The sequence below is a fragment of the Mesocricetus auratus genome, unplaced genomic scaffold, assembly GCF_017639785.1.
Source record: "Mesocricetus auratus isolate SY011 unplaced genomic scaffold, BCM_Maur_2.0 Super-Scaffold_100024, whole genome shotgun sequence".
Classification (NCBI taxonomy): domain Eukaryota; kingdom Metazoa; phylum Chordata; class Mammalia; order Rodentia; family Cricetidae; genus Mesocricetus; species Mesocricetus auratus.
Window position 1 is genome coordinate 21,977,731 of NW_024429205.1, and position 989,770 is coordinate 22,967,500.

Sequence of the window (989,770 nt, forward strand, 5' to 3'; positions counted from 1 at the left end):
GGAATTTTGATAGGGATTGCATTGAATCTGTAGATTGCTTTTGGCAAGATTGCCATTTTTATTTACTATGTTGATCCTACCTATCCAAGAGCATGTGAGATCTTTCCATTTTTAGTATCTTCTTTAATTTCTTTCTTTAAAGACTCAAAGTTCTTGTCAGACAGGTCTTTCACTTGTTTGGTTAGAGTTACCCCAAGATGTTTTAGGTTGTTTGTGGCTATTGTATTTTTTTTTATTTTAGTTTTTCGAGACAGGGTTTCTCTGTGTAGCCCTGGCTGTCCTGGAACTCACTCTGTGGGTCAGCATGGCCTCAAACTCACAAAGATCCACCTCCGTCTGCCTTCCGACTGCTGGGATTAAAGGCATGAACCACGACTGTCCAGCATGTTTGTGGCTATTGTAAAGGGTGATGTTTCTCTGATTTCTTTCTCAGCACATTTATTGTCTATATATAGTAGGGCTACTGATTTTTTTACTTAATATTGTATCCTGCCACTTTGCTGAAGGTGTTTATCAGCTGTAGGAGTTCCCTGGTAGGATTCTTTGGGTCAATTACATAGGCAAATAGAGAAAGTTTGGCTTCTTCCTTTCCAATTTGTATCCTCTTGATCTCCTTTGTCCTCTTATTGCTCTAGCAAGAACTTCAAGTATAATATTGATGAGATACTGAGAGAGTGGACAATCTTGTCTTGTTCCTGATTTTAGAGGAATTGTCGTGAGTTTCTCTCCAGTTAGTTTGATGTTGGCTGTGGATTTGCTGTGTATTGCCTTTATTATGTTTAGGTATGTTCCTGTTATCCCTGTCCTCTCCAAAACCTTTATCATGAAGGGGTGTTGGATGTTGTAAAAGGCTTTTCAGCATCTAGTGAGATGATCATGTGTTTTTTTCTTTTTCAGATTGTTTATATGTTGGATTACATTGATGGATTTTTGTATGTTAAGCCATTCCTGTCTCTGGAATGAAGCCTACTGGATCATGGTGTATAATTTTTCTGATGTGTTCTTGGATTCGATTTGCCAGTATTTTATTGAGTATTTTTGCATCAATGTTCAAGAGGGAGATTGATCTGTAGTTTTTATCTTAGTTGTGTCTTTGTGTGGTTCGGGTACTAAGGTAATTGTGGCCTTGCAAAAAGAGTTTGGCAGTGATCCTTCTGCTTTTATTATGTGGAATAATTTGAGCAGTATTGGTATTAGCTCTTCTTTGAATTTCTGGAGGAATTCTGCATTGAAACCATCTGGTCCTGAACTTTTTTTTGGTTGGAAGACTTCTGATGGTTGCTTCTATTTCATTAGGGGTTATAGGTCAATTTAAATTGTTTATCTGGTTTTTATTTAATTTTGGTAAGTGATATCCAGAAAATTGTCTACTTCCTTTAAAATTTCCAATTTTGTGGAGTACAGGTTTTCAAAGTATGACCTAATGATTCTCTGGATTTCCCCAGTGTCTGTTGTTATATCCCCCTTTTCATTTCTGATTTTGTTGATTTGCATGATCTCTCTCTGCCCTTTGGTTAGGTTGTATAAAGGTTTATCTATCTTGTTGATTTTCTCAAAAAGCCAACTCTTTGTTTCATTGATTCCTTTTATTGTTTTCTTTGTTTCTACTTTATTTATTTTGTCTCTCAATTTGATTATTTTCTGGTATCTACACCTCCTGGGTGAGTTTGCTTCTTTTTGTTCTAGAGCTTTCAGGTGTTATGTTAATTCTCTAGTGTGGCTATTCTACAGTTTCTTCATGTGGGCTTTCAGAGTTTCCCATAAGTTTGGGTATGTTGTGCCTTCATTTTCATTGAATTCTAGGAAGTCTTTGATTTCTTTCTTTATTTCTTCCTTTACCCAGGAGTGATGCAATTAAGCATTGTTCAATTTCCATGAGCTTGGGGGGTTTCTGCAATTTGTATTGTTGTTGAATTCTAATTTTAAGCCATGGTGGTCCAATAAGATACAGGGGTTTATTCCATTTTTTTTGTTTCTATTGAGGTCTGCTTTATTGCCAAGTATTGGTCGATTTTAGAGAAGGTTCCATGTGATGCTGAGAAGAAGGTATATTCTTTTGTGTTTGGATGGAATGTTCTATAGATGTCTGTTAAACCCAATTGGGTTATAACTTCTGTTAGTCCTTTTGTTTCTTTGTTAGGTTTCTTTCTGGTGGTCCTGTCCAGTGGTGAGACTGGGGTGTTGAAGTCTCCCATTATAAGTGTGTGGGGTTTAATGTGTGATCTGAGTTTTAGTAATGTTTCTTTTACGAATGTGGGTGCCTTTATATTTGGGACATTGATGTTCTGAATTGACACTTCATCCTGATGGATTTTTCCTGTGATGAATATGAAATGACCTCCTTCATCTCTTTTGATTAACTTTAGTTTGAAGTGTAATTTGTTAGATATTAGGATAGCCACACCTGCTTGCTTCTTAGGGCCATTTGATTGGAAAATCTTTTCGAAACCCTTAACTCTGCGGTACCATCTGTCTTTAAAGTTGAGGTATGTTTCTTGTATGCAGCAGAAGGATAAATTCTGTCTTTGTATCCATTCTGTTAGCCTGTGTCTTTTTATAGGTGAGTTAAGACCATTGATATTGAAGGATATTAATGACCATTGATTCTTGATTCTTGTTTGTTTTGGATTCATTTTTGGTGGTGGTATTGTATGTGAGTTTTCCCCCTATTTCTGGCTTTTGGTAAAGTAATATCTATTGCCTATGTTTTTGTGAGTGTAGTTAACTTCCTTGGGTTGGATTTGTGGATATGTATTGTGTAAATCTGGTTTTGTCATGGAATATCATGTTTTCTCCATCTGTTGAGATTGAGAGTTTTGTTGGGTATGCTTTCTGGCCTGGAAACTATCCAGGACCTTCCTGCTTTCAGAGTTTCCATGGAGAAGTCAGGTGTAATTCTGATAGGTTTGCCTTTATATGTTACTTGGCCTTTTTCTTTTGTTGCTCTTAATATTCTTTCTTTATTCTGTATGTTTGGTGTTTTGATTATTGTTAAAAGAAGCTTTTTCTTTGCTAGCTGCTTTGGTTTATCTCCCGCCAGTCGCCTGGGCTCTGCCGAGATGTAGTCCCCAAATAACACACAGGAAGCTATATTAATTATGAAGCTATTGGCCTTGCTTGTTTCTTACTAGCTAGCTCTTAAGTAATTACCCCATAATTGTTAATCTAAGTATGTTTCTTACCGGAGAATAGTTCCAGGCTTCCTACCCCCATGGCGTTACATGTTGACTCTCTTGTGTTTCTCCTTCCCAGAATCCTCCTGGACTCCTAGCCCCACCTATCTAGATTCCTATAGGCTCAACAGTATTTTATTGACAAATAACATGACTTCCCCAACATCTCCTCTTTTCTGTTTAAACAAAAGAAAGGTCTTAACTTTAACATAGTCAAATTATATACAACAGAACAGTTATCAAGTAAGAATACAGTTACAATATTTTGTCTATCAACATTCAGCAAGATTTAAAGAAAATATCATCTGTCTCATTCTTGTGAATCCAAAGTCCTATATGTAGTTTATCTTTTATCATAACTAAGGAAAACTATAACTGTCTTCAACTCCATCAAAGACCACAGAAGGATAATATATAAACACTAGGATTTGACAGAGACATCTTACTGCCTGGACAGTCACCCGAAGTTCCTCTGTAACGTTGGGGCATCCATCTTCAGCCCATAGGCCACAATGTGTCTGGAACACTTCTCAGCAAAGCAGGAAATTTCAAACTGTCCATCTGCGTTGGCAGTCTGTCAGTCATTTTTCTTTGTCCTGCAGAAAGTCTCGTAGACTCTTCCTTGAAGCAGGAACCCTGTAAGACTGAGTTCAGCATTCACTTTCCTGTGGGTCCTGCATGTCCAGTTTATACAACAACAGTCAAACAGTCTAGGTAAGAGCAGTTTCTTGCCCAAATGGCTAATCTTGCCATGTTGAAAGCAAACTCCATAACCAGTTTCTTCGATGCCCTTCTTCCTCTCAGACGTAATTAGTGCTGTCAGGAGCAGACATTTCTCATTGTCAAGAAAAACCCTAAACCATTTTAAATGCCATTTTCTGAAGGTCTTTGAAAGGTTTGAAGGACTGTCTATGTCAAATATATTTCTGTATATCTAGAAAACCTAACTTACCTAACTATAAGTTCTGACTATTATAAGTAACTATCTATAATCTGTATTCAATTATGCATTACATTTTAAAAGATCAGTATAAGCACAATACTTAATCAAGAGGAGAAATATAAGCATCACAAAAGTGACCTTGAATTTGTATCAATAAATGAAAAACAATACCCATACCATAATTCCCTTTTTTACCATTAAAAAAATATTGGCTGTGATCATTAGCCAATTATAAACAACCCCATTTAAATGAAAACAAAGATTTATAAACAAGATGGGAATTAGGACGTCGCTCATTCCAAACTGCTTCCTGCTGGAAGGGGGCGCTGTTCATACCATGGGGATCATGACAAAACTCAGAAACCTGTATAAGTCCATATTTTCGGGGTCTGTAAAGCTGCATCATCTTAACTGTCTCAATTGTTGGAACACCTTGTCCACTGCTTCCGGGGGTCTTGGTTTGTCGAACCACAGAAGCCTGGAAGGAATCCTCAGCTTTTCATTTTCTGTAGAAACATAAGCAAAAACTCCTTTTCCGAGTAACACATCCTTATACTTAAATTTTGAAGTCAAGGCATTTTCAAAAGATAGAAGTTGGATTAATTCAGCAGCATTTATAATCAAGTGTACTTTAGCAGTTTCTTCCTGAGTAATCAAAAAACTGAAAAACACAATAGCGTATAGTATCTAGACTCTCTGTGCATTTTCCATCTTTACGTGACTTATTTATTTATCTATTATTACTTTATTTCTTTTACTTTTATTTATTTTTCTTTGAGACAGGGTTTCTCTTTGGAAATCCGCCTGCCTCTGCTTCTGGAGTGATCCTACCGGTGTGTGCCACTACAATGCTGGCTTTTCTATTTATTTACCACTTTGCCATTTCATTTTCTCTCTCAATCTCACATATATTTTTAAACACACTGTAAACCTTTAGAGGTTTTGTTCATCCAAGTCTGACTTTACTGTAAATCTTTATGTTTTTCTGGCCACGTGTCTTATCTGTTAAAACCGAGGCTGTTTTAAACTGCTGCCTTCCAAGATGGCGGGTGAAAACGTGACTCCAGCTTACCGCCTCAGTCCATGCTGACATCCAGCAAAAGCTGCCACTTCCAGCTGTACGTACACACCTTTCGATCATTAGCAGAGTCTCTTAAAACAACCTTGTTGGTTTTTTTTTTCTTTTTTCTTTTTATGCCCAGTCAGGAAGACTCCAGTAAGCGCGCCACGTGAATCTCGGCTTGTTGCTAGCAAAACAGAGCACACCTGAGAAAATGCTGCTACAAAAATCTGTGCTTCTCTCCGTTCTTCTGTTTCTAAAATTCCTTTAAATCTTTTGTTATTTTGCGTGGAAATTCAATCCCGTTCCTGACAACCATTCTGTTAAGAGAAGCTTTCCTTGAGAGGAGCCTTCTCGCCCGCCTGGTTCCAGATCCGCATCAGTCCCAAATAAACACACAGGAGGCTATATTAATTATGAAGCTGTTGGCCTTGCTTGTTTCTTATTAGCTAGCTCTGACTTAAGTAATTACCCCATAATTGTTAATCTAAGTATGTTTCTTACCGGAGAATAGTTCCAGGCTTCCTACCCCTATGGCGTTACATGTTGACTCTTGTGTTTCTCCTTCCCAGAATCCTCCTGGACTCCTAGCCCCACCTATCTAGATTCCTATAGGCTCAACAGTACTTTATTGACAAATAACAGGACTTCCCCAACAGATTATTATGTGGTGAGGGCACTTTTTTTTTTTTTTGGTCTAGTCTATTTGGTGTTCAATAAGCTTCTTGTACTTTTATAGGCATGTTCTTCTTCAGGTTGGGAAAGTTTTCTTCTGTGATTTTGTTGAATATGTTTTCTGTACCTTTGGGCTGGGCTTCTTTGCATTTTTCTATACCTATTATTCTTAGGTTTGGTCTTTTCACAGTGTCCCATATTTCCTGGATATTTTGTGCTAAGGATTTGTTGGATTTAAGATTTTCTTTGGTTGATGAATCTATTTCCTCTAGTTTATCTTCAGTGCATGAGATTCTGTCTTCCATCTCTTGTATTCTCTTGGCTATGCTTACATCTGTAGTTCCTGATCATTTACTCAGCTTTTCTATTTCCAGCATTCCCTCAGTTTGTGTTTTCTCTATTGTCTCTATTTCAGTTTTCAGGTCTTGAACTGCTTGAACTGTTTTTTGTTTGTTTTGGTTTTGGTTTTTTGGTTTTCCTTGCTTTCTTTAAGAGATTTGTTGATTTCTTGCATTTTATGGCTTGTTGTTTCTTTCATTTCTTTTTTTTTTTTGCCAGCAAGTCAATTTTTAATTTTAATTTTTTTATTATTTTAATTTAAATTAGAAATGATACATATCAATCCCAGTTCCCTCTCTCTCCCATCCTCCCATGCCCCGCACCAGCCCCCATCTCATCCTCCTTGTGTTTAGGCTGAGAGAGTATCCCTCTATGGGGAATGGGCTCCCAAAGTCCATTCATACACTAGGGATAAATACTGATTCCACTACTAGAGCCTCCATAAGACTGCCCAGGCTTCCTAACTGACACCCATGTTCAGGGGGCCTGGGACCATGAGCTTCCCCTTGTTCAGGTCAGTTGTTTCTGTGGGTTTCCCCAGCCTGGTCTTGACCCATTTGCTCATCACTCCTTCCTCTCTACAACTGGATTCCAGGAGTTTGGGTCAGTGCTTAGCTGTGGTTCTCTGCTTCTGCTTCCATCAACTACTGGATGAAGGCTCTAGGATGGCATATAAGGTAGTCATCAATCTTATTATAGGGGAACAGCATTTAAGGTAGCCTCTCCACTATCAGCAAACCACTTTTAAGTGTGTGGTTGAGTTGTAGTTCATCTTTAAAATCTGGAACTCTAGTCATTAAACAGCTCTACTTTTCCTTCCCTCTCTTGAGTTCCTGTTCACCATCCTCCATGTATTTGATTACTTTCATAGCTCTTTTTTTTTAATTTTATTTTCCAGTTTAAATTTAGATAAGAATCAAGGTTGCTTCACAAGTCAGTTCCAGGTCCCTCTCCCATTCCCTCCCTTCCTCCCGTGCCCTCCCCTCCCCCCCCCCCGTTATCCTCTCATTTCTCCAGGGAGGGTGAGGCCCTCCATGGGGGTGTCCATAGTGTGTCATTTCATATAGGGCAGGGCCTAGACCCTTTCCCAAGAGTTCTGGGTGAGAGTGCACCTCACATTGTTCTATTGGAGTCCAAAGTCCATGTGTATACTTGGGATGGGTACTGATCTGCTGCCCAAGGCTCAATAGATTCCCTAGGCCTCTTCACTGACACCCAGATTCAGGGGGTCTTGATCAGTCCCATGCTGGCTTCCCAGGCTAATGCCTGGGATTCAAGAGTTAACCTTTGTCTGGTCAGCTGTTTCTGGGGGTTAAACCAGCCCAGTCTTAATCCCTTTGATCATCAGTCCTCCCTCTCTGTTACTGGCTTTCTTGAGTTCAGCTCAGTACTTAACCAAGGGAGTCTGCCTCTTCTTCGATCAGCCACTAAATAAAGTTTCTGTTTCCCAGACTCTCTGGCCATAGGATTGTAGGCTGGCACTCCCCAGATCTATGTCTAAAATCCATATATGAGAGAGTACATGCCATGTTTCTCTTTTTGTGACTGGGTTACCTCACTCAGGATGGTTTCTTCTAGTGTCATCCATTTGCCTGTGAATCTCATGATTCCATTATTTTTTTCTGCTGAATAGTACTCCATTGTGTAGATGTACCACATTTTCTCTATCCACTCTTCAGGTGAGGGACATCTAGGTTGCTTCCACGTTCTGGCAATTACAAATAAAGCTGCTATGAACATAGTGGAACAGACCTCTTTGTTGTATGAATGGGCATCTTTTGGATATATGCCTAAGAGTGGAGTTGCTGGGTCTTGTGGTAGGTTTATTCCCATTTTTCTGAGGAATCTCCACACTGATTTCCAAAGTGGCTGAACCAGTTGGCACTCCCACCAGCAATGGAGGAGTGTCCCCCTTTCACCACATCCTCTCCAGCATAAATTGTCATTGGTGTTTTTGATTTTAGCCATTCTGACAGGGGTGAGATGGTATCTGAGAGTTGTTTTGATTTGCATTTCCCGGATGGCTAAGGATGTTGAGCACTTTCTCAAGTGCCTCTCAGCCATTTTAGACTCCTCTATTGAAAACTCTCTATTTAGTTCTGCAGCCCACTTTTTAATAGGGTCCTTTGGTGTTTTGGAGACTTGCTTCTTGAGTTCTTTGTAAATTTTGGAGATCAACCCTCTGTCAGATGTGGGATTAGTGAATATTTTTTCCCATTCTGTGGGCTGCCTTTTTGTCTTGCTGACTGTGTCCTTTGCCTTACAGAAGCTTCTCAGTTTCAGTAGGTCCCATTTATTAATTGTTGATCTTACTGCCTGTGCTACTGGTGTTATGTTCAGGAAGCTGTCTCCTGTACCAATTCGTTCAAGGGTACCACCCACTTTCTCTTCTAAGAGGTTCAGTGTGGCTGGATTTATGTTGAGGTCTTTGATCCATTTGGACTTAAGTTTTGTGCATGGCGATAGACATGGATCGATCTGCATTCTTCTACATGCCAGTCTCCAATTATGCCAGCACCATTTGTTGAAGATGCTTTCTTTATTCCATTGTATATTTTTAGCTTCTTTGTCAAAGATCAGATGTTCGTACGTGTGTGGGTTAATACCCGGGTTTTCAATTCGATTCCATTGGTCTACCTGTCTATTTTTGTGCCAATACCAAGCTGTTTTCAGGACTATAGCTCTATAATAGAGCTTGAGGTCAGGGATGGTGATGCCTCCGGACGTTGCCTTGTTGAACAGGGTTGTTTTGGCTATCCTGGGTCTTTTGTTTTTCCATACAAAATTGATTATTGTTCTTTCAAGGTCTGTGAAGAACTGTGCTGGGATTTTAATGGGGATTGCATTGAATCTGTAGATTGCTTTTGGCAGGATTGCCATTTTTACTACATTGATCCTACCTATCCAAGAGCATGGGAGATCTTTCCATTTTCTGAGGGCTTCTTTAATTTCTTTCTTTAAAGATTCAAAGTTCTTACGATACAGGTCTTTCACTTGTTTGGTTAGCGTTACCCCAAGGTATTTTATGTTGTTTGTGGCAATTGTAAAGGGTGATGTTTCTCTGATTTCTCTTTCAGCCCTTTTATCATCTGTATATAGTAGGGCTACTGATTTTCTTGAGTTGATCTTGTAGCCTGCCACTTTGCTGAAGGTGTTAATCAGCTGTAAGAGTTCCCTGGTAGAGTTCTTTGGGTCATTGATGTAAACTATCATATCGTCTGCAAACAGTGAAAGTTTGACCTCTTCCTTCCCAATTTGTATCCCCTTGATCCCCCTTTGTTGTCGTATGGCAATAGCTAGGACTTCAAGTACCATGTTGAAAAGGTATGGAGAGAGTGGACAGCCTTGTTTTGTTCCTGATTTTAGAGGAATTGCATTGAGTTTCTGTCCATTTAGTTTGATGTTGGCTGTTGGTTTACTGTATATAGCTTTTATTATGTTTAAGTATGTCCCTGTTATCCCAGATCTCTCCAAGACCTTTATCATGAAGGGGTGTTGGATTTTGTCAAAGGCTTTTTCAGCATCTAGTGAGATGATCATGTGATTTTTGTTTTTCAGCTTGTTTATATGGTGGATTACGTTGATGGATTTTCGTATGTTGAACCATCCCTGCATTCCTGGGATGAAACCTACTTGATCGTGGTGAATGATTGTTTTGATGTGTTCTTGGATCCGATTTGCCAGTATTTTATTGAGTATTTTTGCATCAATGTTCATGAGGGATATTGGTCTGAAGTTCTCTTTCTTAGTTGTATCTTTGTGTGGCTTGGGGATCAAGGTTATTGAAGCCTCTTAGAAAGAGTTTGGCAAAGACCCTTCTGCTTCTATTGTGTGGAACACTTTGAGAAGAATTGGTATAAGCTGTTCTTTGAATTTCTGGTAGAATTCTGCACTGAGGCCATCTGGACCTGGGCTTTTTTTGGTTGGGAGACTTTTGATGACAGCTTCTATTTCCATAGGGGTTATAGGTCTATTTAAATTGCTTATCTGTTCTTGATTTAGTTTTGGCAATTGATAGCTGTCCAGGAAGTCATCCATTTCCTTTAAATTTTCGAATTTTGTGGAGTACAGGTTTTCAAAGTATGACCTAATGATTCTCTGGATTTCCTCAGAGTCTGTTGTTATGTTCCCCTTTTCATTTCTAATTTTGTTAATTTGCGTGTTCACTCTCTGCTGTTTGGTAAGTTTGGACAAAGGTTTGTCTATCTTGTTGATTTTCTCAAAGAACCAACTCTTCGTTGCGTTGATTCTTTGTATTGTTTTCCTGGTTTCTACTTTATTGATTTCAGCCCTCAATTTGATTATTTCTTGGCGTCTACTCCTCCTGGGGGAGTGTGCTTCTTTGTGTTCTAGAGCTTTCAGCTGTGATGTTAATTCTCTGGTATAACTGTTCTCCTGTTTCTTCATGTGAGCATTTAGCGCTATGAACTTCCCCGTAGCACTGCTTTCAAAGTGTCCCATAGGTTTGGGTATGTTGTGTCTTCATTCTCATTGAATTCGAGGAAGTCTTTAATTTCTTTTTTTATTTCCTCTTTGACCCAGGGATGGTGCAGTTGAGCATTATTCAATTTCCATGAGTTTGTAGGTTTTCTGCAATTTGTGTTGTTGTTGAATTCTAATTTTAAAGCATGGTGGTCTGATAAGATGCATGGAGTTATTCCAATTTTTTTGTAGCTGCTGAGGTTTGATATGTTGCCAAGTATGTGGTCGATTTTTGAGAAGGTTCCATGTGGTGGTGAGAAGAAGGTATATTCTTTTTTATGTGGATGAAATGTTCTATAGATATCTGTTAATCCCAGTTGGGTCATTACTTCTATTAGCCCTTTTGCTTCTTTGTTGAGTTTCTGTTTGGTATTCCTGTCTAGTGGTGAGAGTGGTGTGTTGAAATCTCCCACTATAACTGTGTGGGGCTTTAGATGAGATTTAAGTTCTAATAATGTTTTTTAACGAATGTGGATGCCTTTGTATTTGGGGCATAGATGTTCAAAATAGACACTTCCTCTTGGTGGGTTTCACCTGTGATGAGTATGTAATGACCTCCTTCATCTCTTTTGATTGATTTTATTTTAAAGTCTAGTTTGTTAGATATTAGGATTGCTACCCCGGCTTGTTTCTTGGGTCCATTCGATTGAAAAATTTTTTCCCAACCTTTAATTCTCAGGTAATGTCTGTCTTTAAGGGTGAGGTGTGTTTCCTGTATGCAGCAGAAGGAAGGGTTCTGTCTTCGAATCCAATCTGCTAGTCTGTGTCTTTTTATGGGTGAGTTAAGGCCATTAATATTGAGGGATATTAATGACCAATGATTGCTCATCCTTCTTCGATTTGCGATGGTTGTTGTTGGTGGAATTATGTGTGGAATTTCACCCCTTTGTTCTTTTGGCTGTTGGTAGAGAGAGATTCTCTAATGCTTATGTTTTTCTGGTTGTAGTTAGCTTCCTTGGGTTGGAGTTTTCCTTCCAAAATTTTCTGTAGGGCTGGGTTAGTGGACACATATTGCTTGAATCTAGTTTTGTCATGGAATATCTTGTTTTCTCCGTCTATAGTGATTGAGAGCTTTGCCGGGTATAGTAGTCTGGGCTGGCATCCGTGGTCTCTTAGTGTAGGTAGAATATCTATCCAGGACCTTCTGGCTTTCAGCGTTTCCATGGAGAAATCAGGTGTAATTCTGATAGGTCTGCCTTTATATGTTACTTGACCTTTTTCCTTAGCTGCTCTTAATATTCTTTCTTTATTCTGTATGTTTGGGGTCTTGATTATTATGTGGCGAGGGGATTTTTTTTTGTGGTCCACTCTATTTGGTGTTCTGTAGGCTTCTTGTACCTTCATTGGCATGTCTTTCTTAAGGTTGGGAAAGTTTTCTTCTATGATTTTGTTGAATATGCCTTCTGCCCCTTTGAGCTGGATTTCTTCTCCTTCTTCTGTACCTATTATTCTTAGGTTTGGTCTTTTCATGGTGTCCCATATTTCCTGGATGTTTTGTGTTAAGGATTTGTTGGATTTAAGGTTTTCTTTGGTTGATAAATCCATTTCTCCTAGCGTATCTTCAACACTTGAGATTCTCTCTTCCATCTCTTCTATTCTGTTGGTAATGCTTGTATTGGTAGTGCCTGTCTGTTTGTCCAGCTTTTCTATTTTCTGCCTTTCTTCAGATTGTGTTTTTTTTAATGACTCTATTTCAGTTTTCAACCCTTGCAGTGTTTGCATTGCTTCTTGCAATTTTCTGTTTATCTGTTCGTCCGTTTGTTGCCTTTTATGAATTTTTTGGTTTGTTCTTTCTTCCATTTCTTGCATTTTTTTGGTTTGTTTTTTGTTCCATTTCTCGCATTTTGTGCTTTGTTTCTTCTTCCATTTCCTGCCTTTTTTGGTTTGTTTCTTCCTCCATTTCTTTCATTTTTTGCTTTGTTTTTTCTACCATTTCTTGCATTTTTTGCTTTGTTTCTTCTTCCATTTCCTGCCTTTTTTGGTATGATTCTTCTTCCAATTCTTGCATTTTTTGCTTTGTTTTTTCTTCCATTTCTTGCATTTTTTGCTTCATTTCTTCTTCCATTTTCTGCCTTTTTTGGTTTGTTTTTTCTTCCAATTCTTGCATTTTTTGGTTTGTTTTTTCTTCCATTTCTTTGAGGGATTTTCCAATATCCTCTTTTAGGGCCTCTATCATTTTCATGAAAGTGCTTTTAAGGTCGTTCTCTTCTGCTTCGTCCGCATTGGAATGTTGGGGTCTTGCTGGTGTGGAGTCTCTAGAATCTGGCGGTGTCATATTTGTTTTTCTGTTGCTGACTATTTTTTTGTATTGTCTCTTTCCCATCTCTTCTTCTAGTGGGTACAGAAAGAGCCCCTTACTGGTCTGGGGACCAGCGTTCCCTTTTGGTGGCTGCTAGCAAGTCCAATAATCTGGTGGTTCTTCTATTCCTTGTCCGAATGCTGGTCCCGTGAGTGGAGAAGAACAGGAATCTGGGGCGCTTATCCTCTTACTTGGTCCCCTAGACCCTATGCTGGGTCCTGTTGTACTTGATCCAGAACAGCTACTCCCCTGGTCTCCCTGGGTCCTCTGGTTTCCTGGTCTCGTTGGTGGGAGAGAAGACCTGGGGTCTGGGTGCTTGGCTCCCGCCGGGATTGGGAGCTCTGTGCAGTTCCCAGGGGATCTGCAGGCACTGGAGCACAGGCCGGGAAGCCGGCCTGTTTACCTGATGCTGCTGGAAGAACCGCCGCTTCGCTGGTCTCCCAGCCTCCTCTCCTTTCCTGGTCTCGTTGGTGTGAGCGAAGATCCGGAGTCTGGGGTGCTTGGCTCCCGCCGGGATTGGGAGCTCTGTGCAGTTCCCAGGGGATCTGCAGGCACTGGAGCACAGGCCGGGAAGCCGGCCTGTTTACCTGATGCTGCTGGAAGACTCTTTCATTTCTTTAAGGGATTTTCTCATACCCTCTTTGAGGGCCTCTATCATTTTCATGCGGTTGGTTTTAAGGTTATTCTCTTCTGTTTCATCTGCATTGGGATGTTCAGGTCTTGCTGGTGTAGAGTCACTAGATTCTGGTGGTGTCATATAAGTCTTTCTGTCGTTGGATGTGTTCTTATACTGTGGTCTTCCCATTTCTTCTTCCAGTGGGTATAAGTGGGGTCTCTCCCTCTTCTCATGGGTATGAGTTCAAGGCTCTATCCTCTCCTCTCTCTGTCTCTCTGTCTCTCTCTCTCTCTCTGTCTCTGTCTCTCTCTCTCTTTCTTTCTGTCTCTGTCTCTCTCTCCCTCCCTCTCAGAGGGTGGAGGGGCAAGCCTGGAATGGTGGCTGATGAAGCTGTCTGCTTGGTCCTGCCTCCAGGTCCCTCTCCGGGGTTCTGTGGCAGGAAAAGGGTCTGGCCCATTATTGTGATTCTGTTGTGTTTGATGGAAATGAAACTTTGTTTTATAGTTCTTCCTCAAAGAGGAAGCACCAAGGGGTGGGGGATTTTCCCCTTTCATCTTTTTCGCTGTCGTCCATGAATAGAATTTCCATAATCATAAATCAGCGGTGAGTGCTATCATCTACTTGACTATACTTTTCCAGTAAAAAGTGTGTGGTCATGGTGTGCTGAGGGGGGCCCAGGAGCGTGGAAGATATTTTGAGTGTTTGAGGCTATTAATCTAAATAGAATCTATTCTTGGCAATCTCCATATTGAAGAAATGCTCACCAATCTGTCTTAAGTTCAGCTGTAGAGTCCTGGGTGATCCCGTATATTAATGTCTCACAGTATAGATAATTGCACACACGTGTAGCTTGATGGACTTGTTAGGATGAGTCTGATCTCAAGATTGGGCGAGTTATTGGTGTTTGAATCAGATCAATGAGATCACATAGAGGCTCTCAGAAGTCTGCCTGCCCTGTGCTGAATTTGAACTTAAGGCAATTCTAAAGCTTAAGGGATCTGATGCTGTGTGTCCCAACTCTGTGTCAGTCTGACAAAAGTTAAGCCCTGTCTGTTTAGCCTCATAGGACCCTTCACAGCTTCTCCCAGAGTGCATTTGCCTCACTGAAGACTGGGCCAATTATTATTTTTCACATAACAAATCAAATCAGATTGACACGAAACTGAATCATGTCAAAATTACTCGCACAGCTTCAAGCCATTCTTATCCTCTTGCCAGTGTTACCGCAGAGGTCTGTCCTAAAATCCAGTCAACAGTGTCAATGACATTAACTGCTTCTGGAAGTTCTTGTGAAGAGTCGCTGTCCTCTTCTGAGGGAACATGCTCCCCAGGGGATTTTAGAGAGAGTTTCCATAGTCATTGCAAGTCTCAGATTGAGTGTGGGAGAAGCGGCCTTGCTTTGTGTTCACAGGGGCGTGTCCAGAGCAGAAGAGCACTGCAGGAGGCCTAAGTCAGCTTCATCCCAAGGCGCTGATGACAGTGGGTCTCTCGTAATCCCAGCAGGCTGTACACATTAGTGAAAATGCCGGAGACCCCGCCCCCATGCTCTTCTCTTTTTCTCTAAGGGAATGGAGTTTAGGGACTTAAGAACTTGCCTGAGAGTCTTGTGATCTCACTTCAAGCACCTTGTTGTGACAAGGGAAAAAATCCCTTGTCACGTTCAACCTCATTTATTTTATCGCCATCGCCAGCTGCTTTATCGGCATGTACACAAGGAAAAAGACTACCTGCGTTTAAAATGGCTTCTTTTGAGGTCTTTGGAATACTACATAAATAATACTTTGAACATAAAGTGAAATAGATTTTGATTTTTTGTTGAAACAAAGTATCAGGTATACTAAGCTGTAGGAAAATTACCTACAGTCTTCATCTTCCTACCTTTGTGCGATGTCGAGTTGGCTGTCCTTTGGGGTTTCCATTTCCAGATGTGCCATAAGGGGACATCATTGAAAACAGACTTTTAGCATTTTGCTACCCAACGGTAATTGACTATAAATCGGAAGGGAGGCCCCTCCAGTGCTATGGTAATTAAGGAGGAAGACTCCTCAACGGTTTCCCTGTCATCATGGCACTTGAACAACACTTGAGGAGTGGCAGAACTCAGGCACCTCCCCCCCCCGGGCTTTGCCACTTCCTTTTGAGAATGGGCACTAAGAGAAGCAAACTGACCACTCCCAGTGCGCCAGGCATCACATCCAAACTGACCACTCCCAGTGCGCCAGGCATCACATCCAAACTGACCACTCCCAGTGCGCCGGGCATCACATCCAAACTGATCACTCCCAGTGCGCCGGGCATCACATCCAAACTGACCACTCCCAGTGTGCCAGGCATCGCATCGCCGTCCCAGCTCCAAGAGGTACATTTTAGGAGTTTCCTTTGGGAAATGAGGCTGTGGCTGCGGCAGCCATCAGAGATGTGAGTGGAGCGATGCTGACGGCAGGTGGTCATCGGGCGTGGCTGATCGTCTTTCCCATAATGCAGTTTGCAGGAAGCCGCAGGACCCACTTCATCTTGCTAATGGTCTTACGATTTTGACCAGGAAGGGGAAATGTGAATGGATGTCGACCCTTCTGGTCTGCTTCTCCGTGAACATTACGTGTAATTAATTTGTCTCACTGGGATTGAGCCCTCAATTCATTATCTTTGGCACGAAATGAGGTATTAGGGTAAGGGATACACAGCTGTGCTCTGCAAATTACGGGATGACTACTAGGGTGTACCTGACCACACTGAAGTTTCACAGATCACACAATTCAGAGTTGAAAGAATCCCTTCAGACTCAACCCTTCACCTTTCCCCCACAGGCTCCCCTCACTTTCTTTTTTGAGATGGTCTTTCTGTGTAGTTCAGGCTAGCCTTGAACTCATGGTCTTCCTGTCTCAGGGTCCTAAGTGCTGGGATTACAGGTTTGTGTCACTATGTGTGACTCTTAACTTTTCAAAGAAAATTCCAGTCCCTTGCCTGAGTACCCAGGAGGATGATTGCCAGCTAACACAGTCCCTATACTCCTGCTCGGATTGCTCACCGTTTGTAAAGCAATGGATGAGAGTTAAACCATCCCACCCGACATAATCATCTGAAATTTTATCGACTACTTGTTCATCTCAGTTGGCAAATGGCTTCCTTACAGTGTAAATATTCTAGGGAGACCTGACAGTTCAGTTGTTCAGAACGAATGTGGGTTTGATACGAATTCACCTTTGAACCGACCCCTGCTGCCAGAGGAACACCGTGTGGGAGGTAATGGAGTAAGTGTTCACAGGGAGGTCGTAGGCCTCTGTAGATTGATGGGGAGGGGCGGGGGAGCCTGCTGGGGTGTCCAGAAGTGGGCTTGGGAAGGATCTAAAACAGGCTTTGCTTGTAGTGTTCCGAGGGTAGCGTGGCAGCACCATTGTTGCACGTGGGGGTGGGGCTTTTGTTTCACATGCACCATGCTGCAGAGAGGGCAGGGTGGCTTTAGTTTTCTATCCTATTTCATGGTGCTTTCATCCCCTCCCCCCCCCCCCGCCCCCAATTTTACATAGTCATTCTGTTCCTGTCTGAACTTTCAAGTGTTTCCGGCCTAGCTAGAGTTTGTATTCAAGGATGCTCTAGAAATTAAATATACCTGCTTCAGGGTACCAAGTGAAAACAGAGTCTTATTAGCAGTCTCCCTGTCCTTTCTCAGGCATCCTCTTATATTTCAGGGCATCATATCAAGGGACCCGGAACACTGGCGCGTGTCTGTGTGTGCACAACATGGGGAACCATCTGCTGCTGCTAAGTGTCTAAGTCAATGACTCTTCTGGGGAGTCTCTGGGGACTCATTAAAAAATTGTTAGCTAAAGACAGATTGACAACGCTTCACTCAGCTTTGGGAATCTTGTCCTGGACAGCCTGGATGTGGACCAGCCTGGGTCCACATACATGTTGTTCTAGGGCTCTCTATCTCGGGGTTGGGGGGGTGGGGGGTTGGGGGGAATTTTTAATCCCACAGTATTACTGGAGAAAACCCATTAAAATAGCCCAGCCATTAGAATTGCTTACAGATGCACCCTGTGGATTTGGATGGAAAAGCCCCATATCTTAAAATAATAAAATTGTTCTGCAATTATATGATACTTTACAGTCTTAGGGTTCACGAAATGCTATGTGGAAATGACTATTTGAAAAGATTGCCTTAAATTGATGAAATGGCTTCTTTTCTTGGTGCTTATCTTTAATATTTGGGACTTTAGAGTCTCTACAATTTTCTTTTGAGCCAAAAAGGAGCTGATCAAGATGATATTCTTGTGACTGTCATTAGAAGAGTGACAGATAAACCATGCCACCAGTGGGAGAGTCAAGAGTCCTGGGTGTCGGTAGCACAACCAACCCCTCAGTGTCTGAGGAGCCAGAGGGCTGCTTGTGATGTCACAGCTTATGATCTCATCTAGGTTGTATTGTCTTTTTGCGATGGAAGTGCCACCAGGTCGATTAAGCTCCAGATGGCCAGGACTCACACACCACTTGATGCAAGAGACTCCAGTCCTGCCTGTGAAGCAGAGTGTACCATTAGAGAAAGGTTGTTCCAGCTCTTCTGGTTTGCTATAATTTAGAGGTATCACATGTTAGCAAACTGGTCATTCCTCACAAATTGTCTGTTCCACGGTGGAACAGCCGTGACCTTCTTGATTCCTTCTTTATAGGCAACGGAATACAAATAATTATGCTAGCTTATGGCTTAATTAGCCTGGCTCCTGCAAACCTTAATTGGGCCTGTTCACATTTGAAGTGAAACTTGCTATCATGGTTAATGAATGTATTAAAGTCCAGTATCTGCATAAATTGCCATAGCCATATGGTTGGCATAATACTTAGTGGACAGTAATCCAGATTCATGGCACCTAGGAGTTACACCAACCTCAATGAAACATCTTGATGTCATCGTAGCTCAGTGTGGAGTTGTTTATTGACTTATCCATGTACACAGGCTTGAAGATTGTACCATCATTTACATGAATATGTAATAATGTATAATATGTATATTCAGTATACCAATAAAGAGAAAAGCAACAAATGCATATCAGTGGTAGTAAGGCACAACCTGAGTCTGTGGGTTTAGAGTGGGAAGGGGCAAGATTCCCTACCCCATAAATAACAGAGTTAGCTCTTCAGCCACGAGTCACACTGCCTGCTTAGTTGGTTAGTGACATCAGGGTTAGAAAGTAGAGCTGTTTTCTCAGATACAGAGAGCTCTTCTGGCATCAACCTTCAGTGTTTCTCAAAGTGAGACTCTGGAACCCCTTTGGGTGGTTTGTGAGCTGGAACAAGACTTTTTGACTGTTGTCACTATTTTTGCATCAAAACTTGAGCCAAGGCTGGCACAAACTGAAACTTTATTGGTCACGCGTCTCAGAACTGTTACCCGTACAGTTCTCACTTGTCTTCCAGCTTCAGGGACACCCGATGGGAAAGGTTTGGGGGCAGTTATAGAAAAGTAGTTCTGGAGTTACCAGTGAATTCTTAGATGTTCAGAACCAATTAGAGGGCCAGGCAACTGCCTTAAGGAAACTGAAAGTTGTCTGGAATTGGCATAGAATACAATGGATCTCCTACACTCAGAAGTGATACTTTTGAAGAAGACAAAATGGAGAAGGTGGGAAGACACACACACACACACACACACACACACACACACACACACACACACAGTCTCTACTGTTTTCCCCCAAAGAGATGCTTGTCACAGCTAAACTGAACGTGAGAATACAGTAGCAGAGGAAAAGGAAATGAAGGAACAGATAAACTCAGTATTGCATAAGCATGTGTATAAAATTTAATGGGTTCCCGATTCCATTTCATAGAAATAGATTTCATCTGTGAAAACCAGGTTCAGAGAGCCCACTGAAACACAGCATCAGCCTCAACCGTCCAAGCAACCCTTACTTCCTCTCCTCACTGCCACCTGGAAGGAAATGCTTTGTTGTAATCTGCATCTGAGATCTATAGAAGTCATGCTATGACTGTCTGATCACATTTGTGTTCCCAGCACATCAGGATCTCATGGCTAAGGGAGAGAAAGCTAGGGGTGGGGGGGAAGGATAGGCCAGGGTCTAGGCCACTGGAAGGCCACTGGAATGACCCAATGAGTCATCAAGAGGAGGAACTCTGGTATGGGAAGGTTTGGGCCTCAGATGTATTGACATGTATGGCCACAAATGGGTATCTTTCTATGTGTCTATGTATCACTGCTACTTAATTTTTTTTTAAGTGATCAGATCTGAGTTAATGGAAAGTTTGAAATATAAGTAATTTCAATCTTGAGTTTTAAATCCAGTAGGAAACCTCACACTCAGTATTTTTACTTTTAGTAGGAAGATTTTCTTAAGGCATGAGGTATGTTAATAGGGTGTTTGAATTGCTGGATCTCTACTGGTCTTTCATTGTATGCAAACCACTTGAGATGTGAGTGTTTCGCTTGGATGAATATATACACGTTTTTTCACTACACTACGAACTAGTCACGACATTTTTTTTACAATAGGCAATGAACTAGAACAATAAAAAGCCTCTAACCACCACCCACAGCGATGTCAGCTTATGATTTTTCTTTTCCAAGTAAATAACAGCTCTCCCCATGCTGAGTCATTACAATTAATGCCTTCATTTCTGTTTCCTCGCCCCTCCAATGGCCCATGTCCACAAGGCAAGGAAACATCCACGACTCCCCCTGTGAGACATGGAAGCAGCTACTTCTGACTACACGGAAGCAGAGAGCACACAAAATCGGAAAGAAGCCTAGGGGACTGTACAGCGGACCATGCACGAAAATTACGCAACCAATCTGGGCCTTGTACTGATGCTTTTTTTTTAAATGGCATTTTCTTCTTTTGAAAGGATGAACCCATGCTCAAAAGCCTTTCTAATGCATCTTGAAAATACAAGTTTTCCTTAGTATTATTATTATTTAAATGTGGCACTTCAAAACAAGTTGGCACAAAATGAAAGTGACATTTGGTCTCTGGTTTGTGGTGGAGCCATATAGTCCGCCTCCCTCTGGGAGGGCTCCTGCTTGGCCAGGGGGAGAAGCTAGTTTGGTGCAGGGCTCAGGGCCCCGGCTGGGTGACCTTGCTTTTCAGCACGGTGTCCCCAGGGGCAGCGGTGGCTTCCAAGGGGAGACCCTGCTGCTGATAGCCGTAGTTAACGTTCCCGCAGGGGAAGTGGCGCAGCCTGAACAGTGGCACCTCCTTCATGGTGGCGCTCAACGCCGATGGCTCGAGCAGCAGCGCAGCCCCGGGTCTGCGGGGTCCGGCGCCCGGCCCGGTCCAGCCACCCTCTGCCGCTCCTGCCCGCGCCTGCGGCTCGGCGCCCTGCGGGGGATGGGTCTTTTTGGCTGGCTTCTCCGTGAACCACGAGCCATAGGTCGGGTTCCACAGGCTGGTCGGCTTGTTTCTGGAGCCCGCGCTCTTGTGCAGCTCCGGGGCAGGGTTGGGCTGAGAGAACGCCATGTTCACGTGGCCACGATCGGCCGCCCCTCGGGGCAACCGGCCCGCACCCGCACCTGCTCCCGTGCCTGCACCCGGGGGCTTCTTCACCAAGGGGCCTGGCGCCGCCAGGGCTGCGGGCTGGGGGCCAGCGGGCGCCTCCTCGTGCTTCGCGGGCTGGGGAGACACCAGCAGAGGAGGCATCCCCTCCGGGTCTTTGGGTCTCATGGGCACTTTTTCCTCCTCCTCCACTACCGGGCCATATTCTATGGGCAGAGCTGTGTTGATGACATCCGGATCCTGTGGGAAGGAGAAAAAGAGGACGGATGAAACGGAATCGCAGAGATGTTGGATTTGGACGTGATCTCAGAGAGAGAGAGAGAAACATCTGTTTACAGAGGAGCCGTTTTTTGTCAACTTGACACACGTTAGCAGCATCACCTGGGAGGTGGGATCCTCTTAACTGAGTTATTGCCTCCATCAGATTGGCCCGTGCGGACATGTCTGTGGGTCATTTCCTTAACGATTGATGTGGGAGGACCCAGTCTACTGTGGGAAGTGTCACCCCTGGCAGGAGGTCCAGGGTTGTCTAAAAAAAAACAAACTCAGGAGCCAGGCAATAAGTGGCCTTCCTCCATGGTTTCTACTTTAGTTCCTGCCTCCGGATTCCTGCCTTGATATATGGGCCCTGGATTCCCATAATGATGGGCTGTCAGGTGTTAAGATGAAGCAAACCTCTCCTTCCCCAGTTGCATTTGCTCGTGGTAAATGAATACATTAACAGGTAGGCATAAGTAATGAGTGAGCATCACTGTTCTTGAAGACCTTAGAAGAAACCATTGAAGTAGGAGACGGTACCAGGTGCTTACGGGGTGCTGGTAGGCACCCCGCCTTGGGGCACGGAATGGGAACAGTGCAGAGCAGAAAGCCCCTGGGGCAGTTGTTAAAACAGATTTTATAAACTTTAATATTAATTTTAATCTGTTGTGTGTATGTATATGTGCTTGGACATGCATGTGCCTGAGTAGGTTCTCCGTCCTCCACTTTGTGGGGCCTGGGATGGAACTTACGTCATTTGGTTCCGGCAAGCAGGAACCTTAACTTGTTGAGGACCCTGCGTTTTGTTTGTTTGCTTTGTTTTTAGCATTGCTTTAACAATATTATGGTATGTTTCTTGCGACTTAAAAGATCAGAGGTGATGTGACTTCTGTTTTGCTGCAGGGAGGGTGGCAGAGGAGGAGGAGGACACCATGCCCGGCCCGCTCTCTTCCCATGCACCTGCAGTTTTCGTCACATTTGGCTGATTGGCTCCTGGTGGTGACTTTGTGTGTGTGTTGTCATTACACATGCAGCTGTCCCGATGTAGAGACTCGCTTGCCCATTCAGATGTGACCGGGCTTTTGTGGAGTTGAGCAAATTCTCAATGGGGACGAGGAGAAACCATTCACGGAAACAGATTGGTGCTAGACCATCGGTGCAGTCATAGATTGTACTAGGAAATCGGATGCAGTTGCCGGGGGTTTAAAGAAAATTTGTGGGGGAAAACCCTGGGGAAATTCAGTTCAGTAACAGTGTATGCAGATGGAGGGGAAGCCTCCATTTTACAGAAGAGCTCACCAGTCCAGTGTCTATTAGCAAAGGGTTTAAGAAAACAACAACAAATATCTTTTTAAAAGCCATTTCATTTCCTCCCTGTTTCTTACTTTCACAGAGAGCCATTTAAACTTTGCAGCTGTAGATCCACCTGCAAAGGTATTATATATTTGGAAAAGAAAACCCCACGTTTCATCTAGAAAACGTTAGCTGTCTGGCTATCCATGATACTACAACGATATGGCTACCTAAACAAGACTGAAACATCAACAGACACACTAACAGGGAAGGGAGAAATCTCAGAGGCCCCACACCAAGACAAAGAACTATGGGCAACTAAAGCTGGTTGAGAGGGAGGATTACTCTTCCCCAGGGTGTAGTCCTCTAGTTGGTTATCCAGTTAGCTTTGAAATCATATATATATATATATATATATATATATATATGCAAGGAACACAAAATGGATTCACTAGGTTGTATTTATATGGATGTATGCAACACTAATAATCAAAGAAAAAGAGGTCATGAACTTGAGAGGCAGTGAAGAGGCTGGGGGGGTGTTGGAGAGGCTGGAGTGAGGAAAGGGAAATGGTGTAATTATGTTTTAATTGTTAAACGATGACAACAAAAGCCCATTGACTAGCAGGATCAGCTAATGCTTGGGTCTGTCTGGTGCTGTAACAGGTGCTGGCGAGGAGAGTGGGCGTTTCCAGTGTTTGTTGTAGGATGAGGGCCAATCGTAGCATTTCAGAGATCAGGAATATTGAGTCTCACCAATCTTATATTATGAGATTACAAGTATTATAAAATACCAGTGTATTAAAACGTTCCCATGGAGATTAAGGGCTGGTCAGGGCAGAAAGCATTTTACCTGGGTGCAGTATTCAATCCTCTCCAAAATGATGGCGAAGTTGGGTCTGTCTTCAGGCTGATGTTGCCAGCACTGAGTCATTATCCTATAGCTGCAAGAAGGAGCACATTAACGGATCAGAAGCATCCGGGAAGGCTCCCTCTCCCCCATCTCTTTTCTCAATCAAGCCAAAGCTTTAAGGATGGGAAGACATCTAGGTCCAAGTGGTCGATCAATCCTGCCCCCTGCTGGTGGGACGGGAATCACGCCCAAACGCTATTTACATCAAATCCCATTTTCCTAAAGCCATGCTTAGGATGCGGGTATTTTATTATCCATCTTGTTTTTGGAAGGGAGGTGAGGGAATATCACGGCGGGCTGGAAAAAAGCCACAAGGGGGAGAACTCTTTAGAATTCTGGGCTGATGGAGTGGGTCTGGGACACACATTTCTAGAGGCCAGTCTGAAGTGTAGGCTCGTGAGTCCACAGCCTCCAGCCCGGCAATAATGGGATGAAATTATTGTGTTCGAAGGGCTGGAAGACAAATCCATCTTACTGAAGTCTCGGGCACACTGTGTTTGGGGACATCTTAAAAGAAGGCTGCCACTTTCCCTTTAATACTAAAGGAGCATATGTGATCCAGATGCTTAAAAACAAGACCGTGCTCAGTTTCTAACAGGAAGTTCCCAAAGGTCGTACACAGGCCCGGGGCAGTTCTTAGGTGGGTCCATCCGTCCGCCACTGGTGACAAACTCCAGAACTTCCTGGTTGCTCTTGCTGGGGTATGGCATATACCCGAGAGAAAATATTTCCCACAGCAACACTCCAAAAGACCTGGGCATGGAACGGAAGACACAGATATGGGTGTATATGCATTCACACACAACACACACAGAGACTCCTACGTTTTTAGTATGTTTCCCATTATGCCATTTTCTGAAAAAAGGGTGTGTGTGCTGTGTGTGTGAGTGTACATGCATATGTGTAAGTGCGTATGCATGTGTGCGTGCATGCATGTATGTGTGTGAGTGTGCATGCATGTGTGTGCACGCATGTGTGTACATGCATGTGTGAGCATGCATGCACGTGTGTGAGTGCACATGAATGTGTGTGTGTGAGTGACCATGCATGTGTGTATACACACATTTGTGCACACACACATGGAGTTCAAAGGTCAAGAACCATAAGTCTTGTTTCTTAGGAACCATCTACCTTGTGTTTTGTTTTAAATGATTATTCCATTTCTATCTGAGTGTGTGGCATAAAGGTGTTTATAGAGGCCAGAAGAGGACATCAGATCCCCTGGCACTGGAGTTGCAGGTATTGTGGGTCATTCAGTGTGGGAGCTGGGAACTGAGCCCAGGTCCTCTGGAAGAGCAGCAAGCACTCTTAACCATGGAGCCTTCTCTCCTGACCCTAACTTGTTTTTTTTTTAATTAAAAAATATTTTTAGATACCATCTCTCAGTAGCCGGGGCTTCACTAAGAAGGCTAAGCTGGCTAGTCATTGTACCCCAGGGTTGGTCTATGTCTAGTCCCCCAATCGCTAGCATTGTAGGCTGCACTACCCCTCATCTTTTTTCTTGTTTTCCTTCTCGAGAGTTCTGGAGATTGAACCAGGTCCTTTTGCTTGTATCCTACAATCCCTTCACTGACCGAGCTATAACTGCAGTCCAGAGGACTCTCTAGACCCAGGAAAATGGAAAGAATGCTCAAGCATTCATATAACTCTCTATTAAAAGATAACCAGTTAGCATATTTTTCATTCCAGTCAAGCTCTGTGCCTAGATTTCTTTTATATAACCAAAGCTATTGAACCTTGATAATTTTGCTCATTTCATGATAGCACAGCCACTTTCCATGCTAAACATTTCATAAATAGACTTTGAAATGCCTGTGAGATATCATATTGAGATGTAACATGGTTTTCCATATCACATTGTTTTCAGTTTTCAAAATATTTTAAACGTTGCACGAACATCTTTTTGCACTTTGATTTTAGCCAATTTTAATTTTTGTGAGGGAGTCTCATTTTGTATTTCATTTGCTATGTAGTCCTGCTGGCTTCAAACTCAAAATCTCCCTGCCTCTTGAGTGCAGGGACCATGGGTGGTGGATCACCACACCTGGCTTTTGTTCATTTTTCAAGATTCCTTAGGGCAAACCATCTAAAAATAATGCAATAGTAAAATTAATAATATTTCTGGTATAATAACTAGATTTGAAGAACACAAGCCCTGAAACTTTGTGTTACTCTCACCAACTCCAGTATGTACATTAATAGTAACATTTCTCAATTTAAAGCAAACTATGAGAAAATGAAAAACAGCAAAATATGGCAGGATCACTTTTTAATACAATTTTATCTTCATTTTTTATTTTATGTGTATGGGCATCTTGCATATTTCTGTGCACCACAGGCCTTCAGTGCCAACAGAAGCCAGAAGAGGGCATCAAAACCCTTGGAACTGGAGTTTCAGATGGTTGTGAGCTGCCAAGTGGGTGCTGGGAACTGAACCCAGGTCCATGGGAAGAATAGCCAGTGCTCTTAACCACTGAGCATCTCCCAAGCCCCAGAGACCCCCACCTCAAAAAAAAAAACTAAAAACAAGAAACAAAAAACAAAAAACCCAAACAAATAGAAACCTCAGGGCAGATGTGTTCCAACCTAATATTTTACGTTCTTCTTTGTTGTTGTTGTTGTTTTTGAGACAGGGTTTCTCTGTATTGTTTTAGAGGCTGTCCTGGAACTTGCTATGTAGACCAGGCTGGCCTTGAACTCACAGAGATCCGTTTGCCTCTGCCTCCCGAGTGCTGGGATTAAAGACATGCGCCACCACCACCTCCCGGCTCATTTTTAAATTAAGTTAGTGTTGTGGGAGGGCATGGCACAAGGCACTTGTAGAAATCAAACAACTTTTAGGAGGCTGTCCTTTTCTTCCAGCATGTGTGTTCTGGGGATTGAACTCGGATGTGGTGGGGAGTGCCTTTACCTGTAGGCAATCTCCCCATGTCTGTTAGAATATGGAAATCTTCACTTCACATGGAGTGTTTTACTAAAATTTGCTGATCTACTCCTAATTTTTCTACTACATATTGTCTGTTCACATCTTTTGCATGATTTTATCAGTCAGGGTATATTATTTTAGTATCTCGGTTTGGCCTTTGAGTTGTAGACATTCTTTGAATGTATTGAAGATGTTAGCCCTTCTGCACAGCAGAGTTGGCCCTGGTGAAGTAGGTGCTGGTAAACTGAACCTGAGGGTGTGAGAAAGTAGGAGGACTGCTCCCCCCCCGCCCCCTCCCGTCCCCGTTCCTTGTGGCCTGTTGCATTGGGTGAGCTAGCTGGGGCAGTTCTGGAGAGCTTGCCTGGTGGTGAGGATGGGAGCAAGCTGGTGGGCTGGCCAATCCAGAACCAGTCCCAGGACCGGGGCTGTAATAACTTGGCCCACCCAATATCCACCCTGTCTGTGAACTGCGAGAGCACGTGAAGGGGCCGGTCCTGCAGACCCAAAGCTGTGGGGTCTCCACAACACAGGGAGACAACAGGACATCCTGTCAGGGCCCGGTATTGATGGTGTAGCAGAAGCCACAGGTCTTGAACCAGACCAATGATTCATTGCAATGAACACTTGCAAATGAGGTTGCGTGTGACTCACTGAGACCCACTGCAGTTTCCAGGATGAGGTTTTATTTTCTTTTAAATTTTATTTTATGGTGTGTGTGTGGGAATTGCAAGGGCAGAGGGAATATACAAAGGGTCAGGGGGACGAATGGAAGGGGTGCATGACGTAAAATTCACAAAGAGTCAATAAGTTTTTTTTTTGTTTTTTTGTTTTTTTGGTTTTTCGAGACAGGGTTTCTCTGTGGCTTTGGAGGCTGTCCTGGAACTTGCTTGGTAGTCCAGGCTGGTCTTGAACTCACAGAGATCTGCCTGCCTCTGCCTCCCAAGTGCTGGGATTAAAGGCATGGGCCACCAATGCCCGGCAACAAGTTTTTGTTTTTGTTTTTGTTTTTAAAGATGTTAGCCTTTTATCAAAAATAAAAATGCTTATTTTTTTGGTAGAGTTGGAGGTAGAGGTAAGAATTGTCTAGTGGCTGGCTGCTTTGCTCTTTTGGTCTTCGACTTGAACCCCAATATTTGCCTCTGGGTTTTTATTATTCGTGATACAGGTGAGTTTGTTTTCTCTCTCCTCGAATTCAGTTACAATCTGAAGGGACAGAATCCAGGGCCTTCTGTATGTTAGACGTATTCTATCTCTGAGTGGGGCCTCGCTACTTTCTTCTTATTATTATTTTAAATTTAATTTTGGGTAGTGGATCATGTTGGTCTTGAACTCACTCTGTGGCCAGGCAAGCTTTGATATTGCAGTTCTCCTGCCTCAGTGCCTTAAAGAGTTATAATTACAGGAATGTACCACAAGGCCCAAACACTTAAAGAGTTATAATTATAAGAATGTACCACAAGGCCAAATCACTTCTGTTTGTTGCTTGATGATCTAACTTTATAGTGTAACAAAGGCTTGCTTTTTTTCTTTCTTTCCCGAGATAGGGTTTCTCTGTGTAGCTTTGGAGGCTGTCCTGGAACTCACTCTGTAGACCAGGCTGGCTTTGAACTCACAGAGATCCCGCCTGCCTCTGCCTCCCGAGTGCTGGGATTAAAGGCATGCGCCACCAACGCCTGGCAAAGACTTGCATTTTCAAGTAGTTAAATGTATTCACTACATTTTTGTAATTTCTTCTGTTTTACAGTTGTGAAATCTTCTCTTCAGCAAAGATTAAATAAATGCTTACCATTTTCTAGGTGTGCTTGTTTTTCTCTTGAATTCATTCAGAATTTATGTATGGTGGGAGGGAAGGGTCAAAACTGGTTTGTTTCTCTAAATGATCCTTCCAGCACTTTCTAAAATGATTCCCCCTTCCCTACTGGCTTTTGATTAAAGACAGGGCTGTTTTTAATAGGTGTGCCCACCTGTTCCTTTCATCTGCTTGCTTTCTGCATTGACAATATTATGTTTTGCTTTTTTCTGTCTGTATTTTGACATCACATAAGACATTTTCCTCTTTTTAAAAAGGTATTTGATTTCCCATTGTTTGTCTTAAAGAACTTTTGAGACCCAGTGTATTAAGTTCCAGAAATAATATTTTCTACTTTGATGACATTTTTATTTCCAACTCTTAGTTTGACGATCAGATTTTGAAGAAAGAAAATCTATCGTTGTTCTAGTATCTCCATGCAGGGTTTTACTCTTAGTAAACACTGTCCTAACATGGTAGGAAAATATACTTCCACAGAGCGGGAATGCTTTCTTTCACTGCTACTATGTTGGTGAAATTAGCTGCCTGCAAGTTGCCAGGAAAATGAATTATCCTCTTTCACGTGGTCTTTCTGATTTCTAAGGGGAAAAGAAGACCCTCTCTTCCCCCAATACAGCAAGCAACAGCATAATAAACAAAAACCAGTGTCCAATAAGGAAGATGTATGAAGAGTCACAGCTATTCAGTCTCTGCTTGTCTATAGACGGTACATATAGACAGACACTAGTTGGTGATTGCAATCTCTTTTGTTAGACAAGACAGGCCTGGCTGTAACCCACCTAAGGGTTAGGGTTAGGGTTAGGGTTAGGGTTAGGGGTTACAGGTGTGCACCTCCACATTGTTTGAGAGCTTCTAGGTATAATTTTGCCTGATGTCAGCAGTCCGCTGTCTTCTTGAATAAACAGATACAGGCATATTTCTTCCCTGCTCATCCTCCCTTAAGCCCCTCCACTGAAGTGTAGAGTGCATTTCCCTCAATTTTTCACGGTCTTTAACATGTGGAGATATATGTAACTAAAATTCTGTAGTACAAAGTTAAGCTTTTTTGCATTGTAAAATTGTTTTTTAAATATTTCCACATTCCTTTTTTTGGTTTGATTTTTTTTCTCCCCCTCACTGACTCTTGTCCTATGGATGAACATTTTTCAGTGTTGGTGCTGTGGGCTGTGTGTTCTTTTAATACTGCTCAGCACTTTCTGTCCCTTTAGCTTTCCATCCCCTGATTGAAGGGGACTTAGGTCGTTGTTGTCTTTTCTGCTTTGTAAACTATGTGCCAGTGGGGATATTTGCCCAAGTCTGTCCATGTCAACGCTTCTCTAACGTGACACAGGGGAGAGCAGAGCTGATGGGTCATAGGACATTCATGTATTTAGAACAATTACTAAGTTGCTGATGCTATTCTGCCTCCGGGTGGGTTAGGTGGATGTCACTCTCTGGTGCTCACGTGATTCCTCTGGAGGGCTCGTTAACACAGAAGGGTTGTCTCCACTCCTGCAGTTCCTGCTGCACGAGGCATGAGGTGACTGGGTGGGGAGCTGAGTTTGGAGTTGCTAATGATGAGTTCCAGGTTACCCACTATCTCTGGCCTGTGGAGACTCAGTGGGTTAGGTCAAGGCAAATCTCTTGGGCCTAGAAATAACAAAGCCACTTGCTCAAAAAAGGCCCTGTGAGTCAGGAAGGGGTGTTGTCTTCCATCTTAGGACATTATCTCAATATGGGGCTTTCAGAACTCGGGGACATTTCCACTCTCTTGCATTTTCTGTGCTAGGAACCATTTCCAGGCCACTCTGATTCCCTGATTTTTAGCCTCTGACCAGTTTCTCTAGTTTTCTGCTTGGAAACATGCAGAGTCATTAGCAGCTCTAGCCTGGAACTTCAGGCCATACGTTTGTGTGGTTCTTGGAACTTCAGGCGATACGTTTGTGTGGTTCTTATTGCCATGAGGCTTGACACTTGGTGGGTACATTTACACTGGGGATGTACCTTCTATTCTGCACAATGTTCCTTTATTGCTTTGACATTTTCAGTTTCTGTATTTCCCGTGTCCTTCTTCCCAGGACTCTTATTTTGCTAGCTTATCAGATCAATTGGCTTAATCCTCTCAATTTTCTTCTCTTTTCTTTACTGCATTTCCATTCTCTTTAGAATTGTTTCACTTCCCTGAAGTTTAACTTAATTCTGTATTCCAATCCATTCACGACTTTTACATTTCAGTTATCAGATGAAAAAATAAACTTCATTTTTTAATAGAATGGTTCACATTGGGAAGGGATTGTATTATTAGTATTGTGTTTCCATGAACTCTACACTCAGTTCTCACTATTTTTAGCAACACATTAGCATGGTACATTAATTACAATTAATGGATTAGCATTAAGACATTATTAACTAAAACCCATAGTTTATTTAGATTTCCTCAGTTTTGACTGAATTTACTTATTCTCGTCCCGAATCATATATATTGAGCTGTCAACATCCCCTAAGCTTCTCTGGGTGGCTTTGCTTTTGCTGGGCAGATATGCACAATCCCGGTCAGGGACTCAGTGGGACATCTCTCATCTGGGACCTGCATTTCTTGTGATTATACTAGGCTAAGGAGCTCAGGGGGAACCACATTTGCACCTCTTCATCTCAGGAGTATGTGCTACCAAGGTGACACATGATTATTTTGGCCTTAAGCAACTGTCTGGAGCCCTGTTTGCCCGGCTTTCTCAACCGTGAGCCTCTCTCTGGCCCCCCTTCCACCCCTGTGTCCTCCAAGGACGCTGTTATGTGCAGCCACATGGCTTCTGAGGGCCTCTTTGAGGGTGTCCATCATATTTTTATTCCTGAGAATGTCCCCCTCTGAAGGACTGTTTTTTTTCCATTTTCATGTGTGTGAATGGTATGTATGTGTGTAGACACATGTGTGGTGTGCGTGTGTGTGGACACATGTATGGTGCATGTGTGTGTAGATACACATGTGTGGTGTACATGTGTGTAGACACACATGTGTGGTGTGCATGTGTGTAGACACATGTATGGTGTATATACAGGTTGGTGCAGGTCTATGTAGAGACCTGAGGTTGATGTTGGAACTCATTCTCCATCACTCTCTGACTGCCTTCACTGAGGCAGGGTCTCTCAGTAAAACTCTGAGCTCTCCAATATGGCTGGTTGATGTGGAATAATCTTTTTGTACACTGTGATTTTTGTGTCACTCTGATTGCTTGAACAAAAAGCTGAACGACCAATAGCTAGGCAGGTTTTCCAGGCACAGAGGATGCTGGGAAGAAGAAGAAGGGTGGAGTCACAAGCCAGATGGAGAGGAAGCAGCAAAGCAGGATGGGCAGTACACAGATGACGTAAATGAACCTGGGTACCACATAGATGAATAGAAGGGGGCTGATACAAGAGCTAGCTAGAAACAAGCCTTGACTATTAACCGAGCTTTCATAATTAATAAGAAGTCTTCGTGTGGCTCTTAGGGAGCTGGCTGGGCAGACAGAGAAAGACTCACAAGCCAGTTTGCTGTAGGGATCCCTGGTGTCTGCCTTCTGAGGCTGGAACTGCAGGTGGGCTATCATTCTTGCGTTTACATAGGTTCACCTGTAAGCACTGTTTTAAAGCAACTCTCTGTCCTTTATGTAGGGTTGCAGTATTTTGTGTCTCTGAGGGCAATCGTCATGTTAAAAGAATTTTCCTAGTGTTTTTACGTTGTCTTCCTTCCTGTCCAGTTGCTTGTGCCTTTTCTTCATTATAACCATCTCTCAGATGTTCATTGTTCTTGGCTGGCTGATGGTGTTTTAAGGTTGGACTATCAAAAGCTGAGGAGGAAGTACTATGTAAGTAAGCCAGCCTGATGCCATGATGAGGTGTGGCTTTTTTGGTTGTTGTTTTCCTGTGGTAGCTGGTTTTACAAAAAATGCCATTCACTTGGTGGCTTAACACAACAGAAATTTGTTCTTGGATGGGTCTGAAGCCTGCTCATCTGAAATGAGTACTTCTGAGTTTAAGTCACGATGTTAGTCTGATGTGGCTCCCTCCCTCTGAGGCTCCAGGGCAGCCGGTCTCAACTTGTTGGTCTCGGCCCCTTTGGTGGCTGCGTATCAGTTATTTACATTATGATTTATAACAGTAGCAAAATTACAATTATGAAGTAGCAAGGAAATGATCTTATGGTTGGGGGTCAGCACAACATAAGGCATTTCATTAAAGGGTCGAAACATTAGGAGGGTTGAGAGCCACTGCCCTAGGGCAAAGCCTGTTTGTTCCTCTGCTTACTTCTTTCAGCTCCAGATGGCAGCTGGAGTCCTTTCTTGTGTGGCTGCTTCACTAGAGGCTCTGGGTCAAACCCTGCTCTTTCCTCTGTATGAAGAATTTCCCCATTCCCCAACTCTAATAGGAACACTGGCCATGGCATTTACTTCCTCCCAGGAGATTATCCAGAAAAAAAATCTACTCTGCCTCAAGATCCTTAACATAGGGCTGGAGAGATGGCTCAGAGGTTAAGAGCACTGCATGTTCTTCCAGAGGTCCTGAGTTCAATTCCCAGCAACCACATGGTGGCTCACAACCATCTGTAATGAGGTCTGATGCCTTCTCCTGTGGTACAGGCATGTACACAGATAAAAAACTGTATGCATAATAAATAAACAATTTAAAAAAAAGATCCTTAACGTAATCACACCCCTTCAAGAAGTTTGAGGTGAGGTTATGGATTTGCATATCTGCATTGCTAATGAGGGTCAGGGGATCTGTTGTTGTTCACCCCTGGATTAGGTTCAGGCAAATCTCACTGGCCTAGAAATAGCCAAGACTCTTGCTTATAGTATCTAACCTAGGTCAGAAGGGGGCTCTGCCTTGCGGTGGTTTGAATGAAAATGGATGGCCCGCATAGGCTTATAGGGAGTGCTACCATTAGGAGGTGTGACCTTGTTGAAGTAGAGGTAGCTTTGTTGGAGGAGGAAGTGCATCACTAGGGGGTGGGCTTTGAGGTCTCAGAAGCTCAAGCCAGGTCTAGTGGCTCACTCCCTGCTGCCTGTGGATCCAAATGTAGAACTCTCAGCTACCCAGCCAGCATTATGCCTGTGCTGTGATGATAATGTAAATCAGTCCCAGTTAAATGCTTTCCTTTGTAAGAGTTGCAGTGGTCATGGTGTCCCTGGACATCAGTAGAACCCTAAGACAGTCATCTTAAGACACCACCGTTGAGTCAGCTAACAATTGCGGGCTTCTGGGATTAGAACCTCGTGATCTGGTGATCAGTTTTCAATCTAACTCCTCATGTGCAGCCTCACTTGGAGTCTATGCCTGGTTGCTCACTTTGCCCAGGAGCCCCCTCATCGCTGGCTTGGTTGCCAGCGTTCTTGGTGAAAGGAGGACACACCCTAAACTAGGTAGACTTTGAAAGCTTTTCTTGCATGGAATCGAGTGTCTCATCCTCGCTGATGTCTATACCACCGAGCCCAGAGGGACTTTGATTTGGTGACAGAGGAAAGACAGTCCCCAAGATTCAGGGGGTGGAGGGCTGAACCAGAGGCTTTGGTTACTTATAACTTGGTTAGACCTTTAGCCAATTGTCCTATTTTCTGTACCCCTACTTTCCATTCCTTGGCCTTCTGGGACCCTCAGGTAACTGAGCAGCCTGGTTCTGGATCTGAACCGTGGGTTTGGACGTCAACATCTGGATGTCAAGTGAGGGATGACTTGTCTATGAACTTCCTCAAGTCTAACTTGTTCTAAGTATTTTTCCCCCCTCTTTCTGTTTTTCTTCTTATTGTGGGGTTTAATTTAATTCAAAAGACTTTATTTACTGATGTGTGTGTATGTGTGTGAGAGAGAGAGAGTGAGTGAGTGAGTGTATGTGTGTGTCAGTATGTGTGTGTGTATGTGTGTTTGTGTCTGTGTGTGTGAAAGAGAATGTATGTGTGTGAGAGTATGTGTGTGTTAGTATGTGTATGAGTAGTTGTGTGTGTGAGTGTGAGTGTGTGAGTGTATGTATGTGTGTGTGAGTGTGTGTGTGTGTGTGTGTGTGTGAGTGAGTGTGTCTGTGTGTATGCTCATGCTTTGCCAGGGGGCCTGAGTTTAATTTGTCATTTAAAATGACAACCAGTCTTGATGTGTGGCCTCCCAGCCAGAGAGCCCAGCATCACTTAGGAGCTTGGTAGAAATGCAAGTTTATCTGGATCCCATTCCTGAAAAATCGCTCTCAGGGTGGGGCCTTGTGATGTACATTTTCAGGAGCCCTTCTGATCACTCTGATAAACACCAACACTTAAGAGCCTCCACTGTGACTTCTTCCTCCCCTTCTCTCTGCCAAAAGAACTCCCGAAGGGGTGTGGGCCAATTGGTCCAAGATGATCACTAAGCCACGGTGATAACCTGGAGGAGGGCACCAGGAAGACTCACCACGTGTCTGTCTTAGAGGTAAATATTCCTTCCATGAAGGCCTCTGGGGGCATCCACTTCACTGGCAGCATGGCACACCCGCCCTTTCTGTAGTAGCTGGCCCTGTGGGGGAAGAAGAGGACACCACGCTTGGATTGGAAGAGGTCAATGAACAGAGACTCTGCCTGGAGGCTTGAGAAAGAGGCTGCAGCATTGCCTGACTGTGGAAAAAGCAAAACACCGAAGTTAAAGACAGGTCCTGGGTGGCTGGGGAGGAAGAGCAGGGGAGCGCACATCACTTAGTTAAGAATCTTGGTGTCACTTAATGGCCCACTGGAGGCACGGAGGAAAAGATCTATGCAGTGACTAAGGTCCCTGCTAGCGGCTGTTTAGATTTCCCTGTTGGGTTTTGTTTATTATAACTCACAATGAATAACATTACTCCAGCCTTATAAGTACAGCGTGTTTCTGATGACCTGCAGTAATTCCAGTTCCAGAACGGGAGGGCTGAGAACAGGGCTCGTGTCTTATTCATTTCTGATTCTCCATGGTACTTACACAGTGGCATTTCATTCACGGTTGGCACTCAACAAACAATCTAGACAGCTGGCCAGAGGCTGCTTCCCGTAGCAATCCAGACAGAAGGACACGGGGCTGGCTGAGCATGGAGATGGCTTAACACACAGATGAATTAATTTATTAGTTTTCATCAGTCATGCCATTGATGCAACTGGCTACTAAGAATTAATAAATTAACTCATTTACCTGTTAAGCCAATTCCACACCTAGCTTGATGTTCTGTGCCTGTGCGTGCTATGGGAGGGCAGCTTTCCACCAGCTGTCTACACTAATTAATGACTTCAATAAACATGTTCTGAGTATTAGGATGTGTCAAGTGCTCTGCCATGTACTGAGGACATAAATAAATCACAGTCTCTCTTTCTCCCAAGGATACAGTTCAATGGGAAAAAAAACCCACACCTGAAATCACAGCACCGCCACCTCCTATGATAATGGAGTGGGCACGGAGTTCAGTGACGTGGATGGAAGATTTTTTGTGTGTGAAATAAGGGCATCTGGGGCAGCATCACAGAGGGCTGGTCAAGGAGTTCTCTCCAAAGACCATCCCTGGTCCAGAACATCTGCCCATGCATGGGACTTGAGGGAAGCAAGGACGGCTGAAGTCTGGAGATAGGAATTGCTTCAGTTTGGATCTTAAGGGTCCCCAGAAGCCACATGCTAGAGCATTGGTCACCAGCCTGCTGCACTTCTGGGATGCAGAAGAGCCTTTAAATGGTGGGGCTTCTCACAACGGTTAGATCATTGGGGGCATTCTCCTGAAGGTGTGTGGACCACAGTCCCTCATTCCTTTTCCTATTGTTGTTTCCAGTCCACCATGAGGCGGACATGATGTCATGTGCTCCTGTCCCCATGAACCACAGGCCAGAAGCAACGGAGTCAAAATTATGGGCATGGACTGAGGGCTCTGTAACTGTGGTCCAAAGTCAACACTTTCATCCCTATAAATTCATTTAGCTCATGTATTTGTCACAGAGAAGAGAATCTGACTTACAAGGGGTTGTCAGAGATGAAGACCCAATAAGGGTCGAAGAGCCAGTTAACAAGCTACACTGCTGTGTTTGAAACTGGAGGCACTCCCCGGTGTCCTGAGAGAGACCTGGGGAGGAGGCTGTGGTGGGTAACACTGAGGCTCAGCTCCACAGACTCCAGGATCGCTTGGACCCTGAGCTTCTCTGGGCATGCCTATGAGCGCCTGCTGAGGTGGGAAAACCCGCCCTGAGCAGGAGGCATTATTCCCTGGATTTGGGTTCTGGTAGGAAAAAAAAAAAAGGAGGAAAGTGAATTGAGCATGTGTGCAACTCTCTCTGCTTCCTGACTGTGGGCATGATGTGGCCAGCTGCTACAGGCTCCTTCTGCGCCGACTGCCCTACTGTGATGGACTGTACCCTTGACTGAGAGCAGAATAACCCTTCCTTCCTTCCCTAAGCTGCTTTTGCCAGCGTATTTTCTCACAGAGACGGGAAAACTAAGATGTGGCTAAAAAGCCAAGTGGAAAGATTGGGAAGTCATGCGGCCATAGCGGCAGAAGATGACTCCGGAGAATTCTTCACTGACTCGGTCCCCCATACACTGTGGCTTTAAGGTCCCAGCACAGAAACAACACCCCTGGCCCTCAGTAGTTTCCAGATGTTCTTAGTCATTCCTCAGACAGTGAAAGCTCCGTGTAACCACATTCCCATTTCTGAACATCAGGGAAGGGACCAATTAGTGGCCATGTAAAAGAGCCGCTTGCTCATCCCGTCTGGCAAGTCAGAGTTGCAAATAATTAGAAAAATAAGAAACTACAGGTTGGGAGAGAGAGAGAGAGAGAGAGAGAGAGAGAGAGAGAGAGAGGGAGGGAGGGAGGGAGGGAGGGAGGGAGGGAGGGAGGGAGGGAGGGAGGGAGGGAGAGGGAGAGGGAGAGAGTGCAACAAAGCACTATATTTCATAACAAAAGCCCTTACTTATGACTATAGTATCGTTATTTATAGTGTTGAGGACCAAGACTGGACCCTGTGTGCGCATGACAAGTGCTCTGCTGGCACGCTACACCATCACTCCTTCTCTGGTAATTTTTATGTTCTCTTGAGAATGTGAGGGGCGGGGAATGAAGCTGAACGAGGAACCTTTGTGTTCTGGACTGTATTTCTGTGTCTCTGAGTGTTGGCAAGGCCCAGGATCCTGTCCATCCTAGGGAGCTTGTGGTGATGGATGTCACTGCACTCATTTAGAGCTTTTGAGTGTCGAGGGCAGGCGTGGAGTAGTATATAAAGCCCACTTCATAGCTTTTCACACATCAAGCACCCATTTTATGTTAGAACATGGCAGGGGAAGCGAGTTCGAGCCAGAGCGGTAAGCCAAGGTGAAATGTGGTGTCTAGTACTGCGGAGATTTAGACTGGGCACTAATTAGAGGTTCCTCCACCCTGGAAGGCACTCACTGAAAGTCACCGGATGACGTAAGGTGCAAGCCATTACAGGCGTCTATTTGAGGAGCCTGGGTGGTGGAGCAAGGCTGTCCTCTCACCTGTAGATGTCTCGGGCCATCCCAAAGTCTCCAATCTTCGCTACTCTTCCAGCTCCTGGACAGGTTAGAAGACAGTTTCTAGCAGCGATATCCCTGGGAAGAAAAACAGATGAGAAAACAGGTTACCTAATTTTATACATACAGCATCCAAGCACCTTCACCTCCAGTGAAGCTCAAACAGTTCCTTTCTTCTCCCTGTATTTATGTTGTTATGTCATACTTCACTGTGGAGGAAACAGCAATGCTGATTCCAGGCCAGGATTAGGGGAATTGGTTGAAAATCGGTGCTTTCAATGAGAAATGTCCCTTCTAGGTTCACGTAGTTGAACACTGCCTGGTTCCTGGCTGGTGGTGGTTTGTGGGAAGGTTGGGGAGTCCTGTGGAGGTGGAGGCTGGAGGAAGTACATCACTAGGGGCGACCTTTAAGTGTTTACAACCCCACCCCACTTCCAGTCCACTCCCCGTGTTTGTGGGTGAAGATGTGATCTTTTGACGTCCGGGCACTTCTCTCACCATTTTGGACTCTGCCTCTGGAACTGTAAGTCCAAATAAACTCTCCTGTAATTACTTTTGGTCATTGTGTTTTATCTCAGCAACAGAGAAGCAACTACTGTTGAAGGAGTCTCTAACAGGCCCAAACATGGCAAACAAACACGGAGATAATAGGTTTGACCCTTTCGTCTTCCCCCTTCCCTGATAAACCATGGCCCTCAAGGTCCATTCCTTAATTTGGCCACTGACTCTGCCTGAGGCTGAACTCTAAGGTCCAACTATTAACATACAGAGGTCCAGCAATTAGATATCATTGTTTTGGTACACTGGCTAACCTGTCTAAACCAGGACTTACGAACTCACCCTGACTTCCCCCTTTCTCCTTAAAAACCACTCCCACAGAAACACCTGCTTTCTGCCTTTGCTGGATCCAGAGGCAGCTGTCCTGTGCCCCCTCCCGCCCCCACCCACCCAGGGTATAAATCTCCCTTGTGCTGAGACTCTGGTGTCTGAGCGTGTCTTGTGCCAACTCTGAGGCCCCTTACCAACGAAACAATGCTTAGTGAGATATGAGTAATGACACCAACTAAAGGAGAACTTGCTGGTCTTTTACTGTGTGCTAGGCATTGTTAAAAACCAGTTCTTATTACAGACAACACAGGGGCATAAGAAAAGCTATCAGGCTTTGGGATACTGTTGTACATAGAGCATGGGTTAGTGTTTTGCCAGTAGTTTGAAGAAATGTTTCAGAGCAGTATGACTTGCAATTCAAATGGGTTACTGTATTTCCAAACATTTCTAGTGTTTTTTTAAAATAGCCAGTGTGGTTTTAACATCTGTGATTGTATCTACTGCCTTTGCTAAGCTGTGCAGCCAAAGAGTCACTTGTTCTACGATAAGAAGTTGGCACTCTGCTCCTGGACTCCAGGTGGCTCATTTTCCTACAGCATGCCTCTGAGGCACCACCGATGAACTTCCCAAACGTGTCCCCCATGAGCCCAGGCTGCTTCTACATTGACATCCATGTGGGAATCAGACCCCAGCCAGAAGCCTAGAATATAGTGCTAATCATGTTGAAGTCCTATGCAACAAACAAACAGACAGACAGACAGACAGACAGACAGGTACCTCAGGGGGCACAGATGGTGTTTTTATGCTTTCAAATGGCTTCATGGAGGTTCTTAGCCTTGGTTGAGGAATAAGTTGGAGGACTGACAACTGGCTAAGGTGGCTTTTCAAAGTGAGGTTGGGCAGGGGAATTTCTCAATGGTTTTGGAACCTACTTGTGCTGCTTGGTACACAAGGACTGGATTAGATACCCAGAACCCATATAAATGCCAAGGATGGTGTGTTGGCATGCCTGCAGTTCTAGCCTTGGAAGGTGGCTGCAGGGAATCTTCAGAGCAGGCAGCTAGCAAGACTAGCCATGTCAACGAGCTCTGGTTTGACTGAGAGTTCCCGGCTCGGTGAGTAAGGGAGAGAAGTGATGGAGAATAATTCCCAACTTCAGTTGTGGGCCACCACATGTGCGAGCACACACGTGCACATGAGCACACACATATAGGCCCATGTTTATGGGGAACATGTATACATACCAACACCACACACACACACACACACACACACACACACACACACACAGAGAGGGGGAAGGGGGGAGAGAGAGAGGGAGAAAATAGAAAGCTTGGGAAGGTGGTATACGTTTCTATTCTTAAGCACTTGGAAGGCATTTCTGGGCTATTTAGCAAGTTCTAGGCTAGCCTGGGCTACTAGTAAGACCTTATCTTTAATTAATTAATTTTTTTAAACTCCTATTCCAGTTTTCCCTCCCTTCTCTCCTCCTGCTCTCCCTACTCCCCCCCACCCACCTCCCATCTGCTCCTTGGAGAGAGTAAGGCCTCCTCTAGGAAGTCTAAGTCTGTCCCATCATCTCGTTGAGGCAGGACCAAGGCACCTCTCCACCCCACACCCCTGTGTCTAGGCTGGGCAAGGCATCTCTCCATTTAGAATGGGCTCCGCTAAGTCAGTCTGTGCATTAGTGTTAGATCTTGGACCCACTGCCAGTGGCCTCATATATTGTCCCAGTCACACCATTGTCACCTATAATAAGGGAGTCTAGTTTAGTCTTAGGCGGGTTCCCCATTTGTCAGACCTGAGTCAGTGATCTCTCACTAGCTCGGGTCAGCTGATTCTGTGGGTTTCCCCATCATGGTTTTGACTCCTTTGTTCATATTATCTCTCCTCCCTCACTTTGATTGTACTCCAGGAGCTTGGCCCATTGCTTAGTTGTGGATTTCTGCATCTGCTTCCATCTGTTTCTGGGGTTGTAGATTGTAGGCTGGGTATCTTTTGCTTTATGTGAGACCCTGTCTTAGAAAATAATAAGGGAGATGTCTCAGAGGTTGAGAATACTTGTTGCTCTTGCAGAGGACCCTGGTTCAGTTCCCAGTACCCACATGGTAACTCCAGTTCTAGTGGATCTGATGTCTTCTTCTGATAGCACAGATACCAGATATACACTGTGCACATACATACACTCAGTTAAGACACTTGTACTCATGAAAAAATCTAAAGGAAATAAAAGTTTAAATTTAAGTATTTTTTAAAGTATGATTTAGGGATCATGGCTTAAGATTCAGAAAAATGGTCTGGAGTGAGAATTGGACATTTGTTAATGCCACTAACTCAGTTCATAAGGTTTAAGTTGAATTCCTGAGGAGCAGTGGTCCACATAATGTCCAAAGAGAACCTTAAAAGCATAAAATGTATGGCATCGAAACAAAGGAAAACAGTCATTAATTCTGAAGAGAAATATGAAGTGGATTGGGAAAAATGCTTATGTCTCCCAAAAGGTCTTTACCCCAAAGCATATGAGACCATTGTTTAAAAAGTGACTTTGAACTTAGTGATAAGGACATAAATGTTATAGCGTGAAACACACAGGGAGTTGATACATACATATATCTTGAACTTTCAGCAAACCGTGTCCAGAAGCAACAGATTTCAGTGAAGATCGAATGTGGGTGAGTGTGGGTATAGCTGAGGGGGTCTGCTCTGAGTGGCAGCCTGGGAATCCGAAAGGCAGGTTCAAGGCCTGGGGTGGGGCAGGGGGAGGTAACTGTTGTGGAGTGTCCCATGCTGCTGTTAGCCAGGGGCAGATGTAAAAGGCACTTCTCTGATACAAACGACCACAGGAGCCCAGGAGAAACGCTCTGATGGAGGTGAGCAATTTCTAGACAGTTCCTTTTGCTTCCCACAGGTCATTCAACACAAGCTTCACTTGACCTTTGCCAATTCAATTTCTTGAAAAAGACAAAATGAGAGGCTGGGGAGGTGACCCAGTTGGTAAAGAGATTGCTGTGGAAGCATGAGAAACTGAGTTTGGATCTCCCAACACTCGCATAAGCAGCCAGGGGTGGTGGCTTGTATTTGTAACCTAGCACTGGGGAGGCAGATGCAGGCAGATAGATCTCTGAAGCCCTTTGGCTGGCTAGCCTTGCTGAAGTGATGAGCTCTGGGTTAAGGGAAGGACTCTTAAATATAAGATGGAGAGTGACAGAGGAATACACTTGGTACCACCTCTGGTATGTGCACACACTTGCACCTGCAGTCATATGTGCATACATCTATAAACACGTATGTAGTCCCTCCTCCACATACTCTCACACACACATACACACAGATCAAAAGAGCAACACACGCTGACTCAGAGACCTAATTCTGATCTTCATAAACCGTTTCCAGATCTGGGAGGTAGCAGGAGTTTTGGAAGAATGTGATCCCGGTATCTCTTACAGGACGTGGGATATTACCAAAAGGAAGTGGATTTTGTAGGAAGGAAATGATTCCCTCAGCCAGATTCTCTGTTGCTATGGTGCTGAGTGTGGGTGGAATGCCAGCACTGAAGCCATCTCCAGGAGAGGCAAAGGCGGACTTCTGAAGTCACCAAGGTGACGCACAGAGTGCTAGTAGATGAATCCAGACTTAAAGATCACTACGGAGAAGTGGCTTTAATGGAGACTGGTCTCCAAAGGAACAAAAACTTGCCTGAACCGAGAAACGGAAGAGCCAGAGTTGGGTTTTATGGAAAGTTTTGGGCACAATAAAAAGGTCAGCAGGGGGTGTGGCTTTGGATGAAGACACAGAGGCGTGGTCCTGGCTACCCTTTTTCCTCTGTTATTTCTATTTGTCACAAGGGCCTGCAAGTTGGAAAAGGGGAAAAGCAAGAGGGAGGACCAAGGTTTAAGAGAGGCTATCGTCTGGTCTTCAGAGTGACTTTAAGAACCTGGGTGGGTCTACTTCCCGACTTCCGGCTTCCTCATTCTATGGGGAGAAAGCCTTGCTCGCCTACACCTCCACATTCTCTCCCGAATGCGCACAGGACTATCTTCTGTTCTGTGCCTGTGGGCACCGATGGTGATGAGCGTGACTTAAGTGATGTGAAGACATGGCTAGTAAATGATCGTGAGTTCACTAGGCTATCACTTGCCAAGTTGGAAGCAAATCATTAAGAAGAGCTTTGTAAAGAATAGATTTGGCTTTTCAGATCTCAGATCCAGCTATCAGCAACAGGCATGAGGGAGGAAACCTGCGACCCACGCTGCCCATGAGCACTGGGTGTGAGGGTGCCTCAGCCCACACAGCGATTAAACACGAGGGCCACGCAGAGCAGAAGAATGGCACAGCAAACTCTTTTAGGCTTCACTTCAGAGTGTTTAGGAAAAAAATGAACGTATTCAGCTGGTACTCAGTGCTAGAGACGCAAGGATGAAGTGACGACTCCTTTGAAGAGCCCAATTTCTGGAGTGGGGAAACCTCACGGTGACAGAAGACTTGAATGTGCAGGAGGGAGGACATGGGAGGGTGGGAGTCGCCCACCAGCCTCTAGCAAGCCCCTGCGGGGGAGTGTAGAGATTTTAGACACTCTCTTCACACAGGAGATGCCTTGGAAGAGAGTCCCCCTCAGAGACAAAGATGACTCTGGAGAGAGACATTGTCTTCTCTTTAAGGAGGGGGAGGTCTGCTCCTGCGAGGAACAGGGACTCATGAGGGCTGTGAGGACTGGAAGGTCTCTGACTCACCGGTGGATGAAGTGGTTTTCCTCCAGGTACTGACAGCCACAGGCAATGTCCCGGGCCACATGCAGAAGATCCAACATGGCCAGGGAGGAGGGCTGGTTCTGTGGGAAGACAAGAGGAGCGCTGATAAGGCTTTTGTGGAAGAGAGAAAGATGGGGTATTGGCTTCTGTTTGGGAGGAGGCTGAGCCCACTCCTGCTGCTCTCCCAGGGCTCTGACCCCTTTAAAACTCAGTTGCTTTGCCCAACCATGGTCAAGAAACCCATCCTTTTGGATAGGCATGGCTTTGTTTATTTAAAAAGCACCACTGGTGATCTAATGTACAGCCTAGGCTAGACCACAGGAATCCAGGAATCCTTACTCTTTTATGTATTTTGCACATTCTTCAACTCCAAAGGTCATGTACATGCTACATGCTACAACCCAATAAACAACCCCAGGGGAAAAACCAATGGAGAATAACGCTTATGAAATCTTCTATTGCAATGTCTTTAAATGGTCTGTGTATGTATTTATTGTGTTTTTTCATTTGTGTGTGTGTTGTAAGTGCCTGCATGTGGTGTGTGGTGTGTGTGTGTGTGTGTGTGTGTGTGTGTGTGTGTGTGTGTGTGTGTGGTTTTGCAGGTGTGTGCATTACAGGCCCCAGGCTGATGTCAGGAATCACTCAGTTTCACCTTAGTCGTTAAGGCAGGGTTTCTCAGTCACACCTGTCTGCCTCGACATGGCTAATCTTGTTGGCCACCTGTCTAGAGATCCCCTGTCTCAACCTTCTGGCACTGAAACTGCAGACAGGTTACCATGCTCATAAGACATTTACATGAGATGATGTGGGAATTCAAACTCCAGTCCTGGTGTGACAAGCACTTTAACCACAAGGGTTTTAACCACTGAGCCATCTGGCCAGCCCTGAAATGTTTTTCCAGCTGCGCAGGTGTTAAGGTCAAAGAAGGCGGGCTGCCTTGGGTCATGTGGTGCCTGATGGCAGTGCAGGGGCTGGAGGCTGTGCTTCATGGGTCCCTCTTAGAGTTTGTCACACGTTCTATCCCTCATCCATGGAACTACAGGCACATATGCTACCCTCATAAATATTCCAGCATGATGTTGTTGTTGCTGCGGTTATTATTTTACAGAAAACTACAAAATAGAATGCTGTGCATATTTGTTTGAGTCAGAAGCAGCGAATGGAAAAGAGTTAGTGACGTGGTTGACAAGCGAGTCCCTTTGATCTAGAGTCATCAGGTCACAAAAAGGAGTCAGGCTAGTGAATCAGTTGTGTAAGACTTGCACAGGCTCCTTCTGGCTGGCTCTCCTTCTGTCCACCCAGTCCTGCCCAATTCCCTTCCTATTGGATCCATAATGCTGATGACTCCTAGGGTCCCATCAAGCAAGCAACTTCCTAGGCAGCCCCCTCACTCTCCCCTCACCCTTGCTCTTTTAGTGAAGGGAAGATGGGTTCTCACTCACCGGGCGAGGGCGTGTCTCCCTGAGGAAGGACTTGAGGTCTCCACCAGCCATGAGCTCCAGCAGGATGAAGCGGGGCAGGGCTTGCAGACTCACCCCGATGCAGCGAACAATGTTCTGGTGGTTGAATTTGCTACAGGGCAGAGAGCAGAACCAAATTTAACCTAGCGGGATCAGGGACCATTAAGAGAAGCAGGACACCGAGTCAGTTTCAGCAACCACGCAGTGAAGCTGCATTCTGTACTTATGGACAGCAGCGGTCCCTGGGGGAGCCCGAAGTGAATCTCCCTGGGGAGTTGTACAGAGGAGGCAGGCCTGGTGGCAGATGAATTAGCAGGAATGAATTCTATTGGGGTGGGGGGAATCTTGAAGTGACAAAGTATATGTATGCGTGCATGTTTGCATGTATGCATGAGTGTCTATGTGTGTAAGTGTGTGTCTGTACATGTGTTTGTGTCTGTGTGTGAGCATTGCTGCGTGAATTTATACTTGAGTTCTTTAAGAAACATCTCAGGTAGAAGTTGAAGGACTGGTTTGTGAAAGGGACAGCATGTGACCTATAGGGGAACAGACAGTAAGTGAAAGAGTCAGGAAGAGAGATGGCCCCACTGGTCTCTGCAATCTCCTGTGGACTCATTCCCCAGAGGCAGGGACTGACTGGGACATGAAGTCCCGAGATTTGGGTTATCTTGTTATTTTTAGATATGTAGAGCAGTGGGTCTAGGAAGTTCCACACAGACACATTCATATTCACACACATAGACACACACATAGACACACACACAGACACAGATACACACACAGAGACACACACATACAGACACACACATACAGACACACAGACACACACACAGACACACACAGACACACACATACAGATACACACATAGACACACATACACACACTTGAGAGATTGGTGACTATATGTGGAAATATAACCATTTATTATTACCTAGTAGGAATGTTACATAATGAAGCTCTCCTATGCAACTTTACACTGTTCAGGTTTTATTTAATACTCTCACATTGTGCATGTAACTGGAAAATAAATATTGCCTCATATGCCTCCAGGGGTGGGGGGTCTCTGCGACTTTACCTGATGATCAGCGCTTCCATGAGGAAATCCAGCTCATCTTGTTCTGAACACACTTCTGGCAGTGTCTGGAAGGGAGTGGGGGAGGAGAGGGTGGCTGTGAGCTGTGGGTTGTAGCCCACAGGGACCTCAGGCGAAGGCTAGGCGAAGGCTAGCCACCCCTCACCTTCACAGCCACTTGTAGAGGGCTTGGGTCATTGGGCATTCCAGATACCTGGCCTTCATACACCTCCCCAAATGCGCCATGGCCTAGGCCCCTGTACCGAGAAGACAAGATAAGTCATAGTTAAGTGAGCCACAGGCAGCCAGGGTGCTTGAAAGAGGCTGACACACGAGTTACACCTTCAGCTTGGCTTGCTAAGTCACCCTGGGCCTCCATTCACTTATTATTTCTTTTAAAAGTTATCTCATTTTGTTTTATCTTAATTGAAAATGAATAGTTTTTCATACAAAGTCTTCTGATTATGGCTTCCCCTCCTCCAACTCTTCCCAGATCCTTGCCACCTCCCCATCCACCCAAACCCATATCCTTTCTGATTCATTAAAAAACAAGCAGACATCTAAAAACTGAAAAGAAAACAAACAAACAAACAAGCTACAATAGGACAAAACAAACAAGCAAACAATAAAAGAGTCTAAGAAAAAAGTATAAGAAACACATATAGATTCAAGTGAAATCCCTTAAAAACATAAAACTGGCCAGGTGGTGGCGGCGCAAGCCTTTAATCCCAGCACTCGGGAGGCAGAGGCAGGCGGATCTCTGTGAGTTCGAGGCCGGGCTGGACCGACAGCCTCCAAAACAATACAGAGAAACCCTGGCTCATAAAAACCAAAAGAAAAAAACAACATAAAACTGGAAACGATAATATATAAGCCAAAGACCTGCAAGGTTAAAAAAATAAAACACTTCCCCAAATACCATTGAGTTCATTTTGTGTTGGCTGGGCATGGGGCCTGCCCTGAAGTGTGGTTTGTACAGCCACTGAGACTGTTGGAGAAAACTCATTTTTCCTCTGTGAGCAAGGCCTCCATTACTTTTCCTGAACTCTGGGGAGAACGGGTCTGCTAAGATTTGGAGGTGGTTTGAGGTTCACCGACTGAAAAGCAATCCTGACTGTGAGGTGTTAGGAACGTGTAAACTACTATACTGATGGAAAGCGATCTAGACAGGACTAGGTCATTAGGGTGGCGCCTCCCACGGGCAGATCCTGTGGATCACAAGCCCAGCTCTGTCTTTGCCAGCAAGAAGGTCATCACTGGATGAGTTGGAGACCTTGGATCCTAACTCTGAGCCCAAACAAATCTCTTTTCTTTATGACTCACCTAACCTGTGGCACTGTGTCCCCGCAAACAGAAAACAGATCAAATGCAGTTCTAACCAAGGACTTGTGAAGATGGTCATTCATTTGGTGAATATTTAGTGAGTCTCTGGTATCTGCCAGGGACACAGGCAAGAGATGACTTTGTCTGGAAGAGGGTGGTAAATCCTAGAGACAGGGACGGATGATTGACACATCCTTGCTGTGGATCGTCGTAGTGAATGATAGAGGAAATGATAGGTCTTTTGGATGCTCAGAGAATGGGGTGGGTGTCTTTGGGACAGGGTGCATAATGGGTTTTGAGAACTGTTATTCTTCTCATCAATTTACCCTTCTCACTGCGTAAACATGAACACACGTGGTTCTGAAATAAACAAACATCCCCATGAGTCTTGTCTCCCTGAGAGGCTGCAGGTGTGCCCCAGGATGGCTGGAGGAGGATGGCTCGCACTCCTTGCGGCTGGAGGAGTCCACAGCACAGAGAAGCTCTCCAGCCCTGGGGCAGCGGCAGGAAGCTCACCGGATGAGGGTGATGTTTTTCCGGGGCACTTCCTTCAGGTCGCTGATGGAGGAGGTCTTGCCAGCAAAGCAGTAGTTGGGGTTGTAGTCGGTCATGATGGTCGAGGTCCGCAGCTTGCTCAGCTTGTACTCGGGGCTCTGCAGCTCCATCTGCATGGCTTGTAACTCCTGGTGCTTCCGGCGGTACACTGTAGACAGAGCGGGGGGGGAGGGGGCTGTCGTGAGAAAGCCCAGCAGAGGCCACCTCCTCCAGACCTTAAACTTTAAACTCTCCCCATCACTGCTAGCGATACTAACCAAGTGACCACGACCACCACAGTGTTCCTTCATCAAGGGACGCAAGGGTGAAGCTGAAAAGCCACCTCACTGGAGAGAACTTACTGTGTCACACAGGGACGGTGTTTTGCTTCTGTTGCTGTGATAAAACAGCCCGACAGAAGCAATGTGTGGGGAGAAGGGGTTTCTTTCAGCTCACTGTTCTAGGATACAGTCCAACTGTAGGGAGGGCCAAGGCGGCAGGCAGGGCCTTGACGTGGTTTGGCCCCTCCACAGTCAAGCTCAGAGAAGGGAGGCATGTGGGCCTGCATTCCTCTCACCCTCAGTCTCTGCAAGCACAGGCCCAGTCGCCTGACCTTCGGGGAGCAGTGCTGGCCACCTTTAGGCTGGGTCATCTCACGTCTATCAACCAATCAGGAAATCCCTCACAGACAAGGCTACGGGCCAACCCGAATTAGACAACCTGTCATCGAGATGACCTTCTCAGGGAATCCTAGACTGTGTCAAGTTGAAAATGAAAACTGCCCTTCACAGTGGACATGCCAGGGCTTTGTTAGGGAGATGGCTGAGATCCACCAGGCACGAAGGAGTGATACTGGGAAGGCAAGGGGCACTCTGGAGGCCACGCAGTGGAAGGATGTTTTAGTGAGGCTCTGCGGGGGGGGGGGGCATTTTGGGTCCCAAGATGACCATCCAAGGTATCTCAGGTCTCCTAGGAATGAGTCTCCTGCATGCTTCTGGGACGTTCCCTCTGCCCATCCGTCAGGGCGCCTTATAGCCAGGTGGTCCATATTGAACCTCCGTGACATGAGATCGGCTCCCCTTGGTGGGATGGAAAAGGTTCAGAAACTAGCTTCCTTCTCTGGTCGAGTGGGAGGACCTGGCTAGTACAGCTTGAGCTGTGACACAGGGGGTGGCCCTCACACACAGAAGAGCCACCAGCGAAGGTGGGGGTGCAGGAAGAGCCTTCTCCATCACGTTGGCCACCGCAGTGTACCATGCAGGATCATAGGCCAGCATCAGAGATGCCTCTCTGACACTGCAGATTCAGGTGGACGGAGGGTTGATGCTTCTCTTCTTACTTGGCCTAGTTTACCTAGCGGGGGCCCAGCAGGGCAGGGTGATGCTTGGTGTCTACCTGAGACCCTGCTCTTGCCCGTCCTGGTCTGGCAACCCCGGGGGCTCTGGCACACTCACCAATCATGATGCCGGAGAATGCCAGGACAAGGGCAGCCACCAGGGCAGAGGTCACGACGGAGAGGATCAGTGAGAGCGGCAGGTGGGGCTCCGGGGTGGGTGACACTGGAAGACAGGTCCCGATGGGGCACTGACCACCATGCCGATTCTCCTCTGAGCAGGTCCCAAGTCAGAAATACCCTCCCCAGCTGGAAAAGCCACCCGCTGTTTCCCGTCTCTGCAGATCTTGTCACACTTCCCTTTTCAGGGGACCATGGGCCCTAAGCAGGCTCATTCTGGTATCACAGGCTCCCAGAAGTAGCTTTGGGGTAGAGGGAAAATTCGACAGGGATGAATATCAATCGTGGGTGTTGGTCCCAAACATCAGATGCACACGGATGGCATGGGCTCAGAAGGAGAAATGGAAGTGGACACGGAAGAGACTTGGGGACCTTAGGGGACTCTGCACTCAGTAGGACCCAGCAGTGGAGTCCCTTGGTGACAACCTCAGAGGTGGAATTACTTTTTGTGGTCCCATAACCTGAGAGGCCCATCTGAGCCAGCCTATAATCTGGTTCACAAAACTACCCCTCCCCTCCCCTTTCCCCTCTTCTCCCCTTCCCTTCTTTGTCCCTATCTCCTCTCCTCTCCTCTCCCCTCCCCTCCCCTTCCCTCCCCTCCTCTCCTCTCCCCTCCCCTCCCCTCCCCTCCTCTCCTCTCCTCTCCTCTCCCCTCCTTCCTTCCTCTCCTCTCCTCCCCATCCCTCTACTCTCCCTCCTCTCCTCTCTTCCCCTTTCCTCTCCTCTCCTTCCCATCCCTCTCCTCCCCTCTCCCCTTCCTTTCCTCTCTTCTTTACTTTTCTCTTTCTTCTCTTTCTTCTTCCTCTCTCCTCCTCTCCCCTATCCTTTCCCTACTCCTCTCCATTCCGTTTCTTTCTTATTTATTTTTATCTTTTTCTTTATTTCCTTCCTCCACCCACCACTCCCTTTGGATTGAACTCAGGGTCTAGTGTATACCGGGCAAGTACTCTGCCGCCGAGCTACACCCCCAGAACTTTGTGCATTTTTTATTTTGAAACAGGGTTTGATTAAGTTACTCGGGCTAGCCTTGACCTCCCTCTGTAGGCCAGAGAGGCCTTGAACTTTCCATTCTTCCGTCTCCATTGGGATTACAGGCCTGTACTCCCAGGCCTGGCTGGGACACTACATGTCCCAGAGGAGACTTGGAGCACGTGTAGAAGAGGGACTCTAGCATGGCTTAGGGCACTATCTGCATGATGAACACAAACAGCTCTCGAAGGTGGAGAAGACTCAAAGACAGAAGCATCCTTATTGAGTGTGTGCTTATTGAGTGTTCACTGAAGGCTGGGTCCAGTCAGGAGCCACATACAGGAAGCTCAAAGGCACAGGGCCCAGCTCTGAAACCCCTGACGTGAGGGTGTCTTAGGAGAGCTATGGTCCTTGCTGCTAGGTACGTGAATGGACGTCTGGCCCCTTGGTGAAGGTGCTGGAGGTTTTGTTTCCTGGCTGAGGGAAGGGCATAGGCTATTCTGAGACCCCTCAGGTGAGATGACCCACCATTTGCACAAGGTCCCTTCGCTCAGTTACTAGAGCATGAGCAGGAGAGGGACGAGATGTTCAGAGAACAGCTGGGTCTGTTCAGCTGGCTCAGGCTGTGGCCTCTTCCCATCCCCCATTACTGCCCCTTACCAATGCAGGAGACACCGTCGTCCGCCAGCACGGTCCCATGGTCACAGAAGCAGATGACTTTGTGGCTCTCAGGGTCCATGTGGCACTCATCTACCTCACAGTGACTGCAGTTTAGATAGTGCTTGATATTCACTTCCCCATGGCCCTCCATCACTGGAGACAAGGAGGGAGGGTCAGTCTCAGGATGAACACGAAGGCCAATCGCCCTGTGCCCGCAGGCCCCCGACTTTACACTTTATCTCTGGCTGCTTGCTGTGGGTGCTGTGGCCCCTGTCCCAGGTCCCTCTGACACTTCAAGCACATCTCTGTTTGGAAAAGCATCTTGGGCCCCCGGTGAGCAGAGCTGAGAGTGAGGATGTGTGTTTGTCTCTGTGTAAGTGAGACACCCATATTCAGGACTCATGTGATGGTACGGGTGTTCTAGCTACTCTTGGGTCATTTTCTAGGACCTTCCTGACTGGTGGTAGTCCATATTCTGCCTTCCCCTACATCCAGTCACACATTCTAACTTCCACAATGTATGATGAGCTATAGAAAGACTTGGCTCATAAAGTGTCCTGACCCCATGTCAATAAAGTCCAGATTTTGGCTTGGTGGGAGAAGCGTCTTCAGTTTGTATTATCACCTGGAAGAGGGAGTACCTTTTAAGGCCGGGGTGTACAGGATACCCAATGGACTGATGAAGGAAACCCCATCTTCCCCATCCATTTCGGGGTCATTGTTGGATGCTGCGTTGCCACCTGTAGCAAACCAGAGAAGAGTTGAACCCCAAAAGGTGGGTGTCCAAGTCTCAACACACATGCATATCAACAAGCATGCAGTATGGCCAAAGCTACGGGTCAGCAGGGCCTGTGGGGTGGGGAGGCGGAGAGGGAAGGGAGCTTCCAGGCACAGAGGCTGCACTTTGGTTTAGTTTTGCACACGTTGGGCGTGTGCATCAATTTCCCGACCAGGTTGGGGCCAGATCATCCAGGGGAGCCTCTACCATACTGATGAGGCCCCAGTACCAAGTAGCACAAGTGAGCAAGAGTCTAGAAGGTTCTAGTCTCTCGAGGCTGGGGTGCATCCTTGTGGCTTGGAGGAATTGCTCTCTGGACACTTTGGGGTCAAGATGGGCCCTGGGGGAGATGAGCTGCTGTGCCTTCAGGCTCCTGTCCCTCCTTTCATCTGGGACTGGGTGATGTTGGGGCTCCCCCCTGGGGTCCTCCCATCCACCCAAAGCTTGGAAGAGAAGCTTGTGTGGTTAGCACAAGCATTTCCATACAGCGACAAAGCGAAACACAGACACGGACGTCACAGTGCGGGCATGCAGTATGTCCTAATCTGGGGGAGGGTGAGGTATCATCTGCCAGTCTCAGCGGCAAACTCTTCCCAAGGCAGTGGGGGATCAGCAGCGGGAGGTTGGCTGCAGGACTGGGTAGAAGCTACCAGAGGTGGCTTCTGGGAGTAGTTCCCACCCGCACGGACAGTGCTGCTCTCTAGCAGCTGTTGGGCTGGGCAGAAAACGGAAAGCGAGGAGTCCACGAAACTACAGACCAGGCCCTTGGATGCTGGCTTGGCCAGACCCCCAGGAGGAGCTGTAGGAGCTAGAGGAGTCTGGTTTCAGGGCTGCCTGGTCCTTGTGGTGGCTTATGCAGCCATCTGGAAAGCCAAACACTTTTAATGTTCAGCTTTGAAGGGGCGAGGGATCAAGGATCACACAGGATCTTGATGCTCTTGCTACCAAGCCTGGAGGCAGGATGCTGGCTCAGAAAGCCAACACCCTACCTCTGGCGGGCCCAAGCCAGGCAGAGGGGAGGGGAGCGTGCAGTCACATCACAGTCCACACTGGGGGCGGGGTGGGGGCGGGGCGGGGGCGGGAAGGTGACAGGGAGGGAGGAGCCTAGGACTAAGAGGGGAAGGAGTGACACCTAGAACACGAATCATCTTTACCTATATATCCTCCGCCTCCTCCACCTGAGGAGCACCCCCCCTCCACCCCCTCCGAAACCCCCTCTTGTCTCCCACCCCCACTTCTTCATGGCCTGGGGGCAGGAATGTCCTCCAGCAGCACCCTCCAGCAAAGACTTTCCGGCCCAGAGCAAGGAAGTGTTATCATTCCAGCCGCCTCCACCACCTGTGGGAGAAACGAGACCCTCTCTGAGGAGCTGGCAGACTGGAAGGAGAATGGAGCTGGAGAAGTTGGGAAGAGGGTGTGGAGGGGTCTGGGGGGGAGCACTCCCATTTGTCCTGTCCCAGGGCCCTGTTCATGGTGGAAGCCAGGAGTAGCATGCCATTGGCACTAGGGACACCTCTTAGGCCACACCATGTGCCTAGACAGCTGTTGTGCCTGGTGCCCGGCTTCCTGGCAGAACTCTCTAGTTCAGAAGTAGGCAGCTGTGGACTCCAGTAGGTATTTGAAGGACACTGGGGACAGGCAGAATGATGGCAGAGCTTCTCACTGTATGCCTGCCACCTCCTGAAGGTGCACGGACACATCACTGTTTCCATCTTAAGGAGACCCACGGCCCACTGTCTGTGCAGCCAACTGCTGGTACCTGCAGGGCTGGGGTCCTGGGCCTTCATAGGGTTAGTCAGCAAGCCTAAAGCCAGCAAGAGAGCTCCAGAGGCAGCAGGGTGACGCCTGCCCCCTTCCCTTGATAGTGGCACCAATGGGAACAGCTCCCATTGTCACTCAGTGCCCAGTGACAATGATTGCTTCGGGGTCCCTGAGAGATTTCTGGGAGAGGGTGGGGCTTTACCTGCGGCTCCGGAATTGCCGTTCAGCCCTAGGACTGAGGAGTTATTCTCCAGTCTCTCTGGGTGGAACGTGTCTGTCTTGGCCCCGTAGGCCCTGCCACCACCGCCGGCTGCAATGATCAGGGGTACAGGCACTCCATCTTTCATCTGCCCGGGGGGAGACATTCAGAGATGGAGAGACCGAGCTAGGCATCCACTAGGGAGACTCTATGCCCCAGTTTAAGTGTTTAAATTTAACAACTTGCAGGGCAGTGGGGGTTTGAGGACCCCCAGTTGATTTTATAGTAACTTTCTCAGATCAGTTTCCGTATCAGCTGGGGTTCAATCAGCGAGGCAAGCCCACTGGTACCCACCTCTTAGGTTACAAATGGATGGATCTTTCCCCAAGTCCCTTCCCCAAAGCTCCTTGGAGGTATTGTTGCTGGTGATTAGAAGCAGGTCTTGCCCTTAGCATCACCATCTCCAAGGGGAGCACCCAGCAAGGAACTCGGCTTTCAGTCTGTAGCCTGGCTTTGACACTGTTAGAAAAGTCTGCCTGCTTGGGAGCTGCCACCACGGCTTCCATCCCAGAGGCAGGAGGCAAGGCACCCCAGCAGCCTAATCTCCGGCTCTACCCACGGGACTAGGCCGGTGCCTGTGCTTGGAGTCTACCACTGTGGCTTCCATCCCAGTGTTGGGAACCAAGGCACCCTAGTCTCCTGCTCCACCTATGGGACCAGGTAAACCAGGTCCCATTTCCGGACTGCCTGCCTGGACCTAGGCTCTGCCACTGAGGCTTCTATCCCGGCAGCGACGGTAGGAGTCAAGGTACCATAGTTTCCTGCTCCACCCACGGAACTAGGACTAGACCAGCTGCAGGTGCTTGGGGACTACCACTGCAGCTTCCATCCCAGAGGCAGGAGCAAACTCACCCCAGCACCCTTGTCTCCTGCTCCACCTATGTGACTAAGACTATCAAGGCCTGTCTCCAGGCCACACTCCTGTGCCTGGGGTATACCAATGGGGCTCCCATTCATCCCAGTGGGATCCAAAGCACCCCAGCATCTTAGACCATACCTCCACCCATGGGACCAGGAAGTGGAGAGCTACCACAACAGTGAACTTGCCTATACCCACCAGAAGGGAACCCTGGTCCCACACCCACCAGGAGAGGAAGAGCACCCTCTGGAACCCACTTCAAGACAGATGGGAAGGAGACAATATAAAAACCCAAGGAGCAATAGAAAAACCAATATGACACTGCCAGAGTCCAGAGACCCTACACCAATAAGACTGGAACACCCCAACACAAATGAACCAGAAGAGAATGACATAAAAAACAACTTCATGGAAATGATAGAGGCCTTCAAAGAGGATATGAGAAAATCCCTTAAAGAGATGGAAGAAGAAACAAGTAAAAAAATTCAAGAAATGAGAAAAAGACAAAGCAAAAATTGCAAGAAACAATTCAAACAGTGCAAGGGCTGAAATCTGAAATAGAAACAAAAAAAAACCATAGTCTGAAGGAAATAGAAAAACTGGGAAAATGGTCAGGAATTACAGATGCAAGCATAACCAACAGAATACAAGAGATGGAAGAGAGAATCTCAGATGTTGAAGATACACTAGGAAAATTAGATTCATCGACCAAAGAAAACTTTAAGTCCAACAAATCCCTAATACAAAACATCCAGGAAATATGGGACACCGTGAAGAGACCAAACCTAAGAATAATAGGTATAGAAGAAGGTGAAGAAACCAACCTCAAAGGGCCAGAAAACATATTCAACAAAATAAAAGAAAACTTTCCCAACCTAAAGAAAGACATGCTAATGAAGGTGCAAGAAGCTTACAGAACACCAAATAGAGTGGACCCAAAAAATCCCTTCAACACATAATAATCAAGACCACAAACATACAGAATAAAGAAGGAATATTAAGAGCAGCTAGGGAAGGCCAAGTTACATATAAAGGCAAACCTACCAGAATTACCCCTGACTTCTCCATGGAAACTCTGAAAGCCAGATAGTCCTGGACAGATATTCTACTAACATTAAGAGACCACAGATGCTAGCCAAGACTGCTATACCCAGCAAAGCTTACAGTCACTATAGATGGAGAAAACAAGATATTCCATGACAAAACTAGATTTACACAATACGTATCCACTAACCCAGCCCTACAGAAAATTCTGGAAGGAAAACCCCAACCCAAGGAAGTTAATTACAGCCAGAAAAACATAGGCAATAGATAATCCCACTTTACCAACAGGTGAAAGAAAAAGTGGTGGAAATCCACATACAATTCCACCACCACCAACCATTCCAAAACAAACAAGAATGGACAATCAAAGGTCATTAATTTCCCTCAATATTAATGGTCTTAACTCGTCCATAAAAAGACACAGGTTAACAGAATGGATTTGAAGACAGAATCCATTCTGCTGCATGCAGGAAACACACCTCAGCTTCAAAGACAGACGTTATTTTAGAGTTAAGGGTTGGGAAAAGATTTTCCAATCAAATGGACCCAAGAAACAAGCAGGGGTAGCAATCCTAATATCTAACAAATTAGACTTTAGAATAAAACCAATCAAAAGAGATGAAGGAGGCCACTTCATACTCATCACAGGAGAAATCAACCAAGATGAAGTCTCAATTCTGAACATCTATGCCCCAAATACAAGGCTATCCACGTTCGTAAAAGAAACATTACTAAAACTCAAAGCACATATAAAACCTCACACACTTGTAGTGGGAGACTTCAACACCCCACTCTCACCACTAGAAAGGACCACAAGACAGAAACTTAACAAGGATACAAAGGACCTAATAGATGTTATGACCCAATTGGGTTTAACAGACATCTATAGAACCCTCCATCCAAACACAAAAGAATATACCATCTTCTCAGCTCCACACGGAACCTTCTCAAAAATCGACCACATACTTGGCAACATAGCAAACCTCGACAGGTACAAAAAATTTAGAATAACTCCATGTATCTTATCAGACCATCATGCCTTAAAGTTGGAATTCAACAATAACACAAAAACCCAGAAACCCTGCAAACTCATGGAAATTGAATAATATACAATTGCACCACTCCTGGGTCAAAGAAGAAATAAAAAAAGAAATTAAAGACTTCCTAGAATTCAATGAGAATGAAGACACAACATACACAAACTTATGGGACACTTTGAAAGCAGTGCTAAGAGGAAAGTTCATAGCACTAAGTGCCCACATGAAGAAACTGGAGAATAGTCACACTAGAGAATTAACAGCACAACTGAAAGCTCTAGAGCAGAAGGAAGCAAACTCACCCCAGAGGAGCACACGTCAAGAAATAATTAAATTGAGGGCTGAAATCAATAAAGTAGAAACTAGGAAAATGATACAAAGAATCAATGTAACAAAGAGTTGGTTCTTTGAGAAAATCAGCAAGATAGACAAACCTTTATCCAAACTTACCAAACGGCAGAGTATGAACATGCAAATTAACAATCAGAAATGAAAAGGGAAACATAACAATGGACAGTGAGGAAATCCAGAAAATCATCAGGTTATATTTTGAAAAGTTGTACTCCACAAAATTTGAAAATTTAAAGGAAATGGACAATTTTCTGGATAAATATCATTTACCAAAATTAAATCAGGAACAGATAAGCAATCTAAAAGTTCTATAACACCTAAGGAAATAAAAGCAGTCATCAAAAGTCTCTCAACCAAAAAAAGCCCAGGCCCAGATGGCTTCAGTGCAGAATTTTACCAGAAATTCAAAGAACAGGTTATACCAATTTTCCTCAAAGTATTCCATGCAATAGAAGCAGAAGGGTCTTTGCCAAACACTTTTTACGAGGCTTCAATAACATTGATACCCAAGCCACACAAAGACACAACTAAGAAAGAGAACTTTAGATCAATATCCCTCATGAACATTGATGCAAAAATACTCAATAAAATACTGGCAAATCGGATCCAAGAACACATCAGAAAACTCATCCACCACGATCAAGCAGGCTTCATTCCAAGGATGCAAGGATGGTTCAACATACAAATATCCGTCAATGTAATCCACCATATAAACAAACAGAAACAAAAATCACATGATAATCTCACTAGAGGCTGAAAAAGCCTTTGATAAAATCCAACACCCCTTCATGATAAAGGTCTTAGAGAGATCTGGGATAACAGGAACATACCTAAACATCATAAAAGCTATATGTAGCAAACCAACAGCCAACATCAAATTGAATGGAGAGAAACTCAAGGCGATTCCTCTAAGATCAGGAACAAGGCAAGGCTCTCCTCTCCCCCCATACCTCTTCAATATTGTACTTGAAGTTCTAGCTAGAGCAATAAGACAACAACAGGAGATCAAGGGGATACAAATTGGAAATAATATGATATTTGCAGATGATATGATAGTTTATATAAGTGATCCAAAAAATTCTACCAGGGAACTCCTACAGTTGATAAACACCTTCAGCAAAGTGGCAGGATATAAGATCAACTCAAGAAAATCAGTAGCCCCACTATATATAGGCAATAAAAGGGCTGAGAAAGAAATCAGAGAAACATCACCCTTTACAATAGCCACAAACAACATAAAATACCTGGGGGTAATGCTAGCCAAACAAGTGAAAGACCTGTATCGAAAGAAATTTGAATCTTTAAAGAAAGAAATTAAAGAAGACACCAGGAAATGGAAAGATCTCCCATGCTCTTGGATAGGTAGGATCAATGTAGTAAAAATGGCAATCCTACTAAAAGCAATCTACAGATTCAATGCAATCCCCATCAAAATTCCAGCACAATTCTTCACAGATCTTGAAAGAACAATTCTCAACTTTATATGGAAAAACAAACAAACAAAAACCCAGAATAGACAACCCTGCTCAACAAAGCAAAGTCAGGAGGCATCACCATCCCTGACTTCAAGCTCTATTATAGAGCTATAGTCCTGAAAACAGCTTGGTATTGGCACAAAAATAGACAGTTAGACCAATGGAATCTAATTGAAAGCCCTGAGATTAATCCACAAACCTATGAACACCTGGTTTTCGACAAAGAAGCTAAAATTATACAATGGAAAAAGATAGCATATTCAACAAATGGTGCTGGCATAACTGGATATTGGCATGCAGAAGACTGCAGATAGATCCATGTCTATCGCCATGCACAAAACTTAAGTCTAAATGGATCAAAGACCTCAACATAAATCCAGTCACACTGAACCTCTTAGAAGAGAAAGTGGGAGGTACCCTTGAATGAATTGGTATAGGAGACCGCTTCCTGAACGTTAACACCAGTAGCATAGGCACTAAGATTGACAATTAATAAATGGGACCTCCTGAAACTGAGAAGCTGCTGTAAGGCGAAGGACACAGTCAGCAAGACAAAAAGGCAGCCCACAGATGGTGAAAAGATATTCACTAACCCCACATCTGACAGAGGACTGATCTCCAAAATTTACAAAGAACTCAATAAGCAAGTCTCCAAAACACCAAAAGATTCAATTAAAAAGTGGGGGACTGATCTAAATAGAGAATTCTCAATAGAGGAGTATAAAATGGCAGAGAGACACTTGAGAAAGTGCTCAACATCCTTAGCCATCAGGGAAATGCAAATCAAAACAACTCTGAGATACCATCTTACTCCTGTCAGAATGGCTAAAATCAAAAACATTAGTGACAGTTTGTGCTTGAGACCATGTGGAGAAAGGGGAACACTCCTCCACTGCTGGTGGGAGTGCCAACTTGTACAGCCACTGTGGAAATCAGTATGGAGATTCCTCAGAAAAATAGGACTCAGTCTACCACAAGACCCAGCAATTCCACTCTTAGGCATATACCCAAAAGACGCCAATTCACACAACAAGGATGTCTGTTCCACTATGTTCATAGCAGCATTATATGTAATAGCTAGATCCTGGAAGCAACCTAGATGCCCCACAACTGAAGAATGGATAGAGAAAACGTGTTACATTTACACAATGGAGTACTACTTAGTGGAAAAAAAAACAATGGAATCTTGAAATTTGAAGGCAAATGGATGGCACTAGAGGAAACCATCCTGAGTGAGGTAACCCAGTCACAAAAAGACAAACATGGTATGTACTCATTCATATATGGATTTTAGATATGGATCAGGGGAGTGCCAGCCTACAATCCCAGTGCCAGTGAGTCTGGGAAACAGGGAGGTTCCCAAGAGAGATGCATGATACCCCAGAGAAGTGGAATGAGGCAAGATCTCCTGAGCAGATTGGGAACATCGGGGGAGGGGAGAGGGAGACAGGCAAAAGAGAGGGGGATAAGAGGAGTGGAGAAGAAGGCATGGGAGTCGAGGTAAGAATAGAGGAGAACAAGATGATAGATACCATAATAGATGGAGTCATTTATAGGCTTGAGGAGAGAGCTGACACTAGTGAGATCTCCAGAGATCTCCAAGGATAACACCAACTGGCAAACTAAGCAATAGTGGAGAGACTACAGTAAATGCCCCTCCTTGATGGTAAGGTTGATGACTACCTTATATGCCATTCTAGAACCTTCATCCAGTGGCTGATGGAAGCAGAGACAGATACCCACAGCTAAACACTGAACTGAACTCCTGGAACCCAGTGACAGAGATGGAGGAGTGATGAGCAAAGGGGTCAAGACCATGACAATGAAATCCACAAAGACAGCTGACCGGATAAGGGGGAGCTCTTGAATCCCAGATTGATGGCTGAGAGGCCAACATGGGACTGATCCAGACTCCATAAATGTAGTCTCAGTAAGGAGGCCATAGACATCACTGGGGCCTTGGGTAGTAGACCAGTGTTTACCATGGTTTATGAATGATCTTTGGGAGCCTATTCCAAATAGAGGGATGCTCTCTCAGCCTGGACACATGGGGAAGGGCCTAGGTTCTGCCCAGGATGAAATGACAGACTTTAGAAATCCCCCAAGGAGGGTTTCACCCTCCCTGGGAAATGATGTGGGGATTGGGTGGGAGGCTGTGGGGCTGGTGGAGGGACAAGGGAGGAGGGGTGGGAGAGGGAGCTGGGATTGACATGTGAAGCATTCATGCTTCTAATTTAAATAAAAACATAACAAAAATAAAAAGAAAAGTCTGCCTGGCTAGGGTGGACAAGAAACCCTGAAGGCAAAGGGAATGCACCAGGACACCCTTTCGTGCGTAGACAAACCCGATCTCCCTCTGTGTCATGGTTTCTCATAGCTAACTTGACATAGAACATCCCAGGGGTCCCTATTTAGGTTTGTTCTGGAACTGCAACACCATGGTGGACAGAAGCCATTGCTCTTCATCTTCCAGAGAAGACCTCACCTTAAACACGTAGGTGGCTCCACCCCCTCCTCCTCCTCCTCCTGCCCACTCATGCACGCTTCTGTTCACTCGGATCTCTTCTTCTATCACGTTGTTCTCGCCGACGCAGACTTTCTGGATTAGTTGATTCGCCTATACAGACAAACAAACAAAAAAACCCCACCTCATTAGGTTTGTGCCCAAGCCAGGGACCTTGTATGCTTAAGGTGGGATCTGATCACATGTCAACTAGTTTATGGTGGAATTGAGGAGTCAAAAGTAAGTACACACAAACAGTGATCACTTGGAGCAGAGTTAGGAACGGTCACAGGATACAAACGTCATGAGAATCCAGGGGATGGATTGCAGCTATAGGACTTCCTGCGGGAGGTGCCTTCTAGGTGGGCTCTGGAGTGTAGGGAGGGTTTCAGGACAGAGAGAGAAAATTATGGTTACTCTTTCCAAGGGGAAAGAGCAGCATGACCCACAGGGAAGGAGGTAAGTGGTGTGTGGGGCACGGGTTAAGGTTCTCCTGCTAAGAAAAGCCTAGCTAGTCCAGAGGGACCAGTTAGGATCCCGTGGCTGCAGAAGACAAGACCCTGGGTTGTGAGATAGGTTGCAAGGTATATAAGTGGAGTAACTACAGGGATGACATGAGCAGCCAGGTTGTGGCAGGGACCTAGTGGATAATCAGAATTGGACTTGGGAGTGGAGAGTCAATAAGCTCTCTCCCTCCCTTCCCCTCCTTTCTTTCAAGTTTCAGGTCTGCAGAGGGTTCAAAATACATACAGAACAAACAAGCAAAACCCAAGCGTGGAATTTTCATTCTCAGCTCATCTTGGGGAAAGTAATTTCTCCCTCTTAGACATCTCATTCCTTCCACCTAATGTCCCATTGCCGGTTTTTAGAAATCTCCAGCGTGTGGCCCCAGGTAGAGGGTGGAGAAGAGGGAGTGGACCTTGGAGTCTGACAGCTACACTCATCATCGCTTTGGGGGACTCAGTGTGGCATGGGAACAGTGGCATCACAGGTGACATGGGCGTGAGCGGCCACCATTGGGCGTCACACTTGTTAAGGCTGGGGAGGTGCTTCAGTTAGTATTTCATTAGATTCACTTCTGGACCCCACAGGCTGGTGGGATGTGGGAGCTGCTGAGACTGAGCTAGGATGTCTGTAACACAAAACCCTGGAATCCTAGGGGGAAGAGCCTACTGTCTGCAGAACAGTTCTACCTGGCTTGGCTGATGCAGCTCAGATGAAGTCTCTAAACACCAGCCTGACCTCAGAAGAAAATTACTTTCCTTTCACTTAATGGAATAAAAGCCAATAAAACATCAAATTTTCATCAAACGCCACTGCAGAACCAGCCAGTGGACACGGCAATCCATCTCAAGCCATTCCTTATGCTAAAGTATTCAAGAGTGCCGGCAGTGGGTACTTGAGAAATTTCCAGATAAACAGCCGAGATGCAATTTGTTTTATGGCATTTTGGATTTAATGATGGAAATAATTTGACATTTCTTAGAGTGGATTTAGTGTGCATGGAAAGTTCTGGACTGCTTGGGCAGAGCTAAAGATCTCTCTCATGTATATGCAGCGATGCCCAGGGCTGTAGGGAGGATGCTGGGACAGGAATGGGTGGCAAGGTGCGTGCCCCCAGGCTGGGTGCCAGCAGAGGGGGAGGGGGAGAGGATGGGGCTCTCAGGGGCCCAGACTCGCCTCCGCCTATAAACCAAAGGGCTGTCTAGCGATGCCGAGGCCCGCTTCCACACCTGTCTCCCCTCTTTTCTCCTCTGGCAGTCTGCAGTGTGACCCTCACATCCTGGGGAGGCCTCTCTCTGAGAGAACTGATTCTGGAGACTTTGAACACAGTGTCAGGCAAGAGCCCTGGAGCCCGAGGATGGCTCGTCCTCCATGTAGCCCTTTAAGCCAGGGCAGAGGAAGCCCAAGCAATGACCCCTTCTCAGCCAGCATCTCTATGGCTTAGCAGCAGCCTCAGGTGGAGACAGGGCACTTTCCCTGATTCCCAGGACTCTGCCTTCCCCAGGTCCCTCCTACCTCCCTGGTTCGCTAGCTTCTCTTCCTTTTCCTTCTAATCTCTAAATGCTGGAGACCCAGGGCTCATCCTCGACTCCTCTTCACTCTTTGTATTGTACCACAGGCAAGCCCAGCCTGTTGGAACCTTATGCTGGCTGATACCTTCCTCCCGGGACCGGGACCGGGACGGCTCTTCTAAACCCCAGGGGTCTACTGGCCTTGTCCACCAGCCATCTCCTGCTGTCCACTAGATCATCACAGTCAGTGTGACCTTAACTTTGACCTTCACCCCTGACAAAATCTGCTGGGTTGTTTGTTTCGAGGCAGTCTCTCTTGTAATTGAGGCTAGCCTGGAACTCACTACCTAGCTCAGGCTGTTGGGATTGCAGGCATGAGCCCACCCCAAGCTGCCCCTTCTGCAGCATTCTCCGGCAGGTGACGGCAGCTGCTCAGTCCTTGGAGTCCCTCTTGACTTTTACTCCTCTCAATTCCTCCTACAACCAGGCAGGAAGCCCTTTTGAATTTCATATTCCAGACACGCCCATATCCAATCACTTTCCACCACCTCCACTTTGACCACAGTGGTCCAAGCCCCCGGCATCTCTGGCTGAATGAGTGCAGCAGCCTTGGAATCTGGTGTCCCTGTGAGATACCGCTGTTGGGCTGCGAGGCTGTATCGGTACAGTGGCCTGGCCAGTGCATTTCCTTTCCTGTCACCTCCTAGCTCCTCCCCACCTCCCTCAGGTGCACGGGCACACTCCCACCTCAAGGACTGGCCTGGCCAGTGTCTCCTTGCTAGAAGGGCAATGCCCCATGTGTAAGGATCCCCTCGTCCAATGAATATCCCAGTCTCCTAGAATGGTGGGACTGGATGCATGCTTGTGGAATCAGTTTGAGCAGACAGGACTGTCTGACTGTACTGGCCTTGCTGGTGTTTGGTGAGCGAGAGTACGGGGCTTGGCAACTAGGTGAGCGGGTTTGGCATCTAGAGGGCAGTGGATAGTTTTCAGGAGGCGTGTTTAGATGGTTGTTTCCAGGGATACTTCTGGCATCAAGTGGTAGAGAAGAATGAGGTTGCTATTAAATACCATACACAACAAGGGGCAGGCCCCTCTCTGCCATAAAGAGATTCTACTCTAAGATGCTAATGGTGCTTTTCTCTGCCATAAAGAGATTCTACTCTAAGATGTCAATGGTGCTTTTCTGGAGGCAGCCTGATTAAGAGCCCCGTGCTGTGAGGCAAGGTCTTGTGGGAACTAGGGCCTCCCTGTCTCTGTTTCTGACTGTCTCTCTCTGTCTCTGCCTGTCTCCCTGTCTGTCTTTGTCTCTGCCATCTCTGTCTCTCTGTGTCTCTGTCTCTGTCTCTGTCTCTGTCTCTGTCTCTCTCTCTCTCTCTCTCTCGTGTGTGTGTGTGTGTGTGTGTGTGTGTGTGTGTGTGTGTGTGTGTGTGTGTACAGGGGTGTTTTCTAGAAGCATCTGGAGCTGACTTCCTTTACCAGGAGCTTGGGATGGCCTAGCAGCAGATAGAGAGCCTCCCACAGACCTGTAATTAGGGCAACTTAGGGCAACTAAACTGCAGCTTAGTTCTTAGGGCTCACTTCATTCTCATTTTTTCCTAGTGAAAACTGGAGGTGTAGATAATGCCTGAAGATAGCATATCCTTCTTGCCTAAGGACTCATAGGGAGAGTATACAGGAACAGGTGCTCAAGTGTGCATTGCATGCCCGCCCCGACCAGCAGGGGGCGCTTTCCTGTGCTCATGGCTGAGATGGCCTCCTGCCCTTTTGGGAACACTCCCTGTGCATCCACAAAGTTGGAGAACAAGTAGGTTGATTAATAAGAATGATAAAGTGCAGCAACCTAGAGGAACAAGTAGATTACAATTGAATTAAAAAAAAAGGACATAGTCCTGTGAAAAGACATAACTGATTACAATCCAATCAAGTAAAAGTCCCTTGCAGAAGTCAATGCAATCTTTCTGCTTAGATGAAAGAATTACATTAGCACTCAATAAATTCCCATGAAAATTACAGCAGCCTGTAATTTAATGACTTAATATATTATAACAGCCTGCAAAATCCTGATTATAGTTCCTAAATAAAAGTTGGAATGGAGGCATTTCTCAGACAGGAGGTTGTACCCACCTGGCTCAGTCCTCTGGCAGGTTAACACTGGGAGGAGTTGGGTACCAGGAGACTAAGCTCAAGTGAGAACCTGCTGCCCCCAGACTCACAGCCCATCACCTGGCCCTTTGCAGCTAAGTTTCTTTTGTGGAACTGAACTGCTTTCCTGGAAGCCCCTGTTCTGCAGGCTGCCCTCCCAGGCTGCCCTCCCAGGCTGCTGGGACAACTCTTGGAGAAGGTGCTGTGCCAGGCAGGCACTGGAATCCAGCAGAGCTATGTTTCAGGGGAGGCAGGATAATAATCTGCCCTCCTGGGGCCCGAGTCCCTGCCAGCATAGCCAGCACTCCCAGGGTCTTGCCACCCCGCTAACACTGGCAAGGCAAGAACCAGACAACGGGGGTGTCTGGGGCTTCCATAGCTGCTATCCAGTTAACCCCCACGTCTCCTTCTATGGGTTACTTTTGACTGCTCTGGGCATACTCAGCTCCTGCTGCTGGACTTCTCTTTGACAGTTAGATACCCCAGTGGGGTCAGAAACACAATGTCAGACTGTCTTTGCCATCACAGAGGCTGGTCCAGCAGTGTGGAAATGGGAAGAAGGCCAGACAAGTGTAGGATGCAGCCAACACGAATGCTCTAGAGTTCTGGGCCACTTTGTGAGTGACATTGGGTAAGTCCCTTCACCTCTGTGGTCCTCTTTCCTCATTTACAAAATGAGAGCATAAAGTTTAATCCTGAAACGACCCCACCCCACAGGCTTATATTCTGAATGTTTGTTTCCCAGTTGAGGATATTGTTATGGAGGTTGTGGAGTGTTTAGGGGTGGGGCCTAGGTTATTAGGGAGGGGCCTTGAAGATTTTACTTGCCCCTGGTTCCTGCCTCTATCTCTGTTTCCAGATCTGCTGTTATGAAGTCTTCTATCCCTTCTCTATGATGATGGACTGAGACCCTATGAAACCATGAGCCAAAATAAATGTTTTCTCTTCCAGACATTGTTTCTGGCAGTTTTTTTTTTTGTCAGAACATAAAATTAACTAATGGGAAATGGGCTACCAGCATTCTGGCTCAGTCTATACTTTTTTTTCTTTTAGTTTTAATCACACAAATAAATAATATATGAAGACAGTCTTTCTTTCTTTTACTTTTTTTTAAGTTAGGGGTTCCTGTGTCCACAGGCTGACTTCAAACTCCACAGACAGCCAAAGATGACCTTCAACATCTGATTCTCCCTCTTTCCATCCCCCCCAAGTGCTGGGATTACAGGTGTGCTCCACCACTCTCAGGAAAAACAAACAAACACGCAAACAAACAAACCCTCATGCAGGCTAGGCAAATACTCCCAGACCCAAGAGCATTCATTGTGTGACAGTTTCAGACATTATTTGCTGGCCACCCCCAATCCAGTCTCCTCTCAAGGAGTGTAGCAACTGTATCTTTCAGAACATTTTTTTGGTATTTTTATGGTCACACATCTGAGTTTTGCATGAATATAAAGTCTTTTAATTTTCTTCACTATGCATAAATGTGATTAAGTACAATACAAAAGTGCGTCAGCTAGAGCATTCACCTCTCCTACTTCTGTGGAGATCATCCTCCCTTGGTTAATTTGGGATTCAGACCTTTGGCTTTAAGTCATTCATGAAACCCAAGCTTCAGCCAAGGATCCTATAGGACTATAAAACTCCACTAGGACACACACACACACACACACACACACACTGAGTCTGCAAGCACCAGGAAAGGAGGGGGACTCCCAGGTAGAGCTGGTGCAAGACTCTGAATGTGAGCCCCAGAAGGATCATGGGGGTTACCATACCCTGCTCAGCAGGTGCTGGGAGAGCCCCTGCTCTGGGCACTTACCCTGGGGCAGGCATCCTCCCCTTGCTGGCCGACAAGGATGTACAGCGTGTCGTCCTTCTCCAGGTTGAAGATGCCCAGTACGGACACTCCATGGGACCGCATCATGGTGTTCTTCCCACCTTTCCCTCCAGCCGCTCCATAGCCTGAGATGCTGCAACGGGTCAGAGCGCCATGGTTCCCTCTGTGGTGGGAGACTGGTCTCCTTGCCACCTGTCAGCCCATGGGTTTTCAGGGGCCCAAGCACCTCCCCATCGTGACTGAGAATTCCTGTCTACACAGCTCCGTGTGAGTTCAACCAGGAGGGAGATCCTCCCCACTGCTGGGGGAAAGCAGTTGGTTTAGAGGCATGGGGGTGGAGGATGGGGGGTGGGGGGTGGGAGGTGGGGTGGGGGTGGGGGTGGGAGTGGGGGGCGGGGGCATGGTACAGGAGACACACACCTGGAGTTACTCAGTCATGGACCTGAGACAGATGTTCAAAAAAGTGAGATAGGGAGGGAGCTGGGCTTGGGGAAGGGTTGACACCAGGTCTCCATTTGGGATGGGATTTCCTAGCTCATAGTCAAAAAGAGTCATGTGACTCTAGACAAGCAACCTCCCTGTTCCTTATATATGATTGGAAAAATAAAAGACCCTGTCTCTTATCCCACAAGTGTTACGGTCGATAAAGGAATTCAGCCTTGAAGTCCTCGGGGCTAGCGCGCAGCAACAGGCACTCAGTAAGTGTTCCTTGTTAATGGGTGTGAACGGTGGTAGCAGCTAGCAGGAACTGGCTTGGTACAAAGTTTGAAACTCTCTCCTCGGGGCCCAGACACAAGGAGCCCCATCCGAGGAGAGAGAGCTTATGAACCCAGACTGTTTATCCCATCTCAGCAGTAACTCCTGGAGCCGTCTGTGCAGACAACAAAGTACTGATCATGATGAAAATAAAAACAGAGCTAGGGCTGTGGGATTAGATCCGCCACCTCTGAGATGGCTGAGATGGAGCCCGGCAAGGATGGGGGGAAGAAACTCAGTCTTTGAACCGTGGCCGAGAAATGGCGTGTCTTGAGGACAGCCAGCATACCAGCTGACAAATGCTAACAAATGCCTCCCTGGAGAATGGCTGCCAGGGGCTCAGGGAGGGTTCTCCTAACAGAAGAATAGCTTCCTATCCCTTTCAGACACACATGGTTGTTGAAAGCAAAGAGACAATGCAGTGTAGATGCACGGGTGCTGCAAAGTCCCACGAAGAGTGTGGCCCATCAGACTCGCAGAGCCAGGAGGGCCAGGCGACTGACAGGTGCCAGAGGCTGGAGGTCCCAGGTGAACTGGAGGTCTGAAGTTGACTTTGTGGCGGGGAGTGACAGATGGAAGGACTCTCAGACAAGACAAAAGGGTCCAGAGTATGAGTCGGGGCTTGTGTGATCGCAAGTGAGGAGGCAGGGAGCCTCTCCGATGTCCAATGGCAGTGGGTGGCTAGTGCGGGGAAGGCGAGGTGGTAGGTTTGGAGAAGGAAGGGAGCATGCTCAGTGTGCCTGCTGTAATGTGTGCTGGCACGTGGCAGATGTGATTGATCTCATTTGACAGGAAACAGAGGCCATACGGCTGGCCGGTGGTGGACTAAGACCATCCCCTGTCCTACAGGGTACTTCCTCTCCCATGTGTACTGCTGGGAGAGATATGAACAGTAACCAAGAGGGGCCCAAGAAGACACTCGTACATGTCAGTTCCCTCTGACCTTCAACCAGACACTCCTGATACATTATACGTGGACGAGAGAGAGAGCTGGTCCAGCAGATAAGACAGCTTGTTGTGCAAGCCCAGGGACATGAGTTGGAAATCTCACCTGAACCCCAGTGCTGTTGGGGTGGGGTGGGGAGAGGAGGATTACTGGGGATTTATGGCTGCTCCCATAGTTCTAGGCTCAGTAGGGGATCCTGTCTCAAGAGAATAAGGACACTCAGTGTTCTCTGAGCTCTGCACATGATGCGTGTGCGTGCGCACATGAGACTGCACACGAGGGACTGCACACGCATACACACCCATCCTGGGTTGAAGAGATGGCGGGGAGGGGGAGGAAAGAAATGGACAAGAGGACAGGAGGAGTGTCCTGGGGGTGCAGTTAGGCTTGCCTAGCACATATGCGCCCTGGGTTTGACCCCCAGCACTGCGTAAAGTCAGACATAATGGCACATATCTGGAATGGGGGGGTGGGGGCCAGAGGTCATCCTCAGATACATAGTTTCAGGCTAGCCTAGGCTACATGAGAGAGAGAGAGACAGAGAGAGAGAGGCATGAGGGCAACAAAAAGGCAGAGGAGAAGGGGAGCTTACTGGAGGAAGGTGAGAGAATTACTTAGCTAAGAGAAACGTGAACAGAGAACTGTGGTGTGGCCAGTATGGCTTCGGGCATCCGGGGATGGGCAGTCTCCGGATGGAAATGCTCATGAGGCCCAGGTGGGTCCTGCTTGCCCAATAGCTGTGTGGCCTTGGGCAGATCACCTTCCCTCTCTGATGGAACTTTGAGCCCCAGCTTCTCGGCAATGAGAAAGGGAGATAATGATAATATTGGCTTTGACAGATGATTTCTGAGGCCTGGTGAAGTTGCATGAAAAGGTCTCGTATCCACCCCAAGATGGGGCTTTGCTTGAAAACTTCTACCTGAGTCCTTGTCCTGCGCCACCCTGCTCGCTGCAGAGAGGTAGGCTGCACCATGCTCTTTCCTTTCTGCATCATTTGCATAGTCATTTGCATCAATCTGCATGTATTATGAATCATTCTGAACTCTTTCACATGTTTAAATTTAGCCAAATTATTATATTTCGGAAGTTGTTTGTTCCTGACTCCTTCCCCGCTCCACCCCCCCCCCCTTCCAGGCCTGCCTTCATATTTCTTCTGCTCTTCCAGCAATCCAAACTCCACCGGCTCCCTCCGGATCTCAGCTCAGTTCTTGGCAACAAGGTGGGCTGGCAAGAGCCCTGAGCTATGAGCCACACACTGGCTGGCTCTAGTCCTGGCTGGGTGACCTGAGTGAACCCAGCTAACTTACAGGAGCCTCACCTCTCACTACTGAGGGAAAATGTGAAGCCAAGGACCCCTGCCTCATAGATGGGGAGAAATAGTGGGTTTTAAAAAAACAAACAGACTGCTATGCATCAGGGCTAGGCCAAGGCAGGGGCTCCAAAGTCAATAGCAAAGCTTGACCACCAGGTGTCACTGACTGTAACTCCTGGTGGTGGCCTCAGCCACATGTTTCCACCTTGGGCTAGGGACTCAATGTTTAGGGGATTGTTGAAGACTTGGGAGGGTGTGGTCCCTTCCTCCTCCCCCTGAGGTCTGAAACCTCAGAGCTTAACTTTCTTAATACTTCAAGTCTGGGCCTGCCCAGGGCTTGCTAATCTCAGCTTTGCTCCTCAGGGCAGGGAGCACATAGACAACAGTGCAGCTGCTCCTAGGTGCTGACCCTGTACTGGATGACACCCGGTCACTGCCTTCTTCTCAAGTTCATGGCCTTGCTTATGGTTTTCTTGTCCTGGCTTTATCCATCTTACTCAATAGCTGTGCGACCTTGGGTAGATTATCTTTCCTCTCCGGGTCCCTTGGTCATATAAAAGAGGGATAATAATAATATTGGCCTTGAAAGATGATGGTAAGAATTAAATGAGATAATGTCTAGGTGGGACCTAACTTCTAGAGGACAGTCAATGAGTGGTGTGTGTAGAGACCGTTAGAGCATGCCCCTGCCAGTCTGAGCTCTTCTTAGGGGTGGCCTCTGGGAGGCAGAAGGGAATGATCGAATGAGAATGGGCACTAGGTAGATCTCAGCCGGGGCCCTGGGTCCAGCCCTGCTCAGTTTCGCCTGGGAGCTTCCTCTGGATCGAGCGGAGAAAGCACACATTGGTTCCGTGTGGCTGTAGCCCACGCTCTGAATCACACCATGCCAAACCACTCCAGGATAATCACACAGCCCCAGCCTCTGACATGCTCTCCCCAAACCCGGTAAACAATTTACTTTTGATGGTTGACAAATGATGAGAAATTAATATACCTGCCACTCAAGTGGGGAAAATGACTCACAGTGATTCCAATTTACTGGAAATTGCAAGCTAGTACTCTGAACGGGTTGATGCTGTAATTTCTTTGTTTTTCCTCATCTAAATCCGTGTCCCCTGGTCAGATGGGATGTTTACTGGGTTTTTGTTTTGTATTATTGACTGTGAGCTATTGTTACCTGGTGTAATTGAGTTGTGAATCTTTTTTAAATAAAGAATTAGTAGCAGATCAAAGTGGCTGCCTGCTGGATTCTGAGGCGACAGCACAGCTGGGTCTCACACATTGGCAGTGGTGGTGTCTACCTAGCAGGGGTGCTGGAGAAGAGACGGTGAGGGAACCTCCCCAGAGAAACACAGAAGCACCTCACTCCTCACCCACAGCCCTCTCCAGATGTGTAGCAGACCCACACTCCTCACCCACAGCCCTCTCCAGATGTGTAGCAGACCCACACTCCTCACCCACAGCCCTCTCCAGATGTGAAGCAGACCCACACTCCTCACCCACAGCCCTCTCCAGATGTGTAGCAGACCCACACTCCATTCTGGGCTCTACCTCTATCTGGCTTGGGGTGGGGCCTCACATGAGTCCCTCCCCCCCTTGAATCCCTCCTCTATGAAATGGGGATGGTCAGTGCAGCCCACACAGCTTACAGCATCACTGGAAGCACACATGAGGGCATGACCAGCAGGAACTTTCTGATGATGTTATGTGCATGGGTGTGCCCTGGGGGCCGTGTTGAGGGGGCCAATCCCACCCTGGAGTGTGGGTACCTCGGTGGGGTGCTGTTCATTCCTTCCTTCAACACCTGGCCTACACAACTCTATGCACCGACAAAATGGCTCTCTCTAAAACCCTTTGTGCTGCAGATAGACTTGTCCTTTGAGAGGAGGGAAGGCGACTTCAAGGTCATATCGGCTGTGGGTGGTGGATTGGACCCAAACTCCTTCCTTCTTGCGGCTCATTGATCTTCGCCTAATCCCCCACCTCTGACTTTCCCTGCTCTGCACGATGACTATCTGCACAATTACTCCGGCAATTCATCATGCCTGTGACACCTCTCCTACTGTTGTCTGGAACTTGATTGGCATCGTAGACCGTTATTGAATTCCTGCCCTGAGATGATCTTCCCAGAGATTGGGAGGCTTTGGAGCCTCAGTCTTCACCGCGAGTCCTGAAATACATACCCACTGCTGGGCGCATAGTAGGAGACCCACAGCTCAGTGTTGGGCACATGGTTCAGTGTCTGACACACAGTGGGGCTCTACAGCTCAGTGCTGGGCTCACAGTATGGCCCCAGGAGCTTACTTAGTGCCGGCTACGCAGGAGTGGTCCCACAGCTCAGCGAGGCCCTCAGGAAGGTCTGACCAGCGTGGCCTGGTTGAATTATGCTATCCAGCTGTGCACCCTGGTCCCTGCAGCCAGGTGAAGAAATGAGTACCACTGACGGAGACCACCAGAAACAGCTGGCTCCACCTGAGATCTGGGGCCTCCCCAAGAGGATGTGAACCCGGAAGGGAACTGCTTCTGGGAGCCATGGTCCGTGCTTGACAGATAATTTATACTTCATCTTTGAGACTGTGTGAGGGGGCTGAGGATGGGGAAGGACGCAGAGCCCCCAGAGAGGGAGAAAGATGAAAAGAAGGGATGGGGAGAGGGACTGAGCAGGGAGTCACAGAGGAAGCTGGGCCCATGCCTGGCTTCTGTTGACTGCTGACTTGGTGTGCTGGACTCGTTAACCCCTCCCTGTCTGGCTTCACTGTTCACACTGCTCACACCCTTCCCTCCCCTCACATTCTCACCCCCTCCGGCCCACCCCAGGTCTCCATTCATGATTTAGGCTAAGGCTCCTGTCCTCTGCACAACTCCATGCCCCTCTTGTGCCCCCGCCCGAGCCATCTTCTGCTTTCATCTGTGGCGCTCCCCACTGGGGACACTTCAGCAGGCACTGTCTACAGTCGTGTCCACAGAGCTCTGTGTAAGTGGGGCCCCCTTCCCACTGTCCCCCGCACTCGGCTCTCTTGCTCAGTTAAGCTCCCCATGAGGGCAGCTACCGTTCATGGCCCTTGATCTCTAAGCTTCATTGCTCACACCATCCTCAGCCCACCTTCCCAGCCCTTCTCGGCCGAGTCCGTCATTGACATGCCCACTTCTCCTGTCCTAGTTTGGACACTTTCCTGGATGACAATCACCACTTTCTGCCTGCCTTTCACTTCTACGGTCACCAGGACGTATAGAGCCACCTTCCAGGCACCAGTCCTGGGGCCTCCAGGTGCTTCCCCTTGCTCCGTGGAATGAAGAAGGGAGGAGCATGCTATAGGGTCCTGGCCCTTGCCTCTCCCAGGCTTCCTTTCTTTCTCTCTTGTGGCTATCTTTCACAAAGGAGACAGGCCCAGGGTAAACTCTGATTTAGAGTCAGGGAAAGCCAGGTGTGGTAGCGGAAGCCTGCGATTCCAGCTTCTTGGGAGGCTCAGGCTAAAGAGGTTGGAAGGTTCAATACCAGCCTGGGAAACTGAGTGAATCCTTATTCAAAGTAAAAGGTGAAAATTGAGTTTGCCTAGCATGCACGAGACTCTAGGTTTCAATCTCAGACGTAAAATAGAACAGGACAAAACAAAGGGAGAGTTGAGAGGAGGCCCTTTCAACCGTACACATCTCTGAGGAGCCTTGGCACAGAGCCTTGGTCGGTGAGAGCCCCCATTGCCACCCCCTGACCAGTGGGACCATCATTGCACCAGGCATCAAGTTGTAGCCAGACAGTACTAAGTGGGCGCCACACTCCTGGAGAGATGGACTCTGCTAGGCAAGGGATTTTGACCTTTGTCTTTCCACCTCAAGTCTCCTGGAATACCCTGTGTTTTCTTCTCAGAGGAACTGTACTAATTAAATAATAATTACTCAGGAGAAAAAGTCCACCAGAAGAAGGCAGGAAGTTCCCTGAGTGGAATGCTGACTTATATGAAGTGTGTGTGTGTGTGTGTGTGTGTGTGTGTGTGTGTGTGTGTGTGTGTGTCTCCATCACTGGGCCTTCCTCAGGGATGTAGACAGTTTAAAGGACACCCTCCCATTTCTGCCCTCCCCTCCCATTTCTCCCCTAGCACCCTCTTCCTCCCCTTCCTCCTTGTCTTTTCATCTTGGGGATGGAACCCAGGGCCTCACACATACTACACTTGAAGACATTTCGATATGACATTAAAAAGCAAACCTCTAACTATCTATTTAGGTTACGAAGTTAATATAAGCACTATATCCATTGTCATCAAAGTCCTGAGTATCATCTGAGATGAAGAATGAGGTGAGGGGCAGGGATATGCGTTAGAGCTCTAGTATCCAACAGCAACAAAGACAAAAAGTCAACTCCCCTTTCTGTTTTGCTTTGATTTCCTGTTTTAATATGGCCAGATTAAAACTCTCTCTTTACTAACTTGGCCACTTCAAAGTGTATTGCATCTATGCCCAGGAAGGCAATGGCCAGACAAGGCTGTGGCTAGGGCATCCTTTCCCAAGGCACATTGCAAACAGCTATCCTATCTGGGCAGCTGTCCCATCAACACAGTGTTCTAAGACTGTGTGCTTCATGCAGATCAGAACCCCACTAGAATTAGATAGTTGTGATTAATAATAAATGGGCAAATGAATTTATTATTATTTAATAAGTGTAGCTGGGTTGGCTAGCCAAATCTTCTAAATCCTAGGGCGGGCAGGTCTGAAGAAATCAGAATGAAGTCCTTAGACAGAGAAGTGGGGACCAGTGAACGCGAGACCCACTTATTCTTAGAAATTCTGTGGCCAACTACTCCTGTTTCTCCAGCTGATTTCTCTACCCAAAGCCCAGTAGACCCCTAACACACACACACACACACACACACACACACACACACACACACACACACACACACACCGTGATGGGCACCTGCAGGTATCAGCAAGTCTTACCTCAGATGGAGAGGAAATGGAGTATGGGGGAAGAGATTTCATAGCCTCTGTACATCTGGAAGTGGGCATGACTCACAACACCATGGGGGAAGTGTAGCCTAAAGGACAAGGCATGTCCTGAAGGTGGCCTTTGTGAGACAAGCAGTTCTTGGTGTGGCTTTGGACTTGCTCTGGGCTTGGGAGTGCCTCTGATTCTATTTTTTTCCTAATAAGATTCCCTGTAATAACAACAGCGGAGCCATTCGCCTCACTGCTCAAGGCATGAGACACACCTGATAGGTCCTCAGCTAGCTCTGTCCCCTTCTCCCTGTTGTTCACGGAGGTTCTGCTGGGAGGTCTGGTTTGCTTGGTGTGGCTCAGAAGGATGGCTGGAATCTACAGGACATTTATGGGTGGAGGGCAGGGATGGAACTTTCTCATATCCCTGCCTGGAATAACACTTAAAAAGCACCGAGGACTTTCCCTGGATGGGGCTGCCTCAGAACAGAGCAACTTAAGAAGTTTCCTTAGAATGCATGTGTGGGTGCTCTGAGAGCCACAGGGAACATCTACATTAGCTCCGGGGATGCTCTTCTTAGCACAGCTGGGCAGTGCTGTGTGGAAGGAAGGAGCCACAGCCAGGCCATATCGCCCTCAGGTGTCTGAGGCTGGGGTGTCTGTGACTGTTGGGGGCAGGGGACTCTTCTGAGCCTTTTTCCTCCTTTCTGAAATGAGGCCTCCAGCAACTGGCCTTGCCTCCATCATGGAGTCCTCCCAAGGACACACAGACGTATCTCAGACCAGGGTTTGGTGCACCTCAGCGTTTCTCATGGGGTGTATCAGCTCACCTGGGAACTTTCTGGGGTTCACACTTTAGCACCTGAATCTGCTTGCAGAGGTAGGCCCTGGAAACCTGGCTATCAATGGCCCTGCTATCTCACCATTACCTTTGCTTGGTACCACAGACTCAAGGAGGCACAGTGGGACTGGTCTACTCTTGCCTGTTCTGGTGGAAAACTGTGAGGCCGGGGCAGGCTGAAGACAAACCCCGAGGGTAGCTTGCTTCCCATGAACATGACAGGGTCAAGAAAGGAAAAGGAACATTAGCTTCCAGGCTGGGGAGATGGCTCAGTCCAACCCAGACACGAGTTTAGATTCCCGATGGGGGAGTGTCCTTCTGTATATATGCTTCTCTTATTGGTTGATGAATAAAACACTGTTGGCCAATAAGGCAGAAAGGCAGGTGGGTCTAGGAGATGAGGAGAATTCTGGGAAAGGTAGGCAGAGAGGGGCCCATCAGAACTGTTGTCATATAAGGACCAGGAAGAAAGGACACACCAGGCATTCTCAGGTAAGATAGGATAACTTGGAAATACTTAGATTAACAGAAATGGGTTAATAATTAAGACAGAGCTAGCCAATAAGAAGCCTGAGACACCAGCTGATAACAGGCAGACCCCTGGAAACCCCAAACTCATAGACAGACAGACAGCCTAGCCATTCAGTGAGCAAGAGGCTCTGTGAGAAACCCTGTCTAAAAGTAAAGTGGAGACCATTCTCAGGACCAGCATGGTGCCAGATGCACGTGGACATGTAACACCCCTCCCCCAACACATGTGCTACACAAGCAGATCAGACCCAATACTTTTTATCAAGAGCTTCTTCCTATGCCCACCCTAATTATGATTAGTAATAATTTCGAGGCTAGCTGGTATGCTTATCTTCTCCACTAATAGTCTTTGAGAGTTTTTGAAGGCAAAAGACATCTTTGTTGCCACAGTCCACCCTCAGTCATTATATCCCACTAATGGGCCAGCGTCTGTGGTCCTTGGCATGCTTGGGTACCCAGGGACACACACCCCCAGGTAGGACTTGAGTCTTCTTCAAGGGAGCTGGTCTGTCGCTATACATACCTGTAGGTGTCAGTAGCTGGCACTTTCCAAATCTGGACGCCCCTCAAGGGCCCTTCGCTCCCCACCACGACGCTCAAGTTGGAGTTCTGGTATGCGTTGTTGCACTGGGCCTGTGTGGGGCCATGGGGTCCACTGGCCCCACAGGTGGTGAACAGCCAGTGAACTGTGACACAAAAGGAGAGGCAGTCAGTCACTTCCTGGGTCTCCCTCTTCCACAGGCCTCCCTGAGCTGTCTCCAGGCTGTCTGCTCCACAGCTTGAGGCATAAATTCAGAGAAGGCACCCAGACTGTGGGAGGAAATTACGACCAGCCATTCAAACTGTATAGTCCTGAAAGGAGGCTGCTTGGGCCAGGACCTGGGTCATGTACCGGGGAAGAGATGAAGATGGGAGAAGATTTAGATCAAGAAGGATGCAGCCAACCACAGCGCAGGACAGCAAGTGGGGGCCATAGGAAGATAAATCTAGCACCACAGCACCAGTGTCTTACTGAGAGGGAGTGACATCCCCGTTCAGGACCAAAAGGCACCGGCAACGGTTGAGTATTCTCCTGATCTCTCGCTGTGTCCCGCGTGGTGCTGAGCAAGCCCCAGATACTCAAGCTTTGACACTGTGGTTTCGTCTAACCTGTTCCCAAAGGCTTGCATGGACGTAATAGAACCCTGTGGCCTCGTGAGGCTAGAAAGCGCAAACTGGATACAGCACCAGCCCTATGACCCCACATAGGTAGGAATAGGAAGCCTCAAGCTCTCTGGACGTATAAGAGATACTTTCCTGGCAACAGGCCCTCAGTGGGGCAAACCAAAGCCTGTTTATGCCAGCCATGCCAGGTTTGGAAATGCAATGCATGGCTTTTAACTTCTTCTGCAACAGACAGTGTCAAAATGGAGAAAAACTGAACCTTCCAATCTCTTAACGCATCTGTATGTGCACATGCATGAGGGCATGTGCAGAGGACCGAGGAAAACCCCGGGTGTTGCCCTCACTCCACCACCATTAACACAGGGTGTCTCACTGGTCTGTTGCTTACCAGTTAGGCTACACTTGCTGGCCACCAGGCCCTAAGATGTTGTCTCTGCCTATCCCATGCTGGAATTACAAGGGCATGCCTGGATTTTTTTGTGTAGGGCCTGGAGACTGAATTCGGGTCCCTAGGCTTACACGGCAAGCAGTTCATTGACAGAACCACCTCCCTAGTCAGACTTGTCAAACCCTCTTCCTTTCCCCATCGACTCCCTGCTGTGATCTGTCCTTGTCCAGTGTCCTTACATAGCTTTCTAGGGACATCACGGGGACACCCCACCTGCCACCTCATCTTCTGCCAGCACATTTGCTTTCAAACGTCCTCTGTTAGCCAGGCTGAGCCTTGGAGATCTGTCAGGTCTCTCGGCCACAAATCTAACACCTTTTATAGCTCATAAAAGGTTTAAGAACTGTATTCTTGATAAATAAGCTTCTACTTAAAAACAAATCTCATTTTTCAAATGACCCAGATTATTTTTCCTTTTAAATAGAGTTTGAGTCAAATTCTGTGCACAGAAAATGATGGAAAATTAATTCGAGTGTATGTAGCACCATCACTAAAACATTCGAAAGAAAATTTCTTGAAGGCTTTGAACTAATTTGATGATGAAAATGTAAGAGGCCAATCTGACAGGCAGACGGAGGTCACCTTGGCAGGGCTGAAGCCCCAGTCAGCCTTGATTAACTTTTGTGATAGGACCCTGGCCTTGAGGTCTGAAGTTCCAGTGGGATTCTGATGCAACATATACATGGGAGACTGCCGTCCTCGTGGTTTCTGAAGGTCACTTCAAGGTTAGGAAATAAGGAGCCTATTGGCTGAGAGTGAGCTGTACGGTCAAATCTGTTAACTCAAAGGGCTAACTCTTTAGGGAAGGGTCTGGCTTTTTGTTTGTTGGCTCATCTGTTTGAGGCAGGGTCTCACTGTAGAATTTCAGGCTGGCTCAGATTCAGGGCAATATTCTGCCTCAGTGCTGAGAGAATGAATTTGCTTCACCATGTCCTGCTTACAAAAGGTATTTTTGCAGAATTTGTTTGTCTCTTTGTCCGTTCCAATGCCAAAATGACTTCTGTAGAGGAGGGAGGTGGAAAGACCACAGGCTTTGACATCTTCAAGAACACCTGGTTTTGGGGGAATGACCTTCATCAATGATGGATCATGAGACCTTGATCTAGTTCTGTCGTCTCTGAAAGGGGCTAGTTGGCATGCTAAAAGTAGCAGGGAGTAGGAAAGGTCATGGTAGAGTCCCAGACTCCACAATATGAGCTGTACCAATAGGTCCTGCCTGTGTCTAAGGCTGATCTTGTCACTGACAATGGAGAACGTATCCAGGGGAGTTTCTATGACTATAAATCCCATGTCCATAGCATCTGGGAACTTGAACTCAGTGAGCTAAGCATGAAGCTGGGGCAGGCAATAACACACACAATGAAGCTGGGTGGTAATCCCAGCACTCCGGGAGCCAGAGGCAGGCAGATCTCTGTGAGTTTGAGACCAGCCTGGTCTACAAGAGCTGGTTCCAGGACAGCCTCCAAAGCCACAGAGAAACCCTGTCTCGAAACACACACACACACACACACACACACACACACACACACAAACAAACAAAAAAACCAAAACAAACAAAAAACGAAAAGCCCACACACAATGAAGAAATGAAGTTGAAAGTCCCACCTTTCTGTTATGTCTAGCTGGAAGCCCATCCTGCAGACAGCCCCTATCCATGGCAAACAGCTTGGATGTGGGGAAGCTTTCCCAACCTGACCGCAGATGAATGGTGCTTTCTTTAGTTAATTCAGATCAGGACATAACATTTGCACCTTGCTTGAGCACTTAACCTTGAGTATAACCCTCTTTAACTTCAGCCTCTATAGCTAGAGTGTCAGAGGTTCTGAGACATCCCAAGGAAAGTTGGTCATCTGCTTTTTGGCCAACTGCAATGTCTGGTGAGGTAGGGGGAGGATTATGTGCTTTAGATTCAGATGGGCCAAAGTTTCTCATTGAACTTGGCCCCTGGCTAACTGTGAGGCCTGGATGAGATTAAAGCATCTTAGTTGGGAACCTTGACCGTGGCCATATGAGGTCATGTAATAAATAGAACATGTAGGTCATGAAAAATTTGGCAACAGTAGAAGGTTTATGAAGCTACAGTGACCAAAAATTCATTCAAACTCAAACACATAATGAATTTGAAATGTTTCTGGCAGTGTTCATCAATGTTGTATCCTGTGACTTTACTGTTGTCTTGATCACACACACACACACACACACACACACACACACACACACACCATCATATCACACAATGCCAATAAATGCTTCCTTGAAATATCAAAGCTGATACTTGAGACATTGTATGCTGTGAGTTGTAGCATCTTTACTACACATACAAAATTTCCTCTTATAAAACAGAATAGTTAAATCATCATAAATAGACCTTTAATAGTTTTCATGCCAACATTCTTCAGCATGTGGTTCTGAAGCTGATACATCTTAGGATTGCATTATGTTGGACAAACAAGCATATTTATCCATTAATATGCAAATTTCTTCCCTCTTTTATAATTGGTAAAACTATATGAATATCAAAGATTTGTTTTGAAATAAATTCCTTTGTGACTTATTATCAATAAATGCTTGATATTTTATACCCATTTTATATCTGTGTTCCCAAGGTCACGTCACAACTTCTCAGACTAACCAGAGTTGCAAATAGATATGGTTTAAGAAGACCTGGGTTAGATTACATGACCTGTCTGAGCCTTGCTTTTTGTAATTGGGACAAAAGGAGATTATGCTACTTACTGCTTAGGCTTCTGATGAAAATTAGAAGACTAATCTAAGCCAAGTGCGTATCCTAGCATATAACAGTAGAGAGATGCAGTGCAGACAGTCACAAGCCATGTGGTACTTCCCTGTGGGGATCAGACACCCATCCTCAAGATTTATGCCTCCATTCCATGAAGGAGTGACTCTAGGGCCATTTCTCAACAGAGGCGCCAGCATTTTCCCAAACTCAGTGGACATATATTAGTCTCAGGTGGTTTCCATACACAAGATTTTGTTTTTAGTTTCAGCAATTTGTGATGGAAAGGCCCAGAGAGGAGACTTTTTCTAAAGTGGATTCCAAGGGAATAGAGGATTTGCCATCCCAGGTCAGACTCGTGATTCATCCAGCCAGAATTTTGCTGCTCCCAGCAGCCTTTGGAGCAAGATGGTGGTCCCTGTTCTTGCAGATAGCTCTGACTGCCGTAAATCTGCCTAACTTGGCTTGGAATCAATTTATGTTTCCTACCACCCCCCCTTGGGTATACAGACTTTATGAGTTTATTGCCCTTGTGCGAGACCTATCTTGCTTCTCTGCTGGTTTGTCTTTCCCATGCTTCATGCCATTGATTCTCTTTATTCTTTCTGGACATCTTACAGACATGCCCAGATGTTTCATTAAGATGGGACATTTAGTCATTCCCAAACCACCTGATGACCAAGACTTTGGGGATTTAGGTTTAGTAGAGCTTATTTGGAGTCAGGAGGGTATCCTTATATAAAAACATCTTCTAGATTTGTACACTAGTTCCCATCTATCTCATCATCGTGATGAAGAAAGAACATTGTGACCCTTGTGATCTTGTCAGTGTTGGGGAAGGGTTTAAAATTGAGCATCACTTTTCCTCTGTCTAGGGCCCCCTGGTGGTAATCAACTCTCTGCCTTGGAGACTGGCACCCTTTTAAGATTGTTCACACCTGAGTCTCTTTCCTGCTGTGTACACTTCCTAAAGAGAATAATTTGCTTGTTGAGGTAATGTCCTAGAATGGAACTGTGTGTACCTGTGACTCTTGTGTAAGGGCACTTGCTATTCTTTATTTCAAATGTCCCTCAGAAGGTGCTTGTTTGGGTCAGGCTCTAATTATTTTCAGATCCTTGCCCAAGGTGTATACTATTGCTCTAACCCTGGTGAAATTGACTGCTGTGAGCCTACATAGGTCCCTGAGGAGTCTTCCGGAACAAGGGATGGTAGAAGCAGGGTAGGCATGACTTCTAGGTAAAGATAGGTCAGAGCCACAAAAGGGCAGGCAGGTAGTAGGATCAGTTCAGCAATGTCCCTAGAGTGGAAGGCATTGGCCATGGCATGACCTTGTAATTGAAAGAGACTGGTCTAAGGGAATTAAGCTGTAGTGGCTCTGGGGATCAGAAATTGCGGCGAGCTTTAAACCTTACCTAGGTAGAAGATATTTGTTTCCTTTGGAGTATATGTGCATGTGAGACCTGAACCTTAACTACCTGAGAGGCAGGCTCATCTATAAAAGGAACAAAACCCCTTCGGTATATACTGTGTATGCAACACAGGGCACACTCTCTCAGAGGGCCAGGCACTGTGCTTTCATGCACAAACAAATTCAATGCAGTTGAACTTGTGGAGATGGTGTGTGCTAAAGGCAGAGCTGTGGTATTCTCAGTAAGAATCAGGAAGTGTGCCTTGCTGGATGGTGGTGGCGCACGCCTTTAATCCCAGTACCCGGGAGACAGAGGCAGGCGGATCTCAGAGTTTGAGGCCAGCATGGTCTACAGAGTGAGTTTCAGGACAGCCAGGGCTACACAGAGAAACCCTGACTTGAAAAACAAAGCAAAACAAAGCAAAACAAAGCAAAAAAAGAATCAGGGAATGCATATTCAGCAGACCCAAGTAAGTGAATAATTGGTCAAGACAGTGCAATTCTCCTATGCCAACTTCAAGGATTAAAAAGGAGGAGGGGGGAGGGTTACTGGGGATATAGATCACCCAGTTAAGTGTTTGCCACACTAGCAGGAAGGCATGAGTTTGATCCTCAGTACCCCTGTAAAAAGCCAGACTATTCCAGCACTGGTGGGAGACAGGTAGATATTTGGGGCTCATTGGTTAGACATCTTAGCCATATCAAAGATTTCCAGGTTCAATGGGTATGGTGCTATGTTCTTGTAATTCCAGTGCTGGGGAAGCAGAGGTAGGGGATGCCTTGGGTTCTCACAGGTCAGCCAGCTGAGCCTAAAAATGTTGAATCCCATGACCTTGTGAGAGACTTTGCCTCCCGAGGAAACAACACCTGAGGTTGGCTTCTGGCTTCATACATATAAGAACAAGTGAATGCACACACACACACACAAACACACACACACACACACACACACACACACACACTAAAAGAAAACAATACTAGGATCACTAGGAATGCCTGTCCACCTCCTAACATCTGCAACTGGAACATTTCCAAATCGTAGAGTGTTTACCTTTCAGTCCCTAGGCCTGGGCTGCAATTCAGGATGGAATGACCACATCCAAGTTGTTCAGACCCATGAGGGGACAGGTAAGAATCTAGTCATTTTACTGCTGTGATTGGACTCTCAGTCCCAGAAAGTCCCACAGTAGCCATGATAGTACCTTAGCCTAGCAAAGAGTGCGGGCTTTATTGAGTCATGGGAATGAGGAAAGAAAAGCAGGAGGTCAAGACAAGGGGTCTAGTCCCAGGGGTGTCCCAGGCATTTAGATGGTGTCAGAAAGGAAATCCAGTCACTGGGCTGTTAAGTCATAGAGCAGCAGTGCCAAGGAGAAGGCCAGCACCACATGCCACCAGTCACAACTTCAGTGTCAGGAGAGAGGATTACAGTCACAGCAAGATCACTTGGGAGGCAGACTGAAGCTGGGATGCCAATCTGAGGCTCCCCATAGCTCCTCTGCTGATATTCCGGATTGGCTCCCAAAGGTCTGCGAAGCCACAAGGGCATGAAATGGCCCCCAGGGAAGGATATGATGAGGTCAAGGGAGGCAGGAAACTCACCTCTTCGTTCTCTTTAAAAAAATCCTATTTTATTAAAAGTCTTTTATAGGAGAAAAGAGCCATATTTATCTCGTTGTTACACACACCACACACTAGAAACACAGTTGAATACTCATTCACATTTAAATTGTACAAAGAACCCACAAACATGAAGATACTGATTGGTTATAGACAGCCGAGTAAAGAAAAATCCATTAAGCACTGGGTTTCATTTTAAGTATATTGCAGAGCCCTTCAAGAAGAAACAAATCAATTAGTAATATGCAGCACAATGTTTAAAAAATAGGCCAGACAGTGATTGCACTGGTTTTATTGCTGTTGCTAAGGCATCTCATCTGCTCAATTCAGTGCAAAGAAATAAAGTGTGATACAAAGGAAAATAAGTTCTCAGCTATCTCTATTAATCACCGCAATGAGGGTCTGCCTCAGGTTCAAGCCCTGAGCTTGTCGTGCCAAAGACTAGCACTTGGCGCCTTATGTGGAGCATTTGATTGGGCTCCATTGGAATTGAATTTTAGCCATAACCATTGACGGAGCTCAACTTCACCGAAGCTGTGCACCGTGGACTATTTGCATGCATCCTCTATCCCATTAAATAAATATCAGGCCCGAATCTGATTAGTTATCCAACTATAAATGTATGTGGCACCATTCCTTACTGAGAGCAGGGAGAATGACCTTTGCTTTGCTACTCATGAAGTTGGTTTGTTCCCTAATTAGGACAAAATGAAAACAATGCATATACTTTTAATGTTTCCTGCGCTGAAACAACTTTACCACCTGTCTCAACACTACGATCAGTCTGATAGCCTGATCATGGCAACTGCCAAAGAGTGACATGGAATTAGACCCCTGGTATTTTACTGAGTATTATTACAACAGACAGCTTTGTTTGTTTTTTGTTTTTTAAGTCCTGGCTTATTCCTCTGTTGAGATGCAAGTGCTAAAAAGAAGACTCCAGCCTGTTTAGTAGCCACTTGGGAACTAAATCATTCTTTCTATTTAGTGTCACAACAGGAAACCCTTGGACAATGCTAAAAAAAAAATAAGCCTTTTAATTTTGAAATAAATCACGGAGGAAAATACACAAACCAAGTGTATATTATATACTCGATGAGTTATTATAAAGCAAGTATTACTACCCAGATCAAGAAAGAAAACTTGTCCATTGGCTTCATGGCCTCTCCAGCCTTTACTTCCTTGCCCTTCAAAGGCATCGTCTTCTGGAGTACATTATAAAGACTGCTTTGAATTTCTCAGTAGTTTTACACCTGCAGTCTGCATTGCATTACCCCTAAGTAGCTTTCTCAAGTCTTGGCCACTAATTTTGCTTTTGTGGGGCTAGGACTGAACCCTGAGCATTGCGCATGTGAGGCAAGTTCTTATTGGTGAGTTACAGCTGTAGCTCCCTACACCACTTCCCCTTACCTCTGGGGGGAAGGCTTTTGTAAATTGCCCAGGTTAACCTTGGATCTGTGGTTACTCCAGACTCTGTTCTCTGTTTCCCAAGTTGCTGACGTTACTGAGGTTACAGGCTTGGATATGTGTGTATGTGTGTGTGTGTGTGTGTGTATAAAATATGTATATGTATATATATATGTATACACACACACACACACAAATTTTTGTTTCTTTAAATTGACAGAATTTCCCTCTACTTTTTCTTTTGTCTTTTGAGGAAGAGGGCCTTTGGTTTGTGGCTTTTCGCAGAGTCTGGAGCTTGTGTTTTGCTGCTCAGGTCTGCACAGTGCTCTGTCCTGGAAGTGTGGCAGCTATATCACCTCTTCTCTTGGCAGTGGGCGGCACTTCCTTATAAGGTACCAGATGCCTGACAATTGGCCTGCCTCTTTTAACACTGGCTCTGTAGTGACCAGCATCCCCATTTTAGCAGCCATTACAGGTTAACACGTGCCTGCATGACCTTTCCGCTCCTGTCCTGGTCACTAGGAGGTCAGATGCCCTCCTCGTGGTAAGGAACCAATCAGAAGTTAGCTGGTGGGGCTGTGCTTTACAGCTCTGGGTGTGCTTTACGGATGGTGCACAACAGTGACATGCAGAACATAGCAACCGCCCTGGGAGGGCCTATGGGCCATAACAACCAGTTGACCAATCAACACAGGGCAGGTCACTAAAACCTGGAATCGCACCAATCCTGAGACTGTTTCATACCCCTAGACACTCCCCTTATGCTGCCCTTTAAGATCTCTGCCTTAAGGTTGCTTGGGGTCTTTCTCCAGCCATTTGCCATGATGGCAGGGTGAAGGGCCTGAGCTAATGGGGTTAGCTCGTTAAACATCTACAATAAAAGATTCTTTGCTTTTCCATCGAAATGGGCCTCTTGGTGATTTTGAGGTTCAGAATTTGGGCACAACAGCTCTTCTTGATGCTCACTGTATAAAAGCATTTACTGGAAATTACAGAGCAATGTTGTTTTAGTGATATCCTTTTCTCATTGACTATCTGGAATATATCTGTGACAAGGCGTCATGTGCAACGTGGTGACTCAGAGAAAGGATAGGAGTAATAAAGGCAGTGTTATCATTCAATTCTGTCTCCCTGTTTCTGACTTTCAAGATATGGAATTGGCTTCATATTATCTGAAGTTGCCCAATTAAATATTTGCATATCATTATGAATCTATGAATTTAAATGTATTTTCTAGTTTGAATTAATCATAATCAGGATCCTTTGGAAGTTCAAACTGCCGTATCTTCAGTTAGTGGGAAAGGCTGGAGTCTTTTTATATGACTCTACAAGACACTTCAAGCTTCCTTGTGTTAGACATACACATGGAAAATTTATCCAGACACAGGTATAGGCAAGGACTTTCTCCAAAAGACCCCAATATCTCAGGAAATAATGCCATGGACTGGCAATATGGGATTGTATGAAATGAAAACATTTCTACTCAGCAAAGAGCCCACACCATGAAAGAAACGTATTTGCTACCGATATATTTGACAGAGGATTACTATCCAAAGTATATAAAGAACTAAAAAACCTACACACACAAAAAACCCCAAACCCCACAACAACCCAAACAATCTATACAAGAGCAAATGAAATGAACAAATATTCCTTAAAAGATTAAAGCAAATGGCCAAGAAATATGAAAATGTTTAGCATCCTTAGCCGTCACAGGAATACAGACTAAGACGCCACTGACATTCCATTCCACTCTGGTCAGAATGACTATCAAAGAAAACAAAGCAAACAATGGTTAGGATGTGGGGACAAAGGAAGCCTCATACACTCCTGGTGAGATCATAGATTAGTTCAGCAGCTTTGGAAATCAGTACGGAGGCTCCTATAAGAACTCAAAATAGACTGTAAGACTCAGCTCTACCATTCTTGGGCATAAACTCACATATAAGTCAACGCGCCAGCCATACCTGCTGCCACACAGATCTGGGGGGTTATAATATCAGATCATACTTTGTCTCCATTCACTCCTATTTTGAGGCTCTTGGAAGATCACTTTGTTGTAAATGTTGCCCTAAGGTTTTTGGGTCTGATTTAAGGTCTGTGTTTATGTAATGATTTAGAGAGGTTGAAAACAAAGCAGAACATCAAACAAATTATGTTGTTGCCCCCATCACTGCCTTCCTCCCAGAGTCTGAGGAAACAAAATATAACAGCCCAGCCCATTTGCTAGGATCAGCCCTTTAGGATACTTTTCCAGAGAGACCCTTTTCACCCACCTCTGCCCGCTGGCAGCTGATGTTCTAATTTGCTTCAGGGACGTCTCCAAGGACCATGGTCTTGAACCTGCTGCTCTCTCATGCCTTTCTCTTGTTAGATACTCCCCACTAAGTACAATTTAACCTTAGCTTGGCAGTGAGTGCCACCTAGGTTCAATGAGTTGTTCAGGGCCATCTGAACTTTCAGGAAACGGTCCTGGGTGCAGATATTTTATATGCATTTGTTTTTCCTCTTTCTCAGAACTTCAGCAGATCCTAGTGTATTTTGCATCCAATATCAAGGATGTGAGAGGGGACCTCTACTTATGGTCTGTTGGGCCCCTGACTTTTATCTCAGAGTTTTGGAATGTGCTTACATTTCCTGTTTAGTGGCTGGAAGGGCTGGAAGTTTCACTGCAGCTAAGAGGGTACCACCACAGTGCTGAGCTAGCAAAGCTGGGAATGCGTTTAGGCTTTCCACCTCAGCATATTTAATTACAGTACATTTGGGTAGCATCTCCACCCTCCAGTGAGCTTGAGTTTTGCAATCCTGTTAGGTCAATAGAAAAGGAAGGGAAAAGGGTTGCTGCTCTCATCGCCTAATAACGCATCCTGTGAAGAGTTACCGGGTAAGCCTGGGATGGTAGAGCAGCCTGAGGCTGAGTGAGGATGAATGGCGCTGCCGCCCTTCCACGACACACTCCCACAGCGTTTTCACTTGCTGTCCTTCTAGTTTGTTCCAATGGGACTTACTTGTTTGTGCATGCAACACACACGCTTGTATATGCTATATGTGCGCATGCACCTGTGTGCAGTTACCCCCTGACACCCCTGACTGGGGTCCATCCACACGAAGCTCTCGGGGCCGTCGTGGCTCTTCTGTTCTCTGCTGAAGGAGGCTTTAGGCGGTAGCAGCTATGGTGACACCGGCCCTGGTTAGCTATGCGCTGTCATATGAGAGCTCACTGGGCTTTTACCCTTTGACCTCCTTTGTTCAGTATGAAGTTCCTCTACACAGGTGAGATGTCTCATAAATTGTGAAGCATCCTGGAGCAGAGACCAGAGGCCCAGATCCCCTGCTGCTGGGAGGTGACAACTCTCTTGAGAGAGAGGGACCTCCCTACCAGCAGGCAGCAAGTCAGGGCTGCTGAGATAAAAGCTGCTTTCAGGACGGAATTACCCTAAACAGCTCTGACACCCAGCAATCTGCAGGAGCTTAATGGTGCCCGTGAAGGCTATTCTTTGTGTTCTCCCCTACCCCCTGCTCCCTGAGGGAAACTCAGTCACACATAGGAGAAGACAAAGGTCACTGGGGGGGGGGGAACCAACGAAAGCCAACTCACTATCCTGAAAGCAGAGCTGTAAAAATTAAGTTTAGGGAGGCTTTGGGCTAATTCAGTTATCCCCATGTTGGCTTCAGGCCAGAGCTGGGCTAATAAAGTATTTGATGTTGACATGGGTACTGTGAACTCAGCCATCTGCAGATTATACGTAATGGATTTGGTGGCAAGGCTAAAGTAGGAAGTGATGGTAGGTAGCTCAAATACGGGCTCTACAACACACAGGCCAGAAGAACCAGCAATTTCTGCCCTGCTAAGTTCTCCTAGGACAACAGGACTTGCTTGCCATTAGGATTCCCTGTCTCTGGAGAGGGAGGGCAGTGCTGGAAGCCACACCTAACTACTCAGCCTCCAGTGCTTTGCTGGTTGTAAGTCTCACAGTTTACCACCACCCTCCCAGGCCGGCTGGGATTATGACCCCTCCCCTCCGGAGGATGGACAGGCAGGGACAGGCAGCCCAACTAGTCAGTTCTGACCCCTAGGTCTGGGTCTCAGAGCCTCGAAGGCAGTTGGAGGCCTATGAGAAGGTGAGACATCCCAAAGCCAAGGGCAGAGAGGAAGACTGTGGGAGAACATTAGGACCAGACGTTTGAGCCCACGAGCAAGACTGGGAGGGGAGAGGCAAGAAGACGTGGTTTTTCTCCGGCTCCTGTCTGCAGTGCGGTGTGCTGGCTGCAGCCTCAGGGGCCGTTTTAGGATCACAAGGAAAAGACCAAGAGGGACACTGAGATGTGAGTCTTAACAGTACCAGGACCTGAACTAACAACAGTGGCCACTTAGAGGACCACTGAATAGACATCATCAGCCATCTATGATACTTTTATTGTACTTTAATTTTTCATTTTTTAGGTTTTTTCAAGATAGGATCCCTCTGTGTAACCTTGGCTGTCCTGGAACTTGCTTTGTGTTCTAGGATTAAAGGCATGTGCAACCACCTCCCAGCCTTTATTTTAAAATTTTAATGGGCCCTAGTTTAACCTATCAGAGCCTCCTAGATCAAGGCCTCCCACTCACTTGCAATGGAAACCCCACTGACCTGAGGTCTGGCTACAAGGCTTCAAACAGTAACATCAATGAAGTGAGACACTGGCTGTTAGTATTCAGGCATCTGTACTGGTCTGTCCTTGGGGTTCTGACAGGATACATCCTCAGTTGCGGCCATTAAGAGCACCACCTGTGCATGTTCACTATGCTCCCTTTTAAAAGGGCCCTGCCCGCCTCTCTCTCTCTCTCTCTCTCTCTCTCTCTCTCTCTCTCTCTCTCTCTCTCTCTCTCTCTCTCTCTCTCTCTCCCCCCGTCTGTCTCTGTCCCTCTCTCTGCCTGTCTGCCTGTCTCTCTGCCCCCCCCCTTTTCTGCTACTCCTATCCCTAGAGGCCGGTTTCCCCCTCCCCTTCCCCTTTTCCCATTCCCCTAATAAAAGACCCCTCCACGTGAGCTCTGTCACGTGGCATCTTTCTCCCTTGTGCCTCTTTTTAAATTGCAACACTGACCCATGGCTTCCTTGGTGAAGGGACGGCTATCAGAGACATCCTACCATCCTAGATCGCTCGGAGAGTCCCTTCTTTATTCTGCCGTCTGCTGTATCTTGGCACATATCATGATCAAGGCCTTTAGACCTTATGAGTGTGTGACTGGGTCACAGAGAACCTTGATATGTTTGGGCATGTGTATGTATGTACACTTGGCATGAGTGTATGCTGGGGTGGAGATGGGAATCCTAGGAAGATCAACCCCTTTTAGTCATGGGAAATAAATAGAGTAATTTCTAACAAGTGTATAGATACACGATCTGAACTTGGCCAGTTAACCTACCTCCACTGTTCTAAGCTAAAGCAGAAGCTAAGAGCCAAAATCCTTCTCTAGCCCCCACACCCAGCTGTAAAACCTAGGGATCCGATATTAGTACACAAATGTATTTTTTCCTGATACACTTGAAATAGCCTGAAGTTTTCTTACTCAGTATTTCATTGTTATAACATTCGTGCACCACAGTTCCCTGCCACTCTTGCTTCCGACCCCAACTAGCTTCCTTTTCGATTTAGGAAAAGATGAAATCTGTACACTAGCGTAGTCTTGCAAGAGTTGGGTTAAGTATGTTCTGTTCCCTGACTTATGTCCAGAGCTGACAATAGTGCTCGACACACAGAGTGGTGCATGGATCTCTGTTAGACAGAAACCAGAACTTAAAACACAACAGAAAGAAGAAACCAGCTCACATCCCTGCTCTCAAGCCCTTTTGAGCATCTAAAAGGGAGAGGTCATGAACACTGAGGGTTCCTAGACTTTGCCTGTTAAGCGTCTATGCAAACATAGAACAATAAAGGTGGTTAAACTGAGCATTTTCTGATAGTGTATCTATATGCTTGCTAGAAGTTACGTTGTTTATTGCCCATGACTGAAAGGGGGTAGGTCTCCCCAGGACCATCCAGTATACACTCATGCCAAGTGTACATATACTCATACATACCCAAACATATACATAACTAGAACGCCGTCTTTGAGAAAACCCCACAGTACTACTCCTTAAGCAGTTGGACACTCTCCTTACCCAATGGTTGATGGAACAGATCACTTGATAGGCGGAGTGAACTAGTCAGAAAAGTCAAAGTCACAAGGCTGGCCGAGGAGAAAGAAACAGTCCTCTTTCCTAGGTAGCTGAATCGAACAACGTGGAAGCTTTGCTATCGATCCTTAGGCAGGTTGGTAGACAACCCAGGGCTCTGCCTTGTTTTCTTTGCACGCTAACATTAATCCTGGAGTGTGATCATTAAACCTGCCAGTCACTTACTAAAACAATAATAATCAGATGAACAGATTTGCTTTCACCTTCTTGTGAACTCACAGTCAATATTCACTCTTAAAAACAAATCAGGCCTTTCAGGACCAGTCACCTGGGATTTATTTGGAAAACAATTCATGGAGAAAGTTCGGGAGTTTCTGTGATTTCTAAGATCTGGACAAGTTTTGGAAGACTACAGACCCTCTGTCAATAAATATGGATGAAAAGGTTCATATGGGGCAATCCTTCAGGACCTCTCATAAGACATCTACCCCTCCCCACACACAAGTAAATATAATGCCTTTACTTGCAAATAGGCAATTGGTTGGATTGTGGAATTGATTTAGTGGATTCTAAATGCACAATACTGTCTCCTCTCTCCACTAAAAAAATGGTTAGATTTTAATGGCAAGAAACTAGAATTTTCTCAGAATTTAGTAAAAAAAAAATAAAATGGAAAATATATGCACATAATTCACACACACACATAATATACAGCTCTCATGGGAGTGAATTTGCTCAATATTTTTGGCTATATATTTTGATGACAGTATTAACAGTAACAAAACATTTCACATGAATATTTGGTTTTATGTCTCTGATCACCTGTTAGAAATGATCTCATTTTCTTACTGCAACAGTCAGTTCTGAGAAACAGCCTTGGTCTCTAGGCCCCTTGCCAGACCACCATCTTGGAGTTATGTAGCACTCAGTAGGTGCTTTGTGTTCACTGTCTTGGAGTTATGTAGCACTCAGTAGGTGCTTTGTGTCCACTGTGTTGGTGTTATGTAGCACTCAGTAGGTGCTTTGTGTCCACTGTGTTGGTGTTATGTAGCACTCAGTAGGTGCTTTGTGTCCACCATATTGGTGTTATGTAGCTTTCAGTAGGTGCTTTGTGAATAGATAAATGCCCAAGGGATGCTAATAGACACTTCTGGGACAAAGCCTGGGAGTTCAGTGGGTTCTGAGGGTTTCTCCATGTGGCAGCTCCGATGAGAGCCACTGTAGGTAGACTTGAGCTGGTCGCCATCTGAGGCTCACACCTGTGTAACCCTTGGGGAGACCTGTGAGCTGCTTCTACCAAGAGACTATGCCAAGGTGACAGGACGCCATTTTCAAGATTACAACTTCTGCCTTGCTAGCAGATTCCTTTACTCTCTCTCCATCCTTCCCTGCCCATATCATACCTGGAAGGAGGCAGACTGCAAGGGCGGCAGGAACGGGTGATGGTGGCCTCCAGCCAGTTAGGAACTGGGATTCTCAACCCTACACCAGGAACTGCCAACAGTCGGGTGGGCTTGGATGCGGCTCCTTCCGCAGTCAGACTTTCAGGAGAGATCCCAGTGCCCTTGGCAGGCGCCCTGAGGCCCTGAGCTGGGCCTGGCTTCCCACTCATAGGCACTGATAAGCAGATGTGTGTTGTTTAAGGCTCAAGTATTCAGGTCAGCCTGCTGCAAAGTACTGGATCCTCCCTACACAGTGCCCGCCCATAGCAAGGCTTTTGCTTCTGTCTGCCCCTTGGGGAGCCCCTGTCTGGGCAGATTTCTGCCCTCTCCCTTCTTTACTCTGTGCCTAAGGCAGTTCTAACCCAGTGTTTCTTTTGCTCCGGGGAGGAGCAAGCAGAGAAGACATGCTGGTGCTTCTCTCGGAGCCTCAGTTTACCTCCTGGCCCAGATGAATCAGGAAATACAACACTTCTCTGTAAAAGTCACCGAAACTTTAGAGTAGCAAGAGAAGACAAAGGCTACCAGGGACACAGGGCTGGGCTCCCGGCTGAGTCTGGGAGGGAAACAGTGATTGGAGCGGACTTCCTATACAGTTGCTTTCTGTGTGGCTGGCGGAGGGCCTTTGTGTTCTGTTGGTCGTGAGCTAAACGATGTTAATCAAGGCATGTCGAGCCCAAAGCTCCTGGATCATCTACTGTCTCCCACTTATGTGACCTGTCACCGAAACAAACGGGGGGGAGAAAACGGCATGTTTTCTCAAGGCCAGCTGGGAGAGAGAATGGTGGTGGCTCCTCCTGCTGCTTGGGGTGGCAGCAGTAGCCCAGGTGTCCCTTAGGTGTTTGCTAGGAGCTTGTAATGCCCCTCCCCCCAGCATCAGACTAGGGTCTCACTAGAGTGATGTGTGGGGTTCTAAAGTGACAGTGTGGAGCTTATGCTCGTTGCTTTCTCCTCCTCTTCCTCTTTTTCCTTCTCTTCCTTTTAAACACACGGCCTCAGGTAGCCCAGGCTGACCTCACACTCACTCTCTAAACAAGGATCACCTTGAATTAGCTACTCATCTTCTTCCACCTAAGTGCTGACATCATAGGCAATGCCACCTGAGTTGAGGACTTGCTTTCTAGGAACTGGGTTTCCTTCCTTCCTTCCTTCCTTCCTTCCTTCCTTCCTTCCTTCCTTCCTCCCTCCCTCCCTCCCTCCCTCCCTCCCTCCCTCCCTCCCTCCCTCCCTCCCTCCCTCCTTCTTTCTTTCTTTCTTTCTTTCTTTCTTTCTTTCTTTCTTTCTTTCTTTCTTTCTTTCTTTCTTCTTTTGGTTTTTCCAGGCAGGGTTTCTCTGTGGCTCTGCAACCTGTCCTGGAACTAGCTTTTGTAGACCAGTCTGGTCTCAAATTCACAGAAATCCACCTGCCTCTGCCTCCGGAGTGCTGGGATTAAAGGCGTGCGCCACCACCGCCAGGTGGAACTGGGAGAAGAATAAGAATGAGAATGAGAAGAAAAAGAAAGAAGAAGAAGAAGAAGAAGAAGAAGAAGAAGAAGAAGAAGAAGAAGAAGAAGAAGAAGAAGAAGAAGAAGAAGAAGAAGAAGAAGAAGAAAGAAGAAGATTGGTTCAGGATGTGTAAGGCACCATCTAGGCAGGATGAAGTCAGAGCTGTGTGGTGGTGACAGGGCACTTGTCCTAATTCTGCATGGGAACAGTGGCTTGTGTGGATCAGCTCTTGGTGGTACAGTTTGCAAGAGCTGTGCTTGCTTTGTCCCCCAGCCATATAGGCCTTGGCACAGTGCAGGTACCCAACACAGACTTGTTTCATTGAAAACACAGGCTCTTCCAGGACTGGGCTTCAGGGGAAGCAGTGTTGTCTTGTGCACTGAGGGCTGACCTAAATGCTCTGAATAGAAAATGAAAACAGCCTCTGCCTTGACACTAGTGAGTGATCGGGTAGTGGTTGATATCATTCTGACAGGCATGGGTGCGTGGTGGGGAAGGCTTTGGAGTGAGCAGCCTTGACGCTGAACCCTGACACTGGAGATAGTAGGGTGAGCCAGTTGCCTTCTGACCATCATTTTTCTCAATAATAAATAGGAAAAATAAGAAAGACTCACCAGCATACTACATTAGACATCCTTCTGAACACTTGGCATGCATTAACGTATGTGGTAGTTATAGAAGACCCATGAGACATCACTACTAATACTATAAAACTAATTTCCTGAGTATGTTTGGTGTACATGTGTCTGTGTATTCATATTTGCACATGTGTGGGTACTTGTGTGTCTGTGTGGGTGCACCTGCATATTTGTCTGCATGTGTGTGGAGACCTGAAGTTGGCATGATGTATCTTCTTCAATCTCTCTTTGTATACTGAGGCAGGTGAACTTGAAGCCCACTCTTCTGGCAATATGGCTGGCCAGTTTTCTTTTGGACCCCCTGTCTCTACCTCCTACATGCTGGGGTTGCAGGTGAACTGCCACACCTCCCAGTTTTAATGTGAATTTTGGACGCCTGAACCTTGCAGCCAGATGTAGTGACACAAGCCTGTAATACCAGGGATTCTGAGATACAAGGTGGAGACAGGTGGATCTCCATAAGTTTATAGGCCAGCTTGCTTGGCCTATATGGTGAAGCTCCAGGCTAACGAGAGACCTTCTCTCAAAAAATGGTGGAAGGTGCCTTAGGACTAACACCTGAGGTTGTCTTCTGGCTTCCTCCTATGGTCATTGTGCAGTTATGAACCCACACCTACATGAACCAAATGCTTGTACTTATATGCATGCACACACACACACACACCACAGCTATGCTATGTTTCTTCTTCAGCTAATATCCATCTTTAGAGGTCTTCAAGGATGACACAAGAGAGACATGGTCTGTGTGCAATGGAGGCATGTGGGAATGGTGGTCTACAACCGTTGGCATTTGCTATATAAGCATGAGGACCAGAGTTCAGATGCCTAGAATATCCCAAGAAGCTTTCTTTCTGGTAAACAGGATGTCTTAAACCCAATCTCCAGTTCCATGCAATTGCTGTCAGCAGGTCCCCTTCCTTGGCTACCAAGCAGACCCTGGTCATTAGAGTTGGGGTGCTGACTGATTCCTCAGCATGCAAAGCCACTTTTGCTAAAAGAAACTTGTTGATTTCAGTGATGAGAATCATGAATCACACATTATTTCCACATCGCCTCTCTTCCTGGAACACAGCCACGCTGGCTCCCGGGGAAGGGAGACATACCCAAATGAAGAATGACATGTTAATTCAGAGGGTGCTGAGCCTGTGCAGTGACTGGGAGCCCCTGAGCCTTATGAAAGCAGGTGCTTCATGCATAACCATTACTATAATTATTCTAAGGAGGTAATAATCTAAAACCAGAAAATGGCCGGTCTTTGAATGAGTTGCAAGGGCTGTATCTACGACGCCATGCCTTCCACTCCTTAAAGAGTTATTTCCTCACTTGGGGGGAAGTACACCGGTGAAGGCTGGGGTGCATGGGGGTACTCCAATGAGCTTCAGTGATCAACGTTCTTGGTATTTGTGTGTGTGCTGTTTGCCTAGCATGCTGTCTTATGTGTTAGTGAAGAGGCAGATTAGTTTGACACAGACTAACACAGGAAACTAACATAACAAACCAGGGGTTTTCTCAATAGGAAGATGCTTCTGGAAGACCTTTCCAATGATGTGGCTCTTTTAAAGCTACATTACCACAGCTTTGTTCTTCTAGGTGTCATAATGGTTTAGAAAATGTTACTTTTTATGTGAATCTTAAGACATAGATTTTTAAGTCATTTACACATGTGTAATTTAGGGCTAGTCGCTTAATCTCTGTAAACCCAAGTCTGTAAGGGGTTAATATCATAGCAGCAAGTGAGATAGGCAGCCCCAGAGCTCAGCCCAGCTCCTGGTTCCTGGCACCACCTAAAGAGCTGTGGTTATTATGGCTGCATGGTGCCAGGCCTTCGCAGATGAAAGATGCCCCATGACCCTGCCTCACTCCACCATATACTCCAGGTTAGGGTGCTTCGTCTGAAGCCCTGGGTTTCTTCTAACCTTTGTTGCTAGTGAGATATTCCTGAAGGGCTTGTGAGAAATGCGGATATTTTTCCACGACAGGGTTTCTCTATGTAACAGCTCTGGCTGTCCTGAAACTCGTTCTGTAGACCAGGCTGGCCTCAAACTCACAGGGATCCACCAGCTTCTGCCTCCTGAGTGCTGGAATTAAAGGTGTGCACTACCACCACCTGGCAAAATGTGGATGGTTAACATCCCATTCCAGGTATCCCACAGGCATGCAGGAGCCCGGGAGTCTGTATGTTTGATGGGCAGCACATAGGGGCAGTGGCTCTCAGACGGGATTCTGATAAAGATGAGGTGAGGATACTCTTAGAGCAGGAAAGTCCATGATCAGGCATTTATGGTTTGTCCAAGACCCTGGCCCGGGGTGAGTAGGCCCTCTTGGTCTCCTGCCTTGTCTCATGACATTCTCATACACTGGAACCCCTGCTGCCTAAACTAGAACCCAGCGAAGAGTTAAAGTTGGGAACATGGCTTCCTCCCTATCCCTAACCTGCCATGGTGCTGTCTACAATACCATCAAGGGAAGAGAGGACAGAATATGTTAGAACGCCCTTAACCAGTCTTTATTTAGAAATAGGGCTAATCAGAAGGCAAAGGATGCTTCACTAGTGGGTGTGTCACTGTTGTTTGCCCCCATAGTGAGCTTGGCCGAGTCTACAGGGTCTGAGTACAGAAGGCTCCACGGCACACAAAGACTCCCATCAAATGAGAAGATGGGTTCTAAAAGAGAGACTGGACCCTGAGAAGACTTCCTTCCAACAATGTCGTCATCCCCAGAAGAGTGCGTATGGAGCATAATGGCTCCAGCTACAAATTCTATTAACTTTGATAGTTGTTCTGAGTGAATGGATAATGCATTTAGTAGAAATAGACCCAATCAATTTATATGAAACACATAGAACTTTCTCATTGGAATTGGCATCTGTTCTTGAATGATAGGAGCATGTGTGGAAATGGACAGTCTGTAACCATGACTTCTGGGGACATTAGCCGAACCAAAGGTTAATTGGGGAGAAGGGACAAGGAAAGCTTACTCCAGATCGCCTCAGCCAACCCCTGGTGTGTGTGTGTGTGTGTGTGTGTGTAGATGAATGTTCATGTGTGTTTGCATGTGTGTGTGTGCAGATGCATGTGCACCTGTGTGCACATGTGTGCATGTGTGTATGTGCATGTGTACATGTGTGTGCATGAGTGTGGAAGTCAGAAGCCAACATGTTTCTTAGGTGCCTTTCATCTTGTATCTTGAGACATGGTCTCTAATTCGCCTGGAGCTCACTGATTTGATTGGCTGGCTGACTAGCTCACTGATTTGATTGGCTGGCTGACTAGCTAACCCCATACCTCCATACCTCCCAGTGCTGGGGTTGCAAGTGTGCCCAGCTTCTTACAATTTGGTTTCTGGAGATTGAACTCAGATCCTCATGCTTCTGTGGTAAACCCTTTACTGAGTCATCTCTTCAGTCCCCTAGACCTAGGCTTCTTAGAAATGGTGGGCTAGACTTCCTCAAAATGGGAGGCACCTGTTCCTGGCCTGTGTTCACACCAGCCTCTCCTGTAAGAGTCACCCCTGCGTGTTTGCTGGCATGCAGAGCAAGGCCCTGTGAGGCTGAACCACCCTAGGATCATGGCTAGTGTCAACTGGTCAGGGCATAGCATGGAGATTCTGACTCCTAGACTTGAGTTCTTTTCAGGGCTATACAAATGCATATTTTATATATAAAAGACACACACACACACACACACATATATATATAACCATAAGTGTGTGTGTGTGTGTGTGTGTGTGTGTGTGTGTGTGTGATGGCGCTTGTGTGCAGGTCAGAGGTTAGCTTTCAGGTGCTGGTTCTCTTCTACCATCCTGGGTTCCAGGGATCAAATGGGTCACCAGTCACCTCACTGGCTCAGGGTTCTACACAGTTTTGTTTTTCTCCCTCTTTGTTCAAGATGCATACTTGGAAATGGTAAACAAACCCAGGGCTAGATTTGGAAGAGGCAAGGTTGTGATTTTTTTTTTTTGGTCAAGATTCCAAAATTGTGGCATTGAGTTTCCCTTGGCCCCACCCATGCCACATCTGAGCCCATGATAGAGGGGCTTGGGGTTCAGGGCCCCGGAGCTTTCGGAGCCTCAACTGAACTTGTTAGGGAGGGGGGACTGGCAGAGCCTGATTGTACCTGCTCAGAGGCAGCATCATGCGTTACCACCAGGGACAAAGACAGAGACAGGGAGGTGGGGAGAGTTAGGGCTGGAGGGAGAGGGAGAGAGAAGAGCCTAGTCCTAATTGCATTAGCCCTACCATTTGGTTAGCGTAATTGCATGTGCGAAGCTGACAAACGTAATTTCCCGGGACTTAATACTCGCCCCATTTTCTCCTCCAGCTTCTTCATCTGATTAGCTAAAGTGACTCAGAGGTTTCCGAGAAGGCCAAGTGTACCACCTGGTCAGGCTCCCCCCCTCCGCCCCCCCTCCCTACGCCCCTGGGCTGGTGGCTTCCCCGGTCACTCACTCCCCTGGAGTGAGCCCGAATGGCTTGGGAGGGTGGGATGCAAGGGGTTTGGGGATCATTGGCAGTAATAGTTTTCTAAAGGCCTGGCTTCATTTGGCTTTTGTGTCTTCAGTCGCTTCTGTGCTGACTGCCTGGAGGAGAGCTGAAATGCCACCCACTCCTGTTCCAACTCAGTGCAAACTGACAGCGCTGAACTTTGGAGAGAAAATCTTATTATCTTGTCGCCTTGATTCTTTGTCAGAGGGTCGGGAGCTGGCTGTTTAGGGCTCACGCAGGGGCTCTTCTTTGGGACTGTCCCCCTACCTCCTTCCCACACAGCACTTCTCCCCGATTGGAGAGCCGGTGAGAAGACTACAGACTTTGGGTTCACATCCTGGTCCCCCTTCCTAGCAGCCGTGCGTTCACAGTCTCCTTTTATTCCATCTTTCTTCTCCCTTCAATAGCAGTAAAAGTCACCACCCTGGGCCAGTATGGGATCAAGGTGACTTGTGAAAAAGCCTAGCTCAGGGGCAGGCATTGTCTGGTTTCCGTTCCTGTCCCTTTTCCCTCTCCTTCCTTTATCATTGCTCCTCTTTTCTTCCCTTCTCCCTTCCCCCTTCTCTCCCCCTTCTGTCTTTCTCCTCCCAGGTCAGCGCTCTGAGCTTGGATCTAGCCAGACATTGCAGACAAACCTTGCTGGCCCCCTGCCCTGCTACCCTGCATCTGAAGCGTCAGTGTGGCCAGTGCTGCTCAGCCCCCTTCCCTGCTGTGGTACACGCAGCGATGGATACTGGGAGGTACCAGGATTGTGTGCATGCTGGGTGGTTACTACTGAGTGGATGCACCCCATCCTTGCCTTTCCAGGGCCCCCTCCACTCCCTCCTGATCCAGTTAAATCATCGTCTACCTGCCCTCTCCCGTCCAGACTATGAGTTCTTTGTGCTCCATCCTGGTATTGTGCTCTTCAGTGACTCTGAGCACAGAATGGGCTGAGGAAGGAATGAGCAAGGACAGCATTTGGGTCTGGATGAAAGCCAGGTGAATCCTGGGCTAGGTAGGACCCTCCCCCTGACCATAAGGCTAAGTCCGGTGACTCAGGAGACACACCTGTGGGAAGTGGCCTTCTTCCCAGAAATCTTGTCCTGCAAACAGATCCCCTTTGCACCCCCAGTATACATCTAGAGGGATATACATTGAGATGGGGCCAGGGGACCCAAATCATGGTGGAGACAGATACCTCCTTCAATAGAGCACGTGAGGGGAGGGTTGTATGGCCTGAGCCCCTTTCTCTAGCGGCTCCTCATGTGGCAATAGGTTCTTAGGGAAAAGAACAGCTCCATATTGAGTGCCCTAGAGCATCCCCAGGGAACATCAAGGCTACTCTCAGACATTTTGGTTCAGTACTTTCTTCTTCCCTCTGACCTGGAGCCTGTTGCCTAAGTTCTGAGGAAATGCTGCTCACTAGGGTAGCCTGGTGTTTTAGCCGAAGTCTCCAGTAGCCTTCTAGGAGCTGTTTGCTTCTAATTCTGTTTGGAGATGGTAGGAGCCATGGTCCTTTCCCAGATCCCATGTGATTTTATTTGTCTGAGTGGCCAATGGGCCCTTAATTGATTGTCCTTTTGGGGACAGTGGGAGTTAGTTATGTGGTAATGACCTAGACTCAGGCCAGGTAAACCACTGCTCATAAATGCTGGTGTAGTGTTGTGACTGTTGACATTAGAGAACTTGGCTCAAGCTTCCAGACGCCCACCAATCAATCAGTAGTTGCCTTTGGAGTCCCGGTTTGGTGGTGAGGCCAGGGTGAGGGTTGCCACCATGTTTAATTACCACAGGGAATGCAAAGGAAATTGTGTTCCCCTTCCTGAATTGATGGATTTGTAAGTTGCACTAGCTAATCACAAGGCAGTATACAGAGGTGAGTCCCCCAGGCATGGGTGACAGGAAGGGACACTGAATGGATGAATGGGAAGGGTCCTCACTCAGGCTAGATATTTCTGTGAGTCATGGCAGCTAACAGGATATAGTGCTCTCCAGGCTAGGTTCCCAGGTAGACTGTGGGAGGGTTACAAGGTTTTTTTTGGGGGGGTTGTTGAAGGTGAAAAGAGACCCCCCTTCCCAGCCAGGCAGCTGGCCAGATCAGGCAGGAACCAGTAAGGGGTGAGAGCCAGCTGCAAGCAGCTTTTGTCTTTTTTTCTTAAAACAAAGCAAAACTAAAATTTAGCTAATGAACAGAGAGCTAACCAATTTGGTGTCAAAGCTACAAGCTTCTAATTATTTTGTACTTTGCACAGAACCAGGATTCTACCTTGTAAGTAGACATTACAGATTTATCATCTGTATGCTGTTATTCTAATCAAGATGTATACAACAGGATGTGGTAGGCTGTGTGCTGCTTCTCATGTGAGAAGTGCCAGTACCCATGTACCAAAGCCTTTGGGACACACTTGGGGGGGGCACTTAGAAACAAGGACCCATGGTGTGTGTGTGTGTGTGTGTGCGTGTGTGTGCGTGTGTGTGCGTGTGTGCGCGCACGCGTGTGTGTGTGCGTGTGTGTGTGCGCGTGTGTGTGCGTGCAAGTGTGCAGAGGCCAGAGGTTGACTTCAGATGATCTTATTTGTTGATACAAGCTCTCTTAGTTAGTCTAGAGTTCACCACTCAGTAAGACTGCCTGCCCACCAAGCTACAGGACACAGGGACCCTCCCTTCCTCCGCCTCATCTCCCCAGTGCTAGGATTGTAGGTGTGAGTCTCTGTGATAGGCTCCTTACATGGGTACCAGGGCTCTGAACTGGGTACTGGAGCTTGTGTGGCAAACACTTTACAGATGGAGCCATCTCTCTCGGCCCCTAAAGGTGAAACTCAAAGGTGGCTTCAAATCCATCGCCTTCCTGACTCTACCTCTACAGCATTTGTGTACAGCAGTGTGCCATAACCACGGCCACCGCCTTGTGTCTTGCTCTTTTGTTCATTTCCAGTGGTTAGTTAGGTCTCATCACCACTACTAAGGCGATGAGAGACCCACCTGGCTTCTTCTTGGGGTCCTGTAACAAAAGGTGGTGATGTCTCTCCTGGAGACCAACCGTTATTTTTAACCACGGTGCCCACCCCAGCCACAACACAGGCCATTCTTCTGCCTGTGGCAGCGAGAAATAATGTTGTTCAAATTTTCTAGCTGGTGCCAAAGTAACCCTTACCTGTAGGGTCGAAGATGGGAGTCGATCCTGATATGTTTGCCCAGGATTTTGGCTCCTTGTTCGGATTTTTCTCAAACAGATTTCTGGATTTGGGTGCCTCATTCGAGGGTATCTTATCCTCCCCACTGACTAGGATAGAGAAAGCCCAGTGGGCTGAGTTAGGCAGAGTCAATTTTAGGAAGAGAGAAGAGGTTGCACAGTGGAAGAGGCAAGATGGCTAAGAAGGGGGTTCTAGAGATGAGACTGTGGGTCACTGGGTTAAGGGAACAAAGTACCAGGGTAAACTCACTAGTGAGGTAGCAGTCGAGGCTGATGGAAATGTTGTCAAATGCCACTGTTGCCCCGGATCCTGGACCCCACCACGTGACTATCTGCAGCCAGAACCTGTATAGTGTTAAAAAGAATGCATGTTAGGAACCTCTAGGGTAGGTCAAGTCCTAGGAGTCAGATTCGGCACACGTGTGCTGACAGATTTTGTAAAAATCAGCCTTACCTCATCCCAAAGCATCGGTAAGAGAACAGGGCTTATCCTTTCCCAACTTCCCCTTCTCTGTAACAGAGTGTAACCCTTTCTGAAGGGGTGCTCCATATGGCAGATATAAGGCCTTTAAAGTCAGTTTGGAGCTCTGAGCTTGGGAGACATTTACTTTCTGGGTGTGTAGAGATGAGTGGGTTTGGTATCCTGCTCATGCTCCCCCATGGGTGGGCTGAAGCCGCTATTCAAACATTAAAGTGCTTTTGTATGGTACCAACTGATGGAAAACCCCTCAGTGTCTCTGTTGCTTCAGTCAGATGGGCTCCTTCCACGGCTTGACCCCATTAACCAGCAACCAAAGGGTCAATTTCTTGCACAACAGAGGTACTGAGCATCCTAGGTCTTTCTTGTCTAGTATTAGTTACTGTTTTCCCGATTGGGGGTTAAATATTAGATGATTGACTGTTTTCCCCTGGGAATGTTTGTAATCAAGCCACAGTGGGTCATGAGGTCTGGACAGTAACTCACTGAGATTATGTTTCTTTCCAGCCATTTCAGGTCCTCCGACTACAGTCAGGGAAAGCATGAGGCTGAGATAAACGGAAAGATGTATGGATGCATTTGTTTCCTGGTTTGTTTTCTTGGAAAATCTCCTACCTGGAAGGCTACTGTCAGTCAACCACCACCATCTGCGATAAAGGGATCATGTCCTGAGAACCCTTAACACTCTTTCCCCAGATTTCATAAAGTTGATCCAGAACGACCTAGTGAATAGAGTGCAGTCTCTGGTGTGGTTGTTGAAATGCTAAGAGAGGGAAGCCATGGCTGTCAATCATTGAATGGATACAGCGCATGTGGTTATATAACCGCACATCAGGATGCTAATCTACAATAAAAAAGAATGGACCAGGAGACATGCTGTAAAATAGATGCCTCTCAAAAGCATTATGCAAAGTTAAGGAAGGCAGACAGTAAGTTAAAGACCTCACATTGAGTGATTCTCTGTATAGGAATCATCTAGAATAGGCAAATCTGTAGAGACAGAAAGCAGATTAGTGGTTGCCTGGGGCTAGCAGTGGAACAATATTGACTGCTAACTAGCATGAAGCCTCATTTTGGGGTGATGGAAACGTTCTGAAACTAGGTTGTAGTATTCTTTGTAGAAGTCTAGAAACTTGCTGAGAGACATTGATTTGCACACTTAAAAACGGGTAAATGTTATGGCATGTAAATTATAGCTTGCCAACGCTGTTGGGGAGTAAGGAGGGATGAGAAAGATGGAGAGGGATGAGAGACAGACAGACCGAAGAGAGAAAGATCTATCTATCTATCTATCTATCTATCTATCTATCTATCTATCTATCTATCTAGTTATGTGTAGAGAGTATGCAGGCTGATGATGTGGGCCAGGGTAGGTGGTGGACAAGGGGAAATACTCTTTGGGGAGATGGAAGAGGCACCCAGGAAGAAATGTGCAGGGAAGGCCTTTTGTTTCTCTAGACCTCAGCTCAAGAAGGGAGTGCCGTTTCCCTGTATGTTCAACCTGGGACACATGCAATCATGACCCCACACAAAATCATAAGCTTACTTACAACATCATGAGGCTGTTTTCAGGAAATTTTTTTGTAACTTGATTGAGCTTTTCTTTAGTGTGATGACAGTGTCTTGTTCTGATATGACAAGCCTGGACATGCCTGGGTCATGGATTGCAGCCAGGTGGAAGATCCCAGCATGACTGAGCATGTAACCCTGGTCAACACTTAGAAGTGATAGATGATGGCTTAGTTCTTTCTGGCCAAAGGACCATTATTGTTCCACTGGAGAAGAGCCTTGATATTAGATATGAACTTTTATCTAAACAATGTGTTTGTGACCAATTATTTTCAACTGCTTTAATCCCCACATCTGCCTCTGCCGTCATCTATCTTGTGGAACCTGGTCACATATAGCCATTTCAGTCTAAAGGTCACAATTAGAGAGCCCAAATGCTTTGACTCTAAAGAAGAGCCTGTTGAACACCATTATCCACTAAACAGTGAGTTTGAGGCCAGCCTAGGCTAACTGAGTCCCTGTCTCAAACAAAACAAAACATCCCAAACCAAACAAAAATTAATAATAAAACCAATAGTAATAATAATAATTTTATTATTATAAAGCTACTGAAAAGCGTGACTAGAAAGGACCATGTTTTTTGGTTGGGAATGTGAGATATCCTGTACTGTAGAAGGCATTGATCCCATAACAATCACATTTTCATTCTCCTCCCGGGTCATCCTCTTTATCCATAATCTATAGGCTGAGGGGCCAGGCCACATGTTGATTTCAGTGCTAAGCTGCATCATCAGAACACCTCCTTGAAGGACTTCAGGTGCAAGGAAATAAATTTGTATGTCTGTCAGCAAGGGAAGAGTCAAGACCTCCATGGTTCTCTCTATGGACCCTGGTGGAAAGCTCTAGTCTTCTCACTTGCTCTGCATTTCCTGCTTTCATTTTTCACGACTGAGAGATTAGCGCTGCAAAGTTCCTTAACAGCCTCTTAACATGGATGGCATGATGCAAGCTGGGACTGGAATGGTTTCTAAATACAAGAATCTCTAAAGCATTCTGCAAGATGATGGCAGTGGAAGTTGCTATTTAAAAACATTTAGCTGACAGTGGGAATTGTCAGAGGCACTCAGGACAGGCAGGGAAGACTCAATCAGATGGCACCATGAACACAAGTGATGCTGCTTCTGTCCCTTCTACGGCCAGACACTCGGGTAAGGGACAGGTGGGACACGTGTAGCTGAAGGTCAGACAGAGGTGAACGGCATGACGGGACAGAGATGAAGTGGAGGCGATGTGGGAATGGGTCTGGAGTAGCAGGTGATGGGCATAGGATGTAGAGCATGGCTCACCTAGGAGTTTGCTTCTGTGAGGGAACTGGCCAAGAGACGGTGTGGACATTAGGCCAGCTGTGATTTAGGTTCTCTACCTTGGATGCTGTCGGGTTGAGTGTCTTCGGCAGAACCATAGAAGAAGAGGCTCTGATAGCCTCTCCCAGTTGGATATGGGCAAGATTTCCTTAAGGCTCTGAGTTTTTCCAGTTCAATTACTCTTTCATGGTCAGCTTCCCAAAGACACAGACAGCTGGTCATTCTCAGAGTGAGCTGTGGCCTCAAGCCTTAGGTCTTAGCACTTATGCTCATGTACAGGTAGAGCATCCCAGGACTTATGGGAATTGAGATGCATGGCATATTATTGCTAAGACTACAACAGACAAGCATACAGGTTACCCCTTGCCCCTGCTCCAATGCTTTCACTCTTGATAGGAGGGGAAGTACTGTCTTCAGAGCTAGAAGAGACTTCCCTCTACCTCTCAAGGGGGGGCATCTGGTTAAGCAAAAGGTAGGGTAAGCTTTTGGGGGCTCCTCCTGCTCTCTGTGTAGAGTTGGCTTCCAGCCCTGTAACCATCGATCTGCTTGGTTCTTTCTGTTCCTCCAAAGTAGATTTGTGAATGCTGGAGTTGGTGCTGGTTTCCCTAGTTTTCTTTTCTTTCTTTTTTCTTGTCTAAACCAGCCTTGACTAGAGATCTTGGCTCAAGTCTGCTTTTGCATAAGAATGCACCCACTTTTCCATCTTGTGCTAGCTTTATAGACAGCCTGTTGAAAATTAGTCCAGGGGGATTCTGGGAGGTGATAGTGTGGGTCACTTGCCAGGTTTCAAGGAGAGAACTCTGGAAGTGGGTGCTTCCTGAACTCACCCAGCAGATCTTTGCCGAGGCTTTGTGGATGCTGCTCACGCACAGCCCCGAAAACACGCACCGCCTCATTCAAGCAACAGACTGTTAATGGGCAGTGAATATGAGGCCTTATTCGCCATCTTCCTAGCCTTGGGGATTGACAAACCTAATTAAGCTCACTTAATGATTCTAAGTAGCTGACAAAAAGGTGTGTGTCTGAATATGGACTGAGGGACTAACAAGGCTTCGGTGAGAGAGGCGAAGGGCGCTGGGTGGTGTAAGAGGCATGTGATGGAACCATAGCTCACACTCATTCCCTGGCCAGTTAGTAGGATTCAGAAGAAAGGGGGTCCATTTTCATAGCTGGGGCTTGTCTGGGACCTTGCTGCTTAGGACAGGACTGGCAGATGCTGCTGAGAGAAAACCACTTTCTCCCATTTCTTATTGCTCCGTTGATTTGCTCAGTAAAAGTCTTCTGAAATGGACTGTCGCAAGGCTGGGGTTGCGGTATGCATGTCTATTAGAATAATGTCTGTGATGAAAAAGCCCTGCCACATCCATCCTATTATCTGCATAATTGACTTCAGTTACCGGCTGCAGAGGAGGGGCTGAGGGGCTGCACTGGGTTCCCAGGACCAGCCCTGGTTGAATCTGGGCAGGCAAGCGCTAGACATGTGTACAGGTGCTGGGAGTGTGAATGGAAAGAGGCCATGCTGAAGGTCAGGCTGAGTTGGGAGCATTTCCCCATCTCATGCAGCCCTACTCTCTGAGGCAATTTACCACCTTGAGACTTGGTTTCTCCTCTGGGCATAACACCAAGAGCAGGAGAAAAGTCAATACAGAGTTTCTAGGGCTGCCAAGGGTCAGAGAGCTCTTTATTTCACAGTGAGGCTGGTTGTGGTGAGGGAGCCTTCTGGAAAGAGGAGAGGAGAAACGTCTTCAGATAAACTGCATGGAGAATCATAGAAACGCTTCCACACCCGCAGGTCAAGGCTCCCGATCTCTGGCTTTCTCTTGTTTATTTTTATTTTTGTTTGGGTGGCATGTGCATTTCTGTGTGTGCATGTGGAGGCCAGCGGGAGACACCGGGCACCCTGCTCTGTCACTCTCCCTTGAGAAAGTGTCTCTTGCTGAACCTGGAGTTAGGCTGGAGGCCAGCAAGCTCCAGGGATTCGCTACCCTCTCCAGTGCTGGGGTTACGGGTGGGTACTGCCATGTTCAGTGCTTTGCAGGCACTAGACTCTCAAACTCAGGTCCTCAGCAAGGGCACAGCAAGTGTTGTCACCCAGTGAACCGTCTCCACACCTGAGCATTGGCTTTCTATGCTCACTTTTTGGGACCTGCATGGCAGTGCAAAGGAGAAAACCAGAGATGTCTCTTGAAAAGGAGAAACCAGAGGTGTCAGACAGGTGGAAGACAGTCTTCTGTAAGTTCCTTCTTGGCTATCTCATTCCCTCAGTCTGTGTCATATCTGTTGCACTCTAGTGTGGGGAATAGGGTTCAAGAAGAAATCAAAGGAAAGGCGTCTTGCTTTATGGAGCTCAGGCCCAGCAGGGGAGGTAGCTGTAGACAAAACTGATCGATCCACAGGCTCGACTGTGTGCTAAGTGCTGTGTGGGAGCAGAATGAAAAACGGAGTTAAGAGGACATAGAGGGAGGTAGAGAACAGGAGGAAGGGAAGGAGGAGGAGCTGTAGAGATAGAGAGAACATGAGAACACCCGCCTCCACTCACCCCTACTCCCACCCCAACTTGTGTACTCACACACACACTGACAAGCAGAGACAAGCATGTAAGAATCCACCAAAGGATATGAAGAATGTCAGAGATCTCTTGGGAGCATCATTTCCCTTGGACAGTTACACACTAGGAAAGAGCAGGACTCTCATTGCCCAGGTCACGTTTTCTGTCATCTGTTGCAGAACCATCTAACTCATTGAGTCTCATCTAGGATCACACACACTCCACTGTTCAACAAGCCCTTTGGGACAACCAAGGCTGTGGAAGACTAGGTTAGAAGGTACCAAGTCCACTCTTCTTAGAGACTGGCCTGCCCACCCCTATGTCTCAGGACTTCTCTGTCTATTGGTTTGCGGCTTGGAGGACTGAGATGGTCCCAGATATGGAAGCCTTCCAAAAGCGAAGGACCCAGGAGAAGGATGGCTTTAATTTCCTTCTTCCTGAGAACATCTTGATGGAGGTAGATTGGTAGTTTTCTTTGCTTGGGGGAAGTGAAATTCAAAACACTGTCACAGCGTAAGACAGGGCTACTGACTTGGTGACACCCTGAGAAAATCACAAGGACTTTGTAAGTGCCGTCTTCGTATTTCCCCTCCGCCTTTCTCTAGGATGAGAGACTGTGCTTCTTTGTTTCTGTTTCATATTCTATTTTAATGATAAGTCTGTGCTCCCTTGGATAGTGTGACAAATTATACATGTCATCCTTTGCCTTGGAGCAAAGATCATCTGAGCCCATGTTGTGAGTCAGAGGCCTGTGCCTGCAGCCAGGAGCACAGAGCACTGACCTTGTCGCAAGGAGTTTGAATATTGTATAATTCATATTGTTCAACGACCATGGGACTTCTGAACTTCCTTTTAGCTTTGGCCCTGTGAAGCTAATGCCTGCTCAAGTTAGGGAACATGCTGGTTGGGACTGGTGAGAGAAAAGCCAAGGAAGGCGTTGGAGAAACGAAGGTCTTGGAGAGTGGCGGAGCTAGGGACAGAGGTACATGTGGGAGTCATGCTGTGATGTCCTGAGATGCCAACCAGGCAGCTGGCAATGTGGGTCTGGGACTCGTGTGCAAATGAAGATGTGTAAGTCATTTGCTTGGAAGGGAGGGCAGAAGTGATGTCCATGGGCTTCTCCTGGGGGACAAAATATGTTTAGTTGGATTCTGCTTAGCTTTAAGTATTAGAAGCTCAGTCATCCCCTAGATTCCAGACTTTGTGCCTAAGGGGAGAAGAGCTGAGAACATAGGGCTTCATTTTAACAAGAATTAAGAGTTATGAAAAACACAAACACACACATCTGTTGACTTGAAAACTGAGCTGTGAATGCTACCAAGAAAACCTTGAGCAGATCTTAAACTCAGTTATTGTAAAGGGGGTTCACGCAGTGCCATTTTGAACAACCAGGCTCACGGGCCCGATCTGCCTCAGTGCTCTGCACCCTTGATTGTGGAAACTGAGCCATCAAAAGCAACAGCTTGTCTCAAGTGTCACAGTAAATCACCATTAGAAATGGGATATAAGCTCAGAATTAGCAATCTATCCCTTGCTCCAGTGATCTGAGATATTTCCTGAGAAAGGAAACAGGGCCAGATCCTTCTAGAGTTATGGGTGTTGGATTTGTACATATCAATGCCTGGGTGCACATTGCATGCCGAGCCACCAGCCAGTCTCCCTTCTTAGACAGCAGCATCAAAGAACTTTTGGAGGGCAGCAGAAGCTAGGGCCCTTGCTGCAGTGGCTTCCCGACTCCCCCTTTCTGAGTTCCACTTTGAAGATCTGGTCTGATCATTTCACATTTGGTTTTCCTCAGGAGCCTCCACCAGACTCAAGGCTCCAGTGAGCCCCACTGGGCTTCATGGTCCTGTTATCTATACTCACAGCTCACAGCACGTGGCCTCATACCATTCCCCGTGCTCAAGCTGGTACCCACAATTCCCCGAAACAACCCAGAAACAACAGAAAAATACCCCCCCGTCTTTAGGTCTCTGCTTGCCCTGATGCTGTCTCTGGAATGAATGACCTTGACTCTCATTTTGCTAAGGTCTGAATTTTTCTTGAGGGCTGGTCGATTAGCCCATTTCCCCCATTCAAGTGACCCTGAATGCTAGGATACTGGGAGTTCTTGGGAGCCCGCACAATGCTAGTGGGCTAGGCTGCCTCTGCATGCATGTGTTCTCAATGCCGTTCAGAACCTGTGACTTAGCAAAAGGCTGGCCATATGCATGGAGGGAACTTAATATATGATTGCTGACAATTTGACAGTCCATGACACATCTCCAGATACTTCTTGCTTCCCCATCTGGCCCCCAAGAGGTTTGAATCTGTCATTTTATTGTCAGTGTCTTCCAAACACAGTCACACATCAGAGTCATTTGGGGAACTTCTCGAAGGTAGGAATTCCAAGATGTGGTCTTCTAATCAAAATTTCTATGTGTGGGGCACAGGGGTTTTCTCGGTGGCAGCAGGAGAGAGAGTTTCCTGGCATATAGTAACACTCAGTCAGATGTGTGGGTCTGAAGCTTTCTTGGCAGCCTTGAGCCTTTTCAAAACATTCTCTTCCTGCTTATTTTTTGTTTTTAGAAATGAGGAAGTTTGGTGAGAGAAATTCTGGGATGATTTCTGCCAGAAAGCAAGAATTTGCTGCATCATAAAATTTTGGGTACGAAACATTCACACCTCAGAATAGATCCTGGAACTGATTTCAGCTTTGAATTATGAAGCTTGTGGAGATGCTGGCTGATCAGTGCTCAGAGCTAATGTGGGAGATGTACTCTCAAGTGACACTCTGATAGATGCCCACAGATGGGAGCTGTATTTCCTCCTCCTCCTCTTCCTTTCCTCCTCCGCTTCTTCCTCTTCCTCCTTCTCCTTCTCTTCCTCCTCCTTCTCCTTCTCCATTCTTCTCCTTCATCCTCTTTCTTCTTCACCTCCTCCTCTTCTTTCTCTTCCTCCTTCTTCTCTTTCACCTCTTTTTTCCTCTCCCTCTTACTCCTACTTGTACGTCTCTTTTATGTGGGCACGCTGCTAGACTACATTTCCCAGCATCCTTGAAGTCTGAATTCTAGCCAATGGAAAGTGAGAAGTAATAACACATAATCTTCAAGTACCTCTCTTTATGCTCTTTTTCTACTGGTTCGTTGAATGCAAAGGATCCCAAGGCTAGAGAAAAGGCCAGAGCCACAGAGTAGACGGAGTGTTGGTTCCTGAACCCACCAAGCACGCCAGTCTTTGATTTTACATGAAAAAGAAATGGATTTCATTTATACAGCCCTCTGGGGACTGAAGATTTGCTGCTATTCCAATCAACACAGCAGTAGTGCTGCTTAGGCAGTCTGGATTTGTTCTGTACATCTGGCACAGGTGGGTTGATGACGAACCCGCTCATGGTGGTGATGGGTAGATTCTGCCCTTTTCTGGCTGCAGGAAACAACATAACCTTTCTGTTTTATCTGAACCATTTCCCTCACAACACACTCTGACACCATTGTAGGACCAGGGGCACCATGGTGAGCCAGGCAGGGTACATTGAGGGAAAAATTCTAGTATGCTAGGTCCAAGATATGACAGTTTTCCATGCCTGTGTGCTGTACATGAAGCTCTGGGCTCATAATGGAAGCTTGGGCCCTCCTCTTGTCATTAGCCTTTTACCTGTGTGTCAATCACAGGTCTACATCCTTGTCTGGATGATCTGTGTGTCTGCCTGGTTCCACCCAGGCCGTGTTTGACTTGCTCCACCAGGCCAGTCATTCGCCTGAATCCTCTTTGAGTGACTGGCCCTCTAGGTGTTGGCTGATCTCCTCATGGCTGACAGTTTCTCCTTAGGACCTCCAGGTAGCTCAGGCAGACTCTATAACATAGTTTTGTAACAGCAGCTTTTCCTGTAAGGCAATACTGCTGCCTAGAATCCTCAAGATTCCAGAAGTCAGGTCCCGACTCTGATAGCAGGTATTTGAAAGAAGCTGCGTTCTGAGATACAGAACTCCTTGGCTTTCTATTTGTGTCTCTGTGAAGACTGTTGCATGGCTTCTCTGGGGTAAAATGAGAGCTTGAAGGCCCACGTTTTGATAAAAAAGTAAGTAGGCACATGCACGTGACTCAGTGAGGTTCTTTTAGGTCCCCCAAGAAGCACAGGACAAAGGCAGAAGGAACGGGACTCTTTCTTACAAAGAGCCCTCACCTTGAGGACTGCCACTGAAGCTAGAAGATTCATCTGCATCTCTGTGGGCTTCGAGAATGAAGGTGTGTGTGTGCATGCACGCGTGTGTGCATGTGTATGCTTATGAAGGATTTGAGCCCCTTTTGGGGGAAGACTTGCTAGGCTTAGCGGCATAATTTACTCACTGTTCTCTTAAGGCTCAGGGTCCTGACTCAGGCTGATGTCAACAGTGTGTTTTAGCTCCAGCTATTGCAGCACTGCCCCACCTACTGGGAGAGCGGAGTCTTTTCTGTTTTCTCCTGTTGTTTCTTGCATACACGGGCTCACTTCAGGAAAGCATGTGAGACAGCCCCCTCTCACTTCTCTGGAGTCTGTAGGATTCTCTAGGCTGTCTCCATGTGCGACTGCTGCCTGAAAGAGACTCCCTGGTCTTTGTTCTTCCTTAACGTGTGCCTCTGAATCACTGTTTCATCTAACTGGACCACAGTTTCTGAGAAATCCACATTGTGGCACGTCTGGCAGGCAAAGGTCCCCTACTAGCACCTAGAGAGGTGCCTGTTGGGAAGAAAGGTACCCTAACAGTCTTACTAAACTTCATGCTACTCTGGATACGCAAGCTCCCTTCCCAAGGCACCCAGCTCTGCCATGCAGCAACCGTTTATGAGATAACCTTCCTTGAAGTTTAAGCTGTTCTAGAGTATCCATGGGAGCCCGTCAGTCAACACTAGATAGGCGGCAAATACTGGATGAATAATAAATATGGAATGCTTGGGTGATCATGAGGGTTGGTACCCTTTCATCCTGAGAAGCTTCCTAGGATCACATCTGGCTAAGTAGGAGTTGGAAGTGGGACTTCTACTGAGAAGCTGCTGTGTTTCTGTGGGACCTTGGATCTCAATCTTCACATCTGAAAGGGCATCCAAGCTGCCCAGTGTTGTGGGCCTAAGTAGGTATCCTGTGCTGGGAAAGGGCGTAGCCCCCTGGGCAGAGATGCATGGTGGTTGTGGGTAAATGATGAGGGGATACAAAAGCCTGGTTATCAGTTACACCAGCCTTTCCAGCAGAGGGCAGCCAGCACTGACTTGTGGGTCTGTGCATGGAGGGCATTCCTTTCTCCTATTCTGTATCCCTCTTTTCTGGGGAGGGACTGGATTGGAGGTAAAACAGTAGTAATCAGAAATTTGAATGGGGGACAGATAGGAGAGGAGGGACACAGAGCTGGTCTCTCTGTTGTGTTTCCCTGGTGACCGAGGAGGTCTCTTCAGTGTCCTCCTGGCAATGAAGTTCATTCCCAGATATGGGGAGGGAGATTCATGATATCCAAATGCCTTTAATTTTTATTCCTTTGTTAGAGAGGGTGCATTAGTATACTTGCAGTTAGAAACCCTGTCAGAATCTCTGCTTGGCTTTGGAGTGGGAGCATATGGTGTGGGGACAGACAAATGCTAGAGCCCCAGGGAGGGGTGCAATGGCCAGGAATGGAAGGGGAAGGCATCCTCTTTGGGTGCTGCTGTCCCTGTTGGAAATGTAAGGTAAAGAAAGCTGGTAGAGCACCCTGGATGGGAAGTGTCTTCATCAGGAGGTAGTGGTGGGGATTAAGAAAACAGATAAGGGAGCCTCCCCTCCCAGCAGGAGCCATGCACCCCAGATACCTGGCCTTATCTTCCACCAATGGGACCAGGGGATCAGTGCCTGCAGGCTGCCAGTGGGAGCCTACACACCCCAGATTCCTGGTCTTCTTCTCCACCCACGGGACTAGGACTAGGGACCAGGAAGAGGAGAGTATTGGACTTGCTTGCACCCACCAAAAGGGAACTCTGGTCCCCTAACCACCATACCAGTAAGGGGCTCTTTCTGCACCCACTAGAAGAAGAGATGGGAAAGAGACAATACAAAAACACACTCAGCAATAGAAAAACAAATATGACACCGCTAGATTCCAGAGACTCCACACCAGCAAGACTCCAACATTCCAATGCAAATGAAGCAGAAGAGAATGACCTTAAAAACAACCTCATGAAAATGACAGAGGCCCTAAAGGAGGATATAGGAAAATCCCTGAAAGAAATGGAAGAAAAAGCAAACCAAAAACTGCAAGAAATGGAAGAAAAAAACAAACCAAAAATTCAAAAAAAAAATGCATCAAATGGACGAAAAGACAAAGCAAAAATTGCAAGAAATAACTCAAACAGTGTGATGTTTGAAAACTGAAATAGAGACAATAAAAAACAAACCACAATCTGAAGGAAGGCTGGAAATAGAAAAGCTGGGCAAATGGTCAGGTACTACAGATGCAAGCATAACCAACAGAACACAAGAGATGGAAGAGAGAATCTCAGATGTTGAAGATACACTAGGAGAAATTGATTCATCGACCAAAGAAAACCTTATGTCCAACAAATCCCTAATACAAAACATCCAGGAAATATGGGACACCATGAAAAGACCAAACCTAAGAATAATAGGTATAGAAGAAGGTGAAGAAAACCACCTCAAAGGGGCAGAAAATATATTCAACAAAATCATAGAAGAAAACTTTCCCAACCTAAAGAAAGACATGCCAATGAAGGTGAAAGAAGCTTACAGAACACCAAATAGAGTGGACCACAAAAAAAAGTCCCCTCACCACATAATAATCAAGACCCCAAATATACAGAATAAAGAAAGAATATTAAGAGCAGCTAGGGAAAAAGGTCAAGTAACATATAAAGGCAAACCTATCAGAATTACACCTGACTTCTCCATGGAAACTCTGAGAGCCAAAAGGTCCTGGATAGACACTCTACCAACACTAAGAGACCATGGAGGCCAGCCCAGACTACTATACCCAGAAAAGCTTTCAGTCACTATAGATGGAGACAACAAGATATTCAATGACAAAACTAGATTCAAGCAATATATATCTACTAACCCAGACCTACAGAAAGTTCTGGAAGGAATACTCCAACCAAAGGAAGTTAACTACAACCAGAAAAACATAGGCATTAGATAATCCCACCTTACCAACAGCCAAAAGAAAAAAGGGGTGGAATTCCACACATAATTCCACCACCACCAACCATTCCAAATCAAAGAAGAATGAGCAACCAATGGTCATTAATATCCCTCAATATTAATGATCTTAACTGGCCATAAAAAGACACAGGCTAACAGAATGGATTTGAAGACAGAACTCATCCTTCTGCTGCATACAAGAAACACACCTCAGCTTCAAAGACAGCCATTACCTTAGAGTTAAAGGTTGGGAAAAGATTTTCCAGTCAAATGGACCCAAGAAACAAGCAGGGGTAGCAATCCTAATATCGAGCAAATTAGACTTTAAAATAAAATCAATCAAAAGAGATGAAGGAGGTCATTATATACTCATCACAGGAGCAATCCACCAAGATGAAGTTTCAATTCTGAACATCTATGCCCCAAATACAAAGGCATCCATGTTCGTAAAAGAAACATTACTAAAACTCAAATCACATATAAGCCCCACACACTTATAGTGGGAGACTTCAACACCCCATTCTCACCACTAGTCAGGAATACCAGACAGAAACTTAACAAAGAAGCAAAGGGGCTAATAGAAGTTATGACCCAATTGGGATTAACAGACATCTATAGAACATTCCATCCAAATAAAACAGAATATACCTTCTTCTCAGCACCACATGGAACCTTCTCAAAAATCGACCACATACTTGGCAATATAGCGAACCTCAACATGTACAAAAAATTGGAATAACTCCATTCATTTTATCAGACCACCATGCATTAAAATTAGAACTCAACAACACAAATTGCAGAAACCCTACAAACTAATGGAAATTGAATAATGCACAGTTACACCATTCCTGGGTCAAAGAAGAAATAAAAAGAAATTAAAGACTTCCTAGAATTAAATGAGAATGAAGACACAACATACCCAAACCTATGGGACACTTTGAAAGCAGTGCTACGAGGGAAGTTCATAGCACTAAGTGCCCACATGAAGAAACTGGAGAATAGTTACACTAGAGAATTAACAGCTGAAAGTTCTAGAACACAAAGAAGCAAACTCACCCAGGAGGAATAGATGCCAGGAAATAATCAAACTGAGGGCTGAAATCAATAAAGCAGAAACTAGGAAAACAATACAAAAAATCAATGTAAGGAAGAGTTGGTTCTTTGAGAAAATCAACAAGATAGACAAACCTTTGTCCAAACTTACCAAATGGCAGAGTGTGAACATGCAAATTAACAAAATCAGATATGAAAAGGTTTCAGTGTAGAATTCTACCAGAAATTCAAATAACAGCTTATACCAATTCTTCTCAAAGTATTCCATGCAATAGAAGCAGAAGGGTCTTTGCCAAACTCTTTTTATGAGGCTTCAATAACCTTGATACCCAAGCCCCACAAAGACACAACTAAGAAAGAGAACTTCAGATCAATATCCCTCATGAACATTGATGCAAAAATACTCAATAAAATACTGGCAAATCGGATCCAAGAACACATCAAAACAATCATTCACCACGATCAAGTAGGTTTCATCCCAGGGATGCAGGGATGGTTCAACATATATAAATCCATTAATGTAATCCACCATATAAACAAGCTGAGAAACAAAATTCACATGATCATCTCACTAGATGCAGAAAAAGCCTTTGACAAAATCCAACACCCCTTCATGATAAAGGTCTTAGAGAGATCTGGGATAACAGGAACATACCTAAACATAATAAAAGCAATATATAGCAAACCAACAGCCAATATCAAACTAAATGGACAGAAACTCAATGTAATTCTGCTAAAATTAGGAACAAGACAAGGCTGTCCACTCTCTCCATACCTTTTCAATATTGTCCTTCAAGTTTGAGCTAGAGCAATAAGACAACAAAAGGAGATCAAGGGGATACAAATTGGAAAGGAAGAGGTCAAACTTTCACTATTTGCAGATGATATGATAGTTTACATAAATGACCCAAAGAACTCTACCAGAGAACTCTTACAGCTAATTAACACCTTCAGCAAAGTGGCAGGCTAAAAGATCAACTCAAGAAAATCAGTAGTCCTACTATATACAGACGATAAAAGGACTGAGAAAGAAATCAAAGAAACATCACCCTTTACAATTGCCACAAACAACATAAAATACCTTGGGGTATTGCTAACCAAACAAGTGAAAGACCTGTATCACAAGAACTTTGAGTCTTTTAAGAAAGAAATTAAAGAAGCCCTCAGAAAATGGAAAGATCTCCCATGCTCTTGGATAGGTAGGATCAATGTAGTAAAAATGGCAATCCTGCCAAAAGCAATCTACAGATTCAATGCAATCCCAATTAAAATACCAGCACAATTCTTCACAGACCTTGAAAGAACAATAATCAATTTTGTATGGAAAAACAAAAGACCCAGGATAGGCAAAACAACCTTACTCAACAAAGCAACTTCTGGAGGCATCACTATCCCTGACTTCAAGCTCTATTATAGAGCTGTAGTCCTGAAAACAGCTTGGTATTTGCACAAAAATAGACAGGTAGACCAATGGAATTGAATTGAACACCCTGATATTAACCCATACATATATGAACATTTGATCTTGACAAAGAAGCTAAAAATATACAATGGAAAAAGAAAGCATATTTAACAAATAGTGCTGGCATAACTGGATGCTGACATGTAGAAGAATGCAGATAGATCTATCTCTATCGCCATGCACAAAAGTTAAGTCCAAATGGATCAAAGACCTCAACATAAATCCAACCACACTGAATCTGTTAGGAGAGAAAGTGGGTGGTACCCTTGAATGAATTGGTACAGGAGACAGCTTCCTGAACATAACACCAGTAACACAGACACTGAAGTCAACAATTCATACATGGGATCTCCTGAAACTGAGAAACTTTTGTAAGGCAAAGGACACAGTCAACAGGACAAAAAGGCAGCCCACAGAATGGGAAAAGATATTCACTAACCCCACATCTGACAGCGGGCTGATCTCCAAAATTTACAAAGAACTCAAGAAGCAAGTCTCTAAAACACCAAAGGATCCAATTAAAAAGTGGGCTACAGAACTACATAGTGAATTCTCAATAGAGGAGTCTAAAATGGCTGAGAGGCACTTGAGAAAGTGCTCAACATCCCTAGCCATCAGGCAAATGCAAATCAAAACAACTCTTAGATATCATCTTACTCCAGTCAGAATGGATAAAATCAAAAACACCAATGACAGTTTATGCTGGAGAGGATGTGGAGAAAGGGGAACACTCCTCCGCTGCTGGTGGGAGTGCCAACTTGTACAGCCACTCTAGAAATCAGTATGGAGATTCCCCAGGAAAATGGGACTCAGTCTACCACAAGACCCAGCAATTCCACTCTTAGGCATATATCCAAAAGACACACATTCATACAACAAGGACGTCTGTTCCACTATGTTCATAGCAACATTATTTGTAATAGCTAGAACTTGGATGCAACCTAGATGCCCCTCAACTGAAGAGTGGATAGAGAAAATGTGGTACATTTACACAATGGAGTTCTATTCAGCAGAAAAAAAAAAACAACGGAATCCTGAAATTTGCAGGCAAATGGATGACACTAGAAGAAACCATCCTGAGTGAGATAACCCAGTAACAAAAAGAGAAACATGGTATGTATTCTCTCATATATGGATTTTAAACATAGATTTGGGGAGTGCCAGCCTACAATTTCACTGCCAGTGAGTCTGGGAAACAGAACCTTCATTCAATGGCTGATGGAAGCAGAGGCAGACTCCTACAGCTAAACACTGAGCTGAACTCAAGGAACCCAGGGACAGAGAGGGAGGACTGATGAACAAAGGGGTTAAGACTGGGCTGGTTTAACCCCCTGAAACAGCTGACCTGACAAAGGTTAGCTGTAGAATTCCAGACTGATGGCTGGGAATCAAGCATGGGAATGATTAAGACCCCCTGCATGTGGGCGTCAGTGAGGAGGCCTATGTAATCTATTGGGCCTTGGGTAGTAGATCAGTATTTATCCCTGGCATACAAATGGACTTTGGGTGTGCCCATCCCACAATGAGAGATGCACTGTCACCCTGGACTCTTGGGGGAGTGTCTAGGCCTTGCCCTGGATGAAATGATAGACTATGGACACCTCAGGGAGGATCTCACCCTCCCTGGGCAAATGAGGGGGTGTTGGGGGGGTTGGTGGAAAGGTGTGGGAAGAGGGGAGGGAAAGGGAGAGGGACCTGGGATTGACATGTGAAGCAACCTTGTTCCTAATATAAATTTAAAAAAAAGACAGATAAGGAGCCAGTGGTGGCTCACACCTTTAATCCCAGCACTGGGGAGGCAGAAGAAGGCAGATCTCTGTGAGTTTGAGCCTAGCCTGGTCTACAGAGTGAGTTCCAGGACAGGCTCCAAAGCTACACAGAGAAACCGTGTCTCAACAACCAACCAAACAAACAATAAGACAGATAAGGAACAGCATAGAGGAGAAGAGATGGTTTTGGTTTCTGTTGCACTAATTGTTATAACACTCTCTAACATAGCTCATCTAATGTTTGTGTGTGTACTTGTGTGCATGCATGTGTGCACATGTAGGTGTGAGTGCCTATGCACATGCGTGTGCATGAGTGGAAACTAGATGCTGATGTTTTCCTCAATCATTTTTCACATTATGAGATAAGATCTGAGACCAAATGTGGATCCCTCTGATTAGGCTAGCCAGCATGGACCAGGAATCTTCCATTTCTGCCTCCAGTGTTGTGATCACAGCAGTGCCTGGCTGTTTTTTTGTCTTTGCTTGTTTGTTTGTGTTTTTTAAGATAGGGTCTCATAATGTAACCCTGGTTGACATGCAACTCATAGCGTAAACCAGGTTGACCTTGAACTCACACAGATCCGCCTGCCTCTGCCTCCTGAGTGCTGGAATTAAAAGTTTGTGCCACCAAGCCTAGCTTGCCTTTGTTTTCTTTTTTTAAGCATAGGTTCTGAGGAATCAAACTTGTGTTTGTATACAAGCACATTCCACAAGGAGCCATCACCCCAGCAGCTGCACCTTAAGAATAAAATGGAGTAGGAGCTTCAGGGGGTGATGAAGCAAAGGAAATGTGTAAGAGATATGGTCTAAAAATAACCCAAACCAAAATATTTTGTCAGTCACAAGGCCTACCATGTACCCAGTTTCCTGCTCTCTCCAAATTCTGTACTGTATTTCCTCTGGCAGGGTCTAGGGAGCAGACTGGCCTAAGGGTTAAGGGAAAATCATTTAACCTCTTTAGCACTCAGATTTCTCATATATAAAGGGAGTTAATTATGGTTTCTATCCCGAGGGGCTCTTTGAAGGATGAAAGGAGATAATGCACGCTAAGTACTTGTTACAGTGATTGGCCAGCAGTAAGCACTCGACACATGTTAGCTCTAACTAGCATTTGAAACTCAGCCATGGCTGTACTAGGAAGCTGTGATGCAATTTCTGAAAAGTACCAGCTAAACACCACTTTTCCAGGGGGCATGTCTAGACCCCCTGAACCCAGGATCACCCGCAGTGTCTGGTGTCTCTGCTCCTCTACAAAGACAAGAATGGAGAAAGTGCCCCGTTAATGCTTTTCGGCCAGCAGAAGTACACTACACGGAGGGAGACTATTCTATCCATAGTATTCCCATATAAAATAGGAACACTGTGGATGATAGCCAAAGGTTGGATAGGAAAAAAAGAGTCTTTATGGCATTTCTGGTATGAATGCATGGGGACATAACTCTCAGTTTAACTGAGCTCATTTACAAGATGCATTTGCGAAACATCTCACTTGCCGTTTAGGACAAAGGATGCAAAAGGGAACAGGAAACCTAAATATCTCCAGAGGGAATGTTTTTTCTTGTTAGACTATGCATACAGCATACAGCTAAAAGCCTTCCTAATGACAGTGTTGGGGAAACGGAGCTTACACAGGTGTGATAAGTTGCGCTCTTTCCATTTGACGGTGCGATCGCAGTGATTTGTGGGACATGATTTGATCCATGGAGTCTCTGCATCCATCTCCTAATGAGCTCCATGCAGCAGCCTCCACTCTAGGTGTGGCAAAGCTTAGGGCAGCGGGGAACACTGCGTTTAGCAAGTTAGGCGTTTGTGGAGAGGGAAACCAGGAAGATATCCCTGGAAGAGGCTGGCGGTTATAGTAAGGGGAGAGAACTTGCTTTTCTTCCATTTTTGAAGAAAGGCAAAATTAATTCCAGTAGAAACAATTCACATTTGAGGAGGGGGAAGAGGTTGGGGACAGATGAAGAGAGAACCGTAGTTACCCAAGGTGGATGAAGAGGCCCTTAAACACTTACCAACTCACGTTTGAATTGGTGCTGCCCTTCAAAACTACCTCGAGAGGACACATCTGTATTCTAAGGATGTTGTCACTGCTCACAACATCCCGGGAAACTGCTCCTGGGATTTTCCCCCTTGGCTACTCTTTGCAGTCTGGTTGTATGATAATTTCATAACGACGACAGGCAATTATGACACTTCTAGCATTTGGCCTTGTCGTGAATGGTCAGAAGAAACGCCATTCATGGATGTTCAGCTCCTGGCTGCTGACCCTTTACCGCTATGGCCCAGTCCCTGAGCTTTGCAGGGCTGCTGTGGTGAGAAGCAATCCGACCACTGTTCTTTGGTCTCCGTGCTCAGCTCTGGCTCCCAACTCACAGGCACCAGGGCACACGATTAAGATCAAAGTCTTTCTTATAAAGTGATTCTGACAGGACAGTGACCACAGACAAAGGAAGCACAGGCACCAGGCGAGTCTCTAAAGAGGGCTCCCTGTCACGAGAGTCAACAAATGGACTTTTGGTTCTTCTGACGGGACGCAGCTGCTGCTCTGATATATGGGACACGTTGTGGTCTCGTTTATTATAAAGTGATTTTGTCTGTTTTGCTAGACACAGGCTGAACAGAGGAGGTGTATTGGATGGTGTCCAGGGGTGAGTTGGGGAATTCTCAGTTCATTTTGCTGGGCTTTGGAGCTATACTCCATTTTTCTCAATACATACCCTGCCAACACAGGCTTATCGAGTTTCCTAGACGTTAGGCATGGTACAAGGTGCAGAAATCAGTGACATACAAGATAGGGGCACGATCTCTGCCTTGTGAACCAAGTCAAATATTTTTAAAAAATCACAAAGTGACAAAAAACGCACAGGGATGTCTCGAGAGCCACAAGAATACGCTGCAGGCACACAGGCAGCCAGGGGCCAGGGAAGCCGTCTCCACAAAGTGAGCCAGGAGTGATGTGCAGAGGGGTGGAGGGCAAAGGAGGAACGTCCATGTGGAGAGAATGGGAGATGTGAAGCCTGGAGGCAAGGGATGTTACAGCAGGGCACCACTGAGTGGAGAGGCGTTTGGGGCAGAGGCAGAAAGGGAGACTGGATGGAACGAGATACTGAACACAGCACACATAACCGTAAATACAGTTCTCACTAAAGAACATAGGAGGTACTCTAAAAGCCCCAGGGAGCTAGGGAAATGAAGGGATTTATGTCTAAAGGATTGCTCATGGTCTGTCCAGGGGTTATGGGAACTCTTATCTTTGATAGGGCTGACAAGAATACTTCCTAATGTGTAGAGGTTGGAGAACCTGGGAGTAGAGGTGACTTGAGGAAGCATAGGGGATAAAGTTCCTAATGATTGCAAGGTGTGGGGTTGGGGTGCTGTTAAGGAGGAAGGTGATGAACAGCGGGAGCTGGCGTCTGCCTACAGGAGCCTCGTGGGACCAAGGCTGCTGTGGTGTTAAGGTCTACCTCACGGGGTGGGTGAAGGGAGCTGGTTTGCCGTCGTCCTCTGTTGCTCTTCTCCTCTTACCTAACTGTACTCTTCCTCTCCTTCCCCGCTTCACTTTGGCAGTCCAGGCAGCCGCGGCTCTCTCTCCCGGGAGGAAGGCAGGAAGTGCACTGCTTGTCCCCCCCATGTGACAGGAACCCGGCAGAACACCGGTGACTTGCACCGTCGCAATAGCCTCACCTTTATGGTTCTCATGACTGGATGTCACTTCCGAGCCTTGTCTGAGGCATCGTGTGGGTGAGGGGGAGCTATTGTCAGGTTTAATTATATTCCTTATTAGCAGTTTTTACTGATGAAGCATTTTAGTGTGTGGGCCAAGAAGTCCATCAAACACTTTTCTTCCCCAAACCTAAGAGGCAACTGTAAGTCTCCCGTTTTGCAGAACATGCCTTATGCTGGAAGATCAGGGGCTGGGTCTGCACTGTTTGTTCAATAAATTACTTATGAGACCACTTAAAGGCTAGAATGAGAGATGGTGAAACAGAAACTCTGACACTCTGTTAAGCACAGATTCTTTAGATAATCATATTATTTATTCCCATACCAATCTGGTGAAGGCACACTGATTGCAGGAGCGGATGGCGAGCCTCTGGGAGGCTCAGTAATCGGAACGAGGTCATGCAGCTAGCTGAACTTGTGACGGCCGACTGGGAAGCCTACACTCACTCCTCAGAGTTCCCTTCCAGCTTCATCCTCCAGTCACTGCTGCAGTCTAGTTTGATTTCAGGAAGCGAAACTGTTGGTCTGTTCGCCATTGGTTCCTCATCTTATGCCTCCAGTTTGCATGCTTCCCATACTGCCTCTGGCTTTGGGGGCAGGTTGGTGACTGCCAGGTTCTTTGAGAATGGAGGCACCCCCTTATAATTATGAATGAATTAGGTCACAATGCATTCAGAACCAGGCTGGCTTTTGCCTGAATCCTCACTGGAGACTTTGGTCTCAGTATCAATATTGGAACGATCAGTCTGCTAAACAGCCTTCAGCAGGGGGAGAAGGAGGCTGGGAACAAAGTCTCCCTCAAACAAATCTCCAGCAGAAGGGAGCGAGCAGAGTCAACATTTTGCTTGCTTTAAATCCCCTGGAGTGGCTATGAAAGAGACAACTTGCTGGATTGAGGACAGAGGGGGAGAAACGGCACTTTGAATCACTCGAATTAATTTGACATATCCCAGGAGGGAGGGCTCCAGAATCTTCAGCGAGTTTCCAATCCCAGTGTGCAATGCCCCCCCCCCATCCCAAAGAATAAAAGACCAGCTTGTGGAGGTGGCATCCTCATTTCTCCCTTCATTCAGTTTAATTAAATATGTTTGTCCCAGAGTCACTGAGCCTGGGGACATCCATGGCTTTTATCATCAACCCACATACATCTACAGGAGTGGGTGACTGCTGTTTACAGTTAGGAGGGGGCTTCTCCCTGCGACAGGAGAGCTCCCATCAGAAGCTGTAGGCAGCAGCATATTATGAGGTTTTGGAGAAGAATTCAAAGCCCAGACCCACACTCATGACAACATGCATCACTCTCTGCCCTGCCTTGAACCTTTGGTCCTCATGTTTCAAAGGTGGGTTCACCAGAATGGCAATTTGAGTATATTCTGTGAGACTGTTCTGAAGGCTTTGCCTCATGGTAGAGTTGCATGTTTAGCCAGTGTCAAATGGTTTTCCCTTCCAGTTCCTTCTGTAGAAATGACCTGCCCTGCCTTTTGCTGTAGAACACGTCTGCACCACCCATGGCACATTTAGTGTAGCACAGCAGAGCATCACGGGAATGCGGCTGGGCCAGGCCTTTTTTCCTCAAGCACTGCTCGCTTCGGGCTGACTGCAGGTGGCAGGGTAGTGCCATCTGAGTGAGATGAGTGGCAGCTGAACTCCACAGGCTTCTGCTCCAACGCAGTGCCGTGTGGAGGTAAAGGTCTTGTCACTCAACCCTCCCTATCCATTCAGAAGTGGGGACTAGTGAGACTCAAAGGACAATAGGATCTTGTTCAAGGTCACAGAGATCATTAGAATGTGGTAAGAACCAAGGTCCCTGGCAGAACTTGTCTCTGATTAGTGAAGAACCTGGCATCTACCTTTGTCAACCCCGAGCTGAATCAACAGAGCCTTTGGGTTCAGTCTTAGCTCTGAAGACAACTCTTGGATCCTTTGCTCCTTTGATTTTCAGCTTCTCCTCTTTAAAAGAGTAGTAGGGAATCATGGTAAAGCTTTCTCACCTGTCAAGGTTTTGTTGTTAATGAGGAAAAATAAAATGGCAAATGGGAAAGAGAGACAACATCCATCAAGTGAGAAGAAATTCCATAGAGATGTGAAACCTCAGTATTATTTGGTAGGAGCTCAAGAGCCCCATTTTCTGCCCTTTCTACAGACAGACCCTGAAGGGAGCTAATCAGGCCAGGTGAGAGCTGCAGGAAATGACTGTTCATTAGTGCAACGTCGCTTGAAGAATCTCACACACCCAGTAACGGGCAGGGGATGTGCATGTCTCTGTGTGTACACGCTTGCGATGGTTAATATTGATTGCTGACTTGACAGGATCTACAATTCCCTAGGAAACAGACCTCTGGGCATGTCGGTGAAAAAGATCTTAGACGGGGTTAACTGAGGTGAGAAGATCCAATCTAAATGCGGATGGCACTATTCACCCACTCCATTTACTTGGAGTGAAGAAAAAGGAGAAAGCCAGCTAAGCATTGGCATTTACCACTCTCTGCTTACTCGCTGTGGATGCAATGTAACCAGTTGCCTCATGCTCTTGTTATCACCACTACGATGGATTAAACCCCCACACTGTGAGTCCAAATAAACCCTTCCTTCTTTAAGTTGCCTTTGTCCTGTACTTTGTCATAGCCATGAGAAAAACAACTAAGAAAATGTCTTAGATAAAGGGCACAGGAGCTGGGAGACCACCCTACTTCATTCCACTGAATTTGGTGTGCCTTGTAGAATAAAATGGAGGAGGCAGGGATGGAGAGTAACCCACCTGTCAGTCACATCGAGGAGTGACAATACTGTCCACTGCCACAGGCTTAAGCCCTCATTGGTGGCAACATGCCAGACCGTTCGACTTTGTTCCTTCCCAGTTTTGTTCTCCACCAGCACCAGGGATACGTTTCCTTTTAAAACCCCGTGGATGAGCCAGGACATCCGGAGCTGCGAGGGAGGGAGGGAGCAGTTAAAATGTTAGTGTTGAATGAAGACCTCACGTACCTGTCTTGGAGCGCTCAGCTGAAGCTTAAAGAACATTGCTGGAGGCTCACCAGAATTGATCCAGCCAGGGCAGTGGGATGCCCACTGACTGCCCTTGCTCACTGCTGCCCAAAAGGCTTTCATCGAAGTTCAAGGATGGGAGCCAGGACCACCAGTGAGTAATTCTCAGGCCTTATTGAGGTTGATGATGTCACCCAAATTTCACATGGTTCTACCTCTGCAGTGGAGCAGTGGGATTTTTCAGTGAGCTACCCTAAGCATACCCACAAATTTCTGTTCATGGACTCAAGTCACTATGTGTCCTAATAAGGGTGATTTTTTCATTCAATTTCTTTCAATTTAGGTATAATAGATCTTTGTATTCCTTCTAATAATTACAGGTCTTATTTGAACAGTATCAGATCACATGTTAGCTAACCAGAAACTTCATGATTTGATAGGCAGAAATCACACACACACACACACACACACACACACACACACACACACACACCTATATATCATGATGACCTCCTAATATAGTTATCTTCCCAAATGAGGCTGCTACTTTGCCAAGAGGAAGCTGCAGGCGTATGTTTTTGTTGTGTCATTATGAAAGGTTTCTATGGCACCATTCCCTAGACATTTGAAAGGGTATTGTCACTAATCGTCTTTCTAAGAAAGTTTAAATGTAGTCATGTTCAGAGGCAGAGCATGCTACAAACTGAGGCTTGAAATAATAGTGGATGTGCCTGATAGAGATAACCTACAAACAACAGCTAAGATGTAAAAGAACTAGACTCCTGCTTGGGTTCTGAGTGGAAAAGGTTACTGAAGAGAGAAGGGCAAAGTGTATCCTGAACATGCTGAGTCCTCATTAGCTATAGTTCTTGGACTCTCCTGGTTTGAAAAGCCATTTCTCTGTAATGCCCAGCCTTTGTCTTCCAGAGCCTCCATGGCAGCTGCCTTACAATTTGATTGAAGAGGACAGTGCCACTTGCCATAGTAGTCTGACAGTCACAGTGTTCTACCTACAAAACCTGTCTCTAACCAATCTGGTGAGTCTGGTTTATAGGCATAGATAGCCTTGTCACATCTACCTTTCCAAGAGAACAAATACATGTCTCCATTGAAACCTCCCATGGTAGCTGAATGAGTCTGTCATCTTTTTCTATCCCTATCCAGTTTTCTTGCATGTCTGGATGCCAACAATCAGAGAATTTAACCCTACCTTTGGTAGTGCTAAACTCTCTTTCCTATAGTCTATGGCATGCAATGTCCTGCTGGGACCATGTCTGACACATGCTCCCTCTCATCTGGCTCCAGAACACTATGGATTTGGACTGTGGTGTCTTGGTGCCCGTGGTGGTTGTTACTACTTGCTCTCTGTGAGTCCCCATATTTGGCTTTTGGGCACACCTAACACGTTGGGTAGTTCACACTCTCCTTCGGACAGTCCTGGGCCCCAGCTCCCAATGCCCTGATATGATTTCCACTTTCCTGAGAAAGTTCTATGGGAGGCACAACCTCTGCTGTTCTCACCCTCTCTTCCAGCCTAAGAGTCTGCTTACTTATCTGTTTGCCTCTGTCCCAGAGGAGGATGCATTCCTCATCTTCTCCATTATGTGGCTTCTGTCCTCCCTCTCCTAGGCCCTGCCCTTTCAATTGACCACCTCCTTTTTTACCACCCCCAATCTCTCTGCTTCCTGCTCCCCTGTCCACAAAGGATCAGATCCTACTCACTCCAGAAAGGAAACACCTTCTATTGACTCTTGTCTCTCTTCTGGCTTGCCACCCATTTCTGCACCCTTGCTTAGATGTTCACATATCTAGTGACAGGGAGGTAAATGATACTCCCTTTTCATTCTCTTTCATGTCAGGGATGGAAACGGAAGCCTTGTACATAGTAGGCGAGCACAGTACCCCTGAACCGCACTAGCATTCATGCTTCAATCTTTCCCCAACTGGCTTCTGTCTTCACGTCTGCCTTCATTATTCTAACAACAGAAGGCTCACTCCTGCCTTTAGAACTTATTCTCTGAACTCCATCCATGGCTCCTAAAGCACCCCTTCTTCACTTTCTCCCCTCTGAAGCCTCATGTGAACCTCTGTCACATTTTTGCTGCCTGTCATCTGTGACTCAGCTCAACAGCTTTCAATGGCTTCTTATTCTCCATTGGAAAAATCAAGGCAGTCATGATCCTTTATGATCTAAGGAAATCAACATGCTAGCTATTCAGTGAATACTAATAGATGCACAAGAGGTTTCTCCATCTTTCAGCAACATGTCTTAGTTCAACCAGGGTTGCAGAGGGGAAGAGAGAGACAAGCCAGAAAGGATAGATGAGTGAGAAAGGAGCCAAGAGAGGAGAGATAGACAGAGAGGAGAGGGAAGAGGAGGGAGACAGGAGGGGGGAGACAGGAGAGAGGGAGAGAAAGAGAGAGGAGAGAGAGGAGAAATAAGAGAGAGAAGACAAGAGAGAGAGAGAGAGGAGAGAGAGAGGAGAGGGAGAGAAAGAGAGAGGAGAGAGAGGAGAGAGAGAGAGAGAGAGAGAGAGAGAGAGAGAGAGAGAGAGAGAGAGAGAGAGAGAGAGAGAGAGAGAGAGAGAGAGAGAGAGGTGCTTAAAGCATTCTTACAGCCCCTAGGAGGAGCACAAGGGTCCTCACGCCCTCAGCCTGAGATGATCATCTACACATTCATGAACGTTTATTGTGCTTCATTCCATACAATACTTCCCTACCCTCATAACTCACAAGTTAGAATTAAAATGATGTAACTAACTTTGAGTGTGCTGTAGAGTCACTTGATAGTCCACATAAGAGATACAAGACAACGTGAGACTCTTGACAGTCCTAAGACTTCAGTCACCAAAGTCATCTGTCCCAACTTTTAAGAGCAATGCGCAAATAGAATTAAAATAAAGTCAAGCAAACTTTTCTTTCATCTTATAATGGCACCACTTATATTTATAGCAGAAAACACACCTAGAGTCAACATGAAATCTAAGACGTAGTACAGGAGTGTCTGGTTTTTAGAAATAGATAAAGAAAGTTTAGACTAAGACTTAAAGCTGGTAGCCAGTAAACCATTAGTAAATGTGTTTGGCACCATCTCGTATTCCTTGATTCTTGAGTCAGTAAGGAGGTGTGTCTACACACATGTGCTTTCTCAAGACGCAGTATTCCGGAAACTACCTTCTCCTCCTAGGTCTACTTCTTATCCGCAGTTATTCCCCTGTGACCTCCATGTTCTGCCTCTGAGCCAGTCTTTTCTGTTTTTCTTTCTCGAGGCTGATCCTTACCCCAGGACCCTAAGTGTTAACCTGGGAACTTGTTAGAAAGGCTGACTCTCCGGGCGGTCTGCAAACCCATGGAATCAGAATCTGCAGAGAGGCACCGAGTGAGAGGGCGGCCTCTGGGGCTCTGCCCTGGAATTTCCATGGCTCATTTACTACCTTTCCAGAATGCACTGGAAGCAACTGCCCATCGCATCAGTGTTTGCTCTTCAAGCCACCCAAGTTTCCTGGCTTGCGACTATGGATGGACTCAGAGTCTGTGCTCCAAAACTGAGGCACATCAACTGTGTGACCTCAAGCTTCTCCCTCACCTCCTCTGAGCCCCCGAGTCCTTGTGATCATAGCTGTACCGCCCCTGACTCATTTCTAAGGTTGTTATGGGGACTGAGTGAGACAGCTAATGTGGTGCCAGGAGCCGCACATGAAATCAGTGGTTTTCAAACTAGGGCTGCAAACTAGAAACACCTATGGAGTTTTCCAAGCTGCTGTTGTCTGGGCTCCACTGCAGAGATTCTCAGTTAAGAAGTCTTGGAAGGTTCTGGATAGCAGTAGGCTTTAAAGTCCCTCCAAGTAAGTCTGAGGTAAGACCACTGTGGAGAGGGGACTACTTAATTAACACAGGAAGTAGCCTGGATCTCCCAGTGATCTTGGACTTGGAGTTAAAAAGCCATTCTCCATCACCACAAAGTGACTTTAAATGTGTCCACAGTTACCAAAGCAAAGTGAGGTGATTCTCCCTCACAAAAGTGTCGGGGGGGGGGACGACACAACTCTCAGCAGAGGCCTCCGTGGGGTGTCACCTGGCATTCCCAGGACAGACTGAGGACAACTTGGGCAGTGAGAGTTTCCAGGGCTGAGGTTGAGCAGGACTTACCCGAGCCAGAATTTTCTCCTCTTGGACCTGCTGACCAAGGGTCTTACACCTTCATTTTCGTGCATGCGTGTGTGTGCATTTGTGTATGAACAGGGGCACAGATGAGGGAGGCCCCACTAGAGGTCAGCCTGTAGTATTGCTTACTGGGTGTGGTCTTTGCTTTTATTTTTTCCTTTTTGTTTTCTTTTTAGATGGAGTCTCTCACTGGTCTGAAACTCACAAAGCAGGCTTGACTGGCTAGCCGGTGAGCCACACAAATCCCTGCCTGTCTCCAATCCTCATGGAGACGATTCCATGTGCAGGCTATCACGCAGGGGTTCTGAGGATCAAACTCAGGTCCTTAGGTGTGTAAGACAAATATTTTACCAACAGAGTCATCTCCTTGGCCCACCAACTTCTCTGCGCTAAGAACTTGAGGACTTGTGTCAAGATGACTGAGAATCCCATTTAGTTGTTCTGTCTAAAAGCACGATGGTGGTGGTCTTAGATATAGTTTTACAGCAGATTTTAGGCTCTAGTTCTCCCTAATGATTTTCATTTCCTTTATCCAGCTCTAAGGAATCCCTTGCATGCCACTTGATGTAGATTTTCCAAGCCAAGTGCACCCAGCTTGGTCTTGACGGCAAGTTCCCAATGCTTATGGCAGGAACAAAATACTCTTGGAATTTGGTTAATACTCCTTTCTATCTGGGTGACTTCTAGGGTATGAAGTAATTTTTTATTTAATTTTATTTAAGTAAATTTTTTTCATTTATTTTATATATCAATCACAGTTTCCACTCCCTCTTCTCCTCCCAATTCCCCACTCCTATTTATACCCCCCCTTCCACTCCTCCTTTGTCTTTATTCAGAAAGGGACAAGCCTCCCATGAGCTTCAAAGTTGTTGAGGCAGGACAGAGCTCTTCCCCTTGCATCAAGGGCGGGCAAGATAATCCAGCATGGGGAATAGATTCCCAAAAGCCAGTTCAAGATCTCACTGATAGGAGCCTTACAAAGAGACTAAGCTCTCAGGAGCTCAGGTCAGCTGTGTCTGTGGTTTCTCCAGTCATGACCTTGACCCTCCTGGCTTATATAAATCAGCCTCCCTTTCTTCAGCAAGACTCCTGGAGCTCAGCCCAGTTTTTGGCTGTGGATCTCTACATCTACTTCTATCATTTACTGGATAGAATATCTCTGATGACAATTAGGGTAGTCACCAATCTGATTAAAGTATATGGCCAATTCAGGCACCCTCTCCACTATTGCTAGGAGTCTTATCTGGGGTTATCCTTTTGGATTCCTGGCACCAGGTTTCTTCTTAACCCCCAAATGCCCCTCATATCAAGACATTTCTTTTGTTATTCTCCCCCTCTGACCCACCTCCAACCCACTTCCTACACTCAATCCTCCCAACCCGCTCCCTCAAGTTCTCATCCCTCCACCCCACCCCCAGTTTACCCAGGTGATCTCTTCTGTTTCCCCTTCCCAAGGAAATCCATGCATCCTTCTTTGGGTCTTCCTTGTTATCTAGCCTCTCTCGGGCTGTGGATTGTAGGCTGGTTATCCTATACTAGCTCTACTATAGAGTTATTGTAATAAAAACAGCTTGGTATTGGCATAGAAAGAGATACTTGGACCAATAGAATCAAATAGACCTGTATATAAATCGACACACATATGAACACCCAATTTTTGATAAAGAAGCCAAAATTATACAATGTAAAAAAAGAAAGGATCTTCAACAAATGGTGCTGTCATAACTGGATGTCAACATGTAGAATAATGCAAATAGATCAATATCTATTGTCCTGCACAAAACTCAAGTGCAAGTGGATGAAAGACCACAACATAAATCCAGTTACACTGAACCTGATAGAAGAGAAAGTGGGGAGTAGCCTTGAATGCATTGGCACAGGAGACCACTTCCTGAACATAGCACCAGTAGTACAGACATTGAGAGCAACAATCAATAAATGAGACCTCCTGAAACTGAAAAGCTTCTGTAAGGCAAAGGACAAGGTCAATAAGACAAAACTGCAGCCCACAGAATAGGAAAAGATCTTCACTAACCCCCATCCAACATAGGGCAGATCTCCAAAGTATATGAAGAACCCAAGAAACTAGATATAAAAATACCAAATAATCCTATTAAAAATGCAGTACAGACCTAAACAGAGAATTCTCAACAGAAGAATCTCAAATATCTGAAGGACATTTAAGGTATTGTTAAATGTCCTTAGTCATCATGGAAAATAAAATTAAAATGACTCTGAGATACCTGTCAGAATGGCTAAGATCAAAAACATTGTTGACAACTTATGTTGGAGAGGATGTGGAGTAAGGGGAACATTCTTCCACTGTTGGTGGGAGTGTAAACTTGTAGAGCCACTTTGGAAATCAAGAATGGATGTTTCTCAGAAAATTGGGAATCAATCTGCCTCAAGGCCCAGCTATACCAATCTTGGGCATATACTCAAAGAATGCACAATAACACCATAAGGGCACTTGCTCAACTATGTCCATAGCAGCATTATTCATAATAGCCAGAACCTGGAAACAACCTAGGTGCCCCTCAACTGAAGACTGGATGAGGAAAATGTGGATACATTTACTCAACTATAAAAAAATGGCCTCATGAAATTTGCAGGTAAATGGATGGAATTAGAAAAAATATCATTCTGAGTGAGGTAACCCACACCCAGAAGGACAAACATGGAATGTACTCACTCATAAGTGGGTATTATGAGTGAAGTATTGAGTCATTTTCTAATTGACTTTGAATTCCAGAAAGCTACATCCAGCATTTTTCCAACCCTCAACTCACAGAGGTATTATGATAGCCTGTTGTGGTTTGAATATGAAATGCCTCCCCCCTACAAAGAGCTCACGTGTTAAAGGCTTGATTCTCAGCTAGTAGATGTAACCTCTAGAGTTGATTTAACAGGAGTGTTGGTTTAATGACATCATTGAGAGATGACAGAACATAGGAGATGGGGCCTGGTTACAGGGCGTGCCTTGGAAGGTACATCTTGTCCTAGACCCTTCCTGTTTCTCATCTTTGCTTCCTGGCAGCCACAGAGTGAGCAGCTGTCTCCTGCCATGCCTTTTCTCCATGCTGCATTCCTCTTGCCACTGATCAACATGCAATAGTGCCAGCTCATAGACTAAGACCATTGGCATCCTGAGTCAAAAAGAATCCTCTGTCCTTTACATTGGGTTTTTCCCTCAGGTTATTTGCCACAGCAGCAGAAGTTTGACTACCAGGCATCCATTGTTTTTTCAGAAGAAGAATCTGGAGTATAAAGAGATGAAGTTAGTCACCCATAGACACTAAACACAAATGCTACAGATCAGGACTCCACGTGGCCTGTGTGTATTCTTTCTACCACACAATGTCTCACATGTATGTAATATGTTCTGCTGATCCTTAAGCTTTAGGGGCTTACTCTGAAGGGGCTTTAGATCCTTGCATCATGAATCATGGCCCTTGAATCAACGATGCTGGTGTCCTCTGGGAACTTCTACAAAAACAGGGTCTCCCATCCTGACATGACTCAGCTGAGTTGGAATCCATATTTTTAACAAGATCTTATCTGAAGACTCTAAGAATGGAGGAATTAAGGAGATAGTGATTTTAATCCGTGAATTACCATCGTCTCTGCCAGCCAATTAGCGGTACATGTGTATGTATTTACACAAGCATGCAGAATCTTACACAAATACTACATTTATCAAAAGTAACACGTGTTTAAGCCTGTAGCAATAAATTTTTTAATCCTTCTGGATGTTTCCTAATAGATATAGGTCATAAATGGTAGCTTCTGACTAATAAACTCTTTTGCATGCAGACAGCAAGTAAGACAAGTGAATAGAGACGCCACCAGGAGCATGCCACCAGCAATTATATCTCCTGGCTCCAGCTGGCCCTTTCACAAGGGCCATTTTTTCCTGCCTCTTGGTGGGGCCTGATAGACTTTCCAATTATGTGGTACCAGTGTTTTTCATTTTATTAATTAAAGTCCTGTATGTAAAGCAGGCACAGCATTGTGGCTAGGCCTAATGCTATTATTTCTCTATGGCCCTTTCCTCCTCCAGAGGTAATTACTGCAATTTTATGTCTAGAATGTGCCCTGAGTTTGCTATGCATACCCAGTGTCTGTTTCAGAACAATCTCTTGAACTCATAGGAAAAAAATCGTAGTAGAATTTAGGCTGGAAGATTCAATGGCAGCAAATATTGTTCATGCGGCTTGCAGCACCCGCACCCCTCCTCTGCAAATGTAGGAAATGCTTGGGGAGGGGATTTTTATAGTTTTTCAAATTACTGAAGGGCAGCGGGAGTTCCCACTATTAGAGCCAAAATCAAGGATGGATGCTCCAGTGTATATTTCATGAAAGTAGAGGGAAACACATCTTACTAGACAAAGATGTGCAAGGATGAGCTTGACTGGAGCGTGAACAGGTATCGCAGGTGTTCCCTGCATCAGGGGTCATGTGACAGAGAATAGAGGACCAAGACTGGAGTTGTTGTCAGGGGCACCCACAATTGCAGACTGTTGGGGTTTGAATGTGAATTGCCTCCCATAGGTTCATGCGTTTGAACTCTGGGTCTCCAGATGGTGGTGATGTTTGGGAAGCTAGTAGAACCTTTTAGACTTAGGGTGTGGCTAGTAGAGGTGGGAGAATAGAGGCTGGGCTTGGGGGGGGTCCAGGTTGACTCTGCTTCTGGCCTGAGCTCTCTGCTTCCTGATCCACAGATACACGAGCAAGATGCCTCATGCTTCCACTGCCATTGCCAATGGCAAAAGCCCCTCCTACCATTATGAATGCCTATACCTTTCTCACCCTGATACTGCAAGCTGCAATAAATTCTCCCTCCCTTAACAGTTTCCTGTCACATATTCTGTCACAGAACTGAGAAAACTAACTAACACAGTGCTCAAGGCTCTTCTCTGGCCTATGGTACCAGAAGTGATTCTGGGTATGAACTTATAATTTTTAAGAGTTCCTTGATTTCAGTGTGGCATCTCATTAACTTGAGCTGAGAATATTGACTCACGGCAAAATCCAATGTTTTCTGTTCTCCATCTTCTAATTCACCTGGAGAAAATAAATACCAACTCTCTAGCTATAAATAGCCTAATGAAAAATCAACCCAAAACAGCAAGAGGCTGGCCAGATGCAGATTTTTTGATAGCAGGCAAATAAGATACGATGTTGGCAAGTACTTGCAATTATAGACTCTTAAGAAATATTGGATGCCAGGTCATTTAGGAAGTTCAAAAACCAGAATCCGTCGTGAAAACATCATCAGGGACCATCCCATCCAGTGGTGTTCATATGTCACTTTCTGAAAACATGTAGACTGCTCATAAAAAACAGTAACCTGGAATCCCTGGGTGGTAAGTCTGTGAAGTCACTGATATTTGTTTTCCTTATTGGATTTCTATTTTTCTCCTTTTTTGGGGGGAATGAACATCTACAAACTAGGACAAACACTATAAAATTAACTTATGGTGTACAATTTAATATATACAGTTGTATATATTAAAATCAATCTTCTGAGAAACAATACTGACATAAGAGAATCACGAATAAGCAAAGAGAAAAGATCCCAAATTTATGTAGCCCTTTAATTGTCTCTGTCCAGATCTTTGTTTCCCCATCTGGAAGGAAGTATACCAATTGCGGGCAATTTCATTTGCCTTATTCATACTTCATTGTATTTCCCTAACGCACTAAAATGAGCACAGAGTACCTTTATAATCAGAAAAAATAAATGCTACATTTTGCAGAGGAAGGATTCTGACGGTAAAGTAGGAACAAAGGGTATCTTTGCCCACCTCAGAAGGGGTCGGTGCTCTCAGCTGAGCTGTGGGCTTTGTGAGGGACTCACGAGAGAGGACCTGCGAGGGGGGAGGTGGCAGGGAGGCGCTCTGGGTCAGAAACAGCAGTCTGTCTTTTACTTATTACAGAATATTTCGGAGCCCCAGTGTCTTTGAGACTGGGGTCAGTCAGTGGTGCTCTCCTTGCGGGATGTCATGAGATTCCGTGAGCCCCTTGCCCAGCTTGGCAAAGATATTTGGTAACTGTTAGGTTTATTCTCCTGTGCTGGAAAGGGCAAAGTGGGAAACCCTGTTAACGGCGCATGCGCACACAGGATAGGGTGGAACGGAAGCGTCTGTGCTGAAGATTTTAATCTGGATTCATTCTCATAGAAAGACGATCTTTTCTTCAAGAATATAAAGGTGTGATTTCTGGCAAGCAGCCTCCTTCGTGCCTCAGTTTCTCTGCGAACACTAGAGACAATGCTGGGGGATAGATTTGTAACCCTCCTCTAGGGAGAAGGGTTGAGTGTAGGTAACCTTTCCACAACCTTCACGGACAGCTTTTGGGAAGACTTGTGTGCGTGTCTATAGATGCAGAGTCCTCCATGCATGTATCCCCTGAACAGTTAGGGAGAGTGTGTGTTTTACCAGACTAGTCCTCTGGATAAGGGCCACATGGAGATCAGGTTCACCATTGGGGACCAGGAACATTTGTGATTGACACTGCTTTTGAATTGGACCCAGGTCTGCTATGGAGCAAGGAAATTTTCACCCACACCCCTGGCCTTGACAGTAATTCTTCATATGCCTCAATTTCATCACATAATGGGGGAGGGATTAAGTTTGGATGGCTCAAAGGTATTAGATTAATTATGTTCGAATGTAATTGTAATGGCTGTTGATTACTTCAGCCAATTAGCATGTATCCTGGCAGAGCTTACCACATCACGAGGGGGTGACAGAATGCTAGTCTCCAGTTTCTTAGCTCTATGTGCTGAGGTAAGAATTACTTTGGCTCCCAAGTCTCAGTAGGGATTTATTTGTTGGATCTCTGAGATAACCCCTCTCCTAGAGGGGCTGTGTCATTAATTAATTAATTATTGATAAAGTAGGTTTATTCAGCATGCTCTCCTCGCACTATTGCTAGTAAAACAATTCTTGCAACCTGCCTACACACTGCAGATTGCTTGAGAGGAGAAGAACACACAATGTGTTTTAGCAGTGATTTTTCTTGCATGACAGGAAGAGGGATAACAGCAATAATTGCCGCCATTCATTAAGCATTGTGAAGATTACAGAGTTTTCATGTTTCCATCTGATGGTAGCAACAGTCTCACACAGCAAGCAAAACAGGTATTTTTTCATCCCCAGTTTGGAGGCGTGACTCTCCAGAGGTCGGATGGAGGCCAAATGGTTCCTTGGTGAGGCAGCCATAGGATTTAAGCTCACAATGACCTATGTTGAATTCAATGACCTTGGAGTGTTTAGAGATTTGGTTTTGGAGGGACCTGGTTTAGGTCACTTGGCAGCAGATTGACCTTGGGTGAGACATTTAACCCTCTAAGCTCCAGTTTCTGCACCAGTAGATGGGGTTTCCCCGTCTTCACCTGTCTGTCCCGATAATGAGGCAATGGAGCTGCTGTGTACTAGAGACCAATGTTTTAAAACACATCCAGAGTGAACTTCACATACACGGAGTCCCGTCCCCTAGCCCTGGGATGAGGGAGGGCTTCTTTCTTTTAAGGTGCAAAGAATGAGGGTCTCTGAAGGCTCTAATTAAGATGCTTGACTTGCTTTTAGGGTAATGCAGATGGATGATGTAGAGAAACCCAAACACTGAAAGCAGTTTCTCTGAACTTCCCTAGGAAATAAACACTCCAGAGCAAGTTCTAAGGGTCTTCTGAGAGTTTGGCCCCCAAGTAAGTTTAGAACAGAACAGTGCTTGTTGGCTCAATCCTGTTGACTCTGCAAACCACAGCATCCCTGTTTTGATACCCACTGGCTCCACACTCCCACTAGATGTCTGTGAACTATGCAGTGTAAGAGGTCAAGCCCATAGCCTCACCCCCTTCCTCATCTGTAGCACAGAGAAGATCGGGCCAGGGTTAGGCAGAGAGAGCAGCTCTGCTCTCCCTGATGTACACTGGGTTCTTCCTAAAGCGATGTCTTTGTAATTGCATGGACAGTTGCGACTGGGAACTGAAAGGAGGACTCTGTATCCTAGACACACACCATGGTCCTCCAGCACCACTCTAGTCTCCTCTCCCACATCCCTCCCCAATGCAGGAAGCATTTGCCCAGGCCCCACCAAAGGCTTTCTGAGATTAGTGTCTCCATCCCTGAGGGTGCTGCTCCATTCATAGCCAGCTGGAGTCCCCTGGGCACAGAGAGTATGACTGTGGGGCTATGGGGAAAGGGGAGGCAGCTACCCCAAGGTCCCTTGCTGCCCTGACTTATTCCAGATGACTGCATCACCCTGCAGGAGCCAGAGAGACCTCATGCTTCCCTCTGAGCTCCAAATCATGTTCTCCTGGACAGAGAATGGACAATCCAGATAGATGCCACATATCCAGCATGAGTTCCTGGTCCCAGGGCAGGAGGAAGGTATTTTCCAAATGGCTTTCCCTAAAGATACTGTGTATGCAGAAAACATCAAAGTGAGTGAGCAAACAACCCTTGGCCAGACCAGTATGTTTGCTCCTAATTGAGGTAAAGACTGAAGCCTGGCCCTGAAATGACTTCTTCCTGAGACAAGAAACTTCGTCTGCAGAGACTTCTGAGCATCAGAATAGATGCGGCTGGATACTCACAGGAGCTCTGCCTGATGGGTATCTTGGTCCTCTAATACCAGACTGAAAGGACCTGTGCTTGGTGGGAGGGAAAGAGATGATGTTCCCCTGGGGTCCCTTCTAGATGGTGTTAGTCGCTAATTGCTTACCAAGAGGAGTTCTCCCTTGACCATAAGCCATTTGTGCTGCACTGTTGGCCACCCAAGAGCAGAGGCAGGGTTCAGGTCAACACTGCTAGGGATCAGCTCTTAAATACAACGCAGGGGAGAACGGGTGAGCACAGGAGGGAGAAGGGCAGAGTTTTCCTCTCTGTGGGAGCTGCGCTGGCTCTGGAAATGACCACCTTGTTCAGGATCAAGTCCAGGGGGCCCTGCTGAGGCTCTTCTCCTTCCCATCAGCTGACACTGGCTAGACACATAAGGCTAAGAACCAGGACACATACAAGGAACAAATATATGAATCCCATGAGGTAGCAATGACGTCCCGGTTACAAATGGAGAAATGGAGTGGAATTCCTTCCGCCTCCGCAAGTGGGAGTCCCTCTCCGGTGGTCGGTGGAGCTCTGAGTAGACAAGTGTGATGTCATGCCTATGGTGGCTCATGTCCGCTCCCTCTAAGCTAAGAAGGGATCATCAGTCCCATGGGGCAGCGTGAGAGAACGCAACGCTCAGACTCAGGAGGTCTGGCACTGGTCTTGACTTGCATTTGCTGCTTTGGGGTTGTGGTGTATTTCTTTCCTGCCTTGCCAAGGAGAACCTGGCATGCACCCTAACCTGAATGATGGGTGGAGAAGACCCTGACATGGATGAGTATAGAATCTGCATTCTGAAATGGGCTTTAATCAGCTGTTGGCTCTCACGTGCACATGAGCACACGTGCTTGCATGTAAACAACACACACACACACACACAGAGGTATCCTGGAACACATACAGACCTTTCCACCTTGAGGCTAGCCCAAGGGATGAAAACAATAACAATGATAACTTTAATTCACTGTTGGGGCAGCTGGGCCCTACTGTTTTAGTTCCTCCCTCTGCCTCAAGCCTCCTTATTCTTGGTATTCTCTCTCTTTTCCATAGGAGATTTTGTCATTAAGTTTGAGAAACTGAAAACCGGGACATCAGGAGAGTTCCTCTGTGTTTCCTTGCCCGCCTGCTCAGGAGGACACAGGGGCAGCTTGGATTGTGTGCAGCCTACACTGCTGATCCTCACACCGAGGCTCTGGTGACCGAAGGGCTATCGTTCCATGCAAGGTCACCAGAAAAGTCTTCAAAAATCTGAAGCAGAGAGCAACTGATGGGAGAGTCCCAGTTTCTTTGGGACTGTCGCCATAGGGTATTGTTTCTCAGCAGGGTGTGGGCAGGGCTTCAAGGACAGCAGAAGGGAATCCGCCATGCCAGGGTTCTCGCCCACATCTGTCCAGGTCACACTCGCTAGTCTTAATGACACAGAGTGTGGTCTCCTTCCTTTAGGGCAGAGAGCACACAGACATGGCAGAACCCCACAGTTGACCTTCTGCCTCAACTCAGCTGCCCAGCAGTGAATTAAAGTTATCATTGTTATTGTTTTCATCCTTGGGCTGACCCCAGGGTGGGAAGGTCTGGATGTGTTCCAGGATACCAGTGTGTGTGTGTGTGTGCGCGTGCGCGCGTACACGCACACACATGATCACATGCACATGGATGTAAGGACAGAGCTGCAGTTCTGGCAAGGTCAGAAAACCAGCAGTTGGGAACCGACCTTCATAAACACTGGTGCCTCACACCCATCTTCCTGGGCCCTTCATATTCCTCTATATCCCCACAAAGAAAAACACTGCTCCCATGTTTGCGGGCAGAAAGGAATGAGAGAAACCTACTCTCTCCCGCCCCAGGCCGTCTTCTGACCTGAGAACATGGCTTAAAATATTCTAGTCACAGGCAGGCTATTCAAATAAAACAGAATTTCAAACCGCATAGGGCTTGTCGAGATAGTCAGGCTTCCAGGACGTGTGAAAGGCAGGGGGAGGGGCGGGCCAGCCCGGCCCCTCTCCTGTCCTCCTCTATATTAGCAGCAGCTGCAATGCCAGACACATCGGAATGTCTGGAAGCCTAGTCAAACTGGGGCGGGCCTGGCAGCAGGCAAGCACATGAAGGCCGCGGCAAGCCTTCCCTCCCCCGTGGCAACTTTAATTATTTGAACCGGAGCTCAGCGAAATAAAAATAAAAATAAAATAAAAATCAGAATATATTGTAAGTGGCTCCCTAGTTTCCTGCAGAGAATAGCTTGTGGCGGGGAAGGAGTACGGAAAAAAAAAAGCCACAAGGCTCCCTCTGTTTGTGGCTGGGCTAGGCCGGAGCCTTTAAATATTCATGCTTTATGTGCAACTGTGAGAAGAGTGGGGGGGGTGCCTCTGGTCCTGGCTGGGCAGGAGTGGCTGCAGGTAGCCCGAGGGAGGGCATGCGAGCTGGGAGGCTTCCGGAGAGCTCTGGAAGTTGGGTTGGCACAAGGCCCATGCTGGCCATGTCTTCATTGTCGGCGGGCGTGGGGCCTGGTTCTATATCATCTTCCAGGCCCCCTGCCCCCTCCACCTCTGCTCCTGCTCCTGCTTCTTTTCTGACTCATGTTTCTAAGCGGCAGTGCGTGGCCCTGTTTTGGGGTGGAAGGTATTGGGGGAAGCTCTGCATGCACTCAGGATGGACGCTGCTTGCCATTGGCAGGTGCATCAACAGCCAAAACAACAACAACAAAAACCTTCAAGATCCAGTGCCAGCAACTAAATCATCAAGGATGGAGATTGAAGATGCAGAGATCCAGCCTCAGTGATGTCTTTCAGGAAGCCAAATTGGATCCCAAGAAACCCCGTTTGTCCATTTCCCAAGGGAGTGCAAGTGGAGAAACGTAGACTTAATAGTCAACTATTCCTAGATTTCAAGGGAAGTTTATCAAAGAAGACTTCAGTTCTCTGTGGGTGTGGAGTATCAGCAGAGAAGGTACTCTACATTAGGCGTTAGTCCTGAAGGCCAGGTCAACAAAGCTATCAGTCCCTATGGATCTGTCCCTTGTCGGGGACATCTCCCACATCTCTAGCATTTAGTCCTCTTCTTTATTTTATGTGCATTGGTGTTTTGCCTGTATGTATGTCTGTGTGAGGGTGTTGGATCCCCTGGAGCTGGAGTTACAGACAGTAATTGAACCCAGGTCCTCTGGAAGAGCAGCCAGTGTTCTTAACCACTGAGCCATCACTCTAGCCTGCATTTAGCCCTCTTAATCTAGGGAGGACTTTTTAGGAGTTGTGAGGTTAAAGACCCTACTCAACCTTATGGCCTTGCACAGCAAACTAACATTCAATATTGTCCCTGCTAATGGAGAAAGAAATCTGGTTCCTACCTTCTGCATTGAAGATTTGGGTGTAGTGAGTGACAGAGGTTATAAACCTGGACACACACATTTCTATTTTGGTTATCTGTCATCCCCACCCCCAACAACAACAACACACTGCTCTTAACGCCGAGAGCCCATCAACCGTAGATGATCGATGGTCTGAAGAGCTGACTGTGAATTCATGGTAGCACAAACATACACAGACACGAGTGACGTGAATGTGGGGGCGGGGGCCGACACCTTTCCTTCCTTTGGGCTTGCTCAGCCTAGTTCTGGAAAAGGGCAGGAAATAACAGAAACAGCCTAGAGCAAATCCAACTGGAGGAAAAAGAAAGTCAAGGAAACCTGTCTCAGCTATTGATCAACTCAAAGGTTATCATAGAAGTGACAGAGTATTAGGAAAATATCGCTTTGCTTTGACATTTCTTCCTCTGAAACGAGGCTCATATTAAACCCAGGGAAGAATAAATTTAAAGACCAAATGCTCCTAAGGAGCCTCCTGTCCTCTGAGGTGGGCCAACCATCTGTCTTCATTCAGGTTCCTCCCAAGAAGCCTTCCCCTCTTTGTACCTGCTCTGAGGCTTATCAACAGTGACTGTGTAATTCTAACATCTGCATCAGATACCATGGCTTCTCAAATACAATTTATTCTAATGAATCTATTTATTCCTGCCCAGACTTCTTCCAAAAAGAAGTTTAGGTGGCCCAGAGACACACAAGGCCTGATCAGATGATGCAAACAGAAGAGGGTAAGAAACATGGGCCCCATGCATAGTTGTAATGTCAGGCAGCTACAAACACATGCATTTTCTTGCTAAGGGGGATCTCTGCTTTAATCATTCATTTGATTAAAAAAATCATTCCCGTGCCTCTTCTGTTCTTTGTTTTATGGTGGAGTTTTTGTTTGAATCTGGGCCCTTAGCAAGGGGAGTCTTGTGTATTTCTGCAAGCTAAAGCCTTCCTTCCTGGAATTTTTATCAGCTGAAAGGGAGGATGCAAACCTGGGTAGTTTTAGAATGTCTGCAGTGTGAGAGGAAACAAATTACCTAGAGGGTGCATAGCTAAAGCTAAGTCAGACAGGAGTTTCTTCTGTGTATTTCCACAAAGGGGATGCGCTGAATATAAGCTCTGGGTTGGCTTTCTGGTGTGCGCAAGCTGAAGGTGTAGGAGCCCTGGGGTGTGCAAACGCCCCCGGGTATGACCTGTCTTCTGTGTCTCACGTCTGGCAGAAACCCTCTTCTTAGCCCAGGCTCCTTGTGTTCACACAGGTTGCCAGGCACTGTGGTAGCACTATGACTATATAGTCTTTGTTCCCATGGTCTCCTAAGCCTCTTACATGTGTTCACCTGGTCAATCCTCATCTATGTGGGCTAGCCTAGATACAGAGAACAGCATCTCTACTTTCTAGGTAAGGAAACTGATGCCCAAGAGGTCAGTCAGCTGCCTAGACAAAAGGAAGAGCAAGTCAATGTGGAAGCTGTTTCAGATTCAGGTCCTTGACAGGGCACACTGTGCTACCGTGTGCACGGGCAAGTCTGCATTTCTTGGCCCCTGGAGACTATGACCCTTATGCTAAAAACATGTCACCAGACCTCAACACCTCACACTCAAGAGACAACAGCTTCAGGAATCACTTGGATAGTGGTTTTGTTGTACCTGACTGAATGCAAGTGATGTCTTAGTGAAATTATGTAAATAAAATCTTTTGGTGCTTTTCAGTGTTCAAAATGTATTTATAAGAGCTTGATATTTAATCCCATCACTCTTCTCTATTGTAAGAAATATTTCCCTGGGTTTGCTTAAATCAAGATCCTACTGCAAAAGTGTGGTCCAGCTGAGGGCGGATGGGCATTTAAGGTAAGACTCTGCTCATGGGTCTTCATGGTGTGGGTGGATGTAACACGTATAAACATGGCAGAAACAGTTCTCCCATCTTTTCACGAGAGCATGATAAGTCCAGATAGCCAAGCTACTTTCTTAATCTGTTTTCAGTCACCTGGAAGTGACCAAGGGATGGGAAGAGAAGGGAGGGACCTAGAAGAATCACGGACACTTGCCTCACAAGGAGAGTTCTTCATTGGTGCTGGAAATGTCACACTTGTCACTGTTGCACTTTTAGAAGTGGGGGCATCAGTGGTGCTGAGCAATAGGACATGGCCTGGGGAGGAAGGAAGAGTCACACATGCATTAGCACTATACACTGAGGGGTGCAGTTAGTGGACTATGCAGAGTCTGGTTCAGCACATCTTTGATGATGCTGGCTTCTTGCCTACAGTGGATAAGGACCCCGGCTCATGCTTAGTTCTTCATTCTAAACTGCCTAGGAGGTTCCTGCATCATGCACATGGCTCCTACATCTCTACATTTTCAAGGTCATCAGCTTTAACCCAGGAACATCTGGAAGCAGGGTGGACTCATGTACAGTCAACGGCAGCCTTGCCTTCCAACTGTCTCACAACCTCCACTCTCCTCACCGTGCTCCAGAGCTCAGGTCATCCCGTGGCCCACACCCTTTCCAAGGACACCAATTTCTTGTCTTTCCTCAGTGTCACAAGGCCTGAAAACCTGGGAGATGATGAGCTGCCAGTCATCTTGGTGGAAGAAAGAGAACTCTTTACCCCTCTAGGAACTACAGCGCATTTTGAAGATGGTCAGTACTGTGGAGACGGGAGCTCTCATCTTTTCACTGGGGGCTGATCAAGACTGAATCATAGCTGGGCCGTAGACCCAGATTCTCTACAGCCTGACTCTGGGAACTATGCTGGTCTTGCTGACTCTCTCTGTTTTCAACCCCTCTAGCTGGTGTCTCTGAGTTGGTGTCAGCCATCTCCGATGAAGGTGGCTATGTATTTCTGGCACTGAGCAGGGGTAATGGTGAGAGAGACTCCAAGGGGGGAAGTCAATTATTACCAGCTAAAGTTGGTGGGAGTGGGCAATGGCCGAGGAGCCACAGGAAATGACCCAGCTGTGGAGCAAGGTTCCCAGGGCGCAGCCCAGGCAAATGACTCAAGGCTTCCCTATGCCACAGTCTTTCCAGGCATAAAGGGGGCTGTGGCTTATTTCTGTTTCCCAATGCATCATGCGCATGATCCTTGGTAGGACCTCAGCATTGAATAAACTAATGGTTTTATTGGGATTATTGCTGCTGGTCTTCAGCTAATCCCTCATCAAAGCTCTGCATCCAAGTAATAAAAGGTGACATTGAGCTTGGACATGTTCAACAATTCTGGAGCTCAGGAAGGGATGGAGAAGAGATCAGGTGTGAGCATCCCAGGTCAGCTTTGAGTGTGAGCATCCCAGGTCAGCTCTGAGTGTGAGCATCCCAGGTCATCTTTGAGTGTGAGCATCCCAGGTCAGCTCTGAGTGTGAGCATCCCAGGTCAGCTCTGAGTGTGAGCATCCCAGGTCATCTTTGAGTGTTAGCATCCCAGGTCAGCTTTAAGTATGAGCATCCCAGGTCAGCTCTGAGTGTGAGCATCCCAGGTCAGCTCTGAGTGTGAGCATCCCAGGCCAGCTTTGAGTGTGAGCATGCCAGGTCAGCTTTGAGCAGAGTACTTCAAGTGAGGAGGTGCCTCTGTGTGCTGGGTTGGGATCCTACCTCTCTGACCTGTCTACTAGACACTCGGGGGGACACCAGGGAGAAGGAAAGAAGGTGTTACCTTGGTGGTCCCGGGAATGGGTATCCTTTAGGGTCCTCACTTGCCACTGGGGCAGATGGGGTGAAAGTGGACTTTGGGTCCAGCCACAGAAGTCATCCTCGAAGTTACAGTAAAAACCAGCAGGGAGTTTACCTGTGGAGAGATTGTGGGGCACCGTCATTACAGGGACACTAATGGAAAACCATGTTAACACAAAACAAATTAGTCAGGGATGACCAAGTTATTCTCATCAGTGGTGGCCATCTAGTGAGAAGATCGACCCCCACCTCCTGCATGAACCTCCCGTGTGTGTGTGTGTGTGTGTGTGTGTGTGTGTGTGTGTGTTGATTAGTGATTCTCTGATCCCTCATATAAAGTGAAATGTCAATAATAACTCCACAGGCTGGTTTTGTATATGACAAGGCAGAGGATCAGAAATGCTAAACAAATCCAAACAGCCAAGAGTCATCCCACTGAGACTAGAACCCATGTTGCCTACTTCTCAATTCTGTACTCTTAGTGCTGATCCACTAAGAGCATGGTCCTAGAGAGGACATTGCATAGCTAGATAGCATACATCTGTAATGGTTGACACAGTGACAAGAGTGTGTGGTGGTGGCAGAGGGAGTACTAACTGGGGGGTGATTGGTTTGAGTCACTCAAATTACTCCTGTCTGCACAGACATATACTGTTCCGAATTTCCTGCTGGCCCCATGTGCTGAGTCCTGCACAGTTTGTTAGATGATCAGAAGTTGGGTGTGTCTTCTATGGCTCTAGTCTGTGGAAAGCCAGCCTGGGTCCTGTGGAGCTGAGGCCCCTACCCACCTCAGTGCTCAGTGGACAGGTGCTGTAAATGCTGGTTTAAGCAGCAGATGTTTGGGGATATGTCATGCTGGTAACATCACTTGGGCAATCCTGCTTCAATAATCCAGGTTATAGTGGCCTCTTTATCGTCTAAAGGTTCAGCAGCAGGGGGCCCATGATCCTTTCCTTTATGTCAGATTTCTGTGCCATTTGTTTCCCAGGGTTCCCCAGAAAGGGGAGGAAGGAGAATTCACTTTCTCCTGCTCTGGGCTAGTTCTAAGCCAGGAGAGCTGGTGGACTGTTCTAGGCTAGGCTATTCCGACATTTTCCTGCAGCTCCAGGCTGAGTTATGAGGAAGCAGCGGTTTCTGTCCCCATGTGGGAGAGTTCTCTAAGAGACCACTGCACACCATGTCCTTCCTCTATCTCTGCCTTCTTGGCAGCACGGTGGATGAGGGCCCTCCTGCTTCCTGGCTGTGACAGCACCTTAGTGAATTATTACTCATTTCCCCCTCGATTCTCTGTGCATTTCACACAGAGGCAGAATTATAAATTAAAACAGGCTGTCACTGACTCTAAGAATCTCTTCCCATTTATACCCCCCTGAAGAAATCATTTCCCCCCAAGCCCTGCGTGTTCTTCTGATTAAAAATCCAAAAGCTAAGGAGATCTTTCTGTTTTATTTTTTACTCCCACCCTCAAGGGATCCCACATCCACTTCTTGCGCAGAAACCAACTGGCGTCTAGCAGTGACCTCCTAGGAGAGTCCTTCAAGGCTTTGCTTTAAAAGCCAAGGATCACCATAGCAGAGGGCAGGCTGGTGAAAGGAGTCAGGGGAGAGCAAGGACTTGGAATGCCCCGACCCAAACCCTTACAGATATGGGCACCACAGTAGTACTGGTATGCAAACCCAGTGGTTCTAGACCCAGCCTTTCCTTTCTGTTGGGTTCCCTTAGAACAGTCATTCCTTTCTTAGACCCCTCAGGTTTCCCTTCTGCAAACTCTGTGTGTGTGTGTGTGTGTGTGTGTGATTAGTTTTTATTTGTGTCATTAGTTTTTATTTGCTAGGGTTAGTTTTAAAGTAAGATAAAGGGGTGGTAATACCAATAAACAAAATTGTGCAGAATTAATAAACAGTGTGGCAGTGGTATTACTCATTGCCATGTACATCCCAAATCAGGGCAAGTCATTGAGGGAGGGGAATAAGCAGCTAGCACTGCCCTCAGGCTGCGGGGCAGGGACGTGTCCTCCTTGTCTTTCAGGAAGGGTCTACTAGAGCTGCTAGGGGCAGGGTCCTATTTCTTTTTCTCTAAGAATGGAGAGGAGGCAGGGAAGACAACAAGGCAGGTCAATGGTGGTTTATCTGACAGCTAGACCTTGAGGGGAAGCAGGGGAGCCAAGAGAATGCCCATCTTTTTAAGCACATGGGGCATTGTAGTCTTTAAGAAAGGCACTCTCGAGGGAGCTGGTGTGGGTGTCTGTCAAACCAAAGACCCCCTGATGGATTAGGCTGGGCCAGGAAATCATTGCTGCAGCCAGGTATTGAGCACGAGGCTGGTCCATAAGGCTGAGTCTATTAGCATTGTCTCAACCTTTGATTGCCACCTCTTCTCACTCAACCTTGGTACCTACTGAGTACACGGCCCCCTGCAGGACTTTAATATCTACTTGCTGAAGGAAAGGAAAAAGGTTTAATCCTTAACTTCTTGTCACTGAAATTGGACTCCAGGGACCAGGTACCCTTCGGTGGCCTGTGAATTTAGAAGCATGGGTTCTCAGGGCTCCACCCAGTCTGCAGGTTAACTTTCAGCAAGCTCTCCAGGGAATGCCTGGCTACCTCACATTGGAGAAATGCCGCTCTTACAGAGCCCCCTTCTTGGGCTGTGGCCAGGCTACTCATCTGCTGGATGGCAAATGGAGTTGTGTGTGGGGTCAATCAATTCCACCACATTTGGCAATTATGACACCTGATTCCACTCTAAGGGAGACAAATGGGTAGAGTCACAGGGACGTGACCCCAACCACAGCTGCGGAAACCGCCAAGTGTAAATGGCAGGCCAAATGACACTACTCCTTTCTCTTCCCCTTGTGACAACTCTGTTAACATTTTTGATAAATATGTGTTATACATTTCCTTGAAAACATGGAGTCATGGGGAAAATGCTAGAAAGAAATACATCAAAAATATTATGGTTATCTTGGAATGTCTGAGGAGGATTATGAGCAATAGTATTTTCTCCTGTGCATTTTCTGAGTCTTCCAAGTATTTACAACCAAAATGTTTTATTTTACAATAAAGAAATAAACTTAAAAAAAAACCCCTGGTTTTTGCTGGAAGGAAGCATGTACCCACAAAACAGATAAGAGTGTGGGTCCCTGGAGGGGGAGGGGATGCAATCTACCTGCATGGCTAGTGACTTGGTGAAGAGGATGATGGAGGAACTCCTGGCACCTTTCAGGAGAGTAACATGTCACTGAGGTCAGGACACACAGGGGCATTAGCAGATGCTCCCCACTAGCTACACACCTAGGATGCCTCCCTTGGATTTGGTAATGTTTTTAATCTGAAAAGCACGGTGTGGACAGGGATTACATCACAAATAAGGAAACTGAGAACCATCTTGCATCACAGTAAGGAGGTCATAGTGCTCTGGACCTCTTTGGTTCTTCTCAGCCCTTGTGTTCAAGGAGAGTCTACAGCAAGGTTTAGTGCACAGCACAGCCAAAGTGGAAACTTATGCAACAGGTGGGTGTGGCCTGCAGTGTTCCAGAACATGAGGTGGGCTCTGAAGTCAGGCTGAGCCCGGAGCGAAGCACCACTCAACCGCAGATGGCTGCTTTAGCTTCCTGCTTTCTGTGACCATGAAATAGGTTCAGCCTGGGAGAGAGTACCTGGCACGGAGCAGATGCTCTGTCGGCTGCTGTTCCCATCATGGTGATGGCTTTCAGGATCAGCGGTGTTACAGAGAAAACAGCAGAAGTGCCAGAAGTAATAGGGCCATGGGCGAGAGAAAGGATATCTGTTAAGACCATTGCCAAGAGCTGGTGGAAAAAAATGGGGACAAACTCTCTTTTTGAATGAAGCCTTCCTTCCTAGCAACTGGCTTCTGGCTTCTGTGACACATGGGGGTGTTCTCCAGGGTGGAGCTGTCCTTCTGACAGCTGGTCAGAGCAGCTTTTCAAACATGGATGAAAAGGCCACTGGGCCCCATGCTCCTGACCTTGGTACCCAAGTCTGGCTGTCCTGAAGTAGAGAGCTGCTTCCAGAAATCCACGATGACAAGCTATGGGGAAGTGGGAGATGCCCCAAGCCACAGTAATGGGCTGAATCCTGAGGTTTCCGAGCTCTAATCACAACTTTGTTCCCGACATGCCGGGTGACCCTGAACAAATCAATTACCTTCTCTCTGCCTTCATTTTCCCAATTGTAAATCAGGGTATGGCCTGCCTAACCTAGGTCCCAGCTGGGAAGTGCATATCAAAAAACTTTCAAAAGGCGTTTGCAAAATTACAGAGCAGAGAGGCACTGCTGGAAATGCCCTGGGCACAAATAACTAGATGTACGCATATAGACTGCTGCCCAGGACCCTGTGGGCAAGCCTGGCTACATTTTACAGTGAGAATTCTGAGAAATACTGGGAACAAGAATGTGGAAGCAAGCAAAAGTGTCACCCTACAGTCCTTCATGGAGTTTTATGTGAAAACACACCATAGGGGCTGATCACTTGGCAGAATGCTTGTTTAACACGCAAGAGATCCCAGGTCCCCATAAAACTAGGCATAGTGGTTCAGGCCTTGGCTGCATAGCAAGTTGGAGATCAATCTCAGATACACAAGACCTTGTTTCAAACATTTAAAACCTCCCACAACTCCATTATCATTGGGAGTCTTTCCATAAAAATGCAAGATTTTTTTTTGAAATTGGAAAATGGATGTCTATTGCTTTACTTCAGTGAATGTATATAATCGCTTTTTAATTTCCAGGGGGTCCAGAAGACTTGGGGAACACTGTTGAACCTTTAAAGCTGTCTGACAAAACTCCTCAGAGGTCAGTGGTGTCTGTGGTCTGTGTGTCGGAGTTCCTGGTCTGGATCCCGCCACATCCCAGGCACGACAGCCTCCCATCTTCCCAACCTAATGGAGGGGCTGCCCACTGCTCCATTCTCTGTACCTGGTTCGCACTTCCCCTGCTTCGCAGATTAGATCCTCCTAATGCACCTGTGCTGCAGGCATTAGCACATTTTCTGGCTCACTACAGGCGCTCTGTAAGTGTGTGGTTTCCCTGGCAGAAACTGAGAGCTCAGTGCTGGGAAGACACTGCTCAGGTGGAGCAATCATTGGCGGGGAGTCTCCGCTGCTCCCAGGTATCAGCGTGGCCACAGCAGTTGCTTTTCTTCATGTTGCTCAAGTTTCCCAATTCACCCATTCAGTTCAGCCGCTACTCGGTGAGCACTTACCCTGTGCCAGCAATCAGGAGAGATCCTGGCACTGAAAAGATAACCAGACCCATCTGCCCACAGACAGGAAGTGAGACCTGGAAACTACCCCCACAATGAACACTTGGTACCTGCCTGCTAGGATGGTGGAAATTTAAAAAAAAGTACAGATAATAGCAAGTGTTAGCACATAGAAGAGAAAACAGAACATATGTGTATCACTGGTGAACGTGTAAAATGGCATATCCACTTTCAAGGAAACTTGACACTTGCTCAATATGTTACATGTAGAATTATTGTGAACCAGAAATTCTATCTTAGGTGTATATAGAGAGAATTGAACATGTATCTGTGCACAAACTGATATGTGAATATTCACAGCAGTATTATTTGTAACAGGCCCAAATTGAAAACAATATAAACAGCCGTGGAGCAAATAGTAGATGGGAAAACAGGGGTATACCCATACAATGAAACAACGTTCTGCAATAAAAGAAAGTATGCAGGGTTGGTATGTGCCATGGTATGGATGAATCTCAAATATACTAAGCTAATTGAAGAAATTAATTTTAAAAACATGTTCTATGTGGTTTAGCTTATATGCAAGGCTCATGGAGGTGCAGCTGTAGAAATAGAAAGATTAGTGGTTAGGGATAATGGCAAAAAGGTTGGAGGAAAATGCAGAGATTGCAAGGCACTTCTTTTTGGGGGTGGCAAAATGTTATAAATGTTATAAAACTCAACCATGGTATTGGTTCTACAGCCCTATAAACTATTCTACAGAAATGAAGTGTATACTTAAACAAGTGGGTTACATAGTGTATATGGGCTACATCACCAAAGTCACAAATAACAAGTTTTGGAAATGATTTTGAGTGGTTGGTTATACCTGCTTGAGGGGGAAGCATGCAGAAAACAAAGAGAACCAGTCGCACTCTTTGGAGAGGGCAAGAAGCATTCCTGGAAGAATGAACTGTTTAGGAGACTCTTGAAGGAGCAGAAGTGATTCAAGAAAGGAAGTGTGTTCTAAGTGGGGAGACCCCTCAAGCAAAGGCAGGGAGGTACCAGGGAGTCAGAGAGAGGTTTGATATGGCTGCCGCTGGGGGCACAGGAGATGGGAAGGGAGAGCAAGGAGGGGCTTGGAAAGTGAGGGCTGTGTAGGCACAGAGATGTCTAACGTCACACCACAGGGTTGGACTTCATCTTGTTCATCTCCTCTGGGCTTGGTGGTGCCAAGAGCAAAGCTTAAAAGATGTTAGTTTTTGTTTGTTTCATTAAATGTGTTGTGCGTATGCTTGTTTGTATGTGTACGACGTGCAGGTGCCCGCAGAGGCCAGAGGAGGGCATGAGATCCCCCAGAACTGGAGTTACAGGCAGTTGTGAGCCATCCAGTATGGGTGTTGGGAACTGAAGCCCAGTCCTCTGAAGGTGCAGCAAGTGCTTCTAACACCTAGTCCTATCTTATTTGGTTTTTAACAGGTGTGACATGGAGGACTGTGGTGTTTTTAGACCTCATATCTTAGCTCTACATTTTAGGAATTGTGTTTCCAGGAGAGTAGTCACAAGAGTCACTGAGTGTCAGGAAGGCCACCCAGGCCTGCAATTTTGGCATGACAGGGATATGGAAGGGCTATGTTCATGGACGGCTAGAACTGAGCAGGATCAGAACCAACCCCGCCAACTTACTGCATAGCTGGCCCTCATCTTCTCCTTGGGCACAGTCCTGGTGGAAGTCACAGGCTTGTCCAAGCTGGAGGACTGTCCCATTCCAACAAGTGAAGGAACTCTGCAAGGCCATCTTGGAGCCTGGGGATGTTCCTAGAGGACACAGATAGACACATGCTCCTTGTTAGTCTGGGTGGCTTCAGGCATTGGCTGGTTTTGTGGGAAGACTGCTCTACAACTTCCAACCCAAGACCTGATGGAGCTGCCTGCATTTCCACCTGGCCACACTCAAGGCCAATGGGAAGCATCAAAGCCTCCCAGACACATTCATAATCTACCCGGGATCTCACACTCCACTGATGGGTTGAGGGTTGGTCCATATTCTCTGAACATTCTGGGACCCTTGAATCCATGATTTTCATGCAGCAGAACCTCCTGATGGAGGCCCTGCCCCACACAGTTCTACCCTCAAGGTAGAGTTTGGATTTCCCACAGGTATTCCTGGTCCAGTATACACTCCGTAGGCTCTGACATCAGATCCTAGCATTGGAGTCACTTACTGAGCAGGTTTAGAGAACATATGCACTTTCTGCTGTGAGGAGCAGCATAAATCATTATGGGAGATGGACCTGACATTTTTAGGATTGGCTAGGCTGACGATGTCCTTTCTCTATCTGTCCATTGCCTCTTCTATAAAAGGATGAATTTTGGCTATGTTACTAAGATGTGCTCTGGTTCCCAAACCCTTAGAGGAGCCATATTTTCAGGGAAAGAAGGGAGGGCTGTGTCATATATATATATATGTCACATATATATGTGCCAATATATATATACATATATATATATATTGAACATGTTAGCAGTTGTGAGTTTCTGAATGAATAGTGATGCATCGTAATAAGTAGCCAGCCTGCTGCCACAAGCAGATCAAGTGAGGAGATGGAGCAGGTGACCTGGCATCATCTCCCTTCTGAACAGAGGGGAGCAAAGGTCTGGTTTGTGCCTCCTGATACTTAGCTCTCAGTGTGGGGTGGCTGGCTCTGGTCCCAGTGGAGATGAGCTGCTGGGTTCACTTGGGGTGATGCTCAGGTGTGGCTGCATTATCTTCTACTCCTTGCCATGGCATCTGGAGCCTTATCAGGCTTCCCACCCCATCCTGCCACTCTGTGATCCTGATGGCTCAGGTTCCCACCTGTCTGGGACTCACAGCCAGGTGAGCTTCCCCAATTTTGTCTTAGAAGTCAGATTTAGTTGACTGTGATGTGTGCTCCCCCAAAAGATGATCTTTAATATAAAAAACTCAAAATTCTATTACTTCTTTTAGTTCAGTGGAGTGCTCCCCATGACACTGAAACTAATACCACACTAAGCCTGTTTACCTCTATAATTCTTCTGCCTACTTGAGACACCGAGCTCATTAAGGCTTCCATGCCGGTCTTAATAGTGCCCATCTTAATTTCCTAAGCAAGGAAACTGAGTTTGGAGAGGTTTGGTGAGTAGCCTAAGGTCTCACGGCCAACACGTGAGACTCAAACCCAGTCCACCAGGTTGCAAGGTTGCTTTCTCCATCTCATGGAAGGGACCTCTCCTGGGGTGACCCTGTGACTCCATCCGCAGGCCAGTCCAGATAGAGACAGCTCTGTTTATGAGATGATGCAGGTGTCATGGTGCAGCTCTTTCCCCTGAATTCAAATACCCTCTCCTGGTGGGGAGAGAAAGGCTCCTAAGATCCAGGAGGCTCAGCAAATTATAAGATTCACAGGGTCCTTCCCCGAGGTTATGCAAACGGTGAACAACAGTTACAGAGCAGAAAGCCTTCAGTCGTTGCTGCCTGAAAGGTGGGCAGGGGACATCAGGATGTGTGCCCCATTACCCATGCTATTCAGTGGTGCAGTTGCCTTTAATTTACCCACGCTCCTGTAAGTAGCCTCGGTGAACTCATCTGTCCATCAAGCCAGACTTAGGAGCAACTGTTTCTTAAGTGTGTCACCAGCACTCTGTCTGGGGTGACTGGACGCTCACATTTCCTCAGGAAAAGCCACACAGCAGATGGTCACTTGGCATGGTCATGCTGGCCTCCAGCCTGGCTGGGTCTGCTCTGTAACTTCTGGACACAGGAGAGTAGGGTTTGTGTCCTTTCACAGCATCCAATCTGGGCTGTGTGATCTGTTCCTGAAGGTCATAAGAGGGGGACTCAGCCGCCTTTGCTGTCTCATCTACTCTAGCTTCTTTTCCTGAGCCTACAGTCACCTGTGATGCGGCATTCCTGTGCCACCCGTGCAGGTCCAGCTCCCAGACTTTACCTGTGACAATCCCCATACCTTCTTGGCAGCGTGTATCTGACCTTGGCTCCAATCACTTGGGCTACAGAACTCATGGGCAAGTTTTTATCATCTCCACAAAACTGCCTGAGCCACTGGCGGCTCTCCAGCTCTGCCCTGACTCAGCCTCTTGGAGGGTTCATGAGCACCTGTGCTCAGAGGTTATTTCTAGAATACATTGATTCATGCGATAGTCCACAAGTCCTAACGGGGATGAATGCTACTGTCTATGGTAAAGAGGACTTTACTTGGCTGCTGGGATCAAACCTTTTAGGTGGGTTGATCATCCTGGATTATTTTCAGGGGAGGGGCAGTGGGATCCCAAGGATCCTTATTGGAGGGAGCAAGAGAGTCCGTAAGAAACAGGAGTTGTGATGGTGGTTCTCAGATCACAGAGGCAGGGGACCTGTTCCCTCCCCTGTTCCTGGGAACAGGCCCTTCCAAATAGCAATGCCCAGAATGCACTGGGCTACAAGCAGAACTGGTGCTAACTAGCCCATTGTTCTTCCAAGCACCTCTCATGCAGGAGTTGCATTCAGACTTCTCAAACACTTGCCTCAGTGAAGTCTAGTTAGATGATGTTAGCTGGCCTTGGACCAATTTCCTCCTGCCACAACATTTTCTCCACTCCCGACTGTCTCACAAGGGACTTTAAGAGGACGAACTCTGCCCCCCTGCTGCTTTGTCAGATAATAAAGTCTTACTCAAAGATCGATCTGAGTCTCCTCTCTCTCTCTCTCTCTCTCTCTCTCTCTCTCTCTCTCTCTCTCTCTCTCTCTCTCTCTCTCTGTCTCTGTCCCTTGAACCCACCCCCTCAACTTAACAAGAGAAGCATACATTTCAGAATGGGAGGGAAGATTATGATCCAAGGGTCACAAAGACCCCATGGAGGTTTGGAGAGGCAGGGGAACAGCCCTGCCCAACTGCGTGTTTGTAGAAACTTCCCAGGGCACTCTCAGTTTCAGATTGCTTTGCACATGTCCAATGAAAGCAATTTCATACCTTGGCCCTCAGGAGTAACGAGAGTTCATTACAGCAGGGACAAGAAATTAACACACAGTCTAGAACCAGCTCTACCAGGGACCGCAGCTGGAGCCGGTGAGGACTGGGCTTTAGATGGGTGTCCCAGCAATTTCATTTGTTTGTGGGACGAGTGCCTGGTGGTTTCCAGGTCGTGTCATCTTTCCCCCTCTCTTCCTCACAGAGAGGGAAGTATGTCATCTACCTTTCCCCGTGCCCTGGGACAGCAGAGGCTGAAGTTTTTCCCCAGTGGCTCTTGGATTCTAAGCCCAGCATGAATTTTAACATGCCATGAAGCCGTGCCCTTCCTCCCACACCTTGCCAGTTCTAAACACGCTCAGACAAAAACCCAGGATTAAAAAAAATCAAAAGCACATCTGAGAGTCAATGCTCTTAAGAAAAGGTAAAGCCTGGAGCTCATTTTATGGATTTAATTCCATACACCAATTTTCCATTTGTCAATCATATTTTCAACTTAAATTCCAGGTGTAAAAAGAATTTAAAAAGCCACACCCATGTTAAACATTCATTTTGACTGGAAGCTCAATGATTTTGAGAGTTGGAATGTTGCAGCTCCAGAAACAAATTTTCGTGGGCTACCTAACTTAGATCCATTTATTGCCTACCCTTATGTGTGATCCAGCATTTTTGTAACCACTAAGTAAGTCCTTTTGGAATAAACAAACAGACCCCTATCTCCATCAATCCACACGCCAAGAATGTCGTCAGATAACATCTGAGGTCAACAGCAGAGATTTCCTCCTTTTCTTGTAAACTACCTACCTGATGTTTCCACTAAGGGATTTGAAATGTCTCTTGATTCACGATTTTCATTATTATTATTATTATTATTATTATTTTGGTTTTTACGAGACAGGGTTTCTCTGTATTGTTTTGGAGGCTATCGGTCCAGCCTGGCCTCTAACTCACAGCGATCCACCTGCCTCTGCCTCCCGAGTGCTGGGATTAAAGGCGTGCGCCACCACTGCCTGGCTTCTTTATTATTATTAAAAGAAGAAACCACTCCAGTGTTAGAACATGGAATTCAGGGTAACTAAATCTATGTTCCCAGGTCACGGTGATCCTGTTTGGCTCCAGAATAAACTCTCCTATTCATTTGATGTGAGGACCATGTTTTTATTTTATGTTTTTATGTTGATAGTGTCTTAGTAGAAGTTAGGAGAGGAATGCTTCCTCAATGCTGGTCTCAGGGAAGGTCTGGTCTCTCTTTCCAATGCCATGAAGCAGAGCAGAGGTATTTCCTGAGGTGCCATCTGTGGGAGCGAAGCAGGGTTGCTGAGAACTGTGTCCCAGGAATCCATGGTGCATGAGGGCCAATGCTCATCTATTCTCTAACCTTGTGACAAACAGGATGGGACTACTTCATTACTGAAACTATGTGGGAGGAAATGGGGAATTTGGTGACACAGCCTGGCCTCTCTACCCACGGCAGACACAGGTCTAAATATGGTTTCTATCCTGTTTCCCAACTCCAGCAAGAATTTAAACCTCAAAACCACACGTTAATGGTGTTAAGAGAGTGGGAATTTCACCCCACTATGATTAGACATTTAGAGATAAGGCATTTGAGGAGGGACTAGGTTATGACATTAGGGTGAGGCCCCTGTGATTGGATTCTCCTGGCTTCATAAAAAAAGCAGGGACCAGACAGAAACACATTTATACGCAGGCCGTGATACAGTATAGCTGAAGAGGGGCCTGAGCCAGCAAGCTGCTGTTTGGATTTCTAGCTGTGAGCTGCATAGGAGATGGGCATTTAGAACGATAAGAAAGGCTCTTCATGTGCTTGGTGACTTCATTTCCAAAGCGTTTTCCCTGGGTTTTATCATGGGAGATGCTTAATCATAGGACAGATTGTTCTTTCTCCAGCCTGCCACAGACAACAGCAGAAAACTGAAAGACAGTTTAGAGCCTTCCTCAACCCATGGAACATTTAAAGCTACACTGCGTTTTATGCGTACTGTGTCCCATTGTTCGTCTCTGAGGGCACACGAGTGTTTCTCATTCCAGATGTGTCTTATTGCTTCTGTCACCTTTCCTTTTATTTAAAATACAAGTCTGCTGTTTAAAGTTGAAAACTAGGTAAAAACCAACAAAAAGAGCCCCCACAATCCCACCTCCTGGAGACGCTCTCTCTCCCTTTTGTAAAATGTGTTGGCTAATTTATCTTGAGTTCTTTCTATCTGTAATTTAGAAAGTGTTTGTAGTCCTGTCATATGTGTACAGGTCTTAAAATAATGATGGTGCCATCAAAAAACTTTTTCAAGGGCTTTAAACATTTCCCCTACGAATTCTTTTTAATAGCTACAATCCAGTGTGATACTGGCCATCATTTATTTAAACATTATTCAACGATTGGGCTGCTAGTCTGTTTATAATAACACTTTGAAGAATATCTTTGTGCATAAACCTTTGCCTGCATTTTCGATTATTTTCATAGGATAGATTCCCAGAAGTGGAATTACTGAATCAAAAGGTATAAACATTTTAAAAGCTCTTGATACACATTGCCAAATTGCTTTCTAGAAGTGAATCCAATTTACACTCTTCACCAGCTGTGTTCATACATGCACGGCCTTCATTCCGCATCCTGATCCAGCCCGAGTATTATCACAATTTTGATTTTTAAACCAAAAGCTCATTTACTTGGAATTTTTCTGAGAAGGAGGTTTTCACATGCCCTCACCTTTAAAATTCTTTTTATTCTTTTCAGGGCTGGGTATCAAACTCATGGTGTCAGACATGTTAGGCAAGTACTCAACCCACCTCATCTGTTCATCAGAGATTAGGCACTCATTTGTGTGAGGTCATTTAGTGAGGGCTTGAATGCATTACATTTACACATGTAGTTCATATTTTCGTTCTTTTCACAGTGCATTTTGGTATGCAGATATCTAAAGCTTCAGGGTAATGTGAATGTGTCTATATTTCATTGATGATTTCTTCTCTTCCCCTTTCCTACTCCCCTCTTTTTCTTCCTTCCTTCTCTCCTTTCTACTCTCTTTCTCTGATGCTTAGAGAATTTGTTTCTTATGGGACTGATAGGCACGTGTGGGTCGCCGTTAGTTGTTTGGGGGTTGACCTGTCCTTGGGGATATCTTCCACCAGCCCTAATCTCTCAACAGCTGGGTACTCGATCTTGTTCCTCACCCATTTTCATGGATTCCCTTTCTCTCCCTGAATATTCCTTTCACTCGGGCTTCTGAACACACTGCCTCCTGCATTAACACAGTGGAGGTTCTGCTTTATACTATTACTAGCTGTTTGTCTCCTTTGGCAAGCAGCTACTGACTTGAAGGGAGGTGCAGAGTCTTATACATCTGCAACAGTGCCTGATAGTACAGACCTCTCCATTCCCATGATGCCTGGGATTGAACTGGTGCTGTGTATCAGTGGAGGAAGGCATTAAATTTATTTTATTGTTGAGAATACGAAGTCCCAGAGTTGGTCACCGGCTTGCTGAGGGGTGGGTGGAAATCTATGCCTTTTCACATTGTGTTCTCTCTTTTGTGCTGTGTCTGTCTAAGGGGTCATCCAAGTGATGGGTGTGTCCAGTGCTGACAGTAGGCACAGAAGTGCAGGAAGCCAGCAGGCCCTTCACCCACAAGCTTGACAAAGAGGGTTGCAGGAGTGGAGGAGAGTGCTGTTTTCACTCTCCGGATGCCTGGCATTTATGGATTTTTATTCCCGGGGCCTCTTTCTGGGTTCAGGCTCAGCAGCAACACAGAAAACCTGGCTCTTTCATCTCCGACCCTCTGGTTCCTGCCTTCCTCTCCTGGAGATGCACAGGTTCCTTGGTCGAGTCTCCTCCAGATGGAATGAGCTTTATGTTTACCAGAGACTCAATTAGACAGACTCCTGGTATTCTGATCTCTACTGCCAGCCCAAACTCAGAACTAATGAGGCGCAACCAAAAACAAGTGCTCTGTTTCCTCAAGTTCTTTTCTTTATGGGGCCCATAAATTCTTAGGAGAAAAATACCCTTGGTGAATGGTTTTAAACAAGAGCCCGTGATTCCTAAACAGCATCTTCTCTGTGGTTGTACAAGCATTGCTCTTGCCTGAGGGGCAGGCTACCCTGAGATGCTGGGTGGTTGTAGCTTGTCTCTAGAGAAATGGGGAAGGGGAAGGGCTTGGGCATGAAAACGTGACCTGTTCTCTGCAGGTTTATCATGGGGGCTGGTAATTTCTGATTATCCCTGCAACATTCTAGGCTCCCCAAATCACTTGTGGGAGTGCCGGTACTCAGGGATCTTTCATTAATAATGGTCATCACTATGGAAATTTACTTATTAGCCCTTGAAACAGCACTTCCTCCCAGACCAACAATGTGAGTCACTGGATGTACTAAATCCTTGTCACTCCTTAGTTTTCCGCAGCATTTTAATAACCTGCAATGTGCTGCCTTGAGCCTTCTTTGTCTGAAGCTCATAAAAACCCAGTCGAACAGTTATTATTCCCACTTGATTAATCAGAAGAACTGGGGATTTAAGCACCTAAGCAATGCTTGTTGCTTTTTAAATAGTAAAACATGTGACCAGTTGCTTAGTGGGGGTGTTTTGCCTGAGCTTCACAGCTAGAAAACCAAAGACAAGGGCCCAGAACTTGGCCTGATGGTTCTCCAGTAACATCTTGTCCCATGACTCATGACTGATCATCTGCCAGAAGCAGTGCCCTGATGTCCACTGGAGTCACTTGGCAGACAGGTGCGAAACAGCACTGGTGTTCGTATGTCATCAGGGTTAATGCCATCCATTTCTAGAGGAGATGTCCTTGGAGTTGGTGGTGTTCAAAGACCCCTAGATGTTTCTGGGGGCACACAGTTGAGTGGCATGATGTTGGAGGACGGGAGGAATCTGGAGCTCAGTATCTGTGGATCTTGGATGGGTCCTTTGTCTCTATGCTTCCACTGTCCTCTGGCACACTACAGTGCTGACCTCAAATTTTGTCTCAAAGACTCTTTCTGTCCATCGTCTCCTGACTGGGTTCTAAGCAATGGTGTTGATGGCTACATGTTGATGAGATGGATTTTATATCATTAGTGCCAACTTGATTAATGCCCACCATTGTAGATGGCTTTCCCTTGAAGCCTTCTGCTAAGTTGCTCACCCAGCAAGCTGGCCTCACATTGGCATTTCCTGTCTTAATCATTTGTCATTCGCATCTTGGAACATCTCTTCTGAAACAGCTTGGCACATTTGTTTGTCTATTTATCTTCTCAGTGGATGCTGCAGAAATTAGTTTAGATTTGCATCAGCAACACGTGTGGTCCAGGTCAAGTTCTGTGAATCGCTGTTCTACACCGTGGGTGACTTAATCGGGTTAACTTGCTGAGATGAATCCCTTGTGGCTGTATTTGAAACAGACACACATATACTTCCCCCTCCTTCATTTGTGTCTTAGAGATCAGATGCTATGAGGTCTACACATCTAATTCAAATTTCTTTTTAAAATGAGTGTCAAATTTTAGGGCACTTAATTAATTTTTAATTAAGGGGATTTATGTGGCATTTCAAAAATGCACATTTGTCTCAGTTTTCTGGCCATTTCCTACCTGCTCACTCTTGCTTAACTGATGGCCTTCATTACAGGGGTGGGGACTTAGAGCTGCTTGGGTGAGAAGGGGGTCTTACTCTTAAATGGAACAGGAGATGATGTGTGGAAGAGATTTTAATATAGAGGATTTGTGGGTATGCCTGGGCTAACACTGGAGTCCAGGGCTGGGCTTGGCTCCCACCTGCCTAATAGAAACTAAATATCTCCCAGGGATAGGAGAGCCAGGTGCTTAGGGCTAAACAAGCCAAGAGACATGAAAATGGATGGTGACATAATGAGGATGGAGTCCAACAGTGTGTACATGCCAACAAGCCACAGCTTCCTTGCTGACTTTAATGGGGGTGTTGGAAAGTTTGTGAACTGTGTAAATTAAGGCTGGCAGAAACCAGTCCTTCTGAAGTCTTTGGGCCTCATAAATTGCAGTGTGGAAACCTCATTAAAGACCTGGCATCTTGGTTCCTACGCTAAAGGAGAGGCCCAGTCACAGATGGCTGCCTGTGGGCTGGGAAAGAAAGGACTGTTCTACAGAACAGGAGAGCTAGATGGAAGCGTCACCTGGCCTGTAGGTCTCTGAGACCTTAGGTAAGGCATTTTGATCTTGGCTGTAGCTTCCTAGTTCCAATACTCTCTAAAGTCAGGCATCCCCATGGGCTAGGACTATTGTTCCCACAGACCTCAGAATCACGCAGTGATGAAGCTGATTTTGGGGCTCACTGAAGGCAGTCAGAAGAAGGACGTCTAGAAGAGGCCATGGACTAACGTGTTCCACAAGCTTCTGGGATAATAACTAGGTGCACCCAAATCGGAGCCCTCCCATTTTGGACAAATGGTCCTCTAGTTTCTCCTCTCCTTAGGGCAATCCTAAGCCCTGACTACCATGTTCTCACTGTGTGGAGTTGCTCCATATCCAGGAGTTTCTTTAGAACTCAGACTTCATTTCTGTAATGACTCTGCCAGACCCAAGACCTAATTCTATTCAGCTTGTGTTGGTAAGATCCCTTAAGGTGCAGAAAAAAATGATTCCGGCTTCCAGTCCTCTTCTTCCAGCTAGTGGGGTGAATACCAACTCAACTCATGGGTTCCTTCAGGAACGCAGTCTAACAGACAGGTCTCTGTGAAGGTCATATGTCTATAGAACAATAAATAAAACCATGTAGGCTCTTATTCTGAGCTAACTATAGGGGCGTGGCACTCAGAGAATTCATCATGAAGTGTGGGCAGAGAGACCCAGCTAGAGTTGGTTGGGCAGGACCAGTTCTTAGGGACCCAAAGAAGCTTTGGGCATCCTTCACATCTTATGGTAGAGTTGAGGCTTAGAGCAAAAGCAATGATGGGAACAAGCCCAAAGTAATTTCCAGCACAAATAATAGTTATAAAAAAATCACACTTGCAATGATGAATTCTCAGCTCCGTTTGCCTCTGGAGTCACCTCAGAGTCAGATTTAACTTTCTGAGACCAGCTTCTTCAAGGCCTAGTCTCACTACAGTCTCTGCTGCATGCACCCCAAGCTCCACGCTCCACTTTCCCATGTCTCTCTGAATCTGATTATGTATCAAGATCAGCAACTTAGAGTGGTTGTGCGACCTGCTTTGGCTGTCTAGAATTGATCCCACCTCAGCTGCCACTTCCTCCATGCCCTTGCTTGTTCTTTTGCTTGAAGGAAGGCATGCATCTCCTTCTAGGCAGGACGGTTTGGCTTACTCACATTACCTCCTGGAGGGTGCCTGGTGTGTCACCAGTACTAATGATTTGATGTCAAGGAAGGGCAAACTAAATCACCAAACAGAAGAATGCTATGGGGGAAGGATTTCCTTGATTCCTGTTGGGAATTTCTCTTTCCTTTGAGTTATACCAAAGGGCAAGTTCTGCCCTCATTCCTCTCCCTCCTTGCCATCCGATTCAAAGCTTGGTGTATTAGAGGGCTGTTTTTAGAATTTTTCCTTAACCCTGGAACTGGGCGAAAGCAGTGGAGAGTGGCTTAGAGACCTACTTTGATACCGTGGGCACAGGGATATTGGCACTGGTATTGAATGATGAGAGAGGATCAGCCAAGGAAAATGACTATAGAGGAGCCAGGGTGGGAAGGATGTCATGATCTAGAAACAGAGAAAATGCCATTATGGCCCAGAATGGTCACAAAGAGTCACTGGGACTGTCTGTAGGAGGAGGGAGAGGCACACTCACTCAGAAACCTGAAAACTTGGGTTAGGGGGTGTGTGCTTTATGTAAGGAATTCAAACAACAGACTTCAAAATCAAGAACTCTGGGAAGACTCTTAACAATGCAATTAATTTTTAGTTGTGTGTGTCTGCTTGTCGGTGTGTGCACCATGTGCATACAGGCTTGTAGAGGCCAGAAGAGGGCTTCGATCCCCTGGAACCAGAGATATGGGTGTTGGGAAACTGACCTGTGTCCTCTGTGAGAACAGTAAGTAGTCTTAACTGCTGAGCCATCTCTCCAGGCCAGCTGTCAAGTCTTAATAAGGTTCACTCTCAGTGATTTGGAGAGATTGAGTTGGAGTGTGAATGGAAGTGTGAAAAGCCAGCTGGCTAGCTGCCTCTGTGACTGACCATCATGAAGATGGCTCGGGTGAGGCTGGTGATTAGAGGGCTGAAGAGACATGAGCGGACATGAGTGGCATGCTGGAGGTGTCCCTGACAGGACTGGTAGCTTGGAGGCGAGGACGAGAAAGGTGGTAAGACGAGAGAGATGGCGTTAGGATGAAAACAGTGATGCTAGCTAACATGGAAAGACCCCAAGGCCTTGTTTCAAATCCCTTCTCCCTGCGACTTTCCTAAGAACCAAACAGATTCGTGAAGGCCATCAGAAGAAGGAGGAATGTGCTTCATTTTCACGGTTGAGTTCTCCGAAGAAATTAAAAATGTCTTATTCCTCGGCAGCCTCCTGTAGCCCCTTCGTTTTGTTACGTGGTCTTTTTTCCTAAGGTTTCCCTATTTGACATTTATCTTCATTGCTTTTTCTGAAAAGACACACCAATAATTTTATTTTTAATATTATAAATGACCTCTGTGAACACTTCACCATTAATCTCCCTGAAACATGGTGATATTTAACTATTCTGCACCACAGCTCCCCCATAAAATCTGTCATTTTCTTCTCTTGTTTGGTCAGTAAACAATGAACAATTCCAGTTGTTCTTTGGAGAAATAATACTAATCACAAATAAATTATAGCTACAAAGTTAGATTACTGCAGGGATGGGGCTTCACACTATGTAGTGGAGCCTGCTTGGGAGGGGAGAGGGATCGTACAAGTGAAGGAATAAAGAGAGTACCACCTGGCCATGTGTGGCGGCCTCCGCGCACCCCCAGTTAAGAAATGGATGGACTCAGCCCTCTTGAAGCCAGAAGGAAGGTCATCATGCCTCCACCGGCTCCATCTACATTAGCCAAGGTAGAAGGGGTGGCTGCTGGCTGGTAGGAGAGGAAAGCCATTGGCTGCTGATGCAGATACTAGTCATGCTAGCAGTAGCCATGCCCTCACCAAGTATTGAGTGCACATGATGCTCTAGATCTATATGAAAAGCACTCCCTCTGTCTCTGCTACATATATAGCTATATATGCTATATATAATCTATATCTATCCTATCTAATTTAATTAGAGCTTATAGAAAATATATGAAATATTATCTCTACCTTTTTATTACAATTAATTCTTGACAAGGTCTTCTTATAAAGCCCACAATCCCACTGTCCCCAACTCCAGAGGGCGAGGATTACAAATGTATTCGATTGTATCTGGTTATCATCTGCTTTTGCTGAGGTGAAAACTGGGCTCCAAAGAAGGATTTATGAGGTCATTTTCAAGGTCATAGCAAATGGGCAGGCAGCGCTAGGGTTTTATGTTTGCTTCACTTGGAAGCCCAAGTTCTGTACCAACTTTCTAGGTGAACCAGAGTATTAGAAGGCACAGGAATAAACGGGGCTGTGGACTTCAAGCCAATAGACTGTCACTGAGCATGTGCGTGACAGACAGGTGAGAGGTGAGAGCCATCGAGGAGGTGAATGGTTGTAATCCCAGAATGCGGGAGTCAGAGGCAGGGGGACCATGTGTTTGAGACAGCCTGAGCTATCTAACAAGACTATCTCAAAACAACCAGTCGAGACGAAACAAGAAACAAAAAGACAAACCCAAACAAATAAAAAGCTAACCAGGCTGGAGAAAGAAAGAGACCCAGGCAAGCAAGGTGATGGTTATTGGCAGTGGTTGGCTAGATGGTGAGGTCAAGAGATTCTAGAACAGGATTGTGGTCTCTTAAAGACCAACACGTATGTTTTTAGAGAACTGATAGCTTACTAAGATGAATTCCAGGCACAGTGAACAAAAGAGGGACCGGAATATCAGATTTCATGGTTTGCTGTCCCCACCCCCCTGACCCTACCCAGAAATTTCATCTCTCTTAGAGGTTGTTGGGGGGCGGGATGTACTGGTGTCTTTTCTCATCATTGTGACAAAACACTTATCAGCATCAGGGAGGAGGCGCTTATTTTGGCCAGTAGACTCTGAGGGTACGGTCCCTCATGGAGGGAAAGTGTAGCAGCTGGAGTCCATGCGTGGAGCACTGGGGGGACAGAGGCAGCCGCTCTTCATATGCTGTGGGTCAGGGATCAGGGAGCTTAGGCTGTAACTAGAAGTGGAGACACCTTCAAGGCCTGTCCCCATTCAGCCTTCTCATCTAGCCAAGCCACACGCTCTATAATTTCCCCAAAGAGCCACCAGCTAAGTGTCCAAAGCCTGAGTCGGTGGGGGAACATTCTAGTAACAGGGTCAAATGAGACGATTATGAACAGGTGTTTTGTAAACCGCCTTGTGGTAGTGAATGGCTACATTTTATTTGCAGCACAAGCCATCTGATAACCCTACAACAGACTCACCGAGACCAGAGATCCTCATCTCTTCATCTCACTTGCCTTCCCTGAGATTCCATCTCAGACCCTTGCCCTATCCCAAATTAGACTCCTCTCTACGCTGTCCCCCTTGCTGCTTGCTTCAGGCAATATTCATTTTCTTTGTCAGTTTGCCTGAGTCTTTCTCCCCAGTTAGCATTCAAGGCGTGGAGAGAGTACTTACTGGATTTCCAGTACTTGAATACGCAGAGCCTAGAACACTATCTGATATACTGTGGAAGTGTGATAAATGTTTGTTGAAAGCCTAAGTGGACACCGCCGTTTAAGAAATACTTTGTGCAACAGCATCAGAAGGAATTTGTTTGTGCCTCGTTCACAATTTAGAGTAGCTAGTTCAGAGGAAAGGCATTTTGCTGATGAAGACTTCAGTGGAACCCCAGTTCCCATGCCTATGTGTGGGAGAGCTGGGATTTGTCTATACAGAAAGTAAACCAAGCAGAGGCGGCTTTGCAATGTTAGCAACCTTTAAAAAGACTGTACTTGGAACTATTAACTTCCCGCAGGAAGACAGCTGCATACTTGTACCTTTGTAGATCTGGGGGACTGATAAAGCTGCAGCAGGCAAGCTGTTGTGTGCCGTGTCACACACAGAGAGCGGAGCAGATGACTAATTTATAATAAAGCATCGGGAGTCTGGGAGAGAGCCAGAAAGAGCTCCTTCTAGACACAAGACAAGCTGGTGGCCCCTGTCTTGCAGTGGGGAGTAGAAAGATCATCCTTCCACCAAGTGAGTGAGTGACACAAGGGCTTCTTAGAGGACAGGCAGGAGAACTTCAGGACTATTCAGTTTGATTTGCACAGAGTGTGGGAAAGGGGTGGAGCCTCCCGTGAAAAGACAAGATGGTCTGTACTGGTAAGAAGTCCAGAATTTCATGGCATGTTTCGGTTTGTAGTTGCTTCACAAGAGTCATAGGTTAGAGCTGAATGCTGGAAGGACAAAACAGGGAGAAATGTTATGAAGAAGAGGATGATGGACAGGGAGATAGGGTAATGATGATGGTGGTGATGAAGAAATAAGCCATGGGTGCCTACTGTGCCCTGCTCACTTATTCTTACACTGCCATTCATGTGGTTCTTTGAGGGACACAAGAAGATCACTGATGTAGGATGGCAACTGTCAAAGTAATGGAAAACGGCTTGTGTTAGCGAACAAATTGAACCTGTATGCATTATTGATAGGATTGTAAAATCCCAGTGCAGCAGAAAACAGTAGAGAGAGGCCTCTACCAAAACACAAAGCCAGAATTACTCCCTGACCTAACTTGTAGCAGACAAACACCTCCCTTGACCCCTGCAGCACACACCTGCCTCTTGTTGGTGACAGTGGGCACTAGCTTCCGAGAAGGCTGCATCTACACTGACGCTTTGCCCCTCATGGCTCTCTCTCATACCGCACTTGGACTCCAGAGGGGAGCCAGCAGGTGCCGGAGAGGGCTGGCTCAGATCACAGGTGCCGTGCAATGTGTATTCTGATCCTGAACGGCATCAGCAGAGCCTCCCTCCCCAGCCATTGCCAAGTGCCGCCTGAAGCAGCCTCTTTGCCTGTTGTGGAGCTCAGGTCAAGGGTCAGTTCTACCAGGGAATCATCCAAGACATTTCCAGGGCATGACCTACTATCCTGGGGTGCCTTGGGTCAAAGGTACATTGCTCTGGGCTAGGGATGTAGTTCAGCTGGCACAGGGCTTGCCCAGCATGCACAAAGTCTGAGGTTCGATCCCCCATACTGCACAATTAGATGTGGGGGCATGTGCCTATGGTCTTAGCTCTCAGGAGGCACAGGCAGGAGGTCTGGGATTTAAAGGTTGTGGCCAGATACATAGTGATTTTGAAGATAACCTGGGATAAATTAAACTCTTCCTTTAAAATAAAAGTCAGCTTTGCAAAGCAAGTCCCCTTGAGCAGAAGCTTGGGCACAGGGCTGGACTCAGGACATCTCAGAGCCAAGCGTCCTATTCCTTACCTTGGTCATGTTGAAGCCCTAAGGCCTTCTGCCACTTGATGGTAGGGCAGCTGAGTGGGTAGCAAACTAGTTCAGTGCAGAGTCTGGATTGGAGACCTCTGTGAACTGTCATGTAGGAATGAATTGGATATGAAAGGCACCTGTCAGAATAACCAGGGAGGTCAGGGCATGCGGGCATCACTGCACCCTTACAGTGAGTATGGTTCCTTTAGATGTAAATTTCTTTGGTCATGCTAACAAGGCTACTTCAATGATAATATGAAAGCTCAAGTTTTTGGAGGTAATGAACTTAATTATTTCTGCATCTTATAAAAAGGATTTGAGCAGTTGAGTGTGGTGGCATATACCTATAGTTTCATCACTCCGAAGGCTGAAGACGTTAGATCATTGAGAATTTGAAGCCAATCTGAACTACATAGTAAGTTCAAGGCCAGCTGAGTTGCATAGTGAAATTCTGTCTAAAACCAAAAACCAAAGCCACAAACAACCCCAAAGGGAAAAAAAATCCTCCAAAGAGACTCGAGGTGACTTGCAATCACTACTTACATATAAACCTAGGAATAAGTAAATCAGGGTAAAATAAGAATGACATTACAGTCCTATTATTTCTATAATAGCTAAATTTGACTATTGTATGTTTTGTGCTTTCCACTAACCAGAACAAAGAGCAGAACAATGCCAATTATAAGGCTCAAAGTGTTCATAGTAAATGGTATTTCTGACACTGGACACCAACAGGAAGCATTTTGAGTGTTCACACAGCTATAGTTAGCAACATTCCACCTACCTCTGTAAAATCGACATAATAGCATGTCTAGACAGATATGTGTGTATGTCTGCATATATGCATGAATATGTGCATGTATGTATACAGGCATGCATGCACAAATGCATGTGTGAAGTATGTCTGCATGCATGTATGTATGGATGTGCTGCAATTTATGGTGGGGGTGTGTCCTGAAAAACCAACCAGAAATTGAACATGTTTGTGGTGGTTTGAATAAGAATGGTCCCCATAGGCCCATATATTTGAATACTTAGTCATCAGAGAGTGACACTATTTGAGAAAGATTGGGAGGTATGGCTTTGTTGGAGGAAGTACGTCACTGGGTGTGGGCTTTGAGGTTTCAAAAGCTCATAGTAGGCTGAGTGTTGCTCTCTGCTTGTGGATCAGGATGTGGCTTTCGGCTCCTTCGCCAGCACCATGCCTGCCTGCGTGCTGCCATGCTCCCCACCATGATTATAATAGACTAAAAATCTGAAATTGTAAGCAAGTCCACAAGTAAATTACCTTGGTCACAGTATTTCTTCACAGCAATAGAACAGTGACTAAGACAATGTCGTAAGTTAGCATTGCGTTGAATGTCGTAAGTTAGCATTGTGTTGAATGTCGTAAGTTAGCATTGCGTTGAATGTGCCCAACTCACTGACCACTACAGCTTCTAGAGCTGTGCGCTGTGCACTGTGTACCATGTGTGGTGTAGCTGAGTGGGATCTATGGCTTCCTGCCCAGCACCACAAGAGAATATCATGCCATGTATCAGTAGCCCATAGAAAGAACAAAACCCAAAATTCAAAATATGGTTCCCACTGAATGCCATGTCTTTTCTGCACATTTGTAAGGTTGAAAAACCATCAAGTTGAAGTGTGATAAGCTGCAGACCATCTGCACTACTGGTGAGAATGTGAAGCCATGTAGCTTTGCTAGCAAAGGCTGGCAACACATTTGAAGAACTTCACAAACTTATTCAGACTCCTAGAGGTCAGAGTTCAGCAACTGGGAAGTAAACTTTGAGAAAACAGAGGTATACATATGCTTAGACCCAAAGTTACTCATCACAGATCAGAGTACCATAGAAATAAAAACAAAGATTCAAGAAGTTTTATAATAGTGATATGGTCATAAGAGCTGGTATACCTGTATCAAACTCATGAAAAAAATTCATGATCCACTCATGGAAAAATGAAACAAAATCCAAAGCAAAACAGACACTAAATGAAAAACCAACATCCCTGTATGCAAAACTGTCAGAAAAGCATGTCAAACCCATTTTTATATACAATGAAAAGCCAGAGAGAATATATTAAATTGTTAAGCCAGTGACTGCTAAGCTAGGGGCTGATGAATGTGCCGAGTTTTCCTTCTTATCCTTTCCGGATTTATGCGCTCTATAATGAGAATTACAACTTTTGTAACCTGAAAAAGTGAAGTAAGACTACTTGAAAGGCAGGAGAAAGCCGATTTGTCTTCTGTCTCTTTTCTTAGACAGAAGTTTACATTCTAAAGACACCAGGTTCACTCTGTGTTGCTATTCACAAGTCTTCAAAGCACTGTGCTGTTCAGTTTCTCACTATTTACCCCATTGTCAGGCAGGCTGAGGACTGGACCCATCTTTAGAAGGAAGTGCTAAGGGAAGGCATCATTTGAGTGAGTCTCCTGGGAATCCACATAGCTCTGACCCGCCACTGACAGCACCCTGCAGAATCAAGGTTGATGTGAGTGAGGATCTCACCTAGCCACGGCCCACTGTGCTACTGGCACTTATCTGAGTCACCACACATCCCTGAACAATCACAGAGCGGGGGCAAGCTCTCTAAATCACAGTGTAGATGGGTACTTCTGACAGCCACAAATCGCTACTTCATACCACAGTGGATTTCAACATCTGATTTCCATCGACAGCTAAATTAACAAATCAGCTAAACACCAGTATGTTTTATGCCCTGTCTTATGCCAGATTTAATGTGTTCCAGGCACAACGCAGTGCAGGCAAGTTTTGATTTACAGGCTCAGGGGTAAACTGTAAACTGTCCACAGTATTCCTTTCACTGAGTGAACCAGGAAGCAATTTGTGTGCCCATCTGTCAGAGCTCCGAACTGGGAAGAGACAATAGGACGCCTGACCTCCACGGGCAGTCCCCAAGAGCTGGCCACTAACTCAGCAAAATGACTCCTGGCTCTTTGTTCCAATCAGTGGGACCATTTCACTCCTAATTTCTTGCCCTGAGGGCTTCATCTGCTTCCCTGAGCTCACTTGTCTTCCATGAGGAGCAGCACCTCAGGTTAATAAAGATCTTCATCTGCACAGTGCACTCCAGAATCTGAGTTTCAACAGCATAAACGGTTTCATTTAATCCTGACTACAACCCTGAAGCATGGGACTGCCAAGGTCATTTCACAGAGCAGGAAACCAGCTCAAGGTCAGATTTGGGATGAAGGGCAGTGAGAACTAGGATCTGTGTCTGCACCACCAGTCCAACACTCTTTCTAGAACATTCTAAGGGTGCAATCTTTGAACCTGTTTAAGGTGAGGTACCATGCCCACATCCTTAATTTCTTGTAGTCTCTCTATGCTTAGATTTTTTTTTTAGCTCTGGGTGGAAGAGACTCTGACCAGCAGTGTAATTCCCAGGCAGCTTAAAGCAATGAACTCAAGTTCTAAGTGCAGCACAGGTGGAGTTCTACCAGTTTTCTCTTTGGTCTGTTTATTTCCTTAGTGTGATTGACATTTACAAGTCCTCTGCCTTCTGATGGGTTGATAACTCTGGGAAGGATGAAGATGGGGGACTGGTGATGCTTGTAGCAGTTAGGGTTCATTCACACGTGCACACTGTGGGTTTGCGCACATACACATGAACACACTCCGTATTCCACTTGAAAGTAGTTCTCATTAGACTTGTCAGCAGGGACATGGAGGGCATCCTCCATAGCTCATTGAGTTTTGAAGAACCTCACTATAATGTCCATGATTCCTTGGGTTGAGGTCCCCGGACTGTCACAGTACAGTGAAAATTAGGGTGATGACACTATTCCAAGCTACCTTCCAGAGCATGGGTAGTAGTAAGGTCCAGACCCCCTGGACCACCAGACTTCAGGGTTCTGACTAGCCATTCCTTAACCTCCCTCAGAGCCTGTCCCACCAATCCTGCTACCTCCATGTAGTTGCTATTTATCCCCGCCAGTCTCAAGCTCCCATCTGGATTTGATTGATAACTGATGACTTTGACCAGTGTAGTGACTCACTCCACATCCTTCCCACTCACAGGGTTGTGGCTTGGTAACAACTGGGCTTCTTCATGTAGACTCTACTGATGTCACTCTGAGGAAGACCCAACTCAAAATGACAGGGTACTTCTCCACTCTGCGTAGGACTACAGTGGAAAATGAGACCCGGCTTGGTCTCTGATCGTGGGGTTCTCAAACCAGGTGTAGCACGATGCTGAGGGGTGCAGACTAGACTGAACCCAGCTGCTTGCCTCTCATCACATGGGAATTACCAAATTGCTTGGAGCTATCCACCAAGAGCAGACATTGCTCAGCAATGAGGGGTAGGGGCGTTCCTAGGAACATTTTGAGAGACAACTTAAGGCAACCACTTGGTTTGCCTAGGGTAGGGTGTGAGTGGGGAGGGAGTGATGGGGCTGGTGTTCCAGCTGCTGGGTGAGGAGGGTCAGCCTGAAACCTGGATACTGTACTTAGAGAGAAGAATGGAGATTTAGATCTAAATCTGAGACCTTCGAACAAAGCATTTGGGAAACTCATTTCTTTTACTGATTATTGATTTTGAGAACTTGATGCCTCATCCCATCTACTCCTAAGATGCACGGGTTACTTGGCCAGAGAGGTGGGAGGATGGGAAGGTAACAGGCAAGGGACTTTTATAGCCTCTCAGACTCCAGCCGGGAACTAATGACTGCTCGGTAAGTGTGCAACCACAGGGCTAACCTCCCACTTCTGCCTCTGTGAGCCCTGGTTACCCTTTGTTCTTGTATTTGGGTTTCCACACTTTAACATATAACAAAATCTGAGTAGCTTTGTAGACCAGGCTGTCCTTGAACTCACAGAGATCTGACTGCCTCTGCCTCCCAAGTGCTGGGATTAAGGGCGTTTGCCACCACCACCTGGCTCAAAGTCATGCTTCTTACACACCCACAGTTTCTAATCTCATAGATCTGGGGTAGAGTCTGATCATTTGCATTTCTAACTACAAATTCCGGTGTTGCAGGCCATGCACCTCGAGGACTTTGCTCTGAGGGGTGGCCTCTGTGATATGTCGTGTCTCCTCACAACCTTTCCCATGAACTTAGAGTGGACTGATGAACTGATCCCCAAGGATAAAGGGAAATTTGGGGGTGATAAGAGTTGCTTCCCTTTTCAGAGGAAACACGGTCTGTGTGCCAGACTGGGTAAGAGTTAGAGCAAGACCTACACGATTCTGCTCCCATGCCAGGGAGTCCAAGTGTTTCCATTTCTCGGAAGCTGACTTGGCACACTCTACCCGGCCAGATGGTCCCCCAGGGTGGTCCATCTGGGTCTGCTTATGAAAATGAATGAACTGTGTCTGTAAAATGCTGGCATCTCTCTAGAGAGGGCATCTTCCCACAATTACTGTAATAACAAATGCACTCTGTTCATATGCTGAGCTCTGCGTCCTCTTGGCACCCAGGGCCTTAGCTCATGGTGGCTCTGCACCAAATTGGACCATCAGGTCAGTTGAAAGCAAGGTTACAAGGTGGCCATATGTCAATAGTACAGTTTATAGTTTAAGAGTGGGAGCTCTGAGGTAACAGTTTACAAAGTCGTCTGGGCCATCTCAGTTACCCAATGAGCCACAGAGCCATTGAGAGGACATGGCACTTTATAGGAGAGTCACGGCACTGAAGGCTTATACAGTACATGCCACAGCTTCTGCAGCACTCAGACACATAGCAAATTTCATCGTTGCAATCATTCTTTAAAACTGTAAATATCAACCCAATGAGCATGGGTTTTTCCTGACCAGGTAGTCAGGAGGAGGCAGACCTGGAGGTCCCCTCTTCTATTGTTTATAATCTCCCCTGTCAGGACAGACCCTTAACTCAATGCATTTCCTGGGGATTCCCCACAAAAGGGACAAGAGTTCAACCAGGACTTCTCAGTGTCTCTGAATACAGTCCTTCCTGAACCTAACTCCGGGCTCCATGGCAGTGTCTTCATAGGCTCTGGCTGGTAGTTTATTCTCTATCGGCCTCAGTTACTCACATGCATAATGGGATCATAAAGACACCCTCATTCAGCAGCCCTCCCAAAGAGCCAGTGAGCCTGTGTCTGCCGAGTTCTGTGTATCCGACACAGAGAGGCTTTCCGGACACTAGCTGCTTTACAGCCACTGTTGAAATGGACCGTGGGGTTGCCACCTCCACGGCATGGATGGACAGCAGAGCCAGCCCTTCTTCTAGGGGTCTTGCTGGGCTCTAAGTACCAGGAAGCAGTGGTATTCCTGGCCCACCATGCAGCTCGCTCTGGCTTGACGTCTCGACAACAGGCCGCAGCCTGGGTTTTGGCCTCTGTTTGTTTGTGGCCTCATCCAGGGAATGTCATTTCAAACTTCTTGTTTGCGAGTGATGTCTTGTAGGTTGAGATTCATGGGCTTAATAGGCCATTACAAATCACAGTGGGGAAATCAGAGCGTATTATACTAAGGCAATTGGCACAGCGTCTTTCAGGGTAGGGGGCAGTGGCTGAGGGGAGGAGTTTGTTTAGACACAAATCAACTTCACATTCAGGGAGCAGAGCTAGTCTGCACCTAGGGCGTTTCAAACTCTCAGTACAAAAAGGTGAAGGGCATCCTTGTCCTTGGCTGGTGACCTCTTTCATTATAATCTCAGCTTTGGGGAAGCATCTGGTAAGTGGTAGACAGGGGACAGTTGACTGACAGGAGGCATGTTATCATGGAGATGTCTAAGACACTGGTTTCCATGTACAGCACAGAGGATGAGCTATACCAAGAGAGTTTTGTGTGTGTGAGTATACATTGTGATGTATAGGGAGGCTCCAAGCTGCCTAAGGAGAACCAACATCAGTATGGCCACTGCTACTGTGGCTACAAAGAAGCATGGGGGCCCCAGGATGGGGTGTTTGATGAGATGAGCTAGGAGCAATGCCTGCTCAGGGTGGAGGGAGCTGTCTAGAGCTCTGGGGAGCAATTCATAATCCATGAGGGTATTTTTAGCTAGTATGGCCGATGAGCTATTGATCTTCAGGCAAAGGTATGGACATTTGGCTTGGTCTTTCCATGTCTTACTGATTCTTATCTGAGAAATGGGCATAAGTAATCCTTGTCTGACAACTCTGTAGTGTTCTTGAGATCAGACCTATCCTGCTAAACAATACCAGGGAATTTCCATGTGAGGTCTACATGACCTGGGAGAAGTCGACAAAACAGAAGTCATAAAGGGAAGCCCCCCATGAACATGAAAGAACTGTGCAAATGTGTGTGGCCCCACGGTTTGGTGCTGCATGCCCAATGAGAATGCCCTCAGGGCAGCAGGCATTTGCTGCTAGAGAGTCAATGGATCCCTTGGCGGTTTCAGCGAATTGGTTCTTGATAGGAGACGGGCAGATGTGGAGATCCTGGGAAGCAGATCCTCCCATGGTCATGTCTGAGTCAGCTGGTCTTGCAGAGAGGGCTGCTGGTGGCTCTGGTCTTGACAGCCTTTGCTTACTGCTCAGTAACTCTGGCAGTTTCTTCATGGCACTGCTTCTGGACATCATCTTTGGTCCTTACTCCAGAATAAAGTGGGCAACAGGGGGGTACCAAGAATCCGTAAGTGGCTGTTGATAGGCCACCTACTCAGTGCCAGCCCCTGGGCAGGTCACTTTGGACACTGTCCTCCTGTCTATGAGTAAATGTTGTTATTGCTTACAGGTTGACACACTCATAAAGGGTTCACCACTCTTGAGTTGACATGAACTTGCTTCATTGGTATCTCCTGTGGCAAAGCACTGGCTCTGGAACTGTTTCTGATGTTTTCTGGAGATGTGATTCACTGACAGGAAGTACAGGAAGGCTATGGATCCAGCCTTTCTCTTGGAAATTCGTATCACTCCTGGGAAAACTAAAGCTTCTAAGAAGTCTTGCCCTGGAGATATTTGGTCAAAAAATGAACAGACAAACAAACAAACAACCCTCCAAACACCCCAGTAGCTCCTATTTCAACATGATAGGTTTTTCACCCCAACACTTTTAGGAAATACTAAGTTACACCTGCTCATTTCCCCCCAACACATGGAATGAATACAGATAAAAATTATGTTTTCTTCTTGGGGTTCTTAAATTTTTGTGGGAGTTAAAAGATGTGACACCCAAGGATAGCTGCATGGAAATGTAGAGGAGAGACTCACTCTTGGTGTCAGTGAACCAATGAGTCTTCTGGGATCGCCTTGTCATTGCAATGCCAGCGCCTCCAGTTTCTGCTCCTGCAATGGCTATAGGCTTCCCTGCCTCCTCAGGGTTACCTGTGCAGCAGGCCTTCTTGGAGTCTCTTACCACCATCAGAGAGTCACAGACAGCCAAATCCTAGGCTGGCCACGACCTGAGCCTGGGGTGGCCCAGCCTGAGGGGCTAACAAAAACAATCAGATTCCCAATGGGAGAAATCCGATCAAGCACACGTGGAGGAACTTGATTTATGGCAGTGATTACAGCTGAGAAGTCAAGCACTGAACTCAGGTTGGGGAAGTTCAGGGGGCAGATGTAATTTGGTTAGCTCAGTGGGCTTTGCCTTGGGATGGGGAAGCAGCTACTCACAGCGAAAGCAGAGGATTCTAGTTGGACAAAGGGCCGAAGAAGGGAGCATCACTTCATTGATGAATGTGCAGATGGTGGGCTTGAAGACGCAAGGTTTTCTGTTGTGCCTTGGTATTCAAGACCCATTAAGTTTAGGCCAGAGGAAGCCTGCTGCTCCGTTGGTATCCTGGCCTCTTTTTCTGACTGCCCTGAGTCCATGAAGTGTGGTGTTACAGACTAGCCACAGGGCTGTAGTCAGACATGTCAGCTCTGAGTGTAGGCATGCTCCTTCCTGTGGGTTCTGCACCCCCACTCTCTCTGCTGAACTGGAGAAGTAGTGATTGTAGGAAAGATCAAGAGAGATACCAGGATAGGAAGGCTTTTCTAACAGCTCAGTACTGCTATCAGCCAAGAGATACCAGGATAGGAATACCAGGATAGGAAGGCTTTTCTAACAGCTCATTACTGCTATCAGCCATAAAATACAGCAAAGAGGAGACAGAGATGTACTTAAAAGCTGCAAGGGGGGACACTACAGAAGTCAGTGTCCAGCTGACGAGGGCCATGTGGCCATGAAAAACATGTGCTGTGGGGCCTCTTCTCCAGGCTCTCTGCAGCCTGGCTCTCCTACATCACACCCACAATACCGCTTGCCTGTGGTAAGGCAGAATACCCCGAAGCAAAGCATAGAGGACAGAATCCCACAGTCCAGGGGACTTGTGAAGATTCAGCATCCAATTTCTTCCCTCTGTAGATGGGAAAACTAAGGTCCAGACGGATAATGGGATGGGATGTTGAGTAACTGACAGCCAGCAAAGCAGATTCGTCTACATAAAGTGATGAATCCGGGACACCTCGGTTGCAATGGGAAAGGGAGGAGAGGGAGGGTGTGTGAGAAGTGGCAAGAATTCAGTAGCACATGGGAGAAGGGAGGTGTCTGGCAAGGGGGCAGGGAACAGCAGAGACCAGGGCATGCGGGCATTGGTAGGGACCTCTTATTCACCACCACAGTTGGCTCGGGGTTATCTCTGGCTCCATGCCATCCAGGGTAATCTGTACTGTGTGCACCCCACCCCTGGTATCATCAGTACCAAAGGCAAGTGAGAATTCATTTGATCATGTCTTCATTCTGCTGACAAGACATCTGAGGTCCTGAGACAACAAGAGGGGTTAGTGGCTGGCTTGGGCCTAGGTCAATGCTGTCTGGGCTTTACCCCGCTTTCCCCATCCTTAACTCTTTCACCAAGCCATGCTAACAGGAACCAGCTGGGAGCCATTTCAGGGGAATGATGGTTCCTTCTCATTACCAACCACTGACTTCTCATTGTGCATGTGTGTGTGAGCGTGCGTGTGTGTGCATGTGTGTGTGTGTGTGTTGACTCCAATTTTCAAGGAAGAGAGAAAATAAGAGGATTACACAGAAAGCCCCCCTCTGGAATTGTTCATCCCAAAGGACACAGAGCTCTGACAGTTTTGCTAACTCCGAGTCTGGTGCCATGCATGTACAGCAAGTCTCCTATGTCTTGAGAGCAAAGAGCAGGGTGTTTACAAGGTGGTGGCAGAGCTCTAGGCTGCATCTATTCACCCGTCTACTGGGAGAGGTGTTTGGTCTATTACATACTTGTGTTGAGCTGTAAATGACCTGGAGGCGGTGTGCTGAGCTTTCAATATTTTCTAGTGGAGAAGGTCATGGTAGAGTGAGGGTGTAAAGGAAAACATATGTATTGAGGGCTTCCTATTAGGAAAAGCCGGATGAAATTGTCGACACTGGACCATTTTGGTCCCATAAAAAAAGGAATTTCATGTGAGTCAACCTAGTGCATTCCCACTCTGTACTCCATTCCTCAAAGGTATTCCAAAGGGAAACCTTGGTACTTCTTTTTGCCTGCTTAGGATATTGAGGCCCAAGTGGATGAAGGCTGATGTTTCCAATAAGGGAAATCCATTTTGACCCCTGTATAGAGGAGCGCCTCATCGTTGACACTGAGCCATTTCTTTTCCTACCCTCGTATGCCACATATGACCCTCACAGTGGTCTCCTATGCTGGCCATTATGGCTTTTACCATCAGACTTGTGAGTGTATCAGGAGCCGTGAAGCCTGGAGACATTTTCTATGGAAGGAAGATGGAGCAGAGAGGCCTGCACAGGGCTTCCTAGGGAGCCCGGCCCGTTAGCCCTTCTGTATTTCATGTCCCTGTCTGGCTGGGGTCACAAGGTGGCTCTTTTGTGATCTTTGTGGCTTAAGTCCTGGTTTGGGCCAAGCTGGATCTTTTCCTTAGTATTTGTAACCAGGGCAGGACTGGCCTAGTTTGAGAGCTGAACTGAAAAGCTGGGTAGATTTGGGGGGCATCTTCTGGGTCAGGAACCAGCTGAATCTAGAAGTTCATCCGAGTAGGGCAGGGGAGCCGAGCAGCACCCCAAGCGAAGCTGGCTATGAATATCTCACAACACACCCACTTTTCTTCATGATGAGGCGTGGGAGTGCTGAGCCTGCAATCTGCCAATCTTAGGTCTCTGGCCAGCTTGTGGGTGTTGTTCCACTTCTCAGAGGACTGGAACTTAGCCTCTTTCATGCATGGAGCTGCCATAGAGAGCAGTCTCCCTGATCCCAGGGCACCCCTAAGAATAAGGACAACCTGGTCCCCAACTGTTTAGAAGAAGAAGCCAAGTCGTACAGCACTGGGCCAGAGCTGGCCCCTGGGTTTCTATACCAAGCTGTTCTATGGACCCTTTTGGGATTTCTGCGTGCTTTCTGCGGAAGTAACTGCTGCGTTCTTGAAGCACAAGGCACCCAGCTCATCCTGACTCAGGCTACCCACGACACCCTCCCACCCGAACACCACTTATCCTTGATAAGTTTCTGCTACGCATGGCCTTATGCCACTGTCCCGTTGCTCAGCAGAGGCATGCTGCCCCCGGGCCCTGGCGGCAGTTGAGCGGCTGCACTGGAAGGGAGGGCCTCCTACTGCCAGGAGGCCTCTGCTGATTCAATCTCAGCTAATTAAGAGTCACTGAACTGTTAGACGCAGGGCCATTTGGATTAGCCATTAAAACCTGCGACTCTGAGCTTCCCTAAGTCTTCCTGTCTGCGCCACTCTGTTCATCCTCTTATGCATGCCTGACACCGCATAACTCTAAAGACTGAGGTGTCCTGAGAAAGATCAACAGAGCCAGACCTGGGCAGTCTCCAAGATTCTCTGGCGTCCATACCAGGCTCTTCAGGGTCTTAAGGCCAATGGTGTCCTGGAACCAACTGCCTATGTCTCTTCCCAGTCCCCTGCTCCGTGACCTCATGGTGGCATCTCATAATTGGTCACCATGGGAGCATTTACATAATGGACATTGGCAAATGGTACAATCAAGGCTTTCACCCTCCCGCCACCCCGAAGAGCCGCTCGTTACACACTTGGCAGCACACCACTGCCGCGGCTTCTGCAGCAGCCACAGAGACCTCATGAGGCTTGCTGGTGGGGCTGATGGGGGAGGACCACAGTCTGCCTCCCTCTGCCCCCATCCTGTGACAATCTGGGCATCCCTCCGTTTGTCCCATAGGACTGCAGCCATTTGTTGAGCACGAAGCACAGGCTGGACCCGTGCTGAGGCTTTGAGTGTTAATTCCTTTCATGTCCTTATAGCCCCAAGAACAGAGAGTACCACAGACTGCCTCTTCACAAAGGAAATGAAACCCGCAGAGGTCACCAAACTCATCCCACACTACACAGCTGGTGAGGGTGGTGTCAGGATTTGAATTCAAGCGTCTGATGCCCAACCCACACTCCTGATCTCCACACTGCCCTGCTTCTTCACATCAGTTTCCCTTCATAAAAAAGAGAAAACTCCCACATCTATGGAGTGGGCTTGTAAGGTGCTCCCAGGCAAGCATGTGAACCTACATTCAGATGCTTGGCACCCATGTCAAAACCAGCTGTGGTGGCATGGCTCTGTGACTCTAGGCAGGGACAGCAGGCCTTGCTGAACTGCTGAGCTCTGGGCTCAGTGAAAAGCTCAGTCACAGAAGGTAAGGTAGAGAGCAATCCAGGAAGGCATGTACTGTTGACCTCTAGTCTTCACACACACCTGTGTGTGGGCACCCACATGCACAAGTACACACTCAGGAACAAATACACACACACACACACACACACACACACACACACACACACACACACCTTTCCCCAACGAAGACTTCAGAAAAGTAGCACTGTCACTAAAGGGAGGGATCAGAGGGCTCTTGTTGCCCCTGGCTCTGACACTTGGAGGTGACTCTGTTGGTAAGTGGCAAGTACCCTTTAGATAATGATACAGGCTTACCCCTCTCTTGCTTGAATCTGGGGTAGGAGACTGAACAGACCCACTGGGGTGGTGAAATCACTCAATCACATTGCAAATGACGTCTACATAAATAAAGAAAATCAAGTGTGCCATCTGCACCCTGCGCACAGCATGGGCCCTGCACAGCTGCTGGCTGCTGTTTATTCTGGGCTGTCTTGGACAGAGAGGGACCTGAGTTCAGCCGAGGTAAACAAATGCTCCAGGTTCCTGGGTATGAAATAAAACCTGACAGCAGAGGACTCATCCCTACTTATTCCAGGACTGTCTACATCTGAAATTCCTCCAAAGGCCCCTTCTCACTCGCTGGAGCCCTGGTCCCACCAAACTTCTGAGAGTGAAGACCTTGGGCCTGGCTGTGGTGCTCACTTCTGCCTTCACGCGTGAGCTACAAGTGAAGCCTCTGGATATTAGTTTTAATCTCTAAAACCAGGCCACCTAAGTGCTGTACGGGTTGTAGTAAGGGCTGATACATTGCACGCACTGAGCATGAGGTCATGTAGCTGACCGGGACACAGTGTTTGTCAGCAATGACTGATGGCGACGATGCGATGTTAGTTAGCTTTTAGCCTTTGTGCTCTCCTTGTCACTGTTTTCACTGTCCATTGCTTCAGGAATGTCCCCCAAAACTTTCTGCCCTAATTTTAGCCCCAACCAAGACCAGTTGTCTTTATCCTTCCTGTACGTCTGCAACAGAATGCCTTTGTCCAACATCATCATCCAAGAGGAAGACAAGTGGCAGAAGGCAGAGAGGCAAGTCTCTTTCCTAAGGGTACCTAGTCCTGGGTGGAGTGTTCATGGCCTTGTCACTCTCACAAGTGTTACCCCACCCCAATACTATCATGCCAGCATGGAAGAATCCATTGTTCTTCCAGGGAGAACATGGATCTCTCTCCATTCGTGTGGTACACTATCCCCCTGCTTCTTGCTTTTAGAAGACCAGCTGTGTCGCCTCTGCAACCTCAGCAGCCTTTGCCTATGAGGGTCACACACAACTAGAGTCAGTTCCTATTTTGTCCTTCTGAGCACAGGCGAGTAGCTTCTCCCTATCTCTCCTTCCATGAGATTATTCATGATCCATCACGCCAAGTACCATGACTGGGATGTGACCTGGCATGTTGTCCTATGACAGCTTCCCCCTTGTGCAATGTTAAGGTGACTTAGCAGGAGCCAGGAAGTCTGATGTAAACCATGGGCTTCTTGGAGGATGAAAGAGCAGAGTTCATTTGCCAGTGATGGTCAAGCCTGGTTTTCAGAAATAATCCTTCCAGTTTCTGAGATGCTTAGTGATGTATCATTGTCTTGAACCTTTCACAAGCCATGAGTAAAATCTCCCTAGCCTATGACAGGACACTGTATGCATTTTAGATTGAGACTCATAAGAAGTTGAGCATTGATCAAATTCCAGAGCCTGTGAACAGCAGAGAGAAGACTAAAGCTGTGGACAGCAGGCAAGAGCCAGAGCTCCTCACCAATGTAATACCAGCTCTGTCGGGGGCATCTCTGAAGTTCCGTGTGCCATAAATACTCCCTACAAGGAAAATTGAAAAAATATTTTTTTAAATCTCAGTGGCTACATGGCAGTAGGCACGTTCCTTGAAATCAGCAAGGGTGTCTTCATAAGATAGTCACCAACTTGGAAATTTTAATCTCTCAGAACCAAATTCTATCATTTTTAATGAACGTTCTGGTCCTAGGTGGAAAGTGAGCACAGAGAAAATATCAGATAAAAGCAGAAGTGCAGAAAATATCAGGTCAATATTTGAACCTCATGTTAGGGAGGTAGCCTGCTTCTATTTAGGGCTCTCCAGCTTGTTTGTCTCCAAATAAGAACCGAATCTCCCAGCACCTGGATCCCAGAAGCCTTCTGGTTGACAGCAGATTCTCCCATGAGCATCAGAGGAAGCTTTTTCATCTTAAGTTTGCTCCAGCATCAGGAAAAGTTGGCTGCTCATTAGTTGAACTACAGGGTGAGTTGATTGCCCATGGGTGCCCTTCTTTACAGCTTCTTATAGAATTTCTATAAAATAAATGGTGGGCTCATCCCCAGGCAAATGCAGCACAGCCCCATTTCACTTGAAACCACCCGGGCACATGCCTGCCTCACAGCCTCCTGTCCATGTTGGCACTAATTTCCTTATAACGAGTTGTTATAGATTCTTTGCCTTCACTGCCTTAAGACTCTGTGAAGACCAACAGTTCCCTATTATGCACATTTGCAGAGGAATAATAAATATATGGGGGAGCTTAATAAACAAATGATGGTAGTATAGAACTGTTTTGAAACTAAGAGATGCACAATGGAGGATGTTCTACACATGGTCACATAGTATCTAAAAGGCTGATTCTTCAGGAGTAGAGAAGAGGACAGGTAGAGCAATGAAGATCAGAGTATGGGGTGAACCTGACCCGTGAGTGAGTACAGACAAACTTGATCAATAGCTTCAGAGCTGCAGCAGGATAGGAAGTGATTCAGGGTTCTGGTCTACTTGAAGGAACTCTAGTTAACAATGATGCCATGTATATTTCAATATGGCTGCAAGAGAAGATTTTTAGTGTTCTCACTACAAAGAACTCACATACGTTTGAGTTGATGGATACGCTAATTGCCCCAATTGATCATTACACGGGGTGTGCATATTTGGAAACATAACACTATACCCCAGAAGTATGTATAATTATTACATGTAGATTACAAATTAATGTCATTAATTTTTTAGATCTATAGAAAGATCTGTTGCACAGCTTTGTGCCTGTGTCTAGCAGCATTGCGTCATGAGTTTAAAGACATTCTTTAAGAGGTTAGATCTCATGCTGTATGGCCTTACCACAGCAACGCTAGCAGAGAACAGAAAGTAAAAAAAATCTGTGAACCTCTGAAAGGGTGACCCAAAGGTTCAGCAGGCACAGTGGCACCTGTGTGTCTTCCCTGCCAAACTGGTGTTGCTAAGTCTCTACTTCCTGAAGCATGGGTTATCCAGGATGACCCTGTCTCTTCTGGGCTCCTCTGAGGTGATGTGATTTTGCTTTCACATTGTCCCCAAGACAGAGGAGGGTTCCTAGCAAGGTTGGCATCAAGCTTCCTTAGTTAGTAGGAAGCTTGACTAATGGTCTGAGGAAGCCTGTTCCTTCTCCTGGGGGTGCTTTCTTAAGATGAGGCCAAGTTGTGGGATTTCATTAGGATAATAAAAGGCAGAAAGGCAGACTCCTAGAATCTGAAAGTCTCTCTCATAATGAAAGCTGACTGGTAATTTATGGCTAGTCCATCTAAGGGTGGCTTTAGGATCAATACATGCTCCAGTAAGACTTCCAGATAGCTGATTCCTGCAGCTCTCACTGTGGCAACAGTAGGTTGCTTTAACAACCCAACTTCCAAAGGTAGCTAGCTCCCCCAACCCTCCCGGGTTCACTTACAGGTCTAACAACCCAGGACCAGAGTCTGGTTTGGGAGTCTCACATTCACATGCAAGTGCACTCACACACAAGCAAATGTACACACACATACACACACACACACACACACACACACACACACACCCCTCGCTTTCATTTACACGACACACAATCCACCATCGTCACAGTAAGTCCTTTTGTCCTGCCCACCTCATCTCTCACAGTGTATTTGACAAAATTGTCTTTTTGTGCTCTGATATTTCACCCCGTGACTTGAGGACAACTATTCCTCACCCAGAGCCCACAGCACAACAACCCTCTGGTACGCCTGAGATCACACAAGGAGGCTTATATTTAACACTCCTTCTTATAAACGTTTGTCTTTTGTCTATCCGCACGCACTAATTTCTCCTATCAGTGTAGCCCAGTGGGCTATTTCCCTATGAGCATGAAACACAGTGATCCAATCAAATCTCCATGTTTTCCCTTTCCCTTTTCATTTCCTTCTCCACCCCGAGCAATCCCCATTCTGTTTTCACATAGACTCTGCCCTGCCTACACGTCTAAGAGCGGGTGTGTGGCATTTGACTTTCTGTGTCGGGCTTGTTTTGTTAATACAATGTCCTTCAGTTCAATTTATTTTCGTGCAAATGACAGGATTTCATTTTTATTTATGGCTGAATAAAACTCCTTGTGCATGTATAGTACATTTCCCCATCCATTCATCTGTTGATGGGCAGCTAGGCCGATTCCGTATCTCAGCTATTGTGAGGAGTGTTGCAGTAATCATGGGCGGGCAGGTATCTCTTTGGTATGCTGATTTCATCTCCGTTGCATATATACCACATGCGAATAGCTGTATGGTTAGATCTATTTTTAGTGGTTTTTTTTTTTCTGAGATACCTCCACACTGGCTGCATCGATTTAGATAGCAGCCATCAGTGTGTAAGAGCACCATTTTCCTCTACAGCTTTACCAACATCCACTTTTTGTTTTATGGATAACAGCCATTCCGACGGGATGAAATGGTGTTTCATTGTACTTTGGTTTGCATTTCTCTGATGACCAACACCACTTGCATATATTTGTTGGTCTTTTATATTTCTTCTTTTGAGAAATGTGAGTTCATATCACATGCCTATTTTTTAATTGAGTCATGGATTTTTTTTTCACCCTTTTTTTTTTTGGTTTTCCAAGATGGGTTTCCCTGTATTGTTTTGGAGCCTATCCTGGAACTCACTCTGTAGACCAGGCTGGCCTTGAACTCACAGAGATCCACCTGCCTCTGCCTCCCGAGGGCTGGGATTAAAGGCGTGCGCCACCAATGCCCGGCCACCCTTCTTCTTATATCCAGGCAGTGAGGAGTCCAAAGTCTGAAGCCCTCATTGGATTCACAAGCTACAGCATGTAGCTTTTCTGCAGTTGTCTTCAACTGCTTCGGCTTTTCTCCCCTTGTAAAGAATCCTCATTGCCACGTTGGAGGCTCTGGGTCCCGGGCACCATTAAGCATGGTGGCTTTGGTTTCCAAAATTGGCCACAGTCCGTACAACAGGGCTGCCATCCTGTAAACCTAGACCCCTGCTCATTTTCAGACATCAGCCAATAAGAGCTACCCTCTGGCTGGAGAGCTGGCTCAGTGGGTAAAGGCAGTGGCCATGCGAGTGTGAGGATGGATGCAGGTGGGGTCCCTAGAACTTGCAGAAAAGCCAGGCAAATTCAGTGGCCACTTGCTACCCCAGAATGCAGGAGGCAGAGCAGGGGGTTTCTGGGGTCAGGTGGCTGGCTAGCTCAGCCAGTATTGGAGAGCTCTGGATTCCAAGGGACACACTCCTTAATAAATAAAGTGGAAAGTGATTTTGAGAAATTGAGGGGAAAAAAACCTGATGGCAATTTTGGTGTACATGCAAGCGCACTCACACCCAAGCAATGCACACATGCACATGCACACGCACACACGTACACACACACACACACACACACACACACACACACGCCTTTATTCACATGACACACAGTCCACCATTGCCATAGACAGTTCTTTTGTCCCATCCACCTCATCCCTTACAGTGTACTACCCTAACCCAACTTGGACAATTTCTTCCACTGCCCACAACTCTGACTCACCACATTATCTGGCTGTCTGACACCAGGAGAACAGGGAGGCTGGGGGGGGGGGTTCAGGGCCCAGTCCCTCCTACTCAAGGCTCTGCCTCTGGCATAATGAACATCTTCCTTTAAAACTAGGTATTGGACACAAGTTTTCCTATTCTTTCACATCAAGGGTTTATTTACTGTGCAACTTTCATGGGTATGGCTCTGACTGCGGCAGAGGCTGGGTATGGCGGGATACAGTATGACTCATTAACTCATAGTTGCAGTCTCAGGATGGATATGACAGGAGCACAAATAATCAGGAATTGTGATAAAACATAATACTATCACGGTGGTAAAAATAAAAGCTTCCAGACGTTTGTAGGAGGGAAGTTCTCTCTAGGTTGACGAGATGAATTAATTACGTTTAATTTATCGCTTTATTGTGGTGTTTATATGAGGTTTGTTTATAAAAGAGTGGCCCTTTAAGAATGAGTGTTTCTCTAACTCCTCCCTTTTCCCTCTTATTGTCTCTTCCCCACCCTCAGCCATTGGTGCCTTGAGACAAATAGGTCATTAATGGCCCATGACTGACACAGAGAAGAAAGGCCACATGGCAAGGGTGTTCCTGATGCCACACTGGTGGGAGTTGAGAGACAGAGTCCGTCTCAGTTCTTCTTGTTGGAGAGCCTGGAACCTTCAGAAAACTGAGGACTCGAAAGGCAGATTATGGAGGCTGTCTCAAATCGATACCCTTGACTGGCAAAGCAGGCCCCCATGCTGTTCAGAATGATGAGAGCTTTCAGATGGGGCATAAACCAATTGTTAAAGACCCCTTAGCATTATTCACCAGGGTGGGAGAATTTGTTTTGGTATCTGGGAAAAACAGCCATTTGGATAATTACATTCTGTTTCCCCTTGTCTCTTCAAACACATTAGCAGGAGATAATGGTGCTCATCCCGAGTCCAGAACCATCCCATAGAGCTGCCATTGAGCAGCTGTCACCTTCCTCTCCCTTCCTGTGTGCATTTCTCAGCAGGAAGAATAGCTCTCGCTGTGTTAGTTGCATCACTCTCTGGTGTAGGCGACAACTCCCCGGACCTGGAAGTCATCGGTGCGTTAGAGTGGGAAGATACTGGGCTGAGGGTTGAGTGACTGTGACTTGCTGTGTGACCTTGGGTAAGTCGCTTAATCTCTCTGGTTCTTTGGCTCTTAGGTTGTGAAATGAGGATGGGAAAGGTAAACCGTGAGGACCAACCATCTGGGGACACCATGTAGGTTCTGTTTTGTTTTATTTTTCTGGCCGAGAATGGGCTCTCTACGGCTTCTTCTCCAGCCTGCAAAGCCTTCAAGCTGATTCAGCACCTGATTCTTGTGTATCATGAACCATCCCTTGCCACCACGAGTCCTTAACGTCTTGGTCCTTCTTTGTTCATCACCCATCTGAGGCCTAAGCGTGGCTTCCTTTGAGACAAATGCTTCCTACTCATCATTCCATTCCTTCGACTGCTCTTCAACGAGCCATCTCAGGTCTCTGCTTCCAACAGTCGTGGGATGTCATGGAAGGAGGCTTAGAGGCAGATGTAGGACTTGGGGAAAGAGTAGGAAACAGAGGAGAAACAGAAAGGAGACTGAGGGCAGAAGGCACCGGCTGTTCAGGAATAGATGGGGCGAGCAAGCGTGGATGAGAACCGTGGGCAGGGGTGAGAGGTGTGGGTTTGGGAAGTCACTGGAGGGGACATTGGAGGGAAGACACATCCAAACAAACTCCAGCAGGCTGCGGAAGCAGGTGCTGGACGCCTAAGAAATCCTCCTCCTTCCTTTCTTCACTTCTTTCTTTCTCTCCTTCCTCCCAACAAACACGTATTATCGGCTCACAGTCTGACACGGTACTACAGCTTCTCAAGAGGTAAACGTGAATAAAACATGCTCCTTGAGTGCCAGGGCTTGACAGTATATTAGGGGGAGTGACAAGGTGTGGAAAGACTATCGTAAGAGGGCTGTGTACAGCCAGCAGTGGATGGCTCCTGCTGGGGATGTGTTGGGAGTGGGGGTGGGGGAGATGGCGACAGGAGGTGGGAGGCTTTGCTGAACCGGCTGCTCTCAAGAGGGAGCAGAGTTCCCAGGCCCTTCCGTGCTGCCCCGCCCTGCTATGTCATAGCATCCTGCTTCAAGTAATCACAACATTTCCTTCATTTCCATGGCTCCGTGGCGGGCTTCACCCACAGGCACCTCGCTGTGTGGGGATCGGTTCCTTACACATCCGTCTCTCCCCGGGACTGACCCTCTTTAAGGCCAGACAACACGGCTGAATGACCTTCACATTTATATTGCCCAGGGCACCTCGTATGGTGCCAGCCAAGAGCGAGTATGAATCTTTTCCTCCCCAGTTTGAACCCCATGTGCAGTGAGGCACACACACTTGGGTTTGCACACCAGTAACTCCCCACCTGGTGTTTCCAGCACACTGCCACTCCTCTGTGGGGAAGAAAGAAAGCTATTTCTCTGCATAGTTTTATCAGTATCAATGGCTTGCCTGGCCTGCTCTCTTTTCCCTTTTCATGTTTCCTCTCTTCTTTCTTTTCGTTCTGCCCTTACCTTCTCCACGGGTCACAAAAAAGAACGAGTTACCGTTCTCTTTCATAGAGGCTATTCAGTCTAGATCCCGAGTATGCACTGATGTCCCAAGTTCAGGGCTCTTGGGAATGCTTTGGGCCTACATCTAATACTACCAGGTTTTGTTTGGGATTTTAACTTGTCTAGGGAACTAGGCCTTTTCCATGGAATTTCTATTGACTGGTGGTCACTTAGAGTAAAAAAAAATCGGTCTTTTGAGTTGAGTAGGGGAAGGGTTATTGAACCCACTGCCTTGCATATGCTAGGAAAATACTCTACCACTGAGCTACACGCATGGACCACCAGGCCCTCCCCAGACCTAAAGGCCAGAATCAAGTGGTTGCCTAGGCTGTAGCCAGTTTGACTAGCATACAGGTTACTTAGTCTATTTTTCTCAGGGAATTGTGTCTTGAATCTTTTGTACACAAGCCCAGGGGCCTCAATAATAGACACTTTTTAAAAATCCAAATAAATAACTCTTCAATTCATCATTCCCACCTCTGAAAGCCGGATTCTTGGAAAGCTGGTACAATTTGAGTCAACAATTCAGAGACTCTGTCGTCTCTTCAAAAAGTTATTAAGAAGTGCATTGAGGAGCCCGGATTGCAATCTGCTCTTGAAAAGCCCTGGAAAATATAATACCTTAGCTGGATGCTGGGGTACTGCTGCCAAGGAGTGGTGCCCCCACCTCTGCCAGACCCACTCCTTCCTCCCATGTTGGCAGTGAGATTACAAAATCCTCCAGTGGTCTCACTGAAACAAATCTAAGCCCTTAAAAATGCCACCCAACCTCACAGTCCCTCATTATTATGGGCTATAAACACAGATTCAAAATGGGAACAATCTAAATATTACTGAGCTAATGTTCTACACCGGATGAGAGTCCTTCACGATTAGGGGTTAATTAAAGGGAGGGTATTTGGATACATGTGTCTAAAACAGGTACCTGAACTTAATGGCAGACACCTGCGTTTAAGACAGGGTACGAGAGCCCAGCTTTGGTAATGATAAGCCCTGGCACCGGTAAGAGGCTGTGATCTCTGTTGTTCCCCCTATTTCCTTGGTGAAGAAAGAGAAACAGAGCACTGTGAGTTGCCATGGTGACTTCTCTGAGGCCCAGGTCAGAGGCAGGCGAGCTGGATAACTAGGGTGTCTTGCTACGGTGTTCATGCCACTGCTTAGAAGAACTGAATATCCCTATCCATGGGCATCAGGAGGGCATAGGGCTCTGAAAGACATCCTGCCAGTTATTTCAGAGGGGTACAGCATCCTTGGGAAAAAAGCCTCATGTAGGCTTCAGATTTCACTCTCAAGGATGCTGAAGCCACGTTCAGGGGTCTCTGCCAAGCTTTTTCTTAGCAAAATGGCCATGGAATTGCTGTGGCAAAGGACATTGGTCAGGAGGCCTCCTAAGATTAACGGAAGCAACTCTGGGGGACCAAATAGGAGGCTGGGAGCGGGCACAGATAGATACACTCTTAACCTTCTGTTTGTTCTCATCAGTTCATTCGTGCGCCATCTTCCATCCATCGAGTTCATCTTTAAGTAAGGCACTTATGCTTTCGGCACTGTGCCATTGGGAGAGCTGGTAGGACCCTTTCTGGTGTATGAGGGAGCTTGGGAGAAACAGCCAATGCAAAACTCTAAGGGATAGGAGGAGAAACAGCGTTTCTGAAAATTCCCGACATGGCTGTTCTAACACCGGTTATCTCGCTGAGACTAATCCCACCCCCATATGTTTGCCATTACAATTTTAGTATGGGTGAGACCAATGCTTAGCAAGGCTTCCCCAGATGAAGACTGTCTGGGGTTTCACATTTTTCTACTGTAGCGTGCTGTCCTCAAAGATTGATCAGCTAGATGGACAGGAGCACATTCTCTTGGATGCTGAGTGAACCAAAAGCTGTTAGACTGTGCCCAGAACATAGAATTATGTTAAAAACGAAATCACTGTAGATGAGAAGTCATGAGCAGGAGATAATTTAGGACTAGTTAGAGCCAAATGAGCAGTTTAAATGGCAATGCCGTAGAAACGTTCAAGGATGCCACTGGGGGTTGGTGGTGGTGGTGAAATGAGACTTGTGATGGTCCTTGACAGTCCCATGGGATTGGGACAGGTTGGATGACCATGCTCATCCAGATGACTGCTCAATGATGTGGTGGTTAGGCCTGAGTATGGATTTAGTAAGAGGCCAGGATGGAGAAGGGTGAGCAGGTTAGCCTGAGCCAGGGAAAGAAGCCTGGTTTCCAGGTCTTTAATAGTTGGTAGGGATCCAGAGCCGAAACAAAGCGAGATGTGAACTGTGCTTTGAGAAAACGAATCTGGCCATAGCAGAGATGGAGGGAGGGGTCTTGGGAGACACTGCAGGATGGGAAGGGAAGGGAGAAATCAAGGTAACTATATTATGAAAGTATTAAAAGTAAAAAAAGAATCATAAACATAAAACTTCATTGATACGTGATAAATAGATGAGATAGTGGAATAAAATCAAAGAGGGTATACATTTGGATGACACCCCTGGGGAACAGGGAGCCTCAGCATGGGAGGACGCGGTAGGCGGAAGATTGGGCTGATCGCAGGACACACCAAACAGGATCGTCTGTGAGCCAGTAACAGACCATGGGGCTGGGCGACTACCGCGTTACCCCTCAGTTCTAGGGTCAAATAGCAGTGACAGGCTGTGTCATCTCACACACCAGACGCTATGATAACACAGACATGCATGAAGGACTTGTTTCAAAAGCTGAGAAGTACTAGTTGGTGGGGAGAACCTTGTGTACGCATCCGAGCCCGTGCCAGCAGAGTGACTGCATCCCGTGCCAAGCAGAGTGACTGCACCATCCTTCATCACTGCAAGCTTCCGGTCTCAAGAGTGGCACGAAGGTGAAACCTTTGGGAAGGCAGTGGTTTGACATCATAGCCTTTTTTTTCTGTTTTCCCTCCCCCTTTCTCCCTCTTTTTAATTTTTCTTTCTGAGATTTGCTGCTTCCTTGGAGAGTCCTATGGACCACTACTGCCACCATAAATCTGGTCTCAGGGGTGATATTTAAACCCTTTAAAGCCTTGGCAAAATCCCAGACAAAACTCTAAGAATACTACCAATATCAGGCAGGATGTTCAACACAACTTTACTAAAAACTGGGAAAGAAGAAAGGAAAAATTCTCCAGCACTAGCTCGGAATTTCAGTTCTGTCCTACTGACTCCAGAAGAGGAAATGGCTTCCTCAAGCCCTCACCTCCCATGACTCAGAAGGGCCCTCTAATTCAGTGGTTCCCAACCCCTCTAATGCTGTGACCATTTAATACAGTTCCCCATGTTATGGTGATTCCCCAAGCATAAAATTATTTCATTGCTATTTCATAATTGTAATTTTGCGACTGTATATGCCATGTGAATATCTGATCGCAGAATATCGGATATGTGACTCTTGTGGGGTCACAACCCACAGATTGAGAACTGCTGACCCTTAGAGGAAAATGAGAACCATATTATTTACCATAATCCTTGTCTTTACCGGATGACCGACAATAGCAAAGATCTTAGCCTTGGTTAAGATCTCATTTGAAACAAGCCAGGCACAGAACAATATACCACATTCTCATGTACACTCAAAAGTTGAGCTCAGTGAACCAGAGACTGGAGCAGTGATTAATAGGTCCTGGAAAGAGTTGGGGGAGGGAAGGATGGAGGGAGATGGATAATGGCTACAGGGTGCAGCTGCACAGGAGGGATAACTTCTAACATTCTATGACACAGTAGAAAAAGAATAGTTGACAAAAATTAATTGAATGTATCCAAGCAACTAGTGGAGGGAGGGGCTAGGAAGATAACTGGGTGGATAAAACCTATGCTAACCACGTGGAAAGACCTGAGTTTAAACTTCCAGAACCCACGAAAACCCTGGTATGCTAGCATACATTGGTAATCTCAGCGAGCCTACAGTGAGATAGAAAGCAGAGACAGGAGCATCTCTAGATGCGTGCAAACTAGCTGTGTTGGTCCATGCAGTGGTGAATGATAACAATAACAAGAGCTCTTGTCTCAAGTGGATAGAAAGCAGACACCACACGAGCACATGTGCAAAAGAGGCCTCTACATGCTCCCAACCCAAAGAAAATGAGAAACCTGTGAGGTCTTAGATGCATCAGTTACTCTGGTAACTGGTGGCTCATCGCACATTGAATACATGTATTAAAACGCTACAATGTACCTCATAATACACACTGTACCCCATAATGTCCCACTGCATTCCATTGTATAATTACTATGTGATAATGAAGAGATGATTTAAAACACCGAATTATCTACAAAGGTCTTACTCTCCAATTAAAAGTCGGTGGCTCTCTGAGAGATTAATATGTCCAGGTGACCCACAAAATCCTCTGAGGATGTGTGTGGATGCTGTCTATCCAGGTGTGCACGCATGCTGCTTTCTTAGTGAAGGGGTGGCAGGCACCTGAGGGAAAGAAGAAGTGAAAGGAAGGAGAGAGGAGAATCAGTTTTAGGCCAAAAGAGGAGACTCTGTCAGAGTACCCAGAGCCAGGCCCCAGTGGGAGTCATGTTGCTCTTTTGGGCACCTCGTCTGCAGAGTGGAGCTTTCAGCCTGATCCTGTAGCAACACAGCGAGTCGGGCTTTGCTGATAATTGTAGGGGCTAAGGAGATCAGCCAGTCAACCCTGCCTCCTTCCCCTCTCAGAAGGTAAGGAAGAAAGGTGGAGGGTAAGAATGAGTTAGGAGCTGGGCAGTGGTGGCACAAGCCTTTAATCCCAGCACTTGGGAGGCAGAGGCAGGCAGATCTTTGGGTTTGAGGCCAGCCTAGTTTACAGAGTGAGTTCCAGGACAGTTAAGTCTACACAGAGAAACCCTGTATTGAAAACCCAAAAGAAAAAAAAAAGAATGAGTTAGGAGACATGAAAAAAAACAAAACAAAACAAAACAAAAAACTACACAATCCAGGGTCTGGAGAGACACGTGGAAGACAGACTAAGGCCGAGGCCAGGGAGATGCATGGAAAGGCTGTCCCCAAGATACACGCCAAAATAAGTGGCCAGGACTGAAGATATGCCTGCATTTGATTATTTGTTATCAGCACACACATGCAAGGTGTCTGGGGGAGACAGAGATCTGTGTCTGCATACAACAAGGAGGACATTGATCCCGCGATGCCCAGACAGGAAGGGAAGAGGAGACCAGCTCTCTTGGGAAATTTCTGTCTTCAGTTCAAATCCATACAAATGTGATTCTGGAAATTTCTCACCCTGGCTTTACATACCCACAGGTCCAAGTCTGCAGGACAGAGGTCTTGGGACACTCAGAGGCTCCCTTTGGCTTCTGGGAAGTTGGGTGCTTGCTTCCCGGTGCTCTCAGACAGGCCTGCCCCAACCAAGAGAGGATTCTGGGCCTCTTCTCTGCCATCCATTCACCTGCCCCACTGGGTGTTTGTTTTTGATCCACAAAACTGCCAGCCACCCTGCTGTGGGAACAGATGGCCACCTTCCTGCCCCTCATCTCGGCTCACCTGCCCCTGTAGCACAGCAGCTGATGATCTCTCGCCCAGATGTAGTATTCTCATTATATTAAAAAAATCCATAAATGATAGGAAGGACCAGCTTGTAAAAGAAAGTTATTATTCAGCCTCTCTGGGCCTTTTAAGACAATGGATTTAATATGTTCAAGAGAATTTCCAGGAAGAAGCCTGTAATGAAAGCTTATTGCCTCTCAAGTGCCATTGGATAGCTCTGTGACTTTTCCTACCTGATAATTAGAGTAGAAAAGACATCCTGGTGGGATGGGCCCTCACAGACCCCATGCCCACTCTCTCTAGAGGGCCCAGGCAGGTCCTGACGCTGCCATGAGCCCGTTAGCCCTTGTGGTGGATACAGGGTACAGACAAGATATTACAGTGCTCTTGAAGGAAAAGATATGATCCTACTCTACCGGTTGCATGAATGATTAATGAGGGGATAATTAGTCAATATTTGTCAATCGTTTCATAGACACAAAAGTTGGCTAACAGCTAAATGGAGGTGCAGGAGCAGCAAAAGCCCAAACATTTCACATCCCTCAAATGCTGTTGTGGGAGCCAGAAGGTTGGTGTGAGGGGGATCTCAGAGACCATTTCCTTGGTGGCTTGCATACTGTACTTTGAAGGACCATCTAGGCAACACCCAACAACCACCCCAAAACAAATCACAAGAAGAAGGGCAATGGTAAATTCCCCAAACTCATGCACTCATTGTGGCTTGACAGCAGAGAGTTCCCAACCTTTAAAATATCCATGAGCACAAAGAAAGACCACAGTGCATCTGTTCTTCTAACTATGGCTGTCATCTAGCAAAAGGCTCCCTCACTTTATGCCCAACAGGCCTTTTGACATTCGGTTTCCATAGCTATAGGGCTGTAAAGAGTGCTGGCTGGGCCCTGGGCCTGGAATAAGTATTTCTAGGATGTCTGATAAAGGTGCAGTATCCATTTCCCTTGCCTTCATCAAACCAACCAACCCACAAAATAACAGCATGAACAGTCAAACAAATCCCATCCTCTAGAAGATTTACAATACTTTAGTGTTGCGGAGAGATAGCTCTGTTGGTAATGCACTTGCCTTTCAAGTGTGAGGGTATGAATTTGAACCCCAGAAACCATGCAAAAATAGTACCTGACACCTGTGGGAGCGCATGCTTATAATCACAGCATTGGTGGCTAGGTGGATCTCTGGATCTTACTGGCCAACCAGCCTGGCCTACTTGCTGAGTTCCCAAGCCAGTGGAAGACATTGTTTAAAACGGCAAGGTATACTGCTCCCAAGGAACAACACCTCAGGCTGTCAACTGGTCACAACATACTTAGGCATACACGTGCACACACATAAAACACCAGGCTAATGCACAAGGGATTTCAAAAGATCTAGTATTTGGTGAGTATGGCTCTGGACTTTATGTCAAGTTTAGGAATTGAGCCCTCCTCTATCTCACTTGGGAGTCTGGACCCAACTACTAGTCTCTAGGTTACCTTGAGGCACCATCCACTGTCTGTCCAACTATGGCTTGCACTGAGAGAACATCTGGCCTTCTAGCCCTAACTCTACGCATAGGAATGGGAAGCCCAACGTGTCTCCTTCTCCTATTCATATTCCTGTGTCCCCTTGTCTCACAAACACCCCTCTGACGTACTTCATATGCCAGGGAATGGGGGAAAGCCAGATGTCAACAGGAAGCATCCTTCGAACCTCACACGTTATCTTAAATGTGTGTAGTTTGTAAGGGAATTAGCTATATAGCTGCGGTGATCTTAATATTAAAATGTCTTCCCACTGTGATTGTGTATAGTAAAGTCCAAGGTCAGAGAAGTAGCATGCTCCGGCAGGTACAACATCCAAGTGTGGGACACTTGACCTCCCTACTAGTCCTCGGTTTTCCATGGCCCATTTTCTTTAGTCATTTTCACAAGTTGAACCTCTAGAGACACTATATATAGAAAGTTTCTTCTCAGGCCTATGCACGCTGATTCATCCAGCCTTTCTTCATGGGATTTCCATGGACTTCATTCATGTTCTGTTGGCTCAAGTTTTCTCCATGTCTCCTACCTATGAGCTAAGAAAAGTCATTGAGCCAACCACACGATGGCATGCTATTTGGAGGTTGGAAGAAGTAGATCTAGCCCACTAATTGTAGACACCATGTCAGGTGGGGACACACACGATCACAATTACTCTTCACATAGACACTCAGGTGTATGTCACACATGGTACCATTAGGAAAATGGATACACAACATCTTGATGACTCAGGTAACACCCACGGAACTCAGGAATCAGACTCATGCTTTCCACACCTAGATCCTATCCCCTTTGCTTTGTCTGTGTTACTGTGTCTCTTGCTTTTCTTTCTGCTTACTAGCCATGGTTTCTTCCTTCCTTCCTTCCTTCCTTTTGTTTGTTTTTTCTTTTTTTGAGACAGGGTCTCACTTTGTAGCTATAATTGCTCTTAGACAATGAAAGAAACAGGGATGTGTGGTTGAAATGTTTGATTCTGCTTTTCCCTGCTATTTGGGAGAGATAGAGACTGTGGGAGAAATGATGGGTTGGAAGCAATGTTGAACTGATGTTTTCTTATCCTTTCTGGTCTCCATTCACATCACAGCCACAGATTTTAAGAAATGGTTGCATAGGGTCCTTGGTGACCTAAATAGGAAATAGATCCCTAAGACCCTTATTCATCACCAGTTGGTGCATTACTCTCATTAATAACTAGGGCTTAATCCTCCACCTTCAAAGAGGCTTTCATTACCCTAAACAATAATTTTTTTAATTACCAAGACAGGGTGGCAATTGCATATTGAATACTAAGGTCAATTTAAAACTAATAAATACTTTTGGAAATTCTTTGAACATTTTAATGAATTAAAAGTTATGAAATATTTATAAGCAGTAAAAACACCATTTAGAACCATTAATAAAATAAATACATTAGTCAGAGAATGAAATTCATTACTATTTTACTACTAGACATTGATGTCAATGACAGAATAGTGCTCCAAATTACTTGTAAAATAGACCAATTATTTTAGTGTGATTAATCTTTTCAATTATTTCTTTTATGTAGTTGTAATTTGAAAGTAATTTTCTTTGGGGAGTACCATGACCTCAGCACATTCATTCTTTATTTATTTATATTTAAAAACCCTTTTTGGATCTAGCCTCCATTTTCGGGTGAGTTTCAATGGTTCAATATTTAAAATAGGAACCCAAGCAGTCGTTACTGTTTCTAAGCTCTCTATGGACATTTGTAATTGGCTTTCTTAGTGATTATGAGTAAGTCATCCCAAAGTAAGGAAGTCGTTGCCAACAGTAGCTGTTCACTGGTAGGAAAAGGGAAGCCAGCACAAGACCTTCTTGGTCCTATGGCCTGGCTCTGTCGGGCAGCTTTAGATTCCAGTCTGCTGGAAGGGGATAGCGTGAGCAGCATGTCTAAGGATTTCCCCACTTCTCAACTATCCCCACAGGATTAAACAATATTAGTTCTTTGCAAGGCACAAAGACTTCTAGGGACTGGGTAAAAAATGTGATAAAGAAAATGACTTTATCAGAGGTTAAAGCTCCAGTTGTGGGAGAAAGGGGAGCAGCTGCCTCTAAAATCATGAAGCAGATCTAGGCTGTTAGAGTCTGCTGGAAATAAGGTCGTTCCCTCTCCACCCAATGGCTCGGACACAGGGCAGATGGAAGGCAGAAGGTGGGTGGGACTCTGCAAACAACCCCTGGGATAGCGGTGCAGAATTACTCTCCTCTGGTTCCAGAATGAGGAGACTCAGCTTAGTCAAGTGACGCTAGAGAGAGGAGGCAGTGGTATTTATCATGCCAGGCACTGGCTAGGAGCTCTGCACACAATATCTGTTTTAATCTCCCAACAAAGCTATAATTATGTATTATTAGCCCATTTAATGATGAAAAAAAACCAAAGCCTACAGATTTAAGAAACTCTTCCAAGCTCACAAAGGTGGTAAGCAACAGAGCTGAGCCTCCACACTCATTTGGTCTGATTTAAAAGCCCATAATCTCCCTCCTACATTAGGATAAGCAAACCTTTATTGAGCACTCGCCATGAAAACAGCACTCTTAGTTGCTAATTGAGACACAGGGATAAAAAAAAGACTTTGATTCTAGGAAGTTAGCGTCTATTGAGTGAGACATATAAATAACTCTGCAGAGAAGTGGATTGTTCTAAAATAGAAAAGCATGGAAACATAATTCTGAAGTGAGACAGAAAATAGTATCTCAGCTGAGATCTGAAAGAAATGTGGGGCTGCAGAAGACAGCCCGTGCTGCAGAGCACACATAGAAGAAACTTCAATTTGGGGAGGTATTTGGGAAATGCGAGTTGATTTCAGCAGCCAGATGAAATGATGATTTGTGTGTGTGCATATGTGTATAGATTCCTGTGTGGAAGGTGTATATGTGTGTACATACATGTGTAAGTGTGTGTGTGCATGCATTCATACACACAAGACATAGACAGATGGATGGATGGATGGATGGATGGGTAGATAGATGGATAGGTTCTTGCACATGGAGGCCAGGAGGTTGGTCATGGTCTTGTCCTTAATCTTTCTCTAACTTCTTTTTTGGAAACAGAGTCTCTCTTTGACCCCATAAATCATTGGGGTGGCTAGCCTGGCTTGCCAGTGAGCCCCAAGAAGAACCTCTCTGTTTCTGCTTTTCAATAGTGAGATTAGAAGCATGCCCTTTATTTCTCATTTTATTTACTTATTTATTTTCAACATGGGTTCCAGGAATTGAACTTAGGTTTCAATGCTTTACTGACTGAGCCATCTCCTTAGCCTGACATAATTTCAATTCTTACTTTTAAGTGACTCAGCCTACTTGATAAAGTAGAGGCAAGAGATTTTGGAAATAGAGAATTAAGAAGTTTTGGAAATAGGGTTCATCCACGAGTTTCTCTGGAGGCTGTGACTGCAGTGTCCCTGTGCTGTTCAATTCCAAGGATCAGACCCAGTATTTGCAGAGCTGACTCAGTCCCTTGAAGTGACAAGCCCAGCTGGTGGAACCTCCCAGACTGGTCTTATGTGGTTTTCATCACCTACTGTGCATGTGACCATTAGTCACCATCACCAAGCTGTGCAGGGGGCCAATTTGTTCCTGTGAATGGTAGCTTCTCCATGAAAAACTGAGAAGCAAGGAGAGAGCAGCTCATTTTAACTGGCTTCAGGCAAGGGAGGCCCAGAGAAGTTTGGCAGCCCATAGCATCCTTTCTGTTGCATCTCTAAGTTAGTTTCTTATTGACCCTCAAGATGAGGTCAATGCAAGGAAAACTATTGACATATTGCTATTCCCACTCTCAATTAAAAACAATCAATGTGCCAATTCTGGAGGAGACCTTTAATGTCCTTCCAGATGCAAAGGGCTGGCTAGTCTCTGGAATTGAAGAGGTGGGGAGGGGACTTAAGTTCAGGATTTCTGATTGCTGGTTCAGTGTTATTCCATGATCATGCAGAGAGAGCAACAGTAGAGCCAGTTTGGAGGAAGATATCTCTGCAAATGGAGCAGCTGCTTGGTATTGCTGGTGCAGATTAAGTATAAGCAGGGATGCCCTTTGGGGAGCAGTTTCTGTATTGAGTAGAATGAAGATCTTAAAGCCACCATATGAAATCCAACACTAGATAGGAAAAACAATTGTCTGTTAGGGTCAGTGGGTACCGAGATTTCTATCTTCCGGGTAAATGTCTGTTTAATGAACAGGCAGATACACTGGTAGATGCATAGATGATGAGTCTGCTGCAGAAAGGGGAGTTTTTTTTTGTTTTTTTGTTTTTTTTGCTGGCAAACCCAAGACAGAACATCATTGCAATCTCCATTTACAGGCACAGTTTGAGAATCCTGCTGGGGCATTGCTTGCTGCTGGAACACAAAATTGACCAGTTTGGACCAGTCTGCCAGGAGCTCATGGAGTCATCTCTCGTTTTGCACAGCTGGATTTTGGAGTCTACTGCAGACTCTGGTTGGCTTCACATGTCTGACCAAAGATTTGAACTTGCCTGTTTGGCTTCTCCCATTTCTTTTGATTCTCTCTTGGGCCAAGAAGGATGTCCTCCATTGCCCACCATCATCTTTTGTGGGGTAGGCTGGCATAAATCACCAACCTTTGTTTGAGAACACTCACACTAACTTTATGGCCAGCACACCAAAGAGAGAACCCACGTGGGGAAGAACTCATCTTATAAAATTGGCCAACACTGAAAGTATTCAAATAAGGTATGGAGTAAAAATGGTTTTGGCTTTCATATTTTATATGAGAACAAAATTATAGGATCGGAAAATCTAGACAAGAGAAGAGCTGAATATCAAGCTGTCTAGTGATTCACAAATTGTATTTTAGAAGCCTCATCATGGAGGCATGTCAACCTATGGAAGAAGCGGTTCTGGCTCCTGTTTCTTATGGCATTTCTCCAAGTGTAACTCTATATACTAGACTCCAGTACAAAACTTTTAAACATTGTTCAGTTTTTAAAGCCTGAGTGTAGTTTAAGCCTCTTCAAGGCAGTCCCAGAGAAGTTAAGATATTTATGCATCCCTAACTCTGAGGACACAAGTTTCAGGGTAAGTGTGGTCACAACACTGAGTTTGTCCTCTGGCATCCCTTCTCCTTTCTGAGCCGGTGAAGTCAGTGAAATAAGTCCTCATGACACCCTCCCCAGAGGTATCAGGAATGTAAGGGACCTAGATTGTTTTTGCTTGAGAAATCTGTGAGCCACTTGAACATGGCTCTGGGCTGGGAAGCCTCGGGTGTGTTTCTTGCAGGTTCCTCAAACAGAAGGGGGATTATAGGGGCTTGGAATAAAATGTATTTAGGCTCATGCTGGTGTCATTAGCAGCTCCATCCTTGTTTTATAGAGGTGGCTCCTTTGCAGGTCTTTGCATTCATTCTGACCAGCAGGCAGTGGTGCATCTCAAAGGCCCTTGACAATGTCCGAAGGGTGAGGGAAATGCTGCATTGATTTCTTAGAAACACTGAGATCAAAGGAGATGGAAGGATAAAATACATTAGGCTGATCAGTAATGTAATATATCACATTCCAAGGAAAGCTTTGAGTTTTTGTTCATTACACTTTCATACAGTGAAAGAAAGAGGCTGTCTAGATGTCTTCTGTCACCCTTCCAGTGCTGACCTTCCTTAGGAAGCAGCTCAGAGTCAGACAGCTTCCAATCCAATTACCAGCTGTGACTCTGGGGTAATGACTTCATTTGCTGGGCCTCAATTTCCCCATCCAACTAGGGGATGTAATAACAATAGCACACAGCTTTCAGCATTGGAGCAAGGATGAAGGAAAGTAATAGAAACACATACACAGAGCAGGACCTGGTGTGAGAAAGTACTAAATGAGCATTTACAATGTATATTTGTGAGCTGCTCAGAGCTGTATGTGTGCTGTTCACTCCATCTCAAGGATCTGGCCATGCTCACTCTGTGCTGTGTGGTGTATATAGGAGTGAAGATGGAGGTTTTTTGTCCTGCCTGGTCCCACAGCTGCTTTGCTCCAAATAAACACATGGACACTATATTAATTATAAAACTGTTGACCAATGACTAGGGCTTCCTACTGGCTAGCTCTCTCTTAATTTTTAATATATAACTAGTAATCTTTGTATTTCTACTGGCCTTATCTTACCAGTGAACACCTGGCATGTTCTATCTTCCTGGTCTCTACATGGCATCTCTCCCTGGTGGCCTCTCTCTGCCTCCTCTCCAGCATTCTCCTCGTCTTCTAGTCCTACCTATCTTCCTGCCTCTACTGGCCAATCAGTGTTTTATTCATCAACCAATAAGAGAAACATATATACAGAAGGACATTCCCCATTATAGGAGAGTCCCTGAAGTTGAGGGGGCTTGGGGAGTGACCGCTGGGTTGTCCACCAATGAAAGTCTTTTTGTGAGTTGGATAAGGGAACCCATACCTGAGTGTTTCTGGAGGTTAATGCCCCTCTCAGTCATACTCAATGTATAAACTGCTCCTTCACTTAGCTTTTCTGGGGGAATATCCGATTCCAAGCAATTTCTACTCACAGCTACCTGCTTTTGGAAGTAGGTTCACTGCCCTAGCTTGAAGCTATAAAACAGGAACAGTATTTATTAATCCATTGATTAACCAATCTGCAAACAAGCATTTATGTGTTGTTTCCTATGTGCTTAGCACTGTGTTAACTGCTCCCTTGAGCAATCAAAGAAATAAAGGACAATGCATTGAGCCTCAAGTTAGGGTCCCCCAATGACTAATTGGTAAACAATTGCTAGATTTAGATACAGACATCAAAGTCTTCCAAGTGCAATTTCAGTAGCTTTTAATGACATATCCTGAGCAAAGAAGTACAGCACAATCTTCATATTATTTTCTGACACGGGTGTTGGGGGGGGAGTGTGGGGAGGTAGGGGGGAGGGGATAAGGGATTATCTGTGTCCATCTGGAAGGACTGTAAGGAAAGGCAATATTGTGATTTTTCAGTGTGAGAAAGATGGGCAATAGTCTTAGGGAGACCATTTAGCTGATGCCAAAGTCCATTATTAGTCTACATAAAGGATATAAGAAGAATAAGGCATATGGCTAAGAAAATGAAGTCTGAAGGATAAATTCAAGAGTCAGCAAAGTAGCCATCCGGGTGGGGGTGATGCACACCTTTAATCCTAGCACTAGGGAGGCAGAGGCAGGCAGATCTCTGAGTTCAAGGCCAGCCTGGTCTTCCAGGACAGTCAAAGTAGCATAGAGAAACCCTGTCTCAAAGCAAACAAACAAACCAACAGCCACCACCAACGAAGAGTTGGCAATGTAGCACCTGTGTGGGCACAGATAGAATGTGAGGTGGCAGTAAGCTCGATGTTCTGGTCAATTTAGTGTTGGGATCAGAGAAGCAGGAAGGAGTTGAGAGAATTCTATGGCATCCAGTAACACATCATACTCCAGCATCTGCACCTTCTACAAAGGCAAGAGAGTGTCAAGGATGAACCGGTGGCTTTGTGATTTTGACACATTTTGAAACACCCGTGACTTTCTGTTTTCCTGCTTGTAAGATGAGAAATGTCCCTGCTCTCTATCATTATAAAGCTCGTGGGAGACAGTACACACGAAGGGATTGGTGGACACTTAGCCTTAGCCTAGGTGAGTGCTCCATCAACGTTGCTACGCATTAACTGAGCACTGATTAAGGGTGTACTCTGTGATGGATGTCAGTATTGAAAGAGGAAATAGATACATCTCCTGTCTTCCTGAAGACACCACAGATAGATCTTGTTTCCTTTGCAGTGAGAATTGTGCCCAACATCTGTCAGCCTTCTCCAGATGAGCAGAAACAGTGTTCTTCCTCACTGGGTGAAGGAAGAGGAGTAGAGTTATTTAGCTGTGTTTCCCTTCAAACTTTATCTGTCCCTCATTATGAGAAGGATCAAGTTACAATTAAGTAATAGACTAGATAGCTTTCAGACCCATCTAAAGCCCTGGCTAGCATGTCATCAGCTCTATCCACACCTCAAAGACATTATTTTTCCCCTTCTCTCCTTCATGACCTAACCAAGGCCGTGACCCCAGAAAACAGGCACTTGTCTACAACATATAGTTCTCAAATATATACCAAAGCATCTCCCTGAGTCCCCTTGATTTTTGAACATGTGAGTGCAGTTTTATGGTGCTTCTTACATTTGGGATTTGTCTACACCTTCTGAGTTTTATGGGAAAAGGGATGGAATTGCACAGAGCATCCTGACATAACTGTGCTCTGTTTCTTCTCACTTGCCCACAGCAGACCCGTCTCATGCATTGGTAGCTTACATGTTCTGAGCTTTAAAAGGGGGGGTGCATAGAGGAACTGTTTCTCCATGAAGACCATCTCGTCCTTGGATGTGGAATCTCCTGACCTAGAGACAGGAAGGTGGCTAGACTGTAAGGACCTCCCCAGGTTTCTTGACCAGGAAGAGACAGAAGAGGGTTCCCTGCAGAGGTAATTTTCTGAGTCATGAAAGATCATCGAAGGAGGTGAAGTTCTTTGGTTTTGCAAGGATGGAGAAACAGACAAGGAATGAGCTTAAGCTCTGCAACAGATTCACTGCCTTGCAACACAAGCCCCAGGGCAAGAATTCTCTAGGTGAGAGGGGCTCACAAAGGGAAAGATAAAACATCTCTGCGTTGGCCTGAAATTCTTCATTTGAGAATGCAAAGAGTTTTTGCAGAGCCGGGCATGCTGGCATTATTTTGTGCTGTCCTGAGATCTGGGCCTTTGTACTCAATTGTTTTCTTTCCTGATGTTTGTGTGTGTGTGTGTGTGTGTGTGTGTGTGTGTGTGTGTGTGTGTGTGTGTGTGTGTGTTTCAAATGAGATTACACCATTCTGTGTGAAGTGAGGTCTTCCCCATGTGACGGTTCTGTTATCCGGCTACATTTCAGCTGAGGGTGCTGGAAGAACCACATCCTCAGCATCTGTGAAACTTGAGGGTGTCCAGAGACCTTCACAGACGCCTATGTTCACAAACGTGGAAGCATTCACACACAGTGCTGGCTTCCTCCCAAGCCCCGCCTTCCTCATGCATCGCCTTACAGCACAGGCTAACCACCATATCCACTGTAACTAGTTCAGTCTATCACATGGTGAGTCTCCTTACCCCCACATGGAAACCAGGTTTGACTAAAACAAGAACAATAAAGAAATTCACCTGTGAGAGGCCATCGATGAATGGAGAGTCACAGCAAGAGAAGGAACAGAGAGTCGCTGTCCCACCTCACCACTAAGAGCACAAGCTTCAAGACCAGGCTTCTACACACAGCAGATGACCCTCCATGAAAGAGCCTTCACGCTCGCTCACAAACTTCTAAATGGAAGGTCTAGGGGTACCATGGGCTCCTCTCCATGCTTCGTTCTTAGGATGTTCAGGTCCCAGGTTCTTTACAGGAGAGTGCCCTTCATTGGACCCCTGTGCAGAAGCAGCTGGAGAAGCATAGCATCCATGAAAGTAACTGCCCCCAAAACCCTCCTCTACTCTACATCCAGGAAGGAATAAAGGGTGCTTCTGTTGTGTGCAGGGGCTTCTGATGAACCAAGGGGAGCTCTGCCTCACATAGCTACTGGTGTTTTGTGTTAGTCTGTTTTCCATCCAGACTTGAAACAATGTTTAATGAAATATGCTTATAAAGTGGGATGTTGAAAACCAGGATGGGAGACTCAAACCCTACAGAAGGAAGATGAAAAGCTCATCAGAGGCCTACCAAGATTTGAATACAGCGATGGAGTATTGCATTTGGTTCGGTTTCCTGGAAGTGAAGGTAAAAAGGAAAAAAGAATAAAAGCGTGCCTTGAGGTAAAGTCACAATGTGGTGTCTGTGCAAAAGAAATTCAATGACACAGTGGGCCATGCCCATGGGCTTGCACAAAGTAAGCTAAATTTCCACATCTAACCAGTTCCCATGTTGTCTGTTAACAAGAACCCGGATAAAACCAATACAATTTCTTCTGCATTTTACCTCCAGGAAAAGCCAAATAATGATTGTCACTAAGTTATGGGGAGGGGAGAGGTGGCTAGAGATGTAGGTGAGGCAAAATGACAGAATGTTGACAACTGCTAAGTGGGGCTCAGGCTGCTAGGTGGGGATTCATGCACTGTTCTGTTTACTTGGTGTCCATTTATGGTTTTCATAATAAAATATTACTAAGTAGCGGGAGGCATTTGCCACCATGGAAGTCAAGCTAACATATTACCTGAGAAAGGCTGTATTCCATGTGACAAAGTTTTAAGGTGAGTAGACACAACTTTATTCTGGAATTCTTTGAAAATTGATTGCCTGGGCGACGGTGCACTCGCTAATGTTCAGAATCAGTCCCTAATCACTGCAGGCTCCGTATTCAATCTAAATACAATTATTGATGTATTCAAGGCAGGCTGTGGAGGAGAGCGAGACAAAGACAGATTCACGTACCTTCACTGCAGTTCTTTAGGGCAAAGAAGTCCACAGCAGACAAGCTGCGGTTTCCACTGGAGATGTATTCCAGGGCCACTCGAAACGGGTTCTCTGGGCGCCCGATTCTTCCATGCAGCACGGTCCAGCTGGATGCATTGGGAGGCAGAGGAGGAAAACAGTGATGAGAAGCCAGCCTAACCTGCACAGAGAGTCACTCCACTGCAGCGAGTTCAGGTATCACATTCTTCATGGGCACCAAACGGTAGTGAGGACAGACCCAGAGGAACCACATCTGTGTCATCCCTGTCCAGTGAACTCAGAAACCCCATTCTCAAACTCACTGTGGACAGTGGTATTTCTAGGCAATTGCAGATCTTTGCAGTAGTTTTGTCGCTAGTCTCATAGAGCGAGGGCATTCATCCAGGAGATAACCCGGCAACAGAGTCAAGGAGTGGCCTCCAAAACCTTACCAGCCTATTCGTAACTACCTCTTTGAGACAACACTTGGTTTTGGCACGCCCAAGGTCTCATCATCCCCAGGTTCACCAGGTAGTTACTTATGGGATACTAGTGAGAATGGTTTATTTATGGCTGTAATTTAAAGTGCACCGAAGCGTGCACTTTGGGGTAAAAGGCAGGGAAGATTGACACAGACTCGGAGAAACACTGCAAACAGAGGAAGACGGAAGCAGGCTAGATGGTAAGCTCTGTGATCTCTGATGCTGACACTGCCAGAGAGCAGAGGATTAGCTAAAGGGGCGCTCTCACACCGTGCTCAAGCTATTAACCTCTTGGGGTAGCCTCCTGTCACATATTGGAACAGCCAGTTTCCTTTTTAACAGTGGCTCAGTTATATATCACAGTATATACATGCATACATACATACATACATACATACATACATACATACATACATACGAGACAGAGAGAGAGGGAGTCAGGGAAGGAGAGAGCATGTGTTAATATGCAACTGCATATTTAAACAATATTTGTGAGAAATAGAAATTATCCAGATTACTTTTCTTTCTTTAAAAAAACATTTTATTGAGGTATAATTATCACATTATAAAATTTTTGCACTGAAGGTACATACTTTGATACATTGAAGCATATAAATTAGAGGTTTCTGACTTGGGTATATACCACAAGATCATTACAATACTCTTTATTTTCTCACTGCCAAGCTGGGCTTAGGTATGGTAATATAAAAGGCAAAGGATTGTGTGTGTGTGTGTGTGTGTGTGTGTGTGTGTGTGTGTGTGTGTTTGTGGGGGGAATGAATTTTTGTTTGAAAAACTTTAATCCCTCACACAAAAATATAAAGTGATGCTCACTATAAATATAGTAAAATGAATCAAACTAAGCCTCCAGCAGTTCCAAAAGTCCAAATAACTTGACCCATTGACCCATTGTCGGGGGACAGCCATACTCACCACCTCAGCGTACAGCCTCAGCTGTGATGTTACATGGTGGCACCACCCTACACATGCCTGTCTGTGACTGTGCATTCCCACGCTGTGCTTGTCTGGAGGTGATAAATATGGATGACGTTATCATTTATTCACTGATTGGGGTTTTAATGTGGGTATTGCTTCTGCTTTTTTTGTTGTGATTGCACCAAAGCTACCTGTGCAGTTACCTAAATTAGTACAATCAAGGTCAAAGCGTGTGTCCATTTAAACTCTGAAGTGTACTTTTTATTAGTGTTCAGGCATCTGTACTAGCCTGTCCTTGGGGTTCCGACAGGATACACTCTCAGCTGTAGCCATTAAGAGCACCACCTGCGCACATTCACTGTGCTCCCTAAAAAGACCCTGCCCACCTCCCGTCTCTCTCTTGTTCTCTCTCTGCTTCTCTGCAGGCCTCTCCTTCTCTCTCTTCCCTTTCTCCCTCCCCACTTCTGCTGCTCTTGTCCCCAGAGGCCTATCTCCCCTCCCCCCTGCTCCCATTCACTTTTCCCAATAAAAATCCCTCCATCCAAGCTCTGTCACACGGCCTCTTTCTCTTACGCACCACTTTTTATAATCAGAACACTCCCATTCACCCCAATGAGGCTGAGGCCCCATTTCTGCATTTTCTCACCAATATCTGATCCTGTTCCTTCTTTTCTGCCTTTGCTTTTCTTTTACACGAGTGTCTACAGATGCATGTAGGTGCATGTTGGCGTGTGTGTAGGTCAGAGCTTGGCACCCTGTGCATCTTCCTGAATCATGTTCCACATTAGGTTTTGAGGCAGGGCCCCTCCCTGAACCTAGAGATGGGCATTTCGCTAGGCTGGCAGGATAGGGGACTTGGGGAATCTGCGTGTCCTTGCTTCACAGCATTGCAGTTGTACACAAATGTCACGCTCAGCTCTTATCCAAAGTCAGGTCCTTGTGCTTGTTCGGAAGGCATTTTGCCGCCCGAGCCAGTCCCCCAGCCCTGTCTTGGTTACTTTTGGTGATAACGGTGTTGCTTAAGACAACGTTGAGCCTTGTCAAAGGTGTCAAAGGTGGCAGTTTTCTGTCTTGGGTCCCTGCTAGGCAGGGTTGGGGGGCATGAAGTGGATGTCTGTTGAACAAAGAAGTAGGGGCCGTTGTTCCGTCTCTAAGCTTTTCTGTAGTTAATTCAGATTGCTGGAGTCAAGTCTTCAGCCATTTAATAGAAGTGTATTAAGTTTCCCCACAATGGATGCTGTAGAAGGGGTTATTGCTGCTGTAAAGCTTGTTCTCTCTTACGGTACCCAGCAGGGTTTCCATCCCAAATAAAACCACTGCAATTGAATAAGGAAAAGGAAGCTTTTCAGTTTAAATGTGGAACTGTCAAAGAAAGAAATATCTGAAAGGAAATGTAACGAGGGGTTCTTAAGGAAAAAAAAACAAATAAGCAGAGAATGCAGAATTCATCATGTTCTTCTGCAGAAAAAGGGGCTCCAGTTTTGAGGAAAGATCTCTTGAAAGGTGTGAGTATTCTACCCAAATCTCAGCTCTGCGCTCTGAGGAATGATGGATTTTAATTCTGGGTACACAGTGGCCCTTGATAATGATTTCCATTTCTGGATTGGCGCTTGCCCTCGGGATAAATGTGTCAGGACTTTTAGGGATTAGTTTCTGAGTTACTGATGCAATAACTTTTGCTTGAAATTCTCTGGCCTTTCATAGTTTACTGCCACAACTTTAATAACTTTTAGAGCAGTTGCCAAACATGAATTTTATATCCAGGGAGGCTGGGACTAGGAAAGGGCAAGCTCGTACCTAGGGTCAGATTTGTTTAACAGACAGCCCCAAAGCCCAGCGAAAACCAGACCTGAGCTCTCGTCTCCCGGCTTCCATCTCTTTGCTTCCCTCCCAGTGGTCACAAAGCTGGCTCATTAGGGCCCTGCTTTCCATGTTTTGACTGTTGGCAACTCAATTTATGCTGAAAGGGGAAAGGTTTTATTCTGACCTAGAACCTTCTGGAAACAGATGTGCAACTGTATCCATGTGCTGGGGATTGGTGACATTCTAGGACGGTGCTACAATCAATCAATCTGACAGTGTGGGCGTCCACCTGGATTTTAGGAAGCCAGAAGGATTGCATGGACAGCCTGTCATAATCCATTATCTTCCACATGTCTCTCTGGAACTCTCCGGTTCCCCATTCTGCTTCTGCCTCTCATTTGTCTGATGACTTTGAATGAGACACTTTTCTGAAAATGTCTAAAATTTTGCATGTTTTTCAACCAATTTTATTCTCAAGCAGAGAAAATGTCTCCAATTTGCATGACTTTTTTTTTTTGAGGAAAACCCTGACCACCCACTTTTGCTTAGTGATTGCAACATGATGAATAAATTAGAGGCTATCAAAGACGCTCTAAATCAACCAAACAAATAAACAAACAAAAAAGTCAAGAGGTTTGTGTGTACTAAGGTCTACTTCTAACCTGGGGTTTGAAAGAAGTCCTTGATTCTGGTTTGGCTTTCTTAGACTTGGACAGTTTTCCACACCTCCTTGGGTGTAAGTCTCTTCATCAGCAAAATGTAGCCATTGAGATGAAAGTTCTCTATGGGCCTTAACTGATTGCTGTTTACACATCTCTAACATTTCACAGGATGCCTGGTGATACAATATTTTATGAAAACCCTGGAAGCTACAATTAATAATATCTCACAAAGCCAGTTTGGAGAAGAGTGATCTGTCTTCAGTCACAGATCTCTTTACACAAAGAAGGTCTGTCTTTCTCTTGCAGAGAAATGGAGACATGTTCAAGGTCATACACTGAATTAGCCACAGATAAAATCCAGTACTGTCCCTGGGTTCTGAGGAGCAGGAACAACATGGTCTATGGATTGGTCTGCCTAGTCTATGGCTTTTTCACCACTAAAATCATAGAGACAGAAAAGGGTGTATGTACTTGGCATGGCTCTTTAAGACTAGACACAGGATAGGCAGTGGGAGGAGAAATCCATAGAAAAATGCTAAGAAGATGTGATACATAAATGAAAGAATTTCTCAACCAGGGTGGTGCCCACATACTTAAAGGAAATACCCTGGCAACATCTGCTGTAAGGCAACTTGCTGATGAGACCGAAGGGTTTGTAGCCATAACTCAAGAGCATGAAGGCATCGAATTATAGTAATCCTTGAATGCAGACACATTTTTATGGCAGCACATGAGGGCTACAGATGGTGTTGACAAGACAGAAGGTGTGTTTCTTTGTGTTTGTGCAATGTCTTGGTGTGTACGATGCCAGTATCAGACAGCCCTATAAGAGGGAGTTCTCATATCCCCAAACAAACCATTCAAAGGGAATGCTGTTCTGAGATGGTTTTGACTGCTGCAATGTGGGAGTCGGGCCCAGACTCAGTTCTCAGCTTCACAGCCTATTAGTTATGCCATTTAGTTAAATCACTTCTATGGGTTTCACTTTCCTAACTTTTAAGATAGAGGCCATACAAGAAATTAAGGATCATCCTGGGATATATGGCAAGACCCTATCTCAACCAACCGATCAACTAACTTACCCACTCATACACCCAACCAACCAACCAATCCATCCACCCACCCACCGATCCACCCAAAATACAAAGCATAAGGTATCAGCCATAGTGCCTGTCTTGTGAGATTATGTTGAGCATCTGTGAGAATGACTCAGGCAAAGTAATAAGGTGAGTTCTTATCACACAGTAGGTCCTCAACAAAGGGATTTATTCTTAAAGAAGACCTTTTTGAGTTATACTGGCCTAGGTAAACATTTGCAGTTCAATTTCTTTATAAGATGCAAGGTTGAGTTAGCACCATTTGTTGAAGATGCTTTCTTTTTTCCATTGTGTAATTTTAGCTTCTTTGTCAAAAATCAGGTGTTCGTAGGTGTGTGTGTTTTCAATTCAGTTCCATTGGTCTACCTGTCTATTTTCGTGGTCCAATACCAAGTTGTTTTCAGCACTACAGCTCTATAGTAGAGCTTGAAGTCAGGGATGGTGATGCCTCTTGAAGTTCCTTTATTGCACGGGGTTGTTTTGGCTATCCTGCGTCTTTTGTTTTACCACACAAAGTTGAGTACTATTCTTTCAAGGTCTATGAAGAATTGTTCCAGTATTTTGATGAGGATTGCATTGAATCTGTAGTTTACTATTGGCAAGAGTGCCATTTTTACTATGTTGATCTTACCTATCCAAGATCATGGGGGATCTTTCCATTTTCTGGTATCTTCTTTAATTTTTTTCTTTAAAGACTCAAAGTTCTTGCTATAGAGGTCTTTCACTTATTTGGTTAGCATTACGCCAAGGCATTTTATGTTGTTTGTGGCTAGTGTAAAGGGTGATGTTTCTCTGATTTCATTCTCAGCCCGTTTATCATCTGTATATAATAGGGCTACTGATTTTTTTAGTTAATCTTGTATCCTGCCACTTTGTTGAAGATGTTTATCAGCTGTAGAAGTTCCCTGGTAGTGTTTTTCGGATCATTTATGTAAACTATCATATCATGTGCGCATAGTGAAAGTTTGACTTCTTCCTTTCCTACTTGTATCCCCTTGATTTCCTTTTGTTGTCTTATTGCTTTAGCTAGAACTTCAAGTAAAATATTGAAGCGATATGGAGAGAGTGGACAGTCTTGTCTTGTTCCTGATTTTAGAAGAATTGTGTTGAGTTTCTCTCCATTTAGTTTGACGTTTGCTGTCGGTTTATTGTATATTGATTTTATTATGTTTAGGTATGTTTCTGTTATCCCTGATCTCTCCAAGACCTTTATCATGAAGGGCTGTTGGATTTTGTCAAAGGCTTTTTCAGCATCTAGTGAGATGATCATGTGGTTTTTCTTTTGCAGTTTGTTTATATGGTGGATTACATTGATAAATTTTCATATGTTGATCCGTCCCTGCATCCCTGAGAAGGAGCCTACTTTATCATGGAGGATGATTTCTCTGATGTGTTCTTGGATTCAATTTGCCAGTATTTTTTGAGTATTTTTACATCAATGTTCGTGAGGGATATTGGTCTGTAGTTCTCTTTCTTGGTTGTGTCTTTGTGTGACTTGGGTACCAAGGTATAGACTCGTAAAAAGAGATGGCACCGGGCATTGGTGTCATGAGCCTTTAATCCCAGCACTCGGGAGGCAGAGGCAGGCAGATCTCTGTAAGTTGGAGGCTAGCCTAGTCTATGGAGTGAGTTCCAGGACAGCCTCCAAAACAATACAGAGAAACCCTGTCTCGAAAAACAAAAAACAAACAAACAAACAAACAAAGAGTTTGGCAGTGAACCTTGTGTTTCTATTGTGTGGAACAATTTGAGGAATATTGTTATTAGCTCTTCTTTGAATTTCTGTTAGAATTCTGCACTGAGACCATCTGGACCTGGGCTTTTTTTGGTTGGGAGACTTTTGATGACTGCTTCTATTTCGTTAGGGGTTATAGGTTTGTTTAAATTGCTTATCTGTTCTTGATTTAATTTTGGTAAGTGATTATCTATGCATAAAATTGTCCATTTCCTTCAAATTTTCGAATTTTGTGGAGTACAGGTTTTCAAAGTATGACCCGAAGATTCTCTGGATTTCCTCAGTGTCTGTTGTTGCTTCCCCCTTTTCATTTCTAATTTTGTTAATTTGCGTGTTCTCTCTCTGCCTTTTGTTTAGTTTGGATAAAAGTTTGTCTATCTTGTTGATTTTCTCGAAGAACCAACTACTTGTTACATTGATTCTTTGTATTGTTATCTTTGTTTCTACTTTATTGATTTCAGCCCTCAATTTGATTATTTCCTGGCCTCTACTCCTGGCCTCTACTCCTATGGGGTGAGTTTGATTCTTTTTGTTCTAGAACTTTCAGTTGTGCTGTTAGTTCTCTAGTGTGACTATTCTCCAGTTACTTCATGTGGTCACTTAGTGCTATGAACTTTCGTCTTACAACTGCTTTCTAATGTCCCATAAGTTTGGGTATGTTGTGTCTTCATTCTCATTGAATTCTAGGAAGTCTTTATTTCTCATATATGGATTTTATACATAGAACAAATAATTACAGGCCTACAGTCCACACTGAGAGAAGCTAGGAACAAGGAGGACCCTAAGAGGACATACATGGTCCCCTGGAGAAGGGGAAAGGAACAAGATCTCCTGAGCAAATTGGGAGCATGGTGGGAGGGGAGAGGGAGTTAGGAGAAAGAGAAGGGGAGGAGAGGTGGAGAGAAGAGGACTTGAGGGAGCAGGAAGATTGAGTAGGGGGAAGAATAGAGAGCAAGAAAAAGGACACCATAATAGAGGGAGCCATTATAGGTTTAAAGAGAAATCTGGCACTAGGGAAATGTCCAGAGATCTACAAGGATTACCACAACTAAAATCTAAGCAATAGTGGAGAGGCTATCTTACATGCCCTTCCTCGATAATGACATTGATGACTACCTTATATGACATCCTAGAACCTTCATCCATTAGCTGATGGAAGCAGAAGCAGACACCCACAGCTAAACACTGAGCTGAACTCTGGAATCCAGTTGCAGAGAGGGAGGAGTGATAAGCAAAGGGGTCAAGACCAGGCTGGAGAAACCCACAGAAACAGCTGACCTGAACAAGAGGGAGCTCATGGACCCCAGACTGATAGCTGGGAAACCAGCATAGGACTGATCCAGACCCTCTGATCGTGGGTGTCAGTTAGGAGGCCTGGGCAGTCTATGGGGCCTCTGCATTTATCCTCAGTATGTATCCTTAATGTATGAATGGACTTTGGGAGTCCATTCAGCATAGAGGTATACTCTCTCAGCCTAGACACATGGGCAAGGGCCTAGGCCCTGCTCCAAATGATATGACAGATTTTGAAGGTTCCCCATGGAAGGTGTCACCCTCTCTGGGGAGCAGAAAGGGAATGGGATAGGGGGTTGGTGGCGGGGCAGGGGAGGAGCGGAGGGAGGGGGAACTGGGATTGACATGTGAAACAAGCTTGTTTCTAACTTAAATTTTAAAAAAGGAACAAAAAACGATGCAAGGTTGAAAGGATGATAGACAGAAGAGGGCAAGAAGAGCACTTAGGGTTTCTGAACTAACAGCCACTGGATTTGTCTTTTGTTGTTTGCTTTTCAAGACAGGGTTTCTCTGTGCAACAGCCTTGGCTATCCTGAAACTCACTTTGTAGACCAGGCTGGCCTAGAACTCACAGAGATCCACCTGCCTCTGCCTACTGAATGCTGGGATCAGAAGCATGCGCCACCATGCCCAGCCCTCTATTTATTTAAATAAAGAAAAACACAAGTGGGTCTTCAAAACACAAAAGCAACACTGAGAAATTATGGTGGAACATCCCTACAAGAAGATATATTAGCCTTAGACTTTGGTTAACTGATAAACCATGCTCTCAGAACTGGGAAAAGGCCCCCACATTTCAGATAAGCCTCCATTTCATCTTTGTAGCTTCCTGAAGCAGCCTGGAAAAAGATGCTTGCTGTGCCTGCTTCACGGTTAAAATTGGTTGACACACCGTCCCAACCCCCACCCCACGTCCCCATTTTCAGGTGTTACTAGTGTGTTTACATACTCAAGCTTTTTGATATTGTGGGGATGCTGAGAATTTACAATTTATATTGCAGTTGAACTGGTGAGAATGTAAATATATATCAAAGTTTATAATGAGGGACAGGGCATCAGGACCAAGTGAGTGGTATCCACGTACTAGGTGTCACATGGGAGGCAGAGTGATAGCTCAGACTGGCTGATCAGAACAGGTGTCCCCCTGAGGTTGGGTTGTGAAAATGAGGCAGGAATTGGGGAATGGGCATTGCAGACTGGCATGAATACCTGGGCAGAAGCTGAATAGAGAGTATATGCTCTGAATACACACTGGTCAAGTCTGGTGAGAGGGAATGTTTTTTATTGAACTCCCCAGGGAGAATGAATCGTGTGTCTCACTTCCCTGCCTTATTAACGGCAAGATGGTGGATCCTTCACCGTTGTGTCTTATGCAATGTGGATGCTCGGCCAATATTTGCTGAAGGAGAGGAGAAACAATTGAACGTATTGCTATTAAATCTGACAATATTCTGACATTCTTGGGCAAAATTTATGTGGTAGTGGAGCTGAGTGAATCTAAAAATTCATGTTCATTCACTAACAATAACCATCGTCTCTGTCCAAGTGATAACAATGCCTTTCCTAGGAGGAGGCACCAGAGGCCAGGGCCTGGGGGAGCAGACGACGCAGCGATGGGTAAGTACATAACACCACATGGCTCCTCAAGTGCCTCGTGGCAGCTGCATTTTCCCAGCACCAATAAGTAGCAATCAGAGAATTAATTACACAATCAAGACCTGGGGGTGTTTGAGGAAGGGTGTTTTTTCAAAGAGGAAGAAAATCCCATCTGATCTACTAATACTCTCTACCTTACAGGTCAAGACACTATAAACATCACCTGCAACAGCAACAGGAGACACAGTAGCAGCACTGATACAAAGACAAACGACACCATTAACACTCATTGAAAGTCAATCTAGGCTCCACTGAGAACAGTCTCCCTAGGTCTTTATTTCAGCTTCTAGCCCTGGAAAATATGGTTGGGGAAGTGAAGCTTTAAGACAAGGTCATCTTCATGTTCTGTATCATCCCCGACAGCCATGCTGTTGGCTGGAATTGAACCCTCCAGCTGGGGTAGACGAAGTCATGAGATGGGCTGCGGGTGGCAGACGCCACGAGAGTCAGACAAGTAGCCAAGTCCTCGTCACACAGAACACTGTGGCATGGTGGTGGTGATTATTATTAGGAAGCGTGACCTTGTCACAGTCCAGGCTGCACAACTGACATTCTTCTGCTGTGTCTTTGCTCAGACTCTCTTTGACAAGGGTTCAGCTCAGGTGTGAAGGTGTGAAGGCTGAGTTAGAAACCAGGAGCTGAGCCAGTGGGAGCTTGTCTAGATCAATATGAGAGGCAAGGACACCAGCTGGCACTTCTGTCTCACCTGGCAGGACATACACCCGTCCCTCTCAAATACTCATCCTTCAAATATACTTTGTGGTAATTTTGCCTCCAGCAAAAACTATTCAGCACAACTTAATATTTTCCCCTTAAGTCAGCCTGCCTTTAAAGATTTTGTGTGGGGGGGGGGGGAGATGCCCAATCAGTGTAAATTTCACTGTGAAGTCCTTTGCTGCTTATCCATTCTCTGTAACAATGCCATGTGTGTGGCACGTGGTCTTTCACCCCAGTATATTTAACTTTGCTATTTACTAGCCCTTTGTAATGTCCTAGAAGTTGGAGAAGGGAGTCATGGCTTAGCTCACAGAGTGCATATCCGAGGCCCTGGGTTTGGATCTCCAGCACCCACGTAGAGGCAAGGCGCTATGGTGTACATCTGTCAGTAACCACAGTGCCAGAGGTAGGGGCATTGGAGACCTATGGATCTCTGAAGCTCACTGCTGGGCAGCCTAGCCACACTGGCCATTGAGAGACCTTGTATCAAAAAGTAAAGTGTAGAGCAACTGAAGAAGATGCATGAAATTGACCTCTGGCCTCCATACATGTAAGCACATGTACACATACACCTGAAATATGTGCACACATGCACACACACACACACACACACACAGTGTGCTCTGGAGAGTGTTGGGAGTTGGTATTGGATAGGGGCTGAGGATGAGGTTTCTAGCTTAGGCGGGATCTGAGTGCCACGGACCCATGGTAGGGAAGAGCTGCCTATAGCTAGTAGTGGCCCCAGGCTCTATAGAAGAGGGCTGTCAACAAAAAGGGCGCCAGGCAGGATGGACTTCCTCTGGCTTCAGGTGCCTTGGCTGTGACTTAGCATCGGCAAGAAGTGTAATACTATCAGAGACGCCGAATATGTGATGGAGTGAGCCCAGGCTCTATCACAGAGCTACACACCAGAGGATTCTTGCTCTGGCTTATCTTTAGCCTCTTCTGATTATCTTTGTCTCCTTCTTCCTCTCCATGCCTCCCTCTGTAAGTCTTTCCTTTCCCCCCTCTCTCTCCTTCTTCCCTTTCTTTCCCCCTTTCCTTCTCCTCTTACTTTTTTTTTGTTGTTGTTCTTACGAGCCAGGGTTTCTCTGTATTGTTTTGGAGGCTGTCGGTCCAGCCCGGCCTCAAACTCACAGAGATCCGCCTGCCTCTGCCTCCTGAGTGCTGGGATTAAAGGCGTGCGCCACCACCGCCCGGCTCTCCTCTTACTTTTTCATCTCCCAATTTTATCCCTCCTACTCATCCAATGTCCTACCTCCCTTTAAGAAAAATGTGTTGCTAAAGAACAGAGACTTTGAATTCAGATTTTCTGATTTACAATCTCATTCCTGCCTCTTATGGGCTGTGTGACTTCAGTGAGTCACGGAACCTCTCTGTGCCTGAATTTCCTAGTTGCAATTGTAAGGGAAACTTGTAACAGAAGTGTTCTTAACTGGTCTCCATGTGACCAATTTGCCTGCTGGATTAGCATACACCACTTCTGCATTCAGCACCACACCCTGTGCCCTCCGAACACTTCAAGTTGTTCTCAGTACCTGGCTCTCTCACTTCTACTCCCATTACTTGAGTTAAACACCCACTGAGCATCAGTTTTAATCGTCCTGACCTGTTAGAACTTGTTCATGCAGGTGAACTCATCAAGCTGATGCAACAGACAGTAGAAAACTTTGGAAAGGCAGGTTAAGTCACTACAAATATTGCTGTCAATTAGGTCTGAATAGGGCAACAACAACAACAACAAAAAAGATCGGGGGAAAATGCTTAAGATCTAGAGATCCTCAAAAGCATTTTAAAATTATTTCTTCTTTTGATGCGCTGAGACTGAGCATCACAGATGTGAGAGTCAATGTGGAGATCTGGTCACAGATGACACTGGACACAAAGGGGTGGCCTTATCCCAACAGTGGGCAGATGAACACACGTGTTCCCGGTAAACTACAGTAAGACATTTCAGGATGGAAGCTGATTCCCAAGCAACTGCGGATCCTAGTCTCACTGTGTAGGAGGGGCTTTCCTGTGCCTTGATTTGTAAAAAGAAGTACACAGAAGACTCAGAGACATGTTTTCCCTTCATTGGAAGGGGTGATGATCACCCAGACAAAACAAACAGGTGACTGAGGATTTCAAACGGAGAGCAGTGAGCCTGAGAGCCCCGAAGCCCTTCTCCCTCTGGGTTTTGGATTAGGATCGAGCAAGGCCATGCCCTTCAGGTCCTTCAGCATCCGTTGATGCCCCTGGGGGGGCTGCAGGACTGGGTGGGACTCAGCTGGATTTGAGGCAGTGGCTATGAGAGGTGAATTGGTTTGTTCTGCACTGGTATCTGAGAAAGGCCAGGGGATCGAGAAGAGCACTGTGAGAGAAACAGTCAAGGTTTCCCACTCTACTAATGTAGACTTCACAGCAGGGTGGATAGTAGATTTTCTCCGATTAGAGTCAGGTACGACCTTCTCCAAGGTGGTATGGTCATGCCACCCAGCTGTGGCCAGCAAGGACATTAATTTGGTTCCTTATTCTCTCTCTTCCTGCCATTTGCTGTTTAACGCCCTTTGTTCTTTTCGAATGCAACCTTAGATTTCAAGCTAGACCAGTTCTGGCTCTTGGAGTTTGTTTTCATGTACTTCGACTCATGGAAAATGACGAAGGCAGCATTGAAATACGAAGTCCCATTTCTATAGATTCCCTCTGTCAGCTCACCAGCCTCCAGCTTGAACCCGAGTCCTAAGGAGGTCAGGGCAGCAGCAGCCATCCTGGGCCGCCACCCCCAGCTCTTCCCCCAGGATCCCCAGTCTCAGCATTGTACTGCTGCAGGTTCTCTAAAGGCTCCGGAGCCCAACCTGCTCCCCAGAGAGGCAGCCTAAACGTCATCTGACATGCTAACAGAGGGACTGAAGAATTCAAGTGTCTGAGCCAAGCAAAATGCTGATGTCTTCGCTCAAAGGCTCCATGTCAGTCTGGCCGAGTCAAACCACTGCACTGAAACTTTACATGGTAGGTGGACCTAGCTATAAACTGTGGTTCCCACAGGCAAAAATCTGGGACTGGAATCAGTGTTCAGCCACGGAAGGCTAGAGGGGCCTGGGGACGTGGGTAAAAAGAGCCTGTAGACTTTGTACCACCCGAATGATGTTGCATTTGCAAGCTGTACGTATTCTGCAGCTTTGCTGGGGTGGCCATCCAGGAATGGGGAGGCCTTCGACAGCAGATGTGATGAACAGAGGGGGACTCCTTATACGGAGGATCTCACAAGGTCTACTACCCAGAACAGATGTTAAGAATCACGGACAATGATGTCATAGCAGGGTTGGGAGGCGAAGTCTGGCCTGAGTTTTGGCTATCACCATATCACCATATATCTCTTAGAAGCCTGGCTACTCCATGGAACAATGAGCTGTTTCTCAAAGACTGAGTCCTAGGCAACATGAACCTCTACTCTGTAGCCAGTTTACAACCAGGGTGTGGAATGGTCTTGAAACCCAGACACACCCAGGGCTCTCCAGTCCAGTCCTGCCCATCGCTTCCTGCACACGACAAGGCGCTTTATGCCACTGTCCTTGCTGCCAGTGTTGTTCTCTGTACCTAAAGCCCCCTTTCTGCGGTTTTGCCTACTGAATTGATCGTCACTTACCCAGGCTCACTTGACGTCCTGGTAGGACTACTGTTCCTGGGTTGGACCAGGCAATTGTTAGAAGGAAGAGGTGCCCAGTTCTACCTGGAGGTCTTGGAAATGCTTCTTGAAGGTGGTGCCATTTGGTGAATTGTGCTCCTGTGTCACTTGCTGCCATGCTTCCATTACTATTACGGACAACCTCTCTGGAACCATAAGCCAAAAGCAAACCCTTCTTTCTGTTAGTTACTATTAGTTGCTGTTTTGTCACAGCAACAGGAAAGTAACAGATACACTCTAATCGCTTTGTGTTTTCTTATGTATTTGCCGCTGCCCCCCAGATGAATAGTATCACAGCACCTACAGGGAGGCTGCTCTGTACAATGACACAAGGAAGTCCTTGTTAATGTCTGTACTCCTCTCTTTGCTGTGATGAACACAGCTGAAGAAGGAAAAGGACCCTTCATGGTTGGAAAATCATGGCTTAAAATTCAAGGGATATGAATGGTGCGACTGGTCACACTGTGTCCATGGAATGGTGGGGCTTAGCTTTCTCATTTTCTGTCAGTTTAAGACCCCAGTCCTTAGAATGACTCTGTCTGCATCTAGGATGGTTTTTCCTACATCAATGAATCTCATCCCAATAACCTCTCTCAGTTGTGCCCAGAGACTTGTTGCCTGCGTATCTTAGAGCCTGTTAAGGTGACAGTCAAACTTAACCACGACACTTAGGCATCACTGCCCCCTAGACTTGCATAGGAGCTCATACCTCTAAGCTCTGCTTGAAGCAACTAGTGGAGTCTTGAGTTTCAGTTGTCTAGTGTGTTAGCCAAGTGGGGGCTGTCTGTAGCACAGAAAACAATTGCTTGAGAAGCCCTGAGACTGCATTTTACCTGGGAGTCAGTTTCTGGACTGGAATGGACTCTCCCAGTTTGCACCTGACTTTAGATGACCTCAAAACATGACCGGAAACTAGTGAAGACTCCGTGGAAGAATGTGGGAGGACCTGGAGTCTGGGCTAGAAGCAAAGGCACACGGGGGAAGAGCAGAGCTAGGCTAGGTTGGGTGGGAATGCTCAGGCACAGAGCCAGCTCTGCCTTCTGTCTTCTGAGTCCAGGAGGACTTTGAGTATTTACAGTAAGAAATCCCTGGACATTCAGAATCTTTTGACACTGGACCTGGCCTTGGGAGTCAGAACTTGCCATTTTCCAGAAGGGGCTGAATTCTAGGCTTTGACTTGGTCAGTCCTTCAGCTTTGGAAATAGCTGATGCAAAATGGGGCATCCCATCTTCCTCTACTTGCTTCCCACAAGATGTATGCAAACTGTCTGAGGAATGAGCTGCCTGGATACTCACTGTTTATAAATGTCACTATAACCCTACTGGGCCGACAGTGCAGCATTGTGAAAAGGAATCTAAGCAGAAACCACCAAAGAGTCAATAATAACTGGCTCCTGAGGATGAGGATGCCATGATATCTGTGGTGTTTGTAAAAGTATAGCATGGGTGGGGCGGATGGAAAGATGGCTCAGCTGTTAAAGGCATAGCTCACAATCAAACAAAGTACAGTGTGGGCGTTTTCTGTGTCCAGAGCTGACTCTCACTAGGGAAATAAGAGAGATGTAGATGGGATTGTGAGGAGCAGGGTGGGGCTTGAAAAAGTGTGCCCACGAACCTGTCAGTATGGTGGTGCATGGTGAAATGTAATATCTTATAATAAGAAATGTAAAAATCCATGTTAGCAGTGCTCCAGTAACTCAACTCAACATTCCATTTGGAGATGCCCTAGCTTAGCCCACTGGCAGAGGATCTCCATTCTTGGGAGAGGTAGACCATCTTTGTGTTGGTTCAGTCCACTAAGAAGTCTGGCTTTTCAGTAGGCAGCACCCACCAAAGCAGGAGATTGCTCATGTCACTGTGGAGGGCTCTGACTGACGACCTAGGGCACTTTATCCCCCAGGCTGTCATTTCCTCTTGGCTATCTCTACCCAATTGTGGGCCTGGATCATTGGCAGAGACACCCCTGAAACTCGGTTCTTTTCCCTTTCTCCCGTTAGTCTCTTCAGTGAAGTCCTGTTTTCTGCATCCTGATCTCTGTCCCTCACCCAGCCCACTGCCTCCCAACAGAAGCAGATGCTTGGGGCCTAAAATGAAGCCTTCACTGTGATTAGTGACTTGGGATGCAGAACTTCACATTTATGTTGTACAAATTGCTGCCACCAGATACAAAGCACTCTGTGCGTCTTGGCGTCATTGAAAACTATCCCCATCCCCAGCATCCTGCCTGAGTTACTTTCCATACACCTTCATCAGTTGCTCTTTGGGGGATAAGGCAACAGCTTGCTTTTTGCTCCTCCATGGCAAGGTGACCCTTAGAAAGCTGTTGCTATGTCTGTGTTCTCTCTGTGCCCTTGGTACTTGTGTTGGTGTGAAGTCCCTTTCCAACATCACATGGCTCCCTCAGAAATTACCCACCTTCTCTTTTTCTCAAGTCATCAAGTCTTCCTTAGGGCTCAGCACAGTACCTCTCTCCCCACACACCAGGCCCTAGCATCACTTTCCTTTATTGTTTTCCATGGGAGGATTTCCAGTATGTATTTGCATGCTCACAGAACTGCAGAGTTTTTACAAAAACAAGCATGGGTGGGCATGCACATCCTGCTCCATCTGATTCTTGCTTCCCCTAAGAAACTGGGAGAGGGAACAAGGATAGGGTCATGTTCTGTTCTCCAAATACCACTGTTGGAGGAGACGGACTTTTTCTGAGAATCCAGCACTCCTTGGTAGGACTGCTGGGCAGACCTGGTGCCCTTTCCATGCATGACTATAGCTTCCATGTTGGTCTCCAAGCAGAGGGGACACAAGTTGAGTGTTCACATTGGCCAAGTCCCAGGAGGCCTCTGTGTAGAGATAATTGAAGTCTTTTAACTGAGGTGTCTAAGACAGCGATTAAAAGGGAATTGCAATTATTGAGCCCAGAGGTAAAATTTCAGAACTGGCCCATAAATCCTGGTCTGACACGAAACTTAAAACTCCCCAATGGTCTTCAGTGCCATATTAAAAGGGTTTTAATGCTAAGAAGTAGAAATAATGAATGATAATCAGGGTATTGTTTCTGAGTGCAGGAGCAGCTGTGAGGGACAGGGCGATGGGGCAGTGTGGGCCAGCATCAGGCTGTGTTGTTACATCATTCACTTCACAAGGGACCAGCGATGGGAGGGAAGGTGGGTGGAGACAGAGTAACAAACTGGCTGAATTATTTTCCAGTGAACTCTAGCCCAAGGTCCAACAAAATCCAGAGGCAGTGTCTGTGACTGATATGTGGACAGTCTGTAAGGATTAGGATCCCTGGTGAGGGACTCACAGTCTGTGCCTATAGGTTCTTTTGGCCTTTGGCACCTTCTGCACTTCTGGAGGCCAGCCTCTTTAGAGACTTGAGCTCTCTGAGTACACGTCGTGCTGTGAACTGACATTCATGTGTGGAGAAGCAGTGTGGCCGGGAGGAAAATCGAAGCTCGAAAGCCAGCTCCATCGCTCCTGGAACTACTATGGTATCAATGATACATGCCTAGGAGAGGCTGACAGGGAAGGATGACCAGGACAGTGCACTGAAAGCATGAATGACAACACGTTTCTATTGTTTTGATATCTATTTTTAAGTGGGTATTTGGGTATAGCCATTCTCCTCTGAGTATTTTTTTAAACCTCTGTTCCTTTAAAATTTCATGGGAAAATCTAGCTAGATGAATTCTTGCAGCTCCGGGATACCAGGATGACGGTCTGACCAGTGCGGAAAATGCTCAGGCCATTTCTCTCCGGGATTTGTACTCCATGACTGCAGGCTCTTACAGCATTATCCTGCTTGGAAGTTTCAACACACCGTCACTTTTATTTCACATGGGGGCATTTAGAGTCTCTCCTCTCTGACCCTCTCTAGGTTGCCCCCCAATCGTTTTCATGTCAACAGCTACCAAACTGGATGCTATAGTTCCCGTGGCGTATGGTTCACAGCAGCTGGCAATTTTGACCTTGAGTGTAGGACTGTGACACTTCCTGCAGAAACATTTAACTGTTGTGGTTTCTACAATATAATTGTGTCATTGTAGGCTAGCTCTCCTGACAGCTTTGAGTTCCCAGTAGACTGTGCCTCCAACCAAATGTGGTGTTGTGCAGACAGTTTCCAACTCTGAGCCTGCAATGCAGAAGGTACTGATCAACTGTTAGATGCTGTTTCTGCTCTCATCTCAGTGAGACACTCAACAACAAAGAGCCCAAAGCCAAGAGTTCTTTCAGGTTTTTGTCAGACATTTCCTTCAAATGGATAGACACAGTCATTCTGCCTCTTTGCATAAAAGTGTTCAATTTGTCAAGGCACATCCATCAGGATATTGAGGGAAAGACTGTTAAATAAATGCCTCAATCAATATTCTGTGTCTGTCTTATTCCCCTATCCTGATCAGCTCATGGTTTTGATTTTTTTTAAATCAGGGATCACTCAGTAGTCTAGACTGGCCTAGAATTCACTTTGTACCCTCAAACACATGACAGCTTTCCTGTTTCAGATTTCTAGTGCTGGGACTAGATATGAGTCACCAAGTCCAACTTCTTTTTTTTTAACTTTAAAAAATTTTACATTTAGTTGTTTGTTTATCTTTTTGTGGCATGTGTGTGTGAGTATGTGTGTCTGTGTGTGTGAGTATGTGTGTGAGTGTGTCTGTGTGTATGTGTGTGTTTGTGTGTGTGTGTACCCAAAATGCATATATAGAGGTCAGAGGGCAGTTTGTGGGAGTTGATTCTCTTCTTCTACCAAGTGGATTCCAGGGATAGGACTCAGGTCATAAGTGTTGGTAGTAAGTGCCTCTATCCACTGAGCAATGTCATTAGCCCAAGTCCAGCTTCTGAAGATGTTCTAGAATGGCTTATTCTAGGCCTGCTTAAGCGGAACCATCCCACTGTTCTTCAGCAAGTTGTAAGGGATTTTATTGGGATTATACTTCTACTTTAAAATCAACCGATTGAATTCCAAAGTCAACAAAATCCTTTAAAAGTGGAGAACCTTGCAGTTAAACACACAATTCATTTGCTTCTAAGAGGGGATCTTCTAATCCTGTTATCCCAATCTCCCTTAAACAGAAAGCTTCTAAATACTTTTCAGAATAGAAAAGCTTAAAGCACAGGCTAGGCTTACATGAAAGATGACTTCAAAGAATAATGGACAAGGTCATCCAGGGTGGGAAGGACAAGGGACAAGCATCCTACAGCACGATGTCTATGAGCAGGACATCAAGAGAATACGCTGAGGGTCCTACCTTCAAGGGATGGCTGGTATGAAGAAAAGTGAGAAGCATATTGGTTACTTTTGTTATTACTGTGATCAAATACCACACAGAAAGAAACTTGAAGGAGAAAATGTATTTGGACTGACTGTTTATGGGTATCCTGTCCATCATGGGAGGGAAGGTATGACAAGAGACATCTGTGTAGATCAGAAAGCAGAGAGAGGTGACTCCTAGTCCTTAACTGTTATCTTCCTTTACCTCATTCTATACAGTCCACGACCTCAACCCTTGGATGCTGCTGCCCACATTCAAGACTTCTCTCCTCAGATAAATTTCACAGAACCACTTTCCCAAACATACCAAAAGGTGTGTCTCACTAATGCCCTAGACATCTTGTAAGCCAGTCAAGTTGACCACTGAAATTAGCCATCACAAAGAATATGAAATAAAAACAATTGAGTCTAGGGAATTTACACAAGCCACTTTACTGAATTCCATAGTGGAGTGTGTGCCTGGTGTTGTAGTAGGTCTTAGATGTGTAATGAACTTTCACTTTGAGGCGAAGGGCTGAGTACATTCGAAGCACTGCATGGAACAGGATTCATTAATTGGGGAAAAATGAAATCGAAGAAAGCAGGGGTAGAGAAAGACATCCCAGGTAGGTGCCATGACATCAACAAAGGACACAAAAGTCCTCCATTCAGCTCCAGGGAGGAGAGAAATTCTTGAGTGGTGGAAATGAATTTGAGATGCCATCACCTCATCAGGCTCTCACCTTCTAAGGTCCTAATGTTGCAGACAGAGAAGATGGTAGCTATGGTTAGAAGGGGAGTTAGTTGGAGTTTAAAAGAAAGAGACAATGTTACAGCCTGGGAAGAAGTTTCAAAACAAGACTTTCCTTTTTGACAACGTCCCTTTAAATGATGGGACTCCCGCTCTGCTCTCTTCCTTGAAAAGCATCTGCCACCCTACACAATAATTAGCCAGTGACACATTTTGTTGTTGTTCATTAAAGATTAATGAGAGGCAACGCTTCAGGTCTGGCTCGATGGAGGAACCCTGAAGGGGTCATTTGAACCTTTCATAGTGTTTCCTTTTAGAGACTGATGAGCAGCTTCTCAACAGAACAGCAGCCATCACCCTCTCACCTACAATATGTCTTTGGCGGAAACCAAGATGTTTTTGGCATGCTGTGTCCTACCTTCGGCTCAACAGCACATGCGTGAAAGGAGAGAGAACAGCTGTTTGGAGCTGTGCATCGGGTTGAGCACATTCCATGCTGGGCTGATGGACAGTTTCAGTAGAGCGTGTCTCCCCATTCTGGGTTGAGTAGGAACATCAGGTATGCAGGTGCCAGCGTGCGAACACAGCAAGATCTGGCCAGTTTGGAGGCAAGTCCTCTCTCACTGATTTATCTTGTTCTAACTGCTAAATTTTTTCCACCCTGCAGACAGCCACACTGGGGAGAAAGTTTGCTTAACAAAAGAGATAAAAGGAAAACTAATGGAGGTTCAAATACTTTGGATTAAAAATAGCAAGTTGGAGTAATGCAGACAAGGGGGATAAAGGAGACCTGGAATAATTAATGTCCTTCTGGGATTTAGGAGGCTCTGGCCCTTTAAGATTAGTTCACACCAATAGATTCAGGCCGATTTATATTTATATGCCTGCTTTGGTCCTCTTTCTGCTCTCTTCCTCTCTATTTTTTTGAGCATGCGCTCGGCACCTTTTAGTGTCTTGTGCTCAGAGCCCATTAATAGATGATGCTGATGATGCCAATAATCAGAGCCAGGAGCTGTGATTGTATGATAAGCAAAGCATTTGAATAATTGCAGAACCAACAAAGCCCAGAGTGACACTTCTCCATCCCTATCACTGATGAGCACGACCTTGGGACAAATCCACCACAAGATGGGATGCTGGGAAGGCTGGGGCAGCCTCCCATAGCAAAGGCCAAAGGCAGGTATCGTCCACCACATCTGATGCCCTGTGTCTCCCTGAGTCTGACCTCTTAAAACCCTTCTCCATAGCTTTCCATTTACACTTCTTCTTTTAGGAATCCCTTCACATAGGGGCTGCATGGGAATTGAGAGGGAATGGGGATCGATGAGGCTTTGAGCTGAACTATTTCTAGCCTGCCTTGTTGGGTTTGGAGGCTTCATAGTTCTCAACCCGGAAAGCAGTGGCTGCACCTACCTCATTACAGAGCCCACATGGAACAGAAGGGTCTCTGATACACAGATCTCCTCTACTAGGAGTTAAAACAGCCAGACTGTCTGGAAAGAATTGGCCTGAATGGTGGTTTGGAGGTAGCATCTCCTGCTCTCACTCCATGGTTCATGACTGAATTTGTTTGTTTATTGACTATTCCCATTGCAGCACATCTTATTTTGTGTGACAACTATGCGCATTTCTTGGAGTGGGTAGATTCCTGGGGGGCTATAAATGTCCCTCACCTTGCTGGCAAATATGCTGAACTGCCTAGAAGTTATACCTTGCTGATGCGAGGTAGCCGGGCATCTTCTTAATAGGGCACATTTCCTACCAGTTTAACTAGCAATAAGCCACTTTAACCATTACCAAACCTATGCACAGAATTTGTCTCCTCCGGAAGTTCCAAGACCTGGACTGTAACCCTGACTTTGTTGCTCTTCCCAGCCACTTTCACTGAGTTCGTGTTAAGTGGCAGTCATGGCGTTCAGCACTTCACAGGTACTTCAGGTAACTTTTACCAGAACCATATTAGGTAGATTGGTTGTGATAAGAAAACAGAGACTTAAGACTTGAGCAGGGTCTGGCTCAAGATCACGCTGCCAGTGACAATCTGAACTCAGTCATGCCTGACTTCAAACCACTGCTCTGTATTATCTCCCGCACAGAACCACACAAGCCCCTGGGAGTCTCTGGGACTGTCCTTATACATGAAACGAGGGAGGAGGTCTGGGGCTTCCTTTGAGCCTCAGCTCTCAGATGCTGTGGGTCAATAACCCAGCACGCCCTTTGTCTAATCCAGCAATATTTTCTGCTCCGCACGCCCAGCGCTCAACCCTCTTCCTGCAGGATCACAGTGTTACCTCTGAGTTTCATGCAAAGCGCTTTGCCTGGCAAACTATGTTCTTCCAGTTCACCATTGGAAAACAAATAAGAGCCATTCCCAAGAAGGATGGTTTAAAAACAAACAAGCAAACAAACAAGGAATTCTAGAGGCCCTCAGTCATAAAAAAGATATAACCAAGGTCAGAGGAGAAGAGAAAGTGGGATCCAGGATGAATCATGGGAAGCCCTCCAGGAGGATTTTTTTCCTAAACTTGCAGGAAATCAGGGTGAGAGTGAGCCAGGAGGAGTAATGAGCCTCTTTTAAGTCAGAATGTGCCAGAGAATAGGGAGTTTATAACATCCCCTGTTGTCTCTTTCTGTCTGTCTCTCTGTTGGGCTGTCTGTCTCTCTCTCACCTTTAAGGAGACTTTTTTTCCATACCATCCTCCTTCAGCTAAGAGACACTTTCTTTACTCTAAGTCTGGGGTTCTGTGAAGGAATAAGCAAAATACGGGGTCTCACCAAACGCCCTTTCTTCTTCTGAAAGCAGCAGTACCCGTACTCTGATTCAGGAAACTATGGGGTCATCACATGTGGTAATGACTTCAGCCATCACGTTTCATATTTCTGCTTCTTCATGCTGTTCTTAAGGAGGGAGGGTGGGCTGAAGAGAAAATTTCGCTCTATGCATTGCAGACTAGGAAGAGAGGACTTGTGGAGGCAGACAGTCCCTCTGAGATTGCTGCCATGGCTGACGGCTCTCATGAGGAGATCAAGTTTTGAGAGTCTTCCCCCAAGAAACCAGCACAGAGTCTGTGAGAGTGCCTGAGGTCTCAAGCAAGAGAGCGGCGGAGGAGAAACAACAGCAAACAGTCTGAGGATCATCTGTAGGGCTGGGAAATAGACTCAAAAGCAAACCACCCCCGGCCATCTGGACAATATGTTAAGGACAGAAAGAAAAGGAGTGAGAGATATTTTAGAAGAGATAAGAGTGAATATGGTACCGGGCATTGGTGGTGCACGCCTTTAATCCCAGCACTCGGGAGGCAGAGGCAGGCAGATCTCTGTGAGTTCCAGGCCAGCCTGATCTACAGAGTGAGTTCCAGGGCTGCTACACAGATAAAATCTATCTCAACCCCCCAAATTAATATGGCTTCTTTTGGGGTGGTTTATTGTCAAGGCCATCGGTATCTCCTCCACGTACGTTACTGTCCACTGCTGTGGCTTCTGCACTGTCTCAGGAATACAGACTACAGCAGAACAAGTGCCTATTACTTGGAGTCATTCCCTCCTGGATACCACCTATGATGTGGCACTCCAGTTATCCAGCTAGTCTCTCTTACTCTACTTTCCTCCTTCGTCTAGAGGCCAGGGAATCTTCACAGATTCAGGGTTCCCTTGATCTCCTCCAATCAGAGTAGATGCCTTTAGATCCCATCCTGCTAATTTCACCAACAGGAGCAGCACCTGTGACTCCCACCAACCCAACGATTATCTGACCTTGATTCTCAGTGGGTTTCTTACTGCCATGGGTGACCTTTCTTGACCTTTGAATATGAGTTTCTCTAGCCCATCTCTCTATCCTAGTATATAAGCCCAGGGCATGGTTTGGGTATAAAATGACCCCCACAGGTATGTTTGAACCACTGGTCCCTAGCTGGTGATGCTGTTTGGGGAGGCTACGGAACCCCTAAGAGATGAAGTGTGACTAGTAAAAGGGTTCCTGGGGGCAGGGCTTGAGGGTTATGGTCTAGCCCTGTTTCCATACTCAGAGTTCTTCTTTCTGGTTCACTGAGATGTGAGAGTCCAGACTACACAATTCTGCCTTCCTGGACTTTACCTTGCCTTCTCTGCCATGATAAACTGTCCCTTCTCAAACCATGAGCTAAGACAAATCTTCCGTCCCTTCGGTGGTTCTCACAGGTACTCTGTCACAGTAGGAGCAAAGCCACTGATGCCTCTGGCTCCTGCATGGCCTTCTCTCCATGTTTGCTGCCGGCTTGGCATCTGAAGAGGAGCTGCATTTACGCTGGGGAGGTTGAATTGGATTGGCTCTTAAAGGTCCTGAGCCATAGAACTTACAAACACAGGAAGGCGGTTTAGATCAACTTTGAAACGATGAGGAGAAGACTCAGGAAGACAGAGTGGGTGACTTTACAGCCTGAGGATTGGGCCAGGATTAGAATTTAGGTTCTTTGAGTCCTCCATTTGTTCAAACCCTCTGCCTTTCTTTCATTCCCTCTCTCTGCAAATAGACCTCAGCTCAATTCCCTGACCGTATTTTTATATTGTTGTTTATTTGAAAACAGGAAAATAAAATACCCCTTGCTCCCAGGTCATTCTTTGCATTAGTGGCTTCAAGATGACATTAGGAACACGCAAGCCACTTATGAGAACAAACTGTTTTTAAGGACACAAGCACATTGATTGTGCGCTGGTGGCACCACTAATTACAAATAAGTCCTGTCTATTTATTAAAGCGGGGCCCTTCCAGACACTTCCTGCATGCAAACGATCCTTCCCCACAATTAGGGTAAATTAGCAAGGTTTTACTGAACTAATGAGACAGTGTTTGTGAGACTTGTCTTTATGTTTTCCAGTCTGTTTGGAGACAAGAGTCTATAATTGGGATCCTCAAACTGCCATATTCCAGAAAGTCTGTGCAAGAAAGGGGTCATAAAACTTGCAATCACATCAGAGAGTGCTGCATGGAGGTGGGTCTCCTCCAGGCTCAAAAAAAAAAAAAAAACACGCACGTGCATGTATGGATAGGCAGGGTATGTATACACAGATGCACACACATACATCTTCCAGATGTACATATACATATACATACATATATATACATATGTATACATATATATATGTACACACATATATACACGCATGTATACATGTCTTACAAAGCCCTCCAAGAGAGATGCTTTGGTTTGATTATAAAATGCCTTCTATAGGCTCATGTGTTTGAGTACCTGAGCAGTGTGCTGTTTTCGAAGGTTGTTGTGGAACCCTTGCAAGATGGAGCCTCACTGAAAGGACTGCGTCATTGGGGGGCGTGTCTTGAAATTTTACATCCGAGCCCATTTCCTATCTGTAGCTCTGCTTCCTGCCTGCAGAGGCAACATGACTAACCCTCTCACATCCTGGCTCCACGTCCTCCACATCGTGACGGACTGGATCCCCTCAGACTGTAGGCCCAACCAAACAGTTCCTCCGTTGAGCTGTTTCCTGCCGCAGCCGTGAGAAAAGTAACCAGTGTTACTGTTCCCATTTAAGGGAGGGGAACAGAAGCTGAACAGGCACAACACATGGCTAGTGGACTCAGCTGCCATTCAAACTCACTGTAGCCCAAATGCGAAATATTTCCCATCTCTTCAGCTAAAGGGTCACCTAGTCATTTTCATTTTCATTTTCTTTTTTAAGACATCCTTGTCACTAGACATCTATAACCTGCCTGACTTGATTCTTAGATCATTGCCCTACAGAAGGGCAAAGGTTATTTTAAAATAGGCCAGTTTCCCCATCAGAACTATTTTCTCAAGGAATGTACAGTTGGTTTTATGTCTTAGTCTGATTGGTGGTAAGGGTTGCCCAGAGAGCTGATAAAATATAATTCCTTCTGTGCCTGTGAGAGTGTCTCTGGTGGAGATCTGTGAAAGTGTCTCAGGCAGAGATCAGCACTGGTACCTAATTTACTCAGCACACTGAGGAAAGTTCTGTTCTTATTGATAATTGGTATGTCTACCATATTTGCGTCCATGAAGGCCCAAATAGAACAAGAAAGTAGAGGGGGAATTCTCTGTCTCTCTGTCTCTTTCTCTTCCTCTTCCTCTCCCTTTCTCCTTGAGATATCTACTCCTTCTTCTGACCTTAGGGGCTCCTTGCTTTCCACCTGCATTACACCACTGACTTTACCTCATTCTCCAGATCACTAGCAATATATTGTAGGACTTCTTCTCTTCTATAGTCATGTGAACACACAGTAACTTTTCTTTATATCTGTCTGTCTGTCTGTCTTTCATCTATCTGTCTATCTATCATCTATCTGTATATCTGTCATCTATGTACCTACCTACGTATTCACCCATCCATCTTATTGTACTGCTCTTCTGAAGAACCTATTGATACAAGGATAGAAGGCCACGGAGGCGAGTCTGGGAGGTGACATGCACACGTAGTCATCTCTACATATTCACAATCACTGCCAGACCTCTGAACTCGAGTGGGATTAGGGATAAAAGACAAATTTGCAGGGAAGCCATTTTAAAGCTATTTCTTCATGAACCTGGTTCCCGATTTAAAACATGACTAAATTCCTTGTCAGCTTCTAGAAATAGCAGATATGGCCCCTGCTTCAGGATCAAGTTTTGAGTTGTCCAGAAGCATTTTTCCAAGTGCTTAGCAAGATTAACAGAGGGCATGTCTCCCAAAAATAGTCAAGGAAGTAAAGATTTCCAGAGACCACCATCCTTTAGGAATAGTATCAAGAAACACACAAAGTCCACTTTGGTGACTAAGATGAAAAGAACAGACTGCATTTACAAACCATAGGAGCTGTTTCTTTTTCTAGCTGGATTTTTTTCAGTCCTTTAATATTCTGATTGGTGTGAAGCACAGAGCTAAGTCTCACAGTCCATGACCTTTAAGGGTTGAATCAACTGTGCAATTAAAAAATGTTCCCCTGAACCAAACAGCCGCTAACCTCTTACATGTTTTCGCTGCTCTACTTTCTGATTTTCCAATTATTTCACCCCAGTACTCTTTGAGAATTCCTGCTATGAGGAAACTCAGACTCTCAGTCAAAATCTTTAATGCTCTACAATCTTAAAATATTTTCACAAGGGAAATCTTGTGAAAATATTTTATAACACAGTTGTAATCTGTCCTTTTAATCATATGACTAACAGGTGACTTTCTTTGCTTTGAATAGCTTAGGAAAACAAAGGTTTGCTGGTTAAAGGGAAGTATGTCCAGAATCAATAAACTGACTTGTTGTTCTCTTACAGATTTATTCATTACCTAAAAGCTATTTTAAATGTGAATGGATATGCAAAGCAGCAGGTTTTAGAGTGAGGATGTACAATAGAAATGTATACACATTCCCTTCTCTTCCAGATGTATATTGTAGTGAGAGGAACTAAGATATTTACTCGTATAATATAGGGAGCTTGTGGCCTGCAAGCCCCAGTGTTACTTCCGTGTCTGCCCCACAGCACCGGGCTTAAGGGCACATATGGCCACCTGGCTTTTCACATCGGGGCTGGGGATTCGAATTCAGGTCCCTCATGACTGTGCATCAAGAACTCTCACTCTCCGAGCCTTCTCCCAGGTCCAGAATTTGGTTCTTGTTGGAAAGTTAGTGGGGAGCTTAAGAAATTTCTCATCAATGAATGTACATACATAAAATTGTCCCCAGGACAAAAAGTTTTGGCATCAATGGGAACAAAGATACACGAGGAGGCAGTGGATCCCCACAGGGACCCATTTTGAAGGGAGAAGGGTTGAACCAAGGTTTTGAGAAGTTTTGTTAGAGAGATGGGACCACACACAACGGTCTCTAGAGCGTCATATAAACACACCTGACAAGATCGGGCGCATTCAGAGTGGTATGGCCGAGAGGGGAATACTCTTCCACTGCTGGTGGAAGTGCCAACTCATACAGCCACTTTGGAAATCAGTATGGAGATTCTTCAGGAAAATGGGAATCAGTCTACCACAAGACCCAGCAATTCCACTCTTAGGCATATATCCAAAAGAGGCAAATTCATACAACAAGGGCATCTGCTCCACTATGTTCATAGCAGCATTATTTGTAATAGCCAGAACCTGGAAGCAACCTAGATGCCCCTTAACTGAACAGTGGATAGAGAAAATGTGGTACATTTACACAATGAAGTATTACTCAGCAGAAAAAAACAATGAAATCTTGAAATTTGCAGGTAAATGGATGGCACTAGAAGAAACCATCCTGAGTGTGGTAACCCAGTCATAAAAAGACAAACACAGTATGCACTCACTCATATATGGATTTTAGACATGGACCAGGATAGTGCCAGTCTGCACTTCCACTGACAGAGAGTCTGGGAAACAGGAAAGAACCTAAGAGATATGCATGGTACCCAAGAGAAGAAGATTGAGACAAGATCCTCTGAACAGATGGGGAACATGGCGAGGGGTAGAGGGGAGTGGGAGCTGGTAAGAAGAGAGGGGGAGAAGAGGAAGAGAGAGTAGGTCATGGGGGAACAGGAAGGTTGAGTTGGGGGTAGAATAGGGGGAAGAAGGAATCATAGGTTAGAAGACAGATCGGGCACCAGTGTGACCTCTAGTGATCTAAAGGGATGACACCAATTGGCAAGCTAAGCAATAGTGTAGAGACCACCTCGAATGCCTATTCCTGATAATGAACTTGATGTCTGTAACCATCCTGGGGCCTTCATCCAGTGACTGATGGAAGCAGAGGCAAACACCCACAGTTAAACTCTGAACTGAACCCAAGGAACCCAGTAACCCAGAGAGAGGAGCAAATTGGCAAAGAATAGGCTGGCAAAACCAGCAGAGACAGCTGATTTGAACAGGGGAGAGCTCTTGGACCCCAGACCGACAGCTGGGAGGCCAGCATGGGACTGATACAGACCCCCTGAATGTGAGAGTCAATGAGGAGGCCTGGGCAACCTATGGGGTCCTGAGCAGTGGATCAGTGTTTATCCCTCGAATACTAACAGACATCGTGTGTCCATAGCACAAAGAGGGATGCTCTCTCAGCCTGGACTCTTAGGGGGAGTGCCTGGACCTTGCCCTGAGTGAAATGACAGACTCTAGATATCCCCTATGTGGAAGGAAATGGCGATAGGGTGGGAAGCTGGGGGGGATGGTGGGGGTGCAGGAGGAGGGGAGGGAGAGGGAAGTGGGATTGACATGTAAAACAAGCTATTTAAAATTAAAATAATAATTAAAAAAAACACACCTGACACTGAATTTCTAACAAACACCAGCTGATGTCAAATCTCCCCCAACTTCTGAAATCTAGGGATCCACAGATGAAAGTGACAGCATCTCTCACAGACAAGTTTCTACTAGCACTTGAAGGATTTACATGCAGCCTAGAATTGGTCAGAAATATGGCTGCATTTCCGAAGGCATCAGTTTCACCCTGACTGAGCGTCTCCTGTTCATTACCATCTTTATGCAGTGGTTACTCTCATTTGAGGAAGCCATTCCAGTCAAGGGCTGCGTTTTCCTGCAGCCTCCCTCACTTCAGCCCTGCAAAACTGGGGCCTTCTAGCTGGTTCAGAGGAGGGAAAAATTCTTTCCTGCTTAACATTCTGCAAAAAGCTCGGGCAGATCTCCGAAGTCAATCATCATGAATGAAGCCATTTAAGAGTGAGGCCCGCGACGCCTCTGTGCGGATGAATAACCAGGCCGAGTGAATTGCTGGCAGAGGAGACTGCAGGCGACTCTTTCTGCCTTGTCACCCTTTATGACCTGCCTTACGGTCCCGACGCCCTTCACAGGAATGTCTTGCTTTGCAAAAAGAAACAGATAATAACCAGAGAGAGGAGAAATGCCAGCCCTGCAGCCTGTTACTTAAAAAAGTGTGGTGGAGTGGAATCCTGGCCAGGCTGTGCTGTGCACTCTGCGGGGCAATGGCATACCAGCCTCTCTAGCACGTACTACGGAATCAGCGATGGAGGCCACACACCTCTCCCATGTTACACAACTTGGCCGGGAAAGAAAAGGGCTGACTGTGGCTGGTGACCCCTCTTGCCCACACACTGCTGGTCTCTGTTCAGTCCAGGGGAGCTCTGGCCAGGCAGACTGTTGGCTCCATCTGTCCTGGCTTCCAAAGTGGAAACTGGCTCTAATCCACCGGACAGTGGAGAGTCTCTGGAGCCCTGGAAACTGCAGCCCCTTCAACCTGAAGGTCAGCGTGGCTAACAGCAGAAAGAATGCTGTCCATATTGGAATGCCGTTTCTGTAAGCCTGTGCTCATCTTCAAGTGTGTGTGTACTTGAATGTGCAAAGCTGTGCCGAGCGCTCACTGGAGTGATGGGACTGAAAAGCGAGCCTCATTTGCTAATTTCCCTTCTGTCATGGGGCCACCGGCACAATGTGTGTTCATTTGCTCCACCAGTGCTGAGCACCCATCATGTGTCACTAAGCATGCTGGTAGCTGGGAACATTAAGAGGAATGGAGCCCTTGAGGGGTACGCTTATAGGGAAGGGATCTGGAAGGGCCCCCCTACTTCCCTGGCACTGTCGCCTTTAAAAGTGCAGGCATGGACGTGAATTTGAAGGCACCTTCCTACTCTAACAGCCTGGCTCTGGCTGACCTCGGACCCTAGCAGAGACGAGCAGTCGATTAAAGATGGGACTCCCAGTGCACAGGTTCAGCCAGGCTGCTTCCTACATCTCAGAGAGATCAGAGCATCCTAGTCAGGCCTAAGAGCCTCATGTGACTGGCCTGGGTCAAGCATTCTGAGTGCCTCTGCACAGATCTGAGACACAATGGGGGCAGAGAGAGCTTTTGTGTCTGCTCTCTCTGGGTCCCCATGCTATATATGTGGAGATGATTTGAGGAGGGCCTTTGTTTTCTAGAAATTAAAAACAGCAATTCATTTTACTCTCAGCTTCTCTTTTACTAATCTCTGATGGCAATGGGTGTTTAGGATTAGCTTTATATAACATACGAGAGTTTTCCAAGCAGCATCATTCTGATGAGGCCTCTTATTGAGATTTCTTAGGCATTATGCTTTATGAGACATAGAGGTCAAGGATAGTCGAGAAAACAAGACCAATGGGAGATGTGGCTCAGGCCCCTCGAAGCCAGAATCATAGTGTTCTAAGGTTGGAAAGAACATTAATTATAATCAGGTCCTTTATAGAGAGATCTAAAGGAACCTGACCAAATGGGTCCAGATGTAGCCTAACTAAGAGATTCTAACTCTCCAACAGAAAACTGTCCTTGCTGTAGGGACAGCCTTCATGCTGACGGACCACAAATCTGAAAGCAGTGGGTCCTATTCACTTAGGAAAGGCTCATTTCTGATTCTATGGAGGGGTGCTCTATAATCTCAGATTTCTTGTCCAAATGTTGAAGATGTCTCTAGCTCAGTCCAGGCTGCTACATTCCTGTCTCCTTTCAGCTTCTCTGGTACTCCTTTTCTGAAGATGTCTTGAGGAAAGCAACAGACACTCAAGAAAGTTTTTCATTTAGTGCTCCTCTTTAACTTCCTGGAACTTACCAATGCTCTTTACACCAAGCTTATCACACAGAAGTGCTAAGACATCTCCTGCCAGCTACTGTTTCTTCCTGACAGTCCCTCTCTAAAGGAAGGACGCAGTGGGCATGGCTTAGGGTTTCTGGTCCTCCATGGGCCCAAGTCTTGTTCATCTTGTACTTGTTGGGGTGCTTACATCTTAAAAGCCTTCTCAGGAAGTGCTGCCTGCGCCTGTGACAACTCTGCACCATAACTGGGACAGCATTGGTGTCCTGTGTCAAATCTCTGTTTAGCTGCAGGGGTTTTACCTCTGAGCATCACCAATAATGCCAAAGGCAATGGACAAGGGAGAGATGCGCCCCGGAGTTTGTAGAAGAGAAAAGAGAGTGCATTAATGCCATAAGAAAAGGAAGATTTTTTTTTCTTAGTAGAGAAGAAAGTTGTTGTCAGTCATGGAATACCACTATGTGCCCCAGTGATCACTGCACTTGATCCTTTCATGTATTTCACGTGTCATTTTCATTGACTTCTAAAAGAAGAGGGGGAGAAGAAGGGTGGAGGAAGGCAGCAGAGACTGGGATTTACTTGAATGAAACCTTTATTTGCCTGTCAGCCCTTGAACTACAAATAAATGAAAAGACTAGGAAGTAGAGCAGGATTGAAACCACCAAGGCCTTGCTCTTCCACCACAGCGAGAGGCTTGTGTCTGAGTCCATTGCAGATCAGCATGGACAGCAAACTGACCGGACCGAGCCAGACCCGACCTGTTGTCCACAGGGTCTCGACTCCAATCTCTAAGCAAGGAAACAGTTTGCTACTGGTGACAGGGTGTGGCTTTGGAATCTGCCTTTAGTTTTCTCAGCTTCTTCGAGATCAAGCTGTTAGTAGCTGGGCAGACGATCTAAGCAATAAAACTGCCATAGACAACAACAGACCAAGCTGATGTAAACTTTATACTGTAGACAGGGAAGAAAAAGCACACACATGCAAGAATAATAATTCCCCAAAGCTCTTACCCAACTTGGAAGATTCAAGAAGGTGTGAGGAACTCCTGGGGAAAAGGGAGGGGGAGGTTTGGGCTGAAGTTACTTTATATACATGTAGGTGTCTGAACCTTGCCGTGTGTTGGCATTAACAATGATAGTGAACAGAGAGACCACAAAGGCAAGGAGGGTAATTCTCACTGCAAAATATTTAAATGTTACAGCAAAGTTTAACATTCTCTTTGACCAGCAGACTCTCTTTTCCCATTTCCATCTCTAGAGGTAACCATGATATTAAGTTCAGAATACAATTTCCAGACCTCTTTTTTCATGTGGCAGCGACACATAAATATGTATTCCCAGAACTTTTCACAAGTAGAATAAATGTGTGCTACTGGGGTAATGAAAATTTAATTCCAAACACGAGAGCGGAAGACAGATAAAGGGGAACTAAAAACTAAAGTTTACTTTCGGAAAGAAAGTACTGATTCAACTTATAGACTATGCAATAGATTGATATATTTACTAGAGACAGCCCTGGGTAGAGTCACACTATTTAATGTATATCTGACCCGAGTTTCTTAATAGTATAACATTGAAAATGGCTGACGTAAAAACAGTGAAACTGACAAAGTCTGCAGAAATAAAGCAGCACACACAAAAGTCACTACTATGATCTGGCACTGAAGGGTAATCTTGGTAGTAATGAACTGAGAAGAAATGGGTGACTTGGGGGAGCAACAGGCTAAATGGTAGACCAGCCACTAAAAAACCAAAGCAAAACAAACAAACAAACAAGCCAACAAACAACAACAACAACAACAGAGAGAATCTTAGAAAGGGACAACTAAGAAGAGGTTGTTTGAGGTGAGGGGAAAAAAGAAAACCTGTCTACACTTGGCCTTCAAAGCTTCTGCAAAGGGACTCTTATTTAACTGGTCCAACTGCGGAGCACTATGTACTTCAGAATGCTGCCAAAAACAATGGGACAATCAGCTGACAATTAGTGACTCTGGTCCCCACAAAGGTGTTAGTTTCACAAAATTATTGAAATAAATATGGAATATCTGTACAAACTACTGACATCTGAGAGTGGCTCAGTTTGCTTAGTCTGAGTCTGCTGAAGTGCAGTATCATGAGAGTCCCAGACAGAGAAACAGGTAGCTCAGGTGCAGGCATCAGGACACTGACATATCTTTGTAGCAGACACAACTCATATCAGCTTACAGATGCAGCATAATAAAAGTGTCAAAGACAAAGAGAAAACATTGAGAGCAGAAAGAGCACAATGTCTTGTTAGTTACAAAGTAGCTGCAGTAAGATTAACAGAAATGCCTGAGGATAACAGGCAACAGAATGACTTCAGAGAGCTGAAAGCATCTCCATCAACCGAGAACCTGATATCTAGTGAAACTATCTTTGAAAAAAAATGAAGATTAAATAACAGCACTACCAAGATAACAAAACTGCAGAGGGTCTGTGGCTTGCAAATCTGCTTTAAAATAAATACTAAAGGAATTTCGTAAGGCTGAATGCATGTAACAACAGATATTAATTAACTCCACAGATACATACAAACACAGCACATACACACACACACACACACACACACACACACACACCACAGCACACACACCACTATTGAAAATAACCATATTATTCAGTTTAAAGATTAATTTTTAAAGTGTGCGTGCGAGCGTGCGCGCATGCGTGAATCTGCTCACAGAAGCCACAAGGGGCACTAGGATCCCCTAGGACTGGAGTTACAAGGCAGTGGTGAACTGCCCTGTGTGGACACTGGAACTCAAACTCAGGTCTTCTTCAATAGTAGTGCTTACTCTTAACCACTAAGCCATCTCTCCTGCTAGTAATTGCATATTTGTAGGAGACACTTTAAATGTATATTTTCTCTCAATGGCTTTTAAAAACTGCTGCATAAAAGAACATGTATAGTATATAAAATATATTTGGTAATAATAGCATGGAGATGGGGGTGCAGTAAAGTTATACTGGACTAAGGAAATGAATTTTAATCCACAGAAACAAATTAAGAGAAATGGTAAATAAAAAAGTTAATATAACTAACACTATAAATATATACTTACTCTTCGTTTCCCCTCCCAGCTTATTTAAAGAACATAAAATTATATAAAGTAATAATTATAACAATGTATTCATTGTAGGGATTGTAATATATATAGTTGTAATATATACAACAATAATAGAATTAAAAAGTGAAGGGAAACAGAGCTATATGAGAGTAATGCTTCTATATCTCACTGAAACTAAGATACCATAAATCTAAAATAGATCCCATTAATTTAAAAAACTTACTAAGAATTCAAAAGAATATGGAGAAAAGATCATGAAACTATAAAAAGTTACTCTGAAAAAATGTTAACTTGATAACAAAAGACAGTATTGGATCAAAAGAACAAAAGAGATTCCAGGCTTATAGGAAAAATATAAGATGGAAGATAGAAATCCAATATAATAATGATATCATTATTATAAATAGGTTAAATAGTAAACATCAGACAGACTTTCTGACTGTGTTCCTACTGGGAGAAGGAGACCAAGATTCACCGAGGTGCTCTCCATAGTGGTTGTGGATACAAGTTCCTGTCATGTGCATCTGAAATATTTTCTAGTACAGGCTACTCCACAAAAGCCCCGATATATTTAAAACTGTTGCAATCATACCAATTGTTTTCTCTAACCACAATAAAAGTATATGTTAGTTGAAGGTGCTACACAGATGTGTGGGTAATTATAAATGAACAATGGGTAAAAAATGAGTGATACCAGAAAGAATTTTAGATGAATGAAAATGAAGATGAAATAGACCAAAATGTGGGAAAGAGATGAAAGAAAGTTCAGAGGAAGTTATATTGATAAAAATTCATATAATTAAAAAAGAAAAAAGACCTCAAATCAAGGGTCTTACCACCCACCTTAATATGCCCTAATATGAAATTACACTAACACTAAGCAAGCAGAAATTGGTAGAAAAGAAAAATTAATGAAATCAAAATTGGTTCTTTGTAAAGACTAACAAAATACATATAAGCATAACTAATTAGCCAAGTATTAAAACAAACAAATAAAACCAAACCTGGTTCACAAAATCAGGAACCATAGAGAGGGAATTACCACCCATCTTATAGAAATGCAAAAGATGATAGCAGCATACAAATAAATGTGATACTTTATACGAAAAAATCCTAAACACAAACTACTGAAACTAACTCAAGCAAGAACTAGAAATTGTAAATAGATAAAGAAGAAGAAATGAGATAAAATTAATAATTTAAAAAATTCCTGCAAGGAAAATCTTAGATCCAGATGTCTTGGCTACTAAATCTAAATCTAAGGAAATAACACCTTTTTTTCTTTACAAACTATCCCACAAATAGAAAAAGGAACACTTCTATGTTCATTGATGATGCCAATATTATCCTGTTAAAACCTTGCAAAACATCAGAAGAAAGTTTCAGACCAGTGTCTGTCACGGATGTAGATATAAATATACTCAACAGAAGAGAAGTAAGCATATTCCAGCAACATATGGGAAAGACGACACAGCATGGACAGCTGGTGTTTGTTGCGGGATTTGGCTAAATATTTGAAAGCCAATTAATGTAATAGATAATATCAGCAGAATAAGAATTAAATAATATCACAACTAGGATACAAAGTGCACCTGGTAAAATCCAGTGTTCTTTTCTGACAGACCATACCACAAGCAAGTAGTAGAAAGATGCTTTGTTAAGCTAAAATAAAATTCATACAAAACCCCACAATTACATTACAGCTAATTATGAAGATGGAATACATTCTTGTAAGATAGGAAGAAAGACAAGAATATTAACTCACGCCATTTCTATTCAGAACTGTCCTAGCGGTTCCAGCCAGGGAAATTAGGTGAGAAAAAGAATAAAAAAGTGTTGAAGTTAAATAGGAAATTAAGAAAACCATCCTTATCAGAAATATACCTTATAGACTATATGCAAAACTTATTGTTACAGTTTGTATCTTTGATGTCCTCCAAGGGTCCACTGTCTTCAGGTTAGCATTATCTGACAGGTGGATCCTACTGGGATATCTCTGGTGGTCTGCCCACATAGTAGATAGTGTGACCCCAGGTCCCTTCTCCTTCTCTTTTTCACATCCCAGACATTAGACACACCATGTTTTCATTGTATAGTCTCTGTCATGTTACCTTGCTACAGTCTCAAAAGTAATGGGGCCAAGTGACGATGGAAGGAAACCATCAAAACTTTGAGCCAAAATAAACTCTATCTCTCTATAATTTGATTTATATCAGGTAATTTTAAACAGAAATATTACTAATGCACCAAAAAACTGCCAACACCGTTGACAGAATCAAAGACCCAAGTAAACCAAAAAGGTATCCCATGTTCGTAGATCAGAAGATGCAATGCTGTTAGAAAAGCAGTAACTCCTCAAGTAATCTATTGATTACTGAAATATGTTAGAATCTTAGGTAGACAGAATAAAAATTGACAAGCAGATTCTAAAATATCAGAAATATACCTTATAGGTATATTACCCAAAGCCAAAGTAGTCTTTAAAAAGAAGGATGAAGTTAGAGAATTTGTGTTCTTGTTTTCAAAGCTCTATCATACAACCATATTGAAGACAATGTCTTAATAGGTGCACACAACAGGTTAGTAGAATATAATTGAAATAAAACCCCTAATTTGCAGTCTACTGACTTGGTGTGTGTTGAGATTTTTAAGTTTAATTTTTACTAGTAAATGTTCTTTAATAATTTCATACATGTATATTATACATGTGTCATACAGTGTTTAATTAGGATCATCTATGTGAGCCTGAGTTTGGAACTAAACATCGCAGCATGATGGGCTCCTCTCCCAGAATCTGCAGGTTGTCAATAGCCATAGTAGGACCCTGGGAGTTCCTTCTATCCTCCACAGTTACTTGTTGGGTTTTGCAAAGCAAATGAGAAAAATAGCAATCTTTAAAAAAATGCTTCCTAGGTCAATTGGATATGGAACAAAACACAATAAAGTTGGACTCTTACTTCATATCATGGGTTAGATACTTCAATGTGAAGGTGAAACCATAAAACTCCCACACAGAAACATTAGGGTAAATCTTTACACTTTTAGACTTGGCAATGGCCATTTTTAAATGTGACATGCAAATCACAATCAAGAAAAAAAACCAAAATACCACAAAAAAATCCCCAGGGAATTCACAAAGATTGAAAACTTGAGTGCTTCCAATGGTGGTTCCGTCAGGAAAGTGAAAAACATCACACAGAATGGAAGACAATAATCAGAAATCACACAGCTGATAAGGTACTTGTATCTATACATAAAGAATCATATTCAATAGAAAAAAGACAAATACTCAATGTTTAAAATGTACAAAGAATTCTACAATCTAACACCAGGGAAACTTTTGTGAACAGTCATATGGTCAATATTTTAGGCTTGTCTCTAGCACAACCACTAGGTGGCTGTTAATATGAAAACAACCATAGGAAATACATAACAGACAAGCAATAAACTTGTATTTATAAGACATCTGCCTGGTTTATGCAAGTCACAGTCTGTCACCCCTTTGCCCTAGAGCAACCCTTTAAAAAAAACCAAGTTACAGATAATTAGTCAACTCCAGAAATAAAATGGGGTATGTGGCTCTACTTAGACTGGGCTAGGTGCTTACTGATGGGCACAAAGACAGCGATTAACGAAAACTGCTTAATAGACAAAACAAGGACAGGAGAGCCTGAGGTCGCCAGGTGCTTATGCTTCTCTTGGAACTCTCTCTCTCTCTCTCTCTCTCTCTCTCTCTCTCTCTCTCTCTTCTCTCTCTCTCTCTCTCTCTCTCTCTCTCTCTCTCTCTCTCCTGTCCCAGTCTCTCAACAACCGTTTCAGGACATTTTGACAGAAACATTCAAAGAGAAGTAATCCCTGGTGTAGTTCTCTCCGCCTTCCAGAAGGAACTCAGCTGGGCATAAGTGCAGGGTGAAGAAGATGAGATGGTTGTACTGCAAAGGCATTTCAAGAAGGGTTCTCATAATAATCATTTCCGGGGAGAAGGAGAGAGAGAGAGAGAGAGAGAGAGAGAGAGAGAGAGAGAAGAGAGAGAGAGAGAGAGACAGAGACAGAGACAGAGACAGAGACAGAGACAGAGACAGAGAGACAGACAGAGAGGCAGAGACAGACAGAGAGAGACAGAGAGACACACAGAGAGAGACACACACAGAGAGAGACAGAAAGACAGACAGACAGAGAGACAGAGACAGAGACAGAGACACAGAGAGAGACACAGAGAGAGAGAGAGAGAGTCAGAGAGAGAGAGAGAGAGAGAGAGAGAGAGAGAGAGAAGTCTGGAGCTGCTAGACCCAAGAATCGATGCAGGCTGGAAGCCAGAAATGACAACGGCAAGCCAGCTGAAAGTACAGGAAAATTGATTTAGGTGATTCCATCAAATGATTTCTGATACACGACACGGAGGGGTGGGGGATGCTGCAGAAGCAAACCAAATGACAGATATGGGAAGACACCAGGCTTTCAGGTTGTATTCCCTAAGAGTCATTAATGGGTATGTAAGATGATGTCTATGAGACACAAGACCACAGCGAGCAAGGCTAATGGACTTAGAAGGAGATGGGAGTCAATCCACTTGACCCCGATAGCTGACTGATTCTGAATTTTAGCCAAATCTAAATTACAAATAAAAACCACTGAAGTGATTTATTTTTCCACTTTTAGTGACTTATTCTAGGCACAAGAGGATGACAAGTCAATTTGTTTAAACTTCCTGCTCATCAGGATGCTATTCAAACTGCCTGTGTTTTTAGACTCAGTGAGGCCAGGGCGAGGTATGTGTGGTAGTGTAGTCTGCAATGGGAACTTAGGGTGCATTTAGCAGGACTGTACCCCTGGTGATGACTGTCAGTGGATTTGGGGTTCCTTGAAATCCTTTGCTATCACTATTTAGATAGAAGCTGAGTCGGTTTGAGAATTGCTGATTGGTAATCGTCCCACCAAACACAGGACTGAATGGTCCTGGCTACAAGGCACTTTGTGGATCCAGTTTTGAATGTGCTTCTAGCTTCAGGAACTCTTGGGTCAGTAGGGAGAAACTATTCCATTCTATTCTAGTCTACTGCCAGCATCTGTACCCACTCATAGGGGCAGGGCTATGGATGGGTAGACTACAGCACAAACAGAACTCTGGGGGAGCCCCTCAACCCCTGGGGCCTTACAGGCAGCCCTCTTTCTGATACCAATTTCTCAGGATCACCAAGGGACAAATGACCTTGGATTTGTAAAACTAGTACAAGTATGGAGTGATTAAATGTGATCAGTTTCCATACTGGCTATGTTTCTATAACTGGAAATTTGACAGAACACAATAGGTTGCTCAATGGTCAAGCAGGTGCTGTCATTTTTGGTGAGTGGCTCGATGCTTTGTTCACCAACTGATTTGCAAGCGATGCATCTAGACAGGCCCTTCGGCCTCTGTCCTTGTTTCTCACTGAGGTGGAGCTGAATGTGTCTGGAAAGTAAGTGTAGAAAGCTCATTCCTAGTCCCAGCTCCCCTGCTTACTAGTTGTGTTTGAGCTATCCATCATTTTCCTGCTCTGAGTTTCCTTATCTATATTGAGAAGAAGTAGGGGATCGATAAGATTCTTCCTCACTGTGTCATCTATAATTTCACACAATCAACAAGGTGCCCTGTCTTTTAGGACCCTTAGGGAGAATCTATAATTGGTTCCAAACTGAATGGGCAATGTCCAGAGACCACCAGTGACTATTATGACACTGTTGGATGCATAGAATGGACTTTAGGATGCCCCCCATGAGCATTCTGATTTGGTTAAGTGATTGTTTCTCAGACTCCTGTGGTCCACAGCAGTGCTTTTCAATCTTCTGTGTGCATAAGTGCAACAGGAGGATTTTGAGGTTGAGGTTAGGCTGGAGATTCTATATTACTAACAAGGTCCTGGCTAACATGGATACTGTCCATACACCAAGTAGCAAGATTCCAGAGGGGTTCTAATGAGAAAACAAGAGACCTGTAGTTGGAGGCTACATGTCACATCAGAGACAATACAGTGTCAACCGATTTGTGTTTCCACCAAGTGTATGTTCAAATCGGGAGCCTAGAAGTGCTCAGCTACTGGTCGATGTATTTTATTCTTTATGGCTAGAAGATGTCTTTTGTTGTTGTTTTGATTTTAGTCACCACTGGAAATACAGCCCAAATGGCTTCCCCATCTGTAGTATGGCATCCCATTTTGCCCATGCTAGACTTCTTTATAGACCAATTTTAATGGGATACCTACAAGATAGTTCAAAATTGAGAACTTCTCTGAGACTGGCCTCCCAATATCTGGAGTCAGCCCACATGTTTTAAGAGAATAAATTGTAGGGAAGTGGGGGGATGGGTATGCATCATTTGGCTGGGAGTCTTAGAAAGAATGTTTTCCTATCGTTTCATCACTTACACCTGGATGAGATTACTCTTTATCCTGTCTGGTTAGACAGGAAGACATAAAGTACTTGTATGAACATTACAGAATTAATCTTCATCTTATGCACCTATACAATATAATTCAAGGAAATATAGTGTCCTTTAAAAAGAAAACAAAGGATCCCAGTGGCCCAGTTATCATGAGATTCAAGCAATGGTGGACCACTAGGAACGGCTTGTTTCTTTTCTGAAAGTTGAAAAGGCAAAATTAGTCTTGAAGCCCACTCCCATCCCTGTTTTATCTTCTGAGAAAATCAGGTTCATATTGATTGTTCTGTTATGGGTGATTTTCATGGCTCAAATGGATACATGTTTATCAGTTTGAGCTCTGTCTTGTCATAATGGGTTTCTTCCTGACTGTGGTGTGCATTACTTGGAAGCAAGGCTAGTTGCATCATAAATATTTCAATGTTCAGTACTTGTTTCTTTGGCATGGCTCTAAATCAGTCAATAAGTGATAACAATGACTTGATCTTGAACATATGGGAGTACCGATAATCCACATGATTAAAATTCATAAGATAGGTATTTGTCACAGTAACACTTAACTGACAAAGCAAGGACACCGATCTGTCCCAAACTCATATAATAACTACTGTACCATAGAGTGTGCTTTCCAATTTTGATGGACATGGTCAGTTTGTGGCTGGGTGATGAAGCAATTGTGTCTTCTCCCATTAGGTCAGTAGGGAACCCGTTTACGAGGGAATAGACAATTTTGAATCACCGATCATTAGAACTGGAAGGAATTACAGAAATCCTCTAGCCCCGAACTGCCATTTCCTAGACATGGACACAGATCTAGTGAATTGAACTGATTTATACAAAATATCACCATCAGCTAAAGCATTCAGTCTTCCCAGGTGGTTAAGCCAGTGCGTTCCAAAGCAGCGCTGAGCTGCATCGAGCAGAGCCACTGGCAGCTCTTAGAATGTTTTACCATTTCTACCAATAGATTATATTTATACTCTGATCTAAAACAAAGTGAAATTAACTAGTCAATTAAAGGGGACAAACTGGATCTCTACCACTCAACACTTATCCATAACACACACACACACACACACACACACACACACACACACACACACACACACCATATTTAGCTTACTCTGTACAGGGATCCAGTGGTTAAATCTTTGAGGAACTATTGGCCCTTCCCTTCATTTATCAACAACTCAGAGGAGCCTTCATGACCACTAGGGAGGACCAATTTCATCATCTAATAACAATGTCTTTCTGCATCTAGGGGAGGTGGTCCTGGAAGATGCCCTCAGCAAGAGAATAACGGACAGTACAGCTTCAGTTTTGAAATGCCAAGTGCGTTCTTGGGAATGCACTGGCTCAAACACCAAGTTGAGTATTGGACAATTTCACTTCTGGGTCCTCATGCGGGCTGGTAGTGGAGTGTTGCTTCCTCTTTCAACCGTTCTTTTGACAACATGATAGAAAAGCTGAGAATGTTTCAGTCTATCCAATACAAGGAGCTCAGATTTAAAAACAGGCAAATTTGAGTGCAAAGGCCACATAAGCATTTGTCTCTGACAACTGGGAAACTGTGCTGTAAGCTGCCAGTGAAACAGATCTGGGCAGTTTGACTCACAATTACACAAAAGTGGGTTTCATTGGGCCTCTGAGGTCCTTTCTTCTTACTGGCCACCCATGTCACTTTTCTACTTCCATCTTTGTTTTAATTTCAGTTTCCCATAGAATACATCCCTGGCAATGTTAATTTTTGTCTTGAGTGTAACTCTGGTGCCAAATCTGACAGGAATGAGCAACTAGAGAAACAAAGAAGGCAGAATGACCAGTGGCTTTTCTTTAGCGATGTGACAGCAACTGAGGGTCAATGTATTATAGAACTACCACGAAGGCTTGACCTCCTTGGACATTTGACAGGCACTTAAAATTTCCCTACACATTGCTATGACTTGGATGCAGTTCATTCCTTAGATGTCCACATGCTGGTCTTCTTGTGGCAATGCAAATCATGATGGGAACTTTAAAAGGTATGGCTGAAAGGGACTTTTTTTAAGTCCTGCAGAAGAGATTAAGGTAAATCTCAAGGGATCCTTGAGTAGTGAGCTCAGATAAGAGCGAGTTGCTACAAAAGTCTGAGCCTGAACTCTGGTCATGTGATCTCTCATTCCTTCATCTTGCTATCCATGGTGCCAAGCAAACCAGTCTTGAAATTTTAGGTTCCCAAACTCAGCCAAATCAACCTTTGTTTATATAGTTTGTTTATAAAGTTACTCAGGTTCAGGCATTTTGTTACAGTAATAAAATGTGGACTACAATGTTGACAAACATCATCCCAGGTAGCTGCCCCTCCCTGTGTATGTGACATGAAGTAGACTGACAGGGAAGACAGGGGCCTTCTGCGTCCACGTCACTTCCTAGTTCTCTTTGCCTACTGCTCAGGGGACTAGTTTTCTGATGTCATCGTTTTTCAGGTGATATGCCAGCACAAAATTATTATCTCCAAACTCTTCTACATCATTTTCATCAGCCCCCTAAATTAATCTGATTCAGTAAAGCTATTAACTGAGATATGTATGGCAGGCACCAAGAGTTCATCTTCTGGGTATCATGAGGTCTTTGAGAAAAACCCCTTTCAAGAGAGGCCAATTTTGTTGCTATCACACCGATGTTCGCTCATCAGCTGATGGCCCTCTATTAGCCCATCAAGTCTAGCTTTTAATGGCCAAACCGTATCTGTGACTGCAATTCAATTTCCATTCTGCACTTGTGGTTCCTTGGTACCTTGGAATTCTTTAAGCCTGCTTGATTAGCCACCTGAGGCAAATGACTCAGTCATTTTAGGTTTTATGAAACATCTGTGCACTTTGATCATAGACCAGCCTGAGGAGAAAATGACTCTGGAATCTTCCTCAAACCATTCAGCAGACTTTAACATCTATGTCATATGGAATCCTGCAGGAGTGGGGGATGTAGTTAAGCATGCAAAAAAGATCAAAACTGTGATCAATCCCAGGATTTGATTAAAGTTGTGCCTTTTGAGGAAATCAAATGGTGTTGGGATTCCGTGGCTTCCTAATCCTAGTACCCCCAGTGGGGGGTGTCTGCTGTCAAGTGAAACCGTGCTTATTTGTTCCTCCTTATGACAAGTCTCAATGGATGTCTAAACAAGCACAATAAAGAGGGTCTCATTTCTCCTTAATTCTTCTTCATGTTTTCCTTCCCTCCCTTCTTCCTTTTCACCTACTATGAGTATATCCAATTTTGAAATCATTGGCAGGCTATGGTTTCCCAGAGGATGTGTTGGTTTTCAGAGAGGAAAGAAGCCCTTGGCATTTGGAGGCTGTCCTGGCACTCACAGCTAGGACATCTGATTCCTTCCTTAGATGTGACACAGAATGTGAAGCTCAGACCTGTTAGACTTCACTTTGATGGCCTCCGAGGGAAAACAATAATGGGGAGATTTTGGCTCAGACTTTCAGAGGTTTCAGTGCGTCATGGCTGGGAGGGTGTGCAGATTACTGCAGCTCACCTCATGGCGAACAGAACAAAGAGAGAAAGTGCCTGTACCTGATGGCTTCCTTTCCCTTTTGTATTCCGACTGAGCTCCCAGCCCACTGCATGGTGCTGACCACAGTCATGGTGGGTCTTCCCCTTAGTTACTCTTCTGTAGCAATGCCTTCACAGACACTTCCAGAGGGTCCGTTTCTAATCTCTCAGGTCCTTCTCAGTTCAGTCAATAGTCCAGACTAAGTGGCCATCTCACACTACCGCATGAGCTCATGACCAAAGGAGACAAAGTGATACCACTTCCGGATGTAGATAAAAAATAATATCATGTGCCATATACAATACACCAGACACACTGTACATGGTGGCGCACACCTTTAATCCCAGCACTCAGGATGAAGAGGCAGGTGGATCTCTGTGAGTCTGAGGTCAGACTAGTCTACATACTGAGTTTTAGGCCAACAAGGCTACACAGTTAGGCAGTGTCTCAATAAAGAAAACAAACCACCATAGCATTATCTTCTCTTGACCACAGAAAGAATTCCTGGTTCTTTATCAATTACAGCTTGTTTCTCAGTCAGGTCTTTGTTCATAGTAGAGATGATGCCCAATGATGCTCAAAATGCCCATCCCTGGGTATTTCCCCTTTTATGACTGCATACATTTAGAACAAGCTCCAGATTCTCTGGGCCCTCTCTCAAACAACCAACCAAAGCTCAAGGTTGTGATAGTTTTGTTATTTGTTTTTTCCTAACAGTTTCTTAAGAAGCACCTGCCATCTTTATTCTCCAAAGCTACAACTAGTAACTAATCAAACCTGTTTAACTGCAGGTGTAATTTATATAGTATTTGGCTGAAGGTACTTGACAAGTGGGAAAAATAATCGTATTAAAGTAGCAATTTACATGTTGAAAAGATTTCCTAGCCATCATCTTATTCAATTATGATCATGACATGAATGAGGTAGATGAGCATTTAATATTGTACCCATTTTTCTAAATTAGGTAATAGGAGGGTTGATCTTGAAAAATACACAGAAGTTAGCAAAGTCCACTTTGGGGTATATCTGGGAAGGACTGTCCAGACAGCATTAACCAAGGGGAGGGGGATACTTGTACCAAGGATTACTGATCACATAGGCATTTGTTTCTTTCTACTTCTTGGCTGCCAAGAGATGAGCTATCCTGCTCTACTACTCCCTTCCTATCTTGGTGGATTGAAAACAAAAGCTAAGAAATATTTTTTTTCCCTTCAATTAGTTTGCTCAGGGATATTCTCATAAAAATAGAACATTGACTACCATAGTAACTAAGACTAAGTATAGGTGTGTGATTTAAAACATCTACTATATATTAGAGCCATGGTTCAAGTTGGGTATACTTGCTACATATTCAGTGTCCATACTGATTGGTTTGCCATAGAATAAAGAAGTCCCTTACTAATTGTTGTTTAGCGTGTCACCAATTAAGAACTTGCAGGTGAACAGGGGATTGGACTAGTGACAGGCAGGTGCCTTTATGCAGGAAAAATCTGGAATAGCTTACAAAGAAACAAATTCAATATTTTTCTAAAAGAATGGAGCTTAGACATTTATTCTAGAAAGAGAACTCAAATAAATGTTGAATTTCAAATGGAAAACAAAGGAATTTGAAGTTGTTTTCTGGCCCCTCCCTCCAGAAGTCTGAACTTGGAGACCCTGAAGTGGTGCTGAGAAGCCCTGCCAATGGCCATCTATTCTGAATCAAACATTTGAAGTAAGAACTTTGGGTTAACACACCGGTTGTCTTTTGGGGGCACTCAGGACAAACTTGTCCTCAGGGTTGTGAGGATCAATGAGACAGGTTGCATTATTCCTTGGGGTTTCCACTGATTCTAGAAGAATAACATTCTGGGCTACTTGTAGATGCCAATTTCTTCCTGTGATTCCAGGGACCACCTACCTTCTTGGAGCTTGGCTCTGTCCAGATAATGCCTAACTGTAGTTTAAGCCAGACTCCGAATCCTTCCTGATCCATATAGTACCACTGAGAGACACAGAGTGTTGGGCTCTACCAGTCTCAGAATCAGAGGGTTACTCAAGGCCATTACAGAACTCAACCCTTATTTTTTGCACCCTTATTTCTGCTGGTCATAAGGGCTATATAGCCTTGAAAGTTGACCCCTTGAGTATACAAGCACCTTTTAAGAGATCTGCTAAGACGTACAGGCTTTGGCAAGGCACTGTCTCCTCTCACATCTGGTATTCACCCAGACCCCAGAGGTTCGGATACTGATGCCACATGAAACTGCTGCAAATAAATTAGGGGGAAAGGTTCAAGGATTACCTGAGTTGACAAATTATGTATTCTCATGTTATTTTAATATGTGCAGCATGGGTATAAACTCCTTATGCATACAGCTCTTGCTTGCTATTAAAACCAAACAACAATTCAATAACTACGTAATATAAAGTCGATATAAATGTACCAAACCATATAGTTCAAATTAGCAGATCAATTCAATACTACGGCGAGGGCTGTGTGCTGAAACAACGTTGCTGCTCCCAGGGAAAACAGCTCTTAAACCCGTCTTACCTAGGTTTTGTTTATGGGCTAAATTGTCTTCCAAACAGATGTGCCAAAACACTGTCCCCCTTTACCTATGAATATGACAATATATGGAGCCTTTGTAGATGTAATCAAGTTAAATGAGGTGATCAAGGTGGGACCAATCCAGCATGACTGCTCTTGTAAGGAAGAGATGGGAGGGACATAAACAGAGGGTGTGTGACAATCGAGATAGAGGGCGGGGTTTTGCAAGACAAGGAATGCCTTGGATTGATGCTGCCACAAGAAGCCAGCAAGGACTTGATCCAAAGTCTCAACAGCAGCATGGCCTTGATCTTGAGTTTCTACCCTTTAGGGCTGCAGGAGAATGAGCCATCATGTTTGATAGCCCATTGTCACAGCAGCTCTGGCTGTGGGTCTTTAAATGTTGAAAAGCCTATGCCGTTTGGGTTATGTGATGAATTGAAATCTCCACAGGGTTTTTGGTAAACTATTGGAAATCTTATTTTACCAGGTGTCCTGTGATCAACTGGCCTTCGAGGGTTCCAACCCTTGCCAAGTCAGCGTCACTTGTTGTTTTGTTTCATGGTTATGACAATCAAAGAATGATCTTTCATACCTAAGTGACAGGAAACAAGCCTCAAGAGTGAAGGTGAAGACGCTTTCCCATTAGCCTTGAAATAAAAATGGCATTTAAGTTATCATGGAGAGCTCATAGAGGCTTCTATAGCCATGGATTCCGACTGGGGAGTAAGACAATCCAGACTGTGTTCTCTGTTGGAAGACTGCGCCGATTCAAAAGACCTTATGTATTGGGAGCTTTGGTGTGTTCATTACTCCCTTTTGTCTTTCCTGATTCTCTGGCTTCTACTTCTCTCTGGCCCTCGTTGGTAACTCATGGGCCAACAGCCTATGACTCTCTTAGTCAATTATGCACCACAACTTTCTAGCAGGTTTGACCCATCTTGTCCTTTAAAACTATTTGGTAGCCATTCTCTCTCAGGTTCCTCTAGAGGAGTCACAGAGTAGATGTCTTCCTGTAGGAGCCCAACATAACTAGAAAGGGTTCTGTTTCCTCTTTAAGGCAAGAAACGCCCAGGAACAAGAAGGCATTAGGAGCCCTGGAACCCTGAAAGGTATATAGGTGGGTGAGTACCTGGTTACCAAGTCAACTCCATATCAATTTTTATCAGGGCTCATTGTTCCTGGTGCAGTTAGGAAAGTGATAATGGACTTCTAGGACTTGGAGAATTGGCTGTTTTCCAACTGACTGAAAATATGTCCATATTTTAATAACCAGGAAAACCACAGCTATGTAAAACACCCAAAGTAGCAACCACACAAATGCCTATTTTGAGTTTCCAAGACATGTGTTGGCTAGGAGTTTTTAAAGGCCGGGATGTGAGTATTATGTGTGCACTGAATGTCAGGGGCACAATATCTTTCTAAAGACTGGCAGGAGCAGGACTACCCCTCGTCTCCCTGCAGCTCAGACACACCCCTCTGCTACCCCCATCTGGCACAGTGTGAGGCTAGTAAAAACTTACAGGAAAGAAACCAACTTCTAGTTATGCTGTCTTACAGAGGCACAAATCATTTGCAAACAAGCCAAATTAACACTAATTGAGAAGCAGATGTCCAACTCCTTCTCTGGAACTCACTGGTTCATCATTCAAATCTCTGCAGCAAGCAGTCTCCTAGGTACACTGAAGCATACCTAAGATTACTAACGACAAACCCAAACTGCCTGCCTCTCCTCTCCTCTGGCAGGCATCTTTTCCTCCTCCATTATAGTCCTCATGATAATGCCACTTGACCAGTAAATAGAGCATCTGTTGGAAGAATGCACTGAATCCAGAAACCTTATGTACTAAGAGCTCTGGGGTGTTAATTACTCAAATTACCCATCAGCGCCATTGTTCTATTCATTCCTCTGATAAATTTTTTTAAAATGTTGAGACTTTAAGCATGCATACAGTTGGATGAGAAGTTTTCCTATAAATATTGATGGGAATCCTGGTTTTTTCATAATAGTCAACTCTCCAGACCACTGACTCCAAGTGTAGTGTATCTTGGGAGTCACAGGTCTAGGTTTTATACCTGCTAACTAATTTTGATCTGTGTAAAGATGGGCATAGTATTCATTTTCTGGGTCAGGTTGGTATAAGGATGAATAAAATGGTAAAATTAAAAACAAACCTAGACTCTGAGCATATGAAAACAGTGTGCATATGTGCCTGTGTGATGAAATCAACACTGGACTTGACACCAGAAGACCCGGGTTTCAGTCCTGACTCCCTTGCCATCTGAAATTGCAATTACAAAGGTCTTAAGCTTCTGGGTTTCAATTTGCTTGTTTGCGAAAGGGGCAGTGTTGGTCAAGTGATTTGAAGTGTTCCTTTGAAGTAAAAAACTTCTGTGAGTCTAACTCAAAAAGGAAATGGATGAAGTAGGACTTTACTGCTGGCTTGGCTTTTACCAAGTGGGAGCTGCAGAATGGCAAGAGTGTGGGTGGCCTGCGGATGCTCTCGGAAAGGACAGCTGTGAAAGGAAGACAGCGAAGACAGTCTTGAGTGACACTAGAGAGCCAACACTGTGCTTCTTCATGCCTGAGGCACTTCGACTGTCTTTTCTTGTCTTGCTTTTCCCTCCTTTCTCCTCTCTTGCCTCTTCCCTGCTTTGCCCACTGACCTAGATCTTTGCTTCTCTGCCTGCAGAAATGGGCCAGTTTCCCAAGCTAAGCACTTCACGGACTCACTTGGTCATTCACAGGCCTTGGTGTAGATTGAGAACAACTGAAAATCAGGGCCCTTTTAGCAGTGATGAAATTAATTGATGGTCATTCAGGAAGTGGAAGTGGTTGCTCAGCTCTATAAGCACAGGAAGCCCTTATGCTCTGGGCACCCTGAGGTGCCTGATCTCAGTGATAATCAAGTTGATGATAACTCCATGCAGTTCTTCCAAAGGGCACTCTGCACTTTCTTGGATTTAATTCCACTTCTCTTCCCATCTCTCCAAGGAGGTAGCTCATTCAGGACTAATTTGCTAATGGAGAAACAGAGGCACAGAAAGTCACATAATGAACTGGAATGATTCTACTACTTCCTCAATTGCTTGTGGTAAACATATCCCAGTAAAGACCAATGGGCTTGCCATTGCATTCCTTATTCACTTTCTAGAGTGGCTCTGGGATGGAGAGTAACTGACAGATGAGCAAGCTCTACACATCTACCTCCTTTCTCTTATTGTATAGCTTCAGATAGTTGAGGGGATGAGGGCAGGCCCATGATGGAACTTGAGGAATGTGGGAGGATTCTGGCATGTGCAACTGGACAAACAGAAGGTCATCTTGATACACTTGACTTCCTCAAGAAAGTGTGTGTTTTCCTGGCAATCTTGGATGCTGTGGCTGTGTCAGCCCCTGGCTGTGTGGCTTGGGTGTTTGTCAATGAACAGATGAGAATTTATGTCCAGGAGATCGCAAAAGATTTGGTGAGGTGATCCAGGGCTACATCACAGCTTTCATCTAGATGACTGTATTAGTCAGGGTTCTCTCCAGTCACAGAACTTATGGGATGAATCCCTCTCTATGTATATTATGAAGGGAATTTATTGGGTTGATGTACAGGCTTCAGTCCAGCTAATCCAACAGTGGCTAGCTTTCAATGGAAAATCCAAGACTCTAGTAGTTGCTCCGTCCCATGAAGCTGGGTGTCTCAGCTGGTCTTCTGTAATGCTGGAATCCTGAGGAAGGAGGCTCCAATGCCAGAGAAGGAATGGATAGGCTAGCGAGGTGAGAGCAAGCAGGGGGAGAGCAGAACCTTCCTTCCTCCATGTCCTTATGTAGGCTTTCAGCCGAAGGTGTGGCCAGATTAAAGGTGTACCTTCCCACCTCAAAGGTCCGGACTAGAAGTGGATTCATTCACTTCAAGCCTAGGAGAAAATCTCTCATAGGTGTGCTCTCCATTTTTGAACTGTAGTTTATTCCAGATATAGTCAAGTTGACAACCAAAAATAGCCATCACAATGATCAAACAATGATTTTAGGCTAATCCTGTAAATTTCAGATGATTAAACAAGTACTTTAGTTTTTATGGGGCCCTTCATCCTGAACCATTAAAATTATATTGACCACTGTATTTGTAGAAAGATAAATACACTAGAATTACACATTAGGCATTTTTATTCAGCCTGAGGCTTCATGCTTTTTTGTATGTAACTTTGTAAGGAATTACAGTTTACTGGGAGTTCTAAAAGTGTAACAGGGGACCCAAAGCGCTGGACCTTCTTCCTTATAGCTACATGGGCTCAGAGAGCACATTCTGTACTTGAATGCTGCTTGCTGCGGCAGACCACCCTTCAGCCCCAAGCTTCTAGGCATGACTCACTCCAAATTTACAGGATTATCCTCAATATATTGGTTTGGCCATCCAGAAAGCATAGAGGTGTATAACTACTTTACAAAGAAATAGAATATTGGAGTGGCTCAGGTTAAGGTTTCTCAAAGATGGAAGAAGCAGGAAGCAAGTGTGGCTCAGCCTTGCTCTGCAGCCCATGGTCAACTCCTGCTTCCCAGTGCATATTTCTCTTACACTTGCTAGCAGCAGTGCCCCGGCCAGGGGCGATCTGTACTAGCAACATTTATGTGGATCTTAGCAAATGTGAACATTCATAATTAGGCAAGGGTGGCTCTGTGATGGCAGATCATAGGGAGAGAAACCTAAAAATAAAATTTACTTCCTGCAGTGGAAAAGGTCCCACAGAGATGAAGGGAGGCAAGAAAAAAAAAACAACACAAAAAAATTACAAAAATCATCCTGAGGATTAATGTTCTAGTAAACTGTAAGCTGCTTATAGTCTCACCCCATTACCATAATTTTCAAATAACTGCCTCAAGTGATAACAAGGCAATTACTTAGGGCCAGATGCATGGCAGACGGGTGATGCTGTCCCCGTGCCATCAGGGGTTCCTTTACACTGCTTCCCCAAGCCAGTGTGGTGTTGAGAGAGGCTGGACTAACAGTCAATGGGGCTATGTTGCCTCTTCCAGGCAACTCTGGATCCGTTGACAGAGAATCAAGTCTCCAAGGTCTGAGTGGCCTGGAATAGTCTTGGGTTTGCATCTAGCCATGACTACTTAATATGTGAAAGCCAACAAGTCACTTGACCTCCATAATCCCCTTCTTAAATCCCCAGTCATTGCAAACACACAGGGTTTCCTAGTTCAATGGAATGGCCTAGGGATGCAAATAGGCTTAGTTTATGAGTTGCCAAGGGAACACTCTTTAGATGCCTGAAGCACACTTCCCCACAGCTCTCTATTCTCAAACCTCTTTGTACCTGCTATCGCTCCATACAAGGAAGAGGGCGGATGAGCAGATCTTCTCAAAAGCTTGTTCTTGGCTCTTCCAACCACTGGCCTGTCACCAGCAAGATTCCCAAGCTGGGCTGCCATACAATGGCAGTAGATTACACTAATTTGTTTTTATTTGATGTAGTTAGAATTAAGGCTTTTTGAAAGCACTATGCAAATATATGTAAATGACTCCATTTCATGCAAAATAATGTGCTCATAGTATGCCTGTGTCGGCTTAGAAAAATCTGGTGGCCAAAGACTGTTTATACCATCTTAAGAATCAGAAAGAAAAAAAATTTAAACTTCAGTTCTCCTTCCAGTTTGAAAAAGTATGGATGCTGAGGGACTGAGGGCTTAAAACCCTCCACTGTATTTTTATTATACATTTTTGGTCTTCTCCAGGATATCTGATACCAGCTAAGCAAAATCACCCATCCATTAATCACTCAACAATCTTCATGGAAGAGGAGGAAGATCTGAGACCTTCTTTACAGACTTTCCTGGCAGCTATGAGAGTAGGCATCAGTCTCCTTACCGACATGCATGGGTGGGGCCTGAGAGCATTTGAACTAAGTCTCAACACCCTGTCCGAGGGAGGCACTTACAACTGCCCGTAACGATACACCTCGAACCATCCCTTCTAGTCCTCTTCATGCTACCTCTTTCTTCCCAGGGGGATGTTCTGCAAAATTTAGCATTCTAAACACACCTGATGATTTTACCCCTCAATCCTCTTTGGACCTTTGATGCTTACCTTTCAAATGCCAAAGAAGGTTATGTCATAGCTCTTGGCTTAAGTATCCCACCAGCAAAGAATATGATGTTGGGTTAGTCTCTAAAAGACATAGAAATTTAAATCAGGTGGACCTTCGGCGATCCATCACATATCCAACACCCACATTCTAGAAGGATAAACTGAGGCTTAGGGAAGGGATAGGGACTTGATCAAAGTGGTAGAATAGGAACAAGAGCTGGAGCATTCTACCTCAATTCTGGGACTCTAGGACAACAGATCATGGTCATGGGTCATAACCATGGGTGATCCATTTCTTTCAGTCATTTCAACAAGTCAGGCTTGGTTTTGTAAGTGCTGCCTTAGGTAGATAGTAGAGATGGGGTACCAAATTTCTGAGATGAGACCATTCCCTCGAGGGAAATGAACATTACAAAGAACACACTACAGTGGTGTGCAGCCATCTTTGCATGACTGATAATGATGGGAAGGTCAAGAGATACACGGTTAACCCAACCCTGAGCAGGGTCCTGAATAACCCTTCTTACATTCATCCAGAGCCTGCATGAACAGTTGTTACCTATGCACCCTAAAACTGTTGGGGAGACTTGAGCCATATTTATATTAAGACTCTACTCTGATTACTTTCCTGGCATGCCATAAGCTCGGCGTGGGCAGCAATATTTTGAATGAATCAGGCAAAGCCAGGCTGCAGAGAGCTAAGGACAGGTAAGGTAAGGCCTTCTCTGTGTCCAGATCTCTTCTGTGTCCCCCGACTCAATCACTAAAGCACACTCCATTAGCTTGAGGCCAGTGGTGACAGCACAGCCGAGGCCTGGAGGCACTGCTTTATTGGTTGAGCAAGCAAGAGGGACCCAGAGCTTCTCTTATCTCCACCATGCATCAGGATGCTTGCTGTTATTCATTTTACTGGGCATAAACTGGGCATACTGATGTTCGCCAATAGCCTATAATCCCATCACTTGGCAAGCTGAGGCAGGAGGCTGTGGAGTTTGATGCCATCCAAAGCCACAGAGAGAGTTCCAGAGGAGCCTTGGGATACATGGGGGGACCCTGGCTCAAACAAAGAAGCCCCAAAATATTAGTAGTGGGCATGGAGATTTCTTGAACTCTCTGACAGGTTCAGCAACACCTGGGTGGGTAACATTCAGACTGAGTCACCATGGTACCCATGTAGGATGAGAACAGAGAATCCACACAGAACATAGCCATTGATATGTGGAGCTTTTGTCAGGATGGGAAATTGTTTTGAGCAGCATAACAATGTCTGTAGGAGGAAAAGAAAATAAATCCTCTATGAATTTATTACAATGCAGTAGAAGAAAAGAAGAGTGTCCAAATAAAGGAACTATAATAGAACCAGTATTGGCTTGCTTAACACAAAGAAGGGAAAGCTATGGAAGCTAGCCCCGTCCTCTCTAGAGTCTATTTCTATTAGGATATGACATCATCTGGTGGCACTCTCGTGATGAACAAGTTGCCTGGGGAAGGCACAGGAGGTCCTCACCTTGACCCAAACTCGTCACTTTAAATCTCAGGTTCAACAACAGGGTCTAAGGTAAGCTCCTGGCTCTGTTTTCTGACTAGAAACCTACTCACACACCTTATTTTCAGAATGGCTTATTATTCTCCTCCACTCTTCTTAGTCATTGTTGTTTAAATGTGTGTGGATTTGTGGGCAAGAGTACATTGCTTTATGGAAGGGTCATGGGGAGGGATGCTGTGTGGAGGAGAGATTCTGTGTGGAGGAGGATTCTACATGGATGAGGGATTCTTTGAGAGAGAGAGAGAGGAGTTGTGGAGGACAAGGATGCTGTGGGGAGAAAGGATATGGAGAAAGGGATGCTGTTGGGTACAAGGATGCTGTTGGGAGAAGGATGCTTCGAGAAGGATGCTGTGGGGAGAGGGGTGCTGTGTGGAGGAGGAGGCTGTAGAGAAGAGGGATTATTTTGGAGAGAAGGGTGTTGTTGAGGAGAAGGATGCTGTGGGGAGAGGGATGCTGTGAATACAAGGATGTTGTTCGGAGAAGGATGCTGTGGGGGGCAGGAAAATACTTTCAATACATTTTTTGTAATTGATTAGGTAAAGGGGCAAACAAACAAAAAGTAAAGAGAAACCTAACTCTTTTCTTAAATGACAAAGAAGAGAAACAAATTTGGTTTCTTGCATTATTGTTTTCTGTATAAATTTAAGGCCAGATGTAGCAATTTATCATGTATTATTCTTTCCTGTAGCGCTGGTTAAAAGAAAGAAAGAAAAAAGAAAGAAAGAAAAGGAAAGAGGAAAATTTCAAAGCTGTACCATACTGATTTTTTTCCTTTTGTATCTTTCAACTAGTAGACACAGTTTGAATCAAATCCCTAACAAAGAGAGGAGGCTTGGAGCCTGCTTATTTGCGGAAACTGCTGGAAACTCTTTTGATTTTGGGGAGCCACAGAGGGTGCTGAAGTGTCTGCAGACCACAGGAATAGGCGGTGGCGATTTCCCAGACAAGCTGACTTGGTTTTGCTGGTAATGTGAGTTCATTTGTAATTTTCTTCCCCTTTTAACAGGCTTAAAATCAGGTGCTGAAATTCCATAAAGGGTGTGTGGAGGTATGCTGAGCCAGAGGGTGTGTGCTCTCTTATCTCTACTCTGGGGGAAGGCCGGCTGGCCATGCATCATTTTTTACAGCTGTATTTGCACAGGTGGGGAAATAACAGTGTCATCTTGGAACGGCAGACACAATGATAAACGTGTTTGGGGGCATCTATAGAGCACAGTGAATCATGAAGCCTGCGAGTCAGCTGCTCTATAAGTCAATCCACGGTGCCCACCAAAAGCTCCATAGGTAAGTGGGGAGGCTGCCTCTGGATCACTTTGGAAGATGAAAAATATCTCCATATATATTCAGACCAATAAAGGAGCCATGCAGGTGAATAAAAGCAAATTCTGAAATCAGAGTTTCAAGGTTGGAAGAAACCCAAAGGTACACAGGGCAGCCACATCTCCAAGTTTCCATGTGTCAGGGCATCCTTGCATATTTTTAAGGTTGTAGCTCAAACACTTTGAGATGGTCCTCCCTTTCCTTCCCTAAGGCACTTAATCTGTCCCAGTTTCTCAGTGTCCATGCTGTTAGGACAAAACCAGGGTCAGTGACAGGGCTCAGTGTAAACGCACTTGTCACAAAAGCTCAAAAACCCAAGTTCCCTCTTGAGAACCTACATTATAAGGACAGAACTAATTCCTGAAAGTTTTCATTTGCTATCCACATGCATGCCACGCCACACACACACACACACACACACACACACACACTCATATACATCATACACAGGTACACCCATACAATAATAAACAAAAAGCTAAATCAAATCTGTCTACCTTTCATTGTTAAAACCACAATACACTGTACTTGAGCTCAGTTCTCTCCACTGTTGTGTGAGGACAAAACCAATTGTTCTTTGCATGACCATCTCCCCAATAGTTGCAGAAAGCCATTTTACCATGTTGTGTTGTATAATCAATGCACATGTTCATTCATTTGGCAGACATATAGGAAGTGCATGCCATCCTACCCAATTCACTATTGCATAAAGGGCAAAACCTATCTCTTCTAGCAACCAGCCCAGCAGATCCAGAAAGCTGTTGCACCAGGCCATGCCAATGTCATGTCAAACAATTAGGGTCAGGGGCTAGGGATATGAGATAGAAAAGACATGGTGTCTGCTCTCAGAATTATTAAAGAACCAGACACCTAAGCAATGAACTTGAACTTCCTGGGGTGAGTGAAGGCCTAACACAGGGCCACCTGAAAGCATATTAATTGTCTAGAGGGAATGTGGGTGGAAGCAGAGAGGTCCTTCCAAGGTGATGAGCCTGGTCTTAGACCTCACCTTCAAGCTGTTATTGGGAGACTGGCATGGTGGTGTTTGTCTAGCCACTGTTTGTGTCTCTTTTAATGTAGATTTTTATGACTACAACTGTTCAGTCCTTTTTTACATCCAATCCAGAACCATATTCAGGGAAGTCGTTGGGAGTTAGACTCCTAAGGGTCTAGGTGCAGATGGCTCCAGTCCTTCTCCACTCACCTCACAGGAACCGTGTTGAGGGGAGCCTTCTATCTCAAAGCCCTCCTCTGCTATGCAGAGGCATGGGTAGCCAATGGAAATCTTCAAGAGTTAATTTTTGAAAGCATTTTGTCTGCAGTGAGACATATTTGGAAGAAAATGACTGTGTTAAGTTGTGAAAACTCCTTGCTTGTGTGGAATTGGAAGAAAAGTCCATAATTATCACACTCTGGACTCCCCATGTACCTGTGAATTGGGAATACTGGTCTTTCAGAGGGGCTAATGGAATGTCTGCCTGTGAATGCTGATCCTGCCTGGGCTATTACTAGAAACAGAAACAGAAGACGCAGGCGTTGGAAGCAGATGGCGGCAACCAAAACCCAAGGGCAAATAGGAGAACACTGTTGCCTGCCTGCTCCAACTGGGACAAGAATGTGGCCTCCATTCATCTACTTGTCTTGGAGGCCATATTGGTTAAGGGGCAAGCTCATGGGATGCTGGGTTCAGGGCCTTGGTTTAAAGCCTTTGGGTATTTTACCTGTGTCCTTGAGGATACGAACGACTCACACCCTCTGAGACTTCATAATTTCATCTGTGAAATGACTTTGATAATGACTTCAATTCGGAGGGTTATGAGAACATTTGTGGTCCCCATGGGGTTTAAGCTGTAGGAGGGTCAAACCAGTCAACTGTAGTAATTTCAGAATGCTTGGCTGAGACCCGTAGGGTCTGTGGAAGTCACTCCCAGATATGTCAAGATGAGGGATAAGCGGCAAAGGGTAGGCAGATTAAGTTCAGCAAACCAGCAGAAAAGAGAATGAAGAATAATTCACTAAGCGTATTTTAAGTTGATAAGAGAAAAATAATTTTGTGGCTGGAAAAGTATGTGTTACAGTCCCTTCAGTCTACCAACTCAGACAGGCAGGAGGAGACATAACGGAGAGGAATTTTTCTTTCTCTGTAGGGCTATAGCTGATAGATAATGAGAAGGAGAGTCTGTGACCAGGAGGGCTTTCCCAGGCACTGTTTCTTATTAACCACCCCCATCATGGCACCTTCTGGTTAGAATAAATCTTAGTTCTTACACCTGATGTATTCAATTGAAAGACTTGGGGCTGAGACCCAGGACTCATTATTGGAACAAGATGTTCAAGGGTTTTTGTTTTTTTGTGTTTTTTTTCTGAGTGAAGTTCAGAAACCACCATGAGGGAGAATTAACACCCATAAAGAATATTTTAAAAATTAAATAGCTTAATCTAATCCTGTGGCACACTCCCTATAGGGAATAGGCAGTGTGTTTTCAAATCTCAAACCTTTTCTCTTTTTTAAAAGACAGGATGTTTATCCCAGGCTGACTTAGAATTCACTGCATAGCCAAAGATGTATTTTACCTCCCAAGAGCTGAATTATAAGTACTGGCCACCACCTGGGGATTGAACTAGAAGATCTTGCATGCCAGGTTAGCGCTCTACCGATGGAACTGCACCATAGCCTCTCCAGGTTTGTCGCGGAATGCTACATCCCAAGCAGCTTGTTTTCATGTGTCTGAAAATGTGTTTGGATTTGAGAAAAATAAACACAAGAACAGGAATGACCTCAGAACCTGCTCCATTGCAAATAGACCTCCAGTCTCCCTGTGTAGTATACATGCATTTCCCATCCTTTCTCTGCCTGCAGGCTTCCACCCGAGTCATGGTGTCCCCACACTGCCCTCCTCATGCACTCCAGACTCACCAACCTTTCTGAAACACAGCTCTGATAATGTGATGCCTTTGGGAAACCCCTATGATAGCCACCTCTAGGATAAAGATAAAAGTCTTTAGCTTGGCTCCTAGGCCCTTCAGACTGTATCCCCTAGCATCCCTCTCAAGCTCCCCGGCACATGGCCAGATTCCTGGCAATCTAGACTGTTTGCTAGTTTCATATGTACTTGCTGCCTCCAAAGTCTCAGCTCAGACTAAGCTTTCACCAGGCATAACTTCTTCCTCTCAATTCTGAAAACTGTTCCATCCCACCCTCGGCAGTGAAGCACGCTTCCGTGGAATGGTGCCTTTTCTTTGGATCTAACTGTCAGTTGAGTCATCCGATGCCTACAGCACTTATTTTTTTCTTTCTGGGCCCTGACTATGGCTTGTTTTCCTTTTTCTCATTTACAATAAAAAATAATCTTTTGGGTTAACACACAGAGAAATGGGTTCAGCATAACATCTTCATGCTTATGTGTCATTGTATGTTCTTCTCATTCCTCCATTCCCCAAGCTCTCCCTGGCAGTTCCTGCTCACAGGGAGCCTGTCCCTTACCCCTCCTTAGAATGTACATTCTATTAGCTCTCTATTGCTCACCTTCCATGATCCCCTTTCACGTTTTGTGACCTATACATACATACATACATACATGCATGCATACATACATACTACATAATCATCTTAAATGTAAGTTATGCAGTGAGAGAAAATACATATTCTTTTTTCTTTTTGAGCCTGGCTTATGCTATTTAAGGTAATGGTTTCTAGTATCATTCATTTCCTGCAAATGTTATGCTTCATTTCTCTTCAAGGCTGCACAAAATTCCACTGGGTATTTCCTTTATCCATTCATCTGTTGGTGGACATCTATGCTGTTTCTATTTCCTGGCTATAAAGTGAGCAATAAAAATGGATGTTCAAGTATTTCTTCATAATTCTGACACAGAATCCTTAGAATATATACCCAAGGGTGAGATTGTTGGGTCTTACAGTTTTGTATTTTTAGACCTTTGAGGACCCTTCATGGTGGGCCAGTTTGCATTCCCACAAGCACCAAGTAAGGGTTCCTATTTCCCTGAATCCTCACCAGCACGTGTTGTTAATGTGTTTTCTAGATGATGTCAGTAGCCATACTAACTGGCATGAGGCTAAATCTCAACGTGGTTTTACTTTCCATTTCCTCAATGGCTAAGGATATTGAGCACTTCCTGAAGTATGTGCTGGTCATTTGGATTTCCTTTTCTTTTTCTTCTTTATTTGTTTAATTGTCTATTCAGTTCATCAACTCAATTTGTTGGTTAGATGACTAGGTATTTGGGGTTTAATTTTACAGTTCTTTATATTTGCTGGATATTAATCCCCTCACTGATGTGCAGCTGGCAAAGATTTTCCCCGTCTGTCACCCTTCCTTTTGGTGATCATCTCCCTTGCTGTGCGGGGTTTCCTACTTCCATGTCATCCCATCTAGTAAGTTCTTGGGATTATTTCTAATGTCCCTTTAGGAGCTCCTTGTCTATGCCTGTGTCTTGAAGTATTCTTCTCACATTTTCCTCCAGCACTTTCACAGTTTCTCATCTTACATTTGGGGGTCCCCTTCGAGCTGACTTTTTTTTGCATTGAGTGACACGGACCCACTTTCATTCTTTTACAGGTGGAAACCACTTACCCCCACACCATTTGTGAAAGAGACTATCATTTCCTCAATGCTTCTGACACCCTTGCAAAATCCAGGTAATTGTAGATGTGTGGGTTTATTTCGGTGCCATTCCATTCCATTCCATTATTCTATTCTGTTCATTATGGCCACGACTCAACATTTGTTGCCTAGAATTACATTCACTCACACCTTGAAGTTACTGGGGAATGGAGGGTCATAACTCACTTAACTGTATATCTCTCGTAGAAACCAACGTAAAGTTGGGGCTTATGTGGTCTATGGAATACATACCCAACAGCCATGACTAATAGACTCGCTGCCATGATGGACAGGTTTTGTACCTGTGAGGGTCCATAGGGTAGCCATTAGCCACAGAGTGTCTGGCAGGCACTTAAAATTGTGGCTTAAGGAACTGAATTTTAAAATATAACTTGCTCTTAATCCAAATTCATACTGAAGTAGCAGGCACAGCTGGTGACTGGCCTCCTGGGCAGGGCAACTAGAGGACACAACTGGAGAAGTTGCTGGAAGACTACAGCTCCTCATCGTCCCTGTGGAGTTCACCTGCCTGGGGCTCCGCATGTTTGCATCTTTATCTGATACCTGCTCACCCTTATTCACTTCACGTCAGCTATGCCTGGCTGATTCCCTTTCCCCAAATAGACCTTGCTCATCTGAGCTTCAAGGCTTTTGCTCTTGCACTGTGATTCACTCAGAATACTTTTCTCTCAGATATCACTCGTGCTTTTTTGTGTCATTCAGGTCTCATCTCAAATGTCACCCTCTTGGAGGAAGCTTTCCTGATGTGCCTTCTAAGGGACACCTATCTCTTCTCCAACTGTACTTCTCACACCATTTATGTAACACTCTCATTAACTAGAATCATCTATTTTTATCTTATCATTTTATTGTCTAACTCTTTCTAATTAAAGGTAAGCTTCACAAGTGAGGAAACACTCAAAAAACATCTTGTACTAAAACAAGGAGATAAGCACAAGAATCAGGGAATCGTGGAGTCTTAAAACACTTCCCCTCATAAAACAGATTAATTATCAAAAGGAAAACAGTAACTTTGCCATAGAAGAGAAATCTATCAAACCATAACTTTGACAGAAATTAGCTTCACCAAATACAACCTCGGGCTGGTAACATCTTCATTAACCACACGCCTTGACACCAGGTATCATCTTCATCTCCCGCACAGAGACAATATCACTTATGTGGTCTTGTCCCAATTGCATAGGACCTCAGTCTAATAATAACATTTTAGATAAACACAAATTAGACCACAAAGACATGGCAGCTCTGACCCTAGCAAGGGCGGAGATTATTTGCCTTTCTATTTCCAAAACCTAGCACTCATGACATAGCCTAAATCTTTGATTGAGTTTAATATAATTAAAGTCACTCCTAATCTGAATGCAACACAATGGCTGTGTTAACACATGTAGTGCCCCTCCAAAGAGTATTATCCAGATCCTGGTGGACAGGTTACCAACACTGGCTGCTGACCAGAACTGGCACAACGTAAGTGTCTCAAGATGGAAGGAATTAGAGCAAGTTTAGTTCATAGAAATGTAGTCCACCCTGAGTGACCTATGGAAATGAATTGTTTTCAACCTCAGTGTCTATAAAATTATGTGCTGTCATGGCCTCCAAATACTAGGATTCAAGAAGGGATCAAACTTTGGAAGTCTCTCCAGTGTGGAACGGGAAATTTCACTTGTAAATATTATTTTAATGCCAAATATCCAGCACTCGGTATGTGCTCATTTCCTGATTATATACTTCTTTAGTTATTTGTAATAAAGTCTATGTAAAGTAACAGATGAGAAAACTAAGGCTCAGGGAAATCAAAACACTGGTCCTCATTTATACAGCACTAAAGACATAACATAAGGAACTCAAGCTATGCTGCCAGGCATTCAAAGTGCTTGACAAGGGGCATCCATAGTGACTGCTCTAACTTTACACTTCTTTGACACACCTTGCATGTAGCATATAGACATCTGCAAGTGACACTGTCTAGACTTGCTTCTGGTCACAGTCATGAACTTACCTGAAAGGGCCTGAAGTAGGAGACTGGCTAGAGCAGCTAAAGCTCAAGGGGGCATTGCCATCAGACCAGGGCCCTGTCGTGTATCACATATGATTTTGGTTGTGGGATCAGTCAAGGCATTTGCCCTTTCTGAGTCTTAGTTGTGTGATATGTCAGATGATGAAAACATAGAACCCTTCTGATATTCCAGTAATGATCCAAGGTGGGTGTTAAGCCTAGTCTCTTCTTTGGAGAGTCCTGTTATCCTATTTGCAATGGACAGAGTTGGATGTTTTTGTCTGAAATACATGCCATGCTAATTATATCAGCTTGTAAATCTTCTTATTTTCTTGCTGTCTTCTTTCATTGCTTCTGTTTCTGTACATGCCTCTCTTTCACGTCCATGCTTCAAATAACACTGTTTTGTTAGCTCCACAATCAAAACATTCTAATTTGCTGCACAAGGGAACATGAGCACTATCCCTAGGGGAGTTCTTGGTACATATACAAGAAAGAAAAGGCCAAAAACACTAAACTGACCAAGAGAAGTCGGAGAAACTGGAATCCAAAAATTTCTATTAATAAATATAGAATGCAAAGTTCTTGGCTGTGCGTTTGGCCAGGCACTGATTTGGTAAGGGTGGCTTCTGCATCCATGGAGGGTAGAGAGGGTCTTAGAAATGGGAATAGTCTTGACTGTGTTATTTTCTTAAACAGGCTTTCTCCTATGTGATTTTTTTCAGTGGTCCTGCATCACTTAAATTGTAGTGGTTCAAGGAACCACCTTGACATCAGGCATCACACCTTGATCTGCCACATTGAGACAATATCACTTCCGTGGCCTTGTCCCAATTGCATAGGACTAAGAACTCTTGATTAGAACTGAGCCTCTTCTCTCAATAGACTGGTGTTGGATGCTACCCTTTGCCATAGTTACTTGGCAGGAAGAGTGTCAACAAAGGCTTTGCCTTCATGGGCATGTCTGTGGGGCAGGCTCTTGATGGATGTAGGAGGGCAAGGCAGTAAGCAGAATTCCTCCAGGTCTCTGCTTTACTTTCTGCCTCCAGGTTCCTGCCTTGAACTTCTGCTCTGCGTTCTTTCAATGATGGCCAGTGACATGGAAGTGTAAGATAAAATAAACCCTTTCTTTCTCCATGGTGCTTTGGTCAGTGTTCTAGCACAGTACTATAGAAGCAAACTAGACTAGAAGCTGGTATCAGGAGTGAGGTATCGCTGTGATCTGCTTGATCATGTTTAGGGGAGGACTGTGAATGATTTGGAACTTTGAGTTGGAAAAGCCATTGGATGCTTAGAGCTTAATGAATTCTGTGTGAACTTAGAAGATAATGCTGAGAGAATGCAGACAATGGAGGCCTGACTTAGGAAACTTCAGACTGAAGTTTGAGAGTCCCTCAAAGACTCTATCATGACTATACGATAGTTTGAATCAAGAATCTGTTGTTTCTTGTTAGCTGAGGTTGAAGAATCAGCCATTACTAGCGAGAGACCAGCACCACTCTCCTGTTTCCTTTACTGGGACAACCAACGCTGGTTATCTGGGTGGAAAATGCCAACTTTGAATAACAGGAGCTCAGCCTTATTGACATGAACTCTTACAGTAAATATTTCCTCAAAGGTCAGTACACAGAAAATATGATTTAGAGGGGATTAAAGCTGAACATCAAGATGACAGTGGGACTTGGTAATGTATATGAATTTCTCAAGTGGTACTAGTTCCGAAGGCATGATAGGCTCATGAGTAGCAGCTGAGCCTTGGCATTATGAGAAGTCAGGAATAGCCACTGATGAAGATTCAATCTCACTTGCAGTGGAGACCCCAGCATATTGGAGATGCTGTAGGATGACTGGCAAGAACGAAGGAACCTATGACATAGAGGCAGTCTGAGCCTTTGTAACAAGTGGTGTGTGCTATAAACAGAAGAGCTAGGGAAGTGGGCTACCAAAGATGTTTGAGGCCCAGAAAATTGTGACTGAGTCCCAGATGCCAGACATTGAGCTACAGAATTTTAGTTACAATGCTAGACTCTGGTTTTGTTCTAGTGTCATTGTTTTTATGCCCTGGTTCTTCCCTCTTGAAGTAATAAAGTGTTTAACTTTAAAAAATAGTTTTACAGGAGCTCGCAGTTGAAAGACTTTAATTATTTTAAAGAGAGATTGAAAATTTAAGCCATTGGCATTTTTAAAGACTTGGGGGCTTTTAAAGTTACATTGCATTTTTTATTATGATATAAATACAAAATCTTGGGGAAAACATGAAAGGTTATGTTTTAAAATATTGTTTTTGTGTGTCAAAGTTGACAAAGGGTACAATATCATAGTTATCTTTGGTTTTCAATGTAATACACCTAGGGACAGAGAATCTCAATTGAGAAATTACTTCCAGGGGATTGGCCTGTGGGCATGTCTGTGGGATTGCTAATTGGTGTAGGAAGACCCAAGTCACTGTGAGTAGTACTATCCCCAGGCATGCGGGCCTGGGGTTTATGTAAAAAGTAGCTGAACAAGAGCTAGAAATTAAGTCACTAAACAAAATTCATCCATGGTCTGGAACTCAGTTTCTGTTTCCAGGTTCCTGATTTGAGCTCTTGGGTTTTCTTTCTCCAGTGCTAGTCTGTGGCACAGAAGTGTAGGAATAAATAGACCTTTCTTTCCCCATGTTGTTTGGTCAGTGCTCTGTTACAAGGGAAAAACCAATATACACCTATTAAGATGGACATTCTCCAGCAACAGCATCAAGACAATAGTAAATGTTAGTAGGTTGTAGAAATATTGTAACCTTCGTGCATACACTAGTATGAATGCAAAGAGGTATAGTAGCTGTAGGAAATTCTGGAAATTTCACAAAATGTTGAAAGTATGATTTCCATATGACCCAGCAACTCCATGAGTAGGGATAAAGTCGAGAGAACACAGAATAAAGTTTCAAACTGATATTTGCACACTTCTGTTCATATTGGTATTACCAAAAGTGACATTTGAACAGATAAATGAAATGTGACACATTTTGAAATATATCATGTGGCTTTGAAAAAAAAAGAAATTCTGATTTGCAATCAATCCAACACCAATGAACACTGAAGACATGTCACTAAGTGAAACAAGCCAGTTACATAAAGACAAATACTATTGAAATATAGGTGCTTTTTACATGTGATAGCTGAGTAATGAAAAGGGGAGTGCGAGAAGCAAGGGCTGAAGGAGGATAAGGAACTAGTGCTTGCCCAGAGCAGAGTTCAGGTTTCACAAGATGAAGAGAGTCTAGAAAGAGATGGTAGTTACGATTGCACAATTAGTCAAAGGCACTTCATCTCACCTTACTGTGTATCTCCAATGACTGAACTATGAAATTTTAGCCACAATAACACATTTTTTGAGATTGTTAGATGTTAAACGTAAGATATTTGGAAGAATGCCCACCAAGCAGTACTTAATCTATACATATTGGCTTCCTACTCTTCAAAATAGATAATTTACCATCTTCTCTTTTATCTTTTTAAGAGATTAGGACATAACAGTGGCCATACACATGGAGTCATAAAGTTTAAGAGCTCTTCACAAAGACGATCTCACTGACAGATGGGGGATGCTAATTTCACGTTATCCTGGAGACCCCACTTTCTTCCATCGTCTTCGTTAAAAAACAGTTAACTCTTTGAAGCAAACTAAAAACAGAAAGGTCCAATAAAAAATCACCCTACATTTCCTTTCAGTTGAAAACATGAAGGGAGGAAGTTTCTGGTTTAAAAGTTTAAAGTAAGTAACTGTGACGGCTAGTTTTGGTTGTCAACTTGATTACATTAAAGAATACTGCATACATCATAGCTCTTGTGGTGAGTCCACAAGGGCATATTCAGAGACAGTTAGTTCATGGGGTCTCTGATTCAGCAGATGAATCTCTCAGTAGATTCGCAGTGGGATGGTGTGGCGGTTAGCTTTGCCAACTTGACACGGCCTAGAATCATCCAGAAAGAAAGCCATATCATCTTGTCCTGTGGGCATATTCGTGGAGATTCTTTTAAATTACTTGATGTGGAAAGACATCGGCCACTGCAGGCAGTACAGTTCCGGCAGCATTTACTGACTACGTAAGAGTGGAGAGCATAAGCAAGGAGATGAAAATTTATGAATTAATGTCTCTCTGCTCTTGACTACGGCTGTGATGTAACTAGCTGCTTGAGGTTCCTGTCTTGACTTCCTAACAATGATGGACTGCAACCTGGCACTGTAAGCTCTAAGCTGCTGGCTTACAGGATATTTTGTCATAGGGACACACACACAAAACCAGAACAGAAATTGGTATGAAGCACGCGGGGCTGTTGCTGTGACAAACTTACAAGTGTGGCTTTTATGCCTTTGGACTATTTTCCGGGATCATTTGGAAGGTTGGTTTGGAAAAGCCATTGAATGTCAGAAGCAGAGCTAATGGGCTGTTTTAGTGAGAGCTTGGAAGACAAGAATGTGGAGAGAAACATGGATGGTTGAGGCCCCAGTCATGAGGTTTTAGAAATGAATGATGACACCACCAGGAACAGGCCTTGGGCAGGTGGTGAAATAATACTATATAGAGTGTGTGGGTCACTAGGGTTGTATCATACTCTCACTCCTTCATGCATTCTTCCTCTGTTTCCTGGCCTGTGATGATGTGAGCTTGAAGGAATCCTCTAAACTGTGAGAGGAAATAAGTCTTCCATCTGCTGTTTCTCTCAGGCATTATTTCACAGCATAAGTACCACATATTCACATATCTTTAACCCAACAGACATGTGCGTATGAAGCTTGATTGAAACGTTGGAGCTACAGTCTTAGTCACCAGGCTGAATGCTGTTTCTGCCACATCTGGCTACCTATGTCCAGCTGGCACTCAGCAGCAAGACAGCAGGGTGTACTAGAGGAATGGAGAGGAGTTCTGTTAATTATGGGAAATAGGCTTCCACAGAAGAGTTCCAGAATGCTGTTTCAAATTCCAATTTCAGTGTATTAGTGGTCTCTGCATATGGACAGCCTGCAAATATCAGGCGAACTCTTCCAAAGAGCCCAGTTTGCTGGTTATATTTTTGTCAACTTGACATAAGCTGGGGTCATCTTAGAAGAGGGAACCTCAGACAAGAAAATGCCTCCATCAGATTGGCTTGTAAGAAAGCCTATGAGTCATTTTATCAGTTAATAACTGATGTGGGAAAGTCTAGCCCACCGTGGGCATTGCCAGTCATGGGTTGAGCAAGTTGTCCACTGTTGTATAAGGCAGACTAAGGATGCCATTGAGAGCAAGCCAGTAAGAAGCATCCTCCGTGGCCTCTGCTTCAGTTCCTGCTCTGTCTTCCCTCACTGATGAGCTGTATAGGAAGTGGAAGATGAAACAAACCCTTTCCTTCCCCAGTTGCTTCTGGTCTTGGTGTTTGTCACAGGAATAGAAAGCAACATAGGACTTAAGGTCAAATTTTTCCCCTACTCAGCTCTGTCCAGCCAGGCTGGGGCTACATAGGACTCAAGGTCATCTCCTTACCCCTACTCAGCCCTGTCCAGCCAGGCTGGGGCTACATAGGACTCAAGGTCAAATCCTTACCCCTACTCAACCCTGTCCAGCCAGGCTGGGGCTACATAGGACTCAAGGTCAAATCCTTACCCCTACTCAGCCCTGTCCAGTCAGGCTGGGGCTACATCAGTTTTCCATGTTCCTTTTCTGATGGAAAATCTTTTAAACACCATGGAATAGGAAGGCTGGGCTTAAATAACTGCTTCAAATCTGCTAGATCTGAGTATAGAAGGAAATAAAAGTAAAAGTAAGTGAGTTATTGATTACCTGCTGTGTGTCAGATACTAAGAGCTTTGAATACATAATTTCATTCATCCTCCACAATAATTCTTTGAAGTTGGTTGTATAATTCTGATCTTACAGAAAGGACACAGAATCTAAGGTTAATGAGGGCTTGACCAAGATTTAAAAAAAATTCTTCACACAATTTCTCCCTGCCCAACCAGAACTTCCCAGTATCTCTAAGGTATTTTTAACACTTAAGTAGTTTAGGAAGGTATCATATACTGCTCTCACCAAAAGCCTGTGCACAAACCCATCAGTATGCTTAGCTTCTAGGACATTTATTCTAACTCACATTGACTATTGGTTCCCACAATGTTCACACACACACACACACACACACACACACACACACACACACAGAAAGAGAGAGAGAGAGAGTAGATTAATTTAGAGTACTTATGTCTATATTTGCATTTGAGGGTCAGTTATGTAACTTAGGAAACAGCCTGGTAAGATCATCAATAATTTGATTTATTTGGTTTAAAATAGAGCAGGAAAACATCTGCCCAGTCACTCCCAGTACTTAGCTTCACACATGCTCTGCTGTTATGCTACATGGAAATTTTAAGTATTCTGTTAAGGGCTGGAGTCATTTATCATCTGTCCTTCCCAACACGCTGGGATAAGGAGAACCACTAATCATTGCTACTTGAATTTGCTGTTTTTCTTCTGTGGGACTCTCTATCCTTTATAGATACTGCATCAATCTTGCAAATGCCTTTGAAACAATCTTGAGGCATGGAATTTTCCTTGACCTACAGAATGCATTGGAAATAGCATACTGTTCCCCGTGGACTGAACTGGGAGACTTCAGTGGTGTCTATTGCAAGCAGACTTGGGTGAAAGTGACTTCATTTCACAGACGGTGACCAAACAACTGAATCATAGCTGAAACATCCATTAAGGTCTGGGTCTCCCGGTGCTGGAGAAAATTGTCAATAATAATAATAAAAGTTGCCAACAGTACTGACTGCTTACATTGTATGAGAGGATGCACTAAACTGAAGGTACAGTTACTACTCAGCCATCTCTTTTTATTGGCATCCCCCCGGGAATAAAGTGTGCACTGAAGATGCCCGTCATCATGGAATACTTGCCTCCACCTCACTGAATTAGCCACAGTCATGCAAGACTGTGATTTTCTATTTTGATGGGCAGAAGAGGAACTGGGAAAATGCCCTAGAATATTAGCTCCTGGAACTCACCATAATTTCGCTTTTGATAAGTATGAATGCATGTCATGAGCATTTCTGCAACCTTCCAATGGATGCTTTGTGAGGTTGGAATCTAACCACCATGGATACAGATCATTGCATACCAATCATTTTGAAAATTTATTTTGCTATTTTAATTGTGCATATGTGTCTGCATAGAAGAGGCATGCACACATAAGTGCAGGTGCTCTCAGAGGCCATAGGTGTCAATGCTGCTGGAGCTGGAGCTTCAGGTGGTTGTGAGCCACCTGGGGAGAATGCTGGGGGTTGGACTCTCATTCTCTGGCCGAGTGATATGTACTGCGAATCTATCCAGCACCATGGAGGCCACTGCAATTCTCCGTGACAACTTTCCTTTTCATTCACTCCTTACTATTTCCCAACCAGATGTCCTCATGAAGAATCCAATCCCCTTCACAAACACTCACATCTGAGCAGGTAGCAGTCCTCTCTCAGTAGGCGTGTGATCACCGGCACAAACACACCTGAGCAGGGAGCAGTCATCTATCTCTAGGTGTGTGATCACCTTCACAAACACATCTGAGCAGGTAGCAGTCCTCTCTCAGTAGGCGTGTGATCAGATAGATATGGCAGAGTCAGGTGCTGCTGCTCTCCTGAGGCCCATCTTCTAACCACATGATTCATTTGGAGGTTGTGCTAGAGATCCTGTGACTCTTGAAATCCTGAGTCCTTACCTCACCCTCGGGAGAAACAATGTTGACTGTTCCAAAATAATTGATTTAACAACTGGTTGGCTAAAGATGGCCATGTTCTAACTAACATGATATGAAACAAATTGTGTTGGCAGACAATTTCCTTTACATTTTCAAAAGTCGAAAATTAGTTTCTGGAGATAAGAACGTTTGATCATTCTTTCTTTCTGGAAGTGCTACCTTATAACTTGGAAGCAGAACACATATGGGAGAAAAATCTTAAGTGGTAAATTATGGAAGGACAGAAAGAATGAATGTATTGGACACAAAGAATAAATGTATTAGTACATTTGAGCTAGTGTATGTTGTATTTCCTCAAGTTTTCTTTTGTTTTGAGAGTCCACCTCTATCAGATTATCTGTAGGCAAGTCTTTATTAGTGATTAGAGTGAATGTGAATAGTCCACTGTGGGTCCTGAGTTGTATAAGAAAGCAAGCTGAGAAAGTCATGAAGGCCAAGCCAGTAAGCAGGGTTCCTCCATGGTCTCTGCTTGAGGTTCCTGCCTCCAGGTTCCTGCCCTGCTTGACCTTCTTCTCTGATTCCTTTCTTTTTATGTACACTTATTTTTTATTTAATTTAGAAACAATCTTATTCACACATCAATCCCAGTTCCCTCTCCTCCCATCCGACTATGTACCCCACTGAACCCCCCAGCCCCAACCACATCCACTCCCCAGGGAGGGTGAGGCCTTCCATGAAGGATCATCAAAGTCTGTCACATCATTTGGGGGAGTGCCTAGGCCCTCCTCCATGTATCTGGGCTGAAATAGTATCCCTCCATATGGAATGGGCTCCCAAAGTCCATCTGTGCACTAGGGATATACACTGGTTCCACTGTCAGAGGCCCCATAGACTTCCCAGGCCTCTCTGATTTCTATCACGATGGGCTGTAAGGTAAAATGAACCCATTTCCTTCTCCACTTGCTTTTGGCCATGGTCTTTATCCCAGCAGTAGAAAGCTAACCAGGACAGTGTATAATCAAAGTAGATGAAAAGAGGTGATGCTCCCCCAAACAATAAACTTTTGAAAAAATTCAACAACTGTATACATTTGAACTTTTAAAAAATATTTCATTTTCTTTGTGTTGCTAGAGATGGAATCCAGGGTACTGAATATGTTAATGTTCTGCCACTGAGATACATCCTCATCCTTGAACTTAAAAAATTACCTTTATTTTTGTGCGTATGGGTGTTTTGTCCAGAAGAGGTGTCATATTCCCTGGAACTGGAGTTACAGAAGATTGTGAGCTACCATGTGGTTAGACTCAACCCCAAGTCCTCTAGAGGAGCAGCCAGCACTCTCGCCACTGAGCCATCTCCAATCCTTTGAACTTATTTTAATCAAGAAAAAAATGTGCTTGTCTCATCACTGTTACTCAGAAATTTCTCTACTACTTTCAGCTAATGACATTCATTGCTGATATAAAAGTATAGTTATAAAATCCCTCTTTGTTTTGTAGAAGATAGGCACAAAAAGTTAAGTGACCTGCTCAGAATCTTTCAGCAAGTAAATGATGGGTCCTGGATTTGAACTAAGATTGAATGATTCTACATGCTGGGCCCCATCTACAAGTAATTGTGGTAGCCACTGTCATGCATTAGAGCTGGGCAGAGCCTGTGAGTGGGGTCTGGGATTCTTTTCTTATTTTAACTAGAAGAACTCTTGTTAATCTACTTTTCAAACTGGCCTTTCTTATAAGATACAATTCAAAGACACAGTTTTGATGGCTAAAGAGATAAAACAGCATCATGCCATACATACAGTTTCCTTCTTATGTGTAAGGCAGAGCCAATATGAAGGATGTAATACTTGATCACTGTTCTCAGTGTATCTTCTACTTCAGGAGATAAGACCGACCACAAAGTGTATTGAGAGGAAATAGAAGAGATGGTCTAGAGCCTTTTAAAAGGAATGGCTACTGTATGTCCCAACATGTCCCTGAAAATAGTAGTAAAAACAAATCATTATGAAAAGATTCCTACTTCCCTGTGGGATTATTTCATAAAAAGGGTTGTGCTTTAAGTTCGAAACATAGGATACAATTAACTATAAACTATAAATATAGCCAGTAACAAGGCACAAAAGCAAAATATAACATCATTTGAAATAGAAAAATTATGAACCAAGTCTTATAAAATGGGAATAAATATACTGAACATATTATAGCACATTTGGGCTTAGTGTAGAATCAAAGTAGTCATATAACATTACAAGCATAAAATTCTCTACCATAAATCTAACCTAAAACTAACATGCTAGCAATAATAAACCCAAAACATGTAATGAATGATAATTTTATTTGCCCCAGACTTTAGGTTGATTTTCACAGGAATATTTAGACGCCCACTTCTCTTATCCATATGAAATATCCAAGGAGCTAATATTTATTTATTCCCTTATTGTAGAGTGATTCTTGCACCAGGCAGAAGTATTCCAAGTGCTCCATTACTCAAAATATTAGGGAAAGTGATGATTGTTGGTCAAAGATCCACAGTAGAAGGCATGGTTATTTTTTGTTGAGATTATAATTTAGTCACAGTAGTTCCTCCCTTCCTTTTTCTCCTTCCAAGCCCTCCCCTACCCCCTCCCTGCTCTCCTTCAAATTCATGGCCTCTTTTTCATCAGTTGTTATTGCATACGAAAGCCAACTGCTACTTTTGTTAGGAGACCCTCATGGAGGCGTCTAGATTGCCCCATGGTGATTAAAAGATAAAGGAACCGATTTGATTAAAAACCAGAGAACTGGAAGTTTCTGTAAAAAATGAACCTTAAGATTTTCCTGGGACAGTGTCTGGAAGCAATTTCTAGGCTACACTATAGAGAAAATAAATAAATATGAAAATTATCAGAAAGTTATCTTAAAAGGACTATTAGAAACCTTCTAAATATAGTCAATGGAGTTATAGACAAAAAGATAGAGCAAAATTTATAAACACTTAGGGGATTTTGTGTTATCAGCAACTTAATTCTTCTGCTATAGCAAGAAGAGCCATAACAACATACTGGCAAATGACATAGTTCAAACTAAACTTTATTTGTATGAAGAAGTGTCAGCCTGAGAGCCTGTGTATTATACTTTGCTGATCTGTGTAGACAGGAAGATACAAACACATCAAGGAAGACATGAAAGACTGAAAAAGATCCAATGGACATTTGGTAATGTTTGTCATTGTTGTCATCAGTGGGACAGAGTCTAAACATGTGAACATTGACAGGATAGTTCCCCTGACAAAGTATTATCTAACTCTGAATGCTCATGGTGTTGTGTTGAGAAATTGTGCTGCAGGGGAAATGATCAGATCTGAAGACAGAGTTATGGAAACCACTCAACACAAAGCTGGAGGAAAAAGGACCAAAAACCTAACGGCAAATTCACTACCAACACTAAACAGCGTGATCTACAATATGTACAACTATTGTACATATGTGTACAGTCCCCTAAATGGATAACTCCTTAAAGAAATGACAGAGAAATTTACAAATTTGCTGAAAACTATAAATCTGAAAAAACTTGAATGAAAGAAGATTGACTCCTATAAAATTGATTTAAAATAGCGAAAAGGATATTTAAGGCATTCAGAGAAAGGAGATAAATAAGAACAAATGTAGACACAGCAGGAAGCCGTCAGAAACCATATAGGCAGGAAGACAGCAGAGACAGAGCACTAAGGAAAAATACCAAGTTAGAATACTGTATGCATAGATATATCTTTTTAAAATGAAAAAAGAGGGTTCTTTTGAGAAACAGAAACTCACAGAAACCCTCGTTCTAAGAAATGAAGAAGGAAGTTCCCCAGGCAGAAGGAAAATGTAGCATATGGATAATGGGATCTACACCAAAGAATAGAAAGTGCTACGGATGGGAAATACCTAAGTAAATATTAAAAATATAATTTTGTCTCATTTAAAAATCCATTTAAAGGGCTTGACTGCTTAAAGCCAAAATAATGGCAGCGTAGTATATTATGGGACTCATGTAAAATTAAAATATATGACAGCAGTAGCACCAAGGTGGGAGAGGGTTTGGAAATATACTAATACAAGGATCTGATTATTATGCATGAAGCAATATTAGTTAAGTGTAGATTGAAAGACATTGAAGATGGATACTAACACTCCCAGAACAGTCTGTAAGAAGTGAATGAGAGTGAGCTGACAGATTACAGGGGAATTTAAAATAAAATTACAGAACAGTGCTCTAGTAAGGAGAAACTCTGTGGTCCTCAGTCTCCTGGACATCATGTGGACATTGTTATTTCTTCTTTTTAGGAATCCAGCAAGCACTGTCACAGACCTGGGGAAAATTATCTCCTCAAAGCTTGTAGATGTTGACATCATAGTTTCAAATATCTGTTGTCTTTCAAAGTTCACAGCAGACACACATACATACACACATACTCATGCACACACACTCATAATGACACACATACACACGCTCATATATACACACAATCACAGTTACAAAGTCATGCATATTCACATACACAGTCACACACACCCTCATACACATACTCATACACACACTCACATACATTCCCACATGTACACACTCAGACACACACAGTTTATTTAGACAATGAGTTCCTAACCTATCTCATAAATATTTGTATAATTTTCAAGGAAATGTCAATAGTGTCATGGTACAAATCTATTTTAAAGTCTCATTTGAAAAACCCACCCAAGTTTATGATGGACGCTTACCTCCTCCTATGTGGGAATCATTAAAGGGATCCTTGATTATCTTTTCTTTATTTGGACTCCAGTTACCCTTAGGGGGCTACTTTCTATGTTTGATGCCACTTTGCTTCAGGACACATGCTTGTTCTACATTATGAAACATGTTTCTACATGCTTGTTCTGAGGTTCGCTGGCCAAAACTTTATCAATTAATCATAAGTCAATCATTCAATTACTAACTTGGCTTGCAGACAGCTCTCTGCCCATTTGGATTACAGAAGCCACTAGACCATATATTTTATAATACAGTTTGAGGTTACACTTGGTTGGCTAGTCATTTGTTGGTAGGCTATTGTGACAGCTTGGCTGGACATCTGTAATTGTATGTGATGGGTGATGATCAGCACTCCTTATTTTGGGGGGAATTTTCCCGTCTCTTGTGGAGCTGTGAACAGAGTTACCCTCTCCCTTCTAAGCCTGGTAATACTCTTTGCTGCTCTCCCATGTAATGGTTGATTCAGATGGACCCATAAACCAAGATGGGACAGTCAATCTTCTTTTAGAGGATGACATGGATGCTGGATGACTTCTTTCCCCTCTGGGGTTGTGTATATTAAGATCTGCAATTAATGAGAGTGTAGGAGCCATCCTTCTATAAAGAGGTACTTACAGGAAAAAAGGAGGCAAATAGAGGTGAATAAAGGCAGCAGAGGCCTGTTAATAGCAATTAACATCACGTAGTTAATTTAAATATATCACATACTTACTATGTATTTAGTGCTGTTGAAGCCTTGGGCACATGGCAGTGAATGCGTTCTTCAGCTAATAACAGAGGGGATTCTTGAGCCCCCTGATACAGGAGACCACGAACCTCCATTTCACAAGTTCAGATTACACGATTTGACTCTGAAGTGTCTCGTGTAGGCCAACGTTTTAAATGTTTGTTCCTTGGCTGGTGGCACTATTTTAGGAAACTGTGGAACCTCTAGCAGATGAGGCACAGCTGGCAGCAGTAGGTAACAAGGGTTGAGCCTTCGAATCTCCCCCCCCCCAACTCTGTGTTCCCTTCTTTCTGGCCCCCGTCACGGAGGAGTCTATGCCATGAGCTCTGACATGTCTTCCCTCCCATGATGGACTGAAACATCCCTGAAATCAGGAGCCAAAGCAAACTGTCCTCCCTTAAGCAGTTTCTATGAGGTGTTTTGGTTATGGGGATGTAAAACACACAGGCTTTTTGGTTACACTAGCCAACTAACCCTCCTTCTCTAAATTATCCTAGTTTATTTTAGACTGATGTCGTTATAAGAAGACTGTTAATTCTGGATGAAAAGCTAGAAAATACAATTGAAAGAATGAGCCTCACTGTTTACTGGCTCTTGTTTGTTTAAAGCTTGCAGGTCCAGCTAGACAAATGCTTCCAAGAGAGCATGCCAGGGCCTCCTCAAGGTCAAAACTGTTTTCATTATATCATTAAGACATCAGCTGACCCTCTTATATACACTCTTGCAAAAATATACAGAAGAATTTTCCAGAGGCTGTGTAACTTCTATGAAGCTAGACATTAGGGAATCTCTAAAAAAAATACAACATTGACATTCTTCGTACTAAATTTGTTTTAGTTTTAGTGCACATGACTGATTTTCATTAAAACACATTATTCATATTAGTATTTTATATAAGGGGTTTGTTATTTATTTGTAAATAAATAGGTGCACTTCAAAATTTCTCAATTTAATATCTAATGTAACAAAATCAATAGCTATAACTCACATGGACAAAACTCTCTGGGATCCTCAATAATTCTTCTGAGGAGTGAAAAGGAGATGAGAAATTGTGAGAACAGCTGCCCTAGAACGGCGCTAAGCACATGGGGGGTCAGTAGGGGTGACAGAGACACGGAGAAGGACATTGACTTATAGGAGAAATACACACAATAAAAGTTTATGAACAGAAATGTTTGTGTTCTACTCTTCTAAATGAGAAGTTCCTGCTTCTAATAGAATTGGCACAAAATGAAGCAGTAATCATGTTACTGCTGATGTCACACACCCATCTGGTTTAGAGGTTGCCAGTCCTAATGAGGCCTGAGATCGTAGAAATGAGCCTGTGGAATTCTCCTAAGGAAGCCACTCTTGCTGCCAGTCTGAGTGAAGGGGCAGATAACGGGTCAACAAGGTCATGAAAAGATGAATGGTCACACCCACTCCACATCTGTATGTACACCAGGACAGCTTATGGATTTAGCCAACTCAATGATCACTGGTTGTTATCCTGTGCCAGACAGGCTTCTCAGTACTCTGAGCCCTAGATTTGACAGTTCCTTGGGTTCAATAATGAAGCAGGAGGCGGTTTTACAGATATCACAGTTCATACTCGCCTAACACTCTGATAGGATTTTCTTACGTTAACATTTAGACCTGTACTCAATATGCTCTCTCTCATAAACAGAAAGCTACTTGTGTTCATTCAGTCCTAGCCTCCTTTTGCGGACATGCTCCATCTCTATGGTAACCAAACTCCTCCTTACTCTTTCCCCATGTTGGTCCTCTTTGCAGCTCTATTAAAGGCATCCCTGAGCATCCCTGGGTTTAGAGTGTTTGGCTTCTGTCTACCACAAGAAATTTCTAGATCCCACAAGTTTCCATAATTTTCTGTTTCCTGCAAATCTCTCACAGAGACTCCAGTCATGTGTTGTAACTGGATTGGTCTCCACTGCTAATCAGAAGGAAATAATGTCTCTGAAGAACACTGTCACTCGTAGCTTATAGAATATTACATGATCCTACCTAGAAATGGGTCCAAGTGGCAAAAACCAAGATTAAAAAAATAATAACAGGGAAAAACCTAGACCTTGAAGCCCATGTATTTAAAGATGCAGTGAAAACTACTCCACACAGTCTTAAGAGAAAACAGGAAATAGGCAGATTTCCCATGTCGCATAACTTTGATAACAAGGGCTAGCAAGGCAGGCAAGAAGGAAAACTATGAATATTAGAGATATCACATGCAGAATAAAATAATTACAGGAGGGATATGTTCAAGAAAATAAGACCAAAAACTATAAAATAAAAACCATGGATGAAAATCCCTGGAGAGGTTCAAGGTGAGGGACCACCAGCAAATACTTGGCATCAACCAGCTGCTGTGTGTTAGCATGCTTTCAAATCACGGTACTCTTCTACTACAAGTTGCGTGATGGTGGCCACAGACATGGTGAACATGGACAAGCTTTCCTACTCTGCTCTGTGTAGATTCTCAACCCACAGAATCTGTGAGCATACATAGGCACACGTGTGCTTGCACACACACCTGAGCACACACAACACTCATATGTATATATATTTATTTGCCACTCAATTTATTAGTAACCCAAAGGTACTGGAACACACGGAACTTCCTGATAGATGCCATCTTCACAAATTATATAGCCAGCATCACACTCATGAGGAAGCAGCCAAAGCTTTCTCCAGAGTTAAGGAGCAAGATGGCAGGTGCTTACGATTTACCACTTATGTACACTGACTCACTCCTTAGACAGTAGTAAGACAAGGGAAGAAAGAAAAGAAGAACGTCTGGAAAAGAAACATTGAAATAATGGAAGAGAAAATTCAAAGGGATCTATCAACTCTTGGAATCAGCAAAGTCATTAACAATTTAGTATGATCTTTGAGATACAGTAAATGCATACCAAAAATGTACTTTTTAAGTATGAGTCACAAAGGAAAAACACATCTCACAACTAATTTTTGCAGCTTTCTCATGTGTAATATTATAGGAAAACCATGATTTTAACCAATCACATGACATTACATTTTAAAATAATATTTCCATTCACTCTTTGAAAACTTCAATATGATAATCTAGTGAATAGTTGGAAGAGTTGAGAAAACATGCATTCTTATCCCCTCTTGACTTCTAAACTAGAAAGTAGGATACTGTGAAAAAGTAAATAACTTTCAGAAAGTAACTAATAACATACATAAATAAGTCTACAGAAAATATGAGCAAGAACCTAAAGAAACTAAAATATCATGGAGAGAAGTTAGAGGACCTAAATATATGGAGGGCTGTATATACTGTGCTGACGAATTTGGAGACTCAATACTGAAGAATGCCTGTTCTCCTGAATTAATGTGTATATAATATAGTCCAAAGAAAAAGCCCAGCATACTTTTTCACATAATTTATAAGGCAATTACAAAATATATACATAAATGCAAAGGATATGCATGGCAAAGACTATCTTGAAGATGAATGAATTTTGTGAGGTGACAGAACCAGATGTCAAGGCATATTATAAAGCTACATTAATTAAAACAGAGGGTTTGGTATAAATATAGACGAGAGCTACCTACTGAATGGAGCCATAAAGAAACCCACGCTCATCACTACCTACTTACCCCAGTGTAAAGAAGTGGGCACAGGATAATCTTTTCAACACAGTGCTGTGTCACTGGGACCTGTCTGTGAGAAGTGGGCATCTGCTCTACTCCATGCCACACCATGCCCACTCCATGCCCAGACCTAAGTGTAAGAGGAACAGCAAAAGTCCTCCCAGAAGCTAACATGAGGGAATCCTTGCACAGCAATGAGAGGTTTCTTAGCGTGGCCACTAACCATAAACAACACATTGGAAAGTGGGAAAACATTTTTCATTAGGCTGTAAAGAAATGGAATGGTGAGCTGCAGACGTGGAGAAAATATTTGTACGAAACTGAAATTGGACTTTTGTTCAGAATGTGTAAAGAACTCCTAACATCAATAGGAGAAATATAAAAATCTCTTTAACAAATGGCAAAAGGTTTGTACAAGCTTCACAAAAGAATTGTCCAATATACATATGAAAAGATGTCCCTCTACCATTATTCATCTGGGAAATGTAGATCAAAACCCCCAGGAGAAGCTATTTCATACCTATTCCCATAAAGTTTAATTCCTCCCACCCCTGTGTGTGTGTGTGTGTGTGTGTGCGTATGTGTTTGTGTGTCTCTGTATGTGTGTATTGTCACACTTTTCTCCTCTCTCTCTCTCTCTCTCTCTCTCCCTCTCTCCTCTCTCTCTCCCTCTCTCTGTCATGTTGAGGATTGAACCTAGGGCTTTGCCCATGTTAGACATGTGCTCTACCACTGAACTTTATCACCAGAAGGAACATATTTTCAGTGTCATGCCACACGGTGTACCAGCTGGCACAGTTGCTTTGGCAGACTCCTTAGAATTATTTTCTATTTTCCCCATTTCCTTTCCAATGCAAATATCCCAAATAAATAAATAAAACATCCACAAAACAACCAGATTTACTGGATAAATTGTGAGGTATCATACAATTGGATATCATGCAACAGGAAAATGCAAACACTACATACAACTGAATGGAAATCTCTTACAGAAAATGTTAAGGAGTAAGAGATGGCGCAGTGGTTTATAGAGCTTGTTGTTCTTCCAGAGGACCTGAATTCCTTTCTCAGCACCCACATAAGGCAGCTCACAACCACCTGTAACTCCAGCTTCAGGGGATCCAATTTCTCCTCTTCTGGCCTCTGTGAGCACTTGCACACATGTGACTCACCCAAGTGCGTGCACACACACACACACACACACACACAAATAAAATATAAAACAAGTAATGTTAAAATGGTTAATAATTATATGCTCATTCATATAGGCTTATATGAAATTTAAAACGAAGACACCTTCATAGTGGGAGCAGTCAAATAACGATTCTCTTTAAAGGCCATATTAATGGAGAGGTGCACAGAACAGCATCCTACACGCTGGACTTGGTAGCAGTTAGATGAGCGATTTTCTTTTGGAATAATTTACCCACTGACATGTGATTATTATCATATGTTTGTATTTTTTTATTTTTTATTTTTTTTCATTGCAAAAGCAAAGAGTCTTTTATTGTAGATGTTTAACAAGCTTACCCCATTAGCTCGGGCCCTTCACCCTGCCACCATGATGAATGGCTGTAGAAAGACCCCAAGCAACCTCGAGGCAGGGATCTTAAAGGGCAGCATAAGGGGAGTGTCTAGGGGTATGAAACAGTCTCAGGATTGGTGTGCTTCCAGGTTTGGGTGACCTGTCCTGTGTTGATTGGTCAACTGGTTGTTGTGGCCCATAGGCCCTCCCAGGGCGGTTGCTATGCTCTGTACATCACTGTTGTGTACTGTCCGTAAAGCACACCCAGAGCCCTTAAACACAGCCCTGCCAGCTAACTTCTGATTGGTTCCTTGCCATGAGGAGGGCATCTGACCTTAGTGACCAGGACAGGAGTGCCAAGGTCATGCAAGCATATGTTAGCCTGTCATGGCTGCTAAAATGGGGGACTGGTCACTACATTCCCCCCTTCTCTATGTACCCATGACAGGACTCAGTCCTGAGTCCTGCCTGTTGGAGGCTCACAGGATTGTTAACAGGTCTTGTCATTACCCAACAGATTTTTCTGTGGGATTTTATAAAATGAGTTAGATCATGGAAATATCATGGGTGTCTGGGGAACTTCTGGTGACAGCAATAAATCTGACTCAAGGCTGCTTCGTGCATCTGAAGTTTATCAAATGCCTGAATGGCAGGTTCTATGAATGAACCAAGCATGGCCCAGATGTGGATGAGCATGCCTGCCATCCCAGCACCTGGAGGACTGCAGAAAAGGAAGAAAAAGAAAGAGAGAAAGAAAAGAATCAAGGAGAGACATCTAGCCTCCCTACAGTGACCAACTCTATACTTGACTTATGTTTTGCCTCTTTAAGAAAAAACAAAACAAACAAAACGGTGGATTTAAGAACAAACTCTCTCCACGAGAGCTACAATGCCAAAACTCATTTCTTGAGTTCATTTCTAATTTTGCTGGATCTGGGGGAGTTTAGTTCAAGGTGAGTTTCTGGTAGAATATAGTGTGGGGAGGGTGACTCATCAGATCTAGTTCAAAGGCAAAGACTGAAGGGCACAAGAGCCTGATCTGACTGTCTACTCAAAGTGCTTTGTCACCTGGTCCTGTCCAGCATACCTGCACTGTCAGGACTAACTTTAACGTCCCTTTGAAGAGACGCTGTGGGGGAGCCCTTGAAGTTTCCTCCAAAGCTGCTGAGGGTTTTATTCCTAATCTGTAGTCTGCTCCTACGCCATTCTCACCTCCCACATTTGGCCACCCGCTCTTCCTCTCGAGTGTCTGATCCTTTAACTTGCTTCCTGGACAAGCATTACACGGTGCTAGCCTGAGTTGAAGAGGGAAGGGGTGGGCAGGAGCCAGGAGCCCAGGCAGAAGCATGGCCAAAGGTCAACAGTCAGTCTCCTGGCAGAATGGAGGTCACGTGTCTGGGATGTCCCAAGCCTCTGGAACTTAGAGGAGGCAGGCAAGAGGATACCTTTCCTCCCGGAACTGTTACAGTAACGTTCTCATCTGAGTGGGCAGCGGGCCTAGAGAGGCTGTTGCTCAAGCTCGCACAGCGTGATGGCGGAGGATCGTCCTCCTCCTCTTCTGTCTGATAACTGTTTACAAAGGGGCCTCCAGTGAGTATTTGGGCAACCATACAGGGACATGCCTGGCCCGGTAGTTAGAAGAGTGAAGCTGTGTGTGTCTCCAGTTTCTCCTGAATGACACGCATGGCTAATATGTGGCCTGCAGTTGTAAGTGTAGCCCAACATGAGAGTTTCTATTGCTGTGATGAAACAGCACAACCAAAAGTAACTTTGGGAGGAAAGGCTTCATCTCATCTTGCTTGTAGCCCATCATCCAGTGAAGTCAGGGCAGGAAGTGCAGGCAGGATCCTGGAGGCAGGAGCTGATTCAAGGCCATGCTGCTTAGTGGCTTGCTCAGTCTACTTTTTTATTTCATAAGGACTCACATACATCAATTACCAATCAAGAAAATGTACCACAGATTTGCCCACAGGCCAACATGGTGGGGACATCTCAATTGAGGTTCCCTCTTCCCATATGACTCCAGTCTGTGTCAAATTGACATTAAAAACTAGCCAACACTGAAAGGTTCAGGTATTACGCTGGCCTGCCCTGTTACCTGGCAGGATGCACTCAGGCAACACTCTGGCCAGCCCAGAGTTCTGTGAGAACCACACAGGTGCAAAGGACCCCTTTAAAGGACTGACCCCTGCCTGCTTATGCTCTCTTGCTCTCTTGCACTCTTGCTCTCTCTGTCTCTCTCTCTCTGTCTCTGTCTCTCTCTCTTTATCTCTCTGTCTTTCTCTCTCTCATCTTATCTCTCTCTCAGCTCTGCACAGGTCAGTTACCTCTCACCCCCTTTCCCTCCCTGTCTACCAATAAACTCCACGTGGGATCGTTGAGTCTCGGTTTGTGTCTCCTTACTGGATAAACCTAAACATTTTAACAACAAACACAGTGACCATAGCTCCAGGGATTTGCCTGTCTCTTTCTCCAACTAGTATTTGGATTACAAGCAGAGAATGTGTGGCGTCTGACATTTTATGTGGGTGTTGGGGATCTGAATGAACATTCTGATACTTTTGTGGCAAGCACTTAACTCCCATTATGAGATTGGTGTGTACCTGTGTCTGTGTGTTAGAGAGTGACACACAGAGAATGAGAGACAGAGAAACAGCGACAGAGGGGGAGAGAGAGAGAGAGAGAGAGAGAGAGAGAGAGAGAGAGAGAGAGAGACTTTCCTCCTTCCCTCCCTTCTCTGTCTTCTGCAATCCTGCAGTTCTCTATTGTGAACTTCGGAGCTGACAATGTCACGTCCGGTTGTCGAGAGTGTGGACACACCTGCTATAGGGCTATAGGGAGGCAGCCGCTGCCATTGTTCCCTTTCCCCTATCGTCTGGTTAAATCTTGCCCTCCCACGCAGGTATCAAGGAACTCCCCCACTCCCAAGGGCAGTGACTGCCTGGCCCGGCCTTCCAGTCCAGGGCCTGGGAAAATTGTGGCTGGAGATTTAAGAATGCCGAGGGCATAGCTGGCTTCCACAGAGTAAGGAGCACGGAGCTCCCGATAAAGCTCATTCATCTCAAGGAGCTTCATGCTTGAAAGGCGCTGAGCGCCCGAAGAGAAATTGTGCAAACTGACATCACAATAAACAGGAGAAGCGCGTCTGTAAAACCCCAGACAGGCGGCAATGCGACCGGTGACATCAAGTCCCACAGCTGCTATGAAACGAGTCTCAGTCATCCTGGGTAGGGATGCTTCAGACAAACAGGCGGGCCGACAGTGAGGAGAGACCTGCGGAAGGGGGCAGCATGCTCACCCCAGCAGGTACTGTTACCCTGGGGCTGGGAGGTGTGGTCACAAGCCACCTGCTACTGCAGTTTGCTAGCTGCCTTACAAGCAAGGACCAGGAACACATCTTTTGTTCATTCATTTGATGTACAGTGAACGCATTCTAGGTTCTCAATTCAATATTAGATTCTGAATATGAAACAAAACCAAATCTGCTTTCTGGCTTGATTCTAAAAGATCTACAATCGCTTGAAAACACCACATTTTTTCTCATTTGTAAAATTTCAGGGAGGTTATATTATAGGAAACAGATGAAAACATCAAGAAGGAAATTTAAAAACCACACAAGGACTCGCTTCCCAGAAACAGCCACTGTGCGTATTTATAACACCGTGGATAGAGTTCCATGTTTCCCCATACGCAGTGCTGGGAAGAGCCTAGAAGCACCAGGAGCGTGGAAGATGAAACAGTTTGCCCCAGGATGAAGGGGCTCTCGGTGGAGAGTGAGGTGGTCCTCCCTAGGAGAGAGCACAGGAAGGACTAGGAAAGCCTAGAGCAGTGGACCTGTGGGGCGTGACCCCATATCAGATACTTACATTACAGTAGCAAAATTCGTTATGAGGTAGTAACAAAGCCTTTTATGGTTCGGGGCCACACATGAGGGACTGTATTAAAGGGTCGCAGCAGTAGGAGGCTTGAGAACCACTAGCCTAGGGTAAAGGCAGAAGCTCAGGGTACAGGAAGGGGAGAGCAGGGAACGAGAAGGCTGTCACAGAGCTCCCAGCCTGCGGAGAGCTCGGATTCCGTCCTGCAGCATTTCTTACGGCAGAAGTGAACTGTGTGTCAGCAATGTGTGTTACTAATGACTTTTCACGTGCGACTGAATTATTTTTAACTGTGAACCACATCAGAGCAGATTTGTGGTTGCTGCGATGCACTTTAGTCTCAGTTGCGATGCATTCTGGTAGGCTTTGTAGGGAGGTGGGAATTAGGCAAGACCATGCAAGCAAGAATGGGGAGAATTGCACCCAGTGGGGAATGCCCATCACGCCTGTGTCCACTGCCTTCCCCTTTCCTGTCCTGGCAAATTGCAAGTGCCATGAAGACTGAATCCATCCAGGTCCCGGTGTCTACCATATCTCAAGCAATTAGCACATATGGTTTGTGAACCCAGATAAACAGCGCTTATGGGATGCATATGTCTTAGACAACACACTTGGCTTTTGTGAATGACTTTCTGCCATAGCCGTCAAGGTGAGAGGGGCAGCTTTTAGAAAGAAAAACACATCAACAAATGCTTCGTGATAAATGGTGACAAATAAGGAAAGAACGGTAGCAGAGGTCCTGCCATGGGGATGGCCAATTAGACCATGAGATGGGAAGAAATTCCTAAAGATTATATTCCCTTCCTTCCCTGGGGAGCTGGAGTATATCAGACACCAAATCATCACTGATTGGAAGTTACACTGTGCTTACACACCCTGGTATGTGTGTCCTGAGTGAGGCTGCCACTTGCTGGGAGAGAAGCTGGCCAACAGCGCTGATTTTAGAGATAAGAGTGACATGATCATATTCGTGTTCTGAGAAGATAATGGCTGCCACGTGTGGTCTTTTGAAATCCTTTCTACAGTTCCCAGGAACAGGTGTAGATGATTCATTAGAACTCTCCAATTGTCCCACTTGGAATTCTTGTCTTAGGCCAAAGCAGACAGTCACTATTGGCCCACCTTGTGCCTATGGAGGACTACCTTGGTTATTATACCACAGGGGCTGTCACTTTGTTTTGAGACAGGCTCTCTCCCTGGCCTGGAGCTCACCACACAACCTAGGTTTGTTTGACCAGTGAGCCACAGCGGTCTCCCTGTCTCTGTTTTCCCAGCACTAGGATTACAAGCATGATTATAAGCATGTACCAACATGTCAGTTAATCTTTCTAGGTGGGTTCTGGGGCTCGAACTCAGGTCCTCATGCTTAACTGACAAGCACCTCCCCAGCTCCAATGGTTGGTCATAAACCATTGCTAGTTCCCCTACTAGCAAAGAGAAAAAGCACAGCCGACTAAATGTCAGCCAATCAGAAGGCCTAGGGCTAGAATTGGCTTCCATGAATAAAGTTTCTTCTGCCTATATGCTACAGAGATGGGCTCCACGTCAGTGTGACAGAGAACTTAGGGGAGCCCAGGTTGGCTAATACAGATTTGGTCCTACAAAGACCTTCAAAGACTACAACGACTGTGGTGGCCACGGGAAGAGAGGACACTCGGAGTGGAGAAGGGGATTGATCTGGGCAGTGCAGATTGCCTTAGGCTTCAGTGTGAGATACGGGGAGATGACTCCTAGGGTTGCTGGTGTTGGAATGAGACAGGCGGTCTGGAGAAGGACAACATCCCACTGTTGACAGAATGAGAGCCCCTTATCCCAACGTCTCCTGAAGCAGTGCCAAGCAAGAGAGACAGTGGCTTTATTGCCAGCTGTGCGATCTGGGGCACTTTTACTTAGCCTTTCTGAGATCCCATTATATACAATACGCTGCAATGTCTGACTCTCTCACTGGGACTTAGTGAGATTGACATCTTGAGGCGCACTGATGTTGACTTCCTATCCCAGCAAAGCAAGCCAGTAAGCCCCACCTGCAGGCTTCAGGCTTTTGAGCAAATTCTTGACTGCAGTATGTGTAGTAAGTTAGAAAGCTCCAGGATTTTGAAGGTCATAGACCTTAAGCGATGTTGGCTTCTCCAAGTCCCAACCCTACTTGCTCAGGGATACGGCTGTGCTGAGTGTGACAGATCTTTAACTTGCTGCCAGTTTCAGAGGTGCAATGATGGCAGGCACAGGGTCTGAGTGGAGTCAGAGGCAACAGGTCACGTGGGGACTCTGGTCCTGGCTAGATGACCTAGGTCAGATTGCTAACCTGGCAAGCAATATGGCTAGCAGTCAGAAAACGTGGGCTGACTCTGATTTAAACTTAACCTCAAAACATGGGTCCTAGCCAGAGCTGCTGTGTGGAAGCACATTGAAGAGGCAAGGCAAGATACTTGACTATCAGACAGAATACTGATTTTAAACTAGCAACAACAACAACAACAAAACAACCAAATAAACAATAAAAAAAGACTATTCTCCCAAGTCTTAGTTCAATATTGATAAGCTGTGCAAAGTACTGTCCCTCTTGATGCTTCTGTATTCATAAAGAAGAAGAACCTCACTCTTTCAGCTTCTTAGAACTCCCCAGGTTGGCTCTTTGGGCTCCAGACTCAAAAAAGAGAAATATGAATATTAACTGAATCACAAATAGGATATGAATACAAAACTATGCATGTGATTATAAGTATACATATGCATCTTCCTCCTCTGATCTCTGGGAAAGGGCAATTCATTCCAAGTTCTGTTTGGAGTCAATCAACACATCATCTTGGGTGTGGTCCAAAACAGCTTTCTTGGCCATTGTCTGCCTCAAGCCACAGGGAAGACGGTGTATATGCCACCATCAATGTGTGAGTGTGACAGAGCCTCTCCTCTTGGTGGCCCCATTACCTTCTCTCCAGCCCCCTCCATGAGCTGACTTTTAGGAGAACTTTGAAATAAAGGATTACCTTGTTCCAGGCTTCTACAGCCTGATTAAAAATGGGCCATTTGCATATACAAGTCCTGTGCACCTGCAGGTGATGTTGGATGTGTATTTATGATGAGTATTGGACATGTTCAAAGAAAGGGGTCCTTCAAGGTCAGGTGACATAGGGAGAGGCTTCAAGGAGGATCTGAGGATTTGAGATGGCTGTGGAAGGGAAGGTAGGATCTGGAGAGGCAAAGGAGGGAGTCGCAGCTTGCCGGCAGGACAGGAGCAAGTGCACCTGGTTTGTGTACTTGTCTATTGCTCAGTGCTCTTCCAGAGACAGGCTGGGACGACAACGCTCAAGAGAACTTTAGTTGCTATAACATACAGGACCTGGGAGCAAGGTGTTTGCATTGATGGATGCCACCCAGTGAAGCTTTGCCCATGACATCCTGTTTCTTTAACAGAGTGCTAACATCCCAGGCTGGACTGTAAGAAAGGATGCTTGTCTATGAGTTTACCTGATCACATGACATTAGTGACATCACACTGAAGAAGAAGCAGGTATGTTATAGAGGGCACTAAGATGTAGGGATACCCTGTGGTCCCTGCCTGTCTGCTGCAACACACTCTGAACGGAGGCTCATTCTACTGCAGGCGTATCTATATAGCACTGGAGAAAGGTCCCACCCTGAACTTCCAAGGTTTGCAGTGGGAGGGATTCACAGATCCTGAGCTCTTAATCCTATCTCAGTGTTTGGAACCCAGCTCTGTGGCCAAGACCTAGGGAGAAAGAGGCTAACAAGCTGGCTCAGGGATGCTTGAACATGTGGGGCTCAAATTCATTCCTTACCCACTCAGTGATTTGGGGAATTAATTAAATATCCCATTTCACCCAAGCTTTAGGGTATTTTTGCTCTAGAAAGCATCTTTTCTCTTAACTAAATTGAGGCCCATAAATGAGAAATACAGTGCATGAAATCTCTGTATGTCACGCCATAAATCTCAGGCACAGGCCTTTGCAAATCTCCTGTAGGATAAATTGTAGCAATAAAATGTTTGCATTTTCTCCTTGCAGTTTCTGGGTACAGGGAGTTGAGCCTTTCCTAGCCACGGGCACTTTGATTGAAGATCATGAGGGTACACAAGGGGATATGAGGCAGCCAGACTGTGGGGCCTGAGGGTGGCCAGTCCTCTGCCCTCTTGCCACTGTTCAAAAAATACAGATGCTCAGCTCTAGCAATGGCCTTGGAAAAAGTTAGGAAAATGTGGAGGAGAGGCTCATATCAGGTGGAAGAGGTCGTTTTAAACAGGAAAGGAGTACCATAGTTGAGGAACCCGATAAGGACCTTTGATTTAAACTTGTTTTTTATCTATAACTGAAATTTGCTTGTGTGTGTGCATATATATATATGTATGTATGTATGTATACACACAATATATATTTATATATTTTTATATTTATATAGCGCATATATATGTGTACATATAGAGGCAGAGACTCGTTCTTCAGCCTAGGTTATAAGATAGGGTCTCATACTGAACCTGGAGCTCACCAATTTGGTTAGATTGACTGGCCAGCAAGCACCAAGGATCCTCCCATGCCTGGAATTGCAGGTGTGAGCATCATGCCACGCCCTCCTAATGGGTGCTGAGGGTCTGAACTCAGGTCCTCAAGCTTGTATACTGAACACTTCATCAACTGGGCCATCCCCCAGCCCCCCAAATTGGTTATCATTTTTCCTACCAGCCCTCTTTGTTCTTTTAAACCTGTCTTTCAGTGTTTTATTCATTCAGTTAAATACTAAAGAGCAGTTTTTAAAAAGTGAATGAATGAACTCTTGTAATTCTATATAGAAAAAAACAAAACATAGAGAACACAAGTTCCCAGAACTATGTGTAACATGAAAGCAAGTGTGTGCACTGTCCAGCAATACATTCATAGTCAGGAATGGTATGACATCCAATGTGAAACAACAACTAGAAACTTCAGAGGAGGGTGAAGGAAGACACAGATGGGCAAGCATTTATCTCAGTCTATTAATAGAAAAGTCCAAAATACTTAGTGTAAAACACTAATGTTTACTCCTTTTAACTATGGGAATACGGGTGATTGTCATATTATATTACTTTATGTATAATATTTCATAAATAAAATGAAGATATTTTAAAAATTGATATTATATCCACTCCCTTTGGAAACGTCTTCTCAGATTTGTATGGGATGGAACTGTTTATTCCTACCTAGATGGTCCTAGGTGATTGTCTAATTATGTTTATTGTGTCCCTTTGACATAGAGACATGTTGATGTCTTCTTGTATCCACGTAATCTCACCACTCTGCACAGCAGCTGAGAGAAGAGCAGGTCAGACATAAGAAAGAAGACCTGTGACTGGTGACTCAGGCCAGAGTCCAATAGGCATTTCCAGAAGTATGTTGGCAGATGCAAAAGTGGGAATTGGGAAAGCTCTGGAGAGAAGCACTTTAGTATTAGGGAAACTGGATGGGGTGTCTCAAGTCTGGATACTTCGTGTGGTGTCTCAAGTCTGGATACTTCGTGTGGTGGGGTTTATTAAGAATTGTCCCCAAAGGCTCATAGATTTGAATGCTTGGTCACCAGGGAGTAGCACTATTTGGAAGGATTAGAAGGTGTGGCCTTGTTGGAGTAGGTGTGGCCTTGTTGGAGGAAGTATGTTACTGGGGATGGGCTTTGAAGTTTCTCAGGCCCAAGCCAAGCCCAGTGTCTCCAGCATGTTCCCTTCTGTGACCATAATGGATTAAACCTCTGAAACTGTGAGCAAGCCCTAGTTAAATGCTTCCTTTTGTAAGGGTTGCTGTGGTCAGAGTGTCTCTTCACAGCAACAGAACACTGATGGAGACATCAGTGATTCTGACCAAGAAGAATGAGACATATATTGTACATTTCTACTGAGCTGTCTGGTGGTGTTACTATTGCTGGCTTGGGGACCACACTTTGAGCAGCAAGGTCCTAAAAGAGGGACAGAGATGGCCTGAGACTCTTTGCATCACCCGGTATATCTCATGGTATATTTCCCTAACAGGAGCCCATTCTCCCATGTCTAAGGACCAACTCAATATAAAGAAGGGGAGGCCATGGTGAACAGATTGTTACAGGGTTCCAGACACTCTCCCAAGCTACAAAATTTATCTGTGACAGATCTAAACCAGCATTTGGATTCCCAATCTACACATAGTTCAATGGTTTAAATGAAAGTATATGCAATAGAAAGGATTTACTAAATAACCAGCCTATGTAACTTAAAGCAACTTGCTACAGGCAAATGAAGATTTCAGTCAGAAAAGCAATGGAGAAGTAAAGAAAATTACTTTTTTTCATTTTGAAATCTTAGAGTTGCTGTGAACTTTAAGCTCCAGTAGCAGACTTCATGTATAATTTTATTTTTACCTGCATACTCTATTATCACATGTTGCATAAATGAAGGCTCACCTCGCCTGATTAATATGTCTCTGCCAGACTCACAGTCTTTTTCTCAAGCTTCCCGTAATGTCTGATTTTGACAAAGTCTCTTCTCTAGGCTTCAATTTTTGTCACCTAAAAATGGTGTTGGCCCACTGTCTGTAAGGTCTTTTCAGTTTTAATAGTTTTCAAGTCCGAAGTTTTCTTCTTTTTAGACCTTAAATATGATTTTCTGGGACTCTTCTCTTCATGTGTCATTTTCTCTTTACATGGTTCACAGCTTTCTTGCCCAGGAAAGTGATAAGTGAACAGAAGCACTATTGATATAGTACTTACTTTATATTCAGCAAAGAGGGTCAAGGTACTATTTAAAACCCAGCAACAGAATGGCTTTCTGTTGGATTCTCAGAGGCTCTTAAGCCTCAGTTCTATACACAAAGAAAGAGTAATTAATTGTCCCATGTCTTTCTTGCCTTAAAAGAAAGAACACGGTCAAATGTAGGGAGTTCATCAGAAAACAGAATCAAGCCAATTGGCTTTTTGTTGTTGTTTTTTTTTTTTTTTTGGTTTCTTTTTTACCCCTTTCTGCCCATAATCACAGACTTCAAATGAACAAAGCTGAGTTTTCTAATCTAACCCTGAAGGGGCGTTTCTGTCCAGGAATGTCCTCCTTCCCCGGAGACAGGCCTTGTTTGAGACCAGTACTGGGAATGAGAATTCTAGAAGCTCTGGGCTCACAAAGACTCTTGACTTGTAAGGGTATTGCTTTGGGTAGGTTAGAGTGGGACAAGCCATTAGGTGCACGCCGTTAGCTAATGACATTGGTTTTGGGTAGGTTAGAGTGGGACAAGCCATTAGGTGCACGCCGTTAGCTAATGACATTGGTTTTGGGTAGGTTAGAGTGGGACAAGCCATTAGGCGCACGCCGTTAGCTAATGACATTGGTTTTGTCTCTCATGTTCATGGATTCATAAAGCAGAGATATTTGTCTGAGGATTTTGTGGTCTCTTGAGCTCTCATCATCTCAAGTTCTAGGATTGTGTGTGGGAAATTGGAACACACATATACATCCTACTCTTCAAAGAGAACTCAGCCTGTCTACACCTGCATCTGAGGAAGGGGGTGTTTAATCCAAGAAGGCAGAGTTTGAGGCTAGAAGCCAAGCAAGCAGGGCACTTGGGAACTGCCAGGCAGATTTAATAATGCTTTATATTGACATTAGGCTAATGGTGGGATCTGAGAGCATATACACAGGGATTTCCTCAGGCATCTACGTCTGAGGTTCTTGGGGTCTGTGCACAGAGTACTGGTGCGATGGAAGGAACGGCTATAATCATGTAGCAGCCCCGCTGAGGATCTGGTCCATCTCTTTCTCCAGGCTAGGTTGGTACAGGTGTTAAGATGAGTGAATGAGCAACTTGTGCTCTGGTATAGGAAACTCAGAAGGTAGGTTTCTTAGTCAAGGTCCTATTTCTGTGAAGAGGGAGGCAGAGTTTGCGTCCAGTCTGATCTACAGAGAGAATTCCAGGACAGCCAGAGCTACAAAGAGAAACCCTGTCTCAAACAAACAAACAAAAAAAGACAAACCGAACAAAAACAAAACAAAAAAAGAATTCTTTTGAAAGAATGCTTTGGTCTCCGGTTGTGGTGGCTCAAGCCTTTAATCTCAACACTTGGGAGGCAGAGGCAGGCAGATCTCTGTGAGTTCAAGATCAGCCTGGTCTACAGAGTGAGTTCCAGGACAGGCTCCAAAGCTACACGGAGAAACCCTGTCTCGAAAAAAAATGCTTTGGTTCACTGTTTTCAGTCTTTATTTGCATATAAGCATCACTTGAGGAACAGGTACATCAAACCAGATGAACCAGAATCCCCGAGGATCACATACATCAGGAGTCTTTTAAAGATAACTCTAGTAAGTTTTCAGGCTTGACAAATTCTCTTACTGCTCAGAGAAGAATAGTCAGTGCATTCGGAATAATACCAAGGAGCTTTGCACTAATGGAGATTCTCAGGCCCAGAGGCTACTAAATAGCAATCTGTATTTAAAACAAATTCCAAAATAGGTGGGCCTTAAATATTTTCACTGTTATTGTAAAACTTTTTTAACACTTAGAAACACATGCAATTATTTAGATAGCACCTATGTGCTTAACTTGGCTTTATCAACCATTAGTTTTTACTATTTTGTGTTCAATTTTAGTATAAGAGAATATGTTTTCAATTGAAACTCTCTTTTATGTATTCCTTATGATTTTTTTCCACACATATGCTCATTATCCTGAATTTTGCATTGCAAGCATGTTTTTTTTTATAATGCCTTGTGTCGTTATTATACAAATAGGACTTTAATTAACAGCCAGCTAGCTAGAATGATCTTGCCTAGTTAATAGATTTTCTAATCTTATTCTTATCTCTCTGGGCTAAATATTGATAGGGTACTATAAACATGCATGCATGAATGCATGCATACATGCATACATACACATACTAGCAAACCAAGTAAACCATGTTTATCAAATGCAAAGGCTAACCCTCAGCTTGACTTACTTGCTAGTCTTTTATTTGAGATTTATAGCAGTAAGCTAAGTCAGTTAATAAGGTGCCCCATTACTGTTAATTTTGGTATGAAGAGTATGGTAGCTATAACAAACAAGTAGGGAAGTTTTATGTTTTTTCTATTCTCTATATCAGCTTAATGAAAAGGAATCCTTAATGAAGAGGAATTGCTCATCAATCCCTTGAATATCCTTCAAAATACAGGACCTCAAATCCAATCAGGAAGCAGCTGGTAGCTTTCATAACATTTATACCATTATTGCACTACAAGGCACATCAGCCAGCAATAAGTCGTGATGTGTACAATAGAAGACCTGTCTGTTTCTAGGGATTGTGGCTAGAAAAGGTGCTGATAAAAGCAGGGTCTCTTAAGATATTTCTTTGACGTTTCATACAATATACATTGAATTTCTGTTGTTTACAGTTCTTTCCCATGACAGTCAACCCAATGGAAATCCTTCTTTGCAACAAGTCCTCTTCTGACTCTCATGTCCTTTTATCTGTGACTCACTGAACTTAATTGCGTTGCTTGCATAAGTGTAGGAAGGTTTTCTATGGACATCTGAGCAACCACTTACTGGTGGCTAATGTTCCCTCTAGTGCAATACTGGATTGAATGTTATGAGGGTTAACAGCTGCTTCCTGATTGTATTTGAGGTACTGTATTTTTGAAGGTTATTTAAGGGGTTGATGAGTTATTCCTTTTCACTCATGGATATTGGTTCATCCAGTCTCTCTCTCTTCTTGGGTCAATGTTGAAAACTTATTTGTTACTAGGAAAGTGTGTGTTCAATCTTGTTTTCAAACTTATTGATATAAAATCATTTAATTTATTCATTTACAAATAATTCTGTACTTGCCACCTGCCTTGTACTTTTCTCAGTAATCAGCTTCCCCCTCAAAAAATTGAATTGTAAGCATTTCCTTTCTCCTCTTCTCCCCTCCCCTCCCTTCCCCTTCCCTCTCCTCCACTCCTCTTCCCTCCCCTCCCCTACTCTCCTCTCTTCTTCCCTCCTCTGCCCTCCCCTCCCCTCTCCTCATCTCGTTCAAAAGGATGTCATTATGTAGGTTAAGTTATCCTGGAACTCATGATCTTTCTGCCTCAGCTTCCCTAGTACCCAGATTATAGCTATGCACAGGTATGTATGCTTAGCTACTTTTCTCTAACATTGTGTTTTATTTGTTAAATAAGACAATTAATTTGACCTCTAATATATTTAGCTACATGTCACAAATTTTGATTGGTGCTTTTATTGTATCTTTCAGTTCTAAATATCTAGCAATTTTCATGGCAACTGTCTCTTTGATGCCTTAGAAATTTAGAAGGGCATTTTTATGTTTTGAAGCATATGCTTTCATTGCTTTTAGCCATTTAAAAAGCACTATTAGTACTTTTGATTTAATTGTACTGTGGTCAGAGAAAACTATTTCTAGGCATTGGCCCTGTGAAGTAGGAGTTCCCTGGAATATAAAATGTGACCACACTTTGTAATTGTTGCATGTGTTTATTAACTTACTGGGTTCATAGTAAAATGCTGCATGCTGATTTTGTTTACATCTTCTATAGCCTTAATAACCAATTTTCTGTTTAATCTTTACATTTTTGATAGGGTTGCTTTATCAGTAACTGTGTTTTCTGTCAGCTTTTATGTTATACGTAATGAGTCCATATCATGAAGTCTATGAAAGCTTGCTACTGTTAGATTTTTTTCCTAGATTTTCTTGTTCCTTTGTTCTTTGCTACTTTGCTATATTTCTTTCTTCATTAGGACATTTTTATGCTAAATTCTATAAATTTGGTGGAAAGGGTGCCTTTTTATTTTGTTTTGCTTTGTTTAGTTGTTGTTGTTGCTGGGAATGGAACTGGGGTCTATGCACGCTTCGGTTAGTCATCCTAACACTAGACACAATGCCAGCACCAATGCAGTTTATTAACAGATGGAATGTATCTGAGGCTTGCTTAAAAAGTCAATATGTATCCAAAGATGACCTTGAGCTCCCAAACCTTCCTCCTTCACCTGTTAAGTATCAAGTGCTGGTGTCACAGGCATGCATCACCATGTCCAACCCAACTTTATTTTTAAAAGGTCTGTTAGACTGATAGGAAGATCTCTTTTTAATCTGAAGAGGCTTAATATACTGATGATTTGGTTCTCCAGCTTTCTCTCTTGGTGTGTTTTAACGTTGTCAAATTTTGTACATGACGGTTAGGCTCCCTTTGAGTGTCACGCAGCTATTTTTATTTCTTTTCCTTTCCCACTTGGGACCCTGCCTAGTTACATATAATTTTTTCTTCTTGTTCCTCTCTAACCCTTGAGCTCTTGGGTTCTGATATGAGATGTCCTTCTGTCCTTCTGTACCCTGCACATATGCGTTGTTTTCATTGGTTGATGAATAAAGCCGCTTTGGCCTATGACAGGGCAGAACACAGCTAGGAAGGAAAGCCAAGCAGAGGGACAGGGAGAAAGAAGGCGGAGTTGGGAGGAGACACCAACAGCCACTAGGGAAGCAAGATGTGAGGTCACAAGCCACAAGCCTTGTGATAAAATATAGACTAATAAAAATGGGTTGACTTCATTCAGTGGCTGATGGAAGAAGAGGCAGACTCCCTCGGTTAAGTACTGAGCTGAACTCAAGAAATCCAGTGACAGAGAGGGAGGACTGATGACCAAAGGGATTAAGACTGGGCTGGTTTAACCCCCAGAAACAGCTGACCAGACAAAGGTTAACTCTTGAATCCCAGGCATCAGCCTGGGAATCCAGCATGGGACTGATCAAGACCCCCCTGAATCTGGGAGTCAGTGAGGAGGCCTAGGGAATCTATTGAGTCTTGGACAGTAGATCAGTACCCATCCCGAGTATACACACAGACTTTGGACTCCCATCCAACAATGTGAGGTGCACTCTCACCCTGAACTCTTGGGGAAGGTTCTAGGCCCTGCCCTATATGAAATGACAGACTATGGACACCCCAATGGAGGGCCTCACCCTCCCTGGGGGAATGAGGGGATAATGGGGGGGGTTGGGGGGAGGGCATGGGAGGAGGGGAGGGAAAGGGAGAGGGCCCTGGAACTGACTTATGAAGCAACCTTGTTTCTTATCTAAATTTAAACTGAAAAATAAATAAATAAATGGGTTAACTTCATTGTAAGAGCCAGTTAATAATAATCAAGAGCTAACAGGCCTAACAGTTTGCCAATAATATTAATCCTCAGAGTGGTTATTTGGCAACTGTTGGGTGGGAGAGAAACCTGCAGTTGTAGGGTTCAGTTCCAGGACACAAACCATTGTCTCTAGGACTGCAACTTGTTATAAAATGGTAGCCTCATTGACAATTTTAAACCCCACTTACAGTGATTACATCCCATCATCTGGCTATAAGCACTAAGCAGGCTTCAGCCTTTCATCTTGACAGGTCATCCTTAGAACACTTTACCACATGTGTGGCCTCTGGTGCATCCACAGCTCAGCCTGATCCACTCTGCCCCTCCCACATCCATTCTGGTTTGAGGGGTAGAGACAGGATGTGTCTGCATTGCTGAACCCAGTGGTGTCAAATTCTACAATTTCTATCATTGTGATACATATAGAGCTGGATAGTAGTGTAGATTTCCAGAGAACTGCCCAAGCCCAGATGCTAGGGTAATGATGGACAGTATTATGTCCTCAGAAGATGAAGGCTGGTATATATTATGTCACCCTTTTGAAACACCCATATCAGAAGGACAGACACCATGGTTCTCTCTTAACCTGTGCATTTTTAGGACCCAGGAGACTGTCTGCCATAAAATGAGTACAGAGAAAATGAAATGAATGCCTTAGCATTTCAAAACCTTTCTGATTATGCTCTTAGACTCCAATTCAAACACCTATCCCTGCCCCCCCCACCCCGGATCATAACATCGGTGTTACAATAAAGTCAGCACATTTTTAGGATCAGTGATGACTTGAAGTCAGCATAAGTCTGAGCTGCTGAGGGGAGATATGAGCACGCCCTGCTCTATAACAAAGGAGCACCATGGAAAAACCATTCACTCATAAACGCGCCAACCACTAAATTGAAGACAATAAACAAGTACCTCCAAATTGTCTCCGCAGTGTTTGTACATCTTCCTCTTTTTATATTATTTATGAGGGCTAATTTGCTGATATTGTTGCTACCCCTCCCCCAAATTATATACCAAAGAAAATTAAAAAAAGCACTACAGAGGAGGAAATAATGAATAGTAGCATTTAATTAAAACCAAAGTGGGCCCAATCAATGACTGTCTAATACAATAATGAGCTTAATTTAATTTTCACTTAATGGGAAAAGTGAAGCTTTAATCAACTGCCTATGGAATTAAATGACAGCAATTCTAAAAAATGTAAGTTTTTCCAAAGTGGAGTCCTAAAAGAATAACAGCGACAAGAAACATTCACTTTCCAGCAGCAAGAGAAGGAAGAGCTCCCCATGGTAAGCAAGACTGCAGATGGGGCTTTTGGAAGGCCGAATTAATTACAAAGCAATGCTCTAACATCATGAACTTTAGAGTCACCAACAAAAGAAAAAAATGGATTTCTAAGAATTGTCACTCTAGGGTCATGGCTCAAAGAACATAAATAAACAGATTTCCACATGGGGATTTGGATGGCTACTTCCCAGGGGACTCCGACTTCCTGGAGTACAGCAGTTGAGCTTAAGGTGCAAGCATGGTATGGGAGGGTCCTCCAGGATCCCCACCAGTTAAGGGATCCATAGCTGTGTGGCTTTCCACAGGATTTGGTTTAGACAGGGATGTGAGGCTACTTTTCCAATGCTTCACTTTAAAAATTTCATTTTTATTATGGTTTTGCTGTCACTGTGTGTACACGCACACGTGGACACACGGGCATGAATGTTCATGGCCTGAGGTCAACCTCAGATGTCACTCCTTACGAGCCAATTGCCTTGTCGTTTAGGACAGGTTCTCTAACTATGGCTTGAGGCTTAGTGATTTGGCTAGACTGCCAGACCAGTTGGCCTCAGGGAGCTGGCTGCCTCTCCTACCCCAGGCTGGGATTGTGAGCATGTACTACTGTGACTGGATTTTTATGTGGATCCTGAGAATGAAACTCAGTCTAGTGTGGCAAGCCCTTCACTAACTGACCTATCTCCCACCCTCACTCCAAGGCCCAGCTCCATGGGAAGACACCATTGTGTATTTGTTAAGATTGAATAATTTGTTTTCTAGCCCTGCTATACTTGTAACGCAGAGCCTAGCATAATTGTCACCAGAGAGGCTTCATCCAGCAACTGATAGAAGCAGATACTAAGACCCACAGCCAAACATTAGGTAGAGCTCAGGGAATCCCTTGGATGAGGGGGAGGAAGGATTATTGAAGCCAAAGGGGGTTGAGGACACCAAGAGAACATGGCCCACAAAATAAACTAACCAGGGCTCAGAGGGACTCACAGAGACTGACGCAACCATCAGGAAGCCTGTATGGGTCTGACCTGGGTCCTCTGCACGTATGTTATAGCTAAATATCTTGGTGTTCTTGTGGGATTCCTAACAGTAGGAGTGGGGGCTGTCTCTGACTCTTTGGCCTGCTTTTGGGACCCTTTTCCTCCTGCTGGGTTGCCTCATCCATTGTTGATATCAGGGTATACACCTAATCTTATTGCAACTTGTTGTGTCATGTTTGGTTGGTGTCCCTGGGAGGCCTTCTCTGTCTGCAGGAGGAGTGGATGGTGGGGGGAGAGAAGGTGGAATGAGGTACTCGGAGTAGGTAGGGTGTAATATGTGAGAGAGGAATAAATAAATAAATTAAAAAGACTGAACTATTTGGGGCCTCATTTTCATAGGAGAAAGGGCTGTATTTGAACTGGTTAATCTATGCGAATGTGCTGTATGTGGCAACCTGGCATAACATGGCAGGAGGGGTCAGACTCTTGGGGCTCAAATTCTCCGTCTGAGATATGGGGTTGATGCTATCCATTTTACCATACCTCATGTGATTTGGGGATGCTTCAGCAGATGGTGAAGAAACACTTTCTCAATATCCACTGTGCACCAGTCAGCTTACTCAGTAATCAGCATGGCTTCATGAACCACATGGCATTTTACTGGGACCTAACCAGGACCACAAATACAGGGCTAGAACCAGAACTCACAGTCCACGTGTCTACCCCACCCTCTGCCACCTTACGCTTTGTTCATAGAGCTCATCCCATAGGCAAAGGTGAGGGCTTTGTGTGGTTGGAGTTATTTCATTTCCTTTGCTCAGTTCATTTGCTCTTTCTTGTTTGTCCCTATAAAAGTTATGTATCACCTGTACATGGAGAGACAAACATTAATCTCTGTTATGGAATATTACTTTAACTATGTGAAGGTGTGTGGCATTTGTTTATGCTGCATTTGTTTAACTATGTAAAGATATGTTGCATTTGTTTATGTTGCATTAATTTAAATGATGTAAAGATGTGTTGCCTTGCCTGCCTAAGGCACCTGATTGGTCTAATAAAAACCTGAACTGCCAATAACTAGGCAGTAGAGGGATAGGAGGGGCTGGCAGGCAGAGAGAATAAGTATTGGAGGAATCTAGTCTCAAGAGAATGAGAGGAGAGAGTGAGGGAGAAAGAGAGGGAGATGCCCTGGACCAGCCAGCCAGGCAGCCACCAGCCAGCCAGACACGGAGTAGGACATACTGAAAGAAAGAAAGGTAGAAAGCTCTGAGGCAAAACACAGATGGAGACAAACAGATTAATTTAAGCTACAAGAGCTAGCAAGAAACAAGCCTAAGATAAGGCTGAGCATTCATAATTAATAATAAGTCTTTATGTCATGATTTGGGAGCTGGTTGGTAGCCCAAAAGAAAGCTGGTTACAAACATCCTTTTACATTCTGGCTGTCTTATGGGTGTCACCTTCAGAGCAGCCACTATAGCCCCATATGCTTTTCTAGGTAACTCCAGGACAGGTTTTGGGGACAAGGCAGGTGATATCATGTGAACAGTTCTACAGTCTCAGGCTGCTTTCAGGCAACTGCAAAGTTCCTGCCACTTGCTCCACTGGGGACTTGGTTCATTCCTGTTATATAAGTAGTGTTTCATCATACTACTGTATTCAGCAGGATGCTGGGGGTCAATCCCTAACTCCCCAAACAGACCGGAACACTGATGACTCATCCCTCTTAAAAAATCTAATTAATCACAGCAGCGCCGGAGCAGAACAGGGTATGTCAAGCAGTTTCCATGATATGACTGATGACTTTGAAGCAGTGGGGTTGGCTTGGGCAAGACAGTATTGGGAAGATTCCAGATAGCCTTTGTGATCATATTTCATACATTTTGCTGCGGTTGGTTGAAAAAGCCAAGAATGGAAGAACAATGATGTCTACCAATGTAGCCCTCCATAATTTCCTTATGATTTCCACCTTCACTTCAATAACAGTGGTCTGTAGGGAGAATGTTGGAGTGTTCTGTCACAGTAGAACTTTATGAGCATGGGTTAGCTTCAAAGGGAGACACAGATGTGGGAAGTAGGAATATTAGGTAGATCCTACAGAAGATGGAGTTGGTGGTGTACTTTTATCACATCCTGGTCTCCCTCCATGTGAGAAGGCTGTTGTCTGTGCAAGCTCGTTATTGGTTTAACAGCGCAGGGTAGAGGGTGTCACTTTAGCCAACTCAAGATCTCTAGGACAGAAAATAGCAAGAGGGCTAAGGCCAATAAAGGAGAACACCAAACTGACCATTGGGCTTTGTAAAAGCTCCATTGAAAGCAGAAATGAAGATGCTCTATTGATTGAAGCATCGCTATTGACTGGATATACAAAGGAGATAAATGGAGACAGAGATCATTTATTTATATGTTTTTATATCATACTAGCCTAAGCATTTTTAAACAAGGTTTGTACTTTGGCTGACTTTTGTTCTATTCTTAAAGCTTGGAATGATGCCTTATGCTTAATAGATATGCAATAAATGATTAATTGAGTTCAGTAGTCTTCAAGTATATAAGCTTTTCCAAAGATAGTGTATTAATTTGATGTTTGCTCTTACCCAAAATAGCCAAGCATGACAAATGTGCTATCTTGAATGTAATAGGTCATGTCACAGTGAACTCTAGCAGGTAGGCTAACCAAGATGAGCTGAAACTTGGCACCAGGTACTTACTCTAATATATAGGCTCTCTCTGGTACCAAAACATGGGAAATGACCAAGATAAGGTATCTCAGGGACATGCAATAGATGGCTGGATACTAAGCTATGCTGAAGGGAAAAGAGTTCCAGGAAAGGGGAAATAGATCCAACAAGAAGACAGTAGCAAGTCATTCTCCTAAACACACAAAGGTGAGAATTCTGAAAGTGCTGGGATACAGTCATTGTCATACATCCTCAGGGGTGTACTGTTATCTAGCAGAGACTAGACTGGTTAAAGAGTCCTCTACCATGCAAAACAGGTATCATCTACAGCAGAAGTTCTCAACCTGTGAGTCATGATTCCTTTGGGGTCAAAATGATCCTTTCACAAGGGATGCCTAATACCATCGGGAAACAGATATTACATTACAATTCACAAAAGTATCAAAATTACAATCCTGAAGTAGCAACAAAAATAATTTTATGGTCAGGGGGTCACTACAGCATGAGGAACTGTGTTAAAGGGTCACAGCATTAGGAAGGTTGAGAACCACTACTCTACGGGAATACAGGATAAGGGATTAGAAACAGCAGGCAGCACGTGTGCCTTGATGCTAAATCACAGAATGACCACTGCCAATCACTGGAGCTATCTAAGGAGAGTAGGGACTCAGCCTGCAAGCAGCAGGGTCACATGATCCTGGTCCAGGTAGAAGTGGAGCTGCAACTCAGCACCCACAGTAACAAGTCCAAATCATATGCTAATGTCATTCCAGGTCATCTGGGAGTGCCCCCATGACATGCAGTGCTCACGTGTCCAGCCAACATAGAGGAGGACATTTAAAGACTGATTATCAAGTTCGTTGATCAGTGGTTCTGAGAGTTCTGAATCAGTAGCATTAGGCTCGTTTGGGCACTTGGCAGAGGGGAAAGTTATCAGGCTTTGACCAAAACCTTCTGAGTTAGAAACCTGGGAGGTCTGGGAGGAGCTGGGAGCCAGCAATTTGTCCCTACAAACCCTTCAAGGGATCCCCAGACATCCTCAAGTGTGGAAACCATTGAGGGCAACAGTGAGTCTGGCATTCTTTCTGTGGAAGCCATAAAGTTGTTGGACAGTCTAGGCTCCTTCTTAGATGAATATATTTCAAGAAAGAGAACCACAAAGGAAACCGATCACATTGAAATACACTTATCTGAAATGATATTGAAATACGGCTATAAAAAGTTATGATACAGTAATATATATGATTTTTATTAATGCATTAAATAACAGCATCGCGTGGCAGATCTAATAACATTTGTAATGTTGAAGTAGCAATGAAGTTAGTTAACAGTATTTCAAGATGCCTGCAACACCTGTCATGTAATTTTCATTAGTGACAAAACCCACAGCCCACTGTAGCTGAGTATCAGATTTGTTGCCTACATTGAAAATTGGAGAAGTGCTCACTTTGAATTACTGATAAAACAATGATGTATTTTTATCAATTAAGTTAATGGACCCCTCAGTTCTACTCAGTGTTCTCTGAGGATCTGTAGATGGTAGTTTCTTTCCCACCTGGTGCAGCTGCCCTTAGTCCCAAGTAAATACAGAAACTCCGACTACAACGGATGTGGGATTAAGATACTTGTTGTAGGCATTTGGCAAACATTATCTTATTTTTTTCTTTTCATAATATCTCTTCAAATGTCCATTGTATGTGTGAGGAAGTTAAGGCTCAGTGACTTGAAAAGACATATCAAGCATCTTATGCAGCTAGGATGAAGGTTCAGATCACATGGGGAATCCGCTTTGGGGGGTCTTTTTGTTGGGTTTTGGGGGTTCGTTTTGGACTGATGCATTGGTGTTTCCTCAGTGCCCAGAACACAGCTTGGGCCATAGTATGTGTTCAAGTATTTGTTGAAGAAATGAATGAATGGACCAAATTAAATGAAAGCTGTACTAGTTTTTTTATTATTGTGATCAACTATCCAAGAAGTCACTTGGAATCAGAGTTTGCTTTGCACCCTAGTTTAAGGAAGTGTTTAGTCTTTCATGGCAGGGAAGACGCAGCAGCACAGCATCAAGTAGCTTGTTGTAGGTAAGGCATCAGAGGGCTAACATGAAGTAGTGCCCGGCTATAAAACCTCAAGGCCGCACCTGCCCCCAGGGACCTACTTCCTTCAGGGAAGGCCACTCTTCAGAAGGTTCCACAATCGTCTGAAATAGCACAAAACAGCTGGAGATTCAGTGCACACATGAGCCCATGGAGTGACATTTCACATTCAAACTACCACAAAAGCCAAACCTGCCATCCCTCTATGCTGTTGTCATTGCTGGTATGCATTTGTCTGTGCAGTGTGTGTGTGTGTGTGTGTGTGTGTGTGTGTGTGTGTGTAGAAGCCATTGTGTATGTGCTGAGTTGAGAGGACAACCTCTGGTATCCATCTTCACTTTCTACCATGTTTTTAAAAAATCTCTTCGTTGTTTTTCTATTCATTTACCAGGTTCCCTAGCCCTTGAGTTGCAGATGAGTCTGCTGTCTCTGCCTCCCATATTGTGACTTGCGACTACAGATATTCACATTACACTGTCTGACTTCTGGGTTCTCGGGATTTGAACTTGGGTCCTTTTGCTCATACAGCAAGCACTTTTCCCCACTGTGACATCTCCCCAGCGCCATACTGCTATGAAAAGTAGACATTTTCCTTATTCGTTCTGCAGGCAGGGAAAGGAAACCTCGTCACTGTGATCTTCCAGGCCTGATAGCTGAGTTTTGATTTTAAATTTATGTTGAATATACATATCACGAGCAACATTATTCCCCACGAATCAGAACACAATTCAACAAATTGAGGAGTGGAACATCTCAGCAAGGAGAGCAGGTCCCTCTGGCTTCCCTTGAAAGCAGCTGGGCTTGTTTATGAAACAGGTTGCTACTTCACTCAACATGTGTCCTTCTTTAACTGACAAATTAGTCGGTGCCAGCAAGGAGGAAGGCAGGCAGTGACAAACAGGGTGGCTGCAGAGGACCTAGGAGAAGCAGAGGCAGAGGAAAGCCTCCTTCACTCCCGAACCATCCACATGTGTCTCTGGAGCTTTCCATAGGTGTCTAATGTCCTTCACTAACCACACTTAATTTAATTATCTTAAAGGTGAATTGGATGCTGCAAATTCATTTACATAACAGCAATGCTAATGCTTATAAAATGTACCATCAATTAAACCCTTAAGAAGAAATGTATAGGCTGTAAATGAAATATATAACCAGTAGGATTAATCAAAAGCTAATCACGTGAAATATCACCCTTGGTCTAAGTGGAAGAATGTGCTATTGTTGCCATTTCAAATTGCAGTCTTGCAGGGCCTGCTTAAATACTTAATCATATTAATCAGCAATCCTATATTTAATGTGTTTCCATAATTTTCTCTTTCTGAATCTGAAATTGTTTAGCTCTGGGCTGTTTCTTTTGGCAGCAACCCGTGATCAACATTGTTATCATTGCAAAAAATATGTGTTTGAGAGTTTTTTCTATGGGAGACTTGGGACCAGCCAGTGGGAACACTGAGAAATAAACATACATAGTCCTTGCCTTTGCAGAGAGAAGAAATGGCAATGCATGGGCCAGGGTTACTTAAAAAGAGAGAGAAAGGCATTATGAATAGAAGGAAAAAAATAGTGCCAGAAGGTAAGGATCCACATTGACCTACAATGGAATTTATTCAGTCATGGGCATTTCAAGTGCTTAGCACATAGTAGGCACTTAACCCAAGTTTAATGATTTAACTTGGTCCAGTATTCTGCCTAAGAAGGTGTTCTTGTCTAAGCCAGCGAGGTAACCTGCAGCTGTCTTACTACATACACTTTGGCTGCAGATCCACCGTAGGTAAATTCCTGGTGTAAAACAGCAACTTCACAGTGGAAACATTGGCATAGATGCTTGACCAAATTCAAATACAGATTTCTAACCAGATGGTTGGGAAACTTTTTTTTTTTGCAAAGCATGCAGGGATCCCTGGAAAGCCACTGTCAGGAAATGTAGGACCATGCCAGCCTGTGGATCCATCTCTATTCTGATAGGCCTGGTACATGGCTGGTGGGGGGGCGCAGTTGAGAGCATGTATCTCCTTTCAGCTTTCGACGAAATCTCCCCGGCTCTCATTCTGAGTAATAAGATAGATGTGGATTAGTTGATAACATTATTGAGTGGATTTGTAGTTACTAATGATTAACAGCAAGGAGTGTGCATTAATGTCTCTGTGTCCCTTGTCCCTGTCCTGTCATACATACTTATCTAACATGGAGACAAGGACGGGCAGCCTGACCCGTCAAATTTCCATATGGTTCTCTCTTAGGGCTTAACTCTGGGATCTCCAGTTGCCTTGACAACTCTTTTGCCCCAAGTCTTGGTCTCCCTTCATCCCCTAACTCTTTCCCAACACAGCCCCAGCCAAAGGCATTTACATCAGACTGCAGAGGCCTCAGTGAGCTGTCTTGCGATTGCAGCCCAAGTCCAAGTTCTTCTCGGGATGTTTCTAGGTCTCTGCTTCTGGGAGGAGGTTGAGAATGGGGATCTCCAATGTCCCACTGTGTTCTCTGATTTTCAGGGGGACTTAGGTGGTGAAAAAAAATAGGACTGACTTCATTCTTACCCCCTGAATCAGCCTCAATTTTCTTATCTGTATAATAGGAATAATTCCCACTTCCCAAAGTAGTGGAAAGAAGTGATGTTCATTCCCTTATGGGCTCCAGCACCTAGATCCAGAGGCATACTTTGCAAATAGGCAGGAGATCTTCGGGAGGAATCATTTAAAGACTCTGAGATGTAGTTAGATGCTATCCACCAAGGATCTCTTTGCAAAACCATCATTGCCAGTATAAAAAAGCATCCAGCACAGTAAAGGGTGTGTGTGTGTGTGTGTGTGTGTGTGTGTGTGTGTGTGTGTGTGTGTGTGATCTTTCAGCCCTTAACCGTCCCTGTTTTGACAGAGCAGAAGGGAGGCAGGACACACTATGCTTCCAGTTGACTTGTCCTGGAAACTTAGATAGGTTACCCAGTGCCCGAGAGAACTGCCGCAGTGAGTGTCCTCACATGAAACACAAGCAGACTTCCCATCTTGGTGAACTGGGGGGAACTGGATGGAATGTGGTATTTGAGTTTATCCCCAGAAGTCGATTCATAAAGAGAACCTTCTTCACCTTTGTCACTATCTGTAGCAAGGACAGTATCAAAGACACAGTCTCAAGGTCTCCAGAGCCAGCACAAGGCCACTCCAGGGTCTCTGCTGCTGGGGATTGGTGGAGGAGGGGAGATCACCAAAAAGTCTTTGACAGAAACTCCAGGTGAAACCCATAATGAAAACCTTGAGAGTCTTTAATAGCGATACACTTGCTGAGGGCTTTAACAACATGAGGTGATCCTAGGGATGAGACAGTGCTAGAGGAAAAGCAAGGCTCTTGAGGGAAGGCCAGCCTAGGCATGGCTCCAACAGAGGCTCTGCCCTGTCATCATGGGCACCTGGCCCGCCAGAACCCTCTGCAGCTTCTGGCAAGCTAGCCTGGAACGCCAAGAGTGGGTTGGACTAGCTTCTCCTTTCAGACGAACCCAGACCTCAAATCCTTGGATTCCAGGTCTTCTTGGTCTTCAAGATGACATTAGAATGGGACACTGTGGGGCTCAATGACTTTAGTCTATGACCGAAGTCCTAGGGCTGACCCCCTATTGCTGTGAGAAAGCCGAAGCTTCCCTAGAGTGGGCGGTGTGTGCGTGCACATGTTGTCTGTATTCTTAGAGCTCCATGCTATTAGGTCTCAGTTGGAACTATTTTTTGTTCATGCATTTATTCATTCCATAAGTATAATTTGCTCTCCTCCTAAGGCTCTCCTGCTCTATATGCTGTATTCTTCTACCACATCTCACTTTTGGCACCAGGAGTAGTTTAATGCACCTTAATTAAGCTCATAGCACTGGGATGGAATTGGGGATGTGCTAGCTACTTCCTGCTGCTCTCTCACTGTTCTTCCCCTCAATGCAGGAGGCTGAGCTGCCAAGATGGAATGCATCAGGGCTTCCTTATTCTCTGGTTTCTAGCTGGGAACAGCCAAAGACCAGAGTGCGGCACTGGGGCATTATTTTCCCCAATCTCTTTACTGTGGCATTGCACAGTGTGTCCTTGACCAAAGATCACTGCCCCTTCTCAGCTAGCCTCTTCTGAACACATTTCCCTCTGGGCTCTAATAAACATGCTTGTCCCTTTGGTGCTGACCTAGCGATGGCCTGTCTGAGGCTACCAGCCCTGGGCGACTGCTCTCTGCTGCCTGTTTCCTTACCCAGCCCACATCTCTACACAGACTCTTCAAATTATCCAATTGAATGTGTCATTTCTTTTCTCCTGGGTCCTTGCGTGATAAAGGTCATCTAGTCCAACCTCATTTTGACAGTAGAGAAATTCAAGAAGTGACTCAGCTAGAGAGAAATCAGGACTCTAATCAAAGGAGTCCATGATGACTGTATGGGAAATTGACCCAGATTTTCCTGTTTTCTTGTGTTTAGTCTTTTTTTCCCCCTGCTTAGTCCCTGGAAAACGCTGTCAGGGGGTTTCGTGATATAATTAATTATGCGGGCACATCCAATGAATGGAGCTATGATTTAGGATGTCTGCTGGAGAGGCTGATAAATTAAATAATGAAATGCACATTTCAGGTTCAGTTATTCTAAACCTATGAGTAAACAGTATCATCTAACATTTCTTTTTTTTTTAAGATGGAAGCATCGCATAATTCCCACATGGGAGTCTCTTCTCTCTGCTCCACTCTCCTTCCTCATGTCACTTCTTTCCTCAGGAATCTACTGTGTCTCCACATGTAGGAGTTAGAGGAAATGACAAGGTGAAGTGTTTAAAGAGGGTAATGAACTCTATACAATATGCAACATTATAGCAACTCGGTGCAGAGCTCATCTCTGATTTAAGGACAATACATGCTCATTAACAGTCTTTCTGACCATTACTAACTACATAAATTCTAAATGCTTTTAGCAGAAAATTAAGATCCTGTGAAAATGTATTTGCCTTTCTCTGCAACTCCCTTTTTCATTAAGAATATACTGTGTGTGTCAAACACATACAATATACAGCATGGATTCAAAACCAGCTTCAAGTATACTATGTATATATTACTTGTGTAGCGATGCCACATTTAAGGGGTTTTCATCCAAGTTGCTGTGGATTTTGTGATTTTGTGACTATTTTCCAGGAGACAATAGTAGGGTGGTTTGCCCTATAAAACTATGTTGAGTAAAAGTTTACAACAAATGACAGTTTCATGTCTTGAAGGAGGAATACTTGTCCTAATACTGTAGGTCTGCTCTTAATACCATATTAAAAACAAGTCTGTGGTTTATCAGAAGCAAATGTGTGGTTTATGAAGATTCTTTAACATAACTCTAGAGACGGTAAATGTTTGCCAGATGTACAACAACACTTTCTAATCATGGAAGACTTCAATAATCAACATGGCTTTCTTTCCTGTCTAGTCTGGTTATAACACATTGTGTTTCAGAAAATCGCTGCCAAACAAATGGATAGGATATGGCAGTCTCCATCTACTGTTCTGTCCAGGAGGGATGTCACATGACTTCAGGGTTTTGTTACTAGATGAATCTACAAAGCATGGCAAAGGATGGTGGTGGCCAGTCTGTGAGGACATGAGACCTTCACGAGAGCTCCCCGAGTAGATTCCATGTCACTGTATCCCGTTCCCCCTCTTTGGAAATGGCTAGATTCCTCCTCTCCATCAGCTTATGTCCGGCCTTGATTCACTGGCCAAGCATGAGCAGAGCCGTGGTCTGTGTCAGGCACTGTGCTTGCTGTTTCAAGGACTCAGCTTGCGGCTCCACTGACCACAGCTCACTGGCCTTGCTTCTCTAAGCTCTGCGGACCCAAGCTCCATCACTTTCCATGAATCAGCGCTTGACAGCAATTTGTAAATCTGTAAAACTCATGTTAATTTTGTGTGTCAAGGTTCCAGACATCTATCAAGAGAGAAAATCCTTTGGAAACAGTATCTTTCTCTTCATTTTAGGTTCAATATTCTGTGTGTGTGAGAAATCCACAAACCATATTGTCTTGGTCATGTAGGGGGCCTTGAAAAATAAGGCATGATCATTTGTTATAACTAGTCCCTGGTCACCTTTTTTCATCAGAGGCTAAGAAAATGAATATAGTCATAAAATGATTATTGCTCTCTTGGTCCAGGAAGTAAATTTATTTTTCCCCTTTCTTCCTAAGTCCAAAAACACAAAACTAATTGAGAGCGTCTTAAATCTTTATAATACTATCACTTATAATAAGTAATATTATGAGTCAAAATGCAATTTCTTATGCTATTACTATTAACTTCTTTAGGACTCATTTCCTACCCACCCACCTCCTCTTTTGGCCAAATGTATTTCAATAAGTGCAGATGGGAGCTGAGAAGATGATAAAGAATTATGGGTTTCAGTATTTATTCCATGCCTTCCTAATATTACAGCTATATTCTTTCCACATGGGATGGCGTTTTGGCTGTGGGTGATATGATTAATTCCAAATACGGTTTGAGAAGCAAGAGGAGGAGGCAGTGTGATAGGCTGAGGTGGAGGGAGAGGCATCCTTCATTAAGTGTTAGGCTTTTTGGGAAAGGAAGCACATTTGGTGATGTAAATAGGAAGAAATGAAAACAGAATCATTTTGAAACATGGCCTTTTCCAGGAACTGGAGCATGCTGGGTATGTAGGGGGAAGAGTCTGGATACAGAGAACTTACTGCAGCTTCAGTGCTCTGGTATCCACATCTGTGAAATGGGAACAGTGTGCTGCTGACAGTCATGTCTCTGTTTGTCATGAAGGTTGAAATCAGAGACATGGGCGCCCTTGCACAGCTTGAGTCCTGCACAAAGGCTCCTCTGCAGGAGGAAGGAGAAGGCCCCCAATCGAGCCAGTTAAACTGGCCAAGTCAGGGACTTTTGATCATTTGCCTTTGCTCTTGACTGCTCAGAGACAGAGGATTTTTTTTCTATTTTTCAAGAAGGAGCTTTTTGTGCTCACAGCCGCCCTGATTGAGATAAGTACACAGAGACATTATTATTCAGCTAAGGCCTTTTGCTTTTTCCTAATGAGTGTCTTTCCTCCCACCAACAGAGAGAATGCAGAGTTGGACCATCGTTCTAATTGAGCACAGGCAGAAACAGTGTCAGGACTAGGCCTTGGACACAGACTCACAGTAGTGCACAAAACTAGGGAGAGCCCACGCTTCAACCACTACTATTTTATAGCAAATGAGTCCAAGTTGCAGGGCAAGATTTTCCTCCTCTGAGTAAAGAAAAGGCTTGCTGCTTATTATCTAGCTCCATGAGGCTGGCTGTCAAAGGAGGACCCAGGATCCCAATCGGCAGACCCACACATCAGAAGTAGGAGCTCTCCCTCTGAGACATGAGCTGGTGATCCTGGTCCTGTGACATTCAAGTATTCAACACCCAAGTGCCTTCCTAGCACCCCTGAGAGTCTTCTGAGTTCAGACCAAGAAGGTCAACTTCTTCAAAAGCACTGAGTTCCGATGACTTTGTCCCCACCGTTTGACGCTCCTCTAGATCCTGACCCATGTCTCCAAGCAGTTCTGTAACCCAGCTATTCTGCATTATTGCTCAGATCCAAAATCCCAACCCCAGCTTTCCCTTTCCATCCCACATGGTGTCCTCGCCTTTGTACACAGTGAACACTCTCCTGGGGAAGTCCATTCTTGCCCCAGGCTGACTCCTTCCTTCTTCCTTTACTCCCTCCGTTCCTCGGTCCCTTCCTGTCCTGGTGTCCCCTGTCTTCTCAACCACACCTACCCACACTCTAGCTTCCTGCAAACTCCTCTACTTTCTATCTGGCAGAGTAAACATTCCTCTTAGAGTCTCCACAGTCACTGCTCTTATTCTTTTAACATCCTACCTCTACTTCGCAAGCTCCTGCCATTGCCAGAAACACCTCAACCCCTACAAACATTGGGGGTCCTAACGGTTCCTTGATTTAAACTTGGATGGTGCCCCCTCCTTCCATCATGTCTCTCGAACCTTTCCTCCCCCTTAAGCTACATTTCACTCTTTCAGAATCCAAAGCTCCCGGCTGCCCGGTGCCCCTCTCCTTCTGACCTCCCTGACTCTTTCTTCTGCATCCAGCTCTCCACCCTCATCATGGCCTGAGCCTGGTGGCTTCATGTACTCCGAGCCACCTTGAATCCTGATTTCATTGTCATCCATCCCAGACTTCACGGACGTTGGTGTTTTCTGTGTTCATGCTTGCCCATGGAAGCTTGTACCTCTGGCCTGTTGCTGACCTGCATAATCCCTAATTTGATAGGTAATCCATCTGTTCTCTTCCTCCTGGGCACCAGAAGTCAGGAAGCCCTTGTCTCAGGGCATAGTGGTCTCCTTACACAAACACAGGGGCTCTAACCTCAAGGATCCAGGGTTTCACTCAGATTAGATTCCTGTCCACTGCGTTCCATGCCTCTCTAACTCCCAGATCTCCAGCTTTTCCCTAGGGCATTCTCCTTAGCATCGGGATTTAGCCCAAATCCTCACCACCTATTTTCTACCCATTTGGAGTCCTTCAAGTTCTCTTTAACACTTGGCTTTCCCTGAAACCTTCTCCTCCCAATTCAAAGGAACAAGGACACCCTTACCTCACATTTTTAGTCACTCTTGATCTTTCTGGAGCACCCCCTCTTTATGTAAATCCCCCAGTCCTCTGAAGTCTTCCTTCCCTTCCTCAATGGGTTGCTCTGAGTCATTCAGCTTCCTGTACTTCCATAGTTCAAAGCCTGATCCATTCCCTGACATTTGGCTTTCCACAGATCACCCTCATGCCCACAGTCTCTGAAGATGTTCTAGCAAGGGTTGCCTGTTGCTTCTTAGTTGCCAAATCCAAAGATCTTTGGTGTATCAGTTCCGACCTCCAAAGGTCTTCCTAGAAAGGCTCCGACTCTTCACTTCTATGCCCCCCAACTGCTCTGATGCTTCTGAGAGCCTTGACCGTGCTTCCATCTTCCTTGCTTGGAGGACACCCCAGAGTGTGTCCATAGCATTTTCCCATACCTCTTCATCCTTCCCAAGGCAGGTTCAAATTCCTCCAGTGTAGATCTCTTGAAAGCTAATGTGCACCTCTTACCCCAAGTGCTCTCTGGATTTATTGCTTCTCTTATAGTTCTTTTTTTTATTGGAAAGTCTACACATCACATAGAACACAGTTAAGGCTGCAGTTCAGGGTCAGTAAGTACATCCACATGGCTGTGCAACCATCAGCATCATCCACTTAAACAATACCTCTCCATTTTTCTCCTTCCAAGAACAAGTACAAGTACTTTTCAGAAGTGAAACCATGCATGTGCATGCATGTCTCTCTCTCTCTCTCTCTCTCTCTCTCTCTCTCTCTGTGTGTGTGTGTGTGTGTGTGTGTGCATGTGTCCTATTTCTTAATGTATTCAAGGTTAATCCATGTTACAAGTCCCATCACATAGTTTTCCCTTCTAAAGATTCAATAATATTTGTACATTTGTATCAGATTTCTGTCTATCCATTCATCTATCAATAGACAACCTATCACCAAATAATTTTTAACAGTTTCTTTGCTAGGACTTGTGATAGGTACAATATGAATATAATACTCAATGAAATGTAACACTCAACAGACTTTCAGCACTTAACGGCCATGTCACAACTTCCCTAATGTGAGTCCTTTGAGGGTACAGACCATCCCTGAATCCTTTCATAGCTTTTAAAACCCAAGCCAAACCTTTGGAACACCCAGCCAGTGCCCAGTAAAAATTCATGAATAGTGAGTGAATTCAGCAAGCACCCACGAATATATCAGTTTTATAAAGACATAACTGGAAATCCCACTCTTGGAGTTTTGTCCCCAGAGGGTGTTTGTGTATAAGCTACGCCCAGACACAGGGTGGATCACTCAAGTTTTTATTATGGAGAGGTTCCTGTTACTCCATAAATCGTGAGCTCCCCCAATGTAAATTGCCATTGAACAAGCAGAACAATGACATGGGCATTCTTTTTATCAAAGGCCTGGTATTAAGACAGATTAACTCAGAGGGAACGACACCAGCCTGGGTATCTGCCCCATCCCTCATTCTTATTGTGATTAATGAGATGGAGCACATTTTTCCCAACTCTGTCTGAAAACATATTGAGTTTATGCCTCGTCCTACAATGTTAAATATTGTCTTAGAATTACATTATCTCTTACACAGATGGATGGCTGGGTGTCGTGTATACTGCTGACAGTTTTCTTGAAGTAGAACTGGAATTGCTGAGGGAATCACTCAGCCACGATTACAGATGGAGAGCAAGCAAAGAACTCCAGAAAAACCAGAATGCAGTGGTGCAAAGTGAATCCAAATGCCATGGATTCATCCAGAACTGTATAGACGCTATCCACCAGGGACAGGGCCGGTGAGAGGCAGACACGTGCTTATGGTGGGCAACCAATTAGCAATAAGGAAGAAGAAGGCAGAGCCTCGGAGAATTTTGTCTTCAGATGTGTAACCTGCCTGCCTTGTTACTTAATGACGACCTAAGACATATTTTTAGGTGACTACATTCACATTTTCCAGACTACATTTGCATGTGCCATTTTATTATCGTGCTAACCTTATGGAATAGATTTGTAGTAATTATTATTCCCATTTTGAAGATGAAGAAACTGAGACACAAATGACCCAAGTTGGGCCTGGTACTAGTTCACGGCATATATGCCCAGGGAATTCTTTGCTACTAGACAACTCCTCCTCCTTCCTTTCCCTTCTTTTGTTCGGAGGGGGCAGAGATCTGGTTTATGGCACAAGAGAGCTTGGAACTCACTCAAGAGTCCAGGATGGTCCCCGGTGTTTGACAGAGCATCCATCTGTCTCAGCATCTGCGATGCTGGGGTTGCAGGCATGCAGGCCATGAGGCTACTGTGTTCCAGCGTATGCCTGTGACTGACTGAAGCATCCTGGAGAAGAGGCAGACATGGCCTCTCCTCTCACGCCTCACAGATGATATGGATATGGTAGCTGTCTTTGCAAACAACTTCCCAAGAGGGGAATGAGGACCTGACTACTAGCCAATGGCACATGGTGGCCTCGGGACTAATGTTACTTAGGAAGAGGTAACATTTCCATTAAAGTATGTTTTTCTAGCAAAACAAAACAGTAGCTTAAGAAAATGTTCCAAGCTGGGTATAGTGGCACACATCTTACATCCCAGAACTTGGGAGGCAGAGGCGGGTTGATTTCTATGAGACTGAGGCTACCCTGGTAGGTACAGTGAGTTTCAGTTCAGTCATGGCCATATAGAGAGACACTGCCACCCCCCAAAAAGTTCCAAGGCACAGTCACACACTAGGTGGGTCTTTAGAGTAGTTCAGCCCAGCGCTAAGGGCGTCATTGGGTACTAACAATCCTCTGGGTGTGATGAGATACGTAAGAGTCTTGCTTGCATGAAACTCCTTTGTATTGAGGGGATTCAGACAGTAAACCGGGAACCAAATATTCATTAATTATGGACTGCAAGTAGTGCTAAAAGGAACTAAATGAAATGCTGAGGCAGAAAAACCAGACCCAGCACAAGCATTCCCAAGGTGGTGATCTTTCTAAGCTGAGATCCGAGTGAAGTTCTACAGATGTCAGCATAAGGCTCCATGTTGGGGAACAGTTAGTACGTAAGGCCTGTGGCTTGAAGAAAGGCAGCTAGAGAGTGGAGGCAACGGTCGCGAGTGAGGAGCAGGGCAAGCAAGGCCAGGCCATCAGGGCCTTAGGCTAACATTTTATTCTAAGACAAATGGAAAATCACCCAAAGATTTGATAGTAAAGTGACATACTGATACATATCCCAACTGTTTGTATCTCCCTGATAAGAGGCTTATTGTCCTTCATATCCTAATGGAGCAGGACACCTGGGTTGTCAGCAGGCCACAGGCAGTCTGGGCTCTCTGTTCCATTCTAGGCCATCACCTCTGTGGAACATTGATGTCACCCTGGTTGTTGCTCTCTGGTGCCATGCTCCCTGCTTGCATTCTCTGCCTGACTGTCAGAATGACCATCTACAGTGCCAGCCTAGCATATCACTGGGTTTATCACCATTCTGTGGCTGCCCACTTTCTAGAGGACCAAACCCATCCCTCCTGATGAGCTTGAAGGCCTGTCCAGTTTCTCCCTACATCCCCATTCCTAGCTGCCTCCCACACTGTCAGACCATTTGCAAGGCTGTGATTTACCCCATCTCCTCCCTTGTTCCTTCCCTCAGACGCATGGAGAGAAAACTCTGTGTGTGCACTTCCTTTCCGAAGTATATATTAACCATTTGCCTATTTTATGAGTTGCTTTTCTTATCACTATATAAAAAAATCAGAGAGAAACACAGCAAAATTACTGTTTTGGGCTCACAAGTTGCTTGACTCCATGTATTTGGGAAAATCGTGAAGACAGCAAGAGTGTGTGGTAGAGGAACTTCCTCACCTCGTGTCTGACAGGAAGTGGGGAGGGGAAGCCATGGACAAGATACTTGCAAAGACCTACCTTTGGTGACTTATTTCACCTAGCTAGACCACACCTCTTATAGTTTCCAGAACTTTTCAAAATGACACAACACCATTGGCTGAAGACCGAGGCTCTAGCTTATGACCTATGAAGACATTTCATGTCATATCATAGTATCCAGTCTGTCCTCACCACCTTGGTACAGGGCACTGTAGAGTTTCACCTGGACCAGCAATAGCCTCCAAAGCGACCTCCCTATTTCCACTTCAGCTCTCTTCCAGTTCATTCTTTATAGTCCTCAGAGTAAATGTTAAAACTGCTGGGGAAAGCCTTTGCTCAGTGAGGCCTAGCTGGGACTTGTTCTGCCTTGGGATCCTGAGGCCAGAATGTTGAGGACTTGCCTACTAAATGGGGTTACCCTAGAGGTAGTTCTCCAACCCCATGGATTAACCAGGCACAAAACAAAACAAAAACAATTTTAAAATCCAAACAAACAAACAAGCAAAAATATTTAGCAAGCCTTCCCAAGTTTCCACGAGAGGTTTGGCAGTCTAGGACTCTGTTCCTCCATCAATTCTGGGACATCAGCAGTTGTATACTGGCGTTCACTAAGCTGACTGAATTGCCTTTCCAGGCAATGATCACCCTGACGAATGAGAAGTTCACATAGACTAATAAATGCTCAGTGAGACCCCATGCCGCTAGGAAGTTGCACTAGGTGTCACAAGGACACCTTTCTCTTTCAAGCTTCTGGTTGCCCTCGGGTCCCAAAGAATGCAGGAGGCGATCTACACTGTGTCAGGCTCTCCTGAGGTAACTGGAATCCAACCTAGGGTGGAAAAGGTTCGAGGGGCAGGGGCTGGGCCCTAGGCTTGTTTGGGCCCTGTGTGTGTGGTTGTAGGCTTCAGAAAGCTGTGTCATGCCAATCAATGAAAGCGGCGTAGGAACCACAGCGGAACCTTATCCATCCGCGCATTAGAGGAACGACAGAGAAAACCATCATTCCAAGAGGCCAGCCCTGTGCAGTTCTTTCTGTAACATAAGGCCGTCAAGTGGTACCATAGCATCATTAAAAAAAAAAAGACAGTGAGAGGCTGAGAAGAGTTTAGATCCCCCTCCCCCCCCAAAAAAAGGGGAGTTTCATCTGGCTTGGTTCAGCAGCCGGCATCAGCCTCACAGGGCCTCATTCTCCACGGGCTGAATGGGTGTGGAAGAAAACTCAGCCTCATGTCATGTAAGAGGCAGCAGAGTTAGGATAAAATCCACTAGAGCTTCTACAGCAATCCCCTGAACTAATGAATTCTGGTTTGCTGCAGGCTGTGGCTCACTCTCCCAGAGCATGCCCTCCCTCAGGAGGTATCTTTCCTTTCCAGATGATCTTCAGGGTCAGGGATTTCCAAGGTGACTGTGACCATAGGATGTCTAAGAAAGCTTCAGGGACAACAGGACTCCATCTTTTCTCCATGCACTCCGTTTTCAGAATCGGGATCAGTCTTTTGTGCATGATTCTGCATGCTTCTTGCCTTCCTTTATTTGATTCTGTCCAACAAGTCACAACAAATGCCAGTTGCTTTTACTGCTAGATAAGTCCTAGTGGTTCCCAGGGCCAGATACAATGAGCTTGCCAGTGGCTGATGCATCTAACCTTTTAGAAATGCGGCTCTTTTATTTACAAGTTGAGATGTGGAGGGAGCAAAGAAGGCTGGAATAGCATTTCTGGGAGACATTCGGGCAATGACCTGGGCTACAGATGAGAATGATACTTAGAGTTAAGGACAGAATATAAGTGAGGATGTGCAGAAATAGAAATCCACGTGTACTGTTACAAGAGGAAGTGTAAGTGATGTAGTAGCTATGGAAACAATATGATGACTCCGTAAACATTCAAAATAGAATCGTCGTTTCATGTAAAAAATTCTCTTCTGGGTATATATTCAAGAGAATGGAAAATTGGATCTTAAAGAGATAATAGTATAGCCATGTTCACAGTCACACATTATTTAAACCAGTAAAATGGCAGAAGCAACCAAAGTGGTCAGTATATGAGTGGGTAAAGCAAATGCAGTATATCATTAAACAGAATATTACTCAGTCATAAGAAGGAAGGAAACTATGACACACCCTACAATCTTATTGAATCTTAAGAGTTTATGCCAAAACACAAAAGGGCGCATAGTACATGAGTCTATTGATGTGAAATACCTAGAATAGTCTGATTTTTATAGAAATTTGAGTGGCTGCCAAAGGCTAGGTTAAGGAGACATGGGAACTAGTATGTAATAGGCATGGAGTTTCAGTTTAGGATGTTGGAAAAGTTCTGGACAAAGTGTTGATGGTTGCAGAGCAACATGGGTGTACTCAACACCTCTGAACTGATATTTAAAATCTGGTTGAGATGGTAATTTTATTACGTATATTGTATCATTTAAAAATATCAATAGAAATCTGGGGAGGTGCCCAAGTTGGTAGACTAACTGAGTTACATGCACAAGCCTAGGACCAATCCCCAGCACTAAGTAAATTGGGCGTGGTGGTGCATGCCTGTAATTTCAACACTCGGGAGATAGAGGCAAGGGGATCAGGATTAGCTGCAAAGTGAGCTCTGAGTCCAGCTTGGGATACACAAGACCTTGTCTCAAAACAACAAGAGATACAAAGATACCAACGACAATAAAAAGAAGAGGAGAAGAATGCTTTGTCTATCCATTGGTGAGCAGGACCAGACTTTCATGGTTCTTTCTGTGGACCGTAGCCAGGGCTTCAGAGCATTCCATGTTTGAAAGACCTGGGAGTGAGTTGACCCCAAACGTCTAGAGAGGCAAAACTTCTCAGGATGGCAGCAGGAATGACCTAGCTTACAAGTCCTTACGTCACTTAAGTCCCATGGTCAATGAAGGTCACTCTGACCAGGCTTCTGGAACCCTGCTGGCTACAGCTGACTGGAACCAATTTTGCCTGCCCCATGGCTCTCTATGCAACCATGGGGAAGATTTCCAACAATTGTTTTGTGTTCTATTAAATATTTAAAATGATATTCAGCAGCTTCTCTGTCTTCTGTGAGTGCTTAGCATTGGGTCTTGAGCATGCATGGGTCTAGGCCTGCAAAAACAAAGTCTGAACTACAACTTGGTGAGGTGAGCACTCAGAAATGACCACTGTTGCCGGGTCTTTCTGGCCCTTTTGAGAGAATTTCTCACCAGCACCCAGGCAATGGCAAGAATTTAGGAAATCACACTCAACTCTAGTTGTTCTGGTATCACACCTGTGTGTGAGCACTGAGATGATATTTCACTGTGCCTTTCCCTGAGATGGTCTAGCCTGAGCAGCCTCAGCTTGAACAGGGAGCTGGCTAGAAAACTAAACTGCCAGCCCCATCCCTGACCTCCTCAGTCCATCTGCATCCTGACTGGCTTCTCAGGTGATTCGAAAGTAGGGCAGACACTGAACAACCCCACTCAGTGCTTCCTGAGTGTGTCTTCTCACAGATATCAAGCAGGGTGTATTATCAGAGCAATGTTCAAACTTCTTCCTGTGTGAGTCTGATTTGAGAGAACTTTTTCTACTATAGTGAAAGGAGAAATGATAAGAAATGAGGCAGGAGTAATGTGTAGAACATCCCCTGCCTCCCGCACCCGCCACCTGTGGACAGACTCCTGAGAGACATGGATACACACACACTCATACATGCACACATGCATGCACTCACATACATATGCACTCACACACATGCATGCACATACCCATGCATGTGCAAACACATATGCCACAGCCTCCACGGTGACATATTAAAGACCTCTCTGGAATGGAAACTACTGGACAAAAAGAGCGTTGACTGTTGTGAATGTTTATAAACAAGTTGCATAGATTGTGGGCATGCTCAGTGTTTACGTTTAGCTTTGACCTTTGACCATCACTGACTCCTTCATCTCCTGTGGGAGCATCTCTAACATAGTCCCACCTTTTTTACATTAAAAGGAGCTTATTAAAAAAAAACTAATCCGGTCATGGTAGAAAGGCTTAAGGAGAACGAGCCTCCCTCAAGCATGGAAGAGGCAGTTTTAAGACTAAATTAGATCCATGAAAGCTCTCTGTACTCATGCGTACAATTGCGTTCCATCTCTCCTTCTGTGCTTTTCAATGAATATAAAGTCTAAAATCCAGGAGAAGGTGTTTTTCTCCCTTCCTCATAAGTACTTCAGTCTTGGTTTCTTGGAAACCCTTGAAGGCCATGACTCATGAATGAATCCTAATCCCTCTCTCCTCCTGTTTGTCATAGGTGGTGAGTGATTCACCCCAAATTGTGCAAAAATCGAGAATACGTAAACTGGAAGTTAGATTTCTTAGTACGCATTTCTCTTCTTTTGTTCTCATTTATGCCTCACAGAATGTTGTTTTACAATAACTCCAAAAAGGCTTTTAGGCAAACACTTATGATGGAGACATGGGACCTCAAAGAGCCAGAAGAACAAAGACAACCTTAGACAGACAGCCTTGCTAGCAAGATGGGTGGTGACATTTCTGTGCAGCAATTGTCACCAACGCATGGGTCAGGTTTGGGACCTGCCATATCACAATGAGAAGGAAAACCAAACCGCAGTTCCAGGACCTGTTCTGTACCCCTAAGGGTCCCTCAGGGTCATAGCTGTGATGGTAGGTCACATACTGGATCTGGAGCAAGGTGACTGATGGAAGTATCTAGAATGTACCTCTTACAGGGAAGGGGAAGTGAGTGGACAGGTAGGTGAGTGGAGAGTAGGAAGCCAAGAAGCCAAGGGCTCTCTCTTTTCCCACTGACAAAAGCCTAAGGCTCCTGCTAATTCCTTCTGATCTGGCATGGATGAAAAGTCCTTAGTAACTGATATTTTTAAAGCCCTTTAGGAGTCCCTGGTGGCAGGTAGTTGCTATTTTAAAGCATACAATTTTAGTTAAGGGAATCAATCAATGAATGAATCAATATTTGTTTAGCATCCACAATGTGCTTCACTCTATACCAGTTTGCAATACCGCGCAAAGATTATAACACGTGGGCTGCAACCAGGAAAGGGCTGTTCCTGTAATACTCATGAATAGGCTTTAGGGATCAAAGGATCTGAGTTCAAATCTCTGCTCTGCTACTTTGGAGAGTTGCCTTACTTCCCCAAGCCTTAGTTTTATTCCCTGGAAGTAAAAGCTAATAATATTTCATGGGGTTTTCCAAGTATTCGATATGTACAGTGTTTGTAACATGTTTAGCTCATTACAAAAACTCAATAGCTAGCAGTAAAGAACACATCCCCTAGGGAAACGAGAGATCCTTACTCAGTTTTTAAACAAAGATGGTCCTGGAAGTTGACAAAGAAACTGAGTACCTTCCAGGTACCGAGGGGTTATTTTGTAATCTAGGCAGTTTCTTGTTTGTTTGGGATGGGGTCTCACTGTGCACACAGAAGAGGGTGTGTGATGTCCTGGAACTGGAGTTACAGATCAGCTGTGAAACACCAAGGAGTGGGTTCTTGGAACAGAACTCAGGTTCTTTGGAAGAACAGCAAGAGCTCTTGACACTGCTGAACCATCTCTCCAGCCCCTAGAGTTCTAAAGAGTTGAACACGGAGTATGTAGCCACGTTCTGGGAATCTTCCTGAGGGAAGTTACTCATGAAGCAGGGACCTAACCCTCCTGGCTCTATCTTGTCCAGCTGTACCTGAGCCATTCGAGTCAGACTGAAGGACAGGTGGGCTCCGAGCGCTCCTACTCCAGCTGCCACCTTAGTCTTTAGTAGACTTTCACATCTAAACTCTTAAGATGCCCGTGTTTGAGAATGCACACCTTACTTTCTCATCACCTTCTGATTTCACTCTTGACTTTTGGTCTTCCCATTGCATTCTTGGTACTTTTAAAATCACCTTAGTAAAATGCATAATTTATCTGAAACTAATGCCATCCACTTAAAGTGCAGAGTTTGATGGGAAGAAGAGGAACAGAAGGCCACAGGGGAGGGCATAAGACAAGACCATGGGGGGATAATTATAATCAGTGCTCATTACATGCACATATTATAATATCATAACGAAACTCAATTATTTTGTACAATTAATACACGCGAATAACTTTTTGTTTAAAGAAAAAGGGCCTAATTTGATAATTTATGATGGCCTTTTACAGTAGAAAGCCACAAAAATGCATTCAAAATATAGAACACTTCCATTATCTGCAGCCCTCCTGTTGTGTAATCCAAAGGCTCCGCTGTCTCTTAGCAGTCAGCCTTATTTCCTTACTTCCTGGACAACCACTGCCCAGCTTCTATCAGTTTAGCAGACCAGTTTGCATTTTTGAGGGTTATATATAAACGGAAGCACATAGTCTCTGGCTTCTTTCTCTTGTCATAATGACCTGAGGACTCATCGTGCTGCATATTTAGCAAACCGTGTGTTTTCATTTATTTTATGTGCATGTGTGCAGGTATGTCACCTGGGCATCAATACACAGGGCAGTGAATGAAGACAAGGAGGAACATCCCTGGGAAAGAGGTGGGGGTGGACCTGGGGTGAGGTCTGGGAAGAGAAGGGAGTCAGCATGAAGTCATGGGGTTGTGGGAAACAATTGCTGATTTTCTTTTTGAATTGAGAATCAATACACAATTTTCCCTCTCCCGTCGTGGAAGCAGACTATTAATTATAGCAAGCCTGGCGGGACATACATTAGTCTCATCAAGACCAACCTGTCTGTAAGCAGCTTCAGAAACACGTGGTAAAACGGTTCCAACACAAAAGATGCAGATGTAACTTAATTCTCGGACCGTAGCTGCTCCCCCTTTAAACGCAGTTAAGTACAGGCTTCAAAAGGCACAAGCAAATGGAGGAAGTCTGGTCAGAGGGAAATATTTTCATGATCCAATTGGAAAAGAGCTGTTTTCACTTTTGCTCTGGGGGGGGGTCTCGGAAGCCCCCAACATGCAACCGGGGGAGGCCACCTCTGGCTTGGCTTACTGGGGTGGGAAGAGACCAGGGGCCTCAGGTTTGAGGGATTTTAGTGCGGGCTCAGACACAGAGAGAGGTGGAGTCTGGCTCTATAGAGCAGAGGAATGCATGTGGACTTGGTCATTTCGACATCGTCTGGGTTGATCTGATAATATATTATGTATGCAGTTCCCCTCTTAGTGGCTTGTTATTTAATTTTGGCTATGAATAAAATGAAGCAAGCTCTTTACTAAGTGCTCATCTGGGGATGGCTGGTGTGTAGATCAGATTCTGACTCCCGGTCCTCATCTACCCATGACCTGGGGACGTAGGACTGGTCAGAGCCCACCTCTCCTGAGCACACTGAAAGCCTCTTACAGCTGTGCTCTTCGTTTATCCCAGAGGATAGCGTGTCATTGTCTCTCCTGGGTCTGATGGCAGCCAAATGAAGGAGGCCCACTGACTAGGAAGTAGAGATGGCATTTGATGTGGGACATGGAGGAGATCTCAATGGAATTTGCCTCTGCCACTAGACGTGTCACCTGATTCCGACTGGGCCAACGCAGACCACTTTCTTAGAGCCAGGGAACACTTCCCATGGGGACCGAACCAAGTTTTTCTTAGACAAGACAAGCACTCTACTAATGGAGCTGCATGCCCAGACCATGGTGTCTTATCTGGAGAGGTCATAAAGAATTCAAGTATCACAAACTCCAAAGTGAGACCCCATAGGGTCAAATTGTACCTTTGATCATCGCTAGGTGTGTGACTGAGGAAGTTCAGTTCTTCATCTAGTAAGTGGGATTGATATGATGTGACATCACAGGACTCTTGTGAAGATGAAATGGCTAAGCATAGGTAAAGGGACTGAAAACGATGCCTGGTGTAGAGTAAGCCTCATACTGCAGGGAATCAGCCTTGTCTCCTTCCTGCTGCTGGTTAGGGACCCCACTGCTTTAGGCTCTCCTGGAAAACGGAAGGAAGATGTCATTCTCATCATCGCTGTTTGCTCACAAACCAGAATGACCTCCCCCCTCTGTGTCTCTCTCATCTTATTTTGAGACATTGGCTATCATTGGGACTAGAGGGTCACTGATGCCCTGGTCAGAAATCTCCACAGATCTTCCCATCGTTCCTCCACAGCACTGGGATTATGAACATCTGTCTCCACACCTGAGTCTTTACATAGGCTCTGGGGTTTGAACTCAGGCCCTCATGCTTGCATACAAGGTGCTTTACCAACTGAGCCATCTCTAGCCTTAAGCATGACTCCATTTGAAAGCTTTAACTCTTCACCGTTTCTTGAATACCTGTCTGTGGCAGGCACTGTTTTGGACTCGAAGACACTAAAATGAAAACATAAGGTGTGTATGTCTTGATAAAGCTGATTCACCAGCAGAAAAATCAGAAATGTGCATGACTGCTGCTTATACAGACCGGAGGTACTTCAAAGACCATAAAGAAGACACTGGGGTACGGGGATGTTCTGGCATATCTTCCTGAGAAAGCGCCACTGCCACTTCCACACGGCTGGTGGCTCTACACTTCAGGGCTGTGGGGTCTCTACTGTACAACTGATCTTTTATTTCTCTTGTGTGTGTATAATGTATCATGATATCTGGAGCATATAATTAAAATAGACCGAGCAGATTCCCCCACCTTTTACTGAGGCACTGTGCTAAGAGCTTTCACACACATTAAATCATTTAACCAATTCTCTGTGAGGACATCCAGGTTTCTTCAGAAGCCAGCATGCCAGATAGAATAATTTTTTGATGGATAGAGTCCATTACCACTTTAGGCCATGAGCCCAGGTGATTGAAAAAGCATAAATCAGGCCATTGTTCCTGCATTGCCCCTCGCTCCCGTCTTTAAACCTCCTGCTACTGATGGAGATATTATCTGCCTCTCCTGATGATAGAAGAATTAGCTCATCCAGTCACCACAGTGTAGCTTTGCTTTCTCACCAGTTCTAGAACATTGTTGCTTTTTGAGATCAGAGTGTTGACAGGTGCCGTTTCCTTCTTGTGTTTTCTTTGTTTTGTGTCCCAAGACTTCTTCTGGCTGTAGGGTCAGAGCTAGACCTGGGTTTTGCATGTATATGTGTGCATGAGGCATGAGGAGCGAGCAAGTGAGGGGGCAGGCATAGGATCTCTCCTCACTTTTGTCTCCTCTACCCGCCTCTATTTCAGGGTGAGCTCACCAAAGCAAACTGGGTTTTGTCCACCAGACCCTTAAATCCATGCTCTTCAAAGACATCACCTAGTGGAATTTCTCCCCAGAGAGCTAGAGACTAAGAGTGGGCTCCCCAACGCCCTTCCCTGGAACTAGAGACTAAGAGAGGGCTCCCCAGCTCCCCTCCCTGGAGTCCGGCAGCAAGGGATGAGTCAGAATAATGATGAGGTTGTCTCTCTGGCACTAACCTGGACCCATTTTAAATAGCTCATCTGAATGTTAACGCACACTTGAGACAAGAGTGCAGCTTATATTCCTCTCAAATTGATTCATTTTGCATTGAGCCTGATGCAATTGACTCAGTATAAAAACGTCTTTGGCAATTAGGGGAACAAAGGGGTAAAGCTGGCAGGCTGTGGGGATGACAAACGAAGCGAGATGACACAGACATTGGGGCTGGAATTAAATTTCTTTTTGAATCAGATGTGTTCTAAGGAATGGTGATGGCAAACAGGAAAGTCCTTCTTACCACCAGAGAGAAGCTTGAGGAGTCTCCCTCGGGAAGAAAAGATGCGAATTGTCTAAGAAATGGTCTTTGTGAAATGCTTAGCAGCCTCTATGGCTCCTCATGGTGTTGGCTGGGACTCGGAGACCAGGACGCAGCTAATAACACAGTGAGCTAAGCTTCGACTATCTCAGTAGGAGGAGGTTCATTGGGAAGATTCTCTCTGAATGAAGAACAGAGTTCTGAAAAATGAGCTATAGAAAAGCCAGATCATTGCAGGGGTTGGGGGAAGTAATCCTCAAAGAGATGACAACGAGCCTTAGTAGAAGTGGGCTTGCTTTATGTGACTCCAGGGGGGCAAACAAAAGATCAATACAACTGTAGACGAGCAGAGGGAATTAATAGATACTGATATTATCCTGGGAGCCGTGTGTGCATTGTTGTAGTACTCATTTATAGAAAAAAATTGAACTATTAAATGCAACCATATGCCTTAGTACTGTGAATATGGTAAACAGCCAGTTTGGGCTGGCTGTCATTGTTACATTGATCTTACAAGGTATCACCACGGCTAGGAGAAACCCTGGAGGCTTACAGCTACGGGGTACTGGGTGACTTTCTAAAGTTTCAAGGCCAAAGGACCACTATCAAGTTTTCCCAAGGAGCTACAGCTGACCTGCAGAGGGTTAATCTGTTTTGCAACATGGCTGGCAGCCTACTGGCTAGAGCAGGTCAAAGCTGAGCTTTGATGAATGCACTACTGACTGAGGCCAAGAAAGTCAGAGCTGAGCTCTGGAAAAGGCTCTTCCATGGGCTCGGGGTTGCAGAAAGAGGTGGGATTCAATTACTTTCCTTCATGCCTCAAGATGCCTCAACTGAAACACTTTTTAAGTTCTACTGTGCCTTGGACTCACATATAGTCACATGGAAATGTGAGATTGGAGAAGCTTCCATAGGACCAGGAACCAGGGGTCATGGATATACAGTACAGGGGTTTCATTTCCACTAGAACTCTGGCTTTGCCAATCACTGAATTTCTTGGCTCATGTGCAACAGTTGCACTTGTTGCCAAAAGCTGTCCATACGCCAGAGCCCATCCCTAAGCTGGACAAGGTGACAGACAGTTCAGCAGGAAAGGTGACAGAGAAGTAAGGATTTTCTTTTCTTCTCTTCTTTTTGACATGGAAATAGTCTAAGTCTCTGAAGATGGCTAGATAAATAAGAGAGCTCCCTAGGGGAGGTGAGGAAGTCAGTACAAGGAAGACCAAAACTCAATACAGGGGAGTCACTCTGAGGTGTGTAGGTAAACATTTAATAGAATTCTGATTGCAATTTCATGCAGTCAGGGAGGAATTTTAGTCCTGGGAGAGAAAAACAAAATAATGAAGGGAATATTTAAGGAACAGTTGGAGAGAAGGTAATTGGAATTCAGTTTAGCTTGTCTGAAAAAAAAAATAAACCACTCAACAGGAGTTGGTGTGGTTAAGTGGTTATATGAAGACTAGGAAAGTCAGGAATAAGAAACGGGGTGAGGGAAGGGGAGGGGGATACCGAGTAGATGCCTTGAATAGGAGAGTAGGAAATACACAGGGTATAACCCAGAGAATGGGAAGACGGAAGTGAACACAGCATAGGCGATCAGAGCTCATTGGGATGTTAGGGATCCATTTCCACAGCTTACACAGGCCAGCATTGGCCTGCCAGTGTGGGATGGCCAGGGCCATGACTGGAAGAGTTGATGCCTGAAGGCAGTCACTGTATTCATGGCTGTGAACACAGTGATCTTGTTTCTGAGACAGAAGGAAGTGAGCTTTTATGGAGAATAGAGATGAGATTTGGTAGTTTTATTTTCCTTAAAGCCATGTTTCTATTTTCAAAGAGTTTCTGGTCCAATTAACTTAGGAAGTTGTTGACTTAATAAGCATTTTCTGAACACATACTGGGCTGAGCACTGCGCTGGAAGTATGAAGGGAAATAATGACCATCTTTTTCTGAAAGAGCCTAATTGATAAGAATAAATGTGGCCCAGTGCTATGAGACCTCTAATAGGATTGTGGAGTGGCCGGGAAATGTTCATATAAAGGAAAACAAAATCAACTCCGCATGCATGGGTCTGAGGTCTCTAGAGAGGCTTCGTGGGAAAGGGGCTAAAGCATGTCTTCTTGAATCAGGAGGATTGTTCTTGATGATCAAGGAGGTCTGAAACTTTTGCTTTATGTGGACAACACAGGATGGTTTGATCTGAATGGCCAAAGAAATGGGCTGCGCCAGTCTGAAGCACTGGGCAGCCAGACCAAGGCTTTGGGAACTGTGCTGAGGAGGAATTCTGTTGGGCAGGCATCCACTGAGTGGTCAGGAGCATATTAACAGGCTGCAACACTCACCTGCTTTTGCTATCACAATCTCTTCTTGGTCTTTTTGGAGACTTCCTGCAGGAAGGGTCTCTGATGATGCTCTAAGGACTTCAATTAATGTTCTTTAGAATTAACAGCGGGAGAGAATTCAGGCTGCTATGGCTTCCTCCTTGGGCATCTTTATGCAAAAAATTTATCCCACAAGCATGAGGATCTGACTGGATACCCAGTGCCCATGTAAACAGCTGGGCATGGGAGTATGTACTTGTCATCTCAGCCCACGATGGATGGCTTGATTCCTGGGGCTCACTGGTTGGCACACATAGCCTAATGGTAGGCTACAGGCCACAATGTGAGAAGATGCTATCTTAAAAACAACAACCACCAAGGTGGATGTCTTCTGAGGAGAAAATATTGAGTTGACTACTGCCTACAGATGCATGCACACATATGTACATCTGCACACACAAATGTGGGGATGGGGGTGGGGAGGGGGGTGGCCAGAATGCATACTGCTTTCCCTGGCCCATTATGCACTAGGCATCTGAGCTGTAGGGCAGGAAGACCCAGTTCTTGGACAGCTCTTGACTCTGGGAGGATTGTAGTGACTCTCATGCCTGGGCCCCAAACTAAAGCTCAGGAAGTCCTGACTTTCCCTAAATGTCCTCCCTTCTCTTACAAAAAACAAAACAAAACAACAAAAAAACCCTCACCCAGTGGTAAAGGGAGAAGATCAGTAATTTGAAAGCTGTAGGGACGCTCATTCACTGAGCTTAGTGATGTAAAATTCTCTCAGGAGTAAACACTGCACCAAATCTGTTTGCAGATTTCATGAAGCCTTTTAAATTTGAAATCCCATGGTGGCTACAGCTTTTAACTAAGGCTCTGAACCATAAGAGAAGGCATTTCTGCCAGAGCCCGGAGTTTAGTGAGGCATGTATGCACAGTGCTACGCTATAAACAAAACAGAAGGGGAAGAGGAGTGCCTAGGAGCAGGCTAGGAGATAAGAAACAAAGAGGTTTGCTTTGAGGCTAGGATGAATGGCAAGTCCAGCTGGGCTACCATGTGGGCTGCGGTGCTTTTGTTTCAAACCCTGGAGCCATCACTTTCGGTTGTCTAGACAGTTTGTTTAAAAAAAAGCCGCTGACTCTGTTACCCCATTCTGTGTCCTCGTCACAGGCAGGCTTGGCTTCTGGAAGGTGAAGGGAACTACCCCAGTGGGACCTTCAGGAGACAAGAGAGCAGGGACCTGTTTCCTTAGATGGACCATACTTCCAGCAGTATGGGTATTATGCTTCTCAGCCCCTGTTCCTCTATGTGCTGGCTGTCCAAAACTGGTCTCCTCTGTGAGACAACTCTCTTGAATTTCACCTTTAGTTTTGAAGAGGAAGGATTGCGATTTATGCCACAAGTAGTATGCAACTGGGATTTCTTAAGAATAAGTAATGACTGGTAATTGTTTATTGTTAGTTACCAGCTGGTGTTGGGGTGGGGAGTGCCACACATAGGGTTGTGACCAGGAGTATAAAATGTAGCATTGAATGGCGTGGGTTCAATGCCATCTTCATACCTGCTGTGTGATGCTGGGAAGACCTCTCAGCATCTTCACTGGAAGAGGCTTAGAATAAGGTCTGATGCTGGAGGATGGACAATGAGTAGTGAGTAAGTTCCATTCACTACCTCCTCCTCCTCACTGGTTTTCTGCATGCAAATTAAGGAGAATGCAGGATGGAAGGGGCTGTCCCCTAAGGCTACAGGTCTTGGCTCTCTCTGGCTGTTACCTTTGTCCTTGCAAGATCCTTTATGTGTGAGAATTTAGAAGCCAACAGGAGACCATATCGAGGGCAGGTCAGTAATTGCATGTGAGGGTCCCCAGGCTGCATGGTGCCACTGGTATTCAAAGCCATTTGGGAAACACTACAAGGTCTTGTCAGAGAAACGATATTGCACTAGGTATTGAAGGGTGTGTAAGATTCTCTGATGAAATGGGGCAGTGGGTAATCAAGCTATGAAAAAATAACTCACTTTCCCTATTCCTGAAAAAGGGGGAAGGCAGGGGCAATAGGAAACTCTGGAATCTAAGCCAACTTCAACGAAGACAATGGTCTCTACTCTGAGGCCCATTTGCATTATGGTGAGACATTCTTGCATCTGTACTCCCTCCATAGGCACCGGAGTCCTCATTGGAAAAGAAGAGAGCAGCAGAAAGATGAGGACAGCACCTGGACCCCAGGGTGGTCCTCTCAGCTTCTACCCAAGGCCAATTGTTCCAAGCACAGGCTGGGTGACGTGGATCCAGAGAATAGAGTCCTTGAAGTAGTCTTTGTGGGCAGATAATGACTGTTGTCATACAAGCCCAAGAAGGAATAAGAACTCTAAGAGACTGATGAAGGAATAGATGGGAGGCTTCACAGACACAAAGGATGCCACAGCCCCAGCACATCACCTACCTCCTCATGTTGCCCAGCCTCTTGCACGGCTAGATACAGTCATCTCCTAGCCACATGACCGGGCCCCTTTCCCTTTAGAGACAGCTCTTTGGGCTATGTTGCCTAGTGACCACCAGTACTCCCATAGCACCTAAGTGAAACAATCATTGCAACCATCTCCGCACAGAACTGCAATAATTGCTGCTGTCCAAATCCTAGAAACTGCAAGAGCTACCAGTGTCCCAGTGATGCCAGTGGCTGAGGAAAATCATAAGTGTTGTTGTCAGAGAAGATGAATGAATGAGAGAATTTTTTGCCCCAATGGGCTGTCACCTAAATTCCTCTATTTATTCTAATATCTCTGTCCTGCCTGGAAATGATGAGCTTCAATAAACACTTCTGAGGTGAGAAGTTATTCTTTCAATCCATTTTGACTTCTCTTTGTATACAATGTCTATTTATCATTACAGGATTTGCCCAGAAGCCATTCTGACAGGCCAAGGGTTACAGGTATTCACGATTCTCTCATCCTTCTGGGGTTCAATCCATCAAATAACCAGGGCAGAGTAGGAAGACAAGAGCAGCTAGCTCAGAAGGCCCCACTACAAGCCTTTGGCTGTCAAACCACGAAGGTCAAAACTGGCAGAAGCTGATGGTCTTTTCATTTATTATATTATTTTTTTGACGCCTGTCAATGAGAGCAATTGTGAGTAAAAGTTCTACCTGCCAGGGAAGGAATTGTCCTTTGTACTTAGTGGCAACCTTCACAGTTGAGGTGCACTTTGACAGCTGCTTCCTGAGTCCCAGGGAGGAATACATATCTATCCTAAGGTGGCAGTGGGGGGTGGGGAGGCAGGACTTTCCATCTTCCCATTGACTGAACACTTCTGTAATCTCCACCTAAGACTTGACATTAACTTTGTATCAAGAGCACAGATTTGAAAAGTGTTGTCTTGTGGAACTATGATTAAATCAATCTACTCAGCTGTCACTGAATGCCTACTATGTGCTATTCACCCTATGCCAAATGCCTTGGGGAACAAAAGATATACAAGCCAAGGTCTCCACTCTCAACACTGTGGTTCAGCTTTACATGAGTTTCTGAGAGAAGAGCTTTTGCTAATGGAGGAGAACAGTTCTGTCTTTCCTCAGAGCCAGGCATAGGGCCAGGACACAACTGCAAGGCCCTCTGGGGAGATGACAAGACAAAAGGAAATGAACCCAGCAAACTGTGTTCCCCTGAACTGTCAGTGACTGCAGACAAATCACAGAGCTTCCTGTGTTCAGGTTACTCATCTAGAAAATGAGGATAATGTGCATGACGAAGATTCAAGTGAAGATGAAATGGGTTAGTGGATGCTGATGTACCTGGTAAACCAAATAGGCACAGCACAGAGGATTCTCACCATAACTATTAACTGGCGAGAAGCTGCTCCCAAAGAACAAAGATGGGATCCAGATGAGAGTCAACACATGCAAGTCTGATATATGAATGGATTGATGGATGGATAAGTGTATAGATGGATACTGTGGGATATTTTGATTGCACTCTGACACTCCTGAGACTGCCCAATAAAATTATACCTTGAATAAGGGAGCAGAGCCAGCAACTAGCTGACTGGAATTGACCATAGAGAAGTCAGCAATTTGGACCAAGAAGAAGTGCAGGGACTAGAGTTTAAGCTTCCTCTTGTTTCTGGGATGAGGGAAGAGGCGTGTCTCTTGCGGTGTCTTTGACCAAAAAGCAAGGTCAGCTAGTTGATACTCAGCCTCTCTGAGCTAGCAGGCTTTCACCCTAGCCTTTGACTTCTGGGTCTTATTGATAAGTAGAACAATAGAACCCTAATTTAAACCTACATGTGGCAGCTGCAGCAGACTTGGGGCTGCAGGACTGGAAGTTCCACAGAGCAGAGGCCTGAGTGGTTGGTGGGGTCTGACTGAGGGGACATGGGGTGGCAAACAGTAATTAAAATATCAGTAGATTCATATGCAGCCACTAAGTCAACAGAAAAACATCAAATGGATATGTGTAGAGATGAAGAAATAATCCACATATATGGTCAGATGATAGATGTATAGATATTTAGTGTAGGTACATTTATCATGATGATTCTATAGATGGCTAACCACATGGGTGGGGATGGGTGGGGAAGTGATTTTCTCTGACTCCATCAGGTCTGGTAACCCCTGCTGTATTCCCCACTTCCCAGTGTCCTGTGTCTTTGAAAATCCTTTTGCAAGTATTCCAGTAAAGACAAGTCACATACACGGCTCAAGTACATCCCGGCTGTCCCAGCTTGAGGACTGCGGGGTCAAGCTTGGGCTACCTACAGTTGGAGACTGTCATCTTCAGAGTATCTACCGATGACAGGAAGAACACAGACTACCCACCTCACATCAGTTCCTCATATACTTCCCAGCTTTTTCTTTTCTCCTTACTGCTTAGTCAAGTGGTTATGTAAAGCTACCAGTTTATGTGATCAAGCAATTAAGCCAGGCTGATAACCATGACTCTTAATTTTTGATGTAGAGTGCAGTCTCCAGTGAGCTTTCTAAAAGTACACTTGTTAATGCCCCCTTGAAGGTGAATAAAATAATATGAATGGCTGAGGATAGGACTCATTATATGTTTCTTGTTTTGTTTTGTTTTGATGTGGTTCTGATTTTTGTCATCAACTTTTCAGATCTACCATGTTGGAGGGTAGGCCAACTCCAACAGAGAATTTCAACATTTTAAAGGTTGTCTCAATATTATTAAACAAAATAGTGAGAAATATGGTAACTCCAGGTAGTGAGTTGGACTCCCATACAAAGAGCCCAGTTAATCACTCTAAGGATGAGGGAAATGAATTCATATCTTGACTCTGATCATGTTTATGCTTAGCATAGGTTCCACACCTTGTCTAGTTTGAGCTTCACAATGAGCCATAGGGTTGAGTAATTATTGCCATCTTACTGAGAAACTCAGGTTCCCCCAAGCTCTCCATTGTGAGTGGACAACAAGCTCCGAGAGCCCATAGGTGATGTGTCCACAACCACTGTACTCAGAGAACCCTGATTTCATGATTGTTTTTAAGCTGGCATATCCAGGAAACATGCCTCTGACAAGCCAGAGTGTGAGTTTTAAGGCTTTTAAAAATTATCTTTAAAGCCTTTGAATGGTGCTCCCTTTTTAGTGTAAATCACCCAGACATTAAAGCCCTTATTGTATATTTATTAGTGTGTTATTCAGACCAAGGGGAAAGAGAGAGACGCTGACACCGTGAATGACTTTGAAAGTAAGAAAAAGCTGGGCCTCAAATTAAATCATTGTGACACTGCCACTCGAGGGCATCAATTTCAATAAATGATCACCTTTTTTTTTATTCCTGATCCCATTTATCATGCGGGCAGGATTTGAGGAGAACTCTAGAAGGATGCTGACTGCTACAGGCTCTGGTTTCTCTGCCTTGGCCAGACCTGCCACAGTGCCTGGGAAGTCTGAAGTTAAACCCAGAGCAACTCAGGAAAAGCAATCCTTTCAGAAGTGAGTGCCTTGTGGCATCTTCTCACTTGAGTGCTTCCCTCACTCAGCCCCTTGAGACCATCCTGTCCTGTCAACTTCCAAGAAAAGCCAAGATTCTGTGTGCTGGGGAGGGAAGGTCCCTGTGGAGAGGTAGAAAGAATTGCCCCTGTGTGGTCGCTGGGAGAGACCAATCGCAGAGAGATGGAGAGACCTTTTGGTCCAGACCTGGGCAGCATCTGGAGAGGGGTCAATGGTGTAGAATGGATGTTGAGTGGTAGCAGAGTGCCTCTGTGATGTCCTCCAGAGGAATTGAGACACCAAAGCTGAAAGAGCTGTGGTCATTCACCCTACAAACCATAGAAAGAATCAGGACCCAGACCATGCCTCCAATGCCAATCTCTTTTTTGGGTTACATTACTCTGGCGCATCTGGTAGTGTCATTATTACTTTTTAAAGCTGAAGTCTTGGGTCAGAACAGATTTGCCTAAGTAAGAGTGGCATCCAGGCTGGACATACACTTGTGCAGGTATCTGCAGATTTTCATTTGAGGGAAAGGGATGCGGGCATTTCCTATCACAGCTGTTGAGTCAGGAGGATGGCGGGAAAGAGCACAGAAGCTCTTGAGTACGCATATGATGAGTCCTGGCTCTGCCATAAGTGTGCAGCTTGACCTCTAAAGTCGCATCATGCTACTAGATTTCAACTTCCCCACACGAAAACTGATGGGGGCTCCAGGCTTCCGTCTCTTCTGGGACTGGGGCTGATGTCGGTAGGGAGGTAAAAGTTTGCATGGAAGAGCATTGCAGTGCTCTTCCATCTTCTGCAATATACATGTTGGCACTGAGATGCTCCTGACAGCTTTGCTGATCTCAAACCTCACTATCATCAACATATCCTTTAGATGTATGCCTTTCAAGTATTAGCAATTCAAGCGATTGGCAACTCTTATGCCCTTGGGGACCAATTGTTCCCTTCACACACCGTGGAGTTCTGGTCACACATAATAAAATCCCCCTGATAGTCATGGCCGCAGGAGAAATCTGTGTGCTTAGAGAGGCAGGGAGAACTTGAGATAGATGTCTGGGAAAGAGCCCAGGAAATTCTCTCCTACAGCCTCAAACACCACAAGCCCTTAAGCCTATGTTCCAGAACCCAGGAGGGCACTAGCTATGCACAGCTGACTGCTGTGGGATCGATCTTGTTAAAACACATCACTGGGCCAGCATGGTACGGCAGGCAGCTCACCGGGCAGAGGCAGAATCTGGCTAGGCTTCTTGCAATCTCTACAACACATAGCTGTTGCTATGTGACTTGTTTTCATTAATGGTTTGGATGTTCCTTGAAAATCATGGCCATGTGTTCTTTGGCTCTGTCATCTTTGGCACCTCTTACAAGCAAGGCACTCATACCACTACTGGAAAATGAATGCTTATGTGGAAAAGGATTTAGCATTGTTAACTATTTCTGACAATTGGGCATCATGTGACCCGTTTTCCTCATGTCATCTCACAGCTCACCACATTAAATAGGTATTATCATATTCATTCAATTCACGCGGGCTTACTGACCACTCGTTTCTAGCTTTGATGCATTCTGTCTATCAATAGCCAGCCAGACCCAGGACTGTTTGGACAGCCTTGGTTCTTTGTTTCCTTACTTCTTTAGTCATTTTGGCTGGGTGGTGAGCAGACTGGGCACACATCTCTTGTCACCCAGGAGACCCCTTCTAAAGCCAGGCAGTCTTGGCAGACTTGGCTGCTCATGCTCTGACACACTCTATTGCTTTCCAGGTGTCTAGAATGTGAGCAGCTGCTGTGAGTCCCCAACTGCCCTTCCTCTGCCTCCAAGTGCTTCCAGGCAGGCTGCTGTTTTCCCTGAGCTGTCACTGTGGAAGCTTGTGGGGCTCGTGGGGACTTGGTGGAATCTGACTTTGTCATTCCTCAGCCTGCTCCTCTGAGTCAGGCTCTCCCCAGCTGACTCGGTTATCGATAGTCCCTCCCCTGTGGCTGCAAACATTGAATATTGCTTTCCAGTGACTCGTCTACAAACTGCCATCACCTGTTATGAGAGGAGTCAGTCCCACTTGTAGCCATCACTGTCAACATCCCATGGCTGTCACTTGTCCCCCTAGCTGTTCTGAGTGCTATATTACTGTGGGAGTAATAAAAGCCACTGGTTTCTTCTGGAAGAACCCCATAAGCAGAGACCAGATTAACCTCTATGAGGTCAGACCAAATGAGGGTATCAAGCATGGCCTCACTCGAGTTGCATTCCATCCCATATACAGAATTGTCCCTGTCCTTGAAGAGGACCCACAGTAGCGCATGGCCAGGGTCAGCGGCAGAATTCCTCATGTACAGATGAGGAAACAAAGGCTTAAGAGGACGTGGGATTTGCCTGAAGCCAGAAGGCTCTTTCACAGAACACTGTTGGTAGTGGGGTTGATCTTGTAAATTCTTTATACCTCTGTGGTCTTAACAAATGTCAGTCACATGAAGCCTAGAGAACCCTGATCTAACTTACAAATATCCAGGGCTCTCTGATCTCATCAAAGCTGACCATTGAAGAGCAATACAGGATTTTTAAATCCAGGACTTTCTCATTCAACACAGCTCTTGAACTATGATTTTCCCGCTGAACTACTATGACCTGATTGAGCTCTGACAGCAACGGATGAAAATGTTCTCAAGTCTGACTGCTGGGTAGGTTCATAGCACCTTCAAACTGCCCAGCCTTTGACTTCAGCTGGGTTAATTGGCTTCACTGGGTGTCTTCATCTGCAATAAGGGGGATGATGGCAGTAATGTATTTCATTGTGTTTTTATTAGTACTAAGTAAGAAAACATCTATAAGAGGTAAAGCAGTGGCTGGCTGGTACATCTTGGAAGTACTAAATAAATTTTAGCCATAGCTGTGTTATTACTCAAGGGTACAAACTAGGCTTTGTATGTCATTGTAAGCCATGACCAACCACAGTGACTGACACACTGTCATGAGAGCAAGATTGCAGGCACTCAATTTGACAAAATAAATCTTGTGATGTGACAGGAGGCAAGTTTCCTTCTTCCTCGGCCTTAGTTACAGTCACTACATCTATAAATTGAGAAGTTTGAACCAGGCCAATCTCATAGTTTCTCCCAGCTCTACAATGCTCCACAGAACTGATTGGTTCTCAGTGTGAACATTTTTTTTTTGCTGAGAGAGGACACTTACAAAAATATCTGGGGATGTTTTTGTTGGCACATCTGGGATGGGTGCTAATGCCCTGCTGTCACTTGCTTTAGTAGAGGCCAGGACTACAGGTAGAAAATGCACAGGCCAGCCCCACCTAACAAAAAAGAATTCTTCTGCCCCAAATATCAGTAACATGAAGCCAAGACACCACGATCTAACTTACAAATACCCAAAGCTCTCTAATTTTCTGGACAAGGACCTTGTGTCTGCCAAGTTACCAAGATGCCCAGGAGAACAGAACTCCTCGTTGCAGTAGAATGGGCTATTGATTGTCCCTTGTGCTGACACCTCATACTCTCATCATATTGATCTAGTTTGAAGAAAGAAGCTGGCCCAAGGCATCTCTAATTTAAAGTTGGAATCATTCCTGTACATCACCGAAGCCCACAATGGTTCTGCCAAGGATGAGAATTCTCCCCCGCCCCTCCCCCCTGAGATTCTTGCGCCTAGGACAGGGACAAAGTCTCTCTAGATGTGGCAGTTCACATCACCAGATCTGTCTCAGCAGAATCCTTATTCCCCTCTCCTGTCTCATTTCACACCCTGCAGAAGCAGCCCAAAACCCCTGGTGACCAGGAAGAGGTCACATTGGACAGTGGATTGGATCTTGACCTTGGTGGCTATGGCAGCCTTAAGGAAGTTCATGGCCTATCTACATAGTGGGGTGGTGGTCCCCTTGGTGTCATCATGTGTGAAGGGAAGGCTGCCCCTGAAGGTACTAGAATCATGTGACTCTAGGCTTGTTTGTCTTAAGGAACTAGAACAGTATTTCTCAACATGTGGGTCACATATCAGACATCCTGCATATCAGATATTTACATTGTGATTCATAGCAGTAGAAAAATTACAGCAATGGTGTACTTTTATGGTTGGGGGTAGCACAACATGAGGAACTACATGAAAGGGTTGAAGCATTAGGAATGTTGACAACCATGAGCTGGAGGATTAAAGACAGGTGTCTTTTGCGTGGTTCTGTTACCTCATTTCTCTTTCTTAGTCCTCCTCGTCCCCTACTCTCCACCCCTACACACTCACACTTTTTAGAAAGAACACAAACTAGGGACAGGGTGTGGTAACTGGTTCAAGTAATGTCACTTTCCATTTCTTCTATCTGTATATATGCTTTCCGCCACAAAATGGGAACTCACTTGACCGTGGTGAACACAGGAAGATACTGAAACAGACACCCTTTGGGTGGTAATCACAGAAGCACATTGTCTTCCTGACTCCCCCGCCTTGTGGGAGGTGTTGCTATCCCCTCGCACTCAATGGCATTGTAGGCTTGTCTCTAACTCCAGCCACCTAAACATCAGTGATTCTCTGCCTCAACTCCCGGAACCCTAGGGATTCATTGCTTGAAGGCTCAGCAGCTCCAAGCAGGACTCTCTGGTCTCTACCAGGTGGCCTGAGGAGGGAATGCTGGAAATGATAAGTCAAAATAATCAACCTATAAGGCAGACTTGCTCTGAGGCTACCACTGGTCCTGCCTACCAATGGTTGGGAGGCCTTATCCTTTGGGCTTTTCATTGGAAAAGAACACCGGGCTGAAAAAAGCCTTAGTACCCGAGAACAGTTTGTCCAAAGCAATGGGCAGTTCAGGCACATGACACTCCTTATTTCTAGTGATTAGAGTAGAGCAAGAGACCCAAAGAGGCATTCCAGAAAGAAAAGGAGGGATGTGAGTCTAGTTATGGGGTTAGCATCCTTACTGGTACTAGATGTCATTCCTAAATTGACACTATGTTTCATGATCATATATACCCTCCATACTCTGTCTCACAGAACCCTACCCCTGCACATACCCCACCTCACTGGACTCTCTCCAGCGAGTCTCGACCAATTGGTACTGCCTATATGCACTTCCATGTGGGGCCATCCGCTGCAACACGGGGAACCCACCAGTGGCCATACCCCCAAAGAAAAGTGAATTTTCTTTCCCTAATAACCATCAACTGCCAATAACTCCCTAGCCAGGAGCCAAGGCTCACGGTCCCTCTTCTATCCATGCTGGAATTTTAACTGGTGTTATCTTGTGCAGGTGATCACTGCTCCTATGAGTTCAGGTCTGCAACATTTTTGTCATGTCCAATGAAATAATAAACAAAACTCAGGAATACAAATAAAATAATAAAATAAAGGATTTCATTTCTGTTGGGGTTGCTGTGGTATGTAGTTCTTCTAGATACAACTGAATACAGACAGATCCTTAGCATGGGATAAAAAAAGAGACTTCAAAGGAAGTACTGAGGAAATCTTATAGCCTCACTGGAAAAGCAATAGTCAGGATCCCACCTACGCACACCACAGTGACAGAGGATGGGTGACAGGCATCGGTCAAAAGGGAATCTTCTCAAAAGCAATTTTCTTAGGAAGAAACCAAATCCAAGAGTAATTGTAAAGTCAGAAAATTTTAAAACATAATCCTTACAAAGAAGGATAATCACCCTTGCTCACTGAAAAGTCATCAACCATGTGGCCACTTAGAGCTGAGACCTTGACATGCTATTTATAGAGTTATGAAAGGAATGGAGGGAGACAAAAAGGCAGACAGCCTAGTTCAAGTTGCTTTCCCACGTTATTCCTTGTAGAGGCATGATGGATCACTGAGCTAGCAAGTTACATTTCCAGAAAGTTCAGCAGGCTTCCCTCTTGTTGGCCTTGGGTGACCTCAGGGTTGTGCACATCTGGAAAGTTCTAGAATAAAGTTCTCTTCTAATCTCTATTGGGTTAACACTGCACTGTGTCCTTGACTAATCCTGTTTTCAGGCTGCATAGTCTCATAGGATCTGCTTGGGTGGCTACACTATTTTGACTTTACCCTTCCTTGCTCACATTCTACTGATAAAACCCATTTTGTGGCATATTAAATTGATTTCATGGCAACTGTTTAACTTTAGCTGTTTGCTCCTTGGCTCCATCTGGACCCCAGGACATGAATATCTTTAACATCTACACATTAAGTTCCCAGTCTGACAGCTGGTCCTCTGGCCTTTGGAAGGACTGCTAGCCAGGGTGTTCTGGGGGGCCCATACAGATCAAGGTTCAAGGCGCTACCTGGGGGATATTAGCAGTAATGGTTCAATCTGGACCTACCCATTAAAGGACAATTGTGAGTCTTAAGTAGATGTCAGAATCTGGAAATGTGCATTTGGAAGCCAAATCACCTTCTCAAAGAATCAATTTGGACCTTGGGAAAGACTTACCCATGCTTCCCTGGAGTAGGCACCAGGAGAATCTCTCTTCCAGCCTCATTGTGTGGCAGCAGCTGGGCTACGTATCTCCCGGAGGGCTGTAGATGTCTGTGCACTGAGACAGCCAGGGTGCAGTGCTCGCTGTTGCTCCTCATCCAGGGGCTCAGGATGGCATGCTTGGAATCTGCCGAGGCATTCAGCAGGAGGAAGGAGCCTGGAGAGAGGAAAGGAAAGCCATGTGAAGATCTGTGCCGGCAGAAGGTCAAGAAGCAGCTTTGTGGAGGGGTGTGAAGGTCAACAGCAGTGAATTCACACGTGCCGGGTGTCTCCTGACTGATTTGTACACAGCCAGCCCAGTCTGTCCTGGAGGAGGTAGATGGCAACCTTGAAAACCACTCAGGACAAAGTTCTAAGCTGTGGTGGTTTGAATGAGAACCACCCATAGTCTCACAGATTTGAATGCTTGGTCACCAGGGAGAGAACTGTCCGGAAGGGACTATAGGAGGTGTGGTCTTGTTGGAGGATGTGTGTCACTGGAGGTGGGCTTTGACATTTTTTTTGAAGGCCCAAGCCAGGCTCAGTGAGTCTCCCTCTCTTCTTGCTGCCTGCAGATCTGGATGTAGAATTCTAACCTGCTTCTCCAGCACCATGTCTGCCTGCATGCTGCTACATTCCCCACCATGATGATAATGGACTAAGCCTCTGAAATTATAAACAAGCCCAATTAAATGCTTTCTTGTTAAAGAGTTGCTGTGGTCATGGTGTTTCTTCACAGCAATACAATACTAAGACATAAGCTTAGTGTCCCCTACTTAATTGGCTCTATATCCTTGAGCCTTGGGGTAGTTTTGTTTGCTTTTGTTTTTATTAATGAAACAGGAATAAAAGCATCTATTTCAAAGGACTTCTTTTTTGCTTAGTAGTTAAATGATTTTATGCAAAACAACAGCTCAACCTTAGAAGGTTTGAGAGGGTTTAGGTGAACCCAGTAATCTCCGCGGCTCTGTCTCAGAGCTCAAGTTTCTGAGTCATGTCACTGTGTAACTGGTTTCCACAAAACAGACCCTAGAAATCTCCATTGGTTCCACACTTGTGGCAGAGTTTCCTTCTGGGACTAGCCGGATTCCAGCGGCAGAGGCCAGATGACCTACGAGAAACAGACGTTCCTGGAGAAGGCTATTTGCATAAACAGCCTGGCAGCGTTTTCTTGTCCCAGGATCTCCCTGCGATGCATTAGTTTTACTTGCAGTTCTGCATTGAGCGTTTCCACCAGCAGATGCTGCTCCTTTCGCGCCAGAGACTTAAGTCTCTCGACCCCCGACTTCCCTCATGGGCACAAGCTAATGAGGGCTCAGCCTTCTCAGACCACCTCTGGTACTTGCCAAGCTTTCCTTCTGCACAATTCTGTTTACCAGCTCGGCAAATGAACTAATGGTCTGTGATGAAGAATGGTGAAGAGAAGAGAGCAGACTCCTTACCAGGAGCACCGTCCTGAGAAAGGTGGCGTTGCTCCAAGAATCGGAAACGTGTCACGTGCTAAAAGCTGGTAGAAGTAACTTAAGGCTAAACCAAGGATGAAGTGAGTGTGAGGATGCTTCCGAGCCAGGTCTAGGGCATGTGATCAGTGATAGAATCTGCATGCTGTATCTGTTAAATCGTTTCGGCACGGCCTATGGGCATTTGGAAAACTGCTCTGTAACTCTCACTACCTAATCTATACCTAACCCTCAATTTACAGTTCTTGTCATGAACGAGAAAAGAGATTAGAACCCCAGACTCAGAGCTGGGCATGGCATCGATTACAAAGTGTTTGAAAGTCAGGACCAGCTGCCAGGCCTCCAGAATGCCAAGCAGTGCTCTCCCTCAGCACCTTCTTTGTTACTCATTACACAGGCTCCTTTGCCTAAAGTGTGTCCAGGGAAGCTCAGTCTGGGTGTATAGGTCAGGCACCCGGGGGGGGGGGGCACTTAGGAGATGAGGAGCAGGTGGGCACTGGGTCAGGTCCCTTCCTAACTCACTTTGTTCTGCCTCCTGATTGCAGTTACTGGCTGATTATTCCGAGTCACCACTCTCCATCAGGGACACTGGTAGGAACAGGACAGCATCCCAAGGAACTCTAAGCGTGCCACAGATAAAAAGCTCTGTGCAAGAAGGGTACTCAGAAGTAGGGGTTACCAAGTTGTAACACACAGACTACAACGGATAAAGCACCTTGGGATGTGAGGAAGGAGGCTGTTGGTCTAGGTGGGAAGGTCATAGAGAAATCATCTTGACCCTAGGGGCTGGAGAGAAGGCTCAGGAGTGAGGGACATTTGCTGTTTTTCCAGAGGACCCAGGTTCTACTCCTAGCATCCACATGGCAGCTCACAATTGTCAGTTGTAGTTGGATTCTTTTTTAACTCTGGGGGTCTCACCATTCAGCTCCCAAATAAATACATGGACACTGTTTTTACTTATGAATGCCTTGTCATAGCTTGTTTTTAGCCAGCTTTTCTAACTTAAATTATCCCATTTCTTTTTAACTACATTTTGCCTCTATGTGTCTTTCTTTCCTTCTTACTCTATGGCTGGCCTCTAGCATCCTTCTCTCTGTCTCCTTTTTTCACACCTTCCTTTCTCTCTTCTCTTGAGATAGATTTCTCCTCTTATTTATTCTCTCTGCCTGCCAGTCCACCTAGCTAATGGCCGTTCAGCTCTTTATTAGATCAATCAGGTATTTTGGGCAGGCAAAGTAACACAGCTTCACAGAGTTAAACAAATGCAATATAAAAGAATGCAACACATCTTTGCACCATTAAACGAATATTCCATAGCGTAGGTGAATGTAATATATCCTCAACTAACATTCCACAACAGTCGGTAACTCCAGTCCCAGGGGATCTGACACCCTCCTCTGACCTCTGATGGCACCTGAACACACATAGATGCAGGCAAAACACCATGCACAGAAAATGAGCCAATAGTTTTGAAAAATTATGAAAATATCTTGACCCTGTATCTTTTTACAAAATATTTTAAATTTTATTTTTAAACTATGAGTGTGTTGAGAGAAGGGGGGAGGAGGGACAGTGTGGGGAAGGAGAGAGAGAGAAAGAGAGAGAGAGAGAGAGAGAGAGAGAGAGAGAGAGAGAGAGAGAGAGAGAGAGAGAGAGAGAGAGAGAGAGAGAGTTGGATTGAGGGCGTACACTTGGGTGCAGGTGAGTTCATGGAATCCAGAAGGTGCAGAGCCTCTGGAGCTGGAGTTACAAAGCAGTTGTGAGCTGCCCCCATTGACGATCGGATCTGAGCTCTGGCCCTTTGCAAAAGCAGCCAGTGTTCTCAACTGCTGAGCCACCTCTCCAGCCCCTTGACCCTGTGTCTTAAAGGGGGAAAACACTGGTAGCACCAACATATACAAATAAAAACATAAATGCAGAAAGATGCTTGACTGAGTGTGGGAAATATGGAGAGAGGACAAAGAGCAAAGATGGGCAGGGAAGGTGGCTGCTGGCACCACAGAGAGCATTGAATTCCTGGGCGAAGATTTCTGCTGTTATTTTGTAGCTCGTAGAGAGCCATATATTTTGAGCAGGGGAGGGACACAATGAGAGCAGTACTTGTAGAGGTCTCGCATGATGGTGCAGGAAGGGAGACCAGTGCGAGCATCAGGATCATCCTCTACCTCCAGTCCCCATTAGGACAGGGCTGCCACTAAATTCAAGACCCTTAGTATGTTGCTATGATAAGGAAGGATGCAGGTTGCTGGTCTCTGGGAAGCCTGGGGTTTCCCGTGCTAGGGTCCCATGTCACCATCCAGACTGGGTGAGGGTCCTGGAGAGAATCATTCTTGACAGAGTCTTTCTCAGGATTCTTGGGGATACTTTCTGAGGTTACAAAGAAGACAATCCTGTGTCTTATGTATTCATTTCCAAGGAAAGGAGCAAGAGTTGTGTGCCGGCCAGAGACCCTTCTCTGATTTCATTGGTAGAGACCTGAGTAAAAGCCAGCTGATTCTGAACTGCAGCAGGAAGAGTGTAGGAGAAACGAAGGCAGTGCCCCCTTTTCCTGGAAGATCACAGACATGCGAACACAAAGGAGCCTCGAGAGTCCAGCAGAGCTGCTGGGGTTTGGGTCTGGGGACCCTCCTGCAGCGCTGCTCTTCACTCTGGGTGTGGCAACACGTGGAACTCTGCCTCTGTAATTAGAGTTACAGTACCTCAATAACGGGGCTCTTTCAAAGCTGGCTGGGGAATGGATTCTTTTTCCACTTCTAATATGAGAGACGATGTTTATATGAATTTTATTTTGTGCAACTGGACTATCAATAAGAGAGCAGGCTTAAAGTATTTTCATTCTCAATGAAACTCTGTAGCCGAGTGCTATCTTTTCATCACCAGTTTCCTCTGGCCCAAAAAAGGAGAAATACATTTCATAAGCTCCTTGGATGTTGTCAGTATACATCTTTTAAAGTCAGTGAGGATCTCTCTCTCTCTCCCCCTCTCTGTTCTCTCTCCCCTCTCTCTTCTTTCTTTTCTCTCTCTCTCTCTCTCATTCCTGTTTGTTTTGCTCAGAATAGCTTGGAGCTAAAAGAAGTCTCCTGGGGTCCTGTCTAATTAGAAGGAAGGCCTGGCCACACACACAGGCCTTCACCCAGGGCAGCCCCAGGGGAAGTAGAGACACAGATGAAGGGGCCTGAACACAGCAGCTGCCTCCATGTTTCCTTTAGTGTGGGTGGTTGACCATATTGCTTTCTCCTTTCAACCAACAAGACCTAAAGCATGAGCTATACACCTAAGGTCATGAACCGAAAAGGTTAAAGTTCATGATGTCAGAGGTCAGACAAACTGCTGTCAACCCAGGCTCTACTTCTGTCTCTTTATAGACCTAAGAAAAGTGATTTAAAGTCTCTAAGTCTTCAGTTTGCTCAGGTGTACCGGGGATTCAATCTACCTTATGTGCAGCTGCTATGAGGATGAAATCATATGGCAGGCACAAGTGACCAGGCTGTTCCTGACCCATAGGAGATGTGTGGGAAAATCCGGTGCCTTTACTGAGTACGACGTCTAAATTTGGAAGTGTTGGTTGTTTTTGTTGTTGTTGTTAAGTAAAATATCATTTACTTTATTTGCATGTTATTTCTCTGCATCAGAGTGTACCCAGTACCCATAGAGGCCAGAGAAAGCATCAGATCCCCTGGGGCTGGAGTTGCAGACAGTTATGAGCTACCATGTGGATACTGAGAACTGAACCTGGGTCCTTTGGAAGAGCAGCTGAGCTCTTAGTCACCAAGCCATCTCTTCCGCCCCAGAGGGTTTTGATCTAGCATTGAACTGGAATTGAACTTGATGGGGGAAGTCCTTCTGTGTATATGTTTCTCTTATTGGTTAATGAATAAAACACTGATTGGCCAATTGGTTGGGCAGGAAGTGGCAGAGCTGGGCAGAATCAGAATATAAGCAGGGACAAACAGGAAATAGCTCTCTGTTCTTCTCTTCTCTGCAGACACGCTAAGCAGTCAATATGTAGGACACTAGAGGAATAACAGGTCCCTGGACCTTCCTCTGGTAAGATAAGGCCACAAAACACGGAAATACAATTAGTACTTATGGGTTAAGAATAAGAAGCCCAAGTCACCAACCTACAGCTTGTAACCAATGTAGTGTCTGTGTATTTCTTTGGGGCAGAGAAGGGCAGTAGGACCTATCCAGGCCAGATAAAGCTCACGTAACATGAATCAATCAGAGGGACTGAGTTTCAGCCCTATTTCTGCCAGGGCCATGCTTTCTTTGTTTATACAGTGAAAGGTTGAGTCTAGTCTCTAAGGATCCCCTTCAGCTTGAAACTGTCAGTAATTCTATCTGCCTGACTAGAATATTAGTAATCCAAAGGAGCCGAGGCAAGTCCCAGAGCCCCCAAGTCCTAAACACCTCTTCCGCTAATTCATCTCTCTGAGGGTTCTACACCAACAGTTTCAATCAATTGCCCAAGCACACAGTGAACTCTCTACTGAGATAAACTGTGAATTTTGCCCAGCCTTCCTCTCTCCCACTTTATACAAACGCATCCTTAGTAAGGGCTCCTGGCCTTGCATCCTGTGTTTCATGAGTCTGCTCTGAGGCTGTCTGGTACTTAACACAGTATCACAATGGGTGCTCAAGTGATCTTAGAGTATCAAAGTGATATTTACAGGAACAAGCAGGGAAGGACAAGTGACAAGAATCATTTGTTGGGAACGGTCACCAAGCTCTGTTCTCCAACCACATCCCACCCACTGGAAAGCATATTTGTAAGAATTTCTAATGTCTTTAGATGACTGGCCACATTACTCAAAATATGATCACAGTGTCATTTGTGGGTACAACTGTAGTTTGTTCACATTAATGGCATTATACCTTGTTTAAATATTCCTTTTTTATCTTTAATTTTACTAGTTCCTTGAGAATTTTGCTGTCTGTTTTGATCATATTCAGTCTCTCTCAACACTTCTCAGATTCAACCTCTCTTCTCTATTCATCCAACTTCATGTTTTTCCCTCTTGTTTTGTTCTTTCCTATAAAGTCCAACTTGTGCTACATATATATTCTTTAGTTCGTAGCCTTCCATTGGGGCTTGGTCCACTTAACAGGAGCAACACTCTTAAAACAAAACAAAACAAAACACAATGAATCATTCTTTCCCACAAGCTACAATTGTCAGTATCTCTTTTGCTAGGGGACTTTGTGCTCAAGGACCCTCTGCATGGTAGAGTTTGCCTTGGCTTGAGTTTGCACAAGGCTTGTGCATGCTGTCCTAACCACCGTGGTCACATGTGCGGCTCCCCTGCTGTGCAGGGGGACACCATTTCCTTGTAGTCATTCATGGCTCTGACGCCTACAGTCTTTCCATCTCCTCTTCCTCAATGATCCCTGAGCCATGGGAAGAGCAGATGGCCTTTGTAGGGCTGAGTACCCTCAAGTCTCTTATTCTGTGAGCATTGCTCAGTCTTGGGTCTCTGTGTCAATCACCACCCACTGCAAATAGAAGCTTCTGTGATGAGGCTAAGAGATGCATTACTCTATTGGTATATCAATGAGTAGTCATTGGCTCTTTATTTAATTTTAGGTCTTGGGCTGTGCTGGAGATCAAGCCTAGAAGAGCACCCTACCACACTCCCAGGTCTCCTGTTGATTTTTAAAACATCTATTTGTTTGCAACTGCTCAGCTTTTGAACTTTGCAAGAGGCTTTTCTTGCTTGTTCTGCAAGCCTCGGACAGTTACCGCTGGAGTGCTTACTGCCAGCTGGGCTATTAGTCCTCATGACTCATCTGACACCCACCTCCCAGTCAGCTTTATTTTTCCTTCACCTTGTCAAGGTTGTGTAAGAATGATTAAGGCTTTTGTGGTCTGTTTATATGCTGATGCCAAACATCGAAAATCAATAAACAGAACTACTTTTATCCTGAAGGATATTTATTTATTTACTTGCTGTACTGAATAATGGTTACATTTCTAATGTTCTCTAATCTTCAAGAAGATACTGTGTGACAAGGAAACTGCTTCAGGAGTCAGTGGGATCAACTGAATTTTCTGTGTCTCTGTCTCTGTCTCTGTCTCTGTCTCTCTGTCTCTCTGTCTCTCTGTCTCTCTCTTACACACACACACACACACACACATATCAAAATTGTGCCACATTGGAATTTTGACTTCTCTGAGATGTTCCTAGGTCCGAGGAATTTAATTGACCCTTTTTCCCTTTATGTCACCTGGTTTGTCTTTCTTTCCTGTGTAAGCCTCTTTTTCATACTGCTGTGTTATTGCTATGTGGGGCGATCCTTGACGAGCTCCTCACATTTAGACAGAGACTAGGAAGGTAAGTTCATAAGTGGGTGATCCTTGACGAGCTCCTCACATTTAGACAGAGACTAGGAAGGCATGTTCATAAGTGGGTCTTGTTCCTCATGTTAGGAACTTTCCTGATGGCTAGTAACAGGAGCAGGCATCTCACTCCCCAGTGCCACCATAAAGGATATGCCACTCTGGGCATCAACAGTCTCAATCCACTTGGAATTTTTAGAGAGGAACTCCATTTCCTTATCACTTGTGGTTAAGCATCCTACTGTCTTTTCCCCCTGAAAACATTACTGATGAGGAGTGGGTACCTTATGGTCAACACACAGACTCCTCATGCATCCTTCTTGCCCTTGTCTTCCTTCCAGGGATCTTCCCTTCCTACTCTTCCTTTGAGCAAGGGTGAGGAGTAGGATACTCCCAGCATACTCTGGGCCATGCTATTCTACTTCCTCTATCCACAGTTCCTATTTGTGCTTAAGGGACCACTTGTGCCTCCTCTCCTGCTCTGCTTGTGATTTGGAATTTACTCCTCTGTTGAACTCTTAATATATAATCCTAGGAAGACCTCAGGAGAGAAGGAGACAAATGTGTGCTCCATCTACCATGCTGAGCAGGAAGCCTCTTTATCGTGTTCTTTGAGCGAGAACATGAGTAAACAAATGCAGGGATAGATGGGTTTCTATCACTGTCAATCAAACATGATTCTGGATCATTGGCTAATTGCTCATAGTGCAACAAAACTGCTAATTCATTGTTACAAGCTATAATTCATTCACTGATCATGATGACAGTGCTGTTATGTGGGTATTAAGGAACAGGGGAGGTTTCAAGGGTTGGGATATAGACAGAAGTGCTATATGGAGCATGCAGACCTCACAATGACACATGGCCCCAGAACAGCACCAGGGAATACTATAACACCAACTCCCAGTGTGTCTTCAAAGAACAGCAGCCCTATGGGGGTCTTAATAGGCATTATGAGGAAGCTCTGTGAGCCAAAGAGCCACAGGATTCTTGGATTAAATAAAAAAAAAAATAACAAACCCTTCTGCTGAAGGATGTTTCAGAACTCCAACATGTCAGTAAATGTCTTGACTCCTCAGGAGTAGAATACAAAATTGAATACCATCCAAACTCCTTACATCATAGAACTCACTTGGTGTGGTGTGCTATAGAAGCTCTTCTTGAGTATAATTTCATTCCAGAAAACATTTGCAGGAAGTAAGAAGAAATAACAACATATAAGAAGGTACAGCAGAGGTGAATAATCTATTGGTATCTATGTCTAAATTTCTCTCTACTTCTGCATCATACATATCTTATGCCTTCATATTTGTCTGAATTCCAGACTATATTGTAAATGAGATTCAAGATCCTTATGCAGAAGCATGCCTGTGGGAGGCTTTCTTTGTCTCTGTCTGAGGAGACTCTTAATTTGATACCATATCTGACTTTGGGAATGCCATTTAAACTAAATATGGCAGTCAGTAGGTTAATTGCTTGTTGTACTGGGGAAACACTCCAAAGCACAGAGGTTCAAGACTTGACAAAGGACAACTGCACATGAGTGGTGGGCCTGTAATTTAGAACAAAGGTTTCAGATTGTTAACCTAAACAATACCATAATACCCAGAATCCGTCTATCCATGATAGGAGTCTATGAGGGTCAGCTTATCCATAATAGTAGTATATGAGAATCTGTCTGTGATAGCAGTCTATGAGGATGTTTTCAGCCAAATATCCTATGTTTAGCCTACAGTATTCCCACCATCATTTTCCTCCGACAGCACTCTCACAACATGAAGACTCAGGACCAGCAACCAATCTCAAACTCTTCATTTGTCTTTCCCTTAGGTTACAAAGGAGGTGGGGCTCAGACATGTGGCTCCTAATTTTGAAACAATTCTTGGAAGCTTAAGATGGCCCCACACTGGCTAGGTAGTATCTGGAAGTCTGTTGGTGTGGTTCTATGCATTGGCCAAAGTAAATAGAGTCCCCGGAAGAATTTCCTTATTGTTTATTTTTTCCGCTCCAAATTCTCCTACCCTATGCAGCCTTGACTTGTGTGCTAAGGTATAGAATAGAATTTTGGAGTTTAGGAGAGTGGGCAATGTCATCTCCACCAGCATGCTTTCCCAGGATGGGTGTGGCAAACATACAAAGCATCAAGGATTTAGAGGATTCTGGAGAACATTTAGTCCAGCCGTATCCTTACAGCTAGGCAAGCAGCTCAGCACAGTGCATGGCCATAGCTATGTTCTGTGGAAGGCACCTGGGCAGGGTTAGGGCCCAGTGCGCTTCGACTGGCTTACACTGGTTCCATGTGAAGTATTTCAATAACCTGTTTCCCTCCTCCACTAGGACCTACATGGATTGTTGTTCTTGGCCTTCACTTGGAATAGAAGTACTTTAAAGAGAAATTATATTTATTAGCTCTTGAAATCAAACAATTAGAAAAAAACAAGTGTGCTCATTAAGGAAGGTAAGGAAAGTGAAAAGAGGTGGGTTTTCTTGCTGGTATATTACTTATAACACAATGAGTCAAGTTGCAGCACAGAGGTATTGACACGTTTTCACATTTAATAAATTTCTATAAACAAAAAATGCAAAACAACCTCTAAGGTCCAAGTTAATTGAGGAAAAGTTTCCCTAGAAACAATAATACATATTTATGCTCGTGTGCATAATGATATTTGCATTTTGGTATATGTGGACAGATATAAAGACAGATAAATGTGCATATTTATAGTCCCACACATACCTATAGACATACATCTGTGTGTCTATGAGTCTGTTTTTATGCATCTCTTTTCAGATCTCTGCCCATGTTAAGAAAAGAATAAACTATTGCTTAAGAGAAGCACACGGATGTTTTTGTTTTAATCCACAGAGTTTCACTTAAGAAAAAGGGGAAAGCCAATGACTTCTGCGTAGTGGATGCGTGTCCTGGGAAGTCAGCAAGAAAAGACAATAAAAGCAAAACAAATAAATAGAAGGAAACAGAAGCTAAAGTGCTGAGAAACCTTTTTCTCCCCAAGAGCTCATTTTGGTAATCCTGGAGGAAATAGAACAGCACTTGATCTGACGAGAGGGAGAAAGAGGAACCAGATGAAAATGAAACAATTGATTTAATTCAACGAGAAAGCAGGGAGGAGGGGAGACAAGAGAATTCTCTGCTGGGTAAAATGGATGGGATGGAGTTGAGGGACAGAGTGGCTCTCCACTTTGCAGAGAAAAGCACAGGGTTTGTCTTTTCACCTACATTCATAACTCTGGAACCAGACTGTTCTGTTTGTGCTTTGTGTCCCAGATGTTAAGACTAGAATAATCTTCTGTTGCTTGTTAAATGTTAGCAAAGAGGCAGCAAACTTCACTACATTGTGTGTTCCATTGGTTATTTTTACTAGTAATTTTAAAAGATTGCATTTTCTTTTTAAACAGTGAGTGTATGTCTGTGTGAGGCTATGTGCATGTGAGTGCAGTTGCTTGCAGAGGCCAGAAGTGGGTGTCAGATCTGTAAGACCTGAAGTTACAGGCAGTTGTGAGCTGCCTGTTGGATGCTGGGAACTGAACTCAGGTCCTCTGCAAGAACAGTAGTTCCTTTTTAACCACTGAGCCTTGTTTGCAGATCCTAATTAACTCTTTTAAATCATTGTTTCTCTTTCCTTGCAGGAGCCTCACAAGATCTCAGATCTTCACTTAGTGCAATAGCTGTTTCTCTAGTTTCTGTGACTGCACACTTGACCAACTTAAGAAGGGGAGGATTTCCTTTGGCTTACAGTTTGAGATTTCGTTCATCACACAGGGAAGTCCTGGCAGTGAGGGACTTTGCATAGCTACACAGAATTCAATGTTACACCCTTCCACCATGGGGGGTCTGCTGACCAGCTTGTGACTAGGAGCTTCTAGCAAAACACTTCTTGTACCCTCCTCCCAGTAGGCCTGCATACAAGTTCCTGTTTTCTGTCCATCCTTATTGTCTAAATGCTAATTCCTGTTTTTGGCCTACTCTTTGCCCGAGGGCCCTGGAAACGTAGGCTTCCAACCGTGGTGATTTTCCACCATGCCTGCCATTGGTGTGTAAGGCTCCACCCTTGTTAAAATGAATGCCATTCTCCTTGTAAGAATGAACTGCTGTCTTTGTCTTCATTAACATCCTAGCCCTTCGCCTCATGTCATTGTGAAGTGTTAGCCCCGTAGCTGAGAACACAGGCAGCTCGCTACAATTCACATTTCTTGTACAGTCAGGAAGCAGAGAAGAGAGTGGTCAGGGCCTGTCTCAGGTCCCTTTCTCATTTTCCTTCAGTCTGGCATATTAGACGCTCACATTTAAGCATGCCTTCCCACCCTAGAAACTCACTCACAGATAGGCAATGTCCAGAGGTTTGTCTCCTAGGTGTACCTAGACCCTGTTGACAAACAACTAATAAGTCCTAGTGTTCCAGGATTCCTGGCACTTTGGCTCTCAACAGCTCCGTAGCTGATGGAGGCTGATGGGCCATAAACAAACCAAGCTGTGTAGCTCCAGTTTGAGGGAAGACTGAAGATATGTGTTCATGTCATCCGTGTGCCTTCTTGGGATCCCAGAGACCACCTGCTTATCCATATTCATTGCTCAGAAGGAGAAATGTGCATGCAAGGAGGGAGATATTCTTTATATGGTGAGTAGAAGTTTCTAAAAAAAAAACCCAGGCTTCACTTAGCCAACCTTTCCACTTAAAGCTTACCTACCCTCTTATAGCTTGCAAATAATAGCTGCATCCATCATATTAAATAGAGATAGCATGCCACTCTCCTTGTTTTAAACCTTGCAGTGCCTTCCATCTGACCACAGTTTAAACGTCTCTGGGGCTGAAGAGGTGGTTTAGTAGCTAATAGGACCCAAGTTCCGACCACAGCACCCATGTAACAAGCCAACGTTGTCTCGCACACGTCTGTAACCTCATTACTATGTCAGGTGGAGACTGTGAGTTTGTTGGATCTGTCTGCCTGTCAGATTATCAGAAAACAAAAGCAAAAACAAAAACCCACAAGCTTCAGGCAGAGACACTGCCTCAAAAGAATAAGTGGGAAAGTGGCAAGGGGAGATGCCTGACACTCTCTTCAAGCTCCCAAGCCTGAGCACAGGCATGCTCACCCACTCCTCACACACACGCGTGCACCCTCATATACCACACCTGCACCATAGCTCACACTCACACACCACAGTCACATGCATGGAAGCACACACTGAAAAGGAAACAAAGAATGATAAAGCAGTTTCAAAAACACAGAATACCCTGAAATTTACGATCTACAAAATTAACCAATAGGAAATGTCACAGTTTAATCTCTCAACACCCACACCAGCTTTTTTCTTCTTCCTCATTTGCTGGGACTAGAAGTTGAAAAATGTGACTTGATTTAACCAGTTTTCCTTGCAGGTGGGGTGGGGAGTAAGTAATTGGCAGTTGTGATTAGTGAAATATAAGCAGCATTGGATCATATTGTGCCGGTTTCAGCACATAAAAATACAAGATTCCCATTTGATACCATCTTTGTTGGTGTTTCCATTGCTGTAATGAAACACCACAGTCAAAAGCAACTGGGGGAGAAAGGGTTTATTTTATCTAGAGTTTCATAGACCAGCAGGAACCTGGAGGCAGGAGCTGATGCAGAGACCATGGAGGGGGCTGTTTACTGGCTTGCTCCTCATGACATGCTCAGCCTGCTTTCTTATAGAATCCAGGACCACCAGTCCAGGGATGACACCACCCACAATGGGCTGAGCCCTCCTCCATCAATCACTAATTAAGAAGATGCCCTGCAGGCTTGCCTGCAGCCTGATCTTTTAGACGCTCTTTATCAACTGAGGTTTCCTCCTCTCCTATGGCCCTAGCATGTGTCAAGATGACATAAAGCGAGCCATCACAGACATGATTTCAGACGAGTCACTAACAACTTCTGCAGGACCAGCACTGAATGAGGCGCACTGGTACTACAAAGACAGCGATCCCTGCTTGCTTATCTGAAACTCCCATTTAACGGGGCATTTTATACTTTATTTGATACTGGATGGAGATTTGGGAGAAAAACTTTCCTTTTCCAACTCTGACTCCTCCTCCCCTTTCTCATTCTCCTTCTTATTCATCCCTGGGATGTGGACATAATTCCTGGAGGTGTGCTGTCTGCCTGGTGAACGTGCAGGGACATGGAATGGAAAGCTCACATAGTAGAAATGTAACAAGTGCCATGCCACCAATGGCGGTGTTGGAGACTCATGCTAGGTCTCAACCGCCTACATCAGGAATTCTATTCTTTTCCCTTTGTAACCGGCCTTCTCATTTCTTTTTGTAAGTTAGCATACAAAACAATGGGTTTCCTTTGACATTTTCATTTACACGTGTGATTGTACCTTGCTCTTAGTCACTTTCGCCACTGTTCTCCCAATCTCTCCTCTCTCCCTTGACTTTCTGTCTGTGTATTAAAAACAACACCTAGATTGTACATAGGAGAAAGAATGTGATATTTGTCTTTCTATCTCTGGCTTGTTTTACTTAACAAGATGATTTCCAGTTCAATCCAGGGTTCTGCAACTAACATAATTCCATTCTCCTTTATGGTTGACTAAATTTAATATATACACATGTATTTATACAATCACATACTTATCAAATTTTCTGTTGATGAATATTGAAGCTAGCACCATATCTTGGATCATAAGCAAGCTTTTCTATGGTGTGCTGACTTAGGCTCCTTAGGTTCAGGCCCAGAAAAAGTATAGCTGCATTGAATGCAAGCTATGTTTTTATTTTTTTCTGACTGCTGATTTCCCTGGAGGCTTTACCAGTTTACATTGCCATCAGCAGTATCTGAAGGCTTTCATTTCCCTATATCCTTGACAGAATTTGTTTTTTGCTTTCTTGGTTATGGCCACTCTGGCTAGGGTGAGGCAGAATCTCAAATGCCCAAGTCACCCCAATGGAAAGAATGCTCTTTGTGTTACAGGGGATGCTTGGTGTAGGGGTCTCATCATAGGCTGGCCACTAGCACCCAAGGCAAGGGCAGGATTAGCCTCCTTCCTCAGACATTTACTGGGCAGATAAGGAAATGATACTGAAGCAAAAGAGATGGTAATTCATTTATTTTCCCTTATCTTATCTAAAATAGAGTCAGACTTTGTTTTTCATGTTGGAGAAGATGTTTTACCTCTTGGAACTGAATGATGGCTACAGAAATGTTATTATTTATTACACAAAACAAATCAATTTTTGAGATGCCTGGAAGTTTGGGCTCTTAAGTTCAATGTTTTTCAAATTGTAGTTTGTAACCCATTAGTGAGCCATTAAATCAATTTAATGGGTCATGACCATTATTAAATACGAAGTGGGAGGAGGAGACTAGCAGGAGAAAGAAATAGATGAAGTTTAGAGATATTTTACTGTAAATCTCCTTTGGGAAATAATGCTTCTCATCCATCTGCACGTAGATGCACACACACAAGTACATACACACACAAGTATACACACACACACATACACACACACAAGTACACACACACAAGTGTAAAAAACACACACAGTGGTTTTGGTGTCTTGTGTTGTTTTGTAAAATGGATCACACTTTTGAAATAATATGAACCAGTCTTAGAATGAGTATTGTTCTTTTGTGGACATTGGCCCAGTTTTGGACCCTGGACCATCCTCATTCTCTGGGACAGGTCATCAATTTCGGTAGCTTTTGAGATTTATACCACAGCAAAGAGAAATAAATGCTCTCTCCGGACATTAGCCAAATGGAGACCTGCGTAGCTAAAACGTGGCTGAATTGGTGGGTGGCCGGGGCTGGAGAGGAGTCCAGGTGGGAAACTGCTTTTTACACAAGAGTGATGATTTGGTTTTCACACATGTTCTTTTGGAAGCTAGGTTGCGGTGACAGGTGCTTGCAATCCTAGCATTAGGAAAGGACACAGGAGAATGACAGAATTTGCTCACCAGTCAGTCTAACAAAATTCGGGAGCTGTAGGTTCAATGAGAGAGTGAATCAAAAAGACAACTGAGAAGACAGCAATGTCAGCCTCTGCACACATGCTCACACATGTGTACACATGTACATATGCACTAGAACATGTACAAGTGCACACAAGAAACCGAGGCACTGAGTTTTCTATTTGATTTTAATTAATTTAAACTTTAAAAATGGAAATCTTGATTATGCTATTATAATTATATGGAAAAACAAAAGGCCCAGGATAGCCAAAATAACCCTATACAATAAAGGAACTTCAGGAGGCATCACCATACCTGACTTCAAGCTCTATTATAGAGCTATAGTCCTGAAAACAGCTTGGTATTGGCACAAAAATAGGCAGGTAGACCAATGGAACCGAATTGAAAACCCTGATTTTAACTCACACACCTATGAACACTTGATTTTTGACAAAGAAGCTAAAACTATACAATGGAAAAAAGAAAGCATCTTCAACAAATGGTGCTGGCATAACTGGGTACTGGTATGCAGAAGACTGCAGATAGATCCATGTTTATCGCCTTGCACAAAACTTAAGTCCAAATGGATCAAAGATCTCAACATAAATCCAGCCACACTGAAACTTTTAGAAGAGAAAGTGAGAGATACTCTTTAACGAGTTGGTACAGGAGACCATTTCCTGAACATAACACCAGTGGCACAGACACTGAGATCGACAATTAACAAATGGGACCTCATGAAACTAAAAAGCTTCTGTAAGGCAAAGGACACAGTCAACCAGACAGAAAGGCAGTCCAGAGAATGGGAAAAGATATTCACTGACCCCACATCTGACAGAGGGCTAATCTCCAAAGTTTACAAAGAACTCAAGAAGCAAGTCTCCAAAACACCAAAGGATCCAATTAAAAGGTGGGGTACAGAACTAAACAGAGAATTCTCAATAGAGGAGGCTAAAATGGCCAAGAGACACTTAAGAAAATGCTCAACATCCTTAGCCATCAGGGAAATGCAAATCAAAACAACTCTGAGATACCATCTTACTCCTGTCAGAATGGCTAAAATCAAAAACACTGAAGACAATTTATGCTGGAGAGGATGTGGAGAGAGGGGAACATTCCTCCACTGCTGGTGGGAGTGCCAACTCGTACAGCCACTTTGGAAAGCAGTATGGAGATTCCTCAGGAAAATGGGAATCAATCTACCCCAAGACCCAGCAATTCCACTCTTAGGCATATATCAAAAGGAGGCAAATTCATACAACAAGGGCATCTGCTCCACTATGTTCATAGCAGCATTATTTGTAATAGCTAGAACCTGGAAGCAACCTCGATGCCCCTCAACTGAAGAGTGGATAGAGAAAATGTGGTACATTTACACAATGGAGTATTACTCAGCAGAAAAAAACAATGGAATCTTGAAATTTGCAGGTAAATGGATAGCACTGGAAGAAACCATCCTGAGTGAGGTAACCCAGTCACAAAAAGACAAATATGGTATGTACTCACTCACATATGGATTTTAGATATGGATCAGGAGAGTGCCAGTCTGCACTTCCACTGACAGAGAGTCTGGGAAACAGGAAAGAACCTAAAAGATATGCATGGTACCCAAGAGAAGAGAAATGAGGCAAGATCCTCTGAACAGATGGGGAACACAGAGAGGGGTGGGGGAGAGGGGGACCTGGGAAATAGAGAGGGTCAGAAGTGGAAGAAAGAGTAGGTCATGGAGGAACAGGAAGGTTGACTGGGGGGGGGGGTAGGATAGGAGGAAGAGGGAGGTTAGAAGACAGATCAGGCACCATTGTGACCTCTAGTGATCTAAAGGGATGACACCAATTGGCAAGCTAAGCAATAGTGTAGAGACCACCTCGAATGCCTGCCTATTCCTGATAGTGAACTTGATGTCTATAACCATCCTGGAGCCTTCATCTAGTGACTGATGGAAGCAGAGGCAAACACCCACAGTTAAATACTGAACAGAACCCAAGGAACCCAGCGACAGAGAGAGAGGAGCGAAGAGCAAATTGGCAAAGAATGGGCTGGCAAAACCAGCAGAGACAGCTGATCCGAACAGGGGAGAGCTCTTGGACCCCAGACTGACAGCTGGGAGGCCAGCATGGGACCGATCCAGACCCCCTGAATGTGAGAGTCAATGAGGAGGCCTGGACTACCTATGGGGTCCTGAGCAGTGGATCAGTGTTTATCCCTCGAATACTAACAGACATCGTGTGTCCATAACACAAAGAGGGTTGCTCTCTCAGCCTGGACTCTTAGGGAAGTGCCTGGACCCTACCCTGAGTGAAATGATAGACTCTAGATATCCCCTATGTGGAAAGAATTGGCAATAGGGTGGGAGGATGGGGGGTATGGCGGGGGGTGGGGTGGGGGGGAGTGCGAGAGGAGGGGAGGGAGAGGGAACTGGGATTGACATATAAAACAAGCTATTTAAAATTAAAATTAAAAGAAAAAACTATGGAACAATGTGGGTATGTGACTCTAATTTTTGAAATACATATTTTATGAAATACAGATGAAATATTTAAGTCAAAAATTTAGCTTCAAATTAAAATATGATGTCAGTATAAAATAGACACCGAAAAAGGAGTATAAAATGCTATGCTAATTATTTAGACTTATTAACTTGTTGAAATGATAATATTATATATATTGGGATAAGTAAAAATGATAAAGTTCACTTGTTATGCCTGACTTTGCACAATGTTGTTTTTACAAAATTCAAAATAACATTTTCTTTTGCTTCAAACTATTTTGCTATTGGACATCCTGCTGGAGGGATGAGAGCCTTGCTTGCCGAGGCCGTTGGATTAGAGAGTGCTTCAATCACCGTTACAGCCCAGAACACTTGGCTCCAAATCAGAGGTTTTTTCCCCCTGAGCTAAAGCAGTTCCTGCTTGCCCAGGTCTCATGGCACCTTATCTGAAAAGGCAGAAGGAACCAGGCATGCTGATGGCATTAGCGGTATCTAACGTTTACCTACTGCCTCCCGAGCGTCATCACCACATTAGCATTTTACCCAAATCACCGCATTTGACTGGACAACAACCCTGGAAGGTTGGGTAGTGTGCTTGCTATGCCTGCTCTTCAGATGAAAGAGATCAATTACACGTTCTGTCAGCTCAAGGGAATATGGACGAGAGTCCCAGACCTAGGAGATCCATGCAGGTGAGTGACAATTAGGGCCTGTCCTTGGGTTACAGCCCTGCCGGGGTAGCTGCACTGTGACTGGGAGGCAGCATGAAGCTGCATCTCTGGACTCCTCTGAGATTAATTTCCTTTGGGAAATAATGGCTGCCCGATCTTGCTGCCGATGCCAACACTGCGAGGCGAAAACCTCCAAGCTCCACAGCGTCTGAACGTACAGATAAGGCTCATGAAGGTGACTTTGTATCTGGAAAACATTGCACCAGGAGACTGAAATGTGGGCTTCATTCTTACGGGTACTTATTTAATGATTGTGTACAATTAGTGAGACTAAATGTCGGTGACAGCCTTTACTGTAGGAAGAAATCGTACTGTCCCAAGAAAATCACTCTTTCTTTAAACAGGTTGTTCATCCTCATTAAGTACAGTCTAGAAGAAAATAATAAGAGAATAAAATTACCTATTGTTCTGCTGCTCACACTTCCTATGGCTTGGACATTGCTTTTTCACGTGCACAGACTTAAAAAATTAACATCCCTACTAAATACATTTGTTCCATGATCTTTCAAATTAAGGTCAGGTTATAAGCATTTTCTAGGTTTCTGTGTAGACTTTGAAAGCATCTTTATAAACACTAATAGATGGCAATGGGTGGACATCATATGGAATGTGTAATTTAAGTCATTAGATCATTTCCAATTATTTTATTATTACACCTAAAATTTACGTTCTGTGCCTATGAATATTACACTCTGGAGGGTACGTCCACCCACACACATCTACATCCTTTTACTGTCCTTATTATTCGGCCCAGCAGTTTCCTTTCCAGGACTTTCCTTGAAATAAGCAGTTGTTTGTACAAACTTGTTTGCGAGCTGAGAGTACTGCTCAGTTGGTGAGGGTTGGTGAGAGTTGGTGAGGGTTGGTGAGGGTTGGTGAGGGATGGTGAGGGTTGGTGAGGGTTGGTGAGGGTTGGTGAGGGTTGGTGAGGGATAGTGGGGTGTTCCATGAAGCCTGAGTTTAATCCCTAGCTCCAGATAAACTGGGGGTAGAGGTGCACTCCAGAACTTGGGAAGTGAAGGTAGGAGGAGAATCATAATTCCAAAGATCATCTTTGTCTATGTAAAGACAAAGTTTTTCCAATATTAGTTATATGAACACATACTTAGAAATAACTAGTATATTATTCAAAACAGAATAGTCATTAAACAAAGTGTATGGTGTATCTATGCAATTAAGTACTCTCGGGGCCATTAAAATATTGTCTTTAAGCATAGGTCAGGCTTATTTAATATTAATAGCAATGGCTTTTCTTTTATTGAGTACTGAGCACCATGTTATTTAGGATATAATTTAAGTCTTAATAATGCATGTGCTTGATATTATTCTCATCTCCTTTGTAAAGATTAGGAAACCAGCCTAAGGTTAGGCGACTCCTCTGGGCCAAACAGCTGGTAGTGAAATAAGCGAAGGGGAGGCAAGGTCCAAACTCTGTGACAATGTCTCCATAGCAGACATGCTTTGTGACAATGCTTTTCCACTGAGATGCACACAGTTGTGCTTTGAGGTTGAAATGTTCCCCACAGACTCACAAATTTTGGTTCCTGGTTGTTGGTGCTTTTGGGGGGAAGGTCCAGGAACCCTTTGGAAGTAGAGTTTCATGGGAGAAAGTGGATCACTAGGTGGGGAGGGGGACACTTGAGGCATCATAGTCCAGCCCCATTTCCTGGTCTCTGTCTGCTTTCTGAGACTGATGTATTGTGACTAGCCCTTATGCCTCCTGTCCCAGGCAGCTGTCAACCTGACAACAGCCCAGAGACAGCTGAGGGAATCTGAACTGGGGGACTTCCTAGATCAGACTACCTATGGCCATGTCTTTGAGGAAATATCTTCACTGTTGATTGATGTGGCAGGGTAGAAACTCATTGTGGGTGATATCATCCCTAGGCAGGTGGGCCTATGTGTAAGAAAGTAAACTAAACATGAAACAGAGAGCAAGCTGTAAGCAACCTCCCTCAATGGTTCCTGCATCGTGTTCTTGCCCTGACTTCCTTCAAGGATGGGTGTGACCTGGAAGTGTAAGATGAAATAACCCCTTTTCTCCCCACATTGATTTTTTGTCACAGAACAGAGAAGCAAAGTAGCACATCTTTCCTGCCTGTGGCTATGCCTTCCTGCTATGATGGACTAGATCCCTGTGGAACTGTAGCCAAAATAAGCACTTTCTCATTTACATTGCTTTCCTTAGGGTATTTTATCATAGCAACAGAAAAGAAATGAAGACAATAGTCTATCACTAGGTAGAAAAGTCAAAAACACCATGGATGGTATTGTGGTGTCATGATTTATTAAAGCCACTGGAGATCAAAATTAGAATGCAGTCATACTGGTTAGCTATAGAAGCTAGGTGGTGGTAGTATATACCTTTAATCTCAGGATTTAGGATTAAGAGGTAGATGGATCTCTGTTAGTTTAAGGTCACACTGACTACAAGAAATTGATCCAGTCCTAAAAGAAACAGCTCACACAAAGGTGATTTCAGAACCTGGGATCACACACCTTTAATCCCAGAACTAGGGAGGTGGCGACAGGAGTGATATGGCTGGGTGGAAAAAGGAATATAAGGAGGAGGAGACAATTAAGAACCTTTCGCCTCTGAGGATTCGTGGAGACAGGATTGCAATTTCAGCTGGGTGGAAGTAAGATCTCCTGGCTTGGCTGCTTTGCTTCTCCAATCTTCAACTTGGAACTTGAACCCCAATATCTATCTCTGGGTCTTTTATTTCTCATGTTACATGATATTACCCCAATTTTGTAAAATGTAGTAAGTGGATGAATATGCCTATGGCAAAATAAGAGACTTGAGAGGATTCATCGAGACAGCAAATGAGCAACTCTGCTTGGTAGAATATTTACATATATAATATTTACACACATAGAAATGTATGCAAAGCCGGGCGGTGGTGGCACATGCCTTTAATCCCAGCACTCGGGAGGCAGAAGCAGGCAGATCTCTGTGAGTTTGAGGCCAGCCTGGCATACAGAGCAAGTTCCAGGACAGCTTCCAAAACAATATAGAGGAACCCTGTCTCGAAAAAAAAGTATGCAAATATGTATATGTATACATACATACATACATATATTTATTTATATGATTTTCTAAAGCATCTGCTACTTGGGAAACTTTGTTGTGAGATATATAACATAATAAAAACAACTTCATTGAACCATCAGATAGCAACTCTCTCCTAGTAGCTCAGTCCAGCCCTGGTAACCTCTACCCTACTTTCTGTCTCCATGAGTCTGCCTAGTCTAGATGTCTTGTGTAGGTGGAGTCACAGAATATTTGTTTTATGTCTGATTTATTCACTCAGCATAATGTTTTCCAGGTTCATACATTTTGCAGCATGTATCAGAATTTCATCTAAGGCCAGCTATTATCCTATTGCATTTACATTCCATATTTTGTTTACCTATTGATCTATTGATATCAACTAGATTGAGTCTACATTTTGACTATGGTGACTATAGTGGCCATGGCCACCGGTGTACAAGTGTGCTTGGTGTTTGCTTTCCCTACTTTAGGGTAAATACTTAGGAATGGAACTGCCGGGTCATGTGATAATTCATGGTATCTCACGGTGGTGCTGTATTTCATTTCCCTAATTTCCCTAACACTGGTCTTAGTGAGTCCTCACATGAAGAGTAGTAAATCTGAGCATCGCTTCCTATGCTTATTCTTCATGGTTCCACCAGAGAAATGTCCACAGAAGCCTGTTTCCCACTGTTACAATATGAATCTGGGATGTCACCATGGTTTGAATGCTTGGTTCCCGGATTCTGGTGCTATTTTTAAGGCTGTGGAGCATTCAGGAGGTGAGCCCTGGGGATGCTATACCCACCCCCAATTCTCATCTAGCTTGCTCTACTTCCCAGTCTGTTGCAATGAGAGGCATCTACACTGCATGCTCCTGCTACCCTGGATGAAGCCACTTTGCCATAGCCCTCCCCATTATGATGGGTGGAAAGGGTGCATACAAATAAACCTTTACTCCCTCTTCTGTCAGGTATTGGAATATAGCACAGAGTACCGATACGCCCATCTAAAAACTGGATTGCTTGTTTTCATGTACTCTACTTTTTAATACAGGAAACCTTAGTGGTTCATGATTTCTTTTTAAAGGCACACCTGACTGAAGCTGTTCCCTGCTCCATACCTCAGCCTGCCTCAGGGAAGAAGTTCCTTGCAGCAGAGCACAGACCAGACCCCCACACTCCTCCTGCAGCTCTTGCCCCATACTGGGTGCTACTGTAATTCTTATTGATGTTGCCATGTTTGATGTTTTCATACTTCCTGAAGGCGCAATGCCTTTGTTCATGCTCTGCCTTGCACCGAAAATGCCCTCTTCCCTTCTTCTGCGCCCCCCCCAATCCTTGTTCTTCTTCAGTTACATAAACTCTAATCCCCTTTTACATTCAGGTCAGCATCACTTCTTCAGGCAGACTTGCTGTGATTTGAATGCACCTGCCTTGGTCAGAGTTTATGCTGGACCTTAATCTCCATTGCAGTGGTATACTAATGTGAAATAAAATAAGGCCCTTTAAGGAGGTGATTTAGTCATAAGGGCTCTGCCCCCATGAATAGATTGGTGAATTATTATAGGACTGGGGCAACTAGTTAAAGCTCCCTTTGTCCTTCCTTCCCTTCTTCCTCAGGAGACACAGTAGCAAAGTTCTATCTTGAAGCAGAGAGTAGCCCTCATGGGACACTGGTTCTCCTGACACTTTGATTTTGAGCTTCCTGGCCTCTTATACCTATAAGGATAAATTTTTATTGCTTAATAATTACTCAGCCCCAGGTATTTTGTTACAGCCGCACAAATGGATTAAGACATCTTCTAACCCCTGCAGACTTCTCCCTGGTCTTGGTCACACATTTGTTGTATTCTGTAGATGCCTCTGTCATTTCTCTGCATAAATGATGAGATCACTTCCGTCTGTTTCCCACAGGGAGCATGCATACTTGAGAGTAGGGATGGACCTTGGTCATTTTGCACCCAATCAATGTCTACCACACAAAAGGAGCTCAATATTGCTTACCAGAAACAAATCCCTGGTTTACACTAACTATTAAATTGCTTAACAGAGAAGCTTCAGGTTTTTATCTCTCAGTAATGGGCAAGTTTCACTTGTCTGAATTGGGAATGTTAACTTTTGTGGTTTCAGTTCGTTTACCTTTAATTACTAGCAATGCTGAGTCATTTCCCCATGTGCTCTTTAATTGCTTGTTTCTCTTCTTTTGTGAATTGTCTGCTAAAATTTATTTTGTTCAGTTATCTGTTGGAAACATGGTGTTTTCCCTGTTGATTTGTAAGAGCTTAAAACTAAGCCGCCATTAACCCTTTATTATATCTGTCACAATAATTTTCATTGTAAATATTTGAATAGTTTTAGGCTATCAAATGTTATCTAAATATATGTATATATATGTCTACCAATTTGCCTTCTTATATTTATGAACTTGAGTATTCCATAATGGCTTTCTGTAGCACTACTTTCAATAATATTGCATAAGAATAATCTTATTAAGGAGATATTGATTGCTTTATAAGTCTTTGGCTAGATATTTTAAGCACAATTATATTCATAGAAATCATTAAGTAGGTTGGGTAAAAGGAAAACACTAAAACTAAGTGAAAAGTCATGGAAATCATACTGTAAACAGATTTATTCAGAACTTCCTCACTTATTATTAGAGACAGAATAAAGCATTAAATTTCAAGTGAGATCAAATTGCAAAGTAATAGTCAGGTCTTGAAGAAGGGACATTAAGAAAACAGCTTTGTAGGTAAAAAGGGGGACCCTAAGAGGGACACACATGGAGGGCCTCAGGAAGGGAGAAAACATAGTTAAGATCTCCTAGGTAAACTGGGAGTGGGGGTAGAATGGAGGGGATGGGGTATGGGAACATGAGGGATCAAGAATAATGAGTTGGGGGAGGGATGGAGAGGAAGAGCAATGAGAGAGATATTCTTGATAGAGGGAGCCATTATGGGGTTAGGGAAAAGCCTGGTACTAGAGAAATTCTCAGGAATCTAAAAGGATGACCCCAGCTAAGACTCCTAGCAATAACAGAGAGGGTATCAGAACTGGTCTTCCTCTTTAATCAGATTAGTGGCTGCCCCAATTGTGATCATAGAACCTTCATCCAGTAACTGATGGAAGCAGATGCAGTGACCCACAGCCAAGCACTGGGCTGAGCTTCTGGAGCTCAGTTGAAGATAGGGAGGAGGGATCATATGAGCAAAGTGGGGGGGGTCAAGAGCATGATGGGGAAAACCACAGAGACAGCTGACCTGAGCTAGAGGGAGCTCACGGACTATGGACTGACAGCGGGGAAACCTGCATGGGACTGAACTAGACCCTCTGAATGTGGATGACAGTTGTATGACTTGATCTTGGGGGGTGGCTGGCAGGGACACCAGGACCTATCCCAGGGACATGAACAGGCTTTTCAGAGCCCATCGATAGTGGGATACCTTGCTCAGCCTTGATTTGGGGGCAGGGAGGCTTGGTCCTGCCTCAACTTGGTGTGCTAGACTTTGTTACTCCCCAAAGAAGGCCTTACCACCTATGAGGAGCAGATGGGGGGGTGGGTGGGAAGGAAGAGGCAGGGGTGGTGGGAGAAGAGGAGGGAGGGGCAACTGGGGTTGGTATGTAAAATGAAAACTACATTTTTTAAAGTAAAAAGAAATTGTAAGTTAGTGAAAAAGAAAGAAAACAGCGTTGGGCACCAGCCCTGGGCACACATGGTTCACAGGTGAATCTAGTCTTGACCAGCACTGGCTTCTCATGGATCGATTATCAGAATTTCTCTGTCTAGAAATGGCCATTACATCGACACCAAGGTAACCGGCTGCTCTCTATTGGGAGTAGACAGAGGAACGCCTGACCATGCTGGGCCAGGATTGGGCTCAAGAGCTGACCAGCTTTGAGTGTCCATGTCCCCTCCCTAATAGTCATGTTTTCCCAGTTTCCCAGTCCTCACCACACCTGTGGCCCGATCCCAAGGCTGCAGGCCAGTGGCCATTTGCCAGCTTCACTTATTTTCTTCATCTGACAGGTTTCCATGGGCACTGGAACAGGTGTAGGATACTGGGTCAGGCTGCTGCAATATGGTGACTCCTCAGTCAAGGAGCCGTGAGAGAAATCCTAGTTCAGCTTTTCTGAACTGGGATTGGTCAACTGTAAGCATGTCTATGGGTGGGTTTTGAAGTCTGCTTCCCGTACATGGTCATTACCTGCCTCACCCCTCTTGGAATGGATCTAATGAATAAGATTTACATTGATTTCAGAAATGGATGGGGGAAGTGACCCCAGTGAATAGCCCAAGATGCCTTTAGCATCATGGATGTTGCACCCTAATGGCCACAAGTTATGAAGAAACTGGATAGGAAGAGGGTCTTTATTTCTCTGGATGGAGGAAAGCTTTGAGACTCAGAAACCAGAAGGGAAAGAAATAAAGGGCGAAGATATAAGTTTATGTTTAGGACTGAAGAAAAAGGTAACTCCAATGCTTAGAGATACACTTTCAAAATAAAACTGTTGGAGGTGCCATGGTGTGCAGAGAAAAGCCACTTGAAATGCCAGGTGAGGGTGAGGAACATGCTCAGTTGGTGAAGTGCCTGTCATGCAGCATGGAGGACCTGGGCTCAATCCTCAGAATCCATAGCTGCCCATGAGAAAACTACAGGCCTGGTAACAGGCTTTTAATCCCAGATCTGGGGCGATGGGGAAGGCCAGCCAGCCTAGGCTACTTGGAGGCCTCCAGGCAAAGGAGAGACAAGAGGTTGTCCTCTAGTCTACACACACACACACACACACACACACACACACACACACACACACACACACACACACACACACACACACACACGAGTTGATGGAACTCATGTAAACTTTATCACAAGCTGTTGTCCATTCTTTATGCCCATTCATTTTCCCTCAAAATCATTTACTCTCCCTCTAAACTGCCGACAGTGCCCACTTCCCTCCCTGCTAAGAAGGAAAATATGAACATTTCTCAATTTCACTGGATTTGTGGACTCATTTTTCCAGTGATCGTTTCATGCATGCTACACTACTGTGTGCTCCTCTCCCTGCTGACCTGCCTATTGCCCATTTAGCAGACTGAGTACTGAACCTTTTGGGGGCAAACATAAATTTCCCTAAGTCCCTACAGCAGTTATTGCCAGCTGAGCCAGGGTTTGGCCCAGCTTTTATTTGCAAGAAAAGGCACAGTTTCTGTATTTTCTATGAAATAGAGATGTGGTGGGACCTGTCTCAGAGTTTCTATTGCTGTGAAGAGACACCATGACCACGGCAACTCTTATGGAGGAAAACATTTGATTGGGGCTGACAGCTTAAAGTTCAGAGGTACAGTCCATCGTCATCATGGTGGGAGCATGGCGGAGTGCAGGTAGATAGGCAGAGGAAGACTGAGGGTTCTGCTTCTGGATTGGCAGGTAGCAAGAAGAGAAAGCAACCCTGGGCTTGGCTTGAGCATCTGAGATTTCAAAGTCCACCCCCAGTAACACATTTCCTCCGACAAAGCCAACCTACTCCAACAAGGCCACACTTCCTAATAGTGCCACTCCCTATGAGCCTATGTGGCCCATTTTTCTTTCAAATCACCACAGGACTCTTCCTATCAAAGTTTTGGAGAGGATTCACAGTGGAAACCCACTTTCAAGTGTTTAGCATGGAGTCTAATATTCATCAAGGTCTCAATAACTGCTCACTCTCGTTAACATCATCACCACCACTATTACTGCGGCAAACAAGCTGTCCTAAGCAATTGTGTGATGTCAAGACAAATTCCAATGATGAAGAATGCAGGAAATGCAGCAGGGACCACTTCTCAAGGTCACAGCCACTGGATAGAGGCTTGGACTGTGTCAGACAAGGAAGGGAAACAGAAAGGCAGCCAGTGTGGTTTCATGGATTCGCTCTTGTTTAATCGCAGGTGTCAGTATCAAGAAGTCTTAGGTTCTGCGAGCGATTTTTTGTGGGGCCTTTGAGGACTATCCAGGTTTCACTGAAACCTGGAAGTACATTTGGCTTAGGGTTCCCTGATCAATATTCCACCTACACTGGCATACTGATGACATTTCCCGGGCTTCTCAAGGCTTGTTAAATCAGGCCTCAAGGGACAGGAGGTAGCCTCCACTTGGAGTTTATAAGCTCATGCTGTTTAGTCTCTGCTTATGAGCTGTAAATATCCCTCCTCCAGACAATTCATAGTAAATTACATTTCCATATTTTGATTTCTTTCTTCTTTCCATTCTAACTAGTTAAATCAAAACTATCTCTACAAATGCTTCGGTTTTATGATCTGCCTTCCACTCTGCAATGTTTCATAAAGCATGGAGTCTATTCCACAGATAGGAACATTTGTCACACAAATGTGTAATAAAACCATATATTTTCTTCCCTAAGTTCTGTGTGGGTCCTAACCAGGTAGACGTTCACTGACTGATTGATGGTTGAACAAAGCAAATGCAAGTTTTTTAATAGAAAAAGATGAAATAAAGGAAATACGCATTGCCCTGAAACTGAGACACATCCTTTAAATCTCACTCCTAAGTCGCCTAGAGCAGGTCGGAAATAACACTTTTGGAAGCATGAAGCTATATTGAGGGTGCTGGGTTCTCAAGACCCAAATGACCACCAGGACACAGTATTTTTTCCCAGGCTAAGAAAGTCACATTCTCCCTTGAAATACTTCTAGTTGGATTTTCTGGCCCCAGGGGATAGAGCCTGTTGATAGGTTCCCGAGCTTTCCGCAAAAGATATACAAATGCTTCCAGTTTGAGAGTGGTTAGCAAAGGTCAGTGGGTACTCTTTGACAGCACAAGACCAAACTCAAAGTCAAGGACTCTCAAGTGAAGCATTCCCCCCTTTATTTGGACATATATTAATGAATCAATAATAGATTTCAACACCCTTCTTGCCCTCAGGGAAGATCAAGTAAGAATAATACAATACAAATGGCACCGATGCCGGTGCCTTAACTGTAATTAATACTGGGATTTTAGGTTGCACATTTGAAAATGTCTGGTCTGCTACCCACTGTCATCCACCTGGACCCCAAAGAGACTGAGCTTGTATCAACTAATTTTGTGAATCCTTGACATCCTTGACACAGGACTCTACCAAGTCAAGTCTTTGGCCTCCCTTCAAGAGTTGAAAGGCTGGCCAGGGATGCTTATGTTGCCTTCCTTGAAGGAGTCCTAATATTCCAAGTATTCTGATTTCAGCAAAGGACAGATATCAAGCCTGTCTGAAGAGTTCTCCCTTCTTTCTTGCATGGTTTCCTTTATCTACAGCTTGCCTTTTATTCACTTCAGACATATTGGTTTCTTAAAGGAACCTGAAATAATTTATAGATTCAAAGATGGCTAGCACTGGCCATTTCTAAGCCCATGTTGACACAATTCTGCTCATCTCATGGTTAGTCCTTGGCTAAGCATCTCCACTGCCTCCTCTGTGAGTTTCTATGGCTCTTAGTTTCACCTGTGGGATCAAACCAAAAGTTTTCAGCCTCCCCCATCATTGTCTTTGCATCTCCTTTCCCTCAGACCTTTTTTGTTTACTCTGTGACCATTCTCCAACCCAAAGGACCAGCCATAGCCAATCAAAGGTGGCATTCTCCTCAAGGTCACCAGATCCTTGCCAACACCTCTCCTTCTGATGTTTCTCTCCAGCTCCACCCATAGATCTACTAACTCTTCCTGGGTTCCCTCCTCTGGGATGACTTTCCCAACTCCCTCAAGCAAAATTGATATTGTTCCACTCTCTACCAGTCACGACTTCATGTGTAACATTCCCTAAAGATTAATGAATTATTATCACCGACTATCCTTATTCCAGTCACAAACTATAATGAATTCATTCTATATCAACTATCCTGATCACATATTTCACTCCTAGCACATAGAAGATGACCATAAAGAACTTCTTGGTTGAACTGAAAGAGAACATAGGTTTAGGGATACGTAAGAACTCATAAATTTACAATAATAACTTAAATTTGAATATTTAAGAGGATGGTATATAGTTTTCAGTTTACAAGCACTTACACATCTATGTATAAAGCGGTCCATTTGTATTATATGTATCCAGTACTTAACACACTTTGACAAGTTCAGAGAAAGTGACCTATATCTGGAGCCAAGGAAAGTATCTGAAAATTGGCCGGACTTCAGCTTAGCTGCTTGAGATGGTATTCAAGTCCCCAACAAAATGTCAACAACTTCTTCAGCAATCTGGGTACTGCAGGGTACCTTCTGATATTTATGACCTCACTCTGTAGGTAGTTTGAGTGGACCAAGAGACCAGAGATCTTTAGGTTTTAGATAAAAGTAATTATGTGGATGGGAGAACAGATCCCCAACTCCTGTCCAACAGAGACTCAGGCCCTGGAAGCTGCATCGCAGGCATGCAATAGAGATACAAAATTAGGACACAGTTTAAAATGTTCTGCTTTCTAATCTTGGTTGTCTCTCCACATTCTTAATATTTGCGATCAACCCTTAATGAGGTTCTATATCTTCATTTTGTGGGGTATATTTCTGTTAATTTATCACCTTCAATCCCAGGAGAAATGTGTTTCAGCAAGACATGGATAAATTATTGTAAAGTACATTTATTTAGCACAATCTAATTATCACATCATTCAGTAAAAGTGAATGAATAAATCATAAATGAAGAGTAATGGGGGTGAAATTGCCATGCACATGTTTAGGATGTGGGAGAAGAGGAAGGAATTCATGTGCGTATGTGTGTTATGTGTGTATGCATGTATGCATGTGTGCATGTATGTGTGCATGCTTGTGTATGCGTGTGTATGTATTGGGTCTCAAAACACATTCTTCTCATGGGTCTTTTGATTCCATATGGGCCACTGGGGAGAGATGTTGATGGCTATTGTCTAATACAGATATCCTAAGATACAGGTATAATGAAGCTGTTAAACATTCACAGTGTGGCTAGCCAAAATTCAGTTGTGTTAGGAATATCACGGGCGCACCAGAGTTAGGCGACTTAGTTTTTATTTAAATTCAGCATATTTCTTCCTTTACAAAGCAGTTTTGTAGTTTATTGAAATGCTAATGATGAAGTTAGCATATCTCTATCAATCCTGTTCCTAGGTATTTATGTCAGAGAAATGGTAACTTAAGTATGTACAAACATTTGTATGTGAATGGAGAGTGGTTTTAATGTATATCATAGCCAAAGAGTAGAAACAAAGTCAAACATCTCTTAACTGGTGAATGGATTAAACAAACAATGGTATATCCATGCAACAGAATACTATACAGCAATTAAAAAGGAACTCTTGGCTGGTATGTGCTATAACATGAATAAATATAAAAGTATTATGCTGAAAGAAAGACGCTGAGCATAAAAGATTATATATTTTATGGTCAACTTTATAGCTATTCAGGCAAAAACAGATTACTATTTGGCTGAGTCTGGTGACTGAAACTAGAAATGACTGAAGGGGAACTGGATGTTTCCTTTGGGGATAATGGAACTATTTTTACTAAAAAAACCCACTTAATTATGTACACTATCATCATTAGTATATAATAAATTTAAATGTCCTTTAAAGTATCTTATTAGAATATGATAATTCTTAGATAATTTTAGCGAAATGGTTTTAATATTTTACATGTTGACGTGGTACCATTATAGATATGCTGAGATAAATAAAATATGCTATGATTAATATTACCTATTTACTGTTACTGTTATAGTGAGGCTACCAAAGAACTTCAAATTACTCTTGTAGCTAACATCACATTTCTACTGGACAGCATAGACTCAGAAGGCCACATGATATCTGATAGCAACTCAGCCATCTCCATTCTTCTATTTAGTTTTGGTGACTGTCTCTCCCTCCTTTTGGCTTGCAGCCACCATGGTATGGGGACAGAGAGAATGCATCCTCCAAAAGATTTGGAAAGTGGAGGGAGTCACTCAGACTTCTGCTGCTCTAGACCGTGATTATGCAGCAGGGTCTTGGTGACTGGATGAAGGGGGCAGGACTAGGTGTAGAGGAAGGTCCCACCTTGTGTCAGCTTAGGCAAAGGAGTATAAGGAAGATTACATTCAATGTCTGAAAATGGATAATGCATGTTCATAACCAAAACTCCATACAGTCTTTATATCTGTGGGTGCCAGAGTTATCTGTTAATACAAGCTTAAACACGTCCAGAAGAATCTAACACTAAATGCTGCTAACTTAAGACAAATAAGCTTGATTTTCAAAAGTCACACATCTTGTCAACTGCATCAGAGGTTATGACTCCTGGATCCCCATGGAAACTGCACCAGAGGGAGGCATAAAATACATGGACTCCTGGGTTCTGCTCTCCCACTCTGTGGTTGATCTGGTCTGGGATGGGGTCTGGGAAGAGGTCTGTGTAAAGGATTTCAAGCAGATGCCTGTGGGAATCACCAACCCCAGGCCTTGCTCATCCAATGCTTCATAATGGATTTAAAGTATGTAATAGTAGACTTAAAAAATGGACAAGGAGAAGCCACAGATTCCCTCTGGCTATGTCAACTCTATGATGCTCATCCCAGTCAAGGCCAGAATCCCTTCTCATCCATGTATAGTTGTCTGCCTTGAGTGGGATGCTAAGGGTGGGTGATGCCTGGGTGGAGCTGGTTTCTTCTGTTAGAAGCTACTGTAACTGCTGGCTTATCTTTCCCAGTTTATGCTCAGCCCTGCCCCTTGTGATGTCTACCCATAAGTTTTGATTTTGCTCTTTGGACAAGATTGAAGAAGCCTATCCTGTCTCCACACAGGAGACTTCTCTTTATTTGAAAACAGTTATCCGGACCCCTTGGCTCCCCTTCCTCGACCTCATGCCCACTTTCCTGATCTGTTCACAGAATGCTTTCTTTTTCTAGGCCTGCAACCAGCTCTCGGTACTAGCTTGACAATTTCCCCTTTGAATTGTGTAGCCTCTGAATGTTCATCCTCCAGATGGTGACTGCCCAGGGCCAGTCCAGCAGGGCAATTACATTCCTTGATAAGGCCATTACAGTCCCAGTAATGTAGCCACCACACTGCATTGGCTCAATAGCAGAACAATTGCAAAGAGGAGAGGAAAGGAGGGGGAAACATCCAAAAGCTAGATTCCTAAAATTTCTCATCTATAAACTCTATGCGTTTGAGTATAGCACTTCACAAGCTACTCATCCAAGTGAACGTGGATCCAATTTGCTAGAATGGAGACAATGTCAGCAGAATGGAATTCTCATTGCTCTGACTTATCTATGAACTATTAATTTTCCATCAAGTGTTTCAGTGGATGAAGATTGGGAATAACAGCAGAAAGGCACTGCACAGCAAGAGCTTAGCAGATAGGAGTTGGAACTTACATGGGTGGGGCATTATCCTAGTTAGCTTTAACTGTCAACTTGACACACACTAGACCCTAGGGGCTACAGTTACTTGGCAAGGAATTCTCAGTTGTGAGACTGCCCATATCAAATTGGCCTGTGAGTACGTCTGCCAGACATTTTCTGGATTGTTGATTGATATAGACCCCCCTCCCCATGTGTAGCACCATTCCCTGTATAGTGGTTGTGGATTGGTTTTAAAAAGCCAACTATGCATGAACCAAGTGCGCCAGGAAACAGCCCTCCTCCATGGTTTCTGCTTCGGGTTCTCCCTCTAGTTTCTACCCTAACTTCCCTCAGTGACAGACTGTAACCTGTAAGCTGAAATAAACCCCTTTCTCTCCTGGATTGCTTTTAGAGTGTTTTATCACAGCAACAGGGATGAAGCTAGAGTAGGTATATTTTATTTGGGAAAGGATTTTGGTTCCCAATGATAAATTAAGATCAAAAGCAAGCCACCCCTCACCACCATCTGATGACTTCATTTAAATTCCATGCTGCGGATTGAAGCTGGGCCCTTACATGACTTTGTTCACAAAAACATGGACTCCCAGAGCACAGTGGCCATGTTGGACTTCTCTCTGCTGGCACAGGGCCCAGACTGTGAGAGCATACATTTGTTTCTTAGTCAGCCCAATTACCTGTATCTCGCTCTAAAGAATTCATTTCAAATTCAACTTACATATATTAAATACTCATTATCTAAGCTGGGTACCTAGGTGGAGTGACTTTACATATGGTTTATTACATAAATATGCTCAGGGTATTGTGGTAATAGGGTAACTTGGGCTACAAAATGGAAAAGAAACACATTGCTATTCAGAAAGGGTCGCTTGACTCCAGAGGGATAGGGGTTGATGTATCGCTAGGGAATGGGCTAAGGAAATACCTCAGAGACCGTCCTTCTGCTTGGTCCTGGGGATAGTCATTGAAAAGGATCATTTTCAAGATTTCATCCCTCTCCATAGCAGCAATGATCATAAGAGTCATGCCTGCATTAGAAATAAACAAAGTCCTCCAGACAGGAAAGGCAGGGGCTTAAAGAACTATTTAGAGGAAGTGGGCAGTGTCTGACTTTTGTGGCACACAAACCAATGGCCTTTTCCTCATGTAAGGGGTTGGCTCCCACAGATTCCTCAGCTTCCTTCTGCACTTTGTAGGTAGATAGACCTACTTCAAATCAACCATGCCGATGGACAGCAGACAACTTTCTTGACTTCTCTAATCTATATTAACTATCAAAATCTAAACACAAAACAGTCCAAGAGCAGACGTTACCCAATGAACCTTCCAACAAAAAGAGGACACATTCTGCTTCCTGGATCCAAGACTGTGGAAAGCGCCCACCACCTAGATTTCTCTTGCAATGTGGTCATTTTGAGGAGATGCCACACACTGGGTTTGCCAGCCTGTCCCCAACCTACCTCTTTTCTTTCTCCATCCCTCTTTAGAGATTAGTCAATGCAATAACAATCGCACACATTTAACAAGTCTTGGAAACGCAGAACACAAGGGATCACTGCAACTGTGATGAATAAGGACTCAGAGGTCTGAGAACAAGGTAACATCTAAGGCTCCAGTCTGACTCAGAGATTAGCTAAGCTGCCCATGAGTCATTTGGGGGTTGCTTTTTTTTTTTGTTTGTTTGTTTTTACGAGACAGGGTTTCTCTGTATTGTTTCGGAGGCTATCGGTCCAGCCCGGCCTCGAACTCACAGAGATCCGCCTGCCTCTGCCTCCCGAGTGCTGGGATTAAAGGTGTGCGCCACCACCACCCAGCACGGGGGGGGGGGGGGGTTGCTTATTTTAATTCATGGTTTGTTTATGTGGATGTATTTTTTTCTAGAGTTTTTTTCTTTTATAATATTTTCTTAATTCTTTTTTTGAATTTTTTATTTAAATTAGAAACAAGCTTGCTTCACATGTCAATCCCAGCTCCCTCTCCCTCCCCTCCTCTCCTACTCTCCCACTAGCCCTCCAAGTCCCCCACCCAATCCCCACTCTGTTCCCCAGGGTGGGTGAGGCCCTCCATGGGGGATATCCAGCATCTGCCATTTCATTCAGGGCAGGGCCTAGGTCCTCCACCAAGAGTTCAGGCTGAAAGAGCATCCCTCATTGTGGGATGGGCACTCAAAGACCATTTGTATGCCAGGGATAAATATAGAGGCCTCCTCACTGACACCCATTCAGGGGGTCTGGATCAATCCCATGCTAGCCTCCCAGCCATCAGTCTGGGGTCCAAGATCTCCCCCTTGTTCAGGTCAGCTGTTTCTGTGGGTTTCACCAGCGCAGTCTTGACCCCTTTGCTCGTCAGTCCTCCCTCTCTGTCACTGGGTTCCAGGAGTTTAGTTCAGTGTTTAGCTGTGGGTGTCTCTGCTTTCATCAGCCACTGGATGAAGATTCATGTTTGTCTTTTTGTGACTGGGTTACCTCACTCAGGATGGTTTCTTCTAGTACCGTCCATTTGTCTGCAAATTTCAAGATTCCCTTGTTTTTTTTCCGCTGAGTAATACTCCATTGTGTAAATTTTCTAGAGTTTAAAGTTAGAGGACTCCTACGTTCTCTTGTGTGATTACAAAGCAAGACAAAGGCAAGTGACTGGCTTTTGTTTACTTTCTCTCAAGACCCTGGCTATGCCAGCAACAATGTATCCTCCAGGTTCTTCTCTAGGAAACAACAGCTTAGGTACCAGGGTAGTGGTCAGGCTGATTTCCTCAAATGAAATAACTACCCCCTGATGAAACAAATGAAACACACCCAGTAGTGATTTTTCCAACCTCCTGATATGAAAGGAAGAGTCATGGTGGACTAGGCAGTGACCATTCTGAGCCTCACTTAGACTCCTAAGGTGAGGCTGTATATCCTTGGCCTTCTTTGCAGCTTACAACAAAAGATTGTTTTCCAAATGGCCTGCCATGAGAACCACCTTTGAGTTTAAACCTAAATGCTGCTGTCATATGCTTGAGAATATTATGATGTGGCAGGCATGGGGACCCGAGCTTTGAAACTACAAAAGAATGTCTCTAGGAAATGCTGGTGTAAGGGTAAGTGTGGGGTGAGACCAACTGTCTGCGACTCTTTGTAGAAGAGATCCAGAAACCAGTTTGATAGTTGGATCCATTCTAGATTCAGCGTCTACAGACAAAAGGCACCAGTGAAACTCAGTTAGCCACTTCAACCATTATAAGCAAGGGAACCAACCCCATTATTCTTACAGGGGTGGCATTTCTACGTACATAACTATTCTGCCTGAATAATGGCCACATGAAGGCCCTCAGAAGCTATGTGTGTTCTCCTGAAAGGAAGAGACTTTGTCTTTAGATCTTCCCTTTATGGATCTTTCCAGATGGGCAGGAGCCAACCTCTTACTGGGCCTCCAGCCTTTCAAGCCAGTTACAAGTAGGACATTTCCTAGAATCCCCTTGAGGACTAATAGGGCCACTGACTGGGGGGCTGTTCTCAGAAATAAGTTGGGATTTTTTCATACCCACAGCAACTATCACCATAACTTCCATTATTGATCGCCTCTGTGTGGCTGCTATACAACACAATTCTAGATGACAACGAGAACAGTATCCTTTCAGATCAGCTTTGTCTGTGGCAGGTGATCTGATTTGTTCTCAATGAATCCTTGCATAACTTCTAGGAGAGAGCTGGGTGGTAGGGGCACACACATTTAATCCCAGCACTTGGGAAGCAGAGATAGGCAGATCTCTGTGAGTTCAAGGCCAGCCTGGTCTACAAAGCTACACAGAGAAACTCTGTCTCAAAAAATCAAAACAACAACAAAAACAAAACAAAACAAATGGAGATCAGGGGGATACAAATTGGAAAGGAAGAAGTCAAACTTTCACTATTTGCAGATGATATGATAGCTTACATAAGTGACCCAAAATACTTTACTAGGGAACACCTATAGCTGATAAACACCTTCAGAAAAGTGGCAGGATACAAGATTAACTTAAAAAAAATCAGTGGCCCTCCTATATATAATGGGCTGAGAAAGAAATTAGAGACACATCACCCTTTACACTAGCCACAAACAATGTAAAATATTTTGGGGTAACTCTAACCAAACAAGTGAAAGACCTGTATGACAAGAACTTTGAGTCTTTAAAGAAAGAAATTAAAGAAGATACCAGCAAATGGAAAGATCTCCCATGCTCTTGAATAAATAGGTTCAACATAGTAAACATGGCAATCTTGCCAAAAGCAATCTACAGATTCAATGCAATCCCTATCAAAATCCCAGCACAATTCTTCACAGACATTGAAAGAATAATACTCAACTTTATATGGAAAAACAAAACAAAACTCAAGATTGAGAAAACAACCCTGTACAATAAAGGATCATCTGGAGACACATCACCATCCCTGACTTCAAGTTCTACTACAGAGTTATAGTCCATAAAACAGCTTAGAATTGGCATAAAAACAGACATGTAGATCAATGGAATTGAACTGAAGACTCAATATTAATCCACACGCCTATGAACACCTGATTTTTGGCAAAGAAGCTAAAACTATACAACGGAAAAAAAGAAAGCATCTTCAACAAATGGTGCTGGTATAACTGGATGCTGACATGTAGGAGGTTGCAGATAGATCCATATCTATTCAGTGTTTTTTAACCAATCAACTTTATATTTGAAAGCAACCATCACAGTAGCAAGGGGTTTCATGTTGGAGAGCCTGGTGGGCACAGGATGGCAGGGGAGTGGGCATAGGTCAATGTTAAAGTCTTGTTTGCTACTTAGCAAGGTCAAGGAAAGGGTGCAGTTTGTGAGAGTATACAATGGAAGGTGAGCGTGGGGAAGTCATATTTAACAACCACCACAGGGAGTCTGAGAAAACAAGAAGAACTCATGGCACCCAGCCTTCAGAGCACCCAGTAGCGGCTCTCACTTCCCAGCCCCTGCCCCAGCCCCTAGCAGCCACATTCTCCTAGTTTTGGCTTATTCCATGAGCGAGCAGGTGATATCACTAAGGAAGCCTTGCTTCACTCAGACTCTACCATACATCAGCAATTTAATAGTGCTTTGCAAAAATTGATAGATTGTTATTCTCAACATAAACTCTGTTTTATTCCTTAGAGGATTTTATTACCTCTCACGAATGAGTTCGATATTGGCGAGATTAAATTAGAGCAGTTATAAAAAGGAGGAGGAACTGAAGAAAGAAAGAAAGGAAAATCTATGAATAGGTGGGAAGGACCACTGTTAACACCCAGCACTTTGTGTGACACAGCCAAATCCATCCTCACTACCTTGGGAAAGCCTTCCAGGGTGGCTCGTTAGAGTATCCGCAGGCATTGCTCTTGATGGCAAGTTACACCTAGACGAGCTACGAGCCTGCAGTGAGAAGAGCCAGGCCTGGAAAGCAGATGCTACATAAACTCATCCTGGATGGCAGCTTTTGCCTGGGTCCCTTCACTAGTGCATCCAGTTCATTCCAGCCTGTTGATGGTGGCTGCTCACCAGGGATAATTTACAACCAGTCATTGACTGGCTTGACAGGCTCCATCCTGCACGACTGCACACCTTATGTTTACAAAGAGCTTTCTAGAGCTTCAGAGAGGAGTTCCTAGTATGATTCACTGTGTTCAAGACATCGACGACAGTTAACAAAATCAACTCCCAGTATCCCCATAAAAGAAGAAAGACGTTCTAGGCCCACTGACTCCTATCCTTCCGGAACTTTGATAGTATTTGGGGGCATGTTCTCACAGGTAAATTTAACATGCTAAGCAGTGAACCCCTGCTGGGCCTTGTGACTCAGGTATACAATCGTAGCTATATGGAAGGCAGAGGCAGGAAGACTGGGAGTTCAAGGCTAGCCTGGGCAACCTAACGTGACTCTATGTCAAAACAGAAAATATAAAAACAAAAGAAATGGAGATGTTCAGTGGTGAAGTATACAAGGCCATAGGTTCAAAACTCAGGGCAAAAACCCCAAACTAGACAAAACAAAGATGTGATCTCTTGAGAGACCAGGAAATCAAGAGAAACAAATACCACATACATTGTTGGTAGTAATCTAAATTAGTGGAAGATTTCTAGGGGAAATTTTGCCAAAAAATCTTAACCTTGGGCAAAGAGCTTAGGCCAGAAATTCAAAATTTGCCTAATGGATATAATTTGGGGAGTGAGTTAAAATGTAGGTTCCAGAATATTCTAACATAAAACATATTTATTCCAATGGCAAGGACAACGGAAACAGTTTGAAGAGGAATTGAGTTAAATGAAAGAACTCATGTACACACTGAGAATAAGTGATGAGGCTGAAGGATAGCAACAGATGATTCAGCAGGTCGTTAGGGTGGATTTCTACTTAATAGAGAATCACAAAGCATTACTGCGGAGGGATATGGAGATGGTGGGCGTGAGCATGTGGAAAGGAAAGAGGCTGAGAGGATGCATCCCCCAAAGTGCAGTGTGGATGCTTTTTCATCAGAAGCTGAGAACAACTTTTATGATTATTAAGTTTCCCCAGTAACTATGTTGCTTTTGATCAGAGTGACTTATGTGTTTATGTGACCACTTGATCAAAGTGACTTATGTAGGTTTAAGTGCCAAAGAAAATCCTGGAGGACCAAAGGCAGCAGAACCCACATCACACCTCTCCCGAGCTTACTTACAGGAAACTACTTGCCCATAACCTAAGAACCGAATGTCCATCCATCGTTGCAGACAGGGCACCTATGGCTAACTGACAATGAGTTCAAAGGACCATGCCTCAGAAAGTCTGACTTTCCCAAGACCCAACAACCAGGATCACTGATTGCATCTTATTCAAAGTCCTCATGACCAGCCAAGGACTGAACTGTGCTCTTCTGTGTGTGCCTAGTCCCTGCCTGAGCCCAGCACACAGTAGGTGTTCATGTATACCCCTTGGGGTCACACAGTTTTGCCTGCTCTGCTTCTATTAGGGCAGTCCTTGAGACACTCTCATCTTCTGACGGTGCATTCAGAAAGACGCTTCACAGTCATGCCACGTCACAAACCATTCCTGGGGCAAGTCTGGCCAGCTTTGTGCTTTCTGAGAGGAGAGGAAAATATGAGGCAATTATCCAGAGAGTTCAGGTAAAATGTTGCCTTTCTTTTGAAATCTCCTTTCCAGTCTAAATCCCATTCTGTTTCTAAGAAAAGCATTTTCCTGATTCTGCTACATTTTCTCAGTTCCTGGTTCAGTTTCAGAGGTTCAGTCGATTGGAGTTAAGCAGTGGACTTGGGATGTGCGTACCTTCTGCCATTTCTTGGAGGAATATTTTAGCATGAAAAATGGGCTTTAATAACTGAACGTTGAGAAAGATGACACAGGGATGATTTAGTAACATATATATTGTGACATATAAAATTGCAGACAGTTTGGGTAAGACGGAGCCTTAAATGAAACATTCAATATCAGCTCCAGCACACAGCCAAAGTAACTGCAGAAAAAAACAAAACCACAGAAACAGCCATATGTCACTGGGAACAGCAGGGCAAAAGCCAAGCTCTCCCCAACCCCCCCACTCCTCAGCCCTTGGAAATGGCTCTGCAGTGGGTTGATGCCTAGATGCTGAGCAGTGAACTGAAAAAGTGGTTAATTAATGAAAAACTTAAAATTCAGCAATGAAATTACCTTGCGCGGTGACTGACAAAGGCAGTATAAATAATTCAGTCTCCCTCACAGTTGATTGAACAGAGTGCCTTTTCTCTTTTGTCAACAGCATAGAGACATTTTTCCCCTCCCTGCTACATTTTATAGAGGCTACAAGTGTCACTGCCCAAGAGACAGTGGCTGGGGAAAGGAGAGGGGAAGAGAATAATCAAACTGAGACCTGAACTTAGTGAGGAACTCCTTCTGGGTAGCGTGCTTTCCAGGAGGCTACTAAATACGCCTGCTGTATGAGGCACCATTCAGTGGGCTCTGAACAGGTGCTCTGGAGGAAAGAGCTAGGGTGCTAACTACACCCTGCAGTGAATTGCTCTACACCCCTATTGATCCCACAGCCTCTGCATGGAGGAAGGGCTCCTGTGGGTGGGTGGGACTGCAGGTTAGGAAGAGGAAGACTCTGCTCTGAGGGGTGTATGTCTTGTTGGTTATTTTCCTAGGTGGGAAAAGCAGTCCCTGGCATTGGTGTGGCCATGGGTGAGGCTTCAGGGTGACCCTTGTGTGCAGTCTGAATCAAGGATGTGGAGTCCACCTACAAAATTACATTGGGTCCTTCCGGTACTTCTCATGGAGAGAAAAAGAGTTTTGCATTTTCAGGCTCCTTTTCAGACCCCATTCCATCTGAGGAAGACTGAGCACTCAGGGCAGCCGCCATTGTCAATCCCAGTAAGGCCTGTGGCCACTGCCTTTATGTGGCTTAAACACTTGATAGTTTGTTTTGTTTAACCTTTATCTTTAACCTTAGAGCAGACGCTTGAGAATCAAACAACCTACTTCTTTATAGCCGCAGTCGAACAGTGACAGCTTCCTACCGAGTCCTCCTGGGGCATTCAAGTTCCTTAGATTATGATTAGGTCATGACACACCATCTCTCTCCCTTAGCAGCTGTGTTACTTGGGAAGTCACCTAGCCTCACCTACTCAGTCTAGTTTCCTATGTATAAAATGGAACCAATACTAAAATTCCTCGATGGTATGGGCAATAATACACATACCCAGTACAGGATTGTACATGTCCAATAAATATGTCTTTCTTTCTCTTTTTCTCCTAAATAAAGGAGAAAAATGTGGGGATGGGGGAAAGGGAGAGAAAGAGGGAGAAGGAGAAAGAGAGGGAAGGAAAGAAGGAGGGAGAGGATGGATGGATGGAGAGAGAGAGTGAGTTCTACACATTAGGATGTAGAGGCATAAGAAGGTTGGCAGAGTCCCTTCACCATCATTCAGTCATGGGGCACAAAATGGTTCCAGAAGAACAAACATTAACTTGTCACATGGGGATAGGGTCTTTCCACATCCAGTTTCTGCTGGGGACTTCTGAAATGGCCTAGAATGATCCATTACAACCCCAGGAGGCTCAGCTTGTAGAGTTGCATACATGAGGCCCTGGGATTGATCCCTAACATTGCAATAACATGGCAGAAATAACTCTGGACCTGAAGGAATCTCCCCATCTGATTGGGAGTAACTCAACATTATTGCAACTATTAGCAAATCTCCTTAATGCGGGAGCCTCTGGATAGAGTTTATCCTTCATTACTCCAGGAGGCTGCTTAGAATTATTTATTTCTCATTACACTCTCAAGGGCATGCTAAGAACTGCACAATTAAACTGCTGATATCAAAGGAAAAACTATTAAAACCTAGGACTCTGCAGAGAAAGAGAAAGCAGAACAACCAGGAGTGATCGATACTCAAGATAATATAGACACTAAGCCCGGAAGATGATGTTTTAGGGAAAGAGTTGATGTACACATATGGTGTCACTATTGCATAGGAAGTTGGTTTAAATTTTAGAAGCTCTTCCCCAGGGAAGTCACCTCAGATTTTGAGGAAGCTGGAAATTCTGAGAGTTTTGCCTGTGGGGAGGAGAGAGAAGACTTTGGGTTGTCAGAGATCCTAAGCATCACTTAATGTAGACTGCAGTGTCACACAATGAGATGGGAGAGTCTCAGCCCGAGTGCACGCTAAGACTCAGCCCTTGGAATCATCTATTCTAGAACTTGGAAAAATTCAGCCCTAGGCAAAGGGTCACCATAGCCTCTGTTAGGTAGGGTCTGCCTCTCAGACTCTGTCCATTCTGCAATAAGGTTGGCTGGGCAGGAATGACATAGATGGGGCAGAGTTCTTAGAGAAGGGTTTCCTTGGGCAGAGAGCAGATACTGAGCATTAGAAGGGTCTGTTCACCTGGATGCTATTCAGAGAGTCTCAACTACAAATTAAAAGCAAACAAACAAACAACCTTTTATTTATCTGATTCTGAACAAGAGGAGTGGAATACTGTCTCTCAGCAATCTTTTGAGCCAGAGACAGGAAGCATAAAATCCTTTCAAATAATTATAACAAAATAATAAAAACCTTCTGTTAAAATATGGATAATCACAGCACAGAGACACAGGGAGCGGAGAAGGAAAAGGAAGGGAAAGAGGATACTAGAAGAGCGACGAGGAGAAATAAGGGAACACAGAAAGAGGGAGGAGGGAGCCCTGGAGTGGACAGCACCTCCCCATATGCTCTCCTTCAGTGTTAAAGATTTAAATGAGCAGCTCCTCCAGACAATAAAGGAGCCAGAAACAAAGACTGACAGTTCCAGAGAACCACAGAGAGAGGCTCAGCCTCATACAGAGGTGCCTTATAGACAAGAACTTCTGTCCCTGCAGGCAAATCTCACCAAAGACAGAGCTGTCCTTACCAGGCTGAGCCCATGTGCTGAGGGAACATCTTGTCCTATTTTTACAACAAAGGACTTCCTTCCTTCCTTCTTTCCTTCCTCCCTCCCTCCTTCCTTCCCTCCCTCCTTCCCTCTCTTTCATTTTTAAGTGGTAGGAAACCCAAACGAACACTTCAAGACACATAAAACTATGTACTTAATAGACACTATCTGCCAATTAAATTCTTACAAACACAGTCATGCCCATTAATGAGCATATCATTGAAGGATGCTTTTACATTTCCACAGGGAAGACAAGGAATTGTGATGGAAAGTGCACGGCCTCACAAACTTACCGTCCAGCCCTTTACCAAAACCCCGACTTCCGGTATTGACAGGGAGGAAAAAGCAGCAAACAGAATCTTGGCTTGACTGGACTTAGTGACAGGAGACAGACACACAAATCAAAAGTAAACAAACCACTGGGAAAGAGAATGAAAGGGATGATTTGATGGGCATGAGCAGTGGTAGGAGAAGATGACGCTGACGTTGAAGCTGGACTCAGAAACTTCACAGGCCGAAGCCATGGGTAGACGAAAGGAAGAATTGTAAGCATACTTCATCAAGTACAAAGACCCACAAGAGCCGGGTGTTGGTGGCGCACGCCTTTAATCCCAGCACTCGGAAGGCAGAGGCAGGCGGATCTATGTGAGTTCGAGGCCAGCCTGGTCTACAAGAGCTAGTTCCAGGGCAGCCTCCAAAGCCACAGAGAAACCCTGTCTCAGAAAAAAAAAAAACAAACAAAAAAACAAAAAACAAAACAAAACAACAACAACAAAAAAAAAAACAAAGACCCACAAGAAGGAGAGTCCTCAGCTGGAACCTCCCGTTTGAAGATTTTCCTTTCAGTGTGCGTTACTGTTGGAGCACGGGCAGCCAGCTCCTCTGTCTGCAGGGTACACTGGGTAGGAGTACTTACCACATGATAGTTAGAGCAGGGCTTTGATACCTCAAGTCCTGTGTTTGCATGACAGCTATTCTAGAAGCTCTGCTCCCCTGCTGTAGTCTCCTGAGCTGCACCTGAGCCAACTTACATGTAAATTGGGGTTACTGCCCTTTTCCTGTACTGCCCCCAGGTGTGAGCAAGATCTCCAATGGGGGGGATCTTTGGAAACTGATGAATGCATAAGGGTTTGAATATCATTACACTGGACCTGTCCCTTCTTGCCTGTGCTGCTATTCTCTGCTTTTGATTTTAAGTCCCCGTGGGTTGATGACCATTCATCTTGCATTGTCTGGGATGGCTTTGATTTCATATGTTTGGCCCTGCTGGCCCTATAAACCACTGAAATGTCCCAGGAAGTCTCATATTTCTGCTTCTAAACTCCGTCTCCCTGACACCTTCTTGGCAGGATCTTGTTAAGGAAGATTTGGTGAGGAAAGCCCAACCTCTGGCCACTTGGACTGAAATGGGTAAAAACCTTGAACTTCTCAAGTGGGGGCTTCCTGCAGGATAGGATAGTGTTTTCTATAGGTTTGTTCTTGGGATGGGCAGGTGACCCTAGACTAGTCTCCACTGTTGCCCAGGTCCTGGGGAAGGGAATTTTAGACCTGCCTTTGCTATTCTGGGGACAAGCTGGCCACGCACTCACACATTCCCTTCAAGATGCAGGTGAGATGTCTGAAGCTTTGATGCCTGAGAGATGCTTGCCACAAAGTGACATGTGAGAGCCAGGTGTTTCATTATTAATGCCCGTCCTGCTGTAGCTTCAGACGGTTCTGGCAGGCACAGCCAGTGGCACTGCAGACTTCCATGTGCACCTGCTTCCTCCTGCAGATCCCCTCTGGGCAGATCCCCATCCAGCCTTTGCACCTGGTTTGCCAATGAACTCCGATTCATGAAGTGGCCACTCTGGTGAAAATTTTCATAGAATGCGAGGCCAATTGATCGAGGTTGGGTTTCAGAGTGAATGGAGGGAAGATAAGCATCCATAGAAAGACACCAGTCATGGAAAAGTAATTCTTAAGGGCAGGAGAGTGGGGTCAGCCAATGGAGGGAGACCCTCACAAGTCTGAGGTCCTGATTGTCTTAGGCAGGGTTCCGATTGCTGCTGCTTACAGCCAGTGGCACTGCAGACTTCCACGAATTCTGTTCACATCAAAGGTAGTCAGGACAGGAACTCAAGCAGGACAGGAACCTGGAGGCAGGAGCTGATGCAGAGGCCACGGAGGAGTGCTGCTTACTGGTTTGGTCCCACGGCTTGCTCAGCCTGCTGTCTTGTAGAACCCAGGGCCACCAGCCCAGGGATGGCCTCACCCACAATGGGCTGGATCCTCCCACATCAATCACTAATTAATAAAAGGTCTTATGGTCTTAAGGAGCCATTTTCTCAACTAAGGTTCCCTCCTTTCAGATAACTCTAGTTTGTGTGTTGAAATAAGACTAGGCAGCACACCAAATAAAAATTGGGTGTAATGGCACAATGTACTGCCAGAGATGGACAGATGAGAAGTAGAAGCTCCCAGGTAGACCCCTGGAAGCTCATGGGCTAGCTCCCCTGGCCCTATACAGTGAAGTCATGACAGATTTTGTCTGAAATAAAAGGTGGTATGCACATTCAAAAGTGGTCTTTGACCTCTGCAAACTGCCATGTATTAGAATACTCTCCATGAAAGAACACATGTATATATATATAGAAAATAAGCATTAAAATTAAATTAAAAGGGGTTTTGAAGCTGCCAAAATAAAGCTTTTTATTCTTGCACAGCCTAGTCAACACCTCTTGCCTACAGTATTATTTTATGGCAAGCTGTGAATGTTTTAACCTGATTTTATCAGTATCATCTAAGTAGGGCTGAGGGCTGTTATGAGAGCATGTGATAGGTTCCCATCTCCCATGGCACACCTGTCCCCCCATCTGACCACATCTCCTAAAGGGTTGCTGTAGCTCTGTGACATTTTCATTTGCTAGAATGAGACCGAATGTAAGCAGGCAGGCTCAGGTCTCTGCATTTATCTTGCTTGGGGGAAATTAGTGCTGGCTCGAGAGCACGCCCACTGTATACACCAATGAGAAAACACAATTCAATTTGTGTTGGCAGCTTTAGGAGAGCAGGGCAACCATTTGTTAAGTGCAGGGTAATTCAGCGCCTGTTTTTGCAGAGAAGCAGCGCTGAATCCCCAGGTTGGCAATTTTTGCCAGGAGATAAGTGAGTTCCCAGCCCTCTGGAAAGTTTCTGGACAGGTGATTGCTCTTCTGCAGTATCGTGACTCGGGAATGGTGTTCCTGTTGGCCAAGCCTGCCAGATTCACCAAATATGAACACAATGGAGTTCAGGGCTCCTCACACTACAAAGCCTTCAATTAGGGCTCTGGTAGACCAGAGTAGCAGAGGAAAGTGTTTGTATTTGAGAACATTTTTGTTCACCTGGTCAGTCTGATATTCTTATGGGCTCCTTTGGGAGAGACGGAAGTTGTTCCAATTCACCCTTAGAGGGTAGAATGGTGGTGGGTGTAGTCAGGGACTGAGGGTGACTGGCTTTTCAAGGCTGCATGAACTGAAACAGAGGTTTAGATGGATGAGTGACACAGAAGTACTAAGTGTGCTTTGTCCCAAGCTCACCAGCCCCATAGAGTTCTCAGAAGACCAGTGGCCAGGTCTAGGTGTGGCCAGCCAGCCCTTGATGGGGCAGATCCCTTCATTTCCCTCATTCTGCTTCCTTCTGAAAAGACACAGTGGATACCTCAGCCCCCACCACAGGAGAGTCTGGCTGTTCCCCACATCAGTTGTCATTGCCAATTCAGTGAGGCCAAGGGCTTGTGTTCTCAGCTGAAGCTGGGCTGGCGTTTGTCCCTCCCAGTTTGAGACTGCAAAGTGCCCTTGGTGAGCCACCTGTTGGTTGCTAGCTCACCAAACAGCCCCCCTAACAGGTGGTTGGTGGGCACTTTTTAGCTGCCCTTTGGCCCAAATGAGTTACCCCCTTCCAGGATCTCAAGGTTTTATCTGTGTTCCCAAAGGAAGCAGGACTAGAAGCCTGTGCTCAATTCCGGGTGTGTTTGCATCTGGGCACTGGACTCATCTGAGATCTCATCAAGTCGTTCTACCCCACAGATCCTCCGTTAGTTTACTTGTAGGTAAATAAAGACACCTACTTCAGAAGGGGTTTGCGATGATCCTGGAACATTGAGGCACACAACAGTCACTTTATAAACTTACACTTCCCTCCTTTCCTTAAGAGTGACAAAAATCAAAATACGGCCTTAGCCCAGCATTAGAACTGTGTCCAGTTGCTTTAAATAGCACAAACAATAACAGCAGATACACAGGGGTATGTGGGACTGGTAAGTCCTCATGGTATCTGGGCCCATGACAGACAAGGATTAGTGACGGGAAAGCAAGGAGACAAGGTCTGGTCCTCGGGGTGCTGCTGTTGCACCCATCTATCCCATCACGGGGTCCTGCTTCTAGCGTGGAATCCCCAGGGCTCCGGAAATGCGGAAACAGCTCCTCAACTTCCCTGCTTCCCAGGGGCCTGAAACTCACAGCGGAGCAGATCACACGCTTGGCGAGTCTCTGACCCAGTTCTCGTGTGGAATGAACTGTCAGCTGATGTGTCTTTTCTAGCCATCTGAACAGTCTAGCCCAAATCTCAAGGCAACCCAGACCTCTGCTTAGGTAGGAGAAACTCTTCTTCCATCCTTGAATCAGAGGTAAGCCGGAGGGAGGAGGGTGTCATGTGACAGACCAGTGAATCACCTCTGTCTGAACTTGGCTCTTAGCCATGGGCAAAGAGGATCAAGAAGATTCTTTAGCCTGAAGTGTCACAGTAGATAGTGCTATGTGGTGTCTTCAGACACCAGAGTTCAGGCTATTCCTAGACTTGCTTCGCCTCGTTTGTCTGGGTCTTTCCATCCTGCCTGGCCTTCACATGGTCTCAGAGCATCACTGTGCCTTCCTGACTGATGAGGGAACTTTAGCCATGACTGCTGAATGGGGGAAGCTGGGCGGGATGTAGGCAAGCAAGGCTGATGTGAGGATGCTGTGGTCTCGCAGAAGCAGTGGCCTTCCAATGATACTTCGAGACGCTCCCAGTTCCCCTACTTCATTTTTAGGGATCTTTACATAGCCCTGTTGAATCAGTCTGGGAATCTACATGGTGCCAAGTAACCTCAAAAAACGTCCAAAGTGCGGCGCTCTATCCCCAGTGTGTGGACAATCGGCCACATGATCTTTGCAAGTGCTTTCACCTTTAAATCGTACAATCTATGGATAGATTATTGTTAACATTCTCTTTCCGCTTTGGAATTCCCTACCTTTAAAAATACTTCATCATGTACCAAGGACTGTATGTCATCCTGCCATGGAAAATCACTGTCTGCCTTCCCTTTCTTATTTTAAAGCAGTTCTTTTCGTATGTTGTTTTGTTTGAGACAGGGCTCTCTGTGTAATAGCCCTAGCTGTCCTGGAACTCGCTCTGTAGACCAGGCTGGCCTCAGAGTCACAGAGACGTGCCTGCCTCTGCCTCCTGAGTGCTGGAATTAAAGGTGTGTGCCACCATGCCTGACTTTAAAGCAGTTCTTTGATGTACGTGTAACTTCACCATTTATTAACATGAAAGCAAATTTGCCTCCAATGAGGTGAGCATATTTGCTTGCTTTGCATAAGGATTCCATCTTGGCAGAACATTTTAATACTTCAGGACAAAACTCATCCTCAAATATTTTTAGAATCAATTACTATTTTGATCGTATAATCATCAATAATGAGAACAACTGCTTTTAGCACAAAAATCTGTCTTCCCTTTTTATCCAACACTCTTTGGGTGCCTCCAAAGTTCCTGTGACTTGCTTATTTTGATCTTCAACAAAAAGGTAAAACTCATGTTCACATGGAAGTGACAAGGCACAGAAAACATCCAGTCAGACACTGATGATCACGTGTACTGTCAAATGAGAAGAACCCCCCTCCTAAAAGCCTGCCATCATACTCTCCCCAGTGTCCCCTTGGTAGTTTTCTCTTTCCTTCTATGCCCCACACAGGAACTTAGTCTGTGAGCTAGCCTCAGGCTTCTTCTCAAAGAGTACCCATCATGCATCAGGCTAGAATAAAACTGTCCGTAAAGGCAACTCACGAGCCTGAGAAACAGGTGCTCTGAGGTCCTGGAGCTACCAGGAGTGTGGAGCCAGTGTTGCTGCTGAGGAAGGGAGTTCCCAGTGTTTTGGAGGCTATGGAAAGGGAAGGTTAACAGACCCCTTCAGCAAAGACTTTGGTTGTGACCAAGCTGGCCACGTGGATATATTGCTCCCAGGGAGGGTATAATTCTAGGAGTCAACAGCCCCAAGTTCCTCACCCACAGCAACCCAGGCGCATTGTAGGGAAAAGCCATGATTCACTTCGAAGCTCCAGAACGGTATTAAATTACTTGTCCATTACTAGGTGATTTATGCCGGGATTGAGTGGAGAGGTCCCTGCCTTGCTTTCTCCTCCTCACCCCACCCACCCCAGCTTCAACCATGGCCCAAACACAGAAGTGTTTATTACAGAGAAATTGGCTCAGAGACCCAGAATGGTGACACTTTCTCCCTCTCCACCCCCTCCTCCCCCTTTTGCTACCATGTCAGTTTTGTGCATATGTCCAGAGGATTCTTATATTAAGCCACGGGAAAAAATTCAATTAGTTTTTTTTTTATTAAAGTCCAACTGCTGCCCTGCCAGTCAAACCCATTTATCTCACTGAGGGTGGATTGGTCATGTCAAGCTGTGATTACTGTACGCTACCTCCATAACAGTCGGCTGATTATCCCAACATCTGAAAAGCTGCCTTTTGTAAATTACATTGCAACTAATGAAGGCCAGATGCATCCTCTTCAGTGTCCTCTCTCACGCACTCTCCCGTTCGCTGTCTGTCACGCACAGGAGCCAAACCACAAGGCCAGTGCTGGCATCTGAATGCCATCATTACCAAAGCCTAGGACTCCAGGTTCAGCCACAGCAAAGGCTTCCTTTCACACTGCGACTGCCTAAGAAAATCAGATCTGCAGAGACTCCCCCTCTCATCTGATATGCCTTCTCCCGAAGTTTCACTGGGAGCCAGATTAGAGCTCCGTTATCACAGAGGACACAGAAAACCCGGATAGCAGCCCACATTTTAATTTGGGATAATATGGAAGATGAAGACCATGTGGTCCCAATCTAATAGGTGCAAGGGCTGTGATCCTCAAATTATACTAAACAGATGTGGAGGGGAAGGTGGCCATCCACACGGCAGTTTAGTTCAGCTTGAACAAAGACAGGGCCTGATGAAACTTGGGGCCATTTGCGCTGCCCGGTCATGAGTCAAAGACGCTGAGCCAGGAGCTTATAACAGTTCTGGTGCATTTTGCTGACAGGTGGTTTATGGACTGTTCCTGGCATAGTATTTTCATGTCTTCCACATGAAGAAAGAAATGTCAAGGACAAAGGAATGGATAAATTTTGGTGAACATGAAGTATCTCTTTTGCTAAGGTCGAGGGTTTTTTATTTATCTCTTAAGTTGTTACTAATAACTTCATGAACAAGAACCTGCCTGTGACAACACTTCAGAAGAAAAGCCTAACTTGCAGCTCTATAGCCAAAAGAAATTCTGCTATGTCCACTCCCCTGCTAGACTCTATTCGCCATTCTCTGTGGTCAGTGGCCTGGAGAAGGCAGATCCGGGAAGGGGAGGGATGACCTGGTGTACCTTGAGGTCTTGGTTGTGGGGTCATGGTTAGAGAAACGGGAATCACCACTGTGCCAGACCCAAGTCCCCCCAAAAATGATGATCATCACAGACAGCCAGGGCAGTGAAAGGGCAATGAGAGACTCCAGCCTTCCGGGTCCAGAGCAAGAGAGAACCTTTCATCTCCTCTCTCTCTGAACTGGGACAATTTCTGGAAAACGACTGGATGTTTGACTCGTTGAATTTATTTAAATTTTGATCTATTTTCCTTTCTTAGAAATGAATTGAACGTCCATTCTACCTCCTTTCCTTACACTTTAGGCAGAGTCAAAGGGGCAAAAAAGCCAAGATTCATGGAGGGATGGATGTGGAGTGTCTGGTGGACCCAAGGGGTAGATGGGGGAGAGGGCGGTTCTTACTGCAGAGTCCTGGATCTTCCCCACTCACTTGTTCAGATTCAAGTCGGACATTCACATCCATCATCCAGAGCTTTCTGTGTCCTCCCTGTGTAAGGCACAAGTACTGCAGAGACATGGAAATCGTGTCCTGTCGATCCCTGACTTGGCATAGTTTCCCCCTTAGTCTTGAAGAGAGTAACTGCACAGAGTCATATCAGCAGGATTAAAGGGGATGGGTGCCCAAGGGCTTTAGAGACAAAACACCATGATGGTATAGCCCAGAGAAAACAGCCTTCTTGCTGATGCAACCACAGGTAGAACCCTGCACCTCTAGCCCAGATCCTGAAAGAGCAAATACCTCACCTTCCAGGGTTGTTTTATGGTTGTTGTTTATTTTACTTTTATTCCTTTCCTAAATGCAAAATGGATGCTATCCTGTTGTCCACTGTCAGAACTGGGAGAGAGAACAGGAGGCAGGAACTCAGAGGTCTGGCAACTAGAAGCTGAAATTGACTCCTTGGCTGTGATAGGTTGTTCAGACACTCCATCCAGGATGTTCTCACCTGCCCTGCATCTGCTAGGTTGCTGAAGGGCATCTGCAAATTAAAGGACCACCGTGGTGCTATCTCATCTTGTTAGTTTCTAGGTCAATGCTCTAGAGAACTTTTTCCTGAACAGTTAATTCTATTGAACAGGATTTTCCCAGACCTGGCATCAGGATACCTTCCAAGCCTGGCCACACTTATTTCATAGACAGAGATGGAGAGAACACACATAGACGCAGGGAGAGACAGAAACTGAATCCATGGACACTTGTATTTCTTTCCGGTGTCATTGCATGAAGAAATAAGACTGAATTCAAACCTAGAGAAAGCACTGTGTACCTTCCTTTGCTTCTGTTTTCCTAACCTTTCCTGTTGCTGTGACGACACATGAGAAGCAACCTCAGGGAGAAAGGGAATATTTTAGCTCATAGGCAAAGGTAGTGGGGAAGTCTAGGTAGCTGGTCACACACTGAATCTACAGCCAAAGGCAGATAATGGAGAATGCTATGCTTAGCTCACTTCACATGTCTATGTTCAGAGTTAGGATGAATCTTCCTAGCTCACTCAACCTAATAAAGATAACCCCTGACAGGCATGGCCACAGGCTCAACTCTTAGGTGATTTAGATCCTGTCAAGTGGGCAATCAGTGTTAACTCTCATTCTCTAGCTGTAAACATATGAAAATAGAAAGAAACATTGACATTATGATGTTTTGTGTTTATTTTGTACATATGTATACACACATGTGTGTATGGTATATATGTGTGTGTGTGTGTGTGTGGAGAGAGAGAGTGAGTGAGAAAGAGGGGGGGAATATGTACCTGCACACCTGCATGTGTCCACACATGTTTGGAGGCCAGAGATTAACCAAGCTTTTTACAGCAATCTCTTTACAGACCAAGGTATCTCTATGGTACATGCATAATGTTTTGTTTCATATTATACAAAGAATTCCTTTCCCCATTACTGACTGTTTTTAGAGACAAAGAAAGTAAGTTACATAGGCACAGGTTAAGTTGACCAAGGCTTTTCTGATAGACCCTAGTCAAAGCTAAGCCCTCCCTACAAGGAACAAAGTCAGAAGTGTCTTGAATCCATCATCAACCTTTTTTGACCCCATTAAATTTTTTAACACCCAAATCTTTGTGTTCTGTTCTCTCATGGTCTAATCACCACGAGGAACTTGCTTCCTTTCTCTGCAAAAACTCTATCTTGGGTGCTGCTCTCTGGTGGCTTCCATGGTCATGAATGGAAGAACAGTCTTCTGTTTCTTGCAGAATGTCTTTTGTGAACACTGAACTTGTTAAATAAGATAAACTTTCTGCAACAAATGTGGGCTGCTATCAGGCTAAAGGGCTATACATGCCTCTGGGGTGCTGTACAGCCTCCAGCCGAAATCTCATTATCTTCCTAAATTTGTTTACTAAATAAATGAGACAACCTATTTATTTATTATAGAGATTTAATTAGACGTTGATTTATTTATGTGTCTATCAACACTCCCCATCTTCTCTAACTCAGTATCCAAGCAGGCCTCTCTAACTATAACATGGCACAATACAAAATTAGCTCCCATCTTCCCAGATCCCAGAGCATCAATGGGAAGAATGCTAAAAGCAAAAGCCAGATGGACCATGGTGAGAGGAGTGGACGTTCAAAGGAGAACTCTGGAAAAAGACAAAACTCCTCAAACTTTAAAAAAATTACCAATTCTAAGCTTAGGCCACATAAAAATGAGTCCCCATGAACCATCCCTGAGTCCTTGTGAACCACTGCTAAGTACAACCTAGCAGAATTAAGTGCAAGGCAACAGTAAGACATAGTGCAAGGCCGGACAACCCCAGGACTCAGGAGACAGAAGAAAGAGGATTGCCAAAAGTTGGAGCCATCATGAGCTACTTAGTGAGTTCCAGGCTAGCTAGGGCTCCACAGTAAGACTATCAAAATAAAGGGAAAGGAGAAGAAGAGAAAGGAGAGGGAGAAGGGGGAGGGAGGGAAGTGTGGCGGTGACGAGAAACAAAGGGACAGAGATATACACACACAAACAGAGAGAGCCAAGGAGACAGACAGGCAGGCAGACAGACAGACAACACCAAGCCACCTTCCCCCCAGAGAGAGAGAGAGAGAGAGAGAGAGAGAGAGAGAGAGAGAGAGAGAGAGAGAGAGAGAGAGAGAGAGAGAGAGAGAAGGAGAGGGAGGGAGGGAGAGAACAGACATTGTAGTAAGTCCAAGTGTAGATCTTGCATGAGACGACTCTCTCTGTATTGCTTGTTAAGTGATAGTCCATTTACCTGTGTATTTTTGTTTGTTTTCTGTTAATAAAGGTGGAGCCCAAGGTGTTGCTCAAGCTAGGCAAGCACTGCCGCCCCTGAACCGCATTCTCAGCCCTACAAGTTTGAAAGACCATGGATTTCCTTGTGAGTTTTTACCCAAGTAAAATCTGAGAAAAGATGGTCCCTGGTTTATGGATCTCAACAGAATCTTGTAAAGAAATTTGTCAGTGTTTTAAACCCGAGAAAACCTGGGTTAAAGACCATTGGAGTTGGTAACATTGACCTTGGCTTCTACAGAGGTGTAGAGAATGTCCTTCCACTGAGTGGCCACAGGAAACAGCTGACAGTAGGGGTCCACAGAACTCATTCTAGAACAGTGGATTTCAGGTCAGGAAGTTCAGCTTCTGGGTAGAGGGCGTGGCTAGAACTGCTGGTTTCTCTGCCCTAGAGCCCATCCTAGACATAGCTGGACAACCATATTACTTTTCTGATTGTCCCTCAGTATGGGGACAGCAGCCACATTTAAGGGTAAGCTACCCCACATCTGGTAGCACTGTGCTCTTCAAACATTGATGTAAAATGTTAAGTACCAGTCATAGTTTCTGGCTTCATGTATTCTTAAGCAAGTGACTAGAGTTTGCTTTAGATACATTGTGAAATTTGTAACTGAAAGTGTTCCATGTTTTCTGCCTGGAACCAGGAAAGCCTAGAGCCAAGTATGTAGCATTGTCTCTCAGCTGTATCATAATATGTGGCTTGCTTTGGGGTACTTAAGAGATTCCAAACTACAAGGCAACTGTTTTATCTATGTTTTCTCCTCCATAGTTCCTAAGTATCTTTATTTTACTCAGTTATTCATATTTTGAACATTACATTCTTTTTTGAATATGCATGAACATATAATTTAAAATGTTTAAACGTATGTTAGGAGAGTTCGTTCAGCAGCTAAAGGTGCTTGCTGCCAAGCCTCATAGCCTGAGTTTGATCACTGGGACCTAAATGGTAGAAGTGAGGAATGGAATCCCGTAAGTCGTCCTTTGACTTCTACTTGCATGATGTGGTGCATGTGTGTGTGCATGCATATGCACGCACCCTCACATATAAGCAAATAAATAGAATATTTTTAGTGTCCAGACGTTTTCACTCATTTGTGAAACAAGGTCTCGTCTAGCCCATGATCAAATTTGCTATGCAGCTGAAGATAACTTTGAACTTCTGATCCTCTTGCCTCCACTTCCCGAGTTCTAAGATTACAGGGTGCATCACTACACCCATTATATTCAGAGCTGGGGATGGAGTCCAGGGCGTTGGGCATGCTAGGCAAGCACTGTACCAGTTCAGCTGCAACTCCAGCCTCTGGGTGTTCATTGTCAATGACAATGTAAAGAAGAAAGCCAAGGATCAATCGTGATCTCAACGCCTGGGCAAGAATGTACTGTCACTATTTTAACATATTTACGGCAATCGTTTTATAAAATTGAAATTAAACAGTACGTGGAAGTGTGTTTTATATTTCTGTAAACGTTTTGTAAGTTGTTAATTGTGTGTGAGTGTCTCTTGTGGGTGTGAGTGTGTGCACATGCATGTGGGTGTCAGGAGAGGGCGTCTGAATGGGTCCAATGGAGCCGGGGTTACAGGCAGCTGTGAGCAGCCCAGTGTGGGTCCTGAGAGCTGAACTCGGGTTTTCTGAAAGAGCAGTCTTCACTCTGAAACTCAGGGCCATCTTTCCACTCCCTTGTTTCATATCCCTACTCACAGGCACTCCAGGGCACACTCACAGAGTCGGGAACACTTTCCTGATATTCGCATTTTAGTTGGGGGCTTGTGGTGTGTTTTCAGGTTTTCCTGCTTGGTTTGGTATTATTAATCTTGTTGTTAAAAGTATTCCCAGAATTTACTTTTAGTTTCTAATCAGGATCTTAGAATAAAGTCCTAAGAGTCCTTTAACTGGCACCAGCAATGGGGCTTTCCCTGGGCATTATACCAGTCTGTGTTCCTGCTGGCAGCATAAGCAGCGTTCCCGTTTTATTTGCATCCTTGGTGGATTTATTGTGTTATCACTAAAACCTGATAATTTTTACAGCTGAAAATGGGTTGTTTTGTGATTAGCAGTTTTGATGACCAGTCATCGCAATCACTTTTCCTGTCCTTGTCAATCCCTTTGATGTTTTCTACTTTGAATTGCTGCTTTCTATCAGAGCCCGTTTTTCCTTGAGAGGTATTATGGCTCTTTCTTATTTATGTGAGGCATTTTATGTGTATTCAGCTACATCAATTATTTTTCTATTAGTCTGGAGAAATACATTTGTGCTTCCATTATGTTATAATTTCTGGATCACAGGATTTTAATCCTTATATAATCATCTCAATAGATTTGTTCAGTTTAATTCTTATCTACATCTGAAGATAACTACCCACATACACATTTCAACATTGCTTTGGTCCTTTAGACTTAACCATGCAAATTCAGCTAAAATCCATAGTTAATATTGGTAAGTCTGGGCTTTTGTCAAAGGCTCAAGGCGTGAGCTCACAATAACACAGCAGTTTTCCAGGCATCCTCTGGGCCAGTGTGCTGTTCTCTAGCACTGGAAGCAGACCCATTCGCAGCATTTCTTAGACAAGCTTCTTTGGAAGGCAGGCAACAACCTGAGGGAATCTGGAAGACCTGTCTCTCAACTATCACCTCCTAAAAAAGCACACTGCCTTTTCACATCTAGGGCCAGGCTCCAAATCTCACCATTGTACATGTATGGCTCAAACAAATAAACAAAAAACCTGAGCTTGGGAAGTAAAATCCTTAAGCGGTTCCCCAGAGTCTAGAGTATCAGTTCTGTCAGAATTTTGGCGAGCCCTAGACTCAATAGAGTCTAAAGAGCATTGGCCTGAGGGGACCTGTGAGTGAGGCAGGTGTACCCAGGCCTGTCAGGGATGGTAAGACCTGGATTACCCCTTTCCATATCTTCCATCATTTATGTTATTTTTCCCACCCCGAAAGCCTCATCTTATTTGAAGTCTTTCTCTACATGTTTGGTTAAGTGATACCTCAGGACAACTGAAGCGGCAGCGCATGCACCCCCACAGGGAGATAGGATGGAATAGTTCTGTCTATAGACCACGTCCCTGGTTTCCCAGTGTAGCAGATCACTGCATTCTGGCTGTTGCCTGATGTATATTATATCTGTCTTCCATAACCAATTTCAGCTTGGTGCTTAGTTTTCAGCACAACTCAAGGCATTGATTTCACGATGAAGGATAAAGTCGGGATGATACGGAGCCTGCTTTCCTGAGCAATCACTTCTCTGAGAGTGAATCTCCTCCTCCTCCTCTTTCTTCTTCTTCTTCTTCTTCTTCTTCTTCTTCTTCTTCTTCTTCTTCTTCTTCTTCTTCTTCTTCTTCTTCTTCTTCTTCTTCTTCTTCTTCTTCTGCTTCTGCTTCTTCTTCTTCTTCTTCTTCTTCTTCTTCTTCTTCTTCTTCTTCTTCTTCTTCTTCTTCTGCTTCTGCTTCTTCTTCTGCTTCTCCTTCTGCTTCTCCTCCTCCTCCTCCTCCTCCTCCTCCTCCTCCTTCTCCTCCCCTTAAGACAAAAGAATTAGAAAATCCAAAGGTTCCAGGTTCTGGGAACCATTTCTTTTTTAGTTGAGTCACATGCTCAGACACGAATTCTCTGGCCTGGGGCAAGCAAACAGCAGCTCGTGCTTTGTTTTCTGAAAGCACAGAACTGTCAGAGGCTTCATTTCTTCTTTTGACATCCTTCACTCCTGATCTTCCACACAAATAACCAAACTGAGTGATGGGCATAGTTTCAGTTGGCTTCAAAACACGAGGGTGAAAGAGTCTGTTTCTGTTGCAGTCAATACTCTTTTATGTACTAAAAATAAAGGAGTTTAAAGAGTTTATGCTCCCAAAGCAAGAATTTATAGCAACATCAAAATATTGATGAGATGGAGGGTAACGGACAGAAGAAGTACCAGGCAGGCAGAGACAAGCTCTACAGTGTATGAAGACATTCGTTCTCTATCCAGCCCCTTCTCCATCATTAGTCCAAGAGATGCAATGAATGGATCTAGGAAGCAGCATTTGGAACGTGCATCCTTCTAATCCCATGTTGGACTAGTTGACCTTGAGACTGCTCATACTAAAGGTGTTAAATAGGGAGACAGAGTTCATGGATGCATTGGTGACAAAGATGTCAACTGGGACAATCTGTTACACAGTTGTCCTAGTTATTTATGTTAAAGATGAAGGAGGATTGAAGTAAGATGAGTCAGAATCTGTGGCCGACAATGGCAATCCTCGCCTGGAAAGGACCAGATAGTAAATATTTTAGGCATTGAAGACCAGATGGCCTGTGTTGTAACTATTCAACTCAGCTGTTGCAGGGAAAGTGGCCATAGACAATATTAAACCAATGAGCTTGGCTGCATACCAGCTAGATTTTCATCGGCACAGAGATTTGATTCCATGTAATTTTCACTTGTCACAAAGCAGTTTTCTTGTTTTGATTTTGCTTCAGTCATTGAGAGTGTCAAAACCACTCTTAACCCACAGGTCTTCTCAGGCTGCAGGCGGTAGCTGTCCCTATGGCTCCTTCATGGACAACACACTAGGTGCTGAGAAGCAGCCTGGTGGATCTTTTCCTGCATTATGAACTGGGATTTATTCATATTTATGAGCTATGGAAGACAAGGTGCTCTCACTGTAACAATATAATGCTGTTCTCCCTTGCTAGTACTTTGATCCACTTTCTCCAAATCAGAGAAGGGGTCACCTGCAAGATGACTCATAAATGAACAGGACAAATCGCCCTAATGTCCCAGAGCTGCCTGATGGGAGAAGGTGAGCCACTTTTTTATCTTAATGGGGGAAACGCCTGCATTGCAGATCTCCAATGAAAAGTCTCTCAAAGGTGGGAGTAGGGTGCCACCACATTGGTATGGTGAGAATACCCACGGCAGATAGGTAGAGTAGCTTAGTCAAAGCCATATCAGCTAATGAATACTCAGGTTGTGATAACAAGATTTGTAGATCTAGTTAATAAACAGCTTTACCACACAGGCCTCAGAGACATCTCAAAAGCGAAGATCACCCCAATCCTCAAGCTGTCACTGTAAGCATGTCCTAAAGGGTTGAGTAACCATGTTATACTGCACTGAGTTAGGGCTCTATTCACGACCAGACAGTGGCATCTCTGCGTCTGATGGGTTATAGAATGCATGTTTGAGATGTTGCTGCCTAGATCAAAGGGGTCTTATCAATGATCAGACACCCGGCATAAAGTATGTCCATGTTTTAGAACTGACCACCCAGGATCAGGCAGCCTTCTGCCAGGGAGAAGCACTTAGGGAGAATAGGAATCAAATAGCAAAGTGCCCTTCAGTAAGCTTGTCAACTGCCAGTGTGACAGTCAGGCTTGGGGGTCAGATGTTAAATGTTTCATGTATTGGGAATCAGACATAATTGAACACATCACAGGAAAGTCACCCCTGGAATGCCACCCACCTAGAGTGACAGCTAGTTTGTCCAACTTGTCGTCAAAAAAGCATTTTTTATTTTATTCCCCAACAGTTTCATGATCTACAGGACAATGGTGTCTGGTACACAGAACACTGACCTGGAGGCACTCTAAGAACAAACACATTCTTAATCGTAAAACAACTGAGTTTTCTTGAACATGATGCTGCCAGTAGTTTTATTATGTGTTAATCCTTCAGAAACCAATCACTAATTTGAACTGTACTAATTAATCTGTGACATGTCTCATGGATGGTTCCAGGGTTTGTTTTCACTTGGATATTTTCAAAGGTATTTTTTTTAAATATCCAAACAAATTTTCATGTTCAATTACCAAGGATTATTTCTTTGACTAAACTAGTAAAACTCCTAAAACTTCTATTAGCTCATCTGTGTATTGTGTGTGTGTGTGTGTGTGTGTGTGTGTGTGTGTGTGTGTGTGTGTGTGGTCTGGTTCTAGTAAGAACCTTGATCATCTAGTTCATCAAAAATCCTCTCCTCCAAATATCGACACCTTGGGATATGGTCATGCCCCTCCTCATTCACTGTCCCCCATGTGATATGCAGGGGTCCTTGCATGGCTTTAGCAAAAAGAGTATGGTTCATCCAGAACACCCTCTTAGTCTAATATTTAACAATATTAGGAAGAGATTCATAGTACTGTACCCACTGATCTGCTTCTTGGATAGTTATATTACACCCAGTCATGCTATATTTGGAGTTATCCCAACTTCTCTCCCTCACTGCAAAATGCCATGGTGACAGTCTCTGTTCCTATCCTTAATAAAGTCTGCCCTACTATGCTTGAACAAAACATCATTGGACAATTTATATGACACAGTAGCCCCAAATATAAACACAATTCCAAAGCATTCTAAACTGAGAGCAATCTAAACTAAGATCCAGCCTCTTGGAGCTCCTCATGCCGACTTTAGAATCGTTACTTCCTTATATCACTAGCAAGCTCATGTACTTAGCACCTGAGCTTGGTACCTCAAAGTCCTCCTGGGTTAGTGAGACATCTAGGCAGTTGGCTTCGATGGCAAACCATGGTAAACTCCAACAGGGATTCAAAGAAGCAGGTAGAAGGGCAGGAGAGAAGCAAGTGTGAGCAAATGCCTCCTCAATTACACTTCCAATCTGTGAAACATTAATGTTGATAGCTAGAAAGAGAGACGAATATAAAATACCAGAGGCACCTAGATGAAGGCTGGACTCTGCTGGGATGCAAAGAGATAGGAAAATAATCCAGCACTCCAAAGCAACACCACAGAGACTGTGCACCTCAAATAGTTCTTACTAAAGGTCAGAGAGAAGAGGGAGTTAAGGACAAGAAAATGAGAAGGGGGAGAGAATGGGGGAGGGAAGGAGGGAGACAGAGAAGAAGAGGGACAGAGGTAGAGAGACAGATGGAGAGAGGGAGGGAGAGAGGGAGAGAGAGAGATCAGAGAACAAACCTGGTTTTTCCTACAGCTAATCAATTCACAAAACTCACACACACATGCATACACACACAAACACTCACACACACTCACATGCACACACACACTCACACACACACACACACCATCTCTGAGTGGTGCCTACACTTCTACATTCTCTCTGTTATCAGAACGCTGACATTGAAGACTGGAAATCCCGTCACTAAGGAACCTACTTCCCCTACACTCAGAAGGCAGGTGGAATGAATGGTGTGACAAGTTCCTTTGTACTCAGGGAGCCCAGGACACCTTTCACTCCTTCCAGATTTCCTCTTGACCCCCATGTCCTTCCCGATCCCTTTTTTCTGTATAGCACCCCAGGTTTAGCTTTCCCCAGCTCTGACCGCATCTTCCCAGCTGCTCAGGCCCTTGATTATCAAGTCCTGTGTGACCTGGGATCTTGCTTCCATTAGACGAACCTAACCCTGTACATGAGCCATAGTTGTTGAGCAAGTGGAGGAGAATTGCTTTTGACTGAGGCCGGGGGCTGTCTGCTCAGTATGTAAGTGGGTGTCCTCCTCTACAGCTGGAGAGAGGGTGGCTGGATGGCACAGAGTCTCTGCTCCATTGGCTAGTGTTAGTGTTTGGTTGTCAGAAAAGCTGAACAAGCAATGGCAATTGAGTAATAAGCTTTGCTTGGTTCCATTGTGAAGAGCTGAACAGTGTGCCTCAAAAAGATGGGTTTGGAGAGATGGCTCAGTGGCTAAGAGCATTTAATTGATCTTATAAACAATCCAGGTTCAGTCAGTTCCCAGAACCTGCATGGTCACAACTGCTTATAACCCCAGTTCCAGAGGCTCTGACACTATTCTTCTGATATCTGGGACCTTTTATAAGCATGTCGTGTATATATATATATATATATATACAAACACACATTCAGGTGCACAATTACACACACACACTAAATAAATAAATGAATAAGACAAATCTTTTAAAAAGATATATACTAGACTTTTCAACCCTGGTACCACAAGAGGGATCTATTTTGACAACAGGGTCTTTGCAGATGTAATTATGGTTAGTTAGACACAAATATAAATCAGCATCTCTATAAGAAATGGAGGAATAGATTGGAGCCACAGCAGCACAGGAAAGAAGGCAATGATAGAGGCAGAAGCTGAAGTCATGCGACCCAAAACCAAGGGCTCCAAGGACCACTGGAAGTAGAAGAGGCAAAAATGGACTGTGCACTGGGGTCTCCAGAGGGAGTGTACTGTTGTTCAGTTTGACTTTCGACTCATGGCCTCTAGAACCGTGAGACGATCCTTCTTATTACTCTAAGGCAGCTGGTCTGTGGTAATTGGTGGCAACCTTCAGAAACTAGAAACGCCCCCCAAAAAGACTAGGGTGTTATTTTCTGTAGCACATATAGGAGAGAGGGTTATGATTTGCTCCTCAGAGGTGAGGACACATCTTTCACAGGTTGCTTTCCCTCTGTGACAGGCAAAGGGGTATTTGTAAAAGTAAATGATGAAGGTGTTGGAATGCCAGTGGAGACCAAAATGGAAGATGGTTGATGACGATTTCAGACATCTTCTCAGACTAAGACACTACTGATAGCTGAGACGAGAAACAGACAGGCCAGTGGACTAAGGAGTGGGACGGTTTCCCTAAGAAGGATGGAGATGTTTCTTCTTCAAGACTACTGTTGACACTGCCTTGTAGGCCAGTCACCCTTGTTTCTCCAGTCAATGTCTCTCACTCCAAAGCTTGCTTTGCAGAAACCTACAAGAGATTCCTTTCCTGGACAGAGTAGAAAATCATTTCTGTCTGAGGGGGGACTCAGGGCTGTGCATTTGGGAAGAATAGTAGAAAACTAACCAACAGCCTTTAATGGAAAGCAAACAACAACAGAAACACAATGAAGGGAAAGATGGTACTCGGCTAGCAGCTAGAAACCAGCGGTTTTATGCAAGAGACAGAAAGATCCAAAATTGTATTGGTGTTTGCCTCTTTTCATTTCTTCTCATGCATTGTGTGACTTTGGCCAGATATTTTACTCTCAGAACAACATTCTGGGTCATGGTGTGAAAGGCACGTTGGGGCAGGCAAGACCAGCTTTCAAAGCAGACTTGAAATTGTGAGAGAAGTTGTTAAGAACAGCTTCTATCAAAATTAAAATATACACACTTAAATAAAACCACTGTTTCTTACCGGGAGTGACTATAACCCAGGAGACATGGCAAGTCTGCAGACACTGGAAAGCTTTGTTGCTGTTATGCTGGGTGTTACTGGTTCTTACCAGACGGGGTCAGAGGTTCTGGTAAGCATCCCAGAATCCCTGAGTGTATTTCCTCAACAAAGAATCATGCAGTTCCAAAGATGAAAAATATCTGAATTAAATTTGATATATATACATATACATATATATATATCAAAACAAAGGCAATAAGGTAATTCAAACTCATTGATTATTTACTAGTATATTTGGAGGTTGCATACTTGCTTTTAAAGCTACATAAGTCTTGTGGGAAAGCTATATAAAGGTGTGAACTATGCATGCTTTCCCAACTCCACCTTCAACAAAGCCATGAAGTCAATAGCTTAAAGGTGGCCACCAAAGGAATAGTTACACCATGGAAAGGGACATACACTATAAATAAGGCTTCCTTCATGTGCTACAGATTTAGTTGTCCAATTGTCGCTTTGAAGCTATGGGATAGGGTGTCTCTACAGGAGTGTGATTTCCTGCCTTTTATTTCTCTGGGAAAAATATAGTAAAAATGAGACCTTGTGTTTTCCTTTACAGAAACAAGGGTTAAAGTCAAAGAAGACTGGAAAAATGAAATCCCTGATAAAATACAAAAAAAAAGCAGAGAAGGAATAGGATATTTACAAGAAGTAAATGTAAATGGAAAGGAAGCCATGCATCTAAATGTATCCTTTTAGAATAGTCAAACATCTGGATAGGAAAGGGGAAACAGAAATCAGTCCTTTACCCAGATGTCTGTTTTTTTGTGATGCCAAGTAGATGAATATTTGAATATTTAGGTTGTGTGAAGCATAATAGCTCAATATCAGGAACCATCTAGTGATTTTTCAGTTTTCACTTCGGGATCAGATATTTGAAAACAATTCTGCTTTTACTAAAGTAGTGCTTGGTTTTAGAGTGATCTAAGAAGGGCGCCCGGCCACCATATGGCAGCTACCCCATGTGGATTTGTTTACTTGTCACTCTGAGACACAGAAAAGGGTACACTATGTGGGGTGAAGGGAGAGAGAAAAGAGCAGAGAGGGAAAATGAAGTAATCTTAGCTCAAAGAAGATATCAAATTTCCAACTACGTGGTGGGGGGGTCAAATCTGATGAGACAAAGTGGCAGCAAGAAGGTAAAACTCAGGAAAAGAGTTTTCTTAAGTCAAGTGAATTCTAGGATGGAAAGTCAGGATGGAAAACCCAGGATGATGAAAAGCAAAAGCACACAGGTAGACAGAGACATAGCATCTTGCATAGTAGGAGGAAAAACTGGCTTGCCAAATGAAATGGGGCTAGGACCCTATCTGGGCATACTTAGATAAAGAAAGCCTCTACTCTCATGGTGGGGGGCAAAGGAACCCAGAGTCCTGGGCTTCTTCATGTTGGTCAATCATGAATAATCAAACTAGCCTCAATGTGGAAAGCTGCACTCAACAGTGGTATCTTAGGAAACAAAACACAACACAACAAAACCAGAAAGGACAATCCAAAAACCACAAGGTGCCATTACCACTGGATGGAGTTTCCATTTTCCTCTTAGTATTGTGCTCTATTTAAAAAATAGTCTACAAATAGAAGCTAATTTACAATAGGGGAAATAGGTTAGGTTGTTTCTCTACCAAATATTTATTTAGTATTTTTTAATTTGTATATATGTGTGGCCTGCATGAGTTTATGTGCACCATACACATGCATGTGTCCATGGAGACCAGAGTGCCTCAGATTCCTTGGAACTAGAGTTATAGTTGTAAGCTACCTGATGTAGGTGTTGGAGCCAAACTCAGATCTGCTGCAAGAGCATTAAGTGCTAGTAACTGCTAAGCAATCTCTCCAGTTCCCACAAAGGGGCCTTACTTAAAAATGATAGTCAGAGGCAGTGGCACAGCACTGCAATCTAAGTACTTAGGCTGAGACAGGAGGATGGCGAGTATGGTGTTAATCTGGGCTGCATACTGAGACACTACCTCAAAATAAAAGCAAAAATGAAAAATAGAAAGAGGAAACCAATGACAGTAAGTATAGCACAAATACCCATGCACGCACACACATGTGAGCATACACACACACATGAGCACACATATGAGCGTGTGCATACACACACACACACACACACACACACACACACAATCTTTCCTTGTGGAATGATCTGAGGTAACAGCACAGAACCGTCACTATTGCAGTCTGGGTTGCTTATTGGCTTCTGCTTGTTTGTTTTGGTTTTGTTTTCCAGTTGCATCGACACTCCGTCTGGCTATTGATGTTTCAGATATTTAGCAACGATTCGGCTCACATCTCTTTGATTGGGCCACCTCAGAGAAGAGCAATTTAGACCTGCAATTCTCAGTATTCTTTGCTTTAGCTCTCTGATCCAACAGCAGCTTGACACGGCTTAGACCCAAAATGAAACTACATTTGGCTGTTCACTTTGTATTGGGAATTTCAGAATGCTATTTTTACTTCTGTTGCTTTTGAAATTTGATCTTAGTATTGGCTGTCTGACTCTATCCATGTCTCCAAAATGCCAATGCTTATATTTTTGACTCAATGAAACAAATGATTTCATATATTTATAAGACAGATATATTCTTAATGTCTACTATCCTTGGCACTATTCTGTGGATACAACATAAATAAAACGTTTTTAGGAGGCAACATTTCTACATGAAGAGCACTATGTTGGGTACCTAGATTTCTAGAAAAGTCTCAGTACTAAGGTTACTTCTCCTGGAGATGCATAACCAAAGACTTCAGCAATGCTTGTTCTCAATCTTATGGACACTGAAGTCAAGGATGATATTATTTAGAGGGTTGGAGTAGAACCTGTAGAGCTGGAAGGACTGCTCAGTGCGTAGAGTACTGGCCATGCAAACATGAGAGCCTGAGTTTGAGACTCCAGAACCCATGTAAACGCTAGGCATGGTGACTGTGCACATCAGTAATCTCAGGTCCTGTTGGAGAATCCCAGAAGTGCATGGGCCTGCTAGCCTGACAACTGCAGCAGTGGGACAAAATGTGTCAAACAAGGTAGAGGTCCAGGACTGACACCGGAGGTTTCCTCGGACTTCCAAGCCTGCACTATCACACACATGCACACACCCCACAAAGATGGTGACAAATAACAAAATCTCTGTATTTCCAGCACAGTTCCTCTTCTAGTAGTGCCTAAAGATAATACCTTTAAAAAGTTACTAGACCTATATACACAAACAACAAAAATGAACTCAACATGTTGTATTTATTCATTGATATGTGTGTGTGTGTGGGTGTGTGTGTGTGTGTGTAGCAATAATAATCAAAGAAAGAGAAGATATCAGTTTGAGAGTGAGTGGGGATGTGGAAGGGGACATGTGGGAGAGACTGAAGGGAGGAAAGGGGAGAAAGTGAAGCAATCTCACTATAGTCCAATTAAAATGCATTTAAAACAAAATATACATTTTAAAAGAAAAAAGTACTAGAGCACATTCCAACAGTGTCTCATCTGTCGGTAATCATCAATGACTTCCTTCATCTAGACCCAGCGACTCCTCTCCATCTTCATCCTGCTGATCTGTCTGCAGCATCTTGGGGGATACTCAAGCTTTAGCTGGGATCCCAGCTACATGAGTCTAAATCACATAACACAGTGTTGGCACTTACTTACTAACCACTCAACAAACGCTATTTCCCACTCCAATTTCCAATCACATGCTGCTGTGGCTTTCCTCTTGGTTGTTGTCCTGTTGGACCGTTCTGTTCTGCAACATTGTTCACGCCTAAACTCCAGCAGAAGTTCTGTTTTGGGCACTATGTAGTTCTCCCTAAATTCCCACAAATACTTTCAGTTAGAGTCTCTGAAAATGAGAACGAGGTTCACAGTTGAGGCTCTAATATCATTATTTTCATATCTTATACTTTAAAGAGCCTATAGGCATTTACAATACGTTGTTGTTCCCTTTAATCAACACATAGAAATAAGGCAGAATTTATGTCCCCAAACAATCCTTCTTTCAATGAGATTGTTCCAGGCAGTGGAAAGAACCTGAAGGCTTGGGGACAAGACGGGAGCAAGGACACACAAAGAAGTGACATTCCAATTGGCTGGGGGAGTGAGGAAGGGAAAGAGGGGGTCAGAGGCCAAGGGTAAGATATAGGACTCCATTATATCAGGTAAGATATAGGACTCCATTATATCAGGTAAGATATAGGACTCCATTATAAAACCCACTGCAGAACACTAACAGAAAGGGACTGGTCACATATGGAACAATCTGAAAAAGCAGACTCTAGGAGACTGCTAGATAGTGGAAGGACGCTGCCTGTGAGAATTCCTCAGCCACTCCAGGGCAGCCCCTGACTCCTGTGGAGCATCAAGAACGCAAGGGAACCTCCAGGAGCACTGGGTTACATGTTTGTTGCCACGTGCTGTACAAGGTCACACCTCATTAAGTGGTCCATGAAGCAGGTTTCATCATCAGTGTCTGTGCAGTGGCCTAAGGCAAGGGAGCCTCGAGGGCACTAAATTCCTCTCCAGAGAAAACATTCCAGTCCAGAGTTGTATCTTTACTTTATGTAAGTACAGGCTGGTCATCACCCATATTTCCAAACACCTCCAACTTCAAAATGAACCTAGAAAGAAAGGAAGGGGCAGGACGAGAGGGCATCATAGAGGGATGAATATGATCAATATATATGATATAAGTCTATGACAGACAGTGTCAAAATAAAACTCATTATTTGTGCAATTAATATGTCTAATACAAAAGTTGGCAAATATCTACAATCTATGCAAAATATTTTTAAAAACTATTTTCAACCATCATACTGACAACAGTGTTGGAACTATCATTTGAGCCTATTGTGTGAACAAGGCTTATTAAAACAAATAACTAGTGATTTACTAAAAGAGATACATGGAATAGTTCAGAAGGGACAAAAAGAGGCATATGATGACGCTCAAGACGAAGGGTGTGGGGCAGTTACTATGAACATCTGCACACTGACTCACAGAATAGCTACTTTATATGATAGAAAACGCACATGACACCAAAGAGACAGGCACTAAAAGTGAAAGACTTGAACACAGGCTTCTTGGTGCAGAGGAGATTAAGTAGCCCAGGGAAAGCTTTAAGAAAAATTAAATAAAGCCAAATAGATAATGTAGAAGTGCCTTGTCTCGAGTGCGCCAACAAGAGCCACAAAATTTTAATACATATTTGTTCACTGAAACTCCCCTGATTTCTATAAAGTGAAAATACAACAAACAGCATTTCCTTATAGGGGCACAACTTTTTTTAAATAACTATTTCACACTAAATACAAAATCATAAAAACAAAAGCATCTTTCCTCTGTGACTAAGAAGCCCCCATTGCTACATAGAAAAAGGAATTAGAAATAAAGTTTCTGAAAAAACAACAACACAATGTAATGTATCAGACACCAGTGGCTATAATTAAAGCAATAACCAAAGGGAAATATACCATTTCATGTATTTATATAAACTTCTTTGAAAATTTTTGGTTCACTTGATTTTTGTTGAGCTAAGAATGAGGTTTTCAAGTCTCCTATCTCCTTTTAAATTTGTCTCTTCTTCTTGCTTAGAATTGTAAAGTCAAATATGCTAAAATTAGAGTTAATTTAAAAAATATATAACTCACCAGTGAATTTACTATGAATATTCCTGTTGTAGAGTCAAGAATGAAATTTCAGAAGTAAAAATCAGCTTGACATAAAGATAATTTTGTTAAAATATCCCACAGAAAAATAGTGCAGTTTGCTAATAGGATTATAATGGTTCATTATTAATAATAAAATTTAAGTATCTTGAACTAGTAAGAGAAAAAGAACATAGAAAATACTACTCATTCTATGGCTGGGAATAAGACAAAATCAGTGGAATTATTTCTGACCATAGAAAAGCAAGTAGGGAACTGTGAGGACAGGCTAAAGCATTGACTGGAAAAGATGGGAGTGAAGGGGAATGGGATTCCTGGTCCCCTGATGAGCAGTGGACAGCACAGCGAGCTTGACCAGCTTCACAAATCAGACTCCGCTCAAGCAACCTCTGTCAACAGAATAGCGAGAGAGGAGAGATTCAGGGCTCTCTCCTTCAGTCATCATATCTGTTGTGTTCGAAAGCATGAGAAAGATAACAACTCGAGGAAGAAGGAGAGATGCCAACCCTAATTTGGTGTGGACTCTTCCCATTTGCCATGGAGTCCTCAGAAATTCCCCCAACAAAGCCAGCTTCTCTTTTCTTGTGTCACATAACCAACTGAATAACAACGTCCTTAATTCCCAACAAGGAAGGTGAGCCAGACAGATTTTGCTTTGGGGTAAAAATATATATCTGGCAGCCAAGATGTATCAACTGGTCCCAAGGAGCTGATGAGTAATTCTACCCATAACAGGAGGATGTAGTCTCCTGATGGACGTGGAGCCTCTCAGAGGTTTACGTACGAGTTTGAATACATACTGCTGCTCCCTGGCATTGTGCCTTATTAAGACTTTGAAAGCCTGTGGAGAGAGGGCCTCGTTTTTCTTCCCTAGCTTTGGAGGTGTAGGAGGGCTGCAGTGGAGACAGCAGCCAATGGTCACAGAGATGGGGATGATGGGGAAGAGGGTGGTACTCATGTCTATCCAGAGACGGAGCCTGGCTCTGCCTGGGTTTTGCCTCTCTCCTGCTCCCCATCCTACGGAGAAGACAGAACCCACTGTGCAATTTTAAAAAGTGGACATGAGGGATACTTTTTGCAAGTGGACAAGGACATGCTTCCTAAATGTTTTCCACCTGTGGCAATTTTGTGGCTGAGAACTTAAGTGATGCCAGTTATATAAAATAGGAACATAAGTCAAACATTTACTGATGACAAATCATAAGGAAATTTTTAAATGCTTTCTTTTCTGCGATAATGATTACATCATTTCTGCCTCCCCTCCCCTTTCCTCCTGGAAAAATTTTAGAAGAAATTCTTTGGTGTGCATATAGTTTACCATGAATTTAAGATTAAATCAAATTTGCATACTAATGAGATGGATATGCTTATTTATTTTCATGTAAAGAATTAAATGTTGGCTGATTATTTAATACTGTGGGTAGTGGGGCATCAATGTTTTTCAGAGTTGATTTTGATTTTATTCATTATTGCTGAGAACACTGCTTCTCATAAATATGTTGTACAAAATGGCAGAAGTTAGTTTAGAGCCATTTCAGAAATTGTTAGAAACTTTATCCTAATCCTAAGTCAAATTCAATGAAGGATTTTGTTTTCATGATACGAAAGTCAGCTACTCAAACAGCAATTTTAAAAATCAAACATTCTAACACAATGCAATCCAATGATACACTAATTTGATATTTACATACTGGGAGATGATGGTAGGAACATATTGGTAGTCTTTGTTTTCTGTAATTAAACCAGTATGTTTCTCCGAGGACCGCAAGCTTTGTACAATAAAAACTTTGCAATTTGTGCACAGAGTGAATGTGAGCCACAATGTCTCAGCAGCATTTGTTGATGATGGTGTGACCGTGTGCCCAGGGCAAAGTGTGCATGTTGTGTGTTCAGGACCAAGACCAGCAGTTGCGCCATTGAACACGGGTGAGCACTGCCAGACGCAGCTTGCTTCGTAGGCAATTGCCTTCAGATGAATTTTGGGACATTGTTTATTCAGAAACATTTTACTGTCACCAATGTTTTCATGACCAGGATATTTCCTATGGGGTCTGCAAGCCAGTTTGAGAAGCTGGGGATAAATATAACAGAATCTAATCTAGAAAAAGAGGAGGTAAAACCAAGCCCCTGCATGATCTCCTAGAAAATTCTTTTCAACACTTTTTATAAGTGACACTCCCAGTGGAAAGCTGGGAGTGTAATGTAGAGTATATGGGTGTCTTGTCGCGTGCTGTCGAAGCTCACTGGGAAAAGAACTCTGGGAGTGAGGAGGGTTCTCTTATCCCAGACTCCAGCACATTTACTTGAAGCATTTTCTGGGACGCCCTGTCCTGGTGCAGGCTGGCGCCCTGTCCTGGTGCAGGCTGGCGCCCTGTCCTGGTGCAGGCTGGCGCCCTGTCCTGGTGCAGGCTGGCGCCCTTGCCCTGTAGTGAGAACAGCAAATAGCTACCGGTATTGAAAATGTGCCCTTGAGAACTGTGAGAGGAAAAACCACTTCCAGCAGGGGTTACTATTGCTTACCCCATGGTAAAAAAAAGAAAAATAACCTGCAGCAGGACCTGGGAGCCGGAGGCTCAGCCGTGGAGAGAACACTCCGCTCTGCCCGGGGACCACGGGGAGCCTGTTCCCCTGGTTATTCTTGCTGGATGTTGTAAACACCCAATTCGATGTTACATTTGTCTGCTCTCAATCAGGTTACTCCCCATCTCTGTTTGACGGGGTAAGCACTTGATTTGATGACATATTACTACCTATCTGCTACTTAGTATGTTTTCACTTTTGCTTACTATACGTGTTTAATAAATCCGTTCATTTGAAACGGAAAGGACAGCTGTCTTACATTATTCTTCTAATAGAGCACATGGCTTCCCCATCTTACGAAGTGGAGGGGACAGCAGATGAGTCCAGAGGGCAAAGGGTAGTGGCTCCGGTTTCAAAAGTGCATGATACAATGAGGTCGGCGAGGTGATTCAGCGGTTAAGAACACTGACTGCTACTGCTGGCTAGCTCCACTCAATTTGACATAAACTAAACTCACCTGAGAAAATGCCCCTACCGGATTATTCTGTGGGCAAGCCCGCATTGAATTTTCTTAATTTGTGATTGAAATGTGAGGGCCCAGTCCATTATGGGTCATTCCCCCACCGGGCTGGTGGTCCTAGGCTGAGCACACCTTGAAGAACGAGATGGTTAGCAACACCCCTCCATGGTCTCTGCAGCAGCTCCTGACTCTAGGTTCCTAATTTGAGTTCCAGCCCCATTTCCCTTGGATGATGGACTACAAGCTGTAATAGGAAATAAATCCTTTCCTCCCAAGTTGCTTTTGGTTGCTTTTGTTTTAGCACAGCAACAGGAAAGATAACTGCTCTCCCAGAAGACCCAAGTTCAGTTCCCACGTGGCAGCTTAAGATAGACTTTAACTCCAGTTCCAGAGGATCGAATCCCCTCTTCTGGCTGCCATGGGCACTGCGTGTCCATTGGTGCACAGACTTACATGCGGGTTAAAAACCCACCCACATAAACATTTTTAATATTAAAATTGCATGGCACTTGGTTAAGACAGAGGACTATAAAACTATATGCAATTAGATTCCAAATAAGCAATGTGCTACATGTATGTACACTGATATGCTGAGAGAAAAGACCAGAAGAAAATATTCCAAGATACTGACTGTAACTGGAAACTTTGGATGGGATTATGAATACATCCTATTTTCTTAGTTTGTAAGATTGTATATCTGGTAAACATTCTGTAAGAGGCATGAATTGCTCCTATACCTGAGAAAAAATTGCAAGTATAGAATTTATATTATGAAAATAGTTTATGTTACAAAGCACCTTCAGCTACCTCTTCCATTCCCTATTACAGCATGATCCGAATGCCTCAAACTACACAGAAAATAACTGTAGGAAATCATAGACCAAGAAATAAACATTCCTGCTTTAAAGTAACGATGTCCTGGCACTTAAACTGTATGGTGTGGAACACTGTAAAAAGATACAGCTGTGTCATCAATAGACAAGTTACCCTCAGAGGTAGCCAAAGAGTCAGGCTGGCTTTACAATGACTACAAAGAAAACCTGACAATAAAATATCTGACACTGCAAAAAATATATTATCCCCTGTCCTGGAGGAGTACTATGTAATTGAAAAGCCCATGGCATAACAAGCGTATCTTCAATGTGAGGGACAGTCCCCAAAGTGAGAAAATGAGACTGGGACCGCTTAAGTACATTTTAATGTTGCAAAGTCAGTGGCTGCCAGGGGTGGGGTAGTGACTCTGACTTGTTAACACATTTTAAGTTGGGGGAAAAAACCTCTTGTAGGAGAAGTGGAGTTGTAATTGGGGTAGCTAGCGACTGGGATTGGGAGGCAATTGAGGGAGCTTTTAACAAAGCGGGTGAAAGAGAATGCTTGTGACCAAGGCTTCACCCACAGGCCTCATAGGAACATACAGTTCTCAAACACATTCCAGAGTAAGGAGAACCAGATCTGAACTTGAATTCAAACGTTCTCTTCAAGACATAACAAGTTGAGCACAAACTGACCAACTTTTTTCGTGCTTAACTCTAAAAAGGATCAAAAAGATTTAAGTGTAGCACAAGCGAACACACACAACACACACTCATGCTCAAAGCACACGTGAACACACACACTCATACTCAAAGCACACGTGAACACACACACTCATGCTCAAAGCACACATGAACACACACACTCATGCTCAAAGCACATGTGAACACACACACTCATGCTCAAAGCACATGTGAACACACACACTCATGCTCAAAGCACATGTGAACACACACACTCATACTCAAAGCACATGTGAACACACACACTCATACTCAAAGCTCACATAAACACACACATTTATGCTCAAAGCACATGTGAACACACACACTCATGCTCAAAGCACATGTGAACACACACTCATGCTCAAAGCACATGTGAACACACACACTCATGCTCAAAGCACAAGTAAACACACACACACTCATGCTCAAAGGCAAGAAAGATGCATCTCAGAACCAACACGGGGATTCTTTAAGTTTCCAAACGCGATCCCCCAAAAGGGAGCCTCCAGAGGGCAATAGAGCCAATGTTTTCTGCTTGAGTTGGGCTAAGGCCAACCTCATTAAACAGGGATCTGAGTGACCATGTGCCTTAGAGTTTCTATTGCTGTGATGAAACACCATAATCAAATCGCCATAACTTTGGAGGTGAAGATTTACTTAGCTTACACTTCCAATATCACAGTTCATCATTGAAGGACATCATGACAGGAACACAAGCAGAAGGAGCCTGCAGGCAGGAGCTGAAGCAGAGGCTGCGGAGGGGGCTTTTTACTGACTTGCTCCTCATGGCTTTCTCAGCCTGATTTCTTTAGAACGCAGGGCAACCAGTCTGTGGTGGCACCACCCACAATAGGCTGGCTCTTCCTCCACCAACCACTAATTAAGAAAGTGCCTTAAAGGCTTGCTTACAGCAGGCATTTTTTTATTTGCGAGTTTCTCCTCTTGGAAGTTTTATGTCAACTTGACATAAAACTAGCCAGCATACTACATGGGTGATGATGAACACATCTGGAGATCCGTCTAGTATCTGACTAATACACATTATGCAGAGAGAGACCTTGGAACATTTAGCCCTAAACAGGATATCTCCATCAAAACTCGTTTCTCAGAACTTAAAGAACTCTGTGGAAGAGGAGGCAGCAAAAGTGTAGGAGGGTATAGAGAACACCAAGGAAACAAGGTCTTCTAAACACAGCACCGCTGAAGCACATATAAACTCACAGAGACTGTGGCAGCACGCGTTTGCGTAAGATGAGGGCCTAGAGCTGGAAGGAGATGTGGACACATGCCCTCATCCCTAACTCAGAAGCTATCTCCAATTTATACCATTTGCAAATGAAAGCCTAATTTTCTTCCAAGGATTCTCACTGGGGAAACAAACCAGTCTTAAGGGGAGGCCTCATGCCAAGCAGTGGTTGGCCAACAGACTCAACGGCATCTTTGGAGGGTCTTTGTTTCATAATGCTTTGTCAGGATGTTTCTGTATGTTTGCTTGTTTAATCTTACAGATCCTTTATGTATATATCACAACTTCCAGTTGTCTGTTTTATGGATTTCCTGTGCATGCAAATGTTGCATGTCTCTGCATCTGTTTCTTGTGCTTTTTCTTTGGCTCTTTTTCTTGTTTGGTTGATTTGTCCTATTCCAATTTGTTTGTTTTTTTGTTTTATCTTATCTTACTTTTATTATGATTCCTTAGATGTCTGTTTGTTTGCTAAGGAGAGGCAGAGAGGAGAAGTGGGGAGGAGCTGGGAGAAGTAGGGGAGGGGAAACCATAATCTGAATATATTATATGAAAAAATCTATTTTCAGTTTGTAAAAGAAGAAACCTAGGGGATGTGGGATGAGATGAGTTTTCAGACTCTTAAAGCTTATATGGGAGAGAGGCATGATGGGACAGAGTACACAGACTCACGTGGGGACACAGAGATAGCAGAAGAAAAAGAAGTAGGCTAGTCTAAGTATTGTCTAAAAGTAGTTTCAGTTTCTGGTGTGTGCGTTATATGTGCATATGTGGGCATGTTGGCATGTGTGCACAGACCTATGTGTTTGTGAAGACCTGAGGTCGATATGGGGCATCTTCCTCAATCCTACTTTATTTATGGCTTCAGGGCCTCTTGGTTAAGCTAGAACTCCCCATTTCTGTCTATATAGCTACCCAACTAGTTCCAGGTTTTCTCTGTCTCCCTAGTGCTGGGATTACAGGCAGCTACCTGCCTTCTAGGCTTTCGATGGATTACGGGGATTTGAATTCTGGTATCTAAGGACTTAAAAATGACTCAAGGAGCCTGGGTAGATGGCCCAATCAGTAACGTTCTTGCCACTTGGTGCCGGAACCCATGTGTATATACTGGGCACACAATTGTAATTTCAGATTTGAGCCTGTAGAGACAGGTAGACCCCCAAACTTGCTGGCCAGCAAGTCTAGCTGAGTCAGTAAAAGTAAAAAGCAAAAGTGAGCGATTCCATCTCAAAAACCAAATGGAGGACAACTGAGAAGACCCCTAAGGTTGACCTCTGATGCCACCCCCCACACACAAATGTGTACATACACACAAAGAGATACAGGAGGTAATATGACCCAGGGAAAATCATAGACAATTACGGATGGAGCATTTGTAGTTACCAAAAAGTAAACACTCAGAAAATCTGAAAACAAGGGTGTAGATAGAAGAAATTCAATCACTGGCTTAAAACATTGAAGAGGCTAAAGACATAGCAAGAGAGAAACAAAGGAAAGAAAGACTGAAGCATGCTGGGAGATGGGTATGAAAGCCCAGCACCCCAAATCTGGCAGCTGCCCATGTCCTAAGGACTGCCAGTGTACAGGGCGGATGGCATAGTGGGGGGATAGTCCTGAGAGCCCGGAGGGTTTGGTGCTGCTCTGTGGGAACTGGAGGGTGAGATAATGTCACTGCAGAGACCAGAGTGCTTTAAGAGCTGGGGTAGCAAACACATCACAAAGTGGGATAAATAGAGCAGAAGTGGTGTAGACAGGCTCAGGCTACATATTTAGAAACAGACAGCTCACACTGCAGGGCTGAGAAAGGGCTCGGTATCTCTACTGAGGCTTAATGGACAATTCCTTAAGAGCTGGGCCCGCTGGGATATCTGTCCAGGTGGAGAGGAGCTGACTGCTGGGGTCACCAACTATATTGGGTTAAAGGTTTCAGAATTGGGTTTGTGCCTTATTCTGTAATTCCTTTCTCGAGCTCAAATTCACCATAAAATAGCTCAAAATAACTAGAATTGTATTTGCACAAAGCTCTGCCTGTATGCAGAGAATTTGCTCTCTGGATACCCTGTCGAAAAGCGGTTTCAAACTGGAGCTTGGCAGACAGCTTCTGTGAACAATACAAACACCTGAGGAAACAGAGTAGGAGCCTGGGGTTGCACTTTATAAATATTTATCAGATACTTCAGAAATGGGGTACCAATTGCAGCTCCAATCTTGGTTTAATGGCTTGGTCCCCATATCTCAGTGTCTCATGAAACTTGTTTGCCCCCTCTACCTATGTATGTGGGTTATAATGGGTACCAAATGCAAGGGTGGAAAGGACAGACTTTGCTGACTGTGGTATGGTTACAGGAGACATAAGGTACAGCCAGTGGAAGCAGGTATGCTACACAATCCTGAGTCTCATGACTACTTCTATTGGTGAAGCATCAAGGGGCCCAGTAGGGCTTTCTCAATGGGGCGGCCAGCTAGAGGGCATAGGACAGAGAATTACGGTACACACTCAGGTTCTGTTCAACAAGGGAGTTGTGAGAAGACAGCCCTGTAAGTAACAGAAAACAGGCAGAAAAAGCATATGATTGGTCGCGGAGCACATCTAGTGGAGTGAATGCTGCTCTGGGGTGATTCAGAAACAATGGGCAAAGCCTCAAGGGAGGTTCAGAACCTCACCTGGCTTTCTGTCCATCAGGATTGAGCTGGACACATGGATAGAGGCGAGTTTATTAAGCTGGATGGGAGCTGGAGTGTTGAAGGGCTGCCTCAGGGGATGCAGGAAGGTGGGGAGGGATGGAAACAGCTTGGCTCAGCATCCTGAAGATGTAAGTGCCTCGGGGTAAAATGCTGATTTGCTGGCAAGGCAATGGGCTGCCACCTAGTTCATGCCACTAATTGCCAATGGCTCCACTGAGGCAACAGGAAAGTCAACAACCTTAATAAAATACGTAAGTTTTCCCCCAGTTACTTTGCCATTAGGATAACATGTTATCATTGTAGTTGTAAAGGAAATGGCTTGAGTTTCCCTTACTATCACTGCTCAGGGAGCTGGGGAGGTCACAGTCATGCCCATGGTATATTTTCCACAGCAAGACCAAAGACCTGACTAAGGACCAAGAAGACAGACTTGAAGAGGAAATTGTTCAGTGTCTCAAGGACCCAGCCTGTAGAAATGCCAGACATCATCTAGTCCAAAGAGCTTTTGGGTGCTTCTAATCTCAGAGCTCAAGGATGCTGAGGCAGAAGCATTAAAAGCTTGAGGTTATCCTGGGCTACATGTAGATAAGTAAATAAAGACACAAATAAATTCCTCATATTTAAAACAGATACATGAAGAAGAGCATGCTGGTATACACCTGTGATTCTACATTCTGGAGCTGAGACAGGACGACTGAAGTTTTGGGGCTAGCCTGAACTACACTGATAGTTTCCAGCTAGCCTAGGCTAAATAATGAGACCCTGTAGACCACCTACTTGGAAAAATTTGATGTGTAAAACCACTTCAGTTCAAGAAAATGGTAAGAGGTGTGATTGGGATTCGAAGATAAGGCGACAGCAAATGTGTATCTGGGACCCAGGCTACATGTTGATCAGTCCCACAAAGTCCTAATTTGCTACATAAAATCACTACCCCCTTACCTTATTCCAATGGGACAGAGAAACAACCCTAAAGAGGTATGCCATCAGTCTGTGAAAGTGCCAGAGGATACCAAGGAAAGAAGGGGGGAAAAGCCCACTCATGAGTTGGACAGCATCCCTGCCACACTGTAGATGGAGTCATTCTCTCTTTTCCTCCATCTGGCTGGGTACCATGGTGACTCTGAAACATCCCAGAGCACCTGCCCATGGGACTGTGGAGAAGAAGAACACACTGTGGTGGAGCTGTCTGTGCTTATGATTGCCACTCTGAGTGGGACTCTTCCAGTGTTTGTCAACACTTCCCCGCATCAACCTTGAGCACCTTCTCCCATTGACTTGCAACTTGCCCAGTTCAAACAGTGATTTCTTTCAAAAGTGACTCATGGCTAGGACATGTCCATCATAGCTCCCTGTGTATCTGGAAGGCACAGTGGTTGGTAAACTGTAGCCTATTGGCTAACTCTCATCTCTTGTCTGTTTGAGCATAGTTTCTCAATACTTCTCAACTGCTGGAAACATAAATCAAAAGGCTGTTTCATTGCATGTGAAAATTGTATGAGATTCGGATTTCAGTCTGCATAAATAAAGTTTTATTGGCTCATAGCTGTTCATTTATATATCATCTGCTTATGGTGCTTTGCCGTAGCCATGGCAAAGATGAGCAGTTTCAACTGAGCAAAGGGCATTGAAGGGTCATCTGAAGGTTCAGATGTATCAAGGATTAAACTTGGATCTTTTAAACTCCTGTAAGATTTTTTTTTTACCTGTTGAATTTCTCCAAGATGGCAACTATATATTTGACTGTAAAAATCATGACCCAGAATCCAACCTGACCTCTCACCCCACCCACCCACAGTAGTTTGTCTAGATATACTTGCTAGATAAATATCCTGAGACCTAAGATAAAAGGGCTTTGTATAAAGCCATTTTGTGCACCTCCCTGAGAAAAGACACTTCAAGGGATAAAAGCATTTCAGCTGAAAAGAGCCCAATATGATAGCCTATCTATTTCTGAGTTGAATTTGGTTTCCATTCTCTTACAAAATGCAACAACCTCAAGAGGTGTGAGTTCTGGGGTCACGTGACTCTGCTTTCAGACCTTGTTTTTGTTTATGTGCACATCTCTGGTATGGGAACAAAGGCAGGGACCCACGGTGGCAATCGTCCCTGGATTGGAGGGCTTTGCATCGCTCACTCTGCTCTAACCAGAGCTACCCTAAGATGAAAATACTTGTTCTTTCAACTCTCTTGAAAGTCAGAGAATCCTCCCTTAAAACACTGCTGTCGGGGTGTTCTGTCGTATCCCACCACTAAGCACATGTGTGCAAGGACAATCGGTGGGCAGGGCAGCATTGTAGTCAGGAGCTATGGAGAAAGTAACTTCCCACCCAAATATGAACAAAGAGCTATGTTTGAGTTAATGGTTTTAATTTTATCAACATTTAAAGGACCTGCAGTTGTTATGAATTGAGTTATCTGTGTTCCTTCAAAACCAATACAGTGAGCCTCCCCTACCCCTGCAATGTGCTAGAACTTGGAGGTGGGATATAATGGAAATAATTAGGCTTAGATGAGGTCATGAGGGCAGGGGGTCTTGTGACATGACTAGGACCTTTATAAGGCTAAGGAGAGAGACCAGGACACACACAGATGGCTGCCTATAAGCTAGAGAGCCCTACTCCAGAACTGCTCACAGACCCCAAACATCCTGGCTTTCAGAACTCAAGGAGATCAATGCCTACTGTTTGACCTGTGTAGGCTATGGTGCTTTGCCATATCTGAGACAAACCCACATACCAGAATTGCAAGTCACTTTCGTAGCCACTGTTCAAATGTTTCCAACTTGCTACCTTCCCACTCTACTGGCAAAATTAAGAGACTTCTGACCGTCACATGAAATCTTCTCCCAGTGAGTCTGTCCTTATAATTTGGGTTCCATTCTTTGGGGCCCAAGTGGAAATTTATCTTCTTTTCCAATAAATGACTTAAGCATTGCATGCCTCCCCCCACCCCACCGCCACTCCATAATACCCTCACCACACTTTCTTTTTGAGACCCAGATAAGTTCATACTTTCAAGCCATCTTAATTATGGCATAGCTTTTCCAACAAAACTTTTGACAAGAGAATGAGTGGTGGACACTTACCTCATTTCTCCTCCCTCATCTATCTTACAAAAAAAGTGGGAAATCTGGGAGATGCAAGCAAAAATCTTCCAGAGAAGCTATAATCAGGATAAGAAAGAGTTCTTATCAATTTGGTCCCGAATAGTTGTCTTTCAGAAATGGCATAGAGGACAGTGCCTGAGGGGTCATCTGTAAAGTAAGGAAGAGGGCAGAAACCATGGGATGAAGTGAGACTCTGGTTGAATCATCCTGGGTCTTGGGCTCTTTGATGAATTTGAAAATGTTTGAGTGTGCATGGGCATGTTCCTAATCAGCAAGTGAAGAAAGCTCAGCCACAGAATGGCCTGGGACTTAGGGCAGACATCCCTTGCGGGTAGAACCGAGCACCGCTGGAGGAGAATGGGCTCATCTCTCCAGACAGTTCAGTAGTTATGACGGAGACCCACCAAGCTGGAACTATTTGCAATCTGGCCTTTTACAGGAAAGCCCACCAACCCCTCATCTAGTCCACTGCTTCCTGTTTTGTGTGGCTGGGACATCCCCTCAAGCATGCTGGGAGCATTTCCTCACATCAAACTCCCCTGTTAGGAACCCACGGTGCTTCACGGTTTCCAGCAAGGCCCATAGCACTGCATCTACTCAGCTTCATTTAGCTCAGCATTCCTCCAGCTCGCTTGACCCTACCAGCATTCCGTGAAGCACCAGGAGCACGCTGGGCGAAACACCAGTCTCGTTGCTTATTTCTGTTCTTTGAATTGATTTTCTTTCTATTTTTTCTAAGCCTGTAGACAGGCCTTGCTTATATTTTCCAGCCCAGTGACAGCTTTGCTCACATCCGAGGAAAGGGTTATGGTTTTCCTCCTAGGCCTGAGTGGTAGAGAGGAGCACAGCTCCTTCTGTAAGGAGGTGGTCACAGGAGGAATTAGGGAGCACTCTCATTAGGCAGAGAGGTCGCCTCTAATATCATCTGACTGTCCCCTTTTGTATTGGGCTATCTCTATGTGTAGAGAAACACTGTCACCTTTAAAAAAGCAGGGCACAATTCCTTTTGCAATGCCATTTCATCCAGTTTCTGACCATTTCTCTGGTGACATTTGTAACTCCTCCAAAGTGTTGTCTATACTCATTTCCTCCAGGCTCTTCTTCCTGCCCTCTTGGGAACCCTCTAATCATGCTTTCTCTTCCACTATCCTTCTGAAACCCTCTCCTATAAATGTCACCATGGCCCCCAGGTGCTAAGTTCTAGAGCCACAGCCCATAGTTGGTTGTACTTCAAGAATCCGCAGCCTTCTGCATAGATGACCTCTTCCTCTAAATGCCTTTCTCTTGGATTTTGGGATGTCCTGTCTCTTGGCTGTCCTTCTGGCTCCTTGTTCTATTGGGCTCCTTTGTCCCTCATCTCTGTGCCTTGGAACCCCCCAAGTCCCCTTACTCCAATGCTTTTCATTGGTTGCATTTTTTTCCCACCACTTTAAATACCAAGTAGATACTGATGACACTCATAGATCCCCTCCAATGTTTTGTCTGGAACATTCTCTTTCTCCATCCACTTGGCTGACACTACCAGGGAGGCCCACCCGGACCACTCTCTATACATGTTTATATAAATCACACCTACCCCTAGTCCCTGCCACTCAGCACCATAGACAGCCTCTGCATCCATTTGACTATGCTCAGATGCCTGTCTTCTCTATGAAGCATATGCTTCATGAAGGCTCCAGGGAGGCTCCATTGCTTATTTAGAAACTCACTTGTCACATCATTGGTTCTATAAATTTTGCTCTCATGGAGCTTTTGTGGTTAACAATTAACTTTTAATGGAGAATGGCCACTGGATTCTTGGCCACAGGCCAGGCTCTTCCCAATACCTCTTTTAGCTGACCTCACAAGGACCCATTACAAGTGGAAAAATACACATATTAGTTTTGAATCGATGTCTCACTAGGCAGCTCAGGCTGGCCTTGAACATGTGATCATCCCAACTCAGGCCTCCCCAAGTGTTGGGATTACATGCATCACCATGTTTACCCCTAGACATTTGTTTTTAAACTGCTAACACTCTCTCCTGAGGCCTGGGCTTAGAGAGGTGTTTTCTTTTTCTTTTGGGAACTAATCTTGTACCCTATAGGGAAAGTGTCTTTTTCAGCTCTCTAAACTACAATGGCTAAATGTTGGGTGTTTGGGGGTGTTTGGGAGGTGTCCCAGTATCTAGTGGCAGTGTCAATGGCACATCTAGTTTGCTTGCTTGTTTGTTGTTGTTGTTGTTTTTGAGACAGGGCTTCCCTGTGTAGCTTTGTAGTCTGTTCTGGAACTCACTCTGTAGATCAGGCTGGCCTCAAACTCACAGAGATCCACCTGCCCCTGCCTCCTGAGTGGTAGGATTAAAGAAGTGAGCCACCAATGCCTGGCTGATTCCGGTTTTTAATTGCCTATGTTTTATCTGGTTGAACAATTTTACTTCTGTCCACTGTTAGTGGTACCCGGTCCAAAGTATTAAAAACATTCCATGTTGTGCAAATATCATTACACAGCAGCAAGCAGAGCATGCAAAGGCTCCCTGGGGCATCTGCTCCACCCTGGTGGCAATAGATGTCAATTAATAACAATGGTTCTTTAGAGGACTTTTCCTCACTCATCTATTATCAAAGGGAATAATACTTTAGAATCCAGAGTCGTGAACTTGTATGGCATCTCAAATATCATTTCATTCCACCATTTTGCACCAGTGCACCAACCTCTAAAATATCTGCAGCAGTCACCTTTAGTGATCCTTTCTCAAATAATTACTCATGCAGCAGTTTTACCAAAAACTAGCCTTCCTCAGTGCTCTACACAGCAGCCATGGCTTTGCCTGGACACATTTTCTGAGTGATTCCCATCCTGCCTTTACTTGTCGGGTCTTCAGATATGCCTGTGCATGTAGGAAGCAGAATTTATTCTGTGTATTCATGTTGCCTGAGAAACCAGCTAACTTTAGTGCCTATTACAGTAAACACAGGATAGTAAACCATTGCTATTTATTCACAGGCTGCAACAGGAATCTGAAGCACTGCCATCATCGGGGTATGGATGGGGAAACCAAGTCTATGGGTAGCATATGACTCACTGATAGCTCAGTGGACAGATGATTGAAGGCTGCTTGTCCCTTGCTCTGACTTGGCTTCCCTAATAACATGTTGCACACTCTGGAAAAAGCTATTACACTAACGACTTCAACAACATTAGAATTCCCATTATTGAGAAAGATGTATTTTCATTTAAAGGGTTTCATTCATCTTAGATGAATTCTACTTTCTGCTTTCTTTTCATTTGAACCCTGTGTTTATTATTTCCACTCTATTGCTGGTCTGATAAAGCTAAAGTTTCAGTCACACCAGCCAGCCAGCTGGCTTCCAGGCAGTGGGGGACGGGAGTGCTTGGCCAGTTAGAGATAAAGCTTGCTCTCCTGTTTGGTCAGCAAACTGTATTTAAACTGACAAGAGCATAGCTCTACAAAAATAAGATCTATTAATTGTCCTGTAGAAGGAAAAGGTCATCGGGCAAATGTTGCCCTGTATCTCATTTTACAGGCAGAGTCTGGGCATCAACATCAAATCAACTCTCTGTAACTAGATTCTGACTCTCAACAATAATTAAAAAAAATGACTCTGGATAAAATCATACTGTAGTTCTGCTTGTGAATTATGCTACTTGAATATATTTCAAATATTTGAAATCAGTTTGGAGTTGCTGATGCTGTACTTTCTCCAAGACCCTGGTGAAAAATTTATTTGAGGTGTCTGGGATCATTAATTGATTCTCCCATATTCCCTTTGGACCCTATTCCGAGGCTGTATCTCCTAAGGTAGAATGCAACTTTCTTTAACATGAAACCTGCAGGCGAGAGGGGCTGGAACACAGAGAGGCCCCCCCTCAGACCCACTGCAATTCAGATGAAGCCCTTGGGATGGAGGGGATGCAGAGAGATGGCCACAAAGAGCCCCAAGGTCAGAGGGACAGGAATGGAGAGGAAGGAAGGTGTAGGCAATATATCAAGGAAGGGGGTCACCCAAGTTCCTAGCTCTCTACTGGGCAGAAGCTACAGTGCCTCACCTTAGGCAGATGGAGACTCACTGTCATATTTAGTAAATGTCTTCTCCCCATCTTATGTGCCTGTCAGAAAGCAAACATTTTCATAGGTGTAGAGACACATACCTCTAATCTCAGCACTCCAGAGGCAGAGGCAAGAGGATAGTGAGTTGAAGGCCAGCCTTGTCTCATAACCCCATGAGATGAGCAGAAGTTTAGCTCACTGCTTTCTTACTTGTTCATTTGTTTGGTGTTAGCATTTTGAATGGATGGCTGTGTGTGTTTCTTTAAGACTCCTCCCGAAGAAGGCAGAGATTGAATTAACTTGTGAACAACAGAAAGTCTAATAGAATCTTCTATTCTAGTATCAATGCAGGCCTCCACACAATGACACTTGCTTAAAAACACAAGACCCAGGAGCAGCAGAGTGGGGCGTGACACCAATGTAGACACCGGGAAGCACGTTTCCTCCTTGCTGTAGTCTGACAGGTGAATGTTCCCATAGGCTTATACATTAAACACAGGGTCCTCAGTTGGTGATAACTCTTTGTGGGGATGTGCTGGAGAAAAACTATCACTGGACTTGGAGAGTCCATAGCCTTGTCCCTCTTCCAGTTCATGGTCTCTGTTTCCTGTGTGAGGTTAAGATGTGATCACTCAGCTTCATGTTCCTTCCATGCATGCCTTGCCATTATAGGCACCTGGAATTCTAGGACCACAAGCCAAAGTAAACTCTTGGTTTTGGTGGTGAAACTCCATCAGAGCAACAGAAGAGTAACTCGCACACCTCTGCTCATTTCTTTTACCTTCTGCTCATTAGACACTTTTATGCTCATTCCCTCCTCAGGACAACACTATGATTTACCACATCTGATGGTAAGCTCTGCCTTTAAAAATGAAGTGGGCTTTAAAGTTAAGCTTTTATTAACATAGCCTGGACCTTTACCCTTTCATTTGTCATTGTGAGTCTGTGTGGGGTTGGTTTCATACTTATCTGGGTGATTACTACAGTCTTTGGTAAGGTTAATTCCTCGCGGATTTCCTGATTTTACTCAACATGGTGGCTGCATTCACATTTCAAGTTTCCATGCTAAAGGCAGATGTAGAGCCCCAACTTACACATGGGCAATTTCTCTCTTGTTCTCAAAGTCAGAATGAGATCATGGAGTCAGTGGATAGGGAAATAACTTCAAGCCCAGGTGAACTTCTTTTGCGGTCATCTTCCTGTTGACACTACCTCCAAAGTTCCCAACCCCCCACCTGAACCTCTCCATGTACCCCAGTCTTGTTTTGCTGTGGGGGAGTCTGTGATAGCAAAGTCTGCTGATGGTTCAGAACAAGGTTGGGGTGATGAAAGTGGGAATGGGAACCATATGGGAATTAGCAAGGGGATGGACCGTCAACAATGAAGAATGAAAAATGAGAAGCAAAAAGAAGTAAATGACTTCCGAGTAGACATTTTGGGAGGCTGTCTTTCCTCCCGTCTTCTGGATGTTGAGAGTTCTATGCTACCTGCCTCAGCAAGCCAGCAGACCTTGGAGAGAAAGGACTCAGAAAAAAACATAAAACCTAGAGAAAAAGACCTTCTTCCATGATGAGGCACACAGTGGGTGGCCTGTGCCTCAGGGAGTTCACACTATCAAACAGGAACTTCAGACAGAACTGAGAGCAATGGATTGAATTCTCCTTCTATTTACATTTCTGTACCCACGCTAACTGTTTAGTCAAAAGTGTTCTTTCAAGACTGTGGTCATCAGTAGTTTTCTGTAAATGAACCTAAAATTCCTTATTAACCCAAATTATGTTTTGAATGCCTGAGCCACAAGGAGGCCTGGAGCTAAACACAGTGCTCAAATGCAATAATAAATTTCTCCCAGATGCCTGGCATTTCTCATTCTCTTCTCCTTTTAATTAGTTCTGGCTGCCTTTCCATTTTTAATTGTCCAGGTTTATTTGAGATTTAACATAATAAACCACCTCAATCCCTTTCGCATTTCTCCTCAAGAAATCAAATTAGCTAACATGTTCAGTTGCTGACACTTCCTTTCAAGGCATGAGCTCTTCCTTTGGAAAAAAGGGCTTTGAAAAACACAAGTGTAAATGAAAACACAGTTCACTGGCTTGGGCACTCTTCTGTGTGTGTCCCTTGACATGTGATCTTTAGCTGGGGCTTGTGTCACATGGTGCACATGCACCTGACACTATGATGACTGTACCACCAAGAAAATAGTGTTTTCCAAGAGTGGAGATGTTGAACACTAAGCAGAGTGCTCATGAGTTCAATGATTTTCCACAATAAACAGCATTAAAAAAAGAAACACAAAATAAATTTGTAGTGTCTGAGAACAATGGCTTGCACACTGCCAAATGTGATTGTCTTGATTGATTTACTCCTGCCCTGCAGTAACCTGGTTACTTAGCTTTGCAGATCTGGCTGGACTTGCTTTTCCCTCTGGCTAAGTAGAGACAGATCTACTTCTAGAAAGTCAGGGAAATGGCGAGGACTACATTTCAGAGACTAATGGGCAATCCAATAGGAGCCTGACTTCATCATCGTCTTCCAACTACAGTTGATCCTGTCCAGGAAGCCCAGCTTGACAACCGACTTACAGGCTCTGATAATGAGGAGCTAGGGGCAGAGTCCCCATCCTTATCTTAATGCAGCGTGTTCTGTACCCTGGTCTTCTGTTTTCTTTGGGCCACCAGGTCTTCAGATTCCTGCTGACAATGGCTGGTTCCCTCCAGCCTCCCCTGGTCATGAGCCTCACAGCAGGTTTCAGTGGGAGCCAGCACCATCGAGGCATGGTTTATAACCCTAGTTCTGATTTCTATCAGCTCTGCTGCACCTTACTCCTCTGCGGTTCTGTCTGTTTAACAGTGAGGAGGACCCGCCTTGACACTACACCCTGAGTTGCTAGTCAATTCCAAGTGCCCATCACAGTGGCAGCTATCAACAAAGGCTTCGTGGCTATTTGTCCCTTTCACTCTTGATTCCCAGCCCGTTTCCTCACACACTCACCTGACTCTTCTCTTTTTTTTTTTCTGTGCTCTCCTCTTCATGGCCTGAAAGCAGGTTCTACCTCCCCCAAATGATCCAGAAGACTGACCTAGATCCTCTTCTTGTGGTTAGTCGTTAGCCAGGCTCCTCTGAGCCCATCCTCCAGTTTGTCCCTCAGAATCCCCATTTTAGAAAAAAAAATACTGTCAAGTTGATTCATCTAGAACACCCTACTTCTAATATCTGGTCAAACACCTCCCCATCCCTATCCACCTTGCCTTTAGCAAGACCCCTAGAAGGTCAGTTGATTTAGACTACCCCTCTCCCCCTTAACGATATCTCAGCAATTTCCCACCACAGAGACTTTCCCTCTACAATCCATTAATATTATGGTTGAAAATCATTTTGTTAGAATTTTCCTTCCATCTCATTACTATTGTCACCAATGCTGTGTCCTGTCCCTGTACCTAAGCCCCATTCTACCCCAATATAGACACGGAAGCTATTTAACATCAAGGATAAGCTCTCATTTATCCTTGTACTTTTCTTTCCATTTTTGGTCAGAACAGAGTAGGTCCTCAGTTTCTGTGCTGATGACTGTGAATCCGGTCAAGGAGTCACAGTAGGTGTGGGTAGGTGCTCAAGGTTGGATGTGCTTCATAAGGCAACTTATTTTAACACAGGTCTCCAAGCAGTAGTTGAACTGCTAACAAGTACCTTAAGAAGTCAAGGTAATTAGTAATGAGAAGACTAAGGCAGACATTTTTGAACTCTTGGGCATTTAGTACCTCAAGGTCTCAAGTAACGCAGGCAGCATCTCCTATGGGGAAGAGGCCCCATTAAATGACTTCTACTTGATGATTCTTAGTAAGACAGAGATGAAGGGACCTATACACTACCAAGAACCTCATGGAGTCACAAGACAGAATATGGCCAGAATGAAGGGACATGGGCGTTCTGAGACAAGAGCTTGAGCTGGTTCATGGAATTCCTAGGAGCTTTTGTGCAAGTGTTAACATTTGAGTTGGAATCTGAAGATTGGCAACCTTTGCTGATGGAATTAAGAGGAAGCAGCTCAGCTTGGGGGCAGGCATCAGTGAATACGAAGGAAGAAAGCAAGGACTTCTATTCTTTTTGCTTATTTGTCTATCCAGGAACCAAACTGAGCTTTTAAACTTTCAAGGAGCTCAAACTGTCATGAAAGGGTGTAAAGATGAGGTGAGGAAACCCTTCTGCCTGCCTGTGTGGCCATCCTAGTCACATGCCTTCCCTTTGCACAAATGTCTCAATGAGAAGAGCAAGTCCTCATGAGGCACCTGGAAATATTACGTGATGGGAAAACACTGGGCCTGGGAATCGGGAGACTCAGAGATGGCACCCAAAATCTGTATGTTAGATTTCTAGGCCTTGGGAAAGGGCAAATCATCCCTAGATTTCCCAGCTTATCACATTGAAGTCAGCATTTTTGTCATGTAAGATGGCATGATGACTATATTCCAGGGCATATACCTCAGTGCCTAGCACCCATGGCACCCTCAGTGTTTGCAGAAGATCTCTTTGATCAAATACGAGTCAGGCCCCTTTGAGTCCTCTTCTTGACTTGGCCTTCATGCCCATGTTTATTTTGTCCACTTGGCCCAGGTTAGCAAGAATCTCCTTATTCTTCATCCAGTTGTTCTAGACCTCACTAGTCCTTGCTTTTTGTTTTTTAAGCGGAGTGCAATTTTTATCCTAGGGACAATAAACTGACTGTAATTGTCTGCAATGCACCAGAGTAATCATTACTTGTATCTTTCCTCTCTTCCAGAGTGTAAAAGATGGTGCTGTGTGACTACCTGTTTATGGTTGAAATGAATTCATTTTCACAGCCATGTGCCAATTCTTTTCTATGGGTTCCACATTTGGGCTGGAGAAACCTGTCATTATGTGGTGATTGAATCCAAGCAGGTGCTCTGGGGTCCAATGGGGACAGAGGGTTCAGAATTTGCCTCCAAACTTATCTTAATGACTCACCTTGGGGTCAATATGATGAGCTGAAAGGTGGGATTGAGGCAGAACTTTAGAAACTAAGCAGCTCCTGACCAACGTCCCACCCATTTATGAGCAATCAAATTAGTCTTTCTTGAGGGAGAGTCCTCATTCTGGGAAACCAAAGTTCCGGTCAAAGGTCAACCTCAAAATCAAATCCAGAAGCAATTATAGTAGTGTTTTAAGAACCACAGTTCAGGTTCAAAGTCTAGCTTTTTTCTCTTCTTGTGCCCTCCCCACCCTGAAACAACTAGCCTTTACCTTGAACAAAACAAAGTTAGCCTCAGACAGAAATAATACAATTTGAATCTCAAACCTAAAACTCAGCGATGCTTTCAAGCTGTCATCAGTTTGTCACATGTCAGATTGTTTTGTTGAAAATTCAAGGTCAGTGGGCATGAGCTCTGTCATCTACTTACACACACACACACACACACACACACACACACACACACACACACACACGAATGGAGGTCACAGGTCTACCTTTGTTGTGCCCCAAATGCTATCCTCTGTAAAAGGAGTTCTTAATTGGTCTAAATAATAAAAACCTGGAGTCAGATACAGAGGCAAATGCTGAGACATCAGAGAGAAGGAGCAAGTCACGGCACACCTTACCTCCTAAGAGTCTCAGCAGACAAGAGAGCAATTTCCTGTTTCTTCCTGCTCATATTCTGTTTCTGCCCAGCTAGCTCACTTCCTGTCTGTCTGTACAGACCTCCAGAGCTCTATGGTTAGCTAGTGACAAGATCCATTCTCTAACCTTCAGACAGGCTTTATTTGTACAAGCAAGATATCACCACTTGTTTTCTGAGATAGGGTCTCTCTCCCACTGGACCCTGGAGTACATCAATTAGGTGAAACTGGCTGGCCTTTGAGCCCTTGGGACCTTCCTATCTCTGCATCCTCAGAACAGGAATTATAAACACATGGCACTGTCGTTTGGCTTTTAATGTGGGTTCTGGGGAATGAACTCTAGTCCTCATGCTTGCATGCCAAGTCCTTGACTGACTAAGCCATCTCCCCAGCCCCCTTTATCTCTTTTAGTGTTACTTTGTCATTGAGTCTACTCACCATGATGGAGAAGCATCACTGCATTTGACTGTGGTCCTAACTTGCCCCTACTTAACTGTGGTCCTAATCTCCTGGAGTCTGTAAAATGATCCCATTTTCCCCATCAGCTGCCCTCTGCCTGAGTTAGGTCCCCACACTACAGAACAATTGGTTTCTACCTGGGAAGGAGCAAGAGGATTAGAAAATAAAACACGCTAAAAACAGTTAAGCATTTTGAATCTGTATTAAGAAATCAACTCTAAAATGTAGTGGACACGATAGGCTGAAGTTTGTATGATGTGTGCTGCGCTTGGCCTGGGGCCCTTCTGCATCTCACCTTCTGCTTGGCCTTGGGATCGCAGTTCCCTTACTTCCCACTCCAGCCTCTCAATGTGGATGTATGGCAAGTTAGCAGTAAGAGTTGGATAGGCTTTGCATTTGTCACTGGTTTTCTTGTCCAGAAAAGCACCCTCTACTGGGTGGCATTAGCAAGAACAATGGCCTCACACCCCTAGAGGCTGAACAGGCAGCATTCAGGTGTTAGGGTTGGCTGCTTCAGAGGCTGGCAAAGGAGGAAACCTCTCCAAGTTCCTCCTGGGATTGTGGAGGGCTGCCTCCATGCCCACCGGACATCTTTGTACACTTTTTCAAAGCTCTCTCTTTCAGAAGGTTACAGCACAACCAGTTAGGGCCCACCCTTCTCTGCATCTCAACTCATTACAGTTGTAATCTCCCTATTTCCAACTAAGAGCACATTCTGAGTTCCTGGGGATTAGGACTTCACAGTGAGAGGGAGGGACACAACCCAATATGCAGTCGTCTTGGAGAGATGAACAGGGCATCAGAACACCTGAATGCTAGATGCAGCTCTTCCACTGAGCAGCAGGGTAGCACTGGAGTACACATTCTCTGGTCTCAGACTACTCTTTGCCTCTCACTCCAAGGGCAAGTCTCATTTCGGTGCTGACGGCTTCTCCTAAACACTAAGAGCCAATGGCTTCATCATCAAACTGAACCAGATCTAAATGTTTGCAAAGCCTTTACAACATCTCTCATGGAGATACAGTGTCACAACCGTGAGATAACAATCCCCAAGCCTCAACACAGAGTTTATATAAATTTAAAGTGGTCTTCAAACATTATCTCATTAATCCTCGAAAATCCCCAGTGAAGAAGCATTGTCAGAGAGCAAACTGACAGTTGTGCTATAATCTGGTCAAGTAAAAGAACAATATCTCAGACGAGATAATAGCAGACACATCAGCCACAAGGGAAGGCTGACAAGCAAAGGCAAGAGAGTGGGAAACAAATAGAAATTTTTATCTCAGGTGTCTTTGAAATAGGGGTTGAGAATGAGGTTCTGGCTGCCATCCGGGGCTTCTCAAAGGAAGGAGGGAGATTTACAAGCAGACTGGCTGGAAACACATGCATCATTCATGCCTTCTAATTTTTCATGCATAAATGTTTGAGTTGATATTTAAGATCTAGGAAATCTGCTGGGAAAGAATTATAATGTTTTCCGGAGGTGAGGAGAAAAAAACTCACTGTCCTAGATGAATTTTTTTTCTACCTAGGCTGCTGAAATGATACAAGTTCTTACTTATCAGCCACAAAAAGAGGTAGATAACATTTTATGAAAGTGGTCACTTCACATGATCTCTCATTCTTCCAGTCCCTGGTCAGTGGCCTGGTCCAGCCAGCACCCATGGACAGCTAGGGATGAGTAGAACTATCATGGGATACTAATCATGCTATGTCATTGACAGACAAGATGAATAAAAGAGGCAATCTCAGGTTGGAAGCCAACACTCAGGTGTGACCTTGAATGAAGGCCCTTTGCCATAGTTGACTTTGGGAGGCCAGTGGGTCATTTCCAGGCCAGCCTTAGGCAACCCCTTCCCCTGCTAGCCTTGTACCTGAAAGTCCACCTCTGGAGATCATCCAGGTGGCATGAATATCTAACAGTCACATACTTCTGGAAAGGTGAGGGCCAGCCAGACCCCTTAACCACCAGCTTCATCACTGTGGATGCATTTCCTTTCCATCCTTCCCCTGCATGCCTTGGGGTAACTTAAAGAGAAATTTGTCTGGATGGCACTTCAAAATCTTGGTGGGGGAGGAAAAAGTAGAGGGGCAAATAGAGGAAGGTTGGGTAGTAAAAAGACATTGAAGACTGCACATCTGTCCCATTGTGCTGTCTGACAAGCACATGCCCTCATTTAGACACGCGCTAATAGGGTACATAAAACTGTAACCCAATTGGCAAACGTGCCCAAATGCAGTCAGAAATTCCTTCATAAGGCTCTACTGCCACTTGTTTTAATAAAACAACCACCAAACAACCAACTAAGCAATCAAACAACAAACAGCAACCTTTACAGACACTGCCTTTCAAACTAGGAAGAGGGTACCTTCAGGAAAGTGCTTGTCATCCAAGTGTGAGGACCTGAGCTCAATTCCCAGCACCCATTTCAACCTAGGAGTGGTGGCAGTTCTAGAGCTGTGGAAGTGAAGACTGGATCCCCGAACCTGAACAGTCAGCCAGTTCAGGCCCCAAAAGGGAACCCTGCAGCAGTGAGAGACACTGTCCGCTGTCACATAAAGCAGCATGCATAGTACCTGCAGAACAACACCTGGAGCCTGAGGCTTGAGGGTTGTCCTCTGGTCTCCATATAACACGCACATAAGTGCCGGAACACCTGCACACATGCGCACACACACACTCCTCACACTCATAAGTACGCACACATAAAACACGATTTAAGAAATGATCCAAACTTTTAAAGAACCCCACTGTGTGACCTGCACTGGCCTCTTTTCCCAACATCACTTCAAATCTCTCTAAGTATAGTTCCTCTTAGTCAGGCTTCTATCATTGTTATAAAAAAATCAATAGCAACCTGGGGAAGAAAGGGTTTATTTTACTTCTGCTTTCAGTTCTGCTGCTTTCCTACAACGTCCAGGACCACCAGCCCAGGGATGGCACCGACCCACAGTGAGCCTGGCTCTCCCACATCTATTACCAACCAAGCAAATTCCCTACAGGCCAATCTGGTGCAGGAATTTTCTCCGCTGAGGGGCCCTCTTCCAAAATGACTTTAGTTTGCATCAAGTTGACCTGAAACTTGCCAGTTCAAGTTTCTTCTACTATGGCCCTCCACCAGACACCATCTCCCTCAGTCCTCCAAATGCTCTGTTCTCTCACTGTGGTGCACACCTCTACCCCTATCTCCTGCCACTTCTGGTCTACGTACCCTTCTTCATCTAACACAAAACTCAAGCTTGCCCCTTCCAGGAAGCCTTCACAGACCTCCATGGCAGGTTAGGTGTCTCTCCTGCGCCTACAAATACTTAAAGGACTGCTCATAACAATTAGTTTCTGGCCTCTCACTCTATAGCATGGGCAGACACAGGATCCTGACTCAGCACACACAGTGTGAGACTTAGTTCCCAGCATGTTGGAATTAGTGAACAATGTTTACTGTTTAGGAGCCATTCCTTTATCTGATAAAGGTTTATAATTACACAACACACACACACACACACACACACACACACACACACAACCAGCAGTACTCAGTTCTTTTGAGGGGAAACTGAAGTACATGCTTTTTGCTTTGTGGTGGAAACATAAACTCATTCAAGGTCCTTAGGAAGCCATTTGGCAAGAGGTTCTAGGAGTATCTGGAGCAGTAACTTTTTAACCTTTGACCCAGTACTCCTTTTCTGGGAATCTATCTTGAGGAGACAAGGTCAATTTATCTTCACGATGCTATGAACACAGTGCTGTTTAAAATAAAAATACCAAGAACTAACCTAAATGTCAATACTGGAGGCATAACTATAATCTAATGCAGTGTTTTACAGCACTAAAATCATAGTTACAAAAACTGTCAAATGTGAAACAGAATTATGATAAGATGTAATTAAATTAAAAGGATTTAAAATATATACATATATGATAATCACAATTGCATAAAATAAAAAGAAACAGGCATATTTAATAATTTACAAAAGTCCTATAAATCTTGGGGGCTAATTTTATGTGTGTGCACATATATGTGTGTATGTGTATGTGCATGTCTGTCTGTCTGTCTGTCTGTCTGTCTGTGTGTGTGAGTGTAGCTGCTTACAGAGTCTAGAAAAGGATTCCTGATTCCCTTGGAATTTGAGTTTGGTTGAAAAGCACCCTATGAGGGCACTAGGAAGTGAACTCAACTCTTAGTGACAAACAGTAAGCACTTTAAATTACTAAGCCATCTCTCTACAACCCCCTTAAATCCCTAAAATATCTTCAATGTACTCTTAATATATTTTCCAGGATGTTCCAGGATTACAACTGTATGCTGGCTTGAGCCATTTAAATCTAAATACCAACCCTATGTAGCGAGTACTCTGGTATCTCCATTTGCAGATGATGGGGCAGAGGCACAGAAAGACTTAGTGAGGTACCCTAAATCACACAGCTGGTAAGTGACAGGGACAGGATCCAAACCCAAGACAAACTAGTTCTTGCCACTGCATTAGCAAAATTCAAGAATTTGGAAGAAAATAGAACCGCATTCTATTGCTTTCTTAAAGCTATAAAAGTGTAAGTGAATTTCTTCTCATACATTTAAATTTTTCTATAAACTGCCTTATGTTAGCTTTACAACAAACATTTTAATAAAAATTTCAAAACTTTAATATTGTAAAAATCTTTAGCTGCTTTCTTGGGAAGCATTTTTGCCACAGTTGTTGTCTTACATATTCTGGAACTGTCTTCAAAAGCAGTGTTTGAATGCTAGGTTACCTGGCTCACTCATAGACACGCAGAACTAAAATTGGATTTCTGTTCATGTACTTTCTCCTTTTCAACAATGTGTATTCACCACAGCATGCAGCATATGGGATTTGATGTTTATTCTCTATAAGGCTCTTCATAGAAAGACATCAGTCCACTACTCAGAAAAAAACTCCTTTGTCAAGCTATGTGTCTTGCCTCTCAATATGAAATCTGATTGCTGCAGGGTGGAGAGTTGGGGGGATACTATGAAGGGAAAAGGAGGACATGCTGCAGGCTCTGCTTCTGCTGAAAACACCCCACTTCTATGGCTGGTAGGAAGGACCCTTAGTCATAACTTGGGGTGTGTTCTGTAGCTATTTCCTTACAACTGAAGCATTCCCTGCTGAAGGGAAAGTGTGTGTGCATGCATGTGTGCATGTGTGCGTGTTAGGGGGGCAGAGTGGATCATAAAGACCTAGGAAGCTAAGGCTAGGAAACTGAGGTTACAAGACTAGATGCTCCTCCTCCGAGGTTATACAAGTAATAAACAATTATTGGAGAGGGGGACTTTTCAGAGGAGCTGCCTAAAAGTTGGAGAAGGAGCTACATGTTAGGAGCTTTCCTGAATGATGGGATGAGCTTTCCAGTGGTCCACTGCCTTTGAGTCACCCAACTCCTGTAAGCAATCCCTCTCTCAAATCCTGTAAGTAACCCCAGTAAACTCATTGGTTCACTAAACTAGATGTGGGTGAAATCATTTCTTTTGTCTGTCCTCAGTGCCCTGTCTTGGGTAAAAAAAGACATTTGTTCATATATCTCCAGGAAATGCCATACAACAGGGGAATGTCTGGGTGGCTGCTGAGGGGGAGGGAGACTGGCAGTGCCTTTATGAGGTACAAAGAGAGGTAGTCTTAACCTTGTGCTGATTTAATTGGCTTTGAAGTCTCTGTACACTGAAGTCAGTTCTCCTGAATCCCCTGAGCTCTCATCCAAGATGTTTCGATGCCCACAGAGGAGGCTTACCACACGAGAGCCGTAAGATGAATGGGAAGGCCGCATGGAAGAGGAATGCAGGGGAGCCACTTCTGCAGCCTTCTTCAGGCCTGGAGAGAGAAGGGCAGCACATGGCTGGAGGATCCAAGGCAGAGAGGACAGTGATGCAATCACTTTGGCTCAGAACTTAAAGACTCCCTTTCCTCTGTTTGATGTCAGTCCCTTCCCCAAAGCAATATGAATGAGGACAGTCATCCGAGTGCTGTCTACTGGGAAAACATTTACTGTGGCCAGGACTGGTTAGCACTGGAGAAGCCCCCATGCTAGTTGGGGAAACACACAATTTATGCCCAGGGAAAAGACAGCTGATAACCCCTGGATGTATTATCCTGTTGGCCAGCATAAGTGGTAGAGGTACAAGGAAGGCTATGCAGAATGAGAGGCACAGAGAAGGTCATGGGTCTACACTGCTGGTTGTGGGAAATGTAGTAGACACAAGAATGAGCACCTGGGCTGGAGGTGTAGCTCAGCAGAGTACTTGTCCAGTGTGCAGGAAGCGCTGGCTTTGACTCCCAGCAACATGGCAACCAGGGCAGCACATGCCTGTGTGCCTAATACTTGGAGTGTGGAGACAAGCGGACAAAGAGGCCAGACTGGGCTATAGGAGAACCTGTCTCAAAACACACAGATGAAAAGAAACAACAGACAGCAGCAACTACAGATGGTACTGCACTCAACAGTTTCCACTGCTTTCCTCTATTTTCTTAATTTTATAAACAAGAAAATTAAAGATTATCTATCCAAAGAATGGATATAGTTAAACTTCCAAATTAATTCTCCTTGACGTCCAAAGTATAAGAAGGGAGAAAAGGTTTCCAACAACTTGAAACAATATTTGACCATGTACCAAGATCTTTGCCTTCACATTGCGCTGGAGTCTCTCAATAGCCCTGTGAAGCAGCAATTATAATTACTTCAATTTCACACATCAGAAAACTGATAACCATGGACTATAAGAGACAAACAAGTCAGTAAGTGGCTAAAGAAACGATGAATGCTCTTTTTCTGAGGGTTCAGCCCATGCTGCCTACCCTCCTGAGACACGATCCACCTTCCCCGACAGCTACTGCCTGGCAAGACACAGGGCTGGACTGTTGGAGACCTAGAAGTGTTTGATATCCTCTACTGCCCCATGGACAGGAATCTTGAGAATTTTGTGTGCTATCCAAGGGGGTGCTGGTGTGAGCATTCACTAGAGAGCTAGGAGTCAGGTGGGAGATGGTTTTAAGGACCCCTAGAGTTGCATCAAGATGGGAAGATATCTCCTGCCAGGAGAAGGCTTCATGGGGCTCTGGAAACTGCAGAGTTAGCCCCACAGTCACAGGTTAATGCCCTAACCCCCGGTGTAATATTTGGAGATGAGACCCTTTGGAAACTTTTGAGTTTAAGATGAGGTCAGGAGGGAGGGTGGTTCCCCCAGGATAAACCAGCACCTTCACAAAGAAAGAAATTGATCCACAAGGGACCAAGGAGAACTAAGTTATCTATCTGCAATCCAGGAAGAACCTTCAATAAGAACCCAAAGCATCTGTGGCTTGGGCTTCCCCTCACCCACAAGCCTAAGAGGTCTGTTGTTTAAGCTATTTGTCTATGGCGTTTTGTCATAGAAGCCCAAGCTGACGGTGATTCTTCACTCTTCATGTTACCTCCGCAGAGACAATGAATGGCTCCAAAAGAGGAGAGTTACAGCACAAACAAAGCCCCCTCCATTCCTCCTGGACCGCCAGACACCTCTGCATCCCCTAATGATGCTTAATGCCACCACCAGCTCTGTAGTTGAGCATAGGGACACACAGACTCTGCTGCCTAAGATGGCTCTCCGCCTGGAAGGTGGCAGCCTTGTCCAGACCACCAATTTCTCTTTTGTGAAAGATTTCTCTCTTGCCCAATTATAACAGAATTTTCTTCTCTGTTCTCTAGCCTTGACTGCCCCTGGACAGTCCCCAGCGAGGGCAACAGAATCGTTTCATGCATTCAAAACACATGGCTATTCTCACAGAAGACTTTGCCTGCCTGTCATTGCTGTCTCCCTGAAATACACTGCTCACCATGGATGCTGCAGACTGCTACATTAGGTAGCTGCTAGCCCATTTCCACTCCCTCATTTAGCAGATGAAGGTGATTATTATATTTATGTTGTGTGAACAGCAACAGGCCAGGGAATGGAGATGCCCAGATTTATCCAACTTAAGTCTCACTCCACGCACACATGTCTCTGCCTATTTTACCACTATGAACCCCACAGCAAAGAGCAATAGAGAAGTGGGGCCCCTACCCCCATCCTGCAAGGTGTCCCAGGACCATGCTGCGGAGGAGGTGGAAAGATGAAAACTTTTAATTATTTGTCTCAAATATGAACTGAACTGTCATCTGGGCTTTCTTCTTCTTCTTCTTCTTCTTCTTCTTCTTCTTCTTCTTCTTCTTCTTCTTCTTCTTCTTCTTCTTCTTCTTCTTCTTCTTCTTCTTCTTCTTCTTCTTCTCCTTCTCCTTCTCCTTCTCCTTCTCCTTCTCCTTCTCCTTCTCCTTCTCCTTCTCCTTCTCCTTCTCCTTCTCCTTCTCCTTCTTCTTCTTCTTCGTTTTTCAAGAGAGGGTTTCTCTGTATTGTTTTAGAGCCTGTCCTGGAACTCGCTCTGTCGACCAGGCTGGTCTCGAACTCACAGAGATCCACCTGCCTCTGCCTCCCGAGTGCTGGGATGACAGGCGTGCACCACCACCATCTGGGCTTTAAGTTGGGGCAGCATAATAAGTGTTGAACGACAGTGGAAAGTAATTTAATCACTACCAAATAATCAAGAAGAGAGCTTGTGTGTCTAAGGAGAGCAAAGTTCAGCATGCCCCACATTGGATGGCACGGTAAAGGGTACAACTTGAAAGAAAGTTCTGCAAAGGCAGAAGGAGAAAAGTGACTTTGGGAGCATCAAACCTCGATTTGGCTTGGGAAATGTCATTAATTGTCTTTTACAATCCAACAGAGGAATCAACCACATTCATTTTAAGAAGTCTTCAGATGAAGAATTGGTAAATTTAATAAAACTTGATCTTATTTCTTGTATCTCATGCAATCCCTGAACAGCTCTGTGTAACGTTAAATGTGTGTATTAAGCTACATTCTTTTCCCTTTGACTTCCATTATGATCTCACAGATACCTTTCTTTGAGACCCTGAAATACAATAAAAGCACCATTTAGGCTACTTATGATTCTCAGCAAGCGTTTTACCTTTGTCAACATGTGATCCATGAGCATTAAGTCCTCCCACACAACCACAAGCAAAATTTACAAATTCTCTGCATTATCTCACACTCAGAATGAATAGCGCGAATGTTCTATTAAAACATGGTATATAGCTAATTTCCATTTTAGTGCGATTTTTCATGAATCTGTGGGACTATGGGACTGAGTATATAAGCAGTCACTGTTACCAGGAGACTGCTTTAGTGTTTCAGCTGAACTTAGGAGTTTGAGGAGCCATATGGAGGGGATGTGGGTTTGGTGGGGGGGGGGGGAGAAAACGTCACCTGTATCAGCTCACAGACACACTGAATTCTATTTATTATTGTATGAATTATACCATGTAATAGTCTAAAGACACTAGCACCATTTAGTTCTATTTTAAAATGTAGTGGCATTCTGTTTAAAATGCTTGAGTCAGAAAATATGTCTTGGTACCTTAATAATTAAAACTAAATCTTTGGCAGAAACTTGGTTGCACAACCTGTTTGCAATACTCCAGATACAATGCAAACATTTCAATTCAAATGAATCTCAAACTAAGTTAGCCTTAAAAGAGAAGCTACTGAAAAATCAAGCCAACTAAAAATCTGCAGAACATAGCATATTATAAGGAGTTACATAGTACAGGTTTTCTACACTCAAGACTGTGGCTTTTTTGACATAAGCATAAGGACAAGTCATTATTTCTAAGGTAGAGAAGATACAAAGACCTGTGTGAGCTTCCATCTCAGTGTGACCAAAATGCCTATGAGGACAATTGAAAAGAAGAAAAATGTATGCGTTATTATTGCTAAAATTACATTTATTTATCCCCCCTCTGTGTATACATAATTCATAGCAAGCATATGGAATCAGAGGGCCATTTTCTGGAGTCAGTTTTATCTTTCTACCCTGTGGGTCTAGAGGATGGAATTTAGTTGGCCAGGCTGGTGAAAAGCACATTTATCGACTGAGCCATCTTTCTGACCCAGGTGAATTTATTTTGTTCACAGTTTTAGAGCATTCAATTAATTGTTTATTGGCAGAACATCCTGGTGGTGGAGGCATGCTGTAGGAAAGCCTTCAATTCATAGAGGACACGAAGAAAAGGAAGGAGACAGGACTGGGGACCAAGAGTAACATTCAAAGGTACATTTCCCAGGTGGCCTAGTTCTCTATCTAGGACCTTAAAGTCTCTACTACTTCCCCAGATAGAGCTACCATTTGGAGACTAAGCATTCGACACAAGAGCATTTGGGGAGTCATGTTCAAGTTCAAAGGGTGATGAAACCAACGTGAAAATGTAACCCAAGACGGCCAAACAAGTGTTTAGATGGAAAGTTGTGCACACCCTATGAATAGCTGCAGTGTCATTTGGAGAAGGCATCCATTGCCCCATCTGGTTATTATGTGTCTGCTAAAGCAGTGACACCAGAGTTAGACATGGGCTCTCAGGAGTGTTTCCTCCTTTGTGGGTGTCTCTGCATGCTTAAGAAGCTTTGTATGCAAAGACAATCTGTATGAATGTTGTGTATTCAGTACAATTAAAATAAGTTATCACAATAACTTCTAAACTTTGAGTCTTAAAATGTGTTTTTCTGTATAGATGCTAGATAAATTCAGACACTAAGGGAATAAAATGACGCAAATCAAAACTTGCTTCTGAACATAGGTGTTCCTTCAGACAGCTCATGTGAGAGCAAACAGACAGGCAATGCCTACCACAGTTTTATTTGCTTGACTCTTTCTTGAAATGGGGTGTACCATTTCCTCACATAGGACTTGAACTTTCCTGTAGGATGTCTGAAGCTGAGGCTCATGGGAAAGTCTCAATACTCTTCAATTGCTCTTGTAAGTTTTTTCTCTTACAGTAAGTACAGCTTCTAAGAAACCATCATCCCAGGCATTTTCTGTGCACTTAGCAACTGCTATCTGTCCTTCAATAGTGACAATGGCAGTAGTAATAATATCTAGCATTACTGAGCTGCAAAGTTCTCTGCTCAACCTTTTACATACATAATCTTGGTTAAGCCTGACAACTGTCCATAGTGGATATTATTACTACTCCCATTTTATAGATGCAAGTAGTAAATCATACTACAGTAAGAACTTGATGTATGTTGGTTTGACTCTACATCTACAGTTCAATCATGAGCTATTGGTAAGATACTGACCCTGTAGGAGTTGGATTTACAGACTAAGACCTGTGAAATGACAGGCATGTCCTAGAAGCAGAAGAATATGTTCTAAACATCCCGGCGTTGGTGGTGCACGCCTTTAATCCCAGCCCTCGGGAGGCAGAGGCAGGCGGATCTCTATGAGTTTGAGACCAGTCTGGTCTACAAGAGCAAGTTCCAGGACAGTCTCCAAAGCCACAGAGAAACCCTGTCTCAAAAAATGAAAAAAAAGAATATGTTCTAAACAGTTACAACTCCCTGCCATCAAAGTGTGTCCAGAGAGAACAGAAGACACTCCTGTCTGTTGTCTTCTGAAGGCACCCCAAATACAGTCTTGACAGAGACTTGATTGCACATCAGCCCCAATATGAAAGTGCTGGGAACTGATACGGGACACTTGGTGAATGCCCAAGCAACTTGCTGAGTTGTGAACTTTTATGTTCTCTTAGCTTCTTCTGAAGCCACTGTGGGAAAAATATGTTTCTTTTTGCAAAGAAAGAAGAGAGTAAGGAAATGGCTAAAAGGTGAACTTAAACTTCAGGATTCTCTAATGATAACAGAGATTTTATTTCGTGTGTGTGTGTGTGTGTATGTGTGTGTGTGTGTGTGTGTGTGTGTGTGTGTGTGTGTATGTATGTTTGCCCAACTGCAGGGTCTCTAATTCTAAACATCAGATAATTATATAGTAGCCTATAGACTTTGACAGCCAATTCTGTATAACAAGAGAAAATAGTGTAATTTATTGAAAGTGGAGAAGAACAGAAAGATGAAGTAAAGGTCAGCTAAGTATCCGAGTCTACCAGTATTATACCTTCAATATAATTGTATAATAATTTTTGTTTTGTTTTTAATTTTTCAAGACAGGGTTTCTCTGTGTGGCTTTGGAGCTTGTCCTGGAACTAGCTCTTGTAGACCAGGCTGGTCTCAAACTCATAGAGATCCACCTGCCTCTGCCTCCCGAGTGTTGGGATTAAAGGCTGAGCCACTATCACCCAGCCTATAATAATGTTCTTAAGGGTTGCATTAAGAAAGTGATACAGATTGCCATCTATTAACAAGCTCCATGGATTAATGCTGTTATCCTAATGATGAGTTATATTTTCACAGGAAACACATGTGGGAGTTATTGATGGTAGGTTATATTTTAGATTATGCTTATCTGTGTCTTTGAGGAGCTTTTGCATTAAGGATATATGACTCTTGAGTCAACCACCTACTAACACACAGTTTTTCCCAAAGACCAGCTGTATACATCCTACTGTCATTCTGCCCATCAGGAATCAAGGACACCTACTAATCCTTTTGTAGATGTGTAATCTGTATAACACATGATTTATTTTAGCTTCCTTACAAAAGTAAAAACAGCTAGAAATGTACATACGCAAGTCAACTCACAGATCTACTGAGGGTAGGGCAAGGTGAGTCCACACTAAATGGATTTGTACACCTTAACAAAAACATAAACAAATGTTAGTCTTATAGCTCAACAAGGAGCTGCAAGACTCAGCAAGAATTTGTACATTCAGAATGTCATAGGTTTTCTTCCTCAAGATTCCTTGGAGAAACCTCCTCACTGGCACATGTTATTCAACAAAGAATGATTTGGGGCCTTTGGCTCTATGATGAGGGGATGCTGCTGAAGTAAAAATTTGACAATTCTAAGGAAACGTGGTCATTATCATCACTATAGGGAGGAGCTGTGCCCAAATTCAAGATGGTTCAGATCAAGCAGGGCAGGTGCCCCATAGCTGGATTATGTGGATCCATGAGTAAGACAGGAGACAAATCCCAGGTCTATCCCCCAGGCTGCGCCCTCTGACAGCTGGTGGGAGGACCTGGGAATAGTGAAATTAGTTCTAGGACTCTGGATCAGTTTATCAAATCTGGATTAAGACTGGGCTGGTTTAACCCCCAGAAACAGGTGACCTGACAAGAGTTAGCTCTTGAATCCCAGGCTGATGCCTGGGAATCCAGCATGGGACTGATCAAGACCCCCTGAATGTGTGTGTCAGTGAGGAGGCCTAGGTAATCTATTGAGCCTTAGGTAGTAGATCAGTATTTATCCCGGGTATACAAATGGACTTTGGACTCCCATCCAACAATGTGAAATGCACTCTCACCCTGAACTCTTGGGGGAGGGTCTAGGCCCTGCCCTGGATGAAATGACAGACTATGGACACCCCTATGGAGGGTCTCACCCTCCCTGGGGAAATGAGGAGATATTGGGGGGGTTGGGGGAGGGCACGGGAGGAGGGGAGGGAAACAGAGAGGGACTTGGAACTGACTTGTGAAGCAACCTTGTTTCTAATTTAAATTTAAATTTAAAAATAAATAATAAAAATAAAAAAATCTGGTCAAACTTAAAACCTTGACAGATTAGCTAACCTCTTTTGCTTTTTTCTTTTTACATTTTACCTCATTAAACAGTATTTGTTCCATGTAACAGAGAACCAGGTAGCAAAAGAAACGAATATAGGAGCTGTCTAAAGGTTGTAAAGCAGTTATACACTGAACTTCACTGGGAATCTATCTTCCAATCCTGAGAATTAAGGTTAAGCCTTGGGCTGTAGCTCTCAATGTCCTGTGTCATCTAGTCCTGCCCCAAACTTTGCCTTAGTTTCCCTCTTCTGATCCAATCCAATACCCTCCATTGAGGCTAGCTCCATCCCCCACCCCATGAGAACCCAGCGCTGCACATTACTGTGCTCTGGTTCATATCTCAGAAATACATCATTTGATTATGGCAACCCTGGGAGGCAGAAGACAGAAGGACCACCTCATCTAATTGAGAGATGGAAAACGAGGGACTTGCGCAGGCTCCACACAGTAGCTGGTGAAACCGCACGCAGGTCCATAAATGTCTCTTCCTGCCATCTCATGCAGTCGTGGGAAACTCCAAGAGTGCTGAGACCCTCTGTCTACCTCTAAGCTGAGAGAATGCAATCAACAAAAGGAAGTGACACTGAATTGAATGGAAGAGAGTTGAGAGGAAGCCAGGTTTCCTAATGGTGGCGGGTTACTAGTTCTATGGCCTGAATTGTTTTCCATCCCTCAAATTCATCTGCTGAAGCCCCTAAACCTCAATGTTATCATAGTTGGAACATGCCTTTTAGGAAGTAATTAAGGAAGACAAAGGGAAAAGATGAGGAGAAACTGACTAACTCCCACACCACTGGCAGGAGTGCAGAAATAGCACAGCCATTCCAGCAAACAGTTTGGCATTCTTAGAAAACTAAACATGTAGTTAACCAGAAGACTTGGCAATTGCCCTTCTGGGACTCTGTCCCGGAGAAACGAAGATAAGTTCATACAAAAACGTGTACATCAGTGTTTACAGAAGTTCTATTCACAGCAACTCCAATCTGGAAACCCAGATGTTCTTCAGCAAGTGGATGGTTAAACAAACTGTGGCATCTTCACACCATGGAGTATTACTTAGCAATAAAAGAGGTAAACCATTGGTGTAGAAGAAAAATTGGGAGAATCTCCAGAGAATTGGTGCAGAATGGAAAAATGCAAGCCTCAAAAGTTACTTATGTAGAGTCCATTCTTGAAATTATATTTAAACAAATACAAAACAGAGTTAGAGAGTTGGAGAACAGATTAATAGCTTCAGGGGATAGTCAGGAAGGAATGGAGCTGGGAAGAAGTAGGTGTGAAAATAATAGGGAAATCTTAGGGCCCTTGAGGTACTAAAAATGTTGTATGTCTTAACTCTGTCAATGTAATATTACTGTTAAGATTTTTCAAGATATTAACATTGGTGGAAACCGAGTGAAAGAAAAATAGTGTTTGTTATGCTATTTGGTATGTTAATCTATAATCTGAAGATTAAAATAATTAAAATTATATAGTGTATGTTGCCATTAAAACTTAAGGTGGGAATCAAACCTCTCATGGGATAGTGAAATCAACCTGGAAAGTGGATGTGCTTGCCACTGAAGTAAGCAACGGAGCTTGTGTGCACTGCTGAGCTCTGTGGAAGTCTGCAGGATTCATTCTGTATGGACACCATTCTTTCTAAAGGATTCTTAAACTTTATAGTCATGGGGCTCTGCTCTCAGCTCAGCAATGATGGCTGGGAAGCAGAAGTAGGGAGCTAGAGAACCAGCACTGATGACAGTCTGACAGTGGGGTACTTCTAAGTCGCAGCTTTCTCATCTATAGTGGGGAAGATGACAATGCCTTCTGTGCTAGCTGTTAGGAAGCTTAAATGAGACCAAGCTCCAAAGGGCCCAGAAAAGGACCATGCCCCAACACATACCAGCATTCAAGGATTGGTGTCTCTGTGGCTTGAAGGAGAATGTCCCCCATAGTCTTAGGCATTTGAATGCTTGGTTCTCATTTGGTGGCCATGCTGGAGTAAGGGCTTCACCGGGGATAAGTTGAGATTTAAAAAGCCTGGCTCGCTTCCAGTTTCCCCATCTGCATTGTGCTTGCGTTTGAATATGTTGCCTGGGTCATGTTATTTTATCACAGTGACAGAAAAGTGACTAATACAGTATCCACCTAAAGTTGAACCAGTAATCTCCATTTTGTTTATGGAGATAGGATAAGTACGTCCAGGATAGTTTCAGCGCCAGAGGATGTGTTTGTCCCTGTAATCAGATGTCAACCAGGAAGGGAGGTGGCTGTGGTCCAGCAGACCTCCTTTGTCTTCTGTCTGCCTCTGACTTATCAGTCTCACTAGTGGGAAGCATCCTGCATCCCATTTCCTTCCAGTCTCTAGTAGGCTACAGAACTCACACAGCATCAGTCCTGTGTGCTGTCAGGAGATCTGCATGACCTCTAGCATTATCTCTCATTAGAAAATGACCTCAGGCAAGACTCTCCCTGAGTCTTGCATTTCCCATATATAAGATACAAATCCTGCTTTGTGGGGTAACTATGGAAATGAATTTGGCCTCTGTGAGGCATACATGGAGCATCCGGCATACCTCACATGTAGAGCCCACACTTTTTCTGCATTCCTTTGAGGGATGAATGTCAACTTCTTAAATAAGATAGGGTTTCCATGGACACCCAAGGTGAGTTGGAAAATGTCTGAAAGTATAGTTTTGCCTACAGAAACACTCTCTAATTCTGACCTCCTAACAGACAAGCACATCTCGGGGGATAGGTGGCTTTCATACGGAATCCAGCACCAATTACTGAGTTGCTCTATTGAGCCATCTGCAGAAAGGAGTCAGACTGTAAACAGAGGATAGTCACTCAGACTCCTGAGTCACTTGGGAAAAGCTTCAGCAAGAGATGGGGAATAGATTGGCTTCTACATGCTGTTGCAGAAGGATCCCCATACTGCATACTGCCTACCACGTCCAAGTGTGGAGGAACACCCTTATCAGCTATGCTGTCTCTTTCCCTCACTCCTCCCAGTACTACCCCACAGGAAGGAACATCCACACTTTAAAGAGAATCTATCTTGGAGTTTCATGAATTCATTTCATTAATATATTTCCCTTCCACATTCCATCAAAGACCAGAGGAAGCATTACAAGACTTGATATTCTCAAATAGAAAGCTGTAAACAATGTAACAAATCAGGGCTAGAGAAAATAATATATTTAGAATAGAAAATTAGACCAGGAAAAAGTAGCATTGGCAGGAGTATGAGCCACAGGCTTCAATAGTTGCAAAGATGATCTGAGAATGTGACACCATGTGTCATGGCAGCGGAAAGTAAAAGGGAAAAAGTCATACTTGACTTCAGTGGGCATAAGAAAACACTAGGGTCCTACAGAGGCAAAGCCCTTCTGGACATTTAACTCTAAAGCAGACATTTACTAGTGTATCTTCATAAAAGGGCCATGATGGCATCATTAACAAAATCTCCACAAAAGCATAGGACTGGGTTTTGCTGATTTACCCATGCATCCTTAGAGACTAACAGTCCAAACTATTCAGGAGAATGAAGATCAAACATGCTAGAACTGGATTAGACAATAGAAGGTATGTTAACCCTTCACAGTTAATTCATACACATTTTGGGGAGTGAGGAAGCTGTATCCTTGAAAGAGAGAAGTTAACCCTTAGCTATTGGAACTAGTCAGGGGAAGTTCCATTCCCTTAGGTCCCCCTCATATCCCTGTTTTTCTGTAAATCCAGTTGCCTGGAGCAATCTTAAATTCATCTCCCCAATGTATAACTACTTAGCATCTTCTATGGATCACATATGCATTAGATGATGGGCAATTATCTTCACAAGCAATACTGTTTGGGGAGGGCGTCATCATGAGTGGAGGGAGGGAACCATCCAGCAAGCACTATTTGCTACTTGTATAGACACTGTTATCAACGAGGCAGTGCCAAGCATTACTAAAGGGATTTCCAGGGAAGTACTGGATTAGTCTTGGTCAAGGAAGGCTCCCTAAGAAATTGAAATTTAAGTTGTTGTCTAAAGGAGAAGAAGGCAATAGTCAGACTCTTTTCTAGGTGAGAGGGATGTCATAACTTCCCAGAAACTGGAGATTTTGGAGCATTTTAGAAAGCAAAAACAGTATAGTAAGTAGAAGACAAGTGGTTGTGAATGAAGAAAGTCCTGGTCTAGTTCCCTAATGGCCAAGCAATTCTTGCTAAAAACTGTATTTTCATTCTCAAAGGAAAAGGCAGTGATTAACAAGTTATAAGCAAAACAATTACAATGTCCCAGGGGTCATGAGCCAAAAAGCAGAAGAACAAGAGCAGAGTAAGGGAGACAAGGCCATTGGCATGCAAGGGACTTGAACAAATTCAAACGTCGTCCAGGAGACAAGGCCATTGGCATGCAAGGGACTTGAACAAATTCAAACGTCGTCCAGGAGACAAGGCCATTGGCATGCAAGGGACTTGAACAAATTCAAACGTCGTCCAGGAGACAAGGCCATTGGCATGCAAGGGACTTGAACAAACTCAAACATCTTCCAGGAGACAAGGCCATTGACATGCAAGGGACTTCCAGGTCAGTACCAGAAAAGAAGAAAAAAATATGCACTGGATTCTTCAAGCCACCCAATAGCCTGTGAGTTGAACACTCTGAGTACGGTACATTATGAATCATATCTGCAGAACACACTAGCCCTTGGGAAAGGCAGGGGCCCTGAGACAGACACTAATAACAATGCAAAGTCACTCATGCTTTCATTGTTCAATTATAATGAGTCCACTCATGTTGGTAATAATAATAATGATGTGTTTGAATAACATAATTGCTTAATAGCCATTCCTTACCACTACTACCACCACCACCCCCACCACAACAGGGAACGATAATAATCTACAGCATTTATCATTGTAAAAGAGGCAGAAAGAATTGGTTTTCTATGCTAGTAGCTTTTAAAAACGAATTATATATAGGATTGGGTATTTCTGAGACTTAAAAGGAAGACTTTTATGTCTGTTAGCAAAACACACACAGTTATTCCTTCAGGAAAACCACTCTCAAGTAGTAGGATCTCCCCTGTGGTAGCCTTTGGGACTTTCTTTGTGGGACTTCCTATTTTGGGATCCAGCAAAGACAAGTTCACCAAACCCAGGTATACATAAAAACATATTAGAAACTTAATTATGGGGCTAGACAGATGGCTCTGTGGCTAAGATCACTTGTCACTCTTGCAGAGAACTCAGGTTTGGTTCCAAGATTCTAAATAGGGTACCTCATCATTGCCTAGAACTCCAGTTCTAGATAATCCAATATGTTTTCTGGTATTCCCAGGTACCCACTCGAATGTGCTCCTACACACACACACACACACACACACACACACACACACACTCACACACATATGTGCATGTGCTCACGTGAAAAGAAATCTTTACAATGGGGCTCCTGCATGACTCTGTGGCTGAAGTGTGCTCCCAAGTGACTCTAATGGCTAGCCAGAACCTTGAGCCATAGGCTTGGATAAACATTCAGGACTGCACCAGGAAGCATGGGCTCTGTAGAGCTGGTTTGACACCCAGACTCACAGGCCCCAGTCCAGACCTGCAAAGAGTGTCTTCCTTTTAGCTAGGCTTCCAGGAAGATCTGCAGTCCAATCACCTATCTAAGATGCTCCTGTCTGAAACTCTACCTTTCACACAAGGCTCTGGCTTCCCTTGGTTTAGGAGAAATTAGCATCTTGGGAAGTAACCGACTTTCTTGAAGTCTCACAGAAACTTGCTGGCTGAGCCTAAGATGCAAGCCCATTGTCCTTTATCAGCAGTGACACAATGCTTCTCCCATAAATACACTGGGCAAGAAGGAGCTGACTCAGCAAAGGTGAATCAAGTCCCAAATTGTGCTGGCTCATGCATATATTGGGAGACAAACAAAAAAGCAAGCACTGAGGTCTTTCCATATTTCTTTAAAATATATAAGTGGTCTGTAAACAGAGGCTGAATCCACATCTGGATCTACATAAATTAAAATTTTAGGAGTACTATATATCTTTCCTTTATTTTTTTTTATTCTACTACACATAAAGCCCAAAGTCTCATGAATGCCAGGCAAACCCCCTACGGCTAAGCAATAGCCCCAGCTCCTCTGCTTCCCCCTTAACTTCCCATGTCCCTCTCATTCTGGACCACCTTCTGCCATTTCCTCCCATCTGACACCCGTGTCTTGACTTCACCTCCCCTCTGAAAGGCAAGACAAAACAAGGAGGGGAAAAGTTACAACAACAAAAATATATGTTGTAATGGGCAACCCCGAGTCGTTCTTCTCCCTGCTATTTAGTTCAATTCAGTTTGCCCCACTGTCATTTTCCCCCAGTAACATTCTTTTAGCCATCCACTCAGCTAACACTTGATGAGCACTCAGGTAGCATGACAGCTTAAGTGTCACTCAAAGAGACGTTAAACAGGACCTTTATCTTTCCTATCAAAGATCGTAGCTTAGTTTGGATTTAAGCCCCCAGAACAAGAACACCAACTGAAAGGACGACATAAAGATTCACAAAGAGAAGCCCATAGCAGGAAAACCCATTGAAAGAGTTTGTGTGGTTCTGGGGATTGAACCCAAGGCTTCGGGCATGCTAGACAGTTCTGCCACCCAGGCCATGCCCCGTTTCACTTTGAAGCAGCTATTTTATAAGTGTGTGCCACCACACCCATGTGTGTCATGGTCATCAGGTCATCGTGCTTGGGCAGCAAGCACTTTACAGACAGAGCTCTCCACTCAGCCTCAAGATCATCCTTTATGATGGGAAAGCAATGAAGGTTTCTGTATGGTCATAGCTTGAACGGTACTGAAAAGCAAAAATAATATGGTTGTATGTTTAATTTTCCAGGGCTGGGCCCTGCAAAGAAAGGTATAAAAAGGTCACTATGCACAGGGAGCTTTTACATCTCTACAGAGCAAACCAGACCTCATTGACCTTTGCATGAAGATATATATAAACATTTTTATATATGATTGGTAGATTATGGAGGATCCTAAATTATAGACTAAGGAATCTGAATTGTACTTAGTAGTAAGACCTACCAAAAGGTTCCTCAAGGAGGAAGTCACACAGCTGAGTCTGAGCTTGTCAATGAAATTGCTGGTAAAAGTGTGCTGGCACTGAGCCTCAGAGGAATTAGAGCATTAGTTTCTTTGCTCATTGCTGTGATCGAGTGTCTGGTAAGAAGCAATGTAAAGGAGAAGCAGTGGGTTTGGGCTCATAGCACAAGAGTACACACAGTCCATCATGGCGGAGAAGGCCAGGTGGTAGTGGTGGCTCTCAGCTGTGGTTGTGGAAAAGTGAGGCTGCTTGCTCACATCTGGACAGCTCTGGAAGACAAGGAAGGGGAATACTGGTACTGAGCTGATCTGTTCCTTGTTTACTTTATATTTAACCTGTGTTCCCTCAACCTGTTAATCTTCTCAGGCCATGCTTCAGGTGTCTTCTGGGTGATTCTGGGTCCAGCCAAAGTGACTATGAATATTAACCAGTACAGGGGTCATTTCACAAAGCTTTGGAGAAGGCAGTGAGGGTATGGGCTAAGCACCGTGTTCCCCACCTGCGGGTCGTCACCCCTCTGGATCAATTTGTAACAATGAAAATGCATCCTGTAGCAAATTTACAGTTATGAAGTAGAAGCAAACATAATGTTATGGATTGGGATGGGTCACCGCAACATGAGGAACTGTGTTAAAGGGTCACAGAGGGAAAGCGGATGTGTAGAACAGAGAACATGGTGACACAAGCAATTGCAAGCCATCAGTGCTTGTTACAGGAGAGAAAAAGTGAAAGTGAAGGTCAACACTTGGAGTAGGACGCCCGGGTGGACAATGATAGTCAGGGAACCAGCAAAGACATTTTCCAGTAGAGGTGCAATATCTAAGTTGGCATCTTCAGACTTAGATGTTAATAGGAATTAAGGAGGAACTGCCCAGTAAGAAACTGGGAATGCATACTTTGAAACTGGTTGAGACATTGATTTGGGGCATGATCAATCTAGGGACAAGGATAAACAAAATGAAACATAGAATTGTATAAAAACGGGAAAGAGGAAGAGGAAGAAAGCACCCAAGGCACACAGCTGGGCGCTACAACAACATAAACAGGTAGAAGATTCCTTATCTTCTCTACCCAACCCCATCCATCCTTCACAGTGGCTCCTTCCACCTCATTTAGGCATATCTCTGAAGTCTTAACACCTCAGAATGGGCATAGAGGTGCTGCTGAGGCATGGCCAAAACACAATCTGATGACAAGAGACCTGAACTCTGCTCTGGGTTGTATGGTATTTCTCCTGGGTCTGGATAGCTAAAGCCATTTCTCTGACTTTATATTCAAAGTGGAGAGGAAGCGATTGTAAGACCTGCTGTCTTCTCTTAGACATGTACCCATAGGACGCACATTCATGTAACAAGGATGTCTGTTCAAATATGTGCATAGTAGCATGATTTGTAATACCCAGAACCTGGAAGCAACCTAGATGTCCCTCAACTGAAGAATGGATAAAGAAAATGCAGTACATTTACACAATGGAGTATTACTCAATGGGGAAAATGGAATCTTGAAATTCACAGGCAAATGGATGGAACTAGAAGAAATCATCCTGAGTGAGATAGCCCAGTCACAAAAAGACAAACATGGTATGTACTCACATAGAGCAAAGGATTACTAGCCTACAATCTACACCTCCAGAGAAGCTAGGAAACAAGGAGGACCCTAAGAGAGACATGCATGGTCCCCTGGAGAAGAGGAAAGGAACAAGATCTCCTGAGCAAATTAGGAGCCCGGGTTGTGGGGGTATAGTTAGGAGAAAGAGAAGGGGAGAAGAGGAGAGGGGAGGAATACATGAGCAACCAGGAAGATTGAGTCGGCGGAAGAATAGGGGAGAGCAAGAAAAGAGATACCTTAATAGAGGAAGCCATTATAGGTTTAAAGAGAAATCTGCCACTAGGGAAATGTCCAGAGATCTACAAGGATGACCCCAACTAGAATCTAAGCAATAGTGGAGAGGTTATCTTAAATACCCTTTCCCTATAATGAGATTGATGACTACCTTATATGCCATCCCAGAGCCTTCATCCAGTAGCAGATGGAAGCAGAAGCAGAGACTCACAGCTAAGCACTGAGTTGAATTCGTGGAATACAGTTGTAGAGAGGGAGTAGTGATGAGCAAAGGGGTCAAGACCAGGCTGGAGAAACCCACAGAAACAGCTGTCATGAACAAGGGGGATCTCATGGACCCCAGCTGACAGTTTGGAACCAGTGTAGGACTAAATCAGACCCCCTGAGCTTGGGTGTCAGTTAGGAGACCTGGACAATCTATGTAGCCTCTGGTAGTAGAACAGTATTTATCCCTAATGCACGAATGGACATTGGGAGCCCATTCCCCACAGAGGGATACTCTGTCAGCCTAGACACACAGGGGATGGCCTAGGCCCTGCTCCAAATGATGTGACAGACTTCAATGATCCCCCATGGAAGACCTCACACTTTCCATGGAGCAGAAGAGGGATGGGATGGGGTTTGGTGGGGGGGGGGATTGGAGGCTGGGAGAGGGAACCAGGATTGATATATAAAATAAGATTATTTCTAATTTAAAGAAAATAAAGACCTGCTATCTGACTCCCTGGGTCTGCCTGTTCTCACATGACAGAGAGATTATCAAGACAGAAGCTTGCATTCTTCATATCACTCAAACATGCCAGGATGTCTCAATGCCAGATGGATGCTGGCCATTTCATAACCGTGCCACTAAGTGTACCTACTCTGCCCACTGCTTTGACAAAGGTAATTTCAGGCTCCCAGTGGCTTCCCATTTCTTTTCACATTAAATTATAAACTTGAATAGTAGAAAGCATAGCTTCCCACCATCGGTTGTGTCCCATCATTTCCTTTCATTTTCTGCCATGGTTAGCAAATTGCCACCTTCAAAATTAAGTACTACAATTTTAAACATTTATATAGAGTGATTTGAAAAATAAATATCCAGAGAACTTATCCTTCTATGTTATCTTGAATTCATGTCACATTTGATCAATTCTTTTTATTGAGGAAAAAATACACACTCTTTATCCTCCTGATTTGATTTAGTGTTGAGATCTTAGGATCACTCAGGATGGTAAGGACATGTAGGGGGAAATGTCCTTTATATCCAATGTCATTTATTGCTGTGATTCTGTCTTATAACTTAGGCCTTCTTCTCTGAGATGGCTCATAAGACTCAGGGCAGGAGGGCAGGAGGTGGAGATGCTACAGAGGACAAAAATCTAGGTTTCTCGTTATTCCTCAGAGCTGCTTCCTGCTTCTCCTGTGGTTTCAGAAACATGGAGATATGGTTTACAACTGTGTCTTTGTAATAACAGAATAAATCCTATGCATTTCTTTCAAATTAAAGGTATTTTTTCTACTCTCCAGGGAAAGCAGAGCCTTTGCTATTAGTAAAGGAATCCAATTGCTAGCCATTATGCTGGTAGGTAATTTAAGTTCACACCCTTAGCAACCAGATATGCTCACAGTTTGACAGGGAGCAAAGACTAACAAAAAGCTCAGATTCTATTTTCTAAAAGTACTTACTCAAAAGGTAAAATTTTAATAACAATTCTTACAAAGATCGCTTCTAAAGCAAAGAGTGAACATGTGTTCAGAAAATCACTCATTATGACCACCTAGGCCCACTTGGTTCATTCACTAAAGAATATCTGGTTAAAACTTGACTAGTCTGGATTCCATAAGTTTTAGAATTCAGAGTTTAGATTAAGTGCTAGAATTAGTTTTTCATGGGGTTCTTCATGTATATGCCAATGCCAAGACTGACAAGGAAGACCCACACTCAACCTTTGGGCAGAAAGAACCAAGAGGGAACTTGGGCTTTTCCCATTTCATTCTATTTTGTAATATTTTTCCTACCACCAGGCGGTAGTGGGGAAGTTGGTGCATCCAGGGGAAAGGTGGAGTTATCAAAGTATGAAGAAGGCTCAGGTTGGGGGAATTACCAAAGCAAACTCTATTTAATGAGACTCTGGAAACTTTAATTAAATAGGATCAATAGTACACATGGAGCAAAAACAAAAATACAGATAGAAATTGGATGCCTTTCCTGTGGGGTAAAAAGTGTGTGTGTGTGTGTATGTGTGTGTGTGTGTGTGTGTGTATGTGTGTGTGTCTGTGTATGAGATGTGTGTGTATGTGTATGAGATGTGTGTGTGTGTGATGTGTGTGTCTGTGTGTGATGTGTGTGTGTCTGTGTGTATGAGATGTGTATGTGTGTGTGTGTGTGTGTTTACAGGCTAATGTGGCTTCACACGGGTCAGCTTTCTGAAAGTCCTGCATACCCACTACTTACCTCTTCTCAAAAGGGAAGACCCCCCCCCAGCAAATTTCAGATTCCAAATATCTATGTGGTATCAGTTCCACAAAAAAGAATAAAATATGCCCCAGCAGAATCCAGCAATCATGCTTGTCCACCTCCCTCACCTTCACCCCAGCTCCTGCTAGCCAGGTCTCTGCTGCTCTTCTGTGTGTGTGACCGTCTTTAGCATTTATAATCAGCTACTCCCCTGTCATGTTTTCCAGAGCACAGAAATCCTGGTTTTTTTGCTCCAACCTTACTATCCCCCCTCTCTCTTTGTTCTCCTGTGTTCATCTTCCCAGCTTAATGCTGAAGTTCACTGGGGCTCAGCCCTTGGAACCCCACTCTCCTGCCAACTGTGTTCATTTCCTTGGGAGCCATATCCAGTTGTTCAGCCTCACTGTCGAGTCTTCAGACTGGACCACTACCCCGACTTCTGGAGCTTCTGAAGATCTTTACTTGGACACTGTTAAGGTTTGTGTGCCTCAAATTTTCTAAGTAAAAAAAATCTAAACCTGTGATCTACTCAAAGAAAACTCATCTATCTGTCGTTACGCCTGAACTCAAACCAACCACAACCTCACCGTTCCGGGTCTGAACCTGTCTAATGTCTCCGTGTTTTCCCCTCTTTTCTCTCTGTCTCTCTGCCTTGCTCTCTCTTGCTCTGTACACCAAATCATCTGTCTCAAATCTAACCACTTCTTATCATCTAGCACCTGACTCACAGCATTTTTTTTTGCTATCTTACAATCTTGAAAATGCCTGCTAAATATCTAAGTGTCTCAGCCTGCGTCATGCTGTCATCTGACAGCTAAAAGGATCTTTTTAAAAAACTTCACTCAGCCCTTCCCTTCCTCTTCTCTAACAGTACAAGCGAAAGTCCTCATGGTGACTGACGAAGACTTACATCCCGCCCTGAAGCCTTCTGGCTTCATATCCTGCCACTTTCCCAGAACCTCACTCTGCTCTAACCATTTACATAGCCCTCCTTGCTGTTTCTGAAGTATTCTAGGCACTCTGCCTTCGTAATTACCGTGCTCTCTGCCTGAATGTTCTTTCCCAAAAACATGTCCTGTTCACTCAAATTATTCAGATCTGCTCAAATGTCACTCTCACACAGGCTTTCACTGCACCCCACCAAGACTGCACCCCACCACTCTGGCCTTGCTTTCTGGTTCTTCCTAACACTTACCTGCTCCCAGAACAGTGCATACTTTATGTATTCATTCTCCTGTGTCTTTCTATGAACATGTAAGTGCCAGGGACATAGGGATTGATGCTTGTTCTATTCATTGATGGGTCTCCTAAGTAAAAGGCAGTCCTCAGACAGGTGCAGAGCACAGTTCGTGACCTCCAGATAAGGCAAGTCATCTAACTCGGTGCTTCCTCCCCGCCACACTATCAAGGGCTACCATTTGTCTGGAAAGTGTCACATCTACCTTGGTCATCCATGAATCTCTTTCATGAACTAAACACAAACAGATAAATAAATAAACAACTCCCCTCAAATATTTTTCTCCATAAAGGAATGCTTTTAGTTACTGAATAATCATTGTATAAAACAATGGGTTTCAAGACATTTTTACATATGCTTATAATGTAGTCTGATCATAGTCACCTTCCCTGCTACCCTCTCTCATCCTGCTCTCATAGGTCTCCTTCTTCTTCTTAAATAGTTCCTTTCTACTTTCATATCTTATATTTTTCTTTAAATAGGACATCATCTTCCTGAACCTGGCTTATTTTCTTGACCTGATAATGTCTGGTTCCACTCATTTTTCAGCAAATGGCATAATTTCCTTTTTCTGTACATGTACCACATTTTCTTAATCCATTCATCTGTGGATGGGTATCTAGGGATTCAACAACTTAGCTATTGTGAGTAACACTGCAGTAAAAATGAGTATGCATGCATCTCTATGGTATACTGGCTTAGATTCTTCAGTTATATACTTAACGCTAGACCACAGGGTAATTTTTTAATTCCACAATATTTTACCATAGTTGTATTACTCTGTTACTGTGCACTTAATTTTTTCTCAAAAATAGTCTGTATGTCTGAACTAAAATTGAGTTTAGGGACTCTAAATCATGACTATCATCAAGGATGGCAAGGATCAAGCTCATCTGTAAGTATGTACCTCTCTGTGGGAGACACTAACCTAAAGAGCAACCTTCCAGCCCCTTTATGTGGATTGTTCGAAACGTGGGACTTCTTCAGGTTCTCTTCATTCTGTGTCATACCTCCCAGAAGAGAGCTGTGTAATGCAGCTAGTTCCCTTTGCCTGAAATGGCCAACACAATTAAATTTATGTTTTTATTCTTAATTTTTATTCAACTATTCCTCATATAAATTTTGAAACAATATTTTATGTATTCCTTGATACCTTTATAGAATATATTGATCAGATTCATTCGCCTCTAACTCTTCCCATATATTCCCAACTTATCAACCCATCCAACTTTTTCCCCTGCTACACACAAAGTCCTGTCCCTAACTAAGAAGTTAATGTACTTGATACCTTCTGGGAGAGGGAAAATAAGTTTTCTCCAATTGGATGTTACTGAGTACAACAAAAACACTTCAAGGAAGATCCTACACCCAGGAAGAGTTAGCCAACACAAAAGAGACTCCATATTTTGTTTTGTTTTGTTTTTAAATGTATGCTTTTTGCTTTGTCGTGTTGTTTTGTGTTTGTTTTTAGTTTTATTTTTGTTTTTGTTTTGTTTTGTTTGAGAGAGAGTGAGAGAGAAAGAACATGAAGCTGGGTGGATAGGGAGTTGGGGAGGGTCTTGGAGGAGTTGGGAGAGGAGAAAGGGTATACTCAAAATATGTTATATGAAAAAACTAAATAAAGATAGTGTTGAGGCTATGCATGTGTGGAAGGTATTTCACTTCCTATTTAGCGTTAGTTTGTCTGGGTATAGAATCTTAGTCTGTAAATCACGAATACATTTATCAGCCAACTTCTAGACCTGTTAATACAGATGATGCTCCCCAACATTTGCTTGTGAGCTATATATTTTTCTCTGCAAGACACAAAATCCTCTTATTCTCCAGCGTTTTATAATTTTGCAATTATGTGTTACATCTTTCATGTTTTATATTTACATTTTGCTTGACAATTTCTGAGTTTACCCTGTGTATATATGTATATGCAAAGTTTATTTCTCTATAATCACAATGGCTATTACTAAATGTCTAGTGGGGTTTTTTTGTTATCCTAGTTTATATGAGATTGAAATACATTAAATACTGGTTGAAAACCTTGTAAACTCCATGGGAGGGTGATTGGGAAATGACATAATTATTGTAAGGTTTTCCCATGTCAATATTAATAGATCTTTCTCTAAGCTTTCTAGGTTGCTTTATGGAACAATCTTATTTCCTTCCTAGGTAGAAGACCTAAAGCTAACTCTCACTTTTCTGTGGCCTGGGACAGGAAGGAAGCTTGGGAATCCTGTTGGTCTTTTTGACTCCCTGCTGCTCAGTGCTCTGTACACCTATGCCCTCTCCTTTGCCTTTCCCTTAGACTGAGTTCTCGTATTTTATTCTGGATCCCTCTACTCTTTCCCTCAGCAGATCCACTTCCACCCCAGGGTTCCTCATGGCTTACAATTCTTCCTTATAAGTCTTTATTGTGTGTATAACATCCTGCTTTTTTTCATGGACTCATCATCTGTGCAAAGGACTGGGACCTTTTGAAAACCACGTGTACTTACAACCACAAGGAAGAGAGATGTGTTAGTTAGCTTTTATCGTGAAGGTAAAAATACCCAAAGTAGACTATTCTGCTTGGCTCATGGTTCTTGAGTTTTAGTCTTTGGTCACCTTCTTCTGTTGCTTCTGGACACTTGGTCACGGTGGGAGAATGAAATGGAGCAAAAGGCTCTGCTTGTGTGGATAGGGAGGAGAGAAGAGGAGGAGAGGAGAGGTGGAAAAAGGAAGAGGAGGGAGCAAGAGCTAGCCAAGATTAAATTATGTCTGCCAAAAGGCACACTCCTCTCCCCACAGCTCCCAACTTCTCCAACTAGACACATCCCCCTAGAATGTCAATGACTCCTCAATAGTGCCATGACCCAAGGAGTGAATTTTCTACATGTGAACTTTGAGGAGACATTTACAGTCCAAACCCTAACAGAGAAAGGGCTAGTGCTCAACCCATGCTTTCTAGAGTTTGAGGACCCTGACTTGAAGATACCAATTAATAAGAAATTATAAGATGTGTATTGGCAGGTCTTGAAGTGATCATACCCATTGGAGACACTTCACTGAAACACAAGGTGAACCGACCATTCGATAGCAAACATGTGGTTACTTACAATTGGAAGATGAGGGCATGAGTTTTATAGATGTATGGGTGCTTCACCAACAACTGACTTCCTTGTACTTTTTGGTGATGTGTTACCTTCTATCCAACCAGACTTAATCTTATTGGGCATAACTCTAAGTCACTCCAAATAGGGCTTTCAGGTTTCTATGTATACTGGTATCTGGGTATGTCTGGCACACTTAAAAACTTTCATCTCATGGCAGGAGCCATACATGAGGAGGTCTCCAAGCTAACAGGGCTCCAATGTTTGCTACACCCTCAGGCTCTTAGGGTGATGATTCAACCAACGAGAAATTGGGAAGTGAAACTTTGCACCCCTCCCCTCTGACTCCAGTGCACTGCAATGGGGCTACTTTTAATGTGCTTAGCAACAATTAGCTCTTGAAGCCGCAACAGCTGCACAATGCTGATGCTCTCCAGATGCAGCAAACGAATTAAATCATGTGATAATTCAATTGGAAAATTGGGTGCAATTATGGAGAATGCAGAATCTGCTAGCCGCCTCATGGTGACTTGGAGTTCTCAAACAGTTGTGTGGGCTGCTTGGAGAGTTTGTGGCAAGCTCCAAAACTGATTTGGGTGTTTGCAGAAATCTCAGCCCCCTTTCTAACAATGGTGATATATTTTCTACTTTCTGTTGCTGTAATAAAATACCATGATCAAAAGCAACTTGTAGAAGAGTTTATTCTCCTGGTACAGTTCCAGAGGGATGAGAGTCCATCATGTCTGGGGAGGTACCGTGTGGCAAGCAGCCAGGGCAGGAAGCTGAGAGATCACATTTATAACTCCAATCATGCAGCAGAAAGAGTGAACTTTCCCCAAGGAAGCAGAGGGAGTTGATAGACCCTCACAGCCTGCCCCCAGGGATATGTTTCCTCCAGCAAGGCTGCACCCCCTCATAATATCCCCCAAGGAATACCATCAACTGGGGATCAAGTGTTCAAATACCTGAGCCCTTGGGGGACATTTCAAACCACCACAGATGACATAACCTAAGCCTGTACTCAGTTAAGAGACAACTGAATGTCGTCTAAGACAACAATGACAAAATTCCCTTGTAATTCCAAAACTTTACCCACCTGAATCACTCTTCCTGTAAGTCATCAGCTGTCCCTTGAATATTGCTTGCTGAACAACATGATACCATTGAACACACACACACACACACACACACACACACACTAAAGTCCCTAAGGCTATCTGGTGACCAAGAGAACCACAAAACAGTAGTTTTTAACTATAAATCTCCAACATGGGTATTATACATCAATGTTTTGATTTAGGGTCACGTCCATGGCTTGCCTCTGCATGTGTGTTAACTTTCTTATGCTTACCATGCTATTAATGCATTGTTTACGATTTCCAGTTTGGGCTCATGTAAAGGGAACTACAACCCTCAATATAATAATTTTCAGATCATTTTCAATGGTGTCTCCTTGGAGGTATTTGTGTTTTCCTTCTCGAGTTTTAATCCCCACAACCATCTAATATTCTGCTCACGGGCTTGTGGGCATGTATGCTGCTTTGCAGTGAGGTCTTAGGTAACTTAAGGACATGTCATCTATGAGAGTTCCTGGAATTTTGCAGTGATGGCCTACGGAACTGTTCTCAATGACCTTGCCTCATTGAACACTAACTTTTCTTTTAATGCCTTACCTTTCCCGGATCTTCCCAAAGCAGTCAACTGAATTCTCAAAGAAATCATAGCTCTCATCTTGCTTTGCAATTGAATTTTGTAGTGACCATAAATATCTTTTAGAATAAATACCAGGGGTTCCAGGGAAGTGAAAATCTTCAGGGATGGCAGCAGCAGTGTTCACTATGGTAGTCTGCCTGTTGACCCCAAGAGTACAGGATGCTGTAGGCATCAATCAAAATGCTTTACAGAGGCAAGGCACATACACCAACATGGTAAAGCAAAGGTTAATTAAGAGAGCATCCAGTGTCCTATAAATTTAGTGATGCTCCTAAATGAATTTGTTTTTTATTCACTATTGTGTGGATGCCTACAAAATATAATACCTAGAGGAATCACAGATCTTTTCATCCACAGATTAATTTTGAAATTCCTTATCGCAGGTCCCTCGTGCATCACACATGGTCAGGCTGGAAACTCCTGGCTTAGCATTTAAGGCTCATAATAAGGTAAAATGACAATCAAGGTTTGCTAATGAAGTGGTAAGAGTTCCCTTCATATGACAATTCAAAGGCCAAAGGGGGAATGATAAAAGTGTCCACTGATAGCCACACTTTCCCTAAGGAAAGCTCCTTGGACAGCTCGAAAGCCACAAGAAACTAAAGGCTATCACCTTTAACCATTTTGGACTTCTTTCTGGTTCTTACCCCTTTGGCTGTCACCCGAGTTCCATCACACCTTGTCTTTTAATTTGACCTAATAGTAAACTTCAGGATTTCATAAAGAACAGTGACCTTGAATCAGTTTTTAGCTTAAATCATGATGGCACCTCTACCTTACCTAATTCAAAAATTAGGCAGATAGGCAATTGTTTTTTGTCTATAAAGAGGTGTTGGCCAGAAGTGACCCACAGAATTTATAAGGATTCAATGTCCCAGATTCTCTCAAAGGGCAAGACATGAATGAGTTCTTGATAAATGGTTAGCAAACACAAAGAATATCTAAAGTCTTATCAGAACATTAAATACCCTGGGACAATATAAGGCTGAGAAAAAATGGTGCAAATGGGTAGAAAAAGGAATATGTAAAGGAAGGGTAATGACAAGAATAGAAAAGACTTGAAAGCTGAAGTGAATCTGTGCTTATGATAACACTAATCTTTCCTAACAACCCTGTAAAACACACTGAGGAGCAGCACTCATTTTCAAGAGGGGGAAACTGAGGCTCACAAATTAAGACTTGGCTTAGGTGATAGGGCAGAATCAGGCCTAGACACAATATGTCTGTCTTCCCACCCAGGGCTAAGTGTATGAGACACAGAATCTTTGGCTCTGTCTTGACCATCTTATGAACAAGATCCCACATCCCATAAACATACTTTTGGTACAGAGGAATGAGATGAGTCATCAGAGCTCTGGGATGATACTTTGGACTTCCACATCTAACATGGCCTGCAAAACACCATTTTAAGTGAAACAAAGATGGGAGGAACCCATGGGAAAAAAAAAAGCTTGGGTCATGAGACTGCTGGGCAGATAAGCATGAGTACTGAAACTAGACATTACTCACTGAGCTTAGGAGCTGGGAAAAGGTAATGCTTGAATCCCATGTTGTTTAACAGTGGACAGAACACTACGGGAAGAGATATGTTTTGAAGATGAAAATTTCAAAGGTCTGATGTAACGCCCCAGGCATATTAAAAGACATTATTTCCATATCCTTCTTGAGTAATCAATCACACCATAGCAGATTAAGAGTTCTTATTTTTAGCCCTATTAGCTACACAATGATAATGAAAATTGATTACAGTCACATTCTATCCTTAAGACATTGTCAGTAAATGAACTGAAATGCCCCAGAATCAATCCATTTAAAAAATATACTGGAGGTTGAAAAAAAAAACAAAAAGGCTTCATCAATTACTCTGACATCTGTTAATAAAGAAAAGATGATGAACTGGCCACTCTGTCATCAGTAGCTCACTGGAGGCCAAGAAAACAAGTCCTTTTGTTCCCACTACAAGAGAGCTTTTTAACAAGCTGAATGGATCTGAGCTGCTGAAGACCAGTTATTGGCTTCCAGGGACAGAAATCATAGAAATTCACAAAAAATACTATGATACGAGTGAAAAAACCACCAACAAAAAGCATGGTTTATAGACCTTCAAGGTCTACATGGTTCTCTGTACTAGATTTAGGGAATGATGGCCCCAGGATCCCGCTGTTCCCTGTAGGTACAAACTTGACGGTGTTGAGACACAATAGAAAGGCTCATGGGTCAGAAATGTCTGCACAAAAAAGTAGGGCTTTAGTAACTTTTAACTCCATGTTTTGAAGACTTGATTGCAATCTTAAAGCTTTATGATCTTAGGATAATGAAAATGCATCACTCTAGACCAGCTTCCTATGGCAGCTTCTCCAAGTCATTTATTTGGGCACTGAAAAGATATTGATGGTAGTTTCTTAAGAGCTCACACATTATCAGTGAATCTTCCTAAGAAGATTCCACAGGAACTCCTGATGTGATTAGGGCCTCTGATAATCCTAAGTTGAGTCCAAGGTGTGCTAGGAGGGCTCTTTGGTGACCACACAAGGCAAGGGTACCATCCTTGTAGTCCTCAAGTTCATGATTTTATGCACCCTATCACCCTCATGGAGGAGCTACAATGTTCTAATTTATCTCAATGATAAAGGAGGAACAAATAACTCTAAGGATGTTTGTTAAAGTATCAAAGAATTGCATTATTTTATATTTACCTGAAATTGTGTGTAATAGGCAAGTATATATATATATACATATATATATCTACACATATACTTATATGTGTTTCATGTTTTAAAACACACACATACATACATATGTACACACACAAATATATATATTGTTTTAAATGATGTTATGCTACCTGGGCTGACAATGCTTCCCTTAAGAACCACAGACTAACAAAAATCAAAGTAACGGGCATGAGAGACTTCTGTTCAAGTTCAGTGCTTTCCAAGTGACCCCCAAAACATAGTTTATTGTAATTGCCCTTGTTTTCCCTAGTATTGAGGACACCACACACTTCAGACAGAGAACTTGGTGAATTCAAACTGTATCTAACCCAAAAGCCTCCTTTTTTTCAGGCTATCCATCTGTGATACCTATGAACCACAATAATGGCCAGCATGGCAAGATATCCCTAAAGGTACAATAGTGTCACTCATAATTTGGTGGTAACCAACAGTATCTAATTGGACATAAGGCCTAGTCAACAGAATGGAAATAATATCTGACATCAGCAACCTAGCTAACTACCTGGAATGACTGATGTCATGGATCTTAGAGGAGAACCTACTATTGCTACCTTACTATGACAGCGTAATGCCTCAATGCATTTTAAAACTTATCCTTCTACACACACATAAGTGCAGCTTTCACCCTTGTCAAAGAGTCTTGTCTTTGAAGCAAATGAAGACAACTACAGGAACTCACAATTGATCACAAGGCAGAGATCAACTGATCATGGGGAGCCCAGCCCTAAGGCTATATCCACAAAGCAAGCCTTCATAGAAGACGCAGGGAACACTGCAGAAAGGGGGATGGCAAAACCGTGAGAGCCAGTAGACCAGGAAGTCTACTTGTGAGATTGTCTCCTAGAAATGACAGGGAAACTACATCGTGACACCTTAGCTAAATGGCTGCCTGAACAAGACCCGATCAATGGCAATGCCAATAGACGTGCTAACCTGGAAGGGGGAAACCACCAAAGAACTACTGACAACTAATGACTGCAGAGAGAGGGAGAATTAATCTCCTCCAGGGACAAGCCTCCTAATTAGTTATTCACTACTGAGCAGGAAGCCCTAAAATTATATACATATAAGCAACACCAAACCAATTCAATAGGTTATAGTTATATATTATATATATATGTAAATACATATATGTGTATTGTATGCAACAATAATAATCAGAGAAAAGAGGCTATCAGTTTGAAAAGGAGTGAGGGAAATGTGGGAGGGAGGGAGCATGGGAGGGGCTGGATGGAGAAAAGGGAAGGGGGATGGGATGTAGTTATATTTTAATTAAAATTTGAAAGTAATTTTACAAACGTATTGCTTTTGAATAATTGTAAAAGTTTTAAATGCTCTTTGCAAAAGAAAAGGTGATAAAGTGTGGAGATTCAGTTCCCTGGTCTAAAGGATTGTTTTTAAGCAATTTGGGTGGAAAGCTGAGTTAAATTTTAGATTTCTCAATATTTCCTGCATTTGCCTATGTCCTAACTTAAGCTAGCATGCTAGTGAAGACCATTGCTGCTATGTCAGAAAAAGCTATCGTTCATCTATCTATCTATCTATCTATCTATCTATCTATCTATCTATCTATGTCTCTGTTCATAAACTTTTCCCCCTTAAACTTATGTGACTCTGGGGTGGATAAATGATCCAGTGGGCAAAAGTTTTTACTGCACAACCTCGATAACCTGAGTTTGACCCCTGGAACTCACATAAACAACTAGATGCAGTGGTGCATCTTCAATTCTAGCTCCAACACCCCTGTAGTGAAGATGGACGGCAAAGGCAAAAAGATCAAATGAAGCTCCCATACACAGCACAGTGACAAAACTAAGAAAACCCAGCCTCAAAATGAGGTGAAAGGAACAGGCTTCCGGAAAGCTGTCCTCTGATCTGTACACGCATAGGTGGCACACATGCACACACATTCATACATCTAGCTACACTATGAAACAAATTCATTTAAGAAAGGATATGTGAGTCTGTCTGAAGGCTATAAGCACAGATACATGCACAAATTCAAACACACAGCAGAGAGTAATCATGGAAAATCTTCTCTTCCACTTTGGTTATGTGGCTGTCTTCTTTGTCAAGACTCATAACTGTTTCCTATAAAAAGTAGATTTTACAAATGTAAATGTGTACATTAAATACTTCATTACACCCAAGCTAAAGGCACACGGTGAAATTCTTAAACGCAGAGTCTATGATGAAGTCTACCTTAATGACATCATTAAAGGAGCACGGGGATTGGCTGACTGTGTGTAATATCCATTCCGTGTCTAAAAGTATATGAATGCTTCCAAACCAACCCGGCCGAAGCACTTTAAATTTCAGTCTTGTAAAACACTAATGACATGAGCCTATATTTAAACCTGGCTAACATATGCACGCATATTCCTTTTCATATGCAGAAGAACATGTCATAATAAAATATTGATATCTCATGTTGGACTTTATATCATAATACTAGATGATATTTATTAAATAAGTACAATATATCAGGCTACTCAACACACATTAATTTGTTTATTGAAGCAATCCTATGTAATCAAAACTCTTATCGGCTCTTATCTATGAGGAATCTGAAATATAGAGATGAAGTGGTTTGTTCATAGTTAGGTTGCACGTATGGAAAGAAGTTGGGATTTAAATTCTCCAACTCTTTGAGGCTGTGATATGATGCTGAAATAGACAAGTATGTTGGGCGATATTCATAGCTACTTAGGAACACGTGTGATCCATGGCCTGCAGGATGGACATGCCTGCTAAAGGCAGGCAATCTGACTTTGAGTGCATGCACACTGTGGGGTACCTCAGAATCTAGAGCAGTGGTTCTCAACCTGTGGGTCAGGACTCCTTTGTGGGTCAAAGGTCCCTTTCACAGGGGGTGTATATCAGATGTCCCTCATATCAGATATTTACATTATAACAGTAACAAAATTATAGTTATGAAGTAGTAACTAAAATAACTTTATAGCTAGGGGTTCACAACATGAGGAACTATATTAAAGGGTCACAGCTCTAGGAAGGTTGAGAACCGCTGCTCTAGAGAGTGCTGAGGGACCAAACTGTACTCTGTGCCAAGGTGGATCTGGAGCTTTGAAAGCCAGGACTGTCACTGTCTGTGTTATCCTTGCTCCTCATCCACCATCGTATGGAAATAAAACCATTCAGAATAAATCACAGAAGTGTGTGTGTGTATATGTGTGTGTGTGCGTGTGCTCATGTGTGTGCCTCCTTCGTCTCCTCACTAAGCACCCCACAAAGCATTGACAAAGGACTAGAAGAGCATCACTTAGGCAGCTGCTGGCCTAAAGGAAGAGCTGTGAAATTACCAGGGAGATGAACAAATGTGTAGATGCTTTCAAAGCCAGTGCCCCAGCCACTTGGTGGTTTTAAGAAAACCATCTAAACCCCAGATGATAAAGGAGCAGCAGTGCTAAGATCAAAGAAAATGAGAAAGATGTTCCCATGGATCAGAGGGTAACATGGCAGAACAAGGCACTATGAGTATTGTATCTGGGAAGTCAGCTCATTTAGAACTGGAAATCCTGGTCACAGTACATGTGTGTGGGGGGGGAGGGGGGAGTGTCATGTGCTTGAGTATGTATGTGCTAGCCGTGTGTGGAAGATATCTACCTCAACTGTTCTCCACATTATTTTCTGAGATGGGATCTATCTGTGAACCTGCAGTCACTGATTTGTGTAGATTGGCTGGCCAATAAGTACTTCTGCTTCTAGGCCTCTCCAGGGCTGGGATTACTGACATGTATGTCTATTTGCAGCTTCTCACATGGGTTCTCCATGTTTGAGCAGCATGCGCTTTGCTACTGAGCCCTCTCCTTGGCCTCAGCTGTAACCTTGAATAAATGAATGACTCTAGGTATGCTACTTTGGTCAGCCTCCTAGACCTTATCTAGGAAACAGAGAGAACACAGTAGGGTTGTCCTGAAGCCCAGAGCCATGCCATTGAAACAGACATGCACAGGTAAAGCAGGCTAGGGCTACATTTAAAACAGGAGAGCAGCATCCGTAGGCATGGAGATAGGCGAGCCAGGGAAGTTGGGGGAAGAGACCTGGGGTAGACATGACGGTTTTCTTTCCAAAAAATGCCTGAGCCACGAACACAAAATAGTTCTGCCAACCAAAATAAAACAAAGCAGTGGGTGTGTGAGGAGGTATATTTGAAAGTCATTTCTGAAAGAGACATTACGGGGAAGATGAGGAATGTCAGCGGAAGAGAGAACGCCTTCCCTGGGAGACAATGAAAGATGACAAGTTAGGTCACAGTGGCTGAAAAGGAGACAATGATTTGTTGTCTGACTCCCTGGCCACGATAGGACTGAAACTAATGAGGCTGTTCTGGTTACAAAGGAAGCATTCAGCCCACTAATGAAAAACTCTTTGGCAACTGGTGTTAGTGAAAGAAAACACAAACCAGCAGCTCATTATTAGTTCCACAGCAAGTTAATTAATTTTTGCCAGTCACTTCAGGTCAGTGGCTGGGCAGAGCATCTGTCTCGGCCAACTGAACAGCTGGAGGGATGACCAGCATCTCTGTGGGCCATGCGCATGTCCTATTCAGGGAATAGCTAGGGAGGCCAACTCCAAAGTTGGAGAGGAAAAAAAAGTGAGTTTCCAGAGCTTTCTGCTCTTCTCTTGCCCACTGTACAAGCCAGGATAAAAGTCAGAAATTTCACAACAAAAGAGATGCAGTTGTTTTGAGGGAGCATCTCCTGCCTCTGTGCCTGAGGAGCAGAAAGGGTTGCTTATCATGAGCACTGAGTTTTCAGCAGAAGTCAGGTTCTAGTCTAGGCTCTTAGAACTATCTGTTTCATTGATGGGCTTGGAGCTCTCAGAGGGTTGCTTAACCTCTCTGGGGCCACTTGAGTTGTCTGTTCTTGCAAAGAAAAAGTGCCAATTTGGGGTTCTTTATACTACTGGAAAATTTCAGTTGCTAAATATGCCTTGCTGTATTCCAGTTTGGATCTGGAACACAAGGTCTACGCTTACAAGCTTGGTTCCCAGCTGAGTACTATTGAAATGTGTAAGACTATTGACAGGTAGGTCTAGTGGGAAGTGCTTAGGTCACCTCAAGGGAATTCTAGGATGCCTGTAAAACACACACACACACACACACACACACACATGCACGCATGCACACTCACTCTAACCATAAGGTGAATAGTTTTGCTCCTCCTCACCCAAGGATCAAAGCAATTGGGGGAGGATGCCAACCAATCAAGGACTGAAATTCCCCAAAATGTGAAAACTAATAAACCTTTTGTCTCTATAATCTGGTGCATCGAAAGTGCTTAGAATGGTGACAAGATGCTAACACAGCTTCCTTGGAGAAACGCAAGCATCTGCCAGGTACTGTTGAGTGATCCTTTCAGAAAGACTATAGTGGCCTGGCATTGATTGTCCTTGTTGAAAGATGAGAGCACTGAATCTAAAAATGTGTTTGAATATAAACATGCATGAAGTTGACCTGCTCTTAAAGAATAATAGCCCTTTTTAAAGACAGCTGTTATATACAAGTTCAATAAAGACCATTATTAGCATTCATATTATGGTATATACACTTTCTAGGGCAGATTAAGTGATACAAACTTTCCTAACTACCTGGGGTACATAATACACATATGTAGTATTTATTACATAGTCACCCCTGGAATGGGCAAAGAGGAAACTCATGAACCATAATTTTAATCCTCTTCTTGGCTCCGCTTTATGGTGCTGTTTGGCTGTTATGGTTTGCTAATTTTTCTTGGTATTTTATTCACAATTATAGAGGTTTTAGAGAAAAAGAAATTAAATTGGGGAAAGTTTCATTATCTCATGCCACATACAAATTTCTCTGGCTCTTTATTATAGCCCTACCCCTCTTCTGTGCTTGAACAAGAAACAGTGAAGTTGCAATTTGAGTTTGAATGCCTGGCCACAGTTCATGATTGGGTGTTTCTTCTACTCCTCCTCTCCCAGTGCTCATGTTCACGTTGGAGCCTGATGTCAGTAGTTAACAAGAGTGATTGGGATGCTCAAAATGTGCTCACACAAAAGAATTAGTGGCTGAGGGGAGATTTGCTGATGGGAACAATGCTGCTTAATGAAATAAATGTGGCATTTATATACAGCATTTCGGATCTTGTGGCAAATCAGGAGGTGAGGCTCCCAGCAAGAAAGAATCAACAACTGATATCACTGATCCTAGGAGAAGTAGGCTGCCCTGCTTAGGAAAATTGGCTGAAGAGACGGTTTAGGGTCTCCACGGTGACCCTCCATGGTGAACCTTCCACTGCCTCCCACCTGGACACACTGTTTATGAGCAGCCCCTCAAGGGGTTAGTGGAGCAGAGAGAAACTCGGGCCCCTGAGTTATAGATTAAGAGCTGACATTCATAGAAAGGAAGGGAGCCAGGTAGTTTCTTATGGATGAGACCAGACCCAAGATATTAAACAAATCAACACAGGATTTCACCGGTCAGTCCTGTCAACCAGTCCATCTGCTGTGGCTTGAATATGAAGCCTCCGACATAGGCTGCTGTTCTGAATGCTTGGTTTCCAGCCTGCAGTGCTGTGGCTGCTGAGCCTCTTGAAGGTGGGGGTCTGGCTGGTCGGAATAGATCACTAGGGGAGCACCTTTGAAGGTAACAGTCCTCATACTATCTAGCTCTTTCCATTTCATTAAGACTCAATACTACACACACCTGCCACTGTGCACTGACCATCCTTGGCATGCCTTCCCCCTGGGTTATCAGATGCACTTACTGTCCTCTAGCCTTCTCTGGCTCCTTGTGATGTAATTATGTAATATGATTAAAGAAATTGATATTTATTCGGTGTTAAATATTTTTCCAGGAATTTTATATACATTGACTCATTTAAATAACATCGGCATCCTACAGTAAGGCTAGGTAGATAGTTCAATCAATAAAGTTTTGCTGAGCAAGAATTCATCCCTGGGTTGGTGGAATCAGGAGGGTCCTAGGGTTTGCTGGCTAGACATGCCACCTGAACAGGTTGGTGAGCTGTAGGTTCAATGAGAGACCTGGCCTCAAAATCCAAAGTAGAGAAACACTGAGAAAATATCCAACATAAGCCCCTGGCCTCTACATGTATGTAGGCACACAAGCACACAGAAACACCACACACACACACACACACACACATGCACACACACACACACACATTCTATCTATTTATCTATCTTTATCTCTATGTGTGTGTGTGTGTTTCTCCAGTAAACTATTATTATTATCCCTGTTTCATACAGAAGAAACCTAAGATCTGGAGAAATATCTTGACAAAATCATTCATCTGCCAGGAGCAGAGTGAGATGGATCTGACTTCATTCCTCAGTGCATCAAGCTAACCCTCCTGCTTATTCTTTCCACCCAGTTAGAGGCTGGTTAATAAGCAGAGGATAAGATGAGAGAGGAGATGTAATTTTGTGCTGATTCTGTGATTGGCATATCCCCAGCATCCACCACGTTTGGTTCATTACCTTTTCATTGAATGAATAAATAAATGTTTCCACTGCTATGATTGGGATAAGAATAGTTTATGGCAGTGTTGTAAGGACACCTGGGTGTGAAATTACTTTGGATTCTAACAAGAAGATGAACAATGATTGTTTGGGTCTTGTAGATGCTCATCTTTGGGTTGCCAGATATTAATCACTTTATCCTCAGAGGATTAATTATTTAATCTTCACAATTTTATAAGGGAGGACTCTGTATTTGTATTACACAGATAAAAGGTATTTTTACAAAGGTCACACAATGAGTAAATACACAGGCAAGATATGAACTCAAGCAGTCTGACCACGTGGGTCTTCATAACCTATATATTCCACTCATATACTTATTGACCTACGTGGCCTGTGCACGTAGGATCTACATAGCAGAAGACTTGAGATCCATCAGAGGTCAGCACAAGAAATACTTCTATCTCCTGAAGTCTTCCATAAGTAGAAGACACTGTGCTTAGAGTTTCTATTGCTGTGAAGAGACACCATGACCACTGCAATTCTTGTAAAGGAAACATTTAACTGGGATGGCTTACAGTTCAAAGGTTTAGTCCATTATCATCATGGTAGGAAGCATGGGGGCCTGCAGGCAGACATGATACTGCAGGAGGATCTGAGAGTTCTATATCTGGATTGGCAGACACCAGGAAGTAACAGTGAGTCACGGAGCCTGGGCTTTAGCTTCTGAGACCACAAAGCCCAGGCCCTAGTGACAAACTTCCCCCAACAAAGCCACACCTACTCCAACAAGGCCACATCTCTTAATAGTGCCACTCCCTATGGAACTATGGGGGCCATTTTTTTAATTTTTTTTTTACGAGACAGGGTTTCTCTGTATTGTTTTGGAGGCTATCGGTCCAGCCCGGCCTCGAACTCACAGAGATCCACCTGCCTCTGCCTCCCGAGTGCTGGGATTAAAGGCGTGCACCACCACCGCCCGGCCTATGGGGGCCATTTTTATTCAAACTACCTCACACTGCATCACCCTTTGATACCTTTTCAACACAAACGTAACTTCAAAGTCAACCTGTGGTGTGGCTGCCTCCATGCCCTTCCAGCTTCTAAAAGATAAATTTGAACTTCTAATTCCGTATCTTAAGGAAGTCTAAAATTCCCGTTTAGATTTCTACAGTTTCTGTGTGTTCTCCAAATACTAGATTGTCTTATTTGCATCAATTTCATGTATGTTTCATGCGGTATAACTCAGAAGTGAAACTTGACCATCTCTTTGAGGTCCACTCAAAAGCCTACTTATGAAAGGCAATTTATGTGTTGAATACAAGACTTGTGGGAAGTGGGGGAAGGATAGAGGAAATTAGATAAGAGGAATACAAGCGACCCCAACATGAGCATTCCGAGTGTCCTTTCCTGCACTTAAAAGAATCTCTCCAGGAAGCAATATCAAGGATGGCCTCACTGGTCCTCTCTCTCTACCTCTTGTCATTCTCATGCACATGTATGGACACCCATGATTTCAGCTCCACTATGCATGCCAAACAATGCATATAAGATCATTTTTCCAAATAAAGGTAATGGCCTTCAGAGAGGAAGTGGTATGTCCACCTTTCTGATTGATTTTAACGTTTGCTACACGCACTAGTTACCTTTCTTGTTGCTGCCAAGGAGTACCTGAGAAATGCAGCTTAAGGGGAGAAGGATATATTCTGGCTCACAGTTTGAGGAGGTATAGTCTATCGTGGTACAGAAATCAGATGCATCTAGCTGGGGCAGCAAGAGAGTTAGACAGCAGATTACATCACAGCAGTAGTCAGGAGTCAGAGAGCTCGGGCTGGAATCTGGGCTACAAGCATAGTCTCTACCCCTACACCCTATGTCTGTCAACTAGGCTTCCCTTATTACCAAAAGATTCCCTAACTTTCCAAAGCAGCAGCTGGAGGTGAAGATCAGCTGTTCAAACACATGAGCCTGAGACCCATTTACCACTCAAACTGTATCTATGTATTTCTGGTGGTGGAAGTGTAAGCTATCTGGAAGAAGCATCATGGCTTTCATTGCTGTGTATATTGCTACAGGCAAAGAGGTGTTCAATAGCCAGTATATTCTTCAAAGCTGTTTGGTGATTGACGAGAAACCAGAAATCCAGTGGCATAACTAAGTTTGACTGTTGAACTAATGAATGCTCCCTCCACTGAGCACACCCCATAGAGCGCCAACTCTTCATAAACCTACAGTCACCTGCCACTGTGCTTCTTGAAAGGGCAATTCATAAATCAGAACAGACTAAACTGTAGCCTTGATGTCCCTGTTGAAACTCAAAATATCCATCTTCCTGAACAGCTTTAAAACATGACTCCAAAATGACCTAGTGGTTATGTCTTGAGGGCACTGGGAAAAAAAGTTTTAAGTAAAAATATCTTGATTATGCTGGCACAAAATCTTTCATGAATCCACACTCTTATTAATCACTTCAGGTGAGTCAAAGTAAACACAGTCAATCAAAACTCCAAAGGCGGGGTTGGGAAGGAAATCCTTGGTACAAAGATGATTGCTCTCCCTCCCCTCCCCCCCCCCCGTTTCTCCTTTGCATTATCCTTCCCCACATCCCCACCCATTCTCTCACCAACCTTTACCCAAGAAAGGACAACAGCAATGACACATGCATGAGACATATGCAATTTCCTTCTACTGAGCTTAACCTTGTGGGCATCATTTCAAGAGGACCAGATTGTATTTTGGGTGACTCACAGTTTGTTATATGGCTAAGACACAACGACTACCTCTTGCAACAGGCAATGAATCAGGCAGAGGCTCCAACTAGTTTTCACTCTCCTTTGTTCAGCGTTTAAAAGAAAACACAGTCAAAAATCTAACTTTGGGCATTGGGGGTCATGAAAGCTTCAACTTTGCTCTGCACTACAACACAGCAAACAGTTTGCAGGCTGAGGTCAGGATATTACGTAATGCCTCTCACTGGTGTCTGTCTTATGTCATGGAGAAAAATGAAGATACATTGGGCTTCATGCTGAAAGAACCCTGTGGGGGGCTGTGAAAACCTTCTTCCTTGTGTTGAAACATAAAGAAGGGTGGAAGAAGGAAGGGGAAGGCAAGACAGTCTTGTTTATACGAAACCCCTACATTCATTTCTTGGTCTCTGGTTTATTGCGTCCTGATGGAGCATCTTTCCTGATCCTTCCCCAGGCCAAAGCCCCCAAGATGCTTCCCCCACGATCCCCTGCTCATGTTGCTAGTTGCTCTGAGAGTCGAGAGAAGTAGCCTCAGTGGCAGCCTGTTGGTATCTGACATCTATAAACAAAGGTAACAATGTGACATTTTAACCCTCATTCAGTGGTTCAATTTGCCCATCTATATTGGCTAGGGGTTATAAAATTGGTCCAGCTTCTCAATCTGCTGTTTGCTGTTGTTGGTGTTACTGAATACCTACTTGCCCACATTGTACAATTTGGCTCATATTGATTCCCTTCAGCTGTAAAGCAAACTGGCTTTTGTCTGCTCCCGCTTCTATCTGAGATTTTTGTCTCCATCTGGGTTTTCGTCTCCATCTTTCGCTTTTGGTCACTTTTCCTTGTATTCTTCCCCCATCACAATCAGAGTGATCCTAGTAAAACAAGAGCCACCTAAAACATCTCTCATCACCTGCCCAGTGAAGTTTGAATTCCTTATATGCACCTTTAGGACCCTTCACTGCGGCTGGTCCTCCACCATCAGCAGGGGCAGAATAATGGTGTCCGTGGATAAGGGTACAGAATCCCTCTCTGTGCTCAGCATGGTGCTGTGGTCTGAAGACAGCCTCCACTTTCTCTTCCTGTGATTCAGGACTGATATAAGCAGTTACGTATTCCAGATCATTAACACCGATTAGAACTTGTTCATGAGTGCCCCCTACCTTCCATCCTCTAACTGAGCCCCCCCCACCTCTTACCCATCCTATAAAAACGTTCCACCTACACTTTAAGTCCCCAGTCAAGTCGCACTTCCTCTTTGCAGCCCGAGGAAGCCCCGACTCTCCCAAAGTCTCCTTCCTCTAACCTGCTCCTCTGAACCTTGCTGCTTTCCCACAGAGCATTCATTCCAATGTGACCACAGCAATGACCACTGCTGGTTTATCTAATTATGGCATCCATCGCATGTGCCACGGGCCTAGGATGTGGTGGATAATCAATAGTTGAGTGCAGCTTTAAGCATTGGTCCTTGGGGTGCCAGGTGACTCCTACATAGCGGGGTTCCAGGGGGACCCTGTACCAGGTAAAAACATGCTGATAAGAATAAGCTTTGGGTCTCAAAAAATATCCCTCTTCCATCACTCAGAATTAGAGCTGAAGCTAATGCTGAGCCAATTGGTACAGACTGCACAACAGGGCTTCTCCTGGGACCCGGAATGAAGCTCCACCTGGGACTGAAAACTCCATGGACTGCTGGCTTTCCGCGGCTCTTTCTTTTCATAAAATCACACAGATAAGATACACTATGAATGTCACTCACGTAAGAGCAGCCTCTTTCTCTTCCTGAAAAGTAATGAAATAATTAAATAGAAATGACCCCTGACCCACATCTCCCCACCCCGATGTCGCACCATGGCTCCCTCTCTTCTGCGGCTCTGCCACCACGTGAAGTTCACGCAACAGTGCTCATCGCTGGACCATTTTCAATTAATTTCCTGAGTAAAATTTCACGAGACACTATCAAACCTTTTGCTAAAATCAAGATATATTACATCTACTCTTTTCCTTCAGTCTACTAATCAAAAAAGCAATCAACTTTGTCTGGCATGATTTGTTCTTTTAAAACCCATAATGCTTATTGCTCATAATTCCATTATCCTAGATAGTATTTTTTTCCTCTTAATATTTGTTCCACTATATTAGCAGGGATTGAATTACTAGATGATTTCTAGGATTTCTTTTTTTTTTTTACCCCTCACTGCTTTGCAAATTTGCTACCTAATTGAAAACTATCAACAAAATGATATTTCCTTATTCTGCTGAATTGCAGAAGACTAAGAAAGGGACTTCCAGGTCTCTTGGTCAATTCCTGTTTCTTCCCCAGGCACAGGTGACCTTTCTGAACCACTCTGGATCACTGCCCAATATCAGTGCTTCCCCGTGTGGAAGATTCTAAGATCTTCTTGACTGACTGTATCAGTGATTTGTGACCCTATACTCAGGTCATTCTGGGGGAAAATAAAATAGTGGGGAAGGCACAGAGCTGAGTTCAAATACCGGGCATCTGCTACGTCCATGAGTTTAAGCATGTTGCTTTGTTTTAATGGGGAATAAATAAGATATTTTTAATAAAAGTATTTTAAATGTTATATTTATTGTTCTTTAGTTTTTAATCACAAAAAGAAAAATGTGAAAAAAAACTCTAACTGTGCAAAATATATATTTCCCTTCAGGCTCTTCAACCCAAATTCTGCTCTCAGAAGTAAGAGGCAAATGACTTGATATATGTTCCCAGGATATTTTATAAACGTATATAATGTACATAAACCCAAATGGGCTACAATATGCACGCTGTTTCACAATTTACATTCTTCACTTGGAAAAGCACATCTATGTTTACATTAGTGTTGGTGAAGAAGATGAGAGCCAGGGGAAGAGAGGAAGGAGGGTAAGAGGGGGCAGTGGGGGTGGGGCGAATGAGAATAAATGTGAACATGGTCAAAGCATATGGTACGCTGGTGTGGAGGTGTGACAATAAAATCCACACAGGGGCGTACAGGACACAGCCTGCCTGTGGGAGACAGAGGACAGCCTTGCATGTCTGTCTGCTTTCACCTTTTGTGTTTGGAGACTAGGTCTCTTGCTTGCTTCTGTGTAAGGTCAACCAGATGGTCATCGAGCTTCTGGGTCTCTCCTGCCCCCGTCGCCTATGCTCCTATAGGGGCTAGAATTACAGATGTGTATGTCCTGGCATGATGAGGGCTAGGATTACAGATGTGTACGTCCTGGCTTGATGTGGGCTCTGGGGATATGAGCTCAGGTCTTCATGCTTGAACAGCAAACACGTTACCTACTGAACCATCCCTCCAGCTCTCATATTTTTGATTACCTAACTTGGTGCAATATATTATTTTATAATCAAATGTGTCATAGATAAATCCTAATTAATTTGACCAGTTCCCTGTTGATACGTATTTAAGGAAGTTTCATGTTTGTCTGAGTTTCAAATAACATTAATAATGGGCTATTAATATAGTAATGTTTAAGAGGTTAGTGAAAATCCAGTAAAGGAGAGTGGGGATTCGAAGACCAAGAGGGTTGCCTGCTGAGGTAGGATGCTCACATGCTCCCACCAAACTAACACCCCTTACCAGCAGAGCCAGATGGAGAGGGATGCTGAGGGGAGCCCCACCTCTGTACACTTTGAAGATGACAGGGAGGCCTCTCTCAATTAGTCCATGTGAAGCCCACCTGTGAAATTCTCTTATCCTTGTTGGTCACTTCAAGGTCTGACTGTTGACAAGGCAGCTTAGGCCCGAGTGTCCTTAGGCCACTTCTCCACCCGCTGTGCAGCTCCGGTCGCTTATTTACACAATGCAGACAACACAATTCTCACTGGTGTTTATCACGTCCTTACTGCACAGCAGACAGGGGACCAAAGCAAGTTCTGGGGCATTATCTTAATTCTGATTCAATCCTTTTGAGGTAAGTGGTATAAATCTCATTTTTAAATTGGGGTTTTAGTCTTATTATTGAATGGTAAGAGTTATTTATAATCTGCATACTGTTCTTTTATTGTGATACACGATTTGCAAATATTTTCTCCTAGGCATTTTCATGTTCTTAACAGTGTCCTTTGAAGCATGGAGAATTTGGCTTTGATCAAATATAATGTATTAATTCCTTTAATGGTTCTAGCTTTAGTGTTGTATCTCATAACTTCTGCTAACCCAAAGTCATAGAGATTTTATGTTATTAACCTAGAAAGCTTATAATTTAAATTCTGCATTTAGACCTGTGATCCATGTTAATTTTTGTGGATCATGTGAGGTAATGGTTGGGGCTTTGTATTGGTATGTGGATTTCCAATGCTCACCACCATTAGGTCAATATCTTTCCTCTAGTGAATTATTATGGTAACTTTGCTACAAATTTACTGGCCACAAATTAAAGATTTCTTTTCGAATTCTCACCTCCATTGATAAATACTGTTACCATTGCCCGTCTGCTGTCTTCATTGTGTGTGTGTGTACATACATAGGTCCATATGCAGGTATGTATGTGGATATACAACACATACAAAGACACTCACATATAGTTTTACCATATGTACCTATGCATTTCTATGCACATTTAAGCCACAAAACAAATATAAAGGACCGCTGGAGTTTTGATAGGGATCACACTAAATTTGGCAATTTAGAGAGAAGAGCCATTTGAAACTACTAGATTTCTAATTTTTTAATTTTTTAAAAATTATTTTATTTTACATGTATGGGTTCTTGCTCACACATATGTTTTATGAATCTACACACCCAACTGACTTCTCATTCATTCCTCCTCTTGTAAAATCATTTTTTCAGTCAACTTCTCAGCTCTTGGTTACTGTTGATAATTGTCTTATAATTTTATCCCTAAACTTTTTAGCTGCTCTTTTTCACATATTATGACACCTGATTGGTATTTTTAACTCAGTAAACAAGGACATTCAGAGCTAATTCTATTGCTTTCTTTAACAACCCCTTTCTGTTTCTTTTAATGTATTCTACATTTGGGTGGAAATCTGTTATTTTACACACTCGTGCAGCAACTTCAGAGGTTGCTTTTTCCCTTAAAGATTGTTGTGGGTGGTCTTGTGGTTTTTTTTTCTTTATTGTTGTTGCTTAGCAACTCGGACAAGCCAGATTTCCGAGCTCCTTTCCTTGAATTGTATCTTTGTGGATTCTTTGCCTTGTGCTTGTTTTCTTTCTAAGGTTGGCTTCTTACGGCTTCTCCTTTTGTAGTTGGTGGTCTATAAATACTGAAACAGAGACTGTGCTGAGAGTATGTGCAACTTCTCTGCAAAGGCCGTGCCCAGAACCTGAGACAGGCAAATGCCTTTCCCTCCTCTGTACACTCTACCTCCTGCTATGAGTCGTCTTTACCTCTGACATTGCTGAGCCTGGACACTCCCAGACCTTTTCACCCATTCAAATCAAAAGAGCTCCCTTTGACTGTTACAGAGAGACGTTGCTCCTCCTTGTCTTATCTGGTGACTGGCTGTGTTGACAGAGATGAGGGGACAACAGTGGCACCAAGTCAGCACTCTAAAGACTCCTGGTCCTCTTACCTGAAGTCCAACTGTTTTGAAGCCTACATGCATCTTAGAGTACTTTGCATCTGATCAATCTCTAGAACACTGAAATGGCTGTTTCCATTGATTTTTGTCCAGACTTAGAGTTGGTGAGGGAAAATTTTCCAGTCTCTTCGTGTGGCCATAGCTGTACATTTTATCCTTTAAATAAATGCATGAGGCTTTATTTGAATCATTTTTTTCATTTTCATAGGTTTCCAGAATTAACTGCACCCTCTTATCAATTTAGGGAACTAAGCATGTCTCTGTAGTGAGCAATGTTTCCTTACTATACCTTTATTTGTATGCCATACAAAGGGCAAAGAGCTGGCTGAACTGTCCTTATTATCTAGGTAAGCTCACCTAGACCGTGTGCCAGCCAATCCTGCTTGCCCTGCCTGGTCTGTACCCAGATTCGTACATGGGGACAATGCTTTAGGCTTTGACAAAGAAGAAGTTAAGGAAAAAGTGTATTCACTTTCTGAGTCCTGGCACTAGGCGGCATTCACCCAGGGGGGTGGCATTCACCCAGGGGGGTGGCATTCACCCAGGGGGAGGTATCTTTGTCCAATTTCTCCAACTAGAGGAAGCAAGTTTTTTTGTTTGTTTTCCTAATTTACACAAAAGTGTCACATAGCCTAGCTGTGTGCCTAAGCCTTGGTTCTTATTCCCTTCACTCTCTTCAAATGCCACTTGATATTCCAGCTACAGAGCAGGTAGTTTACCTAGAGCAGATCAACACAGTCACACAAAGGGTCCTTATCAGTCTCAAGCTGCTGGGGGTGGGGAAGAGGAGGGGAAGACTATCAACGATACCACAGAGAAAAGAATGAAGCACTCGTGTGAAGGCCAAATGATTTTCTTGACCACATTGAAACTTTGGTCTCCCTAAGATCTTCATTCTGCAAGCACTGATTACTTTCACTGTTCTGTTCTTTTTACTGTCCTTGGGATTCTTTATCTAATATGTACTTAAAGGTTCCCAGTATGGCATAATCTGTGCTACACACCTAGATGTGTCACTCCTCCCCAAGTACACACTGTTAAAGAATGGAAATTTTTAGAACAGAAACAACTCATGCTAACAAATGAAGAGAAGACAAAAATATAGGAAAGTCACATATAATATGAAGAATTATACGTTAATAATAGTTTATATCTATGTAGCAATACTGGAAATGAGAGGATCCAGCAGGGGCTCACAAACTGTTGTTATAAAGGTAATTAAATGTTTGTCTACTATATTGTAATGATAACATACAACTAAAAGACTATTATCACCATGAATGCCTTGCGATGATTCCTTATTGGCAGAGGAACATTTCAATTACCTCTTCTGCTGCCTCAAGGTAGAGAGTGCTGACCACCACAGAGAGAAGGACTCAAGGACGGGTCAAAGTCCCTGAGAACTGAGTCATGGATGCTGCCCCACCATGTATAGCAACACTTTCACTAACAAGCAAAGGAATGACACCCAACAGATTCACTTGGAGAAAGCATGAAACCAAGTCAGTGCTACAAATCTTAAAGAAGGAAGCAGAAAGAATCAAAATAGATGGCATCATTTGGACAATAATAATCTACCCACAATTAGACCAGTTTCTTAGTGCCTTTGTAGGCAGTGATGGATATTGAGATCTGTCTGCTTGTGAGCCTAGGTTTGTATGTATGTGCACATGGGAATGCCGGCACACATGCGCACATGTGCATTTGTGTCTTTCTCCATAGCTCTACTTTCTTTTCTCTCTTTTTTCTTAAGACAAGATTGCTCAGTGAACCTACAGCTAGGGTGGTTGGCTGAACAGTGAACTCCAGGAATCCTCCTGCCTCCACCACTACAGTGGTGGGATTAAAGGGATAAGTCACCACTCCTAGCCTTTTTACATGGGTGCTGGGGATCAACCCCGGGTCCTCATGCTTGCACGAGATGCACTTTGCTGGCCCAGCCACCTTCCGATGCCTGTGCTATCTTTAGAACTCACTGCAGCTCCACTTCTGAAAAGAGCCTTGCTTTCTCTAGTTGGAGAAATTAGGAAATGATAACTCTCCTGAAAGAATGCCACCCAGTACCTGGTCTCATGAATGGTTACTCTCTCTGGTGCAGGTTCATTCTTTTTCTAAATTTATTTCTTTAAATAACATTTTTCACCTATTTTATAAACCAGACAGTTGCCCTTCCTTCCTCTCCTTCCATCCTCTCCCCTTTCCCATCTATGCCCTTCCCCGTCCACTCCTCCTCCAGTCTCCATTCAGAAAGGGATAAGCCTTTCATGAGCTTGCACAAAGCCTGGTCATCAAGTCGAGGCAGGACCAAGATCCTCCCGTTATGTCTTGCGGGGTCAGGGGAACAGGTTACCAAAAGTCAGCTAAGCACCAGGGAGAGGCCCTGCTTTCGCTGTTAGAAACCTTTCTCAGAGACCAAGCTACACGATTGCACACACATGCAGAGGGTCTAGGTCAGTCTCTTGTAGGCTCCCTGACTTTTGGTACAGTGTCAGGTTCATTTCTAACAAATTCTTTGCCATGCCCCTAAAGTCCTGGGTGTGATGACACCTGTGGACAATGTGGCACATGGACACCTGGACTGGTCAAGCCTCCTGCTTTACACAGTCAGGATTCTTAACCCAGGGTAGGACAGTACCAAGAGCCCCCAGCCGCCATGGCTGGAATAACTCTTATCAGGTCAGCCACATGTTACCCTCCTGGGCCATTTCCCTGCTTACAGAATGGTCTCTTGCACATTATTTTGATTGATTTTTCTAACAAGTCAGCAAAGAGAGCCAAAGAGATAAAATGACCCCCAGATCTCTCTTCGACTCGCATTGAACCAGTCTTTCTCTGTCTTGAATGAGTAAAGATTACCTCGCTGCTCTAGTAGAATTATACCGTAGTTGTCCCATTCAAGAGGATTTTATTTCATTCTTTTTTCGCAAGGTCTCGGCTTTCCTTCACATCGCTTCAGGCATAAATTTGGAGTGGTTCACGGCTTTTCTTAAACAGAGCTCATATTTCTTTAGGATGTGTCTTACCTGAACCACTTGATATATAGAAACCAGTGAGGCTAAGAAATCCAGATAACATTAATAAAAGGTTTGTTATAAGAGGAAATGGGGAAATAAAGGTGAAGGCTCCATAGACTTTTATAGATTATCTGGTCCCACCCACAAAATTCACCAACTAAGGAGCTGAGCCGGTCAAACACTTCTGGTTGTGGACAGTGTTCCTTCCATTTCTGAATGGGCAAGAGGGCTGTGAACAGCCTAACTGGTCACAGTAACCTTTATGCTTCCCAAAGAGATGCACCAACCAAAAACAAGTCAAGAAACAGGCAAACCCTCCATAACATGGCTGTTTAAGATCTGATTGCCATCTATCAGCTTCAGAAGTTTATGTTATTAATTGCCTCTCTGTTTCTAATTGTAGGTCAAAAAGCATTGAATATCTGTGTCATAGTGGGCCTTGGGCTAATCCTCTCAAGAAGTAATGAACAAAAGAAAAGGGTTTTCCTTGCTCTGAAGCTTACTATCTCGCCTCAGTTTACCAACCCATAGGTTAGGATAATACCTATCATCAAAGTCGATGATAGATGGGAAAGCTTGTTGCACCTGTAACTCTTGCCAGCTTCATTTGGCACAGGGCATGGGACAGCTCCCAAGGCCAATTAGAGGTTCATGTGTGTATTTCCCTACCACTCCAGCATTAACCTCCATGTCGTCATACCTTCTCAGGTTCCCCAGCGACAAGGAGTTCACCTGGAAAGTTCAGTTGCTCTGGAAGACTTCATCTTTTATCCCTCTAGAGTGCTGTATTGATTTTTAAAAGAAATACAGCCCAGCTGCAGTCCAACGAGGAGCCAGAGGCACAAGGATGTTCAGATTCTAGAAACTACGACCAATATGTAGGTTGAGATGTCTGTCCCTCGATGGTGGTATTTCTATACCTCAAAGGGCTTTGTGCCAGGTGTTGTGTTGTCATTGTTTTCGAAATACACAACCCCTGTCTTAAAGGGGAAAGGCAGCTTCAACCATCTCATCTACTACCCTTTCCTTGTAGATAAAGAACCTAGGCCTGGGAAGATGGCTGTCAGTAATGTACTTGCCTTACAATCATGAGGGCCTGAGTTCCATAGCCAGAAGTCAGGTAAAAAAAAGCCAGGCATGATGGAGTATGCTTACAGTATCACTACAGATCCCTGGGGCTTGCTATCCAGCTAGTCCAGGATAATTGGTGAGCCTAGGGCAGTGAGATACTTTGTATCCAAAAGAGGTTGATGATACCTGTGATTATCCTCTTTTATGTTTCTCTCTCTCTCTCTTTCTCTCTCTCTCTCTCTCACACACACACACACACACACGTGCAAGCGTGAGCGTGTGCATACACACGTGTACATATCACATACCACACACGTGTGCGCACACATGCACACCATCAAGACTCACAGAGGAAAGCAATAACCTTAATGGCAGACCTGTGATATAGCCCAAGCTTTCTCTTTGCCCTGCCCTTCTTTCCTTACTTCTTATGACTGCCTCCCTGCTGTGGTTTGAATACAAAGTGCACCCTACAGGATTATGTGCTTGAACACCTGGTCCCCAGCTGGTCATGCTGCTTTGAGAAACTATGTAATCTTCAAGCTGGAGGTGGGGACACAGCTGGAGAAGGTGGGTCTCTAGAGGGAGGTGCTTAAAGGTGTATACCAGCTTCTTTTCTGTTGCTGTGTTAAAATGCCATAGCCAAAAAGCAACTTGCAGAAGAGTTTATTTCAGTTTACAGATCCAGAGGAGGAGTCTAGAATGGCAAGGAAGTCATGGTGGATGGCAGGAAGTGACTTGAACAGGAAGCTGGCTGATCATAGTTCAGCCACACCGGAAGCAGAGCTGGAAGCAGGACAAAGCTATAAACTCTCAAAGGCCACCTGCTGGTGACATACTTCCTCCAGCAAGGCTCTGCATCTTAAAAGTTGCATAACTATGTGCGGCATATCTAATACAAATAGCAACAGCATTGTACAACCCAGCACCATTTCTGGTGGCCTCCCTCTGGCCATCCCCCAGTGTTGCTCTCTCGTGCTCATCCTCCTTCTCCCATCCTGTCTGCCCTCCCTCCATCTTTCTCCCTCTTCCTCTCTCCCCTTTTCAGTCCACCAAGGTGTAAAACTCACGACAACCCCCTGCAGCCATGGATAGAAGCTGGACCTTCTGGCTTGCCTTCTCCATGAGGAAACTAAATCAAAATGAATTCTTGCTTCTCTCAGACATTCTGTTACAATGAAGAGTAAGCAACTCAATCCCTATCACCCTCTGGACAGAATTAGATGACACCATTAAAAAAGGGCATGCAGTTCACCAGATGTTCATGAACCATGCCTTCCTCTGAAGAGACTTGGAGGCAGCAAAGATGGCAACACCTCAGGAGGGGCCAGTTCTGACAGGGCTGGGCATCCTGCACCAGGAACCACCACTTGTGAGGCAAGTATGCTGGCTCACTCAGACAAGGCGATCTCTGAAACTGCTCCTCCCGCTCCAGCTGCTAGACTGGTACCAGAATCACACGAGGATGTGTCACAAATCACAATCCCTTGATATGATTGCTCAAGGCCAAGACATGAGGGGTGCATTGCTGCAAATGAGCCCAAACAAGTAACGTGGCCTTTCAGGGTGAGTTCTAGAACAGAGTCAAGAATATAAGTCTACATGTCTACTCGGTGACCCTGCTTGATGGGCAATCTTGCTAAGTGGAAAGGCGACGACGAGAGCCCTTCTGGTAGGTCTGCAGGGACAAGGCTTGAAATGAAGTAGGGATATCTATGCCATTTCTGCTTAGATGCTGCCCTTGGCCCTGGGTGTGTTCTTGAGCCCACTGCTAATTTGTTTTCACAAATATCTTTGTCTACCCATCAAAGACAAACTGAGCAGATGTCTGGTAGATGTAGGAATGGCCTAGCTGATGCCATCTGGCAATGATGCCATCTAGCTGATGCCAACTGACATTGCACTGTGCCCTCCATGGGCAGGGGAAGAAAACAATGTGCTTATCCGTCTGCTTGTCTACCTTACCCAGCTGGTATCACTGTTACTTAGGGCTGTTGCAGAATAAAAAAAAAATTAACATCCTCTCCTCAAAAGTCCAAGCCAACTCAGTAGAACATTGTCTTAGTTAAGTTTTCTATTTCTGTGAAGAGACACCTTGACCACGGCAACTCTTATAAGGAGAAACATTTAATTGGGGTGGCTGGCTTACAGTTTCGAGATTTAGTCCATTATCATCATGATGGGAAACTTGACAGAGTGCAGGCAGAACCGGTGCTGGAGAGGAGCTGAGAGTTCCACATCTGGATCCTCAGGCAACAGAAAGGAAGAGCCATGGGCCTAGGATGAGCTTCTGAAGCCTCAAAGTCCATTACCCTGTGACTCACTTCTTCCAACAAGGCCACACCTACTCCAACAAGGCCACACCTCCTAAGAGTGCCACTCCCTGAACACCTATGGGGGCCGTTTTTATTCAAACCACCACAAATAACCATTGACTCGGATCAGAAATCAATATGTTAATCTTATGATGAAAGGGATGTAGTACCTGGGCTCAAATCTGCATATTATCTAATCACACAGAGGAAAGGAAAATGACTAGCAATTGAGTCATCCAAAAGCAACATTTACTATAAGGCTGGTATATTGCCTTTGTGAACAAGTCTAGTTTTGGGGTTTTTTTTGTTTTTGTTTGTGTGTGTGTGTGTGTGTGTGTGTGTTTGTTGTTTTGTTTTACAAAACAATTTCTCTTATATACAGTATTGAACCTTTTCTGTTTTAAGTTTTTAACTTAATAATTGGCCTTGAATACTTCCCTATATTACTAAATATTACTTCTTTATTGTTGGTAGTGGTGTGCATGTGTGTGTGTGAGAGAGAGAGACAGAGAGAGAGAGAGAGAGAGAGAGAGAGAGAGAGAGAGAGAGAGAGAGAGAGCAGATGCCCTTAGAGGCCAGAGGCATCAGGTACCCCTGTAGCTGAATCACAAGTGGTTTGAACTGTGTGATGTGAGTGCCAGGAAATGGGCTTGGGTTCTCTGTAAGAGCAGTGCATGCTCTTAACTGCTGAGCCACATCTCAACTCCCTCTAAGTATATATCTATAGAATAAATGTAACCACATAATTGTTCAGGCATGAACACTTATTTAATGAAGTGCTTATTGTTGTGTTCTTGAAATATTTCTACTTTTTCACCCTCATAAGTAGAGTCTAGATGAGCCAATAGGAAATATTTGTTACAATCCCATACCTTAGATCTAAGAATTACACAGAAGGAAAAAAAATGCCTTGTGGCTTGGGAGAATCATTATGCTAATGGTACTCAGACTAAAAGTTATTCCCATCCTACACAACCCAATCTCCTAGAAAAAAAAAAGATGCAGATACTGATTTTAAAAACAAACCACTGAAAGCCCTTGAAAATTAAACAAGACCTGGAAATCTAGGCTTGTCTGGAGGAAGAAGCCTCCCCCTGTTTTGGGGAAAGAAGCCCCTGGTCAGTACCAATAGGTTTCGGGAACTGAATGAACAGTGGGAAACCTGCACCAAAAGGCTCCTTCAGAACCAAGGAAGGCAGAGCCATGAGTAACCATGCCACCGGGGTGAGAATTAAAACAAGAGAGTAGGCTCCGTGTGGCCACAATTACCTTTCTTTCATCTTAAAAAGAAACAAATTGAACTTTGGCAATAGTATTACCCGGTGATGTGTCTGTAAATGATAAATGTATGCATGGTCACATGCTCCAAACGATTTCATATCATGAAGGACCATGAAAGACAGCAAAGCCTGGGGATACTCCTGAGTCTGAAACAACAGGAGGCTGAGACAGCATTCCAGGATGGCAGCTTGAGGGAGCTGGAACTTGTGGAATCTTGCATAGATGCCCCAGTACCAGTCTGTAATAAGTGAAAAGAAAGAACATTTTTTCTGTTCAGATCCCTGTTCTGCAAATCACCCATTATCTCCACTACATTTTTCGTTTATTCCAGGTGGCTTATCACTCTTGACTGCTCCAACTGTTTCAACATCCTTCTAAAACCAGAGGTCTTTGATAAAGGTTGCTCCTATAGAGAAAGTGAAACATGCAATTATTGACTCTCATTAACCAAGTGCCCTCAGGGGCAACCACTGGAGCCCTGTGGGTTGTAACTGCTAGACGTGCGCCCGGCACTGGGACATGCCACCATCAGGGCAGGAACGAGGGCAAAGCTCTTGGGATAAAGTACAGTGATTTGTCAGCTCTGAGCTAGTCTCATCTCCATCTTGCTGGCAGCCTGTGCCTGTCCACGGAAGACATACCCTGCTTTTGCTCACACATGGAACTTGCCATCGAGAAAGAGCAAATGTGAACACATGTAGGACTCAATGGCTGAGGGGTTAATTGAGGAGATGCCAGTCAGTCAGCAAATGGAGGCTGAAGACAGACATGATGAGTTTCACTGTGTAAATGAAACCCGGCAGATTTCATCACTCTTGGCATTTATCCATAATCAAAGCCTCGAGAGTCGGGACATGTAGCCCAGAGCAGTTCATCCACCCAGCAGGCAAGAGTGGCTGGAGGGTGAAGGGGTATGTGTGTGGCTGTATCAGAGACAGAGTTTCACTAGGTAGTTCAGGTCAGCCAAGAATCCTCCTATCTCAGTGTCCCAAGTATCTATCTGAGAGTACAAATAATTACCACCACAGCCTTCTGGTACTAACTGGTGTCTTCTAAACGTGCCTCACTGGACTCTCTGAAGGTTTGAGAGCTAAGCCCACGGATGCATAGAGAAAGAAATGGGGTCTACCTGCCAACTGTGATAGGAGAGGAAAGCCCACTATGTGCTAACTTAGATAGGAGGGGAAACCCCACTATGTACCAACTTATATAGGAGAAAAAAACCCACTATGTGCCAACTTAGATAGGAGGGGAGAACCCTAAGCTCTAATGCCTATGAAGAGAAGGCATTTAGAATTTTTGTTTTGCTGATTTAATTAAGGATCCTGAGATGAAATCATGCTGGATTTAAGGCAGAAACCTTCACCAGGAGCCAGGGCAGGGCCTTGGGATGGAATCTCCTTCAGTGACTCTAGATGGTACCCACCCTGTTGGTGCCCTGATGTCCACCTCTTGGCTTCCATATTCAGAAGAGGATCCGTGTCTGGGTTGGTTCTGTAAACCACCCAGTTTTTTATGAATCTGTTAGAGTAGTCATACAAAGTTAACAGCTAAACACTGTGGACTGAAAGGCTGAGTGTCTCCCACTGGGGTGTCGAGGAACACTAGTAGTGTTCAAAAGCATCTGAAGCTGCTCCAGGCCTCAAGACGATGTGTTTCAACCACTTGGAAACTAAGTCACCTTTATGAAAATAGAATTTCAGTAGCAGCTTCCCATCTGAACTTTTACCAAAAGTAAAACAAAGGGAAAACTCAAGACCTAGAACTCCAGCAAAGACAAGTGCTGAAATTCACTCTTCATTTGTATGCAGGAAGGTATGGGGCAAGGGAGGCTGACACTTGGGAATGGCTGATGAGGTGTCTTTCATTTTAAAGCTGGGGTTCATAACAGAGACCCAAATGGAGTCTTGCTGGGAGAAGAAAAGTGTGCTTCCTTGAATTTATTCCGTAGCACTGGAAGTAATCTGCATTAAAACATGCCCCGGGCATCTGAAAAGTCAGAGAATGCCCCAACATGATAATTCCTTGAGAGTTTATTAATTTGTAAATATTGTGTCCTATCAAAATGATCACTTTTATTATCTTGCTGGTCTAAATTGTATGCCCCGTATCGTTCTCAGTTATAGGAACTATAAATTAAAACCATTCAAAATTTATAATCTTGGAGTTCATTACCTGTGATTGTTATTACTTTTCTGCCTTTTGCGAGCCCGTCTTTATCCCCGACAAGAAATATTGCAACATAATCTAAATACCATCCAGCTAATAAATGTTCAGTTAAAAAAAGATCAAACCCTAGAGGACACCCCATTACTCCTCATCATCAACACTGTGAGCATGCTCCCCCCAACAGCTGGGAAACAGAGACTCTGGACAGCAGGGCATTAGGTCTGCACTGTGGGCCCAGACTGGAAAAGTTATCTTCACACCCTGTATATGGAGAGCAGGAGAGAGATGTCATTATACCAGCCCACTTTATTAGGGACAACTTCACATCAAGGAATAAGGAAGGATATAGTGAATTGCCTTGAAAAGTAAAGAGACATCCATGGTTGTGAATTCTGTGCAGAAATCCACACAGCATGTAGGTGGGGGCTGGTGCCCCTTTTCTATGACTGGTAAATACTAACATTGGCAGTCAACTTGACTACCCAAGGGGCACGGTACTCCTGGGAGGGATTCTCTTGACTGACTCATTTGAGGTGGAAAGATTCATCCCAAATCTGGGCCACATCTCCTGGTTGAAGTCCAAATAAATGGTCATTGAAGAGGAAACTGTTTTTTCTGTCTGCTTGCCTTCACTTTTGCTGGTAAGTCCATCTATCCTGTTGCTAAGGCAGTCCTTAGATGTTATCAGAACCTAATTCTTTAGGATTCCAAGACAGACTGGAGAGCAGTAGCTCTCTAGGAATCCTCCTGGACTCCAGCAGCAAAATGGGACTGCTGAGACATCTAATCTCATGAGGTGAACAAATGGCAATCCCCAGCCTTTCTGTTGTGTGACAGCCATTTCTAGACTACCCAGACGATGACTTGTAAGCCACTCTAATAACCCCCTTTTATTCTCTGTCTCTCTCCCTAACACACACACTCTTACTCTCTCTGTCTGTCTCTCTCTCTCTAACACACACACTCTTACTCTCACTCTCTCCGTTTCTCTCTCTCTAACATACACACACACATACACACTTACTCTCACTCTCTCTCTAACACACACACTCTTACTCTCACTCCGTTTCTCTCTCTCTCTAACACACACACTCTTACTCTCACTCTCTCTCTAACACATACACACACACATACACACTTACTCTCACTCTCTCTGTCTCTCTCTTCATCAGTTCTGCCCCTCTAGAGAGCCTTGATTAGTGCAGGCTCCTATGTTTGGAAGAGAAAACAAGTATACATTTCTGACGGTAGGAACACGCGCATCACCGAGGGGTCTGATAAAGCGGAGAGATACGTGCACAATGGCTTTTGTTGTGATTGCTTATATCAGTCTTTATGGGTACAGCACACTGCCACATCACAGCAGCTTTGCAGAGAGACTGAAATGGACAAATATGTAATTTAAAATGGGTATTCCTATCCCGGCTGAGTCATCTAATACAAGAAGCTTTGCATCTGCTGCATGTGCTGACCCTTGGGATCAAGCTTCCCTCATAAAGACACAAAGGCACCTGCTATATGTCACACTACAGACATTCCTCTCCCTCCTCTCCTCTCCTTATTTGCCTTCTCACAGCTTTAGGTGTGACTCAGAACAGGCCCGAGATCACAAGGTGGAAGACAGAGAAGGGGAAGCAGGTCAGAGGTCAGCAGTGCACAATTTATTGCCACTGTATAAAATATGCAAAATGTTCCAGCTTCCAGATGCACATCATCTGACACCACAGCGTCTGCAGGATTCATGCAGAGTCTAGCTATTGTATTCTCCAACTCACTACATTGTGGTGGCCCTTTCAATCCTTAAAATACAGCATCTAAAATTACAGGTTTTAAGAAGTTGGTGTCTGCTTTAGGGGTTTTATTGCTGTGCTAAAACTTAACCAAAAGTAATTTGGACAGGAAAGGGTTTTCTCATCTTATTCTTTCACATTATAGTCATTAAGGGAGTCAAGGCGAGAACTCAAGGCAGTTCATGAGTCAAAGGCCATGGAGGAATACTGCTTACTGGCTTGCTCCTCATGGCTTGCTCAGCCTGCTTTCTTCTAGCACTCAGAATTAGCAGCCTAGGGGTGGCAGAGCACACAGAGAGCTAAGCACTCCTACATCAACCACCAATGAAGAAATGCTCCACGGGCTTCTCCATGGGGCAATCTAGTGAGGGTATTTTATCAATTTAGGTTCCTTCTTCCCAAGAGACTCCAGTCTGTGTCAAGTTGACATAAAACTAGCCATGCAAGTTGGATATTAGAATCCAGAGATAACCACAGTAGAGGCTATTAATTATTGGAATAGACCTGAAGAAATAACCATTGTTGACAGTACACAAGTGAAGTTATGACTTAGAGTCACCTAAGAAATATACTAAAAATATTTTAGGAATTTCACTGAGAGTCAGGAACAGTTCAGTAAGTAAAGTGGTTGCTGCACAATTATGAGAACCTCAATTTGATCCCCAGAACCCACATAAAGCCAGGTACAGAAGGACACCTCTAATCCTAGCACTGGTGGGGCAGACAGGAGCTCCCTGGGGCTTTCTGTCTCCAGATTAATGAGAGATCCTGTCTCGAAAACTGAGGTGGAAGGGCTAGAGAGATGGCTCAGTGGTTAAGAGTACATGCCACTCTGAAAGATTTTCAGTTCCCAGTACCCACATCAGGCAACTCACTGCCACCTGTAACTCCAGCTTCAGGGGATCTGACACCCTCTCTGACTTTCGTGAGCACTGACACACATATGTATGTGTACACACACAGACACACACATGCACACACACACACACATACACACACACACACACACACACACACACCACAAATAAATCTTGAAAAAGCTAAGATGGAAAACAGTTGAGGAAAGACACATGCTGTCAACCTCTGCCCCATTCATATACAAGTACACACATAGACATACAAATTTTAAAGAATCCTGTGGAAATTTAAACTGTAGTGAAATACTATCATGTCTGCTAGATGGGCAAGAATGACTAAGACTGAGAAACTAATAATTGCTGAGGACAAAAAGTCAGAGGGTGGAACACTAATACATCATAAGTGGGAGGGAATATGTCCGTATCACCACTCTGGAAAATAGATCCACATTATCTAATGAAACAGAAGATGCATGGAATGTATATTCTCGCTATTCCATCTTTGTTATCTGTTACAAGGAGTCTTAGACAAGTGCACCAAGAGATCCGCAAAAATGTTTACAGTAGTGCTATTGTTAACTGAAAACACCTGGAGATAACCCAAACATGCAATGACAGAAGAGAGCAAAGAAACTATTACCTTCATGCAATGGATTCAAGAGAGTGCCAAAACAATAGACCAAAGCTACATGCATCAGAATGAACAAGTTACAAAATGATTCCATTAATATTAAAAGGTGGCAGACCTAATAAATCCTTTGTGTGGGGGGGGCATAAAGACACATAAATGAATGGTTAACATGTAACACAGAAGAGCAGTTACCTCCAAGGGTAAAGAGATGTCTGTGGACTAAGCGAGGGCAGACTGCAATGAGATGCTTCAGCTTGGTGGGAAGAACTTGAGTGTTGCTTAGCTGTAATTTGTGCACACGTATTATAGATATATTTTGTACATGTCAGATTTCATAATGTAAAGTATTCAAATTGCTAGGCCTTGCCTCAGATCTCTTGACTTGGGATCTTTGGCAATGGCAATACTTTCTATAATTTCTTTATAAACTACTGTGCATTGTCCGGTTACAATTTACATACAAATGCTCTCACACAGACCAGACACCAACAGCCAGGAAAGGGCAGCTAAAAGCACAAATCAACCTCAAACTATCACATGGTCATGGAAGCAGGAAAGGAGTCTCCGAAGAATGCAAAGGAAGGGATTGTACCTAGTAGGTCTGTTGTGATGACACAGTTTAAGGATGACACATGTATAGGACAAATCCAAGAGCACTAATTACTGTTACGTCACCTCTTTCGGCTCACATGAGCCCTGTCCCTGATAGACTGCAGATGTGTGAGCCCATGATAATCATTCCCAAGAACTTGGCTTCAATACAGGCTCTGGTCGTAGCTTTTGCTACAGACATAGAAACATGACATGGCAGAAAGAGCCCTTGCTTGGCACTCACATGGGAGACATGTAGACCTGCCCATGAAAGTGCAAGCTGTGTGGTCTTGGCCCAGTCACTCCCCTCCTCAGATTCCTGCCTTTCCCCTCACTAATTTTGAATCCAACAGAGTGGCGAAGGAAGGCAAGGCCTACTTGTGTCCATTCCCATTTTGGTTTTCACCTCTTCCTAAAAACCAGAACCCATGTTGTCAATTTAAGGGCCAGCAGAGTGTTCTGTGTCCAAGGAATTGGGTCAGCTTGGATAGAGAGTCCAGAAGGCTGGAGTGGTGCTTAATGTTTTCACATCTCCCTGTAAAGACTATCCAAATGTGTAACCAGGACCACGATTCAGTATCTACTCTTCGGGTCCTTTAAGTTTGGCAGGCGATAGTCATAAACAGCTCGGGACTGCTGAAAGCACCATGCAAAACAAGCACGCGGCCTGAATATTCATGAATGACTCCGAAACACACATTTAACCCAGTTGTACGGCACCTTCCCCATTGAGACTGGCAGATTCAGCTAATAAAAATGCAGAACACACTTGAAGTCTTCCATACGATTGGAATAGGTTTTGGTCCAAGTACATTCCAAACATCACCTGAGACATACTAAAAAAAAGTACTTATTTTCTTTAGAAATTCAAATCAACCAAGTGACTCAGGCTTTCCTTGGCAACCCCATTCCAGATGGACAAACAGATCAACATGTTATTCAGTGTCTTACCTTGGGAAATCTATGTTGAAGAGTTCTAGAATCCTACTCTATTACTTGGTAAGAATAAAGGACTAGATTAATCTTAAACTTAGACTTACGTGTTCCCTTGCCTGGGTCAAGGAGCCATGGAGAAGCACAGATATTCAATGAGTATTTTCAAGGAGTCAATGGCAGAGCAGGGTTGGGAAAGGAAATGGGCAGCTGAGCCTTGTCCATGCCCACCCAGGACACTCCCCCCCCCCTTACCTCTGGGCGTCCCCTTAGAACGCTCTGCCTCTGGCCCATTCAACAAGTCCATCTGCGAGGCCTCCTCAGAGGGCACACGGCGCCAGGACCAGCTCTGGTTCCCATGGTTGTGGAGAGGAGGGGAGTACTCCAGCTCACAGGGGAAGTCAAAGCTGCACTCCAGACCTGCAATGACAAGGAAGGTCACTGGAACAAGCTGTTCCCCTGCCCTCTAGGGGGCCAGCACCTCATCCACAGCCTCTACCTGTCCAGGAGAGGTAAAGTACCACTCCATCAGTGACCGTATCCAGGCTACTGATAGGAAAGAAAAGATGTCCTTCCCCAAACCCCTGTTATGGGACAATGAGTGGCTGTGCTTGTTGTGGGAACAGGGAGAAGTCTTCATTCTGGGTGAGCACAGCCAGTTAGAGCAAGTTGTCTGAATTTGAGTCTGCCTCTGGTACTTACCAGCTCTCTGGCTTTCCATCCCCTCCTCCCTGCTCACTGGAAGTGATGTTGTAAGCCTTAAGAAGTATGTGCAGCAGAAGACATGGGCAGGTCCTGCCCTGCCTGATTGAGAGCCCCTGACTGAAGCAAACTCACATGTTACTCCTAGCCTTGCTTTGCCATCCCAGCATCTCCCACTTGGGCCAACACTATGAGTGGGTCCTGGCTGACTCTCTCCTGAAGGAGCACAAGGAACAGCCACTGAGTATAGAGACCTAGGGAAAGGCGGCAGGAAGAAGCCTTGCCCTGGGACAATGTGCTCATGCTGTCCTGTGTGGGGGAGAGGAGGACATCACTCTGTGAGGCACTGTTTGCTTGCCTCACATTCGGGGCACATGGGCCGCTCAGCATCTCTTTTCTCTCCTTTTCACTGTCTAGTATCTAACATAATTGAAACACTTTGCATGGACAGCTTCTCAGAGCTCGCTAATAGGCTCACAGAGGATGCCTTTTCGGGTGTGGACTTTATCAGCAAAACAAAGGGTTTACAGACTGTGGTGATCCTGGAAATACCTGCCTAGTGAAGCTGGCACTCTGCCTGTGTTCCTGACTGGCTGCTGACCTTCTACAAGTCGTTTACCATCTCTGGGCCTCATATTCTTCAAATAGAAGAGCATGGCCAGATGTTTTTTGAAGTTCTTTCTCAATTTAGCTTCTGTAAGATTCCAAAGTCCTTGCTTTTGGGGTTGGGGGGGTTGTTGCTAATTTGATAAATCAATCTGTGGTCCTGCTAATGGGTGCTAACTCCCAATTAACACTGGTGCCTTTAAACAGCTGCTCTGGGGCCACTGTTTCCATCTCCAAGAGAAGCCTGGTACTGGGAATTTCAGAATGTAGCCAGAAGTGGGGATAATTCTGGCACAAGCTGCCAGTTGCTGGATGGTCCTGTAATCATATCTGTGGGCGGCTGACCCTCTCTGGGAGTGGGACTTAAGTAATTCCCAACAACACAGCGAACTATCTAAGTTAAAAGGGAGAAAAAAAAACTCTCAATTACACTTCTATTAAGTGTCTTTCTGCTTCTGGCAATAGAGATTTGTTTTATGTTTCCCAGTAGCTGTCCAGAAGCTGTATCCTGTGGTTCTAAGGTCAATGCCACTCACCCTTTCATGGTGCAGACAATTCCCCTTCATAATGGGGAGATGCTGTCTTGCTTGTGTTGACATGTCACTTGTTGCCTTTGTATGAAGATGGTCTGCCTGCCTCTGAGGGCTGCAATTCTGCTGTTGCTAGTGTGTGTATGGAGGAATTATTGCTGGTTTTGTTAATCTGTGTGTGTGTGTGTGTGTGTGTGTGTCTGTCTGTCTGTCTGTCTCTCTCTCTCTCTCTCTCTCTCTCTCTCTCTCTCTCTCTCTCTCTCCCTCCCTCCCTCCAGAATCTCATGCATCCCATTTGAATTCCAACTTGCCTGTGATTAAGAAGTCTTGTTTCCACTTGCTGGGTGTTAGGATTATAGGCATACAATCCTTGTGTATGTGGTACTGGTGAGCAAACCCAGGACCAGGTGCATTCTGGGCAAGCACTAAGCTAACTGAGCCTCATCGTCAGCCCCTAATCTTCAGCACTGGCTTGCCAGGCACCTTACTTTGGTATCAGAACAGCAGGAGAAAACTGGGACTATGTTTGGTACCTCGCAATACCAAAATGGTCTCAAAATGAATGGCATGGCCATTACACATGGTTTTGGAAGAGAGAGTCCAAAATCTCCATTCACATTTGTGAATGTGAAAAGATGCAATGAAAAAGATAGCAGCCACCCACCCCACAGTGACAATTACCGATGCTTCCCCAAAGCTTCAGCTTCCCCAACTATCATCTATTGCATCTATTCTTCTCCAAATAAAGATATCCCATTTCTGAGACAGAGGTGTGCTGTGCCAAATCAGACACTGCCTGGCAAATGTGCCTGTGTACATATTAGGAAAACAGACCACAGACTGAGCAGCATCAATTCTGGGATGTCTGGCCTCTGGGGAGTGTGATAATCTACTATGTTTGGGTCAAACCTTCCCTAGTAAAGCAGGCTATGCAAATGCCCCATCATCAAATGAGTTTGTTTTGAAATTCTTGCTTGGAGGCAGGCCGCCCCTTAGCTATCACAGCTGTACTTCCCGGCTTTAAATAGGAATGGAGTTAATATTGCTGCTCATTTTGGGCAAAACTGAATTGGATTTTTCTACATTCTGATTTAATTTCTTATAAAACATTGAGAGACAGGTTGCTCTTTTTTCTCTCCTAAACTACCTTTAATATCTTTAGGCAATATCTGGGGATCATTTTGTCTAACAACACCAGGAAAGACTCCCTTCCTTGGGTCTTTTCAAAGATCCTAGTTACAGGGTATTTCTTAAAGACCTCTCTTTTGCCCTCTTCTGACTCAGGGCCTATGAGGCAGGAGCTCTAAGCTCTCTTCACAAAAAGCATTCAAGGGATTCATCAACATACCTGACCTTTTAAAGGCCGGGCATGTCCACACCAAGGGAAGAGACTGGAAATCTTATCTAGTAACCCCTCAGGTTATCTGCTGGGACCATTCTAAGGACATTTCCCTGTCAACCATATTTAATCTACAGAGCAACACTGAGTAGTGAGTGATGTTTTCTCCTCTGTAGACAAGGAAACTAGAGCTAAGAAAGGTTACTTTTAGGAAGATGGCTGCCCGTTCCCACCTCCATAGAGAGCCAAAGTGAGACCCAAGGCTGGAGCACACTGTAAATCCAGGGTTTTCTGCTCATTCCACCACTGCTTCAGAATCAAAACCAAGGACCAGAGGTCAAATTAAGTAATGTTTGAGTGTGGTGGCTAATTTCAACTGTTGAGTTATCAGAATAAACAACACTTGGAGCATTAAGGAGGCACATCTTTGGGTGTGCCTGTGGGGTGATCCTAGAGGGGACACCGTGAAGGAAGATACCCCAAGTGAGGGTGGCACCGTGCCCTGGGCTCCTTGGCTGAAGAGAAAGGAGAGAGTTGGTAGAGCAGCAGCATCCATCTCTCTTTGCTTCACAACCAGAGGGCACTGTGGCAATCACCTCAAGCTCAATGGCCGCCATGTCTTTGCCTCCATGATGAACTGTACCCCCCTCAAACTGTGAATCAAAACAAACCTTCCTTCCTCCCATGACCCCTCATCAAGAGTTTGGTGACAGCAAAGAAGAAAGTAACCAATACACCGAGAACACTGTGAAGATGGCTGCACTTGAATTTAAACTCTGTCCCACTGCTCACAGCTTCAGGTTTCTGTGCCACCCTCAGGGGACAGATCTATTGTTCCTCAATACCAGGCTCTTTGCAGCCACTGTGACCTTCACAAGGATGTAGAGACCTCAGCCTTACTGCACATATCCATTTGGCCTATGAGACGATGACCACTGAAAAATGACAATGAGAGGAAAAAAAAAACCAATTATCATGTGCCAATTAAAACTATAAAAGACAGAAAGGGAGATACCATTCCAAACCACTGAGTGTGCAGCTACCATCAATCACTGATGCCTGATACTGGTCTTTCTTATCAATTCCTTCATGGTAGAAAGATAGTGGAACCTTCTAGAAATTATCACCCTGCTGGGAGGAACATGAAGTACTGTAAAAATAAGTCTTTGGAAGGGCACAGTCATGATGGCTCTAGGTCCTGCCCACAGCAGCTGAAGGAACCTAGGAGGGTCATTCTCTAAACCTGCACTTCTGCATGTAAAAATGGAAGAAAAAGAGCATTCTTCCCTGAAGCACTCATCATCTTCGGTGCTCACTGAGCCTCCAGCTCCACAGCTGCAGCTCTTCCTGATCTCACAACCAAATCTACGGACCTACAGACATCAGTCACTAGCACTGGAAGGAGGCTACAGGTGTGTGACACTCAAAGGGGACCTTTCCCCCTCTAGATTCTTAAAGAATGATTCGTGGAACCTCAGCAAGTTTTACAACAGGTCAAGACAAGAACAAGTTCCTCTCTCTCCCTCCCTCCCTCCTTCCCTCCTTCCCTCCCTTCCTTTCTTCCCCCCTCCCCTGTCTTCCCCTATGGTGTGTGTGTGTGTGTGTGTGTGTGTGTGTGTGTGTGTGTATGTGCTGTATCTATACCCTAAAACTTACCAGGATAAGGGCCACATTTGAAAACCCAAATATACTAACAGCAAGTCCAAAACATTGCTTCAGTGTGGAATGCTGTCATTCAGGAAAATGTGTGATAACTGATCAGAGCCACGCTACATAACAGATGCCTGGAGGGGTTGGCAACAGCCACCTGCTCTAAACAGTCTGAATCTGGGGGTGGAGATGGGTGGAAATCTGGTCTCTAGCAAAATGTGAGACAGACAACAACAAAACAGTCATGCCTAACCCTATACAGTTAAGACAGAGGTGGGAGCTTCTTATCCCAAGCCACATAACAGGAAAAGACACTCAAGGGATGGGGTCCTCGGTGCTCACTACAACAACACCACAAAACAACTACAGGAGAGCTGGTATCTCAGACACTGGATCTCCCCTTGGTTGGGCTTAGAAAGTCCATCAGTCCTCCTTGGTATCCAGATCATCCTGAGGTTCTTCAAATTGCCCTTTGGGTTTCTTAAATCTTCAACCTGTTAATGCAGAGACTTCCCACAGGCTTTCTAAATCATATTTGGTTCAATTTCAAGGCAGGGAACCAGAAACCATCTTTAGTTTTCAAGACATTCCCTCAAAACCAGCCATTTTTCTAGGTGACCTCAGGCATAGCAGGGGTTTTGAAGAGCACTTTACCCACAAAGTTAAGACGCAAATGTTGTAGAATTCACCCCATGACACTGACTCTTCCTCTCTGTCAAGAGTGTTTCAGAACTCAGGCTGGCCATTGACCTAGGGCCTTGACTCAGGGACAACTTGTCAACAGACTTTGGTAGATAGTTTGCATGGCCACACCCATCCTAGTACAGATTCCAGTTTATCATGAGAAACAGCTTTTTTGATGGCAAATGGCCCTTTTTAGAATTCTTTTGTACCATATGGCAGGTAATATCACCTTTAAGCAACAAGCCCAGAGCCAGAGACCTATAGAACTTGGAGTAAATGGCATTTGTGATCACAACATTTTCCTCTATTGGACAAGCCCTTAGATCCATGCAAGGGAAAGGCTAACCCTGAGTTGTGTATGTCACTAGTCAGAGTCCTTCACACAATACAAAGGCTATTCCCACACTTGGTGAGGGCCTTTTGAATGCCACATCTCCAGGAGTGCTAAGCCTGAGCTACCTGAATGTCATGGTCACTGACCACCAGTTCTTACTTCTCAGGGCTCCATTGATTGGCACATCTAGCTGGGCTGGCTGACTTCACAGCGTAGACATTCCAGTGTGTTCTTGAGAAGTCGGCTTTGTGCATTTAATAATAAACCACATGAGATATCAGGGGCATGTGGTCATGCTCTTGCCATTGGCTTTTAGAGGCATCTGAATTTGAAGCCACAGCTCATTAATCAGAACAGGAGAAACCCGCATTCCCTAAACCATCAGTCCTTCAGTACTATACCAGCTCAAGGGAACAGCCCCAGAAGCTGCCAATCCTGTGGCATAAGCCAATGTCTCATTTTATTCAGGGGTCTGTAAATAACTCTAAATTGTAGACCCTAAGAGCACGGGGAACTTTGGGGTCCATCTGAGGTGCACAGTGGGTGGGTTGCAGAAATGGTACTAAAACCCTGTGATTTTTATTATAATTACTTAAAGCTTTGGGTAACAAACAAACAAAGCAATAACTTATACAATTAGGAAAAGTCTCAAAAAATCCATTGGTGTTTGTTGTTGTTTTTTTCTGGAATAAACTGGCAAAACTACACATGGCCACGTTTCAAATATCTCCCAATGATTGGATGGCTCAATTCATCTCTAGGAAGGCTTTTAGGGTTCTCTCGGAATAAATCTGCTCCTCTGCCAATAAACTGCTCTTTGATGGTTGCTGGAAGCTCCCTGCTGGTGAGAAGGTCTGTTCACAGGCCAGAAGCTACAGTGGGAATGGTATGAGGGGACACACTGGGCTGGGAGGGAAGGGGAAAGTTCACCAGAAAGTTCCTGGAATGTCTCCCAGCACTGTGCCAAATTAGTCTTGTGATTTGGGGCAATTCATTTAAACATTTGAGGCTTGGGTTTTTTTATGTGTACAAAAGGGAGCATGTTAGCATGAATGATGATGATTAAAATACGTCTCCAATGAACTCTATGAACTCACATAAGGTAATGGACAAAGATATACTTTCTCCTCCGTGTGTGTATGTGTGTATGTGTGTGTGTATGTGTGTGTGTCTGTCTGTCTGTGTCTGTGTGTCTGTGTATCTGTGCATGTATGTAAACATATGCATATGGGTATGTGTGCAATATGAAGGCCCAAGATTTGATACTGCAAATCATTCCCAATTGATTTTACACCTTACCCACAGATATGGTTAGTCTAACTGGGCAGTTTGCTCTCTGCCTTCCATGACTGGAATTCCAGGCAGGTTGTCACAGCCACCTGACATTTATGTGCTCTCTGGGGTCCTGACTTAGGTCCTCACAGTTGTGTGGCAAACACTCAACCACTAACCTGTCTCCTCACCCCCTGGATAGCCTTTTTTATCTACATGGGTAGATGCTCACATCCTTTCTTAGATGCTTACACACTACCCTGGCTTTACTTTGTCCTTGACTTGTGGAACTCAAGGAGCTGTTGACTATAATGGGAGCCCCTTCCTCTGTTTTCTATCAACGCCTGTAGTAAGAGGCACCAAGATGTCTGGGAAGATAGTACAAGTATGTAGAGGCATATACTCTGCCTGACATCAGGCTTTTTAAAGACACGTTTAAAACTTATCTTTGTCACTTGCCAGTCATGTTTCACAGGGAAAACCATTTTCTATCTTTGTTCTTCGCTCTTTTCAGACACACAATGGGGATTAAGGCAGAGACTTTGCCATGGATTTTCATGAGGAGCCATAAATGTAATAAGCATTCACTGGATACTGGTATGGTGAGGTGCATACAGGTTGACTTTCTATAGGAATGGGCATCCTTTTGGATGTGGGTACAGTGGATGCATGTGCGGGTGCACACGCAAGTGTGTACACATGTGTACACACACATGTGCATGTGGAAGCCCAAGGTTAGTGTTGGGAATCATCCTCCATCACTGTCGTACTTGTTCATTGAGACAGGGTCTCTCAATGAAACCAAGAGATTTCCACCACGGCTAGTTTTAGGTGGGTAAACTGGTCAACAGTAGCATTGGATGTTTAGTGCTGAGGGCAAGACTGTGCCAAACACCTTATTTCATTCAGAGGTGTGAGGCAGAGGGATGAGCAAGTGCTCATCACTCAATGCTTCATCTGGAAGACCTCAGCTGAGATCATGCAACCTCATGCATGACTTTTAATCTGCATAGAGCTCCGTTTCCTAATCAGGAAATGAAGTGGCAAAATAAAGCAATTTCAATTTTCTCTTATAACTACCATGCTAAGTAAGGCTGATCGCCCCCTTTGGGAAGGTGGCCAAAGCAAGTTCTCTAACATGGCTCTTACCAGCTGGGCAGCAGGAAGCTGGGAGTTCTTCCTTCCATCCCAGGCTTAGATGATTAAGGACTGCTACTTCTTCTTCCTGGTTAATTTCCTAAAGGGATACTTGGCCCACCAGTCACCTTTGGTATTAATCTACCAGCTGCCATCAACATCTGGCTACTCACTTCATAACACTGAATACCCAACCCGGCCCCTCTCCACCCCTCACTCACACCCACCTCTCATTTGTCATGGGGCCCCAGAACGTGAAATCACTCACTCCTTTCCCATTGTCCTGTGTCCTAGGATGCATCTGGGAACCAATCACTCAACTCAAGACATCTGTTTTGCTCGCAGTCAAGCTGTAGAGAAGATGGGCCAAGTCTCCTTTAATCAATCAGTTACATAAGCACAACCTCGGGAGGGGGGTGCGTGAGCATGCATGCACAGGGTGGTGGTAGACAGCACAGAAAGCTTAGTTTTCATTTCTCTCATCTGTGGGCATCACAATGTCTCCATCTACATAATCCGTAGACAGAAAAAAAAATGAGAGTCTGCTCTTAATCTCAGAAAAAATACTGTAAGTAATTAAAAATTGCAGGTATTATGAAATTAACAAGCCCAGCCTCCTCGTTTTATAAAGGGAAAACTGAGGCGTGAGACAGTCAGGTGACTTGGCCAGGATGGCATGGACTTCATTCAGTCTAGGAAAGTCAGAGGGCTGAGGCTTGAGTTCATGTTGGTCTTCCAGCTCAGTGATCTTGCAGCTTGTAGGAAACATTTGGGCATGCTCTTTCTCTCTTTGAGTGTGGATGCGGGTGAAGTGGAAGGTCTCAGACTGGATAAACAAGCGTTCAGGGGATATGGTGAAACCTTAGCACCACCAGTCAATGTGACACCTCTCTAAATGGATCTCTGTGACTGAGATTCCTCAGATGAGAAGCCAGGAGAAAAGCTCTGGGCCATGTGGCATCCATGGCAACAGGAGAAAGCTGGTGCACAAGGAAGACCTGGGAAGATGCAACTTGCTTCTCTCACTTACTACTGTGTCTCTGGAGAGGCGGAATCTGCTGAGTGTTGCAAGCAAGGCTGAGGGTTCCCAGTTGGTGACAATATTTTAACAGATGAAGGCCAGGCCACCTCGGCATGTTCTCTACCTGTCACATACTTGCAGGCCAACTGATGAGTGAGGCTTGCCATGTCTACTCTTAAAGGATGCAGACTCAGTACAGCCTCATCTCACTCCCCCCAATGAATGATCTCTTATTTGGTTATTATTGTTATAAGTATATACATATTTGCATGTGTGTATGTGTGAGTCCATTTGACTTTTTCCATGTGTGCCTCTGTCCAGGACTGACTTCTGGGATTGGGACCAATGCAGGATCTCATCCGATCCGCCCTCTCCCAAAAGACACTGGTCACTTGTAGCTCCTCATGTATGGGGGTGGGGGAGAACCAAAGAAAGTAGGGCTATGACTGAAAGTAAGAAGACTCACAAGAATGGGAGCCAAGACCCAGGCTGGCTGCCTTTTCCCCATTGCTCTGTATTTTGTCTTTGGGCAAGTTCTGGAAGACTGTCCGTGCAGTGGTTATGGGAGTGTTACAGTGTGTGGCAAGGAGCTATAAAGTATATGCCCGTGACTCTCAAGCTTAACTGGCAGTGCAGTAACCCCAGAATCGAGATTGTGATGTTCCCCAGGTGGCTATGAGGTACCTACACTAAGCCTGGCAAGGAGCTCATCTCTACAAGGAGGTCACTGCTGCACACAGAAGCACTTCTTAGAGCAACACAACTCTGCTGGGCTGACAGAAACCCATGATATCCAAATAATGAGATTGGTAAAGCAATAATTGGGGCTGATTTATAAAGAATTTCATGTGAATGCAGGCACAGAAAGAGCTATTGCCATGCCACTACCATAGAGAGGTAAGGTATGGTTTGCCAAGAGGCATCCTAGGTTTCAATCTCCACTTTGCCACTGCCCTGCAGAAAATACGGGCACCTCTGGGCCTTCCCTTCCTCAGATGAAGCTATCTGACCAGACAGCTGTGGGCCCTGGACCACTCACAATTCCTATGGCTTTCTCACAGATGAAATTATTCTAATCATTCTTTCTAAATAGTCTGGCTAACGTCCTACACAGGAGATGTCTCTTCTGATGTGTGGTTTTGCATCTGAAGTGACTCCTGACAAAATATTTCATTTGAAGAGGGCTTCCTCTCACGTCCATCAGTCATTTTTCTGCATATGCTTTGGGCACTTCCCTTTCTAGGTTGGTTAGAAATATTCTGATACAATAGCTCAGGTGTCCAAAGCTGTCAAAATAAAACTCTGCACCTTGCTCATGACTGCTGAATGTAATTCTTACAGCTTGATAAGAGGGAATAAAGACTTCCCAATCCTCCACTGGCCATTTCCCCCTAGACATCCTGAGGTTATTTCAGATGTAATGTGTCCAACATGAATCTTCCCACCTCCTCTTTCTCTCTTGATGCCTTGGGTGCCCCTCTTATTGCTAAATGTTTCTCTTCTTCTCTGTCACTCAAGTGGATGCTCCAGAAGAAGGCTCTTTGCCATGACCCTGATGTCCCTCTCCCTGCTCTCTCTCTGTCTTAGTCACTGTCCTATTGCTGTGAAGAGACACCATGACCACGGCACCTCCTATAAGAGAAAGCACTTAACTGGGGCTTGCTTATAGTTCTGAGGTTTTGTTCATTATCGTCATCCTGGGGAGCATGGCAGCATGCAGGCAGGTGCTGGAGCAGTAGCTGAGAGCTTTATCATGGTCCATAGGCAGAGAGGCACTGGGCTTGGCATGGGCTTTTGAAGCCTCAAAGCCCACCCTCAGTGACACACTTTATCCAAGAAGGTCACACCTCTTAATCTTTCTAATTCTTTCTAGTAGTGCCATTCCCTGGTGACTAAGTATTCAAATATGTGAGTCTATGGTGACTTATTCACAACACCAAACCCTCTGAAGCCATGCTTTCACACAGAGAGGTTCAGGTCTTACCTCTGAACACATTCAGAAGCAGCTATTTCTCTGATCTTGTCCTTGCTGCCCCTTCCAGTTCATCTACATGGTGCAGCACAAAGCCCATCCTGGTCTTGCCTATGTCTTTATGTCTGTGTTCTCCTTACCCAGATTGCCCTCATCACTGGTCTCTTCAGTGTTCCTGGAGTCCAAGGTGTAGAGCTTAGTTGTCCCCATCTCTGCAATGTCTACCTCTCTAAGCCCTCTAAGAACTGGATCTTCTGCCTTTCTGTCCCAGAGCGGTTTGAACATCCCTCCATAGCTGCACTTATCATACAACGGGCAGGCTACCTCTTCCTCCAGAGTCCCTTGAAGGAAGAGACGCCACTTAACCTTCCCAGTGACATTTAGTGGCTACATGGCGTAGTGGGCGCTCAATAATGAACGCTCATACTCATTCCCTGTGTTGCTAGAAACGCAGTAAGTTGGGGTCATGCAAATATGCAACAATAATCAAGAGAAAGGCCAAGATTGGCATGGGTATTGGGGGGCTGCACGTCCAGGGGCAAAACATGGTAGCAGGACAAGAGATATGTGAAAATAGGAGCTCAGTTAGTCATGGTGATTCATTCCCCCTCCCTCTCTCCTATCTCTTTTTCTTCTCTGTCTATGACAAGTATTTTCAGTGGATTTCTCAGGACCTGATTTTCTCATATTTATGCTAGTTGGTCAATCATTCTCTGCTCTTTTATGCAGACATTTTTTCCTTTTTGCCTCTCCTTTGCTCAATGCGCCTTTACATAAAAACGTTCATTCATATTTATTCACTGCCTTTATGCATCTTCATTTTAAAGGCATATGACTAAGAGGAGCATTTTAAACATCCTTCTTCCAAGCCAGCTGCTTTCTATTGAATTTTTGTGGATTGATTCCATTGGCTCCCAGCAGGTCATGGCCTTGAAGTGACAGATGGTCTGTGTTCTTGGGTCTTGTATGACTTCTGGCATTATTATTCCCTCTAGGACTCAGGGGAGGGAGCAGGGTGTTGGTGAATGCATCCAGAGGCCTTTTTCTGCCATCTTGCAGATAAGAATACAGATGTGTGAGCTAGGAAGTAACTTGATTTCTCAGCTCAGTGGAACAAGGCTGGGAAAGGAATACAAAAGGATCTCCTGGACAGGGTAGAAGAGCCCTCAGGAAGCTTTCAGCCATGACAACGGTTCATGAGGGAGGCTGGGGGCTGCCTTTCAGTGACGGCAGGCTTTTGGAGGCCAGAATGGATCATTGTAAGCAGTCACGTGAAATATGTAATTCCAGAAATGTGATCCAACTGACTTCCTGTAGTGCTCTGAAGTAATTCCCACAGGGGAGCTGGAGGACCCTTCTGTTTTCCACTTTTGATTCCGTGTTAGGTTAAATTTTGAGAGATATATTTAATTGATCCAGTCTTTTCAATCAAAGAAATTGATACAGTAACAGGTCAGATGGTGGTGTAGCAGGGAAAGTAATTAAAAAGTCTAATTTTTCTTTTCAAAAGCACCAGTCCCTAAATTAGAATGTACCCTCTGGTCCCGAAAGAAGACAAAGTTTCAATAGAACTTTTATTCAAAGCCCAACAATGTCTTCTGCAAACTCAGGTGTCAGGAGGAATATTTCATTTAGTGAGAATCAAAGTTGTAGATTTGGGGTAGTGGAGGATGGATGTTAGCTTGAACTTCATTTTTAGGGATGTCATAACAAACCCCAAATAATTGGACTCCTTAAAGTAAGAAAATGTTGATCTTGGTCTGGACTTCCTCCTGCGGACCCTCTCTTGGATCTCCTAGCCTGGGCACTGCAGTCAGGTCCACTTGCCCCTGGAGGACCAAGCGACTAGGAGCCTGCTGAGAGAGCCGGTCTATTCCTACCCCCTCTCAGGGCAGAGGGCAGAGGGCAGAGGTGAGCTCCTGGCCTCCATCTTTGTCCTGACTCCTTCCTGCTCTTCCTCTCTTGGATCTCTTGGCCTGGAAACAGCAGCCAGGTCAACTACCCCTGGAGGACTAAGCAACCAGGAGCCTGGTGAGAGAGCCAGTCTACTCCTGCCCCCACTCAGGGCAGAGGGTACAGGATAGAGAGCAGAGGCCAGAGAGTATTGGATTTACTTGCACCCACCAAAAGGAAACCCAGGTCCTCTACCCACCAAGAGAGGAAGAGGCTTTTCCTGCACCTATTAGAAGAAGGGATGGGAAAGAGACCATATAAAAGCACACTCAGCAGCAGAAAAACAAATATGACGCCATAAGAGTCTAGAAACGCCACACCAGGAAGACCTGAATACCCCAATGCAGATGAAGCAGAAGAGAATGACCTTAATAACAATTATATGAAAATGATAGAGGCCCTCAAAGAGGATATGAAAAAATCCCCTTAAGAAATGGAAGGAAAGGCCGGGCGTTGGTGGCGCACGCCTTTCATCCCAGCACTCGGGAGGCAGAGGCAGGCAGATCTCTGTGAGTTCAAGGCCAGCCTGGTCTACCGAGCTACTTACAGGACAGCCTCCAAAACAATACAGAGAAACCCTGTCTCAAAAACCAAAAAAAAAAAAAAAAAAAGAAAAGAAAAGAAATGGAAGGAAAAACCAAACCAAAAAAAATTGCAAGAAATGCAAGAAAAAAAAACAAAAAAATCCAAAAATGCAAGTAAGGGAGGAAAAGACAAAACAAAAAATGCAAGAAACAGTGCAAGGGTTGAAAGCTGAAATAGAGACAATAAAAAAAAACAGTCTGAAGGAAGGCTGAAAAATGAAAAGCTGGGCAAACAAGTCAGGTACTACAGATGCAAGCATAACCAACAGAATACAAGAGATGGAAGACAGACTCTCAGGTGCTGAAGATACACTAGGAGAAATAGATTCGTTGACCAAAGAAAAATCTTAAGTCTAACAAATTCCTAACACAAAATATCGAGGAAATATGGGACACCATGAAAAGACCAAACCTAAGAATAATAGGTATAGAAGTGAAGAAAACCACCTCAAAGGGACAGAAAACATATTCAACAAAATCATAGGAGAAAACTTTCCCAACCTAAAGAAAGACATGCCAATGAAGTTACAATAAGCTTACAGAACACCAAATAGAGTGGACCACAAAAAGTCTCCTCACACATAATAATCAAGACACCAATCATACAGAGTAAAGACAGAATATTAAGAGCAACTAAGGAAATAGGTCAAGTAACATATAAAGGCAAACTTACCAGAATTATACCTGACTTTCCATGGAAACTCTGAAAGCCAGAAGGTCCTGGATAGATAGTCTATGAATACTAAAAGACCATGGATTCCAACCCAGACTACTATAACTAGCAAAGCTTTCAATCAATATAGATGGAGAAAACACGATATTCCCTAACAAAACCAGATTTAAATAATACATATCCACTAACCCAGCCCTACAGAAAGTTCTGGAAGAAAAACTCCAACCCAAGGAAGTTAACTACAACCAGAAAAACATAGGCAATAGATAATCCCACTTTACCAACAGCCAGAAGAGAAGAGGGGTGGAAATCCATATACAATTCCACCACCAACAACCATTCCAAAATAAACAAGAATGAGCAATCAATGGTCATTAATATCCCTCAATATTAATGGTCTTAACTCACCCATAAAAAGACACAGGCTAACAGAATGAGTTCAAAGACAGAATCCATCCTTTTGCTGCATACAAGAAACACACCTCAGCTTCAAAGACAGAAGTTACATTAGAGTTAAGGGTTGGGAAAAGATTTTCCAATCAAATGGACCCAAGAAACAAGTAGGGGTAGCAATCCTAATATCTAACAAACTCAACTTTAAACTGAAATCAATCAAAAGAGATGAAGGAGCTCATTTCACACTCATCACAAGAGAAATTCACCAAGATGAAGTCTCAATTCTGAACATCTATGCCCCAAATAAAAAGGCATCCGCTTTCATAACGAAACATTACTAAAATTCAAACCACACATAAAACCTCACACACTCTCACCACTAGACAGGACTACCAGATAGAAACTTAACAAAGAAGCAAAAGAACTAATTATGGATTTTAGACATGAGTCAGGGGAATGCCAGCATGCAATCTCATTGCCAGAGAGTCTGGGAAACAGAACCTTCATCCAGCAACTGATGAAAGCAGAGGCAGATACCCACAGATAAACACTGAACTGAACTCCAGTGTCAGAAAGGGAGAACTGATGGGCAAAGGAGTTAAACTTGGCTGGTTTAACCCACAGAAACAGTTGACCTGAACAAGGGGGAGCACTTGGACCCCAGATTGATGACTGTGTGGAAATCATGGGACTGACCCAGACCGCCTGAAGGTGGGTGTCAGTGAGGAGGCTTAGGTAATCAATGGGGCCTTGGGTAATATTTATCCCTGGCATACAAATAGACTTTGAATGCCCATGCCACAATGAGGGATGATCTCTCAGCCTAGACTCTTGAAGGAGGGCTTAGACCTTGAAGGATATCATGACAGACTCTGGAGATCCACCATGGAGGGCCTCATTCTTCCTGGGGAACAGAGTGGAGATTGGGTGGGGAACTGGGGGGCCTGGTGGGGAGGGATGGGGAGGAGGGGAGGAAGAAGGAGCTGGGATTAACATGTGAAACAAACTTGTTTCTAACTTAAATTTTAAAAAAGAAAAAAAGAAGTTATGGCCCAATTGGGTTTAACAGACATCTATAGAACATTCCATCCAAACACAATAGAATATATGTACATCTCAGCAGCACCACATGGGACCTTCTCTAAAATCGACCACATACTTGGCAACATAGCAAACCTCAACAGGTACAAAAAACTTGGAATAACTTCATGTATCTTATCAGACCACCATGCTTTAAAGTCAGAATTCAACAACACAAATTGCAGAAAACCTACAAACTCATGGAAATTGAATAATGCACAATTGCACCACTCCTGGGACAAAGAAGAAATAAAACAAGAAATTAAAGACTTCCTAGGATTCAATGAGAATGAAGACATAACATACCCAAACTTCTGAAACACTTTACAAGCAGTGCTAAGAGGAAAGTTCATAGCACTGAGTGCCCACATGAGGAAACTGGAGAATAGTCACACTAGAGAATTAACAGCACAACTGAAAACTCTAGAACAAAAAGAAGCAAACTCACCCTGGAGGAGTAGATGCCAGGAAATTACCAAATTGAGGGCATAATAAATGAAGTAGAAACTAGGAAAACAATACAAAGAATCAATGTAACAAAGAGTTGGTTCTTTGAGAAAATCAATAAGATAGAGAAACCTTTATCCAAACTTCCCAAACAGCAGAGTGTGAACATGTAAATTAGCAAAATCAGAAATGAAAAGGGGGACATAACAACAGACACTGAGGAAATCCAGAGAATCATCAGGTCATACTTTGAAAACCTGTACTCTACAAAATTCAAAAAATTAAAGGAAATGAACAATTTTCTGGATACATATCACTTGCCAAAATTAAATCAAGAACAGATAAGCAATTTAAATAGACCTATAACACTAAGGAAATAGAAACAGTCATCAAAAATCTCCCAACCAAAAAAAAGCCCAGGTCCAGATGACCTCAGTGTAGAATTCTACCAGAAATTCAAAGAAAATCTTATACCAATTCTCCTTAAAGTATTCCATGTAATAGAAGCAGAAAGGTCTTTGCCAAACTCTTTTTATAAGGCTTCAATAACCTTGATCCCCAAACCACACAAAGATACAACTAAGAAAGAGAACTTTAGACCAATATCCCTCATGAACATTGATGCAAAAATACTCAATAAAATACTGGCAAATCGTAACCAAGAACACATCAGAAAAATCATCCACCATGATCAAGTAAGTTTCATCTCATGGAGGCAGGGATGTTTCAACATAAGAAAATTCATCAATGTAATCCACCATATAAACAAGCTGAGAAACAAAAATTACATGATCATCTCACTAGATGCTGAAAAAGCCTTTGACAAAATCCAACACCCCTTCATGATAAAGGTCTTGGAGAGATCTGGGATAACAGGAGTATACCTAAACATAATAAAAGTTATATACAGCAAACCAACAGCCAACATCAAACTAAATGGAGAGAAACTCAAGGCAATTCCTCTAAAATCAGGAACAAGGCAAGGCTGTCCACTTTCTCTATACCTCTTCAATATTGTACTTGAAGCTCTAGCCAGAGCAATAAGACAACAGAAGGCAATCAAGGGGATACAAATTGGAAAGGAAGAGGTCAAAATTTCACTATTTGCAGATGATATGATAGTTTACATAAGTGACCAAAAACTCTACCAGGGTACTCCTACAACTGATAAATATCTTCAGCAAAGTGGCAGAATACAAGATCAACTCAAGAAAATCAGTAGCCCTATTATACACAGACAATAAAAGGGCTGAGAAAGAAATCAGAAAAACATTACCATTTACAATAGCCACAAACAACATAAAATACATTGGGGTAATGCTAACCAAACAAGTGAAAGACCTGTATTGAAAGAATTTTGAGTCTTTAAAGAAAGAAATTAAAGAAGACACCAGAAAATGGAAAGATCTCCCATACTCTTGGATAGGTAGGATCAACATGGTAAAAATGGCAATCTTGCCAAAAGCAATCTACAGATTCAGTGCAATCCCGATTAAAATTCACAGACTTTGAAAGAACAATTCTAAACTTTATATGGAAAAACAAAAGACCCAGGATAGCCAAAATAACCCTGTTCAACAAAGCAACGGTACGGAGGCATCACCCTCCCTGACTTATAGCTCTATTATAGAGCTATAGTCCTGAAAACAGCTCGGTTTTGACACAAAAATAGACAGCTAGACCAAAGCAATCAAATCAAAAACCCTTTAATTAACCCACACATGAATGAACACTTGGTTTTTGACGAAGAAGCTAAAATTATACAATGGAAAAAAGAAAGCATCTCCAACAAATGGTGCTGGCATAACTGGGTATTGGCATGCAGAAGACTGCAGAGAGATCCATGTCTATCACCATGCACAAAACTTAAGTCCAAATGGATCAAAGACCTCAACATAAATCCAGTCACACTGAACCTCTTAGAAGAGAAAGTGGAGGGGGGTACCCTTGAATGAATTGGTACAGGAGACTGATTCCTGAACATAACACCAGTGGCACAGACATTGAGATCAACAATTAATAAATGTGACCTCCTGAAACCGAGAAGGCAAAGGACACAGTCAACAAGACAAAAAGGCAGCCCACAGAATGGGAAAAGATATTCATTAACCCCACATCTGACAGAGGGATGATCTCCAAAATTTACAAAGAACTCAAGAAGCAAATCTCCAAAACACCAAAGGATCCAATTAAAAAGTGGGCTACAAAACTAAATAGAGAATTCTCAACAGAGGAGTCTAAAATGGCTGAGAGGCACTTGAGCAAGTGCTCAACATCCCTAACCATCCAGGAAATGCAAATCAAAACAACTCTTAGATATCATATTACTCCTTTCAGAATGGCTAAAATCAAAAACACCAATGACATTTTATGCTGGAGAGGTTGTGGTGAAAGGGGAACACTCCTCCATTGCTGGTGGGAGTGCCAAGTCGCACAGCCACTTTGGAAATCAGTATGGAGATTCCTCAGGAAAACGGGAATCAGTCTACCACAAGACCCAGCAACTCCACTCTTAGGCATATATCCAAAAGATGCACATTTATACAACAAGGACATCACGTCTGTTCCACTATGTTTATAGCAGCACTATTTTTTAATAGACAGAACCTGGAAGCAACCTAGATGCCCCTCAACTGAACAGTGGATAGAGAAAATGTGGTACATTTACACAATGGAGTACTACTCAGCAGAAAAAAAAAAACAACAATGGAATCTTGAAATTTGCAGGCAAATGGACAGCACTAGAAGAAATCATCCTGAGTGAGGTAACCCAGTCACAAAAAGACAAACATGGTATGTACTCACTCATTTATGGATTTTAGAGTTGCATCAGTGGAATGTCAGCCTACAACCCTACTGCCAGAGAAACTAGAATACAGGAAGGACCCTAAGAGAGATAAGCACGGTAACCCAGAGAAGTTGCAATGAGGCAAGATTTCCTGAGCAGATTGGGAGTATGGGGGGAGGGGAGAGGGAGCCAGGAAAAAGAGAGGGGGTAAATAGGAGGGGAGAGGAGGACATGGGGGAGCAGGAAGTTTGAATTGGGGGAAGAATAGAGGAGAGCAGAAAGAGAGATACCATAATAGAGTCATTTTAGGTTTGAGAAGAGATCTGGCACTAGTGAGATTTCCAGAGATCTAGAAGGATGACACCAACTGGCAAACTAAGCAATAGTGAAGAAACTACCTTAAATGCCCCTCCCTGATAATAAGTTTGACACTACCTTATATGCCATCCTAGAACCTCCATTGTGACAGATGGAAGCATAGGCAGACACCCACAGCTAAACACTGAACTGAACTCCTGGAAGCCAGTGACAGAGAGGGAGGAGTGATGAGCAAAGGGGTCAAGAATGGACTGGTGAAACCCAGAGAAACAGCTGACCTGAACAAGGGGGAGATGGCTGAGAGGCCAGAATGGTACTGATCCAGACCCCCTGAATGTGGGTGTCAGTGAGAAGGCCTAGGCAACCTAGGGGGCTTTGGGTAGTAGATCATTATTTATCCCTGGCATACAAATGGACTTTGCATGCCCATCCCACAATGAGGGATGCTTTCTCAACCTGGACACTTGGGGGAGGGCCTAAGCCCTGCCCTGAAAGAAATGACAGACTCTGTGGATCCTCCATGGAGAGCCTCACCCTCCCTGAGCAAAGCAGTGTGGATTGGGGGGGGCAGGGGAGAAGGGGAGAGAGAGGAAACTGGTATTGACATGTGAAGCAAGCATGTTTCTAATTTAAATAAAAATAACAAACGTAAAAAAATGTTATTCTGCCATGTTTCTGGGGTAAGAAATTTGAAATCAAGCATTTGTCGAAGCCATGTTACCTCTAAAACTCTGGAAGAAACTCCAATTCACACCTTTTTTTTTTTTTTTTTAGTTTGTAATCCTGCCAGTATCCTTGGCATTCTTTAGAATACAAAGCATGGACCCAGTCTCTGAATTCTTAGCCAAAGGATGTTTGCCTAGTGGATACCTATGTCTGTGATTTCTCTTCTTATAAGCCCAGAAGTCATATGGTGTCTGGACCCAATGAATCCCTGTGTCATCATTTTAAAAGATACTGTGCAACCCATAAGGACCACAGTCTAAAATGGAAAATTGCATGAGTATATAAGAGTGTTTACAGTGCCAAGTGGCCCAACCTACATGCTTCTTGGAAGGTTAGTGCCTAGCCTGCCAGGATTGGTCTCAACACAGAGACATCAAATGCTTGATAGTCAAGAATTTAGACATCAGCCTGATCATACAGCTCCAAGGCTAGGTAACTCAGGAAGAGTGAATGTTCCCTATGGTTCATCTTTGAAATAACTTTGTGATATGACAGAACACCCAGCATGGGGTGAGAGAATCTGAGGATTTTTAGTTCACCCGTTCTGTGGCTTAAAAGCCCTAATAATGAACTCCTTTCACCTTCCATTGACATTCATGTAAACATGGAATATAAAATAATTTCCTCCGACTACAATTTCATAATGCCACTTAAATGAGAAAAATGCATGGGAGATGGTTTCGTAAAGTACCACGGTTTAAAAAAGCAAACAAATGAAAGCATCCTTTGTCTTGGTCACCTGGGGAAGAAACCATGGTTATTCTGTTTAAAATATTGATCCAGGTGCTAGGGGTGTATCTCAGTGAGTAGGGTGTTTGCTCTGCAAGTATGAGAACCTGAGTGAAATGCCCGCATGAAAGCTCATTCATAGAATCCCAATGCTGGGGAGGTGGTGACAGAAGGGTTACTGGGACCCAGTGGCCAACCAGTCTAGTCTAACTGATGAGATCCAAACCAATGAGAGAGCCTATTTCAAAAGAGGTAGAGAGTACCCAAGGTTGTCCTCTGACATTCACACACATGCACTTATACACACACAAACACACCAGTGCACAGACATGCATAAAAAATAATAATAAAATACTGATCTGATTCCTCATCTCCAGAGTGGGAAAACATGAGAACTAAAGTTAGGGAGAACACCATCTGTCTCTGTGGCTCTATTACCCAAGGTAATCAGACTCCCTTTCACAACCCCAGCAACTGTATTCTTGAAGCATCCCATGGGATCTGATGGAGGACATTTGTATATGAGTGCCTACTCAGAGCCTAATCCTTCAGCCAAGCACATAACCAAGTCCACAGGCGTAAGAGCCAATGATAAAAGGAAATTTGGTGAGGAAAATCTGTCTTCATATGTTCTCCCTGTTTCAAAGCCTTGGGAGAGGAATGCGCAGCTCTCAGCTCCCCGTGATGAAATTAGCAGGCTATCGTCATTCAAGACAGAGGCCAGAGACAGCTGGAATGTGATACTGAATGCCACTGAAGAGAATATATTTTATACAACACAAAAGACCCCGACGTAAATTAGAAGAAATATTGGGAGCCTTCAAAAAGGTAGGTCAAACTTTTTCCTCAAGCAGATAATTACAGGCTGGGGGTGAGTAAATCTTATTAGCCTCTTTCTACCTTGTCTCTTCTCATAAAACACTAGCAAGAAGAAAGCCACTCTCCATTCAGGGTGGACAGCTAACCTGAGAGAGGACTGGCTTGTCGCTGCCAATCACGTTACCCATGGGTGGCTTGTCGATGCTGCTCTCACTGTCCCCACCTGCCCACCAGGATGTAGCTTAAGCCAGTCAACCAAATGTGAAGTTCCACGCTACACTGGCCACGACTCCATGTTGTCCCCCCAATCCAAAGAACGATCCCTTCAGGCAGCAATTTTCCAGTCAAATTTCTCTGCCCATGTTTGAGGACTGAAAATTAATGAAGTTGTTAACATTTCTCAAAATGTCTTCCCTGGCAGATGAAAGGTATGGATTTATCACCCATGAGCCTGCTGGCCTTTTTGATTCATAGACATGTAGGCTGAGTCCCCACAAAATACCCTTAGGAGATAGGAGTCTGGCCCTAATTCTACTACTAGATTTCTCTGTGTCAGGTCTCAGGGTGAATCCTCGGTGTCACTCACTGGCCATGGGAGGGATGAGCTGCCTGCAGAATTATTTATCTGGCCTATGAACTCTGAGAGGCCAGGACCCCATCTAACTGATTTTTGCATTTGCATCAGCTCCAGCATCTAGCATTAGGCTAGCCACACAGATGCGGGCATGGAAGTGCTGGTGCTGATAGTGATTTTGCAGTTTCCATGAGTTCAGCAGAAATAATACGGCAAAAAGAAAGGATTGGGAAGCATTACTATACTTTATCAAGGAGCCGTCAACCCTTCTGTCGTGAACCAACACTAATGGTGGTGCTGATGTTGACGCTTTGGTCCAGCAGATGGACACTAACTGACCAGTGGTATGAGTCTGCTTAACAAAGAAAGGAAATCCTGAGGTTCTAGACCACAAGGATGGTTTGAAAGGGATCCTAAGAAACATCTTGACCTACTTTTCGCCCCAGTTATCCCAGTCTCCCAATTTACTGGTAAGGAAGGTGGGGCTCAGAGAGAGGAAGTGGGTTTACCAAGTACAAGTGATAGGTAATTGGGTCCTCATAAACTTCCATGGTTTTCTCCCTTTGATCTGCAACCTCTGTCAATGGCCTCCATAGGGAACCAATAGCTGCAGTCTGTGACATGCAGGAGTTAGACTTTTAGACATTCTAAACTTTACAAAAGTTGTCCTACCCCTAAGAGAGACATACATGGAGCCATGAGGAGAAAGGGATAAGATCTCCTGAGCAAATTGGGAGCATGGGAGGAGGGGGATGGAGATAGGAGAAAGAGGAGGGGAGGAGAACATGAGAGATCAGGAAGGTCAAGTTGGGGGAAGAACAGAGAAGGAGAGCAAGGAAAGAGATATCCTAATAGAGGGAGCCATTATGGGCTTAACGAGAAATCTGACACTGGGAAAGTCTCCAGGAATCCTCAAGGACAACCCCAGCTAAGAATCCAAGCGATAGTGGCTATCTTAAATGCCCTTCCCCTATATGAGATTGATGACTACCTTAGCTAAACACTGAGCTGAACTCCAGAATCCAGTTGTAGAGAGGAAGGGGTGAAGACCATGCTGGGGAAACCCACAGAAACAGCTGACCTGAGCAAGCTCATGGACTCCAGTCTGACAGCTGGAGAACCAGCATAGGACAGAACCAGGCCCCCTGAATGTGGGTGTTAGTTGGGGGGGCTTGGGCAGTCTATGTGGCCTCTGGCAGTGGAACCAGTGTTTATCCCTAGTGCACAAATGGGCTTTGGGAACTCATTCTCTATGGAGGGACACTCTCTCAGCCTAGATACATGGGGGAGGGCCTAGGTCCTGCCCCAAATGAAGTGACAGATTCTGATGATCCACCATGGGTGGCCTTACGCTCCCCTGAGGAGTGGATGGGGGGTGGGATGGGGGATGGAGGAGGGTGAAGGGGAGGAAGACAGGAGAGAGAGGGAACTGGGATTAGTATGTAAAATAAGATTGTTTTCAATTTAAATAAATATTAATTAAAAATAAAAGTTGTCCTGTTCTCTGAGCAAGAACTCCAAGTGTTGTCTGAAGACCAGTTATACTGCATATCAGATGACAAAACATCAAGCACACAAAAGACCAGCTTTCAGTTATTTATAGGTTCTTGGTCTTATCATAAGATGTCATTCATGTGTCTGCTTTAATTAAGATCAAGAAGCAACTCTTATGTGGAACCTCCTAAAGAACCACCAAGCCTTCCCTCCCTCTAGGGATACTTAGGGGTGGCAAGCAACATCTCAGCTCAGAGTAGAATTCTAAGCTGCCCAAGGGGTTCATATGCATTTCTTTCTTTCAATTTGAAATGAAAGGTGCCGTTAATACAAGCCAAGACTAACTGTGTAACAGATGAGGGATGGCAGGCTTCCGATTGAAGCTTTTCTGCAGTGAGTGGAACATCTCTGTTAGGTGTACTTTAAATAGGTTAGGCCCAAGGGCAGAGACAAAGAAGCAGGCATAGGTAAATATGCCCAGAAGGGCATCTAGAACTCAGCGCTGTACTGGGTTCATAAATACTTAATTGAATTAGGTCTGATGAGAGAATTCTATATCAGGAAGCCTTCTGCATTCATTCATCATACATAAACCTTTAGCCGTGTCTTCCAGAGAAGAAGTAAAATGGGGGGTGTGCAAATACGGCATATATCTGTCTTTCAGAGGCTGCCACCAAAAGAGCTGAAGAAGTGAAGGTGCTCCCTGGGAAAGTCCCTCCTTTGCTCTAACCCTGATGTTCCAATGGCAGTGGCCCTGCTACTGTGAGCTTTCAGGCTGAGCACTGAGAATGAGTGAACACAACTTCCTGAGGGCTCATAGGGCAGCAGTCCACAGGTGGAGTCGGTGGCCTCTCGGGGGAAGCAGGACTATAAGCAAAGAATACCGGCTTTGTGACTAGTGGCCCCTCTATGGGATGCTGTTACGATTAGTCTCTGCATCCGCACAAACTGGAATTGGACCAGTTCTCTTGGCCTCTTGAGGCTGTTGCACAATCAGATGAGCAGAGATAACGTCAAACGATCTGTTTGAGAACAGAAGTTAGCCAAATATAATGGAGTCACCGAAGGGGCCTCTGTTAGACATGCGAAAGGCAAGATCTTTAAATCCAGAAAGCTATAGTCAAATGCAAATAAGTGTTATGTTGAAGGAATGGTGGAGTGATACCAGGGTTCTGTGTACCAGGAAGGCTTGGAGGATGGATGATGTGAGCCAGAAAGTCCTTGGCTTCCTCCAGGACTCACAGTGCAACACAAACATCTTAGCTGGAATGGTCTGGTGGTGTTCTTGAGCAACCTTGCTCAGCACAGTAGTATGTGTTTTGCTATAGGGGACTGAGGGACTCCTGGATCACTGGTGATCACAAGTGGAATCTCAGAGCTTCCTCAATTAAAAGGCAGTAAGTAATGGTGTGTCATTGATAATTGTTGAAAATACACTTACCATATCGGCTGCGGTGGGACAGGAAAGGGAAAGAGTCTTTCATTGTCCAGGTCAGATTCCATACAAAGTTGTCAGGAGGAGAAGGCATTACTGAGGGTGACTCCAAGGAATTATGACCTGGACACAAAAACAAAAGAGAGAACATTGACCTTTGTGCTTAGGATGGGTCTTCCCTATCATTCAATATCAGTCACAAAGGAAGTCCATTATAGGCTTTTATGATACTCAGTAGACAGATAAGCAAAAGAGGAGCAAGGTATGAACAGCCTGAGTTGACCACCGAGCTGTGATGTACATTTTCTGTCAAGGGGAGTCGTATCTGAGAAGTCTGACTACTGTGAGCAAGTCCGTGCCCAGGCTCTCTGGGAGATAAACTAGAAATCAGGCAGCTTAATGGCTCAGTCTAATAGCTCTGCCCAAAGTCTATTCTGCTGGTAAGAATTTGTGCAACTTTACAGAGAACTCCAATTCATCTCATTCAAATGATGCTTCTATCCCCACATTCAGCCTTGTAACTTCATCTGATGTTGTTTGCTTGGATTATTGCCTTATCAATGAGAGGGCTGAAATTGCACTCAGAAGTTACGAGTACTTGACAATTATGTTATTTTCAGGGAGGGGAAAAAAAGCTATGTTATGGGTTTCCCATATCCAAAAGGCCAGGCAGCCACTGAGGATGGATGTTTCTGATTTGCATGAGCAAAAACAAAAAAAAAAAAGGTTGAGAGAAAAGAGTAAAGTGGCATTAGCTCTTTATTTAACAGAACCTCAAGTGGGTTTTGTGGTAGAAAGTCATTACAATCTATCTACAAAGCGAATGAGCACACTCTACATGCTCACACACCATTCTTCCCTGAAAATCCCCAAATCCATCACTATTTGCTAATGTTTTATGGTAGGCAGAGCTCTTTTTTCTGTTAAAGAAGGAAGGGTTTGAGAATTAGCTGTTTAGTGGATAGATGTGTGGTGAGGCTGTGGTGGCGGCGGCCAGGAAGATGGGAGCCTGGGCTTCTGTAGTTTCCGTGGTGCAAAATCCTGCTCCATCCTTTAGTCCTGTTACAAGACAGTTACAGCACAGAGACTTCTTGAGCTAGGAATCATCCTCTCCATTTTCTTGGGAAAAACAACTAAGAATGAAAGGGGCAAGTGAGGGAATCCAGACCAGGGCAGACCAGGCTCTGCCCTGAGCTGGCTGACCTGCCATTTTAGCCCTATAAGGGTAAGACACCTGCAGTGCCTTGTGAAAGGGAGGAGTCAGCCACAGGAGGAGAAACCAAAGTCCTTCCCCAGCAGCTTAAGCACCTTCTGGAGCAGTAGCAATTCAGGACTACAGACTGTCTCCAAAGCAAGGCAACAGAAACAAAACCTCAGGCTGGGAAGATTGTTCAATCTGCAGATTGCTAGCCATAGGTGATGGCTTGGATGCAGAGTCCCTCCTCTTGCTGCCTTTTAGAATCGATCCCGTGTCACTCACTTTGAAAATCCCTGGCCTGGATGCCCGTAGCTGTCTGCTGCTGCATTCTCCATCCTCCCTCTAGGCACTTGGGTAAAGCTGACAACAGGGCCACATACTCCCGCAGCTCTTAACTGGTACCCTCTAAGACGAAACAATCCCTGTCCTCCCACAGAGCTGAAATAGGAGCACTGACTCTTTAGAGCCCAGGAAAGAGACCTTTACTTTGCTCTTACATCTGGTCTATAGAAATCAAAGTGAAGCTACCTCTTCCTGTAGCATTTGTGTGAAATGGCTCAGAGAAAGTGAACAGAAGTTATACAAGCAAGTTCTAGGGAGACTCTATCTCATCCACGCTCTTTTTCGAGACCGGGTTTCTCTGTGTAGCTTTGGAGCCTATCCTAGCACTCACTCCGTAGACCAGGCTGGCCTCAAACTCACATAGATCCACCTGCTTCTGCCTCCCAAGTGCTGGGGTTAAAAGTATGTGCCACCACCTCCCAGCAAGATAAGGTTTTGGTTTTTGGTTTTTGGTTTTATAGCTCAGGAGTAGGGGGTTTTCAAATGGGGGATTTGACAGGCAAATTGGGGTGGAGGAATTACAGGATTAGCATTACAACATTGTCATAACCTTTGAAACAAAGGCAGGGGTGCTGTTTCCTGGACCCATATGTAGCTGAAGTTACAGGTGGGGCATAGCCCAATACTTTTTAATCACAAACAGGAATGAAACTAGTTTGTCTAGTTGGGGAGATGCAAATTAAGCTCCTCGCTAAAACAGGAAGAGTCTTGGAGTCTGAGTCCAGGGAATGAAAAGTGGAAAGGAAAAGAGAGAGGAGGGTGGACAGGAGATGAGCTTCCAGGTGCCCAAGTGAGCTACTGATGGTCTAAGGGGGCAAATGGAAAGAAACACAACTGGACTGAGGGGTTACTGATTGAATACGTTAATAATTTCTTCCCTCAATAATGATTTCCTGAACCCTCTCTAGGTTCTTTAGGGAACTGAGATGGAGTAAAGACCCCAAGCTCCTCTCTCTTGACACTGCTTTCTGTCTCTGTCTGTTTCTCTCTCTGTCTCTGTCTATCTCTCTCTCTGTCTCTCTGTCTCTGCCTCTCTGTCTGTCTGTCTGTCTGTCTCTCTCTCTCTCTGCCTGTCTCTCTCTCTGTCTGTCTCTCTCTCCTTCCCTCCCTCCCTCCATGCCTCCCTCCCTCTCTCCGTCCTTCCCCACCCCTGCTCCACCCCCATGCTGTGATCAGCTTAGATTCAGGGTCCCCTGTGCCCACTCTCTTAATGAGCTTGCCCCCTGCTCCTTAGCAGTTGTCTTGAAGCAGTTGCATGTGGTACTGAGGAAGAAAAGAGGGACACACAATGACACTGGTAACGCACTTTCAGTGCATGCCAGGAATGCCCAGGACTGCTTGGAAACCCCACTATATTCCCCGACCAACACACTGATGGTCTGGCATAGCTGTTTCCAACTTTAGCTTTTCAGAACCCTTTTCCCTCCTCCCTTCAGCTAACAGCCTTGGTTTGTAGTTCACTAGGAAGCAGGAGTCTAAGTACTCATGACCAGGAGTCATGGGTATACTGCCATCACTCCTATTTGAAGGATCCACTGTTTATCCCTCTACCGTAGTATCATCCCTGTCTTGGGGTTGTTAACCTTATCCCTGAGAAGTCTGCTGTTGCAATGGATGCCGCTGACTCCTGCATCAGTGATTCACCCCTTTACAGAGTACTAAGCTGAGCCATCTTTAGGCAACAAAGCAACTCCCTTGACCTCCACACTGTCATCATGAATCTACAGCTAAATCTCTTGAGAAGTTTGTCTCTGCATCCATCCTTGCACCTTCCCTAAAATACAGTGAAAAGCAAGATTGCATTGCTTCTCCACATCAAGGTCCCTGCCAACCCCGACCTTGATCTTACAGACCTCTGTGCAATCAATGTTTGACCCAACTGACACCTCCCTACTTCTGGGACTTCTCACATCATAGGTAGCCACATAGTCCTTGGAGGCTTCCTACACTGGTGATAGGTCCCGCTCATTCTTCTTTGCCAGATGTTTCATACTGAACAGGAAGAAGTCTCCAGGTCTTGAGAGCCTTTGCTTGAGACATTTTGCAGCTAAACATTGTACTGTGTCACAGTGAGTGGATCTGGCCAACTGACAATGATCAATGGCAAAGAATTTCAAGGTATCCAGGACCTAACTGAGGAGTCTTTGCCGTCCAATAAAGAGATGAATTTTAAAGAATCTCACAGCGATCTAGATCTAGCACCTTCAAATACTCAGCTTTTTTTTCTCCTTAGAGATCCACTTGGTGAATTTCTCCTTGTCTTGTGTGTAAATAAGCTCAACTTAAAAGAAAAAAATCTGTGGGATATTTTCAGTACCTTTTGCGATATATGTTTCCAGGCCCAATCACTCATCTAAAAGTAGAATAGATCCACTCATCTATGTCAGATCTCCATTTTCTTGCCAGTTCATTTTCTTACCTTATAAGCATTTCAGATATAATGTGGGCTAACCCAAGCTCTTCATACCTTTTACCTAAGCCTGACTTCAGAAGTGAATACTAATGCTCGCACAGCTGCTAAGGGCAAAAGCCGAGAGCAGTCTCACACCTCCTGTCAATCCATCCACAAATCGTGATGACTCTCCTGGAATTGGATGCTTTCTTGTCTTTCTCTCCATCAACTTTCAGCCTGACTACTGCTGTCTGTGGAAACCCAGCTGGTTTCCCTGCAATCTGTCCTTCACACATCAGTTAGATTGACAATTCACCCCTGGAAGTTTCTTTCTATAGCCTAGCTTCAAAGGACTCCATATGATCTGACCCCTAATTCGTGCTCTGATTTCATTCCTAACCATTTTCCCTTCCCCACGAGCTCTGTCTTAGAGGATCCCTTGCTGTTACTCAAACTCATCAAGTGCACTTTCATCCCGGGGCCCTGCATGGGTCATTATCTCACCTCACTTCAGAAATATGTCTACGCATGTATCTCCTTAGACACAACACTCATTATCAAGAACCCTCTTCCCTCTCACCCTGCCTTCTATTATTTCTTCTACACATATATATTGATTTGCTTATTGTATACTTCTGGAACTAGTCACTACTGTTGGACTTGGAACAGAGTAGGCACTCAACAAATAATTGTCAAATGAATGAAAGAAAAGCCCTGGAGAATATTACTAACTTTGGAACTCATTAGTTATTTAACTTCAGGCTCAGGACATACTTGGAGGAACATCAATTTTCTATAAAGGTTGATAAGAATAAGAATAAAACATGCTCTAAAAAGCCCCCAGGGTTTTGTAAGGGCCAAATGAGACAACATGTGAGTATGACGTACTGTTTAAATACCAGTCATGCCATCCTGTGTGTGAGTATGTGGGTTGTATGTGCTTGCCCATGTGTGCTCCATCGCATGTACTTGATGGTCTGGAAGCATCTTCTGTTGTTCTCCACCTTATTATTTGAGACAGGGTCTCTTCGTTGAACCTTAAGTTCACCAATTTGCTGGGCTATTTGTCCAGCTAGACCATAGGATCGGCCTGTTTCTGTGCCCACAAAGCTGGCATTGCGGTAATATACCATCATGCCTAGCTTTCATATATATTAAAATGAATGTCTGAACTCAGTCCCCCCTTGTTCCAACTGAATCATCTTCCCAGCCCCCTATGTCTTATGCTTATATCTCCATTGTAGAAACCAAGATGAATGGGAATGCTGGTCCCTTTCCAATACCAAGGAGATTTTGTATTGATAAACATGATGTGTAAACATCAAAGTGCTTGCCCAGAGTATTCTTCTATAATTCACTAGCTAACTGTTGACTTGGTCAACTCTCAACTGCTTTGAATATCCAAATTTCAGCCAGTAGGTTATATCTGTATTCCAGATCTTCATTTTGTATGTCTTGCAGTGCGTTCATTAATCTAAGCCAATGTACATAATATAGTGGCTTTATCATATTTGTGTCAAAAGAAGAAATAACAAGCTATACACGTGTACCAGTTATTTAAGTGACTGCCGTAGGTTCGCTCTGAACCATGTTTTACAAACCTCCATCAATAAAATGTAACAAGTGCCTCTATTTGAAACACTCCTTGGAGTTCTCCTGCCATCCTTGTACACATTTTACTTATTTATTTTCCTTCCAACAACAAAACAGTCACTGACAGCTTGCTGCTTATTCCCCCTCATTTGAAAACACACTTAATAATGCATTATTTTACAATGATTTTGTGTCACACCAGGCAAAGCCTAATGTGGCCAAATAAATAGCCATCCAGATGTCAAACAGTAGTAAGCAGAGTTCTGCAAAAGGCAAAAGGCAGAGGGCAGACCTCGTGTGGAGACTGGCAGCTGGGGTAAACGGTTTGGGTATTTACTGAGTTAGGCCCACACCTGTTCACTAGGAGGAATTTTCTTGGTGAATTCACTTGACTGTGTCACCAGCGATGCTGGGCTTTTGCAACAGGCAGTGAATTCAGTCTAAAATGCAAAGATGTGGTTTTCAGAGAAAGGGAAAGAGGGAGTTAGCAGATGTACTCTTTATCCTAAATACCCAGACCTCCCCACACCTTTTCTGGGCTGGAAATGAGGGGGCTGAACTAGCTGCTTGCTAACGACTGCTCTGGTTCATGCACACTTGGCTCACCGTTCTCTGCTTCCACGGTTTCTTCCAGCTGGCTCATTCAGAGAGGAGCTATTAGTGTCAAGGGTGGAATGTGAATGGAAGGAACCAGCCCCCACTGCAACTCACCTTTCTCTACGCTCCACTCCCATCCTGCCAGAGACACGGATGCTCTTTCTTTGGAGCTCAAGTCCTGAAGCAAAAACGACTCTCCTAATATTCTCCCGGACCATTGAAAGTTGGGTCCAACACATGCTTCTTGCCTTTCTCCCTGTCCCTAGAGATCCTGTTTATAACTGTGGAGTTCATTCAGTGGTGAAGCACATCTGTCTGCCCGGGGAAAACAGGCACTCCTCAGAAAGGCTCAGCATTAAAGAACACAACAAAACACAAAGAAAACCACGACTTCGGACTCTGCTCTCAGAGTGTTAATTACCCATATTAACTGCTGCCAAAAGGTAGCTAGAGCTACACCAGGAAGGGAAGCATGTACATAATACAGAGAAGCCTTAGTACCCTGATGACTGAAGCATGTACATCTGAAGGCTGACACTTTGACCACGTTTGACCTTCATTGTGGTTTGGATGAGAATGACTACTCCTAGGCTCATGAATTTGAGTATTTCGTCCCCACTTGGTGGAACTGTTTGGGAAGGATTAGGAGGTGTGACCCTGGAACAGGTGTGTCACTGCCTCCTACTTGTAGATCGGACGTGAGCTCTCAGATACTGCTCCAGTGACCTGCCTGCCTGCCTGCTCCTTCCCATGATGACCACGGACTCTCATCCTCTTGACCATGGGCCCCCACAAAACTATTACTTTATAAGTTGCCTTGGTCGTGATGTGTTCTTAACAGCAATAGACAACCGTTTCATCCTTTTCCCCATTCATATCCTTTCATGCATGTTCTTAGTCTCTAAGCTTTCACACAATCTGATATATACCTAGAATGCCTTTCCCCACCTCTACCTCCCTACAGCCTTTTGTTTTACTCTATTCTCTTTCATTTTTTTTCTGAGACAGAGCATTGTTTCATAGTTGGCTGGCTTTCTGGGACTGTATGTATGTGTCACCACCTGGGAAATCCTTTTTTTTTAAAAAAAGGAAATCCATGCCCACAAAGGCCCCCATCCTCTCTCAGCGGGACCCCCATCAAAGCAGTAGTTCTGAGATTCATCTTGTGCCAAGTAAATCTCGAACTTAATCCCTGTCTTCTTTGAGCATCAAGGCCCCCAAGGACAGGCATTTAAGCTACCCTTCCAAACATACTGTGTCAGCCACCTTGAATACTTATGATCATTAGCTTTATTCACAGATCCCAAGTCACACATATGTTGATCATGTTGAATTTCACTTTTCTTTTTCTTCCCTTCCTTCGTTATTTCTTTTCTTACAAAGCTGGAGGAAAATATTAGGAAAAAAATTCATGGAGACTGTTGTTTTGTCTCATGTAATACAGGCTGCTCAGTATCAGAGGCAAAGTCAGATCAGGGCATAGACCTATTTCATCAGCTTAAATACCACATCTATGTAGGCTTCTGGTGATTAACAATTCACAGTTAAAGTCAAGTAATAAGGACTACTACACTTGATTCCCTCTCTTTCAAAATTTACCTCTCCTTTTGGACAATCCCAATCCACGTCATCTTGTCTTAAATTGAGATGACCTCATTGCCCCAAGCAATGTGCTCCTGACCTTACATGTGAGCTGTCTTCTCTTGCTCTTGATATGCATGGTCTCTGTACCAATCCTCCATAATTTGTATTTCAGTAGCTGTAGAAGACCAACTAGCAGTTCACTAATCTGAGAGAGGCTAGAGTGCGCATCCATCTCTAGGACGACCTGATTTGTAACACCCGCCTCCTGCGCCTACACTTGCACCTACACCCCAGCGCCCCCATTAGCAGGGCACTATGACTGCCTATTCTGGGTCTGCTTCAATGGCTTGCTTATGCACCGTTCTTTATGAAATCCACTCCACTGTGATCTCAAACCTATTTTCTCCCCCGAAAATATGTTGACTAGAATAGTAATCAAAAGAAAGACTTTGAACTGCCACTAGTCCTTTCATCTTGTGATCTCAGAGAGCTTTACCAGGCACTAAATAATTAATGTGCTGAAAGTGACACGAAGATGGGGCAGCCAGCAAAATCAAGCCCATCAACAAAAGGCCTTTCTCTTTTGGAGCAAGGGAGTAGTTACAGGGATAATCACCCACTGTGAGTCCAGCAGTCTCCAGGGATGTTGGGTGAGAGGCTATAAACCACTCAAGAACAATTGGCTCTTCTCTTGACCTGTTTTGAGCTTGGAAGTGACAGTTACCAGGGCGACCACTGAGATCATGCAGCAAACACTTGGGGAGGGGGGTATCAACCACATGGAGAAGTAGATAGTAATTACCTATACATTTGCCGTGATGTGCCCTCCAGTGCCATCCACTCTATGATACTCACAATGACCCTGTTACCCTTTTTTAGAGATGTAGAAATTAAGGCTCAAAAAAAAAAACCCACCAGTATCCTACACAAGGTCCGTATATTACTGTTCTGATTACTGTGGAGGAAAAAATGAAACCCGACAGGAGTAACTTAAGGGAATTTTGGCTCCTAAGGCTCCATCACGGCAGGAAGGCACAGCAGCAGGACCGTGAGTTGACTGGTCACATTATCAATAGTTGGGATGCAGAGAGAGAGCTGAATGCTGGTACTCGGTGGCTCCATGCTTGTCCCTTCTTATTCATCTTGGAACCTGAGCCCACAGCGTGGTGAAGTGGGCTTTTTCTCACTTAAACCTCTCTGGAAGCACATTCATAGACCTGTGTAAATTCAGTCCAATGAACGATGAAGATGAACCATCACAGCCTTATAGTCAAAATGCATTGGGATAGAGCACACAAGTACCATCCTTGGATTTGTGGGCCAGCCAGGAATACCACTCGGCAACACAAACCCCTAGAGATGATGGTTCCCTTGGAGAAATGGGACACTGAATTCAATACCGCAGGAGATGGATCAGATCACAGCAGCTTCCAGCATTCTCGTAAATGAAGACAGAGTCCTTTAGGTCAACCAGGAAGATGACCCAGAAATACACATCTTTTGTCATGACAGCTGGCTCTCCATAGCCTTAAGCTTACTGTTTCCAAGTCAACTACCATAAGTTTGATGCCCCTGGGCCCTTGAGATGGGGCATTGGTTGGTCCAGGTGGATTCTTGGGATGATGTGAGGAAAAGGCAGAGAAAAAATTTCTAAGAACTTCAAGTTCTTTCTGTCCCTTTTCATGTACTTATCCTTCACTTCAGTTCAGGAAAAAGACTGTTCAAGAGGCCACAATCCAGGATCTCTTGTGCCCACAACCCAGAGATCTGAAGCAAAGCTCTCACTGATGGGTGTGCTAGGCAGACCCCGGGTTTCTGGGAGCAAGGGTGCTCCTTCATGACCTTGTCACAGCTGCTTAGCCTTTCTGAAGCTTTGTTCCTCTGCATTTAAAACAGAGCTAAATCATCATGATTTCCCATGCAACTTTACAGATATTCTGAGAACTAATGAGACAGTCAGTACACACAAAGCCCTCGGGCTCTTTGGAACAGAAGTACACCAGAAATCCTTGTGCTGGTACTAGGAGGCATTGTCATGATGATACATTTTAAAACAGTCTTCACCCGTGTTACTAAAATAAACTTGGCTTGAATTAAAACAGATAGGCCAACAGCATAATTTGCTTTGCCATTCCGTGACACTACATCACCCTTCTGCTTCCATTCATCTTGTCCTGGGAACAGCAGTTGTCACTGGTACCCTTGACCTCTATTGCAGAGCTTCGGAGTGAGAGTTGGGAGGGACCTTAAAGGCGATTCGTCTATGTCTTCCCGTCACAGCAACAACGAAGCTGAAATACTGATGGTGGTGGTGGGGGGCATGCTTTACCCAAGATCATCTCACCGGCAAGGGGTCAGAAAGCTGCTCTGTTTCTCCTTTGCTTCTCCATTTTGTGTCTCCCTAACCATGGAAGCGGTGACGAAAACAGGAAGGGAAAGAAACAGGGACACACGCATTTTGAAACTTTAAAACTATAGAGTCAATGCTTTCCACAAGGCTCTGGAGTAGAAAACTAAAAACCAGCCACCAACAAAACAAACAAAAACAACAAAATCTAACAAATGTAAATAAGAAGAAGTACTCTGTGTGTGTGTTTGTGTGTGTGTGTGTGTGTGTGTGTAGTTGGCACATACTGTGCCCATGCCAGGCCCCTGTCTTGCTGTTAATGGAATCTTGTTTTTCTCATTTTCCAAAGAGGGAACTGAGACTCAAAGAGACTAAGTAATATGCCCAAGGCCTGGGAACCAAAACAAGCTAAGATGTATTCATTCAGTTACCAGGTCCCGAACATCTCCTGGGTATCTAGCTCTGTTACTGGAAACTAAGCTGCCTTGGTGAGCAGAAGTACCACCCTTGTCTTGGTCATTCTTCTATTGCTGTGAGAAAATGTCCTGACATAAACAGCGTAAGGGAGAATGGGCTTAGCGTGGCTCACAGTTCCAGCAGACAGCCAGTCATGAAGTGGAAGTCACAGATAACATCAAGAGCCTGAGGGAGGTGACTGCACTGTGCCCACAGTTAGCGAGTAGAGACTGATGAACTCTAACACTGACTTCCCTCTTTCCTTTCCATTCAGTCTAGGATCTCAGCCAATGAAATGACTCCACCCATATTTATGGTGGCTCTCCCTACATCTATCAACCTAATTTAGATGTCCCCCGATGATCCTTTCCTAGATGATTGTGGGGTGTGTCGAGTTGACAATAGAAATCATCACAGTCCTCTTGGAGCCTCAGGATAAGGAGCCCAGAGTGTGGAGAGCATGAGTGAAGGGTTGAAGCATTAGGAGAAAGATAGTCACTCATACTTCGGCATAGCCTTGCCCTGTGGGCGAAGGAAGGAGAGGATGCATAGCTCTTTGGTGCAGGAAGGAGGTGTTCAACTTGATTAAGAAGGTTGGGAGAAGATACCTGAGAAGTTGATGCTTGAGATGAGGCCAAATGTAGATGATTAAAGTTAACTAGTTCAAGAGGGTACATTCTCGTCAGAGGCTGCAGAAGGCTGGGTTCTCTTCAAACCCATATCTTCATAGCTTCTATTCTATTCCTTATGGTGTCAAAACACTACCCAGCCCAGAACTCTTTGGGGATCATGTGAACTGTCCTGAATTAAACACAGCAGAAAGATATTGGTCAGGTCATGGATGCCTATAGCATTCTCCTGAGAATGACAGTCCAGTCGGGGAGGCAGCACTTGGCAAGACCCGTGTATCTTTTCAGCCACTCTTCTGGGTGTTCTGTTTGGTGCTGTTACCAAGTTTCTTATAGGGAGGACACCTGGGAGTCATGCACCAGACCCCCATCTTGTACTTGGCCTTGAAACCTCCATTTCCCTCTAGAAAAGTGAGGGGTTGAAACGATCCCTGTAACTTGCAGTCACGTAGCTGCAAACAAACCATGAGCCTGGATCTGCAGTCCGTCCTCAACACGGTGTGGGCTGACAGAGTCGGAGGCTGGCTTTCACAGGGGTAGCTTATGTCCCTTCAAGGGTTGTGAAGTAAGGCAAGGAGACGGAGACAAGAGGATGAGAAGGAGAGTGGAGAAGATGAGGGGGTGGCAGGGGGGTGAGCGGACTAGCATTATGGAATGGGGCTCACACGGAAAGAAAGCCAAGTGAAGAGGCAAGAGAAATGATCCGAGATCTTTCACTGTTTGGAAGTTACGGAGAGAAAGTTATTCTCAACCCCACTGTAAAAAAAAAAAAAAAGAAAGAAAAGAAAAGCCATAAAATACCTTGGGGAAAACATGAAAGTCACGCTGCCACCATACAGATGAGCACCCTGGAATTAGCTGCCAGAGCAATGTCTGAAGAGAGGAAATTCAATGGCCCACGTTGAGGCTTCCTCCCTTTTCCCTCCTGGCTCCCACCCCCATCCAAATCACCTGGCTCTGAAAGGAGAGGCAGTAATTTGAAGCCAGCAAGTGTGAAGGAATGTCGGAGCAGTTATTTGCCTTCATGCAGTACATCTTGAGTGCATCTTTTAGAAATATAATTTAAAATACACTTTCAGATGTGCTATAGAAAGTCTAACAAAAAAAAAACTGGAAAGTCCAAAGAAGAAAATAAATGCCATCCCCATCTCTGGCACCCAGAGAGATGGCGTTAATATTTCACAGCATATTGTTTCTCAACTTGGTCTTCACTCACTAACAAACCAGCATCAGGCTGAGGAATGGGCAAGAAGTTGCTCTCCAACTGTTAGGTCAGTCTACGGTGCTGAGAGAAGTTACCCTCTGTGACCACCTAGGGGACCGGCAACGGCCAGTTTTACACGCTGGCTCAAATGCGGAAGCCATGAAAATCTGAAGTCTCCCCAGCCTCAGGCAAGGGCCTGACTTTAAAGGTCCAGGGACAGCGGGGCTAGCCCGCCCTCAACAGGGAGGGCATTTGGATGTGTAAGCGGGAGGAAGGAGATGCCCTGTGGTGTGCCACTCCGGGATGAGTGGGCTGAGCGGTGAGCACCTCAGCTCCAATGGGTAACTTCCAGATTTCTTCAGAAAAGGCTGGAAAGTGTGTTATGCTGGTTCTTGGGCCTAAATGGTAGGCATAGAACATTGATTTCATGACTTGGAAGGAATGAAAAAAATGGAACCCCATCTCTCTCTCCAAGGAACAACCAATGGGTGTGAACTGGATGCAGTCTTAAGCCAGTGGCCAGTTCCATGTTCCACAAGCGACCAGATAAATTCTCCAAGACCTTCACTCAAATCCCTGGTCTTCATAAAGAGCTAACAAGATAGGACAATGCTTTCCAAATCCACGAAGAAGAAGAAAAAAAATATCACAGCAGGTAAGCCAGTACTTTCCAGCCCTGTTTAGATTTACTCAAAAAGTGTTGCTGCAGCTCACTGGGGCACACGGAGAAGGATACCCACAGTGAAAGTAACTGGCCCAAGGGCTTTCAGCACTCATGCTCTGCTCTGGACCTTCAGCCTCCTTGGACACTGGGGACTTAATACTTCAGAGTTCTTATATACCTACTGTCAGCTGAAGTTCAGGTATGGCTCTAGAATACTTCGAGGGACAAGGCACTCTAGAAATGACATAGCCACCAGTAAACAGAGAGTATCAATAGTCTTCCACCCCTCTTCACTCTTTCCAAGGACGTCTGCAAACAACAGTAGGGATGCTGGACACAGAGCACTCTCATCTTCTTCTCCAGCACCATGCCTGCCTGCCTGCCTTCCACTGTGTTTCCCACCTTGATGATAATGAACTAAATCTCTGAACTGTAAGGCACTCCAATTAAATGTTTTCCTTTATAAGAGTTGCTGTGGTCATGGTGTCTCTTCATAGCAATAGACACCCTAACTAGGACAATAAACTTTGATAAATTGTTTTCGGTAGTGACTCCAGGAGTTGCTTGAAAGGTAATGGACTCTTTGTCTGCAAGTGGCACTCTATCTCCCTGAGACTTCTCTGGTCTTGCTGTCACTGGAGAGTCGTGGCAGCAGCAGGCACTGTGGCTGCTGAGACCAGGTATAAAAGAAGCTAACCCTTGAGACTGCTGAATAAACGATTATATTAGATCTAGGTAGGTCACAGCCACAGAGGGTATATGGAATATTAAAAGTCTGAGTGGAAAATGAAAATATTTCCTTAAATCTCCTTAATATCTCCAGATTCAAAACCAAGGTTTCCATTTTCCTTTTTCAGGATAATGGTACTCTAGTCCAGGAGACGCAGCAAGCCCTATACAATAAAAGAATTTGGAGCAGGTGAATGAGACATGGGCTAATTGGGCAGTACTGGTCCTAGTGTTTTTTTCTATGCACAAGAAACCCTTCGAATCCTAGGGGGATTAATTTCACTGACCTGCAGAGCTCTTGTAGGAAAGGGAAATCATTTGCCTGCTTATTGCTTGTATTCTGCAGCAGGATCAGAGGTGGGTCTCAATTTGCTGGCTGCCATGCACACAGGGTAACCCTGGGTATCTCTTCAGGATCATCCAGAAACTTCTGGAATACCCACATTCATGAATCCTGATATTGCATATTATCGCCTCCATAAAATACATTACCATAATAGGCAGAAAACAACAAATCACGAAAATCATCTTAGTAACTCACAACCACACCCCACCTAAGAGAGAGGCATTTTCCAAGTCCTATCTCAGCAAGAAGACAATTTATTAACTTTTGTGTAATTTAGGTTTGCTTGCAAATAGTCAAACTGTAGCTATTAAAGCTGCCACTGATGAGAACCTGCTGTAGTTATACTGCGAAAGAGGACTAAAGGTAGACACAGCCTCTATTGAGGTCGCACACTCTAAAACAGGCAGTGGAAGAAGGCAAGAACTGTTGGGTACTTCAGACTCTCATCCCCGGCTCCCTCGCTGTCCACACATGGAGGTCTATGCAGTATTGTGGCTCCAGTGACGATCATACCCATATTACCTTCAACTCCCTCAAAGTGAAAAAAAATTGAGGAAGGCACACTTATGGATTGCTCATTGCTAAAGTGCTAAGGCCTTAATATTTTTGTTTCCCCCATCCAAATCCAAAGGTTGAAATTAATTCCCATCCATATGGTTCTATTAAGAGGTGGGGACTTTAGGAGATGGGGCACTTAGTGGAGATCTGCTAAATAATATGTGTGCAAGTAATATGTACAAGTAGACCTATTAAATTATATATGTGCAAATATTATGTACAAAGGAGAGGTCTCTCATGCCATCTGTCACACGAGGGCATAATGAGAAGGCCCTCCCAGTGAACTAGGAAATGGGCTTTCACCAAGCATAAAAATCTGCCAATGCCTAGAGTCTAGACTCCTTAACTTACAGGATTATTAGGAAGAAATTTCAGTTGTTTCTAAGATATCTGGCTTCCAGTGATTTTTGTACCAGCCAACACAGAGAGACTCTAAAGATGAAGACATTGAGTTCTTGGCCAAATATAGATACAAGTACAATGGATATAAATGAGGAAAAAAGCACTAGAATGTTCAGTGCCTTCCAGGAAGGGCAGGAGGAAGCTGAGGGGTTGAGTAAAAGGAAATGTGCTTACAAAGCAAGTAGGAGGGCCAGGCACTAAAGAGAGTCACACAATGGTCTAATGAGGTTCTCACCCTGCAAAGATAGCCCTGAAGAAGAAGACAACAGTCACTTTTCTGATAAGCCACATGACAATTATAGGCAGAATCAGAGAGAATATCTATTAGGGGCAACGACATGGGATCCCAGATTAATCACTATCTAATCTTACAGTTGAGTTCATGATCTTAGAAACCAGGCTGATCTCAACTCAGCTCAGAGCCCTACCATTTATCTCTGTAACCTCAAGTCATCTACTCAACTTCCCTGAGCTTTGCTATCCTTGCTAATGTAGAAACAATAATACAGCAAATTCTGTCTGCTCATCTTGATGATGTCATTAGGAAGTGATTAAGAACCACTTAGCACAACACCTTCTACAGAGTAGATATTCAGTAGGCATTATCCGTATTCTCCTAATTTATCATTGTTAATATTATGGCAAGTGAAGGAAATTTTGGACATAATCAGTGCCTGGTTGTTAAGCAGTCTGAGTTCTAAAATTTCAAGGATTATGAGATTTTTAGGATGGAAACATTTACCCTCCAGGTAGTACATGAAAATCTGGCACCCAGATATGCATGGTGATGCACAGGTCCCTTGGGCTATGTTAAGTGATGACTGCAAAGGTTGGCAGACTACTTCAGAAATGGTTACAATGGAAGCTTGGGTCTATCTTTCTGGGACCTTTGGATCATGGCACACAATTGGCTGGTATCAGAAGGGCCAATAGTAGACATTCTCAGCTGGAGTTGGGATGCCCACAAAGGAAGGAGAATGGCAGGCAGGTCGACTGTCAGTCTAAGAGCCCATAAGGCATGAGCACATTGTCAAAGGCAGAACTTAAGCATGGAATAATGAGTCAGGGACCCAGTTAGGGGGCACAAGAACAAGCAAGGGGACAAGGATGTAGAACCAGACAGGCCTATGTCACAGTCTCTTTCTACACATGTCCAGATACACTGACTCGGTTTACTGATCCATCATTGCTCCGCAGCCTAGATGAGAGATTCTGCAGATGACCCCAACACTTGCCAGTCTTGGGTAGTCTTGTAGATGGCTGGCTGTACCAGAGGTAGAAAATGGCCAATGTTTTTAGAATTTTATAATTAAAAAAAGAGTTGAGTATCAGGAATAACAGACTTGTAAGTTTAACAATGCTTCCCAGCAAAATTCTTAAATGGATAATTAACCAGATGGCATGGAAGCTTGGCACACATACAATGACCACAGGAAGATGAAAACAAGTTCAATGGGACAAGACACATAACAATTCTCAATCTATTATTTCTTATTTTCTCCCCATCTCTCTCATACACACAGGACTACAAACAAATACCAATATTTAGCAAAAGTTTTACTCCAAAAATACCCCCAAACCATAAATAAGAACACCAAAATACTACTTTCCATTTATAAGATTATAAAAAGAAATTTCCTTTAAATAAATGTAAATTTGAAACATTTTTAATAATTATGTTGACAATAATGATGAACAGGGAGACTGGTCATTTCTTATATTCCTAGTAAGAGTATAATTATTATTTTACTAATAATAGTTAACAGCAAGGGCTTACCATATATAAATTTGCATATATGTAGATCATTTTACTTAATTGTCACAACAGTCTGCTGAGATCCTCATTTTGCACATGAAAAAAATTAAAATGACATAAAGTTAGAAATGACCCAAAAATTGTGATGTTCACTTGTCTTTTGGGGTAGACAGATAACCATGGCCAAAGAGGAGGTAGCAAGAGGTAAGAAAACCTCAGAGATGATCCTGATCTGAAGCTAACCAGTTCTCTACTTAGAATTAAGAGCATTGCACTGCACTGGAGATATAGACAGATACATTTTCTGGCTATAGGTACAGCCTGGAGGGTGCTAGTATTTATGACTATGATTCTCTCCTAAGAAAACATTCTAAAGATGACATGTTTGTGAACAATTACAGTCTTCAGTGACTTTAAATAATGCTTCTTGGCTGGAAACAAAACCTAACTATAGGTGGGGTGCTTAAGAAACAATAGTAGAAGTAGTTGATTAAATGCCCTCTATGAACTATGCTCATAATTAAGCTTTACTTGGATTACCTCATGGAATGCTTATAGAAACTGGAGGGGTAAAAACTCTATTTAATCCCATTTACACATAAGAAAATTGAGTCACGTAAAAGTTGAATACCTTGTCTGAGACAGACGCCAGCCAACAGCAGCATCATTATTAAAGTCCATGAGGCTTTACTCTAGAGCTTTCACTATTAATCATCATATTTTATATATTAAATTCATTTCCATAATGGCATATTATGGAGCCATTAGAGATAATGTTTTCAAAGACATTTTGATAACATAGAGAAATGTTTACATTACATGCTTGGGAAATTACATATGTACTATGATCTCAGTTTTGTGAAAAATATACAAAGAAAGTGCCTGGAAGGAAACACACCAATTAACAATAATTGTCTTTGAATGGTCTGGTTATGAGTCATTTATTTTCTTCTTTATAGTTTTCTGATTTTTCTAATTTACTAAAATAAGCACGTGCCATTTTTTGAAAAAATTCTTGGGTGAAAAAATATAAGTCATGTTCTTGCTAAATTAGCCTTATTTCCATCTTGACAGTGTATTGTCAAATTTGACAAAGTAACTAAAACTTTAAAAGCATAAAGAAATTAAAAACAAAGGAAGAAGTCTAGCAAAAACTCCTCAGTTCTTTGTTAATGGGGTAGTGCTTCCTGTATTGGGTAAATAAGAAGAGAAAGTCAGAACTTGAAGACAGTTGCTGGCTTGTACACTTTTGAATCTCTCCTCCTGTCACCCCGCAACCTCTACAATGCCTTTCACAGTATTAACTTTTGGAAAATACTTGTACAATGGATGATCTTATCTTGTTTGATAGCTTCTTTTTTAAAAATGACAAGACATGGAAGAAACACTGAAATTGTGGCAATAATACTACAAAGAAGAGAGTCAACATTTGAAATTATCTAAGCAACACAGAGCATGAAATTTATTCTTTGCTAACATTCCTAAAGTATAGTCAATATTTTATGATTCAAATATCTCGATTTTTTTAATCAATTGAATTGCTGATCTAGATTCTACAAACATCTCAGGGGAACATGCATGAATGGGCACAAAGATTCAGCCTCGATTTTTTCTTCAGTAGCACCAACGACTAAGGAGAACTAGGTGTATGAAAGTGCTCAGTAGATTGAATGGAATGTGGGTATCCTTAAAATGTAAAATTATCCTTTAAGACAATATTATAAAATTTTACTGGTGCAGAAATATTTTATTATATGCTAAGTAAAAAAAAAGAAAAGCAAGGAATAAAACAATATAAAGTGTCACCCAAGGTAGTTGAAATATGTTGGTTGTTAGCTAGAGATAAATGTATGGCATATAGACTAGAAAGCTACATATCAAAATGTGAAAGCTACGTATCTTTGCATGGTGTAATTGTGGGTGACTGAGGGTATTTGTAATTTTCCTGATGCACCAATAAATAAAAACTACTCTTGCAAATCAAGCCTTTTCTATGCAGCAGCCATAGGGTGTAGGAGGGGGGTGTCCCACAGGTTGGTCTGGCTTTACATTTTCTGTACAATACAAACAACCAGGATCTGAATTTCTGATTGCCCCCAAGCTCTGTATAGCTAGTGATGCAGCAAGGGACCTAAGTAAGCGATAATTGCAAGCTTCCAGGATAGAACTAGAAACAAAAGCTCCAGACAGTGGACAGCAGGAACCTCTGGGGGTGTCACACTCAGCAAAGCACATTGATAATACTGCTCTCCATTCTTATATTGGTTTAGGAAAAGAATTGACAAGTCAGGAACTCAAGAGATCAGCTGTTAGGTAAAAGAGGCATCTGCCATGAGCACAGCTTGCCCAGAAAAGGGGAGTCTCCTGGGAGCCATGATCTCCACCATCCTTCCCATCCTGGTGTCTACTCTCCATACAGCATTCTCCACAAGTATCTCCCAATAGGAAATCCTGGATGGTTCCCCAGACTAATGCAGTCCTCCTGCAGGGAAACTGGAGACTCAAGTCTGGAGGCTTGAGTCAGAGTTAAATAATAAACACCTGAACCAAGTAATATAAAGGAGAAAGACAGGGTCACTTGGGCACAAAGGGCAAAAATGCAAACCTGATATGTGTGTGTGTGTGTGAGGGCCTGGAAACCCAGGTCCTGGCAGAAGACATTTATAAGGGAGAGAACATCCACAGCAGCTAGGCACAAAGACACCGATTCAAAATGCCACGGTTAGGAAGAAGAGTTTGTTATGTTGTCCTTATCCATGCATTCAGCAAACACAAACCCAAGCATTTGCTCTGCATCTGTGTTGTAAGTAGGTACTCCACTCAGCTGCACAAAGTTTAGTGTCACACCAAAGTAGCCCAGCCACCAAGAGTTCACGGTTGTCAATAGATAGATAGAACAGCCAAATGGATTCTGTTGAGAAGTAAATGAAACATCACAAATCTGCATGGTTTTTTCCCCTCAGAAGAAACATGCTCATATTGTATGTATCATTACTTTTCATCATGAAATCGTCTTCCACATTTAGGTCTTGATGGCATGATTTAGCTTATGAGCCCACTGGGTGAATGCTGTAATGTACACAGCCATCTCTTGCATTGTTGTCACTTCAGAACTACAGAGTGTTCACGGCACAACCTGTGAAGAAATCTGTGTTCATATTTACAGGAGGTTGTTAGACTTTGAAGATTCAGAGAATTCTGGGGTACATTATGATTATATAGACCTTGGGGGTTCCTGATGTGGGGAAACACTATCAAATGAGGAATTGAAACTGCAAATAGGGGGTATGGAAGGCAGACTCACATACCTTCTGTAGAGACCCAAGCTAGTTGAGTGACTTCAACTTAAAGCCAAAACATGGTAGAGGCACCATGAGTCATTTGTCTCATTTGGCAATTTAAAACTTCATGCTAACATGTTGGGCTTTTTATTGATTAAATTTGTTAGTTGACAATTTCATGCATGTGTGTAACCTATACTGACTGCTCTCACCCCCAACTCTTTCTTATCCCCCTACTATCCTTATCTACCCCCATTCCCTCATCCACACAAATATCTTTCTCGCATTTCCTGTCTGTTCATTTTATTTCTGTGATACACAGCATTTAACCAGGACCATCTGTGTGACCGTAGGTTCGGAGCTATTCTCTGATCTCAGCACTGGGTACCTAAGTGAAGACTATAACTCTCCTCTGCAAGAATCTACCAATAGCCATTAGCTTAGCGCTCAGGTGTAGTCTATGCAAGTCCCTTCTCAATCCTTGACTGTTGACAAGGCCAGTCTCGTGAAGGCCCAGGATAGGTAACTGCAGGCTGCTGTGAGTTACTGATTGCAATAGTCATGCCCAGTCTGCAGGATGGTATTGCCCAACACTTCATCCAATCAACTTACCCCAGCTCCACAGTGTCCCCTAAGCCTTAGAGGAGGTGAGCTAAATATCTTATGTAGAGCTGATCTCCAAACTGTCACTTATTCTCGGGCTACTCAAGGTGCTGAAAATAAGGCTAATGTTTTAAATTCAAAATGGAACCTACAGTAAAATACTCAAGGATATTTGGTAATGATGACCAAAAAAGAAAGCAGGACTGGGGATATGGCTCAGATAGTAAGAATGTTTGCCTTGCAAACAGGAGGTCCTGTGTCAGTCACTAAAAATGATGCAGAAGAGATGGGCACAGGGTTTGCATTGGTGATCCCCATGCTGAGGAGACAGAGACAAGAGTCCCTGAGTGCTCACCGCTCAGGCAGTCTGGGCTGCTCCATAAGCTCCAGACCAATGAAAGACCCCACCTCACACTTACTCCAAAAGAGTGGGTGGCACTCATGGCTGTCACCTGGCAGCCACATGCACAGGAAAATGTGTGAGTGTGAATTTGTAAACACAGGAACTCACATACAAACACACACAGGGCAAACCACCTGTTCTTGTGACATACGATTTTACATGTGTGTAGAAAAGTGTAGAATGTCATGCCTACACAGTTTATAAGTTTTGATAAACTTGGATTTAAATTTCTATCCAACTTATTACTAGGTATAAAATCGGGGGAGATTATATATTTGAGCCCCACTTTTCTCATATGATACAAAATGTAATGAGAAAGAAGATTTTGCCTTATGTGATTGCTATGAACTTTCACGAGATGTGTGACTAGTAGGCATATCCAGTGTCGGTTTTAAAGTGAGCTCACCTCCCTCATTAGAATCAAATAACTGAAGGCAAGCTAGGGTGATGGGAATGTCCTCTGTATATATGTTTCTTCCTCTGTATATATGTTTCTTCTATTGGTTGATGAGTAAAACACGATTTGACGAACAAAGGCAGGAAGAGAAGGTGGGGCAAGGAGATGAGGAGAATTCTGGGAAAGGAAGGCAGAAGGAGCCTGCCAAAAAGAGTTACCATATAGACCACAAAGGAGTAGCAGGTCCTGGTAAGATAAGACCACGTGGAAGTCCATAGATTAATAGAAGTGGGTTAATAATTAAGACAGAGCTAGCAAATAGGAAGCCCTAGCCATTCGCCAACAGCTTTATAATTAATACAGCATCCGTGTGTTTATTTGGGTCTGAGAAGGATGGTGGGACCTGGCGGGACAAAGAGAACCACCAGCAACAGCAACACTAGGGTCCTAACGCTGCAGGCGGTGATTCATAACATGGTAGTATAAGGAACTCTATCAGGGGTGCCAGGCACTGGGGCTGCAGCTAAAGATCTAGACGAATATCAAACACACCTTCTAGCACCTGTAATGGAGTTTTAAAAAATGTATTCAGTAATGTCACTTTTATCATTTTTACTGCATTCAATTCAACAAACATTTATCGAATGTCTACCCCATACATATTCATTGTCTATTTCACTAGAACTTCAAAGCGCTATTGCATTTTGATGGGAGGTCAGAGGCTGGCCTCTCACTTTGGGTCTCTGGCTTTGACACTGAGAAGTTTTCTGTCTCCAAGTATGCACGGTCAGCTTGCTTGAGCGTACACCGCCACTCTAGTACAAAGGACTGATACCGGCTTCATGAATTAACAAAAGGTAATTCTTTTCAACTAGTCCTGAGAGCAAATATGCATTCAATGGCAGAACAAAAAACAAAAGAAAGGAAGATGTAGAAGATGGGGGGCCTGAAAAAGAAAGAAAGAACGAGTGAGAAACATAGACAAAAGCACATCCAGACCCACAGGGGACATGTGGTGAGAGACACAGAAGCAGACAGACAGAAGACACCGCCTTTTTAATCTTCATGTTCTCTTGTCTTTTAGTCATGGAATGCTCACCTGCTTCATGGGGCTTCCGAAGTGAGCAAATTAAAAATGGGAGGAAATATGAGATCCAAATGGTAATGAATGGTGCCAATAAAAAAAATTAAGTCCTAAGTAAAACAGACAAGTTCTATTAATGGAAGTCTGTTTGCTTACTTAAAAATTGCTATAATCAGGGTGCAGTTTGAGAATGGAGTATTAAAATGCAACACCAAGCCCTGAAAAGACATGGAGGAAATTTCACTGCATGATGCTACGTGAGATACAGTGTGCTGAAAAGGACACTGTACGATTCCAACCATGTGACTCTAGAACAGGAAACACGATAAAGCTGCCTCAGTGATCACCGGCTGCCGGGATCTGGAGTGGGAATGGGGATGGATGGATGGATGGATGGATGGATGGATGGATGGATGGATGGATGGATGGGTGGATGGATGGGTGGGTGGGTGGGTGGGTGGGTGGATGGGGAGTATAGGGAAGCTTTAGCAAGGAAATTGTTTGTTAATATAGTAGTATGGACACGTCATCATAGATTTCCCTAAGCCTATAGGCGAAGTAACACGAAAGCCATGGAGTTTGGGTGACAACAATGTATCCCTATGGTTCATCACTTGTAACAAATGCATAACTCTGGGGTGAGCTGTGGCACCAGGAGAGGCTGTGCTTATCTGATGGAAAGGGATACATGGGAAACCCTTAAACCTGTGGCTCAATTTTGCTAAGGATCAACACTGCTCTAAAAAACAAATCTACTGTTTAATAATTTAAATTTCTATAAACTGTATAGGGAAACTAATCAATGTTCACCAAAATGCTTCAAAAAGGTCAGATCCACTCGGTTTCTAAATGGAGCTATTTGTTAAAGCTAACCTCAGGCCTTAGGCTATGCAGCTGGCAACAGGAAGCCCACCGTGTGCGACTCCGCCCTCCCTTAGGCTTGGAGAGCCACTCATGGTGGTTCTGCTAAGACAGGTCTCTTCATCTCTAGGACACGTGGAAGGCGTTACCTGATAGTCTATGACATAGGAGTCAAGCTGCAGGAGCAGAGCTACAGCGGGACAGGCCTGCAGTCACAGGACTGGGTCCAGATGAGGTCTGGAGGTAGAGCGGGGGACAGTGGAGAGGGAGACTAACTCACTCCGAGTGCAGGCACAGTGAAGGTTCTGTCATCGAATCTTTTCAGCCACACAGCGGAAGTCTGCCTCCCATATCAATGAGCTCTTCGGCCGCTCGCACCAGAAACAATTAACAGGGCTCTCCCCTGGGACTTGGAAACAACCTCAAGCGCATAATAGGGTCTTAGGTTTCACTGCACCTCACCTCAGGCAGGGCTTGAATGACTATGGACCAACTAAAGAGGGTGGTTTGTTTTGCCCGTGGCTGAAGTGTGAATGCGGGGGCCCAAGTTCGTTATGTCAGGTGCCATTTTTAATTTGAAGGTGGTGCTGCTGACAAATACCCACAGGGCAAACATTCTATTTGCTTTCCCTGCAGAAGATAGGAGCCAGTGGTAAGAAACTCTCCTCTGGTCACCACTATGATCAGGAGCCCGAGTTTCCAGGCTATTTGATCTACTCTGAGCCCTGAACTAGATAGAATTCAGGAGAAGAGGCAGGCAGCCCCAGCTCTGTGACAGGCTGTGTAAGCAAACCACTTTATGGCTGCTGGCTCACATCTTATTTATCATAGAAAGGGAAAGACTACCTGGCCATCAAAGTCTTTCTTGATTTTACCCATCACCTAGTTTCATAGGTTAGATCCTACCCAGCTACCTACGTAAGGACTCAATATTAAATACTCATCTATTAGCCAGCGGAAGTCAGCAACCACGGTTTGGGACCAGGGTCTTTCAAGAAGGAGGCCTCAGGTATGTCAAACCTCACCTTTCCATCCCTACATTTCAGGGGGGCAATCGGGAATGCCTTGTTTTGCAGTCTTTTTTCATTTTTTAAAGATTTTTTTTATTATGTACACAGTGTTCTGCCTGCATGTACGCCTACATGACAGAAGAGGGTGCCAGATCTCATCACAGATGGTTGTGAGCCACCATGTGGTTGCTGGGAACTGAACTCAGGACCTCTGGTAGAGCAGCCAATGCTCTTCACCTCTGTGCCATCTCTCCAGCCCTGTTTTGCAGTCTTAACTGAGATTCCCTCCCCAGGAAGCTTACCCATCCTCTCCTTTGTTCTAAATTAGCCTTTAGCTAGACCTCCCCACACCATTGCAGAGCTCACCAGGGAACAGCTGCAAAGACCATGGATGAAACGGGTCCTGGATGTGCAGGCTGTCCTTCAGCCAATGGCTCATCACCACAAATGCCCCTTGCACTTTGACACAATCTCAGCCAAACCTCACAATAATGCCTGAGCTCCAGGCCGTCAAAAGAGAGAAAACCCAATATCCCAGACATCTAATCCAATCTCAGTGCCTTAAACAGACCAAGAAAAACAGGCTGTGTTCTTGCTGGCCTCTCACATTACATTTTTTCTGACACGGGGTTTCACAATTTGCCTATCCATGGGTAGGGCCGGGGGTAGAGAAATAAAAAAGAATCTATTTTCCATACTGGTATTCCATAAGCCAGCTGAGATCTCTGCAGTCCATACGTAGATCGTCTAGAACTTTCCTTTAATGAGAAGGATGTCCCGTCTCATTTAGATGTGTGATATTGAACTTGGAAATGAGGCTTTCCAGGACAATCTCTCTGGGACTGGCTTTTGTTCATCAGAGAAGTCCACCCCAGGAAAGCCTATGACATACACTGAGTGAGGCTCACCTTGGCGATATGAAATTAACGAGCAAGTGAAGGACGCAATAGACTTCAAAAAAAAAAAAGCTGGTGCCTAGGCGAGGGGGGGAGAGGATGGGAACGTGGATTTGTGGGACAGCCTGCTTCCCTTTCCACTTGTCATTAGCGAACCCCTGAGGACCAATTCCTGTTTGACTTGGAACCTGCAGTTTTGACAAAGTCCCTGAACATGACCTCTAAATTGATTTTAAATCCCTCTTCAGAAGAAACTTAAATGATAAAACACACATAGCCCTTTAGAGACTACGTGAGAAACCACCCAACAGATGGGGGCTTAAAGCTCAGCTAGCCTGCGGCATGATAGCCTTTGTTCAGACATAGAGAAGACCGCAGGTGTTAAATGGACCCCCAGGACTTCGGGCCTGTAAAGGACACAGGTTCTAATGGGGACTCCATGAAAACTGCCAGTCAAACAGACCAGGGCGGGCTCATGAGGCTCCAACCAAGCCTGTTTCATACTTCACATGGAGGGCTCCAGGCACAAAAACTCTCCCTCTCGAAATCTCCTTTCATCAAAAATGCACAAAGGTGGCTTTCAGGGGATACTGGATTTTTATACTTCGGTATGCAAAAAAACCATACTTACAATCTAAACTTCTGAAACACTTTTCCTATGTCCACATCTGTCTCCTACATGGCCTTGGGATAAGCAGGAACCTGAGCATCTAGTAACTGAGGCCCACAGGAGGAGAACTACTTGCCCAACACATCGCAGAAAAAGAAAATGCCATCACATTACAGGGCCCTTCCTACAGGGCCTACTACTCTGGGCCCAGGGTGGCAGAAGACACACTATGGTGGAGGTGAAACCAAGACAGGAAGTGTTCTGGCTATCTGTTGCTAAGCAGCCCATCACCCCAATATTTAGGGCTTAACACCATGACCACATCATTTTAGCTCACAACTCAGCAGCTTCAGCAAAGCGTGGTAAGGACAGCTCATACCTGCTCCACGTCGGGTCTGCTGCACAGGCTGGGGCCTGTAGACAACCGAATGTACTTTCACTCCCTGCCTGATGGTTGAGGCCAGCTTATGGCTGGGATTCTATGTGGGGCTGTGGTTGAAATGCCTGTCTATGGTGTTTCCACGTTGCTGCTGGCTCTATCACACAGCATGGTAGTTGGAGTCCCAGAATGGGCATACAGAAATGGAAATGAGAATCTTCCACATTTCCGACAGAGTCTCAGAAGCCACTCTATTCCATGTCCATTGAGATCGGCTACTTGGGAGAGAGTCACCCAGACAAGTCCACAATCAAGTAGAAGAGAATTAGATTTTACATTGGAGGATGTACTAAAGAGATTGTAGGCATGGTTTTTTTTAAACCATCACATATACCACACATTTCTTTTATTCAGCATTTCCATCATTTCTGGTCCTTTCCCTCCTGACAGGCACACACTGGGTGCTTTATATGTACTGTCTCATTTTGAGTCCAGTCTTGACTACACAAGCCATATTCACATTTTTACCATGAAACCAAAGCCCAGGAAAATAATCAGTATACACTCGGCTAGGAAGTAACAAAGCAACACCTTCCAACCCAGGTGTGGCTTTCAGACTATAGTCTGGTGCAAATTCTGCTTCCTCGGTGATGGGCAGGCACTATGTCATCCTTGGAAATGCTGAACTCTTTTTTAGTTTGAGATGACTGGACCCTCAACCCTGTGATTAGAAAAGTCCTCTAGCCAGCTGGTAGGGTCTCCTTCTTAGATGAAATGAGAAGAAATATGAGACTTGTCTGAGGAAGACTATGTACGCTGCAGCTGTGTCTACCTCTTTTGTGAAAGGAAGAACCAGCAAGATCTTTTTCACGGTCCAGGCAAGGCTGAAACATCACCCCTGAAAAGGTCCTTACACATCCTATTAAAGTAGGTTTCCCATCCCTGCCTGGTGTTTGCCTCCTTCATGGTGTTTCTCCCAGCCTGCAGTTGTGTAAGTTTAGTGTTTTACTCAACTGTCTGGCTCCTGCTGAAATGTCTGACAGAGAATAGGTGCTATATAAGTGCCCACAGTTTGAATAAAGCCCACAGCAAATAAATGTGGAAGTTGTCCAAAATTGTGGAATGTTTAGCGTTTTTCCTTTTGACCTCAGGATGCTAGAACCATGGACTAACCCTAAGCCCACATGGAAGAATCCCGGTGAGCATCATGAAGTACTGAGTGTGAGCTTAATGGTTTCCCAGCACATTACAGAATCTCACAATCACCCAGTGCTGCAGACACTAGAATTGGTCCCATTTTATAGATGAGGAAACTGAAATTCTGATAAGACACATACTCTGACTGAGCTAAGAACATGTCAAAAAGCACGTACCCTAGTTGGCTCTGTCAACTTGACATGGCCCAGAGCCACCTGAGAAGGAAATTTCCACTGAGGGATTGCCCAGCTCAGCATGGCCTAGGGTCATGCCTGTGAGAGAAGTGTTCTGACTATTGATATAGGAGGGCCAGGACCACTGTGGGCTGGCATCATTCCCTAGGCAGGTGGGCCTGGGCTGAAAAAGAAAATTAGTTGTGTGTGGCCACCAAGCCAGGCAGCAAGCAACACTCCTCTGTGGTTTCTACTTCAGATATCTGCCCAGCTCTCGTCAGTGATGGACTGGGACATGTAAGATGAAATAAATCCTTTCTTTCGCTAGGTCGTTTCGGTCATGGTATTTGTCACAGCAACAGAATGAAACCAGATTGGCATGCAAAGCTAAGACTCTTGCTGGGGTCAACTTCATAACCCACTCTCTTAGCTAACAGAACACTTCCAACCATAGGCTGCTTTGAAGCTTTGATTTCAAAAACACAGATGGTGATCAATTTTAAAGAATTTTTATTGAAAACGAGGATTGCATACCCAAATCTCTGATAACACATTCCTGGCATAAAGTTAGTATTTGGGCCAGGTCTCTGCATGCTGGTGACAGCTACCCCAATTATAGATGCAGCATTTATGAGCCCGTTGAACCTTAAACCATCAGGATTTGAAGAGTAGTGGTACATCTAGATCCAGCATTGTTTGACCTCTTAAAATAAGAAAATTACTCAATCTGACTTTTTCTGGGCTCTCAGCTTCCTGTCCAAGGATAAAGTTAAGGTAGTCCTTGGCTCCTGTGTATTTCAGCATCACACATTGCTACCTACACCTGGAGAGGGGTTACTGAGTAGCCAGATGTGGAGCTGTCTCCTGCACGCTGTAGGTCTTTAAACCAGCTTAAGAGGGAAAGTTCTTCTAAGTTTTCTGATTGCTAGCTTTGAGGTATTTAGTATACTCTGGGACTTTCGTGTTCTTTACCAGTCTCTTGTGTTAGAATTGTATTTCAAGGTTGTTCTTACCTGGAGAGAAAATGAGAATCTAACTTGCACGTGCAAGCTTGTCTAACCCTGATGTCTATACAGACGCACTATGGAACAAACCAAGTGGACCTAACAGCAGAAGAAACCACAGTTGCTGTGGTGAATCTCATGTGGCCCTATCCTGTTTACAGAATCTCAAGGTTGGAAGAAAACTTGGTGTGGGGACACCAGACCTTGAGCAGAAACCCACTTCCCCTTAGGCCTGGGAGCAGGCAACTGTGAGATGTTTACTGAAAACAATTCACTGCTATAAAGCTCTTGATAGGGCTCAGATAATGGCTCACTCACTGAAACACCATGACTTTGATCCCCCCCTATGGCTAGATGTTCCTTCCTGCTCCCTGCGCCTGATTCTGGGGCCGGAGATTAAACCACCAGCCAGGAGGGTGAGAAGTCTGGGAAGAATTGTATGTAGATGGATGGCAGAAGTCCTTAAAAAGGGAAGCGGTTTTTTTTCTTGGGAGCTCTCCTCCTAAGCTGACTTGGAAAGCATAAAGTTTTTTTTTATTTTTGGTTTTTCGAGACAGGGTTTCTCTGTGGCTTTTGGAGGCTGTCCTGGAACTCACTCTGTAGACCAGGCTGGCCTCGAACTCACAGATATCCCCCTGCCTCTGCCTCCCAAGTGCTGGGATTAAAGGCGTGCACCACCAACGCCCGGCAGCATAAAGTTTTCTTAAAGCAACCGACCGGTCTCTGTGTCATCTATCCCGACCACCTCGCTACATTCTCGGATGCTGTGCAGTCCATGAGTATCCAGTGAAGGCTGATAGAAAGGTCTTCCATATTTAGAATTAATTTGACTTCCTTCAAACTGTCCTTTGGGGAACTGGAGGGAAAAGAGTTCATTCCCTCCCGGTAATCAGTACTCTATTCACACCAGGTTCCAACTGGTTGGAATTTTTTTAAAGCTTATCTTTGGAACAGGTGCTCTTAAGAAAGATTGCTACCATACTTGAACCAAAAAAAAAGAAAGAAAGAAAGAAATGCACAGCTATCTATAGGTATTCGACATCACAATGACTTGTTAAATATATTAACTGAAACTGAAGTGTGGATGCGTGCAATTGCATGTGTTAGTGTGATTCCAGCATGAGGGAGTTGGAGGCAAGAGGATCCTCAGTTCAAAGTCAATCTATACTACATAGTTAGGTGGGGACCATCCTGGCCTTTAAGAGACCCTGTCTCAAAAGACAAACCAAAAATGCATGTTTACCATGTATTCCACATGCCAATAAAAATGAAAGCGTAAATCAGGGTGCTATATACTTGAGAAGACAATAACGTCTTAAGGAACTAGGGCAAGAGTGGAAGTCCCTTCTTCCACCCCACACCTCAGCCTAAGAGACTGGAAGAAGTATCACTTTACATTTCTTACCCCTCAGTGCCCTGCACAAAGCAGACACTCAGCAAAGAATGCAAAGAATTTCCAACAATGGGAAGCACTCCAGAGACCCCTGGGCTCAATTGTTTTCTGCTCAGAATATAAAACAGAGGCAAGCCAGAGTATTCAGACACTGTGCTCAGGTACACTGGACCTGAGCTCAGGTTATACAGGTTCTTTACTTAACCCCAGGCCCATCACTGTGTCTTTTCATCTGTCTTTGTCTAGAGTTCCTTTGAGGAAACAGAGAGCCCGTCATATGATATAATGGTAAACTATTCATCCAAAAGAGACAAGACCCACCCAAAAATGCTCATGCTAAAGTGTAAAGGACTCTTAACAGACCCTTTGGAAAGCCACATTAAACACAAAACACAAAAGTGAATAATGAGAATCCTAATTGTATGCTTCCTGGCCTAGGTGAGATCTATACACTGATTAGACCACCTATCTGTCTCCTTTGAGAAAATAAAAGGCAATATGGATGAGCATTTTCAAGGACATCCCTCCATGTGCAAGTGTGTGTGTGTGTGTGTGTGTGTGTGTGTGTGTGTTTCTGTGTGTATGTGTGTGTGTTTCTGTGTGTGTGTATGTGTGTGTGTGTTTCTGTGTGTATGTGTGTGTGTTTCTGTGTGTGTGTGTATGTGTGTGTGTTTCTGTATGTGTGTGTTTCTGTGTGTGTGTGTTTCTGTGTGTGTATGTGTGTGTGTGTTTCTGTGTGTATGTGTGTGTGTGTTTCTGTGTGTGTGTATGCATGTGTGTGTTTCTGTGTGTATGTTTGTGTGTGTGTGTATGTGTGTCATATGCATGTGTTCATGTATCCCCATGTACATGTAGCGGCCACAGGTCAATCTCAAGAGTCCTTATTTTTTGAGATAGAGTCTCCCACTAAACCTGGGACTCAGCCAGACTCACCAGCAAGCTCCAAGGATCTCACTACCTCCACCTCCAAGGACTGGGATTAAAGGTGTGTCCCACTGAGCACAGTTTCTTACATGGCTAATAAGGATCCAAAGACAAGTCTCAATACTCACACAGCAAACATTTCACTAACTGAGCCATTTCTTCTGTCCCTGGACTTCTCCTTTTAAAGGGTCTGAAAGACCCACAATGAAAGATCTACAAAGTACCCTTCAATTAACATTCACCCGGGGACCAAGCTCTCTAATTTTTTGCAGTGACATCTATTATACTGCTAACTACATCCCTTGAGAGCTTCAGAATGTCTGAGTCAGAACTCAGGAGACACTGATACTTTTGGAAGGCCCCTTGGTTTATCCTAAAATGACACTTTCCACTTAGCCTATGTTGTCTAAACTATGAATCAGCTGCTCCCACACAGCAGATGCTTCAGGCATATGGTCCAAAGTCAGGCTTCTCCAATGTGAATGTATATATGAATCACCTGAGGACTATGCTGGAAATGTGGGTTCTTATCAAGTCAGGGTGGGGGGCTGATAGTCTGCCTTAATAACAAGCACTGGGTGAAGAAAGAGCTGGAACAATGAAGTCTATCTCCACATGCATTCAATGTAAAGATCTCCTTGGAAGCTTGATGAACAGGCACAAGCCTTGGCCACTTAACCTCAGAGGATGACGACAGATGGACTGTCACTTGGACCTCAGACCCCTTAAAGATAAGATTAACTAGAGTTCACTTACACAGGATACACAATTCCCATCGGCCTCAAACCTGGGCATGGGAATTCAGGAAAATGAGGAATGGGAAACCATATCTTTTAGGTGAACCTTTGCTCTCTTAGGTTCCTCCCAGGGGTAGGACAATATGGGTCTAGGGGATGGACAGGGAGGGGTGAGTAAATCAAGTTGTGGGAAAGAATGGTTAGGAAAAGGCCTTCAGGGATTGCAATTTTACGTATGCTCTGCCAAGGATGAGGGGGCTGCATCACATCCTCAAACTACCTGGCTTGCTTGTACTAACAGTTTGACTAAATGGGCCTCCTCCAACTCACTGGGAAGTCACACCTCCACTCTATGTGTACTCCACTCTGTGTATATGATAACATACACTGTGTATGTTATCTATCCTCCAGGTACATGCCTGTAGTGGAGAAGAGGGAAGAGCTCATATTGGCCTTGACTCAGTGTTAACAAAGGTTCATCAAAAGGGTCGCAGTTCCCCAGATCCTAGTAGGGATGGGAAGAGCTGGAGAAACTGTCATGGGCATCTCAGCCTTGATTGCTGGGCATGATCCCAGGCTTTATGACCTGCGTTGAGGGCACAAATCTGCATGTTTTGGTACAGCTCTGTCCAGTTTTATCAACAAACAAGCTGCAAGAGGCCGGGCCCTACTGGGTAACTGTGCAGAATCATCCAACAGAGGCCTCTTATTTCCTATGCACAGGAAACGAAGCTGCTTAGAGGTGGTTGCCCGGGCCAAGAGTGGCTTTCGGTGGGCTTCCAGGGGATCCTGCACCTGTTGCTCTAAGGTAGGAGAGGAGGGTGACAAAGAACTTGTGGGAGCTGGCTGCCAGTGCCCTGGAGTACATGCATGGACAACTGCTTTGAAGAAGGAAAGGATGCAAGCAGTGATAATGATGAGTAAAAGAAGCTGGGAGAGAAAGGTGTCGCGTCTGCTGCGCGGCCTGTGTCCGAGAACGTGCGGAGGGTGTCGGGGATTGACAACACAGAGACTCGTTCAACGATGTAAAGAAAACTTTAAGCAGGCTCCAAAAAGGTTCAAGAAAACTTGCTAAGAAAGGCTCCCACCAGAGAAGCTTCTGCTCTCCTCTCTACCCTGGCTGGTTCTGCTCTGACCCCAGAAACTGATCTGGGCGTGGCAGAAGGGGCGGTTAGTCTTTGGACAAGGTCGAGGTCAGGGTAGTTTCTGTAGGCAGGCCTTTTCCAGGAACTTAATGCCCCCAGGCATTGTATTGTTTTTAGCAAACATGTCTTTAGATTGTCTTACAGCTGCCAACTCCCAGGCAGAAGGGGAAGTGGGTCTCTGCTCAAGGTCTGGTGTTCCCACAGAAAGGGAGAAGAGAAAGGATGAAAGGGAAACGGGGAGAGAAAAACCTCAAAGAAAGAAAACAATGAAAGAAGACACTGATCAGGAATTGGTATCAGGCTCTGTTCACCTGGTCATCATGCCTGACCCTGGTTGGACTACTGATGGGACCCTGCATCCTCAACTGCATGGCCAACTGCATCAAAAGGAGAATAAACTCAGTTAAGCTACTGGTCCCTAGGACCAACTATGTCCCTGAAAACAGAATGAGTCAACAATTTGACTCATGCCGGTAGAACCAATGGGGAATGTGACGGGACGAGACAGTGCAGAGGTTTCCATCTTGTATTCTTGCCATTTCAGGTTTAACTAGAACTTTATATCCTTGATAGGGGATCCCATGGAAAATTACCCAACTCTATTCTGTTAAACTGCTTGTTTGTGTGAAGCCTCCTGCAGCCCCTGACCATGATACCAGGATGTGGTTTTTTGCCTCAAAAAAACAAAACAAAACAAAACAAAAACCATGCTCTGGACACTTGGGGTCACACCTAAGTCCTCAAATATCTGACCAAACACATATGTGTGGTCCCAGCAGCTGGAATAAAGACTTCGAATTGACTAAATTGTGCCTGAGTGGTCATCTCTGGTGGGCTTCCCATACGCTATCTGGCAGAAGTGACTCAGCTGGCATCCATTCCTCCAGACTACCCAGGACCCTGACTCAGTCACATCAAAGTGTTAAAGCACAAAGTGGCAGCGCTATGCCCAGGGTGTTTGATCCAGTGGGAGGGAAGAGACACAGTGATTGGGGTAGGATCCAGGAGGGATAGCATCCAGTGGGAAGGATGAGACACGGTGATTGGGGTAGGATCTAGGAGGGATGAGACACGGTGATTGGGGTAAGATCCAGTGGGAGGGATGGCATCCAGTAGGTAGAGTGGGATCGAGTGGGTGGGATAGGACCAAGGCTTCCATATCGCTACCGATTTTCCAAGTGATGCTGGGCTTGCTCTTGAGAAGGACACTTTGACAACGCGCTCTTGGGGATAGCTAATTATTCTGAATGGCTAGAGGAGCTATCCAGCCCACCTTCACTATCATCTGCCTTAGGACTCCAGGGCTGGCAGCTCTTTTACATCAGTTCCTAGAGCTAAGCATCTCCCCTCCCAGAGAACAAATACACCAATGAAAATGACCTCTTGATGCAGAGTAAATAACAGAGTTAAATAAATATAGCCCCAGGATCCTGAAAATCTCCTGAGATTGCCCAACCAAACCGACCTTGGGGGAGGGGAGGCAACAGGCTGTGCCTTCTTGAAGGAATCTTCAGACTCTAATCTAATAAAAGACTTCACTGAAAAGTCAAGCAGTTGCTGTGATTAAACACTAATTAAAAGCAATTTGGGGAGGAGAAGGTCTGTTTGGCTTACAGGTTACAGTCCATCCCCAAGAAAAGTCAAAACAGGAACCTGGAGGCAGGAACTAAAGCAGAGATCGTGGAGCTTACTGGTGAGTTTCTCCCGGCTTGCTCAGCTATGCTTCTTATACGCCCAGGTATAGTACCGCCCACAGTGGGCTGGGTCCTCCGGCATCAATTAGCTGTTAAGAAAATGCCCCACAGAGACCCCACAGGCCAATCTGATGGAAGCAATTCCTCAATTGAGGTTTCCTTTCCAGGGGATTAGTTTGTATCAAGTTGACTAGCACAGTTGGTGGGATTTCACCCACCTTCTCAGTCCCAAACAAAAGAAGGTGCTGGCTTCTTCCATGGTCCATAAACATCCCAACCAGGTGAGCACAATTGGCACTTAACCAGTGCAAGGAAGTAATAGCCTCCAGGGGCTTTTAAAGAAAGAGCCATATCAAGCCTACACTCAATGTGTGTGGCTTTGACACAGAGGCCCAGGACTAGTTTCATCTAGGTTCATCCTACCCATGGTCTCAGTGGCAGCGAGGGCATTGAGGGGCATAAGGACTGTACATTCTGTCCCTTTGACCTTCTGCTCATCTGAGTCACTTGATTACACCAGGCAACTGGTCCTAGTGACAGCTTAGAATCACAGGCTCCTACCTATGCCAAGTTTTGCCTTACCAACTGCTATGTCAGTTCTGAGGTTGTGACTACTTTCTGGGCAAGCAAGGAAGGGGTAGAGATGGTGCCCTGTGTCTTCCTGTTTTGTTTAATTGGGACACTCTGCTGCTCAAATATTCAGTTCTATTGTTCAACCATCAGGGCTAATCTTTGGTGGCCAAAAGGCACATAAACCCTAGTTTACTAATTTTCATCAATTTTTTATAACCATGATGGATAGTCATCACCATTTTTTTGGACTTGAGTGGTGTAGATAGTTTCCCTTTAGGGGTAAAGAAATGGGGCTCTGAAAGCTAAGGTAACAACGGATGACATGACCACTCCATAATATGATTAAGGTAAAGGGTTTTCTTTAGCTATGAGAAAGAGAGCAGCCAGGGCCATCTGGGAGAATGCAGAGCAATGAGAGAATGTGGACTGACAACTGTCAGCAGTGGGGGGCGGGGCTTGAGAGAGACCAAGAGAAGGAGCATAGCCAAAATAACCAGGTTATAAGGAGAATGAGAAGGTGGGGGGAGGGGCTGTGAGCAGGAAGGCAGTTAGGGCAGGGGAGGAGCTGAGAAGAGCCAGGATGCCAGCACAAGACTCTGAAATGTGTAACAGGAACTTGTGACACTGAGGGAACCTGGAGGCCAGTGTGTACTTTGGTATGCTGATAGGCATGGCAGGTTTGTCCCCTCTTGGAATTCGGGGAAACAGGAGTTTCCTTTGTACCTAACTGCAATCACTGTTAAACTGGGGGTGTCACCGTGGATCTTTATTCTCTGTGCATGGTTGCCTCTGCCTTTACTGTCACACCAGTACTGAGGAACATCCTTGAAGGTAGCATGGAGAAAGACAGACTTCTAGAGCTAACATCCCAGAGAGATTGAGACACACCCAAGGCTGAGACCCTTAAGATCCAGGTCTAGCAGAAAGGACAGGAGCTTTGCTGGATGGGTGACTACCTTCCAGCAGCAGTTGGCTGAGTGTCTGCCAGGGCCCGCAAGAGGAGCCAGAAGGCTACTCTCAGGGTCACACACCTACCCCTGTCAAAAACCCTTGAGGCCAAATGGAATAGGGCTGTATGTTTCACTTCTCACATTCTTCAGCCAAACCAATAAGTGTCTCTTTGATAAGACCATTTCTTCTACTCACCTGTCTAATGGCGGCATGGGTGGGGGAGAGGTGTCCTCTACCCCATCAATGCCTGAGGCAGATGGGGGAACTGTTCCTGTCCCCACCACCCCCCAGCTGCAACACTTGGGAGAGCAGACACGGCACCTTGCCTGGGTAGCACAGTAGAGCTGACCCTGTTGGCCAAGGCATCGGTGAGCCAACCCTGATGTTGTGAGCATGCAGGAGGGGGGTCTGTCCCCACTACTCATCTGTCTTATGGCAGCATGGGAGATGCCTACCCCATCAATGCTGGAGGCAGATCAAAGAGTTGGCCCTGAGGTCCTAAGAATGGGAGAGTTGTTCCTGTCCCTGTCGGCTGCAGCACTTGGGAGAGTGGCCCCGATGTGTCACCTGAGCCACACGGTAGAGCTGACCCTGAAGGTATAGGTGTGGGAAAACTGACCCTGATGATGTAGAAAGCCCAAGAGTTGGCCCCACCCCTTACCCATGGATACAAGGGGTGAACTAACCAGGGCAAATGCTAGAGAACCCAACCTGTGGCAAAGACCAGGGAGAGCTGGCGGGTGACCAACCCTGCAACTACCCAGGCCCAAACCAGGGTTATGTGTTGGCTCACCCCAACATCTACCCGTCTGTGATCTGCTGGAGCACGGCTGGTGGGGTGGGGTGGTCATTCCTGTGGACCCAGGGAGGCAGGGTATCCATGACACAGGGCAGCAACGGGATGTCCAGAGAGTCCCAGTGAGGGCCCAGTTCAGTGGTGGAGCAGAGACCAGGGGTCTCAAACCAGACCAATGATTCTTTTCCATAAATAACTGCATGTAAAAATCTATGGATAAAAGGAGTGGGGTGGGAAGACCATTTCTCCTGTCCACATCCTGCTGATTGTCTGTTAACTCAGAAAAGGCCTTTGATGCTCACTAACACGGTTATGCCCACGGCAGAGACGGACACAGGAGAGAGAAAACAGGTCGGGAGTATCAGCACGTACAATAAAACAAAACCCCTCCAACGTTTCCAGCACCGAAGCATTAAAATAAAGTCATTTGACAATTATTTGCCTGGATTGAGAAAGTGAAGTCATTTCAGAGATGTCACTAATCTTAAAAAATAACAAGAGTGATTTGATCCAGAAGAGGAAGCAGAGCACTTGAAGGTTTCTGGGCCGCAGGCTCTGCACTTTCATGGGTATCGACAAAGACCCGAGGGTGATTTATGGGGGAGGGGGCGTGCGACCACTGTGAGTGTTCCCAGAGGTAGAATGAGCCAGCTAAGTTAAGATCAATGATTTCCTTGATTGCCTGGCTTTCCCCTCTCCTAAGCCTGGTCTCCGTCTCCATTTCTATTCCTATCGGCCAGAAAAATAAAGATTGTTTACAGAGTCGAAGTAACACCTGCTTGGTTTATCTTATTTTAGAAACAATAAAAGCCAGGGAGTTGGAGGGATTAAGGAGGAAAAAAATCAATTGTGTTCTTTCATGTTGGAAACATTAAAAAATAAGTCACCCAGCTACGTACTCTAAGGCCCAATTTGGCTCTCCATTACCCAGGGCGGTTTCCAATTTCTTGCTATAACTTCCCAAGGTTTAAACTCGACGGAATCATAACTGGGTGCCCTTGACGGACTTCAAGAAAGTTCTTCTGTTTGGTTTCTGACAATTCCTGTCATAGCTCTGATGTTCACATGCAGAGAGAAATAGAAATGGTCCCTTTGGCGTGAACATGGAGGCATGGTCTGAACTGGCCGGATTGCTCGATGTGTTTAAAGTGTTTTACGTCATGTCATTTCATATCATCTCCATAAGTTTTTAATCCACAATACAGAACTCGGTAGCAGAACCAAAACAAACAAACAAAAACAATGCTCAGTAACGATAAGTGACTACAGCAGTTGAAGGGGATGCTTAGCACCAAAGAGCAGGTCTCAGAGATCTGCCAGCCCTGTCCCTGTGAAGCACACAATGAAGGTGGCCCACGGAGCTCTTTACAGCAGTGGTTCTCAATAATTAGTAATAATAAGCAATGCCAAAGGCCACATTGCCTGGATGGGCACGAACTAATTGAGCAGGACGTGGAAAGCAGCACCCCTTCTTCTCTGGCTGCACCCTCACTCGGGGGAGTTGGAAGAGGGCAAGGGAAGGTTCCAGGATGACTCCATCACATGTAAATGAATCCAGAAACTACTGTGCCATGGCCTCTGTTGGTTTGTGCTGACTTTGGGTTATTCCCTGGCTCAGTTTCTTCATTAATGAGGAGCAAATACTAAATTTTCTAAATCTGTGTTCCCAGTCTATCTGGAAAGGAAGATCTCTTTTTAGGCTAAACATTTTTGCCAACCCACACATGCTGGCTGCTCTGTCTTATTAGTACTATTATTTATCACTAACATTTTTTTCTCCAGTGAGGCTGCATACTTCAAAACATAATCACTTTTAAATCCACATAAGAAAAAGTAGTATAGAAATATTAAAATCTCTGGAGACACTAGGTTTTGGCATGAATATATGGATAGGAAGTTGTGCTCTGTGTGTGTGTGTGTGTGTGTGTGTGTGTGTGAAATTTTATCAAGTAGAGCAGTGAAGACCCAGCATCTAGATGCTTCCCACAATGAGGTGATTTTTATCCTGGAAGCATGTGGCCAACACCACAAGATGAATGCTGTTTGTTACCTGCTCCTGGCTCCCCCAGGAACCCCCCTCTTTAATCTGTGTGTCCTCTACCCTGCAATCATGGCACTTGAGTCCCTGAAGATGAGTTTCCCAATATCAAGACCTACCTAACATCATAAAGTGACTTTGCCAGGGAGCTCCAGTGTCAAACATATGTGTCCTTAGCTTTGTGCTAAAAATAAGTAAATAAAAATCTCGAGACATACTTTGAGAAGGAACCTTTGGGAAAAATTCCTCCATGGACCTATTTTGCTATAGTACCTATTGCTGCAGACTCTTGGTAAAAGTGGGGTTTCAAAGGGCACACAATGGGAAATGCTAGCCTTGAATCCCTCTTCTCAGGACAGATCCTGCCAAATAGAAGACTGGGTTAGAGAAAGGAGAAAGAAGGAGACGGTTTCTGATTTTTCTGTATGTGCCAAGTGAAAACCATGAGTCCATGTGCTTCCTCATTTAGTCTTATTTGTATGAGGTCCTTCTTAAAACTGCTCCCCCATTTTGTGTGTGGGAAAATAGATGGTCAGATGTGGTAGCCAACTTGCCCAAGTTCACACAGGTGCCAATGAAGGGGTATCCATAGCTGATTCCTTCCGGGATCTCCAGTTGGGCTACAACCATTAGGGATAGGGGGCAATGAGCAGAGGCGGCGGCCCCTCACGGCATGCACATGACATCACTGACCCTGATTAACCCACGTGCCTTTCCGTTCTTCCCTCCCCACCAATGACAGAGGTGCTTGAGAACAATGCACACCAGTTCAAAGAGTTCGTGCAAGAAGACTGCTATTCCAACCTATATTAGTTGTGCTAACAGACATGTCAATCTATAGAACAAAAATCCAAGTCCTAAGATGAGAGCCCTTAGGATTCCTGGACTCTTTCTTCTCTCCTTCTGGAACACTCTGGACTGACTCTACTTCCATGCTTTGGTGCATGCCCAATACACCCCAACTTCACTGCTCTTCAGATCCATTCTCATTTGACTAAATTTTGGTCCTGCTCCATGGCTTGACTTTCCGTGGCCTTCCTTGACCTTCTTGCTAAATGTTCCCAAGGTTCCCAGGGCCTTACATTAACTGTCCTTTTCAGATTTTTCACTTCTCTACACATAAGTATCTGTGTTCTGTCCTTCCAGCTCAGCTGGAAACTCAGAAGGCAGCAAGTGTCCTGTATGATGTGAACCACAGTTCCTCTGCAACTTCTCCATTCACATACTGATGTCTCTGCAACAGCCTCCTTGACTGTGAAGTAGGTCCCTTTGGGAAGTCCTTCCTTCCTTCCTTCCTTCCTTCTTTCCTTCCTCCCTCCCTCCCTCCTTCCCTTCCTTCCTTCATCCATCCATCCATCCATCTATCCATCCATTCATCCATATTTTTCATTAGGTCAGTGCTAGTCATTACACTTACAATTATAAGCATAATTGGCACTTAGAAAAGTGACGTCTCATGGTTCAAAAGGAAACCATGAGTTAGAAGCATAGATACTTTATACTATGGAGAGAAGAAAGCTCTGATGGCAAAGTGACACATAAGGAGATTTAAAAACAAACAAACAGACCAGGAGGTTCTGCAGAAGACAGTAGCAGAGCTGAGCCCTGTCTGCATAAGGGGGATGCATACTACGGGACTCTGGGAAGAAGAGTGCTTCTAGGCAGAAGATATAGCACAGGGTTTTAAAGCAGGGTCCCGTGGCTGGAGTTAAACAGGGGAGGTGGACAGTAGTAATACAACACAAGCTAGAGTCCAAGATGTGGCCTGGAGACAGAAGATACAAACACAGCACTCCTTGCATTCCTAGTAAAAGCTGCACACTATTCCAGGTGCCCTAGGAGACTCCGTCATGTTGCTCCTGCAACAGACAAAGCCTGAGACATGGAAAAGTTAACTGTCCACTCACCTATGAGAGAAGGGCTAGAGTCAGATTCCAGAGCTCACACCCTTGCTAACCCAGCCCCTATGTCCTGTACATAGGTTATCAGAGACAAAATGTTGTGTGAGCATCCTGTATGTGTTATTGGTGTGCATGCGTGTGTGCCTGTGTGTGTATGCACATGTGTGCAACATGCGTGCATGCGTGTAGCCAGAGAAATTCTTACAAACAAGTATGTTGTTATATAGAAGCCTGGAGGGTTTGCCTGTAATGACAAGGTCTACAGTGACTACAGGAATAGCCACCATTGGCTTCAGAATCTCTTCACTTTTATGTAATTCTCACATTGTGGTTCCTGACTGACACTAATCATGTTTTTTTTTTCTGCAGCTCTGACTTGGCCTTGTAGCTGGGATAGTGACTCGATCACCAGGTTTTCATGTTCACAGAATGTATCAGAGATGAACAGGATTTGAACCTTCTAGACCAAGTCCCTCTGTGTTCCTTTCTGCTTCCTCTTCTCCTGTATGTTTGAATCCAAGCCTATAGCACTCACTTGGGCTCCTTCCCCTGCCTCCTCCTGCCTCCATCCCAAGGTTTAGCCTTATTCATCACCTACATCCCCGAGTGACATTCTTTCTAGCCCCTTACTGCTTCTTTCTCCATCTTCTTTTCCTAATTAAAGGCTTCAGACAAAATAAATTCCCACCTCTGTCAGGCCTTCAACTTTCCTTTTCTCTGGGCATTGCAGACATGTCTTCCTGAGTATCTAAGGTAAAATCCTGTCTCAATTCGTTCTCAAGTTGCCCACCTGGATTCTCACAGGCAAAACTCCCACCACCTCCTTAATATGCTTCCTGTACTTCGTTCCACAGTTTGACTTCTTCTGGGATTAAAAACCAAGCCTCTCTCCCTCTGTCCCTCTCTCCTATCTCTCCCTCCCCCTCTGTCTCTCTCTCTCCCTCCCCCCTCTCTCCCACAACCCTCATCTCTCCCCTGTACTTCTTCTCTCCCCATACTTTACCTTGCACATAACAAAGTAGAGAAGACACAAGAATATTTGCTTTAAAAAAAAAGCTCTGCCAAGACAGTGGAATTCTTTCATTTCCCATCCCCTTCTCTCCACCTAAGCTGGTTCCTCTCTGCTTGGCAGTCTAGGTTCTTTTCTCAAGTTATCCCATTTAAATGCAAGCCTCTTAGATCCTCTTTCTTCATTATTGTACCTTCCTGCTCCTGTAGAATATTCATCATCCTTCACCTAACCTGGGTTTTCTGTCTGCCTTTCCACTTAGCCAATTTGGTGGGTGATTTAGCTATCTGTATGGAGCCTGATGTGCAGGAAATGGCAAGTAACAATAAAACAGCCAAGTTGCACTATTAACAGAGACGTCACTGGGTACTTAGGAAATTCTAGAGAAATGAAAGGTCCCTGGGTAAGTATGGGTGTGTACAAGTGTGTGTGTATGTGTATGCGCGTTCGTGCACACACATAAACACGTGCACACACGGCTCCCTGAGGGTCCAGAGGGAGGAATGTCATTTTGATTTAGTCTTCTAGGGACAGGATACAGTGCAGGAATCTTCCCCTTGACATGCTCTCTGGGGACTTTCCAGTGTCTGGCTGTTTTAAATCAGAAACACTCTTTTGCTTTTGGACAGGTTTCAAAATCATCTTAAGAGAGATGTCCTCTCTTTCTCTCTCCCTTTATCCTTCCCTTTCCCCCTCCCTCTCTCCTTCCCTCCTTTTCCTATTTCTGCCTTTGGGTTACACAATGCTGTAGAATTTGTAGATGGAGAAACCCCATTAGTGATTGGCATCATGATGAACATATCTGAATATTTATTTAACAACACCAGAGATTAATAAGTCACCGCTTCCAGAGTCGAAAGCCATTGTCACATTAATTCACTAGTGCACACAAGATGTCCGCTGCTCCTAAGGGTGCAAATAATAGCTTTGCCAATATGAAAGCAAAACATAATTACTCAACAATAAACACTGTACACTGGTAACAGCTGCTATCAACACCATGTTTGAAGCCAAAACAAAGGAAGTATTACAGGATTTTTTTAAATCCCTGCCTATCATCCTCATGGAGGTGAAGTTATATTTTTTGTTTGTTTGCTTGCTTGCCTCTGTCTAAACAAATGTGACTAGGCAAAAGCATTTCCCTTAGCGCCCATTCTGTCTGGCTCTCAGGCCAGGTAAGATGTTGGCCTCATTCTGTCTAGCCTCAGAGTGGGAGCGTGAATTCTAAGAGAGTTGCTTCGAAATCTTCAGGACGTGTCTGTTCACTGCATTCACTAAGCTTGAGTTTTCTTTCCTCCCCTGGCAGGGGGGGGGAATGGAGCTTTGATCTTGCTTTGCTCTGACTACGATGTTCACTCACACCAACTTCTAGATCACCAGAAGGCCACAATGGAGTGCTCGGTTACCATATGCACAGAGAACTTCTCTAAATGCCCCTGATCGCAGAGAGGAAAGTGATGGCAAATACAACACAGCTGGAGATTTCCCCCAAGTACAGTTCTAGATAGCCAAGAATGAATTGCACAGCTCAAGCTAACAGGTGAACTAGACAAACCTCTTTGCTTTTCAGCATCCTCAGCTCTCTGCTACACACACACACACACACACACACACACACACACACACACACACACACACACACACACCTTCCCTTATGTCCATCCTGTCTCTAGACTCACTGGCCTGGGCAGTACTTCTGGTACCAACCCTGATTATCTGGGAAGGCTCAGACAAGATGTCCCCGTAAGCCTCATCTTTTTTCTGTGTGCTATGGAGCACCGAACTTACGTCCTCACTGGGTAAAGACAAAGTGAAAAACGGCATGTGGGAGTCCCGGCTTTCACACCTGGTATTCAGTAAGTGCTTAATCAATTCGTTGTTGTTTGTATTATCTAGGCTCCTCCAGTAGAGTCCCAGGGTCACTGGTACATTATAACAGACCCATAGCATCTCCAAAACCCCAGTCTCTGCTACCTAGGACCGGCTGAGGAAGTGATCTAGATGGGTGGCTGTCCTCCTAGTTGGTTCTCTACCACTGTGATAAAACAGTTGCCAAAAGGACTTATTTGGCTGAAATGTGTCCATCACAGTTTGCCATTGAGGGAAGCTGGGGCAAAAGTCAAGTAGCAGGAGAGGCAGGAACCAGGAAGAGGAGCCGGTTCCTGGCTTGCTCTGTCTGGCTTCATCAAGCTTACTTTCTTATAGGTATCACACCTGTCCAGGGGTGGCCCCAGCCACAGTGGTCTGGGCCCTCCCACATGAATCATTAATCAAGAAAATAACCCCACAGCCATGCACACAGGACAGCATAACAGAAGAAATTGCTCACTTAGGTCTTGAGGTAGGTGTCCTCTTCAATTGCTGATCATAAAAATGTTTTGAGAGTGCTTCTCTTACTGAACTCAGAGCTTAGTAACTTGGCTAGAATGGCTAGTCAACCAGCCCCGGTATTCTACGGTTCCTTCCTCCCCGGCCCTGGGATCAACAGGTGGACATGGCTATGACAGGTTCTGGGGGGGGGGCAGGAGTCAAACTCAGGTCCTCACGCTTGCACAGCGAGGACTTTCCCAACTGAGCCCTCTCCCTGAGTCCTGCATGCCAGAATTCTGCACAGCCTCGTGATGTCCTCAAGGGAATAAACGCCTGCCTGAAGCTTTGTGTTGGCCAGAAAAGGCAGTGAGCCCCCTGTCCCTGCAGAGCTGCCTATGCTGACTGAGGTGTGCCATCCCTTAGGAGACTTGTTGCAGTAGCATTGCAGGATCTGCTGAGTGAGTGCAAGGCCAGCATGAGCTCGGGGAACCCCTGCGCACTAATAGAAAGGAGAAGGCACAGGGTTTCCTTATGGAGGCTCAAGAGGCCTATGGGATCCCACTTATAACTTCAGGAGGAGGCAATGTCCAGAGGAAAGCAGATGGCGGCGGCCAGATGGAGGGATGCGAGACAAGTGTTCAGTTTCTCCAGCCGCTTTGCGATGAGGAGCTGTCTCACTTGGCCTTTGGAGTCTCAGAGTCCTACAGTACATGGAGGCAAGCGGACATGAACTGTCTGCCTGGGGACACTCCTGAACATTCACTGTTCCCCTTCTCAGCAGGACCCAGGGCATCAGTACCTCTGGGTACACAGAGGTGCCATCTTCCTGGAGCAAAAAAAAAATCTTTAAAAAGCACTCAGGAAGAGCCAGCACTTACAAGCAAAGCTAAGTAGACTGGGAAAGATTTTCAGTGGTGTTTAAAGAAAAATAAGAACCCTGTTTACCGCCTCCTGCTCTTTGCTGGGAAAGCACTGGGGAGTCTCCTGGTGCCCACTCATTAAAAGAAGTCATGAGCAAATTGGCAAAGAATGGGCTGGCAAAACCAGCAGAGACAGCTGATCTGAACAGGGGAGTGCTCTTGGACCCCAGACCGACAGTGGGGAGGCCAGCATGGGACTGATCTGGACCCCCCAAATGTGAGTGTCAGTGAGAAGGCCTGGGCAACCTATGGGGCCCTGAGCTATGAATCAGTGTCTATCCCTGGTATACAAACTGTCTTCATGTGCCTATAGCACAAAGAGAGATGCTCTCTCAGCCTGGACTCTTAGGGGAGTGCCTGGACCCTACCAAGAGTAAAATGACAGACTCTAGATATCCCCTATGTGGAAGGATTTGGCAATAGGGGGGGGGGGGAAGGGGAGTGCGGGAGGATGGGAGGGAGAGGGAACTGGGATTGACATGTAAAACAAGCTATTTAAAATTAAAATAAAAAATGATAAAAAATAAAAAAAAGAAGTCATCATGTGGCCACTCAACTTTAGATGGATGACCACAGTCATCACTGTGAACTGAACTGTCCTCTGCGGATAAGAGTCACCTTCCTAGACAAAGGCAGACTTCAGGATGGGGTGAGCAAATCTTTCCCTGTGGGTTGCAGTAACGAGTCCAGAAGTTTCGAAGGACTTTGCCCAGGAGGCAAGGAGAATACAATGTATATTTAGTAGCTAATTTAGATGGTTCATTTAAAAATCAGAAAGCATTCACCTCTACTCAAAAATGGCCCATTCTAGGTTAAATTCTTAATTATTCTGGAAAATGCAAATGAGAAGCTATAAATACAGAGTCGGGGAATAATCACGGTTTGCACAGCGTAAATCCAAGCCAATCGGTAAAGGGGAAAGAAAATCATTTGCCTTTGACATTAGATCCAGCTGTTCTTTGAAGCCAGTTTTCCCTAGCTGAGGATTTTGTATCTGGCTAAACTGTCTCCAAAACCTTCAGAGTTTAGACAATACTTAATCTGAATGTCTAATAGTTCATTCTTCTCGACTACCATTGAACACTTCCATTAAACCCAAGTTATTATTATCAACATTATGAGGCCTGTCAGACGCAAGCCCATTGTTCAAATGAATTGACCTCCACTACAATTGACCTTAACATTGCTCAACTGTTTGACAGTCAATTATCTCATGATCTCCCTTCAAATGGGTCTCGTTGCTGAAATAACCAATCCATTATAGAGGGAAGGTTATTTTAATAGCTGAACAGTGTCTCTTGCTTGCTGCAGTCGCTCCATATATTGTGGGACAACTTGTAGCCCTCAGTACATCTTACGAGAGAAAAGCATTGTGCCAGGCCTTGTTTCAGGAGAGAAAAAAAAACACATAATAAAAGCCTGGCTGAAACTTCAGCTATGGCTGAGATGATGTCAGCCCTTAAAATATGTCAGCTCTCAGAAGCGTAAACATATCCAACATATCCCACTGTGCCTCTGAACCAGAAAAACAGAGGAGGAAGTAGAGAGAAGAGGGGTCAGCAAGGATCTGGAGGTGAGGGCTGAAGGGTTCCAAGTCTATCTGTCTGTGAGAATGTGTGGCAGTGAATGAATGGAATTCCTCCCAAGGGAACGACCTGACTGTGGGTCCTGCGTCCCTACTGTCCCTACTCTGAAGCTGTGCGGTACTATTGCATACCTTTACTAAACCTTGATTTCATTGTCTGCATCATGATGGTGACGGCATTTTTTTGTATAGGACTGATTTAAAGACTGGATAACTCAGAAGGTCTGGGTAAAGAATGAATCCATAGAAGTCACCTACACAGTAGGTTTACTGTCCTGAATAACAGCATTCTCCTTCAATCTGCTTTGAGAATTAGCTTTTCTGTCAGCTGTGTAGTCCATAGGCATCTTTCTGATTGGATGGAGAGCCAGGCATTGAGAGTCACAAGGGTAGGGGCTTGCGCAGGCTTTGAATAAGGACTAATAAAATAGAACAGTTAATAAAAGCAACAAATGCCTCATGAATCAGGAAATTAAATACCCCCCCCCCCATTAAGCCAGGCTCAGCCTCCATGTTCATAGGCTGTTGGAGGCTCAGCCACCTCTGGAGAACCAAAGAGCATTTGTGTGACGCAGAGGCCAGTTGGCCCAGTCTGACAGGTGGCAAGCTGCCTGAGAGCTGACCTGCTGTTTCTTTGAAGGCAAGGCTCCATCACTCTCAACTTGTCTCTGCTCCCTGAGGCCTCTGACACCTTAACTCATATCTCCTAACAAGGACATTGAAAGTTCTGGTCCCACACAGTCCAGTCCAGGATAATATGGAAAGGGCACCAGGAGAGAAGGAGTATAAAAGGGAAACAGAAGAAAACAGTATCCCCAATAAAAATGATCTTCACTTAACCCTTATCCACCCTGATAGACAATTTGTGAGGTGTGGATTACTAATACCCAAGGGACAGAGACCCAAGGGCACCCTGTGATGTCTCCCCTTCCTTGCCATCTGTGACCAGGATCCAGACTTCCCTCTACCCCAATGAAGTTTCCAGCAATTCCCAGTTCCAGATCAGTCTCTTAATTCCACCACGACTCTGTTACTCTTTGTTCACAGAGTCAGGCAGAGGCCTTGGGATAACAGCAGGGCTGAGGCAGGGCCAAGTTCTCCGGCTGACTGCATGAATACCGTGTAGGCCAGTACCAGGTGGCAACCCCATCCTTTCAGGCTCCCAAGAATGCACTGGGTTCATCCTTTGCAGCCCCAAGTTCAGAAACCACATTTGCAACTTTGAATTGGCCATAGTGAGCATATTTCACAGCAAACATCAATGACTATCTCAAGCCAGGAATATTTTTTAGCATTTTTCTATTTTTCACAGTCCTAGCTTATCCACTCACCAAACATTTGGGGAGTTTTCACTCTAGGCAAGGCCTTGGGTGAGGTACTGCAGATATTAAAACAAGAGCTTGTGTCCCTCATATATTTTGTACAGCCATTGGCTTCATCTATCCCAGTTGGTGGGTAAGGATTCCTCCACAGAAAACACACTCAAGTTGAGTCACTCTGCCCTAGGTTATCTGTTTCACCAGTGAAGGTGCTATGGGCTTTGAAATGTCAGGCTAGAGCAGAGGTCATGCTTTTCTTTGGGTTACTTGTAAAAGTGTTGTGCAGCTGTGCATTCTCTGTGGAATTCTCATCTGGGTGTGGCTGGCCGTGTCTGAAGTATACGAGGAGGCATCCTATGGAAATCTATGCAATTCCCAGCCCTCCCTCACCTCAGGAGTGCCCTATCTATCTCATGCTCTTGTAAGCCACACTCAGGCCTGCTGACTAGGTTTCCATGTGATCTTGCTGCTCTTGGTATACTCTTACCATCAGAGTGGGATGTTCTGTTTAAGTTAAAGCAGAAAATTACTTTAGTAATGCAAGTCAATTGCAAAGACTCAAAGTATTAAACAGGGGAGAAATCTAATCTAATCTTGCCACTCAATGATGCCCAGGTTTTTCTCCATATATTTGTTTATACACAGTGGTATTCTGGTAGATATTTAATAAGAGGTTCTGTTTTTTTTAAACTCTTGATTCATAGTTTTGCCAATTTACATGATAAACACTTCCACTTGGCTGATTTCAAGCTACCAACACACTATCACTAAACATGGACTAGGAAAGAAATTCTAATGAATTAACTCTTGTGAGTGCATGCAAGCTGGCTCAGCATGCCACCGTGAAATAAACATATAATTTTAAGTGAAATGTGAAAATGCTACATCTTGCTTTGTAACCTACTCTTCAAAGTCTTTTCATGCCACTGAATATATGTCAAAAATATAACATTAAATATCTGGATAGCATTTCATTCTATCAATGCATAATTGACTCAATACAATCCTATCGGCTATCTCTAATGTTTGCTAGCACAAACAATGCTATGATGTACATAATTGCAGACAAATCTTTAGAGAAAAATTAGTAGTTCAGACTGAACCACCTGGAGTGAATCCCCTTGGACCACCCACAAAGCTCAACCTCTTTCACAGAATCTCAGGCTGCTGGGAATCTTTCAAACCTGAAGATAGGCTTTTAAGATTGCACAACATGAATCCATCTTCTCCCTCAGCCACCATGAATCATTCCATAGGCTCCATGCAGATTGTGTGTCATGCCTTTTAATGTCATCTCCAGTCTCCTGATCTCCCTGTTGTCCCCTTATTCATCAAGACATATGATGAATAGTGATTACTGGAGCCTCACAACACTGCACACACACACACACACACACACACACACACACACACACACACACTGCTCATCTGTAGAACTCAAGCAAATATATGTGACCTAAACCTACTCAACAGGATTCAACAGGATATTGACCCTATAGTCAGGAGGTGAGTTGAGGCTATCTCACTTTTTATGTCCAGAGAAACTAGTATGAGTTCTGGATCAAGGCTAGTACTTCATGAGAATGATTGGATAAAATGTGTTATACACTTTCCTTCCTGGCCTCCTCTGCAATAGTTATGCTTTAATACGGCTCACAGAAATTTTCATAACAGAAACCATTTCTAAGAGAAAGGGGAGATTCTGCCATGTCTAAATGAGGTTCCTACCTTGGAAGAGGTTTTAGAAGCCTTCTGGAGCTCTTGTAGGAGCCATGGAATGCCTTGTCTTTTAGAAACAATACTTGGCCCCTCCAGACAAATGCAATTCAACACAAAGGGGGAAAATTAACCTTCCTAAATTCAGTGACACTTCCAGTAGTTATGACATCAGTGGTCCCTAGTTTTGATCATATTCTCTCTACATGTGTGATCATGAAAACTGCAGCTGGCATTTAATAAAGCTCATGACATGCTAGGAACTGTGCAGGAGTTGACATTAAATTTTCACTTTCCCCTTTAATATCACATGAAACTGATGCAGAATTCACTAATATTCCATTTATAGGAACCAGGAAGTAAGACCAGGCTTAAAGGTGAGAATTAAGTGATTTGATCAAGACTACACACCTTATAATTTGTCCTGCCTCCCAATGCATTGGTGATGCTGACTTCAACTCTTGAGAGACTGAGGAGGGACACATGTCATGTGGGGAGTACCCAACAGGATAAATGGCAAAGTTAAGATCACAAGGCTAGATAAGGAAACCATCCCAGTTTGCCCAGAGCTGGTGTGGTTTTTTAAGTGAAATCACCAACGTGAAGGGAAACTCATCAGTCCCAGATGAACTGAAGTGGCTGGTCACCTCATGGGGGAGTCAAACCCAGGGCTTCCAATAAATAGTATAGTAAGTGCTCACAGTCTTTGCCTGTCTGACTGATGCAGATTAAAACGACTTTGTGATTCTGTCTCACTCTAGTTAGAATGGACTCTCACTGATGATCATGAAAGAAAAGTGGAGCCCGCACTTACTGCTAAGAGGGAAACCGGCGCAGCCATTATGGAAATCAGTACGAATGTTTTTCAAAAGGCTAAGAAAATAAGACTAGCGTGTGGCCTAGCTATACTACTCCCGCATATACCCAAAGCATTCTCGGTGTTAAGAGGTAAGGCCTTTACGAGCTACCCGCACTTCCATGTTTAGTTTTGTATTATTTGCCATGGCTAAGATGGAGCCGGCCTAGATGTCCATCAACGGATGAACGGATAATGAAACTGCGGTACATATGCACAATGGAATTTTATTCAGTCATAAGGAAAATTGAAATCATGACATTTGCAGGAAATTGCCTGAACTGGAAATTATTATATTAAGTGAAATAAGCCAGACCCATAATAGCAAATAACTCATGTTTTTCCTCATGTGCAGAATCTAGATTTTAATGTGTATATGTGTGTGGAGGGGGTCTGAGTCATGGAACTAGACAGAGGGCAGTGGAAGGAAGAAGCTCGTAGGAGAGAGAGGTAGTAGAATACACGAGGGTAATAGATACGTGTGACACTCACAGAAGTGGAAGGGAAGATGTGGGTGGGGGGAAGGCACTACAGGATTGGTGCTGAAGGTTAGAAGAGGGAAGTTTGATATATGGACTAGTAAAATCAAAGTATATATGAAAATATCATAATGAAACCCATTGCTTTGCGTGCTAATTTAAAAAAACTATCAAAAAATAAATACAGATGAATATAGGCCCTCTGACTTGTAACACAGAGCTCTTTCCACCACAAACCATACCTTCCCGCTACACAGGGTCTTAATAAAAAAATTAAAAATGAAGTCATTAGGATGCAATGTGTTCGTTTTTCCTGGGCCCTTCATGCAATAGGCATTGCAGACGCAGTTCAGAACATCAATCACTCAGGCTCACGGGAAGAGACAGACCCCAGCTGGAACTGTTCTCTCTAGTACACTACAGTGATGGAATGACCACTTCCCCCACCTCCTCCCCACCCCTCAGCACACCTGGACTCCTGCCATTCATCTGTAGAATGTGCTCAGTGCCATCTGGCCCTGAATCACATGTCCTGTCAACAGGGATGTCAAACAGGCAAGATGAAAGGACATAACTCGGAGGAGCACGGCTTGTCTTCTTGCTCCAGTCTGAGGGAAGTCATGATGATTACTCATTAGGTAGCTACAAGGGGAGAAAAGCGACTTGTTACTGTCAGCTGGTGTCTGGAGTGCTCTTCGCCATGTCTTGCCTTGCCAAGGAATTTGGGGACAGCCCTAGGGCTTGCAAATAAAGTGTGTGTAGCTGAAGTATTCAAAGAGGCTCAGAGAGAATTTTCATAGTTTAAAAATCTGATAACCACAGATTTTGGCAGAACCACGGGCATTCTCTTCTGAGAAGCTGACCATCCTTCCTGAGAGGCTGCAAAGAGAATGTACTAATTTAGGTAAAGGAGTTGTCGGGGGACAGGAAGCTCTAAAGAACCTTGTCTTCAGGTGATATCTCAACAGTCCTTCAGAATGAGACACTGGCCAACTTCAAGAAGATCTGAGGCCTTTCTAGAAATAGTTGACCTTATGTTCCCTCTCTACTCAAATTTCCTTATTATGAACCAAGAAGGTATTATAGAGAAATATGGACGCCTTGACTACATAGACACTTACTAACATCTGAGTGCCATAATTATCTGAATAAAAGTAAGAAAGGAACACAATTAACTGATGGGAAAGATACAATAAAAGTCAATCAAATGGATGCATAGAGATGCTTTTTAGTATCAATTAAAAATTTTAATTGAACAAAACCTAACAAAATAACGGTAAAGTCACCTGGTGTCTAAGGAATACAAAGGGATAGTTCAACTGTATGCAAATGTCATTAATGAGTTTTGCATACAGTTGAACCACCCTTTGTATTCCTTAGACACCAGGTGAAAAAGGCCAATGTGCTGCTTAGTTTTATGTCAACTAGACATAGGCTAGAGTCATCTGACAGGAGGGAATCTCAACTGAGGAAATGCTTCCATGAGATTGGGCTGTAAGCAAGCCTGACGGGCACTTTCTTGACTAGTGATCTGGTGTGTGAGTGCCCAACCCATTGTGGACGGTGCCATCCCTGGGCTGGTGGTCCTGGGTTCTGTAAGAAAGCAGGCTGAGCAAGCCATGAGGAGAAAGTCAGCAAGCAGCTCCCCTCCATGGCCTCTGCATCAGCTCCTGCCTCCAGGTTCCAGCCCTGCTTGAGTTCCTGCCTGGACTTCCTATTGTGATAAACAGTGATATGGAAACATAAGCAAAATAAACTCTTTGCACCCCAAATTATTTTTGGTCATGGTGTTTAACCACAGAAATTAGAACCCTAACTAAGACAGCCAACAACAAAATGAGCAGCCCTAGATGCCCCACAGTTCTAATCATGAGTTTGTTGATAGTGTATCTGAAATCTATCAGTGTGCCTTGGCACAAATGCATACCTTCCAAGGCCACTGAACTGGCCTTTAGCAACCTTTTCCCTGTCACACAGAGGGCACATGAACCCATGAGATGACACAAGCCAGTACCCTCCAGCCAAGTTCCTGTCAAGCCCTCAGCCTCCAGGACACCAAATTGGCTTCAGACTAGTTAGATTTCAGTGATCTCTCCCAGAAACACACCGAGGGGCACTTGAGTCTGTGGGATGCAAGCCTTCCTTCTGAGAAGCTCCCTCTCCAGAGAGAGATCAGACAGATTTACAGTGAACCGTAACACATAAAAGAGACGCCAGGAAACAAACTGTGCTGTGGGAGGGGCGGGGTAATAGCACACAAGGACGAAGAGAATGAGAAAGCAGGCGGTGGCAGCTAGGCTTTGGAAACTGGGCAGCCATGAACGGTTAATAACCACCGATTTCACCGATCTCAGAAGCTATGCATCCCATCAAACAGAAGCAGCGTTTTCCAAGAACTCGTGACGTGGACCAGGAATTGACTGTGCAGCTGCTAGGTGAGTGGGAGGGATGCGGGACTAGGCCAAAAAGGCTTGAGCAAGTTTTACAGCATGCACTGGCTCCAAGCAACTCCTCTTCACCTCTAGCGGGAGAGAAGAGGTTTGTCTTCTTGCTGGAATGACAGAAGCGGAGATGCCAAGGTCTGGATGCCAGGCACAGCCAGAGGATGAGGGCATGCACCACATGCATGGAGAAGGTGGCAGCATTTATATCCCAAATGCCAGCATACCTGGCCCTCCTTTCCTATCGCGTTTTTGAAATGCAAACACCAGGCCTGCACCTCCAAGTGTGGAAAGCTGGGAAAACTGTCTAGGGCATTTGAAGCACTCCAGAGGGGGAAAATAAAAGATGCTACTATTAAGACTTTCCATTAAAATAGCCCAACCATACCCTACAATGAAGCCCACATATGGCTGTCTCCATTGGTAAACTCAGAGCTTGCAAACAGCTTTATTATCTAAGTCGAACAGCAATGACTACCGTTCACTGACATTTAAGGAAAACCTCTAACAGAAAAGATGAAAATCAAATCATACCAACAGGATAGAGGCAACATAACAGGAATTATGTGAGAGAACTATTTTATATTCAGAATATATTTAATATCCTGAGAGACATAAAAGAAGATGCATTGCATTTACGGAAACAAGAACTGGATAATAGGAAGAAGTTAGCAAAGTGGGGCCGATAAAATGAAGAATATTATAGTAGACATGGAGAAAGTCAACAGAGGGTATACGATAGAGAGACAGAAAGCAGTCCAGGAAGGATAAGGAAAACACACAGACATCTAGGATGCATGCCACAAAAATACTAGGGGTTTCAGAAATTAAACATCTCCCTCTGTCTCTGTCTCTGTCTCTGTCTCTCTCTCTCTCTCCCTCACTCCCTTTTCCCTCCCTCCCTCTGTCCCTCCATCACCCCCACACACCGCATCACATGCCCCCCACACCCCCACACACACAGAGACAGAGAGAGAGACAGAGAGACAGAGAGAGACACACAGAGAGAGAATAACTACAGGAAAATCTCTAAACTGGAAGCCTAGAATCTCAAGATTCAAAGAGTCCACACATGCAAGTTTAGTGTCTCAGGCTTGTAATCCTGGCACTTGGGAGGCAGGAAGGACTACTGAGAGTTTGAGGTTGGCCTATTCTACATAATAATATATAGACCAGCCAGAGCTGTACAGTGAGTCCCTGTCCCCTCCCCAGAGGAGGCAGATCCACATTGCAACATAAATGAAATGAAATGAAATAAAGGTGCAGTGTCATGGAATTTTAAAACACAGGGACAAAGGCACAGACAAGCTTCCAGGGCTAGGGGTATAACTCTAGAGAGATTAGAGAGTGTGTTTAACAATTATGAGGTCCTGGGTTCAAAAAATAAACAAGCAAGTAGACAAACAGAACCAATTCACAGGACTGCCCTTCTCAATAACAATGCCAGAAGCCAGAACACCTTGGAATGATCCCGAAGAGAAATGACATCCAACCTAGAATTCTAGACTCAAAGATGCTAGTGGTGTTATTAATGGTATGAACAGTTATGCGAAATGTCCAATATTTTCTCTTTTGTTTCCTTTCTAGGAAAGACGAGAATATGCTTTCCCAGTGTCTATAGGACACCAAGGAGAGAAGTCTTTCCAGAAGTAAGACATGAATTTCTTGGGCTGATGCCGAAGGGAGGGGCAGAATGTCAGAGAGCAACTGGTCAGACTAGAGCAAGAAGCTGGCCAGGAGAGAGTTTGAACATGAGATGATACAGAGAGAGAGAGACAAAGAGAGAGAGAGAGAGAGAGAGAGAGAGAGAGAGAGAGAGAGAGAGAGAGAGAGATTGAGAGAGAAAGAGAGAGAGAGAGAGAGAGAGAGAGAGAGAGAGAGAGAGAGAGAGAGAGAGAGAGAGAGAGAGAGAGCACACCAAGGCCTCTGATACACAGAGAAAAGATCCAAAAGACTGGCAGGGAGTAGAAGAAGCAGAAACAGTGATAAATTCAGAGGAAACTAGGCTAATATAAAAGGATATAATGTAATATAAATGTAAATATAAAACAAAACAACAACAACAACAACAAAACTAAAACCAAATTTCCAGGGAAAATAAAAGATTTTGCATGGAGGGAAAAGTGTGAAGGCTTAGTCAGGAATCTCATTTGCATTGCCATATAATATAAACCGTGAATATTGATTTAAACAAAATTAGACTGTAATTCTATTAGAGGAGAGGAGGGCTGAGGAAAGCATGGCTTAGCAAGTGTGTATGATGTTGGGGGCCGTGGAGGATGAGAGGAATTATTCTTTCCCTACCAGAGAAGTCACCGATGGTGTTTAAGGCCCTACATCAAGAAATAGCAACAGAGCTGGAGACCTGTGTCTCTAAAATCAACTACAAGAGTTAAAAGTGGACTCTACTCTATGGTAAGAGCGAAGGGGAGCAAGGGCAGTGAACTTTGGTTTTTTCGACAATTCTTGCATCTATTGGTCCTTTTAAGACTATGGGCCCAGTGTGATGGCACATGCCACTGAATCCTAGCACTCGGGAGGCAGAAGCAAGTGGATTTCTGTGAGTTCAAGGTTAGCTTGAACTACAAAGTAAATTCCAGGACGGCCAGGGAGGCTAAACAGAGAAACCCTGTCTCCACAAACAAACAAGCAAAGAAAACCTGTGGGCAGCTACACCGAGATGGAATAGTCCAGGTAAAGAGTAGTGAGTCTCGGTTTTCGGTTTTCTCCTTCTCCTCACTGCGTGCAATATCATGCTTTTCCATCCTACCCATGCTGACGGCTGGTGACATACAAGGGAAACGGTGTTTTCTCAGAACTCCAGGGAAATGGGGCTCATGAAGTCCCTGCATGCACGTGCGCCGTTTCACTTTTGTCTTGCTTGTTAATATAAACAAAAGTATCGGCCAACCCTGATGGCAGATCCAGACTCATTTGCTAACTGTAACCATATGTTAGCAATGAAAAAAAATTAAAAGTTGATAAAAAATCAACAAAAGCATTCTGCAGGAATCAATTTGAAATTTCAAGACAGGAGTATTTTGCTGTCTTATGAATGGCACAGCGGATGTCTTTTAAAATGCATAGCTACATTTTTCTTTTCAGAGATCAAGGCTAGGCATTTATCAGCACGGCAATGTATCTATAGTTATTGCTCAAAGGGAGGAATGAAAAAATATCAACTATAAACAAAACTGGCCAAAACAACATCCCAGGGGCCCATGTTCTGGGAGGTGACTCCTATGTACCACTCTGCATTCTCTGCTAGTTAGGAGAGAAAGTCCCTGCCCTTTTTGGACCATCTCAGTTCTGACATCACATTTAGCATCTTTGGTAAGTTTCCCTCAGAGGCAAGTTGAAAGATGAGCACAGGCACCAACATGTACTCATCTACTCCCATCATGACGATCTTCTTTAGTATAAAATTAGGAATTCTTCTCTGAGACATTCACTGTTTTTCAGAGAGATACAGGGGAAGCATCCATCCACTGAGATGGACAATAGAAGCAACACTTGGAATTGTTTATTACTTAAGCACTATCAGCATTCTTGGACAAATTTTCCCATTAAATTCTGTTACTTTCAAAAAGCACCACAGAAACAAGACTCCAATGAGAGAAGAGATTGACGTAGAATCATAAAGGGAACACAGGGAAGAGGAGGACCTCTGACACCATCTTCCCCGTGAGGACTTCTTGCAAGACATCCTGGAACTGAGCCGACACCAGCTGTCTAGAAACCTGAGGATGGAGCTAGGGAGATGGCTTGGGGTGGGGGGTAAGTTCTGGCTGCACAATCATGAGGACTCGAGTTGGGATCCCCAGAACCCCTGTGAAAGCCTGATGTGCGTGTATCTGTAACCCTCACACTTGAGGGTGAAGAGAGATATATCCCAGAGGCAAGCTGGCTAGGCAGCCAATTTAGCCCCATCTGTGAACCCCCAGCTCACTGAGAGACTCTGTCTCAAGAAATAAGGAGTGATAGACACCCAGCAACAATCTCTGCTACCCACATGTGCATTTGTTGGCAAGCATACCTGCACATGTGGACACAAATACATAACACACATACACACTTGTGCATGCGCGCACCCGCGCACACACATACACACCAAGAATGTAACTTAATAGGATACCATACAATCAAAAGCTATTCCAAATAAGAATAACGTGTCTGAAAGGTCACAATAAGACATTTGCCAGTCCTCGGAGCCCCTGGAGGCAGGGAACAGTGGCGGATGAACAGTTCACCTCTGGATGCTGCCAACTGCATCCAGAAATAGCAGTAAGATTTACATTGTACTATCTTCGGTGCTATTTACAAACAGGGTGCTTCATTAATGTTCATTAAACATGTACAAATGACTGTCAGCTCACTCTCTGCCCCCTGTTGCTTTGAAACTCCCTGACTGACACATATCTAACTGACAGGAATGCTCAGCTCAGAGGCAACTTCATTGCAACTCCTCCCAGACCACCTGCACGGTGGGGGGATAAACAAATATCAACTGCGGGCTGAAGTTTGGGAGGTTTGAGGTTTGCTAACCATCCTGGAAATGTGTATATCCTTATGCGGCCTCACTGTGCACTAAATGCATACATCTTTATGTGGACTCACTGTGCACTAAATGCATACATCCTTATGAGATCTCACTGTGCACTAAATGCTGTGTCACGTGTTGCCTGCTTGAGCCCAGGGCAGAGATGGCAGGATGCCCGTTTTCCTGAGGCTGAAACCAGGAGTCCCAAAGGTTAATGCCTGACCAAGGTCCCAAGGCAGAATCAAAACCAGGTATTGCTTGCTTGTTTTGGCTTCTAGCCTAGCACTCTTCCCACAAAGTGCTGACATTTGGACTCCAAAGTGGGCCTAAGAGGTAAAAATAGAATGCCATGACTCTGAGAAATTCCTTCTCAGAGAATGCAGAAGACACGGCTCTGTGGACCGGACAAGGACGGAAACAAAAGCCCATAATTAAATGAGATCTGTTATGTACATATGGTTTCTTTTGGAAAATGGGTGACATAATTGTACTCCCTAGAAAAATTGGTAACTCAAACAAACTTCACCAAAGATTCGCTGAAAAGATGAGTTCAAAATTCTGGTTTGGGGATGATTTGATTTAAAATTATGTAGTTAATCACTTTATAACTGGGGAAAATTTTCCAGATGTAATTAACCTGAGAGCTCCTGTCTACTAGACAAATAGATTCTAAAAGGAGATAAAAAGATGGAGACGAGAAAACCAGATTTGGAATAAAGCAGAAATTTAAAAATATTTAAGGGAACATTAATTATACAGTGTAATGGGTTTCACTGTGGCCATTTCACACACGAACAAAACACATCTGGCAATATTTGTCTTCCCTCCCTCTTCCCCTGGTCCTCTCCCTTTGCTCTGGCAATCCCCTTTGTTGTTTTTAACCTTTCTGATTTTGTCATTCGAAGTATGAAAGACAAGCTTGGCTGATGAGATGAGAAACCAAAATGAATGATATTTTGTAGACGGTTATAAAAGGAATCCAAGTAGACTGGAATTTGGATAAGAGGACTTCTTAAACTACCAACTCACGGGGCTTTGTTAACATGGGAAACTCTTCCTTTGCTAGTTTTTAAATTATGAGACTGTATGTGTTTGTGTGGGTAAGCACGTGAGTGAAGGGTCCAGGAGAAACTGCTGGACGCCCCGGGGCTGGAATGACAGGCAGTTGTGTGGCGCCCAATGTGAGTGCTGGAAACTGAATTTGGGTCCTCTGCAAGAACAGAGGTTGCTTTTAATCACGGAGTGTTCCTTGCAGTCACAAGACTGCATTAACTCTTAGTAAATCATGTGGTAAACCACTAACTTGCAAGACTTGGTAATAGTTGACTGAGGCTGGCTAGTCCTCTGACCTTAACACTTGGACTGAAGGAAAACAAGTTTGCCAAGCAAAAGCATTGGAGATGGCCCTGCCACCAGGAGAAGAAACACATGCTAAGTGACTGCATGTCACAGAAGACGCCACACTTCAGACTTTTTCTTGCGGACAGAAAACTGTTCCCCTGCAAAGCCATTCTTAATTGCTGCTCTGGTTTCTGATTCTCCACTAACCAGTTGAGTGGCCTTGGTAAAGTTCCTTACTCTGTAAGATCTGGCAGTAAGAGCAGCTCTTCAGAGCCTACTGCAAGCATACTCCTGTTAATTGAGTAAAGCCCTTGCTTGATAGGGAGACTGAGGGTGGGCAGGAATCACATGATGCATATTAAAACCTGTGAATGTTGTAGCTGGCTTTTTTAATGAGAAAGGAGCTGGAGAGATGGAATTCTTGCCATGCAAGCATGAGGACCTGAGTTCAACCCCCAGGACCTATGTACAAAAGCCAAGTACAGCAGCGGGCATGTAATCTCAGTGCTGAGGAGGCAGAAGCAGAGATCCTCTAGCCTAGCCTCTTTGGCAAGTCCTATGCCTATGTGAATGCTTGTCTCAAAGAACAAGGTGTGCGATGCAGATAGAGATATGGTTCCGCAATTAAGATAACTGCAATTAGGCCACTCTTACAAAAGGCCTAGGTTCTATTCCAGCACACACGGTGACTAACAATTGTCTTTAACTCCAGTTCCAGACTATCTGGTACCCTTTTCTGGCCTCCATAGGTATGAAGTACATCACATGGTTCATATACATACATGAAGGCAAATACCCACATAAAAATATAAATCTGTGGTCCTCAACCTGTGGGTCATGGCTTCTTTGGGGGTTGCATATCAGATACCCTGCATATCACATATTTACATTATAACTCATAACAGTAGTAAAATTACAGTTATAATGTAGCAAAGAAATGATTTTATGTTTGGGGTCACAACTGGGGAACTGTATTAAAGGGTCCCAGAATTAGAAAGTCTGAGAGCCATTGATATAAGTAACATATATTAAAAGCGTTAAGGCAGTAGCCGGGTGTTGGTGGCGCACGCCTTTAATCCCAGCACTCGGGAGGCAGAGGCAGGTGGATCTCTGCGAGTTCGAGGCCAGCCTGGTCTACAAAGCAAGTTCCAGGACAGCCTCCAAAACAATACAGAGAAACCTTGTCTCGAAAAACCAAAAAAAAAAAAAAAAAAAACATTAAGGTAGATGGAGACTGAAGAATGACACTCAAGGCTGATTTCTGTCTGGCTTACACACATGCAAACATACACATTCACATACATCTGCATGTATATCAGTCCAATATATCAGCACAAATATGCATGCACACAAAACACACACACACAGATAAAAGAAGTGTTACATTTAAAGGAGAACCATAAGAAATTATGGCAAGGGGGGGTACCTTGGAGTCACAGGATGTTACATAAATTCTTGATCATCATAAAAGTCATCTGTGGTGATTCAGGGGACTCTCTGGTCTCCTAGGGTAGCAAGGCAGTGCTGAAGGAACATTTTCTATTTTCCACTCTCGTATAGTGATCATACTATTGATGGTCTCATAAGTCCTTCATTGAATCTGATAAGTGTTGATCACCTGTACCGTTAAGCACAGCACAAAGACCCTCCTCAAAGAACATGGCATCCATAACTCTAGCATATAGCTGGACCTAAGCTTTTAAAAGGCAATAGAATTTTAAAAGAGACTGCTTCTGAAAAGAGGGCTCACTGCCAGCAACACTTGGTTATGACTAAGCTAGTTCTTTAAACATGGATGAGAAAGATGTTCATTAAAAATTGATTTGAAAGTCAAAATCAGCTATGCTTCTTAAACCCTTGGCTCATTTCTTACAGTCCCAACCCTGACCTATTGTTACACAGGAAACAGCAGTAGGTGGTAGGTTGAGAATGGCCTTTGGAAAGATTATTTCTCCTTTCCTGTCTTAGCCACTCTGACCTTCTGGGCATTGTCAGGGAGCCAGTTGGCCTCTCTGACTCTTAACAAGCAAAGTAGTAAGCTGGTTTCATCAAACCAGAGTCAGGTCTGTTTGTCACTGGGTCCCAGAGACCAAGATGTAGTCAGACTCGAAACAGGTACTAAGGGAACCTATTGTTGTTGCTTACAGAATAGTCATGTAGTCAAACTGCCTTCTAAATATTTAAGCATAGATTTGTGCTGCCCGCAACCTTGGCCAGGGATGCTTCATATTGCAATATGTAGTAATTAATGCAGAGACTCATAACTGCTCCAAGTGCTCAGAACTGAGAGTTCTCAGCCTAACACAGGACATTTGTATCAACCCTCTACCCCAAGGCTTAGGAAACATTGTGAAAGAAAAGAAAGTAGGAATGTAAGAGCTTGAGCAGTGGTCCCCAACCTTCCTAATGCTACAACCCTTTAGTACAGTTCCTCACGTTGTGGTGACCCCAAACCATAAAATTATTTTGTTGCTACCCCATAGCTGTAATTTTGCTACTGTTATGAATAGTAATGTAGACATCTGATGTTCAGGATATCTGATATGTGACCCCTGTGAAAGGGCCATTCAACCAGCAAAGAGCTTGGAACCTACAGGTTGAGAACCGCTGGGCTAGAGGATGGCAAGGAGAGCTGTGTAATGCTGTCTTCTGGACATAGCATGACTGTTGAGCTCATGAATTCCCAAGGCCAAGTCATTTAAAAGTTCCATTCTGGGTCCAGGAGTAGTGATGCACACCTTTAACCCCACCACTTGGGAGGCAGAGGCAAGTGGATGTCTATGAGTTCTAGGCCAGCCTGGTCTACACAGTGAGTTCTAGAACAGCCAGAGTTACACAGTGAGAGCTTGTCTCAAAACAAAACAAACAAAGGTAAAAAATTCCATTAGGGATGAGGGAGAGGCTACCAAGATTCCAGTCATAGCCGAGGAGCTTTTGGAAGCTGATGAAGGGAGAGCCACTTTTCTTAGGGTTTTCTTTAGTAGAATGTCCATGCCCCACGGGATGTCCCCACACCTAGGAGCATATGAGCAGCACTAATTAGATTCCATGGGTTTAAAATGATGATAATGTAAATCTTAAAAGGAGAACATGAATTTGGATGGATATGTGTTGGGAGATCTTGGAGAGAACTGGAGAGGGGAGTGAGAGACAGACATGATCAAGATACATTGCACACATGAATGAAATTTTCAAAACCGAATTTATAATATTAGTTTTAAAAAGTAAGTGTTGTGGGAATTCATTCTGCCAATAGTTTTAGGGTACCAGTCTTAGGGCATGGGTTCTGTGTGTGGATGTAATCTCTTATAAGACACAGCATCTGGACCCACAGAGGCTTGTACCTTGTCCTGTATTTGTGAGTCTGTATTTCCCATTGACCCCATAATAAAGACTTGAGGGGATAACGGGGGGGGGGGGGGTTGAGGGGAGGGCATGGGAGGAGGGGAGGGAAAGGGAGAGGGACCTGGAACTGACTTGTGAAGCAACCTTGTTTCTTATCTAAATTTAAACTGGAAAATAAAAAAATGCTTATTATAAAAAAATAAATAAATTGAATTCTACTCCTGAAAAAAAAAAAGACGTTTGTAAATTCTTGCATGAAATAGGGCCTTCACTTAGGTCAACATCTGAAAGCAAGGAATATCTTTGTGATCATCAGCTACACAGAAGAAGACCCTGCACTGATATGAGTAGGATTTATTGAGTAGGGTCCAAAATAAAGGGTTCTGGTCCCAATCTACCCATAGCTTGCTTGTAACTGGGAGATGGCCAGGGCACCTTTGCAAGAGGAATGGGACCTTGGCACCTTTGTCTACTCTCAAAACTGTGTCTCCTTAATCTCCAAGGTATGCATCAGCACAATACATCTCCCACTCAACATTTGTATTTGCTGTGGCAAAACAAGGTCAAAGTACTCTTCATGGGGAGAATTAAAATGTCAGGAGACTTTTATACTTGGTTTTATAGTTTACTGTTTAAAATTTTAATTATGCCAAGCATATAGAAACAGCCACAGAATTAACCTCTTATTGACCAGGGTCCCTCAAAATCACCGTCCAGCCTAGAGGTTGGTAGTTTACAAGAGTTTAGGGGCAGCTGGTGTGTAGGTTAGTGCATGCAAAGGTGGGTAGAATCTTTGGCCATTCGAGACCTCCTTTCTGAACCCTCTCTTGCTAACTAGCTATTTTTTTTAACCACTTACTGGGTATCTTGGCCTTTCTGCTGTCCAAAGACTCCAGTCAGGAACCCATGTGCCAATTCCTGCCAAATGACTTCCTTTACCCTCCCCAAAAGTTCCCTATATGTAGTAGTTTGAATGAGAATGGCCCCTATAAGATCCTATGTTTAAGTAGTTAGTCCCCAATGGTGGAAATGTTTGGGAAAGATAAGGAGGTGTGACCTTGTTAGAGGCAGTGTGTCACTGGGGGTGGGCCCTAGGGTTTCAAAAGATTTGGATAATTTCCAGGTAGTTCTTTCAGTCTCCTGCTTACCGATCAAGCTGTGAGCACTCCGCTGACCCTACACCAGCCTTTGCTCTGCCGTCATGGTCTGTAACTCTCTGAAACCATAAGCCCCACTCAACACTTTGTTTTATAAGTTGGCTTGTCATGGTGTTTCGTGAGAACAACAGAAAGGTAACAAAGATATTATATCTCTGAGGATCAAAGACCAAAAGAACAGCCTTCGAATAATGGGCGGTTCTTTTCTTTAACACATTTATAGGTCAAGTGGGATATGGTTAAAATGTAGATTCTGATTCAGCCTTTGAGGAGGCTAGGGTCTGAGTTCCTGCATGATCCAGGTCTGTAACCCTTGAGCCATACTGTGACTGGTGAGAGACCAGGCATTCTCTCCAATACCCTACCCTATGAGCTCACACATCTTAGAAGTTCCCAGAACGCTCACCGCAGAGACCATTCCCAGGGGCTCCTTGACTCGTCTACCATCCCCACACACCAACCTAGCCTTCCACCTGGCAAAACGCTCATGTGAAAATACCCCAAAGGACAAGATTATCACTGAGGAGGTTTACAAACATACAGTGATTGCTATAGCAGATCTTCAAATAGCTACAGTCATCTCCTGGAGGATGTCGTCAGCAAAAGATTAAAAGTCTAGAAGAAGCCCCTTAAATCATTTGCTTTCTTGGCACAGGAAAAAGAAAAAGAAAAACAAACACATTAGGATGTGCACTGTTGTTCTTGGTGTCAGGCGTCAGGGCTAATCACCTCAGGGTGAACCTGATGGGGTTGGCGACAGTGATTTAGTCTCCCTTAAGCATCACTCTGGCCTTGTATGTGAGGATAAAACACTAAAAACACTCACAAAGAAATAAAAAATGACTTGTGTGACAATTCTGGGCTCCTGGGAGGGGTCAGTTGGCATGGAGTAATCTTCAGCTCAGAGGCTGGCATTGGAGACAGAGGCTTTCTTACCACAGAGAGGACAGCACAGCAGAGTATGGTAGCACTGTGTGTGTTCTGAGATGCTGAGACTCATGTGCCCGCATGCTCAAGAGCACATGTGTGCTGAGGTAGCAGCAGATGATAAGGAGAGACAAAGCATGCTGACCCTTCCTCTGAAAAACTGCCACCGTATGCTTAGCATCCTCCTTTTGTATGGCAATTGAAAGAACTTAGCAACCGTTTTTTGGGAAAATAAGAAAAAAAAAGATGGCCAACAGGAATTGGCCATCTGAACTGTAGACTCTTGCGTCTCTGGCCAACAGAAGGACCAAGGTACCTAGCAACCAGTCAAAGAATAAATAGTTGATAAGAGTACAGACAGTAGGTCTGAGCACAACGATTGCACCTGCTTTGACATGATCTTCTCTTCATCCTCCAAAGCCCTTGCTTGGTACCCACTTCTAAACTGTGTGATGATTTTAAGAGATCCTGATCACAGAGAAGTAGCTCCTTAAGGAAGTTTGTCTTTGGTTCTGTGGGTGACACATGGTATACTAAAGTATTCAGGAAAGTGCCACCCGATTGTTAGAACAAAGAAGGTTTAATTGCCAAATATTAGGCTTTAAAAACCAATCAAGTGTAGAAGGTAGCTTTAATTAGACTGAAGAATCAGATAAACAGAGTGTGAAAAGCTTCGTGCTTGAACAGCCTGTATCTCATTGTGTGTTCACTCTCCCAGGACAGAGTAAAACAGATTAGATCTTTGCTAGCTGGCCACTTTGGGACAATTCTAAGTAAAGGGACCAAGTGTACTGTTTCACTCATATCCAGAAATCATCTTGAGTTTATGGGACTCTGGGACATCTTGAATTTACAGGGGCTTTGATCTTAGGAATGTTGACTACCAAATAGCCGACATCTATTGTGGATCGAGCACAGAAGCCCTGAAGACAGTAGATATCGACTTTGCATCTCCATGTGCACACTCAAAAACACAGACTGAAGATTGTCAATTGACTTCCAGTCAATACTGTCTACACACACGTGTCTTGAAAAGACAAAAAAATGTTTTAAACATGTCACAGCCATTTCAACTTGGGCATTCAACAACACTCCAGATCTTGGTTGCTGCCTCATGTGACAAACAGTACTTCCCTGCCTTCTGTGAACCTGAGTTTCTGGTGACAGAATGCTCATTTCCCAACTCTACCTCTAACTTAGTCCATTTCCTGAAAGTGTGAAAGTGTTGAAGAATTCACTCAAAAGAGCTTACTGTCAAGCCAGGAGACCCTCACCTAGAAGAATGGATTTGAACTACAATGGCCTCCTACTCACTAAGGTATTTTTAGACCTGAACATAGAACAAAACTGAACTTTTCAAGCAGGCAAGGAATGCAAAATGCTTAGGGCTGGTCTGGTGTTCAAAGGGCACAGCTTCTTTAAAAAGACTATTGATTGGACCTAACTGCAACATGACAGGGCCAAATGGACTCAGGAATGTGCAGAAGGAAGCTAGGTCAGGAAAGGCAATCTCTGAACTCCTGAGGGACAGAGATCTGAGCAGCACCTTCCACTGAGCAGATGGTACAGAGAGTGTGAGGTAGGAGATGTCATAGTGAAATGCCCATGTTGGTTAAAGAAGGTGATTCGGTTAATGTGTCTCTAAATATATCCTATATCCTCTCAGTTGACTGAGCTCTGGTCTTTAATCATACAGAACTCTGAGTTCTCATTTTTAATATCTGTTCCTCTCTTACTCAACAAAACATCCTTAGATGACTTCCTGGTTGCTCAAGTATAGTTTGAAGAAGATACCATGTAGGAACTGAACTAAAATATGCCCAGGGTACTAAATGTCCTAACCGAAGAAGAAGCAACTACCCTCAGCTTCACTCTTCTCTCTCATTGTTAGAGAAAGCCTTTCTTGTGTACCCACATTCCTGGGCAACTAGAGATGAAGGGCCAATGATGGTTCTAGTTACTCATCCCAAGGATTTCAGGAGGTGGGTGGTAAAGATTACACACACTCAAACACACTTACTTACTTTAAGCGTGAGCCTACATCTGGCAAGCAGCAGACATTGGTTCATTTTCCATCCTATCCTGTTCCTTGCCAGTATTATCCATATATGAATTGTACTTCAACTTTTAAGCTTTTGTATAGATGGTATATTCCAGAGATGAGTAGAAGTCACTCTCTGGACTTCTCTCAGGATTCTTCATAGCCTCAGAATGCTGCTTTTCTGCTGATTTTTCATGCCAGATACAATGCTCCCAACACTAGGGAGGAGAACCATGCCAGCAATCGCTTGCTGACTCTCTAGACACACTGTATTAAAAACAGAAAATCTGAAGAGCAATATCTAACCATTACACAATGCAAAGCAAATTAAGTTATGTCACCTACATAGAAAGGGTTCCATATACCTTCTACAGTGAATAATGAACTGTACTGAGTTCCTTTTCTCTCTCATCCCCCCAAACTATGACTGAAAGATTATGAATCATAAAAAAATCTCAGATTATCATTAAATCCAACACTCCCATGTCTTCTGTTCTGCAAATGACAAAACTGGTAGGACCAAAGGAAGACAATTTCTCTAGCCACATTTCTCATGAATTCTTTTCTGTTTCTTATCCTTATTCCCATGTTACTCCACAAAATAATATCCCCAGTAAGTTTGTTTCTTTGAAATACTAAGAAGCCTTGGGTCTATGGGTGGTTGACCAGATGTCCTGGGTAGAGGCTTCTAAAGTTCAACCAAGAGCAAATGTCAAAAACAAAATAAGTCAGAAGCATGGTAGGACTGACAGGTTTCGTAGATGTGTTGCATCTCCTGTAGCTTTCCTCTTCCAAGAGACAACACTCTCCTCTATTTCTTTGCTTCAGAGGACAAGTGACCACAGTAGAAAAAAAATATAAAGTCATTGAATTCTAATTGCAGCATCAGCTTTTCAAGGGCTTTAGGTTTTGCTGTAGACTAAAACATAATTTGGAAGTCAGCTCATAAGCGAATCCATCTTGTTCTGAGCCATGAGAGGATCAGAGAAAGGAGTACTGTGCCCTTGGGAACCAGGGAGGAGTTTCTTCATGAAGCTCAGGCCAACTTCATTTCAAGATTCCCAAGCATATCTGCCTTCTGCCTAATGCCAGGATTCCTGCAGCCCTCAGACTCCGGGGCACTAGAGGAATAAAGCATTTCCTTCTCTGTGCCCTTCTTCTGGCCTTCTTGGTCCCCAAGACCCCCAAGCCTCCTCACTCTCCGTGCCTTCTAGGACATACTTCCCCACCCCAATTCCAGCAGAATCCTCTCTAACCTATGCATGTCTTCATTCCTACCATTTGTCCATCTTCTAGGAAGAAAGAACCATTTCATTGTCACAACCACTGTCAAAAAGCCAACTGACAGGCTAATTTCCCATCAGTCATCGAGCAGGGGTTTGGGTTTGAACTGAACTGGTGACCCCACTGAAATGCAGTGCTCCGCCCAGAGTCAGACCCTGTGCATTCTGCCTATTACCTCCTTTTGCAGTACCACACACAAGAGCACTCCTCTCCTGTGGTCCTCACTCTATCCTCTTCCCTTCAACCTCAGCCTCAGAGGATATACTTTTAGGTGAACCACTCAAAATGGTGGCCTATAATATCACTTCTGCTTTTGATGGTCAAGGCATTGGACTCCATTTCCAGGCTGATTCAAAGAACTCAGAGCCAGTGCAGGGCAGTTCCTATCACTCAAGGGCAGTGACTGAAAGACAGCCAGCCACATGGCAGGCTCTTATTTTTTCCCCTGCTGTCTTCTGGAGGATGCACTTTTCTTTTATGGGCATCATAATCAATAGTTCTTCTCTCCTTTGTGATGGATCACATCAGTCACGACTATGCTAAATTGTCACCTGACATTCGTTTGGATGCTATTCTTCTGGAGGGAACACAATTTTCTCTCTTTCTTCAATGCCTGGAATATTGAAAGGGCCTACATAACAATGCTCAATTATGTGTCAAGTCACAGTTTTACTATAGGACTAAGAAAAGAGAACATAGCTGCAGCTGGCTCCCAACTCACCACAGACCAACCAAAAGCAGGCCCGGTGTCAACCTGTCTCCCAACAAAAGCCCATTTGTTACTGAGAAATCACATACACACAAAAATTAGCTCAAAGTCTCGCTCATGTCCATTCATGCTATACTAGCTGTGCTGAGCAACTATAGGATTTTTTAAGTGGAAAAAAAAATCAAACTGCCCCTCGTCTGATCCAACAATAGGCCAGTTTCATTGGAAATCTCAGCTGAGTTGTGCTGCTCCTGGAGATGAGCTGGTTTAGACATTTTCTCACAGATCTTTGAAGTGTAAAGTGCTCCTGAGGGTTTAAGTAGGAAGAAGTAAAATTGCCACCCTTTAGGGAGGCTGAGAACTGCAGCACCCAGTCCTAAGCATGTTCCCTAGGGATAAATGTCTCCCTTGTGGTCACACCCAGGGACATAGACTCATATTAGAGAAGGTAGACAGAGCATCTACCAGGGTCCCCCAGGATTTCTTCCTTCTAGTTTTGCCTGTGTTAGATGTCAATATTCTTGGGCTCGGGAATAGTGTCTCAAACAGAGTGTCTGTATCTGAGATGCACCAAGGACTATTTTAGGCCTGAGATGTGTAAGTCTTATATTTGGGAGGTGGTGGTGGAGAGAGACAGAGTGAGATAGATAGATAGATAGATAGATAGATAGATAGATAGATAGATAGATAGACAGAGTATATATTTTTAGATAAGCTACTAGTAATAAATAACACCTATAGTTTCTATTTATGCAGTATCTATCATGCTATGTATACTTCTCTAATAGTCACATCTTTCTGAGGTAATTCTTAATAGGTCTATTTCACAGGTATGACACAGAAGCTCAGTTCATCAACTAATTACAGCCCAAACCGGCCTTTCCACCATGTTACCGGGTCTCCTAAGTCCTTCTCCCGATTGTGACAGATTCAGTGCTTTCTATAATGCAAAGTTCATCCAGAGGAGCTGTGCAAAAGCTAGAACCACCACATCTCCATCCACCCACAGCCATGAACATGCTCCTGACACGAAAATACAGAAGAGTGGCCCTAAATCACTGCCAAGAAGCTGCAAGCTATGGGATGAACCCTATGGGGTGGGGCAGTGTAACTAGATTAATCCTATGGGGTGGGGGTAGTGTAACTAGATTAATCCTATGGGGTGGGGGCAGTGTAACAAGATTAATCCTATGGGGTGGGGGCAGTGTAACTAGATTAATCCTATGGAGTGGGGGCAGTGTAACAAGATTAATCCTATGGAGTGGTGGCAGTGTAACAAACAGAGGTATCAGAAGAGCTGGGTGTGGAACTTGGCCAGGAATTAATCCCATAGCTCAGTGCTGCCTCCCTGCCTCCCTCCCAGCTCTGCAAGCAGACCAGCTGTGCATGGTACAGGTTCAGGGAGTTAGATACCAGGCAGGGGCTTTCCTTCCCAGGTGCTTCCGGATCTGAGGGGGCGGAGAGAGGGGCATTCTGGCAGAAGGTGCTGTCTTGCAAATTGCAGACACCTGGTCTTTGTTTAGAAAAGTCAGCTTTAAGAAAATTGGTGATTAAGAGAAAAGCTACCTTCCAGAGGAGACAAACTAAGATGTAAGTGAGATTGCCAGAATCGGTTTCATTTTGTCCCAGACCAGGCCCAGCTTCTGTCAGATAGGAAGCTCCCAAGTACATCTGAGAGATGATTAGATTTACAAAAGTTCCATTTGTCTGTAACCTTTCACACCGCCTTGCATTAAGAGAGGAGAGTTGTGTAGGCAAAGGCCCACATGACTTAGGAAAATGTGTAAAACAAAAAGCAAAGCATCCAAATTTGGACAGGCTTCAAGGCTGTGACCCAGAGAGAAAGCAGGCAGGACTGAAAATCAATTCTGCCATGGGAAGATGAGTTTGCTATTAGCTGAAGCCATGAGCACACCCTCCCACCTGGGCCCCACCTAGACTGCCCCTCAACACCTTCTCTGTGGGTCCTGAATAGGTCTCCTAGACCCTTGATATTATAAAGCATGGGAAAGACTCAGAAGAATTTCATCCATTCCTGAGAAAATGGTTCCGAATTGATCGATTTTCTTCCCTCATCCACAAGGTTGAAATGAAAGATCTTTCTTATTCTCCGTTCGTGTATAAAGTAGCTTTAAGAACTTATTCACCATTGCCAGCCTCACTCGTGGCTTCACTCAACACACAACAGAAGTGAAATGAGACTGGAGAAGATTGAAGCCCCCTTTTCATGACGAATGGCACCCATTTGTATTTCCCACGGAGAACTCTTTTTTCATATCCGTTTTCTTTAGATAGGTTAGTTTCTACCCCTCCCCATCTCCCATTTAATCTTTCACTTCTTTCCCTGACATTATCTGTACCACATACAGAGCCCGGAAAGGACAAGGGTTCCTCCCTAGCCCTAACCATTACTCACAGCCAACACAGGTGGCTATTTCCAATAACGTGAAAATGGAAGCCACCTTGTTCAGTATTAACTAAAGTATCCACACAAAACCCAGGATTCTTTTTTTGTTGTTGTTGTTTTTGTTTTTAAGAGGGCAGGCCAAAGGCAGGAAAGCAGCACTTGAACAAGTATTACTTCTCCTAGAGAGGAAATAGCATCCACAATGATTGATGTTAGACCAAAATATGTTAAAAGACATGGTGTGAGAGGAGTTCCTGAGTGATGCAGAGGCTGCTCTGGGGTCATACATTCTATAAACACCTAGAAAGTCACTAGTGTGTGCACACTAAGCTGGGAAACCAAAGAACACAGTGCAAAACCCACACTCCCAGAATAGATGGGTCAGTCTCTGTGGTAGAAGTCTATAACCCAGGTGAAAATTAAATACATCTTGACTCTACTCAGAAAAGCGTTCTGTGAATTATCTAGAAGCTTTTAAAGGGGATGGAAGCCCCGTCAAGGGATGGGGGAAGTCTCCTAATCCCAAGATACACGGAGTACTTAATATTTGTTCAGGAGTACAAGAGGATGAAGGCCTGTGTATACTTGAGCCAAAATACCTTCTGTATTCACAAACATTAAGTGTGTGAAAAGAAAGTGTGTATAGGCTTCTGGAGAGCTCAAAGCAGGATCAGTGGTCCATGGGAGAACCAAAGGTATGAGCAAGACAAGAGTTAACATGCCGTCTGGGTTTTGAAAGATGAGTAAGAATGGCCAGGAAGAAAATGGGAAAGGGATACCTATGGGTCAGGAATAGTAGGAACTGTTCTCTCTGTGTGAAAGAGAGTATTTACTGTTTGCAGCAAGGAGCAAGAAATGATGATGAAAACTGCATGCAGTTTGATGGCCTACCATGTCTCAGACCTAAGAATGGAGACATAGCCACCAATGAACATCCAGCACTCCTCCACATACGCCTCGTTAAATTGATACATTTCTTCCTCTGTCAAGCATAGCATAAGGGAGTGGGAAATGACTCAGCAGTTGAGCACTTGCTGCATAAGCATAAGGGCAGAGTTCTGTTGGGGAAGTCCTGTTATTTGCCTGCTATTTGTCAATAAAGTATGTTGAGCCAGTTTCCTTCCAGAAATGACAGCAGCTTCGTTGGGCACTGCCGCCAGGTGGAAGGGCTGCAGGCGCCAGTGGCAACCGTGCGCGGGGCGCAGCAACCGCACAACCAACGCGGATAACAGAGAGGATGAAGCCATGGCCCGCGCCGGTGCCCGCGCCCCCGGAAGCAGTGGATCAGATGTTCCAACAATTGAGACAGCTAAGATGATGGAGCTTCACAGACCCTGAAAATAAGGACTTATACAGGTTTCTGAGTTCTGTCATGATCCCCATGGTATGAACAGCGCCCCCTTCCAGCACGAAGCAGTTTGGAATGAGTGACGTCGTAATTCCCATCTTGTTTATAAATTTTTGTTTTCATTTAAATGGGATTGTTTATAATTGGCTAGTGATCACAGCCAATCTTTTTTAATGGTAAAAAAGGGAATTATGGTATAGGTATTGTTTTTCATTTATTGATACAAATTCAAGGTCAATTTTGTGATGTGTATATTTCTCCTCTTGATTAAGTATTGTGCTTATACTGATCTTTTAAAACATAATGCATAATTGAATACCGACTATAGATAGTTATTGATAATAGAATTTATAGTTAGGTAAGTTAGGTTTTCTAGATATACAGAAATATATTTGAGATAGATAAACAGTCTTCAAACCTCTCAAAGACCTTCAGAAAATGGCATTTAAAATAGTTTAGGGTTTTTCTTGGCAATGAGAAATGTCTTCTCCTGGCAGCACCAATTATGTCTGAGAGGAAAATGGGCATCAAAGAAACTCATTATGGAGTTTGCTTTCAACATGGCAAGATTAGCCATTTGGGCAAGAAACTGCTCTTGCCTAGACTGACTGTTGCTGTATAAACTGGACATGCAGGACCCACAGGAAAGTGACTGCTAAACTCAGTCTTACAGGGTTCCTGCTTCATGGAAGAGTCTACCAGACTTTCTGCAGGACACAGAAAAATGACTGACAGACTGCCAATGCAGATGGACAGTTTGAAATTTCCTGCTTTGCTGAGAAGTGTTCCAGACACATTGTTGCCTATGGGCTGAAGATGGATGCCCGTTACAGAGGAACTTCAGGTGACTGCCCAGGCAGCAAGATGTCTTTGTCAATCCTAGTGATTATATATTTTCCTTCTGTGGTCTTTGATGGGGTTGAATACAGATAGCTATAATTATAGTTTTCCTTAGTTATGATAAAAGATAAGCTACATATAGAACTTTAGACTCACAAGGATGGGATGGATGATATTTTCTTTAAATCTTGCTGAATGTTGATAGACAAAATATTGTAACTGTATTCTTACTTGATAACTGTTCTGTTATATATGATTTGACTATGTTAAAGTTAAGACCTTTCTTTTTGTTTAAACAGAAAAGAGGAGATGTTGGGGAAGTCCTGTTATTTGCCTGTTATTTGTCAATAAAGTACTGTTGAGCCAATAGGAATCTAGATAGGAGGGACTAGGAGTCCAGGAGGACTCTGGGAAGGAGAAACACAAGAGAGTCAACATGTAACCGCCATGGGGTAGGAAGCCCGGAACTATTCTCCGGTAAGAAAAATACTTAGATTAACAATTATGGAGTAATTACTTAAGTCAGAGCTAGCCAGTAAGAAACAAGCAAGGCCAACAGCTTCATAATTAATACAGCGTCTTGTGCGTTATTTGGGGACTACAAAGCGGCAGAGCCCAGGCAACTGGCGGGGGATAAACCAAAGCGGCTAGCAAGGAAAAGCTGCCCTTTACAGAGTTCTGATCCCTAGAAAGTCATGTGAATGCCAGATGAGCTATAGACCTGCCCATAAGTCCAACCTTGGAAGACAGAGAGAGGGGATTCCCATAGCAAGCCAGCAAACAAGACTAGCCATTAAGGGAACTCTGCAGTTGAGTGAGAGATCATACCTTAATGACTAAGGCAGAAAAACCATCCAGTAAGATTCCCAACATCAACCTTGGGCCTCCATGTGCACAGGCATACACAGGAGGTACATAAGCATTCACACATATGCGTACCTACATACATAGAAAAGCATGCATATACTCACAATACACATGGGAAAGAGTACTGTATGGAAATAATGGTTAGGTGGGGCATTAAGAATAGCTGTGGGAATGGAAATATAGCATCATTTGCTGCAGAAAGTACAGACTTGGACAAGACAACAAAGTCCCTTGAAAGCAAGGAATGATTACCAGAAAAGTGATAGGGATCTGCTTGATTGTGTCCTCTGTCTGGTCTCTAACCTGGGTCCTATCTTTAGAAACAGATAACAGAGATATCTTAGTTCATGCATCCATATGGATTCGATTCAAGTGACTAGTAACTTGCTGAGTGCCTCCAAGGTGGGTCCTGGTCTAACTATACGGTGACAAGTTTCTCCACAAGAAGGGCTATGTGACATGGGAAAGCAGGAAGTGAGGGTTGATTTGTCCATTGTATAAATCAATTCATAAGCAATGGAAGGCATCTGTCTCACTGTCTAACTAGAACAGTGGAGACTCATCCCCAGCAGCTTACCTGTCACTTTGTTTCTTTTTACATTTTTCTGATTTGTGTGATACAGAAACAGGACTCCTAAGACTAGAACTCCACCATTGTACAGGAACTCAGGGACTTATGAGTCAGGGAAAGAGGAAATTAGACATAAGTCTAACTCCCAAACAAAGGATATGGGGGTGGGTATTCAACCTGTGTTACTTAGAGGACCTCAGTAAGACCGACTCACTAACAAAAATAATAGAAGCAAAAGAAGCAGACCTATTGAGCTGAAAGATGGGAAAGGCCCAAGATTACAGAGTCAGGGGTCTAGAGCTTAAAACTCAGAGGCCTAAGAAATAGGATCCAAGAAATCCATTATAGATCTTCCTGATATAAAGCTTCAAATGTGTTTCTTTTCTCAGAGGGGAAAACAGCCAAGTTTAGACATGTTCTTTGTGTTACGTTTCCCTGAAACCAATTTCACTTGCTCTAGTGCCACTTTGTGTCTAACGATGAGAGGGCTAGTAGGGTCTCTGCTTCTTCCTCCCACCCTCACGATAGCCAAGCTTTCCACAATCTTCAGAATGTTCCACACTGGCACGGTGGCTTTGTTCATCCATGGCTAGGCTTGCTTGTACCCACTGACACTGTCTCCGATGTTGCACTCTCCCAAGGGGATATGAGCTTCACGAGGACACCCGTTTACAGAGTACCTGCGATGGACGCCAAGGTGAACTCCCGATTCTGTAACCCTTGTAATGCCAGAGGAAATGACTTCACTTATTGACAGGGCTAATACTTCTAAGCACAAGTTCATGACAGAAAATAAATATTATCTCAAATCTACATAAAGAAGGCAACCTATATAGAGCAATGATCCCACTTCAACAACCAGGGAGGTCATTCCATCAGGAATGGTTACGCCAACCCAGCAACTGATTAGACTGACTCTAGCTAGCTGGCTTATGATCGTCTACATGGTCTCTTCTTCATGATACCTTTGCTGCCAAAATCAAGTACAAAGTGAAGAAATCACCCCAGGTCATTTCTATATGAAAGACACCAGCCTGGATAGGACATCAAGAACCTGAGGTAGAAACCACACTGTATGGTAGAGAATGGCCTTGTAAAGCTGTGGAGAGCCCCCTATACTGAGGTAGATACATGGGCTACTTTTCCTGGGTCAACTGTGGTCTACTCAAAATTTGACTCTGGCTATTTATTAGATTCACCTAAGAAGCCTTTAAAATTATTGCTATGATAGGTCCCAAGAACTCTGATTAAATTGGCCTGAGGCAAAACCTAGACTATGGTAATTTTTAAGGCTTCTCAGGTAATAAAAACATATATCTCTATCCATGGCTGAGAACTTGGGAGTTTAGTGTGCATCTCCACCTCCATTTCCTGTTTGTGTAATAAGAATGTCAGGCCAGGTGAAATATAGGGCTCTGCATAGTCCTAAGATTCCTGCGAATCCTGACCCCATCCCCAGCTGGCAGGCTGCTCTGAAAAGACCACTTTCTCTTTGCATAATTCAATTCCCAAATGCTGCCGAGACTGCTGACCTACCACAGAGGGTTGGTGTGTGGGTTAATGAGATCATATTTGCAAAGTGTTTGGGGGCTCTGGGGAAGGCATCGCTAATCTATGCAGCTACAGAATGATTACAGCAACACTAATGTCATTTTTTAAAAAAGAAAAGTAAACCATGGTTCACAACCCTGAGTCTGCCATAATTAGACTATCTTGTGGGGATGGAGAGTGGCAGAGTGGAAAGTAGATTAAAGCAGGGTTGCTCTTGTTAAGACTAGATGCCAGGTCAAGTCTTTGAGAGGAATGTCTATGCAATTACCATTGACGGGACTGTGAAAGAAAAAAAATGCAACATGAATCCCAATGAAACCCTCTCATCCTGAAACACACACCAGCAGCCTTCTATATGGCTTGAGTCGTTGTGGTCCTTCTTCCAATTCCATGCAATAGAGAAGAGGAAATGAACCTTATGCTTTTGTGGAACTCCATTTCTAAAACCTAATTGCCTGAGATGTTCAAAGACATGTTGACTTTGGAACAATAGAAATGATATTCTTTCCTTTAAAATCCTATATGTTAGAGCTACGCCTGCGTAAGAACTGACGTGATAGCAATGGTTGGAGCTCCAGAAACCTCTGGGTAAGTCCCGTCCTTCCTTCCCCATTTTCCTCTATGTACAAAGTTCTTGAAAAATACCTAGTATAACCCAGGGAGTATTCAGCTTCCTTACTCTAACAATATATGGCTATTATTAGGCTTGATATAAGATATTTCCAACCTACAGTCACCACTGTGTTTGTGGAGGTCAGATCGCTTGTTTCAGTGGTTCATATGCAATAGTCAAACATCCATCCATCCATCATCAGTCCATCCACCTGTCCATACATCGTTGACTTAAATTCAATGACTTTTTCCCACTTTGTCCAGTATAGTCCCCAAAAGCCCTTGTCATTGGTGATCAATTATTAATTGAAATTCTAAAGAATATGACTCATTACATTTCAGGGTTGTCATCAAACACCAAGGGTGACTGAAAATCATCAAGTGATCTGACATGGGCTTAAAAGTTGAATTCTTGAAGGATGTTGGATTTGTGTGTAGCTATAAACCAATCTGTCCAAAGAAAACATGAAGAGGATTTATCTTAGGAACTAAATACTGTTGTTGCTCACATTCTTTTGTCATAGTAGATAGTTAAAAATTATTTTGAGCCTAAAGTGAATGAAAGAAAGGTTACTTCTTTTATTGTACACTAGGTGTTCAATGAAGTCCAGGTTCCCGGAAGTGGTGCTACCACAAAACATATCAGTGGCACTGAATATGAACTCTAAAAACTCATATAAGTCTACATACAGATTTAGGATTGAACACAAGGAGTCTCTCGGTGCCATTGGGAAGATAGAACTGGTCAGCTATCATTGCTGGGATAAATGCTTAACTACTTGGGGGAAAATTCATCTAGGACCTTATTGTCCACAACGAAACAATGGAAGTGAAATAAAATCAGTACAAGAAAAAAATTCATAATCAACATTAATAGGATCTTAAGTGTGTTTCTAGGAAAGACAAAGTTTTAAAAGATTAAAATCAATAAAAATGATTAAAAGAAATGGGAAGAAAATTTGTCAGTATAAAATGTAAAAATTACATACAATTGTTTTCAAACTACAAACATAATGAATAATGTAAATAGGATAACTGTTACTTATAATACAATTCAAATAATTTAGGAAAAGATTAAGACTAGTAGTCAAAAATGTCTGTGGACATAAATTGAAATTACACACACACACATAATATCAAACATGGAAAACTGTTTAGCCTCACTACCAAGCAAAGAATAACAATTTAAAATGATCTGGAATGTTTCCCTTTATCTACCAAACACACACACACACACACACACACACACACACACACACTCACACACATAATCACACACACACTCTCTCTCCCTCTCACACACACACACATACTTAGTTCTGGCAAGTGTTCAGTGAGATAAGCATTTTGCTACACAGCTAGTAGGAATATAAATTCTTCTGAAAGAGCTTTTCTTTCTTCTGCCTTTTCTTCTTTTTTTTAATCTCTGAAGGAAAGTACAGGTAGCCTTTAAAATGTCCCTACCTTTGACCTAACAATTTTACTTATTGAAATCCATACCAGGAAAATGAGCTGCTATGTATGTAGAAGGATTTTTTTACCACTTAAAGTAGAAAAACAAACAAACAAAAAACTAGCTTCCTGAATGAGAAATGCTAAGCTGTGGCACATCTAGAGGCTGTTTGACAACCTCTAACAAAGAAGGTTATTAAAGTTTATACAGCATTAACTCAAAAAGGCATTTAAAATTTTCTTAGAGTGGAATATATTCTTAACACTATGTTTTAAGCTCACAAGGTAAAGAGTGATTTTTTTAAATCTACTAAATCATTAGTTCTTATCTTTGGTTGGTAGAATTGTGGATAATTTTTCTTTTAATGGTTTTAAAAATAATTTGCATCATTTCAACAACTAGAAGAGCAACCTTCTGTTGACCTGTATCTGTGTTTTATGTGTGTGCATGATGTGGGAATGAGAGAAAAGAGAGTATGGAGGTCTCATGTGTGGACATCAAAGGACAACCTTCAGGAATCATCTTTCGCCCTGCTTGAGGCAGGGTCTGTCGTGTTGCTTGCCTCAGCAATGCATGCTCCAGGCTAACTGGCCTAGAAGGATTACCAGGGCATGGGAGGAATCAGGGCAGGACAAGGGTTCTCCCATTTCTCTGCAGGAGAGCCAGGATTACAGATTTGTCTTTTTCTGTACACGTGTTCCAGAACTGAACTCCAGTTATCAGGCTTGTAGGAAACTTGTTTTTACCCAGTGGGCCATCTTCCTGGCCCCTAATATAGCAATCCTTTATGCAAAGTTTCTAGATGTATATTCCAGGAGTTACTTTGTAATAGTAGAAAAATTCAACGAAGTTGACAATTGTCTTCCAACTCAGCCATTCTTCTTTCTTCCTATTCTCTTCTTCCTTAATCCTAATGGGGCCTTGAAGGGGAAATGAAAGAACCACTTGTAAGCCTACGTTTTCTCTTTTATCCTAACAGCCAATTGGAAAGACTTTCTGCAAACAGGAGACCTAAAGTATTATGCAAGGTGAAAATAGGTAAATGCTTCCAAAGACTCTCTGCTGGGGAAGAACCCCTGGAAGGACCAGTGCTTCCGCGATGAGCATCCAGTCTGGCAGCTGTCTCCCTAATGATAGAAGCACATTTACTATTGTCTAGTGGGTGAGAAACAGCAGAACTTACCAGAAAACACAGCACGGATTTCCTCCAAGCGTTAGCGACCTATTTCCCTCTGGGAGGTGAAATTACTGGAACTGATAAGCCAATATTAAGGGGCTAAAAAAGCTCCTTAAAAATTCCAAAGACCAATTTGAGCCATCAGACCTGCATCTGAACAAATGGGAAGATGGCAATCTGAAAATTATAATAAGAATGAATTGATTCTGTACCTCTTCTCTAGCTTCATTATGATCTCTGACGGGAGAATGGATTCATTTTATGTCATTTTCTCCGGAGCCTTGGAGAATATTTTCTTTCAGGTCCAGAGCTATGTATGAGCAAAAAGCACAGATGGCCCCATTTCTGCCTCAACCCAGCAGAGACTGCGAATGACTTTGGAGCTGTTTAAACTTGTTTCTTTTCTCCAAGCAATGTGGCTATTCAGCAGCTGCTCACTTTAAGGCTCACAAAGACTGGGGGAGGTGGGAGACAAGTCAGTAGGGAGGACATTCCTTAAAGGAAACTCTGTGGGTGGGGTAGAAGGCTTGAACATAGAATGGGGAATGAGCTACCTTAGTGTGTTATTTTAATGTAGGAGAATAAGCACAAACGAAATCCTATTCTGTTTTAGGGCATACACTCCACACCTTATATAAAATGGCTTGATGACAGAAATAGCAAAATATGTGCACAGATAAAAAGACAGACATGAATCTATGAGAGAGGGAGGCAGAGAGAGAGAAGAAGAAGAAGAAGAAGAAGAAGAAGAAGAAGAAGAAGAAGAAGAAGAAGAAGAAGAAGAAGAAGAAGAAGAAGAAGAAGAAGAAGAGAATTACAATGACTAACAAGAGGCAAAAGGGCTGGAGAGTTGGCTCAGCTACACAGTATACAGTTTCTGAAGTGCTCCTGGCAGCATTAACTACATCTGAGAGGAAGATGAGCATCGAAGAAACTCATTATGGAGTTTGCTTTCAACATGGCAAGTTAGCCATTTGGGCAAGAAATGCTCTTGCCTAGACTGTTTGACTGTTGCTGTATAAACTGGACATGCAGGACCCACAGGAAAGTGACTGCTGAACTCAAACAGTCCTTCAGGGTTCCTGCTTCATGGAAAAATCTGCCAGACTTTCTGTAGGACACAGAAAATGACTGATGGACTGACAATGTAGATGGACAGCTTGAAATCTCCTGCTTTGCTGAGAAGTCTTCTAGACACACTGTGGCCTATGGGCTGAAAATGGATGCGTCAACATTACAGAGGAACTTCGGGTGACTGTCCAGGTAGCAAGATGTCTCTGTCAATCCTAGTGTTTATAAATTATCCTTCTGTGGTCTTTGATGGAGTTGAAGGCAGATAGTTATAATAATAGTTTTCCTTAGTTTTGATAAAAGATAAGCTATGTATAAGACTTTAGACTCACACTGATAGGATAGATAAGAGAATACTTTCTTTACAAAATATTTTAACTATGTTCTTACTTGATAACTCTTCTGTTATATATAATTTGACTATGTTAAAGTTAAGACCTTTCTTTTTGTTTAGACAGAAAAGAGGAGATGATGGGGAAGTCCTGTGTATATGTCAATAAAGCACTGTTGGCCAATAGGGAAGCAAGATAGGTGGGACTAGGAGTTGAGGAGGATTCTGGAAAAGAGAGACACAGTCAGTAATGATGTAGCCACCATAGGAATAAGAGGTCCAGACCCTTTTCTATGGTAAGAGAAATACTTAGATTAACAATTATGGGTTAGCCAGTAAGAAACAAGCAAACAACCAACAGTTTCATAATTAATATAGCCTCCTGGTGTTATTTGGGGATTGCAACTGTGGCAGAGTCCAAGCAGCTGGCGGGGGAAAAACCAAAGCAGCTGGAGGAGGAAAACTACACGTTACACTGAAGTGTTTGCTTCCTAACCCCTACTTGCAGCCTGATTGTCTGTAACTCAGGCTCTGAGGCATCAGGTGCCCTTATCAGGATCCTAAGGGCACTAATACGTGCATGCACATTCCCACACACAGGCACAGGTACACACATGATTTTTAAACTTAAAAAGAAAATCTAACAAAAGAGTGTGCATATAGAAGTCTATGATGCTAACTTAACAACATCAGAAAAACAAAGCTTTGAATAGGAATCACTTTTGAAACAATCTTTACAAATACATTTGCAAACTGCTTGTTTGTTAAGTTACCTGGAATAACTTCACTCCCAGGAATTTTTAAGCAGACCAGGTAGCTGTAGCTCTTGGGGACCCTTTGTCCTCCATTTCTTTGTCCTTGTCCTTGCTATTTTCCCCATTCAAAATGTTCCTCCAAGCTCCTGATCATAGATATTTCAAAGGTTTTCTTTCTAAAGCTCTCTCTCTCAACCCTCCTCTAATCTTTGTCCCTCATTTCTTGCCTTTGATTTCTCTTAGGATCTTGTTTAGGAGAACAGTCACTCCGGCTGTGTAGTTCCATTCCAGGGCACCTCTCTTTTCCCATCAGATCACATTTTCAATATTACTACTTGTTCAGTTGTCTCTCTCTTTTATAGACTGTAAATCCTTCAAAAGCAAGGAAAAGATGCCATTCTTGCTTGCCAGGGAAGTTCAAAGGCCACAAACAGTGCTTAGCCTGCCTGTGTTCACCAAATATTTGTAAAATGATGCTACCAGATCTTATGCCTTCTTAAGTCAGAGGCTCTTTCTTACTTGTTTCTACATCCATGCACAATGAAGGGTCTTCAACAAATATTTATTAGTTGAATTTTTTAATTACAGAAAAATAAGAGTAGCTTTTCACTTTCATCAGTGTTTTCGTTAATGTGAAGAAAAACCATGACAAGGACAAATTACAATAAAGCATTTAATCGGAGGCTTATTTGCAGTTTCAGAGTACTAGTCCATGATCGTCATGATGGGGAGTACGGCAGTGGACAGACATGGTGTTGGAGCAGTCAGTAGCTTAGAGCATACATCCTGATCTGTGGGCATGAGGAAAGAAGGAACCACTTGGCCTTGGCATGGGCTTTCAAAACCTCAAAGCCTGCCCCTGTGGCTCAACTCCTCCAACGAGGCCATATCTCCTAAGGCTTCCCAGACATTTCTATCAGTTGCAGTTCAAATCTTCTAATATATAAGTTTATGGGGCCATTCATTTTCAAAACACCACGACTAAATTTTGGGCTTGTTAATTCTTTATTCATTGTATTATTCATTATGGGCTCAAGAATTCAGGTCAAGTCAAGTTTTGCCCTGACCATGTAAGGGACCAGGGGAAAATTAAAATGAGTGGCCATTGAGCAAGTCTGACTTAAAAGCTCAGAAGAGTTACACAAGAGCCGATAACCAAGTATCTTTAGGCTAGCAGGTCATTGATGGTATCATAAGGTCAGGCCAGGTTCCTCACACATGCCTGTATCATATTAGCCAATTGGGAAATGGGTTAAGAAGCCCAAGTCCAAAAGCGAAATAACTGCCACCATTGTGTTAACCATACAGCAACAGGATCCCTTTTGTGTGGATGTGTGGAGGTATTAGGGTGTTCCACTGCCAAATCAGCACCTTCACCAACTCCTTTTATCTGGGGCATAGCTAAGTATGCTGGCCACAGAGTCACTCATGGGGGCAAAATGATTCACAAAGTTGCATTAAAAGTAAACTGAAGGGAGAGATTTCTTGTCTATTACAGTTGGAAATGTGGGGCTTCAAATAGGGCTGGAAATGTCAGTCATTGGCTAGGATTTGAAAACCATGATTGACAAGGAAAGATTTTTGTGCTAGACAGAAAATACAGCCATCTACTGCATAACACTTTGGTCAGTAACAAACCACATGAGAATGATGTCATAAGACTGTATTTACTAGGGGCATTGTGGCCATCCTAGTTTGTGTAAGTATATACTATGATAGTCAACAACGCCTTTCTTAGAAGGTATTGATAAAATGATGAACACAATTACACTTCTATCATTAAGTGGGACATGACTATATACAGACTGTGCTTTCCAGATAAAATCTACAAAAGTCTTTAACCCTAGTGTCCAGCTGTGCCTAATAAAATGTAATTCTGTATGCAAATAAAGAATGGTGACACTCTCCAGGAATAAGACGCTTGGTAACTGTTTTATAAGTTGCGACCATGTCTAGAATCTGCTGTGCTTTGTCACATTTAAAGGCATGTGAAAGGTAGTGATGGTTAGTGTTGATTAGGTCAGCCTCTGACCAGGTCTGTGAGGGGTTATCTTGATTCAGATAACTGAGGAGGAAGGACACACCCTAAACATTGGCAACACCATTTGCTGACCTTGGTTCCCAGATTGTATCCAAAGCAAAAAGACAGATGAGCACAAATGTTTACCACCTTTTGTTTCCTGGCTGTAGATGCAATGTGACCAGCTGCATCAGCCTGCCTGTGACATCCCCACAATCATGAACTATGACCTCAAACCATGAGACAAGATACATGCACTCTCCTTCAAGTTGCTTTTGGCGGGTGCTTTATCACAGTAATAGAAAAACTAACTGATTTAAACTTCTGTCCTTCAAACCCCAGTTAAGCAAGAAAGCCCTCGTCCCTGTCGAACAGGCAGGCATGAGTCTAGAAAGCTCATGTGAGAGCAGGAAGAACTCTCCCCTTTCTGGAGAATTTTTCTGAAATTTTTAAAAAGGTAGAGAATGAGGAGGCCATTCTTTGTGTCCCTGAATGCAGCAATTAACCTGACTGTATTCTTTCTTCTGTGTTCATTGCCATGAGAACTTGAGCAACTCATTGGACCTTCCTGCATTCCCTCTTAACATACTAGGAATGGGCTTTGCAAAACTTAAAACCAAGAGAAACTCCACCTACTTTACAGAAATGTTGTAAGACATCAATATGAAAGGATCAATGATGTCTAAGGTCTGAACCCATGTCAATAACAAACACTTTCCAAAGTATGTTCAAAATACTTTCACTTCAGTTCTGACTATGGAAATATCTTGATAAATGTCTGTTTGAACTTCTAAAAGCCTCAAATTTTGATTCTGTCAGACACCAACTTGGTCATAGAGATGGTTCAGAAATGGGTTGGAGCAGAGGTGGGTTAGGAAGAATGACCCTGTATCAATTTCATAATCTTCCTATTTCCTGTTTTAAAAGAAAATGAAAAATTGACAAAAATGCAAAAGTAACATAGAGATGGATTTAAAAGTCCATACACACACAAAAACCTTCAAAATGAAAAAGAGATACACTACTAGCCTTCTATCAACAAATCATATTTGGTTGATCAAAAATGCAAAAATAGACGCATAAAAAATCATAGTACCATCAATCATAACTGGAGCCAAAAAGTCACATACTCACATGCACAGAATTTTCTCTGTGCCATGCCCCATTGTGGCATTAATGAACAGGTGACTCTCCTACCTCCAAATAGGAGAGGCAAACAGGCAAAGGGATGACTGTAATCCACCGTGTACATTCCCTCATCCCAGAATGATGGCAGGCCCAACTTTGGAGATCCTGAACTGAGTCAAAGAAGTGACAGGAAGGGTGGGACACTTGAGGCTGGGGAATAGCAATGCTTACCTCTCAAAGAAGGATCTAAGACAGACTGAACTGCCAACACACAGGGCCAAGGAAAGACCCCTCATTCAGTAGCCTTCACCTGCATCTCATCAGTACACATCTTCATCATCATCAGAACACCCTGAAGACAGGGCAAGGCATCTAAAACACCCACTAGCTGTACGCATTTAAAAGCTCTCTACCAGATGTATGCATTTAAAAGCTATCTAGAGTGGTTAAAGTGAGCTGGGAAGAGGAGTTTCGCTCTCTACAGAATAAGTTGTTATGAAACGAGAGTTTTGCTACGATTAACTGGCCAACAGTCACAGACTCCTTGCTCACAGCCACCCTGTCCCCCAAAGTCACTGGAAACAGGGCACATGTGAGCTTCCAGTGGACATAGTGGCAACGGGGAGGTTCTTCAGAATGACCAGATCTCACAAAGGCTTTCAGAGTTTCACACACCCAATGTAAGAGCAGGCTTGTTTGCTTGAGACCAAAGAGATATTTTATCCAAATGTGTACCCACAAAGGAATCATGAGCAGAAAAGCACAGCCACAAGGTCCTGGGCAGTGAATTCCAGATCCTAATCAAGGTAATTTATTCTGGGAGCTGGAATAAGTCTGGGCTTATTCAGTTTACATCTCCATTGTGTGGTGACAAATCAGAAACTTGCACCCAGGCAGGCCATGCTCTGTTCTATTTCTATCTCCTGAATATGCTCATGTGTACTGTCCATTTCCATGCAAATTATGTGGGACATACAAACGGCAGGGGTGGGAATAGGAGCCCTCAAGACACACATACCCTTTGCCTCCCTGGGAATTAAGAGGTATTGAAGCAACCCTCAAACATGCCAATCAAATAAAGATAGTACAACCTTCAACCCAGAGGAGACCAAGGATGCTCCTCCCCTACTTGATGACCCCCAAAGCTAGAGTAAGTGGTGTGAGAAATGCCATCCCCCGAAAGTAAAGAAATAAAAAACCATGGGAAATAATAATCCATTTGCTTTCCTAATTTGCAGTTTCCCTTCACTGCACCTAATTTGAAAGAATGCATAGAATTTCTGAAGTTCAGTGACCAGTCATCTATCGCCCAGTCCCAGAAACTGTTTTGTTGACACACACACACACACACACACACACACACACACACACACACGCGAGAGAGAGAGAGAGAGAGAGAGAGAGAGAGAGAGAGAGAGAGAGAGAGAGAGAGAGAGAGAGAGTCTAGTTGCTACCTACACTGAGCAATGCTTCAGTTTTCTCCTTGACTTCTAAGGTTATATAACTTCAGCCCGTAGACTACAGATGCTGCAAGCACTATGCACCGTGTGTTGTGTGTGGCTGTCATGCTACCCTCAGCCTTCAAGAATCCAGGAAGCTTGCAAGCACTTCAACAGAAACGGTTTGCTTCCTTCTCCTCTCTTCTTGCCTCCCTGCCTGATATATTTTTTCCCTTCTTCCCCTATCTTAAGAGTAAAGAAATACATCTCTCTATTTGGTAGAATTATACATATCAACGTAGGTAAAAAGAGTCCCTAGAAATCATTCTGTGACCCATCATAGCATATTGAGGACATTGAGGCTGAGAAACCATAATTATTTATTGAAGCGTCAGCCACAGGCTCCCAGGCTGCTTGTCTCCTCTGTCAGTATTCTCTCAGCTAAAGGATGGCAGAGCAAATGCAGGAGAAATTAATTTAGGAAATAAATGATGGAGTCAACAACTTTTATCATTATTATTATTTTTTTAGTCAACAACTTCTTAACCGATTGGTTTTTTCGGAAGGGTATAGATGATGACGGTGATGAGGAGGAGGAGGAAAATGCACTCTAAATGAAACCCACCTTTATTTTGGGGTGATAAACTGTACTGTCAAAGAAAATAGTTCTGTTCAAATGTTGATTTGCTTTAAATGTCAAAACAAAATAAAATTTACCAAACTTAATTAAGATTAAATATGTTTTGCTCGTTCACATGAGAATCCCACACATCTCTCCAAAAATAGTAACCCACTTAAGATCAATGGAGTACAAGATGAAATGAGAGGAGAAGAGAACTTGGGAGTTGATTATTGTCAGTAAGTCCATGAATGATGTATGTGGGTGCGGTGGGGGCAGACAGAGACTGACTGAGACAGAGAGGCTGAAGCCAGAAACTAATGATTAAACCAACAGCTAATTGAGAATTTTCATTTGTCCATGGTCCTTTGGCTGTATTTTGGATCACTACTCAATTCCCTGGTGTCTACACTGAAAACCAGAAATCAACATAACTGGACCTAATGTTATTGGCTTGCAATTACAGTTGTAACAACACTGAGACAGGGGCAGATGTTGAAAACTTTAAATAGCCCAAGACAGAAAACAAAAACCATGTCCGTCACACTTCAGTTACAGACACCCTTCTTTGCTGATCACAGTGCATTCCAACTTAAGCCCAATCTCTTATTTCCTGTACGTGTGCAAATGGCCTAAATGGGATTTTAGAACTGTGAGGGAACTTTTAAAACATAGTTAAGATACATTCAAAGAAACTCTGTCTTAATTATCTAAATGGCTTGAACTGCTACACCAGTAAGGAAGAGCTTTTATTAAATGCCAAATCCTTTTTTAAAGCAACCTCAGAGAGACACAGTCTCCGTGCGCTGTGACCATGCCAGCAAAACAAAGTGGCAATTTGGGCAATTGTCCACGTAATTCAGACCAAAGAAACCTGTCATCGCCAGGACTCCATTAACAAGAGATTCTGAACAACTTAGCTCATTAGGCATCAGATTTGGGCAGGGAATGAGCCAGAAATGAGTTCCCACGAGCCATTATTGAAAAGCTGAATATAGTCAAGCAAGCCTTTGTTTGCCAGAATTCAACTGGTGGTTATAATAATTAAATGACCAACATTAAAAAAAGCAATGGTCTGTTTGCACAGTTCTATACTTTTATTTGGGCTATTCTTCACAACCAATGTGTGGAAAAGTGAATATAGACTCTTTGCTGTGTCTGCCTCTGTTTAGGGAGAAGAATACCACTGTGCTGTCCTCACCTTCTGCACCATCCATTCAGATTGCTGCTGTTTGATCAGATCCATCATGTGGAAACTGTCTTCTTATTCTACTAAGGGAAATAAATTGACTGCACCGGGGTTGATTCATTCATGTAGAATAAACACCGTCTCGGTTGTCTACAGGTGAAATGTAGATTAAAGAGAGTAATGCAGGTAGATAATGGGATCCCAAGCTTGGAGGTCGGGAGGGGAGAGGATGGGGAGAAGATGAGTCTCTACCCAGGAAATCTCACAGTTCTCCACTTCCCCATGCTTGAGCATCCCTCAGAAGATGCATTTTTGAGGAAGAAAGCAACTTAAACTGAGAAAGAAAATCACTTCCCCCAAACAACTGTGGTAAATAGCTAAGTATGCTGAGAGCCATCCTGTGTGTATGCTTTAGATGAGAAGTTGAGCGAGAATCACCGAGTCAATTGTTTTGCAAGACAATTAGGCAATACTAAGAGGCAAGCCAGCAAAAGCGAAATCTCTATTTTCCTCCTCATTATTGTATTGCAAGATATAAATGCCCATCTATCTGTGTGGCAGCAGTTAGAACATTTTTTCCTAACAGTAACCTCATCCTCTAGGTGCTAACCACTCAATTTAAATATCCATTTCTACATGAAAGGGGAAGTGGCTGCCTGCTGTAGCTGGTCACACATAAGAGACAGTCAAGGCACTATAAGTCAGGGCTGTCATCCCCCTTGTCCTTGTGACTGAGGTGATCTCCAAGAATTGGACAGGCCTGGACAAAGGGTATGAACTAGCTTGGAAGCCTTATATAGCCTTGCGCTGGTTTAGTCGTAAAGAACTTTCATATACCCTGCCTTTGTGTGCAGCTGTGTCCACGACTGTGGAGAGCAAGGGAGGCCAGGAAGTTGGGCCACAGTCAATGGCAATGGCAGTGGAGTTCAGGGAGACAGTAGAGCTATTGCTAAGAGTTGCTTACTTACCTAGAGCGCTGTGTCTCTCTTGCCTCCTCTTTTCCCAAGGAATTTCAGTGTTGGGCTTAAGCTGCTGCCAGGGATACAGTGCTGGCCCAGGAGTGCAGCCTCTGACCTTCTAGACTGGGAAACCTACCTATCTTGTCTGTTTTAGATCTATTACCTACAAAATCAGAGTGACAGCAGTGTTCACCTCCCCAGCGTCACAGAGACATGTGAGGGCACTGAAATACCATGCAAGAAGTCTTCGCATGCATCCAGGGTTACAGACAGGAGCACTATATAAGGAGGCAAAGGCCCTGGGTTCACTGTTTATCGGTATTGCTATGCCCATGTCCCCAGTTTTGCGTATGTCAGAATGCCAGTGTCTCCCATGTGTGCCCACTTATTCATCTGTTCCATGCTCTAATCTGAGCATCATATTTCTGGGTTTCACAGACAGAATGCCAGCTGAAGATAACAGAGACAAAACTGCAAGAGACCCGTCACACTGTGACTGTGAAAGAAAAGGGTGTCCATGTGTGCCTGTGTGAGCACAGCCATCCACATGCGTACAGACTAAGTGTCGGAGAAGGAAAGACGAGAACTCAGGCTTCAACAAGTGTTCCAACACAGTGCCTCCTCTTATCCAAGACAGTAGGAATAGACCACATTTCTATCCTGCATGAAAATCCAGGATAAAGTTTAATTTGTAAAGTAGGAACAAATAAGATACTGTCAGTGACTAATAATTGAATAGAACAACCACAATAATATACTATAGCAAAAATTGCGTGGATAAGCTCACTCATTCCCCCACCTTATCTAACCATCTTGTATTCGGGACTGTATTTTCAAATCAGGAAGCAAAAGCATGAATAAAGAATTCAATCTCAGCACCTCCACAAAACCAAGTGATAATGGTTCATACCACTAACTCCAGTCTTTGGAGATAGGTGAAGCCCTAGAGTTTGCTGGTCAGCTATCCAGGTTAACTAAATGGATGAGTCCCAGGTTCAGTGAAAAGACTTTGTGTCAAAAAGGAGGGGTGGAGATAGAGTAAGCTAGCCAGCATCCACCTCTGGTTTCCACGAGCATACACACTACAGACATTACACACTACACACATGCACAAGCACCCCTCACACAGCTGCACATACCACCCCAAAGGCAATAAATACCCTTTTCTAAAGAACATCAGGTGGACAAGGCTGATTCACGGCAGCTGTCCTCACTGCATAAGGAATATCTCAACATTGATAGGTCTGTTTCTGAGTCACCGAGACACGGGAAACATAAAAGGAGTTCTATGTAGGCTCTGTGGGACACATCAATAATCTCAGCATTCAGGGCGTTGAGGCACAAGGACATAAGTTCTGGGGAAGCCTGGGAAGCTTGGAGTGACGGACGAAGGTCTGATGTTAGGTGCTGGGAAGAAGAATCAACAGAAATCTTGGAGAAGAGAGCACTGGTCTATGTGAGTGGGTTGCCAGGGACAACAAATGCACATGCGTGCATACACTTCCCAGGCATCCACCATTGAGAGTACTTTTAAACTACACTTGGGAACAATCTTCAGCCTGGATTACAATCTAGGCAGATTGAAGATGACAATTAAAACTTTATTTTATAAAACCCACAAACAGTGCTTTGGGTCTTTCCAGAAAGTTGCTGGGTACTTCAAAAGAGCTCGTTTTTTCTATCTCCCCCATGACAGTCTAGAAATATCTGTCATTCTTGTCCCTGTGGCTACAACAGAGTTCTAATAAGAAACAAGGGAGAAGATGAATCTCTCCCCAGACTCTCATCTGGGGAAGCCAGGGGAGCCTGATTGATAAAGAATAGAGGATAACCAGAGCGGCGTGAGCCTTGTGCCATCGATTTTGCATCTGTCTCAAAAAACATTACTCATTGGAATGGAGTCAGCCCTCAGGAAGAGAGGGAGGGAGAAGCTACCTTCCGCTGGGGAGGGCAATGAGCTCCAGGGCCCAACCCATGCCAGCCAGGGAGGTGAGCAGAAGGACTCTGGGGTTGGGGTTACTTCCTTGGCTCACTTCCAGGCTCCAGTAATTTTCGGAGTGAAAACATCAACGGTTTTGAATTAGCACCTGGAAAGCTCTGCAAAGTGTAAAGTACTGAGTGGGCAGTTCTGATGACCACCACTTTCTCTCAAGCCAGTAGGCAAGGAGGAGGAGGGGAAGCAGACAACTGAGAGTTCAGCTCAGTGGGAGAGGGCTTGCCTAACATGCCTGAGGCTCTGAGTTGCAGCCCTGGGATTGGGGAAGAGGAGATAAGCGATCAATCCGATGATCACTGGGGTTAATAGATGGAGGAAATAAAAAGTTGGAGTTGACAGGGAGCTGAGAAGTCCCTAGTGAAGTTTGTTCTCAAGTACAGACTCTATATGATGGTGTGACATCTCATTGGGTTCACAGAGTCCTTTATTCTTGGATCCTGTTAAATCACAGCATGAGGAAGTTACTCTCTCAATTGTCCCTTAGCCCTTTTGTATTCTAGTAAGTAGAAAGCTTCAACTAAGTACCAGCACATCTTCAGTGCCTCCTGGCACTTACCAAAATTCATACCAAAGTCTCAGGCAAGAACCTAATTGCATTGTCTGGTATTCATGTTACCAGTTCTTTCAGGAATGTTCTATATTCATTAACAATAACAGTATGGAGTTTCGTGTCTACAAATTTACAGATATTCGAAATTGGACCATTTGAAAAAAGAAAACCCTTAGTACATCTGACATGACTAGCACATAGGTACAGGTGTCCACAAATATGACTGAAGTTTGGAAAACAGTGTTGGGTCCAGAGCAGTTGTCCACAGTGACACATTATCTTCCTTTGAAGGATGATAATCTGGCATTCTGAAAAGTCACATAACTTCCTTTTTCTCTTTTCTACTTATCAGTCTTCCATCTGCCCATTCACCCACTCACCCATCTACCCATCCATCCATCCATCCATCCATCCATCCATCCATCCATCCATCCACCCACTCATCTATCCATCCATCCATCCATCCATCCATCCACCTACCCACCCATCTACCTATCCATCTATCCATCCATCATCCATCTATTCATCCATCCATCCATCCATCCACCCATTTATGATATTAGGGACTGAACTCAGGGCCTCACCAGGAAGGTGCTCTCCAGTGAGCTGCATACACAGCCTTTGTAAAATGCAGTTTTATTTTGACACAGGGTCTCTCTCAGCTTGGTCTTGCCTCATTCTACAGCCCAGGCAGTGATCCTCTTGTCTACGCCCCAAGAAGCTGGGATTACAAACCTGTGCCCCGAAGCTCACCCACATGGTTTTTTAAAGTGTGCGAGTGTGTGTGTGTGTGCGCGCGAGCGTGCATGCGTGCGTGTGTGCAAGTGTGTGTATGTGTGTGTGTGCGAGCGTGCATGCGTGCGTGTGTGCATGTGTGCGTGTGTGCGAGTGTGTGTGTGTGCGCGCGAGCGTGCATGCGTGTGTGTGTGCGAGTGTGTGTGTGTGCGCGCGAGCGTGCATGCGTGTGTGTGTGCGAGTGTGTGTATGTGTGTGTGTGCGCGAGCGTGCATGCGTGCGTGTGTGCGAGTGTGTGTGTGTGTGTGCGCGCGAGCGTGCATGCGTGCGTGCGTGTGTGTGTGTGTGTGTAAGCACACGTGAGTGGTGGATGTGGATGTGGATGGACAAGTGTGTGTATGTGTGTGTGTGCGCGAGCGTGCATGCGTGCGTGTGTGCGAGTGTGTGCGTGTGTGTGTGTGCGCGAGCGTGCATGCGTGCGTGTGTGCAAGTGTGTGTGTGTGCGCGAGCGTGCATGCGTGCGTGCGTGCGTGTGTGTGTGTGTGTGTGTGAAAGCACACGTGAGTGGTGGATGTGGATGTGGATGGACAAGTGTGTGTATGTGTGTGTGTGTGTGCGAGCGTGCATGCGTGCGTGTGTGCGAGTGTGTGTGTGTGTGCGCGAGCGTGCATGCGTGCGTGCGTGTGCGTGCGTGTGTGTGTGTGTGTGTGAAAGCACACGTGAGTGGTGGATGTGGATGTGGATGGACAAGTGTGGGTATGTGTGGAAACCACAGGTTGATAAGTCAACTCTTTACCGTCCACCTTATTTTCTGAGGCAGAGTGTTCTCATTGGAAGCCAGAGTTCCCTGATTTGGCTAGACTGGCTATTCAGCTTGCTCTGGGGATCCCCTGTCTCTGCCTCCCAGTATGCTTGGATTTCAGGTGGGAACCATGTCCGCCTGACATTTACATGAGTCCTGGGATCCAAACCCATGTCCTCATACTTGTGTGGCAAACATTTTATCTACTGAGCCATTTACCGAGCTCCAGGTCTCTCCTCAAGTCAAGAATCAGGAACCTGTGAACCAACTGACCACTCTCACTACTCAGTTCTCCAAACCCCTGCTGCCTGAACACCACTCCACTGGAGAAAGTAGCTACAAAGTAATCACAATATCCTCACTGCTAGGGGCTTGGTCAATGCCCCACCACCGGACACCCAGCTTGACCAGAATACAAAGCAAACAGTGCAAGTCCACCCTCACGCTGTCTCCAACGTGTCACATACACGTGCAATTGCTTCTTGATAGATGTAGCAAATGCAGCTTCATGTGTCTGCCAAGGCCCCGGTGACCTTTCAGATCTCTGAGTTAAAGGGACCATTATTCATCTTTATGTACAGCTTCCTGTGACAGGTCTGCATGATAAGGCCCGGAGACACTTTGATGAAGTAAATAATTTAGCCCCATCCATAATCACCTGCTGTTTCCAAATCCTAATGCCTTCCCAGGGATTGCTTCGCCAAACCCATGAAATAATGAATCCCTTATTGATGACACCAGGGAACTGTAAACTTGATGCAGAAGCTCAGCTTTAGCCAAGAGCACATCCATTTTAAGCAGAAATGTGAGTGAGGGACATTTCTTACATGCAGGTCTGTAATCACAGGCCTATCACACAGTTACATTTCCATCTTAAAATTATGCATATTTATTACTGGGAAGTTACTATGTGGCAAATGCTGGCTATAGATTTTCCATGTATATTATTTTGTTAAGTTTCCAAGCAGAACTACATGTCAGTCGTGGGAAATGCATTGTCTAGAAAAAATAAATAAAAAATAAAAACAGGCACACCTGTGTCAAATATTCTGCAAGGCAGGCAGGTTAACAAATTGCAGGGATCTGAAACGTTACAGGTTGGAAGCCAAGTTCATGGCTCTGTAAGTAGCCATTTATTACCTACCTCTGTGTGTGACCTAACATTCTTGTGACACTAGATGAGTCATCTTGGGATACACCCAGACACCCAGCTTCCACTAACCCAAAAGCTGAGAGTGACATCAGGTGACACTTGAGATCTAAAGATAGCTATCCCTGTTTTTCTTTGGTGTTCCTCCCAGTAACTCCAGTTTAAAGTCCCGATTTATAGCTGCCTTAGTTCTGTTATTAGCAAAACTTCGTTAAATCATTAACATGTTAGGATATAGTAGCCTGGATTATCAAAATCTGTTTCCAGACCAAGGTCACTCATATTTGGTTCCAGAATAAACCATTTTATTCCTTCTAAGGTAATTTAAGGTGAGAACTGTAGTGGGTTTTTTTTGACAACTATTAGAGACTATTATACTGAGTTAGAAATCAGTTAAGAGGTTTCTAGAATGTCACCCAAATACCAAGTGGCAAAGCTACAAGTTATTTAAAAATTCTTTGGGACACAGGAGAATGTGAGAATGAAGAACTAGATGGCAGGGCTAGCTGTGGACTTTATTTTGGCATGACACTGTTTATAGTCTACTTCTCTCTGTGAGGACTTGGTTTGACAGCAGGATGAGCCTTCTTCTTGATGTGCTTGACTTGGTCTACAACACCTTCTTCCACTGGTGCTGAACACTTGGGAGAGTATCAGAAGTCCCCAGGGAAGGCCACTCCACATATATGTCTCTGTGTGTGTGTGTGTGTGTGTGTGTGTGTGTGTGTGTGTGTGTGTGTGTATGTATGTATGTATGTATGGTAAGGACCTTGTGGTGCCTTCTGCTCTGCCCAGAATTCAAACAATAATGAATTCCCACAGACATGTGTAAACCCGGGAGATTGCATACAGAAACTAACCTTGGCCAGTTGGTTTGTGAAGAGAATACCAACACACCTGCGAGATAGGCCCCAGTCACAGGAAAAGGACCAGTCTGGTCTACAACTAGTTTAGATGTCAGAGGAAAAGGACCAGTCTGGTCTACAACTAGTTTAGATGTCACAGGAAAAGGGCCAGTCTGGTCTATAACTAGTTTAGATTTCATGGTGTCTTACTTGTCCATAATTTTGGACTCTTCCTAGGTCACAGTGATAAAGAACTCAATATATCTATGAATTTCCTAACCCAACTTATTAACCACAAAGGAATCTAATAAATATATACATATTTTAAACAACACAAAGTATAGCAGTGTTATCAGTGTGGTGGTATTTTGGGCAAATGTTTCCTTAGGGAACTAAGGGCAAGGGTTTAGAGGGGATACAACAGAGAAACACAGGGGTAAGAAAGAAAGACATCGTTTTTGTTTTCTCTCATCTGCAAATCTGGCTTTATATACGCTTACAAATACATGGTACTGGAGAAATGGTTCAGTGGTTAAGAACATGTACATTATTGAAGAGGCTTTAAATCCAGTTCCCAGCACCCACACCAGGCAGCTCACAACCACCTGTAACTCCAGGGGACCTGATGTCTTCTTTTGACCTATATAGCCACCTTCACTCATATGCACACACACCCACAGAGATACACACCCATACAATACTATATATACATAGATGTATTCATAAATATGGGCAAAAAGAGATCTATTTAGGAAGTAGAGGAAGAAGGCTAGCAGGACCATAGGAAGAATGACGGAAGGGTCTGCAGGATGAATATGAGCAAAGAACAATGGTATCTATGTTTGAAAATACCATAATGAAACCTATTATTTTGTATGCCAACTGAAAAAGATAATTCTATGAGGAATTCAAGTATACAAGTCAAATCCAAGAAGAGTAGGGGGAACCCCAACTTATAGCCAGTTTGTCAGAAGTATAGTAACACCTACTGTACCTTGTAGACGTCTGTTCAAGACACATACAAAGAACACTATCACATTTAATAAGAAGAATCATGGTATTATTGATAGCAAAACTGTTTTCCTTTGTAGAATATTTGAGATGGCTTTGATACTGTGAAATATATGCTTCATCTTTATCCTGTTTCTTGGGATAAACTCCTAAATCTTCAAAGTGGTAGTGTATTTGGGATATTAGTGAATTATTTGAGCTGACAGCTTCTAGGAGGCTTTGGGATGAGTCTTGTCACAGGAAAGACAAAGCGTGATTAGGGGGTTGGGACCTTCTGCTCATTGCATTCAGTACTCAGTAATGAGTAAAGTCAGGAGTAGGAAATCCATGGGCTTGTTAAGCTCTTCAGGGACTGGTGTTGAATCAGACATCAATGGCCAATGATTTAATCAGTCATGTCTGTGTAATAAAGCCACTATAAAATCTCTAAAAGGCTCAGAGAATTCCTGGGAGGTTTCTAGAAAGTAGCCCAGTCGAGCATGAAATTCTACACCTCATCTTCCCCTTTCTTCACCAGTGTCTTTTGCAATATCCTTATAACAAACAGCCGATATAAGTAATGTCTTCCTCTGAATCCTGTGAGACACCCAAATGTATGAGTCAAACCCAAGGAGAGAGTAGTAGGAAGCCTGATCTATAGACAGTTGGTCACAAACTACTGTTTGTGATAGGTGTCTGTCTTGAGACAATCCTGTGGGTTTAAGCACACTGCCTACTGTCTCTTAGCAGGCAGTCTCAGAACTGCACTGAAGTAAAGGTCACACAGTTGATGTCCATTGAAGAATCGGTCATATGTTGGTAGACACCTCCAAATACTTCTTAGTGGCCAAAGATGTACTGTTGAATGGTATTACAGGAGTACCTTGCATTGTGTTGTTTTTCCACTTTTGAAGAGTCATTAAGAGACAATGGACATGAAGTAATCTCGGTCAATGATATCAACGATATAAGGCAGAGAAAAGACCAGTGAGGGGCATTGTTTTGTTTTAATTTGGTTAAACTTGAGCTGGGAACCATGGAAAACAATGAGGCAGAAGCTGAAAACTCAGTTTTCCTCCAGCTTCAACACTCACCAGCATCGTAATCTTGAGTAATTTCCTCAACTATCAGAGGCCCAGGTCACATGCTAACACTACTTGCAATCACAAAGCCTACCTTGACCACCTTCTGAGTCTTGCATTATGGGTCTATTATGGTTTTCCACTAAACCCATGGGTGTAAGCCCTACCCCTCATTGTGTCTATATTTGAAGGAAATAAATAAGACGAAATGAAGTTATGACTTTGGACACTGTAAGAACAGAAAGATTTCTCTGTTGTAGAATGTTAGTTGAAGATATGTTACATTTATTTATGATGCAGAACATTCGTTCAGTGATGCAAGGATGTGTTGCATTCTTTTATGTTGCATTTGTTTAACTCTGTGTGACTGTGTTATTTTGCCTGTCTGAAATACCTGTTTGGTCAAATAAAGAGCTGAACGGCCAATAGCTAGGCAGAAGAAAAGATAAGTGGAACTGGCAGGCAGACAGAATAGATAGGAGGAGAAATCTTGGAAGAGAGATCAGGGTGCGAAAGGAGAAGGATAGGAGAACTCCAGGGGCCAGTCACCCAGCTACAGCTACACAGCAAGTCACTGAGTAAGATGTAAGAAAATATAGAGAAAGTTAAATGCCCAGAGGCAAAAGATAGATGGAATAATTTAAGAAAAGTTGGCAAGAAATAAGCCAAGTTAAGGCTGGACATTCATAAGAAAAATTAAGTCTCCATATATTTATTTGGGGGCTTGGTGGTGGAAAAGAGCAAAGAGTAAAAGTAAAAACAACCAACTCTCCCTCCCTCTCTCTCTCTCTCTCTCTCTCTCTCTCTCTCTCTCCCTTTTCTTCTCCCTCTCTCTCCCCTACCCATGTGCTTTCTCCCAGAGGAATGACACATGAGGACACTGTGAAAATGGCCATCTACACCAGAAACTACTCTGGTGGCATATGGACTATGAACCCTGAGTTTCCACAATCCTGGGAAAATATTATTTTCTTGTTTAAGATGCACTGTCTGTAGTATTTCCTGTGGAAGCTCAAGGCGACTACCACATGATCTAGAGTGAAGAGGCTTGAGGAGATCTATCACATGCACACAGTATCCCAGACCCTTCAAATCTCCTGTGCCTACCTGGCACATCCGAAGGGTGGCACTTGTGCCTGGATTAAAAGGAAGGCATGGCTGTTTGGGAGAAAGTGGAGAAGTAAGGAGGGCACATTTAGATTCCTCCTTTGAACCTTAGTGGGAAGGAGTCAAAATCCCTCCCATAAACAGGAAAATTACCAACTGGGGGCATATTTCAAAATGGCATCTCCAGTGGGTCACATGGGATTGGCTTGTTACTCGAGAGAAAAGGATTAGTCCAAATTTAATAGTTCCTCCCACAGGATGCTCCCTGGTCCTGAGAGCCATGCGTAGACAGAGCCTTCAGGCTTTCGGGCACGTGATTCTCTGGCAGGGTGTGATGTGAGAACTGTTTGCATCATATCAGAAATGTCCTGTTCATCTAGCACACACTGATTCCACACAAGGAGGAGAATCCAAGATACAGAAGCATCATCACATCAAGCACATCTGGTCAAGCTGATAGTAGGTTGAGTCAAAGCATCTCTCTATTCCCTCTGCTTCTCTGTTCCAGGTTCTAGCATATGTTAATGTCCATGGTGGGTATTTCTTCAGGGCAGCGCAACAGATTGCAGAGATGAAGACTAAGGTAAGGCATTGTGATCAGATTGTATTCAAATTCTAGCTTATTGACTTAAAAATTACATGACACTTGAGAAGTTGTAAAGTCCTTCAGAATCACAGGTGTCCCAAGCTTTTTCTTTGGGGCCACCAGCCAACTCCCAAATCATGACAGGGAGGGAGACTTAATAGTTATGATGCTCAGCCTAGCTTAACTCTTATTTTAATCTGTTTCTCTTTCTCTATGTTTTGCCTTGGGGCTTTTTACCTTCCTTTCCGTATCTCTATTCTGTGTCTGGCTGGTGGCCACCTGGATTCTGGCCCTGGATGTGTCCCTCCCTCCCTTGTTCTCTTCCTTCTTTTCCTCTCTCGAGCCTGGATTCCTCCTCCTACTTATTATCTCTGTCTGCCAGCCCTGCCTATCCCTCCCCTGCCTAGCTATTGGCCATTCAGCTTTTTATTAGACCAAGCAGGCATGGTGAAACAAATGCAACACTTCTTTACATAATTAAAAAATTTCAGCATAAACAAATGTAACACATATTTACATGGTTAACAAAGGCGGCAAAACAAATGTAACACATCTTTGCATAGTTAAAGTTATATTCTGCAGCATAAACAAATGTAACACATCTTTACATAGTTAAAGTAATTTCCACAACACTCAATATGCTTACCTACACCATAAGGTAGACTGAATTCCAGGCCATGGAAAGTACACAGAATATACAAAGTCAGTCCTCTTGAAGACTATGCCCTTGGCAGACATAATTAATAATAAAACTTCTCTCTTATTCCCACAAAACCCAAATGTAGATGCAGATTCATAACACATGACCGCCTCTTTCAGTGGGCTCACTCTGCTCACTCTGGCACAAGAGAAAAAAATCAATATACCTTCCAGCGTACTGGTTGATGTCTAAGTCCCTACACATTCAAATGTCCCCAGACTCTGTGATGCTAATGGAGTAATCTTATAATATAAATGAAGCAAAAGCCTGAGGAAAATGGAGAAAATATGAGGGTGAGGAAGACTGGAGGGCTGAAATACACAGGCAAATATGAAAGATGACAAAGTAAATCCCTGTTTCTAGAAGGCAGTAAATCAAATCCGTCGTGCTTCCTTGTACTTACTGGGAGAGAAGCAAGTGCCTGCATGGAGAAGGCATGGGATTCAGAATGCGATTGGAGCCTACATGCAGTCCTTCAACCGATCCATACTCACCCAGATCTCCTGCACGCAGGTCACAGCTGGGCCTGTCAACGCGACACACAGCAAAGCAAAGTGCACACAGTGGAAGTCTATGCGGGGCAGAAGGTGAGAACAGATGTGTGATGACAAACCCTCAAGAGCCACCTTTCGAGGGTGGAGCAAAAGCCAGGGTAGGCTGGCTCTGATTTGTAGCACTTGTTAATTTCCGTGGTGCAAACCGTCTTACCACTGTCCATTTCTGTTAATAGAAAGCCACTTTAGAGTTGAGTTGCCAAGATGTGCCTGGTTCTTGAGCTGAAACCTATACAGCACTCTGGGGGGAAGCATGAGGCTACTAACAACTGCTGAGTAGCTTCTATGTACCACTCACCCTAGGTGTTATACAAATCCCTTCAATATAGATTCCTGCAGTTAAACAATGGCTCTTCAGATTCTACTTCATCTGCCTTTCCAAGCATACATGAATGTATTAGCAATGTCACAGCAGGGCTCAGCTCCAGAAACAAGCAGCCCTGTGAAACATGAAGAACCCCTGGCTTGTTTCTGTCATAGGCTGCTTGATGGTGCCACATGAATTGGAAAAATGACATCGGTTGGGTGATCTCTACCCCTTGGCTATTTCACAGACACCTCTGTCTTAGGCTGATCTCCCGCCTATAGCATCTTCTGCCTTGGTCCCAAATATCTAACACACCATGTGGAAGACTGGACTGCACACTGCACACTGCACACTGGAGCTGTAGTCACGATCTTGCGTGGGTACACATACACTGCGAGAGAGGAAATGTCCTAAAATCTTGTGTGAAGAAGTGCACAACAAATCCATGCCTTTTCTGGGGACTATCATCTAGTAAATGCCTATAGAACCCCGGTCCTGTTTATTCCACAATCTCCTTGTTCAACTTCCACTGTAAGTCAAAGCCTCTACCAAGAAAAGTGATGGCATAAAGAAAGAAGGAAACAACTCTTCCTGGGTCAGGACTGACTTCAAGGGCAGCAGGTCCACAAGGCAGGGCTTGAAAGATCAGTAGAACTGTGCTGACAACAAAAGACCTGATGAGTGCCTTTATATGGTATGGAGGTAAGAACTAAAAACATGGGTTATTTGAAGAAGATGTTTTTCTGTTGTAGGGTAGGGAAGCAAAGATGAGTAAGATACATCTATGTCCTGAAGGGGCCCACAATTAGCTGGGAAAGACAGACTTGGGGTTACAGTGGAGGGTAGCACATTGTATCATATGCAAGTCTCTGTTCCTTGGCAGGACTGCAAATGTCCTTAAGTGAAGAGCTGGTTGACCCAGTCTTCTCTTTGTAGTACCTAGAATGGAGGGACTCTTATACGCAGTGTAGTAAAGCGTTTTCTCTAAGAGGGTGATCTGCATTGAAACACCATGGGTAACATTGCTCAATAACATTAGTACCATAGAAACTCCACAGAAGAGGTGATAAAGAACACCCTGTTAAACATAGATGAGTTTGATCAAGTACTGCACATTCATACCTTCATCCAGTGTTTAAAACATTTTTAAATTTCTTCTACTTTGCAGGGAAACTACTGCTACTGGGGGAAAAAATCAAAGGTGTCTACACACACAGAAGGCAATGTAAGAGCCTTCCCTGGGAAAACCACCTTTCTCCATCATGGTATCTCCCCTGCCAGGTAAGAAACCAGCCGGTATTTAATGAGAACCTATTGAGGACTATCCTATGGCAGAAATCAAAGTCAATACACCAATGTCTCTTCTGAACTCCCTGTCTCCTCTAGTTAATGTGTTCTTTCTTATATGTAGTTGAAAACACCCATCATCCTTTTCCATATAATCATGGTGTTCTCCCAAATGGTGCAGCAGAAGTGATGGGCTCTAATCCCTGTGCTCTAAAGACAGAATCTTAAAAGGGATTAGGAAGGAAAGAGAGCTAAGGAAATAACCCTGCCAGGGCTCAAGGCTGAATACATGTCCTTACCATACCTACAATAAGGAGACAACGTCCTCCCAAGAGAGTTTACTTCATTCATTACCAAGACGGAAAAAAGAATAAAATAATCTCCTAGAAACTACAGGATTCTGCATATGTTTCCTAAAAACTGAGGGGAGTCCTGCCCCTGTACAAATCTTGTTCCTCTGTAGCCATTGAAGCTTGTAGACTAGACCCAGTGCTCAAGTCCACAGCTGACACACTGGCCTGCTCCAATGCAAACGAGCATCTCCTCCTTGTGAATCCCTTTAATCCATAATTGCATAGCCAATATCCCTCCACACTGCCAGTCCAGCAGGCAGCTTCACAGGGAAGCTTCCGTTCACATCCACAGCTAATAGAAAGTTAGTGGCTTAAACCCTACTAAGTCCATGGCTGAAAGAACCTTTTAAAAGGCTATGATAGCTCAGTAACAGCAGAGAGGCTCCCTTTCGAGCTCTGTGCAGAGCGCAGCGTACATTTCTCCCGCAATGGTACAAACAACATACAGATGTGTTGCCGAGCTCCCCGGGAGCAAGAATACGGCCTAAAGCAGTGGTTCCCAGTCTTCCTAACGCTGCGTCCCTTTAATGCAGTTCCTCATGTTGTGGTGGCCCCCCAACTATAAGGTTGCTACTGTATAACTATAATTTTGCTGCTGTTGTGAATTGCAATGTAAATATCTGATATGCAACCCCTATGAAAGGTCCATTCAACTCCCCAAGGGGTCATGAGAACCACTGGGCTCTGAGAAAAAGTGTCAGGCACTACTCCAAGCATCCTATGTATGCTAACTCTAAGGCCACACTACTCTTACACAGAATGGGCAAGAGTGACTATTACTGTTGCCCATTTCACGGCAAGGCTTTGAGGATCAGTGAGGTTAAATGACCTTCCCATGACACACTGCACTGTAGATGATGGAGCAATGATTTTTGACTGCTCTAGAAGCACCCCTGAAGAGGCTGGACTACACCCACTCCTTATCTATGTACCATGCCCCGCCCCCCCAATCTGCGCCTAAATCGTGGGTCTGGTCGATTAGCTTTGTGAACTTCAGCAAGTTACTAAACTTTCCTGAGCCTCGGTTTCCTCATCTGAAAAGAAGCTGATTCCTATACCGTAGGATGGCAGTAAAAACCACATGCAATTAAATTCCCTTAAAGGTACCTAGGAACTGGGAAGCCCACCATTCTGGAGACATTAGTGGCAGAAGGGTGGGAGCTAACGCCTTAGAATCACAGAGTGTCCAATGTTGAGCAACTCCCTGTTCTAATCCAAAATGAATAAATGGACCTGGCCTAGTCCTGTCCTGTTGAAGGCAGCTAGCAGAGAACCAAAACAGTCCATAAGCTGAGTCTAGGACCTTAGATATTCCTCCTGCAGCTTTGGGTTTCAACACTGCCTCTGCAGTCGAATAACTGAGATGTTGGTTATGTATGCTCTCTTAGCCTGTGTTTTCTTCCCTGTCCAACTGGAATGATGGTAGCCAAGTGTCAGGGTTGTGAAGAGAGGAATTAAGATGTGGATAAGATTCAACACTGTAGCTGGCATTTCTTTACAGTCACTAACGGTGGTTTATTTAAAAGTAAATACGCTTAATTGAAATGGTTCTATTAAAGGTCTTGAAGTCTGGGTTGATTGCCTCTGAGAAGGCGAGGGTGGGCCTCTGACTCCCCCCAGCTCTTCCTTGGAAGCCTTCAGCTGTTGAAAAGGTCTCTCTTGTGGGTTTCACAGGAGAGGCCACATACGATTGCCTGAAACAAGCTGCTTTAATGAATTATATTAAGGCGGCAATGACATCATTAATTCATGAAATAGGATGCAATTAAAGATGAAGAGGACAGGGAACAGGAATGGGTTAGTCTGCTGCCTCCTCCCACTTCCTGTCCACATCCCCTCCAACCTCTGCTTCCTGATGTAATCCTCGAACATCTGCCCCAAGACAGCCCTCATCCACACTTCCTCTCGACTGTGACAGCCCAGTTTAAGGCACTCACACTGCTTACTTTCCCAGGCTGTTCTCAAAGCATCATCAAGAATTTCAAAGGAGGCAAATACAGCTTTAGCTTTATTGTACAAGGAAGAAAGAGGCAGCCTGGGAAGCGAGTGTGTATGTGAGGGCACATGGCCAACTGCATCTGTGTGTGTGTAGACGGAATCCATGTCCTCAGGATTGGAGGCAGTCATGGAAAACCGAATGACTTCTTCAACAAGCAAATATTGCGAATCTGTTGTGGTTACTGTAGACCCTGAGACTACAGAGTTCTTGCTGTGTATGCTGGCACATGCCCACAATCCCAGCACTCAGGAGGCTGAGGCAGGAGGGTCACAAGGTCCAGGCAAGCCTGAACTACAGAAAACTAATTCCAATAACAATAAAAATAATTATTAACACGTGTCCCAAGCCTTCTGGTTCAGTGAGTAAGACAGCCTCATGAACTAGTCACTAACAGGTGCATTCATTCATTCAAACAAGTGGGACTAACTGAAGCGTTTGCAGACAGATTCTCCTCTGTCGGCTGAGCAGTTCTGGGAAACTCTTCCTTTAAAACTCTGGTTTCTTGTCTACGTGATGAGACAACCCCTGCCTCAGGAATTAATGAAATGGGAAGATTTGAAGATTTTATTCATATAACACAAGCCGCTGTTATTACCGTCAGCGAATGTCTACTATGTATACAAAGCAACATAGCCAGCAAGGGGAATGAAAGTTTATTCGTGAAAAGCTATCCTAAAAGAATCACTAGCTACATCCTCATAAAAAGCTTTGGCTAGAGAGCAAGTGCCAGAGTAAAGATACTGAAACTGACAGTTCTGAATTCCTCAGATGGAAGCTGCCCAGTGCCGGAAGGAGAGGCCGGGCTACAGGGTTGAGGCCTTTGGGTTGTGATCAGGTCTGCATCAAGCTAGCTCTGCGACCTTGAGCAACTGAATGTGCCTCTCTGTGCCTCTGACTTTTCATCTGTAAAATTAGGGGGTTGGATTCAATTATCTAGATGGCTCCTCCCCACCTGACAGGCTGTGATCTATGGTCTATGAGGGGCTGCACCTTGAAAGCCGAATCCGATTTCAATAGAGAAGTGGGAGCTCATGAATAAAAGCACAGACTTAGAGACAGGAATATGCAGGGGAAAGAGAGAGGGAGAGTAATGAGGGGCTGACATTTATCGAGCGCCCACTTTGGGCCCTGTCTTAAGTACTTTATATGTATTAACTCATTACATTCTCACATCCTAGGGAGCAGAGAAACAATCAGCCCTCTTTCACAGGGGGCAACCCCGGAGCATGGGGAGGTTACTTAGTGACTTGCTCAAGGTCATACTGTTTGGTAAGGAGTGGGGCCAGGGATGTTGGTCTAACACATACACATCCAACCATGTTATGACAATGCCACTCATGGCTCCCCTCCAGTCCTGTGGGAGTTCAGGGTTCCTATAGAAGAGGAGGTATGTCACCCTGGAGCGGATGACCCACATTCTAATCTTAATAACTTCAATAATTTCCCTGCTTCAACCGGACAGCTCAGCTTTTCTGGGTCTCACTTTTAACTAGGACAAATTGTAAATCACAGTGTGTGGGTGTGATTAGGGGACAAGGCCAGAGCCGAACAAACAACACAACTACAGAATGATGTGTTTTCCGTTGGCTTTTTCTTATCTAAAACTCTGAGCATAAAAGCCACGCCATGTCTTTGACATTTGTCTGCTAGATAGACAGACACACTGCTCTGGTGGAGAGGACAGACAGAAAGGGCACTCAGAGACCATTAGAATTTGCTTGTGAAATGTCCCCCACTGACTAGGATATTTACATTCGGTGCTCAGCTGGTCGGGCTGTCCTTAGAGGTTTGACCTTTTGCACATGGTGTCTAACTGTCTGACGTAGGATCTAGGGGTGCTGACTGAGGATTATAGGCTGGCTCCCCTAGTGGATAAGCTCTCTGCTTCCCAATCTGCTGAGACATAAAAATTCCCAGCAACACGTTCCTGTCAGCTATCTCCTCTGCCATGCCTCCCCTAGCTATTATGAGGGACTGAATCTTCTCCAACCATATTTCTATTGTATATTCTGTTACAGAAAAATAAATGAAATGGAGACCACTTATCCAAATTCTTCTCTATCAATTACTGGCTTGGAAACAGAAGCCCCAGGAATTTGTGACTTCCTGAAGTACTCTCATTCATTCATCCATTCATTGCATCTCCTAGGTGTTTCCCAAGGCCGGGGGCGGGGGATGTAGCACTAGACTAAACAACAACAATTAAAAGTTAAACAAAAAAAAAATACAGAGAAAATAGTCTCTTAATGGGTGCTGAAGAGTACTCTAGAATTTTCATTGGAGAACTTCACTTAGTTTGAGGGATTAGAGGATGGGCGCCCTCTATGCTTGAGATGAGCCCTTCAGATGGGGCTATCTGATTAGAAAGAAAGCAAAGAGTGAATCGCAAATTGCGTATGGTCTGCCCTTGTTGGCTTTTTGTAGCATAGTGATGGTATTGTATCTCTTGCCATTCAGCATTTTTTCTACAGAGAACAAACAAAGCATGTTACAGATACCTTCTTGGTTCGCCAGACACCTCTGTGCAAGGCAGGGAGGCAGCCTTATTATTCTCTATATTATCTCCTATTACTGTTTGCTTCCATTTTTCTCTCGGGGTTTTGAATTTGTAAAATAGACGAGTTTTGATGTGACCTGGATTATACAAACACCTGTGTGGATGCCTCCGCTCCTTTGTGTCTCTGAGAGAAGTGACTGCAAGTGTGTGTTTCAACCAACTTGGTCATTATATTATTTGAGGTTTTCTTTTTTTTTTCTCTTTTCCTTAGCCTATTTTTAGGTTTCTTCTTCCATTTCCCCAGCTCTATTAGAATAAGGTTTTCATTTTAATCACACTCTCTGGGCAGGCCAAATTTAGGCATAATGAAAACAAAAAGTGTTATGCAAAATGAGAGGTTAGAGGAAGCCCGGGCTGAGCGTGTACTGCATGCTTAGTGCATACTGGCGTTTCCCTCACAGGCCCAGCTTGGGGGCCTGAATCCTCAGCACCTGCTGTTCTCCCCCAGAGCAAGGCAGCCCGTTAGCACTCTAAGAATATGCTGCTGCTTAAGTAAGGCTGCTGTCCCCAATGCGGTCAGCAGCCTAGTTACAGATTCAGACTTCGGAAGTCTAGGCAGAAGGTTGCCCTGGCATCTGCAGCCTGTGGGGTTCTAGAGTGGGTGGAGCTACAGGGAAGGTCTTACTACTATGCAGATTCATTCTTTGGACTTCATTATTCTTATATCCTACCTGCACAGAATCTGACCTGGGATGTTTTAGAAACCACCGTGTCCCTGCAAAGACAATGGGGCCCCAGTTCTGAATGTGAGGTATGGTTAGTCCTCCATGATTCTGAGTCCTGCAGGAGTGGAAAATCCTCCCCTTAAGGAAGAGAAATATGTAAGGCACCTTGTCCTTCTGAGTATAGTAGCCTCCTTTGGCAGCATCCAGGAACCATGTGAAAGATAGAAGGCTCTCAGACCCCAGTAAGTGCTGACTCAAAACCAGCATCTTAACAAGTTCTTGAGGTTCCAGAAGTTCTTATTCATGCCCCAAATAAAGAAATGTTGCTTGTCTCCATTCAGAACAACATGTGAAGTCATTAAATCTTATGCATAAGCAAGACAGCCATTGGTATCTGGCTGCGTGTTTGAAGTTGAACCCATCTATAACTTCTAACTGAAGTCTCCTCATCTGTACCATGAGCCATCATTTCCTTCATAGGACTTTGTATGAATGAGAAGCACTCCTACCATCTGTCACACAGCCTGATGAGATGACTCTTTACCTGGGGATTTTACTCCTGACTGTATCTCCATAAAGCGCAGAGGGAAAAGGTCATTGTTATTTTAAAAAGCTACTACCAAATGTACCTTACCAACGGACTGAAAATAAATGTGTGTCAAGACATCTAGAAATGATTAAAACAAAACACTCAGAGCATTTTAATATATTTTGTCAGTGGTGACTTTGATGGATAAAAGGGCTTTCTTCTAAGTGTTAGCTCCTGCAACCAGACTCCGAACCCTCTGCCATCCACTGAAGAAGTTTCCGGAGAGACTTCTTGCCTGTTGCCACTCACAGCACAACAATGTGCCAAAATGAAAGAGCGTCTTTCTTTGACTTAGACCCTGTCACAAGTGGGCAACAGACAATTCCAAAGTCCACAATGGCCAGGCATGGAAGTAGAGCATCTGTGTCCTTAAGAGCAGACTATCTCTTAGATATTGGGACATTGGGGCTCTTGAAACATCTACACACTCTCTCTACAAAAAGAGGCACTTACTACTCTCTTTGAAAGCCACCAATATTTTGTGGCTGGCTCTTAATGACTAGGACACAGTGGCTGCGGCAGTGTCACTTACAGAGCTGGATAACAGAAAGATTGGGGATGGGAACAGTTGCTCCGCCATGAACCCAGTCCACACTGCAGACCTGAGACCAAGTGTGGGAGTCACAGAGTAAGCATTTCCTCCATCTCTAGCCAGGCCTTAACGGCTACAACTTTGACCAAGGGCAAGCCTACGACCTTAGGAAAGCTAAGCTGTTCCCAGACACCTTACCCACCAGCACTGCGTGAGGTGGGGGAGGTTGTAAGTTTTAAACCACATAATTTGCTTTGCAACAGCAGAGGACTCACACATTAGCCTTGAAAAAAATCTCAGGCCACATCTTCTGAGAAGCTCAGCTATGGGGACGAAGCTGAAAAGGAAGCGAGTCCCAGACCGTGAGATGACAAGCACTCATGAAACCTTCACAGACTTTAAAGCCTGAAAATGCTGAGTTTGATCCTAGCTTTGCCACTGACTGGTTCTGTGACCTTGGATGGATCTGTTAACAGATCTTCCCATTGGGATAGCAGAGATCGGTATGATGCTACAGACCTAATACGGCACTTCCCGGGTGGAGTCAAAGGTTGGAGCTGTCCTACAATACTCTCTTCTTTCCCCTTCTCTTGGTTCCACTCTTTTGGACCACACACGGCCTTTAGCCTCAGCACACTTACCTTCAAGGCAGACGTTGCCTCATAGAACAGGAGTATTGAGCCAGGGCGGATGTATGGAGAGGGAGAGGTGGCGCATCAATGCTATATGGAGTGTGCTCGGGGTTGAGGGTTGTGTGCCTGGCTTAAGGCCTCAGCAGAGAAGTGGGTAAAGAGTAGTGCCAAACTGAGTGACAGTGGGGACCCCTGAGAAATGCAGAAACATAGATTGAGTTCTACACTCATTGGCGGAGGAGGAAGATGGTTATGAAGTGGTGAATAGGGTTTGCATCTCACCACTCCCCTCCTATTCTCGGGGAAAAGGTTTCTTTGGAGATTGTCCTCTAAGCCTCACTGAACAGGCCTTGGTTTGCACTACCCCGTCTCTTCCCTTAAGAATCTACCTCTTAGTTTGACTCTGGAGATGTCAAACTTGGCAATTTCTCTAAGGTGGGAAGTCAAACTGAAGAGGGTCGGACCAGGAGGTTCTTACTTCCCCTGTGAGTTCAGAATGCTGAGGATCAATCCTCCTGCCCTGGGAGGGCTCATCAATCCCGCAAATGAGCATGAGTAGGGAGGCGGCCCTACCCCAGCCCTTAGCCATTCACCCTGATGAAGTGCATCTGTAGGGTTCAGGGTATTCAGTCGCTCTAGACTGCTAGGCTCCTGACATCTTCCTGGCACTCACTGGAAGACCTCTGAAATGCACTTCATAAATCGAATTGCCCCAGCCTTCCTTTGCTGTCCCTTTCAGGCCTGGGGAGGAAGAAGGGGAAACTCGATCTCTTGCCTGTCAGCCACAATTATGTAGGAAATCTGTCTTGTCCGAGCTGCCCTTCCCATAGTCGTCCCCCAGATAATAAGGAAAAGAGGGGGCTTGGGGATCTGTGAGCACTCCAAGGTGGCCATCTCACATGCTGTGCCAATAGCCCACAGGGCCTGTTGGAAGTAAGAAGATCGCAGCTTTCAGTTTCTAACCCTGAAGTCAGGCCTTCTGTTGAGGAAAAGAAAATGATGCTGTCTGGAGTTTACCTGGCCCTTTCCTCATGGAGCCAAGGGATTTGATGATGCACATTTTCCACTAATCCAGTAAAGTTAGCTCCTAGACTCAGCAGAGGGAGAAGCAAGCGCACAGAATGGTGGATGATTTGAGGTCTCCCCTACAGAAGGGAGTCTGAAATCCAGAGGCCATGGACCCCAACTTGGTTCATCATTAACAACTACATAGCATCTCCTGGCAGTTTACAGAACTGGCCGTGGACACTAAAACCACAGGAACAATTAGACAAAGAGGGGAGAAAGGAGAAGCAGCACTCAGCTGGGGTGAGATGACAATGTATGAGTGTGGCATGGCCTACTGCCGTCTCCCCATTGGCTGGGGGCATCAGCTTACCTCCTGTGCAGTCAAAAGTCAAAGGGTTACCTCATCACAGCTTGGCAGCAGGGGAACTAGCTAGACAGTGTCCATTCCTGCTCTCTACAACCTGGTCTGTCTGTAAAATCCTACCTGAAGCAAATCCTTTTGTCTCTGATGTGCTAATTGCTTAGAAAATATCAAAAGGGTTTCCCTCATCTTTACAGCTTAGAAGCCAATCAATGGGCTGCTGGGGACCTAGCATGAAACAAAATTATTGGAATAGATACCTGAGAAAGATGACTTCTAGTTCTAGCCTAGATAATGTGTATGTTGTTGAATAACTTCAAGAGAAGTCTCAGACTTTGGATTTCTTCACCTCCAAAAGAAAGCTGTTTGCTAGACACTCCTGAAGTCTCTCCTATATGTGGTCTCTGTCCTTGGATTCAATGATTCTACATGGATTGGCATATAATAGAAAGAGGCTTTTAACATATTCATCTGTCCAACCATTCAGTCATCACATATGGATCACCCTTTATGTGCCCAGATTTTCTGTGAGGAGCTGGGCCAAAACAAGCAAGAAAGAGAAACAAAAGATTAATTAATATCCTAAAGAGTGTGAAGATCCAGAGGAATGAGACATCTTGTTACACTCAAAGAATATTAAGAGAGTTGGTAACACTGGACCACAAGTGGCTCATCAGGGAGAAAACATAGCATCTGAAGTCAGAGAAAAGGCAGGAAGCTGATCAGAAGGGCTTGACACTCCAGGTGAAGGACAGTATTGTCTATATAACAAAGTCCTAGAAGAACTCTCCTAATAATGTTCAGCATGATTGTGATAGAATTATATTTTTATCTGTTTGAATTACCGTTCTACAACAAGTATTGAACTGGTGAATATATAGGTAACTAGATAGATCTGTGTGGAGGTTCAGACAGGACATGATATGTACTTGATCAGGGTGGAGATGAAGAAATGAAAAGCATCTGGGAAGTATTGAGAGGTTAGAATTAAAGCAAAAAAAATCATTGGTTTTTCTGGGAAATTGGTGTTAGAAGAGAGGAGTTAAACAAAATATGTGGAATTACCACGAAGGCTTGGTTGTGACTGCTGACCAGGTCTAGTGACTCACTGAATGCTAAACAAGGCATGTTTCTTCTGTGTAACTGCTCCCAGTGGCCCTTTCAGGTGAGAAGTGCTCACCTGTGACTACACAGTCCTACTGTCATCTTCCCAGTGGCTCCAGAGGGGCTGATTGCTCTGTGGGAAGACCACAAGGACCGTAGTTATGAAATCACTGGGAAGTCAGTCTTTCCTGTAAAAGATAAGAGAATTCCAACCGAGAAATCTCAGACTCTTGGAGGCAAAGAAAAATGGAGCAGCTATGGTTTTAGGACTTGAGTGTGTGAGTGTGTGTGTGTGTGTGTGTGTGTGTGTGTGTGTATAGGGGCGTCAAGTTAAAAACAGCAAATATGCCTGTAGTTTTTTGGTATTTAGATTTGATCTTTGATGGGTTTTGATAGATCACCATCACACACACACACACACACACATACACACACACACACACGCACACACACACACACACACACACACGCACACACACACTACAATGAACATCATCAGAATACTCTGATTTTCTCCAGACAGCCTGTCCAATTGATAAACAAGAAAGATGGTCCAGGGTCTTTACTCGGCTCTCTTACCTTGTTTCTTTATATGTCAGAGTTTAACATTCACACACTCAGTCAGTCTTATACAAGCTTCATGCAATATTAAAATGTTTATGCAACTCTTCCTGTGCTTGAAGCAGCAGCCAATGTTCCTGGTGTGCAAGGAATGAAAAGAATAATGTTCTTACACTTTCCCCAGAGAAAGCCCAATGCCAGAGCAATGACTGTCTCCGTCCTCCATGATTAATTGGAGCAATCACTCAGATCTTACTCGCCCCAACTTCTCCCAGCCCTCTCTGAGACCCCCATGCATTGACTATGAGTACTAAGCAGAGAGTAGTGTGTGCTTTCTTTGCCTCAAGGAACAAACAGTGGATTGGCACTCAGGATGCTTTTACCTAAGCATACATACAGCATGTATTCTACAGCATACATTGCCATGCTAGTATCAGTCAGATGTTGAACTGTGAAGCCATTTAACCAATATGTTAATGGTGCAACATTTGGAGAGATTTCCTTTCAAGAGATTGGTTTCCAAACACATGAGTCTAAATCCAAGTGTGGGAGACTAAGAAATAAATCAGTCTCAACCCAGTAATGATTTTAAAATGGAGTTAATATTGCTGAAGGGAAACAAGAACAGCTTAGAGACATCAAGTAATAGTCTCAGAACAGTACATAGCTCAGAGGCAGCACCAAATGCATGGCTTGCCAAGCCAAAAAAATTAAACTATCAAGACTGGATGGGAAGGCCTGTATGGTTATTTTATATGCCAGCAATTAAGGTTCAGAGGAGCTGACAAATTATTCAAGATTCTTAGTTGGTGGTCCCTGTCTGATGTAGAACCTCACTGACCTTCCAAGAAGGTCAAACCAGCACTGCCAACAAGAAACACAGTGAACATCATGTCGCTGTGGTGACATAATGCTCTCTGGATGTTCATTTTATAAGGTGCTCTAGAATAGCGAGTTCTTTGTCAAGCCTACACATACAAGATATTTTCAGATTATTACTTCCCTTACATAGTCCAATCTGTTTAGTGATTTCTGTTGGCTGAAGGCAAGGTCAGGGATTTAATTGGTAGGCTCAAGCCTTGCATGAGATAATTTAATATTTCTTCTAAGAAGCTGGTTTCATAACCCAAGCCAGCTTCCCACCACTTTGTATGATGAAATATTGAGAGGGCTGTATTCCTAGGGACTTCTGAACCTTAGCTTGTAGATGCTAATGTCTATTCCAAAGACAGAAAGCCTTGTGGGGAGCATTCCAAATGGTTGTAAAGTGGAGAATAAGAACATGCCTTACATCAGAGTCTTATTCCATGGAGTCTGAGACTAAACATGCAAGCTTATATACTTCAGAGTCATCACAGGTTTCTAGAGAACCAGACTATAGGCATGCATTTGAATCAGTACAGTAGCCCTAGTACCAAGACAAGTCCTACCTATGAATATTAATCCATTATCCTTAGCAAATAGCAGGTCCACCTTAACCATACTCAGTCACAGTGTTAGAAAAATCCCTGAGTACCAGGCAAGACTGTTCTGGATTCACTGAAGCCCATTGCCCCAAGAAAGGCACATGGATGGCATGGTCGTCATCTGTGAGGCTGCCTCTTTCTACTTGACTTGTGATTTCCTTTCAGTAGCTACTATCTCAGCCAGTGCTCTGGGATGATGGGAGTAGAGGAGCTGTCAGCCTCTGGGTGAAGATATGAGATTTCCGTTAAGTTGATGCCATAATTTTCTGTCTCTCCCAAGATTCTGCTCTCCAGGCTGGGCATCCTTCATCACTCCCTTGGCAAACTGAAGTGGCATGGAGCCACTAGCTGCTGAGAAGCTTAGTGTAGATTTGGCTCTGGCACGCTGAAGACAGAGTGTTTGTGTGGCCTATCACCCCCTCTATTCACTGTGAAGTGGATGTTTTAGCGAGGCTCTTGGCTGTAAATACCTTCAGGAAAACTTATTTTCAATCATTTCTTTCAACACTGTGAACAAACACATGCTTTATGCTTCACAAAGGCACCAGCAGCAAAGAGTTCTCTCCACTTTCAATGGAATTAATTATTGCAGGAAAGAAAATTTCCTAATCTTCAAAAAAGGAGCTAACATGGGCTAAGAAAAAATCATTAGTCAGTTCCCAGAACCTAGGCACAGCACAGAATTCCTTCCCAGGACTGTGCGTAGGGAAACCTCACTGAAAAAGATCTGGGGCTTTTAATGGAGACATCAAGTAGGAAGAGCCATGTTGGTTCAAGGTCTTCTCCAGGCTTATCCAAAGGCTCCTGAATCCTTGCTATCCTGAGTGACTTAGTGCTCACTGACACCACCATAAAAAGTCAGAGTCTCAGGCCTCCAACCAGCTTTCTGAAACTGGACCTGCAGTGTGGACCAGACCCCCCAGGAGATGCACATATTAAACTGAGAGCTGTTTTCTCCCATGCTCAGAAGTAAACACAGGTTGAGCTTCTAGTTGCTTCTCAGGTCCTCTCCCTCATTCACTGTTTAACTGTGGGCTATACTGACCCAAGCCCAGCACTGTTGACTCAGATAAGTCTGTGCATTTTGGCTTTTAATCGTACCCTCAAACTAACTTACAGCTGTTATGGCACAAGTCCTCTAAAGACAATGACTTCTCAAGGTTCAATATTTAATAGTTAACCTTGGGAGTAGATGAGAATCACTTTACCTGTCTGGGTTATAGTTTCCCCAGATGCTAAATGGTGATACCCATATGTGTCACTCTCTATGGGACATACATGCCAGGAGGACAAATGAGGTCATTCATATTTAATAGCACTCATTATTATACAGTGAGTGCAAGGCATTATTTGTGAGCATCTGTCTGGGTTAATGGCCAATCTCTCCTGAGTAGGCTAACCATTTTCATTACATGCTTAATTCTAACAATGTTAGGACAGTTGGAGTTTTGAGTAAGTTATCATCCCAAGATATCAGTGTGCTTAGCAAGCTTACCATGTACCTCCAACAACAGGGAAGAGGTCCTGAATAGAGGAGAACAGTCAGGGCATTCATGGTCGCACCCAGAGGCAGGGCTTCTTGTCTGCATTCTCATCTCAGTGAAAACAGAGAAGTAGAGATGGTCCAGTAGCTCACCTTGTTCAACATGGTAAAGAGATTTGACTGGAATCCAGTTCATAGAACTAGAGGCAGAAAAGGAAAGTGTGGGAGGTCTAGAAAGCAGAAATATAGAGCCAGCAGGTGATAACTTCAGAAAGCTGGAAGCGGGAGTCCTGTAACACTGGTCCCTGACAGGAGGTCTCTTACACAGGTGTATACGAGGCACACAGAGCCTGATGTTTCAGAACCATGGAACCAAAGTAAAGTGAAAAGAGAGGAACAAGTCTCTCAAGAAGGCAAACCAGACAGCAGCAGCTGAGAAGGGCAGGATGCCTTGTGTTTGGGAGTGGTGTGGGGTATGCAGCTTACATATGTGCAAAGACTTACACACATACTCTACCTTTTTCTATTACACATCATCACACTATGGGGGCCTTTTACCTAGGGATATAGAGCTTCTGTGTGTAGCTACCTGGAGCCAATGCGAAGCTAATTTCCTATTTCTCTAGCACATTGCCTTTCCAAAGACCACCACACCTGTTTCATACTATTCACTCGTGCTCTTATCTATCCAGTCAGCCTGCCAACACTTGGAGAGCACTTGGTAAATGTCAGGCTCTGAGTGCGGGGGTGCCCACTCCCATGGACATCAAAGTCTACAGGCTGTGAAGCAAGTGAGCACACAGATAAATATAAATTTGTGGCTTTACTATGAAAATTTGGGAGGAATGGGGACCTCAGGCTCAGCCATCTAGAATTCTACATGCCCAGAAGACCAGTGAGCATCAGGACCCACCTCTTCCTGCTCTGATGGAATCCCCAGGTATCCGAGTACAAGAAAGATGTAAAGACAGTGCTGTCCTGTATACTGATGCCCATATCTCCCTCCATCACCCTCCACTGCACTATGTAAGAAACAGATCTACACGTGGAAGGTAGCAGACTGATGGGCACTTGGCCAAGAATCTACAGGACAGAAGGGAAAATCTGGCTCCTTGGATATGATTGGTTTCCAAGCTTTTCAGTGTGGATTTTTCACTGGTTGGCTTGAAGGATCCAGTGCCACTTATTTTCAATTCTGGACTATCTAAAGGGGAATGACAATGAACATAATAAAGTAAGCCTGCTATCAAGGAACAACAGCTTCTTTCTATCGAGTACTTCACATGATTGCTCCATTCCATCTCTGCGGCAATCTTGCATGTTTTTGAGTGATTTGTATATGTGTTTATGTACATACATGTTTATGTGCACGTGTTCCTGGTATAGGTGTGCGTGGAGGCTAACTGGCAATGTCTGATAGAACCTTTAATTGCTGTCCATGTTAACTTTTTGAGACAGTCTCTCACTGAGCCTAGAGCTCGCCAATTCATGAGACTCAGCGGCAGCAAGTCACAGGTATTCTCCTGTCTCTGCCTCCTCGGAGGAAGAATTGCAGGACCACATCACCATGCCTGGCTTTTTATGTTTAAGGTAGGGATCTGAACTCAGGTCAAACTGAGTCAACCTAGCCACTTTCCCCCCTCCCAGCCTGCTGTTCTGGGTGTTTAACCCCCATTTTATAGATGAAGAAGCTGACAGTGATGCAGAATGCAGTCAAGGTGAGAGGGTTAGTAAGCCACAGTCTTGGGGATCACAGTTCAGGTCTCCAATGTGTCCTCTGAGCTTCAAAGAAAGTGTATAGCCTTGACTTTCCTGAAAAGTTACAAGTCTATTTCATAGTTCCAGCTGAAGGTAGTTTGAGGCCTTTGTCCCCAATATGTCCTCACCAGAACTGTCAACTGCACTTCTCGGCCCAACCCAGACTTCACTTTCTCAAGCTAGAGAGCCTCATTTAACCTTGAAAAGTCAATAGGACATGTGGGTGGGAAGAGAAAATTGGGACAGGGATGTCAAAACACTTTGCAAACTGCAAAGGGTCAAATAGAAGTTGGAGACATTATTAAAATCACCCTAAGATATAAATCCGGAGTGCTCGACTCCAGAAGCCAGTGACATTAGGTACCATACCCAGCACATTCACATCTGCTAGGGTCAAGACCCTGGTGTCTGATTCAGTGTTGTGGGGAACAATCTGAGAATATTCCTAAGCAGGAAGAGCCAAACACACAGACGTTCTGTTGCCTGTGTGGTGCTTACTCACTCAGAAAGGTGAAAACAGGTAAGCAAGTCACCATGTTTTGTGGGCTTGACACAACACCCAAGTGTCTGGTATTGTCAATTTCTTCACCTGATCTGACAAGTTATTTTGGTAAATGGGTTGACAGATCTGGAGGCAGAACGTTCTAGAGGAAGTGGTTGTAAGGAATGAGGCACTGCTCACATGTGGTAACTAGACAGGGTGGGTGGGCACCGTAAAGATTTTCCAAAGCTAACAGGGGAGTCTATTTAGACATCAGTTATATATAATGTCAATATAGTAGACACCCTATCAGTTAAAAGTCACAAGAAAGGCATAAGATTGCCCCAGGACACACTTCATCCAGAAATGTCAACAAAGCAAAGGTGTGTGAGTAGGCACAGGGAGAAAGGGCATAGGAGAAGCAGAGGAAGAGAAAGACAGGCATGACTCTCTGCTCCTTGTTGGCAATTCCTTCCAAACTACTTTACGGGGGCTAATTTTGAAGGCCTGTAGCATTATTCACAGCAAGACACATAAAACTGAGAGTTTTCCGATCTCCCCTCAGCACCAATGTGACCATCAATTGCAGCAGAGAGCCACAAGTTCCCTCCACACCGTGGCAGGCAGAATTCCATTTGCTTTACTTTTCAAAAGAACACAAAGGCAGCGAAACTTATTCTGCTCTCTGCCACCCCATGAGACAGGCTCCCCAAAGCCTGGCAATCTAACCAAATCAAGAGGCAGCCATCACTTGTGGTGGCTGGTGAGTGGGTAAATCAAGCGGTGACAAGGAAACCAGCAATTTTGACCTCTGTCTATACAAAAGTACAGCAAACAGGTCTGAGTACCTTGCTGGCTGCCAGCAAAATAATAAATAAGAAGAGTGGAAGTTAAATTTTTAAAGCATTCTTTGGCTCCTAGTTGACTCAGAGGCCGAGCACTGGGAAGAAAATGGAAAGGTTTGGAGATAAAACTCAGTGGCCAGTCTGCAGAGTTGGTACGAGCAGTTGAGACAGAATGACACAGGGAGACGTGGCCTCTGCAAGCGAGACTCATGAAGCCATTGTTATATGAATCCACAACATTGCCATGCATCTACACCTTGGCATCTTTTCAGGAGATAAGGAACTGTGTATCTCCCCATGATACAGAATTGCAGATGAAAGCATATGCCTTTTCCCCTCCCCCTACTAGTGCAGACCATGCTAGTGCTTCTCTGAGATGTGTTAACCCTTCCGATTCTGTGCGAAATACCCTCCCTCCTTAACCTTGATGAAGGCATAATAATTGCCCCCCCCGTGTGTGTGTGTGTGTGTGCATGTTTGCCTGTGTGAGGGCATACATATGTAAGCTGGTGCAGATGCACATATGTGTTTGATGAAGCCAAAGACTGATCCTTGATCTCCACCTTCTATAATGAGCCAGGATTTCCCTCTAGAACTCAGAGCTCATTGATTTGGTAAGTCCAGCTGGCCATCTTGCTCTATCCATGCCTCTGTCTACTGGGAGATCTTGTGTCTTCCTCCCAAGCACTGAGATTATGGGCAAGTTGCCACACCCTTTCATTTACATCCGTGCTGGGGATCAGAACTCCCGTCCTTGTTTGTGCAACTATTGCTTTACACACTGAGCCATTCCCAGTGTCACCCCCTGCCCTGATCTTGCTGTGAGCTAGAGCAACATCGAGCTCAAGTCAAGGGCAAATCATGTGCAAGGAATGCAAGCTGCAGCCTGAGTTACTTGACATCCTGTCTTCTTAAGACTCTGTCTTCATTCAACTTCTTCCTTCATTCCGCTTCTCCCATTCTGTTAGCTCTTTCCCCAGGAACATTTCTGTAACAAATTCACATGTCCATTGATTCTCATCTCAGGCCACGCTTCTGAGAAACCAACCAAAGACAGAGAATGTTCATCATAATTATCTGTATCACATTAGGGATAGACTAAGTCAAAGTTGAGAATATATACAAAGTCCTTCCAAATCTCAGTGGGACTGAAAAATAGTGAGTGATTTGTTGCTATACCCTATTACCATTGCTTGAAAAAGAGGTCTCTCTCTGTTCATCTACAACACCCAGAGTCTCAGGTTGAGAGTCACCATCTTCAACACTGATAGTCCCCAACGTTAAATGAAGACTCTGGAATGGATATGTATCCAGAATTGGCTCGAGGCTCCATGTTCACAACTCAACAGCTAGAAATGGCTTCAATCTGCTGCCACCTAGAAGGGGGCCCATCTATATGGAAGGCACTATAATATTGTCTTGGTCCCTGAGTAGGACAGGCTCCACTGGTGACAACTGTGGCAAATCAAAACCTAGATCACTGTGATCCCTCTCTTGTCTCTGGTTTCCTTGAATATCAAATTTTTTCCCTTTTTGAGATTTATGTTCATTATATAAATGTTTTGCCTATACCTGCAGCTTATGTGTCCAGTACCCAAGGAAGCCAAAAGAGGGCAGAAAACCAAACCCAGGTTTTCTCTACGAGCAGCTGGTGCTCTTAACCACTGAGCCATCTCTGCAGCCCCTCATCCTATTTCTGTAATCTGCTCACAGATGCTTGTTGTTGCAGACTATGCTGTAGTCTGGAGAAGCCAGGAACTGAAGACCATAGCTGTTAGGCCATCTTTACCACGGGTTTATAATAGAGCGAGCCTGGGTAACACATGCTCATTGCTTTGGTTTCTCCATTTACAAAATGAATCTACAACTACTTTATTTGGTCAAGCTGCAAAACAGCTGCAACATGTGGATATATTTGCCTTGATATGGACATTTATAATGGCAAAAATATATATGAAAGATAAGAGTTTCTATGTCTATTATTCAACAGCTGACTGCATAGGACTGGGAAACTGTTGTCACACCACAATGGAGAGTCCTCCATAAATGTAGTACAAATCCTAGAAAATCCATAGTAGGAGAAAGTCTAAATTAGTCCTCTCTTAGATCAAAGCTAATGAAGACAAGTCTCAAAGGGTCAAACTGATTCACAAATACATGAATTACTTCTCAGAACAAAATCCAACTATCTACCAAGAAAGGTAGCAAAATGGAGGCATGCAATGATGCGGCATCAGTAGTGTCCAACACAATGTTAAGGTCCTCAGATAGGCAAAGAAGTAAGAAAATGTGGTCTATCACCAGAGGAAAAGTCAGCTAACAGAAACAAACCGGAAATGATGGAAAAGAATGAGCCAATATTTGAATAATATATTCAAATATTTAAGAAAATATGAACTTAATAAGAAAGAAAAGAGGAATCATGATAGATAAATATTGAGCATAGAAAAGGGAAGAAGAACAAAACTGCAATTCCAGATGAGATAAACACAGTATCTAGACTAAGATCATCCATGAATGGACTTAACAACAGACAGGCATGCAAAGAAAAATGTTCTGTGAGCATGAAGATGATAATGGGAACCAGCTAGGCTAGAGCTGAGAGAAATATGGAGATTAAACACGTGCAGAGCTATGATGACCCACAGCAAAGAACTACTAAATTATGACTCATGCATGTTCCACTGACAGGAGATAAAAAAATTGACTGGGCCAGGGATGATGCTCACTAGGAGGGTGCTTACCTAGCTCATGCAAGGCCCTGAGTTCGATCTCCTGCACCACACACAAACCACAGAAAGAAAAAGCTGAGTCAAAGAATATGTAAAGAAGTAATATTGAGATATTTCTCCAAATATGATGAGAAATGGAAATGTGAAGTTCTAAGAAGCTCAACATGAACTAAGCATGATAAATACAACAGTAGCTATACCAGGACACACCATAATACACTTGCTAGAAATGATAGAGATAAGAGAACATATATGAATACACAGAACAACATTATTCATAACAGACACAAAGAAATAACACAAGTGTTCATTAGCACAAATGTGTCAACAGCATGTGCGCAATGAAATACTATTCAGCAGTCAAGAGGAACTCCTGGTATAACAACATGTATAAACCTTCCAGATGTCCTAGTGAGTGAGAGAAGCTATACAGGAAACACACATGATATAAAACTCTACTCCATGAAGTTCTAGAGCAGGCATACGGAGCCTGTGCATAAGAAGCAATGCAGTTGCCTGCATAAAGTGGATGACAGACAAAAGGCATAAAGAAATTTTCTGTGCTATCAGAAATATTGTCTCTAGGGGAGAGAGTCATACAGGCACGTGTAAAGTTTAAGTCACAAAAGATAGGTGCTTTTCATGGGACAAAAACTATTTTTCAATGAAAAATATTTTTACTTATATTTTAAAAACCCAGAACCTAGCAGAAGTCTATGTGATAGACTTCTGTGTTTTAAGAACATTCTGGCATCATTCTTTTCCCCCAAATGACTTCTATCTATGCCAGCTGATGCCTAAAATTCTACTGATAGTTCTCCATTTACTTAACTTGAAGTCCTGTACCTGAAAAACTGTAGAGAGTCTTTAAATGAAGTCCCATTGAAAACCGCCCCCACTGTAATACAAATTCATTTTCCAAGATTATGGCTTTGTTTTTGGGGGGGTTGTTTTGTTTTGTTTTTTGGGGTTTTTTAGAGATGGCAGATTGAATACCCTGATTGGGGGGGGGTGGAGGAGACTAGATTTTTCTCAGGTGCCCTAATTCTCTTTAATCAAATGTTTTTTAAAAAAAATGAACAAATCCTTTTGCATATACAGAGATTCTGGGTGCCTGGGCTATGGGTTGGGTAGGAGACCTCAGTGAGCTGGAAAACCAATAAGAAGTGGCTGAGAATTCCAGAAAACAAATTTACCACTGTCAAGATTTCACATAACTGCCTTCCAATTCAGACCAGCAACGCATTACGATAATTGAGTCACTTTCTTACACAGAGAGACATGGCAAGATATCTTTATGGAAATTTCCAAGTCAAGATGAATACATTAAGTAGACCATAATGTATGCTTTTTTTGTTCACAGCAAAAATGGCTGTCTTGCCATTCCCACATTCTTTCCCTCTTCCCTCTGCTGTGCTCCTCCGCTCTGTGTCCCTCACTTTCTCTGCCAGGGGTAAATCCTCTTACTCTTTAAGGGGAGGTCTTAAGACCATTGCTCACAAAGCCTTTCTGGGATGCTCCTTCTGAACCTCCAGCATCCTGGCACCTCCCTCTGAAAGACAATGTGACTGCCACGATGATGTCAAGGACCATTGTGAGTTTTCCTACATGCTATTCAGCACACTTGGCACCATCAGCTCATTTAACTCTTAAAGCCATTCTTCAGGGTAGGCAAGATTGATAGAAGGTTCATTAAACAAAAACAAACAAGCAAAAAACAAAAAAACAAGACCTTGCTCAAGATAAAGCCAATCTTCAGCTTAGCTGGAGGTCTGTCTGACTCCACAGCTTTTATTATCAACCACTGTGTTACACAGTCTCCTCGACACACACCACGTTTAATAAGCGGAACCAACATCTATCTATCCCTATCTTTTACATTGTTTGCTAAGCAACAGGTAGGATAGTTATTGTTCCTTGAAGGGAGGAATATCATCTTACACATCTTTATTGCCTCCTTGCAGTTGACACCACATTTGACAAATAGGCACATGTCATTACCTAAGCCAATTGCACGACTCTGGTTCCTCTCTCAGTTCTGAAATTTGTACTCCTAAACCTTCCAGCAACAAGTCACAGAGAGAATGGATCATTATAACTCTTTGTTCCTTCTTTAAACATCATCACAGCGTTGTCTACACATCACCTGGCTCTGCTCAGACTCCTAGACAACCCTCTATTCTAAACCCACACCTCAGAACATTTCTATAACTCTTTGCTAATTTGTTTTATGTTGACGAATTACAAGAGAAATGGTGGCCGACAATGTGGCTTATGCAGAATCTTAAGTTCAGGAAAGAAGGAAATCAAGATATCCACACACACCATGTCAATAAGCCACTAAGTATCGCATCTATTAACAGATGAACATGTGTGGGAACAGCAGAGTAGGCAAAGCATTTCTCCTGCATTCTCTTACTTGACCTGCACAAATCAGATCAAGAAAGGCCATGTGGATTATCCTGGCATTATCCTAGTAGAAACTGAGACTCGGGGCAGTGAAGTGACATGTAGAGATGATGTGTAGAGGGTAATATTAAGCTTTTAATCTGCCTGTCTGCTATACCGGCTCTCACCTCCTCCATTTTGTCTTAACTCATGGGCCGTCAAAGTACAAGTCTCATTCCTAACACTGCCAGAATAACAGAATTATTTGGTTGTATTGTTGCATAGGATTAACTCCTTTAGCAATAATTAAGATGTATTTTTACTAAATCTAATTACAATAAGTTGCAGTAATAGAAAGTTATAACATAAAAGATCTTAGAGGGGCTGGCAAAAAGGCTCAGCGGATCAAGCCACTTGCTATGCAAGCCCGATGACCTGAATTTGTTCTCTGAAACCCACATTGAGATGGAAGGATAGAAGGATCTCCATAGAGTTGTTCTCTGACATTTACACATACACAGGCACACACATAATAACAATTAAACCAAGTATTTTTACAAAGGCCTTGATTAGAAAGCCAAGCTCACAACAGCAGTTTCACTCTAGAATTTTTTAAAGTAGGCAAATGATTCCTAGAAACATGAGGTAATTGTTTTTCTACATGCCATAATGAACACAACCAGGACTCCAGCATATCCACCACGCAAGCATTTTATAAAACCCTGTCAGCTAACTCCAGAAGAATGATCAATATACTGGCTTGGGTGCAGTGGGGATCTTAACATCACTCTAATCTGAGTCTCCTCCAGTGCAGAAGAAGGCAGGTCTCCCCATGTGTGCCTCCCCATCTGAGCCCTGCTCCACCCTTCAGCATTAGGTAACCATATGAGATGCTACCATTCCAACAGAACCTCCTGGGGGTGACTTCCACCTAATTTTGCTCAGTGTTCTTGGGAGCCCTCTCTTGGCCTTCTGGGTAATAACAGGCTGCTTCTGTTGGGGTCTGCGCTCCTGGAGTCCTGGGGAGCTGTACTGAACAACATAGGCTGCTCATTTTGGTGCCATCTGAAGCACAAAGGGGAGGAGGAAATCTGTGCTTGCCAGATTCAAACAGGCAGAGCTGGCGGGGAAATACACTTCCATTTTCTTAGCTTCCAAAAATACACATCAACACTAGCTAATCCCAAACAAAACTGCTCTGCATCAAAGGCTTGTCTGGTCTTTCTTCATGAAAAACTCAGCCAGGAACTTTTCCCTCATTCCCACACAGGTTGTGAGCCACCTTGTCCCTTTTTCTTACCCCAGGCAAGGTGAACAGAGGATGCCAGTCCTTCCCCAACCCATAACTCCTTTTTTATACCTCTTCCTCCTCCCTTTCTCTCCTTCCTCCTCTCTTTGTTCCAGTGAACTTTCATCAGATGTTAGAAAGACAACCTGACTTAGTGTTGAGTAGGAAAGGCTTATTGGAAGGAGTCCTCAGGAAGCCACATCCCAGCTCAGGAAATCGGAAGCTGGGCAGTGCATCTGAGTGTGGTTATCTTCTATAGGCCCTCTGGATGCTGGGGCTGCATGTCACCCTGCCACAGCCATTTTCTATGTTCCTTTTCTCCCCCACCATCTAAGTTTCCAGTCTCCAAGGAAAGGAGACAGCATAGATAGAGGTCCTGAGAAATGCAAGAGCGTGGTGAGTATAAGAATGTTTGGGGAAGCATAGCCCACTAGACTGGCAGCAAGTACAGGCAGAGAGAATGGGTGGTGGCAGACAGGCTGGTAAAGAGGAGACGCCTGCATTAGTTGTGATTAAGGGGAGGGGGAAACTCAGAACATTGCCAATGGCAACAAAAGAGCAGCTGATTACACCATCCTGTATAGTGCTCCCCACAGTAGCATAGTGCTCCCCACAGTAGCATAGTGCTCCCCACAGTAGCATAGTGCTCCCCACAGTAGCATAGTGCTCCCCACAGTAGCATAGTGCTCCCCACAGTAGCATAGTGCTCCCCACAGTGCTCCTCACAGTAGCATACTGCTCCCCACAGTAGTATGGTGCTCCCCACAGTATTATAGTACTCTCCATAGTAGTATAGTGCTCCACACAGTAGTATAGTATTCCCCACAGTAGTATGGTGCTCCCCACAGTATTACAGTACTCTCCATAGTAGTATAGTGCTCCACACAGTAGTATAGTGCTCCCCACAGTAGTATAGTGCTCCCCACAGTAGTATAGTACTCTCCATAGTAGTAGTATAGTGCTTCCTACATAGCACACACTGGAGCTTACCACATCACAAAGGAAGAGTGCAAAACAGTCATGCACAACCAGAGTCCATCTTTGCAGAAGCAGTCTTCCCAAGAGCCCATGGTACTCTCAATTACAGGGTGGTATTCCCTGAGTTCCTGGGGCTTCAGGGACTTCCCTTGTCAGGCCAGCTTCTCCCCAGATTTCTCTGTTGCAGGTGGAAAGTGAGCTTCATCAGTGATGTTTGAGTGGCTGCATGCTGCGGGGAACAGGAAGAATGGACTAAGGCTGTATCACTAAGGCTGCAGCAGATGAAGCGAGGGTCTCCACCGTCTCACCGCTGTATGACCACAAGGCAAGCACAGGGTGAGCATGTGTGGGGAAGCTGTGTGAGAAAGGTGTTTGGGCTCGACACTCAAATAATGGTGATATTATGAGACTGTGCTCATGAATAGGAGGCAAATGGGAATGGGATGGAAAGGGGGCTCACAACTAGAGTCCCGATACCTCTCTCTACCAGATAGAGTTAGAGTGAGATTGTTGGTAGTGTTAATTTGTCCTGCTTATACTCAACCTACCAGGCACACACACACACACACACACACGCGCGCGCGCGCACGCACACGCACACACTTCATTTCAAGAGTGCTGTATGGGACTAGAAAGAGGGCTTAATGATTAAGAGTTACTGCTCTTTCAAAGGCCCTGAGTTCATCTCCTATGACTCACATGGTGGCTTCCAACCTCCTTTAACTCCACCTCCAGGAAATCTGATGCCTTCTTCACGCCTCTGCCATTATCTGCATGTATGAGGAGGAACACGTAAACTCATGTAGGCTCACGCACAGACACACAATAAATTAATATAAGCATTCATATAAAATGGGTCTGTGCAAGGAAGTATTATCCAGCCATGAACAAGAATGAGATCATGACAGCTGCAGGAAAATACATGGAGCTATTATGCCATCATTTTAAGCAAAATAAGCCAGATTCATGTAGATAATTATTGAATACTTTCTCACCTGTGGAAAAAAACCTGAAATTTAAAGCGCAGGGAAAAGCAACCTTGCCTAGAAAACAGACTACTAAGATAAAGGACTAGGGTAACAGTAGGGAGTAAAAAAGGGTAGATATGTTAAAGGCATAATATGTGCACATCCAGAAATGTCACACTTTCACCCTCTAGTATGTACATGTTAATATTATTATAATAATATAATATATTAATATATATTATAATAATATAATAATATAAAACTCAAAAGCTGTATGCATGGACCACTCCCAGTTGCCACATTATCTTTTCCTTTAGCTGTATCTAATTTGCATCCTTTCATTGCAATGAAATTATAATCACAAGTTTAAATAAGAGTGGCATGTATTTAAGTGTATTCGTGTTGTCAACTTCATAACTTGTGAGGGGCCTTAAAAATTGGCAGAAGGAAATGAAAATGTAATTATGAGTATGGTTGCTGATGGATGCATCTATCGTGTGATCCTGCAGTCTGAGGATTGGCAAATGCGGTCCAAATCTACAGTGAATGGATTCATTGCAGGCATTTATATTGTCGAGACCTGGCCAACAGCTTCATGAAGATTGAAGTTGCCATTGATTTACTCAGAGAAGGATAAAGCCTCTTGAGATTTGCCAGTATAATAGACATGAACAGTAAACTGTCACCGATCAAAACCAAAAGCCAACAGAAGTCCTGGGACCATGAAGGGCTGCTTGGAGAAATATAGAGTACCCATGACCAAAGGTCATCTCTCACCCACAGAGTGCTAAGCACATCAGTTGGTGACTACTCTGGGTCCTCATGAAACATACTATGTATTGGAGGAAGTCAGAGGGAATGACATAGAAAGGGGTCCCAAGGAAACAAGAGTTGGTGAAGTATAAGAATGTCCCAGGCAAGCACTTGATTGGCAGCAATCAGGGGCAGGAAGACTGAGGAATGACAGACAAGCTGGATGGAGGTGCCTGGAGCTGATCATTCCAGGCTGGGCACGCCATTTTAAAGAATGCATACACCTTACCTTAAAAGCAGTGGGAGCAATAAAGGGGGTTTAAATGGTATTCAAAAAAAGGTTATTGAGTATATTATGTCTAAGAGATACCAGGAACAAAGAGGCCTGGAAACCTCTGATGTCATGAGTGACATGTTACTTGAACAGTCATCTGTGCTTCCTCTCTGGGGTAGGTCCCTAGTGGTCGCTAGATTCCCAAAGGGGCCCAAGATCTTCCAGTAGAAGAAACATTGTTCTGGTCATTACTGGGAAAGATGATTTCTAACCAAGGTCCCTTGTCTCTAAGAATCATAAACCAAGACAAATTTAGAACCATTAAAGTGATTGACAACTAAGTTCACTGTCACCAGCATAGAAATTAGAACCCAAAGTTAGAAAATATGTCTTTATGTTGCTAGCAGCAGAGTAGAGCTGAGAATTCCATCACTCTTGCCTTGATACTCTCCCATTTTCCCTTACACTTACACACACACACACACACACACACACACACACACACACACACACACACCCTCCTAAGGAAAGCCTGCCCTTGCCCTTACACATATACACTTTGTTTCCAAAGAAGCAGACGGGCTTTTGACCCTTTGAAAAAGACCCACACTGGGAGGTCAGGTGCTGTCCTGTAAGGCTACAGAAGGTCTTCATGAGCTGTCCCTCCCAGTCACACCTGTGGTTGTGAATACTTGTCTATGCACTTCCTCTCTCCGGGTATTCACTTGCCCTGCTAGGAAAGTGGAACAAAAGCCAAGTGGATGAGAGTCAACAAAGGTACAGTTAGTTGATACTGGGTCACTGGGGGACCATCAGCATGAACACTGTGGACACTAGTGGCATATCACTCCAGCTGAGGTCCAAGCCTAAAGCAACCAAGGCCCTCATGTCCCCTGCTTGTTCTCTCTGGGGACTCCCAAAGGGTGATTCTTATCACTTTACTTTGGAACATGTGGAAGAGAGCTCTGAAAACAAAGTTTCAGTGCTGAGTGAACTTGGAACATCTTTTAAATTGCTACTGTTGTTAAGAGAGTTTTCCAGTTCTTAATGGCATTTTTAACCTTGGAGAATTAAATATAGTTCAAATTTTCTTCAGACTTTTCAAAGGCTTTCAGAAGTCTTTGGCTGAGGGGAACTTCCCAGAACAAGAGCTTTAGAGCAGATTTGAGAGCACGTGACTCTCCAAAGTGCTCTGATAGAGCATCTGCGACCGGGTTCATGCCAGAGCTCCGTTAGCACAAGACAAAACCTAGTTTCCCATTCCAGGCTCATGTTAAATCTGCCTCATGAAAGAAGACTTCTCCAGTGGTTTATATTTAGTGCTTCTAGTCTGGACCATATACTCAGCCCATAATTATAAGAACTCTAATCTCAGACTTGGAATGTGATGCCTTGTCATCTATGGATAGGCAGCCCCTCCCTTTAGAGGGAAAAGTGACAAATCCTCACCACATTGTTGGCAAAAACGTTACTAAGGAGGCTAGGGGAGATGATTGGCAGGGATATGCTGACACTGGGCCTCTGGGTGGCTGCTTCCCCACTGACTCTGGAATTTATCCAGGAGCCCAAAGAGATGAACAAATGTTCCAGAAGTCATAAGGTGCTAAGAAACCAACAGAGGATTTTAATTAAAAGCAACTTGCTGATCAGGTATATACTTAATGTTATAATTACCTAGTGATGACAGCACTGTGAAGTACAGGCAAGCGGGAAGTACTGACCAAGCAATTTTCAAAGGTTGGTCTAATGCTCTTCATTTTTCACTAAAGCCTAAATTGAGTTTGTACTTTCAGGGAATAATGAAAAAGACAGAAAGGTGAATATGACAATATATTTCCAAGTGTCTCCAGTTGAAAAAAAAGAGAAAGTAAAAGCAGGCAAATGTTTCTCTGAAGCCAAAGAATAATATCCATCCATTCATGAATCAACCTTCTACTTAATGTCCTGTGCCAGGGATTGGGCTCAAATATGCTACACTTGTTATGTTGTGACATTGTTGTTTCTCATTATTGTGACCAAATACCTGACAATAAGGAGCTTGAGGAAGAAAGGGTTTATTTGGGCTCAATTTAAAAAGGTATACAGTTCGTCCTGGCAAGGAAGAGCACCATAAGGGGCTGAAGGGAGCTGCTCACATTGTGTTTGAAGTCATGGAGCAGACAAGGGACAGGAAATGGGCCAGCCCATAAAACATCAAGGCCCACCTGGAGTGATATTCTTCTTCCACAAGGGATCCTCTCCAAGGTAAGTCACAACCCTTCCAAACAGCACTACCAGCTGGGGGGGAGGGGAACGAAGAGTTCAAACACATTCAAACCATAATGGACAGACCGAGGGACACATGGCGGTGGGGAACAAGCGGGAGTTGGATGAGATTGAGCAAAGATGAATTACACAGAGACAGGGGAAAGAAGGAGACAGGACAATGAGGTGGACGGAGAAAGAAAAAGAAAGACAAGGGAAGAGGGATGGAGGAGGATGGCGAGAAAAACAAGAGGAGGACAGAGGAGAGAAACTGTCTTGCCTTCTATGAGCTTACTGCCTACTGGGAAGATAGACAGACACCCAGCTCCCAAAGAGAGGATTAGCTCAACAGCCGAGCCAACAGATTTAAAAGCATCTCTATGTGACAGACATGTCCAAGTCACCAAAATAGTCCTCTAGGCTTACGCAGAGGCCGGGTACAATGCAGAGCTGCCAGGATCCCCAGAGCAGCAGGTATGAGGGGCAGGAGTTAGGTGCGTCTTTCTGATTATCTTAGAGGAGGGTGAGAGCAGAAAGTAGAACCACGGGGATTTTAAACCATATCTAACCTGCCACCGCCACCACCACCACCACTCCCTGCCCCGCCAACCTGACTGCCAAGGGCAGTGCACTTGCTTTCCTTTTGACATCTTGCTCAGAAAGGCTGTTCGCAGCAAGTTTGAAGCCACTGGCCTCAGCATACCAGAAGACATAAAACACATGCATGCAGAGGTGGGCTTTCAAACCATAATGTCTTCAAGATGATCAACAGGCTGCTGAGGAATCCCAAAACCTGGCTGCTGGCACACGGCGATTTCCGCACGGCGCTTTCATACCTAGCTGCTAAAAATTGTTATAAATGTTAATGGACATGGTGTTGGGGACACCCAGGTTGGGGAGCATAGCTTAAGCTTTTGAAAGGGCAGTTTCAAGAATGTGCTGCCTATGGCGGCCCCTGCACTAGGTTCTGGGAGGATGACTAAGGGCCAGCCTTGCCCTAAGGGTCTAGGTGAAGGTCCCTAGCAAGCCCCAAATTCGGACACTGGGGAGGGAAGTTGAGTTCGCACGAATGTCCAGATTAAGGTTTCTGGTAAACTCAACAGCAGCTCAGTCTGCCTAGATTCTGGAGTGTGGGATGCTGACTTCGGAAGCCCTGGGTGGATCTCTCTGCCACAGGAAGATCCTGACACCTCGCATTCCCAGAAGGCACACACATTTCGTCTCCTCTGCAAGCCCCTTGCTCTATGCAGCCTCCCCGACCATTTGCATTCTCATCACCAGGATGATGGCAGGAGGGGATTCCAGCTGTGCCTCATCTCACAGGATCACCCTATATTCTCCACCTGTCTAAGCCTCACCTTTCCCCAGACCCTTCTGGAACACACCCCTCCTCTGATTTCTCACCAGGCCTCATCAGGAACAGAGATGGGTGCCTGCTTCTCTGAAACGCTTCCTATGGGCCAGCTCATTGGACACCGGCTGTGTGCTTATTACAGGCGTGGAATAGAACTCGGCTTCTTAATTTGGAAGTCACCTCATATCCTAGAACCCACGATTTCCTGGGAACCTCACTCAGTCCAGCTGGGTGTTCCCTTCCCTATTTGCATGTGAGTGAGATGGATACCAGCCTAACAAGGTTACATGAAAATCACCGGAGGTACCAGGCGTGTACCGAAGTGCTCCACGAAACATCTCCCAAAAACTCCTCAACAGGCAAACTTGAAAACACTGCTTCCAGGGCCTGCCTGACATGTCATAGATTCAGAAGCAACGTGTGCACTTTATTTTATTTGAAACCCATTCATTCAAGAAACATTTACCAAGTGCCTACACCAAGCCATTTATTAAAATGAGTAAGATTCATTTTCTGCCCTCCATGGGCTGCTGAGAGCAGTTGACTTTGCTGAGTTTTGCAGGTAACCTGGCTGTCAGCAACTGGAGCTGGCTGCAGCAGTCTCCCTTAGCCTGGGTGCTCAGCAGGGAGGTGGGGCAGAGTTAATGGCAGGGAGAAAAGGCACAGGGAGGAGGAAGAAGGGGCTTTCTGGAATAGACATTGTCCTGTTACCCTGATCTCCAGTGTAAGAGATGGTGTGTGTGTCTGTGTGTGTGTGTGTGTGTGTGTGTGTGTGTGTGTGTACATGGTTGTCTGGGTGCCTGTGTCAATGTACATATAAAGAAGCCAAAGGAAATTGTCCATTGTCTTCCTGCTTCTCTCCCTATTGTTGATTTGAGACAGTGTCACTCAACCTGAAGCTCACCACCATTTCCAGTAGATGGTCTGTCCAGAGAACTCTCCAGATCTGCCTGCTCTGCCTCCCAGTACTGGGGTTACTGGCATGCACAGGGATTGACTATTTTTAATGGTGGTACTGGAGGTTCCAACTTGGACCTCTGCATGCACAGAAAGTGCTCTTACCCACTGATATATCTCCTCTTCCTCTGTTTTTATTTGGTATTATTTCTACTGTTCCCCTTGCCAAATGCACATGCAATCGAGTGGTTAATTTTAGGGGTGGTGAATTTAGTAACAATAAGGAGAATGGGAGCAAACTGAAAAGGAAGCCCCAAATCAAATATAAAAACAGAATAAAATCATACCCCCACCCTAGAGGCTACCCAAATCTGTGCAGGGACTATAGAAGCCAAGATGGCAAGTCTCATGGGGAAGGGACTGAGATGGAATAACTGGGTGCTAGATAATTCCTGGTTCTTTATCATCGTCAGAGTGACACAGTGACACTCGTTTTGGGGGGAAAGCTTGTGCTGCACACTCAAGCTGTGAGAACTCTTTTCTATGATTATTGTGATTCAACGACCCTTTTAAAATCAAGAGCCAAGGCATCTCTAGAGTTGCCCCTGAGTCTAGGAAGGAGAATGGACAATTGTCAGCACTGACTGCAGAAAGTAGCATCAACCTCTACCCTGCTTGTGCCCTCCTAGCAATGCCATTGGCCGGGACCTCCAAGGTAGCGTCATTTAATGTCAGGATAATCTGCAGCCCATAGGTCCAGGTGAGGGGATCTCCTCTTTTGAGGCTTTGCTGGACAAATTCATCTCAACCCACCTTCCCAGTATATCTCCAGTTCTTTCCAGAATGAACTGCCCATCCCAGCAAGCTTGCTTCGCCAACCCGCCTAGCATGCAGAGAAGTTCCATGCTATTCTCTGCTTCTGCTCCCTCCCTCCTCCAATCCTCCTCCAACTGGGCATGTGCCCTGAAAACATCTGCAGTCCCTCGCAGATGGCCCTGCACATGCCTTGTCTTCTCTTATCTCTCAGGCCCTCAGAGGAAAGAGGCCCCTCCTCCCATCCTTCCTGTGCCTAGCAGAGAGGCAAATACATAATGGGTGCTTAATGTGCATTTGTGGATTAGCCTGACACTTACATCCTGACTTTCCCTCCCCTTATTAGAGTGTAAGCTCTAATTAAGACAATTGACTGCATTTATTGGGTTACAAGGGGATGTTTTAAAATTACAGTAGCATGTTATTGACCAGAAAAGGCCCTTCCCTGCTCAAAACACTTTGATGGCTTCCAATTGACTTGAATGTAAACTCCCAAGTCTTTCCCAGGTTTTCAAGGCCCAGCACCTGGCTGTGTTCTCACAGTCATTTCTACCCCTGCTCTCTCTCGGCTTTGACCACATCTGAGTCACTTCAGTTTTTCATGTGTTTCTTTTGAGCACTGGAGGTTGAGCCTAGAGCCTTGTGCATGCTGGGTGAGCCCTCTGCTACTGTGTCACTTTTAGTTTCTCAAAAGCCCACACCTGTGGCAGAACTGTCCTTTGGAATAGCGTCCCGACTCTCACACTCCTCACTGCTTTGTCCGCCTTGATTCTGAAGTCTCAGGAGCTATCCAACCCATGTCTTCAAGTAGTGCCTTCGTGAAGGCCTAGTCCAGTGCTTCTCAGACTTGGGTTTGAGTCAGAATCTCTAGGGCCGTCTGCTTCAGCAGGCCTAGAACAGAGTTCGGAAGGTTTTATTTCCGTCTTGTTCCTGACTGAAGTTGTTCTTGGCCTAGGGACCATACTGAGAACCATGGCCTAGACCACGTGGCCCCCATTCTTATCCTCCTCACCAGACTGACTTCCCAAAGGCAAGGATGTGGCCAGTTGCATGAAAGAAAATATCTCACATCCATGCCCTGCCACTTAGTGTCACCAAAGTACTTCTGCTCCTGTCTTGTTTGTACAGAGGCTCCTGCTCTGTAATCAGACCACCTGGGATTCAGCTCAGGACCATGGAGAGTAAGCTCAGATGGGCAGTAAGCAGGGATACGGGAGGGAGACCCCACATCTTTGCATGGCTCAACACAAGAGAACTTCATTATTACTGTGTGCTAGCCATATCTGCTTATAGGTGAAGAGAGAGAACAGAATGAAACTCTCATTGGTTTTTTTTTTTCTTTCCTGTTCCCTTAGGTGGCCACACAGGACTGAGAAATGCAGCCTGTCTGCAACATTTCCCCCTTGACCTGTGGCAACAGGTTGGATTCCTTGGAGGAGGTATGTTAAGGTAGTTTGCCAAAGACTGACAAAAACACAAAAGGCCTTAACTGTCTGCAGCTACTCATTCTTCCCCAGGTGGCCCTAACCTAGCACAGCAGGTGTGGGTGGGCTGTATAGAAGCATGTATGGAGCTTTTCTCTCTCAACTGGAATCCGTCCCACCGGGAGGGACCTCTTAGCATCACCGACAGATGAAAGGATTGCACGTCATCACCCAAGATTGGCCTTACCAGCCAGCTATCAAACAATGGCAGCTGCCCTGGCTCTGTTCAGAGATATGGAGAAGGCCCCGACACAGAACTGTCAACCCCAGGGACAGGAATTGGAATCGGGTGAGTAGCATGTGCAGCAGGACTCTGGTAGCTATGAAGCCCTCCCTACAAATGCTCCCTTCACTCAAGTCACCTGCTTACGACTCTGGTGCCATCCAACCAAATGGGTATATCTGACAGGGACTGTGGATGGACTGTGTCCCTGCAAAAGTTATATGCTGAAGCTAAATCCCCAGTGTGATGGTGTGGAGTGCTCAACAGTAGGGCTATGCCTCCACAAAAGGGAGAGGCCACAGCACTTGCCGTGGCACTGGGTTACTGGTCTCCTCCTTTCTGTTCTGCCCGTCACCCTCCACCCATACCAACCACCCTTGATCCACCAACTAGCCTAGTAAATGACACTTTGATCCTTCCTGTTACTTAAACCAAAAACCCAGGCTTCATCCTTAATGCTTTTATCTTCCCTCCGCTGGCTACTCTTCTGGAAGGAAGTAATATTGATTGTGACTCCATCCGTGCCAGCCAGTCTCCCCCACTCTCTATGTCCTCCTCACTTCTGCCAGCCACCCAGCCCCATCATCCCTCACCAGAACCCTTCTTCCTGCTTCTGCTCTCCTCCCCACCTGCTCTCCATTCTTCTACAGGTCCTCCGTAATCTTCCCACGTCATCTACCCACTTCATCCTCACGAAAGGCTTCCCTCGAGTGAAATTTTGCCCCTTCCAATGGCTCTAGGGATCGACAGGAAGTGAGCTGCCTAACTCACACTCCTCTTTTCTATCTCAGTCCCTCCTCACCTGAAATTCATTTTTCAGATTGCCAAGCCCCTCTGCACGGCCATTCCCTCTTCTTCCCATACCCTACCCTCCTCCACCCAGTGTAGGATGGGGCTCTCTTACTCTTCACTGGTCAGTTTAATTGTCAGCTCAAAGAGGCCCTCACTATGCACACTACTTACACAATACTTTCTGTGTGCATTTTCATTTGTGGATTAATATAACGTGTTTTCCTGATCACATACTGTGAGACATTTGAGGCAGTTTCCAACTTTAGTATAGTAATCCTAAAGTTAAATATCTCAACTGAATCTTCCAGCATCTTGCAAATATTCCCCTTAAAATAAACCAATAACATTTGAATTCATTTTTTATTTATGTATGTGCTATTTACATAGTACCTCTATACCACAAAATATTCTGAATGCTTTTCTAATATCTACATCAATATTGAATACAGGTCTTGTGGTTAAATGTACTATGTGTACATTTTATTATGGTGAAAGCACTCAATGTGAGAGCTACCCGCCTTTTCCACCTTAAGGCCCATCCTCTTGACAAAACTCTAAGTGTATAATATAGTATCTTACCTTCTCTGCTAGTCATGAACTCTGTGAAAGCAGGAATGATGTCTTTCTTGTTTCCACTGTAAACAACATAATCCATTGTGTTCCTGGCGCATGGGTCTGGCATTTAAAAGAGCTCCGTAATTAATCTGGGAATGAGCAAGCACCTTAACCTCTTGCTTCTATGGTCTCATTTAATCTCCCAAGCACCCCTATGAAAACATCCTCTTCTTTCTATAACTGAACACACAAAGACTCAAAAGTAAAGAGGGTGTAAAGAGAGTGGGGTCTGAGCCTGTAAGCATCCTGAGCAATGCTTGCTCTGTTATTCAGCACTGCTAGCCTAGGTGGACAGTTGTCCCTGTCTATGCAGCACTGTGATCATTTGTGGAGGACTAGAGGCAGAGCAACCCTCTCTTCCTTCCATTAGAAGATGGCTGCCTCACACCCCTGGGGATATGGAAATGTAAAGATGAGAACCTTGATTAACAGGTCTATATATAACCTTTAATTAATTGGTCAGCATCCAAGGATTACACCCTTGAACTTTAGGAAAAATTAACAGAAGAGCTCCTAAAAATTAATGAGTAGGAATCAGCATACTGACAGCTGTCTCTACATCTCCCTTCAAGAAGTGTATTCAAGAAGGAATGTGATTCCTGCATTAGAGCTACAAGGTCAGAGAATATGGCATGGAAAAAGACCTGGCCTATGTTGTCTTAAGGACTTTTGGGTGCTGAGAACATTCCTGATCAAATCTAGTCTTCTTCAATTATTCAGTTGTTTATTTCCCTGTGATTTGCTATGTATATAGAATCATCAAATTTTTAAACCCCAAAGTACCCTAACAATCATGTTTTGTTTCTTTAATATATGACCCCATTTATTCAGATGACATTAATTTGAAATTCATGATAATTACATAAACATTGAGTAAGCAGTACTGTGGATCCTTCCAGTTGAAATATGCATATTCTCTTTACCGATACGACATCTCTTCTTAACCAAGGTGTGAGGTGACTGCATGATTAATTTATTGAAGCTCTCTGAATGAGGAAGAAGAAAAATAAGGGATCCAGGCCTGCTTAAGATTTATACCTCCACATGTACTCCCTCATATATGGATTTTAGACATAGATCTGGGGAGTCCCAGCCTACAATCCCATGGCCAGAGAGTCTGGGAAACAGAACCTTCATTCAGTGGCTGATGGAAGCAGAGGCAGACTCCCACGGCTAAGCACTGAGCTGAACTCAAGAAATCCAGTGACAGAGAGGGAGGACTGATGACCAAAGGGGTTAAGACTGGGCTGGTTTAACCCCCCAGAAACAGCTGACCTGACAAGGGTTAGCTCATGAATCCCAGACTGATGCCTGGGAATCCAGCATGGGACTGATCAAGACCCCCTGAATGTGGGTGTCAGTGAGGAGGCCTTGGGTAGTAGATCAGATGTACAAATGGACTTTGGGCTCCCATCCAACAATGAGAGATGCACTCTCACCCTGGACTCTTAGAGGAGGGTCTAGGCCCTGCCCTGGATGAAATGACAGACTATGGATACCCCCATGGAGGGCCTCACCCTCCCTGGGGAAATGAGGGTATATTGGGGGGGTTGGTGGGAGGGTGCGGGAGGAGGGGAGGGAAAGGGACCTGGAATTGACATGTGAAACAACCTTGTTTCTAATTTAAATTTAAAAATAAAATTTAAAAAATGATTTATGCCTCCAAGTTCAGAAATATCTGGGGGTTGAATTCTGATTCTGTTACCTGCCAGCTATGTGGCCTTGCACAAGTGACCAACTGATGTCTATCTTTAAAGTGGGAGGTGACTAATACAGTGAGAGGAGATGAGATTTAAGTTCCTCATTTACAGAATTCAGAGCTATCACTCAAGATCCAAAGAATTTACTTGGGACTCTTCTTCAAACTAGACCAAAAGGGCTTCTATATAATGTGTTTCTGCATTAAAAACTTAAGCAAGAACAATTAAAAAAGGGAGGAATATTGGGAATACAAACCAACCAAATGATCCCATTCTGACTTGCAGAGTTATGATGATGGCTGCGGCTGAGTGTGGTTCTATCCCATGAGCTTTAAAAAATAAAAGTTCGTGGTGAGGGACCAGGAAGAATATTTTAAACAATCATAGAGCACTGAAGCTAGATCAGAATTCTTGAGATTCCTCAGTCCACAGGCAAGATCATTCTGGGCATATAATTGATGCCCACAAAATCATGCCAGCAAAATGAAAAAGAAATATGGAGAAGCTGAGGCTGTGGGTACATTCTGGAAATTAAGTGGGAACATGCTGTCATTAAGTGAACAGGAATCCCATGGAATCTATTGTGTGGATAATAAGTGTCTAGTAACTGCTACTAGCTGATGACTCTTGATACTAATTGGCTGAAAGATGAAATGGTTCAGCTGAACAACTACCACTAAATGTTAGAACATCAGTGTTAACGTTCTTCTAATTAAACTTTTGTCTTGAGCAAGCATAGCATCATACGCAGTTGTAAGAAATAATACAGAGATCCTATGATGACGCCCTTACCCATTTCCTTCCAACAGTAACATCTTAGATACCTATACTACAACAGCACAGCCACTGGCATGGATACAATCCAACCACCTTATGGACAGTCCCTACTTTTAATTGTTCTTACATGTCCTTGTGTGTTTGTGTTTGCTTCAGTACAATTTTATCCTGCGAATCAGTTTCTGTATCCTCCACCGCAGCCAAGACACACATTTTCATCACCCTAAGAACCTACATGCTGCCCTTTCACAGAGACATTTGCCTGCTTCCCACCCCCACCCGTAACACCCGGTAACCACTAATGTATTCTCAGCTCTATAATTTTGTCATCTTTCATGTTATATAAATGGAATCATAGGTGCTGTAGCATTTTATGGATAACAGCACGCAATTATGGATGAGGAACATCCCTTGAGGTGATAATTGAGACCCCAACACACATCTCAGGCTCTAACAGTAGGCCGCAGGGAGGATGGGCCTCGTGCAGTTGAACTTTCTAACAGTAGGCCGCAGGGAGGATGGGCCTCGTGCAGTTGAACTTTCTAACAGTAGGCCGCAGGGAGGATGGGCCTCGTGCAGTTGAACTTTCTGACAGTCTCAGAAAATGGCTACTTCATCTCACTTCACAATCTGAGTGTGGATGATGAGGAAGGATGCAAGGAAGTGAGTCAGTTAGAAACTGGATTTGTTCCGCTGCAGGGGAGCATCCTGGGGACAGGACCCCATATCGATGGCAGGTATTGCAGGAAGGTGCAGTGTGACAAGTCAGAAGCACTCGGTGTTTGTTCAGGGAGTGACCAGCTCTGGCATGGGCCTGATGGAAAAATCAGAGAACCAGTGTGGTAGTGCTCGCCTGTGATCTCTGCACTCAGGAGGCAGAAACAAGAAAACCTGGAAGTCATGTTTATCTTCATCTAGTAGGAATGGATAGTTGCTCAGCCACAGCTGGGACCAAAATAGCTGAGACAGAAACTTATTTAAGGGAAGGTTTCTTTTGGCTCCCAGTTTCAGAGACTCTCAACCACCGCATGGCCTGTTACATGATATTTTAGCAACAGGAATGTGGCAGCAGAAGAGGGAGGGAAAGGCAGGAACTATGGAAAGATCAGCATGTCACTCAAGGTCACACTCCTAGTGACCCACTTCCTCCATTCATGACACACTGTCCGAAACTTCTACCGACCCAAAAAGTGCCACTTACCAGGGACCAGGCATTTAACAGATGGATTATGGGAGACATTTCATAGTCAAACCATGACGTGAACATAGGAGAGTTGAGAGAGGCAGTGTGCAGCCTGGGAAAGGTAACAGCTAGGCAGCGACTTGACAATCCCATTCCTAGTTGGTATCAGAGGGGATTTATATGGGGAAAATGGTAAGGGTTTATAGTTCCACAGGGGGACCGCATAAGAAGTCAGAAAGAATGTACACGTGGATAAATGGAGGGGAAATGGGTTGGTACAGTAATCAGAACAAAAGAAAAGATCATCTCAAGTCTCTACACACTGGTGTGTACTTCCAAGTGGTTGAAGAAGGTTAGGTCACTACAATCTTCCCCTAGGAGCTATAGTCTGGGATTACCTCAAAATGAAGGAATTATTTCTTGTAGTCTGGTTTTTTAAAATATTTTTATTATTTTAATTTTTAATAGCTCGTTTTACATGTCAATCCCAGTTCCCTCTCCCTCCCCTCCTCCCTCAGCCCCCATCCCCCCATCCTCCCACCCTATTACCAATTCCTTCCACATAAGGGGATATCTAGAGTCTGTCATTTCACTCAGGGTAGGGTCCAGGCACTCCCCTAAGAGTCCAGGCTGAGAGAGCATCCATCTTTGTGTTATGGACACACGATGTCTGTTAGTGTTGGAGGGATAAACACTGATCCAATGCTCAGGACCTCATAGGTTGCCCAGGCCTCCTCACTGGCACTCACATTTGAGGGGTCTGGATCAGTCCCATGCTGGCCTCCCAGCTGTCAGTCTGGGGTCCAAGAGCTCTCCCCTGTTCAGATCAGCTGTCTCTGCTGGTTTCGCCAGCCCATTCTTTGCCAATTTGCTCATCGCTCCTCTCTCTGTCACTGGGTTCCTTGGGTTCAGTTCAATGTTTAACTGTGGGTGTTGCCTCTGCTTCCATCAGTCACTGGATGAAGGCTCCAGGATGGTTATAGACATCAAGTTCATTATCAGGAATGGGCATTCGAGGTAGTCTCTACACTATTGCTTAGCTTGCCAATTGGTGTCATCCCTTTAGATCACTAGAGGTCACAATGGTGCCTGATCTGTCTTCTAACCTATGATCCCCTCTTCCCCCTATCCTACCCCCCCCAGTCAACCTTCCTGTTCCCCCATGACCTACTCTCTCTTCCTCTTCTCCCTCTCTCTATTTCCCAGCTCTCCTTTCCCCCACCCCTCGCCGTGTTCCCCATCTGTTCAGAGGATCTTGTCTCATTTCTCTTCTCTGGGGTACCATGAATATCTTTTAGGTTCTTTCCTGTTTCCCAGACTCTCTGTCAGTGGAAGTGCAGACTGGCACTCTCCTGATCCATGTCTAAAATCCATATATGAGTGAGTACATACCATATTTGTCTTTTTGTGACTGGGTTACCTCACTCAGGATGGTTTCTTCCAGTGCTATCCATTTACCTGCGAATTTCAAGATTCCATTGTTTTTTTTTTCTGCTGAGTAGTACTCCATTGTGTAAATGTACCACATTTTCTCTATCCACTGTTCAGTTGAGGGGCATCTAGGTTGCTTCCAGGTTCTGGCTATTACAAATAATGCTGCTATGAACATAGTGGAGCAGATGCCCTTGTTGTATGAATTTGCCTCTTTTGGATATATGCGTAAGAGTGGAATTGCTGGGTCTTGTGATAGATTGATTCCCATTTTCCTGAGGAATCTCCATACTGATTTCCAAAGTGGCTGTATGAGTTGGCACTCATAAATTGAAAATATGTATCTGAAATTTTCTGATACATAAAAATGAACATATTGATGGAGTTCTGTGTTATGTTTTGATACATATATTCATCATGGAATATTCAGATGAGGTTGTAAGCATCTATATCCTCAAATATGTATCCATGCTGAGGAGATTTCAAATCTTGGCTTTTAAATATGCACAGTGTGTTATTGCTATCTACAGTTACCCTAATAGCACACCAGGACTTCTCTTCTCATTCCTGTCTAACTATTATTTAACACCAGCTATAACCTTTCCCGTGCTCCTCTTCTCTCTAGTCCAACCCCAGACTCTGGTGAGCACCATTATATTCTTAACTTCTATGAGATGAACTTTCTAAAACCCCACATATGAGTAAGACCATGCAGAGCTTGTCTTTTGTACTCGGCTGATTTTGCTTTATATAAAGATGCCCTGTTACATCTATCATGTCTCAGATGACACTATTTCACCAAAATGAAGGTTTTTTTTACATTTTATTTGTTCATGTGTGTGCTCGTGTGTGTGTGTGTGTGTGTGTGTGTGTGTGTGTGTGTGTGTGTGTGTGTAGGCAAATGTGTCAAGGCATGGTGTGGAGGTCGGGGGACAACTTGTAGGAATCAATTCTCTCCTTCCCCAGGAATCAAACTCAGATGGTCAGTCTTGGAAGCAGACCTATTATCAGGTGGGCTATGAACCAGCTAACCCATTTCAAATAGAGAAACTCCTAATGAAAGAATTTTGATAATACAACAGGTGTGTTTGCTTGCTTGCATGCAAAAGGGTAACTTAAGTAGTATCTCCCGAGTTCCAACTGATAGCTACCAATTACTGTAGCTCTTGTTAAGGATTCTCTTGTTTAGTAGTGAGGGGTGGAGGTAATGTTTGAGGGTCTCATAGCTAATGCAAAGGGACAAAAAGCAGGGGAGAAGCTGGAAAGGCAAGTATAAGAACAATAGCGGTCATCAAGCTTTCTTGGATTATTCAAGCAGAAAAATCATTAAGGAAACCTCAGACTTGAACTGCACTGTAAGCCCAGGGGATCCAGAAGCACATATAAAACACTAAACAACAGCAGAATGTGCACTCTTCTTAGTGCGTATGGGAAATTTCCTCAGGTAGACCATATGGTTATGCCACAGAACAAGTCTGATCATATTGAAGAAGACTGAAATCATATAGGATGTATTTTCTGACCACAATTATTTTGAAACCATGCATCAATAACAGAAGAAATTTCAGAGAGTTCACAGATATATGGAAATAGAACAATGTGCCATTGAGCAGCTGATGAGCAAGAAGGAAATCAAAGCAGGAGTGTAAGAAAACTCTTGAGGCAAAATTCGTAACCTAATAATACCAAACTTATAAAATGAAGAAAACATGATTTAAGAGCTCCATATTATCAATAAACATCTATATTAAAAAAGGAAATAGTCAACATTCCAGAGGCAGATGGATCTCTGAGTTCAAGCTCACTCTGGTCTACACAGCAAGTTCTAGGCCACCAAGGCTAAAAGTTAGACTCTGTCTCAAAAAGCCAAGAAAAAAAAAGGAAAAAAAGGAAAGATGTTGGGGATCTGGCACCATAGTAAAGCACTTCTGTGGCACACAGGAGCCCTGGAGTTTGATCCATAGCACTACAAACAGGAAAAGAAATGATAAGGAGAGAGATGAATCAGTAATTTAAAAAAAGAACAAATCCAATCAAAGAAAAGTGCAGAATATAATAGCTTACTGACAGAATTCTACTAAGTCTTTAAGAACTAGTATAGTACCAATCCTCTCAAACTGTGCTAAAACAAAAAAGGAGACGATATAATATTTCTAAATTTATGTTAGAAGGCCACAATTGCTATGATAACAAAGCAAGACAAGACCACTACAAAAAAGGAAGATTGATGAAGATAGTTGCAAAAATCCACAGCAAATAGAGGAAGCTGACATGGACAAGATGTGCTCATCAAGTTGTGGCTGTAATAATTATGCTATGCCCAGAGATTAGCTTTGGTCTGATAAGTGCTGCTTTTCATTGAGTAGTGATAACTACAGACACCTATAACTGGTCAAAGTGCTGAGAACACTCTTTGAGGTTCAGAGGAAGACGATGTGGAAGGAATGCAAACGTGCCAGGAGTAGCAGAGTGGAGCGTGGTAGAATGATGCCTTTAGAGTAAAAGTGACATCACCGTTACACTCCTGATCCCACAGCATTTGAGATTACCTGCGCAAGACTGGGCCTATTGATATTTTATCATGAGGAGAAGGCGACATTGAGCCTTACCCGAGAACCCCCACAAATAGGCAGATGATGGTAGCTACAGAGAGGAATCATAGAGCTCCACCCACCCCTAGAGGGAGAAGTCATAAGGTTCCACCCATCCCTAAGTATCTATGGTCACTGAATGGTCAAGGGAAGAAAAAGAGATTTTTCTTTGAAGAAGTAAGCCACTGCTGGGTAGCCTATGCTCACATAAGTAATCTCTCACCCAAGATCCTGTAAGCAACACTAATAAAACCCATTGACTTAGCAAAAACAAACAAACAAGACATAAAAACACAAGTGGGACTAGGTAGGAAGAGAAGGGAAGAGTAGGGGGAGAATGGGAGCAGGTATTGAGTGAATAGGAAAATCGTGTTACCGAGATGGTAAAATGACACCGTAAAACCCATACTTATGTATAATCCACATATGTTAATGAAGATTTTAAAAAGAAGTGCAAATAATACTACCAAGTTAATTCAATAGCATTAAAGGAATCATTGATCAAATGGTATTTCTGGGATGCAAAGATGGCTCACATTGGAGATCAGTAAATGTAATATATCACATTAAGAGATCAAGTCATGTGGACATCTCAATAGATGCAGAAAAACATGATAAAATTCCAGATCGTTTCCTAACAAAAGTTCTTGACTCTCTGCAGTGGGGAGGGTATGCCTCAGCATACTAAAAGTTGCATGTGACAATCCCATAGCTTGCCACATATATCCTGTGAGGAAAGGCTGCCAGCCTTGAAGATAGGCATACCTTCTGTACCACTTTCGTCTGCCATGGAACTCCAAGTCCTGGGCAGAGCTGTGCAGTGAGTAGACAGATACACAAATAAATAAATCCAAGTACATAAGGATGCCATTAAATTGATACGGCTTGTGTTAAAGAAACATCATGTTCAAGTAAAAAAATGCCAAGACTGGAAGTGGTGGCGCACACCTTTGATCCCAGCACTCAGGAGGCAGAGGCAGGCGGATCTCTGTGAGTTTAAGGCCAGCCTGGTCTACAAAGCTACACAGAGAGATCCTGTCTCAAAAAAAAAAAAGACCTAAAAAATTCCAAGAATTCCCCCAACACTAATTAGCCAATTTAATAAATTCATAAAACCATAAAATCAACACACAAAAATCAATCGCATTCCAATATATTAAAACTGGGTGTCAGTGAGGAGGCCTCAGTAATCTATGGAGCCTTGGGTAGTATTTATCCCTGGAGTACAAATAGACTTTTAGTGCCCATGCCACAAAGAGGGATGCTTTCTCAGCCTGGACTCTTGAAGGAAGACCTAGACCCTACCCTGGATGACATGACAGACTCTGGAGATCCACCAGGGAGGGCCTCACTCTCCCTGGGGATCGGAGTGGAGACTGGGTGGGGGACTAGGGGAGGTCTGGTGGGGAAGGATGGGGAGGAAGGGAGGGAGAGGGAGCTGTGATTGACATGTGAAACAAGCTTGTTTCTAACTTAAATTTTAAAAAAGGAAGAAAAAATGGGTTATATGAAAATGCAGTTTTTAGAATACCATCAAAAAATAACAGGTCAATTTAACCCAAGAGATAAAATACTGCAAACTGAAAAATCACTGAGGAAAGAAATTAAGGAAGACACAAAGAAATGCAAATAATCCCCCTAACTGAAAGAATTGCTATTATAAAAACATTCACACTCCTCAAAGCAGACTATAGATTCAAAACAATTTTTATCATAATTGCAATGACATCTTTCAAAGAAATAGGGAAAAAATCCTAAAAATCAATTTAGAAACACAAAAGAACTGGCATAACCATAGCAACTTTGAAGAAAAAGAAACAAAAACAGGGGTGGAAGCATTATAACACTCAACCTTAAAATCTGTTTTGAAGCTACAATACTCAAAAGAGCATGATACCAGCACAAAAACATACAGACCAACTCTGCAGAAACAAAGCTCAGAAATAATCTACATCTGTAGCTAATAACCTACAGTAGGAAAATATACAATTGCAACAATAATTTTAGGGAGAAATAAAATTGCACCTATGTCCTTCATCTAAAAAGCAACTCAAATAGAACTGAAGACTTAAACCTAAGACCCAAAACTATAAAACACTGAGGAAAAAGTTTTGTGACATTTGTCTAAATAAAGAGTATTTGGATGTGGTCCCAAAAGTACAGGTAACAAAAGCAAAAAGATAAATTGGATTGTATCAAAATAAAACTTTACAAGCAGCAACAGAAACCACAAACACAATGAAAAGTCGTGCTTGTTGAAAGTATTTATAAGCCATATGTCCCATAAACGGTTAATATGCAAATATCTAAGGATGTCGACCAACTTAATAGCAAGAAAATAGATAGCCCAATTTAAAAACGGGCAAAGGACCTGAAGAGACATTTCTCAAAAGACAACATGCAAATGACCACGGGTATAAGAAAAAGCACTCAATATCACTAACCACCAAGGAATGCAAATGAAAGTCACAATGAAATATCACCCCCTGCCTTTTAGGATTAGTTACTGTTAAGAGAAAAACTTTAGACCTATTACATTGAGTATAATGGAACTGGATAAGGAATGGTTTTGAGAGTTGGACAGTCTACAAACTGAGAAGAGACACAGAAGGATTCAGGGGCTGCCACATGGCTGAATAATGTTTACAGACAGAAATAAGAGGTGAGGTACAAAGGCGCTGGTGAGTTAAAGCCTGGGTTTGCCTTACTTGAACCGGGTTTGAACAGATGGCTTCCTGTGGATGACTGAAGCGGGGCTACCTATTACAAAACTAGGTGACAGTCTACATATCAAGTTAAGTACAGTCCATTATGTGTGGAGAAACAGGGCAAACTGCAGTATATATTGAAGCAGCAAACTTAATGAAGCATAATGCTGTTCCAGAAATGAAAAAAGACAGGATGGCAGTGAGGAGAACAGAGAAGCCATGCACACTGTTGGATGGGATGTAAACTAGTTCAGCAACTATGCAAAGTGAGTGGAGTGGTCCCTCAAAATACTAAAGCTTGGTTCAGGGTGACCCAGCAATTCCACTTCTAGATTTATGGACAAAGGACATGAAGTGGTTGCCCGAGATCATACAGAAAGGCTGGGATTTGAACCCATGCCTGTCCCACCTGTCTGTTCTGTCCCTGGATACCCACATATGCAACATTGCTGTCCCCTTATCTACTGCACTACAGTTATGGTAATTTTATTGGGTGTCTATCAGGGTTCTATTCTATATCCTTACCCTAGACTGTTTGTCTCTGGAAGACCCAAGTCCCTCTGTGTGGGGCCTTGGTGAGAGAGTACCCCTTGCTCTCTCAAATGAGAGCTTTCTGTTTATGTCCTTCCTCTGTTCTTGGTCTATTTCCTCTACAGCACTCATTTCAATATACCATTATTTCCTTTTCTGCATAGTAATGCGTCTCTTCCTATCATCATGATAACTGACATCATATCTTTCTCTTTTAGCATTTTGTTGATAAATCCTGTGACAGTTCCTATCATATAGTCAGCAAACACTTGTTGAATCAATGGGTAAGTTCATCCATTCACGTTGTGTCTCTCCATCATATATCCTATTTAATGATGAGGGTAAAGAATGCAAAGAAAAAGGGGGGAGAAAAAGGTTACATCTGCCAGATGGGAGAAAGAGATCACTCCTCCACACATTACCCAAAGGGCCCCATTGCTAGGGTGTCTAATGACAAGAGAGTATGCAGCCAGTGTGGCTGTGTCCTCTTAAAGAGAGAGCAGTACTTTTCATATAGGAGAAGTGTGTAGAAGTAGCAGTTTAACATGCCAGTCACATGGTAATGACAAACACCTGCAGGCTCTACCCTGAAGGACACTAGAGAACAGGCAAGGCTGATATCCATCAAAGGTGTCAGAGATGTCAGCCAAATTGTCTCAGCCATACTCTGGCTGAAGGCTGTTGAGTTCAATGGCTTTGTCCCTGTCAGCCCAAGGCAGAACTCTACAGACAACAATTAAGTCCACAGAGCTGCGAGCTGGTGAGGTAAGGAGGTCAGGTTCAGTGAAACCCTTCCAACATTGCCAGGACCTCCTTGCCACTCTAAGGAAAGCTGCTCCAGGCATATACGCTTGCTGTTTTAACATTCTACCTGAGCATGTGGCCAGAGCTGGTTCTGCGAGTGGGGTTAGAGTTAGAGTGGGGTTAGCAGGAGCAGGAAGGAGACAAGGACTGAGGAGAGATCCTTTCTGTAAAACCTAGGAAAACACTTCCTAGCGTTCTGTTAAGAGGAAACAGGGAAGTCAGCACATCCTTTTGCCCAAGTTCAGTCTTCACTGAGTTCAAGTTTGTAGGCTAGTGACAGAGTCATCTTAAAGCAATGGAACCCAGCACCAAACCCAGGCCTCCTCCATCTAACAACAACTAAGTTCAGTATCATTTGGCCTCTATTGGGAAATTCTCGTCGCATATTTTGTAGATGACGTAGAGTTTCTATTGCTGTGCGATTATATTAATTAGTCATTATGGTTGGCATCACCATGGTCATTGCCATCGTCATTGTTGTCCTAGAATACCTTAGGTTTTAAATAAAGCTTTAGCAGCTTACTAAGCGCCTTTGAAAAACCAGCATCATTTAATCCTGACAGCTACTGCTCCACTCTGAACAAAAGAAATTTATTACTGAGAGTTTTGTCACAATGGCTTAGAATTCAATTCACACTAGTTCCAGCTCAAAGGGAAGCTTTTTCTAGGATACAGATTGCCTAACACAACATACAAACAGGCAATAAGCCAGGCATCTACGAGACAAGTTTGGGGGCCTGGGAGCCCTGGGGACTTGGGGTGCTCTGGGCACCCCATCACATTCCTGTGTTTTCTCATTATTTGATTGGCTTCCTCTGACACTCAAGCTATTCTTGAGTGCTATACAAGCCTATACGTCCAGACACTCACGGATTCACCTTCTCTTTTTATATCCATCCTCCCCCACCCCTCACAGCTTTCTTCCATTCCAAGATTGCAGAGTAAAGAACCATTGCTTCATGTTTGCTCAATAGCCATCCTTAGATTCCCTCTACCTGCTGTCCAAGTACAGGGTTTGGGTTTGTGGTGTAGGAAGAGCTAGGCTGACAAAAAGTCTGTCCAGTATGAGAATTCATTTGGGTGATGTATGAATTCACCTAAGATTCTATGTAGCATATAGTAGTTCAAAGGCTTATTAGTGCTATTAATATTGTTGCTATTGCCTAAGACCATTTTGCAGGCAATAGTCAGAACCTGAAAAACATTTCCCAGATGCTCAATGTGTTTTTTGTAGTGTCCCGGAGTCCCTGGGAAAAGTCTATATTTTGTCTTTTTTCAGGTATGTCTCTGACATTCATCCGTATGCATAACAGGGACTTGACATTTTAGTGTTTTAAGCTAGTGATTCTCTCTGCTCTCTGTAGAATCACAGCTACATCAGTAGATTTCTTCTCAGGTCAAAGAAAGACAAGGACATGGGCTGGGAAGATGGTTCCGTGGATACACTGTTTGCCATGCAAGTGTGAGGACCCGAATGCAATCCCCAGAACCCTTGAAAATAATCCCAGAATGGAGGCAGGCACTCCCAATCCCAGTGCAGAAACAGGGTGAATCCCAGGCACTGACTAGCTAGTCGGCTTAGCCTAATCAGCAAGACTCAAGGCAATGAGAAAACCAGTTTCAAAAACCAAGATAAAATGACAGCCAAAGTTGTCCTTGCGCACGCGCGCGCACGCACACACACACATACACACACACACACACACAGAGAGAGACAGAGACAGAGACAGAGACAGAGACAGAGACAGAGACAGAGACAGAGACGGCAGAGAGAGAGAGAGACTGACCCCTCTCACTGGTTCAGAAAAGATTCCTTCTTCCTCTCAGGAAAGATGAGGCTCTTTGTCCCTCCCCCAACCTTAGAGAAGATCTTCTTTCTCCTCCTCCTCATTTCTCATCTCTAGCATAGCTTCAGAAAACACACTCACTCACACTGGCTCTGGAAACAACAGAGAAAGGATAGGTATCGGCCTTGTAAGTGCTAGCAGAGCAACACTGGAGTGCACAATACACAGCACCCTGGGGGACTCAGGCAGGAGGAGCTGGCAGCATCTCCAAGCAGCACCGTGCCAACTCAGTGTGTGGCGGGCACAAAGCTCTCACAGCCTACTAGGAGCCAGCGGGTTTAGTGGACCCTGTCTAAGGACCAAACCTGCTTGTGAGTGGAAGAATTTTTAATTTCTATGGTAATAAGGAGCTTAAACTCCATTTCTATTTACAGGCTAAACTTATGCGCTATATCCCGGTGCCCCAGGCTGATCACTATGATATGCAGATTTGCCAGGGCCTGGCAGTGACTAGAGAGAAACTACACGAGGAGGAATTACAGTTAGGAGATAAAAAGAACTCAGTGATTAAAGGCGTTGAAAGATACTGAAACAGAGACGGGATTGAAGGTGAAAGGCCTTGAAGGCCTGCTGAAAATGAGCCAGGTGGAGCACAATTCAACTGCCGGAAACTCCAAAACTCTTATAGTAGCCAAGAGGGCAAAGCAAGCATCCCCTGAAGACTCCTCGGGCTCCTTTGCTAATCTTACCAGTGGTTGGCAGAGAGCAGTGTGCACTAGAGCCTCAAGGTACCTGTCCAAATTGTGCACCTCACCTCCTTTCAAAAACCTATAGGCAAGCCTGTTTCTACCTTTTGGCTGAAATACATAGACTATATTCAATATTTGAAGGATAAAATTCATTATCTGGCTGGCACTGGATAGTAGCTTCCAGGGTGGTGGAAGGATTAATAGATTTACATAGAGAACACCTTCAGACCACTCCACCTTCTAGAAGCAAAACTCTCCATTCCACACCAGTATAACACTGGAAGTCTTCTAGAAGAATAACCCCAGTTTTGTCAAGGCTCAGAGTGCAGGTAGGCATCTCAAACAAGGAATAAAAGTTCTTTTCGCTGCCTGCAGGTCCCGTCATGGAAGTTTGGTCCTTAAAGAAAGATTTCTAAGACTCTGAAAACGTCCTCGTAGGGAGCTAAGGGGGGGGAGCGTGGAAGAACCACCCCAAACAGTCTTTCCTCACTGTGCGACTTCTGCATCGAAAATAGTCAAAGCGATGCTCCTGGGCGAGAAAGATCAAACCACAAGGCTGTCTCGTCCCAGAGAGGTCTTCCACCATGTGGTTGCTGCTAGTTAACTGATTGGTGAATGGCAACAAGGTCGCTTTGTCCTTGAAAGCTCAAGCTGTCTTGCACCTTTGGATTTTTATTTATTTCCTTTGGAGAAAAGGGAAACACAAGCTAATCCAAGAAGTGGCCTAAAGCCACACAATAACATAACTGCTGCATGTGAAGGGAATGGAGGCCTGTAAATGGAGCTTCCCGGTTTCCAAGTTAGGGCATCTTAGATGTAGCCATGGTTCCATATGACTTTGAATGACACATTGTATTGTGTGGACCCTCAAGCTTCTCATTTGTAAAATGGGAGGCCCTAACCCTGATCTCCAGGTCTCCTGGGGTTGTTCTAATGACCTAGTCTCCCACGACTCTTCCCTTGTAGAGATTATACTCTACAGAGGAGAAACAGATACAAGATACAATGTAAGCTATACTGACATGTCAGATATACTACATGTTACATAAGGGTTATTGAAGAAAAGGTGAAGCAGGAAGGCTAATGGAGCTTCAGGATATAAACGAGATCAAATTCCAACAGTAGAGAAGAGCAAGAGCTCACGGGAAAATAATGTTAAGCAAAGATTTGAAGTTACGGAGGCAGTGAGCCTTGTGGCTTTCTGCAGGAAGAAAACACTACACAGGATAAGTAACCTAAGCCTAGTCTAGCTTGTCAGAGTTCTCCACTCAGACAAATTATGCCTTCATCTAGAGCAGTGTTCTCAACCTTCCTAATGCTGCAACCCTTCAATACTGTTTCTTATATTTTGGTGACCCCAACCATACAATTATTTTCATTGCTACTTCATAACTGTAATTTTGCTACTGCCATGAACCATAATGTAAACATCTGATTTGCAGGATGTCTGATATGTGACCCCTCACACTGAATTCTAGGCAGACTTGTGGCTACGACTAAAATGATGCTACATAACTCCCGAGGCTGAGAGAGAAAACATCTTCCTAGTAATCTCAAGACATTCGTTCTTCACATCCAGACATTTCATGGTGAAGAAACCCAGGCAAAACAATGCAAAGAACAACTCTGGCCTTTGTCTCCAGCTGAGGTCCTGGCAGAGTTGTCACCAACCACTGAAAGGGCCAACTAATCTGCAGGTGGTTCCTTCTTGCAGCCAGCATCACCTCAGCTCTTGAGTCTTCTCGTCTGAGACTGCAAACATGATGGAACAGAAACAAAACATGCTCACTGTGTCCTTAACTAACTTCTGACATGCATAATCCATAGTCATAGCAAAATGTTTATTCTGTGCTTCTAAGTTCAAGTGGTTTGTTATGCAACCACTTTGCAACTAATGACTATATTAGTAAAATTCCTTACTCCAACTAATAATAAAATGCTATTTTGAAGTGTGTCTCACGATCGTATAACTTCCTAGGCACCAAATAGGGTTCCTAACTAATATCTCTCCAATAGTCTCAAAGGAGCTCATCAAAATGGGACAGAAACAAACTTAGATAATATTTAAAGAAGTGTCCCATGGTAGTAAGAAAGGGAATAGTTATCTAAAAGTGGATGCTGTAGCAACTTTTAACTAGTTAGAAGAAAATTTAGATTCAGCACTTAAATAAATTTAATATAATTCAAAGAACTGAATGTAAGAAGTGAAATAATGAAGAAACGATAGCTCAAGGTGTATTTTGTTTCTTGCAGGGAAAGATGTTTCCTATTCAGAGGCAAAGGATTACAAAAGGAAATAATAATAGATTGGATTGTATGACAAAAATCATAAGCAATATTAAAAGACAATGGATGAGGAGTAATATCTGAAGCAAAGATTATATCCAAAGAGCAAATAGTAAAAAGCAAACACACAAAACAAAAACACTAAGATTGCAATTGATTAATGAACAACAGACACAAGCAGAAAAATTCTAAATGAGAAAAATCCAAATAGTAAATATCCAGCCTGGTGAGTTATCAGAGAGCTTCAAATTAAAATACTAATGAGGTAATAATGATCACCATCTATAATAATAGCCAAATGATAATGAAGGTGTATGCTGGCCTGAACAGTCTCACACATTGTGGGCAGTATTTACTTTTACAAACCTTTGATGAAGTAAATTGGCAACATGCATAACAAAAGTACTTGAAAACAATTTACAGCAAATTCCTACCATTACAGAAATAGTTGAATAAATCATGCTATAATCATTTTAGAAACATTATTATGTATCTATTTAACTCTTGTTTACAAAGAGTTTTTAATGATGTGGAAAATGTAGTCAAATTTTAAGTAAATAAATGTATGCAAATATATTTATATTTCTTTAAAGGACAAAGTCTAAGACAGTGCATCAAAAACATCTCCAGGAATTACTGGTGAAGGTCTGTATCTACTTTGTGCATTTCTTGAGGTTCTTTTTGTTGTTGTTGTTGTTGTTTGCCTCTTGTGAAAAGAAAAGAAGAAACCAGAGCTAAATGGGTAAAGACACTTGTTGCCAAGCCAAATGACCAGGGTTCACTCCCCCAGAAACCACATGATAGGAGACAAACAACTCCTGAAGGTTGTCTTCTGGTATCTACACATACACAGATGTACTATGGCAGGTGTGTGCACAACACACACACACAGATAAATAAATAAAATTCAAATTTTTTCAAGGAATCAACATGCAGTAATGGTGTATTGGTTTTAATGAGCTGAAGAGAAACAAACACATCCAGTGGAGAGGTGTACCTTCTAACTTGCCTTCCTGGCCAAAGAAGCCAAGGGGCTTGTCCTCATTCCTACACTGAATATTTATTATAAATTACATTGCAGTAAAGCTGGGTGACGTGTGCTGCATGCACTCGCCCACCTACACAAGAAAACCTCGCTTTTCCCACCTACTCTCTTCTTGACAAAGCTCTGGGTGTTTTCAGAAAAGAGACCTCAGAACGACGACAGGGGATTAACTTGAAGTGTTCTGAGAGCCCCGTCAATTCAGCAGAATGGATAGCCTTTATCTGTTTGTTTGTGAAGCACAGATCTGGGCAGAGGACACAGCTGTAGAAGAGTGACACATAGTACACCCTGCAGTCTTCCCAGGTTTCAATTCCAGATAAAAAGGTGGTCAAACTCGGTAGTTACTTAGGGTTTGGATGACCATACACTGCTTTACAGTTCTTCCTTACTGACTTAGGGTTGTCCTCACTTCTGGGTTGCAGTAAGCAGTTTAAGAGGTGCACAGACTCTCTGTGGAAGCTCCACCGGGAATTCCCAAGGACCTCTTTGATGGTGGTTTAGCATATTTGGACTCCTTAGCTTGTCTTCAAGAATCAAGGCTGTCATGCTGTCCACTCAGGGCTGCAGCTCTGGCCACTGATTCTGATGTTTCATCAAAGTGACAGTTTGGTGCTATGGGCTCCTGTTTCAAACAGGCAAGGGATCCAAGTATCATTTGTCGTGATTAATGATAAGAAGCCCAGAATAGGATGACACGGCTCCAGCTGCCTCTTCCCTGCCACACTTCAAAAATCGTACCTGGAGGCAGGATGCCATGTGGAGTGGGTAGAGAGAAACAGGAGGGAATATGTGTGCTGGGATCCAGATAGGGTCTGACACGGGGTCAGCCCATGCCAAGGGAGCAGCAGACGCTGAGGCGGAACCAGCCTCCAGTGCTTGGCAGTTGTAGAGGCAGGGAATGTACAATCCTCGGTGGTAATGAAGAGACAAAATGAGCACTGGGCTCTGATGTTTATTGCAAGTCAGAGACAAGAGGGACAGAGGAAACGGAACTCAGTGATGCAGACCAAGGTGGCAGAGATCAGTCCAGAAGCAGAGCCAAGAAGGAACCCAATAGGTCTAGGGGGAGATTTCCATAACAGCTTTCAAAGCAGCCTCAAGGGAAGCCAGATGGATGAGTCAGGTGAGCCACAGGGACCTACGCATGAACTAAGAAGGGGCCCATAGTTTGGAAGCCCCTTCCTGTCCTCCATGATACAGGTACATCACCAGAATAGCAAAAGCACCCATTGCTTCCTCAATATCCAGACAGTAGTGGCCATCCCTAACACCTATCTCCCCTCTAGGCCTCAAAGTATCTTTGGGTCCTGCAATGTCTCCCCAAAATACCAGCCACTGGGTAGTAAAACACATTCCCAGTGTATCATGGGAATCTGGTTTGCAGCGGGATAAGTTCTGTGGGTGTGACTCCCACTTAGCAGAAGGGAAAATACCAGTTCCATGAAGGGTCAGTCTTGCAGTGAGCCCTCTAATACTAATAATGTCTAATGTAATACTAATAATGTCTCTAAGAGAGACTTTACCAAGCACCAAAGCATGCATCTACTGATCCCCCACCCAAAGGAGGAATGAGCAAACACATGGGTTCTACTGCCTAGGGGTTTGAGCACACAGAAACACCTGGCATGATTCTCATTTTGACTTTGGATGGCGTATCATTTCCTTCTCTGTGATTTCCTTCACTATCCCACTCTACCACCATCACCTAGAATCTAGCAACACTTGACAACTGTCAACTTAAGCTCAGTATGGAAAATTCTCTACTCCAGTGACAAAGGCTAACATACTTGAAATAAACCTCATCAATGACATGCTGAACCCAAAGGGACTAAGTGAAATATCAGACACATCAGATCAGACATTTCCTTCCCCCTTGAGAGCAATTCCAAATCCAACAGAAAAAGTCAGACGTTTTAAGTACAGGACAATGCCAGAGCTCTTGCCTAAGGCAGTTGCCAGGCCATGGACAAGAAACCCCTACCAACAGCATTTCCTCTGAAGGCATGCTGGTGATGTTGTTCAAACACTCTGCCAATGCTTTGCCTACACACAGCCAATGTTATTTCTTAACCTGCTGAGAAGAAAGAGAAGCATGCATGATGCATGTTCCGAGAAGAAAGAGAAACTTGCATGACGCATGCTTTCCCACGAATAAACTGAGAGATCTATGAGATGATTTTTAGAAAATCCTGAGAGATACAAAGAGTAGTTTCTGTATTCATGCATAGATAATTCCCATATCAGAAGGGTCTCTGTGAATGACACCAGAGGAGCATTTGTAGAAGCAAACATTGTGGACTCAACTCCTAACATCTGCCTTTGCCCACTCAACATCCCTCCCTGAGTGGTAAACCTCCTTGGCAGCCCTTGCTTGTTGTCAGTCAGTCAGAATTAGAAGCAGAGTAAAGTCTTTCTCCCTTAAATTGCTTTATGTCAGGGTATTCTATCACAGATACAAAATGTATGAAAAATAATGGCTCAGGTACATGGATGCAGATGTTTAGAGCAGAATTATTCTCAGTAGACAAAAGATGGAAACAACCCAGACACTCGTCAACAAATGAGTGGACAAGCAAAACGTGGCATAAACAGAGCAGGATGCCATTTGGATGTATAAGGATGAAATATCGATGCATCTACAGCACTGATAAACTTTAAAAACATGTAAAGTGGGCTGGAGAGATGTGGACTAAATCCTCTGGCTGTAGTATGAGGACCTAAGTTCAGGTCCCCCAAACACACATAAAGCTGGATGGATGTGTGGTCATGATGCTCCTACTGCAAGATAAGTGGAGACAAGAGCTCCCCAGCTGTTGTCACACACCAAAGCTTGCTGCTCAGCTAGCCTTATACATAGTTCATTGAACACGACACTGCCTCAAAACACAAGGCAAAAGATGAGGACTGACATCTAAGCTGTCCTCTGACTTCCACACACACTTTATGGCATGTGTGCCTGTGGACATGCACATGTATACACACACACACACACACACACACACACATACACACACATATACATATACACATGTTAAATGAAACAAGCATGCCTTAGAAGAACAAATAAGATTTTGCTACTCCCTGGTCTTAGTACTGATCCATTGAGATTACTTCGGTATTCCTGTGGAGGAGTATAGGCCATTGTAATGTTTGCATTTTACTGAGCTCAGACTGCACCAAGATGGTGAGACAGGGCAAATATGTGTGCAGAGAAAACAGTAAAAACCTTTCAACATGTCCAGGCACACTAGAAGAAAGAAGCATGCTTCACAGAGATAGAATAAATGAAAAGAAGGGCATGGAATGAGGAAAAGAACTATAGAATATATAGGGAAAGGTAGAAGAGGTAAGACAGTTAATCCCCAGGTTCCTCACTTGGAAGACCAAACTAGCTTGTGGAATGAAAGGAAGCCACAAAGTGAGATCCCACATCTCGAACAATGTCTGATCGCCTAGTTATAGCTCACCTGCCTTCCCCGGTTCCTTCCGGGTGGGCTTTCCAATCTACAGGTTAATGACATGTTGGAAGTAGCACACACTGAAGACAATCTTGTCAATCGTCTTTCCTGGCCAGATGCCAGGGTGGTTATCAGCATCTTGCAGGCTCATCTCCTGGTCTATCGCACAGTAGTGCTACATCCAACATAGGAACCCACAGGGTGTCCCCACTCAGCTCTGTCCGGAGTGCCTGAGGACCAGGAACTCGTTTTCCATGCCTTATACCATCCTGGTTCCTTCTGCATAGCTGACCCTAACTCAAGAGCAAAGGCAAATTTGTGCTTGATACTACCCTGGCGGTCTTCTTAAGGACTCTGTTTGTTTGATGTGCTCATAAGGTTCTCATTCCAGACTTCTGGATCACTCTGCAATGTTTTCTTATTGAGACTATTTTCTTCCCTCCCTTCCCTTGACTTTACAGGCTAAAGTTATTGGGTTATTTTACCTTTCTAATTCTTAGTTTTCTAATCTTTAAAATGGTCCCAACTCTGATATTGTAGTCAGTATTAAAGAAAACAAATATAGATGCTGCTTAGAATAACATCTAGAGCACCATAAACTTCCATTACACGCTAGCAAGGTGATGATGGACATGATGGTAGGCATGATGGTGATGGCGGTGAGGGTGACGATGGTGGTGCTAACAGTGGTGGTGATAAATAGGATGCCAATGATGATAATGGACGTGAAGGTGACAGTGGTGATGAATTTGATGTTGATGGTAGATATGTAGATAATAATGATGATGGTGGTGCTGGATGTCATGGTGCTCATGATGGACATGAAGAGGATGATGGCAACAATCAATGGTGAGGATGGAGATGACCACTGCTGTGGTTCAAATGTAAAATGTACCTCCTGGGCTCATGTCTGAACACTTCATTCCTAGTTGGTGCCACTCTTTTGAAAGTTTAGGAAAAATTTTAAGTGGGTCTAACTGTCAGGAATAGGGTAGGAATCAGGAGAATAGAGGCAGGGTTTACGGGTCAGAGTGCAGCCTCGTATTCCTTGTTTTTGAAGATATAATAAATAGTCACTTCAGGCTTCTGCCACTATGGAACCATGATGCCTTCTCCATCATGATGGACTATATACCTTCAAACTATGAACCAAAATAAATTGTGCTCCCTTAAGTTGTTGCTTGCCCAGTATTTGGTCACAGCAACAAGACCAGCATCTAGCATAATGATGACACACGCACGATGGTGATGGTGATAAAGGTGACCATGTCTTCCTTTAGAGCACTCAACGGAAGTAGAGCTCACCTCTGCTTTGAACTGACTCCCAGGCCTGTGCCCCTCGTATAAGATTTTCTTGTCTGTGCTTCCATCTTCCCCAGATCCTTGATTCTGCCTTCTCCTGCACCACCTACCTTCCCAGGACTCACAGTGAAAATCAGGGTCTTCGGGTTAGAAAGGTTAGCACTAATCTAACCCAGGATATTTATGTCCTGAGTAAGTAAGATGAGGCTATTTGAAGTCTTTTCTTTGGGATCATTGTCTCCTTTGGTTCCTTTGGTGTCACATTTGTGGGTCAGAAATAAACACTCAATGTTTTTATCCTGTCCATAAGGCTGGACACTGGTGTGGGCCAAATAGACTCACAGGTCAATCCCTGTGCACTTGCTACTCCTTAATCTATAGCATCTCTGTCACTTACATGGTTCCTCCCACCTGCACTAATGCCAGCTTGTCACAACAGCCTTTCTACGCATCCTCTGTAGACAAGTAGCCCCTTATCGCCCGCTGTCTTCCATGCTTATCACCACCTGCTATGAATCTCCTGGCTCATTGCTAGCACTCCCTGTGGAATGCTAATGCCGTGACGGCAGGACATTTTTTTCTGTTTTGTCCACTGCATTATCCCTTTTGCCTCAAATGATGCCTGGCACACAGTAGCTAGTGAATAAATAAGTGTTCATTTGATCATTCAGCGGGAAAGTCAGTCCATTGTTTATGGGATGACTTCACAAGGCTTCACAATGTAGAGCAAATTAGGTAGATTCCCACTCCCACCAGCATATTGACTTTATTCTAACTGTTGTTAGTTTATAAACAAGGCCTCCAGGCAAGAGTGGTGTTCCAGATGGCTGCCCATGGCTTTCAGAGAAGAATCCAGGGGTATTCTCCCCTACAGAATGACTGGCTGACACATGACCCCCAGATAAGCATAGGAAAGGAAGGTCTTTTTCCTTCTGCTCAGCCCTGGGCTTCTGGATCCTTCCTGATCCAAAGGAGACATGACCACTAGAACAGAACGTTGGTGGGCCCACCTGTTTACTACAATCTGTAAGTCCATTATCCCATCCATCCCAACTCAGGGCACAAGCTGAGAAGAGCATTGTTCAGAGAGAAATGCTCAACTGCTATTGTATGGCATCAAAAGCTGTCTCTTTGGTTTTGTTAGATTGCAGGATAAATCAAGCCCACAGCTTTTTGTTTACCAAGAAACCACCTGTTTACCATTTGCAAAGGGACTTGATTGCCTCTGAGAAATACCAGTGTGGAGCTGCAGCATTCTATACACTGTGGAAAAGGGAGAGGCACAGAAATCAGAGAAAAGACAAAGGAGGAAGATCTGGGCTTTCAGGAAATTAGGTCTCCAGGAGATTCAGTGAAGATAATGGAAACTCTGACAAACCAGGCCTTGCATTACACACACTGTCCACTGTGTGTGTTAACCTTAGAAAACTTGTGCAATTATCTGTACTTTATACATTAAGGCACAGAAGCTCTGAGGTCATATGACTTATCTGAGCTTCAATAGTCTACAAACTATAAACTTCAAGCCTAATTTTGTTTACTAACCATTGTTCCTAGGCAAATCTGTTGGACTGTCCATCTAGGCTTTTTTCTAATACAAGCTCAGTTGGCTTTGATTTTGATAGTATCAGTGGGATTCTCGTTCCTTCCCAGACTCAGAAGAGAGGCAAACACCAGATCTGAAAATGGTAGACCTGCTTGTGTCCTACCATTCTCCTAACCATGCCCAGTTGTAGAGGGCAAACTGCCTTCATAGCTGGATGTCACCATTGGGATCAGGTCACCACCAAGGCCTGGAAAGTCCCAATGAGCTGAATGAGATTCCAGTCTCTGTGATGAAGGAGCAGCTTTTCATGGTATTAAAGAACCATGCACTCAAAGGACAAGAGCTTGGCAGGTACAGCGGCCACATGCGTAGCAGAATGCATAGCTATGTGACTGTGAAGCCCCAACTGCAGAATGATGTGAGGTACAGGGCTACCAGTTCTAAGTGGAAGGTGACATCAGGTAATAACCCTGGCCAGTGATCCAGGATGTGATGAGAAGACGAGAGGAGGGCAAGGAAGTGGGCCAGAGTTAAAGGCCACACAGAATCAGCAGGCTGGCTGGGGAAGGGAAGCACAGGCCTGACCACTGGGCAGGAAGGTGGCCCAAGGTCCCTCAGGAAAGGCAACTCCACCTAGCATCCTTTAACTCACAGGTACTATGAACTCAGAACCAGGGCACTGAGCTCTTTCTTGCTGGGAGCACACAGGTGACTACACCACACTCAAGCTGAGGCTGCCAGAAGACACAGACCTGGACCAGAGAACAGAATCCCTCCACCAATCCACATCCCTGGGTTGGACATAATCTGACCTGGACAAGACACTTTAAGAGAATACTCCTGTTCTAAAGTGGTCCTTCCTCCTCAAGGTGGCAGTCACCGACAAGGTGCAGCGATTCCAGCGAGCACGCACTAACACACAACTCCTCCATTGACGTGGCGTTGGAATGGAAGCATTGCTCAATTACCAGAGTACCTGGCTAGGAGGGGACTTTATCTCTGTGTGTAACCCTCATCTCACCCTTGACTCCATGACACTCCATGAGCTGGCTTTAAGCTACTCTGTTTCAAGTCTTTATTCTAATGCCTTCTCCCTCCCAAGCCAATCCCACAGTTCCACTTGCATCCTGGGGGCCTTCAGAGGGATGTCTTCTAGACAATAGTCTACTTGACTTGTCTCAAAGGATGGGGGCTTGTTTCACCCCACTGCCTACAAAGCACACATTCTTTGAAACAAAGACAACAAGCCTACTTATGAGTCAGAAGAAGGATGGTTGCCATACCTAAGTTATTCTTTTAAGGAAGAAACCAGAAAGTTCCCTGTGAAATCTGTTAAGAAGCCAGGCTGAAACTGCATGGACTTATCTGCCAAAGAGAAGAAAGGCCATCTGAAGTATTTCAAAGGGACAAGTTATCATTTCATTGTCATTTGATGCTAATCCAACTCTATCACCCAAGATGGCTTTTCTCTGACAGCCAATATCCCAGGGCACATCTGAGAACCCCATCTTGCAAATTTCTTCTACATCTATGCAGGGCCGCTGTCTTGTTAGAGAGAGAATAGGGAAATGCCATCCTTTCTGCCAGTCCATCCTTAGAGAAAAGACTGCCTCATTACTGACAAGGCCACTTAGTCATCTCTCAGAGAAAATCTCCTGGCTATGGCAAAAAGACTCACCTACTCTCCCTCCTGCCTGCTCTGGCTTCTTGCTGCCTGCCAGCTTCTATCCTGAGGCTGTCTGTGCCCATTTCAGAATGAACTGTGATGTAGAAATCACTGGAAAGGCTTGTGGAAAGTCAAGAGGATGCTGTCTATCTGCTGGCCTGGGGTGGGACAAGCCAGAGCCCTTTACTGACTTGCTGAGTAACCTCATGGCAGTAAGTCTTAAATATTATGGGTCACAGGCACTGTTGTAGATGAAAGCCCTCTACTTTTTAACCAGAGCCTAAAGCCTTGAATTTCCTGCCCTCCCCAACCCCAAGACCTGCCTAGCACCCTCTTTGTAGATCTCCAGAAGTCTACAGACAGATTTTAAGTTTTGGTGTTGGAAAAATAGCCTAAAGGGGCTTATGAGGTCATATGATTGAGAAGGAGAACTGTGGCTTAATTCCCGTGATATCTAACTGGTCATATTTTCCATATGTTTCACCCCATAAAAGCATCAGATGATTGGGGCTAGAGTTCAATTGATAGAATGTTCTCCTAGATGATTGGGGCTAGAGTTCAATTGATAGAATGTTCTTCTATCACGCACAAGGTTCTGAATTTGACTCCCGAGAGCCACACAAACTGGTCACGGTGGCACATGCTTAAAATCCTAGCACTTGGGAGAGAGAGCGACCAGACTTCCAACAAATCAAGATCATCCTGGCTACATAGTGACTTCAAGGACAACTTAGGCTATAAAGAAACCTTGCCTTAGAAAATAAAAACGAGGGGCTGAAGAGATGATTCAGAGGTTAAGAGCACTGACTGCTCTTCCAGAGGTCTTGAGTTCAATTCCTAGCAACCACATGGTGGCTCACAACCATCTACAATTCAATCTGGTGTATATGTAATAAATAAATAAATCTTTAAAAAAAGAAAATAAAAACGATTAGTGATTAATTACCTTTTAAGGGGACCTTAAAGGTTCTATGGAACAATGATTTGGGGCAAATGAGTAAACAGGGCTTTGTGACTGTTATTTCCCTTACAGCTAGAATTGTTTTTCTGGTCTCAAAATGTTTGGGAAATTCTCTGGATTAACATTTCACAAGGCTCCTTCCACTGCTAATTTACTAGTACACTAGATATGTCCAGAACAGAGAGATGAGCCAAGGACAGGTAGGTAGCTCCATGAAGGGACCTGTCACAAGATATTTTAGTTTCTTTTTCTTGTAGCTGTACATGGCATAAGACAAGTTAAGAAGGCAAGGGATTATTTGGGCTTACAGTTCAAGGTGCTACAGTCTATTGTGGCAAGGAAGGTCAAGAAGAACTTTGGATTGGCCTGTGATATTGTGTCATCTGTAGTCAGGGAAAAGATAGGAAGCAGGGCTGGCTGTGCCATGAAACCCACTGTCAGTGACCTACCTCTTCCATCAAGACTACTCCTTCCCCACACAACCTTCCAAACCAGAACTCCCAGCTAGAAACAAAGTATTCAACTTCAGCCTCTTCCTGGACAGTTCGTATTAAAAACCACAACACGAGCATGCCTTGGATCTTGCTTGCATCCCAAGAGAATAAAGGTCCACAGTTACCATTATATCCTTGGGGTCGACTGGTTTCTGACAGAGGTACCCTACAAATGATAAGGAGTAAAGCAGGAAATTCTTGTTGGAAAAGGGGGATGTAAGTCTTCCTAGCCCTCGCTTGCAAAGCTTCCAGTTCAGGGAGCTGAGCCTTGCAAAGTTTCAGGGGCACACTGCGAACACTCAAGGAAACAGCAGGCTGCTCCCACCCCATTCAGTGTCACACTGTGTTACTGGAATTGTTCTGCTAACTTGCTAAATCGCTATAATTAAAACCGGGCTATTATCATTAATTATGATCTTCCCTCTTCTGATTGGTGGGCTGGTACTTTTACCGAGTTACAAAGAGCAAGAGTCCTATGTCATACAGGAAACAAGGAAGACAGAGGGGCTGAACTGTTCTGGCTTTAGAGCAATGGGCACAAGGGCAGCATCGTGGGGCTCAGCAAACTTTTGTGTCCATAGGAAGGACTTCCCTGTCTGCTCCTCCAGACACAACAGGCTCTGACCACCTCCTTCCTTCTCCACAGGCTTATCTGTGCTTTACAAAAGGGCAGGCTGGGACTGGGAAGGTAGATGAGATTCCAAAGGCAAGGTTGGGGGAAAAAAAAAGAGTCCTACCCTGTACTTAAGTCTGGGTGAAACTTTTCCCATTTCCCCAGGCTCCCAAGCTCCTTCACCTTCTCCAGATTCAAATGAGTCATCTTAAACCTCCAATTCCCGTGATTTCTATTCCCATCAATTTGGAAAAACAATGGAGACTCACTCCCTCAACCCAGATGTCACAGGAGTCCTAGGAGTTGGGAACACCATGCTTTGCTACACCCACCTATGCTGATCCCCAGCTGTTGAGCAGCTTGGTGGAGACTCGTGTCCACACCACCACGGCAACACCCGATTTGTGCATGAAACAGGGATTCTTTGTGAAACTATGACATAATCATGCCTGAGTTTTCCATGAAGCAGAAGTTGTAGAGGATTAGAAGTCTGAGACCATAGTTGTACCCTCAAGACAAACCTTGGCTTGAGGAAAAACACCTTCCGGCACTGTGGTCTTTGTATATAAAAGTGTGACAATAAGGAGACTAGAGGTGGGCACAGGGAAAACCCTTGATCCTAGGAATACAGGGCATAAGGCAAGAAGATCACACATTCAGCAGCAGCCTGAGCTGCACTGTAAGACTTCGTCTCAAAAGACCAAGGAGATGTAGTTAGAACTTGAACAGCAAGCAGGTAGAGGCCCTGACTCCCAGCACTACAAAAGAGAAGGAAGGAAAAGGTAAAAAGAAGGAAGATGGGGATAAAGAAGAGGAGAGAAGGAATAAATAGATGGGGGAAGCAGTAGGGCATGGGGGGATGAGGGGGAAAGTAGGAGTGGGACCAAGTAGCCAGTTGCAAATCACCTGAAGCCCAATCTCCCTTTCTAGGCTTTCCCTTTAAATGTCCTGAAGGCCTTCACCTCACCTGTCCAGTGAATGCCTTCTTTATTTTCTTTCATTTTATTTTATATTCATTTATTTTTATTTGTAGGAGTGCTTGCCTGGATGTCTATATGAGCACCGTGTGCATACCTGGTGCCCACTGAAGTCAGAAGAGGGTGTTTGGATCCCCTGTAACTGGAATTGCAGGTATTTGTGAACCAGTATGTGGGTACTGGGACACTAGAGGACTAAGTGGTCTTATAACTGCTGAGCCTTCGGTCCTATTGGGCTATTCAGTGATCATATTAAGTCACCTCTCGAGAAGCCTTTTGGACTTCTCAGATGACCAGTCTTGGTCCTTGCCTTGTGATGTTAACAAATACATCAAAGTGAGCTCTGAGGGAGAGTACCATGACTTGTCTGTCCCTACATTCCCCAGAAGTGGCCAGCATGAGGCCAGATTCACAGGGGTGCTCGGTAGAAAATTATTAGTTGAAGCTAGTTTCTCTCCCAAAACATGAAAAGAGAGAAGCTGAGTCATTAAAGCTCAAAGGGGTAAAGTCTAGATTCAGAACTACACTTTCCTTCAATAACAGCATGAAATTTTCATTTAGGCCAAAATTATATGTTGACAGAAGTTTCTGTCCTGCCAGGTCCCATAGTTGGTTAGTCCCAAATAAAACACACAGAGGCTTACATTAATTATAAACTGTTTGGCCTATGGCTCATGCTTCTTATTGGCTAGCTCTCTCTTAATTATTAACCCATTTCTATTAATCTATGTTTTTTCACATGGTCTTGGCTTACTAGAGAAAGCTCAGGCATCCTATCTTCTCTGTAGCTACATGGTGTTTCCCTGGCAACTCACTCTCTCCATCCTTCTTCCTCGAATTCTGCCAGTTTGGTAGCCCTGCCTGTACTTCCTGTTTGGCTACATCCTGTCTGTCCATTGGCATAAACAGCCTTATTCATAAAACAATAACAAAAGCATGTATTCACAGAAGGCCATCCACCATCAATTATACTTGAGTTCATTGTCTTAGACATCTCAAGTCGCCTGTAAATTAGTCTTTGTCATCCCTTTGATCAAAAAGTAGACATGGAAAAAAAACTCAGGACGATGGAACTAGCCATGTCCATTTCCTCCCAGAAGAAAGAACAGAGGAAAAGGTTATCTTTAGCTAGTGGCCCTTTTTCAGGTCTGAGGACAAATATACCTCATGCCAACAAAGCCAGAGGAAAAGAACATTCCAGTTTGCCCTACATTTACCTCCCAACTGGTCCATCTTAGACGAGTTCTGCAGCCCTTGATCTTGGTGTCACATTTACAATACAGGAAGATGACGATTAGCTAATGGAGCACAATGGAGCACCGAGTCCAATGTCTGACATACGCTTGATGGAGTTTTAAATTCTCATAAGGAGCCATCCTGTGATGACACAGTCGTGATGAAAGGAGCAAGACTGCAAATGGAGCATCCACATTTGAAACAGGGCAGCTTCCTCATCTCAGCCTACTCTCTGATTCCCTCTGTGGATTGCTACTGTCATTCTGCCTAGTGTGTTCCTTGGGCATTTAGTTTATTTCCTTGTATATGGCCGCCTGATAAACTTCTCTCCCTTTAATTCTATCTCATTCATTTTTGTGGTTCTGGTGATGCTGTTCTTCTGTTCCATGTGGCATCCAAAGATCATGAGGTAGCTTCACTCATCTTGTTGTTCATTTTACCAACATGTCTAGAAGCCAGGACTTAGCCACGAACCAAAAGTGTCTCCCTATCTGGAAATACTCAAATGTCTCAAGTGACTGCTGATTTCTGCTGAAGCAATTAATCTCAAGAAGCCAAGAGAAGGCTGCATGGTCTTTTCTGACCTAGGTTCAAGGCCATGCAGGCTCACTTTGTCACATACCATTAGTCAAAACAGCCACAAGTCTACTCAGATAGATTCCAGGAGAGAAATAATGGATAGCCCACTGCCTCTCGGTGAGGGGAATATAGAAATAAAGTAGAATCTATCTTACTAAACAGCAACCCTGGGACCCTTATATAGAGCCGGGCTCCATAGGACCAGGGTTGGGCCTGGGCTTCTACATTCCTGCCAGCTCCCAAGTAATGCTGATACTGACTTCACCATTTTATCAATTGCATTTTGAATAAGGAAGGTTTTTACTGAGTTATCATGCTGTATCTTCCATTGTATCAAATAAATAAATAAATAAGCCCTATCTCTTACTGTTTCTGTTGGTTGTCTTATTCTCTAGAAATCTCATTTAATTTAAAGTTGAGCCAGCCAATCTTTTCTTATCCTTACAGGAAGGGCTGCTATGTTCAAAGAACTTCATTAAAAAAAAACCCACAACTCTCTGTGTTTAGATTTCACAAGGGAGTTCCAAAATGGCTACAGGGGGAAACCTTTGACAAATGAGAATGTCAGGCCAGGCAATCAGAAAGCCGTCTGGGTAGTCTTTCCCCACAATATCCGTTATAGGTAGACACTGAGTCCAAACCAGACAGTTGTGAGAAGGAGACACACTAGAGGGTTATGGACAGTATCTGTGACTCAGCTAGTGACTAACCAATAAATATTGATGCTGGGTTTCTGATGATAAAATGTAGCTATCACTATTGTGCCTACAGATGAAGTTGGACCTGGGGACATTAAGCACATGGCCTAATTTGTTCATTCGTTCTATTAAAAAGGTATCTTTTGTTTTAACTAACTATCAGTGTTAATGCAATTTTACTTACGACACTTACTTGCTGATTTGAGGAAGTGTGCAATCCAGAGCAGGGGCCGAGGCGATACAAGTCCCTGGGTGCAACATGACAATTCTGCAGTACTGATCATGTGTCATAAACTACTATCCTCATAAGACACAAAATGAGAGCAGGTTTCACTCTGTGTCCAACTTCCAAAGACTGCCACTCAGCTTCTGAACCACCCTCATAGTGCAGAGGCTCATAGGTAGCAGTGGTCTTGAAATCTACACGGCAATTTGTCTGAAAGAGATCATTAAGCCTTCCTTTCAGTGTGCCTAATTAGCTCGTGTGCACTCTAATTTCATGGAAGTCAAACCTAGGGTGTCTGTGAATTCCTATTAACTTCCCCAAAAGAGCTTCCTCTTACCCACAATGTCTGAGTCTTTTGCCTTCCATTCAAAAACCACTTTAAGAAAAAATACTGTGTTAAGTGCAAGTTCCTAAGACAGCTTCTTCCTAAGACAGTGATCAGAAAATCACTCTGCTAAGCATGATGACACACACCTGGAATTCCGAACTCAGGAAACAGAGGCTGGCGGATGAGGAATTCAAGGCCATCCTTGGCCATATAGAAAGCTTGAGGCCAGCCCGAATGGTGAGAAACCCTATCTTAAAACACACCAAAGAAAAGAAAGAAGAAGGGGGAGCAGGGTAAGGAAGAAAGGAAGGAGGCAGCCATTTCTGCAATAGTCAGGACATTTGACTTCCGACTTCTGAGAGCTCACTGTTGGTATAAAAGTAGATTTCCATGCCAGCTGTTTTGATTGAGATGCTCTGGCAAGTGAATTCCTAAGGAGAGTCTCAACATATCAAACCAATGAGAGTGAGGAGTTAGAGTTGAATCAAAGATGGGGACACCGCATCTCTGAACTGTCTGAAGACCAACGGGCAGGGGTTAATTGGAACTGAAAGATAACTTTGAATAGAAAGTGAGTCTGGTGGCCTCCTTCCTGAAAGTTCCGTCTTTTTTTTCTCTTTTGCTTCATTAACATTTTAAAGCCCTGAGTGGAACAAGATGTTTCAAGAGCCTTACAATGGCTTCTCTGCAGAGAGGGAAGGGAGAGAAATGGAAGGAGGTAATAAAGAGGAAGACTAGAAGCCGGACAAAGGCAGTGGGGGAGGCAGGTAGGGGCCCTGCTGAGCACAGGCTCTAGTACTCCTGGTCCTGGAAGACCAAGGAGCCCTTTCCTTCACCTCCTTACTCCCCAGCTTGTTAACAGAAAATGGCTCCCGTGGACTGTGTTCTGAAAACAAGCTGACAAAACAAGACGGCAGGATGCTTACAGTACCTTACAGAAAAACGCCAGGGGGAAAATGTATGTCCAGGAGATTCTGGTCTCCTAAGCAAGCAATTTCAGACCATTCATACTTTTGGCTGTGCACCGATTATCCTAATGAGCAGAGAAGACACACTGTTCCCTGTCTTAAGACCCCATGAGACATGCCCTCTGACCCATTGCATTTCCTTCCCAAGGAGTCAGGCTGTTACGTCATTAGAAGAGGACTACCTCTAACAGTCAGTTCCTGTTCTGGGCAAACAAGTTTGAACATGTAGATAAACACCTTTGGTAGAAACCTGCATTTCTACAAGCTAGCTAGATTCTTTCTTCCTTCTTTCCTTGCTTCTTTCCCTCTATATGTATGTATGTATGTATGTATGTATGTATGTGTATGTATGTATATATGTCTATGTAGGAACGCATGCATGCATGCATGCATGTGTAGAAGCTAGATTTCAACCTCAAGCGTCATTCCTCAAACACCCTCTCTCTCCCTTCACTTTTGAGAGCGTCTCTCACTAGCCTAGACCTCACCCCATAGGCTAGTCTGGCCGGTCAGCAAGTCCCATCGATCTTCCTGTCTCTGCCTCCCCAGGATTGAGATGGGAAGCATGAACCACAACACCGGCCCCTTGGGACTTGAACTCAGGTCCTCAAGCTTGAGCAGCAAGCACTTTGCATACCTACAGACCAAGCCACCTCCCCAGCTCCCCGTGCACTAGAAAATGGGGCTTTTTGCCCTTCAGTGTCTTCTTCCGTACACAAGCCATATCATGCTGTCTATCTGCCCTTGGTGGGTAGAGATTCATCTACTTGAAGACAGTGAAAAATCAGTCAGGCAAATTCTAAGCATACCTTGTGGCCCTTGCATTAGACACTTTTAAAGGATAAGGGGAAGAGAAATGAGCACCCTGGGGTAAGACAAGACCAGGAGAGGGTGTTGAGTGGCAATTGTCCATTTGTAATAATAGGAGTAATAAGTCCTAAGTGAATATAATGTTGGGATTAACACTTAAGTACATTAGTGAGTTTCAGACCAAGTATTTCGGGCACACCTCCTATCCACTAGTCCATCATTATGGCCATATACCAGAGGAACTAGAAATAACCTTAGAGATGCCTCTACCACATCTCACTGTTAAATGAACAAATCTAAGGCCCATAAAGAATATCTTATGATTCTATGGAGAACCATAAAGACTATAAGAAAGTACCGAATGCTGATGCTGCCTGAGAAACAAGTGTCAGCATTTGCATCCAGCTGCTTGAGGAGACATTGACCTGCCATCAGCTCAGACTCCAAATTACCAGAGGTCGGTACCAAGCAACAGGTAACAACTCAAATGGAACTAGGCCTGAGAGAATAGGGACAGAGAGCATCTGGGCACAGCCTTCCTGACACCCTTCTCTTCTCTATATGATGAGGTCAAGATTTGTCAAAGGCTTGTTCCCTGATCCCACACTCATTGCTCTGAGAAACAGCAGTTTGAGTGGAGTTAACCTGTTCCTGTTACATGGCTGTATACATGCAGCCGTGTCCCTAAGTGGAGCTCTTAAGGCAGACTATCTTTACTGCCCTGCAAACAGTCTCTTTCCCAACCACCTCCCACAGGAGGATGCTATTTGCTGTCTTTCTGATGTTGGCCTTGGCTTCACAACTTTTTCCAACTGGAATAGGTGCAGAAAAGACAAGATACTAGTTCTGTGCAGAGACCCCCTGGGTTTTCTTGCACTAGTCTCCTTTGCCGTGATAATGTTGCGTCTTAGGAAGACTAGAGAGATGACTCAGTGGGGAACAGCACTTGCCATGTAACCCTGAAGACCTAAGTTCAAATCTCCAGAACATACATAAAAGTGGGACAAATCATGCACTTGTCTGGAAGCCCAACATGTCTATGGTAAAATGGAAGAGGAAGACAGGGGAATCCCCAGAAGCTCACAGTCCAGCTAACATAGCACCTGTGATAGAAAAACAATACCTACCTCAAAATTAAGTGGAAGGTGAGGACCAAGAGCAGAGGATGTCCTCTGAATTCCACATGCATTCACGGTCAGGCATGCCAGCACTCACACAAATCTGTGCACACACAAAAATCAATCAGTTAAGATAAAAAGATAAGTGTTACTCTTCTCCTGATTCACAGAATGAGAGAGGCATGAAGCAGACAGGAACTTCCCACAGCGCCAACCAGCAACGTAACTAAGTGAGACTTAGTATGTCAAACTATTGATAAACACCAAGAGCTTGGCAGTCTGTGCGACAGGACCACATGAAAGCTGTGAGCCACACTCTTCCTCTGCTGGACCGTGATTCCCGGATGACCAGTTCTGACTGTTTACTCTGCACAGGCTGTACTGAGCGCTTTACTGTGGTGGGTCACCTGATCTAGACAAGAGTAACCACTGAGCTATTGTCTCCATTCGACAGACAACAGACCTGAGGCTGAGCAAACCTGGAAGCAAAGAACTTCAGGCTCATGACATGATTGACAGGTGACAGAAGTGAGACTTGGCGCCATCCACACCAGTCAGCATCCAGGCTCACTTGCGTTCAGGTGGCCTCTGTGTACATTAATGAAATCAGAGGTAGCCTCTGCCCTTCTCCAAATGCAAAAATGGGTTTGTTTTGCTTTGCTTTAAATGAGTTCTGTGGGGGGGGGGGAAAGAGGTGAATCTTCAGAATGATGTAAGTACCCACAAGCCCATTTTGAAGAATATGCTGAATTTTTGAGACAGTCTACCGTTGACACAGTCAAATTCATTGACCACAGCCCAGCTGCAGAAGCTTTACAAAGTCCTCCCTAGCCCATTCCCCTCGAGGGCACATGAATGCCTCCCAGTGACCATAGCACTTCCCATCTTGATTTGCTGCCTCATCTATTCTGGAACACTCCTAACGTGCCATTGCTGTCCCTGCCACTGACAGGGTTTTTTTCCTCAGGCCATAACATCTAAATAATTCCATCCATACCTTCCCCTAGTTCTGGAATTTCAGCTATTTTCCATTCAGAAACAATATCACTTCATTTATCCCCAGCCTAATGGGCCTTTTTACATTTCTCTGCCGCTCAGCTACCTTCCTGATCACGTATTTAAAGATAAGCCTGTCTGCTTCCCACCCGTGGCCCTGCTCCTTGTTCCTGCAGCTCCTCGTTTCTTGCAGGCTCAGTATCATTTTATATATTTGCAGTCTTCCAACTCACTCTGTTATGCTTTCCTTCTTATCAAATGAAGATAATGGATGCAGACCACACTGGGAAACTATAAAGAAGTATATAAATATTAGTTCTTTTTGATGTTGCTATTGTTGTCACTAACATCTTCCTGAGTTGGATTCACTATGACTTCCCTGTCGCAAAATGGTAATTCTCAATGCTAGGAAGGTTCCAACATTCATTGGCTGCTTCAAGACACCAAGCACCAGGGACTACGCTCTCTACAGGTCTGAATTCTCTGGCACGCAGCCACACCCATTATAAACAGATGGCTGTATGGGCTTCAACATAACGGGAAACAGGTTTCTTTTCATGACATCTGTAATGATAAGAAATCGGCTGATTTAAACAACTAGACATTATTAAAGATCACACGCACAATCTGAAAGAGTCGTCTGCATGAGAAAAAGAACAAGGCTGGCCTGGCAGAACTGGATTCCAGTCCCAGTTCAGCAGTTACAAGATGAATAGCCTCAGTCAAATCGGCTTCTGCCCCCCCCCTCCTTTCCATCTTGTGGTCTCTCTGGAACTGGATTCCAAATTCAAGTATCCCATAACAACCCCAAGCACAGGACCTGGCTCATCGCAGTCCTCCAATAGAAGGGTGTAACTAGTAATATTAATAAAGAAATGGAGGGGATCCGGGCGGTGGTGGCGCACGCCTTTAATCCCAGCACTTGGGAGGCAGAGGCAGCTGGATCTCTGTGAGTTCAAGACCAGCCTGGTCTACCGAGCGAGTTCCAGGACAGGCTCCAAAACAATACAGAGAAACCCTGTCTCGAAAAAAAAAAAAAAAAAGAAAGAAAGAAAGAAAGAAAGAAATGGCGGGGAAGAAGGTGCTGAAAACAGTTTACATGATCACAGATTTTAAATTCAAAGTCATGTCAAGGATCTGAATGACTTTCTCAGAGTACAAAGAATCAGGGCATCTAGGAAAGAGATGTAGATCCTGGTTTGCACACTTTGGAGCTCGTGGTACAGTTCCTGTGGTTGTGCCGGTGGCTGTTGTTGAACTCAAGGGAGAAAGAACAGTATGAGAGCCATCAGCAGATTCTAGAAATCTCTGAGTCTGGGGCACAGGCTCCACTTCCTGTGTAAGACCTTATGATAAACTAGTGATGCTACTCCCTTCAAACAGTTGTTGGTAGGGATATATGGTAAACAACAGATTGGCTTGCTGGAAATATTTATCTATTAAAATTATCAGTAAGGAAGCTAAGAGACCACCAAGAAGCCAGGTGGCATGACTTCTGAGCCAGAACGTTTTTCCTTCTATTTCAGAAAACTAAGATTTACAAATCATGCTCAAAGGGTGATATTGATGTTGCCTCCTACTCCTAAACATTTTTTAAATACAGTATTTTATTTGACTCCAGACTCCTTTTAAATTCTCAAACATCTTGCTTTTATATCAGGGAGAAAATACCAACATCTGAGAGGAATAGTGATGCTTCACACATACACACACACACACACACACACACACGCACACACACACACACAACCCATGCACTTCTTCAATCCTCATCAAATGCACTATGGGGGGATGTTAATGTTTCTCTGCAGAAATATATATTTATCTTGCTATCTATGGGAATGATACATACCCTACCATTTGTGTCTATGGTGAAATCTTGTTATGTTCTGTCCTGTGTTCAGACTCAGTAACAGGTACCATCATTACTAACAAAGCATTTTTGAATCAGGTCTTAAAATTCAATGTAGCTCTTATGCCTGGAGATGGGCAAGACTTCAGTATGGAAGTTATGACAGCGCACCCAAGGCCTGCTGGTTGAGTCTAATTCTAGATGATTTAAAGCCTTAATTGGCTCTAGACATTATTTCTTAGGATGGCCTCCTCGCTGGTATTTTGCTCTGAGGAAGGGTGACATCAGAAAGCAGCCCACTCCAGAGGGAATGGGGATTCCATTAGAAAATCTTTTTTCATTGTGAAGGATGCCAGAAGAGAACAAGGGTTAAAAGACAACGCTTTCCTTTAAAACGAATGGGCTGTGAATTGGAAGTTATTAAGACTGAATGGCTTGGCAAGGAGACAAGGAGGGAGAATGGAAGCGGGAACGGGTGGCCTCCATGATCATTGTATGGCTGTGAGCTAGTGACACCACAGCCTGGCCGTGCTCTGTTCTGATGTCTTCAGAGACATAGCGCACAATTGATTAAATAATGTAGAAAAGGGTCCTCCACGGGCTTTGTAAATGAATGCTGCTTCATTGGCTACAGTTTCTTATTTTAGTCTTTCTCCATAATATTTGCATTTTAATAGTCTTTTTAGTAGCTTAATTCAGGGCATCCCTAACCATCTCAATTCACCAATTAATTGTGAACCTCAGTCTGGTCAATTACCAGCTCATCAACTGGCCATCATTTCTCCTCAGCCAGTATTTTTTTTTTTTGGCCAACAGGGTTCTGGGAAAGGAAGACCACAGGAGTGATGCCATGGTGATCCAGGTTCTCAGTGACTAGAAAAATGATACTGGTACTGGTTAGGGGTCTGCATCTCTTCCTGGCCTTATATAACTATCTGGAGCAATCTGTTTTTGTGCCGGAATGTTCTAGCATGGGTATCTGTATCCTGAAGCAAGGGATGTTCCTAAAGGGTTCACGAGCAGTTCTGGGCAATGGAGGAGTGAGAGTGCTGGTGGGAACACAGGTAGACGGAAAGAGCTAGAACAAGGCGTGGGGCTCACTGCCTCCCCTTTCAGTACCAGGAAGGGAGGCAAGCTTTCTGCTACGCATCCTTTCATTTTCTATTTGGAGACAGGGGTGTGCTATAATGTCCAGGCTGGCTTCAAATCACACTGTAGCCCAGGCAGGCCTTCAACTTGCAATCCAAGCAGCTGGGATTACATGTCTGAGTCAAAAATTTTTATGAAGCATAAGATCACAAGCTCCTCCCCGATAGGAGCTTTCAGGCCCTGGGGAGCATGAAAGAGGAAATGGGTGCCTGTGTAGGACTTATGGTAGGATAGAGAAAACATGTTTTAGGAGAGTTTAAAACTTCACACAAATATGAGGTAAGGAGAGGGAACAAAAGGAAACTTTACCCGCAAGAAGAGGGGAAGATGAAATGCCTTCACACACCACAGAAGTGGGACAGGCCATCTGTTGTTACAGACTGAATCATGTTGCCCCAGTGCATCAGTTTAAGCCCTAATTTTTCATGTAAGCATCCTTGGAGTCATGACTGGGTGACCTGATAGCATTTGTGTCTTCATAAGAAGACACACCGGTGATGCTTGCTGCCGGAGAAAAAGCCATGTGAGGACATTGTTAAGGTGCACATCTGTGAGACAAGGAGCGAGACCTAAGGAGAAATAAACCCTGCTGGCGTGCTGGTCTTGGACTCTCAGCATCAGCAGTCATAAGAAAATAAGTATCTACTGCCTATGCTACACATTCTGTCACATTTTACGATGCTAGCCCTGCCAAGCTAATATGGAGGGAACACGCTTGTTTACCCCAAGCTATCCTCCAAAGAATAAAAACCAGACATGGGCATTCAATGTACTGCCATTGTTGCATCATAGAAATAGGTTTCTATAAGTCCTACGTCAATGCACAGAAAATATTTGTGAGAACACCCATAAATAATAGAAGCTACCTCTAGAGAAGGAGGAGGAGCCTACAGGATGCTCTGGACAAAGGGAAACAAGCATAAATAAGCACAGAGGACCAGTGCCCTTTAGAAAGTTAGGAGGGCTGGGGAAAGAGCTCTGTGGACATGACACAAGCTCAGCACCCAGCACTAGGAAGACAGGTGAATGGTTGAGGTTCAATGTCACTCAGCCTAGACAGCCTGCTGAGTTCTAGCCCACTTTGTCTTAAAAAATAAAATAATTTAAAGATATAAGAAGGTAAACAATGCCTGGGGAAGAACATTCAAACACGCATGCGCACACAGAGAGAGAGAGGGGGGGGGAGGGAGGGAGAGAGACAGAGACACAGAGAGAGAGAGAGAGAGAGAGAGAGAGAGAGAGAGAGAGAGAGAGAGAGAGAGAGAGAGAGAGAGAGACGCACACACAAAACAAGGAAAGGGCAGACATCCACATATCACTTACAAATGAAGCTCACAGGTGAAAAGCCTTTGGAAAGAGGAAGTGAGCTGTGCATTCTCTCTGTCCCTCCTAGCTATGGGGGCCGTCAAAGTGGGCAGCAAGAGAGGCTGAGGTCCTCTCAAGACAGGCTTCCTCCTGAGGCTTTCTAGCAGGTTGCTCTGGTGGTTCCTGTACCAGCCAGTAGCACCACAATCTTAGATGTGCATTACTCAAGCTTGGAGACCTCCCCTCCAGGCTATCCTAGGATTTGACGATTAAATCCCTCCTCGTTCCATATGAATGGCTTCTTATATCTGTGTAGTTCAGTATTACTCCCACAGCCCTCTCTCTCTCTCTCTCTCTCTCTCTCTCTCTCTCTCTCTCTCTCTCTCTCTCTCTCTCTCTCTCTCTGTGAGAAGGTTGGCCTTCTGTAGGCTCTCCTCATGGCACAGGGTCTCTCCTTCCCTCCTGCTCCCTTCCCCTGTGCAGCAAGTGCCCATCTCTCAGTCTGTGCTGACTTCCTACAGCACCATCTGGGAAACAGACCCCACCCCCAACAAGTTCCATCCAATCAGGTGTGCAAATTTGTACTCAAGAGAAATGGAGGGATAAAAGGAAGAAGATGAACCAAGACTGACCCAAAGGTGGAATTAAGAACTTACAAGAAAATAAGATTGAAGAATGGGAAGGAGGGAGATGAGCTAGGAAAGGAGGAAAAGCAGGAGAGGAAGAGATGGAGAAAGGGAATGGACTGAAGAGGAAGGAGAAGAGGGCACCCACTTTCTGCATTGTGGGTTCTCCACCACACAGTCTCAGGGAATCTCCTTTCCATCACCTTCCCAGCCCCAGAGGTCCCCGTTCCCCACGGCCAGGTAAAGAACACAGGCAGTGTTCTCCATTAGGCTATCTCCGCCAGATCTTAAGTTTGGAAGCAGGAATAGACCACACACCTGACCAAAAGAGAAGAGTTTCTTTGAACTTGATCAAACGCAATGAAGGCAGGGTATCCAACCCATGCACCTTTGATTAACCTTAATCTGAAGAGAAGTTATTGGTGATTAAGAATTAGATGAGGTGACTAATTATATCAAGAATCTGCTTTCGAAGAAATCTCTTTCAGCACCAGAGAAAATGCTGATAAAAAACAATCATGGCTGTAATGGTCCCTTTTAAGGAGAATAATTAACCTGTAATAACAATTTTGGCCTCAACTTAAGCCCTGTAAAATAATCCTTTTTCATTAACTTCAAGTTCAATTAGCATCAATAATGAGTGCTCATTTAGAAGTAACCACAGCCCCAAGCTCCCTGAGGCTGTGACTGCTAGCTTCCAGGAGAAAGGCTGTGGGGATCTTCTCCCAAGATGCTGAATGTCTTCCAGATGGGACGCTCTGGCCATTCCCATGGCAGGAGTATGAATGATTTGACCTCCTGAAAGTAAGATGTAGGGGCTGGTGAAATGGCTCAGCAAGTAAAGGCACTCACCACCCCGTGATACAAGCCCGATGACCTGAGTTCAATCCCCAGAACCCAGGAAGAAAGGAAAACACCATCTCCACAAAGTTGCCCTCCGACCTACACACACACACACACACACACACACACACACACACACACACACACACACACACGCACGCACGCACGCACACACGCACACAAAGACAAGATGTTTCAGATGGCACTGATCTCTCTGGTGAAGAAGCAACAAGGCTGAGATATAAACACAAGGAGAAGCCACCCGCACCACCTCATGGTCAGTTACTCAAAATGTTTGGTGTCCGTATTGTGTGGACCAGAAGGACAAAGGCATTTCTTCTATTTTCAGTTCAGAGAAATGTGTAATCAGACTCTTACTAGGACCATTTTAGATGAAGGGGGAACCAGAGGGGACCAGAGTCTCAGTATAGAATCTTCAGTCCTTCCTTTTAACCAGCGCAGCCTCTGCTCTGTTCTGCTTTGGAGCATCCCTGAACTTCAAGGGAGCTGCCCTAGGACTGAGAGGTTTAAGCCAATGTATTTTCAAGTGTGGTCCTGAAACCAGAAGAGAATTTGTTAGAATTGCAAATTCCTAGGCCCCACCCCAGGCCTACTGAATCAGGAGCTCTGGGGGTGGAGCCCAGCCATGTCTTGTTTTAACAAGTCCTCTTGGCAATTCTGGTGCATGCTCACATTTGAATCTGAGCAAATTCTATTATTTCTCCTAGGAATTGAACAAAGGGGCCATGAGTGGAAATACACTGGGTAGGGAGGGGGAGACATTTCCCTCTTTCTTAAATAAGGGGATACAGGAAGAATAATTGCTCCCTTTTAACCTCTGATGGTGGCCAGAAGTGAAGGGGACCATGGTTTCTGTAGTTGTTTGCAGCGCTGGGGGAGCCACCACCCCTGAGAAAGCTGGAAAACGTATGGCTCTGGGCACTCAGACTTGTCATGGGTTACTGACCTCCAGCCTCAGAGGTGAGCTAGCACACTGCTCATTGCAGTACTCTCCTGGGTCTGCTGCATGCAGCCCAACTCTCTGTAGTAGACACTGAACTAGGTACAATGACCATAAAAACCAATAACAAAACCAAGGGTTGTAGTGGCTGCTCAGTCTGTATCAGTTCAATTCATCTTCATAGCTGGTCTGCTTTCTCGTTAACCTAAAGCACCATTATTAACAACATCCCTCTGGAAGGCCAAACTGACCCAAGAATGTTGAAGGACCCGGGGCCATGCAAATTCACTGACTTGTCCAGATTAGCAAGCCTCAAAAAGTACAGACAGATTTTCTCAGAGGGGAAGGCAACTCCCCTTTCCACTCATATTCTAGATGAGACAAAGAGATGGATATCAAGGGAGCAGAGTCTTCATGGGGTGCCACCTGAGGGATGTCAGTGAAAACGACTACATGGCAGGGAGTCTGGAGCACACAGAGCTATAGGGAAGCAACAAACATACAGTAGACCAAGGTCCACACAGCAAGATACTTACTTGCTTTTTAAACCGAGAATCTGCTAACCTCTGAGCAAGGTTGCTACCTGCTTTTTCTTGTTGACTTCCTTCTCCTTGGCCATGGTGTCCAAATGGGCAAAACTGAAACACTTGAAGGAGCTTTCAAAGTAACCAGCTGAAGATAATTTTTTTCTAGCACCTACTGTGAAGCTTTGCATGTAGTAGGAATTTCATCCAAGGACTTTGCGCAATCAAGATGAAAACGAGAAGCAGGTGCAGTGAAAATAGAGTGCGTGCCTCATGCCCTCAACAGGGACTCACGGAAGGTCACAGAATGTGAAGAAAAGACTTGATGCTCACTGTTCCATGCTCCCCCGCCCACCTTAGGACAGAGAAGTATTAAAGAAGAGTCATTTTGCCTGGAGAGGGTGGCAGAAAGTAAAAGAGATTACCAAAAAGCGAAGAGGGACAAAAGGAATGGGAGACCATGGGAAAAGAGACAGATAGAAAATGACTAGATTGTCATCCAACTCTATCCTGGAGGTGGTGGGAATGGGGTATCTTTTTTAAAAAGAAAAAAATCCTTTCTAATGGAGATGACAAGGCAATACAAGTTGAGAGCAAGAAAGGCATCCTCAGACATAGAGTTGGGACCAAATCCTGGTTTAGCCAGTTGCTGGTCACACAATGTAGGAAAGCCACATCACCCCTCAGAACCACATATGTGAGAAAGATATGAAAATACCTACCTGCTGCAGCTATGAAAGTTAAATGCCCAGAGAGAACCTGATACATGATAGTTGATCAGGTAATACCAGTGTCTCCTGTGCTTCCTCTTCATTGTCCCAACGTTATCTTATCTAAAGTCAAGTGTGATGTCCCCAGTGCTGATGAATGCTTAAGGTAAATATAGGTAAATACAAAATCCTTCTTCTTGAAGGGGAGGAAAAGGAGGAGTGAGGCAAAGGAAACTCAACTCCTGAGTGTTTTGTTCACCGTTTTTGTGAACTTTCATCAAACCACAGATGAAGCTTGGTGCCATGGAAGGAGACCTGGCCTCCAGCCCATTAATGGTCTACCAGGTTTGGAAGCCTGCTTCATCTAATCACATTATCTCCCAAGCAGCTTGTCTCTTGTTGGGAATCGGTTCTTTACTTAAGAAAAGCTGCAAATCAAACAACAGGGCTGTCCAGGGAACTGAGGATTTAGCTCTTTAAACATTTTCTCCTATAAATATAAATGGTTGCTTTTCTCCAGAGGGAACCCCAGCCCTCTGATCTGCACTGCACTGGTGAGGATGTGGAGGGGATCGTCATGTCTCGTGGTGAACATCGCTGATCACCTAATCCCTTCACTGCCAATCCTCTGATCTGACAGAAATAGAGGTTACTGTGCCCCTCGGTTTACAAAGAGGGGAAGAAGAAGTAGATCAGAGAGAAGAGCAGAGAATTCACCAGGGAGATATGGGAGAGGGGGGAGAGAGAATTTCTTTTAATACAGTTGCATAATCCATAATTCAGCAAGCTTTTCATTTCTCTTATCTTCTAAAAAACACAAAATTAGGTTCTAAGGAAAGTGCATAATTTATGAGAAGTCTCCGTGTTGATGACTCCCGAATCCCCAGGCCTCGCTGACTTCTTACGCTTCCCACAGTCGGTCTCACAGCTCTTGTTCTATGCAAGATGTGGTGCCTGAAGCTGAGCTACTATCTCATTGCTCCACTGGCAATGGAGCCCAACTCATTTGCCAAACCCCTTCTTCTTCTGAGATTCTCCTTTCCATTGTTATTCTATTCTTGATGACAGAAAAATCCTAGAGACACTTGGATTCTTCCTCTTCTGCCCCTGATACCATGGTCTAGGAAGAGTTCCTAGGACCCCTGCTTTCCTCTCCCACCCCATTTGCACCTACTCCTTTAAAAGTCTTCCCACTTCAGCACCAGCACCCGACCCTAGTATGTCCACACTAATCTAGACCACACACCACTACCAGTTCTGTCTTCCTAAAATGCTGCTCATATCAGGTCACTGAAGGGTTGCTTATTTCCTGTTCTGAGGAGATTAAATGCCCCTTGCTTGCTCTCCAAGGTCCTGACCTCATCCTGTCCATCTGAAGCACTTAACCTCTTCTACCCACACAGAGGGTTCAGGGAAGCATGGAGCTCATTGCAGGTTCTCTAACAAGACTATGTGATTTACTCATCTTGGACTGACACCCTCTGCCTGTCCCCTTTCATTGTTCCACGCTTCATACTCCCTAAGAGGTCGCCCCCCAACCATTCAAATTCTACTCATCTTTCTAGAAGCAAGACTCAGCTCTCTCCATGAATCTCTTCTCCCCCAGACACTATTCATTGCCTCAAGACACTTAGGCAAGTCTACACTACGCAATGTTTGTGACCTTTTGGTTTCACACTGCAATCTTATTTAATCTTTCCAATAGACCTTTTCAACATTTCTACACTTAACGAGGACTCAGAGAACTGAAATGAAGACCATGAGACTGATGGTAGTGTCAAGTATGGAACCTCCAACTTCTGACTCCTACTCCCAGACTTTTTATTAGACCCTAAGCTCTTTAAAGCCAGGGAGCACATTCTGTTGTTTATTACTCTTTAGGACTTCTTATGGTTTTAGTGCAAAATCTCTCTCACAGGCTTATGTGTTGAACACTTGTTCTCCAGCTCCTGGTGCTGTTTGTGGGAGTGGTGGATACTATAGGGGGTGGTGTCTGGCTGTAGGAAATAAGTCTCCGAATCCGTACTGTTGAATGCGGTGCCTGGTTATATCGGTCAGGGTTCTTCAGAAAACATAAGCAGTAGAATGAATATATATCACAAAGGGGAATTTTATAAGAGTAGCTGGCATAGCAGGGGCTAGGTAATCCAACAGTGGTTATCAGCATGCAGAGACTGAACACTCCATAGCTCTCTGACCTTCAAATCTGGACCCCTCAATATTCCAAATCAAGTTCTGAAAGCCTAGGCAATTTCTAGAGTGATGCCAGTTTAGGCATCTTGTCTGTGAGCCTGTAACGGTGGCCACACCCCTTTGGGTGTGGCTTCAGGCAGACCAAAGCAAAAAGAGGGAAGCTTGAGGGGTTGCTCCTGTTTGAGGGCTCTTACTCTTGGGTCAGCCGATCCGGTAGGAAGGGCAGAGAAACACTCCCACGGTTCTTTGTATTTGTCTGTGTAAGTGTTCCGCAATAAGCACGCATTTATGATTTATCTTGGGTCTAGTGAAATCTTTTCATTCAAGCCTTCAATGCCTGTCTGAAGTCCACAGTCCACGTTGGACGGCCAAAGGAGATGAGTTCTTACTGTCAGCAATAGGTGGTAGTAGCAGCAACAATGGAGGAAACACATGTACTAGCAAGAAGCAAAGGCAGGCAGGAAAGCACAGCTGTTTCCTGGGAACTAGGTCACCCACGCCCCCTCAGTTAACCCTGCCTAGAGATACCCTCACTCACAGGCCTGCCCAAAGGCATGGTCTTAGCTGACTCCAGGTGCAGTCAAGTTGCCAATCAAGAATAATCTTCACACTGGCTTCTGTCCTGTGGTCTTCTCTGTTTATTTCCTCCTCTTCTTCCTATTCCTCTTCTTCCTCTAGCCTCCCCACGCTTTTTCTTCTCTCTCTCTCTCTCTCTCTCTCTCTCTCTCTCTCTCTCTCTCTCTCTCTCTCTCTCTCTCTCTTCACCAGTCATAATGTAAGCAGCTTCCATCACTGTAATGACCTGTCTCACCATCTACTCAGAATAAATAGAGCCAAGGACTGGAGAACCAAAGCACACATTTAAACATTCCTTCCTTCCCTTTAGGTTGATTTTTCTCTGGTATCTGTTTCCGTGACAATAAGAATGACTAACAGAGATCTTTACAAAGTTCTCAACATCTACTGGAGGAGGACTCAGCAGTTAAGAGCACTTACAGAGGACTCAGCTCCTGTTCCCAACACCCACAAGGTGGCTTACAGCCCTCTGTAACTCCAGTTCCCAAGTCTCCATCTCCCTCTTCCAGCCTCCATGGGCACTGCAAACCTGTGATGCACACATATACATGCAGGGAAAATGCATACATGAAATAAAAAATAAATAAAATTTTTACAAAAGATGTCAAAGTTCTAAACACCCAAAAGTCTTAATGGTTATTTGTTGAATGGAAAACTGGAGCTAAGGAGGGAGTCAATGAGCCATTAAGATGTTAGTGAGGGAATTTCTAGGACACATACTGGGCTCACTGGGACATGGGTTATTTTAGCAGCCTCTTGCACACACCATGTTTACATCCCTCTCTAATTCATTATTATTCCTCGAATTGGCTCAACAAATACTGAGTGCCTCTAGAATCCATCACACAGAGATGAATGAATCAGACACTTGCAACCCTCAGTCCTGACACTGATCGACAGAAACCTTGTCCCCATAAAGAAGAAGACATACAATTGTACATATAAACATAAGTATATAGTTACTTATTGACTAGTCAATAATTCATTGATAAGTCACCTCTGTGCACATACCTAGTGTCTGACAAGTTGTAAATATTAAAATAGAAAATCAGAACACAGAAGCTTGAATGTGGTTACTATGTAACAGAAAAGCACCCCCTGTGGCGTGGATATCTTTCCTCTTGCCATAGTCTGTGAGGTATAGTAGAAGTAAGGAGGGCTTATTATTACTTATTATTTACCAGTTGCATGGCAATTAGAGGAGGGTCTTATTTCTCTTCATGGATCTGTGGAACTCTAATTGATTCTACACCTGATTTGGGGGACACTATCTTCCCAGTGATGCTATTGCATCTGTCCAGGAAACAGGTTAGCATCACAGAATACTGATGTGGAAGACTGATAGGAAATGGGAAGAGAGTAGACCTCACTTACTTGATAAGACACAAACAGAGACTCAAGACACTTAGGTGATTTGCCTAGGTTCAAACAGGACATGGGGAACATCCTCAAAGGAAAGCCTGGTCCCAAGATATCCGTAAGTGACTGGCAGCATGCCCCTTCCTTCTGCTGCCACTCATATTACAGGGCCTCCAGCTTCACTATTAATTACAGAAATAAGAAGCACTTTCTGCTATGATGTGGACTGTCTTCACAACTTCAGCACTTTGGATGTGAACAGAGCATGGCTTGCTGTTTCCATGCAGAATCCTGAGGTGATGGGCAATGGGACAGCACTGATTTTCTAACAACTTTTAACTCTTTGTGCCCTCCAAAAGCTATTTTATGGGAAAAAATGTCCTATAGGGGTCTCTTATTTCTTTTTATGAGATAAATTCTGATTGTAAAGATAGTTAGAGCCTATTATATGGGAAGGAAGCCACAAAGCTTGACAATTAGGAGATGGAAAACTCAGAGTAACATGTTCAGTACATTAACCATGTACCAAGTGTGGGACAAAACTATTAAAGTTATCCCACTCTTTTTAAAACCCCTACATAATAAGTGCTGTAATGATCTCTATTTTGTAAGTGACGATGCCAGGGCAGGAGAATCTAGGCTCTTGTCTTACTAGATTAAGAACTTCCTCGCAGTAGGCTGCAGCTGGGTACCCAGACCAGAACTAACTCTAGATTACTTTTAAGTGCAAAGTAATACTGTCTTCCTTCAGAAGTATGTGGGTTAACTCATGCTCACAATTCTTTAAAGAAACAACGACACAAACCTTCCCCTCGCAGACTGAAAGGGGTGTACTGGTTTTGGTGATAATTAAATATGAGGTTGAGTAGAGCATTACACTTAGGGCTCAAGGATTAGACTTCTATCAGGATTTACGTAGCTGGAGCAAGATAATTCTCCCTCCCTCTGTTTTAACAATAAAACATCTTTAGTGAAATGAGGATAAATAATATAAGTAAACGCACACATTAAAATTCCTTGTATTTTATCATGTGAGGACATATTGATTGTGAGACTTTCTCTTGATGCCACCACACCACATTACTCAGATATGAAAAATGTAAACACAATTTTGGGCTGCAAAATACTTTCTTGATGTTATCAAATGTTCTCATTACCTACCAGGAATCATTTACCACTTCTATTCTGTCCTGATTTTTCATGTCCTCTATTTCCCATTTCCTGTTCTCTGCAGTGTAAACATCAGTACCTGTGATGGGTCCTTAAAAAGGCTCGTGATTCTCATAGGTCAGCATTCTCATGCAGATGAGGCTTAAGTCAAAATTATGTTTCTTGCCTAAATATTTAAGAACATAAATAATATCTGGGCACCCTAGCTGTCATTTTAAGCTAGTTGACATTTATTGTTCTGAGGAAAAGAAAAGTCAGTTGTAGCAAATCTGCATTTCTGTTTCATGACATTTTTTCCTTACCATATTTTTCCAAATTGCAGTATTGGGGATTCTATGAAAGGGGTAGGGGAGAAGGACAAGGAGAGGGAGAGAATCTGGGAAGGATGGGGAGGGAAATCTTTCTTCAACACATTTCTTACCTCACCTGCCCACCATGACACAGGTATATTTAGTAAACTTCTGAGCTGTTCCCAATGGCTGCATTTGTCTAGCAGATGTGTGGGCACCAGAGGGCTGGAGTATGAAGAGAAGGCAGCAGCCATGGAGAGGAAGAATATGCATGGCTTCATGATCTATTTAGCATGACCTATGGTCATACTTCATGGAACAGACTAAAACCGTCTGGCCCCCACCATTCCTTTCTGCATGGCTCTCTGTACACCCATCTTCTAGTCTCAGAAAAGGCTTGTTGTCTTTTTCCCTGCAGCTTCCCTGCCATGGTTCAACACGTCCCCACTCTTAAGGTCAAAACAAGATATGTAGAATGGACATTTTAAGGTCCATAACATTGGAGAGAAGACAGTACTTGTAGGCAGAACTGTAGCCACAAGTGAGAGCAATGACGTGGAGATGATATATGTACAGTTAGGCAGGCTGAGTTCAAATCCTCCATTCTACACTTGCTGTGACCTGGGGCACGCTGCTTAACTTCTCTGAGCCTTAGTTTCTTTAAGTAAGGAAACAGAAGAGAAACTAAAGCTAACCTTAGTATGTGACAGTAACTATTAAGTTAAGGAATCTGTCCAGCTGCTGCACTTAATAAGAAGTGACAAAGGAGTAGGACCAGCTGCTGCTAAACATCCTCCCAGCCACTCTGTGCAGCAGTCACAGGGACCTCACAAAACAGTGAGCCTGCACCCACAGAGATTTCTTAAATTGGATGTAAGGATTCCATTTTAATGGAAGACTCCTAAAACAGACAGAGATCTAGACGGAATGGTACCCAAGAGCTTGGTGAGCTTTTTCGATAAGCCAAGCATGGTGCCACACGTCTGAAAAGTCAGTACTCAGGAGGCTGAGGCAGAAGGAACTCAAGCTTGAAGCTAACTCGAGATGCTTGGCAAGACAATGCCCCCCCACAAAAAGAAAAGAACAGAGTATAATGATACATGTGTGCTACGTGTATGGAGTGCCATGATGATGTCTACTACTTTGCATGCTAACTTAACAAAAACATACAACAAAATTCTACAATAGCTGTGTTAAATGATTTTGTTACATAATTATCCTTTTTCTGTTTAACACCTAAAGTCCTTCCTTTTAGTTTTTGTCCTCCTGATTTTAACATGGCTGCCTTTAATACATGTTTGCCTCACTCCAACAAACTCTTCAGCATCACTGGTCCTCCATTCTCTTCCTTTCCTCTTTTTTTTTCCTTTTGCAGATAGAACTCAGCAAATGATTGCTTCAGCATCTTTCTCTTCTAGGTCTTCAGGACTCTGTAAACGTCTACCAATCCTAGCACACAGAGGCAGATTCACCACACACACACACACACACACACACACACACACACACACAGCCTTTCCATTGTATCTGAAACACATGACTCCATAACACCTCTTGATAAGAAAGCCTCTTTTCCTTAAGAACCTTCTTGCCGGTGGCAGCACTAATTATGCTCCACTGTGTAATTATGAACTTTGCTAAAACCCAAATTGTTAACCTTCCCTTTCCCCACTCCTCCTCTTCTTCCTCCTTCTGGGAAGGTCATCTGTTTTCAATAATTAAAGTACCAAGTTCAGGTAAATAGCTCCCGTATCTATATAAACCTTGAGTTCTCCCCTGTCTTAACGTCGGTCCATGCCGTCATGGCCATACCAGAAAACCTCATCTCTGAGTGATGCCCCACTGAACTGCAATCATGCCAACCCCCGTACCCTCCAAACACATCCACTTTGCAATTTTCTTCATCAACAATGTCACAGACTTCAGGGAAAACATACGAAAATGTTAAACTTGAATGCCTTCCTCCTGTTTCTCATGTATTTAGTATATCCAGATCCATCTCTGATTTTTTTTCACTTCTGAGATTGTACAACAGCCTCTCAGGGCTCCAATCTACCACCAGACCTCCCTGCGATTAGGAGACTCACTATGAAAATATGTTTCCTGAGGAGTCTTCAGCTTGCAATCATGTACTTTCCCAACTCCAGATCTAAATGCTTTCATATTTCTTTGACAACAAATCTAAATTGCAGACTAAATAAACCATCACCACATATAATTCATAATATATTTTCCAGCACAGTTTCTCAGAAACCCCCAATAGTTAGACTTCTCAACCCCTGAATAGTTCTGTTTTCTTAGATTCTCCTCTCTTCAGCCAACCATTTCTCTTCCAGACATCATATTTTGCTATTGCTTTGCTATCTTATTGCAAGGTCCATTGCTTAGCTCTTCTTAAGTAAAATGTTGCATTCTTTCCAAGTCTCTGTTCCCAAATCACCTACTCCTAGGGGTGTTTTTCTAACTCAACTTCTGTCTCAGTCCCCTCCAAAATCCACCATTTTCAGCAGATACCCTTTGGCCTGATTCCTTGCCCCAAGGCAACAAGTTTATTGTTCATAAAATTACAGGACTATAATTTCCTGTCTCAGAGGAACAGAAGCCCTCTCAACACACATTGAACAAGTAGAGTTCATCTACCTTTAGCAGAAGTTTTTTGTTTTGTTTTGGGTTATGTTTTGTTTTGTTTCGTTTTGGTAACTGAAGGTAGAGAACAGCCCTGTCCTTCATCATCTCAGTAATAATCAACCCTCAGGTTTCCACAAAACCATAATACTCAGCTTGACAATTCCTTCGGCCTTTGAAAGACAGATACCTTTAGTTAGGGGTATTTATTAGCAGGCTTTGTCTGCCTTTCTCCTCAATTCATTTGTGAAATCCTGGGAGGAAGAGATTTTTCTTCATTCAACTTCAACTTGGTAATTGCTCAATTAAACTGACCTAATGAATAAGTATTTTCTCAGGAAATATTCTAAAAACTATAGATATCCATAAAATCTAGAGAAGGATAAAAGGGAAAGAAAGAGATTGCTCCATAAAACTGTATAAGGGTTCCCATGAAGCCTTGGGCTAAACCGTAAGTCATGACTTCATGGGTGAGAGAGAACAGTCTGAGCAAAGAACAATTGATAGAGAATGGGGTGGGGTGAGACGAGAGAGGGAAGGAAGAGAAAGAGATGGAGGGAAGGACAGAGGGAGGGAGGGAGGGAGGGAGGGAGGGAGGGAGGGAGGGAAGGAAGGAGGAAGGGAGGGAGGGAGGAAGGAAGGAAGGAATGACCCACATAGGCTCGTAGCCAATGGCAACATTCGAAAGGGTTAGGGGCATGTGACTTTTTTGAGGAAGTGTGGCTTTTTTTGGAGGAAGTGTGTCACTAGGAGTGGGTTTTGAGGTTTTAGAAGCACAAGTCAGGCCCAGTCTCTTTCTCTCTTCCTGTTGCCTGCTGATCTAGATGTAGAACTCTCAGCTCCTTCTCCAACACCATGTCTGTCCAAGTCCCACCATGCTCCCCACCATGATGACAGTGGACTAAACCTCTGAACTGTAAGCCAGCCCCGATTAAATCTTTACCTTCATAAGAGTTGCCGGGTCATGGTGTCTCTTCACAACAATAGAAACCCTAATTAAGACACTTGGGAAAGGCTTGAGTGTTCAGATACCAGCACACAGACCTCACCACACCTGGAGCATTTGTTAAAGACTTCCAAAGCATCAATTTCAAGTCTAAATTATTCATAAAACAAAGGCGTAAGTTAACTACCCTGTAAAAGCTTGATGATCATCTTTGCTAGAACCAGATTGATGGGCAAGAAAATAAACTGTCAAAAACACTTCAACGGTCTTTAAAGAAAAACAGAAAAATCCCCGAGTTCAATAATGTACTGTTCACAATGAACAAGACCCAGGATAAAATTGTCAGATGCTTAAAGACAGGAAAGGTGACCTACAGCAGAAGGGAAGAGGATCAGCATGAACTGACATAGAAATACAGAGCCGATACAATTAAGAGACAGAACTTCAAAATAGCTGTAATAAATATGCTCAAGGATATAGCAAAGCATAAGCATAAAGGGGAAAGAAATAAAAAATCAAAGTAAGATCCAGAGCTGGGAATAATAAAGTATCTCCAGTACTGAGTGGATTGACTTAATCAGCTGATCAAATACTCCCAAACATTACAGGATAAACTCTAAGACAGTAAAGAAAGCTACCTAGACAGCAGAGAAATGAGACTGGAAAAATAATCTTAGATTCCCCCATGTAATGTAGCAACATATTATACTGTGCAACAGGATTATAATTGGATTCCTAAAAGGTAGAGACAGGAAAAATATTAGAAAAAAGTTCCAAATGATGTGAGCTTGGAATTGTGTTTCACACTTACAATCCCAGATAGTCAGGAGGCTGAGGCATGAGGATCACAAATCCAAATCCTGTTGGAATACAGAGAAAGCTCAAGGTAACTTGATAACTTGTAGGCCCTGTCTCAAATTAAAAAGCAATAATAAATGGGGGCTGGGGATATAGCTCAGTGCTAGAATGTACCACAGTACTTAAAATTTTTAAAAAAAGATAGATTTCCCAATTTAATGAAAAATGTAAACTTTCAGATCCAAGTCTCTCAATAAACCCCAAACAGTAAAACCATCCAGCCGTATTATTAAGCAAATTGCTGACATACCACCATCAAATAAGAACTCCCAAAGAAACCAGAGAGTGGGGGAGACATAACAGGAGACATGGGCTAAAGAGTCTCTGACTTCTCAGAAGCTATGTACGAAGAAAAACAAGAGAACAGCAACACTGAAGTGTCCTCAGCCCAAACATATGCCGTGAAGGTCGTCATCAGAAATGAAAGAACATCAAAGACACTTTCAGAAAACAAAAGCCACGAAGATTAAACAAGGACTAACACACATTAAATATTAAAAAACAGAAGGAAAACAAAACAGCTATAAGCTCTCAACAAAACCATGTACAGCTGAGGTGACACAAACCCACTAAACTATTTATCCTGGACATTACAACCCAAAACTGAAGGACAACATATAAAAAGCAACTGTTAGGGACTCTGAAAAATAAATAAAAACAGGATTACTGAAGAAGAAAGTCAAGCTCTGGACAGGTAACATACTTGGAGATAAGTTTTCTTTTCATTTCTCTTCTATCTGTGAGCCAAATCCATGCCCCTGAAGAGCTGTGATGGTGACAGCATGGAGTTAAAACACTCAGAGAAATCCTTTCTCCCTGTCCAGGAGACCAAAGAAATTGGACTTGTCACCCAAGGGTATGAAGAAACCTCCATTTCTTCCCTCCCTCCCTCCCTCCCTTCTTTCCTCCTTCCCTCCAGTCCCCAGCAGGGTCAGCCAAGCAGAGATGTTAAAAGCTAAGACTCCAACAGAAACAAGCCAGGGGCCCCTCCAGGCCAAGGAGAACAGAGAGAATCCCTGTTGTCCCTCTTCAAAGGCCAATGACAACCTTTACTGCAGCGCAACACAACCAAGGCTCTGGCTTTAAGGAGAATTCTTGAGAATGTCTGTAAATGTGCTAACTCTGAATGGACCAGTCTCTGGCTTCCATTCCCTCCATGCGGCAACTCTACGAACAGACTCAAAGGAATAGCTTTTAGAGGAAGGCTAAGGTTCCACACCCATCTCAGAACAACAACAACAACACAATGTTCTGAGTGTCTGGGATACATTCAGGCCTGTGATACCGGTGGGACTCTATGGTGACTGGACCACTTTGAAGACAAGTTGGGTAATCTGTTCTTCTAAAGCTGAACGTATCTTTACCATGCACTCCAGCAGCTCTGCAGTGGCTGGGGAAGAGTATGCAGCCACAGCATCCCCTGTACATAAAATACTCCTGATGGTCGCATTCATGAGAGTCCCGGACAGCAGATGTCCATGCAGTGGTGACTGGGTAAACCCAAGATGGTGTGCTCATACAATGGAATACTACTCAGTACTAGAAAGAAACAAGCCACTAAGGCATAAATTGGCATATAATAAGGTAAACCGTTAACATGAAAGAAGATGAACTCCAGAGAGATAGGCTGTATGCTTCATCCACGGGAACCTCTGGAATACACTAAACTACTGATTACAGAAATCAAATAAGAACTTTCTTGTAGCAGAAAGTATATAAAACCACTTGCAAAAGCAGAAATTGGGAGGTGGGGACATATCTGGTAGGAATTAAGGGGAGAAGATGAGGGTAAAATATAACCAATTTACATGCTATAAAATTCTCAAATAATCAAAATTTTTATTTTAAAATCTAGTCTAGCAAGACCTGTAAGGATTAAAAAGGTTATAGATCCTAATTAGGATGGTGATTGCATGTGTGTGTTTCTCAAACAAATTAAATTGCACAGTTAAAGGAGACACATTTATATATGTGACTTATGCTTCAATATAGCTAGAGATGCCATTATATTATATTATATTATATTATATTATATTATATTATGTCACCCTAGATTTAGAGTGCAGATTTTGACACCTGGTCAGAAGCCTTCCAGGACAGAAACAATCGCATATTCCTTCCAGGACAGAAACAATCACATGTTCCTTCCAGGACAGAAACAATCACATGTTCCTTCACCCCACTCTGCTCATAACCCCACATCAGTCATCACTTGGCTCTTTTCCTGTGTCTCGGCATCTCCATGTCCAGAAAGGGATTCCTGGCCCATTTTCCTGGTTCGCCTCATGCAGACCCCTCTCAATTTCTTCACTCACGTTTCTCTCATTCTCAGCCATTTTGTATTTCTCTTTTTGTAAGTGTAGTCAGACTTGTATCCAACTTTTTCTGTCTCCTCTATAATATTCTTTTGTTTTAGCACACTAGACTCTAGAACTAAAGGATCTTTAAAATTATATACTGACTAGATGGTTTGTTTTATTTGTTAATGTTCTAGGCATAAGAATCTTAGTCAAAGTTACTTTATTTATATGTGGAGTTATTTATTGAAATGGTTACAGGACGTACATGATCTCTGTACCTCCTATTACCTCCATGAGCTAACAGCCTACCCTTTAGAGGTTTCCCTTTCCTACTTCAGGAAGCATCTTTGAAACATGCATCCTGGCTATCGAGGGAAGAAATACAATCAGGAGCTGGAGAAAGGACTAACGTTTGTGTGATACACGCTATTCATGGGCCCTTTTTTACAGGCTTTGCATCATGAAATTCTCACAGTAACCCTGGCAGTGGCTATGGCTTTTCTCTGTTTACAGATAGAAGATTAAAGCATAGAGAGAGGAGAATAAATAACATTGGTGTAGTAAGTGATAAGGCAGATCTTCCACCCCAGATCTATGGCATACTCTACATTTTATTTTGACATACTCTACATTTTATTTGTGATAAATTGCTTGATATCCGAGTCTCCTGCAGAGACAACACCTTGGGAGGGAAAGATAAATAACATGCTCATTCACAGGTCTACAAAGCAGAAATTTAAAAAAAGAACATGGTAACCAGATGTGGAAGTAAATCTCTCTGTAACACCAGCACTCAGGAGGCCGAGGCAGGAAAATCACAAGCTAAATGTCAGCCTGGACTACCTAGTGAGTTACAGGCCAGCTTGGCACACAGTGAAACTCTATCTAAAAGAACACCCCCCCAAAAAAGTAGAGGAGGAGTAGAAGAAGGTAAAGGAAGAGGAGGACACCTTTAACAAAATAGGCGAATCTCACAAAAATTGTATTCAGTAAAAGAAGGCAGCCACAAAAAATGATGCAGCGCATCTCAGACTCTTTTTCACGTTATGACAAGATGCTATGGCAACAGCAACTTACTGCAGAAAGGGTTTGTTTCTGCCCACACTGCTAGGTGCATCCCTCATGAGGAAGTTGGGGCGGCAGGCGCTTGAAGTAGCTGGTCACATTGCATCCACAATCAGGAAGCAGAGCTGGATGAAGGCATGCTATTGCCAGGCTCACTTTCTCCATGTTATATAGTCCAAGATCCTCTTCCCAGGCATTGGTTCTGACCACAATTAGGATGGTGCTCTCCGAGAGCCAAGCACCCAAGATCCCAGGTCTTCTCTTCCACCAATGAGACCAGAGGACCCGTGGGTCCAGGGACAGGACAAGGACCAGAACTAGGATGAGGAATAGAAGAACTATCACATTATTGGACTTGCTTGCACCCACCGAAAGGGAACTCTGGTCCCCTAACCACCAGACCAGTAAGGGGCTCTTTCTGCACCCACTAGAAGAAGAGATGGGAAAGAGACAAAATAAAAACACACTCAGCAACAGAAAAACAAATATGACATCACAGATTCTAGAGACTCCATACAAGCAAGACTCCAACATTCCAATGCAAATGAAGCAGAAGAGGATGACCTTAAAAACACCTTCATGAAAATGATAGAGGCCCTAAAAGAGGATATAGGAAAATCCCTCAAAGAAATAGAAGAAAAAATAAACCAAAAATTGCAAGAAATGGAAGAAAAAATGAACCAAAAAATGCAAGAAATGGAAGGAAAAACAAACCAAAAAATTCATAAAATGCAACAAGTAGACGACAAGATAAACCGAAAATTGCAAGAAACAATTCAAACAGTGCAAGGGTTGAAAACTGAAATAGAGACAATAAAAAAAAACAATCTGAAGAAAGGCTGGAAATAGAAAAGCTGGGCAAATGGTCAGGTACTATAGATACAAGCATTACCAACAGAATACAAGAGATGGAAAAGAGAATCTCAGGTGTTGAAGATACACTAGGAGAAATGGATTCATCGACCAAAGAAAATCTTAAGTCCAACAAATCATTAACATAAAACATCCAGGAAATATGGGACACCATGAAAAGACCAAACCTAAGAATAATAGGTACAGAAGAAGGTGAAGAAAACCACCTCAAAGGGGCAGAAAACATATTCAACAAAATCATAGAAGAAAACTTTCCCAACCTAAAGAAAGACATGCCAATGAAGGCACAAGAAGCTTATAGAACACCAAATAAAGTGGACCACAAAAAAGTCCCCTTGCCACATAATAATCAAGACCCCAAATATACAGAATAAAGAAAGAATATTGAGAGCAGCTAAGGAAAAACGCCAAGTAACATATAAAGGCAAACCTATCAGAATTACACCTGACTTCTCCATGGAAACTCTGAAAGTCAGAAGGTCCTGGATAGATATTCTACCAACACTAAGAGACCATGGATGGACTACTATAACCAGCAAAGCTCTCAATCACTATAGATGGAGAAAGCAAGTTATTTCATGACAAAACTAGATTCAAGCAATACATATCCACTAACACAGCCCTACAAAAAGTTCTGGAAGGAAAATTCCAACCCAAGGAAGTTAACTACAACCAGAAAAACATAGACATTAGATAATCCCACTTTATCAACAGCCAAAAGAAAAAAGGGGTGGAATTCCACACATAATTCCACCAACAACCACCATTCCAAATCAAAGAAGAATGAGAAATCAATGGTCATTGATATCCTTCAATCTTAATGGCCTTAACTCACCCATAAAAAGACACAGACTAACAGAATGGATTCGAAGACAGAACCCATCCTTCTGCTGCATACAAGAAATACACCTCACCCTCAAAGACAGACATTACCTGAGAGTTAAAGGTTAGGAAAAGATTTTCCAATCAAATGGACCCAAGAAACAAGCAAGGGTAGCAATCCTAATATCTAATAAATTAGACTTTAAAATAAAATCAATCAAAAGATATGAAGGAGGTCATTACATACTCATCACAGGCGAAATCCACCAAGATGAAGCTTCAATTCTGAACATCTATGCCCCAAATACAAAGGCATCCATGTTCGTAAAAGAAACATTACTAAAACTTAAATCACATATAAAGCCCCACACACTTATAGTGGGAGACTTCAACACCCCACTCTCACCACTAGACAGGAATACCAGACAGAAACTCAACAAAGAAACAAAGGGTCTAATAGAAGTTATGACTCAATTGAGATTAACAGACATCTATAAAACATTCCATCCACATAAAAAAGAATATACCTTCTTCTCACCACCACATGGAACCTTCTCAAAAATCGACTACATACTTGGCAACATATCAAACCTCAGCAGCTACAAAAAAAATTGGAATAATTCCATGCATCTTATCAGACCACCACGCGTTAAAATTAGAATTCAATAACAACACAAATTGCAGAAACCCTAAAAACTCATGGAAATTGAATAATGCACAACTGCACCATTCCTGGGTCAAAGAAGAAATAAAAAAAGAAATTAAAGACTTCCTAGAATTCAGTGAGAATGAAGACACAACATACTCAAACCTATGGGACACTTTGAAAGCAGTGCTATGATAGGGGAAGTTCATAGCACTAAGTGCCCACATGAAGAAACTGGAGAATCATTATACTAGAGAATTAACAGCACAGCTGAAAGCTCTAGAACACAAAGAAGCAAACTCCCCTAGGAGGAGCAGATGCCAGGAAATAATCAAACTGAGGGCTGAAATCAATAAAGTAGAAACTAGGAAAACAATACAAAGAATCAATGCAACGAAGAGCTGGTTCTTTGAGAAAATCAACAAGATAGACAAACCTTTGTCCAAACTTACCAAACAGCAGAGTTTGAACATGCAAATTAACAAAATCAGAAATGAAAAGGGGGAGCCGGGCGGTGGTGGTGCACGTCTTTAATCCCAGTACTCAGGAGGCAGAGGCAGGCAGATCTCTGTGAGTTCAAGGCCGGGCTGGACCGACAGCCTCAAAAACAATACAGAGAACCCCTGTCTCGTAAAACCAAAAAAAAAAAAAAAGAAAGAAAGAAAGAAAGAAATGAAAAGGAGGACATAACAACGGACTATGAGGAAATTCAGAAAATCATCAGGTCATACTTTGAAAACCTGTACTCTACACATTTTGAAAATTTAAAGGAAATGGACGACTTCCGGGATAGCTATCACTAACCAAAATTAAATCAAGAAAAGTTACGCAATTTAAATAGACCTATATCCTCTATGGAAATAGAAGCAGTCATCAAAAGTCTCCCAACCAAAAAGAGTCCAGGTCCAGATGGCCTCAGTGCAGAATTATACCAGAAATTCAAAGAACAGCTTATACCAATTCTTCTCAAAGTATTCCATGCAATAGAAGCAGAAGAGTCTTTGCCAAACTCTTTCTATGAGGCTTCAATAATCTTGATCCCCAAACCACACAAAGACACAACTAAGAAAGAGAACTTCAGGCCAATATCCTTCATGAACATTGATGAAAAAGTACTCAATTAAATACTGGCAAATCAGCTCCAAGAACACATCAAAACAATCATTCACCACAATCAAGTAGGTTTCATCCCAGGAATGCAGGGATGGTTCAACATACGAAAATCCATCAACGTAATCCACCATATAAACAAGCTGAAAAACAAAATCACATGATCATCTCACTAGATGCAGAAAAAGCCTTTGACAAAATCCAACACCCCTTCATGATAAAGATCTTGGAGAGATCTGGGATAACAGGAACATACCTAAACATAATAAAAGCTATATACAGCAAACCAACAGATAAACATCAAACTAAATGGACAGATACTCAATGCAATTCCTCTAAAATCAGGAACAAGACAAGGCTGTTCAACTCTCTCCATACCTTTTCAATATTGTACTTGAAGTTCTAGCCAGAGCCATAGACAACAAAAGGAGATCAAGGGGATACAAATTGGAAAGGAAGAGGTCAAATTCTCACTATTTGCAGATGATATGATAGTTTACATAAATGACCCAAAGAACTCTACCAGGGAACTCTTATAGCTGATTAACACCTTCAGCAAAGTGGCAGGCTACAAGATCAACTCAAGAAAATCAGTAGCCTTACAGTATACAGACGATAAAAGGGCTGAGAAAGAAATCAGAACAACATCACCCTTTACAATTGCCACAAACAATATAAAATACCTTGGGGTAATGCTAACCAAACAAGTGAAAGACCTGTATCGCACGAACTTTGAGTCTTTTAAGAAAGAAATTAAAGACGCCCTCAGAAAATGGAAAGATCTCCCATGCTCTTGGATAGGTAGAATCAATGTAGTAAAAATGGCAAACCTGCCAAAAGCAATCTACAGATTCAATGCAATACCCATTAAAATACCAGCACAATTCTTCACAGATCTTGAAAGAACGATAATCAATTTTGTATGGAAAAACAAAAGACCCACGATAGGCAAAACAACCTTACTCAACAATGCAACATCTGGAGGCATCACCATTCCCGACCTCAAGCTCTGCTATAGAGCTGTAGTCCTGAAAACCGTTTGGTATGGGCACAAAAATAGGCAGTTAGACCAATGGAATCGAATTGAACACCCTGATATTAACCCATTCATGTATGAACATCTGATCTTTGACAAAAAATATACAATGGAAAAAACAAATCATCTTTAACAAATGGTGCTAGCATAACTGGATGCTGGCATGTAGATGAATGTGGATAGATCCATGTCTATCACCATGCACAAAACTTAAGTCCAAATGGATCAAAGACCTCAACATAAATCCAGCCACACTGAACCTCTTAGAAGAGAAAGTGGGTGGTACCCTTGGACGAATTGGTACAGGAGACAGCTTCCTGAACATAACACCAGTAGCACAGACAGTGAGATCAACAATTAATAAGTGGGACCTCCTGAAACTGAGAAGCTTCTGTAAGGCAAAGGACATGGTCAGCAAGACAAAAAGGCAGCCCACAGAATGGGAAAAGATATTCACTAACCCCACATCTGACAGAGGGCTGATCTCCAAATTTTACAAAGAACTCAAGAAGCAATTCTCCAAAACACCAAAGGATCCAATTAAAAAGTGGGCTACAGAACTAAATAGAGAATTCTTAATAGAGGAGTCTAAAATGGCTGAGAGGCACTTGAGAAAGTGCTCAGCATCCTTAGCCATCTGGGAAATGCAAATAAAAACAACTCTGAGATACCATCTTACTCCTGTCAAAATGGCTAAAATCAAAAACACCAACGACAATTTATGCTGGAGAGGTTGTGGTGAAGGAGGAACACTCCTCCACTTCTGGTGGGAGTGCCAACTTGTACAGCCACTCTGGAAATCAGTATGGAGATTCCTCAGAAAAATGGGAATAAATCTATCACAAGACACAGTAACTCCACTCTTAGGCGTATATCCAAAAGATGTCCATTCATACAACAAGGATGTCTGTTCCACTATGTTCACAGCAGCATTATATGTAATAGCCAGAACTTGGAAGCAACCTAGATGCCCCACAACTGAAGAGTGGATAGAGAAAATGTGGCACATTTACACAATGGAGTACTACTCAGCAGAAAAAAATAATGGAATCATGAGATTCGCAGGCAAATGGATGGCACTAGAAGAAACCATCCTGAGTGAGGTAACCCAGTCACAAAAAGAAAAACATGGCATCTACTCCCTCATATATGGATTTTAGACATAGATCTGGGGAGTCCCAACCTACAATCCCATGGCCAGAGAGTCTGGGAAACAGAACCTTCATTCAGTGGCTGATGGAAGCAGAGATAGACTCCTACGGCTAAGCACTGAGCTGAACTCAAGAAATCCAGTGACAGAGAGGGAGGACTGATGACCAAAGGGGTTAAGACTGGGCAGGTTTAACACCCAGAAACAGCTGACCTGACAAGGGTTAGCTCATGAATCCCAGACTGATGCCTGGGAATCCAGCATGGGACTGATCAAGACCCCCTGAATGTGGGTGTCAGTGAGGAGGGCTAGGTAATCTATTGAGCCTTGGGTAGTAGATCAGTATTTATCCCGGGTATACAAATGGACTTTGGGCTTCCATCCAACAATGAGAGACGCACTCTCACCCTGAACTCTTGGGGGAGGGTCTAGGCCCTGCCCTGGATGAAATGACAACCTATAGACACCCCTATGAAGGGCCTCACCCTCCCTGGGGAAATGAGGGGATAATGGGGGGTTGGTCGGAGGGCACGGGAGGAGGGGAGAGAAAGGAAGGGGGACCTGGAATTGACATGTGAAGCAACCTTGTTTCTAATTTAAATTTAAACTTAAAAATAAAATATAAAAAGATGGTGCTCTCACATCAATTAATACCATATAGAAAATCCCCTACACACATGCCAAGAGACCATCTCCCCATGTGATTCTAGAGTGGCCACTTAACACTAACCATCATATGTGGCATGAGTCCCACTGCGTAAAGTTCAAGAATAGCCACAACCAGGTGATGATATACGGATCAGAAAAATAAAGTCATTACTTTGAATTGAGAGTGGGTATTTGTTGAAATAGGATCTGAAATAACTTTCTTGATGCTAGGAAATTTCTGTCTTTAACAGAGCAGTAATTCATATGTCGATTATCAAACTCTACACAAGATTTGTATTCTCAAACTTTTTTTGCATCCCTGTGTTTAAAAAAAAACCTGTCCATTATTTAAAGGAAGAGTCTTGCATCTCCTATCACACAATACAGTCTGGAAGTTGGGAGGACTTCAGCACACGGCCATTGTTTTGAGAAACCCTGGGGAAGGGACACAGGACTTCGGCAAGGATGTAAGGGTGGCATGTTGAGGAGTGAACCCAAACCTGACTCAAAATCTGAGACCTTGCACTGTTGCTCCTAATGCGGGGGCTTGGTTGAAACCATGATTAGGAAAAGTGGGAACCTAGCATTTACAAAACCTGGGCCTGGAGAGGTGGTTCAGAGGTTAGGAGCACTGGCTGCTCTCGCAGAGGTCCTGAGATCAATTCTCAGCAACCATATGGTGGCTCACAACCATCTGTTATGAGATCTGGTGTCCTCTTCTGGCATGCAGGCATACATGCAGATAGAACCTGTATACATAATAAATAAATCTTTTTTTAAAAATCTGACAGTCACATACTTCCTCTTATACATACATTATAATGATCCGATCTGGAGTGTTTCACACAGGTCATCTCATTCAATGTTCATAATTACTCCATGAGGTAATGGAGACCTCATGATACCTTCCCTAAAGACCCAGAGGACCAGCCATCTTAAAGAAATCACAAGGACTTCAAATTTAATAACTAGTGAATACCATAACAGACTCTAGGTTCTCTGGCTTCTATTGGAGAATTCTCTTCACCACAGAACACTAACTTTAATTATGTAGGCTGATAATGTGGAAGTCTATTTAAAAAACCCTGTCTATGCCTACCTTCATGAGTCCATGTTCCAATGAAAACTGAAGGGGGAGAAAAGGAAGAGTTGCTGTCTTACATTTTTACCCTTCTAGTTTCCTCTGGCTAGCTGCCTGAATCTCTTAAGTTTGCCTGCATTTTCTGTGTTCCCCGAGCTCACACTATTTTCACTTGTCCCCGTTAGCTTTTCTTTTACTCTAAGGGATTCCAGCCACCCACCTCCATACACCGGGGTGGAAGGGCAAATACTTAATTAGCCAAGTGTTTGGGCGGACCTGTCCTAAGGGAGCTCTCCTGTCCCATCCTGCAATCTCAGGCTTTCTAAAATATGTACAATATATCACCCAGCGAACCTGATAGAATTTCCCTGGGTGAGGACCCAGGCTCAGAACAGCTGGCTGGAAACGCAATTAAAAATGTGAAGGGAAAAATGGTTTTGAGCTCACCAAAGGAGTTCCTGAGGGATACTGCCCACCCGCTGCACGGCCTCATCACCAAGCCAACATTCTACTTCAGTCCCTCATCTCGATTAGTGTTCTCTCATCACAACAAAAGCAACTTATAGAAGGGAGGGGTCCATTTTAGCTTGTAGCTCACAGTTTGAGGGTATGGTCCATCAGAGCAGGGAAGTCATGGCAACAGAAGCTTGGAGTAGCTGGTTATATTATATCCACAGCCAGGAAGTGAAGATCACAGGCATCTTTTGAAGATGACTCAGCATGGCTTGTGAAAACCAATACCTGCCAGACGTCACATGGCTACTGAACAGTCGTTTTATGGCTATACTGCTTTCCTGGGGATGCCTACCTGAGTCCCTGGTAGGCACTGATGGAACCTCAAAGGGTTAGCTGCTCTTGATGTGCTCAGGTCCAGTAACCAACTGGTCCATTATATCTGTCTCTGTGCTCTCCACTCATCCTCAGAAAGATGAGGCAGACAATGGAGGGGAAGAGCACAACTGCTGATAACCAGAATAAAAGAGATGCCTAAGACCAGTCCTTCACTCCACTGGGCATAACACAGCATGAGCTGGACAATTAACTCCCCCTTAAGGGGCATCTGCATCAGGAAACTTCTGTTCTGTGTGATCATGGTCTTGCTCATCCCTAGGACTAAATTCATGCTTTCTTAAAGTTAAGGCCAAGCCTCTTCTGTAGAACAAATAATCAGACTATGACTGTGCTTGGACTGAATCCAAGGTCAAAAGACCTCTAAAAGGACACATGTTGCTACAAATGAAGTATACCCCCACATCTTGATTTTCCCTCTCTTCTAAAGGGACAGAGTTTGGGTGGGACAACAGAAACCACCATGATGGCCACTGTTTTCTAGCCCCTTAGCTCCCTCTGAAGTCAGAAGTCTGCTGCAGGAGAACCCAAAGTATCACCAGGGTCATCTCACATGGCCACATATAGGGATTACATGGCTCCAAGTAGCATCATTCAGATGAACAAAACTGCACGCGAACCTCACAGAGTTGTAGATCTCCAGATACTGAAGTGATGCTGCTATGAGAAAAACCTATGGATCATATTGATGGAATACTCTGTAATTCATCAGCCATGAGGCTAAGGGTTCACATGTATCATCCAATTTAATCTCTATAGTAACACCCTGAGACACCACCTAACTTTACAATCACATAGGAACTATCGCCATTTCCGTACTTTCATAATAATGAAAGTGGGTTTCAGATCATCAGGAACTTTTCCAAGTTATGGCTATTGGCCACCAAACATTGACTGCATGGCCTTCAGTAAATAAAATGCACTGATCCACTTGTTTTTCTAGTTTATAACATGCATCTCAAGATAATTTCTTGATTTGAAGACAAGAAGTATGGTTCCAGTCAGCATCTAACATCTCATAACCCCTCACCATGTAGATTAAAGTCCCCAGGCCTAATGCTTTGTACTTACATGACCTTGAAAGTGTGTTATCAAGCATCCAGATTCCAGTTAGTTCATTCACAAAATAAAGGAGTTAACTGTTCCTGCCTACTATACAATTACTAAAAATAATAATAACCATGAAAGTGATTTGTGAATTGTCTCATACAACTAGAACAGAATATTAACAACAGTTATAATGGAAGGAGAACTGTCCTTTACCAGGCTGGACAAACTCCTATAAAATGAAGTCACCAGTAAGTAACCTTTAAAAGTGGTAGAGCACTGGGAATTTCTGCCAATGCAATTCTCACTTTCTTCCTATACATGCATGCCAGTAACTCCTGCCCTTCAACAGACCAATGTCCTTGTAAACATACTCACTGTTAAAGATAGTGTTCTCACTGAAACCCACATATGAACCTCCTTATGATGAATATTCTCTCTCCCTCATTTGAGGGGCTGGAGAGATGGCTCAGTGATTATAAGCACCAGTGGCTCTTCCAGGGGCCCAGAGTTCAATTCCCAGAACCAAGCTCACAATAGTCTGTAACTCCAGTCCCAGGGAATATGACTTCCTTTTTCTGTCCCCCCCCATGTATACACGGTAAATAGACATGTGTACAGGTAAAACATTCACACACATAAAATTAAATAGTTTTAATCCATTGGAACCATCTCAAAGAATTCTGAAGTAGCCAGCAGGGGTTTACTCAACCTAGAACTGATCTTTTTTTTTAAACTCTGGTCACTTTCCACCAATGACTCGCCCTACTATCTGACACACACACACCTATAGATATGCCTTGAACACAATCCTGTAGTGAATGTGCCTTCCCCCAGTGAACCACAAGACAATAGCTTAGAAAAAACTTTAATGTGGGAATTGTGGGAAAAGACAAACAAACCTAGTAATTTCAATCTTATTTACTCACAATTTTAAAGATACTCCAGTAGTTCTTTGTTCCCCTGGAAACACCATTGCTCAAAAGGCTCCCAGGAATGAGATCCTGAAAGATCATGAATCCTGCTCCCCAGCCCTCCTGTCTACTGTGGCTTCTCAACATTAGAACTTATTAATTACAAAAGATGTGGCTTCTCTGATCCACATCTCAACTGACTCCCTGCTTGGTCCCTTGGGATTCCATTCCCTGGTCAGGGGAATATCTATTTCAGAAAAAAAGATTTCTAGATATGTAAGTTGGCATTTTCTTCTGGAAGTCCCAACCTATTACTTCTAAAGGATACACTAAATAACTCCTGATCCTCACTGACAGTCGATCTCTTCAGAGATTTGTAGATTGTTACCATGGCTTTCCCTTCATCGCCATTTAGCCCAGCCATATATATTTAATTCTTTTCATCTTTCATCATAAATCAGTCCCTTCAGCTCTTAAATCAGCCCTATGCTCTTCTCTGGACTGGTTCCAATTCTCCCAATTCACCTCAAATAACTGATATCCCTTCTGGGAGCTCCAATTTTCTTTCGATCTTCCATTACTCATTCTCTCTCTCTCTCTCTCTCTCTCTCTCTCTCTCTCTCTCTCTCTCTCTCTCTCTCTCTCTCTCTCTCTTTCTGTCCCTTTCAGAAGTGAAATGAGAAAGTGTGGGCAATATGTGAGGTCAAGGGTCAGATTTACTGCATTGCTTCCATCTACTCTGAATTGCCCACGTTTCTCTGTGGTACATATAATGTCTCAAGCTGTGTATCTTCTTTCCTGAAGTAGGTATGGGAAAAGTCTGGGACACAGACCCTTCTATCACACTGCACTCTCTAGAATCTGGTTGTAAGATTACAGAAGCCTATCTTAAAGCATCTACAAGCCAGGATATGAGCCAGAGCTGTGGGTAATGTGCTAGTATCCAGGCTGACTTCTTTGGGACCTTTGAGCTATTCTGGATAGTAAGTACATCACCATTCACATAATCTCAATGACTGCCTCTCTGAATGGGTTCTCCCAGGAACTGTTTCAGGCTTTGAAGCATTGATCCCATTTATGAATTCGCAGTAATCCACAACAAAAACCACAAGCATCCCATTCATTACAAAGACTCTCCAACATCCTTTTGTCCTCTCAGACAGCCCAAACCACAAGCAATACAATGGTTTAGCTTTGTTCTCACTGGATTCTTTTCCATTTTACCACCTCCCTAAACACGGTTGGTCCTACTCAAGTTTAGGAAACTATCTTCAGTCTATGACAAATGGGTTCCTACAGAACACTGGCTACAATGGCTGGCAAAACAACACCCCCACAAACACAGACCCAACAGCACCATTGCTCCCCTCTAGGCAGAAGCATGGGCTCCTTGCTCAGGAAGAAAGAAATGGAGCTTGTCCATTTTCTTTGTGTTAAATTGAAGATCCTGTGTCACAAAAGAGTAAATGTCTCATTTTATAAATAAGAGCCAGTAGAAAAAGAGTGAACTCATCAATGCCATCCAACATGTGAAGTAGAAAAATCAACACCAGTGGCAGACTGTAAGCCATAACTTCCATACAAAATGATGAATGGAGACACAATGATGTGTGGTGCCCCTCAACACAGAATGCTGTGTGTTGCACCAGGGTGTGCACTTTCTAGTCCATGGAAAGGTCTGCAGTGGAGCCTGTGTCTGGGGGGAAGAGGGAGGGGAGAGGCAGTGAGGTGAGGTGAGGCAAAAGGCTAGTCCTGTGTGGCTAGATGCCTAACTGCAGACAGAATATGTCCTTAGAGACAGGAGAGGCCATCCTGTTCAAGTGTGAGCACAAGGCCTGAAGTGCTTTTGAATAAGCTGTCTGTCTCTCTGGAGGTCACAGGGAGCTCATCCAGTTACACTTAGTGTCTTATTTGATCCCATCAATAACCATTTGATCCCAATCCTGCCGAAAAATGCTTGGCCAAAATTTTTAGCCTTTTAATGGCAGAATCCTGGCTCTTTCTGAAGCCAGCATTTCTATGTGTCAAAGGATGCATAAGGGTTGGTCCAGCTGCCAAATGGACTGCACTCCTAAGGGAGGGCTTGGGATGTTCACTGCTTCCCTGCAGCCAGTAGCAGAACAGCTATCAAGAGACACTACTTTCTACATGAAACTTCCCCTGAGCATGGTTTGACTTCACATGGAGCTCAACTACAGCAGTATGCTCTTTTGATGCATTATGTGACTCAGAGACATCCACTGATAGTTTCTTCGCAGCCTGTCTGCAGTTGGCAAGTTCAGGGCTGGAAATTGACCCCTTTGCCTGCCATCAACATGTGTTAACAGTTGATACAGACTGCCTGGGCTTATGGTCATATCACAAGCAGTGATGTGGAAGGTCCAGCAATGCTCAAAGACGTGAAAGAGGAAGAAAAATAGTCTTTCCAGAGAGTCAATTTTACATTCATTACAGAAGCATCGGACACTAAAAGAGAATGTTGCATATATAAACCACAGAAGCCACAATGCCATTAAAGCCCAGCTGTTCTTTACAAAAGTGTCCTTAGTGGCACAGCAGTTTTATTCTCTCATCTCATTTCACTGAAAGGCACTGCCTTTCACTAGGTACAATATAAACCCCAGAACTGATCATAAGGGGTTGTTTTAAGTGGTACTGACGTCACCAATACCAGTGCTGAAATACCAATACCAGTGCTGAAATACAGATCCACACTCTGATTTCCTTGAGGACCACACGCCGGTACAGTTTATATGCAATGACATCTTCTCAGTAGCTCTGCTGCAGGAGAGCTCTGAGTGTTAAGTGGGAGTGGCTGTGTTTGTGTGTGTGTGTGTGTGTGTGTGTGTGTGTGTGTGTGTGCAGGCACGCACAAGCACGGGAGAAATTGTGCCTCTACAATGGACCCCACTCAATGTTTTCCATCCAATTAATACTAAACATTAGTAACCAGTGGAGCATAAAAACTTCATTTATTTCTGATGATGAGAATGATAGAAAAGAAACTAGTTTTGATCAATGGAGTCAGTGTGGGCTTCTTTAAAACAAAACACTATTTCTCTTTCTGTGACTTTTCTCATCATTTATATTATACATTTCATTCATTCACCCATGGTTCTATGAGAGACACATTCATGCAAAACCACCTGGTTTGCCATTCAAAAGACTAATGGAAGCCTTAACTTGATGAATGTGGGAAGAAATGAGGGAGTAAACGAAACGGAAACCTCATTCCAGAAGCCTCCAGCAGTGAAATCAGCCTGCCAGAGACTGTCATCTAGAGCAGCTGCTACATACATGCAGGGAAAACAAAGGGGGTGGGGGAGAAAAGCTATAGACAGTTATTGCTTCTCTTCCAAATCAAGGCAACTTCAACAACTTTCATCCCTTTCTCCACAACTCTCCTGCCCCTTGTTCCTTAGTTCCCCTGGGACTTTCCCAGGACATCTGGGAAGACTGAGAGTCTGACAGCGCAAAACAGACTAAGAGTGGGGGAGTCTGGCATGGAGAATGAATAATTAAGGAGGGGGGAATCTCTGGGGCTAGCCAGTACTGGGGTGGAGGATCAGGGCTGGGAGGTTGGTTGAGACTCAATATAAAGAGGAATTCTATATTCTCTGGGAAACTCTACCAAAGTCCCCCAAATCGGTGGTGGCCTAAAAGAGGAACAGCAGTTCAAAAGAAAGGGCAATAGTTTGAGGCCTTGTACTAACTTGGAACTTAGGAGTTATGGGGGCATTTCAACCATTCTCAGAGACCAGGAAGGAGGGCATCCAATTATGATACAATTGGATCATGTGTAAGTCGGTGGAAGGCATTCTATCAACACTGGGAAACTTTTCTCCCAACTTGATTGCTAAAGAGGAAAGAACGTTCTATTGGGAAGTGACTGTGTTCAAGCTCATAGTAAGAAACTACGGGTCTAATTTCAAGAATGATGAAAAAACCCTAAGAAGGGTATGGGTTAGTTAATAGTGGCTCCAAGTTGGTGTAACTAAAATGCAAATCCCAACACACTCTTGTGGGAGCCGCTCACCGATACCGAAGATCTGGAAGAGAAGGCGGGGCTGGGAGGCGCGGATCGCAGTGGATAGCCTTCCCTCCCTGCCCACTTCCGATGCCTTCTTCTCAGGCATCAGGCGGATCCTCAGCCGCCCTTCGCCGTGGTGAATCCACCAACTGAACAGCTCGCTGAGGTTGAACTGGAGTATCCCCACAGCTGTTGCCTCCTCTGGGGGTCCAACGCAGCCTTCAAGGATCGCCTCTTCACCCAGCTCCAGCACTAGCTGTTTGGCACGCCTGAGCTTGCGCACAGAGCCTCCCTTCAGCACCCTGGACAGCGTCGAACCCACTGCTGGACTGGGCGAACTGGCTCCCTCTGTCCATGATACCCCAGGTGGCGGCCCCAGCAGCCTGAGCAGAGGGGCGCAGTCCAGAGCCAGTGATCCCCGCGCCTCCAACCCACTAGCCCCGGGCTCCGAGGGGGACGGCGGCTGTGGCAGCAGCAGGTCTCGGGCATAGACACGAAAGAGAGAGGGCACCACGAAGTCCACCGCCAGACTCTTCCTCTGCAGACGCGAGTAACTGAGTGGCTCCCGGGGCTGCAGAGGCGGCCCTGCGGCCGGGGAACCCGCGCGCTGATCAGTTGCAGCTCCGGAGTCCGAGGCTGCTGCCAAAAGCAGCAGCGGCAACAGCCATAGGAGCCCAAGGGCTCCCATCCCGCTGGTGGGCTAGAGTTTACACTGGTCTCCCTTCCCTCGCTGGCCCAGCCTCGTCCTTCACTCTCCCCACGACAGGAAGGGGCTCCAAATAGTCCTTGATCCTGAACGCTCCCTTCCTCTCGATCTCAGGAATTGTGAGTGGGCTCGATTCTTCTGGTTTTCCAAAGTAGGCAAGTAGGCAAGAAGCGTTCTCACCAAAACCGATCTGGAAGTCAGGGACGAGTCCGTAGACCGTGAGACACGCTGGGCTCAACAGCTGGACCCTGCGCCTCTCGCAGTCTGCTCAGAGTGCTGCGCCCCCGATTGTAGCGGCCTTCGCTCAAGGACCAGAGAAACTATCCTTGAAGGGAGGTGGCAATTAGGCACCGTTCTAGGAGCCCTGGGCGACCGAAGCTCTCCTCGCAGCCTCCAGTCTTCCGCAACTTTCCAGGCTGAGAACCCTGGCTCCGGGCTGGCCACTGTCTTGCCCACGTCCTCCGCTCCTGTCACTTCCTCTGCGCTCCTTCCCAGGTCTAGGCAAGGACCACCGGAGGGGGCTGCCTCCTAGCGCCCCCTCAAGTGACCTCCGCTGCAGGAAGTCTTTGGATCACCCTGCTCGCTGAACTTCTGGGCGTGAACGCAAGCTCTGCGTTGCGGAGAAGAGGCTCCTACTGCCTCCGCGCAAGTTTGCGGCGTCCTTGCTGTCACCAACGTTTTGGCTCCTCGGAGTTCACTCCCAGGCACCAGAGCAGCCCTGGCCGCAGCCACGAAGTAAAAGCATTTCAGGCAGGGGAGTCCGCAATCTAGCCCCTTCCTCACCTACCAGCAGCGGCCGCGGTTTTGTTGACTGGCCAGGGGGCAGCCGGAAGGCGTTTCGTTGCCCGGAGACCCCCCTGGACAGAAGCAGCAGTAGGTGCCAGCTGCCACTGCCGCTGCCGCCCCCAGAGCCGCTGGATCGCATCTGCCTGGGCGCCCGCCACTTGCAGCTGGCGGAGCCGCGAGCGCGCGCCGAGAAGGGGCGGGGCCTCGGGGGGGCGGGACTCCTGATCTAACTCAGCGCAGCTGCCCAGCCCACGCAGGCCGGACCCACCCTCCCTTGCCTGCCAACCAATGGTGCTGCGAAGTCTGCTCCTATGCAAATCTGCAGAAGCCTCCGCATTCATTGAGAAAAGCACCAAGCCCGCCCCGCCTCCCGCTGTTGCTTCTTATTCCTTCCTCCCGATCGTCTGCCCTATTTCTCCGCTGTGCGAACAAGAGAGTATTTTGGATAAATGAGAAAACTGAAAGAGATCTTTGCAACGAAGCAGTCTCTAATTATGCATTTAACAGATTAAATATGTCCGACTTCAGAAGAGCAGGTTCCGGAATAAAACTGGAGGTAAAGGAAAACCAGGCGAGGTAGAATCACCCTACAAGATCCAAGAACAGCTAGTCTGGGGGCCTTGAAAGGGAAACTTCTCCCTCAGACACTCCTGTTATTTGAAAGCATTCCTGAGAGTCTAGCACGTCTGACCCGCGGAGTAGTTCTTCGGCCATATCAGATGGCATTCAGACCTGTCACCGTTTCGTTTTCTCAGAATGGTGTCTGGACAGGTTTTCGAGGTAAAATTGCGGTGCTGGAGATGGAACCTAGAGCTTTCTGCATGACAAGAAAATGGTCTGCTGCTGAGCTACCACCGCAGCCTGAGACTCTTTGTTTATTCATTTATTATTTTGGATCTTTGAAATTAGAGCTTGTTCTGCGGACCAGACTGGATTTGAACTCAGTAGTTGCCTAGACTGTCTCAGTCGCCAAAGTGCTGAGATTGCGAGCATAAGCCACCACACCTGAGACAAATATTTTTAATTTCAATTCTGGATCACAGGGTGACAAGAGACTTCCAAGCCCACCCTTATGTCCTCTTGCCTGTCGCTCTGTCATACTCTTCCATGAACAGCAGGTCAGAGGACGCGGGTGTGAGTCAATGAAAGAAGTCAGAATGGGACAGTCCCTCAACAGACACAAGGCCTTGTTTACTCACTTAAGTCCTTGGGTTCTACTCCCAGCCTGCCTCCTTTCCTTCCAGACAATGCTGTGCTTCAAGAGAAGGTCCCCAGATGCCCTGATAAGACTAACCTTTAATTCACACAGATTTCTCAGTCCCTTCTCTCCAAGGCTGACTGCCTTACCTCATGCTAGCCCTCCCAGTATTTGAGTAAATTGCTCAGTGAACACTCCCTCGCTCAGCTCTTCGGGACACAATATCTTGCTCACTGCCCCACAGGAGATGATGGCTAAGTGGAGCCTCTGCTCTTCCGGGGGCCGGGGTCTTTTCCAGCTCTATGTTATCATGCCTGGCCAGTGAAAACCTAAGAAAAGAACAGAAAAGAACAAAAGCCACCACTTATGGCTTCCATGTACATTTGAAATTCTTATCTGTAGTCGACTTAATTGTTTAAGGGATAAGATGTGTTTGACACAAGGAGGAGAAAGAATGTTCCTGTCTTGGGGAGGGAGAAAGAGAAGGAGAGAAAGGAAGCCATAGGGAGTTAAATATTTTCCTAGTATGTTGGAATTCAGATTAATTTTTCTTGTGTGCATACCCTCAAAAAAACTCTTTATATCTGAAACATGAAAAGGATCAAAACACTCACCCCTTCATACCCTTGTGCACCTCTTTCCTGTCTATGAACTCTTGTTCAAAGGCAAATTGACTCCCTTAATTTGCCAATGACTGTGAGCAGGCCTCTGAAATCAGTGACCACTAGAGGGCTGCAGAGACTTGAAACTCAACCTGGCTTACAGAACTCCCTGACATTGTCCCTGTACACTGCTTTTGTGTCTCGTGGACACTAGGGTCTCAATTAACTCTTAGCCTTATTAAATTCTCTCATTTATCCCAAGGAGATACAAGTGCCTTTCCCTGTAGGTTAAATTACACTAACTCAAAAATGTTCCCTATTTGCTAGGTAATTTTTTAAATGAGTAAGGAAAGGCTATTGGTTATCAGGCACCAAGCATCTGCATCTACAGATATGTATGCATGTGCCTGTGTGTCTCACATTACACAAGTACTCTTTTGGGGAAAGATACCTGTTATTACTATTATTTCCATTGCAGGCTCAGAGAGGCAAAATAAATTGTCAAAGGTCAAACAGCAAGTAACAGAATTTAAACTAGAGATTCTTTTCCCCCCAAACAAATCACACATCCCATTGAGACAAATTAGGCCTTCTCATCAGGACTACAATTATAATTTTGGCATGGTTATCCTATATCATTACCACTGAGAAGTAAGGGTATAGGGAAGTGGGATTTAGAACAAACAAGGGAAATAGAGACAAACGGCCAAAATGTGCGAGCCTTGATAGCCAACATATCGTGTACATAGTATGACCCCAGTACATTTCAAAATAATCCTCATTTAATGTTTATTAAATTAAAGTGGGGTAGGAGGTGTGGCTCAGTGGTCTAGACCTTACTTAGCATGCACAAGATCCTAGGTTCAATTCTCAATACGCAAAAGATATTCTCAGTAATTCTATACTACGGGGGAGCAGGGTTATAGGTCTCTATTTACAGAGGGCAAATGGCAGCTGAATTAGAGTGAGTCCTCATTGAATGTATTTCGGTGTCAAGATTTATCACCTGAGTTGACCTAAACACCAGATAGTTAGTCCAGGGTCTTAATTTACAACAGAAGGTAAATGGGGCAGAGCGGACAGGTGGACTTGTGTGAAGAGAGGGAACAAGGAAGCTGAGAGGCAAGACAGAAGTAGCATAGGAGGGTGAGGAAGGCAGAGAGGGCAGACACAGATACCAGAGGATCTGAAAAGACAATCCGGAAGGTGGGCTGTTGTGATCACCTTCCAGACAACTTCGGTGACTACAGAAGAAACATGATCATTTGTAGGAGGAAAAATAAAAGACCCAGAGACAGACATTGGGGTTCAAGCTGAAGATCAGGGAAGCAAAGCAGACAAGCTACCAGAGAGCTCTCACCTCTAGCAGGGCTGGGGTGATCCTATTCTCAACATGTCTGAAGAATGAATGCCCAATACTGAGATCTTGCTCCTGTCTTATATACCTCACTAACAATCGGATTAAAGGCATGTGATTCCAAGTGCTGTGATCATCTTTGTGTGAGCTGTTTCTCTTTAGAACTGAATCAATCTTGAGTAGATATTGGTGGCCTTGGACTCACAGAGATCCATCTACCTCTTAATCCTGAGTCCTAGGATTAAATATGTGCACCACCATCCCCTAGCTTCAGGCTGCTGGGATTAAAGGTGTGTAACTGGCTTCTCTGGCTTATGGCTGAGTTTGCTTCCTGAATCCTCAGGCAAGCTTCAATAAATCATAAGTATTATATCACCACAATAATTTTCATGGAAATCCCAGTTTTTCTATATAAAGAAATGGTTAATTCAATCAAGGTTTTGAATTCTCTATAAGGAAGGCAATGGTAACAGCAGAATTTTAAATCCAGGAAATATAATTTAAGTAAACACATCTCATGGCTATAAAACCTGATTGGCACCTACAGACTCTGGACAGTCATTTAGTCAACAAACATTTCTTGAGTACCTAATGTATACCAGATGGTGCCTGTATTGTGGAATGTTGCTTTGAAGAAGACACATGAGTACTTCATCTCCAGATGCTTGCATTCCCATGATGCATAAACAATGAGAGACAGAAAGAGAATGAAATAAGGCCATGCAATCAAGGATGGTTTGGGGTGTGGGTTGGGATACTGCAATAGATCTAGGTAACTAGCTACAGGCATGATCCTTGAGAAAGCTAAATGGCCAGGAACAACTCATTTATTGGAAGGGGTAATCTTGAAAATATTCTAAAGGAGAATGGTCTCAGGAATATTAATACAAGTCTGTGAGATTAGGACATGTATGCACATTCAATAGACAGTATAAGATCAGTAGAGTTGGAATTTAACAAAGGAAAGTCTTAAATCTGGAAGGGTTAGCCAGGGTCCACCTCCTTGAGGGTTTCAGAGAACGAGGTGATAAAGAAAGCTGACTTCTGATTGCTGTGGGAGACCACTAGGCGGTTGAGTTGGGGAGGCATTAAATAAAGATATAGAAGTTGCAGGGAGACTTGGGAAGAAGGAGTCCAGAAAGAGTGGGATGAGATAAGCAAGGGCAGCTTGGTTGAATGTGATCAAAATTCATTGTATGCATGTAAGAAATTGTCAAAGACCAACCTTTAAAAGAAGGAGTCAGGACCCTGAGAACATCTCCAAATAAAACAACAAATTGTGTTCAGGAAACTGGACTAGAAACATATCTTTGTGTCTTAGAGGCTGTAGGATCTTGAGAAACCTGGGCTTCTAGCTGAGCTCCTGGCAATTTAGGAAAAGGAGATGGCATAGTACACCAGTTGAGAAGCCCATGAGTGGGTCTTCAAGCGACCCAGTGGTCTCATCCTATACCAGGGACAAGAGCTGACAGATACTAGGAGACTAAATGCCTAAAGGAACTAGAAATAGATCAATGTAATGCTGAATAGAGGTGGGGCAACAAAGATTTACCTAAAAGTATGTCTTAGGCCATAGACAATCCTCAACTCTACTTCTGAAGCTTGCTGTTGCTGGCCAGTCATATAAGCTATCTTCTAATATTCATTATGGCAAGAGGTAAGGAAAACCATTCAGTATCAATTTAATCAATTAAGCATCTACTATGTGCTTGTCTTGGTATGATACACAGAGGAAAGATACTTTGGCAAGTAAAAGTTCAGGTTGCGGGGTTGAGAAGATTACTCAGTTAGTAAAGTGCTTGTCATGCAAGCATTAGGCCCTGAATCTGGGACTCTATAAGTCAGCTGAAGTGTCACGATCCTGCAATCCCAGCACCTAGGAAGTGGACACAGAAAGATGCCTGGGGCTTGCTGAACAGCTACTCTAGCTAAATTGGTGAGCTCTACATTTAGAAATTTGGAGATTGTATCTCCAAAAACAAAGTGGAAAATAATTAATGGAGACACCATGTTGACTTCTAGCCTCTACAGACACAGGCGCAAATTAACACACACAAGTCTAGATTCCTACTACTGTGGGACCATTCAAGTATTAAATTTCAATTATCTATGCTACAACTAAACAAAAATTACAAATAATTTGAAAATGTGGGAGGAAAATACTAAAAGACAGAATCACTGGAATGAGAATCACCTTTTCATCAGAGGTGACTTTTAAACAGTTTTTTAGGATTTGACCCTCCCCAACAAAACACCCAAATTTCAGTAGCTAAGAAGCACTGAAATGTGTTCATCTCATAGTCCCTGACCAACTCTGGGTTCTCATCACCAGTCACTTAGGAATCCAGACTGATGAGGAAGCCACTACAGCAAAGCTGTGAAGGGTCTTGTACTAACAAGCAACTACTCCATCTCATAAGTAACACATGCCCTGTCCACTGGTAAACTCTAGTATGAAACACACACACACACACACACACACACACACACACACAGAAGCCTAACCTATATGAGGTGGCCAGTGTTGTGAAGAGTCAGAAATAGCTAGCAAATTGCTTTTCTGACCCCTAAGAGTTGTATGAAAGAATCTAGTAAACACTAGGAAGGGTCCATAAGGTTATACCATTCAGGAAGAAAAATGCCCTTAATTTAGTTGCTATGAATCCACAGCCAACCACCAGTACAAAGTGCAGCCTCTCAAACGTGTTTGCCATTTGCATACGTCACTGTGGTGTCATCTCTCCCAAGATAGCACATAGTGATGACACAGGCACAGAGAAAATCTTTTCCAAACATCAGAGCAATAGCACTCTCTTGGAAACTACAAACGACCTCACATCTACAGAAGAGAAGGGAAACAACGAGATAAAAGCAAATAGCATTCACTATACCTCTCACAATAATCCCTGGTTCTCAGAAGACCAATACATTAGGGAAGAAGGGTGTGAGCTATTATTGTAACTCCTGAGTGCTGGTCTTATCACTTCTCCTATCCTAATATGTTCCTGCCTTCCTAAAATGTCTGTTTTGGTTGAGGAAGATGAAAGAGAAATCTGTGGGGGTAATTTGGTTATCAACATAACCTTCTTGAGAGTCTTTCAAAGGGCCCCAAATCAGTACACAGCACCCCTTCCATTTACTCCCCTCTCATTTCCAGACAAGAAAGGTGAGGATCCCAGCCTGTGACATTCAGTGGCATCAAGAAGGCTTTGGAGACCCGGAGCTTGCTGTGTCTACATGATGGATCAGACAGACTGTAGTAAGTCAATCTCTGAGCAAGGCACTAAATCCAATTGACCTGCTCTAGCCATCCTAATGATCAAATAAAGTTCCCACTAGCTAGTCTGATTTGATCCATCATTTCACATGTGTGTTGTGCTTGTCTTGCTTTCTTATCCAGACCCTGTATGACTGGCAGCCTTTGACTAATCCCAGAGCAGGTTTGGAATCCAATCTTGGTTCTACTTTGGAAAAATTGAAATCAGATGCTCAGTAACAACTCAGCTGTCTTACTAACCCCTTCTCACTCTGATTCCTATTTTTAATATCATGAATTGATCCGGTTTTGTCTTGCCTCTGTGACTGTGTCTTAACTTTCTTCTACAGTCCTTTGTGTCAGGGGTGGAGTAGAAGGTGGGTATGTGTGTGCATGTGTGTACAAAGGTATACGTGCGTGGATGTGTGAATATAGGCAAATGTACATGTGTATGGAGTTCATAGGTTGATGCTGACTGTTTTTTCTCGATCATTCTGTACTTTAGTTTGAGACAGGGTCTCTCATTGAGCCTGTCGCTCATGGATCCAGCTGGGCTGTTAGCACCAGGAATCTATCTACCTATCTCTGCATCACCTGTGCATGTCATAACCAGCTTTTATGTGGAGTCTGGGAATCCAAACTCTGGACTTCATGTTTGTGTGGCAAACAAAGTTCAGTTCTGGCTCCTAAATTTCTCAAAAGGGAATATCTTACCTTTACTTTTTTGAGACTCCTCTCCCAGGCATATTTCTTCCCCCTGAGACCTATTATGTATTGACCATTTTCCTTGATCTCACGCTCCGAACGCACAGAATCCTAGCCCTCACTCTTAGGAATACAGAATCAATGCTTATCTTTTCTTCCCTTTGCCTTTCTGACTGTGTTCCTAGCTGGTGGCCATAATCACTAGTTATTGTGGGAGTCCCAGCTGACCACTAAGGCTGATCAGAGCAGACACTCAGAATAGGATCCAACCCCAGTCTAGAGTGAATCAACTGGATTGTTTTTCCCATCTTTGAATTGGGAAGCACAGAGACTGTGAGAACTTACACTTGAGTCATTTAACAGTAGAGTGTCAACATGTACCATGTCCTGAGAACTGATACACACTTTCCATGAAACCTGCGAACTCTTAATGAACACCTCACTTTCTGAGCAAACTTGGGATGGGCTTTGCCCTTGGCAAATCAAACCAAGACAAGCTAACCCTTGCCCTTGCCCTCCCCCTTGACCTCTCACTGGTACCTCCTGGCTCACTCTCAATGTCAGTTCCATAGACACTATTCTGTGTCTGCATCCGTCCACACTGGCATCCAGGTCTGGTCCTGTCCATCCAATGATGAGCCTCCGTGTCCCCTGCTTTCAGCTCATGTGGATTTTTCTAGGCATGAAGAAGTCTATGTGCACAGAGACATCTTTACAGAGCTACCAGTGTAGACATACAGCCTGACAGGGTTTCAGTGTGTAGAGAAGCACATAGGAAGCAATTTGGGAGAATCAGTTTGGGTGCTACAATGTTCGTTCTGCGTGGATATTTCCAAGTTGTGTAGAAACTAAAGTTAAAGCATAGTTGACACAAGACATCCAGGATGCAGGGTTATAATACCAGTGGCCAATGCTTAGGGCATCTGCCCATGGGAGATAAATCTTGTAGAGCAGGAAAGCTATCCTGTTTCAGGAATAAAAAGTTGTCTTTGTACAGCCTTCTCTTTCCAAGTCCCCAAGCCTGTGTGATATCTCCTGGTGGCTTACCAGTCTCAGAGCAGCCCTGCCAACCAGTCCCTACCCCATAAAGCAGAATCTCAAACCTTTCACTAATTTAGATGTCGGGCTCTAGAGAACTAGCAAAACTCAGCAGCCTTGCTCACTATTTTGAAAGCAAAGGCCCTTCTTTTAACTAGCTCTGTCTGCAAACTGCACCTTGCCTTTTCATATTGACTAAGGCTAACCAGTGTCACCAAAATGACTGGCAGAAATAGGATTCTTGAGATTGGCCTTAAGGTGTGTGTGGCTGTCTTGGATCACCTGTTCTGTAGAAGCCACCTGCTTCGCAGTGGAGATCCAAGAAACCTTCTGGAAGGCCTGTGTGGCCCAGAACTCCTGCCTTCAGTCATCCCTAACTTACCAGACATGTGACCAAGCCCCCTGAAAGGTAAATCTTACTGCCGTGGTCAAACCTTCAGATGTCGGTAGCTCCAAAAGAGACCCTGAGCTAGACTAGAACTACCTAGTTAGGTCACATGCTTGACTCAGGTAACTGGGATATGACAAGCAAATGTTACTTTAGATGTCATCACTTTGGGTGGATTTGTTCTGTAGTAACTAGTTATACAACCTCTCAATCTCTGTGTTCCTCTGCTTCCCTTATTCCAAGCCAGCCTCTACAGGCCAGTCTACTGCAGTGGGTACCACATGCCCTCCCAAATATGCCAAGTTAGAGTTCATCACTACAGGCTACAATCAGAGAGAGGATACCCCAGGAGATAGATCCATTGTCCCCAAAGAAGCTCATGGGGAGGAAGAGCCCTGGAAGAAGTCTTTTTAACCTTATATTTTATAGAATTTGTTCTCAGATTATAAGAAAAGTGGTACATATTAACTGCAAGAAATTTGGAAAATTCATAAATATATTTAAAGGGCAATATAAATAACCCACACACTCACCACCCAAAACTAATGACTTAAAATTTTGCTATATATCCTTCCAGTATTTTTTAAATTGGTATAATTTGGCTCATGCAAAGTTATGTCCCATGCTATTTTTTAAACTTAACATTATATTGTGAACATTTTTCCATATCACAGAACATTCTACAGATTTATGATTTTTAATGACTCCATAGAATTACAACATATAGAGGCACTGTCGTTTGTTTAACCAAGTTCTATTTTGGAGCACGTGGGTTGTTTGTAAATCTTAGCTGTTATACATAATGCTCCAACAAATATCTGTGTACATCAGTCTTTGTCCATGACTCAGATTAATCTCTCAACCATAAATCTCTGTTTGTATCTCAACTCATGTTTTTTAGAAACCCTGGGTTTATTTTTTTAAGAATGCAGTTGTAGGCATAGAATTGAAATGCTCCCAAAGATTCCATGGTGGAAAGTACTTCTTCCTCCCAGCAGGGTCTTCTGGTCCTCCAAGTTTAATCTCCCAGAGGCAATAATTCTTATCCATTCAGAAATACTCATGCAGAACTCTGCTGTGCATGGATAACCACCAAGGTGTAGGGTGGTGGTCCTCAGTGTATGGACCACAAACTTCTGAGGTCTGGGGTCTTTGTGACCCCTTTAAGGAATCCACAAGGGTTGAAACTATTTTCATAATACCATCAACACACCATTCACCTTCTTCGTGTTTTTTCCTCTTTCAGATACACAGGGGAGTTTTTTCAGAAGCCATGGGCCATTTGATGGTATCATCAACCTGACAGCTAGTGGAATGCATGTTTGTATATATTTGAATTTTCTAGAACCTTCTAAGATAATCTTCTTGTCTTGGTAACTTTTAAGAGCACAAGAGTTTTTTGATGCCATAATGTTTGAGATTTGCTGATAGAGGCCTTCATACACACATAGTAGCATGCTATACATATCTGTCACTTTTCTAAATATGACAACTTACTTTTGTGACTGCTTAATCTCAGCACTCATAACATATCCTGAGTGTTTTTAAGTAACTGCATTTCATTTCAATGTATGGTTGTTCTGTATGTATGCAACCAGTACCTATTAATAAAGTAGTTTTCTTTCATTCCTTGCTGTCATTATTATTATTATATGATAACACATGCGGTTGGGAGACATTACTTTCTCATATCTTCACCATCGCAGTATGTGATCACTGGGTTGGATTAAAGGCATGCACCATCACCACCCAGCTGGCCTCAACTTTTTAAAAAATTGTATTCACACATGGGATTCATTGTCCCAATACAAGTGTGTGTGTGTGTGTGTGTGTGTGTGTGTGTGTGTGTGTTTCTCAAGGAGATGATGAGGCAGCTCAGGGAGTTAAGTGTTTGAAGCATGAGGACCTGAGCTTAAATTTCCAGAACCCAAGTAAAATCTAGGCACAGCTACATATGTCTGTAACTTAAGTGAAGGATGAGGGGCAAGAGGATACCACAGAGTCATTTGCCAGCTGGAGTACAGCAAGCTCCAGGAGAAACAAGAGACCATCCTCCATATGCACACACATCATACACACATGCACACACACGTATATACACACATACACATACACACACACATACTGACACATACCTGCACACACATGCACACCCTAAACATACAAACTCACAAACCATTTCCCTACTAATACCAAACTCACAAACCCTTTCGGCTTGGGTGGTCTGTGGGGCCACTGGCAGTGGAATAAGGATTTATCCCTGGTGTCTGAACTGGCTTTTTGGATTCCCTTCTCTTTGGAGGGATACCTTGTTCAGCCTAGATCTCAGAGGGAGGGCCTTGGCACTGCCTCAATGTAAGGTGGCAGAGTTCATTGACTCCCCATGGGAAGCCTGACTCTTTCTGAGTGGATGGGGGTGGGGTGGGGGAAGGAGGGATAGCAGGAGGAGGGGAGGGAACTGGGACTGGTATGTAAAATGAGAAAAGATTGTTTTTAAAATAAAAATGATAAAAAGTGACACATTTCTTTTAAAATCATTTTTTTGCATATTTGGATCTCTGTATTTCCCCACTAGGTGACAGCTCCGTCTTCCTCCCCTCTCTCCAGCAGCCTCACACCACGTGTGATGACACAGCTTTATAACAGGTGGAAGGCTGCCTCTGCCTGCTGTTAACCATCCTTGCAGAGGTCCCCATACATTCCCACTCCTTTAACTTTGTCATATGAATCTCAGAACTGACTCAACTAGCTCAAACAAATTATTTACTGAGATCACTTAAAATGTACAAATTAACATAGAGCTTGGCCCTCTTCACAGAACTGAGTCTTTCTACCTAAGAATACAGGAAGCCTTTTTTCAGTGTTTTCAAGTAGCATTAATAATTTATTCATATAGACCTTGAGTATTTCTTATAAAGCTTATATTATTTCTTTTGCTACTGTAAATGAGATTTTTCCTGTCAAATACATTTTATTTTATAAGTGGTTATTCATATCATATATCAGAGTACTATTGATTTTTCTATATTAATTTTGTACCCAGCCTTTACTTTTGGAAGTACTCATTGCCATAACTGTTTTACTGTGGTTCTTCTTGGATTTCCCAATTGTACAACTATATCACCAGCAGGAAATAATCATTCTTCTCTCTGATTTCTGTGCCTCCTTATTATCATCTCCTGTCACATATTTTTGTCCAGCTCCAAAAGATCATAGTGAAGGGATTAGGACTATCAAGTCTTATGCTGTTCTGATTTTTGTTGGAGGGGTCCAAAAACCCTACCATTGAACCTAGCAGTGAAATTTGCCTTGGGAAACACAGCCTTTAATTGAAATACATCTTACATTTCTAAGCTCCATGCTTCCAACATCAGGTCAGATCTCTAAATCAGTATTTATGCCTTGCCCTGCCCCTGCCAGGCAATAATATATGGACACTTCAAATTGAAAGCATGAGTTTGTTGCTTAGAATAGGGTGGTCAGCCCTGGGTTGCACAGCAACGTTGGGTTTAAAAAAAAAACAACATTTTTCTTTAAAGGAGTTTTTTTTAAGGACATAAATTTCAACAGAAGGCTACAAGGTCTGACTAGTTTTCAAAAACCATTTTGGGAAAGGAGAGAATATCTGCAAAAGCCTTCAACCCCGAGCCTGTTTGCTTGCTGCTCTTTCTCCCCTGAGCCCCTAAGTCCATGGCTGTCTCTGACTCTGATTCACAGAGCACAGCTGAGCCCTAGCTCAGCATCACTTCAGACACTTTCCATCCTGACACACAGCATCTCCACTGACCCCGAAGGCAGTAAAACCAGAGTTCACAGTAGGGTTTCCCAGTAAGCATAAGAACAGTCATGATGCTGGCTTAGAGCTTTAGAACAGCTGGCACCAGAGACCCAAAGAGGTTTATGCAGGGCAGTGTTTGGGAAGAACAGCCGTGCTGAAGGACGGCTGTGGACCAACAATGCCCAGACCTTCTTCCTCAGATCTTCACTGGCTACCACCTCCAAAGCAGTGGCACCACAGAAAGGACTCTGTAAAACCCTGTGTTGGTTCTGACTTCATGAGGTTGATCCTGTTGATCCTACTACCTCGTTGCAATGGCTAGTGTCATCAACTTGATGGAATCTACAATCTCCTGAGAGATGGGCCAGTGGGAAGATTATCTTGATTATGTTGAATGACACAGGAAGAGCCACAAGAAGTATGGGACCACACTGAGCAGTAGACCCTGGACTGTGTAACACAGAAAAAGTGCACTGAGCACTACCAAGCCTTCCTTGGTCTCTGTTTCTTGACTGTGGATATAATGTGAGCAGCTGCTTCAAGTTCCTGCTGCCTCTGTAAACCAAAATAAACCCTATCTTCCTTAAATTGCCTACTTTCAGAGTATTTTAATAGCAAGAAAACAACCAAGATACTTATCATTGACTCTAGAGCCTGACACTAGAATTTACCTTGGGAAATGTGTCTTTTAATTGAACTACAACACTCACATTGCTAAGTTTCATACCGCCATGCTGGGTCAGGTCTCTCAATCATTTCTCCTGCCACACCATGCACTAGTCTGGCCATGCAGACATCTCAAACAGAAGACAAAAGTCTACTGCTTAGAATTGGGTGATAAGGTCTGGCTTCAACAACGTTTAAATCACCAGACTGACCCTAAGACTACTTAAATGTGCTTGTACAAATACCCTAGAGGAACAAACAGTACTACACTATGTCTGCTCTGAATCTTCAAAGGTACCTATGCAATTTTGTGACAGCGGGGATAGCACAGACTATCCGGTGTATGCTATAGAAGACATTCTGAAGGAAGTAGATAATATGGACATGTTGAGCCTAGGATTAGTAGAACCTTGGACTCTTCCACAGCCTGACCAGTCTCTCGTGAGAATGTAATGACAATATTTTTCTACCTATGACAGCTCTGGACTCCCTTACCAGAGGACAAGTCTGCCTCCAGTCCCACAGAACCTGGGAAGCCGTGACCAGACTTGAACTGCCTAGCATGAAGGCCAACAGGCGGTGTGTCTGCTTCCCTAGTTACACTGCTCGCTACGTCCTACGCCCTACTCTTGTGAGAGAGAGTTGCTCTGTTTCTACTTGATCTCCACTGACCCACACACCTAATCACTGAGCAGGCCTTCCCCGAAAGCACAGAGTATGGTCGAAGATAAATGATCCTATATGCAAACTGCCCATCATTCACTACTCAAAGCAGAGCACTTAGAGTGGTGGTCTGGGAATACAGGAGATCTGCAGGCAGCGTCCTGTAGTGGGGTCAAGGGTGGTATGAATAGGCAGAACCCCCAAACTGATTTTCAATTGGCCTTTAGGTCAAAGAGTAAAATAGTCAAGCCTGTTACGGAAAGTTATCTCGAAACCTGTCCTACAGCCCTGCCAGCCCACCCACCCCACCCCTCACCCCAGTACCTGCAGGAATCCAGCTAATGAACCTTCAGTACCAATTACAGTGTCTTGCCTGTGAGTCACATTACATCAAGGCAAGTTTGCAGGGAATCAAGTCACCAGTGGCACACAGGGATCCCATCTGGTGAGTTCCAGCAGCTTGACATAATGAACCAGGCTCCTTTGAGGAAAGCAGAGTGGTTTTTTTTTTTTCTTTCCAGTCTGCACTGTTGCCCCTACAGGCACGGTTTTCAAAGCCCGGCAAAAGCAAGACATCTGCTTCCTCTCTTACAAGGGGCACTAGATTTCCTTCAGGAAGTGGGGCGTTTGGCTACTTAGCAGCACAACAGACCTAAGCTTGCCACCTTATTAACTAATGGCAAACTTGAATAATAGGATTGATGTTGGATGGAAGGTGCAATTCAGTATCCAGTTGATAGGAAAGTGGAAACTGAAAGAAGCCACACCATGATTAACATGTCAGGGCGGCCAGGTTGCAGAGGAAGATTAGAAGCCCCTCTTTGACCTTGGCACCATCTAACAAACAAAGCATTGGGTGAGACAAAGCCTGAAAAACACCAATGGGACGGAGGGCGGGAAAACACCAATGGGACGGAGGGCGGGGCTATAAAAAGACCATCTATGAACAGCACGGCACGATGTTCTGGGGGTTTCTTCCTAGCTCACTAACCCATGCCCTTACTTAGGAGGACTTTTTTTCCTTTCTGAATAAGCTGTCTTTCTATCCCGTGCCTCGCTTAAAAAAACATGACTCTCTGCTCTCCTTGTGGCAGCTGCCAGTTTTACCTAGCCTATATTTTTCTCAAAGACTCTAATGAAACTCTCCTCCAACTTCCTTCTGAGTCCCTTTCTAAATTCTTTTATTAATGAGACTAAGAACCCCAAAAGGCAACTGCAGTTTCCCAGGTAACAGTAACAACTCAAATGTGAGTTACTCACCTTCTTAAACCGTGGTATTCTTACACTAAAAATGACTCACGGCTAGAGTTGGAAGAGGAGCCTCATTTGGTGTCCACAGTACAGTCAGGTTATCTTCTGTGCCTGCTGCAGTCCTACTGTGTGTGCGCATGACACATCTTTACTCTGGCAACTTGAATAAAGAAGCATCCTTGTCACCAGGTCTTTGGTGTTACGGTGAGTGATGCCCTTGAATGCACACCCACTTCACAGGGTTCTTTTACCCCACCCCCAGCAGCAGCAGCATCACCATTATTATACGTGTACGAGTGTTTTGTCTGCATGTATGCTGGTACCACATAGAGACCTGGTGTCCATGGAAGCCAGAAGAGGCTATCAGATTCCCCTAGAACTAAAATCACAGGCAGTTATGAGCAAACACATGAGTCTTGGGAATCTTACTCAGGCCCTCTGCAAGAGCACCCAGGGTTCTGAACCACTGAGTCATCTTTTTAGCCCTTTCAAAGGATCACTATGGAACAAGGTTATTGCAGCTACTATGAGCTGGTGAGGATCTTAGGGGGCCTGGCTTTTGCCTTTTAAAAATGCAAGCTGTTATTTATTTAGTTTTATTATTATCAATTATTTGGTTAACCCTATGGTGCGTTGTGACTACCAGTGGCCTACAATTTTGAACCTATAATTTTCTACTGATTAAAATTCAATATTAATTCCTTATATCCCTGTATCAGTGTGCCTTGTTAAGAACATTTAATTTGTTATGTTCTGCTTCTGAGCTTGTACCACTTGAACATTTTGAACCTTCCTGTCAAAGACAGCATAATAAAATCACTGGGTTATTTTAAGATCTCTAGGCATTGTTTTTGCATATTTAGACTCTTAAATGGGCTTGTTTTCTTCTTTAATAGGCCAAATAACACAAGTTTATTGTCATGTACTGGCTTTGCTCTCCAATTCTTTTCTTAAATCTCCTCTAATTCCTATCAGTTACTGATAGAGGCAACTGGCGGGCCATGGAACTTCTCTCTCACCCATGTGGACTTCAATAAAAACGCAAGTAAGGCCTGTAGTGCTAAGAGGGGGACTGGAGAGGAAGACTTAGTTAGCCAAGAGCCCAGGGGCCAGTTCTTCACGTAAGCACAGCATCACGCCTCCGAGCCGGGTACACAGTGCATTTCTGTGTTTTCAGAAGGAAGCCTGCTGCCTGCAAATATTTAGATTTCAGCACCACCTTTTTCTATCTTTTCAAACATTAATAACCATTTTAAATAATGATAAAAAGTAAAAATGGAAAATAAATAAGTAAAGGGATGCTAGAAAATCCAGAAAGACTACCTGGTAGGTTGTGGAACGACTTTCTTTTGGGCAGCCAAGCAGGAAGAAAGTTGAAAGTAGGTAGAGGTGAGCAGGGAAGTTTAACTTAGCTCAACTGAACAAAGCACTGGGACAGGACGGAATAAGGATGAGCACTCTTTGCTTCAAGAGAACAGTAGCATTCAAAGCTGGCTGAGGTACAGAAGAGAGAGAGTCAAATACCATTAGTTGAGAGGATGGGTGGCACTTTGATCCTGAGGGACTACAGAGGAACCCTGAGCTGATATGGCCTATTTAGTCACTCAGGAGAAATTTACCACTGACAAAGCTCTAGAAGGCCATGGGAAGGATGCTGAGAACCAAAGGTTTTCCTTGTTCAATTATTTTTAATAATAAATGTTATTTAAATTAGAAACAATCTTATTTTACTCATTCAATCCCAGTTCCCTCTCCCTCCCATTCTCCCATGCCCCCCACTGACTCCCATCCCATCCCTCATCCACTCCCCAGGGAAGGTGAGGCCTTCCATGAGGGATCATCAAAATCTGTCAAGTTATTTGGGGCAGAGCCTAGGCCCTCCCCCGTGTATCTAGGCTAACACCGTTCATGTACTAGAGATACATCCTGGTTCCACTGCCAGAGGCCCCATACACTGCTCAGTCCTCTTAGCTGACACCCACGTTCAGGGGTCCTGGTTTGGTCCTATGTTGGTTCCCCAGCTATCAGACTGAGGTCCATGAATTCCCACTTGCTCAGGTCAGTTGCTTCTGTGGGTTTTCCCAGGATGGTAGTGACACCTTTGTTCATCACTTCTCCATCTCTACAACTGGATTCCGGGAGTTTGGCTCATTGCTTAGCTATGGATCTCTGCTTCTGCTTCCATCAGCTACTGGATGAAGGCTCTAGGATAGCATTTAAGGTAGTCATCATTCTCATTGCATGGCAAGGATATTTAAGACAGCCTCCCCACTATTGCTTAGAATCCTAGTTGGGGTCATCCTTGTAGATCTCTGTACAATTCCCTAGTTCCAGATTTCTCTTTAAACCTATAGTGGCTCCCTCTGTTATGGTATCTCTTTTCTTGCTCTCCTCTATTCATCTTCTGACTCAATGTTCCTGATCCCTCATGTTCTCCTCCTCCCTCCTCTTCTCTCCTCCTCTTTCTCCTACCAACCTTCCCCCTCCCCCCATGCTCCCAATTTGTTCAGGTGTTCTTGTCCCTTTCCCCTTCACCATGGGACCATGTTCTTGTTTCCTAGCTTCTCTGGAGGTGTGGATTGTAGTCTGGTAATCCTCTGCTCTATATCTAATATCCATATATGGGTGAGACCATAATATGTTTGTCTTTCTGTGACTGGGTTACCTCACTTAGTATGGTTTCTTCTAGATCCATCCATTTGCCTGCGAATTTCAAGATTTCATTTTTCTTTCTGCTGAGTAGTACTCTATTGTGTAAATGTACCACATTTTCTTTATCCATTCTTTGGTTGAGGGGCATCTAGGTTGCTTTCCAGGTTCTGGCTATTAGAAATAATGCTGCTGTGAACATAGTTGAACAAATGTCCTTGTTGCATGGATGTGCATCCTTTGGGTGTAAGCCTAAGAGTGGAATTGCTGGATCTTGAGGTAGACTGACTCCCACTTTCCAGAGAAACCTCCATACTAATTTCCAAAGTAGCTATACAAATTTGCACTCCCACCAGCAATGGAGGAGAGTTCCCCTGTCTCCATATCCTCTCCAGCATAAACTGTCTCTGTTTTATTAAGGAAAGTGATGGAAGGGATGCTTCTCAAACTGAATTGTCTGTACAGATCACCTGGCAAGGGGATCTTGCTGGAAAGTAGGCTCTAATTCAGCAGGTGTGGGGTTAGCTTGACATCCTCCATGTCTAGCAAGTTCCCAGGTGATGCATTGGCTGCCAGCCAGATGTTGAACATCACGGACCATGAAATAAACCCATGAAAGCCAAGTGTAATAACACATTTGGAAGTAGTGACTAATACTGAGATTTGCCTACTTAATACGTATTCCTTTTTTTATTTTGCTATTAGGACCCCAGTTATTTTAGTGGAAGGGTTATCTCAGTTTGAACCATTATAGCTAGGACAGGAGTGAGCATACCATAATTCTAACAAAAGAGATATAGGTAGAAGTTCCTGCAAGACATCTCTTCCTGTTTGATATAGCAAAATCTCCGGTGGAAGGTTTGGCCTTTGCCTTGGCTTTTGAAGTTTCCCCACTTTTCCTGCCTGAGGTCTGACCCCAATTCTTAGGGGTTTGCAACCTTGAAAAGACCTTTTGAAACATTTTTTTAGTTTTATTTTTTTTCATTGTGATAGCTCTAATTTTCAACTTGACACAATCAAGAATCATCTGGAAAGAGAGTCTTGATGAGGAATCTCAACTAGGTTGGCCTATGGACATCATTTTGTTGACATTAATTGAAGTAGAAAGACTCACCCACTATGTGTGGTACCATTCCCTAGATAGGGAATCCTAGATGGTTTAAGAGTAGAGAAAGTGGGCTGAGAACAAGCAAACATGTATGCACTGCTTCACTGCTCTCTGCTCTTGACTAAGGATGTAGTATAACTAGCTGCTTCCAGTTCTTATAGCCTTTCCTTTCCTACAATCAGGGGCTGTAACCTGGAACTGTGAGCCATATAAACACTTTCTGCTCTATGCGGCTTTTATCAGAGGATTTATCACAGCAAAGGAAACCAAACTAAGGCAATTAGCATGTATTAATTATATAATAGTAGGTTTCATTGTATGTTCATACATGTATAGAATGTGTTTTGGTCACAGTCAACCTCATTATCCTCTTTTGTCCCACAGACCCCTTCCTCTTCCCAACAGGTCCCCATTCTCTTTTCCTGTCTTTTGGTGGTTCATCTGTTTCTTGGTGGACAAATTAGCTTACTTACGATTACTTACAAGAAAAGGAGCAGGGTGGGGAGCTATTTAGAGCTGGCCACTGAAAAATGTCTCTCCCTTCCCTCAGCAACCATTAGCTGGAGTTGGGGTGAACCTGGGTCCTGCGTTGACCCTGTTAGTTTTGCTGGTGCCTGGTATTTCCGTTTGAGTTTCTCCACAAACAGCCCCAAGACAGGAATTAAATTGCAAACGGGTTGCTTGGGAGATATTCCTAGGAAGCGCCAGTGGGAGGATGGGAAGTGACACAGGAAAGGAATGGAAACAATGACAGTGTGTCATCAAGCCAATTACCAGAGTGGGAACGTGTGGTTTAATCTCTGGGCAAGTCTGGGACCAGACAGTGCATCAGAACCAGCCCCCTGATGGGGGAGGAAGTTGCAGTATGGGTATGTAGTCGCCAAATCCGCACTGACCTGGGGGAGCTCAGCCTCTGTGGCATGCTGATTATCCAGCATTTTGGCTCTCCTCCTCTACACACAAAAAACCTTAGGTTGAGACTAGAAGGGCTTACACTAGCACTAAGAACTAGGTAAGACAGACAGCAGGGTGGCAATAGTAACAGCGTCTGCTACACCTGGGAGAAGTCATCTCAGACTGTTACCCTAGTCAAATACAATCCCAGCTGATATCCACCCTGGGAAGATTCCAATTGTAAAAAGAGGTTCTCACCTCATCACATTAGCACAGAGAAATACTTGACACTAACCTGAGTGTCTGCAGCTGAAAACTACCAGGCATTCTCTTAAGAGACAGCAGGCTTTTTTTTTCCCCCAGAGAAATTGAAAATACTATTCAGGCAGCCTCCCACCCTGCCAATACAGGGAGCAGCCTACAGTCCTCCCGACAATGTGAGGATTTTGACACAACACCCAGAGCTTATAAATATGTTACTCACACAGAATATTTTCCCACTTAGTCTAGATATTATTTTTTCAGTTCTTTGGAAAATCAAAGAGACTTTCAATGAGTTCGGGAAAAAGCATTCTCCAGGTAGAGAAAACTCCCATCCTCCTAAATGATTAACAACCTTCTGAGTGACCTAGAAGATGAAATAGGCAGGGAGTTCCTCGGAAGGGCACGTGGTAGCAGGCTGAGACAAGGCAGAAATGGGAAGGAAGATTAAAAGAGTAAGTTCATAAAGTCCCTAAGTGTGGAAACTGAAGAAAGAACACTGAGATCATCTTTATTCTTGTCCAAGCCCTTGGATGACCTTGCAGAGTGTGTGAAAATAATGTGGAGAGAGGAAGGACCCAAAACGTAGACTCCTCTCCATGAGAGACTGCCCATGTCTCCACTCTGCACAGGGGTGGCTGTAGCCACAGCAACACAGACTGGAGACTAAGCAAACCTAAAATTTCAAAGGTCACTGACTTCAGCAAACACGGCCATCACTGAGGGCCAGAGAGCAGCAGCTCTGCCCCAGCTGATCAGGGAATGGGCTTTGGAGAGCCAGAGCAGAGTCCAATTGAGACAGGAAAACATTGAGTCCAGAGCCGTGGAGGGGAAAGTGAGCAAGCTTATGATTTAAAGACTTTGGGGAACTTTTACACTCTTTAATAGTTCCAAATTAAGTTTTAACATAGCCAAGGGTGGTGAAATTTTAAAAAAAAATGATTTTCTATTCAAGAGAAAGCAACCCTTTTCCTTTGTGTTATACACATTGCAATAATGAGATCGTCGCTCTAGAAGCTCTGATGCAATCCCCCTGGAGTTAATTTTGCCATTTCTTTCTTAGTTGTTGGTTGATCTGTTACTTCACCCTTGCAAGTCTCAATTTCATTATAGCCTGAAATACTTCCACCTTTTCAATACCTGTGGGTTATTGCCCAAGACACAGTAAAGGCCATCATGAATGAGGAACAGTATGTTAGATGGAAATACAAGTAAAACTACAATTATTAACATTACCATTATCCCTTAGCATGTTTTTGACTTATATAGCATGGTTTTTATTTATTGATATAACTGGATAATACAGTGTGTTTGTATAAATAATATAGTATATATAGAATATATTGTATACTGTTCATAAACTTTGTTCACAACATATTCTCTGTGTATACTGACTACTGTTATCAATATCACCAGTACCATCACCACTATCACCACCAATCATTATAATCACCACCATCACAATTGTTCTCACCTTCACAATAATTATAATTATCCTCACCTTCACATTTATCATTACCATCATAAGTTCAATCACCACTGCCACCACAGTTAACATCACTTTCATAATCATTTTTCATCAGCACCATAATGTTATCATCAAATGTGGCTCATTTATTTTATGTAACATGATATGTGTCACTGTAAATGCATGTAGATGTGACAAAGACTAAAACAAGGTGTCAGATCCCTTGGGGATAGAGTTACAAGTAATTATGAGATACCAGACATGGGTGTTGGGAATTGAACTCTGGTCCTTTGGAAAAGCGACAAGCACTCTTAGATGCTGAGCCATCTCTGCATTTTCCAGTTCATTTCCAATTATAAACGCTCCCACATCAAGGAACATTCGCTTCTGTGATTCATGGACATTTAGTTATTTGTGTTTCCTTTTTAGTTCTTGAACCAACACTCAGCATCAAAAACAATGTGGTGAAGCCTTTTGTGACACCCTGAGAGGCTCTTCTCCAAAAGGTGAGTAATGAATGAGTCTAAGACTACTTTTAAGCAGATCCTATCTCTTGTGTTCGATCCTTGCTTTGGCCTTTCATTTTTGTTGACAGCACTTGCCTGGGTGTTTTCTCACCAGGCCTCGGGAAATGTACATCTTAAACTTTTCTCAACAGAGCAGGTATAGAGCACACTTTCCATGAGCCTAGAGCCAAGCAGATGCAGTTTATCCATTTGCAGATAATGAGGTGCATCGTATCATCTTCCAAAGAGTGATAGCACCACAGAACTGGAGTTCTGGGAAAGCCTGGAGCAATGTAGCTAGCACTTTCATCATGAAGATGGGGAAGTTGGGGCACAGGAAGATACAGCTTGTGTGATAATGAGAAGCAGGGACAGGAACCCTTGTCTGCTTAACTCTCAGCACCACAACCTTTCCACTCCTCTCTCTCTTTTGGAGTTAGATGGTACCACCGGAGACAGCTGGGGGTGGAGAAAAGGCAGTGTGTGTGGTAAAAGAAGCCAGGAACAGCTGGAGACGAGATGGACATGGAAGTGAGCTCCAGAACCACAGAGAGCCTGGCATAACACAGGGCAGAAAGGGAGCAAGTATGATGAGGATACACTAAAACAGACGGGTACCAACGGGCGCCAGGGACATCTGGATAACCTGTCAATTACTCACGTGGCAAACTCATGGGACTTACTGGTCCCTCTGTGTCTAGGAAATCCAGTTTGGACCTGGAGTGTCCAGGACTGAACACTGAGCCCACATTCTCAAATGTAACAGGGTTGGCTCAGATTTCAAGTGTCATTTTGGTGGTAGATGCCCCAACCTCAACATACTGAAGGGTTTAATTCAATCAAAGGATTGGTCCAGACTAGAAACCACAGCCTAGGAATGAATATCCCCAAAATGTTGAATATTTTTAAAACTGGAAAAAAAATGAAAACTTTCTCTCAAACTCTGACAACCTACAGTGTTCACCAAGGACTAGGAATTACTAAGAAAAACAAAAGAGACAAGTCTTAAATGAGAAAAAACAAAAACCAAAACCAATTTTTTCTTCTGTTTGCCCCATTACTTAGGTTTACTTTTTAAAATTATTCTTGGGGCCTGAGGTGATGTTTCAATAGGTGCTTTCTGTGAAAGTATAAAGACCTGGGTTTGGATCCCTGGAACCCACATAAAACATCTCTGTAATGGGGGAGGGGAACAGGTTGATCCCAAAACTCACTAGCCAACTAATCTTGCCAACCTTTAAGCTCCAGATTCAGTAATAGACTCCGTTTCAATAAACAAATAAATAAATACCCAAGATGGAGAGTGATAAAGAGCACTAACATTGGCCTCTGGCCCCCACATGCGCACACGTACATGACCCCACAGACACAAGTACATGAACACGCACACACTCACACACACACACACACACATCTTCTGTAAATGACTTTTGAAAAGTAAACCCTTTCCTTCTGAGGCAAATATACACATTGCCAGAGAGATTCCCACGGATGCTGCTCTCTGTACCCCACTAAGCTTATGTATTGAAATCCTGACCCCTAAAATAGCAGTGTTGTGAGGGGAGCCTCTGGAAGGGTGACTCAACAGGGACTCAACCTCACTGGTAGATTAGAGTCTCTAGGACACCAGCTCCATAAGGCTCCTTTACCCCCTTCACTGGGTGAGAAGACATGATAAACGGATGACGACACAGCGATACCACACCCTCCGGTGATGGCTCCGGACACCCCAACTTCTAAGGTGGAGAGGAACAGATTCCTGTTCCTGGGAAGCTGCCCAGCCCCCAGTGTCTCAGCTTGCAACATGCACGGACTATAGCACCTGCTTCTTTTCTCGGTGTCCCCGGAGAAAGATGACAAGTTGCCTCTGCGAGGGTGACAAGGGCAGTTCAGCAGCAGACTCAGCATCTGCACTGGACAGAGGCAAGGACAGCATCTGCTATTTGCAGGCAACAGAATCAGCTAGGGGACGGGCATGTGTCCAGAGCTGTAGCAAGACTGTGGGGAAGGCAGGCACCTACACGCATACCATCCGCACTGAGGACTGGGCGTCGGTCTCACTCTCACTGGGCAAGTGATCACCACTAAGTTATATCCCCAGAGCTTCTGTGACTTTTTATTTTGAGAGAGGGTCTCACTAAGTTGCCCAGGTCTACCTTGAGTTTATTTTGTAAGCCCAAGCAGGTCTTGAGCTCCTGCCTCAGTCTCTCAGGTAGCAGCAATTACAGGCCTGTGCCATCATGCTCAGCTAGGGGCAGGTTTAGAGGTGCACATAAGATGGAGGAATTGGAGCTTGTTTGCAATAGTCTCAAGAGGTCTCTGAAGTACAGCTTGTCCTGTCAGTCACAGATTCCGTATTTGCATATTTTCCTATTTCTGAAATGTATACTCCAAATCTCTGTTTCATCTCCCACTCCAGTATCTTTTGGCAGTCTATTTAGTGCCGTGTTTCACACATTTCTGTGCCTTTGTTGGTGATTCCACTGTTCAAAATAGCTCCTAGGCAGTGTTGAAGAGCTGTGAGTCAAGAAGGCGTGACATGCCTTACACAGAAAACATATGCCAGAGAGGTGTCATCTAAGCATGAGTTCCAGTGCTGTTAGCTGTGAGTTTGATGTTGATCAATAAACAGCATGTCATAAATACCAGGTATAAACAAAAACACATATAAAACATGTACTGATAGAATGAAGAAACTGTTGTGGCCTAAGGCTTGCAGGAACCTAACCTTGTGTTCCCCTGGAGAACAAAGTCTCAGTATTTACTAACACAGCTCTCACAACTGTACAGAACATGGCTACCATGAGGAATGAGAACTAACTGTATTTGAAACAGCATTGTTTTATTTTACTTCAAAATGTACATTTCACAAGCAGGGAGTTGGATTCTCCTAAGACCTAGACTTGCTCGAGGCACCATATACTTATAGTGTCAGGGCCAGGACTTGGACACAAATGTTCTGACTCTCATTCCCCTCATATTTCTACCCTGAAATGTAACAGATGCTAATTTGATAGAAATATTAACAGCCCTCAGGCCAAGTCTTGGAAACCTACAGTTGGCTATGACACAGAGTGAAAGATAACTCAACACAAGTCAGCTAGAATGCCTTACTGGGCTCCTGACCATAGAGAACCAGCAGTCAGATTAAGACCCAAATCTTGCCTGGGTCCTCTGGAATTTGGCTTTATGAAAACTTTCATCAGCAACCCACAGCAGAATCTGCAGTGAGTGGTGGAAGCCCCAGGAGAAGTCCAGCGTCTTAAAATTCCAGAGGCAGAAGAGCCCGGAGACCTAGACTTGCATGACATTCCCTCCAGCAACCCCAGATCTCTCCTGTTTCCAAGTCGAGCTGTGTTGTTTAGAAAGACTGAACAGATTAATAGGGAAACCAAATAAAAAGCTATGGTAATCTGGAGAACCAAACCATGAAGAGGAAGCCCTGGGAGGAACAGAGGGAAAAGGAAGAAGGGGAGGGGGGGGTGAAGACACAGAGGGAGGATGGAGGGCAGGACAGACAGATGGGCAGACGATCAACCACTTTCAACTCTACTGGATGATACTATTGGATTATTGTCTGTTCAGTATTCAACACATCCACATGAAAATGTGTATCATGTATGCCTGTGAGTATCCATGTGTGTGTACATCCACACTTGTATGTGTATCTGTATGTGCATGTGCCCTTTTTCTCTCTCCCTCTCTCTCCCCTCTCTCGATTTCCTCTATGTGTGTTTGAATCTACACACACACACACACACACACACACACACACGTTTGAGTGCACACATTTGAACAAATAGTACTAAGAAGTAACCAAAGCATTGAAGAAAGAAAAGACTTCCCCCTACCTATACAGTGATAAACTGACTGCCTCCATGAGGTCCCCCTCCAGATCAAACTGCAAGAACAGAAAATCCCCCAAACGACGTCCCTCACAGAAAGAACAAAGTAGAAAAGTGTTAGAAGAGGTGGCCGCATGCCCAGGCTGACTGAGAAGTTTTGTGAACTCCAGCTTCTCCTTCTGAGACTTTTGCTGTCTGTGGACGCTTAGGGACCTCATGGACTCTCCCTAGATTTACCTTCGAGTAGTGTTATGGCACTCACCATTTGAAAGGCTCCACCAGGCCGGCTAACAAGAGATCCTCCTCAGAGTAGAGACAGAATCTTGCACCATTTGGAGAAATCCCACCCCTCGATAGAATCTATTGGTAGTTAATGGCTGCTGGGAAGGAGGGAGTTGGTTTTACAGGGGATGTGGTCCCTCGGGGGTTGAACATGTTATGGTACATAGCCACATACCCAAGAGTAATTCGACAAAATGAGTATTTGTTTTTGTTTTTCAAGACAAGTTTTCTCTGTTTAGCCCAGGCTGCTCGGATCTCATTCTGTAGACCCAGATGGCCTCAAACTCGGAGAATCACCTGCCTCTACTCCCAGATGGTGGGATCAAAGGCAATAAAAACCACTGCCCAGCTGTTTTGCTTCGTTTTTTGTTTTGTTTTGTTTTTTAAGGAAGACACTAAATTAGGTGGAAATGGAATAGGGGTGGATGTGGGGGGTGAATATAATCAAAATACAATGTATGAAATATATATATATATATATATATATATATATATATATATATATATATATAGAGAGAGAGAGAGAGAGAGAGACTTTGATCCTCTATTCAGATACTGCCTTTCCTGTGGCGGTGATGAAAAGAAGAGGTACAGACATCAACTTATGAGGTGTCTCTCTGCAAACGGTGGCCCAATCTTACCACCACCTGCTTTTGGAAATGTCCTACTGTGCATGATATGCTAATTCTAAGACTGTCTATGGATGCTTTCATGCTACAATGGCTGAGGTCACTTAACAGGACTAGATAGCAGGCAAAGTGGACACTCTCCTTCCTCTCCTTCAAGGGACAGTGTCCAACCTCTGTTACTGACAGCTTTCCTTACATTTCACGGGAATCTGAAATCTGCCATGGGGGTTCTAGTCCCCTTTGAATGCCATACTAAGCTATATATCCCTCCAGAAAACAGCTCCCACCCTCCTCAATAGGACAGGTCCCACGGTCCTCCAGAGGACAGCTCCCCACCCTCCCCCAGAAGAGAGCCCCCACCCTCCTCCAGCAGACGGCTGTGTGTAACCAAGCACAGTGATTTACTTTGAGCTCCCTACTGGCCAAGACAGAGACCCTTTCCTTCCTCAGTCTCTGTTTACACTTAGAAGAGGATCATAGCCACACAGACTCAGTGATGTTCTGCCTTCTCGGGGGAGCTCTAGATTTCTTATGGCCACCCTCAAGCTTGTGCTCACTACAGAACTCTCTGGGTCCTTAAACTCGATTTAAACTTCCATGTAACTTGTACTTATTCAACCATCAGTTCTCTTTATGAAAAGCCTATCTAGTGAGGTTTGCTTGGCCCTATTAATCAATGTATAGCCCCCAGCTAACTGGGCAGGGTAGCAAGTAAATGCAGACGAGAAGGAAAATAGTTTCAACTCAATTTGGCTGGTATTAGAATCGATGATTGTTGTAGCTAAAAAAGGAGCTGCAGAGTAATTCCTTTATTTGACAGATGAGTGGGCAGAGTCCCAGAGAGTTTGTGAAACTTGCCTAAGGTCAGAAAACAAAAACTGGAGGGATTTAAATCAGAACTCAGGAGTCCTGTCTCCAGGATCCTGCTTTCCACTGTTTTCTTTCCGTATGACTAACTCCTTTAGAGCCACAGAAGACAGGCTTTGAAAGCCTTAAAATCATGAGGTAGGGGAGTTGATCTTTTCTAGCCCACAGCTACCTTATGTTTCAGGAGCTCCTTTCTTCCAGCCTCCTTCCCCATTCTCTGAGATTCCAGGCCTTGGATGTTCAGAAAAAAGGGACTAATGCACAACGTATGTTTTAATGCAAACGTTTTTCCTACAAGTGCATGCTCTCAGTGCTTATTTTTCAGCATATTATTGCTGCTTTTAAGTCTGTGGAGCCTTTAGGAGGCAGGGCCTGGCTAGCAGACATAGGTCACTAAGCAGTGGGCTTTTGAAGGTCAGTCACACTTCTTGTTCCTGCCTGTTCTGTTTCCTGGTCTACTGCCATGTGAAGAGTACTGCTGTGACCTCTGACATATCTTTCCCATCGTGATGGACTGAAATCCCTCTTAAACTGTGAGCCCAACAATTCTTCCTTCCTTATGTTGCTTTTGTCTTATATTTTGTCACAAGCAACAAGAAAAATAACCAGTAGAGGTGTATATTTACTAAGATTTATTGAGCACTTAACTATGTCCCAAGTACTTCAAGAACTCCTACACTGATCAGGAGTTCAACTCCTAGAACTACATCACAATCGACACCATTAACTATTTCCCTTGAGTAATTCAGGAACTAGGGTTTTTAAGAGACACCTGAGCCGTTTGGTAGAATTGGGATCACAAACCAGAACTGGAATCTCTTACCCCTTCGGCCTCTCGCTAATGGAGGCTGCACTTAGCTGGCCTATGGCACTGCAGAGTCCGTTCTTTCTCAGAGGCAGCTGTCCTCCACCAAATACTTTCTTGCTCACGCTTTCATGCTCAGTCAAGCAATGAGTTTCTGCTCAATCAACAAAGAGTGATAATGGACCCATTACAACTCTGGTATCCTTCTTTACTCCTTTATCCTCGCCCCTTAAAGATCTTAGATCTACAAACACCCAAAGGCCCTGCCAGCTCAGGCTTACCACACAGGAATAGCATGTTCCCCTTCAGATTGATGCCACTGTCCCTGTCCATGGGCATATGCCCTAGCTTGTAGAAAGAAACAAGCTTGGACCCTGAACTCGGTTCTCCTAATACTGGGCCTTTTTATGTGGTACAGTATGGTGCTGGAACACAAAGAAAAAAGATACAGTTCCTGCCCTCCTTGGAATTTATGACCTTGTAGAAAGAAAAATGCATTAACCAATCATCTGAAAAATATTGTGGGAACTAAAATATATGATGAAGACTGGGACTGGGGCACTGGTTCAACCTAGTGAGGTCAGGGAATGTTCCAGAAAGAAAATATTTAAGCTGAATGTTTTGGGATCAGTAAGACCCATTTAAACAGAGGAAGGGAAAGAAGTCTATACCCACTGAGGACAGAGAAATTCCTTGAATTTGCTCATGGGAGAAGACCAAGGGTCCTTTACTCATATAGCACCCACCATGCAGGTAGCTCTTACTCCTTCAGCATCTTGTGCCTTTGAACTGTTACCTCAGTATTCACAAACCACCAGAGAGGTAGCATAGTCCCACTGCGCAGATCACAGATGCTTACAGGAACTGAGTTCCTTGTCCAAATTCATGCGGACAGAAGTAACAGCAGAATTAGAAGGGCTGCTCCTGGCTTCCAAGCCTGGACTCTGAATTTCCACCTATATTCCTGTTCTACTGGTTCTCAGGCTGACTTTCCAGGTCCCAGATCCAGGGCCCAAGAGATGAACACATACAGGCCCTGAGCAGGCACATAGCCCAAGCACAGGTTTTCAGACTTCCTCCTCACTGTGTGTCCTTTTGTCTCTAGCCTATTAGAATGAGAGGAAAACATCCCTGGCCTGTGTGAGCCTGCTCCAGCCCAGGCACTCCTTGCCTCCTTCAGCTCGGAGTATTCATAGGAGGTGGAGTTGACCGCCAAATATAGCGTCCACAGAGAGGGTCACATGAACCCTGAACAGAAGGGCACGAACAGCTTGTGTTTCCCAGAAGTGGCCTCCCAGCAAGGCACTCTCTCTGACAGGGTGCTGCCAGAAAGGCAAGCACTATTCCAGATACTGTTACCCTTGTGTGAGCTTACTTACGCTCTGCCTTTTCTGCCCTGCTCTGTAAAGACCCGCATCTTTCCAGGGCCCTTAAGACTGGCACATAGGACTGGCAAGTCTCTTCCTGCTTAGTAAGGTTCCTGCTTTCTGCCTTGCAAGGCAGCTGCTGTGTTTACACACTTGCTGACTGCTAGTGACAGAGACCTCTGCAATCACCCAGAGATCCTAGTACTGCTATATCTGTCTCCATTCTCCTTTGTCCTGGAACCCAGCAAAGCTCCAGACTGGCTACCAGCTCAGATAATGAAATCACCAATGGTAGACAAAAGTTTTGTGTTACCCAGGCTTCTTGAGGATTCTGAGTATTCAGGACTTTAACATATAAAATAAAACAAAAACAGAAAGAACAGAGGGGTTTTTGTTTGTTTTGTTTTGTTTTTTCGCTAATTGCCCAAAGTCCTAAAGTCAGAACTGATGCAAAACCCAGGTTCAAGGCAAGGCAGGGGAGCTGCAAGTTGAAACCTCTGTCTGCACCTCCCTTTGAGCCCCGCAGCTGGGGCCCTGACGATTCAGTCTGAGGGCCAGATGCAAGATCGGAAAACCGATTCTCCTTGGCATGGAAGCAAGCCGCTGGGGCTAAGTCCTATAAGGCCATTAAACAGTGTGTTCTCACCTTAGAGACCCTAGGGATGTTGGTTTTAGTCAGGATAATCTTAAATCAATCTCTGTGTTTTCTCCTTTCTGATCTTAGGCCTGAGCAGGGCACAATTCTGGAAGACAGTTACTTTGATCAGGTGTCCAACGCTGGAGAAATCCCAACAGTTTAAAGACACAGGAGTGTCTCCGCTCTCGGCTCATTGCCCAGCTGAAAGTATTAGGTCCAATGGATAGGTGAAACAAGGCCGGGGACACTTGCAGGCTGCCGCCATATTTACTCGTTTGAGTCCAAGCCTCATCCAGTCAGATATGATGGGAAAGGGGACAGAGTCACAAGGTACAGTATGGTATGTGTTATTTACCTAGGCAAGGCTCTGAGAAGACACTCCTATAGGAGGAGGATACTGATAAGGTGTGAGCTTTAATGACCTGCCCCAGGGTGACTTTAGAGCCTTGGATGGTTCTTACTGGAAGAGATAAAACATGGGGAATGGGGGAAAGAGAGGGGAGGGGAATCACTCCAACCACGGAAAAACAGGATGGGCCAAGTCTTGGTGATAACAACGCTCGGAACAAAATCATTTACATCAATGGTTCTCAACCTTCCTCATGTTGCACAGACCCCAACCATAAAATTATTTTTGTTGCTACTTCATAAGTATAATTCTGCTACTGTTATGAACTTTAATATAAATATTTTTGGAGACAGGGCTTCGCCAAAGGGGTCACTGTGCACAGGCTGAGAACTGCTGATCTACATGACGGAATTTTGGTGCGGCAGGGTTGAAAAGACCGCAAGAAACCAAGACTATCAAATGACAAATATTGACTTTGGTGAAAGGAGAACCACCAATCAGGAGTAAGTATGTTTATTCCTTCTAAAGCCGAAAAACAGTGTTGAAGGATATTTGCAGAACTGCCACCTCCACATTTAAAACAAGAATGAGTGTGCTCTACCCAGGACAGCACGGGGAGCAAGGCCTGAAGGCAGAGAGCATGACCCCGCACACCTGCTATCAAGACTGTTGTAATTATTCCCAAAGACAGTGGACAGGCACATGTCTTATTCCTCAAAAGGCCTCATTAAACATCAAACAGAATTGGAGGCAGCCATTAGCAGATCTGAGAGTTCAACAAAGGGAAAAGGAAGTTGTTTGGGAAGTACAGAGAGACAACGGGTGAACTCGCAGCTGGGATGCAGGGAGAGTTGGCACGGCACAGAGTCATATCCTCAGGCAGAGCTGGGGAGTGGGGCAGGTACAATGGAAGCTGGAGTCAGGGAAAGGAGCAAAGATGAGAGATGGGCATTCAGTACCTTCACTTTGGTAGGTACATAGCCGGGTCCTAGGAGTTTGCCCCGTGCACAGGAAAAGAGGGTCTCTTCTAGTGAATTAAAACAAACTAGCAGTGTGGGTGAATGTCCCCCTGGTACAGTGCTTGCTTTGCAAGCACAAGAAACTGAGTTTGAGCCTCCAAACTGACATATAAGACACCAGATATGGTGGTGTGTGCATGTAGTCCCTATGCTGCTGAGTTGGAGCCAGGTGGATCCCTGAGGCTCCCTGGGAAGCCTTGTAATTTATTTTCTGAGTTCCAAGCCATTGAGAGGGATCCTGTCACAAATAATCAAGTCATTAGATTCCTGAGGAATGACATCTATACAAGGTTGACCTCTGCTAAACACACACACACACATGCACACACATGTTCATATGAGCCTGCAAATACATGTGAACCTGTACTACATGCACATAAGTGTACATAAAAAACATTTAGAGAGATTGTGAGTCATTATTGTAAATGATAATTTACATTAGGGGAGCCCTGGGACAAGAACTTCTGGTCTCCATGTCTGAAGAAAAGTTGTCAGCTGAGAACCTCAGCCAAATGTAGTCTCTAACCAATCTTCCCCCCAGCCTCAACCAAAACAAATCAAACAAAAAGAACAAACTAAGTATAGCTTTGCAAAACAAACAAACAACAACAAAAAAACCCACAGGGTTTAAAACAAAAAGACAAAATAAATATGCCTCTGGCAGAATTTAAAAAAGGAACCATCTAAACATAGTTAAACAGTATCAGATGCTATTTTGTTTTATTTTGGTTTATTTGGGGCTGGTTTGGTTTTTAAGGCAGGGTTTCCAACATATAGCTCACACCAGGTTCTAATTCATAACCCTCCTGCTCCAGTCTCCCCAGTGCTGAGATTAAGAGCAAACACATTACATCTGGCTCAGGCTGCCACTTTTTAAATACCAGAGAACAATGCAGATCTCTCAAAATCAAAAATGTAATTTCCCTGAAGTAAAAAATTAATAAATAAAAATCACTAGAAAATAATGCAAACAAGGACTGTATTCAGAATCAGAAGGAAGGGGATACAAACTTTCAGAGAAAAACAAATTAGGCAATTCAGGAAGTCTAGATTCAGGCCGGGGATATAGCTCAATGACAGGACACTTTCTAGCATGCACAATGTCCTGATTTGATCCCTGATGTTAACAAATCTTTGTTCAATGGCAAGAGTTCCTAAGAGAGAAACTTAGTGTTAAAGAGCACAAAGAAACATTCCCATATCTAGAGTCAACACCTAAATAGCAACTAATAAATTTACTGGGTAGGTGTGTGTATGTGTGAACCACTTGCACAAGAAAAATAATTGACACCATCACCATAACTGTAGGCTAGAATAAGATCAAAGGGTATCTCACTGGCTGAGGAAAGCCTTTTAGCAAATGATTAACCAAATCAGAAAAATTAGAAATTCTCATACGGATAAAACTGATTAGGTTCTGTGCATCTGTCTTTGAAACTTATAGGAGTTGGAAACAGAGGTAAGCATGAGACGTAGCAAATGATGTCAGAAAGTGCTGGGGTGCCAGCTTGGAAGCAGACCACACAAGCAGTGAAGAATGGGTCAAAGGCTCTCAGAGCAGCCCAGGAGCGGGAGGGAAGACTGAAGAAGGGACAGGGTGAGGCTCGGGATGGAGAACACTTCGAGAGTGTTAAAAGCGTGGTGAGCATAGAGGTGAATAAAGGAAGGCACTTGGAAACCACAAGGGAGAAAGAAAAGCTCTCAAATGTGAAGCAGATGGTCCAACAAAAGAACAGGAGACCATTGTCCTTGAGGAAGAAATGAGATGGATTCTGAACAATAAAGAGATTGAGTGATAAAAGGAATAAAGTGAAAAGATAACAGTTTCTCTGATTAACAAGAAAAATGTGAAGCTATTCATAATTGGCTTATAGATGGTGCTAAGGGGAAAAAACAGGTACAAGAAAGGTAACCTCAAATTGTGAAATTTGCAAAGATGACTTATTTTTTAGCAATTAGTGGAGTTTAAGAAAGAATTGCCTATTTAAAGATTTTTTCCATGTATGAATGTGTATGTGCATGTATGTGCACAGTCTACATGTGGTATATGTGCACACGTGTGTGCAGATGTGTTCACCTATGCACACATGCAGAGACCAGAGAAGAACACTAGGTGTTTGGTTCTAACACTCTTCACTGTTCTCTTGAGACAGGCATCTCACTGAATCTGGAGCTAGACTGTTAACCACCAGCCAGTGATCATCCTGTCTCCTCCCCCAACAACACTAGGGTTAGGGGCATGAGTAGCCACTTGCAACTGTTTTGTTTACATTGCTGTTGGGATCCAAACTCAGGTCCTCACACTTAAACAGCAAACACTCTTACCCTGTGAACCAGGGCTCCAACCTGGATATTTTTCTTTGAGCTGAACAGCAACAACAACAAAAGACATTACAACCATATATCATTGGAACATCACAGTTAATTGGCTGCATTAAACAGCACCTCCTCTCAATCACACGAACTCTTTGTGTTGAGTCCACATTTAGAACAACTTCAGAGTCAAAGCAAAAAAACACACAACAAAACAACAACAGTCTCAGCAGCAAAACGCTGAGTTCATGGAAACGAAGAAGTTGAGGAGAGGTTTGCCTTTGCTGCTGTAAGACAGAAGTTCAAGTTTAATGCTGTCCTGAGACACAAAAGTGCTAAGTAAAAACTCAAAGCTCCAGGAACTCGGAAGTGGTGATGTCATTCTTTAGAAGAAGGAAAAGGAGAGGCCAGAAAGGGAACTGTGATCAGAGGAAGTCAGATGATCATGTCCCCAGCTAAGAATGGTAACAGTGTACCACTTGGCACGTGCTTGGCAGGAAAAGTCTGAAGAGATTGCTTCTGGGGAGCGGGGCTCAGGTGAGGATGGAAAGGGCAGGGGGTAGGAATGTGCTGTTAAGAGCCCATTATAAACCTTGTGTGTATTATAATATATTACAAGTAAATATTATTTCTAAAAATATTTTTAAAATCTTAAAATACAGAATCCATGAAAATGCAATGTGCAATATGTCTTATTTCTTGCTAAAGAACAATCTAATTCATAGACAACATAGCATAGGCCTTAACAGAATTTTCTTTAATTTATGTGTGTGTGCATGATTGTGTATCACATGAGTGCAGCGCCTGCAGAGGCCAGAAAGAAGCAAAGCCCCTGGGACCGAGTTAATGGATGGCTATGAACCACCTTGTGGGTGCTCAGAGTCTTCTGGAAGGGCAGCAAGTGTTCTTGATCACTGAACCAACTCTTCAGCTCAAGACCATTGGTACATACACACACATGTATGTACACACACATACACACACACAAATACACACAGTCATGCACACACACATGCTCATGCTTACACACATACACAAGACACACACATGCACACTCACAGGCAAACACACACATACATACACACATGCACTCACGTAAGACACTCACTCACATGCAAAGATATACACACATAGGTGCATACACACACACACACACACACAAAATGTCCTTTTACATCTAACCTGTCAACATATTTTTCCTAAAAACAGAGATAACCCTTTATTAAAAAAAAAACTAATAGAATTAAAATTCAAGGAATTCAGTAGTGATATGTTTTTATCTAACTTCAGGTTATCTCCCAGTACCAATGTCTTTTATAAGAATGAGTTTTCTTTAAAAAGTAATCCCTTTAATGCCAGCACTCAGGAGGCAGAGGCAGGCAGATCTCTGTGAGTTCGAGGCCAGGCTGGACCGACAGCCTCCAAAACAATACAGAGAAACCCTATCTAATAAAACCAAAAAAATAAATAAATAAAAATAAAAATAAAATAAAATAAAAAGGAATCCATCCAGTCTGAGACAACATAACATTGAGTTGTTTTTTCCTTTGGTCTTGTTTAATTGAAAGTGTTTTTCAGTCTTTGTCACTCAGGAAATGGCTATTTTCGAAGAAATAGTGCGTTTTAATTTTTACAGCCTTCCTGTTTGGATTTATTTGCTGTTTCCTCATGGCTACAGCATCAGGAGCAGTTTTGCTATCTGCTTATGGAATGCTCCGAGTCTTCAATCTATTGAACCAATCGGCAATCACTGGAGATGACTCTAGATTTTCAATACCGAAACTCGGTTCACTCGTTCTGTGTCCCTTTCTCTTGTGCTTAGCTCCTGTTTCCCCACCATACTGTCCTTTAAATCTCTGGGCTTCGTTTCCTATACATCTTGGAGCACATTTGTGTTAAGTGCTATCTGATGTCTCTGCTGAGCTCGGCCCCTGGGGCTCACCCTTTCCTGCTTGCTGTTCGCTGCTTTTTCTTCTCTTCCCGTGGCTTGTTCTTTGGGTTAGAAATTGAAACTGTGATATGGATTCTGATTCCCACCCCTCCCCACCCTTGGTAGTTTCCAGGAGTGACAGGGAGCAAGTTAACCCACCTTAAACTACAGATACCACACACACACACACACACACACACACACACACACACACACACTGTGGCTACTGATTTCTCTGCTTGGCTATTTATTCTGACCTTCACTTTAAAAAGAATCTGGCTTTCTAGGAATTGCATAGCTTAATGGTCAATCAGTGACTTGTGCTAAGCACATTCTCCAGAACCATACCCTCTGGGCTCCCACCCTCTACTCTCTGATTTGTCTGTGTGTGAGCATTCAAAACCCACCCAGACTTACTTTCCAGGATGTCCCTTTCTGTCAGCTTCTGGTTGATCTCCAGATCCCTGAAAGGACTGTTGTGCAATTTTAGACTTACACTGGGGGTAAGAGGAAATGATAACTTCTTAAAACTTGCAGCCAGAAATTCTACCCTCTCTGACACACTTGGAATTTATTCTGCAGATCACAGAGAGCAGCGGTTCTCAACCTTCCTAATGCTGTGACCCTTTGATACAGTTCCTCATGTTGTGGTGATGCCCAACCATAAAATTATTTTCATTGATATTTCATAAGTCTAATTTTGCTACTGTTATGAATCCTGATATAAATCTCTGTATTTTCCAATGGTCTTAGGTGGGCCCTCTGAAAGAATCATTCAATGCCCCCAAGGGGTGGAGATCCACAGTTTGAGGACCACTGATACAAATCAAATTCTGTCACTCTGTGCAGCTATCCAATTGCTCTCACATCATTCAAATTCTATCTCTTCTTTGATGATGTAAGATGTTTCCTTTGACATGCACTAAACACATGGACTTTGTTCTGAATGTCTATTTTATTAGTTTGTACATTTGTGACTGAGTGTGGCACTATTTTAATTGTCAGGAGGTATTTTTAGTGTGTTTTAATATCTCCTAGCCCTACCTGCATATAGCTATTTTCCTATTGTTTCATGACTATTTTCCATGTGAAGTTTTAGTATCATTTTGTTTTGCTTCAGAATAAAGGCATAACATTGGCTCCATTGGGATTGCACTCAATTTCTAAATGAACTTAAGCAGAACCAACAAACTCATGACACTGAAATATTCTATCCAAGACCAAGGGATGCCCTTCTATTTTTCAAGTCTGTGTCTCCCGGATGTGTTTCATGGCTTCATTCATATTGGATTTATATATTTATTACTATTTAGCCTAACATATCTTTGTTATTGTTATTCATGTAAATACACTTAAAATGCTAGAAACATTGACCCCTGCCTTCAAATCAGGTCTAGTAAGACTGAAAGAGCACAATTGTCGGAACCCGTCATCCTCACTGGGTTCCAATCCCAACTTTCCCTCTTGTTTAGCATCTGACCTTCAATACATTAGAACCTTAACCTTTCTGAGTCCCAGTATCTTCACCTGCAAAAACTGGAGTGCATATTACACAGGCCTGAAGGGCACTGTGAGGATGAGCTAAGAGAGTCATATGAAATGGACCCCACACCCCAAATGTACCATATTATCCTTTTCCTGCACAAGATTACAAGGGTTGTCATGTTTATAGCATTGTTCGATTGCTAAAAAAGTGAGGCACTCCCATTACATGAACATTTCAGTGACATCGTGAGGAATGGGTAGGCAAAGTGAAGATTTAAATACATGACTAGAAAACTCCAGAACAGCAGTGCTCTGTGAGTAGTGGTGCTTGCTGCCATGCCAGACCACCTGAGTTCAATCCCCAGGACCCACAGGTAGAAGAAGAGACCTGACTCCCACACGTTGTCCTCTTAATTTCACACGTACATCATGGCATATACATGCCATCTTCCCCAATACACACAAATGAATAAAAGTAGCTTTAAAAACTCTCTTCCTGGTTGTTTAACATGGAGTCCATGCTTTGTACACAACTCTATGTCTATGTCCTTCATGCTGTGAGAACCAAACAGAAGACATTGCAAAGCAAGAAAGACAGAGAAGGTAGAAAGCCCTAATCAATGTATGGCTGCGTCAGAAATAGCCACCAGACATTTGCCTAACCAGGAGAAGGAAGTTTAGAGTTCTTGGGTAACAAAGTTTATCGTAATTCAACTCAACAAAAGCGCTCACTGCTTCTAATAGGGCATAAGTCAGTCTACACAGAGAGAATGGGGATCCAGGATTCTAGGTAGGCTGTGAAGTGTACTCTTGACGCTATATTTAATTGATGGTACAAATTGGATTGTATCACATAATTTGATTAAGCTTAAGTTTCCTTCTTTTTAACATTTTTTAAAATTATAATATTGAGGCCAGAAGAATGGAGCTGGAGCTTGAAATGGTTGTGAGCTTCCCCACATGGGTGCTAAGAACCTACGCAGTTGCTCTGGGAGAGTAACTCGTGCCTTAACTGCTGAGTCTCGGTTTTCCCATTTTGGTCAGGAAGGTTAAATGAAGTGATCTTTATGACCTCTTTGGCTTTTAAAATTCTGTGGTTCTGTTCTGCGTGCTCACAGTGTCAGAAAATGACCACCATCAGGCAATTACAAATGAAGTGTGGTTGACTTCCAGAAGATAATAAAATAAAATGACCTCATGTAAAATTGTCACCACTCTTTTTATGCTGTGATCACTGGTTACTGGACTCTGAGCACGGACTGTTATGAACTGTGCATCTGTCTCTGTCTTGCAGCCCTTCCTGCCAGATCTCTTGGTGAAACCTTGTTGATAGACTGCAGGGGGGCTAGTGCGTACACAATCAAACTGTGTTGTTTATTCTCTTAATACAGGAAACATTCACATATGTGAGTTCCTTAGTGATTACTTAACCCCCACTTTAGGACTAGTTCATTAGCAATGAAAATTTTATTCAAAAAGTACAAAACCTACCCTCTCTTTCCAGGCTCCCTGAGGTGGGACTAGGAAGAAATCCCATCAAATTTCTAACAGCGTTTCAAGGTCTCCTGAAGCCCCAGAATGCATTCAAGACTCAGTCTCCTCCAGTCTCAAAGCAGCAAAGTCTGTTCTTCTGGCTTGATTTTCTGAGGGAATCATCTGTAATGCCAGGCAAAGGTGCTTTGAGATCCTAAGACGAGAGGATTTAGGTCCATCCACACAGACTTTGGGCAGCGTGAGGGTGCACACCTCTGAATCTTATGTTCAGCACTGAGCAACTTTGCAATCCTGCTCCCTTTAAAAGTCGATGTACCACGTGGGGAGCTGGGGACATGCTGCCTTTCAAGACACCAAATGTCCTATTTTCAGAAAACAGCCGGTTCGTCTCCGAGGCAGCCTTTGGCTGCTGCTCCACATTCCCTGAGCCAAACAAAACTTCCCGGAGCAGCTGGCCAGGCAGGTGCTTCCAGGTTCACACCTGGGGCAAGAACAGAGAACATTCCAGGTCTCCTTCTTTGCTGGCCTGAGGCCTCCAAACTCACAACTGGAAACACCAGCTTCCCTATGTACGTCCCCACCCACTACTCACCCACAACCTCACAAATCTGGCAACCCAGGAGGGGCTGTTTTCTCTGGACTTTATGTCACCTTTTTGATGGTGGGATTTCCTTAAATTCAGTTTTCTTCTGAATTCAAAACTGAAGGACAAACAATAATAAGTCCATTCAAGATAACCCATCCCCCACACACTCATACAGTGGGACCACCAGTCATAGAACCCTGGGGGTCTTTGCTATATAACCTGAATATTAATGCAGCAAAGAGGGCATATTTGGATCTGTAAATGAGGTTAAAAAGGAAAACCATGAGGCTGCAACACCAGACAACACTCCCAACCCAACCAAGAGAAGCATTAAAGCTTCAGAAAGCAATGAGGTCATGGACCGGAAGCTACACCATCCTCTCTTACCCTTCATCCACAGCATGACCTTGACAGTTGTGTGAGGACTCCAGCCTTCAGTTCCTTGTTGAGGTACGGTTAATGCTATGGGACCATTTCCTGATGTCTTCCCATATAGCCAGGGGCAAGCGTCTTCCCTCCTTCCGTAGCATCCTATCACAATGGGGGCTGATATAAAAACACCTTCGCAGCATAAAACCAATGCCTAACAACATCGCCTGTGAGCCAAAATGCAATCCCAACCACAACTCTATCTAAAATAACTACTCATTCCTTTATGTCTAAACCTGTACTTGCAATTGATTAAGGCCTCTGAATTTTATAACTTTCTATATGACACATTTATTACATCTGCTTTGTAACCCATTCCCACTAAAACTTACTCAGGTAAGGCAGACATTTTTAGGACATAATTTTAGAGTGGTAGCTATGTGCAAATGACATTAGTGCATCCAAATTAAATTGTTTTTACCTCAGTGCGTCAAATAGATAAATATCCAAATTTGAATTCTTGGGGCTAGAGAAAGTGGTGTTAAAAATATCAACGTTATAACAGACTTAAAATCTGAGATTTAGGGAAAGTTAGGCTCATGAACTCATTTCCATCTTAAAACTCATTTTTTTTCTTCTTTTCCTTTTTAAATTTAAATTAGAAACAAGCTTGCTTCACATTTCAATCCCAGCTCCCTCTCCCTTCCCTCCACTCCCAACCATCCCCACCAGGCCCCTCAGTCCCCGACCCAGTCCAAATTCTGATTCCCAGGGAGAGTGAGGCACTCCATGGAGGATCTCCAGAGTCTGTCATTTCATCCAGGGCAGGGTCTAGGCCCTCCCCCAAGAGTTCAGGCTAAGAGAGCATCCCTCATTGTGGGATGGGCAGCCAAAGTCCATTTGTATGCCAGGGCTAAATACTACCCAGGGCCCCATAGGTTGCCCAGGCCTCCTCACTGACACCCACATTCAGGGGTATCTGGATCAGTTCCATGCTGTCCTCCCATCTATCAGTCTGGGGTCCAAGAGCTCCCCCTTGTTCAGGTCAGCTGTTTCTGTGGGTTAAACCAGCCCAGTCTTAACTCCTTTGCTCATCAATTCTCCCTTTTGTCACTGGATTCCAGGAATTCAGTTCAGTGTTTAACTGTGGATGTCTACCAATGCTTCCATCAGTTGCTGGATGAAAGTTCTGTTTACCAGACTCTCTGCTGTGGGATTGTATGCTGGAACTCCCATAATTCATGTCTAAAAGCCATATATGAGTGAGTACATACCGTGTTTCTCTTTTTGTGACTGAGTTACCTCACTCAGGATGGTTTCTTCTAGTGCCATCCATTTGCCTGCAAATTTCAAGATTCCATTGCTTTTTTCCACTGAGTAGTACTCCATTGTGTAAATGTATCACATTTTCTCTATCCACTCTTCAGTTGAGGGGCATCTAGGTTGCTTCCAGGTTCTGGCTATTGCAAATAATGCTGCTATGAACATAGTGGAACAGACGTCCTTGTTGTGTGAATGTGCATCTTTTGGTATATGCCTAAGAGTGGAATTGCTAGATCTTGTGGTAGACTGATTCCCATTTTCCTGAGGAATATCCATACTGATTTCCAAACTGACAGTATGAGTTGGCACTCGCACCAGCAGTGGAGGAGTATTCTCCTTTCTCCATATCCTCTCCAGCATAAACTGTCATTGGTGTTTTAGCCATTCTGACAGGAATAAGATGGTATCTCACAGTTGTTTTGGTTTGCATTTCCCCGATGATTAGGGATATTGAGCACTTTCTTAAGTGTCTCTCAGCCATTTTAGATTCCTCTATTGAGAATTTTCTATTTAGTTCTGTACTCCATTTTTTAATTGGATTCTTTGGTGTTTTGGAGGCTTGCTTCTTGAGTTCTGTGTAAATCTTGGAGATCAGCCCTCTGTCAGATATGGGGTCAGTGAATATCTTTTTGTCTTGCTGACTGTGTTCTTTGCCTTACAGCAGCTTCTCAGTTTCAGGAGGTACCATTTATTAATTGTCTATCTTAGTGTCTGTGCTACTGGAGTTATGTTCAGAAAACAGTCTCCTGCACCAATTTGTTCAAGGGTACCTCCCACTTTCTCTTCTAACAGGTTCAGTGTAACTGGATTTATGTTGAGGCCTTTGATCCATTTGGACTTAAGTTTTATGCATGGCGACAGACATGGCTCTATCTACAGTCTTCTACATGTCAGCCTCCAGTTATGCCAGCACCATTTGTTGAAGATGCTTTCTTTTTACCATGGTATAATTTTAGCTTCTTTGTCAAAGATCAGGTGTTCTATGCGTATAGGTTAATGTCAGGGTGTTCAATTAGATTCCATTGATCTATCTGTCTATATTTGTGCCGATACCAAGCTGTTTTTTGTGGCTATTGTAAAGGGCGATGTTTCTCTGATTTGTTTCTCAGCCCTTTTGTCATCTGTATATAGTATGGCTACTGATTTTCTGGAGTTTATCTTGTATCCTGTCACTTTGCTGAAGGTGTTTATCAGCTGTAGGAGTTCCCTGGTAGAGTTTTATTGGTCACTTATGTAAACTATCATATCATCTGCAAATAGTGAAAGTTTGACCTCTTCCTTTCCAATTTGTATCCCCTTGATCACCTTTTGTTGTCTTATTGCTCTAGGTAGAACATCAAAGACACTATTGAAAAGGTATGGAGAGAGTGGACAGCCTTGTCTTGTTCCTGATTTTAGAGGAATCATGTTGAGTTTCTGTCCATTTAGTTTGATGTTGGCTGTTGGTTTGCTGTATATAGCTTTTATTATGGTTAGGTAAGTTCCTATTATTCAGGATCTCCTGAAGACCTTTATCATGAGAGGGTGCTGGATTTTGTCAAAGGCTTTTTCAGTATCTAGTGAGATAATCATGTGATTTTTGTTTCTCAGCTTGTTTATATGGTGGATTACATTGATGGATTTTCATATGTTGAACCATCCCTGCATCTCTGGAATGAAGCCTACATGATCATGATGGATAAGTTTTTGATGTGTTCTTGGATCTGATTTGCCAGTATTTTATTGAGTATTTTTTGCATCAATGTTCATGAGGGATATTGGTCTGAAGTTCTTTTTCTTAGTTGTGTCTTTGTGTGGCTTAGGGATCAAGGTTATTGAAGCCTTGTAAAAGGAGTTTGGTGAAGACCCTTCTGTTTCTATTGCATGGAAAACTTTGAGGAGAATTAGTATGAGCTGTTCTTTGAATTTCTGGTAGAATTCTACACTGAGGCCATCTGGACCTGGGCTCTTTTTTTTTTTTTTTTTTTTTTGGTTAGGAGACTTTTGATGGGTGCTTCTATTTCCTTGGGGGTTATAGGTCTATTTAAATTGCTTATCTGTTCTTGATTTTATTTTGGCAAATGATATCTATCCAGAAAATTGTCCTTTTCCTTTAAATATTCAAATTTTGTGGAGTATACATTTTCAAAATATGACCTGATGATTCTCTGAATTTCCTCAGTGTCCGTTGTTATGTCCCCCTTTTCATTTCTGATTTTGTTAATTTTCATGTTCACACTCTGTTGTTTTGTAAGTTTGGATAAAGGTTTTTCTATCTTGCTGTTTTTCTCAAAGAACCAACTCTTTGTTACATTGATTCTTTGTATTTTTTCCTAGTTTCTGCTTCATTGATTTCAGCCCTCAATTTGATTATTTCCTGGCATCTACTCCTTCGGGGTGACTTGGCTTCATTGTGTTCTAGGGCTTTCAGTTGTTCTGTTAATTCTCTAGTGTGACTATTCTCCAGTTTCTTCATGTAGGCACTTAGTGCTACAAACTTTCCTCTTAGCACTGCTTGCAAAGTGTCTCATAAGTTTGGGTATGTTATGTCTTCATTCTCATTGAATTCTAGGAAGTCTTTAATTTCTTTTTTATTTTTTCTCTGACCCATGAATGGTGCAATTGCTCACATTATTCAATTTCCATGAGTTTGTAGGGTTTCTGCAATTTGTGTTGTTGTTGAATTCTAACTTTAACGTGTGGTGGTCTGATAAGGTACATGGAGTTATTCCAATTTTTTTGTACCTGTTGAGGTTTGATATGTTGCCCAGTATGTGTTAGATTTTTGAGAAGGTTCCATGTGGCGCTGAGAAGAAGGTATATATCCATTCTGTTAGCCTGTGTCTTTTTATGGGCAAATTAAGACCATTAATATTGAGGGATTTAATGACCATTGATTATTTATTTTTGTTTCTTGTGGAGTTGTTGTTGGTAGTGAAATTGTGTGTGGATTTTCACCTCTTTTTATCTTTTGGCGGTTGGTAAAGTGGGATTATCTATTGCCTATGTTTTTCTGGTTGTAGTTAGCTTCCTTGGGTTGGAGTTTTCCTTCCACAACTTTCTGTAGGCTGGATTAGTGGATATGTATTGTTTATGGTTTTGTCATGGAATATCTTGTTTTCTCCATCTAATAGTGATTGAAAACTTTGCTGGGTATAGGAGTCTGGGCTGATATCTGTGGTCTCTTAGTGTTGGTAAAATATCCATCCAGCAGGACCTTCTGGTTTTCAGGGTTTCCATGGAGAAGTCAGGTGTGATTCTGATAGGTTTGCCTTGTATGTTATTTGACCTTTTTCCTTAGCTGCTCTTAATATTCTCTCTTTATTATGTATGTTTGGGGTATGGCCAGTGGATTTTTTTTTTTGTGGTCCACTTTATTTGGTGTTCTGTAAGCTTCTTGTACCTTCATTGGCATGTCTTTCTTTAGGTTGGGAAAGTTTTCTTTTATTATTTTGTTGAATATGTTTTCTACCCCCTTTCAGGTGGTTTTCTTCACCTTCTTCCATACCTATTATTCTTAGGTTTAGTCTTTTCACAGTGTTCCATATTTCCTGGATATTTTGTGTTAGGGCTTTGTTGGACTTCAGGTTATTTTTGGCCAATGAATCTATTTCCTCTAGTGTATCTTCAACACTTGAGCTTCTGTCTTCTATCTCTTGTATTCTGTTGGTTATGCTTGCATCTGGAGTACCTGACTAGCTTTTCACTTCCAGAATTCCTTCAGACTGTGTTTTTTTATTGTCTCTATTTCACTTTTCAACCCTTGCACTGTTTAAATTGTTTCTTGCAAATTTTGCTTTGTCTTTTCCTCCCTTTCTTGCACTTGTTGGATTTTTTTTGGTTTGTTTTTTATTTCCATTTCTTTAAGGGATTTTCTCATATCCTCTTTCAGGGCCCCTGTCATTTTCATGAAGTTCTTTTTAAGGTCTTTCTCTTCTGCTTCATCTGCATTGGAGTGTTCAGGTCTTGCTTGTGCAGAGTCTCCAGACTCTGGCAGTGTCATATTAGTGTTTCTGTTGCTGGGTGTTTTTTTATTGTCTCCTTCCCATCATTTCTTCCAGTGGGTGCAGAGGCAGTCTCTTCCTCTCCTGGTGAGTATGTGACCACAGCTCCCTTCCAGTGTGTGTGAGCAGGTCCAATACTCTGGTGGCTTTCCTCTTGAGTGGAAGGAGGTGGTCCTAGTGCCAGGGCCTTGGCAATCACTGGGTAGGCTGGCTCTTGCCAGGATGGGATTCCCAGTGCACAATCCCCAGGTCTCTAGTGGTTCTGCTCTTAAAACTCATTTTGAGGCTTCTAGATTTAGAAAGGAAAAAAAGCCAGCAATTCCATGATGAGAGGGCAAAAAGGGAAAGAGACTGTGTACAGAAAGCAAGGAGAAAAAGACAATAAACCCTTCCTTAAGGCTGTCCTTTCTCCCTACCTGGTCCCCGTCAGCTTGGCTCTGTATTAATTATGCCATGCACTTTTATGACTATTTGTTTTGTACACATCCCTTTCATGCCTGTCTCATTTCATTTCATTCTCCCAGCAATTCTGGGACCTACAGGGAACAGCCCTCTTTATATCTGTCTTCTGAGGAGAGATGCTCTGTGGAATGGCTGGCCACTCCTGCTGCCCCGCCAGAGAGGGAATCAGAGGCTTCTCTTCAGTCTGCTCTGCACTGGTCTCACAATTGCTAACATCCTTGGCCTGGCTGGCTGTTACAGGTGGAGACAAAAGTCCAGAGGGCAGTCATCAGGATGTCCCAGAACAGGAAGTAGAGAGAGATAGGAACTGAGGCAGTCTATTAAGAAAGAGGTGCTCTGAGGTGCTCTGAGGAAGAGCTGGCAAGGTTATGCTCAATGGCCTAGGCTCATGAGAGCTGTGACCCTTTTAGACATTAACATAGCATTTACTTCCGGCATTGGCATGCTGTCTGTCCTTTGCCTGGTCGCCCCTAGCAGAGGGGATCAGGTCTTTTCTCTGTCATTAGTTTTTTTTCATGTATTGATCTCTTTGTGCCTTCCTCTCCAGTCACATGACTGCCCATAAAGGATCTCTGAGGACCTTCCTGGTATCAAAGGCTCCTCTGAGGAACATTGCCCCAAGGACTGTGCTCCTCAGGAACATCCTGATTTCATTCTGGAGACCTACATTCTGCTTCTATTCTTGGCTCTGCCTGACTCACATAGCAACCCCAGACATTTTTCTCATGTTGCCTTGGCCTCCACCTCCGTCCATAAACTGGGAGTATTGATATGCCCATTCATAGACACACAGACGATGCAACAGGACTGCCTATGCCCATGAAGGTGGTGTCACAGCTGATGGCTGGACTTCACTGCATCCCATTCGTCCCTGGAGCTGCCTTCCTTTGAGACCATGCCTTGGGGATAACATCCTTCAGAGTCACACCAGAGCCTCAGGACCATCTGGCGCAGGCCCTGGTTCCCTGACCTCATCCTGGGGATCTGCCAAGGAGGCTACTCCCCAGAGACAACTTCCTGCTTGTCAGTTCAGCCCTGCCAGAGGCTCCCCAATTAGGTCACAGGTCAGCTCTCTTCCTTGCTCTGTCTCAGCAAGGGGCCATCAACAACCTGAAGAAGCTGTGGCCGAAGCTCTGAGATTCAGTATTCCACGAGTCACCCCTGGAGCATGCTAAGTAGCAAGTATTCCTAAGTGTGCCTAGTGGACAGGTGGGGTGTGGGAGAGGCAACTCTAAGCTGCAGCTACTTTTCCATATCAGATCCCAGGGCCTGCTCCCCCTTCCGCTAGACATCCTCAAGACTGAGCCCTCAGTGTTCCCCCTAATCCATTAACCGTTATCAGGTTAAAGCTTCACACACAGGGAGTAGGTCAGTTCAGGTTCTAGAAATCTGCAATGTCAATGGAACATGGCAAATCTGAGATCCTACACTGTTGCAAGGAAAGGGGAGGTGGGTGGGTGGGTAGGGTCCTGAGTTGAGACAAGGGTAGGGAGGGGAACCCTGTGCAGGGTTTAACAGCATGTTAAACACCAAGCCTGCCAACATGCCTCCGAGCCCTTCATAGCCCCCTGCCTGTCTGAGATCACAGACACACGGGCTGGGAAAGACAGCTACCTTGAGGTCCCTTCATTTTCATAACATGTCCTAGAAGAATCTGGAGTTACAGAAGGTCTCTGCAGCTAAGCCTGCCCTGACAGTTCTCTCCAAGGCAGTGCCCAAGGCAGCTGTAAGGAGCCCCAGCCTAGGGGAGTTTCTCCATGTCAGCTGTCTAAAAGGCTCTGGTGGGGCTGGCACTGATTAGCACTAGACCCTGAGCTGTTAGCCTGTTTGCATGCAGTATTTCATCTAGTCCTCCTAGTGACGTAAGGATACTAAAGAGACAGGCTCACCCAACACAGTCTGCAAGTACAACAAAGCCAAAGCAAGTCTAAGGTATGGACTGTTCCTAGTCTCCTTATACAGACAGGTTTTGCTAAATGAAGTCTAGAGGGCCTCTTAGGAGGAAGGCAAAAGGTGCGAGCAGACTCTACTGAGGATCCGCACTCTGCATGCTCCTTCCTGGATACAGACTAGAACACTGAGACTCAGAGATCATATATGAGCTGAGAGACACTGAGCTGGGATCCCAATCCACATCTGCTGGGCTGGTGCTGCATTCTTCCCACCAGATTGATACTGAGAGTCTGTGATTCTCGAGTCTACTAGAAGGAGGGTAAGCCCTGAGAGTGCCATGGAATTAAGGGAAAACAAAATCATTCTGACCAGGCAGTGGCAGTTCAGAAAAGTCTCTGTAAATCCTCCAAATCCTGGGAGCTGGTGACCCACATCAGAGAATCTCTCTCAGAGCCATTAACTCTGAGATCTGAAGTTTTTTTAAAAGGGACAATAAGTGAAGAGTCAGAAATTTTATTTACAGTCTCCCTCTAACTCAGGGTCTCCATTTCCTGAAGTCTGCCTAAAGCCCCTGTCACCACTCTCTACTGATCCCATATCAAAGCTATCTTTTCGTTGTGACTCCCAGGAAGGTATCCTGACACACTGACTGGATAGCATGCTGCAAACAGTTTGTTATTAATATTAGATATATCAAAGGCAGCACCGTTTAAGTAACACCCCTCGCTCAGAATGGGAAGGGAAGAGGGAAGGAATGCCAACTAAAGCTAGGTGTAGCACAAATATCAATTATTGGTGATCCTAGGTAAGTGTAGGTAATGTGGCAGACAATCACAGGACAGGACATGGGAAGATGGCATAGAGGAAGTGCCATTTGTGTTGAATCTTGAAGGACAAGGACTATCAGACAGGATACAGTCTAGACAGAAGGTCTATCAGACAGGACACAGTCTAGACAGGTCTATCAGACAGGACACAGTCTAGATAGAAGGTCTATCAGACAGGACACAGTCTAGACAGAGGGTCTATCAGACATGACACAGTCTAGACAGAAGAAGGTCTATCAGACAGGACACAGTCTAGACAGAAGGTCTATCAGACAGGACACAGTCTAGACAGAAGGTCTATCACAGGACACAGTCTAGACAGAAGGTCTATCAGACAGGACACAGTCTAGACAGAAGGTCTATCACAGGACACAGTCTAGACAGAAGGTCTTTGCCAACTATGTTGATGAAAGTCAGTCTAGCCATGCCTCCAGCACCCTTGAGGGAGGTAACCCAGGCAGGCAGCTTCCCGATACCCAGGAAGGATGGGTTCTAAGCTAAGTATTTCTAGGAACTGATGGGATATTCTCCTTCCTTTAGTAATTCCTTTAAGAACCCAAGGGTCCAGAAAAGTCAGCAAGTCAGAGATAGTTCCTATTCCCACAGTTAGGAGTCCCACAAGAAGACTAAGCTACACAACTGTCACATACATGCAGAGGGTCTAGGTCAGTCCCATACAGGCTCTCTGGGACCATGCAAGTTTAGTCTCTGTGGACTCCTATGAGGCTAGGTTAGTTGATTCTGTGAATTTTCTTGTGGTGTCCTTGACCCCTCTGTCTCCTACACTCCTTCCTCCCTCTCTTTAGCAGGATTCTCTGAGCTTGGCCTATGTGTGACTGTGGGCAAGGTGATTACTACAACTTTATATGTCAGGTTTTGTTGATATCCAGGGGAGGCCTGCCCTTTTCTGAACAGAAACAAAGGAGGAATGGATGGGGGAGGGGACGGGAAGGGGGAGGTGGGGAGAGGGAGTGGGAGGAAAGGAGGGAGGGAAAAGTGAGGTCTCTGGGAGTAAAAGAGGGAGAGAGACAGAGAGAGACACACACAGAGAGACAGAGGCAGAGAGAGAAAGAAAGAGGGGGGAGGAGAGGGAGAGGAAGAGAGGGAGGAAGGGAGGGAGGGAGGGACGCAGGGAGGGAGGGAGGGAGACCCCAGGACTCCAGGCTCAGGGAACTCTACGAAACAGAAGGTGGAAAGAGTGTTGAGAGCCAGTGGAGATGGAGGGCAGCAAGGTATTAAAGGCTTCTAGACACAGCAGGGCTGGCGCACACATGAACTCACAGACTGAGGCAGCATGCAAGGGGCCTGCACAGGGCTCCTCCAGAGGGTTCCTAGAGCTGAAAGAAGAGGACACATGCCTCCTCCATCCCTCACCTGAAGCTGTCTCCAATTGACAGACACTTGCAAATGAAAACATAGTTCTCTCCAGGAGAGTTTCGATGGGGCAACAAGCCAGTCTCAAAGATAGTCCCAGGCCTAGCAGTAGATGACTAACACAAATTACCTCAACAGCATCTTTGGAGGCTCTTTTTCCCATAATGTTAAGTCGGGGCTTTTCTTTTACGGCTTCTGGTTTGGGGTTCTCATGGGGTTTCCAAGTATGCAAATGTGTGTGTCTCTGCATCTATACGCATTTTTTGTTATCTTTCTGGTTTGGTTGATTTATTTGCTTCTGATATTTTATATTATTTTACTATTAATCCTTAGGTGCCTACTTTCTAATGAGAGACAGAAATGATGTGGTTCTGAGTAGAAGGGCACTGGGGAGGAACTGGAAGGAGTAGAGGAAAACATAATCAGAATATATTGTATGAAAATATCTATTTTCTATATAAGATAAAATGTAAAAGGGAAGGAAGGAAGGAAGGAAGGAAGGAAGGAAGGAAGGAAGGAAGGAAGGAAGGAAAAAACTGAGACCCTGTCTTGCTGTCCTGCTATGCTCTGTTCCCTGCCCAGCCATATCCAGTCCTGCCTGTTCTATCCCAGCCTAGAAGTTCTGCCAAATTCTGCCCCGGCCTGCCCAGTCTTGGCAGACTCTGCCCAGTTCTTATGGCTTCTGCCCAGTCCTGCCCAGCATGGCAAAGCCATGCTGTGTTCTCCCAGTCCTGCCTAGTCCTGTCTAACTCTGCTCACCAGCTAAGTCTTGAACAATTCAGTTCTGGTCCTGCTCCATCCTGCCTGGCTGGTTAAGTCTCACCTAGCCAGCCCTTCCTGTCCACTCCAGCCTGGCCTAATGCTGCCTTGTCCTGTTAGTCTTGTCCTGCCTGGTTTTCTGCTCCAAGATTTCCTGCCTATCTAGGGCAAGGTCTTTTCCTCTGGAGGACTCAATGGAAGTCTTCTTTATCAAAGACGCATTTTTCCCTCTCTAAGGCCGTATTTGGGGGGACACTATAGGAAAACACCCTGTGAAAGTACCATAAGATGTTAGGACAGGTCACCATGTAAGCTTCTTAGGACAGGTTACCGTACGACACAGTCACTACATAACTTTAAGGACACAGCCATCATATGTCCCTTAGTACAGCTCACCATACGATTCTCTTAAGACACAGTTACTATGTAGTAGTCTCAGGTCTTGATTATCTCATGATCTCTTAAGACAGAGTCACAGTGAGGAAGTGGTGGCACATGACTTTTAACCCCAGCACTCTTGAGGCAGAGGCAGGCAGATATCTGTGAGTTCAAGGCCAGCCTGGTCCTCAGAGTTAGTTCCATGACCGCCAGGTTATACAAAGAAACCCTGTCTCAGGAAAAAAAAAATTTAAAAAGACAGGGTCTCCTTATGATTTCTTAGGATACTATCACTTGATCTCTTAATATATTGTCACTGTGAGAACTTCACAGGACACTGTTACTATATAATCTCTTAAGACAAAGTCTCCATTAGACATCTTAGGACACTATCTTATGATCTCAGAACATGGTCACTATATGACCTTGAGGAAAGGCCTCAGGAGAGAATCTCTTTGAACCTGGTAGTAGGTATCACCCCTCACACTTCTTTCAGCCAGCAGGATTGTTTCTACATATGGCCATTGTGATTGATAGTTCTCCTATTTGTTCGTTTGTTTTGTTTGAGACAGGATCTCACTATGCAATGCAGATTGAACTGGAACTCACTCTGTAGACCAGGCTGGCCCTGATCTCATAGAGATCTTCCTGCCTCTGCCTCCCGAGTGTTGGGATTAAAGATGTGCACCACCTTTGTTACTGCAGGGACTGTCACGAAAGGCAGGAGGAGAATGAATGGCCCACCCTTGCAGGTGCATAGACTTTTGGATGTACATTTGGGTATTAACCTTTCCCACCTCACAGACAGGAACTTCTTTCTCCCTGTTTCCTCCCCCGCCCCCATGGTTAACTTATTTTTCCTTTGTAAACTACTCTGAATTCTTCTAAAAGGAAGCTGAGCAGAAACCATGGGGAACATTTATCAAGCCCACATTTCGTAGTGTTATGTGCATATGGGGCCCCCTATATGCTTTCATACATCCATACTAGGCAGTTTCAAAGTTCTCCCAAGACCTGTGCTGTTCCAGTCCACATGCAGCTGGAGACCTTCCTCCCAGCAGAGGCAAGAGTCTCACTCAGCAGGGAGCAATTGTACCCAGAAGGAAGAACAACCTTTAAGTACTTAGAAACTGGTTGTGCTCATTGTGGGGACTTTAAGGCATCAGGGTGGGAAAGAAAAAAATCCTCAAAAGATGAAATGACTGACAGCTTTAGTTTTCTTAGATGTAAAGCTAGCAAACTGAATGTCGTAAGGCAGGGGAAAGGGAGAACCAAATAGACACGGGAGAAAAGAAAACACACACAAGTGCACATCAAATTGCATGCAGGGGGCAACACAGACACTCTAGTGTCATCTTCACCATCATTAACAAGGAGCAGAATTCCTAGGGAACCTACTACAAGGCAAGCCTGAGAATACGGAGGAGATATTTACCTCCAAAGACGTCACATTCTATCTAGGGGAAGAAATCAAAGAGGTATTTTAACAACTACGTAGCACAAAGTCCTCTGTGCTGAGGATTCAGTTGGCAATGGGAGACCATATTGGAGTCTTTAATCAAGAGACATTTAGGGACTCCCTCTCCCTCTCACGACAGGAGTAGATGGGACTACACAAACAGCACAGTGCTGGGCCAGGAGTCTGGGGTGGACACGTAGCAGATGTGACAGGAAAGAAGTGACAAATCTGAAGAGTGACAAAATTGGAGCCTATCTTACTATGCACATGTCATATTTTCTCAGCTCTAAGCATGGAAGTGGGAGGGCAACGACAAAGGGGTGTAAGAGTATCCAGCCTCGTCTGCTGATCCTCCAGAACCCAGACAGTAGGAAGCTCGGAGTCCTTTACCCTCAGAGTGTTACACTCAGCAGCACTATCGAAGTTTAATGTGTAAAGGTCCCTTCTCACATGCAACACGGGTCTCCACATTGTCCTTGTCTCTTCACGGAACTACTTATGCTGTTCCTTATGGGGAATTTAAGGAATTTTCAGGAATCCCCCTTGCCCCATAAGACTCAGCTAACAAATTCTTGGTACAATTTTGATAAATGACTAGCTGAAGAGGAGAAGACAGACATAAGAGTCAACCATAGATTGTGATCTTAGATGATTAGCACAGTCAGTGGGGGAATCTCTAAAAGCCCAGACATGCAACTGGTTTTGAAAAAATAGAAGCTGTCATTCTTGGTGGCTATCATGTCATCACACATGTCATGTCCTCAGCCTACAGCTCCTCTCCTTTTCCTCCATCTGGACTACCTTCCTCTTGGTGTGGTGTCACAGAACACAGTATATAGTTCTATTACAGAACCTATCATTAAGTGAATTTTGATTGTTTATTGCTGTGTCTATCACTACTGCATGGAACATAAAACATCAATTAACGGAATAGGTATAGTTAGAGACAAACTAAGATTGGTAAGACATCCAGTGTGGTAGATTGTAAGACTTGTCCTAATTTTTTTTACCAGTATCCCCTGTTTTATAATAACATCCTTGAAGAATGGCCTGAGAGGAAAGAAACTAGACTTGTTCATGACTTGATTTCAAAGTATATGATGCAAATGTATAATGGAGGAGTCCCTGAGACATTTTTAGGGAGACTGTGAGGTCAAAACTGTACGAAGAAATTATGTTGACTTTTTCATGATGCATGGTGAAAACTGCTAGCATCTTAGCATGAATCTAGGCCAAACTACCCAATGACACAGGTGGACCTTGTAATATTTACTCCAGTCATTTATGGCAAAGGAGAATGTCTGTCTCCAGAAATTTCCTTGATGAGGTAGTAGATGGGACTAAAGGTTTTGAATCTTGAGAAAATGGCTGTTCAATATTCCATGTAAGGAAATGCAAAGTAAAAACTAAGTTATTTCTGCCACACATCCAAGTACTGGGCTGTCTCTAGGAAAGGCTCTTATGAGACGAACCTTCAAGCTGCACCAGCTATGCTAGTCAGAGAGTGTCCTTTTTACTTGAAAGAATGACTAACAAACTGTGGCTATTCAGACTCCCGTATTTGGCAGACGCTTTGTCAAAACTGAGCAGAGACTGTCACACATAGGGAAACACCTGACAATCTTTGTAGCTAATGATATGATTTGAGCTTTCAAGTCCAAATTAGAATTTTGTAAAACATGTTTTATCAGTCAGTGTAGTGAAGACACAGACTCCTTTTGATGCTTGACAAGCTCCACCTGCCTTTCTTCTCTGGTCCCACATTGTTTAAGCTGCAAGCAAGCCAAGGAAGCCCCATGTACTCTCGCTCCCTGGTGCCAACACAGAAGTTTAAACCACACGAAGCTCAGCCATGCACAGAGATACACCCCACAACAAAAAACAAAGCTACCCTCCCTTTATCTCATTCAAGGAATTTGAGACCTGCGGTACCATCTCTTTTGACATGCATGCCAACCCTGAGTGAGGGGCTGGTCCTGCCTTCTGAGAGCAACCAGAAGACAGCAGGCACCATGGGTAGGATGCTCTGTGTAGTGAGCACATGTTAGGGGCCTTTCTTCTCTCGCCTTTGGCTTGCCAACAGCTTTGTGACCTTCTGACACCACACTTGAAGCTGGTGCCTGCTGGCCATGTGTCTTCAAGCTAGTTTACTGCCTGTGAATGAACCTGTCTTTGGAGCTATGCTGATCTGTGCTACATTTCCCAGAAATGTCACTGTAGATTTAAATGGCCTAGATAATTGTCCTTTAGGAGCAGGGGTCCCCAAAATGAGGTTACTATCTTTGGTAGTATGTCATGGTCTATATCTGTGTGAGTATCACAGATTGAACTGTGTGTCTTAATTCTGATATATACTAAGGCTGATAGACTCCAGGCTCAGGGAGTGACTCCTACACTCTGATTGTAGTTTATGCCCATCAACCAGCAATTGACCTTTATTCTATAGAACTCCAATAGAAAAGCCAGTATCACATGTAATACATGGACTTGTTGGAGTTTTGTTCATGTAAAGACTTTTAATGTGCTGAGGTTCAAGGTCCTAAGTGCACTTGGCTTACTGGGCCTCTGTAAGACAACATAGCAATGTTATTGTTGCTTCTTTGTGTCTGCTACAAAAATAGACCCAGATCCCAGTATTAGGGTGTGGGCAATGCCTCAATGCCCTAAGGCATAGACCATAATGAAGAATAGCTCAGAATGCTTTACCCTGTTTTCCCAAAGGAGACAACAAAACTATAAATGTATTCAAAGACTGAATGGGAGTCACCAAAACCTCTGCGGACATCTTATAAGAACATTTAAGTGATCATTTCAGGTACTCCAGAATCAAAGGCCTCTAGGATTTCAGCACAGGTGGTATCTTAGGGGGGCTGTATGGAGGAAGTGAAATGCCTAACTTTTATGAAACTCACTGGGATTCCTTGGATACAGAAGCAAGTGAAATGAGAGAAAAACTTCTTTGAAACATTTCTCATAACTGCTCACCAAACTTTCCTTCAGACAGAAGAGACAGAAATGGAAACAGAGGTGTATGATTTGAGCTGATTGAAAATTTACTAAAAGAATTTATTCAACAGGAAGATGAAGTGGGAGCCTGTTGGCTTTTACACCTCTATAACACTAGCTAAGAATTAACTTTGGCATCTGTTGAGAGAAACCAAGTGGTAGGCATACCTTGTGATCCCAAAATTAATGATTTATTAAGAAACCCATTTAATTTATTAAACTCGGCCCATTAACATGCCCTCTGCAGCATTCTTAAGCTCATGTCCTCTTTCGCCTCATGTAGGCATGAAGACATACCATCCAACCATGGCAACAGAAATATCCATGCCTTGCCTAGCTGCAAAACCTTAGGGAAGGACAACAGCTATTCAGGAAAGTTGGCACCATGTGGTGGGTTTGGTGCTATTATGTTGAACATGCCAACAGGCCAGAAACCCTTACCATTCTCAAGTAGGGCCTATGATGACAACATAAGGCAATTATTTTTAAGAAAAGTTACTAGTTTTTCATGAAGAATTAGATGAAACTCAACTGCTCAGCTACCGGTGAAATAATCCAGCGAATAAGAGTTATTAAGGAGGCAAAGGTAGTCACAAGAGGCCATCCATCAGTCAGCCTTCACGAAACAAGACCCACTCACAAAATCTGATGATGGATGTTTTGGTGGTGGTAGCTTTTTGAGACAGAGCCTCGTATTATCCAGGGTAGACCTGAACTTGCTGTGTAGCTGAGGCTGGCCTTGAACTGTTCATCTACCTACCTCTACCTCCAAAGTTCTGGGATTATAGGTATGGGTCACCAAGCCTGAATAAAAGACTTGATACTGGAGTGTCCAGAGTCTGAATTCCCCAAATCACTTAATCTTGGGAACAACATTTGAAAAGTGGTCATTTTTATTTCAGCAGATTATGGGAAAAGCAGTGGACCCCAGAACCAGATCATACAAAATGAACACAAAGGTGGCTCCCAAGTTCACTATGCCAAAGTCCTGTCATCCACTCTGGTGGTAGGGGATCTGTAACCTGCTAAGGACTTCCATGGACAATGGCCACCAAACAGGGAAGTTTCCTCTTTACCTCTCTGTTGGTTCAACAGTCTCCTTTTGTTCTTCATTTTAAAACTGTTTCACATAATACATGTTTATCATATGATATCCCCTCTCCAAGATCCTCCCCACCTCCCTATCCAGCTAATTTTATGTTCTCTCTCAAAAATAAAGAAAAGAAAAATAAAAACAAACAAACAAGCCAATGAAATAAGGCCCACAAAAAAGTATGAAGCCCATTTTATGTTGACCAACTACTAAGGGATTGATTGCTTCCATAAAATTTGTGCTACCACTGCCATGGAGTGTAGTTGATATACATAGTGACATTTTATTGGAGAAAATGGTTGTCTCTCCCTCGCTCCCACATACATCAATTGCAAATAGCTTCTCGATTAGGGGTGGAACTTTGTGTCAGCTTCCCTTTCTCAGTGCTGAGATTTTGTCTGGTTTGAGCATGTACAGGTCTTCTGTGTACTGCCACAGTCATTCTGAGTTGTTATGTGCATCAGCCTTGTTGTGTCTGGAAAATGCTGTTTGCTTGGAGTCATCCACCCTCTCTAGCTCTTACAATCTTTTTACTGACCCTTTCACATATATCCCTGAGCTCTGAAGAGAGAGGTTCAATAAAGACATCTTATTTAGGGCAGAGTGCTCCAAAGTCTCTTACTTGCTGCACATTGTCTGTTTTGGGGGTCTCTGTGTTAATTCCTATCTCCCAAAGAGCAACTTCTTTGATGCAGGTTAAGCAGTGCTCTAATTTAAGGGTACAGCAATGTGTCATTAGGAGTGTTACTTTATTACTTACTTAGTAACTTTACAATTGCTATAACAGAATACTATAACCAAGGCATCTAATTTGGGACTCATAAATCTATACAGTTAGAATCTATGACCATCATGAAAGGCAACATGACAGCAGGCAAAGCAAGAACGACGCAGAACACTCGGATCCTTCTGCAGTAAAGCTTTAATGCATCTTGAGAGATAGATGATCAGCTTCTTAGAGGGAGACCCCAAGCTAAGAAACCCAGCCCCTTATATAAGCCTAGGAGCTCCGAGTGAGATGTGTAGAGCCGGGATTGGTGGTTTGCACATCACCCCAGATGACGTCACGGGAGAGGCACAGTTTAAACGGTTAACTCCAACTGACAGCGACAGTTAACTCTAACTGACAGCGACAGTTAACTCCAACTGACAGCGACAGTTAACTCCAACTGACAGCGACAGTTAACTCCAACTGACAGCGACAGTTAACTCCAACTGACAGCGACAGTTAACTCCAACTGACAGCGACAGTTAACTCCAACTGACAGTGGATGTCAGCGCCATCTTCTAACGGCAATAGCGATAGCGAGGGCGGCTCCTCACATCTCCCCTATTCATTTATTTTTGAAGCAATAGGACACCCACAACTTTGGAGTGGAGATAGAGGTCAAATCCCCATGTGCAAATTCGGAACATGTACAAAGCTCCTCTCCAGGGTCTTATCCCCAGAGGAAGTCCTGACCAGTCCGATGTCTTTTTTCTGGGGGAAGGAGATCATGACATAGAACCTTCATGCAAGATGACTTATCTCCCAGGAGAAAGTCGTTATACCGCAGACCTCTCCTGTGCAGTGCTTAGCCTTGCAACTCCTTGGGCTGCTGAAGCCTACCCACTCTATCCCGTGCAATGAGACTAGCCTCGTGGGGTGCAAGAGCTGGGAGGCCAGCGACCTATTGCTTTAACATGGTTAACCAAATGTCAGGGGATGCTCCGTGTTCTAAGGCAGCAAGTGCTTGTGCCACCACCACTTTCTCCTTTTGTTTGGGCTCTGAGCGTACACACCATCCAAAGCATCAACACTATTCCACAGCAGAGAACTAGGCTAAATGATCCTACCCCCACCCATTCCTTAAAATAAGAAAATGCAGATGAAATCCAGGGGAGAGGTCTTCCATCAGAGAAAGATCCAGATGCGTCGAATTCACTTGCAGGATCGCCATTCTCAACTCACGGAGTGTCTGCTCAAACTCAAAAGTCCAATTCTGTAATAAATGTTGAGACAGAGCTTTTGACAGGTTAGCTGCTCTTGTAAAATTCTCATATTGTACTAAGTGACACAAAGGCCAGGCAACTTTGTTCACATCCCAATTTGGCCATCTGCCACAATATATCCAATTGTTCCTGAACCAAATTAATCTGTTGGTTTACCAACATCAGGCCTCCTTGTATCTGAGAATTGGCAGTGGCCTGTTTATCTAGGACCATGGTCACAGTGGCCTATAGTTCATTAATGGTTTGAGTTGTCTGCACAGTGGCAGAAAGTGCAAGGGCCGAGGCGGTAACCGAAGCAGTAACCGCGGCGGTGGCTATCAGGCCCACAATAATAGCAGAGATCCCAAAAATCTCGCTTTTCCCTAAACAAACTCAAATTACTTGGCGCCTCAACAGGAGCTGGAATAAATCGAGGCATGCGCATTACCAAAGCAAAAGGGTGCTTAATAGCATCCCAGCATAATGCATAAAAACAATTCTAAGCAGAACAATTTATTTCTTTCTGATTCTTACCTAAGGTATCATTACTCACAACCCAAATAAAGGGCAGCTGAATAATTAGTTCTCTTAAAAGGGGTATACTTAACATTGGAGGAGGACCAATCAGATGATCCAGAGCTCTGTCCCTCACTCAGACTGTTGCCTAATGCCCCTTTCCAATCAAAAGTAATCTGTCCCTTCTCACTATCATAGGAGAAAGATCAGTACAGCTTCCATTAATTCAAAAGGATTAGCATTAGATCTTTCTGGATCCATATGAATAAAATTATCCTTTAATGAAGAAATCACAGTAAAGCACAAGCTTCCTACTAATGACAAGGTTCTCTCATCCTGAAAACTCTGTATCTGAGGATCTAAAGGCAAAAAGGCAAGCCCCAACTCTCTATTAGTTGTGAAAAATCTAGGGAACACCTGGGCATTCTGCATCACTGGCATCGGTAGGGGGAAGGTAGACATGATGGCCCACCGTAACTCTCCCATCATACTAGGAACCATCATCCCGAGTAGGAGAGTCTTCATCACCCACTTGGCCTCCATCCTTCTTATTCTGGAGTTGTGAAGGAGCTCTTCGAGTGAGTCTTTCAGGGATCCACAGGGGGTTTTCTTCCTCCTGTGGAAAAACACACACAGCTCCCCTGGATCTTATAAGAATAGGATCCGGGCCTTTCCAGAGATCAGTCAAGACATCTTTCCATTTTACCATTTCTTTTGGCCTATCAGGCTCTAAACTGTGGCGATCAGCCGCAGTGTGGCCTTGGGCATCACAGTTCAAGAAATTAAGGGTAAAAAGTGCCATGGATACAGCAACTCTTGGTACCGAGGGTAGAACATCCTCAATACTCCCCTTTTGTTTAATCAGATATGATTTGAGTGTACGATGGGCACGTTCCACAATGCCCTGTCCTTGAGGGTTATAAGGTAGGCCAGTTAGATGGGTAACATCCATTTGCCGACAAAACTGTCGGAATTTTTGAGAGGTATATGCTGGTCCATTGTCTGTTTTTAAAATTCTGGGTTTTCCCTAAGCACTCCAGGCCTCAAGGCAATGTTGAATCACATATGAGGCCTTTTCCCCTGTTAGGGGTGTGGCAAACATTACGCCAGAACAGGTGTCAACAGAAACATGAACATATTGAAGCCTTCCAAAAGAGGGAATATGAGTAACATCCATCTGCCACATCTGCAATGGTCTAATGCCACGTGGGTTTATTCCCATGTGGGGAGTAGGTAAGAATTCGCAGCAATTCTGGCATTGAGTAACAATTTCCCTAGCCTCTTTCCTGGATAGAGCAAAACGACGGCGCAAGGTCTCAGCCGTCACATGAAAGCGCTTATGGAATTCTTTTGCTGCTTGTGCATGGGTAGACAAGGCAGCGGCCACCAGCTTTGTAGCCTTGTCCGCTAAGTCATTCCCTAAGGACATGGGACCTGGGAGTCCAGAATGTGCTCGGACATGGGTAATGAAAACAGGAAATCTCCTATTTAACAAGGCAGCTTGTATCTTCTGAAAGATGTTAGCAACTCTGCTGGAGGATCTTATTATTCCAGCTATCTCAAGGAGATTAACTGCATTAACCACATAAGAGGAATCTGATACAATATTGAGGGGTCCTGGAAAAGCCTCAAGAACCTCCAGTACTATCAGACATTCTACAACTTGAGGTGAAGTTTCATTATATTGTTTAGATATAACCCTATCCTTGACCACATAAGCTCCCATACCAGTTTTTGATCCATCAGTGTACACCACAGTCCCATCTGGGAGTGGGTCTTTAGCTGTCACTTGTGGAAACACTATAGCCTGGTTTAGGGCAAACTGTAAAATTGGATGCTTTGGAAAATGATTATCAATTTGTCCTGAAAAGGAAGTAACTAAAACTGCCCAATCACTAGATGTGGCTGCCAAGGTCTGAACTTGTGCAGCAGTATAAGGCACAATCAAGGAATCAGGATCCCTGCCAAAATGTGTAACAGCTGCTTTTATTCCGCTGAGCGCGAGCTGTGCAACAGCATCAGGGTACCAGTCAATAATCTTAGCAGGGGAAGCATTTGGATGAATCCAAAGTAATGGTCCATGTTGCCACAGGACTGCAGTTGGCAATTGAGCTGTCTTAAAAACACACAGATTAAAAGGTAGTGACTCCTCAATTCGTTGTAATTGTGCTTCCTGTAAGGCCTCTTCCACCATCTGTAAGGCTCGGTGGGCGGCAGGGGTAAATTTTCTGGGTGAGGAGATATGAGGCTCACCCTCCAGGAGATCGAAGAGGGGTTTTAGATCAGCAGATGGAATTTTTAAAAAGGGCCTCAACCAATTTATATCTCCCAGAAGTTTCTGAAAATCATTTAATGTTTGTAAGTGGTCTTTGCGAATTTCTATTTTCTGAGGAACTATATTTTTGGGAGTAATCTTTGAGCCCAAAAAGAGCCCTGTATCTGCAATTTGAACCTTTTCTGAGGCAATCTCTAATCCCCACTGTTTTAATTCAGCCACCAGCATGGGAAAAGCCTTTTGTAAAACATCTAACTCTTTGTGACAAATAAGAATATCGTCCATATAATGGATAACGATTAAAGATGTAAATTGCTTCCTAATTGGCTCCAAAGCCTCCTGCACATATAGCTGACATATTGTTGGGCTATTGGCCATGCCTTGCGGCAGTACCTTCCACTGAAATCTCTTGTCTGGTTCCATATGATTAAGAGAAGGGATAGTGAAGGCAAACCTTGGTCTATCCCGTGGGTAAAGTGGAATAGAGAAGAAACAATCCTTAATATCTATAATAATAAGCTTCCAATCTTGAGGAAGTGCAGAAAGCAAAGGAAGGCCTCTTTGAACAGGGCCAAAAAGATGCATCTGATTGTTAATGGCTCGCAGGTCGTGGAGTAATCTCCACTTCCCAGATTTCTTCTTAATAACAAAAATTGGTGTATTCCATGGGGAGGTAGAAGGCTCTAGATGCCCCAGCCGTTCCTGTTCTTGCACTAATCTTGTGACAGCCTCTAATTTTTCAGAGGATAGAGGCCATTGAGAGACCCATAACGGCTCCTCTGTTTTCCATGGTATGGGTCGTGAAGCCTCAACGGCCCCTAAATAAAACCCAGTCCTTTTCTACCCCGATTTCCGTGTTGTGTAATGGGTTTTATTCTGCCTTGTTCTTGCCTACCCAAGCCTCTACCATTTGTATACCCCATCTTTGCCATAATGGCTGATGCCTGGGGGGAGTATTCATTAGTTAGGGTCATGCCCATGGCTTGTAACACATCTCGTCCCCATAAATTTACAGGGAGTGGCAACACATAGGGGGTAAAACATCCCTGTTTGCCTTCAGCATCCCGCCAGGTTAAGGCTGAGGCACTGATGGCAGGAGAGGACTGGTATCCAAGACCTTGTAGAGAATGAGATGAAACAACAGTGGGCCAAGACTTCGGCCACCAATGGAGTGAAATAATGCTTTTGTCTGCTCCCGAATCCATTATCCCTTCAAATTCTTTTCCATTAATTAACAATTTTATTGTAGGTCTCTCATTTAGGGGTATAGCCAGATAGGCTGAATCACTTCCAGAAGATCCCATAGCCCTTTTTTGTAAAGTGTAGGTTTCTCCATCCCCGAGGGAGGGCAGCAACACCAGTTGTGCAATTCTATCTCCCTGCTTTATAGAAAATACACCCCGAGGGCTAGAACAGAGAACTTGAATCTCCTCTTTATGATATGGGTCAACAATCCCAGGATATATAATGAGTCCCTGTAAAGTTAAGGAGCCACGGCCCAGAATAAGCCCAATGGTGGCAGGGGGCAAAGGTCCAGGGGAATGGACTGGGACCGGTTGAACATTCATTTGGGGCATGAGTAAGAAGTCGGAGGCGGCACGCAAGTCCATTCCGGAGGTTCCTCGGAAACCTCTACTTCCTCTTGATTGCTTTTCTGAAATTGGTTCCCATATTTCTGAGGGCCCTGGGACCATGGGCCCCGTGACCCGTTTTTTGATTGGGGTACCTTGGATTCTTCAATAGGGGGCAGAAGCCTCCCTTTTACATCCCGGACTGACCTGCATTCGCTAGCCCTATGATAACCTTTACCACAACGATAGCAAAGCTTCGATTCTCTTGTTCTTTCAGGGGCTTGACAATCTTTCTTAAGGTGCCCCATTCTCCCACAATTAAAACAAGCTTTTCGATTAGATAAATCTCTATACCTGTGCGTTTGTAAAATGGCGGCAGCTAGTCCTGCATTGGTTAGGGGTCCCCCAGCTCCCTGCACACTCTGAGCCAATCTTGTAAACCTTTGCTTTTGCGAGGGGCGATAGCCGCTCGACATTCCTGGGTTGCTTGTTCATAGACAAGTTGCTCAATCAGGGGCATAGCTTGTTCTGAATCACCAAAGATGCGACTGGCGGCCTCTGTCATTCTGGCCACAAAGTCTGAAAATGGCTCTTGGGGTCCTTGGACAATCTTTGTAAGGTGTCCACTGGACTCTCCCCTTTTGTGAGGGCCTTCCATGCTTTAATAGCGGCGGCCGACACCTGACCATAGACGCCCCAGATGTAGTTGGTTTGATTAAGGGCATGTTGACCCTGACCTGTCAGCATTTCAAATGTCCACTGCCTCTGATTCTCATCTTCAGCCGTGGCATTAACTCTAGCTTGTGCCTGGGCTGCATCATACCAGAGAGCCTTCCATTCCATGTATTGTCCCATGTTGGGAAGCACTGCTTTCACTGTCGTTTGCCAGTCAGTGGGAGTCATGGCAAAATTAGCAAGCCTTTCCACCTGTAATGTGGTAAAGTTAGCATTGACCCCATAATTACGAACGGATTCGGCCAATTCTTTAATTTGATTGTAATCTACGGGGTATGTACTCTTCCGCCTTCCACATTCTCGAATACTGGAAAAGCCATTTGTATTTTTCTCCGTTCCTCTAAAGGTAAAAAGGAGTCAGTACCAGTATTCAGCCGAAGCTCATATGGCGGAGGCGCTGAGGGGCGTGAGCCCGCCGGATTTATAGGCGGTGGCCTCACATTCATTTTTGTTTTCAGTGGCCGGTGTCTATCAGGGTGATATCTTTTTTCCTCATACCGTGCCACCTCCTCCTCTAGACCACCTTCTTCGCTAGAATCCAGAGTGTCAGAATCAGAATTATCTAGCTCCAAGGCTTCTAGCTCTACTGCAGGGTATAGACTAGATTCTGGCTTTTTCTTTTTCTTAGATTTGTTAAGGGGTGAATGATAACTCCCTTCTTTCTCTCCCCTTTCTTAACTTCCTGGGAGGGCCTTTTTTCTTAGACATGTCTTTTCTTTTGCGAGCTCCCATTCTCTCACTCCGTTCAGTTTCTGACATGCTATCCTGAACTTCCTCTAAGGTTCCCTGACTTTCTATTATAGCAGGGTGACAGGCCTCATCCTCCAAGCAGTTTTTAACTAGCTTCCAAATGGCTTTGGTACCTAAGCAGAGATCTCCTTCTGCATGCTTCCTGTCTAGTTCTTTACCTAGCTTGTTCCATGAGGCCACAGTGAGGGACCCGGAACAAGCATACCATGGTGCCACTCTATCTACCTCCTTCACAAAATTTTGAAGTGTTCGTGGTGCAATTTTAAGATCTCTTTGTTTTAGCACAGTCTGTAGGGCAGTAACCACTGACTGTGACGACCCCATCGCGCTGACAGCTTATCTAAAAAACGCGCTCAACTCCGTTACCAGACTGACAGCACCAGACTGACAGCACCAGACTGACAGCACCAGACTGACAGCGCCAGATGGACAGCGCCAGATGGACAGCGCCAGACGGACAGCGCCAGACGGACAGCGCCGTTCTGTCAGCACCAGCCACGATGAAGGAGAAGGACAAACAGGACTAGCACCAAAGCCTCCACTGACCCGTCCCACGGTGATGACAAACTAAGGCCAAAGTCGAGAAAAGGGTTGTTCAGGATAAAGCATACCTCTCTGAACCTACGTCCCTGCAGTTCTGAATCCGCCCCGTCTTCCGAGGGGTCTCCCGCGGCGCCGGCGATGTTGAAGAGTTCCCGGGTTTCGGCACCAGATGTCCCGCGCTACCGTCTCGCCAGCAAGAACGACGCAGAACACTCGGATCCTTCTGCAGTAAAGCTTTAATGCATCTTGAGAGATAGATGATCAGCTTCTTAGAGGGAGACCCCAAGCTAAGAAACCCAGCCCCTTATATAAGCCTAGGAGCTCCGAGTGAGATGTGTAGAGCCGGGATTGGTGGTTTGCACATCACCCCAGATGACGTCACGGGAGAGGCACAGTTTAAACGGTTAACTCCAACTGACAGCGACAGTTAACTCTAACTGACAGCGACAGTTAACTCCAACTGACAGCGACAGTTAACTCCAACTGACAGCGACAGTTAACTCCAACTGACAGCGACAGTTAACTCCAACTGACAGCGACAGTTAACTCCAACTGACAGCGACAGTTAACTCCAACTGACAGTGGATGTCAGCGCCATCTTCTAACGGCAATAGCGATAGCGAGGGCGGCTCCTCACAGTTCTGAAGCAGGATCTGAGAGCTCACAACTCAATCTACCAGCATGAGGCAGAGAGGATGCTAATTTGGGAATGATGTGGGGTTTTTAAACCTCAAAGCCTACCTCCAGTGACACATCTCCTCCAACAAGATCATTCCTTCTAATCCTTCCCAAACAGTTCCACCAACTGAGACCCAACTCTTCAAACATTTGAGCCTATGAGAGCCATTCTCATTTAAACAACTGCATGAAACCATTTTATTGCTATCTTCCTTTAGCATAATGATAGAAGTAGGTTTCCACATAGGGCCCATGACTTGTCTAGTCTCAAATTATTTTGACACTTTATCTATGTGAGATATGGGTTTCATGTCATAGAGTTGGCCTTGAATTCCCATCCCCCAAAATTAAGGGACTGGTTATTCCCATAATATTTATGCCACTGTTGTGCCAGTATGTTGTATATGCAAATTGCTGTTGTAGGTCACAGGGTTTGTAGCTGGGAGATACTGATGATTACTTTTCTTCTCTGATAACATACATGTAAAGTACCTTTCAACACCATGAACACTAGTTAGTAGTGGTGAAGTTTCTAATTGGGAATAAGCTCAATTTTTCCATGTTCAATGACATAAGTGAGTTGTATTGTTAGTAAGAGAGAAACCAATAGCCTTGCTAATAGCCTGTGACCCCTTTGGCCAATGACTCAACAAGATGTATCCCATTCTCGGCATGAGAAGTTTTACTTAATTGCATAAGATACCTACATGAGGTATTGTTTCCCTCATTGTATTCACAAGTCTCCTTAAAACCGGCAAGTATTCATGGTCTTCATATAACTTCAACTTATAGTTATACCCATGGCCCTAAAAAAGTTAACAATGGCACCCCAGTACTTTTAGGGAAATTAGCAGAAATAAAACAGAGCAAATGAGACTGTTTCATCTTAGAACTATTACCTTACATTGAACTCTCCTCTATCATAGTATTCATTCCTCCAAAATTTCACACAGTTGGATAGTCAGAATGACCTGACCCAATTAGTAATAAATTAAATCAAGTTGTTCTTTGTCACCCCAGTTCATTCCTCAAAATAGGACCCTTTACATACACATTCTCTGTCTCTCACACACACACATGCATATCCTTCCACCCTTTAAAATAGCTATAGTCTAATATACTTTGAAACAAAATCAATAAGGGTTAAACATCATTATTCAAAATTTAGTGAAGGAAGAGGTGGCTAGTCCAACCATAACACTTTTTAGTGTTCCAATTTGGTCATAGTACAAACCAGAGAGACAGTTTGCCTAACAATTGTTTGTCACAGTCTTACTGCTTTGGTACCCTCAATAAAGTCCCATATCTAATACCGTGGACATCACTGTCTCTGTGTAATAGCAACTGCAAAGTATTTTTCTCTCTCATATAGTTGGTTACTATATTATCCTTGGTGCCTATTTTGATGGCTTCTCAGCCACAATTTTCCTTCACCTTCAAAGGAGCACAATGCATCTTTACCTGTCTCCCTGTGCAGTGTTTCAGAATCCCTTCCAGAATACTCAGTCTTTGCAGGCAAGCTCTTAACCATATTCAACTTCCTCCCAGAGCATAGGTAAGACATTACACTAATGACATCCTCCAAGGATATTTAAAGGACATATGCACACAGAATATATAAGTATTTGCCTCAGAACTTTTCCATTTGGGGCTGAGCTGTCATGTCTCGAAAGATTCAAGACTCTACCACTTCAGCAAAATTTCTGGTCTTTATCTGATCTGACAAAGGATGGACAAGTCATGCCCAATGCAGGATAGACTCAAATTCCTCATATTGTCAGCCTCTCTGTATTGAAGTAGACCCAACATTCATTACTCCTGTTCAGATTTTGGTAGCAATAGATTCTTCTCACCAACCACACTACTTTGGATGGGAGCTCTCTTTTTAAAGGGCCCCAACATCTTTCCAAATGAAACTCGTTATTTTATTAATGCTCACCAGGGACCCCTTCTCTATAGAGGCATTATCAACCTCCTTTCATGCCTCCTGAAGTCTTTGGACCACTGTTGATGACAAGACTTGAGTGTGGTTTCCAGAACCCAAAGTTTCCTACTACATATAATTAGACTCAGAATTTCTGGCTGCATGCTGGAATCTTCTGAGATGGATAGGAGCTTTCAAATTTTCCTAAGCTCAGACTTTGTCTGGATTTATCAGCTCAGCATTTACCCAAATGCCATTATGCCTTAGAGCTTGGAAGGCAGCAACATAGGGTCAGCATGACCACAGGAGGTCTCCTTATTGAAAGGGAAAAGGACACTTAAAGAATGAAAACACAACTTAGGACCCCTGGTACATCCTATATGCAAAGGAGAATGATTTCCCTTATCCTCAAACCATTGACAGAGGCAATGGTTTTAGGAAACATCACCTGTTCTTTTTTTTTTTAATGATCCCACGTGGAGTTTATTGGTAGACAGGGAGGGAAAGGGGAGTGAGAGATAACCATGCAGAGCTGAGAGAGAGATAAGATATGAGAGAGAGAGAGAGAGAGAGAGAGAGAGAGAGAGAGAGAGAGAGAGAGAGAGAGAACATCACCTGTTCTTAAAGACCAACTTATCACTGGTATCAATTAAGTTACCAAGAAAGAAAAAACAAGTTCATATGCTGTACAGATAGCAAATATGACAGAACCCACTGGGAAGCGGTTTGTATCCATTTTCTTACAGGCTGTGCCTGACATGTAGGATGGGGTCCAAAGCCAGAGAAACTGGCCAAACCTCCAGAGTCACTTCGATACCAGAGAATGCTCTGACTGACAATCAGTCTCATCAACATTTTTAAAGAACACTAGGCCATTGCCAAGTGTATGGGTACCTGATACAATCAACATTTTCACACTTTGTGGGTGGAAACCCCAGGAAGACTTCTTCATCTGATCAATTTATTCCAAGAGGCTCACACTCATGCAGAGGATAAATCAAGGTACCACACACACTCCTTATTATCCCAGGGTTCCAGACAGTGCTGTGCTGATGGTAACCAAGGCACTCATCTGACCTCTCAAAGTGTCTAATACTAGGACCATCACCATGTTTCTCATATACAGCTGATTCAAGCTACTTAAGTTATTCGTTGGGCACTTTCTACAGCCAGGCACATGGTTGGGTAATTACAAAGGAAAAAAAGCATGATAAATTCACTGGAAAACGTGAGCAAGAGGCTCAAGGCTACACTGAGAAGTACAGAGTGAACAGAAGACAGTGATGTTTAGAGAAGAGGAAACTATGTTAGGCATGCAAGAGAGAACCTGGATCATTCCGAGAACTGAAAGCTGCTCACTGCAATTACAGAGGAGATGCTTGATAGCTGATAGAATCAGGAAAACAGAAACCTCTCAAGGCATCTCAAGTCAAGGAGATTTAACGGATGTAATTTTTAACAACTACAGTGGAAAAGTTAAGACAACCAGGGGACAGTGAAGCAACCCAGCCATCAGGATTGCAGGAAGTCAGAGGAGAAGAATCAGAGCCCACGCTGAATTCCTCTGGCTAGGGCCACATTGCAGCAATGACTTCCTGGTGGGAGCTGAAACCACAGAAGGAACAGGAAACAGCGCCTTCTGAGGTGGGAGAGGGATGGTGGTAATACCCTCCTACTCTTCATGTCTCATCAGTGCCCTTGGTGAGCTGGCTGATGTGGGAGCCTGGGAATGTGTTTTTTTCAGGATGATGCTGACTGTGACCAAGCAAAGCCTGCAAAGGAAAACATGGGAAAGCAAATGAGAAATCCACACGGGAATCCTCAGGAAAGGTAACACCAAAAAGGAATCCTCGGTCAGGTCAGTTAGGTCTTCTGTGTTCTTCATCTTAGACTGATTGGGATCCACTCAAGTGTTTGATGATGGAAGAAGATGATTGATTTTTCCTTGAAAGGCTACCATATCATTTTATATATTTCTTCATTTTAGTTCCTGAGCATAAAATTGCAAAGGCTTCATTATAGTAGATGCAGCATGAAAACACTGATGCCCCATTTAGGTCACACTGGTTGTCAGGGGGATCTGGAGACTAGCAACAAGAATAACGAGGCATCTGGGAATCGTGTCATCCAAGGACCCATCTGAGGGTATCAGTCACATTTTTCCTGGAGAAGAACGTTATAAGGGGAGCCATGACAGCCGTCACAGCATGTGAAAAGCTGACACATAGAAAAGGTATGATTTGATGCCCGATTTTCCAGGAGAAAGAGCAAATAGTTCGGGGAGGTGGCAGGAAGGCAGATTCTATCTCAGTTTGGAAGAGAGAACTTCCTAACCACAAGACCCTTTCAGTGGTGAATGGCGCCCCTTTCCCAAAAGGTAGCAGGAACCAGTGAGGAAGAGAAACCCATAGGAAACTTCTATTACTTGGGGCAGATCATGGAAGAGTGCAGAGTGTCAGTAGCTTAACATACAGGAGGTTGGGCTACCCACACTGTGGGGCAATGGCAGTCTGATCCCTGTGGCTATCAGTGTGATAATGATAGGGACATAAATGTCCATGACTTCTACTGAGGAGGCCTCTTGGAGCTTCTATTTCCAAGAAAAGTGATTCCTCTGCCATACATTGTAATGGCCAGGGCACCTCTCAAAGAAACAGTGTTTAAAACAATGATAATCAAAAAGCAAAATGCCAGAAATAATTAGAAAATAACATAAGGGCAATTATAAACCTCATCCTCCCGACAATGTGTGTACTGCCCACTTTATGACAGAACAGCATTGGGTGCATGAAAAAAATCATAATCAATAAAATGAAGGGTGCTGATGGCATCTTGCATCTCATTCACTGGTCTCTCAGAACCTAGTACCATGCTGTTGAGTGGTCACCTCAGAGGAAGAAACAAACAAAGGCTGCTCAGGAGAATCCTAGAGCTTCAGGAGAGGGGACCGGTGTGGTGGTCCTAGTGAACATGTGTCAGTGGCTCACCTGGTATCGCTCTGTTGTCCCCTCAAATAGCACCGAGTTTCCTGCATGTGCTGTGTCTGAGGTGGGGAGGCTCTCACCCTTGGACAATTAGTATAATCAGAGGCTCGGTAAATGTCTGCTGAAAGACTGTGCAAATTGGCACACTCTTACAGTGTGTCAAATGTCCTCCATAAGCTCACGTGTTTGGATCCTTGATTTCCAGTTAGTGGTACAGTTAGGGGAGGCTGGGGAGTCTTTGGGACGGTGGCCTATCCAGCAGAAGAGGATTGCTGGGAAAGGGCTTTGGAGGTGACAGCTGTTTCCGGTTTCTGGTGAGGCTCGGTGCTTCCTGGCTACCAACATGTGAGGAGCTCCCAGTGCCATGAACTCCACACCTTTACCACAATAGACTGAAACTATAACTAAACTGAACCTCTCCCCTCCCCTAAGCTGCTTGGAAGCTTACAGTGAAGTAGAAGTCGTTAACACACAGAATGGTGGTGAGTTGATGTGATTTCTTATGGAGGGCAACCTAAACTGACCCTCTGTGTTATTAGGAAAATAAGGCTAGTCCACTAACCAGGATGTTGAGAATCAGATTCCTCTGTTTAGATGGAAGACAAGTGACTCAAATGTCCTTTTTAAACAGGAACAATTTTTTTCTGTATCTACGCTGTTTCCTCCCTAGAGACATAAAAACACAATGGTAATCTGGAAATAATGACCCAGGTTTCATGCCTTGTGAAAGGTATTTTATTCTTTCAAATAAACCCTTCCCGCACCCACTCCTTTGTTGATTTGTCTTATTATCCTGATGGTGTGAAACACTTCCTGAGCTTCATTTTCTGTGTCCCCATCTAACATGGTAGCAAATTGAAGTATGCATAATCCTTCGTTTTGGCTACAACTCTATCAGAAAAGCAACCCTATCAAGAGGCTAGCCTCACTGAAGACACACTGCTTATGGAATGGGTCCAGCTTGACTCAGAATAGAGTAAGAATTGTGAACGCCACAAAACCAGCTCCAAAGCAAAGGATGCGACTTAGAGGTGTCTATAGCATAAGAACAGGTGTCTGAACCCCTTGAAGTGGGAAACCTGGCCCCCAGCCTCCAAACTCCCAGAAAGAACCCACCCAAGGAGGCTCCACTCCCAAGCCCAGTCACTTCACCTGTAAAATGACAGGGAAAGCTCGCTGGAAAACACTGTCCCTTTGGGGAAAGATCCCTGGCCCTACCATGGCAGTTTTCTGTTGAAGCGGCATTTTCCCCAACACATTATGCAAAGGCAAGCTGAAGAAGATGCTGAGGACTGTTATTTCCTAATTTGATTCTGCCATTTCCAGTAATGGAAAACTGCACTCCAGCTATCCATCTTAATAAGTGACAGTTGCATTTCGTTACAACTTCCTTAAATAATTTCTTGTGGGTTTAGAAGGAGGCGAACAAACAGGAAAGAGTGCTGGTTTGTGCTCTCTTGCATGTCAACATCTCAGGAGCCATTAAACAAAGCAAGAGTTCCTCTCTGGCTGAAAATTAAGTGATCAACCTATGCCAAGCCAGGCGGTGTTTCCCAAAAGCACTCCTCATTGGTCCAAGGCACAAAAAAGTTGTCAAATGAGTAATAATAGTTAGCACATGGGATTTGACAATTTATGTTGAACTGTGTCCCTCCTCCACAACACATTACAGTGTAGGGAAGGATAAATCTGTAAAGGAACTCTTCCCAACTTTGTTGCTGCTTGCAGGCAAACAGGGACATAAAAATCCACTACAGCAAAAGAATACAACACTGGATTTGGAGGATTTCAGTTCTGGTCTCCTCACTGTTGCTTGTGAGCCACATGACCTTGGCAATACAATGACTTTGTTTCTAGGGCATTTCCAAACCCCATACTGTGATAAGATAGTGTATGTCAAAACAACTTTGTGGGATTAGCATTAGGATTAAAAGAGACAATGAAAAGAAGGAATGTGTTAAACTATAAACATTCACAAAGACACCTTCATAAGCAAAAGAATTCCTTCTTACCTCCCTTAGCCCTCCTTTCTTTCTCTTTCCCCTTCTCTTCTTGCTTTCTTTCAATCTTTCTTTCTTCTTCATTTCCATATCTCCAGTGGGCAAAACAATACCTAGCCAGTAATATTGTTTTTTAATTTGAAACTCTACAGTTAATCTAATGTGCCAACTTTACTAGGTCACAGGATACTCAAATATTCAATCAAATATTATTCTGAGTATTTCTGAGGTGTTACTGGGTGACCTTAGTATGTGAATAGTGGAGTAAAGTAGTTGGCTCTCCCAGAGAGTGTGACCACCATCCAATCAACTGAAGACTTGGACTGAGTAAGAAGGAACTTGACATCATCCTCTGTCCTTAGACTGGAACATAATCCATCAGCTCTCCTAAGTCTCATGACTTTGGATTTGAACTGAAAATTATGCCCCCAGCCCTCCTGGGTCACCAGCTCACAATTTCAGAGTTTTCAAGCAGTATAATATGTAAGCCAGTTCTTTATAATAAAATATAGGAGATAGATAGATAGACAGACAGATCATCTACCTGCTGAATCACAATACAATGAAATGAAAGAATAAAATTGAAGGTAAGTGAGACAAATGTGACGAGAAGTTCAGTTGTAACTCAGGGCACAGGGTTTCACACTTGAACTCCAAGCAGGACCCTTCAAGGTTACGCAGTTTATCTCAGCACTGTTGTTCTGCTCTCTTCTGAGCCCTCATTATGTGCTTAGCAGTTCACATGCATTATCCCACTTAATCCTCACAAGCCTGTTATTATCTGCCCTCACCTAGGAAACATCAAGGCTTAGGAAATTCAAATCACTTACCTACCATCACAAAGCTGGTGATGGACTGGTGCAGTCATATTTAGTTCTTTGCCACTACACCATCATCTCCCACTTGTCTCTATGATGGAAGAATGGTGACTGTATAGCTTAACATGGAATCGTAAGGTAACCCAAGCCAAGTATACTTAGACATAATGGGATGAACTGCTCTATGACAGAAAAGCACACTGTTAAAGGGTCTTCAGTGATTTTGGTTCATATTTCTGTTCTGTTTCTCTGGACCTGTTTTTAATCCATATGTCAGTTGCATCTCAGTCTGGCTTCCCCCATGGAGCAAGATCATGACAGAAGATCTAACACAATGTTCATGTCCAAGATCATACAGAGGGAAGGGGGAGATAAATCACCCCCTCTGGAACCTAGGGCACACACAGAAACTCCATCCATTCTCATTTGGACCAATCAGAGAGGAGGTCAAGATATGGCCATACATTGATTAGTGTAGGCTAGGGTCATTTCCTGGCCCTATACAACATCCAGACAAAGAGAAGGAAATGTCATTAATTGTCCAAGGAAGAGTGGAGTGATACTAGTGTGCAACCCACACTAGGACATCAAAATCACTATCCCCCTCACACACACTAAAGTGCCAGGGCTCCCGAGTAGAAACCAACAGCCTTTGTTTGCTCCTTCCTCTGAGCCAGATATGGCCTGACCAGTCAGCATCCTTCCTTCCTTCTTCCTTCCTTTCTTCCTTCCTTCCTTCCTTCCTTCCTTCCTTCCTTCCTTCCTTCCTTCCTATCACATAGTGATCCAACAGACATCTCAAAAATAAAAACAAGCAAGCAAACAAAAATCCTACCACACATGAGCACCACTAGATTGACATTCCAAAGCAAATACAGCCTCATTCTGGTCTCCAGAAGGCTTGCAACGGTAGAGCTGGCAAACAACCACAATGGATGTATCGAGGCAGAAAAGGCATTTGCTCAAAGGAGGTGAGGTGCAGCGTGCACAGAGGTCAGTCGAGTCTCAGAAGCTTGAAGCAGACCCTTTGACCCTTTCGTCTCCACTGGAATCTGCCCAAACTTCTGGCTGTTCCTTGAAAACTTGTTTTATCTTCTTCCCGAATCCCCTTGGACCACAGCCTTCTTCTCTATTCTTTTTCTCAGACTTTCAGCCCGTTGTCATCTGTGGTGCTTGCTCCAAGGGTTCCCAACTCAACTCCTCCCTCTTCTCTCCTTGGTGCAGCTCTCATTTATTCATGCTCAGCTTGCTCTCAACCACCTTTCATTGTAGACACAGGGGAGGGGCTGTCTTTAAATATTCTTACTTGTAGCCCGCCTGCAACATAGCTGTTGTTCAATATATATCTATTAACAATAGTAGCTACATTGATAAAGGATTCCAATCCCCAGAGCTGTTAATCAAATGCTTTTTGACTACTTCTAAATTCATTTCATCCTGAAATATTTATAGTTCTCAATCATCAGCAAGTTGCCTAGTTGCTTATTTTCTACTTGTTTGTAGAGTGAGATTAGCAACTGGGCTTCTCCTCGTTCTATAGCTTTTTCTTAGTCTTAGAAGCTTAGATGTTCCCTAAGCCTCATGAGGTTAGGAGTGAGTCATTTTCACTACCCACATTTTAATGGATGGCAAAAAAATACAATATACTGAAATGCAGTACATTATCTAGTACAGCAGTAGTAGAACCAAGCCTACATTTCAGTTTCTTGGTAACCCTTGCCTGTGCTCTGGGTTTTCTCGTCCTTTCTATCATCATTTTCTTCTAAAATGTAGAGGTGAGGAAGAGCTGAGTGCCTAGCAGGCAAGAAGAGGAAAGGGAGGGAGATTTGCTGAACACGTGCTGCACCACATCACCTGCATGGTCACAGATTTTCTTGTGAACCATATTATTTATTCTGGTCTTACACAGTTACCATTATTCTCCTTAAACAGAAATATAGGAAGATAGACAATTCTGGTCTGGTGACATAGCCCTGCAACCCCAGCTACAGGAGAGACTGAGACAGGAGGATGACAGTCTAAAGCCTACCTGTAACGTGTACTCTTCCCGCCAGCCTCCTGGGTTCCACTGCTGTCTTAGCCCTGAAATAACACACAAAACACTATATTAATTATGAAGCTGTTGGCCATTTGCTTGGTTTATTATCAGCTAGCACTAACTTAATTATTAACCCATAACTGTTAATCTGAGTATTTCCACGTGGTTTTCTCTTACCAGAGAAAGGTTCCATACCTCTTACTCCTCTTGTGTCCTACATAGTGACTGACTGTGCCTCTGTTTCCCAGAATCCTCCTCGACTCCTAGTCCACCTATCTTGTTTTCCTATTGGCAAACAGTGTTTTATTTACATATACACAGAAGGACTCCCCCCATCATCTTCTCTTTTTTGTCTAAATAAAAAGAAAGGTTTTAACTTTAACATAGTCAAATTATATATAACAGAACAGTTATCAAGTAAGAACCATAGTTACAATATTTAGTCTGTTAACATTTAGTAAGATTTAAAGATTTTATACTCTATCCTATCTGTGTGACTCTAAAGTCTTATATGTAACGTATTTTTTATCATAACTAAGAAAAAACTATAATTATAACTAGCTGTCTTTAACTACATCAAAGATCACAGAAGGATAATATATAAACTCTAAAATTGACAGAGATATCTTGCTACCTGTACAGTCATTCAAATTCCTCTGTAACATTGGGACATCCATCTTAAGCCCATAGGCCACAGTGTGTCTGGCAGACTTCTCAGCAAAGCAGGAATTTTAAACTGTCCATCTGTATTGGCAGTCTGTCAGTCATTTTTCTGTGTCCTGTAGAATGTCTGGCAGACTCTTCCATGAAACAGGAACCCTGTAGGACTGTCCATTTATAAGTTTAGTCATTATTTTCTTGTGTGTCCTGCATGCAGTTTATATAGCAACAGTCAAACAGTTTAGGCAAGAGTCCAAATGGCTAATCTTGCCATGTTGAAAGCAAACCCCATAACAAGTTTCTTTGATGCCCATCTTCCTCTCAGACATAATTGGTGTGCCAGGAGTAGTTGTGTCTCACTATCATGAAAAACCCTAAACCATTTAAATGCCATATATTTTGTAGGTCTTTGAAAGGCTTGAAGAATATCTATCTCAAATAAATCTCTGTATATCTAGAAAACCAAACTAAAATAACTATAAGTTCTAACTATTATAGGTAACTATAATCTGTATTTAATTATACATTACATTTTTAAATGAGTTATACAAACACGATACCTAAACAAGAGAACAAATATACATATCATAAAACTGACCTTAAATTTGTATCAATAAATGAAAATCCACACCAATACAAAGTATTTATTTTTATATCATATTTCCCTTTTTTTTTACTTTAGAAAGAGATTGACTGTGATCATTACCATTTATAACCAACCCTGTAAAATGAAAACAAACATTTAAACAATATTTGGGAATGTGGGCGTTGTTTATTCCAAACTGCTTCCTGTTGGTAGGGGGCGCTGTCCATGCCCTAGGGATCATGACAAAACACAGAAACCTGGCTAAGTCCTTGTTTTTTGTAGTCTGTAAGGCTGCATCATCTCAGCTGTTTTAGATGTTGGACTGTCTGGGACACTGCTTCAGGAGGTCTTGCCTTATCAAATCATAGAAGTCTGGAAGGAATCTACAGCTTTTTATTTTCTATGGAACCATAAATAAAATCTCTTTTCCAAAGTACCATGTCTTTATACTTAAAATTTGAAGTCCAGGCATTTTCAAAAGATATAAGTTGGATTAATTCAGCAGCATTTATAATCAAGTATATTTTAGCAGTTGTATCTTCCTTAGAAATTGAACAACTGAAAAATGCACTAGCATACAGTATCCAGACTCTTCTTTACATGGCTTTTCTATTTTTATATTTTATATATTTATATATTTTATTATTACTCTATTTTTTTACTTTTATTTATTTATTTTCTGAGACAAGGTTTCTCTGTGAAAATCTGCCTGTCTCTGCCCTTGGAGTGCTGGGATTAAAGGTGTGTGCCACCATACCCAGCTACTCTCTTTGTTTATGTTTTTTCCTCTATCCTGTTTCTTTTATTCTCCCAAGCCTATGTATATTTTTAAACACATTGTAAACCTTTTAGAGGTTTTATTTCATCTGAATCTGACTGTACTGTAAGTCTTTATGTTTTTTGGCCACATGTCATTTATCTACTAAAAACTGCGGCTGTTTTAACTGTTGTCTTTTTTTAAGATGGCAAGCATAAGTTACTGCCAGCACTAGCCACGCAAGTCTCTGCTTGTCTCTAGCAAAACAAAGCCCACCTGAGAAAATGCTGCCACCAAGAAACCATGTTTCTCTTTGTTCTTCTGTTTTAAAAGTCCCTTTTTAAGCTTTTGTTAAGTGGAAATTTGTGCCCCACATTGGACACCAATGTGTACACTCCCAACAGCCGCCTGGGTCCTGCAGCTGTCTTAGTCCCCAAATAACACACGAAACACTATTGTAATTATAAAGCTGTTGGCCATTTGCTTGGTTTCTTATTGGCTAGCTCTGACTTAATTATTAACCCATAACTGCTAATCTGAGTATTTCCACGTGGTCTTCTCTTACCAGACAAAAGGGTTCGGACCTGTTACTCCTCTGGTGTTCTACATCATGACTGTCTGTTCCTCTATTTCCCAGAATCCTCCTCAACTCCTAGTCCCACCTATCTTGCTTCCCTATTGGCCAACAATTCTTTATTTACATATACACAGAAGGACTTCCCCCATCACCTACCAGTGGGTTCTAGGCCATCCCTAGAAAACCTGTCTTAAAATAAAAAGTCAAAGCAAAAATAGAGGACTGGTCTACAGAGAGCATTTATATCACCCCTCCAAGGCTCAGGGAACATCACAGAAGAGAGGGTGGAAAGAATGTAAGAACTAGGAAATTGAAAAGACTGTTGTGAAATGCTGTCTTCTAGATTTGATAGGCTTCCCCCCCCCCATGAATTCATAGCAGCAGTGGCTATCTATACAAGACTGGGCTCCTCAAAGTTCTATCATGGGTGGGAGAGGGACTCATATGGCCCCACCCCTTCCTGGCTCCTGGGGAGGGGAAAACATACTTGTCTGTCATATAGCCACTAGTAAGTGGTCCTTTCTCTAGTAAATAAGCCCCCAGGCATGCTCATACAGGTGATGCTAATTAAATGCAATGGGCAACAACAACAGAAAACAGAAGGGGGGCTTGTGAGGGGGAGGATTCAATAGAAGGGAGAAAGGGATAATAGTAAGAGAATAATTGTGGAAAATATTAATAAAATGCTATGTTTGTGTGTGAAATTATGAAAGATACAAGTATTTTTTAAATAGAGGGTTTAGGATATAGCTCAGTGGTGGAACCTTTGTCTAGCATATCCAATTCCCTTGGTTTAATCTCCATTTACTGCTGCCCCCCCCCCGCAAAAAAGGAAATAAGAAAGAAAATACAGTTGAAATCGTGTATCTAACTTGTCCTGAGTTAATAATAGGAAAACCTCATCCTTAACCCAAACTCCATCCCAGCCTTTACACCATGTGTCTCCTAGTGTAAACCGTGCATTTGAAAGCACTTAGGAAACAGCATTTGGGGAATGTCTAAGCTGAGCATCCCTGTGGCCTGGCTGCTCTGTCTTGCTGTGGAGTCCTCTGTTAAAGACTTGATGATGGTGGCAGATGTAGCTTGGGAAATGAGTACTTTCTGGTCCTCTAGCTGTCACTATCTGGCCGAGTGACCTTGAACAATCTCACTTCTCCGAGCACACCCATGAGGAGTTTTAAGCTGACAGGTGGAGAGATAATTGAACACTCAGTGGAGGGGCCTGTTGATTACTTTGGCTATCTTTGCATCTGATAATCTTAAAGATACTTGAGAGTTTAATGAAGATCTTAGGAGTGAGTTCAGATTTTAGCTGCTGTGCTAGCACAATTGCTAAGGATAAAAAGCCCAGAGTTTAGAATACTTGCTTCCAGGAGAGTCAAGGCTCAAAGGACTGTTCTGCTCTGGGTGGACTGTCCCTGGCTAGTGCCAGGGTAAAAACTAAGGAATTAACTAATGTTCTGTCCAAGAATCAGCTGGAAATGAAATTACAGGACAAGGTGGAGGCCAAAGGAGTCTCTAGACCAGAAGAGAGAGGGAGGGAGAGAGGGAGGGAGGGAGAAGACAGAGGGGAAGAAAAGGAGAAGGAAGTTTCTACACATTCAGGAACCTCGCTCCCAAAGGCCCCTAATAAGAAGTGAAACAGGAGTCAGCGTGGAGTAGGAAGGAACTGGGTTGGCAACCTGATCCAATGTGCCCATGCTGATTCTGTAGTGGCCATGAGCAGCACAAGAGAGCATATTCCTTTCCCTTGTGCAAAATACAGATAACAAACCTCATTCTAACTCTCTCGCAAAGCTACCCTAAGAGTTCAGTGAGGTAAACCAGAAGAGGAAGGACAGGTTGTTACATCACTAGGGGGATTCAGATTGTGTGGCCTGCCACTTTAATTCTTTCTCACTGGGTGTGAAACAATACAATTGGTGTGTAACACTGCTTACTTCCATGACTGGACCATTTTAAAGGGGAAGGGCAGCTAACAGAAGTTTCTAGAGACTCTATTAGGCAAAGTTGTAAAAGGATATACAATTATAAGACAGATTCTCATCCACTGTAAGGACTGAAAATACATACCCCCACTCTCTTCCTACCCTTGAGAGTAAAGCTACTTTGAGAGTTTGGCAGGCAGAATAATCTCTACCCAAATCCTCTGCCTCCTAGTCCGCAGACCCTGTGAACAGAGACCTCTACAGCAAAGGAGGGCTGAGTTTATAGACAGAATGGAGAAGATCTTGAGGCCTTTGGGGTGGCCTAATGGTCTCTCAAGATCCTGAAGTGTGCAAGAGAGAACAAAGAAGTCAACCGAGAAAAGACTGTGTAAGGAAGTCAAGGCCCCAGTATCACAATGTGGGTGATAGAAATTAAGCCAGGTCCTCCGGAAGGGCAGCGTGTGCTTGGAATAGCCAAGCCATCTCTCCACCCCGCCCCCCTAACACACACACACACACACACACAAACATGCACGCAGAGAGAGCACTCATTCTTTGAAACCATTTTTCATTCTCTCATGGTCCCCTCTCTACTTCCATGACCTCTGCCCATCCTCACTCCCACTTAAGAATTATCAGCCTGCTCTTCTCTTCTCTAGCAGGGTACAGCCCTCTTCCTCTCTCCAGCAGCGTGTTCTGGTGTAATGCTCTCTGTGCCCTGGCTGTAAAGAACCACCATAACCTCTGAGTAATCGAACTTTTGCTCACTGGGGACTGTGGTACTCATAGGCTCTGGTATCTTTCTGTCCCAGAAAAAGGTTCAGCTTGGTTTCATCTGTTTATGTTTAGAAATAAAATTGAACACTGTAGGCTTTGAAGTTCTCTTTTCTTTCTTTTTGTTTTTTTTTGTTTGTTTGTTTTTGGGGGGGGGAATGAAACAGGGTTTCTCTGTGTAGCCCTGGCTGTCCTTAAAGGCTACACTCTTTAGACTGGGCTGCCCTTGAACTCAGAGATCTACTTGCTTCTGCCTCCTGATTGCTGAGATTAAAGGCATGCACAACCATGCCTGACTTGAAGTCCTCTTTCTACAAACCTAACTTTTCTTCATATTCCTTGGAATTTGGGAGAAATTATCATTGCTGGTGACATAAATAGGCCATACTTGTATTCTCCTTCCAAACACTGCCAAGCCCTCTGATATCAAGCCAAAGGTTTAAACCATTCTTTAGAAGTCTCTCAAAATTGACTTCATCACTGAAACATCATGTTCCCACATCAGCTATGACTTCAGGGCATTCACGCTAATCTCTGCCCACCCGTGTTCCAAGAGAAAGAATTTTTGACTCAGAACCAATTGGTCCCACTGCTGGGACAGTTATCAGCCTGTGGTATCAGCATGTGCTCCACTGGGGCTCCTAATCTGTGCTCAGTCCCCACCTCACTCATCAGCGGCAACTTTAAGTTTAGTCACTAATGAGGCAGCCTGTCCTCACACAGGTTTGACTTAGTTCCCCAGGATATGACATGCTATGTGACATTTGGGGACAGCTAACAAGGCTGTCGAGGCCCAATAGGTGGGCACAAACTCAGTCCTACTCATGGCAAAGGCTGAGTAACTGGGGCCGGGTCCAGCCTCTTAGATGAGTCAGTCATTCTCTGCTGAGATCCTGGTACCTCCCCATGGACCGCTCAGGGATGAGGCTCTGTGTCTGTCACCCACCACACCCAGCCTCTGTCCCTCAAAACGCTCTTCCTCCCATGCCAGCTGCAACATCTTGAGCCTGTTGGGTAGCAAGCACTCCTATCTGCCTTCGTCTCCTCCCGGGCAGCTCAGCAAAGCAAGACCCAAGAGACCCATTGTCTCCTCAGGCCCCGCAAAGCTCCTGGGTGAGGGAACAGGAGCGTGGGGGAGGAAAACACTAACTGCTGTGTAGGTTTACAGCACACACCATTGCTACTCCAGTAACTCATACTGCCACAACCAAATTCCTACAGTTGCAGGAGGGAAGCTCTACTTTAAGTGTTCTCACCAGCCTTTCTCCCACAGGATGGTTGGAAAGGCCCTCTGGCTGCCCATGATCTGAGTCATCGCAGCTCTTCTACTCACCAACGCGCTCGCTGCCTCCATTTCTCCTCTTGTTAGGCGTGGGTTCATTTGGTCCTCGCTCTCTTTCTAGACTGTGGGATTCTTAAGGGCACAGTGTGAGTTTATCTGTGGAAGGCAGGTCCCAACAGGAGACAGATGGTTCAATGAAATCAGATAATGTAAACTGTTAGTTAACATAGGGGCTATTACAAGTACAAAAGTGTAGGAAGGATGTGGGGGGGGTAGTTTGGGCATCCAGAGCTTGCAGAGATGGGGAGGGATAAAACACAGGGTCAGGTTAATAGCACCCAGAAGGAAAGAATGGGACACAGTCAAATACCAAGCCAAAATGATCTGAGAGGGATCTGTGAAATGTCACTCTCCAGCTTCAATCTCCTCTGGTCAACTGGACTCTACTGGCCAAAGCCAACCAGACCTGAGGTTGTATCTGTCATCTGTTTTGTCCAAACTTCCTGTAGCTTGTAAGGGCGCTAGATATTGCGAGGTCCTTGACTTCTTCTAAATCTGTTCTACTCTGTCCCTTGTGGGTCTTACAGTCTAGACATGACAGAGGGAGGCTTCATTTCACTGTAAGTTCACAGTCTGCTCTGCTCTGTTTCCCTCTGCCACACTGAATCACTGGTGAATCCAAGCCCTAAACACTTAGTGTGAAATACCCACTCCATTACTTATAATCTGTCTTGCAACTAGCATGGGTTATTTGAGCCTGGACTATAAACTCCGTAAAGGCAAGGTTTGTGTCTTGTACTTTTTATGGTTATGAATATGGTATGATGTCCATGTGGGCACTTGATGCTTGTCAAACAGGTTAAGAGAGCCACTGAAAAGATCTCTAAGTGAGCACAGTGATCAAACCCCAGCTGTGCCTTGTTCCTACAGAGATTTCTGGGGGACAGAACTTGCTAGAATCAGGCATAGTTTCTAGTCTCACTCCTCCCCTCCTTCTAATAACAGAAGCCTGAGAAGTAGCCCCAGACATGCTCCAAGAGTGGAATTCTTCTGGGATGCAAATTTCTTATTTTCATACACATAAAAATCATTACTACGTCTTTCCTAAGTTCCAGGCATATCAAGCTATAGACAGACAGACGATAGCTAGAAACATAGATGGATAGATGGATAGATAGATAGATAGATAGATAGATAGATAGATAGATGGATGGATGGATAGATGGATGGATAGATGGATGGATGGATGGATGGATGGATGGATGGATGGAGAGATAGATAGATGGATGGATGAATGGATGGATGGATGGATGGATGGATGGATGGATGGATGGATAGATAGATAGATAGATAGATAGATAGATAGATAGATAGATGGATAGATAGAAGGGAGTAGCTATCAGGCATATGAACTAATACAAAGTTGAAAGGTTTAATATAGTAATCTTTTTAAGAGTGACATTAGAAACTCACAGAGACATGGCTGAAGGGGTCCTGCCTACCTCCTCAGTTTGCTCCATGAGCATAAGAGGGCTTTCTGCATTGATTTGGAATATTTTCTAGAGGAGGCATGAAGTTACAAAAGTTTATAGGAATACAAATATTGCTAGTTTTCATGATAAAACTAGTAGTGGAGAATGTAATGGTGGTAATAGTTGGAAGAAGACTTGCCTGCCCTCTCCCAGAGGTGCCGGGTGCACAAGAGCACTATGGGTAGGGGACAGAGCAGGATTGCCTGACCCAAGTTCTTCCAAACAAATCACTCAGGGGCCACTCATTCCTCTGAGAGAGAGAAGGTACCCAGCACACACACACACACACACACACACACACACACACACACACACGCACGCACGCACGCACGCGCACACACACACACACTACATACCCATTTGTCCATCAAACACACCACTGAGCCCCTCTTGCCCTGCGCTAGTTGGTTCACAGATGAAAGAGGATGGGGCTTTGGTTCTCATGGAAATCATCCCCTCAGTTGTGAAAGCATTGCAAGAGGAGGCGTGATTTCACACAGATTCCAAGCAAGAGCATCCGTCCATCTACAAAGTGCCGTTTTCCATCCTTTGTGTCTGGTGAAGAAAACCCAGAGGTGGCATTGCTTGCTCTAATAGTGCCTGTCCCCCTGTCTTACACAGTCCTAATCACCACCTTGGGGTACTGAAAAGGAACTGACTCGTCTTCTTTGGAGAGAATGGGGCAATTAGTTGTTTCCCTCATCTTTATGGCTGCCAGGTGGCCCCCTTGCACAGTCACGTCCTATGTCCCTCCTGTTCCCATTGCAGAGCACAGCATCTCCTCTCCATTTTCCTCCAATAGGAAGGGCCAACAGGCTTTCCCTTATCTCTTCTAAAATCCCAAGACTCTTCCTCAGAATAGATCCGACTGATATTCACAGGTCTCTGAGTTTGGAAGGGACTCTGCATAAGTGAGTATTGTCCTCAGTGTAAGTTGGTTTTCCTGAAACCTGGCACCAAAATTAGGGAAGACATAAAAGTAGGAGGAGGCTGTGGGGAAGAAGGGTTTTATTGTGGGAGGAAGATGCAGGGCAAGAGACGGTAATGAGGAGGAAATGGCTAAAACCCATATGTACATGTGTAGCTACCAAATAATAGCGATAATAATAATTTTCATAACAGATGCAAGCCGTTTATTGAGTGATAATTCTACTATGCATCAAAAAGAGCAGAAAGGGATGCACAGGGGGAAGCCAAGCCACCCAGTGGAGGGCGAACAAGCAGGTGACTTGGTCTGGGCATTGGGCTCTCTCCCTCTGGGATCCTCTGAGACAGCCTTTGTGCAACATGTGCCAGAATTGTACTTAAGGAGTCCCAAAGCAGGTTTTTATCCACTGACATCTGTCCCTCACAAGACAAGGGTCTTACTTAAATGAGATAGCCCCCCAATATGAAAAACCAATTACATATCATACATGTGCATGTTCCTGTGTATGTGTACATGTGTGTATATGCAAGTGGAAGCCAGAGGATGACCCTGGTGCTATGGAAGAATCCCTCTGGACACTGTGAAGATGTGTTGCTCTCATTGTTAATACAAGGCTGATTGGCTGATGCCTAGGCAGGATCTTCAGGGCAGAGAGGACACTGGGAAGAAGGACAGAGCCTAGGGAGTCAAGAGGAGATGCCAGCCAGGGGTGAAAGAAGCAGCATGGCAAGCGCCTAGATGAGATAAACGAGCCTTGGAGCAGCATATAGGTTAACAGAAATGAGCTAATTTAAGTTATTAAAGCCACATAAAAATAAGCCTAAGATACTGGCTGAGCGTTTATAATTGATAAGAAGTCTCTGTGTGGTTATTTGGGAGCAGCTGGTGGGACAGAGCTGACTGGTTATCTAGATGGAAAACTCTGCCTACACTCTGGTATATTTCTTGGTTGCTGTTCACTTTTAAAAAAAACAAAACAAGCCAGGCATTGGTGGCACATGCCTTTAATCCCAGCACTTGGGAGGCAGAGGCAGGCGGATCTCTGTGAGTTCAAGGCCAGCCAGGTCTACAGAGCTAGTTCCAGGACAGGCTCCAAAACAGTACAGAGAAACCCTGTCTCAAAAACAAAAACAAAACAAACAAACAAACAAACAAAAAAACAGGATCTCTCATTATCTTTCTTGAAATTTACCAAGTAGGCTAGGCTGGCTGACCAGCAGCTCCTAGGGATCTTCTTGTGTCCATTTCCCCAGTATGGATTATGGGTACACATATATGAATTCTGGGAGTTGAACATAGGCCCTTGTGCTTGTAAAGGCAAGCACCACCCCCAAGAAGTCCCTTGTTCCACAGGAATAGTGAAGGCAAAGCTGAGTTCTGTACTGCCTCCCATTTGCTTGCCGTGTGAGCTTGGCATTTTACTTCACAGCTCTGTCTTCATTGCTACAATGACTGAGCCAGGTGAACTCCAAGAACCCAAGACCTGGGATGTGGGGATCTTTGCCTTCCGGGGAGTTTCCCTTGTCCCACCAGGTCTGGGTGAGCTGTTCCTTCTTTGCACAGCCCAGGGACCTGCTCTCTCCTTCCCTAAGGTGATTGTCACGTTGTCTTGTCTTCATCTTCACCCAATCCGTTGCTTCCACTAGGGTGAAGCCATGCTATTTTGTCCCTTGGTTGTATCCCCAGAATCTGAGACATTTCTTAAATACTGGCTGCATCTCCCAATGTGATGTCATTCTGGGGCAGAAGCCCCTGGGTACAGTCAGCCATCCTTCCCCCACACAATGGGAGCTGGGGAGCATCTCAGTAGTTGGTTGAGTACTGCCTCAGAATAGAGAGAAAACTTGATTTTGTATTTGTTTCTGCAAAAGAAATGTACTTATACTGTTTTGCAGGTAAATTTGCTAGTGTGGGAGAAACAGTAATCTGTTTGTAAAGGAGTGGCAGCCACCTCCCCCATTGGTCCATTCACATTTATAGGCATCTGGGCCAGAACTACCGCTGTGCAGGCGGGTGCTCAGATTGTCAGTGAGGCTTTTAGCCATTTGGAAAGCACAATAAACTCTCCACTGCCATCTGCACCAGCCCACGCTGGAGTCACTCCCTCCCCAGGCCTCACCTGCTGTGAGGTGGCTTCCCCTCCCTGGGATTAGAGGAAATGAGCAAATCAACCCTGAGCGCGCTTCAGGTGGCTCTGTGACCTTGCATTCCTCCTGGTGACCTTTCTCATGTTGCTCTTTGCATGGGCAACTCCAGCCATTACATTAGCAACACACAATTACTCCTTCAAGGTAGAGTCAAGTTCAGGTGCTGCCAGGACATAAATACCTTAATGAAGTGACAGCCATGCAAAACTTCAAAGTGATATAAATCAGGGCTCTGATAGGTACAAAGACAGGTTGGCAGGTTCGTGCCCCAGTGTAAAGGAAGTTAAAAGGAAGAGGGGGAAGGAAGGAGGAAGAAGGGAGGGGGGAAAAGCAAGGAGGAAGGGAGGTGGAAGGAAGAAAGGAACAGGGGACAGAGGACCTTTCCGTGACATCACAGCATATAGCATGGGGCACATTGTTCCTGAATGATTTCTGCTGTTTGCACCCAACACTCGAACCTCATCCTTGGCTTCTATGCTGGCACAATCCTACTTCCAGCTTTTATGGGCAGCAAGTACTGCCCATCAGTCATAAGACAGATCGTCGGGAAGTCATATCTTGCCCATGATGGTGAGAGAAAGTAGGACGTCTTCTACACAGACCCCTAACTTCCAGCAGTTTCCAAGGGAATATTCACCTCATTTCAGAGACAGGAATGCTAGAGGTTTCTATCCAACCTCCAACACCAGCCGGGACAGAAATGGTGTACTAGCCACACATCAGAGAAAGTTGCTTGAAGGACCTCTAATGGCATCTGATTATACACAGCAAAATTAACCTGTCCACTCCACTGCATACATCAATCCACAAACGTGGGCCTGAGACTGATGCTCATCCTAAGAAAAGTACACCAAGCAGAATCCCAAGTCAGAGGTAAGATTTACAGGAAATGACAAGCAAAGCACCTGCCCTGGTCTCCATGGAGTCTTCCAAGAGTTCAATGGCCACTCTTTGAGCACACATTCACTTGTTTCAAAGGACAGCTGTCTGCACTGATGCTCAAAAATTACAGGCCTGTTTACTCATCCCACCACCCTCACAAGTACGGCTGCTGACAGGAGCAGAGTCAGTGAACACCTTTGCCCACCTTACCCTAGGGAAGCAACATCCAGCAGAAATATGAGGCGAGCCACAAATGCAATTTTAAAGTTTACAGTGGCTATGTTTAAAAAAATACAAACATACAAAGTTAACCTACCTAACTCTTTCCTAAGAAGCCCATGCCTACCCTTGGGTGTGTACTGCTGTCTTCTTTCTTAATAAATCCCGGCTTTGCTTCAGAAAATTAATCATAGCAATGTATTTTACTTAACTTGATAACAAGATACCATGGTTTCAACACACAAACAACAGAAAGGCTGATTTATCTTGTAGTTTGTTTCATAGTAAGGGCTAATTCTGTCCATATTTACTTCCATGCTGCATACCAATTACAAACAGCTTCCTGTTGGTTGTGTAATATTAAGTCACATGTATGGAATAGCCAAGCAATGGATCACTGGCTCTGGAGGAATCTTTAGCTACTCTTGAGCCTCTTACTTCAGGTACATGAGGAAGTGAAGAAAAGACTCTGAAGAAACCAGAACCATCAATCACATGGGGGCCATAGAAGTTAGGGAAAGCAAATGAGACCACACCCAATGCAAAGAACCCCTCCAATTCTAGCTCAGAGTTCTAATACTCCAAAGGGACAAAGGTCTCTAAAACTCTTATCTAATAAGAGGCTTTTGTCCCCAAAGACAAAGACAAAACATAGCTAGAACTTGGCTGCAAAATGATTTGCCAAGGGTTGTATCTCTTGGCTTATTGGCTTATCTTATTTAGCCTGCCGGCCAATACCTCATCTTTAAAATTTTAACTGGGAATCCTTGCATAAAATTTGAGAGATTTTTACATTAAAAGCTGGATTTTCAGCTTCTTCTGAAGTATCAGATTTGGGAAAAACTGGGCCCGAGTTTCTGCAAGTCAGCACACTGCCAAAACCAACACACCTTACACCTGCCAAGCACAGGCCTTTCCTCCTTGGCAGGCCAAACACCTGCTCTCTCTCAAACCCAAACTCTCTGGCCCACAGCAGCCTGCCGCTTGTCCACACAACGGCACAGTCTCTCTTTTATTTATTTATTTGTTTGTTTGTTTATTTATTTACTTATTTATGTGAAGATAAGAAAGGCAGGTGCTTTTTACCACTGTGTGAGTCCTGAAAGTGGGGAGGCCAGGGAGAAGGGCTTCACGTGCTCTCTCTAGCTTGCCTGCCTTTCTCATTGTGACCTGCCCTGAGGACCTTAACGTGAGTGAGTCATGATGGCCCTGTGCCCACAGCCCACCTGAAATGACAGTTCCAGATGTTTCTGCCGTCGTTGCTCCTCCGTTGCTCTGGAAGTTTGAATGTCTTAATTATTCTTCCTTTCTCTGTGTTTCAGTTCACCAGCTCCTCCCTGCAGCAATGAAACTGTCCCCTGCCCTGCAGTGCCCTACGTCAATCATCTGGGAGAGGAAAGAGAAATGAAGCCCCAGGTTTTTCTCCTTATTCACCCCACCCCACCCCACCCAAAAGGGACTCTGCCTCTCATGGGCAGGACAGGGGAATATGTAAACTAAAAACCACACAGCCCTGTTGGGCATAGTGGCTACAATCCCCAGTGTTCAAGAGGCTGGTGCAGGAAGAGGGCAAGTTCTAGGCCAGCCTGGGGCAGTGAGATGCTATCTTAAAACAACAGTAACAAAACCACACAGGTACATTGATCCCTGGGACCCTCCAGCATATTTTATTCACCTTGGAAAACAGATTCTACTGGCACCGTCTGACTGTAGAGGGCTTTCTCCCTCACATGCCACATTTTCCATCCTTGTTATAGTCCCATCCCTAAACCCCAACTATGGGCAATGAACCTAGGATTGGGCCTGGACTTCATCTTTGAGGCATATATCCCTCTGAATGGCTCCTGACCACCACAGCCGGTCCAAGGCTGGCTCATTTTATTTAGCTTTCCATCTTTGTGTCCCACCTCTGATGGAGAGTCAGCCTCTGACTACACAGCAGAAACAGAAACAAACATGGGGAACAAGAGCGAACCTTAGGTGTACCAGTCCTCGTTTTATAACCTTGCTATCATGTTTATTATAGCTGGACAACTGTATGTGTTCTAAGCCTCAGTTTCCTCATCTATGAAGTGACAGCCCGGAACTGTGGTTCAAGTCTTAGCTTCAATGTGAGGATTTGGTGGGGATCCACCCAGAGTTCCTGAGCTCAACCCATGATATATAACCAGGAGCCCAGAAAATAGATGTACTTCTCCAGTGAGCTATGTAGAGAAAACCGGAGGAGCTAGGAATCTGGCTCAAGCAACATGCAAGGCCATCCCTCCTTGGCTGGCTGCAGGCTATCCACCTGTTATTCAGCAGCCAGCCTCTGGGAAAGCAGCAAAAGATGCCATTACATTCGTGCTATGGTCTGGGAAGTACCCGTCATTGCAACACCAAGACCGCCCCTTACCCACACCTCTGGTTAGTTGCACTGTTTGGCATCCTTGCTTGATGCGTGCTTCTTGGCTTGTCTGTCTCTTGCTCCTCTCTGCCCTAAGTTATTTTTTCTGTGGACTGATGCCTCTCGCCTCCTCCCGAGACGGAGATCTTCATGGGACTTTGCTCTCCGTCTCTCTCTCTGCTCCAAAGCCTCTTTCCTTTTGCTTTGTTTTTCTATCTTTCCCTTTCCAGCTCACTTTTCTTTCTTATCTACTATACACAAAAAGTACGCTTTAAAATTAGCGTGTGTACTGCTCGAGTATAATCTGTTTTGAAGTGGAAGGCTTTATATACTTCCCTCTTGGATCTACCAAGCTTGACCCACTCATACAAGTTCCACTTCATTCTCCTTAATACCTTATGCATATTCCTTTCTCTGTATTTTAATAATCTGTGTCTCCTAACAGCTTGCAAGCTCTAGGCAAGAAAAGGCTGTGCCTTCCTCACCAGCACATGTCCTAACTCAGGAAGGTGCCCATAGCCCTGCTCAGATGGAGCGAATACAGACAGCTGTAACTAGCATTAGTTAGTCCTTGAACAAACTAAACAAATAAAATCCCTCAGCTGGGGTATGGAGAAGTCCAAGTAAGCTTTGACACACCTAGATGCAAGAGCTCAGAAGCATCCCTGGGAAGCAACCGATAGTTATCATGAAGCTTAAGGAGATTTTTTCCTTAATATGTGAGTGAGATCTCTAGACCTGGACCAAATGACTTGCCTTTCTCAGAACCAGTCCTAGTGGTTCTGACTAGAAGAACCAGATAGTGTGCCTACTCCTGGAGCAGGGAGTGAAGGTCAGCCTTACCCGGACACCACACAGGCAGCAATAGGGGAAGGAGAGGAACACCAGGACAAGAGAAGACAATTGCTGTCTTCTGCAATTGTTGTTTTGTTTTCACCAGAGGAGAACAAAGGCTGTGCAGGCAAACTGTCCACTACGTGCTTTCTTGGGTTGCTATGCCCTTCCTTGTCCTCCCCTTGTTCCCTCCAGTGTCTTGACAGAGACCCAATCCAGCGTTTGCAGTCTTTGTTCCCTTCATAGTTGCCATAGATTCCTGCAGCCTGCCCCTGCACAGTGGCCACCACAGTGAGTGACCAGTGCCAGTCATCATGGTGAGCAGGTCTCTCTGCATCACAGAGCAGCTGGGGGCTGTGGCTGGGAGACACGCCACTTTGCAGAGTTCTGGGTGTTTATTTGGATTAATGGCTTTCAGAGCTGCCAGATTTCAAATGTAAATTAAATATTTATTGGTGATAGGTGGCAAGGAAAAAAGTATACTTTGGAGGTAATTATTCATGTGTTCCCACGCAGCTGTCATAGAAGCACAGCTGTGTTTCAGTCCCAAAGCTGGAGACCCAACCAAGCAGTAGCAAACTCCTTCATAACTCCCCACTCTAGGGCTGTAGCAGTAGCAGTTACAAGATTTTGTCATTCATAATCAATCTTGGCTTTAAGTCACAGACATGTATGAGGTGAGCACCGTAATTTCCATTTTACAGATGAGAAAAGTGAGACTCCAAGAATAACATAATTCATCTTCAGGTAACAAAGAAGGAGTTACACCCTATGCAGCTTCATTAAAGAAGGAAGTTTTCTTGGTTTTGTTCACTTGTGATGATAGGGACTGAACCCAGAGCTGAATACAAGCTGGTTCATGTTGAATGAGTACTCTAGCTCCAAGCTGGTTCATGCTGAATGAGAGCTCTAGCTCCAAGCTGGTCCATGCTGAATAAGTACTCTAGCTCCAAGCCACATTCATAGACCACCTTGGTTCTAGAAACACAGCTCTGGCCAGGGTATCACTCTGCTGCTCAACTCCCTTCCTGATTATCACTTCTAAAATATGCACATAACCTGGGTTGAGGGATTTTTCAAGTTACCAGCATCTTTGTGGACATCACTTCTTTTTGGCAATGATCTATGAGATAGATATTATAACACTTTTTCTGAAAAGCACCTTCAGATCAAGAATTGCAATTGTGTGGCCCCTGAAATGGCTCAGCAGGAAACTGAGCCTGATGACCTGAGTTGGGTTCCTAGGACCCACACTGTAGGAGAGAACCAACTCCCACAACCTGCCCTATGATTTCCACTTGAACACTGTTTTTACACGCATACACACAAAAAAATAAATAAATGTAAAAAGCATTATACCTTTGTATAAACTAAGACGTGAACCAGAAATAAATGGCATCATGTGACTAGTTAGTGTCCTTCAAAAGTATTTTATCATATCCACTTCTCTACATCCAGACCAATACAGAGTAGTGGTTAGCAGATATCTTAGCCTACTTAGTGAGGTCTAGGCCAGTATGAGACCCTGTCTTAAGAAAATAAGGTGAATGGCACCTGAGAAACAATGAGGTTGTCCTCCCCCAATGCATGCAAGTGCACACACACACATACACACACACACACCATAGCAGAGAACACCCTTGGACACATAACTTATTAAAACACACTATTGCATTGGCAAAGAAGCAGTCACTGTGAGGATCTATAAGACAGGGAAGCCCAATGCTCAAAATAGCTCAATACTTCTCTAAATATCCACATGGTTATGTCTGATCATTAATCAAATGCACAGCACAACTGTCATGGAAACTTGACTCCTCTCCCAAAACGAGTCTGTTCTTTCATCTCAATTTAAGGCCCCAGCCATCGCCCTCACAGATAATTGTCCACTTGCACAAACCCATTTTCTGACCTTTTCAAATTTTCATTCATCGTGCTGATGGTGAGCCCTACTCCTCACAGCTGTCTGACCGCTCTGAGTTCTCTGGTATCAGCTGACAGCAGTTTTTGACCCACTTATGCTTCCTTTTACAAGCCAAGTGTCTCGTTTGAATATGTGTTTAACCTCACAGAGAATTTGATATGCGTTCTTCACTCTTGATAAGGGCCAATCACCCCCACCACTGTAGACTCAAGACTATAAGCTGGAGAGGAAGGGTAACCCTGTGACCTGGCTCTGTGGTCAGAAGCTTGATTGTGAGATTATGCTAAGGCTAATTCCAAGTTGACATGTGACAAAGGAAGCCATTCACCTCACTTCACATCACATGCCATATTGGTGTGTGTGTGTGTGTGTGTGTGTGTGTGTGTGTGTGTGTGTGTATCAGAGACTCAAGTTGGAAAGGACCAAGCAGTAGCCAACCTTTCTTATCTTCAGATGAAAAAAAAAAACTAGGATCCTCTTGAAGTTTTTGATAGAAAGTTTTACTGAAGTATAAAAATAAGACTTCTGAGACTAGAGAAAGGGCCCCTCTTCCTCAGACTCCCTTGGATATTTACTGTGTGTGCATATGTAGGTCAGAGGACATCCTCAGTCATTGTTCCTCAGATCACTCTTTGACCTGAAACTCACCAACCAGGCTAGGCTAACTGACCAGTGAGCCCTGGGGACCTGCCTGCCTGCCTCCCCAACACTGGGGTTTAAGTATGCATCACCCTATCTGGGCTTTGTTTGTAAGGCAAGGACATCACTGACAGAGCTCTCTCCCCTGTGTGCTCTCTGCTTGGTTAATGTGACAGAAAGAGTTATAAACCTAGACTTGTGACATGTGGGTTACATCCTGGTTCGGCCTTTTGGAACCTTTTGGGTGACTGTCTGTGGTAACCAGTGGCGTCCTCTGTATATAGGGGACCCGCCCTCAGCACTGTCGTCACATGGAAGGTCACTGTCGATTGGGGGAATGGTTCTTTGTCTCCGTGTGGACTAGAAGCTGAGGAGAGTGACATTTCTCCTGCCGCAGGCTCTATCATCACCCTGCTCTTTAAAACAATGAGCCTGGAGCTGGAAGGTATCTGTCTCAAGGGTTGAAGGTGTCTGCAGAGAGAGTCTGCCAGCCTGAGTTCAGATCCCCAGAGCCCACATAAAAGCAGGATCACAAGAGTCCATAATCACAGCACGCAACCTAGGAAGATAGGGAGGAGAGAGCCTCCGGAAGCTCACAGGCCAGTTAGCCTGGCTCATGGAATGGCAAAGAGGCTCTGTCTCAAAGGAAGGCGGAAAGGCATGGCCTGATGCCCAAAGGTTATTCTGGGTCCTCCACACAACTGCTGTGCCATGCGTGTGCCCATTCCCACTCCCATCCCCAATACCATCCACACTCATGCCCACAAACGAACCTGGGAGACATGGAGAGGCAGACAGAGAACATTTAACACTATACTCTTCTTCTCTACTGCGTGTGTCTGAGAATCAGCAATTAAGGGGCCCGGGCAACTAAAGAATGCTGAGAATGGGAGAGACAGTCTTCTCCAGGGAAGAGGCCACCAACCGGTTACCCAGTACCAAATGGTAAACTCTGAAAACATACATGCAAGTACCATTATCCAGACTGGGCAGTTTAAATGTAGGAATATATGTGTATGTATTTTTAAAGAGGTTGTGGGTTTGAAAGAGAGCAAGGAAGGGTTTGGAGGAAAGAGATGGAAAGGAGAAGCTAAATAATTACATATAATCTAAAAATAGAAGAAACACAGAGAGAGAGAGAGAGAGAGAGAGAGAGAGAGAGAGAGAGAGAGAGAGAGAGAGAGAGAGAGAGAGAGAGAGAGAGAGAAGCCCGTCTTCACACTGAGAAAGATCCCCAGTAATGTCATACCTTGGAATGCCTACCCCACCCTGTATCTCTCCAAATTCCCCAGTCCCTTCTGCTTGTGCTGTTAGGGATGGAGTCCTTGGTGACAAGAGCATGACCGTATTCTCTGTGGACTCCAAAGCCACCGGATGAGAGAGACAGATGAAAGCTACACGGCCTTCCCTTCCCACTTTGGGCCCCTGCAGGCCTCTCCCATGGTGCAAGTTATTGGGGAGCAGCCACCTGATCCTCACCTCTCACCACTGCCCTACCCCAAGGGTTCCCAACAGTTCTCTCCTGATCCCCAGAAAGAGAAGACTTCGCAATGTGGGCCACTTCCCAAATTTTTCCTTTCCAATTACTAGACGTGGACACAGGTCTTCCGAGCACTGGGTTCTTCCTGTCTCAAGTGACCTTGCTATTTCCCACTGCTTGGAACAATAGAATACATCAATTATAGTGAAATAGCTCCAATTTCTTGGCTCCCCAGTGCCACAAGGCCCTCTTGGGAGCAATAAACTGTGTGCTCATCTAAGACAATCACCTCACTCCCTCTTGATTAACCTCTTTAAAATCCAAGCCACTGCCCCCAAGGAGTAGCAAAGCCCCTTCTTGAAGTAAATCATGAGCCTCTGCCAGCACCTCTCTATGCTCCGATTTCAACTCCACAAACATGAATAAAATCACCACAGAGAAGAGCAGTCATCCCGGGACAGCTTCCTCCCTTACAGAGATGCATTGTGGTCATGGGATTGAACTGAAGTCACAGAGCTGGAGCAAGGGTCTTGCCCCAGAACATGGCAGGTGAGATCTCCGTACATCACTCAATGCAGGAGTCAGTGGATGGTGTCGGATGCTCATAAATCAGGAAGCAGTAAGCCAAGCATTATTTAAGGTATGCAACAAACTCCAGGTGAATGGTGCACCAAAGTCAGAGACAGCTTGAGTGTTTGCCCTCAGGGAACACTACCTAGGACAGGAGCCAGGCAGCAGAGCACTCTCTGTTTTGTTTTGAATACTTGTGTATTGTTTAATTTGTTAAATATGTGCACTGACTTACTAATTCAGGTGGAGTCAAACAAAAAGAAAAGTAAATAAGAGTGAATTACAGGTTCAGAGACACTATAGAACCAGGAAAGAACAGAGCTGTCCTCTTCTCTAATTCTTCTGGCCTTTATGTATTTACATATGGAGGAAGCATGCTCAGACAGGAGAAACTGCTAGCGCCCCGTATTCCAGATCACCACTTCTCAGAATTGTCTAGTCTCAAAGCAGAGTTCTGCAGCAATGGTTGACACAGGAGTAGATCTGGGAAAAGCATGAACCCAAATCCTCCTCTCATTGTGTGTTGAAGGCCACAAGGGTCTTGTTAGTGGGACTAATTACCACTTCTGTAGAGTGGGGAGTGCGGGCTCCCCACTGAGTGGTGGGATGGTACTCCAGGGAGTCCTGTTAGCTGAGTCTGGACCTACTGATGAGGAGAGAAAGGTTGGGACAGTTTCTTATATGGACAAAAACTGAGGCTTTTGTTCAGTGGTACTCTGGTTCTGTTATCTTGGGGAAGCTGCTCGCAAGGAATAATTTTAATTGATGAGCTGATATTAGCCAGACTCACTTGGGAAGCGAGTGATGGTAACGGTTCATAGATTAGGATGCTGGTGGGCATGGCCACGAGGGATTTTTTTTCTGAATTTGGCTTAACTAAGATTGGAAGACCCATTACATTATAGGTGGCATCATTCCCTGACTTTGAGTCCTGAACTGTGTAAGAGTAGACCAGGCAGTCTGAGCAGTAAGTATGCATACATTCATTTCTTGGGGCTTCAAGTTTCTGCCTTGACTTCCCTACAATGGACTTTAACCTGGAACTATGAGCTGGATAAATCCATGCTTTTCCAAAGTTACTGTCTGCCGGGGTGTTTTATCGTAGCAAAAGAAATGAAAGAACACCACTTGGAATCTCTAGGCCTCACTGTGTTGATCAATACAATGAGGATAATGGTAGTACCTACCTCATAGGAGTTCCCTGAGGAACAAGTAAGTTCATATATATTAAACACTTAGAATTATGCCTGGCACAAGCCAAAGTTCTTATCAGTGTTGATTCTCCCAAATACTATGTCAAACAATTACATTATTTTTTAATGGAAACATATAAATAAAAACGTTTGTGGACCTGAAGCCATGAATCTTATTTGAGAGAGAGAAAAATTTAGAAGAAAGCTTGTTATTCTTTAAGACTCCAGAGTATCAAATACCTTCTGGGAAGACAAAGTGAGAGCTACATGGATGGCTTGCCGTGCCAGAAAACCAATGGAACTGCTGCAGCAGGCACTGTGCTGGGACGTTTCTCACCTGATGCACCAACAAACAGCCAACAGCACCAACTGATACCAATCACCTGGAAAGAAACTAGCACGTGCTAGCATTTCAGGGAAGACTCATCGCTGAAAATAGATACAACACCAAGAACTGCAAATGTCAGGTGACAAGAGCATATTCGGTAACTCCCCAATAAAGGAACTTCTATGGGGGGAATATTAATGGGAAAATGTTTAAAGGGCTTTTCAAAAATATAGCTAAAATCAGCACACATATTGTACACAAATATACATGCAGTCATATACCATAGTCATATACCAAATAAACAAATCTAAACATATATATCTAAAGCCCTCTTTTAAAAAAAGTTGTATAAATAGAATATTTAAACAGATAGTTTCTTAAATGAATTCAAGACTTTTGAAATGAAAATTGATAATCTTAGTGTTGGGGTCCTTATATTTTGGAAATCTATTCCACCCGGTCACGAGTTGTGGAGAGCCCAGAATTTCAGTTGTCTTTTAGACAGCTGCTAAATGGCCTGGCTCCTATTCTAAATAACAATAGCCTTTGGCCAGAGGGAGTCTACACCCATGTGAAGGCTAGTGAGACATGCGGGTGTGGGGCGCCTGAGGGCTTGAGTACATGCAGAAAAGGTATGTCTCTAGGATTAAGGAAGTATTTGCTATCAGCCCTTTATTCATGATAATAGATGTCTTCTGCCATTGCCCCCAACTCTGGATGGTTACTTAAGATGATGGATCAATAAACCATGGCCTTCAGTATTGATTGCCCTCCTGATATGACCAGTTGTCTCTGTCTCTTCTTTAACGTTGTTAGATAGCTAGCCTTCCATCGTCCACACTACCCCATTCAGGAATGGACCCAGGGTTGTTAGCCTAGTTCTGATTGCAGCCCCAAAGACATCAGTCTGTAATGAATGACTCCCAAACGTAGGGCTAATAGAGTTAGTTGGTCACTGATACTTAGCAGTAGAATAGACAAAGCTAAAGTGAGAATTAGAGAAATGAATGAGAAAGTAGTAAAAGTTACTCAAAATTAAACCCAGAGAGATGTAAAAATAAAACAACAGCATGTAAGAGTATGACATGTTAATTATTATTAAAAGCATTTGGCAACTAAAGATTTCTATTCACTATTAATTAATTGATTAAATACAGCTCTTTTCAGTACAAAGGGAGAAAAAATGAATTTATTATAGGGAACCTGGAGAGAAACCACTAATTATGCAGTCAAAGTTAGTATTACTGGTAAAAAGATAAAATCAATACTACTTACCCTGTTCCCACCCTTCACAAATGCACTAAGAAAGGCACATCTTTTCTGTGGTATTTTTCCCAGGGATGCTCAAACTCAATCCAGTCCAAAAAAAAAAAAATCAGATAAATTTAAATTAGGTAACACTTTACAAAATATTTGGCTTATTTTCTTCAAAAAGTATAAAAGTCATGAAAAGCAAGCATCTCCAAAAAGAGTAAGTCAAAGAAATCCTAGGGGCTGGGGAGATGGCTCAGAGGTTAAGGACACTGGCTGGTCTTCCAGAGGTCCTGGGTTCAATTCCCAGCAACCACATGGTGGCTCACAACCATCTGCAATGAGATCTGTTGCCCTCTGCTGGGCCACAGGAGTACATGCAGGCATAATACTGTATACATAGTAAATAAATAAATCTTAAAAAACAAAAAATCCCAGATCCTAGACTGGAGAAAGATAACAGTGAGGAAACTGATGACATTCAAACAAGGTCTATAGTCAACAAAATATTGTATTATGTTAGTGAGTAACATCAAATAGTAGGTAGCAGTAGTTAGTGCTGATGTTTTGTGGAGTTGGTTACCTCCTCCATCTTTATATGCTTAGTTGGGATGGAACTCAGGAGAGCATGCTTCTACAGCAAGCACTTTATCTGTTAAGCCATCTTTTTGGCCCCAACTTTGATGTTTTGATAACTGTACTATAGTTATACAGATGTTAACATTTAGAGAAAGTGTGATTAAAAACAGAGTAAATTTTTGGACTGCCTAAAATTATGTTAAAAATTAATCTCTTAGAAGCATTTTCTGTGCCTATGGCCCATAAACAAGATATATGACAGAGCTAGAGTAATAGGAACAGCATGGTACTATAACAGAAAAAAAAAGACATGTAGCCCATTGGCCCAAAATAGGAAACCCCAACACGAGTGACTGTAACTACAGCCATTTGATATATGACAAAGACGCCAAAAGCACACATTGAAGAAAGGACAGGCAGCATCTTCTACAAACAGTGCTAGGAAAACTGAATGAAATCAGATCCATCTCTATCACTGCACAAAAATCAATGTCAAGTATATCAACAGCCTCAACATAAAAACAGAATCTGCTAGAAGAAAACATAAGCAGCTCCCAATACGATACAGGTATAGCAAAGAACTTCCTGAATAGGACTCTATTGCCCAGTAACCAAGGCCAAAAATTGACAAGTGGGATCTCATAAAACTAAAATGCTTCTGCACAGCTAAGGGAACAATCAAAAGAACAGGAAGTCCAGAGAGTGGGCGAGAATCTGATGGAGAATTAATATTCAGAATAAGTAAAAAAAAAAAACCTCAAAAAATGAAGAGCAACAAAACGAACCACCCAATTTATTTTTTAAAGGCTATTGCCATGAACATAGAGTCCTCATAAAATAAGTAAAACCGTTTAAGAAATCTCTCCAAAGATGTTCATTATCCTTATCAGTTAGGGAAATGCAAATTAAAACAAATCTGAGAGGCTTTCATCTCGCCTTACTCAGAATGCTCAGAATGGCTAAGATCAACAAAACAAATGCCCAGCGATGATGAAGACCTGCAGAAACTTTCATCCACTACTAGTGGGATTGAAAACTGTCCCAGTCACTCTGGAAACCAGTGTGGAGAATCCTCAAAAAGCTAAAAATATATCTACCATATGACTCACTAAAGAACTCAGAATCCTAATCTACACATATTTGTTCAGCCATGTTTATTGCTGCTATATTCATAAGTAGGAAATGTAAACAACCTAAATGACCTTCAACTGATGAATGGATATGAAAATGGGCTATATATACTCCATAGGCTACTATTCATATGTAAAGAAAAATTGAATTTTCAGGTAAATAATTTGAACTGAAAATACTATACTGAGTGGGCTAGCCAAGAATCAGAAAGGCAAACTTCTCCTGTTCTCTTTTATTTATGGTTCTTAGCTCTAAATCTGTTGGGGGGAAGCCTTGTGCATTTGTCAATAAAGCACTGTTGAGCCAATAGGAATCTAGATAGATGGGACTAGGAGTCCAGGAGGACTCTGGGAAGGAGAAAACACAAGAGAGACGAGATGTGACGCCATCTGGGAAGGAGAAAACACAAGAGAGTCGAGATGTCACGCCATGGGGTAGGAAGCCCGGAAACTTCTCCGGTAAGAGACATACTTAGATTAACAATTATGAGGTAATTACTTAAGTCAGAGCTAGCCAGTAAGAAACAAACAAGGCCAACAGCTTCATAATTAATATAGCCTCCTATGTGTTTATTTGGGACTGATGCGGCTCTAGAACCAGGCTGGCAGGAAGGCTTCTCTCAAGGAAAAAGCCTCTCTTTACATAAATCTTTAGATGTGAGTATATAACCTACAGTAACTACATAAACCAGGAAAAGAAAGAGGGACGGGTGGGGTGTTGGGATGATACTTTGTGCTCTGAAGCTTGCCTGAAGATCAGAGGGTAGGCACCCACCTTTGATTCCAGCACTTGGGATCTCATGCCTTTGATCCCAGGTACTTGGGAGGCACACACTTTTAATCCCAACACTAGGGAAGTAGAGACAGGAAGTGATTTGGCTGGGTAGAGAGAGGAATATAAGGTGGGCAGAGACAGGAGCCTCAGCCCTTTTCAGTCTGAGATTTCGTAGAGGTAAGAACTTTAGTGGCTGGCTGCTCTGCTTCTCTGATCTTTCAGCTTTTACCTCCTAAAATCTGACTCTGGGTTTTTACTGTTAAGACCAGTTAGAAATCACATTACAGGATATGACACTCCAGAGTGGAGAATGGTAGGACCTAGGGCATAGGTGCTGTGAAGAAATGGGGGAAATGTAGGGTTTTTAACTGGAAAGGAGGAGAGATATAAATACAGAGAGAACAGGAGGGAGGAGGGATAAATAACACTGAGAATGCTTGAAGAGCACACAAGGAATCATTATTTTATATTTACCTAAAATTACATATAATGCACTACCAAGTGGTGAGCCCTAGAAACATATACATGCAGGCAACATGGAACAGGCTCAGCAGATTGTATCTATATATCTGTTGCTTATATGTGTATGTAACAACACTGGTTAAAGAAGGGGAAGCTGGCCAGGAAATAATCAAATTGAGGGCTGAAATCAATAAAGTAGAAACCAGGAAAACAATACAAAGAATCAATGCAACGAAGAGTTGGTTCTTTGAGAAAATCAACAAGATAGACAAACCTTTGTCCAAACTTACCAAACAGCAGAGAGTGAACACGCAAATTAACAAAATCAGAAATGAAAAGGGGGACATAACAACAGACTCTGAGGAAATCCAGAGAATCATTAGGTCATACTTTGAAAACCTGTACTCCACAAAATTCGAAAATTTAAAGGAAATGGATGACTTCCTGGACAGCTATCATTTGCCAAAACTAAATCAAGAACAGATAAGCAATTTAAATAGACCTATAACCCCTATGGAAATAGAAGCTGTCATCAAAAGTCTCCCAACCAAAAAAAGTCCAGGTCCAGATGGCCTCAGTGCAGAATTCTACCAGAAATTCAAAGAACAGCTTATACCAATTCTTCTCAAAGTGTTCCACACAATAGAAGCAGAAGGGTCTTTGCCAAACTTTTTCTATGAGGCTTCAATAACCTTGATCCCCAAGCCACACAAAGATACAACTAAGAAAGAGAACTTCAGACCAATATCCCTCATGAACATTGATGCAAAAATACTCAATAAAATACTGGCAAATCGGGTCCAAGAACACATCAAAACAATCATTCACCACGATCAAGTAGGTTTCATCCCAGGGATGCAGGGATGGTTCAACATACGAAAATCCATCAACGTAATCCACCATATAAACAAGCTGAAAAACAAAAATCACATGATCATCTCACTAGATGCTGAAAAAGCCTTTGACAAAATCCAACACCCCTTCATGATAAAGGTCTTGGAGAGAGCTGGGATAACAGGGACATACTTAAACATAATAAAAGCTATATACAGTAAACCAACAGCCAACATCAAACTAAATGGACAGAAACTCAACGCAATTCCTCTAAAATCAGGAACAAAACAAGGCTGTCCACTCTCTCCATACCTTTTCAACATGGTACTTGAACTTCTAGCTATTGCCATACGACAACAAACGGGGATCAAGGGGATACAAATTGGGAAGGAAGAGGTCAAACTTTCACTGTTTGCAGACGATATGATAGTTTACATCAATGACCCAAAGAACTCTACCAGGGAACTCTTACAGCTGATTAACACCTTCAGCAAAGTGGCAGGCTACAAGATCAACTCAAGAAAATCAGTAGCCCTACTATATACAGATGATAAAAGGGCTGAAAGAGAAATCAGAGAAACATCACCCTTTACAATTGCCACAAACAACATAAAATACCTTGGGGGTAACGCTAACCAAACAAGTGAAAGACCTGTATCGTAAGAACTTTGAATCTTTAAAGAAAGAAATTAAAGAAGCCCTCAGAAAATGGAAAGATCTCCCATGCTCTTGGATAGGTAGGATCAATGTAGTAAAAATGGCAATCCTGTCAAAAGCAATCTACAGATTCAATGCAATCCCCATTAAAATCCCAGCACAATTCCTCACAGACCTTGAAAGAACAATCAATTTTGTATGGAAAAACAAAAGACCCAGGATAGCCAAAACAACCCTGTTCAACAAGGCAACGTCCAGAGGCATCACCATCCCTGACCTCAAGCTCTATTACAGAGCTATAGTCCTGAAAACAGCTTGGTATTGGCACAAAAATAGACAGGTAGACCAATGGAATCGAATTGAAAACTCGGGTATTAACCCACACACGTACGAACATCTGATCTTTGACAAAGAAGCTAAAAATATACAATGGAATAAAGAAAGCATCTTCAACAAATGGTGCTGGCATAATTGGAGACTGGCATGTAGAAGAATGCGGATCGATCCATGTTTATCACCATGCACAAAACTTAAGTCCAAATGGATCAAAGACCTCAACATAAATCCAGCCACACTGAACCTCTTAGAAGAGAAAGTGGGTGGTACCCTTGAACGAATTGGTACAGGAGACAGCTTCCTGAACATAACACCAGTAGCACAGACAGTGAGATCAACAATTAATAAATGGGACCTACTGAAACTGAGAAGCTTCTGTAAGGCAAAGGACACAGTCAGCAAGGCAAAAAGGCAGCCCACAGAATGGGAAAAAATATTCACTAATCCCACATCTGACAGAGGGCTGATCTCCAAAATTTACAGAGAACTCAAGAAGCAAATCTCCAAAACACTAAAGGACCCTATTAAAAAGTGGGCTGCAGAACTAAATAGAGAGTTTTCAATAGAGGAGTCTAAAATGGCTGAGAGGCACTTGAGAAAGTGCTCAACATCCTTAGCCATCCGGGAAATGCAAATCAAAACAACTCTGAGATACCATCTCACTCCTGTCAGAATGGCTAAAATAAAAAACACCAATGACAATTTATGCTGGAGAGGATGTGGTGAAAGGGGGGCACTCCTCCATTGCTGGTGGGAGTGCCAACTGGTTCAGCCACTTTGGAAATCAGTATGGAGATTCCTCAGAAAAATGGGAATAAACCTACCACAAGACCCAGCAACTCCACTCTTAGGCATATATCCAAAAGATGCCCATTCATACAACAAAGATGTCTGTTCCACTATGTTCATAGCAGCTTTATTTGTAATAGCCAGAACTTGGAAGCAACCTAGATGTCCCTCACCCGAAGAGTGGATAGAGAAAATGTGGTACATCTACACAATGGAGTACTATTCAGCAGAAAAAAATAATGGAATCATGAGATTTGCAGGCAAATGGATGACACTAGAAGAAACCATCCTGAGTGAGGTAACCCAGTCACAAAAAGAGAAACATGACATGTACTCTCTCATATATGGATTTTAGACATAGATCTGGGGAGTGCCAGCCTACAATCCTATGGCCAGAGAGTCTGGGAAACAGAAACTTCATTTAGTGGCTGATCGAAGAAGAGGCAGACTCCCTTGGTTAAGTACTGAGCTGAACTCAAGAAAGCCAGTAACAGAGAGGGAGGACTGGTGATCAAAGGGATTAAGACTGGGCTGGTTTAACCCCCAGAAACAGCTGACCAGACAAAGGTTAACTCTTGAATCCCAGGCATCAGCCTGGGAATCCAGCATGGGACTGATCAAGACCCCCTGAATCTGGGTGTCAATGAGGAGGCCTAGGGAATCTATTGAGCCTTGGGCAGCAGATCAGTGCCCATCCCAAGTATACACACGGACTTTGGACTCCCATAGAACAATGTGAGGTGCACTCTCACCCTGAACTCTTGGGGAAGGGTCTAGGCCCTGCCCTATATGAAATGACAGACTATGGACACCCCCATGGAGGGCCTCACCCTCCCTGGGGGAATGAGGGTATAACGGGGGGGGTTGGGGGGAGGGCACGGGAAGAGGGGAGGGAATGGGAGAGGGACCTGGAACAGACTTGTGAAGCAACCTTGTTTCTTATCTAAATTTAAACTGGAAAATAAAATATAAAAAAAAAAGAAGGGGAAGCTGTGATCGGGGAGGAAGGGGCGTGGCAGTGGCAGGAGGGAAGAGAAGGAGTCGGGAGATGATGTGATTATATTTTTTGTTAAATATTGTCTGAGTATTTGATGCTGCTGGATGTAGAACACCCTCAATGTTTTTTAGAGTTGATGAGTATTTTCACTTTATAGTCATCAAAGCTGAGAAAGCCATTTCACATAAATACATAGCACAAAACGACAGGTGTGTTTAGGGCCATTCCAGAAATTGCTGGAAATTCTATCCTAATCCCAGGCCAAGATTCATTTAATGATTTTTTTTATGAGACTCGAGTCAGCAACTTAAATAGCAAATTTTAAACTCAAATGTTCTAACATAATAAAATCCAAAGATATACTAATTTGATAAGTATATGCTGAGGAAAACAAAATAGAAAGTCTTTGTTTTCCGTTGTTAAACTACTAGTGTATATAAGAGCAAAAAAATCACACATATACTAAAAACACTGGAATTCATAGCATATGATAGTCTTGAATTAGACAGGCAAAGAGCAGCACATTTTTAATCATGGTACTTGAGAGGCAGAGGCAGGCAGATCTCTGTGGGCCAGCTACAGCTACATAGTGAGATCCTGTCTCAAAATACCAATGAAAACAAAACAGTCTAGCATCTGGACTAAGGATTAGCAGCATTTGTTGGCACTGCATGGCGGAATGCCATGTACAGTGTAAAACTTCCATTGTCCATCATCTAGCACCAAAGCAGTAGGCAAGCCATGTGACACCACACAGGTGAGCACTTCCAGAAATACTCCAGAGTCATCACACACCTGACTGGACGTTAATTTTTAGCCACTATGTGTTAAGAAACTTTTACTGATGCCGAATTATCTCTGACCTCCCATTCAGTTGTATGAAGTGTGACCCACAGTTTAAAAAGCTGACATAGAAGACAGCACAGTTGAAGATAATCGCCCCCTGTGATTCAGTGCATGCATGTGGACCATAGGACATTTGCAGGGACATTCAGAGGAGCACTGAGAGAGTAAAAGTGTTTATCAACTGATAAATGGATAAATAAGTGACTTACTTACACAAATAATACCTATAGTTATACAATGTTTATAACAAATGGTAATCCTCTTTACTTATGGTACACATCTTCTAAGACCTTCATTTGATGCTAAGAGCTGCAGGTCGCACCAAATGCTATGAAACTCATATTTTCCCTATCTATACATATAAATTAGTCAGCTAGCACTATGATGAAATACTTGTGATAGTTAGCTCACAAAGAGGAAAAAATAAATTTGCATCACAGATCTAGGCATCCCCAGCTGCGATTAGTTGCTCCTGCTGCTTCGGGTGGTGAGGCCACGCATCACAACAGAAATGCACAGAAGAGGGAAAACTGCTTAGCCCATGGCCAGAAAGCCAAAAGAGGGTACCTGAGGTCCCACAGTCTCTTGCAAGGAGCCCTCCAGTAGCCTAAGGACTTTCCAGTTCCTAAATGTCCACAGCCAAGAGGGACACTCAGAGGAGCAAGCCTCTAACGCATGAGCCAAAGTGTGGCGATGCCCGTAATAAAATTTAATCTCCTCTGGCCATTGGGATGGTTCAGTGGGTAAAAGCACTCACCAGCCACCATGATGACTTAATTCAGTCTCTGGGACCTGCATGGTAGAAGAAGAGAATCAACTTCTCCCAAGTGTCTACTGAGCCCACACATGTATGATGCCATGTTCGTCACTCCTACCCCCAAAAAACACACTAAATAAATTAATGTATGTGTAGGGGCTGGAGAGATGGCTCAGTGGTTAAGAACACCGGCTGCTAGTCCATCTATAATCCCAGTCCAAGGGGGATCAGATACTCTCTTCTGGCCTCTGTGGGCATTGTATGCAAGTAGAGCACAGGCATGCATACAAACAAAACACCCAAACACATAAACATGAAGAAAAACAAAAATAAAAATGCCATGGGTATGGTGTCATATGCCTTTAATATCAGTGTTGGAGAGACAGGCAAGTAGATCTCTGTGAATTTAATTCCAGCCTGGTATACACAGTTCCAGGCTGACCAGAGCTATACGCTGAAACCCTGTGTGGCAGTTTGAATAAAAGTGGCTCCCATAGAGGCCCACTCATAGAGAGTGGCACTATTAGGAGGTGGGGCCTTGTTGGAGTATGTGCGACCTTGTTTGAGGAAGTATGTCACTTGGGGGTGGACTTTGAGGTTTCAGAAGCTCAAGTCAGGTTTAATGGTTCACGATCTCTTCCTGCTGCCTGCTGGTCCAGATGTAGACCTCTCAGCTGCCTCTCCAACACCATGTCTGCCTGTGTGTCACCATGCTTCCTGCCCTGATGATAATGGATGAAACCTCTGAACTGTAAGCCAATTCCAACTAAAGGTTTTCCCATATAGGAGTTGCCATGGTCATGGTGTCTCTTCACAACAATAGAAACCCTAGCTAAGACACCCTATCTAAAAAAAAAAAAAGTTTAATCTTATCATGTGAGCTAATAGTTGAAAATTAATTTTCCTGTGTCAGATGTTGAATAAAACAACTCTGAAATTATATATCTATAATAAATCATGATAATTACAAAGAGTAAGCAGGAAGTCAGTCAGGCAAAAGCATATTATATTTTGTTCTAACTAGACAAATTTTAAATCCATGTAATGTTTTTTGATGTTACTGAGGCAATGTCTCCCAGTTTAACCTCAAACTTGCTTTGTAGCCAAGGATGACCTTGAATTCCTTATCTTCCAGTTCAGCGATGCGATTACAGGTGAGCAACACCACATCTATATAAGAATGCTATAAGAATGCTTTTAAAATGATCTTAGAGGTTAAAATTCTGTCAAAACGATTATCACTGACTCCCAAATACCATATTTGAAAAGAAGAAAAGTTTTAGATTTTCCTCAAATGATAAATCCAACCTTCAAAGATTTTTCTTTGCAGTATTCTGTGAAATGTTCTGTGAAATCTGTTCTGGAATTTTCCATGTGATATTGTCAGACTATGGTTGACTGTGACTTCGTGAAGCCACAGGAAATGAAACCATGGATAAGCGTGAGGTACTGAACAAGGAATTGTTCTAAACACTGCTATACTCTTAAATCAGTCCCCACACTCCAATGAGATGAATAATATTATGTGCTTGTTATAGATGCGAACAATGCAAGAGAATGTGGTTAAAAACTCTGTCCACTGCCACATAGTTAATAAATCGTGGAGGATATGTGTAGAGGCTAAGAGACCAGCTCCCAGCCCCTACCCAGGGTTCCAAAGGTGAAATGCTTCTCAGAAGCCGTGTGTGTGTGTGTGTGTGTGTGTGTGTGTGTGTGTGTGTGTGTGTGTGTGTGAAGGATTCTATAGTAACTTCACAGACAGTCCGAGGGTCATGACCTTTATGTCATATGCTCTTTATTATTCTGTTTCTACTCTAATAATCCTGTCATACTTCTAACTTCTCTAGGCTTCTTCAAGCTGCTTCTTCTTCTATTCTAAAAACTCTTATTTTAATTACTATTTTTTATTTAGGTTAGAAATAATCCTGTTTCACATATCAATCCCAGCTCCCTCTCCCCACCCCCTTTCCCCGACCTCCCCACCAGGTTCCCCCAGTCCCCTACCCAATATCCACTCCGATCCCCAGGGAGGGTGAGGCCCTCCATGATGGATCTCCAGTAACTGTCATTTCATCCAGGGCAGGGCCTAGGCTCTCCCCAAAGAGTCCCAGTTGAGAGAGCCTCCCATATTGTGGCATGGGCACTCAAAGTCTATTTGTACACCAGAGATAAATACTACCCAAGGCCCTATAGATTACCTAGGCCTCCTCAATGACACCCATATTTAGTGGGTCTGGGTAAGTCCTATGCTGTCCACCCAGCCATCAATATGGGGTCCAAGAGCTCCCCCTTGTTCAGGTCAACTGTTTCTGTGGGTTATACCAGCCCACTCTTAACTCCTTTGCCCATCAGTTCTCTCTTTCTGACTGGATTCCAGGAGTTCAGTTCAGTGTTTGTGGGTATCTGCCTCTGCTTTCATCAGTTGCTGGATGAAGGTTCTGTTTCCTAGAATCTCTGGCAGTGGGATTGTATGCTGGCACTCCCCTGGTTCATGTCTAAAATCCATAAATGAGTGAGTATATACCATGTTTCTCTTTTTGTGAGAAACCTCACTCAAGATGGTTTCTTCTAGTGCCATCCATTTGCCTGTGCATTTCAAGATTCCATTGTTTTTTTCCACTGAATAGTACTCCATTGTGTAAATGTACCACATTTTCTCTATCCACTCTTCAGTTGAGGAGCATCTAGGTCGCTTCCATATTCTGGCTATTACAAATAATGCTGCTATGAACATAGTGAAACAGACATCCTTGTTGTATAAATGTGCATCTTTTGGGTATTTGCTTAAGAGTGGAATTGCTGGGTCTTGTGATAGACTGATTTCCATTTTCCTGAGGAATCTCCATACTGATTTCCAAAGTGGCTGTACAAGTTTGCACTCCCACCAGCAGTGGAGGAGTGTTCCCCTTTCTCCACATCCTCTCCAGCATAAACTGTTCTTGGAGTTTTTTATTTTAGCCATTCTGACAGGAGTAAGATGATATCTCAGAGTTGGTTTAATTTGCATTTCCCGGATGGCTAGGGATGTTGAGCACTTTCTCAAGTGTCTTTCAGCCATTTTAGTTTCCTCTATTATAAATTCTCTATTTAGTTCTGTACCCCATTTTTTGATTGGATCCTTTGGTGTTTGGAGACTTGCTTCTTGAGTTCTTTGTAAAATTTAGAGATCAGCCCTCTGTCAGATGTGGGGTTAGTGAATATCTTTTCCCAATCTGTGGGTTGCCTTTTTGTCTTGCTGACCATGTCCTTTGCCTTACAGAAGCTTCTCAGTTTCAGGAGGTCCCATTTATTAATTGTTGTTCTTAGTGTCTGTGCTACTGGAGTTATGTTCAGGAAGCTGTCTCCTGTACCAATTCGTTCAAGGGTACTTCCCACTTTCTCTTCTAACAGGTTCAGTGTGGCTGGGTTCACGGTGAAATCTTTGATCCATTTGGACTTAAGTTTTGTGCATGGCGATAGACATGGATCTATCTGCATTCTTCTACATGCCAGCATCCAGTTATGCCAGTACCATTTGTTGAAGATGCTTTCTTTTTCCATTGTATATTTTTAGCTTCTTTGTCGAAAATCAGATGTTCATACATGAATGGGTTAATATCAGGGTGTTCAATGGTCTACCTGTCTATTTTTTGCCAATACTAAGCTGTTTCCAGGACTACAGCTCTATAATAGAGTTTGAAGTCAGGGATGGTGATGCCTCCAGATTTTGTTTTGTTGAATAAGGTTGTTTTGGCTATCCTGGCTCCTTTGTTTTTCCATACAAAGTTGAATATTGTTCTGTCAAGGTCTGTGAAGAATTGTGCTGGGATTTAAATGGAGGTTGTGTTAAATCTGTATATTACTTTCAGTAAGGTTGCCATTTTTAGTATGTTGATCCTACCTATCCAAGAGCATGGGAGATCTTTCCACCTTTAATTTCTTTCTTTAAAGACTCAAAGTTCTTGCAAGTCTTTCACTTGTTTGGTTAGCATTACCCCAAGGTATTTTATATTGTTTGTGGCTATTGTAAAGGGCGATGTTTCTCTGATTTCTTTCTCAGCCCTTTTGTCATCTGTATATAGTAGGGCTACTAATTTTCTTGAGTTGACCTTGTATCCTGCCACTTTGCTGAAAGTATTTACCAGCTGCAGGAGTTCCCTGGTAGAGTTTTTTGGGTCACTTATATAAACTATCATATCTGCAAATAGTGAAAGTTTGACCTCTTCCTTTCCAATTTGTATCCCCTTGATCTCCTTTTGTTGTCATATTGCTCTAGCTAGAATTTCAAGTACAATATTGAAGAGGTATGATGTTGGCTGTTGGTTTGCTGTATATAGCTTTTATTATGTTGAGGTAAGTTACTGTTATCCCAGATCTCTCCAAGAACTTTATCATGAAGGGGTGTTGGATTTTGTCAAAGGCTTTTTCAGTATCCAGTGAGATGATCATGTGATTTTTGTTTCTCAGCTTGTTTATATGGTGGATTACATTGATGGATTTTCATATGCTGAACCAACCCTGCATGCCTGGGATGAAGCCTACTTGATCATGATGGTTGCGTTTTTTGACGTGTTCTTGGATCCGATTTGCCAGTATTTTACTGAGTATTTTTGCATCAATGTTCATGAGGGATATTGGTCTGAAGTTCTCTTTCTTAGTTGTGTCTTTGTGTGGCCTGGGTATCAAGGTTATTGAAGCCTCATAGAAAGAGTTTGGCAAAGACCCTTCTGCTTCTATTGCATGGAATACTTTGAGAAGAATTGGTATAAGCTGTTCTTTGAATTTCTGGTAGAATTCTGCACTGAGGCCATCTGGACCTGGGCATTTTTTTTTGGTTGGAAGACTTTTGATGACTGCTTCTATTTCCATAGGAGTTATAGGTCTCTTTAAATTGCTTATCTGTTCTTGGTTTAATTTTGGCACGTGATATCTATCCAGAAAACTGTCCATTTCCTTTAGATTTTCAAAATTTGTAGAGTACAGGTTTTCAAAGTATGACCTGATGATTCTCTGAATTTCCTCAGTGTCTGTTGTTATGTCCCTCTTTTTGTTTATGATTTTGTTAATTTGCATGTTCACACTCTGTCTTTTGGTAAGTTTGGATAAAGGTTTGTCTATCTTGTTGATTTTCTCAAATAACCAACTCTTTGTTACATTGATTCTTTGTATTGTTTTCCTAGTTTCTGTTTTATTGATTTCAGCCCTAAATTTGATTATTTCCTGGTGTCTACTCCTCCTGAGTGAGTTTGCTTCTTTGTGTTCTAGCGCTTTCAGCTGTGCTGTTAATTCTCTAGTGTAACTATTCTTCAGTTTCTTCATGTGGGCACTTAGTGCTATGAACTTCCCTCGTAGTACTGCTTTCAAAGTGTCCCATAAGTTTGGGTGTGTTGCGTCCTCATTCTCATTGAATTCTAGGAAGCCTTTAATTTCTTTTTTTATTTCTTCATTGACCCAGTAATGGTGCAATTGTGCGTTATTCAACTTCCATGAGTTTGTAGGGTTTCTGCAATTTGTGTTGTTGTTGAATTCTAATTTTGATGCATGACAGTCTGATAAGGTGCATGGAGTTATTCCAATTTTTTGTACCTGTTGAGGTTTGATATGTTGCCAAGTATGTGGTTGATTTTTGAGAAGGCTCCATGTGGCACTGAGAAGAAGGCATATTCTTTGTTATTTGGGTGGAATATTCTATTTATTTACTTATTTAGATTTCATTTTACATTCCAAACCAGTTTTCCCTCCCACCCCTTCATCTCCCCAGCCTACTCTCCATCCATTCCTCGCAATGGATAAGGACTCACATGAGGAGTCAACAAAGTCTGGCACATTAAGTTGGGGCAAAACCAAGGCCCTCCCCTCTGCACTAAGACTGAGTGTGGCATCCCACCATAGGGAATGGGATCCAACAAGCTAGCTCATGCACCAGGGATAGATCCTGGTTCTACTGCCAGGGGGCCCTCAGATATTGCAAGCTTCATAACTGTCTCCCACATATGAAGGACCTAGTTTGGTCCCATGAAGGTTCCACAGCTGTCAGTCTAGAGCTCATGGGATATAGTCCACAGGTCTAGAGAAGCTAGGTAACAAGGAGAACCCTAAGAGGACATTCTTAAAGCAAGTGATAAGGAACTGAGCCACTTACCATGACAATACAAAGTTCCAAGGCCATAGGAGCAAAACCTCAACCAGTTGGGGTGGGGAACACAGTGCCCAATAACAACTTTGAGACACAGATCCATTGTTAGACTGCAAGTGAAGAATTGGCTTATTTTTTTTTAGTAACCTTGATTGGCCATCTGTGGTTCTGATCTTGTACATAGCTGTAAGGTTTCAAACTTGTGATCTATTTACAAAAGGCCTTTAATCTAGTTTGAACTTGCCCTGAGGTAAAAGTGAGCTAATTGTGTGCAGTAGTCTAAGCAAGAGAACAAGGTAGGCTGTTATTGTCCACAGTTCTTGTGGAGCAAATAGATCTGTTTATGAAGCATGTCCTAGTATGTATCAAAATTATACAGCTAAGTGAAAAGTCATCTTCTAGGCCACCCACAGATATATGTGCCCAGCAGATGGAATATTTTCATGAGACACACACACAAGCAGTGGGAAACTCCCAAAGCTATTCTTAGGAAGAAATGAAGTGGCTCATGAGAGAAATTACAGACAGGGGCAACTGGTTTCCACAGCCAGTGAGCCCAGGGCCTTGCCATGTGGGGCTCCCAGATTAGGAATCATGTGTCTGGTGAGTCAACCTGTTAAACACTAGTTAACAACTGCTGTATCTCTCATGGCCCCAGAACAGGTATGGATATGGCTCAGCAGTGTACAGCATTTGCTGCTCTTATAGAGAACCGAGGTTTGGTTCCCAGCACCTACATGCCTGCCAAAACTGTTACTAACTCCAGTTCAAGGGGATCCTGCCCCCTCTTCTGCACGTATGTTCATGTATGTGGGCAAAACACTCAAAAACATAAAGTAAAAATGAATCATTGTAATAAATAAATGGCAGACAGCAAGATTTCAACAAAGACAATAGAGTTAGCTGTAGGGACTGTACTCTGAATAACTAATTTAGCCTACTTACCAAGATACTCATTCATGGAATACAATATAAACAGAAGTATAAACAAATGAGGTAAAACTACACATAAAAATGCTGATAAACAGTGAACCATAACATTAAACAAGTGGAGAATTCATTGTACTGTGAAATTCATTTACAAATAGTATTAAAACGTATAAAACAGAACAAAGTTTAAAGATATAAATACACATTAAAGAATAATCCCACTTATCCAAATATTAAAATGAAACTTGGTAAAGTTATGTTGTCTATAGATAAAATTAATAATTAAAAATACAATGTTGTGGTAGATGCCTTTAAGGAGGCAGAGGGGGGCAGATCTCTAAGAATTTGAGGCAAGCCTGGTTCTATGTATCTAGCTCCAGGCAAGCCAGGGCTACGTGGTGAGACTCTGTCTCATAAACTGTATCTGACAAAGCAATAGAAGAAAATAAGAGAACAATAAACATAGAGCTTGGGCGAATTCTTGAGTGGATGAAAAGCATAGAAGCAATTAGTTATAAGTTTCTATAGCACAGTAGCTTCACTACAGGTTCACTACAACAGTTTATTATGTATTTCAAGACAGCTAGGAGAGGACTCTGAAAGCTCCCTACACACACAAAAGTAATAAATACTCCATCTGGAAATGCTAGTTACCCAGCTTTGATCATGGCATACTGAATACTGAGTCAGAGGCACACTCTACCCTGAATATATGCATGAAATATACTTTTTAAAAGTAAAATCAAAAGTAACAATAAGTTAACACTGGCTTAAATAAGCCAGTTCAGCTGAGAAGGGAAAAACTGAATGTACTAATTAAAGAAAGTATGTAATAAAGGAAAAAGAACAGGAGAGGTTCTGAAGGGGATTTCAAAGGAAATATAATGTTCCTTTCCCTGTACTAGATTTGGGGTACTTTACATTCATTTGGATTTTTCTTTTGTACCTTATACATATTTTACAAATATTATTGAGAATATACTTAATATTTAATAAAAACTTTAAGGAATGTTTTAAAAAGAAGAAATATCAAGGAAACAAATCAAAAGAGCTGATCATTAGGCCTATATAAGTATTGATTTTAAAAAATAAAGAAAGGCTTTAATAAAACCTGAACCTAAAGTTTGAGTCAATAGCAACATGGGATTCAGATAACAGAATGACAAATAAATTCATGCTTTTTTCTGTTATATGTAGATATATCATACAAATACTAATTAACTCTAAACTTCATTAGAAAAACATTTCCTTATGCATCATGCCACAGTGGGAAAAGAAGCTAGAAAAATCAAAATAAAGTTCATTAGTCTCTAATAGGTAGAAGAAAAGTTTCAAAACTGAAAACAACAGTATACATATGAAATTAAAAATTTGAAGTCAAATATTCAAAATAAATTGAGACTGGGTAGATGCTCAGAGGTTAAGAGCATGTGTTGCTCTTATAGAGGACCCAAGTTGATTTCCCAGCACCCACATGGTGACACACAGCCATCCACAAGCCGAGTGCAAGGGTACCAGATGCCTTATTCTGACCTTTTAGGGCACCAAACTCACATGTGGAGCACAGAATACATACAGGCAAAACACGCAGAGACATACATAAGTCTTAAAAAAAAGAAATAACTGAAAATGGCTGAGTCAGGAGAGTAAGGAGTGAAGGAATTAGACCATTTTTTATTAAAAGCTTTATAGATCATTTTTCTTTTTAACAAATGTGCATGTAAAACCTCGATAAGAATTAAAATTAAAACATATGATTACACCCCAAAACTGCTGAAAAGGCTTTTGATAAAATTCCAGCAGCTATTTAGTATTCTTAAAACTTTTAGCAAATTGGATATGAAAAGTTAAAGTGTTTAATTTGGTGCAAACACCTATCAGTATCAGGGAAAGAAAGCTATAGATAGATAGATAGATAGATAGATAGATAGATAGATAGATAGATAGATGGATGGATGGATGGATGGATGGATGGATGGATGGATGGATGGATAGATAGATAGATATAGAGATTCATATTCAGCATAGCCTGTGCAATGAAAGAAAAATATATACATACAAGATACTGAACTTAAAGTTACAAAAACTTCTAGAAAGGAAGTGAAGCCATCATCATGCACAGATAAGACTGCCTACCGAAAATCTTAAGACCACAGCTGGAAATGACTAGTGGTCTGAAGAGCTATAGGAGACAAAGTCATGCAGCTCCCCACATCAATGACTTTCCCACAAACTAACACTACCTACTAAAAACACAGAAGGGGTTTTAATAGAAACAAAATCTATAACAAAATCTAACAAAAATGTGAAAAAAATTAAAAAATGCATCAGACCCCTCTGTGCTCTCTGTCTGGTTTTGTTTTCCTTTTGGGTAAGGTCACCATCCTTATCATCCTGTCTGTCGTGTAGCCCAGGCTAGCCTCAAAACTACCCACTTGCCTCAGCTGAGACTACAGATGAACACCACCATGAACTGCCTGATAGACTTTTTTTAAAGAAGACATGAATAAACCATAAGGGGAGAGATTCAATGCTGTATTCATTTCTTCCCCCCAAACAATCTATCCTATACAATTTCAGTCAAAGTCTCAATGTGCTATCAGTCGGGATCCCAATAGGAAACTAACAGCATGCTGGGATGAGGGTGATTCAAGGAGGTTCGTATGAAGTTTCTTCCTTTGCCATACAGGGAAGTCGAAAGACATCATAAAGGCATGTACCTTCAATAGAGGAACACAGTCCACTCAAAGTAACGTTGCAGGCAGAGCCAGGAAATCAAATATCTCTACACAACTATCCTCAACTACAGCATCATCCACTACAGACCCCTCAATGACAAGCCCAAATACTGGAGTGTGTCTCAACGCACTTTTCATATTTCAAACACTCATAGTGTTTAAAAAGGGACAATGGATCTGGAAGAGCTTGTCTTCCCAAGACTTGGGTGATGAAGGCTTGGTACCCCACTGGTGGTATTACTGGGAGATGGAAGAAACTTTAGAATCTTTGGCCTAGCTGGCAGGACTGGATCACTGGGACATTCCATGGAAGGGGATGGATGGATACTAGTCATACTAGAGGACTATGAAGCAGCTCAAATAAATTATCTAGGCTGTGTGAGACAATACAGATAGAGTCTAAGGAAATGTTTACAAAAAGAAGAAACCACAGAATAATACAAATAGTATACCATTTGAACTAAAACCACAACCTAGCATTCATCATTGCCATCATAAAATACAAACCTGGAGAGATGACTCAGTGGTTAAGAGCACTGACTGCTTCTCCAGAGGTCCCTGGTTCAATTCTAGCACCCACATGGCACCTCACAATAGTCAGTAACTCTAGTCCACAGCATCCCTCTCCTGGCCTCCTCTGGTACTGCATACATGTAGTGCAGACATATATACAGGCAAACACCCATACACATAAAATAAAAATAAAACGTCTTAAAACATGTTTTAAAGAATGCAAGCTAAAGTAAGGATCTAGTTAGAAGACTAAGATCTGGGATGGTCATGCGCATCTGTGTGTACACATATGTACATATGTGGGGAGACTGGAGGTCAATGACAGTGTCTATCTCAGCCATGTTTTACCTTAAGACAGGGTCTCTCACTGAACTAGAAATAATCTGTTAATCGAGGCTCACTGGCTAGTGAGCTCTTGGGATCCACCAGCTCCCCAACCCTAACCCTAGCTTCGCTTTTATAGTACTTCACTTTGTAAAACCTAAATAAACAGAAAGCACATTGCTATGTTATTTCTATTGTTCTATGATGATAACGGTCAAGGTTCTGCCCTTTCGCACTACCTGCTCTTCTGAAATTATATCACCTATAGGCTGATGAATTTAAAATCTGTATTTCCAGTTCCATTTATGCTTGAGCAGTTCCAAGATGGTAGCCCTAAGGTTTCTGAAATCCTCTTGGTGTTTTACCTGTTGCCTTAGTTCAGTCGTTTTCATTCCAGGAAACAGGAAGGGAAAGAAGAAATGGTGATGGTTTCTATAACAAGAGTAAATTTTTTCCTCAACATCCCAAAAATCTTGACTCTCAACAAGACCCTAGTGGTCTCCTGCTATCTTACCTTTTGTTCTACCTTCACCAAGGTGGCTGGACTTCAAATAATTACCCTTTAAACTATTAGCGCCTGGCTACTAGGCCATGGCCTGGGGAGAATTCTGTTGCCCCAGACAATGGCTCTGTTGCTGCTCCTAATGGAAGGTTTAACTCAGTCTCCACCTTTCTAATAAACCCAGATAAAAGCTAGGGTGAAAACCTGTTAACTCAGAGAGTTAGATTACGAACTGACTAACTTTCTTAGTTGGAGTCCCGGAAGCCTTCTTCCTTCCACACTGCCCCAACTAAAACGCCCAGCTATGCTCTCCCCTGCTACTTCCTGTCAACTAGCTGCTAACCCCACCTCTCTGGGCCAGGTTAATTTTATTTAGTTAAGGTAAATACAGCACATCTTCACTAATGCAGCAGAAACAAATGTAGCACAGCTTTGACTATTCCACAACAGTTTCCCTTACCTACAAAGGGAGCTGTGCTATGTTAGCTGGGCACACTGTCATTAGAAGAAATGTTATGACATTCTCAGGTACCCGAAGCTACACATGGTCAAACACGCTCTTCATCAGCATGCCCTGAGCTTCTCCCCCCCCCCCCGCCGTGCGCTCCATCAACACACCCACCTGAGTCTCGTGGCAGCTTTTTGCACTGACTTCTTGTCCTCAAATCTCATGAAGAGGGCTGTCAAGATTTCCCCAACACCTCCTACACATGTCCACTTTCCATCTTTACCTGAACTCTAGCTGCCTTCTCTAGGGGCTTCCTGCCCCTCTGACCTACTCTCCATAGTCAGCCAGAGTGATCCCTTTAAAAGACAAAACAGATCCTTAGATGGCGTCACACTATTTCTTGAATGAAGCAAAATGGTCTTATCCTGCTTTTCAAGGCCCTTCATGATCTTCCCTAATTATCTCTCCAGCTGTACTTAGGATCATTCTCCCCTTGACCTCTGTCAGTCCCTCTAAACTTATTCTCTCTTGAATACACAAATTTTTGCAAGTCTTTATCCTCTACCTGGAATATCACCCACCCAAACCTACATTATCTTATTAATATCTGTATCATCATCAGGGGTCAACTTAGAATATTCCCCTCTAACAACAACAACAATAAAAATCTTTCCTGACTCTCTCCTCCTATGAAATAATGTTGATACGTTAGCCAGCACTGCTGTCATAACAAATAATCACCAAATCTCTGTGGTGTATAATTACTAGCACCTACTTTTTTTTCTGATATTACATGTCAGCAGCTACAAGCCAGCTCTGTTCCATGTCCCTTCTCATTTTAGGATACAGGCTGATGGAACATATCCAATCTTTGACATGGCATTCTCATGATAGAAATATGGGATAGCCTTAAAACTTCTGTTTGGACCTGGCATGAATCATCCCCTTCTGCTAACCAAGGTATGTCACATGGCCAGCCCTCATATTGTTGGACTGAAGGTGTGATGTTTATTTCTTTATCACTGATGTCACTGTATCACATGGCAATGAGAGAGGATGCTTAATTAGCATACTGGGAAGGGAGAAGAAAATAATTGAAGCCAATTATAAAATCTAATACAATGATAGTGATGACAGCTATCACTTGAGTGTTCGCTATGTGATAGGCAGTCAGGTCAGGCCAGACTGAAACAGAATCCTGAGCCCAGCACTGTCTGTCACCAATCTTAATGATTTCTCAAGTCTAAACTTTCCTTCTCTTCCTCCACTCTTCCCCTTCCTTTCTGGCTGTACTGATACATCTGAGCAAGGTTATTAGCCCCCCAAATGGAAATACGTACACTGAGATAGTCAGCATCTTCTCTACTGTGAGTGCCCAGCAGAGAAGAGCCCATCAATACCCTTTCAAAGCTCACAGCCCAATAGGAAAATGAGATAAGGAGTCAGACTAGAAGCAGAAAACAATTTCAGAGTCAATGTTCAAAGACAAACATAAACAGGAAAGAGTGCCAAGGCCTACTTACATAGGTTGGTCAGAGCAAGGTGTCTTGAGATGTAATGTTTGACTGAGACTCCTGAAAGACGCCTAGGAGCCAGCCAAGTTGAGATGATGAGAGAGCACAGGTCACTAGTAAAAGAGAGCAGCAGGTGCAGAGGGGAACGAAGCTTGCTGTACTCCAGGAATCAAAGGAAAGAGCATGGCTGGAGAGCGAAGGCTTTGGGAGAATGTGACTTGATGGGACAAGGGGCGGGGGTTTTCAGCCTCCGCAGGGCCTTGTAAGCCATGATGGGGATTTGACGGGATGCCTCTGGAGAAGTCTGCTTCTCCTCCCAGGGACATCATCCCGGCCATTGTGTGAAATAAAGGAGTAAGAGGCTGGAGCGCCATTCAGAAGACAGATAATGGTGGTGATCTAGGTTAGACATGGGGCAGGGGAAACAGAAGTTTACAGAGTAGTTTCTAGCTTCTAGCTCCGCAGAACAAAGAAGTGGATGAAGATGGGCAAATGCTAGGAAACAAAGCAAAGAGCTTACTAAGAGAGGATGCACTTCCAAGAAGGGATGGGATGTTAGGAGGAGAAATATTCCAAGGAAGGAAGCTGGAGCAGGGAGCTCGGCAGCTCAACGGCCCAGTGCATAGAAGCAGGAACACCCGAGTCACCATAGCATGGGCATCTTGAATCATTTTCATAGTGGGGGGTTTTTCTAAGCATGTTCTACCTGTTACATGTAGTAACTTCATGCATTACATATCTCGAGATCATAATGTCCATCCAGGAGTGTGAACATTAGTATAAAGAGGCAGAGGTCCCTTTCAAAAAGTGCAGGGTGCATCTGCTCTTGTGCCAGTGGGCCCAGGGGTTTTCCAATTTCCTTTGTTTTTCTCATAATCTCATAATGCTGACTCTGTAAGGCCTTCTAGATCTCACTCTCTACCCTATTTTTTTGCCTCTGTTTTGTGGGTAGTATGGCTCTAGGTATGTTTGATTCGACTTGTCTGTGGATGATGAAATGAAGTCATCCGGTAGCTGGAACTTTTTGGAGAAGTCCATGCAGGAGGTAGAAATTCAGAGTCATCAGCATACTGATAAGGTTTTGCACTAAAAGCACAGGTGCTATCGCTCCAGCAAAGATATATGAGCCCAGAACCAAGCCCTTGCTGTTATCACCTCAGACAGGCAAGGAGCTAGTAAGGCAGGCTAAGAAGATGGCTAGGGAGATACGAGGCCAACGGGGAGATGCCAATGCCAAAGACCTCAAATGAAAAGGTTTTATTTAAATTAGAAAAAATTTGCTTCCCATGTCAATCCCAGCTCCCTCTCCCTCCCTTCCTCCCCTGCCCCACTGCCAGCCCCTCCCCGCAGTCCCCCACCTAATCCCCACTCAGATACCAAGGAAGGGTGAGGCCCTCCATGGGAGATCTTTTTCATCCAGGGCAGGGCCTAGGCCCTCCCCCAAGTGTCCAGGCTGAGAGAACATCCCTCATTGTGGGATGGGCACCCAAAGTCCATTTGTATGCCAGGGATAAATAATGATCTACTATCCAAAGCCCCACAGATTGCCTAGGCCTCCTTACTGACACCCACATTCAGAGGGTCTGGATCAGTCCCATGCTGACCTCTCAGCCATCAGTGTGTGATCCAAGAGCTCCCCCTTGTTCAGGTCATCTGTCTCTGTGGGTTTTACCAGCCAGGTCCTGACCCCTTTGCTCATCATTCCTCCTTCTCTGCAACTGGATTCTAGGAGTTCAGTTCAGTGTTTAGCTGTGGGTGTCAGCCTCTGCTTCTATCAGCCACTGGATAAAGGTTCTAGTTGTCAAACTCATTATCAGGGAGGGGCATTTAAGGTAGTCTCTCCACTATTGCTTAGATTGTCAGTTGATGTCATCCTTGTAGATCTCTGGAAATCTCACTAGATGCCTCAAACCTATGACTCCCTCTATTATGGTATCTCTCACCCTGCTCTCCTCTATTCTTACCCTGACTCAACCTTCCTGATCCCCCATGTCCTCCTCTCCCCTCCTCTTCTCCCCCCTCCCATGCTCCCTCTCCTCTTCCCCCATGCTCCCAATCTGCTCAGAAGCTCTTGCCTCATTCCCCTTTTCTGGGGTACCATGCATATCTCTCTCGGGGTCCTTCCTGTTTCCCAGACTCTGGCAGTGGGATTGTAGGCTGGCACTCCCCTGATTAAACTAATAAAGTATAATGATTCATCTCTGTGACAGCTGGGCACACACACACACACAATCCTTATCTTTTAGATATCCCTTTCTCTATCCTTAGCTATTTATCTATTAATGAAGCTAATCTATTACATCACAAGAGATCTTTCCCTGCGCCTCAGCTTGTTTTACGTAACACATCTTCTAGGTTAATCTATGGTATGGCAAATGACAGGATTTCATCTTTTTATTGAATATTTTATTTAATATCCATACATGTACATGTGCATTGTACCTAATTCACCCATCATTCCCTCTCCTCCACCTCCTCCTGTATCCTCCCTACCTTTATCCCCACCAGTCTATATATGCATGGGTGTGGGACCACCTCTGGGTGCTGCATTTCTGAAAAACGAATGACTCTCAGTCTCCCAGCAGTCAGCAACTGCCAATATGTCCTCAAACAAGGGTGAATTCTTCGTGAGACTTTCTCATATCCATGCTGAGATTCTGGGTGACTTGATCCTGTGCAAGTCTTGTACTCGCAGTTCTAGCAACAAGGAGTACATATGTGCAACTGTCATGTTCAGCAAATACTGTCTCACTACAAGCACCCCCCTCTTCTGGCACTTACACTCTTTCTGTTCTCTCATCCCTCAAGAGGCCTGACCCTTTGGTGGGAGGAATTTTATAAACATCCCAGCTAGAGATGAACACTCTGCACATTAGCTGTTTGCTGGTCTCAGTATTAACTGCCATCTACTGCAATAGAAGTTCATCTGATAAAGGTTGAGTGATTCCTAATCCATGGGTATAAATATAAGGACTTTGGGGCAGTTTGTTACTATGTGCACTTAGTCAAATAATAGTTCTAGGTTATGCCCTAGGGACTACAGCCTAACCAGTGGTGGGTTTGGGCCCAGCTAATGGTAACAGTGATGGAGTCTGTCTTATGTAGCAGGCTTAAAACCAACCAGAAAGAAGCTGGCTATTTCCATAACACTCCTGCCACTATTGAACCGATGGTAATATTTTGATAGACTAGTAGTCATTATTGTAGCATATGAGGCTCATAGCTCAGTAAGCTGAGAGTGACTTTTCCTCCCTAGTGGCATGCATAGAACCTTCCAGTAGGAATGACGCTTCCAGGGGAGTACCGGCCTGATTTCTCTATGTCCTACAGTTCGGGTATGTGGTGCTATTGAGTTTTGGAGGGTAACTGAGAGCAATGGCAATAGTCTGTAATCTTTGAGAGGCTACATGACCCACTGACCAACAAAAGAAGTAAGCATACCTGGGCATCACTGGCCTTTTCCTTTGATAGCTAGTGATGTCTGGGGAAGCATTTTTCTTCCCCCTCTTGTAGAGTAGTTCCATTTATACAGCATTTCCAAGGCCTTCAGTGTTAGCTAGCCTTCCCATTTCTCCCTCCTCTACGCTTCCCTCCTAACCCTCACCTCGCTTCCTCATGCAATCCTTGTGGTTCAAGTATTCCCTTTTCCCACCTGTTATCAACTGCATCTATCTCCCTTTCCTGACCCTCTCTAAATGGACTCTTACTATTTTCCTGCCTTCTGTGAGTACTCCAATGTAAACACATCTAAAAATTCAAAGTTAACATCCCATCTGAGATAAAACATGTGGCATTTGCCTTTCTGAGTTTTAGATATCTCACCTAGAATGATGGTTGTAATATCCCATCGTACACACGCACATACCATATGTATATGTATATATGTATATATACATATATATGGTATAGTTGTTTCTCTGTGTATTAATTCCCCCATAGATTTGTAAAATTACTATGAGTAAATTAAAAATAAAAAATTAAAATATTTGTTTTTCTATTTGAGGGGTTTTAAACGTTAGCTCACATACAGTAAATCTTGGGGAAAGGGAAACCCTGATAGCATGACATCTTATGTAGACCCACACCTCCTTTTTTTTAATAGGTAAAGCATGGTTGCTAGGAAAACCCTTACAAATCATCTAGTGTCCAGCCTGGTGGCATCAATATTGTGAGTCTCACACTGCAGAGAGCACGGCGGCTCATCAAGTGATAGTCTGCGGTTGCTCTGGGGATGGGCCCAACATGGGTGCATTAACGAGCTCTGCAATGATTCTTCTGCAGGCTCCAGTTTGCAAAGTGCTGTATTTCAGGGGCCTTCAGGCCCTTGATGCCTTTCTTAGATAATGGATAATGCAACAGCACCCTGGGATAAACAAGCCAAACCTTGAGCTGATAATCAGGCATAACCTGGAAATTTGGAGTGGCCAGTGGTGAGAGATGCTAGGATCCATTCGAGGGCCCCTTAGGAAATGATGCTGCAGGCAGCAGAACTACCATGGGTCCTGGCTTGCTGGTACCCACCGCTCCCAGCATGTAATCCCTTTTTGAGGGTTCTCCATCTCAGTGATTCTGCTACCCAGGGACTATGGCCAACTGGAAATACATTAAATTGCAAATCACCTTCCCCAAGTGGGCAGAAAGAAGCCCTGGAAGGATTCATTAAAGTATAATGGCACCTGCCAATGTTGCACACCTCACTGCAGCTAGGCCACTGCATACAGATTATCTGTCTCAAATATGGCCACTCCATAATGAGCTCCTCCAGGACCAGCTCCTAATGGAAAACAGGAGAAAGGAGGCAACGTCACAGAACAAAATGCTTCCAGGGGCAGCAGGAATGCAGGGCTGTCATTAACTCACTGCACATCACTGGCCCCATTCCCTCAACAATGAAATGAACTGCTTCTAGTGCCTCCTAAACTTCAGTGTGCATAAAGCCAGAAGGTGACTAGCCAAGCCGGTAGTCTCAGGACTAAGGCAGTCCATGAGATGTTGGAGCTAACCGTGCCAAGCAAACTGCTGGAAGGTCAGATCAAACAGAGTGCTGCTCCCACCCTGAGGTGGACCCTTCAACTCCACAGAATGTGATCCAAGAGTGTGCACATGTATAGACTCAACAGCTCAGGGCAGGAGTGCATACTTCTACAATCATTTAGCATATTTGATGAGCTCATTCAAAACACAGATTCCCGGGTTCCCGCACTAGAAATCCATATTCAGCCAGGCTGCAGTGGGGGAGTGTTGTGTCATTTATGCACTTCCGAGGGGATGTCCTGAGGGGCTGAGAACCACAGAACTGGATTATGCCAAAGGTCTCCCCTCAGCCAGAGTTCCCTGAAAGTTTGATGGACAACCTCCACGTCATTTTCTCTGTGCTTGGCTCAGTTGTCACCTGTTAAGCATTTCCAGTTTTGCCCTGAGCAAATGCAGCTGCTAGAGACATCACGGGAGGCATGGAGCCAGGAGAGCACATTCAGAATAGGCGGACATTCACAGATACTCACGGATGCAGCAATCTTTCACCCTAGGGGAGACCCCAGCCTGCGTCAAGGAGTGCCAGCAAGCAGCCAGGATATGAGCCAGCCACTGGGGCCTCATTGGGGATGAGTGTGACCCAACCTGCTTGTGTCATGTCAAGTAAAGTCAGATGTAGACAGTGAGGAAGTATTAAGCCCAGAGCTCAGCAGTCATCCTGAGGCCCATCTCCTGACCTGGCAGACTATAAGCAATTTGCAGCGGGCCATGATGGAAGAGCCTGCATGAAGGGAATGATGTACACTCAACCCCACGGGAGGGACAACCCAGCCCAGGCTGTGCTCAGAGTGGAGCATGTGCTGCCATCTCCTGGCTCCAGCTGGTCTAAGCCAGAGCTATTCAGATGCTCTGCCATCTCAAATCAGAAATTCCCTACTCCCCCACCTCCCCAGAAAAAAACACAGAGATCATCCCTGGCCTTAGTTGGACATCTTGGGAAGTGTGGGTAACAGGTGGAAAGAGCAGAAGGGCCGAGTTGAGAAGCAGGATGGATATAAAGTGAAGCCGAATGACAAACCCCTGTGCCGAAAGGAAACTACGCTCCTTGGATGGTCTCCGGTTTCTCCCTATTATAATTTATTTCCTGTTGCTGTGATAAAAAAAAATTGACGAAGACAATTTAGTAGAAAGAGGGTTTGTTTTATCTCATAACACCATGTCATAGTCGGTATAACAGTGAGGTCACAGTGGGAGGAGCGTGAGAGAACTGGTCATATCACAACCATAATCAGGAACAGAGCAATGGATACATGCATGTCTGTGCTCAATTCACCGTCTATTTTTCCATACCCAAACCCAGGGGACAGTGCTGTGTCATTCCATATCAGCTCATGTGATAAAGACAAGTGTATATAGACAAGCCTGATTTAGACAGCCCCTCTTTGGGATTCTCTTCCCAGGTGACTCTAGATTGTGTAGAGTTCACAATTAAAACTATCCACTGCACCCACATCCCAGACACACGTAGAGTCAGATCATGTTCACCCCAGGGTTCCTTACCCAGTACCTTGCTCGCTTCCTATTTCTTTCATCCAAACTGCTCAGATGCAGTGATCTTGGCCAAGCAAAGGAGAAATGGAGTCTGTAAGAGGATCTGTGTGAGGAGAGAGCCTTGGCCAGGATAGGCCAGCTTGACTTTCTCCAGGCCTAGCCCTTCTTTGATGGCAGCAAAGGCACAGGCAGGAAAGGGCACTTGTCATTTCTCAGAGGAGAGAAATGAATGTGTCATAACCAGTGATCTCCAAAGCAAACAAGCACCAAACAGAAAACTGCTCCTACTTCCCTAATAGCAGATCTTGCTGGCCATTAAGTAAAGTGCTTGCCACACAGACATGGGGGCCCAAGATTGATCTGCAGCACCCACATTCTAAAAAGATGTTTTCACACTTTAGCTATACAGTCAACTTTGGGAAAACTGTTCCAGTTTGCTGTGTTTAGTTGGCATTGTACAGAAATAACAGCCTTGTTGGTCTAGAAACATTAAACTTATTTTTTTCCATTTGTCTAGGGGTAAGGCACTACATTAAATATGTAAGGTCTTATCTATGTGTGTTTGATTACAGAAACTAATAAAGTATTCTCTAAATAATGAAAGAAGGAAAACCTGAGTGTAATGAGTGCAATGGTGTTAGCCTGTAATAAGGAGGCAGAGACCAGAGGTTCTCCAGGGCTTGGTGGGCAGCAAGTATAGTGGAATGAATGAGCTACTGGTTTAGTGAGAGATCCTACTTCACACAGTACAGCAGAGAGAGTGATTGAAAAAATATCCAATGCTGACCTCTGGCCTACACACACACACACACACACACACACACACACACACACACAATTTGTGTGAGTCTGTGGCAAGAGACAACATCCACCTGGAGCAGGTCTGGAGAGTCAGGGTACCCCTAGAGGATCTTTTAAAATGCAAGGCTTGTAAGTGAGTAAGCTATAGAGAAGGGATAAAGAAAAAAGAAAAGGGGCCGGGTGGTGGTGGCGCACGCCTTTAATCCCAGCACTCGGGAGGCAGAGGCAGGTGGATCTCTGTGAGTTCGAGGCCAGGCTGGACCGACAGCCTCCAAAACAATACCAAAACCCTGTCTCGTAAAAACCAAAAAAAAAAAAAAAAAAAAAAAAAAAAAAGAGGGGAGCTAGAGAGAAGATGGGAAATGAATAGCCAAAAACAAATGGGGCCAGCCTGAGCCAAAGGACACATCCCTGTCTCAGTAAATCTCATCATCCATGGTGGGTGTCTTTTCTCCTCTAGTGTCCTGCATACCCCAAATTCTACCCAACAAGGAATCACTTACAGTTGCTTTCCAAGAAAATACAAAGTAAGTTCTGCAGAAAAGAAACCCTACCAAGAAATTTCTAAGCCAGTGGATGATAGATATGGTGCTTCAGTCCTGGAATACTAAAGTCTAAACTCGGAGGAAGAAAGGGATCAAAGAGGATGACATCATCTCACTGGGGCTCTGAAACCATGGAATATGTAGGGATGGGATTTCAGACATTTGATGCAGGAGAAGGCATGAACTGAAGTAAGACAGAAGTAAGATTTGAGAATATAGGACTAAAATGCAGGTGCAAGAAGGGACTTGTCAACAACAGTAGAAAGGACAAGTAGACCAAACTGAGGAGCAGGGTGGTGACATGAACTCGAATGGCAACTTAAGTCTTTCCATATGCAAAAGGAACCACAGACTACAAACAAGACAGGACACAATTAGAACTATTCCCTTGGGGACACTCAGTCACACAGGGTAAAAAGAACCCATTTCCACGGCTGGAGAGATGGCTCGGTTGTTAAGAGCACTTTTTTCTCTTCCAGAGAACCCAGATTTAATTCCCAGTTCCCACATGGTGTTTCACAATCATCCATAACCTCTGATATGATACAGAAAGCATATATATGCATATATCAATCAAGCACATCTACATATAAATCTAATAACAAAAGAAAACAATGTTAGAAGTTTGCCATACGAGAAAGAAAAAAGCATGTGTTCAAGGGGCTAGGGTCTCCTATCCACCGAGTCTGTACTTTGTAATTAGACCTAAAGAAGTCAACAGTATGCCCCAGTGTTCATATTACCAGGATTACATCCGCCAGTTATGGCTTCCTGCATGCTTACTGCCAGTTTCTACTCAATGGTCAGCCCTGGAGAGCAACAATGCCCTCTACTTCCCACTTACCTCCATTCAGGGCTACATCTCAGTGATGTTGCTTTGCTCCTCGAAGAATAAAACTCATGACTATTGAAGTGCAAAGCAGCTGTGCTGGAGAGCTGGGTGGTTCTACCGCCACCACTATAGAGACTGGGGACTCCCTCTTTGGAGCCCTCACAATGAGGACATGTTGAACTTTTCTGACTCCCCACCTCCCCAGTGAAGAGCTTCTACAACAATGGCACTAAATAATTAGAGCAGTTAGCAAAATGCCCTGCGTTTATAGAGACAGGTGAAGGAAACCTCAGCATGGCTGTGGGTGGGGGCTTCTCCCTCAGAGGTTGATTCGTCAAGCAAACTTGCTAGATATCTCAACTTTAATTTTAAATGACTAGGTCCCTTTGTTCACAGCCAGATAATCAAATTCAGTATATTGGAAACATGTTTCAGTCTATTCTGGGTTGTTGGTTTTTTTTTTCAATTTTAAACAAATAAGAATTCTTTCCAAGGCAGCTTTTTTATTTTCTTTGCTTCACAGCCTGATTAATGGTAGGCTCAGCTCCACATAAAGCCGAGGGAAATGGGGGGATAAATGTGAAAGCCTAGGCATTTCAGCTCTCTCCTGGCCCACTGGCTGCTCCTGGGTGTGAACTGGCATCAGACCAGAGCTGGATGCCATAGGCAGGCGCAGGCTAAGTCCAAATCTGTGGCTGAGCTCATTATCCTTTCCAGCCCCAGCCAAACACTATCTTGAAAAGCCAAGTCAAAATCACCCAGATCCTCCAGAACCCTGACTGCACGCTCCCTGTGAGTGTGCCATTTGACTTACAAAGAACATTGATATATTCGGGAGCGGGATCATGGGGTTGAGATGGGAATCTAGTCTCTCCTGGGCATTGAGTGTTAGCCAAGGCACATCTCTCTCTCTGAAATCCAGCCTTCTCTTCTTTAACATGGGCCACACATGGCTGGGAAGATGGCTCAGTCAATGATGTGCTCACCATACAACCTAAGGACCTGAGTTCAGATCCCGAGTACCCATGTAAATTCAAGCATGCTACTGTGTACCTGTAATCTGAGTTCCAAAGAGATGGAAACAAGGGGATCCCTTGGGCTCACTGGCCAGCCACTCTAGCCAAATCACCAACTCTACCCAAGATCAGTGAGAGACCCTGTCTCAAAGAAATAAAGCAAAGCATGGAGGTCATCAACTTCTGACATCCATACATGGCCTACACACACACACACACACACACACACACACACACACACACACACACACACACACACACACACACATACACACTTGCAGACTTGTTAGGAGCATTAAATGAAGCAAATTGGTATGGCATGTAGCATGATATGAAAAGAGATAAGATAAAATTGTGTCAGCAAAGGGTTACAAAATACTCACACATGGCCCATAAAAATAATATGACTAAATAAGAGAAACAGCATGGCATTTGGGACCACCAGCCTCCTCTGGGGTCCTAGCCCTGTTATATGGTCTTAAGTGACTCATTCCAAGCCTCAGACTCCTTCAGTGTGAAGTAGAGGTCACAGTGCCTACTTCAAAAGTGTTTAAAGCAGGTGGGTCTCTAATTTCCTGTTAGGGACAGTCTCTTTGTAGGAACGCCTCCTTGAGAAGCTTATCTGAATTATGTACAGACTATGGGAACGGTACTGCAGGCTCAGGAAAACGAATATAACTTCTCTGTAGGAGACCATGAGGGACAAAAGAGAGGGGGAGCAGGGAAGATGGAATGAGAAGGTTGCCACCTCCCCACTATTCACCCTGCCCACTGGGAAACACTGTGTTCCAGCCCTGCAGCAGAGCCGATGAAATGGCAAAGCACCTGGGCAGCAATGGTGTGTGTGCTGAGGCTGCATGACACCTGCCCATTCCAACATTGCTTTAGAAGATGAAGAGGGCGACTCTACAGGAGCCTGCGGAAACCGTGCGGACAGATGCCTCCCTGAGTTGCAGAGGCCCTGAGAGGCACTAACAGTGGCATTACTGTTGCAACAAGAAGAAAGTATGACACATTGGGGTGTCACACTCAAATAGGTAAACTTCCAAAGAACAGGCTTCACCAGGCAGATGCACCTTGATGTGTCACTCCATTCTGCACCGTTTCCTGATGAGCACAGAGTGTCTGGGCCTCTGGCCTCTCTTACGGAAGAAATCAGGAGCCTATTTCCATTTTCCATCTATTAAAATTCGGAAGGGGGGATGACAGGAGCATGTGTTCCTGAGTCTCCAATGGTAAATAAGGGCAGAGCTTCCACAGTGGAGAAATAAAACAATAAAAAGGGGTTCACAAGGAGTTAGAACTAACATTTCCCTGGCAGGTTAGCTTTATGTCACACCTGTTCTAAAGGCTTCCTTACTTCTGCCTCAGTGACATTTTGCATATTTTACCCACAATGCCTTGCAGTCATTTAGCTTTCAATAGGTTGCTTTGGCAGTTCTCCTAACCTAATTAGGTACCTGCCTAAGCCAAGAGAGTGACTTTTTTCCTGGACAAAGTTGGCTTCCCAGGACCACAAGCCTGTCCAGCACACCTGAGTCCAACCCAGTACATATGGTGGACATCACTTATGCAGTGTGACAAGCACAGCTCCAATCTTTCATCTTTGCCTGATAGCTATAGCCTATTGGATTTCCTTTGCAGGACATTATCCACGGTATTGCCTAGCAAATTACTTATCCATTGGGTTATCGTATCGTATGGTAGTGAACTTGTGAGCAGATGGAGTTTTAGATTTTCTCTCTTGTCTCAAAGAAAAATGAATAAAGGATGCAAGACGCCTACACATCTCCTCTGTCATCCTCAGCTGGCAGGTGATCTGAGTTACACAGTTCACACAGTACACAGCTCTGTGTTTCTCTCCTTTATTCTGCTACAAAGGAGAGTTCCGAATGGACAGCCTCCCTGGTGTCAGCCACAGCCAGATGTCCGGTTGTGCCTCTGCCCAGGCAGGCCACGTGCACCTCTCCTGCTTTCCTTTACAGGGCCCTGGCTTTGACATTCATTCACAGACCCTGACTTCTGCTTCCCTTTTGCTTTTCAACTTCATGTCTGGGATCATGGCCTCACCTTCAAGGCTTCTCAGAGCTCTCTGCTCTGACAGACCTAAATTCTCATGTTTCCATCAGGGTCTGTCTCTAACAGGCCGCTAATTAACTTCTGGCTCTCCAGGTTACAAAGCTCGTTTGCTGACTCACAAGAGACAGCCAAAGGAAGTCCTTCATTAGCATTCTTGAGCTGCTTATTAGCCAGTGGGAGAATCACAACACCTGAACTGTCAAACCCATCCCCTTGCATAATGGAAAAATGACTACTCTTTGATTAACAGTACTTTACCTCCAGTGAACAGTTCAGCACTGTGGCAAGAGGGAATCAAGACGATGCAAGGTGGACTCCTATCGCAAAGGAGATGGGAGCAAGACCCACAAGCACGAAATGAAATTCATTATGCAAGTGGAAAGGATACTCATTTTCTTCAGTGGTGTAGCCGTCATTAAGTTGTCCATTTACCAATAAATAATACCACCTATGTTCACGCAAACAACCCTAATTAAATTCAGCATGTCCACAAACAAAGCAAAACAACACACACACACACACACACACACACGCACACACACACACACGAGAACAGGAGGGAAACTGTTGAGAAGGGGTTCAGCAGGAGTGAGAAGGCGATGAAAGGATGTAATGAGACGTGACGTGATCAAAATACACTATATGCATTTAAAAATCATCGAAGAACAAAAAATGAAATATACAAAATAAATATTTTAAATTTGTTTATTCAGTCAATCAAGAAAAATAAAAAAGGAAGGATGCAAGAATGTTAGAAGTCAGCACAACCAAGTTAAGGTCACTCACAAAAGAAAGTTGGTTTAATATTTTGAAAACATCTGTATAGTTTGCCAATTTAAAATAGCAAAAGAGAAAAGAAAATAAGGTATAGTTGGTTTAATAACTGAAGGAAGAACCGACTAATAAAATCCACTGTCTATTCATAACTGAAAAGGAAAAAATAACATTTCTACTAGAAAGTTGTAAAATAGGGCTCAAGCAGTTGGAAGATGAGGACTGAGAACCCGCACACCTCGTATGGGGTGAACTGATACAGCTTTTCCTTCTGAGACTGGGAGCTGAGAACCCGCACACCTCGTATGGGGTGAACTGACCGACAAGGCTTTTCCTTCTGAGACTGGGAGCTGAGAACCCACACACCTCGTATGGGGTGAACCGACCGACAAGGCTTTTCCTTCTGACACTGGGAGCAAGGCCAAGGGAAACTCCATCTGGCCTTTCCATTTTCTGAATAGATTGGAAAATGATATCGGAGGAGGAAAAAACCTCTGACTCACACTACTGACAAAAGTCAAGTCCAGGTATGTCATGGGTCTGCGTAAGAGAAATGAAACAAGAAGCTTCTAGGCAACCCTGTAGGACAATTAACACTGATGAAAACAGCAGCCTGTGATGGACAGCAAAGGATAAACTGATCTACATTAGAAGCTGCTGCGTTTCCAAATACACAACATCATTAGAGGCAAAGACATCGCATGACAAGAAAAAAAGGAGTTTATCCAAACTATATAAACAACTTCTGCAAGTCAGTTATACAAACAACTCATTGTAAAAAGCAATAAGGCTTGAATGATATCTAAGGAAGTGATGGAGAATTGTCTGTTCACCCAGAGAGGGCCCCAGTGACATACCAGATTAATTCACCCCAAGGCTAACTCTGAAAATCAGGGAGTTTAAATGGAGTCATTACAGGAACTAGGATGAGGGCATGCTTACAGGACCATGGGCAGCAACACTCTGAGTCAGGGCGCCTTCTGCATCAGTTGTTATTATTTATGCATCCCTAAGGAGGGGAGGGGCCTCATATGCTACTCAGGCTACCTGGTTGGCTATTTAATGAGCTGTCTCATGCTCCCCTTTCCACTCTCCATGAGGGAATGGTGGTGAACCCAATGTTACCAGGTTCTCATGAAGTAAATAAATCACAGTTTCTCTGAAGCAAAGGACACATCATATCCACAAGACAGAGTTCCACAGCAAATGATCATCTTACAAAAGAAATATGCAAATGGTCAACAAACATAAAATATTCTTAAAAACAGGAAAACTCAAGGAAATACAAATTCAAGCCATATTATGACATTATACTTTCCTTGTGTACTTAAGTATGGAGATGACTATTCCAAGTACTGATGCACATGTGGACCATTTGGATCTCTCCTGAATTGCTGGCAAAGGTGTCAACCAGGACACTCATTTAAGAAAGTGGAAACATGCACTCAAATTAAACATACATAGCCTCATGAACCAACAATTCTGTTTCCAGACACAAGACCAATAAAAATGCAGGTGTGTATGTACCAAAAGACACATTCAGGAATAAAGACTTCTGGGTAAGATGCCAGACTAGGGGCTAGTATGATGGCTCCGTTGGTAAACCGCAAAAGCGTGAAGACCTGAGTTAGGATCCCCAACACAAAAAAAACAGGTATGGCAGTGAGTGCCTTCAATCCCAGTTCTGGGGAGGCAGAGACAAGTGGACCCCCTATAACTTGCTAGATAAGCATCCTGGCCTAATCAATGAGTTTCAGGTTCAGTGAAGGATCCTGTCTCAAAACACAAGGGAGAATGAAACTGAGGAAGCTGTCAACATCCAGCCTCTGTAAACATGGAGACACATGTGCACAGATACCTGTACGCACAACTGCACACCTCCCTGCACACACACACACACACACACATTGGTACCAGACGATGACTCTTCATGTCCTTGAGGATGAAAAGCATCAGGATATGAAAAGGTTAACTCTATCCAGAGAAAGAAATTGAAAAATATCTTGGGAAATTCACAAAATGAGTGACAAAGCAGACAAAAAGTGAAAAGTGCATAGAATCAGAGTAGCAACACCCAAAACACCTCCAGCCACATGACTGCTCATCAAAGGGAGGGAAGGCAGAAGACACATCTGAAAGGTAAGCATGCCGGTTCTGTTGAAAAGGACAAGCTCACAGTCCACCCAAGCCTTAAACCCAGTTGCAGGTTTGCTGAGATAGTGACTTCTCTGGCTGGCGAGGTCAACAGTGGAGAGAATGCCCCAGCTCAGAACCTGAGAACAGGGGACAGTCCCAAGTTAATGAGCCTGGAATCAACCTGCTGTATTTCCTGGGTAGAAGACAATTCCAGAAAGCTGTTGCAGAGCGTGGGACACAAAAAACTAAAGGTGGCAGAAGGCTTTAGCAGACAGCGGCAGACTGCAGCCCCACCCTTGGTGTGCAAGAACAGATCTCTGTTTTTGTTTTTGTTTTCCGGTTTTTTCAAGACCACAGGGTTTCTCTGTGGCTTTGGAGGCTTTCCTGGAACTAGCTCTTGTAGACCAGGCTGGTCTCGAACTCACAGTGATTCACCTGCCTCTACCTCCCAAGTGCTGGGATTAAAGATGTGCATCACCACCACCTGGCTAAGAACAGATTTCATCAACTGATTATAAACTGGTGTCCAAAGTCCTAACCCTGATGTCACTGAGTGATCAACCTCTGTAGCTGTCACGTCTGTTATGAAGTTCAATGGACTCCAGAAGACTACTCACACCTACAACTGCACACCCTAGCATGGTAGTTAATGCTTGGTGGCTTTTAAAGGCGCAAAGACAGACTTGAGTGCCATAATTGCTTTCTCTATTTTCAATGTACTTAGGAAACTTCATACATGTATGCACATGGATATGCGTGTATACACACACACACACACACACACACACACACACACACACTCCTCTAGCTCATTAGCCATCCTGGAAGTTATGATCTGGGGAGCCTTGAGAGAGTAAGAGAACTGCCCAGCACAGACTGCAAAACTAAGAGTGTCCTGTAGAACCCTCTGGTATGCAAAGAAAGGAAGTGCTAAGGTGAATAAGGTTCTGAGAGACACTGACTGAGCACTTGTCCTATACAGGCTCAGCACCAGCATAAGCCACAGGAAAGACAAGAGTCCACAATTTCAATGAGCCCCCCCCTTCATGTGCCCATTTGTGTCCAACTTTCAAATTCCAGGGCAGGATGGAGGGGCTGTTCTATATTCCATTTCTTCTTCTTTTTATCTGTTCTTGGTGTTTGTGCTTTCTTTTATCTTTATACTTTACCATATTTTTTAAAAAAACTGAAAGGAATTAAAGGTTATTATCATGAAACCAAACTGTAAAAAGCTATGGGAAATAAATAGGAGCTGAGATACAAAGCAAAGGTATATGCAATCTATTCTATAAAACTGTTACATAATTTGTTTTCAAATCTAGAGAAAGAGTTGGAAATATGAGCATATGAAACATTTAAAACCCTAAATAGTCATGGCCAGAGAAGAAATTCCCATGAAACATTATAACCAAGACATAAAATACAAGTCAAAAAACCAATATCAAAACTGTAAGAAAAACATTTGCCAACTCTCTTACAAAGGTAAATACATCAGTATAACATCAGATCCTTCAACAACCCTAAAATCCAGATAAACATGAAATGACATATTTAAACTGTGAAAATAACTGTTCATCGAGAGTGCTATGTCTAGTAAACTATCTTTTACAATTGGAAGAGAAAAGGGGATATTTCAGAACAAGATTAAATCAGGAAAATGATGACTTCTGTCTTAGTTAGGGTTTCTATTGCTATGAAGAACCACCATGATCGTGGCAGGTCTTATGAAGAAAATATCTAATTGGGGTAACTTGCTTACAGTTTCAGAGATTCAGTCTATTACCATCATGTCAGGGAGCATGACATTATGAATAGTGCTGACTACATCTTGATCAGAAGACAACAGGAAGTGGACTGTGACAGTGGGCAGTATCTTAAGCATAGGAAACCTCAAAGCTCATACCCAAGGTGAGACACTTCCTTCAACAAGGCTGTACCTACTCCAACAAAGCCACACCTCCTAATAGTGCCACTCCCTATGAACTTATGGGGGCCAAATACATTCAAACTACTACAACTACCAAACCAGAACTGTAAAAGATACTTAAAAGAATATGGAAGTCAGACAGTCTCAGCCATGAGAGTGTAACAAGAAATAAATTCCAAGAGAATACCAGATTAACAAAACAGAATTAGGAAGACTCTAGCATGTATAATAAAGTAAACTAACAAATCATCAATACAAATAAAGTAACAAAGACTAGAACACAAAGAGAATATAGATAAGAAACAATAATCCAACCAAATAGAAAAATAAAATCAAAGTAATTAGTCAATATCTCTCTGTAATAATTCAGTTTACCAATAAAGATGCAGACTGGCTGACTGAATTAAAACCTAAGACACAACAATCTAATGTCTCCATGAAACAAATCTCACTGGCAAAGAGAGCCACAGACTGTAGGTTAAAGTATGGAAGTCAAATTATCAAGCAAATGGAAGTTGAAGTCAAGCCGGTATTACTGATATATGATGATGAAGACTTCAAACAAAGTTAGTCAGAAGAAACAAAGAAAGTCATACATATTATTGAAAGGAACAATGCATCAAGAAGATCAATAATTATAAAAATGTATGTGCTGAATGATGGAGCCCCAAATTTTGTAAAACAAATGGGCTGAACCTGGAAGGTCAAATAGGTGCTGATACAATAAAAGTGGGGGATTTCAACATTCCATTCTCATTTTTGGATATGTTATCCAAACTAAAAGTTAGCAAAGAACTTTCAGAAACTCTCCCCCTAAGTAAAGGAAGAAAAAGAAACCTTCCAAGATAAAAATATCTTTACATCAAATGGACTTAACAAATATCTATGGCATATTCTACCCAGAAGATGTAGAACACAAATTCATCTCAGTGGTCCATAAAACTTGTCTAAGGGAGATCATATTCTAGGTCATAAAGCAAGCATTAAAAAATACAAAAAGAAATGAAAGGCCTAAATCTCATCAGATAATAATGGAATAAAATTTAAAACCAATAGCAAAAGAAACCATAGAAATTACACAAATACTTAGAGGTTGAACAATAAACCATGGAAAGACCACTGGGTTAGGGATAAATCAGGGGGAGGGGATACAAAACTTTTGAAAATCAAATGAAAATGAAAACAAAGTGTCCTAGTTTCAGTTACTGTTGCTGTGACAAAATATTCTCAGAAAAGAAACGTAAAGGAGAAGGTGTTTATTTGGTTCACAATTATACATCACAGTTCATCACTACAGCCAAGCCATGGTAGCTGGAACTTGAGGCAGCTAGTATGCCCTTAATCAAGAGTAGAGAGAATGTTGTGCTCAGCAATCTTTATCCACTCTTCCACAGGTCAGGATTCTCTGAGTAGGGGATGGTGCCACCCACAGCCAGTAGTTTTCCCACCACTATTAACATAATGAAGATAATCCCCCACAGAAATAACTAAAACACCTACTATACAATCCCTTATCCAGACTTATTTCACAAGTGATTCTAGATTATCTCAAGTTGGCAATTAAAATCAACCATCACAATAGCTTACTAGAATCTTTAGGATACAGCCAAGACAGTTCTAAGACAGTGGAAAGTTCACAGCTATTGCTACTACCTTAAAAAAAAGAGAGAGAGAGAGAGATCTGAAGTAAATAACCTAACAATATTCCTCAGGTCTTAGAAAAGCAAGAGCAAAAACAAGTCAAACTCAAAAACACTTGATGACAAGAAATGACAAAACTCAAAAGAACAGCATGCCAGATTTGTTATTTAAAAAACTAGTACTCTGAAAAAACTAAGAAAATTGAGAAGAAAAGGATAAATTCCTACATACATATGAGCTACCAAATTTAAAACAACAGATTATTAACAGCCTTAACAGATCTGAAGCAGCAATAAGATTGAAGCAGTAATAAAAGTGAAAACCAACAAATAAAAGCCCAAAACCTGACCAAGTCATTGTCAAACTGCCTCAGACTTTCAAAGACAAACTTACACGGGTGCTCCTCCAACTGTTCTGTATAACAGAAAGTGAAGGAACACTCTGAGGCTCATTTTACAAAGACAGAATTACCCTGATATCAAAGTCAGACTAAGATACAACAATAATATTATATAAAAATTTCCCTGATGAACACAGTGACAAAAATCCCCATTTAGAAGGTCTTCCTTTATGAACAATTTGGTTTCATTCTCAAGATACAAGGACTTGTTCAATATGCAAAAATCAAAATATACATACAGCACATTAATAGACTTAAAGACAGAAGCCACATGGTTATCTGGACTATGCTGAAAATCCTATAACAAAGTTCAACTGTCTTTCATGGTAAGAAGCCCTGAAGAAACTGGGAATAGAAGGAACATACCTCAACATAAAACAGGCTATACACAACAAATCTATAGGCAACATCAAAGGAAATGAAAGCATTTCCTCTAAAACCAAAAACAAGGGTCTCTTTGCTGTTGTTCAAAATAGTGTTCAAAGTCTTAGCTAGCAAAGCAAAACTAGAAGAAACAAAACAGATATAAATAGGAAATGAAGTCATTGATTACAGACAAAACAATACCATACTTCTGGAACCCTAAAAACTTCACAGGGAAACTGAGATATGATTATAAGCAATTTCAACAAACTATCAAGATAAGTCAACATACAAAAGTCTGTAACTTTTCTATGTAAAAATAGCAAACTTTCCAAGAAAGAAAAAAATAATTCATAAGAATGTCAGAAATTAAAATTAAAAACATAAATATAAGTAAAGCTACTAAAAGAGAATAAAGCTAATCAAGAAGATGAAAGATCTCTATAGCCAAAACATAAGATACCAAAGAAATATTGAAGAAAACATCTAAGATGGAAACAGTTCCCATTCTCAGGGATTATAAAAATGATTATCCCAAAAGATACCCACATGCTCAAGGCAATACCATCAAAATCCCAATGACATACTTCCCAGAGTTAGGAAAAAAACCCTAAAATTCATGTGGAAACACAAAAGATCTTGAATGGCTAAACCAATTAGGTAGAAAGATGGATGTTAGATATATCTAAATACTATATCTCAAAATATAATACAGAGCCATAGTAACAAAATCAGAAAGACACACACACACACACACACACACATGTGTAGAATAGGAACCTACAGAGCTATGGCAACCTCATCTTTGGCAATCTTTGACAACGATATATATAAGAAAAAAATATGGTTGCCGGGCATTGGTGGTGCACGCTTTAATCCCAGCACTCAGGAGGCAGAGGCAAGTGGATCTCTGTGAGTTCAAGACCAGCCTGGTCTACAAGAGCTAGTTCCAAGACAGGCTCCAAAGTCACGGAGAAACCCCATCTTAAAATCCAAACCAAAAAAAATATATGCTAGAGGAAAAAATATATAGTATAAAATATAATCTCATCCACAAATGGTACTAAGAAAACTAGATTTTCCCATGTGAAAGAGTAAAAGTAGATCCATATCCCTCATCCTGCTCAAAAAAGAAATCAATTCAAACTGGATCCGGTTTGAAGACAGACCTGAAACTGGACGTTGTAGACAGCAGTGGAGGCAAAGCCCTGGAGAGGTCTTACCTTCTGTACATGGTGAGTACCATCAGCCATGGCATGGGGAATTGCCCTCACCAAAGTGTTTCTTCCAAGTGGTATTCATCTCTGCGACTCATATGTAAGGAAACAACATTCTACTATCATAAAAAGGGCATTTTCCAGACTCAAGAAAGAGGCATAAGCAAAGACTTCCTGAAATTTTTCCTCCAACGCACTGGAAATAATACAATGAACTGAAAAATGAGATAACATGAAATTAAAATGATTTTGTACATCAAAGAAAACAATAACTCAGTGAAGAGACAGTCTACAGAAACTTTTCCCATGATGTCTCTGACAGCAGATTGATGTGTAGAATCTAAAAGTAACTGCAAAAACTGAAGCATTAATCAAACACTCAGTCGATAAGCAGCCTAATAAAGTGAACAGACACTTCAAAAGGAAGAAATGGAAAAGCCCAACAAATATTTTAAAGTATGTCATGTTATTATTTTTGTGTGGGGGTGTTTTACCTGCACTTTTGTCTGTGTGCCATAACCATCCAGTGTCCCAGAGGGCAGAAGAGGTCAGCAGATCCCACTGGACTGGAGTGACAGACTGTTGTGAACTGCCCTGTGGGTAATGGAGACCAAATCCGGATCCTCTGCAAGAGCAGCCAGTGTTCTCAACCACTGCTTTGCTCCATCCACCCAACAAACATCCTTTTAAAGTTTCCAACAGTCATGGACATAAGGGAAATGGGAATTAAAATGGATTTGGGGCTCTGTCTCACCCTAGTCAAAATAGCTATTATAAAGAAAACCCTTAGGATTGGGGGAAACAACTATATAGTGTTTCATTATACAATGCAGGTGGAAATGTAAACTACCTTAGCCACTTTGGAAATCAGTATAGGATTCTCAAAAAAAAAAAAAAAAACTAAAGCTATAGCTATAGCTACCAAACGATCCAGCTACACCGCTCCTTGGTGCACAACAAAAGAGATCTAAGTAAGCACACCACAGAGATACTTGCACGTCCATATTTATTGTAGGAGTTTTCATAGTGGCCAAGATAGAGAGCCACCTATAACCCATTAACAGATGGAAACATAAAGAAAATGTGACATCTAGACACACAATTGAATGCTTATTCGTCTGTAAAAGAATGAAGCTATGGCATCTAAAGAAAATGGATGGGACTGGAGGTCACTGTGTTAAGTGAAATAAACCAGAACCAGAACGTCTACCTGCACATTTGCTCTTAGCTTGCTAGTCTTTGTCTCTCACTGGTGACTTTAACTCTCCTGCTCGTGAGTTCACCTACCCTACTATCGCCGCCACCACTACTGCTACCTTTGCTGCTACATTCCTTTGCTAATATCAGAAGCCAGCTTCTTAAGGACAACATGGATTGAGGACCAATGGCCCTGCAAGGAATCCGCCGAGACATCGTAATCTACTGGTAGATTACATAAATTGTATCACACAAATCCATATACATATAGAATATATATATATATATTCTATCAGTTATGCTTCTCTAGAGAACCCTAACTGGCCTAGCAGTGCTTCTCCTAATAGCCCCAAATACACTTAGCCCTGAAAGCCATCCACCAAAGAACAGATAAACTGGCACTTTCACTATACTACCACATAAAAACAGAAATGAGAAACTATGGTTGCCTATGACAAAATGATACTAGGCTTGAAAGCTAGGTTTGAAATGGTTCAGACTATATGACTCATATCACCCTGAAATGCTGCTGAAAGGAATCTTTGGCATTGCAAGTGCCCCTCATCTTCTATTTACAGAGGTAGATAGTGGTCATATGTGGTATTCACAGTGGTGTTTATCAGACTAGATTAAAATACAAAAGTGGGAACTCTGATGGGTCACCAAAGGAAAAGATACGAAGGTAGGGAGCCCGAGGTAGGGAGCCCCAGTCCAGTCGGAGTGGGAATAGGGAAGCTGTGCGTGGATATGATACATTGTATACAAGTACGAAATTGCAGAAGAATAAGTAAACATTATTCTTGAGGGAGAAAATGGTGGGCGGTAAGTGAGTTCTTATCACTGAGATTGTTTAACATGCCCAGTGCACTATGGTGATAAAAAGCTCACTGCCTCCTCCATGTGCTAAATTCCTCTATGGTAACCCTCCTTGCCACCTGAAGCTGGAGTGAATCGCTCTTACCCTCCTAATACTGCACATGTAGGGTCTTATGATTTCTGTTACACTGTATTTAAAATGTTCACTTTAAATTTTAATGGCAGCAATTAAAGGAATACAATATATCATTTCTAAAAAATATTAATATGAAAGATCAACCCAAATTCATTTCATGACAAGAACTCACTCTGAGAAAGGAAAAAGGAACTTCAATTCTCTTCCTTCCTCCCCCACCTCTCTCTCTCTCTCTCTCTCTCTCTCTCTCTCTCTCTCTCTCTCTCTCTCTCTCTGTCTCTCTCTCTCTCTGTCTCTCTCTCTCTCTCTCTCTCTCTCTGACACACACACACACACACACACACGAACACACACACAAGAAAAGAACTTATATACTTGCTTCTCTCGCTGTCCTCTCACATAGAAATGTTTGGGCCTGGTCACATGACCACAGCACAGGGGGCACTCAGGGAAAAGAATTCAGTGAGGGGAAGTATGGGGACCCACCTCTTCCAACCAGGAGCGGCAGACCCAGGCAGCACTCTAAAGGGTCTGTGGCTGCTACTGTAGAAGGTGCTTCTAGAAATCCCTGACTTCCATCGAGTAACTGGTATAGGGTCAGCACTAGGGTGGGTGGTACTGTGGCAATGTAGGACATATCAGGGCCTCTGCCATCCTCGTAAGATCATCTCATGATATCAAAGTGTCTGACAAAAGGAGCTGCCTCCAGACAAGCGAGGAGGGGTTTGTTCAGCCACAAGGTGAGCTAGCAAAGCCAACACTCATCTTTGTGGCTCTTTGTGGCTCTCAAACACACTCAGATATAATATTTTGTTATGTTTCCTGAGCCTCTTTATAAAATTGGCAGAGATAAAACAACTAGCATTCGTGACATTTAGGAAATAGGAGAAGGGAAAAGGCTGCCTCTAAAGGATCATACTTCACGTTTTAGTAGTGGTTCACAATCTACAAAGCAGCTTTGCTGTTTTCTTTACTAGGACCTAATTATCCTGAATATATAGATTTGTACAGCTGAGTTTGTCACATCTATTTAAAGACAAGTGATGTGAGTCTCCAAGAAGTAAAATAACATGTCCAGTGACACAGAAATATCGAGTGAGAGATCTGGGTCTGGAATCACCAGCACTGACACTCTTATCCACTTAAATGAGCTTAAAAACAAAGTAAAAACTTAATGCTGAGCAACCCTGCCAATTCAGGCAGCTTTTCACTTTTTCCAAAGCTCTTTCTGAGAGGTAGGGGAGAGAAATTTACAGAACACCAAGGCTGAGACTGGAGGGCTGAGTCAGTGCAGCAGTGTGTTGACCAGTGAGGAGAGCCACCACTGGCCGCTGGCTTCCCATGACCTATTCTATCTTTGAGCAGTGCAGGAGACCAGGAACTGGTAGAAACCAGATGAGTCCATCTAAAGTGAGTAAGACTGTTCACAAAGGTGTGGAAAGAGCTAGAAAATAAAAACTCACCAAAAATGAATAAAGCTTCCTGAATGTAAAAATAGTGGTAATTAGAGCCTATAAAATTCTGGGGCAATAAAACAACACAATCCCTAAATCGTGGACAGCGAGGAAGGGGCTTGGAAGGAACATTCGATCCTTCATCTCCTAGCTCTGAACCTGCCAGCATCTCTCAGGTACTGAAATCAACCAAAGGGCACGGGACCTGGAGAAAGCCCCCCTCCCCAGCCTCTCAGGACAGGATCTGCATGGGTAAAGGGAAGGTTTCTTGGATTACTTTTCCCCTTTCTTCATCCTACGTAAATACAAACGTCTGTGAAGGATTGAATTAGAATGACTTATAGGAGTAACACATCAGAATTCTGCTTATCTCCTGTAGCTCTACAACAAGGGGACGCCAACTGCAGACTGGATCTAGCTCAGAGCCTGTTTTACACTGTTTTATACGGACATCACCACCTCCATTTGTGCAGAGAGTCTCTATAGGGCGTTCATACTATGACAGCCTGGTTCAACACATATACAGACTTCACAGCCTAAAATATTTCCTAGCTGGTTGTTCATAGTAAATGTCTCATAACCACAGGTCTACAGGAGTGGCATTCATTCTATAAGTATTTATGGAATGCTGACTATTGCCAGATATTAATGACAGAACAGTGAACAAAATAAGCAAAACTCTATATCCTTGTAACACTTGTGGGTATGCTGTGGGGGGGGGTGCTGCTAAACAAACAGGAGATCATCTGAGATCTCAAACTCAGTGAGTTCTATGAAAACAATAGGAGAGATCAGGATGTATTACAGTGGTGCAGGAGTATGATGTAATGCATATTATAGTTTACCTTAATAACATTGCAGAACTCCAACATAAACCAACAGGTTAATACTCTCCCAATGTTTCCCATGAAAAGGAAAAATAGGCACACACTGGCCTAAGATCATATAATTAACCTGGGGCTTTGTTAGGATTTGAACTTACAGTTAGCTGTCTGTTCCACAGGCCTAGATTGTACCACCCTGAAAATTTAAGTTCCCACCCAACAAAGCAAAGCAACTTCTGATGAGTTTTCTTTCTGATGCTAGTAGATATGTTGAATTATGGGATCGACCATTTGAGGCTAATTTTCTTAAGGTCACACTGTGAGTTATCAGTCTATGAGGTTTAGAACACAGGTGGTCTGAATCTAAAATCTCACGTTGAATTTTCCATAATGAAAACGAATTATTGGTGTGTGTGTGCATGTTAAACACATGTAATGCTTGTGCTTGTGTGTGGCATTAAAGGTACACACAGAGTGTACATGCAGATACATACCAGTGGAGGATGCTGGGTATTCTGCTCTATCACCTCCCAGCTTACTTGCTTGAGATGGTGTCTCTCACTGAGCCTAGAGCTTGCCATTTCAGCTAGACTGATAGCCAGCAAGTACAAGCCATCCTCCGTCTCAACACCCCACTGTACTCAAGTTACAGGCAGTACAGGGTTATGCCCAGTTTTTGTGTGTGTGCTAGGGACTGAACTCAGATCCTCATATGCAGCAAATGCTCTTTGGAATGATAGCCCCAGCTCCCAAACAAAACTTAAACAGGAATTTTTTTAGTCATTCAGAACAGAGAAAAGTTTCAGACAAATGTTAAACTTATTCAAAAAACAAAGGAGTGCTTTATACTCACACTGCTTGCCTCGGGGATTCAGCTAAGCAAGGAAACACAGGATGGGACAGAGAAAGACTGAGAAAAGATTTGACTAGCATGGCTATTAGTTTTCCTGGGTCAGATTTTGTCAAAGATCTGTAATTGAGTCCTTTCCCATTTCCCAAAGAACAAATTCTAATCACCATTGCATAGAAGGTGTGGGTCTAGGTTATATTAAAGAACAGTGACATTTGGGGATGTATAAGCACAGAAAGAAGAGTTTTCTCCCTCAGATATCCATTCTAAAGTGCAATGGCTCCTCATCTCAGTTGATATGGTCTAGGGAGCTCTACATAGGAAGCCAGGGGTCATAAAGAGCCTGCCATCATTCTCCCTCCAGCTAATGAAGTCCCTAGGCTAGGAGAGCTATTAAATTTCAGTGCCAAGTATTAGTACCTTTTCCTGACTGTGGTGATTCAACAGACTCCAGTGAGGGTGAATCACAGGAAGAGTTGGGAGACTGGATGAAGCCCTAGAGCCCAGACAAGTCATGTTCATGAACATCACCTGGCATTCACAGCAGCCAGCACCTGGGCTCTTGGACCAACTATCGACAGCATCATTCCATCTAGTGAACATCACTCTGGGCGTGGCTGTTGGGTCCTTGCCCTCAAAGCCAGGGCATATCACAGTTGAGGGTGGATTTTAGGTAGGTGAAAAAAAGGGGAAATAGCTCCAGGGGACACTGAAGCTATGAAATGTAGGTCTCAAATGTCCTTCTTGGATACTCTAAAGCAATAATAGAAAAGCTAAAAGATGAAAGAGTTGAATTAAAGAAACAAAGGAAATGACCTAAGTGGTCTTTGGGTAATAGGGTTTTATAGATAATGGAAGGGAAGGGAATGAGATTTTTATAATATGGTGCATCTTGCCAGGAAAGAGGCAGTTTCCTAAATGAAATGCACGTGGCAGCCAGAAACGGGCACCCTCAGATGGCACTTGTAGCAGTGATCTCCACAGCATACTCCTTAATGCCACTGGTCCAACTTCTGAAACTATCCACCTTCAGGCAAAAGTTGATGACCAATCCAAGCCCAGATGCCTATAATTCTTCACCAAATGATATCTATATAAAGCAAAATAATCAGAGTCCAGCTAGGGGCCTTAGACCTCAAGGCTCCACCTAATGGAGACTCAGGGACCCTGGGCAAACAGAGGAAAAAAAGCACAGGAAAGCACACAAGGCAGATTGTGCAGCCCTAACAGTAGAGATGAGCAGCCTGACAGCATCAGATTCAGAGCCTTGAGGATGTCAAGTTTGATCATCAAATACTCTCTTGGAGCTTGTGCTAGTCTGAGTAAGTCCCTCTCCCTCGAAATTGGGCTGTGCTGCACTTAATTATTTTGTCCTCCATGGACCTTCATAGAGTATTATATGTGAAGAGAAGATGACAATGGCTTCACTTTAGTTTGCTTGTTGGTTGGTTGGTTGGTTTTTAAGTGAAGAAATACAGCACCAGAGGAAATACTGTCTAGAGTCTCTAGATCTGAGTGTGTGGCAGGGTCTGACCACTTCTCATTATGCAAGTTACCTGTGTGCCTTCTTCATTGTTAAAAGGCTCAATGGCTCCTAGCCTGCAGTCTATAAGCTCATGCCAGAGGTTCTGTAGAAATAATAGGGTTTCACAATGTCACACCCAAGCAAACGCCTAATGGAAAATATACATTTTTTTCTACCAGTAAGATGCAGAGGGCCCGGCCCTCTCTAGCACACAGCTCTCAAGGTGTTCCACAGGCACCTACTCTGTTCACCTGGCTATCCAGGAGTTGCTGGGCTGCTGAGCAGAATCTCTTGAATTTCTAACCACCAATTAAGGTCTTGAAAAATAACTCTCGGACTGAACAAATTCTGAGGCCAATGCTAGCCTGTATTTGTCCTTCATAGTGGTGGGGTTAAGGCTGGGTTGGGACCCGCCTTTGGAGATGAGTTGTCTAGACTTGTCTATAACCCTTGTGGTGTGGCAAAGGTCTTGCAGAAGAGGTGCTGAACCTATTAGACATCATATAAGTCACAAAAGCGGTCTGCTAGATAACACCCTGGGAGACAGGGGTGAATGTTAAAATTCAGTGCTTTTTAGACTTGGAACCCCAGAGGTCAATTAAGATACACAGGTAAATCTCTATGGCTCCATGGTCTTCTATTCCATCATTTGTCAAGGGAGAGGAGTGGTTTAATTTAGTTTTCTGTTTTGTTTTTTAGTTACTGTGTAACAAATTACCACAGACCTAGTAGCTTAAATAAATAAGAAAAAGATTTAAAAAGGAAACAAAATAAAACAAAAAATAATGTTCAACTGTTCCAAGTAATTGGCCTGTAGCCTGGTTGGCTTCTCTACACGGGTTAATCACACCTACAGAGTCACCTTTGCCATGCAGTATAACATAACTACAGGAATAGCTACAGGGCTGTCTTCCACTCTGAATAACACACTCAATGGCACTTGTCATTACCAAGCTTGCCTTCTTCTCTAAACTTTCTCCATTCTCACCACATAAAAGTCAGGACACCAGCCTCGCTTCCTTTATTTGGCCTTTCATCGTTAGGTACTTATATAATTTCACTTGAAGCATCAACAGAGTTATTTGTTAAGTGAGTGTAAAATGTCATTACTTGAAGGTAAATGAGAGAAGAAATAAGTCACCCTAAGTTATATGAGAAATAGTCCTCTACACTGCTGAGCCCCCAAACAACACTGACAACAATGAGAAATTCTCTAATTCTTGAAGTGTAGGAATTATGTGTGTGAGAACATTTTCCACAGAATGCGATTTCTTTAAAAGAACAAAACACTCTTAATATCCAGAGGCTCCCTGGTCAAATGATATGCTGGGTACCCTCAAACCCTGACCAACTCCTATAGTAACTTACAGGGACTAGGAAAGTCTGCAGTAATAAAAGTACCTGCAACAAATACTCCCTGCCTTTATATATTTTTTAAATCATGCACACCTTTCATAAATAGATTAACAAGCCCTGGAGGAATACAGATATTTTTAATTCCCTGCTGTAATCCATATAATACTGTAATTTATATGATTGAGCCGAGTGCATGAAAGCTGTTCAATAAATTGGGTGTTGAGAAAATGGATGAACCAGTGTTTCAGTGAACATGTTTTAAGAACTGCTGGTCTAGACATAGACATGAATCCACACCACAAAGTACAGTCTGAATCAAAGACAGAGAATGGGGTCCTGCACTTCATTAATGGATTTTTTTCCTCTCTTATAGAGTGACTTCCACACCAGCAAGTCAAGCTAAACGGGTTGATTGACACAACCAAGGGCACAAGTGAGTTCCTGCAGCAGCCCTCAGAGGTCAACACAAGGTTAAGGGTCCTGCCAGAGCCTGGCCAGGATCCAACAAAGTCACAAAAGCAAACTCAACTATTCAAATTCATTCCTGTTTTTTTTTATCCACATCTACCCATTGGGGTTCATAAAAAGCCAGCAGCAAAGGCTCATTCCTTTAGGTGAAGAATCAGATTGTAATCAATACTAAAAATGTAAATACTACATTAGAAACAGCACAGTAAGCTATTGCTGGTTATTAGCTCAATAGTAGGATTTTTTTAAATCTCTTCTAAGACTTCAATGAAACAAGAGGATAAACAGAAGCAACTCTTCTGACGAACAGAGATTTGTAAACTTTAGGGTTCTTAGCAACCCTACCTAAAGCTTGTTAAAAATTTGAGCCCCATCTGGGTGTGGTAGCTTATGCCTTTAATCTCAGCAATGGGAGGCAGATGCTTTGAGGCCAGCCTTGTCTACATAGTGAGGCCATCCAGGGCTACATAGTTAGCACTCATTTAAGATAGATAGATAGATAGATAGATAGATAGATAGATAGATAGATAGATAGATAGATACATGCATACATACATACATACATACATACATACATACATACATACATAGATATAGATAAATTTAAATGAAAATGAGAGCCCCATTGCAGAGACTCAGGGTCTCGGTGCAGTGCTCAAGGACTGTACCAGCCCTCTTGGGAAGGCCCTTCAGTCTGAAGTTGACAGGGTCACACTCATGCCACTAAAGAAAGAATAATATTTTTCTGAGTTTGATTTAGGAGCCTTCCCAGGGCCTCCAGCCTGAGCCCAAACATCGGCGCTTCACATTTTCCAGATGCAAAGCTATTTGTCCACTTCTAATTACATATTTCCCCTAGCCCCTTTCCTCACTTGCCGACCTCATGAATCACAAAAGGTGGCTGGTTTAGTAAATTCATTTTGGCATTGTTGAGTATTTATAGGCCTTGGGATAGAGTGATACTGAGACTGTAATATATCCATGTTTTTGGTCTTGGTTTTTTTTTACTTCTATTTTGATGGTTTGACAATTTTAAAGAAGAAAGCAACTCACTATTTCTACCTTTTGCATTTTATCAAAAAGATGTTCAGGTCACCAGACAAAACAATGCTTGTGAATAAAATCCACATTGAATTCAAACAGCAAAACTAGATCACTAGAAAAAAGATGAAATATTGCCATAACAGGCCTTTTCTGTCTTCTTTTCACTCTTGATTTTACTAAAGGTTGCCCCTGACTTTCAAGTGACAAGGTGAATAAACAGCCCATTAAATTCACCATTGAGGTGCAAATTTCTTTGACCAATATTCTCTATCTTTAGGAAATGGATATCAGGGCTGGAAAGATGGTTCTGTAGATTAACAAACTTGTTACAAGAAGAGCTGAGTTCAAATACTTATCACCCTTTTAAAAAACCAGGGTGGCCATCCATGGCTGTAACCACAGGACTGTGGAGGGGCAAAGACAAGGACACTGGACTTACAGGCCACAAGCCTAGCTCTAGATTCAGTGAGAGGCCCTGACTAAAGGGAATAAGGCAGAGCATGACAAGTGGTTACCCAGCATCCTCTTCTGGTATCCACACACACACACACACACACACACACACACACACACACACACACACTGTATCTGCACTCACGTACATACACATATAATTTAAAAATTAAAATGGAGAGATGTTTAGTATAGAGGTCCCCCAAAATTATGTTTTTATACTTAACCCAGGATGGGTATTGTCTTATGTGATCAAAAAAAATCCAAATATAATTCAGTTCAAGACCTTGAGTCTGGTCTACATATTGAATGCAGGACAGCAAAGACTACACAGAGAGACCCTGTCTCAAAAAATAAGTAAGTTGGAGAGTAAAACAGGACAACACCTGACATCAACCTCTGGGTCACAGGAATACATCTGTACACACACACACACACACACACACACACACACACACACATAAATAAATAAGAGAAAAACCTTTTAAAGATTTATTATGTATATTTTATATACAGCATTATGCCTACATGTCTGCCTGCAGTCCAGAAGAAGGCACCAGATCTCATTATGAATGGTTGTGATCCATTATGTAGTTGCTGGGAGGGAATTGAACTTGGGACCTGTGGAAGAGCAGTCGGTGCTCTTAACCACTGAGTCATCACTCCAGTTCCCAAAGGAAAAAAAATTAAGATCACTAATAACAGAATACCAAAGCATTGACCTCTAATAAGAAACATCCAGATCTCATAATTTGTGTCAGAAGTTGGGATGTGGCCACTTCTACAAACATTCTCTTTGCTAACAAATTAAACAAAGTGTGACAGAATATTATTTTTAGGTGTGTGACCTTTTTTATGCTGCATTTGTTTAATTCGGTGAAGCTGTGATTCTTTGTCTGTTTAAAACACCTGATGGTCCTAATAAAGAGATGAACGGCCATGAGTGAGGCAGGAGCAAGGATAGGAGGGGCTGGCCAGCAGAGGGTATAAGAAGGAGAACCAAGGAAAAGGAGCAAGAGTGACAAGACGAGAACTTCAGGGGCCAGCCACGCAGCCACGCAGCCACACAGTCACATAGCCACACAGCCACACAACCACACAACCACACAGTCACACAGACACGCAGCCATGCAGCCACACAGCCACACAACCACACAGCCACATAGCCACACAGACGCACAACCACACAGTCACATAGCCACACAGCCACATAGCCACACAGTCACACAGACACGCAGACACGCAGCCACACAGACACACAGACATGCAGCCACGCAGCCACACAGACACACAGACACACAGACACACAGACACACAGACACACAGACACGCAGACACACAGCACGCAGTCACACAGATACACAGTCACACAGACACACAGTCACACACAGTCACACAGTCACACAGTCACACAGCCACACAGCCAGACATGGAGGAAGAAGGAAGTAAAAGGGATATAGAAGTAAGAAAGATAAAAGTCCGGAGAGAAAAGGTAGATGGGTTAATTTATGCTAAGAAACGCTGGCTAGAAACAAGTTAAGCTAACCCTAGGCATTCATAACTAAGAATAAGCTTCCGTGTGTGATTTACCTAGGATCTGGGTGGTAGGCCTCCCAAAAGGCCAAAAGAGTAAAAAACATTTCGTACAACAACAAAGTGGGGGGGGGGTGCACAATGTGGGGGTGTGGTGTGTTTGTGTGTAGAGTGTGTGTGTACAGACAATGGGTGTGGTGTATATGTGTGTGTGCGAGGTGTGTGTGTGCAATGTGTGATGTGTGCAATGGTGTCTGCATGGCGTGTGCAATGTGTGCAGTGTGTATGTGCAATCTCCTGTGTGTAATGTGTGTGGGATATTTATGTGTGTGTGTGCATGTGCAGTGTGTGTGCAATGTGTTATGTATGTGTGTGTGCGCAGTGTGTGTGTGTGTGTGCAGTGTGTGTATGTGCAGTCTATTGTGTGCTATGTGTGTTGGATGTGCATGTGTGTGCAATGTGTATGTGTATTGGTGTGCTTATATGGGGTACTATGAGGTCTATAAAATAAATGAACACAGAAATTTTTGATGTAAAGAATCCTAGCCAAAGTTTTCATATATTTTTGTTATGTTAATGTTTCATTAGCAAGACATCTGGATTTAAGTTTTTTTTTCTTTTTTTTTTATATTTTATTTTCCAGTTTAAATTTAGATAAGGTTGCTTCACAAGTCAGTTCCAGGTCCCTCTCCCATTCCCTCCCCTCCTCCCGTGCCCTCCCCCCAACCCCCCCCCGTTATCCCCTCATTCCCCCAGGGAGGGTGAGGCCCTCCATGGGGGTGTCCATAGTCTGTCATTTCATATAGGGCAGGGCCTAGACCCTTCCCCAAGAGTTCAGGGTGAGAGTGCACCTCACATTGTTCTATGGGAGTCCAAAGTCCGTGTGTATACTTGGAAATGGGTACTGATCTGCTGCCCAAGGCTCAATAGATTACCTAGGCCTCCTCACTGACACCCAGATTCAGGGGGTCTTGATCAGTCCCATGCCTGGATTTAAGTTTTAAACCCCACTTTATATGACACCAGGAAATGTTGTTCAACTTCACCTAAGAGTTCACGAGCACTATGTGGGAAATGTGAAAATTAACTACAAATGTCCACGCTGCTCACATGAGGTGGGACAACAAGCAAAGGTAAGATAATCATTTCACATGCACTGAAAAATATAAACAGAAACATGGTGTTTTAACTTCAGTAAGCAGCTTTCTATGGGGAGTATGAATTACATACAACTCACTCATCCACTGTGAGCAGTTCAAAGGGGGTTTTGTTTTGGGGATTTTGGGGTGTGTTTTGCTTTGTTTTGTTTTGTTTTTTTGTTTTGAGACAAGGTCTTACTATGCAACCCTGGCTATCCTGTAATGCATTATGTAGAACAGGCTAGTCTGGAATTTACAAAGATCCACCTGCTTCTGCCTCTCCATGGATGAGATTAAAGGTATGTGCCACCAAGGCCAGCCCTCGAATGATACTTTGTGCCTATTTCTATTTGCTCTTTGGCACTGAGGTACCAGGCAATCTCTGTTCTATTTTCTACAATGTTAACTTTTTTATTTCTTTTCTAGAATTCCATGTAAATAGAATAATACAGTATAGAGGCTGTTTGTGTCTAATTTCTCCAGTCCTAAGAGTCCTCCATGACTAAACTAGTCTTCCCTTTTTCTCTGCTAAATAGTACTCTGCTGTGCTTGGACATTCACCAGTTATTTGATGTCTGTTTCTCTTTCTGCTTTTATGCGAGTCCTGGGAATTGAACTCGGGTCAGTAGGCTTGCTCAGCAAGTGCTTTCACCCACTGACCCTGACATGTCATTTTTCCCTCTACTTTTAGATTTTATTTGCCCTTTGGTTTTCAATTACTAAAAATAGAAGCTTAGGTTAGTGATTTTTAGACCTTTCCACTTTTCCAGTGGAAGCATTTAAAGCTGTAAATGTCCCTCTAAACTTTGCTTTGGTCACCTTCATACAGTTTAAAACTCTTTTCATTAAGCTAAAAATATTCTCTAGTTTCCCTGGAGATTTCTTTGATTCGAAGATTATTTAAAAGCACATTGCTTCAATGTCTATATATTTGAAAGTTTTTCAAATTTCCTCTGTGTTGATTTTCAGTTTAATTCCATTGTGGCCCAGTGATTTTAAATTTCTAAATAGAGAGTCATTCTTCATCTAAAAATAAAAATTAGCTTTATTTTATAAAATAAAGATGATAAAAGAACAAATGGCTTCCCTACCACCACCACATACTAAAAAGACTGCCCTTCGCCATTCAATTACTTTTATTATTTTAACATATGTATTGACAACAAATTACACAGAGCCTGGAGAGATGGTTCAGCAGTTACGAGCACTTGCTACTCTTATAGAAGACCTAGGTTTGGCTCCCAGCATCCATTGAGTGGTCTACAACATCCTTAACTCTAGTTCCAAGGATTCAACATCTTCCTCTGACCTCCTTGGGTAGAAGGCACGTAGGTTGCACACAGACATAATGCAGGCAAAACACTCATACATGTAAAAATTAAATACATTTGAAAATAAATTCACTATGTAAGGATGATTCATCAGCATTCTCGATACTATGCCAAAGATCTACAAATCTATCCTTATTCCAGTACCTGATCACAGCAACCTCATAAGCCAGTGCCTTTAAGTTTTCAATGTAATGGCCTCAAGAGTAGCCATGTTACATACAATGAGGGTGCCAGCAAGAACTTGGTCTCCTACAAATATGCATTCCTTCCAAAACTTAGAGAGCAGATCTTCACACTAACAGACCCTGCCCCAATACTTCTCAGTGCCCCGTGACCCAGCAGAAGGGTTTTGGGTTTGCTTTTGTCTTTATAAAGCTGATTCCAAATACCCCAGGAAGAATTATATACTTCAATCTCTCAAAGGAATTGATTCATTAACTGTGTTTAGTGTTGCAGCTAAGACCAAGACCGGCCACAGCAGTTCAAATCCAGGCTTTGCCACGTGCCTGCTCAGGGTCACTCCAGCACATACTCCTGCCTTTCGTGCCTGGGCCTGAGACCATCACAGTGGGGGGAGGCAAAGCAAGAGCTTCCCTGTGCCTTTCTTGGTACTTTGGGGCCAGTTAGTCGGCCACTGTGCACCGAGAGTCCAGAACATACCACCACATAAAACATTGCTTTTTTATTTCAAGAACCAGTCAATTTTCTAAGTTCTGTTCAGACTGAGCAAAACCCTTTGTAATGACACCAAGTCACTTTAAGATGATATAAAATTACCTGTCCCCCCACACCAAAAAATTTTTCTTTCTCAGAACTTTGAAAAATTCAAAATCAGAATGAATTAAAGGAAATTTCAGTTATAACCAGTCTTTTTTAAGATCTATTTATTTTATGTGTATAAATATTTGCATGCATGTATGTATGTTACCACATGCATGTGTAGTGCCTACAGAGGTCAGAAGAGGGCAGTCTGAGCTCCTGAACTGAAATTAAACATGGCCATGAGATACTGTGTGGGTGCTGGGAGCCAAACTGGGGTCCTCTACAAGAGCAGCAAATGCCCTTAGCCAGTAAGTTATCTCTACAGTCCCCCAAAACACCCCCATAACAATTTTAGAGTCTACCATGAGTTCATTTTTTACACAACTACTACAAACATTTTTATGATGAGTAATTCAACCAAAATATATATATACATATATATATATGTAAATTTACACCTGAATTCCTGTTTCCCAGAAGAAACCACTGGTGAAACTTCTACTACTGTTGGCAATTTTCATATGTGGTCATTTAGCAGCTTTCCAAAGGCTGCTGTTGACAAGTCATGGATGGGATTTTCCTAGTAGACAGAATCCCATCATTTGCTTCTTACCCCATCTCAAATTTCACACACAAAAAAGGAAATACAAGGGACCAAGGGAAATTGAATCAACAAAAATTTATAATGATAGAGAAGAATTTAACAAATCCTTTAAACCCCGACTTATATCTCCTATCTGTCTGCTTAATTTGTTGGGGTGGCAGGAGAGGGACAGAAACTAATTCACAGTGCAAACACTCAGGAATTAAAGGTACAGTTGTCTTCTGAAGGTAGAATGCAAGATGAGGCAGAGAACAGCATTATCCATTAGGGAAGCTTAGGGAAGCGGGAGGCCCCATGACCATCCATACCCAAACGATAGTGGGCAGTGCGCCTGACACCCTCATTACCATGGCCCTCTCATTCAGAGCCACACACAGCCACCTGACATTCTTCACAGACCAATTTGTGCACCATTCTACCCGTAGCCCTTACAAAGAGACATCTTCTTGACAGAATTTGCAAATCATGCTTTGGTTTTCCCTCTATAATTTGCATCACAGAAAGTCTTCCATATGTCAGGGTTGGTCTCATCACTTTTCTTGGAGGAGGGAGACAGGGAAGATGAGCAGAGCTACAGACCCAGTTTAAAGTGGAGCACACATAAATATTGTAATGGCATCTTCCTCACACAGGGCTTGAGAGCTTGTTATACTTACAGCTTCACCTTGTATTAACGTATAGATGATTTTCTTTAAGCATCAAGTTTGAAATGAAAAGTAGACCAATTGCAACTGAAATATAGCCTACCATACTAGACTTTTATGAGACTAACATCTTAACTACCATTGTATACTATATTTTGTGAGCTAGCTGACTCTCGTAGCAACACCGGATATGGAAAGAAATACTGACTTACTGTATAAACTTCCTCTGTCCTGAAGATAGTTGCCTACAGTGTGCATCCTCTCCACATGATTTGGCTCCTGGAAATGAGGGACTAGAGTCGCTCACAGACATCCATTGGGTTATGGCAGCAGGAGGTGAAATCATGTCATGAAATGACAATGGGACTTGCCTTATCCTCTCTGGACCCCTCTGAACTAAAAGCCGGCAATCTTAGTCTGTTCACACACAGAACAAGTCATTCTGCTAACGTGGTTGACTCCCTTACAATGACAAGAGAAGACAAGACTCCACAGCACACAAATGTAGGCTCTTTTTCTTTCTTTTAACCTCCTGGCTTCCCTCTAGTGTGCTCTAAAAATTCCTCCTTCTAGATTTGTATTTGAGAGTCATTATAATGTATCGTTATTCCGATAGGAGAATGAGAAAGTAGAGTAGGCATTTGTATCTAAGCAAATAACAAAGAGCATGCAAACATTTTAAACCGCACATCCTCTACAATTGACATTTGTCATGTGCATAAACTGCACACACACAGAGAGAGAGAGAGAGAGAGAGAGAGAGAGAGAGAGAGAGAGAGAGAGAGAGAGAGAGAGAGAGAGAGTTTTAAATGTTCCTGTGAGATGGTTTTCTAAAGTGGTTCATTTCACAACATGGAGCCAGCAGACTGGAATTCTACACACCTGTCTAATCTGCCCTGAAGACCCATGAGTCTTTTTCTTCTTGCTCCTTCATCAGTTTATGGCCTTCATTCTTGGCTTTGGGCTGCTACTGCTGCCCTTGCTGTCTCCAAGGCTCACGGTCTTGTTCAATGAGCCTGCGGAAATCTGAACAACTACAACATCCGTATATGTCTGCACCTGTACACCCCCAAACCCTCAAACAATAGTCCCGCCAATGCCATCTCTCGGCTGGGACTGTAGCCAGCTGACGCCATCCCTGTACTAACTCATCATTGCATCAGAGTTAGAAACAGCTGCAGAGCCATCTGCTCAATATTTGTTTCATCCTCCATTCTCTACATTTCCCTTACTTCCTTCCATAACAGGACCATTGCAGGCATCTCCACCTCTTCTGGACTAGTCAACTTCACTGCGTACTAATATTCTGGCTTGCTTATGTGTTATAGTTTACCCTAGTAAACATTTTCATAGTACATTGACCTTCCATCCAGTGATTCTCAGCACTGACTGCAAAGCTGTGAAAACATACTCACACTTGGACCCCGTGCCAAAGATGCTGATTTAATTGGTCTGGGTAGGGCCTGGGCACTGCTGTGCTTTCTAAGTGATTTAAATTGCCTCCAGGGTTGACAGCACCAGTTCTATTACCTCTATACTTCTGTTTATATGTGAAGCTTGGATGACGCGTACCAATTTAACAGGCTGCATCATACCCACAGGAGTTAATGGGATACTGAGTCCACTTAATCGAGTACATATGGAACTCCTTCGCATTTGTGTATCTCTAAAGACTGCCCTTGTGGCGTTCTGGCCTCAGTGCTCAGGGGATTGGCAGGGATGCGCCTCCTTCAGCACAGGTTCTGGGGTCTCTGTTGTTGCTAGGACTCTGAAAAGTAATCACTTACAACTAAACATCCATCCCCCTACTTTGATCAGTATGAGGTAGGGAGGGAGTCATACGTCTGATCAGGAGATAAACTGTCTCCCTCCTATGACAATGATGAACTAGCAAACATGTGTCTCCTTCTTACACTTGAGAGTTACCCTTCTTCCCCTGTTTTCAGTGAAGACGGAGTGTCCCCCAGGATGGTATAAACAGTTGAGACTGAATTTGTTGTATTTTTGCACAGCTGCCTGACTCTCAGCATCTGTTCTGATCACCGTGGTGACTTCATAAAGAGACTTTGTCTTGGGGAAAGTTTTATGCTTGGATTGGGGGCAAAGGTCAACAGACCATGAATCACACACACACACACACACCAAACTTGCCAGTGAGTTATGGCTTCACCCTCAGTGAGCTGGAAGATGGCCCAACTTCATGGTGAAGGGCATGCACTAGGTTACATGTCTCTCTTTGAATTCCAAGTCCAACATCTCTAGGGTGTATAAATTAGAATTAGTCATGATTAGCTAATTCATTGAGTTCTTTTGAGGATTAAATGAAGCAATGCAGGTAAAGCTTCTTAGTAGCCTGTCACGGTACGTAATTAATGTTTTCTAATAACGTGCATAAAAGTCTTCACTTTGCATAACCTTAGAAATCATTTAGGGGATTAAAAGCAGAGAGGACCATGGGAAGACATCCTAATCATGATATTCACTCTTAATCTGAGGGTAGAATAGAGAGTCTGTGAAGAAGAAATAAACTGAGGTGGAGAGGTGATTTTTCTGTGGCACATCCCATCTCTCTGTCTTGTGTAGGTAGGAAAGCTTTCTAGTGAGCACAGCCTAAGTCAGATCTTTTCATTCTCCCAGCTGATGACAGAAGGGTAGCCAGGGAAGAAAGGAAAATTTCCCACCTATATTTCCCCAAGGACTGGAACCAGAAGAGGCTTTGTAGCCCCATGTTATAATCTCCGGGATGCTGGTGAGACTTAAGGACCTCTGACACCCGTGTATTGCAGCCAGCAACCTTCCAATGGCTACTGGAGCTGGGACCAGAAAGGAAAGTGGACTTTCCCAAGGCAGCAGAAGAAATCACTTCGCTGCTCCACATGGGCAATGCCACAAGCTGTTTAAGTGACAAAGCAGTAACATCAGGCTGTGAGCCACTCTCCCAACACCTCCCAGTGTCCTTAGCTTGACTCAGGGCTGAACAACACTCAGGAAAGAGAAATTTTCTCTCACCTTTAGTAAATAAAAAGAAAAAAATCAATAAAATAATTTCCAATCTGTTCCTTACAACTAGATGCCCCACTGATCAGAGTAAGTCAGGAACAAATGCATTAGCTCTGTGAGAAAACAGCTTTTGGAAATAGGATTTGATCTAGTTGGCTGAGTAATCATTATGCTTGAAATTTTCTGTGCCGTATTTACTAGTCAATAGAACACATGGGGATGCAGACTGCAGTGACGGCACCTCTCCTTGATACCAGCTTCCAGACCACATCTGCAATTACTGTCAAGATCATCAAACCATCCAGCAGCTTCGGGGAAAAGTTTAATTCTGCCAAAACAAAGCAGCGAGTGTGTAACAAAATAAGACAGTTCCCTTGGGGCTGGCAACTCATTCTAACTTCTGAAACTGTAAGTGCTACCTGTTCCTGGGAATTAAATCTAAGCATAGTTCCTGTAAGCCTATCCTCACCCAGTCCTGTTTAACTGAGGACCCAGTAATCCTCCCCAAGTCCTGAGCCTACTCTAATCAAGATAAGAGCATATCAGAAGTCCTATTGCTTTTAGTGGACAGTAGGAATCAGTGATGTTGGTCCACAGTACAGGATACAAAATCAGTGGTACTGGTCCACAGTATAAGATATTGTAAGGGCCCTTGCTACCATATTCTAGAACTACCTACTTCTTACATGACTGTAAAATGTCATGTTCTAGAGACCCCATTGCTGTACCATTCACAAAGTAGAGATGGTTTTTACTATTGATAGTCTACTGTTCTTAAAAATCTTTGCTCGCCCGGTGCACGCCTTTAATCCCAGCACTCGGGAGGCAGAGGCAGGTGGATCTCTGTGAGTTCGAGGCCAGCCTGGACTGACAGCCTCCAAAACAATACAGAGAAACCCTGTCTCGTAAAAACCAAAAAAAAAAATCTTTGCTCTGTTGAGTCTCTCTCCAAGACCTCTTCACATTTGTCCTTCTCTGGGCTTGAAAGCATCACCCCCACCATGGCTTCCCGAACCATTTAAGTTTTGTGCCTCTTTTTTGTTTTGTTGTTTTTGTTTGGTTGGTTTTTGGTTTTGTTTGCTCTACAGAAGGAGGGAGGGAGGGAGGCAAGCTAGTCTTACATGAAGCACTTAAACTATAAGCTACATATTTTTGGCCTTGGGGAAATCACCAAACACCACACCAGCTAGGCTAAACTTGAAGGGATACAGCCAACATCCCAATGACCTAGCTGTGTGCTGCTAGACCAGTCATTTACCAGCTGCCAGGGTCAAACTTGCACTTCAGATTTGCCTAGTGTAATACGCACATCTGGTGTCCAGCCAACATACTCATTTCTAGAGTGAGTATCCATCTCACAGTGGGAAAGAGCACTGGCTACTAAAACAGTCACCCTTCCTTTGAAGAACTGCTTGTGCCCATGCTCCATTACCCTGGGTAGCCTATAGCCACTGACTGAGTGATTACAAAGAACAAAGCACTAGCCCCTTGCTTCAAGGTGGGGCTATCTGTGAGGCGGTACTTCTTCCCCAGGGCATTGCATAGGACCCAGCTAGGGCTGAACACCAGAGGAAATGACACTTCTGCTTTCCTTCCAGCCACTTCGACCCCAACCCCCACCACTCCCACCCCACTTTAACTCTTTCTCATTCCGTTTCTCAGAAGGACATTCTTTTAATAAATCCCTGCATAGGCACCTCCAAGCCCTTATTCAGATTCTGCTGGTGGGGAACCTGGCATGAGGCAGCTAGGAGGGGAAAGGATTAGGTATGGGAAGGGTGATGGTGGGCTTTTAAAACTTCCCTGTTGAGAAATGTGGGTTCTTCCCTATCCTCCTGGAATTCTAAGACTCTCTGAGTTAGATGCTGTTAGAAGTCAGTCGCAAGCTATGAACTCAACTCCATTATGTGGAAACAGACATGGTTCAAAGTGTCACACAGTGAGCTGTCTATACCTTTGAGGCTGGTAGCTAAAGGAATAACAGAACAAAATGGAAACATTCTATCTACCAGGAAACCATACTGGAAAAACAGATCATCTCCAGTTTGCTAATGAAACTTACTGTAAACTTTCTTGAGACCCAAATGCAGGTCTCCTGATGTACTATGCTGCTAACTGCACACAGATTATCCAGGAACAACCTGCAACCCTGAGACATCTCCCCAGTCCTCCAAGCAGTTTCCTGTGGGATGGGCAGGTAGTGTGAGGACATGACCTGAGGCTGAGCTACTTCAGAGACTCACCACGCAGCCAAAACCAGAAGGTGCTGAGCTTATAATTTACTCAGTATGAGAGTCCATGCCTTTCCTTTAACAGATGTAAATATGGCAATGTTTCTCAAGTAGGTCTATAAACATACCCTTAGAAATGTGAAGTTTTTCTCTTTTAATTTCTATGACGGTCTTTAAAAGAGTGAGTGGGTGGGTTCTGGATCTCATGGATGATCACTGGTAACTAAACACCACCAAGACAGTTCAATACTAGTGCTATAATTGAGTGTTGACTATACTGGGACCCAGAAATTGCTCAGAACTATAAATGCTAACCTCAGTAAAGGGTCTCTCAAGCTGGAAAACTGTAGGTATATTCTCATGAATCTAGAAACTTTCAAATTTGAGAAATATTCAACAGCAAGTTTATTCCTGAGGATAGTCAACACAAATTCCAGCTGCTAGCATGAATATGACCAATACCTTCAAATTCTAACTGCCAACAAGACAGCATGTAAGGAGGTGTTTAGTTGCCTGCCACCCAGGATATGACATAGAATGACTGCCCTGAGCATTAAAAATGAAGGCACAACTGTGAAAATTCAAAAGACATCCCTTTGTGGACCTTTAATTAAAAATCCTACAAAACATTTTTGATACAGGTTCTCATTTACCTCAGGCTAACCTCAAACTCGCTATGTAGCAAAGGATAGCTTTAAATTCTTGGTCCTCCTACCTCTGCCTCCCCAGTACTGAGATTACAGATGTGTCACTACACTTGCTTACTAATCCTACTAATTTACCTGCTACACAAGCCTGAGGACCAGAGCTCAAGTTGCCAGTACCCATGTACAAATCCGGCATAGCTTCATGTGCCTATGATGCCAACAAGGAGGGGGCTCTGAAGGTTGCAGGCAGGAAGATCCTGAGAACTTGCTGGCCATCCAAACTAGTCGAAATAGCAAGTTCCCAGTTCAGTGAGAGATTTGTCTTAAGACAATAAAGAGGCAAGCAACAAGGGAAGGCACTTAGCACTCTGCTCTGGCCTCCCCAGGAGTATGTACCTTCACTTCATAAATTTATCACACACTATAGCAACTACACACACACACACACACACACACACCACGAACAGCATACAAAAAAGCAAAAATAGAAAAGATATAAATTTTCTTTTTATAATGGAGGAAAGAAATCAATGAATACACCTGGCATTGGCCATGAGACTATTTCAACCTGAAAACAGATATATATTTATATGTTTTATATTTCTGGTAGGGTCCCTGGGAGATAATAAACATTCAACAAGAGAATAAGCAGGGATCATGCTACAGAGGAGTTTAGGGGCAGGAGAGGAAAGACCCAGTATAAAGATGAATATTTGATCACAAAGCAATCTATGCCTTCATAGGTGTGAAAGCCAGAAAGAAAAGAACAAAATGCCATAAAGTCAGGAGACTGATGCCTTCTGGCAGAGGCAGGGAGTTGAGAGCAAAGCAGGGGACACAGGTACTTTCTGGGATCAATGGTATTTTCCTGCTGCTTCATCATGACCTTTGCATAGGTGCACATTTTCATACAACTCAGATCCCACAACAAAAAGTAGGCACATAATGTGAGTACGGGCTTCCCACTGTTGGTCATTGTATTTACTCCACAGTCTCACAGTTAGGGGCACTGGAGGTTTATGGGGGTAGAAGGCAAGGATGGAAGGGGTGAGGAGAGCCATTCATTTGTCCACAAGTTAGGACAATCTTTTCTGTTAGGTGCCTAAAAGTTTTGATGAGTCTGAGAAGAAAGAAGCATTTCCTAGCAACACTTCTGCATCTATTTTTGTTTCTCTCACTTCTCTCTCCTTAAACTTAGGCTATCTAGGGATTATTCAATCAATTAGAACATGCTTTAATTAATGGCACTGTTCAAACTGTTCTATGCTCATTCAGGTCCCCAAAGGCAATCTCATGAATGAAATGGGGACTGGAGGTTTAAGACTGCAGCCTTCTTGTCAGTCAAACCCAAATCTTTCATTTCAGGCATGGATGCTTTGAGGAAACAGTGTGAAGATAGGCTTTCAAGGCTGGGTTGAGCCCCAGGGATCGATGGTCCAGTAGCAGCAAACTCAAATGACTGTAAGTGGAAATCTCTTAACAGAACTCTGGGAAGTAGGTAGGCTAGAGCAGAGCTAGGCAACTTGTAGGGACCTCTCAGAATGAGCACTGCCTTGTTGCTTTGCTCTTCATAATTCTGTGTAGAACTTCTGGTTGGGAGTGGTAGATTAAACTCACACATTCATTTTTCCTTTTTATGCAACCACAGTAAAACAACAGTAAGACGAGTTTTTTTTCAAAATATGGATGCATAAGGATAAAGAGGAGATGACAGCAGACAAAGGGCATCCATCACTAAGACCTTGGAAGATGAAAGTGACAACTGACAGTAATGGGGAGGAAGATGAAAACCAAGCAGGAAATAAAAAAGGTTGCCATCAAGAAGCAAACTAAATTGTACCCTAAATCACAGAAGAGGTCTGAATATAGCGGAATGAGATTACTATAGTGGCTGGCATGAAGACATTGTGCTGAAAACTGGTAGGGCCAAAATAAATTAAGCACCCCACCTCTCAAGCACACTGTACTGATCAGAAAACACTGGATGAAGCAGGGGTCTTATGCAGAGGTTTTACAAGGCTTCCTTTAAACAAATTATTGATAGTTGATGCTTAGAGCCATTATTATAAATGGCATGGTTTTAAAATTTCACCTTATGGTTGTTTGTGGATATTGACAATTGACCATGAATCCAATGACCTGGTCATGTTAACCTGATCATAAGATCCTACAGCTGTGAAACCCCTGCACTTCCTAGATACATAAACATACCACCTGCCAAGAACGAGTGTTATTTCTTCCCTTTGTCTCATTTTACTGATTTCTTCTTGAGCTAATTCCCTGGCTAGAACTTCAGATACAATGTCAAGATAAATGACCATGGAAGAACATCATTATCTCCTTTCTGATCTTATCAATAAAACATACAAAATTCCCACCACTGTTATTACTCTTTTAATAAGTTCCTATCATCAGAACAAGGAAATTTCCTTTATTGCTGCTTATCCAAGAAAGTTTTGAAATCACTAATGAAAGGTGAGTTTTATCAAATGTTTTATATCATCTACCAAATAGATTGTTGATTTTTCTCCATTGTTAGTTTGGTAAATTGCCATTGGCCAATATTTTAATGGTAAATACTCCTTGATTTCCTACATAAATCCACCTTGTTAGTGATATCTTTTCTCTATCTTACTGTGTCAGCTTACTAATATGTGATTTAAACCATATATTATTATGCAAGAGAGAGATTGGCTAAAATTCTTTGAATAGATCTTGAGAGATTTGGGTACATTACTCAACATTTCTGAGCTTCCATTTTCATTTCTGTAAAATGAAAACAATGTCCCACAATGCTTTGGAATGTGATAAGGATTAAAAGATAAAAAGTATGAAAAATCCCTTTGTACATTTCCTGGCACACTATGGGCACTTAAACAAATATTTATTGGAACATGAAAATTGATTCCCTCTCTAATCAGTTAAAACTTTAAAATAAAGCCTATACAAAGCATTCTCAAGAAAAATTAATAGAAGAAATACTTCATTTCCAAAATCAACAAGTATGGCTTGTCATGCAGCACTACTTCTTTGAGCCCAGCTCTGCTCAGGCCTCCCTTAATGCTGAGAACCCAGGGATCACCATCTTGAGAGCAGGAAGTCCTAAAGGAAATAGCTAAGAGCCTCTCCCAAGATACCTGCCCTTTCTTTTTTTTTTAATCTTCCCCCACCCATTATCACCTTGGCAAAAGGTGGTCTTAATAAACCTTTTATAAAAGAATGAATGAAGAATGGCAGGTTTCCAAACAAAGAAACTGCAGGGCTGTGGCCAACCTCCCACTACCTATAGTGCCTTACATAACACTGACATCCATGTGTATGTGCGCATGGGTGCAATTGTGTGTGCAAGCACTGTGCATGTGTTTGCGTGTATGTGTGTGTGTGCACGCATTGTGTGCTGTTGACTATGTGTGTGTAAGCACATGTTTGTGTGTGTGTGCTTTCATGTATGTATGTGCACGCACGCATTGTGTGCTGTGTGTGTGTGTGTGAATGAGTGTGGGGGAGGGGGGAGAAATGAAATTCAGTATTTTTTGAGTTGGTTCCATATATTTTTAATAAGTTTTTTAGCTTTTTACACATGTTACTCCCAGTTCCCTCTCCCTCCTCTCCTCCCCAGGCCCCCAGCTCCCCAATCCCCCACCCCACTCCATCCCCCCTCTGCTTCCAGGGAAGGTAAGGAAGATGAGGGATTTTCAGAGTCTGTTATATCATCCCGGGCAGAGCCTAGGTCCTCCCCTATGTGTCCAGGCTGAGAGAGCATCCCTCCATGTGGAATGGGCTCCCAGAGTCCATTTGTATGCCAGGAATAAATACTGATCTACTTTCCAAGGTTCCATAGATTGTCGAAGCTTCCTCTCTGACACCCAGGTTAGGGGGTAGGGTATCTGGATCAGTCCCATGCTGGCCTCTCAGTCATCAGTCTGGGGTCCATGCGTCCCCCCTTGTTTAGGTCAGCTGCCTTTGTGAGTTTCACCAGCCAGGTCTTGATTCCTTTGCTCATCACTCCTCTTTGCAACTGGGTTCCAGGACTTCAGTTTGGTTTTTAGCTGTGGGTGTCTGCCTCTGCTTCCATCAGCCACTGAATGAGGGTTCTAGGATGGCATATAAGGTAGTCATCAATCTTATTATCAGGAGAGAGCATTGAAGGTAGCCTTAATGTCAGTTGGTGTCATTCTTGTAGATCTCTGAAAATCTCACTAGTGCCAGATCTCTCCTCCAACCTATAATATCGTAGCTCAGTGGTAGAGCGCATGCTTCGCATGTATGAGGCCCCGGGTTCGATCCCCGGCATCTCCAGTTTATTTTTCTCCTCCTAACAGACTACATTCTGAAATACCAACCTATAATATCTCCCTCTATTATGGTATCTCTCATTGTCCTCTCCTCTATTCTTACCCCGACTCAACCTTCCTGCTTCCCCTCCTCTCCTCTTCTCCCCCTCTCCTTCTTCCATCGCCCTCTCCCCTCCCCTCCCCCCTGCTCCCAGTTCAATTAGAAGATCTCTTCCCATTCCCCTTCTCCAGGTTACCATGCATATCTCTCTTAGGGGGATACCTGCTCTTTCAATCCGTAACAGTAACTTCTGATTCTACTGCCAGTGTAAGTGACTGGTAAAACTCAGCCCAAACAGGTAACTAGAAATATATTTAGATAGTTTGTGGTCTGGCTTAAGCTTTCTGACTTTTCAGATTTGCACTTTCCTTATTTATCAAAAAAATCAATAAATAAACAAACCTAGAGGGAGGCTCAGGGGTCATGTTTAAAGAGCACTAGCTGTTCTTCCAAAGGACCTGGGTCCAGTTCCCAGCATCCCACATGGCAGCCTAACTCCAGTTCCAGAGGATCCAACCCCCTCATTTGGCCTCTGAGGGCACTGCAAACATGTAGTACACAGACTTAACATGCAGGCCAAACACTCATACATATAAAATAAAAATAAATGAACCTCGAAAAAATAACAGCAGCAGTTCCTACCCTGTCTCTGTAACCGTATTGTTAAACGAATGAAACATAAAAGTTTAAAGAAAAAGCTGAATCTAGCTCCCTGCAAATACACAGCATGATTACTACATTATTATTATTATCAACGCTATGCTAAGTGCTTTCTGTTAGTTATATAAGTAAATACCAAGTAAGCCTGTGAGGCATGAGCAGATATAAGGCACGTGACTGTTAAACAAATTGCTGCGGTCCTGCATCTGGGAAATGGAGCGTCAGCATCTGAAGCCAGGCAGCCTGTCCCTCAACCCCTAGGTTATACAAAGGAAAATTCTGATCTCCCACTCAAAACAAAAGACTGGCAGTGTGGTGGTAAGATTCAGCATCAGTGACACAAGAACATCCACTAAAGAGAAGCTGGGGAAACTATCCTTTTATGATTATTCCTTTTCAGAATCATTTGTTTTCTCATTCATAAACAAACAAACAAAAGCCTACCACAGGAAATGCTCCTCCCCATAAAGCTCCAGCTAATCAAAAATTTCCTTGGCCAGCTGCCCCAGTTGTGCAACTGGAAGACATTAAGACATTGGGGAGCCTACAGTTCTCCTGTTAATCTAATTTTAAATTGTTCTAACATTTCATTGACTCGGAGATTGCTCTCCACCCAACAGTAGCTTCCGCCTCTTGATGTTCTTTCTTGGGTCTCTCTTGTCTCATTTTAGAATCTGCAAATAGCCACGGGTCTTCTCATGCATGCCATCTCCACGCACACGCCTGATGCAGGTAACTCACTTTAGAGACAGATACTGAAAGAGGGAAGAGCCAACCCCAGGGCACAAGAGCCACCTCTACTAAGCTTCGGGCTCACTGGTTAAATGCGGTTCATCAGATCCACCCCCTCCTCTGGTTAGGATTCAGGTAAGGCAAGGCGATCCTGGGAAATTCCTGCGACAACTGCAGGGAGTTGTTCACAGTAAGAAATGACTGTCGTGGTCCATCCAGCCGTGTGGCGTGAAAAGAGTACCACTGGAGTCGCAGAAGCCTGGGCTCTGCTCTGCAGAAATCTAAGAATGCGTGCTTCTCTGTTGCTTCCATCCTTTAGTGTCTCTTTCCCTCTAAGCTGTCTCTCGGCCAACGTGCCTTTTAATTTTTTTTGTTAAAAAACAAAACAAACAAGACAACCTAAAGCTAGACATGATGGTAAAAGTTTGTAATCTCAGCACAAGGGAGATGAATACAGGCTCATCTGTAAGGCTTACTGACCAGCAATCTAGTTTACAAGAAGGACTCCAGCCTACTAAGCAACCTTGATCAGAAATACATACATACATACATATATACATACATACATACACACACATACATACATGATGGCACCAGAGGAAGGATATCTAAGAATGTTCTCTGGCCTACACACACGTCCACACTCCACAGACACAGAAGCACACATACTTCCATACTACACACACACACACACACACACACACACACACACACACACACACACACACAGAGCTGCCTTTCTCCACCCACCTCGGAGCGGAACTGAATGAAGACACTGGAACTTGCCTTCCTGTATGCACCCTCCATAGGCCCTCCCATGGCTCCCATCCTAACTCTTCCTCTCCTTTCACTACATGAGGCCAAATGGAACATGTGCTTTCCACTCCAGGTCTTCCTGACCTTCATCTTGACTTCCTTCCATCCCCCTTCAACTTGGAGCATTCACTGACAGCTTGTATTAAGGTTTTGTGTCACCATGACAAAATACCAAGGAAGGAATGGGGTTATTCGGATCATGGCTTTGGATGTTTCCACCTATTGCCACATGGCTCCGTGTGCTAAGGCATACTATCATAACAACAGGAACAGGTGGCAAAGGAGATTCTTTATCTTGTGGCGGGTGGAAAAGAACAAAGGACATATAGGAAGGGGTCAGGGCAAGATAAAGCCCCAAACAGCCCCTAGAAACCTACTTCCTCCAACCTGCCCACATCCACAGCTCTACCTCCCCCTCTAAGAGTCCATTCACACTTAAACCAATCAATGGATTAAACCAGTTATTAGGTCAGAGCCCTTATAATATAATTGTATCTGAAAATACCCAGAGATGATCTTTACTAATCTCCTAGGTGTTTCAGTCCAATCAAGCTGACAGTCAAGATTAACAATTTCTAACTTCCTATGTGCCTGGCCCTATACTGGGGACAAGCAGATAAATTTAAACAAAATGGAAACCCTCTAGGAATTTAAAAGTCTAGTAGGAAATGTCTAACATGGACTGGCATGACCAGACATGGAAGATGATGAATGCCATTTTCCAGAGAACACCTAGCCCAGCCTGGAGTTATGAACAAGGAACTATTGTAGAACAAAGGTCACAAAGTTGGCTCTTATAGAGAGAGTAGAATCAGCTAGATGACGGAGGAGGACTGAGATTCCAAGAAGAGAAGACGGAATGTGTAAAACAGAGGGAGAATGAGTTCAGTCCTTGAGAAAAAGTCCCAAGCAATAGTTGAGTATAAGCACATTGAGAAAATTCTAGAAAATAGGATAGAGAGATTTAGGCAGAAAAAAAAACGTAACCGTGAAACATCATTTGCCAATCAAGAAGCTTGTGGGAAAACACTGAGTAGTGGAGTTAAAGAATCGGATTTGCAGTGTGGGGCAAACTGGTAGCCTTGGAAGGAAGGCTGATTTCTGCCTAGACACCAGTTAGGGATGGCAAGAAGTCAAGAGAGCCTCCATTACATGTGACCTTGAGATTGAGGCAAGGGCAGACATGGAAGAAGGGGACCTTGGCAGTGAGAGGAGGGCAGACATGAGAGAAGGCAGCTGGAGGAGCTTCTGACCACCACTCATGGGGAGGGAGAGCAGAAGAGGACAGGGCCTCAGCAGGGCAGCACCGGCTTGCTGGATTGGATATCAGAATAACTGGAGACAGCATCACCAGCATTTGGGCAGCCTGGAACTAAAAATAAGGTTTTGGGAAGGTACTGAAGGTGCTAATTGGGCCAGGGGGAAGAGAGCAAGCATACGAAATTATAAGATTATAAGGGGGTTCCGTTTGCAGGAAATTACAGAAAAGGCAAAACAATATAGTGACAGAAATCATACCCATGAGGCCGAGGGCCAGGCAATGGAGCGAGAGAAAATGTTAAAATGAGAGACAGGCCCGAAAGAATTGTTCTAAGGCTGATATATTTGCCTGGGTTCTCCAGAGGGAAAGAACAAACAGATTATTCTATTCTCTGCTGTCTATTTCAGACCATGAAATAAATATACCTATGTATGCAATTATAACAGTATAACAGTAGGTGTGTTAAACTTGCTTCCACGGCTAGAATCTGGACAATGCCAGGTGATAAGCCAGGACATGATCAGTGGCTGCTCAGGTAAGGAACCTAGAAGCCCCCTCAGTCTGAGGCCGAGGGCCTGAAAGCCCCCTGTAGAGGGGCATGTACAGTTCTATGTTCAAATGTCTAAAAGGCTGCGGTGTGACACCCACAGGCAAACATGGCAGCAAAAGTGTGTGCCAGCTTTCCCATTCACTGTCTTCATTCCATCTGGGCTGCCACCGTGCCCCACCCAGCTGTCATCACTATGGGCAGGGGCTTCCCCACTCAGCGTGTCCATAGCACAGGTCAGGCTTCTCTGGAAAACCCTCACAGACACAAAGTTTGCTCTACCCATTTTCAAGTATACCCAAGCCCGTTACAGACAATAAATATCTCAATTAAGATGGTGGTTACACAACAATACACAATGAACAAAACTGATGGAGCTATGCACCTAAAGTGAATAAATTCTAGTGTACTTACATGTAAATACCTGAGCTGCTTTCAAAGCAATGCCATCCAGTAGGAGGACAATAACACACAGAAGTCGGGGACTGAGATACAGACTTCTCAGCTACTTACTATTAGGTAAGTGTCGTGTAAAAGAACAGACAACGTGGTCAGGGCCTCAAGACATGGTGAAGCGACGTGAAGAATGGCCATGGAGGACCAAAAGTGAATGAGCACATGCACGCACAAACACACACAATGAATGAAAGCATCGTCAGAGAAAAGGCCCCAGAAAGGCCCAGAAAGATGTAACTACGCCTGAGCACCCAGTGCCTTGGTCTAACTAAAGGACTTCGGTGAAGTCTGAGACTTCTTCTCCCTCGCCTTGCTACTACAATAACTAGGTTATCCTGAGGCAGTGACTTTAAACACATTTTTAGTAGCAAAATCCGTGGGGAGTGAGCGATACAGGGCTCACCATGACCAATTCTAAAATTGCTGGCTTTGGGTCCTGAAATTGAATGCATGAACGTTTTGGCCATTTCTGGTCATGCTCTGGTTAGGCAAAATTTAAAATAAATTAGGATTGCATAAGCACCTTGTACCTGGAAACTAAGGCCAAGATGGATGGTTGCGATAGCTTCCAGTGTTGATGCCAGGAACTGTTGGAACAGGTACTGGGCATCCAGAGGAACCAGGCTCTCTGCTGGGAACCAGGACTGGCATTAGAAATTGTCGGGGAGGTTGTAATCTCCATTTCAAGGCTGAGGGTGGCACCTGGTGGCCAGAGAGATCACTGCAGGTTCCCAATATCGGCCAGCTAGGTCTGCTCTCCAGCTTAGTCTCAGAGGACAAGCCAGGCTAAAAGGAGGATTAGGTAACCGTGAGTGAACCCATGGAACCCTGGGTGGCACCAACCACCCTTTCCTTTAGAATGATGAGACTTGTAAGAAAAAGGTTATGGCCACCCTACAGCACTGTGTTACCTCACACACCCTTACAAGGCAGGAAGAGCCACCTGTCACAGCTCCATTTTATGAAGAGAAGACAGGGGATAGGGTGGGGGTGGGGATACAGAGAGGTAAAGGCATCATCCAGAAAGCCAGGTCTTGTGGGTCCAGTGCGGTGCCCACTCTGTCATAGCATGTCATTGGAGCTTACCCAGAGTCCGCACATCTGGAGCCCTAGACATGAAATCTGACTTAGGTTCTAAGAGATCCCAAAGCCATTCTGTCAGTAATTGTTCATTGCGTTCTTACTTTATACAGGCATAGTATGTGTGTAGACAATAGAGTCCGACCTGAAGAAGCACGTAGTCTATCCACGGCGGCAAACAAGCATGGTTCGGGGCAAGACTGGAATGGCCAGGCCAGCATGCAGCAGGAGTACATCTTTGCAGAAAAGGATTGGAAAGTTATAGGCACACATCTCCACATACCTGCATAGGGCTTGGGCCGTGGACAGTTCAGTATGTGCTGTCTGTCACCAGACCTCCTGGAATGACAGAGGAGTACACACACGTTTCCACACAACTGTCCCTTCCCAAAGAATGGAAAATGGAGAAGAAAATTCATCCTCGGTGAAACTAGGAAATAGCTAACATCCTAACAACCTGGCTGAAGAGATGAGTCAAGGGAAGAGGCAGGCATGACAAACATATGTCCAGCCCTTGGGTAGTTCGTGGTTCTATGGAAGCCAGACATGTATTAGCTCAGCAATGAAAAAACACCCAGAGTTCATGCTCATCCATTCAAATGCAGGGGAAATGGGAAGCATGCCAGCAAAATCTTGACACAAAAACTAGAAATTGGCAAGGCATGTACAAACAGCTCTGCCTCTTCCCATAAGAAATAGCCGAAGAGAAGCAAATGCTAAAACATCCCGCAGAACATCCTGAGTAAACTTGCTGATCACTCCCTAGATGGAGGAAGAGACGAGCATGAAACCAGAGATGCATCCTGTGCAGAAGACAGAGGAAATCCTGTGACGAAGTATGTAAGAGACTTACACTTCTGGAAAAAAGGCAGCCAGATACTGCCAGGCAGTGAGGGAAAACCTGCGCTATAGTTATATACCAGTACAAGACAGATATAAGAAACCTTGTTTTGGGACACCTCCGTTGTAGCTAAGGCTGGCCTTGAACTCCTGCCTCAGCCTCCCAAGTGCTGGGATTACAGGCACACCTCACTGTCAGTTTTCTGAGTCTTTAAAGCATATCCATTCAATAAGCCAAGAGAACCCATAAGCTCTAAGAGAACTGAGAGAAATGGCTGAGGGAGCTTTTGAGCTCCCCTAGGGGTTTCTGTGCCCAGCTTGGAAGGGTGCTAAGTAAATGGTGGAAGTCTAGGATCTGTGACAAACTATGCCCTTGGAAAAGGGTCATCCCTAAGGGCAAAGGTCACTGCAGGGGCCGACCTGGATAGTTACCTACCTCAAGCCATAACTTGGAATCACTTTGTTTTTCACAATCCATCAAACTATGATATCTGTAGGAAATGGATAGAGCTTCAAAGTGTTATACTAAGTGAGGTGACTCAAAACTAGACAGGCAACAGCTCCATATAATCTCTCATTCCAGATCCTAGTTTGCAATCTGTATAAACATGGATATAAGTGGGCTGCATGGGTAAAGCCTAAAATGAGAAAGGAAACCAGGGTGGGGGGATGAGGAGGGTGGGGGTGAGGAGGGTGGTGTGTGTGTGTGTGTGTGTGTGTGTGTGTGTTTGAGAGAGAGAGGGTGTGCAAAAGGACACATGCATCAATAAAGGAGAGCGAAAACTGGGTGGAGGGAAAGCTCCAAGGGGAGGGGATGAAGAAGCTGTGGGGAGAATCATGTAAAACATGCTCTGTTTGAGTGTGCCACTATAATCTACTACATTATAGACTAATCTTAAAAATATTTTTAAAAATACAAGTTTCCTGCAAATGTATCAGCACAAGCCTTTCCTCTCACAGGAGGGGTCTGAAAAGATACTCTCTCTATTCAGGGAACCCCCAGGGAAACATTAACCTCAAGTGCTTCTCAGTCAGAATCCCACTGGATACCCTGCAGACACAAATGGGAAAACACTCAAGCTTCTCAGGATTCCCACAGCGAGCAAAACATGATCAAATCAAAAATGACCAAACACAAGAAAACAAACCACTAGGAGAAGCCAAACAAAGAAGCAAAGACTGTGTCCAAAACAGTGCTGATGTTAAAATGATAGATGCGGAATAAAAGTGAAATAAAAATGAGCACCCAATGACCACAGAAAGCTTGGGCTAAGAACAGCAGCAGCTGTATGTATAATGGCCAAATCCTAGAAACAGCTGCATCCCAAAGGAGAAGGATACACAAACGGTGTTGGGCTCAGTCAGTGAAACTGTACTCAGAATTAGAAAGGAACAAACAACAATCCTAAAAACAAGACGAGCACAAATACTGTGTGGTACTATTTATACAAAGCTCCAAAAGACAAAACTAATGTCAAGGCAATAAAAAATCAGAATATCTAAAGGAGAAAGGGTAAATTAACCACAAGGGTAACAACAGAACTTCCTGAAGTTATGGCAGTATTCTACATAATGCTTAGATACTGATTTCATAGGCACACACAACTACGAACACCACTCTCATTGTGTAAGTGTATCTAAGTGACAGACAATTAACAAAAAAGAAAGCAGAAAAGATGTCTTCATCCATAAAAGTTATCAAGAATATTTGGAAAATATCTAAGAAGAAATTCTAAAAATAAAAATATATAAGCTGGGCAGTGGTGACTCATGACGCTAGTACCAGCACTTGGGAGGCAGAAGCAGGCAGATAGATCTCTGTAAGCTCAAGGCCAGCCTGGTCTCCAGAGGGAGTTCCAGGATGGCCAGGGCATAAAATAAAAATATATAAGCACTAAGTTCAAAAGTTGAGTAGGTTCTGCCTCAAGCTATAGTTTATATAAAATATTAAGCCTTCAGTCTCTCAAGAACATCTTTGGGGCAGAGGGTTGAGACAGGGTTTCTCTGTATAGCCCTGGTCTATGTAGACCAGGCTGGCCTGGAACTAAGAGATCCACTTGCTGAGATTAAAGCTGTGTGCCACCACGCCAGGCAAGAACATTTTCAAAAGCAGCAGAGCACTGGAATATGACTCAGCATAAGGCTGACCACAAGCTTGTCTATCTGAGTTCGGTTCCCAGAACCCACATGAAGACCCACAGGAAGTGTCTCATATCTGTAATCCCAGTGCTCCTACAAAGAGATGAGAAGCTCACAGGCAAGCTGGCCTGGAGTACAAAGCATAAGAAACAACAGAGAGACCATACTTCATCAAGATGAAAACTGAATCCTGAAAATTTTCCTCTGAACTCCTCACAAGCGCTGTAGCACACATACACACTCACGTGCTTGTACACACACGTGCACACACACGCCAAATTAAAAAAGATGTTTGCAAACATCTACCAATGCATGGAAAACTTGAATCTAGTTTTTAAAGAGAAGGGCTGCACAGAGCTGTGAGTCAAATACTCAACTCTACCTTTTCCTCTCAACACACTTGCTGGAATCGGCCACACGAGAGCCGAGGAATTGCAAGAGAACAGCAGCAAAGGTGCCGAGGACCTAGGTAGTCTATCTGTAGTCCTAAGAGCTCAGCATCAGAGCTCAGGGCCCTTTAATGTAGTCCCAGGGTTTCAGGTGAGAGCCTGGAAGAGCCATCCCGAAGAACCAAACGTGACAGCTTTCGCAAAGACCCAAATGAGTGCCAACTGGGTTTCTTTTTTTTTTTTCTGTGTTTGTTTGAGTTTCAAAATGGATTGAGTGTTTGAGTATTTTTCCTAGTTCAACCATCTAAGTGAAGTTAAAAAAATAAATAAATAAGTAATCTTTAGAGAGAGAGGTTCATTCGGAGTCTCAAATTAGCTCAACTTTTCAAACACAATGTTGCTCATTCCGACAAAGCCCAGACAAGCACTGTAGAGGGCATCCAGGACAAAAGAAGTATGAATGCCACCAATTCCAGGCTCCCCAGCTCCTTCACCATGTGCTCAGAGGTGATTTCCCACAATTACTCTAGCCGTGTATACTTGAATCACCGTTATCTCAAACAATGGCCGTCCTTTGGTTACAATGGCCGTCCTTTGGGCACAGTGTATGTGTCCATCTTAAAGGAGATAAGAATTGAATCCCCCCCATCACAGCTGGAGTGCTTATCCCTAAATGGAATGCCTGTATCACACACACCCTGACCCCGAGACTAAGGGAAGCTCACAGAAGGAGGTGAAAAGATGGCAAGGGACAGAGGATGGGGCAGACCACTTAGAAATGGTGTCTTCTGGGTGTGACAAGGCCCTCACATCTGTGAACACGCAACTGTGGCTCCCTGCACAGATCAAAGCAGTCAACATTCCAACACGGGTGGAGGGGGAGCTCCAGGAGCAGCTCTCTGCAGGGGCGATCTGTGCAGGGGCGATCTGTGCAGGGGCGATCTGTGCAGGGGCGATCTGTGCAGGGGCGATCTCTGCAGGGGTGATCTGTGCAGGGGCGATCTGTGCAGGGGCGATCTGTGCAGGGGTGATCTGTGCAGGGGTGATCTCTGCAAGGGTGATCTCTGCAAGGGTGATCTCTGCAGGGGTGATCTCTCTCTGCAGGGGTGATCTCTCTCTGCAGGGGTGATCTCTCTCTGCAGGGGTGATCTCTGCAGGGGCGATCTCTGCAGGGGCGATCTCTGCAGGGGTGATCTCTCTCTGCAGGGGTGATCTCTGCAGGGGCGATCTCTGCAGGGGCGATCTCTGCAGGGGTGATCTCTCTCTGCAGGGGTGATCTCTGCAGGGGCGATCTCTGCAGGGGCGATCTCTGCAGGGGTGATCTCTCTCTGCAGGGGTGATCTCTGCAAGGGTGATCTCTGCAAGGGTGATCTCTGCAGGGGTGATCTCTCTCTGCAGGGGTGATCTCTCTCTGCAGGGGTGATCTCTCTCTGCAGGGGTGATCTCTGCAGGGGTGATCTCTCTCTGCAGGGGTGATCTCTCTCTGCAGGGGTGATCTCTCTCTGCAGGGGTGATCTCTGCAAGGGTGATCTCTGCAGGGGCGATCTCTGCAAGGGCGATCTCTCTCTGCAGGGGTGATCTCTGCAGGGGCGATCTCTGCAGGGGCGATCTCTGCAGGGGCGATCTCTGCAGGGGTGATCTCTGGCACACTGTTCAGGCTGTGGTGGACTACGCACGCACATGCAGGCGGCACTGACTGGACCCAGTGGTTCCGAAGGAGGAAGAGGAATGGAACTGGCAGTGGAGGGCAGAAGGGGGTGATAGGTAGACGGGATCAAAATGCATTGCAGCATTATAAAATTCTCAAATAATAAATAGTTTATTTAAAATAATATGTAACTATCTAAATGAAATAAATATTTAATAAAAATAAAACATTAGAAAGTTTGAGTGTTTGCTACCAAAACAGTATGAAAAGCAAACAGAAGAAGACAAGAATTTTATACTTTTCTCCATATATCCATGAAGGATTTTTAGGACAATTCTTTTGTTAGTGCTTTGAGAATTTTATACGTATGTGCAATGTGTTTTGATCATATTCACATACACACACACACACACACACACACACACACACACACTCCCACTCTTCCCCCAGCTCCTATATCCATCTTCCCTCTCCCTCTTGAAGAAGGTTGTGGGGTTTGTTGGATAACTATTCTAGCCTGATACTCGCTTGTAGTCCAGACTGGCCTCAAACTCATGGCAGCCCTCCTGCCTCAGCCTGCCGAGTGCTGACATTACACGTATGCAGCATCAGGTCTGTGACACTAGGGGTTGAACCCAAGGCCTTGTTCACACGAGGCAAACATGGTATCACTGAGCTGTTCTCCTGCCCCTCCTTGGTGACAATCGCTTTTAAAGGAATGGAGACTTTGGGTGAGAACTCGGGTGGGGAGGGGCGTGAAATCTAATGTGACCGCACACACCCAGCAGGACGGTGTCTCTGCGGCATTATCGCTCTCGCTGTCTGCATGCTGTTCTGCATTTGTTGATTGCACCTTCGTTTTCTCATGTGTGCTCTCTGCTTCGAGTTGTTTCTATTCTGGGGTAGTTATGTAAGACTTGCTTTTATTTAATACTGATATCAGCATTTCAAGGGCTGTGAAACCATGTGTTTTGTGCTATAAATACTGTAGTACCTGCTTTTCTTCGCTTTCTGCTTATTCCATTAATTAAGCTACGTCGTGTATGTTTGCTTTGTGAGGCTGTGACTGTCTCTGTACCTCACTTCTGACTTACCAGCAGGCTCCCAGATAGGTCCTGCCAATAGGGGGCACTAAGAATAGAATGAATGGTGGGGAAAGAAGAGACCATCACCCTTGGCTTCCTGCTTCCGTCTTCTTCCGGAGAGCACCCCTTTAGCAATGCTTCCTGCCTCAGGCACCTCAGGCATGCCAGCATCTGGACTGAGTGCCCAGACAAGTCTCATCGCATACCCTCAAGAGCTCACCACAACCAGCTAGGCCAGTGGATTTCAATTTGTGGGTCATAACCCCTTTCGGGGGTCAAGGACCCTTTCACATGGGCCACATATCAGATATCTACATTACGACTCACAACAGCAGCAAAATCACAGTAGCAATGAAGACAGCTGGCTGGGGGTCAGGACAGCATGAGGACCTGTATCAAAGGGCTGCAGCATTAGGAAGGTTGAGAACTGCTGCTGCTGCAGCTCCTCCCCTGGAGTTGAGTAGCCCAAGTCCCCACCTAAAGTGTGCAGCTTTTGACCATCCTTGGGCACAGATCCAGCTTATGGCAGACATGTCATCATCACCCCTCACCTACAGGCTATACAAGCTCCCTGCTTTAGTTCAGACGAATGACTTCTCCTGCCTCAATGTCTAGGACTAGAGACCTCACCCAATAGTTGCTTTGCTCTAATAAATTTGTTCTTTTAGTTTTTCAATTCATCTTGATCTGGCTTACTGCATCCATGGAGAAACTTGTTGTCTCAATACAGAAAATCTACACATACTAGAGATCATACATCACATTTTTATCATTTTGAAGCCTTCAAATTACACAGTGCTGGTTTGCATAGGTAATATTTGTGCTGCATTATCTACATGTTTTGTCCATTCATCTTCTCACTTTTCCTTTTCATAAGAAAAAATTGGCTCATAACAGCACAATCAGTACTGGCGGCAACACTGATGGTGGAGAACTGTTCTAAGTCCAGGGAAAGGTTAGCCTGGGCTACTGAGTAAGACTTCTGTCTCAAAAAGAGAGGGTTGGAGGTTGGGCTAGAGAGAGAGATCAGCAGAGATAAGTACTTTGCTCTTCCAAAGTACCTGAGTTCAGTTCCCAGAACTCATGGTAGGTGGCTCATAGTTGCCTGTAACTCTAGCTCCGGGGAATCTTCTGGCTTTGCAAGCACCCAACACACATGGCAAACACTCACCCAGGTGTGCATGTGCTCACACACACTACACCAAAATAATCAGATAAAGTAAATGTACCTTTTTAAGAAAGAAGACAAGCGACTTCTAGAACAATCTAGACAGATGGAATTATACAAGAAGCAAGTCTAAAAGACAGGTAAATCAGAAGGGAAAACACATTGGAAATGTGGGCAAATAAACCATAATACAAAGAAGGAAAGTTGATTATATGTATTAATTTTAAAAAAGAACTTTTCATTTTAGATGATAAGTATGTACTGTCTTAAAGACATTCAAAACATCAGAACCCAGAAAATTTTAAAGTAAAAGGTGAGCAAAAGCATTCTATTTGAATATTAATTGATAGATAGCTAATGCTACATAGTATACAACCTAACAGTGGAAAAACAGTGCAGGTTTAAATAAACTCACTAATGAGAAAAGTTTTGATTCTCAGGAAATCAAAGAGTCTCACTTGTATGCAACTTGTAACCTATCTTCAAAGCATACCAACAAAATACTGCTTGAATTAATAAATTCAACAACATAGTGGAATATTTAATGTATTTTTCTCAGCTATTGAAAATAGTGTTACAGATGAATTGAGCAATACATGAATAAGCTTTGTCTAACAGACCTTATAAAATGCTCACCCCGGTGGCTAGAAAATATATATCCTTTTCAATTCTATGTTTTTACTTCCACAAAGGTTGGTTGAATATTATAGAGATCTTAAAGCAAGTTTCTCTAAATGTCAAAACATCTGTGTAAAATACTTCACATTTTCTGATCATAAGGCAATTAATTCAGTAATCAAAAGGCAAACAAAAACTTTGTTAAATGCATATTACCCAAGTATCTGATATCCCCTGTGGAGTCTGAGCTCAGAGGCAGAATAACTATACACCTGCAATTTGCAACACTCACAAACAAAGTCAACAAATTGAAGAATATATACAGATCTGACACAAAGCACTGGAAAGAGTGAGCCAAGGTATTTCTCTAAAATTTGAAAAGTATAATGAGAAAGCAAAGATGACTGCAAAGCAGAGTTGGAAATAAAAAACCACGTGGAAACATTGTATTTGATTATTGTAACAGTCAAAGGGGAGATCACAATAGAGGGAATAAATAGAAGAACAGAATCAACAGCAAGAGTGTGAGTTTAATATTAGATTAAAATTAAAGTAGGCAAAAATAAAGAGATGAGAGACTGACTAGGAGTCACTAGCATATGGAAGACAAAAGCAGAAGGGTCAACATCTACAAAGTAGGGATCAAGAAGAGAACAAAGATAAGGAGCTCCCGTTTGAAGAAATGATGGAGCTAAATTTCCTGTAGTGAAAAAATTAGTAGGATTGAAGATTGAAGGAGCTCCCAACAACCCAACAGCAAAGTGAAATACATGGACATCTAAGTGAAACAATGAATCAACTCATGTGTGTTAAGAGTTACTGTTACTGAGACAAAGCACCATGATGGAAAAGCAAATTGGGGAGGAAAGGATTTATTTGGCTTACACATCCACACTGCGGGTCATCACTAAAGGAAGTCAGGACAGGTACTCAAGCAGAGAAGGATCCTGGAGACAGGAGCTGGTGCAGAGGCTTTAGATGCAGAGGTGCTGCTTACCAGCTTACTTCCCCTGCTTGCTTGGTCCAGTGGTTAGTTGTGGATTTCTGCATCTGCTTCCATCTGTCTCTGGAAGAGGGTTCTAGCTTCTCTGGGGTTGTGGATTGTAGGCTGGGTATCTTTTGCTTTATGTCTGATATCCACTTATGAGTGAGTACATACTGTATTTGTCTTTCTGGTTTTGGGTTACCTCACTTGGGATGTTTTTTTCTAGTTCTGTCCATTTGCCTGCAAATTTTAGGGTGTCATTGTTTCTTTCCACTAAGTAGTTCTCCATACACACAATTTTTTTTAATAAAGAGGGATGAGGCCAAGAGATAAAATAAGTCAAACAGTGTTGACTCTTATGACCACTGACTTTCACACTGATGGATTCTAGGACTTTTAGAAAATTCTGACTAGAGGAATGTCATCATCTGAGTCCTGTTCTGAAAGCATCATGGGGGCTGCTACGAAGAAAGTGGACTGAAAGGCACAAAGCTGTCCAAATGAGTCCTGCAGTAACGTAGGTGAGTGATGGCGGGCTTTAGATAAAGGCTGGTGTGGTATAGACACAGTGACAGCCAGGTTCTGAGTGTATTTTGAAGCTAGAACCAATATAACTTCCAGACATGTGGGAGTAAAACGGAGAGGGAGGGAGATGACGTGGATTAAACCAGTTAAGGTCGAAACTGCAGAGGGATTCAGGGACACAGATATTTACCACCCCTTCTCCCCATCTGCTATTGGCTGGGGCTGCTTCCTCCCTCTGCATTCCTCTAGAGTATTTCCCAGGATCATTGTCCAAATAAATGCTTGCCATAAAAAACATGCTTGCATGGAAGGCTCACCTCAGTCTGCTTCTGCGGAAACAGGAAACTAAGGCAGGCAACAGGTGCAGAGGCAGAGTGAACACAGCTGAAAACCAGGAGGACTCTCAGAGACCATTTAGTCCACTTCCAACATCTTGCAGAGGACCAAGCTGAGGTTCAGGGAGTGTGGTGTTAATGTCAATGCTGAAACCTGACAGCTTTGCTGAGACTGAGGAGCTACTAAAAACGAAGAAGCAACAACATAACAACTTGGGAGGCTTAGGAACTGCTGAGGTTAGGGGTTTCACTAATGTTGATGGTGTTTGTGTCCCAGTGTGTATATAAATATGCAGGTGATTTTGTAATATTCTCAGTAAATCTGAATAAATTAATTATTTTTCCTTCTGCAGCTTAAAAAACAAACAAACCTCATGTTTTAAGAGGTAAATTTTTAAAAGAGTTAGTCGTTCCTTTGCAGGACTTTGGAACATTCTGGAAAGGTTGTCCAAACACAGCTGAGGGAATTCAGCAAAGAAACAGAGGCACTTCAGTCATACCCATCCTTCTGTCGGCCGCTCTTGGTCTCCACCCCTTAAGGCCCAGGCTGTGAGAGGACACAGGCCTGTGTGGACCTAAGTGATGTGAACACAGGCTCCCAAGGTGTCTGTCTCAGTCCTCCTGATAAGCTTTTCCAGAGTGAGAGCTCATACCAGATCTGCGTGTCATTGGAATCTGCAAGAGGCACTGGACAGGTGGGTGAACCTCAGTCAGACCCCGGTTGGCCACATGTGGCAAGGAAGTCAGCAGCCTCTCTGAGCAGCTGTTTCCCAACTGGAACATGGGGGGATCACTGTCCACTTCCTGGAGAACAGGGAGTGTCTGCCTTCTTCACTTGAAGCTCTGTGCCTTTCACAGTGCTGGGCTCGGGAGACTGCATACGTCGTCTTCGTGGCTAATGATAACTCAAACGATGTGTGGAAGGGCATTCCTGAGTAAGCTCACACCACCCAGGTGTTAAGGGCAATCTGCTGGGACAGCTCTCCAGTCAAACGAACCCATCCCTCAAGACCGCACACTCTGGCTTCTCTATTCAGCAGTCAGTGCCCTGTCTTCCCACATCAGCCCAGTACTGACTGGAATGTTTTTAAACAAGCAGGCCTCACCCCCCCCCTGGCCACAGGAGGGGGAAGCCCTGAACCGGTGAGCAGCGACCACTCTTGATCTCCCTTCTCTTTTCAGACTCTAAGCCTGACTTTGAAGAGGAAGTAGGTACAGCCTCAGACAGATTCAGCAGATTCCAACCAGATGAAGGGATACGTGGGCAACAATAAAGAGAAGGCTGCTGGGGTTCAGATGCTGAGGACTGGGAGGTGGCTCCGCTGGTCAAGGGACTTGCCACATAAGCCAGGAGAGAACTGACTCTGGAAGTTGTCCTCTGACCTCCACATGTTCAAGAGCTCATGCGCACACATAGACAGGCATGCACACATGCACTCACTCAGGCACAAGCACACAAGTCATAATAAATATTGTAAAACCCTGACTCTTCCAGACCTAGTACCATAAGACTGTAATCCCAGTACTCTAGAGGCAAAGGCAGCAGATCTCTGAGTTCAAGGCCAGCTTGGTCCACATAGTACCAGTCCTACCAGGACTACATAGTCAGATCCTGTCTCAAACAAACAAAAACCTAACTCTATCATTCACACTGCTCATCAGCTGTGTGGCAAACTGCCTAATGTCTCTAAGCTATTGTCCCATCACTTGTAAAGTGAGGGGACTAGTGGCCTTTCAAGAAGTTGAGAGAGCTAATCACATTGCCTAGCACCTTAACACCATATAAATGTCAATTCCCCTTCTCTTTCAACTCAACTGGGTCTCTCACTGAGCCCTTGAATTCAAACCGAGCCCTTGCCTTAATGCTATCTATACTCATGAACCCTCCTCCTCCATCACTGGAGGAACAGAGCTTGTCATTTACTCTCCATAAATAGGCTTTCTAGAATGGTCCTGAGACTTTCTCCTTTTTTTTACAGAGGCTCAGAGGTGTCAGGTGGCTTCTCCAAGGTCACACAGCTCCAGAGAGGAGAGCTGATTCAGTTTAATTCTCTCCAACTCCAGAGTTTACGATTTCTGCTTCTGACAGCACTCTACTTCAAATGGATGCACGTGAATCAGAGTCACGAGCCAGTAAAAATGACTGCACTACATCAGAGTAGAAAGCCTTCATCCAGGAAGGGCAGTTTACTCAGGGGACCTATTCATCTTATTTTCCAATATCCTGCAGTCCTTGAGTTTGCCTTCTCTCCACCGCATTTCCCTCTCCATCCACAAGATGGCAATGTTCAACAAAGTTAGATGCAAAGCTAAGGAACTTAAGCACCTCGGGGTGGGGTGGGGTGGGGTGGGGTGGGGTGGGAGACCCTGACTAAGCATTAGCCTAAAATACCTTGGGGGAAAACAAACCTACCTCCGCAGAAAAGTCTCCTTCGTCTCCCCACTTCCAGTACAATGTGTGTACTCTCAGGAAGGTTGACCCCTAGTTCCTACATCACAAACAGGAATCAGTGGACCAGAAAAAACAATGAATAAAAATGGAGTAAGAAAGGAAGGAGAGCCTGTGAAATGGCTCAGCAGGTAAAGGTACTTGCCTGATGACCTGAGTCTGAGCCCACACTGCTGTAAAAGCAGAGGACGGCCTCCGGCCTCCACAGACATGCGGTGATACACACACACACACACACACACACACACACACACACACACACACACACACACACACACGCACGCACGCACGCGCGCACACACACACACTCGCACACACGCACACACACGCACACACACGCACACACACCCATGCACACACCGCAGACATGTGCACACACACACCGCGCACACACACCGCACATGCACACACACCGCACACACATGCACGCACCACACATGTGTGCACACAGAGACACCTGCACACATATACACAAGACACACATGATGAAATAACTTTTTGAGAAGAAATAAAAAGAAATGGAAAAATGAAGAATGAGGCCAGATTTAACAACAAGAGAAAGTGACAAGTACCTGACAACAAGAAATTTGAGGAAGGAAGGCCTTCTTTGGGGTCATGGTTTAATAAACAGCTCAACACGGCTAGAAAAGCACAGGGGCAAGAGAAGCAGCTCTCGGGTACCCTTATTTCTCCCACAAAGTGCATCGAAAATCCCCAAACACTAAAACAAACACGAGGAAGGCTCCAACGGCTCAAGAGAAGGCAGACAGACTCAGAACCTCAAAATCCATGGCAAGACATGGGGGTAAATTCTCAAGTTTGTTTTTGTTGACAAGATTGGTGACTGGAGAAACTGGTGATTTGGAAACACCAGTACATACATACGTATACACACACACACACACACACACACACACACACACACAGACAAATGGAAAGTCTATTCTCTTACCAAAGGACCAGGAAATCAGCAACCTAGTAGAAATAACAGATATGCTTTTGTGTGTGTGTGTGTATTATTGATAGGATTCATGATGCACTATCACTGAGCTATATTCCTAATCCTTAAAAGTGTAAAAATTTTTGTACAGTAATCACTCAGCTACAGTCAAATACCACAGGCCTGTTTCAGCCTTGCTTTTCCAGCAAATCTGGAACAGAAAGTCTATATTTCTATCTTTCTACACAGCATCCTCCCCTGCCCTCTCCACAACTACATCCAGCTGGCACAGCTTTTGAAAGGGACAACAAAAGCTGGGCTTTCACCCTTGCTTAGCAGTTTCAAGCGGCTCCAATGACCATGTGGAGTGGCCAGTGGAGACCATGGAAATCCGAGCTCCACCACCACCAAGTAGTAACAACCTACTCCCGTGGTGACTGAAGGGCCTGAACTCCCGCCACTACCCAGCAACTACAAGAAGTCTCTCTATACCCTAAATATCCCTACCAGCCAGGAAGAAAACCTGAACTTTGTCCCCACCCAGCATATTAAGACAATGTCCCCTTTCTTCCACCAAAGCTATGGCAAAGAGGATCTATTGAGATACAATATTTAAATATAATACAAAATCCTGTAACATCTAAGATGCTTGGTTCGAATTTTAAAAAATTTACTCATCTGTCTTAGAAAATGACTCTTCCCGTGTGAGTGGTGTGTGTTAGTGTGTGTGGTATGTGTGTGTGGTGTATGTATGTGTGGTGGCTGTGGGTGTGATATGGGTGTATGTGTATGTGTGGTGTGTGTGTGTGGTGTGAATGTGTATATACACGTGTGTGGTGGTTGTGTGTGCTCACGCGAGTTCTGAAACAGGGCTCTCACTGGACCTGGAACTCACTGACCCAGGACTAGCTACCAAGTCCCTAGCACCTGCCGCCACACACAGCTTTTCAAACTCAGCTTCTCAGGGTAGCATAGACAAGGACATGGTTAACTGAGCCATCTCTCCAACCTTTGGTGGTTTTGTCTTACTTTGCTTTGCTTTATTTGAGATAGGATTTCCTGTACCCCAGACCGGATTCAAATTCATTGTGTAGTGAGGCTGGCCTTAACTCTTGATCCTCCTATCTCAGCCTACAAAGTTCTGGGAGTGTGGACATGTACTACCCACACTCAGACAAGAAAATTACTTTTTTTAAAGATTTATTTATTATTTATTATGTATACAGTGTTCTGCCTGCACGCCAGAAGAGGGCATCAGATCTCATTGCAGATGGTTGTGAGCCACCATGTGGTGGCTGGGATTTGAACTCAGGCCTCTGGAAGAGCAACCAATGCTCTTAACCTAGCTGAGCTATGACTTTTTAAAAAGAAACATGGAGCCAGGTTGTGGTGGCACATATACAGAGAAACCCTGTCTCAAAAAACAAAACAGAAAAAAAAGAAACGTGGACATTAAGGGAGAGAAGGGGGGAGCAAAACCGCAGGCAAATGCAATAGAGCGTCCTTCTGCTCTTGAGTTTCCTACATTATGTTTAATGGTTGAAGCAAGAACTATATAATATGGTTCCTGGTGTAGGCAGCAGATTTAAGACAATTATAAATGGGACTGGCTGGAGGGTGACAAAGGGAGTTAAGCTGTCTGTACTTTACTGGAAGTGGTAAAGTACTGACAGCAGTGGATGCTGATAAACTGTGTGCATATAATACCTAGAGCAACCACAATAAAATCTAACAAAGACACACTCAAAAGCACTACACATAAAACAGAATGCACTTCTTTAAAGTGTTCTAGGAACTCAAGACAATGGGGAGAAAAAAACAAGACCAAGAAGTAAAAAAATAACAAAGAAAACAAAATAAGAAAATCCCACATTTTAGCTCTAACATCAATAACAGCAGGAACACAAACGGCCTAAACAGACATGAGAAGATGCTAAGGACTCTTTGGTCAAAGGGCATGATGTTGCATTTAGCCAGGAAAAACAGATACGCACTAAAGGTGATACATGTTAATTAACCTAATTCACTCATTCTATGATACACACACGTATCTCTATGTCCTATATTATTACACATGGTCATGGTTTGTTTAAACATAAAAAACAGAGACTAGAGCTTAAACACAACAGTATGCTTCCTGCCAGAAATAAGAGCAGGCGAGCTGGTACAGGTCTGTAATCCCAGCACTTGTGAGATAGAGGAAGGAAGATCAGCTCTACATAGTTTACGGTCAGCCCAGACTTCATGAGACACTGTCTCAAAACAAAACCCAAACAAACCAATATATGTATGCATAAAAGGTATCTGGGAATAAAAAAGTAGAAAAAGAGACATGATTAAAACATTAATAAAATAATGTCTAACTGGCTCCACTAAGTGGTGGAAGACTTGCCTGGCATGTGGGAGGCAATGGGTTCCATCTCCTGCACTACAAATAAAAAAATACAATTTTTTATACTAGCATCAGATTGAGTAAATGTCAGAACAGAGAAAACTACCAGAGATGGGTAGGAATATCAATGGTGCATCCCTTTTACATTGCTGTGACCAAATGCCTGCCTCAAGGGCAGAAAGATTTATTTAGCTCATGTTTCAGAAGTTTCCATCCATCCCAGCAGGGAGGGTGCAGTGGGACAAGCTGTTCACATCACTGTGGGGAAGAAAAGGGGGCATAAGGGGCAGAGAGAGGGGGACTCTCTCCTTTCTCACATTTACTCTATCATTAGGGTTCTGGCAGTGGGATGGGGTTCCCACATTTAATGTGGCTCTTTCTCCTTTAATTAATTCTCTCTGGAAATAACCCCCCCCCACAGCCTGTGACAGTTAGTTTGAATGAAACTGTCACAGGCTGTAGAGATGTTCTCTACAGAGCATGCACTTCCAGAGGACCAGGGTTAAATTCCCAACACCCACATCAAGCAGCTCACAACTGTCTAAAACTTCAGTTCCAAAGAGATTTCACACTTTTGGCTTCCATGGACACCTGCACTCACATTCCCATTACCACAGACAGACAGACAGACACACACACACACACACACACACACACACACACACACACTTAAAAATAAATCTTAAGCTGGGCGGTGGTGGCACACACCTTTAGGCCCAGCATTCTGGAGGCACAGGCAAGCAGATCTCTGTAAGTTCAAGGCCAGCCTGGTATACAGAGTGAGTTCCAGGGCAGCCAGAGCAACACAAAGAAAGTATCTTGAAAATCCAAATAAATAAATAAATAAATAAATCATTAAAAAATAAAAATTAGCGCCATCAACAACAAATGTACATTTGGCAAGTACTCAACCCCAGCAGCAAATACACTCAAGGGTCTATGCACCATAGACAGCAGAAACCATGTCCTAGGGTATAAGCAAATCTCGGCAAATTTAGTGCCTCTTCAAGAATGTAGAGGTCAGAGATAAATTTTGGGAGATGGTTCTCTCCTTCCACTGTGGGTTCCAGGAATCAAACACAGGTTGTCAGGCTTGCATAGTAAGAACTTTTGCCTGATGACGATCCATGTCACCACCAATTTAAAAGAACTGAAAAGATAGTTTAATCTTTGACCTGGATAGAAGCTTTCATAAAAGAAGTTGCTACAACTGGCCTCCTCAATGTTTACTAAGTGCAGCTCTGAGCTGAAGGACGTCAGTCAACATGAGTGTACAGGACTTCATGCTGTCCTTGTCCCCAAACTTGACTTTCCTCCTTGTTTGAGACAGGGACTCTCCTTTGACATCAGACTCTGGCAAGGACACCAGATGGCTGAGCTAGACAATGATGTAGTTCCTGCCTCTGTGTTTCACCCACTGAGCTACTTCACCCTGGGTAGCTATCATTGGTGATAGCAGCACCTGAAACCAATTGTCATTTCCTAGGCCTTGAAGAGACAGTCTTGCCAGGCTTTGATGGTATATGCCTGCTATCCCAACACTCTGAAAGAGACTGAGGTAGGGGAATTGTATTAAGTTTAAGGCCAGGTTGGGATACATAGAGAATTTCAGGCCAGGCTAGTCTATGAAGTGGGGGGGGGGGTGAAGGGGGAAGAAGATGGAGGGTGGGAGGAAGGAAGGAAGGAAGGAAGGAAGGAAGGAAGGAAGGAAGGAAGGAAGGAAGGAAGGAAGGTTGGTTCAGAATTATCAGTTCAGGCTGCATCACTTCCAGTCACCTCTCCTCACACATGTGGGGCTCCCGCCAGGAATACACACTAACACTACAGGGTAAGCAGGTGAGTGATCACTGCCTCTAAGCTTCTCCCTTTTCTCTGCAGACATAGCAAAGTCACATGCTTCCTGGGGTTGTCGCCTCCACTCTGCCTTAGTTTTCTGTGTCTTCCCGTTTCTTCGTGCCTGCTAAGTAATTCTCCCTAGTAAATGCTCTCCAGTGAGCAGCTATGGAGACCATCTCACATGACACCAGCTCCCACCCTGGAGACCACTTTCCAAGCACAGTTGTTGCTAATGAGCATAAGTCATGTCAACAGATGGTGGACACCTTGAGGACCCTGTCAGGTGAGAGTTACCTCATCAGTAATCAGCTCACAGAAAGATGCACCCAGCGAGGTGGTAGGAACCCTCAAAGCCCCACCCCCTGGTTTCAGCTGCCCGGGGCCACCCTGGCTCTGGATTATTGCTTTCTTCCTCAAGTCCCATTCCTTTTCTGTCTCCTTCCAGACCAACAACTGCAGTGTGCCCCTGTGTTTCACTTAGGACATCCTACGCTGTTTGACTTTTCCTGGGAAGAACAAACATCTTTTATGTTGTGGAATATTAGGATGTGTTACATTCATTTATACTATGGGATGTTTGTTTAATGATGCAAAGACATGTTACATTTGCTTGATTACATAAAATTAAAATGGGGTCAGGAGGCTGAATCAGTGACTAGCTGACAGACAGGAAGTGGTAGGGGGGAACCATGTGTAGCTAGGGTTCTTAAGTGGGGGCTGAGTTGTTTTGGGGGAGACAGGAGTTACAGCAGAAAGTTAGCTACTTACTGTTCGGCCTCTCCAAGCAAGCAAGATTTCACCTCAACCTTTGAATCCTGAGTTTTGTAGAGGGATAGAAATCTAGATAAAGTTCCCTTTAACAGCTGTGATAGAGCTGGTGCCTGAACGGACAGAGCTCCTTCCTGGCTACAGCTAGTGCAGGGAACCATGATGGGTAACTGCAGAGTTGCAGTTGCCTATTAGGACAGCAGTTGCTTAAGGGGCACCTAGTGAATTCAATGAAAAACATCATATTTATCCCAGACAGGACACCAATGACAGACCAAAGAAATGACTCCACTCAGCTTAGTGAACTAGTGAGTTTATTTCACTGGAGCCTGGGTGGCTGCATCACTGGAAGCCTACCCCAGCATCAGTACCAACTCCTGAGAGCAACCTTGGGAGCCCCTGTACAACTTGCAGGCAATTCTGTTCATCTGAATATCTTCTCCCCAGCAAATGTTAACTGCTCTTATAACCTAGGAGAGGGACTTTGTGACTGTCTCCAGCTTCTGAACTTCCTGTTTCGTTAGTATCCTGGGTCTTGAGAGCCTCCCTCCCGTGGGGACTGCCTCAGTTCTGCAGAAACAGCTATATAACAGCTATATTCTGTGGCAAACTGGAAGAGTATGAACAAACAGTGATGTATGGTTTTATTTACATGTTTGTCTCCTGTGAGAACAGCAGTGCTGGTTACCAGGCTTTCTCGTGCTCTGCCTTGGTGGCACCCAATAGGGTAATGCCTCTCTCCCCCTCGTATGATTCATGTCTGTCAGTAAAATACAAAGGAAAATGACTGATCATTTCTAAGTAGATGATCTCTACACACACACAAACACAGAGAGAGAGAGAGAGAGACAGAGACAGAGACAGAGAGAAACAGAGAGAGAGACAGAGAGAGAGAGAGAGACAGAGAGAGACAAAGAGAGAGAGAGAGAGACTGACCACTGCTTCTGGCAGCCAACGGCCTCCAGGGAGTCGAGCCTCCCTCCACCTTGTCTAGGTGAGGTGCTGTGGAGCCGGAGTGCAGTCACCTTGATGGAACAAGCGGCACAAACAAGAAATGAGCCTTTGTCTCCAGTTCTAAGCTCAGGGCTTTATTTTGTCAGCACAGCAGGGCTCTGCCTGTCCTTACAGATTCTTAAGCTGGCTCTGAGTGTTCCTGTCTGCTTAGCAGTGCAGGGTGTGGTGCTTGAAGCACCGAATGCTAACTGGAGAGTGGAGAGACTGCACTGTCCTGTGGCAGTCCACATGAGGAACCTTTGTGAGAGCACACAGCCCTGGGAACAGGATGAAGCCCCTGCAGGGCTGGAGAGGCAATAATGAGCCTTTCAAAGCTGCGGCTGAGTGTAAGATCCCTCTGGGAGAGCTGAAGTGTGAAGCAACACATAATAAACATGCAAAGATTAGCACTCAGCCTAAAGACAAAAAGGGTTCCTGAGATGGGAAAACTAGCGCTATCAATTGTTTTATGCCATTAACTTGTCTAAGACAGGCATGTGAATCGAAAAGGGAATATTTAGAAATGAGAAGAGAAAGCCAGGCATAGCGGCATATGACTGTAATCCTAGTCCTTGGGAGGTGGAAGCTTAAAAAGCAAGAGTTCAAGGCCAGCCTGGTCTACCTGAGACCTTACCTGAAAGATGCAGAAACGGGGGTGGGTGCGTAGCTCAGTGGAAGAATGTCAGCACAGCATGTGCAAGGCCCTGGGGTGCAACCCTAGTCCCATATAAGGTAGCATGTGAGGGCTGGACAGTGACGGGCCGAGAGACCATCGGTGATGGCAGACAAACAGATTTTAGACACCCGCTGTACAGCATCACTTCTGTTGTCTGAAACACCAAACCACTACTTAGAAATCTCTTAAGAGAGCAGTCTCTCATCGTGTTCTCGTCACACAAAAGTGGATAACATGTAAATACTAAATAGAAGAAACCTAGGCCACTGGCTCACACCTGTAACCACCACATTCAGGAGGCTGAGGCAGGAGGATTGCTATGAGTTTGAGGCTTGCCTGAGCTTCTACTGAGCTCCAGGCCAACCCAGGTTAAAGTGAGACCCTTTTTCCAATAAATATACAGAAAGGAGGAAAGGAGGAAACATGGAAAGGAAGGAAAGAGAACAATACTCTAACAGGATCACCAATGCACACAAATTTCCTGAGACTATGAACAGTAAAATCAGAAAGCGACAAGACAGGGAGGGGCTCCATCTGAGTGGAGCACAGGCTGTCAGTGAGACGGGCTAGGAAAAACTGAGCCCCAGATGGTACACAGCACTGGAACCTAGCTTATGGGTGTTAGAGAGCAGCTCTCTGGATGCCGGGAGGGTTGAACAAAGGTGATCAGGGTAGAATGAGCGGTGGGATTATCTCAGGCCAATGTCATTATTCATTCCAGTGAGACACCAGCACTGGGTACACAGAGCCCAGGCTCTCCACTTTCTGATCCCCGTGCTTCCTGTGGCCTTTAGGAAACCCAGTGTTTAGTTTATCTGGTACATGTGACTGAAGTTCACTCAGTGTTCTCTACTGAAATACCCCAGCCCACTGAATGATCATAGTATGTACACTTTTTCCTGAAGTCTCCTAATGGCCACCCAGTCTCTCTAGGAGAATATTCCTCTGCACCAGCAGTTTCCACCTGGCTGGGCTCATTAGGAAGTGAGAATGCCAGCATTACTCTCATCGGTAAAATAACAAGACAGAGAAAGAACTTTAGAGTGGACCACTGCAGTACCTATGGATGGGTCCCATGCTGGCTCTCCAGAGTTCAAATGTCCATCAGCTCCTCTACGCACTAGACATGAAAATGTAGGTGAGACCTCCTCACATCTCTCTAATGGTGAGGAAAACACCCATCTAGGAAGAGTGGGACTTTTCCTCTATTTTTATTTTTTAATGGAAGGCATGTATACATTTCTCAAACAAAATACTGTTTTACCTAGTACTTAGTATTTTCTCTCTCATGACTTGGGCACCATACATCTTTTTCAAATGAATCTATTCAGAAAACTTGATATTTTATCAATGATAAGTTGTTCCTACTGACAAATATGTAGGTTAATTCTCTGGAAATTTCTATGGAAATTATAAAGGTAAACTTATAGACAGAAGATACATTTGGCACACCCTCCCTCCCTCCCTCTCTCTCTCTCACACACACACACACATACACATACAACACAATTATAAATAAATAAAAAGGATAAAAAGACAAGATGACTAAGGTGGTGATGGCACTTGCCACCAAGCCTGATAATTTGACCTGAGTTCTGTTTCTGGAACCAATATAGTAGAAGGAGAAACACCCAACTTCTGTAAATTGTCCTCTGATCTCCATACTTGGGCCTGAGATGTACATATGTAAACACACACACACACACACACACACACACTTTAACTTGAAAAGGTAAGAAAGAAAAGGTTGTTTTTCTGTCACTGTGGTAAAATGCTGAAACCAACTTGCAGGAGAAAAGAGTTTATTTAGCGTGCAGGAGACAGCCCATCATCACCAAAGCCGAGGCTGGAACTCAAGACAGGAAGTTGGGGCAGATCCTGAAGCAGGGACCATGGAGGTATGCCGCTTACTACTTTCTCAGCTGTCTTTCCCATGTAACTTTCACAGTCAAGCCAACTGCCTAAGAATGGTCCTGCTCACAGTGGGTTGGGCTGTCCTACATCAGGAAGCACTTAGGAAAACGCTTCACAGCCATGCCCACATACCAACCAATCTAAAGGACGAAACTCCTCAGTTGAAGCTCTGTCTTTCCCGGTGTCTCAGGACAAACAAGATTAGCCATCACCACTTAGCTTGCAGTTTGTGTTTCAAGTCCAAGATCAGGTGTCCCACTGGTTTGACCTCTAGTGAAAGCAGCAGATGTCAACATGTCATGACAGGGGTATGCATGTGTAAAATAGCTTACATCACCAGACAGGAAGTCAAAAAGAGACTGGGGACTCAACCACTTCTGAGAACTGGGACCAAGACTTCATTTCCAAAACCTGTAAATAGAGGAGACGCTCAAACCGTAATAATGGGGAAGGATGGTGAAGAAGATTATAAAACAGCATGGAGTCCACATTTCTTCCCAGAGGGCATCTGTTTTCTATCCTTTTCAACCAGGAAGTGATTTTTCTGCTGATGAAGCTAATTTCCAGGGACAGAAAGCTTATTTATAATCTTCATTGTATAATATGATGGTTTGAAAGAAAATGGCCCCCAAAGGGAGTGGCACTATTAGGAGATGTGACTTTGTTAGAGTAGGTGTGACCTTGTTGGAGGAAGTGTTGGGGTGGGTCTCCTACACGAAAGACCACTTCCTGTTGCCTTCAAGATGTAGGACTCTCGGCTACTTCTCCAGAACCATGTCTGTCTGCATGGGCCATGTCCCACCATGATCATAATGGACTGAATCTCTGAACGTAAGTAAGCCTAAATGTTTTCTTTATAAGAGTTGCTGTGGTTGCTGGGCAGTGATGATGCCATGCCTTTAATCCCAGCACTCAGGAGGCAGAGGGAGGTGAATATGAGTTCCAGGCCAACTTGATCTACAAAGCAAGTTCCCGGACAGCTAAGGCTGTTACACAGAGAAACCCTGTCTAGCTCTCTGTAACTCCAAGGTCTGATACCCTCACACATATGCAGGCAAAAAAGGGGGAGAGGCTGGAGAGATGGCTCATAGGTTAAGAGCACTAGCTGCTCTTCCAGAGGTCCTGAATTCAATTCTCAACAACCACACGGAGGCCCACAACAGTCAATAATGAGATCTGATGCCCTCTGCTGGCATGCAGGCATACATGCAGGCAGAACACTGTATGCATAGTAAATAAATCTTAAAAAAAAAAAGAGTTGCAGTGGTCATTGTGTCTCTTCACAGCACTAGAAACCCTGAGACATGTAGTTATATATGTCAAAACATCAAATCATACATCTTCTTAAGCATGTGCAGTCTGTTGAATGGCAACAAAGATCTTTTAAGTACTCCAATTATCACACAGTTTGCCACTGATCCAAGCAGAGAATGCCTCCCACAAAGGAGGAAAAATCAACTAAGAGGTAGGGAAAATGTACAAAAGATAGAAAGAGATTAACAGCACCTAAAGTCCACATTAAAAAGAAAAAATCTCCAGGGGAAATGATTGGTCTAGATGGCAATTAAAATAAAGCAGAGTCAATCACAGATGCAAAGACTGAAAATGATTTTTGCATAATGCTGAAGGCTCTGAAAAGCTAAGTGCCACCTTTACACCCTGAATAGGAGAGAAAATGGCCTAAGATGTAACCTTCCCTCAGGAGTACCCCATGCCCCCTAACCCATTCTGTGAGCCTGGCCACAATAACCCTCCCCAGAGAACATTTTCATTGTAAGCTCTCTGTCTCCAATTTTCTGAGCCCATGCCTTGCTGTCCCGTGCCTTACAAGGCAAAACAAGACTCCCACTTCCCCTCTCTCTCCCTCTTCCCCCTTATAATGATGTTTACCAGACTGTCCTTCCACCTACCCGATTCCCCTGGGGTTCTGTCCACCCCAGTAGTACTTCCCCTTTCTAGACCTGGCTTCATGTAACAACCTCTGCAAACCCTTTCTTGGCTTCCCCAATAGACGGTCACCTGCTTTTCCTTTCATTAAAAACCTATCTATAGGGGTCATATTTCTGAGCCCCAGGATTCTGTCCACAGATGTGAGAGCCAGAATTTAGCTTGGATGCTCAAAATGAGTCACTGGCAGATGATTTAATAGTGCCTAGAGCCTGGAAGCAAACGATTGAAACAATGGCTGTTCAAGCTGATAGTCTGTCATTTGCCTTTGGCATGGGCTAATATACAACATATTACTAAATCCTTTTTTTAGTATCTATTTTATGAATTTTAACTTCAATTATCTTGCAGATGGAAACTATGTGAAAACTTCAGTATTGTCCTGGCCAGTTTTACGTCAGTTTAACACAAGCTGGAGTCATCACAGAAGAGGGAGCCTCAACTGAGAAAATGGCTCCATAAGATTCAACTTTAAGTCATTTTGTTAATTAGTGATCTATGAGGGCAGGCCGCTGTGCATGGTGCCGCCCCTGGGCTGGTGGTCCTGGGTTCTGTAAGAAAGCAGGTTGAGCAAACCAGGGAAAGCAAACCAGTGATTGGCACCCTCCATGGCTTCTGCATCAGCTCCTGTCCCCAGGTTTCTGCCCCGACTTCCTTCAGTGACGAACAGTGATATGGAAGCATTGGTCAAATAAACCCTCTCCTCCTCAAGTTGCTTTAGGTCATCGTGTTTCATCACAGCAAAAGTAACCCTAACTAAAACAAATACATATTCTAAACATCCAGGCAAAAATAGCTTGGCCATTTTTGTTGAGGAAAAAAATGTTGTGAAGAAACAATTTCAAATCCATAATCCCTGAGGGAAACCACTCATCTACCATCTACCTTCTTTACCCACTGACCTTTGAACCCTCATTTGGGACACAATGTAGATGAAAGACAGTCTGGGTTCAGAAGTTATCCTCTACTTAATGCCAGTATGCTTCAGTGCCAACGACTGACAGAAGTTCACCTATCAAGAAGATAGTCGCCTTTAATCCCAGCACTCGGGAGGCAGAGGCAGGCAGATCTCTGTGAGTTTGAGGCCGGGCTGGACTGACAGCCTCCAAAACAATACGGAGAAACCCTGTCTCGTAAAACAAACAAACAAAAAAACAACAACAAAAAAAGTCATTCATTCAGTGGAGACAGAACCCAGCCCAGGCCTATGCTGCCCAAGTCCCTGTTATTTTCTGATTTGGGTTTTTGTTTTTTTGGGAGGTTTTTTTTTGGGAGGGGCAGGGTCTCTCTGTGTAACAGCCCTAGCTATAGACCCCTTGTAGACCAGGCTGGCTTCAGACTCACCAAGATAAACCTGCTTCTACCCCTCAAGTGCTGGGATTAAAGTTGTGAGCCTCCACCACGAAGCCCCCAAAGTCCCTGGTTCTTGTTCTTACCATGTTTGTTTTTAAGACAATGTCTCCCTAATTCAGGCTGATCTGAAAATCACTGAGTGGCCCAAACTGACTCTGACATCACAATTTTCTTGCCTCTGCCTCTCAAATGCTGGTATTATACACCACCACACCTGCTCCAAATTCTGTTTTACCTGGTATTCAGTAGGATGCCCACAGTGACATGTTGCTGAATTGCTGCTTCTTTTGCAATGCCAAGACTTGGACCCCAAGCCTTGCACATACTACCAAATGTTCTACCTCCTAAGTATGTCCCCAGGCCTGTCAGGGTTTCTAAGAGTTCCCTCTGTGAGAAGTGACTGGTGGTCAAATGTTTGCCATAGTAAATGCTCAAAAACTGTTAGCTGTGGTGCTAGAGAGATAGCTCAGCAATTTGCCTACTGCTCTTACAGAGGACCCAAGTTCAGTTCCCAGCACCCATGTCTGTAGCAGGCTTTTTCTTTTGAGACACCAACGAGCTCCCAAATCATGACACAGAGACTTCCTATTAGTTATGAATGCTCAACCTATTAGTTATGAATGCTCAACCTATTAGTTATGAATGCTCAACCTAGCTTAGGCTTGTTCTGGCTAGCGCTTTTTTTGTTTGTTTTTTGTTTTTTTTTTCCTTTGGAACAACCAGCTTTACTTGGTTGGGGGTTCTGGTGAGGACGGCAGGACAGCTAGCCCACAGGTTTGCATCCTGGAACTCTTTGTCTAAAGAACAGCAGAAAGGCACATGGCCAAGCCTCTGTGTTTTGGCAAACCACACGGAGTTCTCATCAGAGCTACTGCCCCACTTCAAATACTTATTAAATTCCAATCTGAAAATCAACATTTTGTCTCTGAATCCTTTTTAGGAGGGCACTTAATAAGTAGACATCTTTACTTGCAAGAGAAAGGCCAAAATATAAGAGAAAGGCCTTTCTGATACTGGCAGCCATTGACCTGACAGAAACAAAACCTGCAGATCATATACTATTTTTTTTGTTTTGTTTGAAACATGGTCTCACTATACATAGTCTTGGATAGCCTGAGACTCGTTATGTAGATCAGGCTGGCCTGGAACTCAGATCTGCCTCCTGTTGTATCCCAAGCACTAAATATAGGACACGTGTGCCACCATGCCCAGCTTATGCTATCTTTTGCCCTTAATGTGGCCGGCCCTAAATGAGAGAAAGTTTCAGGGTACCACTAAGCATTCTGACCAAAACATTTAATTAACAAAAAAATATTACAATAGCAGAGAAAATAATAACAACAATAACAATAAAAAGAAATTAGAAATGGGAATCAGGGCAAAAAAAAATGCAGAGGCTTTAGTTCCTAAGAGACCAGCACTCCTACTGAGGTGGACTTCCCTCCAGCCCCTTCTGAGTTTTCCTTGGCTGCTGGCTTCTCATCTTCCCCCATAAGACGAATGTCGTGCTTTTCCTGAAATTCATTGAGTTCTTTCCCTTAGCCTGAGCTGCTGTGACAGTGTCTCAGTGATCTTCTGTATCTGTCTTTGTTGCCCTCCAAGGCAGGCAGCACCTCTTAGGCAGTCCCTTCTACCAGCATACCTCCAACGTTGAAAAGCACTTGCCCGGCTCATCCACTTCCTTCAGGTGTCAATCACTAGGCTGTGCTCATTCAATTCCACCTCCAGCTCAGCAGCTTTGGATGCCAAGCCCCTCTGTTCCTGCCTAAGGCGATTAAAGCCAGCAATTACCTGGTTGGCAGACACCGCCCCTTTCCAGGTGCTGCCTCCGCTGGTTTTGCTCACAGGACCTCTGCTGTCCACTGTCTTAGCCACCTGCCTCCGGCTAGCGCTTTTAACTTAATGTGTTTCTCTCTTTTTTTTTTTTCCTCAATAAGTTTTTATTTAAATTAGGAACATGAATGCTTCACATGTCGATCCCAGCTCCCTCTCCCACCCCCCCTCCCTTGCCCCTTCACCAGCCCCCCAGCCCTCCCCCCCAGTCCCCACTTCATTCCCCAGGGAAAGTGAGGCCCTCCTTGGGGGGATCTCTAGAGTCTGTCATTTCATCCAGGGCAGGACCTAGGCCCTTCCCCATATGCCCAGGCTGAGAGAGCATCCCTCTATTTGGAATGGGATCCCAAAGATCATTCATACACCATGGTAAACACTGATCTTACCCAAGGCCCCAGAGATTTCTGAGGCCTCGTCACTGACACTACATTCATGGAGTCTGGATCAGTCCCATGTTGGCCTCTCAGCCATCAGTCTGGGGTTGTCCGCTCAGCTGTCTTTGTGGGTTTCACCATCATGGTCTTGACCCCTTTGCTCATCACTCCTCCATCTCTGTCACTAGGTTCCAGGAGTTTAGTTCAGTGTTTAGCTGTGGGTATCTGTCTCTGCTTCCATCAGTCACTGGATGAAGGTTCTAGGATGTCATATAAGGTAGTCATCAACCTTATCATTAAGGAGCGGCATTTAATGTAGTCTCTGCACTATTGCTTAGTTTGCCAGTTGGTGTTATCCTTGGAGATCTCATTAGTGTCAGCTCTCTCCTCAAGCCTATAATGACTCCATCTATTATGGTATCTCTCATCCTGCTCTCCTCTATTCTTACCTTGACTCAACCTTCCTGCACCCCCATGCCTTCTTCTCCCCTCCTTTTTTTTTTTTTTTCGAGACAGGGTTTCTCTGTATTGTTTTGGAGCCTATCCTGGAACTTGTTCTCCCCTCCTCTTACCCCCCTCTCTTTTTCCTGGATCCCTCTCCCCTCCCCAAATGTTCCCAATCTGCTCAAGAGATCTTGGCTCATTCCACTTCTCTGGGGTATCATGCATCTCTCTTGGGAACCTCCCTGTTTCCCATACTCTCTGGCACTGGGACTGTAGGCTGACACTCCCCTGATCCATATCTAAAATCCATATATGAGTGAGAATATACCATGTTTGTCTTTTTGGAGTGTCACAGTTCTTTATGGTAACGAGTTTGGCTGGTGACAGGCCATGAGCTCATCCTTCACTGAAAGCAAGTCAGTCACCTGCCTTGTGGGCCTCAAACATGTCATGTTAGAAGTCACTGGGACTTAAGTGGAACAGATGCTTAAAGAGAAAACTGCTTTCTTAAATAATGGCTGAAAAATCCTAAGGTGTTCACCCACCACGTCTCAGACTGTGAGTGTGGGTTAAGACCCAGGCTGCCGCAAGGTTACACCACTATCCTCTCCTCCTGCCAGCTCCAGCCCCACGGGGTGCTCCCAGAACATCAATGTAGCAGCTGTTGCAGGCTCTGCGCTATGCTCGCTGCGGGTGACTTGAATCAAGGGGCTCAGGAAGGGGACTTTGCCAGAGGAGCCTCAGCCCCTTGGTCAGCTGAGCCTGGTTAAACACTGAAGGGGAGAGGGTAGCTCTAGAATGTTGATGCTCTCTCATGAGGGAGCCAAGCTGCAGTTAACCCACTCTGCACTTGGCCTCCCCAACCCAACTCCAGGTGGTTTTCTCCTCCTTTCCTATTTACAGTTCATTCAGGATGGCCAGGTATTCAGATTAGATCCTGAAAGCAGGCTCCCCGCAGCGAAATAGCAGGCCTTCTTCTCACATCAAATTTCAAATGCTTTTAGTTTAACCCGATGTTTTTGCTTTTTACCACTCCCCATTTATTACAGGTCTGCATGTTCAGGTCTGCATCATAAATGTGGAGATTTCACTTCCCTCAGATCATCCTAGCTGGATGGCTAGAGCTTCCAAACGCTGGTGGAATGATTTGTGCACTTTCTTTCAACAGGGGGAAGAGGCTGCCATCTAGTGCCCAACAGGGGGATTGTGCGCTTGCAGTGTGCCAAGCAAAAAGTGGGCAAGAATGTTGAACCTGTACCTGCCAATTTCCAGGAACCCTGGTGACAGCTTGTCACACGCTCAGACAAGCTGCATACATTAAGACGCTAATAAAGCAGTGGGTGAGAGCGAGTGTTCTTCTCCAGTGTGAAATGATGAGCTGTCCTGGTTTACCAGAGAATGGGGTTACTAAGGATAGAGGACTTTCAAAGCTGACATCTACCAAGTCTCAGGAAAACAGAAACAAACTGGTCACCCACCACATCTGGAGAGATGAAATGGCTCTGTAGCAGGAGCTCTGAGAAACAAGAGACGCTGAACTTCCAGCTGTGGGCAGAAGCCACTAAGCTTCAGGAAAACACTGGCCCAGAGAGGAGAGACTTGCATTTTGTGGTAATCATCAACAGGAAGAGGTGAGCTAGGAAGTGGACAAGTTATAGGCTTGTGGTGTAAATAACTAGCCAAATATCATGACCAAGAGATTGGGATGAAGGGCTGGAGAGATGGTTCAGTGGTTAAGAACACTGGCTGCAGCTGGGCGTTGGTGGTGCACGCCTTTAATCCCAGCACTCGGGAGGCAGAGGCAGGCGGATCTCTGTGAGTTCGAGGCCAGCCTGGTCTACAGAGTGAGTTCCAGGACAGCCTCCAAAACAATACAGAGAAACCCTGTCTCGAAAAACCCAAATAATAATAATAATAATGTGAGTGGATCCTGGGGGAACAACACCTGAAGTTTGACCTCTGACTTTACACGTGTTTACACATGTATACACATGTGTGTACACACCCAGGCACCCAAATGTGAACACCTCTCTCTCCCTCTCTTTCTCTCTTTCTCACACACACACACTCACACTGATGTAAAAGCAGTTTTACCTTAAAATCTAGGCAATGTTGAAGAGTTTCGAAGGCTTTTTGTCTATCCACGTACCCAAGAATATGGCCCCTGTGTCACTGTGCTAGTGGGTGAAAAACACTCTTGACCTCAGAGGGCTCCCAGACTATAGAGAAGCCAGGCATTACAGCAGAGTCACAAGACGGTGCCGGGGTCTCTATGAGGCTGATCTAACTGAGCCAGGAGAGCTGGAGTCAGAAAGGAGTCTACTTGGGAAAGAAAGGGGTTAATAAAGGGGAAAAAAGCAGCTGAGGGAAGCCAAGGCCAGGGACTGGACAAGGCTGGACGGCTGACTGAGCAGCAGCAGCAAAAGTGAGAGTGACCCAGGAGGCTGCTAAAGCCAGACTGGACTGGAAGGTCTCTGTAAGGGCTGTGCACTTCCTTCTGAGGGCAGAGGGAATGCTGCAGGAGAACGGCACAGGGACAGAGTAGTCATTTATCATTGCTGCCTCCAAAATACCCGGCAGAAACAACTTAAAGGGTGAAGGGGCTTCATTTCACCCAGAGTTTGAGAAGATTTGGTTCATCCCAGCAAGGATGGTGCAGCTCAGTACATAGCAAGAGGGTCCAGGAAACAGGAGCCGGATGCTGGAGTTCTACCGGCCCTCTGCTTTCTCACTGCTGGAGCAGAGCTACCCACATTCAGGCCGTTCTTCCTAGTCAACTAACCCTCTCTGGAAACTCATGGACATATCCAGAGATGAACCTCACCAGCCCAGTGATTCTAGCACCAGGAAAGTTAATAATGATCGTCACAAGGAGGCTGAAATTTGGAAAGCTCGCTATCTTGTTCCTGAGGACAGAATTGAGAAAGATATGGCCTTCTTCACATTCCTTCCTTTCGTAGGCTTTTCCAAGATGGTGTGGGTACAAAACAGGCTGCTCAGGTGGTAACTCTCCCCCCTCAAATACTAGCAGACTAAGAGGCCCATCGGTTAGACAGTGCAACTTCTCCTATCGAAGCATCCCTGAGTGAGGAAGACAACTAAGAAAATAGCTTTGCTCCCACCCCAGATGGCGTGGGAAGCTGGGAGCTAACTAGCAGAGAGCCAGCTGCGGTGCCCACACAGCCCTCCTTTTTCTTTTTATAACTATCCTGCTAGTTTTTATAGTTGGGTCAACAACTCCAGCTTATCACAACTCTGTGTACTTCTCAAGTCTGTACCTCAGAGATTTTACCAAAACAGCCCAACACTTCCAGGGTGGGTAGATGGGCTGAGAACTTGGAGAAGTTGGATATAAAACAGAGACTCCATTCTAGTGTTCAAAGAATTCGTAATATTTGGGGAAGAAAAAAACAATTCAGAAGGAGAAAAGGACAATGACAGTATGTGCAGTTCTTGGTTGGGAAACTAAGGCTGGGGGTGATGTAGGACTGTATTATCTAAAATTAAGGTGGAGTCAGCCTAAGGACAGTTGTAGAATCCACTGGAGCAGACTGGCTAAAGTCACACAAAGACCTCGGCAGAAGGTCCTGGGCCCTTTGCCTGTTCCGTGGGAGTCTGAAAATAAGCAAGAACCCAAGTCTCTGGCCATGGATCTGCAAGAGGTCACTCTAGCCATAGAGATCTTCACTTTGGTTCCTCAAACAAACTATAGCCTTAGGACGTTTCCTTCCTTGCTTGCTTTTCCTTTTGCTTTTTTTTTTTGTACCCCAGATTGGTCTGGAACTAATAGTGGCCTTCCTTGTCTCAGCCTCCCAAGTAGCAGTGCTAACCACACCCAACACTGGTACACTTTCTGTTGCAGTTCCCTTCTCCAGGAAATCTCTGAGCTGTCCTCACTACTTCCTGTTCTTCTCTTCTGGAAGCAGCAGCAATTCCACTGTGTGAAGGTTTCTTTCATCAATCTCCTCACACTAATGAGCCTCTCCTCATCCAGCATGGAGACCCAACAGCCATCAGAAGCTGCATTGCTCTGGCATCTCCTCCCCCACCACTAGCCCTGCCCTGCAGACTCTGTACTCGAAGGGATGAGGGTCTTCCCTGTCTGTTCAATTCCAGGGCCCAGTCAAGTGAGAAGACAGCACAGGGAAATCGTTGGAAGAAATGCTATAGAAATGGCTTCCTCCAGGTAGACTTGGAAACTGTCATTTGTAAGCTAATCACATTCAAAGGTGATAGAGTGAAGAGACAACCACATTGAACAATCACAAGACAGTAATGTACATGCTAGGTGGATATTTCTTCCATCTTTAGTGATCAAAGTATTAGAAACTCTAAACTCCAGATTAATTTTGAGACTATAAAAATAAGAAAATGGGGCTGGCAGACGGCACAATGGCTAAGAGCACTTGCTGCTCTGGGAGAGAACCTGAGTTTAGTTCCCATGACTAGTGGCTCAGAAGCACCTGTAACTCCAGCTCCAGGGCATCTCATGCCTTTTTCTGACCTCTTCAGGTACCTACATGCACACACACACACACACACACACACACACACACACACACACACACACACACACTTAAATAAATATTATTTTTAAATGAGAAAGCAGAATGGGGGAGCTATGTAGCTCTGTGTAGAGAGCCTATTTAGTGTATACAAGGTCCTAGGTTCTATCCCCAAGATTTAAAAACAACAACACACACACACTCACATATCCCTATTAGAAAGATTAGAGACTAAGTATACATTCATGCATGTGTACATAATATATATCTCTAATCCGAACAGATGAAATCCAAAATGTTCCAAAATTCAAAACTCCTTGAGTATCCACATGACAATACAAGTGGAAAATTGCACACTTGACCTCATGGGACAGGCTTCAGTGAAACTTCAGGTGCCCTAGTAGGGGCTATGGTGTACCTCCATAGCAGAACACTTGCTTATCATGCATGAAACCCTGGGTTCAATCTCCAGCACTACAAAGATTTTTGAATAAAAATAACCACATAAAAGATACGTAAGAATTAGCTTCTGTTTATGTGCACACGCTGTACATAAAGAGGAACTGAATTTCATGTTTATATTTTGATCCTATGCCCAAGATATGGTCTTATGTGTGTGAAAATAAATATTTTTTAATCTGGTATCTAAAACCCTTCAGGTTCCAAGAATTTAGGATGAGGGATACTCAACCACCAGTCGATGCTCTATAAACTACAAAATGCAAATGAATGTATAGCTACTACTTTACAGAGAAAATTACTACAATGTTATTTATATAAGTGCTTTGCCTATTTAAATTAAGCTTTAGCTTAGAAAAAAACTGATTTAGAACCAGTATTTCAGAAACTCATCTGGTATATACATGGAATCATTTCTACAAATGAGGGCAGAATATATAAGTTGTGTCTATTCTCAGACTGTTGTTTTCCTTTCACACTGTGCCCACTGACAGCTGGCTTCACTTCTGAACAATTTTTTGGTCTGTCTGTTTTCTTTCTTAAAAGGCTTTTTCCTATTTATTTATGTAGCATGTGCTCTTGTAAAAAGAAATCAGAAACTACAAGAAGAGAGAGCATAAAACAAAGTCACCTGTGACCATATAGTCTAGGAGTAACTAAAGATAATATTTTCAAGAGTTTCCTTCCATATTCATTCAAAAGAGTGTCATTTTATATGGTACATGGAAGTGAGCAGCGTACAGCGGGCAAAGTGTGGTAGAAAATACACAAGAGCTTAGGTCTGGCTTTCAGTAGACTTAAGTCAAATAAAATTATCAGGGAAGAATATTATATCATGATAAATGAGAAAGGACCAGTCAAGCAGACATAACAATTCTAAATGAATGTGTACAAAAAGAAACCTAATAGAGCTTAAAAGATAAGTAGATGAACCCATAATTACAAGTTGGAGACAAAATGCAGAGGCTAAATAGATGGCTCAGTGGTTAAAGGCATGTATTGCTCTTAAGAGGAAGGAAGGAAAAGAGAGTTAAGGACCAGCAAAATGTCTCAGCTGGAAAACAAGCTCACAGCCTGCCCAAACAACCATAGTCAGATCCCTGGGAGCCATATGGTGCAAAGTCAGAACCAATTCCCAAAAGTTTTTCTCTGCCATCCTTGTACACATGCATCAGCCCATATACTCACTTGTGTATACACACACACACACACACTCTCTCTCTCTCTCTCTCTCTCTCTCTCTCTCTCTCTCTCTCTCTCTCCCCGAATGCATAAATGTAATTTTTAAGCCAGAGAAAGTTGAAGTTACATACTGTACTGTATGCCCACAATGGAATTAGACTAGAAACCAATGGAAGACTTCCTATCTTCCCACACTCAGAAACAAGACAGCACACTTTTAATATTTCATGGACCAAGAGAAGGTCTCCTGAGGAGTTTCAAAGCAGAGTGTGAGTGAAAATACAACCTATCCACACATGAGGGATGCCACACAGCAGGGCTGAAAGGAAAATTCACAGCACTAAGGGCTCACATTAGCAAAGAAAAGAGACGCTAATGATGTAGCTCTTACCCCAAGAGCCTTGAAGAGGAAGAGGATAACAGCCTGCAGAAAGAAGCAGGAGACATTACAAAGATGCAGACAAAATATCAATGAAAGAGTTAGCTGGCTCTGCAAAGATCAGGAGAATCAAGAAATGTCTAGCAAGACTTGTCAAGTGAAATGAAAAAGGATACAAATGGTAAAATAGGAGCTCACTACAGATCATTCATATATCAAAAACATAACCAGGAAATATAAAAAATAACTCTACATACATAAAGTTGATGAGCTGCATCAAAAGAACTAATTTTCACCAACTGACCAACCAACAAAAACCCTCCACTACATCACACCCAATACGAAGCATGACCTTTGACTAGCCCTATGACTTCAAAGGAACATATTATAATTACCAGGCCCTGATGGTTTCAGTGAAGAGTTCTGTGGCACACTCAAATAAGAGCAGCAGTCCTACTCAACATTTCCCAGAAAACAGATGAGGAGTCACTGCCCAAATCATATGAGGAAGCTACTATATCTAAAAAACAAAGCCAAATGAAGACAGACCAAAACAGAAAAGTACAGAGCAATGCTCTTCATGAATATAGATGTAAAAATCATCATCACAGTATTAGCAAAAATAGAGGCTGGAGAGATGACTTAGTGGTTAAAATCACTTGCTACACAATCATGAGGACCAGAGTTTGGATGCCAAGCATGCCCATAACCCCAGCAGAGGACAGAGACAAGAGAATCACTGCGGACTGCTGGCTTCTAGCATATCTGAGGAAACATTAAACCCATGTTCAGGGAGAAAATTTGCCTGAAAGCAATAGGGGGAAGTGATAGAAAACATCTGGCTTTGCACACACACACACACACACACACACACACACAGCAAAAAATAATTAATGTGTAAAAATAACTGTAGAGCCAACAAGATGGCTCAGTGGGTAATGCACTTACTGCCAAGACTGACCACCTATGAGTCTGATCCCGAGGACCAACATGGTGGACCACCAAGAACCAACCTGAAAGTTGTCCTCTGACCTCTATGAAAATAATTATGTACATGACAAGTGAGGTTTATTCCAGGCAGGGGTACAAAATGAATTCAGTACTCAAAAATCAATCATTGTAACCACTGTCTTAACAGACTAAAAAACAACCACATGGTTACATGAGCTAATGCAAGCATCCAACAAAACTCATAATTTTCAAGTCATCAGGAGGGGCTGGAGACATTTCTCGGCAGTTAAGAGCACTGGCTGTCCTTCCGGAGGGCCTAGGTTTGATTCCCAACACACAGTCATTTGTACCTCTAGTTTCAGGCCATCAGACCCCCTCTTATGGCCTCTATGGGCTCTAGACACACATGTAGTGCACAGACATACATGCAGGCCTGACACCCATTCATATAAAATCATAAAATACTCTTTTTAAACTTTTAACTCTTGATTCTCCTGCCTCTTTTTGATCTTCTAAGTAGTAGAATGACAGAAGTGTGACATCATGTTTGGCTATTTGGGGTATTTTACTATAACAATATTCTCCTTCTCCCTTTCCCTTCCTCCCCACCCCCCTTTCTGTTTTTTCAGGACAGTGTCCCATGCAGTCCAGGAGGGCTTCAAATTCTCTTCTATAACAGGACAATTTTGACATCCTTAATCTATTGCTTTCACCTGCCAAGTCCTGGTGGCATACATCACCATTCCTGGAAATATCCCACTTCTCTCCGAGGCTACACAGAATGGATGTACCATAATTTGTCATTTCTTATAATGTTAAATTATTTTTCCTTTGACATTGTTACTTTTGTTGGAATACTGTTGGAAACAACTAATCATTTGTACAGATCTATTCAGGTGTTGTTTACTAGAAGAATGAGTGGCAATCTAAAGTTTTGGCCCTTTAATTATTTTTATTTTACATTCTAGGTTATGACCAGCTTGGTAGTTCATTTTATATATTAAGATCAAGCCTTAAGTAGAGAGTTGGTGGTGCATGCCTTTAATCCCAGCTCTCAGGAGGCAGAGGCAGGCTGATCTCTGTGAGTTCAAGGCCAGCCTAGTCTACAGAGTGAATTCCAGGACAGCCTCCAAAACAATGCAGAGAAACCCTGTCTCAAAAAAACAAAAACAAAAAAAAATCAAACCTTGATATGGTTTCTAAATAAGGATCTAAAGATATAAGGACATACAAGTTTGAAAGATATAAAATAATTTAAGGTATAAAAATGGTTTTAAATTGTTTTCCCCTTCTATGGCATAAAAGTTCAGAGCTTAACATTTAATAGAGTTCTGATAAGCTGGTAGAGCAGTGACTAACTGTTCAGTCACGAGCTCAAAAGTTTGGCTTTATTTTGGTTGTCGTCTAAATATAAACTTAAAGGGCTTCTCATCAGGCCAAAGGCATCTCTGTCTAATCTATACCTGGCCCCCTCTGAACAGAAGAAAAATGTACAAATCTATAGTTTTTGCTAGGACTCAAGGGTATGAGTCTATTACAGATACCCAATATCTGCTTTTTCTACAATGTGGCTTTCAATACAGATTGGTAATGCTAATACTTCTAAAACTTTTATGTCCCTTTACATAATAAAGTAGTTCATATAGGCTTCAGAGGATCAAAAAGTCATAAAGCTTGGATCCACTTACAGGTCAAAAGGACTCCAGATAAGTTTCCCACCTGAGGATAGGATTTTCTCCCCTGGTCTTGGAACTTCTGCCCTTCCTGATCATTAAACTATTTGCCTAAGAGTTATAATTGAGTATATAAGTTTTAACTTCTGTTCCTAGTTTAAATGTGTCTAGGGCTAGAGAGATGGCTCAGCTGTTAAAGGCTAGGCTCACAACCAAAAATATAAATGTGTCTTAACAGGTTTCTCCAAGCATTAGCTGCTGGCTACAACCTACTCTCAGAGACTGGGAGCCCTAAAAATTGCTGTAGATGTGAACCAGCAAAGTCGACGTGAACACTCCCTGTCTCAACATAGACTCTGTTCAACAGAATCTATGAACTAGCTGCTTCTAATACCCCACTTTTGCTTTTGACTAGCCTGGATCCACTTTTGCTTTTGACTAGCATTCCAGTCCTCTTGGGCCCCTGACAACACCCCAAAAGTCAGCAGGAAGTAACACAGGAATGAATACATCTCCCCTTTTCCCTGGTCGAGATGCCAAGTCAAAATAAAACTCTCTTACATAGGGAACAAGATGGCAATAGATCCCCAAACTTCCCCAGAGTCTTTTAAATTGTCCACTAGTAACCCAAGAATGGGTTACCTATAAGAAAAAGGGGAGAATGTAAGAGCAAGGTAAACTGATCCTCAGAAACCCTGAGGAATTCCCTGCGTGGCACAAGGCTGATTCAGCTCCAGTCAAGGAATCATAAACAATTCCAAGGAGCACCCAAACTATGCCCACCCCGGACAAAGTGACCCCATCTGGGTGGTCAGGCAATGACTAATATTGGCAAATAACAACTTCTCATCACAACTGTCCTTGTGGGCAACCATTAGTAACAATTTTGAAATTCCCCTAGTCCCCATATCAATGAATCCAAAGGTCACCTACTCTTACCCAATCCTGAACAGCCAAGGTACGTACCACGCTGCTTGTGTGTGTGTTTTTTTTTCCTTTAAAAACCCCTAGCAACTGAGGTCAGACACCCTTCTTCTGAAGCTGCTGTGCCAATTTGCTGGACAGGGTCCCTGATGAGGCTTGTAACTTAACATTAAAACTTACGTGTTTGCATCAGTGAGTCTGCTCCTTTGTGGCCTTTTTTGGGGGTCTCACAAACTTGACATAACAAACCCAGGGTCTCATGCTTGCCAGGCAAACAGTCTTCCACTGAGTTTCATCCCCAGCCCTTTGTAAATTTTTATTCTAAGTCAGGGTCTTGCTAAGCAGCCCAGACAGGCTTTTGAATCCTCAGCTTCCCAAGTAACTGAGATTACAGGCCTGTGCCTTGAGGCCCAGATTAAGACAATCTATTTTAAAATGTAATTACCAGGTGTGGTGCACACACCTACAATCCTAGCACTAGGAAGGCAGAGACAAAAGGGAGTTCAAGGTCAGCCTGAGTTATGTAGCAATTTCCAGGCCAACCCTGTTTCCAAAAAGAAAAGGGGTGGGGAAGAGAAGGGGATGTTAATTTTAACTAGTACCTTCCAAATGTATACTATCACCTATAGTGAGCAGACAGCTCACATCTTTAAAGCTAACATGGGGTTTTTAAAATTCTTCTAGTATAAGACAAGCATAGTAACACATGCCTATAATCCCAGCAGTTGCGAGCTGGGGGAAGGAGGGTCAGTAGTTTAAAACTAGTCTAGGCTACCTTAACTCATAAAAAACAAAAACAAGACAAAATTCCCCTGTGACATATTTGTGAGAATAACAGACATGTGGAGAAAAAACTGTCCCCTGATGTAGGAGTCTAGGTACACACACAAAATAAAAGAGTGAGACTAAGACACCAGTAGACTCAAAGAAATAGAAGCAAGGATGCACAGAAAAAGATAAATGCAAGGACAAATAGACTGATGGGCATACGTATGGACGATGCACATGATATGAACTGTCATTTGATACAGTTGAACATTCCTAGCACACACAAGGTTGAACATCTGGAAAGGCAAGTGTCATGAATATGTTAGGTGATCTCAGTGTTGAGGGAAACACTATACTATATAAAACCCCAACATGTGGAATTCTAAGTGCTAGATCCAAGCAGCTGACCCTGTAGAGGAGATCACCCACATCTTATGTGCTACTAGTGACTTACCAAAATTGCTTATCTCCCAAACTGTTGCAACCCCAAGGTAGGGTGGGACAACAGGCTTAGTTTCCTAAATTATGCCTTACATACTATATATCCTAAGTAATTAAATATCTTCACTAGTCTGCCAAGCTCAGAGGCTCCTTCCCTTGTGCTCTGAGACCCTTTCCTTCTAAAGTCTGTAAAGACTTTATTTTGACTGCAGGTTGCTGGTGGTTATCCAACATATTCAGATTTCCCTGATGTGAGTGCCCTGTATTATATAAGGATCTGATCACGTAGAATCTGCCCCAGAATATCTCTCTAACAAATCTAGAAATAATCTTCAATATTTAAAACACTAAGCTGTGTTTTGGAGAGACAGTTCAGCAATTAAGAGCACTTGCCTGTTCTAGAGGAACCAAGTTCAGTTCCCTGCACCCAAGTCAAGCAGTTCACAACTGCCTGTAACTCTGGCTACAGGGAATCGGACACCTTCTTTTGACCTTGGCTCACATGTGCACACTCACAGACAGACACATAAAAATAAATCTTAATATTAATTCACTAAGGTGACTATATCAAGAAGAAAAGTCAGGAAGGTCAAGCACATGTTTTTCTCGGAAGGCATGTAAAGGATAAGTGAGAAGTATACTCTCGTTGGGATTCAGAACCGATGACTGTGGGAACACCAGACCTTGAGCAGAGACCCACTTCCCCTTCTGCCTGGGAGTAGGCAGCTGTAAGACAATGTTTACTAAAAACATGTTTACTAAAAAGGATACAATGCCCGGGGCAATAAGTTCCTGGAAAAGGCCTTCCCACGGAAACCGCCCTGACCTCGACCTTGTCCAAAGACTAACCGCACCTTCAAAACCCACACACATCCACCTCTGGTGTCAGAGCAGAACCAGCCAGGGTAGAGGAGAGAGCAGAAGCTTCTCTGGTGGGAGCCTTTCTTAGGAAGTTTTCTTGAACCTTTTTTGGGGCCTGCTTAAAGTTTTCTTTATATCCTTGAACGAGTCTCTGTGTTGTCAATCCCCGACACCCTCCGCACGTTCTCGGACACAGGCCGCGAAGCAGACGTGACAGATGACCACACATCATCCAAAGCTTAGGCATCTGAGAGGACAGGGAGAGTGGTACCCAATGACATGGGGGGGAGGGGGTCAGTAGGAAGATGACCAATAAAAGAAACTGAGAGGGTCTCCGCATTCACGTCATGGTCCAAGAGAAGTTTGGAGGAACAGCATCCTGGGCACCCACAACTTGACCCAGAACAGAACATACACACTTCTTGTAGCAGCCTGGCAGGAGGTCTGAAGGGTAAGGATACTACTATATCCCTGGCTCTTCCTGCTTGGGATGGGATTCCTGCTACCTGTTTTCCTTGGGGGTGTCTGCAGTCCTAGGATCTTTCTGCCCAAACCTCTTTCATTGCCTGTCTCCTTCCAACTTTCAGATACACAGGAGAACCAATGTCTCTCTCCAGCTGACTGTGGCTCTCTTGTGTTCATGCCTCACTGGTGTTTCATTATGTCTGCATTGTCTGCAGGCAGCTTGGCATCTGCTTCCTGGAGAACCTGAAGTGTCACACAGAGAATCTGTGGCTCTGCTGGGAAGGGAAGCTGGGTGGTGGCACAGCACCTGTTACTACCAGAGCCACCAGCTGTCTCATAGTTTAAGAAGACAGTTACCAGCTGGGCATTGGTGGCGCACGCCTTTAATCCCAGCACTCGAGAGGCAGAGGCAGGCGGATCTCTGTAAGTTCGAGACCAGCCTGGACTACCAAGGGAGTTCCAGGACAGCCTCCAAAGCCACAGAGAAACCCTGTCTTGAAAAAAACAAACAAAAAAACAAACAAAAAAAGAAGACAGTTACCATGCCAGGTCACACTTTTTGCTACTACTTTCTAGTAAAGAAAAACTGATGAAGTGAAGAGACCATGCATATCTGTAAGTCTGAGGTCAGCCTAATCTACACAGTGAGAGTGTCTCAAATGAAAAAATATCAAATATGAACCAGGATAAGCTATGTGTGCTGCAGATCGCAGAGCCAAGGAAGTAGAGGTGTCCAAGACCATTAGTACTCAGAATATCTAGTGAGTCCCAGATGCCACCTTCTCTTAAAACTATCCAAGGAATAAAACATAGGGTCATGTCTATCACAGCAATGCTGACTCTCTGGTACCAATTTCTGTATTAATTTGATTTCCTATTGCTGTCATAAACACCCATGACCAAAAGAAACTTGGTTTGGTGTACAGACTACATTCATTATCAAGGGATGCCAAGGCAGGAACTCAAGTCAGGAACTTGAAACAAAAACTAATAGGGGAATACTGTAACTGGCTTGCTTTCCCTAGCTTGCTCAGCAACCACAAAGCTAAGTTTTTAGTGATTTGTTTATTCATTGAAACAGGATATCACTATGATGGCCTGGCTGCCTGGAACTCTCTTCTAGACCAAACTGGCCTTGGACTCAAGGAGATCCAGCTACATCTACCACCTGAGTGCTGGGATTAATGGCATATGACACCACACCCAGCCCAGGTTTGGGTTTTTGTTTTTAGATAGCCTATTACAATTGTAGTTTAGTCAAGAACCCTCTGCAATCATCTTGTGTCAGCCTCCCAAGTACTGATATTAAGGTTTGAGCCACCACACTGAGTTACCTAAGTGTCCCAGCTATTACCAGTTCACCATCCTTTTCAAATTGTTCATGTAGTCTAGACTACTACATACTACAGGCTGCTCTACATTCAAGACACAGACACACATGCATGTACACATGTGCGGAGAGACAGAGGATTAAAAAAGAAAAGCCTACTGTTTCTCTCTAATTTCTAGTAAATAAGCCCTATGACTGAGCACTACTCTAAACAATGTTAGAAATGGGGGGGAGGGTTTGAGAGGAAGGGAGAAACAACTGCCTGTCAGTATACGGCACTGTGATGTTCCCATAACCAAAAGCCACTGTTGACCGTCCAGGATATGTTCATCTTGATGTCGGATGCCCCATGCAGGAGAGACAAAGCCCACCCTGCTCCAAGTCTTTCAGAATTCTCACTAAGTAAGCTGTACTGGTAGGACAGAGGAGTCACCCTCTGGTTTGGTCCACATTAGCTGAGGTTCCCAGGGGCACAGTGGGACACTATGTGTATAGTGCTGAGGGAAAAAATGCTATCTATACTTTGATGAACAAGCATCAGTGTTTACTATGTGTTTAATGTTTTCCTTCCTTTGAAATTCTATACTTTTGCCTTTCCCATTCCATATCTCCAATGCAAGAAGCTATCCACTTACACATCCTCCAAAGCCCATGGTGGAGGCAGAGAATAGAAGCATAGAGGTAAAAAACAATAAAGAAAAAAATAAAAGGCTGTCTGTCTGTGAGCCTCCTTTTCCAGTTTACTGACATAATTATGAACTTGCTAAACACAAAGACTTTTGGGGATTACATAAAAGGATCCATGTCCAAGGCCAACGTAGGTAATTTAGCAAGACTCTGCCTCAAACTAAAATAACGAAAGGGACAGAGGTGCAGCTTAGTGAAAACGTACGTGCCTAGCATGCATAAGGCCCTACCTGGGTTTGATTCCCAGCACTGAAAAAGAAAAAGACTACTTTAACTACTTAGTATTCATTAGCTTTGCTGTTTACCAGACAGGACCTTACTTGTAACACAGATTGACCTTGAATTTGAGAGCATCTTGCCTTCTGCCTCCAGGGTGCTGGGATTAAAGGTGTTAGCCACCATTGCCCAGCTATCTAATCCTGATTTCTGAAGGTCAGATAAACAATTTAGTTTCAGCTTGGTGATGTACAACAGTACCATTAGTGACCTTATTTTTTACTTAAGCCTAGACTAGTGTAGTAGCTTATTTTAAAACAATGCTTTCTAGCCAGGTGTTGGTGGCCCATGCCTTTAAACATACAAACAACAAACCCAAAACATTCCTATCCTTTTTAGTTATCGGGACTTCCATCAGTCTCAGATGGTAACCTCTATTCTTTTCCAAAGCCAGAAAGACGGTGATGGAGGATGCTGATGGGTACAGAGAACTCTCTAGATCCTGAAATTCAGTCCTAAATGGAACTCTTATCTCCTTTCAACAACAGAGACATTCCTTTAGGCTGTTACTATCCTCTTGTGTCTGCTAGTGGGCTATAAACCAACTCCTACCCCTGCTCTTGCCTCCTGCCTGCCCTACCAATACTTTTAACTCCTTAAATTGCTGCGAGTATTTATCATCAGAATGGTTGGTATATATTAAATAAAAATTATAAGAGTCATTGGTGTTTTGTTTTATTTTTTTCAAGACAGGGTTTTTCTCTATTGTTTAGAAGGCTGTTCTGGAACTCGCTCTGTAGACCAGGCTGGCCTCGAACTCACAGAGATCCGCCTGCCTCTGCCTCCCCAGTGCTGGGATTAAAGCCACCACCATCCAGCTTAAGGATAGGAATGTTAAGGTAGAGATTTGAGGCAGCTGTTTTCTTTAGATATAATGGAACTCTAAAGGATAAGGGGGTAGCTATTTGCAGAGGGGGAGGTAGGTGTGGGGTAGAGGTGGATTCATTAGAAAACTAGATGTGTGAGGATGATGGGTATGTCCTTCTGTATATATGTTTCTCTTATTGGTTGATTAGTAAAACACTGATTGGCCAGTAGACAGACAGTAAGTATAGGCGGGGCTACCAGATCAAGAGAATTCTGGGGAAAAGAGGCAGAGAAAGCTTTTAGAGAGATGCCATGCTGCCAAAGGAGTAACATGTCGGACTATGGGTAAGTCACAGCCTTGTGACAATATATGGTTTAATAGAAATAGTATAATAATTAAGAGAGAGTTAGTCAGTAAGAAGCCTAAGCCATTGGCCAAACAGTTTATACTTAATATAAATCTCTGTGTTTATTTGGGGCGGAAGAGTGGTGGGACCAGGGGGAACAAAACCTCCATCCACAGAATGGCACCCAACATGAGGCTCGAACCCACAACCCTGAGATTAAGAGTCTCATGCTCTACCAACTGAACTAGGGAAAGGTGTTTTTTTGTTTTGTTTTGTTTTGTTTTGTTTAATTGTGGAGCAGTTCCAGTAAGGATCCTCCACAGCAAGACAAGGGATCTCAGAGCAATGGAGAAGCCAGTGTAAGCACCATGAGCAGGACACTCAAAAAGCCAGACCCAGAGTCAGAAGTTATTAGATGAATCATCTACTTCGGTAGATGACTGTAACAATTTGGGCAGGAAGTATTGTTAGTGACCAGAATAAAGACCGGGGTATGTTGGTGTATATTAATACACTCTTGCTTCTGGTTTTTCACTTACTTATCACTGTTTCTGATTTTAGGCTCACAAAGAATGTCATATTTAACTCATCAATAATGAAGCTTTTATATGGCAGAAGGAAGCTGGTTTAATGTTGATATGGGCAAAAGGGAATGAGTGGAAGTAGCAGCTTGGGACTCCCTATGTAGACCAGACCAGCCTTGGACTCACAGAGGTCCCCTAACATTGCCTCCCAGTCCTGGGATTAAAAGTAGGCAAAACCACACCTAACCATTCCTTACTCTTTATTAGAAAAAAACCCCTATAAATTCCTGAAATTGGATTGATAGTTATATTCATGTACTCAAGAATAAGTAAATAAGGACTTAAGAAGGAACAAAATGCAAAATGACTGTGGAAAGTGGGTGGTAAAGTCATGACCATTTACAGAGAAAAAAAAATTTCTATCAAGAAAATTCAGGCAAATGAACATTACCTTTCTAAAGAGATACATAAATATGGGAACTTATTTATAGTATGCCCTGTATTATAATTTGATAGGAGTACTACAACATATCCCACAGATTATGTGGCTTCAAAAATATTAATTTTCCCATGGTTATTGAAGAAAAAGTACAAGATCAAGATGTCAGCAGGGAAGCTTCTTCTCGGGTATCTCTCCCAGGCTTGTAAATAGATGCCCTATCCTGTAGATAGATGCCCTATTCTGCATCCAGGCTGGTAGATAGATGCTCTATCCTATATTCAGGCTGGTGGATAGATGCCCTAACCTGTAACCAGGCTTATAAATAGATGCCTGGCTTGTAGAACGGTAGATATACTATCTTGTATTCTGTCTGGTAGATAGATGCTCTATCTTGTATCTGCCAAATAGATGCCCTATCCTGTATCCAGGCTGGTAGAGAAATGTCCTATCCTGTATCCAGGCTGGTAGAGAGATGTCCTATCCAGGCTGGTAGACTTGTTCTCTATCTAGGTCTGCCCATGAGTAAAAGTGGGTCCCAATTTCTTCCTATAAGGGCTTCAGTCAGATTGGATTAGACTCCACACAAATGTCCTCATTTAAATTTAATCACCTTTTTTTTTTTTTTTTGGTTTTTCGAGACAGGGTTTCTCTGTGGCTTTGGAGGCTGTCCTGGAACTAGCTCTTGTAGACCAGGCTGGCCTCGAACTCACAGAGATCCGCCTGCCTCTGCCTCTCAAGTGCTGGGACTAAAGGCGTGCACCACCAAGGCCCGGCTTTTAATCACCTTTTTAAAAACCATACTTTCAATTAGTCACATTCTGGGCTACTGAGGGTTCTGCTTTCAAAATATCAAACTGGAAGACTGTCACAACTCATGCCAAACACATCCTCAAAAAAACATAATATAAACTCCAAGACTAAAGCAGGGCATGACGTCACACAAATGGAATCTCAGCAATTGAGAAGTAGAAACAGGTGGACTTGGAGTTGAAGGCTAACTTCAGTTACACAGCTAGGCCAGCCTAGGTTACATGAGACTCTGTCTCAAAATAAATACATACTTGAATAAATTGAGATATATATCATGCTCTTGGTGGAAAAATTTCACTCTTATAAAATAAAAAAAAAACACCTGGCTGGCATGATAGCATGTATCTGTAATCTCAGCACTTCAGCGGTACATGCGAGAGGACCAGGAGTTCAAGGTCATTCCCAAATACACAGCAATTCTCAGGACAGCCAGGGCTACAAGAAACTTGTCTTGAAAAAATAAGCTATACCAACAAGGGTTCAAACAAATATCAATTTATTCTAAACTACTGCAGTCAAATTCCATGGAATAGAGTTTAGTCCTCTTGCCTTTCCCCTTTCATTTTGTTGCATTATATTTGATTGTATATTATTTAGAACTAAAGCACTATTTATTTTAGGCTCATCATTTCTCATCCCTAACCAACATTCCCAAGTACCTTAAGGCTAATCTCAACCAAGCTAGGCAAACGCTCTACCAATGAGCTATTCTCCACCCCAATGCTCCTCCCCAAGAAGACAGTTTTTCTTCTGATGTAATCTTAGGATCCAGCTCCATGGGCTTTGGTGGGTGGAGGTGGAGGGGAAGCCGCAGCAGGTCTACTTAGTGTGGGGGTTCCATTCTTTCAGATTTCTTTGTTATGTGGACGCACAAACATCTGGCCGGGAATGGCACAACTCAGGCAGTAATCTGGCTTCATGCAGATCCTGGAAAGCATGTTGAAGATACTTGCTTCTGAAATGTTTCAGAAAAGCCAGGCAGTGATGGCGCACGCCTTTAATCCCAGCACCCGGGAGGCAGAGGCAGGTGGATCTCTGTGAGTTCGAGGCCGAACTGGTCTGACAGCCTCCAAAACAATACAGAGAAACCCTGTCTCGTAAAACCAAAAAAAAAAAAAAAAAAAAAAAAGGGAAGAAAAGAAAAAAAGAAATGTTCCAGAAAGCTGTGGCCATTACTATTTCAAATAACCAACTTCTTACTGGTCTTGGTTTTGGGCACATACCAGGAGCAATTCATGAAGTGAATAGACTGTTTTCAGTCTTTTCTGGAACAACCATGGCTCTCTCGTTTCTTTTCAGCATCTGGGAAGCCAGGGAGACCTGTGCATCCATCTGTGTTAACAATCAACTTGTCCTTTAATCCCAGCACTCAGGAGGCAGAGGCAGGCGGATCACTGTGAGTTCGAGACCAGCCTGGTCTACCGAGCGAGTTCCAGGACAGCCTCCAAAGCCACAGGGAAACCCTGTCTCGAAAAACCAAAAAAAAAAAAAAAAAAACCAAAAAAAACCCCCAAAACAATGAACTTGTCCTTTCAGTGCTTTCACTCTGTTCCCACTTCCTTGGTCCTCAAAATCTGCACATCACGCCACCTACAACAACCTTTGTAAATAGGATTTTTCCTCAGATACTGTATTTCATAACTGTGTCAGGTGAGCTGAGTCAGGCTAATTACTGTGATGAGGTAATACATCACTGATAAAATGAGAATAAAAACAGTACTTACCTCAAAATTGTGAAAACTAGACTTAGTGATTTTAAAACTCAGGAGACTATGGTAGCACACACCTTTAATCCTAGCACTCTGGAGGCAGAGGCAGGTGAATCTCAAGTTTCAGGACAGTCATGGCTACCTAGTGAGACCATCAAAAGAAGAAGTGGGGGGAGAAGAGACTGTCCATTGTTTCACTTTTACCTAGTTCTTAAGGTTGTTCTTTCCTGTGGCTTAAGCTCTGTACTTCTTTTCAAGTTATTATATTAAGAAAACACTTGCTATTTTATCAAAGATAACTTACATGTCCAACAGTAGGAAAAGCTCAAAAATAGATAATGATAGCATACTATAGAAAATTATAGGGAGAGGTGTATTTGTGGATAAAAAATGCATTTGATATCAAAGGATGATCAAGGATTGAGAGATGGCTCAGTAGTTAAGAATACTTAATGCTCTTGCAGAGGACATGAGTTCCAAAATTATTAGCACCCATGTTGAATGGCTCACAAATGCCTGTAGCTCCAGCTCCAAAGGCTCGGACTCCTTCCCTGGCCTGCTCTAGTGCCCAGACCAACATGGATATAAATGTGAAGACATCCATCCATATAAAAAAAAAAGTAAAAGAGACTGGTCATGGCTGCTTAATTAAAGTAAGAATAAAGCAAGTTGAAGAAGTGTGCTCCCACCCATATATCCATTTTGAAAATGTCAGCAGAGGACAGAAGTCTCTTAGGAAATGAGGCGGCATGCTGGGGTGGTAGCACACGTCTGTAACCCCAGCTACTCCGGAAAGCAGTACCAGGGAGGGAATAAGAGGCCAGCAAGGGCAATGTGGCTGAACATGTCCCAGTGTAGTGTTTCAGAAAGGGGAGGGTGATGCAACTTACTGGCAGAGAGCTGGCCTCCTATGTGAGGCCCTGGGCTTGTACTGGGGTGAAAGAGAGCTGGCCTCGTATGTGAGGCCTTGGACGTGTACTGGGGGTGAAAGAGAGGCCGTGTACTTTCCTGCAATAAATGAATGCCTGATCTAAGACAGAGTTTCACTGTGGCACAGCTCCTGATCCTCTGGCCTCAGTTCTCTGGAGTGCTATGATTCCAGGCATGTACCCGTGTGCACAGCTCTAAATAGTTTTATATGAAAGAAAAATAAAACAATTATGAAAACCCCTATAAACTTGTGGGGTTTTGTTTTCCAGAAAAAAAAGATTTTTTTTTTGGTTTTATGAGACAGGGTTTCTCTGTATTGTTTTGGAGGATGTCGGTCCAGCCCAGAGAGATCCACCTGCCTCTGCCTCCCCAGTGCTGGGATTAAAGGCGTGCACCACCACCGCCCGGCTAAAGATAGTCTTTTATTGTTGGTGTTTATGGTAACTTTTTTTTTGAGACACCATGTAGCCTTGGTTGCCCTGGAACTCACTATATAAACCAGGCTAGCTTCGAATTTACTGAGATCCCCTTGACTCTGCCTCCCTGTGAGCCAGGGTTAAAGGCATGTTCTACAAAGTCAAGCTAGAGTAACTTTCTTTAAGTGAATGAAAATACTGGAGGATTTAGGGTTAAGGAGTTAAGTACTAGGGTTTTCTTTAGGACATCTAGTCCATTATGCAAACTAACGTCAAAGTACATGTGTGTGTATTATGTAATATATTACATATTATATATAACTCTCATATACATATTATGTTATACTAGCATTATATATGTATTTATTACATATTTATATAATTTTTTGAGAAACAGACAGGATTAAATATTTTTGTTGTCCTAATAGTCAGCTGCCAGATTTAATTACCTGGGAAAGACAATGAAATGGCAAAAATCTCTCAATTTAAACACTGGTGAGGGCAAAGGGAACAGCTTTTTTTTTTTTTTTCAACAAATCTCGAGACTGACAAGACAGATAATCTCCACATAGAAAACTGAAATTTTGAGAATTGCTTCCATGGTCAAGAGAAAACTTAGGGAGTTGTAAATAAAACCCAGCACGTTGAAATAAAAGAAAAAATTCCTTGTCTTCTGCGAATTCCTATTTACTGAGACTCAAGAGTTGGGGGTTTGTTAGTGAAAGGTAAAAGGGAAGTGAGCTGAAGAAATAATAAAACGGGCATTAGAACCTGGGGTGCATTTTAACCTAAATACCTGTTTTGTCTAGTAAACCTGTTGTTTTCGCGTCTTCAAGGCTTCCTTGGCTATCAGGAAGCTGAGGCCGCAGCCGCCACCTGGCGACGCGCTTGACTGGCAATGAGTCCCAGCTGGGGCAATTAGAAAGGCTGAGGCGTCTCCTTTAAGAAGCTGACTCACGTGGATGCTGTGTTGTGTGCGCTCAGCTGGGAAGGGGGGCGGGTCCTCACTCTCACCACATTGGCCACCTTGGCCGAGGAGGCAGAGTTAGCCTCCTTGATTGGCTGTAAGAGTGCAAAGTGTCGAATTAGGGGCGGGACGAGCAGCGATGAGCCCGCCCACCCTCTGCGGCTTCGGGGCGGGGTGGGCGGCGGAGTGTAGGGGAGCGAGAGTGGGGGAGGGTGAGCCAGCGAAGGGGCGGGGCGCGGCGGAAGGGGCAGAGTGCCAGGGAGAGGGGCGGAGCCTAGAAATGAAGGGTGCTGCGGGCCAACCGGGAGAGCCGCCTGAAGGGAGGGCGGGGCCACGCCGGGTGATTGACGCCCAGACCCGAGCGGGGAGAGGCGGGGCCAAGGCCTGACTAAACCTGAAGACTTGGAGGCCGAGGGGCTTCGACCCAGCTGAGGAGCGAAGAGCTGCTGGCAGCGCCGATCTCCCCAGCGCGCAGGTGAGTACGGCGGCAGGCGCTGGGCTCGGCGTCGGCGGGCACTCGGGCCGGCGGCTTCGAAGCCCTCCCGGAGCGGCCCCGGGGCGGGGGCCCAGGCAGGAAGTGCCTCTTCCCCTCGCCACTGGTCCGGGGTCCCGGCGGGGCCACCAGGGCCCCTCAGGACCGTAGGGCCGCGGGCCGGGCCGTGGCTCTTTGTGAGGCTGCGGCGCGGCGGCCGCCGTCGGCCCGCCCCCGCCGCGCAGCCGAGCGCCCCGCGAGCCCGCAACAGCCGCGACCCCTTGGCGACCCCGCGATCCCCACCCGCCTTCCCCGCCGCCCTCGGCGACCGACTCCGCGGCTGCCGGGCCGCGGACAGCTGGCCCGGTGACACCCCCACTTCCTCGGCCGCCCCGCCCCCACGGCTGCCGTCCCCGCCGCAGCGTCGGGGGCGCGCCCGGGCTCCGCTCCGGGTCGGCCCGCGGGCCCGCGCTCCAGGGCCGCGCTCGCACCCAGCCGGCTGCGGAGGCCGGACTCGCGCCCCGGTGCTTCGGCTGTGGGCCGTGCCCGCCTTGGTGCCAGCCCCCTGGCATGCTGCCCTCCGATCCCTTCGGACCCTGGGCGTGGGGACGCCGCTGGGGAGCCCCCGCGGGTGCCAGGCGCCCCGGAGCCCGCGCCCGCCCAGCTGTTCCGCCTGTGTTTGTTGTGCCGAGGAGGCCCCGCCACCGCCGCGCTCTCCGCCTTGCGCCTGGCAATTGGCTGGCGGGTGTCACGTGGGCGCGATCAGCTGGGCCGGCTGCGGGCGGTCGGCCTGGCAGCGACCCCAAAGCTGGCTGGTGAGCCCCCCTGGCGGCTCCACCGGGCGGAGGTAGACATACATACCACTGCACACCCTTTTATTCCACGCTGCTGTACAGGTAGGTAGGAAAATGGATTCTGAGCCAGCGTGGAGTGTGGAGCCGCGGTAGTACAAAGGTCTGCTTAATCCCGGCTCCGACTAATCTCCCTTTGGAGTGGCAGTAAGGGAAGGTGTTCAGCTAGCTCATTTATTTTTAAACTTTTTTCTGTTTGCAGAGCCCCGTTGGAAATCGGAGGATTTTTATTTCAGGTGTCCCTTGACTGATGGAAAAAACTGAAAGTAACCGCAGGCTTACCTTGCTTTTGGAAAATAAGTGAACTTGCTGATGAAGTGGCAGGCATAATGGGAAACCTATCAGTTTTGCAAACCACACAGGCGGCTTTGCAGCTGCACTCCAACATAGAGGAAACCAAAGTCTCTCAGTGTTCCTAGTGTGCATATTTGTGCCAGATGTGAAGTGCCTTGATGGATTCTTTTTTTTTTTTTTTTTTTTTTTTTCGAGACAGGGTTTCTCTGTAGCTTTGGAGGCTGTCCTGGAACTCGCTCTTGTAGACCAGGCTGGTCTCGAACTCACAGAGATCCGCCTGCCTCTGCCTCCCTAGTGCTGGGATTAAAGGCATGCACCACCAACGCCCGGCTGATGGATTCTTTTACTAAGAATTAATTGTATATTATAGTGTATTAGGTAAGAAGGAAATCCTGAAATTGCTGGGCGTTGGTGGCACACGCCTTTAATTCCAGCGCTCGGGAGGCAGAGGCAATGAAATTGAGAAATGGCACAAGGCTAAATACTAAGTTATGAAATGAGTGTTACAAAAAGTTCAAAGATGACACAGTGAGACACCAGAAGGAGGAAGTGGGAAATATCTGAAGAGATCTGGTATTAAGCCTAGAAAATGAAAAGTCTGTGGGTTGATGTGGGCCAGATGGGCTTAGGAAAAACAGCCCTGGAGCTTTTACAAATAGCAAGAAGGTGTAGCGTGTGCAGTTTGGCAGATGTGTGTGTGTGTGTGTGTGTGTATGTGTATGTATATGTATATGTAAGTGCACACGGCCCGGTTTCTGTAGTGGAGCACAAGGTATTTTGGGCTCTTTGGAAGGAGCTGATGCCCTTATTTTCCCAGTAGAGTTGTACACCCCGTAGGCCAGGCTGCCTTACTGTCCTCGGTGCTGGTATCGCAGGTGTGCTAACTAATGCTCACCTCATACCCTCATCTGGCCCACTGTTGAGTACAGATCCCCACAGCTTATGTGTAACCACCACCTTATCTGTAGGAAAGACACAATGACTACATTTCAGTCGGCAAGGGAAACCAACTTGGATTTTTTTTTTTTTTGGTTTTACTAGACAGGGTTTCTCTGTATTGTTTTGGAGGCTGTCGGACCAGCCGGGCCTTGAACTCACAGAGATCCACCTGCCTCTGCCTCCCTAGTGCTGGGATTAAAGGCATGTGCCACCACTGCCCGGCACCAACTTGGATTTTTAACAGCAACTTTTCTTAGCATGCTTGGCAAAATGTGTGTGGCTTCTTCTAAAAGAACATGTAGTTGGAATCCTAGTCTCATTTACCTTTTCTGTTCACTGAGGTTTAGAGGCAATAAAAGGTAAAAAGGGCAGTGAGAAGTCCCTGCAGGTAAGAGTGCTTGGTGAAAGCCTGACTTTAGTTCAGGGACCCACAAGGTTGAAAGCTGTCCTGATCTCCAAGTGCCCCCACACAAATAGGTCTAATAAAAATGTATAATTTAATAAGGAAATCTACCTACCCCAAAACCTATGAAAAAGTCTATGGGGCATGAAACTACTGTGAAATATGTATTCATGAAGTTCGAAGGTAGTCCTAAGTATATTTGTATCTAGACTATCCTTTGTTTTGTAGTGCCTTGATAGTTATGTAACTATGTAAATTAGTACTATTTCCCTGATAATGCTGTGTGGTAACAAATGTGTAATTTGGGAATTGTTAACTAGACTTGAATTTGCTATTTGGCACTTCAGTCTAGGAACCACACAAACTAAACCTTAGCTATGTACCAACAAGAAGCACCCAGTATTGTATCACAACAAACAAGGGGATCGTGTTTGTCTTGCCAAGAAGTTTTTGGGGAGATGACCAACTCAGATTATTTGCTGACTCATGACCAGCTGCTGAGTTGTGTGACTGGGCTTGTTTTCTAATGATGACTAAGCCCTATTCTAGGAAATACAGTCAGTATGGAAATTGTCTAACAAAACGTAAAATAGGGCATTATCTTAGGTGAGAGGAACACACACATTTTCTTACTGTTAAATGAAGATTCAGTCCCACAAGCAGGACATCATTTGACCCAGCAGAGTACCTTCATACTGTACTCTAAGAGGATGACATGGCTTTCTTATATTGAAACTTTTGCTAACCAGTTAAAAACTTTGGGCTGGGAATGTATCAAATGGTAGTGTGTTTTCCTAGCATACACAGGTATTTTGCTTGGTTTCCAGTATTACAGACAGAAAAAAAATATTTTATAGATTGAACTGTTATTTCCCCATGTACCTTTAAAGTAGAATATTGTTAGAAATTGCTGTGAAAATAGTTAATGAAACTTCAATAGCATCAAATGTTCATTACTGTATTAATAATTGTTCCAGCTGTTAAAGTTTTATGGATTTTGTTCTTTGTTCTAGAGAGAAGAAACTGAAATCCAAATAGACCCTTCCCATGCTAGAACCCTGTGTACCAGTCTCCTTACACACACTTATCCTCTCCCACCAGGTTCAACGGAAAAAAAAAGAGCCCCTCTGCTCTGTCCATGTTGGTGGGGGCAATGGGATGGGTGTTTGTGGAAATGCCCTAAAGGTATAATTCCTTACCTTAAGGAATAGTCTTTCTGAAGTGGACATTTTCTACCAGGTCATGTGCAAATGCAAAGAGATGCCTATTATTCCCCATGGTATTTTTAGAGCTAGGAAGTGATGCCTCCTTAGGCTAAATTCATTTGCCAGGATTGAGACCAAACTGGATTATTAATTATAAGGCAGGTACCTATTTTAAGACCAAAGTTGAGACACTAAGAATTTGAAATCTAAGGTTTCTAACTTTTGTCCTAGCTCTAATTTCTGTTACCTGGATACTTGACATGTCTGTAATCAACAGGGGGCCAAGCCGTTAATTGCTACTGTTTTGTATCCATTCTGAACCTTGCTTTCTTGGCATAGGCTATGTAGACTGCTTTTATTTAGCATTCACTGTACAGGCACTGTTCTCAGGATATAGTATCTCCATTTAATTGTCAGAGATACCTGCTGTTGCTTTTTAGGAAACAGGGTAATTTGTCAAAGTTTACAATGGTATTGACAAGGGAGAGTGAAATCTAAGCACTTGGCTTTGGGGGTGAAGTGAGGAGGCAGCAGCTGCGTATGTACTATTGACTTGAATGATCTTCATTTAGTGATCTTCAGAATGCTCAAGTGGTTATGGAAAGCTAAGGATTTTTGTTTGGAGCCTGGGACTCTTCTCTGGCTAGCTCTAAACTTCAGTACTCTGCTTAGTCTACAGACCTGAGCCACTGTGCCCAACTCAGAATACCAATGATGTTAGCCAGAAGAGACAATGGCAATGGGATTGCAGTAATTTGTCAGATACTACTATTGATTTTTAGACCTGACTGCCAACCAAGTTTCTATTTTTCTAAGTGAAGACCTTTTTTCCCTATCTCAGTGTGTTCTTAAGCAGGATAAATTGGTCCTGGTAAGGACTGAGATGGTGACTGTTTAGAGTGTTGCATGCCACAGTCGCCATGTAGACTCTGCAGGTAGCTAGAAAGCAGTTAAGTATAAACAAAGTGTGGCTGTGTTTCAGAGAAACTATCACCACTAAAATATTTGATGTTTCTTTTTAACCTTTTAAAACAATTTTATTTTTAGCATGTGGATAGTTAAATTAGAGGTGAGCTAGACTTGGCCAGCTGACGCCTGTGTTTTTGGTTTGGGTTTTATTTTATTCTATGTGTATGAGTGTTTTGCCTGCAGTAGTCTCTGTACTAATTGTGTGTCTGGTGCAGGTGAAGACCAGAAGAGGGCATCAGATACCCTGGAAATGGAGTTAAGATATTTGTGAGCCCATATATAGATGATGGCAATCAAACCCAGGCTCCCTGGGAGAGGAGCCAATGCTCCTAACTGCTGAGTTAGAACAAACCAACAATAAGATCCCACTTTTCAAAAAAGTCAAATAGGCATTTTAGATAATCTGTTTATGACCTGGAAATTACGGGGTTTATACAAACCCGTCATGTCCAATTTGTAAAATCATTCCTTCCTAGGGACATTGTCCATGGTTCCTGAAAGGAAAGTAGTTTTCTTTTTTTAAACTTATAGATAAATTGTATAATTAAAAGAAATTAAGGTGGAGATCCTAAGATGTAATTACTTACACAGAATTTTCTGTTGCAAATAGAAGTTAGACAGTCTAGGGTAAGGATGCTCTTTGGTGGGAGAAGAAATTAAAGATTAGTAAAATTCCTGAGTTGTCTATGAACTTCACTATATTTTTATCCTGGTTCCTCACTACTTCAGATAATAGCAGATAAACTATTAAACAGCCAAGTGTTGACGTAGGGGCATCATAACCACAACTTTATTCTTAGCTGGGCCCAAATTTCAGCCCTAGATAGAACTTCCTCACAGAAAAGTATCAAAAGATGTGGGGGTTTTTGTTTGTTTTTTTTTGTTTTTGTTTTTTTTGTTTTTTGCTTTTCGAGACACTGTTTCTCTGTATTGGTTTGGAGGCTGTCCTGGAACTCACTCTGTAGACCAGGCTGGCCTTGAACTCACAGAGATCCACCTGCCTCTGCCTCCAGAGTGCTGGGATTAAAGGCGTGTGCCACCAACACCCGACTTGTTTGTTTTTTTTGTTTTGGTTTTTTTGCAGTGGGACACAGGTGCTGTAACAACTGAAGAGATTGGAGATTCAGTTAAATTAACCAAAACAATTAGCATATGTGGGAAATGCTTTAGGTATAAAGAATAATTCCTGGAGGCTAGATGAAGAGACTAGCTGCAGACTAGTTTGTGGAAATTTTAGGGGCAAAGCCAGTTTCTAGTGATGATGGTACAACTTCATAAAGTTACAAGGAGTCATGGGGTACTTACCAGTTAATAAGTTTATCACATAATGAAGTATTTCTTAATAAGCTGTTTCAGATTTTTTCTTTTGATACTCTGGAGAGATGCTAAAGATGGAAGCCAGGCTTCTTACATGCTAGCAAATACTCTACCAATGAGCCACACTGTTAGCCCAGTAAAATTTTAGGATCAACCCTCCACCCCCAGTATTGGGAACCAAACCAGAGACTCATATGCTAGGCAAAATGCTCTTCCATGGAGCTACATCTTGGACATTTTCCAAGTTCTGCCCTTTCCCTTTCAGTTTTTAAGTTTTTTTATTTTGAGACAGAACTTCACTGGACTTCTCAGGCAGGCATTAAAGTCCAAATACTTCTGCCTCAGCCTCAAGAATCATCCTTAGGTAACTATGATGGCATAGGCTTATATTCCCATCACTTGGGAGGATGAAGCAGAGAGGAATATTGTGAATTTAAGTCAGCCTTGACTACACAGCATGATCTGTCTCAAGGTTTTCCAACAAAAGGTGTGTAGAGAAACGGTTTCATAGAGCTTTTTAGAAGGCAGTAGCTAAAATATATTTGTATTTTGTAGCACTAATCCATCATAAATGTAGCATTATCTGTGAATGTGCTGTGTCTAATAAAACACACTATGGCCATTAACAGCATTAGATGGGATGAGTGTTTGAATACATATGGTGACGAATGGGAAAGAGAAAGCATTTCCCAAGCCGATGTAAGTGCCACTGTTACGTCTGTAGTTTTGTAATTTGGGAATACAGGAGAATTTGTGGTCAGCTTGAGGGGGAGAGACCGACTCCAGGAGCTGTTTGTTCCTAGATGTGAGGGAAATGAGAACTGGAATAAGATTTAGTTTAGGGCCTAGCTTGACTGCTTGTGTGAAGTTATGTGGGCTGTATTTTTAGACCTATAAATGTGGGTAATATATACCTACTATGAGAATCATCACAATTAGATATGTACCAAATACAGTGTCCCATACACTGGACATACTTAGGTCTAAGGCACAGTTCACACTGTCCAGGTCCAGATAAACACGATGACTCTTGGCCTTTTAATGTCCTCCTCAAGAAAAAGGTGGCTTTCTCCAGATCACTGTAGCCTGGGTGATTTATAAGCAATACGAATTTATTTCTCATGGTTCCAAGAAAGAAGTACCAGTGGAAATGGTGTCAGTAAAGACTTGTTTCCTGGTTCATTGATGCCCCTTTTAGATTTGTCTTCATGGTAGAAAGGCAAGGCAGCCACATGGAGCCTCTGTAAGACCCTGTCCTCTAATGAGGGTCTCTCTTCCAGACCCAGTTACACCCTGATGCTGTCACATAGGCAATGGGTTTCCATGGAGGTTTTTGGGGACACAGATATTCAGCAGGTAGCAATGACTTGTAATTGATGTCAGCCTGGTGACAGCTGTAGTACTTCAGTACTGTTTATCATTTTTCTAACCTTGTAAAACTAAGATTTCTTACCATGAAGAGACTTTTGTTGACAACATAACTTTTTTGGCAAACAAACTACATTTTATAGTTACAGATACATACAGTTATGTGTAAATGGCAAGCACAATCAGGAATCATGTAACAAAGTTCTTCCTAGATATTTTTAGTCTTGGTAATGAATCATATAATTGAAGCCAGTAAAAATACTTTGGTAGAGTAAAAAATAGAATGAATTTGAAGCAGGAAAGAAGGCATATTAAGTCTATTTACCCTCAGTACCAAATGGTTGGTCACAGCTATTCCTGTAATACTAGCCAAATATAGGATGATGTAGGTAGGAGGCGTAAAGTTGGCTTGAATCAAGGCATCTTCCATAGTAGCATCTGAGGTCAATCAAGAAAGAGTTACATTGTAGTTAAGATGAATCTAGTCTGATACTTGTAAGCTGTAAAGAAAATTACCTTTAAAACATCCAAGAAACTGAAGTAAATGACCATACTGAGAGCTGTAAAACTTTACTGTCAATCCTCTTCATTAAACAATATATAAACAACAAAAGTCAACTGCTCACATATGTGTTGAATTTATATTGAGAGTCATAAATTGAAATAGTGATACAAGGATCAAACAGGTAAAAAGAGTTGTGTAAACCACAGTGGATGATGAAAAAATAAATTGGGATGGGTGAGATCAATTAACTGATTAACAGAGTCAGTTGCTATGAGAAAATATGTTGTGTATTCCCTTACCTGATGCCCTCCCTCAAAGTACAGGTCCTCCAGCCACATTTTGTTTTTAGAGCTTGTGTGTGTGTGTGTGTGTGTGTGTGTGTGTGTGTGTATATCCATCCATCCCATGTGTTCAGGTACACTTGCAGGCCATAAAAGTATATCAGATCTGGAGTTGGAGTTACAGGCAGTTATGAGCTGCCTGGTACAGGTGCTTGGGACAGCTTGAGTCCTCTGCAAGAGCAATAAGTGCTCTTAACCAAACTGACCTATCTCTCCTGTCCCCAATTTTTTAAAAAATATTTATGTGTGTGTTGGTCAGCCATGTGTATGAGTGACCATGGAGACCAGAAGAGAGTGTCAGAGCCCTTGGAGCTGGATTGACAGTTATAAGCTTCCAGATGTGGGTGCTGAGAGCTGAACATGGGTCCTGGAGAGTACCAAGTGCTCTTAAGTAGCTGTTGAGCATCTCTCTCCTGCCACCTACAATTTTGTTTTTGTTTACAAGACATGACTTTTGTGTGTAGCCTTGGCTGTCCTGGAACTCACTCTGTAGATAAGCCTGACCTCGAATTTATAGAGATCCACTTGTTTCAGCCTCTCAAGGGCTGGGATTAAAGGTATGGGCCACTACCAACTGGCTTAGCCTATATATATAAAATTTTTTTGGTGTAAGGAGTGAATGTAGGACTTTACACATACTAGATGAGCACTCTACCACTGAACTACATCCCTAGACCACTTTCTCCAAATTTTGGCTATATTTGAGTTAGGGTCCTCTTTCTGTAGTCCAGACTGATCTGGAACTTGCTAAATGAACCACACTGGACTGGAAATTGTGGTGTTTGCCTGGGGGCTCTTCCTCTTGACTGCTAAGATTACTGGGATCCACATCAATTCTGGATCTTCTCCAGATTTTAAATATCAGCTCACCTTTTAAAAATTCATAAGAGCTTGTATATAATTCAAATGAAATGTGTCAGTTTTGTTCACTGCTGTATCTCTGGGCTGATGAATTCAACTTAACAGGCCTTAAATTAGTTCTGTTGCTACCCCTCCCTATCTCCTTCCCTTCTCCCCTTCCTCCCCCCCATCTGAAAAGCAGTGTGCTTAAAAGTAAGCAGCAAGCATTGCCAGAAATGCAGTTAGAAAGTTGACTGCCATAGCTTAAGTCTGGTGTTGGGATTTACATATTGTGGCATTTGTTCCTTAAAAAACAAAACCAAAAAAAAAAAAAGTAGTACATTGTAGCCTTGGCTACTCCCTGGGACTCCCTCTCTCAGGCATACCTCATATGTGAACGAATATATCCTGTCTCGGATGATATTTGTTAATATACTAGTTTTTTGGTTTGTTTTTGTTTTTTGGACACGGTTTTTTCTGTATAACAGCCCTGGCTGTCCTGGAACTCACTCTGTAGAGCAGGCTGACTTGAAAATCACAGAGATCCACCTGCCTCTGCCTCCTAAGTGCTAGGATTAAAGACTTGTGCCACCAAGCCCAACATGGTTTCTCTTAATTAATATTTTTGGTTATCATAGAGTAGACTTCATTATAACATTTCAAACGTGTCATACTTGGTTTTTATTCCTTCACACCATTTCATCCATTGCCTCTCCTATGTTCCCTCCTTCCTTCAGAATGACCCTTCTGATGACATTAGGATTACCTAAGGGCTGGAAACATTCATAAATCTAAGTAGAGTTTCCTATTTGTAATGAAAGTACTACAGATCAATCAGGACCTGCTTCCCCAAAAGACGGCTGTATCAGCTCTGCTTACCACTTAACATGCCAGTAAACATTGAAACACAGGGACTGATAGCCCCCAGAAACACTTCAAAATGAAACCTGTGGTGTGTTCTTGAGTGTATCTAGAGATGTAAAACACTTCAGGAGAAGTGAGCTACAGTGAATTCAAGGAATTGAATCTCAAACACCAAATACTAAAGTGTGGGTTATCCTGGTCTCAGAAACTTGTTTCAAAGTTTTGGTCGAGGATTTTAGTACTTCTGTAATGTATTGAGTCAGTAATCAGTAACTGATTTCTTTTTTGTTTGTTGTTTTTGGGTTTTTTTTGTTTTTGTGTGTGTGTTTTTTTTTTTTTTTTTTTTTTTTTTTGGTTTTTCGAGACAGGGTTTCTCTGTGGCTTTGGAGGCTGTCCTGGAACTCACTCTGTAGACCAGGCTGGCCTCGAACTCACAGAGATCCACCTGCCTCTGCCTCCCGAGTGCTGGGATTAAAGGCGTGCACCACCAACGCCCGGCTTAGTAACTGATTTCTTAATGCTAAGTTACATCATAGCTGGAAAGTCCATTTTCTCCTTTTCTGTCCTGGTTGCTCTAGCCTTGACTACCTGTGTCTGCACCATGACCCCTTCCTTTGGGAGGAGGCAGTGGAGGATAATGAAAGAACTTTGTCTTGGAGCTTGTGGAACTGCATTCCAGATATTATTCTGTAACAGCTACAACCTTTGACCTGTCAACTTGTTTGGGTGAAATATGTGTGTATGTGTGTGTGTGGGGGGTGAAACCCAGAATTGTGAATTTTAAACTAAGTGCGCCATAGACTTTAGACTCAGAGTTATTGAATGAAATTGTTGTGTTGGCCCTGGACAGTGATGAGTATACCCAATGGCAATAAACCTATCAACTCACATCTCCTTCTTAAGCCACAGGTCGGTCCCCTCTTGTTTTTATTTTCATTGTATTTTATGTGTGTGGTGCTGGGATAGAACTCAGGGCTTCCAGTATGTGAGGCAAATGTTCCACCAATTACTTATTCCCCGACCTTTCTTGTTTTGAAATTACACTTTCATCTGCTCTTACCTGATCACCCCACCTGTACCCCATACCTCCAATTCTTTTCTGAACTTACTGTACACTCAGAATGTAGACCTAACAGTGGTGCTGTGTTAACTTTTTTTCACACTTCTGTTGTGGATGCCTTTGGAGGGCATTGAATCCCCTGCAGTTACAGTCATGAGCCTTCATATGGGTGCTGGGAATCAATCCCAAGGCCTCTGCAAGAGCAGCCAGTGCTCTAAGTATGAGCCGTCTCTCCAGCCCATCTGCACCATTGATACATCAGTGCCAGTGCTTGTGCTCACTCTCACTCGCTGTCTCTCTCCCCTCACTGTCTCTCTCCCCTCACACCAACTGAAAGAGAAAAGAGAAATAACACCTCCCCCAATAGCTGCAACCAATTTTTAAAAATAATGTGACTTATCTTTTTTTTTCATTTTTTTTCTAGGTTTTTAGAACATTAGCTCTCAAAATGGGCAGAATCTTCCTTGACCATATTGGTGGTACCCGTCTGTTTTCTTGTGCAAACTGTGACACAATCCTGACCAACCGCTCAGAACTCATCTCCACTCGGTTCACAGGCGCCACTGGTAGAGCATTTCTTTTTAACAAGGTTGGTGGAAAAAAGCTTCATTCCTACATAACTTCAGTGGATACCTTTGACAGCAGCACTAGACTATTCCTTCAAGAGTTTATAGATACCAGGAAATATCAGAATGGCAGCTGAAACTGCAGAAGTGGCTGCCTATTAGCTTGTCTCTGGGATTTCAGGGATACATTACTGGAACATGATTTTATTTATTTATGTATTTATTTTTATAAAGCCTAAATAAAGAAAAGAAGAGATGTAGGCTGTGGTGTCTTCTGTCTGTAATCCTGGTACTTGGAAAGCCAAGGCATGAAGAACAAATTGGAGAACAGTCTGAGAGACACAGTGAGTTATATAGGCCTGTTGGACTAGCTTCAGCTACACAGTGAGCTCTGTCTCAAAACAGCAATAAAAGAGAATGGGTCTCTGTCTTCTTCTGTAAATGTTCAGTGTAAAAATTTTAGTTACTTCATAGAATTTGGAAAAAGAAACTAACATACCCATCTTCTCTCCCTTCTGTGTCACTGATTGATCCATTAAGGGAGATAGCTATAGCTTATTTGTTGGAAGTGAATCTAGCTGTCTTCTCTTGTTAATTAATGGTTGCTAGTCAACTTTCTGAATATCATTTGGTTTCTTTAGGCTTACCCAAAGGAAAAACATTTACAGTTTGTAAATGTGTGTTTAGTGTGTTGGGCTATGAAATTTTGGACCCGTTTTGAGATTAGTTGATGTGATTGTATAACCTGGAGCCTAGCAAAGTTGACTTTCCAAATCTTTTAGGCTAAGAAACAGATGTAATCTTGTTAGTGTTTTTAGAATGTCAGATAAACTTTTCATTAGAAATTGTTCCTCTGTTGCATGAGTAAAGGAGCTTCTCTGAGAGAATCAATAGCATATTCCTTTTACAGAGGAAGAGTTGACACTGTGGTAGGCCAGCTGTCTGTTAACTGTAAATAATCTTCAATCTCCCTCATTCATTTACTTAAATAGTTCCAGTTTTTGTGTTAAGAGTGTCAAATTGAAATTAAGATTGTATAACCTTTAAAGCCAAAATTATTTACGATTGATCTTTTAGAATGGTTGGAAATTCTCCAACTTATTTTAGAATCCAATTCTTGTGTCACTATCTTTGCACTTCTTGAAAACTAATATGTTGCATTGGATAGTGTGTTATAGGTTAGCCTATCCCAACCTGTTTGTATATGCAATATGTTTTCAGAAGTAAATATGACACTTTATGGAACACTGAGGTATTGTAATAGGTGTACTTTGATTATCTTACATTCATCACTACAGAGTAAAGTAACAACTGGACCCTAACTTATATCTCAGTTTCAATTCCAGGCCTTTTCCTTCACTGCAGCCAGAAATAGAACTACCAAATATAAATGTTGAAACTTGGACTTGTCTAGTACTATATAAAGATTGCATTAGATTAGGGGCCGAAAAGATGCCTTGGAAGTTAGGAGCACTAGTTGCTCTTGTAGCAGACAAAAATTTGGTTTCTAGCATCCACATGGTGGCTCACAACCATCTGTAACTAGTTCTAGGGGATCCAGTGCCTTCTAACCTCTGCAGGCATCTGACACATATGCATCATGCTGCCAGAATACCTACATAAAAATTAAGTCTTTCAAAATTCCTACCCAGTACAGTGCAATTTCCAGATGTTTCCTGTCTCAACAATGTATTTTTTTCTTTGATGTGTGTGTTGAGGGTAGAGTTTGAGATAAGAGTCTCCTATAGCTCAGGCTGACCTGAAATTGACCTATATGGGTAAGGATGACCTTGAACCCCTTCTTTCCTTCTGTCTCCCAAATACTAGGATTACAGGCCTAGCTATTCCAGCATTTCTTAAAACCAGCCCTAGGTGACTATCATTAGTGTAACTACACTTGCTTTGTGGTGGTTTTGTGGCAGGGTCTCAGTGTGTAGTGAGGCTGATCTCACCTCAAACTCATGATCCTCCTGCCTTGGCCTCTCCACACTGGGATCATGGGGATGCACATCTCTGTGATTCTCGATTGCTCATACATTTACTTACTGTCTCAGTTGGCGGCTAACTTACATGACTTTACAAAGGTTTTTGTGTGTTCATGTTTTTATTTATTTATTTTTTTTAGGTAGTTAACTTGCAATACAGTGAAGTTCAGGATCGGGTCATGCTCACTGGCCGCCACATGGTTCGAGATGTAAGCTGCAAAAACTGCAATAGCAAACTGGGGTGGATCTACGAGTTTGCTACTGAAGACAGCCAGCGTTACAAGGAAGGCCGTGTGATTCTGGAACGAGCACTAGTTCGAGAGAGTGAAGGCTTTGAGGAGCATGTACCATCTGATAACTCTTGAAGAAAAAAGATAAATCCATCTTTTCCCAGGTCTCCTTCACTGAAAACAAAAATCTACTTACATACACTGTCACCTTAGCATCAGAGTCGGATTCATGAACTGCGGAACAAGAGGTTGTGAGAATCTAAGATGGAACCTTTCTTTCTCTTTTTTTTTTTTTTAATTTTGTATTTCCCATCCAACAGCAGTTTGTAGAAAGAATATTATGCAGGTGCCGTTAATTTTTCCCTATGTTTACATCTTGAGGCAGGAGTCTGCAGCTACATGGGCTATGAGGGGAAAATTAGGCCACTAGAGTGAAAAGGAGTGTTTGTGTACATTTTGGATGGAGAATATGTCTAGAGCATGGTTTTTAAACTTATTTGGGCTTCATTTTAAACTTTCTTTTAAACCCAGTTATTTCACTTAATTTGCTAGCTTCAAGAAGAGATCCGAATCTGTGCCCAGCGCTGGAGGCTCAGTGTTAGCGTGGCTTGTGCTGGCCAGTGTGCCATATTCTTGTTGGAGAGGAACTGTAGCACCAGAACCCATTCTTCCTAGTCAGTCTTGACCCACAGATGTCACCATCCCTAGTTAATTGTCACCATGTACTTGGTGTTGATTGGAAACTTTCTGAAATGGGGCAGAACTGCTTGGCTGTCTTTCCCGTGTAACTTAAGCATAGTAATATAAATAAAGTGATAGTTGGATGCTTTGGTCCTGTGTTACTTCTAAAAATATCTTTTAAAAGAGCAGAGGTTTGATAAGTGGTTTTCTTAGTAGTTAAAGTGTTTCTTCTCAATATTAAGCAACATCGACTATGTATAAGGTAATTGTGTAAATGGAAGAATACTGTTTAAATGCAGATGAGTAGAATGTCAGTGTGCATCCTTGCATAAACTATTAATCTGCATCTGTTCGAAAATGAAGTGGCTTATCTAAAAATACTGCTTCACAAAGTGTTTCAGCCTTCCCCCTCATTTGTGAGTTGATTTTGACAAGTCTGTAGTGCCTAATAGTTTCATCAAAGGCCTGGATCTCTCCTTAGCATCATTTTTCACATCTTCCCTTAGAAGTTCAGCTATTGCATTTGAACTGCACTTGATACCCTCTATTGGAAAGAGATCAGAGTTGACTCAACTTAATCCTAAATGCATGACCTTACAAAGCATTAGAATATGCTTCTTTATTTATCCAGATCACTTCTAGGCAAACCGGCACTTGCTTTTGGTGAAATAAAGGACAGGGAAATCGACTTGTTATACAGACGAACACACGAATGTTTGTATGCTCAGTTTCCAGGTGTTCTAAATGAAGGAAATCTGCTTGAGTTGAATAGGTGACATCTTTCTGCCATTGATACTAAAAGTGATTTCTGAGTACAGTAAAGCTTCTGTAGTTGGCTTTGCACTCTTGGCTAGTGCCATGGTTGTGTAGGGATAGTATAATACTCCATTTTTAGTGAGTGAACACAACTCTATCTGCAACTTGGACGATATGCAGATTCCTAGTTGCATGTCTCACCTACAGCACCGGGTGCATTGCTGTCAAAATAAAGTATATTTTGTCATGCATCGGTGCAGAACTGCTACTTATTTTTCACTGATCTATTTGGGGATCATCTTTGTCATTTTTAATCTCTAAACACATAGGCTTTGTTTGTTTTGAGATGGGATCTTACTGTGTGGCCCCGGATGACCTGGGACTTAACTTGCTACTTAACAGTAGGCTGGCGTTGAATTTGTTACTGAGATTTCGGTGTGCACCACCACACTCGGCTACCTCCATGCTTTTGAACAGCTATTAGTTGCTTTGCTTGGCAGTAGTAAAGTGATAGTTAAACTATGTCTGAACGCACTAAATTTGACAGTGGTAAAGTGGTAGTTAAATTATGTCTGAATGCACTAAATTTGCTATCATTAACTTCTGAGGTAATTTTGCCATAGAATCAACTAGTCTAGTATATATGAAATTTTAATTAGTTAATAATTATAAGTAAATGTCACGCTACTAGGTTAACTCAGGTATCTGGCAGTTTAAACAACAAGCTACTTCATTTTAAAAACTTGCATTTGCTGGACTAAAGTGTGGCTCCACAGTAAAGTGCTTAGTATACTGGAAGGCCTGAGTGTGATCCCTAGCACTGCAAAAATAGAAATCCCATTTTGAGGATGCTTTAAAAACTGGAGGAGGGTCTGGAGAAAGAGGACGCTGCTCTTCCAGAAGACCTGAGCTCAGTTCCCAACACCCTGAGCCTGTAACTCAGCTCCAGTGGAGATCCAATGCCTCTGGTCTCTGAAGACTCTTGAAACTAAATACACATTCCTCCTGTACTCCCAACACATACACATAACGAAAAATAAATTTTCAAATGACCAGCCGACAGCCGTTGGTGGTGCACACCTTTAATCCCAGCACTCGGGAGGCAGAGGCAGGCGGATCTCTGTGAGTTCGAGGTCAACCTGGTCTACAGATCGAGTTCCAGGACAGCCTCCAAAGCAATACAGAGAAACCCTGTGTCTCGAAAAAAATTTTCAAATGACCAGCTGATATTTTTAATTGAAGGATCTAGTCAGATTGGGTTATTTACAAAAAATCAAGTGGGAACATTAGTTCCTAGGAATAAATGGATATGGTAGTCTCTCCTGCAAATTACAGTGTGTCAGAGGATGACTTGCAAGTTTGAGGCCTTGCTGGGTTCCAGACAGTTCCAAGCCAGTATAAGCTATTGCCTGCATGAAGCTCTTGTCTTCACAAAATTAGGATGATTTTGTTTGTGGGCAGGAAGTTAACTGATCAAATATATTTTTATATCAGTACATGGGATATACAAGTGTAACCTTTTTTTCTTTGAAGGCTTTGGGATTTTTAGGATTCTTAGTTTTAGGTGACAGCCATTAAACATATTTTAAAAGCTTATTTAAATTTTTAATTGTGTTTGTGTGTATATGTTGTGAGCAGCATGTGAAAGTCAGAGGACAACCCACAGGTATTCTCGCCTTCCTTCATGTGGATTGGAGGAATAGAGCTCAGGTCATCAGGCCTGATAGTAAATGTGTCTGCTGGTTGAACTACCTCAGGCCCATTTTTTTAAAGAGATGCTAAACATAATGTTACAGTTGTGAAGAGCTACTTTGGGACTGAAAGGAAACATCCATTTCATAAATTTATCTATTCATGAGTCCTATAGTATGTTTAAATTTGAGTATAGGCCTCAGCCAAGGCATCAGTCCATAAGTAATCTTAGATAAGGTGAAGCAGGTAACTCCTCACTATAAATTCAGAAACACATTTATCAGCAGGTGAGATAACTCAGTCAGTGTAGCATGCTTGCTGTTTAAGCATATGAGTGCTTGATTTTGAATCCCCAGAACCATAAAAAGCCAGGTCCAGAAGCAAGCATCTCTAGTGCATACTGAAGTATCCCGCAGCAGAACAGGAGGCAGGTAGGAGAACTCTCAGCTAGCTGGCCCACAACCTTCCTTGCAACTCTGCTGTCTGTACCTCCTGTCTTGCAATGGCAGTACTGGAATTACAATGTGGTACCACCTCCAGCTTTTTACATGGGTTCCGAGAATTGAACTTAGCTTAGCTTTTGTGTGAGTTCCTTAAGATGCGCTTCTTGTAACGTGTATTCTTCCCGCCAGCCGCCTGAGTCCCACCACTGTCTCAGTCCCCAAGTAACACACGAGACACTATATTAATTATGAAGCTGTTGGCTATTTGCTTGATTTCTTATCAACTAGCTCTGACTTAATTATTAACCCATAACTGCTTATCTGAGTATTTCCACGTGGTCTTCTCTTACCAGAGAAAGGGTCTGGATCTCTTAATTCTCCTGCATCCTAATCGTGATTCACTGTGCCTCTCTTTCCCAGAATCCTCCTTGACTCCTAATCCCACCTATCTTGCTTCCCTATTGGCCAACAGTGCTTTATTCAACAACTAATAAGATAAGCACATACACAGAAGGACTTCCACCATCAGCTTCTTGGATTCAAGTTTATATAGTAGGGCAAGAAATAATGCACTGAGGTTTTGTTGATGGTTGTGATCCTGGACATCACATGACACAGTCAAGCTACATGAGCACCTAGGACGTTCATTAGATATGTGAGGGAAGTACTTTGTTTCTTTCTCTAGTCCTGAATGGCTTTTTTTTCCAGCAGAACTCTCAAAGTAGCATGTCTGCTAATGTTAGTACATGAGGATCACTGTTTATTAAAGTATTGTTTGACTATAAAATGTCCATCGAAGGCTCGTGTATCTGAACCCTTTTGTCCCCATCTGATGGTACTGTTTTGGAGGTTGGGGCATGGGGCATAGTTGGCTGATGTAGGCCACTGGGTACAAGCCTTACAGGTGATATCCAAACCCTGCTACTTTCCCCACTCTGCTTCTTAATATGTTAAGGTGTGAACAGCAAGCACTGAGAGCCTCTACCACGGCAGACCAACCCATTCCAGTCACCATGCCTTCCTCATGTGAGAGACTGTACCCTGTGAAGCTGAGACCAAGCAGACCTCTCTCAAGCTGTGCTGTTCTGTATTTTGTCTGGGTACAGGGACAGGAAGAGAAATTAATACAAAGTGTTAAAAATCAGGTGGGTGTTGGTGGCACATGTCTTTAGTCCCAGCACTCGGGAGGCAGGAAGATCCCTGTGAGTCCGAGGCCAGCCTGGTCTACATAACGAGTTCCAGGACAGTCTCCAAAGCAATACAGAGAAACTCTGTCTCAAGAAACAAACAAACAAAAGATTAAAAATCAATGTTTCCTATGGTACCATGTGGGCAAAGCATGTTTGCCGCCAGAGGGTCAGAAGAGTGGCTAAGAATAAAAACAAAATGTGACAGTTTTGTTTTCCTGCTTAAAGAATAGTGAGCTGGACATGATGGCATATACTTTAATCCTAGTACTAGTGACTCTTAAGATGGATAAATAAAAACACAGTATAAAGACTAGTCTTCCCTGGTGACCAACTTAGTTGACTTTTTGACTCTGGGAAGTCAACGTCTAAGCTTTTTCAAGGGCTGACTGAAAGACTTCTTAAGTGATTCTCAGACTATCCTGTAGATGTAGGCCATATGAATGCAATAGTAGTATGCAAATTGGGGCAGAACTTTTTCTCTGGTTTCAGTAATCTTGAGTAGCTCTTCGTGTTGTAATCCAATTCTGTGCTGAGCTGAAGAGGGACCAGATGCTTTGAGAGTTCCTTAGTCCTTCCTAGGGTTGACATACACCACATTTGCTAGGTCTTTCAGAAATGAAGGCATTCAATCTGCACTTGAATCACATTGTCATCTTGTGGGGTTAGGACTTTTGATAGTCTGCTGTGACAGACACTTGGCATGGCTTTGCTTTCAAAATCTTCAGTGCTCCTAAATTTCTACCACCATGGAGCAGAAAGGAAGAAAACATGAGAAGGCCACTGAACACAACCTCAGTGGTGAAGTACACCATTACTATTGGCTATAGTTGGTGTTTTGTTTGTGGTTGGTTGGTTGGTTAGTTTGGAAGGGATGTTGAGACCGTCTCTGCTTCCAAGTGCTGGGATTAAGGGTGGGTCTCATCATACCTACCGGAACCAGACATTTCCAGAGCTGCTGCTGTTTTTTATCAAACATGATTTAGCTTCTTGCAAGTGTGTGTGTGCCCCTCAGCCCCAAGGCTAGCCTCAGCTGTTCCACAAGCTCAGTGGCACCTTCAGTTTTCTGTCTCCAGATAAGCACATCCCTACCCCCCTTGAAGCCCGTTTCAAATTGCTCAGAGACATTCCTGAAACCCGCCAGTACACCAGAAGGAAGGAAACATTCCCAGTTCTGTTCCTGAGGCTTAGGTCCTGTTCAGGTAGGCTTGCAGTAAGAAGTTTTTTTTCTTTTGGGGGACCTGCCACCCAGCACCCTAATAAATCACTCACGGAGGCTTATTTTTAGTTATGAGTGCCTGGCCTTAGCTTGGCTTGTTTCTTGCCGGCTTTCCTTAAGTTATCCTGTCTACTGTTTGCCTCTGGACTTTTCTCTGTAAATCTTACTCTGTGGATTGCTGTGTAGCTGGGTGGCTGGTCCTGACCTCCTCCTCCTCCTCCTCCTGTTCTCTCCCTCCTTTTTTCCTGGGTGTTTTTTCTATTTATCCTCTCTGCCTGCCAGCCCTGCCTCTCCTTGCTCCTGCCTCACTATTGGCTGCTCAGCTCTTTATTAGACCAATCAGGTGTTTTAGACAGGCACAGTAACACAGCTTCACAGAGTTAAACAATGCAACATAAACAAAAGTTACACATTTTAAAATTATATTCTGCCTCATAGGTTCTTAGAACAGCAGAAAGGTGGATTTCTAAGTTGAGGTGGGGAATGTTTCTAAAGACCTGAATGGTAAGAGCTAATACCAGGTGGTCCCACTGAGCTTTACACTGAAGAAAAACATTTTACTATGAAATTAACCAAAACGAATCCACTAACCAAGTGCTACTGTGAAGGGCTATTTTACTCAGTGGTTAGGAGTCAGAGTTAAGTGTGGAAGATAGACTTTGCAGAGTATCAAGTAGACAGATTGCTGCTTCCACATTTATAATACCCCCTACGCCATCATTGCTTTAGGGTTTACACCTCACCCACCTTTAACTTAAACAGCAACACCTTTTGTCAGACTATTTTCAACAATGACCTTTTTGACAATGGCAATCTAAAGGAAATTGGCGTGAATTTAAAAATTTTTTCACTTTATATGTTCAGGTGTTTTTGCTTACATGTAGAACTGTGCACCACTTGCATGCAGTACCCACAGAGGCCGGCAGGAGGCATCAGATTCTCTGGAACTGGAGTTAACAGGCAGTTGTGAGCTGCTATGTGGGCACTGTGAATCCATCCTAGACCCCTGGAAGACCAGCTTTTAACTTCCGAGCCCTCTCTCCAGCCCCTGAAGTTAGCCTCTTGAAACCTCATTTTCTTAGTTTTAAAATAGAAAAAAAGTAATAACTCTGAGAACCTGAGTGAAGATTTGAAGTTCATTCCTGTAACAAAGGAAATGGTCCAGTGCTACTTAACAGTTTAAACTCTGAGCTGTCAGTGTGTTTGATGCTCCCTTATCCATGCGGCAGTATTTGAGACCTGTTTCACCTGACACCTACTTTCCAGCAGCTATAAGGGTATTTACAAGTTCAGTAAATGCTGCCTCCGGAGACTGCAGGAAATGAAGTCATCCTTGGAAGGGGGCACGAGTTCAGGATGCAGAGTAAGGACCCTCACTCCTGCAGCAGTTGGTTCTTCCAGGACAGAGTTAGGAAAGAGCTTCCCGAGTTCAGTGAAAAGAAATCGTTCTATATGGAGCAGATTCTGAAATTAGATTAATCACACGTTCTAAAACAAGTTTCATCTGTCCGCCTCCCACAAGATGATCTAAATCACCATCCTCAGGTCACATGGCAGAAGCACTAATACCTGACAGCCAGCCTAAAGTGGAGGACTCTTGACAGCGAACGGCAAGGAGCTGAGGCTCAGTGTGTGTGCTCAGTAAGTCTAATTAACTCTCAGGATTGCTCGCAAGGAATACGTGGTGACCTTACACACCCTGCAGCCAGTGTGCCTGTGCCTGAATTCCAGCCCTGAGTCTTGGTGACCATGCCCTTGGACACTTCCTGACTGTAGCCCTTCACTTCTGTACTAACTGTACTTACTATGCAGGGAGCTCTGAGGATGGAACGAGTTGATGGATGGCAGTAGATGAGAGACCTGCCTCGTGGTATTCAAGCTCTGATTTGCAGGGATGCCCTCACAGAGGTCAGGTGGGCACACACCGCTGCTGTGGAACTCAGACTTTCAATGCCACATGCATGGGATGCCTTCAGAGGCCAGGAATGTTATTGGATACCTTGAGGGGAGAGTTAGATACATGCTGGGAACCAAGCTGAGGTCCTTTGCAGGAGCATCAAACCCTTTTAACTGCTGAGCCATCCCTCCAGCCCCAAACTCAGTTTTATGTACACTCATCTCAGAGCCTGACCACTGCAGTGCCTGTGTGTGCAGGGAATAAGACAGTAGAGGAACTGGAGCAGAGCCCACAGCAGGCACCACTTTCCTACTTTGTAGAAGTAATGTAGGTTTCTAAAAGACCACAAGGATGGAGAAACAGTTCCTCTCATCTGAATTTCTCAAACGTGGGCATGCATGAGAGGATCTCCTGGTGAAGCATTGTTGGCTCAATTGTGAGTGATTTAGTGGCTCTGGGTAGCATGTGAGAATTTGAATTGCTTGCCACTGGTGGTCCGGGGACAGACCTGGAGAATCACTAACCGGTTTTTTCCTTCATGCTTGCAGAGCAAAATCTCCACTGAGCATCTCTCTAACCCTCTTCAGCCCACTAATTCATTCATGAGGCTCTGCCCTTGTAACCTAATCACTTCTCAGAGGCCTCTGTCTTCATACCAAAGTCCTGACCAATAGACACTGTGAAAGATAACATTTAAAAAAAACTACCATTTGTTACATAAGACTGTTTGTGAGAGGCCTTTTTTAAAAGGGTCATCCCTTTCAGTTGGGAGAATTTCCTTTTGCAACTGCATGCAGTATGACATGTGGGCAGCAGGGGGAGCCATTGTAACATTTTTCTGGTCTGGCTGTGTTGCTAATTGTCATCACTCATGCAGAGGACAAACCCAGTGAGGCTAGAGGAAATGCCAGACCAGTCAGGAAGCAGGGTCACCTCATGGGTAAGCTGATGGTGCCCCGAGGGGTAGCCTGCTCTAGAGACCAGTTCAAACCAGGATCGTCACCCCTGTCACCAGAGTGCCCAGATGGTGGAGTCCTGCTTGGTAGGTTGCCAAGTTTCTGGGTGGGCTTGAGTACAAATCATCACTGGCTAGAGATATTTGTGCAAAATTCCCACATGGAATGCTGAGGCACAGTCGGAGGAGGGACTTCAGCAACTGGTTTGTTGTTGTTTTCGTTTGTTAGTTTACTTATTTAGATACAAGCTTTCTCTGTGTAGCCTTGGCGGTTCGGAACTCGTTCTATAGACCAGGCAGGCTGGTCTCAAACTCACAGATCTGCCTGCTCCTGCCTCCCAAGAACTGGGAGTAAAGGCGTGTACCACCACTGCCCAGCAATTTTGGTTTTCGTTTTGTTTTTGTTTACTTCTGAGTTTTTTTGGTTTGGGTTTGGTTTTGGTTTTGGTTGTTATACTAAGACAGTGTTTCTCTGTGTAGCTCTGGCTGTCCTGGAACTTGCTCTGTAGACCAGACTGGCCTCGAATCCAGATATCTACCTGCCTCTGCCTCCCAAGTACTGGATGGGATCAAAGGTGTGGGCTACCAGCTGGCCTGGCCCTCAGTGGCTGTTTCTAGTGATACAGTGATAGTGACACCCTTGTCCCTCCGCTCTGCACTCAGAAACAGCCCCTGGCTGCCTCCTGGACAGCAGACGGCTGCGTCTTACTGTGGGGGGGGGCAGTGGACCATCTGCAGCATCTCAGGACTAAAGTTGTTGGGTCCCTCATCAGCCTTGGACATCACTGTGTCTTCCAGTTTACAGATCTTGACCCAGCTCAAGAGCAAGGGCCTGTTGATTAAGTGGTCCCTAGCTTTAAAAGTAGCCAGCCCTAAAAACAGCCATCTGGCCTAAACAGCTCTGTCTGCATGGTGAGCTGTAGACAGAGCATACTTTTCTCTCCAGACCCTGGTCTGGTCAGGGTGTCCCTACCTGGAGCACATAAGCGCAGCAGACATTGGCTGTGACTCCGTCAGCCTGTCATGAGGAGGAGCCAGAGGAAACACATGGCCTAGCCCTCGAGGCTGTCTACCAGAAACACCTTTGCCTCCTTACAAAGAAACAGACTTTCCACACCACTGATCAGAATAGCCTCACCTGCTCCTCAGCAGGCACAAACTCAATTTTCTGTCCCCTCTCACCTCCCATTGGCAGCAGAACACAGTTACCAAGCTCGGCTTCCTGTTCCCTCGGTAACCCTATTTGGTGAAATTAGAATTAAGAGTTTAATTCAATGTAGTGCAAAGCCCAATGAGATTAGTTTTATGGTTTCAGACCTGCGCTAGGAAACAGCATCCTTATGTTCTCCATTCTTCTTCCTAAAATTGACATGACTGAGGAGAAGGGAAGGTTGGGGACATTAGCCTTGGCCCTCTGCCCTCCTCCACTCAACATGTTTGTGGGGATGTAAAATCCGCTTTTCTGAAGTTTGACCAGCATATCTCTTTACAAGATGAAGTTACTCTTAGATTCCTTTTCCGTGTGGTGTAAAATAAGGTGGCAAACTGAGCCCACGCAGTGGCCTCTGAATGTGGGATAGAGTTTCCATGTGGCATTTCATGTCACCTGTTATCTGTGCTGTCTCTGAAGCCTTGTGGATGTCCAGTGACCAGGCTCAGAAAGACCATGTTCTCCTGACACTGTAGTCTCAGAATTTTACTTTTCCCACTTGTTTTATAGTTATATACATTGTTACGTAGCTGTTGTTTGACACAAGATATTTTTGTTTCTTTTTTAATTCTAAGATTTGTTCATTATGTATACAAAGTTCTGCCTGCATATATTCCTGCAGGCCAGAAGAGGGCACTATTTCTCATTACAGATGGTTGTGAGCCACCACGTAGTTGCTGGGAATTAAACTCAGGACTTCTGGAAGAGCAGCCAATGCAGTTAACCTCTGAGGCATCTCTCCAGCCCCACACAAGATATTTTTATATAACCCTACCCAGCTGTCAGAGATTACAGGTGTGTGCCACCATGCCAGGCTCTAATTATTTTGAGCAGGAGGACCCCACATTTTAATTATGTTTGGCACCCCACAAATTGTATGATTAGTCCATCTTCACCATGACTCTTATTGAGGAGGTCTTATTAATAAAATAATTTTATTTTTGGTTGTATGCCTGAGGGGGCCTGTTATGGTATATACACAAAAGTGTAGGTGCCCTTAGAGGCTGGAAGAGGATTTGGGTTCCCATAGCTGTTGTGCGTTGCCCCGCCCTCTGATAGAGCAGTGTATTCTCTTAACTGCTGCACCATGTCCCCAGACCCCTAATCTCACTTTTGAAATGGAAAAGAGAGCCAGGCTTTGTGTCATATATCTGTGGTCCCCAACACTCAGGGACCTGAGGCAGGAGGATGGCAGGCTTGAGGCCAGCCTAGACACCACAGCAAGTTCTAGCACTGCTTGTGGCACATATGATATATGCACCTGCCTATAAAATCTGGCAACGGTGAGCAGAGTGAGTCTGGTAACTGACAACCACACAAACAGAAGGGCTGGCCACCTCGCCCGTGAACTGTGCCCCTTGCTCCATCAGGACTAAGGGGTGATTCCCTCTCTCCTTAGCTGTCGAACTACAGCCAGCCCCCTCTCTGAGGCTAGCAATTCTGGGCATTTTAAGTTAAAGCACACTGGCGCTCTATTTCTACTCTTGGTCATCGAGATAATTACTTTAGCTCTCTGAGTGGTGTTGCATGTAAAGTACTTATTTCCTGAAAAAAGTTTCCTTAGCAAAATGTAACAAATTTTATCTCTGAAACATTGATAATTTTCTTATACCCTCATACACTTTTAAAATGTCATTAGAGATGTCTACATGAAGAACATTTGCCCTGTAACAAAATTATATTTCTTCCCAAGATATAGTTATTTAATAATTAAAAGAATATTCATGAAATATAAATACTAGGTGTTCATCAATAAATTAAATTAGATTGTGGATGTTAGGAGCCAATTATCATACAAGAGACCTCCAATGGTTGAAGTAATGAGGCCAAATTATTACTCTTGACATTCTCTATAGGCCCATGATTATCAATTGCTAAAATGGTCTAATAGATTACAGAATCTTATGAGATTTGAGGTCCCCTTAAAATATTCATTGTGTATTAGAAATTAGTTGTCTTGGCTGATTTTAGTTATAATTCCACTCTATGTTTACAAGATGAGAGACGGCAGGGTGCTATGGAACTGAAAAGAAAAATGTGTTCTGCTTATGAAATAATAGCTAAGGTAGTGGCACCATGCATAGGAGCATTCTACAAATCTAGGCTTGAACCACTTCTCATCATTTTCTGACTTGGTAGGTTCTGATGAGACAGTGCTTGAAGTAGGTGACACAGTGACTGGTACTTAGCACACAAAATCCGTGTTCTTACGATCTCTCCTGTCACGGAAGGGAGACTAAAGGCTAGGGGGATGCCACTTTCCTCCATTGCCCTTACACATCAACCCTCATTAGGCTGCCATGTTTTCCGTAGCACCAATGTGAAAAGTTGTTGGTGCACTGTCAGTGAAGCGGAGGCACATGTTAAAAGCCCAGCCCCGTCTAAGTGTCAAAGGAGCCAGAGACACCAGGTTTTCCGTGCTTGCCACATTCCACGGTGTAAATACAATTGCAACCTACTTGAGTATCTCCATTGAACATGAAGCTGGGATGAGACCTGTAGACTCACCTCTCACAACGTGAAAGGACCCAGTACCTACTCAAACTAGGAGCGGGAAGGAAGATGGGTTCTAGTTCTGGCTCTGCTGCCCAGCCCAGTGCCCCACCCCCAGCTCCCTTGTGTGACCCTGGGTAATTCAAGTTTCCCAAAGCTTCGGCTTTTTTATCCGATGGATACAGCAGTACCTATCTGGCATGGTTCCTGATGCGACAATGAAAGAAATATGAAGAAACCTTTGAAGCTGTGCAACCCAATGAAGTGAGGTCATGTCATCCACGCATAGATGACTACTGTAGGTGATTTTGTTAAACCCACATCCTCTACCTTTTAATTGACTAAACAGCCAGGCCCTGGAGCTTGTGGTTCATTTACCTAATCTTTTTCTCCTTCTGTGACTGTGAGCTTACAATGGTCACCCAACAGGTAACTATGAAGCCTTTTCAGGTTGCAGGAGACGATGAAGCCTTAACAAAGACCAGCTCCTATTGTTCGTCTTGCTTCAGGGCGGTAGAGTCTTCTGGAAGCCTTCAAATGATCTGCCACACCCTGGGCATAGGAAACAATGGCCTGGGAACCTGGTCACACTGTCTTCCTCTCAGACAGGGAAGTGATTAGTCCCTGTGCTAATCACAAGACTCGGCCTTCATTTCCTTTGTCTCTCACTTGAATACTCTTGGCCATGGCCACTTCTGCTGCAGTTGCCTTGGAGACAGAGGACTGGTAGAAAATCCATTTTTCACACCACCTGGGTCCAGATCTCTGATCATCCTGTCCTTTCTTTGATATGGCTCCATAATCCTCCTGCACCTTAGTCTCTCCATCTGTAAAATGGGGCTGATGGGACCTACCTCCTCAGCTTGTTATGCAATTAAAGGAGTTGGAACCTGTAGGGTGTTCAGATGAGCATTTGACACACAGCAGACACTAATTGTTGACGGCTGTCTTGTGCTCCCATGAGTGTCTTTCTGTGGTCCCCCATGGAGTCTGGACTACCCTTAGATGGATACATCTAAGTTAGTTGTTCCCTGGTCTGTTTGCAGAGGAGTGGCCACCTTTAGCAATGTAGTCAGTCACAAGATATAAAGCAGGGCCCGTTACTCTTCCTCTGAGAAGCACTGTGGCCTTGCACATTGGAACCAGCCTCCTGGCTTCCTCCCCTCACAAGGTGACCCTTCCTGAGCACCTAAAGGAGTCAGAATAGGACCACATGTGTGTCCAGGAAGGCAAGGTCCGTGACTGAGTATAACAAGGAAAATACAGTTTTAGCTTCTTGGCCATAGGTGGGCAAATTGGACGTTTGGCCTTCACTTTGCTGTCAACCCACCGCATATTCCTGATGACCCCACTCCTGCTGCTCACAGTTCACAAAGAAGCCTGTGAGCCTCAGGCTGGAGTGCAATAACCTCTGAGGGGTGTGGTTAGCTTGATAAGAAACAGCTTCTTCATGTTCCTTGGAGGGAAAACATTTTAGAGTGTGCTTCCAAGGCTCAGCTGCTCATCTAATAACAATAATAATCACCTAATGTTCTTCAATAGGGGATTAGTTAAACAAATTAGGGAACATCCATAGTACATGATGCGGCCATTAAATTAAACGAAGTAGAACAATACTGTATTTCATTAATCCTTACACAACTCAAAACCTCTTCCATTCTGGGGGTTTTGTGGGTGTTACAATGGGGGTGAGAACTGTCAAGGATTTCAGAACTCAAAAGTCAGCGCCCAATACCTCGTGAGCTAATGTCATATTCCTGGATGTGAACCAATGTTGCATTTTCATCCCGGCTTGAAAGGGGAGAAGAGATGACCCAGCATGCACCAGTTTCCTGGAACACCATTGGAAAGCTGAGCGGACATTGCAGAGATGAAGGGCTGCAACTAGAATTATAATTTCTGGGGGGCGTGTGGTTAAGAACTGGATGTTCCACGTGGAGAGCAAGTGCGAGTCACCAGACTGAAGAAGTGTCTAAGATTCCTTGTGAACCCGATGTCAGCTGCTCAGGATGGTTCAAGGCCATCGCCAGCTGCCATCTGGTGGACTTAGCTGTCACTGTGGTACTGAACATCTGGGAAGCCCAAGAGTGGACTGAGGAGGATTAACAGGGATCCCGAGCTGGGGAGCAGATGAAGTTTGGGAAGGGCAAGGTTATGTGCCTCAGAAGTGGCACAAGGCTTAACCAGGACCAGAAGAGACATGACATCATCTGAGGGAACACTTTCAGGGCCCCACCCAAGAGAGCTTGCAGTCTCTGAACTGAGGAGAGAGAAGTCACTCTGGAGTGGGTGACCCTTATCATTGATTCAAGCATATGGCAGACTTAAGTAGATAGCATGGGACTGATGCCTTGAATTCATAAGCTCAAGACAAGGGACTTAGGGAACATTTTCTGGCTTCTGGCTTTCTGCCTGGGACCCAAGAAGGAGGCTGGGGTGGCTCTGTCTGTCTTCACCAAGCTCACACTGTGAGGGCATCTTGGTTTGTTTCTGCTGCTCTCACAAAGTAACACACATCGTAGCTTACAAAAAACATGACTCATTTGTCCAGTTCTGGGGGCCAGGATGTCTGAGACAAAGGCAGGTATGGCTGGGTTCTGGTGAGGCTCTGCTCTGGGCTGCGGATGGCTGCCTTCTTTCTGGGTCCACCCATGGTAGGAGAGGTAAAAGGGTTCCCGTGGGGATCTCCACCTCAGACAGCTGTCCCCTCAGGTGTTGGGATTTCAGCATGTAAACAGGGAAGGCATAGACACCCCAACTATAGCATGTAGGCAAGCTGCCAGGGCGTCAGCCTCCTGAAGTGCCAGTGGCTGGGAAAGAATTGATATGAGCTAGAAGTAGATAGGACTGACAAATGAAGCTCCGTTCTGAAGTGTTCAGATGACCTCAGCTGGAGCCAAGGCAAAGGTGGCAGCCCAGTTAGAGACAGACCCCAGCATTCAAGACCTTCGTGGGTTCAGGTTCATGGGTTATGAGTCTCAGTTTGCTTTCTCTCTAGCAGAGTATCCAAGAGCGAGAGCTATAATACAGCCACTTACCTTCTGGCACCTGAGCATCTGTGTGTCAGACCACCCGAAAACGGAGGGGATTACAGATACTGCACAACAAACCATCCGAATACCCACGAGCACAGAGCAATAATGGTTTGTGATTTCCATGGCTCAAAAACTCAGAGCACAGCACAGGCAGGAAGATGTGTCCCTGCTCGACTGGGTGTAGACCACAGAGGGAAAAGCAACGGCCGGCGCTGGGATGATCTGCAGCAGCACTGCTCAGCCTTCCTAAAGCTGAGACCCTTCAGTACAGTTCCCCATGCTGGGCTGACCCACCCCCAACCATAACATTGTTTTTGTTGCTACTTCACAACTGTAATTTTGCTACTGTTATGAATTATGAATATCTGTGTTTTCTGATGAACTTAGGTGACCCCTGTGACAGGGGTCAAGACTCACAGGTTGAGAATCAGCTGATCTACAAGCTCATCCACTCATAAATCTGTAAGGACGCCAACCATGGGTTGAAGGGACAGAATTCCAACAAACGGCCTGCTGTGTGGCTGGGTTCTAAGGGTCTCAGGGAAGAAACCCACGTGGAAGTCACATCGGATCACCTTTGTCCTGTTTGCCAGCCACGCTTAAGGAGAGAAACAGCGTCCCCTTTGGAAAAGGGGAGTCAAGAGACCTATATTGAAATGATCAGCTGGGGGCACAGGCCTATAATCCCATCTAAGGAAGCAGAGGCAGGAGAAAGAAAAGTTCAAAACCTGCTAGGGCAACAGAGCAACATCAAGGCCAGCGATTTAGTGAGTGAGACCCTGTGTCAAAGTCAGAAGGGAGGTGGGCTTAAGAGGTAGCCAGGTAGAGGGCTGGCCTGGCGTGTGCACAGACAGGTTGATCTCTCCCTCCTCTAAGTAAATAAGCAGGGGAATGAATTACCATAAGTAAGATAACTACGTAGAGGTTAACAAACGGGGCATCTGAGTTTGTTTGCACCCGTATTTCCTTTCCTCACCAAACCAAGATGTTGAGGCTTGAGGGGGGCAGTTGCGGTGGGGGGATCTGATGCTGAGATACCACATTGGCTTTTGTTCTCACAATGCTAATCTGTTCCCAGCCTGAGCACACGAGAAGGAAAATGCTGTATTCCTTCAGGCTTCAGCCAACAGTACTCAGACGAGACCGGGCGCGTTCAGGGTGGTATGGCCGTAGACACCAACAGTACTCAGATATGAGCTGAGTGTAGTCTGGGGGTGAGAGTATGTAAGTGTGTGGTGGGTTTTTGGTTTTTTGGTTTCTTGAGACAGGGTTTCTCTGTGGCTTTGAAGACTGTCCTGGAACTAGCTCTTGTAGACCAGGCTTGTATCAAACTCACAGAGATCTGCCTTCCTCTGCCTCCCTAGTGCTGGAATTAAAGGCATCCGCCACCACCACCTGGCTATGGTGGGGTTCTTAACTGAGTGTGGTAACATGCCTTTAATCCCAGCACTATACAGAGTGAATTCCAGGGTGAGGCTCTGTCCACCCCACCAGAAAAAAAAAGCAAAACTGGATGAGAGGATCTTAACCCATAAATAAGAAGGAGAAATGGACATTATTAGATGTAGGTTTTAGCATTCCACCAGTTTAGTGAAATATCTAACACAGGCTACTTATAAAGAAAATGGGTTTAT

The 989,770-nt window shown here is 44.0% G+C and overlaps 2 protein-coding genes and 1 pseudogene across 3 annotated transcripts; 1 reads left to right on the top strand and 2 right to left on the bottom strand.

Moving 5' to 3' along the window:
- Window positions 1-18,930: 18,930 nt before the first annotated feature.
- Alk (ALK receptor tyrosine kinase) lies at window positions 18,931-737,573 on the bottom strand. The gene is given in 30 exon segments (XM_040730911.1): window positions 18,931-21,335; window positions 23,500-23,590; window positions 24,178-24,312; window positions 34,686-34,787; window positions 37,752-37,844; window positions 43,325-43,422; window positions 44,785-44,914; window positions 45,879-45,943; window positions 46,042-46,132; window positions 47,715-47,901; window positions 49,187-49,291; window positions 50,875-51,027; window positions 51,516-51,614; window positions 52,807-52,846; window positions 52,848-52,990; window positions 53,616-53,760; window positions 60,924-61,055; window positions 66,924-67,074; window positions 76,780-76,942; window positions 102,378-102,506; window positions 102,667-102,761; window positions 126,222-126,391; window positions 144,616-144,716; window positions 146,217-146,348; window positions 153,122-153,253; window positions 207,350-207,477; window positions 348,188-348,389; window positions 503,774-503,938; window positions 528,788-528,904; window positions 735,965-737,573. Coding segments are annotated over 30 exon segments (4,854 nt in total). The 5' UTR covers window positions 736,647-737,573; the 3' UTR covers window positions 18,931-20,657.
- On the bottom strand, window positions 630,484-630,637 carry LOC121133892 (annotated as a pseudogene).
- Window positions 737,574-958,684: 221,111 nt separating the features above from the next.
- On the top strand, window positions 958,685-973,392 carry Ypel5 (yippee like 5). 2 transcript variants are annotated; one of them, XM_040730746.1, is made up of 3 exons: window positions 958,685-958,834; window positions 970,212-970,376; window positions 972,479-973,392. In XM_040730746.1, exons 2-3 carry the CDS (start codon window positions 970,236-970,238, stop codon window positions 972,701-972,703), a joined length of 366 nt encoding a protein of 121 aa, XP_040586680.1. In that variant the 5' UTR covers window positions 958,685-958,834; window positions 970,212-970,235; the 3' UTR covers window positions 972,704-973,392. The 2 variants fall into 2 exon arrangements, with proteins under 2 accessions (XP_040586680.1, XP_040586681.1); XM_040730747.1 differs by lacking the exon at window positions 958,685-958,834 and adding an exon at window positions 959,591-959,727.
- Window positions 973,393-989,770: the final 16,378 nt, after the last annotated feature.

Coding starts and splice junctions, on each gene's coding strand:
- Ypel5 (XM_040730746.1), top strand. CDS start 970,236: ATGGGCAGAATCTTCCTTGACCATATTGGTGGTACCCGTCTGTTTTCT. Junction 970,377..972,478: donor GAGCATTTCTTTTTAACAAG/GTTGGTGGAAAA, acceptor TATTTTTTTTAG/GTAGTTAACTTGCAATACAG.